The 1,015,771-nt window shown below is 44.0% G+C and overlaps 5 protein-coding genes, 2 long non-coding RNA genes and 1 pseudogene across 11 annotated transcripts; 4 read left to right on the top strand and 4 right to left on the bottom strand.

Annotated features, from left to right (window-relative positions):
* The first annotated feature begins 33,651 nt into the window (after window positions 1-33,651).
* CLDN10 (claudin 10) lies at window positions 33,652-125,394 on the top strand. Of its 2 annotated transcripts, none has more exons than XM_028526703.2 (5): window positions 33,652-34,116; window positions 105,660-105,821; window positions 105,920-106,001; window positions 124,352-124,459; window positions 125,049-125,394. In XM_028526703.2, exons 1-5 carry the CDS (start codon window positions 33,879-33,881, stop codon window positions 125,167-125,169), a joined length of 711 nt encoding a protein of 236 aa, XP_028382504.2. In that variant the 5' UTR covers window positions 33,652-33,878; the 3' UTR covers window positions 125,170-125,394. The 2 variants fall into 2 exon arrangements, with proteins under 2 accessions (XP_028382504.2, XP_028382503.1); XM_028526702.2 differs by lacking the exon at window positions 33,652-34,116 and adding an exon at window positions 99,062-99,336.
* On the bottom strand, window positions 88,394-97,708 carry LOC118497312. Its single transcript, XR_004899836.1, has 3 exons — window positions 97,579-97,708; window positions 90,051-90,251; window positions 88,394-89,908 (listed from the first exon to the last, which is right to left on the bottom strand). It is a non-coding gene; the product is annotated as an uncharacterized LOC118497312 (long non-coding RNA).
* A 1,748-nt stretch (window positions 125,395-127,142) lies between the features above and the next one.
* On the bottom strand, window positions 127,143-172,907 carry DZIP1 (DAZ interacting zinc finger protein 1). Of its 4 annotated transcripts, none has more exons than XM_036011224.1 (23): window positions 172,588-172,907; window positions 171,864-171,961; window positions 171,270-171,508; window positions 170,189-170,480; window positions 169,508-170,068; window positions 166,297-166,381; window positions 163,325-163,449; window positions 160,944-161,105; window positions 157,241-157,378; window positions 156,072-156,134; window positions 150,914-151,054; window positions 150,205-150,253; window positions 148,816-148,872; window positions 147,384-147,440; window positions 143,439-143,501; window positions 139,172-139,314; window positions 135,878-136,040; window positions 135,450-135,579; window positions 134,781-134,834; window positions 133,258-133,451; window positions 131,899-132,029; window positions 130,063-130,237; window positions 127,143-127,968 (listed from the first exon to the last, which is right to left on the bottom strand). In XM_036011224.1, the coding sequence occupies exons 4-23, from the start codon at window positions 170,222-170,224 to the stop codon at window positions 127,892-127,894; spliced, it is 2,604 nt and encodes an 867-aa protein (XP_035867117.1). In that variant the 5' UTR covers window positions 170,225-170,480; window positions 171,270-171,508; window positions 171,864-171,961; window positions 172,588-172,907; the 3' UTR covers window positions 127,143-127,891. The 4 variants fall into 4 exon arrangements, with proteins under 4 accessions (XP_035867117.1, XP_028382260.1, XP_035867119.1 ...); XM_028526459.2 differs by having other exon boundaries at window positions 143,439-143,498; XM_036011226.1 differs by lacking the exon at window positions 143,439-143,501.
* Window positions 172,908-176,662: 3,755 nt separating this feature from the next.
* Window positions 176,663-182,150, bottom strand: LOC114508453 (annotated as a pseudogene).
* On the top strand, window positions 181,990-229,070 carry DNAJC3 (DnaJ heat shock protein family (Hsp40) member C3). Its single transcript, XM_028526551.2, has 12 exons — window positions 181,990-182,230; window positions 195,557-195,667; window positions 200,928-201,052; window positions 204,106-204,180; window positions 207,711-207,863; window positions 209,401-209,582; window positions 210,054-210,173; window positions 213,060-213,165; window positions 213,272-213,392; window positions 223,101-223,233; window positions 223,729-223,877; window positions 225,462-229,070. Exons 1-12 carry the CDS (start codon window positions 182,149-182,151, stop codon window positions 225,617-225,619), a joined length of 1,515 nt encoding a protein of 504 aa, XP_028382352.1. The 5' UTR covers window positions 181,990-182,148; the 3' UTR covers window positions 225,620-229,070.
* On the top strand, window positions 219,528-221,576 carry LOC118497311. Its single transcript, XR_004899835.1, has 2 exons — window positions 219,528-219,688; window positions 219,995-221,576. It is a non-coding gene; the product is annotated as an uncharacterized LOC118497311 (long non-coding RNA).
* UGGT2 (UDP-glucose glycoprotein glucosyltransferase 2) lies at window positions 224,333-344,621 on the bottom strand. The gene is made up of 40 exons (XM_028526663.2): window positions 344,195-344,621; window positions 338,674-338,756; window positions 332,170-332,300; window positions 331,593-331,705; window positions 326,815-326,989; window positions 322,419-322,515; window positions 316,759-316,831; window positions 314,479-314,579; window positions 313,543-313,642; window positions 311,165-311,225; window positions 306,765-306,856; window positions 303,131-303,281; window positions 298,891-299,010; window positions 297,896-297,981; window positions 297,220-297,355; window positions 289,449-289,580; window positions 287,996-288,160; window positions 287,304-287,427; window positions 287,113-287,211; window positions 285,130-285,224; window positions 280,392-280,598; window positions 278,557-278,688; window positions 273,284-273,408; window positions 266,152-266,247; window positions 263,602-263,704; window positions 261,185-261,264; window positions 258,521-258,704; window positions 253,985-254,143; window positions 253,538-253,623; window positions 249,763-249,847; window positions 247,976-248,058; window positions 245,565-245,663; window positions 244,121-244,205; window positions 241,853-242,035; window positions 240,261-240,421; window positions 239,545-239,659; window positions 235,651-235,767; window positions 233,917-234,040; window positions 231,222-231,537; window positions 224,333-224,343 (listed from the first exon to the last, which is right to left on the bottom strand). The coding sequence occupies exons 1-39, from the start codon at window positions 344,344-344,346 to the stop codon at window positions 231,515-231,517; spliced, it is 4,533 nt and encodes a 1,510-aa protein (XP_028382464.1). The 5' UTR covers window positions 344,347-344,621; the 3' UTR covers window positions 224,333-224,343; window positions 231,222-231,514.
* A 37,764-nt stretch (window positions 344,622-382,385) lies between these two features.
* HS6ST3 (heparan sulfate 6-O-sulfotransferase 3) lies at window positions 382,386-990,033 on the top strand. The gene is made up of 2 exons (XM_028526754.2): window positions 382,386-383,762; window positions 986,896-990,033. The coding sequence occupies exons 1-2, from the start codon at window positions 383,059-383,061 to the stop codon at window positions 987,602-987,604; spliced, it is 1,413 nt and encodes a 470-aa protein (XP_028382555.1). The 5' UTR covers window positions 382,386-383,058; the 3' UTR covers window positions 987,605-990,033.
* Window positions 990,034-1,015,771: the final 25,738 nt, after the last annotated feature.

Raw genomic sequence — 1,015,771 nt, 5'->3', positions numbered from 1 at the left:
CAAGAAGCAAGTGGGAAATTGCAGTGAACCTTTGGCCCAAGGAAAGCGTGATGTGTCACCTTTTCAAACGAGCTAGTCAGTAAGGACACACTTAATCCCATGCCGTGGATCTATGCAAAGTTCGTGGTACAGCCTGCTAGTATCCCGTGAGAGATGCCCCTCTGTCTAATTTCAGACCTTTCACCAACTGGGGTGTGTGTACACTTTCTCATTTTTCAGCAGCCAGGCAGCCTGCTTAAGTCTTTTTTTCTCCTTTTATCTCATTTTTTATTTATTTATTTATTTATTTATTTATTTATTTATGTTCACAGGATCCAGCAGAAGTTAATGCCTGCTTGAGTGTGGTTGGTAGGGTAATAATATGAGTGTAATAATTTATACTTTTAATTTAAACATTCCACCTCAAATGTCATATGGTGTGCTTGAGTGTGATATTGTTGTGTTACAGAATTACATGCTTATAATTTTGTAATAAAACACTTTGTAATAAAAAAGAGAGATTATCTGTACCAGACCCCGTGTGTGTGTGTGTGTGTGTGTGTGTGTGTGTGTGTGTATTTTTTTTTAATTGAAAGAGGGGAAGGGAGGGAGAAAGAGAGGGAGAGAGACATTGATAGGCTGCCTGTTGTACATACTCTGTCCTGACCAGGGACCAAACCTGCAGCCTAGGCATGTGCCCTGACCGGGAACCGAACCAGTGACCTTTCGTTTGGCAGCACAGCTCCCAACCAGCTGAGCCACACAGTCAGGGCTCAAGTCTCCACTCATTAATCAGAAGAGCCAGGCAGGCTGTGTCTAGAATAGACAGGGTGGAGCAAAAGTAGGTTTATAGTGGCGAGTTAGTATAAAACAGAATTTACTCTTGTGTTATTATAATTGATTGATTATTGTATTATTTTGCACACAAACAACTGTAAACCCACTTTTGCCCACCCTGTGTCTGTGGGCTCCATGAGACCTTGACCTTGAGCCTGATATCGTCAAGCTGCTTTATCACTGCAGGGGCAGACTTACATCTGGCAACTGGAAACCAAGCATCGCCACCCATTCTGCCTACCAGTCCACGTGTCCAGTTTGTATGAATCAACCATTTCCGTACTATATCAACACTTGCTTGTAGATCCACACGAGTGTTTTCTTACATTTTCCCGCATTGTGTAAAATGAACACAGGAAAGGTGGAGAACATCAATATGCTAATATTAGCAAGAATGCAATGAAGGCCAAGACGGTGGGAACATGAAGTAGACCAAAAGAGGTTGCCCTTCCGTCTGGTTTGCATGCATGTTGGAAGTGAACTAGTTGATTATATGTTTAATTCTGAAGGAAAACAATTTTTTTCAAATCTATGAAACACTTATAGCAGCTTTATTCTTAATTGCCCAAACTTCAAAGCAGCGAAGGAGTCCCCAGGAGGAGTGTGGACAAATACACTGTGGCACACTCAGGCAATGGAATATCATTCAGCACTAAAATTCATGAGCTCCCAAGCCATGCAATGACCTGGAGGAAACTTAAAGGCATATCGTGAAGTGCAAGAGATCAATCTGAAAAGGCCACACACTGCACGGTTCTAACTATAGGGCATCCCAAAAGGCAAAGCTATGGGGATGGTAGAAAGACCAGTGGTTGCCAGAGGGGGGAGGGGTGGTGGGGGATGAACAGGTGGAGTACCAAGGAGTTTTCGGACAACGAGAATACTCTGTATGACATCATATGATGGAAACATCATTATATCGTTGTCCAAACCCATGGAATGCACAACGTCAGGAGTGGACCCCAGTGTAAACTATGGGCTCTGGGTGACTACTGTGTGTCCATGCAGGTTTTCAGTTGTAAAACGTGTGCCACGCTGGTGCAGGATGTTGACAATGGGGGAAGCTATGAAAGTGTTCAGGGCAGAGGGTATATGGGAAATCTCTGTTCCTTGCCCTCAGAAAAAGGGAAGAAGAAAAGAAAAAAAATCGATGAAATACTAGTAAGATATTGGAGAAGATGGGATAGCCAAAAGGTGAAGTATTATAATAGAGGAAATGGAGAGATTTTTAAAAGCTATAGATTGAGATTCCATATTAATAAAGTACCCCATTGATCCCTTAGAGAATTTTACAAGCTAACACAACATCTGATAGAGATAAAACTTTTTTCTATTCAATCAAGAAAATAGAAGGCCAGACTTAGCCTTTCTACTGTCAATTTTTAAAAAATAATTTATAAAACACTATCCTCATAGATTTTACAACCTTGTTCTGTATCTTCAATTGCTATCCTTAGAGTCACACCTTTGGGTTAAGGCCTTTGGTATAATGCAGGCAAGAAAAATTAAGTCATTATGTTTCAATATTTTGTAAAAATGTTAACTTTTTGATGCGCAATTTTTCTAAAATGTATTGCCAATGTCCCTCCGTTTTTAAGCATATGCAGACCTTAATGAAAATGTTACTATTTGGCATCATTGCCAGCACATTATTGTGCCATTTGGTATAATACTTTTAGAACCTTAGGAAAAAATAGGTGTAGGCTTTTATGGATCTACTTATATATATTTCATAGCAACTATTTAACTTTTTAAATGTCATGTCTGCCATTCATGTATTTTTATTTCTTACCTTCTTTTGTCTCATCTTACATTTTACTACTTTTGAAGAGGCTTATAATGTGAGATTTCGTAGGCTTTATGTACGGAGGTGAGAACCTGTGCTAGGAATAATAACGGTGAGTTTGTATTTGTACTTCTGTCATCTTAAATGCCTCTTGGCCCCAGCTGACTTCTATGAGACTGAAATTGTCCAGAGAATGACAGCTGGAGAAGTGAACAGTGCCATCATGTGCTTTGGTTCGCTAATGGCTTTATATTAAGTATTCTTGAGTGGTAAGTAAATTGTCCCTCTTTTTTTAATATGAAATATTTCAAGAATGTGAGAAGGACCCCCAACTTTTATTTCTAAAATGTACTTAAATCCCCAAAAGACTATATAAAATGTTGTCATGTTCCTCTATTTACTTACGAATTTTCATTGCAGAAATGGTGGATGGAAACGAACGAGAGAAGAGGAAGGAGAGAGAGGTGTGTGCAGAAGAAAACATGAAGTCCGTCTGGCATAGCTCAGTGGATTGAGCACGGACTGCGAACCAAAGTGTCACAGGTTCAATTCCCAGTCAGGGTACATGCCTGGGTTGCAGGCCATGACCCCCAGCAACCACACATTAATGTTTCTCTCTCTCTCTCTCTCCCTTCCCTCTCTAAAAATAAATAAATAAAATCTTAAAAAAAACAACACGGAGTCGCAGGAGTAAAGAGAATGTTTCTAAGAGAAAACACTGGAGCCTGTGTTTCTGAGAGGCTAGTAAGTCGAAGACTGAAGAGCAATGAGTGGATTTAAAACAGTGAGATTTGGGGTGAATTAAAGCAATATTTTAAAGAGGGGGAACTAGAAACCCTACAAAAATGTGTTGAGGGCAGAATGGCATGTGAAGGCGTGCAGACAGTGATGATGCACGGCTCTCAAGACATCTTGCTGTGGAGAAGGGCGGAAAAGGAAATGACTGCAGGAGTCTAACTAACCCTTGAGACGGTGTCCACCACACAGGAGACCATGCCGCAGCCGATGTTTAATGCCAGGGGCGCCGTGGACGTGGTCAGTGTCCGCCCACAGCCCTGGGGCCTGTTTCGCACCAGCCTGACTTCCCATGGGGCTGCCTGAGGACTTGCCCCACCGCCAGAGCCAGCTGGGCCCAAGTGCAAGTCAGCTCTGGCCAGCAGGGGGCCGGGGCGTTCACCTTCCCCTCTGCCTCCGCCCCCCCCCCCGCCCCCCCGGCAGGAACTGGTAGGTAGACACCCCCAACTCACTCACTCCACAGGTAAGCTGACTGTGAGGTCTGTGTTCCATGCTGCCACCTCAGTTTCCCCTGGGTTATGCTGCAAGTTCATACGAGGGGCATGCTTAACAACATGTCCACAACAGGCTGCAGTCCCCCTCCTGTGTCATCCCCCCCACCCCTCACTGCAGCACTGGCGTTTCCCGGGATCCCCTCCCCAGTGGCCTACCTGCATTCCAGCTCCTGCCCCGGGGTCTAGTTGCAGGGAACAGACTCCAGCAATGGAGAACACTTGAGTAATGACGTGAAACCATTATACCAGCGACGTGTGGGAAGGCACAGAACCGGAAAACACCGGGAGACTGTATTCTGAAATGGTAGCAAGCGATTGTTTAGTGCTGTGCTGTGGGATCAGGGTGATGAAAAACCCAAAGGAACCTTCCCCTCCCCCGCCCAAGAAACCGTACACAAAGAACATCGCAGCACAGCTGCCTCTGGAGAGGGGGACCGGGGGTCTAGGATGGGAGGGAAATGCACCTTTCCTTCCATAGTCTCCTTTGATGAGCTCAGAAGGTCTAAAGTTAATAAATAATCTTTTAAATTGAGAAACGATGGGGAGCATGCTTTTTTGGTAGTAATTATGCAAATGAGATTATGTGGATCAGGCCTTTCTCAAAAATGTGTGTGTTTTTGAGGGCTGGCGCAGATGAGGTGGGGTGGGGTGGAAACACGGGCCAAGAACACACAAAAATTAGAGTAATTACTTTGTTGCAAAATAGGTACAGATAACCGGATACCAGATAACTCCTGGTAAGTACAGTTTATGACACAGATAACCAGATACCAGATAACTTCCGGTAAGTACGGTTTATCTGCATCCCACGAGATTTGACATGTGATGTTTTGTTTTTATTCAGATCTTATTTGGGGCATAAAATATATTTTGTAGCTATGACTGTGGCCACGGCTTTCTTTTAGGCAGTATTACCTGGCGTGTAACTACTGCTTTTTTCTTTCAACTTCATGGGCCCTTGTGGTTTAGTTCTGTCTCCTTTAAACAATCCAGGGCTCATTCTTGCAGTTCACTCAACATGACAATTTCTTTTTCTTATTTGGTAAAATTAATCAATTTTAATGTATTATAATAATGGATGTATTTGGACTTATTCCAGCTGTCTTATTTTTCACTTTTTAAAATCCTGATTATGCTGTGACACTCAAGAGGAAAAAGGAAACAAAATTATATGTGTACGATCCATGTAAAAATGAACAACATCGTGAAAAAGAGACCAGAAGGAACTATTTCCAAGTCGTAACAATATAAGGGCTTTTCTTTTTTTTTTTAAGATTTCATTTATTTATTTTTAGGGAGGGAAGGGAGGGAGAAAGAGAGAGAGAGAGAAACATCAATGTGCGGTTGCTGGGGGCCATGGCCTGCAACCCAGGTATGTGGCCTGACTGGGAATCGAACCTGGGACACTTTGGGTCACAGCCCGCGCTCAGTCCACTGAGCTACACCAGCCAGGGCAATATAAGGGTTTTTCTTAAAGAAGTGGAGTTATGAGTGATTTCTTCTATTTTATTTCTATATGTTCTAAATTTTCCATGACGAGCAAAAATTATTTTTAGAGGAAAAATGTGGTCCACCAATGAAAGTAACTTTTCCCACAACAAGAAAGCTGAGCACGCGGTTGGGTGGCACCAGTCCCAATGGCCACCCTGCCCTTCGCCCTGCCCAGAGAGCGCTGCAGGCTTCCAGGGTGCCTGAGCCCACTTGCCAACCCCTGGACTGAGCTTCCTGTTATGTCCACCTTGGGCAGTGTCCTCACCTGGCCCTGGCTCCTCGGGGCATGGGAGGAAAGGGCAGGGTCAAGCACTGGAGTGCACCCACCCCAAAACACTCAGGACCTTATCCTGCCTTTGAGTCTCCTAGGATATCAGCAGGATGCGGCCTCTGGGCTTTTCCTCCCCCGGTTTCCCCCCTCGAGAACGGCAGCCCTTTGTCAGGACAGGGCGGTGACGGACTGTGGACGCAACCACTTCAAAACTTCATCGGAGCGGGATGAAAATGTCCCGCAGCCACTTAAAATGCCATTTGTGGAGGTGATGTGTGTGCACTCTTGTTCCTATCCTGAGTGCCATTTGGCATCCAATACATTGAAGATGCTTGGTCTGGATTTGATTTTGAAGTGCTCTTTGTTTTTCGTGAAACCTTGGCATCGTTTGGGATGCCTTCTGACGTTGGTTAACGGGAGCCGTTAACCTAAAGCTAGAACGCCAAAATGAGAGGCAACGAGGGCTTCTTTGGAATCAAAAAGGATGGCTGTTTGGGCCTTAGAGTCAGGCGGAAATCCAGATAGTGTCCTGATTAAAGGGTGCAGGCTGGGGTCTCTATGGGCAAAGGAGGGGAAATCGTCCCGTGAACAGAAGAAAGAAACTTCTATCGGTGCTAATGAGCTGCAATTCCTTTCAGCTGTACAGGGCCGGTTTCCAAGGCTACCCGCCAAAGAGAGTCTTCGTGCTCCTTGTCGGTCAGAGTATCTGCTTTTTTATTAGCTTTGCAAACAATTGTTTGTAAGGCAATATTCGTTTGGCCCGGTCCAAAAGCACATTTGCCAGTTCAAATCTTTGCAAAGGCCAAGGATCAAGACATGCACATTGGTGCTGGAACGGCTTGGTTTCAAAATGGCTTTGCTGACGTCAACTTGTCAGAGTTCTGTCTGTTCATGGGACATAACGCTACCTCGGCTTTTTAGATCTAGGTGACTCTGTATGAAACACAAAAATCACTCGCATTTTTCAAATAAATGAAACACGGGACCTAAAAACGAGCCAAAGCAAAGGGAAGCAACGGCTTTCTTGTTTTAGAATTATACCTAGCTCTTAGGTCTGTTTTAAGATCTTTTTACAATTAAATTGTCTTCTCCTCACCTGGAGACATGTGTTTTAATTGATTTTTTTGAGAGACAGAGGGGGAGAGAGAGAAAGAAAGACATTGGCTGACTGCCTCCTGCACGCACCCCAACTGGGGATCAAACCCACAACCTAGGCACATGCCCTGGCTGGGAATCAAACCCACAACCTTTTGGTGTATGTGACAATGTCCCAACCTGGCAACTGAGCAACCTGGCCATGGCTATATTAGGATCTTACTAAGCTGCAGACAGGACCGGCCACCTAATTGGTAGAGTCCACTACAAAAGAAAAATCTGGAGCTCATCGTTCAAAACTGATTGAGACTTCAAAATGATGACGGCAGAGTGTTAAAGCAATCTCCAGGCTTTTCTGAACCTGGAGCCCTGTCTCTACACCCAGGGGGGCATGCTAAGGCTGACCGACTTCCTGTGCGCCCCATCACCGTAGACCAGGTGTCCGAACGCACTTACAGCTTACATGAAATATGGTTCTTTCTGTTGGAACCATTTGTGGAGGGGATCATGATTGTGAAATGATGTGGCTGCAAGCAACCTATTTATTTTACAATCTCTAAATAGCTGTACAAACACTGTGTGTTTGGGAATTCCTGTGCAGTGAAAAAACCAGACCTACTGCGTTCAACGACAAAACTTTTGTAAACATTAATATTGGCAATGAACGGAATCACCACCAGTTATAGTGCATCGATTCTACTTAAACCATTGTTACTGTTTTCTTTTGATATTTTGAGGCCAAAAAAGACTTTTTGGCCACAAATATTGGTGTAGGCCATTGAAACACCCAAGGCTGCCTGTGACTAAACTAGTTGTCCCTGTGGGAGAGCCAGCTAGGCCAGCCCTCCCCTGATATATCCCCCCACACACACGCACACACATAGGGTCACTGACAAAGCACACAGGGCTGCAAAGCTCTGTCTGGTGCAGAGGGCGGTCGTGGCCTTGCTGCTTCTGTTTTGTTTTGTGAAGCTGGAACTGAGTGTCTTGGTGTCAAAAAAAGGCTCCAGGTGAAGAGAAGTTTGCTTTATTCTGTGGCACAAGGTTATAAAGGATTGACGTCTTTTTTTTTTTTATCATTTAACCTGCTTCAGTGAAATGTTACGAAGCCACAGGTAGACACGTGGGCACCCACCTTCCCTCTCGTGATGGTCTGCTCGCCGGTGGGTCCGCGAGAGCCTCACCCAGGGCTGGTTTGGGGACGCATGCGCTGTCACCGTCACTGCTCTCCCTCCTAGGCAGCCCGCGTGGAAACAGCTTGATAGACTAGAAAGAAAAGGTGTGGCTGTGGAGCCAAAGGAATACATTTTCAAATGTGAACTTGGCCATTCAATTTGCTTTTTGTGACTAGGTTGCTTGCTCAGAGAAAGTTTTCTTACCTATAAAGTGGAGATGTTAATACACACCTCATAAGACTATTACGAGAATTAAAAATTATATATACAGCCATGGCTGGCATAGCTCAGTGGATTGAGCGTGGGCTGCGAACCAAAGCATCGCAGGTTCGATTCCCAGTCAGGGTACATGCCTGGGTTGCAGGCCACAGCCCCCAGCAACTGCACATTGATGTTTCTCTCTCTCTCTTTCTCCCTTTCTTCCCTCTCTAAAAATAAATAAAATCTTTAAAAAAATTATATATATGTAATTAGAGATGTATCTGTGTATATAAACATATGCGTGTGTATCTACCCATATGTGTGTCTGCACACACATGCAAGTTTTGGCCCCACAGGCACAAAATAAATAGCAGTTTCTATTATTGCTGTTATTATTATAATTTTATTATTATTAACCACATAGATCATGAATTTATGGCAGCCTCCCTAAAAAGGAAAAAAGAACTCTGAAGAGATCTTTAAATTACTTCTGTCATCCCCAGAAAAGTCAGCCATTAGCGTTAGAAATACCCAAACTTGGTCATGTGTCAATCAAGTTTTGTCTGTAGAAAGCATTTGTTGAGTGCCCCAAAGCCTTGCTTGACGGGAGAAGTGGTGAACCTGCCTTCACAGTTTATTTTCCAGCTGGGCACAAGGGCAAACACTAGAAAGACAATCGGAGAGTAGAGTGACCCGGAGTGTAACCCGAGACCAGGCGCTGCGGTGCAGGCGCCACCCACCCGCGGGTTTTCCCAGAGGAGGTGACGGCCGGCCAGGGGCTCGGACTCCCGGAGAAGCCTTCATAAGCAAGGCCTGCGCCCACGTCACTCTGAGAGGAGTGAGCTTCCTTGGTACAACAACCACATTTTATGTAATTTTAGCAAGTTATTTAACCCAGTTCAGCCACAGTTTTCTGTCTGCAAGATGGAGGTGATGAGTCTTCCTGCATCGGATATAACGCCTTTAGCTGAAAATTACTTGAACCCAATTCATTGGCTTAAACAAAATGGCATGTGGAGCCCTAAAAGGTGCAGTCGCTATAGGGGTGCTTCCATAATATTTCTGGGGACACAGATGGTTTCTGCTTTGAAATCCTTGGGATGTCAGTTACCTTGACAACTGGTCACAAGAAGGCCACAAAAGCTCCAGGCTTTTCACTTGTGTCTTTCTTTAAAAAACAAGAAGAAAATTTCTCAGAAGTGCCCCCTGTAGAGAGACTCAGCCTCACACCTCATTGATTAAAACTGGATCACATGTCCCTTCCTGGGAATCCATCACTGGCCGGGGATGAGAATTCCAGAAAAGCCTGGATTCGTCTCCTCTGGTGGTTGTTTCCACCTTTCCTGAGTCATGAGACTGCATGGAGCAGGAACGCCGGAACAAAACCGGGGCTGGGCCAGCAAGCAACGAAAGGTCACACTCAGCAATGTTACCTTACCTGTCTACCTGGCCCCGACACCTGCCCAGGCTCCGCCAGTTGGATTTACCCACATGAGGTTTTGACTCTTGTGATGATGTAATGATGAGAAGAGGCCGTCCTGGCTGTAACCTCGTCTGGCACAGGCCGCTACTACAGCCGGCGTCCAGAGGTGTGACAGTGACGGTCCTAGCGACAGGGTGCAGGGGCCCGGAGTGAGCCAGAGGGCCCTGTCCCTTCCCAGCAGTGGCAGCAGCAGCAGCAGGAAGCTGTCATACAGTAGGTGGGGCGGCACAATCCGGACATATCTTCCAGTGGACATAGCCTCCAGTCCTGGTTACGCCTCCTTCTGGACATTCTGTGAACTATTCAGAGGCTCTTGATAATTTTTCCCTGTTCTCGTTAGCGGGTTTGATTCTGTTGCCCATACCTCTGAACTTGGATGTCAGTCCCTTTCTGAAGGGCTCAGTTGCATCGCTGTGTGTGAGAAGGCTGCGCAGAGTCAGATGCGCGAGTGGGGGCTCCGTTTCTGTGACACTATTTTACAGCGTAATTGGGAGGAAATCCTCGGGTGGACCTTTGACTTTCTCGCTTGGAGAACCGAACTCAGAAGCTTCGATTCTGCTTTCAAGGGAGTTTTGCTCTAACTCTTGCAAATGAAGGCATCATCTTGTTCACTGAGCAAAACAACTGCTTCCCCAAGGTTTGTAATGCTTCCCTCTCTCTCTCTCTCTCTCTCTCTCTCTCTCTCTCTCTCTCTCTCTCTCTCTCTCTTTGTCCCCTGCCCCCCACCCCGTCTCTCTCCCTCATCTCCCCTCTCCCATTGTGGTGGCCTCAGAAGGATCTCTTGTGGAAGGAAAAAGGGGGAAAGGTACATAGTAGAAACAAAAGTTCCAAAACGGCCAAAGACTTCCTATTTCCTAATAAAGCCAAGTTCCTGTTGGTTGCATGATCTTCAAACGTGGGTTACTCGGGGCATCTTGGGCCCGGGCGCATCAGGGTGTTTGTCAGCATTTGGATGCTGCTGAGGACACGTCACAGTATGCGCAGGGTGCGGATAAGGTGCTGATCGAAGAGAAGGGTGAAGGTCTCCGCTAACCATGGGCGCTCCCATGTGGGTATTATGGGCTGCAGTCCTGACTCGGCATTCTCAGGTGATCTCGACTGAACTTCGTAAGAGTACAGGCCGCCGCACGTCCACAAAGGGATGCCCACGTGGAATGGTCACTCGGGCCTTTAGAAGGTTCGGGGCATCCGAACGCCTCAGGCGCCCAGAGATGATGACGAGATGAACTAGGATTAAAGGACATGTGTGACGGGAACCATGTCAGGAGCCCGCAGGTCTCTCCTGCAGCTGCTCCGCGGCTCGGGCCCCCTTCCCTGCTGCAGGGACCGGGCTTTCCATGGGGGTTACTTACAGTGGAGCCTCACTCCCTTAAACCTACCACCTCTTTTCATGTTGATCGTAACAGTGCTTCTCCTTCTTGTCACCGTTTTTCTGCTCTGGAAGACCCACCTGGGAAAACACATTTCCTAGAACGATAGACAAGACCAGCCATTGAATAACCATTGAATAAACTGCTCAGAATTGTTGTCAGGTATGGGCACTCGGCAAAGATTCACTCGGGGCTTTGAGTGGTGGACAGATGCTCTGCAACTGACACTGGGGTTACATCCCAATGAGCTGAAAATATCATAAATTGCAAATGTATTGAACACACCTAACCTGCCAGCATCATAGCTCAGCCTGGCTACCTTCAAAGTACTCAGAACATTAGCCTGCAGCTGGGCGATTATCTTGGGTTTTGTCTTAAGAGTACATGCCTTCCTCTTCTCACCAGAAGCAGGAGACACAGGTGGGCATTTTATGGGCATGAGGGGATGCAAAAACCCAAAACACAGCATCCAAGAAACACTGGCAACAGAGTGCCCTGTGGAGTAGCGAACGTTCATCCCCCTGATGGCGCACCTGACTGGGAGCTGCGGCTCGCTGCTACCACCCAGCCTCATACGAGAGAATATCGTGTCACATGTCACTAGCCCAACAAAAGCTCAAAATTCAAAGTATGTCTTCTACCACATGCATACTGCTCCCACACCCTCATGAAGCTGAAAACTTGTAAGTCGAACCATCGGAAGGTGGGGATGGTCTGTACTCCGTCTTACTCTTGGTGACAGCTGTATCTTCCTGTGGGCAGTGACATAAAGCGAGAGGGGCAGCAGCCCCTGACCACGAGGCGTTTGTCCTGTGGGAGCATGCCCTGCTCCCATACACACACAGTAAGCCTACCATCTTTCTACCCAGAGTCCTTTTCTCTGCCACCCGAGCTCCATGTCTGGTCCCAACCTTCCTCACACCCTTGTGTCCTTGAGCCACCCTTGGGGTTAGTCTTCAAGGCCTTTGCAGAGTTTGGTTTCACCCCCGAGTAAAGGGGAAGGGAAGCGGCTCTTTGCTTTCCTTCCAGTTGGAGATTTGAAAATCAGAGGCATCTTGCCTTGGCTAATTTTACCAACATTTAAATGATTCTAAACTAAAAGTCTTGAAAGTCTAAATCATGCAAGATCTTCAGGAGAACAATTTTTTCAGGGTTCAAGCAACCCATATCACACAGGAAGTAGATCTTATCTTAACCTGCCGATGGCATTGTTCCAAAGAACTCAGTCTGCTGTTGTGCACAAATACATACCTGTGTTACTCATCATACTTTCAGAGTGCCGTAGATCCACGCCTTGCAAGCGTGCGAAGTTCGCACCGATCACCCGGGGACCTTGTTGAAACGCCGGTCCTCATCCCCGAGTCCTGGGTTGGGGTCTGGGATGGGTGCTCCTTACCCTCTCCCGGCTGAAGCAACTGCTGCCGGTTCGTGGGCCACACCGGGAAGGGAGCGCCTCAGCTTTAATCATTATTTCAACTGAACTTTTCAAAGACATCCCCCCAAAATTAAAAATAGTGGCTATTCACCCTGCCCTGGGATGTCTTGTCGTGTTTAGACTGTGTTAAATATATATTTCTGTCTCTGCAGTTACCAGTCTCTCGCTTGAGATGCACAGGGCTTATTGGCACAGGAATCTGGGACCTTCATCTGGTAAAGAAAGCCTTTGTTTACTCGATCTCCAGGAGTCAGGCCGGGGGCCAGCTCGGGCGGAGCTGACTCAGGTCTCCGTGGCAGTTCCAGTGCTTTGCCGCTTCTGTGCAGAGGTGGGAAGGAAAACCCAGGAAGAAACAGACTCACCAGGCAGCGCCTGGCTTCTCGGCTTTGCTCGGCTCCCCGCCTGGTTGGACGCAGCAGCTGAGGTCTGTGCTGCCCGGACAAGCGCGCTCACGGCCGGACCAGACAGATAGCACAGACCCTTTATGGGCTGAACCCCGTTGGGCAGCTCGTTGGCTCCCTATTATGTGGGTGTTGCTGTATCAGAGGATTCCTCTTCCCCTTCTACAGTTTCTGGTGGGATCTGCTGCCCCCTTGACCAGCTTCTGAAGTTCTAGGGGCCTGTTGTCTGACCCCAGGGGTCACGTGCTCATCTATATGACCTCTCCGGTCTTCTTGAGCATCAGGGGGAGTGGCCTAATGCCGGGACCTTTCCTGTTACAGAAAGGACAGACGCCCCTGTGTCACAGCGCAATGTGGCTTCTGCACCCCTGTCATGCCATAGGCATGTGTCCCTGTGTCACCCTTCCCCCTACACCACGTGGCATGGAAGAGGTAGGAGGCCACACAAAGCGCAGAAGAGGAATGAGCGGGTGGAACTCTTGCGGTTTTGGTGTGAAGGTCACCGGTGCTGGCTTAAGGAGTGCAATTAGCAGGCGTAAGTCAGCCAAGTTTTCCTCCCGTGAGAGGGATTAACTCCCCAGCTGGAGGAAAGCAAAAGGTCTGAGAATGAGAGGCAGAGAGTGGAAGATTCCTGTCACCAGGTGTCACCACCCCCAAGCCTCCAGGACCAGGGCAGGGGTGGGGTGGATGTGCTAGAACCTCCTTCAGGTACGGGAGGTTCAGGCCGCGCCTTGCCTGCTCATAGAAGCGGGTGAGCTGCGGCTCTGTGGAGAAGACTCCTGAGCCACCAGCGCGTGGTATGAGGACAGTAGAACAGCCCCAGTTTCCCACTCGGGGTCTGGAAAGTCCGGGGAGGGGTGGGGGGGCAGCAGGCAGCAGGGATCGGTGAGGCCGGATGTGAGAACGCCGTGGAGAACGGGAAGCCTTAGCCGGCCAGCCGGGGGTGGGTGAGGGGCCAGTCACACCCTCCCTTCAACATTCCAGGACAGTGTGTTGATTTTAAAAACACAGTAAGTTCGAAAACACCTGCCTGGGAGAGCTGAAACACCACGTGGCTGACCTTTAAGGAACAATACTAGGTGGATAAACAAGAGCTCTTCTCAAACCTAGATCATCTGGTCTATAATCAGGTTAGCTCTACAATCCCTATTCTTCATTCTGCACTTTTTTAAAGAATGAATTTATTTTTAGAGAGAGGGTAAGGGAGGGAGAAAGAGAGGGAAAGAAATATGGATGTGTGAGAGAAACATCCACCGGTTGCCTCTCGCACCCGCTGCAACCAGGAACCGAGCCTGCAACCAGGCATGTGCCCTGACCAGGAATCAAACCGGCGACTTCGTACTTCGAGGGACAAAGCCCAACCCACTGAGCCACACTGGGCAGGACGCCCCAGCCTCCACTTTCCAACCTTATAGATGCTGTTTCCATGCGGATGATGTCACCACTGCCCATTAGCCAGGCGCCCAGACCCGGGTTCTCTGTGTTCCCTGATGTCCAGGCCCTTTCCTCTCCCATGTAACTAACATCCAGTCCTCTTCCTCTCAAGAAGGACACTGGGCCTTACTGCTCATTTCGGAAGAAACATCTAACTCCTACCAAAAGGGTAAAAAAACCCCAACAAAACAAAACAAGCAAAAAAAATTAAATCAATAACTTCCCCATATGGAACCTTTAGACGTAAGGAAGGAAACTGGTCTCTTTCTCTTCATCAGGACTGTCTCCGGGGTAACACAGGGAACTGTTATTAAAGGTCAGGGAGTCGCCATAATAATGTAGCAGGACATGCTGGGGGGGGAACAGGAAGAAATCAGACCCTTTTCTGCCCAACAACCAGGTGTGGCAGCTCCTAGAGCCCTAGGTGAGTGAGGTGCACTGGGTTAGTTAAGGAAATTACCTGTTTCTTAAATATGAATGTAGTCTATAGGGTTCCCTTGGAAACTTGTGGCTCACCTCCCAGTAGAAGTGCGGGGAGCTTTATCGACCTGCTTGTTCCATGAGGGCAAAGACGTAGAGAAACAGGCCCCACAGACCTCTCCGAGGAGGGCTTGCTCAGAGAAACGCACGGCCCTGGAGACCCACACTCACAGCAGCCCCAGCAGCCAACTGCATCAGGGCTTTTCGTTCAGACGCCCCTCCCCTGCTCACCTGTGTCCCACGGGACACGCCACCCTCTGGACTGACTGGGCCTGGAGACCTGCGGGACTGGCGAGGGGACCGGAGTGTGATTCAGGTGACACAGCCTTCACGGGAGCTTTGCTGTCAGGACGGGCTTCCTGAGAAAGGTGGGCAGAGATTCATGTGGAAGGGGGGCATGGGGGCCCTCCATGCAATACCCAGGGCAAGGGGAACATTGTCGGCACCAGGGAGTCCCCGCAAAGAAGCCTTTTTGCAAAGGGCCTAATTCTTCGAGGATCTGGAATGGACAAGCTGTCAAAAATTTGAGCCCTTCACCTGCTACACTTCTGGGTTTAAAATATTCTGAAATACCCTTTGGAATGCATTCCAACCCTTGAGCTAACTAGACCGAGGATCTCTGCCCAGTATCATGTTGCAGTTTTAGGGAGGCTTCAGGGCCAGGGTGGTCTCATGGGAGCAGGGAATGGTCTCCCCCTTCGCTCACTGACCTGCCTTGTGGTAAACAATGTGAGTGGTCCATACATATCGTCCCCTACCCACCTGGAAGGGCTGGCCTGGGAAAGGTTCCTTGAGATAACAGTCAATTTTTGAAAACAGCTTCCAGCAATCCCTGTTTCTCTGACATGAAGTAATTTCTTAGGCTTGCTCAGGATCTGGATAGAAATAAGTGAGACGAAATTCTGCTGGATGACAGTTACTGGAATGATTTATTTCTTCCCCTTACAACATTGGATAAATAGCTCAGTCTTATCTTGATACCACTCCTTTTTTTCTTTTGGGCCATTATTATGCAAGAGCTTAATCAGATAGGCATCTGCCACCACTGGAAGTTAACAATCGGGTTGGAGAGGTGAGAACCTCTCCAAAGGCCGGGAGTGGTGGGAGGGGCTCCTGAAGGGAGGTGTGGCCACCAAAGGCAAGTTTTCCTACCTGTCACAACTGGAGGGAATCAGTTCTGGTGCAGATGCTACGAAGTGTGCCTTGGCTGCATGCCCTATGCCCCATGCTCCAGTTTAAAAGCTGAGTCATTAAAATGTTGTAAAAGCTGAGAGAAGTACATCAGTACAAAAGCTGAAATCGATACATCGGACCCTCACACCTGTCCATCCACCCTCACCCCCTCCCTTTACCCTGTGAGTAAAGCCACTCGATTATCAAATACCCTTTTCAACAACATATAACTTGGCTTAAGAGAGATTTCGGCTCTGAGGTAGAACTTTGGAGAGACCTACCGTACTTTTTGGACTAGAAGACGCACACCCCGAATTTGGGAGGAATAACCGTAGTTAATGCTGCTGTGGAGTTCTGTTTACATTTACATTGGTGAAATATTATGTTATTTATTTTATTAAACATTTTACCACATTTTTTGCTGCAAAATTTTTTTCCCTATTTTTCTCCTCTAAAACATAGGTGTGTCTTATGGTACAAAAAATACGGCAAATGGATTTAAGGGGAAGGTTTCAGGGCAGTTACAAGGGCACCCCAGACTAGACGGGTCCAGACGATGGGGGTCCGGGCAGGGGGAGGACCAGCGGTGGGGCTGGAGGATGCTCATTCATCCTCGTCCTTATCTCTGAGTCGTGAGCTCACTCAGAAATCAGGGGGCTGGTTATGGAGACGGGGCGGGCCCTCTCCTGGCTTCAGCCCAGCCGTGCGGGGGGAGGAGAGGGAGGAACTCACCACGTCTGTTGGAAAAGCGTGGCCGTGATGCGCATGCATTGATGCGCCTCCAGGTGGAGCACAGCCCTCCACCGGGTCTGTGGGGAGCCTCTCTCCTGCACTCTCGGTCTGGGAGGCGCTTTGTTGCACTGCCCAGCGAGGACCTTGACAGGTTTCCCAGTCACCTGTAGGGAAAGATCATTCATTCGCTCAGCTTCCCCAGGGGGCCGCCCGCAGTGTCCTTCAGTCTAGCCTGAGTTCTCCAAGAGATGTCTCCCCACCTTCACAGACTCTCCCAGAGCCAACTCGGGCAAAGGCCCAAGAGGACGTCCATGAATTCCGTCCTTTCCCCGTGTTCTGGGTTGATTATTGAAATCGAGACCTCTTTTCCATGGGAAAATGGAAGCCCTCGTATTATGAATGGAAACAGAAGAGGCTTGTTAACAACACCGGTTCTTAATTACCTGCTCTTTGTTTTGTGGTTTGGCAAGTTTTCCTGACCTGAAAGAGAAGGGGGAGAAAAAGACGTCATTGAAAAGACTGGGAAAAAAAAAGAAAAAAGAAACCCACAGTGCCCTTACTAGTTTCTTTGATATAGTTTTGCGGTGAATGCTGGTGTCTTCTTAGCCATGGCATCCGGCCCCGTGGGCCTCCTCGAGCTGAACTGAATAAACTCGGCCCCAGAAAAGGATCAAGTGAACAGAATGGGGACTTACAGCTGGTTTTCTCCCTGCGGTTTGGTGTTGTCTCCACCATCGAGAAGCACGTTTTGCACAACTGGGCCAGAAGCGTCAGGACTCTCACCCGGGAGTCCCTCCGGCACGGCTGGACACACAGACGTCACGCCCAGACCGCCCAGCACGTCCTCCAACGCGGTCCCCTTCCCCACCCCCAGGGCTCTGAGCCCACCTGCTGAGTGCCCTGGGACACCTGCTCTGTGTCCGGGGAACCTCTGTCCGGTCCCACCTCCCCTCCCTCAGAGGCCCACCCCCTCTCCCCAGCAGGGGCTCCCCCCACGACGCTCTGCGGAGGTTCTCTCTCTCCCACACACCCCATCCATCGTAGCCTGTGCTGGCCCCTGTGCCTCCTCCCAGTCGTCCAGACCTCCCTCCTTCCCACGGTGGCCAAATGATCGCAGCTGTTCTCATGGTCAAACCACCCCCCTCCGCTACTTTCTGCTCCCAAGGACCTTCTGCTCGTGTTCCCCTAGTCACTGAACAGGAAACTCCTGGCTCTGTCTTTCCACTCGAGTTACTGCCAGCGTTCACCTGCTGCCCTCTGCTCTCCTCTCCTTAACTGTCTCATCTACTGGGCCGGCCAAGAGTCCACTTAGTTTTTCCACAAAATAGAAAATATTTTTCATTTTCACCGGTAACGGTATTGATTTGGGCATATTGAGTATGTCGGCTATCTCCCGCTATTGGCTTCCGGTGGGTAGAGGCCAGGGGCACTGCTAAACATCTCCCATGGGACAGCCCCACAGCAAAGGATTATTTGCCCAAAATGTCCATGGTGTCAAGAAACCTCGCAAACCACTTTTGACATGTTCATTCAGTCACAGCGCCTTCTCCATACACCGCACAAATCTTTTTATGCATTTCCGTTCTGTTTTCACCTTCCTTGAAATAAGAAAGCAGAACATGCTGAAAGTGTTGAGTATTGTCCTCCATCACCAATGTTAAAATAGCTACATAAAAATTCACCCATTTTAGTAAGTCTTTTGTAAATGCATGCTGATTTGACAGCTGTCACAATACAACCTAACAAAATTGTTTGGAATGAAGCTAAAGACAACTAAGCTCTACTAGAGCCATCTTAGAGAAAAAAAACTAAACGAACTTTTTGGCCAACCCAATAAATAACCCTTTTCCTCCACTGCATTTATCCCAGCCACCAGATCCCAGTGCCAAGTCCTCGACCTTGCCCTCCCCAGGCAGTGTGCCACCCCCAGAATCTCAAGTTCAGGATTTTCTTCTCCTAACCTGTCTCGAATCTTCTCTGCTTACTAGCATAGAAGATTATTGTCCCCATTCCGTGGGAACAACTCTCCAGCCCATTTGAGCTCCCTGCCTGTGGGTCCCATCATGTCTGGTCCCCGGCATCCACCCAGGATTGCACAGCTCAGAACTATAATCACTCCCTGGCACACACCCGCCACAGTCCCTTTTGCCCTCAGCGGGATCATCTGGGAAAAACCCAGCCCCACACAGAGGCCGCCCTGCCTCCTCCATGCCCGCAGCCGGGCGTCCCTGAGGAATTCACCCACCCAGGCAGACTGAGCGTATTCTGAGACGCCATCACAAACTTTAAATGGATTGTAAGGAGCCAGAAATTGCACTGTGCTTCACAGAGAAGGTCATCCTTCCACTCCCTAAAATAACCCTCTCAGGCCTTTTCTTCCCAAGCTAGCAGGTAAACACACACACACACACACACAGGCCTCCCCAGGCATGAGGCTTCCACTTCACCTTCTACAACTTCAGGATAGTTGGTGTTCTCTCACTTGTGTGCCTGCCAGTGAAAGCACTCGTGCCGAGGATGGCCAGGAACATGCCATCTCACGGTCAAGGGGCCCAGCCCTGGGTATGGGAGGTGTGGGGATCTCGCCGGGGGTGTGGTGGAGAGAGGGGCCCATGCAGGTGCCAACATACCCAACCGCATGGCCTGCTGGAAGCAGGTACAGCCCCAGGGCCTTGAAGTCCTGCCAGAGTCATTACCACATCCCTTGTGCGGCCTGTGCTTACACAGCAGGCTGGTGGCAGGCGCGGATGGCTCTGTCGCCTGGAGCGTTTTTATCCATGAGACTCCTCCTTTTCCCTCTGTGTGTGTGTGTGTGTGTCTCTCTCTCCCTCGCTCCTGCTGATCAAAAGGTTTAGGAGAACCACCCAAGACAGAGAACCAATTCTCTGCTGATAAATAAGGGATGCCTTCATTTCCCAGGGCCTGCCTTAAAACCTGAAAGGCTTACAACAATGGGCATTTATTTTCCCACAGTCCTCGAGGCTAGAGGCTGGGAACGCAGGGGTCAGCCACGCCTCTGAAGCCTGGAGGGGGAGGGGTGGGGGGTGGCTCCTGCCTCACCTCCTTTGGTTTCTGGTAACCCTGGTATTCCTTAACTTAAGGAGGCATCACTCCAGTCCCTGTCTTCAGCTTCACGTGGCCAATGTCTTCCTGTGTGTTTTCACCCCGTCCTCCCTCTGTGCTTGCGTGTGTCCGAATTTCCCTCTTCCCAGAAGGACACTGGTCACACGGGATCAGGTTCCCCCGCTCCCTGCTCCAGCGCCACATCGTGGACACCTGGGATTTCTACATCCACCTCATCTTCAAGTAAGGTCGCACTCTGCGGCAACGGGAGTCTGGATTTCAACACCTCTTTGGGGGGACACAAACTTAACCCGTTACCAAGGCAAATACACGGTCGAAGTGCATCTTCCCCACCAGATGCAGTCACGGGGGAGACACAGGGCGGATTCACCATTACTCCTGTACTGAGCACAGCTCCACGCGAAGCAAAAGAACGGGCCTTGGCAGAACTCTTCAGGAACTCTCAGGAGATCCCGATCCCCTCTTTGAGGTCCCTTCTGGTGTCTTCCACCATGGCCACATGTTCCTCGCAGTCACGAGGATCAGACCCGGGAGAGAATAGAAGAGCCCCTGAGCATCCAGATAAAATGGGCGATGACATTATGGAACAATTGGGTTCTGGGTCGTTGGACAGTGACTTAAAAACGCGCCCAGTGTCACCTTCCGCAGGGAAGGTGTCCCATAGAGGATGACACTGCAGTGTTATCACGGAGCTCCAGAAGTGTGCAAAATGAGGGTAAGCTTCTGCTCCTTGGTTTACGCCAGGCAAGTCTGTGGTGCAGACACCGGTGAGACTGTCCAGACATCATCGTGCGGCTGCAGCCGGCTCCACGGAGCGCCGGTCCCTGCAGGACGCCGCCTGCTGGTCCTCACACGGAGACCGGGGTCCCGCCCAGCCCTCACAGGCCACTGACCCTGTTTCCAGAGGATGCCAAATCCCCCCGACCACACTGTGGTTCTCCTTCTCCAGGCATCACCCTTCATTGAAGTCGACTCGTTAGAAAACACGACATAACTTACGGCCGTGGGAGAAAGACTGGCATCTAAATGTTTTGGTTTCAAAAACAATGTTCATGTACAGCCTCCGCTGTGACAGACAGTCTTGTGAATGGAACTTGCAAAGACCTGCTCACATCCTGAACTGTACTGTTGGAGGCATGTGAGCAACCTATTTGTATGGAGAAATTGCATTTTAAAATGATCTGGATCCACACATGATAAAGCTGCAGTGTTGCCAGTTACCGCCGATGCTATACAACGGAAGCCCTCTGTGTGTCACTGATGCAGGGCCAGGGAACTCAACATGCAAACACGTGCAGTCCAGGGTGGCCAGGCTCTGTCAGAGAGGGCCGCACTCCAGGGGTAGCTACAACAGATACTTGTATTGTCCTTCTTTTAGTCCAGAACGGACCCTTCACTTATCCATACATCCCATGCCAAGAAATGGGTTTTTACTGGCAAAACCATTGTCCTCTCCATTAGAGTGATGGATGTAAGAAAGAGCTACTACTTCTTGGGGACAGTGAAGGTATTTGAGGTATGGGGGCTGGTTAAAATCGCTGGAAAATACCCCCTTCACACAATCACACACACACACACACACACACACACACTCACACACACCTGTCTGCCTTGTACGCATGCAGGAAAGGTGCCCACTGAGGCCCCCAGCCCGCACCCCTTACAGGTGGGGCTCACAGCTGCCTGCGTCCAGCCCCTGGTTCAGGAAGATTTCTGAGAGCAAAAAGAGGTCATAGAGTGTTGCCTTGGGAAACTGAACGCTCTAGGAAGTGGGAACATGCAGGCTGGAATTTCTGTGTCTCCATCAGCCTCCGCTGGCTTGTGCCTGGGTCACGAACAGCCCCCGACTCTCAGTGGCTTACAGCCACCAGAGCTCATGGCATGGCGGCTGCAGCCCGGTGAGGCCCTGCTCTGCACCCCCTTCTTTCCACAGAGCAGGCAGCTTGCTGGGATAGGCTGGTCTCAGGGCAGAGGGCAAGGAATGACGGGGGAGGGGGGACCAAGGCAAAGATCTTAGAGCCTCTCCTTGGAGGGGACACACGTCCTTCCCAGTCACCTTTCATTGGCCAAAGCAAATCACATGGCCAAGCCTGAGGCTTCTGGAACCGTCGCAAGAGACATGGGCAAAAATAAAGCTACCAAGCCTACAGGGTCAGGGAGCTGGGTGTGGGTGGGGCTTGCAGAACTGGTTTGCATGGACTGGGGTGTGCCTTCCTTGCTGATAACCGTTTGCCTGGTGCATATCTTTCCCCAAAGTTCGGTTCATTCTAACTTCGTCGTGAGGCTGCGTGTGCATGTGTGTGTCTGTGTGTGTTTGGGGTGGGGGCGGGAGGCATCGGGCGGACCCTGACCTTGTGTGATTTCTTTGACAGCTACCTTTTTCTGGCACAAAACGCCTCGACTGTGTATACCCCTTCCCCAGATTCTCTGACAAGGGTGCACGGCCCCACACACACACCCAGGATGGATCTGCCCCTTCAAGACTCGTGCAAGTCCGGTTTCTATGGTTGTCCCCAGTCTCTCTTCTGCGTCATCACATTCTTCCCTTTTGCTGAATCACTGCCACCTGCACAGCAGCACGCAGGAGTTTTCTCGTCTTAAAAACAAAAGAACCTTGAGGGCATTATGCTAAGAGAAATAGATCAGGCACAGAAGGGCAAACACCACATGGTCTCACTTATAGGTAGAATCTTAAAGAAAGAAAAGGCTTTTCCCAGGAAAGCACTTCCAAAAATTGTCCACGCATACTCTTTGTACTTGTTCAACTTAAAAAATATATATTTACTTATTTTTAGAGAGAGGGGAAGGGCGGGAGAAAGAGAGGGAGAGAGGCACCCTGAGTGGGAACCGAACCCGCAATCCAGGCACGTGCCCTGACCGGAAATCAACGGACACCCGTTTGCTTTGCGAGATGACACCCACCCAGCCGAGGGACACCAGTTGGGGTCTGCTCCTTCGACTTCGGTCATCCAGTGCCAGCTCACCTCAGTCTGCCTGCTACCTCCACGACGCCACAACCCACACCTGAAGAGACCACCGGGAGCCGCCTCATTCTAACTCCAGGAGGAGGCGTGTCCCAGTCCTACGGTGCTGGGCTGTGCTCGGCCTTCCAGGCCTCACGCTGCCTGCAGGCTCCACCCAGCCGCTCTCCCGTCCTAGCGTCTCTAACCCCCCCTCTCCCGGTTCTCCCTCTCATCTCCGATCAGTCTCTTCGAATGCAGCCCTGGCGTCTTCTCTGAGCGCTGCACGCTTCTGTCCAGCTGACCCTTTGACCTGTCCGTCGGGACACAGCCCAGGCCTCTTAGACTTCTTAGGTCCAGGTTCGCGTCCTCGATCTCCCCTCCAAAACGTGGCCTCTGCCTTCCTTCCCCTTATCCATCAGTGCACGGCCACGTGCCCAGCTGCACGTTCCCAAAGCATCGTAATGATGACCGTCTTCTCCGGTCCGCGTCCGAATCCGACGGTGCCCACCACCACGCAATTTCCTGCCTTTGTCTCTCTTTCTGTGGCCACCGCCCAGTCCAGGCTACAGAACTATACCAGCTTTGTCATAAAAGGCTTAACTGCCAGTGAAAGAGGGTCTTAAGAATCCCAAGAGATTTGTTTCTGCCAGAACTTGAAGAGCTCACAATAATACCGCTGTTTGGAATTTGTCATTGGAAGGAAGGAAGAATTAAATATAGTTGTGCTTTATTCGACATTTCCTGGTTAAGCTCCTGTAAACCATATTTTGAACACACCTACACCCACAGAGGCACAGCTGTGGATCAGGGGCACAGTGTTCATCCAACAGACTCTTTATGAGGGAGAGGTCTGCGTGTGGGGGGCCGGAAGGGGCAGGAAGCGGCTCTGGGCTTCCCCAGGTGACCTGGAGGGCCCACCCCCACCCCAGCAAGGGTCTTGGGGCAAACTAGAGAATAGAGTTCTTTTTTAAAAAGTATATTTAATCAATTATGCTATTACCGTTTTCCCAATTTCCCCCCTTTGTCCCCCCTCCGCCCCGCACCCCGCAACCCTCCAGCATTCCCCCGCCTTAGTTCATGTCCATGGGTCGTGCATACAAGTTCTTTGAATCCTCTGTTTCCTAGACCACTCTTAACCTCTCCCCGTCTCTTTTATGCCTACCAATTATGCTTCTTCTTCTCTGTACCTTTTCCCCCTCTATCCCTCCCTTCCCCCTCCCCACTGAAATCCCTGCATGTGATCTCCATTCTTCTGATTCTGAGAACAGACTTCTTGCCACCCACCTGGGCCCTGACCTCCACGTAGTTCTCGAACAAAACCCGGAGTACCCCTGGAGATGACGGTGAAGTGTGGGAGGGGAAGACTCATTTTTCTTCCCACACAAATCTCTGTAACTCGATACCACTTTCCTATGGTCTCCACCAGACAAAGGAAGTGTCCCGCGCTCCAGGTAGCGCTGCGGTGCCTGTGGACCGAGTCCACACGTGCTGTGAAGTATAAAAATTGGTGCCTCTTTATTTTCAAAGGAAGGCAACACCTTTCCTAAGCCAGGGCTGTCATTCACAATGAGTGACATCTCAGAATGTCAACCAAGTTATAACTACGGTTAGTTTTGCGTGTGAGTCTCTACTTCTGATTATCACGAGAGCCCACAACACTGTTCAATTGTTAAGGGTAAACGAGAATATTTTAAGATGAACTTTAACATGGGAAAGGAATCCACAAATGACCCACGCTGTGAAGCCAATTTTTTCTTTGCTTTTCCGTACACATACAAAGCCAGAGAAAGTAGGAAGAAAAGTGGGGTCATGCCAGGTATGACTCATGCACTTTCTTTTCATTCTTCCTTTCCTCCCTCCTCTCCATAATAAATAAGCCATTAAGTTGATAACCTGCAACAACAACCCTTGAGCAACTAACTCCCCATTCTCTGTAGTAAGAGATTAACCAGGGTGGCAGTTTCATGGCGGAGAGGGCAGGAAAAGCCGGTCCTCAGCAATCTGGGGGTCTTCCTGGGGAAGGGACACCTCATCTTGGCAATATTCTTCCCAGTGGTGTAGCTGACTGAGGGGTGGGGGGAGAGAGAGAGAGGGAGAGAGGGAACAGGGGTGGGGATACATTTCAGAGGCTTTAAGAACTGGCTGTGGAGTAATCAATTTGATCAATTGGGCTTTCATTCCCCTTTTATACAAAATGAAAAATAATAGAGATAACTGACTTGAAAAGTCTTTGGCGTATACCAAGTCTCTCACTCGTGTTTCCCCATTAAAAAAAAACAAAAACGTAACATGGTCTGGAGTCTCTACCATGCTCGCGGCCCCCAGAGGAGCGGTGTGCTTGGTGACTGCAGGGGGCTGCGCCTGGGGCCGGCCGGCCTCATCCTCTGATTTCCCACCCGAGGACCTACCCCAAGCAAGTCCTTGTGCTTTCTCCGCAAGAAAGCTAAAGCTTGCGGTGCCCGAGACCCTGGGGCTGAAAGGGGGTAGAACTGGAACTGGAAAGCAAGCTATTCGACCCCAAAACTCTACATTCTCAACCGCTACTCCACATTTCGTCCCTGTTCTCAGCCTCCAGGCACTTCCTTGGGTTCATCATCCCGTTCCTGGCGTTTCTCAGTCACCTCCCCCTCTGCGGCCCGCCCAAGCCTGAAAGCAGAACAGCCCTCCTCTGCGGCAGCCGTAGTGTTTTACTGGTGCATGGCGCCATCTCGTGGCCAAACTAGGCAATGCTAGGGGTCCACATTATATCTATTTAGGCTCTATTAGTGCTTTATTGGGGGTGGCAAGAAAGCTCTGTTTTGTCTTGTTTGCCTCTGTTTAAACGGAATAACGTTAAAGAAATGCATGTCTCTATTTTGTTTTTAAAAATTGTTTTCCATGTTTCTATTTTAACCGGCCCGTGGCGGGAACGACAAGCACACATGCCCGTAGAAATAGAAGTGAGGGGATGGCCGGAATGAGAGTGGGGTGCAAGGAGCATTTGGTTACTAGTGAGGACTAGTGAGGACCTCAGAGGCAGGAAGGGTCCTGCCTGCCTTGATGGCAAACACGAGTGCTTGGAACAACCTCTCCGAACTGGGTTGGTTTGTAAGGCATGAGTCCTTCATCCTGGGTGCCAGCCAGATCAAGCGATTCGACTTATGACTCGTGGTGGCAACGGACCAACTTCAGTAAGAGAAAGAACTGGGTGAACCCAGTGTCTTTCTGGAAAATCCAGTTCAAATCCATAAATGCGAACATTCTAGTTTTTGCTGCGTGGGTAGTATCATGCATCGTGTTATTTATTGAGTAAGTGACAAATAATTCGACACTTTTTTTTTTATACCCCTGTGGTCCTGGATTGGGTTGCTCTGTTCATTTATCCCAGCGCTGACTGCGTTAGGAGAACTCCATTCCATTTACTGCTTAGAATGGGTCCATTACATTTGCTTTGAAAGCCACTTTAAAACGGGCGTGCCGAAGCGAAAACACACTTGGCAGGGCCATACGCTTCATTATTTCCTGCAATAAAACTGTAACCATGGCTGCGGCTACATTAGTGTAATACTGGAGATACAGATGCAGGCTAGCGATACCTCCTGATCTTAGACACCTCTTGGTGGCCGTGAACAGGGCACACGGGTATTGCCCGCGACAAAAATCTTCTCTAAGGGAGATGGAGGACCGTGGGAAATGCCTCTCCACCCCCTCAGGTGTCCGTGTCAACACCTCACTGTTCCTCGGTCCGACTTCTTTACTCAAGAGGCCCTGACGTCTGTGATACCTCACCCACAGGTCTTAAGAGATTAACCTTTACCCAAGTCCAAGTATAATCAAGAGAATACTTTTCGAAGGCAATTCAAGGCCTACCAATGTAAGCGTATGTCCAGAGATGTACCTCCTCTCCATCTGCATCGTGTCCTTCCCTTACATTGTGGAGGCCTAAAAACGCAAATATTGCATTGTGCTATGACGTAAAGAATGGAGACATTTACTCTAAAATGTATGTGGGAGAATAAAAAGGTCCGCTCAGGGTCGAATCAAGGTTTACACAGTTTGGAGGGCTCTCTTGCAGAAATCCAAAATTCGATGTGAAAATGAATATTTGCTTAAAAATGAGAAAGGAAATCACAGCACAGCAGAGATTCAGGTCCCTTTCATGTGAGGCCTCTCCCTGCAGTTTACCGGATGTGCTCACTTAGAAATGCGGGCCGGCGGCCACCTGCCTGCCTCCCTTTCCCCGCCTGCAACTCCCAGATGTTCTCAGGACGCCATGAGCGTGCGCACATGCAGGGCTCTGAAGCTTAAGCTGCTCGCTCTTCATGACAAACGCACCTCTGATCCATGAATCGCAAAGTCAGCTCTTAAAAAGGAGGGTGGGGACCTGGGGGCCACCAAGGAGCCCCGTGGAGATGTTGCACTTGAGTTTCTTGACCACAAGGATTACTGGTTTTCAGGCCTGTGACCAAGGGGTTATGGGCTGTAAAGGGAAGTACAGGAAGACATCTTGGCGTCCTGTAGCAATGAAGGATTTCGTGAGCAGAACCTGAGAAGCACAGAAGGCTGAGGGATTGGATTGCATTAAAATTAAATATGTCTGTTTCCCAAAGACACCCTAGACACATCAACAGACACCAGGTTGGGGGAAGACATTTGAAATGCCTGCAACAGACAGAGCACTAATGTCTACAATATACAAAGAATGCCTGGATATCAATAAGGAATCCCAAATGAGAAAGGGGCAAAGTCAGAAGTGGAAACACTAAAAGGTTAACAGGCATGTAGAGAGATGCTCAAATTCAAGTTTTCATCTAAGGGCAAATTAAAGCAATGATATTGCCCTGCACTTACTGGTCCGACCAGACGGAGATGTGGGAGTTGGCAATGCTCGGTGCTGGCGGGGAGGTGAGGACGCGCTGGACCCCCGGGCCCTGTGCGGGGAGCACAGGTCAGCGCCACCTGTGGGGAGCAGGGTGGCTGCACTTGGACGAACTGAGCGCTGGGAATGCAGACTCCGCAACCCCATCACTCCTTTCCTGGGTCTGCACCCCCAGGCATGTGCACAAGTCCGTGAGACAGCAAACACCGGGTGTGCGTTGGGCTGTTGCTGAGGCAGGGGACACGAGAGGCAAACCCGTGTCCCTCGCGGGACTGCGCGGTGGATGCTCTTCACGGGTGCTCTGGGACTGCTGGAAGCAATGGGTTAGAATCACTGGATGCGCCCTGAGCGACTCGGAGTCGTCTTAAAAGGGTAGTGTCAAGAAAAAGCAATAAGGAGATGCATCATTTTTATAAATTAATAAAACCTGCACAGCAAACAAACACATACATTTAAACAAAAACAAACAAACAAAACAGAAGGCACCATGAATAGCAGAGAACAGTTGTTGGTTTATGGAAGGGAGGGAAATAGAAATGGAGGCTGGTGGTAAAAAAAAAAAAAAAAAAAACAGAGAGAATAAATTAAACGAGAGAGCTTCACACAATGCAAAGAGGATGTTGCACCATGAACTGAAGTGTATGATGAACTCAGCATCTAAAATCAGAAATGAAAGCAAGCAAAGAACAGGGGGAAAGACGGAAGGAAGGAGACAGAGAGAGGGAGGGAGAAGAAAGTACACAGACGTGCTAGCCGGAAGGAGCGATGTGCTAACACTCCGGGGATGCAGGGGTTCAGGGGAGGGAAATTCTGCCTGCAGACTGTAGGCAGAGTAACTTGGAGTGCGCCCCCTGCTGGTAACTGCCGAATGGTTCAGAGGACACCAGGTCCAAATCATGCCCTGCTGCGCCCTCTTCAGGGCAATCGGCAGACTCGTCTCCAACAATTCTTTTTGCAGACAGGTGGTAGTATGAGGGGAAGTGAGGGTAGAAGCAGGAAACTTGCTGGGCCTGTGACAGGAGATTATCGTTTGATTGTGAAAAATAGGAACTCAACCATTTTCCCCGACCCTCCTCCCTCACTACCACAAAGGCTGAAAACTGGGAACTCTCCCCCGGCCGCCACCCCCATCGCGGTGAGGAAAGGCGTGGGGGCCGTGCACCCAGTGCCCAAACCCGTCTGGTCTGGGCAAACCGAAAGGACTTAGGCTCCGTGTCCTCATTTTTCTAGGAATAACAATAACAATAACAATATTCGAAAAGTAATTTTAAATGTGTATCCGAGCTGGTAAGAAAGCAAAGGAAATCTTTTGAGGCTAAAAATATACGGAGAAGCCCTGGCTGGCCTAGCTCAGTGGATTGAGGGCAGGCTGCAAACCAAAGCATGGCAGGTTCAATTCCCAGTCAAGGCACATGCCTGGGTTGCAGGCCATGGCCCCGAGCAACCGCACATTGATGTTTCTCTCTCTCTCTCTCCCTCTCTCTCTCTCTCTCTCTCTCTCTCTCTCTCTCTCCCCCCTCCCTTCCCTCTCTAAAAATAAACAAATAAAATTTTTTTAAAAGTTTAAAAATATATAAGGAGAAAACACAAAGACAGAAAGGTGAGCCAGCTCTGATGCCAGTGACTGCCCAGAAGGGTCTCTGGTCCTCCGGAACTCCACTCCCGGTGGGCCATGGCAGGGTGCACTAGCCCTAGGGTCAGGCAAGACTGCAGACAGGGTCAGAGAACCTGCACAAAGGTGTCCCCCCTCAAATCAATGATTGCCCTGGACACAATGAAAAAGTACAGCTTCACCACCTCCATCATCATCACTGTCCATCGCTGTCATCACCGTCACTCTCCCCCTGGGTCATGGGAAGGGAAGGTCCTGTCTAACGCTTGGATTTGAGTAGAAGGACAACAGGAAGTCACCTGAGAATTCCTAACCACGAGCTGACATCCACTCAGGTGCGGGGCCAGAATTCACACTCACTGGATGTCAGGAAAAAGCTGAGAGTTTGTTCAAACATTTCCTAGGTTGATAGCTCCCTTATACAAGAAGCAAAAGCAAATACAAATTCTGTCTGTGAGAACAAATATTCACCTCAGGCCACAAAACATTTCCACAGAGAAAGTTGCGAGGAACGTGACTATATAGTCACATGTGAACAAACCCCCAGGAGTGAGACAGTCAGTAGGAAAAAATAATAATAAACCCAACCTGCAAATGCTACAGATCTGAGAATAATGAGAGCCAGAATACAAAAATAAGTATCTTTGATGCTTACAAAATAAAACAAGGCATTTGAAGGATGACTAAAGAACAAGACATTAGAAAAAAAAGGATTTGAAAAGAATAAAATGACACCTCTAGAAATTTTTTTAAAAGGATAGTAATGGGAGTTAGAAACCCTGCATGGGTTAACAGCAAATTACACATAATTGGAGGGAAAATTAATCAATTAGACTATCAGCTCGAAAAACTCCCAGAATGCAGTAGAGACGGAGAAACAATACATTAAAGAGAGGCTGACCCAGAGGACACACTGAAAAGCTGATCTCATCCGAGCTACAGGAGATCAAGAGAGGATGTGCACCCAGAGGTGGTATCTGGGAGGGAAGGGACTCATAGTGACCCAAAAGTGATGAAAGCTATGAATCATCGGTTTTAAGAACTTCAGTAAATCCCAAAGAAGAGTTAAAAAAAAAAGACCCACAGTGAGAAAATCACAGCGAGACTGACAAATCAAAGACAAAAAGAATCAACGCTAGCCAGAGAGAAACCACAGACTTAACCTGCAAAGAAAAGACAGCTCGGACTCTTGACTTCTCCGCGGCAACAAAGGAAGCCAGGTGAAACGAAGTTACATCTTCCGAGCGTTGAATCACAACCATGGTCTCCTCGCAGCTGCATGCTTACCAAAATTATCCACCGGAAGCAGACACAGACTAAACACAGTGTCTGCACGAAAACAAACATGACTACTGTCAGCTCCTCACTAGAGAAACGTCTCTAACATAGACTTTAAGAAGAAAATAACCTCACAAGGAAGGGTTGAGAAGCAAAATGGAGAAGCAAGGGGACAAAAGTACCATATTTTTCTGTGCATAATGCACACCCACGTTTTTGGCCCAAACTTTCAGGGGAAAAAAAAATCTTTGTTTTAATTCATTTATTTATTTATTTATTTATTTTTATTTAGATAAAGGAATTTTAGCATGTGTTTTTTTAAAGATTTTATTTATTCATTTCTAGAGAGGGAAGGGAGGGAGAAAGAGAGAGAGAGAAACATCAATGTGCGGTTGCTGGGGGTCATGGCCTGCAACCCAGGTATGTACCCTGACTGGGAATCGAACCTGCGACACTTTGGTTCGCAGCTCGCGCTCAATCCACTGAGCTATGCCAGCCAGGGCTAGCATGTATTTTTTGAACATACAATGGTATAAGAAACTTTATGTAACAAATGATTACAAAACACAAGAACAGAGACAAGGTACAAGAAATTTTATATACCAGGAACAAATTAGTACCACCTATGTACACTGCACAGCTTTATAACTGTCCCCAAAAATTCAGATAAAAAGTGCACATTTACACAGCAAAATATATAAACAGTAATTGGGGTACAGTAATAATAATGTGTGGAGCTATTTGTGGAGCTAAAATCCAATCTACAGGGCTAAAAAAAACAAACAACATAGAAATAAAGTAATAACACAGACCAGAAGAAGAGTTATTAATGTTAAAACTCCTTAAGTTTCTTGCATTATTTAGGAGAATAAAGATAATGATTAACTTCATATATAATTAATATTTCTGCAGTAACCATTAAACAATACAAATAATTTATAACTTCCAATTTAATAGAGTTGAAAATTGGAATGTGAAAAAATTTAACTCAAAAATTTAACCAAAAAACAAATATATATATACATAGATATGAGAAAAATGGGAAAAATGATATGTTAGATAAAATCGATGTTAGAACGAGCCTTATCTTTAAGAGTAAATCTGCCCCAACTGGTGTGGCTCGGTGGGTTGAGCCTTGTCCCACAAACGGAAAGGTGGCCAGTTCGACTGCAGGTCAAGGCACCTGCCTGAGTTGTGGGCCAGGTCTCTGGTGACCAGGGGCACGCAAGAGGCAACCGATCAATGTTTCTCTTGCACATTGGTGTTTCTCTCCCTCTCTTTCTCTCTCCCTTTCCCCCATAAAAAAGAAAGAATAAATAATTTTTTGAGAAAGTATCTAGTAAAAAAATGTAACAAGACCTTCCTGGATTAAAGTATATGACTTAGGTGGAAAACATTAAAAATGGTTAAATAAATGAGGAGATATACAATGTTCATGAGCAAGAAGACTTAACTTTATAAAGTTGTTCACTTTCCTCAAATCAATCAATAGATACAATTCCAACAAACATTGATATGTTTGTTAGAAATATGTTTGTGTGTAACTTGATCAGCTTATTCTAAATATATAAGGAATAGCAAATAGCTTTAAAAAATTTCCCAGACATCCTTGAAAAAAGAAGAGCGTGGTAAGAGGCATCAACAAGATCTCAAGATATATTTATAGGATTAGAGTAATTAAGAAATCTGTACTGCCTTGGGAACAGACACGCAGGTAGGTGGAACAGAGCAGAGAATCCAAAACCAGACCCATGAAGATACTGATACCTGGTACGACAGAAACATCACTGCTGGTTAGTAGGGAGTCCAGGGGCTGTTTGGTAAGGATTTTTTTAAAAAGGTATCCACATTAAAAAAATAAAATGATACCAAATCATAAAACACACAGTGTAATTCTGGATAATTTAGAGCTTAAGCTAAAACTTTGAAATAGAGTAAAGGGCAATGTGTTTATTTTGCCTGAGAGAAGATTTCTTCATCTAGATCACAAAAGCACAAATTGTTTAGTAAACGCTTGATAAATTGGACTTCGTTAACATTAGTTGAGACACTTTATCAAATGGCCACATAAAGACAGACCACAAACTAGGGGGAAATACTTGTAACATATATCATTAAACAAAAGATTACTATCCAGAATATGTGTGGATGACTAATGTAAATGATAAAAAGTCAAAAAACTCCATGGGTAAAATGAGCAAAAGCTACAAAAGTCTTTGCAGGAGAAAACACAACAAACCAATAAACACGTGAAAAGATGCTCAACCCCACTAACAATCAGGAAAATACAAATTAATGGTCACAGTGGGCTGCCTTTACATCCGTCAGAGTGGCCGAAAGACACGGAGATTCTGCCGACACCACGGTACCACGGACTATGAAGCAGGGAGAGGAGGACCCCCCACACACACACACACTGAGAGTGGGAGGTGGCTGCCACATGGCTCAGTAAAGCCGTTCAGAAGGGCCCATGACATTGGAGGTGTTTCCTCCACCCCAGCAATTCTGTTTCCAGGACACACCTTGGAGAAACGCTCGCACAGGTGCACAAGGAGACATTTATGGGAATGTTTGTAGCTGTTCCCGTTGCTACGGGCAGGGCGGGGCAGGGGGCAACATAAATGTCCCTCTCCAGGAAAAGGGGTAAGTTGGAGGATAGTCACTTAATAAAATGTTACATGCAGCTGTGGCACACAATGAACAGCAGCTGTGTTCCTGAACAGAGGTAGACCTTACAAACGAAATACTGTGTGGAAAACAGAGGCAACAGAATGCTATTGCTATTCTAATAGCAATGCTATTGCTATCCCTGGCTATTCCATTTATATAGAATCAGCAGCATGCATGAGTACAGCAATCGGTTAAAAAAGCCTTCTCGAGCCCTGGCTGGCGTAGCTCAGTGGATTGAGCGCGGGCTGGGAACCAAAGTGTCCCAGGTTCGATTCCCAGTCAGAGCACATGCCTGGGTTGCAGGCCATAACCCCTAGCAACTGCACATTGATGTCTCCCTCTCTCTCTCTCTCTCTCTCTCCCCCCCCTTCCTTCCCTCCCTAAAAATAAATAAATAAAATCTTCAAAAAAAAAGCCTTCTCATTACTGTATAATTTGTACTTTGTAATATCTGGTAGTCGCCTGGTTAGCAAAGCTTCAGGTTAACAGAAAATTAAGCATTAACTATGGTTCCAGGGGGGAAAAAATCTGTGGAAATGAAAATCTTTAAAATCCAACCACAAAATTTTAGTAAAATATCCCTGTAGGACACTAGAAAGGTCTTCCTGAGCCTGTCTTCGAAATGTCATCGGTAAATCAGACTTTCTCCTAAATGCTGGGGCTCCCTCTGGCCACCCGAGCATGACCCACGCTGACCTGCCTGCACTGACCGGCTGCAACACCGGCCCAAGGGTTACTTGGCCGCCGCGCGCCCAGACCACCAACCTGTGCTGCCCGGACTATGTCCCTGCGAAGGCGGAGCGCCATGGACCGGGCTCAGATCTCCGCTCTGGTGTTCGGTGTCGGCGGGTTCGGAGCTCTGGTCGCTGCCACCGCGTCCAACGAGTGGAAGGTAACCACTCGAGCATCGTCCGTGATAACCGCCACTTGGGTTTACCAGGGTCTGTGGATGAACTGCGCGGGCAACGCGCTGGGCTCCTTCCACTGCCGGCCGCACTTCACCATCTTCAAAGTAGAAGGTAAATGCGCGCATCGTAGCTTTGCTTGGGGTCGAAGTTAGCGCTCTGATGACTGAGTGGTTCATTCAAGTGCCGTGATTTGCCCAGGATGAATGGGGGGTACGAATGTTGGCTGAAAGAACTAAATCCGGTATTTTAATAACGTTACAGATCTTTTAGAAATACCTCATGCAAATGATAGACTCACTGGAAAGGGCGGAAGTGAACTGGCTCGTTTTAAAGGATAGTTTCAATTTGCCTTGTGCCTTGCGTCATGGAGCAATAAATCATGTTATCCTATGCTCTCCCGGGCCACCTGAACATGAAACACACACACACACATACATGTACATATTGCTGTATATTCAGAGCGCTAGAAGAATACAGTGATAAGGACAGTATGGGGTGAAGAAGGACTTCTGTTTTCAGAAAGGTTTCCATCTTGTCGTATTTAGTGATAAAATAGCAGAACAAGAAGAATTTTAAAAGTAGCTCAGTGAAGGACAAGGCCCATGAACTTTTCCTTTTGGTTACTTGGCTTTGTTTTTAAAATACGTAGGCAAGCATGCATGGTTATGCACATCAGAAATTCTATTACGAGTGTCTGAGTCTTGAAGAGGAAACTTAAAAAAAAAAAGCCACTCTCATAGTTCGGTCTGCCTCCAGGTTATCAATGATTTGCTTTTATGTCTTTGTAAGAGTCATGAGCTGCCTCTGCTTCCTGTGTATTTGATACGTTTACAAATCGGCCACAAGTTCTGGGTGTATGATGTTAAAAATCACCCCTGGTACTTTACAAAATCTAGGCTTATCACAAGCAAATGGCAAAACTGTACCTTGGCCCCTGCAAAGAAAATGGAATCACATTTTAACTAGGAAGTTACTAAAGCATAATATTTTATGGGACTTTTGTGTCAAGGCTCCAGGTCACTGGTCTATAATGTGTGCCAAAGGATTCAGAGAAGTTAATTAATTAAGCACTTAGTTAAAGCCAGGAGATTGCTGATGGCAGTCGATGGGAACGTTCAAGCCTGGATACGTACCAGGTCGGCTGTCAAATCCCGCGGACTTTCCTAAGCACCTATTTTAGGAATCAGTGTTGTGTCTCCCCTCGGCCTTAAATGCTCGGCTGACTTCGGGACGTTTCAAAATTGGTCCAAGGGACAATTTTAAAAGGAGAGTAAGGGTGTTCTGGAGATCCTGTTTTCACTCACGAAATGACGGCATTCACGAAGTGCCGAGAAGAACAACACCATCTCTCGCTCCTTCTCTGTGGCCCCCCCTCGGCCCCTTCCCACCCTGGGCAGTGGAGAAAGAGCTGTCGCGTGGGTAAGTGTTTTTCTTTGCTCTCTGCTGGGTTCATCTTTAAAAAGAAAATGTCTTGGCCTTATTACCCTTCATTTTATATTCCTTAACAAAACCCAGGCATTGTGAAAATGCCTGGCATTCAACCTCAGCTCCAAGGTGGGCTAGAGAACATGGTAGACTTCTGTGTGATTTCAGCAGCTACTTCTCCAAATATCTTAGAAGCCACAGAATTGGAAATTTTGTTGCTGTATAGCGTGCGTGGTGGTCCAAATAATCTTCCACTCTTAAAATGTTAATTCCCCCAGTGTTGCTTCTTGACAGTAAAACTAATGCATTGGATACCTGCTGGGTAGCCTGCTCACAGAGTTACACTGAAAAATCTAGTCCAAAGCTTCGATTAGAATATGCAAAACAAAATTTACATTGACATAATCTCTCCACTCTCTCCGTCCTGAATTGGAATCTTTATGAAAGCTCCAGTTTGTGCAGAAACCCGTGTTTCCCATCAGGAACACGGTGTCAGGTTTCCACGGGAAACGGGGGCTCACACACTTGGACTTCCCATTCACGTGGAGCGCGGCTGACGAGGCTGGCTGCGTCTCCCTCCTGCCTACCGGACCACACACCGACGGGGCCGCTGGGGCAGCTTTTTTGTGCCAACGGGCTCCCAAACATCACAGCGATTCAAAGTTCAGAAAAGAACTCCGAGGCCAACAAGGAGTGCAAGTGGTTACATCACATTTTAAAGTCACCTAATCCTGCATTGTCAACTCGAGACAATTGTTCTTAGCCTTGGGCCACATGGAGCCTCCTCTAAGAAAGAAAAACAAAAAATCTTTGTAAGCTGCTAGGGTTGTTTTTTTTTTTTCCTTTGCTGGTTACATAACTTCATTGCCAGAGTCACACTTCCCCCCTGCCCCAACCTCCCTACATGTCCTATTATAACCGTGTTTTTTTAGGGAGTCATTTAGGTAAATAGGGACTGCGCTCTTTGACGACGCGATGTAAGCCAGCACCCCTTTGGACACGGAGCACTCACAGGTACTGCGGAGAACACAGGCCCCTCCAATGACAGTTCCATGAAACCAGTTTCGGGAAAACGCCACAGGACCCCTGTAATTACATCCTCCCTGCAGCCCAGAAACTTCTCGACTCAACTTCAAAAGCCCTTCACTGTCTATAAATGCAATATCCACTGCAGGCTGTACTAAAGAACAGCAATTCTGCCCTGACTGGTATGGCTCCGTGGGTTGGGCATTGTCCTGCAAAGCAAAAGGACACCCCTTGGATTCCCGGCCAGGGCACACGCCTGGGTTGCGGGCCAGGTCCCAGGCTGGGGGCGTGCGAGAAGCAACAAATCAGTGTTTGTGTATGGATGTTCCTCTCCCTCTCTTTCTCCCTCCCCCTCTCTCTAAAAATAAGTAAATAAAATCTTTTCAGAAAGGCTTAATCAAAGAACAAAACTTTAGTTGAGGAAATTTGAAATATACTTGCCTTTATAGGTTCATGAATCGGGCAGCAGCGCACCTAGCAAGTAATGGGAAGCCCCGAAAAGCTGTACCATACAGAAGGTTTTTATGGGCAGAAACTGGGTGGGGCAATAAAATTACCAGCAGAATAAAAGAAAGGGTTATCTCAGGCGATGTTACCTTTTGGGGGCACTTGGGGTGGCAGCGGGGGGTGGTCTCCTCAGGCCGACTGCCTTACTTTCTCTTGAGAAGGACGGAGGGGCCCACCTGACAGGTCACCTCATTGGTACCGACCAGTGAATTTAGACGGAGCAGGTAATGCCACATTCCTGGAGCAGGCTGAAAGTGCAGGTAGGTCAGGTAGAAAGTCCAAGTTCGGTGCCATGGGCTTCAGCAGAAGTGACTCCCTTTGGGGCCTGTGGTTTTCTCTTTAAGAGCCGCATCTCTTGTTTTGTTGTTGTTGTTGTTTGTTTGTTTGTTTGTTTCTTCCCCTCTCGTGTCAACGTTAACAGGCACGTTTTCATAGGCATGAAAGTAAAGCGTTCCTCGTGGGGACAGAAGCAGTGATTTCTGGTGGGGAAAGCTGGGTCCAGAAGGCATCGCTCCCAGTAGCATTTAAACCTAACCTGGGGTCCCTCCGAGGAACGTAACGGCCTGAGCTGTTACATTCTCCTCGTGCTCTTGACTCAGAGTGAGCTCTGGATATCTATTTGGAAAAAAATGGCCGAATGAACAAAATAATGAGTGAGACAAGTAGCGCATCATGAGGGCAAAATCGTATTCCTGGGGGAAGGCTGGAGTGTCAGGAGCTGGGGAGTGATTTAGGATGTGGGCCAACAACAGGGAAGATCGCTGGATTGCAGTTCAGCCGGTGGAGCTTCGGGGTCTGACTCTTTTCTTTACCTAGCCCCAAGACCTTGACTTTGGCAAGGAAACTCTCTGTGCCTCATCCATAAATTTCCCTCTTCCATGAACTGAGGGAGCTGGACTCCAAGAGTTCCTTAAAGTACCTTTCAACCTGGAGTTCAACCCAAGAGCATCACGATGCTTCGCCGCCTTAAGAATTGTGGCTGCAAAAGGCTGCTCTGAGATACTGCAGTTGCTCACGAGATGAGTCCTCTGGCTGGCTTCCCATGTCCCTGACTGTTTAGAGTCTTATTGCGTCTGGGTAGAGAAAGTTTAAATGACCTTGCATGACCATACAGCCCAAGGGAAGGTGGCAGGATTTCAGTGGGATGAAGCCAAATGCTATCCTGGAAGCTGGCAGGCAAACGGTGCTGGCTGACTTATAGGATGAACCTTCTCTCCTCCCCTCCCAACTTCACCCCTCCCCCCATTCCTTTATCAGTCACTCTGCGCCATGCAGGTGGGGGGTGAAAAGGAATGGCATTTGCTAGAGAAAAACGGGTTTTCTATGGATGCACGGTATACAGGGAATAGCTAGGAGCCACCTGATGTCATAATTTTAAATTTCTTGCTAGTCGAAACGTGTGCCTTAGTTCGTGATTAAATAACAGTCGTAAATAAATCTCAAACAACAGTAATGAATACATGAAAACTGTGGAGTCGATGAGGGAAAGTTACCTTTAATAATTTAGTGGCTTCAAAAATAATACACTCACAACATCTCTACCTCTTCGGAAGGCATTGGCCTTTAACCGCAGGAGAGGCTGCTGTTTGCTAAGATTCTGACTCTGCTTTCTGAGACTTAATTAATTTTTTTAATTAATTTTAAAATTTGTATTGTATTTTCCCTTGTCATTTAACCCCCTCATGCCCCCCGCCATTGCCACATCTTAATTTCAACCAATAAGCCTGAAGTTCATTTTAATCTTAGATTTATCTCTTGCTGTGGTCCAAATGTACACACAGTTACTTAAAAGCATAGAGAAAAACTCAAGGTTTCTCTTTAGCATTTATCACCCCCAACATCAGCCTAAGGAACACCCGTATGTTCTTGTCCCCACAAAAAAAACCATGCCATAATTGCATGTGTTTACCGAAACGCTCAATGACGCGTAGACTCTGGGCAGGGGGAGCCCACCGAGTTGTCTGTGTGCAGACAGTACAGGTTCTGGGGACCCAGCGAGGAGGGGCGGTGCGCCTGCACCGCCCGTGCCCCATGGGTGTGCTCCCAGAGGAGGACAGCCGGCCGGCCAGCAGTCAGCCCGGAAGGGTAAGCACTGTCTGCTGGCTGGGCTCCATGGGCCCGCCGGCTTCCCAGAGGAACGGGTGCGGGCTCCGCCTTGAAAGGGGGTAGACTGTTTGCCAAGGAAAAGGAGAGGGCGGGCACTTCCAGCCAGGAGTGCCCTCCAGCTGCACAGCTTGCTAACGGGTAGACTCTGGGCAACACGCTTAATCAAAGACCTCCCCCCACCCCGCCATTGAGTGGCAATGATATTATCCACTTCAGAGGGCGGTGGTGAGGATGGAGTCACCTAGCACAGAGCATGCAGGGCGATGCCTGGCCCCCGAGCAAGGGTCTCGAGGCGGGAGGGAGCCCAGCGCATCTGGGAAGCACAAGCACGCTGAGAAGACGGAAGCTGGAAACGTGTGCGGGGATGTTCAAAGCCGCGCTCCGGCTGCAGAGCGAGGGGAGTTGCATGGGGGCCTTAAGCGCTCTGGACGATACACGTGGACTTTCGCTTGGAGCTGGGAAGCTACGGCAACACTGGGAACAGACAATGCCCGACGGGACTCGTCCTGCGGCAAGACCTGTGGTGTTTCACGGGAGAACCCGAATCAAGACGGGGGCGGTGGGGACAGACAGGAAGACACTTCGACAGGAAACGGATAAGACTTAGGAACACAGCGACACATGAGGGGTGAGAGGCTTCAAGGACGCCTCCGAGGACGCCCGCCCGGAGACGCGGGGGCCAGCGAAAGAGGAAACTGGGTGAAGAGCAGGTCCCAAATAAGTTCCAGTCCCCCCCTCCACCCCATACAGTATTCCTGGCATGTACCAAAATTTTAAGCAGATTCTAAACTTAACAGGTGCCTTTTTTAAAAAAAAAATCAATTACATAGAGCGAGAGGGTATCGTTTGATTGAGTTATTTTTTTAATTGTGCTTTTTGGATGTTTGATAAAAAAAACAACAGGAAAATGTAGCAGCTCTAAAGATTATGAGTGCAACCCTAAGCGCCATGAATAGCATGAGAATAGCAGAACTAGGAGGTTTAGAGCCTCCCCTCGCCCCTGCCACACTCCGTAGTCAAACTGCAGAGTGCTGGTCTTGGGGGCCACGTTTTAAGGGACGTGGGCCTCAGCCACATTCATCGATTCTAGAAGGGGACCGATAACCAGGCGGATGAGAGATCTGGAAATAACTCCATATGGGAAACTGTTTCAGCTGGGAAACAGGAAAGGAAGATGGAGGCAGGGACAGGGGACAAGGAAAGGAGACAAGTAGGAACAGTGACACGTGTTGCTAGGGACTCTGGTTTAGGGGCGCTGTGCATAAGAAGGTTCTACCCGAGTTGCCCAGCGATGGACCAGGCGGTCTCAGGAGAACGGGCTCCTCCCCGGGGAGGCAGGCTGACGAGCCTCCGCTGACGAGGTGGGACAAGTGACCCCTGCGTTGGCCGGCAAGACAGACTAGGTAATCGCTCAAGTCACTTCCAGTTAGAGAGATCTGAGGTTCTGTGAACGTGTAAGAACAAAGAGAAATATTCAAAGATCGAAACTCCAGATTTGCATGTTGACTTAAACACCTGTAGCAATGGTGGGCCCTGTGCTGGGCACTTCGGGACACTCTGTGGCCCCGACCTGGAGCTGGGCACAGCTGAGAAGGGACCAGGAGTTACAGTAGTGTTGTACTTTATACGCTGTATTAATGTTATCTTATCTTTAAAATATATTAATATATGTTAAATTCGTATAATAAATATGCACTTCTCCATCTCTGATTTTATTTTATTTTTTTAAGATTTTATTTATTTATTTTTAGAGAAGGAAGGGAGGGAGAAAGAGAGAGAGAGAAACATCAATGTGCGGTTGCTGGGGGTCATGGCCTGCAACCCAGGCATGTGACCTGACTGGGAATCGAACCTGTGATGCTTTGGTTTGCAGCCCGCGCTCAGTCCACTGAGCTATGCCAGCCATGGCTTCCATCTCTGATATTTTAAAGGCTCCTAAGCAAACCCAAGGGTGTGACCCCCAGCCCTTGCTGGGGGAAAGAATGACTCTTTCTAAACCCAGGCACCGAGCTGAGGGATGGGGCTTGGGGGATACAAGAAGAAAAGTCCTGCCTTTAACTGAATTTCTTTGGGTCAGTGTTTTTGATTTTTGTGCACAAAATATAGTTCATGCTTAACACCCAGACCGGCCCCCCTGCGGGGACACTGGTTTTGTCTAGAACACAAAATGTGGACTTTCAGCAAGGTGCGCCGGGGGGTGGGGAGATGGAAAGCTATTTTCTCCCTGTCTCATGCCAGCCAGGCGATGTCACTTACTTCCGCCAGCAAACCTTGAACCCGTTCTCTCTGGGGATTTCGGCCTGATCTGTGAGATTCCTGAAAATGTCCCCCCTAAACTGAGCCCCTCTGCTTTAGTGGTTGAGAATCCCCCTTGGCTTGATGTACCCCGTGGTGTCTGTGAAATTCTCCCTAGAGCGGTGGAGACATCCCCTCCCCCACCCACCTGTGCTCCCAGACTCCCAAACCCAGGAGTAGGCCAGCACGCACATGTCTCCTCCTTGCTTTTCCCACGTTCTGGTCCCCGCCCCTGGTCCATCGCCAAACCCCATGGCACCCGCCCACCCCGCCCTCCCACTCCCCCTGCCAGGGGGTCTGCATGGTCTGCGTGGTCTGCGACTCAGCCTCCAGTCTCCCCCCCGCTGACCTAGATCAGGATCAAATATCAGAAGGACGTTTTTCTGCCCTTTGGCTTGCTCTCATCAAGGGCACCCAGCACTGCCAGGTAACACTTGCAAAGGCAAAGCTTCCTCCACTTTAACTCTGGGCTTTAGCCAGTGGCACCTAGAGAGCAGTTACTCTGTGGCAGTCCCCAGCTGCCACAGGCCCATTGGGTCTGCAGAGTGACCCTCTGAGTCAGGCATTATAACTGTGCCCATTCCATCGTTCCGAGGCCTCTGGAGCTTGCAGAAGTTCCGTAACTTGCTCAGCTGCATGGCTACGGGGGTGGCCCTGGCAAGATTCAAATGCCACACTGGGTGACTGCGGAAACCATAACTTGACACCCTGCCCATCAAGGACGCCCCGTGGCTCATTTCCAGCCAGAGGAATGCACCCCAACAACAGTCCCGACGTTGATTCCCAGGCCCGCTGCTTCTGTCACCCTGGATCAGGGGCTTAACCTCTTCTCCAGTCTGTGCTTCTGCTCGCACCGTTTGGGGCAGGTGCCTGTCTTCACCATTCCTGCCTCTGCTCTTCCTCCAAACGCCACCTCGGATGCCACGTGGGGCCTGTTTACCCTTCTCCCTGAAAGGAACCTTTGTCTTCCTCCATCCTCCATGGCACTCGGTGCTCTTCTTATTGTGATTCTGTCACTCTGGCTGGTGTGGTGCTTAGTCATGCTCTTGTCCGCTCCCTCCACTGGACTGCAAGCTCCTTGCAGACAGGGTTTGGGAGATTTCGTTCTACCCCCTGCCCGAAAGAGTGCCCTGCATGAAAGCCATACCCTACGGGTGTATGTGGACCTAGTGGATTATTTGTTGGGTTGGACAAACAGGAGCGAGAACAGGACCACAGGACAGGGACGCCTTTTGCAGGGTCGCCATCCTGGGCACCATCACTGAGTCTGTCCAGGTTGTCAGGCCCCTGTCGCCCTCTCCTGGCCGACAGCAGAGCAGGAGAGACGTGGCGAAGCACCCCAGGAAACTCATGGAAAAGAAGGGGTCCGAGGCGGCCTTTCTGGCTCACAGGGAGTAGGGCTGGCTCGCCTCGGGAGCTTCTTTCTTTACTAAGAGCTCGAAAGCCATCTCTTGAGTGACCTGCTCTAGAAGTTAGTTGTCTGGCGTGTGCTCCCAAGCTTGCCGATGGCAATTTCCGAGACGTAGCCTTTGAAATGGGACACATTTTCTTGGCCTCCTTCCTGATTTTGTTTGCCTTCATTCTAAGATGACATCTGGTCTCATCACTTAGATGTTAACCTCATACATTCCTTTGGGCCATGGAGAAGAGCCTGCATTTAAACAGTGCAGCTGAGAAATCAGAACATGATTTTAAAAAATGGCTCTGATTATTCTGATTATTCAAACAAACTCATATTCTGAGGACTTTTTCCCCCCAGTGGTTCTGGGCTGAGTCCTTCGCTTGCTCATGAAGGACTCTGAGACATGGATGTGGCCATGGTCCTGTCCAGAACTCACCCAGCCACGCGAGACCAGAGTCAGCAGGATAAAAAACGACCTCTCCAGCCCCTCGTCCCCGGGGTTCTGAAGGGTGGCTGGACTTGGGGCCGTTTCTGGGAGGGTGCGAGTGTCCGCAAAAAGTTCGAGGCAGACACAAAGTGCCACCCACTGAAACCAGACTCAGTGACAAACCACAGCCCTTGTAAGGTAGCCCGGGGCCACGTGGGCCATCTAAATTACCACACAGGTCTGAGGATGATTGCTTTGGAAACGGTGGTTCTTTCGTGTGTCTCACTTTATTTTAACTCAAAGGGTTGCGATGGGGAGTGGAAATCATTTTCTAACGATAAGGGATTTCCTTCCTGAGTTTTATCCTGCCAGGATCTGCTCCTTGTCCCCCTGTTCCCTGACCGCACATGCCCGCACCTTGACCATACTTCCTTGTCTTTCTCAAGGATTTGTAATTGCCTTTTATGAGGAACTTAATTGAGAGGTCTTTTTTTCCTGTTTGTAAGTCTCGATTCTGCCCTTCATCAAACTCTTTAACCCCTTGTGTGCCTCATACCTCTTATCTCCTTTTTCCCCATGTGTAACTATCAATTACGCTGTGCACTGCACAGTTCAAGCGGAATGCAGGCAGAAACGGCAGGCTTTTCTGCGAGCCCTTGCCCTCCGTCTCTGAGCTCCCGAGCAGTGGTCTCTCCCCCATTACCTTCAGGGGGAAATGCAGGCTCTTCCCCACAGGACCGAGGCTTGGCTCAAGCCCCCCGCCGGCTCCGCTCCACCCTCAAGTTCCATCAGCCTTTGCTCTGAATAAATACATGAGGAGAGCGACAGTATGTTCTCCATGCAAACACAGCTTCTAGAAAAGGCCCCCAGGCATAGCTACTCCAACCCCATGGCTGGGTATAAGCTCTTCCCACTGAGAGTCTTGCACCAGCGTTTCTCGTTCAAGGTCAGACACCCCTGGCCTCTGACATCCCTGCTTCCACCCTACCTACCCTCCCTTTCCCTCTCCCTCCCTCCCTCCCTCCCTACAGAGGGACTTGTCCCAAGGGTCCCAAGCCTGGTGACAACTTTAATTTGCCTATGGGTAAGATGTTTCCCTCAAAATACTCTGGGACATCCAAGTCAGGACACATATAATGTTGGGGTCACACTGGTCCAGGATTGCACACCCCTCTCCAGCAGCTTACAGAGGGCCAGTGCTGAGACAGAGTCACACAGCAGTACCTGTGTGACTCCCCACTCCCCCAACTTTTCATGGGGCTGATGGCAGGGCGAGAAGGGGAATGCTGGCCTTTCTCCACATTGGCCTCATCTTGGAGGCTCCTCAGAGACTGTAATAGATGAGTGGTGTGTGTGTGTGTGTGTGTGTGTGTTCAAGGGTGAGAAGGAAGTGTGTGTGCCGGAATGTTTTCAGGGTCTTACTTCCTTTCAGAACATTGACTTCCATGAAAATTTGTACACTGAAATGGATACAAGGACAAAAATGTTGTCCCACTCCATACACAGTATGTGACTTTTTAAACACAAGCAAATATTTTGGGACCCAATTCTATTTCCTGGTTCATAATAAAGTTTGGATCCCGAGCCTGCAAGTCCAGTGAGAGAAAAATGTTCCTTTGCAGAGATCCCTGCTCACTGATCTTCTTCTGCAGGTGGGACTTGGCCATTCTCACTACAGTGTGCTCTACACTGCCCAGAGCCTGGAGCCACCGAAGTTGATCACTCCTATTTCCAGAGGCTTCCATGGTTCCTGAGCTCATCCCGGCTTCTTATGCATCTTCTCTGTGGTTCCCAGAGCCTGTGTCCATTTCGGTTCCCAGGGAAGAGGCCGCAGGGACAGCCCTGGGCAGGCAGTGGCCTCGTTGTTATTAGAAACACATCCCCTTCTCCCCCCGGGGACCAGTGGGACAAGCAAAGCCACAGGCCTCCGAGGAAATGGGTATCTCGATTTCTCCTGCCTCCACTGGTTCTTGCCCCCTCCCTGAAGCCTGGGACAGCTGGCCCGTGTCCTAGGGAATCGCCTTCATCACTCCAGGCAGCCCCCTCCGTTCCAGCATTCATCACTACCCACCCCATGCTTCAAACAACCAGTGCTCAAAAAAGCGTGTGTCTAAATATAAAGATACAGACAGGAGTGCATACATGTACAGGTGTATGCATACACATGTAAATACACTTATAATACATTTTACTGATTAAAGAATTCACAGCACATAAGTTACCAACAGTAATAAAATGTACCGTAACCTCTATAAACGCTATCTGCTGGAGGTGGGGCCGTTGGAAGCTGATTCATGCCTTTATCAGACACACCCCGGAGAGCTCTCTTGCTCTCTCTCCACCGTGTGGGGGCACAGTGGGAACTCTGAAGCCCAAAGAAGCTCCTCCCCGGAACCCGGTCATGCCAGCCCCCTGATCTCAGACTCCGAGTGTGTCCAGAACAGTAAGAAACAAATGTCTGTTGTGTACAAGCCACTCAGCGTGGGGGGCTCCATAACACAACAGACTAAGACCCCGGGGCAGTAGGACCAGCCCTCAGATGCCATGCGTGTGATGACCATCCCTTCTGCAAGCATGCGCACCCGCCTCACCTCCTTGCCCTTCCTGGCCACGCCCCAGCACGGCGCTTCTGCGGCCCCCACACTCCGTATCATCGGAGAATGAAGAACGGCAGGTTGTCCAGCAAGGGGCCAAGACTGGGGCACAGAGGGATCCATGGAAGTTTCCTCAATATGTGTCAGAGCTGCAGCAACATTTGCCCTACTTGACAATGTGATTTTTTGCTGAAGGTAATTCCTTCTAAAGCTCCTGGAAATGCTCAGAGAAGAAAGTGGAGCTGGTGTATTGTATCAGGGCTTATTGCCTACAGCCCCTGATGGGAAAATATATTTAAAATTCTCTTCCTGTAGCCTACTGGCCAGGGGCCATGGGATTCAATCCAGCCAAAACACACGTATACCATCCAGTGGGGCAACTCGATGTTTGTTAGGCTTTCCTCCCCTACCCCGCCCCACAGAATGTTCAATAGCTTTTTAAGGATGCAAGAAAATGGTTCATGGTTAGTTCTTTGTGAAGTTTTTGATTGGATTACAACATCAATATAAATTAAATTTAAATTGTCCAGTGGCAACTTTTTAATTGAAAAAAAGTAAACTTCTCAACTTCTGGAGAACAGAAGCAGTGGCTTACTTATAATTTTCTCTCTGTGGCATAGCACTTACCTAGCTAAGTGCGTGCTACAAATAGGGTCTCTGTAAATTCATTTGTTGGATGAATGAATTTATTTATTCATGAATAAATTCTTTATTCATGAATGAACTTGTTTATTTGCTCATTACTTTTCTTCCTTCCCTTGCATTTTATCTGCCGTTTTCTTTATTCTTTGGACCCAGTAATACTTTTCATATTATTTTCAATAAGAGAGCCGACTAAATCCATATTGACCTGATTTGAAAAGAGAAATGGAAGCAGACAGAAAATCTTTAGAAAGTTGGACCCAATATCTCCCCGTAAGTTGCAGATTAACCCGGCGAAAAGGTTCCGGATGTTTTGGATGAGGGAATCCTATTCCAGGCGGGTTGCAGTCTCTTTCTAACCTCGGATCTGGCTGAGGGAAGATTCCCCTAATCCAAAACATCCTGAGATTTTAATTTAATTACAAAACGGCATGTTGTGCAATCAAGTTCAACTTCAGGATGACTTAGCAGAAAGTCTCCGGTTTGATAAGGAAAACAAATGCTATCTAACGCAATAAAAATAACTGCTCGAGGCCGAACAGCCAGAGACAAGTACAAACAGGCCGGAAGGGGCTTTGACTTAATGTGGCATTAAGAGCAATAACCCTGCGCGGCATTGGGAGTTAAACTTTAATTGCATATCCTTGAAATGTAAAACCGCATTTGCTCTCTGCACACCAAGCAGACTATGTAACCGTCTCTACTCTCTTCCCTGGCTTTCCAAAAAGCAACTTATGTTTAGGTTCTGTCCCTTCTTTCATGTCAGTTATATCTGCTTGTCTCCCCCACAGATCTTGCAACCCCTTTCCAATCTCTGCTCTCCTTTATGTCTTTGTTCTAAGGAACTCCGAGAAGCAGAGGTAAAACCACTGCTCAAATACATTTGATCATGCATCCGTCCACCCACCCATCCATCCCATCCGTCCATCCATCTAACAAATATTTATTAAATGTCTTCTATATGCAGAGCATTTTGCTTGGTTTGCAGGGCAGATCAAAGAAGACCAAGTTATTGTTTCTATTCTTCAAAAGGTATTCAAATTAGAAGACAATTTGCAGCAGAAGAGGGCCTGGGAGAAAGATGGAGCTTCTACACGTACATGTAGGACCTGTGGAGGTCCTACCACACTGTAAATAGAATGCACACCAAACCAGTGTTCCGTCACCTTCCCCCACAAAACCACTCCCTCCTTCAGCCGTGTGTGTGTGTGTGTGTGTGTGTGTGTGTGTGGTCATGGCCCCACAACCACTCCTCTGTCTTCCAGTATCATTCTGTTCTACCTGCCGTGTATCCACCTCTATTGCTGTCGTGCATGCATTTGCCTGTTTATTGAGGGGGACTGTGCCTTAAATCTGGAGTGTGAGGGCAGATCTGATTCCCAGTCCCCCTTCACACCTCAGAGATCACTTTGTTTCCAGCAGAAATAGGTACTCAAGCGATGTCTGTCGAGTCAGAGTGAATCCTACAGGCCCACAGACCTGTAATATCTGCCTCCAATGAAACAACCATCTTCTGGACGGCAGGGTTAGGTTTGGGAGGAGATGGATCCCCTTTGTTTATGAAGCCAGGTGTGGAGCTCATGAAAAACCACAGTGAAGGCTCCTGGCGCTCTGTGCTTTGCACGTTCTTGATACCTGGCAGGGACAGTCTTGGTAGCCTGTTTGACCTTGCACTTGGTGAATCGCATGCTGAAACAGGGGATCTCCTACAGTGGGACTGCTTGTTCCATGCCCTAGTCTCCTATGCCAGCTTCAGACACTCTGCAGCTGGAAATGACCTGGGCTCCCCCCAGTTACTTAAATATCACATTTCAGTCCTTGGTTTCCCCGGGGAAGCCCCTAACCTAGCATGTGAATGGCTTACCAATCAGGATTCCTTCCAGAGAGAAAAGGCAGCTCAGATTTGTGGTTATGGTCTCTCACCCTTTTCCCTGTGAACGACCCTATGGGAGGCTCAAACTCCCAAACTGAACCAGCTGGTCAGTGGGGCTATCCACAGAGATCTCCCATCTCGCAAGCGTCTGATGGAAATGGGTTGGCATGTGAGTCGGCCACTGTCAGAAAAACCGCCGTGTCACAGGCACAGTCCTCACGGGCAGCAGCAACCGCCCATGGTCACTTCTCGCACCCAGGAGGTTGGCCAACCTGGGTTGGGCTGAGGAGGGTGGCTCTGCTGATCTCAGGTAGGGATCCCACTCTTCGTCTGGGGATGTGATGGGGGCTGGCCGCTCTCAGGTGGGACTGGCTAGTATGACTGGACTGTGCTGTGCCTGCCCACCCCTTCAAACCAGCAGGCCAAGTACCGGCGTATTCTTTTCACGGCAACCATGGAGCCAAACAAGCCTCATCATACAGCGGCTTTGCAAGCCTCTGCTTGGAGCCTCTGTTCTGACATCCCATTGGCCAGAGCAAGTCATTCATAGAGCCTCACTCAGAGTCACGGGATAGGGAAATAGACTCATTTTGATGGGAAGAACTACAAAGTCAGGTGGCAAAGGCTTCACCTGGCTTCATCGTAAGAAGTGAAGAATTGGAGCATCAGGGCGATAATGACTGAGTTGATTGAACCAGGCGACCTGCAAGGTTTGGCCACTCTCTAACCACCTCTCTGCCAGGCATTTCCAACCTTTTCTCTCACGGCGCAGGGAAATGAATTACTAACACTCTGCAACACCCCAGGAAAAATGTATATGTATTATATTTGTTGTTGGTATGATTAATTTACATTTATAAATGATTTTACTAACTTTGATTAATTTCCAAAAATAATAGTAGTTACCCACCCTTTTAGGGTAAAAAAATCAGGTGCCTTTATTTGTATTTTTAGGTAAAAAAAAAATCAGGTGCCTTTAGTTGTATATAAGGATTATAAACAGGAATTAACTGATGATATGCAATCTATTATGCAACATGAGCAATAAGATGCAGGTTAATTTTTTAACCCAATTGGTTAAAAAGTTGAAAACTGGACTTTTCAACATTTTAAATATGTGTGTATGTATGTATTTTTATTGTACTGTTTTCCATGACCATTTAGTCCCCTTATAACCCCCCCGCCCCTCACAACCACCACCCTGTTGTCCATATATAAGATTACCTGTATATTTATGGTGCGAGACAGGGCATTCACACTGGGTGGCTGTTGTGTCATTTTCTTTTATTGGACAATCTCGGGGAAAAGAGGTCAGTGCCCCTGACTAAACAGCCAGGCACTGCAGGTTTTAAAAAGTCTTGCGGCTCACAGGTTAAAGGTCATGGCTCTAAGGTTCTAGGACTCCGCACTTTCCTCCTGCAGCCGGAAGCCGCACGAGTGAGATTTGCCCTCAGCCAGTGGGGTAATCGATCATTAGCAAGGGTCTGACCCCTACTAAACATGGATGATGACATTAAAGTGATGATCATGGATCCAGCTACGTATACATCCTTCCTTGGGTTAGTAGGAACCTGAGTTCACCACCAGGCAGCTGCAGCATTCCCATCGTAACCCCTCCAGGGGGCATCATTTCTGTCTTCAAAACTGGCTAACCCTCCCTGGGGCGCAGCTGAACTGGGCTTTTTCATTATTTATTTATTTATTTATTTGTCTATCTATCTATCTTTTTTATTTTTATTTATTTATTTTTAGAGGGGGAAGGGAGGGAGAAAGAGAAAGAGAGAGAGAAACATCAATGTGCGGTTGCTGGGGGTCATGGCCTGCAACCCAGGCATGTACACTGACTGGGAATCGAACCTGCGACACTTTGGCTCGCAGCCCGTGCTCAATCCACTGAGCTACGCCAGCCAGGTATCTATCTATCTATTTATTTTTAATGTACTGTTTTCCATGACCACTTAGTCCCCTTATACCCCACCTCGCACCTCATAGTCACCACCCTGTTGTCCTTGACCATGAGTTCTCTTCCTTTCTGTCCGCTCCCTTTACCCCCAACCCTGCCCCCCACCCCACACAGCTGTCATCCTGCTCTCTATCTGTGGACTTTTTAAATGCTTCTATTTATAAACCACAGTAGTTGGACTGTATGGTTCTGGTGGGGTATATGCCAAGAAAACAAAGAAAAACACTAAATGATCCCAAAACTACAATGAAATCTCAAATGGTTTTCAGTAAATTACTGAAATTACCAGCATGTTTTTTCATTACCATTATGACATTTTCTGATGGTAAAATACAGTTATTATGATATAATAATATATTTCATAGCAAAGGAAATTAAGTATATTTTTGTTAGGAACCAAGATTTCAGTGCAAGAAAAAAAAGAGATATAAATAGCGAGTCAAAGAGGTTAAATAGAAACTTGTGTCTTAAGTTTGAATTAGGAATATTAGTAAGAATACATATGTATTTTCTGTTTAAAAAATTCTTTCTAGCTATGTCTGTTGAAAAAGGCCTAGATATCTGAACTAACCATAGCAGTGAGCTTCCTTCGCGCCCAGATTGTGTTTTCTGAGTGACGTTTCCCACTAACAGGAGCAGAGCTCCTTGGAGAAAGGGCTGATTCAAGGTCAGAGATGAGCCTGGAATGTCTTGTTATACCAGCAAATAGAGAACCTATCAAAGACCACAAGGTCCCACCCAAAAGCTGTAAGAACCAAGCAGAAGAATCCATAGGCCAGAGATTATGCAATTTCAGCAACAGAAGTATAACCCCAAAGTACTGAAACACACTAAAAATGCTAAAAGTCTATGACTTCGTGTAATGATAACATACACACACATCTCTTTGAAGGGGGCTAGGAATCCAGCTCATTCTGACAACTGGGAAGTAAAGAGAAAGGCAAACAATCATTCAATTCTTTCTTCTGCAGAACTGCACTGAAGTTGCTATTGAAGAGTAACCATATACTTTATGGAGTAAATTTCTTCTTTCAGAAAAAATTTGAGCTAATACATGCAGAAGAAATAATGCGATGGGAATATCACTATTTCGTAACCTCTAATGAAATCGTGAATCAAGGCCAGTGGTTTTCGGGGGCCGCTGAAGGACTGGGTGAAACAGAGATGGGGATTTTACAGCGCATGAATCAGGCTGCAGCGAGTCCTCCAATGACTCCAACGCAGCAAAAAAGACAGCCAGACTCGGGCACCCCCTGATGCGGTGCGGTGCCAGCGTGCAGCACTTCCGTGCGGCATTCGTGCAGCAACAACGAAACTGAACCTGTGTGCGACCAAGTTCGCCTGCCGATCTAACCTCCAGCCTGGAGGAACTGCCTCCCCCCGAGGGGATGTGATCAGGGAAACCAGACGATGGGACCGCCTGCAGGTCTGCAGGAATCATTGTTCTTCAACAAGCTGCATAAAAAAGGGACAGTGGGAACCTATAGATGAAAAAAGATTTAAGGGGCTTATCAGCCAAATGCAATGTAGAGGACTTACGTGGTTCCAGATCTGAGCCAAACAACTGTAGAAAACCTGTGAGACGATCACAGAGAGCTGCCTGGATACTGATAGGGTATATAAACACGGTTAAGTTCTTGGGTGCAATGATTATGGGGGTATGCTTTTAAAAGTCCTTATTTTTGAGATATGCATATATATATATGTACACTGAAATATTTGTGGCTAAAATAATCTTGATATTTGGGATTTGCTTCCAAATAATTCAGCATGGATGGGAGTAGGGGTGAGGAGTGGAGGTGAGACGGGATAGTGAGAAGCTAGGAAACTGGGACAGCTGAACAAATTGGCCAAGGAATGCACAGCCAGATACAGGAGGTCACCCGGGTGCACAGAGCCCTGGCTGCTTAGCAACTGGAGAAGCTGGCCTGGACCTTGCCCCCAGGGTGGCCTTTCCACCCTGGGTCGTGCAGTATAGACCCTCCTGATCTCCCTAGAGGTGACTTCTAGGCCTCAGGTGTATTTCAGCTGCAGGTCCAGACAAGCAGCAAAACCGGGTTGTGGATGCCAGGACCAGCTGCATTGACTAGTGACCCCTGGTGCTGGCCAATCAGCAGAGACCACACCCCTGAGAGGGCATACCTGGAGAAGTGATGCAAATTCTAGTGAGATCCTCCCCAGAAACTCCCAGCCTATAAAAACCCTCTCTCCCCCTCCCTCCCTCCCTCTCCCAAAACAGTTTAAAAAGACATATACATTTGAAATAATTATAATGGCACATTTTATGTGATATATATTTTACCACAATAAAAACATGAGTAACATCAATTTTAAAAAAAAAGATTTACACACCGTGACCAAATAGGATTCATCTCAGGGATGCCAGGTTGGTTTAACCTTGGAAAATCAATTAATTTAATAAATCAGGTCAATAGAATGAAAACAAAAGCCCAGGATCACCCCAGTAGCTGCAGGGAAATGCACTGGGCAAACCCAAGTCCATGGACCCCAGACTGAGAAGCCCTGCTCCAAAAGTTCTCTCAACACAAGGAGATGACAGACAACGACGAAGAAAGACGCCACAGCTAGAGGATGGATGGCCCTCGGGGGTTGCTGCTGGAAAAAATGTTTTCTTGCACCTACTGGGAAAAGAAGGTCTCCTAGAATCTGCCTTAACCATGCACAAGGGCAGCATGAAGAACGTATCCAAGATCTGTCTAAGTGGAGTACGCGGCGTAAGCCCTTAAAGGGGAGAAAGTACATAGGTCCCTCCTCTGCTGCTGGCAAAGTGAGCAGCTAAGTGGCTGATGAGGTGTGGTGTTTTGTTTTTGTTTTTGTTTTTGTTTTGGTACCTGTAACCGAGGAGGCTTTGACTGACTGGAGGGTTAGGGCACACGCTCTAGACTTTGACCTACACTAGCTGTGTGATCGTAGGAAGGTTATTTAACCTGTAGTCTCAAGATGGCTCCGTTGCATTTAATCTCTAAAATTAGGGTTTAACACCCTGAGATTTTAGGAGGATGACACCTGTGAAGTGGTTCACTCAGCGCCAGGGCCGGGGAAATACTCACCATCTTGAACAACATGCAAGACTGTGTAAACCGTGGGTCCGTCTGGGGGCTGCTGTGCTTGCACTTAGTTAGACAGGTGCTCGACGATAGAACGTCACAATACCAAGGTAGAGGGCCTACTATTTTTGTTTAGGGGCTAGATTTGTTGCTCGAATAACCTTGAACACGGAAGAAAACTCTGGTCAGAGAATGAAAATTCAATTCAGACAACTTCCGCAGCTGTGCATTCAAAGTAAACGCATAAATGGCACAAGGAAGAGACAGCACTGGCCGGATGTGGCCCAAGCAGGGACTTCTTGCACAGAAAGGTGTTGTCAGGTACTCTGGGTCACTGGCAAAGGGTGATATGTCCACACGGGGGCAAAGTTCGAACTTGCTTCAGTTCTGGCTAACTGCTGGGATTAATGTCGTATCATTAAATCTGTATCGGTGACTTCAAAAACTACCTAAAGATATGATGATTAATTAGTCCAGGGTGCAAACACGAAAGCTTCCTTAGGCAGATTTACTGAAGGAGAAAGCCGCAGGGGCTATGATAGAGAGCAGGGGACGTGTCTTTGGGGGCAGTTACACTCAAACGGTGTCAGAAGCACCCCCAGCCAAACAAACAGATCACAAGAGCCTCTGGACTCAAAAGCAGCTTACTATCGAGGATTAACGGAACAGGGATAAATTAGGTAGTTCTCTTTTCTATCCCCAAACCACAGATTGGGATTATCTTTCTCTTTCCAGTCATATAAATATATTGCAGGAACCTAACTGCTAAAAGCTTTGAATTGCAACCTTCCAGAATATTTACAAGTTACTTATCTTTCCCCTGTTGCTGGTTGCTTCCAGATCCTTTTCAATTTCTGTCTTTTTTTTTCTAGCTAACATGCAACTGCTCTTTAGAAAAAAGTGGTTCTTGACCATCATTTTTTTTCCGTCTTTATTTCTGAGCACTTAATATTTCAAACAGTGTGTTCTGTCCTACAAGGCGATTTCTCTGTCCAGCAACCACCAGGCCCTGATGCACCCCCCCCCCCTTTTCCATCTTCTGAGTGGCTCCCAACCACCTCTGCAAAGGGGCATGTATAACAGAACCGTACCCAGTCTTTGGTGCTACCGATATACTCGTTCTGGTATATCCTGGTTTCCTTTGATACCAAAGCCTTTGGCTTTATGAAAGTTATTGCTTCTGAAGGCTATTTAGAGAATGACTGAAACAATCAATTGTGGTGTTAATAAATTTACACGCATTTACAGGATGAATGAACAAAATAAATGGAAGTGACTCTCAGGATTATAATCAGAAAATAACTCAGCCAGTTAGTGTTAAACGGTCATTTGAAGAAAGGTAAAAGCATGGACTCTCATGCAAATATAAAATTGCCATCATTAATCCACGGGTTTATTTTTATTATGATAAATTCATGATGGAATCAGGCGGACATTATAACTGGTTTTTATGTTCTTTCCCCGACACTGTAACATGCTGATCCGCTGCCACGAGCAGGGGTTGTCTGCACCGCTGTGAACGGGAACCACCCCCGCCTGCTCTTGGTTCTCTACCAGCTCACTTCCGCCTTAGCAGACTGGTAACATACGCCGTGAAAGACAACAGGAGTTTGCCTCTGTAGGGTAAAAGGCACCAGCAAAGGCGCACAACCTGGCATGCCACCTCGAAGACAGCCTGGAAACTCCCTTGCTCTTTCAACAGCTTTTACAACTTTTCCCTTCAGTTGCGATCATTTAATTAACGTCTCTCCTCCCATCTCCGGCCCTACCCCTAGTTTCTTCCCTCAACTCAGGAGAAAACCCGAGGTTTGGGTAAACGGTTTCCATGCATATTATGGGTTATGTGGAAAGGCTGGAAAGCGTGTAACCAGGTAACGAAGACGTGGAGGAAAAAGGGCCCAGTTTATTAACAGATTTTAAATGCTGCGTATAAAGTGTTTCTGAAAGAACAGGTTTTGCGGCTCTGAATCTCTCAGAAGCAAAGTGGAGGCGTTTAGGCTTTTGTGGTGGGAACGGTTAGCTTTGATTTAAAAAGCAGGTTCTTCTTCAGGAATCTGGGTTGGGAACCTGAAGCTGTTTTACTTTAAAGTTCCTTTTTCCCCCCTGGAATAATTCAGACCTCCTAGGGAACTCTGGGCTTCATGAGCCATTAATATTCCAGGAAAATAACCTGCTAAAGATAATGGGTCACAGTGTGGGAGAGTGGGAAGAACATTGGGGTTGAAATCCGGAGATCCAACCATAAAACAACAAAAGCCAAATAATTTTGGGATGAGAGTGAATGGTAATCGATAGGGAAGTGAAACAATCAAGTGATTTTTGGCCTAAATGAAGGCTTTGAGGAGTGCCTGTCCTTCCTTCCACTCAACAACTCCATTCTGAGGGGCAGAAATCAAAGACCTGTGGAATGGGGAGGAATGCAGGTACTGGGGTATTTTAGCTACATTTCCTCACTTGAGGTCACGTCATTTCCTGAAAGAGCAAGGAATGCAAACTGAGAAAGGAGAGTAGAGTGGACCGTAGGTCACTGCACGAGTCAGTCGCCATCCGGTGACATCACACGGGTAGCTCGTAACTGGGGCAGAGCTGGAGAAGGATCTGCCCTTGCCCTCGGCTCCCACGGTGCCCCACTCCCTGGCAGAGTGGGCCGCCGGGGCTGGTCACGTCCCCAGTGGGCACAGGAATCCCGCCCGAGAGTTCCCTCTCAAGACCTGAGATGCTCGCTAAACGTTTATGAGGATTGGCTCAGTCACTTGGTTAATATTTGGTAATCAGCCCTGATTATATCCCAAGAAAGAATTCATTGTCTCCTTTTTTTATTTGTCCAGTAAAAAAAAAATAAATAAAGCTGGAACAGAATGTGTATCTGGTACACTGTGAAAACTACAGACTCCATTTCTAACATTTAAGACAATGTTCCACAATCTTTTACCAAAAGCACGACGTTACTTTCAAATAATGTCTGCTGTCCTGATTGTAAATGTTTTCTGGGCTCGTTTATCTAATTCAATAAAGCACTACCACCTACAAGGCACCGAGCGGCAGGGAATTTCCCAACCACTAGAATTCTCCAAACACAAACCAGCTGCCTTGTATGTCGGGGAATCGGGGAGCCGAGGACTGGTGAGTTCCCGTCGGAAACCTGCCTCGGGGATTCCGGCAGAAGTCACAGGATGGGACTCCATCCAGGGTCCCTTCTAATCCCGAGAGTGGATGAAAGATCTTTATTCTAGGGTTGATGTGCTGTCCCAATGAAAGTGGCTTGTTTGCGTTAGAGAGTAGCAACCATTTACAGAGATACAACATGTGCTTCCCCGCTGGTTTCCTTCCAAGTTCCGTCTCTATTTGCGAGCTCGCCCACGGAGATTCAGCGTATCAGAGATGACAGCCCTTCACAGGGCAAAGGGACAGGCTTAGGCGGAGTCGCGGCAACCGCCTGTTGGCCACGTGCCCCCGGCTGTGAAGTTCTTTTCCTCCTTCTCTCTCCACCTGTGTTCTGTTTAAATCACCCATACACACGTGCCTCTTCTTCTAATGCCCCCTCCCACCCAAGGTTTATTAGCAGCTAAATGCTTAGTCAAAGGATACAAAAAAATAAGTAGACAAATTCGGAAGTTATCCACCTAATGCCTGTGCACTGTCAGAGCCACCCAGCACACACGCCAGCCCCAGTCTGTGTGTCGGGCTCAGAGACAGGGGCTGCTCCTCCAGGCTAAAGGGGGTGAGAAAGGGCCAGGTTCAGCCAACTGGACGAGTGTGGAGACAGACAAGGGTAGGGCTGGAATCTCGAGGAGGAGGAGGAGGAGAAGCCTTGCTGGTCAAAGTCATATTTCACTTTCAAGCTGAAGAAGGAATAAATGAGCGTCAGTTCATAGAAGAAGGGAGGGGAGTTTCTAGGCAACAGAAAGACCGGTCCAAAGGTCCGGAACAGAGGAGAGTTTGGTGACTTCACAGAATGAAGGAGGCTAAGACGTGCTGGGGCAGAGTTTGGAGAGTAACATCGTCGAGACAGAGCAAGAGAGAGAAAGGCAGGAATCGGCCCGAGTTTCTGACTCGGGCCTGTCTGGGGAGGGGACAGAAACGTGCGTCTGCGCATGTCCGCAGGCGATGCTGCAGCTGTTGCCATGGCTCCGAGGACGTCGCTTTGAGAGTCGGTGATGAACGCACCCCCCAAGGGCTGCTGAAGGGCCTGCTCTGTGCCAGGCTGTTGTGCTGGGCAGGACGCAGGTCCCTGTCGTCCAGGGGCCCGCCCTCTAGTGGGGGCAACAGAAATAAAACGAGAGCATGATAACGCGATGCACTACCACGGGGTTCTCATGCAGGGTGGAAGAGCTTTTGGTGGGTACAGAGGGAAGGAATGGCCACCCGAGTCTGGGGCAGGCGAGAAGGGGCTAGCTTCTGCCTCCTGCAGGGAGCGGAGCAGGTGCGAGACCCGGGGAAGGAGCCCCGTGTTCAGGGAGGCGGGAGGCCCACAGGCAACGGTTCCGTGGCGGTACCAGCCTCTCCTTCCCAGGGCTTTCTTCCGAGAACTCGGAGGACAATCTGCTCCGTGCCTGTGCCCCAGTTTCTGGTGGTTTGGTGACAATCTCTGGCATCCCTTGGCTCGTAGACCCAGCCCCGAGTTCGCTGCCTTCATCCTCACAGGACTTCCTCCCCAAGTCCACCTTTTTCCCCTTTCCGTGAGGACCACAGTCGCCCTGGTGACCTCATCTTAACTAACCACATCTGCAGTGACTCGAGGTCCCTTTCTGCTGTGCTGGGGATTGGAAAGTCACAGGCGGATGTGGGGGTGGGAGACGTGGTGTAGCCCGTCACAGGAACAACCAGACCTGCCGGCCCGGCTCCCTTCTGAGTGACTAAAGGCCGGGAGGAGAGGAGTCTCCACGGGCCCTGCAGATCCTCCAGCCATCCACCCAGGAAGAGAGTACCAGAACCCGGGCCACCATCTCTGCTGCCCCTGGTGACTGAATACTGTCACCCATGGGTGTCTCCACCCCTCTCCTACCCCAGGAAAGTGGCCAGCGGGGTTTGAAGGAGTTGGGTGCTCTCCTGCCAGAGCATCGCACGGCCTCTGGTGAGACTGTGCCCATTGCCTGCGGGGCTGGGTGCCCAGGCTGAGGCTCCGGAGGTGGCTCTTTTCCTACCTCGTGCTCTCCGGCTCTGTGTCTGTGGGTGGGATCCCGGCTAAACACCCCTGGGTTGGCTAGCTAGCTTCTGGTGCTCCCACAGTCCCAAGGCCACGTGCACAGATCAAAGCCCTGTGGATTTTATGTATGTATGTATGTATGTATTTTTGTGCACTGGGAACTGGAATGTCACAACCCTGCTGTGGTTTGACTTATGATTGATGGCCACCGCCCTGAGGGTGCTGGGTGGTCTTCTGGGCTCAACCCAAATTTCTTTCCACTTATGCCACACCGCCACCTGCTCACCTGAGATCTCTGCCCACTCCTTGCGCTGCTACTCTCCTTCTAGAGGTTGATGGCGATGGGATATATGAGAGAAAGAGGTGTTTGGGGAGGTGAAGAGAAATATAGACTTGATTTGTGATGTGTTACATATAACCCATGGGTGGGCAGACAAGATGGAGAGGTACTGTAGGCACTTGGTTAGGTACATGGAACTCGAGGGGGACATCTGAGTTGGGGGCGGAGACGGGGAGCCTCGGGAACAGGCAGGACACCCCAGGAAGTGTGTGAAGGGCAAGGCTGGAGCCCTGAGCAGCGGTGACAGCTAAGAGAGCGAGAAAGGAAGGCGCTACTATGTCGATGAGCAGGAGCTCTAACACGATTACTTCCTTTGGTCTTCACAATGAGATCATGAAATAAATTAATCCAGTGAGGCAACTGAGTCTCAGAGAGCTCGTCACTCGGTTACATTCTGACAGCTTACAGGAGGCAGAGCCAGATCTCAAACTCCAAGTTCAGAGCTTCGCTCACCACACGTGTTCATTTCTCCATTCAGCGGTCATGAAGACCTCTTCTGTGGGTTCGCAGAACGGTCAGTGTCGTGGGGACCCACGTGGGAGTGGGATGAGAGGCAGGGTACAGAGCATTGGAAACCCGCCCCTCTTCCCCACCCCACTGTAGCAGGGAAGGCAGAAAAGTCACACGAAATGGCTAGAACCGTCACAAAGGCGCATGTGCAGAAACAGAGGCGGCTCTCCTGACGGTCCCGTTGGGTGTGGTCCGTGCACCAGCAGAGAGGCCGCACCTGGGAGGTTCGCAGAAATGCAGAATCTCAGGCCCCCTGGGCCTACTAAGTCTGAATCAGCACAGTAACGATATTCCCAGGGGATCCTTATGCCCATTCAAATACAAAAGCACTGGCACCAACTACCGACAGGCCCACCGGACAGATGGAAAGGAAGAAAGTGTGATTGGTTAGGGAGGCTTCTTGGAGGAGGCAACTAGCAACGAAGGCCAGTGGCCATTTGGGAAGAAATGCGATCTTTTATCTACACGTGGTCCTCCAATTTGGCTGCAAGGTGGGATCACCTGTGTGGTGTTTTAGACAGTGTTGCTGCCTCCCCACCCCAGCGATGGTAACTGAGACCAGGTTTGGGCACTGGGAGTAGACAGAGCTCCGCAGGTGATGCCAATGTGCAGCTATGTTTGCAAACCACTGGCGTTTGCCATATTTAAGACACAATGGAGTGGACCTCCGTGAGGAAACAGGGTAAACAGCGATCCTGTGATGCGAGTGCAGGGCCTGGGTGTGCATTTATGTGTACAGAGGGTGGGGTGGGCCTTGGGGGCGAGGCTAGAGCTTGCCACCCCTGTTGCCCCCAGCGTGGCTTGCCTGGCCTGGTGTTTTTTCAGCCTTTCTCCTCCCCTCCTACGGACTCTTGGAGTCTGCTTCCCCCTAGTGGTGGTTTTCAGTACAGCACAGGGGTCACCGGAGGTTTCACAGAGGCCAACAAAAAAAAACTGGGAGGAGAGGGAGTCCCGAGGTCAGATCTTGATGGGTGGGGCATCCTGGGAATCACACACCTGAGCAGCTAGGCGGCGACTTGGGAAGTTGCTCCTTCACAGAGAGTTCAAGGTCACTGGCTGAGCCGTGATCTGGCGCAAGGCGCTATGTAACTGGAGCCTAAGTAGCTTCCTGTACTTGGGGCTTGAGGAAACGTGTCTTACCAACCAAGCGGTGGCAAGAACCTGTGGTATCAGGCATCAGGAAGAGCAGAGGAATAGGTAATGCGCTTTGTAACGAACAGCAGCCATGCAGTATTCAGCTCTGTGTGCCAAGCATGTGCTTTTTGACCTATCACGTCTAATCCTAATACAAGCCTAGAAGGTGTTGGGGTCCCCATGGTACAGACAAGGAGACAAACCTACAAAGCTTAAGTAACTTGCCCAAGGCCATACAACTCTTAAGAGACAGATGCAGAATCTGAGACCAGGCCCGGTGGGACAGCACAGCCTGTCCCAGCTCCTCCCACGTCCGCTGGGGGACCCGGGAGGTCTCACCTGCCCAGGGATTTGCAGAGGGCTTCAGCATGAATCCCCAATCGCGTCCCTCCAGTGGCCCCCAGCTCCTTGGCTCCCTATCATACACTGAGTCCCATACTTCCTTCTCCAGGCCCCCCCCCCAGAGCCACGTGTGGCAGGGGACACCCTTGCCACGTTCTGTAGGAAGCTTCTCCCTGCCGTCAACTCCCAGAGGTGGGTCCAGGCCATATCGTGAGGACTACCAATGAGAGAGGCAGGGAGCATCTTAAAATTGAGGTCAGCACCTCCCTCTGTTCTGGCTTCCTCCCTCTCTCCCAGGAAACTGTTTAGCATGCAGATTCCTAGGCTCTATCCTCAAAGATTTTGATTTATAGAATTACAAGCGGGGCCTGGGAATTTGCATTTTGAAGATTATATGTACTTATTTTTAGAGAGAGGGGAGGGGAGGGAGAAGGAGAGGGAGAGAAACATGGATGTGAGAGGGAAACATTGATCGGTTGCCTCTCGCACACGCCGCCCTATTGGGGACCTGAATCCACACCTCAAGCATGTGCCCTGATCAGGGGTCAAACCAGTGACCTATGCAGAACAATGCCCAACCGACTGAGCCACACTGGCCAGGGCAGAATTTGCATTTTCAACAAACAACTCATAAGAATTCTGATGCAGGTGGTCCTTGGAACACACTTTGAGAAGCATTCAACAGGCCCACCATTAACATTTGTGGGCCCTCTGTCAAAAGTATAAATTAAGGCTCACGCTATATGTTTAAATGTTTAAAAGTTATAAGTCAAGCTAAGAAACTATCAAATATACCTTTGTAACTCTCTGGCAGGCTGGGATTCCTGGACTCTGGAGTTCCGAAAGGTGACTCTCACAGGAAGCTGCCGGGGGGGCCCCCCCACCCCACCCCACCCCGCCCCGCCCCGCCCCACCCCATCTTCCTGCCTTTGCCTCTGACCCTCCCTGTGCTGTGAGGAATCAGGGAGGGTCAAAGGGTCTGACACCTAAGCAAGAGGCCCCGGGCTTCAAGTCTAAGCTCAGACCACTCTCTTCCCACCCAGCAAACAGCTGCATCTTGACCTTAGGTAGGGCTAGCAGGTGGACCCCACAAAGGGGGCTGGCCTTGGTGCTGCAGGCATGGAATTATAGGGTTCTAGGCACTCGAGCAGGGCCTAGAGGGGGGCTCTAGGTAGACCCCTCCCTTCTTGCTGGCTGCTCGCTCTGTGGGGAGGGCCCAACCACAGGCTGACCCAAGTGGAGGCCTCTACCCCAGTGCTTCTCCAACCGCGATGTCAGTAGGAGCCGCCAGGGTAGAAGCGTCCCAAGCCAGAAGGTCTGGAGCAGAGAATGCAACACTGCATGCCTAACGGCCAGCGCTGCAGGACTCCCAGCCACACTTAGAACAGCGAAGCTCAAAAGCAGCACCAGCCAAGTTATTCTGCAAAAGGCCAGGGAATAAATTTGTAGGCATTGCCGGCCATATGGTCTCCCCACAACTCCTTAGCCCAGTTGCTGTCATAGGAGAGCAGCCCTGGATGACACATCAGTGACTGAGTGTGGCTGCATCCCATAAACCTTTAGTTACGGCACGGAAATTGCAATTTCATATAATTTCTCTGTGACACCAAATATTCTTATTTGGAATGTTTCAACCATTGTCCAAACTATTCTGAGCTTCACAGACCACACGGAATGAAATAAGGGGACAGGATTTGGCCTGAAGACCGAATCTTGACAAGATAAGGATGTCCAACATCACCCCCCCCTCAAATAATAAACAATAAGTAGCAATAATTCTTTAATAGCATCCAATACCCTTTCAGCATTTGAATTTCCGATTGGCTCATAAAGTCAGAGGCACTATCATTCTTAAATACAGAATTCCTGTCCAATCTGTTCTTGTATTCGCTTCTCCTGACCTCACTATTGTTGCACTGCGTGCCCAATACGTGTGCTCATGCTACATTTGACCAGTAGATGGCGCTGATAATCATGACCTCTGCTACCTCCACTTGGCATTTACACAAGACAAAACATCCTTTGTAGGCAGCTCGCAATTACAGGTGAACCCATGAACACACAGGTTGAAAAATAGCCTGTTTTCTCTGTGCAAGATGCATAAAACCTCAGTACATTCCAGTTCCGAGGAAAACTGTTAATTTCAAACAAATGGCGCCTTGTTTTCAATAAGGAGCGTGAACAGCCCATCGCTCTGTATTGAGGTTTACCTCTTCCGTGTCAACATCTCCAGCCTTAATGGTCGAAGCCACTTATGTCTTTATATGCTTTGGCTTAAGCAGTAAAGCAAATGGACTCTGTTTGCACAGTGGATCTGTGTGTGACGCCGCCATCACGCAGGTGCTCTCTGACTGCAGTACCTGCGCCCTCACCTGAAGCAAAGCTTCCTTCCCAACCCCCCTCGGGCACGTTCTGCAGAGCGTGGAATCGGGGCGTGGGGTTTGGACGGAACCTTTAAGGCCGGGCCCCTCGGAGGACGCAGACATGGAATCTCGTTAGGAACTCACGCGGCAGCCGCACGGGTTTCCGGCCACAGGTGCCACCCGCTGGCCGGCGATCTCCCCTTCTCCCCCCTCCCCCTCCCCTGCAACAAGAATAAACGATTAAAAATGTCCAATGACTGAAGAACAATGAATCTTTCGTTTCAAAGGCGCAAAACCCAAATTGTGTAACTAATCCCCCTTTCTGTCTTTTCAGTAAACAGTCACTGGGTGCTGTGGTGACCGATTTTCTTGCTCTCTTGCTCAGCTGGGTCTGTTAATTCGGCCTGCATTTTGTCTTTCTCTACAAAGAAATTAAGATGCTTTAGGACATCGGCCGGTATTAAAGTTCCGTTGAGCAGCGTATAGGGCTCTGTCCAGCTGATGACAATAATTCCGAGAGTCGTTCGCTATTCTCTCTTCCTGTGTTCAAAGGAACACCATCCTGGAACATGCCTTCTGGTTTTAAAATCAAACCCTCCATCCAAGGCAGGCCCTAAACTTTGCTCTTGGAAGCTGGTTCCCACCAGCTTGACCCCACGAACGACTTCCTCACAGGAAGTAGATCTTCCCCCTGGTCTCCCCAGACATCCTGGAACCCCTGGGCGCTCCATTCTCCTGCAGGGCCGCTCACCGTCCTGTTGGGTGCAGCCCCCGCTCTGCCGTTTTTGGGGCCTGCCTGCCCGCCTTGCTCCCTTCTCTCAGCCTCCCCTGCCACACCTCCCAGCGCAGAAGCTGCTGACCACGAGGGGCAGTCACATCCCCCCTGGAACAGGAGTGAGCAGTCACACTTGAGGCCTTATATTCATTCACTCCCGGCAGCACCTCCCATGTGAGTTCTGTGAAGTATTCATAAGTAACAGATGCTTCATAGTGAAATTAAGAAGCAACGGCTTAACTGATCGAAACAGCTGTCTTTACTGCAGGACTTTTCAGAGACTTTGATTTCCTGATAGACACTGCAAGTCCTTTAGGATAGGGTGCCAGTGTAATGCATTTTCCCAATGGATTTGACTAGAGAACACCCTCCCCTGTCTTAGTTTGCCTGGGCTATTGTCACAAAATCCCACAGACCAGCGGCATAGACAGCAGACACTTACTTACCACATTTCTGGACGCCAAGGAGTCCACAGTCTGGCTGCCGGCCGTTGTGGTTCTTGGGCAGGGCCCACCGCATGGCTGGTGGACACCACTTCCGTGCTGTGTCTTCACCTGGCAGAGAGAGGGAGCGAGTCTCACCTCACCCTAACTCCCTCCCGAAGGTCCCATCTCCGAGTACATCACACTGGGGGCTAGGGCTCCAACGTACTGGGCTTTGAGGGGACAAAAGCGTTCCGTGCATAGCAGCCTTGTCTCGTGGCCTGGTTGGTAGTGAGTTGTGGGGACACGACCTTGGGACACACGCTGTACTTCAGGCTCTGCAGTCCAACGGCCTGACCTGGCGCGCAGACCCGCCCAGCCCGGCCCTGGTCCACTTCTCCACTATGGGAGTCTGCACCAGTGTCTGTATCCCTTCTCGCCCCAGTCTCCGAATCCGATAAAACAGGGAGATGGTGAGATGGTTGTTATCAACCCTTCAGAGGGTTGTCGTAGAGATGAAATGAGTCGGTACACAGCAAGAGCATGCAACAGAGTAAGCCCTCGAGAAAAAGTTGGCTATATTCGTGAAATGACAATGAATCGTATAATGGAACAATTTATTGTATCAATGAACACACTGATAATTAGTAACACTTGTTAATTTCTGGTTAGGGTGAATACTGAATCTTACCATTGAGTCAGGGTTACGCCCCTATCTTAGGCTGCAGGCTCCTTGAGGGCAGTGGGGCCCCGAGGGAGACAGATGTCACAAACATGTGCCGAGAGTCTGACATCGTGCGGCTGGGTTTGAGGGAAAGGGGGCCACTGACCTCGGTGCCCAGGGTCTGTGCCAACCATCACAGACCGCACGGGAATCAGAGCGTGATTCTGTAAAGGACAGCCAGTCCCACAATGAGGGCGGCGGGCCTGCCTGTCACCCTGCGCTGCAAGCAGACACATTAGTGCACGAGGTAAATCATATCACCATTCACGTCCTCTTTAAACATGCATAGTCACTACACGTCCACACCTACCTTGCCCAATAATCTTAGAATGCAAACCCCCTTAGGACTTCCCGGGTGCACAGGGTCCCTTTGTGTAACCAGGCGAGGGATTAGTGCCAGCCGAGAAATCCAAGTGTTTAAAACCTGGTCAGCATTTTTGCAGCCAAGGCGTAAGTAGCCAAACATTTTTCTCTCAAAAGAGAGCAGGATGCCGAATGAATACTAGATGGGGAAATTCTGGGAGAAAATCAGGGAAGAGGAGGGAAGTCTTAAGAAAACGAACATGATGTTGAACTTTTCATTGAAATGATATTGAACTTGAGAACATTAAAAAACCACACGAAGAGAGAAAGGGAATATAAGTTGAGTTTAAAAAGCCGATCAAGAGAAAAAAAATTACAAGCCATTAACTTCTGGATACAATCAAATCAAAACACAGCATCTTTGTTAGAGACCCTTAGAGCTCTCGGAGTTACGGAGTGAGGCTCTTCCTGAGACACGATCTCAAAGGTCAAAGCCAGTGTCTGGGGCAAATACTTCTGTGGAATTCACCACCCAGCCCTCACCTCCCGGCATCACGAGCATACCTCCCTCCACCCCAGTCCGCAGTGCCGAACTCCAGATCCTTACTTTAGATACTCCTCAAGCAGAAAATGTTCTAAACAGAGTTTAAGCTGCCAGTACAAGTACATATACAATATGTGTAGAAGTGAATCCATTTTTCCCTAAAAAGTTAATTGTACTAAAATACCATGAAATTTACCACCTTTACCAGTTTTTGTGTTTCTTTTCTAACTGCGGTAAAAAAGCACGTAAGATTTACCACTTTCCCCATTTTTAAGTGCATCGTTCCGCGGTGATTAGTGCACTGGCACGGCTGCCCCTCCGATCTGCAGGGTTCTTTTCCGCTCACAACACTGAAACTCTGGACTCAGCCCTACAGCTGCCCATTCGCCTTCCCCCAGCCCTCGGCAATGCCACTAACTTTCCATCTCAACGCACCTGACTAACTCTCGGCGCCTCATATAAGTGGAATTGTACAGAATTTGTGTTTTTGAGGCTGGCTTGTTTTACTTTGGCATAATGCGCTCCAGGTTCATCCGTGCTGTAGCAGGCATCCCAATGTCCTTCCTGTTTAAGGCTGAGTAATATTCCATTGCACGTACTGCATTTCGTTTATCCATCCATCTGTCGGTGGCCCAGGAGACACATTTTAAAGGGTCTGTGAGAATATGTGCTGTCATGCCTAGAAGGGCTTCCCAAGTCATGACCAGCAGCGATTACTAAGCACCTTTCTGTGCCTCCGTGGGGATCTGAGTGATTGGGGCTTCGGCCTTGTGGTTGGACCAGCACAAGGTGATGCTGATGTAGACCTGGCCAGCCCTGCCTTCTACTGGTGGAGGCGGCCCCGTGTACAGGAGGCGTGAAAGTCAGGGCAGGGAAACTGGCCAAGGGGCAGCAAATGGCATCCACAGCTGGAGCCATCTCATTGCATATGCATATTGGAAGGCACTGACAAGGCAGGTGTAAAGCCTAGGAAAGGAATTTCACATTAGTAAAAAGATCCCCTGCACCAAATGTCCCCTTATCTATCTAGCAGTCATTCGCTGTTTTTGACTACCTGCTATGTGCCAGGCACTGTGCTAGGATCTATACATACATCGGGGAGGGAGGGAGTGGGTGCTGTTTAAGAATGAGGGGTTAGGGGAGGACCCTGGAGGGAGCAGCCCCTACATCTGAGGCCCGGCATGGCTCAAAGGAGTCGCCATGCAGTGATCAAGGAGGAGAGCATGCCCTGAGAAGGAACAGTAAATGCCAAGACCCTAGCACGGGGCCTGATGTGGTATCCTCCAGGCCAGTGTGGCTGCTGTACAGTCAGGGAGGGAGGAGTGGCAGGAATGTAGGGAGGGGCCAGTTCATTTCCAGCTTGTAGCCACGTAGGAAAGGATGCTTGGTTACTGCGTGGAGGAAGGAAGAGGAGGGTACCTCTGGCAAGCGGAGGAAGTTTGCACAGAGAGAAGCGTTGTCCGTTCTGCGGCGGGAGTTATTGCTGTGGGTGTGGGGAAGGATGGGTGCTGATGGATGGGCGGCCCAGCTGGAGGGTGGGCTGGGGCGAGCCTGGGAAAGAAATGCATGTAACACGCTAAGGACGGCATCTGAACTCATCCAGCTCACAACTGGGAACCATCACGGGTTTGCCATGAGAGGAGTGGTCCTATTTAATGTCTTAAAAATGAACCTGTAGCTAGGATGGGTTGGAGTGGGAGGGAAACACCGTTCTGCCAAGAAATCAGGGGTCCTGAACCGAGCGAAGGGCTAAGACAAAACAGAGAGGAGGTGGCCTATGAGAGAGATACTATCAAGGGCAGATTTACCCCATCTTCTGGATGGATTCATCTTTTATCCTCATGAAATGACTCTGATAGCCTCTAGTAATCCCCATGGTCTTAAAGTCTTGTCTGAAATCGACAGAGCTGCCCTAGATGTCTTATGTTGGTGCTGCATGAATGTCTTCTCCCTATTTATACTCTCAAACTGTCTGCATATTTATAAAGTGCATTTCTTATAAGTAGCATATAATTGGATCTTGATTTTTAAAACATCCATTCAAATACTCTCTGCCCTTCATGGAAATGTTTGGTTCACTTACATTAAAATAAGCACTGATATCATTGGGTTTAAGTCTACACATTCCTGGGATTTTTTTCTATTCTATCAGGGCTTTTTTTGTTGTTGCCCCTTTCTTTTTCTTTTTTACTTTTAGGTGAATAAATTTTTGTATTCCATTCTATGACCTCTATTGACTTGTCAGCTATTCCTCTCCATTAAAAAAAAACAAGTTGTTCTAGGGATTACACATGCACTCCTATCACCGTCTACTTCAAACTTTTATCACCTAATGTAAGAACTTTATCATAGTGCTCCATCTACCGCCCCCCCCCCAATCCTTTGTGCTACAGTATTTTACTTCTACACATGTTATAAAGGACAAATTTACAGGCTAATCATTGGATTTCACAGTCAAGGAAAAAGGGAGAGTCGAGCTCAACTCTTGGGTTCCTAACTTGGGAATATTGTCTGCAGTTCAACTAGAAAAAAAAGCCTTAAAAATCATTAATCTAGGAGTACACATGAGGTCATCATCACAGCCATACTCCAAATCTCAATGTTCTTTCTGTTCGCCCACCTGCCTGACACCAGGAAGTCTGGCCCCTGGGAATGTCCCTCCTCTCACACGCCTGAGAAACCCCAGGGGGCAGTTACGGGAACCTGTGGATCGGCCGGTCGCTCTTTCCCTAGAAGTTTGCCCCTGACGCTCCCAGCCTGGAGCAGCCGAGGGGCACGTTTCCAGCGAAGGGGACACAGACTCTTCCAGTGCATTCTGCTCAGCGAAAGGGGTCTCTTGCCAAAGAGGCCCTGTTTCTGGAGTCTGGACACCATCATGGGCGACTCAAAGGGTGGGAGGTAAAACTCAGAGTCACAACGGGTTCCCTGGGCTCACCCAAGCATACTGGTTTCTCGTGGGCCGTGCCCTGCGGTGGGAGTGAACGTGCTGAAATATTTCTGTCCAGGTCAGAAGAAATGGACTCACAGATAGAGTTTGTTTGGGGCCTGTGTTTTGCATATTTCTCCACTGGAGATAGGCAAAATGCAGCTAAAGATGTCAGTCTCGGGACAGAAGTCAGAACTGAATGTGTAGATTTGCCTAGAGGCTGCGGGGTGTTCCCCAAAGAAGAGAATATAAAAAGGAAGAAAAACAGAGGGCCCAAGCTAAACCCTAGGAAGTAGCCTGTATCAGGGGTTAAGAGGTAGTCATACAAATACAGATGTGAGATTCTGAAAGATTTATATAAGGCTAAAGGAAAGGCTGCTGTAAAAAAAAAAAAAAAGGAACGGCTATGGTTGCTACATGGGATTACAAAAAAATGCCTATCTTCAAATATAGCCTGGATTTGGAAATTAGGGAACAGCATGAACTGGAGAAAGTGTCGAGAAAACCGATCAAGTATGCAAAGATAGCTACTGGAGTCTGGCAAGTAAAGGAGAGAGAAATTGCTAGAGATGGGGGTTCTGGTTTCTGGTTTGCACGCAAGGAGCTTAGAAGTCGCCGCTCTGTCCTACTAGCAGGTAAAAACCCGACCAGACTGAAACATCAACAACTCGTCTTGGATCCATAGGCGACGGGACGCCACCAGGCAAAATCTGTGCCCTCCCAGTCTGGAGAGCAGACAGAGAGTCCTGGGCTGTGGGAGTGGGAGCCGACCCCTGAGTGGAGACCGCCTCGGGACCCAGTATCCAGGTGGGAAAACTGCAGCTGTCACTAGCGGTGTGGCCAAGCTGAGAGGCGGACGTCAGGGGACCCAGTCATAACACGGGCCCCAGCACACCACGAGATTTACTTCCAGGAACCCGACTAAGTTCCCATAGTAGTGATATTGGGGAAAATCAAACCCTCGTGTTCCCAGCAAGGAGAGGGGGAAGGAACCATTTTTAAAATATGCCAGAGCAGTCTGTTCTTAGCAAGGCCCACGCTCAGGGCCTCACCTGCTGGGTGTTGTCAGAAAGGGGAACAGAATCGAGGAGTAAAGCCATGAGTCTTTTGGTTAAGACAGGGAAGACTGTATTCGGGCATATTTATAGACAGAAGAGAAGGAACATTCTCTTCTCTCTGCCTCCATATTGAATCCTCCCACAAGTCCTCTGCAAGCGACACTAATCACGTTCACCAAAATACCATGTGACCTTTACACACTCTTTAAAAGCATTCACTCATTGATTCATGGACATCACCACTGAATAGTATTAGAGGGAAATTTTCTACTAATTGCAAGGCGCGAAAAATCTAAAATCAGCAGGTCTTCTGGTTCTATTTTTCTGGACATGTAGCAGAACACACACGCGTGTGAAAATGTAGGCACTGTTACAGCCACACGGTCCACTCACTGTGCTCCTGTGGGGAGTCGTAGGCAGGGAACTTCCCACCCTGCAAGGTCTTGGTTGTTGATGGCCTCACCTCCTTCCGTGCACAGTCCTCAGCTCTCGTGAGTGTAAATGCTGTGCTCTTTGAAAAATAGATTCTGTTTCTAAACCCAGGCGAAAAATGTATTTGTGGCTTACCTGAAGGATGTTTTCGGCTTCCCCAGAGAAGCCGAGAGGGCTGCTGGCAGCAGGAGAACAAGTACAATGGAAAAGCTCTCCTCCATTTGTTAGATGACAGCCACAGCAGGTTCAATGCACGACTGAGGTGGGCAAAGCAGGTGTCTGCACAGTGAGGCGGACCCTGCCAGATGATAAAACGATAAAAGGGTGGCCCCTGTCCTTCTCCCAAGTCCCTCCTGCTGCACCTACCACCCCTTTTCAGACTCAACAGGAACCATGATGTCTTCTCCGGAAGAGTCAGGCAGCTCTCCAAAGAGCGGGGGAAACGCAGCGTGGCACGTCCTCCTTGAAGACTCAGGCTTCCAGAAGGGAAGGTGCCCCCCATGGGTGCCTCTCTCTCCCTTCCCATCCTTCTGGTGCCCTCTCTCATGCTCATCCTTTTTCTGAAGCTTCAGCTCTTACGTCCCATCCACTGCCTCTGTCTCCAGGGGAAGTTCTGCCTCCTCCTTCCGCCCTGTGCCTGCGAACGCCCGCGTCTCGAGCTTCAGCCCCCTGCTGGTGATGGCCCTTCTCTGCTCAGTAAGGGGAGAGGTGCACCTGGTCCTGCCAGTGAGGAGAAGGATCGGTGGGCCAGGTCCAGTGCATTGCCCCCAGCAACACAAGCTGGCTTCTCTATGATTCTATCCAGAAACGAGAACACTTTACCAAAGCAAACATTTTCTTTTTTGAGGCCAAGAAGCATGGTTGTCTGATCAGTTGGTCCACCAACATACATTTCTTTGCCGCCCCGGCTGACAGGCATCGAGGCAGCCACGGGGTCATGCTCTCTCCCAGGGCCACCGTGTTTCTCTACGCGCCAGCAGCACTGAACGCCCAGCCACTCAGTGGTTGGGGTCCACATGGAGCTGTTCAAATCCAGTGGGTGTGAAAGCTTCAGCCAGTTTCTGTCACTTTGTCCAATGTAGGAAGTTCCATTCCTGTGAGAGCTACATCTTCAAAGATGTCCTTTAATTTCCATGGTAATCTTCAGACTTTTACACTTCCCAAGCTATAGGAGCATTTAGCTCAAACATGAGAAGACTAATTCCCCCAGAACTATCAGCCACAGACTTCCTCTACTTTTGTAAGACTCCTTCCTCTATGAAGAAAGGAGCTGGGGGCCACAGGTCAGCCTCAGGTTCCTGGATAGTTGGAAAAGCTACAGATGAGGCCTTTTGGGATTATTTTGACCTAGTGTCGGCTTACAATTCAATACAAGTACACAGAATTGTGCTACTGTTTTAGTTTAGTATTTTTTAAGTTAGTTTATTATAATAGCATAAAGATGCAATTTTCGCACATAACAGCATCTACTCAAGTCCACCACGTGTACTTGGTTGATAATTCTCTTACATGTTTTTGAACTTGTAATCGTTTCCCTTGCATTTTTTAATGGCATTTATTTGTTGAAGAGATGAAGGCATTTGTCAAGTAGAATATTCCCACATTCTGGATTGTTCTGCCATTCACATAAAGTGTACCATCTACTTGGAACTGGTTTTTGTATACCTTATGCTGGAGAGAGCTATTTCACTTTTTTCCATATGGATGTCCAGTCACCCCAAAAGCATTAAGCATGTATTGAAAGATTTGCTGTTTAAAAATCTCACTCTCTCTCTCTCTCTCTCTCTCTCTCTCTGTCTATCAGGACTCTTTCTGGGCCATGCATTCTTTTCCATTGGACTATTTGTCTAGTACCACCCTGTGTTAAATCTTATAGATTTGTAATAAGTCTTTAAATGTAGTAGACAATTTGTTCTTCTTTAAGGGTATCTTGGCTATTTTGAACTGTTGCATTACCATGTAAGTTTTACAATTGACTTGTCAGGTTCCATACACAACCTGTTAGGATTTATTGGGGATCGCATTGAATTATATGCCAGTTGGAAAGAATTGCCATCTTTATGATATCGAGTCTTTCAGTTAATGAGTATGACATATAAATAAATACAATCTTCAGACTCAAGTCAGTGAGGCCTCTACCCTGGACCACAACTTCAGGTCCCGTGTGGATGGCACCCCCTTCCCATGGAGTGGAGCGTTCAACGGGCCGATGGGATGTGTCACTCCCAGCCGCCACTCCCTCCTTCTCGCCGAAATCTGGGCATCAGGGTTCAGTAATGTCTTGCCCAGATGGCCTCACACCCACTTCCAGGGCCTGCATAGGTCCCTTCCCTGGGCCTGTCTCCCCAAGGCAGAGAACCAGTGTACCAGTGTACACCCTTAGGCTTGAGGACTGGTTAAAGGACGGTAAAGCGGTAGTCAAGGAACACAGGTGTTGTGGGCGGAGCTTGGATGGGCAGGTTAGTGTGTCCACAGACACACATGAAAGTCCCCTCTGGGTACAGTGTAAGGTGGAGCTGGGACGGGGGTCAGGGGAGAAGAGTGAGCACTAGGGAAAGCACACAGGATGTGAGCCTGGGGTTACGCTCCGGCACAGAATCCTGAAGAGCCCAAATTTCAAAATTCAAATCCAACTTCCAGGTTGTTATGAAGATACATTGGTCAATGTAGGAAAGTAGATTATATTTTGTTGGTTATATTTACAACTTTTAAACATTTAGACATATGAAATTCAGACTTCCATTTGTGTTCTTGCCACAGGTTCTACATAAAGTCAGACCAGGATGGGTGATATACTGTTTTATTGTAATCTTCTTGAATTTCACTTAATAATATTTTAAGACTCCCTGTATAAAGATCTTGGACATCTCTCTTAAATTTTATTTCTAGTTATTTGATTCTCTAATTCTATTTTTTTTTAATGGAAAGATTCATTTTTAAACTATTGGCCATATTTACATAGAAATTCCATTAATTTTTTATGTTGACTTTGGAATCAACAACCTTGTTAAATTCTCCTTATTAATAACTTCTCTGTAGAGTCTTTTGGATTTTCTATATGAAATCTGTAAATAAGAATAACTCCATTTCTTCCTAATTTGAAAATGAATTTGATCCATTCATCAGTCGGTAGAAATTTAGGTTGTGTCTACCACTTGGCTATTATGAATAATGCTGCTAAGGAGCATCTGTAACCCTTCCCCCACCTGCTCATTTACTCCACAACTGGCATCAGGGCCTTTTGTATTAGTCAGGGAAGGCTAGGTTATGCTGCAGTAACAAGTACAACAAATTCTCAGTAACTTAATGAAATTAAGGTTTACTTTTTTAATAGCCTTTTTTAAAAGATTTCATTTATTTTTAGAGCGGGAAGGGAAGGAGAGAGAGAGAGGGAGGGAGAGAAACATCAATGTGCAGTTGCTGGGGGTCATGGCCTGCAACCCAGGCATGTACCGGGACTGGGAATCGAACCTGCAATGCTTTTGTTCGCAGCCCGCGCTCAATCCACTGAGCTACGCCAGCCAGTAAGGTTTACTTTTAATCATGCAAAGTCCAGTGCAGGTGCCATGCTTATGAGTAGCTTCTGCCAAACAATCACGCAGACATCTGGGCTTCTTTCATCTTGGGGCTCTCCTGTCGCATCGCCCTTCGCTTCTAGATGGCAGAGAAAATAGAGAGTGTGGGAGGTCAGGAAGCAGGTTCGAAGCCCAGACTGAAAGTCAAATGCATCACTCCCCCCTGCACCTCATGAGCCACCCTCCGAGCACCTTCACTCACTCAGATGCTACGGGACTAGGACATGTCGTTTAACTGTGTACCCTTGAAGGAAAGCCAGAAACCGGGGACGTGCTACAAGCTGTAAACATATTCTCCTTCTCGGTTTTCTCACAGGCCCATGGTTAATGGAAGCCACTGTCCATTCACTTGATGTAATAAAGTTTGTCTACCAGCTACCAGTAAGCCACTTTCAACTGGCTATTGTTGGAGGGGCTGTCTCCCAGAGCCTTCCACCTCCAGTGGTACGGCAGTTGACTAACTCTTGTGAAGTCCATAATGAGCAGAGTACAGGGGGAAGAGTTCGTATCTGCGTGACTGGAATCTATAGTCAAGTGCTTCCTTGAAGGCATCTTCATCTGTCTGGCAACGCTTCTTGTTCAATGAATGCGTTTGTGTACAGGTTTTGTTGTGAATACATGTTCAGTTCTCTTGGTTATGTTCCTAAGAGAGGAACTACTGGGTCACAATGTAATTCCATGTTTAACTTTTTGAGGAACTGCCAGACTGTTTTTTACAGTGGTTGCATCATTTTACATTCTAACCAGCAATGGATAGGTTTCTAATTTCTCCACGTCCTTGTCAACACTTGTTATTTTCCATTATTTATTAAAGCTTTCTTCAGTGAATATAAAACAGTGTCTCATTGTGGGTTTGATTTGCATTTTCCTCATGATTAATGATGTTGAGCATCATTGCATGCATTTATTGATCATTTATATCTCTTCTTTGGAGAAATGTCTATTGAAATCCTTGCACATTTCTAAATTGGGTTATTTGTCTTTTTATGGTCGAGTTGTAAGAGCTTCTTATATTCTGGGTACTAGACCTTTATCAGATTTGAAAATGTTTTCTCAGCCCTGTCTGGCGTAGCTCAGTGGATTGAGCGCAGGCTGTGAACCAAAGCACCACAGGTTCGATTCCCAGTCAGGGCACATACCTGGGTTGTAGGCCATGGCCCCCAGCAACCGCACATTGATGTTTCTCTCTCTCTCTTTCTCCCTCCCTTCCCTCTCTAAAAATAAATAAATAAAATCTTAAAAGAAAGAACCTTTAAAAAAATGTTTTCTCTGATTCTGTGGGTTGTCTGCTGATCCAAAGTGACATACGTGAACAAGAAGTAAACCTTTACTGTGGAAAGCCACCGAGATTCTAGGGGTGTTGCTGACTGCAGAGTAACTTAGTGACAATTGGCCAGACAACTCGCACCTGGTTTTGTGCACCTACACTACCCCGTACTCCCTTTACATCTGCCTCACTGAACAGAATCGAGGGCGAGATCTGAGGCGCAGACTTCTTCTAAATCAACTTACAACTGCTCCCCTGGTTTTAGCTCCTCTTTTGTCTCCTTCTTCCAAAGATGCCCGGGGCCTTCCCACTGCGTTAGCTCTACAGTGTCCTCTGGGTTGCTTCTTGGCTGTCCTCACTGCCAGCCTAGGACTCAGTCTTCTCAGTCCTGTCAGGCAGCTCACCGTTGTGAGCCTTATCTCCAGAGTCCAACATTTTATGTGCCTGTTTTATTTGCCCCCTCTTTACTCTTGCTGGCTTTATGTAATAATTTTTTTTTAAATCTGATTACTCTCTTTTTTAGTGGATTATTGGGAGGAAACCAATGTCTGTCCTTTCACCCAGAAGTCTACCTTCTCTCTTTGAAGTTCTGATCTTAAAACAATGTCTGTGGAGTCTGTGGTCAGGGTGTACCCCTCTGTGACCAGGTACTTTAAATTCTGTATACCCAAAGGCGACGCACATTTTCACCCTCTGCCAGCTACAGCCACTCACTCTGAGGGACGTGGCATTTGCAGGAGGAAGTTTTTGATCATTAACTGCTCCAGTTGCACCGGATGCGTGCTGTCAGTGGCAACCTGAAGAATTCGATTCCGTGACTGGGTGTTATGATCTGAATGTGTGTTTGGGGACTACATGAAGTCCTTACTTCCATACTTTGCTTGACACCTTTTTATTTCCACTGTGTGACTTTTTCTGTGTAATGCCACCATGTGTAAATATGAATCATCTATTTGATGTCAAATGTTTCTTAGTTTTCACACACAGTACAACAAAAAAGGATACCAACTAAAGGACACCCAGAGATCAATGAGGGATCCAACCATCTGCCAAAACTGAAATTCAAATCAGGCATCCGTGACAAGTAAGATCAAATAAAAATAAACACAATAACTTTTTTTCTCCCAAAGGACTGACAGCCAAGCTAAGAGAAGCTAACCAATTGAGAGAGCACGTCCCCTGCCAGCACTCACCACCCAGGTGTGGGGCTTGTGGCCGCGGAAACAAGTACCACACCAAAGCAAAGCCAGCCAATGATATGTGGCTGCATTAAAAGGCCATTTTATTAAATGGGTAATTGGCAAGAACAAATAAAGTGGATTCGACATGTCGATAAAACGAAGTTAAAGAGAGGAATTAGTTAGGTCAGTGAGACACCACACCAACGGATCTCTGGAGTTTGAACACAGCGTGAATTATCTACAGAGAATTAGAACAGGTGTCCACATGCATGGCTGATTGATGGCTTAAGTGGGGACATTTTGTTTCTTTTGAAAACAAAGCTGGAAACAAAGTTTTTTTTTGTTTTTGGCTTTTGTTTTTTTTTAATGTAGAACTGGTTAGATCAGTGCGGTATTACCGCCCACACTGAGCTTTTTCCCAATATTGTTGTGTAGATACGATCAGAAGGACATATGCTATTACCTATAAATTTCTAAATTGAAAAACAAAGTCCTCAAAATAGTCAGGAGAAGGAAATTCAACAAATACTATTAAAGCCTCTCCTGGCTTTGCTCGTGGATTTATTTCATCAATGAGTGAGTTAGGGGCTCTTTCTTTTCCCATGACTGGGAATGTTTTCATCCGATCTCATGAACTATTTCTTTGGCAAGTGAGATTTCCAACTCATTGAAGTGAGTAAACACGCTTCTTTCAAAAGAATGTGCCCCTGTAAGTAGAAAACAGGGCTCCAAAGGAATTGTTAAGAACCATTAGGCTTATTAATATGTTAATAAGAAGAAGGGCACTGGGAACTCCAGCCCTCCACACTAGCATTCTTAGCTTCCCAGCTGAGCCTGCCTCCGGGCTGGAATAACTCAGTCACCTGACTTTCCTGTAACTCATTATTTTTGGCTTCACGAGGCAGCATTCATGCGCAAGTAGTCCTTTTCCATTCCCCAAAAGTCTTTTGTAGGACACTGATCATCTTTGTTTTTTTCTCCTTAGTTCTTCGCATGAAGTGAGCAAAAAATCCCTCGTCCTACCCAGGGCTCATATATAAATAATAGATACAAGTAGGACTTTGACTTTGCTATTCTTTTGTTTCAACCAGTTTTGGGTTTAACACTGCTATTCCTTGGTTTAGCGAGACACAGCTCTCCCTTGCAACTAGCTTATTAGATCTGATCATTTGGTGATTTGTAAAGTGATGACGGTGAGGAAAACATTGTAAATTTTCCTAGAGTCACACCCAATGTAATTGTTACAGAAAGTCACTTTCATTATTAAAAAACACTGAGTTTGTCATACTTAAAATTTAAAAGGTGTTAGGAATGTATGTATTTTGTTCAATAAACCATCAGGCCACACTCATATAATATTTAATGCCCACCACCACCAACTAGAAAGTGTATTATGAGGTTCACATTTCCTAGCACTGATGTTTGTTTGTTCTTGACACCTGGAGGGAGGGGAGAGAGAGCATTGGCAGGTGTGCGCTGCGGTGAGTTATTTCAATCCATTTCCTGTTAAATGAAAGCCCTATGACATTTGCAGAGCAGCTGTTTATCTTGGGATGTGAAGGATGTTAAAATTCTTTGTGTTGAAACCACATTTATGAATGGCACGAGACAAAGATTCATGGCAGGCTGCAAGTGGTGAGGCCGTCTCTACCGGAAGGAAAGAGGAGATTGAATTACCGGAGGGAAGAAAGAGCAGGTACACCCACCTGGGCTGGCGAACTTAGCGGAGGCTGCCGAGAAAGGCTGACGGCCGTGGGGCTCTCTCCCCTGAAGGAGCCGTGTGTTTCTGTCTCCACTCGTGGGGAGAGCACAAACTCCAGAGACCATAAAGGAGAAAGTCCATGCACTGTTACACGCTTTTCCATGAAGAGAATTACCCAATACACAGATGTCCAATGAAAACACCTCGATTTGACCAACGTCTCACGTCTTATTTTTTACTGTTTTATTCATGTGTATTCACTAAGGTATTTCCCTGACACTCTCTGGTCTTTACAAAACACTATTGTAATTGGAACGGTCTAAGAATTATTATTTTTTAAATTTTTGACCTTTTTAAAAATTTTTTAAAGATTTTATTTATTTATCGTTTAGAAAGGGAAGAGAGAGAGAGAGAGAGAGAGAGAGAGATCAATGTGAGGTTGCTGGGGGCCGTAGCCTGCAACCCAGGCATGTGCCCTGACTGGGAATCGAACCTGCGATGCTTTGGTTCACAGCCCGCGCTCAATCCACTGAGCTATGCCAGCCAGGGCAGAATTATTATTTTTTTCTTTTTTTATTGAGGAATAATTGACATATAACATTATGTTAGTTTTAGATACACGACATTATGATTTAATATTTGTATATATATTGCAATTATTGTCAAAATAAGTCTATTTAAAGTCTGTCCCCATATGTAGTTTATTTTCTTTCATACTTTTCTTTCTTTACAAATAAAAATAAAGGAAGGAAGTCAAAGTCAGTTATATAAATTTCTAAACTAAATCCATAAAAACACCCCTTGCTATTCAAACACATGAAGTTCTAATAATGTGATCATCTTATTAAATAATAAAATATGGTGAGCTTTAAGGTAAGATATACTAGCAGTAACATAGTTCTTTATTTTGCATTTTTGCCTTTTTAAGGCCTCTTTTCTTCAAATAAGGATTCCAATATATTGGATTATGGACGTGAATGTGAAATCCCTGAAAGAAAAGCTCATACTTTAAAGTGACAGGGTTTCAATTTTTCTAACAGGCCAGTAGAAGTCATTATATCCTCTGAATGAAACTCTTACCCAGACCCTGGTGTGCAAAGGCGAAATAAAGAGAGGAGCTTTAAGAGAAAAATGTCTAGATGTCAATGGCTCAGTATTTATATTTTGCAAAAGATAGATAATTTCGCCTACACTTACACACGCATCTGATTTTCAACTAAGGCCCCAAAGGGAATTTTCCAAAATGGTGCCGATGTAACTACAGAGTCAGACGGAAAAATGAATCTTGGCACCGACTCCCATCAAACACAGCAACATTAATTAGAGGCAATCCCAGGCCTAAACAGAGAAGTTTAGAAAACCATGAAGTTTTAGAGGAAAATACAGGAGCACATCTCCATGCCCTGAGGGTAGGCAAAGGTGTTCCCAGCAGGTCAGAGAAAGTAACAACCATCAGAGAGACAGAGAGAAGTATATATATGTTAGATCTAGTATATACATAGACGTCATCAAAAGTAAAAATTTCTGCTCACCAAAAGACAACTTTAAAAACTACACAAGCCATACAATGACAGTGAACATTCAGTAAACACACCTCTGACAAAGGACTGCTATCTAGACGATACTAAAAATTCCTACACTAACAGAGGAAAAACCAACAAAAAATGAGCGAAAGATCTTCACTGACACTTCACAAAAGAAGTATTTGAATGAGAAATATGCTCACAAAGACATGCTCGGCATCAGCATAAAGCAATACAGAAAGCATTTAGTACAATGCTTGATTCACAATAATAGTTACAATAATTAGTAGTAGTAGCAGCAATATTACCAGGAAATGTCGAAGTGCTAGTGTATCATTTTTGAAAAGAGCACAGGTTTTGCACCATGCAAGCCCCAGGATTCAATCACAACTCTGCCACTAACTGAGCTTTGACCAGTCCACTCAGTATGTCCAAACCTCAGTGTTCTGTCTCCTGGCATTCCATAAATGTACCCGATATGATTATAACAACTACCTCGAGAATCAGTAAGAATCTGTGCTTACTCTCAAATAGCTCACACTCCAGCAGAAAGATAGATATAAACTCCAATTCCATGTAGTAGATGCAACAAGAAGGATGCCACCAGGAGGAATGGGAGAGGAACTCCTGGCCTGCTGGAGGAGGAAAAAGTCCTGTGTAAAAGTGGAAGGAGCCCTGGCCAGTGCAGCTCGGATGGCTGGCACGTCGTCCTGTAGGCCGAAAGGTTGAAGGTTCGATTCCTGGTCAGGGCACATACTCTGGCTGTGGGTTTGTACCCCGCTGGGGAGCATGCAAGTGGGCAAACGATCTCCATCTCTCTCTCTCTCTCTCTCCCCCACACATACTCCTTCCTTGGGAGAGGATAAGAAAAAGGTGAGTGAAAAAGAATTCTCCAGGCTGATTAAGCACAGCATTCTGGGCCCTGGCTGGTATGGCTCAGTGGATTGAATGCGGGTCTGTGAACCAAAGGGTCACGGGTTCGATTCCCAGTCAAGGCATATGCCTGGGTTGTGGGCCAGGTACCCAGTAGCAGGCACGGGAGAGGCAATCATTCATTGTCTCTTTCTCCCTCCCTTCCCCTCTCCCTAAAAATAAATAAAATCTTTAAAAAATTATAAGCTTACAAAAAAGAAAGAAAGAAAAGCATTCTAGGCAGAGGCACACTGGGAAATGTTTTGGCTATAATCCCAGCAGTATCCAAAGTTAGGTGTGGCGGGAGAGGGCAGCAAATCCTGGGGTGTTTCCTATGCTGTGATTAAATACATGGATGTCACACTGTAGGGATGGAGAACCAGTAAAGGTCTTTAAAAAAAAGAAGAAGAGAGACAATGAGATTTATCTTTTAGGAAAATCACACCTGGGAAGTCATAGGGTGCCTGGCCCAGCAGGGGTTGGACTAGAGGCAGGGAGGCCAGGCAGGAGGCCACTGGGACAGGTGGTGGAGTGGGGGGGGGGGGTGTCGAAGGCCTGAATACGGGAGAGTGCTGTAGAAGTAGTGGCGGAGTGACTCAGGGGACAGTTGGGGAGCAGCACCAGCCAGGTGGGGCGATGTGGAACACAGAGGGGAGTGAGAGGTCCCACGAGAGTCACCGGTGCCCTCATGACCCCCTTGGGGGACTAAGGAGGCGGACAGATCGGTGCCGAGATTACAGAAGGAAAAAGGTCGGGAGTGGAAATCAGGGGGAAACTGAGGCGAAGATGAGAGGTTGGATTTTAGAAATAATTGAGTTTGCAGAATCACTGAGCCATCAAGAATAGGAGAAGTCCAGTAAGGGTAAGAAAGCAAAGGACTGGGCCGGGGAACCCTATTCTGGGGCCAGGGAAGGAGTATCGCGTGAACAGCAGCAAGCGCCGAACACAGAAAGCAGGGGATTCCAGCCTGAAACGAGGAGCTAGACAAGAAGAAGGCAGCGGGCAGAGAAATAGGTCAGAACTGGGGGCAGGGAAGTCAAGAGCAGAGAGTATTTCACAAAGGAGGCACTGGGCAACCGTGCCCGCAGGTACAGAGAGGTCAAACAAGATGCGCAACGGGAAACGCCCCGTGAGTCCGAGGACAGGAAGCCACGTGCCGCCTCTGTCGGGCGTGGGTCCGCGGAGGGAGAAAGGTGGATCACCGGCCTGCCGTGCGCAGAGAAATGAATGGGATGGTGGAAAGGGAGATGGTGACAACAGACAACTCTTTCAAGATGTCTGGTTGCAAAATAAGTTTAAAAAACGTTCAAAATATCCCCCAAGATATCCTTAAGTATATTTGTGTATTTTCCTAACTCTGCAAGAAACCATTCCTTGGGATCTGCCTCACCCAGGCAGGAAGACCACCCAGGGCATCACTGGCCTCGACACGTACAAAACGTCCAGGCTGAGGAGGAAGGAAAGTGCTTACCACTGTTTGCCAGAGGAGACTGGCCCTGAGGAACAGTACTTCGTCCTTTAACATTGTCTTCCAGAGAAAACTGTGGATTCCTCATGCTGGGCCCTTCTCGTAGACATTTTTTTAAAAGATTTTATTTATTTATTTTTAGAGAAGGAAGGGAGGGAGAAAGAGAGAGAGAGAAACATCAATGTGCCATTGCTGGGGGCCATGGCCTGCAACCCAGACATGTGCCCTGACTGGGAATCAAACCTGCGATGCTTTGGTTTGCAGCCGGAGCTCAATCCTCAGTGGAGTGAGCGCCAGCCAGGGCTCGTGGCTGTTTTTATCTCGTAGTGTCCGCGTCATTGCCTCGCAGCCCTGTGGACCCGTCTCGTATGGCCTCTTCCATCTGAACTTCCTCCCCCTCCCCCACGGTCTTTAAAACAAACCTGTGCGTATTTGGAGGCCGTGGACTGTGTTTTCCAGTTCATATATAAATGTTCTAGCAATGTTTATCCAAAAGAGGGCGCAGATTTCTCATGAAATATGGATCGATTCTGCATTTCACAAACTCCGCTCGCCCCTAGTAATATTTCAAGTTCACAGCTGCTGCAACTTGATGCAGAAATATTACTCCAGTGGTACGTGCATAGGAATAAAGTCCTATTGTATGCGTGCTGATTAAGGGCCCTTTGCTTCTTTGGTTCTTTGGGGCAGTTTCAGGAAAGACACAGACTATTGCTAAAGCAAAAAAAAAAAAAAATGGGTCAAAGCTAACATTTTTCTATTCTGTGGAGCCAAACCCAATTAAGGTAGCCATTTAAAAATTAAACATTAAATAGAATTAAAAAAAAAAAACAGTTTATTTACAGTCTTCTCATTTTAGAGTATAGTTCCCTTTTACCATGGTGTACAGAATGACTAGGGAAGTCATGTAGTTTAGACCTTCTGTGGGCGTGGTTAATAGTTAACCATTTGTTTATTTTGTTTTGCCATAGATGAAACCGTTCATATTTCAAATGCTCAGGATGTATGGCTCTTCTCACATACAAGAAGCAGGATGAGTGGTAAATAGGGGGGAATGACGTGAACTCCAGTCTCAGCTATGTCTTTAGGTTAAGTCTTCCCATGATTTGCACACGTTTTCTTTGGCGACCGACGTGCCAAAGATGTGCTGAAGTACTGGTGGGCTTCCTAAGTGCAAGGGATGGAAGCGGATGGAAAGTGCAAAGGAGTCACTTTTTCAATGATAGCAATGTAATATAGGGATCCCTTACTGGGCAAAGTACTCTGTTTAAGTGAATTCTGTGCCTCAAATGCACAGATTCAGGCACAACCTCAACCTTACTCCACAAATGGCTCTTCCAAACTTGCAGGTGCAATGCATTTATTGGCTTGTTCTTGCTTCTGCGACTGGCTTGCATGCCAAATGCCAGCTTCTGTCTCGTGCCTAATCACCGGGTAATTGGCAGGGGGGTGGTAGCAACAAACACGGATCCAGGAGAAACAACACCATTTTGTTTGGCTTCCAGCCCCCCAAAACAAAACCAACCGCAGATCACTGAAACTGTGCTTGCTGATTGATTAGTCACACCCTCCAGCTGCAACACAAAAATAACACGAAATGACGGCAAGAGCTAAATGCACAGTCCCTCTGAATGCCCGGCCTGAAACGATGTGGCCAAAATCTGCATTCATGTTTGATGGGGACCTACCATGACCACAATAACTAAGTGTTATTTTCCATTTTCTTTTAATGACCCATCTATCATCATTGCCGGATTCTTTCTAAGAATTTCAGAGAAGTACTCGTGCCTACCCTGTTTAGGGTCATACACTGTGCGATTGATTTTCATCACACTGACATCTGCTTGTGCCTGGCTAAAGCTTCCTTCACCATGCACCCCATCCAGCTGCAAGGTCAGTGTCCATGTTCACCTTGACCTTCTCATGCTGCTTCTTGTCCAGCTTCCTCCTTTCCTGCCTGTAAGATTTTATCTCATCTTCTCTAGGGCACAGTCTGGACCACATTTTCTTTCCTGGATTTTGGGGGGCCCATGACTCCTTTTCTTCCTCTGCCCCTGCCATAGCCCACGACCTTGTTCTTCTGTACCCCCCACAGTGACACTCCTGAACCCCTCCGATTCTGTTTCTGCAGACTCCACCAAGAAGGCGGTTTTTAAGTGCTCAACTTAGTAAATGACGTCAGACTTTGTTACATTTGTGAAACTTCCTATTGCTCCCCGACAATAGAGACCTGGTCAGTCAGCCACCAAACACATTTGAGGACAGTTGTGTGACGGCAGAGGGTACACAGGAGTCAAAGACACAAGTTTGTCTTACAACACAGGAGAAAGACCGGGGAGGCTGGGGACAGGATTGAATTTTCCATCTGTTTTCACAGACTTGGTATCTATATTGAGACACTAGGAAATAGAACATTTTTTCAATATATTTCCTCTGAAATGACCATTCACCATTTGATGTATGACTTTAAAAAGTTTGCCACATTCAGGGGTGTAAAACTCAGATTCTGAAATCAATTTGTTTAGAAAATAAACTTGGTTTTATAATAAAAGTAAAAGAAATGATCTAGTTAGAAATGGACAGCTAGAAGAAAGTTGTTGCATTATTTAAGAGCATTAATAGTATGTAAAGGAAAATGGGTAATAAAAGCTAATTACAAAATGACTTATTGAAACTATATTTACCACCTTTCCAGAATATTGTTGTGAGAACAATAGCACATTCCGTGTGTGTGTGTGTGTGTGTGTGTGTGTGTTTGGTTTGGTTTGTTTTGAGGAAAGCTATGGAACTAAGAATATAGTCATGATTTTGAGCTCACTCAGTTATAATTCTTTTGGTTCTCATCCAGCTTTCAAAGAATAATGTTGATCCTGTAACAAACGTTGAATTCTAAGAACTTCTTTTTACCACTGAAATCCAGCAGGACATATATTAAATTACAAAACACTACCTTTTAGTTGTTAGTCTGAATTAGATTAAAAACAAAACAAATGGCATAAATGTATCCTTTGAAAATAATCAGGAAAAAATAAAAAATTAGATGCTGGCTAATGGCTCTGACTGAGAAAGGATATTAATTCTTAAAGCTGGCTCCCTTTGTTACCTATAAAAATAGGATCAAACCCCTAACTTAAGAGCTTGCGTAATGGAGTGAAAGCCTCATGTTTGTGGGAATATCGCTTCTTTTCACTGGCACCGACAAGAGCAGCAGTTTACTGCCCACGACAATTTTTTGTTTAGAACTGAAAGAGCTATGTAGTATTTTTAACATTTCAAGGTCCGGGCATATAGGCTTTTTTGGACGTGCTCTGTTTAATAAAACGTGTTCACAACAGTGGGCACAGAGAGCTCCTTGCAGTTGACAAGTGTGTGATTTGGAGCAGCGTGGGGAACAGCCACGTGGCGCTGTGGCCCGAGGCCCACTGAGAATCCAGCAGCTGTGCACGCTAAATCTGGCTCCACCGTGAACCTGCTGGGGGACCTTCTCCAAATTGCTTAATTCCAGCCATGAAAATAAACACAGGCACCCATGCCCTCGCATAGATCTCAGGGAATCAGGCTGGATGCCCCTGGAACCGAAATCCTCTCTGTCTCGCCTTTCTAACAAACGCTGGGGCCGGGGAGGGATTTGGAACGACCAGGCTGAGCTGGCTATTCTTTGCTTCCAGTGGAAAGAGGCAAAGTAGAACAAGTGAACGAAACCAGGAGGGAGTGGACAGTGGAGGTAAGGACGAACGGAACTGAGGGCTGGAGGGGTAAGAGAGATTTCTTGATGATTCCGGCCCTCCCGTGGGTCCCCTCCGAGCACACGGACTCCATCACACTCTTAACACTTTGCTCTGTGTGTCGACCTGCCCTTGACCGCTGCTTCGCTTTTCCTTTGCCTTCCCACTCCTCCTCGTTTTCCCTTTGTCGGCACTGTTTGAAGGGGAGAAGGCTACAGTATTCTCCTGCTGCATTGTTATCTTCTGTCTCTATTGTGAGAGCCAGACAGAATGGTATGGACTCTCCTCAGCTTTCACTGTTTAGATGGGAAAATGGGTCCAAGTAATTTTAAGTTAACAAAATAGTGACAGCGCTGGAACTAGATGCCAGGAAACAGGATATGAGCAACCGTGACCCTCATCTGTGATCAAATTTACCGCGTAGCTGATCCTGGCAGGTGATAGGTACAGGCATGCACGCCTCAGAAATATAGCAGGGTTGGTTCCCGACCATGGCCATAAAGTGAATCATACTGTCTTTGCTGGTAGAGGGTCTGGCCTTCAAGTGCTTAAAAACGCAACCCCCGTGAAGCACAATAAAATGAGGTATGCTAGTAGTCAGCTCTGTTTACAAACGAAGCAAAATAAACAAATGATCAAACATATTGCATTTTCCTAAATTCATATTGTGTGATTGCAAACCATCTGGAGAAAACTTCTCTAGTGATAAATATTTATGTCTGTGTATACAGTGAGTTTTCAAAGACAAAAAAAGAACAATTACCTGAGGATAATTTGATCATTTGAAGTATGAAATAAGGTCCCATATTTGTTTCAAAATTATAATGTGAAAGGATATGACTTTTCTTCGTTTAAGATTACTTACTTGGAAGAGTAACTACAAATTAAACATTTACAGATGGATTTTTGAGAGTTTATGGCCAACATTCCATTCAATATTTTGTCATTTATCCTTTTTGATCAGTAAAATTAAATCCAACAAGTATTTATCAAATGTCCATAATATACTCAGTTTTGTAACATCCCTGCTTTAATTTATGTCATCCTTTCACATTTGGAAATTAACATTGAATAACGAAATTTCATTGTTCGATTTCTCCTCTGCCGTATATGAACTCTAGAAACGAACAGAAAATCATTCAGGTTGCTTAACCCAATTTTATTGGCTACCTCATACACCATGTCAAAAAGTTACACTATAATCTTCATATCATGTTTGGATTGGAAAACAAAACATTGCTTAACTCCATAGGATTACATGTGCGAGTGAGTTGTATGGTGGGGGAGTAGTTGACCCAGGGCAAAGTTACTTGTCAGAATGATTTATGTCCAAATCCTAGAGGTGTGGCGGTTACAATCATCACAGGCAGAACCTGACATCAACGTGTGTTTTTTTAGATCTTTTTATTAATTATTCCCGGAAACCCTAAATCAAACATAGAAACAGCAATTGCTTTGACCCACAGAAAGAGGTGTGCCTGAGCTCCCTCTACCCTATTGTCAGCAAACAGTTGTTAGTTCCTCCTTATCCATGTTACTGTTCCAAAGCCATTTACACAGATGACGCTGCACGAACCTGAAACAAAAAGCCTCCTAAAAATATACTTCTGAATATTGCATTGGCACAAGTACATCGTTGAGGGGAACCTGCATGAAATATGATTGTTTTCAACTTTTAAATGTGCAAACCTTGCTTTTAAAAAGCCAGATTTTTCTTCAGCACTCAACTCCAATAATTTTTCAAATTCACACACTTTGGAAGAATAATATGCACAAAATGTTATTCCAATTGATACAATACTCCAGTACATAAGCTATAACTTAGTATACATTAAGAAGTCACTTGTGGATTCCAATTTCCTCCTCTGTAAAATGATGAGTTAAATAATTTTTAGAGTGCTGCCTGACCGCAGTGTTCTAGAACTCTAGAACGTGTGCCGTATCATTGTTAAGCACATCAAACTAAGATGTACATTTCAGCATAAAGTCAATAGACATAAATGTAGATGGAGAAGTTGCACCTGAACTGTTTCCTGATAGAATTTAACCACATCCTGGCTGGTCTGGCTCAGTGCATTGAGCACTGGCCTGTAAACCAAAAGGTCACAGGTTCGATTCCCAGTCAGAGTACATGGGTGGATTATGGGTCAGGTCCCCAGTTGAGGGCCTACAAGAGGCGGCAGATTGATGTTTCTCTCCCTCTCTTTCTCCCTCCCTTCCCCTCTCTCTAAAAGTAAATAAATAAAATCTTTTTCTAAAAAAGAATTTAACCACCTGATGACACAGTGGGGAAGAGAGCAATGAGGAAGAATTCTGGGTGTGGCTGCATATGGCATGGGCACCTGCACCCCCACGCTGCTGTCCATGCCGTGTGTCCTGGTGCAAGATCTTAGCCACACAGGGAAAAGGGCTCCTTTCCTGAGCTGACACACAAGCACCTAACAGGCCAGCGGGAGGCCCTAAAGTGTGGTTCTGTCTCTCATCTTAAGAGATAAACATTTTAAAAAGAAAAGCCCTTCAGGATCCTGCTTTCTTTCCAGCCCCCACACCCTGCCTCTCTGGTCTTGAAAGCACTGTTTACCCTTCCAGTCTCCGTTCCTCCCTCCCCTCCCCCACAGGACGGCCTCCCACCTGGCATTTGCCCCACCCTCTCCCCAGCACAGCTCCCATCAAAGAGCTCTAGAACCCCCGTGGCCATCTTTCTCCAGTCTTTATTCAGCTTGTCTCTTCAGCAGCACGTGACACCATCACTCCCCGCACGTCTCACTCCTTAGACTAAGTCTCTTCGCACGGCTTCCAGAATTCTCTCCCTGGTTTGTCTTTGACCTACACGACTGGACCTTCTCAGTGTATTTTGTCGGTCCCTCTTTGTCTTCTAGACAGTCTCTTTTTTTATCTACGGTAAGCCCACGACGACCTGGCTGTTTTCGTGGTTTAAACGGCATCCACTCACAGGTGACTCCGAAGTGTACATCTTAAGCCTGAAATCTGCCCTGAACTCCTGCAGACTTGTAGACTCAACTCCCCATTTGGTTTCTTCTCCTGAGTGTCCACTGGTCACCCCAAACTCGACGAGTCTAAAACCAAACTTGAGAGTCACCCCTAGACCTTTCATCATCTCGGAAAACCAGCAACTCCAGTCTTCCAGTGGCTGCGACCAAAACCTCCTCTCTTCCTGACTTCTCTCATTCACTCCTACATCGCAACCAGGCATCAGCAGATCTTGTCAGCTCTGTCCTCGCAATGGATCCCAAATGCAGACGTGACCGTTTCTTGCCACCCCACTTCCACCAGCCCGACCAAAAACACCATTATTGCTCAGATGGATTATTGTACTAGCCTGTCAATGGTGTCCTTGTGTCCGCACTGACTCCCTTCAAGCTATTCTCAGAGTGTTCCTAAAACCTCGGTCGGATGTCGCTTCTCTTCCCCAAAACCGCCAATGTCTTCCCACTGCACTCAGAATAAAAGCCAAGGTCATTATTGGGATGTACAGAGCCCTCCATGAGCTACCCACACTTATATATACCAGCCCCCCCATACTCATTCATAAACACACGTGACTTTTCATGTGTATGGGCATGCATACTTTAGTATGGGCACACGCCAGACAGACACACAAATACGCATAGACAGACAGATACACACACCAACACATATAGACACACAGGCAGAGACACATGAATGGATACACTCAGATACACACTCAGATATATACACAGACACATAAATACACGGACATACACAAAGACACACAGGCACACACATTCATGGAAACATACCAGACACACACAGTTAGGGACCCGATGGCTGCTCTGTCCTCACCTCCCACCGCTCTGCCCCTCATCCCCTTTGCGACCACCACACGGGCTTCTCCACTGCGGCGCAGACAAGCCGGAAATATTCCCCCATTTGGGACTGCTGTGCCAAAAACTGTCCACATGGCCACCTCGCACATTTGCTCCGGTCTTTACCCAGAGGGAAGGCTCCTCTGGTGTGATCCAGCTGAAGTTCGTTCCCCCACGCTTCCTATAACATCCCCTTCCTCGTGGGCTTACACTCTTCTCCTCCTCAGTGTATGCCAGCTGACACACTAAATGTTTTCCTTACCTTATTCTTGTCCCCTCCAGTAGAACGTAAGCAGTGTTAGGGCAGAGATTTTGTCTGCTTTGTTTCCCACGTCTACAACGTGCAGAAGCAGGCCTGCAGCATAATAGGCCCCCACTAAATGCATTTTGAATCATTTCAGTGAATGAATAATGCTGTTCTGGAAACGAGAGGAAAACGTGGGTGAACTAAACAGGCTTTTTGAGCATCTCGTGGCAATAAATTCCATCCTCTTAACCTTGGCTTCCCCAATCTCTTTGAATCCCCAGAAATCAAACCAGCTGCCTGGCTGTAGTTGTTTCAGGCCACAGTTCCCATAATAATCCGGCATTCTCCCCAGGTTTCAGTGATGGTCATGGCCTCTGATCATCTCTGTTTCCTCAGTCATTTCCTTGAAGGCACCCCCAGCAAGTTCCACGACAGCTGGTTGCCTTTAGGGCTGTGGTAGAAGAAAAGGAGGCAAATATCAGGGGGCAGGAAAACCGGCACTTCTGGCACACCCAGCAATTAATACATAATATTTGGTGATGAGGACATTCTGGTTACGAGTTTCTTTTCCAACACTCGAACAATTTAGCTTTAAAGGAAAAAAGCAAAGAAGAAATTGGTCGTGCTGAGATGACCTTAATGCTTTATTCGTATGCTGCCTTTTCTTCATCCCTCAAACACACAAGAACGGCAGCACTAATTATTCCTAGTTACATGCATTCAATCTCCAGTGCTCAGATATGTATAGATAAAGACAGATCTCTCATCAGATACCTATCTATCCATCTATCTATCAGGATGGCTAAAGCAACCCAGTGAAGCAGAAGCTGGTCAGTGGTCCTGCCTCCCCCATCATTCCATACATACACACAAACTTGCATTAAAAATCCCCTTCAGCATCTCCCACCCTCACCACCTTCACTCCCGATCAATGTTTTATCAGTGAGACAAAACATCCTCTATTACGTGTCCCTCTTGTTTCCCTTTTTATTTGCATCTCGAAGCCGGTATTCCTTTGCCCGCTGTGTGTGTGTTCTGCAATCAGGTAAGAGGAGGTGGGCAGAGAGCAACACACTGTAACAGACCCCAAAATGGTCAGAGCATGACCTGTCTTCTAACTTTGGCTACAGTAACGCCTGGAACTTTCTAGTATTTGTATTTTTTAATCTTTAAAAACATGTTTCTGAGTGCCTTTGACCCATGGGTGACTGGGATATCATTTGAATATAATCATGTGAACTTTGGAGATGGACAAACTTGAACTTTAGAGTCGTAAGACAACACTTATTTAGTTGGATAAAACACGTAACTGTGAGAACACGCGGGTAGAAGAGCTGCCGTGCACCGCCACGGACGTGCCACGAACATGCCACGGATGTGCCACGGAGCGCAGCCGTTCCAGGCACAACCAGGCAGGACCAGGGGCACCTCACCCTCGCACATCTGGACGGGGCGCTTTTTCTTTGTTTCCTTGTAGCATATATTTCGTCAGCTAATATGGGTCAAACTTCACCAGAAAAAGAAAACAAATATAAGAAAGACAGATCTAGCACAGGAAATGACACACACTACAGAACACCCGCCCCTAGTTCAGGATAAGAAGGTAGAATGAATGGTGGGTGCTCACTATTTTTGAACTGGCTCAGAGTATATGATGAGGTCGGTCCAGAAAATATCCAGTCATAAACTGTGCAAAGTAGAGGCGTTTACTGAAGAAGGTGCAAGATGCAAGAAAGTAGGCACCTTGGGACCTCACACAGTTCTCCCAGCATCTCTTCCACTGTTCAAAACACTGTGCAAAATCCTTCGCTGGACTCGCCATCAGCTGCCCCACCGTATATCCCTGAATCTCATTGATGGTCTGAAACCTCTTCCCTTTCCAAGGTGATTTTAGTTTGGGGAAAAGCCAGAAGTCACAGGGCACCAAATCTGGACTGTAGTGGGGCTGAGTCACCTGGGTGATGTGATGTTTCTCCAAAAAACTCTGTGGGAGACATGATGCATGAGCAGGCATGTTGTCATCATGAAGCTACCAATCACCAGGTGCCCATAGCTGTGGCCTTCTGAATCATCCGAATAGTTTCTGCAGAGGAATGTTCAAGCTTGATGCAAAATCTGATGCAGATTCATTGCTCCACTCACTCAGTCATTTTGAATGTGATGACCACACAGTACATATACTCACTCACTCTACCACCCCCATTGACTAGTATAATGAAGTTGTCATTGTTCACGCATGTACATTGCAATCAACTATCCTTGGCTGCCGGGTTACATAGATTCCTACAAACCATTCTCATTATATTAACAATCGCTGGACTTTTCCTGGACAGACCTTATAGTATAGGACTCAAGGTATGAAAAAGACAGGGCTAACTAAGTACTCTAATGAACTGTGTATAATGTGTGTATATGTGTGTACATATCTATACATACATACATCTATACACACATATATTAAGATGAACGACCTAGATGCAAACTGTGACATAATAAATCAGTCTTGCCCAGGACATTGTTAAACAGCATAGTAGTGAACTTCAATCCACCTATTAGAAGATCTAGTGGAAGAATGAAATTACATAAGGAAATTAGGTACCGTGTTCAAATCTGATTATAAAAGCCACTCTTCTGCATTATAAAGATAAACACAAAATTTCTAGAATTGCTTTAACTTGTTTTTTGTATGTGTTTGTTCATATACTTAGTAGATATTAGCTGAACACTCTACACAACTACAGAGCTGTCTTGGTGGGAAGCAATTTACCACAAAGCAGTGGACACTCTAGAACGAAACTGTCTCAGCTGAAACCCCACCCCCACCACCTCCCAGAGCAGGTTCTTTTCCCTCTCCGTGGTCTGGCTGTACAGGTGAGGATCTGTGCAATGGGAATGAATACATTATCTACTTTGTAAGGTTATTATTAAATGAGATACATACTTAGAATAGCAACTGTTAACTAAAAGTTCCCCATATACATTGTGATTAGATAAAAATGGAAGAAAGTCTACATTTTGGAAAAAAATGCAGAATCACTTGCTTATAGATATGTTTTTGGGAGAACTTGCATTTTTGACCCCTAAAGAGTTCATTTGAAACTCCCGATAGTTTTTCCCATGAAGCGAGCCAAATGGTAAGCATGGGACTCCTGAGTACCTATAAATAAGTGAGCCTCTCACTAGTTCTATTCTGAGGACCTGGGGCGGGGAGTGTCTCTTCATCTCTAATGGGCGCTGGGGAGTGCTCTTTCCCACCCTTTGCCCACAGCAGTGTAGAAAGGGGAGGCCTGGGAAAACGATCTTGCTTTTCCTCTGGGCCCACGCAGCTCCTTCCCTCAGCACCACCTCACCCCTGCCTCCCTCCCCTGCTTACTTGGTCCCTGCACCCTCCCATTTCTCTTCTTATAAAAATCCCTCTCTTTCTCCTTGCATTTCTGTTACCCTTATTCTGTTTTGTACTTGTCCACCCCCTTTTACTTAACTGCAGTCTAGCTATATTTTTCACTTTTGCCACGCTCCCCTTTGGACACCCTCCTTCACACACACATGCACGCGTGCACACGTGCACGCACGCACGCACACTTTCTTTCCCCTGGACTGATCTCTCACTCCTACTTCCTTGTTTCTCGCCCTCTGCCCTGAGCACCTGCCCCTTCATTGTTGGCGCTCTCCAAACACTTTCCCCCTTTTCACTTTAAGATTTGCAATAGAGTCCATTCTCTTTTGCCTGTTGCCTGTCAGTCCAACTCTGATGAATACCATTTTTATGGAAAATGTGATTTTATCGTTTTAAAGAGAGGCAGGGAAATGAAAGAGCAGGAGTGAACTGAAGAATGCCAGTTTTTAAAACTGAGTATATACCATTTTCCGGGTCCTTTGGATACATCGTCTCTCATCTTCCACAATAACCTCGAAAGACGCTATTATTTCTTCCTGTTTTATAGCTGAAAAACATATGGTGACCAACTAGGTGACCTGCCGGACGCCATACAGAGCTACAATTTTAACTGTCTTATGGGTTCCCTCACCTTCCTCTGTCATCCATGTTGCCCTAAGCGAATTGAACTGCTGAGCTGTATAACATTTCTGATCAAAATAAGAATTGATAATAACACTGCTAATAGAAATTTTGAAAACATTATCCTTACGTACTTCCCTCCCCCATCACCGCGCCCCCTTTAACCATGGCTAGGCAAGTAATGTGAGGAAGTGGGCAGAAAAGAAGGCGGCCCGAACACCGAAAGGAAACTGCCTCCCCTCTCCTTGTTGACTTTGGCCCGTGATTGGCCGAGCTCGTTAGGAATCATAGGCTTGGAGACTTGTAGAGTTCAAAGTGTTCTTGAAGAACATCCAAAATAACTCCTTCATTTTACAAAAGAGGAAGCTGCAACTCAGATCAATAAAACAAGTTGCCCAAAACGTACATTTATACCTTGTCCGACCTGGGTGAGTAGGTTGAATTAACATTCATAAGATGCTTTTTGTTCAGGAAAATATAAAGACCCACCTGCAAGTCTCCGCAGGTTCCAGCACCCCAGGGGGGGAGTGATTCCAGGCTGGAAGGGCATTCACCAAGACAGCTCTGAGCTGTTGGGGCCCAAACCTTGCTTGCTCAGGGGTCAAGAGGAAACAGGCGATCCTAAGATACTCCAAAACTGAGAATGAGTGTGTTTTAAATGAATGCATAAAAACAAATCCACAAGATGTATGGCACTGTTTGTTTTCTTATAGTTTGCAAAAAATACACATATATGTGTGTATATATATATATATATATCTGCAGACATAAATATGATCAGTGATGCAGTAAGTATGGGTGTTCATTCTCAGACCTACTCCTATCACTCTGTGGCTTTCATGCTAAGTAGATTACGAATATCATAGGATTAGTGTAGAGTATTTAGATAAACTAAGAGTGTTAGGGAAAAATGGAGGGGGAAAGAACATAGATACGCTTTTTACAGTCTTAGTCTCGGCATGAAAGCCTTCTTTAACGCGGTGTGACGACATTTGGCTCCTGGGCGGTTGTTTTTTTTAGTTAATGCTGCATTCATGAGGACTCAGTGTCTTCCCGCCTGATTAGACGGACGTGCACGCCACCTCGCTGGCATCTAGGAAGGAACTAATGTATACTGAAACCAGACTTGGTGCTTAGACAATCCTTGAGCTGCGGAAAGGCACACCTGTGTTGTTCTGCAGGTGCGTTGAATCTCAAGTAAAGAATATACACAAATCTCCGGCTCAGTTGGCAAAACTGGTTTCCCTCCTATGGAACAACCGGTGGGGGGATTCCTCTATTTTTCTTTAATAAACATAATAATGCCAAAGAGATAACTCCCAGCGTTAATCTCAAGGGCTTGGGTCTCAAGGAAAGGCTCATCATTTACTTCAGGACTTTAAATGTATTCACGTCAAAATGATCCATTTATAGGTAAATTAGTAGTTTTCATATACAAAATAATCTACAGTTATTTTTATAAAGAACAAATTATTGTGAATTCAGCTGTTAGTTTGACTAATTTGGAGAAGTAACTGTCTAGCTGCATTCAGTTTTATATTTAAATTAAGAATAGTTTGCTATGAAAAGTTAAATAAAAATTTCAGTGACTGACTCCTAAAGAAAATAAGGAAGCATTTATTGGCTGAAAGGTACTCTGTGAATGGGTTTGCAGATTAACTGCAAAGGTTATTTGGGACTCTATACTCTTAAAGTGAAATGGGCCATTTATCCATTACTTAAAAAAAAATCTTATTTGGTCTATTTCATTTTCCGGACATTCTTACGTTAAATTGTGTGGTAGTCTGTACTAATTTTAGGTTTCTTCTGACTAAACTGGTTTTGAAGAGCTTAAGGTAGAAGACATTCTAAAATAAATGGTTGATTCATTACATAATGTTCTTTAGGTATTAAAGAGAGTTAATAATTTTCCATCCTTTGGTCAGGTACTTGTCAAGTCTAAAATAACAACCCTTTATAGTAAATATGCAGTACACGCCAGGGAAGAAAAGGGGTTTAGGGTTGGCCAGCCTCATGGAAGGAACAAAGGGTGAGAGTAGAAAATTAATCAAGTCCATAGGCATAACGACCCTGGTCTGTTTGAGCTGGCAAAGGAACTGATGGTACTGCCAACCATGTCTTAATTTATGGGTTGCTTGTGATATTTTTAACTCCTTTTAAGTTGAAACTGTGCATTACCATCTCTACAGCAAAAGAATATCTCATTTTTTAAAGTTTTCAACTAAGAGACCAATATTCTTTCTCTCTATAATACACACGATCTGCTTTACTAAATTAACAGGTTATACACTTAAATGTGTTATCTCAAACAATTAGGGCCATGATTCCCAACCTGGCTGTAAATTAGAAGCTTTGGAAAGGTCACTACTAGAGCCACCCCCAGAGATTCTGGCTTAAAGTGTTTGATCCGGTGACGGTGACAGAGCAAGGAGTGGGGAGGTGGGGGTGCAGGTGTTGTTCTTTCTTGGAGATCCTAGTTAGAATTCAGAATTTGTTTCCTCTGGAAGCTATGTTGCAATGGTGATCTGAGTTTATAGACTTTTTTTCAAGATTTAATTTATTTATTTTTAGAAAGAGAAGGGAGGGAGATAGAGAGAGAGAGAGAGAAACATCAATGTGCGGTTGCTGGGGGTTATGGCCTGCAACCCAGGCATGTACCCTGGCTGGGAATCGAACCTGGGACACTTTGGTTCCCAGCCTGCACTCAATCCACTGATCTACACCAGCCAGGGCTATAGACTTTTTTTAAAACACAGTAGATAGGGCTACATTTTCTGTTCAATAACTTTTGAGAACTGGTCTGAGATACTAAACTGTTCTTCATATTCGTTCTTTTAACAAGCAACGTGACTTTGGTTCTAAACAATGGAATTTATAGCCAACCTGTCAATAAATTAGAAACTGATGTGTCTTCAAGGTCAAAACACTACACTTTTTGCTTGTGTCAAAAGTAAGTGTTTATCTTTTCATTTCTATAAATTTGTTGGTTTTTTAAATGATTTTATTTATTTATTTTTAGAGAGACAGGAAGGGAGGGAGAAAGAGAGGGAGAGAAACAACAATGTGTGGTTGCCTCTCGAGCTCCCCCTACTGGGGACCTGACCCGCAACCCAGGCTTGTGCCCTGACTGGGAATCGAAATGGCGACCCTTTGGTTTGCAGTCCCGCACGCAATCCACTGAGCCACACCAGTCAGGGTTGTGTTTTATCTGTTAAAGAAACAAAATCAACACAGGGAGTACCTGAAGGAAAGCACAAGCAAACAAAAAGACGGTCAAACAAGGCCAGGAAATAAAGAACAAAACTATAATTTGTGAAGTTTTTAATTTTGGAAACTCCACAGGGAATGTTGTGGTTCGTGACATTTTGTGCTTTCTGATTAAGAAAATGCATCAGAAAAACAGGTAGATCGTTCAGAAAGAAATATGGCATGGAGATGATTGTGGAGAAGAAACCAGACGATAAAAGCACTTTAAAAAGGCAGGTCCTACAAACGAGCGGAGGACACTCTGTAGTCCACACTCAAAGTGACTGTTTTGAACCGCAGGGAAGATAAGGATGAGGTTAGGTAGGTGCTTCACAAACTGTTTGCGAGTGTGACCCGCTGGTGAACCCAACATGGGACCAGAGCGGCACAGTAGTGTCACCATGTTTGTCTCCCTCCCGGCAAACCGCCTCCGCCCTTATTCCCACTTACACAAGGCAAGCACACGCACACGCTTCTCCCAAGGGCTGCTGGCCTGCCGAAGAGTAGGACTTACCCTGTGTTGTCTCAGTGCGAGATTACGGCACTTGGGTGGAAGTTAAGGAGAGAGAGGTTTGGGTTCCATATAAAGAAAAAAACTCTCTAAAAGGCTGTCAACAGCAAACCAAACCCTCACACATACTTTGCCATGTGCTGCACCCGTGGCTCCGACGGTTAGAGCGCGCACTGGACATCACCCCTATAAACACAAAAAGCAATTGTGTTTCGTATGAGCCTGTCCCAACCGTTTTCCATGCAACTTTCAAGTCTAAGTTTCCGTGCTTCTGTAGTCCAACCTCCTCTCTCCTCCGTAAGCATCTAATCACTTCACATTTCATTTGTATCCGTTTGGTAAAAAAAAAAAAAAAAAGTGACAAAGGGGAATTGAGAAAGCCATCACAAAGAACCAAAGTGTTCCCGCACAAAGATTGTGAAACAGAGAGTTAGCAACTAGCTTTACTGTAGCAGACTCATTTACGGGCTGTGGACCTTTGGTTACTGTTGGCAAGAAGAGAATCCTGAAAGTTCATACCGAGAACCGCCGGAACTTTAAACAGATAAAACAATAACCTCGCCGTCAAGCCAGTGTCTCTGTGCTCTCATTTGTGCCCAGATGTGTGACCTCAGGAGCGGAAAGTCCCCTCAATCTTTGTGTGTACCCTGAGACAGTGATGGAATGAGTTAAACTCTTCAATTGGGCGTGAAAGGTGGAAAAAACGAGACACAGAGCACTTTCATTGTGATAGATCCATCAATTCCTTGAATAGACTCAGGCCTGGGAGCCGGAAAGGCCCAGTAGGGACAAGGATTCAAACGCATATCCCGTGCGCCGTGCAGTGCATCGGCCTCAGCAGGCCAGCACTGTGGCTGGAGCATTCGGGCTCCAGATGCAGTGACGTCTCCGATGGAGCCCGTGGTCTCCATATGGAACGATCTTGACTTTAGATCTGTGCCAAGCAGGGTCTTACCGTACACCACTGGGCCAAAAAGAACGGAAGAATTCTAAAGCAAGGCCTATTTCTTGACACGAAAACCTTTCGAGCTCAACAAGCCCAAGGCTGCGTGCGAGACCAGGTCGTGCGCTTTCAGGGCACACAAGAGGCTTTTCCGGCTCTGCTTTTACGAGGTACTCTCTGGAAGCCAAGCTATTTGCCACGGGTAGGTCTTGGGCAGGGGAGTGGGCAGGCGGGACGCCACAGGTTGTCCTTATCCGGCTGCCAGTCTGTCCAAGAGCCGAGCCCTCCTCCGCGGCCCCTGAGCCCCGGAGATGTGGGGGCGAGGCACGGAGAGGGGGCGCAGACCTGCGTTTGTCCCGACCTCGCGCGACAGGACACCTGGCTGGAGAAAACCTAGGCAGTGACCCGAAAAGCGCCGGCGAAACCTTCTGTGCCTCCAGAGGCGCGTCTGCATTGGGGTGCGCTCCCCCTAGCGCAAGGTCTCAGGCGGGGCGGGGCGGGGCGGGGCGGGGCGGCGGGGGACGGAGGCGGAGCCGCGGTCCCGGCGCTTGGGGTCCGGCACCGAGTGGGATAGTGAGCGCCGGCTGCAGCGGGCGGCATGGCGAGCACGGCCTTGGAGATCATCGCCTTCGTGGTCTCTATCTCGGGCTGGTTGCTGGTGTCTTCCACCGTGCCCACCGACTACTGGAAGGTGTCCACCAACGACGGCACGGTCATCACCACCGCCACCTTTTGGGCCAACCTGTGGAAGACGTGTGTTACCGACTCCACGGGCGTCTCCAACTGCAAGGACTTCCCCTCCATGCTGGCGCTGGACGGTCTGCATCCCCTCGGCCCCCGCCCCCGGCCCTCACTCCTGTCAGGCCAGCCGGCGGGGGCGCCCGCTGAGCTTCATGACCCCGGGTGGGCCCCCCGGTCCACCCTCCTGTGAGGCCGGGTCCCCCTTTTCCTCTAGATCCAAGGGAGCTAGCGAGAGGCCCCGATCCGTCGCCCGCCGTCCCCCCCGGACGTCTGTCCTGCGTGGGCGCCTGTTGGAGCCCAGGATCCCAGGGTGGTTGGGGGCGGGGAGGGAGTGGTGGGCTGCGCACAGACAGGCCTGGATGGGGTGGGAGGCTTTCGGGTGTCGGGGGTGGAGGCAAGCAGCTTTGCTGTCCTGAGAGTCCGAGGCCACGGTCGTGGGTCCCCCATCTCTGGAGGATGGGTAAGACACCGAGTCATGCGGTGACTCGGGGCCTTGTCTTCTCCATCTACTTCCCAGAAGGGCTGGATTCTGATTAAAATGGTGTCATCGACTTGCCACAGCGAAATGGGCTTGCCGAAATTCCCCTTAGACTTCGCATCGATTCTTTTAAAAGTGGGCCGGAGAAAAGGAATCACATTACAGGGGGTAATGCCCCCCCCCCCCCCCCCCCCCGGCTAAAATTCTACAGATGTGTCAGCCCAGGTTTCCTCCAAAATTTTAGGAGAATAAACAGCCCTTGTGTGTGCCGCAGCGGGTAGAAGTTCTTGTGCGTTCTTCTTGAGACTGAGAAGTTCTCTCTGTACCTGCCTCTCCGGGTCTCCCTTGTGGTGTGGTTTTGTCAACTGTTTTTCGACGCTGCTTTTTGTTAACTAGGCTTTGTATTGCATAGGGTTATAACAGCGGGTAGATAGACGTGCACAGAGGAAACAGACTCTGAGGTTCGAGGGGACAGTGGATGTCAGCGTGGGCCCCACGGCTCCTCAGGTGCCGGGCCCTTCTTCCGTGATCTTGCGGCTCTGGGCTTGGATAGAGCGAGGCAGAAACTTCAGGAGAGTCCTTTACATTATTCCCAGATTTGAGGTGTTTTCTTTTTCTTTCATTGCCTAAAGTTTTTATTTGCATAGCTGAGCAAATAAAAAGACAAGATTTAATTCCCTTAAGATGGTGCTTGCCACGAAAAGCAAACTGTTGCTCAACGTGGTATTTGATGGGACCTGCGTGTGAGGATCTACGTGTCTAGTTTTAGATGGGTGACACCCGGATCCGAGGCCTGGGTGTCGAGCGAGTAGCTGGGACACCACCGTGGGTCCCCTGGAATGACTGTTGAATGTCCTGTGCTCCGCAGAGCCCGCATCCAGGTAGATGCTTTCAACTTACCTGGCTCTTGTTTCTGTGTGTCTGTGGTTTACATTCAGGAACAGGGCATCCGCAGTTACTGTTCTAAGCATACTCCTCTGTTGTAACTGTATTGTTACCTGAGATAGTGTGCCAGATAGGTGTGCTCCCAGCGAGAGAGAAGAGAGATGAGGACATGCTCCCTGGGCATGATTACGGGCAGAATGGTGAGGTTTTCTACCTTACACATCTGAGGCGAGAGAAGACACGGTATGAAGGCTTGCGGGTGGGAAGGCATTGCCCTGAACTGTTAAGCTCCAGAGGGAGTTGCGAATGGAGCAAACAGAAGGGGAGTATCATTCATATACCACCCAGCTTGCAAAATAACCTTCCAAGTGTGCTTGGGTGCCTAGACAATAACTTGTAAAAACGCCAGTGACATCACCCTACCTACTTTTTTTGCAGCATTCTAAAATCAATAGCATATCTTTCCCAGTTTGTACTTAACAGAAGTAATGGCTGCATAGAATTCATTAGTGCGGACAAACTGGTTTATGGAACCACGTACCCATTGTTGGTTCTTGGACCCTTTCCAGCTTTTCATTCTCGTTAGTGTTTTACTGAAAATCTTAGTATTTACCTCTTTGTGTGTATGTGTGTTGTTATAGAGTGGATGCTGGGAAATTGTATTTTCAGGGAAGTAGAATATTTCATTTTAATATTCAGTTTATACTGCCAATTACATTCTACCAGCAGTGTCTGAGAATACCTATTTCTCCACATTTTCACCACTACTACTGTGGGTGACATATTATCATTTTTATTGGCATTTTCCTGTTTACCACTGATTCTGACCATCTTACCATGTAGTGATCTTTTTTTTTCTCTCTTTTGTGTTGCTTATCCGTATCTTATGCCCATGATTCTATTGTTTCCTCTTGGTTTAAAAGCCTTTTTAAAAAAACCTGGATGTCAATCTTTGATTTATTATATATGTTGCAATCTTGGCCCATTGTCTGTCTTTTCAGTTTATGAGGACTTTCCTCATATAAACCTTTGCAGTGTGCACTGGAACCAGATTTATTGAACTCTTCCTGTTCGCTCTGCCTTAGGTGGCTTAGGAAGGCATTACCTACCCCAAAGCGACAGACCGGCTGTTCTGTATCTCCCAGAACAACATTATGGGGATTCAGTGAGAAGTCTACCTTTTCATACAGAGAGGAGCTGATCCCCTCATCTACAAGTGGAACTTCTCAACTTGGGCTCCTCTGCTTGTCCTCTCCCTGCCATATGTCCCCAGGGCAGCTGTGTCTGTCGGATGCTGCTCCTGAGGCAGGTCCTGCCGACCGCATGCACCGCACCCGTGGACTTCCTGACCTTGCCTTGGCAGTGATGGGAGAAGGCTGCACTCCCACAGGCCGTGCTGGCCCCCAGCCTGAGCAGTCAAACCCTCTCCTTAGACCAGGCATAAGGTCTAGACTGAGGAGAAAAGCCAAGAAGGGAGAGAGAAAACTCATGGGTCCCTCATCTTGTAAAGCAGGCCACTTAGAAGCAGATGATGGGGTCGTTATTCTGAATTTCCTGTGTGAGGTCAAAGCTGTGATTCCTCATCATCAAGGGGTACCATGCTCACCCCAGGTTTCCCTGTAAGGAAAGTGAGGCTGAGAAAAGCTAAGTGTCTAGAGTTAATGCTATGCCATATTAGGACCTCAACTGTCATTTCTGTTGACAATCAATCTTAGTGTTATGGAAGGGAAGCTTCCATGAGTTTCTCACCTCTCACCACACGACTTTGTTCATTTGATTCACCCTGTGAAGTAAAAGCTGTTACCCCCGTTTTACAGATGGGAAAACAGAGGCTCGGAGAGGTTAGCTAATGCGATCAAGGGCACACAGTGGGTGAAGAGAAGGACCAGGGCTGAAATTTGAAGTTCATGCCTCCCCCCATACTGATCTTCTCTCAATGTGTTTGCCAAAAGTACACAAAGCTACCAGCATGAGGAGAGCACGCTCCCTTCTCTCCCTTCAATACCAGCACTTGTGCTACTGGGAAATTGTCTCCACCAAGTGGCTATTTTCATTTTTGCTAGTTTGAAACGGAAAATGCGGTACCCATCATTTGGAAAACAACTTCTCAGGGACACCTTGAAGGTTTCCTCCGACGGGATTCATTCAAGTCGCTGCATTTTACTAATTGCAAATTTCACAGTTGAATGAGCTAGTGACTTATTTATTGCTAAGCCATGCCCCTTTCAAAACACCACTTGAACTTCACCTGAGACTAATGTTCACCCAGGTCGTTTTGTTAGCAGGTGCCATCTATTTTTGTTAGTGGGAATGTTTGCCATTTCTCCCAGGAGAATGGTAACTATAAATTATACTTCAGAGAACTTTTAAGTAAATATGTTCATGCCTCAGCACTTTAATGTGTTAATTAGCTATTAACAGTGTCAGTAAATTAGACCTGTCAAAAATAATGGCCTCCTTGACTAGTTTTTACCGCCCCTTCTCTTGGTGGTTTTGCTTATAAGTTTTGCCCCAAGGAGTGTTCACAAGCAAGGCTGTGGAAGTCTGCCTTGCAAAAGATAAACTGGGAGTTTGCTGGAAATCACCTGAGGCCTGAGTCTGTGGGTGTTTTGAGGACTAGGAATCCCTAATTTACAAACCCCAGTCTCACCAACAACTGGATTACAGTGTAGCTGGCAGGGGAGCTTAGCCCGAGGAACCCCGATCCCTGGTCCTCACTCCCTGTTTCAGAAAAATCTAGCCAATGGCTGTACTGAGGAAGAACCTTCTTCTATGCCTGTGACAAATTAGCCTTTTATTTATTGGTGCTCTTTTCACGCCAGAAGGAGAGAGGTACCTGGCCCTCACAGCAGGGTTCTGAGTGGCACTGAGGAAGAGCCCCACCACAGCAGACCCTTGCTCTCTACTCCCGGACTCGGGCCAAGGGACCCCTCCTGCTGTGGCGCCCAGGGCCGAGGTGGGGGGACTGAGTGAGAAACTCAGAGAAAAGGTTGAAGAGGAGTGGCTAAATAAAGTTTAAAGACGGTGGTTATTTTCCCAGTCACATGAAGGATTGAATTCATCAACCTGGGACCCTAATCACTGTTTCCTATCTGGGAAAATGCATTCTGAGGTCTGTATGGTTGGTCTGTAGGACTTTGTCTTTTGCCAGACTCCTGCGTGTTCTGTTCATAAAGCCTATACGGTGATTGAAGTCGATGCAAAGTAAGGTGCATGGTAAAGTTTTCTAGACTAGCCTTTTTCTTACACCTGCAGTACAGCGGCTGCATCACACACACACACACACACACACACACACACACACAGAGTTTCGTCTGTTCAATGACTGTAGTCAGAGTCGGCTGAAACACCTCAAAGCCAGACATTGAAATAAAGCGCAAGACGTAATGAGCCCACACACTGTCCCAGCAGCTCCGGTGCCCAGTGAGGCAGCCGTGGTTCGGTGGACCCTCTCTTATCTGGCAGGGAACAAGCTTCCTCTCCCTGTGCGTGCTCCCGCTTGCTGCCTGGGCTCTCTCTGGCAGGAGGACTCCAGGGTTGAAGTTCAAAGGAGAGCCGAGCCAGCATCGGGCCACAGACAGCCAGGGAGCCCTATAGCATGGTTATTGCTACCAAAATAGGCCTCCTTTTCCCTGTTTTGCTAAAAATAAGTTTCTGTTGCTCTTTTTGATTGCCCCACCATCAGTGAAATTGTTTCCTGTTTGGGAAGTCATCCATGCTATAAAGTAGATTATTGTCATTCCAGCCTGAATTTATGTGGGTGCCTACATTTGTTGCATTAAATACAGCATCTTCTTTAAAACAGATCCTAGGAATTGGATTAAAACTTAAAATGTTGTTCTTTCCCAGAGAAACATGGGCTGCAGGCCACAGGCCAGCATTATTTTCTCAATTTAGAATGATCATGGTCTTAGAATTTTTGTTTGTTGTAGCTTTTGCCTGAGGACTAATAATAAAGGGCTCTCAGTATCTTGGCATTAACAAGTTTTTTTCAGATTATCAAGTTTATTTCCAAATGTAAACCTGGCGTGTATGTGTGTCCGTGTGCTGAACAATTATAGACTTACACCTAATATGGGCCATCGCTGTTTCGGATTGAAACAGGGCCTTGTTTCAGGCTGGAGTGAGAATGTCCACATATGGAAAGTTTATTAGTTTAAGTCTTATTAATGTAAAACTCATTAGTGTCTGGACGACAGCCAGACGGCAGGTTACCATAACCCTCGCTGTGCAAACATGAATGTGTGACTAAGGAGATGACTGGTGTTGGGAAAACGATCAAACAGACCCACAGAACGAGCATTTACGGTTACTTTGAAGGCATCCGTTTACGTGTAATCAGTTAATTCAATCATTACAAACCATTCTTCTAGTGAATGGCCAATGCTTTTTTTAAAACACAGTTTTATTATATGTGCCCTGAAAACAATACATCATTAAAGTACTTCCTCATTGAGACTCCTGATGGTCCATGATGGTATTTTTTTAGTTGGTCTCATTTATAAGCCTTCACTACTATTGGAAGAGATTACCCTTTGGGAGGTCTTGCTGCCCAGTTACAAATTGTATAATGTCAAAACCACGGAAACATCCGTTTAAAAGTTCCAACGTAGAAAGGAGTAAGAGGGCTGAGAGAGTGGCAGATGGTGTTTCTCATAAGGAAAAAGCCGGTGTGACGTGGATTTTATAGTCACATCTGTATGGAACCCATTGCTGCCTCTCACTAACTCATCCCGGCCGCAGCATCTGAACTTGGCGAGCCTCAGTTTCTGAATCACATGTGAACAGTAACACTCAGAGAGCTAATCTGAAGATCGTGTGCAAGCCAAACTTAAAAGCATGTAACGTAGAACAGGCACTCCCTACAGACTAACTTGCTTTCCTTCCTTGCGTGTGTCTTACCGCCTGGTGTAACAATCATTTATCTTTATTTTTTGGAAAACAGAACCGTCACTCAGAAGGACCGTGTGATGAGAGGGTTTCTCCCCGGATGGCTGCCAGTTTTGTGTTCCCGTGAATGACCCCCTCTCATTGCAGGTTACATCCAGGCGTGCCGAGGACTGATGATCGCCGCCGTCAGCCTGGGCTTCTTCGGTTCCATCATTGCGCTGTTTGGGATGAAGTGCACCAAAGTCGGAGGCTCGGAGAAAGCCAAAGCTAAGATCGCATGTTTGGCTGGGATTGTGTTCGTCCTGTCAGGTAAGTAGCAGCTTTCTTCCAAATGCGGTGCCTTCACCATGTGAATGAAATAACACTGACCAACCACGGTGCTTTTTTTCCCTCTGGTATTCTTCTAGGGCTGTGCTCAATGACCGGCTGTTCTCTGTACGCAAACAAAATCACGACGGAATTCTTCGATCCTCTCTATATCGATCAGAAGTAAGTGCTTTCCTCATTCTGTATGTTTCTAGCTCGCAGGAAATGTATATAAAATCACTTTCTCAATGAAGGTACATAAGTGTCCTACAAGGCTTATGAAAAGGAAGTGAGAAACACAGGTAGATGGTATTTGATGACGTGATTCAGGAGTGAAGGTTTTCTGTGCTACGTTGGCAAATGTTGCATTTAATCACTGCACTGGGATTATATGGTGTCTTGTCTCTAAAGAGCTCAAGGTGTAGGATTTAGAAATCTCACTTCATCCAGCGGACACCATAACATTGAAGCTAAGTGGAGGAAAGGTGGGACAGAGGTGTAAGATGAGGAGGAGAGAAGGATGGGGTGTGACCGCAGCACATTAACGGCTGGCCTTGATTGTGTCCGCCCACCGTGGTATTTGCCAGATGCTAACGTCTGGCCCAGTTTCCATCTCAAACATGGAGATGAAAACCGAAAGGAAACGGGGCTCTTGAAGATTAGAAACGCCCTAATGATATTTAAATGAAATATTATCTCTCATTTTTAATTAGCCTTTTACATTTGCTCTGTTAATAACTATGGCCTTAACGAGCGCCACCTAATGAACTTTTATGAAAAAACCTGTGCGTGATGCAAGGTTTTTTTGTTGTTGTTGTTGTCACTGCTGTTTTAAATGCTCTAGGAGTGGCGTGGACCCTCGGATGTGACCGGTCCCAGTTGCAGGTGAATGCTCTGGCATTTACAGATCAGTCTGTTTGTTGTCGTCGTTTTAACTATGGGCTGTTGCTTTTTATAGTTTCCCTAGCCTTGTCTCTTTGCATTGGGAAAACCCCAAGGATACTAAATTAGAAATAATACTATCTTAAACATTTTCTCTTTCTTTTTATTGCATTTTATTGATTATGCTATTACAGTTGTCCCAGTTTTTCCTTCTTTGTTCCCCTCCACTGAGCACCCCCACTCCCTCAGGCAATCCCTCCACCATTGTTCACGTCCATGGGTCATATGAATTAGGTCTTTGGCTACTCCATTTCCTGTGTTGTACTTTACATTCCCATGGCTATTCTGTAACTACCTATTTGTACTTCTTAATCCCTTCACCTCTTCACCCATTCCTCCACACCCTCCTCACATTTGGCAACCATCAAAACGCTCTCTGTATCCATGATTCCGTCTCTGTTCTTCTTGTTTACTTAATTTGTTTTTCAAATTCAATTGTTGGTAGATGTGTGTTTTTTGTCATTTCATTGTTCATAGATTTGGTCTTCTTTTTCTTAAGTAAATGCCTTTAACATTTCATATAATAATGGTTTAGTGATGATGAATGCCTTTAGTTTTTTCTTGTCTCAAAAGTTCTTTGTCTGCCCTTAGATTCTAAATGATAGCTTTTCGGGGTAGGGCAATTTTGCCTATAGGTCTCTGCTTTCATGACTTTGAATATTTCTTGCCAGTCCCTTCTGGCCTGTGAAGTTTCTTTTGAGAAATCATCTGACAGTCTTATGGGAACTCCCCTGTAGGTAACTGACTTCTTTTCTCTTACTGCCTTTAAAATTCTCTCTTTATCTTTAACCTTTGGCATTATGATGTGTCTTGGAGTGGGCCTCTTTGCATCCTTCTTGTTTTGGACTCTCTGTGCTTCCTGGGCTTGTATGTCTATTTCCTTCACCAAATTAGGGAATTTTTCTTTCATTATTTTTTCAACTAGATTTCCAATTTCTTGTTCTTTCTCTTCTCCTTCTAGCACTTCTATGATGTGCATGTTGGGTCTCTTGAAGTTGTCCCAGAGGCTGTTTATACTAACCTCGTTTTGGGGGGATTCTTTTTTCTTCTTGTTCTGCATGGTGTTTTTTGCTTTCTTATGTTCAAAATCATTGATTTGATACTCGGATTCATCCACTCTACTGTTATTTCCCTGTAAATTGTTCCTTATTTTAATTAGCGTATCCTTTGTTTCTGACTGGATCTTTTTTATGCTGGTGAAGACCTCACTAAGTTCCTTGAGCATCCTTATAACCAGTGTTTGGAACTCTGCATCTGATGGATTGCTTATCTCCTTTTTGTTTACCTCTTTTTCTGGAGTTTTGATCTGTGCTTTCATTTGGGCCATGTTTCTTTGTCTTCTCATTTTGGCAGTCTCCCTGTATTTGTTTCTGTTAGGTAGACCTGCTTTGACTTCCTGTCTTGGCAATGTGGTCTAATGTAGTAGGTGTCCTATAGGGTCCAGTGACATAGCCTCCCTTATCACACAAGCTGGGTACTCGAAATGGACTCTTCATGTGGGCTGACTACACCCTCCTCTTGTAGTTGAGCCTTGGTTGCTGGCTCCTACGTAGTCTGTAGCTATTTACTGGGTGTGCTGGCCCTGGGGTTTCCCAGGTGGCTCTGGCCAAGGTCAGCCCCCACCTGTGTTTTGCCCGGGGCCACCCTGTCTGAGCTATAAAACAAACTGAGATGCCTGCTACTTGTGCTGGGCTTGGAGATTCCCAGGATAAGCCAAGCTGTGAATCTAGTCTGGCTACTGCTAGTGCCAGGTCTGGGACTCACTGAGGCCAGCTGTTGCTTGTTTGATGGGATTTAGGAGGTTGTGAAGCACAAGCCAAGACCATTCATATGGAAAAGCAGTTTGGGTGGGCCTGTAAACTGAGTGGGGCAGAGTCTCTGGGGTTAACCCAGGCAGGTCAAATAGTCTCAGACGTGGCACCAGCTTGCTAACTCTGTGAGGGGAGTGTATAGAAAAGGGACAATGGCTTCTACTCACCTTGGTGCCAACACTTCAGTTTCTCCCTGTGTACCACTGGTGCCTTTCAAGCTGCTACCCCGGTGCTGGAGCTCAGAGGGAGTGAGTCTGAGTAGATGAGTCCCTGTGTGGGTTCTTTAAGAGGAACTGCTTGGCACTCCAGCAGTTTCTCCCAGTGCCTCAATCCCTGCTGGTTTTTGCAGCCAGAAGTTATGGGGACTTATCTTCCTGGCACTGGAACCCTGGGCTCTGGGGGGCTTACTGTAGGGCTGGGACTCCTCACTCCCAAGACATCCCTCCTGAATTTTTATCCACCACCCATGGGTCAGGGACCAGACTGTTCCACATTTGCATCCTTCCTACTAGTCTTGATGGATGTGATTTTTTAAATTCTATAGTAGTCGGACTTCCATTCAACTCGATTTCTGACAGTTCTGAGTGATGGTCGTTCTATATTTTAGTTGTAATTTTGATGTGGTTGTGTGAAGAGGCAGGTCATGTCTGCCTATGCTGCCATCTTGACCAGAAATCCATAGTTTGTTTTTCATGAGAATATACCCAGGCACCTTTGTGGAAAGCCACATCTGTATGCATGAATATTGCTGTCAACTAGGCTGGTATGTCTCTTTCCATCTTCAGGTCAAATGCTAAAGAATTTTTAAAAAGTAATCACTAAAATGGCTGGTCAGGTCTACCTTACTTTTTTTCAGTGGATTTTGAAATCTTCAAAAAATTGATTTTCTAGGTCTCTCTTTTGTATAGTTTATGCAGAAAGAGTAAATGCTTTATATAGTGAAATGCTTATATAATGACATATAAAGAAAATAACAGTGAACTCGTTGAGTCCTTGCCATGTATCAGGCAGAGCATTTCAGGTATTCTTTATTTTATTCTTATAGCAGCCTTATGAAGTAGGTTCTCTTAGGTTTCCCTTTTTTTTTAATTGAGAAAGGCATTCAAGCAATGTATCCAAGGGAACTTAGACTAAACTAGAAGGCTAGCTAATAGCACTATGATTCCAACCAGGCAGCCAAACTCTAGAATGCTGGCTATAAAATATGTGATTTATAATATTGTACTGTTGTGTGAGTTTTGTTACAGTGTGGCCGATGTATTTTTCATCAAGAGAGTTTATTTTGTACAGTTAAAGATCATTTTTATTCTGAAATTTTATTAAGTGGGAAACAAAAACAACCATTTTAGACCCCAATATAATTTTTACTCCCCTGTCGATGTTAGGAAAATGCGTTGAGGTATAAATTTTCTCTCAACTAGTTTTTCATCATGAGATTTGCACAGATGTACTTGACACCAGACATGAGACTGTGCTCCTGGAGAATAGAAATATTTTTACTGATATTTAAATGAAGTATTTTTCATTTAAATGATACATTTTTATTTCAGTGTTTGAGATCATAAATGTACAACAAAGCTATATTTCTCTTGGTTTATTTTATTAAAGCCATTGCTAACTCTTCTAGATTATTTTTCCTACATCACTGTTTTTATTTTCCAGACAATTATGAAGAATGTCAGAGTCTTTTTTTTAAAGCTTTATTTGTTTTTAGAGAGGGAAGGGAGGGGGAGAGAGAGAGAAACATCAATGTGCGGTTGCTGGGGGTCATGGCCTGCAACCCAGGCATGTGCCCTGACTGAGAATCAAACCTGCGACACTTTGGTTCACAGCCGCGCTCAATCCACTGAGCTACGCCAGCCAGGACAGAATCTTAAAAAATAGTTTTAACCTCTCCTCATACAGTCAGGGCTAATTCGTGGATGCGCCATAACTTCACCTTGTCCCTTGTGTGGTTTTATTCTGTGCTTGCTGTCCGCTCGGTCCCCTCACTCAGTTAGTACACTGGAATTTCTTCTTCACCTCTCAGACTTCAGTTAAACTCAGTTCAGTAATGATGGGCTCTGAAAAGCTGTCCTCTTTTCCACATTGTTGGCGCTGCATGCAACTCTCCCATTTCCCCCCAGCCTCCCAGCATTCCTGTTTCTGTGCCTACTCGCGCACATCCTGTGTGTCCATATTCTCTTCTGTAAAATCAGGGTAATACCAGTGCCCTCACATAGACTTGCTGTGAGAGTTAGGAGAGGGTGTATATATATACATATATAAATGCTCAGAACCAATTAGAAAAAAGCCAGCACTTCGTATGAGCCATTACTTTATTGTATTGGCTATTATTAAGATTGCTTTTTTAAAGATTTTTATTTATTTATTTTTAGAGAGGGAAGGGAGGGAGATAGAGAGAGAGAGAGAAACATCAATGTGCGGTTGCTGGGGGCCATGGCCTGCAACCCAGGCATGTACCCTGACTGGGAATTGAACCTGCGACACTTTGGTTCGCAGCCCACGCTCAATCCACTGAGCTACGCCAGCCAGGGCAAGATTGCTTTTTTAATTGTATATTGTATTTAAGATGTGGTTTATCTTTATAAATGCCTTTATTAAGCTTTTTATCTGGTGACTTACAATATAACGTGTGCAATTTGCACTTGACCTCAATATAATTAAAAACACAAGAGCTAGGAATTATAAAAAACAACATGATTTAAAGATTGGTGGTATTTACAAGTAACAGGCCCTTCATACCAAAACCTTATAGAGAATATAGACTTCCATTTTCTTTATTTTTAAAGATTTTATTTATTTTTAGAGTGGGGGAAGGGAGGGAAAAAGAGAAGGAGAAAAATACCAATGTGTGAGAAACATCGATCAGTTTCCTCTTCATGTCCCCAACCCAGGCATGTGCCCTGAATGGGAATTGAACCAGCGACCTTTCAGTTTGCAGGATAGTACCCAATCCACTGAGCCACACCAGCCAAAGCTGACTTTTGTTTAGGAAAAAAAATCCAGCTCACTGAAAACATGTTAGCTCTTTGAGACTGGGACTTTTTCCCTCTCTCCCCTCTGGAAGCCCAGCCATGTCTTGTACAAAGAAAGGCCCTCCATGACTCATGTAAAATCCACTTCGATCAAGGAATTGTCAAGGCCTGAGAACTGTAAATATGAAGAGCTTCTAATTACCTGCAGTGATAGATTAGAGACATAACAATGACATGTGACATCGAGAGGAATTCACAGGCTTCTCTACAAACCAGCAGATCAACTAACCTGACTTCATCTCTTTTCTGCAATCAATACCTCTCAGAGAGAAGAAGATGAAAATTAGGACTCCTGGCCAAGATGGAGGCATAGGTAGACACACTGTGCCTCCTCCCACAACCAAAAGGACAACAACAAATTAAAAACCAAAAAACAACCAGAACTGACAGAAAATCAAACTGTATAGATGTCCGACAACCAAGGAGTTAAGGAAGAAACACCCACCCAGACCGGCAGGAGGGGCAGAGATGGGCAGCCCGATGGAGAGGGCTCATTGCAGTGGCTGAAGGACCAGGGCCAGCAAGGTGGCAGCTGGTGGACCGGGTGGTCCCACATCCGTGTGCACATAAACTGGGAGGAACAACTGGGGAGCGAGACAGACCCACAACCCAGGGCTCCAGCAGGGAAATAAAGCCTCAAACCTCTGACTGAAAATACCTGTGGGGGTTGTAACGGTGGCAGGAGAAACTCCAAGCCTCACAGGAGAGTTCATTGGAGAGACCCACAGGGTCCTAGAACGTACACAAACCACCCACCTGGGAATCAGCACCAGAAGGGCCCAATTTGCTTGTGGGTGGCAACAGAAGTGACTGAAAACCGGCAGAGAGCAGAGCAAGCAGTACTGATCCCTCTCGGACCCCTCCCCCACATACAGCATCACAACACAGGACTTGAGTTGCCCAGCCCTGGTGAACACCTAAGGCTCCACCCCTCACTATGTAACAGATGAGCAGAGACAAAAAAAATGGCCCAAATGAAAGAACAGATCAAAGCTCCAGACAAAATACAACTACATGACGAAAAGATAGCCAGCCTATCAGATGCACAGTTCAAAACACTGGTTATCAGGATGCTCCAGGAACTCTCTGGGTACTGCAACAGCATAAAAAAGACCCAGGCAGCAATGAAGGTTGCATTATGCGAAATAAAGAAAAATGTACAGGGAGCCAACAGTGAAGAGCAGGAAACCAGGACTCAAATCAAGGGTTTGGAACAGAAGGAAGGAAGAAAAAACATTCAACCAGAACAGAATGAAGAAACAAGAATTCAAAAAAATGAGGACAGACTCAGGAACTTCCAGGACATCTTTGAACATTCCAACAACCAAATCATAGGGATGCCAGAAGGAGAAGAGGGAGACCAAGAAATTGAAAATTTATTTGAAAAAATAATGGAGAGCTTCTCCAATCTGGCAAAGGAAATAGACTTTCAGGGAGTCCAGGAAGCTCAGAGAGTCCCAAAGAAGTTGGACCCAAAGAGGAACACACCAAGGCACATTGTAATTACATTAGCCAAGATGAAAGAGAAGGAGAGAATCTTAAAAGCAGCAAGAGAAAAGGAGTTACCTAGAAAGGAGTTCCCATAAGACTGTAAGCTGATTTCTCAAAAGAAACCTTATAGGCAAGAAGGGGCTGGAAAGAAGTATTCCAAGTCATGAAAGGCAAGGACCTACATCCAGGATTACTCTATCCAGCAAAGCTATCATTTAGAATGGAAGGGCAGATAAAGTGCTTCCCAGATAAGGTCAAGTTAAAGGAGTTCATCATCACCAAGCCCTTATTATATGAAATGTTAAAGGGACTTATCTAAGAAAAAGAACATCAAAGATAGGAACAGTAAAAAAAAACACACAGCTATTAACAGCCAAACCTAAAACAAAAACAAAAACAAACTGACTGAACAAGTACAACAGGAACAGAACCACAGAAATGGAGATCACGTGGAGGGTTATCAGTGAGGGAATGGGAGGGGCAGAGGGTGGAAAAGGTACAGAGAATAAGTAGCATAAATGGTAGGTAGAAGATGGACAGGGGGAGGTTAAGAATAGTACAGGAAATGTAGAAGCCAAAGAACTTACATGTACGACCCATGGACATATAACTAAAGGCGGGGGATGTAGATGTGAGGGATATGCAGGGCAGAGGGGAATAAGGGGGGGGGGGATGGGACAACTCTAATAGTATAATCAATAAAATATATTTTAAGAAATTGATTAAAATATTTTCCCATTAAAAAAGGATAAGAGAATTAAGATCAATAAGCTGCAAATTGTCTCAACATAAATGGATATTATAGGTCTTAAAATACAATCTTTTAAAGCAAGAGTTGCACTGGGCTTACTCTAAGGGATAGTAGTTCCTTTGCCGGCGTTTGCTAGAATGCAGTGATGTGATTTAGTTGGTGCAGGAGCTCGGTGTGTGCTGGAGAGCCCAGGCTGGAGGCAGAGCCAGCCTGAGGTGCACGGTAATCTGAGGTCACTGCCACAGGAAGGTTTTAACTTTCTTTAGTGTCTTCGCTGACCTGCATGAAAGTTCCTGGAAGTCAGAAAACACCTCTGTCATCGCTGCCTGATGTGCCTAGCACTCTGCCTGCTAAATGCAATTCTTAACTGTTGTGCTAGTCCTTCCAGAATCAGCGGGAAAGGTTTCTGTGGTCTCACAAGACCGAGGAAGCCTCAGAGAGGGTGTATACATAGCACACGCACTTTCCTCTTCCCATCCTCAGCACTCGTTAACCTTCCTAATGTAGCTGCTGCCCAGTAACATCTTCCCCTCCAGCCTTAGAAGGCGTGTGTGTGGTGGTGGAGTGTGGAGCAGTGCCTAGGAAGGGCAGTGAGAGGTAGCTGCTCTCCACATACTCTTGTTTAAATTTCCAGCGAGCATACACTGGCTCTCCCATATGCAAACCCTAAAATGTGCTGGAAAATGGTTCAGGCCACAGAACCTAGTTTGAGCTGCTGCTGTTGTCTTTCTGAAGAATGCTGTACTAAACTAATTGAATCTTCGTTGTAGATTTCCAGGACATACTTCCGGAAGGCCCACGTTGGTTGCCTAAGTTAGAAAAACACAGCTAATGTCATCAAAAAGTTCCCACCACATTCCTACTATGTGCAAGACATTCAGCAGGCACGTGGCTGAGAAAAAAAAATGAGTGGCTTTAGGGTGTGGTCAGACAGAAGGTTGTGGCAGTAGCGTTGCACACAGCATCTCACATAGCGTTCAGCGGCTATTTATTTCTGAAACCCTTTCCTACCACTCATGGGAAGGGTTTTCTTCCAGGCTGCAATCATTGGGCAGAATTGCAGCCTTTCAAGATTCATTGCATCTGGTTCTGGTTGTGTTCTGCTATTGCCCCATCTTTTCCTTTTGCTTTGCGTCCTGGCTTTCATTGAAGTGATCGTTATGTTTTATGACTCCAGGGTGGGCTCCGGCAGAGCCTTACACACTGTTTCTCAACGCTTCCGCTTGGGCCGTTTCAAACCAGCTCCCTTGTTTTTATAACAAACCCACCAAATTTATTGCCTCTCCCCCAAAAAAACTACCTTCCTGCAATCTTATGGTGATAGACACCTCTTAGTGATTCATCCTACTGGGTGCTGAAATTTAATTACATTATTTCCACCTTTGCCTGGTCCCAACCACTAACTTCCTGAACGTCTTGCATTGTTTTCTTAAGTAAACTGTTTCAAGTAAGATTTTTAAAAAGATTTTATTTATTTTTAGAGAGGGAAGTGAGGAAGAGAAAGAGAGAGAGAGAGAGAGAGAGAGAGAGAGAAACATCAATGTGCGGTTACTGGGGGCTGTGGCCTGCAACCCAGGAATATGCCCTGACTGGTAATCAAACCTGCAATGCTTTGGTTTGCAGCTGTGCTCGATCCACTGAGCTACGCCAGCCAGGGCTCAAGTAAGATTTGATTAACATGAAGAAACTTGATTTCAAACTGTGCAAAGGTGGAGCCCTGAATCAGTTGCCCTAATTGAGGACACAGGTGGTCCTGGGGATCTTAGATGGATTCTCTTCTAGTCTGTGAGATTCACCAGTAATGTTTTGGCTCTGATTTTCTCACCTTGGTCTTATCTGCAGGCTCTCCTATTTTCAGAGTTTTTTAAAACAATGGAGGTATTTATCTCTAGTTTCTTCATTCCGAGCATATATTCAGTTTCTACTTTAGGATTTAAACTTTACTTAGGTAAAATCTTTCCACTGTTACGGCTGTTTCCTAGTTAGCAATGAACAGATGTCTACTTCCTAGTACATTCTCTCATTCCTGTTACTGTCAAGTTAAATGAACAATGGACAATTCATGGAGTACATTTATCCATTACACAAAATTTCCTTGGTGATGTGGAAAGGAATATTGATCTCACTAGGTGGCCTTGCCAAGATATTTAACTTCTTCCTTCTATCCGTATTATAATTTGATGAATTGTGGGTGTTTGTTTATTTAAGCTTACTCCATCCCTGTGGTTATTTGGAGAATGAGTTAATATTGGTAAACAGCTCCTAGATTCTTGGATAAGGGAGTCAATAGAAGTGCCATGTGAACAAAACAACTCCATTGTTGAATATTGAGAGGGTGCAATTCTGTGACTGCGTTTGGTGGGAGCAAAGGTCAGATCAGACCAAGGATCTGACGCTTTGACTTAAAAATGCTAGCATGACTGGCTGGGATAGCTCAGTGGATTGAGGGCAGGCTGCAAACCAAAGCATCGCAGGTTCGATTCCCAGTCAGGGCACATGGCTAGGCTGCAGGCTATGACCCCCAGCAACCGCACATTGATGTCTCTCTCCCTCTCTCTCTCTCTCTCTCTCTCTCTCTCTCCCTCCCTTTCCTCTCTAAAAATAAATAAAAATTTAAAAAATTTTTTAAATGCTAGCATGACTTAAAAATTGACTTAGCAATCAAGTGTTTGGCAATTGTGTTTGGTTTTTACTGCCCAGTACACGAAGCCCCCATCCCTGCCAATGTGCCATGTTTTTTAGTCACTGAGCTTTTACCACCCTGCCGCCCAGCCTTTTCCCTCTCCTTTGCACGTGCTGGCTAACCCCTGCTCCTCCTGCGCAGCTTGCATTCTGGGCGAAGGGCTGTCCTGGCTGCTCCCACTGCACCTCGTGCTTCTATAGAATCCTACTGGGAGGTTAGCACTTTCTTGGTGCTGCATCTCTCAAACCAGACCAGGAGCACCTCAAAGCAGAGAACACATCTTGCTGACTATCGGAGTCTCTCGCAGCTAGTCCGTGCTCTGTGACAGTTACAGCAAGGACGGTCAGTCAGCAACGCTGTACAACTGTCTGTCTGCCTCTGTCCTGGAGCTGAAAGCCTTGAGCATGCTTACAGAGATTTCGGTTAAGAGAGTGAGGAGAGGAGGCAGCATAGCATACTGTTTAAGAGTGAGAACCCTGCCCTGGCTGGTGTGGCTCATGTTGGTTGGGCATCATTCTGCAAAGCAAAAGGTCGCTGGTTCAATTCCTGGCCAGGGCACATGCCTGGGTTGTGGGTTCAGTTCCTGGTTGGGACACATATGAGAGGCAGCCAACCGATGTTTCTCTCCCTCTCTTTCTCCCTCCCTTCCCCCCTCTCTAAAGATAAATTTAAAAAAGAAACAGTGAGGAACTTCATGTTCCTACCACTTAGAAGAGAACTTGACACGTGGCTCCCAAGAAATGTTAGCTGAATTGACAACCTTAGTTTTTGGAGCAATAATGCTTAAAAATTACTGTGGTAGTAGAGATGTTGGCGAGGGCATGGAACAAGTAGAACTCTCATGCACCGCCAGTCGGGGGCATAAACTGGCACAGTCACATCGTCAGCCTGCATGGCAGCATCTGCCTGACCTAGACATGTGACCCCAGAACCCCATCCCTAGAGGTACACCCAACAGAAAAGCATCTGTATTTTTTACCAAAATACACATGCGATGTTTACAGCAGCGCTGTTCATAATAGCCTACCCAAATGCCCATCAACAGTAGAGGAAATAAAGGAATTGGGGTACGAACATGCAGTGGGACATTACACAGACATGGGGATGAACCATCTACAGCCATCTGGATAAATTGCAGAATCAGAGTTGAATGAAAGAGCCTGATTCGAAGGAAGGACATGGAGCGTGGTTCCCCTGATGCACAAGAACAGGCACAACTAACCCGAGCCGTTGGAAGCCAGAGGGAGGGGCAGAGGCTGGCGGGCGCACAGCGGGGCTCAGGGGCACTATTTCTGGTTGCACATGTGTTGGATTTGTGAAATTGGACCTGTGCCTGTAAGTGCATTAAAACTTAAAGAAAAAAAATTAAAGGAGTAAGGAGCCCGGATCCAGGCTACCTGGGAGTAAATCTCAGCTCTGCCGCTTGTCAGTTTTGTGCCTTGAGGAAGTTACTTGTCTGCTCTGTGGTCTGGGTTCCTCATCTTTAAAGGGGAGTAATAGGTAGTGTGAGGTTATTGGGAGGATTAAGTGAGATAGTACATTTCAGCTGTTGGGAACTGTGCCTCTAGCACGTAGTCAGCACTCAGTAAATGCTAGCTGTTTTTTTTAAAGGGTGCTGACCCTTCAGCAGGGTCCATTAATGTAGCAGCTTATTAGCTTGTACGGTGTATTAAGGGTAGCCATAGGGAAAAGTACATTGTAATATTGGAGACCTAGTGGAAAGGATCATTGTAAAATGCTTGCCTCTCAAGTCGAAGGCAGCCTTGAACAGGGCCTAGCAGGAAACCATGCTAAAGAAACAAGGCTCATGTAGTTCCTTCTCCTTATTTCTAACCACCTGGGTCATAGCATTGAGTTGGAGACATACAGCAAATTGAAACTGCCAGATGGAATGATGTTCTTGAGACCCTTGGCATAAGAACCCACCCTCTATGCACCTTCCCCAACACCTGGGTGGGCTCTAACATGTGTTCAGGTGGGCTGTGGAGGATTCTGGGTTAAATGCAGATGTGCCTTGCGCCGACCCGGGTTCTGTTTACCGCGAGTCCAGCCGTGCATTTTCCCCTCAGCGGGAGCAGATGCACGCAGCCCTCCTCGCACGCAGAGGCTCTGGGCCTGTGCTCCCCGGCGCTGGCCTTGTCCTCGGGTGTCTGAGGACAGCATTGCTTGTCTTTGGGATTCCCCGTCTCGAAGCACAGCCCCCTTGGCGTTGTCAGCCCACCTAGACTCGAAACTGTGCACATAAGCCAGTTATTGTGCCTACTCTGAGTACTATGACTCAGCACATTATTTCTCTCTTAAAATACGGGCCCAGGAAACCCCCAATTATCCGCATGAATGGAGGAGGTCAATGGCATGGACGTTGCTGAACAACGGTTCGTTTTTTTTAATTGAACGATGCAATTTTGGGGACCTGAGGTGTTCCCTTTGAAATTATAATTCATTACCTTGGCTAATATTATGTTAAGTTATACTGTGGATGGTTTCTTAAGTTCCCATTGAATAATTGGCAAGAATTTGGTCTCCTGTAGAGACACCTACTGAGCACTTCCCACACAGAGGGATGGAGGCAGAGAAGTTAAGAGGCAGGTTGTAGAGCCAGACCTCTGCCCAGAGACCTTGGCCCCAGCCCCGGCTCTGCTGTGGTCTTAGGGAATCGAACCCACACCCTTACGGTGTACAGGATGACGCTCCAACCAGCTGAGCCAGCTGGTCAGGGCTAGAGGGTAATCTTTAAAAGAAGGCAACCCAGTGGACTTCAACTTGAAAATGTTAACCTTGACAATATACAGGTGTACTTTCTAAATTTTAATTTTTGGGACACATGTAGTTGTTTTAAGGTAACTGGCCTATTTACTTGGGCCCCTACCACCCTTGATTAAAACAAGGAGTTGGACAATATGTGTGAGAAAGCACGACCCTAAATGTCACAAGGCTGGCTCCCAGTTCGGTGACTTTCAGCCCTGTCCCATCACTTCTCCGGACACCCCCAGAGAATGAGGCGTTTTTCATTCACTGACTAGATTCTGTTTTGTTTTTAGAGGAGCTGATTTTCTCTTTTTCAAGCCCAGCTGGTCCTGATTTTAATTACTGAGCTCAGGGTTTTTGTTTTGTTTTGTTTGTTTTGTTATTTTGGTGCTGGGTGAAAAGACAGCCTGAGGGAATTTAGAAAAAATTCCATACCCTTGAGCTCTTGAGCCTCTGAGAGTGTTCTGAGCAGGGAGAGAGAAAACACACAGCTTTCTGAAACGACAACTGCAAACACGGTGCACTGATTATATGTTTTCTTAAATATTAACGAAATCTCGTCCTCAGCTGAGTAAAAGGGCTGAGGGCTAAGAACTCAGCGTTGGGATCCTGGTTATGGGTTTTGAATCCTGGTTCTACCCTTGACTTGGCTGAGGTACGGGGCAAGTTATTTAATCTCCCTGAGCTTCAGCTTCCTCATTGGGAAAACCCACCGAATAGCAGTCAAGATCGAATAGAATAATAGGTGCAAAAAAAAAAAACAACCTTGGCACACAAATACATCCTAATACTGGGAGCTGACAGTAACGGCTTTTGTCCCTGTGGGTGTTTGTTTACCTGAACTACGTCTACCTGGGGTTTGGGAGAACAGGTGATGTTTACTTTGCAAAAAAATAAAAATGCTCTTCTGATTCTATTGTTACGTTTCATCACACTTTGCTATCATTATTTGCTCAATGTCTGACTATTCCCGCTAGACTGTAAGGTCCTTGGGAAAGGAGCTATGTGTGCCTCAGCCACCCCGAAACACACGATTAGCGCAAGGCTTAGCTGCTTGTTTCTATGGTAGCAACCAGGGTAGGCTCCCCAGCTCCCCATGGATGGCAGATCAGGTGGTCACAGGGGTTTGGGTGCAAGGAAGAGAAAAACAGGAGGTGAGAATAAGGAACAGGTGTTCCTCAACCCGTTCCCTCGTTCCCTCGGGATGACCGTGGAGGTAACAGGGCTGAACTAGGAGGTGAAGTATGCGAGGCTTTAACACTAAGGCCCCCGAGGGGGGTAGTAGTTCTTGTTCTTTCAATGTGGAATGAGAGACATGGGCGACAGCCCAGAGCCCCAGGCACAGCCAGGCGGCTGAGAATAACTTCATCCAATAGTTCAGAGGACATTTCAATGCCTTTGATCTTTATGGTTCTTTTTGGGGAAAATTTTAAGTGAGTAATCTGTGTTTTAAGGTCTCTGTATGCAAGTCCATTTCCCCCTGTTACTCATTTACTAAATTTGCATTCAGTCACATATGTGAACTAAAGTCATACGGGGCGGCTTTTGATTAGTTCTATCAACTGAGCAGAATATCTGAGAAATGCTCCAAAAACCAAGTTCCCTTCTCAACCTGACACTCCTGGATCTGACTGGGGTTAAGCAGATTTATAGCCTTTCAGACTAATGAAGGCATTTGGGCAATTGTAACAGCTCGTTAAACAGGCCACCGAGTGAGTGGGAAAGCTGGTCTGGGGCCAGGAGGAAATTGTTAACAAAACAAAGACCTGCAGCAGACAGACCAGAAATTTGGACAGTCTTCACAGGTGTGAAGTCAGCGTCTCAAGCATTCCCAGAAATGAGGAGGGACTTCCAGGCAGACACGAAGTTTCCCAATCAGTGGGAAGGAGGCGGTGTGCTCCAAGACAAATCCCAGAGGGTGTAGCAGTGTATTTACACACTCTCTCTCAACCCTGTCTTCCAGTAGTGGAAGTCCACTTTTGCCAGATCAAGCACACTGATAGGTGTGAACTCAAGTAACTGTTGAGCAAGCCTGCTACACTATCTTTCCACAGAGTGAAGAAGAGAAAGTCTCTGAAAGAAAAAAGAACCAAGTCACAAAAGCCCATACACTGGAATTATTAAAAATTATTGGTATGGACGTGGAGTCTCTTAAGGACTTCAACTCTAAACTGGCACTACTATGGAGTAAATATTTGTCTTTGACAAAACTCACAAAGAATTCAAATGAAAATGATCTTTTGCTTTGAATAGAATCTATACTTAGTGACTTATTTAAAACAGGAATAAATAAACCTGTTTTAATGTAAGCCAAACTCGTGGTTCTTAAGTCCCTTCAGAATGTTTCGAGATGCTTCAAGACACAATGGCCAACATTCGAGCTGCCCAGGTGATTTATCCTCTGGTCTGTAATGACGCTGTGCACACGCGTGTGTGTACACGTGTGTGCGCTCTTTTGAATTCCCGGAGCTGCGCCGTGGTGTACGATTTCTGTCGCCTTCGCTTCTAACTGATCACTGGTGCTACTTAGGGACTTGTTTTTCATCAGCCATGGTACCTGGTACTGGCCTCCTATTTTAGAAAGCTAAATAGTTGAAGGGAAATCTCAGACTGGTTTTTTCCAGGGGTATTCAAATAAAGTGTCAAGAAGAGAAATCAGCCTAAACTCCTGGGGAGAGGGGGGTAATAGAGAAACACAAAGTACCGTTACATTGCAGTCGTACGATACTGCGCTGCAAGCAGGAATTTCCAGCACGCTCAGTCCTTTAGTTGCCTTTGCAGTGAAGGGAAGAGGGTGGATGGCGGGGGGGGGGGCGGGATCTGACGCCGGTCCCTGCAGGACTTGTAGCAGCTCTGCGCTCTGCTTGTTTGCACAAGCTTGTTCAAACAGCATAAGAGCAGGGCCGGTGTGGAAATCCAGGACATCCTTTTCAGATGTGGAACGTATTTAATGAAGGCATCTTGGGTAGAACCGCCCCTTCAACACTCTCGATCGGGCCGGCTGGCTTCTTTTTCACCGGCGAGGGTCTGTCTCTCTTCGGTCCTCATTGGGCTGTGTACTTGGTGCCGACTGAAGAAGTTTTGCTCTACTCGCACCCCCTTGTGTGTCTGCCTTTGCCTCTGACGGTTGAAGTGTTCGGTTCCCAGAGCCTCCTCGGGGCTCCAGTGCGGGATGAGGTGCTTCACAGCTGTTCCTTGCTTCAGCTCTCGCCTTCCTTTCCCAGGAAAAGCAACACAAGGGTGAGAAAAGGAGGGACCCCAGGGCAGCGTGTATTGGGGGCATCAGTCCCTCCCAATCGCCAGTGCAGGCCTTGGAATTGCCTGCATAGTCAGATCTGAGAGGAGGCAGGAAGTCCCCAGTCTTGTGTAAGTGATGCCTCCTCCTTTCCCACGTGGGTGGCCAGCGCCATGCTGTTACCCTCCCCACCGCTGCTGGGCACTCAGACCGCACCCGAAGCCCTGCCCAGCCTGCAGTGGTGCGGCGTGGAGAAAGAGATGAGGCAAAGCCCAGGACAGGCACAGGCCAGCTGCTACCAACACCATGGTGCAACCTTGACACCAATCCCTGGCCCTGCATCTGGTCAGGGGGCCGGGCTGGGCAGGGAGCCAACCTTGGCATGTCATTTTTTACCCTATGTCATTTACAAGAAAAACTTGTTTTCCTTCCTCAGCTCTCCTGTGTGATAAGACCCTTCCTACTGTGACTTCCTTTTACAGTGAAAAGCACCCTTCAGTGGGGAATGGCAGGCAATGATTTTTTCCCTGGCAGTGCCAGTCTAAGGGCTACAAGAAGTTCGCCAACCTCTTCTTTATTAAAACAACACTACTCGTCACGAATAGGACAGGCAGACAGGAGGAAACAGCCCCTGAGATTGGCGTCTCCTTTTCTCATTCTTTTTCTTTCTTTCTCTGGCGAATGCCCCTCCCCCAAGAGGGTTTCCCGGAGCACCGCCTCCACCTGTGATCTCCACCGTTGTTCTCAGTGGCATTACGTGCACCTGTGTCTGGTGACCTCCCCAAAGCAGCGGCTGTCTTGTTTACCTCTGCGTCTGTTCCAGTCAGCAGCAGAGATGGGCCATCATCGAGGAGACGCTTAACAGCAATCTATCACTGAATGACAGTTATTTTTTATTCATCTCCCACTGGGGTGTAGTGATAAGCAAGATGACGCTGTATCTCTCACTGACCTTTTACGGGTGCTGTAGAGGAGGGAACCCCCCCCCCAATCTCCTGTGTTCTCCACTGGGTCCCAGTAAGTGAAACTGACAAGACATTAACAAGAGAAAAAGAAACAGAAGCTTAGTAGCGTGTGCATCACACATGCACATGGGCGTCCTCAGTGATCAGTAACTCAAAGGGGTGGTTAGAATTTGGGCTTTTGTAGAATCTCAACAGGACAATACATGTGTAGAGAAGTGCCAAGACAAAGAAAAAGGACTTTGAGTTTCTAGGGTGGCCAATTATGGGAAGGCAGATATGCCGGGGAATTTACGGCAGATGCATGCTCGTTAGTGAAGTTTGTTACGGGGATCTTCTGGTGATTAACTTCTACCCTTCCTGGTAGAGAGGGGAGGGGGAGACACCTTTGTATATTATCTCCTCCTTTTAGGCAAATAGGGGAGGGCAGAGAGCTTTTCTTGTATCTGCTGCTTCTTCTCAATTGCCTTCAGCTAAAAATAATCCTTAGGCCAAGATGACATGTTTGGGTGTGGCCTGACTGCCCTGCTTCAGCACCTTGAGCGTTAGCTGTACACAGCAGGTGTTTAATAAGTGTTTAATGAATTGAACCAGCCCGGGTTCTTTTAGCCTGCTTCACTTCTGCTCTGCCTGCGGGAATCTCTTCATTCTCCTCTTCGGATGTTGGGGAAATGTAATCGAGTGATGGCTAGAAAAATACTGTGAGAGAAGTTTAAAGCGTTATATGGATACAAGGTGTTATTACTTCCAGTCTAAGAGCAAAAAATGATAATGAGCATTCAGTAAATGTTGGCCAGTAGTGTTCCCTTGAGTTTACCCCTCATCCCCCCCTTGTAAGTCAGCTGTAACGCGTGTGTAATACTTCCTCACAGGTATGAATTAGGAGCCGCTCTGTTCATTGGATGGTCGGGAGCCTCACTCTGCATAATTGGTGGTGTCATATTTTGCTTTTCAATATATGAGAGCAACAAAACACCCAGGTATGAAAAAAATGACCCGTTAAAAAGTACGGCACTGTTCTGAATTACTACATGTGAGGCAAATTATACTTCGTAATTCTTAGAAACGTCAAATACCTAGAACTGGGAAAGGTGAGGAATATACAATAAATCTAATATTAAGCACAGTAAATACTATATTGACTAGAATATGGTTCATTTAAAAAAAAAAAAAAAGAAAGCTCATCACTCTTACATCCTAAAGCTATTTCTGGAAGTACAAATATGGACCTGACTAGTGGGCATTCTTCACTTCGGCCTCCTCATAATTTCCACACAGAAATCACTGATGAAGGTCATGGTAGTCCTCTAGGTTCCAGGAAGATGAGCTTTAACTGATAGTGTTGCAGGAGGACCACACCGAACAAGCGAAAACACCGTGAGTTTCTCCTGCAGAGGTTCTTTATCACACCAGTGGTTCAGAAATGACGTTGAGACATTTCTTGGGGAGAGAGCAGACTGAATGTAATCAGGGGGACCCCACCTCAGCTGGGACAGAGAAAGGGGGAGGTGGTTTCTTCCCATCTTTGTCTGCACTGCGTGTGAAGCTGAGCTGTGTTTTGCCTTCCAGGATGGGATACGCGTACAATGGGCCCACGTCGGTCGTGTCTTCACGGACCAAGCATCACGGGGGAGGAGAGGGTAAAACCTCCAACCCTTCCAAACAGTTTGACAAGAACGCATATGTCTGATGACTCGAGCGCCGCGACAGCCTGTCTGGAGTTTGTTACAAAGGTGGACCGGTCCCAGAGCGAGATCCCGTCAGGGCCCTCCTAGAATCAACACTCAAACTATTTTTAAAACACGAATTTGCAGAGTTTGTTGATTGTGTGGATGTAAATGTTCTGACATAGTTATATACTAATCATTTTCTGTTGTGGCTTTCTATAAAAAAAATAAAGAGGTTATTTCCAGGATTTGTATACATTTTATACATGTGTAGTGTGTGTTCTTTAGCACTGCAAGGCGTCAAGAAGCATTTTATAAAGTAGCCTTACTTATTCATATGTTGAAGTCTTTGCCCCCTTATGTCTTTCTTCATAGATTTAACGGAAAGTGTGTAAGAATTGGTCTCTGGGGGACAGCATGGGGTGATCTGAGACTGTTCCTCAAAAGATGTCTGGGTTGCTTGGGTGTGCTCCTGGCCACAGGTGGTGACTTCTAGCTTCTCGCACCTGTCAGCCATCACTGGAACTCACAGCGACTGTTCAAAGAAGGCCACTGGGGCCAAGACGTTATGGCCCATTACCCGGCTCGTCCACCGTGAACAACTACTTAGGCATGTCTGATACAGAAAGCAAGTTCTGGGGTGGAGCAGCAGCCGGAGCTGAGCTAGAAACTCGGGCCACGGCTGACTCTGAAGCCCACGGAGGACGTCCCGGAGCCTGTGTGGCACCTGCCTCTCCCAGGACCGACAGGCCAAGTCCTGATGTCCCTGGGGTCCCATGTGCAGAACGAACTGGTTAATGGAGAGACCCCTTTTCAAGTACGTAGGTCACTCTATTGGTTTTTGAACAAAGACTGTGATTTATTCCTAAAACCAGCCCTTTACCACATGCTTGGCACCATTCTGAACACTTTCTGTGCCCTCACTCACTTCGTCCTCACAGCTGCCTGCTCAGGTCCAGTACTGTTAGAATCCTGCACTGAGCGCGGAGGAAAGTTTTTTTGTTTTGTTTTGTTTTTAAAGATTTTATTTATTTTTAGAGAGGGAATGGAGGAAGAGAGAGGGAAACATCAATGTGCAGTTGCTGGGGGTCATGGCCTGCAACCCAGGCACGTACCCTGACTGGGAATTGAACCTGCGACACTTTGGTTCACAGCCCACGCTCAATGCACTGAGCTACGCCAGCCAGGGCTAGGAAAGCAGAGTTTAAATAACTTGTCACAGCAAGGGACAGAACGTGGATTTTGAACTGGGGCAGTCGGGGGCAAAATAGGTAGTTCCCAGCTTTGGCTAAGAGTGGGCACCTGTGTTACCTGTGAGCGAGACTCTTCCCAACGCTAATCACGGCGTGGGTGGAAATCACATCTCCTGAAGCGTGAAGGACTTAAAAGGGGAAGTCACACTGGCCGGCGGTGCTCAGTGGAAATACAGGGAAAGGAACATGTGTGTTATGCATCTTACTTTCTTTTCTTTTTCAAATACAAGCAAAAGTTTACCCAGGAAGTTACGGATGGAGGAGGATTGAGCTGCGGAAGTGAGTCCGCTGGGTGGTGGGCAGTCGGTCAAAGCCTTATCAAGAGTCTCCCATTTGTGTCCTATTACAAAGAAAACAGATTCCTATCGGATTTCATGAATACAGCCATATTTCCATGAAAATAATAATACTCATTCATAGTCTCCAAACTTCTTGAGGGATCAGATAGATCCCTCAAGAAGAAAAATATAAATGTTTCAATATTGCTTCCAAAGGTATAATTTGTCAAACTGCTCTCTAAGGAAAAAAGCGGGAGAAAGGTTGCTTATATCTCCCAGACAGCTGACTGAAATCCAAAGATGCTTCCTTACTCCAAATGCGATGTGTGGGAGGGGGTGGGGAGAGGGGCTGGCACAATGCAGGGAGAGTGGGGGCCGATCCACCGAGAGCACTAGCTGCTGGCTGGGCCCAAGGTTCCTGTGATCGATGCTTCAAAACAAAGACCAACACTCAGCAGATCAGAGTTTGGAGCAAGGGAAGGTTTATTGATCAACAAAGCCTCGTTTGAGCAGGTGGAAGAACTAATTCTCAAATCCATCTTAAAAATAGCTACATTTTATCATAAAACATCCAAGGTAAAGGTTATGCTGCCGAAATGGTACTTTTCTAAAATAACTGTTTGGTAACAACATGCTTACGATGGCTCAAAGCTGCATATGGTGAAGGTACTTCTGGAAAATGTATTTATCATGGGCCTAGCTATATTTTATAGTTCTAAACTTCTATATGAAAAATAACCAATCTACCCTTAAGATTTCACTGACTCTACCAATTGTTTTAAAGATACTAATAGAATTTTATCATAAACCACTTCCAGTGAGATAACATACATAAGAAAGATGTAAAGCTTTAACTCAAACCCAAAATATGCTGTAATTAAAATTTTTCACTTAAAAATTTGTTGGAAAAAATACACTGAAACACTACAGGACTGTTTTAAAGAAAAAACCTTTTATGACTTTAATGACATGCTATTTTTAAGAAGCAGACATTTTAAACACCTTTATATTCTTCAAAATTCTGTTGAGAATTTGTTTTTTTGAGGGGGACGGTACCAGGTGCCATTAAAGAGGTCCTCGTTCTTTGAATCGGCTTCCTAGCTATCGTGGGAAACGCTGTGAGGCGGGAGCAATTGTTCGGTGTTGGCGAGTTGCGGGCGTTCTGTGACACTGAAATAGTCTTGGCACCTGGATCTTCTGGCGTGTGGGGTTCGTCACACATCGGAGGAGTCACTCCAGTCGGTCACAGTCACTAAGCTGCTCTTCAGTGTGCTTTGTTCGTCCTGAAGTCCTGTGCACCGGGGAAGAGAGGGGAGGAGGAAGAGGAGGAGGCCCCAGTGATTAAATGAGCACATTGTCCAGCCTGTAAACATCCGTGCCTTCCTACTGCCAGTCTACCACTCAGTGTGTCGTGCAGGGGTGCCCACCGGCCCCCGCCCCCAGCTCCCACCGCTGTGCGGGAGCCTACGATGCAGCGTGACTGCGGAATGGCCAAGTCCCTCGGGTGCTCTCCAGGACCCTCACAGGTGCTCAGCATCTCTCCTGCCCTGCGCTCAGCACAGGGCCTGGAGGGCGACACCACTCGACTCGTTTTTGCCGTTGCTGTCATGGACTCGGAGTGAGTAGACGGTAAAGCAAAAAGAACAAAGCTAACAAACCAACTAGGGATTAAATGGTAAAAATAGGTTTTCTAGGGTAAATGAACTTAAAAATTGTCTCGGGCCACTTGAAATGGTATGGTGCCTCAAATTCCACTTGAGTTCAATTTTAGATTGTGTGTGTGTGTGTGTGTGTGTGTGTGTGTACTTTGAGGCCATGGCATTGGGAGGAGAGAAAGGAAATGGATTCAGACAGACCTCTCTGCCCTGTGAACTTAAGAGTCACTCTACTGCAAACACAGCCTTGGTTTTGCAACTATTAGGATCGATATTCAGACACAGCACCTCTGGTCACCTAATGACACTTCCAGAACGGAGGTCGACGTTACGAGCTGACGGTGTGAAACTGAAGGCGAGGCTGACACAGTGGTGGAGGGAAAGGGCGAGGTCAAGGGCAGAGGCAGCGATGGCTCATTTCACAAAGTGGGGTGGGCGAGAGACACGGCTGCATACGGCCAGAGCGATGGTTGACGTGAACACACATTAACTCAAAATTGCAAACATGGCTACAAAAATACTGGCGAGAGGGCGGGAGAGATGTAGTGAGCAGAGAAAATGGGCCAAATCTTCGTCTGTCTTAGCAGGACATGAACAGCTAACGCCTAAAGCTGGGCAGTCCAGGAGTCATGGTCAGTGTAGGACTCCGTCCCTCGGGCAGGGAGGTGCTCAGCAGAGGCCGTGCTGGTGGAGGGGCCCTTCTGTCCGATGGGACTCTCACCACGCACAGCAGTTACTTTGGTGAAGAATATAAATTACATTTTCTTTGTTTTTTTTTTTTAAAGATTTTATTTATTTATTTATTTTTAGAGAGGGAAGGGAGGGAGAAAGAGAAGGAGAGAGAGAAAGAGAGAAACATCAATGTGCGGTTGCTGGGGGTCATGGCCTGCAACCCAGGCATGTGCCTTGACTGGGAATCGAACCTGCAACACTTTGGTTCACAGCACGCGCTCAGTCCACTGAGCTACACCAGCCAGGGCTATATTTTCTAATTTCAAATATCGACTCCATCGAGAGTTAAGTCACTGGACTCATGCAGACTCCGGGACTTATCCAGGGACAATTTCATCACTTGCCACTTATCCCACTGGCTATAATGTCACCAGAGAAATCTTCCTTCAGAGAAAATAAAAATAACTTAATACATAACCAGAATAATTCAGCAAGACTATGCCAAAGGAAAGGTCTCATTCAAGTATATGATCAGAAATTTTAATTTCTATAGGGCACCTACATAAAGAGTATATATGTATTTACATGGGCATTTTGAAAACTAACATAAAATTTAGCCCTGGCTGGCATGGCTCAGCGGATTGGGTGTTGGCCTGTGGACCAAAGGGTTGCTGGTTCAATTCCCATTCAGGGTGCATGCCTGGGTTGCACTTCAGCGCATGAGAGGTTCTCACCCATCATGCTTCTCTCCCTCTCTTTCTTCCTCTTTTCCCCTCTCTCTAAAAATAAATAAAATCTTTAAAAAATAATATAAAATTTAAATACTAAAGATTAGGCCTGAAATGAAATAAAAATAACTAACGTACACAAATCAGTCAAGCTGTACACATTCAGTCCTTATTAAAGTAACACAAAGCACCAAGGCCTTTGTTATGCCGACAGGGTGTTTCGGCCTTGATGATGCATCAGTCAGCATCGTTTAGTTAGGTATTTATAAAGACGAAACACAAGTAACTGGAGAGGGAACCGAGCTCCTGCGCGACACCAAAGCAACGAACCTTCTCCCTTTGGCCCGGGAAGGACAGGAGCACCCCAGGCAGTTGGCACTTGAGTGGAATGGGATTCCTTCTTCACGGGCTGGGGCTCCTTTTGCTCCTTCCCGTCTTTCTTCCCCAGGGACTTGTCCTCCATTAAGGATGATATGTCCCAGTCGTCGTCGTCCACATCTGAGCACTGAGAGAAACGGGCGGAGAGCAAGGCTTGTTAAGGACGGGGCGCCGGCGGAGCCCCTCCATCCCTCCCCCCGTCCGCCAGACCCAGCTCCGCCGACACTGAGTGAGCGGGGGCTGGGCACCTGAGGATCCCTCCGCCGGTCACGTCTGGGGCGCGAGGAAGTGGAGTTAGAACCCCGTCTTTGAAAGCAAAGGGGGGCCCCTCTTTTTGTCTCTTGCCATGTTTCCTGCTCTGCCAATCATGAATTTAGAAAACTCCAGAAACACTACATTCTAGAAGTGAGGTTGGGGTGCTCCTTAACACAGGAGCTAGGCCGTCTCTGGAGCTCTTACCTATGAGACAGGTAAGACCCTCCACACCCTTCCCAAGGTAGACACGTGAGCTCGGCCTTGAAACCCGTGGCTTTTTGTTGTATTTGGCTTGCGTAACACAGATGCAGTAACTTACTAAACTCAGTTGGACAGAACTCGCCAGATCCCACAGATGAGCAGGGAAAGAATCAATCTAAGTGAACAATCAAGAGAAAACGACCCCTGCCCGAGGCCTCCGTCAATCACGGGAGCTGTGCCCAGAAATGCGCAGGGAGACCCGCATCCACAGAAGCACTTGCGGTGTCCTGGGTGCCCACCAGCTCAGGATGCCTGAGGGCCTCTCCTCTGCTCCGGCCGGGGGGCTCAGGCTCTGCCCCCGGCTCGGCTCACACACCTTTCGGAAGGATTTTTCCACTGACTGCCAAGCAGGGGTGAAGAGTCCCTGTTTTATTCCCAGGTCACACCACGGGAGCAGAAACATCCCCGGACTCAGATGTAAGGGCCCCAGGTTCCGGGCAGTCACAGGTTTCCAGGTGGGAATATACCCCAGGAATCCCGAGACACCAGTTCAAAAGAACTCGTAGGCACCGATGTTCACAGCGGTGTTGTTTACAATAGCTGGGTGGTGGAAACAGCCTAAGTGCCCATTTGTAGATGAGTAGGTTAAAAAACTGGTTCATCCACACAATGGAATACTACACAGCAGAAAGAAGAAGGAATTCCTACGCTTTGTGACACCGTGGATGGAAATGGAGAGCATTACGCTAAGTGAAATAAGCCAGTTAGTGAAAGACAAATACCACGTGATCTCACTTATAAGAGGAACCTAAGGGAGAAAACACCCTGATGAATGAAACAGAATGAGAGACAGGGAAACAGGGAACAGCTGCCGGAGGAAAGGGGGTGGGGGGAAACAGAGGGAAGAAGGGGAAGGGGGTAGTCAAGGAACACGCATGAATGACCCACGGACACGGACAACAGGGCGGGGATGGACTATGGGGTGGGGGGCTGGACAGAGGAGGGTAAATGGGGGGACAACCGTAATAGAATAAATAAGAATAAAAAAGAAAACAAGTTTCAGTGTGCAAATCACCTAAGATCTGCAAACATCCGATATAATACATGGGACAGGATTCTGAGAGCTGGGAAACCTGGGAAGCAAGCATGTGACATATTGTCGCCAGTTATCACTCCACTACCTTTGATGGTCTGTGGGAGGAGGGAAAAGGCGATACTGAAAATGAGCAGAGGTAAAAATCTCAACCTCTACGAGGCGAAAAATAACATTAAGATGCATTCATTGAAAGATGAACTTCTCCGTGGGTGTTTAGCAGGTAAAAGTGCTTTCACCTTTAGCTCTTCTCTGAATTCTCTTTTGATGAACGCCTCCGCAACATTAATCCCACCAACTGGCTTGCTCACATTTCTCTGGTTTGAAACTGTCTTTTCAACTTTTTCAGCTAATGTTTTAATGGAGGTTCCTGTAGGAGCAACAGAAAATAGGAAACGTTTTTAAAAACTGGTGTCTATCTTCAGTCCCAAAATAACCCAACGAGCAACTCTGAAAGACTCTCAGCTTTGCAAATAACTATGGACTACTAAAATAAAGTCAATGGATGTGCTTTGAGGGTTAGAAATGTTACATTAAATTACGTATGATTCCTTTAAAGATATAACGATCCTCTAGACTAGAAGAAGTAAAATTTTCATTTTAAATCGAAGGAGGATGGTCTCATACAAGTGCTGATCAGAAACCTTCATTTCAGGGAGGCAACCTGAATGAAAGGAATACTCACCTGGGTATTTTCAAAAACAGTATTAATTACTTTAAATGAATTAGTTAATAGTTTACACAATTATACAAATATACATATATATAAATTACATGCAATACAATAAACTAATTACAGCAGATATGGTTAAAACATACTTTAAAAAATTACTTTAAGAATTTCTTTGTAAACAGTGAGCCTGAAGCACCCCTGCCCTTCAGCAGGTGAACAGCACTCAGACTTGGACCTGATGCCCCTTCCGAACAGCCCCTGCCCCCCTGAAAAGGTGACAGAATGTACTAGAAGAGCCCTTCTCAGTCACCCAGTGTTATGGGCTGATTTGTGTCCCTCCAAACGCGTATGTTGACGCTCTAGCCCCGGCATCTCAGAATGTGGCCTTATGCAGAGGCAGGGCCTTCAGAGAGGTAGTCGGGTTAACCCGAGGTCATTAGGGAGGGGGAGCCCCAGCCCAGTGTGACCGGTGCCCTTACAAAAAACGGGTCAGTGGGACCCTGATGCACTCACTGAGGGAAGTCGATGTAATGACTCATAGGAAGACGGCCATCCGAGAGCCAAGAACAGAGACACAGGACAGGTCCCTGTGGCCTCCAGAAGGAACCAACTCTGCCCCCCTCGGCCTTCCGGCCTCTGGAACTCTGAGACAAGACATTTCTCTCATGGAAGCTGCAGCAGCCCCAGGAAACTAACACACCTGGGCATTCCTGACTCCCTCCTCTCCTATCACCTGAACATCAATGTGCCGCCAAGCCCCGCCCACTTTCCTGGGCAGCGGCAGCTTTGCAGAAGCCCTGTCCTCCCCTCCGTCCTCTCCTGCGCGTCCGTCCAGCCCCGCCTGCCAGTGCGTGGTGCCCCTGGTCGGGAACCACTGCCCCGCGCACCATTTCCCCAAGGACTCTCAGTGGCAGCAAGAGCTCACCCGTGGGCTTGGGAGAAATATCAGAGTCCTCGATTTCACTTCCTTCGGTCCAGTCAGTGTCGCTTTTGACAATTTTCCTTGTGAAGGCACTCTTGCTGTTCTTGGGTAGCTGCACAAGAGGGAAGTCTGGGGACGTGTAGGCCTGGATGAGGTCGCCAGCATCCAGCTCCTCCTCGGAGCTAAAGGGGGGTGTCCTAAACAAAGCGAAACCCAAACAGGGAGCGGTGTATTCTTAAGTCTCAGGATTTATAAGCGATATGCCTCTTCATGAGGTAAGAACTTTCTCAGGTAGTTCCCAAGGCGCATAACTAATGCCAGTGCGGCCACCGGGCGAGGTGGCGGCAAGGCCCAGGATTTGTGCAAAAGGCTGACGGCTCCTGTCAAACCCGGACCTGCCACCATGCGGCGTCTTTACCAACACGGAGGCAAGGACGACAGTTCTCCTCCAAACCCTAACTTGTGTGTTCTTAACGTTCTTGGTTTTCACTTGGCCGAGAAAACTTTCTCAGTGGGGGAAAAAATAGTTTTGGCAATAAACTACTCCACCTTTTAAAATAGTGTCATTATTCATAACTTGTCTTTACACTGCATCTTAAAAAGTGCTGTTACAATCGTATTTGTAATATTGTCACATGCGTTGTCACCCCATTTAAAGGTGAAATACAAGTTCAGAGCAGTGTTCACTCGTTTAAAAAGGACTCACCAAGCACATGGATTTCGGACACTGTTCGGTTATACCAAGTCCCATGAAATAAAGCTCTTCCCGTGACGTTGTATACATGAAAAGTGCGTTTGAAGGGTAAATCATTATTTAGATCGTCTCTACCGTCTTATATTTCTACTGTCTCTACTTTATATATGCACACATGAGGCCTCAATGAAGAGATTTAGAGCACCAATATCTCTGGAATAAGTCAATAATGATGAAATTTAATGATGACATTCGTTTTACTCCTCACCAGTAACACTAATACCTATAATGTACTGAGTGCCAAACACTGAGGCTGAGCCCCTTTCCTATGCTCTTGTTAGATCATCAAACTATCCTGTGCAAAAGGCAGCACCAGCCCATCTTACAGATAAGAAAACTGAGCCCTCAGACTGGTGAGCCATTGAATCGATGGCACAGAGTCGGTGAGTGACTGAGGCAGGAGTCTCCGTGTCCTGAGAGAGCCTCGGATTGCTCAAGTATCCCCTGACCCCACCGGCACGGACCCAGCCGATAAAAGTCATCATCATCCCTGTCATCTATCGAGCTCACTGGAATCTACGGGACACCGAGGGGCATCGTGGAAGCGACCCCGGTGGTCCCACGTCTCCATGGAGGCCGCCATGCGACAAGCGCTATTAAATCATGCAAAAACTAATGAAGAAACGAGGAATCGCCCCAGAGGAATAACACATAAATGATGACAGTGAGCGGCCAGGGCTTCGGCTGACCGTAATGAGCATGCTCGTTTACAATGAACGGAATGGTCAGCGAAAAGAGGTTTTTAAATGACCTCCCCGCCCCAAGTACTCACGTAATACTTGAAGACTTCCTGGGAAAATGATCTTCTGTGACATTTTTCTTAATTCTAAAAAAAAAAACAACAGAGAATTACTTCCAAGCAGCATGAGTCAGTAATGTAATTCAATACAAATTCCATGGAATCGGTGATTTGTGCGTCTGGTGCACATTAGAGGGGACGAGCAGGGGTGAGTCTCCACACACCAGGGAGAGGCGGGCAGACGCGGCGGCTGCGACTCTCCGTGGTGCTAAAACCACTGCTGTGGGCTCCACGTCTGTGTCCCCCTAAAGTCACGTGTCGAGGCCCTACTCCTCCAAAGGGATGGCATCTAGAGATGGGGCCCCTGGGAGGGAATCAGGTTTATTTGAGGTCACGAGGGTGGGGCCCCATGCAGGGATTAGTGTCCTTGCAAGAAGGCAAAGAGAGCCCAGATCTCATCGCCCCCTCCCGCCCCGCCCCTGCCAGGCCAGAGCAGCCAGAGGGCAGCCATCTGCCAGCCTCGGAAGAGACCTCTTAATGACCCGGCTGGCACCCTGACCTTGGGCATCCAGCCTCCAGAAGTACAAGAAAATGAGTTTTGTTGTTCAAACAAACTGCCTGGTCCGTGATGTTTTGTTAGGGCCTCCCGAGCTGACCGAGATACACAGCAGTCAACACATTCTAGCAGTGGGAAATACTCACTTTGGCACAGACGTTCTCTCCGTGAAAACGGGTCTTTGTTTAACCAACTGCCTGCTTTTGGGAGGGAACTGTATTGCTTTGGACGCTTCTCCCGTTGAAAAGGTGTCCAGGTGAGAAGCGGAGTTCCTGTCTGGAAGAGCGTGCCTCTCATGAGTCTCCGTTGCAGGAAAACGCGGGAGAAAGACCGCAACCCTGGCTGTGCCGGCGCGGAGACCAGCCAGCCCGTCTCTAGGGTCTGCAGCCCACACCACGGGGTGGGGGGTTAATGTAAAAACAAAATTAAAAACCTGACAACACTTAGTGGTTCAAACAGTAATAAAGCTTCAAATTCAGTGCCAGAGTTTGGGAACCATTTGAAACCATGAAAAGGTGGGTGGATTTGACGACTCCCACCTGCACACATGAGACGGCGGCTGAGACAGGCTTACCCGAAGACAGTGACGCCCTCTCATCGACTTTGCAGCTGACCTGATGTTCAAGGGTTTCTCGGATTTGCTGGAAGTTAGGTATCTGTCTCTCCAGGTCACGTCTTTTGGATTCCATGGTTCTGAGCACTCTGTGCAACTGGTCGCTTGAAATACCGCGTGTATCCTGAAGGAATAGAATGCGGAGTCAGTCAATGATCCTGGGATGTTTTTCATTTCATGTGCATTTGTCAGCATTCACTGTGCCAACCTTTCACGCTTTCTGCCGTATGTAAGGTGGAAGACGCCCCAACATATGACATAGTGTGTGGAGGCGTGTGTTGTCTGTGGCTGGTTAGCAGGACTCGGCTGTGGATGCACAGAATGCGTGTGTGACTGACTGACCAGCAATGCAAGGTGTGAGGTAAGGACCAATGAGCCCACAAGGGTGACAGGCGTTCCACAAAGAGAGGCTATCGGAGGCGCCAGTGGCCAGAGGCGGCTAGAGGGGAGGACCAGGCTGTGCCTTGAAGGATGGGTGGAGTCACAGTGAAACAGGGGAGTACTGGGGTGGGGGGTGTAGGGCCTGGGGCGGGGGCAGGAAAGGCAGGGATTGAGGGGAGGTAGTCAAGGCACGTCCAGGGACTGATGCTTCGAGGGAATGGGCGAAGAGGAGAAAAGGGGACTGAACGCCAGCGTGCAAAGCCTCAAGATTATGCCATAAGTAAAAGAAGGCCGTCAGAGGTTTCCGATTATGGATATAGCATAGTTAAAAAGGTAATTTGAGAACGTTCACCTGGATTTGATGACAGGAAGACTCGTTAAAAGGCCGCTCATTCAGGAACAGTGTCACACGTGCTCCCGCATCCCATCACCCCAACACTTCCCCCATCACCCCAACACTTCCCCTCCTCCACAGGAAGGGGCCTCGCCGCCCCGCCCCCCCCCCCCCCCCCCCCCCCCCCCCCCCCCCCCCCGCTGTGGATAGCAATCATCATCGGATCCAGCGCAGCCTCCAGGGAGAACAGAGAAACCTTCTCTGACCTCAGTCATTCCATCCCCTCTTCCTTCCCTTCACTGCATGTCCCACACGCGATCCTCATGGACCTACCACCGGTCTGCATGCACAGCTGTTCCTCGCCTATCGTCTTACGCCCTGCTGCTGAATGGAAATACCCAGTACCATCCTGACGCCAGTCCTTCCTAATTAGTGCACAGAATTTAGGGCCTTTCCCATCGGAATCCCAATAGGGCTTACTGGGGAGCTGCAGAAGCTGTTTCTAAAGTTCACTGGAAAACAACATATGGAAGAAGTGCCAAGAACTTTTTGAAATAAGACGACTAATGAACGAGGCATGGCCTATAGCAGATATTAAAATACAGGACAAAGCCACTGCCATTAAATCAGTATGCTGTTGGCAAAGGAATACAAAAAAGCGGGATAAAACAGATGAAAGTCCAGAAGAAAAATCCAAATGCATATAGGAATTCCATATATGATAAAAGGGCCATTTCAAATAAATGGGAGAAGAATGGATTACTCAACAAATGATTTGGGGACAACTGATCCAACTGGAAATAAGATTAGATCTCCAACTCATTGCTTCCAAACTTAATTGTTAAAGCCCTGACAGGAACAGAAGGCAATACATGTTTTCATGTAACCTTGGGATGAAAGGAAATGTCCCAAATAAAACATAAAACCCCCAAACCATATGCAAACAGCCAACACGGAAACTATAAAGCAATTCACGTGGGAATTACTGACATTCATGAACATGTTTGATTTCCACTGCCCTGAGGGTGGTCAAAATCCACCTGAAAAGAGTGGCAACACTAATGTGGAGCAACTGAAACTCTCACACATGGATAGGGATAGTGTAAATTGGTGCAAACTTGAGAAAAACTTGAAGAACTATTTGGTTATACCTATTCGGATGAACCATGCATACTCTTAGACCCTGAAGGTTCATTCCCACATAGGTATCCAGTGAAAGGAATGCCCGTGTCGGCCAAAAGCTACGTATAAGAATGTCATGGTCAAAAAGAGGCTCAAACCAGAAATCTAAATGTCTCTCAACAGGAGAATAAGTAAAATGTACACGTTCAGTCAATAAACTACGACACTACAAATCACTGCTAAATGATATCACTGCTAAATGATATGAATCTTACACACAAAATCGTAAGCAGAAGAACCCATCCACAAAATGCTACATGACGTATGATTTCACTCATAGGAGGTTCAAGGACAAGCAAAATTAAGTCCGAATAGCCATTATTTCTTGTTGAAGAATAAGGGATGATAGTCACTAAGCAAAGGCAAAAGAGTGGCTTCTGGGGTATTGAAAATGATTGATCTCTCAATCTGGGTGGTAGTTACAGATCACCACACACACACTCCGACAAATCCTTATACACACGTATGCGTACATGCATATGCACACAGGAATACATATGTGAACACACACACCTATATAGACATATAGATGTGTGTATACACAGACCTATTTACACAAACACCAATACATTCATACACATAAACACACATGCACAACCAACTATACATGTGCACGTGCCTGCACACACATGCATGTGTGAACAAAAGCAGGTTTACAATTGTGAGTATGCAAACCAGAGTTTATTCTTGTACCATTATTGATTAAGTATTGTATTATTTTCCATTGTAACAACTGTAAACCTACCTTCGTCCACCTCTGTACTTTTGCACACAAACTTGTATGCACACACACATACGCAAATACATACGTGTAGGTATACAAATTCAAGTTGCTTCCTTAAGATTCATGCATTTTATGCATGTCAATAAAAAGGTAGAAAGCAAAGAATATGTATATCTCTATCTATCTATCTATCTATCTATCATCTATCTATCACATGTACTGGAACTATTCAACCTGGCAAAAACACTGAAGTAGAATTCACTCATCCGTTCATTTAACAAGGACGGCTTAAGTGCCGACGCCGTAGAAGGCAGCAGTTTGGAGTTCACAGCTGGACGCCAGCAGCACCGCTGCTGTCCAGGGGCCAGCCCGGCCCCTTCGTTACCAGCTGTGACCCGAAGCAAGTTCCTTCACCCCTCTGTGAAGGGAGGGTGATGTCGTCCCTCACCTCAGAGACGCGTTTCTATGTGTAAATGGTTTAACACCCATGAGGCTGTCAGAACGGTGGTGCACTAACCTCCAGTCTCCCAACGTGGACACAACTCACATACCTCCTTCTCGTCCCTGATTCTCTCTTATTTAGAAAACAAAACAAAACAAAACCAGCGAATATTCCAAAAGTGAATGAACTTACCGCATTAATCCCTAAGGTTTCCAATTTTCGCACCAAACTCTCCTCCAAGATTGTTCTTATTTTCTTAGTGAGAGAAGGGTTATTCTTCAAAGCCTTCCTGAAGTGGTTCTTGTGGTTATTTAACTTGTGTTCATTCTCCCTTCCTGAAATGAGGTTTTGAAAAACGTGTTAAAAGACAAACAAATGCATTCAACCTCTAAGTAGAAAATGATAATACGCAACTTTTAAGCAGCAAGGGAGCATCTGTAATCTTTTCGGTTTGGGGATATTTTAGTCATTCAGCATGTATACAATGCTTAAGTACTGCAGCTTTTAAAATGTTGTTAAGTCAGGTGCAACACTTCAAATGTCTTTAGAGACTCTTTCTTAATCACTTAACCGAATTATAGCTAGATAAATAATGCAAGAAGTGCGTGTCTAAAGAAGCACAATGAAAAAAACCTTATTTAGAAGTTTAATGTTTTATTCTGAAATTATTTTATTGCTCCTGGATAATTCATTTCTCCTACATTCAGTTAGAATCTATGTAACATTTTATGAAGAAAAAGCTCATTTTAAATAATTAAGTATTTATAAAGTAAATTTAGTAGAAGTTAAGTTTATATAAAATTTCAAAATGCGAAAATATCCTTCTTAAAATATTTACCAAAATGAAAAAGAGGTGAACAGAAGTCTTAGGCAAAGCACACTTTGTTTAAAACAACCCTTAATTAAAAAGAAAGAAAAAAATAACAGGCCAGGTTCTTCTAGCATTTCCTTGCCCATTCCTCTTTTACTCCCTCACTCAAACACGCCTAGTTCAAGCGAGTCTCGAGAAGGGGTGTCATCACGTGACCTTGAAGCAGTGTCCGACGTCCCAGGAAACGGAAAGCTTAATGAAAGGGACCCAACTCGGGGCAGTTGCGACCCCTCGGGAAGGCCCAGAGGCTGACCCGGGAGACACAGCAGCGTCTCTCATTTTGGAGTCCAGCCTTCTAATCTCTGAGCAGGGGGGCACTTCACCGCGTCAGGGTGGCACCAGATGCCACGGCCTGGGGCTGGGGCTGTAGACACCCCTTCCCCTCCCCGGTGGCCTCATCCACCTCAGCAGGTGGAATTTGTAGGTATCGGGGCATGTGGATTTGCAGACCCTAAGCCAAATAAATGCCTTTGGTTAAGAAGTTTTCTAAATGCCAGTCCAATTCCAGTGGTGGAGACTATGCTCATCAGCAACCGGTTTGGCTGACAGCGGAATTAGTCAAATTACTGTTTGTACATTAAGAAAGAGGAAATATCCTGCGTGATGGTGCTTCTCTAATCTTCGCTACTGCGGGTTGCTAAACCAAAATGATAAAATTTCCTTTGATTACGTGTGATTAAAGGTCAGAAGTCATCTTTAATGTTGTTCTCTCGGCACTTAGGCTGCCGTCTTTCCAGCCTCTGTTCTCCAGTATCCTGAAACCACCCCGAAAAGGTACTGCTGTCCTAGAAACTGACCGCACATCACAATCTGGAGGGCTTGGTCACAGCCACGGCTGTGTGGCTGACTTTGGCTGCTAGCTGGCCACCGAGTCTACAACTATCCAGGGCTAAAAACAGAAAGAGGAACCAGGAGACAGTCTGGGAGTCATGGTGTTACCGTACAGACATGCCCTGTCCTGGTCCTGCAGAGATCACCTTTCTGGCCAGTTTCGGGGATATACAAGGGGCCGCGCAGAAGCACAGCCCGAAGAAAAGATGTGGGCCCTGTGTGCCGAGAGGGACATAAGGAGACGTGCAAGGTCCAGGGTGGCGCGGAACGGTCACATCTTGGAAGAGTTATAAGGTCTTTGGTAACAGTCACTGAATTCACTGTTGATTGATCCGGGTTCACCTTCAACCAGGACAAACTCCTTTTGGTGACTTAGTTTCCCCAATGACCACGGATTAAACGTTTCCTTCTGTTTTCCAACTCCCTTTCTACGTTGGCTGTGGCTTTGGAAAGCCCTTTATGAATCATTCGAAGGCCCTTGGTTGGAAAGACTCTTACAAAGCTGTAGCTGGCCGATGGAAGGATGCAGAGTGGACAGGAAAAAGAAGAATAATAAGAACACTCAAGTTTTCAGGTAAAGATGGAATTGATCACTTGGAAACCAAAAATCGTGAAAGATTTTAGTTAAAGCACGCACTGCTCACCAACATGAACAGAAGACAACTTTCTAGACATCGGCACTTCCTCTTATGGCAAAGGGGAAAGCTTATGAAAGCCAACTGCCAAGGCACAACAGCCTACACGTGATCAGCTCTATCCGAGGCACAACAACGGCATTTGTGGGAAGCAAATAATTGCAGCACAAAGCAAACAGTAACACCCGAAAGCAGAATTTCTGAGCTGGAACGGACTTTGTCAGGCAGCAACGAACCTCCTCACTTTTCACAGGAGGACACTGAAACCAGAGAGAGACCCCTCAGGCCGCCAGCTGGTCCCACACAGCCTGGACCAGCTCCATCACTCTGTTCTCCGTATGCAACTATGGGAAGCAGAAAACCCAGACTTAACTCCAGCCTCGTCATGAATTAAACTCAGTGACTTGGGGCAAGCTCCTCGTCCCCGTTGCAAGTTTCTGAGTAATCAAATGGCCTCTAACACCCGCTCCTGGCCCTCACACTCTGACGCCATACACACAGCCAGATCAAGGATGCCTCTCCACAACCGTCCACAGGGAAGGACGCAGGAAGGGTCTTCCCGAGCAGCTGCTTCTTGGTGATGGCCGTGCTTTGCAAACCCCTGCCGGAGGGACTGGCTGCACAGGCATTATCTGCAAAACGTGAGCCCAGGCTGCGGGATGTTCTGGTGGCAGTTAACCTGCTGCCGGCGGGCAGGGTCTGCAAAGGCCCTGCCAGGATGTGGTCACCGTTTCTGTCACGCTGCCTTTGGCCTCTGGGGTGTGTTTCATGGCCCTCGGTACTTCCTCCCACGAGAGCTGCGTCTGAACCCAAGGAGGGTGGCAAAGATTTTCTTTCCCTCTCTGAGTCTCCAAATGTGGCAACAATCTACGATGGTGTTTGCGGTCAGTGACCCCAACCTCACGCCCCATGTGTTGCGGGTAGAAGAACTCTTAAAAGAAACACGGGCAGGATGATGCAGCAGGTGGAACCTGGCGCCCAGGTGGTGACGATGGACCAATCACGATTCCTCTTGGAACCTAGTTGACTTGTTTTTTTTAAATGGATGTGAACTATATGACCCAAGGCTCCAGTCTGGACCTCTTTAATGAACCTGACACATCTCATGAATTCTCCAGAGAATAAGACATTTTGTGTTCCAGGCCTCAATAAATGACATGTAAGCACGAAAAGCACGTTACTTGAAACTAAAATGAAAATACACAACATATAGTTACGGATGTCCCTGATCTAGTCACTTCTCAATTTGTAGCCTCCTGAAAAAATTTTAAAAAGTGTCTTCTAGAACACGGAAGTTATAGTAAATATTAAGACTTCATGTATTAGAATATATCATTTTACTTCTCGTCCTAACAAAGGTGAAAAAATCAGTGCCCTTATAAATATTAAGAGTTTGCTTCTTCTAAAGAAGTGATAGATGATAAAGCATTAGTATTACTAAGTGGAAAATTATGATAAACTGATTCAAATATAATTTTCGAAACTCTAAGTCTAGCATTAGAAAGTATCTTAATAATGTACAATGACTTTCATAAGCTTCAAACATTAATTTCTAGAAAATAATTTTGAGAACAGCCGAATAAGCTGAGTAAGCAACATTTTAAGCATCTCCCCAAACCCGTAACAGCTCCCAAAGTCCACCAAAAACATTATTCTGCACCTAAATATTCCACATTCAGAACTTAAATATTATGCTTTCCTTTCTATTAAAAACGATGTTTGAAGTGGACACGTCACCCATGAGCTCGTGTCACGGATCCAGGGTATGAGAAATAACCACGGTGACACGAATATTTTTGTAGTATCTGGCGCCCAATATGTGTTAACTTGTCATCCGATCAGAAAATATCTGTACTGATATAAAGGCTTAAATTTTTTTTTCAAGTTCCCTGGCACAAGGAGCTAAGAACACAAAGAAAGCAGGGAGGAATCTAACAGCACGGTAGGGGAGCAGGGTGACCATGCACTGCACACAGATTGAAAATAGGATCCAAACCTCAACATCCTCCCTCATTTTGACACCATGTGATAAGAACCCCTGGGTCGCATTTTCCAGGCTTGGGTTTTAGCATCTGGATAGACCACCTGTGCAGGGACGAGCCCTGAGCAAGCCCTCTGTTACCTTTTTCTTCCTCTGAAAGTTCTTCTATTGGCTCCAGTATGTGCGACGAGAATGCCTGTTCTACTGACGAGGAAACACAAGGACAGCACAGACAGGACAACAGCAAAGTGCAATTAGTTTCCTTTCAAACCACGTTGAAAGCCGTAGTTCCGCAGTGCGCTAAGCATGCCTGAGAGAGCAAGAATTTCCTGGGAAACGATATCCTGAGGCAGTCAGTGAAAGCTACTCTTTTCCATGGCGTCAGCTCTTTCTCCATATTTCCCATCGATTCCACTCTCAGGGTATTATATTTTTAAATAATTAAATGAAGGCTTTGCATTCATCCACCTCGTGCCTGGCAGGATTCTTTTAATGCACGAGGACACTACTGGACTGGGTGGTTAAATAGAAAATTAATGAACACATTCCACCCCCAAAGATAAAAACCATAAAAAACTTCCCGAGCCCCGGATTCCCACTTAACACGAGCACCAGAGTCGTCAGGGGGTAGGGCCAGGCTGGTAAAGGACAAAAACAGGTGTCCCTAGGGCCAGGAGCCCGAGGGACAACACCAGGACTAAGATCCATTCCTCAATACTTCAATACTTCCCTGTCCCAAACCATGTTTCAAGACCTAGTTCTGCTCTGAGAGGCACCAGGGCAAGGCTGCAGACAAATGACAGATGAAGGTGGCCTCGTCCCAATCCCACCCCAGGGCAGTGGCGGGGAAGACAAAGGTCACTGTGCAGACGCAGGAAACCCACAGGTAGCCTGGGTAAAGCCCAGCCCCACTCTGTCAATAAAGAGTAGGTCCCTTCCAAGGAAGGTCAGGCTGTGGCCGAAGGTTTAACACGGCAGTCAGGCATCAGACCCAGAATGAAATGTAACCTGGAGTCTCGTCCAGGGGGGGTGCACGGTTCACTCATCTTCGGCTTGGAGACTGACATGGCGCCACCTCCCTGGGGAGCTCTGCACCTGCACCCACAGGGCAGAGGTCATTTCATTCTGCCAGCAGACCCCAGAGCACGTGTGAGGTGAGAATTATAATGGCCAACGATGAGCGAGGGCTCAGCAGGTTGCCAGGCACGTGGCTTGCATGTTATTAGTACAGATTTAACAGCTCCCACATTAAAAGTCTGGCTTTGAATTTATTCACGGGTATGTCTGGTAGTCTACTTTAGGCACTAACAAACACACACACATATAATAGGTATATATATATATATGTATATAATGTTTAGGTACATATAAATAGGTTCTTGTAGCTTGGCCAGTGCCCTTAGCCAACATATTTAACATTGGCTATATGGGAGAAATGCATTTTAAACTGCTTTCAAGTAAACTTTGGGACACAGACTCTTAGTAAGTAGGAGTCCACTTTAATGTGAGATAGGAACACCGTCCTGCTAAGGATGAAGTCCACCCATGCACCACGGCTGCGGGACATCCAGGTTTAAAGACACACAGACTATTGCACTAGTTTGAACTGCTGAAAGTAGAAATTTTAGGACGATCAAGGTGAGTTTTTTTTTATCTCACACGGTGTATTATTTTATTGTACTTCATGAGCACAACAAAAATAAGGTTACGGGGTGAAAGTTCTATACAATCTCAAAAATCCTCATATGTACATTTACTATCATTATGTGACTGGAATAATTCCATGACTCAGGTCTCTCGGGTTGGGAGAAACTGTCAAAATTCGTACTTTTCCTGGGGTGGGGCCCCACAATGCCACAGGAACAGGCCCGGACAGATGTGGTCAACTCAGTGGTTGCCACGAGCCGTCTCAACCAACTTCATTTCCTTCAAATCTCTTCTGCCGGCCTACTCTGTGCTCAGCCAAATCAGTCATCTGCACCGGAAGTGAACATCTAGTGCTTTCCTGCTGTCTTCTGCTGCTCTTTTTGCTTGGTTTCAGCCAAAGGGGGCAGCACCCCCCCCCCCCACAAACACACACACTGTCTTCCTGGGGCAACCCACACCTGGTACCTGTCATGCAATCCCGGCAGATTTGGAAGTGCACATCCCAGCTCCAAAGCTTCACCGCCCACCTGCCCGCCCCCCGCCCCCCACAAGATCTGCTGAGGGCCCCGCCACAGCCCTGCCTCTAGGTCCTGCTGTTCTCTCACTGGTCTTGTCCGAGAGCACTGCCGGCTGACCCTCTCGCCTGCAGACCTCCGCCTCAGAGTCTGTGTCTCAAGGGACCCAACCTAAGACCATGAGCCACCATAACAACCTTCACGCTCCAGGACCTCATGGAGCTTTGAGCCGGAACAAAAGGAAAGACAGAGGTACCAGGGCTAATTAACGTTATGCAACACGTGACTAGCCCTCCTCCCTGCACCCCTGACACAGGTGGGGCTGTGGGTAGGTTAGTGAGCCCCAGCTGAGCCTCCTCCCTGCTCCTGCCCACGGAGATACTCAGAAATCACTTTTGGTCCCAATCCAAGGATTGCAAACCACGTGCCAGGCCGGGCTGGCATTTAAAACTAGCATTTCCATCGCAGCCGACGCCAGCAGGAAGCCACGGTAGATTTGTGTGGCCCTGGCCCAGTCAGGGCGGGGTCCAGGTGGAACGCATCACCTTGAAAACAACAGGTCTGGCAGGACCCTTGAATGAACCCCAGGTAGCCTGGCATACAGACTGTGTGTGTCCTTTAGCAGGCACCAAAAATATAACACAGAGAACACGTGGTCCAAATACAATGCTCTACAGAGAGCTAACTACACCAAAGTGGAAAAAGGAGCAACGGAAAGCAGATGCTGCTGAAGTACAGAAAAGAAGTGGCCAGTGACTGCTTTCTAAACATCAACTTCACGAAAGGAGGCAACAGAGACATTTTAGGAGCCTGATCTAAAACAACAGGAGTAGACAATAATGCCAGAGAAAACCGTCTTGTATTTCAACAGTAAGGGAAACTTCTGTAAGTCCGACACACATTTGATCTGTTAACTAGTCCAAAGGGAAAAAACCCCGCACGTCCTACACACGCATAAACAACAGCATCCGGTGTGCGGGGAATCTGCCCCACATCCCGTGAGCCTGCGCTCCAGGGAACAGGTCCACCTGACATGAGAACCTTCCCATCAGGGAACAAAACTAAGGGGCAACACACACTTCACAGGTCACGCAGTCAGTGAAAGGAATTCCAAAGGCCATCGTCTACAGAATAATATTTATGAAGCCAGAAAGTTCGACTCGACTGATCGTGGATTTCAGTTTAATTAAAAGGCTGAAAACAAGTGCGGAATGGAGGAGTCGCTGGGTAAAATGGCAAAGAGGTGGGCTGCCCCCCTTCCTGACTCCTTTGGGATCTACAGCGAGACCACAGGAAAACAACACGTTTAAAAACATACTGTACAAACTCTCAGTACCTCACCGCACAAAAGGAAAATGTGGCTACAAACAGTCCCCTATCTGCTGGATCACGTAATTACAGTGACCGCCACAGTGGCCCGGTCCGACAGCTGAATCCTCTGATTTCATCCAGCGGCTCCTCCTTTTTTTTTCTTTGGTTTCTATCACATGTCTTTTTTAGATTTTTTTCCCCAGTCACAGAAACTGTTTTGTTCAAAAAGCTGCCTTGCTGCTGCACTAAAAGTTATAAAAACAGTCACAGATGCCCTGTGGCATGTGCTGGTTGGCTGGTCGAGAAAGTCACCCTGTCACCCAGGATCTGCCGCTCGCCTTTCCACCGAAAACCGTACATAATGAAAGTACTACTCCAAGGTGAAATCTCTGCTTGTGAGTCCAGCAACACATGTATTTTATACTTCACAGCTTCGGTGGGTGTATTCAGTTTATGATATTAAGTAGAGAGATTAAGTTTTATTAACTGTTTTACACTCACTAAAATGTTTGTTTTGCACAATTACCCCCACAGAAAAGCACTTTCAGTTAATAAGTGACCTAACTCAAGGTGGAAACTGCACATAACACGCCGAGACTTTGCTGAAACGTACCGTGTGCCGCTGTGAGACTCGACTTAGCCTCCAGAGCCGGTGGGGCTGGGGCACTCACTGCAACAAAAAAAAAAAAAAAAAAAAAAAAAAAAGTCCATGATTAAAGCCTAAGTCTCCAAACATGATGATAACCACATACGACTCAAATCAGTCAAGGTATAAACAGGCCATACGGCACACATGTTTCAAATGAATCTAAACCATTTTTCAAATAATAGTTTTATCGAAATATAATTCACCCCTTTAAAATAGACAATTCGGCAGGTTTTAGGATATCCACAGAGTTGCATGAAGGGGAGCAGAGTCTGCCACCCCAAACTATGCCTCTTTGGGGTGTTGATGACTTCAGGCTGGTTCATTTTAACCAGCAGAAGTTACTGAGTTTGGAAAACCAGAGTCTGTGGGGCACGCCAACCCACCACCTGTGTTTATAAATAAAGCTTTATGGGAACACGCCACTGTTCCGCTATTATGCCAAGTAGAATGAAAGTATGCACAATAATAACCAAGTGTCTTTGACCCTTTCATCCTCCTCTTCAGAGAAGATGTATTTCAACGTGTTATTTTCCTCATTTCATAAGACGGAGTCCAGCTTCTTTCTGCTCTCCCCTCAGCCCTACTCTCCCCATTGAAACCACTGCCCCCTCTCCGGCCCCTCTCAGGCGAGACACACTCCAAAAGCAACAGCAAGAGTCCTCCAGATGCGTCTCCGATGACTGGGTGGTTTAAAACCATTAGCATTTTCGGGTTGGTGGTGCCAAGTTCGCAGTCACCTTCATCCCTGTTGTTTCCTCCTTGTGCAGCCTGGGCCCTCCCGTCATAATCAGACCCCCGTTCACAGGCAAGTCCTCCCTTGCCCAGGACCGCTGCACCCTGACTTGCTCCCCCCTTACCATGTTCCTGAAGGGAAACAAAAGATATCTCCAATTCAGAAAACCACCCGTCGGGCTCTGAACAGTACAGACGATGTCCTTTGGGACGATGACCAAATCCTGACGGCTCTGGGAGACAGCCGTGCGGAGCTGAACTCCAGGGAGGGACACGGGGAACGTCGGTTCAAAGCCTGCGACCCCGAGAGTCTCGGGGAGGCCACCACGGGGCGGACACTGCCCAGTCACATCCCCCCACGGTGGGCTACCTCGGGGAACCGAAAAGGACAGGCCGGAGGGAGGCCGACGAACACATAGTCACCCCTCTTTTAGACGAACTGCAAAGTAACGGGGACAGCTAACCTAGGTCACTGCAGAGACACACGGGCATTTACAGTCTAGGGTGTCAGAACTAGGCGAAAGCCAGGACCCCAGATAGATCACTATGTCATCTCCACACACATTGGTTTTCACAGCAAAGTCTCTGAAAATAAGGGGTGACATATCGGTTCAGCTCTTAACAAAATGTCTCTTAAAACTCTGAGCTCATCACAGAAACTTACGAGACACTGCTGAGGCAGCTGGCTTAGGTTCAAAAGTCTGCCATGTTGAAGAATTCCCTGAAATAACAAAAAAACGAATTAATAACAAAACTGACAAGCTATGGGTTATATCTTGCCAGCACTTATCCTAAACTCTTCCCCCCACAAAACAACAAATGAACGTTATCAACATATAGTGACTCGCCCAATTGAGTGAAAGTGTTTAACAAATCCTCATAAGGCTAACTTTTCCTAAAAATACTTTGCAGTTAAATATTTGTGCTAGCTAAGCAACTACACAGGTGTTCCCCACCATCTGAATTCTCATCCTCAGAGAGAAGTTATAGGGAACCACAGTCCTCCCCAAACCTTCGTCTCCAAACAAGAAGGAGATGAGTGTGTGACTCCGCGTTCCCTGAGGCTGCTGGACCAGAGAGACACCCCACTTGTATGCCCCCCGCCATTCCCCAGCCAGGGTCTCCCAGGTGGACACAGATGCCTTCACAGCCCGAGACAAGCAGGGAACGAGGCTGGGATCACGTGGGCAGAGACCAGGGCAGAAGGCAAGCTTTCTGTTTTACTGTGAGACCCCGTCCTGGCTGCCAGTGTCCTCTCTCGACTACCTCCCGAATGACAGAGAAATGGATGCCTCCCCTGCTAGTTAGTAGGCGGCGTCTGCCCTCACTATGCTGAGAACTAACTTTTAACCCCAAACAGCTGCGACTGAGAGTAAGCAGCAAGCCCCTACGGCACTTTGAAACAGTTGGGGGATAAAAGGTGATGGACAGAGACTCGACTTGGGGTGGCGAACACACGACAGAGTGTAGGCTGTGTAGAACCATGTGCCTGAAACCTGTACAAACATTTTGTTAAACGGTGTCGCCCCCCAAAGTTCAACAGGAAGATAAAAAGATTTAAAAAATAAAATAATTGAGTTGAATATCAATAACAATAGCCAACACCCATGAATGTTTAACAGGTGTGCTTTTCACACGCTCTCTCCCGAGTAACCCCTGTAAGAAGCCTCAGGTGTAGTTGTTATCAATTCTCCAACTTGAGAGCGGAGGAAACTGAGGCACAGCGCCACCAAGCTACAGAGGGCCAGGGATGGGGGTTGAGCCCAGCCTGCCTCCAGGCTCTTTCAGTCCACCCACTGCCCACGAGCACAGGGGTAAATGACTACTGAGAATAACAGTGTTCTGCAAAACATCGAGAAGACCATTGAGAAATAGTTCAGGTATTGAACATTTGTTCAGCTTTCTGGACTGTGATGACAGATCTCCCAGCCTGAAGCAAGCAGAGGAACGCCAGCTTAGCGCCCGCAGTGCACAAGCCCACGTTCTTCCGACGCCCAGCGAACAGTTCCGGAGGCCCGCCCCGCCTCCAGCACGGGGCTCCCGGTCCGCTTACCTTTGGGTTCAATGACACTGTTTAATGGTTTACTGGTAAACTCTTTAATCTGCAAAGAGAAACAGTCTTCTAGCGATCCGTGTTTGAAATGATACAGGGACGCAATGGGTAATGGTCAGGCGCAGGACTTAGGAAATCAACTGTCTCACAAAACCCTCCAAAGACACAGGGGGGCACATGGACTTCAAAGACAAGGAGAAAAGTCTTATAAAAGCAGCATATGGATTCAGCTGCTTCTCAAACCGATTACGAAAAGAAATCTTATCACCCCAGCTGGTGTAGCTCAGTGGATTGAGTGCTGGCCTTCGAACCAAAGGGTTGCCGGTTCCGTTCCCAGTCAAGGCACATGCCTGGGTGGTGGGCCAGGTCCCCAGTCGGGGGGTGTGCAAGAGGCAACCACACATTGATATTTCTCTCCCTCTCTTTCTCCCTCCCTTTCCCCTCTCTCTAAAGATAAATAAAATCTTTAAAAAAAAATTCTTATCAATATTCAAATTTGTTCTGAATTCTAATTGAGTAACTCTGTTCTACAGTATTTTAAAATACCTTTTAAAAACAATTTGACTGAATTTACTTTATAAACAATAGGGAAAAAAGATTCCATTTTCTCTGTCTTATCCAACTTACAAACATTCTAAACTAAAAACACGTTTCTTCGATAAACCGCACTGCTTAAAGAAAAACAGCACCGATTTACAGCCCAAAATACCTGCTGTCTCTGGCTGATAATCAGTTCATTCCGTTCTTGGAGTGTCTGCTCTTGCTCTTCGATCTTTTTCTTGTAGAAAACGTTATTGGCATTTAGATTGTCTATCACTAAGGTTCGCAGCTTCTCTATGTGCGACAGGAGCTGGAAGAAAGATTCAGAAAGGCACCGGTCTACAAACCGCCCGCAAACTGTCTTCTGCGGTCTCCACACCTGTGCCCCGCCTTCCTCGCGGGCCTTATGTCGCCCGTGCACAGCAGGTCACGGAGTAGACCTCTCATCACCGGGTACCAGGCCCCACGTCATGGAAGACATTAGTAAATAATATTCGTGTGCAATCAAGCAGCCCCCAGGGCTTTAAGAAGTAAACCACCAAGTCAAAAAGGAACAGCAGTGCACCTATTAGAATGGCTGCCGTCCAGGCCGAGGACAAGACCGAACTCTGGGAGGGTGTGGGGCAGCAGGAGCTCATTCATTGCTAGGGGGACGGTGAGGTGGTATGGCCACTTTGCAAGATGGTTTGGCGGTTTCTTACACAATGACACATGTTCTTGCTACACAATCCAGCAATCATGCTCCTTGGTGTTTACCCAAAGATGAAAACTTATGTCCACATAGAAACCTGCACATAGATATACAGGGTCTGGCAGAAGTAAAGCCGGCCTGAGTGTGATCGGGAGGGTAATAATATGGGAGTAATAATTTATAGTGTTAATGTGAACATGTCCCCTAAAATGTCATATGGTGTGCTTGAGTGTGATATTGTTATGTTACAGAATTACATGCTTACAACTTTTTAATTAAAAAGGGGCATGATCTGTGCCAGACCCTGGGTGGGGCAGCTTTATTCATCATTGCCATCATTTGGAAGCAACCAAAATGCCCTTTACTAGATGAATGGATAAACAAACCATGGCCCGCCCACACAGTAGAATGGTATTCCGAATTAAAAAGAGATGAGCTATCCAGCCAGGGAAAGACTTGGAGGAACCTTAAATGCATGTGACTGAGTGAAAGAAGCCCATCCGAAAAGGCTCCATCCCGTAAGGTTCCACCCACGCGGCATTCTGCACAAGGGAAAAGTACAGCAACAGCCAGAAGGTCAGGGGTTGGGGGGCCGGGAGGGATGGACAGGCAGGGCACAGAGGACTTCTAGGGCAGTAAAACCACTCTGTGTGGTGCTCTCACGGTGGGCACATGCCATTTGTCCACGCTCGTCGAGTGCAGAACACCAGAGCGGGCCCTCCAGTGAACTCTGGACTTCGGATGACAATGACGAGTGGATTGGCGCACGCTCACTGACTGTAGCAAGTGCACCGCTCTGGTACAGAACGTTGACAAGTGAGCGGGGGAGGCTGTGCTCTCAGGGCACACGGGTGGTGAGTGTTTAGAAACTCTCTGTACTTTCTGCTCAGGTTTGCTGCAAACCTAAAACTGTTCTAAAAACAACCTCAATCACATTAAAAAACAAGCAATAGCAACGACAAAAAGTTAACGCTCTCAATCAATACACTGCGGTGGGGTTGCCCCCACGGAAGTGCTTGTATGAGCTGGTACAGACATTGGGTTGACCCAAGTCACAAAAGTTTCCTGAGCGAGGACTAAAAATACCCTTTCATGTCCCAGTGGATGCTAAGACTCTCCCCTGAGGAGGACACTGTCAAGAATCTTTGCTAAGTTTTTACACACCACTGGAAGAGTGCCCCCCCCAAAGCATTGTGGGAAACACGGAGCTGGGAAACAGGAGTAGAAGCCAGTCAAGATGTCCAGGATGCTGAGTGCAAGTTTAGGATCGGCAATATGGGGAGTCATTCCAGGCCCCCGGAAAGAAACAGGACACAGGAAAAACTAAGGGATGGCACCTGTCTAATATCAGCATTGAGACCTAACCACAAAGGTGCAGAGAAGTTCACTGAGAGAGAAATGTGGTCATCCAAGCAAGGGGCGGCCAGGTCCCATTCCAGAAAGTGCGTGGGTCTCGAGCCCGTCTGTTACGATCTCCTACCATCTCCAGTCTTCGCTCTTTCTCCCATCCGTCCACATCACCCCACCCCTCCTTCCTTATGCGACCCTTCTACAACTTCCCAAGCTCCGGAGAGTCTTAAGTTGGGTCAAAAGGGTATACCGTAGTTTATCTGTGACTCCCTTTGAACTCCTCCCAATGTTATTTTAAAAAAAAAAAAAACAGGACTGCCAAGAACCTAGGTAAAGCAATAAAAAGTTGGCAAGCGCCACTTCTCTTAAACAGAGAAACACAATATGTGCATTGTAGGAACAGTAGGCACCAATCATGTGGAATAATTAATAGTCAGGGCTCGGGCAGAGATTACTAAAGCTGATTGCGTTCACCCCTCTGTGAGGGTTTAAGAGAAATGGAGGAAGAAGTGAGCAGCTTCAGAGCAAACAAAACCAGCAGGCAAGGGAGCAGCGTAGCCTAGCGGCAGCACGAACACCGACTCTCCCGAGCTGTGAGCTGGAGCACCTCACTCAGACCTGGGAAGGCCTCTCCCTCTCCTCTTTCCTCTGAACCACCAACAGCTGCTCCTTCTCTCTCCCAGGACTCACAGTGGCAGGTGTGAAACTCTGTGACTTACGTTCCGTTCTGCCAGAAGGCCACTAAAATTCCCACAGCTGCCTGGAACCCAAGGAGCTTTGAAAAATCGAGGGTTAAAACTCACCCCCTGTTAATAAGAAAGCCTCAATTCTGTCCCTAACATCAAAGCTTTAAGATGCCTTGAACAATGGGAGTAGGACCTCAAATTATCTAAGCATGGTGAGTGGTTCAAACCTTGGATCCTGAACAGAACTATCTAGGCTTGTTTTTGGGGTGATCCCTTCCCCTCCCCGACCCTGCAAAATATGCATTTTGCCTATTGAACAAGAATCTCAAGGCATTTTGCCTATTACCTATTGAACAAGAATCTCACCCTGTAGAGGCACATGTGTACTTTGGAAAAGAGCATCAGGTCATTCTGAAGCGCAACCCTCTTCAGGAACAATCCTTACCTCAGAGCATCCCAAAGGACAGCTAGAATGCCCTTCCAGACAAGCAACCACTCTAGATTGTCACTGCCCAGCGCCCTCCCCCCGGCTAAGTGCCCAACACCTGACAGGTGAGCATGGCAGCGAGGCAGACAAGCAGGGCCCCCAGGTGAAGAGGGCCTGGGCTCAAACACCGGGCTCACACTGACAGACAACCCCCTCGCCCTGCTCTCCTGGGCCCTGCCACCAGCATCTCTCCACCCACAGACACACGGCTGCATGACCCCCTTTCCCGACACCGAGCAACCTTCCACATTTATTCAGCAGTCGATGGGTTGCAGGTCCATCTTAGTTAGGCACACAATGGAACACGGGGACCACAGTGGCAAACTAGGTAGATGGAGCCCCCCCCCTCCCAGGGCCCAGTGATTCTGCTGGAGAAGTCGAAACTAAACAAGTCAACAAAGAAGCAAAAAGGGATGTAAAACAGCGATCAGAACGACACTCGTGAAGCGGTGAGAATAACGAAGGGAGGGGACGACCTACTTACTGCAGAAGGAGCCGTCGGGGGTGCAGCTAAAGCAAGGCCGCGGGTGTGGGAGGCAGGAATCCAACACGGCTCAAGGGTGCACCCCCGGGGCACAGGTCCTGACTAACCCCTTCCCCTTGGCCTTACGGACTTGATGTCTGCGCCACCCCCCCAAATTCGTGTAGAAACCCTAAACCCCCATGTGGACGGACACATCAGGAGATGGGGCCTTTGGAAGGTCATTAGATTTACAAGAAGCAGGGTCCCTGCGATGGAGTTAGTGCCCATGTATGAAAAGGCGTGAGCTTCTGAGCTTGCTCTCCCTCCCCCTCCCCCATCCCCATTCCCATTCCCCCGCCCCCCCCACCACGTGAGGACACGGTGGCCACTGCAACAGGGCTCTCGCCAGGGACTGAACTGGCCAACACCCAGAATCCCAGCCTTGAGAACAGTGAGAACTAAATACACGTGTTTAAGCCACACAATCTATGGTATGTTGTCACAGCAGCCTGCACGGAGTAAGACACAAGGGATCCAAAGGGCTACAAAATTCATACAATTTAAAGTGAAAAAATAAATAATTTTTCCTAAAGAAAAGGACCTCAAATAAATCTACTTTAGATGTTTTGCACGAGTGTAAAATCACTTTCTGACGCTTAAATTTCTGATGTACTCAGCTGAAAGGGAATCAGTGTTATAATTAAATTTTGTTTTCATAAAAATAATTTTAATGTGAACAATCCTTGCCTTTATTTAAAAAATCAGATTGTCACTGTGGGGAAAAAACTAGAAACATGTTATTCAACAATGAAAGAAATGATTATATAACTTATAAGACATCTATAGATCATCACGTAATCATTAAAAAGCATGATTTTGAAGAATATTTTAAAACATAGAATGTATTAAGTGAAACATATATAAAGTTATAGATACAAAGCACACTTCAAAATTTGTAAGATTGTATGTATGGGTTTCTAACTTATAGCAAACCAACATTTATAGCATAGAAAAAAAAGAATGAAAGAAATTATAACAAAGCAATAGTAGTAGTTATCTTTGGTATTGAAATTGTAAGTAATTTTAATTTTTGCTATCCATTTCTCAACAAATTTTATTAAGTGAAAAATACTAGCTTAATTGTAAAGAAAAGCCAATACTTTTTGCAAAAACGACCCACTTATATAGGCCATTGGTTTCTGGTTTTTTTTCTTCCCAGATATAGCTGACATACAAAATTATATTAGTTTCAGGTATACGATATAGTGATTTGTGCTTCTCAATCCCTTCGCCTCGTTCACCCAGCCCCCCAGCACCCCTCCCACCTGGCAATCATCATTTTGTTCCCTGTATCTGTGATTTTCTCTGTTTGTTTGTTTATTTTGTTTTTTTAGATTTCACAGGTAAGTGAAATAATATGGTACGTGTGTTTCTCTGTCTGACTTATGTCACTTAGCACACTACACTGTAGGTCCCTCCATGCGGTCTCACATGACAAGATTTCCTTTTTTATGGCCGAGGGATACCCCACTGCCGTATGTACTGCGCATCTTTACCCACGTGCCCACCGATGGACACCCAGGCTGCTTCCGTGTCTCGGCTATCGTGAATAGTGCTGCCATGAACACAAGGGCGTTACCTCTGTCTTACCTGACCCTTCTCCTTCTTGTGTTCTTGGTGAAGAGCCTGAACTCGAGCGGACCACTTGCTTTCCTGGGAAACAGTAAAACAAGAGTAGTTTACGTTCAGTGAAAAACGGGGGGCCGTTGAGAAACTGCGGACAGGACAGGGACACACGTGGCCAGCCTGGCTGTAAGGCAGAAGGCAGATTTGGGGGGGGGCGGGGTGTGGGGGGCAACGAGAGCAACAGGGGCAGTCGTCTGTATTTCAATGACACACTTGCTTTTTAAAATGACGTATGACTGCTTTTATTTTTTATTTTTTTTTAAGATTTTTTTAAAGATTTTATTTATTTATTTTTAGGGAGGGAAGGGAGGGGGAGAGAGCGAGAGAGAGAGAGAGAAACATCAATGTGCGGTTGCTGGGGGTTATGGCCTGCAACCCAGGAATGTACCCTGACTGGGAATCGAACCTGTGACACTTTGGTTCCCAGCCCGTGCTCAATCCACTGAGCTACGCCAGCCAGGGCATATGACTGCTTTTTAAAAAAAAATCCCGAATTTACACCTTTAATCTCTATTTGCTTCCTGATATGAAACAATGCTCCCCCCAATGAGCATGACCAAAGAGCCAGTGCAAAGACTGTGCTGATAACAGACATTCACTTCCAAATGCCTGTAATTTTATTTGATAAATGCAAAAGATCATGGACATGAATAAAGGGGGGGGGGAAGGGTGGGAGGGCGTGTGCAGGGCGGAGGTGAGTGAAGGGGGTAAAATGGGAAAACTGTAATAGCATAATCAATAAAATACATTAAAAAAAAAGATCATCACTTCACCGATGCAGTTGTATATTTAAGCTCAAATAAAAATAAAGTTAGTGCTTCGATACACCTTTCCCGGCCTTCCGACACTGAGACGTACATCTGAAGTACGAGAAATAAATACTGAGGTAATGCCAACCAACTCGGGTAGGTATTATCTTAGGGGAAAAATGAAGCAATTCTGCCAACTGTTCTGTGGCCGCATCCATTGGCCGATCAACAAGGAGCTAATGAACACCCGTTGTGAACTACGCATGTGCTGGGGGACAGAAAAAAGGATCAGCCACCCTATGGTCACTGAAAGGAAAGATGCTGTGAGTCACCACAGTAAGAAAAATGAGGCCTCTGGGACAGTCACCGCCCACCTTCGCGTACCTGACTGTCGAGAAACTGCATCACGTTCTGGAAGTCCTGGGGACACTGAGGACGTTCTTCTTTAAACTCCTGTGCGTCTTTCAGCGTGCCCAGGTTGGACTTGATCTGCAGATTGGACTTCTGGATTTCTGACAGTTGCTGTGAAAGGAAACACAAAAGTCACTGGCACAAACGCTTATGCTTTTGTGAGATTTAAACAGGGAATAAAATCGGGGAGCGTGTCTCCGTGTTTTAAATCTGACTATCCTACTGGATGCTCAGTGTGCTTCTCTTCTTTCTTTTTTCCAGGGGTTTTCTTTTTGGTTGTTTCCAACAAAGGAACATGCACAAGGAAAGGTGACTTTCTCATCTTGAACAATGGGTCTTAACATTTTTTAAAAAGATTTTATTTATTTATTTTTAGAGAGCGAAGGGAGAGAGAAAGAGAGAGAGAGATAAACATCACTGTGCAGTTGCTGGGGGCCATGGCCTGCAACCCAGGCATGTGCCCTGACTGGGAATCGAACCTGCAATGCTTTGGTGGTTTTAACATTTTTGATGGGCACGGAACAGCTGCCAGGAGCAGAGGAACCGGGTGCCACTGTTTCTCGGGACGATTCAGTGACGAGGCTAGCCTCATCCAGGACCACACCCGTGAATCCAGTGGGGGCACAGCATTTCAGTGTCACCCTTGGCTTGTGTGTCAGTCCCAAAGGCACTGGGGCAGCAAGCCCAGAAGGTGCTACTGCATGTTAGCTTCAAAAACAAAGGGGTGGCTGAGCATGGTTCCCTGCCCTTTACGTCGGGGCTGCACGGGGCGACTTCTCTTCAGGAGGGCAGTAGAGACTGGGGGGAAGCTACTTCTCAGTGGAGACACCCGGCAAACGGAATCCCAGCCAGGCGGTGAAGGACAGCACCCACGACCGTAAATCAGGTAAGTGGCGTGCACCCTTGGTGTCCTGTGATGAAAATTGCACTTGAACTCTGAGGTCTTCTTCCCCAAAACCCGCAGGCCCGGGCTGACCGTGAGAAGAACACCGAATCGGTTCCAACTGAGGGGCAGCCTACAATCAGCCTTGCCCAGGTCACCAAAAGCAAATCTGTCAGAGAGGAGGAACCTGAGGAGACGGGGCAACTGAATGTGACGTGACGTCCTAGATATGACCTTGGAGCAAAAAGGGGCATTGGGCAAAGACTAAAGAAATCGGGAGGAAGTTCGGACTTTAATGAACACAAATGTATCAATACCCCTTCATTAATTGTAACAAATCCACCGATTTAAGATGTTGGGATATGGGGAACTGTGTATAGGGCAGGAGAGGGGGCTTATACAGAACTTTCTATGCTATCTGCTCAGTGTTTCTATAAATCTGAACTACTCTAAAAAAAGTCTATTTTTAATGATAATTTTACCATCTGCCTATAGCCCAAAAGGGCAAACAACACAGATTCCATCCACTGAGGAATGCACAAATAAATACGGTACACCCATACAATGGAACGTCATTCGGCAACACAAATAAGAATAAAATACGGATAAATACTGCAACACAAATTAATCTTGAAAACATGACACTAAGTGAAAGATGTCACCCATAAAGGATCACATGTTGTGTGACTCAGTGCCCAGCACAGGTGGGTCCACAAAGACAGGAAGCACCTCCGTGGTTGCCAGTGGCCGGAGGCAAAGTGGGGTGTGTGGCTGAGTGCTGAGGGGTACAGGGGTTCTCCAGGGGTAAGGAAATGTCCTAAAATGACCGTGAGGATGGTTGCCGAAGTCTGTGAACATACTAAAAACCGCAGAATTGCATACTTTAAGTGGATGAACTGTATGGTATGTGAACTATTTCTCAATAAAGGTTTTTTCTTTTTTTTTTTAAGTTAAGAATGGCAAAGCTGTGGAAAGAAGTCCTATTCCACGATTATCCTAGGGGCAGGGGGCAGGACCATGGAAGGAATCTCAGGAGAAAGAACAGTACCTGGCAGATCATCACAAGAAAAAAAAAATAAATGTGACCTTCGTGGGGAAGACGTAGGAAGTCAGTCTTAAACTGGTCAGCACCCAGATCCTGGGGGCCGCATGGCACCCACTTTGTGAAGGAGCCACAGGCGGGTGCAGCAGAGGACCCCGGGTGGTGGGGGGGACACCGTGGGCAGGGAAACCGCTGCCGCCTAGGGGTTCTGGTGCTCAGGAGGAACAGCGGCCAGAAAAAGGTAAGATGGGGAACTGAGCCCGCAGGAAGGTGCCAGAAGGGATCCCTACAGAAAAGACACAATGAGCCACCCAATGGTGTTGCCCCCGCTTTTTTTTCCGGCAAATGACAACTTACAGCGAAGATGAAACACCCATTTCGCCTTCCCCAGTTGTTAGCCCTGTGCCCACATGGATGCGACAAGGGCTGTCAGACTTCCCCTCTGAAGAGCCAGAGAGCAAACATTCTTGGTCTGGGGACACGGGTAGGGTCTTGGTCACAACCCCTCAACTCTGTGGGTCCAGCACAAAAGCACCGTGGACAAGGTGTAAAGAAAAGAGTGTGGCTGTGTTCCGAAAAACCTGACTTGTGCACACTGAAATGTGAACTTCGTATCATTTTCCTGTGGCATGACACAGTCTTCTCTGGACTTTTTTCAACCACTGAACAATGGAAAGACTTTTTTGCTAGTTCATGCATGCACCATACAAAAAACAGGGGCGTGCTGGATTTGGTTCCCAGGTCATAGTTTGCTCGCTCTTATGTGAGAGTTCAAGGCATTTTAGCTAAGGATCGTAGCAGTACCCCCCAAACACCCCTCTGTTTTAGTTTATAAAACCTGTTGGCCCCTAGAGGGAGCTCCAGGATCATCCCTTACCTCCTGCATTCCTTTTGCCTAGGGGTGAAGTGGCACCGAGCTGCCCAGCAGGCTCAGGTAGTTCTTAGCTAAGTGACAGTGGCCACTGACTGAAGAAGGCGCTCGCAGAAGACGAAGGTCCCAGCCGAGCGAGGCATGTGTCCTTGTCATCCATGCACGCAACCAGGGCCGAGCGCGGCAAGGCTGCTCCCACGGGAAACGGGGCCCCTTTGGCCAAATCCCGCCTGCTCCAGACCTGCTTTCCTCAGCTGTCGGGCCCAGCCTCTGTCTTTCTGGGTCAGCTGCCTCTCCCTCCCACACTGGTGATCTGTGTCAGCCTTTCCTGGAAAGTCCCCAAACTCAGGGAAGAAGAGTTTATGGTTGAAGATTTTCTAACCCTAACCAGCTAGTGAGAGAAGGACCCTCTTCTATAAACCAACCAAATGTACCAAGTGTTCTGCACTAGGGTTTGGGGACAAAGCTCCTGCTCTCAAAGAAAATAACTTTTCTGATTTGCTGTATGTCTTCTGCATGCTTCAAGAGACCTCCAGACGCACAGGGAGGGGTGGTGTCTGGGCCAGGGCACAATAAAGGGACTTGTGCATCAAGGGGCCGTGCTGCCGTTCTAATGCCACCTTTCCAGGCAATGGCTCTGCCAGTGCGATGAGTAACCCTCAGTTTAATATTTACATATTCTAGCCCCGGCTGGCGTAGCTCAGTGGACTGAGCACGGGATGGGAATCAAAGTGTCCCAGGTTCGATTCCCAGCCAGGGTACATGCCTGGGTTGCAGGCCATAACCCCCAGCAACCGCACATTGAGGTTTCTCTGTCTCTCTCTCTCTCTCCCTCCCTCTCTAAAAATAAATAAATAAAATCTTTAAAAAAAATACTTACATATTCTAGTGCCATATTCTTGGAGGTCAATTCCTTAAACTCCTTCTTAAACATTTCCTTGAACTTTTCCATTTCGTCTACCAACTTCTCCTTTTCTTCTTCTTTCCACCTATGAAACAACTTCAGAAGTTCTTCTTCTTTTGTTTTCTGCAATTCATACTCCTGAAATCATTTTAAAACATGGCTTCAAAAGTTCTGATATGAGGCAAACAAGTAAAATGTTACATCAGTGGGCGTAGCTTCGCCTCCAACGGGTCAGCTAGCACTGCCTGTCTCCGTAAGGCTCGCCACAGCACTTGGTATGATGGCAGGTCCGGGCACAACGATTTTTATGAACCAAAGGCAACGAGCATCCTAAATCCTTAAAACACAAACGTAGAGGCCCAATGTGTCCAGAGATCTCTGTGACCTGTGAACTTGTTGAGTAGACATGCAGAATACGGAAACAGTAAACTTTAAAAGAAAGAGTATTCAGTCTTTCCTGACAACATATCAATTTGGGCATCAGCTGACTATACAACCTTGTTATATGCACACCGGAGGTTCAACAGGAGAGACTGTGTGTTAGGCCAGACAGTGATTCTCAATGAATTTTAAAAGACTGAAATCACGCAAAGCCTGTTCTTCAAGCCACAGTGGAGTAAAGCCAGAAATCACTCACAGAAGGATAAGTGGAAAATAAAAATACACAATGATCGAAGAACACATTCTTCAACTAACAGGTCAAAGGAAAACTCACTACAGTAATTAGAAAATACCTGGAGATGAATGAAAATTAAAATACAACACACCAAAAAAGAGAAGCAGCCAATCAGGGCCCAGAGGGGAATTTAGAGCCATAAATGCCTAGGTTAAAAAAGAAAGATTTCAAGAGACAAACAGGGTCACTCTAGAACAGTAAAAGGTTCAATTCATGACAAGGCTATAAGAATTATAAATATTTATACAGCCAACATTGGAGAACCTAAATATATAAAGCAACTTATTAACAGGACAGAAAGGAGAAATAAAGAGCAATACAATAATAGGGGACTTGAATACCCTACTCTCAATACTGGACAGATAGATCATCCAGACAGAAAATCCATGAAGAAAAACAGGATTTGAACGACACCATCGATCGGCAATTTTCAACCTTTTTCATCTCTGGCACACATAAACTAAGTCTGAAAATTCTGTGGCATGCCCAAAAATATATTTTTTGCCGATCTGACCAAGTAATAGGTATAATTATCATTCATTCACACTGGATGGCTACTGCAGTGCTGGCAGTTGTCACTTTTTCTGTTTGACAATCCAAGGGACAACAGGTCAGCGCTCCGATTACACAGCCGGTCAGGTGCTGCATGTTTCCAAAACTCCCGCGGCATACCTGTTGAAAATCCCTGCTGTAGCTCAAATGAACCTACAGACACGCACAGGACATCCTGTCAACGGCAGGGGACACACGGGACATTCTCCAGGACAGACCATGTGTTAGGTCACCGGGCATGACTGTATCTTACACCCAGCATCTTTTCAGACCACAATACTACGCAACTAGAAATAATAAGTTCACAGGAGGACAACCGGAAAATTCACAAATACGTGGAAAGTAAACAACACACTCCTGAATGACCAATGGGTCAAAGAAGAAATCAAAACAGGATGAAAAAATATCTGGAGACAAGCAGAAATGGAAACACAACAGGCTAGCGTGCAGGATGTGGCGAAAGCAGTTCTAAGAAAGCATAACAGCTTTCCTGAACGCCTTCGTGAAGAAAGAAATTGCAGAGACCAGCTAACATGACACCTCAAATAGCTGCAAGAAGAACCGAAGCCCAAAGTTAGCAGAGGGATAGAAATAAGAAAGACTAGAGCAGAAATCAGTAAAATACAAAACAGGAAAATAACAGAGAAGATCAACAAAACTGAGAGTTGATTTTTTTGAAAAGATAAGCAAAATTGAGAAACCTTTAAAGTAGACTGACCGAGAAAGAGAGAAAATTCAAATAAAACGGTGAATGAAAGAGGAAACATTACAACTGATACCGCAGAGTTACAAAGGATCGTTAACAGACTATCAGGAACAGTTATGCCAACATATTGGACAATATAAAAGAAATGAATAAAAAATAAATGAATGCATGAATGCATGAATAAATAAATAAATGAATAAATTTCCCGGAAACATACCTAGCAAGACTGAATCACAAAGAAATAGGAAATCTGAAGAGACCAGTCAGGGAGTAAGGAAGTCGAATCGGTAATCAACAACCTCCCAGCAATGAAAAGCCCAGGACCAGACGGCCTCCCTGGGGAATCCTCTGGAACATTTGAAAGGCAGGAACGCCCGTCCTTCCCAACCACGGAGGCTGCTCCGCGATGATCGCACGTCCTACCTCAGCCACTCGGAGAGCGTGGGCGTGCTGCGAGGACTCCAACTGAGACTTGGTGAGCTGCAGCTGCTCCTTCAGCATGTCCACCTCTTTCTGCAGCGTATCTGTCTGCTCCTTTTTCTTGTACTCTGGGGCAACGGAAACGCCGTGTCACGCCGTGAAACCTGTGCTTCCGAAACCTACCTGAAACCTCACGGGGCGGAGCTCTACCGGTCCGACAGAGGAGACGGCTCGTACTTGGGGTAGCACATGTCTTTATGCCACGTGAGCCAAGTTTTGCCCCTTAAGTGTTTACGCCGAAGCCCTGGTTGGTATGGCTGGGCCCTGAATTATTTTCGGCAGATTCTTTCAGCTACGGTTTTGAGGTCAGATTACTCCACAGAGGCGGTGTGAGAGCCCATTTGGGGAGTGACAATGGTGGCAAGGAGTAATCCTGGGCCCTTCTTCAAGGTGGGGACGCGATGGCTCCTACTTCAGACACCACCGTGTTGAAATCTCTGCCATCGCCATCCCTGCGCTCTCACCGAGCCCCCCCGGGGACCCCATCTGTGCTAAGGCCAGCAGAGGCTGGCCCTGGAAATGCAAACTCGGGGTGGGAGGGTAGGCTGCTGACAGGGCAGAAACTCGGGAGTGCAAAGCTGTAAGAGGAAGCAACCGGCGAAGGGAGGAGTAGTTATGTACATGTACTTACATGCAGATGTACACATGACTGAATGGATATACATGTGTCTGTGAGTGTAGACATGAAAGGTATGGAAACCAAAGCGGAAAGTCAGAATCTCAGAGATGGTCTGAAGAAATAATACTCATTTCAGAGGGTGAAGGGCTCTCTGAAACGAGTATGAGAGAGGATAGGATACTGAAACAGAAGAGAGAGAAAGTCAGTTTCACACTGAAGAATGGTAGGTTCATTACAATACTTCATCTTTCCAATTTCTCCACTATATTGCTAAGTTGTATCTGTAGTCCATGGCCTATAAATGGAATATCATGCTGGTCACGTGGTTCACACAAAGCTTAGCTGTTTCCTAAATAAATCTATTTACCCGAAATGGGCAGAAACGGCAACAGATTGCCCCAAAAGGGAGGGGACAGCAGGCGCTCAGGCACAAGCTAGAAGTACACGTGTCCAGATACTGAGACTATGCAAGACCATAACGAGCATTTCTGCGGTGTGCTGCAGTGGTCCGCACAATGCTTTGAAGTCCTCATGGAGAAACAGACCTTGCATTCTTTCCTTCCGAGAACATTTAAGCACTAGGAGACCCGGTTCCTTGATAAGCTACCAGAACCCTTCCCCTCTCTTGCTTCTCTAGTTCCTCCCTCTACACGCTGGCTAACCCACGTCAGTACCCAAACCCATCTGAGGATCTCCCACAGCAAACAAGACAGACATTGCTCTTGACTGACCCCCCCCTGGTTCCATTCTCCTCCGGCTCATGCCTCCTGTCTCTTCTCTCCTTCCCAGAAAACTCTTGAAATAAGTCTGTCATCGACACGGCCACCTTCTTGCCTGCTTCCCCGCTCAGCTCACTCCAGTCAGGCTTCTGTCCCCACCCGTCCGCCGAAGCTGCCATGTCAAGGTCACCAACAGCCAACCCTCAGCCTTCGTCTCACTCTGTGTCTCAGGAACATTCGACAGGACTGACCACTGCCTCCTTTCTGAAACCCCGATTTCCCTCGGTGTCCATGACAACACATGCCACAGGTTTCCCTCCTGCCTCCAGGCTGTTTCTAATCCAGCCGTTCCTCCCGAGCTCCGAGTGTTGGGAGCGCCCTGGAGCGGGGCCCTTAGCTCTCTTCTCCCTCTGGCTGACCTCCTCCAGCCGCTCTGCTAACGACTCCCAGGTGTGTTATCTCTGGCCTGGGCCTCCACCTCAGCCTCCAGACCTCCAGCCGGTCCACGTGCATGGCAGTTGTACGTGTGACTTAAGTTTGCCCATGGCCAAAGCAACCCCTCCATCCTCCTTCCTCCCTGAACCTGCTCCGTGCCCCTGGGTTTCCTGTCTTGGTAAACGCCACTGCCGTTCACCCAACCGTACACTCGAAAACCCAGGACCGTCCCGGCCTCATCCTCTCCTCTGAGGATGCTGAGTCCCATCCCCGTGGACTCTGTGTCTGGAACGCACTCTCTCCGTCTTCACTTCTCGCGTCTTCACTTCTCCCGTCTTCCCTGGTACCCTCCTGCTCCCACTGCCATCTCGCACCTGGGCTGCTCTTGCAGGCTCTTCACTCTTCTACCTGCTCCTGCTATGGCCCCTCTAGTCTATTCTCCACCAGCAGGTACGGGGCTCATTCTCAGGTACAAATTAGATTGTGTCCCGCCCCCCAAGAGGCTGCCTCCACAGGCTTCCCATCACGCCTACAAGAACACCCACGTTCCTGCCCAGGGTGCTCAAGGCCCCACGGGACCTGGCTCTCTCCTCTCCAGCATCACCACGCATCACTGCCGTGCTCGCTCCATTCCACCGACCTACCCTCTGGTCCTCAAACACACAGTCCTGCCCCGCCATGCCCTCGCGCCCTGCACAGCCCTTGCCTGGGATACTCATGTCTCTGATTTTCCCCAGACAGGGCCTCCTCATCATTTCTGGTTCCTGCTCAAATATCCCCTCCTCAGGGAAGCCTTGGCTGGTGACCCGCAGCCACTCTCCACCCCGTTCTGATGTATTTGCCCCACTTGAAAAAAATCATTCATTAAACTGTATTTCCTCTGCCCCTCCTATGCGAATGGAAGATCCATCAGAATGCAGGACTGAATCCGTTTCTCTTGGGGCTGTCCCCCTGGCCCCTAAGTGCAGCGCCCAGCACATAGGAGGGGCTCAGTATTTACTTCATAAATGGACAAGGACAGCAAGACTTTCTTTTAAAAGGATTGAGAAATGCATGGGACCATGTCTCCCTTGGAAAAAAAAAAAAGAACAAGTTACTGGAAGGAAAGCAGCTCAGCAACGCTGGGCTCGCGGCCGACTTACCGAGGTGCGAGTCTTCGGGGTGGCGGCGCTGCACGTGGCTCTGCAGGAAGGCCTGGTTCATGAAGGCCTTGTCGCAGAAGTGGCACTGGGAGGGAGAGAGCAGCGGGTCAGAGTGCCCGTGAGGAGCATCTCTGCTGAGTAGCACAGCAGAGACTCACCAGCAGACTCCCCACAGGCACAGGCACCAGTGCGGGGTAACCAAACCTAATTCCTCACTGACAAATTGATGGAGCTCAGACTGGACGGTTTGAGAGTTAAAAACTCCAGGGGAGAGGGGAACTTGCAACTTAATAGAGGCTACCCACAAAAACCAACATGCCCCACGCACCTACTGGGAGCCAGGCGCTCTCCCATCATTCTCTCTTTAAATTTCCATGGCCACCGCTTTACAAAGAAATCGAAGCTCAGGAAAATTAAGTTACAGTACTATCAGTTGCATATTTTAGCCTACGTTTCCTTGACTGCAAAATGCATGCATGCCTTCTCTATTGCTCAATGCTCATCTCCAACTCCAAGGGGCTGACTCATTGGAAACAGTAACAGAAAGTAGCTGACAGATTCCAAAACCCGCCTGTGTTGCTGGAGCATGGAGAGGAATCTGAGTCCTCCAGCTACGAAAACGAAAGGCCTTCTTAGAATGAGTCTCAGTCCCGTGCACCAACTATTCTTAGCAACAGCCTTTGACTATCCCTCTCCCAGAATCACTGATTCCCACAGCGTTAGCAATGTGACTCTGGGCCTTCTTTTCTGTACCCCTACTGTACGAGCAGCTCCTGAAAAAGGTCTGAGGGTTTGCGGAGAGATGAGAGGTGGTGCCAGCTCACTACTGGGAAGCCGGTGCAGAAATCAACATCCGCGTGTCAGATGCTATTTACTGAACCTTCCTCATGCTTGACATGTAATATCTGACGGGATTCTCAGAACGACTTGGAAAGGTAGCTACTAGTAATATTCTCATTCTCCTGAGGAGGAGACTGAGGTTTAGAAGTTAAATGACTTGCAGAGTGGAACAGCCAGGATTCAAAAACAGGCAGTTTACTCTGAAGTTGTCACCCTAAGTGCCCACGCTGCTCAAAGACCCCATGAAGAGACCATGTCATACCACTTAAGAGAGGGCAGACTGCCCTATGGTGTTGGGGAAGGTGGTCTGGTCCCTCCCACCTCTTCTCTGTCGCACCTGCACACCCCACTGTTTATTCAGAGTCTGCTGAGTGGCCTAGAGTAGGCAGGTGTCACTCATTTCATACAATTGAATCATTACCTCTTTATCCTTATACAATTCAGGGGTGTCAAACTGATATTCACCAGGGGCCACATCGACCTCATGGTTGCCTTCAAAGGGCCGAATGTAACTTTAGGACTGGATAAATGTAACTACTCCTTAACTAGGGGCAAGGAGCTTGGTGTTGCCATTGGGCAGAGACAAGGTGCCGGGGCAGATGAAACAAGGGGGAGGGCCTTGTGTTTGCCACCTGTGCTCGCCACCTGTGTTCTACATCACTCACATGTGAAAATCTTGATTCACCAACCTCCCTTTCTATGGTAGCCAAAGAATGAAAGAGTGTTTATAAATTAAATTTTAAATTTGTACACATTGTAGGTTTTAACTGTTCACTAGATTACTTTTTAAAAATGTTTAAACACACTCACTGTATTCATTTATAAAGAGCCATTTCAGCATTATTTAAATATATTTAGACTTTAAATAGCACTTCTGAAACAAATGCGCAATGAACACCATCAAGTACCATTTGACAATTATACCTCAGGGGTGTGTACCCAAAGCTAAAACACGAAGCCTTTCTCACAGTATTCTTTCCCAACTGCCCACTTCTTTGAATGCGTTTCTCTCGGCACTCCTGCTAGGTCGGTCCTGAGCGCTGTTAACCCCACTGTTTTCTGCGCCATCTACCCAGTCCTCTGTACTCACTGTTACCTACATCCACTGAGACCTGTTAAGCCAGGGGTGTCCAACCTTTTGGCATCTCTGGGCCACAATGAAAGAAGAAGAGTTGCCTTGGCCACACATTAAATACACAAACACTAACAAAAACTGATGAACAACAACAACAAAAAAGGTCTGTACGTAATTTTCATGAAATCTGCCACCACAGATAAGCAAAAAAGTCCTCCCATAATACCCCTAATTATGTAGCGGCCCTTTCGACAATCTTTTAAAATCATTGAGTAGATGCCAAGTTTGTGATCACTAATGTGGAAAATATACACGTGTAAGTAGTAAAACTTAGTATAATCATGTTTTAAGTCATGTTTTAAGTAAATTCACAATTTTGTGTTGGGTGGCATGCATAGCCATCCTGGGCCACATACGGCCCTGCGGGTTGGACACCCCCGTTTTAAGCCATATTTTAGTCAAATGACTAGAATGTAAGGGTGTGAAGTCAACCCTGCCAGTCTGTGCTCATTTCAACATCTTTATAAGACATTGTTGAAATCTTCTGTGCTTCCTCTGCTTAACTGGTTAGAAAAGGTATATACGATAATTTCTGTTACATTGAAAAGTGACATTATTTATCTTGGGTTCAATTCCAACTCATAATGGCTGGCGATTAACAGAAAAGCAACATTTTTTTTCCAGTTTTTAAAATACTGTTGTTATATGAGTGATTGTTTTTCTTAGGAAATATACACATTGCAATGTTTAGGAATCTTCAAATGACTGCCAACTGGCTCCATAATATGTCTCAAAAGAAATAAAACAAATATCGCAAATGTTAATAACTGGTGACTCTGGCTGGAGAGTATATGGAATTTTTTTGCACTGTCCTTGCCACTTTTCTGTAAATTTGTAAAGATTCTGAAATTTAAGAAACAAAAAAAAAATCCACAAATGTAATCATTCCCCATTGTGTGGGGGCCCATCTGCATAGGAATTTGTCCATGGTTTCTTTTTCATTACACGATGAGAAGGAAACAGCTTCTCTAACAACCAGTACTTACAGGATTTAAATAAAGCACTGCAGACAACATTACTTGTTTAATCATTAATCCTAGGGTAGTCTACAGAAGGTAACGAACCATGTCATCTGTTGGTTCAAGTTACTGTTTTGGTTAATTTAAGAATGCTGTTTCTTCTTACTGACAGTACAAATCTTAAAAACAAAACAGTGACATAAAGCGCTCTCAGTATCCCAGTGGGAACTGAGGTCAGTTGGGGGTTAGGAACTGCCATCACAACACAGCCGCCCACCTGGTAATAGCTGGCTTTGGCCTCCATCATCATCTGCTGGGTGGAGATCATCTTCTTCCTGCGCTTACACTCCTCCTTGAGGAACTTGATCTCCCCAGCCTGCTTGGTGAGCAGCTCTTTGCTCTGCTCGCAGTTGGCCAGGCTCAGGCGCAGCCGCTCCTCCACGTTGTGCAGCTGCGTGGTGAGGAACTCCTGCGAGTGCATCAGGTACTCTATGGAGAGCTGTGCCAGGCGGATGAGCTTCAGCAGCACCGGGTCCACCCCCGACTGGCAGTGCGGGCACTTCTCGTCCTCCAGCTTGCAGAAGGTGATGTTCATGATGTTCTCCTGCAGCGTGAGCACGTCCACAGCGCCCGCTACCTTGTCCACGTCGATGGCGCTCAGCCGCCGCCAATCCACGCTCTCCAGCCGCGGCCGGAACTGGAAGAACGGCAGGGGGCCCGCAGCCGCCGCGCCGGGCGGGAAGCAGGCCATGGCAGCCGCCCCGGCCGTGGCCCCTGCGGGGGCGTCGGGACCCTCCAGACCGTTGGCGAGGGGGTAGTAGACCTGCTTATGGAAGGGCTGTGGGGAGGAGACAAGGCAGGGGTGGCGCGGGAGCTGTGAGCCCCGCGCCCCTCGCCCCTCTCGCCGCCCCTAACCCGGCATCGGCAGGCGGGTATCCCAAGCTTCGGAGCCTCTTACCATGCTTGGAAGCAAATCGGCCACCTCTGCCGGCATCGGAGGGAGCACGGTCTCCTCTGCGGGGCGGGGGCCGCCTCCCGAACCGCTGCCGCCCCACCCCTCGGCAGCAGGCAAAGGCAAGGTCCCAGGAGGCGGCGGCAGCCAGCGGCAGCCGCAGCGGCCTCCACTCTGGGCGTTCAAGCCGTTGCTATGGCAGCGTCCCCAGACGCCCGGACTGCGAGCAACGGGCCCGTGGTGACGGGGAGCAACAGGCTCGCCGGCCCCCCCGCGTGGTCAGCGCGCACCCAGGGCCCTGTGGAACCAGAGAAGACCTCGTGGACGAGTCTGAGTAGACACAGCCGTCACCCACCCCCCTCCCCCGCCCCCAAGAGGTTACCTCCTGAGTGCCTGCCTCCCGGGACACCACCCTCCCTGGCCTTCGGGAGGGAAGAGCCAGGTCCCGAAAGCTGGGGAATCCACACCCCTGAGACCTTTCGGTCCTAGTTGCCATCTTCTAGGTATTCACTACTACTCTTGCCTTAGGTTTTGAGATCAGAAATAACTATTCATTCTCATTTTTTTTTTTACACACAACTCAGAAAACATTAAGCGACGAAACTATGTAAAATTACAGGGGACGGAAGCTGACCGGCTGCAAAAGGCACAAAGACACTCTGGGGGTATAATAAAGTATTCTACATTTTGATCGTTTTGTTGATTCCCTGAGCATATACATTTGACAAAACTTTTCGAATAGCACACTGAAAATTAAGGGTGTGTTTTGTATATGATATCTCAATAAAGTTTTCAAAATTAAATTCATAATGTAGTTAATTCTATTTGATGGCAGGCTTTCTAAATTTCTTAGATGAAAAGTACTTTTTTAAATGGACTCTTTCTTCCTCTGTGGGTTGGCTGGTTGCCTGAGTTAACTGTGTACTTCTGATAGAAGTACAAACCAAAACACTCCCACAAATATTTAATACTTTGTCTTTCCAAAAAGATGTATTTTCAAAATGTGAAAGTAAAAAAACAAAAATTACACGGAGGGGATTTTAACTATCAGCGTTACCATCAAGTTTTATAGGGCCCTGGTATCTACCTTACAAACTTGTGTGGCAGCTGCATTCTGGCTTTTTTGTTTTGGGGCTTTTTTTTTTTTTTTGGAGGCTAACAAATTTCTAGCAGCAACTTATAGACCTCCGGCCTCTCATTCTTGGGGTCTTCTGAAGGTGGCCCGTGGCTACCACCGAGGTCAATGAGGTGAGGAAAAGCCAGACATTCCTCAATCCACCGGGGAGCCCCAGCTTGGACCAACCATCAGGAAAACTTTTGTCTTTCCTAACAGCCAAAGAACAGAAGAAAGAAAAATGCAGTTCAGAATAATAACCAGCGGCAAAGCTGTAACATCAAATATTTTTTACCACCTTCCAGGCAATGTAACTAGAAATAAGCCTACGTAAAAGCATCCAGGAAACCAGCATGCACTGCATATGACTTCCTAGGAACCATGCACCCAAATAACGTTTAATGGAACTTTGGGAGGCAAAGGGCTGTTATGGATTCACTGCAGCAGGCATACAAGCCTTAAAGATCTAGGTTTAAAATTTGAGTCTTCCATGCACTTGCTGCCTGACCTCTTAGAACAAGTTATGTCAGCCTTAGGCCTCCGTGGAAAAGGCGTCAGTATACCGACCTGGCAGTTCTGTGAACTGTGGGCTCCATCCACTGGGCTGCAGGATCAGCGGGAACGAGGGCCCGGCTCTCTCTTGCTCACCGTGATATCCGCAGCACCTAGCATGGGACAGACAGGCAGAGGCCTTAATAATTTGCTGAACGGACGCGTGGATAAATGAATTAGGCGTTTAAAGTAAATGTCAGCTCCCAGTCCGTATCCCTCCTTATATTCTGTGCCTCTGGCCTGTCATAGGGAGATTCACCCTCGCTCTGGGACCAACGCCTTGGAGCTGAACGTAGGAGGACTGTCCGCTCGCCCCCACTGCAGTCCCGGGAAGAGGCACGCAGGGCCCAGACACCCATCTCTGTTCACCGCCATCACTCTGGCCCCGGGCGCCACGGGGCTGGCCACTGTCGCCCCCTGATCGAATCTCATTCGCAAGATGGCCGGAACAGTAAAGAAGGGGGCACGCCTTCCCGTTCCCTCCGTCCCTCATCCCCAGGCAAGGACGCCAGCCCAGCGCACCGCGGGCGGGCTCCCGAACCCTCTAAGACAAAGGCCGGAGGACGCGGGCGCCAAAGGCGCCGCCTCTTTGAAGGCAAATAGGAGTAGGGGCTGCGGCAGCCACGCCAGCGGGGTCTGCAGAGCCTCCACTCACAGCCAGGGGAAGCGGGAGGAGGGCCCAGCCTCGCGGGCACCAAGATGCCCACGGGCGCCTGGCGCATCCCAGGCCTTGGCTCACCCCAGCTGCGCGCTCCTGGGCGGACGCCGGGCGCTGCAGGCGGATGGGGGCGTCGCTGGGGACCCCAGACCCCAGGCGCTCTGCTAGTGCAGGCAGGCCGGAGGAGGCCCAGAGCAGCCAAGCGGGAAGACGCGAGGCAGCTCCTTCCAAGATGCAGGATGAAGCCTGTCAGGGTTGGGCAAGTTGTGGCGAGGCGGGCCGCTTGGCGCTCCTCCGGGCCCTCCCAGACTCTAGGCCGCTGGCGCCTCTGGATCCCCCACCCCCCTCCCGCCCCCCTCCCCTCCGCGATCCCTTTCTGGCTTCTTCTCTCGGCGTCCCAGCTCCTCTGGCAGCTGGGCGGGACCTTGCACATCTACACTGCAGCGCTAAAATGCGCTCCTCCAATCCGGCGGTTGGTGCAGACACGTGGTGCTGGGGCCTCTCTTACTGGTGTAGGATCCTCTCCCCAAGAAGAGAAACCAGATTCACTCTATCCCTGCGGGTGGCCTGGCCTTCAGCTAGCTAATTTCATGTAGGGGCTTTAGGTAAATTCACTACCGAGACTCTTTTTTACTCGCAGAAATCTGAAAATGCAAGGGACCTTGAAGAAGCTGTCTAATGCAGCCCTGCATTTGAGTGATGTGGCAAACGGATTAGGCACTTTGCAAGAGAAGCCCACAAGGGTAAATAAAGCCCACTTAGGTTTCGGCCTCTCTTCGGTTGTGCCTACTATAGGGGGAGTCATGGATCTGTGTTGGTAGAAAGTTCCACGGTGCGGGGAGAAGGAGGTCGTGGGTCAAAAGTAGTGTGACCATTTTTTTTTTTTTTTTTTACCTAGAATTGGAACCCGTGGACAATGGGGCAAAATTCGGTATTTTAAAATAATGAGCAATCCAGAAAGTTTGCATTTTAACGACCATGAGGTTGAATCAGATTGAGACACTTAAATGCATCTCTTGCAAAATCGCAGTGTTTGCTGTAGCAAAAACTATCAATCAATTTAAAAAAGAGTAACCACATGACTTGGCTGGTGTGGCACAGTGGATTGCAAACCGGAGGGTCTCAGGTCTGATTCCCAGTCAGGGCACGTGCCTGGGTTGGGGGTGTGGGAGAGGCAACCTATTGATGTATCTCTCGCACGTGTATGTTTCGCTCCCATGTCTTCTCCCTCCCTTCTTCTCTAAGAAAATAAAATAAAATCTCTTTTTAAGCCCTGGCTGGCATAGCTCAGTGGGTTGAGCGCAGGCTGCAAACCAAAGTGTCACAGGTTCGATTCCCAGTCAAGGGCACATGCCTGGGTTGCAGGCCACAGCCCCCAGCAACCGCACAGTGATGTTTCTCTCTCTCTCTCTTTCTCCCTCCCTTCTCTCTCTAAAAGTAATAAATAAATAAAATCTTTTTTAAAAAGAATAAATTTAAAAAGTGACCGCCAAATTTTTGCTGGATGACAACAGGCTGCTTGTGCTTGGCCCCGACTGTGTCAGCTTCATGCCACACTTCATCTAGCGCGATTTGTCCAATGTAGCAGCACCTCACTAAGGATTTATGTTGAATTCCATGCTTTTGTTCTCACTTGAACTCATTCGGCCTAGGGCAGCCTTAGTGGGATTTTCAAATCTGATTTTAAAATGCTTACATTTGAAAGAGACTCCAAGATCATTCCAAAAATCCTCTAAAGTGGGATGGCAAAGATTTCTCGATAGACGGTTCAGGCACTATGAAGTAGGTAAAGCTAATGCCCTTTGAGGTGTGTGTGTGAGTGTGCATGTGAGTGTGCATGTGAGTGAGTGTGTGTGTGTGTGATAATTGCTTATTTAACTCACCCAGATAACATTAAGGCAGTGATTTTCAACAGGTGTGCTGCAAGAACCTTTTAAAACACGCAATGCCAGACTATTTAGTCAAGGGCACTGACCTCTTTTCCCTTAGATCATTAGATAAAAATTAAAATGACAGCAGCCAACACAACAATAACCACTGGTGTGAATGAACCAAAATGATACCTATGTTATTGTGGGGTCGCCAGAAATATATATTTTTTGGTGTGCTGAAGAATTTTAGGAATTAGTTTATGTCTGCCATGAGCTGGAAAAGGTTGAGGATCGCCGCACTAAGGCAAAGAGGGCAGGCTGCAGTTGTTCATGAGTACCTTCCGGTATCCAAAGCGACCTACGGCTAGACTTCGGTTACACAAGGATAAGGAGACAGCTCCAAATAGTTCAGCCTGGGCATTTTCTTTCTTCTGGGTGTAAATATTTTGCTTTGCCCTCAGTTTCCAAGGAAAGAACCTCCATAATGAATTCAGTGTGGTTTTTTTAACCAACTTAATTGGGTGAAAGATTTGTCCGCAGCTGAGTCAAGATGGACGGGCGTATCAGGCTGCCCTTGGAGATCAGCCCTAGAGGTGACAGTAACAAGCCAACGGAAGAGCTAAGGCGATCTGATCAACACAAAACAAACCACCTGGGGAAAGGCCCGGGATAGCTTGGGCCAAGACAAATCTCCTGAGCTGCTAGGTAGGGCATGGAACGAGTCCCCGAGGAAGGCATTCTCTGCTTGTCGAATGGCAAGGATCTGGGAAGTCAATGTGTTCCAGTGTGTTCAAATATCCTTTTAAGTTCATTAAGAAAATGAAAATGTTCACTTTTTTATGGAAGATCAAATACCCCCAAAATTGCAATGTGATTTAAACAGCCCAATGAAGAGACACTCTCCCAATGAGCTGGCCAGTACTCATCAAAATTGCCACAGTAAGCAAAGACCAGGAAAGACCGAGGTATTCTTTCAAATTAGGGGAATTTAAGAAATGTGACAACTCATGATCTAGGATTTTCCCTTTCTATGAAGGACACTATTAAGGTAAATGGCAAAATTTTAATAAAATTTGAGAGCAAGAGTATTGAGTATTGTATCAATATTTTTTTCCAAATTTGGTAGTTGTACTATGGTATTGTAAGAGAATATTTTGTTTTTCGGAAATACACACTGAAGTATTTAGGGGTACAGGGCATCATGCCTGCAACTTCCAAATAAATGAGAAAGAGAGAATGATAAAGCAAATATAGCAATGCAGCAAATTGGGGACTAGATGAAGGGTCTAAGAAGATATCTTGTCCTAGCTTTGTAACTTTTTCATAGCATATATCAATAAATGTGCCTCATTTAAAGGAAGGCCAGAAGGAGGCAGTGTGGATGTGTACGGCAGCTCCATGAAGTTACCAGGCAACCCGGCTGCCTCCCGCTCTCTGCAACAACCTTGGACAAGTCCGCCTCCTCGTGGTAGAGACGGGGTGCTGCAGTTTCCGCAACATCCCCAAACCAGCAGACTGCGCGGAGAATATCCTTGTAATTAAAAGTCAGGAAAAACAAGTGACATGTGTAAAAACATTTCTTTTTAAATGACATTTCAATAATTAGATTAGCAATCTGTCATAACTGGAGCTCTAGCGGAGGGGTGGTTAACCTCCGTGTGTGTGTGTATATGCATTCACGCTTTCTCACACACATACCACACACACAAGCTTGTGTACACACACAGACACACACACACACACATATGTATAACCTGCTTTCAGAGAGGGCTCAGGGGGTAGGGGAAGGGCAGAAAATAGGGAGGGACAGGAGAAGTCGCGTGTGTGGCTAGTGACTCGGTCCTTCTGGGATAGCCCCTCCACCGCCAGCTGAAGGAAAGCAGCCCCTTTCCCGAGGCTGCGCCTTCAGATGGGCGTGCGTATGAAGTGTCTGTAAAACGTGGTTTTGGTCGGAGCAACACCTGCGTGGACAAGGAGGCGGAGCAATGCCAATTGTCAGGTCTGGGCAGTTACCAAGGCAATCCAACCTGAGTAAATTACAAATTAAGAATAAATAAAATAAAAAGTGGCCCCTGCTCAGGACAGGGAGGCGACATTGGCACGACTTGCCTGGGAACGTGGGACAACCTCGGGGTGGCTTCGGTTCCTCCCCACTGTCTAGATGGCCCGGGAATTCCAGAGGAGGGGGCAGGCCCGCGGAGAGCCCAGAGTAGGGCAGACTGTGCGGAGGCTCAGAAGCTTTAATTACCCCAACAATCAGTTTGGGCTTGAGTCTGGTGAGGGCCTTAGTTCAAGCCTGAAGGGTCTCTAGCCGCCTCTCCACGTGTTTGCTCTGACCGGGATGGAGCGGAATGGGCTGGTGCTTGCTCCATGTGGCACTGGCAACCAGGACAAAGGTCCTGGCATGACATGGATTTGTGAGGGGCCTGTCGTTTGTAGGGGAGCCGAGTCCAGTCCAGGCTCCGGTGGGAAGCGGGCAGATGTCTCCACTCAGCCTCAAGGAGCCCGAGCAGGACCTCCGGGACCCGAGGTGCAGCAAATGGCAAAAGAGGTGGTGGGTGGGGCTAGCATTTCCCTCCTCACCCACAGGCACCGAAAAGAGGTGATGACGCAAAAGGGTAATGCGGGCAGCAGGCATGCCTGAGAAGTCAAAGAACACAGGGAACACCTTTGTCACAGTATGGTCGGGGATAAATAAGGTCGCTTGTATGATGTCCACCTTGGGCACACGGTAACCCTTCCCCCTCAGGGGGGTTAGGTCCGTGATGCCCAGGAAGGGGGCCAGGGCATTTTGCTCAGAAACATCAAAGAAGGTGACGGTGACAGGTAGTGTAGCGTACGGAGGGCAGAAGGACCCACTAGCTCCAGTTTCTCCGGCAAAGCCCTCAGTGGGGCCAGATAGTGCAAAACATCCTCAGAGCAATGATTCTTCCAAGTTGCCCAGCAGGGTACAGCTGAGGGCGAGGGTAGGAACAGGCAGGCACTGGTAGGGCTCAGCAGGTCTGGGCGCTTGCAGAGGCTTTGAAGGAAGCTCAGCTTCAGGCCACGGGCACCTTTCAGTCGCTGCCCCCTAGGGCTGCTGTCTGTTGGGTCCAGCACGGGCTCCTTGGGCCAGGGAGCAGGTGGCCCCAGAGGGTGTGGCTTTGACATCAGAACTGTGGGCAGCAGAAGGGTGACCCAGGGTTCCCTGGCACCTCTGAGGGGCTGGCCCCTCCTCAGAGCTGACATCCAGGGCTTCTCTGGCAGGGAGCAGCCTTGGTGGGGCAGGGGCCTGGAGGTCCAGGGCCAGAGGGTGTGTGCTCAGGACTGAGTGCATTGGCAAGACCAGGGGCTGTCCCCATGGCTCACCCCAGCCACTGGGCTCTTACCCGCTATTCGTGTAAGACTATGCAAATCAATGTCAAGTGTGTGCAGCTGGCTTGGAGGAACTCACCCTAGGGACTTTCCCAGGGGCCTCTGTCCCCCTGGATCTGGAGAATCCTAGTCTCTGGTGTGCAAAGTATTACAGGAAGCATTTGATGGGGCCCAGGGGGCACGCTGGACCCTTGAAGTCCAAGGTGAGGTGTGTTCTCTAACACACAGGCTGTGATGGCAGCAATGCTGGCTGGGCACACCCAGCCCCAGCCCCAGCCCCTCTGGGCCTAATACCCCACAGTACATGGTTCTTCAGGAGGTTGTCCCTCTCTGGCCCCCAGCCCAGAGACCTTCTTCGGTTCCCAGGAACCCTCAGTAAGCGACCATTTCAGGGCCCTGTGAGGGTTGGAGGCACCAGCTGGAGGGGAAAAGATGTAGTTACCCAGTAGACCCCAAGGGATGTGGGCCCTCCTCCTGGGCCGTAGCCCACAAGCAGGCCACCCTGGAGAGCGAGCTCCCTGCCTGACTGTAGGCTGCCAAGGGCCAGCCTGTGGCACGGCTGTGCCTGCATGTGGCACGTGACCTCCCTTCTTGGTGGGGGTGGGGCTCCCCTCACGACCTTTATCCTGGGTCTGGGGATATCCCAGTGAAGGGGCTGTAAGCCTAGCTGAGCGTGCCCTCTTCCTGACTGATTCCGTGCTCTCCTAGCTCAGAGTCTGGTCCGTGCACACTGCACTGGCAAGGTGACAGCCACCATTCCGTGCAGCCTCTGGCCTCCGTCGGACCCCCACTCCCAACTGGCTCTGCCACGGTGGTTGCTGCTCTGGGCCCCTCCATCCTCTCAAATCCCCAGTCCTCCACAACATGGACCCCCAACCCAGACAAAGGTGAACCTTTTACATTTTATGTCCTCTTGCTAGTTGTTTTTTTTCCAGAGCCTAAACAGCTATCAAAAAGATTTTAGGCCAGCCCTGGCTGGTGTGGCTCCGCGGATTGAGCACCAGCCTCTGAACTGAGAGATCGCCGGCTGGATTCCCAGTCAGGGCGCATGCCTGGGTTTCGGGCCAGGTCCCCAGTTGGGGGAGAACAAGAGGCGATCAACTGATGTATCTCTCACACATCCATGTTTCTCTCCCTTCCTCCCTTCCCCTCGCTCTAAGAATAAATAAATCAAATCTAGAAAATATCCTTTGGGCTCTACCTTTGCATAGTGATTAAAGAGTAATTAACGGAATGAAGGTAACCTGATTGCTCACGTGGTCCTACTCCCCTCCACCCCATTTATTAGCACTGAAACACGTGCCATTTGTTTGCTTCTCTCCATGCACCTGCCTCCTACCTGAGCACGCTGCTGACCCCTCCCTCTGCAATGTATTCCTCACACAGCAGCCAGAGTGACCTCTTTTAAATCTGAATCCAATCATGCCAGTCTTCTGCTTAAAGCCCTCTGACGACTTCCTGTTCTTACAGGAATCAGTTTAGAACTCCCTTTGAATATCCTGATTTCCATCCTTAGGAGTTCTTTAGCTCTGCTCCTATTGTTGAGACCAGAACCACAGGCAGGATTCTGGGGATGATTCGTGGTCTCGTTGTATTTATTTACAAAACTCTATCCTCCCTAGATTCAGCATTTTGTTGGCTATCTTTACCACAGTACATCGTTTTGGATGATGTTGTCACTGCCTTCTCGTGAACATTAAAGTCATCTGTTTTTGTTATTAACCTCACCTGCGGTGCGTGTCATTAACATTACCTGTGGACATTAAACTCATCTGCTGTTTTGTCATTTAACATCACCCGTGATGTCAAAGGGGAAAGGGCAAACCAAATAAATAAAACCCCAAGGAATTCCCGAAGAGAAACTTCTTCCATTGTTCTGTTACAAGGAAGAGTACCATTTGTATAACACTTTATAATTTACAAGAACCTTCACACTTCATGATACGTCAAAACAAATCTCTGAGGCAATCAGGATCAGACTCACTTTACAGATAAAGGTAATGTTAGAAATGCGTGAGAAACCAGACGATCGGATCCAGGTGCCTTTATTAGACGCTGCGCTTACAGGCAGGCTGAGTCTGGACCAACTGCAGCCCTGGGGGAAGGCAAGAGTGGGGTTTTTAAAAGAAAAAGTGGGGAGGCTTGTTGGGGGGATGGGGAGGGATTAGTGTCTTGTTCTTCTGGGAGAGCACCTCAGGGTTTCAGGATGTGAGCTGGGACAGTGGGTCAGGTAAAGGGCCAAGCTGTTCCCCGGTACAGAAGGGTCCATCTGACTACCAGCCATTGTGGCTGGCGCCAGGTGTCTACTGTGGGAGGTGGGCGTTTTGATGAAGCCTCAGGCTATCGACTGAGTACAGATAACTGAGTCACGAGCCATCCAGCGGGTTGGAGAACTCGCGGGACTGGGTCACGAGGAATCTGGTGGGTGGGGAAACTGGCCTGACTCTTTCAGGTAATTTAGATAAGAGCCGTGGTATGGGATTACATTTCTTGGATGTGAATCCTCTGCATTTCACATTATATTATACTGCTTTCCACCACAACTAATCAGGGACTTGGGTTATTGTGCTTTTCCTCCCTCAAAACCATTTCCTTTGCACCAGTTCCCTTTAGAATAGAAGGCTTTCTGCTTTTACTTTCCTTCCTGTAGCGTCAGGAAATCACAAATGGCTGGCCAAAAAGTTCATTTGTTTTTTTTTTCCTGTTAAGATGTCTTCAGTAACGTTTAGTTGTCTTTAACGTCATTTGAAACAATTTTGTTAGATTGTATTGTGACAGCTGTTATACCAGCAAGCATTTTAAAAAGAACTTATCACACTTGGTGAATTTTTGTATAGCCATTTTAATATTGAAAATGGAAGAAAATATGCAACATTTTCAGCATATTATGCTTTCTTATTTCAAGAAAGGTAAAAATGCAACTGGAACACAAGAAAAGATTTGTGCAGTGTATGGACAAGGTGCTGAGATGTACTGAATGTGTCAAAAGTGGTTTGCGAAGTTTTGTGCTGGAGATGTCTCGGTGGGTAGACCAGCTGAAGTTGATAGAGATCAAACTGAGACACTGAGGACAATCAATGTTATGCCACATCACACTCAAAATATCCAAATCAATGAAGTTATTGGTGAAAATGAAAATGTGCCTTTTATGGGAAAAACTAAATTTGACTTTTTGGCCCGCCTGGCATTTCTAGTTTGGGAGTTCATCTCAAGTGTGAAGTAGCACCAAGGCTGTAAATACAACCTACTCACTGGTCAAGTCTGCACTTGTGACACAGAAAAGCTTCACTGCTTTACCCTGTGTAAAAAACCACTGGTGTCTACTGGGTGTGTTGGAGACGCCAGATGAAGTGGCTGTGAACAAACAATGCCAAATGAAGTAACTTGAACTTTAGCTTGTTCCAGTTCTTATCTCTTTTGTTGACGCTCTTCTGATGAGCTCAAGACACAAAAATCCCTTGTAACAGGTGACTTTTGTTTTATGGCTTACATGGGACACACTCCCAAGAGCCCCTTGCTCTTTCAGCTGCTGCGCCTCCCTAGTTTCCTCTTCACGGACTCTTCCAGGATTCTGCCATCTTTTGTGGACACGTTGGTCCACTGGAAGGTCGGCATGGGGGTCGGGGAGGGCTCCCAAACTTCCAAGCCATTCTCATTTAGTGCCTTGGGTCAGTGGTGTACTTCTCTCTGGTTGTCTCCGAACTACTTCGGCCTCTCTCTGCTCACTCATGTTCTCCTGACCTTATCGCAAGCTTTTCAGTTCAGTCTACATTTGCTCCCTCTGCGGCAAGCAGCAGGCCCCGTGCTTCCTCGTGTTTAACCGTCCATTCTGAGACCTCAATTTCAGAGGCTTTCAAGCTCCCCTCCACCCTCTCATCGCGGGCACTGCGGCTTTCCCTTCCTCTCCAAACCGCACACCGGAAAACCTGGCCCGCTGCCGTCCCGCTCCTGCTAACCTAGCACGCGGAGACCAACCCCAAAGGCCTCGAAGCCCGCGCATGCGCACTCCGAGTTCGCCGCCCAGCCTCTCGGCCGCCTCCCTCCCGCTGCCTGCTCCAGGCGGTTTGAAGGTGCCTGACAGCTCCGCTGCGGGCCGGACGCAGTCTCGTCCCGTGCTTCCACGTTATCCTATCAGAGGCGGGGCGGGGCGATGGGCCCCGCAGCCTATCAGCGCCAACCACGACCCTGACGAGCCCAGTGGATGGGCGCCCGGGCAGAAGGCGACTGGACGGCGGCGGCGCCTGGGCGTAGCCTCGCCCGGGCCCCGCCCACCGCTGCCTTCCTCCGGTGGGCGCCAGCTGCCGCGGAGGCCTGAGCGAGCGCTGACTCCGGCGGGCGCAGCTGCAGTCCGAGCGCCGGCGGGGGCTGGTGGGCCCGCTCTCTTGTTTTTCTCGCCGCCGCCGCCGCGCCCTCGGACATGGTGGCCCCTAGCTCTGTGACCAGCCGCCTGGGCTCGGTGTTCCCCTTCTTGCTCGTCCTGGTGGACTTGCAGTACGAAGGTAAGTCCTGCTCTGCCCCGGAGAGAGGAGTGGGCTCCGGGGTCAGGTCCCTGTCACTTCCCCGCCAGCGCCCGGGCGCGAGTCTCCGGGGGGCCCGGGCAGCGGGCGAGAGCCGGGACTGCGCGGCTCCGCATGGGCCTGAGCCCGCCCCGGGGTGGGCCGGTCCCCGGTTCCGGGTTTGTTTGGGGAAGAAGTGGCGGACCGCCGGGCACGGCGCCAGAGAAGGGGACTTGGCGTGTGGAGCCGCTCCGGAGGGGAGAGCAGGGAACGGGCCGGCGACTTCTGGGGCGTCCCGGGACACGGCGACTTGAGCAGCAGTCGTGTTCGGCCTCGCTTGGGACCCTGGCTTGGCGACCGGGGACACCGTCGGGCAGTGGTGCCGGGAGGAGGCGGCAGAGGCAGCCAAAGTGGAGGCTTCTTTCGCTCGGGAGTTCCGCGGGTGGTGGGAGGAGGTACGTCCCGCCGAGTGAAAGGGACAGTGTTGACTGTTAAAAGTGAGTTTTCCGTCCCATTATCACACTGTGTCTTGTAGAGATGTTGTCAGGTTTAGGAGCGGGTGCTGGAAGGAAGCTCCCGAGGGCAAGGCACAAAGTTTGTGGTTTTACAACTCCTAGCGGGATGTCGTTCGGTTTAGGCTGGCTTTCCTTTTTCGAGTTTTCTGGAGTGGGGGTGGAGGTGGGGGAAAAGTCCCCTTAAGAAGATAAGAACATTTGCATTTCGCTTAAGGCACACAGGTTGTTTGCTACTGTAACAGAATAGCAAAAACAGAGGGCTGTCCCCTCCCTACAAGATATCAGCCGCGGAAGAATTAAAGCTGAAAGCGCCAATTGAACTAATGCTCCTAGCTTGGTTACCGTGAGAAATAGTGGAGTATAATGACATACCAGATGAAGACACTGATCTACTTTCATTCTCATGCAAAGGGCTAGTAGTTAAGGAGGTAAAACGAAACATTTTAATATGAGACAATGTTAGACAAGAGGGAGTGAGGAGCTGAAGCTGGGAGTTGTTTCTGGTAAAATACCCTTCTAAACTTAAAAAAAAAAAAAAAAAAAAGGAATACTTCCCAGTGTTTAGGTTTCGTGCATAGCAGTGGTTTATTTATTTTTATTATTTTGGCTCCCCCAGTGACTATATATTTCTTTGAACCAAAAGTCAGACCATGTATCAGGACAACATTGGGACAGAGAACTTGACATTGAGGCTGCCCCAGAAAATCCACGGAATTTGAATTTGAATGCCAGGACCGCATTAATATGGGTCATGTGGTCCAGTTCTCTTGCATTCTCCAATGCTAACCCCCATCCTCCTCAAATGTAGCATTTATGTCCAGTTACCATTTATGATTTATTTTGACCCCTTAAGAGAAAGTTGTCTACATTCTGTTTAATGCCAGTCATTTTAAGTTGCAAAAGGTGCACACTTTTGTATGATTCGCTTTTCCCACTGGCGTTTGGATTGCCTTTTTAGAATTACTGTTCTGTATATGATTCTGTAGGACGCGCCAACACTTCGCTTCCATCCTGTGATATTTTCCATAAGAAAAAACCTCAGTGGAGTGTTTTTCTGTATAGGAGGCATTGGTGACATTTGTCAAACAAGTGCCAGAGTACTGCCTTTGTAAAGTAGCAGGACTTTGTACAGATGGTAAGGAAGAAAGGAAAAAGATCTTAAATTTATTGAAGGTCTGCTGTGTGCCAGCCACCTTTCTGTAAGCGATCTCTTTGATTTATGGAGCTGTGTGACATCATTCCCACTTTACAGATGAAGAAACTGAGGATCCGAGTTTAATGAACATGCGTATGTCACATAGCTGTTAACTCCAGAATCCTTAAGTTGAATTCAAGTTATTTGACTGTAAAGTTTTTTCTGTGTACAGGCTGGAGATAAAAGTTAATGGTGGACAGCATCATGTGGGCCCCATTATTTGTAAGTAGTGACAGCTGAGAAAAATCAGATTTTTTTTGCTTGTTTACTGCCAGCAGTAATGAACAAGAAGGTGATTTCCTAGGATATTGAATACAGCGGATCTCAACCTTGAGTGTGCCTGAGGTTCTCACCCTGGGTGGCTTTTAAAAACAGAGTTCAGGTCCCCACTCCCAGAGTTTCTGATTCAGTAGGTCTAGGTGTGCCAAAATTCTGCATTTTTTTTTTAAAAAAAAAATCACTGATGAGAATAACTGGTATAATAAGTTATATAGAGGTGTTAAGTTAGGTGTCTGCTGTGTACTAGACACTAAGTTTGGCGATGCGACCCTAAAGTTTAAGAACCTCAGACTTAGATTAGCAAACTTTTAGCTCCTGTTTTTCCCAAATATGACATTCTGTGTCAGGGGTCAGTAACCTCCGAGTCCTTTGGAGGCATTCAGATCTGCATGATTCCACTCCTCTGACTGAGGCTTGGAGGGGGGAAATAAGGGAGGATGGTTTTAAGAAGAGTGAATGTGAAACACAGAGTTGCATAGGATGCAGAGTGTCATCACTAATTAGCTTAGTTGACTGAGTTTATTCTGATTTAAAAATATTCATCTTGGTTTCCTCCCCCTATGCTTTTTTGGTTAGTTGTAACCTGGAGAAAAAATACGTAATTTTTTACAAATTGAAAGTTTTAGCACCCTCTTTCAAAAGACCTTTGAAAAGGGGAAGTCCAAAGCACTAGGTTAGGGATGGAATTTTTAGAGCAGAAAGAAAACTTGAGCAGAATCTACTGTGGTATTCTCATGTTACAGATAAGGAAGCTATTTTAATTCTTTGCTAATGGTTTGCTAATGGGTTGTTCTATTTGGTGACTTGAGTAGGAACAGTGCCTAGGGACCAAACCTCCTTTTCTCCCTTTTTCTTCCTTAACATGCTACCTGAACCCAGTTTTTCTTTATTTCACTGAACCGACCTGACTCAGCCATGTATTGGCCATGATGAAAAGAACCATTTACAGTGTGTAAGTATAGATTTCAGGGTGGCAGCTCAGTAGGTAGAAGCTGCGTTCACCTCCTCCCAGGATCAAACTTGGAATTACAACTAAGTTAAAGAACACTCATCCCGAATAACCAGCTGAAGACTAGCTGGAGAGAAGGTTTATAACCAAGGATTTACAGAAGAAGCCAAATCGAGACTGGTAGGAAGAGTGGAGACACGAAAAGAGCCGGCTGTGCTACCACGGGTGGAGGCTGAGATTCCGGAGGAGGAATCTCAGGAAACTGCAGGGCGGTCCCCCCTGGGAAGTGCGGGGCCTAAACCCCAAGTCCGGCTCCCCAGCCCAGAGCAGCAGAGCTGGAAAGAAGTGCCCACAGGACACCTGGCTGTGAAAATCAGCAGGGGTTTCTGTCTGTCAAGGACAGATGCAGCCTGCTGGAGACACAGGCACCCTCTTAAAGCGCCAAATTTCTAGAACGTAGTCTCCCAAAACTGAATCACAAAGAATCAGAAAATCTGAATTGGACCAGTTACAACTAATGAAATTGAAGCAGTAATCAAAAAAACCCCCAACAATCAAAAGTTCAGGACCAGGTGGCTTCACAGGCGAATGTTACCAATCATTCAAAGAAGAACTAACACCTATCCTTCTCAAACTAGTCCAAAAAATTCAAGAGTAGGGAAGAATCCCAAACTCTTTTTATGAGTCCAGCATTATCTTAATTGTGAAGCCAGATAAAGATGCTACAAAGAAAGAAAATTATAGGCCAATATCCCTGATGAGCATCCTTAAATGTTCATCAGGGATGAACTTTGCTAAAGTCCTTAACAAAATATTAGCAAACAGGATTCAGCAATACGTTAAAAAGGCCATACACCATGATCAAGTGGGATTTATTCTGGAATTCAAGTTGGTATGACATCCTCAAATCAATAAACGTGATACAACACAAAAATCACGTGATCATATCAATAGATTCAGAAAAATCGTTTGATAAAATCCAGCACCCATTTATGATAAAAACTCCCTCAAAGTGGGAATAGAGGGAACACACCTCAACATAGTAAAGGCCATACATGACAAGCTCACAGCCAGTGTCGTACTCTCAATGTACAAACACTCCAAGTGTTTCCCTTGAGATCAGGAACGAGACAGGGATGTCAGCTTTCACCGCTCTCATTCACCGTAGTACTGGAAGTCCCAGCCACAGCAGTCAGACATGAAGAGTAAATTAGAGGTATCCAAGTTGGAAAGGGAGAAGCAAAGCTGTCTTTGTTTGCAGATGACGTGATAACTGTACAGAGAGAAGCCTAAGGATTCCACCAAAAGACTGCTAGAACTGAGGTGCTTTCTGGTGAGGTATGCACAGCACAGAACTCACGGTTTTTGTTGTTGAGGTTACAGACTACTGGGTGGGTAGAACACACGCTTTGTGAAGCATCCATGTCCTCTCCCCTCCTTTCTCAGTCTATATGTGTAGTGTAGCTTTTCCTTGATAAGCACCTTTTAATTTCCTTGCCTCTGTATCTTTTTTTTTTACTCACGTGGCAAAATGTAACACTGATTACATCCAACTTGGCCACCAACTTGTTTGTTGTACTTCAGAGCTGAACATGTGTGGACAAAAACGGAGATAAGTTTGCTGACTGGTCTCGTTTTAAGCATATAATCTCAATTTCAAATGTACACTAAATGCTGCCAACATTCCTATAGTTTCTTTGTATGTTCATCTGGAATATCAATATTTCTAACCTTTTCCTCTTCGCTTGAATCTCCACTTTAAACTCCCCTATTCCTCACTTCTTTCACCTCATTCTTTTAGACCTTGTCTTGATTGAGAAAGTTCACTAGCCTGCTTGTATCTGTAGCTACTTATATTAAAATGGATAAAGCATCTCTCTTCTTGGCAAAATCCATTTTCTATACTGATTTCATTGCTTCTCGTCTTCTGAAACTGTCGCTCCTACAGTTATTGTTTCTCTCCTGTTTTCCTCACTTGCATCCTCTGGGCGGGATCATTTACGTTAGCACTCCCATGTGCTGTACTGTGTCCATCCTGAACTGTTCTTTGATGTCACGTGTCCCTACAGCTGCCGAACTGTATCTTTGCTTCTCTGGACAACAGAAGTTTAAAGAGTTGTTGGTGACCTCTATTCCCTGATCTTCTGCTCTTGCCTCAATACATTTCTCCCCTAACACAACAAAGCCTTACATATCTGAGTCCTGTTTATTTCTGCCTCGTTTATCTTAATCTCTGTCACTAGGCTCCTACCACATCAATTTCTTTTACTTTCAAATATCAAGCTCATTTCTGACTAAGGCTCTTTATTCTTGCTATTCCTACAGCCTGGAAAGCTTTTCCGAGATCTTCAAATGAGCATTTATGTTTCAAAGAAGCCCACCTTGACACACTGCAAGAATCATTCTCTTCTTTAGTTAATATTCTCCACCTTTTTGCGTTTTTTTCATAAAACTTAAAGCTATCTGAATTATCTAATTTATTTTTCTTGTTTGTACCTTCTAGAACATGGGTGGCAAACACAAGGCCTGTGGGCCAAATCCAGCCCTCCACGTTGTTTTATCTGGCCCAGCACCTGGTTTCTGCCAGGGGGCAGGGCTGACCTCCTTACCCCTAGTTAAGGAATAGTTCCATTTACACAGTCCTAAAATTACATTCGGCCCTTTGAAGGCAACCTTGAGGCTGATGTGGCCCCCGGCGAGAAGGAGTTTGACACCCTTGATCTAGAATACAGTTTTTATGGAAAGAGGTCTTGTGTTTGTAACTGAAACTTGTAGGCATGACGTAGATGGGCAATAAATAATTTTTAAATGGATGAGTAAAATCAGCTATTTGAGCTATATTTGCATGGACTCTTCCAAATGCATTGCCCAAGCTGAAATTCCTTCAGCAAGGAACCCCGTTACAACACTGATGCCTCCACAGTTCATTGAAGCAGAGGGAGATAATGCCCATTGAAACTGAGCAACCGTGGTTACAATAGATTTTACTTTCCTAGTTTACCTGGGAAGATTTTAGTGCATTGTTCAGACACCATTATTCCGATGTACCTAACTACGCAGCCTTTTCTTCCCTTCGGTTTGGCTTTGTAGACTAAACCTCTTTTTAGGTCAGGGCGACTGGAAAGGATTCTTGAATTTCCTCCCAGCTTAGTGTGTTTTTATTGCAACTGTTTTGGTCCACACTTAGCTGTGGAATTGCTAAGATAATGACCTTTCTGCTCTGTTTTTCCGTGGCCAGGTGCCAGATTCCGCTGTTTTTGTCTGTTTCTGCCATCTTATCCCCTTGCTTGATCGTCTACATTCCTCACATTTTAAACACTCCAACCTGAACACGCATCCCCGGGCGTGCTGCCACCTCTGTCACCTGGCCTTGGCTTGAAGCGTACCATCTTCAACCACAGGTTCTTGCCCTTTTCACTCTGATTCTTCCAGTGCTGTGACTCTCACCACATCGTACTTTTAACCCATCAACTTCAAATTCTTCATTTTTTGCTCTTTGAAAATGACAGGCTCTAGTACTGACTTCAGTGAAAGACTTAACTCCTCCGTCTTTTTTCTCTGACCTATGACTGTGTGTGTCTAGGCAGAAACCTATTATTTAATGCTGATCAGAAAATGGCATGGTGTTTGGTTGCGTTGTCTCTCGGAAAATAGGAGACAGCTCTCATTGTCACTGTCTCCCAGGACGTGGCAAAGGAATAAACATTATCCACGGTTCAAAATAGAGTTGAGACATTGCAAAAATAGCCACAATTTACAAATAATTTTTTGCATATTAGTGTCTTCGTGTATCAGTTTGATTTGATAATTAGTACATATCTTAGAATCTATAATTCTGATGAATTATAATATGTTTAAATAAGAAGGAAAGTGGTTTCATTCAATAAATACTGAGTACACTTTGTTCAAGATACCGAACTGGGTGATGGAAAGAAGAGGAGAGGTTCTTTGGTTTGCTTTGGTCTGAGAGTTGAGGGGTCGAGGGGCTGGGCATTCTGAGAGGCACGCAAACCATGAAGGTCAGTGTATTGAGGCAATGGCACTGCAAAGTGAAGTCACGTACTTGTGAGCATGGGGACGCAAAATGTAGTGGGAACACAGCACCGCCTTTTCCCTGCCATCTCACTGAAGCAGTTCGGGAAGGCTTCCAAGGGAGCCAGCGTGTGAGGACAGAATCCTGATGAAGTAGAAATTTTCCGGCTGGGCAAGTGGGGAAGGCCTCCTCCCGAAACAGCAAGTGCCGAGAGATGTGGCAGAGAGCACCTAGACTAGTATAGTGCTGGCCAAGAAGTTCATTTGATTTTTCCTATAAGATGGCTCTAATAGTGCTTAGCTGTCTTTAACTTCACTGGAAACAGTTTTGTTAGACTGTATTGTGACAGCTCTCATATCAGCATGCTTTAAAAAGAATCAAAATTGGTGGATTTTTGTGTAGCCATTTTGTATTGAAGATGGAAGAAAATAAACCACATTTTCAGAGCATATCCATCTGGTTATGTCTTTATCCATCCATTATTCTTTCCAAAAAATACATTTTAAAATAACATTGGTACAGATGCCCCTAAATACTTCAACATGCATATCATAAACAACTGTTTTGGGCACAAATGTCCATATTTCAAGTGTGCGCTTGGTGAGCTAGATAACTGCCCATACCTCTACAAAGACTGGAACATCATCGGCAATCACAGAAAGTTCTCTCCCGCCCTTTCCCGGCCTGTCCTTTCTCCCCCTTTCCCAAGTGACTGCTGTTCTGATTTCTTTTCCCTACAATGCCCCTTTAGCCTCCTCAATAGTTTAACATCATGTTCATTGTAAAAAAGAAGTGCTTTGGCTACTGGCTTTCCACATGTACCCCTCTGCACACACTGGAACTCCAGGACAACAAGACGACTCTGAGTATTTTCTACCTAGCAAGACACAGCTATTCTCATAAGTGAGGAAGTTCTCACCTGTACCACAGTAGAGGAGACCCAGTTCTAAGTCACCACGTCCATTACTGGCTGTTTCAATGACTGCTCTCACTGTCCCACTCAGTATTCAGTATGTACAGACTGAAGTATAAAATTAATTTCAACAATTGTATGTAAAATAGGAATGCAAGTTAGAGACAGTATGGTCAGTGCAGTGGACTCTCTACAGTTATTCGTGGTAGTTGTGTTTCATGAGTCATTGCTACCCTGAATTAGCAGATACTGAACCGTTGCTTCTAGAGGGAATCACAGGGTTAGCATCCTGCAAGCCTCTGGTCACTGCATTTTTGTCAACAGATCAAAACATAACCTTGTTTTATGTGTGTTTCTGTTTGACAGCATCTTATTTAATATATATTGTTGATTTATTAACATTGGAGTCATGGCCAGCAGCTTTCTCGTTCATGTTCGAATGACGCTTTTCTGACTCACATACTTTCTGTGAAAGGGTACATCACCGCCTTTTCCCCGTAGGAACACTGGACAGCACTGTACTTGAGCGCCGTCTCAAACAGTGAGCTCCCCGACAGAAAGCACAAAACTCCGGAAAACACGGCTCTCCTGCACCGTGGAAAGGGCACGTGTTTGTAATGCGAGAGCTGAGAGAGGAAGGCGACGCACTGCCTTGCTTGACCGCATCTGGGCGTTGTACCTCAAGAGGCTGAAGCTTCCCCCCATTCCGCACGGGCCCGTGCCCCTGAATGACTGCCAGGGTACCCTAAGTATTATCATCTTGGGGGTCATACATGAGTTTTAGGGGTTACAAATACATTTTATTGTTGGGAGAGTGCATAAAGACAGAGCCTGTGGGTTTTGAGGACCGACTGTGTTTACAGGTGAACGTTAAGTGTACAGTAAGCAGCGGAGGTACACCAAGCTACTGCAGTCTTTGTGTCTGGCAATGAGGTCGTCGTTGGTACTTACGGCTTCCTTCTTCAGGCACCTGTCCCCTGCTTCTGCCCTCAGCCACTCTGGCTTCTTTACCTGGTGGTGTGACCCGAACCTTTATTCCTAAGTGGTCAACTGTTCTGTTTTTTGTTTTTTGTTTTTTTTTAGGTTGCTGTAGTTTTTCTTTACCCTTTGATGTTGGAAGTACTTAAGACCATGGGGAATCTCCTGGGTTCCAAATGTAGCTACCACTACTATATAGCAGCAATAAAGGTCCTTCGTAATTGACTTTTTTTAAAAAATTATTTTTGGCCTGTTGGTTTAGCGCCAACACGAGTACAGCATGGTGAGGTGGCATTCTCATTTTCCAGTTCATTGGCACTCTGGTGTACTTCCTTGTGGAAGCATTTACCCTCTCGGGAATGAGAACTCCATAGCACCAGAGCTCAGCTTGCCAGGACCGGAAGCAAACATTTTGCAAGTGGATTATGAGGTGTGATAACAAGAGAAGCCACTCCCACTGGTGTTTCCTGATTCCCGGACCCACGTGTTCCGGCTGTGGGAGATGCGAGCCCACCGTCTGATGCCTTGCCCCTGAAAGCATACCCTGTAGCTTGCAGAGGAGTCATGTAGGTTTTTGTCTCCCAACTAGCGTTGCCATTCCACTTTTCAAGTGGGCATGCTGCTTCTGGGTCACGCAGTGTGTTGTAAGACCCGTTAATTCTATGGGCGCGAGCAAATTGCGGCACTTTCTCTGCTGTGAAATGCACAGATGTGTTTCTTGATTAGCTACAAAGCTGTGCGGAATGCCACCACGGTGAATGATGCTCCTGAGAGTCTGTCGGTCAGTGGTGGTGCTGGCTGAAGCGGCACAGGCAAGTCCATGTGCTGAATACATGAAAGTGATCCATTATGGAAGAGAACCAGGATATCAATCCGCTGCCAGGTGGATGGCTTGTCCCCTGCCCCCTTTTCTCCTTACGGTGCTGTACTGAGAACTCGGGTTTGTTTTTTGGTAGCGTTGTCAGATTAGGTACTGAACCACATCAGTGAGGAGTGGTCTGTTTTTGAGCCCATTCCTATTCCCTGTCCCTGCCGCCATGGCCACTTGGTTCATGGGTCTGTTGCATAGGCACTGGTATTGGAGGGAAGAGATTTGATTGACATCCTCAAAGACGGTCGTTTTATACCTGATTATTAAGATTCTCTGCGGTAGTTGATGCTGTTTACGGCTGCTGTGCTCACCTAGACTGTGGTGGTGAAGTGCTGCTACTTCAGCCTCAGCTGCTCCAGGATCCCATCATCCCCACTGAAATCGGAAGGCCCATCTCGGTGGAGGCATCGGCCATATTCATACCTGTCCCACAAAGAAGAGTGACCACAGAGCTCCGAGAAGGTTGCGGGTGGTCCCCTAATATATGAGGTCTGTCCAGAAGGTATCGAGCCCTGTCATATGACATACAGAGACATTTATTGAAGAAGATACAAGACGCAGGAAATATTGTACATAGGATGCCTTTTCTGTGACGCGTCAGATAGGAAATATTTTAGGTTTTGCAGATCATATGATTTTTCTCACAATCACTCCACTTTGCCATTGCAGCTTAAGAGCCATAGACAATGTGGGATGAAAGGGCATGGCTGTGTGCCAGCAAACTTTGATTTGAAAGGACAGTGTGCTGACTTCTGCTGTAGTAAGTGGGCACCTATCAATGAATCAGAACATATGGGCTATTAACTTCACCCTCCTTGGTCTAACACTTTTGGAATCCATTTCCACACATGTTCCATGGGTTTCTGTTCACCATCAACATCTTGCAGTTCTTTTGGTGTGGAATCTCTTTCCTTTTGTCATAGTGTATGCCTGTCTGGTGACATCAGGAGTGGTTAGGGTACGTTTTAATGAAGAGAAATGTCCCTTTTCATGGCATTTGCCCTTTGTAAGGTTGTCCTGGGAATTTTAAGCTGTGGAAGGCTAGTCTCCACTGATACGGGAGGGCACGCTACTTTCTACTGGTAAGGCAGGCTCGGAGAACTCGAGGGGTTAAGTTGGTTAGCTTCATCTGGGTCTAACTAAATGTCTGCTTTGTAGGTTTGAGGATCCCATTGTTTGCTTAACGCATGTCCTAAATTTCAGAGGAGAAGCCTGGTGATACTGTGAATTCAACTATTGTTTTAACTACCCTCAAAAGTGAACTTTGTGTTTTATTTTCAGCTAAATTAGCTCTGTGGCCACAAAATATAGGAGATTGTTTTAGAGCTGCCATGGAAACCCCAAGAGAACTGATCTGAGAGTTGGGCCTGAGCGTGTTATTTTTTTCTGTGTAAGTGTTCTAGTGGACTGAGAAGAGTCTACCCCGCATCACGGTTCTCTATGGTCTGGTAGAGCTTAAGGCCTCTTGGGTGTCCAGCGCACGTCCCTGTTAGCACTCGCTTACTGCGGACCACGAATGGTATCTTGATTAATTTTGACTCCAGTACCTGCCGTGGATTACTAACGTCTTGTTCCTCATTGTCAAGGAGCTCAGCACTGCACTCAAGCTCAAGGGCGTGAGCAGTTGTCATAGCCCATCTTTGTGGGTCTGTCCCCTGGAACCACTGTCAGTATCAGTTGTGTATAAGTCTCGGTCTTCTCAGGAGACAGAGGCCACGTGGTAATTTGAAAAGAGGGGAGTTTAATATAAAGAATTGTTAAGTGGTGCCAGGAGAGCAACTGTAAAGATGTAAAGGGAACTCTAAAGGATGTTCTGTGCTGGAAAGAGTTCCCAAGGAAGGGCCAGCTTGGAAGGGGGACCTCCTGTAACCAAAACTCGGGTTTGGCTGTCTGATGCAATGAAAGCCCAACTTGTGAGACAGGGGCTGGTGCAGAAGGAAAGGGTCTTATTCAGGTGCTGGGACCTGGGAGAATGGTGGACTCCCATCTCAAAGACCACCTCCCCTTCCTGCCCAACCCCCCAGTTCTTACAGGGATAGGGCTTTTATTTTCCTATCCAATTATCATTCTAGCTTTGGTGCACTCAGTGTAAGAACCTCCCCCTGCACCCTCTTGGCCAGTGGGGGAGGCTCCCCGGTGCTCCCGGACTGTCTGCGGTGTCGGGGCATTGAGAGGGCTGGCTGTGGGACCCATCGGCAGGAGGCCTGGAGATGCCGCAGCCCTCAGTCCCCCTCCTGACCCTGGACATAGCGCCTGCACATCCAGGGGCGCTGGTTGGAGTCCACCAGGTGCCCCTAAATCTCTAAGCAGCCTCCACACGGCCCACCCCTCTGAAGTGACAAGCTGGGCCCAGGCTCACCCTGCGGCCGGCTGCTCACGCTCAGGCTGGCTGGCTGTGTTAGCATCCCTGCACTCGGCTGGGGCTCAGACCTCACTGGAGAAGGTACGGCTGCAGCCTAAGTCTGCTGGTAGGAAAGTCTGCGGAGCTGCTAAGGCAAGAGCTGGTCCACGGTAGCTGGGGAAGCAGGAAAGAACCCTCTCAGGTACGGGTGTGGTGGGTACGGAGCCTGGAGGGCACAGCGCCTCGCTGGGAGGTGTGTCTGGCCACGGCTGCTGGGTTGCTGAGGGAGGCACCCCCGGGGCAGGTGGCTAGGGCGGTGTGCCTTGGTGGTTGGCTCAGTTAGTCCGATCTATCGTGTTCTCCACTGAGAGTTCCTCAGTAGCTCCCGATTCATCCTGTGAAACTGACTCTGTCCACAGTCAGGCCCTCTGCTTTGGCTTCCTGTGATACAACCCCCGCCCCCACTGCCCTGCGCCCGTTAGCTCTGTGGTAGCCACTCTAGCCTCCGTGCTGTTCCTGGAACATGACCCTGTGTGCTCCTGACACAGGGCCCGCACACCAGCTGGTTCCTCTCGGAAGGCTTCTGCCCCGGATATCGGCATGTTCAGTTCCTCACTTCCTCCAATTAAATCTTTGCTCAAATGCCAGCTTCTCAGTGAAGCCCACCCTTCCCCACCTTATTTAATCCTGAAAGCCGCAGCACTCCTGAGCCCGTCACAGGGTTCTGCCCTTTCCATAGTCCTTTCCCCCAACCTGGTAGGTGATTTCCTTATTTCCCGTGTCTGTCCCCTCCCATAACGTCAGGCACCGTGAGGGGCACAGGTGTTGTCTGTCTCATGCACGTATCCCAACCACTTAGAACAGTGCGTGGTGCTTTGTGCATGCGCAGCAAGGACTTGCACATTCGTTACAGTGGTCTCGGTGATACTCATTAGAGTGAGAGTCTGGTTTCACAAAGCAGTTCTAATTTTGTTGTTCGACATACTTTTACTGATGCTGTGTTTGTTACACAATTTCCCTTATATTTCGTAGACTGGCTACATTCTTTTCATTGACTGGGTTGGTACGGTGTATTTTGGGGTTGCTTATACTCGATAAAATGTGCCGTTGCTGCGTTCTTTCGTTTGCTTTCCAGCTCCCGTTACTTTTCCCATCTGATAAATGTGTGAGACGGATAATTATAGCTTTAATATTTTATTCTTGAGAATTAAATCCTGGTCCATGGAAAATTAATTTTTCCAAAATTTGTTTTCAGGTGCTGAATGTGGAGTCAATGCAGATGTTGAGAAACATCTTGAACTGGGCAAGAAATTACTCGCGGCTGGACAGCTGGCTGATGCACTCTCACAGTTTCACGCTGCAGTAGGTTTGTGTCTCGGAAGCAGAACGCTGAGTGGCCCCACCTTAGTGACTTCTATTTATAGCGATTTTTTGAGCAACTTTAAACATTTAAAAATATCTACAGGATTCTGAATGAAATAGATTAGTAAAATAAATGCAGAACACTGGAGTGCATATTTATTTAGCATGAGAGAATTTTCCAGGTAACTGAGATGTACTATTAAAAATACCAGGAATAATTCAAGATCGTTTAGCCAGAAAGCTTTTTTCAATGTATTACGTAATTTTCCTCCCTCTGAAAAGATTTCACTAAATACAATTTACTTTTCCTGATGAGTGAGGTCCTCGGTGGGATAGTTACTTTCCTGGTGATGGGAACTGCCTTCAGCGCGGCGGCTTGGGACGAAACAGATTCAGTTTTTGTCTCGGATAAAGTGAGTCTTACAAAAAGTACTGGTTCTGCCCCACTACCATACGAATATTTGCAGAAACTTACATGTTTTCTACCTGCTTTACACTTGATCATTTTCTTTCTCTAATCCCACGTTTAGCAGAAACATTATGGGCTATGGCGTGTATTGTTAAAGTAGTTTAAAATGACGGCCTGTTTTTTCTTTAGCTTTACTGCCATACAGAAATTCTTGAGCTGGCTCTCCCCCAAAATGCCCACTAAGTTATTACCGTCTTCATGGAAAGGTGTAAACTGACACAGCTGAAGCCAAGTCACTCCTCTGTGAGGTCGAGTGGAGGGCAGACGTGAACAGTGTGCGTTCACGACTAGGGCAGCAGCGATTCTCAGACGGCACACACCTCGTAGTTTCTGGAGGAGGCGCGGGTGGTCCGAGCCGGCCACCACTTCGGTGTGCGTGAGCCCTGCTTGTTCATCACTGGCTGTAGAAAGTCCAGCTCAGATTGTAGATGATGGCAGTCTGTGGTGAGCAGATAGTGATCGGGTGGTGTGGTGTCACGGCCCGTTGATCTCTCAGGAGATGTGTACTCACCAGAAAAGAAGTGTAGATCCTCCATTTCAGGCGTCTTGTTTACCGAACATCCAGTTTCCTGCGGCCGCACTGGGCGCTCAGGTAACCCAGCGCGCCGGTGAGAGCCCCTGGCCGGCAGGTGCGCACTGACTGCGGCAGGCCACAGAGCCGGCTGCTGCCCAGCGCACGCCCCTGGTCCGGGTGGCGAAGCATCGTCCGTGTCCTAGTGCACTGCTTTACACCGGCTGCCTGGGAAGTTCATTAACTTCTTTATTAAATGTTTACTCATCCATGAAAGTATTGATACCTCCCAACATCTAAATTTTGTGATGTACTTTATTTCTATAACTTCATCTGTGGTTAGAAATTGCTATTAAAGTTTCTGATAGAATTTGTTGGCTGGCAGCACAGTATCAACGAGTCATTTTTTATTATAATGTTGCAGACATTATTTATGGTTGTGACACCCTTTCTTCCATTTTTATTTTTGAAAAATGACTTGGAATGTTTTGAATGTTACTTGGGCACAGTGTTTTAAGATCACATTTTTACACAATAAAAGGCTTATGTATTAAAACTGCATAGCGACACACGTAATTGTTTCTACCCTGTAGTACAGATCTGTCAGTGGTTGGGTTTGAAAATTTTTTCTATCCGGCAAATACATGTTTTTTGGCAGGGGTTTTAAGATTTAGAACCGATTGGGAAATATTCTTGATGTGCTGGAAACATTTTGACTTCAGGAAGAGTGTTGACTATTATTGCTTTTCAAATCGTGTTGTGAAACAGCTGCATTCATTTCAAAGTGCTGCGGCCGGACGGCAGTTTTGTTGAGAGACAGTGCAGTGCAGGTGTGACCGTGGCCCCGCCCCCCATCCCCACAGCCCGGCCTTGTGCTCCGTGGCTCTGACCGGAAGTGCAGGGTGTTCCTGCAGTTAGAATGGCTTAGGTGTATCTGCGTGAAGGACTGCCTAAAGCAGGCATGCCCGAAATGGTAGGTTTCTCCGTGTGCTCGGTAAGAAAACCAGTATCATCATTCTTATGTAGTTGTGCTAAGTCAAAAAACAAAATTCATGTTTACATTTATGTCACGTAACATGTGCTATTTTCTCATGACATTTGAGCGACCCTTGTGAAAGGAGGTAGACATTACCACTCCCATTTAGGCAGAAGGAAGGAAACAGAATGTTCTAGTGACTTTCCAAAGGTCACGTTCCAGTTCAAAAAGATTGTGAACTTCTTAAGGATAGGTACTATTCTACTATTACTACCATTATTTTTTAATACCTGGTAGAGCCCAGTTAAAGTCTGAATGAATGAAGGGGTAGAGTTGGGTGAGCTGGGAGCCGGACTGAAAACAAACTGTACCTGGGCAAGGCTGGTGTCCCATCTGCTCACACTTGTAATCAAGGCAGTCGTTTGAGCTAAGCCTCGAGGACTGAGTAGGATTTGGGCGTGTGAAGATGATGGTGGCATGTGAGGTAAACAAACACCAGGCCTTAAGTCATGTTACTCCTAGTATCTTTTATTCTTTGCTTCAGATAAATTAAGGCATGGAGAACTTTTCTTTCTTCTTCTTTTTTAAATTAATGAATGTAAAAGTACTCCATGTTCATTGTGAAACATTTTGAAATATGTGTTCCCCTGGCACCCACCACTCTTAATTTCTGTTTCTATAAAACTGACTACTCTAGGTACCTCCTAGAAGCGGAATTCATGCAACATTTGTCCTTAGGATAATAATGCCTTCAAGGTTCATCTGTGTCGGAAGGCTAAATAATAATATTTCATTGTAGGTATATACCACATTAGTTCCCCATCTTTGGGCCACTGTGAATAATGCTTCCGTGAACGTGACCATATAGATGTCCACTTGAACTTCACTTTCACTTCTGTTTGGTACACACCACGAAGTGGAATTGGCGGTTCATATGGTAATTCTGTGTGTAAGTTTTGAGGAACTCCCCACAGCAGCTGCACCGTATTACAGTCCTTCCAGTAGCGCACACCAGCTGCAGTTTGTCCACATCCTCACCAGCATGATTTCCTCCTTCCCTCCCTCCTTCCCTGCCTTCTCATTCCTTCCTTAATTCCTTCTTTCCTCCTGATGGATGTGAGCTGGTATCTCAGTGTGTCTTTGATTTGCATAATCTAGTGATTAGTAATGTTAAACATCTTTTCCTGTGCTTATTGGTCATTTGTGTATCATCTTGCATGTACGGTTTCCTCTCCTGACCCGCCTTCCCCCAGCAGTACTTCAGGTGATTTTCAGTGCCATTAACAACTGAAAACCATAATTCTGAATAACTGTATACTGTTGTAATGAGGTGCAGAGTGGAGACCTCCTGAAAATAGGAGAAAACCCCCACCCTCCCTTGGTTGGGGGAAGGGGGAAGTGGATGATTATCAGCACTTAAGACACTCTTGCATAACAATGGCAAGTTGATAGGTGTACCTTTCTTGCCTGGAGAGGTCTGTGCCAGGGTGAAAGGCGTGACTTGTGACAGAGCCAGAGGAGGCGGATGCCCCTGTGTCACTGGGAACTCTTGCCCTCACTAAAGATGGCAGCCAAAAGAAGGCAAAAGAAATGGGGCAAGTGGCAAAAACGGCACATCATAGGACGGGCTGGATGTGAGGTAACAGAGGAAGTTGCAGGACAAGCATTTAAAATGAGGGCGGGCTGGGAGAGGAGGAGGAAGAAGAAGGCCACATGGCCAGAAAGGGTGTAGGGTGGGGTCTGGCTACCTAGTGTGGTGTGTAATGGAAATCCATGTGGTTTGGAGTGAGATTCCACCAGGAGATCTGGAATAAGAAAGAGAAGACCGGGGCAGAGCTGATGGAGCTGTGCGGGGACCTACCTAACCCAGCACGGACTTGTGAGGGATGTTTGGATCTGAACTGTGACCAGGAACGCTGAATTACAGGGCGTACGGAGAAGCCACTCTCTTGGGACGTGTGCCTTCCTGGACTCCCCCCTGACCCAGTGTAACACGGCACGCGTTTCCCTGAGCCACTGCACGGAGGCTGAGAACACTGCACCCCACCTCCTGAAGGAGAGAGCTGCTGTGGGAGGTGGCAGCTCTGAAACCTATAAGTGCACCTTCAATAGGGGACGGAGACCGGTTTGCACAGCCGGCTTAAGAACAGATAAGGACATGGGGAACTTCTGGGCGTGGTTCTGGTTTATAGCCATTTGGAGAGCCAGGGAAGTGCTGGGCTTTGTTGGAGAACAAGGCTCTGAGCAGGAGTGCTCTCGCCCACCGTGGGTTGGAACGCTGTGAATAAAAACCTGTTTCCTTCAACACTAATTGTTGGGTCACGTGTCCAGGTGCCAGGTGGCCGAGCGTACCGGTTTGCTCAGTATACTGTGCTGCTGTGTACGTTTCCATATGGCCATGTACGTTTCCATACGGCCGTGTTTTTCAGATGATAGGACTTTCAGGGGTAGAACTTTTAGTGGTAACTTTTATAATGATGGACATCTGTGTGCAGAGATTTTTTTTAAAGATACATGGCTACATTTGGTCAAGATAATTTTTAACATTCTTGATATCTATATATTTCAAAGTTGCTTTTTGGAAGGATTGTTTAGCGGCATGAGGTTTGATTCTAGTTGAATTTACTCCTTCCCCCCTTCGCAGGTGCTGAGCAGAGCAGAATTAGCTCCAACATCTTTCTCATCCATCTGCTCTCCTTTGTCGGATATTTTTGACCTCTCTGGTCTTGCTCTTTAGACTTGCTCTCACTTCCAGTCTTCCCCTTGGTCTAAGGCTTATACCTGCGTTTCCTCAGGTATAACTTGTTGGAGTTTGTAAGGGAGCAGAGACTGCACATTCAATATGTCAGTTTACTGGATGTCTGTAATTTTCTAAAATCCTGTGAAAAAGTGTATAATGCACATTTTCAGTCAGTATTTCACTTAAGAACATTTCCATAAAGACAAAGTTATGACATAACTATAGTTAATATTTCAGACCAGAGGCGGTGAACTTTCTTTCTTAAGGGCCAGATAATAAACATTTTAGGCTCTGTTTTATATTTTTGCATTTTTGACAGCTCTTTAAAAATGCAAAAAACATTCTTTACTTGAAGTCTGTGGATTGGATTTGGCTCGAGGCCGCTGTTGGCTGATGCCTGGTCTGGCTTCATTCACGGTGATCTTGCTGGGCAACACGACTGACAGTTGAGGAAGAAATTCTTTTCTTAATTAGCCTCCCTTAATAGAGTAGCAAACTCTGATTATTCAGGTGATCAGGTTTTTAAAATAAACTACGGAGAGCTAATGTTTATTATTTTAATTTCCAGACGGTGACCCCGATAACTATGTCGCCTACTACCGGAGGGCCACGGTCTTTCTGGCCATGGGCAAGTCGAAGGCCGCGCTCCCTGACCTGACTAAAGTGATCGAACTGAAGGTGGACTTCACCGCGGTAAGGGTACTAAGCTTTCTTTAAAGGGGGGTTTGAGGGGACTCTGAAGAGGTCATTTGTTTCTCACGGTGCTGACTGGCACGCTGGGCATGGCTGGAGGCTGTGAACGCCAGCCACTGTGGAGTGGTGGACGGGGCAACTAGAGACTTCCGAAGTCCTTGGCCTGAAAGGTCCGTGTGAAAGAGGAACAGTGGGTGCACTAGATAATTCTTAGAATCTTCATGGTGATACTCATCTGTCATTTAGAAAGACCTCCGTGTGGAGGTTGGAGTGTAGGGCAAGAAGTGAGGCAGATAAATAAGTTGACTAAGTGGCTGTTAGACGAAAAGGCTGTCCAGTAACTAACAACAGCTTGTAACGGACAACAATTAGTCTCTAGCCGGAACAAGAAAGAAGAGGGGTAACGGGGCTAGGCAGTGGTTGGTGGTGAGGATGCAGTGCTGGCTTAGACAGGGGCCTCCCCTGGAACCAACATGCAGGCCTCAGAAGTGGAGGGCTGGTGGGTCAGTGTAATCGCTTAGGATAACAGGGCCAGTTAGATGATTTCAGAATTAATTGGTAACTCATTTATTGATTATATCCTGCCATATTCCAAAAGAATTTGAGATAACTAATTAGATATGGGTGAATGTTTGGTTTGAAATATTATATTATTTCAAGATGGAATTCCCAAGTATCTAATTTTCTTTAATCTATTACTTTATACAGCTAAGCACAGCCTTTGACAAAGGTTAAGTAACTCATTATCCTAGTATTATAGTAGCTTTTAACTGGTTGAAGTAGCTTTAATATTGCTTTTTATGTGTATTGATGCACTTAACAGAGGACTAGGGAAATTTTCTGTATCATAAAAGGAATATATAAGTTGTAGTGGAATATCTACGTGGTTTCTCTTAATATTTTTCAAATGTTTCAGTTACAGTTGACGTACGATATTATGCTAGTCTCAAGTGCACAACACAGTGATGGGACGTTTGTGCACCTTCCAGAGGATGCACCGGATGAGTCTAGTGCCCGTCTCACACCCTCCTTGGTGGTTACAGTGTCATTCACTCCGTTCCCTACGATTTACTCTGGTTCCCTGTGCTGTCCTTCACGTCCCCCTGATTTGGCAATTGGCCATTTCTACTTCTCAGTCCCTTTCACCTTTTCCACCCTTCCCCCTGAACACCCTCCCATCGTGCAGCCATGAACTGTTCTCTGTATCTATGAGGTTATTTTGTTTATTGTTTTTAGATTCCCCTGTCAGTGAAATCAAATGGCAGTTTTCTTTTTCTGACTTTTTCCACTTAACATGGTACCCTCTAGGCCCACTCGTGTTGTCACAGATGGCAGTCTTTCATTCTTTTTCATGGCGGAGGGATGCTCCAGTGCAGCTGTAAATAAGCACCAAGTCTTCTTCGTCTGTTCACCCATCAGTGGACGCTTACGCCGCTTCCATATCTTGGCCATTGTGAATAACCGTGCAATGAATGTAGGGGTGCATATATGTTTTCAAAATAGTGTTTTGGATTTCTTTAGATAAACACTAGAAGTGGGATTGCTGGGTCATATGGTAGTTGTATTTATGTTGTTTTCCCTAATGGCTGCGCCATTTCACCATCCCACCAACAGTGCACGAGGGTTTCCTTTTTTTCCCATCCTCACTAACACTTGTTCATGGATTCATGGATGATGGCCATTCTGACAGGTGTCAGGTGACACCTCATCGGGGCTTTAATTTGTGTTTCCTGATGATTGATGATGGTGAGCATCTCCTCATATGGTTGACCATCTGTATGTCCTTTTTGGAAAATTGTTTGAGTTCCTTACATATTTTGGATATAAATCTCTTAGAATATCTCCCACTCGGTAGGTTGTTTTATATTTTGATGATGGTTTCCTTTGCTGTGCAGAACCTTTTAAGTTCAATGTAGTTCCGTTTGTTTGTTTTCTTTTGTTTCCCTTGCTTGAGGAGCCAGATCCAAAAAATTCTTGCTATGAGCAATGTCAAACAGATTACTGCCTGTGTTTTCTTTTAGGAGTTTTATGGGTTCAGGTCTTGATCCCTCTCATGCATTTTATTGAATAAGGAACATGAAAAACAGAATGGTTATATGGTTACTCACCATTGATGCACACAGGTCACGGATGGGCATTTTGGGGTCACGGTGGGATGCAGAACACTAAACACAGTGTCTGAAAAACACGGGCAGGTCCACATACTGCAGAGTGTCGGTGGTTCCCCTCTCGGGTGTTGGCTGACCGGGCGCTCTGGCTCCCTGCTGCTCCAGCTCAGCATCTCGGGGGAGTACTGCACCACGTATCGCTGTCCTGGGAAAAGATCAAAATTCAGAAGTCAGAGCGTGGTTTCTAATAATGCATATCACTTTTGCACCATTGCAGAGTTGAAAAATTGTAAGTTAAGCCGTCTCAAGTTGGTCACCATCCATATATTCTCGGGGCCTGCAAGCATCACCACTGTCTAGTTCCAGCACTAGAACTAGAACTAGGTTTTACCCAAAAAGAAACCCTGCACTCGTTAATAGTCCTCTCGTATCTTCTCTAGCCCCTGGCAGCCACTTATTTTTCTGTCTCTGAGGGTTTTGTATATTTCATGTAAGTGAGATCATAAAACATGTGGCCTCCTGTGTCTTTTTTCACTTGGCGTAATGTTTTCCAGGTTCGTGCTGCAGCACCTGTCAGCACTTCATTCCGTTTTACAGCTGGACAGTGATCCCACTGCATGGACATGTCACGTGTGCTCACTGGTTTCTGAGTTGATGGAATCTGGGTTATTTCCGCTCTTTGTCTCTTGTCTGAACATTCATGCACAAGATTTTGTGTGGACATGTTTTCAAGTTTTTTGGGTGTACTAAAAAGTACTCTTAAGGAAATATACTTTATCAAAAACTATACATATTCATTGATTCCAGGAAGTTTTCTTAGAGTGCCACGTCAAATAGGCATTGGAAAATAAAGATTTCATTAATACTGTATTAGCTTAGTTTTATTCTGTATGTTTAAAGAAAATTTAGAAATGCATTGTTCTCAGAACATCCTTTTTTTTCTAGGCAAGATTACAGAGAGGTCACTTATTATTGAAACAAGGAAAACTTGATGAAGCAGAAGATGATTTTAAAAAAGTGGTAAGTTCAATTTATATTTGGTTCTGTGAACATGTTACTTTGAATGAACATACTAGATTTGTATTGTATAGGAAGACATTTACTTTTTAAAAATATTTTCTATTTAGTTTTAGAGAGGGGGGAAGGGAGGGAGAAAGGGAGGGAGAAAGGGAGGGAGAGAAACACTGATGTGTGAGAGAGACATCGTTTGGTTGCCTCTTTCACGCCCCCAACTGGGGACCTGGCCCACAACCCAGGCATGTGCCCTGACTGGGAATTGAACCAGTGACCTTTTGGTTCACAGGCTGGCACTCAATCCACTCAGCCACATCATCGAAGGTGGAAGATACTTAATAATAATTTTATAGCAAAAGGGAAAAATCACTTGATTTGTGTATGTAAGAATCACAGTTCCTGAATTAATATTTAGTGGCTGACATAAGAACCATTTTAATAGATGGTAGGTGCAGTCTGTGGAATAAATATATAATCCTAACTCAGTTTGTGTAGTGCACATTCTCTGTTTTGTCTTTTGTGAGAAGCTAGAGATGCCAGCTGAGCTCGTCTCCACTCCTCAGGGTGTAGGTGGTATTATCCCCCTTTTGATTGGTGAAGAAAATGCCCATGATATATAGATAATAAGTGTTAAAGTCAGGATTTGGGCTTAGTCTTTTTCCATTTAGACTTTATTTTAAAGTATTAATAATATGAACTCTCTCTGGAAATATTCACAACCCGGCCATTGAGAGACGGTAAAACTGTTTTACTAGTTATCTATTGCTGAGTAACAAATTGCCCAAAGTTAGCAGCTTACAGCAACACGCATGTATGATCTTACAGTTCGTGGGGTCAGGAACTGGGCAGGTGTGGCTGGACCCTTCGCTCCAGACCTCCCACAGGCCACAGTCAAGGTGTCAGACAGGGCTGCGGTGCAGTCTGGAGACTGGCAGGGGAGGAACTGCTTGCAAACTCACCTGGGTGCTGGCGGGATTTAGCTCCTCTCCAGCTGTTAGACTGAGGCCTCAGGTTTTTTCCTTGAGCTGTTGGCCAGAGGCTCCCTTTGGTTCCCTCCTACGTGGGCCTCTCCATGAAGCATCTCACTGCCTGGCAGGTTGAGTCCATAGAGCGGACAAGTGAGAAGGCAAGGCTGACACACAAAGAGAGGAAGGGAAGGAGGGGAGATACCGATCTCTCAAGACGGAAGTTACAGTGTTGTGTACCTACTTGAAGTGACGTCCTTTCACCTCTGTCACATTCTGTTTGTTAAAGGGAGTTACAGTTTCTTCCCAGACCCAAGGGGAGGGGATCACACAAAGGCATGAATTCCAGGAGGTGGGGATCATTTGGGCGATCTTAGAAGTCTTCCCTCTACAACTACCAATCCACTGTTTTCATTTGAGGTCTCAGAAACGGGTTCATTTAGAGCAGATGAGTGAATCTCCCCGAGCCCTCATCCCATAGCTATTTGATCTGAAAGCCCAGTGACCACAGTAAATGGTAAGAAACAAGAAGTAAACTATTGTCATGGTTAGGGGTTTGGCTGGAAGGGTCAGAAGTGTAAAACAGTAGAGAAGAGAAGGGACGTCAAGGAACACGGAACAAGGATGGAGGGAAACACCAGCAGGTGCAGCCTCCACGTGTGAACGCCCCGGAATGTAAGAGGGCAGCTGGGAGGAGTCTGCAGCCTTGTAGTGAGGGCGAAAACCTTCATCTCACATAACCCTCTTTGAAGCTCCCCAGGGTCGTAAGTCAGTCCTCAGCTTGTTTCACAGATTCCTTTCTTACCTCCTTAGAGAGAACCCTTCCCTCCCTTCCTGGCTGCCGCCCAGTCCCAAAGAGGCCCAGGTGACCTGCGCTCACTCCCCTTTCCTGTTCCCATTGTCTGAGCGTGGAGTGAGGCCAAGCTGCTATCCTCCACCTCAAGACTGAGGGCGGTCCCCTCCCTCGCCCTCCAACAAGAAAAACCACCACGTGGCAGAGCCCAGCGGCTCACCTTTCAGAGGAAGATGTGCATTCCATCCCAAGAGGCAGTCCCTAACTCATTACAGCACTCTCTGTCCAAAAGGGGGCGCTCGTGTTCATACAGAAAACAAGTTGACTTCCCCTTGTACCGGAAGCAGAGTGCAGCCCACACCCGTCTGCACTCCTTCCACTGCGGGCTGCCAGAAGTACTCCAGACCAGCCCAAGGATGATGAAACAGTCACAGACAGGCATTCCATGGCCCTGACGCAACTCCCTTCCGCGGGGCAACTCGGTCATGCAGGGACAGCCACCCCGTGAGCAAGCTGAGGTGACCAGGTCCTTCCCACCTACCTGGGACTGCTTGGACTCGCCTGTTCCTTCGAAAGCCAGGGGTCATACAGACAAACGGGATACCCAGAGTGTCCTGAAAACAAAGGGGGAACTGTAGAGCCCCTGCCAAGTGGTGGTAGTCTGAAGGTGTTTCATCTGGAGTGCTGTCTCCTACCAGCTGGACGTGGGGTGTTTTAAAAACATGAATCCACTTAAAGGGGAAGCAGTATGACTGGTCCATTGAAAGAGAGATATTTCTAGAAAAAAATCTATTGTCTGTACCATACCCAAAGCTGAAACCCATCAACTACAATTCCCATGTTAATAAGAATACTAGATTTCAGGAATCGTTATATAAACTGTAATCTTAAAGAAAAAAGTTAAAGAAAAGTTAGTAGTTTTTTAATATAACAGGCACACAATTTTCTGAGCCATTACGCTTAAGATTTTCCACCTGGACGGGGGCACTGTTGAGAGTCACGGTGCAGGAGGCCAGGGTGGGGTGGACTGTGAGTAGGCGCAGGGTCTCGCTGCAGTGACAGAAATTGTCAAACTGTGGTGACGGCTGCGTAAGTTTGTTAAAAATCACAGAATCGCACACTCAAAATGAGTGCATTTTTGGTGTATAAATTATACCTAGATAATGTTATTAAAAAAAACAAAGTATACATCTGTTAAAACTGTATCATAAGTCTTTAAAATAATGGTATTACTCTTATTTTTCCCTGTAAATTCTTCCTTTCTTATCACATTGTAGCCCCTCCGACATCAAATCTTTTTCTTATAACCTTGAAGAAAACCTTCTTTTTCAGTTTTCCTGTGTTTTTCATTATTTTGGTAAAATTATTTTATACTTAAAATACTTAGAAATTTAACTAGAAGGCAAAATACATAAAGTTCAAGTTATTTTCTCTAGTTACACGTGAGAAAGTGAGAAAGGTGTGTCCTCCTTACTTCTTCTTCTCTACCCTTTCACATCCCTAAGCACGTTCCCTTTCCCGTAAGCGTGGGGCCGGGGCTTCGGGCTGCAGCTGTGCTGCTCGCTCCCGCGCACCGCGATGGCGGCAGGTGCCTCTGCTGCTGCTGCTGCCCACGGCGGTGGCGGCACGGGAGCGCGGCAGCGGACAAGCCGGTGTTGCCTGTGTCTCCACCTTTTCTCCCAGGGAACCTGAGTATTGGGAATGGTCAGATCACTGTGTATATTGTGTGTGTTAGACCTAAGAGATCGAAAACCCTGTTTAATTTATTATTCTTATAGCTCAAATCTAATCCAAGTGAAAATGAAGAAAAGGAAGCCCAGTCCCAACTCATAAAGTCTGATGAGATGCAGCGTTTGCGCACGCATGCCCTCGATGCTTTTGAAAACTCGGACTATACTGCAGCTATATCCTTCCTTGATAAGATTTTAGAGGTGAGTGTATTAGATGTTGCAGCTGACGAGCTTAGCGTGCACTGCTTTTTCCTGTAAGGCATGACTGTACACTTCGGTATGTTATGTGCCACAGGAATCCTAGGTAGCTGAACATCAGACTGGTCGTGGTGTGTTTAGCTCTTAAGTGAAAGATGGTGTTTATATGGGACAAAATTTGGAACTGAGGTTTTCAGTAAATGGAATAAGTGTGCCGTGGGATGGGAGTTACGTAGTTTTACACATTGTTTGCTTTAGTTGTTCTGTTTGACTTTACATTATTTTGGGGGGGGGGCGGGTGTAGAAAACCCTAGAGGTTCAATAATGGGGCAGAAGGTGAAAGCTGGTTGAGGAGGAGGAAACGAACGTCCGGGCGGACAGAGGCGTGCTGAGAGTGGGACGTGTCGAGGGGAGAAGGCAGGTGAAGAGTGCCGGGGTCCAGCCGGTCTGGGCTGGGACAGCGGGCTGTGGTCTCCTCGCCTCCCAGGACTTAGGACGGGTGGCTTCAGAAGGGAGTCGACTGCCCTTCCAGTGAAAGCAGTCGTGATTCAGTTTATTCATCATTCTCATAGCGCTCTGACATACAGTTTCATTTGATCTTGGCAGCAAACTCGTGGTGTATGTAGAATGGGCACTTCGATAATTTTCAGAGGAAATTGTTACGAGACCCAGTGGAATTCATGTTTTACTAAATTATTTTGTAAATGTTTTAAGGAAAAATAGTTATAATTTTTACCTTCCAGCATTTAGACTATTCATTTTGACCTAGCTTATTGTCCATCATATTTAACTTATGTCCAATGTTGATTTTGATCTCTTAATATACGTGAGAAGTTGATACGACTCCAGAACAACTCTAAGAAATGCATATTCATACTTCCACAGGCCTCACTGGTGCGCTTCCTGGCTTACGTTTTGAGGAGTGCCTGTGTACTTACTAAACACTGTAAACTTTTCAATGAAACTGAGATGAGGAAGCCTCAACCTTGTCACACTTTTCCTCTTTCTTTTTGTGATAGGAGGGTTTAATTTCACGGAGATGACACTTACAAAAGAGAATTTTATTTAGTTATTAGTAGAGTAAAAATACTTTGCAAATTTAGAGCCTAGATTTTATTTTTCGATACTAGAAATTAGAATTGTTGACTAAGTACAAAAACCTGATCACAGAGTATTCTCTTCAAACTCAAAGATGCTTCACCGAGAACAGCCTTCTGACAGTAAATGCCACGTGCCCTTATCTTTACAGTTTTACCATTATATAATTGAAGGGGGTAGGAAAGGGCTTTGTTGGAATATATATCCCTTCCCCCTTTAGAATTTATTTATAGTATTCTTGGAGAAATTATCTTATTACATCTATTTATTTTTGCACATCTATCATACCATCTTTTTAAATGCTGTTGACCATATAGAAGTTACCACACTAATCGAGGATATTTTATGTTGATAAATAAGCAGGTAAAATATGAGAGATGCAAGTATAAATGTGCATAGTTTACTGTTTCTTTCTTAAAGTCTCGTTCTGTTGTTTCCCAAGGTGTGTGTCTGGGACGCCGAGCTGCGGGAGCTTCGAGCCGAGTGTTTCATAAAGGAAGGGGAGCCCAGGAAAGCGATTAGTGACTTAAAAGCTGCGTCAAAACTGAAGAATGACAATACCGAGGCTTTTTATAAGATCAGCACCCTGTACTATCAGCTGGGAGACCACGAACTGTCCCTCAGGTCAGTTCTAGGGGACACCCGTCTGCTCACCTTTTTGCTGTGGCACCGAGATAATCATCCCATTTTCTTTTTAATTTTAAAGTAATAAAATCGTGGCTAAGACTGTTTTTGTTTTTTATTATCTATTTTATGTTTATATCCTATCGTCTATTTATACGTTTTAAGTTATTCTACTTCCATGGTTTATTTTCATCAATTATGTGTATTAAAATAAAGGTGGGTATCATATTTGTAGAAGCAACATGAAGCATTTAACGTATAACTCTATTTAAATCATTTTAATTTGAACTAGTAAGCGTGGGCATGGTATAATACCAAATATAAAAATATATGGTAAATTATTAAGCCCGTATGTTTTAATCATTACAGACAAAAATATACTTTTTATTGTGTTTTCTGTATTTATTATGGAAGAGTACTCATTGATTTTTTTTTGACTTGGTATATTTTCCTTTTTAAATGCATGAGCAGTGAAGTTCGTGAGTGTCTGAAACTTGACCAGGATCATAAGAGGTGTTTTGCGCACTACAAACAAGTGAAGAAACTCAATAAGCTGATCGAGTCAGCCGAAGAGCTCATCAGAGAGGGCAGGTAAGAGTACGCTTGTCTAGACTATTGAGCCTTCCCTCACCGGCTGCCTGCTCTTTTACTCCTTAGCAATGGAGGGTGGCGTATCGTAGACAGCACTTAACAGAACTACCACAACTGTACTTTGTAAAAGTCAGCCAGAGTATAGGTGATAGTAACTTCAGAGTCTTCTTACCAGATTTATTCCTGGTTCACCAAATGCGTATTGAGCATCTCCTTTATCAGGTACCGGCTGTGTGCTGGGGTTGCAGAAATGCATGCATGTGACTGTAGTTTTGGGTCTTCAGAAGCTTCCAGTGTCGTGAGGGAGACACATACACACTGATTAGTAAAAGGGGGTGTGGTCTGTAGAGCGAGAGAGATGCTAAGAGTGTACAGAGATCCCGCCACTGTGTGGGGTTCTGAGCTGACAGTTCTTTTGTTGTTGTACCTGGAAAATAGGTACCTCTTTCTGGCCTCTGATTCCTACAGAGAAATCCATTGTCATTTTAACTGTGTTTTTCTCCTAAAAATAGGTATCATTTTCCTCTGGCTGCTTACAGGAATTGTTTTCCTTGTCTTTAGTATTCGTAAGTTTAATTATGATGTGTCAGTGAGCATTTCCTTATGTTTATCCTTTTGGGAGTTACTTAGTTTCTAGAATATGTGGGTTTATATCTTGTCAAACGTGGGAAGTTCCCAGCTAGTAGATTCCGGAGTCCTTTTCCAGCCCTTCGCTCTGTACTTTGCTGCTTAGACCCTGACTGATACGAATGTTAATTCTTTCTTTCAGCCCCACAGGTTCCTGGGCTGCACATTTTTGTCAGTTTATTTTCTGTGTGTACGGTTTGGCCCTTGTTGTTGCAGTGCACGGATTGTTTCCTGTGTCCTTCAGCCGGGGACTGAGCACAAGCAGGGAGCTTGTTAATTTTGGTTTTCCTGTTTTTCAGTTCTAAAAATTCTGTTTGGTTGTTCTTCTGTGTCTTCTGTTTCCTTTTTGAGAGTTTCTGTGTCTTTGTTGAGTGAGGCATTTTTGTTTGTTTGCTTTTAGTGTGTTTGTCATTGTCACTTGTTTGTCATTGCTGCTTTTCTCTCGGCAGCTGTAAAGTTGTCATCAGGTGTTGTAACGTGTCCGCCCTCCCGGGGCTGGAATTCGTCCCACTCAGTTTGAGATCTGCTCCTGATATGATGAGTGGGTTTTAGTGGAACCCTGGCCATTTTCATTTTATAGGAATGTTTTTATATGAAAATCTAAAAAGGGGTTTTTGGACACTGCTCCAGCAAAATGGCGTGGGGCAGGTGGAGGTACTAGTGCCCCCCGGGCCTTCAGCAGTGTTGCGGGTGCGAGGGGCTCCCTGGTGCTGTTGGGTGCAGGCGAGAGCTCGGGGCTCGTTTCCAGTCGGTGGGGTGGGGGTAGGCCCTGGCTCCCCATGGCCACGCAGTCACTGCAGCCTAACCAGGGGCGGAGTCCGGGCTCTGGGGGTGGGCCTGTGCACGGTGGTCGGCACGGGGCCATAGTTTCCTCCTGAGTCTGGCTGGCATCGAGCCATCATTGTCCAAGGCTTTCTGTCCTGCTGTGGCCGGTCAGGCCTGGTTGGAGCGTGTCGCCCCGCAGACTGAAAGGTGTTGTGGGTTCTGTCCCGGGTCGGCTGGGAGGCACCCGATCGGTGTTTTCCACTTCAGTGTGTCCTTCCCTCTCTCTCTCCCTCCCTGCCCCTCTCTGAAATCAGTAAGCTTGTCCTCGGTCAAGGATTCAAAATAAAACATTTCTGTCTTGCTAATAAGCTGCGCTTTCCATGTCTTTTGGCTTGGGACAGCAGGCTTCTGCTTTCCGTTTGTTTGTTTGGGGTTGTGTGCACGTGTGTGTGTGCGCACCCACTGGCGGTTCTGGGTCGCTGGCTCCCTCCGCTCTAAGTCTGGGGCGCAGGAGGCAGAAGCCAACCCAGGGAGCTGACCGCACCGTTTTCCCTCCGGTCCGGGTCTCTGGCTGGTCTGCCCTCTTTCCCTTTCCGAGTCTTCCCGCGTTTTTAAAAATATTTAACATCTAGGATATTTGTTTGTACCTAGCTAGACAAATGGGGGAGAGTACACTTATTCCATCTTCCCAGAAGTGAGCCTTTTTTTAATCCAGTATTTTTCTAGTTGAACTTTAATTTGAGCTAATTGTCGTATCACGTGTGGCTGCAAGAAGTAAAGCAAGGTCTCACATACTCTGTGCAGCTTCCTACAGTTGTCCCACCACCGTGGAAGATACGTTAGATACCGTAGCATACTGTTCCCAGGGTACTACAGTCTCCAATTTTAGATGCTGTCTTTTAGTTTGGTATTACTGAGGGAAGTAACTTAGTGTATAACACGACTATTACTTTCCAGTCGTTTTTAAAATGCTGAAATAGCTTTTTTGTTGTTGTTCCTAAAAGCTTCTGTAGATAGGAATTTAAACAGGTTCCTTCTGCAAGGTAGTACATTGTACTTAGTGGTGAACACTACCATTCGTTATATAAAACAGCATGTATGTGAGGGGCTCCGTGATTTCCTGGAAGTTAGAGTGCCCAGAACATACAACTTTATTTCTGCTCTGCTGAACGTGCTCTGTGGAAGTCAGACTTGAGTGAGTTTTGCTCAGTGCCAAAATCATTAGCATTTTTCCGTAAAGGAATTCATCAGGTGGTTTGATTGATACGCACAGGTATGCTCTGATGTATCATTTTCAGTGGTCATGTGTTTTGTCTCCTAACTCTTAATGGCAGACAGTATGTTTCTTGCTGCTGTAGTAAGGTAAAAGCAGCATTTGGAAGCACATGCTCATTCAGGTAAACTGATGAAGCAACATAAAGCAACGAACAGAGGGATTTTCCTCCAGCTCTGGAAGTAGAATTTGTTACTCACCCTGGTTTACTCCTTTAACAGATACACAGATGCAACCAGCAAATATGAATCCGTCATGAAGCTAGAGCCTGGTGTTTCAGAATACACAGTTCGCTCAAAAGAAAGGATTTGCCACTGCTTCTCTAAGGTAACGGCTGACCCATTCCCAGAAATCATTTACATTCTTGCTGGAAATGTAAAAACTTAACGCGTGGAATGGAGACCAGAAACCGCTTTCTCACGTCTGCTTCCAGGACGCAAAGCCCGTGGAGGCCATTCGGGTGTGTTCGGAGGTTCTGCAGGCGGAGCCCGACAACGTGAACGCCCTGAAGGACCGCGCGGAGGCCTACCTAATCGAGGAGATGTATGACGAAGGTCAGTCTGCACGCGGTCGGCTTCTCGGCGTCTGAGAGCTGATGTGCGTGAAAATTAGCGCGTGGTTAAGATCCTGTTGTTCGGAACAAGTTTACCAGATACCAGGAACTGCTGATAGTTTTAGAAAAATGGCAGGAACTTCAAAGTTATTCTTCCTTCATAGAACTTGAAAGGTATATACCATCTAGGGAAAAAGTTTTGTTGAAACCAGTTCAGTGACACTTAAAAATTTCAGTGTTTCTTTTAGACAAGTGTGAAAAGTAACAGTAGAAAATTTAAATTATAGATTTTATATCATCCAGTTGTAATCAGTTAATTTTGAATTTATCTTTCAGACTTTTTCTATACAGTCTTTATTCTATATATTAGAATACACATATGCATACATAGTATATATTACACATACTGCATATATATTTATGTCATATGTTTCTAAATAGAAAATGTTCTGTGACTCCTAACCTATTTAATAACATCACGGTAGTTGCTTATCCTATGCTATTCAAGTTGAAGTCACAGAAAGAGTTTTATGTTAGATGTTGTTATGAGGACCTTGAATGGCAGTGCCCTATTTTTGCAAGATAACTAAGGCATATAGTAATATACATGTTCTGAGAGCTAGACTTTTTTCATGTGACAACATGCTATAAGCATGTAAGTGTGATAGTTTTTAAAAGAAGCAAGCCTTACTGCCCTTATTGCAAAGTTTTCATTTCAAATTAGGTACATCATTTTAAATTGAAAACAGTATTTTTCTGGTGAAACTTAACCTGTGGTACTCTTTTTTGTTTTTTCAATGAGGTACTGAATATTTATTTAATAAAAGAGTATGGCCATTAAAATAATATGTATTATATTTGAATGCCATGCAAAAATAGGCATTTAAAAGTAGTCATGGATAAAATTTTAAATGCAGTAAGAATGCATCTATAACATAATAAAACATTTTAAAAAGGAGATAACTACGCTTTTAATTAAAGGTTCATGGTGCTTTTTTTCCTAAGGCGAACTGACCATTTCCTGCTTTTCACAATTTGACAAGAATCTTGCTCCTAATTGGTTTCTGGGGAGTGGCAGTAACCCTGGTCATGGCTATTCGTGGGGCACTTTCACGGTGTCGTCTCTGAAGTCTGACTGAGGCTTGAAGCGCATGCAGTCAGCATGAGAGGCTTCGCTGCTCATGAGAACGCCTCAGTAGAGCAGGCCCACCGCACGGAGCAGCCGCTGGCACAACCGTCCTTTCCACCCTCGAGCTGCTGTGCGTGCTTGGCCAGAGGATGTGCTCCCGACGCGCCCTCCCTGAGCTGCGGGAGCGCTCCGTCGGGGGCTCCGTCGTCGCCTGTGTGCGGGGGGGCCCTCGGCTCTGGCTGGGGACTCAGAGATGCCGCGAAACACGAAGTGTGGCTGTTAAAAAAGGTTAAATCTCGGGGCTGCCGAATGTAATTGGAACAATGCCTTTGTGAATGTCAAACTGACTTTTTTAAGGAAAACTTCAGAGCTTAATTATTGAAGAAAAGATGCTTAAACTAATTTAATAGCATAGATGTCTTCGAAGTCTTTTTTCCTTTAAAGGTTTCTTTAAATAGGAGTTTCTTTGTGTTTGAGAGGAGGGCTTAGATTATACACTAGGACTATTTCTGAATGAATAGTTTTACAAGAGTAAAATGGTTGTTTGAGTCACAAGTATGGAAATTAAGCATCGTCCTGGAGTGAGAATGGGTTGGTAGGTCTTTAAATTTGGGGGCTACAGAGGGAGCCTGCATAGTTGAAACCGAAAGGTATTCTTTGACTTGTCTGGATTTGAATCAGAGGTTTAGTAAATGATGTAATAATCATACTCAATTCAGCTAAATAATAATGTGGAGATCCTTAGTTAAACTCTAAAGGCTTTCCATATTGTTAATTCCTTTTACCTTTTTAAAAATCAACAATGTGAAATGATAGTAGGTGTATAATGAATAAAGAAAAATATGCTTAGATTAGTGCGTCATGGAACACGGTGATTTATCAGTTGTGGGCATACAGTAGGATCGTTGGGGAAGCCAGGAGGGGATTCCACTCCTCCGGAGGCAAGCAGAGAGTGAGATGGTTGTGCGAGGGTGCTGCTGAGGCGGCTCTCCGGCCCTGTGAGTCCTTTCAGTAGTTTCTGGGAGGAGCAAACTGGCCCTGAAGCAATGCCGAACGGTTGGCAGAGCTCCCTTGAACACAGGGTGATTCAAGTGTCCTTCTGACATAAGCAGTTATGTTGGCTAGAGCTCAAGCTACACGGGACCTGTGTCTGTGTTACTAACTGCTGCATCTCTGGCAGCTGTGCCTGGCTCGTAGGCTGGCACTCATACAGTTGCTGACTGAATGAATGTCGCCAAGGAATACGGTCACCGTGAAGAGTATGGAATTTAGAATTAGCCCTGATTTGAGGCTAGCTTTGCCATTTATTTTTAATTGCGGTAAAATACACATAAAATTCATCGTATTGATGTTTAAGGGTACAGGTCAGTAGTGTTAAGTATATTCACATCGCTGTGCAGCCAGGCTCCAGGGCTTTTGTCTGGAAACCCGAACTCCATGCCTACCAAGCTCCATTTCCAGTGAACATTTGCCTCTTCCCCTCCCCCACCTCCCAGGCCCTGGCAGCCTCCACTTCATCGTCTGTGTCTGTGAAGTGACTACTCTACATAGGTCTTAGAAGGGGAGTGACACAGAATTTTCGTGGCTGGCTTATTTCACTTAGTGTGATGTCCTCAAGGTTCATCCGTGCTGTAGGACGTGTTGGGATTCCTTTTAAGGCTGAACAGTGTTCCACTGTATGTGTATGATTTGTCTATATGCATACAATTCTCTGTTGATGGACATACTTCCATCTTTTGTCCGTCATGAATAACGCTACCCTGAACACGAGCGTACAAATACCTGCCTGTGCAAGGCTGTCCTTTAAATTCTCCCGGGTACGTATGTGGGAGTGGGACTGCCGCACCACACCGTACTTCTGGCTTTGTAGTTTCCCAGGAGCCACTACACTGACTTTTTATAGTGATTCCCACCAGCAGTCCTGAAAGGGTTCCAGTATTTCCCATCCTTGCCAACATGTGGAGTTCTCCAGTTTTTTTTTCTTTTGGTTTTTTTTTTGATAGAAGCCATTCTTAAGAGTGTGAAGTGATACCTTATTGTGGTTTTGATTTGCATTTCCCTAAAGTTGATGCTGAGCATCTTTTCACATACTTGTTGGCCATTTGCATGTCGTCTTTGGAGTATGCCACTCATTTCTGCTGTGTGGTCTCAGTCACCTCGCCCGTTATGCTTCGCTTTCCCTGTCTGTGCGATCGGAGTGAGAACAGATGCTGACGGTGCCCGCGTGCAGCTGATGAATGTGTGTTCTGAGCATGTCCAGGGGAGGCCAGGCCAGGCCGCGGTGCTCAGTAGGTTAGGGTAGGAGATGCTTATCTGGCTTCTGACACTTTCAGTCCACAATGGTTTACTGGGGTGTGACCCCATTGTAAGAGAAGGAGCATCTGTATGTGGAGTTTTCTTCAGTTTGGTGACACTGCTGCTATTATTCTAGAAAATGTAGTCATGTGTAATATTTGTGTTTATGCATAAATATGTACCCCACATAGTATATATTATTTTATAAACAGTGAAATGCAAAATGTATTTTGAACAAAGTTTATATTAAAACCCAGAGATCTTAAACTATTTCATAAAAGGCACCCACACAAACATACCCTGAGTGAAATGACTCAGTTTGATAGGAACGATTCACATCCAGTGTTATACATGAATCAAATTACGAGTCTTAGTGCAATGTCAAGTACATTAAAATATTCTTGTAGTTTAAAAACAAACGTAATGAGTTCTAATTAAAAAAAAGCACGTATCTCATAGAATTGTGATAAATAAGATGATGCTTAGAAGATGCTTGGTTCAGGGCTGCTAGTACACTTTCAGGTAAACGGCTTCCTTTTTATGCTCATTTTCAGGGTAGTGGTTTGGAACTTGCATTGACTTTTCTGTACAAACAGGACCGTATGGGATAGCTGGCTGCTCCGTGGAACCTGTGACTGCTGTGTTACCTCTGTGTGACGCAGCTGTCACTCCAGTGTTACGAGTAAAGTCCAGAATTCTGAGGGCAGGAGCCAGGCAGCGCCTTTTCTGGGTGAAGGGCCAGCCTGCGAAATAAAGGTTTTATTTGTATTTTCTTCTGTAAGAGTTGCTGGTGAATTAGAACATTTTTAGGTTGAAACTCCTTTTATTTTTGACATTAATTTCTAGTGTTCTAACATTGTGATCAAAAAATACTTTTACCACTTTCATTCTTTTGTAATTTATTACTGGTTTCTTTTCTCCTCCTCTTCCTCCTCCTTCCTCTACCTAACATGGCTGACTGCATGCGTTTTAAGGATTTTGAATAGGTGAGTCAAATACACTTACATTTATCGACATGACAGAGATGTTTGGTCTGAATTCTGGCATTGTTCTGCTGAGAAATTTTGCTGTTGGGCCTGCCCTGCTTTGTGTACTACTTTGATATATAAAAAAGCTCCTATTTTCCTTCTTGGTTGTTTTTATAGTTCTGCTAAGTTAGGCCTCTTCCTTGGGGCAGCACCTACCGGTTCCCTACTGGGAAGGATGCTGGCGTGTCCCTCCCCCCTTTCCTTCTTCCCTGCCACTCAGAGCTTGCTCACGCAGTTCTGCCCGTGTTTGCCTTGGACTCCTCGGTGGGCGAGGCTTCCTGCTGTAACTGGGGGAGAACCGGTGAACTGCCTCATGTCCCAGTGTCTGTTAGCACAGCCCTTCTTCCTCGTTGGCATCCGTTCTCCACTGGCAGTGAACTGCGGCGTTTTGCTTTGCCTTCCGCATCAAACACACTCAGCGTGCGCCGTCTCCCCTTGGCCGTGGTGTCCCTAGGCTGCTCTTGGCAGGTTCGTCCGTAGGAGTTCGCTTGCGGGGCTCCTGGGAAAATTTTCCCGATTTCTTCTCTGTTCAAAGCTCTCGCACCTTTGTTCTTGGAGGACGGCTTGGCCAGATAAAACAGCCCTCGGTTCACAGACTTTCTGTATCTTACCTCGCACTCCGGCCTCTCTGGGCCCTGAACATTGCTGTGGGAGCTGGGGCCAGCAGTTCGGTTTCGGGCCGCCCGCCTGAGGGGCCCTTTCCTCCGCGTGTGTCACGCAGCCTGGGCATGTCTCCCTGCTGGCCGTTCCCACCCCGTTCGCCCAGGCACCTGGTGGACCTTCTGAATACATTTATCTTTTTAGTGAAGTTTCTTCAGTTTAATCTGGATTGCTCTCTTCTCTCGGTTTTCTGCTTCCATGACACGGTTATGTGCAGGCTGCGCTCCCTCTGCCTGCCGTCTGTAGCCGCAGCTCTTTCCCTCTGGTCTTTTTAAACGCGCTCTTTCCATTTCACCTTGTTGGGTCCTCGCTTTTTCCCATATTCTTCTCACTGTGTGTCTTCTCATTTCATCTTCACTCCTATGAGTTTGTTTCATTTTTAACCCTTTCCCAAGGATACTTTTTCATCGCTTTTAGACAGAGAGGAAGTGGGAGAGAGAAGCATCGACTGGTTGCCTCCCAAGTACGTCCAGACCAACGACTGTGCGCACCAGGACCGGGGACTGAACACACCCAGACGGGACTGTGTGCTAGACCAGGGCTCGAACCCACAGCCTAGGCATGTGCCCTGACTGGGAATTGAACCTGTAACCTTTTGGTTATGGGACGATGCTCCAACCAACCGAGCCATAATGGCCAGGGCAATGAGAGTTTTTACAGCGTTGTGCTTCTTTTTCTGGAGTTGGGACCACTCACTGTTTCAACTCCTCCATGTCTCATCTCACTCTGTCTTTGCTGAGTGCTTGTTCTGCTTAGTGATTACCCTCAATGGGGGCGACTGAGTTAAACTGTGAATATTCGTACCATGATGTTTGCTCGGAATGTTCACGTAGTCTCTGGCTGTTCTGATGCATGTTCATCAGGTAGGTTTTGGTGCTTGTGTTGTTTAACAATTACATATCTCTGAATCAATGCTGCACCGTGTAAAAGTCCTCCTCCTCACAGAAAGACGTGCAGGAGCCTTTCCTAGTCCTCTGGGGGGCGGGCTGGGCACACGGTGGCCTCTGCTTCACTGTTCCCACAGACACTCTGCTTCCTGCCAGAATGGCCTTTCTTCCGTACAGCCCTGCCCTCTCTGCTCCTCCGAACCAAACCGTGCCCGGGGGGTTGTCTGCTGCCAGTCCTGCTGCCCCTCTGCCCACTTCCTTTGCTACAATGAAAGGGGTGTCTCTTTGGCACGGCAGGGTGAGCCCGTCACCTTCCGAGAGCCCGTGGTTGCCGAGTTCCCCGAGATGGGCCGCCCGGGGCTGTCTGCTGTTCTCGCTCGTCGTGGCCCCTCCTTTACCCGTCGTCCCCCTGGGGGGCCTCTGCTGTCTGCCCACCGCAGCTGCTCTCGATTCCGTGGTCCTCCTGATAGGCGGAGGGTGCCGGCTGTCCCTTCAGGTGCGCCCACGCGCACAGAAAGCGCACTTCGTTGGCATGTTCTGTGATCTCTTGCTGTTGGGCCTTTCTCACTGTTTGCTTCCCCCTCAGAGCCTTTTGGATTCGCAGCGGTCTTAGCAGCCCTCCCGCAGTTCCTTGGGATTGTTTTGCTGAGAGTGCAGCTCTCCCCCGCACCCGTTTATCGCATTTTGCATGCTATCCAGGATGAGAAAGTGGGCGTTCCACGGGCCTGTTTACACTGGAGGTATGACTCGACCTTGAACAGGCTCTCCGGAGCCCCTGCTCAGAGAACAGACTTTCAGGGGTGTGGGGGGCTGGGAGCTGACGAGCGCACCTGTGAAGCTATGACAGCCTTCAGGTGCGTTAATGATGCGCTTCATTATGCCGGTAACTGGAAATGGCAAGAAGTCGTTACATTCTGTTGGAAGAGCAGCTGACTTGGGACTTGCTAATGGATTGGTGAAATGAGCGAGGGGCCATTTGTAACTGTGCTTCTCTGTACTGGGGGACTCCCTGCAGACTTGACTGGGTGGGAGTGGGGGGAGCCTAGCCACAGGAAGCCTTCCTCTGCCCGGCTTGGCCATCTTGTCCAGCTGTCAAGTGAGCAGGGCTTAACTCGTTCTGCTTTACTCACCAGCCGCAGTCCTTCGGGCACCTCGGCGTGGGCGGACTGCTTTCCCCAGTGTGTTCCAGGTCTGTCGCGGAGGTCTGCCTGGAGCGCCTGTGGGCTGGTTCTGCCTCTCTTCCCGTCCCAGCCGCCGCAAGGGACCCTCCAGATGCACGTCCTCCGCTCTGCCCAGGCCGGTCCTTGGGCCCCAGGAGGGGTTAGTGCTGTAGCTGCTGCACATGACAGGGAAGAGCCCGCCCAGCCACCCTTGACTCATCTAAGGGACCGTCCTGACGGGTGCCGTAAAGCCACTCTTGTTCACAAGACAGAGTCCTTGGCCAAACAGAGCGGCCTCCAAATCTGCTAGGGCCTCTTCCAGTGTGCATTTGGACTGGGGTTCTTTCCACGTAGGTTTATTCATTAGTACTATGATCCCATTTGTTTTCTGTCCTCCAGAAACCTACCAGAACTTCCGGTCTGCTGGTTTCAGTGCTGTCATGGTTATATTGTTATTTTTTGTTCTTGCCATTTTGGTGGGACAGGGGTTTGGAGGGCAGGCAGGCGCCTGTGCTCACGGTCTGTGCTCCTGGTCTGTGGTTTGCTTTGCTCCTTAAGAACTGAGCGGGGGAGGGTTTTTAGGTTTGGAGATTAGAAAGGGAATTGGCTAGTATGTACTGTAATATGCTCGTCACTTGGGACTTGAGTGTTTCTGGCTCGTTCTGCTTTTCACAGCTGCTCATTGTGTTATGGGGTAAACGTAGCTGGGTGGCATTTAGTGTTTTTTTTTTAAAAGATTCTCTTGGCAAGTAGAATCTGAAATATAAAATGATCTATCTTTAAGCGTATACCCATGGGAAGTCTTACATCATCCATATAAAGTTTCTGATTAATTGCCTGCCTATAATCATGTGAATTTAGGAAACAACCTATAATAATTTTTCCTGTCTTGGCAGAAATGTATCTACCTTAAGTTTTAATACCAGACAGGCCATGGCTTTGGGGGAGGTACTGCAGACACTGAGGAAGGCAGGCGTGTTTGAATGCCGAGTTTGCAGAAGCAGCAAACAGCACAGACTGAAACATTCCCCTCGTGTTCAATTCCTTGAAAAGACATTTGCTTACTAGGCTGTGGTATCAAACGCCGTGGGTATTGCTTGCAGTGAAACCTCACTATTGTTTATCATGGATTTGTGTGCTGAGTTGGAAGGACAGTCTAGGGTGTTACTGTGGACTGGTGACAGTAATAGTTAATGTCTCATATTAACATTCAGTATCAACGCACTGAGGCAAGAATTAGGATAAAAGCTTAAAGCAGCTGCCCTGAGGGCAAGAGGTAGTGTTGCTTTTTTCTGCGTGGTGCAGGCTTATAAGTTTGTTGACCATATGCTTGTATCTTATTTTAACCTGGCCTGGGGTTAAGCCCTTCCAGGACTAGCTGTTGCCAAGACAAGCGCCCAGCCGGGCTGTCCAGCCGGAGCGCACGCCCACACCGACGGCACTCCGTAACAACGGAGGTCGAGACCAGCGGTCTGCTGTCGGGGGAGTCTGCCCAGGGAGCACACCCAGGGGAGCGTGTGTCGGGGCCTCCCAGGCCCAGCGCCAGATTTGGGGGCTCAGGGCCGAGATTTACTCCCGTGACTGGGCACCAAGTAAGGTCGGCAGAGGGACCAGGCTCGTGGGGCAGAGATTCCCAGTGTGTGTCTCTGAAATCACACGGAACTGTCTGACTCCACAGCGAGCTGAAGTGCTCTCCACCAGGGACGCCTGCCCGAGACCCAGGGCCCAGCTGTTGCTGGGGGCTGGGGAGCAGGTGCCTTCTGCCTCACGCCCCAACTCCGGATTCCCGAGGAGAGACAGCATTTAGCAGACACCACATGGTTTACACAAAGTTTCAGTGCGGTGAGCCCGTCTGATCAGGGGATGTCGGGCGCCCAGCTTCCCTGGGGGCCTGCCAGGGGCCGCCCTGGCCAGCGTACCTCTGTGAGGGTGACGGCGTCAGTCAGGCCCGCTGCGCACCCTCTCCCCTGCACCACACGGAGTGCCCAGACGCTGCCTGCATCTGAAACAGAGGACACGGTGTGCACTGTCACCAGACTCCCCAGACCCGTCAGGGTACGCAGTTTTCTGGTCTGACTGACACAGGAAACCAGCAGACATGTGTGCTGACACCCGTGGGTGAATCAGTTCTTCCGAGGGCTGACGGCCCCCCTCGCCCGCCCCCCCACCCCCGGTTCTCCTGTGCTCGGGACCTGCAGCTGCCCGCGCCGATTTCCTTTGCCGTTGTTCTGTCTCCTGTGTAACAGTCACTTTAGTCTGAATGACGGTAAGAGTGCTTTGTATAAAGTGCTGCTGTTAAACACCTGAAAGGCCAGAAGGTGTGGGGAAGGTAATGTGGAGGGTGAGTAAGTAAACAGACAGCAGTGAATGCTACTGACTGGGAGCAATAAGCTGCTAAATTCAGCCTCAGTTGCGGTGTTCCTCCTTAGGCTCCTGGCAGTAACAGCAGAAGAGCGAAGGGGTTGGGGATGGTGATGTCAGTGTTGCTTTGCAGGGTAAGTGAAGGTTATAATTCCTTTTTACAGCATTGTCTTAAACATATTTTGACAGCTATCCAGGACTACGAAACGGCTCAGGAGCACAATGAGAATGACCAGCAGATTCGGGAAGGCCTGGAGAAAGCACAGAGACTATTGAAACAGTCCCAGAAAAGAGATTATTATAAAATCTTGGGAGTAAAAAGGTGAGTAATTAAAATTTGCATTATTTTTAATCAACTGTTTTGAAGCTAGTCATTGTTCCTCATCTCTCTCTCGGATTCATTTCCTTTCCTTAGATACTTTCAGTCTTAGAGTAACCCTGACAGTCTAACGTCTTCACGTGATTTGGAGTGTGTTTCCGTTTTCTGTGGCAGAGCCAGGGATGTGACAGTGGAGACCCAGTGGTCGGTGGCTGAGCTCTGACACTGCAGCGTGGCTAGGGGCTAGGCCTGGGTTTCCTAAGGGGAGGGGGTGGGGAGGATGGGGAAAAGAAAAACTTCTCCAGGCCTATGAATACAGTGGCATCTCACGAGTCAGGTGCTAAGAGACACTCAGTACACTCCCCACGTGCTGTTACAAAGACCGCCTTCCCTGAACAAACACCCGTCTTCTAAGGACTTGTTTTTATTAATAAGCTAATCCAGAAGTGTTGGGTGGCTGATTCTTAACTAATGGTTATTCATTTTAATACCCCTTAGAAATGCCAAAAAACAAGAAATCATTAAAGCATACAGAAAACTAGCAATGCAGTGGCACCCAGATAATTTCCAGAATGAAGAAGAAAAGAAAAAAGCTGAGAAGAAATTCATTGACATTGCGGCTGCTAAAGAGGTCCTCTCTGATCCAGGTACTGCCCCCCTTTAGCGCCGTCTCTTCCCTCCAAGTGGCTGAATTGGCGGCTGGGGACTGAGCCCCCCCCCCCCCCCCCCCCATGGTGCAGGCAGCGTCCCAGTGGGCGGCAGGCGGGGGCTGCGGGCTGCTCTGGGCCCTGCAGTCTCGCAGCCCCGTTTCCGTCTGCCCTGGTCCGCCTCGGGGGCCCGTGGGTGTGCAGTGCGGCGGGCGGGTGCATGTGGCACCGAAAGGCCTGTGTTTGACATTCCCCTGGTTTTTTTCCTACCTGCGATGTGAAAGCGCCACAGTGAGGGGGTCCCTCGGGTTCCTTGCAGCTTCACAGATCTGAACCTCCAGGGTCTTGGTGAGGGAGCCGCCTGCCCGGGGCTCCCGGGCATCTCGCCTCTGTCGGGCGCTCCCTGGGCGCTGCAGCTGCTCCCTCACCGCACAGGGACGGGGCCTGGAAGGTGAGAGTGAGGCAGCTAAGAGTTTAGGGAATATTTAACAGCACTTCGACATTTCCAGGAAGAAGTTAATACTAAGCTAATACCTACTGCTTTTTGTGTCTTTCCACGTTAGTGGGAGCGGCACAAATTCAATGAAATAGAAGGAAGTTCGTGCCCATTGGACAGATGTTTTCTGCACACCTGCTGTGCTGTGCAGGTGAAATGACCCTCTGCTCTCAAGTAACTCAGAATCCAGTACGGGAGGCAGAGGCGCACTTACTGAGCACAGTAGGGTGCGTGCTGTCTGTCCTTCCACGCAGCAGAGGAGGGTCTGTGGCACCCCGAGGACGGTCCTGCCCTCTCGGCACGCACAGCGGGCGGCTGGGTGACCGTGGAGCCGAGGGCAGGGGCCGCAGGGAGCCACCAGGGACGGGGGCTGGCTGTCACAAACGCCTGCGTCAAGAAAAGCAGCGCGTTTTTAATTGCCGAGAGTTGCTTTGTTCCTGGTTCCTTTTCCTTAGCCCATTCTTATTTGAAGGACAAAAACAGCCTTTTCCCATCTCTGAGGAGGTTGTTAGCTGGCTCTTCTGCTGCTTGCGGTCTCCTTCATCACATTGGCCAGCGCTGGGCTCCGGCTTTTCGGGGCCTTTCCTCGACGGACAGACCCAGCCACGGAGGCAGCCTCACTGCCCACCCCCCCTACCCCGACCCCCCGGTCTGAGGAGCCTCGGTCTACCCAGACCCAACAGCGGGGCAGTGGAAAGCCGAGGCCTGATGGGGCTGAGCCCGGCTGACTTCCCTCTGGGTTGCTGGAAGGTGCCAGGGCTGCTGGGCCAGCACGCGAGACTGTGGGAGGCCTCTTCCCCCAGTTACTCGTTGTATTTGGAGAGAAGATGTAGGTGGCCTCAGTTTCCGTGGTACCATTGTCCACCCCTGCCCCCTTATGCCCTCCTCCGTGACCGTGACCGGTGTTTCCCTGGTCCACTGTCCTGAGACCAGACTGCTGACGCCGGGGGGGCTAGGAGAGCCGAGCGCTCAGCTCCTGCTCACCTGTTCTCATCACTGAGCGGCGAGCGGCACCCCCAGCCCCCCCCCCCCCCCCCCCCCCCCCCGCCAGGTCACCCCTGGGGCTGACCTGGCCGTTCCTCTTACAGAGATGAGGAAGAAGTTTGATGACGGAGAAGACCCCCTGGACGCAGAGAGCCAGCAGGGCGGCGGCGGCAACCCCTTCCACAGAAGCTGGAACTCGTGGCAAGGCTTCAACCCCTTCAGCTCAGGCGGACCTTTTCGATTTAAATTCCATTTCAATTAAGCCAGCTGTGTTTTTGCTCTTCTTCCTTTTTTTAAAGATTAAAAAAAGAAATATTGTTCTAGGATCCTAATGAAAAAAAAATTCAAATCTTTGTTTGTCCATGACCAAAGAATTGTTTTAATAAGAAAAAATCAGTTCTTACCCACTTCAGGCTCGAGGCTGACGGGTGTCCCGCAGGGCCACCTGCCCGTGTGTGTGCGGGGGCTGGGCTTGCGCAGCCTGGGCGTCCTGCCGGAGGGCGCAGGAGCTGCCGTCTCCCAGCCTCCTGTAGCAAGTCCTGCCGATGCGAAGGAGGCGGAGCTGTGTCTTCGTGAGGATGGGTTATATTTCAGTGTTCTTAAAGATAATGTTCACATTTTGAGCTATATGTTTCTTGGGTTGATTTTGCTTTGATTTTGGTCAGTCCGGTCACTTGCAAACGTGTTAAATTACAGTCTGCTTTCACCCCGTGCACTGGCATCTCCCTCCCGGCACGAAGGCCGGCGGGGTGCAGCGTGCACTCGGCGGTCGAGGTGGCCAGGGTGCGACTGTGGGTGGGTGTCGGCGGGCTCTCAAGAGAACCCTCACCACCACTGAAACAGCATGAATTGTAAGACCTGTCTCTGTTTGATATGAAACAAATTAAGTTACGTGCAAAAACGGTTCAGCTAATGTAGCAATGGTTTTATTTCAAGTAATTGTGCAGAGGAGCCGAGGGAAATACTGCAACAGCTGACACTGTGAGTTCAGTGGGACTCCCCACAACAGGACCGTCTCCGACGGGTGCGGCTGCTTGGTGCACGGGGCAGGTGCCCTCTGTCTCCCTGTTCCTCCCTGCAGCGGGGCAGCTCCCCCGTCCCGGCCGAGCCCCGTGGACCGGGGAGATGCCCCTCGCTGCCCAGAGGCTGCTGCCTGAAACAGCACAGGTGTACAGCCCTGGCGGCCCGGCCGCCTCCCCCGGCAAGATGGCGTCTCTCCTTGGGATACCTTTGTACCTTTTAAGAAATTATTCAATCTTTGTATATTCAATAATTCTTTTCCTTAAAAATGAGTATTTTAATCAAGAACATTAAATATTTATGGAACTACTGATACTGCATTTAAATTCTAAGAGAATTACTTTAGACAAGGATTAGTACCTTTATTCTAGAAAGGTTTTCTGTTTGCCTCAGAGCATGTCGAAGCATTTCAAGCAGTATGAGTCCAGTACGTTGTTTTTACAAAACCCAGCATTCACACTTCACTGTTGGGAGGCATCCTGACCAGAACTGTCCACAATGGCCAAGCACAAATTCCTTTCTTCCACAGTCGTCCTGAAACACGTGGAAAACCTTTTCAAACGGAGGCAGAACCGCCTGGTTGAGCTGGGTGAGACGCAGCAGTGCTTCTGCATCTACTCAGATGTCTGTACCTTACCAATAAACTTCAGAGTGCATTTCCAAAACCAGTGAACAGCTTGCAGCTCTCATTTCATTTTAATGTTTCAGAAGTCAAGTTAATGGGAAGACTTAGGAAATCCATGTTTAGTGATTTCATGACTTCATTAGTTATATCAGATTTTTTTTTTCAATCTGCTGCTTTTCTGTGTCGTCAGCTGTGACCTCTTTGAGATGTAGCACGGCCACTGTCTATTTCAAAACAGATGCTCCGCACACGACCGGGACAGAGGGAGCACCGGACCCCTTGCCCATCCACTCGGAGGACAGGGCACACAGGTGCCGCCGGGGGCCGTGCAGGGGAGTGTCCGGGCACCGCTGCCCTGCTGCCCGCGGCTCCGGGGGCTCTTCACCCGGCTGCTTCTCTGCGGGTGACGGCCGTGCCTCCTACTCAGAGGCTCACCGCGCGTTCAGTTCAGGCATCTGGCCTGAAGTGCGCAGTGACTTGCCTGCTTTTAGTGAAAAGACAGTACAAGCTTTGATGCCAAGTGCCAGTGGCACCCAGAGAAACTCCTTGGAGTCCTGTTTTGCTGATTATTGAAGAACACCACCACCTTCCACTTCCAGCTGTGATGGGCACCAGCAGTCTGACGGGGTCACCTGAGTGGCAAGGCGGCCACCTCACGTGTCCATCACGGCAATGGAGGAAAACGGGCGGGAGTGTGTGAAGGGCGAGGAGGTAGAGTGAGAGGGGAGCAGGTGGCAGAGTGAGCCTGGAGCGACCCCTCCCCCCCAAGCTCCAGGCCCTCTTTGGAGATCAGTACCCACACCCTTTCCAGCTCTTTCTGGAAAAGTGAGTACCAAGGGGCACGGCCCTGCCCTGCGGCCCTTCCTTACCTGCACCTTGGTCCCTTCTCAAACCGTGCCCTGTGGCGAGCTCCGGAAGGGAAGCACCTCGGGGTGGCACGCAGTGGGCATTTCCACGGCAGCAAGATCAGACTCCTCAGCCTGGAGGTGTGAGGCAGTTCCAATAAGGGAGAAGAAATTAATTCATTGCCCACTTCTGAAAATTTGTGCTTTCTTACCACAGATAGATGAAAACTTGAAAACTACTTTTAACAGTTTACTGATATGAATTGGACATAACAATACTAATTTTAAAATGTCATTCTCTTGAGTCAGTATTAAAAGTTTTTCAATACCAGCATGGAAACTTTTCTGGGACTCTGATAATGGAATGTAAACTACCCACAGATTTTTAAAGAGAAAAATAACTGATAACCGTGCAGGAAGAAAGGCCAGTAGGCTCCCAATTTGAAATGGGCACTGTTTTCTATCCATGGTAGAAAAGGGGAGATCTCACTCTGAAAGGCGTGGAAGTGGCCAGGAGTGGCACGTGGGAGCTGCTGTGAAAACATGCACCAGACGCTCCAGGTGCAGGCGGCCCCTCCGTCAGTGCCGCCGCCGCCGCCGGGACGCACGGGCCTCGTGGCAGGTCTCCGACCGCATGCAGCCGTGCAGCCTGGAGACCCGTGCGGCTTCTCCGGATGAGGTTTCCTCTCCCGGGTTTTCCAAGGAAGGAAGGAAGGAAGGAAGGAAGGAAGAAGGCAGTGCTCACTTGTCAACCCGTAATACCCCTAGTCTAAGTCCGATCATTCCTTTTCAGGTAGCAGTTTACTTTTTAATTGCAAATAGTGTTAATAGAGGTGGGAACAAGGTTTTTTATGGGTGACCTCATTTGCTGAATGATTAAGAGTGAAGTTGGCCACTGCGTGGCTGTGTGTAGGGACGGGTTCCGTTGCGGTCACGGTCATGCGCGGCGCCGCCCCCCGCCTGCGTGGGAAGCAGCGCGCGGAGAGCGTCAGAGCGTCCCACCGGAGACCTTCCGGAAGGTCAGGCACGCCGCCTCCGGGAAGGCTGCGTGGCTGGTTTTGAATGAGGCGGGACCGAGTACCGTGATCCTTCTCCATTTATAGTGTTTTAATAATAAAAGACACTGAAAATTAAAGTGGGTCTCAGACATGTCTATACATACGGGCACTATTTTTATGCCCTTGTATTTTCACATTTAATAAAAATATTTATGGTCAAAATCAGTACCTTTCTGCTTTCGACTCCTTTGTAGACTTCCAGGGTAGTACGTTTTTCTGGTGCCGTCTGACGTGGACGTAGGCACTAGGTACGTAGGTACTAGATACGTAGGTACTAGGTACGTAGGTACGTAGGTACGTAGGCACTAGGTACGCTGCGACTGAGCTGGCGGGGCTGCTCTCGCCAGCCGGGGGGCGGTCCCAACGCTGCAACCAGAGACGGCACCTTCGCTCGCCTCCCGTAAGTCCTCGGGCTGCGGGCGCCACCGTGGGCGGGTCTTCGGTTTCGGCACAAAGTCCAATCCTTACATTGGCCCTGTCTGAAGACTTGGTCCCTTTTACACTGTAGTTTGCACGCTTCGGTTAGAGTCTTCAGAGGGGGGTGGGGACACAGTGCTGCCCGTCTCAATCAGATTTTGACCTGCCACCAACAGTCACTTCCCCGCGAGTGTACTCTGCACATCCTAAACTGGGGGATGGCTAGAATGCGCATGCAGGCCTTTCCCACAAGGCTCGAAGTCGGCAAGTTCCTGAGCACATCTGTGCAATACGTGAGCAACTGGCCGTGGTCTGGAGACACGAAAACACCTGCCACAGGCACACTGGCTGCTGGACGAGCGAGGGAGGAGGCTCCCCATAAAACATTCATAAATCTAGATTTTCAGAGACGAGCTCACAGCCAAGTGTAAGTGAGACATGCAAATGCAGCCACTCCAACCACAGGGCGGCAGCCGGGAAGGGGCCGTCAAGACTCCATGCCCCTGTGCAGTTTTGGCGTCACTGTGAAATACAGAGTCTGGGGGCCTCGCGGTGGTGCTGAGCACGGGTGTCAGGTGCCCATGCTGGCCGATGCCCCGCCCCCACCCCTGCCCCCACCGGAGTCACACAGAGTGGAGCGGAGGCTGGTGCCATAAAGGAAAGCAAAGCACTGTCCTGTAGTTGCAGGGTGGGGGGCTTCTGCCCAAACCACCACCAGACCCCTTGGATAGGGAGCCCCCAGCCTCTGACCTCTCATCCTGCCCAGGTGCTGCACCTGGCTCCAAAGGGGAGTGAGCCGGACAGCACGGAGGAGACAGTCCCCTCAGGCCCAGCTGCCGCTGCCGCCTTTGACAGCACCACTCAGGGTCCCTGGGAACCACAGTGGCAACCTCCCTCCATCGGGGCAGGCCACACCTGAGCACCCCGTTTTATCACAGACACATGAACAAGTAACGCAGGTGTGGGCAGGACAGGGGGAGGGCTTGGGTCTTCACGGCCGTGAACTGAGCTGCTGGGGGCAGAGTCCTTACGGCAAGGACTCTGGTCTGTGCTGTCCCTCGGAGGAGCGGACACGCCCGGACGAGCTCCAGGGGGCACAGCCACTGGCTCACAGGGACCTGACTGCGGGGCTGCCCAAAGACGGGCCAGCCTGCCACTGTACAGCCTGCCACTCCGGGCGGGCAGACAGTGCTCCGTCGCCCTGAGGGCCCACGATGGCCCGAGGCCCCACGCAACAGGGCCTTGTGAGGGGGCAGGCACACGGGCTGGGGCCACTCTCTGCCACGTGCTCCCCAAACCTCACGCCCCAGCAGCACCACCTGGGAGCCCTCACGCTCACCTCAGCCCCATTACAGCATCATCCTCCAGGACAGGACCCACTGACAGCGAAGCCTCTTCCAGTCCCCGGATGCTGTGGCTCTGGAACAGTCACGTGCGTTTTAAACACTGACTGGCCCTACTCGTCAGTTATTAACACACAGCAGGAGGACACAGTTCACCTTCTACACTCAGTTTCTATAAAAGTAGCCAGTTCATTTTTTTTAAAAAAGGAATATATGCCCCATAAGCCCACAGATACCATTTTATAAAAGAAAACTTAGAAATATTAAAAATACCAATTCAGCATGAGATTAAAACATCAGAAGAGTTAAGGTGAAATAACATAATGCCATGATGCCTTCCGTTTACAGCCGCAATTAAGGTGTAAATGAGCTTAATTTATTTTTACCATTCAGAGACAACCATGAGTCCTTTTCCCTTTTCAAAAGAAAAGCCGGCACGTTCTCCAACTTGAAGTGCATTTGGTGAGCAGGAGCACACAAGCGCACGCAGCGCCGGGACACACAAGGACGTGGGCGGGCTGGCGGGCCACCCCACGGGCCACCCCACGGGCCAGACGGGGTTCACCGGGCTCCCTGGCCAAGCAGCCCTGGAACTTGTGACAACATGGTGTTTTAGGCAATCAGGAAAAAGGAATAATCTACTTGTAAATACTCAGTGGCCATTTCTTGTATAACTTAAACTTACCCAATACATTAAGTACGTGTATTTTTAAATAATTAACTTTTTAAAATTGAAGAATATGTCACTGATCCTTAATGAAACTTCCAAAAGTCTTAGCAGTTCCACACTTCCCCAGCAGGTGGCAGCTTCCTCATCGTACTTCATCTTCTCCGGCATAAGGGCCAACGCTAGAGTTCATCATGTGTCAAAACTGTAGGGGAGGAAAGTTCCTTTAGTCCTTGAGAAACCTTTCAAATCCAGTGCACTCACATCTTACCAATGGATGGGATACAGAAAAAGCACGGCTGCTGACTGAGGGTCCTTTCTGTTGTTAGTTTAGCGCCTACCTGCTTCTTTGTGTGGCACGAGAACAGCCTTGGTGCGTCACGGCATCTACCGGGCTGTACTGCACCGTAACTCCTTGCTCTTGTCCCCTCCTGGAGGTGAGCTCCCAGAGTCCGTGAGGACAAGGACCACACCTCATTCGTCTGTGTTATCTCCAGGCCCAGCCCCTGCCTGGCAACGAGGGCCTAGACAATGCGAACAGGCCACTCGCCAAGCACAAAGCACCCTCTCACTGGTGCGACGGACAGCGAAGAGCAGAGGGGACGCGGTTGACGCGGTGTTCCACGGTGGGGAGGGGCCGGTCGGACACGGACACGGGCGCTGAACGAGTGTGAGGGTCAATGACAGTGAAGACTCTCAAGGGACAAGAGTGGGTTCTCCTCCTCCCGCATCACTGACCTGTCACATGCTACTGATTTGAGAGCACTGAGAATCTGAAGTGGTATTTTCGGGTAGAAATTAAAATGAAACAAGGCATCCTGTGCCACAGTTTGAGATGGCAAACAATGCGTCTCTCTTCACTAAATTCCACTTTGAAGATGATACAGAAACACAGAAGGAAATAGCAACGAGAGTGGGGGATCGTTAGGAGATGTCATTGGAGCAGAGCCATCAACGGATTTCTAAGAACGGGAGAGAGAACCTACAGCCGAGCACGTGAACGCGGAGCGGAGCTGCGCGGAGGAGCCGGGTGGAGAGGCCGCGACCCAAGGGCCTGGGCTGGGAAACCCGTGCCCGCCAGCCCCTCCTCCCGCTCGCTCTACTGCGCACCAGCGAAGATCTGCAGCCTGTTTGTCCCGAGAGAAAAAGTAGGACTGTTCTTGAAAATAAATGGAATAATCTACTACGGGGTGGGGGAGAAGGGAAGACAGAGGCAGACAGACTGACGTGCAGATATTTCTGAATGGGCAGCGGTGCTCTGGAGGACAGCGCCCTCCTGTGGAGCTCTGGGAGGGTGCGGTGTGGGGTGGGCTTGGGTCTAGGCCACGCCCACACTTCTGGAGGGGACCCTTCCAGCCCTTCAACCCGCCGATGTGCCTGGAGCTCCCCACGAACCCTCCGCTCAGAGAAGAGGCCTCCTGGGGACACAGACACGGTCCCACCACAGCCGGGAGACGCGTGCCAGCTGTCTCTTCTAACCGGTCCAGGCTTTCAGTCTTAGATATATAAAAACTTGAGGGAGACTGTACGCAAAAGGAACGAGGACCGAGATGACCACACAAAACAGCTCACCCAACGAAAAGCAAGATAACCACGAAAACTGAAGAGATGCTTAAAATAATTCTAATTCATATTTTCCCGAGATTTCTGAGAAGTCAGCGCAGCCATAACACGAGAACAAACTGAACCTTGAAGGGCGCAAGCAGGGAAAAGGTCTGCTGGGAGTTAAGATGGGAGACTGCCCCTCTCAAAAATAAAGATGAAAAGAAGGGCAGAAGATGAAGTAAAATTTCCCAGGGCACAGGGTGAAGATGAAGGGATACAAAAAGACGATATAGCCACAGAGATGCAAAGGACCACGAGCGACTGCTGTGAACAACTATGTGCCAACAAACTGGACAACCCGAAAGAAATGGACACGTTCCTAGAAGCACACGACCTACCGATAATGAATCCGGAAGAAACAGAAAATCAGAACAGACCAATCAGTAACCAGTAAGGAGACTGAATCAGTAATAAAAACCTCCCAACAAAGAAACGTCCGGGAACAGATGGCTTCACTGGTCCACTCCACCACACATTTTAAGTAAGAATGAACACCAATCCCTTTCAAACACTTCCAGAAAACAGCAGAGAAGGGAACACTTCCAAATAGACTGTACGAGGCCAGCATGACCCTGACACCAAAACCGACCATAATGCCATAGAAGGAAATCACAGGCCAACATGCCTGATGAACACAGATGCAGAAATCCTCAACAAAACATCAGCAAACCGGGCCCAGCAATACACTGAAAGGACCACAAGCCGTGATCACATGGGACGTGCTCCAGGGAGGGGAGGCGGGCCCAACGGCTGCAAAACACTGCACAGCACGTTAAGAAAATAAGGGTGAAAATCCAATGAGCATCTCAACAGACGTAGAAAATATTCTTAATGTCTCAGACGTTCGCAGTGAAACTCTGACCTCCTCGCTGGACGGCTTCACTGAGGAGTGAGGTTGTCATCTGCCCTGATGTCATCTGATGCAGTGCGTGGCACCCCTCCCCCCCCCGCCCCGCCCCCACGCAGAGCGCAGACTCACGTGCGTGCTTCCCGGTGTCCAGGCGGTCCAGCAGTCGGCGGATCTCGGCGTCGTACTCCACCCACTCCGGGGCGATCCTGGCTGCCGCTTTCAGTTTGGGCTCTTTTGTTTTGGGGTTGTTGCACTGGAAGTTTAAATAAAGTTTTGTTATATAATGAGCCGCCATGCTCCAGAAACAGAGGAGAGTCTCGAGGACGCCGCTGGGTCACTGGAGCAAACAGACACGTTTTAGAAAGAGCCGAGTCCTGAGTCCCAGGTGCCTGAAATACTGGCACCGGCTCTGCAGGGACCAGGTCAAGTGCAGCGACAAATCCCAGCTTACGGGAGCGAGAAGTATGCAGTGCAAAGACCTCAATCGGAAGTTTAAACAAAAACTCTTCAAAGACCATCTTGTGGTGCATAGGAAGTTTGTCAAGCACTCCGGTAAAATGTTTTACGAGAGATCTAAAGACGCGGCTGTTTGGACAAAGAACATAGCAGACTGTATTAACAAATACGTCCTTGCCTTTTCCTTGGATGAATCCATCTGGTTAAAAACACTTTACGTTTTCCACAGACAAAAACCCCACTTGTCTGCCTTCGGAAATGTCTTCAGCTTCTTTAGCAAAGGCACGCACTCCCCTTTCACGTGTCTCTGCTCTAATTAGCAACTGTGATTATATGAAGAAAATCAGCTAACTGGACCTCGTCACCACTCACAGCTGGGACATCCGTGGAGTCACACACCTCCGTCCTCGCGGTCCCACTGACGGGCAGAGGAAGCCCTGAACACGCCGTGTAACCGTGTAACCATGTGTGCGTGGGCTCTTAGCTTCTACACCTACAAGGGTGGGCAGCAAAGCAAGATCCTCTCCAAGGCTCCACTAGCATGTGATCAATTTAAACTGCTTCGCAACTGGCCCTGCCATAGAGTTTCGTGGGAAATTAAATGAAGTCTCAAAGGCAAAAAAGTACAGAAGACGGTTGAGGAGGGTCTGATGCTGGGTGAATGTGACAGTTCAGCTGACGACACGCATGATGGGCTGAATCTCGGCCGGCCGGCCACCCGAGGGAAGTGAGGGACGGAGGGAGAGCACGAACCTCCTGAGGCCACCCAGCACGAGCAGAAAGTGCACCCTGAAGCTCGCTTCTACGCGACATTTTCTGGTGGTTGCTGCTGAAGTATGATGCTTCTGGGAAAGCTATTAGTCCTGAGCCACCGGCCTGCTGCCTTCACACTTGCCTCACCAGGTCTTTTCGGTTCATTCCGCTGTGAACGTCCTTCCTACAGTGACATGCTCCCGAAGTAGTGGAACATGGGATTTGCTTTGCGCAAATTAACTTTGTAGGCAATGTGAAGATAATGGAACTATTTTCCCTCTTTTTGTGTCAGAAATGATTAAAACGAAACTGCTGTGTGTTCCTTATATTGTGTGTGTGTGCTACAATTCTGTCCTACAATCATCCCTACCCGGGTTGCTTGAACCGGGCTACCATGCCCCTGGGGGAGCTCCTGCCAGGTCTGGAGCCAGGCCTGTCTCATCTGGGGTGGTGGGCTGCTACTGCCATCTAGTGGTCAGCGGGTTTTCTGCATTCCCTTAAGCTTCCCTCCAGGAGCTCGCTCACTACTAGCAGGCTCGCTCACTGTGTGTCTCTGCGGAGGAGATGCCTGGGCTGTCCAGCGCGGTTCCGGCGGCCTGCCCACGCCCACGCCCACGCGGACCTGTCGCTGGGAAGACCACCACAGACACTCACCAGGTCGATGGTCTTGGCTCTCTGTTTGGACTCGTCGTCACACCAGGTCTCGCACCACAGCCAGTCCTGAGGCAGAGACTTAATGGCGACTTGGTAAATCATGTTATTGGGAAGGTCCTGCAGAAAGGAAGTGATTTACACAAAGAGGTACAGGCATCAGAGTCAGGGCAGAGGAAGTTGATGATGACATTTAGATTATAAACCCCCAAAACATGTGAACCTGAGACCTCTAATTGAAGCTTTGAATACTTTTTAAAATTCATTGTATTTTTTTCCCCATTACCATTTAGTCCCCTCACACTCCCCTCCCCACAATGACCACACTGCTGTCCGCGTCCACGAGTCCTCTTTCCCTTTTTGCTCCATCTCTCCCCCCTTCACCTCCCTCCTCCCCCTCCGCTGTCATCCCGTTCTGAGTCTCTACTTTCCTTGTCAGTTCGGTTGGTTCACCAGGTTCCACATAGGAGTGAGATCATATGGTGTTTGTCTTTCTCTGACTGGCTTATTTCACTTAGCATAATGTTCTCCAGCAGCCATTCATACTGGCCCAAAGGGTAATTTTTTCCTTTTTTATGGCTGAGTAGTATTCTATTGTATAAATATCCCATAGTTGTTTTATCCACTCATCTACTGACGGACACTGGGGCTGCTTCCGTACCTTGGTGATTGTAAATAACCCTGCAGTGAACATAGGGGTGCTTATGCTCCTTCCAATTAGTGTTTTGAGTTCCTTCATATATATTCCCAGAAGAGGGGTTGCTGGGTCAAAAGTCAGATCCATTTTTAATCCGTTTGAGGACTCTCCATACTGCTCTCCACAGTGGCTGCACCAGCCTGCACTGCCACCAACAGTGCCAAGAGTTCCCCTCTCCACGTCCTCACCAGCACTTGTTTGCTGATTTGTTTATGATGGCCATTCTGACCGGTGTGAGGTGGTATCTCATTGTGGTTTTAATTTGCATCTCTCTGATGATTAGTGATATTGAACATCTTTTCACATGTCTATTGGCCATCTGTATGTCCTCTTCGGAGGAGTGTCTATTTAGGTCCTTTGCCTATTTTTTAACTGGGTTGTTTGGTTTTTTTGGTGTTGAGTTTTGTAAAATACTTACCTTGCCCCAATCATCTTGTGTCATGAATGAACCCATGCACTGGAACTAAGTCCACACCCGCCCTGGACTTGACCCTGGCATCAGGGCTGACGGAGGGGGCCTAGAAAACCACGACTTTCCACTCCCCAGACGACCTCCACCTGCCGGAAAACCAGGCTTCCCCGCTCACACTGCCTGCAGTGACTGCGCGTGTCCGTGACCACCACACTCTCCAGACTCGGAGGCGACCTTTCATTTCCCTGCCGGGAAACGCTGTGCCGTGAACATGTGCGCATCTCTGCAGGCCCAGGGCTTTCTAAGCAGAGGCTGCTGGCATCCGAGATACAAGATGTTTACATGGCAAATGAGCCCAGTAAGTTAAAGACAGTGACCTCTGGAGAGGCTCAGAGATGCCCTTTCTGGAGACTGTTGCTCACAGGCCAGGGGGTGTGCGGCCCTCCCCTTGCTCTCCCCAGAGGATGCTGGTTTACGTTCCAGAGCAAAGGGCGGGCTTCCTCCTATGCCCACAGGGCGCAAGGGGTGTCTGTGTTAGCTGTCCCACCTAAGCTCCAAGATTCGTAATTTTAAGGTTCTTCTCTCAAGTATTCCTATTAAAACATCAATACTGGAAGTACTAGCTAATGCCATAAGAAAAGGAAGGAAAAGGTATACAAGATGGAAAAGGAGCAATACAACTGTTCAAAGATGACAGGATTATCTATGCAGAAAGTCCCAAGAATCAATAAAAAATACTCCTGGAACTAAATAATTACAGCAAGGTTTTAGGGTACAAGGTTAATATTTAGTAGTCAATTACTACCAGCAACAAACCACTGAGTTTGAAATTAAAAACAATACCTTTACATTAGTAACAAACAAACAAGCAAACAAATCTAGGTAAAAATCTAATAAAATATGCTCCTCGACATGAAGAAAGAAAACTACATAACTGTTCCCCTGGCTGGTGTGGCTTAGTGGACTGAGCGCCGGCCTGCAAACTAAAGGGCCGATAGTTTGATTCTCAGGCAGGGCACATGCCTGGGCTGGGGCCAGGTCCCCAGTGGGGGCGTGTGAGAGGCAACCACACATCGATGTTTCTCTCCATCTCTTTTTCCCTCACTTCTGCTATCTCTAAGAATAAATAAAATATCTTTAAAAAATAAAAAAAGAAAACTACAAAATTATAATGAATGAAATTTGGGAAGATGTAAATAAATGGAGAGATAGTCCATGTTCATGAATGGGAAGACTCAATATCGATAACATGTCAATTCTTCCCAACTTCATCTATAGATTCAATGCAATCACAATAATAAAAGTCCCAGGCAAATTATTTTGTGGATATTGACCAACTCGTTTTTAAGTTTATATAGAAAAGCAAAAAAAAAAAAATCCAGAATAGCCAACACAATCCTGAGAACAAAGACAAATGACAGATGACTTACACTACTGAATTTCCAATCTTATTGTAAAAATCTATAGTAATTAAGAAAATGTGGTATTGGCAAAAGAACAAAGAGACCAATGAAATAGAATGACAGCCCATAAATATGGGTATTCTTTGTACTTACCGCTCATTTTTTCTCCTTAAACCTAAGTCTGCTGTAAAAACTGAAAGTCTATTAAATAATAAAAGAAGCTTCCCTGTTCCTTCCAAAGCCTTTTTCCTTGGAATCCATTCCTTAAATACCCGGCTGTCATCTTAGCTCAGCCACCTTCTCCCAAGGTCGTGTCCCAGTCGAGTCCTCTGTGATTCCAATTCGCGATCCCACTCTGACCACCTCTTGATTCCGGCTCCTCCATCCAGTGCCCAGACAGCAGTCCCTCCGGCCACCACACAGACCTCCAGCCAGCGGATCCCACCGCTGCTTCGCTGTCCCTCACCCCTTCACGTCTGGGCTCCCCCCCTCACACAGCCAGTGTCCATGCTTAGTCGTTGCAGTTGGCCTCCCCAACGGCCTCTCGACTGCCTTACCCCTCGTCTCACTCAGCTGCGCCCACCTGGCAAAACTGCAGTCCTGGTTCAATGCAAACCTCTGCACTCACCGTGCAACTAAACATGTCTTGCAGAACTTGGACACACCCACACACCTCGCTAACTGCTGTCATTTTAGCCTCCCGGACACGAATCCCAAGGGGGACCTTACACATGTGTGTGTCCATGCACAAGTCTCTGTGTGGACACGTGTTTTTACTTCTCCTGGGTAAATGCCTCGAAGTGGAAAGCATGGGCACACCGTAGGTGTAAATATGAATTTATGAGAAACCACCAAACTCTGCCGAAACGGCTGTCCCATTTTACCTTCTCGTCAGCAATGCGTGTGACTTCCAGCCACGGCACATCCTCGTTAGCACGTGGTGCAATCTTTTTCATGTTAACCACTCTAGTGGGGGCGTAGAGTTACTCACTGGTTTTAGTTAGTGGGGCACGAAGGAGAAGGGACCCGCTGGGTAAGACAGATGCCGGGCAGTAGCCAGATGGGGCGCAGGAGGGGTCGGCCGGGGTGCAGCTCGGAGAGACGCATGTAAGCGACAACGGGGATGAGTAAGAAAAGGACGGGGCACGAGAGGTAGGGCAGGCAGTGGGCGGGAGAGGTTTTGGGATGGAGAAGTGAAGACAGAACACTGTTACTTTTTAAAAGGTTGAGCCTGAAGTTAAAAAGCCATATCTGAGCCTAGATATCCGATAGGGGGTTCCATGGAGCCAAGAGGCTGAAACCGTGACAACGTGACGTTCGCCCGCAGAGCCCAGGCGCAGCACCTCCCCGGGGACCGGCGCCCAGCCCTCGGCCGTCCCACTCACCTGGTCCAGGTTGGAAAGGCTGTCCGGGTCCTGGCTGAGGGCCTGGTACTGGCTGCGCAGCCTGTCCCCCGCCGCGAGCCTCCGGAACCGCTGCAGGTCCACCACGTAGAGGGCGCTGCAAGAGCGAGCGTTCCTGGGGGCTGCGCCGGGCACAGACCTTCCCTTCCCCGAGTCTGCCTGGTGTGACCGCAAGGACTTCAGGGACCCTGCGGCTGGTCATGAAGCCTTTCATTAACTCACTCCCAGCCCCCATCCTGTTTCCAAGGGCTCCAAGTCTGTTAATCCGGGCGGGACCCACGTCCTTTCAGAGTGCCCTCGGATCTTTCCAAGGTCTCAGGGAACTCACGGCCCTAGGAAGCAGCCACATGCTCGGACAGCATCTCCAGGCCGTCCCCTCACAGGCCGACCTGAATCTCCTGCGGTGGCTGGGAGCGTGTTGCGTGAGCCCCGTCCCTTGGGTTTACCGAGACTTAGTTACGTGAGCCCAGGTAAGGGCTGCGTGCCTGCCTCCACATCCACAAACGGGGTAACCGCAGCGTCTCGAAAGCTTATCACAGAGGCGTTGAGTCAATGTGCGTTAAGTCTCATCGGAGCAGCCAGCACGGACCGGCACAATGTAACTGGTCGCCAGGACTTTATAGTTTCCAAGAGAACGGAGTACTGGTGATTCGGTACGTTGTTTATTTACTGAAAGGCAGGAGTGCGCAGTTTCTTACCTGATATGGTATTTCCTTCTTAAAAGATGGGAGGCCCAATAGCCCTTCTTCCAGAAGCGATACCCGTCCATGTCGGTGCGGCTGTCACAGAACGGGGTGTACCCGTAAGGAGCTCCACCCAGATCCAAGTCGCGGAGTTCCTTCAGGTCGTGCCTCACAATCTGCGTAATTAAGACAGTGCGTTTCTGGTGAAGGCTGTAGAACAACACGAGCCCCTCCCGTGTGTGTGACGCTCAAGCCCCAGCCACGCTGCAGAGCACGGGGCCCTGCGCTTCCTCCTGGTCTGCCAGGTCACGCACGTCTCCGTGTCTTCCTCTCGTTCTCACGGGTGAGAAGGAGCCCGACATCTATATGCCCAGTCTACATGACGGCGGTCTCACTCATTAATAAGAACAATTTATTACATTGTTTTCATCAGTATACTGAATATTTTAAACAAAATTATTTTGGGAATGACCTAAATATTAGACAAGTGCACAGCTCTAAGTTTCTTAGGGTACGGATTAGTAACTCAAAATCATTTTTATGATAAATCTCTGTTATTGTATGTTGGCAAATATTAGTCTGAATCATAAAGAAAAATCTCCTGATTATCTTCAATGGCTTTAATGCATAATGTTTTTAACCTTCATTTTTTAACAGACACCAGCCTGCTGGAATAGTATCACTGTATATATTGTGGGCAGGTAGGAGAAATAAATTTTGTTACACAGTGTAACAAAATTTGGAAATTTTGGAAATGCTTAGCTCACCACCCACATTTACCTGCTTTCTTAGTTTTTCATGATAATGATTCACATTTATCATTTTGAACAATAATATAAAAACAGAGTTTACAAATATAAATAAAACCTAATACTGAATTTGAAAATATACTTTTGTCCTAAATATAAATACTGATCATATATATAAGCTTATATAACATTGATATTTCCATAACACTTGTTTTGTTTTAAGACATTTAAACCAGAGTAGTTAATGAAAACACTTTTTGCCATTAATGATTACAAAGGGATGCAAGGAGTAATGGGGAAAAGTCATCGCAATTTCTAAACATACAAATTTTGAAAGCTGAGAACCATATGATTTTCGGGCCAAATCTGGGATGCCTTTTCCCCACAAGTGACAGAATCACGAGGGTTTGGTCTCTGACTCACCGCCAGAGAATGCTGCTGAAGGGAAGGGCGAGAAGCAGGCTGCGTGGTAACTGCCAACTCTTCCAGGAATGGCTCCTTTTATGCAAATATCAGCTCATATTCACAGGGTATCATATAACTTTTATTATGATTAATGTAAGTATTTTTACTTTTAATACCAAAATTTAAAAAAAAAAAACCTACTTCAGAGAGAAAACCTCCATGTCCTAAATAACAAATGGTTACTTTTTGTAAAACCTTTGATTTTCCTGGAATTCTGACAGTTCTCTAAAAATGATGCTTTGCTTTTGTATCGCAACCATGTATCACATGTTCATGTAGCACGGCAAAAAGATGATGATAAATACCAGCAACATAAATTGAGTGAGTCCCTATACTCAGACAGAAGAGTAAAAAAGTGTAAGGACTAATAAAAACAAAAGCTAATCTTATTACCTGGTCGGCATCAACAAAAATGATTTTGTCCACTGCTAGAGGGAAAAGGACATCGAGGAAAAGGATTTTGTAACCCCAAATAATCCTCTGCTTCTCTGTCTGCCGATGGAGCCAGCGGGGCCACCTGTACTGGACCAGCTCGTACTGGAACCCGTACTCCCGGGCCATGTGAGGGATGACCTCCTGAAAACACACATGTGCAAACCGAAGAGAATGTTCAAGGGAGGAAAAGCAGGTTTTGTTTTAGAGAAACACATTATCATATTGGAAGACAGAGTTTACTATAAAGTTGTTACAAACAAATTGGTAAATGTCTAAATACTGCTTCTACAAGCTGTACGTATTAATGAGAAATATGAAAATGCTGGCAAATATAAAGAGATAAGCACACATTAAACTGTATAATTAAATGACATTAAAAATAGGCATATTATATTAATTAGCAAGCTCATTAACTAAGCTAAACGTCCCTGTATCTTCCCAGCTAACGACAGACTTGAGAACACCGACTATATATAACAGGAAGACGCCCCCGGATCTTGCAAGAGCTGTGCATCTCAGTTTCCATACACGGAGGGGCAAGAGCAGGTTTGCAGTTGCTCGTGTGGAGAACAGAGGGATAATTAACAACTACAGTGGGGACCTCAGGCCCCCAGGTATCAGCTCAACCTCTAGGGCAGCTGGAGGCTGAGGTGGGACTCCGTGGCCAACCCCAATAACAACTCTGGAAACCAAAGTCTGAATGAGCGTCTAGTGGCAATTCTCCATAGGAATTCTCGTGAATTTTTTTGCTGGGACCAATGAGCTCTGTCCGCCTGACTCCATGGGGCAACGACAGCCGGAAGCCCTGGGCCCGGCCTCCCGCAGACCTTGTCCTACTCGTCTCTTTGCTTCGCTGACTTTGCTCTGGCTCCCTTTGCCGCAGTGATCAGAACCTGTGACTGTGATTGCTTTTCCGAGTTCTGTGAGTCCCGCTGGGGACTCATTGGACAGAGGGGTGCTCCTGGATGCTGCCCGAATGCATGGGCCAGCTGTGTCGCTGCTGGGCCAGGGTTTCCCGGCAACAGGACGTTACGAACACACCTGGAGGCTGAAGGCAGTTAGCATGGTGCCTGGCAGTATTAAGGAATAAAAACATGGTTGGCTATTTTTATTTGTTTTTACCATTGGTTTGGGTCTAGAAAAAGAGGACTTCTTTGAATTGTTAAATGAGACCCTAACTTTCATGGAATCTGATCACTTTGCAGTAAGAATAGGAAGGACTTTGCAGCAGAATTGTGGGGGTGAGTAAAGTGTAACAGATGCTGGCCACCGGAAAACTCCTACTATAAGGTGCCTCACACTTCTCAGCACAGCGCCCAAACTGTCACGGCAGAGAGCTGCTTTATCCTCACACTGTCGCATTGTTCTCTACAGCACAGTGTTCATAGTTTCTTGATACGGTTCCTACCCTATCTTTGTAAAAAGAATCTGACTGTTTTTTTTTAAGATTTTATTTATTTTTAGATAGAGGGGAAGGGAGGGGGAAAGAGAGGGACAGAAACATCAATGTGTGGTTGCCTCTCAAGCGCCCCCCTACTGGGGACCTGGTCTGCAATCCAGGCATGTGTCCTGACTGGGAATCGAACTGGTGACCCTTTGGTTTGCAGGCCAGCACTCAATCCATTGAGCCACACCAGCCAGTGCAGAATCTAGTTCTTTTTACTAACAAGCTGTACATATTTTGCATTGCCAAATTTTATTTAATTATTCACTATCATGAAAAACCACCCATCTTTCTAATTTTGAGTTTACTTAAAAATAAGCTATCTCCTATTCTTTTAAATACTTCCTTAAATAAAAACTGCATAGAAACTTTGTTAAGCTAGATTTAAAAATTGATTAAAAACAGTAATTTGCCCTGGGGGTGTGACCCAGTTGCTTGGAGGGTCGCCCTGTAAACGGAAAGGCTGCAGGTTTGATTTCCGGTCAAGGCATATACCCAGGTTGGGGGGTCAGCCCCCTGGTCCACATGTGTATGAGAGGCGACCGACAACTGTTTCTCTCTCCCATCGACGTTTCTCTCCCTCTCTCTTTCCCTCCTTCCTCTCTCTCTCGAATCAATAAGCATGTACTTGGGGGTGAGGGTTAAAAAAAGAAAATTAAAAACAGTAGTAATGTGAGCAAACATTCTTTTTGACCCAGTCTGAAAAGTTGTAAGAACTTACAATGACAGAGTTTACTACTCCAACGCCAACCATTCTCTAATACAAAGGTGGATGCACTTACTTTAAAAGTCGGTGAGAGGTAGTTTTTTAGGAACCAGAACTTCACGGGTGTCCGGGTGTTACGTAAGACGGAAAGCATCATGATTCTGCGAGAGAGAACATTAAAGCTGCCGGGTTAACAGTGGTGGCTCATCCTGCTTTCCGTAGGCTTTTAAACATGGAGAGGTACCATGAGAAGCTGGGCACGATGTGCAATGAAGAAACAGACCTTCGAACATTATGGCTGCTCATCAAATATATGATACATAAAAATTTACATTTGTGGAGGGTTCCTGACCTGCGATGGTTGGACTTAGGAATGTCAACATTACGATGTGCCAAAGCGTTTAGCAGAAATTGCTCCAGATTTTGAATTCTGATCTTCCCTTGGGCTAGTGACACGTGGTTTGAGTGTCTGCAGGAAGCTGGGCAATGGCAGGAGGTGACTCTGTCTGACTGTGTACGTGTGGGATGACGTGGGTGTTCGGAGCACGTGTGAGGCTGGCGAGGCTAAGCTAGGACGTTCCGTAGGTTATTACATGCAGTTCTGAACTACGACATACTCCACTCACGGTGGGGTCACTGGGGCGTCAGCCCATCGTAAGACAGAAGCATCCGCGCACACTTGCTACTGAACTTGATGAAAACAGAACCGGCTGCTTTTGCCTGCTCCGGCTGACAAAGGAAGACGCTCGTCTGAAGTGGCCTTGACGAGCGGAACCACAGTCGAATGCGGGCTCTTCTGCCATGTCCCCAGCGCCATGTGGAAGGAAACACTGGAGGCCTGAATGGTCTGCCTCCACCAACCCAGTCCCTGCGCGGGCACTAGCTTCGCTATTCTAGACTTGGGGCTGCAGAAGGTGCACACACACCTGAAGTTCCACCTTCAATTTAAACACATGGGCAAACATTTCTGAGGCATTCTCTGTGCTCCTTCTGTATAAAGGGCTGTTAGAAAGAACAGCCCTTTGTAAATATGCTTTCCACCTCTCACTGCTGCACCTTTCTTTGCTTAAAATACAACAAGGCATTTCTTCATTGGAAAAGGGAAATTTATAATATATACTTTTTATTAATGTTGTTATAAAATGTCTATTTTGTAGTCTGAAATAACATCAGTATTCCAAATCAATCAAACTCATGAAATCTCACTATATTTAAAAAATTATACCTCCCTCAAAATTTTAGGTTTAAAAAAAGCCAGGTGTGGAACAATATATACACTGTTACTATTTGGGTAAAAAGAAAATAAAACGTATTTGCTTGCCCACACACACTGCGGGCAGGGCATGAATGTCTGTATTACACAGCACTGGTCCCCAAGGAAAAGAGAAGAGAGAGCTCTGTTTCACTGCACATTTTATTCTTTGACTTTGAAAAGTTTAAACTTTTGAGACTTTGAAAGTTCTTTTTCAATCACGTAAATGTATTTACTTTTCAAAAAGTTAGATAAAAAGTATACCTACCTTAAAAAGCGTTCATATAAATGGCCAGAAGCAACTGAGAAAATATTCAGAACATCTGTTTCTGTTTCGTCTTTTTCTTTATGCAGACTTCTTGTGAAACTTGGAATAAAAAAGTAGTGATTGACAGTTTCTAAATATACATGTGCAAACTTTATATACTTACACACTAATTTGATAAGCAATAAAAATAGGAATATCTTCAAAGTTTTTACACTGAAACACGTTCTAAAAATGATGACTTGTTAATATACTAAGTCATGTGACACTGTAACAAAGCTTTTATGATCTTTAAACATTTAAAACACAGAGTGCAATTATATTGTCTCTAGGTTAATGATGCAACACACCTTTGAATCGTTTCGTGTTACCAATGTTGTTCGAGAACAAAGAGTGAGTGACAGCATGCCCCGGCCACAGGCAATGTGTGGCGAGTTTGTGCAGGCCGACAGTGCGGGGGAAGGAACAGAATGGACAAGTGTGAGACCACCCCCTGGAGGGCGTCTTCCCATGTGGTCACCGGGAGGCCCTCGAGTGCCAGCCACATGTCTGCCCCAGGATAACATGTCATACAAGGGGCCTACTAGGTGGAGCTCCTCTGGCCAGCGACAGTGGCCCCTCGGCCCAGGCTACAGGGCCGCTGTGCTGTGGGCGCCTCCCGGAGGACCACACGGGCACCCGGGGGCCACGCCCAGTCACTGGCCGCTTCTGCGCCCAGCTGTCCTCTTCACCACTGTTCGGACCCAGACCCGCCTTTCATATGCCCTGTCTCACACATAGAAGTGACTGAATGTCTTATTTAAGGTATTCACTATGTATAATTTTTCCCCACCCATTTAAAATGTTTAATTAAGTCTCATTTTTATAAGCACAGATCTTTAAGATGACTACAGTTTGTAAAATTCGGAAAACTAAACAATTCATAATTTTCATGGAATATATTTTGTCAGGTAGAAACTGTTGTAACAGAAGCATTTTTCAGATCCTTTTTATAGTTATCTCTTAAATAGATAAAACACAAGTTGATTCAGTGTGGGAAAAATCACTAAGTTAAGATAAAACCAAGACTAAAGAGAGTGACAGCGTTACAATGCACACAACCCTTACAAACGAGGAGGAGCGGCCGTGTCCACAAGGAAGCCCTGCGCAGCTTTGGCCTCCTCCCTGCGCAGCGGGTGGCTGTGCTGCAGCGGATGGTGTTCTCAGCCCCCTCCTGGCCGGAACGGGAGCTCGTGGGCTGACACTCGAGAGACGCCCAGATCCTGTCTCACGGTCCCGCCAAACGTACCTGCTCTTCAAATCACCTCCAAGCGGGTGGCCTTGGGCCTTCTCCCGCAGTGACTACTCCAGTGCACGCCACTGTCACAACGCCAGGACTCCTGTCCCCAGCCAAGGGGTCTAATGGGGAAAGAGGCCTGAACTGGGCAGAACCCGAATGACGGGAGCGCTCTGGACCGTGTCACAAAGTCTGCTCAGGCTGTGGACTCTATTCGGCCTAAAGTTTCTACTTCTTAGCCTTGACTGTGTAATCAATGATTCTCCACCACAATCAAATTAAGTTCAAATCTCTAACACGGACTTTCCAAATTCTCTGCAACGTAGATCTACAGCAGCTTTTGTTTTTGCTGGCTCAGCGTCCCTCACACTCCAGGAACCACAATAAGCTGGCGTGGCGAGGGGAAGGCTTCCCTCCTGCACCCTCACTCCGGGGGTTCAGGCGGGACAGGCCTGCTCACTGACTCTAGAGCCAGGCATGCGACCCCGGTGCAGTTGGTCGGTCTCAGTGGTCAGTTCAGTTCGGGACACGTGACTGCAGCTGGACCAACACGTCAGCCTTGGGGCCCTCACTGGTACTGTTGGGAAAGGGGCGGTCTCTCGCCCCCGGAGAAGGCCCACCTTTCCTGCAAAAGCCCACCCGAGAGTGAAGGCAGTCACAGATGACAGAACCCAGGGATGAAGCGAGTTCCCACACCGCCTCGCCTGAGTGCACCCCGAAGCCAGCTCTACTCCTGGGCTACAGATAACTGGGTCCCCAGACTACGTTTTTGATTGGCTAGTAACATAGGTCCCCACGTAATGCACAGATTCCCTCTATACTCACTGCGCCAGCTCACCACGCTGCTTTCTCTTCCTTGAGTAACTTACACCGTCTTCATGTAACCAGGTGCCTGTACTCCATCCCCAGCTTGTTTTGAAAACCTGTCTATTGTTTAGAAGACATCTTCTCTGGGTTTCCTCCAAACTGGATAGAGCCCTTTCTCCCCTGATTTCCTATCAGAACTCATGTATCTACACTATCCTTCCCAGAGGAGGGGATGTGTGCGTTCCTTAAATGTTTCCCACCTGCAAGGTTTCCGCACACTGGACTCCCGATGGACCTACAGTCATGCGTTAGAACAGTCATTAGTAATTACCTTTTAATGGAGTCCCACATTCCTTTTTTTTCACCTTGATCGGTAAGGATGTCTTCCTTAATTTTGTCTGGCTTTTTTTTCACCTAGGTAGCATGGAAAAGAAAAATTTTAGGATGCTGAAGCTTTAGACACAATGCTGCACGGTCAGAAGGTGAGTTACTACGGGCAGGGTGGCCCCTGTGAACCTAAGACGGCTGCAGTCACTGAAGCCAGAGAACCTCCTGGTACATTACTGCCACTCCGGGTTCAACTGTCAGTCCACACCCTCGATTTCGGTTCCTGTGGCGGTTAGTTCCATAGAGTGCTCAATAATGCACTTATATTTGTATTTGCTGATTTACCAATATTTAACAGTTTAGACACTATTCATTCTTCATAATGACAGATGAGCAGCTCCCTTATATCAATCACCCTTCCTCTTCTCCTTTTTGTCTGGAAGTGTTGGTAGCAATACCTTTATCATTAGCTCTACCAAGTACTTTTTTTTTAAGTAATATTTAAATCTATTTTCTATCCCAACAACTTCAACAGTTCCTCTTCCATACCCTCTTTATAAGTATACCAATATCTCTACCGCTCCCCTCCCCCTCCCGACTTCCAGTAGCTCAACACCTTTATCATTGTACGTATGGATAATATTTTCGTTTAGCGCAGAAAACACATCTTTTCCACTTTTCTATGTTTCATCTGCATCTTGAAAATCAGCAGATAGCGCTTATTGAGACGACGTAACTCGTGCTTCTGTAGAGTGACAGCAAGGTGGCCACTGTGTCCCTTGGGAGACAACGGCCAGTTCCAATGGGTTCTGCTTCTTTATCTTCCACCGGCAGGGAAATACTTTTTCGGGAATTTTACTGTATTTTCTTCAGTGATGAGGTAGCAGTATTTCTGCTTACCACATGCCCACTATTTTCCAGCGTATTACTCATGTTAGGTGTCTAGAAGTAGTCTTTTTGAAGACATTTTTCTCGGAGCTCAACAACTAACCGCCTGTTTATTTCGGGGCCTTCTATAATTTTCACATGAATGTCACCGTCTCCTGAAACACTTGTCCTCCTCTTTCTCGGTCTTCATCTTCACTGCGCTGGCAGGCAAGTGACTTCAAGAAGAAAGGCAGAAAATAATGTCCCTAAATCTTCGCACTTCAGAAAAAAACTTTACTTGGTTTTCAAATTTTGGCAAATCAAACCAAAATGAGAGTTCACGTGCACCAGGGGGGACAAATGTTCTCAGGACGGCCGTGGCTTTCTGGGGACCAGAGAAGCTCTGTGCTCGCTTACTTCACCGAGGCTCTCATTTCCCCTTTTAGTTTTGTATCTCCTTATTTTCCTTATTACTTTATTACTGTCAGCTCCTCACTGCTCTCAAGATGTTTAAAATCTATTTTACTCAACATTTTTACTTGTGCTAAGTAGGTGGGCTGGTCCCAAAGAACCAAACCTGAAATCACGAAAAACTAATTTCTCTCTCTCTTGAAAGAAACAATTTTTCTTTTTAGGGTTAGTTTTTCAACCTGTATTCCTAATTTGTAACATTATCTGGCTACAGATACAGTAGACAGACATATCGTAACTTAAAAAAAATTTTCTTTTTCTTCTATCTTCAAGCTCTTTGCTTTTCCTTCATGAACTTAATCCTCTGCTTTCTTTCACTGCCAGAGTTCCAACATGACATTTCAGGTACAAAAATTATAAAATCAGTTGTGAAATAAATAGTAATCAATCAACTGAAAATGAGACAAACTTTACTATTAACAACAGAGCCTCAGACAGCTCTGCCTCACATACTTGGATTTCCAGGGTTTTGCTTCGGAAGCTGCTCAGCACAACGATGACATCGCCCAGGTCCGACTGCGAGTCAGTTCCTTCGTGCCTGAGAGGAAAAAAGGTGTGATTATCCATAATCAGTTCATGAAGACACACAACATAAAAGAATAAGTGTATTTTGCAATAAATGTAAGTATATCACTTGTGTATATATCATCCAATATTTTATATTTCTATCGTCAATTAATATGTGCTATGATAGACTATAATTTTCAAAACTATCCAATCAATTTTAACTTAGAACCAGTTAAAATTATATAAAAGTAACTCTGTATTCGATATTGTCTGATCACTCAGAAACCTCAAATTATTGCTTATCTTTTGTTTATACCCAATTATAAAATTTAAGTATTCATATCTCTGTGATATTTGCAATAATGAAAATATAAAACATTTTTAGACTTCAAGTTGTTTTAACTATCATAATCACAGGAATTCTACACTGCACAACTTTTCAATATCTACTAGCCATTCCCAAATGCTCAAATCTGAAGTGTGCTGTTAGACTCACCAGACAGGAAATGTCTACAATACCCACCTACATCACCTGATGTTTCTATTTTATATTACACATGATGTATTTCATTGTCTAATTTTCAAAACAGAGTAAGTCAAATATGACAGTTTTGCTCAAAAATAATATTTTTTGAATACTATATTCACTATGTATTGAAAAGTGCTACTGTAAGAAACATTTACAATAACGTCGAGTTTTATCAAAGAGGGAAAGCAATCAGATGTCAAATTGGTAGATACTTCAGGTTCAGCCAGATTTACGTACCTGAACATTTCTTCCAAACCAACCCCGGACGTTCCAGCACCATGCTGACTAGCACAGGCCTCTGGCCTCCCCTCGCTCCCAGTGCCCCCGCCGAGGAGGCTAAGCCAAAGGGGAAGGCACAGCCCTGCCCAGCAGTTACCACTACAAAATAGAAGCATTCCAACTCATGTAGCCGAAACGCCAAATTCCTTAAAAACTTTCACGGGCTTCCAGTCCTGAACTTTACTCAAGGGCACCCGCCACTTCGGCCACGGAGCCCACAGGCGCTGGGACCAGGGCGGGGCCAGGAGGCACAACACTGCGGCTCAGGCTCAGCCTGCACGGCCCGAGCGCCTCCGCCCTCGCCACCAAGCGGCAGAGGCGGCGGTGATGGAGACTCAGTCTGCCAAGGAGGGCGGAGGTTACGTTTTGTTCTTTACTACCGTGGGGCAGTCATGCCTCCTGCCAACACGGCAGCCCGGAGACATGCGGAGACGGCAGCAAACACAGGCTGTGGGTGTGACGTAGGTGCCCCAGATGAGGAGGTTGACGGGGGAGCCAGGGGGAACAGAGATGCACCCACGGGGATCGGCATCAGGGGCAAGTGAGGTGCGGTGATAGAGACCTCCAAAGAGCCCGCAGAAGCACCCCACAAACTGAGCTACGAGCACGGCCAGGGCCAGAGAGCGTGCAAAGCCACCCCACCAAGGGGCCAGCTCAAGGAGCTGAAAGAACGGGAAGAGTCTGAAAGCTCTCCCGTACCCTGCAGAAAACGCAGAGGAAGAGTTCAGTTTCAAAGGCACCAAAGTAAAACTATGTACAAATAGTAACTGGACCATCTGTTTTTCTGAAGGTTTCAAGTGAAAAGTCAAGCATAATAATTTAGCGCACGGAAAGCCATACCTATGTGTGAAGTATCTGACATTTTCTATAATTTAATTAGGAAAATCTGAGAAGCATCTGTCTAATTTTAATAGAACTCTGAAGATTTTTTCTAGGGGAGAATAATTCTGAGTCTGTTTGTGTCCAAGGTTCCTGGCCGCCAGCACAGAGAAAGGGCAGACGGTCCGAGGCTGTCAGCGCTGCGCCCTCTCTGTGGCCGGGTAGTGTTCCCTTGTGTGGGCGTACCGCCGTCTGGTTGTCCCTTCCCTTGTCAACTTCTGGGTTACTCCCAGTGCCCGGCAACCACAAATAAAGCTGCTATGGACATGCATGTGCAAGTCTTTGTATAAACACCTCTTTCTTCTTACTTGGGGTGAATATCTATGAGCGAACGCCTGACTCCTATGGGTGGAGAGCGCACCTAAACTTTCAAGGTCCTGCCCGACTGCTGTACTGCAGCCGCCCTGCGCTCCGCGTCCCCGCCAGCAGCGACGGCAGCTCTGCGGCCGCACGCCCTCGCCCACACTGGGCGGTGCCCGTCTTCTTCGTGTCAGCCGTTCCGACAGGGGAGTGGTGGCGTCTCTCACTGTGGGCTTAGCGTGCCTTCTCCCCAGGACCAGTGATGCTGCGCACCTTTTTCCTCTGCTCGCCTGTCACCCATACGTGTCCTTTGGTGAAGTGTCCGTTCAACTCTTCTGTACATTTTCTTATCAGGATGTTTTCTTACTGTTCAATTTTGATAGTTCTTTATATGTTCTCTATCCAAATTCTTTGTTGGACATATGCTTTGCAAAGATTTTTCTCCCAGTCTGTGGCTTGTTTTTGTTTTCTTTTATAGTCATTACATATCCCTTTAATGTAAATATTCACAGCTCTTGCAACAGAAACGTTTAATGAAGTACTGTCTCGGATCCTGCCCAACGTGTCATATACACGTGTACTGTATCAACCTTTCTAAAATCTGAAAAGTTCTCATTCTAAACTACGTATGTCCCTCAGAGACTGCGGTGAGCGTCCCGCACCCTTCCTGTCCCGGGAATGTTCTGTCTGTGGTCTGAGTCGCAGAGAGTTACCGTCATCCTCCCAGACTCTCTGGAGGTGCCCTCTCACCCCTCCTGCCAACACTCACTCCGCCCACCCCCACTCCTATCGCAGAATTAAGCACTCCAGGCCTTGTGTGCATGCGATAGTAAGCATAGTTGTTGAATGACACTACGTGCTAGGCCCAGAATAAGGAAAAAAGGAAGAAAAGTGTAAAAAGGTACAATAAGCTCTACCTCCATATTACCTTTGTTGTTACGGTAGTAGTGCTCCATAAATACAGGGTGGGCAAAAGCAGGTTTCCAGTGGTTCGTGTGGAAAAAGACATGCAGGTCATGATGATTACAACAGCTTATTAGCCCCTGCATGCTCACATCTACAAATCTACTTTTGCCCAACCCTGTATTTGTTTAAATAAATGAAAAGCACAGACATTTACTGAGGGATGCAAAAAGTCTGTGTGAGAGGTCGGCGAGCTATAGCTGGCCAGTGAGGTCAGACCGGTGACGTGGCTTTGTATGGTCCTGAACTAAAAATGGTTTTTGCGTTTTGAAGTGCTTGCTAAGAAAAAAAGAATATTGATAAAAATCAGATGACGTGCCCTAAAACATGAAGTACTGTATTTTGCCTCCTACAGAACAAGTTTGATGAATCCCTGCTACGTGCTAAGCTCATTGATGAACAGGTGAGTTACTATGAAAGGAAGCAATTCTTATCTATAAAAATGAAGAACTGAATATAATCCATGGATAATGGCTTTGTCATATAACATGCATTACATTGTCATTAAATTATAAATATATTAATTATGCCAATGCATCAAAAGGTATGTAGAGACAGTAAAGAACAAGATATACACATTAGGCATATCTTTTATATTTTTGTAATAAAACAAAACAAAAAATTTTGGAACAGATACCACAATTTTGTATGTAGTTTTTGTTTTATATGATTATACTTGTGAACAGTTTAGTTATTCTGATGATCTTGGTTATTTATCACACCTAATATTTGTTTACACATAAAAATTTAAAAGTGGTTCATATAACTCACCCAACTATTTGATAAATATCTTCAGATTTTCCATGGCGTAATTTCAGTATCCAAACACCTGGGTTTGCTTTTAATTGAAAATAGCCCTTTTAAGACAAGAAAAATATGATCATAGTCGTGTGACTAAACACATATCCAACTGTTTAAGCAAGACTATGCACGAATCATCCAAGGAGCTGTTCACTGACTGTGGCAAGAATGAATTCTGCAAATGAATCCCAAGGAAGAGGATTTTTCAACAACCTATAAAAGCACATTCTGAAAATAAGATTCCCTTCATTTTTGTTTTATTTAACGACCTTATTCAAGATTTCAGTTTTGTATTTCAGGACCTGTTCAGCAAGAGCAGGATAAAATTTCCTTTATCTTCCCATTAGAAAAACTTAAGAGAATTTCAGGTTAAACATCCAGTTGTAATGCCATCAGTTAAGTATTTATTACACTTACAAGGTTGGCCATCACTATTGTGTCCACGGCGACGGGCTGACTTCTGGTGCCGAGCGTGAACTGCAGGCCCCGAGGAGGCTGTTCCGTCACGACGTCAAAGCAGTGTCCCTCAAGGAGCAGGTGTTCTAGCTCGTATTCTGCTACAACCGTTGTCTCCATCTGCGGAGGACGTGTGTCCTTAGTAACGCCCACAATACAGATATTGTAATAACTAAGTGAGATGACTTTAATGTCAGCCCACGGATTTCGGGTGGGCTACTTCACGTCTTCCTTTTACCAGAGGGAACTGAACAGCTGGATCAGTTTCTTGAAGACGAAAGCTCTCGACCCACTTTTTCCCTTTCCCGTGCCATCAACTCTACTAACAACCTCATGATACACGCACCAGTCTCCCAGGCAGAAAAGATGTGATGAAGCTGTAGCCGTCAAAGATCACTGCAAGACAGACTTAGAAGGAAAACTCCTCGAAGACTGGCCTGCACCGCTGTGGTCTGAGAGCTCCCTCTCGACACACAGCAAGACAGCCAAGCTTACCACCAGTAGATGGTAGACAGCAAGACCACCATGTGGACAGCAAGACCACCATCTACTGCCTTTCTTGTGATTTAAAAATATTAATGTGTAATTGCTTTGCACTCAAAATAACATATGCTCATTAAAGAAAATCTAGCACATACTAGAAAGTAGGAAAGAAGACAAATAGAAATCACCTGCAGACTAAATAGGCCTCAATACAACAATGCACTGATTTGTATTTTTTTCATCAACTTTTTCCTAAGAAAGTGTAACCTGTTTTTTCACTAAATCTAGTTTTCTAGGAAAATGTCAGTCTCTAAAAACATCCTTTAAGTGATGATCGTTCCAAATACTTCCAGATTTTCCTCTGTCGTAAATGCTACAATAAGTATTTTAGGGCTAAAGCTATTTCTACACTTCTAATGAAAAACATAACCAAACATGACAATGAATCAAATGTTAACTGATTTTTGCATAGTTTAGCAATTTTGTTCAGCCGATAAGACAGTGATAAATCTATCTAATTTTATTTCACTACATGAGGTTTTCAATAGAACTGTTTAGCGCATATAGGACACAGAGTATTTGAAAATATTCTCTATCATACTGGTTTTCCTTTCATTATAATTACCTTAGGAAAAAATGCTAGTTCTTGTGTATAACATTTCTTTCTTGAGACCAGCTCTTATAATTTTACTATTTTTAAGAAAAGAAATAAATGACTTCTTTGTTTCAAAAACTTTAGTTGGGTTCTAATTAGTGGTTGACTTATTACTATTCTATTACTATTACTATTACAATTACTATCTTATTACTATTACTATTCTAAGTGATGACCTTCATATAGGAGGTCTGTCAGGAAAAAAATCTAACCATTGTTAATATAATGAGAATAGTTTTTGTGACACTGATGTAACCTAGCAGCAAGGAGAGTGGACTGGAATGCACAATGATGACTTCACTGTACTAGTCAGTGGGGGCAGTAGATGCCATTGAGTGAGCATGTGCACTGTGTGGCCATTGCATTCAAAATGACTGAGCGAGTAGAGCAGTGAATCTGCATCAAAGTTTGCATTAAGCTTGAACATTCCTCCACAGAAATTATTCAGATGATTCAGAAGGCTGCAGCCATGGGCAAACCCAGTGATTGGCAGCTTCATCAGAACAACACGCCCACTCATGCAGCATGTCTCATGCAGAGTTTTTCTGAGAAACATCAAATCACCCAAGTGACTCAGCACCCCTTCATCCCAGATTTAGAGCTCATGACTTCTGGCTTTTCCCCAAACTGAAATCACCTTTGAAAGGGAAGAGGTTTTAGACCATTGATGAGATTCAGGAAAATATGATGGGGCAGCTGATGATGATTGGGAGAACTGTGTGAGGTCCCAAGGTGCCTACTTTAAGGGGACTGAGGTGTCACTGTCTTATGTACACTGTTTCTTGTATCTTGTATCTTCTTCAGTAAATGTCTCTATTTTTCATGGTGTAGCTGGATACTTTCTGGACAGGCCTTGTACTTCATTAATCTATGTCCACAGTCATCACAGAACGTAGCCTGGATGGACAGATGTTCATGAGATAGTCTCAGAGCATGAGAATACTGGGGAGATTGCCTACTTTAACTCTTTCATTTTACAGACAAGGAACCTGTACCCCAAAGTGATTAGGAAGTAAAGCTTAGCTATTTTTCATGAATTGGGTGTCTAATCTGTGCCCCATGGGCCACATGTGGCCCAGGATGGCTATGAATGTGGCCCAACATAAAATTGTAAATTTACTTAAAACCTTTTTTTTTTTGCTCATCTATTTTCTTTGGTGTTTGTGTATTTAATGTGTGGCCCAAGACAACTCCTCTTCTTCCACTGTGTCTAATAATTTCATAAAGGTGATGCAAGCTAAATTACTTTAAGTTAAATTAGTTCCTATTATGACAAATTTCATAGCTAGGTATCCTTTTTGATGTTTATAACTCCTTTATATTTTTATTTAACTATTTTAAAAAGTATTTTATTTATTTTTAGAAAGAGGGGAAGGGAGGGGGGAGGGAGAAAGAGTGGGATAGAAACATCAGTGTGTGGTTGCCTCTCCTGCTCCCCCTACTGGGGACCTGGCCCGAAACCTAGGCTCGTGCCCTGACTGGGAATCGAACCAGCGACCTGTTGGTTCGCAGCCCACACTCAATCCACTAAGCTACACCAGCCAGGGCCTATTTTTATTTAACTACTGACCAAAGTCCTGGTAAGAAAGAATTTTTCTAGATCAAGCTCTTTTTAGGCATTTATGTTGGGGTTTAGATGTAGCAAGGAGCACCTGTGTGGCTGAGTGTGCAGTGACAAAAGTCATCGGTTCCTCTTTGCGATGGTGCACTTTCGTCCCTTACCTCCACCTCCTTTTCCTACTCTAGCAAATGTCTTTCCTTGACTCATAGCTAACGCTCTCCCAGGAGAGCTGCAGGTAGCAGGCCACGTGCTCGCAGCACAGCAGGTGGGACAGCCTCAGAGGCAGGCACCTTCTACAGCTGCTCGAACATATAGTTCCTTCTGTTCATTCATATAACCTATGGAGGTAGAGGAAATGACTTCTCTACTTTAGTCTTCTAAAATAAATAAAGCTACTGTTCACTTAGAGCTTCTATAAAGACACTGTTATATTTGCTACTCACAATAAAAATGTTTAATCTTCAGTAATTGTTTAATAGCTGCTGAATTTTTTTTACCAGCCAACTCAATTAAAAATCTTTTCTAAGCTTCATTAATTCTCCCACACGAACTCTTTACCCTTTTGGTTAGAATATTTAAAGTTACCTTATTGATGTGTATTACTGAACTCCCTTAATGAAGAATCCAAGAGGCTCCTTTAAGAGATAAACTCATGAAATTTTTTTTTTAACTTCTTGCCAAGTTCATTCCTCAATTTTCCCTTGTGGATTTTATTACTTTTTGGTCCTTCTATTCTTTCCCTAGGTTGAAAGGGCTGCTTTCGGATGACTGCTGTGACTGAGTTTTAGGTTATTCCCTGGGTGGGTCAAGGTGGGGGCACCTCTACAACATTCTCCTGTTCTGAAACTATCAGGGAAGTCACTTAGGATCCTACAGAATCTACGCACAAGCGGGTCAGAAGAAACTTGCCTAAAAGTAAAAGCCTGAGGCCAAGGGTAACAACTTAGGAGAACCCTGGGAAGGAAACCTGATGAGCCGCGGCCAGCAAGTCATTACAGGTGAAACGCCTGTGCCCAGGTCGGGCAGAGGCTGCTTCGGCAGGCACTGCTGGACGCGGCCGAGGCCGGGCAGAGCCAGGTGAGATGAGGCCAGTGAGAAGGAGGGATTTTCTCCCCCATTTCTGGATGCCTGTAGTGTAGGTGCACGCTCCTGAGATGGTTCTGAGTGGTGTGGTACCTAAATCCCTTTCCCATTTTGAGTGGAATGTTTGAAAGACTAGGTGTGTTTTCAAAGTCCCCTCACTTTTTCGTGCTGTGCACTAATTGACACCAGGAAGGGAAGAGGAGGCCTTTGGTCCCTTCCTGGACAAGGGTCACGCTGGAGACAATGCGAACCACCGCACCCAGCCTGCGGGGCATGCAGGAACTCTCTTCCTCCTTTTCACCCTGGTCTCCTTAGGACTGCCCTCTCCGCTAGGAGCTGGGGGGCAAAGAAGGGGTTCAGATGAAACGGCTCCTTTCTGAGTTGAAAACAAAACCTGGAGGCACAACAGGTGCACAGTGGGGCTGTCCTAGGCGGCCATGCTTCCATCTCCATGTTGTTCACCTCACAACAGCATCTGTGACCCAGGGTCTGAAGCACCAAAAAAGGTGCGGACATCTGGAAACCCAGGACACTGGAGCAGCTGAATCTGGAGGTCGGGGCAACTCAGGAACCACAGGGGAGAGCGGGTCAGGACGCAGAGTCGTGCAGGAAAGCCGCCTGGTGAGCAGCCACTCTGTGGGCACTCACACTTGCTGAGGTTATAGCGGCTGGTGTCACGTGACACCACTCTGTACAGCGTTACAGGACAACTTACGTCCTTCAGGTGAATGTTGTCAAGGTCACAGTTGCTGCGCACTGTTTCGACCAGCCAGCCCTCGGGAGTGATCATGTTGAGGGTGAGAAGGGGTGACTCAGGGATGTCCGAGAATTTTGCTCCCGGTTCAATGATGCCATTGGCCACTGAAGTCAGTTCTGGTTCCAGAACAAATCGGTAAAAACTGTTGATAAAACAAACAAACAAAAAAAGTACTTTCACCCAAACTGAGAATTCTAACCAAAGTATTTTGAAAACTAAAAATGGTTTATAAATGACAAAAAAGTCTTCAATTAAAAATACTAAAAACACTACATTGCATTGCAGAAGAGACAGTGCTTGTGAATGGCAGACAATTACTGTTTTGTTACATTGTCATCTAAGATGGTATGTGTACATACACACAACCCCCAGTCAATTATTCCTTAACTAACCAACTTTAAGACACTGACTTGTGCAGGTTCTAGAAGTTTATGATCGGTATTCACTCCCTGGTACTTCTTCAAGTTTGACCACAGTCTACTGTTCAGCCATTTTATCAGCTTCTAGTACCATAAATAACGTGAAGAGAAATGACCAGAAAGCAAGGAAAAGTCAAGCTGAAATTCTCATACCGATTCTAACCGTTCAACTAAAAGCAGCTCAGGATTAAGGGGAAAGCGGCTGCTTACTGACAGACCTGTGGTCCAATGTGTTTTAGCCTTACCTCCCACATCGCCCACAACAACCGTTACTCGTATCACTAAGAACAGCGACGCCTCCCGTTTGGAGACTGCGGTGGCCTCCAGGCCCGAAGGGGGAAGGGCCACTCCGCCCGGGCTCCCGCAGGTCCTCACTTGCGGCTGGCTGGGGACCACTGTCGGTTCCTCGCCACAGGGTCGCCCCCACACGCTTCCTCAGAGGAGCACACAAGAACGAGGGAGAGAACGCCAGCAGGACAAAAGCCACAGCCTTGGATAACCTGACTGCAGAAGACATGTCCCCTCAATGGGGCCGTGCCCTGCTTATCGGAAGCCAATCATCCGTTGCGGTCCACACTCAAGGGAGTGAGTGTACAGAGCGGGAACCCCAGGAGGTGGTGACCGCGGGCAGCCAAGTCCGACCTGTTCACCGCAGGAAGGTGGAGTCACAAAGAAGAAGGCTACAAGGCGGCACAGGGCAGAGCGGCCATGAAACAGGCACAAAAGACGTCCTTGGCCCTGTCGGATGCAGTGAAGTGTCGTCAAGGAAAAAGTATCCCATGGATGATGCAAACAGCAATTTCTCTGTGGTCACTAGGTCAACCTGGCAGCAGAGCAGAAGCCGAAGCCAAGCTGCAGTGGGAGGCCCGGTGAATGGGAGGTAAGGAGGGCCACGGCCACCCCGCAAAGACGCGACAAGGAGAAAGGGTCCAGGAGAGAAGCGCAAGTCAGGGCTCTGCATGGGGGAAAGTTAAGGGAGCCGTTTCTTTCCTTTTTAAAACCCGAGTAACTCTTTGGACTGAGAAAGGCTGGCAGGGAGATTAAAGGTACAGAACAAAGGGACTACGCGATAAAGCAAGCGTCCAGAACGAACAGGAAAGCATGGGGTCAAAACAGAGGGGGGGGCTGTTACGCAAGGGAGACAGCGCACTCTTCCCCAACCACACAGGGAGGCCGGGGAGGCCGGGGAGGCCTGGGAGGCTGGGGAGGCGCGGGCCGTGGAGGAGGCAGCCGAGGGAATCCCTGCCCGTAAGCTCCGTCACCTCCGAGGAGGAGGAGACACTGCTGTCAAAGTAAAGGGCTGGGAACGCCACACCAGCTTGCGCGATATATGCTACTGAGTGCTTAGGACTCTGTTTAATTCACACTTGAAAACAGTTTACAGTTTTTATCCTGCGTAGCACAATAACCACTCAAAGCATCCATCGAGTGCCTTAGGTGTTATTTCACCTTAGAGTCACGTTCTTCCCCTCCAAACGTACTGCGCTGACTTTAATTCGACATTCCTACTCTTCACTGCGTAGCCAAGGCTTTTACAGTGCTCCTATGCGGATGATCTATAGTCATGTAAACAAGCTCATCCAATTTTCATACTTCTCATTTATCTTGTGTATTTCAAATTTCATCATGTCTTTCCAAATATCAACAAATGCTTCATCTTATTTTAGCCACTAATTCAGAGGCCTATTAGCTCCATCAGTACAGAATTTTTACTCAACAGTATTAATAAGAAACATTTGTGATAACAAACCTTTTTGTATCATTAAAAATTATTCTAAACTAATCTCCAATATCCCCAATTATATGATATGATATAATAAAATGATCATTTTGATCATTTAGTTCTGAAGTATTCAAAGTATAGAAAAACCAAAAATGGTGTAATTCAACCTGTTTCCCACTTGTCGTTTCCTACTTATTTCTAAATAGGCATTCCTAAATCGTACTTTCAAAAATGCCCACGGATAAACATAACTCTGCAATTAGACGGTGCATTCTGCTTAAATTGGGTGATACATTTTGCTGGGTAGGTTGCTTTACTTTTACACCATTTAAAGTTAGTAAATTACGCCTGGCTTCTGACCTGCTGCAGCGAACCCCCTTGCAAAGAAGAAGAACACAGGCCCGCCGACGACGGCCCTCTTCCGGCTGCAGTGTCTGCGAGCCCTCCACAAGGAACCCGCGTGCACTGAGTGAGACTCACCTCTTCAAAGGGGCCTCCGAGAGCTGGCCCCTGCAGTTCAGGAACAGCTTCAGCTTCATGTTGACGATCTTTCCGAGTACCTGTTAGAAAAAAATCCCCATGTTTGGCATTAAGTAGCTTTAATAAAGTAACAGTACTGAGCATTTGCTAGGTGCCAGGCGCCGCGCAATGCTGCCTACTTGTCATCTCATCCAATCCGCAGAACCCCTCCGGAGGCCGCCGCAGTCGCGGCTGAGCACAGAGACTCGCAGACCTCGGCCTAGGACCACCCAGTGAGTCGGGGCAGAGGTCAGGTCTGAATGCAAACTGTCCTTGCAGTTTGCAAACCCCTTGCAAACCCCTCCTTGCCCAGGGGTTACACTGCCTACCATTCTCCTACAGCGACTTTCTTTCACAGCATCTAAATTTCCTTAGCATTAAAAAATAAGTAAAATAATTATCAATATCTTGACCTGCAAATACAAAGTGGTGACCTCACGACAATGGAGAGGGTGTTCTTGGACCTCTGTTGTTCCAACTACACTGCAAGGGATGCAGGAATTTCTTGGCTACACGCAGATTATGAAGTACTCTATTTTCTTTTCATTTCCCTGGAGCATAAGAATCATTAACCAATGCCACTCAGTAAGTTTAATAAAAAAGAAAAGGGACGTTTAAAAGAAGTAGGGCAGTTATTGATTTTGATGTATCAGTCCCCGCCTCCATGGAGGAAGCGAGTCAGTGACAACCTGAAAGGTAACAGAAAACACAGGATGAAGGCAGAGGGAGAAGCAGCAGCAGACACAGGGCGCAGAACGAGCGCCGGCCGGGCGGGGTGACCTCACTGCGGGGGCAGCTGCATCGGGACTCACTCCGGCAGACGGCGCACGGGGAGACCCGGCCTGACCACTCACGTCTCCCGCCAGACTCAGGGTCTGGCCGCGTCTACCTGCTTCCAAAAGTGAAGCCACTGCCAAAGGACAAGAGTGTCTACTTCTGAGAACTTTTCAATGTCTCTTTAATAAAAAAAGCACTGAGTAATTTCACACAGGAGTCCCCCACACTTTTGAACTTCCCTAGAAAAAACACATAGCCTGCTAATGTAACTAGCTTATTCAAACTTAACTTCTGAAAGCTGGTTCACAATTTGAGCCTTGAAGCTGTTCAAACAATAAGCCATATGATGTCCCTCCAGAGTCCACTAGCGGTCTCCCAGTATTCCTTGTCCCCTACTTCCCCGGTGAGAGGATTTTTGGGTGCACGGAGTCCCCGCCCTGCCTGCTGAGCGGGGTGTCCGGATGCCTGCCTACACCCTGGCCAGTGAGAAGGGACCGGGGGGACCGTGGCCAGCTTTGGGGCAGTGACCTGCTTGTCCCTCCTGCTGGCAGGAACACAGAGGCGATGTCAGGAACTGGACCTCAGACTATCAGAGAGAAGCTATGCAGGGAGATGGCAGACCTGCAGGCAGAGGCTGCCCTGGCATCTCCCGCTGGCCTACACTCGCACTGCGAGGGGAGAGAGACAGAGTTCAGTCTGGAAGGTGCTGTCACACAGGCCTTTGTCAGGGTGGCCGAACCCACTGAACACGACCTTCGAGGTTCCTCTTCCCTGAGCTGCACCTGTTTGGCTAATGGCACTCATTATACTTAAGCTCCGACTAATTAAGCTCAGGCATCGGCTTCTCTGGAGGCCAGTGTCCACACCTGAAGACGGGAAGCAGCCCGGGCAGCCATAACCAGATAATGCAGACTGGGCAGCCGGCTTCAGCACCAGACACTTATTTTAGAGCAAGGCGCTGGCCGATCCCGTTTGTGGCGAGAGCTCTCTTCCTGGCTCCAGGCCGCTGCCCTGTCGCATGACGCTCGCAGGGCCTCTTCTTCGTGCAGCGAGGAGAGAGAGAGAGATCTCCTCACGGGGCTATCCGTCCTTTTAATCCGGGCCTGGCCTGTGAGATCTCATTCAACCTCAGTGCCTCCTTAGGCCCTACTTCAAAACAGTCACACTGGGGGCTAGGGCTTCAACACAGGAACTTTGTGGGGGGGGGGGGCGGGGTTCAACAATGAAGTCCACGGCACCAACACCTACCCTTGGTGCTGCCATAACACCCCACACACAGCTCTACCATCTCATTTTATACATTTAAATATGACGCTCTACTTAAAATGTTGTGTGGAATTGAGAATCAAGAGCACAAACATTTAATGACAGTTGAAAACAGACTTGAAAAGATCGGTTATAAGTTTCAAAATGTACTGTATGCTGAAGAACAAGTATCAGTGACCCGTGGACATGGACAACAGGGTGGGGATGGACTGTCTCGGGGGAGGGCGGGGCGGGGCGCACCATGGGGGGAGCCCAGGACAGCCGTAACAGAACCACAGTCCAGGGTGCGGCGTGGTGGTGCACGTCTGTGAAACAGACCGGGAACATGGCCTTACGATCAGTAATTGGGCCATCATCTGCGCTTCTCTCGTCAGCGGGTCGGCGACAGCCACGACATCGAAGAACACGTCAGCTTCCTGAGGGTCCGTCTTCAGAACGCTGGGAAGACAAATAATAAATAAGGTCAAAGAGGGTCCATTAAATTTATTCCATTACCAATTAATCTTAGCGGTATACGTGATTATAAATTGCTTTCTGTGTCATGAGATTAAAAAATCCCTGGTTGTTTCACTGAAGAAAATACAAATGTAAAATTCTCACGTCTGTGTTCAATAAATTGGAAAACTGCAAAGAATCAGAGAAAATAAAAGCAAGCGTTTATGAATGAGCGAGTTCAAAAAACTCCTCCAAGAACAATACTATTATCGTGAAAACTGGTCAGTTTAAGTCCCCAAATTCTCCCGATCACATGACATATAAAAAGAAACCAAGATGCTTCAGTCTTGTTGAACATGCTCTCTCAGATTTGAGAATGATGGCATTGACTGTTCGGGGCTTTTATTAAATTTAGTACTTAAAAACCCCAGCATGTCACAGCAGAAAAACCCGGGGCACCCCCACGCTCGATTTGCCACCCTTCACTTTCACCCCAGGCACCGCTCCTCGTCTCCTCCTCGCTGTCCGTTCTGCTCAGACTTCCACTGATCCAAGTTAAAATACGAACCAATCGTTACAGGTAAGTGTGAGAAGAAAGTAATTAAAAGCATGGGAAAAGCCAATGGGAGGTAGGTGAAATGTTCAATTTCTTAGCAATTAAATAACAGGTAATGTAAAAATCACTTCAAATATGGGTCCTTCCAACACAGGGAAATGAAAAACGTTTTATTTTATATGCACTTGATAAGATTTAATTATGTTAAAATAGGAACAGCAGAGCTAGACAACAGCTCTTGCTGGGTAACTGCTGCCAGAAATTAAGGGCTACAAACCACATGTTTTCAAGTAAAGAGATCATCTGTGATGGTTAATCCCCATAGTTACCTTGGTGAAAGTTTTACAAATTTACTGGTCACTTTCTGCATGTTTTATAAAACATTATGGATAAGGTAAGCCTCTGTTTACTGCTACTTTAAGTTTTTTCCCCTCAAATTACTGCCAATTCTGTGTAAGTCAGAACTGTAGACCACCGTCACGAAGTCGCCCCATAGCCACCCCTCCACATGAAGTAAGGCGGTGGGCTTAAAAGCAGCAGGACACTGAGGGAACGAGAAAGCCAGAGAGAGAAAGTGAGTCTCCACCACCACCACCTGGGAACGAGCAAACGTTTCCAACACTTAACGTAAGAGCAGGTATTTCCAAACACACAAACATTCCTGAGCATAAGACAACGTAATGGGAACGGCACAAGGACTAACATTTACAATGATAGTTTTAATGATCTGTATTGAATTACTTCAGAACACAGTATTCAACAAATCAAAAATTCTGTAAAAAGAATTCCACTGGATGTATTAAAAATACCTGGAAGTACTGAATCTCAGCTATCTGAAAAATAAAACTTCACTCCCCACAGTGCCAGATAATTTCTCTTTAGAAAGTAATTTCCCCGAGAACACTCCTGTGCATGGGTGGAGACACCTGAAAATACAGGCTTTCTAGAGCTGAAGCGTGTTTTACCTTCTGCTGGTGAATAAACACAAGCAACCCGGATGATGTCTACCCCGAGGTCAGAAAACGGACAAGTGTCACTGTTTTCTGTGTATGATCAAGTCATGTATCTCGACTTAGTTTTACAGGAGTAGTGATGGTTAACAAATCATAAAGTGAAACATGTCTACAGCTTAGTTATATAATGTCTGACTTTTTTTCCAAATTCTAAGTGGTCTTTAATTAAAAACCACAGAATAAGGTCTCCTTCTGGGGACACAGATTACTTTATATGTGTTAGTGGTGCTGATAAACTTAATTTATAATTTCAAAGTGAAATTATAAACTAGTTTAATATTCTAAAACAGTATTTCTCTGATGGCTGTCTTCAGACACCTGATTTTTATAAAACAGTAAATGTTTAACAAGAGTGTTCCACAGTTAAATAAGTCACCCAACCGCTGAATGAACCAAAAATGAACTTTTGTTCATTAGCTATACATCTCATAACCATAAATGTGTGGGTGAACACGGAAAATATCCCCTCCATCCCCATGTTCTCTAAGATTACTTGACTGCAGAACAGATTCGTCCTGAGAACATCTCCGTCAGCATCTCGGAGCCATGTCCCACAGAGCACACCCTGGGATGTGCTGCTGTACGCACCCACATTTTATTAATCAGACTTCTTTACCGACTGAGAATACAAAGATGCTGCTGCAAATGACCTTGAGCATCAAAGGTAAAACAAATCATACTTGGTGTAACTCATCTGAAATCCCATATATACCTTATATATAATTAACAGGAATTTCTTTCCCTCATCTTGTCAGATATATTTATTCTCTAACATGGAACGTCTCATTTCTCCAGTTCTGCTCACGACGACCACGAATGGGAAGCACAGGGGAGTATACAGGCCTCAGTGACAGGAGAGCACAGTCCTGTTACATCCTTACCTGTGATGCTCTTGTAAGAACGTGATATCATGACGAGATGCGCGCAGAGGCAGAGAGGAAACAAGGGCATCAACTCTCATAACAAGGTCGCTCTTGCTGGAGGAACAAGAAAACAATGGGTGAGCGTTCCGGGAGGAGAAACGTACCTCCTTTGTGTCACAATTAAGGCCCCAAGAAAGAGGAATTTAAGTTAAAACACGTCCAAAGGGCAAACTCCATATAAATCATTTTTCTTCCAAACTTCCATGTAGAACTGTCAGTTTAAAGTAAGAGACTTGCTTTTCAAGTCACCCTGTGCCTCCTCATCACTGACGTGACCTTTGAGCACTTAAGCAGTGTTTTCAAGAGTCTGCAGCAACGTGGGTGCGTCACTGAACTCAAGTCAGGGTGTGGGGGGTGCTGGTAGGCGTCCGAGCGCCGGAGCCCATGCAGCGAAGAAAGAAGGGCAGAAAGAACAAAACCCACAGGTATCCATTGTCAAGGAATTTTTGATATAGTTAAAAAGCCCAGATTTTTATGTTTTTCAATTAGTTTGAAAACTAAGAATGCACAAAATAAATACCTATTATGTTGGGATAGAATGTACTTACTGAAGTTTACAGAAGACTTCAGTAAAAAAAGAAAAAAAATAGACTGGTCAAGAATCGTGTCCATCTCTCGCTACTGCATCATCTTTTACTAGCATGCAAGTTCCTGAAATGCGGGATTTTTGGTTAAAAGTAGGTTTCTATCCATAATACCTACCATCTATTTCACAGAGCATTGCATTTAATGGCCACGTAATAAACATGTATTAAGTAAATTAATTAACCCAAATCATTATCGATATTCCTAAACTGTCTCAAAGGTACTTGCTGGCCACATAAGCCCTACTGCGTGAAGCCGCGGGCACAATGGAGGGAACGCTAACGGTCAAACATGCTCCCGGGCTCTTACACTGGGCTGAGCGCCTAAGTGCTGAGAGCAGTGGAAGATGAGAAAAGAAAACCTCTGAGGCCCCAAACCACCTTTCCTTAAATTCTCCGCCAAATTTTCAGCTACGCAGGTCAAGTTTTCTTTTTGGAAAGGACTACAGACTGAAAAGGAGAAAGGGCACTAGGAACTCGGCCCCTCCTGCTGCAGAGCTGGGGACGCCTCTCAGAACAGGACAAGGTGCGCCCGCTCCACTAGAGAAACGGACCCGATGTGCTCCTCAGGGTAACGGCTCCGAGGATCCAGAGCTCTACCTGGCTCATTAAATAACTCCTAAAAAGCATGATGATAATAAAAATGCACACCTTTAATGTATGTTCAGATTTAAGTGAATGTGAATTTATTCTAATTAAAACACACCTTGTTTAGCATTATTTCAGGGCATGTAACAATTTAACACAATTAGAGAGGGTGCTGTTATAGGTTAGTGTTATTGATTTTTTTGTGGTGGTTCTGGTTTGAAATGAAGCTTGATAGTGGCTAAAATAGCTTCCTTAAACTATTTTTTAACCACACAAGAGTTAAAAAATTAGGTCTAAAATGTTAACATTTTTATAACATTCAACATAAAATTACTGAATTATAAATTTTTCAACATATACTAGTCCTACATTATTTAATTGTAAAATAATAACTTTTTTTGCTTTTTAAAGTTTTCTTTTGTTTTATTGCACTTGAAAATAACTATGGATATTAACTCTTCACTGCAGAAAAGGCCTTACTAGTATTTACAGACATTTTAAATTTCCTTTTATCATTATTTCCTAAATGAATATATTTTTTAAATCATATCCTAAAGGGTAAAGTAAGGACATCAGTTTCATCTGGATCAGAATACTATAATCAAGAGTAAAAATTAGATCTTTAGTTCTGGAAAGATAACAGCCTCCAATACATATATATTTGCTTTAAGATACATGGATCAATGAAAATAAAAAAAATATAACAGAAAAATATTATCCCAAAAGAATGCTGACATAGCTTAAATATCAGACTCTAAGGACTTTAAGACAAAATCATTATTAGAAAAGGAGTAATTCATATAAGGGTAAAAGGAATAATTCACTAGAAAGAATTCTGAATCAGGGTATATGTAACAACAATACGTAGCACCTCAAAATTTGTAAAACAAAATTTGACAAGAATACAAAATTAAGTGATAAATTCACAATCCTAGTGGTAGTGTTTAACACACTTTAGTAAATGACAGATAAAACAAAGAAAAAGCCACAAGAGAAAGCAGACAGTTATCTATGAGGGAGCTCTCATAAGACTGTCATCTGATTTCTCAGCAGAAACACTTCAGGCCAGAAAGGACTGGCAAAATTCATTCAATGTAATAAAAAGCAAGAACCGACAACCAAGGCTACTTTACCCAGCAAGGCTATCATTTAAAATTAAAGCAGAAATAAAGAGCTTCCCAGACAAGAAACGGCTAAAGGAGTTTGTTACCGCCAAACCTGCATTACAACAAATGTTAAAGGAAGGAGGAGGGGGAGGAGGGGGAGGAGGGAGAGAGAGGAACATAGCTAAAAAAATAAAATGGTAACAAACACGTATCTATAATAATCCCCTTAAGTGCAAATGGTTCATTATTCTAATCAAAAGACAGAGGGTAGCTGAATGGGTAAGAAAGCAAGGCCCATGTGTATGCTGTCTTCAAGAGGCCCACCTCAGAACGAAAGAGGCACACACACTAAAAGTAAAGGGATGGAAAATGATATTTCATGCAAAAGGGAAAAAAGCTAGATAGAACACTTGTATATAAGAAAGAAGACTTTAAAACCAAGGCTATAGTAAGAGACAATGGAGGATACTACATAACAATAAAAGGTACAAACAAGAGGATGCAACCCTAGTAAACATTCATGCACCCAACAGAGGAGCAACTGAATATGTAAAGCAAATACTGATAGACATAAAGGGAGGGAATGCCAGAAATACAGTCATAGCAGATTTTAACATCCCACTGACTTCAATGGCTAGATCTTCCAGACAGAAAATCAACAAGGAGGTGGCAGTCTTAAAGGACACATAGATCAAATGGAGTTAATTGATATCTTCACAGCATTTACCCCAAAGCCTCAGAACAGAAATTCCTTTCAAGCACACATGGAACATTTTCTAGGACAGACCACATGTTAGGATACAAAATACATCTCAATAAATTTAAGAGGACTGAAATCATATCAAGCATCTTCTCTGATCATAATGCTATAAAACTAGAAATCAATCACAGGGAGAAAATTCAAAAAATACACAGACACAGAAGCTAAATAACATGTTATTAAACAGTGAATGGGTTACCAATTAGATCAAGGAAAAAAACGAAAACAAAAGATACCTTGAAACAAATGAAAATGAGAACACAACAGCCCAAAATCTGTGGGACACCAGGAAAGCAGACCTAAGAGGGAAATTCACAGCATTACAGGCCTATATCAAGAAACAAAAAATTCTCAAAGAAACAACTTAACACTTAAAGGTACTAGAAACAGAACAAGTAAAACCCAAATTGAGTAAAAGATTAAAGGTCTGAGCAGGAATATATGAAATAAAGTCTAAAAAACTGATATAAATGATCAATGAATCCAAGAGCTGGCTCTCTGAAAAGATAAAGAAGATTGACGAACCTTTAACCAGATTCATCAAGGAAAAAAGATGACCCAAATAAATACAATCACAAATGAAAGGAGAAGTAACTACTAACACCAAAGCAATACAAAGAATAATAAGAAAATATTACCGACAACCATATGCCAAATAATTAGAAAATCTGGACTAAATGGATAAGCTCCTAGAAATATATAATCTTCCAAATAAAATCAGGAAGAATCAGAGAATCCATTATAGACAGATTACACCTAGTGAAACAGAAGCAGTAAAACAAACAAACAAACGAACAAAAAACTCCCAGCAAACAAAAGCCCTGGACCAGATGGTTTCACAGGTGCATTTTACCAAACATTCCAAGAAAAAACTAACTTCTCAAACTATTCCAAAAAATTCAAGAGGAGGGAGGACCCCCAAGCTCACTTTATGAGGACAGCATTTTCCTAATTCCAAAGCCAGATAAAGACATTGCACGGAAAGAAAATTATACACCAATATCCCTGATGAATGGAGATGCTAAGATCCTCAACAAAATATCAGCAAACTGAATATAGCAATGCATCAGGAAGATCATACACCATGACCAGGCAGAATTTATTTGGGGGTTCAGGTTTGGTACAATATCTGTAAGTCAACAATCACGATAGATTACATAAACAAAATAAAGGATAAAAACCACATGGTCATATCAATAAGATGCAGAAAAAGCATTTGACAGAATCCAACATCCATTTATGATAAAAACTTTCAGCTACGTGGGAATAGAGGGAACATACCTCAACATAACGAAGGTCATAAATGACAAACCCACTACCAGCCATCACATTAAACGTGCAAAAGCTACAAGTGTTCCCCTGAAGATCAGGAACCAGACCGGGATGTCCACTTCCACCACTCTCGTACAACATGGTACTGGAAGTCCCAGCCACAGCCATCAGGCAAGAAGAAGAAATAAAAGGCATCCAAATGGGAAAGGAAGGAGTAAAACTGTCATTATATGCACATCACATGATACTGTACATAGAGAACCCTAAAGATTTCACCAAGAACTGATAAATGAATTCAGTAAAGTAGCAGGATATAAAATTAATATCCAGAAATCAGCTGCATTTTTATGTGCCAATAACAAACTATCATAAAGGGAAATTAAGAAAATCCCATTCATAATTGCTTCAAAAGGAATAAAATACCTGGGAATTTAACCAAGGATGTAAAAGATCTCTGTGTGGAAAATTACACAACACTGAAGAAAGAAACTGAAAAAGATACAAATAAGTGGATACCATGTTCATGGATAAGAAGAATTCACATCATTAAAATATCCATATTACCCAAAGCAATCTACAGATTCAATTCAATTCCTGAACTAGAAAAAATATTCCAAAAATTTATATGGAACCACAAAAGATCCTGAATACCAACAGTGATCTTGATAAAGAAGAACAAAGTTGGATGAGTCATGTTACCTAATACCAGACTATACTACAAGTCCGTAGTAATCAAAACAGCTTGGTACTGGCATAAAAACAGGTACAGAGAGCAATGGGACAGAACAGAGAGCCCAGATATAAACCCACACCTTTACATTCGATTAATATTTGACAGAGGAGGCAAAAAAAAATACAGTGGGGTAAAGACAGTCTATATAAAAAATGGTTTTGTGAAAATTGGACAGGTACATGAAGAAAAATGAAATGAGACTACCTTTTTATGCCACACACAAGAACAAATTCAAAATACATTAAAGACTTAAATATTGGACTCCAAACCATAAAAACCCAAGAAGGAAACATATGCAGTAAAATCTCAGTCCTTGCTTGCAGCAATACTTTTTCTGATGTATCTCTCCAGGCAAGGGAAATAAAAGAAAAACTAAACAAATTGTATACATTAAACTAAAAGGATATTGCACAGCAAAGGAAACCATCAACAAAATGAAAAACAACCAGTGAATGGGAGAACATACTTGCCAGTACATTTGATAGGGGGTTAATATCTAACATTTATAAAGAACTCAAATTCAACACCAGAAAAAAAAACCAGACCCCACAAACAATCCAAATAAAAAATGGACAAAGGATCTGAATAGACACTTCTCCAAAGAGGACATACAGATGGCCCAACAGACATATGACAAGATGTTCAATGTCACTAATCATCAGAAATGCAGATTAAAACCACAATGAGATATCACCCAACACTTGTCAGAAGGGCCATCACCAATAAATCAACAAACAACAAGTGCTGGCGAGGATGTGGAGAAAGGGAACCCTGGTGCACTGTTGGTGGGAATGCAGACTGGGGCAGCCCCTGTGGAAAGCAGAATGGAGACACCTCAAAAAATTAAGAATGGGACTGCCTTATGACACAGCAATTCCACTTCTAGGAATTTATGCAAAGAAACCCAAAACAATGATTTAAAAGAATATATGCACCCCTATGTTCACTGCAGCATTAATAACAGCAGCCAAGATTTGGAAGCTGCCCAACTGACCATCAGTGGATGAGTGGGTGAAACAGCTATGGTGCATTTACGCAATGGAACACTACTGGGCCTTAAAAAAGAAGAAAATTTTACCCTTTGTGACAGTCTGAATGGACCTGGCAAGCATTACACTAAGTGAGGTAGGCCAGTCAGAGGAAGGCAAATACCGCATGATTTCACTCATATTTGTAATCTAATGAACGAACTGAACCGACAAGCGAAAAAGAGGCACACTCATAGGTAGAGAGCAGGCTGACAGCTCTGGGGGGGTGTTAGGGGTAAAGAGATCGAGCAAAAAAGAACCACGGACACCCACAACAGTGTGGCGACTGCGGGGGGAGGGGACTGGGTGGAGGGGGATTAGGATATGGGGACAAGGGGAAAAGTACAATAAAAAGTGAACAAAAATAAGTTTAAAAATTTTAAAAAGGTGCAAGATTTCATGAAAAAAAATTAAAGCTTCACTGAAGAACCCTTAAAAAACATCAAATAAGTGTGTCTATCTACATATTCACATATGTACTTATACATAAATTGTACACTGTACATATCAGTTACATATCTATGCCTTACTTACATTAGAAATATATATGTATGTTTGTATAGCTACATATAAATAACATGTATTTAATAAATGGAATAAAGCTACAGAAGTAGACAGCAAAGAAGTCTTCAGTATAGTAGCATTTCTCTCAAGTAAAAGCATCCGACACAATAAAAGCCAAAAAATGCATATTTACCGACAAAGCAAAAGTGAAAATGCAAATATGGGCATCACGGACACAACCTTTAGGGAGATGGTTACCTCTCGGGAAGTGAGGAGACTGGGATGGGTGGGGGAAACGAACAGTAAGATCCACGGCACATGAAACAAAATATTAATGTCTACGCTCTGCTGACAATGAGTAAATGCATGTCTTTTATTATTTCTTTAAAACTTCTCTTTGTCTTTTGTTATATCTTAACTTGTGCACGTATCTGATATATTTTCTAATCTTAAAAAAATGATATGGAAAATACCAAACCCAGAAATGAATTGCTCTTATAATTTTAAACACTTACTTCTTTGAGTTGATTGCCATATTTTCAACAATGTCTTTAATATTCTCTGCTAAATTAGTAAATGTTATCTTTTCCAACAAGGAGAAATCTTCTGCACAGAAATTTTCATCTAAAGGTCCTAAGAACTTAAAATAAAAGCAATTATTACTGTGTATCTTCTAGAAGATACCTTTTATTTCACAAAATATTTTCTCAAAAATCAATTACAGAATAAACAGATGGTGGCTATTAATCCCACCATCTACTAAATCCACTGGGATAAAAAGGAGAAAAAAATATTTTCTCACTTTCATATCACAAATAACATTTGCATAAATACCAAAATCGAAGCAACAACAAGTACAAAATTATCTCCATTTGAAAGATTTACTTTGAGACATAATGCTTCCAAAAACCTAAGGCTTTTCATTCTCAAGTAAATGAAGAAAGCAATTGCCTGCATGTTTTAAATCTTTTAGTTTCAATTTTATTTTCCATTCATCTATAAACTGCAGTGACATGAATATATAAGCGAGGAATAAGACAGCAAAACGACGAGACAAGTCACATGATCACTTAATGACATCCACCAGCCTTCATCTGACGGGTGTCCTATGTGTTGCATGAAAGGTTTGGAGCTCAGCAAGGTCGCGCTGGTTAGCTTTACTCCAGCGGTGCAGCGGGGAAGCTGGCAAATTGCCACGTACCTAACGTCTCAGGATGGCTACTCCATCACAGCGCCTACCAGTGCGACTGCCAGTCGCATTTTCTGAAGAGGCCAATGCAGGCAGTCACTACGCTGTTACAAACACAGACCTGATGTACACGGAGGCAGGCTGCGCTAGTCTTAGGCATTACACAACTGTACCTAATGACAACCAGAAAACAGGTCAAGCGGAATCTATTCTTTCTTAGTAAAAAGGCCAGGATGACACAGCCGCAGCAGATTTTCTCACTCCCCCTTCATGTGCTTTTGCAGCTAATGATTTTTCAAAATTAATGAATACAGTTCTCGAATTCTTATTTGCTCATGCCATAGGAGCATCACGTTTCACCACAAACATAAAACATGACTCTTAAAAATAAACAAATGGGCACTATAAAACTAAAAGTCCACATATAAACATTTCATCACCTTAAGATTTGATATCATTTTTAAGGTAACGTTGAAAGCACTTTCAATGTCATATTTTCTGGACGATGACCAGCAGAGGCCTGGAAAAGAGCTGAAAGTTTGTGTAAACTACCCCCAGTGACTCGAGCTGTTATGTTAGTAGCTCAGAATGAGGAAATAAAACCTCAAATTGTTTTCTTAAGGAATGAACAAGATGGCTATTTTGACTGATTAAATTCACTACAGAACTGACCGTATTTCACCTACATAAGTCCAGCATCAAATGGCTGGGAGAAACTTGATTCTTCTGTGTCTTAGTTTTATTTAAAGTTGAAGGTGTTATCTGTGAAACAAAGTAGTTTGAATGGCATAAAGTCATATCATGTCCATGTTGGGAAAAGGGACATTAAACTTGAAAATCATATACTGGCACAGTAAAACCTAACTGGTGCTTAAATCATCTTTACAACATTTTAGAAATGTGATTTTTCAGTTATACAGAATAACTGCTGTACCAGAAATGCATTACCTCCTTTGACAGCTTATTAAAATTTTTAGAAAACTCTGTTAGGGTGTTCATCCACACACTGAGCTAAAAATCTCTCTCCACTCGTGGAAGTTTGGCCAGCTGGCCTTGACCTTGCACTGACGCCCACCAAGTGTAACACGAGTCGACCTACAAACGTGCGCACTGTGCCCGTGACAGTCTTCAGGTATTTGAAGAGAACACAGGAGTTAAATGTTCCTGAAAATTCATGGAGTGTCTAGGGCTGTTCCATGCACTTTATGTACAAAAGTGCATTTAATCGGACGACTCTGGAAGTCATGCTATTGTGATTCCCACTGTACAAATGAAGGAACCAAGTCTCAGAGGGGCAATATGGTTAATGGTGCGGCTGGATTTTGAATCCAGACTTCCCCAGCTTAGGGAAAAAAGGCCTTGCCTGTTTCCATACTCTCTACTACCCCTGTCTTTCAGCAACTTGCAAATATGTAGTGTGATAAAAATTCATTTGTTATAATTACAGCAACAGCACTATTTAGTGCTTTAGTTGATACTAAAACACAAGTTTCCGGTTCTTGAGCATGCAGTAGGAAAGCATCATCGTTGGTTGCCAGGTAAGGGGGGTTTGGGAGGCCGGGTGACGAAGGCGAAGAGATTAATCGGTACAAACCGGCAGTGACGCACAGTCACTGGCCTGTGAAGCAGAGCACGGGGACTCCGTTAATGATTTCATGACACGTGCGGTGTCGGGGGAGTGCGCGCCTAAGCGTGGAGATGGCTTCCTAAGTCACATAAACGTCTAACCACTATGCTGTACACCTGGAACTAACAGAAAATGACTAACAGTCAATTGTAATTGAAAAATTAAAATATTAAAATTTTTAAAAAGTCCCATTGGTCCCCATTTTGATCGTTCCTAATTGTAACTCTGAGCATGTTCCAATCCCAACGTAAACACCCGGCCAGGTTCAGAAGGAAGACCGACTCTAAAATGTCGGGACTGTCTCACGCAGGAGCTGTCGGACCCCCAGCGACCACCACCACCTCCCAGACCCGCGGTGATGATTGGGCTCTGGAGCTTGGCTGGGGCGGAGCCACAGGCCCGGTGTTACGTTTGAGTTCACGCACCACTGAACTTACTTTCGGATATACTGGACTTTTCCATTCAAATCAAAGTTGTACAAATGACAGAATAATCAAAATTGACAACTGCCTATTAATCAACATGAAAGGTCAGTTAATGCAGTACTATCTCTACCCCCAACCTGTCCCCTGAATTCAGGTCGTATGTTCGACTGCGAACTCAACAAGCCTACGTGGAGGTCCAGAAAGGAGCAAGGACCTGCTGACGTGTCAGAACTGAATTCTCCACCTTCCCTTTCCACTCTGCCCGAACCCCTGCTCCTGCTGCAGTCTTTCCCGCCGGAATGCACGGCAACTCCGTTCTCCTCGTGATTTCTCACCTGCTGTGAACCAAACTGTCAGCCATCCCTGTTCATCCTTCCTCCAAAATACATCCCACCTCCCCTTTTGACCACTTCCACTCCAGCCATTCTGGGGCAAGCCACTATCACCTCTCGCTTGGACCACTGCGGCATCTCCCATCAGACCTCCTGACCCCTGTGGTTCACGCACAATGGAACAACCACGAGAGACCCACGGTACACACAGGTCAGGTTGTGCCAAGCCCGGTGCAGACCTATGAACTTCACACGCCATTCAGAGGAAAGGAGGCATCCTTAAACCCTATAAAACCGCTCTGACCTGGTCCCCAGCAGCTTCTCCGAGCTCCTGTCCTGACTGCTGCTCCCAATGTGCCTGCCGTTCCTAAAACACACGGGCACGACCACCTCCCCAGACCCTGTGCTCGCTGCTGCCTCTACCGAGAGCATTCCGCGTCCCGACGTGGCCCCCTCCCTCGCCTCCTTTGGTCCTCTGTCCAAACGATACCTCATCGGTAAGGATGCTATTTGTCCTCTGTCTCTGTCCACCACAGTGTAAACACCACAAAAACGTGTTTGTTCACTACTATACTCCCAGAACCTAGAAAAATGTTTGGTCCAGGGCAGGGGAGAGATTACTATTTTCATATTTTGTCACCTTCAGAAAAAGAGAGGAAATCATAGTTCTATGGGAAATAAGTTGAATATAACGATAATATTTATCATTAATATTGATAATGATATCTGAAATATGTTAAACAGTGGAAAGAAAACACGGGTAACTGTTCCATAAGGCGCAGTCAAAGGGCAGGGCACTAGACACAGCAGGTGTAACTCTTCCCTCTCTACTTCTTAAGATGACTGACAAAACCAAAGGTAGCCATGCACTTGAAGACTTCCAAAAAGCTCCATTTCCTCCCCAAGTAACTGCTAGAGAGAAAAAGCAATGTCGTTCCTGGGCTTCCACATAACTCACTATCAAAAGTCACTAGTACAGGGTAGGGCAAAAGTAGGTTTACACTTGTTTGTATGAAAAATAATACAATAATAAATAAAAGAGTAAACTGTTTCACGTACTCACAACTGTAAACCTACTTTTGCTCCACCCTGTACTTTTATTATTGTAATAGTAAATGGCAACCATTGTCACCAATTTGTAAAACAGCTGTGTACACAGACGGACCCCAGTCTAGCTGCCTTTAGGAGCTGATGCGATTAGCTCAGAAACCATTACAACGCAGCAGGTGCATTTAACATGTGGAAGCGTGGGGACACGGGTCTCCTACTCCTCCTAACCATACTCTTCATAAATTCAGGTAAGACCGAATAAATAAGCATAATTTTAAGGGAACAGTATAACAGGAATAAAACAGGTGAATAGAGCTCATAAAAATGTAGAAAACAAAAAAACAAGAGTATATTAGAGCTCTGAAGGGGACCCAGGAATATATAATTTGATAGCTCAAGCAGACCAGTGTCAAAGCATTCCATTAGTTTACTTCTTAATAAATCTAAGCACCAGATTCAATTATTTAAAATTTAATTCCTCAGAAATAAAACCAGACTATCATATTCAAAATATATTAATAAATAGCTATTATCCACTAATTTTGTGCATAAAGACTCTCTAATCAGAAAAATGTTTTTTGTGATATACTGAGAAAAGAGTGTGATATAAAGTTCTATATGTAAAATTACAGCTACGTATTTTAGAAAACGAGAAATAACCCAGTAGGGTAAAAAACGGGTCAGAAGTTAAAACAATAAACTTTTAATAAAATTTATTAGGGCGGTGGGGGTAAGTGACTCTTCCTATAGATTTTTAAAGGTTATTTTAATAAACAGAGCTCTCCACTGCATACGAAAGCATCGTGCTGTTATTCAACAACTGCAGGGCAAGCTACGAGAGGAACAAGATGTCCCGATGCACTTCCTGCACCTGCTGCACAGCGGCTCTCAATCACAAGGCCGCCGCGTGCACCAGGTTGCTGGGTCTAATACATTGGGGCAGAGTGAACGGTGCCCCACGAGAACGTCCTTCCTCACCCGCATCAGTGTTCTCATCCACGGGGGAGGGGTGAAGCAGCAGGTGCTGCGCCGCAACCGAAACCTCCCCGTGCATTTCACGCGTGCTGAGACCAGTCTGATGGCGGGTGTGCTGTGAGAGAAAAACGTGTGCGACCCTGTATCACAGTGTCACTGAGAAAAGGCAGCACCTGTTTCTCCTACTTACTTTCCCGTTGCTGACAATCCCCATTTCTCCGGGATGCAAGTGAAGGACATCTTGACAGAACAGCCGGTGAGTCCGAAAAAGACTCACTCCCATGGTATTGTATTTTTTCTCAAAAGAATTCTTATCCATCCCCTAAAGCACGAAAATAATGAAATAAATAAGAGAGCAGTGAATCTATTAAATTATTCTATTAATAAAGCCCACTTTGGTACATTAGTATAAAATTTAAATATCGCATTATGACAAAAAAGTAGTATTTTCTTCTGAAACCACATTTTTAAAACAGGCATCTTTCTTCAGTCAGTTACAATATTTTGACATCTCTTTACAAGCAGATGTACAACCGTTTGCTGCTTCTGCCACGGGAATTTCAGGCGTTCACTCCCTCCCTGAAATACACCCTCCACCTGGCTGCCAGGACGCTGCGCCCTCCTAACCTAACGCACTGGCTCTTCCTCTGCAGGACCCTCCTCCTCCTCCTCCTGAGCTCCTCTACACTGGGGAACATTCCAGGGCTTAGCCGGCCACCTCTCTGCCACACCCTCACTTAACTGAGACTTCTCCTCCAGTTTCTTAGCTTGAAATTATACATGATGTTGATGACCCTCAAATTATACTCATTCATTCGTGAGCTCGAAATCTCCACTTGAATGTTCCAACAGGCATCTCCAACTCAACATGCACAAAACTTAGCGCTTGGTCCCTCTGTGTCCAAATCTCTTCATCTAGACTTTCCCACCCTCCCTCCCCCCGAAAAAGAAACCACCATGAAATTTCACTGTTTCAGCCCAAATCCTAGCCTGTTACCTTCACGTCACATACGATTGATCGACTAATCCTACTGACCATAACATAATATTAATTACACACCATCTCTCCATCTCCACCACTACTATCCAGTCCAAGATACCATCATGTCTTGCCTAGATTACTGCAGTAGCATTCTAATTGTTTATCCTGTCTCCATTCTCGTCTACCTACTAGGGAATCTTCACATGGTGTCCAGAGCCATCTTTTTAAAGATTATTCACCTCCTCCGCTACACTCAAACAGTCTGAATTCCCTGCCGCGGCCTACAAGTGCCTGAAGCGCAGGGCCGTGTTCATGCCCGCACGCCCCAGTGCTCCCGCCTCTCTCTGTTTTGGTCGTAAGGACCTTCTGCCTGAACCTCAAGTCCGGCCACTGTCTCTGCGTCGGGTCTTCAGAGCTGCTGCGTCCCTGAACCCGCTGCGTTCTTCTGCAGACTTCCTTCCCACGGCTCGGTTTCTCGCTGCACTCAGAGCTCCCACCAGACGGGAGCTCTCTGGAATCCCCTTTCCCGCTCGCACCCCTCCCCAACTCTCCACCCTCTGATGCTCCCCGTTTTTCCAGTACAGCCTACTGGGTCTGTCCCCCCACGGCCACGTCAGTGCTGCCTGTTCAGAGCGCATCCCCACCGTCTGGCAGACAGCAAACACCTCCTGAAAGGACCAGAAAACTTTTCTTGCGGGAGGCCATTTCTATGTCTGAAATTTCCCGCATACTGGACTCCTTGGGTGAGACACCTGAGGACTACTTACGAAACCCTTAACTCCCAGCCCTGAAGGGCACAGCCTAACTAGAATGACATCAGCCTGAAGGATCATGAAGTGGTTGAAATAGAAGAACTCTGATTTGTTAAATGCCTCTATGCAAAGTCATATCATTTAACATCTATCTTTCCCCATTTAGAGGACTATTATCCCCAAATGATTATACTCACTGTTTTCCAGTAACATGATGTCTCCAAGCACGTGGACTTAACACTTCTGAAATATTCAACACACACTGATTATTGCAAACAAACAGCTACTGACCTCAATAAGGAATGCCTTAATTTTATCTCCAGAGTAAATGGCTGTAGCGGTTTCTTCTCTTGCCAGTTTCCTGAGAAAGTTTCTCAAAAAGCTGTTTTTCTGTGTGAGAAAAGCTGCCAAAATTCCTCTAGAAATAGCTGTGCTTTCTTCATTTATTTTTGATGTAGGATTATAAATAACGCCCAGCCGGCTATGGAAACTTGTTTTCTGCAAAACACATTTATAGGTGGTGAAGAGGAGCTGTATTTTGCATGCCTCTTTATAGCTGGGCTGTTTCCTTCCCACTCAAGCCTACGCCCTGCCACACAGCGCCCCTTACTGTCAGGTTCTCTGTGACTGCTGCACGTGGCCTCTCACTGACGCGGCCTAAAAACCGGCATTTCACTAACTCCCACCACCGCTTCACCTCTTTGCATAAGGATTCCTTTATAACGCAATCCTTCGTTGAACTGCTTCTTGTATGTGTGTGTGAAATAACAAAATACATACCAAAAATGCAGAGCTTAGCAAATCACCCCCGGTGAGGAAACAGAGTGCAGTGAAAGGCGGCTCTGGCCCCCTGCCAATGCCCACACCCCCGCATCTCATGACAGCCACTGTCTGGTCGCTTATGCTAATAACATCCTTGCTTTTCTTTATCCTTTACCACTGAAGCTTGCCTCGGTAAACGTTTCCTCCGTTTTGCACCTCAAATAAATGTAATCGTGCAGCACATATTCTTTTGTGCTCTTCTTCCGCCCCGCATGGTGGCTGAGATTCATCAACGCTGTTCTGTGTAGGCGCAGTTGTTTATTTTTTGGTGCTGCACAGAGCTCCGCGGTGTGAACCTGCCCTCGTTTATCCACTGCACTCACTGGGGCTAGACGTCGGAGTTGTTTCGGGTGGGTGCTCCACCTTCGGAAGACACTGACGTTTTTCACAAGAGTCGGACTGGTTTTCACCCCCATCAGTAATACAGGAAGGTGCCATCACCCCAGTGACTTTGTTTTAAATCGTTCGGGTAAACGTGTAAGGTTAATTCATTTTTCCTCGTCACCGATGATATTCAACATCCTTATGTAACATGTTCACTGCCCCCTTTACGGGTTTGCCGATTCAATCTCTGCCATTATTTTCTTGGGGATGATTATCTTTTTCGTACTGACTTACGTGAGTTTGAGTTCCAAGACGTGAGCGTTTTGTTTTTATATGTACACAGATAGCTCCTGCTATTCTGTGGTCTGCCTTTCTATCCCCTTGATGGTGCCTTCTAACAAAAAAGAGTCCTTAACTTTAATGTAGCTCAGCGTACTGGTGTTTTGACTGACCACTGGGTTCCGTGTTCTGTTCTAGAAATCGTCCTTACTTCGAGGCCACCAACCATGACACATGCCCGGGTTTGTGTCTGGGCCCGCTGTGTGTTTTCCATTGCTCTGTTTTTCTATCCTGTGAAACTGCCTTCAGTTTTGTAGTTTTATAAGAGATCTTCGTATCCGACAGAGCAATTCTCCTGCTTTCCTCTTCTCTAAGAGTAATCTAGCTATTCTTGGTGCTCTGCATCATAAATTTGAGAATAAACTTGATGATTTCCATAAAAAGTGCTGAGATTCATACTGGAATTGCTCTGGAGTTATAACATCAATCCTGGGAGAACTGATATCTTCATAATATTGAGTCTTTCCATTCATAATTATGGTTTCTCTCTCCACTCATGTAGAACTTCTGAGTTTTCTCTCAATATTTTATAAGTCTTAAAATTTATTCTGTTACATTTATTCCTAGCACTTGAAAATTTTGCTATATTAAGTGATATTCAATTCATTTAAAATGCATTTCTTGTTTGTTGCAACTCTTAAAATTAGTTCTTATATACTGATGTATTTATTCAGCAACCTAGTTAAAGAATTCTAATAATTTATGTGTCGATTTACTTGTATTTTCCATATAAACAATTTAGAAACATGACAATTTAAATTCTTCCTTCTTGGTTTTTGTTCATCCTGTTCTTCATGAGTCTAGGAATTTTGCATCTATGTTCATAAATAAGATCAGCCTACAGCTTTCCAATCTTTAGAATGCTTTTTAGACATCTGGTTTAGAAGTAATGCTGATCTTGCAAAGTAAGGTGGGATGTATTGCTTGTTTGACTATTCTCTGGAAAAAATTTTGTGTGAGACTGGTGTGTATAGCTCGGTACTAGTAAGATCACATGGGTCTGGACTTTCTTGTTTTGAACTTTTTTTTCAGTTACAGGTTTCATTCTGTCAGTAACTAAAAACATCACCTTCTACCACTGCTGTGCCCACAGGATCTGGGGTGACCCACCCTCTTTTAGTCAGGGTGCTGGCTGTGTGGGTCTGCTTCTCCACTTTTCCTGGAGAGTTTTACCAGGTGTTTTATCCATTCTATTAATCTTTTCAAAGAACCAACTTTTGGCTTTGTGGACCTTTACTATATGTCTTCTATTTCATTACCCTTTGTTTTTAATTTTTAACTTTTCCTTTACTTTCTTTGATAGACATTTAAAAGTAGCTGTTTTTAAATTTTAAGATTTCTGTTTAGATAACTGATTTTATGATGACTCTTCTTTCAAACACACACAAATACAGTTTTGGTTCTAACTGTCAAGTTTAAATATCATTCAAATTTTCATTCATTTCAGAAGTACCAACAAATATACAGTTTTGTACCAACAGGTTACATAAAAATATTTCTTAATTTTCAAATATACATAGATGTTCTAGTTTTTTCTTATTGACTTCTAATTATACTGTAGTCAGAGAATACACTTTATATAATTTTGACCCTGAAAATTTTATGAGAGTTGCTTTATAGCCTAGCATCTACACACGTTTTTTAAATGTCACATTTTCCAAGAGCACACACTATGCGCTCCACACTTTTCTGTCGTGGTCCACCAGGTCAAGTTTGACGATCCTGTCACTCAAATCTTTCTACACATGCCCACTGACTTTCTGTGTGCTTGTCCTACGTGTTATGAGAGAGGTGTGTTAAAATCTCAAACTATGATCTGTGGTTTCTTCTGTTTCTCACTGGAGATTCGTCGTGTTCTGCTTTATGTACTTGGAGCACGTGCTCTGAGGCGAGCTGTTGTGCGGAAAGAGCTCTTCCACACGGGAAACAGTGCAGACCACTCGGGCTGCGCTCTGGCTACGAGAGGGCCTGGGAGCCACGCCAGCCCCAGGACAGCACCATTCCCAGGGCCCAGGCCTGCCTCTCTCCCCACCACTTCCCACGGAGAGGGCAGAGGGCAGAGGGCGGATCTGAGACAGGGAGAATGTGAGGTGAGCAGGAGACATCTTGCTTGTCAGGAGGCAGGGAAGCTTGCAGAAAAGGACACAGAAGCCAGCCTGAAGGGTCCACTGGCCAACGTGGGGCACTGTGAGCATTTAAAGAATAAATCATGTAACTGATGGAAGACTCTAAAAAAAGCCATGAGCCAAATGATAACTGAAAATAAAAGACAAAAAATATGTATTTTCCATCAACAGAGGTGACTGCTAGACTGTATCTCTTCTCTAAAAAATTAGTGAACTAAATATAAAAATAAAGAATTTCATCTGGAATTTTAGGAATAATTATCTATCATCCTCAGTTGATAAGGGGAAATCCTCTTATTTCAGAAGACCAGCTAATAAATAAAGGATAATCTCTCTTTTGCAAGCAAATGTAACTGAGATAGGCAGGCCTCATCGACAGACCCTAAAAGCATCAGGTAAAACCACCAGGCAAGAGGATATGCACAAAGCATAATATTCCCGGGGAGTCTGATTCCCATTTGAAAGAGGAAACAAAGCCACACACATGTACGAAGCGGAGATTTGGCTATCACCACTCTGTGCTTTAAATGTACAGTGACTGTCAGTAGAGTTCCCAAAAAGAAGGGACTGGCAAGAAGCACTCAAAGTGAGGAGAAGCAAGGGCCGACAGCCTCGGTCACTCTATCCAGCAAAGCTGCCATTTGGAAAGGAACGGCAGGTAAAGTGCTTCCGAGACGAGATGAAGCTAAAGGAGTTCACCACCGCCAGGTCGTTGCATAGACTGTCTAATACAACACGAAAATTCTCCTAGAGGATGTCACTATGTTTCATTTTAAATGTACTCATTGTTCTTAGTGTGGTAGCAGGGCTCCCAGACGGCCGCCGATGACCGCCACCTCCTAGTACTCACACCTTCGAGTGTCTTCTCACACTGAACAGAAGTGACTTGCGTAGCAAACAGGATACTGTGGAAGTACAGTGCGTGACTTCTGAGGCCGGACCGTAAAAGACATTGTGGTTTGTGGCTTCTGTCTATAACTCTTTACCATGCATTCTGGGGACGGCCCACTGTCATTTCGTGAGGACACTTAAGCAACACTAAGAAGAGGCCTGGGTGGCATCAGGATGAAGCACTGTGTTCACAGCCAGCGAGAAACTGAGCCCCCCCCCCCCCACCAACAGCCGCACAAGTGGGCCATCTCAGAGGCTGGCCCCCTGGCTCCAGTCCAGCCCCCAGGGCCAGCAGCACAGATGTGACTGCGCCTCAGGGGGACCCCAAGCCACTCCCACCCAGCTCAGTCAGCCCGAATTCTCAAGCCCCGGAAACCGAGAAAATAACTGTTCGCTGTCTTAGGCCACTAAGTTATAGGGTAATTTGCTATTAGGCAATACATTTACACTTAGCTAACACAAAACAACTTCGTAAAATATTTTGGTTCATGTTTCTTAGGTGCCTTTACCTGGGCTGACCCACTCACCATGTGCTTTAATGCATTCAAGAGCAGTTTTCGCCCAGATGGTTTGTCGAAATCAGCCACAATCCAGAGAGTAACTGAGGAAATTGCATTTTCATCTGAAAGTTTCAAAGAGTTTAATCAAACTAAAAGCAGAGGACATATCCAGTTCACAAAATATAGACAAATAACAAATGTTAAAATTAATCTTTCTGAAAGTAAGCGAACATCACTAAAATACACACACAGTGACATACTAATAAGAACGCTAGGAACGTGACTCCTGATACGAGCTCCACGTCAAGCCAGGCACCAGGGACAGAGGGCGGCCCCCAGGGGGCGCGTCTGCGGGCGACCTCCGTGTGCAGAGGGACCCACGCTGTGCTCGTCACCACTCCAGCCAGTGCTGGCGGGCAGAGCTGCCTTCTAGCCTCACTTGTGAAAAATTAAAAATTGACATTTATACCCTCATCTATCTAAAACCAAGTACAATAAAGCATATTTATTAGTAGCTACTGAAAATAGCAATATTGGCTTATGTTTCCTTTAACTGAAAAGGTCTGTTCCTGAGTGGGTCTCACTTGGTCATCTCGTGCCGCCCGCATCAGCACAGCCTGTGTCCGAAGGCGTGGAAAGCCACAGAAACAGTTTTTAATTCTGACGCCACAGTTAAATGCATTTATTTCCCCCAGCCTCAGCATATAACATCTGAAATAATGCTTGTCTGGTCATCGTTAAAGCCTCTAGGAAAATCATTGCATTAGATCACAAGACCCACTTAAAACAATCATAGAAAATCTGCTCAACCAGACAGCGCAGTCCTTCCGAAGAACAAGGGTAAGGCCATAACAGCCTGTAAACCGAGAAGCACTTCAAAAGTGCTAAGTGATTTCTCAGTTTCTTCTTTCTTTTCACATTTACATAAATGCAAATAAGAGAAACTTAGGACTCTGTCAGTTAATAAAGTCTTCCTTTAACCTGCAAGAGCCTTACCGGAGGACATTATTACAGGCTAACTTATTCTGACACCCAGAAGTAACTTCTGAAATACAGCCCAGAACCTCATAAATGCTTATTGCATCTTTTATTCCCTATTTCTGTCTCCTCTTCCCTTCCTTTTATATATTCGAGACATTGACCTACCAAAAAATGGACCTTTTATTTCACATTTTATTATTTGTTGGATTGTGCGTAAAAAGACCATTTTCTGAACATAAAATCAAGGATCAGTTAGAAAGTGATTCTGGGGTCACTCGCCCCACAGCCTCCTCCAGGCTGGCCATGTGGCCTCTGCGCACGCCCCCCTCCGAAGTGAAAGCCCACCCCCCGCTGCACCGAGCCTCCCACCCGCATCGCGCCCCCAGGGCTGGAAGGTCACAGGCCGGCCTTCTCCTGTGGAGCGCCTCTTGTTTCCCCCACAGTGAAGCAGGTTAAACAAAACAAAGCAAAACCAAAAACCCAAACTCGAATTACCTTCATCTACCTGAATAAATTGCTGTACCCTAAAAGACTGAGGCCCCACTGCAGGCTTCCCAGTCTAGGCTGAATTCTTATTCCAGTCACGTTCCTATCCTGTACACCCTGCCTTTGGTTTGCCCCCCAACCCAAGCACAACATCCATCCACAGGTTGTTTGGTGCCAGCTCAGGGCTGCTCTGCTCAGACCTGGGCGTCATACTTTTATTCATGCATCGCAAGGCATCAGTTTACACAGTCTGGAAAGGGTTCTGTCACTTTCAGAAAAGGTGAAAATGGTATAGCTTGCTTTAAAAAAAGGGAAAAAAAAACCCCCTAAGATGAACCCTCTGCATTTACAATTATTCAGGATAGAAGGCATCATCTTCCCAGCACAATCCTTATATCCTAACAAGTTACAAGCCCCTGTATTGAAGACCAGGTCTCTAGTCAAGTATCAACATATAGAAATATATTATGCAAACACCTTACTAAAATTACAAGTTTTTACTATTTTAGGAATAAATTCAGGAAAATAAAATATGCTTACTACCTTCTTGGGTTAAATAATACATGTTCTCGGCAATGACGGCACTCTTGTCTTGGGAGTCCAAGAAAGAGAAAGTGGAGAAATCTTCAACATCTGCAGTTACTGGAAATTTACATATTAAATGGTAATGAATGAATAAAGAACTCATAATTCAATAAGCCTTTGTAGAAAAGTATATGGGAGAATTATTTTACCTGATGTGGATATTAAATTAAGGTGCTGCCATTCAGTGTACAAAATCAAATGATTTATACGGGGTACAACATTACTTTTATCCATAAGAAAATCAACTGCATTTGTTTGATCATTTAATGTGCCCTGAAATAACACAAATTACTATTTAGTTAACATAGGTAATTTATACACATGTTTTAAAATTATACAGAGATGATATTTTATTACTACTTAATCTAAAATAAATCAATAAATAATATGTAGTTTAGAATTCTCATAGTAAATTTTCATGTAAAACTTTGAATTTTCTTTCCAATTAAGCAATTTTAGGTGTAATTATGCACAGATAAAACTGATTATTTTTTTCAAAGATTTTATTTATTTATTTATAGAGAAGGAAGGGAGAGAGAGAGAGAGAGAGAAAGAGAGAAACATCAATGTGTGGCTGCTGAGGGTCATGGCCTGCAACTCAGGCATGTACCCTGACTGGGAATCGAACCTGCGACACTTTGGTTCGCAGCCTGCGCTCAATCCACTGAGCTACGCCAGCCAGGCCTAGATAAAACTGATTATTACTTTAAAAATTCACTACTGAAAATGATTAGGATGTAAACTTTTACAAAATTAACTTTTGCTATTAGAAGTTCTCTTAATTTAAAAAGTCATCGATAAATATCATTCATCATACATTTTCTCATAAACGCTTACCTACCATAAAGACTTCCTTTTGTAAATACACGGTCACATCCGTCATTTTCTGAAAGAGGGCGGACTCGAGCTCCTGGATACCCAACGCCTTATATTTGAAGGGTTCACCATTGTAAAGAGCTTGAGGCAAAGGACCCAGGCCAGTCGTCTTATAAAAGCTTGCTCCGGCCTATTCAGTTAAAAAATGTCAGAGTTAAACAGAATGTGGATGGTCTGAGAAAGAACTACATAAGAAAGAGGAGGAACACTGCGCTGACATTTTTATATGCCAGAGGAGAAAACGGTAATTTTGCTAATTTTATCCACCCTTCCCAAACGTTACTTAAGGGAAAGAAAGCAGAGCCAGAGTCGGGGACCTCTCTGTGTACGGCCAGACGACCTGAGTTTCTGGCTTCGCGAACCATGGGGGCAGGGCCGCAGCGACTCCGCTCTGGTGCTCCGGTGCATGGGTGGAGGAACAGAACGCGTGGGCAGTGAATAAGGCCGTGTCCCCCCGAAACCGTGAAGACAGGCCGTGGGAGGGCGAGAGTCGGCCTACGGGCTGTAGCTGGCTGAGCCTTGACATAAAGAGCGATGTGTACTTAAAAACTATCATTCACCAGGATCGGAGATTCATTTCTGCCTGTGCTCGTTTGTTTAATAAGCATTTACTGCACTCGTGCCACCGGTATTAGGATAAACCACTCAACAGGAAGGAGTAAAAAAACCATGTCCAGTAAAAAAAAAAAAAAAAAAAAAAGAAAGAAAGAAAAATGGAGACATTGTGTGCATGTAGGGAAAACCGGCAGGACCCTACGACTAACCCACCGGACGCGCCGACACTGAGGCCGGGCTGGTGCAGCCCTCTGCGTCCACCCTGGGCACACGGTCCCCGAGACGTAACCTCGCCGTGCTTCAGCTCCACGGGCCGACACGGTCAGCACAGGAAGTGTCTGTGCCTGCCCTCCACAACTCAGAATCATCAGAGTCCTTGCAAAACAGTAACTTTCCTCCTCAGTGGTCCCCAGTGCCACAAACGACTTCACCAAAAGAGGTGCCTCTGTGTAACTCGGCCCTTAAAGAAAGCTCAGGCCAAGCTGCCTTTCAGGTTTGTTTTCTAATTGTACGAAAATATAGTAATGGGGCAAAATATCAGTGACACCTTCCTCATTTCAAAAGTAACTATTTGGAAAACTATTCTTATGTAACTAAAACCAAAAACGAGTAACTGCAGCCACACTGGCTTTCCAATCACACTGCGACCACTGCCCCTTGGGTTCCGGCTGTGTGGGCTTCTCAAAGAGTCGCCTGTGGAAATGTAAACACTGTATGAAACATGTGTCATTCACAGGCCTAAAAGTTCCCTTCTTTTTGAGGGACTAACATCCAAATCATGAGTTAATTATATCAGGATAATTCATAAGATTATAATAAAAGGGTCTTAGATCATATTTTTGAAAATTCACATTCCAAATTACCTTTCTTTTATCATCGTATCTAGAATAAATTCCCAAAATATCCAAAATATTAGCATGAGGAAATTTATTTTGGAGAACACTCTTCACATTGTCCACAGTGAGTATATTTGGATTCTTTACTTTTTGGTACATCTGAAGAAATAAAGATTATAATTAATTTTCACCTTACGTTAGTTATTTTCTTTCCCTTAGCATGCAGATAAATTTATAAATTAGTAGATGAGATAAAAAACAAAAAGTCCTAAGCACAATACATACACCCCCACACATACAAATTAATTATTTCAGGTATAGATCATCTAATAAAAATGGTTTTGTGAAATTCTACAGCTTTCAAAGATACCATAACAAATTTATATTATATTCTAATTTAATCACTGCTTATTAATAAAATAACGGCTACCTTATTTAAAAAGATATGTATAAAGCATTTAAACGACCACTTCAGAAATACTTCGCTTTCATTTCTGCTTGCTCTCCAGTAAACACCTTGCCTAGACTTACTCTGAACCTCCCTTCCCCCTCCCCCGGCCTCGAACGTTCTGGACACGCTTGTGTAATGCAGCTGTTGCTCCTTCATCATCACTCTTCTGTTTCAGGCGTCCCTCCATTACAGATCCTCTGCTAGGACCCGGGCACTGTTCCGGGCACAGGGGAAAGCACGGCTTTGCATCGAGAGAGAAGGCAGACCCGAGCGAACATTGAGACGTTCTGGGGAACACACAACACGGCACACGGATGATGCACGAGGACTGGAAAACCGTCCTTGAAACCTGTATAATTTTATTAGCCACTGTCACCTCAATAAAGTCAATGAAATTTTTTTTTTAATAAAAAGACATTCTGGGGGAAGAAACTTCCAAGCAGGAGAAACAAGTAAGTTTCTCCTTACAAACACCATTAGGTAGCATTTTGATAGAATTAATTAAGAATATTCTTTTTAGTCCCAATTCCCTTAAATCAATATTGCCAGAGACAATCCTCACACTGTGGCTGACAGAATCCCCACGTTACTCCTCGCAATGAAAACTGGCATTCCTCTCTGTTTTCCTTTTACGGCTGTTAACTTTGTAACCTATCCCTCAGGCAGCACAAGTCTGTAATCAGGTCGCAATTCAGTTTTATGAGCTTCTCGCTATATGGGCGTTTTCTCCTTGTATCAAAGCGGAACATACGATTCTAATAACTAAAAAATAGTGAAAAGTTCAGGCTTTACAGTAAAACATAATTAGGGATTAAAAAGTAGATTTCTGAATGGAGCAAAAATTATACATGGAAAATCTTTAAGATTAGTCATTTTACTAATCAGTTATTTTAAAATATTAGATATTCATGAGGTAGCCAGAATGTCTTCCATAGCTACTTAGATACATAAAAAACTCAATCTTTTCTATTCTTAAAATTTTAACAACTGCTAGGTAACTTGGTGAGCAAAAATGAATGCCTAGAACATGAGGCGTAAAGAACAAAATGGAGAACCCCCACAAACAGGCCGTGGGACCCGGGGCACAGGGCTTGGGACCCGGAACACCGCCAGTGCTGGCCCAGCACCCTTCCCTCCTGGTCCCCTCTCCCTCTGCTCCCGAAATCGGGGGTGTGTCTGCTGTGCCCTCACCTTTTAGGTACTCGAGTTTCACCCGAATGCACTCCCATGCACTATGACACCTAGCTTTGTTTGTTTTTGAACTCTGAAGTTCACGGTACTATGTTAGCCCTCTGTGTCACTAGGCTGATCCAGATGTGCTATTGCATATCATTTTCCATTTATGTGAACAGACCAAACTTGACCCATCTGTTTTACTACTGATGTGTATCTGTGCGTGCACGCGCACACACATACACACACACACCCCTGTGTGTTGTATTCTGGATTCTGCTAAGGATGGCCTCAGCTGGCACAGGTACAAGAGTTTCTCTTGGGGGCGTGCATGTGTGTGTGTAAAGAGCATGCGAATTTAACTTCCGATTTTGAAGCACCACCAGGTGGTGTTCAGTGTGGGCGTGCCAATTCAAACTTCCCCCGCAGTGTAACAGGGTGAAGGGATTCCCACTGGTCTACATGCTCAACATAAATGCCAACTTTCCTAAGTACAGCCAAACTGTAGGGTATAAAACAATATTTCAGGGAAGTCTTCTATTTTTCTTATTTCTGAAAAAATTATCTTGCTTACATACCAGTAGTTGTAGTATTTACTTTAATAAAAAATAAATATTAACAAATTTTTAATTTATCATTGATGTATCCTCTTGTATTTTAAAAAAATCTATGTATTTTTTTCTGAGATTGTTTATAATTTTCTTTTTGATTTGTAGAAAATCTTTATATAGTGAGATATAAATCTTTTATTGATTATACATATAGCAAATACTTCTTTTGCTTGGAACTTATTTCCCCTTCTTTATGATACCCCCCCTTTTTAAAATTTTAATTGTTCAAGTAGTTTTCTTTGGTTTTCACTTGTATGTAGCTAAATTTACTAATATTTTCTTTCAGGCTCACAACTTTCTAAGTCTATCCAGGAAACTCTTACTTCCTCCTTTTGGGTCCTAATTTCTTCTAAAAGTTTCACACCAAACCTTTGAGATACCTGAAATGATGTCCAGGTAAGGTCTGAGCTCTCAGGCCCGTGCTGTGATGACCCGCTGTCCCACCCCCAGCCGCTGGAAGTCCATCCTCACTCACTGCGACCTCACGTCTGCATGTCGGTTCTGGAAACCCCACCCGTTCCTGACGTCGGCCTGTGAATCCTTCCCCTGACCCACACTACACACTCTTCACAGAACTACTGATCGATATTGTCCAGAATGGCCAGGCACGCCACTCCATTCTTCCTCCAGGGTTCACAGCAATTACAGGTCTTCCTTCGCTCTTCCATATATATTCTATTTTTTTTAATTTTACTGAGGTTATAACTGACATATTAAATCACAGTATATTTAATACAACACGATGATGTGATAAAATCCCGTGAAAGGATTTTCCCAACATCAAGTTAATTGACACAGCCATCAGCTTATTCAGTTTGCTTTTTTGGTGGGAACACTCAGACTCTTCTCTCAGTAAATGTCAACTAGACGACACAGAGTTGCCAGCCAGGGCCCACGCTGCCGGTCAGACCCCCGGAAGGCACGCCTCTCCACCCGAGAAGTCTGCGCCCTCTGCCAACGCCGCATGTCCCTTGTTCTTGGGCAGCCACTTTCCTACTCCGTTTGCAGGAGTTCGGCTTCTTCTGATTCTACGTGTGATATCAAACAGTATTAATCTTTCTCTGCAATATATTTTACTCAGCATAATGTCAAGTTCATCCATGTTGTTGCAAATGGCAGGATTTCCTTCTTTAAGGCTGAATAATATCCTGGCAGGGGAGGGGGAGTGTGTGTGTGTGTGTGTGTGTGTGTGTGTGTGTTTTCTATATCCATTCATCTGTTGATGTGTGTGTGTGTGTTTTCTATATCCATTCGTCTGTTGATGGCCACTAAGGTTACTTCCACACCTCGGCTATTGTAAATAACGCTGCGATGAACATGGGAGCACAGTAATCCCTTCAAGATGCTGATCTCTCCCTCTCTTTGCACACACCCAGAGGTGGCATGACTGGGTCATACTGTCATCCTATTTTAACTTCTTGAGGAACCACCAGGCTGTTTTCCACAGTGGCTCCACCAGTTTACACTCCAAAGACTTAGCGACCACCCACGCGTGGGTTTATTTCTGGGTTCTTGACTTCCGGTTCCAGTCATCTGTGTGTCTGTTTTTATGGCAGTGCCACACTGTTCTGGTTACTATAATTTTGTAATATTAATTAAAATCAGGCAGTGCAATGCTTCCAATTTTGTTTTTCTTTCACAAGACTGCTTTGGCTATTCACAGTCTTTTGTGGTTCCATATGAATTTCAGGTTTATCTATTTCTGTGAAAAATGCTACTGAAATTTTAATAGAGATTGCATTGAATCTGTAGATTGCTTTGGGTAGTATGGACAATTTAACAATCAACTCTCCAATCCATGAACAGGGAATACCTTTCCGACTTTTTTTTTCCACCTTTCCAACTATTTGTCTCCAATTTCTTTCATCGATGCTTTATCATTTTTAGTAAAAAGATCTTTCACCTCCTGGGTTAAATTTATTCCTAAGTATTGTATTCTTTTTTGATGCTACTGTAAGTGGGATTGTATACTTAATTTCTCTTTCCAGTGGTTGTTAGTGTATCGAAGTGCAACTTATTTTTGCACCCTGATACTTGACTGAACTTGTTTATTAGTTCTAATAAACAGACTGTTTGGGTTTTCCATATGTGAGATCACATGCAGACAGACAACTTTACTTCTTTCTTTCTGACATAGATGTCTTGTATTTATTGTTATCGCCAAGTTCTCTGGCTGGGACTTCAAGCACTACGTTGAATCGGAGTAGTGAGAGTGGGCGTCACTGTCCTATTCCTGGTCTCAGAGGGAGAGCTTTCATCTTGTTACCACTGAGTATGACGTTAGCTGTGGGCGTGTCACATACGGCTTTTATTACGTTGAGGTACATTCCTTCCCTACCCAGTTTGTTGAGAGCTATCATAAAAAGATGCTGAATTTTGTCAACTGCTTTTTCTCTGTCTACTGAAATGATTATATGATTTTACCCTTCATTTTGCTAGTATGATTTATCACATTTATTGATTTGTATATGTTGAGCCACCCTCGCATCCCAGAGATAAATCCTACTTGACCGTGGTGTATGATCCTTTTAAAGTACTTTGAATTCAGTTCGCTATTACTATGTTGAGAATTTTTCATCTGTGTTCATCAGGGATACTGGCCCGTAACTTTCCATCTTGCAGTGCCTTTGTCTGGCTTTGATAGCAGGGCAGTGCTGGCCTTGCAAAATGAGTTTGGAAGTGTTCCCTCCTATTCATTGGAAAAGTCTGATGTTTGGTACTAATTCTTATTTAAATGTTTGGTAGAATTCATCAGTGAGGCCATCGGGTCCTTATAACTTTTCTTTGCTGCAACTTTTGATTACCATTTTAATCTCTGTCCTAGTAACTGATCTTCAGATTTTCTATTTCTCCCTGACTCCATCTTGGTAGGGTGTATGTTTCTAAGAATTTTCTTCTAGATTACTGAATATTTAGCTTGTGTATAACTTTCCATGTTTTTATATCCATTCTTCTGATATGCTTGCTTACGTTTCATTCACTCGTACTTACTGTAAATATTGATGTAGAGGGTTAACATGTAACAGTTTGCTATTCGTTTCCTATGTGTCACACGTGCCTTTTGCTCACTGCTCTTCCTTTACTGCCTGCTCTCTTTTGTGCTTAACTGATATTTCTTAGTGCATCATTCAATTCTTCTTTCCACTTTTCAACTATATTTTAACGTATTTTCTTTGTGGTTGCTCTAGGAATTGCAACATACATAGGAACTTATCACAATCTACTTTTATCAGTCCTAACTTAATATTGTAAATACACAGAATTACAGTTGCAAAACAGATGCATTTCATCCTCTGCTCCTTTGTACGTATGTATTATCATCACATGTGTTACCTCTGTATACGTTAGAATCCATGCTTCGTTCAGTCTCTTCTGTGACTCAAGGAGGAGAGACAGATCCAGCCTTCCGAGCTTACCCCAGCGTCTGCATTTCATCAGGTCGTCTCCTCCTGTGCACCTGAGCTACCATCTGGCGTCACTTCCTTTCGCCCTGAAGGGTTTCCTTCAGCACTTCTCTGGAGCAGCGAGGAGTTTTCTCAGTCTTCATCTGTAAGTATCTTTACTCCACCTTTTTGCAAGTACCATAGTCCTTGCTGAGTGCTTGAAAACAGACTTATTTCATACGTGTATTTCGTCCAGTGTTATAACTGCTTACCATCGGCTGGCTAAGGCCTTGACAGTTTCTCCATCACAGCCAAGTCTTGGAGAAACTTCGTACGTTTTCGAATATACATTTTCATCAAATATTCATTAAGTATTTAACTTTTTTTAATGTTAAACTTGCAAGGCAGGGACAAAAAATTAAATTGTTTCTAAGTTTGCACAGCCACTGGAGAGCTGAGCTGTTAAGTCCTATTGTTTTACCACAAATACTACACTTAGTCTATCAAACTTCTCGCCGTATTTCACTAATCTTCACATACTTTCATTATGATTTTGACCTATTACATTTCCCCTCTCCTGATATTGTATTTTTCAAATTACTTAATTTAGATAAAATAATTTTCTCATTAAAAGTAATGAAACAGTATTAAAATTTTTATTAATCCATGCATTTTACTAAAAGTCCAGAATTCTGAAGTAGTCAATCTAAAGGACACGGCACATTCCCAGGGGAGTGCAAGTGCCCGCTGCCACACTTCGGACCTCAGGGGGCTCTGACTGACGCCTTCTCTGAGCAGTCCCTCCTCGTTTATCCCCCCCCCCCCCCCCCCCCCCCCCCCGCCCCACTGCTCCCTCTGGCTGTTCGGCACAACGTACAGGCTGCAACATACTTAGTGCTGAATTTTATGCTGCTTTCTCCTGAACCCAGTGGTTTCATGGGAAATTCGGTTTTCGAAGAGATTATAGTATTGTGCTAACATCACAGCAGATGATTCAAAAGGCGAGTGATTTAAAAATATGCCATCATGCAAATTAACACCTGATACAAAACGCTTGCAGATCAGTGATTCCACAGAAATAATTAAGATAACTTAGGTAAAGGTAATTTTGAAAGGGCTTCAAGTTTCTTAGCTTTGAACAGCACATTGATCCTTTTATAATAATGTAGTTGGACTTTATTATAAATAAAAGATATGTCAATCTGACTAAGCCCCTTTTAAACTCTTACGATCAAACAGTAAAATGAATTGACTGGGGCACAATATTGACAAGTACTCCAGGGTGCTATACTGCAGGACAAATTATCTCCGGTCACCGCAGGGCAGGCAGTTTCGATGCCCCAGGATCATGAGTTAATGAGGAAGTGAGTGGTTCTCCAGGGAGCTGCAGAAAAGGGTAGAAAATCGACGGTGCTTTGGTAATTTCCTCCTCAGCCCGCAGAGAAACCAATCCTGTGTACAATGGCTGACACACTCAAGACCAATGACCTTAAAGATGAATACAAGTTATTTTTTTAAGCAAAAACCTGACTTTCTTAATAATAATTTTTAAACACATTTATATTTTTTCATGATGGGTTGTAACAGTTTCAAAACCTCAACTAAGAAATAATCTTCCTGCCTCTTACTCTTCCTTCATCAGGCTCTGAACCGATTTCTGGACCCCCCCCGCCCCCCACGGCTCCGCGGGTTTCTCAGTCAGACTCAGGTTCAGTCTTATGGCCGTTTCCACCCCAGTTTACTGTCATGAAGGGATCTCCTTCTCCTGGGGCATTCTCCAGAAAGCATCTATACACTGTAACATTTAGAATATTCTACTCTGTCATTTAGACTATTTTACTTTTTCCTATTCATGGTTTTACTCAAATTTGCTCAAGAATTCTTCCCTGACTCATCATTTTCTCTGAACTCATACATACAACTTCAGTGCCTGTATTGGCGGGGTAAGCCTAAGTAAGTTCATGTATTTTCGTAGAGCCCCAGATGCCTAGTTTTTAAATTAGGGACAGTATCACGCACATGATAGTTGAGAGTTGCAAGGATCAAATCCATCATCTGCATTTAACCCCCATGATAGTTTTTACAAACTTTGAAGAATAATATAATGGTAATGATAAGTATAATAATGCAAGAAACCCACTATGCGTTCTAAACAAGTTACGCCCGGTGCGTAAACTCACGCGTGCGACGGACTTGAATGCCTGTAATGCGCCCTGCTCCTCCACGATGCAGGAGAAAGCCCGCCAGAGAGCGACCCCGGCATCGCTCGTCCCATCAACTTGATCGTCGGTATTGACCACGAACACGAAACCAATTCTGGAAGGAGGAGATCAGTAAGGAGTGTCACAACTACTCCTCGAACCACAAGAAACCACGATTTAAAAGCATCATTAGACTGTAACATCTAAATGGAGAGAATGTGTCAGTAAATGGGGAATGGGAAATCCCATTATTTAAAAAGGTTTGTTTTATAATTCCTGTTCACCAAAATCTTCATATCTGGTAGATTCCTGCAAGATGTCTACTCTCTGGTGGTAACATTATCAAATGACCGTGTTTTTCTGGAGGGAGGAGAGAAGGGTACTCTTCACACACCCACAGGGAAATAAATGGATTCATCTTGAAGTGCCCAAAGTGATCCGATTACTCTCTCGGGAAGATAAACAAGATTACTGAGCAGCCCCCATGGACCGAGTCTATGACGTTACACGGCACTCCACAGCACACGGCTGCGCCGTGTCGGGCACCAGAGAGAAAGCGCTGCTTTGCAGTCCACACTGGTACTCTGTAGCACACCACGGACATCGCTGGGTCGCCTCCAGCGGACAGTGTGTTACAAACTGATGGTTACCGTACCTAAGAGGAACGCGACGATAATATAAATTTTCGGCAAGTTTTATAAAATCCAAGGTATATTCTTGAGCAGGATCAATAAACAGAACCTGAAAAAAAGTAGACAGTCTATCATCATTATTTTAACACTTTAGAATTTTCGTAAAATTCAAGTTTAGTCTAATTTCTACAGCTGAAAGTATAAAACTCAAGGTTTTTAAAAAGAAATTTCTAGCAATTCTAAGAATTTTAAAGATACGACACGCATGCCAACGACACGGTGCCTCCGTCTGCTGGCCTCACTGATCGACGGTAGGGAAGGATCTCTAGAGGCTACACATCCAGTACGGTCACACACAGAACTTACCGACACATGACTCATTTTCCTTTTGAGGCACACCATAAAATTATTTTTTACAAAAGTGAAATATGTTGTTCTAAATGTTCATTGGATTTTCTAAGTTTTTTAACACAGGAAATAGTAATACAATTTTGAACCCCCTCTAAAAGCATTAAGGTAACTGATCACTCTAGGTTGATGTAGGAAATAAAATATTCACTTTCTATACAAAAAAAAAAAAACCCTAGGTGTTTCTCCATAACTTAAAGTTCTGTAAGGTTGTTTATGTTATAATAATGACTTTATATTCTAAGGTGATAAAATGGTATTCACGTATTTCCCCATGAAATGTACGAAATCTTGATCGCACAGAAGGAAGGAAATGTAAGAGCAGCCCGTCGACTCCGCACTGGCGTCACGGAAGTGCAGGCAGGCCCCGCGACCGGAGGCGCGTCAGTGACCCCTCAGGCTCTGGACCCCGGCTCAGCCACGCTGTTCCAGCGTGCGCATCGGGCAAACTCCTGGACCCTGCCTCAGCCAAGCTGTTCCAGCGTGCGCATCGGGCAAATGCTCCTTCCCTTAGTCCTCAGATGCCTGTTTACCAGGAACAGGGGAATCTGAAAAGATCGCCGATACCTTTATTAAAAATGTATGCAAAGTGTCAAAACATGAAACTCACCAAATTATGAAAATTACGCCTTACGGAAGGTATTTTTCCAGGGAACACTGGTTTCAGAAGTTCCTGGCAGCTTGCGGGCCAGGCGGCATAGAAGCCATCATTTTCTAAGTCGTTGATCCACTAGAAAAGAACACAGAAGCCTGTCAAAGCTGTACCAACACTCAAATCCCCTTCAAAGGCAGACCTCACCCCGCCCAAGGACACGTGGAAATACACACAGGATGCTCTGCGTTAGACTGATGAAATGCAGGAAGTCAGCTGAACATTCTTCAATTAAGGAACACATCACAGGCAACGACTTTGTATTAACACTGCCCTTTACACGAAGCCTTCTTCCCAAATTGCTGGCTCCATTTTACTCATGTTTTTTTATATTAAAAAACAAAATTGTATTAAAATTACTCTCCACAAACCACTGGAGAGAGACACATGCTTATCAGCAGTGCAGGAGGCAACAAAGCCCTCCGCCTTCCCTCTCAAAGTTTACAGGCTTGGACACAAGAGAATTAAATGCCTTTTAAAAGTTATAGAACATATACTAACTAAAGTACACGGAAAAAAATAAGGCGACTCAAAATAAAGTGTAAGAGCTCTGGAAATGGGTCGTGGTGACTGCCGTACAGCTCTGTGGGCGTACCCAATGCCACGGAGTTTCATCCTTGAAGTGACTAAAAGAGCCTATCTTGTGTTTTTCTTTTACTTCTGTCAACAACCACTCTGTGACACTCTGAGGCAGACACTCCCTGGAGAAGACTGCCCCTGCAGGTGTCCAAGGGCCCGAGAGCGGGGGCCTGGCAGTGGTGGCATGGGGCACCGGGGCCCAGGGAAACGGGGCTCGGCAGAAGCAGGGCCGCTCCGCCCCCCGTGGGGTGGCTGTGCTCCACTGCCCGCCGGAGGGGCCAGCGTGTTATCTTGCACGTGCGGCTCGGAAGTCTCTTTACTGACCGACTTCTTATGTCTGGAACAGCCCTGGAAAGTATGCCCCTCCTTTTCTCAGTGTGACCCACACTCTCAGCACTTTCCTACGAAGCTTAAAGAGCACAAATGCTTAAAATAAAAGGCATAACACAGTTAAGATTACTAACATGGTCATTCCTTTTTCTGATAAAGTATTTTTAGAAAAGACTATTATCAAGCTTCAAGATACCCGAGTAAAAGTAGAATCCAGCCAATGAAAGAATATGGTCTAGCAGGGGTTTCCAAACTTTTGGCATCTCTGGGCCACATGTTAAATACACTGTGACACGTACTCACAGAAACATCACATAATGTTTTAAGTACGTTTACGATTTTGTGTTGGGCCGCATTCACAGCCATCCTGGGATGCATTCAGCCCGTGGGCCACAGGTTGGACAGCCCCGGAAGAATAGGAAAAACAGCCACAATAAACATCTCTGATAACAAGTCGCTTAGTGCTCTAGGAAACACGAAGGGTGACTGGTTAATTACTCATGTGATTCTCCCCGAGTCCGAGGACCTCGAGGCTCATGGCGCAGGCGTCATTCCACGGCGCTTAGACCGTGGGCTGCATCTGTCGGGGGGGGGGGGGGGGCAGTTGGGGCAGGACAGAAAGAACTGCAGTAACTGAGGTCCCGCAGAGCCAAACCCTCCCGTCTTTACATCAAATAGTCAGCAAGACATTCAGAGGTTATAGTTTTTCTCTGTAAACCTTTTTTTCCTGATCATAAAGGTGTGGGCGAAGGTAGGTTTACAGTTTTAAGTACATAAAGCAAAGTTTATTATCTGTACTATTTATCAATTATTGTATTATTTGTCTTATAACTGTAAACCTACTCCTGCCCACTCCTGTGGAATACATATGCACAGCTAAAAATGTGCCATTTACAGAGAATTATGAAAAAAATCCAAAACTGCCCATTAAATCACATCACCCATTAACAACTTAACATTTTGATATATCTGTTTTCTGATCCTGTGTCTGCCTTTTCACACGGTGACCTCACATGTCCGAATTTTTTACTTAACAGGAGGACACAACCACAGTCTCCGATTATTAAAACACATTTGTAAACATAATTTTAACATCTGAATGATACTCAACCATATAGATACATGATTTCCCGCATCTGTTTGACACACAACTTGTTTCTGTTTGCAGCAATGACCACACCTCCGGGGAGGAACTGTCCCCCATTTCCCGCCATTTCCCACACGGGAGTGTCCGGGGCGAGGCGTGTGGGCGCTGTGAGCCCCGCGGCCACGATGGCTGAGAGCGCTGCGTCTGCGAGTGCTCCTTCCCTGTGCCCTGTCACCCTGCCCTCCTGGCTCCTGACGCAGGGTGCCATCTTTATTGCTACTAAGGTTATTTTATTACACGGTAGCTATTAAGATATTATTTGGAGTTTAAAATTTTATATTATAAATCATTTTGTCTTCCAAATGGCTTTTGGAAAACAAAGCTTTTGATCTGCTTACTGTCGCTTCAAACCCATTTTTATTAAAGTCTCATTAATTCTATTAGGCTTTCCTTGGGGAGTTTTAATTATGTAATCTTATGTTATGCAATATTTTTATTTTCTAATTTCTAATAGTTATTTTTATAACACTGAATCATAATGGTGATTTGAACATTCTCATCTTGATTGTGTTGTAATTAGAATTATCCCCGAGTTTCATTAAAAACTTATGTTTTTATATTTGTTTGAGACAAATATTTATGTAGGCATTCGAAGAATATCAGTATTTACATTTACTGAGTACCCACTAAAGTCAGGGATTTATTGGTGAGAAAAAAAAGGATAAAATTCCTACCTTGGAGAAGTTTATGAGGTCTAGGAAAAACAGACATCAAAGAACCACAGGAGAAATGAAAAATTGTAACTGTGCTAAGGATACAGATTGTAGTTCTATAGTATAATAAATACGTATATATATATATATATATATATATACACACACATATATATACATATATGCAAGTCTGAGCGTGCACGTGTGGGTGTGAGTGTCAGAGAGACAGAGATGATTCCGCAGGCCCGGGTTGCTCACACCTCGCACAGTTCCAAGAAGGGCCTGTTTCTGTGATAGAGGTTCTCCAGGCTGGCTCCTGGGAACTGAGCTCTGGAATGCCCTGACTAGGAGGTTTCTGCCTGCTTAGGGCCCTGCTGCACGCTGCGGCAGGCCGTATGAAGTGCTCACACAAGCAATGCAATTTATGATCAGCGCCTGCATTTCCTGTGAGCAGCTGGAGTGTCAGGACCGAGAGCAGTCGTGTGGCCTGCACAACCCACTCCTTTCCCAAACCCTGGGCTCCAGGCTCCAGCAGACTTCCCTGGCAGGTAGCACTTTGCATGTATCGTCACACACTGAATTAAGAATGTTCTGTACAAGTTCACTAGGAGCAGATTCTTGGAAGCTGGTACCCAGCTCCCTCTGGACTCTACCCCATGCCCTCTCTCCCTCTGCTGATACTACTTTGTAGTCTTCTGCTCTAAAAAGTCACAACCAAGGGTATAACGATTCCTAGGCTTTCTGAATCCTTTTAGCAAACCACCAGACTTGGTGGTGCTCTTGGGGACTCCCTGACACAACGTGTGTGTTAAAACATCATCTGGGGTACTTGTGGAAAGCTTCTCCCAGGAAGCACTGCTTGGAGATGGAGTCTGAAAAAGAAAGTTCACTGGACAGAGGGAGGGACATCTGCATTCCAGACACGGGATAAGGGACAGTGGTGGAAAGAATGGTTCATAGCCTAAGGAGCGAAAGGAAGGAGCAAACCATTCACAGCCTCACAGGCCACACGCAGGCGTCTGAGCTGTAGCCAAGGGAGAGGGTGTGACCAGGTCTCCGATGCCTCCTCAGACCGTGTCCCACAGACCAGAATCCAGGCGGGCACTGCCATCGGGCCAGGCGAGATCTCCACTGTATTCCGGTGGCAACCCTGCAGCCCTCTGACTCTAACTGCCCGGGGTTTTGTCACCGCTGCTGCTCCCGGGGTAGCTCTGCTGCTCTCGCTGGCGGTGTTTTTACCTTTACATCAGGGGCGGAGGCTGAACCCGTGGGTGGGCGTCCTTGTGAGGAAGCGCAGAGAACACTGGGAGGGTGAATGCAGGTGCAGGGGCCAGAGGGGCAGCTCAGTATTCTCACTCTTTCTTCTGAGTTCTGCTACACGGCCTTTCCCATCGCTTATGTTTATTCTAAAGCCTGACGAGATCTGTTTTTATATGAAGTCTTACATCCACTAAAGGTTTTGAAAACAAGGAATTGCATGCACACTTACCATTATCGAAGAGTGCCGAATGTCCAATACATAGTTACTGTCCCGAACGCGTGAATTTAGCTTTAGAAACTTGCTCATGTCTTCTCTGCCGAGCCCGAGCTTCTGAAGCCCGTACATCCTCTTCCCTTCTAGCCTCAGCGTGTCCAACACACTTCACGTTCGAAGGAAAGAGACGAGTTTTATTTTGATTTGCCAACACTTAAAAACATCCTTTAAGGTTTGTAACTTTTTCAAAGCATCAGAAACAAGTTTCACTGGTATTTTTATTAATAGCAGGAAAACATCTAATTATTGAACTCATTAACAAATTAGGCAAGGAGTTCTAGTTAGTTATCCAGGTTAAAGTTACACTGAGGGTTCTTTGTTTTTTTGTTTAGTGATTAACAAAATCTCATCTAAAAGACAAGACAACGAGGAACACGGCATACTGGCTGTACTCCTCACCAAAGCAGCAAGAATATGCCCACCCCTGAGCAAGCCAAAAATGAAGGGGAAAAACATAAGTCACTCTTCTGATAAATCTACTGCAAAAACAAGATAAACATGACCTAAACTGTGAAATTAGCACAGAGAAAGCCCTGTTAAAGCATGCAAGTTCACATCTGTTTAGAATACATGTTAATATGTGTAATTATATATACAATTTGTTAGCCCAAACATGATAGAAAGTATTTCTGATAAAAATAACATCAATAAATAACCCTATTGTCTTCCCCTTTCAGAAATGAATGGAATCAGATGGATTCCAAGCAATAGATGGATTTTAGAATATAGTTTCCAGGGAGAGCTATAGAGATACACATCTAAAAATTAGAGATTTCTTAACCCCTTTAGTCTAAATTTTCTCACTTATAAAATAAAAATTTTGGATTAAAACTTTATGATGCTCATTGATCACTTTTTATGCAATTGAATTTAAATATTCTCCATGGCTCTGGAGCTACCATCTTGGTTATTTCGAGCTAGTTTCAAAAGGAAACAAACCCCTAACAGAGAAACTAGACAGCTACAGGGTACACTGGAAAACACATGAGATCTCGAACGCAGCTGCCACTTGCTGTGTGTCCCCGTCTCTGCACGAGGTCTCTCCAAGTCCTCGCTCCCGTCTGGGCACAGAGAGCAGTCACAGTCACTTCGCAGGGTGCTCGTGCCAGTGAGTGACTGCTGGGCACACAGCTGCCCTCAGCCAGCATTAGCTTCTTCCTGGCTCTTCCGAAATCACAAATTTTGCAAACTGATTTAAAAAAATGGTTCTTTAAATGTGCTAGGTTTATTTATCAATAAAATTCCTTCTATTTCTGGACTCCTACATAATTCTCATGCTTTTCTTTCAAATATGCAGTTACTTTCTTAGTTTGCTGGGAACGCTTCGCTGGCTTCTGCTGCCCTTGAGCTACGCGGCCCAGACTCCAGCCTGGCAGACGCCGACCCTCGCCCACCCCGGTGGTCTCAGTTTCCGCCACCTCCTCTTCACGCCCCAACGTGGCTGCACCCGATTCTCCTCTCTCCAGGGCGCCGCGCGTGCCGTGCCTCCGCTCTGCCACCTGCCTGATTCATCCTTCACCTCTTACCTTACCTGTCACTTCCTTGGAGAAATCCGAACTCCACTGTCCCCACGTTCCACGAGAACTAATGCATAAGCTCCCAGAGCGCCGCACACTACCTTCTATAAAACTTCTCACGCGGTAACTATTTAGCGTCAGTTACTCCACTAGGCTGCCATTTCACTCCCCGAGACTTCCATCTAGTTCACCACTACACCCCGAGTGGCAAGTGGTTTCTGCAGAGAAGTAGGCACTCCAAGACTCACTAAAGTGAACTTTAATATTGGGTTGATTTTATAATACTGAATTTTAATGTCGCCTGCATTAAACACACACATTTACCAGGAGGTCAGAAGAACTCTCTGGCAGACGACTTCCTTCAGATGCAGGCGGATGTTCGCAACAGGGGCTGTCAAGCCCCCTTTGCGGCCGGCCCTTTCTCTGCGATTGTCTGCGGCAACACGACTGGAGCACGGACAGGCTGGCTATCAGAGCGGGTGCCACCACATGGTACCAGTTTCCGGTACCAGCTTCCGTCGGCCCGCTAACTGCTGAGGGGACCACTCAGAGATAAAGATGTGCTCCTGGCCCTACAGCAGCCAGATGAGGCCCCACTAGTGGGCATCCTCAGCTGACTCGTCCGAGCTGCCCTCCTCCCTGTTCACTGCCCACAACCCAAAAACAAAACCGGAGGCAGGAAAGACGTGCCAAGTACTCCGCCTCCCAACTTCGCTCATTGCCCCCACGTGCACCTCTGCCCAGATCCAGGCAGAACCTCAGTGACATGACACTTTCTTCCTCTCCACGCTCCCCATCATTTCCTTCCAGTCGGCAGGCTCTTCACCTTTTACCTACACGTTCTGATCTTTTTCTGAGAACCTCTTTGTTTGTTTGGCACTAAAAATGTCAGAAGTGTAACTACCCTCACACATCTTGTTTCCCTCTAAGGGGATTACAGCAGCTACGAGTGACCACTTTGGTGAGGAGCGAACAGGAACCACGTACCCTGCGGCACACTAATTACCGGGTGGAGGAGCCACGGGGCTTGTATTTCTCAAACAACCTACAGCCTCTCTACATTACACGGCACCATGTCTCTGCTATGGAAATCTCCCCCTATATCAACACAGAAACTCCCCACAACCTGCCTTCCATTCCACTGCTTTTCCAAACCCGTCCTCACTGCTCCTGAGCACAAATGAAACTTCGTCCCTGTGAAGTCTGCAGGCCAGGGGCTAACAGCTGCCATTCTCCCAATCGGAGGTCCGCGGATCAACGAAATAGAGAGAGAAGCCCCATTCGAACTCCCTCCTCTGCTTCTCAGTCTTCCCTGTTTTCCTACATACTTCCAAACTGGCATGAAAATATAATAAACAAGTTAACGTCAATAAAATATATTTAACTGAATTCACAATGAATGTCTGAAATAAAGTACTATGTCACAAAATTCACTTTATCCTACCAATATCAATTTTTAAAGTACTTTTATGCTTGTCTTTAAAAATAAAATAAATTCAACTGATTTCTCTTTTTCCGGCCCGTGACTGATTTATGAGCCAGTGGCGGGAATGAAAGACTATTTAATTCTGCTCCAGAGCATTTTTGAAAAAAATTTTTTTACACAAGGAAAAAGACAGCACCCTGAATTCTGTAATTCAGATTTCCTTCTGAACACACACAAGTACTTTAATTTCTCATGGAAATGTCTTTCTTCTGGAGAATGCTCTCACATCTTCCCCCCCCCCCCCCCCCCACCCCGGAGGGCAGGGCGCCCTGGCTGCCGGGACACGTTCCCGCTGAAGGGTCGGCCGCCTGCTCTTCAGCGAAGGGCAGCTGCAAACAGCGGGCTCAGCACAGGCCCGAGGCTCCGAGACCTCAGCGTCCCCACCTGGAGAACGCCCCGAGGTCTCTCCCAGTGCCGGTGTTCTGAGACATTTTCTACAAACACGACAGAAACCTTTTATCCGATCCAAAATGTGTTTGCTTTACCTTTCAAGTGGTTATTTGAAATTCTGACGAACACTAAGTTCAGGGCAGTATTTCCTTTCGTACAGGCCACGGTCTGCGTGCACCGATAACGCAACGCGTACCTGAAAGGGCCGTGGGCGTCCGCGTCCACACGAAGGCCGTTGATGTACACACGGGCGTCCCCCGGGTGGATGTCACGTCTGTCGAGAAGGTCCTTGAAATGGAGCAGAACAACAGGTGACCGAGTCGCATCCCCACAGCGGCCTGTGTCAGGAGGCTGCAGGGTTTCACAGAGTCAGACGGCCCACATCTCGGGCTTCGACAGCCACGTCCTCTCTGCCCTCTCGGGCAACCGCTCGACTGCGCCCTCGCAGCACGAGAGCGACCAAAAACATAAGCACACGGGCACGACGACATTCCAGTGAGACTCTCGCCTGTAAACGCCGGTGGCAGGCCAGATGTGACTTACAGGTGGGCAGCAGTGCGCCCACCCCAATCTAGAGATGGGCATCTGGGGACAGGTTAGAGACACAAATACCTACATATTTTGATTTTGCAATATGTGAAATTAAAGTGTGTGTGTCCACACTCGCACACTGAGAATTCGACAGCTGGCACGTTGCTATTCGTCCATCCCGGGACTCAGAACTTTGGTGGATGTGTAACTGTTTGGAGATCACTCTAAATTCATAAAGGTTCCCGTCAGAGCAGTGTTTTGATGTTCCGTGTCTTTTCATTCAGTAACTATCGCTCGAGTGTGTGCTGGAAGTAACTCCAGGCATCCGGGCAGCAAGTAACAGTAGGAAAGGCGCTGTCCTCCCAGCACAGCACGGTCGTTAAGACCGTAACGAGGGAGTCAGTCTACTGTGAACCTTAGTCCTGCTACTTGCTAGTGGTGAAGTCTGGGTAAATTCACTGAGCTTCTCTAAGTCTCAGTTTTCTCATCTGTACAATGGAGTACTGATATCTGTCTCATTGGTTTGTTATAAAGTTTAAATATATCATATACCTGTGTCTACTCAGATTTATAGTACTCACAAATAAAGCCTTTATTTTTACTATTATCGGTGTAGGCAAATTAGTTTAGGAAAAAAACAAATTTTAAAATAGTTCATTTTAAAGCGATCACATGATAAGTGACCTAATAGAGGTCTGTATAAATTACGTACTCCGGAAAGGCAGATGAAGAAACCAACTTGAGGAAACTCAGAGAAAACTTGGCAGAGTTAAGTGTTTCTGTGTGTTTACCATTCACCATGCCAGGTGGGGCACATACACGGGAGGAAAAGAGGAACTCAATTTGTAACATGACACAGTATTTCCACTGGATTACACAGAACACTGGCAAGAGATTCAAGCCCAGCATCCCCAGGTTCAAAGGTAAGACCCGGGTTTGCCTTCAGCTCCGTCTCAAGCTCTGCCAGCGCCTCACCTGGTCTGGGGCACTCAGTCGGAAGCGGGAAGCCCCTCAGGCACACAGTGTCCCTGAGGTGCTAGCTCCCTCAGGGACTTGTAAGCCAAGCACAGCGCTTTGAACCAAGATGCTCAAAAGGGTAATAACTGAACTTAACCGCTGAAACACGGCCAGTCTATTGGAGACTGACACTGACCAATTCTTCCTCCTTCCCCCAGAGAGGGGCCTTAACCCCGGTAAACCACCCTGAGGGTAACATTCAGGAGGCAGCCTTTCTCAAATCAAGGGTAAGAAGTCAGTCTGCAGCCCTGTGGTGAACCCGACATCCCCGAAATCCTCCTTCTCAAAGGAAACACGAGAACTGCTGCATTCCAGTATGAAGAATGTTCTCTACATGAATGCTTAGCTTTTAAAAGGAAAGGTTTCTCCTAAGGGCAGAGAAGTGGTAGAGGTCCAAGTCCAAGGACATGAACAATTTCAGGTCCCGAAAGCCTGGGTTTTCAAGGGCTAGTCTCCGAAGGCCAGGAAGAAACTTGGGCTCAGCCGGCATGGGAGAGGGTGACAGAGAGCCTCGTGCGCAGGCTCCGGGACGGCTCCCCTGCCGGGGAAAGGTGACCCAGAGAACAAAGTGCCTGCAGAATCCGAGCAGGAGCCTGCCGCTCTCGCCCTGGCTGGAAGGAACAGCTGTCTTCCACAACAATCCATCGCCTCTGCTTTACCTTCATAGGCATTGGAGGCTAGACTTCTCACTACTTTTACAGTCCAAAAAACACGCACAGACCTTTTATTTACTGTGGAATTAAGTTAGGAGTGATCTTAGCCTTTGAGCAGAAACAAATATAAATCCCTACAGAGACATATGACTTCATTCAAAGAAAAAAAAAGGGGGAACAATGTATTGTGACACCCCTGTACAACCAGCGGGACGGGGCACTACCTGAGCTGAACAGCTCCTCAGCTGACTGGCTGAGGTTAGAACAGTAACTGGGGTTTACAAACAGGTCTGGAGGTCCCTAAACTGAAACTAGATGCCTTCTGAATTTAAAAATCTGAAGTCAAATCAGATATAAATCTAAATATAGGGGAAATTTTTCTTCCAGGATGTGGACAAAAAAGATTCTAAAGGAGCGTGTTACAGGGGAACTTTTAGAGAGGTTATTCTGATGACGGGAATTTTTCTAGAACTGTGAAATTCTCATGTATTCTAAGTAATCAGTTGACATAATTAGGAAAGGTGTGAACTTCTTTTTGGATCAGTCTAATCCTTTATTTAGCATTTACATTTAAGTATCTCACCTATTTCTTATGTAACTATGCAATTAAAACAGTGTTTCACACCCTGCTGAAGCAAAATTAAGAAGTTACCAGACTACTGACCACATTCCCATTTTTTCCCTTCCGAACAAGAAAATGGCAATGGACCGATTAATGTAACAGTCAACAGCAAGACAACCCACTGGTTAAGAACACCAAAAGCGGTTTCCGGCTGATCTCTGAGCAAAATAAGAACTGTTAACTTCCAAGGAAATCTGCTGTACTTTGGAGTTACAGCTATTGTCTCCCGAGTAAACCGAACCCCAAAGTTCAATTGTCCAACTTCGGCATAGTCTGAGTTTCTGAATAACCTTTGCTGAGTCCCTGGTTTACAACTACATAAAACCCTGCGCAAAGGATCCTCATGCTCCTTCCAGGCCTTCTCCTGCCCGGGCCCCCAGCCCCTCTCAACGGCCCATAGAGGTGACTGTTCCACCCTCCACCCCCCGTTGTTTGTTCACAACCTCTGGTGTCCCTCTATGCAAATACTTGATACCTACACATACGCATCGTGTGTTGCCCTTCAACACACACACACACACGCATGATAAACTTACTAACAAGAATTTCAACCATTAAACTATTATAAATCTGGTGCCTCTGTATAACTTTTACTGTGAGTGAAGACAGATCATCTTTCTACATGTTCAAAGTCCATTATTATTTCCTTTCTCTGTGGTTACCTTTCATTTACATGCTTTGCATAAACTGTACTCCTGCTGTACGTAGGTGAGATGTACTGGCCGGGACACACCTCCGGGGTGTGCACATGCTCAGTGGACTCTGCAAGGGACTTCCCAAGACTCTGACCCCCAGTCACGGCCCTCTTTCCCAGGGCGGGCAGTCCAGTTCGTTCAGTTACTGCCCACACCCCCATGCGGTAGGAGGTAACATGAACTTCTGGTCCAAACACACTTTCCCAAGATTAGGGACATGAAAGCCGTTATTATCATCCTTATCTTTAGTCATCAGAGTGCCCTGAAAGAGCAGGCCCAACGAGATGATAAAATAGGGTCGTGATTATGTAGCTTACTGATTAAAGTCAAGATTTCCTCACCAGGGTAAACGCCCTGATCGAAGGCGATAGGACGCCCGTGGTTGATACCATCTTCCTGCCTCCTTCTATTTTGGCACTCCTATCAGAAGCCTGGAGCTGTGGCAGCAATTTGGCAGCCATAAAAGGAGAAAACCATGCCTGGGGACACCCTTTAGGACTTTTATACGTGAGAAAAGCAAACCACTTTTGGTGGCCCTGGGCATCTGGTATTGTATTACTTAAAACCAAACTGAGTCCTATGCCATAGAGCGAGGCCATGTTCTAGCACCTCACGAGTATTACCGCAGGTAGGGTCATTGGGGTCTTCAGGTCATCTAAGAACCATTAGGCAGAATCTCACCAAACTCCCAGTCGCTTCTGTCCTGCGTGCCATAGGATTCTAGTAATGTTCCAATGGTCCTAACCCTGACTTGGTCCTCAAGTTTTAAAGCAAAACTAATTGTGAGAAAGAAGAATGAATAATTCACAGCCTTTATTCTTTATCCTGTGAAGAAAGCCGTACCACACGAGCACAGGGCTTGGAGCCCAGGCTGAGTGAGGAGGGGAGAGAGACACACGGCAGGAAAGGCTGGACTAGAAATCGCGCACTGTGCATAGACAGCACAGAAATGGAAAAACTGGAACTGTTTATTAGTCAAAAAATACAACATTTCCTTTTTTGTATGAAACTGAAGACCCAAAGTCTGAAACAGTGAGAGGAATACAGTAAATTCTTTTAAGAAGGAATTCAAACAAACCTGTTGGTTTTTCTGTATTTCCTTCTTCATTTGTTGATTTACAGCAACTTTGGTCAGAGTCCTGGGAAAATAAATATTGGTGTAATTCACTCCTCCTTTATGTTCAGGACCAATCTGTAGTTCAAGGTAACTGAATAGTCTGTGAGGGAAACTCACAACCCTGAAGGCTCGTGACACAGCCCCACGGCCCCCCGTGAGAAGGGCCCCGCGGCCCAGGGAGAAGGGGTGCCGCGGCTGTCGCCTGACGAGGCCGCCGGGCCAAGGGGTGCAGGCAGAGACTGCGGGGAGCTCCTGGGCACTGACCGTGTGCACTGAGCACTGTCAACCCTGTTTACTACTAGGCACTTATCTCTCAAAACTACTTGATGAAAAATGCTCTTTTGTGTTGTTTTTTCCCCAGAGAAATTCTGCACAAAATCATCAATGCCATCACGTGTGTCCATGCAAACAGGCAATTTTAACCTGCAATCTTCCTCAGAGAGCATAAGTTATAAGATACTGACAATCCTGACTTCACATATTCAATCTTGAAGAGTTTATAACTGCCTTATAAAGAAACTTTTTTTAATTCAGTCTGTTATTTGACTTAACTCCTAAGAATGCTTAGCTATATATCTGTCAACTTAATGCACAGAATAAAATGATATAAAAATTAAAAGATTGTAAATGCAAAGTTGTGCTTTAAGTAAAACTCATGTAAGAAAGGTATATGTGGAAACGACCACAGTGCCTTGGCTGATGTGGCTCAGTTGGTTGGAGCATTGTCCCGTGGACCAAAAGGTCATGGGTTCGATTCCTGGTCAGGGCGCATGTCTGGGTTGCAGGTTTGGTCCCCAATCAGGGCGTGTATGGAAGGCAACCGATTGATGTTTCTCTCTCATATTGATGTTTTTCACCTCCTCTCTCCCTCCTTTCCTCAGGTGAGGATAGAAAAAAAACAAACACACACACGCAGTAAGTGCACATTATCTCCCAACATTTGGCAGAATTTCATATAAATTAGATAATGCAAACTTCATTCATTTAGCAAATATTTCATTTAAACCAACATTGACTGACTGTTCACCATGGGCTTCAAGGATATGCTCAGGCTCCCAGTGTAGCCGTGAAGCAGTGCCCGCACAGTCCGCCCGGTGCTCTCTGGTGGCCAGCCCTGAAGGGAGCCTTCTGCACCTGAGCCCGTCAGAGGTGGGCTGACCCACCGTCAAAGAGCCAATCAACTATCTTCTTAAAACCAAAATGGTTTTACTCGTTTGTATTTGATCAAGTAATTTCAAAAGCTGCTGTTAATTAAGAGCAACACAGCTGAACACAGTATTTATTAACATACACATTTCATGTTTCATAATGTACTGACGTCTCAAATTCTTGACTGTTTAAATTTTAAAGTCATATCAATATATTCATAATAAAGTGACAAACCTACTTTCAGGGTGCCATGAAAGGTTCTCGGTATCTTGAGGCCAACTATGCACTATTTATCCATCTTACCAAGGTAAAAAGTATCCAGATAAAACCCAGTACACTGCACTGTGGATAAATGCACAAGACAGTGCCTGAGACAAGCAGAGGCCCACCGGCCCCACCCAGGGCCCAGGAAGAGAAGCTGTGAGCAGGAGGGGGCTCGCCAGCCCCTCTCAACAAGATGCTGCCGCCGCCCTTGCCACTGGTTGCCTGCCTTCAGTGGACGCCAGCTTATTTTACGTTTCACTGGTTGCCTATAATTTTATCTTTTGTCATTCCTAATCCAAACACAAGTGCATCAAAGTCATGTGATTCTGTCAACCCTTACAATACATTGTATGTATTGGGTACTTCTAGATATGCCAATGTATCATCTATTGAACTGAGAGATGTGCTAAACGTAACATCAGTATTTCTGGAGGCAGTTCAATTAGATATTCTGCTGGCAAACAGCATTCCACGCGGCACCCATACAATTAAGAAATCACTAATTATTGGGAATTTAAAAGGGCAAGAAGACTGGGCTATACCTTTGGAATAGATCTATTTAAAATAATGCTTTTCATCATTCTTTGTGTTAAACAGAAAATAAATTACATTTTTAGTTATTGCTTAAAAAGGTTTTTCCTTGGATTATCACGTCTCCCTGTTTATATTTTAATGAACTATTTTTTCCTTTCCATCTGCCTCTAATTCAAGAGTTCTGATCTGAAGCATGGAAACTTATGCGTAGAAGCCAGTTTTCTGCTCCAGTGAGAAACCAACATGCATAATGAAGAAAGGCCCCATGTCGTACGCACTGTGTGTACCACAATTAACTGATATCGTTATGTTAAGTGAAATCACCTATTTTCATAAAATGTATTTAATGGAAAGAATCCTGGCTATAATCAAACTAATAAACTTTATTATACCTGGCTTTTATGGGGAAGTTCTGGGAAATGTCTTTCATTAACTTTAAGGCATCATAAACTGGAGCGGCCATTATTTGAGAAGCTGCTTGAAAACTGAGATCTGGAAAGAAAAAAATATCATTAAAAAACCTAGCATAATGTCATACCTTTATAAACATTTTCATGTAATTTATTTAACCCTTCTGGCTATATAATCTTGTATAGACATATTAATACTCTCATATTTAGCATTTTTCAAAATTTTTAAATGGAAACATAGCACTTATTTCCAATTAGGATAAAGTTTACACTTTTATCAATCAGTAATTATCATTTAATACGTAATACTTGTTTTCCCCAAATTACAGTATAACAACTTCAGAATGAGATGCATGAAAAGAAATGCTAATGCGAAGCCATTTTTGTCTATATTTAGGCTAAACAAACAGGCAAGAAAAGGCTCTGATACAAAGAATAACCAAAGGAAGGAAAAAAAAAGTCTGAAGAGCCGATTGTGAAAAGAACGTTGAGGAGGACCTAATGTGTTTACCCCGGTAAATGTGGAACATTCACTTTCCCTTTCGGTATTGTTCTACTTTTATACTACGATAAGAACAAAATCCTAAACTCAGCATTATTTCACCTGCAACAACAGTTCTAGGGGAAGAAAAGCGTGTGTGGCTTCCTGCAGTCCGTCTCCGGGCGCTAGAAGCAGAGCAGAGCCTTCGCCTTCTCACCAAAAGAAAGTGTCTCACACACAAGTAGGGGCTCAACAAACACTGACGAGTGAGTGAATGAACAGTAGAATAACAAGTGAGACCCTTTGTGTTACATTTCTGATCATTCCATTGCTGCTGACGGCATTTATAAACCTAGGAAGGAAGGAAGGGAGGGAGGCAGGCAGAGACAGGGGGAGGGGAGGGGAACATGAGGTGTTAACCCAGACCAAATACTCACCCTGTAGCTCCCAGACTTTCAGAGGCGTCATTTCCTTGCTGCTCTCAATCAGGTACCTCTGGAATGCTGTCAGGTTCGCTCTAAGATCTGAGTACCTTTCTCTGTGTTGGAATATTGAGTAACGTTAATTATCATCACCTCCTACGAATCATATAAGCGGTGTGTTTTTGAAACAAACTCTTCTTGATAATTAGATACAAACTAATTGTTCGTCATTAACAGGATAAATCATGATGCAACTACAGACGCAGAACTTAAATAAGGAGGAAGATACAGGTCTACTTTTTTCAATAAATAAAAGAAACCACACCAAACCAAACCCGGAGGGATGTAGACTCCCTTAGTTGCTTATAGGGCAACATTACTATAAGGGTAGTAAGAGATCAAGGGGGAGGGCAGATTATTATGCTGTGTAGTTTTTATTTTAACCTTTTATAAATTGTAAGTATTGCTTTATAATTCAAAATAAATACTATTTTACAAGGAAAGACACTAATGCTTTCTATACAATCTTAGAGTCTACTCTATTTCTGAAAAGTTTCATGTTTGAAATGAATCAATAGCATAAGAATTTTGCCTAACATTACACATATCTAGGTATCCTGTAGAGAGTGCCAAATAATAATGTAGAAAGACATTTTACTATATGTATAAAGTATAATCTTCTATCTCTCATGAAATCAAGACATAGTGCCATTTCAGATTTAAATAGAATTCTTAAAACGCCAGCTACCATTACAAGTTATAAAATATGTATTTTCAGCAGTAAAGAGAAATGATGATGATAAAAAGTGAAAAAACATATTTACAGAAATGCATGAATGTCACAGATAACAATAAATAAATACACTACAGGGTCAATATCTGCAATCCGATGATAACAGGGACCGCACTTCACAGCAGCAGCGAGGCTGACGACGACGGAGCTCGTGATGAAAAAGCAACAAAACTTCAGAAAAGCTCACTGCAAATTACATTAACCCGTCTCTCAAAATTTTAAGTTATGGAATAATATTAAGTTTATGAGAGCTATTGTTTTTCATATTTAATCATAATCTTACATTTCAATGCTAAAATTATTTATGTAATTCAGGCAAAGGTATATTATTCATAGGTGATAACTTAAAGCAATGGTTTTTTAAGGGGTTGGGGGGCTTGTCTAATGAGGAGTGGTGTAAGAATTGACTTTAAGTATTTCCTCTTTTAAAAAAACTAATGTCAAGCCCTGGCTGGTGTAGCTCAGTGGATTGAGCATGGGCTGTGAACCAAAGCATCGCAGGTTCGATTCCCAGTCAGGGCACATGCCTGGGTTGCAGGCCACGGCCCCCAGCAACCGCACATTGATGTTTCTCTCTCTTTCTCCCCCCCTTCCCTCTCTAAAAATAAATAAAATCTTAAAAAATAATAATATAAAAAAAACTTTGGAAAAAAAAAACAACTAATGTCCAAAGGCTTTTGGAAGATGCACAATTTATTCCCACAGAGTTCTGTTTAAAAAACACCACTTGGCCAATACGGTTTAGAACTGTAACGCGGTCTTCTGCATAAACTACCAGAGTCTCCAAAAATGTTCCCTGGCTCTACACAGTGACCTACTCACCACACGTATGGGAAGCATCCTTTATAAACACTTGCGATACTAAACAAGAACTAAAAACACTAGTGAAAAACAGTATTTTAAATTAACTTTGGCCTTATAATGGAATCATGACTTTCCCCTCTTACAAGTAAGAGAAAGCGCACACAAAACTACGGCGATCCCCATGCACGAGCACTCAGAGACCACTCACCATCCTTTCCTGGTCTTCTTCGGTTAGTGAGGCGGGGAAAAAGGGAGCACAGCTTTAATTTCTCAGAGGTTAGTCACACGCAGGTATGAAACTAAGACCAGATGTTAAAGGTGTTAAATGCAAAAATCTGTGCCACAGAAATTTAGGGAAATTATTTTCTCTTCTTTCGAGAAATAAAAATTTTTATATTTTCATGCTAAACATTAACCATGATTTTTGTAAACTATTATATCTATAAAAGATTCCACAAAGTTTTAACTTAGTTTTTTGTCAGAAATAACTTTGATCATTTTCAATTCCTATTCTCATCATACTCACACAGCTGAGTTAGAGATTACCCTTCAATTCTGTGCTTTTTCTGCATTAACTGTGCATTATTTTTGTAATCCATAAAATTACATGTATATATTTAAAATATGCCAACACAGTATGTTCCTTTAAAAACAAACTTAACAGTATAATATATAACTTTATTTCATTTCATATTTACTTTAGTTTCCCAAAGAGAAATCCTTGAACTTCATTTGTTTCAATTTCATCTTCAACAGTAGCATTAGCCACAGCTATATTTTGGGGAAAAAAGAAAAAGAAAAAAAAATTTCAGACTGGGAAAGGAATATGTGATGAAATATTAGAAGAACCAAAAATGAATTAAATTCCATTTGTTTCATCTTGTCTTTCCTTCATGATCAGCTTAATGATATATGTATAAGCACATGCCTGCATTCCTGAGTGTGCACTCTTTTTAATTTTGATTTATTTTCTATTGAATTTATTGGGGTGACATTGGTTCATACAATTAAAAAATTCAAGCGTACAAGTGTATAACACGTCATCTGTATACTGTGCTGTGTGCTCACCACCCAAAGTCAAGTCTCCTTCCAGCTGCATTTATTCCTCCTTCATCCTCTCCTACCTCCCCTACCTGCTTCCCCTCTATTAATCACCACAGTGTGTCTATGAGGTTTTTTAAAAAACTGAATTTATTGAGGTGACGTTGGTTCATAAAACCACACAAGTTTCAAGTGTAGAACCCAACACAACCTCATCTGCACACGGCACTGAGCACTTCCTGCCCCAAGCAAGTCTCTTGGCATCCCCACTTACCCTCCCTGCACACCTCCACTCCACCCTCCTCCCTTTCCCTCTGGCTGTCACCGCACTGTTGTCTGTGTCTGTGTGTTTGTCTCCTACAAACACATACACCTGTGTGCACGTGTGTGCGTGCTTAATCCTCTCACCCAGGCCCCCGACACCCCTCCCCCCGACAGCTGTCAGTCTGTTCGCTGTATCCATGAGTCTGTTCCTATTTTGTTCGTCAGCTTATTTTGTTCATTAGATTCCACATATAAGTGAGATCACGTGGTATTTGTCTTTCCTGACTCGCTTATCTCACTTAGCATACTTTACGGGTCCATCCATGCTGTTGCAGAGTTAAGATTTCCTTCTTTTTTTACAACTGAGTAGTATTCCCTTGTGTAAATGTCCCATAGCTTTTTCATCCACCCATGTACTGATGGACACTTGGGCTGCTTCCACATCTTGGCCGTTGTGACACTGCAGTGAAGGGGGGGGGGGGGTGCATATCTTCTTTCACATCACTGCTTTGGGGTTCTTCAGATCTGTTCCCAGAAGCAGAATTGCTGGGTCATAAGGCAGTTCCATTTCTAACTGCTTTTAAGCCTCACCTGAGGACATATTTTTAAAATTGATTTTGGAGAGGAAAGGAGAGAACCATCTATGTGAGAGAAACACTGGTTGGTTTACTTGCCACATGTGACCCCGACCAGGGATTGAACCTGCAACCTAGGTATGTTGACCCTGACTAGGAATCAAATTTGCAACCTTCTGGCGCACAGGATGACGCTCCCACCGAGGCACCCAGGGAGGGCCCACTTTTAACTTTTTGAGGTAACTCCCTACTGCTCTCCACAGGGGCTGCACCAGTCTGCATTCCCACCAACAGTGCACAACGGTTCCCCTTTCTCCACGTCCTCGCCAGCACTTGTTGTTTGTTGACTTACTGATGCCGGCCACTCTGACAGGCGTGAGGTGCTATCTCACTGTGGTTTTATTTGCATCTCCCCGATGAGTAGTGACACTGAGCATCCGTTCATATGTCTTCTGACCCTCTGCATGTCCTCTTTTAAGAAGTATCTAGTCAAGTCTTTTGCCCATTTTTTATTTATTTAAAAAATTTTTTATTTATTTAGAGAGAGGGGATTTGGGGGAGTGGAGGGAGTGGAGAGAGAAACATCGATTGGTTGCTTCTCACAGGGACCAAACCCACAACCCAGGAATGTGCCTCGACTGGGAATCAAATTGGCGAACTCTCAGTTTGCAAGATGATGCCCAATTCACTGAGCCACACTGGTCAGGGCGCTTTGCCCATTTTTTAATTGTGTTTGCTTTTTTGTGTGTTGAATTATGTAAGTTCTTCATAAATTTTGGATATTAACTCCTTATCAGATATATCATTGACTAATATGTTCTCCCATTCAGTGGGTTATCTTTTCATTTTCTTGATTTCCTTTGCTGTGCAAAATTTCTTCAGTTTAATGTAGTCCCATTTGTTTATTTTTCCTTTTCTTCCCCCTGCCTGAGGAGATATATTAGAAAAAATACTGCTACAAGAAATAAGTGACTTTATGATGTTTTCATCTATAATTTTTACAGTTTTGAGTCTATAATCCATGTTGACTTTATTCCTGTGTATGGTGAAATATCATCTAGTTTCATTTTTTCCATATATTTGTCCAATTTTCCCAAAACCAATGATTGAGTATGCTATCTTTACCCCATTTTATGTTCTTGCCTCTTTTGTCAAATACTAATAGACCATAAAAGTGTGGGTTTATCTCTGGCCTCTCTGTTCTGTTCCACTGATCCACACGTCTGTTTTCATGCCAGTACCATGCTGTTGTGATTTCTATGACCTTATAGAACAGTCGGGTATCAGATATGGTGATATCTCCAACTTTGTCCTTCTTTCTCAAGATTGCTGTTTATTCCAGGTCTTTTCTGGTTCCATATAAATTCTTGGAATATTTGTTCTAATTCTGTGAAACATGCCATTGGTATCATGGTAGAAATTGCACTGAATCTACAGATTGCTTTGGGTAGTAAGGATTTTTCAATGATGTTAATTCTTCCTATCCATAGACATGCTTCCACTTATTTGTATCACCTTCAATTTCTTTCTTCAGTGTCTTATAATTTTCCAAGTACAGGGCTTTTATATTCTTGGTTAAATTTATTCCCAGATATCTCATTATTTCTGATGTAATTATAAACAGGATTGTTTTCTTAAGTTTCCCTTTCTGATAGTTCATTACTGATGTATAAAAATTCAACTGGTTTCTGGATATTGATTTTGTATCCTGCTACTTTACTGAATTCATTTATCAGTTCTAGTAGTTTTTCTGGTGAAATCTTCAGGGTTCCCTATACATAGTACCATGTGAACTGCAAATAGTGATAACTTTATTTCCCCTTTTCCAATCTGGATGCCTGTTATTTCTTCTTGTCTAATCGCCGGGACTAGGATTTGCAGTACTAGGTTGAATAAGAGCTGTGGAAGCAGACGTCCCTGTCTCGTTCCCGGTCTTAAGAGCCATGCTATTAGTTTTGAGCGTGATGTTGGCTGTGGGTGTGTCACGTACAGACTCTATTACGTTGAGGTACACTCCTTCCACTCCCACTTAGCTGAGAGGTTTATTTTTTAAATCATAAATGAGGGATAGATTTTATCAAATCCTTTTTCTGCATTTACTCATGTAACTAAGTGATTTTTATCCTTCATCTTGTTTATGTGACGCATCATATTTATTTGTCGATTTTCTATCAACCCTGCTTCCCCAGAATAAATCCTACTTGATCATGATATACGGTCTTTTTGATGTACTGCTGTATTTGGTGAGCTAATATATCTTGTTGAGATATATTTAGCATCTATGTTCATTGAGGGTATTGGCTCAAATTGTTTTTCTTTGTAATGTCTTTACTTGGTTTTGGAATTAGGATAATGGAGGGCTTGTAAAGTGAGCTTGAAAGTATTCCCACCTCTTGAATTTTTTGGAATATTTTGAGAAAGTGTTAGTTCTTTGAGAGTTTGGTAAAATTCACCTATGAAGCCATCCGGTCCAGGACTTTTGTTTGTCGCAGGTTTTTTGATTACTGCTTCAATTTCATTAGTTGTAATCGATCTACTCAGATTCTGATTCTTCCTAATTCGGTTTCTAGAAAATTGTTTCTAGAAATTTATCCATTTCATTCAGATTGTCCAACTTGTTGGTATGTAGTTGGTTGTAATATTTCTGACAACTCTTTATTTTCTTTGGTGTCAGTTGTTACTTCTCTTTCATTTCTGATTTTATTTACTTGGGTCCTCTTTTTTTCTTGATGAGTCAATCTCGTCTATCTTTTCAAGGAACCAGCTCTTGGTCTGATTGGTATTTTGTATTGATTTATTAGACCCTTTCATTCATTTCTACTCATATCCCTAGTTTTTGACTCAATTTGGGTTTTGTTTTTGTTTTTTTTTTCCTAGTAGCTTTACGTGTAAAGCTAGATTGTTTGTTTATTTGCAAATTCTCTTGTTGCCTGCGGTGGGCCTGCAGTGCCGTGGCCTCCCTCTCAGGGCCGCCTTTCCTGCGTCCCACAGGCCCTGGGGCTGTGGTGTCCTCATTTTCATTTGTCTCGAGGGATCTTTTGATTTCTTCCTTAATCGCATAGTTAACCCATTCAGTGTTTAGTAACATGCTATCTAGCCCCCATGCCTGTGTGTGTTTTCCAGTTGTTTCCCCTTTTGATTAATTTCTAGTTTCACACGATTATGGTCAGAGAAGATGCTTGAGATGATTTCAATCTCCTTAAATTTACTGAGACTTGTTTTGTGCCCTAACATGCGGTCTATCCTAGAAAATACATAAAGTCTGAGTATCGCTTCTACTCTGCTTCTCCAGTACCTCTTCGGGATCTACATCACAGCGATACGGTCCTTATCTGACCCACACTCAGCGGGAGCACCAGAGCCGAGTCTGTAATCAGGGAGGGCCTTCAGGCCCAGGTCCTGAGTGGGAAAGTGAGGTTGAAGCAGAAGCCACATCTGAGAGCATATAAATGAGTGAATTTAAAACTCTCAACAAAGAATCAGATACAAACAAATTGCTGAGAAACCAGGTAATGAAAGGTTTTCACAAGTTTATCAAACTTTAGTTCTGGTCTCCAGGGTTCTTCATCTAGAGAATGCATTTAGTACCCAGATGACAGGCAGGTTGGTTTGTAGGTGACAAATGTAACCGATATACTTCCTCAAAACGAACAATTCACAGACCTCTCTCATCCCACTCCAAAAAAATGAGAAAAAGAAACCCGCCATCATCCTGACTCCATTATAAATAAATACTTCAGAGAAGCCTTCCTAGGGTGGTGAGTTAGCAAGGAAGTTCAGGCTTACTGAGATACCCATGCCTGAGACCCCCCACCCCTCACCCTGAGGGGGGCTGCACTGGGCTCATCGGGCCAGCCCGAGTGCCAGGGCCAGACGCCTGGAGCCATAAACAGCTCCATCTATTGCCTCAGTGTAACTTATAGTATCATTTTTAAATATGTTGCTAAAAAATGGCTGGTATATTGTGTAAGCCATTAGGTATACACAACAGAAGATGCTATTTCCAATTTTTAAATAAGTTTATGAGGGCACAATACAGTGAGTGGAACCTTGGTTCTTGAACTTTATTGTGGAAGGCTGTTCGAGAAGCGGTTTGTTCAGAAACCGAATCACACTCACACTCGTGCATTTTCTCCTTTGTCGCCTGAGAGACGTGTGACGGACCACACAGGTGGCAGCACGAACAGGCTGTCAGGTCTGGAACCAAATTTCTGTTGGACAACCTGGACTTTGTCCCCTGAACAACTTGGTCGAGAACCCAATTGTTCCAGATGGGACACATTTAAGACTGAAGTTGACTACAATAGTAAATATATTTCTTTCAGTTTACAGTTAAATTCCAAAGTCAGGAAAAACTTGTTTACCCCATCTGCAGACTCGTATTAACTCAGGTAGAATTTTAGGCATGACATTTTTAAAGAAAAACATATATAAGCCTCTAAATTTTCATTCTACTCAAACATGGAAAGAAAACTTACCTTTCACTTGGGTATCATCCAGTGTTTTGTATTCTGTACTCTTAATTGCCAGCTCCACACCGTAGCCAGATAAGTACATTTTCCGGGATGCTGGTTTCTGTTCAAACACATTGATTTTTTTTAAAAAAGAGAAAATATTTTCTCAAATATCTTCTTTTCAATTCACCGTAACTGTGTGTTAGGACATCAGGGTGAATTACTAGTAATGTAACTTTAACATCACTGACAGTTACCAGGGGGTACTTATATTCTCTCTAGGCAGTCCATCAAGGAACCAGAATTTGGCTGATGTCCACCTGCTCATAACCTTGTCATGACTGTTTTAATTACTCCTTTCTATTGAAAACATCTGATCTTTTCCTGCCATACCCTGGTAACTTTCCCATCTCTCCCATGGGTTCATTAACACAGGACCCAATACAATGACGTTTCAACAAAACTGTACGGCTTTTGGGGACCACACACGACTAGCTGAACCAGCGAAGGGCGCTCATTGGCTAGCTGTCTGGACGTAGGGCAACTGGAGTGTTGCCAAAAGCAAATACTGGAAAGTAGAGGCAAAGGAGACGCCGCCACCCAGTGCCTGACCAACCTGACTTCGCTTTTCTCCATGTTTCTCAATGAATGAAATACATGAAATGCCACAGATCAGTGTCTGTGCTAAAACTGAACTGTCTGAAGTGTTTATGACCAAACTTTTGACCTCATTTCCTCCTTTCTACAAAGAACAAATATATAAAATGTACTTCTAGAGATAACCCTATCAAGGAAGAGAAGTCACCACATTTTTTTCCAAAAGGTAAGCGGTCTTACCCGTTGCCACAGCATGGCGGACCCGGAGAGGATCAGGCACTACGCCAGGTGAGAAGGTCAGCAAGCGAGTGAGTATGTCTGCGCTCCTGTCTAGCCTCCATGCTGAAATTCCTACCGGTTGTGCTACAATCACCATAACCTGGCCTATTCTTTCACAGGTGAGGAAGTCAGTCTGACCTAGTGCTCAGCAAATTCCCTTGAAAATGCTGTGTGTCTTTGCTTAATTCAAGTTTGCACAGGTGAAATCTGTGACCCTGATCATGACAGAGGAAAAAGCAGAAACTGGAGGGAAGAAAACCCTTAAAAACATATTACTTTTTATTCTCCTTTTCTCCCTAAACTTTTTCCCCAGTCTTAAAAATAAATGTGTTACCAAAGTGACTATTCCTGGACTATTCTATTTCCAAATAAGATGATATAATAATTAGTTCTAGATATGCAGACAAGTATTTAACATTGCTGCCCACACTAAAGTTTAATTTGCTAATTTTGGGGGCATATGCTATAATGAAAGATAGCATGAGAAAATGAGGTTTATGATGACAGTAGGCTGATGAAGTTGAAAATCATTTAAAGCTTTTTCAATTTCATACAGCTCAATTTAAAAATGCATTTTGACTACTCACACACAAGACAATCAGTTGGTGGCTAAGCAAATCAAAGCTCTAAGTCCACACAGTTTGTTATAGTTCATAAAAGAAATGCAATTTCACGTAACCAGTTTCCATGATCAGTTCTGAAATATTATTAGCTCCTCAGTAATCAAGATAAATGTTTATTAAATTCATATTTACTCACTCCATTTGAAAATGTGTTACTGTAAAATTTGAATTGTAGTTTTCTTCTTTTCCCCCCAAAAAAGGCAGGTGTTCAAAAAGCAGCATAAATAAGTCTATTTTTATTAGAACTACATGTTGATTGGATTTACAATATAAATATTTTGAGTGTACAAATGTAAGGCTAGAATTTGACCTTACAAAGAGCTCAGAGAGTTGGCTGGTACGATTTCACAGCAGCGTATTTAACAGTCGCATCACCCAAAGAATGACCAGGGACTGGCTTTCAACAGATGGGTATACTCTCTGGGGCCATATTAAAATCACTTGGGGGCATGTTTTAAAAACATCAACATACACTTCAACCTCCAACTTCCATTCCTATTCTGATATACTTGACATATAACACTCTATGAATAAGGTATACAACATAATCCTTTGGTATATGTGTATACTATGAAATAATCACAATAAAGTTTAGTTAATGTCCATACCTCACGTAGCTTTTCTTCTTGTGATGAGAACTTACAAGATCTACTCTCTAGCAACCTTCCACTACATAATACAGCGTGGTTAACCAGAGTCCCCTTGCTGTACATCACGTCCCCAGAACTTGCTTATCTTAGAGCTGAAGTCTGCACCTGCGACCACCTTCACCCAGAACTGCTACCCCACTGCCCCCACGCCATCAATATTTCATCCATTTCTTGTGTTGTTATTTTTTAGGTTCTACATATAAGCGAGGACAGGACTTGTCTTTCTGATTTATGTGCCAGTTACACTGGCACGATGCCCTTGGGGTCCATTCGTGTTGCAAATCGCAAGATTTCCTTCTTTTCCAAGGAAGAACTTCACACACACACACACACACACACACACACACACACACACAGTGTTGTTATCCATTCATCCATTGATAAACGAATAGGTTGTTCCCATATCTTGGCTATTTTAAGGAGCACTGCGGTGAACTCAAGGGTGCAGACGTCTTTCCAGACAGTGAAATAAACGCACAAGCAGAACTGCTGGATCACATGACAGTTCTGCTTTTAATTTTTTTGGAGAACCGTCATATTGTTCCATACTGGCAGCACCAATCTCCATTCCCAACAGGGCACGAGGGTTCCCTTTTCTCCACATCCTCACCAACACTTATCTCTATTTTTACTTTTTTGATAGCAGCCATTCTAACAGTTGTCTTACGGTGCCTCACTGTGGTTTTGGTTTACATTTTCCCCGTGATTAGTGACGTTGAGCACCTTTTCACATACCTGTTGCCATCTGAATGTTTACTTTAGAAAAATGTCTACTCAGGTCCTTTGCCCATTTTCTAATTGGATTGGGGTTCCTGTGTGTTTCGTTATTGAGTTGTATGAGTTCTTTAGATATTTTGGGTATTAATCCCCTACCAGAGATATGATTTGCAAATATCTTTTTCCATTCCAAAAAGTTGCCTTTCCATTTTGTCGGTTTTCTTTGCTCAGAAGAGAATCTTTAGTTTGATAGAGTCCCCTTGTTTATTTTTGCTTTTATTGCCTTTGCTTTTGGTGTCAAATCCAGAAAGTCATTGCTGATAGCAATGTCAGGAGCCCTCTCCCTATTTTTCTAAGGAGTCCTATGGGTTCAGATTTTAAGTCTTCAATTCATCTCAAGTTGATTTTTGTGACTGGTTTGTAAGACAGCGTCCAGTATCATTTTTGGCATGCGGCATTCCAGTTTTGCCCGCACTGTTTACGGACGAGACTATTTCTTCACTGAGTGTTCCTGGCTCCTTTCTCAAATATTAGCTTCTCATCTATGAATGGGTTATTTCTAAGCTCACTATTCTGTTCCACTGATCAACGTGTCCATTGTTATGCCGACACCATACTATTCTGATTACTATAGCTTTATAATATAGTTTGAAGCCAAAAAGTATCATGTCTTCAGCTTTGTCCTTCTTTCTCATTGCTTTAGGATTAAAAGCTATTGCAATTAGCTTTTAATATTTGCTCGTTATATTTGAGTAGAACAAATATATATTACTAAAACATAGTCTAAAACCAAATATGTCTATATAGAAACTTGGCGGCTGATGGCTTAAAATATTTAACTGTTTAATTGATTATGGGAGGACTTATTTTCATATGGAAAACCTAGAATTTTCTATCTCACAAGATACCATATTTTACTGTGTATAACGTGCACCCACATTTCAGTACTAATTCTCATGTATAGTGTGCACCCTTATTTTCCCCTCAAAAATTTGGGCAAAAAGTGTGCATTATACACAGAAAAATATGGTATTCAAGTACACTGCTGATAGATCAAGGATCAAAACAAAGAATAGCATTTTAATTCTCTCAAAAAAAATCTTTAAGAGAATGTCTTTCTGACAACATGAGGGTAAGCCATTAAAGAAAAGCTGGATAAACTTTACACCATCAAATTAGTATTTGTTCTGTAAATAACTTTTTAATATAAGATGACCAGAAATACACTAGAAGATATTTGCAAAGTACGGAAGAAAAGGTGAGTATTCAGAATATATGTTTTAAAATCTGTAACTGAGAAATAAAACCCACCCATCTGCCATCTTCCTGAGCATTTCCTCCATCTGCCGAGGTTTTGCTTCCTGGCAATTGTCCTCAGTCTGGCTCAAGTAAACTCACGAAAATTGTCTACAGGTTTTAATATTTCTTATGTTGACGGTTTTTAAAAAATCTTTAAATAACATTCCTGATGAAAATCACTATGTAAAATCTAATAAGAAAATTACCATAAAATGCATTTTTATACCCAAAATAACAGATAAAACAAACATGTACCTGAATATAATGACGAAGAACATACAGAATTTCCCCATTTTGAGCTTTTTCAGACAATACTGTGTGGAATTTACCAAATGACCTGGTGCCCATTTCTGCATAGAGAATAACCACCGGTAAGTTCTCTTTGTCTGTAGGAAACTTATGATCCCTTTCAAAAAGATAAGGTCTAGGCCTAAAAGGAAAAACAAACAAACAAACAAACATAAAGACCACAAGCTTTTAAAATAACTGAAAGTAAACAGCATACAAGAAATATATCATGACACTTTATAATTTATCATCAAAGAATTTACAGGAATATACATACACACACACACTTCCACAGAAAATGAATTTAAATGTCCTGTGATGACTTAGTGCACCTAACTTCTAAATGACGGGGGAAAAATATGATTAACCTAAAACTGAATATTAGAAATACTCTTTTCAACAAGGTTCACTCTCTTTAAACACTAAACATAATGGAAACATTTTTCAATGAAATAAAATTTATATTTTCTTCAATTATGATACAATTTTTTATTACTATAACTCACATTTCCTGAAAATGAGTCCCAACTAAGTTAAAAAACAAAACAAAGGCACTCCTGTATCATACAAGGATTGTCAGCACTTAATACAGGGTGGGGCAAAAGCAGGTTTAAAATTGTGAGTACACAACCTTTTATTCTTGTATTGTTATTTGTTACTGCATTATTTTGCATGTGAACAATTGTAAGCCTACTTTTGCCCCACCTCGTACAAATAACAATTCATGAAATCCTCAAGCACGATTTAGAAAAACAAAGAATTTCTATGGCCTGGCTCTACCATCATAAATAGGCTTTGGCATCTTATTTTGTTAGGCGCTGTGCTCGAGTCCTCACACAGAACAAGGCCTTTAGACAGCTGCTGTCATTCACTGACACTTCTAAGGCTTCTAAGTATCAGGGAGAAGTTCAAACAGGATGCCAGAATTTCTACTCATGTCTGCGGAATTCCTAAGCCCGCTCCCTTTCACAATCTATACAGGCAGAAAGAACAACAACAAAAAACAATGAATTTAATAACAAAGGTGTTAAGAAATAACCTTTTATTTAATGAATTCAGATCTCTACAATCTTTCAGTTATTTACTACCTTTAAAAGCCACAGGGAGTCAAGGCGGGAGGGAAAGAGGGCTTGAGTAACAACGCGACAGTGCGCTAGTGAAAAGATTGTGGGTTTTCAATTCAAGCATAATTGGTTTCAAGTCCTAGCTTAATGAAGTACTTAACTCTGTGACCTGGGGCACCTAGGTGATCTCCTCGCTTTTGGGCCCATTTCGTTACCAGTCCCAGAGGAGGAATCTCAGCACCCTCCTAGGAATTCACCAAAACGCCTGCACATCATCTGGCAGAGCATAAAGCACATGCTTGGTGCTCAAGAAATAATCGTGTTTTCCTCTCACTCGTGCAAACTTCCACTTAATCTAAAGTATCAATCAAGAATACTGTCAAGGGAGAAAAGGAAGGAACTAAACATTGGGTGGCATACCACCACTAATGATAAACATAGGCATATGTATTTATGTAGTTATGATTTGTATAAACTGTTAAAAAGAAACAACGCTCAAAATGGAGTCACTTTTGCTAAGCTAAGACTTAATAACTATAATCTAATGGCAGTTTCAGCCTAAGAGTGGAATTTTAAATCAATCAGTCCCAACTTTCCTGGCCCATACTAGCGGGATAATCTGCCTGATGAGACCCCAGGCATTCCTGATGAGAAGGTAACCTTGCCGGAAATAACTGCCATCCCAGCCTCTCTGCCTATGAAAACCCATGTCGTACAGCTCCTTGGAGCACCTTTCTGTTTACTGGAGAGGATGCTGCCAGACCCACAAATCACTGAATAAGCCAATCAGACCCTTGAACTGCTCTGCAACAACACTTTGCCTATCTCCGGAGGACAGGCAAGAGCTCGAGAGCACTGGGTGTTCTGGGGAGAAGCCCTAGAAGTCTGCAGCGAAGAGAATTTTGATTGTTTCACGTACATGTTGCATGATTCTATTTTTTAAATCCTCATCCAAGGATATGTTTTTATTGATTTTTAAAAGATTTTACTTTTATTTATTTATTTTCAGAGAGAGGGGAAGGGAGGGAGAACGAGGGAGAGAAACATCGTGTGAGAAAAACATCAGTTGGTTGCCTCCTGCACACCTCCAACCAGGGACCTGGCCAGCAACGCCAGCATGTGCCCTGACAGGGAATCGAACTGGCAACCCTTCAGTGCATTGAGCCACACCAGCCAGGGTGTTTTTGTTGATTTTTAAGAGAGAGAGAGGAGGGGGATGAGAGAGAGAGAAAGATCAATATAAGTGAGAAACATCAATTGGTTGCCTCTCTAATACTTCCGGACCAGGAGTTAAACCTGCAATGTAGGTTTGTGCCCTGACAGGGGATTGAACCCACAATCTTTCTGGTGTGTGGGATGATGCTCCATTCAACTGAGCCACCTGGCCAGAGCGCATTATTCTCATTTTTATGTTTAAACAGTACATCGGGAATATATCCTTTCGATGTAAGTTAACGTAAGATGCGTCTAAAAACTAAAGGAACAAATTCTGCACTCCTAATAGATGAATACGATACATTAAAAAAGTAGTGATGGGCATGGACAGCAGTGTGGTGACTGCTGGGGGGAAGGGAGTATAAGGGAACTAAATGGTAATGGAAAAAATGCAATAAAGAAAGAATTACAAGTGGAAAAAATAGAAATTTTCATTTACTGAACTGACTAAAATGATAAAGGGAAAGAATACAAATTAAAAGGTGGTAAGAATGTTAGAAATGAAGTGTAAAACATAACCACAGAGCACCAACATTTACACTCATTTATGTGTAAGGCGTGTAAGGATGTACAATTGAGTGAGAGAAGGTTCTAGGATTGTACTTTAAAGTACAATCTCATGTTGGTTAAAAAATATATATACTAAATTGCTAACAGAATTATAGGTCACTTTCCCTTTCTACTTTGCATTTTTCTCAAGTATTTGAATTATTGTATGATAACCACATGTAATTTATTTCTTTAAAAATATAGCTTTCCATTTTGTACAAAAAATTGACAGTCACACACAAAAAGGGCATCCTGATTGGGAGTGGCATTTGGAGAGGGGTGCCTCACAGTCCATTACATTTCCGATAATATTTTCAAAGGCACAGAAAAAGACAAAAACTCTTCAATGAAGCTGAAAACTAACATAAACCTTATAGCATACGTTGCAAGCAAAAAACCTCCACTCATCTAAAATCTATGTAGTTTAACTTAGAATCATAACTGACGGTCAGACTTATCACTCAAACATAATACCTTACTACTTGAAACAACGTATTAGCCAAAAAGAAAGGTAGAGCGATTGCTCCTCTCTTCCCTACTTCCTGCTCCAGGGCTCAAAGGTGCAGGGCATGAATCCGCCCCCAAACTTGGCAGACTTACTAACATGTGATTTACGGGTGGGGGGGGGGGGCAGGGAGGTGGCCAGGGGAGAGTGACAGCCACCAGCTCCACCCTTGGTTGGAATGACTTTCTCCCCCTGCCTCCAACAAGGAGATCCAATTACTGCAAAGGGCCTCTTTCAGGAAATGGAACATTAAGAATACCACTTTGATGTCCACCATGTGTTATGATTAGGAAAAAAAAAAAGGAAAACAAGCCAAGTGTTTAGGCCAACTAAAGGCAAAAGCAGCAAATATTACCAATGCAAAAGGTAACAGATTAGAAAAACAGCAACAAAAGAATAAATAAATTCTATCAGTCATTTCTTTAAAACACAAAAATCTAATCTGTAAAAACTGGAAAAAAAAGAAAACAAAAAATTGTAGCAACGAGAAACCTATCTACAGAGAGGGAAAAATAAAATATTTATATTACTATAAATACATATGTAGAGTCATAAATATTTGCTCAAATAAGAAAAAACTACCACCAACCAAGACTGATAGATTATGTGTCTAAGGTTCACAGAAAAAAATCTAATACTTTATATATATGGCTTCTGTCAGGCTGGGGAAGCGATTACATCCTAACTTGCAAGCTAACGAGTTTGCATGTACTGTTTCGTGGAGGCCGGCAGGAGACTTCTGGGTCAGAAACAAAGGGCTCCGCTACCACAGCACACACAGCCGACGGGCACCAGCAAGTCTGCACCAGTTCCCGTGGCCCTCCCCTCCCGTGGGGGTGAGAACAGGCCCACGAGAATGCGACACATGCGACTCCCCACGCTCATTTGTATGCAATACTTGGAAATAAAAAAAAAACAACAAAAAACCCTGTTATTGCTTTTATTAATTTTTTGTTCCCAAGGTACAGATTCAGTTTACAGCTAAAGACATACAGTCCAGATAAATCCACAGTTTTATATGGTTATGGTTTATATAAAGCATATCTCATATTTTATGGTATTTTGGTATAATTTATACTCTGAAATTCAAAGCTAATCAAGACAAAATACTGAAGGAACTTACATATTTTAGAAAGGGACTTAGACTCCCAGCTCAGACATTTAGTTTTTGAATATAGAGCATATACTTTAATATATGTCTTGGAATATTAAACTTCTGTAGTATAAAAAAAATGCTGTTATTTTGATCCACACTTTTTTTTTGCAAAGCAGTATTTTTTTTCTGATTTTTATTTTATTTTTTTAAATTACTTTATTGCTGATCTCCAAAATATATAAAGAACTCACATGACTCCACTCCAGGAACACGTGTTATTAACCACTTCTTTCACCACGGGCTATCATTAATTTACCTTGAAGCAGCCTTCTTCAGCAGCTTTTTCACCTCATTAATTTTACAGGTGTGTTTCTTATGGATAACCACAAAGGCATCACACCCGTCTGGTGGTGGCTCATCAGCGGCAATCTAAGATTTCAAAGATTATATTTAGCTACAGTAGTTGATAATTACAATATGATGAAAAAATTCACACATTACTTTGATTATGATAACTCATCAACTACTATTAAGTTATTGCTGTAATTAAATATCGTTACGCAGGCAGAATAAAACATTTTAACAAAATCAAACTTCATAGTAGAAATACGTGCTTTGAAGTTGTTGAAAAGTTTCATCAAATTAAAGTTGTCATTCTAGGAAATTTTACTGGCGACTTCTCATAATGTCCTTATCCCAAATAAATGTAAAATTACATAACATCAATTATATTTTAATAACTGACACCAATGACAATATACAAGGATGAGCAGTGGACGCAGACACTGAGAGCCTGCAGGGCCTTCTGAACGGAAGACGCTCACTGACTGAGGACAGGCTCATGCCAAGGCCAGCGCCTTCTCTGCCACACACAGCCTGGGAGTTTCACCTACCTGCTGAAACATCCGAACAGCTGGTGAGTACGCTCTTATAGAGAAAGCAAACTTTAAGAGATTGATATGTAAATTGTCTAAGAACTGCCCAGCTTTCTTCAGGATTAAGTTGTAATAAGAATAATCTGACTCTATGAAAAAAAAACAGTTCAAAAGAAAAGAATGTTAGTATTTTGCATTCAACACATTAGCACATTCTCGAACTGTAATGCTAACTTAGTATCACATATTCGTATCTTAAGTCTGGTTTTGGGTGGTGTCAGAGAAAAACGGAAACTAAGATTTCCGTTCACTTCATACACATCCTCCAGTGAAGCCCAAGAACACAACGGAAGTCCAGGGGGAAACAATCTTGCCATTCGAATCTATCTGGGAGAAGCTCACACACAGCCCCACGCACTCCGAGGCTGTGGGGTTACGACACAAGGACGAGACACAGGCCCCACTTTCCATGTAAGAGATTAAGAGTAGCACAAAAAATTTAATAATATGACTGTTAATGAATTTTAAATTACATGTATAAACACATTCTACTGGTATTTAGTACACATAGCTGCGAGTAACTGGAGTGTCCAGAACACTTTAGTTCTCTGGACCAGTCCTTAAGGAACTAGAGAAACTTCTCCTTGTCTGGGACAGACTAGCCCGAAATGCAGATTCCCTCCTTTAAGCCCATGCCAAAGATCACAGAGACACAAAAGGGTGAGCCCTACAACTTCATTCACAACTCTTGGAGACCCCTGGGGGAAAGAACAAGAAAAAAACACTAGAAAACATAGGCTAAAGTAGAATTAACAAAAGTGTAAAAGGTATCACAGAAAACAGAGTAAGAGAAACAGAATAAGCAGGTGACATGGGAAGATAAACAGAAATTTTTAAAAAAGGAGAAAATCAAAAAAAATTAAGAGTAAATGATAGATATAGAACTCAGGCAAAGGATATCTAAAATACATATAATTATAACCCTAAAGCAGAAAATCAAGGGACTAAGTCCTAATGAATAAAACAAAAAACAAAAAAAACTATAATCCGAGAAAACTCTGCAGAATTAAAAGTAGTGACTATAAGAATAAAGACTCAATCAGCACTGCAACATTTTTTGGTAAAACTCGGAGACTCTAAAGTGAAAAAGAGAAGTATAAAATTCACACAAATACTTATGTACGTGAAGAACTCGAGGCCGTTATTCCCAAGAGATATTTATGAGGCATTGACTAGAGAGCAGCCTGTCCATGACCGAGAAGTGCCTGGAGACACGACAGCAGAAAGCTTGACGGTGGGCTCTGAACACACCTACCTGCGGAGATGAGCCGATGAAGGAGCTACGGCTTCCGAAAGCCTATTAGGTGCGGCGTGCCCTGGCAGTGCAGAACGGTACCCCGCCCGCCAACAGTGCGGCAAAGGGAAAACTAAGTGGGAAGTAAAGCAAGCTCAGTGATTCCTCATACATGTTAGCTGGGAGCAAAAGGATATCACTGGAGCCAGCACATCAAGTAGTAGAAACTCATGTCTACTGAAGAATACAAAGACGAAGGCAGAGATTGCTTGTGAACAAAATCAGGTGGTGGCCAGGGGATCACTCGCCGTTTGGTTACCGCCTGTGCAGAGCCCACAGACACCATCTAGAAGAGGCGGCGGCGGCTAGCAACTCCAGGGCTTCGCACAGCACCCCTCTGGCATGCCACGCAGGAGGGCAGCGGGTGCAGGTCTGGATAACTCCTGTTCGGCAAACCTCAGCTTAAATGTCACTTGTTTTGGACAGGGTTTTCCCTGACTTCCCAGGTCTAGACCCTGCTGTGCGCTCTGAAAGGACTTGACACCATCTCTGGTTCGATTTTCAGAAGTGTAACCGAAAATTAATTGTATAGTTATTTGTTTAACGATGTCCTTCCCATGAAGCTATAATCTATGAAAAGAGAAATCTTTTCTAGACTTTTGATTGTAACTTTTTATTCTTGGCATACAAAATAAGCATTCAATACATTTCTAGAATTAATATTCAAGAATTGAACAGGTCTCCTCATTCCAGGCAATAATACTTTGCTAATCCAGTAATCTTATTTTTTTACAAGCAAAAACTCACTCATATGTGGACTCTAATGAACAAAATAGATAAAACGGAAGGAGACTCAGAACAGACAGACAGCTGTCAGAGGGCAGGGTGGGGGAGGGGAGGAAGAGGAGAATGAAGTCGGGATAAATGGTGCTAGAAATGGAAACTACATAACACAAAATACAGATGATGTATTACAGAATTATACACCTGAAACCTATATAACTTTTTTAACCAATGTCACCCCAATAAATTCAATTAAAGAAAGACTGCATTTAGAAGGTGACAGAGGTAGGAGAAGTGGGCCACAGAAGAAATGCCCAGGAAACAAGCTGCAGCAGGAAGAAAGGCCCTCAGAGCCTGGAGAGAGAGGCAAGCAGGACACGCCTGGGTAGAGGGGGTGGGGGAGGCGTGGGGGTGCCCCACAGAGAGAGCCGTGGCGAACCCAGTGATGTTACAGAGTCATCACAGGGGAACAGGTATGCTCCTTCACCCCTACCTTTGTAATAAACTAGTCATAAATGATTCCTCTGGCACTTATGGTGCATGCCCACCCAGAAATGAAAATAAATAATGGGTGTTTAGACTCACCTTCAACAGTAGAAGCAACACAAAATAAATCAGAGAAGAGATGGTATGTTAACAACTGATCCTGCAATAACTATGTATGGTGCCAGGTGGGTACTGAAAATATCAGGGGACACTTTATAAAGTGCATGACTGTCTGACCACTGTGCCGTACACCCGAATACAAAGCACTGAATACAAACTGTAATTAAGGAATAGCATAACTGAAATAAGACAACGTCAGTCAACAGGGGGTCGGTCACCAATGGAAACAGAGAGGAGAGTCCACAAGAAGAAATGTGAGTAGAGCCTGACAACAGGCATCACATTTGGTCAAGGTCACTGTTAAGGGGGCCTCGGACACAGGGACAGATGTAGGATTCGGAGAGAAAGGAAACGTCTGTAATGTAGGCGTCACCTGCAAGTTCATCTCAGTTACAGGATGGATGCATCCGACTTTTTCAGAAGATGTTCTAAAATAACTAAATCCGTGCTCACCAACCACCCTGTTGATAATGATGCCGCCCTTTCAATAAATACTCTTCCTTTATCTGCCACTTCACCTTTTACTTGAGTTTTGCCAACTGGCAACATACATACATCACTCTCATCTTAAAAAAATAAAAATAAAAAGGCAGAAGCTACCTCCACAGTCAGCTACTGATTTATCTGACTTCACAGTCAATCTTGAAAGACTTAATATTTATTCCTACATACTCAACCTCTACTCACACCTCAACCTACTGCAGTTTTGACTGCTATCCCAGGAAAATGGCTCTGTCAATGTCACCGATAATTTCTCTGTTGCTAAAAGCTTCATATTTGTATTACTTGTTCTCTCTGCAGCATTGGATAACATCTATCATTTACCACTTAAGAGTCTCCTGGCTTTCGGGACATCGCACCTGCGAGGTTTTCACCTGCCTCCACAGGTGCTCTTTAGAATACTGTCTCTTCTTCCGCTGGTTATCCCTTCAGCACTGGTGTTTTTCAGGGTTCTGCCCTGGGGACCCGCAGTTTTCTCACGCTACGCCTTCTCCCTAGAACCTTCAACTACCCTCTTAACTCCCAAATCCCCCTCTTTAGCCCTCGCCTGTTTTAGCTGTGCAGCCTGTCTCCCACTCATACATCAGCTTACCGGACAGTTTCCCTTGGATATTCCGCAAGCATTTCAAACGTGATACACCCACACTGCAGTCATCTTCCTACTCCAAACCTGGTTCTCGGTTACAAGTAACTGAGTTAGGAATACCACAACATTTTCTGAAAATCTTTTCCATAAATAGAAAAGCAACTTTAGTGTAAGAAACCATTAAAATCTTCAAGGACTTTGACAATGGGATTCTTATATGCCGAACACACGAAGAAGTAAAAATAAAGAGGGACTTCAGAGTTAGGTAAACCTTCACTGACATTTCCCACTCACCACACAAAACGACACAGGTGAGGTCAACCATGCTGCCTGAATCTTGAGGCATAAACAAATACAAAACTCGGTGGCAGAACTACATAAAATGTTCAAAAAACCAGGCAATTCAATGACTAAAAGATCTTAATTTGCTGGCACATAATGTAGTGTTCTCACTAAATGACATGAAACTAGCACCTAAGCTCAAAGCATTAAAATGTTCAACTTTTACAATTTCTTTAAGTATATCACCAGAATTATTCCTCAGAATATTTAGAGGGTTTCCTGAACATTCAACAACCTAGAAATTTACAAGTAACCAAGAATTTAAAATGTTTCCTTCAGGATAACGTCTTGAAAACAAATTCTGTAGAATCTAATCGTTGTCAACATATGTAATTCCCGATATTACCATCCTTTCCCACACCTGATGAGGTCAGCAATGATGTGACACGTGCCCTGGACTCTGAGCATCGTAAACGAGCTCAACAGAATTGGGTGGCCAGTGTCAGCAATTCTTGTTTCACACGACCTGCTTAGGGCTCAGCCCTGACACACACCTCCCACAGTACGAGCGGGAAGCAGAACTTGGGTGTTCATTCCCGAGCTGATATTCCAACGTTTTAATGATCTGCCACCAGACTGCCCAGGTGCATCGTTTCGTTTAGGGATAAAAACACACTAATATATCACAGCCACTTGAAATGACAGTTCAAAATTTACAAGAGTAATTTTCCCGGTTGTTTAATGAGTAAATGGCCCTCAATAAGGCATAAAGCATGTAGAGAGAACAATAGATTTGGGACAGATATACTGAGGATTTCAGGTGAGGGCCAGGAAAAGAGGTGTTGGATTTCTTACTGTCCTGAAAACCTGACATATTATTTTAGCCTGTTTTTAACCTCGGTTAGCAAAACTAAAATCACCAGGACAAGTACAAAGCCAACAATCTCCCGACGATCTGAAAACAGACTTGGAGCGGTCGGTCACAGTTCCTCTGTACATTCCACGGCTGCTCCTTCTCCCCTCCCCGCTGCACCGCCTGGCACAGCCCTGTCACCCACACGCACCCCCTGCATTCGCCGTGGCAGAGGCTGTCCTGTCTCTGACACGCCGACTGGGCACCTTCCATCACGTGCTGCCACGCACCCCTGTTAAAGCCCATCACCGAACAGCACACTTCGCTGTCTCCTGCACCAGAACACTATGGAGGTCCCAATGACACACCGCATGTATTCGTCTTTATATTCCCAGTAGCTAAAGCAGTGCGTAGCTTCTCTTACAACTCAAATGACTATTAAACAATGAACTGAAGTAAAAATTTTTTTTTGAAAAAGCAAATTACTTGCTTTTGGAAATGTTTTAGTTTAAAATACCATTAAAGGCTTGACTGTTTTTCTAAAACCCACCTCATGAAATCACGAAACTGTTGGACTTCATCACAGCAGCCAAACAAGCCTCCAGTAAATGGACACTCAACATTCAAAACTGCTGTTTATCTCCAGTTTACTCAGGAACAAAATCATAAACTAATTACCGTAGTAAGACACTTTCTCTACGTCTAACAGGCTAAAAAATATCCCCTGTTGAGGGAATTCCTGTTAATATCATTCGTTCTATTTTTTGTAGAGACAGGAAAATAACCATCCTTTGTAACAGTAAGTACCCTTTAGCCTCTGCTAAAACCTAAATTCAGTTCCTTAAATCTACTGACCTTCCCTAAGAAACAAGTCAACACTTGTTCATGCTACAGATACATGTATGTGTGTATGTAGATATGTACTTTCATATTCATGTATAAAGTAGGAATGACTAGCTCCATTTTCTAAATAGTGAAATGAAAGTACACAGGTTCCCTGATAATTTTTTAAAAATATGTATTTATTGGTTTTTAGAGAGGGAGGAAGGGGGAGAAGAGAGAGAAACACTGATGTGAGAGAGAATGATCCACTGGTTGCCTCCTACACGCTCCCCGGCTAAGGACTGAACCCACAGCCTAGATACGTGCCCCGACCAGAAATTGAAACCACGACCTTTCGGTGTATGGGATGATGCTTCAACCAACTGGCCAGGGCAGGTTCCCTGGTTTTTGACACATACTATTAAATGTCTCTTGGAGAGCTTAAGAATATTTTGGCAAAAAAAAAAAAAAATCAGTATTACTAAATGAAAAACTAATACTATTTCAAAGAAATGTAGGTAAAAAGAAAGTCATAATTAAACAATTTCTATTTCTTTTTTATTATAATGCAATATGCAAACACTGCTAATTATATGAGTTTTCCTATAATACAGTTTTAAAGCCTTACATTTTTGGAAATGAAAGCTCAAAATAATTTTCACTAAAACACCTTTTCAAATTTAATATTCAGATATATTAATCCCATTAAGCATTTACACATAACCTTTGCGATTAATCAGATCCAGTGTACAAATAAATACAAATCTTACCAGTTAAAATATGCACATCACGTACCTGTTTGCTTATAAATTGTTAATTCTTTTACAGTGTCCAAAAACTGCCAAAATTTTTCATTACTTTCTTCTGCCAAAAATTCACTATTAAAAAATAAAAGTACTCAGTTAATAGATGAAAATAAAAAATGGTTTAGATACTACAAACCATACTTTAGAAAATAATTATAGCTTATGGTAAAAAAACATAAACCTTCAAAAATTAATGTCAAGTTAGTAGTTTCCATTTACCACAATGCAGAGAGAGAACAAACTGATGATTCTTCCCTGACGTGTCATTTTCAACTACAAGTTCATCATCATGACCAGAACGGACAGCATAAGGAATTACTTTTGGCTTTCCTCATTATTAGCTACAACTAAAATAAGGATAATTTATTTTCTCCATGTGAAATAGCACTAAGAGGCATAATTTAAAAGTAATGAAAAACGTGTTTAGGGAAAAAGGTAAAAAAAGGAATGAAAATAAGACCTTTTCACAAAAATTGGCTTTATGAACACTTTTAAAGTTACACATAATATTTAATTAGCTATTTATGTCGACAATCTTTTCATTATTTAAAACAGACAATAGCTTAATAAAAAATCAATAGGAAGTTGGTGTACTGCATTAGGTATTTGGCCTGGAAGCCCTACGAAACTTTCACTTTTGTACAGAGAACAGGTAAGACAACATGGCCAAAGCCGTATCACCTTTTTGGAAATGATGAAATAAGTGAAAGGTTATTCAGCCCCACACGGAACAAAGCACCGGACACCTGAAACAACTCGATTTAACCATTTAAACTAGAAAAGGAGACAGCCGCCACACAGATGGTACGGATTCTTCATTATTGCCCACCTCATGTCTTTCTCTCACCTTGGTAAACTTCAACTAACACTTAATATAAATGGAAAGTATTTAACACATCAAAGTCACATGCAGAATAACTAATTCTTGGGAGTCTGAGTGGTTACTAAGTGACGAAAAGGATGCAAAAAAAAATGGATTAGTCCATCAACATAAACATGGCAAGCACAGGAACTTAAAGCAGTAAATTCAAAATAATGCTTATTAATGGTGCCCAAGCTACGATGGCAAAAACAAAACAGCCCTAAAAGCAGATGAAACAACTGAACCACTCAACAGGACGCGACTTGAAAAGGGCAGGGTCGGCGAAAACCTTAAGTACAGGAGGGCGCGCGCCCGACACCGCACCTACCGGAGACACGGAGACACCGCACCGACCGACCGGACCGAACAGCTGCGGGCAGCTCACACGCGGTGCCCCCGCGGGGACACGCCCCCTTCCATACACCGCAGCTCACCGGCTAAGTCCGACCCTTCCAGGCGGTCACTCGCCTTAAGAAAACACTCACGGACACTTACTCCATCGGTACCCGCCACTGCTCTCCGCACTTCTGGAATTACTGGGGTGGCCAAAAAGTCTGTATGGTTTTTTTGCCCCCCCCCCCCATAAAACAAAAGACACATGTTTCATGTTCAGCAATAACTTCATTGGACATCTTGTGTATGTTGTCCGTCTCCCACGTGGTAGAAGGTAGACAGCTCTCAGTGAACGTCTCACTATCGACTCCGACTGGTCTGCGCGACCGTGGAGCACCGTCCAGTGAGAACTCTCAGCACGGAGCTCAGGAACCACCTCGGACATGTTCGTTCTATCAGGCACAGCACCTTCTCCCTGCACGGCCCACATCTTTCAGTGTGTTTTTCCGTTGTATTTTTACATTTCTTGAAACAAAAAGCATAATGTGCTGAAAATGTTGCTTATTTTCTTCCATCTTCAATATTAAAATGGCTACACAAATACTCACCGATTTTGATAAGTTTTTTAAATGCACGCTGATGTGACAGCTGTCACAATACAATTATCAAAATTGTTTCAAATGACGGTAAGCACAACAAAGTGCTACTAGAGCCGTCTTACGGGAAAAGCCAAATGACTTTCACAGAGAACCCAATATTTTCAGGGGTGATTCGCCAGTAACTCAGCATGAATCTCAGAACTAGATATCTCTGGGGGTCATCTACATCAGCTCCTCACTGCCCAAAAGATATTGTCTTTGGTCAAAATTTTAAAAAGGAAAAAAACAAACCAAAACAAAAACACCTGGCATTTCCAATTTGTTTACTTGTCTTGTGGAATATTTACTTCCAAATAGAAATGTTTCCACAAATAATTCTACCACAGCGAGTTTTACACATACTAAAGCTGGAAGGTCCAACCCCTGACCTGCCGGCTGGATGCAGCCCAGGGTGGCTAAGAATGATGCGGCCCTACACAAAATCGTGAATTTACTTAAAACATTGAGATTTTTTTGTGCATGATTACATGTCACAATGTATCTAATGTGCGGCCCAAGACAACTCTTCTTCTTCCAGTGTGGCCCAGAGACACCAAAAGGTTGGACACCCCTGTACTAAGAATATATATATATACAGTGATTATAAGTAGAATTCCCCCAAAATTTTCACCAAGACTAACACCAGTGCAATGAATGCAGTTTAGCATATAAGTTATGGTACACGCATTATAAAAATTTAGCTAATCGGCCTGTAATCATCCCTAGCAAATTATAAATTTCTTTAGGCAGGTGACATACCTCATTCATCCTTGTTTCTGACACAGTACCCATCATAGGACCATGTTCAAAACAGGCAAATATTTCTGAATTAAAAATATGAGAAAAACATATACAACAGGACGAGTGGGTGCATGTGGTTAACACTGAGCATCCTGTCCGAATTATCTAAGCAGAGGCCGGTTTCCACAGGCCAGGTGTATCACAGAGGTCATTCTGACGGTGGTGTGAAGTATACACTACCTTATATACGGTCTCTCCCACGCCACGGAATCAACTTTACTGAGCACCTACTTCTGCTCACTGAACACTGAGGAAAACAAGTGTGTGTAAGAAGCACTCTTGGCACATCTAATGAACTAATACAAGGAGCCCTTACTTAATGTTGTCCATAAGCTCTTGGAAACTGCAACGTTAAGTGAAATGACACATAACTAAACCAATTTAATCGCCATAAATGAGAGTCAAGTTCCAATGACATATTTCTGGTCACAAACACATCACCAAACTTCTAAACAAAGACCCCAAACACTTTTAACATTTAACATTGAAATAAATGTGAGCTACACATAGATTTAAGAAAGATGGATTAAAAAATAAGATATTTTCCAATCTGTTTCTTCCAGTTCAGGGTCCCCGGTGGCCAGAGCCTCACCTGGCAGCTGAGGCAGCCAGGCGGGAGCCAAGGGTCTCCTGGAAGCTGGCAGGAGGCCCTTCGGTCACGGGGCACATTCACACCCACCCACACTCCCTCGGATGGGGACAATGGAGAAACACCAATGCAACTAACACGCACACCTTCGGGATGTAGAGGGAAACCAGAGTCCCCAGAGAATGTGCAAACTCCACACAGACAGTGGCCCCAGCCAGGAATGAAGTTATTTTTCTCATCAACTTTATAACAAAACAGTGTTGAACAAAACGATGGTATTCGGGGTCCTGCTGTATTTACTGGGCACCTTCTTTCATGCACAGTGCTTTGGCAAAATACACATGAATAAGAAGAAATACCCGTGTCCCCTTAAGTTCACATTTTAGTAGCAGAGATTAGTGGTAAGCTCCTTACCACTGGTCTTGGCAAGGATTTTTTTTTGGCTTTGATAGTAAAAGCAAAGGCAACAAAAGCAAAAATAAACCAGTGGGATCACATCAAATTGAAAAACTGCTACACAGCAAAGGAAATCATCAACAAAATGAAATGGCAACCCACTGAATGGGAGAAGCTATTTGCAAATCATGTATCTGATTAGGGGTTAATAGCTAAAAATATAAAGATTTCACACAACTCAACATCAAAACAAAACAAACCAAGCAATTCAATTAGAAAATAGAGCCTCTGATACACATTTTTCCCAAGGGGACATACAGATGGCCAACAGGGATGTGAAAAGGTGCTCAGCTTCACTAATCATCAGGAAAATTCATATCAAAAGCACAACTCGATGCCACCTCGCACCTGTTATACAATGGCGATCATCGAGAAGACAAGACACAAATGCTGGTGAGGATGTGGAGGGAAGGGAACCCTTGCACAAGGCTGGCGGGAATGTAAATTAGTGCAGCCACTATGGAAAAAGAATGTGGAGCTTCCTTAAAAAATGTGAACTGGAATTCGGTTGGCCAACAAATTCATTTAGTTTTTTCTGTACAATGGCTCTAGCAGCGCTTAGACGTCTTTAACTTCATTTGAAACAATTTTGTTAGATTGTATTGCATCAGCTGTCACATCAGTGTGCATTTAAAAAAACTTATCAAAATTGGTGAATTTTTGTGTAACCATTGTAATATTGAAGATGGAAGAATACACACATTTTTGACGTTATTATGCTTTATTATTTCAAAAAAGGTTAAAAGCACAACTGAAACGCAAAAAAAAGATTTGTGCAATCAATGTATGGAGAAGGTGCTGTGACTGATTAAACGTGTCGAAAGTGGTTTGTGAAGTTTCTTGGTATTACTGACATTTTTGGCCAAATAATCCTTTGCTGTGGGGCTGTCTTATGCATTGGAAGATGTTTAGCAGCACCCCTGGCCTCTACCCACTAGAGGCCAAGAGTAGGAGATAGCTGACATACTCAAAATATCCAAATCAATAGTTATTGGTGAGAATGAAAAATGTCCTTTATTTTACGGAAAAACACATAAGGACTTATTGGCAAACCCACTAACTACGGATGGTACCAGGTGTTCGTTAACTAGACTTATTGTGGTGCTCATAAGACTTACAAATAACAAATCATTATGTTGTACACCTGAAAGTGATATGAGGTTGTACGTCAATTACACCTGAGTTAAAAAAGAACTATTTTAGTATCTCACATATGCAATGTAATGTGGGGTGACGGTTTCTGTCAGGACCATAAGCTGTTGCTTGGGTGAAATGACAAAAGCAACTGGCATGAAAACTTCTTGCTGGCTGGAGAACTTTCAAATTCTGTTTACCAGACTACTAGGAGCAAAATTTAATAGCTACGAGTTTTGTTTCTGCTCAGTAAAGGATACCTTATGAACGCATTCCAATGGAGGGGATTCGTAAAGAATTCAAACATGGGAAGCGGTCTTGGCCAAAGAAAGCCTACCTAGGTGCTTGGAGAACGGTTTCCTAAAAACAACTGCCCACGTTAACTGAAGTGCTTGCATTAAATGCCACCCTCCACCCATTCTTCCTTTTTTTTTTTCTTTCGTAAACGCTAATAAAATTCAAACGCATTCAACCAAGGTCCCAAAGTTTTAAAAACCGCAGACAGGGCAACGTACTAACCGCGGCGGAAAAAGGAATTACAAGTCCATTGCACCGGGCAGCAGGGCGGGAGTGATGCTCCGCGGGTCCGGCACCGGGGCACCGGGAGCGGCGTGCTAGGACGGCCCCGAGGGGCCGCCAAGGGTCTCAGCGCCCTCTCCCCGCCCCAGGCTCGGCAGAGGGTCCAGCCCGCACCCACCTGGCTTCCAGCAGCAGCGGGGTCTCGGGCCACTTCGCGGCCAAGTGAGCCGTCACCGCCTTGGACGCGGAGGCCGTCCCGGAGCGCAGCAGCGAGAGCCACAGCACCGTGTTGCCCAGGAGCAGCCGCACCACGTTGGCGGCCTTGGCCATGACGCCGAGAGGGCAGCGCGAGCCGCACGGAGCCGCACGGAGCCGGAGCCCAGAGCCCGCAGCCGCCACGCTACCGCCGGCTCCTCCCGACGCGCCGTCGCCCACTTCCGGTGGGGGGAGCTCGAGTCCGTTACTCCGGCCGGGGCCTGGCGGGCGCGGGGCGCATGCGCGTCCAGCTCCGGCGGCCGAGTGTCCCCCGAGAGCCGAGTCCGCCGAGACCCGAGCCACGTAGATGCGGGCGGTGCCGGGATGGAGAGCCGCGGGGCTGATGCAGCGGCGACGGAAGAGAGGCCGTGGGCCACGGGGCGGATGGGGCTCCCCGAGATCGAATGGGATCGTGCCCGACTAAGGCTGGCTGGAGGGACCAAAATCTGGAAGCGAAGGCAGGCATCCGAATGGATAGTAGCCACACTTGCACCTGCGGAAAATAAGGCCTGTTGACGTTCAAGCACGGGCCTCACGGGTTTCTCAAATTTTAGTGTATATTAGAGTCATCTGGTAGAGCTTTAAGAAAGCCGGACCCCGGGACCACACCTGTTACAGGGGAATCTCTGGGGTTGAGATTTGGGCATCAATAGCATTTAGCACACCCAGTTCCCCTTCTCCCGTGATTGGAGGGTTGCAATAGGGTTGGAAAACAAGTGACATCACTTGGGAGGCTTGTTGAAACACAGGGTGCTGGGTGCCTCACCCCACGTTCCTGATTCAATGAGTGTGGAGTTGGGCCCAGTAATTTGCATGTCACGTCTAATAAACTCCCAGGTGATGCTGATTATTGATGACGGGGGCCATGCTTCTAGCTTTTGTACTCAAAAGCGGTCCACGTTAACATCACGTGTAAACCTCATTAGAAATACAGAATCTCGGGTCCCAGTCCAGACCTACTGAACCTGAATCCCCAGATTAACAGGATGCCCAGGTGATATTTGTGCACATTCAAGTTTGAGAAGAACGAGAAGGGCGGGTTCAGAGGATTACAGGTGAAATGCATAGAAAACTGATAACCTGCTCCTGTGATTGAGTCTTGATTTCAACCAAGGACTGGCTGGCCTCAAAGCACATGCATTTTACATCAGGCTGAATGATAAAGCGACAGAGATAGCTGGTTTTCCAGTACGTATGATTCAACAAGCAAAGAATTTAGGTTTTTTTGTGTTTTTTTTTTAAACCAGGTAGAGGTGAAGCCTCAAGATTCCGGCTCCTAGTCAGGAATGATTTTTTTCCTGTTCAAAGAAGAGTAAATGTATAATAAATATTAAAATACATCGTAAAAAGAAGCAGCAGCTAGGAAAAATAGGGGATGTAGTGAGCTATTTTTCCCCCTCCCGTCGCTCTATAGCGGACCTTTGCCCTATAGGGAATCTGAATCTTGAAGTTGCCCAAACGTTTGCACTTCACTTACATGTCCTCTCTCGTGTCCTCAGTGTATACCTGTCCTTAGAAGACCCTGCTCTGGACCTTCATAAGTTTAGGTTTCATTTTCTGGCTTCTCCACCTCCTCGGTATGATCTATCCCTCCTTTCAATTCCCATAAGCTCTTTATTTTCACTGTCATATACCAGAATTCTCACTTTAGAAGTTGAAGACAGTACTTACTTATTTCTCCTACTAGAGACAGTATATTCCCCAGGGCTCATGCCTTATTCATTTTTAGCATCCCTTGCAGAACCTAGCACTGTATATGCTATTGGGGCTCACTAAATATTGAAGATTCCTTGTTTTATGGGTAGGTGGGCAGAAAGCTCAGGCAGACGAGTAAGGAGCTTCATTTCTATCCACAGAGTGTGACACAAAAATGTATTATGAATTCTTCACAAGTATTTGCCTTAATTAATTCCTCATTTCCACTTATTTTTGGACAGAATTTTTTACTGAAATTGAGGGATAAAGGAAATACAATATTGACAGTGAGTATCTTTTTTTTAAAAGATTTTTATTTATTCAATTTTAGAGAGGGAAGGGAGGGAGACAGAGAGAGAGAGAAACATCAATGTGTGGTTGCTGGGGGTTATGGCCTGCAACCCAAGCATGTACCCTGGCTGGGAATTGAACCTGCGATACTTTGTTTCGCAGCCCGCGCTCAACCCACTGAGCTATGCCAGCCAGGGCTGACAGTGAGTATCTTAAATGTCAGCATTTACCTGATGGGTTGCAAATCTTTAAGAAATGATTACCCTATCAAAAGTCACACGGATACACTATTAAACGGCACTAGTAAAACACACGGTAATATATATTCTGGGATACTGGAGTTCAGAATAGTGAGGAGTGTTCCATTTCTCTTTTAAAGAGAATTAAATTAATTCTGGGTCATTTATATACATAATTGTCATACATTTCAACTTACATAGCATTATCCTAGAAATCTATGTGAGTTTGAAATATTTCGAAGAAAGGTCATCTCTGGGCTTGACTCCTTATCTGCAGAACAAAAGAAAGAGTAGCACTGGACAATATTTAAGGTTTAAGAGAGGTCATTGAGATAGGATGTGACAGCAGGTCGACCTGAGAGCTGGACCTGGGCAATCAGAGGCTCCTTCCCCCATTCCTGTCCTTGGAGTATACTGTACATTCCACTCATGTTCTCCACACTCGGAGAGAGTGATGTTATCGAGACCATCTGGGCTGTACATGTGACGGAACCCCATTAAAGCCTCTGTGTACAAACTGGTAAGATTCTGGTGGCGGGTGCAAAGACTGACTTGTCTTACAGCCAGCTACCCAAGGCAAGCCTCCTAATGCATTCTCTTGCTTATTAAACCCGCCATCTACCAGTCCGGAGTGGCCTGCCTCTTTTTTGGGTCTCTCTCTGCCCTCTGTGTATGGGTCCAAGTTTCAGATTTCACCAGAGGAACGTCAGAGGTTGTGAACCAACATGAAGGTCTCTTTTGTATGTCCTTTCTATGTACTGACAGAAAAATTAAAATGCAGAAAATCGAGTAGCTCGGCAAAGGTCATCCAAGTTAGTGGAGCAGCAAAGCATTCTAACGTTCATTATCAACAACCCCTGAGCACAGATTGGCTATGCAGTGAATGTCATTCAAGGACACAATGGCATTGTAGTATATTTTTTAGCAAAATGTTATTCAAAGTTATTCATATTGGGGTAATATGAATCAAAGTTGATGATGATAGCAGCTTTCATTGTAGGTGGAAGAAGGGATTAATAAGTGCTTTATAATGAGAATATTGTGTTTAATAGAATAAATCATCTTGAAATTTTTTTAGATTCAGCATGCATTCTATTTAATGAAAATAGTGGTGCTATGTGAGGATAAAGTTACTGCCAAATTATCGTGTAATAATGATAAAAGTTTCATTTTCTCCACCTAAATAAAGCCTCACAGCTGAAATGGCTTTTTAAAACTATCCCTCTGTAGGGCTTCAAGGTTTTCCTTACTACAAGAAAGATCCTATTCTAACTTGACTTTGGATATCTTAAATATACTTCCTCATTTCAGTTGAGTAGAATTTACGGATTTATATAAAAAACCCCTAGGCAAAATTATACTAAAATGATGACCAAATGAACAATGGATTAGTTTCATTTACTTTAGTGTCAGTAAGTCTGATTTTAATAAGTTTGTGTATTTTATTTAAAATAGATTACTAATGCCTCACAAATGTCTCACCCCAGGTACATTTGATAAAACTTTTGAGTGTATTTATTAAATCGTGGCCTGCCTCTTCCTTGGGTCTCTCTTTGGCCTTTGCCTTTTGGCCTTTGCCTCTCTTTATTAAATAAATTGTGTGTCATAAATATAATTTTAAATCATCATTTAGAATGCTATAAGGACTTGAAATCTGCTATTTAGCAACAATCTTCTATACTTACATATGTGGTCAGTATTGTGTAATCATGCATTTGTTTTGTTTCTTTAACAAAACACTTAAGCTTGCAACATGTGGCTGGGAGACAAGTAAACATGGCCTGCTTCTGCATCATCTAATAGAGGTTTAGGGTAGTTATGTGAAAACCCATTGATTCATTAGAAATACATTGTATGGCACCTATGCGAGGGTGACTGTAGCATATCCTGAGGAAGTACTGAGATGAATAAAATGGTTAATGTCTTCAAAGGGTTTAGAGTGCAGTAAGGAAATAAGAACGCATACCAATAAAGTATAACAGACACAAGTTAGTAAAATTCCATGGAAGTCCAGAAGAAGATGACACAAGCTTATGAAATCTTACTGAACAAATAAACAAATGAACAAGCAGCTTTCTTGAATTCTCTCATTAAAATTATTTCCCGAGTTTAAATCTAGCACTTTGTGAAGCTGCACGATTTCTTTTCGTCCCCAGGGAAACATCTGAAAGGTAATGTCATGATTACCGGCAATAAAAATAAGCATTTGTAGAGCGTTTCCATTTGTGTCATGAGACGTGGTCCCAAACCAAGTGACTGTCCCCTGCGGTTGGGAAGGTAGCAGAATACACACAGAGTAAGTTAGCATGAGTTTTACTGACGAGACATAAAGGACAGGCACTTTAGGATACACAGACAGGAACTAAAGGAGCAGGCCATCTCAAGAAAAGCCTCACAGAACAGGTGGTGTGACCACACTTTGAAGGAAGCACCGATGACATCGATGGCAGCCGTGCCCTCATACCATCAACTCGGCCACAGGCAACACACAAGCACATGGACGAGGGTTTATCCGCCAAAACTTTATTCAGACAGACATTGAATTTCCTATTTTCACACATCATAAAATAGCATTCTCCTTTTGCTCTTTTTAAAATTAAAAGGATAGGAAAACAGTTTTAAACTCATGAACACTACCTATTTGGGTCATGGGCCAAAGTACGCCAATCTCTGGTTCTAGAGACATTTTACCGGAAGCCTCTACTACAAGAAAGCTTATAGAATTGTTGTTGGCAATAACAGAAAACTGGGCACAGCTCCAATGTCCATTGAAATAGAATGACAAAGTAAATGGTGGTTTATTTGTAAAATGGAATACTAATCAGGGGTGATGATAAATGAGTCATAGAGACTAGATAAACATGGATGAATCTCAAAACCACAACATCAGTAAAAAAGCAAGTCACCGAAGGACGCGTATACAGAGACACTACTGCCCGGGGTGCAGATTGAGTCGGCTATACTTAATAAGCTTTCCTGGAAGTCCTAGCAAATGACTTCCTCTGCCTCTCATCAATTAGTTCTCTGCCACCTGGCCAGCCCTTGCATGATGAGCGTCTGGGCAATGTAATTTTATAGCTGGGCACACTTTCCCTGTTTTCCCCAACAAAACGGAGGTCTGTTAGTAAGGAACTCGGGAGCGATGCAATTTGTGGAGACAGCTGGCTGTGTTCCTTGTACCCTCATATCCTTTCTACTTTCAGTGTTTCATTTTGAGGCAACGAGTTGGCTTGGAAATTAGAGGGAGTGAGATTCTAGCAGCTAGAGGAAAATTTGTAAGGGGATATCAGGAAATGGACTGTCTGTCATAAGTAGACTTCTAGCCTAATGAAAGTGCCATAATGTGCATTTAATTAGTTAAAGATGCTTTTGAAGATCAAAGGGCAGTAAGTTTTTTAAAGGCCTTTATTTAAAAGTATGATAATTGAAAAGTAACAAAATATTAAAATTTAGTGTTGATTATTATCTTGAATCTGTTATGTTTGCAGCTGCAAGTGCTAAAAAATCACTGTCTAAAATTAGTTGTATCGAGTCTCACGAGCCAGGAAAATTTACATCATTTGTGTCATTTTGGTTTAAAAAATTCTCCTGACCCAGCAGCTGATCTTCATATAATCAAATAACAATTTGTTTCATTTCAAAACCTCAAATTTAATCAGTCTTGCCTCGCTAAAGGGAGACCAGAGTAACTCCTTCTTCCCATCCACCCTCTCATCTGCTTCCCAGTGTATATTTCAGCTCTAAAATTAGGAAGGAGGAGCGCTGGAGAAGAAGAGAAAAACACGGAGGGGGCATTTAAGTAGCACATCAAATAGAAAATGAGCTTTTCGTGTGTATTGTTTCAGATGGAGAGAGAGATTGAAGGGGGCGGAGACAAGGAGAGAAAGTAAAGGGTTTCGCCACGTTAGTGGACTTGGTAGACCTTTTTATTTATTTTCTTTTTTGTCTCCATTCCACTTGGGGCCCAGGGTCTGTTTGTTTTTCCTCTTCCCTCTTGTTATCTCCCGTTCCATTGCTAATCTGATACTATTCATTTTTAATAGTGTGAGCACATTTCTGAACCCACGCTAGAGTTGCCGGAGTACTTTTTTGAAAGAGCTGTTTGGTCTGTTTAAAAGTCATTCGCTTGCTCCGGCCGGGTAGCTCAGTTGGTTATAGAAGTTCCTGATCCGCTGAGGTTGTGGGTGTGCTCCCCGGTCAGGACACATACTACAAATCAATCAATGAATGCATCAGTAAGTACAAAAACAAATAGATGTTTCTCTCTAAAACCAATAAATAAAAAATGTTAAAGGCGAAGGTCACTCCTTTGTCCCAGGTGCACTCGCACTGGAAGACCAAGGGACCCGGAGCACACCCGAGAAGGCGCAGGGCATTCTGCTCGACCAGGTCCCTGCTTCACCCATCCTTGGCTTCTGCCCTTCTTACCCTGTATTTCGGGCATTTTTCTTCACGGTAACACCTTTAGTCCAGACACCCCACTGGCTCTTCCTGAACTGTGTAGCCACCCACTGGACTAGCGCTTCGGTCTCAGGCTCCAGACACGTTGTATTTTGAATCGTTTGGCCTCCGGGACACCTGGGGCCGAACCTGCTGCCGACAGGTGGGTGCCTGTGAGCACGCTCCTTGGAAACAGCTGAGAGGTGGGCTGGGCACTAGGGTGCCTTAGGCTTGACGGGAGAAAGTCAATCATTTCTGGCAAAATTTCCCGACCGTTGGCTCTTGAGGGGCTGGATTTGGGATTTAGGTGTTGGAGTGCATTATGTTAATATTTGAACATGTGATTATAATAATGACCATTAAACTGCCAACGTGAGTACTTTATGGATACTCAAAAAGCAGTAGAGAAGATAAAAACTCAAAGAACAGTGGCATGGACTTAGGTGAACTTCTCACTACTTTTTATTTCATTGTAATGCATCATAAAAACTGTATGTAAGACTACATTAAATAAAACAATGTATATAAAATGACTTGTGCTTCCCTAGTACCCAATAGACACTAAAAATGCAAATATATAATTAATCACAGTATTGTATTCTATATTTATGACATAAATATTTCATATTATAATGCACTACATATTTTACCATTAGTAGGTGCTGTATGGGATTATCTTTAACCTCCTCATTGCTATAACTTCAGTGTTCATGTAGCAGAGTTTTCTATTCATACATTTCTCAAACTGGTGGGAACCCTAGCGTGGATTTTTAGTAAATCCTACTGAGAACTGTAAGTCATATCTTTACCTAAAATTTGTGTTCTGAGATTCTATCATTCACAATGTCAGAATAATTTCTGCCATGGACCTGGAAAATGTCTCTTTGCCTACTGGCCTCTCTGCTGTTTTGTCTGGAGTTATATTTAAGCATTTGGCTCTCATTTTTATCTCTAACTCATCCCGGCTGGGAGAGTTGAATAGTAATACCAGCTGGCGTCGAGTTGAGGCTGTATCAGCATATTGGTGTTCCTGCATCAGCATATTGATGCTCGTGACACCAAAATGTCTCTCTGTCTCGCTAAACTGCCTCGCACAGGCACTAAACAAGGGCGGTGACAAAAGAGAGCTGACAGAAATCGTCCCCTAGGGTGGATGAACCGTTGCCCATCGGAAGAGAGACTGTTTCACGGTGGGCCGGTGCGTTATCACCGTGACAGGAAACAAATCTGTGGATCCCGACTGTCCGTAATAAATAAGAAGGGGATGTGACTTTCTTCCTGCTGGTCACGGGTGATTAACGATGGAGACCAGACCACTTTGGGTTCTGAGTATGACTACGAACAAAACTCAACATGATAAAGAGGTTTATGAAAAAAGCGAAAGCTGCTGCTCAATCCTGGCACGCAGATAACTGGCTAATCAATTATGTTTTTGTGTGATTAGTAACTTTTTAACTGAAGAGAGACAGATCTGTGTAGGAAAGTGCCTGCATTGCACCTGCGGCAGCTCGGCGAACGTTCGAGCATGGATCACACTCACGTCTCCTGCACCAGCATCAAAAAACAGGGCACATCGGCAGAGCCGCTCCTGTCCCCTAACAGCCATTACCCGCCGCTCTCTCCCCAAAGCGACCCTAACCTGAATTCTCACGCCATAAATTAGTTTTATTTGGTTTCGGACAATAATTCTACGCTGCTTTGGAGAGTGATTTAAAGTGGCAGGTGTATTAGCAGACACATGTGATAGATTATTCTGCAACAATATGAAGAACAAACCTGAGCCAGAGGCCAGGAAAAAGATGACTGAAGTAGTTCGTGTAATAGAGGAGGAGGACCCAACAAGGCAGTGAAGTGGGGCTAGAAGAGGAGAAACACCCTTGTGAGTCTGGTGTGTATGGGATGTGAGGGATGCAGGTGGACGGACAGGGGTTTAGATGGGACAGCTTCCGAGACGCGGTTCTATTCACTGGGCAGATGCAGAATGTTTGAGGAGAAAAGAGATTGATTCAGTGTTGGACATATTTAGTTCGAGGTGCAATGTGTCAAGAACAGGGGGAAGATTTCAGATATTAGGAAGTAGGCATATGCACAGCCTCTGTCGATTGAATGTGTTGGGGAAGGGCGCACTGAGGAAGCACTGATTTGAGTTATGGTCCTCAGGACTCTGGCTTGGGCACGTCGGCAAGGAGTGTTGACATCCATTGAGCCAGGAGAATTTAGGAGTTTTGGACATACTGAGTTTGACGAATTGTGAGGAATCCAAACAGACATCAGTTAGGGTTACTTGGATATATGGATCTGGGTTCAAAACCAGATTTCTTTTTAAGAAGAAGATTAAAATAAAATAAGGTATTTAAACGCATTCTGGAAAATTCAGAGTGCTCCATAGACTACTATTAACTATTATTTTTTGTTGGCTAAGTTTAAAGAGGCACCAAGAGTAATAATGGTCCGTGATTGATTGCTGGAGGAGAAACATCGTTGGTGGTTTTCTAGGGTAAAGAAGACATCGCATTTTGTCAGTGATAACAATGGTGTTGAGCCACCTTTGAAAGCCATTTCAGCCAGTGTTCACTAGAAATTATTTATCTAAATTCTACCTGTGAGGCAATTCAATTCTGCAGGACAAGAATGTTCATGTATTCTTCAAAATTGGTTAGTATCGATTATAGCACTAAAAAAAAAAAGGCCTTTAGTTGGCTCAGTAATTGGTTGGAACTGAGTATTCTTCCAAAATCCATTGTACAAAGTCTTGTTATGAAGACAAGGTCTCTGCTATGTCACAGAAAACTAGGAATGGGACATTGTCATTACCTCCATGTTCTGATCCTGCTCATTCGCCCCGGAGCCACGCGAGCACCAGTAAGAAAGTGGTGCAGTGTTTGAGTCTGAAGTCCCTGGACTACATAGAAAAGCTCTGTAAGGACATCACTGGCTGTTTTAGAAAGGTTTCATATCTTTAAAACTCCTGAAGAGATTATTCTTCCTCCTGAAAGAGAGTTCTGCCCCTTGAAGCTCTAATCAGTACGGTACCAAGATAAGGTAGAAGGACAAACTAAGTGTCCAGCAGCAGATGAATGGATAAAGAAGATGGATGATACCACACACACAGAGAAATATTATTCAGTTATGAGGAGGAGGGAATCCTTCCATTTGCAAAAACATGGGAAGAACCTGAGGGCAAAGACAAATACTGCATGGAATCGTGTATACGTGGAATCTGAGAGAAAGGAAGGAAGAAAGGAAGCAAGCAAGCAAGCCAAGGTCAAACTCATAGAAATAGAAAATTGGTTGCCAGGAGCTGGGGGTTAAGGAAAGAGGGAAAAGTTGGTAGAAGAGCACAAAATTCGGCTATAAGATTGAGTTAAGTCTAGGGATCTAATCTATGACATGGTGACCATACTTAATACTTCTGTATTCCATAATTGTGCTGAGTGAGTAAACTTAAAGGTTCTCACCAAAAACAAACAAACAAAAGATATAAGTATGTGAGGTAATAGATGTAATAATTAAATTAAGGAGATGGAGGGATCTTTTTATAATGTATATGTAAATTACCATGACCTACAACTTTAAATAAATATAATTTTATAGGCCAATTCAACCTTGATAAAACTGGAGTGAGAGAAAATAGAAGAAAAGAGTCAAACTTGAAGGGGAACAATAAACTGGACAAGAGAAATAACTGATTCATTTCACCTGTCATGATATGTATTCATCAGGCACTATGCCGAACACTGGGGATGCGAGGTATAAACAGGATTCCTCTCTCAGGTCCATGTAGATAAACAGAGAAACAAACCTATAAATAATCATCATACAAAACAAGTTAATTATGATAATGGAGATATAAGCAACACAGAACAGAATAGGGGGAAGGGGCACTTACTACTTGCAGTAACAAATGCTTCCTGGATGAGATGGAGTGAAATAGGAGTTGAGGGATGAGGTGGAATTCAAATAGGCAGAAAAGCTTGAAGAGGCTCCTACCGGGCAAATGTAAGATAATTGAAATAAAAGATGTCAATAATTAATTATGGTATGCTGAATAAAAATTCATCAGATCTATAGTGATACTCAAGAAAGAAAGAGGTGAGAAAGGATGGGAGTGGAGGTGGTAGGAGAAGGTAAGCCAATAAATGTGGCAGGAATGATGAAACATCAGAAAACCGTCATTTGAAATCCCCAACATAATGTTTGACTGAGACACGACTCATGAACAGGTGCTAAAACCAAAGGGTAAAATGATTTGGGGAAAATCCTGTATTTGAATAGTGTGGAAACATCACCCCCAAGTCCAGCTGTTACTTACAAAGGGCAACGTGCATATTTACAACAGAGTGACCTGGGAATGCCGCCTCATCTGAGTGATGTCACGTGCCTTCTTACGAGGTGTGGTCAGAGGTACCCAGCATCACTGTTGAAGGATTTTTGGCCCAAAGGCTAAATCTGAATCTATTCAAACCTTTAAACTTAACTTCCAGCTTATAAGAAATACAGGAAAGCAGTTGAACAAATATTATAAGAAGCAAACAAATTCAGGGTGTGAGGGGATTCTACAATAAAACTAGCCCAAATTTTTGTAGGTAAATAGAGAGAAATGATGGGGGCTGTCTTGGATTAAAAGAGATTCAAGAAACACGACAAAATGAAATGTGCAAACCTTGATTAAATTCTTCTTTGAGAAAACAAGTAGCTGTTGACATTTTTGGGGGAAATTGGGAAGCAATTTGAATATAAACTGGATATTAAGTTACATTGTAGAATTGCTCATTTTCTTCTACGTGATGAAGGAGCTATGGTTCTACAGGAGAACAGACATCCTTAGGAGATACCTGAAGTTTAAAATGTCTATGACATCTTCTCAAAGGATTCAACAAAAACAGCATATGTATATTGGGCAACATGGTAAAATTGTTTTAACTACGTGTAAGATTTATAGGATTTCATTGTACTAATATTGCAAGTGCTTTTGCACAATTAAAAATATTCAGACTAAAAAGTTATAAACATGATGTAAGCTAAGAGGAGTCTTAAAATGATATTTGATCCAAATAAAATTATTTTGGTGTCATTTCCATCTCATGGTATTTATTTATTTATTTATTAAGATTTTATTTATTTATTTTTAGAGAGGGAAGGGAGGGAGAAAGAGAGAGAGAGAGAAACATCAATGTCCAGTTGCTGGGGGTCATGGCCTGCAACCCAGGCATGTACCCTGACTGGGAATTGAACCTGGGACACTTTGGTTTGCAGCCCATGCTCAATCCATCTCATGGTATTTATAAAGGAGCCCCTATTCATACCAGCTGTTTCCCAATTCTGTTTGCACACTGATTTTCCTGTACTGGCATGCTCGATGCTCTCTCTCTATGGTATTATGAGCGCACGATCGCGTAATGACTATGCATTTGGACTCTGGAGTAAGTCCTCTTGGCCTTATTTCTGAATTCCATGAACACATACTCTGTCCTTTTCACTTCCGTGTATTCAGGGCCTTGAACACTGTCTGACCCACGTACAGTGTTCAGATAATACTTTTAATACAATTTCTGATTTTGAACAATTTTCAGGGCTACAAAAAGGTTGCAGAACAATAGAGTTGTATTCAGTCTCTGCCCGTTGTTCCCAAATGTTAACAGCTTACATAACCATTGCGCAAGGATCAGAGCCAGGGAAAGAGCATTGAAAAACGCACTATCTACCTCGAGCAGAATTTCTTGAACAAAAACTGTGTAGAACAGGCAAAAGGTTTCAACTATCTACCTCAAGCACTCAACCCTTCGTAAGTGTTCACTCTCCTTTATATTAAATAGCATCGTTCTGATTATTTCTGCCCTTCTAAAGGTCATAAGAGGCACAGGGACAACAATCTGGTTGGAAGAGGGACTGTGGCACTTGAAGTTGTATTTCTATAGCGAGGATTGTTTGTTTGTAGCTTTCCATTTATTTGGCATTGCCATCATGCCTACCCTGACAAACTGTCCAGGTCACTCTAGATTTAGCCATCATAGGGAGCCATCTCTACTGGGTGCTGCAAGGGTCCATTCATTCAACATTTATTGAACCTGGGCTACATGCCCTGAGCTAACCCATGGGGATTCAGTGATAAATTAACCAACCAATCAACCAACCAACTACACAAATGAACAAATAGCCAAACCAAAACAAACAAATGAACAAATGCAAAATCCCCTCCCTTTAAGGAATTCAGGTGGCTCAGGGCTTCCCGTGTTGCCTACACGGCTTGCTTCCCGATTTCACTCTCCCAGGCACTTGGTAACAACCTGCTCTCTGTGAGTGACATCAGATAACTTGGCCCTTAGATGAGTGTGGATGTTGGCCTGTGTTACTATGACAATGTGGCTTTCAGTCCCTCCAAGAGCTTCCTGATGCTGTCCGAGCCCATTCCAGATTCCAATTCAGTGTGACAATGTGTGAGAACAGAATGCTCAATGTGTTACCACAGAACAGTGTCCCTTAACAGGCATCCTTAGACTTTCTGTTCTTATTGTTGGAGACAGTTCTTTTCTTAACTTTCTGTAGATGGCTCTCTCATGCCGTGTATAAATGGAGTCTCAAGCAAAAACAAGACTCAAGCAAAACCCAGCAGTAACATTATTTTTCATTTGTTGCTGTTCAATACACCACAGCAATTTCTGGGTGCAAACTTTCCAGAGAACTTGGGAATGACATTTTGCCCAAGTTCTAGTATATATTCAGCTTTTAACCAAATGAGGATCGAGGCTTATACCCCTATTAAAATCATCTGCAATACTTTTCAAATGTATAAGACAAAACCTAAAAATATACAAATAACAAAACCCAAAACATTATCAGGCAATCAAGATATGTGAGTCATGCTTTGAGAAAAACAATCAATCACACTCTGATTATAGCATTTCAGATTGGTACACTAAGAAGTTCCTTGCGAATTAAGTACTTCTCAAAAACATCGAGTCTGTATAAGGACTTACCATCTTCATGATTTTAAACAGAACATTTAAGTTACAGTCACTTAATTACTGAGTCCATGCAATTGCTTATAGGGAGCATAACTAGGGTGAACGTATAAAACCTACTTTTAAGTCATTTAAATGAACATCTTATAGCTTTCCCCATTAATCTGAATCTGTGAAATTGTCAACTGAGTTGATTTACATGAGGTCATAATTATAAAACATCGAAGAAACAGCTTTTAAATCAATGCAAAATAGAAAAGGCACACATGAATGAATATGTATTAAAAACTCTGCAGCCACAAGCTATTACACATATAATTTAAATGATTTATTGCCTGTGGCTTTGATTTTTTTTCTCTCTGTTATTGAATCATTATGGGGGTCCCTTGAGTTCAATTGTAATTGCGCACACACACATCACCATGTTTCACGTATACATAGTATATATATATATAGTCCTTAAAGCTGAACTGATATAATAATATATATGCAAATTTAAATGTGTAAAATTCAAGTAATTAAAAATTATGATTCCCTAAGCAACATTTACATACAGATAGTTATAAATCACTTCATTCTATGTTAAATTTATATCACAATACCTCTCTCTGGCATGGTGGATTTATGGAATATGTGTGGATTCTTTACATTTCATATTTTACATTTGTAAACTATTGGGCATACATTTCTAAGTTTAATAATTTTACTGTATAATTAAAGGCTTTCTTTGTACCCTGGATAGGTAATATATAGGCTTGTCAGAGACTTGAGTGGTGACTAGCATTGAGGGCTTTGCACAACCAGAAAGAAAAGGTAACTTATTAGAATAATCATATTTTTTCATTTATTTTCAATATGAGAATCAGAGAAGCTGAGTAATTGGTAGATACAACTGACTCTTTAAAAAGATGAAAATAAAGAAGCTCCAGCCTGTGAATAAAGAATAGGGCCACCAGGATTCATTAAATCTTGCTCCCTGGGGTGGCAGCAAGGTGTGTGAGTGACCGGAGTGGGTCCTAAACAACCTTCAGGCTCAGCATTTGTTAGGAGCTGAATTGTGTCCCTCAAAAAGATGGGCTGATCTACAACCAAGATTATTCTACCCAGCAAAGCTATCACTTGGAATTGAAGGACAAAGACCTTTCCAGACAAGAAGAAGCTAAAGGAGGTCATCATCACCAAACCAGTATTATACGAAATGTTAAAGGGTCTTCTTTAAGAGGAAGAAGAGGATAAAAATGTGAACAATAACATGGCAACAAATACATATTTATCAACAATTGAATCTAACAGACAAACAAACAGAACAAAAACAGAGTCATAGACACAGAAAACATTTTGATGGTCGCCAGATGGGACGGGGCCGGGGACCATGGGTGAAAGGGGCGAAGGGACTGAGAAATGCAAATTGGTAGCCACAGAATGGCCATGGGGATGTACAGTACAGCACAGGACACGGAGGAGCCAAAGAACATGTATGCGTGACCCATGGACATGGACAGTAGTGGGGGGATTGCCTAAGGAGGTGGCAGGGGGGCTGGCTGGAGGGAGGAAAGGGGGAAGAGCTGGGACAACTGTAATAGCACAACCATAACATAGAATTAAAAAAAAAAGAAAAAAAGATGTGTTGAAGTCCCAAGCCCTGGTACCAGTGACTGTGACCTTATTTGGAACTAGGATCCTTGAAGACATAATCAAGATATGTTGATGTTGTTAGGACGAGCCCTGATTTAATATCACCGGAGTCTTTCTAAGCAGAGGAGAAGAGCACCATGCGAGGACACAGATATACCAGGGGAGAGCGCCATGTGATGATGGCAGCAGGGACAACCGTGCAGCAGCTGAGAGCTAAGAAATGCCAGGAATTCCCGGCAAATGACTGGAAGCTGGGAGAGGCAAGGAAGCATCCTCCCTTACTGGTTCCAGACACCTCGATTTCTGACTTCTAGCCTGCAGAACCTTGAGGCATACATTCTGATGTTTCAAACCACTCCTTTTGTAGTACTTTGTTGTGGCAGTTCTAGGAAACAAGTCAGTCTTGATGAGTCACCTTGGCTGCATTTTCTGTTATGAGGACTGGTTGTCTGACTTCTGGATTCTAATATGGCTGAGCTTTACGTTCTCCTTATTTCCATCTAATATGAAGTGAGCCGACTCTTTGCTCCTTGCAACCAGAATGTTAGTATTAACTGGTACAGTGTGGGCTGTATGCAACAGGCTCTCTGGAAATAAAGGACCCGTGACACTGGTTATAGTGGTGAGAGAAGTGCCAGCAGAATTAATTAAGCCATAACCCGTTGTCACTAGATACTTAGATAATACAGGTCTGGCAGAAGTAACACCCGGGTGAGTGTGGCTGGTAGAGTAATAATATGGGTGCAATAATTTACAGGTTTTTAAAAAGATTTTATTTATTTATTTTTAGAGAGGGATGAGAGGGAGATAGAGAGAGAGAAACATCAATGTGTGGTTGCTAGGGGTCATGGCCTGCATCCCAGGCATGTGCCCTGACTGGGAATCGAACCTGTGACACTTTGGTTCACAGCCCATGCTCAATCCACTGAGCTACACCAACCAGGGCTAATTTACAGTTTTAAATTGATCATTTCACCTAAAATGTCAGATGCTGTGCTTGAGTGTGATATTGTTATGTTACAGAATTACCTGCTTATGACTTTGTAATAAAGAGGGGCGTTATTTGTGCCTTACCATGTGTATCTACCCAAGGCAAGTATTTGAGGGCCTTTCTAACTTTAGAGACCAGCTCTACAAAGCTTGTAGAATTGTAAGAGCAGCTGAATTTCTGATTCATCTGTACCTCCATGTAGAGATTTCGGGCATAACTGGTAGAATGTGGAATACAAATAATGAGAAAATCTGAGATGAGTGAGAGGTTAAGTGACATGTGTAAGGTTGCCTTAATTTTATGTTATGACCATTTTACTGGAATTAAATGTAATAAAAAATAAATAAAAGACTTCGTATATGATGAGTCAGACCAAGAAAAGTAAAGGAAAAGTTATCATTTGAAATGCACAAAGATGGATTGAGGATTATATGTATAAACATTTACGCCTGAAGTCAGAACAGGATTTGTGGCAAAGGTTTCCTATTATTCTCCGCTAAGTGATCTGTTGGACCAATGAAGGACTTGTCCCTTCCGAAGCTTCATTAGTTTAATATGAGCGTTTTCCTGAAACGGCCCCCTAGGGAATGGGACAAGAATTTAGGATAATCTCATCTTTATGATATTTAAAGAATGGCTCAAAAATGGAAAGTGTCTTACTGAACCTAATGCTTGGGAAATATTCATGCTATCTATGGGGGGAAATGGAATGATAACAAATGTAAGGGGGCAATGATCAAACATTATTTGCTTTTGAACACTACGCCCAAAAGAACTCACAGGACGCAGTCCTACAGGGTTTACCTCAAAGGCACCATTGTCTTCCCCCCAAGAATCCACCCTCTCCAGGACTGTGACTCCCCGGAACCCATCCCTGCCTTCGACGGAGGATTCAAAACAAACGTAGGAACCCAGGGTCACCACCCACTTTTTGTCCTTCTCTGAGCAATTAAATACAATTGCATGTTCCAGCTAAGTTGGACGAGAAGGGGAGGTAAAAGATTCTCTGGTTTTCTTCTGGGGGAATAAAAATCTGATGTACAAACCTTCTCCTTTGCCCCGACTCCAAACAACCCAACAAACCAGCGAGTGAGCAAACGCAAGTTCTCACGTGAAAAGCTCTTGTGCTTCTGGGAGCACCTTCCGACATTATGCAGAGATTAGTCCCACTCCAGGGACGAGTTGTTTTATTCTTCACTAAGAAAATGCAAATGTTTGAGACAGTCTAGCCGGTCAAGGGGAGGCAAGGGAGGGAAAAGGGGAGCAGACATTGCTGGAAGGTGAGCTCTTACAACCCTTTCACCCCCGCTGTGATAGCAGGAGGGTGCTACCTCCACACTACGTTTAAGAACTCGGTCAGCGTCCCTCAGCCGGGGAAGGAGCCTGGCTCTGCCTGCCTCCGGCTCGGCCAGGTGCTTTCCTACTGTACCACCCAGGCTCTCGTATTGAGAGAATATGTATTCACAAGCAAAGTGATTTTTGCTCAATAATTTTCATAAACATCCCATTTTCTTCAGATCCCGAAATAGCTAAGGCCCTTTTTTTCTTAGGATTATACATACGCACAGAGTCACAGAAACTACAGAAGCCTGCTAATGAGTGATTTCCAGGTTTCCTAGGTGTCGTTGATATTCTTCATAGGCCGGCTTCTGCCAATAAGCGCGTTTTTCGGCCTAGCAACAGGATGATACATATTTCAAAACAATGATGATAGCCAATAATAAGGCTCCCACTGAAGCTGTCTTAAAATTTGATATTATGTAAAAGACCATGTCGGAATTGGGGAAAATCCATATTTTCAAATGGGTATGTAAATTCTTAGTAAGCTAATCTTAGAAAAAGGAAGAGACCACTACTTAGTCAACAAATGTAATGCAGACTTGACTGTCTTAATGTCACCATGTCTGCTTCCTCTTCTGCTTAAGGATCAAACACTGTTCTGCCTTTTGGCTGAGAAGGTGGTGCTAACAAAACGTACTGTAATTGTTTAGAAGTGATGTCCTCCAGAGATCCGGGAAGCTTAAGCAGTTGTGTTTCCTATTACTTTCTGCCCCCCTGGGTTTTACATTAGTTCTGCACTGACTTTTGTCTCGTGCGTTTGTAGGAGTAAGCGATTAGGCAGGAGAGGCTCCCGGGGACTGTTTCTGGCAGTAGCAGGTTGTGCTTAACCACCTTGTACTTGCATGCACCTGATGCTCTTGGTTATTAACACGGTTTATGGGAATCGATGACGACAATATCTCTTTGCTTAATAGGTGTACGCAAAGGAAAAAAGGATGTAATAACATTTACCTGCAGGTGCATCCTATGGTCTCAATCCAGGAAACAGAATTTTGCAGCATTGTTGACAGCTGTTTTGCATGTTCTATGTTCTCATTGCACAAGTTAGCCATGAATATTCAAAGCACGGTCTGCCTGGCTATGTCGCCCATGGGGAAAATCAGCAAGAAGCGATGTTTGTGGTAGAAAATAATGGACAGCAAAATGAAGGGATAGGAATCAAGCTTAAACAAACCAGGATGATGGTAGAGATAATTAGTGGAAGATTTCAAAAAATGAAGGTAGGAGACCAGTGTTGAAGTCAAAATGTCAATCTGCTGTTTGATAGGGGGATCGTGATGATATCCATTTCCTCTACATTGTCTGAATTCCAGAGATTAAATCGTTTCATGACTGTTGAGACAATATCTGAAGTGTAAGTTTTTAGATCCTTGCTCTACCACCTTTCTAGGGAAGAAATTGTTTACTTTTCTTCCTCTCTCTTCCTTTCCTTTCATTCCTTCCTTCCTTTTCTCTTCCTCCTCCTTCTCCACATCCCCTCTCTTCTTCTCCTTGTCTTCCTTTTTTTTTCCTGAAGCTACCAGGATTTTTGCTGCTGGGTGGGAAGAAAAACTGGAGAAACTGAACCCCAGATGGCCCTTCATGAGAAAATGGAAGGGAGACATTCAGAAGCAACACGTAGGTATGGGAAGAAGGTGGGCTGGGGTGGGGAGGTCTGCAGGAGCGTGGAGCTCAGGGGGACTTCTGGAGAGACGGCAACATGTGAGAAGGATTTGTTGCTACGAGACGCAGGATGTAATCCCCATATTTACTCACAACCAAATGATTGAAAAGCTCAGATTGCCTGTCTGTGTGTTGTGTGTGTGCGCACGTGTGTGAATACACGTACAGATCTGTTACTTCAACACAAGTAGCCGGGCATTAGGGAAGACCCTCTAAGACCCAGAGAACAAATAATGTGAAAAAATATTTTAAAAAATAGGAATCACTTCCTTTACCGCCCTCTAAATGATCTTCTACAGCCACATGGGACTACCCAATGCTTCCTCCACTTCCTGCCTTCTCACCTCCACACTTTGGGGCTTGTGCTCTGTCTGCCTTAACCTCCTCAGTCACTTCTGTTTCACTCCACCATCGAAGTCTAACTGGTCTTTCAACAATTAAATGCCATCTTTCCCCAGCCGGAAATGGTTCCCCAGCCGACTCTGGTTACCCAGCCGGAAATGGTTCTCCTCTTCGTTCTATTCCTGGATTTTGTGTGCTGTGCCCCGAAGTTCCCCGTTGCCCACTGGCTTGTGTGGAGGCCATCGGTGTGGTCTCACTGCTGAGTGTGAGGCCTTCCTGTGAACGGGCCCTACCCTGTCCATCCCCATGGCCCACCTGGAGCCTGAGTCAGGGCCCTTAGCAGATGCTCAACAAACCTCTCAAGAACGATGCATATCTGGCTCACCAAATAGAGTTTTGTTGTTTTTTTTTTTTTTTTACCTGCATCTTCTGTTATAACTCATGGGTTATATATTTTTTTTAAAGCTCCTTTGCGGGTACAATTTCCTTCCCATAGCCCAGCGTTGAAAGGTAACGTTGATACTAAATCACAGCAGGCAACAGAGTTCTAAAACAAGCAAGGTGAAAACATAATCAAGAAATCATTTAGAGGATGCTATTGTATTTCAGTATCTAAATGGTAATAGCAGCTCATCCATTTGGGAAATGCATCGACACAATAAAACTGTGTCGAAGTGAAAGAGAAAAACTGTCATTCTAAGGATTTTCATGTGAATGGAAGGGGGAGGAACTACACTGCTATCTATCTTTGTCTTAAATTAAGGGAACTGTAACATGCAGATTACTACAGAATCCGAAGATGTGAGTGACCCGAGGTCACAACCAGGGGTGGTTTCCATAGTTCCCTTGTGGAAACACAGGACACTTACGGCTGTACACATCTCCCAGCTCGCACACCGTCCCTGCGCCCTCTGGCAAGAAGTAAGAAGAGATTCTGATTGGAGGCACTGTTTGGAAGAAATAATAGGATCCCAGAGAAAATGAGTAAGTAATAGCTGTACGCATCAACATAGATTAGTCTCAAAAACACATTGATCAGTGAAAAAGCAAGCCACAGAAGAAAATGTACAGGACGTGTCCCCTTACATAAAGTCGAAAAAACAAAAGACAAAGCAAAACAAAAATCCCATGTAAAACAGCAATCTGTTGTCGAGAGATAGATGTGTGTCTAAACAAAGAAAATAGGGAATGTTAATGGAACATTTAAGTGAACTTTAGCCCTGGCTGCTGTGGCTCAGTGGATTGAGTGCCGGCCTCCAAACCAGAAGGTCACTTGCTCAATTCCCAGCCAGGGCGCATGCCTGGGTTGTGGGCCCGGTCCCCACTAGGGGGTGCACTAGAGACAACCACACATTCATGTTTTTGTCCCTCTCTTTCTTCCTCTCTTCCCCTCTGTCTAAAAACAAATAAATAAAATCTTTTTAAAAAAATAAGTGAACTTTATACCTGTTTAAAGAGATGAAAGAAGGGATTTTTTAGGAGCAAATAACAGGGGTTCTTCAAGAATACAAGCAATAAATTAGTTCTTAATTTGGGTGGGGAATTTTTAAAAGTGTACCTATATATCATATACACATTTGCATATATGGTACACTTAACATTTAAAAATGAATATATGCAGCACCTTCACAGCCCCGTTGTAAAACTGGTGTATATGTAGCAGCATGGTAGGGTTGTGTTGAAGGTTATACAAAACTGCAGGATAGACATAGCATTTGGGAATAACCTTTCTTCAGTCAAAGCGCTGTGGGCAAAACATTTCAAAATGAAAGCGTACCGGAAATTTTCAAGGAATAAAACAACGTGTTTGCATGAAGTTTCAGAGCTAAACTCCAAGCCTGACCAAGAAAGTTGCTGTTTGCAGTCAGTCATTTTAAGTGTGATCCCAAAGCCTGTGGGGAGCTCACTCACTGTCATCTGCAGCAGCCATTGCCAACCTTTTTCATCTCATGGCACACATAAGCTAATTACAAAAATTCTGTGACACACCAAAAATATGTTTCTGACCCCCCCCCCCCCAGTAGGTATAATTTTGATTTATTCACATAGGATGGCTGTTGTGCTGGCTGTTGTCATTTTTTCATTTGACAGTCTAAGGGGCAAAGCAGTCAGTGCCCCTGACTAAATAGACAGGTATTGCCTGTTTTTAAAATTCTGGCGGCAAACAGGTTGAACATTGCTGCTCTCTGGTAATGCAATGGATGGTGCAGGGAGAGAATTTGGGAAGCCTCAGGGAGTGGAGGAGCGGCCTTTAGCCTGCACCAACAGCCAGAGTAGACTCACGCCTTGTCTCAGAACACAGCGAAGAGGTATCTATAAATGTAATTCTGTAGCATATGGTGTTACACGAGCTTGCTTCCTTGTTGCTATTTTTGTGAATACTGAGCAAATTTCTTTAGAGGTCTTTGCTGAAGTAGCTATTATTTTTGGTGCCCCCTAGAGGTTATTGAAGATACAGTACTAAATTAATGTTTGGTTCTCCAGTGACGTTTGTACTAGGCCAATGCTGGAAGAATGGGTGAGGGATTTGGGAGAGTTTATAAGAGAAACTAACACATCTCAGACACCAGGAGCTATCGAAAAGAAAAGGAGATTTTTAGGACATGACACAGAGGCATCCTTAAAATGCAGAGAGACTTTATTAACTTTTTTGTCCAAATACAGATGGAGCTGTCTTTTTTCAAAAATGGGAATGTCAGTCTCCCTAATACAAGTGCATCAAGACAGAGTGAAAGTTGTCTCTGTCGATGGGCAGGGCAAGGGTATTCAGAAAGTCTAGCTTTATTCATGAAGCAAATATGTCCTGAGTGTCCACCATGGGCCAGGCACTTTGCTAGCCTATGGAATTCGAATGATGAGTAACAGCATCATTACTACCCCTTGCAAAGTATGCCTAGCAAAGAAAAGGGAAATTAATCAAGCGACCCACAAATAAATGTACATTGAAAACAGCTCAAATGCTACAGAGTGAAGGTATGTGGACCTAGAAGGGAGGAGCTCTGTCAGAGAAAGGTTAGACATTTTGGCGTCATGGATCAGAACTTCTCCGAAGAAGTGACATTTGAACTGAGACCTGAAGGATGCAAAGAAATTAACTTCCTGATTCTTGGAGGGAAACGGTGTGTGCAAAGGTCCTGAGGCAGGATGCACTGTGCATGGCACATTCTAGGAAACAGGAGAAGCCTGTGTGACTACAGCCCAGAGAATGAGGAGAGTGAGAAGGGCCCTGAGGGCGGTGTTCAGGATTGAGGTCATTATCTTAAAAACACAGAAGCCAGTGAACTCTTATACATGGGAAATGATATGATTATATATATATATATGAAAAGAATACCATGACTTCAAAGTGTAGGATAAATTGAAAGATGCAGAAACAGGGAGGCCAGTGAGGGTGAATTGTGAACCAAAGCAGTGAATAATGGTACCTTAGTTTATCATGCTTTGGGGGAGAAAGGTGTTTTGAGAAGTATTTAGGAGGCAAAAGCTATATGACCTGAAAATGGACTGAATGGTAGGGGTGAGAAAGAAAACGGTGCCAGGGATGACTGGCAGGTGTCTGACTCCCAGCAACCTGCCATGGATGTGGGGCACACACAGAGGAAAGATCATGAACTTGGTGATGGACACGCTGAGTTGGAGAGAGCAGCAAAACCAGCAAATGGAGATATTGGAAAGGCAGTTGGTTACTTGCAGGCACAGCTGAGGAGAGAGTTGGGGGGTCACTGGTGAATTGGGGGCATCGTGGTTCTTGGGGGGGCCCAGGTGACACTGTTGGGGGCGGGGTTTGGGGTGAGGAGAGAGAAGAGCCCAGGATGGAGCTTTGGGGGGCTCTAGCAGCAGAGTGAAAGGGAGTAGCCACAGACCTCAGATCAGCTGTGGCCACGGTGCAGCATCTGGAGTCTCTAGCCCCAACGATGCATGCGGCACAGAAAACTGAGCCACTTAAAAATCAGTTATTTATTCAGCTACTCGAGAAGCACCTTCTGAGTGGCAGCCACTGAATGAGGTGGGAGAGCTAATCCAAGAAGGGGAAGGCAGAGACTCTGCCTTACAGTAGCCCCCAATCCAGGGTGGGGGGTGGGGGCGTCGGGGCGCTGAGCTCTCAGGCTCTAGTTCCTCAACTTGATGGGAAAAAAAAAGTAGGGTATCCCAAAAGCCACACCCCACTCTGAAACGCAGCAGCTCCAAACTGTGGAGCTGCATAAGTGTCTGTGATGTTCCGAGAAACCCACCTGGAGGGCTGGCCAATGAGGACATGCCATTTACTACTCGCATCACAGGGGAGTGCACCCAAGGGGCAGGGTCAGGAGAGAGACTGCACTTCCTCCAGCCTGAGGCTCGTTGTAAGGGGTCCCAGGCAAAGGAGACACATGTCCCGTGTGTGACTCTCAACCACACCACCTCAACGTGTCCGTGCAGGAAGAAACAGTTAAGAAGCGGTCACAGGACAAGAAGCCGCTCCCAAAAGGACATGAGGACAGAGCTACCATCCATTCCCCAAACGATACGCATTCCTTCTAGCCAGGGGCCCTGTGACCAGCCCTCAGTCATGGGGAAGGGGGGAAGGCACGTGTCCATGGACCCCACAGCCTCAGGGACAGAACCATCCCTTCCTGCTGAGCCTTTAGATTTCCTGAACACAGCACCATTTTCCGCCACGTACAAGATCGACACCGTGATGCCAACTGAAGGATTGAACAGCCAGCGGGCCGTGAGTGCCCACCTGGAGAAGCTGGGGCCCTTTATATGCGAGCCGGGCCAGCCTGGAGGAGGGCCACGTGGGAAGCATGTTTAAGTCTTTTGTTTAAAGTGTGGTCCTCAACCTTGGTTTGACTTTGGAATCACACGGGGAGTTTTAAAAATTTCTGCATGCCCAGATTCTGACTTAATTGGTTTGGGATGCAGCCTGGATATCAGGGTTTTTTTTTTTTTTTTTTAATTTTAAGAGCTCCCAACATGATTCTATTGTTTATACAAGGTTGAAAATCTCTGGTTTAGAGCAACCAAAAATCAGAAATGCACCCACCCCCACCCTACCGGTATTTTTCTTGTTTGCTTACCTGGAACAGACCTTTGGTTGTCCATCAGATCTGAGCCCAAATCACCCACCTTTCTTGAGTCCCGTTTATCACATTTTTATCCGTCTGATTCTATTGTGTTTTTATTCTTAGTGGAGCCCATAGTTACGATGTAGGTTTCTCCCCCAAATAAAAATAGGGCAATTACGCTACTGCCCTTGGCCTCAATCCAAACCTATATACTTTATGTACTCAGAGTTTGTTCAGAGAATTTCTGACCCTCCTACCATTCGAGAGTGGGGACCACAGCAGGGTCATGCATGGTTTGTGTACTGGGGCTTTGGAGGGTTGGGAGTTTTGAGAGCTCAGGGAGGGAGAATGACAAGAGACCTGGATTTGGACAGTGATTCGTGCTCAGGTCAGTGGCAGTCCTAATTTGGTGCCCAGCTGCCACTGTGCTGGGTACTTGCCTTCTGCCTCTGGTCGCTGTTGGATAGGGGAGAGCAGCCTCTGAGAGCTTCCATCTACAGTAAGTCTCAACTGCCCTTGGCTTTGAAGAAGCCAGTACATGACTGAGGCAAACTTTTAGGTCCAGCTATTTTGATTTTGGCATGCCCTAATAAGGAGTCATTAAGCATCCAAGGCATAGCATCCAAGAAGTTCTTAGAGACATATCCTCACCCCCGTAGAGGCCCACGGGCTAGAGACCACCAGAAACACACCTGCTGGTGAAACAGAGGTGAGTTTGCTGCTCACAGCAGCTGAGAAGACAAAACGCCATGGGAACCATGGACGGTCATGGGAACAGTGAGTCAGGAGAGGCCTGTTGTGGGACTCGGGTGTGTGTTGTTGAATGATTTGGAGAAGGATTCGGAGGAGCCAAGGTCTGCACTGGGGTCTTTCAGAAAGCAGAATAGTTAGGCGAATGGGTACCTTAATACTTTTCATTTATGGGGGGAGGGGAGAAATGGAGCAGAGCTAGAGCTGTCCTTGGAAAAGTAGCGGTTGTTATTCGTATTTTCTAGCACAAGGGGAGGTTCGGTCATTTGGTGGTTGCTCAGTGACTTAGTTTGGCGCCTCGGTCAGACACTTTTACTGTGGAGGCTTGTTTGTGTCTTGCTGATGGTCGTGGAGAGGCCTCACCTGATGCTGAAACTGTGGGAGGCTGTTCGGATTCACAGGGAAACACCACGGCCTAGGTGTGCGCCTCTGGGCTGGCCTCCAGCTGACCGTTGTGGGGCTGTGTTTTTCCTCCATCAGACTAGTTGGGGCCAGAACAGGGATGGCAAAATGGCAGGAATAGCCTGGGAATGGGGAATGGGATGGAAGTGAGGAAACATGAACAGAAAAAACTAATCTAAATTGACATAATACGGCTGCCACCTGTGTTCACCTCAGGACGGTCCATCCATCACTCTATCTATTCATTCTCTCAAAATTCATTTGTGCTTGAATGGACCACAGTACGAATTCTTTTTCTAAACAGTGTTATTTATTTTTCCCTCCTCTCTTTCTTTTATTTCCCTTCCTTTCCCTCTTCCTCCCTTCCTTCCTTCCTTCCTTCCTTCCTTCTTCCCTCCCACCCTCCCTTCTTCCCTCCCCTCCCCTTCCTTCCTTCCTTCCTTCTTTCCTTCCTTCCTTCCTTCCTTCCTTCCTTCCTTCCTTCCTTCCTTCCTTCTATAACCTCATTCATTAATTCCAAGTATCTACCCAAACAATTAACCAGCTAATACTTTATTATGTACCAGACACTGGGCCACTGTATTATTTTTCTATTATAACACAAACACAGCAGTCTGAAACAGCCCAGCTTGTAGGTCATAGCTCTGTAAGGCCATCGGTCAAGGCATCTCACAGCTGGGTTGCCTGCGCAGGGGTTTACCATGCTGAAATCGGGGTATCAGCTCAGCTGACTGCTTGTCTGGGGATGGCGAGGAACCAGACTGGTTCAGGTTTGGGCAGAATTTGGTTCCTCGAGGCTGTGTGGTTGAGGTCTTGTTGGTTACAGACCAGGGACAGCTCTCAGCTCCTTGAGGCCGCCTGTCGTTTGCGTCCATGCGGTCCCCACGAGCCGTCCACAGCATGATTATTGCCACTTCTTTCAAATCCGCAGGAATGAACCTTTCTGACCTCTTTCCTTACAGTCAGCTGGAAAAAGCTTTCTGCTTTTAAAGGGCTCGGGTCTAATCAGGATTACCGCCCTTTGCCCCATAACACAGCACAGTCACAGCTTCTGCCCACACCCAGCAGGATGGGGTCGCAGAGGGGCGAGGGTCACCAGGAGCCCCCCGGGATTCTGCCTACCTCAGGCTACATGAATACAGATACCAGCAGCCGATAGTGCCTGCCTACAAGGAGTTCACAATCTAGCTGATGAGTCAGTCATATAAACATAATTTAAATCCACCATGTAGCAATAGAGTTCCATACTTGTAATGAGGTGGAACAGAAGAAGGCATATTTAACTGTACCTGCCACGGAAAGATGCCAGAGAATTAAAATCACTCTGTGGAAGAGATGTTTCAGCCGGGTGTGGAAGGGCAAGCTGGATCATCAGGTGGAGGGGGCGTGGAAGGATATTCCTGACGGAAACGGTTACCGGGAAAGGAATGGTGTCCGTGGCGGGGCGGGGCGGGTCTCGGCCACACGTGTAATGGAGAGAGAAAAAGGCGCTGACAGTTGAGTCCGGACAGACAGCATGTAGAGATAAGCTGTCGAACGGGAGCTGGTAAAAAATCCCCGGGAAGGGCTCCTGTCAAGGGCCTAATGTTGGCTTGGACTCTTTGTAAGCAGACAAACCCCCCCAGCCCACCCCCCTCAGGGGGGTCCCTGATGTGGATGAGAAGCTGTCGAGGGCAGGACGTCATCATTTCGTTGCGCTCCACCATGCTGTGCTTTCAATAAAGAGAGCTCACCGATTCCCAGTCAGGGCATATGCCTGGGTTGCAGGTCATGACCCCCAGCAACCGCACATTGATGTTTCTCTCTCTCTCTCTCCCTCCCTCCCTCCCTTCCCTCTCTAAAAATAAATAAATAAAATCTTTAAAAAAATTTTAAAAAAGAGAGAACTCACAAGGAGGTGCAGAAAGATGTTGCAGTTTCCTGGTTTTCAGGGGAAGGAGGTATTTTTGCATTTGCTGCATTCGGACAGCACCTTAGAGTTAGACACTTAAATGGTGTATCAGTACCTTATACAATCATGAGAACAACATTTAACCGACAATAGTTGGGAAGAATGGCATTAAATCGGTGAGTGCCATTTACGGGAAAGAGGGATCAGCAGACAGCCACGCTCAAAATGAAAGAGCAACAGTTTCAGTATATTTTTTTGTGCAAAAATGCATATTGAATTCGGGTGTCTGGAGCACGGTTAAGAATTAATAGGGTGAAAAAAAATCTGTGTTACAGCACGATTTTAAAAACAAATGCTTTAATTAATTGAATAAAAATGAGTTTGCATGTCTGAGGTTATAAGCAGGCTTTGACTTGGGTTTGGGTAAGCACGTTTATAGCTACATTAAATTTTTTTTTTACATTTAGAATATACATTCTCAATAAAATAGAAAAATAGGACAATAATGAGCAGAACCCAAAGTCTTAAGAAAATGCTTGGAAGACAGTAAGTATTTACTACCTGATTTCAGGGAAGAATAGAAGTACATTATAAAAGCTTTGAAATAATAAGATTCTATATAATAACCATTAGAAGGTAACAAGCATAATTTTGCCCAATAGCTAATATACTTCCATGACAAGGTGACCAGTCTTTTTTGATAAATGTGTGTGTGTGTGCGTGTGTGTATACACACACATGTATATATACAGCCACTGTTAATATAACAAGAATGGTTTGGGTGACATCAATGTAACCTGGCAGCCAAGGAGAGTGGACTGGAATGCACATGTGTGAACAATGAGGACTTCACTGTACTAGTCAGTGGGAGTGGTAGATGCTGTTGAGTGAGCCTGTGTACTGTGTGGCCATCGAATTCAAAATGCCTGACCTAGTAGAGCAATGAATCTGCCTCACATTTTGCATTAAGCTTGAACATTCCTCTGGGGAAACTCTTCGGATGACTCAGAAGGCTGCAGCTATGGGCAACTGGTGATCGGCAGCTTCCTCACAAAAATGCACCTGCTCATGCATCACGTCTCATGCGCAGTTCTTTTGAAGAACCTCAGATCACTCAGGTGACTCAGCACCTGCTACAGCCCAGATTTGTTGCCCTGTGACTTCTGGCTTTTCCCAACACTAAAATCACCTCTGAAAGGGAAGAGATTTCAGACCATTAATGAGGTTCAGGAAAATACAATGGGGCAGCCGATGGCAATTGGGAGAACTATGTGAGGTCCCAAGGTGCCACCTTGGAAGGGGACTGTGGTGTCACTGTCCTATGTACAATGTTTCTTGTATCTGATATCTTCTACACTAAATGTCTCTGTTTTTCATAGTACATGGCTGGATACTTTCTGGAGAACTTTGCTTGTGTATAGTACAATTCATCAGATCCTGGGAACTGCATTTGAAATGGTAGCAACAGGTCAGACTGAAACGAATGTTACCAGTCGTAGGAACAGAATTGAATGACTCGTCAAAGGAGTCATCGCTCACTTCACCTTAGATGAGACGTGAGCAAGAAGTGTCGAGGGTGGAAGGACAGTACCTGATGCAAGTGAGTTTGTGGGCACCCATCTGGCAGTCCACACGGAGAGCGTGGTGACTTTTTAACTTGCTCCAAGAACACTTATTCAGATGTCTATTGAGTGTGGAGCCCTGTGCTAATCGTATTGAAAAGAGTCCTACTTAAAGTCCGCTCTCAGAGAACATTCAGATCGTCTGTGTTTCTACTCTGTTGGAAAGTGCCATCCTAACAGAGCAGAGGACCGCCGCCTGCACGGTCCCTCAGAGCCTGCGGTAGATGTTTGATCTCTCAGGACACACAGAGATAGAGACTGTCCAAGTAAGAAATATCCAGACCTGTCCAGACGTTTTATCAGAGTTTACTTGAGCCAAACTGATAACGTAGGCCAGGGAACAAATTCTCAAATGCTCCAAAGAATAACAGTTTTGCAGCTTCTTTCATGCATTTGAAACTAAGGAGGGAACACGAGGGAGATTACGTGAAGGTGGGAGAGAGCAACCCAGGCGTGGGATCACAGGATTGTTAAGATGATGTGCTCTCTCGGGGTTCTGAAAGGAGGCATTTCAAAGGCGTGCTAACCTGGATGCATAGGAGCGTTGGACGGGGCTTGCTTAAGGCCAAGATAAACCTTTTAGTAAAGAAGTTACAGGCCTGGGGCAGGACTGCCATACCTGCCCAATTAGGAATTTATAATCAGATCATGCTATGAGGTTACTTTCCAGAGACCCCCCTTTTTTGCTACCCATAAGATATCTATCTATCTATCTATCTATCTATCATCTAGAGAGAGAGTAGTTTATATATATAAATATATGTGTATATATACATATGTGTATAAATATATATTTATATGTGTATGTGTATATACACACACACATACACACATATAGAGAGAGAGGCGGAGAGAGAGAAGAGGAGCATTGCAACACAATTAATCATACAAAACATTAAAAAAGAGAAAATAGTCTTTATAAAATATAGACTATTACAGACTTCTACTGAGCCTTTTCTTTTCAAAGCTAATAATTAAACTAAGGTTATCTGTCTTGCTGCAGAAAAATGGAAGTACCTTTTTAAAGCCTGCTTCCTTCAAATGGAATCTAAATGTTCTGAAGCTCAAACCCATTTGAGAAACGCAAACATTTTAATTTGCCCAGAGAACTAATAATGATCTGCACTGACTTCTGCTTCAGTCCTTTTTCTGTTCACCCTCCCTCATCAACGGAATCCCCACACAGGGTGCTTCCGCCCAGGACACTCTGGGTCGTCTTCAACGTCCTCCCCTCCTACCCCTTCCTGGTCAGTCCCTCGAAGCTAGTGATTCTACCTCCGGAATACATCTCAAATGTCCGCTCTTTGGTTCTACTGCTGTTCCTTTTGTTTGTCTCATTTCTCTCTTGCACTGTAGTAAGGGTTTACTTAGTCTCTCACAGATTTTTTTTTCATCAAATATTTCTACAGCACTCACTGCTATGTGTTACCGATTTATTTTTTTAATTTTTTAAAAGATTTTATTTATTTTTATTTTTAGAGAGGGAAGAGAGGGAGAAAGAGAGAGAGAGAAACATCAATGTGCGGTTGCTGGGGGCTGTGGCCTGCAACCCAGACATTTGCCCCGACTGGGAATCGAACCTGCGATGGTTTGGTTCGCAGCCCGCGCTCAATCCACTGAGCTACGCCAGCCAGGTCCGATTTATTAAAGCCAGCACAATTTCGTCTCCTGTCCCGTCATAGCTGAGCTCCGGATCCTGTATTCAGCTATATATTCCGTATCTCCATGGAGCTGTCTCATTAGTTGTCGGCATCTCCCGTCTCCAAAGCAGAACTCAGAATTCACTCCTCCCGCCTCCCCAGCCTCCCAGTTGGTTTATCTCCCAAGTCGCCCTTGTTCAGTAAATAGAACTGCCAGCCCTCCAGGGGCTCACGTGATAAACCTCACAATCATCTCTGATTTGTCCCTCGCTTACTCCTCCCCACCCAATCTTTCGGTCAGCCCCATTGATTTGGCTTCTAACATCTATCTTGAATCAGCCCCTTCTCTCCATCTGTGAATCAGACCGCCTGGTTCAACTCCAAACACTGCCACCTACTGGCTGCTCTGTGACCTTGGCCAACTACTGTCTCCTAAGTCTTGGTTTCAAATACAAAACCAGACTTTTTTTTTTAAACCTTTCTCTTTTTTTTTCTTAAAGATTTTATTTATTTTTAGAGAGAGAAGGGAGGGAGAAAGAGAGAGAGAGAGAGAAACATCAATGTGTGGTTGCTGGGGGCCGTGGCCTGCAACCCAGGCATGTACCCTGACTGGGAGTCGAACCTGTGACACTTTGGTTCACAGCCCGCGCTCAGTCCACTGAGCTATGCCAGCCGGGGCCCAAAACCAGACTTTTTAAAGACAAAAATGGGTATCATTTAAAAAAATAATTCTAAAACATGGCTTTACCTAGCAAGAACCCAAATCTAAGAGAAAAATGTGTACTGATTTGGCCTTTTTTTCTACCCCAAACTGATTTACTTTGACGGGGAAGGGGGGAAGTTACTAGATTCTCAACTGGGGTGATATCAATGCCTAGGGGGTATTTGGGCTTCTCACAAAGATGAGGAGTTTTCACTGACATTTATTTGTTGACTGCATGATCGAATTGCCTTGCCTCCATGTGACTTTCAAATATTCTACTACTTTCATCAAAGGGATTAGCCTTGATGTTTAGTAGGGTTTCCAGACAGAAATTTTTTGAGATATATTATAGAGAAGTATCTTGACCTGACATTTAGAAAGAAAACCTGGCTCATTTATGAAAATCATGTTTCCTGTTTTCCTCCCTCCAAAAATCTGTAATTTTTCATCTCGGCTTCATTTCAGGATATTGCCCCCCCCCTTTTTTTTCTTATCCTATGTATATTTGTGAGTCAGGCCTATTTTTACTGATCCTACCATTGTTACTATTTTCAGTCCTCACCTGAGGATATGTTTATTGGTTTTAGAGAGAGAGGAAGGGAGAGAGAGAGATAGACAGAGAGGTGACAGAGAAACATCGATGGGTCACCTCCCTCATGTGCCCTGACCATGGGTCAAACTCACAACACCTTTTTTTTGGTGTAAGGGATGGTGCTCCAACCAACTCAGCCACCTGGCCAACGCTCCTACCATTATTTTTAATTCTAGTATCCACTAACACCTCTGCCCTCCCAATCTCCTCTTGAAAGGGGTGGATTCTATTATATTCAAAGGATACTTCAGAGACAAAGATTCCACTACCCTATGTTGCCTACTGTGGTCCGGTCTGAGCACGCACGCGTTGAAATCCAGTGTTCTATTACTAGTTGCTTTCTTTTTATATATTCTTTACATCACAATTAGGGTGTTATATGAATTCTTTCGAAATAATGTGTATAGGTAGGTTCTATTTTCTATCCCATTTACCTTGGGATTATTAAAGGATTATTTCAAAAATATTTCAAAATACATTCAACAAAAACCAGTGCGGGGTCTGAAGGGGTTGAGCCAGTGACTGAGTGGCAAACACGCCCCTCAGAAAAGGCCTCCGAGGAGCCGAAGGGGCTGGCAGCCGTAAAGGGCAGAGACCCGTCGACTAAGAGGCAGATCACGTGGACATGACGGATGAGGCGCCAGCAGGGCAGGGGAAGACCCGGCAGAAACCAAAGCCCACACCCGGGTCCAGCGGAGCCTCACTGTGCATCCGGGCTGGGGGTGGGGGTGGGGGGGGGCGAGGGGCGGGTGGAAGCTCTGTGCAGAGAAGAGGAAACTCCCACAGACCACATCTCCTTCAGCCGGTGCGAAATGCGACATAACCCCCCTTAGCTGAAGGTCACCCCAGAGAAAGACAAAGAGGAAAGGGAGAGGGGAGGCACAGACTTGAACATTGACCCCAAAGAGACGGAGGCCAACTGAGACGTGACTGAGTTAAGGTGGATACTTTCCACTCTTATCCATCCTCGGGAAATGGAATCTCGGAGGCAAAGTTTCGTTCTGTTAGTAGAAAATGAAGGACTTCATATCGGTCCATATCACATTTGTGGACTCATGAGTAGAAAGGACTTTCTTGCAAGCATCTGTTATATGTCTTGCCTGGAAAACAGCACTAGCCTCCCAGTTGGTTTCTCTGCTTTCTCTCTTCCTAATCCTAACCTATTCCTCGTGGAGCCGAGTGAGCTTTCCATACCCATTGGTTATACCTTTCCCTTGCTCAAAACTCCCAGTGGCTACAGTGCCTCCATTCTCGTGGCTCTGGAAGATCCGGCCCAAACACCTTCTCCTACATCCTCTCTCCACCTTGAGCCCGCCAAGGCCTTTCCCGCTCCGGAGACCTGGACCCTTGCTCTGCTGCTTGGAGAGCTCTTCTCGGGATGTTTGGTGTGGCCGGTTCCTCCCACTCCCTCAGGGCTCCGCCCCTTTGCCTCTGCACGACTGTCCTTTCTGACCGCCTCCTTCTCACCATCCTTGTCCTGGACTCTTTGGCACATGACCCTGCTTATTTACTCCGATGGCACTTGGAGCGGTTTCCGTTGGCATCCCGGTTGACGGTAACTCCACATTTCCAATTGTATAGGCCTCGGACCTCGACATCCTCTTCGGCTCCCCCTTCTCCCATTCCCCACATTCAACCCACCGGGAGACACGCGGATGGCTCTGTCTCGAGAGGCGGGTGCCTGACCACTTTCCACCGCCTCCTGTGCCACCACCCCATCTTGCTTGCGCCACTGGCATCTCTCACTTGGTTACAGAATGACCCCTCACCTGGCTTCCCTGCTTCTATGGTTGCCTCCTTACGGTGCATTCTCAGCGAAGCAGTCACAACGATCCTTTTAAAACTGTTCAATCCCTCTAGTGACGACCCATTTCTCCCAGAGTAGAATTCTTACCATGGGCCCGCCAGGCCCACCGGCTTTACCCTGCTGGCATTGAAACTCTTGAGGGGAAAAACATTGTGTTTATGGTTCACTGAAGTATTCCAAGTACCTGAAAATACCTCATGACGTAATAGGGGCTCAGTACGTGTGTCTTTGGATTAAATGAGTGAATACGGTTTACTGACTCATCGTGTGTTTTCCCACTGTTGGAATGTAAGACACACGAGGGCAGGGGCCTGACTGGTCTTGTTTAGCTTTGTAAACAAGGCACTCGGAAATGCACCTGGCATACAATAAGCGCTTGACAAGCTCTTGTTGAAGAGGTAAGTATTTACTCTGAAAAGATTCTGGTATCTTCTTACACTATATTAAGTTAATGAATCTGTTATGCATACAGGTAGCATAGTTCCTGTTCATCATGCATAGGCAGCTATTTATGGTGAATAAAGAGTGTTACACAATAAAGCAAAGAATACACTCTTCATATAATGGAACATCAAGGAAAGCAGTGTGTGGGGTTATGGCTCCCCCAAAGTTACAATCACGTAGTGAGCTGGAACACGTCTGGCGCACACCACTATTCTTTCTTCAGCTGCCCCTGCCTGTCCAAACTCTTGTGCTTAACTTCCTCGGGAAGAAGAAAGCCACTGCTTTGCTGGTTGTGTGCAAAACTGCTTACCGTGGGGGCTTTTTTTTTTTTTTTAGTTTGTTTACAAAGATGAAAAAAGTCATTTCCCTGTATAAGAGCAATCTGTATTCTTGAAGGGGAGATTCTCGCTGCCAATCACTTGCATAATCTATTTTGTTTCTCATCTGTGTTGGAGGGCATTCATATCTATATATTCTTGTGTGCAAATGTAGGGAATTCAAAACTATTCTCCGCGATCGTTTGGATTGTTAATCTCTCCAGGGTTTGCTCAACATGCTCAGAGGCAGTTTCTGGCACCGAAGGGAAAAGGGAGAAGTTGAGATGCAATTTTATCTCCCAATTGAACTTGATTAAATGGGGACCGTTCTAATCAAAAGTTTGAATCCTCGGGGAGTGCAGTGTTGTTAATGGGCTCGAGCATACTCGAGACGAGCAGGGAAGAGGAGTCCTGAAGTTGAGTCAGAGGAAGAAGCAGGCGAGAAAATAATTGTAGTAAAGCTTATTAAGGCATAAAATTAGGTGAACAAATTGCTTCGCAGATAGTGTTAGGCTCGTTGCGAGACTGGCAAGGGAAGGGGAAGAAAGCTCTTGGAAAACATTATTTTTTATTATTTTAATAATTTGTGTAGGAAATCGTAGTAGCTGCAATCTGTTAGCCAGTCACAACCGCCAGCTGGTGTCATCGTGGAGTAACGAGAGTAGGCTGAAGGCAAACATGTTTCCCTTTTCACCTGGAGAGCATTCAATTTCAGAAAATTCCTGTTTATTTTCACCTGAATGGGAGGTCTGCCCTGGTAGATAAGGAGGCCGGTTTATTGCATAATTTAAGAGCTTTGATTAGTTTCACGCCGAGTTCCACGACCCTGATAGGGAGACTACTCCTGGGACAGGGTTGGCATCACCGAAGTGACCTATCGTTAAAAATGAATAGCCGGGTCTATGCCTTAATCGATTGTGTCGTTTCCTGTTTCCCTGCCTTGTTTTCCCTGTGGTTCCCTCAGGGAAATGGTGGCCCTTCATGAGGTGTTTTTCTGAAAGGAAAAAAGAGATCTCCCGGGATAATGTTCTTGGAAGAGAGTAATAGGTGCACTTATTTATGGAAACACATTTTGTTAGCACCCTCACTGTTACATTGTTTGTGATAATGTTCTGTTCTGAAATTCCCCTGAATAATTTCTTTTGACAATGACATCATCATGTTACATGGCAGTCCCCTTTCCCTTTAACCCGGAAACTCACTGACTAAGTCCACAGTGTCACAGGCTGTAGAGATGGCTCAGCTTTGCCTTGAAGCCGGAGGGAAAAGGAAAGCAATTTTGTTGTTCTATTGCAATTGCATTGTCTCTCCCTGCCTCTTGACACGCAGGGTCTCTAGAGGGGAGGGAGGAAATTCTGGGCTCTGTTGTGGATGTTCAATGGATTTTTTTCAATGGCTGTTTGAATGAATTTCGGGGATATTAGAGGTTTCTAATCCTGGCTCTGCTCTCATCTCTCCCTTTCCTTGGTTGAGTTTCCTCATCTCTGAAATGGGACGCTATGCTCCTCCTGTCTCCTGAGTGTTGTTCTGAGGAGCAGAGGAGAAATGACCAGGGAAGTGCTTTCACCGTACAAATTGCCACCGGCACTCAGGCTACACATTTGTGCCGCCAGCAAAGGTTATGTTTATCCATGTGATTTCAAGGCACTTTAAAGAAAATGAGAAACTTCTCCAATCAAGTAATATAAAAATATGATCAATTTTTTTTCTTTGCTCAAGCAAACGTGTATATTTTAAAATAAGAGCACCATGAACTGGACGCATTCAGAAAATAATTCTTGGGTGTTTGGTTCTATTTCAAATTCTTGCTTGGGGGGAGTCATGGAATGCCATCAATAGGATTTTAAACTTTGACAGAAAAAGAATCAAGTGCAGATGAAAAAAAAAAAAAAAGCTGATTCATCTTACCCAGCACCTTCCTTACTAACGTGGGCCTTGCCGTGTCAGCAAGGGCAGGTTTGGGGTTGTTTATAGGGTTGAGAAGAGGAGAGGCAGCAGAGGAGGCAAGCTTTGCTGACACGACTCCCACCCGTGTGGAAGAAAAGGAACTTTCTATGGGCAAGCCTGAGTACCCCGGAAAGAGGTCTCGATCTCCACCGTGGTTGCGGAGGGGACAGTCTGACAAACGGGAGAGATGGGCACAGTGGCCCAGGAAGAGACAGGGACCTCCTAGACCTGCAGGGAGCCCAGGTGGGCACGTGGCTGACAGGGAGGTGTGGAAGGCCAGGTGTGGTTGACTGGCTTTGGCAGCGTGGCCAGCAGGGACGTCGTGGTGTGGGCCAGGGGGTCACACTGCATTGTCTTGACCTTTACTACACTGCCCCTCTCCGCTGGGGGCCAAGAAGGCCAGAGTTGACCCCAGTTGGATGGGACGCCCACCCATTATCTGAAAAACAGAAATCGTTATTCCATAAGGATTTGGTCCTCGGGTAAATGCACAATTTAGATGTTGAAAAACAAAGTTTTGGAAAACAGCTGCACGCAAAACAAGAGCTTCTTCAGCTCAAGAAGTAGGGGTGTATAAAAGCCTTCTCATCCACGTTGCGGGGGTGGGGGGAAGGGGTGAGCCTTGCACCTTTCGGAGCTCAGTGTGTGGACTAGAGCGATGAATTCAGGAGGTGACCCCTGAACTCCCCCGCCTGCCTGAGAGCCTGGCGGCTGTGGTGGGGAGGACCGTCTACCGCCGGGAGGCACGAGGTGCGCATGGAACACGCAGCCTGATTGGCACGCCGTGGGCGCCCACTGAGTAACGGCGCCCCTCCGTGAGTGGATGCAGCTGGAATAAAGTTGTGGAGTTGGACACAGCACGTTTGTGGTTCGGGAAGGACCGGAGGGAAACTCGAGCACCCGGGAGAGCGTCTCGGGGAGAAATGCAAAGCGGCCTGGGGCCAATTTCCCCGGCGGCTCACCGGGGACCAGCCTCCCCTCGCGGAGCCCTGTTTCGGTGAATCCGCCCGGTGGCGTGCAGGTGTAATCTCCGAGCACAGGCTGGCAGGTTCCTCTCCACTTTCAGCCCGAGACGGCTGCCGCCGCCGCGCGGTCTCAGCTCCGCGCCCGCGCCACGCTCTCCCGGCCTCCCCTCGCTCCGCCCGCGCCTTCCTCCCCAGTCTCGCCCGCCCGCCCGCTCGCGGCAGAAGGGATTCCCAGCGCCAGCTGCCTCCCGGAGCCCGGCGGAGCGGCGGGCTCCTCCCCTGGAAACTCCCCCGGGGCTGGGGCAGGCTGCGGCGCATGCTCCGTACCTAGGGCAGGTTTTCGCTGCGGGTAGCACGGCTCCTGTCACAGCGGCTGGCGGGTTGTGGCGGTGCCAGCCAGTGTGTGCGAGTGTGTCTGCGTGCCCGCGCCTGGGCGGACCGACCCGGAGCGGCGGTGCGACTCGCGAGGAGAGGCCGCTCCGCACGGGCGCCTGGCCCGCGGCCGCTGCGGGGGATCCGCTGCAAACTTGCGGCGGGCGCCGTCCGCCCTCGCTGCCTGGGCAGCCGGCACGCGTGCGGGGCGCGGTGCCCGCGGCCGGCCGGGGCGGCGGGGCCGGGCCGCGCCTTCGCCCTTGGCCAGCGCCCTGGCCAGCCTCATGCAGCCCCCGCGCTCGGGGCCGCAGCTGCCCGGCTGCCCGGGGCAGGTCCAGGACCGGAGCCGCTCCACCCAGCGCCTGAGCGCGGGCGGCGGGATGCCCCGCGTGGCCTGAGAGCGCGCCCGGCGCCCCGGCGGGAGCAGGAGGCGGCCCGAGCCGGGAGCTCCCGGGAGCGCAGGGCGCCCCGCGCCGCAGCCTCGACCGCACGCGCCGGCGCCCGCCTGCCCGTCTCCAGCGCCGGAGTGCTGCGGGGCCGCCAGCCAGCCGCACGTCTGGGCGTCAGGGGCATGGAGGATCGGCGGGCTCGGAGCCGCGCCCCTGAGTCCCCGAAACTTCCGAGCGGGCGCCCGTCTGCGCCGCTGCCGCCGCCGCCGCCGCTTTGCCTGCCGGCCTGAGAGCGGGACCATGGATGAAAGGTTCAACAAGTGGCTGCTGACGCCGGTGCTCACTCTCCTCTTCGTGGTCATCATGTACCAGTACGTGTCCCCCTCCTGCACCAGCTCCTGCGCCAACTTCGGGGAGCCGCCCCGCGCGGGGGAGGCCGGCCAGCCCGCCGCCGCCGCCGCCCGCCGGGCACAGGCGCCGCTCGAAGACCGGGAGCGGCGGCCCCAGCTGCCCCCGCCACCCCGGGGACCGCCCGAGGGGGTTCGGGGGGCCGTGGCGCCGGAAGACGAGGACGAGGAGCCCGGGGACCCGGAGGAGGAGGGGGAGACAGAGGAGGAAGAGGAGCCGGACCCCGAGGCCCCGGACAACGGCTCTCTGCCCCGGTTCGTGCCGCGTTTCAACTTCACCCTGAAGGACCTGACCCGCTTCGTGGATTTCAACATCAAAGGGCGCGACGTGATCGTGTTCCTGCACATCCAGAAGACCGGGGGCACCACGTTCGGCCGGCACCTGGTGAAGAACATCCGCCTGGAGCAGCCGTGTAGCTGCAAGGCGGGCCAGAAGAAGTGCACCTGCCACCGGCCCGGCAAGAAGGAGACGTGGCTCTTCTCGCGCTTCTCCACCGGCTGGAGCTGCGGGCTGCACGCCGACTGGACGGAGCTCACCAACTGCGTGCCGGCCATCATGGAGAAAAAAGACTTTCCCCGCAACCACAGCCACACCAGGTACCGTCCCCTGCCCCCCTCCGGCTTCCCGCCCCCTCCCCGACCTTCTCCCCGCAGCAGCAGCCGGGACCTCTGGCGGTGCAGCTCTGCCTGGGCGGGCTCGGTACTTCTCCCTGCGTCTTCCCGCGGTTGGGGCAGAGGCTTTGGGAGCGGGGACCGGAAGCCTCTGGACAAGTGCCCTGGTCTTGAACTCTGTCCTGCCCCGCCCTCATCCTTCCCGCCACCCCCCTCTCACCTTCAGAGGTGTCCCGGGCCGCCCTGTGTGCCCTTCCTTGTGCCTAGCACGGTGTGGCGCCCCTCAGAGTGGAGGCTTGGAAAAGCCTGGAGGGGCAGGGAGGCCTGCGTCCTATGAACCAGGCCAATAGAATCTTGTGCTTAAGTTCTGTGAGTGGAAGCCCAAACCGAGGGAAAGGCTGGGGAGTTTTCCAGGCCAGGTGAGGCTGGAGAGAGGAGCCTAATTCTTCTGTACGTGGCCTTTGGGTGCGGGCTCACCAGCTCAGGAAACAGCCCTCTTGATGGCACTTTGAAGGTACAAGTTCAAATTTCTGCGCTACCTTGATAACCCTAATGCTGGAGATGGTTTTTTTTTTTTTTTTGCTGCTGAGCAATGCCAGGGTTCTGCCTCCTGCTGTTCTCAGCAGATGCCTGCTTCCCCCCCAGGGCCAATCCATCCATCAACTCGTCCGTCACACAAGTGTTTGTTGAATGCCTCTGGTGTGCCTGGCAATGTGCTGGATGCTAAGTGCATACAAAGATATAACAAGTAACATCCCTTCCTTTCAAGATAGCATGGCCTTCCTCCCCCTCCCCCCCGTTAAATAGTAATACTGCTGAGAATTAGGAAAGTTTGACATCTTAATAGCCAGTAAAACTGCTTACATTATTAACATCCTTTGAGAGAGGCACAGGCTTAAGAATTTGGTTGAATGTTCTTTCTGCCCATTGCAATTTGAAGATTAATCTGACATGCTTGCTCAAGGGACTGAAATATTAAAAGCTTGGAACACTAGTTTATTGAAGTTTTTATCTCAAAGGTTTCAAACAATTTGGTGTATGGAGATAGGAATTTAAAAACCCAAGCTCAGTCTGTGGATACCAGAGAGCTTTTTGCATTTGACATTATGGAAAAGCTTCGTTTACTGGCAGCTACCCAGATTCTGGAATTCACCGCCACTGAAGCATCTAATTCTACTTCATTTCTCCAAGAATGAGCAAAATTTCATTATGGGATTTTTTACTCTGGCAGTTTTTCAAATGCTTTCTCTCCTCCCTGCTCCTTTCCCTGTTTAATGGAAATTGGTTAGAATAAAAAAAATGGCTAGACTTGGAATGAAGGCATTAAAACTTCCTTAGTATATTTTAAGGCCCCTTTACTTTTACATTTTTCTTACTGTGTAGTGTTTTAGATTCTGCCTCTCTGTTTTAGCTTAAGACAGGTTTTCAGTTAATTATTACTTCCATACTTCTTAACAAACAAGAGTATCACTTCAGTGAGAGGGAATGTCTGTTACATTTTACCCAAAATTGTCCTTTCTGGAGTTAGACCTTTAGATATTAATTCCCGAATAGCCCCAAAGAGTTTGTTAGTCTGATTCCCAGCCTCCATTTCCCCAAAACTAGAGACTTCGATTGTCACATGGGAACATCTAATGACTCCTCAGTAGGTGTCAGCATCATTTGCTACTGATGTGTGTGAAAGTCTTGTTGAATGGTGAGGATTTGGGAGGAATCAGAGATTATGGAATCTGAAAATAATGGGATTTTTTGCTTCATGAGGAAATGCTGCTGCTGCTACAGACCCAGCTTATAAATTAGAGAAGTAATGTTTCATTTCTGAAGGAAATACTCAAGATGTCTCTACTCTGTGGTGGAGGAAGATTCCACCATGGCTATTGGAACATATGGTTTCTGAGGCATAGTCAGATGCTTCTCTTTGTTGAGCCATGGACCATAAACGTTCATTTCTTCCTGACTCACAAGTGATCAGATACCCCCCTGCACTCGTTTACTTCTTTTTTTTAATTTTTAATTTTTGCAGAAGTATTTTTTGGGGGAGGGGGCCGGGGAGCACTTTTTATAATCTCTCTTTCTCACCGGTTTCTCCCCTTCCTGGTATTTTCAATGACTTTTATTCTCTTGATGTTTTGTGGTTTGTGTGAGGTGCCCTGCCTCAAAAGCTGTGCAGAAAAAAATTGAAGAGGTGTTCGGTAGCATCTTCCTCCCCCAGAAGACCGAATTGGTTGTCTGTCACTGGCGTGTCTGCGCACGGCATTCTACAGCCAACTAGATTAGCCTGGATAGTGCAGGGTACATTTCCACAATGCAAAATGGCAGATAATCTATTGCTACATAATGGGAACAAGGTTCTTCTTCAAATAGGGCTGCCTCAAAGCGAGATAAAGAAGCACATCATGTTGATGCGGGTTCTCTGGTCTCTTTGCTTTTGGTGTTCCCACCTCCCCCCAACCCCAGGCCCCCCCTTCCCTGTTTCTCACAGGGGTCAGTGCCCTGGTGAGTCATGGACTGGGTCAGAGCAAGGATTCTGGGGGCAGATGGATGTGGTTCTTGTGCTTACTGGCTGTACAACCAGGAGCAAGTTACTCTTTCTGAGCCCTGGATTCTTTATCTTTAAAGCATAGGCAATTAGGAGTACTTTTCTTGCAGAGGTGTTATGGAACTAAGTGAGAAAATGCATGTAAAATGCATAGCGTAGTACCTATTCATGGTATAATATGCTGCTGTGAAGGACTTTACACTTAACATGCAGGTATAGAGTAGTGCATTGGTTGTTAACTGTAATAAGGGTATTTTCCCTCATCAAGGCCTTCTTTCACAGAAGGATCTGAGGCCAGTTCCTTAGAGCCACTTAGTGCACATCTTCACAGTAATTTATAGAGATGACATTTTATGATTGTTTATGTGGAGGCAGAACCCCAAGTTTAAAACAAATAAATGTTATCGTCCAGAATTATGGACATTCGGGCATCAGGCATTGCAGGGGCCAGGACGAGAAACGAGGGTGGGAGGGGCACCATGTACTTGGTGCGTCTTCGGCTGGTGAGCAGGAGCGCCGCTGGCATGGTGAGAGCAGGGGAGGAGTGGGAAGCCAGCTCTAAAAGGAGCTGCGTGGGGGAGCTGAAGCAGCCATCCTCCGGACTGGAAGACCCAGGAGGGAGGAAGGCTTGGTGGCTGGCCGTTTGGATCCAGCACAGAGGGCATTTTTGGCTACAGAAATTGGTTAGAATAAGACGGAAAGCTGATAGGAAGATGGCACACCCGAAGACTGCTTTTAATCATATCACTGATGATTGCCTCCCATTATTCATCTTTCGCTTTGTTCTCCAATTATATATTTCTTCGTTGTGGTATGTTGTCCCCCTAAGCATACCTAGGTGGTTAGAAGACTCTTCTTCGCCATTGCTGAGTGTGGACAGAATCATAACTTCTCATGACCAAAAAAAGTCTAAGGAGATGATAGTCCAGTCCCATCATTGATACAGCGAGTGGGGAATCTAATCTTAGGGGGGCTTAAATAATAAGTTTGTTCCAGAGCAGTTATGTCTTCATTTGAGTAAGTTATAGTCACTGTTTTGCCTCCTATGTACTATGAAAAGTATAGTGGAGAGTGCCTTGCGTGCCTACTATGTGCCAGGCACTATGATAGTTCCAGAAATACAGTTTTGGACAAACGGTGTCAGCCCTATGAGTTCAGGTTCCTAAGGAGAACAGACCTTAATCTTCTTTGGTACATGAGTATCACTCTCATTCTTAAGTGATGCTGGAAAGAGATTCCATCCAAACCTTTTGCAGGTGGGGTGGCCCCTTTCCCCTTCCATGACCTGCATTCTGTTGGTCCTGTTGGAGCAGTGGGGACCTTATAAATATCGTGTTAGATGGAACCCTCTGTGCCACAAATGGTGCAAACCTAACTCACACTCAATCTAATCGGAGGGGAGTTAATGGCTTAATAACCAGACCACAGGAAAGGCAGGGGTAGAGTTGATTAATGACTGGAATGGGAGATTCAGGGTCTTTTTCCCCCACACTCTTGCATGTTGAACTCATTCTGTCCAATCGGCTTATTCTGTGAAACTGGTAAATGGCTGCTACTGTCTAGGGCCTCCACAAGCTGAGAGGGAAGCAGGTCTTCGCTGAGGTCCTGCTCGGAATCTTGGGGCAGGACGCCAGGTTGGAACTTGTGACTATTCCTTCAGCCAGTCAGTGTGGCCGGGGGGTGAGGTCCTCTGGTCCGCCGTGTATCACAGACTCACCCCAGGACTGGTGTGTGCTGGGGGATCCCAAGAAGGGCAGCTAGCACAGACATGGCTCCGGGGTAGCCGTGGGTCCTAGACTTCTAGACAGTTCTTCCAATTGCATCCATTCTAGGTGGGTATAAATGAGAAATGAATGAGCCTTTAGGAAAAATCTTAAGTCCAACTACAGCTCCAATTTCTTTGCAGTGTCTGGGAACCATGTCATAGGAGGACTAATTGAAGGCACGGATGATATTTAATAGGGAGATGGGAAAAGTAAAGATATAAAAGTTGTCTTCAAATGCTCAAAGGAGGAAGACATGGTGGATGCAGGAGACTTGTTTTGTGTTTCTCCCAAGGACAGAACTAGGGTAGGTGAGAAGTGATGGGGTAAGGACTTTGACCCTAAGTAAGAAAGAACTTCACACAATGTGCAACTATCTAAGTAAGAATATATTAAGAATATTCTCTTCTGTGAAGGGGCATGCTCCACAGCAGCAGAAGCTCTAGGTGTGACCTACTAATTTGATGTAAAAGAGAATCCTTCCAGGGGATGAGCCCAAGGCTGTATGGGTTTTTATGTGAAGGTCTGCATTCTCATCTAAGCCAAGTGCGAAGTATCTTTCTCCTCTCCTGCCCCATGCTGGGAAAAAAAAAACAAACAAAAAAAAACAACCCACAAAACAAAACAACCCTCTTCCCCAAAGAAAAAGGATTATAAATGAGCCACCCAGTTCTCAATCATTTATAAATATTTCTACCAAGGAAACTTTTGGTCAAGCACAGCCTTGATGGTATAAACTGTTTTACACAGTCAGGGCCAAGAGCAATAAATCGGCCCTGTGTACTTGAACGCCTGCTTCCGAATAATAAGTATAAAAAGGCGAAATGAGAAAATAGAAGACAACTTGCCACAAAAGCCCATAACCCTTTTGAAACATCACCTAGTTACTGCTTTTTCTTTAGACAGGAGGCTGGGGTGTGTAAGGAGGCTGCGGAGCTCTGTTTCAGAGATGATCTAGAACACAACAGCCCGTCCGGCTTTCTCGAGCAGAACCTCCTTGGTGTCTCTTCTCATTCGAAACGCTGAGCTGGAGAGGAGGTGGATTTCCACCACCAGGTCGGGGTGCGGTGGGATCTAAGGAGGCAGGAGACTGTCCTGTCTCCATGCCACCCGCACTTACATGCTCATCACAGGCATTGCCTCCGGTTCAAACCGCCGATATTTGCTACACATCGGAAGGAGGCTGAGTGAAACCCTCTCAGTTGTTTTCAGTTGTGCAGATAAGGCTAGAGGAGATAAATGGTAACAGATGATTTATTTTTCTGCCTTTTCCTCGCTGATTATCTTGAGATTTTTTGAAACGGTTGTTTTTAGGGAAATACAAACGTGCACGTGATAATTGGAAGCTAGGTAAATCTAGTCCCCCACAGTGTGGATTTGCTTAATCTTAGACTCTTAAATTATTATTCCCCAAAGCTAAATATTATCATATCATTTTGACTAAGGACAATCAGAGGCTTATGTCATTTGAAAGTTATTTATGCTTGATAATGAATTAAACAGGTTTAATTGAGACTGGCAAATCCTAATGTGATTTTAAGAGTCATGAAATAAATTAATTATTGGGCTAAGAAATAGGTTTAGTATGACAACAATTAAATGGGGAGCCCAAATTAATGTTCTGTAGTAGTCATTCATCTTGTTTTTTGAGTTTGTTCAATTATCGATATCATGCATATATTTTCTGTTGATTTTAATCGACTGACATCACTCTATTTTAATTATAGCCAATAATTTAACTACGTTGGGAAGTCTACTAAACATTTTGCTTAGACAATGTCATTTATTTACGTCTTCCTCTAGCAAATGTAGTTGCTCAATAAAACCCAGGTGCCCAGCACAGGGATGGGCCTGTAGGAGGTGCTCAGTATTCGTATGTTCTAGAGATGAAATTGTCAGATGTTTTGTATCATGACTCCATAATTTCAGGTGCAAATGATTAATTCCAATATAAATGGTTCATCGCTGCCTCCCATAAATAACAAGGTATCGACTCCCCTTGTTCTCTAGAAGAAGAGTAGAAGTGAGTACAGAGGCCAGGGCTCATTGGATCATTTGAGGAGGTTTCCCCTGTTAGACATTGTGTCACAAATCAGAAACTCACGGACCCGCCTCTTGGGAAGGCTAACGTCACCATTCATTTTCACTTTGGGAAAGATAGCCTGAATGAATGGCCAGCATGGGAACTTTGGTGTAGGATATGGGGGGAATGAAAAAGGATAAATACGGTAAACTCTGGATTACGATGACTAGCCAAACTCAGATGGCCGGGATGGTTGTGGCTCGAGACTGTGATACTGGAGAGCAGTGGGGCGAGACCCTGAGTTAGGAAAAACGTTCTTGAGAGAAACTGGAAGAAATCAATGACACAATGTTATTACTCACTGAAAATGACTGAAAATTGCGCTGATGCCCACTTTGTGAATTTGGTTAGGGTGAAGTCCGAGAGCGTATGGGCTGTGAAGCCAAACGAGGTAGAGGTTAACCTGGCTCCACCACGTGCTGTCATTTAACCCGGAATAAGTAAGTCAGGGACCTGCTTCGCACGTCTGCCTCCTTCTCTGGAAGGTGGGAGGAGCGGTACTGCCTCATGGTCAATGCCACAGAGCCTGACGCATAGACGAGGTAGCTAGTGTTTTCTCACTGGACTTGTCGTGGATGTTCGTGCTGTTTTGTGTAAAAACAAAACAATAGATAAACCTACACTCTCCTTTTTTTTGAATCTGGCACTTTTCATTCTGGATAATGCAAAAATGAGTTTGCAGGCTGTTAGAGCCATGCATGATAAAGGTACATTCTGAAAATACCACGGACACTTAATGGACACTTAATAAACATTGTTGAATGGCAGCTTGTGGTTCTTCTTTTCTTCAGCATATCGTTTTATTTTTTTTTTATGGGAAATGAATGAAACAGCAACAAAAATGTTTAAATACATATAATTAAATTCATAAACGAAGCAATCCTGCAGTGAAATTGAATTAGTTGCCTGTAGGGACATAAATATTTGTAGTTCATTGCTATTATTAATATCTTAGCTTGTTTTTATTGCTAAGCATTGTATCATTTGTTGTCAGAACCTTGCATTTAGCACCATCTGTTCATCGTTGCTCCTGGCCTCTAGTTTCTTTATAAACATCCGAGGGGATAAATGCTAAGCACCTTGATGTCCTCCGTATGTACTCATTAGATTTTACTGAGTATTTCTTCCAGCGGACTCAAGGTTATGGCTGGATCACTGTAAACCCGGATGATCGTTTCTGTATTCTTGGGGCTTTAATGAGGAATTTGTAGAATTCTATAGGCTTACTTCAGAAGTGAGAACGTAGACCTAGAAGGAAGAATAAACATGACTTTAAAGATGGATATGCGGTGACGTAACTGGTTCCTGGAAACGTGGAGGTGAGATCAGCATAACCCAGTAGAGAACAAGGTGACATGCCCAGGAAGAGAGCACAGGCAGTGAATGCTGAGTGTAAATGAGAGGGATGCTCCCGCGGAGGGAGAGGAGAAGGACAAAAGTAGTCAAGGTGAAGAATGAAATTCTGAAAGAACTGAATCAGAAAGGAGGTAATAATGAAAGCGGAGGTCAGAAATTTATCCTGTATGCACGGTGCGTCTCATTAGTACATTTATGGGAAGTAGTCACCTATCTAGGGGGCTTTGTGACTTGCAGTGCTGGCGTATTTAAATGCTGCTGATGTTCTTTTAGTTACTTACACATTCTTTTTTCTGTATCAGAAAAAGGTTTTGCAGAGGGGCTGGTCACAGAGGTATGGATGGGGTAAAATTGCCTTGGGCCCGAGGTGCCTTGCAACTAGGAACTAGGCAGGCGAAACTGTGAACAGCCCTGGGCGTCAGTGGCAGAGGGAGAGAACCGTGATGTCAATGTCAGCATCCATTGTCTGCTGGAGCTCGACAGGAGCTACTGTCTGGATGGTAGGAAGGGCTTCCCCGTAGGAGCTGTTTGTGGAAGGCAGCTACTGCCAGGGGTACAGAGCTGAGGCACAGAGGAAGGGGTGGGGGAGGGACTAGCTTGACCACTTTCTCCTCCTCTCTGTCCATCTCCCCCCATGGTCTTCCATTGGCTGAATCCACCCGGAAGCTAAAGGGCAAGATAGCTAGCTGCTACAGTCCAGAAGGATGGAGCACGGATTTGGGGTTGCGAGGGTAGACGGGGTGGACATGGAGAATGATGAGTCCAGGGCCTTATAATCATTTGAAATCTCTTCTCATTCACTTAATGAATGTCCTGTTTCATTCTAGAAATGACACCAAGGTCAAACACCCTTTCTCTGAGCACCTGTGCCACCTGTGTTTTGTATGGACTGTTAGTGTCCACCTAAGGCATGGTGAACACAGCAAAGGACACTCAGCTCAGGAGCAGTCACCACAGGCAGGTGACGTTTTGCTGAGTAATAAAAGTAATAGTAAATTTGGGCGTTTTGTCACATTAGTACCCCAGAGTCAGCGGGTAATAGTGACAGATGTGGGTAGTTAGAGCTGTAATATGACGCATAGCACACAGCACACCTTTTATATTACATCTGTGTGTAGTATTTTATGAGTTTGAAGTTATATAGTTAAGGGATGACAAAATAGTTTGCAAAACTGGCTGTAGTTTTCAAAAAAGCTTATTTATGAGCCGAGGTGGTTTCTGTTGCTTTATTTTCTTCCAAGAGCATTAAGAACATTTATGTGGCTTTAAGTCTCTGAAGGTAAAAAGGTGAGGAGGAACAGGAATTGTATTACATTCAGAACGATTCTAATGTCTTTAGTTTTAAATGACTTTTGAAACACCATTTCCATACTTATTTTGGGAAAGCTATGAGATGCCTGACAGGATGCACGCATGCAGCTCTGGGCTAAGCATCATGAACTTGGAGCCTGCTCACGTTAGGTACCGAAGAGTAGTTAAGTAAAGTTGGTATATGATAAACTTGACACAAGGCATTTGATACAAGGACTCTCAATTCAGTGGTTTAATTCCGAGAGTCAAAATGCCATGAGCAAAGCACAACTCAACATGGGTATTTGTCGATGACAAAATGATATTCAGGGCATCATGTGTACCCAGTACGTCTACTGGGACTGGAGAGTATGTGTCAAGTTCATTTCTCCCAGCCAGTGGAGGGGGCTCAAGTTGCTGGGAACAACATTCCCCATAAAGAACATCCCACTCTGGCTGGCGTAGCTCAGTGGATTGAGCACGGGCTGGGAACCAAAGTGTCCCAGGTTCGATTCCCAGCCAGGGTACATTCCTGGGTTGCAGGCCATAACCCCCAGCAACTGCACATTGATGTTTCTCTCTCTCTCTCTCCCTCCCTTCCTTCTCTCTCTAAAAATAAATAATAAAATAAAAAATCTTAAAAAAAAAAAAAAGAACATCCCAACTTCCTTCCTCATTTTCACAGTGCACCACCCCCCATCCCCGCCACCCTTTGCACACAGTCCTCTCTTTTGTTTCCTAGGACACTGTGTTGTGACCTGGCTAGGGTCGGCAATGGTCTGTAAACCCGGGGACGCCTTCAGGCCCTTGCCTCTGTGAAAGTTACTTGCGTGACAGCATTGCCCCGGAATCGTTTTCAGCTGGCTGTGAACATCGTTCGCTCTCGGGAACCTGTATTCCATTCAGCTGGGTTTAGGTCCAGTTCTCTCCAGGGGCCTGGGACGGGTGTCAGAGAAGGTTTTCTTTCCCACCTCGCTTCTCGAGTTTGTCATCGTGCCTTCTGTGTGTGTGGGGAGGCAAGTGCTTTAGCAGATAGTTTTATTTCTAATGTTCCTATGAATAAACATTTCTATCCATGGTTCTAGTGATAAATACCAAATGTATATATAAAACATTGGACAACACGAAGGAATTTGGGTATACTGGATATGTCGAATTTCTGATGCATTTTTTAAAAGATTTTATTTATTTATTTTTAGAGAGGAAAGGGCGGGAGAAAGAGAGAGAGAAACATCAGTGTGCGGTTGCTGGGGTCCATGGCCTGCCACCCAGGCATGTGCCCTGACTGGGAATCGAACCTGCTATGCTTTGGTTCTCAGCCTGTGCTCAATCCATTGAGCTACGCTAGCCAGGGCAGGCATTTTTAAAAATTTTATTGTTTATGCAATGACAGTTGTCCCCACTTTTTCCCCCTTTGCCCACCTCTGCTCAGCCTCCCTCCCCCAGGCAGTCCCCACACTGTCCATGCCCATGGGTCCTGCGTGTATGTTCTTTCGCTAATCCCTTACCCTTCTTTCATCAACCCTGTCGCCCCACCCCCTCCAACAGCGGTCAGTCTGCTCCGTGTATCCTTGCTTCTGCTTCTGATGCATTTTTAATCTAAAAATATTTGTCCAGTGCTTTGGCCCCATTCTCCGCCTTTTAAATTCAGACTTAAGCCTACACCACCGCCAAAGATAAATTTCTTTGCTCTGAAAGTTTTACTCTCCAAGTTCCTTATGTGTGCTATAAAGAATAATTAATGTAATGAAAAAATCGATATTGTGTATAAATTATTTAGGCTTTACTATCACTGTAATTTTCTTTTCAACACCTATTGATTGGCAACAATTCATTTGTTAATTTCTTCCTAATAAGATATTCATTGTATTAGGTCTGCTGTAGTGCTGTCCCTGCACTTTCCCAAATAAGTCATGAATTACTAATGACGCGTGGAACCGGTGGGCCTACCAGTGAGTGCTGTGGGACGGGAAGCAGGCCGAGGGGAGTCGTTGGAAACGCTGTCTTCCTGAGACATTGTGCCACCAGACAGCCGCTGACAGCTACAGGAGTAGGTTCTTGGAGACATCAATTTATATTTTATTTTTTAAAAAATTTTATTTATTTTTTAAAGATTTTATTTATTTATTTTTAGAGAGGGAAGGGAGGGAGATAGAGACAGAGAGAGAAACATCAATATGCGGTTGCTGGGGGTCATGGCCTGCAACCCAGGCATGTACCCTGACTGGGAATCGAACCTGCGACACTTTGGTTCGCAGGCTACGCTCAATCCACTGAGCTACACCAGCCAGGGCTTCAATTTATATTTTAAAATTTTATATGGATGTTATTTTTCCAGATAGCTATGTGTACGTTTCCTGTTTCAGGTTGATGTTGAAATCCCAAATTCTTTTTTATCGGAGGAATCGAGGATGGTCACCCCTACCTCTCTGTAACAGCGCTCAGAATGTGTTGGTCATTAAATGCTGTTTTGGCAGTAGTCCACTGAACTACTTCAGAGGAGTGGGAAAACTCGGAGACCTTTTGGAAACCCAAAGAGATCTGAGCCCACGACGTCACACCTGCCAGGATTCATGGCCATTAAAACGTTTGCATCAGCTACTTTGGACCAGAGAGTCAAAATGGTGCCCTGAAAAGAGCTCTAGACTTGTGGTCAAACAAGGGTTTGAATCCGGGCTTCCTCATTGACTTGCTCACTTATTTATGGTGTGGACTTCTTGCCAAAGTGTAAGTTTCCTGAAGAGGGTGACTGGTTTGCTTCCTTCTGCATTTTTAGTGTCTGGACTAGTGCCCGTGGAAGAAAGTAACCGCAGATGAATTTACTAATTTATTGGGCTATTTGGATAAGAATATTTGTCCTTTCTGCTCTTTTCACATTGGCGTGGTTTAAGGAGGTGGCTGTGAGGGCACCTGGAGAGCATCAGGTGCTGTACAATTTAAATTCACATGGACTGTGAGCAGCCTTTTGGTATTAAAGTGGAAATGGAAGGAGAGTTGGATTTTGCAAATACAATGCATATATAAGTTCTATAGAGGGTTTCAAAACTTGGGAATGACAAAGATGCAGTTGACAATATGCAAAATACACATTCCACTCAACAACTTGTTAGAGCAATGAGCAGTTTCTTTTAAAACCAGGATGTAATATATCATAAAAGCCTTATCAAAATGCATGTCTTTTCCTTAGACCGTCAAAACACCTTTTTCTCTCCAAAGATCTGGCATAGATCAAGGTACAAAAGTTTGTTTTCCCATCACTTTACCTTTTTGAGAAAGTTATCCTAAAGTTGCTATTTTCAGTTTTGTATTTAGAACTTCATCATTATTTTTATGTGACAGCTCGATACGATAGCTATCAGTTAATGTGTCCTGAAAGTAAGCTGAGAACATAACTCTTCTTTATGTGAGCTAATTTAGGGTGTGATCCTCCACTGAGCTATTCACTACATACTTGATTTTGCAGTTAATTACAAAAAAAAAAATCAAGAAGTTAGTTTAGAAAGAAATATCTTCCAGCATCTACCAGAGAATAATTTTGCTTACCAATGAGCTGGTTTTCTTATGGGAGGCATGCCCGGTCACCCCCAGGAGGGTGTACACATTCCCATGCGCAGAGACCTGCATGTCCTGGGCTAGGGTGGATGAAGTTCATCCCATAAGCTGATGGAAAACCGTGACAAGCATGATGACTGTCAGGAGGAGGTGATCCAGAAGGGGGTGGGGGCATTATCATTTATTGAACTCTTTTTTTAAAAGATTTTATTTCTTTATTTTTAGAGAGGAAAGGGAGGGAGAGAGAGAGAGAGAGAAACATCAATGTGCAGTTGTTGGGGGTCATGGCCTGCAACCCAGGCATGTATACCCTGACTGGGAATCGAACCTGTGACACTTTGGTTCGCAGCCCGCGCTCAATCCACTGAGCTATGCCAGCCAGGGCTATTGAACTCTTTAACTTAACAGCAACCCTGTGAGGCAATGTCGAGGTATCCCCATTTTACCCATGAAGAATCCAAGTAGGATGCCATGAGCTCCATTTAACAAAAATTCAAATTTAAATCGACTTAATAATAAGACACGTTAAATCTCGTAACTCGCCCAGCGAGAATTGGCTGATTCTGTCTCCGTGGCACTGGCCGGGTCCAGCGAAGCAGAGAGGCGAAGAGTGTCAGTTGTGCGGCACAGCTGCGGACTCAGACCCTGACCATGCCACTCATGCCTGTGTGACCTCACACAAGCGGCATGGACTCTTCAGGGTTCAGTCTCTCAATGTGTGAACAGTGAACAGTCTGGTATTAGCGATGGAGATCTTACGAGTTAATGTACCCATTGAGAGGAATACACTCACTGGCAATGGGAATGGGGCTTCCAGGATTTGCTCTTGAAGGTGGGGATAGGATTACCCTTTCTTGAGTTCCAAGTAGACAGCAGAACAAACCAGAAGTTCTCCCAGCAAGGGGAAGCAGGGGTGTATGTTGGAAAGGCTACCAACAGTATCGCTGTTTTAGAGAGACACATGGCGTGAAATTTGTAAAGTTGGATTTTAAATCCAGGCCTCAACTTCCAAGTTCTAGCCTGCCAATGATTCTAATTTACATCTGCTAAAAGCCTGGCATTTCTGTGATTGGTCAAAGAACTGGGATTCTTCTTTTTTTTAATTCATTCATTTGTTGGTTCAGTCAGCTTCAACATACATTTCTTGAATGTCTATTATCTGCCAATCACAGTTTCAATGAAATCCGAGGGGGAAGAAATAGTCATTATTGATGATATAGTTTGACTGTTTACTCTGCTCTTGGCAAAGTATCTTATGTACCTAAGCACCCGCATTGAGTAGGTGCTGTTGTCATCTCCGTTACACAAAGGAGAGAATGAAGTTCAGGGACGTTAAGGGACTTGCCCATGGTTGCAGAACTATTCACTGGTGGAGCATGCAGGTATTTTCACTCAGGTGTATCTTATTTCAGAACCACATCTCTTAATTCCTAGGCTCTGCTGATGCTGTGAGTATTTGAAAGCTACGTGAGCTGGTAGTAAGGGCACAGGCAGGAAGGAGCAAGACAGAACCAAGGTCAGACCTATGTGGGCTACTATAATAACCTTGTTTTCTGGTGTTTGTATTTTGTGCTTTGACATCTGGGGCCTTGCTGACCCTGGCGGGACTGGCCCTCCCGGGCTCAGCTAATGCTTAGAGAGAATGAATGAATGAACAGGCCTTTCCTATGAGAACCAACCAATCCAGGGCCCATACCACAGCCACTTGCTTTCTCACGCTCTTACTCCAGGTCTCTCTCGCCCGTACCCTAGTCATCCCAGGGCCAGGTCCCAGGCAATTTAGGGTGGCCCAGAGCCCACTGTGATTATTCACGCTGGCCAATCCTAACACCTCTCACCCTGAGTCACTTGTTCCTTCCCTTGGAAACCCCAGTAAAGGTTCCCATCCGCATTTCCCCCTGGTGTCCTCTGCCTCCTGAATGAGCCCGGTGCTTCCCCGGGCAGCATAGACCCTATGTCTAGGTGTCTGTGAGTATAAACAGTCTCCCTTAATGACAGTCATTCACATGTCTCCTGGACTTAACACACGTGCGTGATCAAGCCAAATCCTGGGTATCTTTAGAGCTGTTACCGAGAATGGAACTCAGACATAGGACATAGAATCTGGTCAGAGCATAAAAGTGGTAGAAAGTGGGTTCTGAAACAGCACAGAAACGAGTGTTTAGAGTACAGGTGCAAGGTCAGGTTCAGTTCAGACTCGGTCCAGGGTCGGTGCTCTCACATCCACTGTCAGGACTGTGGGTTGGTTCCAGAGACTGGAGTGGGGCTAAGTCTCCAAGTCGGACGGTTCCAAGCGAGAGAAGGACATGGGTGCAGGGGGAGGAGGGAGAGGTGGGAAGGGTTAGAATTGCAACACCAAGCAAAACACGAGACAGCCAATTTGTTATAATTTAAATAATGTCGTGAGAACATTGACTGGCTGACAATAAAAATACCTGATTTTATTTGGAAGTCATTTCTTTGCGTTGCTAGCTAGCTGGCTGGATTGACTGATTCATTCGTGATCGGACGCAGCCCGACACGAGGCCTGGGGAGGATACGGACCGAGGAGAAGACTTGTGTTGGCTCTCAGGAGTGAGATCATGGTTGTGCAAACCTCAGGCACAATGCCTTGGAAGTATTTGCATCACAACGGTTAAGTCGGTTCATGGTATTGTAATCGGAACTGTGTATAAAGTTCTGCAGAAGGTATGCCAAAAGAAAGGCAGAGTGTGAATATTTGCAGGAACGAAGAAGGCACATAATAAAGGCAATGGGTTGGCCAAAGACATAGGTGATATTGGGATGGGCATACGTAAGGGCCCTGAACATATATGCCTACATATATATGTATGTATGTTCATATGTATGTATGTGTGTGTATATATATATATATATATATATATATACATATGCTGGACTGAGGAAATTATTTTTGATTCAGTATCAAATGTAGAATAACTTAAACAGCGATGGCTTCATAAATATGTCCATAAACTCTTTGATGCTCTTCTTTTCGAGAGGTGGAGCTTCGCTCCTCTCCCCACCCCTGGTATTGACCTCAGCGACTTGATTCTAATGAATAGAATTCGATCAAAAGGATGAACTGCCACTTCTGAGGTTAGGTTGTAAAAGGTTTGTGGCTTCTGTGTTGGTGTTGTCTTTTCTCTCTCCTGGATCCCTTCCTCTGGGTGGAGCTATGTTCCGAGCAGCCTTATGGAGAGGCCCACATGCCAAGGAACTTGAAACTCCCTCCACATATCAAGGAACTTGAAACTTCCTGCTGATGGCAATGTGAATGAGCTCGGCAGGGGACCATTCAGCGCCACCCCCTCCCCTCCCCGGCCCCCCCAGTCCTTGGAGACTGGAGCCTCGCGAGAGACCGAGCTACCTCTGCATGCTAACAGGAATGACAGAGCAAACAGGAGTGATTGTAGGAGTGATGTGTTTATGACGATGAGAGATGATCTGATCACAGAACACAGGATTGCATCTATCTCCTTCCCTCTTTGGCAGAAATGAAGGCAGAATATTTGAACACAGAAGCAGGGAGGTTGGAGAGTTGATTGTTGAAAGATGAGGTCGCTCTAATTTGATTGCTGCTTCTTTATGAAGTACGAAGCAAGGTCATTAGCTGAGAGTGGGGAGGAGAGGGAGGAATGTTGGAAATTTGAAGCGAGCGGAGAAGGTGTGAATAATCATCTCAGAGGTTGGGAAAACAAATTTCCTAGGGAAGTAAGCTGTCTGGCAGGACTGAGTTTTGTTCTGAGACCTGCACTCATAAGTTTGATACCAGTGCAGTTAGCATGGCTCTGTCATTTTCCTCAGCAACACTAAGCTGCCTGATGCAGGCATGGAGTAAGTGCACAGCTGGATTAACCCAGGATTGGAGTTTTGGTAAGGAAGGAGCGAGGGAGTTGGTTATGGCTGTTTGCAAGGGAACATTTATAGGGCCAGGACATGTGGTTTAGACTGGTTAGGAGCTAAGCAAGATACAAGGGTGGTGACAGATAAGAAAGGCGGTAGGGTCAAGAGTATGCGTTATGGTTGAATGCGGCGGTCTTGCTGAGGCTGGGGAATTGTGGGAGATGCCGTTGTAAGTGTGCTGGACCACAGGACATGACATGGTCAGAGAACAGGGTGTTGGAAATCAGGATGCTGGAGTGGGTGCCGAAACTTACATGGTCTTTGTGCATGGGTGCCTGGAGTGGGGGAAGAAGGGGTCATTGGAGCTAAGAACATCAAAGAATGGTGGGGACCAGATGTTGGATGGATTACCCATGTAAGTGTTGAAGTCAAGAATGATGGTAAACGTGGACTTGGAAAGGAGAGTAAGGAGCCTGGTGCCGGAGGTCGGGAGGTACATGGTGACAGCACCCTGGGTTATGAAGAATAACATGTATTCCCGAAGACAGTGGGAATGTAATTCCTCAATTCAGGCTTCTAAGCTGTTGAGTTTTTCAGAACTGTGATGAACCAAAAGGGACAAAGGGGAGGGAAGAGAGCCAAAAAGGAAAATAGGAAAAGAGGTAGCAGTCGGAAGTAAACGAGAGATGGAAGAACCCAAATATCCCTCCGTGGAAAAGGGTAAAAATTCCTTATCTTTCAGTGTCCTGTTTGGGCGTAGGAACTCCCGTGTGAGGAGGTCGGAGTGCAGCATTCCACGGAAGGTTGCTTATGGCGTCCGCTAGCCATATAGGTATCATTTCATGACAGTTATCAAGAAACAGTTTTGTTCAGCACTCTGTGTTTTTGAAAGCAGAAATGAGAATAATACGTAGAAAGTTCCCATCTGAAAGCATTCCCTGGGGTGTCCAATCTTCTGGCAACTCTGGCCCACGCTGGAAGAAGAAGAGTTGTCTTGGACACACATTAAATACACAAACAGTGATGAAAACTGATGAGCAAAAAAAAAAGGTTTTAAGCAAATTTACCATTTTGTGTTGGGCTGCGTTCACAGCTGCCCTGGGCCGCATGTGGTCCATGGGCCTCGGGTTGGACACCCCTTAAGACTTGGTAACAAAGGGTCCAAGATTCTGTCCTCTGAAAGCTTCTCTTGTGGGGGACAGCTGTGTCCCTGTGTTGACAGATAACACAAGGTTTTTCAGTAGAGAGAGAGAGAGATCCTCCCAGGAAGTAAAATCTGACCGTTGGCTGTGAGCTGGGCCCTAGACTCTGGAAGCAAACTCAGCAGATAGTATGTCAAGATGTGAGTAGTTAGGTTTCTGGGAAATAAAGGTTTCTGGAGGAGGTAACTCACATTCATAGGGAGGATTAGACTGTTTCAGACCACTCACGGTTTTGATGAGCTGGGCTTGGGGAAGGATGCATTAGGGGATAATTAGTGTGGTTTCCAAAAGATTATGTGTTGCTTATATGCTCCACAGGCCGCGTTCATTGGCCGAGTGGCCTGTGTTTTGTCTAAAGCTTGGTTCGTTGCACATTGAGAGAGCTACTTGCATTTATCCACACTCTGATATCCTCTTGTTCTGTTCTGAAGTGCACGGAAGGCAGTACAGTAATGTACGCTGGTGGTAGTGACTTTGGGGGATCAGCAAGGTCAAGAGGGGCCGTGGAAGGGCCTAGGGATGAAGGTCCAAAAAATGGCCTGAAAAGCTGGAATAGGAAAGTGCCAATAGTGGATGTGCACAGCAACCGGTGTTTATTAAGTCCTTATACTTAGTGTGTGATAATACGACAAGTTTGGGCACGTGGAGGTGGCTTAGGTCCTGATAATTTAAAAAAAAAAAGGTCACTTTCTAGCCCTGGCTGGTGTAGCTCAGTGAATTGAGCTCGGGCTGCAAACCAAAGCATCGCAGGTTCGATTCCCAGTCAGTACACATGCCTGGGTTGCAGGCCACGGCCCCCCAGCAACCGCACATTGATGTTTCTCTCTCTTTCTCTTTCTCCCTCCCTTCCCTCTCTAAAAATAAAAATAAATGAAATATTTAAGAAAAAAGGTCACTTTCTTGATGGGAGACGACAATTTTTGCAACTAAGATACCTTGTGAGTAGATGGGAAGTGCTTGGTACTGTGGTAGGCACTGGCGGTACAAAGAGGAGTCAGAACTTGCAGGGAAGAGACTGAAAAATGGACAGTTGGAATGGAAGGAGGGACGCACCCTTCCGGCCACTGCAAGGAGGTGCAGTGAGAGCAAAGGGTTAAGGCACAGCCTGCAGGGACGGCAGAGGCCTCCTTGGAGGAGAGGAGCGAGGATAAAGGGTCATCAGAACTCAGGATAAAGAGTGGTTAATTTTGCCTGCAGGGCATTATGATAAAGACTTCAGAAGCTGTGATTCAAGAACTGCTCAGGACTTAACCTTGTCAAGGAACTTCTTCCAAGTCCTTGCTTGCCGGCGTACGTCTTGGATGTGTCCTGAGGACACGCTGTTTGCTCTACCTTGACCGGTGATTCAGTTAAACCGTCAATGATTGATTACTAAAAATACTGGCAGTCCCGAAGTTTGTGAAAAATGATTACCTCTTTCTTTAATTTGAAAGAGGACTCGAGGTGACCTGGGGGATCATTCCTCACATTCTGTAAATGCTGTCGTCAGTGGGACACCAAGGGGGGAGGTTTACAGTGTGTCCTGGAGGAAAAAGGTTGATTGCACTGTTTTTAGCATATATAATTAGGAACAGATGAACAATGCTATTCAATTATCATGCAGCTTAATTACTTGTGAATGTGCATATTAAGGTACATAACCTTCCTAGGCTAACTGCCTACCTCCAAAGACAATTTAAGGAGGATTACCGAGTTAAAATAGGACAATTACAAATACGAGTAAAACCAAAACAGATTAAAAGGAACAGAAAAATGAGTGTGCTGAGCAGCTAAGTTCAGTTCATTCGTGCAGTTAAACATGAATTTGAGCTTTCGGTATCTTGACTGCTAAGAAGGAAAATAAAATACCAGTACTTAGAGAGCTTTTGTCACTGGGTTACATTTGTCTCAGGAACAAAACAAAACACCTTTCTCTGACCTCTGGAAGGAATTTATTGCTTTCAGGGACAGGGGTTGGCATTGTGAACAATGTCTCACACCAGTTTTGCAGGAGATACAGAAAAATTTTTCAAAAGGCTGTTATTTCTATCCACTCTATAAAAGAGATATTGGCATATCAGCATGAAGTGTCTAAAGAATGTAATGAAAAGCATTTCATTCACTGTAGTGACAAAACGTAACATACCCAGGAATTAGTTTCTTTAAGGTTCTCACCATGACCTGGGTAGAGGAAACGAGAGCCTTTCATTGGAGATACGTGTGTGTGTGTGTGTGTGTGTGTGTGTGTGTATCATGAATAAATAGGGAAATGTTTCCTGAATGGGAGAATGAATATTGTAAAGGTGGTAAATTTTTTTTATCAAGTTACTTTTTAAATTCGAGAATAAAAAAATCTACTAGTCTTTTACTTGACTAAATCATTCTAAAACATTCTGGAAACAAAAATCACGGGATACCAGAAATATTATGAAAGCAGACACACGATGAGGTAGAGTTAGTCCCAGATAGGAACCGTGTTAGAAATGATCATTAAATCTGCATCTGTGAATGCGTAGCTAGAAGTATACATAAATAGGATAGAAAGCCCCAGGAATGGGCACAGTTATGTTTATGAATTGAATGTATGATGTAGTAGCCATCCCAGAATAGAGAAAGGAATATTAATTTAATAACCAGTTCCCCAACAACATTTAGAAACACAGCAAACTCGTTTAGAGCCGTGTCTCATATAACAAACTGTGTTCCACCTAAATTCAATAGTTCGGCGTGAAAAGTCACTTATAAGCTTGGGGATGACATCAAACTGGGCATGTTTGAGTTCCTTGGAAAGAGTGATCCTTTCCCAAATATGAAGGGATGAGAAGCCTGTTAGTTTTGTCTGTATTAAAAACGTGAACCGTGTGCAGTGCAGGCAACGTATCTGATGTATGACCATGGGAAGGAAGGAGGAGGGCAGAGTTTCGGTGGGTCTGGGTGGGCAGGGATACTGCAGCCACACGCTAGCTTAATTCCTGATTTATTTAGCTGAGGACCCGGGCTTTGTTGGGAGGAGGAGGTCACACACAGCAGGAGCAGATGCAGGGGATTCCAACAGTTCTCTTCTGTGTGTGGAGCTTCTAGGAAGGTGGGTGCGTTGGGGCTGCGGCTGGTGGCACTGTCCCCACAGGGTGGGGTCCCTCCAGGCCTGAGGAGCTCGAGTCTTGCTGCTCCTCATCTCTTTTGTTCTCAGAGCTTCAATCCATTTCCAGGGGTAAATTGCACAAAATGTGTGCCCTTAAAATTTAAAGAGGCACGTACAGAGATCAAGCCCTCCTGTTCCTTGAGCCACGCTCACCTGTCTCAAGGCCTGAGCTTCCCCTGTGGGGAGAAAGCCAGCTCCGAGCCCAGGTGTTGCCGAGCCAGGTCCTGGAACCCTGCTTTCCGGACCCCAGTGGGCAGATGGAGGCAGAACACACCGAGTAGGACAGGGAAGGATTAATGACTTTCTTAAATGCAAAATGGTAGGAAAAACTATTACATTCTCAGTGGATAATTGGGCAAAACTTAGCACAGACCATTTTTTTTCATTAGGAGCCTCAGTTAATAAGTAAACAACTAGGAAAATATTAACCTCATCTGTAAGCAATGCAACTAAAATATAAATTAGAAAGTAACAGGCCACGTACACCTACTAAGCTAGTCAACGTTACAAAATATAGGCATGATATCCAGTCCTCATGAAATCGTGGTGAAATGGCTTCATTGCGAGTTCGCAACCTCCCACTGCTGGTTTTTGGGGAGCAGGCAGACTGTATATCAGGAATTAAACAACTGCCCATGGGCGCTTGTCCCAGGGCACTCACTCTTGGGAATTTATCTTAAGGAAATCATTCAAGAGAAGAAAGAAAGAAACGAACAAACCACATGTTCTGAGATGTTCCACCATTATTTTAATGGCAAAGAAATAAAAAACTGGGGAACACCCAGGAGTTTGCATGGTCGGGGAATGAATGGTTAAGCTAAGGTGTCATAAATTGATGGGATGCTGTTTCCCCATTGAAATGGTCGTCCTGGAGAGCAGCATGTCGGGAGTTTGTGAGGCCCTGTTCAATTAGACACAATATGGTACCTACCCAGTGATCGGCTCTGTGTCCATATTGCCAAGTTCTATAAGAATGCATAATAAAATGAAAAAAGTGAAAGCATGGGTAATTTTAATTTTTTGTTTCCTTTATTATTGTTAAGAGCAGCATGGAGTGGTAGTTAACAGTGTGGGTTCTCACATCGCTGGGGACATATGCCAGTTCTTCTACGTAGTAACTGTGGGGAGTTACTCACCATATTTGTGCTTCATTTGTAAAATGGGCATAATAATAGGGCCGGCATTATAGAGCTGTGAGGGTTACATGCGTTACTATTGGTAAAATGCTTGGAAAAGTGCCTGGCATACATAAAGCATCACGTCAGTATTAGTTGTCAGTGGAATCTAATAAGATATAAAAGGAAGTAAAAAAAAAAACCCCGAAGAAACAAAACGTTGTTCTTCTCACAAAACAACATGACCCAAGGCAGAGTAAATAGACACTGATGTCTCAGAAGTCTTTGTGGAGAGACCAAAGCCATTGGCACTGGACCTTGCGCATGAGGAGCCTGATTTTACTCGTTTCTATAACATCCTAATTCATGGCAGGCAATCAATAGATGTTTTTTTTTTTTTTTTTGACTGAATTGCCCAGATATGTGGCTTTTTGCCGATCTGGCTTAATCCTTGGCCAGAATTTAGGTAACTGTAGGGCTTGCCCCTCCTTGACCTTGAGACTCCTCTCCCTCTCCACTTCAGTGCCTTTGTTCCGCGTACCAGTTTTTCAGGACTCAGCACAGGTGTCGTCTGTTCGTGCTGGCTTAGGAGCTGTTTCTTGGCGAAGACATGGAACCCTGTGGGTACGTGTTACGGCATTTATCATATTACAGTCCCATTTTTGCTTAGTTGGAACTCACCTGCTTCTTAGTGGCAGGGATCAATCCAACTAGCTCTCATTAAAAGTGGTGTTTACTTAAGATGCAGGCCGGACACGGTGACATCTAGAAGTCAGACACTAGAACAGCAGGTGTCAGGAAGAGTCCTGAGCATCCGGTCAACTGCAGGAACTGGGCGGCGGGAAGACATGAACCCTGGTTGTCTGTCATAGACAGACCACATGCTCTCTTCCTTCATTGGCCTCTCCTATGTGGCCGCTACCTGACTTGTTCTTGATGGGCCTAATTATCAATTTTTGGTGGAGGAACCTGCCCAGCTGGAGGGTGAGGGCGGTAGAAACCTGATGATGAGCAAATGGCTGTCTCCTATCAGTATCGGCGTAGTCTGGGGCAGGCGCTTTGAGAAGGGGATAGCGACAGCGTGGAAAGCTCCCCAGAACATATTTAACATGTAGCTGTTTCCCGTCCCCACTCGATTCCCAAACCCTACGTTTTTCAGTGGATGACATGTGTGTCTTATTTATCCATGCACTCCAAGCAGTTGGGATGCTGTCTGGCATGTTCAATCTGCGTTTATTGAACTGAACTTTCCAATATCTGCTGGTTTGCTCATCATAGCAAATGCTAAATTGTAACAATTTTCCAGTGGGTGTCCATACACCGCTATTTTAAACCGTTGATTAAAGAGGAAGGCTAGAGAGGTGCAGGTGGCAGAACCGCTGGGATCTGGTTGATGTCATCTGACTCGTGTTCTCATCGTTGGCTTGTGCAGGGGAGCTCAGGGGAGCTTGAAGTTAGGCAAACATGCATTTAAGGATCAATGGGAGTTTATATGAAGTCATGGGAAAGGCATAGATTTTGGAGTCTCCAAATTAATTTCGACCTTGAGCCTTATCGTTGACTCCATATATGAACTTGAGAAAGTCGCTAAGTTTTCTGAGCCTCAATTTACTCATCTGTACAATGAGATAAATAATTCAGTCCAACTTTCAGGATGGAGTATTAATATGAGATTGTGAAATGGAGTTTCTAGGATGTAGTAGGTATTAGTAATTTAATTCCCTTCCCTTGTCTCTCCTTGCCTCTTGCCTCCTTAAGTGCTTTGAGAGTTATTCTGAATGGAGCCTTAAGAGTCCTGATTTCTGTAGCATGAAAGAGACTGTTTTTGGCCTGAATATTTCATAAGACAAGGACTTCCTGGAAACTGCTAAAAGAATTAACACTGTAAGATGCCCCCTGTGGTTTAAGCATATCAAAATAATAGCAGAAGAATTACAAAAATTATAGTAAGTATCACAAAGGGAAAATAACCTTTGAAAACAATAAATGAAAACTTAAAAAAAAAAACCCCAGATCTCCCTGTGAAAGTGTTTTAACACCAAAGAGGAAGGATGTGTTTGCAGGGCCAGGCATTTGCACTGGTGGAGACAGAAAACAGATATCAGGAATCACAAAGAGATAAGGTTGAATGATGATACCCACTTGAGAAGATAGAAAAGACATAATATCTATAAAAATATGCAGTGATGATGAATGACTGCAGCACAGGGAAACGCTGCAGAAATACCAACAAACAAGACAGGCGACAGAGGGTAGGCTTGGAGCCCTGGAGTAAAGATGTGCATTCTCTGTACACTGCGCCACTAGGTGACTGAATTAAAAAAAAAATGCAGTGGACTGCATGGATCTCGAAAATAGATAGAGGTACGTCTGTGAAGAACGGGGACAGAGTTGTGTCCCCCCCAATTCCTCTGTTGGAGTCTTAACCTCGGCACCTCAGAATGTGACTGTATCTGGAGACAGGGCCTTTAAAAAGGAAATTAAGTTTAAATGATGTCATTGGGGTGGACCGTAATTGAACGTGATGGTTGTCCTTAATAAGGAGAGGAGTTTGGGACACAGACACAGGCGGAGGGAGTGCCATATGAAGGCACAGGGAGAAGATGAGCGATCCCAAGCTAAAGAGAGAGGCCTAGGAATGATGCCAACCTTGTCAATGCCTTGAGCTCAGACTTCTGGCCTCCCGAAGTATGACGGAATGCACTTCTGTCGTTTAATTCACCTAGTCTGTGGGACTTTGTTATGGAAGTCCTAGCAAATGAATACAGATGCCAGAAGCAAAAGTGGCGATGAAAGCCACAGGAAGGAAGCAGAGACTACTTCTAACCCGGAAAAGAAGAAATAAGGAGAGTTTAGGGAGAACCTTGAAATGCCTTCTATCATTACTTCCTAATTAATGATATTAGAGGTGCTTGCTGCAGGACTACGTGTGGGAAAATGTGGAGGACTTGATGACCAACTTACGATATTAAATGTGTGTGTGATTCTGTATATAGGAAACCCCCAGAAATCAGCTCAAATTATTATAGTAATAAGAGTTCAGCACAATTATAAAATAAATCCATAGTCTCTAGGGCTTTGTATACCTGTTAAATATAATAATTAATTTTTTATACCCCTTGGAGGACATGCTTATTGATTTTAGAGGGAGAGGAAGTGGGGGCGGGGGAGAGAAACATCTATGTGAGAGACAAACATCAATCGGTTGCGTCTTGTACGCAACCCCGGCCGACCGGGGAGTGAACCCACTACCCAGGCATGTGCCCTGACTGGGGATCGAACCTGCAGCCTTTCAGTTTATGAGATGATACTCCAACCAACTGAGCCACGCTGGCCAGGACAAAAATTAATCTGTTTGTAAAGAGTAAAATAGCATTAAGTAACTGCTATTTTAGATTTCAGATTCCTAGCCTCCAGAACCGTGAGAATAGATTTCAGTTGTTTTTAGCTACTCCAGTTTTTGGTGCTTTGTTATGGTAGCCCTGGGAAATGAACCCAGGGACGATGCAGTGTTTGTAGTCATTTAAAGCGTATTCTTGAATATCTTAAGGATACGAAAACCTACTCGCAATGTATTAATTACTAAAAAGCAGTTTTAAGAATATCCTGTATGCTCTGACTCCTACTATCTAAAAAATACATAAATGTACATATGTCTATTTCTCCAGATTGTTTCCTATACATCTTAGAGTTAAAACTATTTTTTTTCTGGCTGGGAGCATTTGGAATAATTCTTATTTTCTTAATTATATTTTCTTGAATTTTCATAAGGAGACAAAAATCTATAAATGTTACATTTTTTTTGAAGAAAATTATATTTGAATCCTGACCTGTGTGGCTCAGTTGGTTGGGCATCATCCCACCAAGCGAAAGGTTACCAGTTCGATTCCCAGTCAGGGCACATGAGCTGAGTTGTGGGTATGGTCCCCAGCTGGGGAGGGGAGGTGTGCAGGAGGCAACTGATTGATGTTTCTCTCACACTGATATTTCTCTTTCTCTCTTTCCCTCTTCCCTTCCCCTCTCTCTAAAATAAATAAATAGATAAAAAATAAACAAAATCTTTCTTTAAACAAGCATATTTTACTTGGTATTGTCTTCCTGTGATTTAGGCAACTCTGCTCCCTCATGAAAATTATAAGCATTTCCTTTTTCAATGTACACTTCTAAGCCTGGCAGAACCATTACCAGCTCTGGCACACAGGAGGCCTAACAGGAGCAAATTAGTTAGAATGTATAAAATATGGGAGGCTGACACAGCCGAATGACATGTATTACAAAAGCATTAGAGAGTTGTGCATTAAGATGAGGCAGGTCAGTCTCCTCCGGAAACCTGGTAAGGTTTGGGATGAGTATAAGAGGTTCTGAAGCTAATGGAGATTCATTGGCCTATAATGAAATTACCTGGCCTGGGCTGGATAGCAAAACTGACTAATAAAAGTTGGGCACCAAGAATTTCATTTGCCAATTCTCACACCTCCTAAAATAGACACTGCTAAAACTGCTCACAGAGGATTTAAATTCATTGGCACACCTATCCAAAGAATATTTTAAGTTATTTGTAAGTGCATTCCCAGTCACCCCAAGGTTTTAAAAATGCCTTCATTTCACTTGGGGATTTTTAAAGTATGCCACGGAGAGTTACTGATTGACTAACCCTTGCAACGCAGACATAGTTAATTTGGCTGAATTGAGATAGATCGGAGCAGGTAGGGTCTACAGGCTTTTCAGGATAGTTTATTAGAGGCTCGTTAAGGAGCACAGCAAACGTAGAGCGAGGCCAGGAGTATTTGTGGTGAGGGCCACCCTGGGAGTATGAAATGGAGATGTCTGTAGAAAAGGCACATTCTTATGCTTTGATGAAATTGTAATGAGTGTTGACACGTCCTGACCATCTTTCTTCTTGGAGAAAGAACACGAGGCAGTGATGGCCACGATTCCTAGTGGCCCAGACTGGTTCATGGTGGCCATTTAAAGAGCGGGCTCACTTCTCCTCGGGTTCAAGGTCTCTTCCTGCTGACAGTGGCCATGGGTAGGACATTGCAGATTTGCGGACACTTGTTTTTGCTTTTATTTTTTTAAAGATTATTTATTTATTTATTTTTAGAGAGGGAAGGGAGGGAGAAAGAGAGAGAGAGAAACATCAGTGTGCGGTTGCTGGGGGCCATGGCCTGCAACCTAGTCATGTGCCCTGACTGGGAATTGAACCTGCGATGCCTGGTTCGCAGCCTGAGCTCAATCCACTGAGCTACGCCAGCCAGGGCTGTTTTTGCTTTTTTTTATTGGCTGCAGTCACACTTCTTGGAGGAGCAGCTGGCCTGCCCCCCCCCCCCCACCAGTGTCCCAGCTGCTGGACTCCCTGAACCCCTGTTCGTTTGCCCCCCAAGCCCTTCCCCAAATGAAGTCACTCTATGTCCGGGTGTGCAGGCCCTCCTAAAATCCATCCCAGCCTTGAAGAGGAATTCACAAGATTACTTGTGACTTCATATTGATTACTATTGCTTTCTATGCTGTGATTTTTACCCATTACAATTGCATTCGCATGAGATGAGAGTCTCATTATCACGACAATGAGGAGTAATGTTTGTGCGGAAACGTGACCCCAAGGCTTTGTTCCCTTTGGTCTTATTCTAACTGTCACTCTTTCTCTTTCAATCATGAAAAAATGTAAACCATCTTCTATGATCTGGATATTGTAAGCAATTTACGTGCTGGTAATGCCTTTAAATATCAAAATAATCCTTTTAGATAGAGTTACTATTATTTATTTTATTACTACTATTATCCCTATTTTGCAGATAGGGAAATTGAGGCACAAAGAGGAAATTTGCCCAAGGTCAAAACGATAGGAAATGGTGAAGCCAGGATTTGATCCCAGGAACCTGTACAGTGTCCTGTATGCTTTTGTGTTTGACCTCAAAAGCCCAGTTACTTAGCTATATGCTTTTGTTTCTTTCCAATTCAGCCTCTGACTGTTATCTTCAGTTACCACGCGACAACATTAAAGGATATGGTCTTCTAAGTCTACTGTTATAGTGTATAATTTTTTCTTAACATAAGCTCATACTTTTGCAAAGCCTCTAAGTATGTGATATACAAATGCAGTCTGTCCAGAAACAGCCCAGCCATTGTTAGTGCAACAAGAATGTTTGCATGACATGGATATAACCTGGCAGCCAAGGAGGGTGGACTGCAATGCACATGCATGAACATGGACAACTTCACTGTACTGGTCAGTGGGGCGGTAGACACCATTGAGTGAGCACGTGTACTGTCACATTCAAAATGACTGAGCGAGTAGAGCAATGAATCTGCATCACATTTTGTGTGAAGCTTGAACGTTTCTCTATAGAAACTACTTGAGTGATTCAGAAGGCCGAAGCTATGGGCAGCTGGTGGCTGGCGGATCCATCTCAACAACGTGTCCACTCATGTCTCGTGTTTCCTACAGAGTTTTTTGGCAAAACATCGAATCACCCAGGTGACTCAGCCCCCTACAGCCCAGATTTGGTGCTCTGCTCCTTCTGGCTTTTCCCAAAACTAAAATCACCTCTGAAAGGGAAGAGATGTCAGGCTGTTGAGATTCAGGAAAATGTGATGGGGCAGCTGATGACGATTGGGAGAACTGTGTGAGGTCCCAAGGTGCCTACTTTGAAGGGGACTGAGGTGTCATTGCCCTGTGTACAATGTTTCTTGTCTCTTCTATCTTCAATAAATGTCTCTGTTTTTTCATAGTAGATAGCTGGATACTTTCTGGACAGACCTTGTATATTTTACACTTAACCTAGCATTCTCCCCCCCTCCCATTGTTGAATGGGAAATGACACCGATGCAATAGCATCCTCCCAATCCACTGCCAGAGTCCACTAAACAGAAGGGCTCATGGATAAAATTAAGACACTTCAATCACATGGTTTATTAAGTCGATGAAAAATATATAATCAGAATCTGGGGGAAAAGATGGGGTAAGTTTCTGCACTTAGGACAGTAGGCAAAAGGAAACCCACAACCTGGATTCTGGATTATACAATGTTCAGATGTCTTGCATCTTTTTTTTTTTTTTTTTTTGCTGCATTAGCCTCCCAGTGGGTGGTGTGGTTACAAGGATGAAAATTGGGCTTTGAGGAAGGGTCCTCAACAGACAGATGGAAGGTGTGTGGGCACAAACGTGCTCTATCAGAGAGACACAAGGGCAAGTGCATAGCTTTCAGCTCACAGTGGTGTGATTTTACTTTAAGACTTGGTTTTTCTGAACTGTCCAGTCAAAAAGTAATGCTCTTGCCTGTTCCATCATGCATTCTAGTCATTCGATCTTTTTTTATTGCGTTTTTTCCATTACCATTTATCCCCTCCCCCATACCTTCTTCTGCCTCCACCCACCCCCTCCCTCTGCAACATGCTTACAGGTTTCTTACTGACTTCCTACCTGTATTTAACATATCATGCCTATGTCTCACAAGTTATTTATTATCTTTACTTGATGCATGGATTTTGCCTCTTAAGCTATTAGCTTATTATCTATGCATAACATTTTCTTGAGTTCCATGCATTCTATTTGCTTTGCTTGTCTCTTTTAGAAAAATTGAGTATTCTTAAATAATAGAGCAAGCACATATTATTCAAGCGCAATAGATTTCCTTGCCTACTACCCACTGGTGAGGAAAAAGTGTGCAGCTCGAATAGAATGTGCAGTGGGCTTGTGAACGGGCGACTCTTTTGGTGGAAGGATCAGAACATGTTTTCGGAGAGGAGATTTGGAGCCAATGCTCCAGCTCTTCATTGGTCAGTTTATTTCAAACCGCTTCCTGTCAACTCAAGAAAACCCTCTGTCCGCTTTACCAAGAGCTAGAAAACTGCTAAAGAAATTTCTCAGCTCGTTTCCCTTATTGAGGAAGATCACTGAGGAAATCTGGTGTCGAGTATGATGAAAGTGTGTGTAGATTCTCTTCTCCTGAAGGCGTCTGGCATAATTAACTAGGGTTTACGGTCAGAGGAGTTCTGGTGTGATATGTCATGTGAAAAGGGCCGAACTGTTATGGCTAGGATGCCTTTATACCCAACTATCTCTTAATTTTCATGAGTGAAGGATGCAGATAAGAGGTTTATATGATGAAAAGGTTCTTTTGAAGGTTATTCCAGAAAAGCTAGGTTGCTGAGAATTCAAAGTAGTGTAGATAAGAATCCTCTATTGTGCCTCCCTCTTGGAAACACTATAGAAAAGGACCACCTGTTTGTTTTAGGAAATTAAAGATGCAGAGCTTTCTGAGAGATTAGTAGATGCAAGCGTGGGCTGATTAGGAGGCTTGGCGGGTAGTGTGAGGTTAAGCGTGAAGATCGTGGATTTAAGCTCTCTTATTTGTCACATAGGGACTGAATCATCCCAGATATTTAAAAAAAAAATGGTGAAATGTCTAAGAGCTTTCCTTAATAGTTTTTAGAAGTGGCGTTTATTATTCTCTTGATGGCAGTTTCTAGCCCATTATGCTACCGAATTGCCAGCAACAGTGATGTTAGGTGTGCCGTTATTAACCATCTCAAGAGGACCGTCCTTTCGGACAAAGGGACCACGGGGGACTTGAAAGGGAGAAACAATTCCAAGAGCTCAAGGTCCCGGTGGACACAATTATTCAGCCGAGCTTCTTTGGCAGACGGGCCCCACCTGCTTCCTTGCTCTGCCACTGCTCATTCCTTGCATCACTGAATAGATTGGAACTGAAATAAGGACGCCTATCATCGATACATCAACAAACAGCAAGCGCTGGCGAGGACGCAGAGAAAGGAGACCCTTGTGCACTGTTGGCGGGGATCCAGACTGGTGCAGCCGCTGCAGGGGGTAGTGTGGAGATGCCTCAAAATACCGAAACTGCAACTGCCTTATGACCCAGCCGGTCTGTTCCTGGGAATTTATCGGAAGAAATATGAAACACTAATTTGGAAGCATATATGGACGCCTCTGTTCACTGTTGCTTTATTTAAGATGTGGAAGCGTCCCAAGTGCCCATCAGTAGACGAGTGGATAAAAAAGCTGTGGTACATTTACACAAGGGAATACTACTCAGCCATAAAAAGAAGGAAATCTTACCCCTTGTGACAGCATAGGTGGGCCTGGAGAGTATCATGCTACATGAAACAAGCCAGTCAGAGAAAGACCAATACCATATGATCTCACTCCTATGTGGAATCTAATGAACAAACTGAAGTAACCAGCACAATGGAGACAGACTCACAGATAGAGAGTAGGCTGACAGCTCTGGGGGGCGGGGAATTGGGGGGTGAAGGGATGAGCAAGAAAGAAAGAAAAGAGAAAATTTTCATGGGCATGGGACAACAGTGTGGTGATTTTGCAGGGGTGGATGGAGGCAGAAGGTATAGGGGATAAATGGTAATGGAAACAAAGAAAATAAAAAAATAAAAATAAATACCCCTCCCCCAGATAAAGTAGATATTGTTTTATCCCTTTCAGTAATGGAATGTATAAGTGAGCGACTTTGACCTAAAAAGCCTCTAAGCATCTAGTGTCAATGAGGACGGCTAATTCTTTGGGGTGGTGCTTCGGATTACCTTGGGTTTCTGCTCTTGAGCCAGAGGGTCATGGACGACGTGCCAGGGCATGGTTAATTAATTCCTAGTTGAAGCTCTCCATTATCATGCTTTCCTGATTCGCCTTTTTTAAAAAAATTTTTAAAAAGATTTTATTTATTTTTAGAGAGGGAAGGGAGGGAGAAAGAGAGAGAGAGAGAAACATCAATGTGTGGTTGCTGGGGGGCATGGCCTGCAGCCCAGGCATGTGCTCTGACTGGGAGCCGAACCTGCGACGCTTTGGTTCGCAGCCCGCGTTCAATCCGCTGAGCTATGCCAGCCAGAGCTCCTGATTCTCCTTTTATCTCTCTGACTGGTCCCCTTTTTTCTTTTCCTTAAGCTCTCTTCCTCCTGCAGACGCCTTTCAAACGGTGTTGTTACACATGTCCTTAGCTCTGCTCCTGTTCTGGACACTCTCCTTGGAAGAGCCCACACAGCTTTGCGGTTTCACCCACCCCCTGTGTGCTCGTTGATTGATGGGGAAGCCAAGGCAGGCCACCTGGACATGTCCTATGCTGGTGACTTGCAGGGCTTTCGAGTAAGAGCACGGGGAAGCAGGAGGAAGTGAGAGGTTACATAGTCTCGGAGGTTCTCAGTACAATCCCACACCGACTGCAGCAGAAACACGTAAATATATTTATCTAAGCCTACCCCTGAGTTTGTGAGTGGGTATGTTTGTGGCGGGGTCTGGCAACTTGTCTTAGTAGCATGTCCCTGAATTGCTTCTGATGCGCCTTTATTGAGTGCTTCCTGTATGTCAGGCACTGTGCCCTGTTAGGAAAGCCAACATTTTATTGTGTAAATTTAAAAGCCTATCTGTATTCTCTAGTTAACATGGAAGCTTTCTGGCTGCAGGGAGACCCACAGGCAGGATCAGAACTCTCTTCTAAAAACAGCTTCGCATGTGCTTATAATTAGTAGAGTTGATTAAGTATTAGGTTCTCTCTCATGAGGCAGTGGCAGCGTGGTGGCCCAGAATATAGCAGCGCAGGGATTTCTGGATTGTCTCAGAGATGTTCTCTCTCAGACCTCCGCCGACCTTGCGCTGCGCTGTCCCGCCGTGCACCCAGGGCATTAGCCTTGAAGTGCACCCAGGGCATTAGCCTTGAAGTGCGACCTGAGATGACTAAATGGGAGAAGTTAATCCCTGTAACCCTGAGTCAGTGAGGAGCTCCCTTCTTCCCCCACCCCTCCGGGAGAGTGGTGACTGGTTCTGCCCTCATGGGTGCAAAGCTCAGCTCCTTTCAAGGTCCTGCATCCCTCTTTTCCACTTGTTAGTTTCCAGGCAATTTGGGGGTTCGTGTGGGGGTTCGATCTGACACTATGCAGACCCTCTATGTCCCCAAGTTCTCCTCTCTCTCTGCTTCCCTCCTCAGCCCTCCCTTCATTCCCATTGCCTCTCTCTGTTAAGAGCTACACACATTTCTCTCCTTGTTTGATGCTGAGAACTTAATAACAGTCATGTTTTTTAATCCTCACCGAAGGATATGTTTTTATTGATTTTAGAGAGAGAGGGAGGAAGAGTAGGAGAGAGAAAGAAAGAGATAGATTGGTTGGTTGCCTCCTGTAAACCCTCATCCGAGGTATGTGCCCTGACCAGGGAATGAACTCGCAACCTTTTTTTTTTGGTGTGTTGGGGACAACGCTCCAATCAGCTGAGCCAGCTGGCCAGGCAATAACAGTCATTTTTTCATTTGAGTGTGCTTGAGATTGATGTTTCCCTTCATCCTAAGAGATTTATCAAAGTATTTTTTTTTCCTGGTGCTGTTTCTCAGAATAATTCTGGAAATAGAAATTTCTCCATCTCACTTTCTGAAATGTTTCCTTCAAAGCTGTTTCTTAAAAATGACAATTTTGGTGGTGTTACAGGCAATATTGTGAGCGCTTTATTCAGGCCGCGACGGTTCAGTTTCTGCAGGAAAAGTATCTCTATATTCTCAAGGAGGATGCCATGGCAGGAGAGGAGGCACCCCGATAATCTAATAACTCAGCTACAGAGGGCGGGCACAGCAGCGTGGTTTGCCGGACATAATTTGGAGTTTGATTTGTTGAAACGTTGTCTATTTGGATTCTTGTGGTGATGTGTCCATAAAGTCATTTCAGGTCCCTGGGATCCATATCTCTGTTAGTTTGCCTGGAACCCGGGATGACTGAGGACTGATTTCGTCTGATCTTTAAGAAATTCGTCTGAATGATCCTCTCAAGTAGTAGTAATGGTCATGCGTACAATGCCACGTGTTACGGGCGGAATTGTGCCCGTGTGTCGTGATCCTAACCTAACCCCTAGTTAGGACTCAGTGCGACCTCATTGGGAGAGAGGGTCCTTTCCAAGTTCAAGGGAGCTCCTCTCATGGTGGCCCCGAATTCATCAGGACTGGTGTCCTTACGCAAAGGGGAACTTTGGGGAGAGACTCAAATACAGAAAGCCGCACCCGGTGAGCGGGAAGTCGGCCCTTTAGAAACCAAGGAGAGAGGCCTCAGGAGCAACCAGCACAGCCACTTCCCGGGCCTCAGACTCCTGGTGTCCAGACAAAGAGACAATGGGCTGCTGTTGTGTGAGCCCCCCAGTCTGTGGTGCTTTGTTATGACGGCTGACACAAACACGGTCTTGTAGCAGCAGTGCCTGCTCCGCATGTTGGACTGACTAGTCTAGCTCTGTCGTTTGAGGAGGGAAAATCGAGTTTTAAACATTTCCACCAAGATGAAGAGTGTGTGGTTTGGGGGAGAAGAACGGTAACTTTTTGGTAAAAAGAATAACTTGTCTTAGGAGTTTGTAAGCTTTATTTGGCAAGGAATCTTTTTTTTTTTTTAAGTTTTAGAGGGAAAGAATGGCTGCACAACTGCTTTGCTGTGGTCGAAAGGCCATGCGTGCTGCGTGCGTGCAGAGGGAGCTGGCTGCTGCCCCTTTCTCCCTCCCGCCCTCCTGTTCAGGTGGCCTGGAGCCCTGGGCCTTCTAAAAGGTAGTAGTAGGGAGACCCTTGGCTACTGCTTTGAGTTAACCCAGAAGGAACCTTGGCTGAGGGTTAGTTAGACCCTTATCCTAGGTTAGGGTTTGCCACCGTTGAAACTATTATATTGTCCTATAGGCAAACTGTCATTTCTGGGAAAATGATTAATTATATATGCTGTAATGGGGGAGGGGTGATCCCCTACCTGGGGAAGGTTTTCGGGTCTACGAAACATGGGGTGAGTACTATGGGGAAAAATAACTAACCAGTCACTGTGAACTTGTCCCTCCCCGATTCCTTTGTCCTGAAGTCCTGCCGGAAGCAACTCTATCCCCAGATCTGCATTCCTGGTTGGCCCTATTGGTTAAGCCCGGGGCTTTTCAGCGAGCTCTGGAGTATTGCATTAGAAAACTGCTTATAAAAGGATTTACATTTAATGAATTTCTCTGCAGCCTTCTCTGAGCTCTTTATCCTATGCTATCTAGTCTGGAACTTCCTCTTCCAATTATCGCTGCTCTCAGAGTTTCAACTTCCTCCTCTGTGGTGCCTCACTCTGTGTAGTTACAGACGCGTCCGAGTCTTATCCAGTTACACCCCCCAACCCCCAAAGGTCTACTATGCCCTTTGATCCTTGTCAGCTACTGCATTTTTAAGGTCCTTTCCTCATTCCCCTCTTCCTAGCCCTAAGCAAGGTATTTGAGGGCCAGTTGCTATCAGGCTTGGGTGAGCTGCTGCCATGAGAATGTGCTGTTGTTGCTGATTCTTCTAGGCTTCAGCAGCTCAGTGCCCTCCGCTTGCCGTCAGAACCGTCTCGGTATCCTTTGTCGGGAACTGTAAGTCTTGGAAGGTCAAATCTATGGGAATCTGCCCCCTTTGTATTGAACTCAAAAGCGTATAAGAGAAATGTATATGTTTCTCTTCTTGATAGAGTATCTTTACTCTATCAAGAACGTATTCTATTCATTTAAACTGTTCCCATTTATTCTCTTTTATATTGTTTGTCTTAGTTTTAGTTCACTTAATGCTTAGGGCATTTTTGCTCTTTCAAATTATCTTTTTGCCATTTACTTTTCTTTTTTAGTAATGTTTTATTATTATTATTTTTAGAGAGAGAAGAAGGGTGGGAGAGAAACAGGGATGTGAGAAACATTGATTGGTTGCCTCTTGTACGTGCCCTGACTGGAAACTGAACCCACAACACAGGCATGTGCCCCGACTGGGAATCAAACTGGCGACCTTTTCTTTGCAGGGACGATGCCCAACCGACTGAGCCACACCTGTCAGGACTATATTTTATTTCTTTATCATATCAATCTTTTATTATTTTATTGTAGCAAGAACACTTATGAGATTTACCCTCTTAAAAATTTTGTGTCCAATATCACACTAGAGCTTATTTACTTTGTTTGGCTGAAACTGTGCCTGTTGATTAGCGATTCCCCGTTTTTCCCTCCTCCAGTCCCTGAAAACACTATTCCACTCCTGATTTTATGAATTTGACTATTTTAGATACCTCGTAGAAGTGGAACCACGTAATGTTTGTCTCTCTGTGAGTGTCTTATTTCAGCTAGCATAATGTCCTTAAGGTTTATCCGTATTGTTGCACATTGCGGAATCGCCTCCTTTCTTTTTTAAGGTGAACGGTATTATATTTTCGAATGGTGCGCACTCAGACACGCACAGTGCTGCCTTACCCGCTCACCTGTCTGCAGATGGACGTTTCGGTTGTTCCCCCACGTTGTGCTGTGGTGAGCATAGGAGCTGTAATCTCTCCGATTTCAGTTCTTTTGGACAAATGCCCAGAAGTTGGATGGCTGGACCATATGTTCTATTTTTAGTTTTTTGAGAAACCTTCACACTCTTTTCCATACTGGCTGCACAACGTTGCGTTCCCACCGTGTGCAAGCCACCATCCTGACAGTTATAAAGTGACACCTCATCGTGGTTTTGATTTGCTATTTCTTGGGTGACTAGTGACTTTGAGCATTTTTTTCATGTACCTGTCTGCCATCTGTACCTGTATATCATCTTTGGAGAAATATCTGTCCTGAGCTGAGGCCCTTTTAAAATCAGGTTATTGGTGTTTTGTTTTTTTTGTTTTGTTTTATTACTGAGTTGTAGGAGTTCCTTAATATATATTTTGGATATTAACCCCTTATCAGATATATAGTTTGCAAATATTTTCTCATTTCTATAGGTTGCTTTTCACCCTGCTGGCTTATTTCCTTTTCCGGGCAGAAGGTTTTTAGTTTGATGTCGTCCTGCTCGCTTTTTGCTGTTGTTGCCTGTGGTTTTGGCATCAGATCCACGAAATCGTTGTCAGCTTCCCCCTCTGTGTTCTTCCAGGGGTTGTGCCGTTTTCTGTATTTTTAGTGTTCGAATTGCCTTTTCTCATTCTTTTAATACTCTACCTGGTAATTATTCCTTTTCGCTTCTCTTATTTTTCACCCTCTCTTTTTTTGGTGCACAGTTTTACCTTCATTTATCTTCCTCTAATTTTCTATCTTGGATCATTTTTTTTCTTTTGTCTGATTACTGTTTTTTTATGCAATTATATTTTAGTGATGTGATAATTTTTTTATTTTTGAGGTTTTGATTGAACCATTTTAATAGGTTTTCCTTTTAGTAGTTCATTGCATTGTGACCTTCAAAACCCTTTAATATTATTTGTCTATTTCTTGTTTCCCTTTTATATTTTATTTCTTTATTACTATTACTATTATTATTATTATTATTAAAGTTACTGACACATAAACCTTTAGCCGGGGATGAAAATTGCAAGGAAATTCCTAGGAATTATAGTTTGGATGTTTTTCTCCCGAGTGCCCCTAGCCGTTGCTCCTCTGGGTTTGTAGAATAGAATATTTCTTTATTTCCCTTCCGTGTTGATTCTCCAGGAAAAATAGTATCATTGATACCTGCAGAGTTGCATCTGATACATTTCTTATCCACGGGCTGTAATGATGCTCTTTCTGGAAGAGACCTGCTTTATATCAGAACTAGTAAGTTTTTCTCTCCTTGCATCTCATATGAGCCCATTGTTCATTAGGAGCTGGAGAGTCCCACGTCCTTTCTGCCTGACACCGACACTGGGGCCAGCACATTGCTCATCTGTGCACCGTGTTACTCACACAAGAGATCAGCAGGGGGGGCCTGGCATTGCCACGGAAACTGCCAAAAGACCATTCTGGAAGGAGGCTTGATGGCAGCCATGCTTCCGAAATCGCTTCTGTCGCAGGCTGCTTTGGATGTTAGGTTTGCCCTACCAGGATTCTATGGGAGAATCCTGCGTGTGTACCCCAGAATGTGAGAATCCTCCTTTCATTCCCACTTTACGGGGTACGCATGGGCTGTGGTTCTCACCCATAGGCCTCATTTGCTTTTCTTTTCTTTCTTTAAACGTCAAATAGAAGTATGGATGAATGGAAAGTATGGACCAATGCAAGTAGACTGTGACACTAGAAAGGCAAGTCAACTTAAAAATCACGTTGGAAGAGGAACAGTGGAGGGAATTGTTTCGTCTAATTATCATAGGGCTTTGAAGGAGATTTGCTTGCTGTCGGCAGATGTCCCCGGGGCTGCCACGGAAGAGGGGGCTGCTAACTAGGGCAGAACCAGATACAATGGGCGGGATTTACAGGGAGCCCGCTCTGGCTGTGTTCAGGGAAGAAAAACAATTCGCATGTGGAAACTGCTCAGACATACAACATGTTGCTTCAACATGGCCCATAATGGGCTAATTTTATGTATTTATTTATGTATTTATTTATTCATTTATTTATGTATTTATTTTAAAGATTTTGTTTATTTGTTTTTTAGAGACCAGGGAAGGGAAGGAGAAAGAGAGGGAGAGGAACATTATTGCGTGGTTGCCTTTCATGTGCCCCCCCTACTGGGGACCTGGTCTGCAACCCAGGCATGTGCCCTGACTGGGACTTGAACTGCGATCCCTTGATTTGAAGGCCCTTACTCAATCCACTGAGCCACACCATCCGGAAAGATAGGTTAATTTTAGAGAGAGGTTAGAAGGGTCTATGTTTCTCGATCTTATGTTTATTTTTATCTCTGGCCTCCTAGTGGATTTTTAATGATCCGATGAGCTTATTTCAAAATATGGTATTTGAATTTGAAGCGACTTTCCTTGTATCACTTTAATTGTTTTCATAGTGAAAAGGACATCTTTGCTCCTCAGCATTCTCACTAGTTCTGTGCCGTCTTGGTGGTGGTGGTGGTTTTGGGATCCAATGGGACTCACTGAATGTAGGTTAGGGTCGTGCCAGGCAAAAAAACAGGCATTGGATTGGCATCATTTTAGAGCTAATCCTTAGCTTTCCAGGGAATTACTTTATCCCAATTTTATTTAAAGATAAGTAAATGTGTAATAAAATGCACAGCCTTAAATGTTTGGTTGATGAAGTTTGACATATATACCCGTGTAGCCATTTCCTGAAAGTTCTTTCATACCCTTTTTTAATTGATTTCTTCCCCATCCCCACTGAACACCCCCATAGATTAACCACTCCCTGACTTCTGTAGCTATAGATTCATTTTGCCTATTCTTGGGCTTCATATAAATGGAATCATACATTTTTCCGTTTGTGTCTGGCTTTCTTCATTAACCTTAACGCTTTGGAGGTTTATCATGCATGTCATTGTATTCCATTGTATGAATACATAGTTATCCATTTGCCCTTCTGGAGATTTTGTTTCTTGAAACTTAAAGGAACAATGCTGAACATATCTGGAGACTTTGAACTCTGTACGTAAGCTTCCTCCGGGCCTCATTACTTAGTATTGTTGTACTTTTACTTCATTTTGCCTATTTTTTACTGGAAGAAACAAGAAGATAATTTCTGTATAATATAAAATGCTAATGTAGCATCAAGCTCATGGAAAATCTTCAATGAATATGAGCTCTAAGGATAACAAATGAACAGGTTACCTAATTTTGTCCCAAATACTTTTTAGTTCTAAACTTGTATAGTAGTAAATATTGTAGTAAGACAAGTTTTAGGAAATTTTAATAAAATATATTGGGAATTGTAAAAGAATTAAAATGCCTCTTCATCAAATCTACAAATAAGCTTTAAATGAACAAAGTTATATTTTCTTTGAAATGAGGCAGTGCATTATATTTGGTACCGCTTTATTTATAATACCTAAACATGTAAACTAAACCTCTGTGCAACAATAGAATTTCTATTTATTTACTTATTTATTTAAAAATATTTTATTTATTTATTTTTAGAGGAAGGGAAAGAGAAAGAGAGGGAAACATCAGTATGTGGTTGCTCTTATGTGCCCCCTACTGGACACCTGGCTTGCAACCCAGGCATGTGCCCTGACTGGGAATCGAACTGGAGACCCTTTGGTTCTTAGACCAGCACTCAATCCACTGAGCCACACCAGCCAGGACAGAATTTTTAATGGTATTTTATCAGCTTTATTGAGGCACAGTTGACATAATAATTGCAAATATTTAAAGTGTATAAAATATGATAAATTTTGACATCTTTGCTTACCATGAAACCATCACCACAACCAAGATAATGAACATATCTATTCTCTTCGAGTGTTTCTGGTGCCCCTTTAAAATTTTTCTCTCCTGAACTATTTTCCTCCACCTTCTGCAACCACTGATAAGGTTTCTGTCACCATAGTTCATACGTTGTAGAGTTTTAGTAAAGGGATGTTAAAGCAAGTTATGGTACATTTATATTCTGTTAAAATTAAAATAATGCTTTTGAAGAATATTTAATTCCAGAGGAGGTGCCCATGGTATAATGTTAGGTGAAAAAATGACATGAAATTATAAATGCAGAATAATCTTAAATTGACACTCGCAAAATACCTTTAACATGAATAGAACAAAAAAGGAAGGAAACATTAAAATGATATGGTTATTCCTGGATATGTGGCATTATGGGTGCTTTTATTTCATTTACAATTTTTTTATTTTTGAAATTTAGTATAATCAGAAAACATTATGTAACAGTCCTAAAAAAGAAATGTAAGAAATCTGTGAACTATATGACCTACACCGACAACAAACTCTTTATAATGCGCTCCTACTTCGCTGAGGACACTCTCCCTTGGGAATTCTTAACTGCACGTTGTTAAGGATGCGCTCTTTTTTTTTTTTTTTTAACATTTTATTTATTTATTTTTAGGGAGGGAAGGAGGGGGAGAGAGAGAGAGAAACATCAATGTGCGGTTGCTGGGGGTTATGGCCTGCAACCCAGGCATGTACCCTAGCTGGGAATCGAACCTGGGACACTTTGGTTCCCAGCCCATGCTCAATCCACTGAGCTATGCCAGCCAGGGCTTAGGATGCACTCTTTATGCTAAAGGGAAAACTCTGAATGAGAAGCATTTTCCTTTTCCTGGAAGCGGAGTGCCTTGGATATTAATCTAATTTCTCTGAGTGATCATGTTAATAACTATGGTATGTAAAATAATTCCTACAGTGTCTGACTGCTTCTCCTCCCGGAACCGAGCGGAGAGCATTAAGTGCTCCTCATGGTAATGAAGGCCACAAATCAAAAGGAAGAACACATGAAGAAAGGATTAGAACAAGAAGCGCTAAGCCAGTAACCCTACATCCCTGTTATAATGAATCCTATAGCCTGACAAATGTGAGAGAGAAAAAAATGGCACTTAATGAATTAAAGATGAGCTGGTGTTCACTCTTGTCAGTTGGGAGCAAGAACTTTTTCTCCCCGAAATACCGAAAGATTCAGCCAAAAAAACATATATAAATTCAAATAATTTGTTAGATATCAGCAAATTATCATTTTAAAATAAATAATGTTCATAGTAAAGAGTAAGGTTTCTTCTTGAGTTTTGCATAGGACTTACAGCATGTATAAGGGAAACGAGAAATAACATTTATGTTTATCTTTACTTCTCATCTTAACAAAATAGTAATTGCCTATTATGTGTTAGCAGGACTCTGCTCAGTGCTGTAAAAACTGCAGAAATGAGCCCTGGCTGGCATAGCTCAGTGGATTGAGCATGGGCTGTGAACCAAAGTGTCGCAGGTTCGATTCCCAGCCAGGGTACATGCCTGGGTTGCAGGCCATAACCCCCAGCAACCGCACATTGATGATTCTCTCTCTCTCCCCCCCCCCCCCTTCCATCCCTCCCTCCCTTCCCTCTCTAAAAATAAATAAATAAAATCTTTAAAAAAAACCTGCAGAAATGACCAAGTGGTGTTCAACAGGCACATACACTTTAGAGCATTTTTTTGGGGTGTGGTACTTGGGCCCTAAACCAAATGTCTATTTTGAACCTGGAGAAATGAGTATTTTCACCCACTGGTAGGCTGGAAGGGCAAGAACGTCACATCATAGATCAATATAGTTATCAATCTGCATTGAGATTAGTGTTTAGGTCATTTTAAAAAGATTGTCTTCTACCAAAAATATGTGAAAATAATCACCAGTTTTGCCTCTTGTTTTTAGTAGTGTTATTTCCCACTTTTGGATGGGTCATTCTGGAAAACACTTTTTCCAAAGAAGTAATGATATATCATTTTGCACCCAAATTCCAGAATGAGGGCAGGTAAAATGAGACTGACGGCAAAGAACCTGGGGTCCCGCCAGTAACTCCTACGGCAGTTATTTCGGGACTCAGCCAAAATGTAAACTGGTGACATTACATGCAATACACTATTCCCAAACACACGGATGGCTTTTTGCACAATCAGAAGAGTATATATTGCACTTTGTAAATATACTTATATATAAAAATATTTTAAAATATACAACTATGGATATTTATGTATATTTATATTAATGTATCTCTATATATTTATTTATATTTATCTATATTTTTATATATATATTTACCTGTGGCAAAGGTGTGCCAATTTCAGCTATGGGCAATTCTGATACCCATAGCCATGTGCTGCCATGCTGTTGTTCTGGAAGTTTATAAATGTAGCAAACATACCCTTTTTTGGGGACCATAAGACTCTCCTTGGTTTTAGAGGAGGAAAATAGGAAAAAAAATTTTGAAGCAAAAGTTGTGGTAAAATATTTAATAACATAAATAACATAATATTTCACCAATGTAAATGTAAACAGAACTCAACAGTAGCATGAACAACCATTATTCCTCCCAAATTTGATGGGGTGGGGGGGAGTGCATCTTATAGTCTGAAAAATACGGTATGTCAGCAACAATGGCATATTATGAAAGTACAATTGGTGCAATTAAATATTTTATCTTTCCTTTGTGCTTATAGTCTGTTTTTCTTCATAAATCCTCCCACTTAATTAAAGTGAACTCGTTCTCAGGGATGCATTACAAAATCAAGACACAGTAGCAGGATATTTCAGAAATGTCTTTACAAAAAAGATATTTCAAAGTTAGAGTGCTGATGCTTTCTGAGAGCTTAATTGTATTTAGAAATAAATGAAATTCTGATGACTTACATCTTTTACCTCCCCCAAATCTTTCTGTAATGTAAATGCTGTTTCACATAAAACTCCTTAAGCAGAACTTGACATCTTTTATAATCATCCACTATCATAACATAATGTAGTCTGCAAATGGTTTTCACGTCCTTTGAAATGTCTCTATGGATGAGCACAGATTCTATTGATAGCGATTGAATGCCTCACTCTTGCCGCGTAACGAAACTAATATCACTGTGCAGTAAGATCATCAGCTCCCCAAAACTTTGCACAGATCAGAACAAAATCTTGCAGTAGAAATAGTGATACATAAGTGTACCTCAACCACTTCGTCTTTAGGCGAATGATTCCATATGTATGTACTAACAGGGTAGTCTCAAAAATAACCTTAAGTAGTTGTAAGTGGTTTACTGCCAGTGGTTGGAATTGAATCTCTAAATTATTTAAGTTTAAGAGATGCCGAAAAATACTTAGTATGATGTAAGTATTTGAGATTATTTTTTATTTTTCAAGTGGATGTAATTTTCTGAAAGAAGCCAGAGATTGCTGTTTGTAGTGGAAAATGAACTGTTTTCCCTTTCTAGACTCACTCTAAACAAACCATTTAATTTAGTCAGCCCCTGATTGTTTGGGAGATGGGAACTGGCTTTGTGGATTATTCGGGCGCTGTGTTTCTCATCCGTCTCTTCTGTCTACCTCCCGCTCACGTTAGCACTTACCAGCATCCTGGCGGGGCTGGTTGGTGGAGGCGTTGCCTGAAAAAATGGAAGTTGGATGAGTCGGTATTTTTCTTACTAATGTTGGGACAATGTTTTGACCAAATCTGTTAGCTAAAATCAGGTTTTCAGTGTACTGTTGGTTTTAATTGATGGGACGTGTGTCTTTCATTAACTTGGGGGACCCTAAACTTAACTGAAAATGAAGAGTTTGGTTTAGTGAAGAGCTTTGAAATCAGGCGCAGTGGGGGTCAAATCCAAGCCTGGCCAGTACTAACATTATGACTTGGGCAAGCTGGTTGAATGTATTAGATTTTACTTCTTTATCAGTTCATGGAGGATAAAATATTTGTCAGACAGAGTTGTTATGAGAGTTAATAATAATTTATGTTAAAATCTAGTATGTAGCATATTCACAACTTTTACCTGTCTTTCAGTATATTCTAATATTCAATATTAGAGATCTATTATTTGGTTATATTAGGATTACTAAGTATACTATGAAAAGTAGTTATCAGGAATACCAGTGGCCAGAGTTTTAATACATAAATGGATGACCGATTATGCATATAATCCTATGAAATTGATGATCCTAACCATAGATAATCACTCTTAGCTTTTATTTAATGCATAGAAGTTCTTCGCTAGAATTAGGAGACAAAAACAGGAGAGAAATTTCAAGGTGAGAACTCTAGAGACCCCAGTTTTTCTTCAGGTTATGTGTAAAAGGATCACAATTTATGTACTTTTTGGATTAGATGTGATCCTGAAATTGCCTGTAAAGAAAATGCTTTCTAAAAAGTAGAAATTTAAATCGATTAGAAAACTTTAACGTTCAAGGAAATCAGACAGAAACTTCTGAGAGATGCTCCATAGTATATTTTTGGATTTCTGTAAGGTACGGTTATAAATCATGTCGTGGCGTTTATGCATCATTCTTCTCGCCCTTGCCTGGCTGTGCTTGCCAGGGGTCTTATGCCAGCCTGGGAGAAAAGCAATTGTATAGACTGATTCATACCCAGCCGTAGTCACCTTGTGCAGCGATATCCTAGAAACACGGCTTTTCAAGTATGTTATGGTTTATTTCAAGTGATTTCAAAAAATTCAGAGGACACGGAGCTTAGTGTCTTTCATAAGGAAACGCTTGCCTCGGCTGGGGTGGATGTGTGGAGTGGAGGTGAGCCAGGAGACGGGAGGGAAGCGGCGTTGGCTGGAAGAGGAAGCTGCCGAAAAGGTTGTGGAGCAGCTGTCAACGGCAAAAAAAGAAAAAAAAAGAAAAAAGAAAAAAATGTTCATTGTATTTTCCAGATAAAATGTTGAGCAGCCAAGAGGAGATGACAAATCAACTAAGTATGGTTGAGGGACCTTTTAATAAATAAATAAAAATAAATCACAGTAGATGTACATCATTGTATTAGTTTCAGGTGTACAATATAGTAGTTAGACATTTAAATACCTTGCCAAGTGCTCACCCCAAGAAATCTAGTACCGATCTGACACCACACATAGTTATTAAAATATTATGGACTCGGTTCCCTATGCTGTCCTTTAAATCTCTGTGACTGTTTTTTAAAAATGTATTTTTCCCATTCACACCCTTATATCTACCCACCCCCACACCCCACTCTGTGACTATTTTTATAACTTTGTACTTCTTTGTCCCTTCACCTTTTCCACTCATCTCCTCCACCTCCAACCCCCAACCCAGCTGGAGACCATCAATTTGCTCTTTGCATCTGTGAGGGACCACTTAAAAGTCAAACTCTTGTTTTCTCAAATTTCTGTGCTTTCCCATATTTTACTTGGAAAAAAAGGGTAAATATGTTTTGCCATTCTTGATAATGTTCGACAGGGCACATAATAAAGGACTGACTTCATTATCAATTACTGTAGGGAGTGTCATTCATAAGAGATCCATTTTCATTAATAAATTAAGGCTGTGTGTTTTCCCCATTTTGCCGTGTTTGGCAGATGACGCAGCATCTCTTATTGGTAGCCGACCTGACCTTTGACCAGTTCATTAACAGTCTCTGGTTTCAGCTGTCTGCAAGCTCCATTAGTGAGACCTCCAGCCCCTAACCATCACCCTAAGTGCATATTGGACAAAACTATTTATTTAATGAGCAAATTATAGGACAGTTAACAGATTAGAGACAGCAGAGTGTATCTGGAATGCCGTCAGGTAGCAACCCCTCTGATTAGGGCCTGCAGAGAGAGCCAGAGCAGAGAGAAAGGTGAGGTTGTGCTGGTATTTAGCTCCTCTTGACCTTTGACCTGCTCTTTCTTTACTGAACACTTAAATTAATTGAGAAAAATGCACTTAGAGATTGGTAGTCTTTGTGTCAGCTTCAAGAAAGTGAAAACAGCAATGTAAAGAAAATAAATTTCGGGCAAGTCAGCTTTCGTAAGCTTAAATAAATTGTAAGAAAGGACACATAATGTGGAAGGATCCATGCAAACGAGATTATTTCTTTTATTAAAAAAATTATTTTTTTTATTGTCGTTCAAGTGCAATTGTCTCCATTTTCCCTCACCCCAGCCATCCCCTATTGAGATTATTGCTTAAAGCAGCCCTTGTAAGGGTGGCAGGAGGAAGAAGGGAATGCGTGAAACCCAGGTAGGTACCCTGAACGGCAGGTTTGAAATGCCCCAAAGAGTAAGGACTGCAGAGGGGTGTTAGACCAGAACTAAGGCATGTCACTGGTGGCCTGTGAGGATAAAGCCAGGAAACACATGATGACTAGTAGGTGAGAGGCACCAAAAATGACAAAAGACCCTTCAGACACGCATGAAATGAAAGGAAGACTGACAAGACACAGCCTCTTGACTCGAGGCAGAGAATCGGCACCAAGACCAAAAGCAGAATTCAGCTGTTTTTACAGACCCGTTGGCGTTCATCATAAATACAGTGTGTACTCTGGGAAATGGAGTAGGAAACTGGGTGCCTGGAGGCAGGGAAGCAAACTGGTCTTGGCAGGGAATTGATCAAAGGTCACTTAAATAATCAGGTCCTGATGATGTTCAAATTAGAATGCCAATTATTGATGGTTCTGTCTCTGATGTGCTAAAAATAACACCCTTTTGTTACAGTAGAAAACCGTTCTCAGTGACATTGAGATCACCTTGAACTGCTAGTGCTTGCTTCATCACGCTTTGTGTCCAAGGACACAAAATGAAAAGTTCATTTTTATTATGAAACTAGTTCATGATCATTTTAAAAAGTGCCTTTATTTTTCATAGCTTTTTTTTGCCTTTACAACCACAACAGTGTGACTCCGGTGTGACTCCCCATTTTCTTGCATCAGAAGACTATGGGAAAACAGCTCACCTCCTCATAATCACAGTAAGAATGATTGGTCTCTCTCAAGGGACAAAAGCCATCTGTGTGTCCCTAAGCTTCCAGCGCATCAGAGGGGAGGGGACCAAGAGAGGAACCTATGCCAGTACCCTCGTCTTATTTGTGAAAAATAAACATCTTTTTGGAATCAATTAAAGAAAACAGAATGCACAGTACTAAAAAAATTATCTAAACTTCCCCCGAGGAGACAGCTTTTTATTATGTTCACAGCAGAATACAATGTACAACTTTATATTTGACAATTACAGGGATTGGAAGAACCTGGCACACCTCCATGAAGAGCTACAAAGATTATTCATCAGGAGCTGGATAATGCCTGTGCATGTCATTGAATATATATTTTCGCTTGAGATGTCTGAGGCTGACTCAGTCAGTCCTGCGGAGGATCAAACGCGGTATCTGAAGACAACGGTTATCTGAAGACAACTCGTTCGACTAGCGGTGAAATTGTTAGTGGTGGAATTTTGTTTGAATGTATTGTTTTGTTTTTCAGTAAGTTGGCAAAACAAATAGATTTGTGGTGAAGCTCTAGACTTTATCTAGAAGCCTAAAAGGAAGGTTCTTAACCAGTTTTCAAAATGGTCCCTATGTCATGAATGCAGCACATTGGCTATGAGCCTGGATTTCTGTCCGGGTGGCCCTCCCTGTGACTTGGGAGGACTCTCTAACTTCCTGACTTCCTGTGGCCCTGGGCGAGATGCCCGTGAAGCACTCTCTCAGGCACTCTCTGCCTCTCTTTTGAATTCTCTTTTTGAAATTTATGATACAGCATCTAAATAAAAGACCTAAATGCACCAAACAGAATGTGGATGGATGGATATATGTGTGTATGTGTGTTATATACACATGCACACACACAATTTTTTTTTAAAGGGACACTTGCATAAGGACATGTGGAAACACGTATAGCAAATCTATCACCATTGCCTTGGCGTGAAGTTTAATGGCTTAAACCTATTTCTTTTCTTAAGATTGCATTTATTTTATTTTTATTTTTATTTTTAAAATTTTTTAAAATATACAACCTGAAATGATCTTTTTTTAAAGATTTTATTTACTTGTTTTTAGAGAGGGAAGGGAGGGAGAAAGAGAGAGAGAGAAACATCAATGTGCGGTTGCTGGGGGCCGTGGTCTGCAACCCAGGCATGTACCCTGGCTGGGAATCGAACCTGCGATACCTGGTTCGCAGCCTGCACTTAATCCACTGAGCTACGCCAGCCAGGCCTAAACCTATATCTAAGAAGATGCCTTGTAGACACTAAGGCTGTCCATTAATAAGAAAAGTAATTCAGTAAATATAATGGAAAAAACTGTGCTAATTTCCTGGGGCTGCTGTAACAAAGTACCACGAAGCAGTTGGTTTAAAACACATGCACATGATGTGTAGTTCCTTTCAGGTCGGGAGGCCAGCAGCCCCAAACCGACCCGTCCATAGAGATGTGCTTCCTCTGAAAGCATCTGGAAACCCCCTGTCTGCCTCTCCCTGCCAGCTGCGCTGGGGTCCCTGCACCCACCCTTTCCCCTGTTACACAGTGGGTGGGGTGTCCTTCCTCTGCAGACAGTTACAAGATGAAGCAGTTGGTTCCGTTTCCAGGCCATAGAGCTTGTCTGGCTCAACCCAGTGTTTTGCATGCAAAATGTATCAAGAGCAAGCAAGTATCTCGTTTGAGAAATTTATATTTATATACATGTTATTTCTGCTATTAAAACTACTAGGATATAAGTTCCATTTTAATTTTAGTATGTGACACAGGCTAAATGCCAAAGAATGTAATCGGGATGCTACCTTTCTTAAATGGAGGTGTCATTTGAGGAGTTTCTAAGCAGAATAAATATACTAAATGCCCTTGATAAAACATCCTTTTCTAAGTTTCTTTTAATCGGTATTAGTTGGTGCATAATATTGCTATGGCCCGGGCTGCGTGAATGTAAGACCAGGTGCTTACTTGTGAGGGACCGGCCTTGGGCTGCCGTTCCCATCCATCACCTGCTAGCTGGCTGCCCTTGGCCAGGTGGTCAGTCATAATGAGCCCGTGATTTCTCAATTGTACCTTGCAGTGGCTGATACCACTTGGAAGGTTTGTTTTGCGAATAAAATGAGATAATGCATCTGAAACACTTAGCACGCTATCTGGCACTTAGTGATTTCTTAGTGAATGCAGGTGACTAATAATAATGCTAATATTAAATAATGTCAGATAGTTTGAGAGTTGGTGTAAGCCTCAGTTTCAGGGTGTCAGAGTCATTAGTTTTATTTGCATTCATTGACTTGTTACAATAATGCATTAAAAGGTTAGCGGAAAAATGGGGAATAAAACAATTTGGCTTTAATTGGTTGATGTGCCATGTTTGGGGGAGAAAATCCTTTTATTTTAATTTCAAAAGATAAGTGTAATTATGACAAGTAAGTTTCAATGAAACGAAAGACTTTTCAAGTCTCCAAATTGTCCCTCAAATACTGTCAGAAATTGAAGCGTTCCCAAGACATTTTAATTTTCATTTATTAGTGACTAATATAACTTATTCACCACAGTGTAACATCAGTAAAATGTCAAGGATCCTTCTAATATGCTTACTTTTGGTGCTAAATAATTTTATGAGTCAGAAGATGGCCTCACACAGATCAGCGAACAGAGATGAAGGGTCTGATAGACGCACAGGTGAAGATAATGAGTAGATGGCTCACCGAGGACAGGTAACACCGGAAAATAACCGTGAGAAGAAAAATGTCCTCTGTAATAAGGGAAGTGGAAATTAGTACAGCCGAATATCTCTTTTATTTCTTGCCCAGGAAAACTTTTTGCTGAGAGACTCAGGGTCTGCTGCCACTGGTTACTCGCCAACATTATCCATGGCGGTAATATTGGTGCAACCCTTTTAAAAAGGCAGCTTGAGAATATGTATCCAGGGTCATAGACATCATGATACCTGTGTTGTGAATATTGAATGTGGAAATGAAATCTAAGAAAAGAATTCAAAGATAGAAAAAGGTATGAGCAGAAAAATGTTCATCATAATGTTATTTAAAGTTAGGAAGATGAGAAGCAATAGCAATGTCTACCACCATGGAAGAAATAGTTAAATTAATCTTTCAGTTGTATGTTGTGCAGTCAATACATATATGTACATATGTACATATGTAAAGTTTTAAGACGCTTATAGGTTGTTAATTGAGAAAAACAGCAGAAATGATTTGTACACCATAATTAAAGTTTTTTATAAAAATATGCATGGAAAGACTACTTGAAGGAAAACCCAAATAATAGTCGTGCTTACCTAACATACACGGTATCCTGAACGTTTTCCCCTGTCTACATTCTCCACATTTTCTTTGCTACAGTTATATTTTATGCAAAATGTTTTACAAAATTTAAAAAAGGACATTCTCACCTCAGTGAGATTTACTCTTGGGCAAATATATTCTTGCCTTGTGGACAAGTCTATCCTGGCCTCCAGGGCGAAAGCTGAATGCTTAAATAGGTATTAATTAGCCCTAGCTTCAGCAGTAGGGGAAGAAGAAGATGTCAGAGGTTAATACAGATTTTGATTGTGATAGTTTATACAATGAAAATTCATGTCCATGCTATTCTGGCAAGTTTTCCTTTAAAAAAAGCTTGAAAAAAATTTTAAAGGCTAGGAATGGCAGTCACTTTCAATAATGAAAAACTGATAATAGAAAAAGATTACTTGTATATACCAAGTCCTTGCATCCTCTATGGCCAGCAATGTTAAGTGCTGTACATTTATCTTGGTCTGTAACTTACTATACTATTTTTCTGTCAAACTATATGAAAATTAGGATTGCATTTAATCTTCCAAACAGGCTTCCCTGATAAATAGAGAGGAATCATAAACAGGCTGCCTTGTTTGGTGACTAAGTCATAGGGCCACAAAAACATCTCCTTTAGGCCGAACCGACAGGTGGCTTTTTCAGAGGCTGTTATGGAGTGAATATTCGTGTTCCCCCCAAATTCACAACTTGAAGCTCAATTCCCATCATCTGTTACGGAGATGGGGCCTCTGTTATGGAGAACTGATGAAGGTTGAGTGAGGTCATGAGGATGGGGCCCTGCTCTGATGGGAGTAGGGTCCTTATAAGGGCAGACAGGAGAGCCCCGGTCTCTCTCCCTGGGCGCACACACAGTGAAGGCGGCTTTGGCTTTCTGTAACTCAGAAGGAAAGCTCTGCCCAGACACCAACTGCTACCTTTGTCTTGGATGTCCAGCCTAGAAAGGTGGGAAAATACTTTCTGTTGTTTAAGCAACCTAGACTGCGGTATTTTGCTACAGCAGCCCCGAGCAGACTGATGTCGTGACCTTTGAAGGGATCAGGCATGTGATTTCTCCCTCCTTTAAACACGCCTCCTCTTCAGCGTCCATGCAACCACGTTCAAATGTTTCCCTCCTTCTCAGCACTTGGAGTCCTCTAACAATCTGTAAACTATCGGGTTAATATTTATACAACTTTTGTGCATTGTAGGCACTGTTCTAAGTGCCCTAAAGGCATTAACTCACTAAATAATTGCAGTAGCCCGTTGAGGTAGGCAGGGCTGTCATCCCCATTTCACAGGTGAGTAAACTGAGACGCAGGGAGGCTCAGTGACTGGTGTAGGTCAGAGCAAATGGCAGACCTGGGATTGGAGCCCAATGGCCTGGATTCATAGCATCGCGGGTGCTTCACCACTGGACCCTACTGTTTCTTCCAGCGCCCCTCCGTGCAGACGAAGGCTGAGAACCCAAAAGTGGATCAGCAAGGGCAGGTGTGGCTAGGAGAAATCCGGAGCGTGAAAGCACACTGCTCTCTGGTTAGGTGGTGTGATAGGAGGAAATGTGTCAGAAGACCTACAAGAACCACAGAATTGAAAATGACTTGTCAAAACCAAATTTCAAAATGGTAGTGCCACATTCCTGGCGATATTCTGAGGCAAGACCCTGCTGATCTCGGGCAGCGTTGCCCTGTTGATACCGGAGGGGACAGCAGACTCCGTATTCAGAACGCTGTTAATCAGCTCCACTCGCTGGGAGACTTTGGGTTTGTTCCTGAACTTCAGGTCCTGAGCCTCATTTCCTTACCTGTAAGGCAATAAATAATACCACCCCATTCATAACTCATTCAGTACTTAAATGAGAAAACGTGTGAAGGCTCTTAGCACAGCGCACAGGGTAAATGCAGGTGGAGTGTCGGACTGAGGTTCTGTTGGGGAATGTCGGTACCTGACGAGAAACCACGTGTCAGGGAGCAGAGGCGGCGTGACCTTTAGGTAGGTCATTTTTTTCCTGAGCAAATGACTTCAGGTCACTCCAGCATATGGCAAGGAGCTACCATTTATTATCTGGGTAACCTTGAGCAGTGACTGAACCTCTCTGAATCTAGGGTTATTGATCTGTTAAGCAGTAATAATGACATTTACCTTGTAAGGTTTTGATGAGGATTAAAATTGGGTAATAATGTCTTTAATAGCGAACCCACTCTCTTGCTTCTTAACGATTTGATAACATTTACAAAATGTTACTGTTGGAAAAGTCTCTGGGTATGAGTTTCCCAGGATTCGTTTTTACTGCTGTCTTACTTGGAACCTACCATTCAGTGGGGGAATGAAATTATTGAGATTTTCATTACCCTGGGTTCAGAAATTAGAGGAAGTTTATCAAAGAAGTTTTCTCCTGAAAAATAAGAAAGGAGACACAGAATTTTATAAAATGAAATGTAGGCTGCTGGGAAGAGCTATTTCTATTGGTTTAAAATGGGGCAAAACTGAGTAGGAACAGGCATTACCCCTGACATTCCAGAAAGCAGTGATGTATCTGAGCAGGAACCTGTGAGATAATTTGTCATTTTGGACTTTTAAAGCAGGACTTAAGAAAGCGGTGGAGAGCAGTGGTCTGATGTTGGAATCTGGTGTTCTCAAGAGAAGCTGTTCTGTTTGTTCAGTGGAGGTAATTTTCTGTAGACACAAACCGGAAAGGGTCATTTCGTGTTAACATTTATTTCACGAAGAAAAAATGTTGTATGCATTACCTCTTGAAGTTCTGGGTGTCTTACTTTGTGAATTATTTGTGTTCAAAGGGACTCAAAAAAATCCCTTAATATAGGCCCTTTCTTAATTAGGCATTTATATCAACCACGCCAGACAGATGGCTTAGCTCAACGAAACAGACGTCTCTGAAGGTGTCTGAGGAGCTAGGCACTTGCCCAGTGTCACGGGGCAAAGAGAAGGGGATATAACACAGCCCCTTCTGTGAGGGAACGAGGAAGAAGTACGAGAATACTCAAAGTTATCGTGGTACCGACATTGTGGGTGATGTGAATTACTGCCATATACAACATGCTTTGGGAACCCCGAGAAAGAAATGAATATTCTTGGGAAGAGCAGAGAAAGCTTCACGACGTATGTGCCACTTGAGCGGAAATCTGCCTGTTAAGGGCTGTACCAGGTGAAGGAGACAATGTGTCTAAAGGGGTAGATTCTGTGGGCCATGCAGGGCGAGGACTGCGGTGTGCCCCATGATGCCCTGGCTGAGTGTGGTAAGAGATGAGGCTGTAGAGGAGGGAGTTTGGGGAAGGACTGCAGAATGATGGGGCGGTTTCCGCTTGGGAGGTGGAATGGATCTAAGGGTGAAAAGGAGTGGGTGTGAGGAGAGAAAAGCTAATGTGGCTTTGAGTATTTTAGAGTGGAGTACCTTGTGGTATGTTGGGGAGAGAGGGGTGGAGTAGGGCAAGAGACACATGAAGAAAAGTTTGAGGTCTTGGAAGGGAGGACCCAAGGGGGGAGGAAATCCTGTGGGTCAGATGGAGAAAGAAGGAAGGCTGGGGGAGGAGCAGTCACAGCGGTAGGGGGACACCCAGGAAGCTGGCTATTGCAAGTTGAATATTAATGAATCTTAGATCACTGGAGGAGGGAGCATATGACACAAATAGGAACTAGGGAGACATTAAGTCGGATGAGACCAGTAATTAGGGGCCACTGGTGACATTCCCGAGGAAGATTTCAGAGATGTGAGCGCAAAAGCCAGGTTGCTTTGGGCTGATGAGTGAGTGGGGAGTGAGGACCTATAGGCGGAACATACCCCTTGGTGAGGCCTTGTGGCAGGGAGGAGAAAGGAGAGAAGGGAAGGGAAGGGCTGAGGGAAGGGCTCACGTGTGTGTGGATCCAGGAAACCCGGGCCTGTTGGAGTTTGGTCCCAGAGCTAAAGCCATGAGCAGGGTGGATGCAGTTGGGGGTACAGAGAGGAGAAAACTTATGGAGGGATTGCCCAGAGGCCGTGACAGAGGCTGGGATGAAGAGTAGGGGTGGGAGGGGTAGTTACGGAAGGGGGAGGACACTTCTTCCTCTGAGAATGGGAGAGACACGGGGATCAATAAAGGAGGAGATCAGAGATCAGAAAAGGAGGAGAGTGGACTGCACGGATGCCCCGGTTTTTAAACCCTCTTACCAAAGGGAGCATTTGCCAGAATTTATTTGATTTTATTCTCTCCTCTTATAATTATTCAGTCTTTTTTGTCTGCATTTTAAAGGGAATGGAGATACCATGTTAATAAGCTGCTGCAGGTCGGCAGAAGCCGGATTTTGCCCGTAGCGCTAGCATGCACTGCTTTGGAATTGGCTTTCTTAGGGGGACAATTCCTGGCCACCTCTTTCCAAGTGTGTTTCTCCTATTATCAATCTGTGATCAGCATTGGGGAATTACTTACGGGACTGACTGGAGTTTATGTTTATCGGTTATACTGTAATTTGTAATAACAGTAATTCCAGGAGTCATTACATACATTCGCTGCACAAAATAAAAAAGAAAATAATACATGGGCAGGGAGCCAAAAGCCACAGATATTAGCACCTTAAGTTCATTTTATTAGGTTGAACCATTTGACCATTTTTGGTCTACAAAAGCAATTTCATACACTTTAACATGATGATAATGTCAAACTCATGAGGATATTTGACCAGATATCTCCTTTTCGTTGGCACTAAGGCGGGGCAGTGCGCACAGAGGGCTGGAGCCACGACTGTGGGACTTGAAAGCGTTAGGGACCATTCCCACCACTATCTCTTACTAGCTTCCTGACCTTGGGCATATTGTTTTATATCTTGGGGCTCAATTCTTACCTTTAAAATGCAGTAATGGTACCTAACCCATAATAGTTATATGAGTAATAAGTGAAATAATTCACGTAGCTCTTAGCAACATGCTTGGCACATAATAAACCCTAATAATGACGACTTCTAAATAGCTACATGAGGTTTTAGTAGAAGCATCTTGTTTGCAGTGAGGGATGTTGTGTGCAGTGAAAATGCTGAATGTGGTAGAAATGAGCATACATGGACTCTGGTAATGTTTACAGCTTTTTAAGGTCCTTCTGAACAGGTTACATTCACATGGTTGCCCTGGGCACGTAGGAATGATTATGCTGTGCTAATCAGTATAGGGATGACAATTTCGTTTATAATATTAGTTGTGTTCTGGAAGCTCTTAGAATTGAGTGACTAGATGACACGGAACCCTGTGTCATCAACCCTGTGTCACTCAAGGGTTGGTTTTATCCGCTATGTTATTGGGAGGACTGCCGTATTTTTCAGACCATAAGACACATCTAGGTTTTAGAGGAGGAAAATAGGAACAAATTTTGAAGCAAAAAATGTGGTAACATATTTAATAATGTAAATACCATAATATTTCAATATTTCAATATACCAATGCAAATGTAAACAGAATTCAGCAGCAGCATTAACAAGCATTATTCCTCCCAAATTTGTTGGGGGGGGGGGTAGTGCGTGTTATAGTCCAAAAAATACGGTACTTCCTCTAGGTAAAGAGTCCGGAGTTGTGAGTTGTCCCCTTCTTCTGTTGCTGACCCTGATGCTCCCTGTTATGGAGCACTGTCTGGAAAGGAGGAGACTCATTTCAGGAAGTGCTCATGCTGCTACCAAGTCTCTCCTCCTCTCTGTGACCATGAGTTTATTTACCTTCCATTTACTCCAGTTTACCTGTTGGAACGTGAGCATCATATCAGGCTTCCTTATAGCTTGGGGCTATTCTGAGGACAACTAAGGGGAAAAAAAGTGATATCGAAGCATCTGTTTAGTCAACACACTTTTACTTTTTTCTCTATTCTTTTCTTTTTCTATTCTTGTTTATTTTATTACTGTTGTCCCAACCCTTCTTTCCCCTCCTCTGTCCCTTTTCAGTAGCCTCTGTATCTGGCTTCTGCTCTCGGGGGGCTGTAATCTATGGGAGCCCGGACAGGTGCACAGGTGGCTGCATTGTCGGGTGGCCAGTGCCCCGGAAGGCATTCAGACATGGAGTACGACCCACAGGCCTGGGCTACTGTCACTTGGGGCTTTTTAGGAAGGAAGGTGGTGTCTGAGGCTGGTATAGGTTCAGAATTTCAAGAAGAGCAAATTTCTTTTTCCTGCAACCTAAACTGCATCCTAGTTTGAAAGTCTATATACTTAAGTTTAATTCCTCACTCCCTGAGTCTAATTTTATGAATGTATGTTTGCCAAATAGCATTTCTAGTCATTGGGACAAGGGTCACCTTTCATTTTAAAAATGTTGTTGAGTGTCTGTTACATGATGAGCATTGTGCTAGGTGCTCCTTGAAATATGGAAAGAAATAACAAATAACCTTTGCCCTCAAGGTGTTATGGCCTAGTTGGGGATTCTAATACTTTAAGGAAGAATTAGATAAGTACACTAATAGGGATATGGATAATATCTTAGGGGAGCCCAGGTCATGAAATGTCCATAACATATGGAAGGTTTCATAGAAGCGATGTTAGGGTTTTATCTGGATCTCAACAAGATGATGGGGCGTGAAAGTGACGTGAACTTCAGCCAAGTCGGGGAAGCGTGAGATTGCAGAGATTCTCCGAATAGTTGGGATGGCTAGCAGGGCGTGTTTGTGAAGAGATGCAGTGGGGAAGGAGGTTGGAAAAGGAGATAGGGCTAAAGTTGAAGGGTTTTACCCTTTGTAGTGTCTGCTAAGATCCCTGCTGTGCGTTTTCTTTTCCTCTTGGGAGTGGAGGAAAAAGAAGAACACTAGATTCAACAGTCAGGTCCTTGGCTGGGCCTTTAAGGACAGTGCTCATCGTAGTGTGACTTGAGAGGCTGGGGGGTGAGAAGAAGAGGCTATTGCCAACCCCCCCTGGATAGGTGATGGGAGACATCTAGTTCAAGAATGATGAAGAGAGCATATGCTGAAGTCTTCCCTTCCTACACAAAACTCAGAGAAACTTGTAAAAGGAAAGATGACAAAGCCAACAAATATACAGGCATGAATAGTGCTCCTTTTTTATTACAAAGTCTTTTATTGAAAACTCATAGGCATGTAATTCTGTAACATAACCATATCACATACAAGCACACCATATGGCATATTAGGTGAGAATTTCAAATTAAACTATGAGTCATCACACCCACATTATTACCCTACCAACCACACTCAAGCAGGTCTGTCCCCTGCCAGACGCCGTACACCCCTGCTAAAAGAAGGAAGCAAACAGGATTCAGCAGAAACACAGGAGAGCACAAAGGAAAATCCTCACACGTAAAAGAAGTCAGCGAGGAATTACAAAGACTTCGAGAAAGTCGCCATCATGAAAGAGATCACATTAAGAGACTACTTATTACACACAAAGATTAAGAGATAATAAGATAGTCTGAAAAAGACTTGAACATGAAAACACTTAATGTCTTCAGGTTGATAAGTGCCTTTCCCTTTATAAAACAAAACACTAATTCAGAAAGACATATGCACCCCCATGTGAACTGCAGCATTGTTTACAACATTCAAGATATGGAAGTAACCTAAGTGTTCCTTAATAGATGACTGGATAAAGAAAACGTGGTGCATATAAGCAATGGAATATTACTCAGCCATAAAAAAGAATGGAATCTTACCATTTGTGACAACATGGATTGATGTAGAAGATATTATGCTAAGAGACACATGCTAGAGAAAGATAAATATGATATGTTTTCACTTATATGTAGAACGTGAAAAACAAAATAAATTTAAAAAAATGAAAGAAACTCAAATACAGGGAACAAATTGATGATGGCGACATGGGAGAGGGGTGGGGTCATGGGTGGAAAAGGCGAAGGGATTAAAGAGTACACACTGCCAGTTATAAAAACAGTCACATGCGTGCAGATTACAGCATAAGGAATATAGTCAATATTGTAATAACTACGTATGGGTCGGGGGTCACTAGACTTATTAGGGTGATCACATTATAAAGTATATAAGTATCTAATCACAGCGTTGTACACCTGAAACTAATATAATATTGTATGTCAACAATAATTGAAAAATAAATTTTAGAAACTAAAAAAGTAAAACTAAAACAAGTATTTACAGAATAAGAATAAACGTTTTTGGGAAAGTCATTTAGAGACATTGGAAATAAATATTAAAATGATTACAGTGAAAACATGGCCGATAGGTCACGACGTAGCCTGGAAACAACGCAACAGTAAGTCACAAACTTCTAGCGAGCTTGGAACCATTGTAGTCACCAGCTCTTGAGAACGGGGAGAGTTGCTGATTTTATAGGCTTGTTTTTTTGTGCTTGGAGTAACATGCTGCTTTGGCAGTGGGCATATAAACACAATATTTTTTTCAGAACCATTTTAGCCAATGTTGGTCTGTAAGTCTTTCTGACATAGGGTTTTTTTTTTTTTAAAACCAGGTCAATATACAGTATTTTTCTTGGTGTCAGCCCAAGTGGTATGTTGAACTATAGTGTTCTTTTCAGAAAATGCCATTGAAATTGTAAGATGAATTTATGATGATATTTATAATGATATTTAATGTATCTATAACTTAATAAAAACCCTTTTTTCCCTTCTAGCTTGCGAATATATCATTATTAAACTACTACTGCATGACATGACGTACGTAGATCATTCTATTGTGGTAAATTCTTCTCAGCAGAAGTTCTGAATCTGCCCTTGTCGGCAGTTCTTTATTCAAAAGGGTAGTTACTGGCAGAACTTTTTTATTTTTTTTGTAGAAGAGTTTACCTATATTACTCATGAGTTCTGAAATGCGTGTAAAGCTGGGAAAACATTTTATGGCCATGTGGGCGCCCTCAGATTCCGGACTTGACTCTGGGGACAGTCCTCATTCTTTGGTGGGACCTCGGGTGGGGCGCTGGGCTTTCGCTGCAGCTGCTGTGGGGAGCCCTGCAGTGGGGCCCCGCCCCGCCCCACCCCACCCCACCCCGCCCTCGGGGAAGAGTCCCTGCAGGTGGGATTAGGTGTCTGCTTGAACATGTCCTGTGCATCTGGAGAGCACCAATGAGAATCAGCCTGCTTGTCTGCTTCTTTGTCACAAACACACCAACTGTGTTTTAAGTGCATATGAAACGTATCCCTCAAACAGGCGCATGCCGGGTGGTCCGAGGGTACTCATGCATGGATGGATGGTTTTAAGAATTTGCAGTAACAAACAGCCCTGGCTGGTGTAGCTCAGTGGATTGAGTGTGGACTGTGAACCAAAGTGTCGTGGGTTTGATTCCCAGCCAGGGTACATGCCTGGGTTGCAGGTTATAACCCCCAGCAACCTCACATTGATGTTTCTCTCTCTTTCTCCCTCCCTTCCCTCTCTAAAAATAAATAAATCTTAAAAAAAAAAGAATTTGCAGTAACATGCCCCTTTCAAAATTCTCAGCTTCCTCGTTTACTCTTTTTGAAAGTTGCCTGGGAAAGTGCCTGCTTTCTTATCATTCTCTCCCCACTTTACAGTATAAAGGCCAACTTCTCATCCATGTGAAATATTAACAGAATCCTTTGCCCCAGGATTAGAGACCTCCGGGGCACCAAAGGAGGGGATGATGAGAAATGGTAGTTCGGAGGAGGGCTTCTTTAGTGATTAATCAAAGAAACTCAAGCCTGCTGGGTTTCTTGCCTTTCTGTAGCTTAGGCATATTTCTGCTAAGGGTGAAGCTGGGCCTTGCAATGTAGGTTAGTGGTGCTGATTCTTTTTAAAAAAGCATCCATGTTTTCCAGGACCAATAAAGTTTGAAAGATACAATGGATAAAACTACAAACACATACTTCCCGTGGTGGCTTTCAGATTCAGTGTAGTCCTCAATATGATAGTTAGAACCTATTTTATCAAAGCATGTCATAAAACATTGATTTCCGTTAAAGACATTCCTCATCTTATTTTGTCTCACAAAATATTTAATATTTACTATCTTTTATTAACAAAAACTTATGAAAAATGTTGCGTCGCCATTTAAAAATAGGAAAAGGGAGTGCATACATTTTTTCAAAATTATTTCAGGGTCGAGTTTTGAATGGCAGAGAATTTTGAGTAACACTCAGGAAAGGCCTCCTTGAAACACCATCTGGAATTGTTTGGGGACCTTGGCTGGCACCTGGTTCATACAAGCATAACGCGTTTGGTGCAGGACACAGGTTGCTTTTAAAAGCCCATAGTTTACCTTGTATCCCCTCTGGGGTATTTTGTGCAGCAGGACGTCTAAAGCTCACGGATAGTTCATGGAGGCAATATGAGAGGGCCAGCTTCCAGGAGACAATTGGTTTGTTCTAGAAATTCCCCTTTTGCAATGACACACGCCAGAAAGGGCGTGCGACTAGCTAAGATGGCTAGTTGTGCTATAGTAACAAAAAAATACCAGCATCTTCATGGCTCACAACTGTTTAGATGTTATCTCTTGCTCGTGCGCTATGTGCACACACAGGTCAGCTGTGATTGTGCTTCCGTTGCCTTGAGAACTTGGGTGGATCAGCCTCTGTCTGGGAAAGAGGAGATGGGCCAACCTCCAGGTGAGGTGCCAGGGCTACTGCCTGGAAGTGGCAAATCCCTTCAGCTCATTTTTCATTGACTAGAGCAAGGTCATTGGCCAAGTGTGGCATCAGTAGGGATGAGAAATATGGTCTCTCTAGAAGGGGCAGTGGGTATTGTCCAAACAAAGTTTACACTGGACACAGTTAAACAGGCGAGGGAGGTTTTATTCTAGGCTATCACAACGGGAGAAGGAGACCTGACCCCAGTCTGCACTCAACTCCAAATAAAGGGTGGGAGGGCTTTAAGAGCTGGGATGTGGGTGTGGGGATCATTGGCCATCTGTGTTTGCTAATTGGCTTTACCAAAAGGAGAAGTAAACTTTCATATCTTTATGACAGGAGGTAATTTTACAAATTGGAGCAAGGGATCCCACCTACCCTAGGTGTCTACCTCTACCCTTGTACCGAGTCTGGGAGGTAGGGGCCCTTCCTCCTTGAGGGTCGCATGTCAAAGTGCTGATTCCCGGGCCCTTGAGAAAACGCTCCAGGGTTAAAGCACCGTTAAGAGGCTTTTAAAAAGGTCTGCGTCTCAAAGGCGCAGAGAAGGAATGTACAAGTTTTCTAAAGTAAATACTTCTAAGAAATGGGGGGCCAGGGGCCTAGTTTCAGGAAGAAGGCTCTCGAAAGTTTAGTCAAGTTGAGAGGAATGTTAAGACCATCTTTGTCGATATTTAAGAACGAGGATGCAGTCTACCACCATGCAGAGGGTGTGCGTGTGTGTGTGTGTGTGTGTGTGCGTGTGCGTGTGTGTGCGTGTGCGTGCGTGTACTTGCCTGATTGCAAGCAACAGAAATCAATGCTGGCTGCTTTAATTGGGAAGATGCACAGAACTGATGGGAGCTGAAGAATCAGGTTTTTAAAAACATGCCCAGCAGGCCTTGAGAAAGCAGCCCCCCGTGTTCTGGCAGGGACAGCACGATCAGAACTTGGCTACTGTTGGGCAGAAACGTGGTCACCACCAGGCACTGCTGTGGCTGCCGGGAACAAAGTCTGACCGCACCTTCAGTTTGGCGAGAGTCAAAGTCTGGGCAGGACTATCTGATGGGCAGGGTCAAGGCCACACACCCTGGGTAATGGAGAGGAGTGAGCTCACATACATGCCAGGACCTTGTAGAGTGAGGGAGGAGGGTGAGCTCTAACTTTGGCCTTGGTAATGGCAAGTAGGGTAATGAGTTCCACCGAGACTGAACATAACAGGAATTAACCTTTTGACCCACCCACCCAGAGGGAAAGTTGAATAGACAAAGCAGCACAAAGCAAAGTAAAACACAGCCCAGGAGAAATGTGCAACCGCTGATGACCGGCGCCTGGCGGATGGAGTAGTAGTTGTGAAGGAAGCTGTAGCAGCTGTCTGCCTGGGTCGTTTCTGTCTCTTATGGGGCCCGATGATGGCCAGCACCCCGCCAGACTGCTCTGCCCGCCCGATTTTTACTCTAACCCCCAGACACCCTGGGGCAGCCTCACGTGGAGGAATCTCTCTCTTCAAAGGTCCTTGTGTGGCGATGTGGTGAGCGGATGGGTGAGGTTCTCAAAACCTCTTGTGTCTATCAAGGAGGAATATAAAAATCTCTATTAACATATGATAGATGTCCCAACGCAGTGCCATTGAAAGAGGAGTGAGGGCGGCCTTTGAAGCTGCATGACTTTGTAGCTGCAAAAACTCCCTGCCCCTTACGTCTGAGCTTCAGGTTTCCCACCAGATAAATGGCGTTTTCATGCCTGTTTTGCAGGGGCGTTTGGAGAAGGAATCAGATAAAGTTTGTGGCGTGCACAGTGCTGGCACACAGTAGGCACGAACAAATGGTAGCGATGAGTGGGAAAGGGCCATCTTTAACTTCTTCTTTCCCCTCTGCTAGAGTTACTTCTCCGTAACAATCATAATTCTAGTATTTGTTCAGGAGGAGGGACCCAGGTCTATTTTCGAATCAGCTTCTGGGGGCTGCAGAGTGCCATGTGCTCTTGCTTTCTTCCCTCCTAGCCGGAGGGTCTCCCGCGAGACGTCCCTAAATCACGCAGGGCAGGACGAGGCCAGACCATGTGCAGAACAGATCGGAGCATTGCTATCAGGCTGCTGAACAGCAGTGCTCTGAAAAGAGGAAACATGTTGAGGAAAGGTTTATTAGACAATTCTTACTGTGTCCTCACACTATCCCTGTGTTAATCACGCTGGATTGTGCAAGCACCCAAGTGTTTCCTGAATAGGTAATTAATTAAAATGTTAAATGTTACGTGCAGTACGTGAGGAATTTTATGGAAATTATTAACATTTCTATGAAAAACTCTCTTTGGGCCTACTTATAAATGCATGCTCAAGATGTGGCATTTCTGATATATGCATATAAATATACTATGTGTGTGTGCGTGCCTGTGTGTGTGTTAAATACTGGATGATGATTAAAATTTTATTGGTATGGGCTTCGATTATAAAGCTGGAAGTTACTCCTGAAAATTTTTCTAAGTGTCATTAAAACTTAACACTATTTTTTTTGAGTTTCAAAGAATAACTGTCCTAAAAAAAATCAAACAAATTAGAAAGTTTTATTGGCAGTAATACTGTGTTTCTTAAACTCTGGTTGCCTTGGTTACTCTTGGAATATTAAAATAATCTGGGCCTTTACACAGTGAGGACTAGTCTCCTATTTATTTTGGGCCCGTGAGGATGCTAATTAAGCACTCTCTAGGGTGTGTGAGAAGGAGATGCGGAGAAATGACTATGGCAGCCAGCAGTCAGGAGACTTTCGGAGCACCCGCCCCGCACACGGCATCATTCATGTGGAGAATCACTCTGTCTTCCAGACACTCACAAGTCCTTTCCTGAATGTTTCTGGTGCACAAAGGCCCATATTTGACCAGTTGCTCAAAGTCACTCTTACAGAATAGAGAGAGAGAGCAGGGAGCACCTTTTGATCTCAATCCACCCCTGTTATTTTTTTCCTTTAATTATTGTTCTGCACCCCCAGCCCTTTCTCAGGGATAGGCAGGGCTGGAAGTGGCAAAGCTGCTGCTGAAGAGGCAGCGGTTCTCGCGTGTTCATTCACGGCCTGCTGTCCTAGGTGGCCCTGTGATGGGAATTTCAGAGCTGAAATGAGACAGAAGAGTGTGCGGAGCTTAGCCCACATTTTTCAGGTCAGGCGACGGCTGATCTTCTGATGTGGGGTTTCCATTCTGAGAATCTGATTTCCAGGGCAGTGTTTTTCTCTCATCCTGCTTTATAATGACGATGGTCTCGGCTTTCTCAGGTAAATCAAACCCCTTATTCAAGTAACGCTGCTGTGGGAAAATTGTTTGGTACCGTGGGGATTTTGGAAGTTCTCTTGGTAGAGCTGTGTGCAATCGTGAAGTGAAAAGGAACCTTGAACAAGTGTATCATCCACGCCAGCTCCAGACTCCACCGGGAGTGCTTTTAATACCTCACGTGATCGCTGATCTTCTAACGATGAGCTCTCAAAATGTGTGGGAGCAAAGCGTGGGAAGGGCCGGGCTCAGAAGCTGGGGTACGTGTCCAGACAAGCCCGCTTTCCTTTAGCTTGTTTTCATTAGCCTACCTCGTTAGATTCACGGACTGTGCGATCGTTAAAGGGTGCGAGCGTGGCTCGGAGGAAGACTTAGAGCTTGCTTATGACAAAAATAAAACCACTGTGATCTGTATCTTCCCACTTTTATTGTCTCAGGACCATCAGATAATCCATACTGATAGCAAGGGTTTAATTGATGGGCAGATAGTGATCAGTATCAAGAATAAACAGATACAAGAAGAGGAATGACTCCATGTGCCGTGTTCCTTCTGTCACTCACTTACGTCAGGTGAAAAAGGTATTATTGTCACCATCGTGCAGATGAGGACACTGGGAATCAGCAAGTGTCAGGGTCCTTCTGGAGCTGATACAGTGAATAAATGGCGCTGCTAGGATTCGAACCTGGCTGCTGCCCCCCCGGGGAAGAGACAACTTTAAATGGAGAATAGCAACTTGACGTCAGTGCAGTTCAGCCTCCGTGCATTTTCTTCCTGTTGCCTAAAAAGAATTCATTCCATGGGACCCCGATGGGGAGCTGTTCCTGCCGCAGCAAAGGTGAAGCCAAGGAATTGTCTTCCGTTTGCAGATCTCTTGAAGGTTAGCAATGGTGGGAGAGGGGGCCTTTTTTTTTTTTTTTTAAAAACGAGTGACTGGAGAAAAGCCGATGAGTAAGAAAAAACTCTAGACACAGACTGATAAGTGCCTCACTGGCGCTGGCTGGGGAATGCAGTGCTTTGGGGGAGGGGAGGGGGGATGGAAAAATCTCAACCCCATTCGACGGCATAACTGATAGGCGTGGGAAGCAGTAGCATTGCTTTTGTATTCCAGAAGCCTGAAAAAAGGAAAAACCCAAAATGACTAATTGGGCAATTGATAGCAAGTAAGGCCTTGGGGTCGAACAGGAAGGGGTAACACTTGGTGGGAGGAACTGCATTCAATTACACACACTCACACAAGCACTCACACAAGCACACACGCACACAGGTCAATGAAACTATTTTTTTTTTTAAAGAAGAGACTGGGAAAGATTTATTGTCAAGCCAGACTGTAAGAAGAAGCCCTTTAAATATATCTACATATAGTTTAGATGAATATCTTTTAATGAAGAAATGCAGATCTTAGACTTGTGGTTAAGACCACTGAATCACACACATAGTGTAGGATTGGGTGTCGTGGGAAATGCTCAGATGTTGAATTCAAAAGCCACTATTATTTTACTAGTGTGAAACCTTACAGAAGGTGATTGAGGGCAAAGTACCAATGAGCATGAAATCCCGAACTGTCACAAGTGTATCATCAGCCTTCTCCTCCTCCTTCCGCCACGGATCCCTGCTCACCGCCCCCCCCCCCCGCCCCTTCTTGCTTCTGTCCCGCGTGATGAGTAGTCGCACAGGTTAGAGTTGGCATGATGTGCTCACATAGTCTTTTCTTTCTTTCTTTCTTTCTTTCTTTCTTTCTTCACCTGGGGGCATGGCCTGCAATCCAGGGTGGTGGTTATGGGGCGGAATACCCTCCAAGAGTTCCGTTTGCCCTCTCTTTGATTCAGCATCCCAGAAGCTTGCTCGGGCCTCTCTGGTTACTTGAATATCTTTTCGTTGACAATAGTCTTCTCTCCGTGGGCCACCAGCCAGTCTCATGACAGGTTAGGACTTCTTGGCAAATGACGCATTTTGTTTTCCGGTCTCCATGTGGTAATGTGGTTTGTTTGTAATCACACTGTGGGTGCATCCAAACTTTATTCATTCATGGAGCCCTTAGTTTCTCAGTAATTTTTTTCTTGTTGCCCCCTAGGCAAAAAACCCAACAAATTTATTGGTTCTGCTTATTAAGACAACCTAGGGAATGCTGATGTTCTAATAGTGCTAAGCATTTTACATGCATTATCTCATTTTAATCATTCAACAACACTCTTCATTCAGACAGTCCTTTAAGAAACCTTTACTGATGGGCACTGAGCGTTGTTTTAGGGGCTGCTGATGTAGGTGTGAACAAAGCAGGGGGAGCCCGGTCCTCAAGAAATTTATAGTCTGGTATAGGAGGCAGGTAATAAACAACGAAGAACAGATAGGAAGAGTAACAGCAGATAGAGATAACTGCTATATTAAGAAAAATAACTCAGATAAAGGGGAAAGAGAATGACAGAGTTGTTGTTTTAGTAGGATATTCAGGGATGTGCTCTGTAGAATTGGTGGTATATCCCCATTTTACAGAGGGAGAAACTGAGTTTTAAAGACAGCTGGGATTCAGACCCCTCTTATCAAGGTGCAATGTGACCAAGAGTCCTAATTAATTCAAGGATACCATTATTAACACATTTGTCAAAGTGTGTGAGTTAATACATCTGAGTGGCTGAAATCTTCTAACATGAACTTCCTCCCATAAAGAACTGGAGGACTCCAGAAAGATCTTATTTGCATACTTATCAAGGAGATAAAACCATTAACATAAGGCGGAATCACTGAATACTGAAACATTGCCTGCAGTGATAGAGCAAAATGATTTCTCTGAGGACGGAAAAAAGTCTCGGCTTCTTTGAAAAGGTAAATTCTCCAGTTGGAAAAAAAAATGGGGTCTGGAGGACACTAATGTTTATTTAGTTCAAGCAAAAAGATCATTTTCATTTTGATTGGCAGCCACTGGGTAGGAGAAAAATCAATGGGGAACCAGATTCCAAATTAAACAACTTAATTTCACTCTCTGTAAAAGAAAAGTAAAACAGTCCACTCCAACTTGAAGGACAGAAAAAGGATCCCTTAATAAAGACACCATAGAAGGAATAGTAATGCAGTTTTAATTTTTATTATTATGGGCAGGTGCTTGGGAAAGAGGGCAGGAGAGGGATGCTGAGCCCGCGCCAAGGGGAAAGGAGCAGCTCTGGGTAACTGTGCCTGTCACGGTGTGCTGATGCCATCGGAGCAGATTCCTGCCTGTTAACTCCGCTCCTGGACGCCTGTCATCGGATCATCCGGTCACAGTAGTCTTCAGTTCCTCCCTGCTCTCTGGGAAACGTGTTGTCAACGAAAACCTATAGTTCACATATACTTATTCATTCCCCTATTTGACTGTTAATTAAATATGAAAAATTCTAATCATGCAGATGGGTATTAAATGAAAAGTATATGGCCTCCCAGCTTCAGTACTCCCCAAAGGGAATCGTTTCCAAATTTCTCTATTTATATATTTGTAACTTTATATACAGGGTCCGGCAGAAGGAAGGCCTGCTTGAGTGTGGCTGGTGGGGTAGTAATCTGGGTGTCATAATGTATAGGGTTAATTTGAACATTTCACCTGAAATGGCCTATGTTGTGCTTGAGTGTGATATTGTCATGTTACAGAATCACATGCTTACGATTTTGTAATAGAAGATTTTATAATAAAAAAGGGGTGTTATTTGTGCTGGACCCCGTATATTTCCTAATTTATCAACTTCAGACAGGATCAAGTGCATTCCCATCCTGAAAGAGGAATTGATCTCACACATTCTCGCCTCTCTCCTCCAAAATAATATATGTATGCTTTTGTTTTAAAATTGAGATATAGCTGACATATGATGTTATATTAGTTTCAGGTGTGCACCATTATGAACTGATCTATGTATATAGTGCAACATGATCACCGCAGTAAGTGTGGTCAGCATCCATCACCCCAAATTGTTACACATTGTATTTTCTTATGCTGAGAACTTTTAAGATGTACTCTCTTAGCAACTTTCTAACATACAACGCAGTATCATTAACTGCAGTTGCCCTGATGTAATTACATCCCAGGACTTATTTCTCTTACAATTTGATGTTTGCACCCTTTGAACATCTTTCTCCATATATATATGACTTTTAGATTTTCAGTTGAAGTTTCTCACTTCAGTATAAAATTTATACCTCTAGATTCCTTTCTCTCTTTATACTTTTAGTTCAGTTACTTTTACATTTTCAGGATTTATATGCGTAAATTGTTGAGAACTGAGAATAAATATCACTTGCAATATTATGACCAAGCAAGTATTACGTTCTGACCTTTGGAGAAGAATGCAGTTTCTTCTGTGGAGCTGAACTCTTGCTTCTCCAAGGGGAATGTCCAGGAATTACAGTCAAAGAGTATTTCCTCTTAAGGAAAATCTCAATTAGTTTCTCAGAATCAGGTTGAAGTGTCAGTTTGCTTCAAATTTAGAACATGGCTTTAGGGCACAACTTTCTATTTTTTTTTCTTGGAATTTCTAATTGCTTTATGTGTGTCGATACAATGAATATGTCTTCTCCACCATGACATTAGATCTAACAGTGGAAAATAGTGGGTATTATTAAATGGAATCTATTCTCATCTGAAAGATATTATTTTGGGGTTTGCATACCTGCTGTCTTAGAATGTTTTCATGACACTGCTAGGCTAGCTTGCTTCTATTTTTCCTAGTTTGCCGCTCTTTTTCCTGAAGTCCTTTTTGTAATTTTCTCATAAAGCATGTATGGGAGATACATGTCTGTGTCCCTCATTACTGTAAATGTATTTTGTGCTCTTATTAATATTTACTTTCAAACGCTATTTATATTTAGGTGGGTGGAGATACGGAGACTTAAACTCATTTTCCTGTGGAACTTAGTAGGTAATAGTGCATTGTTTTCAATTGTCCAATGTTGCTTATGAGTACCCTCATACCAGTCTCATTCTTTTCCTTTTGTAATAGGTGTTCCCCCACCTCTTTCGCAGATTTTAAAATATTCCCCACTTGTTTGGTGTGTGTAAGTTCACGAGGCTGGGGAAGGAAGGCTGTGGTCCCGTTCGACACCTGGTGGCGTTTCAGTCCAAAGTGATCAGCTCCGGGAAGCTTTGCCTATTAAAAAAAAAATTCCTCCTCTTCTTTACTTTGCTTTTCCCCCCCCTGAAAATCTTATTAGATAGTTATCATAGCTGAATTGATTTTCCAAGCCTATTAACTCTTCTCTCTTATTTTTAACCTTTTTGGCTATTTTATACTTTGTGAGAGTTTTAAAAACTTTATCTTCCCATCCTTCTATTGAATTTGACTAGGAAAAAAAACACTAATGTCACTCCTTTTTATTTTTAATATATTTTTAAAATATATTTATTGATTCTAGAGGAAGGAAGAGAGAGACAGAGAGAGAAATACTGAAGTGCCCCAAATGGGGACCGAACACGCAACCCAGGTATGCGTCCTGGTGGGGAATGAACCTGCGACCTTTTGGTGCACGGGAGGATGCTCCAACCAACTGAGCCACGTGGGCCAGGCCTAACGTCACTCCTGTTCTCTCATTTGTTACAAGTTTTAAAACAGTTTATTCTTATTTTGTGGTTGTCATGTACTCTTGGAACTCTCTCAGGATACTAATGAAGTTTAAAATAATTTCAGTTTTCACTTTCTTTGGAGCCAGATTTCAGTTATCCCACTCTATAGTAGCCTTGTGTTTTTTTTTTTTTTTATTTTAAAAATTTTGGGTGGTATTTATTTTTCTGCTTACATTTTAAAATGAAGGGGCTACCCACTTGTAAGGAATGCAAAAGTATGAAAATGTAAAGGATTAACAATGTTGTTTATAGTCATACTCGTGCAGGAAAAGAGTGGAAATAACGCACGTGCCCCTCAATAGGGACCTGGTTGAATAAGCTGAACATCTTCGGAATGAAGTGTGACCTCTAAGGTATATTGTTAGATTAATAAGAAAAGGCGAGGTAGAGAGAATGTGTATAGTATGATACTAATAGCTGAGAAAGGGGAGATATAAAATAAATACATATCCATGTGCTTATATTTTAAGAAATGGGAGGGTAAACCATGCAGTTAAAAAAACAGCTAGCATTTGGGAAGAAAGAATGAGGTCATTCTCTTTTGTAAATTTGACTTTGAAACCATGTATATGTTTTACATAATTACAATGCAAAATCAAAATGTAAAAGAAACCTTCTCGTAAACCAGTAGTAAAGTACGATCAATGAATCTGACTGTGTCCTCGGTTGACACAGGCATGAACTATTCCACATGCTTTAAAACACGGTGATCTGTGAGTCCTGAGAGAGACGTGCCCCAACGGCAGAAATAATTCACAAAGTCTTAAACTGTTTTCAGCAAATGTATTGCTGATGGCAGTCTCTAGATCAGTAGTGTTCCGAGACTGTTGTTTGTGAATATAAAGAAAACTAGCAATTATGTTGGTGTTTTTGAGGAACTGGGATTTTTGGCATGGAGAATGGATGTTAAGAGATACGAGATTAATATAGTTAAGTTTAAAGCTCTGTCATCCCAATTTTGAATAGAAAGTATCATTATGAAATTGTGAGGTATTCTGTATGTATGCATGTATGTGTATTTGTATGTATGAATACATATATGCATGAATACATATATGTATGTATTACTAGTTCTCTCCACTGAAAAACTGCAGAAAGAGTGACCAACTCGTAGCAATTCCTAGCATCTAAGTTGTGGTCTCTGAGTACCACCTTTCACTGAAATGAAAGAACTTGAAGAAATGGCTGATTCCTGGCAGGGGTAAGAAATATAAAAGAAAACCTACAATATAAGGGGGGGGGGGGCCAAAAACCAGAATTTTCTTCTGGCTGGTGGGCTCCATGTAGTCTAGACTTCCTCTGCTCTGTGAGTGTTCTAGGAACACATCTGTATCAGTGTGCCAGCTGGCGCTGTTGTGAGAGGCTGCATTTGGCTTCAGTGAATCATTTTTGAAGACTCTTCCAACGTGTTTGCCCATTTCATTGATGGGCGGTTCCCGAGCGCACCTGCCCACACTGCGTTGAGTGTTCAGTTTTTGACCACAAAATGACATGATCCCTGGGCCCCTCATTCCCTATTCCTGAGATCTCTCCCCTGGGTGACTTTTTCTTTGTTCCCCTGGATGAAAAAAAGCCCTCAAAGGGAAAAGTTTTGCTGTTGTGGAAGAGGTACAAGCAAAAAATGGCAGAAGCACTAAAAGGCATCAGAATCAACAAGTTCAAAAACTGTTCTGAGCCATAGAAAGCACATCCTGGAGAGGAGTGTGTTGCCTCAAATGGAGAGTACTTGGAAGGTGACTGAAGTTTGAATGTGTAAGAATAAATAACAATTTTTAATAAATAAAGTCCATTTTTGGGGGGTCCTCCTTGTATCTTGTCTTTTAGAAAGCAAGGAAGCTATTAAGGACAGTTAGGGTCAGGGCAGAAGGATTTGGGAGCCAACTTGCATAGGCTCCTGCCGGACAAAACCGGGACCGCCCCCCCCCCCCCCCAATAGGAAAGAATGACTGTAGTGAGTGTGAGTGTATCCGGTCCGTCTGAGTCACGGGCTGCTCATCCCACAGCCCTTTCCACCAATGCCCCCTCCCTCAAACTCGGGGGTCATTTTTGTATGACACAGAGCTCAGTTTTTGTGGAAACTGGTAAGTAAAGGAAAAGAATTTAGCATTCATCTTGCATTTCTTATGTAAGCAGTACCCCAGGACATCAAATATTTGATGACAGGAAGCTTATACTTCTAGAAGGATTCCAGATTAATGAAGAAGGAATGATAGACCGAGAATATCATCCTTATGCATCCCTAATGCACAGTTTGATTTAGGCAGTGACCATTTATGGCTGCTAACTTTGCAGAGAGGGAAAATCGGACCATTGTGTACCACCTGATAGAAGTGCACATGCCAGGTCTGAAGCCATCTCACACACAAAAAATTTTGTGCTAGTATTAGATCAAGCTTCCAATAAACCTGTCAATGAAGAAGAAATGTGGACAATGGAGGAGCACGTTAAGTGATGTCATGGACAGGCAGTCAGCAAGATCCAGGCTTTGAGAGACTCTCCAGATCAAATAACATGATTTCTGCAACAAATTTAACCTGCAGGAAAGAAAAAAGAGGACAGGAGAGAAATCTCTGAAGCTATGAGAAACCAAGAGACTTATCAACCAATCATAATGTACGTTCTTTGTTTGGATATCGATTCAAATAGGCAAATTGTAATTTTGAAAAGATCTTTTATAGGACAGTCAAGTGTGTGAACCGTGGGCGATGATATCATGGAATTGTTGATTTTGGGAGGCTGTGCTTATCGCAAGGGGAATCCTTGTCCTTTAGAGATATATACCTAAGTGTTTACTGAAGAGTATTGTAATGCCGGGGAATTCTAAACAACACGAGAACAGGGAAGTAGGTGGGGTTCACAGAGAGCAAGATTTGTCACAAATTACCTTTGAAGCTGGGTGCTGGGTACATGGGGGTGCATTATACTATATTTCCACCTTTGTATGTTTGGATTTTTCATAACTAAAAGGATAAAAAAATAAGAGCTGGGGACAGCCCAAGTGCCCACCAGTAAGTGAGTGGATAAAAAAGCTGTGGTCCATTTGCATGATAGAATCCTACCCAGCCATAAAAAAGGAAGGAAATCTTACCTTTTGCGACAGTGTGGATGGACCTGGAAATTATTATGCTAAGTGAAATACGTCAGTCAGAGAAAGGCAAATAACGTATGATCTTCCTTATATGTGGAATCTCATGAGCAAAATAATTTAACAAACAAAACAAAAAACAGAAGCATAGATACATAGAACAGAGTGACAGCTGTCAGAGGGGAAGGAGTTGTGGGGGTGGGGTGGAGAAAGGTGGAGGGATTAATAAAAAACCTATCTATCTGTGTATCTATCTATCTCTATCTATATATCTCTATATAGATAGAGATAGAGATATATATATATCCCCAGCTCTTATATAGAGATAGATATATTTTGTATATATACATATATACACATACACATGTACATATGTATACATATATACACGTATGTATATATGTTTGTGTATGTATATATGTGGCAAACAGACACAGACAACAGTATGGTGATAGCCAGAGGGAAGGGGGTGGGGGCAGTGGAAGAGGGCAAACGGGGGATAAATGCGGAAGGAAGAGACTTGACTTTGGGTGGTGAGCCCACAACACAGTGTGCGGATGATATGTTATAGAATTGTGCACTCGAAACCTGTATGGCTTTATGAACCAATGTCACCCCGATAAACTCCATAAAGCAAAAAAAGTAATCATGCCTGGAGACAAATTCCCTGTGGAATGCTCGAACAAATGAAATACAAAGTTAAAATTTGTTTGGAAAAATACAAATTGAGAAATGAAAAGAAATAAAGATCAAACTCTGCTCAAGCATAAAAAGAAAGCATAAAAGAATAAAGAAGGACAAAGCAGTTTGGGTTAAAAAATAGGTAGCCAGCATGTTTATTTATTTTTTTTAAGCCTCTTTCTTGGAAGGAGGGCTGGCAGGCGCTCCACGTCGATGGGCAGGACTTCCTGTCCGCTGGCCCCTCCTGCGGATGCACCCCGAACACACTACTTGTTCACGTGCCAAAGGAGGGAGGGCCTCCCTTTGGGGATACTCCCGCCCGCTCTGGAACCGGAACCTGCCTTGGTGAATTGCACTCTTTGCAGGGCAGATCTTAGGCTCATTTTGGGGCAAGTGTCCTGGCTGTCAGTGTCTCTGAGGGTGCCGAGTGTTCCGGGAATAAGTCTTTCAGTAGTTTAGCCTGTGTATCATCACACAGTCACCTGGGTAAGGCGTTCGACTGGAGATGCCCAGGTTGGGAGTGACTCTCCGTGTGTCCAAGCGTCGTTCCGCTCAGGTGCCCAGGGAATGCTCAGGTATCTGTGCTCCAAGAATCCTCCTACGGGTAGGAGTAGAGCGTTGGACGGTTAGAATTCTCCTCGGACAAAGGACGCTATTGCCACCTCATGAAGGACATGTGTGATGAAGTTAAGATGAAAGCTGGACCTTTCATTTATGTTTCTAAAAGTTGGTGACCAGGTCTTATATAAAGGAGTATTTTAAAAGCTGAATTATATTGGCTTTAAACCAAATACCAAGGACTAGAGAGGCTGGCTAACACAAAGGAAGTACTGTGGATCTTTCAGCAGATGAAGTTAGTGGATTCATAAAATAAAATTAATAAGTTAAAAAAAAACAAACAGGTTTGAACAGTGAAATTTCCAGACCAGAAAGTGACAGAATGATGGTAAAACGATAAGATGGTTCGTTAGGCTAAATGGGTAAAATCTCCAATAGAAAAGCGAGGGTTTGCTACTGAGTGTGTGTGTGCCCTGGCAAAGTAACTTCTAAAAGAGAAATCCGGACTACACTAGTGATGGTCTGAATGCCGTTTAGACTTTTGCCACTCTAAGAAGACTGTACTGTTGAGAGTCACCGTTAATTCTGTGGTCTGCAAAAACGTCACGGCATCAGTAACCGAGCTTTGTATCCTCCCCGCTCTGCCTGTTGCAAACGAGCACCATCTTCGTATTTGCCATTGGAGTTCCTGGTAATGCCCTCTCCACTCGCCGGGCTCAGTATCTTGACATTGCCATTTGTCCCGTCATTCATCCATCACACACTTATCAGCACCTGCGTCTCCCCGGCTCTGTGTTAGGTGCTGGGGACACTGTGGTGAATGAGAGGACAGAGGGCTCTGTCTTCATGGAGTGAAGCGTCTTGCAGAGACGACTCAGGGTCCCTCCTTGGGCCAATGTGCTGGGGACTTACACTAAGCCAGTCTTTCTCAGTATTGTCATCTCTCACTGGACATCACTGAACAGCACTCGGCACAGGCTGTCTTAGATTATAGTTATGTATCTGTCCCTTCCATTAGGTTAGGAACAGAATTCATTTATTAGGTATTATTTTCTCCTGCCTTCCAAACCCTTATTTATACATTCTATGTTTCCTGTTTCTAGGATGCAACTACACACATGTGCGTGCACACACTCAAACCAGCCAGCGGGCAGAACCCTGCTCATGTGCTAGTGCGGAGCTCCAGAACAGGGGACTGGGGGCCTCGTGCCACAAGGCAGCTCCTCAGCAGGTGGCTGACGGCCCCCTTCACAGTTGTCAGCTTCCTCCAAGAGCAGAGTGAGGGTTAACTTAGCCTCGCTTCTCTGCGGTTGAGCATTACTGTCAGAACCCTTCTGCCTGTTACAATGGCTTCTGTTGCCTTTGACAATGAACGTGTAGCTTGTACTTATAAAACGTGAGGGGTTTCTTCTAGAAAGACAGAAATACATAAGCATGGTGTCAGATGTGTGATGTAATGGGACACCGCTCTAAAAAAAAAGAATGTTAATAAGTATTGATAAAAAGTTTCAGCTCTTCTTAATGATAGCAAGAGAAGCTTGAAGGTTAATTGCCTTGTGACAAGCATTTGATGTGTAAACAACCAGAATGATTGAGTAGGTGCCCGTACCTGGTGCTGAGCCAAAGCGTTTACATGTAGTCACTGATTTAGTTCTCGCAGCAGTTCCACGAGGGAGGTGATTTTTCTGTCCCTATTTTACTGCGGAGTGAGACCCCGAGGCTCCAAGATATTAAATAGTTTGTTGGTATCTATCAGGGGATGAGTCTGATGTTTGAACTTACCACCACAACTTGTTTCATTGTATCAAATATATTATTTCCTCCCTCCCTTCCTTCCTCCTTCCTCCCTCCTCCCTCCCTCCCTCCCTCCCTCCCTTCCTTCCTTCCTTCCTTCCTTCCTTCCTTCTTCCCTCCCTCCCTCCCTCCCTTCCTTTCTTCTCTCTCCACCCCCTTCTTTTTTTTTGTATGGCGCTATGAAGAGTTCATTTACCATGATGTTGATGTATTTAATTAAAAATGTCCTCTGCTTAAGGTAATAATATTAACATTCTGTTATTACCTGCCTATTAGTGAATGGTAGTGACTAATTGGATTTCAGTGTTAAATTTTATCCCGCACGCAGTAGAGAAATATGTTGTTATTTTATTACATGTGTTACTCATCATAATTGAATTTAGATATTTTATTTTCTATAAAATTTGGAAAAAGCTTCCTCTTCAAAATCCATGATATGTTATTATAGACCTTTTTTTTTTTAACTCACCATCGTGAGAACCTTTGGGGGCACACTTCCTCAGAAGAGGGGCAGTTGGTCTTTGAATGGGTGCCCGTTTATATTTCTTACTGCAAGTCATTTACATTTATACGTTTTAGCTCTTGCGTCGTGCTCCTAAAATGTCAAATGTAATTATCATAGTGAGCAATGACTGGGAAAACTTCCCTGCAAATACTTCCCCCTGGAAAGAAGGGACTTTTTTTCTGCCTTGTTTGAGCTCAGTGGCCAGAAGCCCCCAGGTCGCCTAGCCCTCCCCCAGCCCCTCCCAGGCCTTTGCGAGCAGGGCTGCGGACTATCCGCTTTGCAGAATCTCTTGCTGGCCCCCTCTGCCTTAAAACCACACAGGAGCTGTGATGTGATTCCTCCAACTAATGTGAGTTTCTGGGGCCGTGCTGGAGTGCCAGCCCTTCGCTTGTGCCAAAACGAGGTCAAACCCTGCATTCAGGCTGACTTCTGGGGCGCGCCGGTTTCAGCTGTGGCTAAACACTCGACTGGGCCACACGGCCGATGTCGCCGTGATATAAGACAAGAATCCTTCCTTCCTAAAATGAGTCTACTCGCTGATGAGATCAGGGAGCTCAGTGTCAGTGTGACGGAGGCTTCAAAATAGACTTTCGAGAGGGAAAATGGCAGTTAGATAGTCAGGGGCAATATTCTGACGTTTGTGAGGTAGAATGTTAATGAAGGGGCGCATTGATTTTATTTTGGTTTAATGGTGCCACACCGGCTGTTCCAGCCGCTGCAAAGTGTGAAGAACTTGGTATCTTGGCCTTTCCTGTGCCTCCGGCACCTGTTGTGAACAGAGGCAGAGAATGCTTTGCTGCCTGCCGCAGACGTCCCGTCATCTAGCTGTTGAGAGCAAGCAAATAAAGTCTTCCCCAGCATTCCCCCTGCTAGAGCTTTAGTGGCCAAATAATGACCTAGTCTTACCTTCCTGTCTTGGAAGACTCTCATCTGAACTCCCATCCTTTGTGAGATTAGGAATCCAAGAAAATAAAATAGCAGAAAAATAGCCAGCCAGTCACTCAAACCTAAATTATTAGCTTCCTTTCAAAGTCTCCTACAATTTTTCCTTTATCCAGCATTTGGAAGATTAAAGACTTCCATTTTGTGGGGGTGGGCGGGGGGCTCCTCCCGGGTGCATCCGGCCGTGATAGAATTTGTTTGTGAGCGGATTCTAGACGGCAGTGGGGACGCAGGCGGGACCAGCCCTGTTGTTTTTCCGTTACCAAATCTTGGGGATAATAACAATCATTTTGGTAACCTCCGTTTTCTGGGACACGGACAGAATTGGAAATGTAAGCCTGGAAATTACCGAGTGCCATGTTAAAGCCCTTGGCAGGGGGTTGGGGCGGGGGCTTGTAAAGAAGTTGGTATTGCTTTAGTGTTGCTGTTGTCCGGGTGTAGCTTTGTGTTCGGGGAGACTCAAGTGAAATATTTTGATTTCCACAGGGTCTCACCTCCATGCCAGTGACCTAGGGAAACTTAGATGCTTCAGGAGGGGGGTGGAAATCTTTGGGGAATCGTCACTGTACTCAGTGTGTCTTGGAATAAATGGCTGTGGGTACCTGGAGGTGCTTTTCAATCCTCCCCCTCAGCCCCAATGGTTATACACGTCAGCCCTTCAGTTACAAAGCCCCACGGGCCAGCCGCGCTGAGCCCAGCTGTTCCCCGCTCCTTGCAGTCTGAGGCCCAGAGAGACTGCGCTGCAGATGCCGTCACTCTCTCCATGGCCACACCACTCGGTTTTCTTCTTCTCGAGGAAATTCTGACACAGGCTACGGCATCGATGAACCCCGAGGGCATGACGCTGAGTGAAATAAGCCAGTCGCAAAGGCACACATACTGCATGGTTCTACTTATACGAGGTGCCTAGCGTATTGGTCAGATTCATGGAGACAGGAAGGGGAGTGGTATTTGCTGGGGTCTGCAAAGAGGAGGGGCGGGAAGTTACGGTTTAATGAATGCAGAGTTTCAGTTTTGCAAGACGTGAAGAGTTATGGAGATGGAGGATGGAGACAGTTACACAACAGTGTGAGTGTATTTAATGCCACTGAACCGTGCGCTTAAAAATGGTGAAGATGGAAACATTTGTTATGTGCATTTTATCACAATAAGAAATTCATCTCAAGAACCTCCTATCATACCATCTGTTATATCGAGATAGTCTCCTCACTAGATCATCTCACTTTTTCTAATTATTGCTTACAAAACATTCACACAGGTGCTCAAGTGCAAAATGTGTAAGCTGCCTTCCTCAAGTCTAGTTTGTTTTACTCCTGAAATGTATCTCTACTCCACTCACCGCTGTCGGTGCCGGCCACAATGGCTGTGGACGAGGCTGCCAGCCTCTCTGCCCTGGACTTACGTGACAGCTCCTACCTGGTCTCCAACGAAGTCTTTTCCCAACTTTTTTGGGTGCTTCCTCTGCACGAGATGTTCTTCCTTCATCCCTTTCCCCAGGCTGCTGTCCCGCAGAGGTCCAAACTCAGACGGCCACCCTCCCCTGTCCTCACAGGTCATCCCCGGCTTGCCTTCCACCCTAGCTTCCGCACTTGAATGCTTTAAAAATAATTTCTTTAACTGTGTTAGACATGTTACATAGCTCATCCTGTCATAAAAACATGAATTTGAAAAAAGCATATTTGTCCTTTGCTTCAAAGGTATTTTAAAATATACGATCTTAATAACTAATAAGAAGCCCGGGGAGCTGTACTGTCCGAGGGGCGGGCTGGGATCAGCCAGCGAGGGACCGGCGTGGAGGCTGCTGCACGCTGTTCGCCCCATGACCTCCCCGGGTGTCTTTACTGCGAAGCTGGGGTAATGACACCAGCACCATCCACTGTGAAGTAGTGGTAAAGATTGTGTTTTTCTAGTTCTTCTTTGTAGAGGGCTTTAACATTTGCAAAGTGTTCTTCCTATGCCTCATAGCAACCTGGTGGAGAAGTAGATGGGATTCTCCGTCTTTCACAGCAAGAGGAACTTCCCTTCCGATACTCCAGAGCCAGTGAGCGGTAAAGCTGGGACTCAACAACGACAATGAAAAACAACCACCAAAACGGGGCCCTTTGGTTACATGCCTGTTGTTCTGTCTTGGGCACAGCTGCTGCCTACTCACTGTACCACAGCCGAGGGACAGAGGCCCGTCGGAGCATTCTGAAATGCTACGACAATATACATGCTCATTGTTGCAATTTTAAATCATGGTGAGTTTTACCTGTGTACGTTTGCTACAGGTGCTTACAAATTGATTAAGCATCTGGGCAATACACAAAAACACACAAATCTGTGTTCCACCTAATTTTTTAGTAGCGGGTGTTCACTTCCAGTTTTGGATTTAGAGATGGAGAAAATAAAGACATTTGTAATCACTCCATGTATCTTTCTGCTTGCTCTTCCTAAACATGCATTTGGTCATGTGAGGTATTTACATGTGATGTTTGCAATTGGAAATGTATAGAGTGAGAGTCCATTCACTCCCCCCAACTTAGGCAGACATGCCAACAAGAGTGGAATAGGTCTAAATGAAGTCATATACCATATGTATGTATATGTGTGTATGCACATATATGTATGTGTACATTGTGCGTGTGCAAATTCATTCATATACAGTATGTATATACACATATAATAACATATAAGCACAGACACACACACATATATGTGGACATGCATGTATACATGTGCTCTCACACACATATGCCTATGTATGTGTGTATTTGTAATATTTTCCTCCAGACAACGAGCAAAGTAGTAGCCTGGGTATTTTTCTAGACGTCTCGCCTTCAGTGGGTGCAGGGAACAGAGTGGAAAAGAAGGGAGACAAGTAAGATGGTGCAGAGGACGAAGACTACGTGTTTCTCAGGCCACAGCTGAGGAAGGTGGAGCCGTCGGCATTTCCTCTGACTTGGCCCGGTCAGCTCCCCCCCTTCGAGAGGCAGGGGGTCGGAAAGAGATTGCACTTGTGACAGAAGATGATGGCTGAAGGTCGCTTCAACCATCTGTCTCTGGTGACCGTTCTTCTGCTGAGCCTCATGGCACACACACACCCGCATTGGAACTTGGACTTTACACTGTTACACGCCCGGCGGCTATGTGGCCGGGTCTTGGGAGTTCGGTGTGATTCCAGGTGATGTCGGGACACCTCCCCACCAAGACCTCTGTGTGTGGGTAGAAAAGTCCCAGGTCTTAAAGTCTTCTCTGAAGATATTTGAAAATCCAAGTGAACCATGTCCATCAGGGTCACTATTTTGTATTGTTTTGACTCTGGAAAAATGTGTAGAACATTTGTGTGAGGAAAGCCACATTCCCCCCACCCCCGAATGTTCCTTCAAATATATGTCTTTAATCAGGCCCTGGTATTCGCCTCTTCCTTTTTCTCAGGTCGATGTGTGACTACTCGTAACTCTCAGTGTGTGTTGCCCACCCTTATTCACAATGCACCGCTCGAACATGTTTTATTTCATCGTCCTTCAGGTTTGCAGGTGAGGCCGCCTGTGACGATGCTGGCCCCGAAAGGCGGACGTGACGGAAGAGACCACTGTGATGGACAGTTTCTTCCGTGTTATTTGCTCTGAAAACAGTTTCTTGATTTGTGGCATAGGGCTGTCCTAGCTGCAATCAGATCTGATTCACTGGGGTCCAGCCTTTCTTCTCGGGTGCGTCTGAGACCGTTGCTACGAGGGAGACAATCCTAACACGTGCTCTAGCTCGGTGGCAGCGGTAGTGGCTGCCTATCAGCGTTTTGCAGGGAAAAGCACCCTGTCAGAGGTCGTGCTTCAGTACGCCTTTAGGGCGCTGTCCTGCTCTCTTTTGTACGTGCCTGAATTTGGTGCCGGCCACGGTGGCTCTAGACTACACCGCCATCCTCTCTCATCAACTTTTGTGGCGTCCCACTTTTATCCTGAGTCTGCTGAAGATCCAACATACAATACTGTCGAGAGCCGCGCTTCCAAGCCGATCAAATGGTTAGTAACCCAAATAACTGTCTTTACCGAGCATCTGCCATGGGCTAGACACCTTACTGTCGCCATCTCATTTCCTCTTTGTCAGAAAAGTGAAGCGTTTCCCTCGTTTATCCTCAGAGTGTCACCCTCTCAGGGAATTGCCCAGTTAGTAAGTGGCATAGCCAGCTCACGACCCAGGTCTGTCTGACTTTTAAGCCCGAGTTTTATGTGATGTGACCGTAGTGCCCCGGCTTCCCATTGGGGCCACATAATAGGCCCTGACACTTGGTTGTTGGCTACAGGACCCTCCTTGTTGAAGTGTGACTCCGTGATTCCTATGACCAGTTTGTAAGCTGCGACATGGGTGCAGCAGCAGGAGCTACCCTTTGTGATTGGTAGATCAGTGCCGTGTTGCTGTTCTGTTCCGTCTGCCGGCCCGCTGAAGGCCATGCTGACGTTTCTGATTTGGCCGGCTACTTCTTTATCTGTCAAACTGCTGTCACGAGCTTGCTCCCCGGGGTAGCTGACTTCCGTGATGATTTCTTTCCCTCCATTGATAAGGGACACCTGTATATGGATTGACATTCTTCTAGACACAGGTTGGTATTCTCTTCTCGCCGCTGCCAACTTTAGCCATTTAAATTCTAATCATTGCACTTACGGAGAGCTGCTGGTTACACACAGAGTTACTTACAGTGTGTGTGGGAGAAGCAGCAGGTGTGTGCCTGCTCTCCGATGTGTCTGTCCCCTTCCCTCCGCAGCACTGGGTCACAGATGTAGTGCTGGGCCATGGATGCAGCGCTGGCCCTCCTCCCTGGGTGGCCGCTTAAAGATTTATCACCAGTGCTGCTCACCACACACTCTGTCTCAGTGAATACACCGTAGAGAATTCGACACGGTATCATATGCTGGGCTGTAGTTTAGCGAGGGCAACGTTCATAGTGATTGTTGGATAAAGTTGAGTATCAGTGTTCATTATTATTTATATATATGCTGTTCTTGTTTAAAAATTCAGAGTGAAATTTCTAAAACATTAAGTAACACCTTGGTCAAGCATTTAAATCTTTTTCATTTCCTCATCAGGAATCAGAGATAATACAGATCTTTCCTACTTAGATATTGTTAATGAAGGGGAGTATATGTAAAGTGCCTTGTATGGTCTCTGGCATATTGCTCCTCAAAATGGTATATTTCTTCCACTGTAAACGATGAATCACTGTAAAGTAATTGTTAACCCGTTTTCTTTGTATACTTGCTTTATCATTACAGTTATGTGTAAGTAATTGTTATTGTTATCGGATGCCTGCATTTGGGATATTTATTGTCCATAATTGGAAGGATTCATTAAAAGACATGGATATAGGAGTCTAGATTACTTATACGCTAATTTAAAAAACTTTCCCCAATATACTATTTCATATTTTATTTAACTTTTGATACAAATAGTAAGATCCATATTGTCACATCATTAAAATTATGTAGCTATAGCCAGCAACAATAAGCTTCTTAATATGGGTATTTATATCGTTTTATTCAAGGGAGCCATTTTAATTAAGCAAGAATGAAAAATGTATTTCAGTTCATTTTTCTTCATCTAGAATTTCCTATAAATAAAATTTCATGGCTTGATTAAATCTGTAGGAATTATAGGGCTGTAAAGGAAATGAGAATTGATCATTTAATTATCATTATTTTAATTTTAATACTCCTTTATGTTTATACTTTTATTGCATTTCCTTTCAGAGGAGCTTAAGAACCGTAGGCTTGAAGATGAAAATATTCAAAACACAGGTGGTGAGTGGGGGCTGAATACAAGACGGAGAAATAGACCAAGGCGGTCATAATAGAGTCTATAATGGCAATTTCAAATAAAACCCCATTTAATAATGAACATGAATTCATGGAATATTTATCCATTAATTTTTGGTGTGACTCATTTTACTAGGTAAGGTGACAATCCCATCATCTTGTAGGAAGGGTTGTTGGGCGATTTCCTGCAAGTGTTTGATGAGGACTTTATCTATGAGACCCTTGGTCCTGAGGCCCCCGCTCCCTTCCCGGCATCCCACAGGCTTTCATCATCTTGTGTGGGTTGGAGAATCTGTCAGAACTTGCTGCAGGGGTAATTCTTGTGTCTCAGTGGCTGGCACCAGCCAGAATTGGCTTCTTACTCACGTTCCGTGTGGCTGTGGATGGGCCGTGGCCTTCGTCCAGGCTGCAGTGGCTGTGGGTCTGTTCCCCAAGTGCTATCATTTTAGAACACAGGCTGAAAGGGGCGGGTCCTGTCCGGGACCTCTCCTGGTAGTGAGTGTGAATCCCGGAGGCTGAGTCAGCTCCACAGTTGGGTTGAAAGCCACGTCATGGTGTGACACAGGTCCTGTCTGCTCATAGGCCATTGGCAGAAGCAAATCACAGGGACAATCCCACAGGACAGAGGAGGGTCAGCGGCAGGACGAGAGAGTGGATATTAGTGAGCAATGATGCAGTTCGCCCCATGTTGACTCAGACCTTCTGGACCCACCTGCAGGTTAGGGAATAAATGAGGTGCTATACATTCATAGCATGTTGTGAATTCCTTCACCTGGCATCCATGGAACCATGCAGTAGACTGTAGTTGTTCAAAAGATGAATGGTCCAAGCTCGATGTTCAAGTGAAACTTACACAGTGTTCTATAGGGTCATATGTGTGTGCAAGTAACTATAATACATCCCCTTATTGATTTGTCCATTTGTTCAATACATACTTACTAGGAATTGACTGTGTGCCAGATGCTGTTCTAGGTGCTGACTTCCCTGCCCGCCTTCTTATTCTTTGCCTGAGCCGCCTCCTTCAGTCCCACAGCTTTGGTTACCCCACGTATGGTGATGACTAGAGTTATTCTCAGGCACAGGGTCTGTCTGAGCTGCCTACTAAGAACTCTCCAGTTGAATACCTATATTTCACTGGTCGATATTCCTCCAGTGCCTCACATCCAAATTGAAGTCTTCGTGTCTCTCAAGCCTACTCTCCCTGTGAGCTCCCCACTTATACACGGACTTATTTACTTATTCATTAATTTATTCAACAAATGCTTACTGAGTACTTCCCATGTGCCAGGTGCTGCTTGAGGTGTTAGAGATACGGCAATGAACAAAACAAGCTTCTTGCTTTTATACCGTGTACACTTAGACGTGGGGAAACAGCAGTAGGCAGGTAATACGTAAGAAACTAAGTACAGATAGTGAGAAGTGAAATAAAATAAAATAACAGACAGGGTGGTCAAGGAAGGTCTGTGGAGGAGGTGGCGTTTCATTAGGGACCTGAAGGACAAGGAGAGACCGGTGATTACTGGAAAAGCCAGCTTCAGGTACAGAGAACAGCCCGTGGGGAGACCTGTAGGAGGGGAAAAGCTTGAGGTGTGCAGGAGCTTATAGGAGCCCAGTCTGGCAAGTGACTCCAAGCTAGATGGGGTTGCAGAGGTGGCCAGGACCTAGACATGATGGGATTGGAAGGCTGTGGTAAATGTCCAGTTGTGGTGAGAAGCGATTCATGAGGTCCCACCATTAAGCTAGGAGCCTGGGCATTATCCTTGATTCCTCCTCCTCCTTCATGCCTCCATCCAGTCATTCTCTATGGCTTTCTCTTTCTGCTTTGCAAGAGCCTCTTTGTTCACCCACCCCCCCGCCACCTCCCCAAGCCCATGCTATCACCATTCAGGTGGCTTCCGGCTGGTCTTTCTGCTCCTAGACTTGTCCACTTCCAGCCTGGTTTCCACCTCACTGCCAGAGTAATCCTTCTAAAAGGCAACTTTGGTCAAGCCAATGTCATGGTCAAAGATACTCAGTGCTTCCGATTGCCTTGTGCTCCACCCCAACCCCACCCTGCATGTGCATTCAGTCCTAGTGTGCCACATACTTGTCCTTCCCTGTGGCATCCCAGTCCACTCACCTCAATGACTAGGTACATGCAGTCCCTCTGCATCCTCTTCCCTCCCTATTCCTACACCCGGACGACTTGAGTTCCCCCTCCAGTCCCAGTAGAATCTTCCCTGACAACCCTGTCGGGGTTACTTCCCTCACACACACTTACTGCCTTTTGGCTTGTTCCTTCCCATTTTCGCATCACTCCGTATTTTACTCATCCGTCTTCCGCATCAGAGGGTGAGCTCTGTCTGTCTTGTTCACTTCTGTATCCCCAGGGCTCAGCACAGTGCCTAACACTAGCAGGTGTTGATTGAGTGAGTTAATATATGTGTATCATTCGAGTGGCCAAAGATGAGAAGAAAGAGTGTCTTTGCCTCTGCGAGTCCGCCAGTGGTTTGTAAATCAAAGGTGCTCCACAGAAGCTAGCCGAGCTAAATCAAGCCGGGGGTGTGAGTTGTTTGTTGAAACAGAAGTGAGGTTAGGCACATAGAAAGAGAAAGGGAGCTCACAGGTAGGAAACAAGGAGCGTCTCTTCCAGACAGGGAATGAAGGTGGTTAGTGCCGCAGAGAGGATATTGAGCCCGGGGTTGGAACAGCAGAGTTCGAATCTTACCACTCACTGTGTGGCCTTGGTCCAGTTGCTCACCCAGCGCCTGCTCAGGAGTCAGGGACCTGTGTTCAGATCTCGCTGTGACATTTTCTAGTTGCTGGGTAGGGCTTTTCAATTTTCATCTTATAACTGAAAATGTATACCCTTTTGCCCCCCCGCTCCTGATTTCTCCCACCCTAGCCCCTGGAAACCACATTTTACTCTCTGTTTCTATGCATTTGGCTTTTTAGAAAGATTCCACATACAAATGGTACCACACAGTGTTTATCTTTTTCTGTTCGGCTTTTTTTACTTAGCATTGCTGTGAGGATTAAACGCGATAATGAAATTGCTTAGAAAAGTGCCTGACACGTACTCCTATTGTTATCATTAGTACTAAAATAGAGATCTGAATATTTTCATCAAGGGTTATAGTGTTGACCAAATAGTATAGTTAGCAGATCAAATTACTGTAGGAATGTGCTCAGTTGGAATGAATACACAGAAGGTTGGGAAGAAGTGAGAAATGGGGCAATATGTATGTGGTGAGGGTGAGGAAAAGAGTTTCCTGAGGTCTTCTGGAAGTATTACGGCATTCAAGGTTCTTCAGAAAGGCCTTGGGCACCCCTCAGCACCTTCTGCGCTGCTTCCTTATCTCTCCAGCAGCCTGCAGAAGCACCGAGTCCATGGCTCCTCCCACCCCAGCCCTGTCTCTTGTGTTTCCTTTGGTCCTTCTGATGCCTTTGGACCCAGGTTTCTGTTTAGAGACAAATGAGAGAAATCAAGGATGTCATGCCCCAGAGGAGATCTCGTGTTAGCTTTTAGGTGGGGTCAGGTAAGCCCAGTGGATTTCCCACCTCCGCCCTGTCACTAGGAAAGATGCCCGTGTTCTTAGTGCTAGAGTAGAATCATCAGCTCGAAGCTTAGAGACCTCAGAAGGAACACGGCTTCGCTGTTCAACTCCCTTCCAGCATTTTCAAGCTCCCAAAGGATGCTCGATTCTGTGTTTCTTGCAGGTGTTCTTAAGGCGGTGTAAAGGCAGGGGGAACGAAAAGTGAAGGGAGCTTTGGTGTAAGTTTTCTGGGAGTGCTCTGAAGCAGGTGATGGGGAGACTGGGGAACTGAGGATGAACGGAAATGCTGAGCTCCCAGGATTGCATTTGGTTATGGGCACATTCTTCAAAACCAAAAAAGATGTTACAGGTTTGAAGAGAGAGAGAGAGAGAGAGAGAGAGAGAGAGAGAGAGAGAGAGAGAGGGAGGGAGAGAGACTAAAAACAATAATGGCCTAGCTTGTATCTTAGAGCTGGTAGTTGCTACGGTAATATTGGAGTGTGCATTGTGAAAGCGTTCAGGGAATTTAGAAAAAGAGGTAGTGAAGTTTCTTATGGGATTCCATTAAGCCCCTTTGTAGCCATCTTATTATTTTGGAAATTGAATAAACTCTTCCAGGACACAGAGCTAATTAATACACTTGGTAATGTGCTACTTCATTAAGTGGATCTCCTTGAGGAGCCCATGAAGCTTCCAAATGTGCATTTTAGGAATAATTCTGTTGTTTTTCAGTAATAATAACCATGTGGCAGGCACCGTGCTCGGGGTCTTACATAATTCTCCATTAATCTGCGCAATAATCCTATGAGGGGCGTTTTCCCCAGCCGTTCCCAAAGGGTCCTCCTTATTTCCTGCATTTCACATCTTGCCACTGTTTCCCTGGCACGTTCCTCTCATTTTCTGTAATATTGTAAAGTAAAGGGGATACAAGAATCTGCTTCCGGGAAGGATACTGTGTCTGCCCGCCCAGGCCTGATTGCCGTGGGGCTAAACCGAAAAGTGAGATGTAACTGAGACAGAACACATTTGCAGATATGTAGTCCTGGTCTCTGAACTTCTAACATCCCTCCTTTGATGCATTGTGTTGATTATAAACTCGGGAAAATGTGGAGGGCCCTGTATTCTAGACTTAAACTTTTTACCCAGAAAATTCATCTTATTATATTCCTCATTTCTTTTGTATTCCCTTTGGCCTCTCTTGCAAGTTTTCTATCATTCCTATTAGATAAATTGATCCCATTTCCAAACTTTAATTAACATTTTGTTATTGATTCAATCTAGAGGTCATGTGCTATTCATGGAATTCATGTGAATATTACTTGTAGTGGTTATTTTAAAATGTAATTTTATTGATTTCAGATCTAATACCATTACTTTCTTCAAGAGAGCAATATGTGTGGGGAAAAATGATGCCTTCACTTTGCTAGTTCAAGATTCATCTGCTAGTTTCAAGGAGTTGCTTTTGGAAATGTCAACATTAAAAAGGGAAACCAAAATAACATTAACAGACCCACGTAGGAAATTATATTATTTGAGGATGTCAAATTGAAAGATGGAACACATTTTTTTTTGCAGACTTCTCCGCTTCCTGAAAATAGCAATGAATAACAGAGAAAATCTTTAATGCCATCTCTGAGCTTTTGCTTGATAAAAGGAACTACTGTACAGCTTCAAAGGTTTAAAAAAAAAAAAAAAAAGCAAACTCTTTGCAGAAACAGTTTTCCTCTCCCGAGCGTCCCGGTGTCCCTGCACATACGGGCCGTCCCAGTGGCCTGCTAATCCATCTTCACCGCCCCGTGTCCCTTCAAGTGAGCACGTAAATTCAGTCAGGGAGGGACTACGACCTCACCGTGAGTAACGGCAGCAGCTCGTGTGTGTGGCTCTATTGCTCGCTGTACAACGTGGCCCTGGACCATCACTCTGTACTTGCGTTTCAGGGTTAGAAGGTCGGAGGCCAGTTCCTGGCGATGGTGGTCAACATCACTGGGCATTCGTTGTAAAGCCAGGGTCTGAATTGTCCGTGGCCATGAACTGTCACTCACCCCAACCCCCGACCCCTCCGAGTGCGCGGACGCCTTAAATTGAACCCCCCTGCACCTCCGTTTCCATGTTTGCCCATCAGGGATATTATTTACTCTTGTATCTCTCACGTAGAGTTGTCATGAGATTAAACGAAATGAAACACTCAAAACCTCTTGAGCAGCGCATGCCACGTAGTAAAATATGTTCCTGATACATGTTAGTGTACAGCAAAAAAAAATTTATTTTTGCTCTGAAGAATAGGCTTGAGTTCATCAATCTGAGGAACCAAATGATTTTTTTTTTCCTTTGGACCTGCTTTTTACCTGTGTGCCTTTTCCTGAAATGTAAGGCGTACTTCTGTACTCTTCCCGTACATCCCCGCGAGCACGGGTGTACTGCATTCCCGTGCAGAGCGATGCAGTTCAAAGTGTCACGCTGGGTCAGCACGTTAACGCCCCCTCCGCGCACTCCCTATCAAAGGGCCGAGGCGGCCACCACGGTGGTCCACAGAACTGCCGGGGCCACCCTCCCAGAAGGGTCTGCCTCCCACCCTCCTATTCAAATCTCTTTCCCCTCGTCAGGTCTCCGTGTCCTCATCATATTGGTTTCTTAGCTGGTCTGTCCCTTTGGCCTTATTGATTCCGCTTGTGACCCACGTATCTTGTCTGTTGGATACTTGATGGGCATCTCCTTAAATGTCTCCCCATGGACTGTCCCCTTGGCTGTCTGCTGTCTGGGAGGTAAATCAAATGGGAAGGGGGAGTGCGCTGTGTTGACCGGGAGCCCCACGACGGCCTCATGCGGTAGGCAGTTGTGGTCCCCTGGTACAGCTGATGCAAGCAGCATGGAGAGAACAGGCAACGTCCCATGGCTACGGGGCTGATGAGTCATGTGCTGCATCTTGAGGACCACACTGATGTTGGTTGGTGACTTGGTAGTCGTGCAGTTTGGAGCAGTGGGAAGATGTGAGCACCCTACAGCATGGAGGTGCTGACGAGCCGAGAGCTGTCCTGGGCGGGCATCCGAAATGTCCGGGGACCTTTCTCAAGAGGGTGACCAGGAAAACCCCGCTCCACAGATGTGGCTGACACAGCTGGCTTCTGCCAAGGCATCATTTCTCCTTCTTTCTTTGTTGTAGGACCTCAGGATTTAGCTACCCACGTTGCCATCTGAGACAGATGGCTTTTCTCAGCCTCGCTTGCCGCTAGGTGTGGCCACGTAACTGTTCCCACTGGGGAGGGAGTCGTGAGTGAGTGAAGCGTTGCATGAAGCTTCTGAGAACGTTGTTTAAAGGGCTTGGACTCAGGAGGGCTCCCTCCTCCGTCTGACTTCCCTCCTCCTGGACGGCAGCTTGGAACTGCTGGTCTTGAGGGTAGACACTGTGTGATGGGGAACTGGGTCCCCAGTGACATCATGAATCTGTCATACCAGATCTGAACTGCCTCCTGGGACCACTTTTATGTAGGAAAGAAACCTCTGTCCTTTTTTTTTTGTCACCATATATATACAGGAAACACAGTTAGGTCTGCATTAACTCTACATTAATCAAAACAGCATCTAGGAGAAAGCTATAAAAAAAAAAAATAGAGAAAAGACAAAGGACAGTGCAAACAGGCATGAAGGGCCAACAGAGGAACTCTGGGCCCTCCAAAATCCAAGGTATAAAGGCGATAGGCCAGCAGGCTTCCTGTATCAGCCATCACTCGGTCCAGGATATGGGAATCACCCCTAGGTTAGCGGCTCATTCATCTGTTGTCTGACCCTTGTCCATCACGAGGCCGTGGAAAGTGAGAGCCGTGGGCCCCGCTTCAGAAAGCACCAGGTCTGCAGGCAAAACAACCTGCTGTCTGGGTGAAGGGCCCTGTGGCCTCTGTGCGCTCATCGCTACCAACCACCACTGCGGTGGACACTGGGAAAGCCCAGCTCTGCACCGGAGCTGCCGGGCATCCAGTGTGGGCCACCTGGAGCCCTCTCAGGCCTGGCTGCGCTTTACTCCCAAACACTGCAGGGCTGAAATTCCTCGTGCTGCGCATGCTCGTTTTCCTTTGATCGTGGCTGCAAACCCAAACCTTTCCGATCGGTCCTCACACCCAAACTGTTGTCTTCATGAACCCACCCTCCACTCTTCTCTCTCCCTGTTCTGTCTATATCTCTAAATATTTCCCCATCTCCTTGACTCAGATGGAAACCTGGCTTATTCCCAAGGATGCGGCTTCTGCTGTAGCCCCCTCAGTGGTTAGCTGCCATACCTCTCACAGCCCTTGCTTCTCAGGGTTGGGAGGTGCCTCGCTTGCTCTGAAATGCAACGTTCTGAGTGGTGCTTCTGCACCATCCTGGGTGTCATGTTGCTGGCCCTCTTCCTCTTAATACCATCTCCACGTGGACCTGTAGGATGTGTGGAGGGCTGGCTTACATGACAGGACAGGTGATCTAAATGTATTTTATAAGTGGATGATTAAAAACTTTCTTTGCCTGTTAGGGATAAAGTACATGTAGACACCAACAATACGTAAATTATTTGTTTTATTGAGTTAAAATAGGACTTTGACAACATGAGATTGTCTTCTCTGTGTACATGGCTGAAGTATTTTTGAACAATTAAAGTGAAGGTGAGGTTTTTTATGTAGGTCGTACATTGCTTTACTTAAAAAGGAACAACCACACAGGATTGCTTGATAGTTACATATTTTCTTTGGGATCTCAATGACTATCTTTAAAATTAAATATGCGCTCACTGGGTGGGCATTAGTATGCTGTTGTGTCGCCAAGTACCTAGTCAACATTAATTTATTTTAATAACTCAGTATTAGCTACAAAGAAATGAGAGCCATTAAACATATATTGATTTTTTTTGCTTCTAATTTTCTGTATCACTTCTGTGTATATCATTTCATTTTTAATTTAAAATTTTGTAAAGCTAGACTATACATTGTTCTAAGACCAGGCTGAGGCTCTTGCAAATTACACCATGCTTTATGTTAAGAGTAGACCTGAGATGTAGGGGGTAGGCCTGCCAGGAAACGGCCCATTGGTGATCTCGGCCATGTTTGGTAAGACAAGTCTAGGGATGCCTTTCAGCTGGTGTCAGAGTCCAAGGTCGTGCAGATGCTGGTTTCGTGTGATTATCCGAATAGCTTGCTAGCAGGCCGAGAATAAGATTAAAATGACATTGTCTCAGAATACGGACTTCTATGCCCTTCTAGGAGTGGAAAAACAACACAGACCATGGATTACCTCCCTGTGTTTCAAGTCTCCAACTAGAACATCTTCAGGAACTATAGAGCATGCTCAGTTCTACACTCGCACTTAAGACATTCACTTCCCTTAAGATAACGAATTAGTACTGGACTATGCAGAGGTACTTCAGCTGTATTCCTCACTGTCTCAAAAATGCCTTTCGTATTTTGGGGTGGAGCCACCATGTGGACGTAACCATCGGAACTCTGTGCGGAGTCAACTCTGCGATGGCTGCCCATTCCTTCATGAAATCCAGCAGCCGTACCCTGCTCCTCAAGGCTCACACGGTTGGACTCCAGTTACCTTTGGGACCGCCTTGCCTACTAAGCCTCCCACTACCTGCTCGATCTCAGCCCCTCAGGCCTCTTTCAACGGGCCTGGCGTGCTCCTGCCTTAGGAGTTTGCGCTGGCAGCTCCCTCCACCTGGGTGTTTACGTGACTAATTCTCTCAAGTCCTCTCTAAGTTGATGCTCAGATGCAGGCTCCCAGTGAGGCCCACCTGGACTGTCCTACCTAAATTTACAGCTTGCTGTCTTCCCATCCTTTTCCCAAACTGTAGCATGCCCAATCCTCCTTATCCTATGTATTCTGCTATTTCATTTTTCCCTATTACTTACTGTTTTATAACTGAATTACTTTTTATTTATTATGTCTCTTGCTTTTGTATGTCTTCTCCAAGCTGCATGAGGGTGAAGGTCTTTATTTTGCTCACTGATGCATCTCAAGTCCCTAGAACAGTGCCTGGCCATGTTCACTGAATGGATGATGGCAGAGTATATCGTATGTCCCGTCTTTGGAATTCTTCACAAGTTACCTTTTGTTCAAAACATGACCCAACTTTGCCTCGGATGATGACTTTCATTCATCTGTAGCCCGATCGCATCATTCCCTTCTGGTGTATGTTCTGGTGTTACACATGAGCCTGTCAGGACAAAGCCCAGGCCAAAAAACTTATGGCTGTGAATTCATGGCAGATGGCCATAGCATTCTGCCTGGTTATCTCGGAGATTAGAGACTTGGTTGATAAATGACAGCCTGCCAAGCCTCTATTAGCACATCCCAGCTGTGCAGGGGACTGGATGCGCATTCCTCAGACGGCTGTATACGGATGCACCTGTTTCATTGTGAGCTCTGGCATGCCTCGGAATTTCTGAGGATAGTAGCTGAATAGATGAAGCTACTTGGGATCTGGTGTAAGGGCACAATTCCCTGTCTACAATGAAGCTTGGCCCGCTACATGGCATCATCAGAAATCCAGAGGAGAGCAGGTTTGCCTTCCAATTAGTTTCCATTTCAAATTTCTAAATCCCTTGGATGAATGAAGCCATCCTAGATGAGGCTGGTTGGAGTCATGACATCTTCCACCCTGGGTTTCTGGGACGAATATTGCTCTTTACTTGTGAAATCCATAAGAAATTTAACAGAACAGAAAAAGTTGGAAATTGATACAGAAAGTGAAAAATCCATCATTTTTATGGAGGTTGTGTTTTGGTGCCATTGCACGAATGATGCTACATTAACTTTTAATTCCTGTTACAAAGGATCCCTTCCAGTGCTCAAGGTACATGGCTCTGTGAACCATATAATATGTTGGCATTAGCACTATTCTTAGAGTGTAAGCTTCAGATATGAATGGGAAGACAGTAAATAATGAGCCGAGGACTCTCTGATTCACTTGCTTTTATGGCATTTAGCAAGCACCATGTGGAAACTAAATGGATGCTTTTTCATGAAATTGATGAGGGTGGGTATGTAATATGTATTAGGTACTAAGAATAGCAGTTTCATTTCAGGTTTCAATATAAAATAGATTTTCATCTATATGTTCATTGAAGTTTTTCAGTGTTGTAAATGCACAAAAATTATTTATACATATGTGTGTGTATACACGTACACACACACCAAATACTGGATGCTGCTATACCTAAGGAATTGTGACCTTCAAGTTGAGAATTGTATACTGTGAAATAAAATGAAACATCTAGTAAAAATTAAACTTATGATGATTTTGAATAGCCAAACATCTCAATTTAGATCTGTTTTAAAACAAACACTCTGAGGCAAACACTTGTGCATTGCTGAGCACCCTGATACATTGCAGTGACAGTAAAAGACTGTTTCCTCCCTAAATTCTCCTTTTAATGTGTGTTTTTTTTAATGGATTGATCTGGCACTAATGAAGCATATTATAATGAATCATACCAGAGAACTGTTGTTTATGTTTTTTCTTTTTTGTCTTTAATGCCATGAGGCCCCATGAAACGATCAGAGGAGGTGAAGGGGATGTGTGTTTTCCTCACTCAGGTCTCCTCACATTCGTTTGAACCTCTTGATCAGAGGTTTTGATACTTTCTCCCTCCTGTTCCCTCCGCAGTTCACTTCCTCTGGATGCAGCTTCACGGATGTCATCAAATGCCTCAGTCCTTGCTCCCTACTCCCCCAGCTGTCCGCCGCCAACACCACTGCCATCTCATCTCTCAGCGATGTTGCATGGCATCCCCTCCATCCCACGGTGCTATGGCAATCTGTTCACCAGCATCCCTGCTACAACCCTACAATGCTGAAGGGAGTGGCCACTTCCATCCAACTGCAACTGCTCCTTTCAGGGTTCCCCTAAGACAACTCTGACCTGTGTCGCTTTCTTTCCATCATCGCCCCCATCCCAAGAGCTCTCAGGGAATTTTCATCTCTCAGAATTTTAGGGACCACTCTCAAAGGTGAGAGAGTCCCATCCTGACTTGATTTGCTGGGGATTTAGAATTGACTTGCCTGTTGTGGAAACTACTTGGGTCTCCAGGACAGAGAGCCTGCAACAGTTTCTGGTCAATCTCTGTTCTGTTCTTTTTTTAATGTGTCTCTGACTTTCCAGAGATCTTTCGCAGCAAGTGATAAGCTTTTCCAGATGAATTTAGGAAGCAAACTCACAGTAGATCATGGAGAAGATTCAAGAGGCCGGTCAGTGATAAGGCCCTCCTCGTGTTCATCCATTGCATTCACACCATTCATTCATTTATCCTTCATTCATGTCACTGTCTCTTACTCATGGTGGCTGCCACATTTCTTTTTATACAGGCATTTTGGGCTTGAGCCTCTCTTTTAATATAAACCCCATTCTGTTAACCTATCTTAGACTCGATTTAGTCTGTTTTAAAATGAACTTATTTCTACCATCTGCCTACTATATTTCCACATTAGAGCATCTCACCCCCTTTTAACTGGGACTGCTTTCCTGTGAGCGAACTGGTTGACACGGAGGGGTGCCGGAAACCATACACTGTACACTGGGTACGGGATGCTAGAAGCCATATACTGTATGACAGGTATCTTGGATGAAGCTTAGAGAGAAACACGGGCAACGTATTTAGTCTTTCATCCTTTCCTGCATTCAAGCAGGGCTCATAATTGAAGGACCTGAAAATATATGTATAAAATACGAAATACATTTCTTTTATTGGTACTCTGTAAAGACATGAAATAAGCCGGAGCCTCTGTGCATCCCTGCAATCTCACACTTCAAAGATTACTATCTGTGTAGTGTTCATATTCATACCCACGTTTTAAAACATTACCTATGGTTTTAAAGAAAAAAATAAGATATCCGTATCCATCCAAAGGAGACCAGTTGAATACCAGTTGAAGAAATTTGGGTATGTTCTTACTATAATCTGTTAAGTGATTCTTTTAAAAGCGTGGTATTAAGGCTTAGAAGCAAGTTTCAGATTAATATGTGTTATAAGATTTCATTCTGGTTAAAAATGTGCCTAGATTGGCAAATCATTAAAAATGAAGAATGGATGACACACGCACCAAACCACTGCTGTGGTTTCATCTGTGGCTTTATTTTTTGAATATTTCAGAAATATATATTACTTTAATAATTCTAAAGTGATAAAATATTAAAACACTCCCTCCACATATTCTTTATCATTTCCTTCCAACACTCAGTCATGCTAAATATATTGGTCTTCCACTTGCATTTTTCATTTACTACATCACAGGCATTTTCCCATGTAAAAAGTCATTCTTTTCAGAGGTTCTGTTATATGTACGTGTCACACTTTATTGAATCATTTTGCTCTTGGTGGACTTCTGGGCTATGTCCAGGTTTTTGCTATTGCTGGCAAGGCCACGCTGAACACCGTTGTCTCTAGGTATGCATGTATAAAGCATTTACATCTGTAAGATGAATGATTAGAAATGGGGTTGCCAGAAATGTACATTTAACATTTTAATACCCTGCCTCATTTCCTAAAGTATTCAACGGATTCTTCAGAGACTGAGTAGTCTCAAGTATCTTAGAATAAAATATTTTCTCTCCTTTTGATGAGTAGGCTGATTATTGTTGCGGCCTGTGGATTAGTATTTTCTTTTATTTAATGTGGTCGAATTTGGGAGGAACCAGAGTAGACGGATGGTGTGCAATTTCCATCGGATGTTTTGCACACAAGGATAGTGTTACATGGAGTCCGTTCTTCTCTTTGCTCTTATGTAAATAGCGTACTTTGATACCGTCAGCTGAACTGAGAATTATTATTGTTCTTTGTTTACTTCTTTAGCCTGGGAATAATTGTTCATGCCACAGATAATAAGGCAGGCAAGCGTTTTCTTGGAACTGTGGACTATTTAGGAAAATTACCAGGAACCCTCTTTGGGCAGGGAAACTACTGTTTTTTAAATTGTTGCTTCACCCAGCCCCTTAGTAGCCTCACGAGTTTATGCACTCTCCGGAACTACATAGCACGTCGTTTCTGATAGGTTAATCTGCCACGGACTGTAATACAGCTGACCCCTGAACGGCACGGGCTTGGACTCTGTGAGTCCGCTTATACGTGGATTTTTTTCAGTAAGTATGTACAGTGCTCTAAATGTATTTACTCTTCCATATGGTTTTCTTAAAGCACTCTTTTTTTCTAGCTTACTATTGCAAGACGACAGCAAATAATACAGGTAACATATAACACATGTGTTAATCGACTGCTTACATTATCGGTACGGCTTCCTGTCAAGAGCAGGCTATCAGTAGTTAAGTTTTGGGGGAGTCCAAAGTTTTATGTGGATTTTCGACTCCCCAGGTGGTCCATGCCCCTAAGCCCTCCATTGCTCAAGGGTCGACTGCACTACTATAGGCTTTTCGTCTGTGGAGAGATAAGTTTGGGGCATGGATTTGATTATCGCAACAGAGATGTAATGTTGAAGTCAACAGAGTAATGTAGATAGAAAGACATTATCTATATGCAATCCCTTGATTTTACAAGTGGGGGGGTTGGGAAATGGAGACGTTAAGCAGCTTACAGAAATCACGGATGAGCGATGGCCCGGCTCATCCTGGCACCGGGACTCTGGCTCGTGGGCCAGGGTTCTTGCCTCCCTTCCTTGCTGGATTGTGTAGGCAAGGCCTGGGGCCCTTGAGTGAATGCTGTGTGAGGCCGCCATTGTGTCATGTGTGGTTGGGGCTTTGCAACTATTTGCTGGTTGGTTGCCTGGGAGAAAAAAATTATTTGGTTATTGTTTCTCCCTAGACTATTCCCCAAGCCTGTCATCCGTTATGCATAAGCAGCCATGAGAATGAATAGATGCAGTTAGGAATAGCGGGTCTGATGTAGCAAAAGTAGTTGATAGCTTTTTGGGAGAATTTGCTGCAAATAAGTAACATTTGTCTATAGTGCTATTGTGTGGCCTCAGCTGCCTCCCTGACCCTCTCCACGCCACCCACCCACCCACTCATATCCCAAGTTCTCCCAAGTTCTTATATCCCAAGTGCTCCCGTCCTGAGCCAGCTTTGGGACACTGTCCTTGCCATTTACTGCTCCTGGGTGCACTCTGCCCCCAGGGGCTGCTGTCCTCAGTATTCAGGTCTTGGCTCTAACTGAGAGAGGCATTTGTAACCGCCCTATATACAGTGACAGTGGCGTCACCTCCTGCCAGACTTGATCCCATTGTTCCTCTTAATTTCCTTTGCTGAATTATCACTGAACACGTCAGGTCTATTATTTGTGAATTGTCTGTCTCCCCTTAGTAGATTGTACCCTGGTAAGAACAGCTCTTGTTTGTTCTGTTCAGTGCTGTGGAATACACTAGGTGCTCAGTAAATTTTGTTGAGTGAATGAATGAATGAATGAATGAATGAATAAAAAAGGCCTCAGGGAATTCTGCTTTGGCTGGGATACATCCTTTACCCAACTTGTGATTCCTAGGGAGAGAAATTTCCATATAGGCTTCCTGGGGAGTGCACCTCACTGCTGGCCGCAGCGGAGTCAACTTGGCCGTCTCTAGCCGGTCCGGAAGTATGAGCTTGGGTTCCTGGGTCATTCCGCAGGCCCCTGCTGACACCCCCACAGCCTTAGTAAACGTCAGGGAGCACAACTATTGTCTCCCTGTATTTTTTCTATGACACCATCTCAATGGCCCGTTTATGCCATCATCATCATTGTTGTTGTTTTTATCTTTATAATTTTTGTGGTTATTGTTTGGCCAGTAAGATAAACTTCTGACCCCAGGGCATCTGGAAACCTGACCCCTATCAGTCCTCAGCCAGTCCTGCCTCATGTTCACAGTCCCTCTGGAATTGGGGTCGCCAGTGTGCCCCCCCTGCCCCCCCACCACCCTAGCCATGATTTCATCGTGGCTGTGATTCTGAGCTTGCTCTTTCATGTTTACATAAATACATGTACAACAGGATTGTGGAATCCCAGTTTCTGGCTTTGCAGGACTGGATTAGCTGCTTGAATTTTCAGAGAACAGAGTTATGAATTATCTAGATATTTTTATACTGTGAGAATATCCAGTCCCTTTCAATGTATTGTTTTCTATTATTTTATTAGAAAGTGTCTCACTCTAAAACTCTAGTTTCTTCTTCTCTAGGAGAGAAAGAAAGGTAATAAACAGAGTGCTATTTTCTTGTGGAAGTATGGTACCATAGTCGGCTCTCTTTATATTGTGGTTCTGGGATACTTAAAATTTTACATTCAGGTTGCGTGGCGCTCACCTAAATGTCTACACGTTGAGAAGATATACTGCTGCTTTTCCGTCACTTACCCTCTTTTTGTCAAGAAAACACGAAACCTTTTATAGATATTAACTCTCAACAACCCCAGAGGACAAGATAAAAGGCAAGTAGGAGGGAAGCTACAGAGTGGATAGTTTTCTTGACATGTACGAAGAGCGAGAAAGTTCTGCTAGTTTCTCAAATCCGACTATTTCCTGATTAGGATGATTCTACGAAGTTGGAAACACCCCATTGACTTAAACAGGTACATCAAAAGGAGCTTTTATCTGACCGGTCAATTGCTGCCAGGCATGTTCGCAGGAAAATATATCTCGAGTGAAAATGAAAAGAAAGCTTTTTGTTGACTTTCTGAAATGCTGGAAAAGAGGAATATAATTGAAATACTGGCATCAGGTCTAATGCAGCGCATAGAAGAAAACATAAAGTCAGTCTGTGTGCTAGACCTATAGTAGGCATCCAGTACATATTTCACTGTTTTGAAAATTCCTATGAAAGCTTGTTTCTGTTGTATATTATTTGTGTATTATTTTGTTTTTTACTGAATGTATTGGGGTGACATTGGTTAATAAAATTATATAGGTTTCAGGTGCACAGGTCTACAATACAATACATCACCTGTACAGTGTATTGTGTTCACCGTCCCGAGTCCTGTCTCCTTCCGTCACTGTTTATCCCCGCCCCCTTTTCTACCACTCCCCCTTTCCCCTCGGTAATCACCATGCTGGTGTCTGTATCTGTGAGTTTTTTCTTAATCCCTTCACCTTTCTTACCCAGCCCTGCAACGCCTACACCCCTGACAGCTGTCAGTCTGTTCTCTGAATCTGTGAGTCTGTTTTTATTTTATTTATTTATTTTTTTGCTCACTAGGTTCCACACATGAGTGAAACCATAGGGTACTTGTCTTTCTCTGACTTAGTATAATGCTCCCCAGGTCCATTCATGCTGTTTGTCTATGTTTTAAAAGTTGAAGTCATGTTTAACTTATTTTCTCCAAAAGATATGTAATATCAGGCTATGATGAATCTCAGTGTGTGTCTGTCTCTTTCAATAGCAATGCTCTCCTACAAAATCGAAAAAAATTAGACAGACAGATTCTCTGTATCTGTTTGTAGATCTAGTTCATTTATTTTCGAGTTATAGAAATGGAGTTGATTTTATATTTTCAGAGAAAAACAAAATACATTTAGGTTTGAAAATGGGTCTAGAGTTTCAGTTATTTTATTTTCTTGATTGACTGATACCCTTTTGGGGTGCAAAAAGGGCAGATTGTTAAAAAGCAGGAGAATGGGGCAGGGGGAAGGTGCCCCGAATCATAGCTGTAACACGGGTTTGCTACTCAGTGGTGGAGAATTCTGTTACCAGACCTGCCAACTCACATGTTCCAGTAATAACAGTATTCTATTTTCCATTGCTCTATATAATAACTGACTAGGTTAACTATTGAAAATATATTTTCTGTCTCCAGAATCCAAAGAGAGAAGAAAATTTCACCAGCTAAATTTATTAACTTGCACCGCTAAAGCAGATGGTGTGATAGGAAAATATTGATTTTCCTATACTGATCGAGCAGCTGATAACTTATTTTTGGTTTGACTTAATGTATAAACTGTGAGTTAGGTCAAGGGATTTCTCATGCTATTTTGTACTGCCTTATTCTGGGCTTTACAAATCCACATATTGACTTTTCAAAGGAAAAAATCTAATTTAGCCCATTGGGGTTTTTATAAGGCAGCCACAAATTTTCCTTAAAATTTAGCTCCCTTGCACACATCCTTCTCATCTGTTCCCCGTCTGAGAGTTGTAAAAATGGCGGGATTCGGCGTTGGGATGCACTGCTGTGGGTGCACACACGTTACTCTTTTTGTCATCCCCGTGCTTCTTTGCTCTTTCCTTTGAATTTTCTGTGGACAGATTCTTGACTGTTTGTTCTGCTCAAACCCAAAGATTCTGCATGATCTTGCTTTGGGGGAGGGGGTCCCCTTTTCCTACCTGTGACAGCCAGGTGAGGTGATGACCGTGGGAAGTGGGTGAATGTTGTCTACTGTGGCCTGGAAGCGGCTCCTGCCTCACTGCGGGCGTTCTGAGGTCAGCGAATCGTGAGGCGCAGCGTGCATCTGTCTCCCTCAAAGAGCCGTTTCTCTCTGCAGAAGAAGAGAAACTTAGGAAAATTCCTGGAATCACTTCTGTAGGTAGATGGAGTACATATGCGCTTAAGCTATGTGCATTTAGTCATTTTCAGAGCTAAGCAAAATGCATTCACTTTTGCAAATGGATTCCAAGCGTTCAGTTCGGATATCCTGGCACTGGGAGAATGTTACGGAATAGATGCGCCACAGACCTCCATGTCCTTATTTCACTCCTTGCACCTGCCTTGGGGAGTGGAGTGCTTCTACCTTCTGTTTTTATTGTGGAATGTGTCATGCCTGTGAGTTTAAGGAATGAAACCTGACACATACCACTGCGGGTCCCTGTGGGCCCTCCCAGGTCCGATGACTGTCCCTCTGGATGCCATTACTGTTGTGCCTGTGATCATTTCCCGCATATTTTTATGCTTTTTACTATGTCTGCGTGGGTGTGTATCTGAACAAAAATGAGACGATGGTTTGTCTGTTTACAAAACTTGATGAAAAAGCCATCACGACACCCGCTACGCTCTCACACTTGCCCTGTAGCTTCACATTGTGTTTTAGAGATGGACCTTGGTAATGCATAAAGGTAGAGTTTGTTGTTACTGCACTGTATTTTTGAATTGTATTAATTCACCGGGTTTTATTTATCCGTCATCTTGTTGATGGGCCTTTTAATTTTCCCAATATAGGCAGTCGATATGGTATGCATTCCCATGTACACATGACCAAGATTTTCCCTGGGGCATCTACCTGGGAGTGGAATTGCTGGGTCATAGGGTACATGTACCTTTAACTTACGCTTGCATCAGCAGTGTGTAAGAGTTCTAGTTGTTCCGTATTCTCATCAGCTGTAGTATCGTCTGACTTTTTCCTTTCAATTTTTGTTGTCAATGCAGTGCACATAAAAGTAGCATCTCATTGTCTTTTTTAATTTGCTCTTCCCTAATAATAAGGTTAATCATCTTCTCATATGTCCATTGGTCATTAAGTTTTTTCTTCAATGAATTTGTTTTAAATAGCCTTTGCCTTGTTGGGTGGTTGTCTTCTCTGGGATGCTGTAACAGACGTACCATAGACTCGAGTGGCTTAGGAACAATGGCAATTTATTTCTCCCAGTTCTGGAGGTCGGAAGTCTGAGTGAGGTCAGGGTGCCAGCAGAGTTGAGTTCTAACGAGGGTCCCCTTCCAGGTTGCAGGTGCCAGCTCGTTGTGCCCTTACATCGTGGAGGGACAATGAGAGGACTTTCTGGGCTCCCTTTTAAAGGACACCGATTCCACTCACGAGGGTCTCACTCTCTTGTCCTAAAGGTCCCACCCCCGGTTATTATCATGCTGAGAGGAAGGTGTCAACATGCGAATTGGGGCGGGGGCAGACATTCAGTGTATAATAATGGTGATCTTTCTCATTGATTTGTAAACGTTCTCTATATATTTGGGTTTTCATTCTTTGTTACATGTATGGTAAAGGTCATTTCCCTCATCTGTTGCTTCTCTATTCCCTTTAAAATAAAAAAAAAAAACAACAGTGCCTTTGGTTGAACTGTAATTTTCACATTTGGTGAATCTATTTTATCAATTTTTTTTTTTTAGTTTCTTGTTGAAGATATTATTCCCTCACTCCAGGTCATTAAGAATCTCTCCTGGAGTTTTACACTCTGCTCCTTCATTTCCGTCGTTTGTCTTCTGGGGATGATGTTCTTCATTTGTGATCTTATAAACCATGTATTATCAGTTTGTAAGTCTCCACCAGTCAGGTCAGCATCCAGATTCTACCCACGGACCACTTCTATAAGAAGTCTGTGCACACTCAGCATGCTTGTGAGCTAGTAACCTTTGCTCAGTTTCATTTGGGGATGGGGTTGGCGGGCCCCTGGTAAGGAGGAGTTACATGGAGGTACAGTTGCTCACGTACTCCACCCCACCCCAGGAAGCACAATCCCTCCTCATCTGTGACTTCTTCTTTCTTACGGAGTCGTTCTGCCAAAGTGGCCTGTTTCCCACAGACCTTCAGAGTTCTGGTGAGTAAAATTTACAGTCTCCTTACAATGAAAAAAAAACCCTTTTTATTGCTTATAAAGTCTGTGTTAACTGGATTAGCCTCCAAGGTTGGGCCGCCTCGCCCCTCAAACCACTGTTTCATAGTTTATTAAACACGATGGATGCACATTATTGAGGGCCCAGGCTGGCAGCCGTGTAACTGAGCCCAGAGCTATAGGCAGGCAGTCTTGTGACTTGAATCTCTCTCCAGGTAACACAGTTAGGAGACGTATGAATGGAACAGATACCTACCTCTAACTCTAAAATATTAAAAAGGAAATCTAACACAGAGGTTTATCATTTGAAAGTAAATGAAGATGACTATTATAACTTAAGAAGCAAAAGTCAGAATGGGAGGTTCAGACCATTGCAACACAACTGAATTGCGAGGAGAAGAGAGACATGCCGCTTAGAATGGGAGCTGAGCGCGGGCGGCTATCTGGCTGCAGCCTGCACGTAGTTTGTTGGATGAGTGGTTTCTGATCCCCGCCCCTTTCCTCTCCCTGTTCCACCTCGAGCCCCGTTTTCCTGGCCTGGGCAGGAGCGGGCGTTCTGACATGAAACCAGGTTTCAGGATGGGCTCAGGATGGTGGGAAAGGCAGCTTGCTTTCAGGCCCTTTCCCTCTCTTTCTACGTGTCTGTGTTACAGCAGCATCTTGCAAACATCACGGACCCGTTTTGTCCAATTCGCAATGCTGCATGCAAGCCATCTTCTGCGAGGAAGCAGGCCTCTGTTTGTGTCATGTGCCCTGTGCCCGTGCACGGCTTTTGGCTCGCCCAGCGATCAGTAACTCTGGGTTGTTAATGGCGAGGGAGACACAGGTTGGATAGCTTGGAGAGAAAAATCATTGGTCATTCCATGAAACTGAATCCCAGATGTGAGCTGCCGATGGCAATGAGTTTATCCAACGGGTCACCAATCACATGAAAAAATGCCTTTTCCAAGTGTTACCAGCTTCATTTACCTCTTGGTGATACAACATTGCCTGTACTCTTTTATAATAACTTGAGAAATGAATATGGAAAAAGACTTAAAGGGAAGCTACAGAATGAGAGCTTGAATGTTTTTTATCTAAGGTGTGTTATATTAATTTGTAGTTAAAATTTATATTTTGCTGTCCTAAGTGGCTTTTCTTCTGTGCTTTTTTCTTTGTTCTTTTTAAAAGTCTAAGCACTATCCCCTCATTGCAGAAGAAGAAAATAGTGCAAGGGAGAATTAACGGAGAGTGCCGTGATTAGGCCGTGCCCTATATGGAGTGGGATTAGATCGCCGCGTTTCTAGCTTTGTGTTTTGGGGTGAATTATTTTGCCCTCTCTCTGCTGAGGTTTCCATCTTTTTAATGGGATTAATAATAGCTACTCACAGGGTTGTTGTGAGTATTAACCTAGGTGGTCATTGCCCTTAACCATTGGTAGCTGTTGTTATTATCAGCCTTTTCATGGGAAGGAGTGGAGCATAGTAGTTAAGTGCACGCGTCTGGAGCGAACTGCCTGGCCCGGATCTCATTGCTGCCACTTGCTGGCTGTCACCTTTGACAAGCGTTTTAACGTCTCAGTTTCCTCATTTACCAAACGGGGGAATAATAGTTTTTAATCCTACCTGTGTCCTGAGAATTGTGTGAGTTAACATACATAAACAATATAAAATAAACCTTACTACTATTACATATATACTATTTTATGATTGTGCAATTATTGGTTAATTAATATTGATATTCTAGCATAATTTTGTTTGTATTGCATATACATCTTTGGCTTTACTTTTTCTCATAACCTGCACTATAGTCAGGTTACTTTGAAAGACTCCATAATATTCCACTGAAGGGGGCACGCCATAATTCACTGAGCCTCAATGTTGGTCATTAAGGTTTCTTCCCTTTTCCTTTTTCTCACTGATAAGCAATAATCAGAGAAATATTATTGTGCTTTCCATTTGTTGAAAATTCTCATTCTTTCCCATGAGCAGAGTTTTATATTCGTTTTTACAGTACTTCCTGTGTACAAAGAAGGATAGAAACTGTTCACACAAGCGGACGTGTTACCGTATTTACCTTTCCTTTGTAAAAAAGTGCTCTGTCACCCTGGGGCGGGAAGGGGTGAGGGAGGTGATGATCGAGGACACGGTCTGTCAAATGACTCCTGCCAGGAAGACTTGAAGCCGCCTCCGGCATCCCAGTCCCTTCCTTCCCCCCACAGAGGTGACCTCTGATACCTGCATTGTCCCAGCCCAAGTGTGAGCGGTCTGCCAATTCCTATTTTCTCCTCACACATGAAGAGAGGTTGCAATGTCCGAAAGGAATTTTACTAAGAATAAAAGGTAAATCATGGGGAAGGAAAGGAAACACAGGAAGCACGAACAGTCCAACTTCCGGTCACCGCTTGCCTTGTCTCTCCTGCCCTCCCCACTCCCACCCTGGGCCCTCACTGGACCCCCCGGGCCCCTGGGCCTACAGAGTCCCCTGTATCTCCACCCCGTCTTCTCTCTCATTCTCCCCCCTCTCCAGAATGTGCTTCTGGAACCATCCTCACCTTTGTCTCTGGTGCCTCCCCCCACCCCTGCCCAGCCTCGGGGCACCTCTGCAGTCTCAGGCAGCGAGGCTGAGGCCAGCAGCTTTCCGGGGGGCCCGGCCGGAGGAGCCGGTTTGGACAGCTGCCCTAAGAAGCGAGGGACCCAAATGGAGGGGTGAAGGGACAGAAGACAATGAGCAGTCATGTTTGAGTGTCATGTCGTACTAGCCGTTTGCCATGCACAACCTGACTTCATTCTTCCCTCAACTGCAAAGGTAGGGTTTCTTTTCGTCTTTTGATGGATGAGAAAACGGAAATACTGCACTGAAGACCACGATTGCCTTTTGGTGGTTCAGCCAGGCCCACTTTTACCCATCTGCCCTCCCCCATTGGGACGGAAGCTCCCGGAGACAACAAAAATGGTTTGCGTTTATTCAGGTCTTACTCGGTGCTTAGTACCAAGGGTGTCATTTGTATTATGTCGCTGGACCTGCACAATAAGCTAAGGAAGTAGATGGTATTCCCTATCAAATTTTTATTTTATAAAGGGATAAGCTGGACATAGGGAAGTTAGCCACATTCTCACAGAATCTTATAGCTAATTAAGAGTAGGGCAAGAATTTGAACCACGTAGTTTAGAGTCTACTGTTAACAAATATAGTATACTGAAGAAAAGCGATATGTATGCGTGCTTGTGTGTGACTATGTGTATATGTGTGTGTGTGTGTATATTTATTGCATATATACATCTTATTTACTGCTGTATTTCCAGAGCATAGAATGCCTGGTACATAGTAGTTTAATAAATACTTGCTGAAAGGATGAATAAATCGATAATGGTTAAGATCCCAATATGGGAGATATAAAGACAACGCTGCTCTCACATTAAAATAATTCAAGGTGACTTTATTTATGACTCATTTAGTTATGGCTCATTATAAAGGTACAGGCGAGAAAGTGCAGGATAATTTAAGGACTCAGGATGGGCAGCAGCCACGCTCCCCCTGCCTCTGTCTGCACAGGGATAAGGGGCCAGGACAGGCGACGGGGGGGAGGCTACCAAAGCCAGAACTGAGAGGCCAGTGTAGAGCAGGCCACCTTGAGGGGACTGTTGACTGTCGGGGGAAGGACACAGCAGCTACAGGGGACCGTGCAGGGAGGAAGCTGGGAGAATGAGTACCCAGACCCCACTCTCCTCCCTCCCTCTAGTGTCCAGTGAGGACCCCACCTGCCAGACCAACGTGGAAGGCAGGGGGAGGGGCCCTTGCAGGTGCGCCTGCGGGGCAGAGAGCAGAGAGCAGAGAGGTGGGGAGATGGGGAGGGGCCAAGGCTTGCAATGTGGCAGAAGATGACTGTGCTGTCCAAAGCTTTTCTCTCTCTACTAATCGGGCTAGTGCTGAGACCCCACGTTTCCTCTGGGCACAGGCCAGGTGCCAAATATCAGTCACCCAAGTCACCTGTTGTCCTGTGGGGAGAAGACGAGCACCAAGGATATGTTTAAGAGATGGCGAGGAAGAAATTCGGCCTGCCATTGAATTCGGAAGGGCGTCAGAGGGCTGTGGTTTACGGAGCTCCTGAGGCATTCTGTCCGTGCAACCTGGTCTTCTTTGCGGCTGCCCAGCGGTCCGCAGATGGGCTTCCCTGGTGCTGACCCAACCTGCACGAGCACAGTTCTCCCTTCGTCCCGGCTTTGCCTGCTCCTGGCGGAGGTGGGCTTCACCACCACTCGTGTTCTCCCTGTAGTCCCCAGCGCTCGGTACTTCTCAGTGGATGTTTCTAGTCGAGAACCTAGAGCTGTTGGTTGTGGCTAAGTCTGGGGTGCTGTTTTCTTTTCCCCACGAAAGCACCGATGGCTCTTTCTGCTGTCCCCTTTCACGGCTGCATCTTTTCACATGAATGTGCCCTGGGGACCAGCCGGGACCTCTGAAGGTTCCTGAACACCTTCCCTTTGAATGGTTGGCCTCAATGAGGAACTTTCCATGCCCGTATGTGTTTCTAGAATGACACAAACTCCAACAGCTTGCTTGGCTTCACCAATGGTCTCGTTTTCTTTCGCTTTCTGCCTAAAGCTTCACCTTAGATAATTACCCCGTTACATTCTTGGCATTTCCCCCCCTTCTTGTCCATTTTTTTCTCTCCCAATATAGTTTTATCCACTCTGTAAAGGTGTTGTAACCATGGAACACCTTGTAAATCACATGAACACATTGTCGTAGCTGAGATAGGTTGTGTTTTCCAAGAACAGTATTTTGTGGGGATTATTTCCGTGACTATTTGGAACTCTATTTTTCCAACGTGGTGTGTCGATGAAAGCATGGATGGTGGAGACAGACTGAAGCTTTCATCGCTGTAGGAGGCATCGTTAAGTTCTAGTAGCATCGTTCATTTCTTCGTTCATGGTCAGAAAACTTACGGAGTGCCTGTTAAGTGCCATGCACTCTTTTTGGCTCTGGGAAATCGGCAATGGACGAAGGAGGCTGCAGATGTCTCTCCGAGAGGGCGGAAGTAATGCCTGTCTCCCAGAGTCTTTGTTGAGAGGAGATGAGAAGATACACGTGAAGCGGCCAACGTGGAACTTGGCGTATAGTAGCTGCTTCATAAATTGTGTTTGTCATCCTTTCCCTGCAGAGCATCACCATGATGTTAGATACACTTTAAAGATTTTTGCTAAAGATCATCCGGAGGGAAAATAACTTTGGAAAGGCCTTTTTAACTAGACAATTTTAAGGCATCATTAAAGCTTTACATTTTCTGATTTGTTTTCTCGGCTTTGAAGTTGTAAGGACAGACGCTTTTTTTTTAAGAGCGTAAGGCAGGGCAGTGTCTCAGAGACATCTAAAGTCACCTTTCTCTTCCCTGCCACCGAGAGCGCCTTAATTAGAAATGGTGATGATTTTCCTTTTGTCGGAACTATCAGCTTCTTAGAGCTAGCGGGGTGGTGTGTGATGATCTGCTCCATATGGACACTCAAAAAAAAAACTGTAAAGAAACTTTATTGTAACTTATTTTCCCGATAATAGTTTTATGTGCCCTAATAAATCCGTGACATTTGGTTTGCCCCAGGGTTTCTATGAATTTACATACTGGGCAGCCAAGCCATCTGATGTGAAATTGTTAAGCTGTTTCACCGGCTTTATGAACTTAATCCCATAATCATTGAAATTAATGTGGGCAGACGATGTCACGAGTCTTCCATTTCGGCGCCTCCGGGTTGAAGCGTCCTGTGTGGGATCCATGTGCGGACCCCAACATCAGGGCCGTCCACTAGGAAGCATTAATCTCATTAAGAAATTAAATGTCAAGAAGTAGTCTTCAAACCATAATAATACTGGAGCACAAATGAGTATTTGTTTTGCCAGCTCCTTACAATGTTTTTACTTGCCTGTCAATGGTTTTTGCAAGCTGGCCAAAAAAAAAAAAAAAAAGAGAGGACTTCTGTCCTTAGGTGGCTAAGAGAAAGTCATTATAGAATGTATTTAGTAATAACACCTTTCCTGGCTGAATTAGTACTTGAAATATCAACCAATTGATACTTCAAACCATGCCGTTAATAATAACTTTTAATTTATAAGACATACCTGAACATACTGGGTGTTGTCTGCTGGCCTCTTCTAGGTCCCTTTCCTGCCCTTCTGTCTTGGTCTGCTCGGCCTTCCGTTACAGGAGAAAGTGCACGGGGTGGCATCAAAAGCAGAGATTTGTTTTCTCGCAGTTAAGGAGGTGGGAAAGTTCAAGGTCAGGGGCCAGCAGGGTTTGGTGTCTGGTGAGGGCTCTTCTGGCTCGCAGAGGGCAGCCTTCTCGCTGTGGGCTCACCTTTCCCTGGTGCGTGGGTGTGCAGGGAGAACAGCTGTGTAGTGTTTCCTCTTATAAGTGGGGGGACCCCCTTCATGACCTCATGTGACCCTCTCAAAGGCCCCATGTCCAAATTACCACCCCATGGGCAGTTAGGCATTTCATGTTCCATTCACAACCCCTAGCAAAGTGATTTGTGCAGACCACATCAAAGCACTCCTTGCCTCGGGCCCAATGTTGAGTTTGGCCGTGGGGAGCGCCAGTAGGAGACAGAGGAAGGAGAAAAGTGAAGTCAAGGTTGTCTCGGGCTGGCTGTGCCCCTTGACCCAAGTTCACAGTGCCTGTCAGGCAGCCCTCTCCACACGCCCTCGCTTGTTCCAGGTCCCTGTTTCCCTTCAGGTCCGATGGTGATGACAGCCCCGCTGTTACTGGTCTCAGGATCCCACACAGTCCCTGCACGTTCTCTATTCGCCCTGCGCCTGGGTTCATCTTTGTAAGAAGTCCCTTTCCTCATCTCCACCATGACTTGGTCTCAGCGATCTGAGTGTTCCTTCTATGCCTTGCTGCAATCCTGACTGATATACGGAATTTAAAATATTTTAACATTTGACCATCATAAACATTATCATGCATTAGGTTGAAATGAGTGGACAGAGATAGATGGTGAAGAAGAGAATGTGCCTTCCTCGTGCCTCAGATAATCCTCCTGCCCTCTCTTCGCCAGAAAACACAACACAAAACTTATTGACTGACTGATTGATTGATTGATTGATTGCGGGGGAAAACAGGTGCTTCTTTGCTGATGGGAACTGTTTATGACACCCTTCCCCTTTGATAGACTGGAAAGCAGTTAGAGTTGGGGAAAGTCTTTGGGGGAAATAACAATCAAATTATCATCTATCTTGTGGGGTAACTATGACAATTCCTTCTCAGTGATCAGTACTCCCTGAAGTTGTCACTTATTCATTTGCCTCATTGCTTATGGCTGGTTCTCATCTGTGGAACTCACACTGGGGTTGTAGCTGTTGAAAATACTGTAGTGTTGCAGGCACCAAGAACAATGCTCACGGTACCTTCCAAAAATATCCAGAGAATTTGTGTCACAAATTCACGTGAATGATGGGGGGATTCGAGTGAATGGTGGGGGGATTTGGGAGAATGGACTGAGGTGAAAGCCTTACATAAAGTTCCTGCAGCAGGCAGAAAACAGAAGAGGAAAAAATGGTGCAGGTGGAAGGGCATGGCCTGGGTACACTGGTGGCCTCTGGGGTCTAGCAAGGTCAGAGGTGGTTCCAAAAAGCTCACGGATCAGAGGGAAAGGGATCATTGACACTACATCCTCCGCAACTCGAGGTAGTTGGGCTGTCTATCGGCGGGTTGTCAGATGTGAACAACCTGGAAGATTACAGGTACTGGGGGACTGAAGTCCAAAGATAAACGAGACAGCCTCTTACATTAGACTTTTGTCTCTTTAGCATGGATTTCTGGGAAAATGGTTATATTCTCCCCGGGAAATAGAAAGAAAATCAACCTACTTTAGTTGTAGTATTACATTTTCTATTAGGATGATAAATTATGTTAAATTTTACACTTGATTCAAGGTGGCCGAACAGCAAACTGTCACGTGTTGACTTTAAAATCACACAAATTCTGAAACACAGATGGCAAAATTGACGGTGCGCCTGGATAAAATCAAGGCTGTTTTTTTCTGTGGGCAACCCTAAGACATCCATCTCAGTTGTTGATTTAAAACTTCATAAGGCAATCCTGAGATCCTGGAGTAAATATGATTTACCCGCAAGCCACTTTATGATGTAACAGGGAATAAATTGATTTCTTTCCTAACAAGGCACACAGCCTATGAGGCGAGGGAGAAAAGGCCTTCTAGTGGACTTAATAATTCCCAGGCTTTAGAAGATGCTGCGGATGTCTGCATGGAAAGGTGATGAGCGGCGTTTCTTTGGAAACGACATCCGCTTCATTTTCCCTGGGCTGGAGATTGTGAACACAGGAAATTAAAGGACGTGGGTCGGCTCGGAGAAAACCAGAGGCAAAATAGCTCGAGCGAAGTTAATAATATGCAAACAAGGAGTTAACAAGATCGGGGAAGGCTAGCACCCGTCTCTAACCGACATGAGTGAAAGTTGCCCGCTGAGCTCAGAGCCGGTACACGGGTGGGCAAGCTCGTTGACCTGCTTCCTGGAGGGTTTCACGTTTAGAGCTGCACCGTTTGAACGGCGGCATACCGTTCAGGTCTAACAACGAGTAATTGCCCCGACGGCTGAATCAGTGACGGAGTAATTAAAGTGCGTTTATTTACAGAGAATTGTTGTGCGTGTGAGCAAATTTTAGATGAATGATTAGGTGGTTTAAAACTTGGGACCTTTATGCCATTAATTTCTTGGTTTCCCCCCCATCCTTTTTAGAAATTAGTTTCTCATGTGTGTGGACGCGTGCTTGAGCTCACGCCACGTAATGACAGGACTCTTCTTGTGTGTGCGTGTGTGTGTGGGGGGGGGATGACCTTTTTGTGGCTCGTGTATGTGGATTTCAGTGGGGCTTAGGGATGTGAATTTTGTGAAACGTGTCTGTTACACCTTGAAACCGCAGAATGGAAAGTGCCATGTGTTTTAGTTTAGAAAACCAAGTAACCACGTCATATGGGTGATTTGTAGGGTGCATTTGTATGTTAAGAAACCTCTTATTGTTGTGAGCCATGCTTGTTCTAGGCTATTTTATTTTGTCAAATCAAAACAGTAATTTTTTTGTTTGGTTGGAGTTTTTCGTGTTAGTGTGTTGGTTGTGCAATCCCATCAGGCTGAGAGTGGGAAGAATTGTGAGTGAGATTGGAGGGGGGAGGCAGAGAGGGATGGGGTGATGAGTCGCCCTTATTTTGCCGAAGGAAATGGAATAGCGGCTGTTTAGCCAATGACCTGTCACCGAGGTGACAGTGCACAGGCCTTCTTGTTGCAATCTGTTCCAAAGCCCTTCACCATGCATTTGGCCCATGGTGGCTCAAACCGCCACGGGCCCCATGCTGCGAATTTCCTCACTGGCGTTGGCAGGGTAAGGTATGTGTGGTGTCTTCCCGATGCACGGGTCTGGGTCCCATCCCAGGGCCCAGCTTGAGTATTGATGTTCATGGATGGGACCAGAGCAATTGCTTTCAGAACAGAAAACCTATATTTCACAGTTACGTAAAAATAATCCCTGGACTATTCTTTGTGGAATGAATGCAGGAAAAAAATCTTTGTGGTTTTCATTTTTTTAGGTTATTTCTTTATTTGTATCTAAGTTGGGGAAGAAGGGTGGTAGGAGAAGGAAGAAAATTACTTAAATGTTGCAATAACACATACACTCTAATTTTGGGCAATAACCGTGTAACAGACCCTAAAAGTCACCGCCATGTAAAGATAAAAAGAGGAGAGAAAAGCTATCCTTGCACATCTAGCTAAGGAACTCTGGTAACTCTATCTCTAAACCTCGGCAGTTACTTTCAGATGGAAGCTAGCTCTTTATTCTCAAGCACAATATTCTCAATCACTTTCGTTTTTCTTTGTCCTCTTCTTTTTCTGCAGAGTATAAATGAACTGAATGTATAAGAACAAGACTCAGCCCAGGCGCAGCAAGCTGCCCATCCCTATGGTACACATGTAACTCCTTTCACATGTTACCTGCAGGTTTTCAAGATGTTCCAGTTTCTATGTCAGGATATCAGCCTCCACGCACTTTCCGCTCCCCTGTGCTTCTTACTGCTAATGATTGCAAGTGGGAGTCTAGAGCCCCCTGAACGCTGCTGGTTTGGACAGGCGGGAGGGAGATCTCGAAGCTTGCAACAAAGGCTCACGTGAGAACTTTGAAATCAGCTGTTTGGTACCTAGTGGAAATGAACAAAACACCTTGCGTTTTTGTGTATGTCCACAGTTCTACGTTCTGGGTAGAACATACATTGTCTCTATTTTAGGGCACGGGAACACAGGGTTAGAGACAGCTGGTGCTTGGCCCCGGGTTGCAAGGTCAGCTCCTTCTTTCCAGTCATCTTGCTGCGGCATTCCTCTGATAAGAATCTTATACTCTCTAAAAAAAAAACAAAACAACGAAATGAAGTTGTCTCTGTCTTGCATTAGTTAGATTTCTTTTAGGCAATTCTTAAATAAGTTGGGCAGACTTTTATGTGTGTTTAAGTGGAGCATGTTTGCATTGTTACTGGGAGCGCGTTTAATTTTTCCAAAGGGTAATTGAATTATTCCGAAGCTGAATGTGCACGGGTTTCTGCACAGCAATGTATCAGCTTGTAAGCTGGCAATTGAGGGAGTCACTAAGAATAAAATATTTCCTTCAAGCGTCATAAGTATTTTGGGAGCTGAAAATGTGGATTTTGATCGCAGGCATCCTTTGTAGACAGTAGACTTAATTGGTCATACCTGACAGGTACACCCATATGCAAGGCCGTTTGAGACGTAAATGTGCATCAAATAGAGTTTGGCCTAATTAAATGATCTGGGGGATGTGAGTATGTAGAAATACTGATGCTGTTGCTACACGTTACCTGGTGGGAGGTGAAAACAACAAGTTATCTGGGAATTCTCCTCTTGGAAACCTATTCATGCTTTATCGAATAATTTCTAAAGCTCACAAATTAAGAACTAGGCCTCAAAGTTCTGAAAGTCATATCCGCCCCCCCACCCCACCCCTAAGGGGGGCATGTTTCCTGGAAATAAGCATCATGCTTTTTATTCTTTTTCTCACTGCATATACAGGCTTACTTTAGGCAGTTACATTCTTGAGTGCATCCTTTCTTTTTCTCTGGAAGGGACAAACTCATAGACACAGGTGATATTATGGTGCTTGCCAGAGGAGAAGGGGGTGGGGGGAGGAAGAAGAGGGTAAAGCGGGGACAAATGGTGGTGGAAGGAGACTTGACTTGGGGTGGTGAACACACAATACAATATACAGGTGACTTATTATAGAATTGTACACCTGAAACCTATATAATTTTAGGTTTAACCCATGTTACCTTAATAAATGCAATAAAATAAAAACTCACAAACACATAGAAACAAACTGGTAGTTGTCAGAAGGGAGGGAGGTGGGGGTGGGTGGCTGGAAAAAATGAAAGGAATTAAGAAGTATGAACTCCTATTTATAAGACAAGTAATGGGGATGTAAAGTACAGCATGGGGAATATAGTCAATAAGATCATAATTACTATGTATGGCGATGGATGGGCACTGCACCTATTGGCTCATCATTTCATAAGGTTCACAAATGTCTCATCACTATGTTGTGCAGCTGAAACCGATATAATGTGTGTCAGCTGCAATTCAAAAATAAATAAATAGGTAAGTGAATTTGGTGGACTAACTTAAAGAATTCAGAGCATTTAAACAGAACTAACGACTGGATTTATATCTGTTTCAGAGGAGAAACAGCTTCAGGGTTTAGATGAAAAAATGAGGACATGATGTTGTCTTTTGTTGTTGTTTATATTTTTGTCAAATAATGTGAACTCCTTTCTGAAACATATCATTTGAACGGGACAACACCCTGTAGTCCCGACTTCTGTCATGTACAGCGTCATGTTTTTCTGTTTAAAGAAGTGTAAGGACACAGTTATGTCCTTGGAGACCTTGATCTAGCTTATACGCCTTGGTGCAAATGCACCTTTATGGTATATACATAGAATAACAATATTAAACCAGGGCATGAAAGAATATTTTGTCAGGTACATTACAGGCAAAGCATTTTATTTTTTAAAGATTTTATTTATTTTTTAGAGAAAAGGGAAGAGAGGGAGAAAGAGAGGGAGAGAAACATCAATGTGTGGTTGCCTCTCTTGCATCCCCTACTTGGGACCTGGCCTGCAACCTAGACATGTGCCCTGACTGGGAATCGAACTTGCGACCCTTTGGTTTGCAGGCCTGCACTCAATCCACTGAGCTACACTAGCAAAGGCCAGGCAAAGAATTTTAAAGATAGATATTATTGTCCTGGCCAGGCATCTCCATTGTCCCAGTGCTCCATGGTTGTGCATTTGATCCCCAGGTGGGGCTCGTACAAGAATCAACCAATGAGTGCATAAATGAGTGGAACAACAAATTGATGTTTCTTTTCTCTCTCCCTTCCTTTTCTCCCTAAAACCAATTAAAAATAGATATTATTGATAGGAGCCAGCTCATCTTGAGATCATTCACATTAAATTAACCTTTAGAGAGTCACTAACTTTTTGGTGCTGCATGGTGACTTTATCTAGTTAGTGTTCTGTGTAAGTATTTTTATTATATTTAGAGATCTGGCCCGTTAAATCTTGTTGTCAGGATCAGTCACTATGTTGACCTAAGTTAGAAATGTTTTTAGCCAATGTCTTGGAAAGAATAAGCCCTAAAACATTGATTTTGCAGGTTCCATGCAAAAGTAAAAATGTTAATTTTACCTTTTAAGTGTGGATACTCTTCACATGTCAGATACCTTTTTCCTGTCGACGTACTATATTTACTGAGATCTTTGGGAAAAATATTTGCCCATCTTTTGCTCTAAAAATAGGCCCTCGCTGCATTGGTAGAGATCCCGCCGAACGGCGGTGATCAATTTGATCTGGCCTCTAAAGCACGTGTCACTTTGATGAATGGTCCTAATTAAGCTGAGATTTCAGGTAGGAAGCTGATTGAGTTAATGTGTTAGCACCTACCTGGCCATGGCCAGACAAGTACAGATGTTACAGCCGGGGAGAGGCAGTACTTTATTAACTTCCGTGAAGTCTCGAGTTTTGCATTTCTCATCGTTGGGCCCGAGCGTCTCTGTGCCGTGACAGCGCTGGCCTGCACTGTTGTTTACTCCCGGTTTTGAAGGAGGCGAGGGCTGCTGTGGATGTTCCAGCGCTTCTGGGTCATCTTTCGTACTGATCCCTATCCTGCAGTGAGAGACAAGTGCAGAAAAATGATTAATTAGACGAGAAGCCTCATTGTCTCCAATCCATGATTCATATTCCTCCCGCACAACACGGCTCTGAACGGCCGGAAACAAAGCTCTTTGTACGTCGTCTTAGATTAATTTCTGTCTGGATGTGCGGAGTGCCTTCACTGCCCGCTGCCTCGCACTGAGACGGACTTTTAGCGCACGATGGTGCAGGGACGTGACCTTCTCTCCCGAAGTCACGCTGCTTCATGGCTCGCAGTGTCAGCTGTGCCGTGGGCCGTCCTGCACTTGGGTACGCCGAGAGAAGACTTAGGATTTTTTCCCTTCTATCTCTCGTGTTAAAGTTTTTTTTTTTTGGGGGGGGGAGGTATTTTGGGGGAATATGCCAATAATCTCAGTGACTTTAATTCAATAGCTTCAACTTTCCAGTGCGGAGATCGGCCAACTTTCCCCGTAAAGATCAAATATTACAGGTTTCAGGTTTCAAGGTGGGCCATGGGGTCTCTCTCGTCACTACCGACCTGCTGTGGTGACATGGAAGCAGTCACAGCGGATGCATACATGCAGAAATACGGCTGTGTTCTAATATCACTTGATGGATGTTGAAATATGAATTACATATAATTTTAACATGCCATGAATATTATTCTTCTTTACATGTTTTTTGTTTCCAACTGATTAGAAATGTAAAAAATATTCTCAGCTCCTGGGCCATACGAAACCAGGCAGCAGGCTGCTTTTGGCCTGTGGGCCAGCTTGCTGACCCATTCTAATGTATTTCACGAATCTCTGTGGCACATGTCAGCGCTGTACTAGTGCTGGGGCGGACACGCAGGAAATGCTGTGTGGACCCCATCTTCAAGGGACTTGTCGTTCAGATGGAGACAAAGGCAACTGCACACAGTGGTGTCAATATCATAAAACTGAATGTAATCAAAGGCTAAAACCCAAATGATACTAGTTCTCTAGCCAGCCCCAGCGAAGGCAGGGGGGCCCCGGGGGCGGGAGGGATGAGGTAACCAGAAGCCATTGTCGCAGAGGAGCGTGGGTGTCTGTAGGAGGGAGTCGTGAGCAGGCAGAGGTCCCGAGAGACGTGGAACTCGGACAAGAACTGCGAGAACATGTGTTCTGAATTTAGCCCGAGTTTCTCGAGGTGAGAGTGAGCCAAGATCTGAGCCACTTCAGGGTTTGCTTGTGCTCTTTCCTGTGTCCACAGATGTACACAGAGTGAAGATGAATTATAGGTCCACTTGGTGTGTGTGTCATGCTGTGTGCTAGAAACCCCAGGAGAAGCACTGATTTTTCCCCTCTGTCTTTGAGGCTTGTCACTTGGCTGTGGAGTGGCATGTGCCAGTCTTCATGGCCGTGCATACATTTGGCCATTCAATATTCACTTATACTACCTTCCATGAGATTCAAACCGTGCTCGTGTGTCAGTCGGCTTCCGTGGCTACCATGAGATGCCAGAGACTGAGAGGATTAAGCAACACATACTTATTTCTCGCGGGCCTGGCCTGCAGGCTGGAAAGCCCCAGATCAAGGGACTGGCAGATTTGGTTCCTGGTGAGGACCCTTCATGGCTTGTAAATAGCTGCCTTCTTAGTGTCCTGACATGGTCAGGGAGTGGGGTGGCAGTGGCGTGGGGAGAGAGATCTCCAGGGTCTCTTCTTCGAAGTTCACTAATTCCATCATAAAGGCTCCGCCCTCAGGACATCATCTAAATCTAATACCCACCTCCCTCCGTAACCAAAGACCCATTTGAGGGTTAGGGCTTCAACATATGAATTTTGGTGAGGGGGGTGGGGGGTGCGGGCCGCACAGTTCAGTCCAGAACAGTTGCATGCTGAGAACAGAGAGAATAGAACAGAACATAATGACAGCCTTCTAGGGCTCGCTGTCTCAAGGGGAGAGCCCACGTAGGCTCTTAGTACTAGAGTGATATGTGCTACAGTAAAGGGGCATATTATTTGCAAGGAGAATGCACCGGAAGTGATGCTTTACTCTACTTGGGGGGCGAGAGCGAGGAGATGATTCACCAAAGGGGCAACATCTGGGCTGTGTCACAAATGCCAAAGTCCTCATCGTTTGTGGGAGTGATCATGGGGTCCTGATGATGAGGTGAAGAAGATATTGGCAATGGGATAAGGCAGGTAGGTGAAAAAGTTACGATTTGGAAAGGGCAGAGAAAATGCTACAACAGAGTGCTTGTGTATGTATGGGGGGGTGAGAGGATGATCCCTCTCCGCTAGCGAGCGCTCAAAGGGGAACACGGGTCCTTAGAAAAGCAGGACCTGCAAAGGGCGGGGAAGGATCTGAGCACTCTGAGATGAGTTTGACAATCCACAGGGGGAGGGTGCAGATGAGCGTGGAGGTGGTTTCAGAAAACCCCGAGGAGAGGATCGGAGGGGAACTGACTGGCAGAGGGGCCGAGGGGAACCCGGAGGAGCCCGGAGGAAGGGCGGAGAAGCAGGATGGGAGTGGGAGAAATGACTGGTACCTGCGGAGGATGAGTCTCGGGGCCATCCTGAGAGATGATAACAAGGAGAAAGGGCAGAGCTGCCCTTGACTGGTCTCGGGATTCTGACTGAGAGTTGGGTAAAAAGTGTTTGAAAGGGAATGGGCAAACCCAGTCCCAGCGTGGACGTTTCGGGGTGCTGAGGCCTGGTACCTTTCGCACTGTGTGTGGTCTTGGTTGGCCAAAGAGGAGTTCTGCTTATTCAATGAATATCAAACAAGAAAACTTTAAAGAAGGATTGATCTAAAAATATGATGGGTATGTTAAGCATTCTTTTTGAGAAACATTGCAGAAGAATCTAATGCTTGTTTGAGATACATTTTCCCTTACGAAAGCATTGGATTTTATTTAGATAATGTTTTCCCCTCTAATTGTGGTTGTGGAAATACTTCTTTTAGAAATAGGGAAACAGACAATTATGATAGAATGAAGTTCTAACTTTCCATCCCAGCTGGAACCACCATGAGGCTATCAAGAATAGAATTCCCACCCAGAAAAAGGCCCCTTACTTTTGAAGCTGTATTATACACCACACGCAAAAGTCCTGTCATGTTTACCAGAATGGGTGTGATGTTAACAGTATTGCAATATTGGCTCTTTGTTCTTTTTATTCCTTGAGCTTTGTGTCGTAACTATTACTGTTCTATGGAAAGCAATATCTAGTGGAAAATGTAATTTTGAACTTGACAAATCCAGGGCATTCATTTTATTATGAAGGGTTTGAAATGCCTAAGAAAGAAACCGTGGTGTAAAGAGCTCCCGCAGAATAAATCTGAAATGGAAAGAGAGACAGCGGTGAGGACTGGAAAAGACACCCAACACATCAAAATAGAACCAGTCACGAGGAAAAGGGGAAGCAGAAGGAAACTGGACAAACAACAAGAGAGATAACGAGGCACCGTAGAAACGATGCAATGATAGCGGTTTGTGTTTACCTGGCAGCTTTAATTCTGAAATGTAATTTGACAGGAGGGAAGGATTTGGAGAGTGTGGGGAGCAAGCTGGTAATGACTTTGTTCTGGGAGGGTAGGGATGGGGTGTGAGCAAATCTGTGAACAGGAAATAAGAATTATGAGGGAATTTAAATTTGATCCAGGGAGCTTTTGGGGATTTCGTGTAAAGGATCCGCATGGCTATGATGACAGCAGGGAAGATAATTAGTACCGAGGATGCAGGTGCAGAAGGAGGTTAGAAAAGGCACCTTAAGGAAGTGTGTGCAGGGCATGTGGTTGCCTGCTGCTTGTTGGAACAGGTAGGTCTTGGCATGCCAGCATGCCCAGCTCTTGGAATAGACGATGACTTAAGAATAACACCCTTTTGTTGGGTCCTTGCGTTTCACCTACTAAAAAGAAAGAAAAAAAGGAAACAGTGTTTTTTCCAAGCTTGGCAAGAGACAAAGGAAGTCTGAGACACTGCTTCTGCAAACTTTCTTTGGAGAGAATTGGATGATATGTCTCAAAAACCTTAAAAACATCCATTTCTAGGACCATATCATACTATTCAATACTTCACGGGATTTATTATCAGCGGTAATAATTATAGATGTCTTCAAAGATTTATGCCGATGGGTATTCATTGTAGCATTATTTATAATATCCCGCACTTGGAAACAACCTAGACATATAACAATTATATATTGCTTCAATATATCTCAGCTAATTTACCCGATGTAATACATTGCATTTATTAAGGTCATGTTATAGAAGAACATTTGCTGTTGTTAGAACATCTTTATGACGCATTGTCAAGTGGGGAAAAAAGTAGTTCTACAATAGTTTGCACACTATGGGGAAAATGTGAATGTCTGAACGTTTGTGTTCCAGGTGGGATGCCCAGCTAACTGTACCCCAACTGACCATCCAGAAAGAGCCACTAACACCCTGGCGTTCTCACACAGCAGGGAGGGGGGATGGAAGACCATCTCTCACGCAGGCTGGCTCCTGCCCCCAAGTCGGGGGTCAGGCGTAGCTCTCACACCTCAGAGGACCAGGCTCCACCCTGAGCCCAGACATGTGGCTGCCCCCTCAGTGGGTTCCTGACGTCAAAGAAGCTGTCCGTGCCCCCGTCACCAGGAAATATGCTAATCAAGACAGCACTGTAAATCGGAATGAAATATCCAGACCCGGACCTGGGTCAGCGGCTGCTCGGTTCTTGCCGGAATCTGCTTTTTGTAAGCCAACTGTCTATCTAGGCAATCACCATCTGAGTCTGGGTCCCTGCCATCTATAATCTACACCGACTCTTTTGTGTTTCATTCAATACTTAGAAACTATATGTTACAGGCATTAAAAATCCTCATTTTCTGAACGTTTGTTCATAGTTTTTAAATAATTTTGCACCTGAAATATACTCATGGTCTTATATCTTAAGGCGAAAGGGCAGGAAAGGTACATATACTCAAGCAGATCAGTGTCTTCTGTCAGAATCTAGTGTTTTCTGATTAAAATAAATATCACAGGGCCAATTTATCTTCTGTTTATTATATTAACATGGGTGTTCATATCCATTTTCCAGCCTCTGTGAAAGTTAAGTCAACTGTAGGGTGCAGCCCAGGAAAACCTTCTGGGTGACGGGTCTTAACCTGGTTGGGGTCCTTGGACTCTCAAAGGGCCGAGGGGCAGAACCCAGCAAGTTCCCTAATTGGATAGAAAACAAATTCATCTTTATTTCCTCTGCCTCCAGTGGAAATTTACTATTTCCTTCAACCTTGAATGTTGGCAACATAGCATCACAGTATTAGTCAATTCTGTTACTGGGTTCCCAATAGAATCAACATGTATTTTCATATCACATCAGGTTATAACAGCTGTCTTGCAACAATTATATTCATTTTTACTTTACTATCATGGTACTTGAAACATCTGCCCCCATACCATATTTTTGTTCAATTTTGAAAACAGTATTTTAACACAAATGATTTCTTTCATCATCCTATGTCTTATGTTTTATGCACTTAAAAACACTATCCTAGCCCTGGTTGGCGTAGCTCAGTGGATTGAGCTTGGGCTGTGAACCAAAGTATCGCAGGTTCGATTCCCAGCCAGGGCACATGCCTGGGTTGCAGGCCACAGCCCCTAGCAACCACACATTGATGTTTCTCTCTCTCTCTTTCTCCCTCCCTTCCCTCTCTAATAAATAAATAAATAAAATCTTAAGGAAAAAACAACAAAAAACAAAAAAACCCCACTATCCTGAGAAGTCATCCACAGGTTTCTACAGGCCACCTAAGAGGTTCAAGGTACAAAACAAGTTAAAAATCACTGTTAGGCACTCGTATTTAATAATTGCAGGGAGATCACACACACACACAAAAAAGCTTGCTATACTCAAGTGCTTTAATAAACAATATCTTATGTCCTGTGCCCTATTTGGAATTAACTGTGGACTTCAATTCTCATTAGCTCTAGTTCTTGAAGCAGCTGACAAGAAGGAAGCCCCCCGTCCCCTGGGAGATGCCACGGCACAGCTGGAAGGTGGTGAGCCCGGATTAACCACCACTGTAGTGAGCCCGGGGTGGGGGGATGGGTGTACCACCGACCACACTGCTTACGAGGACAGTTCATGGAGAGTCTTTCTCTTGTTATTTTGTGATGCCGATTTTTCATTTCATTAAGAACCAAATCATGGATTGTACAAAGGAACAATTATATTCTAGGTTTGATCGTAAGTTCCTTGACTTTTCCCCAAGAAAGCCCAGGCTAGCCTCTGCCACACAAGACAGAGGGCAGAAACATCATGGTTTCAGACTCACCCAGACACGCAAACACCTTTGTCTGACTGGTTAGCCAAAAAGTCCAGACCAGAAGAAAAGATAGACAGACAGATGATAAAACTCTGTCCTAACAGGGTTTTAAAAAACAGATTGTGTTGGCTTTCTACTGATCTTATTCTTTTCAATATTTTTTCACCTGCTTGTTTTTTTGTCTGACCTACATTTCAGCAGAGCAAATAGTTCAACGGCCCTTCTCTGTGTCTGAGGGTGCAGGTATCTAGTGGTGACATTGCTGACATTGTACATTTAAAACATTTCTTTTTTTTTTAAATATATTTTTTTAGTTTTTCCATGGTCTTCTTTTTTTTTAGGATTTTATTTATTTATTTTTAGAGGGGGAAGGGAGGGAGATAGAGAGAAACATCAATGTGCGGTTGCTGGGGGTCATGGCCTGCAACCCAGGCATGTACCCTGACTGGGAATCGAACCTGCAACACTTTGGTTCGCAGCCCGAGCTCAATCCACTGAGCTACGCCAGCCAGGGCCATTTAAAACATTTCTGAAGGACGGTTGTGATCCATTGTTCTGCTGACCTTCATTCTATCCAGATAAACACAAGGGATAACTCTTCTCACGGTCATGGTCATGCACGTTTACTTTCGAAAGTGATTCTGGACTCCCGTCTACCCTTCTCAACTTTGTTGATCCTTCTCGGTTCCAGTGACCTGGGTGCTTGCTGTGAATCCCTAATGCATTCACCAGACCTGGCAGAAGTGGAATGGTCTGGGATAAAAAAAACAAAACCTTTATTTTTATATTTCAATGTTAAAAAAAACCCCAGCAGGGGCCATTTTCCCTATAGATCCACAGTCTCTATATATTTCTATCCTCAGACCTTCCCATCCTCAAACCTCCAAGCTTTGAAGAGTAACATTTTTAAAGGCCCTGAAGTTCACCTGTTTCAACCTCCGGACTTTGTAGATAAGAAAGTTAGACCTAAACAGACTGAGTGATTCATGCAAAATCATTCAGCTGCCGGAGCTGAGGGAAACACATTTCCTGGTTTGTTTTTTTTTTATTTCACTACGGCACCCTCTCACCCCCAGCTCAGAACCACTGTGTTTCTCGTGTTCGTGAACATTTAATACTGGAAAAAAGGAAACTATGATCAGGGATATTTGCTAACATTTTAAAGACAGCTGTGTACAATCTATTTTTTATTTTTTATTCACAGCTCCCTATCCCCTTTGCACTTGGCACTTTTATCCATCTTATTTTGGCTCCACAATCTGAAGCCGAACATGACTTACAAATGTACACCTTCAAAAGTCCTACTTTCAAATGTTTATAATTAGCTTTCCAATGACTATACCAAGAATCAGTCCCTGTTAACAGTTCATTAAAACTTATTTGTATTTACGAATGAATTTTTATGAAACTACATATAAAATTTTTAGGCTGCAACTCAAAGACATTGGAAAGTAACGGATTTGTTAAATGGAACAATCTTTTTAAAAGGCACTCAAACATAGGAATTCCTGTTCCTATAAAATAAATCCCATTTGTTTTTTAGTATAAAGCCCAGGGAGTCCCCCATTGTAAAGTGGATTAAAATAAAAGGCAAATAGACTAAACTATGAGAGAATTCACCCAATGGGGAGAAAAACACACGTTAAAAGCCATTCAAGGTAGGATCCCAGCAAAATAGCAACCAAATGTTTTAAGCAAGGACATTGGAGACTATTCCCATATCATAGCAGGACGGAAGGCTTTCCTTTGCTTTCAGTGGTGGCACAGAAGACGCAGTAAATGAAAGGCTCAGATTTTTGACTCGTTTTGTTTATCTGTAGAACTCAGATGGAAACAACAGAGTCACCGCCCAAGTGAGTACGCCACCGAGGAAACAATACTGTATGGAAAACACTGCTACCTATCTGAATCATGGTTTAATATGGTCATCAGTTTAAACCTCAGGTCACAATAAAAATTTTGGGGAACTGAGAAAAATGTTCTCTCTCTTTGCCTATGGCGACTCATCTGACAGGGAAACGAATGGACGGTTACTTTTCCCTCCCAATTAAACAACCGCAGGTAGAAAAGGGAGAAGATAGATGGAAAACCCAAAATTAAATGATAACCTTAGATGTTTGTAAAGACATGAGCTAGAAAAAAATGAAAAGGTGGATAGTGCTAGCGCAGTGGCTTTCAGTGTTAAAACACTATCTTTATAATAAGTTAGGAAATGTTAAGGAAATACAAACTACCTTCCGTGACTCTTAAAATACAGAAGAATCACTACTTGTACAAGGCGAACCATGACTAGACTTCTCTAGACTTTACATCCAATCTGTCCCTAAGTCTAATTGTTCTCATAGCCTCAGACCTTTTGAATCTAGCCCACTGCTCTTCCCAGAGCCTCTGTGTGTCCCCACATCCTCCTCATTCTCACCTGGAAACCCACGGCAGTCACCTGGCTGACCCTCCCTGTGGCAGCCAGGGGGCCCTCTCTAAAGCTGGCACTGTCTGCCGATGGGTAGGATTCTCTGCAGGCTCTCCATCACCTTCAGGGTAAAGTTCGGGTGCCTGCCTTGGCTTCCCACCCCCTACCCCCCATCTAGCTTTTCAGCTCAGATTCCACCAGGCCTCCCCTTTCCCCAGACCCTGAAACACACGTACTCGTCCTCTCTGCTTTCCAGAGAAGCAAAAAACGTGCAGGTCACAACACAAGCACTGCTCCCTCTGAGTTCTTGTAAATGCAGCTCTCCGTACATAGAGTACCCTCCCCTTTACTGTATCTGCTTGGTGGACTAAGCTCAAAAAGCTCTTTTTTTGTGTTCTGGGGAAGTGTTCCCAGACTTCCCCAGGTAGAGTGAGGCACTCCCTAATCTGTGAGCCTTATCCGTCCTCTACATTGTATTCATTATAACGTGCATTCTCTCCACCAATCCTGTAAGTCCATCTGGGGAGGGGACCATGCCATATCCATCTCTGTTTCTCAAAATAGTAACTGACAAAAGGACGGGTATTGAGTTAATGTATGATGAATGAATGAATTCAGTTAAACCACTTCTCATTCGATACAGAATAAATATCCGGTATCTACTGTACGTCAGACATTGTGTTGGGCGCCAAGGATATACTAATTGAAAGGCATGGTCTCTATGACCAAGAATTACTCGAGTGACTGTAGGCAAAAGGAAATTGCCTGTACCAAGTGCCACTAAGCACAGCCACTTTGGCATCTATGACTTCATTTCATCCTTCCTCTGGCTGTGTGATGGGCTGTCCATCCAATTTCACAGACGGGCTCTGAGAGCTTAACAAATTATTGAGGTGCATGAAGTTAGTCCCAGAGGCAGAATTTGAATACAATTGCACATAATTCCAAAGCTTATAGTCCTTCGGTAGCTTTGTATTTTTCTAATGTTTAAACTTGGAGTTTCTGTTGTTGATTTTTTCACATCCCACATGAGCTCTGGGAACCAGACGATGAGATGGCCTCGCCTCGTGCAGGCCCCTCCGCAGCAGTGGCGCTCGGACCATCCCGCCCCAGCGTTAGGACCCACCGGCCATCGTCAGGCGTGGTGCTGCCAGTTCCACGAATGTTCTCACCCTCCTGTTCGGTTCCGAGAACTCAACAACAGACGTACTAAATCCGCTATGGCCTCACCCAGACTTCAAGAAAGACCTCTCATTCCAAAACCTTTAAGTTCCGAGGCTGAACCACTGTGTTTAGCCTACACAGTGCATTGTCGAAATCAAAGGAAACTTAATAATCGTATGACAATGATTGTGGTATCGGTGACGGTGATGACAATACTAACAATAGCCACAGTGACTGTGGCAGCGTCCCTGCAAAATTGAATGGCACTCAAAAAATAAAAGGGAAAAGTGCATTTGCCTCTTGAGTGCATTATCCCCATAAAATACCGGCTCTTTTAGCACGGAGATTTCCATCTTTCAGTCTCCTGAGAAATGTGTGCCTACTGTTCTTCTCTCGAAAGCCCGGTGCTCTTGATAGTCATTACTTTCAGTTGTTCTTTCCTTTACTCCCGTGTTCACGCCCGTGAGCATGGTAAGCTTAGTCGTCACTGGCACCTGATTATGTGTACAAACTTATTTACGTTTTTTACTTACAAGCATTTATATAATGCCTGCTAAGTATCATACAGTGTCATAGGTACTTTACAAGTATTAATTCATTTAATCCCCACAGCCTTGCGATGAGGTAAGGTACTATTATTACCCTCATATTATTCATGAAGAAATCGAGGAGAAAAAAAAATGTAAGTGCATTGCCAAGGTCACAGCAAGGACCCAAATGCAGACCATCTGGCAGCCAAAGGCCTTGCTCTCACCTGCAGGCCAGGCTGTCTCTCCGATAAACTCGGTAATCCATACGGAAACCCTGGAAAGGATGTTCGGCATGGGACATGGGATAGTCTTTGACTTTGAACCACAGAACTTTATATTCCAGGTGCAAATGCAAGACTAATTAAACCCGTCCTATGAAGAGACAGCAGACAGTCGGTCAAAGCTTTTCCGGGGCCAGGAATGATTAAGAGAAGGAATCCTCTGATCTCCTGATAAAGCCATTAATCTCAAGGTACTGGTGCCACTGTCCAATTAAGAGCAGTCTAGGGGCCCTAAACACCTGCCCCCAGAAAGCTCTCTAATGCTTCTGAGAAAGGCCATCCTCAGGAATAAGTCCACTGATTCCGAATGTGGTTGTAGCACTCAGTCACCTGAAACACAAAGCCCTTTTGAGAAATGCTTCACCTTCAATCAAACCAGATTCCAGATGAAGAATGTCAGCCACAAATAGCGTGACCGTCCGTGCCCGTTTGCCTGGGACAATTCCTGATTTCACCATCTGCTCCGGGAGTAACTACTCGTAGCATGCTTTTGCTCTCAGGAGCCTAGTGGTTTGGGTGACAACCCTTACCATGGACAAACGGGGGTTAGTTGTAACTCTTAACACATCCAGGAAAGAATTCTCTCTGCAAATGAGCACGCACAGCTCACCTCAGCATCTGTAAACTAACCACTTCTGCCTCACAAGGCTTCCTCTAAAATTCAATTCAATTATTAAAGCACCTTAAATGTCCTAGCCAGGGAAAAACTGACAAAGAAAAAACACTTTTTTCACTACATAGCAACCAGTACAAAGCACCGGCAAGGCATGAGAGACGCGGTCCCTGCCACCCAGGTGTGCACCCTCCACTGATCCAGAAAAACCACAGGCAGCCAGCTCTGCGCTAAGCCCTGGACACATCGGACTTAATCCTCTCGACAACACTGTGAGATGGGAATCAGTGCCTTCTTTTTAGAGAAAGAAAAACAGGCTCGGAGGTCACCACGGAGAGGGCACATTTATCCTTTGGACACTGCTGAGGTAACCTGGAATTTTTAGCTCCCATCCCCACTGCATGTTTGAGATGACGGAATGTTTCAATATGCACATGACAAGAGTCTTCAAGATGCATGCGGCCTTGACGTTCATTTCTCACCCAGTAAAACGTCAGTCCCTCTCTCACACCAGTGCTGCGTGTCTGTCTCCAGATGCCACACCAGGCGCAGGTGCGGCCAATGGCACCGGCGCTGTCTGTGCAGCAGCCTGTGCACAAGGATCTGAGTGCTCAGCTGTTTTTCCTCTTTGTTTGTATGGGACGGAGTGAAAGACGGAACAATGGAAATGCTCATACTGGTGCTAATACAATTTTGGAAAGGCATGTTAGCATGAAGCAGGCCGCAAGCAAAACATGAAAAGCTCATGGGGCATAAGTTGGTCCATGGTGAGTGGATTTGTGAAGGAATAGCAATTATCCAATGATATGCATAAAATGAAGCCCTGGCTGGGGTGGCTTGCTGGATGGAGCACTGGCCTGCAAACCAAAAGGTCACTGGTTCAATTCCCAGGCAGGGCACATGCCTCGGTTTTGAGTCAGATGCCCAGTTGGAGGTGTGTGAAAAGCAACCAATTGATGTATCTCTTGCACATTAATGTCTCTTCCTCTCTTTCTCTCCCTCTTCTTCTCTCTCTGAAAGCAAATAAATACATAAAAATATGAACAAATGATAAACACAGAATGATAGAACTAAGGTCAAACATTGTCTACAATTTGAGGTTCAGGGGTAGAGAAAATGGAGAGATTTGTAGATTTGTGTATTAAGAATGAACATCAGGAAAGTAAGTGATTCAGATGCAAAGAGAAATTCAGAAATCACTAAAGCTGTTGAACTGGATGAAGGTTTCTACACATTTCTTATCCAGAGAAGACAAAGATTAGTTTCAACCATCTCAGAGCAAATTTCGTATGTAAGTCCCCACTAAGGTCAGCATCAAAACTGCCTGCTGAATTTCCTGAAAATTGCAACCAGAAAGCCCACCACACAGCCAAAATACATTTCATCCATCTCCTAAAGTCATGCCAAGTAAGCTGAGATACCAAAACCTTAGGTAAAAAATTATTTTAAAAATAAATTTGCCCTTGCTGGTGTAGCTCAGTGGATTGAGCTCAGGCTGCGAAACAAAGCATTGCAGGTTCGATTCCCAGCCAGGGCACATGCCTGGGTTGCAGGCCATGGCCCCCAGCAACCACACATTGATGTTTCTCTCTCTCTCTTCCCCCCTTCCTTCCCTCTCTAAAAATGAGTAAATAAATCTTAAAAAAATTTTTAAAAAAATTTTAGCAAATAATCATTAAAAAAATAAATTCATGTTACATGTGTTTATTGCTTAATATTGTTTTTAGTATATTAGACAAACATACCTACACTGTCAAATTTAAAAAGAAAAACCTAGGGTCCATATTCCACACTTGATGTCATAATTAGGGATTTTATAACATTTTCACTCCTGGGGGGTGGTCTCTCCCGGACCCCTTGATATTAACCTGCCAGTCTGACTTATTTGTAAACAACTTCCACCCTGGTGGTTTTCGGAAAGGTATTCTGTAATAAAATAGGATCACATGAAAACTGTTGGCTCTCATAGTATGTCTGTGGCAAAGGAGGCCCCACAGCCCTAATTCTGACCTTGGTCCCCCTGGGGGTAGATATCGCTTTATCCCTGAGTCTTCAGCGCTTCCCCTGGCTCCAGCTAGGCACGAGATATTACATGCTTGTTGAGTACATTTTGAAGAATCTAAAAGCTTAAGAATATTTGCAAAAGGAAGAAAAATAGAATGTCTTTTCTAACCGAACTTTCACCATTGACTTTGACTCACTCTTTTCGCAAGTGATGTTTAAACAGCTGAAACCCACTTACCATTCTCACGGAACGCTGGCATTCTATTCACTACTATGGAGGAAGCTGCAAGGTCAGGAAGCAAGCTAGTCAGCTTTTTTCCTTCAGGTGTTCAGCACATACAACCTTCCTTTTCCTGCAACAGCTTGAAGTTCCTTCTTCTAAAGCACATTTTTTTTTCTGCTTTGAGGCAAAAAGTCTCCTCTCTTTGGTCTCTGTGAGCTAGACAGTTTCTGGGCTTCTCTCTGGAGTTGGTAGATCCCTTACCGATTCTCCACATCTTCAGACCTCAGAAACTTGAAATGACATCACTTTCTCTGGCTGATTCCAGCTGAGCGCTTCTGGCAGGAACTGTGAAGATTACCTAAAATTGACTTTATAAAAGGGGCAGGCATTTTGGAACTAAGATAGATCAGGAGGCACAAATCAAGAGCGCTGTCCTCTGTGCACTTGTTAAAAGGAAAAAGTATATTACACAGCCCTGTTGTGGAAAAGTTATATTTATAATCTATATACATCCAGGAAAATGCAAAAATGCATTCCAGATATTGCAATTATGGGCAAAAATTGTCCTTTTCATTTTCTATACTTAGGCAGTCTTTGAAATTTTAATAATAAGCACAAGTTTCTTTTGTAATTAAAACAATAAAGAAGAAATGGTTAGGCCCTTTCAGTTTGCGATGCCGTTTTTACGGGAAGCCCCGCCTTAGACGCCAGCGATGTAAACATAAATTAAACGTGGCCTCCCCATGACAGAGCTCCCAATCTCCGGGAAATGGACACGTCTAAAATCAATAATACTAGCATCATTTTGATCTAGAACCAACGAGTCCATAAATATTAACTATTTAATACCTAGAAAGAAAATAATTTATTCACTGGTACTCCTGAGTCCTGCAAAGGAATTTGGAGTGGAAAGGAAGATGGAGAGTGGGCTGGGTTTTGGTGGAGAGCACATTCGCTTTCTAGACAACAAGAGCTGGTGTCACACCCTCACTGCATCTTTTGTCCACCCTCAGACATCGAGTGCATCACCTGACCTCTAGAGCCGTGGTTCTTAAACTCTAACATGCCCACGGATCACAGAAAGGTGATTGTAGAAATACAGATTCCTGGAGAATAGCCCTGCAGCACCTGGTTCCTGGAGTCTTGGACAGGACTCAGGAAACTATTTCAGGAAACGCCGCAGGCTCGTCTCTGACGAGCATTGGTATGGAGCCCAAGTTTTACCACCTGAACTTCCTTTAGGTTCTGGTGCACACGACTTAGACCAAATGAAGATGGCTCTATTTTTCTGGAGGTTCTAGAAATCAGTGGAGACATCCTCACACACTGATGAAATCAGCTGGAAGCCATCTCTCTGAGCGGGGACTCTTGTTGCTGTCCAGTGACCACTCAGAGTTTCCAAGGCATGGAGAAATTGGAGAGAGGCCCTGGCTGGCATAGCTCAGTGGATTGAGCTTGGACTGCAAACCAAAGCATCGCAGGTTCGATTCCCAGTCAGGGTACATGCCTGGGTTGCAGGCCATGACCCCCAGCAACTGCACATTGATGTTTCTCTCTCTCTCTCTCTTTCTCCCTCCCTTCCCTCTCTAAAAATAAATAAATAAAATCTTAAAAAAATTGGAGAGAGGATTATTAGTCTCCTGGAACAAATTACCATAAACTTGGTGGCTTAAAACAAAAGGAATTTATTCTCCTACAGTTCTGGAGGCTAGAAGTTCGAAATCAAGGTGTTTGCTGGGCCCCACTCTTCTGAACGCTCTAGAGCAGCAGTCCCCAACTATTTTGGCACCAGGGACTGATTTCGTGGTAGACGATTTTTCCACGGACGCCAGGTGGCAGGGGCAGTGGATGGTTTCGGGATGATTCAAGTGCATCACATTCACATTTACTCCTGCTGTGTGGCCCAGTTCCTAACAGGCCTGGACAGGTTCCAGCCATGGTGTGGACACTGGGGACCCCCTGCTCTAGAGGAGAATTCTTGCTTGCCTCCTCCACCTTCCAGTGGCCTAGGCAGCTTTTGGCACCAGTCCAATCTCAGCCTACATCTTTACATTGTCCTTTCCTCTGGGTCATCTCTTCTCTCTATTACAACTACCCATGTCATTGGATTTAGGGTCTGCTTGTGTAATCCAGGGCTATCTCATCTCAAGATCCTTAATTTAATTGTATCTTCAAGGACTCTTTTTCCAAATAAGGTCACATTCACAGGTTCCAGGTGTTAGAACACAGAAATATCTTTTGGGATGCCTTCATTCAACCCCCCAATTGGGGGTTAGTTTTTCTCGCTCTCTAGTTCTGTACCCCAATGTCTGCTGCAGCTTTTCTGTGTCTAGACCACCTTTTATCCTGTGTGAACTGTCGGACCCCAGAAAGGGCACACGGCCTCTGTCTCCATGTTATAAAGCTATATACTGTAATAATAAAATGTTTATAACATAAAACTGTTTTAACCATTTCAGTGTCCATTTCAAAGGCATGAAGTGTATTGACATCGTTCTGCAGTCATCACCTCCATCAATCTCCGGAACTTTCCCATCACCCCAGACCGAACCCCTTATCCCTCTGTACCCACTAAACAGTAACTCCACATGCCGCCCTTCCCCTACCTCCTGGTGGCCTCTGCTACAGTCTGTCTTTGTGAACTGGACCACTTCAGGTACTTTTACAAGTGGAGCCATGCAATACCTGTGCTTTTGTGTCTGGCTTCTTTCACTTAGTATGATGTCATCAAGACTCATCGTGTTACAGCACACATAAGAATTTCATTCATTTTTATGGTTGAATACTTGTATAGATATGCCACATTTGTTTATTATCCATTTATCTGTTGATGGACAATTGGGTTGTTTCCACCTTTTGGCTATTGTGAATACATGGAAGGCTATTGTGTATGTAGCAGATGGTTCTAGAGAGTTGAAAACATTTGTATTGCAAAGAATATAACTTAAATTTGACTATCAAACTAACCCGTCCCAACTCTGTTTCTACCACTCTGTAAGTTTTCCAGCCATTTTCTCCCTTCTTCTCTTTCCTGTCTCCTCCTACTCCTTTTCCCACCTTCACTTCAAACCTCAAATCTCTGTTCATCATGTGTTCAGGGTGGTTCAGCTCCCATTTTTCACCTTATTTTCCATCAAGCTTTTTTCTCAGGGCCTCAGTTTGCAGCATCAATTAGCTTTCAGGGCATCTTCCTAGGCAAAGTCCATTGCTTCCCAAGAGGGACTTATGGGTCCCACTGTTCAGATAGCATCTTTCTTCCCTGCTATGTTACATTTGAATTGGCAATGACCATTAGAAAAGCAGCTACTGACCTGGCTGGCGTAGTTCAGTGGATTGAGTGTGGGCTGCGAACCAAAGCATCACAGGTTCGATTCCCAGTCAGGGCATATGCCTGGGTTGCAGGCCACGGCCCCCAGCAACCGCACATTGATGTCTCTCTCTCTCTCTCTTTTTCTCTCTCTCTCTCCCCCTCCCTGTATAAAAATAAATAAATAAATCTTTAAAAAAAGAAAAGCAGCTACTGGAAAATGGGAGATGGAAGGATGAAAAAGAGAACAGGGTTTGAGATGAAGAGTTCAGCAGAGACATGAGAACAGAGTTGTCCTCAAGGGAGAGAGGAAAGAGAAGACCGAAGAACGATGACCCTTTAGAAGACGGAGGGAGAAATGCAGCCAGCATTTGAGAACATTGTCAAGAAATCCACAAAAGGTTATAAGCATAGTGATTGATAAAGAAGGTAGCAACACTAATTATACTAGGCGGCAATTGTGAAGATGAGTCATATAAAAGATTTCAAGATAATTTTGCTAGTATAGGCTACTACAGAATTTACATGTGTTTGTGCTCAGAACAGAAATATGGGCATGCCTCATCTAAATTCAATTCTTTTATAAAAATATGTTGCATAGCAGTTTTCAGGTGATAGGAAATTCTCTTTCTATTGTTTTAATTGGGAAAATTTATATGTCCCCAACCTATCCAAATACCCCTCCATTTTCTCCAAATATCAGTAAAATACTCATAAGCATGCCTGTAGCAAATCCAAATTCACCCAGGACTTCTGAATAATAGAAATTAAATCATTTGAAACACCAATTACCTAATTATTTAAGACATCATAAAGCATTTGGAGGGTATGTTTATATGTAGTACACCAGGAATCCTTCCTTACAATATCAAATAAAACTATATTTTCCTTTTACATGAGCAAGGGATGTATACCATAATGTGAATAAACAATGACATGACGTGCTAGAGACAGTAAAGACACTGTCTGAATTAGCCCCTGGTTGGAAGCGCTCCCAGCTCCTGGTAGAAGGAGACTGGGACTGGGGAAAGGCCCGGTGCTCAGGAACAAAGGGAAGGAAGATGGTGACAGACAATGTAGCACTTTAAACAACCCGCACAAAGGACGGGAGACCGCAGCCCACCCTCTCTATGTCCTCTTGCCTGACCTCAACAATGACAAAAGGTGTTTATTAGACACACATGCATATTGATTACGGTGAGATGTCGATTCAGAGAGTGAGTGTAGGGTCAGTGTCCACAAATTTGTACTGCAAATATTTAGGTAATGAAAGTGTACATACATCTGTATACTTCAAAAGGAAACGAAACTACAGAGAAGTAGGTGACGATCTTACATATTCTCACATTATATTAATTCGGAATTAAATCCAAATTTTCAGTTCTATCTCTGAGGGGTTAATTTTATAGAGATACCATAGAGTGAGAATCTAGCTGGAAGGTAAGCTGGAATCACAACTAACTCAATTATTACAACCTTAAGAGATTACATAAGAAGTTCCCTCAATCTAGCTGGGTTTACTGAAATGCAAAGCTGCAATATGCGGCATGTACTTTAGATTCCCAGATTCAACAAAAGGGACCAGATTAGAAATAGCCTCTGTTACAGATGAATGGATGAAGAAAACGGTGAAATATTATTTAGCCACGAAAAAGGAAGGACATCCTGCCAAATCCTGCCATTGTCGTCAACATGAATGACCCCTGAGGGCATTATACTAAGTAAAATAAGCCCAATGGAGAAAGATAAATACTATATGATTTCACTACAAAAAAAAAAAAGCTGAATTCCTAGAAACAGAGAGTGGACTGGTGATTACCAGGGTCAAGCATATGGGTGAAATGAGGAGACGCTGAAAAGGTATACAAACTTTCAGTTTTATGAGGAATAAGGGCAAGGGATCTAATGGGTGGCACGGTGACTGGGGTTAACGGTGCTGTATTACATGCTTGGCAATTTCTAAGAGAGTAATTCCTAAATGTTCTCACCACACACACACACACACCAACAATCATAAGAGGCGATGGATGTGTTAACTAACCTTATTGTTGGTAATCATTTTGCAGTACCTCCACATATCACATCATCACACTGGACACCTTGTCCTTACACAGTGTTCTAGGTCAGTTATACCTCAGCAAAGCTGGTGGTAAAAAAAGGCTCGGCTGTGCTGTCATGTGATTTGATTTTGGTTCAAAGTGGTTCACTATGAAATAGGGAGGGAGGGGGAGAGGCAGGGAGGGGCTTCTTTCATACAAGTGCACCCCCTCCCCCAAATCCTGTTAAGTGGATGCTTTGCCACCAGAAGAAGAACCTGGGGACTGGAGAGATTCTCCAGGCGCAGCACAAGAAAGAAAAGATCTTCTGGAAAAATACTCTTAAAAGCCAAGATTTGAAATATTACCCTAGGAAGAGAAAATGCCTGATTAGCTCCCCAAAGGTGTCTTGGCTAGCCAGAGACTAATGAAATACAAAACACTATCTCCGAAAATCTATCTAAATCTCTACCCATGTCCACACACACACATACACACACACACACACACACACACAAAGAATGTGAATACATGAATACTTTGCTCTAGTCTTTCCTTTTTTTAACGCTCCACAGTCCTCCCGGTTTGGTTTTAGTAGACACTAAGCAAAATCAATTACCAGTCCCAAGAAATAGTCCCACTGCAAAATTAGTTTTGAAGCCTGTCACATCTTTTACACTATCTGGCCCATGAAGTTATAAATCCTCACCCAACAGAAATCCATTCCGTCGCGAGGAAGAAGCTGAAGTTCTGTGCCGTCCAATCTTCTCTGGGGATCTGAAGACAATTTCACACTTCTGTTTTTAAGCATCTTGAAAAATCTTTACATTTGCTTGAAAGGGCAGATTGATGTTCCACACACACACACACACACACACACACACACACTTGAAGGAAATAAACACAGTAAATTCAGAGAAGCTACCAGGCCAGCTTTTCTGGTAAATATATCAATCAAGTCTATATTTGTAAAGCTTTTTTTTGAAATATCTGCCTTCAAATCATGTCATCTGAAAACCAGGGTAAAGAAATCGGCTTCAATAAACTGAATTGTCCCTGATTCCACAGGACTGCCTGCAGTCCAGAGGAAAAAAGTGGCTGCCTGACCATTTTTTAAAAAAATAACCACTGCGAATGTCCTTGATAATATATTTCAATGTTCGGGCCAATTAACATCAAAAAGTTCATCCTGATAGCTAACCTAATTTTCTTCAATTGCAAGATAACATCATCTCTCAGGCAAGGAGGGAAGAAAATGAGCACAGATGTCTGAATCCAAGGACCCAGTTCCGATCCTATATTTGCTATGTGACTTCATGCACATTATGCACAGGTCTCTGTCTCCTAACTGCTGAAAGAATTTACTGAACTAGATGGTCTCTACAGATACGGTTCTGTCCTGAGAGAAAGAAACTAGATGAGCACAAGCCAAAAAAAAAAAAGAAAAAAAAAAGAAAACCCACTCATCCACACGTGGATGTGTGGTACACATAATTAGTATTTTAAGTAGCCTTCTCACTCAGACTGAGCAATGCTAATCTGTTTGCACTTTTCTGAAACTATATTCAGTTTGTTCTTGTGGAGATTCATATTTTTCACCCAGTAACTGATGTGATGTTTCCCTCTACATTTCCTGTTAGTCCCGGACACTCCTCCATCCCCACATTATTGCAGTCTGGGAGACGGGTGTACATTTCGGCATTTCTATTTTGGAGAAGAACCAAAGAGGCAAAATCTGGACTTGTGCAACCTAAGAAGCCAAAGACTTCCCATGAACAAGAGACTTAACACACTCTGTTCTCCAGCTCAACGACGAGGCGACTCCCGTTTGCACAGGGCGTGCAGGCCCCCCCAGTGAGAACGGGGAGCGCTGGGTGGGTGAGGGAGAGCTAGACCCCGAAGCCCTTACAATCAGAACAAGGAAGGTGTGCACCAAGCTGCAGGGGCCGAGACAAGGGTCCGGAGAGAGGACCGGAGTGGACCTTCATGTCTTCGTATCTGCAAGATCCCTCAAAATTAGTTGGAACCTATGAGAAAGCAGAAACCATGAACAGACTGAGGACACTCTGGATTGAAGGCTATTACCTTGAATTGTCACAAGGCTCGAAATGGGAAAAAATTAAGTTACATCTTTCAGAGTCCCTAAGGCAGTGGTCTTAATGCCACGTACCTCCTGCATTCTCTGAGTAATTCAGTCCTCTGGATCATATAAAAGGAGCAAGGTCTAGACTAGACATGATGACTGAGGGGCCGGCGCTGAGAGGAGCCTGAGAATCGCCTCGTTGTTTTCCGTGTCACGTGGCCACTCCGAGTCAGCCCTGGAAGCTGGTCTCATTCATCTCGGTGGGCTGTGAAGTGACATTCCACTGCTGCTCAGAGAGAGCAGAGTTAATGCTCCGCACATGCTGTGACTCTTTAGCATGGACAAGTGAACAGCATTGGAAGTTAATAGTTACTAGCAGTAGCAAAAATTTTATTTTCGAACACGGGTGCACCTGCCTCAGAGAGGAAAATGCAATAGGCCCAGACTTCCCTTGAGGGAAACTGACAACAGTTCATTAGCTGTGTGCGGAATGTATCATATTTGGCAGACTTCCGTTGCGGGCCACTCGTAGGCTTCCCTCCCTAGCAGGATGCACGTGAATAATTAGCACCAGAGGCTTCGAATTTCAATTCTGTTTCTTCTGGTAAGGGTTTAAATCAGGTTTGGATAAACCTCCCCCCACCTGTGAATTACCTGGAACTAGATGAAGAACACAGTTGGGTTTTTTTCCCTCTTGATTAATACTGAAATGGATGGACTACATAACAACTCATACTGCTTTACATTGTGATAGGATTCAGCATTTCTGACTCACCACGATGACATCTTCTATTCCCCATGAAGCTGTTAGGAAAGCAATTGCATTGGTTAGAAATAAATTAGCACACCTTCTTGATGCTTTTACATGGTGGTCGTAAATTATAGAAAAAAATAATGCCCCCCTTTCACACAAAAGATCTCCACTCTGCAATCGCTATAAGGATTTCTAACACAAAGCCGATTTGGATGTAACTTTATTTTAGCCTAAAGCCACGAGAACAAAGGGATCCCTCTGCCACAGCCTTCCTGCGCGCCCAAGGGGTTTTCTGACGTCATTGAGCCGAAGCCCCACAATTTACGTGACTAAACTCATACCCTTGCATTCACAGCAGTGGAGGCTAAACAAAAAATTCCTACCCCTTACAGGGTTTTTTCACTGGCCCTGCATGTAAGGGTGATGTAATTTCCCCAAAGGAACGGTTAAAATACTGTGCTAACGTTCAGACTAATTTTTTTTTAATTTTTTATTTTTTAAATTTTATTTTAATTGTTGTTGCAGTACAATTTTCTATCTTTTACTCCCATGGATCTGCCTTTTGACCCAGCAATTCCACTGCTGGGACTATATCCTAAGAACCCTGAAACGCCAATCCAAAAGAACCTATGCACTCCAATGTTCATAGCAGCACAATTTACAATAGCTAGATGCTGGAAGCAACCTAGATGCCCATCAGTAAATGAATGGATCAAAAAACTATGGTACATTTACACAATGGAATACTACACAGCAGAAAGAAAGAAAGGAGCTCCTACCCTTTGCAACAGCATGGATGCAGCTGGAGAGCATTATGCTAAGTGAAACAAGCCAGGTGGTGAAAGACAAGTACCACATGATATCACCTTTAACAGGAACCTAAACAACAGACTAACTTTTTACAACAGCTTTATTATCTCCCTACATTCATTTTAATTTGAACAAATTAAGATTCTCAAGGGGCCTTTTTTCACTTTGTTTATCCTAAAGGCCACCACTCTCACATAAAGCCTTCGTAGAAGGAGATCATGGCATGTCCAGAACCTAGGCAAACCCCTCTTCTCCAAGCCTCTAAAAACACCCGAGAAGTTTCTAAAGGGCCTGTCATTACAGCTCAGCCTATTTATTTTCAACCTAGATCCTCAGATAAGTCAAATGTAAGTGTGATGGTATTAACCAACTTGACAAGCACCCCAGGAAAACTTAAACTCATAATTTTTAAAAGAGGGTATCTAACACCTTTCTTCTTTGATTGTTATGTAAAGATGCTCACACTGAAAATAAAAGCTGTGTTGTAATGGAAAAGACAGCGCAGTCCCACCCCAGGAAGCTCACAGGTTTAAATGAGTGTCTAATTAACTACATAAGCGGCAGCTCTTAGCGGCCTTATCAATTGTTTAAAACCGACAGCTTCGTTGTTCCAAAAAGTGCTATCCCGTTTCCAAAGAGCCAGTCAGCAGACTAGTATCTTTAAGGCGGTTTAACAAAGAGTTTCATTATTCAAAATAATTCAACAAATGTGGTAGGTTAAGGTGTGTTAATGATGGCTGACCGTTCTGCTGAGCACTCTGAAGGTATCAAAGAAGTGAAAAACGTGATTCTTGCCCTTAAGGATTTCATAGTCCGCTAAGCAAACTAAGAACACTCGAGAAACAATCGGCAAATAAGAATGGAATTCTTAGTGCTAGTTTTTGTCATCAGGATTTTTCACCATCCAATACCGTAGCGACCAGCTACATATGCCTGTGAGCACTGATACATGCCCTGTCCAAAGTGAGATGCACGAGAAGTGTAAAACACACACTGAATTTTGAAGACTTAGTATGAAAAAAAAGGATATAAAATATCTCACTAATAACTTTTATATTGATCACACATTCAAGTACCAATATTCGGGATATATTAGGTTAAATAAAACATTTGAAGTTAATTTCAACTGTTTCTTTTTACTTTTGTAATGTGGTTAGTTGATAAATAGAAATGATTGATTTGATTCCACACCTGTGGTTTGTATTTTTTTTTCTCATACACGGGGCTGGTCTAAACTACAAGTACAAATGGAATTTCGCCCAGGGGCTGGTCTTTAATGATCTAAAGGTCTTTGACAGGTGGAGGCAGGAGGAAGACCAGTCCCAGGCAAGAGCTGAAATATTAGTATTCAAATTTCAGTGCGGAGGGGAGATTGGCCTGGAAGTACAATTGCAGGTTCGGATATTTGGGTTGACACCAAGCTTTGGGTCAGGCAGAGGGGCGCACACACACCGTTTTCCTAACTCCTCATCTTACTTCTGGTGCACTTGATAAGCAAACTCAATATAGGACACGGCATAGAGATGTACATGGTAAGTGTATAAAGTCTTCAGTGGGGAAGCAGGAAGTTGAGATTCTATCCTCCATTCCCAAAGGTTCTCTTGGGTCAATGGTTTATCATCTCGGCCTCCAATTGTCCCCACAGTCCCTTAATATTATGTAATTTCTAGTACTTTTCTTAATGTTCATGTCATCTACTGACTTTAAAAATTTTCTGCCATTGTGGGTTTAATTTGCACCTCTCTGATGAATAATGATGTTGAGCATCTTTTCATATGTCTATGGGCCATCTGTAAGTCCTCCTTGGAGAAGCGTCTGTTCGGGTCCTTTGTCCATTTTTTTAGTTGGGTTGATTGTTTTCCTTGTCTTGAGTCATATGAGTTCTTTACGTGTTTCAGAGATTAAACCCTTGTCCAAAGTATCATTGGTAAATATGTGTGTCCACGTGGTTGGTTCCCTTTTCATTTTCATGATGGTTTCTTTAGCCATGCAGAAACTTTTCAATGTAATGTAGTCCCATTTGTTTATTTCTTCCTTTTTCCCTTGCCCTAGGAGATCTATCAGCAAAAATATTACTACGTGGGATAGCTGAAATGTTGTTGCCTACGCATTCCTCCAGGACTTTTATGGCATCACAACTTATATTTAAGTCTTTTGTTCATTTTGAGAGTTATTCTGGTGTATGGTGTAACTTGGTGGTCTAGTTTCATTTTTCTTTCACGTGTACAAGTGCAATTCTCCCAACACCATTTATTGAAGAGGCTATTTTACTCCAGTGTATGCTTCTGCCCCTTTGTCAAATATCCATTGAGACCTGGGTTTATTCCTGGGCTCTCTATTCTCTTCCGCTGGTCTGTGTGTCTGTTTTTAAGCCAGTATTAGGCTGTTTTGATGACAGTGGCCTTGTAGTATAGCTTGCTATCTGGTATTGTGATCCCTCCAACTTCGTTCTTCTTTCTCAAGATTGCTGAGGCTATCTAGGTCTTTTTTTGATTCCATATACGTTTTTGAAACATTTTTTTTTAGATCTGTGAAATATGCCATTGGTATTTTAGTAGGGGTTGCATTGACTCTATAGATTGCTTTGGGTAGTATGGACATTTTAGCGATGTTAATTCTTCCAATCCATGAACAGGGTATATGCTTCCATTTATTTGTATCCTCTTCAATTTCTTTCTTCAGTGTTCTGTAGTTTTCAAACTACAGGTCTTTTACCTCCTTGGTTGAATTTATTCCTAGGTATTTTATTTTTTTGTTGTTGTTGATGTTGCCATAGTAAGTAGGATTTTCTCCTTAGTTTCTCTTTCTGATAGTTCATAAAACCACAGTGAGCTATCACTTCACACCTGTCAGAATGGCCATCATTAATAAATTAACAAACAACAAGTGCTGGCAAGGACGTGGAGAAAGGGAACCCTAGTGCACTGTTGGTGGGAATGCAGACTGGGGCAGCCCCTGTGGAAAACAGTGTGGAATATAGAGTTTCCTCAAAAACCTAAAAATGGAACTGCCTTTGGACCCAATGATTCCATTGCTGGGAATATACCATAAAGATCCCAAAATACCAATTCAAAAGAACTTATGCACCCCAAAGTTCAAAGCAGTGCTATTTACAATAGCCAAGTGTTGGAAACAGCCTAAGTGCCCATCAGGAGATGACTGGATTAAAAAACTGTTATACATTTACACAATGGAATACAGTGCAGCAGAAAGAAAGAACGAACTTCTACCTTTTGTGACAACATGGACAGAACTGGAGAATATTATGCTCCTCGAGTATAAGAGGAATCTACTGAACAAAATAAATTAACAAGCAAAACAGAACCAGACACATGGAAACATGGGACAGACTGACAGCTGCCCGAGGGGAGGGGGAGGGAGGGGATGGTGGGAAGAAGGGGAAAGGAGTAGTCAAAGAATATGCAAAATGACCCATGGATATCGACAATGGGGTGAGGATTGATTGTGGAATCGGGGTAGGCTGGCAGAGGAGGGCAAAGGGGGGAAATTGGGACAACTATAATAGAATAAACAAGAATAAAAATTTAAAAAACATTAAAAAAAGAGAATTTTCTGCCAATACAAATTTGAAGAATATCGCATACACAACAACTTGATATCAGTCTAGGATCGTGGTCAGCCAACCTGGATACTGGCTTCTCGCCCATCAGTAGGTACTCTTGTTCTCCATAACAGCTAACTTAAATATTATACTCTCACTCTGGTGGGTGTGGCTAAGTGGGTTGAGTACCAGCCTGCAAACCAAAGGGTCACTGGTTCGATTCCCAGTCAGGGCACATGCCTGGGTTGTGGGCCAGGTTCCCAATTGTGGGCGTGTAAGAGGCAACTACACATTGATGTTTCTTTCCCTCTCTATATCCCTCCCTTCCCCTTTGTCTAAAAAATAGGTAAATAAAATCTTTAAAAAAACCCAAATATTATACTCTCTTTGGGTAGGTTCCCCCACCCTCCCCACACTTTCATAAAAGGCTTGACCTCCAGTTCCACGGAGAAAGCCTCCACACTTACATCTAGCCAGCCTTTTCTCGCTTCCTTTCCTTATTACACAGGTGCAGGTGGAAGGATCCTTAAATAAACGTGCATCAGGGAGTCTAACCTTCACCCTCTTCTCTGCCCACCCTACTTCCCCTCCCTAGACCAGTGGTCCTCCAACTTTTGTTCTCATACACGCACTAAAATGATTTTGAAAAACCTCTCTCACATTTTTAAGTTGACACCCTAACATTACCACATAATTTCATATAGATATCACTGGCAGAGGATGGAATTGCATCCATCCTGTAAGTGTTGTAAGGACATTTAAAAGCATAACTGTGACTTCATTCTTTTAAACATATCCAGCATTTACCGTGTAAAACCACCACAGTGATTTCATTCCCACCTTCATCCAGTTAAAAAATATATAGATAAGCTCTTCTGTACCATTAACAAATGTTGCAGTGTTCCTTTTTCTCTTAGAACTCGCAATTCTGTTCTACTTTAACAAAATTTCAACCCAATGTATTATGTTTTATGCTTGAAAGTCTTTATTGATCACCTTATCATATGTATTACAAAAAATATGCTGGTAAACATAATTATTTTTAATCTCCTAGGACCATACATTTCTAAGTGATAACATTTTTCTTCTGGATTGAGCTCTCATTAAAGTACCATTACATTAAATTGATCAATATAATGTAACATTTTATATTTTGACAGATATTTATTAATTATATAAAACAGAATGTAGATGGAACTATTAATTAGTTAAAATGATTTTTTCAATTATTTCATGGGCTCCTGGATAATATCATCCATTGCTAGAATGAGACAATGTTCTGCATCAAGTTCATTCCTGTTTTTCATTTTTTATGTGAGTGCCTGGGACATTTTTTACATAAGTAGATACAAATGGAAGGAGTTTTATTATAGCAATGTCACTCAACTCTTTAAACTCCTTCTGACTTATGCCAAAAATCAAATAGTGATCTAGCATCAAAAATTATTTTAATGATCTATCAGCTGACAGTTCCTCTATGCATTCCTTCCATTTTGTGAAAAAAAGAGAGAGAGAGAGAGAGAAGCAAAGAAAAACATACCTGAGTTACCAAGGAATTTATCACGCATGTGGGGTCACTCACTTTCTCCAGATAAGTGCTCCTGATTTTGTGTGGGGCCCACAGAGGCCCTGGGCAAGAAAGGACGAATGGCAGATCTGCCCTCCTTGTGTCAATGGTCAAAGAACCCTGTGAGAAGAGATATGGGGAAGAAAAACCAACTCAGCCACAGAAGGATTCTCAAGAATATTGATCTTAGGAAGACAAAGCATAGAAGTGGAGGACGTGGCAACGGGATTCCCTTCAAATTGTCGTGTGCCCGCGTAAACCTCAGAGTTTTTATGGATGCCCGTGAGTACGCGGACCTCAATCCGGAGACCACTGCTGTAGGCCTTCACTAGCGCCCGTGACTTCAGTCGCAGTCTGTGTAAGTGCTGACAACTCTGAAATACGCATCAGGGCTGTCCCCGTGCCTGAGATGCAGAACCACCAAGCTGCCAGCATGCCGGCCAGTCTAACTCATAAACATGTCCTCACTCTGCCCACTCGTCTCTCTCCCTGGCTGCCCTGGCCCAAGAAAGTCGCCCTGCTTTCTAGCCATGAACACCACGTGAGCACCCTCACTCACTCGTCTCCTGGCCTCCAGTCTTGTTCCCTTCCCTCCCCTTCCCCTCACAGAAGCCAGAATGGTTAAGGGATAAAATAAGAAGGGATCATGCTCTGACCCTCCTTCAAAGCCCTTTCATGGCATCCCACAGTTAGGATAAAGCACAGCCTCCTCCATTATGACTCACAAGGCGCTCCAAATCTGTTCTCTGGAACTCGGTTTCATTCCTTTTCTGAACTCTCTGTGCTCCAGCCAGTCTGGACTTCCTTCTATTTTTCAAAGGCTCCAGGACCTAAATACATGCTGATCCCCCGTTTTTTTTTTAACTCCTACTTAAATGAAAGGCTCAGTGTAACGGTTGGTTCCTCCAGGAACCACTTCCCTCACTTCTATTTTAGGCAAGAACCTCACAGATGATGCACCTGTGGTTCTATTAATTCCTCTATCACAGCATGGATTGCATGTTGCTGGAGCAACCTATTCAAGGCTTCATCTTACCTTGAGATCATCGACTTTTTTTTTTTAAATTAGAACTTCTAGAAACATCTTTTTTTTAAAGATTTTATTTATTTATTTTTAGAGAGGGAAGGGAGGGAGGGAGGGAGAGAGAGAGAAACATCAGTGTGCGGTTGCTGGGAGAGAGAGAGAGAGAGAGAGAGAGAGAGAGAGAGAAACATCAATGTGTGGTTGCTGGGGGTTATGGCCTGCAACCCAGGACCCTGGGATGTACCCTGGCTGGGAATCGAACCTGGGACACTTTGGTTCCCAGCCCACACTCAATCCACTGAGCTATGCCAGCCAGGGCTGAGATCATTGACTTTATACAGCAAGGACCATATCTATCTTCCATACCTAATACTGAACCTGAAGTAGTTTCTATATCTAGTACTGATAGTGCTGCACGAATGAATAGCTGGTAAATTTAAAAAGTGTTTTCTAATTAACTCATTACCATAATTTTATTATTAGTATATTCATCATCCTCTGATCCGAAATTTGTTCAAGAGATGTCGTTCTCCGTTAGCACTTAAAGGCGAGTTCAGAGTTCCTTTCTGTCGACTCAGTAAAGCATCAAATATCCCCAAAGTGACTAAATATAGAGATCTAAGAACCAACAATCTGCTTGTCTATTGTGTTAATGGTGCTGTTAAGGAAAAAGCCAACTCTCTTGAGAGGACATTGATTATTGCTTTTACTCGTCCTCCATTTAGATGGAATCAGGTCAGCCATCCACATGGACCAGGTAGGCATTTCATTGATTTACAGGCTTTCCTTCCCCAAGTGCCCTAAAACAGCTTAACATAGAAGTGATTAATTTCTGACAAATTTCCCTATACTATATTAGTGTCTGCCTTGCCTCATATATACACCCTTCATGTGATAACATTCATTATTGTTATCTGTGTGCTTGCAGGAGTTGGTTGTTAAGATTTCATATTTCTTTTGTACAGTGAAAATTAGCAAAAACCAATGTATAATTGGCTTTAATAAAACAAACGAATGCATTGCAAAAACTGAAGTATTGAACTGTGTTGTTAAGAATACAGTTCAATTGTACTCTCTAACAGTGTGTGCCTTATTAAGCCGCCCCTCACAATTGCCCTTACGAATAGCATCTTGCACAGAAAGTAGTGCAATATGATAAGCCAACTGCTGTTAAATGATCAATTTCATTTATGCGGCCAGACGGAGGATGCCTTTCATATCAACACTCTAAGGCATAAGACAAGCAAGAAGGGGATTCTTTGATAATCAATATGCATCCATCATAAAAATAATTAGCCATTTCCATGGTATCCCTTCCTGCACTTACTAATATATGTGCAGATACTGAGGACCCGGTATCCGCACAAACTTTCTCATTTTTAATGTCTGCGTGGTTCCTGTTCTTTATTCTATCCTGAGTAGTTTCATGAGCTCTATTTTTGAACCACTTTGCCTGAAGAGATTTTTTTAAATATAAGATCTCCCACAAAAGATATAGAACACTGAGCTCCCAGTTTTCTTTCCTCAGATCTCATTGCCCTATTTCCTCATCCCTACAAAGATAAAATCATTTGGTCATTTTTCAAGTTCTAAACCTTGCTGTTATATTTTCCATCCCCAACCTCCCCACCCCCCAAACTGCCTCCAATCCTGATCATTTAGTCTGGATTACCCAGGTATCACAGTGATCACTTTATAATTGGGATCATTTTTGTCTTTTCTCTTCCCATCGGTGCCAGATAAAGTGAGCACCTGGCAGATGTTGATCTGTTCATTCATTTCACCCATGTGCACTGAAAGCACACACCTACTATGCACAAGCACAGTTCTCACAATGGTGTAAAACAGTGATCACAGGAGTTTCAACTCCAACCTTGGGGGCTTCCAGCCTAGCAGAGGAGACACACAATAAGCACAGAAGTATGCCCAGTTTGCGATCATAAGTGTTGTACAGGAAATAATGGTTCTGTGCAAGAGAATATTGATGGAGAGATCCACTTTATACAGATGTTGAGGAAAGCCTCTTGGAATGAGTTGCACTTAATCTGAGACCTGAGTAAGGAGGTCTCAGTAGCAAAGGGGGTTAAGATACAATACGAGGTTAGAATGGTGGACTGAAGAGCCTTGTGGGTCCCAGTGAAGAGCCACTAGTTTATCTAGAAAAAAAATAAGATTTAACTTAAAAGAAGGCAGTTTTGGCTGAAGAATGGGTGAAAGGCAGCAAGATTGGGAGCAGAGAGAATTAGGGGGTTATGGCAGTGGTCCAAGTGAGGGACTATGCCGTTCAACTGAGGGTGTTTCTAGAAATATAAATAGAAGGTTTTGAGATATGTAGAAAGTGAAAGCGATAGATTTTAGTGACAAATTGGATGTGAGATGTGAAAAGGGTGAATTAAGGATGACTCCCAATGTTTTTCTCAAACAATGGGGTAGATGGTGGTGGTCCTTATAGAGATGAAGAAGACGAAAAGAGGAACAGATTTGATTAGGGATTCAAGGTTCCATTTTGGACATGTTAAGCTTGACAAGCCTATAAGACAATCAACTGGCGATGTCAAGATAGCAGTTGGAGACAATATCAAGTTTTGAGACCATGTTTCAGGAAGGGAGTGGCCAACTGCATCCAGTGCTGAGTGAAGTTGGAGCACAAAAAGAGCAAAGATGTGGCCACTGAATTAGGTCATGTGAAGGTCATGGGTGACCTTGACAAGAGCATTGCCAGCTGAGTGTTCGGTTAAAAACAAGATTGGGGTGAAGCATTAGAGACAGCATATGCAGACAATTTTTTAAAGGGGGTGACTATGAAGAAGACCAAAATGGATCAGATGTTTGAGAGGGGTATAGGGCCAAAGATTTTGTTATTGTTTTTATTCACTGATTTGGTAGTGAGGAGAGGATCAATGGTATAGAGAGAAGGGATACGTTAGAGAAGGAAGTCCTGCAGAAGGAAGAAAATTAGGAATAGAACCTGGTGAAAAGCAAAAGAATTGGCTTTGATCAGAGGAGGAGGGCTATTTCCCCTCTCATACGAAGAATGAAGAATAGTGAAAGTGGGCTTATGGACTTGGTAATGAGAAGACAAATAAATGTCCTACTGATGGCTTCTGTCTTCCCAATGACATAAAAAACAAGGTCACCAGCAAGAGGAGAAGAGGTGTGAGAGATCTGAAGAGAGCAAATGATATGAAATAGCCATTTCAGGACATGGGAAAGTGAGTTTACTAGGGAAATACAGTAGGATAGCTAACTAGCTACTTGCTGTGTGTGAGCATACATTTAAGATTAAACCAGAGATTCATCTTGTGTGTTTTTCTCCAGGATTATTCAGCTGCTTGGGTGCTGGCATGGAGATGGTGAATGGCAGGTTCATAGTGTTAGAGTTTTTCTAGAAATAAATCACACAGGAAGAAAGGTAAACAAAGTTGGGGGATTTTTCAAGAGAGTTGTTATGATGGACAACTATGGAATCCAAGCTGGGTAAGGATAAGAGAGAAGAGAGATGGTGGGGATGCGTGGACCGTGAGTGGTACTGGAGAGTGCAGGAGAAGAGCTGATTGTATGAAATGGTAGTGGGCCAAGTTGGATGAGTGGATGGGCGTTACAGTCACTGAGAACAGAATGATCCCAGGGTTCAGGGAGGGGAATAGGACTATGAATCAGGAGCCAAAATCTCCACTGAATGAAGGAGGATGACCAGGAGATCAGGAGACGACAACACAGATTTGGGGGAGCAAGGTGGTATACCTACTTGGTGTAAAACTCAAAAGATCAGGAGTTTTTAATGTAGGGAAGATGAAAGATCAGTCTGAAAACAGTAAGAGAGAAGAAAAAATATTGACCAATGCCTTTCCATGAATTTTTTGAACATTTCATTGAAAACTTGCCCGTTGGCCTTTTGAATAGAAACAAATTGATTTGCCACGAAGGGTGACCCCCTCGCCCGTCTACTGGAATAGCACATGACCTCCTCTTTGCCTCTTTTGTGTTCAGCCCCCAAACAGCCTGTCTGCATGTGAGGGTCTCGGGCTATGAGTAAAAATACAGTTTCTGCTTAATGGGGCTGGAGAGAATCCTGCCGTCAAACATCAATTGACTGCCTACTCCACAGAGCACAAATCCTTGGTACCTGTTGGTTCAACCATAGGACTGACTTACTGAAAGCCATATTTCCAGAGAGCCCTCCAATACCCATCTTAGTCACATTAATAATGACAAAATGTCCAGGATCAGTAAAACAAAAATAATTTTTTTGTTTTAATCACAGATAATGCAGTTTCTCCTAATAAAGAATCTATCTTCCATATTCAGACAGATATTACCACGGCTCCCTGGACAGACCATGTGGATGTGGGAAGAGGTGTGGAAGTGAGGTAGTGAGGTCCCTGGAATAAAGATTATGGAAGGAAACGAGCTCCTTGTTTGCACACCCATTTGTAACTAACCTCCTCTGAAGGGCTCTGTGAAGGCTTTATGACAAGGCTGCCAGCTTCTCCCTAGCTACAGAAAACCCTCCGCTTTCTATGGAAGTGCCTTGACTGGTCCTGGCTTGTCCACGCTGGAGGGGCAGTTCACAGAGTGCATGGATCACCGCCAATTAGACCACTTCTGTTTCCAGTGCAGAACGATGATGACCAATCCAGTCTCTCCTTAAAGATGCCTGTGAATAAAGTGGAGCCTGACGGTGGGTGGCTGAAAACAGAAAGTAGACCGTTTGACTGAGCCCAAATCTGTGTCCCTCCAATTCAAGCCCCTTTTCCAGCTTGATTGGAGAGTACAGGCAAGTGAGCTCCAGCGAGATGAGAGGGTCTGAGGTTCCCTAAAGCAACCCAGCGTCGCCACGGGTTATTTCTGAAAGGCAAAGGTATAAGGCTTTGTTTCATAGCTTAAAAAAAATTTGCGAGTGTTACAAGTTGACATTTGAAAATGCTGAAATTTGAAAATATCTTGTAAAAAGTTCTAATTAAGCAATAATAAGTCGGAATTGACATTTTCTACCATTTACTGAGGAGTTACCCAGCTAATAACCCCTTCTTTTCACATTCCCAGCCTAAAGCCATTACGTGAATATAGAATGACATTGTGGTACTGTGTAGGAAATTGGGGTCTCAATATCTAGCCACCTCCACCCTTCTTGTAGTTTCCCTGCCAAGCACCATGGATAGCACCCTAAACAGAAAAAGGGTTTGGTGCTCCTGGAAAATTTTGAATAGAAATGGACTTTTCTGTAAGCAATCCCAATTTAATTAACATTCTGCAGTACTATTGACTCTGATTCACTTAGAATCTCTTGAAACACTCCAGCTATTTTTTTTTTATAGTAAGCCAAAGTGAAAATTCCTACTTAGGAATTTATAGATGGAACTAAACAAAGGCTGATCCAAGAAGTGGTCAAGCTTTATGATGGCATCATTTAGGGTTACGGTGAACTTGTAGGTGGAGGTGGGGCGGACAAGGGACAGGACCGGAGTGGGGGGAATCCTTCCTTCAATTTTGCCTGGAACAGAGCCAGATCATGCTTGTTGTCACAGTCTTTCATTCTCAGAAAGTGTCCTCATTTGGATGATGAGATGGATGTTTACCTCATTTAATTGTTCAATGAATTCCATGGTTTCTCAAGGTACAGTAGGAGGAGAACTGAAGTAGAATCCAAATACCTAGCTGCAGGTGTCTGCTAACTGAGGAATGTTAGGCAGTTTGCTTACCTCCTCTGAAGCTTTGTCTTCATCTGTAAGATGGAGATAAGAACTCTGACCTCACAGAGCCATCTAGATGTTTAAATAATAAGCATGCATGTAAGACCAGCACTGTAATTTTCAGCTAGCAGAGGACACAAGGTGTTTTAGTTTGGTTGTTCTGAATCTACTGCCAATTATTGGGTCTCGTGGGGGCTCGTATGCTGATTCATGTGATGTTCTGGGGAAAATGCAAGTTGTTAATCTTTCTTCTTTGGGCAGAGTTCCATGATTCCATTGTAACTGAGAGCACTAAGGACTGGGAGAGCCAGATCTGTTACTATCTCCCTGTTTAACTGTGGGCACATTGTGTGAGATTGCTACAATCTCTCCCACTTTCTTTCTCTCTCTCTCTTTCTCTTTCTATAGTTACAATAATTGGTTAAAAGGAGTGCCCTATAAATAATATATTTGCCTTTAGATTTTGATTAGGTATTCATTCATGTGCTCATTCGACAAATACCGAATGAGCATTCAGTAAATGCCTATATGCCACATACACCGCAGGCTCTCATAAATCAGAAGTGAACAAAATAAATATGTGCCCAGGAATTATTATGCTGGCTGTCGCGACTTACATTTTCTAAGCATTCCTGAGACAGAGGATTCTCTCTTCTTACCCACCAACAGGAGAGACGATTTTAGATTTCTTCACCTAATCCTATCTAACAATGTCCAAATCTTTAAATCTAAGTAAATGTCCTCTGGTTTAACTCGAGTGTTTCCCTTTCTGCTTCTTCTCAGTGGGGAAGGAGAAAAATCTGTTCTTCTGACTACATGAATACCTTTTATGTTATTAAAAATCTACCAGGCGCTGTCAAGGCACTGCCCAGGGTAATGCCACGTGGTAGCCTTCAGGATTATAATGAACTCAACTATTAGGTTTCACCTTTTAATTTTCTTTGTGCTAATGTAAACCGTTTTATGAAATTGAGAATAGGAGACTGATTTTTTTGGTGTGTTATAATATTTGCACGGTGGTTCCTGTGAGGGTGAGAAATTGGGTGAGGCCGAAACACCAGTAACTGTGTGTGTGTGTGTGGAGTGGTGTGCACTGTCCCCGCTGGGGGAATGGGTTACTTTTGCAATTAACACGTGGAAACCTTCTTGATAGGAGGAAATGGCTGTGAGATGGATTCTTGGTATGTAGGCTGTGAAAGAGCCCCAAGGAATGGGATGAGGTGTGAGTGGAGAAAAAAAATCAGGCTTTGAGATAGATAACCAGGTACAGCTGGGCTCCCACCCTTGACCCCAGGACACAGTCTGGTTGCTCTTGGCTGCGTTTTGATAAATCTTGTGGGGAGGAAGGGATTGTGTACAGGGAGCCAGAGCCCAACAAGGCTTGTCAGATAATTCTCGGAGTGCCTGGGGTAGCTGGTTAGAGCAGAGGAGCTAGGCTCCGGGAAAAGATAAAAATCTAACATAGCCGAGTTCTGAGCTGCCAACAATTACCTACATTTATCAGACTGCAAAGGACATCAGATCATCTCGCTTACCCTCTTGCTTCCCAGCAAAATGGCACATTAATGATTCCGGATGGAGGTGTGTCTCCCATATCAAATGACTTCAGGAGGAGAGCTCGGCTGGAGCTAGCTGGACAGCTTCCCTTTGGGGCTAGGATTCCCCGTGCTAATTGTTCTGTCCCTGCGATCCTGGGGCTACCTCCAGGAAATGGGCACAATTGTTCTGTAATAGATTGTTCAAACAGATCATCACAGGGAGGGACTCCCTACCCTGTCTTTGCTGTAACAAGACGTCCGTGTTTCTCAGTTGTACGTGTAAGGCAGTCACAGTTTGTGGGAGAAGTAGGTTCATAAAGACCTTGCATTTTTCAAAACTCCCATAATTCAACACAATTTTCTTATCGTAATACATTGAAATACAGGGAATGTGTTCCTGGACTTCATAAATCTCCTACCATGGTGGTGTAATAATACTTTTAAATATACTTTGTATGTATATCAAATCACATAAAAATACCACGTGAATAAGTAAACTGTAAAGCCTTGACCCTTTTCAGAGCTTTTTATCACATCTAATGTCACTCCATGGATCTTGATTTGGGGGCACATTGAACAGCGTCACCATTTGGTGCATTTTGGGACATCGTTATGAGAGATAACAATTATAAATTACAGTAGCACTCAACATTGAGCTAGTAGTGCAATAGTCACAAAGTCACTCGGGGATGTTCCCAGGCTCTAAAGCCAGCGTGGTCGTGGCGCACTTTCGTATCTGATATGTTTGTGCCGACAGGAGTTGCTGCTGCCTTGCGGAGTGGCAGAGACGCTCGCTGCGGTCAGCCTCCCCAAATGCCAGCTTTTGGGGCTCATGGGTGGTTTCTGAAGTGTGTGTGCATGCACGTGCATGTGTGCAAGCCCATGCTTGCACATGTGTATGTGTGTAGGGTGCATTACTTTAAATTTTCATGTCAAGTCTTATATAATGGACAAGACGTGGTACCTATAGTATAAGCAGTGTAACTAAATTCCATTGTTTCAACTTTGCATATTTCAGTTTTGTATAACTGAGAGTGTCTTATATTCGTGTCCAGTAATGGCTATCATAATTATCGATGTAATTTTGGAAAGGGTTTCTTTGTATTCTTGAACCAAACATCTGTTTCATGTTTTTACATTAAACCATATTGCTCTGGGCTGAATTGTGTGCATCCCCCCGCCTGCTCCAGGACTCCCACGTTGGAGCCCTGACCCCTGACCTTCCCTGTGACTGGATTGGAAATAGGAAGGAACATGAAGAAAGTGAGTAAGGTAAATATGGTCCTGAGGATGAGGTCCTGATTCAGCAGACAGGCCTGGTGTCCTTATAAAAGAGGAAAGTATGCCAGAGATTTCTCTCTCTCTCCATGCACACGCAGAGCGGAGGTCGCGTGGACACACAGTGAAAAGGCAGCTGCCTGTGAGCCAGGAGAAGGGCCTGGAATGGAAACCTAGCTTGCGGGGACCTTTGGACCTTAGCCTTTCCAGCCTCCAGACCTGTGAGAAATAATTCCTATTGCTTAGCCCCTGCCACCACCCCATCTAAGGTATTTTGTTACAGCACCTCTAGCAGATGAATACACACATATTTTAATATCGAGTATGTTCAAGTTATTACTTCAGATTTGGTTCTTCTAACTCATGGTTAGTGCTTAGGCACATTAACTCATTTCTTTTTACTTGAAATCTATTATTTTTGTTTCGTTTCATTGAAGAGTTGAATTATGAATGCTATCCACATTTCTGGAGATTTGACCGTTGATGTTAACTGATCTTCTTGTTGTAAGGATTCATTCAATTGTTCACTGAGAAGTACGTTCAAACTGTGCGAAGGGGGTGGGGGGGAGCACCTGGCGCGGGGGAGACAAAGACGACACGGGCTCTGCCTCCGACAGATTTGTCTGGTGAGAGAAAAGAGTGAGAGAAAAGGGAAATGTGCAAATAAGAACACTGTAAGGTGACAGAAAAGCGAGAGACGTGCAAAAACCAACCCTGTGACTGTCCAGGAAGGAGATGCAAACAGACGGGAGCTAAATGCCACGCCCCCGCTCTTCGCAGTCTGGCTCTTCGGATTTCCAGCCCTTTGCCGGGGCCAAGGTCTTCCTCCCCTTTCCAGAGTCACGTGCTTTTCCTTCCCCTGGGGTGCTGCTCCCCACTGCTCCCCCTGACGGACTACCGTTCCACTCAGGTGTCCCTTCCTTTGGGACGTTTCCTTGAAACCCGTGGTTAGGGTAGGGTCTCCCTGTTCTACGCTAGTATTTCCTTATGTTTCTGGTAATTATTACAATTACTAGACGACCAGCCGTGTTGGGCGGGGGGTGCACTGATTGGTAGTGTTTGCTGGTTTTGAAGTGGTGAACGTACTTCCAGCACCGTGATGACAGCTGCCAAGGGGACGCCGCTGAACAGAGAGGTGGGTGGGGAAGCGCAGCAAACCACTGTGTAGAATGTCCACCAGAAAGATGCAAATAGGGATTTAAGTAACTTCGAGAGCATAGAAAATAGTAAATTAATTAGGAAATAATGAATTTAAAGTGCTTATTACTCTAGTTTTAGTATAGTTAATTGACAGTTTACATAAATTAATTTTTAAAAGATTTTCTTTATTTGTTTTTAGAGAGAGGGGTAAGGAGGGAGAAAGAAGGGTAGAGAAACATCAGTGTGTGGTTGCCTCTCGCGCACCCCACACTGGGGACCCGGCCCACAACCCAGGCCTGTGCCCTGGCTGGGAACTGACCCCGTGACCCTTTGGTTTGCAGGCTGGTGCTCAATCCACTGAGCCACACCAGCCAGGGCTAATTGTTAATGTTGACTATATGTAATGATTAACTAGCAAAATTCTGAAAATTTAGCAAACAGCTCTGACAGCGGCTCAGCGCAGGCTCCCGCACGCCGCTGGCAATCACACCATCACCTGTGTAAACAGGTATTTAGCGTCTGTCTTCTCCACGCTCATGTCTGCATGTTGAGGCAGAACCCGTGCCGGCTTTCATCTGTCAGTTGCTTTGGGTTGGGACACCAGACGCCACTGAGGAATTCCAAACAGGGAGACTTTCCTCCAAGGAACTAGAGGCTTACACTTCCTTGGAAGGTCATGGAGGTAGGTGGTTGAGTGTAGCTGCCTCCTAGGAACCCACCCCGAAGTTGTCACAGCTAATGTCCCAGTATCCATGGGAACTGCCATTGCTGATGGTAGGGATTCACAAGAACTGGGCTTTTGTCCCTGAGCTGGTCTGCAACTGTCAATGGAGATGTCCAAATCCCTGTGGGCACTTCTCATTGGATGACCCTGACCTAGTGCCATGCTGGGGAGGGCATTCCGAAGAACGGGGTCCTCCTCTGCTATGCAGGGCATCTGCATAAGGGACCAGAGGTGACACCAAGCTGATGATAAACAAACGTATCTCTCATGTTCACTAACATATCACTAGCACCTAGACTGTTTTCTTGTACAGAGGAGGTGCTCAGGGCATGCTGGCCGAATGATGGATGGCCAGGTGTTGAAAGTATATAACACAGCCATGATAAAGGGTAACTGCATTGAAAACACTATTTAGTAGGGCATTGCACTCAGTTATCCTGACCTAGTACTTACAGCATTCAGGTAAACCAACTTACGAAATAGTATTCGGAAAGTTAATGTGTAGCTTAAGTGCTTGGAATTCAAAACATATTTCTGCTTATAAATAGTAGTGAGCTCTGTGGGCGGGTCCATAAAAGCCCATTTCACCCATGATGCTGCTGATACCCATCACGGATAGTGTCACACTCACCTCCTTATAGAATATTCTGCAAGAAATGCACTGCGTGCTCCCGTTCTGGTGCTAAGTCCACACTTTCTGTTTTTGCATCTCTGGCAAAAATATACGAATTCCTCCTCCCCAACTCCCGTTTGGATTCGGAGGGACAGGAATAGGTACCTCGTGACGTCGTTTCGGCTTAGTCACATCAGGGAGAGTTAAGTTTGGAGTGCTCCAGTATTAATAGATGAAAAATTTGGGGTGGCGGGGGACAGTTTTAGGAGCTGTAATGAAAAAGGAAATTCTATGTAAGGGATACTGAGGGCGTTGTGCACAGTATTAGAATTTTCCGTATTATGCTTATTTAAGTAAAATCGGAGTTTTCATTGCAAAAGAATATGTGTTAGACAGTTGAAATCAAATTAGAAGAATAACATATTAAATTTGCATGGAAATTTTTGTTAGTGGGTCTTACCAGGTGAGTGAACCATACCGTGGGGATATTAACTCTGGCAGTTCTTAAAGGAATCATTTTGTAAATTACTGGTACACTGAACTAAAAGACACTCTAAAGAATACTAAAAAGTGCCTTAAGTTTGGGGGGGGGCAGGGATCATGTTTTATTCATTGTGGATCTTTCACGAGTTAGCGCTATGTATAATAATCAGGCAGCCAACGAGTATCAGGTGAAATCATGCAGGTTGTCAGAAAGACAAACTTAGAAGAAAGAATCATCACCTAATCTAACCCGTATAATATCCCATTAGAAAAAATGAGTAAGAATTGTAGATTTACAAATAGGAAAGCTGATACACAGCAAGAGAGAGTTGAAGTTTGGAAATCATGAGTACTGTTCGCGAGTAATTTTGGGTTCTTGGTTTCCTGGATCGGATGGCCCTGCTGGCCCCCTTGCAACACACAGGGTGGGGCTGTGCCAGGCTCTGGGCCGGAATCTGTTAGGTACCAGACAGGATGCTTCTAGGTGATGCTTCTGGCCTGAACCCTGGAATCGCTGGTTTAAGACACTGGAACCCTCTTTTTCCTGCACTGTTTTGGCTGGCAATGTTCCAAACAGTGACCGTTCTATCAGCCTCGGCCTCACGTGATGGATAGGTAGCGTCGGTGAGAAATAGAGTGTGACCATGTAATTTTTCATTCAAACCAGATCACTTTTGAGGCTTAGAGGAGGCTCTGTGAACAACTGAGTGGAGGCAGTGAGCCTAAATCAGAACCATCCTGACCACAGGAGAACCCACACAGTCGCTCAGCGCTGACCCTTTGTTATTTAAACCACTGAGGCTGGGGTAGCTTTCTCCTGCGAGGCAGGACCTCCTCTCCAGACCCAGGGGTGGATTCCGAGCCAGGGCTGAGACAGACATTCTCCTGTTTCAACGAGTGTGTATGTATTACTTGAATTGCAAGTGACAGAATCTCAACTCCTAGTCGTTGAGGTAAATGCAAAGGAATGCAGCAGCAATCGGGATTCAAGGAAGGTTAAAAATAGCACCACGGGCGGGTGAAGCTGCAGCTGAGCCGCAGGGACTCCTGGAGCCCAGGGATCAGGCCTCTGGCTCCCGTCCTCTGCGTGCAGAGCCCCTGCCGCCTCCCTCTAAAGCCCAGTTTCCTGCACCAAGGGCCAAAGCAGGGCCGCCGACAGCTTCTCAGTTCTAAGTCTGAGTGCTGCCATCATCAAGGACAGGCCGAGTCCCAGGCAAGGGTCTGTTTGGAAAGGGGTCGGCCTCTTAATCAACCAGCTGAGACCTGGAGGTTGTGCGGTGTAGGGCTACAGCGGGGTCCCTGCCAGCTGCGTTGGGATAAGGAGAAGAACAGGAGAACAAGGTGTTCGCAGGGCAAAAAAATGTTACATTCACCTCATGTGTGTTCATGGATCTGGGCAGACGTGATTAATTATTCCCCTGCCTAGCGCTTTTTCTGGAGTTATTACTGGAATTTGGAAAGATGTGTACCGTTGTTTCCAACATTCTTTTTTGTGTGTGATTTCCTTTTGGGTAAAAGCATCCTGTTGGAAAGTACCTGGGTTAAAAAAACGAGTCGTGGAGCCAAGGGGCCTAGTGCAGCCAAATGACCCAGCTGGGCGCTGGACCAGAAACTCTGCTCTTCCTGGAGTTACGTTCTAATCACCGGGACTGAGCTGTGGGCGCATACATGACATAATGACATTCAAAGTGACTTTTTAAAGCTGACCATAAACGGCCACTGTCTGCAATTAGCTAGCTTAACCCTTTTTAAAATAACCCCCCCCCCCCCCCCCCAAACCTGCAGAGCTGGCTTCCGTGGTGTGGAACCTCCCTTGAAAGGGCAGACCGTGCCGTCTGTGGTTTGGTGACACACCTCAGCACTAAGTTCATGTCCTAACATCTTCCTCTCCTGTCTCGTGTTCTCGGTGCAGATTTGGGGGTACAGGAGGGCACCTAGTCCCAACAAGGTTACCCACCAAACTCTCCTCCAACTCTGGAGGTACCTATGATTAAGGGCCGTGTCGTGATGAAAATAATTGCTTTAATTAGCCATTAAACAGACTTCAGGGTCAACACGACGACGGGTTCCTTTCGGAATTTGATTTAGTGGAAGCAGTTAATGATTTTGTTTTTATTATCTTTACCCCCTGCTTCCGAATTATTTACTTAGCACATCGAAGGCAACAGATATTTGTTATTATAAAATCAATTTCATGCCTGAGTAGACCATCTCTTCCACCTTTGTCATTACTCTTTGAGCTTTGGGTGTTATCTGGGGCTCATTTATGTTTATACAACTAGATGGCAATGGGCCCTACCAATAATTACTTGGGGAATTTGAGTTGTACAGCAACAGACAGTGAATTTTCACTCTCATTTTCAGAGATTTTTCCATGGACTCATTCCCCACCCCCCCTTGCAATTCTATTGAAATTTCTAATCAATAGAACAATGTTTCTAAAGTAAACATATCCACATTGTACTTTCTCCAGTTATTTACATGCTGTTAAGAATGGATTATATATTCAGAGACAAAACTCAGTGTTTAAAAGGAACAGACCACACACCCATCAGCTATTATGTGGGCTAAAAGCATGCTTCTTTGAAATTTGTGTTCACTGGAGTTGCGTTCCTTTGTTTTCCCCTCGCTTTTATGTGAGGCTCAAGGTGACAATCATGGGTTTTCTGAAATGTCAGTAGCTGTGAAGTTAAGTCGTATAAATGCCACTAACATTCTTCTTTTTCTTCGGTGGTGGTAGCAGTTCTGGATTAATTACCAAACATACATAAGATTAGGTGTGCAGGTCTTTTCATGTCTGTTAAGCACATCCTCAACGTAGCCTGGTGAGTGTGGGGAGGAGTGGGTTTGCCTAGCTCTTTTTGGATCCACCCACTGTTGCCATCGTGCCTCCGTAGCATCTACCAGCCCTTGGGTGCTGGCAAAGGGAGCTTTGCCCATTTCTGCAGTTTCGCTAGGAGTGGGCAGTGAATCGCTGCCCCAGGTGTCCAGGCAGCCCACGCTGTCCCCACCGAGGCAGGACTCCTGCCGCACTCCTTCCTCCGGCCCCATTTCTGCTCCACGGCGCTGGGGCCAGAGCACACCCTGCCTGGTGCCCTGCTCCGAACAGGCCAGGCATGTGGCACCACAGTGCCACTTTCCGATCCCATCGCCTAATCTTTCCCACTGACTAGCTTCGACCTCAACACCCAGCAAACATGTATTGAGAGACCCCCAAACCTCGCTGGGAGTTTTAGCTCAGTACCCACTGGCCGTATGATGCCCAGCAAGCTGGCATGGGTTCTGAACCTGAGTTTCTGTATTTCGAAAGTGGGGCTAATATAAATATTCATCTAACTTCCGTCACCGTTGTTGTGAGGACTCAATACAGCGAAGCACGTGACAGTACCTTGTGTGAGAAGCTGGAGAGAAGTTAGTTACTACATTTCCTTGGAGGTACAGACTCAAATTTCTGTTGAAAATTAATCTCTTGGTCAGCTGATTTCTCCTAGAAAATTCTGTGCTGGTGTTAGAGTTTCACATCCGACGTCAGGTTTTAGGTTTGCTCTGGGGCTCAGGAACCTGCTCTTTAACAAGCATTGCGGATTAGTTTACCAGGCTGCCCGGACAGGGTCCCACAGCCTGGGAGGGTGGAAACAACAGAAATTTGATGTCTCACAGGGCGGTGGCTGGGCATCTGAGATCAAGGCCGATCACAGGGCTGGCTCCTGTGAGACCCGGGAAGGGGAACCTGCACCAAGCCCCTCCCCAGCTTCTGGGGCTCTGCTGGCAACCTCTGGTGTCCCCTGGCTTGTAGGTGTGACCCCAGTCTCTGTCCTCACATTCACATTGCTTTCTCCCGAACTGCCCAGGTCTCCAAATTTCTTCTTTCTGTAAGGACACAGTTGTATTGGATGAGAGTCCACCCTAATGACCTCATCTTACCTGGATTATCTGCACAGACACTATTTTCAAATGATGTCACACCCCAAGGTTACCTCAACATAGGAAACTTGTACTTCAATGTCTGACCTGGGGGGAGGCACAGTTCAACCTATGACATATGTTAAGTGACTCTGACCCGGGGGTGTGTTGCGTTACATTTTGAGAAACACTGGACTGGAGGCTGCAGGGTGAGTGAGGCCAGTGGCCGCATGGAGCCCGGTTGTCTTTACATCGGAGAGAAGCAGCTGGGAATGCAGTAGGGGGCGCTGTGGGGTGGCTGGAGAAGAAGGCCCCGGTAGGATCGGTAGGTGAGCCGAGACTTTCGGGATGACTTCCAGGTACCTCGGGGGGGGGGGGGGGGGGGGGGGGGAGGCGTGGCCAACACGCCCATTCACAGTGGGGGAGAGCTGCTGCCCGCATTGTCAACCCCGCCACGGGGGGCCGTGACTGTAGATGCTGAGCCCGGAGTCCACGCTGGGAACCTCCGCCTGCTCAGAGAGTTCTGGATTGTCTGGTAATGTCTCCTGTGGCCCCACGTGCATTCCAGAACCAGCAGCTCCAGCATCTATGTGTGAGCCTGCCCCCAAATACCATCTCGTTACCAGACCCACGAAGATGGACGGCCCGCGTGAAAATGTGAGTCCGTGGCGGCCAGCGAGGGCTGTCCTCGTTACACAAACAAGTCATCTCCGTCCCCGAGCTGACCTGGGGCCAGAGTTCTGGAGGATGCCTGAAGAAACTGAGGACTGCCTTCCTCCCAGGCGGCATCTGTTTGGAGAGCATTGCTTTATAATTTGGAATCGATAATGAGATTATATGTTAGCTCTCGTACTGCAAAGCATATTTTTAGGCGCATTTCCAACAGAATGAAAAAGGGGTATTTGTGAGTTCTGAGGTGTAATATTTTAATGGGTAGAGGATTGCGTTCTTCCCCAGAGGTGATTTCATCACACCCCACAGGCCTGCCTGGTTCAGATAACTAGAGCCTGCAGCCATCAGGGCCTCCGGGGAAGGCTGCTCCCACTGAGGGCAGGTGACAGGTAACCACGAAACAAGCATGGAGGATGCAGTCATTGGAGGGACTTGGCGGTAGATGCATGACAGAAACGCTGGATTGGGATAAATGCATCATGGCATGAAACCATGTTTCTCCCACCCCAGGTGAGATGCAGGTCCTCCAGAACAGGAAGCGGAAAGGGAAACTGGGGAAGAGTCCAGGTGGACGGGGGCAACTCTCCAGGACGGGGGGCGGCCCTCTCCTTCCCTCACCCCCAGTCCTGGGTGAAGTCAAAGTCCAACACCTAAACACTTTTATTTTTATATATTTTACTTCTAGGTTGGTATTTTATAGTGCAGTGGTTTATATACAGGTTTATATTTTGTGTTCTACTTAACAATGTATTACGCGTATTTTCTATGTTGAGATATTCTTTGTATTTTCATGTCTAAAAAACAAACCTCTTTAGTTCTGTTGTGAGCTGCACCCACGTGTCACAGGGACTTAGGGAAGCCACACAGTGAAGGGAGAGGCCCGTGGAGGTGTTGGTGGGGGGGGGGTTCCCTGTGAATCTCTACTTCCCTCCCCCCCACACCTGTTGGATGAGAGAGTGGGTTTGCTCACCCGCCCAGTCCCCTGGCCCTGAGTCCCGTTAACCGTCACCACTGGGAAGGGAGGAATGTCCACTTCTGGCCCGGTCTCGCCTGGGCACTTTCCACCACCGTGGCCAAAGCCCCTGCTTTAACACATTTACGTAACCCTTTCCCCTTTCTGGAATGTCTTTCCTACACGTCTCCACCCAACCAAATGCTCTCTCTTTGTGTTTCCAGCCCCACACAAGTTTGACCCAGCCTGTGAAGCTGTCTTTGACTGGCTAACAGGGTCTAGCTTTCCTCTGGGGTCTTGGCTGGATTTTCTCCTCTGCTGTTGTCTTATCTCATCTTCTGTGGTCCAAAGTGGCTGGGATCATGGATCATGTGTTGTTTTTAGGGGGTTATGTTATCTTTCTGGGTATTTCTGATCACTTCTGTTATAATATGGAGTCTCTAAAAGGTGCTCAGCACATACTGTCTTCTTGTTTCATAACTATTTTAATGCCCATGCAAAGATTGGAGCTCTTACACTACTCAGTAAGAATTTTAAAAAATCAAAGTCTTCAAAATGGTGACAGATTTCCCAAATGTCCTTGGAATAGAAAGATAATTAAGTATATTGTATTAATTAAATGGAACATACACATTCATTAAAATTATAATGGTAATATTTGACAAATTCTACTTTAATTTTAAGTGAAGAAAAAAACATAAAATAACATTTTTACTACATTGCAGCTATGGAAAAGCATGAATAAAGGCTGAGAGAGAAGGCAAATGTGAAAACAGATTAATGGGTGAATTAATCTTTTAATACTAGAATACTATTTTCACAATAATTGAAAAACATACAGTGAAAGTTTGGACTATGGTCAGCTGTGGAGAAAAGTACTCGGTTTCTGAAAATGGAAAATTAAATGAGTTACATAGAGAATTCAAGAGCCTTCAATCCGTGAACTAATTCTGATAGTTCTGAACTAATTCTGTGCTTTTAATTTCTACCCTAATATTGAATACTCAATGTAGGAGATAGTTCAAAGACATGACCACCATGTCTTAGGAGAGCCGTCTTGGAATCCTGCTACTGATATACTAAACTCCGTATTTCAGTTTTCCCCCCAAAGTGAAACTGCCAGTAGGATGTGTGGAATTCAAGGCCTATGACACTCTTAATATCCTCAGCTTCTTTTATTAAAGATTCACATCTTTTGGGGGGGGGCACTTGTATTTGTGTGACAAAAAACCAGTGTCTGGTGTTGGAATCCTCATGTCCCGTCCTCACGTGACAAGGTGCTTTGGGGTTGTTGCTGGGGGGGGGGGGGAGAAAAGGCGGTGCAGGGAGGAAGCGTTTCCTGGGATCACCTCATCATCTCCCTTCACTTGCAGCGCCCCTGGCAAAACTCTTTTTAAAAGAAAGTTCAGCAAAATGATTGGCACTCAGAAAGTGGTTGATATTGAATTGGAAAAGCCAAGGCTAATTTGAAGTCTTTTTATAATGTTCTTTGTTTAAAAAAAATGGAGAGGAAAGAAGTCTAAAATTAGAATAGCAAGAAGGAGAGCCGTCTTGCACCATACTGTTTTAATTGGCTGTTGCTTAAGAGAAGAATCAATAATTTCTTTTAAAGTTTCACATCAACTGCTTAATTTTGATCAAGTCTTATAATTAACCAGCTGTGAATAAAATGAATCAGCTATAACTCTAACCTTTGTTTTTTTTATATAAAATAGCTGCCATGATATAAGTAATAGGTTATCTAACCTTATTCAAAGCCTTCTAAATTATTTTAGCGGGATTGGAGAGGAACTACGACTTCCCAATTTCTCACCAGTCACATTTTCAATGCTTTTCCGAAGGTATTTATTGAAATGTTAATGTAATTTGGGGTTATTCAGGTGATTTGCCTGTTTTATTGTAACCATCAAGCAGTAACATCATCGCACCCAGTGAGTTTCCTGCACTGCGCCAGGCACCACGGAAGACGAGGCACAGGGTGCAGATTCTGTTACACGCACACGTGTCTGCACAGCTCTGCACACCAGCACGGCCTTCTAGTTCCCCAGGAACAGTACACGGGAGCTTTTCAAAGCCCCTGTGGACATCTTGTTCCCTACATTTTCCTTTTAGGCTTTTTAGCCTATTATTTGCCCCAAACGTTGTTCACCACCGCAGACAGTTACAAAGGTGGACAATTTTCTGTAATTCCTGTTGACAAACACCTTTAAGAGAAAAGGGTTTGGAGGCATTTATTTCGTTTCCTTGCTGGGGAAGCTTTGAGTCAGGTCAAATGCAGAAAATAGACCTTTAAGTGGGAGTTTCCAAGGAGGCGCTGGCTGGGTCACTCGGGATGGTGGTCTGGGATGTGGCTTTGGGGGGGCTCAGCTGCCTGCTGCTGGCTGCCAGGCTGTGATTGTCGCCCCAAGTGGGAGGTGAAGGGCAGGGGATGGCAAGTGAAAATGCCACACAGCTCTTGAAGAAACACTCACGGGGTTCTTATAAGCATTTGGTTAATTTTCAAAGTTAGAGGAAGTTGTTTTTGATAGTTTGTGCCATTTTTTTTAGAGGACTTTGCCATTTTTGCTGACTTCCCTCTCTCTCTGTTTTTTTCTACATGTTAGTTGTTGTTTGGGAATGTTGAGATACATGTTAACAAATTATCTGAAATCTCTGGAGGAATTTTGCTTTTGTTCTTTAGAAATTATATGGGCTGGAACATACTATGTTTTGGGGAGTAGTGGTCTACTTGGGAAATCCAAATTTGGATTCACAGTTAACATATTTAAAAATTTAACTTAAAAAATTAATCTTTATTATACTTTTTCCATTACCATTTAGTCTCCCACAAATTTAATTCTTATTGTGTACAAGCCAATATAAGTTTTATTAATATTCACATAAAATCACTAATCACTATATAATAGTTATATAGTGATGGATATGACTGTTTACTGTTCTTACCACTGTACAAATATTGGTGTCTTTAATCCCCACAGTGCTGTGAGGAAAGTCCCGCTACTAACCTCATCTTGGACGGAGAAGACAAAGTCACAGAGCTGCTAAGAAACTTGCCAGAGCTCCTGTAGCAAATGGCAGAACAGAATTCAAGTTCAGGCAGTCAGGGTTCAGAGCTTTGGCCTTTAACAATTATGCTATGCTGCCTGTCCAAATAATTACATTAAGGATTACATTAGTAATTATAATCAATTTATTTATCCTAATATTTACTGAGCACATAGCACACTGTAGGTGCTATGGATATTGCAGTGAATAAGGCAGATACGGCCACTACCACTACGGAGCTCATAATTATGGAGGGGCAGGAGACTATAACATGAAAACAAGTAACTACACAAATTATAAGTGATGCCAAGGGTAAGTTTCAGGGTGTCACGAGAATGCCCTGAAAGCGTTAGGAGGAGAATTTAACCTCAGCTGGAAGGGCCGGAAAGGGCGTGTGCTTCATGAAGTAATTGCCCCATTGAGAACTAGATGCTGGGGAGGACACAGGCAGACCCCGGCCTCAGCCATTGCGCCCCTGAATTCGGCTGCTTCCCTTAGCAGCTGATCTGCTTTCGCCCTGCTCTGTCCCCCTTTCTCCTGCCTTGCCTTCTTTATCTCAGACCTGCTCTTCTGTCTTCTGAATATCACACCAAAAGGTGTTCCGTCCGTCCGCACATTTCTTTCCTTCTGTGCCAGGTGCCGTTTGGCCGTGGTGGGCGATTCCCGACCGCCTCTGCGTTGCGTTGCGTGGCGTTTCTCAGTGTCAGCTCCTAGAACTGTTTGTTTGTGCTACTTTCATTTCACTTTGAAAAGATTATTCATATTTTAACCTTACAGGAGATACAATACATTTTGGAAGTTGGACAGTCTGTATAAAAAATGGCAGGAACTCATAACTCCTTAAGATGTTGCGAGTTTTTGCTCTCCTGGCTTCAGCTGTACGTGGACAGAGCTTCTAGGTTGGTGGGCTCTTGCCCCAGCGCCCACAGTCCTCAGCTCAGCAGCCCGCCACGCTGGCAGGTTCTCACCGTCTGTCAGCACAGAGCTTGTTGCGTGCACAGTATCAGCTCCTGGACAGTTCAGCAAAAGTGATGTGTCACTGAAATTTTCTTTTTTGACACATCTCTTACCTGGTGGTTAATGGCTATGATGAATTCTTTTTTTTTTTTTTGTGCAAGAAATGAACCCTTTCTTCTTGGCCCTGTATTCCAGTCTTGGATGATCTATTTGCCAAAAAATTGCCAATGAAAGCCTTCTTTTCTTCTGTCCATTTAAAAAATGCCTACCATTTCTCCATTCTAGGTTTATTATTTCTATCAGGGAAGCGACGTGTAACTGCCATCTATCAGCCGTTCTATTGCAAACCGATTGATTGATTACTTTCAACACGGGAGACTCCGAGTGGAGAAAGAAGAGATGACAAACGCAGGATGTCTCCCATTCAACAACAGACGAAATAGAAAAGTAAATTCTCACTAAGTTGTTTGAGCAATCAGAGTCGTGGGAGAGTATATATTTTGTAATCGATATAAAGTGAGTTATGTTTTTGTCTGTCTCGCAGCACACAACACAAAAAAACCTGCTGGGTGCATTTCTGGTTGGAGAGTAATCTAGAGGATAGGTCTGGTAGAGTCTGTCTTCCTAGAGGCTTTGCTGCCTAGGCAAAGTTTATGCTCCGGGACTTCAATGTGACAGTCATTTTCTAAAGCAGCAGCTAATACAGGGGTGGGGGGGGAGTGAAAGTTGGTTTACAGTTGTGAGTTTGCTATACACAGAGTATATTCTCATTTTATCATTTATTAATTATTGTATTATTTATGATCACAAACCTACTTTTGCGCACCCCTGTATCGAGACAGAATAAGAAGTCTATGTGACTGAACTTCCAGAGAGACCGTATCTTTAGAGAACAAATGATGTTTGCAAGAGAACCCTCAGACCAAAGTCATCAGCAGAGGTGCGCTGAGTGGCAGGAAATGGTTTCTGATAGCGCTGCTTCTCTTAAGGACAGTTCTGTTTACATACTCCAGGGTAGCGACAGGAATTTGTATCTTTAAGAGTAGTGTTTGCTTTGAGCTCTGCGAAGGAAACCAACCAAGTTGCCATAAATTGGAGAGGTTTGCAGTGATGAGGGATAAAGGCAAATGTGCATTCTTTTTTTTTTAAGATTTTATTTATTTATTTTTAGAGAGGGGAGGGAGATAGAGAGAGAGAGGGAGAGAGAGAGAGAGAGAGAGAGAGAGAGAGAGACATCAATGTGCGGTTGCTGAGGGTTATGTCCTGCAACCTAGGCATGTACCCTGGCTGGGAATCGAACCTGGGACACTTTGGTTCCCAGCCCGCGCTCAATCCGCTGAGCTACGCCAGCCAGGGCTTCGGAGATGTAAGTTCTTGATTAACCAAATGTGCATTCTTTTTGCCAGTGCCAACAGAAGAAAGTGAGGACAACTGGAGTAAGAGTGACTTAGAAAACCAATGGTGAGGAGAAAGACTAGTAGTGATGTCCCCGGAGCCCTACAGCCGAATTCGGAGGGTCACTGTGATATGTTTGTGCTGTTGGCTTTAAAAAGAGCATCGCATCACCACTCTGAAGTGCTTAAACTCCTGCACTGGGAAAGATTTAAGAGACATCATAAGATTACTGAAACTATTTTTGGGCCAAGACCCGGATTCTAGTTCTGGTTCTGGTAGTAGTTACATAGTCACTGTAGTTATCGGCACATTCCCAGAGATAGAAAATCAGGAAGTTATGTTGGATTTTCTTCCAGGTCGTTTTGAGCTGTGAGTTCTTTTGGACTTTTCCCATAAAGCATCAGGTCATCGTATTTCGTATAATGGTTCATTATTCTCGTGATCTAATCAAACTATAGGAAAGCTTAAGAAGATTTGTAATAAGAATCTCCCAGTGGGCCCACTTGGTGACAGAGCTGAACTTAGGACTTCTAATTGTGCTAATAGTTATATAAAGTTCTAAAATTCTGTGATGGTTGGGAAAATCATTCATTTTAATACATTTTATGAATTTTTTGATAGGTTAACCTCCTCAGTAGTTGAATCTGCTAATTCTTCTCAGTATTTTAAACTTCTCAAAGTGCGTAGTAAGTGTCTGCCTTGGTCTTCACAATGAGCCTGGGAATAAGGCGCATCCTAAGTCCTCTCCCTTGGCCAGTCACGCGTAGGCGTGGGAGGGTCTGAACAGGCTTAGAAGGAGGAGATGACACTTCTAGAGTCAGTATCCCACCAGAGACAGGGAAGGTCAATGGGCAGGAAGTCCAGTCAAGGTCAGGTGGCCCGAAGAAGTTCATTTGGATGTGCTTTGGCAGAAGCACAAACCAACAACTAATGGCAGGTGAAGGGCATTACCTGGCATTACCATATTGATCCAGGAGGTCAAGGAATAGTGAAGTAAGTGAGGATTCAACAGGAGCCACGTTCGTGCCTGCCGAACCACAGGGCAGGGAAAGAGCTTGATATCCTCAGTTAACCAATGAGAAACGTGGGAGGGTTAGCGGAATGAACCCATGTACCCAAGGCTGTTCTTCCCATGCAGTGTGATGCCAGGAATTAAACCTACACCGAGGAGTGTAATATCTGTTTAGTTCCTTCTCTCCCTTTCATTGCTAAGATCAGGTAGGGTGCTCTATGTATGCTAAAGAATATATGAATTTTCACGTAAGGTTTTTATGAAAAGCACGAGACCCCATGACTTGCAGATGTGCTGTTCTCGCAAGGCCTCCACCCTGAAAGCGCGTGCATGAAACTGTATTCCAGGTAGGATTGCGAAAACCTGAGGCTGCATATTTATTTGCTCGCTCGGGTTGCTTTCTTTGCAAGTGGAGAGTTAGGATTCGGGATTTGCACAGAGGGCTCTCGTGAGCATGAATTTGTAAAATGTGTTACTGTTTAACCGCAAAATTGCAAATAAGCAACATATGCCTGGCTACCTGAGGGCAGAACTGTTGGCTGGCAAAAGCCCGTCCGCTCCGCAGCTGTCCCCAGTTCCAAACGCCCGTGATGGATAGCCTGGCTCAGCATCTCTCCAGCCTCTCTTCCTCGCTGTGCTCCAAGAACCTGGGGTCCCAGACTCACCGTTTGCTTCTCGCGTTACAGAAAGATGTTAATGATGCCGAGTGCATTGTTGCTGTTGTTTCCTTGAAGAAAAATGTAAACCGTAACTAATAAAGCTTTCTTTATTACTCATCTGGATGAAGTCATTGGTCTTCTTGCTCAGTAATGCCCTACAAGGGCATGTTAGGTCCTTCTCACTCCTTCATACACCCGGCCTGTACACACGCTGTTATTTTATGATGGCAAAACCTTATTTTTATTCTTGTTGACACTTTGTTCCCTCCCTTTTGAAAATGTTTATGTTAACATTCGTGTGTACAAAATACGTGTAGCCTAATAGTCACTGGGGCACCTGCAAATCCGCTCTTTTGCTTGTGAGGAAAATGACTCTGTCGCATCTTGTCCTTTTCTTCTTCATTGTCGTGCCTCTTCTGCCCCAACGTCTACGTTGCTGACCAACTTACACCGTCATCACGGAAGTCTGAATCTCTCTAGACACCGCACGGTCAAGTTTCACCTATTTTGTGATCTCAAGATGTGCATTGATGTATGTGATGTTCTGTGATTTGCTTCCTTTTTTTCCAGACAACGTTTTGTTTCTAAGAGATCTCTGTGATTTGCGGCTGACGAGAGCAGTGCTTTCTCGACTTTGCCAGGCACACACGTCACCCTGGGGACTTGTTCAAGTCTGGGTTCCGACGCAGGGCAGCCACAGTGGTGTCTGTGGCTGTGCATTTCTGCCGGCCTCCCAGGCCTTGCTCATCTCGCCGGCCTGTGTCACCGTTTCTCCTGTGACGTTGCAGGGTGCAGGTGATTCACCAAGACTAAATGGTGCCTTCCTTTAAAATAAATACTGGGCTGGCCAAACGGTTCATTTGTTTTTTTCCGTAGGATGGCTCTAGTAGCGCTTAGTTGTCTTTAACTTTATTCAAAACAATTTTGTTAGATCCCGTTGTGACAGCTGTCATGTCAGCATGCATTTTAAAAAACTGATGAAAATTGGTGAATTTTTGTGTAGCCATTTTAACATTGAAGATGGGAGAAAATGAACAACCTCTTCGGCATATTATGCTCTATTATTTCGAGAAAGGTAAAAACACAACTGAAACACAAAAGAAGATTTGTGCAGCGTATGGAGAAGGCTCTGCAACTGACTGGATGTGCCAAAACTGGTCTGTGAAGGTTCGTGCTGGAGATTTCTCTCTGGATGGTGCCCTGTTGCAGTTGATAGCGATCAAATCGAGACATTAGTTGAGAATAATCAATATTCTACCATGCAGGAGATAGCTGGCATACTCAAAACATACAGATCAATTAAGTTATTGGTAAAAATGAAGACTGTGTCTTTTATGGAAAAAAACATACGGACTTTTTGGCCAACCCAATGCTTTGTTTACTAAGTTCAGCCATGCCTTCCTGAACACATACATTTTACATTTATTTCTTCTGCCAAAGCTTAATGGGGAGATGGTGTTTGTGGAAAGAAAAACGGGGCTGGCTCCCTTTGACCTAAGAGCAATGTCCTTGTCCAAAAACCACTTGGGTGATATTAAATCAAGTTTCCCCTGGTAGGGGCTTCGTTGGGTGCTTTTCTATTACAATTCTTTTCTTTTTTTTTAAAGATTTTATTTTTTTAATTTATTTTTAGAGAGGGAAGGGAGAGAGAAAGAGAGAGAGAGAGAAACATCAATGTGCGGTTGCTGGGGGTCATGGCCTGCAACCTAGGTATGTACCCTGACTGGGAATCGAACCTATGATGCCTGGTTCGCAGCCTGAGCTCAATCCACTGAGCTATGCCAGCCAGGGCTTCTATTACAATTCTTATAGAGAGAATACTGGTCATCGTTCTTCAGAAAACTGGGATTTTCAGGCAATGTTGATGTATGTTGGCTATGGATATCTTGATATCTTGGGCTATGGAACTTAATGCATGTTTTTATTTGTTAGTCTTGCACTTTATTGCTTTATGAACCTTTGGCTTCGGTAAGGGTCTAATAACATAAGACAGTCCACCTGTGAGGAAGGAGCGGGAAGCTGCATGGCTGAACGTGGGGCATGTCTTCCACGTGAGGCGGCTGAAAGCTCTACAGCCCTGATGTGTAGGTAATTTGTCGTCCTTGTGTTCTCCAGCACATACATTTCAAGGGCAGCTGACGCTTCTGATCCTTGTAAAGATATACTATTCAGCAGTCATTTTACTTTCAGAGAGAATAATAGGTATTGGATTGGTCAAAAAGTTCATTCAGATTTTTTTTGTTCATTTAGTTTTATTGGCTCTAGTGATGCTTAGTTATCTTTAACTTCATGTGAGACAATTCTGTTAGATTGTATTGTGACAATGATCATATCAGCGTGTGTTAAAAACCTCATCAAAATTGGTGGATATTTGTGCAACTATTTTAATATTGAAGATGGAAGAAAATATGCAACATTTGTGGTGTATTATGCTTTATTATTTCAAGAAAGGTAAAAACACAACTGAAGGGAGAAAACTATACTTGAACAATGATTAAAATAAAATTACCCCCCCCCCCCCAAAAAAAATCCACAACTGAAACACAATAAAAAGATTTGTGCAGTGTATGGAGAAGATGCTGTGACTGATCGAATGTGTCAAAAGTGGTTTGTGAAGTTTCTTGGTACCATTGACATTTTGGCCAAATAATCCTTGGCTATGAGTCTGCCTTATGCATTGGAAGATGTTTAGCAGCATCGCTGGCCTCTCTACCCACTAGAGGCCAAGAGCGAGAGACAGCTGACATACTCAGAATACCCAAATCAATAAAGTTATTGGTGAATATGAAGAAATGTGTCTTTTATTTTAAGGAAAAACTAAGCAGACTCTTTGGCTAACCCAATAGTTGTTACTTAGTACTATTTTCCCTACCTCTGAATTTGCAGTGTTCAACTCTGAAACTATGATCAGCTTCCACTGTAAGGAGAGCTATTTAGCCTTTGGGAGACTGGAAAATATCACACATATTACGTGTCTTTTAGTGACGTGTTAGAGAACAGAGAGAATTGGGCCCTGGAGTTCTAACGGTTGTCTATCTTAGAGATGCCATGAATTACTGAATATGATATTTACCACTGCTCTAAATAATGATAGGTGTGTTGTGGATTTGTGAGTCTTTCTAGATTGGAGAAGAGTTGAAATTTAATGAAAGGACAAGGCATCTTTTCACTGCCAGTAACAGAAACTCAAATCAATTAAGCCAGAAGGGGGAATTTCTATGCTCATGTGCCCGGCAAATTCTTCTGTTACTCTAGCTTCAGGCATGGATAGATCCAGGGCTTAATCAAGTTATTAACTCCCCCTCTCTCTCTGCAGCTCACTCCTGTTTTCTTTGCAGCTGGCTTCACTGTTCCCAGGGAGCGGCCAAGTTGGCCCCCTGCAGCGTGAAGCGGCCGTGGTCTGGTACGTGGCAGTCTCCGCGAGCAGAGTGGGCCGCCTTCTGGGTGGCTTTGGCAGTCCGTTCTCTCCTTATCTGGCCTGAATTTTAACCTCTCTCTCTTCTTCTGTAACTGTCTAGCTGCTAGTCCTTTAACGCTTAAATCGCTGTCATTTAGAAATGACATATTTCTTTCCTTCATTATCATCTTTCTTTAGGGTGATTGAAATCTCTACCTATGTGTGTGGGGAGGACAGGTGGGGCTTGCTGATGCAGTCATTTAAGCTAATATTACTCACCACTGAATGGCAGGTGAAAATGTTCACAACGCGTGAAGTAAAAAGGCAGATCCCCAAATCGCTGCAGACTATGATATCTTTTAAAACACATAGGAGTAGAATACCTCTATAGGCATAATGATATACAGATAACAGCACAGATGTCCAGTAGAATGTGCGCCAGCGTTAACACTGATGATAGCTTAGTAAATGCTAGTAACAACACTTGAACTTAGTATCCTTCACTCTTTTCTGTTGGGCGGTTTATAACCCCCGGGGAAGGCCCCCTCACTCTCCTGATGGGAGATATGCTTGTATCCGCTTTCCATTATTACCCTGGATGCTGAGTGGAGCGCAAGATGGGGCGTTTCAGCACTGGGTGTATCAGCTTCCACTTACTAATTCTTCATTTCAGGATGATACAGACATCTGCCCTTAACTAGACCTGAGGGGGGTGGGGATAGAGATAGAGGGAGAGGGAGAGGGAGAGGGAGAGGGATGAGAAGAAGTCACCACACCGAGCCAAGTAAAGCAGGGAAAGAGGTGACCTGGGGGAGAAATTGAACCCCTAGCTCCATGGTCGCAGCGGCAGGGCAGAGCCTCTCCCTGGAGGACTTGGGGACACACAGAGAGAGATCTTGCTGCTAAGGCACAACCCAGCAGAAATGAACTCCAACAGCCGCACTCGTATTTCCCACTTCCCCATGTTTCCTCATAAAATCAGATGAGCTTCTATATAACACCCTACAAGTCCCTGTCCAAGTCCTAATTAAAAATCTAAATGAATCTTTTTTATTAAGGTGTGCTTCCCAATGTTTAATATCCATGAGATAAATCTGCCACCTCATTTCAAGTAGTCTCACCCATAAAAGCATACAGGAAAATCTTATATAATACCTTTAAATATTTTAATATTTGGCTCTTTTAAGACCCTTAAGGATTATTATCTCTTTAGAGATATTTTAAGATCTTTAAAGAGTGTTTCCCATGTAGAGCTCGATATGTCATTATTAACAGGAAACTGTGCTGATATAGGAAGCAATTCAGCAAGGGTTTCAGAATGGATTAATATCTAACATGGAATTTAGAGAAACATTGGGGATTTACTTTATTTTTTTTTCAGAGAATTTAAGACTTGGGACTGAAAGTCATAATATTTTTTTATACCCACTTCATATAAGCATGAGTGCTCCCATTCTTTTCCTTTTTTTTTATTAAAGATTTTACTTATTTGTTTTTAGAGAGAGGGGAAGGGAGGGAGAAAGAGAGGGAGAGAAGCATCAATGTGTGGTTGCCTCTCGCACAGCCCCTACTGGGGACTGGGCCCACAATCCAGGCATGTGCCCCGATTGGGAATCAAATCAGTGACCCTTTGGTTCGTAGGCCAGTGCTCAGTCCACTGAGCCACACCAGCCAGGCTACTCTTCTTAATTTAATCCTTCTTGCCAGGAATTTCATATGTTAGATATTGCCAACATAAAATGGCAATAGTCAAAAGTATTAGGAATTGTGTTAGTCTTCTTCTTAGCTCTTAGTTCTTCCCTCTCCCTCTTATTCTTTAATTCTGTACTTTCTCAGTGACGATAACAACATCTCTTTAATGTTTACTAGGTGCTAGGCTCCATTCAGATCCTTTGTATGCACTCTGTTTAGTTCTCACAGTAAGCCTAGGAGGAATGATGGGTATCTCTGTTTTTCACACGTTGAGGTTGAACCTTCAAAGTGTAAGCAGTTAGGAAGCTTAAAGCTTCCAATACTATATATACAGCAGAAGTTTCAAAATGTTTTCCCTGGCCCTGGCCAGTGTGGCTCAGTTTGTTCAAGTGTCATCCCATACACTGATAGGTTGGGAGTTCAAGTCCCAGTCAGGACACATAACTAGATTGTGGGTTTAATCCCCAGGCAGGGCATGTATGGGAGGCAACCAATTGATGTTTCTCTTTACATTACTTTCACATGACAGTTAATTTTGACTTTTTTTGATACTCATTTAGCATCTCTACCTAAAAAAAGATAGTCTGGTTATGTCATTTAACAAGGTAAGTTTTGGTAAAGGAAGGTAATTTAGAATCTTTAATCCTTTCCAAGCAATTGAATGAATCGTCATGAATTTGGGGGTGCTCTCTCTGTTCAAATGATTGTTATTAAACATAGCCATTTGAATTCAAAGTGCTTTATTCGAGTCAGGCTGGTTTTGATTATTCAGGACATGAAAAAATCTATAGAAATGGAATTTTAAAATCTTAATTTTATTTAAATTTCTGTGAAAAGGACAAAACTCTATGTGCAGAACTTCAGTTAAATGGTCAGTAGATTGGCATGTATTCACTGAGCTTGCCGATACGCCAGCACAATATAGGGCTGGGACCAGGGGAGATGAAGTATCTGTCCCCGAGGCAAATTCATTCTAATGCAGAATTCGACTTGGTGAATAAAAGCAAGATTATTAGAATAACTTTAATCTGCTTCCTAATTATTCACTATAAAAGGAAAGCACTTTTCTGTTTGCTTTCATTTCAAATGATTTCAAAATGTAGAATGAAAATTCTAACTAACTCAATGTTTCTTCGATGAAACAATTTATGCTAAAATGAATTGCTGCTTTTATGTTCTGTGTTATCATGTCCTAATTTTCAAGCCACAGATTTATTGTATGACTAATGGATGATGACCTTTAGTGATATGGAGTGCTATTGTTTCTCTGTGAGAAAGACCTAATGTAGAGATAGTAAGAAAGTATGACACCCCTCCCCCTAAGCAAGATTTGTATTAGTAATACAAAGTAAAATATATATTTATGAAACAATAATGTCTTGCAATAGAGCAAGAATGACTTGTAAAATTGTTAACAATTAGATTTGATGAGGAGCTTAACCATTTAATATATTTGAGGATTTTATCTAAAGTTGTTTAAATTGGTGTTTCAGGATTCTTAGGGTATAATCCCAGCAGTGGAATTGCTGGGTCAAAAGGCGGTGCCATTTTTAGTTTTTTGAGGAAATTCCATACTGTTTTCCACAGTGGATGCCCCAGTCTGTGTTCCTACCGACAGTGCACTTTTCTCCACATCCTCCCCAGCACTTGTTGTTTGTTGATTTGTTACAATGGCTATTCTGACTGGTGTGAAGTGGTATCTCATTTTGGTTTTAATTTGCATCTCCCAGATGCCTAGTGATGCTGAGCATCCTTTCGTGTCTCTGGGCCCTCTGCATGTCCTCCTTGGAGAAGTGTCTGTTGAGGTCCTTTGCCCAATTTTTAATTGGATTGTTTGTCTTTCTGGAGTGGAGTCATGTAAGTTTTTTATATATTTTGGAGATCAAATCCTTATCTGAGGTATCATTGGCAAATATATTTTCCTACATGTTTGGTTTCCTTTTCATTTTGCTGACGTTTTCTTTAGCTGTGCAGAAGCTTTTTTATTTGATGAAGTCCCATTAGTTTGTTCTTTCTTCGATGTCCCTTGCTCTAGAGGACATATCAGTGAAAATATTGCTGTGTGGAATATCTGAGATTTTCCTGCCTATATTCTACTCTAGGACTTTTACAGTGTTGCAACTTATATTTAAGTCTTTTATCCACCTTGAGTTTATTTTTGTGTATGGTGTGAGTTGGTGGTTGAGTTTCCTTTTTTTTACATGTGGCTGTCCAGATCTCCCAACACTATTTGTTGAAGAGGCTATTTTTACTCCATTTTATGCTTCTGCCCCCTTTTTTGAATATTAATTAACCATAGAGACATGGGTTTATTTCTGGGTTCTCTATTCTGTTCCACTGGTCTATGTGTCTGTTCTTATGCCAGTACTGGACTGTTTTGATTACAGTGGCCTTGTAATAGAGTTTGATATCAGGTGTTGTGATCCCTCCTACTTTGTTCTTCTTTCTCAAAATTGTTGCAGCTGTTCGGGGTTGTTTATGGCTCCATATAAATTTTTGAAGTATTTGTTCTATATCTGTGAAATATGTCATTGGTATTTTAATATACCCTAAGAATCCTAAAACACCAATTCAAAAGAACCCATGCACCCCAATGTTCAGAGCAGCACAATTTACAATAGGTAAATGCTGGAAGCAGCCTAAGTGGGTATGGGTAAATGAGTGGATCAGAAAACTGTGGTACATTTACACAATGGAATTCTATGCAGCAGAAAGAAGGAAGGAGCTCCTACCCTTTGCGGCATCATGGATGGAGCTGGAGAGCATTATGCTAAGTGAACTAAGCCAGGTGGTGAGAGACAAATACCATATGATCTCACCTATAAGTGGAACCTAATCAACAAAACAAACAAGCGAGTAAAATATAACCAGAGACATTGAACTAAACAACAGACAGTAAGGGGAGTGGGGGGGAGGGATAATGGGGGAAAGAAGTGGAAGGGGTGTCAAGGAACTTGTGTAAAGGACACCTGGACAAAGATAACAGGGGTGGGTAGGACTGAGTGTGGGAGGTGGGGGTGGGTGGGGCAGGGGAGAGGGTGTGGGGAGAAAATGGGGATAACTGTAGTTGAACGGTAAAAATGTAATTAATGAATTAAAATAAATTTTGAAATAAAAATTTTTTGATACTTCTTCAGGAAAAAAAACCCAGCAGATCGAATAACAGTTTCTGAAGGTCAGGGCTACTGATGGTCCTCTGCTCCTATATTGGTGCCCTTAGAGGTTTTCTATGATTTTATGCCTTATTTTTAAAGTTTAGAGCAAAGGCAAGAAAGAGTGCTGGTAGATTTTAACACTGAAGATGTAGGTATGTGCAACTTAACTTTGCAGGGACTCCTTTAGGCAGAGAGAACATCACATTTTCATATTGTGATCTTAGGTGAACTGATGCCTAGGTGACTATCATAAGACAGTTTTATATGTATGTACAAATATAACGTAACTAAGCTCACACCAAATAATATGCAAACGTACCTATGTACACATACACCTCTCACATGTTTACCTATATGGAGATATTTATTGAGAGTTATACTATGTGGTTATCAATGCAATATTTAATGAATATTGAATGTTTTCTCCTTAACAGTACTACGGAGACCTGATTCTCAGATATTCAGGTCACAACCAGCTCTCAACACTTTAGGGTTAATTTTAGTATCGCCTCTGGAGAATATTGGGAAGAAAATAAACTGGAGGTTGTTCAGAAGCCACTGGGTCCCTGATGCAGAGTGGGGGATGGTGAGACGTAAGGCTTGCACGGGGAACTGACACCACGTCCTCTCCCACAGAAAGTCCCCAGATCAAGGAAAAGGGGTGACAGAGGATATTAGTTGTTCATGCGCTTTTCTTAACTTGGCATTTTTAGGAGTCTTGAGGTTGCATGATGGTGGCAGTATCTTTAAATTATAGCTCAAGATACGAGAACTATTGTGGCTTAGGGAGCCAGTAATGGGACCGTTAATGCCTACAGGAATGACATTACCTTTCTTGGGTTTTCGAGCTTAGATTGATTTGGCAATGCTGTTTTGGCATTTATTCCTTCTTGTCTGTAGGCAGGGGTCTACAGAGGGGGAATTCTACATAGAGCATTATCTATATATATTCTTCTAATGTGAATGGCTATTTAGGGAACGGATATTATGATCATTATTTGTTACTAATACAACATTTAGTTTAGTTTTCAGAACAGTGTCTACATGGGCCTCTTGAACCCCTTCTGTTGATGTTTCAGCAATATGTCCTAATTATAGTCCTAATTTCTGATAGAAAGTAATAATTTAGTGTGGCTGCAGTATTATTTCTTGGTTCACGAGCAATATCTTAAATTAAAAGACAAAAAAAAAACCCCAAAACAAAAAACACCCCAGGCATTTTCTCATCCCAGTGGAGTTAACCTAAAGAATACAATAAACACAGGTGAAGGAATTGGTGGATATACAATAGCATTCAAAAGAGAGTTTGTGAAAAAAAATGTAATTATAAGATTATATACATATATAAAATAGCCTAATGAAGGTTATTTTATTCTGTGACCAGTTGTAGGATAACTTCTTCAGATTTTTAAAAAAATACTCTGATATTGTGGACTGTATGTTTTAGGTAATAAAAATGCAGATACTGGTAATGAAAGTGGGCTTTTTGTCTGAATGAGAAACATGTATTTATATAAATATCATATAGAATAAAGTCATGTGATAGAAATTCTGCCTGGCCCTTAATAGGGTTGCTGTGCTCTGTAATTTAAATTATCCTTTGTTAGTTGTGTGAATAGGATGAGAGTTATTTTAAAGGAGTCATAGCAAGAGACAAAACAATTGGATTTTGTATTGTGTGTGTTCGCCCTAAGTCAAGCCTCCTTCCATCATCATTTATTCCCTCTTTACCCTCTTGTACCTCCCCCCGCCCTCCTTTACCTCCACTGACCACCGTGCTGTGGTTTGTGTCTGTGAGTTTTTCTTTTCGTTTTTGCTTAATCGCTTCGCATTTCTCACCCAGCCTGACAATACTCCTCTCTTCTGATAGCTGTCAGTGTGTTTGTTCTCTGTCTCCACGAGTCTGTTTCTATGTTGTTTGCTAGTTTATTTTGTTCATTAGATTCCATGTATAAGTGGGATCTTATGATATTTCTCTTTCTCTGACTGGCTTATTTCACTTAGCATAATGCTCTCCAGGTCCATCCACGCTGTGGCAAAGGGTAAGATTTCCTTTTTGCAGTTAAGTGGTATTCGATTGTGTAAATGTGCCACAGCTTTTTTATCCACTCGTCTACTGATGGACACTAAGGCTTCTTCCAAATCTTCACTAGTGTAAGTAATGTTGCAATAAGCATAACGGTGCATGTATTCCTTAGAATTAGTGTTTGTTTCTTTGGACATATTCCTGTAAGTGGAATCACTGGGTCATCACTTAGTTCCATTTAATTTTTCGAGGTAACTCCACACCACTTTCCACAGTGGCTGCACCAAACTGCATTCCCAGCAACAGTGCATGAGGGTTCCTCTTTCTCTACGTCCTCGCCAACACTTGTTGTTTGCTGATTTATTGGTGGTAGCTCTTCTGATGGGTGTGAGGTAGTATCTCCTTGTGGCTTTAATTTGCATCTCTCTGGTGATGTGTAACATTGAGCATCTTTTCACACGTCTATTGGCTATATGGGGAAGTGTCTATTCAGGCAGATGATGTACTGGAGAATTGTACACCTGAAACCTATCTAATTTTATTAACCAATGTCACCCCAATACTTTTTTTAAAATGTTGGGTATTTCTAATCCGTTGTTTTGTAAACAAATGATATGTGCTTAAAAGCAGGGTCGTGGTGGCCATCGCAGAGGGTGACCGATGGCCAGGCTTTGCTCTCCAGCTGTCTCGCCAGATGGCTGGAGTCCGCTGTTTTGTACCTTTTAAGCAGGTGACATAATAAATAGGATGAAAATGCTTACATTTAAACCTTATTCATTTGATCTCTCCAAGATGTATCTTTTTTTAGCTTTTTAACAGAGACCTATCTTTATGTATTTTTAGAATTTCATAGTTTATGCTCACTTAAGTTTTTTTTTCATTTTCACAAAGAAAAATATTCAGCATCAAAACATAGACGTGTTTTCTTCCCTGCCGCCCCGCCCCCACCCCAGGTGTCAGTGTGATTTAGGAGTGGTTGCCGGAGAGAGGGCATGCTAATGCAACAACAGTTGATGCTGTTGCAAATCCTTCCATTTTAAGGCGCAGGCGTGTCCCGAAGGACCAATCCCAGGCCTCCGTGCAGATGTTGAGCTCTCTTCAAAAAAATAGTGCTGAGCCGGATACAGATGTTCCCACGTTGGCCAGCGCTTTGATTAACCTTTTATGAAGAAACTGGCTACAGAAATCTGGATTAGGACTTTCCCATGTGTCTTATTAAAAGCCTGCCAGGCTTTATTGAATGTTGCGTTCATACTTTTTGTTCTGTGGACGGCTTTGGTGTCTAGTGAGTATAGAATGGGAGCATTAGTGTCCACTAACAAGGCTGTCTCCTTACGCTCTACATTTTTAAAGCTGCGGACTTGAGTTTGCAGTGGGGACCATCATGGCGTGATTACCCATTGTCATTGAAAGATGACCGTGGTTGCATAAATAGAACAGGCTCTGATTTCCCGTAAACGAGTTGCTGGTAAAAGCCCTACTTGGCTCTCTCTGGAAACATGTTAGTCGAATTTTCTGCTGTTATCAGATCCTTGGCAGTGGGTTTCCAAGGGTATGCTCATACTCTGGTCCAGACCTGAACCACACAGGACTAGGAGCCATACAGGAGCCCTAGTCCAATGTAGTCATTAAATTTCAATAAAAATTACATGGAATTCAAAATTCAGTTTCTTCATCACAGTAGCCACATTTCAAGTGCTCAGTCCCTGCAGGTGGTTAGCAGCTACTGTACTGAATAGTGCAAGCAGAGAACATTTCATTTCCATCGTGGTAGACAATCCCATGCGATGGAATTGCTCTGAACTTTTAATACCTGACTAACCCGTAGGCTACAGAGTTCTCCTTATACGCTACGTTTTTAAAAGGCTTTCTCCAGTGGGCTTGGGACACCTTTTGAAATTGATAGTATTAATATTAAAAGTATCAGCTTTTCCCTAGAGGAATGATCAGCTCATTTGCCAGAGGAATGACCATGTCTCCTTGCTTACTGTTTGAATCCTTTGGTGAGAGTTTAGACTTAGAGATTTAAGAATGGGTTTTTAGAATAGCTAATTTTTATTTTGCACCCCCGGATAGCCCTTAAGGCAGGGACTCCTGAGAAGTTGATGGCTGTCTACACGTCTTTGTGAGCTGAAGAACTATAGAGAGAAAAGCTAGCACAAAATTTGCAGTGATTAGAAAATACCAACATTTTTCAGGCTGCAGAATTAATAAGATAGTTTACTATTTAGATAGCCATTAAAATGACTTCAAATGGATGAGTTCCTGTTTGCTGTACCCTGAAATCCCTTCTTTTTGCCTACTTTGAGTGAATGGGTTCAGGTACTTTCTTATTTTCCACCTTGTATCTCTTTCATAATATGCAATATCTTTTCAGATTATGTAGTTTCAAATGTTTTAAAATGAATGCTTTAACTAAGTTTGCTGGATCTACCCTTGTCCATATTCTAAATTGATTATGCTTTGGTTTATTAACACAATTAATTGAGTATTCTCATCTCTCACCTGGTTTATACGTTAATCTATGTACTGATTGTGTTCTCCCTGGTTTATCCCTTCTTCTGTCTGTCCTCAATGCTGCTGCTAGGGTTACGTTCCTACAGGGCACGTTTCATCGTGTTCTGCTAGATTTCCGAGGCTTGCTGTATTCAAGGCTTAGGTTTTCAATGGCTGGTTGTAGACTGTCTCCTGGCTTTTCCCAACTGTGTTTACAATAGTTTCTTTGTAAGCCTTTCCTCTTACTCTAACATATTCCCAATAAATTCACACGTCTTTATAATTCACACTTCCCTTTCTGCATAGGTTCCTAACCTCATCCCTATCTACTTGCTCTCTACAATAGCCATGTTATGTTACTGTAAAAATCGAGGTTATGCCCTGGCTGGCGTAGCTCAGTGGATTGAGCGCTGGCCGTGAACCAAAGCATCCCAGGTTCTATTCCCAGCCAGGCTACATGCCTGGGTTGCAGGCTATGGCCCCCAGCAACCGCACATGGATGTTTCTCTCTCTCTCTCTCTCTCTCTCTCTCTTTCTCCCTCCCTTCCCTCTCTAAAAATAAATAAATAAAATCTTAAAAAAAATAGAGGTTATTTTCTGACTTTCCTCTTTTCTGCCTCTAAATTTCTCTACATTTTATCTATTTCCTGTTTCTTCTACTCTGCTCAGAGGAGGAAATAGCTCTGCTGCGGTCAAATGAGCTGATCAGATGCTGAACTCCGAATCCTCACTCAAAAAACTTCCATCCTTCCCCCTTGGGTGTGTAGGTTAAAGTAAACGGAGCTCTCTGCCTGGTGTTCATGGGGCACCTTGATTTGGCCCAAATCTGCTTTGCCAGTGAGTCCTCACAGCTTTCCACCCTTCAGTGGTCCGTGCAAATGGAATTAATTATCTAAGTCTTGCTTTGCTTACTCCCTGCCTCGCCTGATGCTCTCTCTTCTAACTGTCATGTTCCTCTTGCTCATCCGGTATGATTTTTGAGCATCCAGACAAAGGCCGTGTTCCAGATGAAGGCATTTCTGATTGCGCCCGTGTGCGATGCCCATGCCTCATCTGCACTCCTGGAACATTTTGTCTTCACTTCCGCCGGCATTCATAATCTCCCCCGGGCAAAGGGAAGGCACTCATGGTAACAATTTATTGCTGATTCAGCTTTTCGTATTTCCCACGATGCCCACCGCATAATCTTGTATTCAGTGCACACTCAAGAAAATGTGTTTTGAATGAGCGCGTGAATGGAATTCGCTTATTTCCAAGCTTAAACACTTCATTAAACATTATTTACAAAGCTACCCCAATTTTAAGTGAAAATTTCTTGAAGACACCTGCTAATTTGGCTCTTTCCTTCATAGGGCAGTGATTCATTTCATAATTTTCACTGGTTAGATTATGATATGTTTGGACGGTTACTGACATGCTCAAGTTTGCCAGATTTAAACATAGAGAGATACCTTTAAAAATAGTCATTATATTATGGATTCTTCTTTGGTATGCTTAAATGCCAAAGTGCCAGGATTTTCAGCAGAGAGGAAGTGGAAAATCTCCAATGAGGTAAACAGAAGTGTATTTGCACTCATGTGACCATGGTCTTGTATGTGCACACAGAAAACACATAGGATACGGTGTGGGGAAGGACATGGAAAAATAGAAAGTAGGAAGGGCAGGAAGCCCTACCGTCCTAGGTTATTGGAAGGCTGACGCTAAGATCAGCGTTACAAAGTGCTCTCTCCTTAGGCTCACTGACAAAGCACAGTGGCTCTGGGTCCAACACACGGGCTGGTGTTTGTGCATTTCACGGAGGGTCCTTTAAGGCTGAGTGCTTCGCCCTCGTCTTGTGCATATTCTGTGGAACCAGAGACGTCTCTAACCGTCTGCTGCCTAAATCAAGATAAAGCGGCACCCAAATTGTTCTACAGAAATTGCAATTTTTTTGTTACTGAACTCCATTTCAACTTTATAGATATTAGTTGTCCTGTCATAGGGAATGAGGTTATCCTGGTAGACCTCTGTGTCCTCTGCGTATTTAGGGCAGGAACTGCCAGCTCAGCAGAAGTAAGGCTGAGTACGTGTGTGTGCAAGTGTGCGTGTGCGTGTGTGTGTGGTGGTGGCAGCTTCCACTTCTACCAAACACCTGGAATTAAGTGGAAGAAATTTCATATTGCAGGGGGAAAAAATGAAGATTAGTAATACCTATTGGAGACAAGGGAGAATCAAAATATTCTTCAACCTCTAAGCTCTGTAGTGGTAGAGAAAACAATATTTTGAAATACTTAATGTTTTTTAAGGCAAGCTAGAAGTTTAAACATATTTAATTCATCCTCCTGTTTGAGAAATGGTTTGATTCTTTCACCCTGGGGAAACCAGAAGGTCCGCTGTTGTGTTTCTTGGGCTGTTTCTCGAGGCTAGGTTAAACTCTTCGCTAAATTCCAAGCCTTAATCCAGGCCCTGGGAAATACAAAGACAAATGAGGCTGCCTTTGTTTACTCGGGATTTGCAATATATTGGCTAAGGTAACCAAGTTAAGTAAACACTGAAAATACGGTGACACAATGTAAGTTGAGAATGCAGGACTCCACGCAGGCAGGACTGTGCCTGTCTTACTCACTGCTGGGTTCCTTGGCATCGAGCATGATGCCTGGTGCATGGCAGAAGCTGAGGAAGTGCGTGTTAGGTATTGTTCAGGGTTTTGTAGAGAAGGGACTTGAAGGAGCGGTACCTGATCCAGGTCACGGAGGGCTTCCCACAGATGGCGCCGCCCGAGCACAGCCTAGGAGGATACGTGAGAGTCACCATGCTTAGAGAAAATGGCCACCAGATGCGGCTGATTGGGAAGGGCATTCCAAGATGATGGAACAGAGTAGGGAAAAGCGCAGTAGCATAAAAAACTGTGCAATGCTTGTGTTATACAGAATGTCAAAGGGTTAGGCTGTAGAGGTGGCAAGTTCATATTGTGGGAGGACCGGGGGCATCAGCTAGGAACTGCATTTTAATATGAAGGCCACCAAGAGCCCATGACGTGTTTAGCAGAGCGGCACTGCTTCAGAGCAGGTTTGCACTGAAGAACAAAGTCACCGTGACATTGATATTTTGAAGGAAGTGCTGGTGACATATAACCCAGACAACTAAAATACTCCCAATTGTGATATGATGTCTCACCTACAGAGATGAAATTTCCAGAACTTTTAAGTCAGTAGAAGAGATTAGCCTTCCTTTTATGAAAAAATTTTTTAGAGAAAATGAATATTTATTGATTATTTATTTGGGGCCTTTTTATTAAGTCACTTTATAGCTTTAGATAAAAATACATCTATACTTCAAAACTTTCACAAAATAATCATGTTTGCTCTATTAGACTGCAAAAACTAAAATTAATTACTGATAAAAATGTATCATTTAAATTACTTTGAAAGACTTTTATTAGTAGTCAAACCCTAATGACTTCATGAGACATTTTTTAGAATGTTTGTTAGACCACACTTTACATAGATGTTGAAAAATACCAGAAGCACCGTCAGAAAGAAGTCATTAACGTCTAATGTTCTAGAAGAAAAAGACACTTGTTTTTTCTGTGCAGTGTTTTTTGTTTTTTGTTTTTTGCAGAGGTTTTCAAGTGCACCTGTAATTAATGGGAAAACTTTTGAGAGTGAAAGAGGATGCTGTTAAATCTTACAGTGAGTAACAGGTGTTAACTTAGGCAGGGTATGGCCAAACCAAGGTGGGTTCCTAAGAGCAATCCATACAACTCTGGAAATATTCGCAGTGTTTGCTTTTAATTCTTCCCTAATACACAAACAAAACAAGACAAAAACAACTCACTATAAAATTTACCTTGACACTAGATCTTAGTCTGAAACACTCAGGCTAAAGAAAAGAACACAGGGAAAATAAAGTGTATGGGTACCTTGCCCTTAAACCCTAACTATTAAGGTGAGCTAGAAACGAGGCTGGAGTCTGATCAGACCGATCCAAGTGTATGGGTTATATTAGGTGATATGGGGATAGCATTGTACAATGTGAAGAGCTTTAGCCTTCGCATCAGCCAAAACTGGAGTTCTAGTCATCGGTCTGTCTCTTTAACTGTGTGACCATGAGTCAGGACTTACCTTTTCTGAACCTCAGCATCCTCCTGGTTTCACGTGAAACACGTGAAATCTCACGTCTCACGTGAGAGCTGAAATTCACAAAACGAGAAATAATCTTCCAAAGTTAGGGAAAATGTTGTCTTTTCATTAATGGAAGAAATACATGTTAAATTATAATAGGACAGCATTTCAAGCTAATCAGATGGGCCAGTATATAAAAAAAGAAAGAGCATCATAGGACTGGATGGCAGTGGGTACTACAGTTTACTGATGATGGAGGCAGGCTCTGATATATCCTTTCAGGAGGGCAATCTGGCAATGTGTACCCAAAGCCATAAAGTTAAAAAAAATGTTTGTCATACTTGTTGAGTTCACAATCCACTTTCTAGGAATTTACCATAGGGAAGCAATCAGATTGTCACACAGAGATTTATGCACAAGGAGATTCCATTGTCTAGTTATTTATAATAGCATAGTGACTGGAAAGAAATATCTTCTACTTAGGGACTGATTAAATCACTTATGGCCTATGCAGCTCATGATAAAATTATGTAGCCTTTTAAAATTATACTCGTGTAGATTATTTAAGGATGTGAGCAAATGCTTATAAAAGGTTGTTAAATAGATAAATGGTCCACAGAATTGCATATGCAGTATGATATTTGCTTTGCAAGAAATTGCATGTGTAAATGAAAAAAAACCATGAAATTTATACATACGAGATTTATATGTAATGACTAGAAAGATAAACACCAATATGTTGACAGAGGCTGTCTCGGTGTGTAGATTAGAGGCGACTTTGGCTTTCTTCTCTATTTATTTAGAAATTTTCTTTCATTAAATGTTGCTTATGTATTTTACAGAGGACAGTCATTGCTATAGAATAAATTTGATTATAAAAAAGTGGCTGAGCTACATCATTTATAGTGATAGCTCTTGTTCCAAGTTTCTATAATTTTGTTTTGAAACAGTGGTTTGCACACCATGCCCCCAGAGATAATCTGGCCTGCTACACAATTCTGTAAATAAAGTTTTGTTGAGGTGCGGCCATGCCCATTTATTTACATATCACTTATGGCTACTTTCATGCTGCCCTGGTAGAGTTGGATAGTTGTGATAGTGGCCACATGAGCCACAAAGTCTAAAATATTCATGATCTGGCCCTTTACAGACACAACACAGAGAAGAGACTCACAGAGACAGAGAACAAACTACGGTTGCCAGGGGGAAGGGAGGTAGAGGGATGCATAAAACAGGTGAAGGGAAGCAAGAGGTACAGACTCGCAGTTACAGGATAAATCGCAGGGCTGTGATGTATAGCATGGGGAACAGAGTCATGGATATCCTAATAGCCGTGTAGGGTAGCAGACAGATTACTAGACTCATTGTGGTCATGACTTGTATATAAATGTTGAATCACTATGTTGTGCGCCTGAAGTTGATATGTTATATGTCAATGATAATTAAAACTTTTTTTCCTGACCTCTACTCTAGAATGTTGAGTTGGAAATTTCCATTATGTAGAATACCTACTAATTCTGTTAAAATATAGTTGAGTATTATTTCAGGTAAATTTTGATGCCTAAAAGTCTACGAAGGTCTCCAATTTACTGTAATAATTTTGTGACTAGTAAATTCACAGGGCCAGAAAACAGTAAGATCCACCCGACTTGTCACTCTTACTGCAGAACCAGAGCGGCGTGGGGGTCCAGAACAAGAGGGTGCCTCAAGAGATGTGGGCGGGCTCTCCTTCCCCTGTGTCCTGACCTTACAGCCTGCACGCTGTTATTTCCAATACAGTTTTATGGGGAGGAAAAGGGGCCACTGTGGCTTTTTTTGCAAAATGGTTAGCCCACTTTCCAACAGAAGAGGAAATGCGTCCTTCATTTTGATGGCAAATATTTAGTGCATAAGGCATTCTGTGGCCACAGCGAAGGAAGGATACGTGCAGAGTCCCTGACACGAGGAGCAGGAATGAACAAAAGCGAGAGAAATGGATTCTGGGTAAGGGGAGATTCACAGGTTGTATACGGCGCTGGGAAGCTGTGTGAGAACTGAGGAAATATGATGGGTCTGTAGAAATTTGGAAAAAAAATGAAGGTGAAGTATATAAGTCTGCGAAAGAATTGAAGTAGAGCTTTGCATAGATTTTGGCCGTGATTTTTTTTCTGACCTGGTTTTGAAAGCTTTTTATCAGATGCGCTTGAGATTTTAATGAATAGGGCTAGGAAGACTTTTCTGAAAACTTTAATTTGCAACTTTTTAATATATTCAACTTTGGCCCATGTTTTCTGCCTAATGCAGATTCCATTTTGATTGATGCTCATATTACTATTTAGTCATTGCGGAACGACATCTCTCAGTGGACCATTTTGAAGGTGGAGTTGCTGCTGATCCAGAATAAAAAGCAGAGGGCTCTAGAGTTTCCCCTGCTTCTAGATATTTTCTCTCTCATTCTCCATTTAGATATTTATTTGGTTTAACATGCCTTTCCTCGCACCAGAGACATGATGAAACCTAAGTAGCATTTAATTGTTATGCATTAGGAGCATGGTCTAATCAAGTGACCGTATAATGGAGACTGGCCGTAGTTAGTGGGGATGGCGAGGGGGCATGCGTGTAAGGTGGAGCATTCTGGGGCTGGGGACATCTTTGGAGTGCACTGGAAACTCCCTGATTGCCTGGGGGAGAGGACCGAGCGGATTCCACGGGCTGGAGAGGTTCAAAGCTCAGCCACATGAGTATCACTACTGGCTGTTTTTCGAACCATTTTCTTGCTCTGAGTTTTTCATATTTTCTTCCTTCTATGTTTGTTGATGTCTCAAGAGATTAGAGGTATATAATAATTCCTCTGAAATTAATTCCTATCTGTAGATTATGAATGTTGTGAATCTGGATCTAACTATGGCTGAAAAACCCAGTGACGTTTTTATTTGGGAAAAAAAATGATGGGAACAGTATTGACAATGGTAAATTTAGTTGTCAAATATTATCATTCATACTTGCCTGATAGATTTATGAATATTTCTGAAAAGTCCATATTTATCTCCTTAGAAAACATTTTGCTTTAAGGATACTTCATGAATATTTTAACTTTTATATTTTATAGACCCTATACTTTCAAGTACAAATAACATAAAATACATCATTTATAGAGTTTTCTAACTTGCATTATTCTTGTCAAATTTTAGACAACTCCATATTTCAGGAATTATATAATTTATGCTTTAGGATCTGTACAGCTTTTATCATGTAAATATACATATTGCATATGGAATTTCTAATGTACCTGAAAATGAAAATAGTGTATGTTCTTTTATATCATTCTATTTATATAAAGTAATGTATAAGGAATTGTAGAATCTAACACCGATGCCATGTAAATCATTAATATAGTAGCCTAGTATCCTTAGTAATTGTTAACCACGAAAATAAACATTCATGATTTGTACTGTAACCTACATACATTCCATAAGAATATTCATACTATACCTTGGACATACCTAATCGATTCAGGATTGATTTGTTATTCATTCTGTTATGAATTGTTATCTAGCTCATGCTTTACTATTACCTCGTGGTGAAATTGAGCCCAAATTGCTTTTGCTTCTAATGATCTGCGTGAAATGACTTAAATACTGTCCCTCTAAGAGCAGAAGTGCTAGGCAGTGGTTTATCCTCTGCAGGGGCACCACCGGACTCCCGCTGACGGCTGGCGAGGGACGCCTCTCTTGGGGTCAGTCTCTCCGTTTGGAAAGGCGGCGAGCTCGCTCTGCACACTGGCCCCGTCTGCTTCATTGTGCAAGTCGGTAGCTACTTTTGTGCTCCGGGATTTCTGTCCGGAACTGGTTAACCCACATAAATAAGCTCTTCACATTTAAGAGAAATATATATTTACCTCCCGATAAAACTGGATTCTAGATGATAAGAAATCTTGACTTTAGCACATCATTTTCATCATCATCATTTATACCAAGCAGCTTTTGAAAGGGCCTTATCTTGAGCTGGGCCTGAGTTGGGTGCAAAGTAGACAGGACACATTGATTCCAATAAATACAAGGAAGATGCAGGCAATTCAATCAATGTTAAAATAAAAAATGCATCTATCAAATAGATGATTTAATAGCATTTTTAGCCCCCAGGGGAATGATTATGTAGGAAAGGGTGGTAGTAAGCCATGAAATTTGTTAGTCTTCTACATTCAATTAGTCCACGGAGGCTTTAAGAAAGAGGAGGGATTTTAAGATATGCTTCAGTGAAAGAGAGCGCTCTCTCTAATATCGTATCTTGGGTAGCAAATTGCTATTTCAGTATTTTCCCTGCATTCATAATATTAGGCAATTATTTAGATGCATAGACATAGTGAATCTTTAAAACCGAGAGAGCAAAACCCACACATTTCTGCAAACAATGGGTGTAATTATTAAATCTTGTTTCCTGGATAAATTGAATAAAGCCATATCTCACTGGAAGTTGGTGATATCCTAATTTGGAACACTATAGACAGTTATTTTGAATGCTACTTTTTGTTTTTACATGTGTTGAGTCTGTTAAAAATACTGCCAAGGCATACTATTGATATAATACTTTAGATAGATTTGAGATTACTCCTGAGCATGAGGTATCCATTAATTTTGTTCTTTTGATTTATTGATTGACATACGAAATATTTTAATTTATTGTATTTTGAATTATTCAAAATTGCTAGTAAGATCGCTTCTTCAATGGGCAGTACATATAATATGAATATTGATTTATGATACAGAGTGGGATTTAATAAAATAAAATTTGTCAGCCAGCACAGACTCCTGCTTTATGTACATATTTTCTTAATTTACTTTATATGTACGATGGCAAGAATGCTGTAATTTTCTGTTTGAAATTATAGCTCTTCACGGTGAGAGGGAAGCTTGATTTGATTAATTATGCTCACAAGCTGTTAGAGAGGGGAGGAGAAACTGTTTTGACTTTAGTTTTTGCATAATTGCTGCTTTTTGGATTTCCAGCACTTCCATCAGTTGTTGAGAAATGAAGAACTAATTTATCTTAAAGAGATAAGATGAAGGGATTGAGGGTATTAATACTAAGAAGTAATGACATTGAACTACTACTTTAATATGGTGATCAGTAAGATGAGAAAAAGCATTTATTAAAATGTTAGTCTCGTACTTTATACTTTTCAATCTTTAAGAAAACAGTTATTCTTATATTTAGAGGATTGATTCCTTAGATAATTTTCATTTTCCTTAACCAACAGCATTAGATGTTACATTAGAAGGAGCACAATCGATTATTTATGTACTGCTATGTTGAAAGCATTTGCAATGATCTTTGAATTTGGTATTCATTATACTACTAGATGAGCAATTGAGATTCATTTCAGTTTTTCTTAGTCAAATAGTTATAATTAGAAAGAAAATATTTGTTGCTGGTACCAAGACAATGATGTAGAGGTGAAAAATTAGGAAAACAGAATATACGGGCCTCCCAATATCCAGAATAAGGCACCTGAATTGTAAATAGTTTTAAAATTAGTGTCAAGTTCATTAAAATAACCAACATTGTTTCCTCTTCTAGTCAGTAATTAATTAGTAGCCATCGCATCAGGGGTCAAACTTATGGAAAAGACAGTGTAAGACATATCAACTCGGGGAAGGTAATTTCTGAAGTGCCATTTTCTTTGTTTGTTTCCCTTTCCATTCCAGTCTTACTCTTTTCTCTCTGGAAACTCTTACGTCTGGGATCTAGCAAGAACCCCTCTCGACAGCCATGTTTGGTTAAGATAAGCTTGTTCTTTTCAAGTTCACAGCTTTATAAATATGCATGCTATTCTGAGAAGGAAGATTCTGTCCACGACAATTTGCTGTCTTGCAGCTTGCATGATATAGTCTGTTACAACGGAGAAATTGCATACACATGTTGACTGAACAGAGTGTGCTGGTAGGAAATCAAGGAATTTCCTGGGAAGATTAGAAAAATTAACCTTTGTCTAGAGGGAAAGAAAGAGAAATTATATTTGGCATGTTTCTCCTATATGTGAACAAAATATTTACACAGTCATCAAACTGTGGAAAAACCAATTTAAAATATTTTCTAAGTGAATTCTCTACTCAAATATATGCTTGCCCCCACCAGATAGCTCAAGTGGTTAGAGTGTGGTCCTGATACACGAAGGTTGTGGGTTCGATCCCCGGTCAGAGCACTTACAAGAATTAACCAATAAATGTATAAATAAGTGGAACAACACCTTGGTGCGAATGCACCTTTATGGTATAGAATAAAAAATATTAAACCAAGATATGAAAGTATATTTTGGTCAGGTACATTATAGGCGAAGCATTTTAAAATAGATATTATTGCCCCAGCTGGGTAGATCAGTTGTCCCAATATGCCAAGGTTGCAGGTTTGATCCCTGTTCAGGGCACTTTACAAGAATCAACCGATGAATGCACAGATAAGAGGAATAACAAGTTAATGTCTCTCTCTCTTTCTCCTTGCCCTCCCCTCTTTCCCTGCCTTCTTCCCTCTCTCTCTAAAATCAATATTTTTTAAAATTTTAAAAATATATACTTGGCAGTTTGCAAACATTTATTTTCCTCAAATTTCATTCTAATATTGTTCTAGGCTATAGGACTTGGGTCTACTTGTAACTTAGCAGTTTTCACATTCTGGCTTTTAGGGTTTGTTTTTCTTACTGACTTACACCTTTTTGAGGGAGGGGGTGCATTTATTTCAGCAACTGCTTGCTTCCACGCAGAGCCTGGCATGTAGACAGGGCCCAACAGATACTGTCTGGTTGGGGGATGCCACCCAATGAGTGCATTCTGTAGTCCACAGCCAGGATGATCAGAATGACTGGGGCTTCCTTTTAGAATGCGACAGAGATGTAAATGTAACATTTTCAGAGATTGGTGTTAACTTGTTTATTAATATTGAATTCCTGTTTCTGAATGTTAAAAAAGCAGAAATGTTTTAACCAGGGTACTTAAATCACATTTGTAGTCCACTGTGGGGTTCCAGAGGTGGGTTTAATAGAAATACAGAGTTTTTGAAATAGTTTGCAAAATGTCACATGCATGTGCATTTTCCTGGAAAGAGGATCAAAGCTTTTATTGGATTCTCAAAGAGGTCTGTGACTCAAACAAGATTAAAAAAACTGAATTAGGGATCAATTGTTTTGGGGCAAAGTCCAGATTTTGTCAGTTATCACATATTCTGTCTGTGATTTATCATTTGAATTAAACTTGGATAAAATGAAATAAGAACATATGTTCCTATTTAACACTGCATTCACTGTTTTAAAAACATATGAATGCCCTTATTTTAAAGTATAACACAAGACTTTACCCAACAGAAATATTAGAGAAAATCAATAGCTAAATATATTAAGTGGGAAAGTAGGTTACTAAACTTATGTATAGCAGGTATATTGTATATAATTATACTTCATATAAATAAAATATTTCTAAGTGTATAGAATAAAGACAGGAAGGATATCCTTGAATTACCTGCAGTGTTTATTCCTGGGTGGTGGGTCTTATAAGACTTTACTTTTTTCTTTTGATTATTAAAGTCTGTATGTTCAAGCCTGCTCTTTAAATTGGTATTAAAAAACACACCCCTCCTACCATTCAAGGACATAGAGGGTACACGATCTGCAACCTGAAGGGGTGCCTTCATCAGACCCCAACCCTGTGGGTGCTCTGACCTTGGACTTCCAGCCTCCAGAATCGTGAGGCATAAATGTCCATTGTTTGTAGCCTCTTCTCATATACACACAGGGTGGGGCAAAGGTAGGTTTATGGTGGTTCATATGGAAAAATAATACAGTAATAAATAAATAACCATAAACTCTTTCCTGTACCCACAAGGGTACAGGACACTTTTGCTCCCCCCTGGTAAGGGCACTTTTGCTCCCCCCTGTGTTTAGCACATGCGCACACACACACACACACACACACACATGCACAGGGTGACCAGTACTCAGAAGGTCTTTCTCTTGGAAGATCTTTGCCTGTTGTCAGGCTGGTCATCTTGCTTCAGACATTTATAAACACAAACATACACACGTACACATAAATATATGTGCCTCCATCAGGCAGAGCAGTCTTCTTCAGAGACATTAGAATTATTTAAATACCATTGAGACCAAATTCTGTTTATCATTATGTCGTGAGGATGTTATGCTTCCGTTGTCCATGAATCCATCCTTTGCTTAGCAGGCCTCGGTCTGCAGCAGGCTGAAGTGATGTCTCCACACGCTGGGTGCAGAGAAGAATTTGGAAGGATTCGGAGTCTAGATGAGCAGGAGAAAACAAGTTAACTCTACCAGCCAGTGATGAAAGCAGTCAGACGTGCCCATAGGGTCTCTACCATTAGCAAAGACAATGAAAGGAGTTTTGTGGCTGGCTCTCTCTCCTCCTACACACACACACACACACACACACACACACACGTGCGTACACATGCCCATATTCTGCGCACTCTCTATATCCTTCAGTGTTGTGGGGGACACTTTTTTGAGTTCTTCCTTTTTCCCTTAGAGGCTTATCCTTGCTGTTATACAGCTACAGCTCACGTATAAATATGTTTTTGTTCTGCTGAAAGCTAAAGGGTTCCCAGAAAATATTATGCTCTTTGTGCTGCACATCCCCTTCCCAGTATGAACTGCGGGGATCCCTGTAACCACCCTCCACCAAAAACCAAAAAGCCCTCTCTAGCTCGTGTAGTCACATTTCTAAGTGGAAATACAGAAATGTTTTACGTCAGGTCCCAATAACTCGGATGAAGCCAAGAGGATAAATAAACAAAAAAAATCCCAATGAGTGAATCTGATAACTAATTTTTATTATTTACCATTAAGTTGTAAAATACCACCATCTTATGTACCGTATTTATGAAAGCAATCCAAGTAATCAATGACAAATCATTGTTAGGGGATTGCCAGGGAAGGTAGATTGGTGAGGTTTAATAAAGGACCTTGAGCCCTGACCCTCATGGCTCCATTGGCCGGCTGTTGTCCTGCAAAGCGTAAGCTGGCCTGAGTTTCGGGTTTGGTCCGTGGTCAGGGCACATACGAGAGGCAACTGATGCATACCTCCCTTCCTTCCTCCCTCTCTTTCTCTCTAAAAATAAATTTAAAAAATCTTTATAAAAAAGAACCTTAGTAATATTGATATCCTATGTGGTCTTTAATTTCTGGCCTCAACTGCCACAGCCTCGGTCACTGTGGAATGGCGACACACACCCATCTCTCAAGTCATGAAAACACCTGAAATTTGAACCTTGGCTTTTGGGACTTGGCACTTTCCAGAAGTCTTTAGAGGGGAAGATTGGAGGCTGGCACTTCCCCTGCCCTTTGACAGCCCCGCTCCACGTGTCAGGAAAACGAGCGTTCAAAGCAGGCCGATGTGGCTGTTGGTTTGTGGCTGGAAGGCACCCGCCCCTCATTTTGTTAAAAGTAAGGGGACTTCCTGTGAGAAACGACACTCTCTCTTCAGTGCCTCTCATCTATTTAAGGTCCATGACCTGGAGGTGCACACGATGCATTTGGTCTGTCCAAATGGGACACGGTGCCATGTCCTGCCCAGAGTAACTGACTCCGAGATGACACACGAGATACAAGGGGGCGTTTCTGGGACCGTGCACGTCCAGGCAGGAGGTGGGTCTCTGGCTCCTGGCCACCCTCTGGCCACACAGAACTTGACAAGGAAACGACCGTGGAAGGGGGTGGGCTTTCAGACAGAGAGACAGAGTGGCTTCTGGGAACACGGTGGGAGCCCTTAAACAAGTCTCTGTGAGCTTTCTCATTTCCATCCGCCAGTGGGTTCCTTTTGTTTGTTTGTTTGTTTAATCCACTTTGAGGGTGGTTTTTTTTCTGTCATCTACAAAGATCCCTAGCTGATATAACACCTGTCGCCTCCTGAAAGGCACACACACTGTCTTGCCGGAGAATGAAACAGAGCTCCTCAGTGCACCGTCTGACCCCGGCTCACCTTTCAGCTTCTCTGGAGTTTTTCCTGTTAAGCTTCTACCTTACACTGAATGCTCAGCCCAGTAATATTTGGCCTTTTTTTTTCTAATACAGCCATTCTAGGTTGTGAATTTCTTTTTCTAAGTACTAATGTAGTTGGAGTTCTCAGGTTCTGACATGCGGTATTTTCCAATTTCCATTGTGGTGCATTACAGAGTTAGGGTAGGGTGGGGCTGTGGCTGGATTGAGAGCCTGCTTAACACCTCGGATTCTTGTTCTTGCTTTCTATTATCTTCTTAGGATTTCCGTTACTTACCGCCTTGCAAGCTCAGCCATGCAGGAGAATGGCTTTCTCTTTAAAAAGAATTTTATCCAACATTAGAAAGTTTATTTTATCTGCTATCTTACGAGAAACAGAAATTCTCCTCCATTGTCTGCCCATTTCAATTCTTATCATTCTTAAAGGCACTAAAGCTACCTCTTTAGAGAGCTCTTCTGTCAGACAAAATTAATCCCCTATTCCTCTGGATTCCCATATTACTTATACCGCCATTGAGCACTGATTTCATGCGGTCATGGCCAATTTTCATTTATATACCTTATCTCGTGCAATTCTCATCCACTTTCCCCCAACAATATCTTTCCTCTTTTTGCCCATCTTCCTAAATGTCATAGATTCTTCCCAAGCCTGATAAAAATTTTACATCCCGTGTGATGCTTTCAAAAATTCTCCTCCTCATGGATGTATTCCAATTCTGCACTTCTATTACTTTCCTACCTTATGTCACAGCAGTGGTACTTTGTGTTTCGTAATCTTGCCTTGTTCTAATTTTATGATGTCTCAGATAGAAACAAAAAAGAAGTTAAAATAGGGTTGTTCTCTTCCACCCAGATGTCAGTTGGAGTCTCCTTTGTCGTTTATTTTGTTGTATTTTATTTTGTTTTAATTGTTGTTCAAATACAATTTTCTATCTTTTACTCCCATCCCAGTCCACCCACCCAGCCCTCCCCCCACCCTAGTTTTTGTCCATGTGTCCTTTATACTTGTTCCTGTAAACCCTTCCCCTTTTCCCCTGAAATTCCCTCCTCTCTCCCCTCTGGACACTGTCAGCCTGTTCTCTATTTCATTGCCTTTGGTTACATTTTGCTTGTGTGTTTGTTTTGTTGTTTAGGTTCCTGTTAAGCCAGGCGGTGAAAGACAAATACCATATGATCCTTTGTCGCTTTAATTGCAGACAACATTGACTTGAACCAGCATGGCACATTGGGTGTAGGGGCAAAACCCTCCCCGAGCTTTTTGGCCTTTCCAGGACTGAGTAGAGGTGTGATTGTCAAGTTCATCTCTATCTCCAACCTCCTGTTTTTCACCAGTTCAGCTAGGGATGGGTCATATTTACACAGCACGCTGGCTGTTTCGTCCTCTCCACATTAACCCCCATCTGGAATTCATTCTCTTAATGTCCACAAGGAAACTCACTCACCTAAGGTGATAACTATGTATATTACACTTGACTATGATATTGGAACAATCTGTATCCAGAAAATGCAAGGAAATTTAACTTTATTTTTTATATACTTTCTTTAAAAATCACTCACCTATTCCATCATCAGGAATAATTTACCTTTATTTTTAATTTGCCTTTACCCCAAATGTTGCTCCAGCATTATATCAAATTCCTGGCTTCTGTCTTTATCCCAACTTTTCTCCTAATAGCCTCGAATTTTCATGATCTCTAATGCTAAGTATTAGAAAAATTCCTCATTCATTTCTTCAGATCCACACTTTTGGATATTTTCCTAAACCCAGATCTCTGGGGCAGCTCTGTAGAGGACAGTACTTGCATTCACTCGTGCCCTAACTCGAACATGCCTTCTTCCTGCAGCTCAAGGCTAGCTTCATACTTTCTTGCAGGCCCCCGTTAAGCGCTCTGGTCACTAGGAGGTAAGAACCCCGGGGGGACAAGATGCAGCTGTCGCTGGCTATTTCTGGTGGCACGATTCAGCAGGAGAAAGGCCTATACGGCAAACATTTAGCATTTTCTCAGCTGGCTCCACCTCTGTTTTGAATCCTAGGCTGCACCCTTTTTGTTCTTAGCATTCCCAGATAAGAAAAACTGGAAGAGCTGCATAAGAAATGGCTTTTTTTCGGGAGGGGGGATGTGAAGCTAGGGTGCAGGGAAAGAGGAAGGAAGAAGTGGAGAACTGTGTACGTCGTGTCTTTGAAGTCATGTAACTCAACACTGTGGTGCCCCTTCATCCAACGCTTATTCTATTCCAAAGAGGCAGATCAGTATGTTTGTCTTTGGAGGAGGGATTTTGTGTGAAAAATAAACCAACATTCGCCATACTCCTCTGTATGGATGAAGTCCAAAAACATATTGTGGAATGAAAGAAACAGTTCTCAGAACACAGTATAATTAAGTGTTGGTCCATTTAAGTAAAGTATAAAACCAGATACTAACTTTCCAGTTACATGTGAGAGTAGTAAGAATAATTTTGGGATGTATGGGGATGGTGTACTTACTGGCCTGAGGGTCAGATGCAAGTATTTCATTTTATTTTCTTTAAACTGTATAATTACAGTTACACATTTTGCATATGCTCTTTTCTGTGTATGCTATATTTCAAAGTATAAGAAATACATAAATTAGACAGCAAAATCAAAATAAAACAAATTAAATGCACCAATAATGAACAAATATCAACAAAGCAGAACGTATCAGAAACTCTTAAATTTCCAAAATCTGGCATTAGATCTAACTTGGGGTGAATGAATCTTTTCTAAATGTATTTGACCTTGGGAAAAAATAAAGTACAATTGCTACTAAACAAAAAGTCTCTCTTCTTGCTGAGTGTATCAACTGTAGAGGAGAAAGTCAGTGACTCATATCATACTACACCCAGTGTCTGCACAAAGGATTTAGATTAATTATTCTTGGGAGGCTCAGGCATATTTCTTTAAGATCTTGACAACTGATATTGGTTGGTTATGATCGAAGCCATTGCAAAGAAATGGAAAGAAACAGACCAGTCTCATTTCTGTGGAAATAGAAAAGTTTAAATATAGTCAATTATAATTAATAGTTGCAGAAGAAACAAGAATAAATGTAACACATTATTTAACCTGATAGCCAGGGATCTATTGCTCAGAGTGCAAAAATATACTTTTTAAACACTTTATTTACATTCAGAACAATAACCAGCACCATTTGTATTTGGGTTTTTAGATAGGCTCCTCTTTCAGAGATTAAAAATGAAAAGTAAAATCCAACAAATCTTTCTACATGCAATATGTCAACGCGCGTGATGAAATTAAAGCTTTATGTAACACAGAATGTAATTTCCCTATTTGTATGCATTCCTTTTTTTTCTTTTTACTTGATTCTTCTGTCACCCACTGTAACAAATGGAAATGCCACTTTGTTTATAAAGGGCTGTTTGTGTTAATCATACCATTACGTGTATTTTCACAGGTGCGGTACCCTTCAGCTGAGGGCATTTGTATTCCCCTGCATTTTCAGCAGCTAGCTGGCTGGTCCTTTGAATAGGTAGCACACACACCCGGGAGAAATGTGACTGTTTTCAAGTCGTGTGTGAAGTCAGTGGGTTTTCTCTCTAACAAGACCGCGTTCCCTTTTTCCTTTTGTAAGTAAAACAAGAGTTGACACTATTGTGCAGGCCGCCAGACATACTTCAGCAGTTGGCTTTTTTCCAGAACCCTGGAGTGCTCACTTCTGGTTGTATATTTAAAATTGTCATTATTGTGTTAATATTTACAGTCTGTATTGAACACATATTCGGAGCTCATATTGGTGATAAGGGCTGTTTTGTTTTCTTAAATCAGTGCTTGTGGGCCACTATAGATATGAGATCATATACACACATATATATACGTACATACACACACAACCCCGGTGGGTGTGTGTAGTGTGTGTGGGTTTTTGAGTGTAATTGCTAGCATGTGATTGTCTCTCTTTAAGAAAGAACTTAAAAAGCACAGACAAATAAAGAAAGAAAGACCCCATAATTTCTCTAAGTCCCAAGCTTTTCCAAGGTATTCAGCTCCATTGCCTCCTTGGATTTTCTCCAAATACAGCTTATTTATCTATCAGGGATCTGTAGCCTCCGGGAAGGAGTGTAGTTCTGTCCAAGGAGAAGGATGCTTTGTGCACCCAAGACCATAGGGAACACCTCCCCTCAGGGGAGAAGCCCGCCACTCTGAAGTTGCCACTCATCCTCTTCTCTCCTCAATGATGAGAAAATTGCAAGTCATATCCAGTTTGTTACTTGTATTCCAATTATGATAATTTTAGCCGGAAGCTAAATGAGAGATTCATTTTAGACACAGCCAACGGGAACAGATGCTACTTTTCTGGCTTCTGGACATGTCTCCTCCTTATAGGAACAAACAGGCTGACCCCCCTTCTCTTTACCCACCTTTCTGTGTTATATATAAAGTGGCATGAAAAAAAAATGGACAGGCATTCTTAAATCAAAAAGAATCATTCCTTCGATGTGGGTTACCTGTTAAGTCCAAATTCTAATGACGCCATTCAAAGAAAACAACAACTTTTGGCATAAAGATATTCATAAAGAGAAATGTTAATTATGGCTTATTATCTGCCCTTAGCTTTTTAAAGGAATGGCTTAATGGAGATTGAATTCATAGACCATACATTCTATCCATTTAAAGTATACAACTCAGTGGGTTTTTGTCTATTCACAGAGTGGTGCAGCCATCGCCACAATTAGTTTTAGAACCTTCTCATCAGTCCAGAAAGAAATCTTGTGCCCCCTGGAGGTCAGTTCCCATGTCCCTCCACCCTTCCCCAGCACCAACCGGGCAACCACCAATTTGTGTCTCTACGGATTTGCCAATTCTGGACATTTTATATGAACACAATAAAAAATAGGTAACTTTGTGTAACTGGTTTTTAAAATTTGTCAGTGTTTCAAGTTTCAGCCATGTTGTATATGCATTAATTTTTTTATGAAAGATTTTTAGTTATTTTTAGAGAGGGGCAGGGAGAGAGAAGGAGAGGGAGAGAAACATCAGTGTAAGAGAAACATTGATTGATTGTATATACACCTGGAGTGGGGACCGAACCTGCAACCCAGGTACGTGCCCAGATCTGGAGTTAGCCTGGTGACCTTTTGTTTTGTCAGATGACGCTCAACCAACTGAGCCACAGTGGTCAGGGTGTTACTTTTAATGCCATGCAGAGGACAGAGGAATAATATTCCCCTGCGTGGATATACCACAGTTTATTTATCCATTCATCAGTGGTTGGGCATTTGGGTTGTTTCCATGTTTTGGCAATTATGAGTAGCGTTGCCATGTACCTTATTAACGCCCAGTGTTTGCATGGGTCTTTGTTTTACCACTCTTGGGAGCGTACGCAGGAATGGGGTTGCCGAGTCCCGTGGTGACTCTGTTTTACCTTCCGAGAAACTGCCAGACTGTTCCCCAAAGCTGTTGCACCCCTTTCCATTCCCAGCAGCTGCATATAACAACTCCCGTTGCTCCTTGTCCTTAGCTTTTAATTGGGTTTTTGTGGTTGAGCCACGCCAGACTAAAAGTCAATACTTAGGCCCCACAGTACAATGTCACCACCGGAACCAGTAATTATAAACCCGTTATGCCTTTTGCAGGTGTGTTTTAGGATTTGGCTGTGTAAAACACTTGAGAACAGTCTCTCCCTTGCTCTTAGCCAGCAGTCAGCCCTTCACGGACGCTGGAGCTCTCTGAACACTGGGAAAGCAAGATTGCTGCCCTGGAGATTGCTTTTCCTTGTTCTCCCAGGACATCAGCTGGGGCGCCTGCGGTGTTGGCCTCCGATGAAGTTTGCTGTGAGTGCTTCGATGGCAGTGGCATTTTAGGACACTCCTCCCGTGGCTCCTTAAAAAGAAAGTCTATCGGAGAATTCTGTCATGTAGCGTGTCGGTGTTGTACGGTGGAGAATTAATATGCAGCTTCGTGTGGAACTCTCCTTTTGTCCTTAAAAGCCATTCTCGTGCCTAAGTGAACACTTTGATCTTTTACTTGCTGTTTGCTCTGCATCGTGCTTGTCTCACATTTTTCTCCCTTAAGATCTGAAATTGTTTACTTCTCATTTACAGCTCCAAGGACATTTCAGTGTGTTTCTTGACCCCAAATGGAGCTGTTGGAGGAAGGGATGGCAGACCTTCACAGCACCTCGTGTTCCATTGCCTCCTACCCCGGCGTTTTCACTAAGATGTGAGAACGTTCGGTTCTGCTAAGGTTCGCTCTTCACGATTGTGCATAGCGCTGTGGTTGGGGCAAGAGTCTGCTCTGAGGTGTGAATGTTTGTGGCCAGGTGACAAAGAGATACAGCAGGTTTAAAGTGGGTTTTGTTGTCTTTGAGGTCGGGTGGAGATTCATCACAATGTAGATTTCCACTTTAATTTTTCATGACGTTAAAATGTGTCTTGTTCCTTTTTGTGCGGCGTGGCATTCCAGCTGCTTTGCATGCGGTCAGTAGCCACCAGCCCAGCCCAGCAGCTGGCTGGAGTGTTTCGGGGAAACATCCAAGAGTCGGGGAGGAGCGATGGTGCTGGGCCCCCGATTTCCTGTAGAGAGCGGCGTGTTGGGCCCATCTGTTGTCTAAAGCCTTCGGCGCCTCGGTGAGCCTGGTGAGCCTGGTGAGCCCGCTTCCTCTGTTCTGAGGCCCATGGTGGCGGGCCAGCCGGGCACTGATGCTGGCCCGGAGGAGACCATCCTTTGCCTCAGACCTTCTGCTGTTGTAATGCGGGTTTCTGATGCTTCCTGAGGACCGAGGGATGCAGCCAGAGTTATTTCCTTGGTCCAAGCCGAGTTCTCTGCAGGCTTACTCCTTTTCATCCCTTCCTGGTTGTGATGCATAATCAGTGGGCCTTTTTTTTTTTGACTCTGTGTAGTAAATTCAACTTAAAAAAGAAATAGAGGGTTGTCTTCTTTTCATTTTTTCTTATTTATTGCCATAGAATACCAAGGGGAAAAATGTTCTTTAATGCCTACTTTGAATCTGCCCGTGGCCCCTTTGCCCTGGCCTCCTGGTGGTTCCTGACACACAGACCTTCTCGGGGCCTTTGCTGTGCGTGGGCCTTCCTCCAGTGGGGTGGCTGCTGTGCCACCAGAAGGAAGGTGGCCGCCGTGCCTCCTTCGCGTCCTGACTCGGAGTCATCTTCTCTGAAGACCCATGCAAAGTTGCTGTCTGCTGCCTTCTGGCACTTTCTGTTTTCCTTCTTTCTTTTGAATAGCATTTATCACCAGCTAGCATGCTATCTCCTTTACATCCTATTTTGCTTATTTTTCATTCCCTCCCCTGCAGTAGAATATAAGCTTCATCAGGGCAGGGATTTTTTTTGTGTGTTTCTTTCGGAGCCCAGAGCAATGCCCAGCATAGAAAGGACTCAATAAATATTTGCCGTGTGAATACGATTTAAATGAGGCCGCTTTTTCTTTTATAACTCACCTCTTTGCACAAACGATACGGAGGTGACAAGTCTCCTTTAAGCGAGCCACACTGAGAAACTGAAGGATGCTTTATCAATCCGCCGTGCCTCCAGGCTAGCCAACAAAGGTTTGCAGCGGAGAGGGCAGAAAAGCTAGACTCCAAGAGAAAACCGACAGAGGCAGCTGTCTCGCATGAATAGGCTGATAGAAGTTGCAGGAGCTCCTACTTTAGACGCCTTCAAAAGCTTTATTGTGTGGCTAACGGCTTCACCAGTAGGACTGAAGGCCTCATAAATATATTGAAGATAGGGGCATAAAATAGCCTTTCCCTTAATTTTCTTAAATTAAAGAATTCCAAGGGCAGTGATTGCTGATGCTGCGGGGTTTCCTGATGCATAGTTAGTACATGTTATGGGTTGAAATGGTGTCTCCCCTCCCCCCACCCACCCACAAAAGAGGTATTGAAGCCCTCATCGGCAGCACCTATAAATGTCACCTTATTTGGAAATCAGGATTTTGCAGACAGTCAGGTTAAAATGATGTTATTAAGATGAGCCCCAATCTAGTGGGGATTCTGTGCTTACAGAAAGGGGACATTTAGACCCAGGGACGCATACAGACGGAAGATAACGTGAAGACATAGGGGGATAACATCTACCAGCCAAGGAATGGCTGAGGCCATTTCCACTCTTTTTCTCGAATCTGGAGCTGCGAGACAATACATTTCTGTTTTTAAGCCACCCCATTTGCAGTGCTTTGTTATGGCAGCCCTAGGAAACTAATACATTTTAAAAATTTTATTACTGTGTATAGCTTGGGCATATTACTTTGGGACTGATAATTTATTTAAATCCCAGAGCTTTAGATTTTAATTATATAAAGAACAGTTCCATCTACCACTTATTCACTAGTAAAATAATAGTGACTATGGTCATATTCTTAGACATTGAATAGAAAGAACTGTGCTTTTAGTGCTTCTTAAACTATATCATTTAGAAGGCTGACTTTACAAATAAAAGGACAGGTTGTGTTTAACTATTTAATGCTAGACTTTAAGAAATATTTTTTTGATAAATACTGCTTTACAAATGCAATTCATATAAATGATACTCCAGAATTTTCTGAAGGAAATCTCTTTACATAGTCTTAAACATTTAATATTAACTATTGAGACTGTGGATGGAGTCTGGAAGTGAGGGTTATTTTTCTTAGGGGCTAAATTTGATCATTTAAATTGGATGAAAAAGTTTCAAAGCCATTGTGAAATTTATTTAAATTGAAAAACTGTAATGTTAGTAAGAAGTGGGTTTGTATGTTAAAATCTTTTCCTTCCTCTATTCATTATACATCTTAAGATATGGTAATATATACACAAAGCTGTATTTTTAAAGTACTCGATTTAGTTTGAAGATATTGTAAGAAAGAAGAGATCTAAGAAGAGATCAGGGACTTCAAATTCCATAGTGATCATGAACTTGGAGGGAACCTTGTATACTAAGTGATTCATAGACAAGAGAAAACTATATTCAAGTAATAATATTGAATACACCCATTTTTTTCTATTTATGAAGTTCCATAATTTTAAACACATTTGATATGTCTGTTACTTACTTTCCTGTTTCAGGTTCCTTTTCCCCAACTTTTATATCGCAGTTTTGAATTTTGTTGCAATTTAAGATACATGCCTGTTTTGGATCCTTCGTAAAGACACTGATGGTCTCAGTAAATATGGCTCTTGTTGGCCGTGTAAATTTTGGATCTTAGTTCTAGCCCTAGTTTTACTACCAACTAACCGGTGACCCTGGGGAAGTCTTTTCACCTTTTTTTTATTTCATGTTGTGATCTACAAAACTCCAACCATCTGTTTAATTTGCCTCTGGACAGCCTTTGCAGAGCCTGGCCAAGTTTAGGAATGTGCTGCGTTCTCCCAGGAAGCCCACCTCTGGGTGGCGCTGTCTGCAGTGTTCTCTGCTGAAGTTTCCATGGGTGTTCTCTCCTGCTTTCTACCGCGTTAGTTTCTTGGGAGTGCTGGAGGCCATCTTTGCACATCTCCTTCGAGAAAGAACTGCTTGATTTGTGAGAATTTGGAGAATACCAATGTGACTTACGGGCTTGCTACGAAACAAAAGGTACTTCACAGTTTGTACGGAGGGTTGCGTACTATGCAAAATACGCACTGACTTATGTGGTCTACCAGGAACATGAAGGCAAACATTAATTTGACAACATCTATGTGAGGAAAGGCGCTAAAAATGCAGGCACATGGCTGGTACTTATTTGGGGTCGTAGGCTAATATTCGGGACTACAACTGCATGTAGGACGGCTGAGCTCAGGTTCAAAGCACAGGAGGCTCTCAGCTCAGATTCCGTGTCTATAATTCAGGGCAAAGGGTTCAGCGTGGCTTCCACAGGGCACTTGTGTCCTTTCCTGGCAGATCATTAACCTGAAGTGGTAACTCCACAGAGCTGTCTATGGTGTAAGGAGGACTTGCGGTAAAGATCAGGTGCAAGCAAAGGAAAGGTGATGCGGGAAAGGGACAGGCTGGGCTCCAGGTCTGTCCTCTGTTTTCGGAGATCTGCAGGGCTGGAGGGTACTGAGGGCTTTGTGGGAGCCCTTAGCTCTGCCCCACCCCCAGCTGCTGACAAACTTTTGGACTAACGGTTGTTCTGGGGTTTGCAGGAGAAATTGGCCAGGGTGGAAGGACGCAGTGAATCATGATAAGCTACTTCTGCAAGAAGTGGATTTTGGGGTAAGTACCCCAACCTTTAGAAGGTTTCAAGGTTCTTTTGGTGGCAGGGGACAGCACACTGACCCCCAGCTAGATGAAGGCAGAACTCTGTTACTTACAGCTCCCAACAAGAGCAAACTTCCAGGCAGGGCTGCCCAGGGGGCTGTTCCCAGGGACAGGGTACCAGCCCCCCGCTGGAGCTGCAGGGGCAGCTTATGTATGGCTGATGGGGTGGAGTTAGCTGGGTTTTATGGGTTCTCTATGGACTTGATCATTTGAATAATTCTACAGGGTCCAGGGCACTGGGCCCGTCACTAGTTGCCTGTTCCCTGGTGCATTGGCACCCAGGATATGAGAGCATGAAAAGGCAGGGGTTGGGGTGTGGGCTTAATTTCCTGGGCAAGAAGTAAAGCTGGCAGGGTCTCAAAACTGGACCAAACAGCATTTAACATTAAAAACCTATATTGCAGTAGGTATGTGTTCTTTATAGTTGTTCAAATACCTCACTGATGCTTCTCAGTTCTGTTGATGAGCGGCAGGGGAGGACAGGTATTCAAGGAACTCCAAGGCATCAGAAAGCACCACCCAACGTCACCTAGAACTCACGTGTAAATTGGTCAATGTATGGCTGTTGGGCATCTTGTTGTCCTGTGGAAGCGGAGGGTCCTGTTGACACAGGAGGGTGTAGGTTGTTGCTATTTGGGGGTGTTTTGTGCAGGAGGTATCATGCACTAATTGAGCGCTATCCCCACAAGTAGAATAGCCTTGGGACCAAACTGTCAGGTTCAGTAAAACTCCATTCAGAGTAAGTAAGGTATTACAGAGACACTGGTAAGGGGTTTGGAAAGTTTCTGAAGTCACCCAGGCCTGTCCTTGAACAAGGAGCTATCCCAAGTGACAGCGCATTTACCACAAACGCCGTGCCTGTCATTCAGTGGCCTGAACCGATGCCAGTTCTCAGCCTGGGGCGTATTTGACACGAATGACTGCTGGCTCTGCCAGCTGAGCAGGACGGTAGCTTGTCCCAGTGGCACCGGCTTCCCTTGGCGTCCCTTCTGTCTTTGGTCCTCCAGTTCCACTGTAAATAGGACTGTGCGCCGCCCACCGCGGCCCTCTTTTAGCTATTGCTGGGGTGAAGGTTTCCATGGTGATTCTAACTTCTGGAATAAGGCAATTACGAAAGGGGAGTCTCGGCTGGTACACACGCCCCAGTTGACAAAATTGCTGCCTGTGGAGCATACTTTCCTAAGTCGGATGGGGATTCGTGTAATGTCCCTCTCTGGATGTATTTCCCCCAGCCTCTCTGATAGGGTCCTCTGTGATAGGATGTTAACGGCTTACATTATTCACTCTTGTTTCCCCCCAAAAGTATAGAAAACAAAGAACAATAGTCGCTGTGTGTTTGTGTCTGAGTGGTAGAATAACCACTTCAGGCTCATGATGTCTCGTGGACTTGGCCTTTCTTTAGATTACTGGTACTTGGAAAGTAATAAAGCAAAGTGTTTGACATTTTAAAACACCGCGACTTCGGGTGAGTTTAGCAGCATTTTCTTAGTTGTTTATGTTTTAAAGATCATAAATTACTGCATCCCCAAGCATCTGGTAATAAGCTGAAAGTTTTGACTAATTGGTAGTGATATATGTTTGGTTATTGTTTTCATTTCCATAATTATTTTCATATTGAAACACTTAACTTTATTTATTCTCGCTGTATTTGAATTATGTTCTCTCAAAATCCATATATTGCAGCCCTAAACCCCAAGGACCTCAGAATGCGACTATATCAGGAGACAGGGCCTTTAAAGAGGTCATTAAGTTAAAACGAAGCCATTAGGGTGGGCACTCATTCAATCTGACCGGTGTCTTTCTAAGGAGACGAGGTTGGGACATGACCTTGTATGAGGGGAGGTCATATGAAGACACCTGGAGAAGGCAGCCATTTTACTAGCTAAGGAGAGAGGCCCTATGATGAAACCAACCCCGCAGACACCTTGATCTTGGACTTCTAGCCTCCAAAACTGGGAGGAAGCCAATCTGTGTTGTGTGAGGCCCCCAGTGTGTGGCATTTGTCACCGCAGCCCATGTAGGCAAACGCACTCCGCCTGCGTGTCTCCTGGAATCTCCCACTCCTGCCATACTCATGAGACTCCTGACCCCATGTCCTCTGTGACACTGTGTATGTCCTCCTCTGGCTGTTTGTCTGTATTCTTTATCATATCCTTTATTGTACAGTAAGCCGGTAAGGGTAAGTTTCCCAGCAAACAGTGAAATCCGAGGCAGGGGCGTGTGGCCTCCATCAAAATCACAAAAGCACGCAGCTCAGGGAGCTTCTGGATTAGTGAACAGATCCACATACTTCGAGGGCAGGAAGACACCCTGACTCCCCGGGGACAGAAGCCAGCAGGGTCCCTAGCCCAGGAGCTCACACATAAGCATGACCTGTTAGTGACTGAAGCTCCAGACCCTCCCTCCTAGCTGGAACAGGAAGGGTGGCGTGGGAAGTTCCAAGCTTCTCATCATGGCTTGGTCTTTTTGGTGGCCATTCTGCATCCTGAAGCTCATTAGAACAAGACGGTCCTATCACCCAGAAAACTCGGAGGGATTTAGTAGCCCTGTGTCAGGAACTGAGGTCAGAGGCCAAAGGTTAGAACAAAAGGTGCTCTTAGCATTCTTATCACTTAGAATTTTACAAGGTTTTTAGGAGCTCTGCCAGGAACCAAAGTATTTCTTATTTTATATATATGTATATTCTTATTTTGCACACTCCTACCAAATTAATATACTAGTATTGAAGAAGGATAAGATTTTAGCCTTATATTTCCATCCTGAATTTACATATACAGATACCTGAAGTTATTTTATTATTGTAATATTGAGTCAATCTTTGAGAGGGTAATATTATAAAAACTGTTACAAGTCAACCTAGAAGCATAAAAGCACAGTGTAATTATATAACCTTTTGTTCTTCTCGATATTAATAATTGTGTCATTTCTCTCTTAATCAGTTTTCTATGATCAGTCACTACTTCATTCTCAACTCGGACAGAAGTATGAATCTCTTCTCAATATATCCAAACACATGAAATAATTGATCAGTTTTATTTTTCCCTTAAAAAATTTCTTCTGGATTTTGCTTTCCCCTTGTGCCAGCAATCCACACGACCTACCACTTACCTGGAATCCTTTGTTTTCTAGGTTTTTCTAGGTTTACGTCTTCATTTTGGTAGGACACTTCCTCTAATACCATCATGAGAAAGAGTTCCTGGGATATGCAATTTTCTTCTACTCTTACCATGGATTATGGCTTGAAAAACACGTGTTTATTGTTTCTAGTTTCCAATGTTGATAGGGAGACATCTGAGGATGTTCTTATTTCTGATCCTGTATGAACGCACCTGTATCTCCCTCCTCACTTGGTGTGTTACGGTGCCCAGCGTTCTGACATTTCCTGAACGTGCACTAGATGATGCATCGGATGATGTGCATTCCTGATGCTTTCATCCTTTCATAAAAGCTGGCCGTTTATGAGTTCTCACATTTTGGGAATTCATCTTCTAGAATTTGGAACCATAATAATAAACATCTTTGTTGTCGATTTCATCCTCTTCATTTTCTTCTTTCTCTCCGGAGTAACTGTTTTTGGAAGTAGGAATTCCTGTGCTGATTACCTAATTTCCTTATCCTTTCTCCCCTGCTTTCCAATTTTTGCATTTATTTCCTGGAAGATTTCTTCAACTTTATCCTCTAACCCTTCAAGCAATTTTTAAAAATTGTGCTATCCAGTTTTAATTTTTAAGAATTCCTTTTGGCTGTGGATGTCACACCACTGGATCACTTGTTTCCAGATATTTTTATAACCTTCCTTTTCTGTTTTATAGATGTGATACTCCCTTCAATCCCTCTAAGGATATTTATATAGATTTTTCAAAGGTTTATTCTCCATTATCTTTGCAACCTTTAGGTTCCTTTTTTATTCTGATTACTTTGGACCTCAGTTTTCCTTGAGGCAATCTCCGATGTTTGGTGCTCTTTGGCTGGAATTGCTATCTAACGGGGAGACCTGAAAGGCTAATTGAAAACTTTTAATATGACTGATGAGCCGTGTTATGTGGGGAGTTTTAACTTGCAGGATATGTGGGTCCTTTTCTCTTCAGTTGTCCCCTCACAGGGTAGGTAGACATAGATCTGCAGTGTGCTGGGGGTTAGTGAGGGAAGAGGGCGGTGGGGCTGCTCCGTGTTTTCTGCAGGTGTTTGCATGCCCCTGGTTGTCAGGGGGCAGTGCTCACCTGGGCTCAGAGTCCTTCTCTCTCACTACCCACAGTGTAATCCACCAGTTTTCTGCCGAAGCATGGGAGGGGCAGTCACCTGTTCTGTGGACTCTCTGTATGGTTCCCTAAATTCAGAGATGCCTGGTGCCTATAATTCCTGGGATTCAGAAGCATAATAAATACTTTGTGCTTCTCAGGTATTACTTATACCAGTGGGATTCAGAAGGGAGTGGTGGTTCCCACATGGGTTCCATCTGTCATATTTCCTAAAGGAACGTCATCACATCGAACTTCTCTTTCCAAATAAGCCTTCTTGCTTTTGGGGTCTAGCTACTCCGGGGTGGTGAGTGGCCCTCTGTTTCTGGGTTCAAACATTGGTGACTTTGGTTCTGTGTTTGCAAAACAGTTGATGCGCCATGTGCTGTACCTTGGATTATTGATGTTGTGCCTGCCGAGAGTAGGGCATTAGACAAATAGTAGGGAGAATTCAGCATGTGGAGTGCGCTGGCTCTCATGTGAAGCCTTTGGTGATAATTGTAGGAGAAAGAGAAAAGATTGAGCTGAAGATGATGTCTTAAAAAAAAGAGGCACAAGAATAATTAGTTTTGTTAAAAGATACCATCTTTGTCTAGGGCCTGAAATATGTGCTGGTTGATTAAAGAGAAAAATTCTCTTCCTAAAGCAAGCAAAGGTGGATGTTTAACAGGAGTGGAAATGAAGGGGAGAGAGAGAGAGAAAGAGAGAGAGAGAGAGAGAGAGGGAGAGAGAGAAAGAAAGAAGGAAGGAAGGAAGGAAGGAAGGAAGGAAGGAAGGAAGGAAGGAAAGGAGAAGAAAAGGGAAAAGAAAAGAAAAGAAAAGAGAAAAGAAAAGAACCTGGGCTTTCAGGATCTCCAAAATTCCTGTCCTTAGGCATTTAGACCCTCAAGGTGGGAAGGTCTGAGGGGCAAGAGTGCACTCTGGGTGGTGCTGTCTTGCCCAAAGCTGTGGTCTCTAGGGGCCTCAAAGCAGAAGCCTTTCAACAGAAAGCCTGTGGCAGGGTGAACGGCAGTTGCTAGAAGCAAAGAATTGCTGGAATGAGATTGGCCAGGAGTTTATTGAGTTATTGATGGAGTGGATTGTCAAAGAAAACTCAAACCAGTGGATTGTAGTCTATGATTGCTCATTTCCTAAAACAACCCTCAGTCCTTCCCTGGCTCCTCCTCCTCCGTGCGAACAATGAATTACTAATGTTACTCAGATCTCGAGGAGGGGTCCCTGGATAGTCCGGTGAGGATCTGGAGGACCGTTGAAAGGGAGGGTGCTCCTTGTGGACGTAAAGACAAACTCCGGAAGACAGAGGGTCCAGGGAGTCTTTCTGAAGAGTAGGACTGGTGTGGACAAGGGTGCTGATTGAGGACCGACTCGCGTGTCCAGGACAGGAGTCCTGGCCCTTTCTGTCCAGTGAAGTGTGATGTGTCCTATGTGTTACAGAGCTCTGGGCAGTGTTTTTCAGTCTTTTCTCTTCTGAATTAGTTTTTTTTTTAATTGTAAAAATTGCCATTATTGAGTCCTTACTGACTAATGTATATCATGTATGATGGAAATAGATCATTTATCTTTTAGCCACATGTCGCTGAATCATAGAGAACTCTTCTGCAGACCTAAGAAGTAGACAGCATGCCACCCAGAGGTCCCAGATGTGGAGCTGGTTGCCGAGACCAATCCCACCTATGCAAAGAAAAACACCACAGTCCCAAAGACACTTGCTGGGGTCCGTTGGTGGTTGACTCCGGGCAGAGGATTTGGAGATAGATGGAGCTGGGGGCAAATGTGAGCTCTGTAATTTTCATTGTGTATTTATGTTATGTATTCATGTGCCTTGGGATGGTAGTGCCAAACAGTGTCACGTTAGTGCATTTCTTTTCAAGTAGAAAGCGATAAGGATGATGACAATAAAGATGATAATAATCCTCACCTGACTGCGTTGATGTGGTGATTACCCGAGGTAGGGGATGTGAAGCGGGTGGCAGAGCGCCGGGCAAGGAGGGAGCGTGCAGTGTTGACTGCGTCCGTCCAGATTCCGGTGAAAGTCACACTAACGTAGTAGGTGCTGAGACGTGCAGGACCAGGTGGGCACACTTCGGGTCCCGGGAACCTGCCTGAGGTTTCCTGAGCTTGCCAACCCTTCTCCCCTTTCCGTCTGTTTCTCTAATGTCTACTATGACAAAATAACCGCTCGAGCTAAAGCTGACCCAACCGTGGGTTTCTCATACCAAGCCCTGTACTGTGTCTGTGCATCCTGATGCATCTAGTAACTAGTCGCATGGCCTAACACAGTGCGTATGGAAAAGACGTTCGGTAAATATTTTTGAATGACTATGTACTTATCACTATTTTCATTCTTAAGATTTCTAAGTTTCCGGTTTATTTTTAGAGCTATCGGATGTTTTGTTCTCATATATAGTAACTAAATTAGCAAATAAATAAAGTCTTTGAAACTCAGCCTTTTCTGGTTATATGTAGAAAAATCAGCCATTTATTGCCAAGTAGATTTCTATAGTATTGGGGGGAAGTGGCGTTCATTTTCTGTGTAATAATCTATAAAATGTTCTTTTTAATGGAGAAGAGAAAATCTGACGCATTGCTTTAAAAATGTTTAGTATGCTTAAAATGTGGCTTAAAATATTAATGGTGTTATTTTTTAAATGACTCCATTTTCAGTGTATACATTAAGATTACAAAATAAATGTCAAATTTAGTCCAATTAAAGGGACTGTATTTTAAACCCGAGGCATACTTTCGGCTGCTCTCGGGAAGGCCCCATTTCATTAGGTGCGATGATTTTCTTCAGTGCAGGCAGCTCCGGCCCACGTGTCTTAACGTGAAGCAGTTTGTAAGCATATGTTCAGTCACGTGTGTGCGTAGTTTTCAATAATCCTGAGGCAGTCCATATATGAATTTATTATACTTCATAAATTACATTATGTACAAACTCCTCTCCACGAAGAAGTCATTCTAACAAGTTCTTTGTGATGCTTTGCAAACTGAGGCACTCTGACCCTGGAGCTCTATATCATGTTCCAGGAGGTGTAAAGCCCTTGACTAAATATATATATATGAATGGAGATATATATATCCACACACACATACATACATTTATATATGTACGTACATATATATATATCCATTTGGGTATCAGCTTTACTGGAATATTTTTTTTTAACTGAGGGTCTATGTTAAATACTCCTTACATGGTATTAAAACAATTTTATTTAAAAATAGATATATTATAGAATTAGAAAATCTTATAGACTTTTTAAAACAAAAAAATTAAACTTCAAGAATATGTCTTGCTTGCTAAGAGTAAAGTTCCCATACTTTATGGGGTGCATGTTTATTCCTTGTACTGTTCATGTAAAATTTCTATGTAAACTTTGCTAAAAGTAATTATTTAGGATATATATTTTAATTGCCATATGTAGAAGTGACTTATAATTTACATATTTAGTTGATATAGGTTACTCTAAAACAGGAGGTTAGACAAACACTCTGAAATTAAATGCATCCATGTGTGTGTATTTACTACGCCCTCTACCCTACTGCACTTCCTTTTATCAAAGGGAATTACCAACCTATCGAAGGGTTTGTTTGTTTGTTTTTTACTCTTCCGCATCAGTGACAACCAGACTCATTAGTGTTCCACCCAGAAAAGGTTCATGATTTTCATCAGAGTCAATAATATTAAGAACTTATTGATTTAAAATTAAAAACATTTTAAACGTAATTATCATTGGAATGCAATATTATGTTGTATTGGTTTCACATGTACAAAACAGTGATTCAACATTTATGTACCTTACAATGTGATCGCCACTCTGAGTATAGTAACCATCTGTCGCTGTGCAAACTTATCACAATGTTATTGGCTATATCCTGCTCCACCCCCCTCCTTTTTTTTTTAATTTCATGATCCACAGATTGGGGCATCTATGGACAAATGGTTACTTTCCATATTTGGACTTATTGAGACTCAAAGGCAATGTGCATTTCTTTGCATATTATTTGTTATATTATAGTTATTTGTGTACCAACCACATCTCCTTTCCCTGGACTATGAGTTCCATGAAGGTTAAGGGCTGTGTCTTATTAGTTTTAAAGTCTGAGCATCTAATAATAGGCCTGGATCAACAGTATGTATTGAGTGGAACTGAATAACAAACACATTCATGTGGTCCCCCCCAAAACATTGCCCTTGCAACCAACAGAACATTCTGTCACCCATTAGTTTGAACTTAAACGATTCAGCTATCATGTATACTTGCTAATGTCTTCCTATCAATTGTGTTTTGAAAAATAGCTTCTCCTTAACAAGACAGACGAAGCAATAATCTGTCTTTACTCAGTGCAGACCTAATATGTTAATTCGGACTTAATTTAATTTTCTTCTGCTCATGGCACTGAAATTTTCGAATGGCTAATATGGTGCCTAATTATCAGCTCAGGATCTCACCCCGTCTGCAGAGAAGCCGGGCTGTGTCAAGTGCAGACCGTTTATCTGGGCGCGTTTCTGTCCTCCTTACTCTTGTCGGGCTTCGCGTAATTCAGGAAGATATGCCTCCATCTGTAGCTCTCATTTAGAGATAACTGATACATCTCAGAAAGGATCCCTGAGCCATTCAGGGCTGTGTGTCGTGTCTTCAGACGCCACCTCTGCGTTCCGTGTCCTCTGTGTTGTGCTGCTCCTCTCTTCTCTTCGAGGGCCTTGTCACACCTGTCGACTGAGCCAAAGGGTCACAGGAACTTCTTCCCCCCCACAAGGGAATTATATAATGATAGAAGGGGTGTCTGGCTCTTCATCATCAGTGACAAACAGACTCATCAGTCTGTTCCGTTTCTGCCCGAAAGGCGTGCTAACTTGCTGCTCCTCACCCCTCCTGCGGGAGTTAGCTTCCTGCGGCTGCTCTAACAGATTATTATTACAGCAGTAAGTCGGGTCAGACGCCAACACTTGTCTCGCTGGGCTACAACCAAGGTGTTGACAAGGCTGCACTTTTTAAAAAAAAATTAGGGGTCAAGGGGAGAATCCATTTGATTGCTTTTCCCAGCTTCTAGGAACTGGCCTCCCTTCTAGGTATATGGGTCCCTCTATCTTCCAGGCCTCTCCGGATCTCCTCTTCAGCCTCTCTCGTGATTACGTTGGGCCCACCCGGATACTCGTGTTGCGTTTTGGTCTATGTTTGTTGAATTTGTATTCTCTCCTGCGGTGGTTAGTGGCTAGTGGCACACGCCGACCCTGATCCATCTTCTAGCACAACAAAGTGCTGGTTTGGTGTTTCAGTTCCTCCTTTTGCTGTTACTTTCACATCAGATGTTTCCATTTCAGGAAGGTCATTGCTTGTGAACAATCTGGAACACCGTCCTGAGAGTCAGTGAGATGAGCCTGCTGATTGAGATATTATGGGAATGCCCATTTTGCCCGTGAATAGGTGAGGATACTGATGACCCAGTTTTTCAGCTTTCTCTTTTCATTATTTGCTTGTCCACATGTAAATAATAAGGACAAAACAGGAAGTCCTCTTTCAACTGGGCGAGGATCAGATTTGAACAAAAGCAATTGAACACGGTCACATTTTCTAGTATAATTATCTTCAGATTTCATCTTGAAGAGACATCCGGGTTAGTAATACCCTTGCCCCGCCGTACAGATTAAGGCAGCCGTTGAGAAACACACCCGAGTAAGGGGTGCTAAAGGACATTTTGCTGCATCTTTTGTTTTGGAGGGATATTCTTACTGCATCAAGCACCCTTCAGAGAAATCTTCCTTCAAGTGAGCTCATCCTGCCTTGTTTTTTTCCATAAGGCTATCATCAATCCTTGAAAAATGCAATTACTTAGAAAACAAAATATAGCCTCTGGCAATTTACCTGAAATATTCCTATTCGTGTTGTTCTTTCGGAGCTTTGTTGTTATCAGGCTAGACAGCTTTTTTTTCCTAAAGCATATTCATCTGAGGGACTAGATTAATTTTCAAGTGCGTGTGGATGTGTGTGTGTGTGTGTATTTAGTGCTCAGTATTATTTATTGGAACGGTATGAGGATGTGATGTTGCTAACTGATTTTAAAAACCACTAGGTGTGCAAGAATTTTATTTGGCCAGTAGAATACGTGTCCACCTTGCCCTCCTTTGCCATGTACATTTCCTTCTGTTTCCTTCATGTGTACTAGAGGACAGTGTTTATCATGTTGTATTGTTCATTTGTATCTTATATGGAGACACTGAGTTAGACGGTATTTGATTTCTTATCTGTGATAAAATGCTCTGTTGCCACCATACCTCTGTTGCTTGTGACCATACTAAATATGACTTAAAAAAATAAAGCCAAGAAACACAGGTACTGTAATTCCATGTTTGTGTAGTCTTGCCAGAGAGTCAGAAATATGATGAAACTTGAGCACATTTTACGCTGACCCGTGACACGCCAAGGGGGAATCATCAGTTAGTCTTCAAGGCAGATGGCCTCTTAGATGGCCCCCTGTAAGCCCCTGGCATTCATGGCATGGATGCCTCTCTCCCCGGACTAACTTTCTCCCAACACATAGGATACGGTAACATGGAAGGAATGTCATGTCCACAATTAGGTTGCAAGTGATTGCGACTTTCATCTTGACAGTGGCCTGCATTGGCTTCTCTGCTTCTCTGCTTTGATGAAGCCAAGTTGTCAGGTTGACAGCTCTCCATGTCAAGAAGCTGAGGGTGGCTTTCAGCCAATAAGCAGCAAGGAACGCGATACTGCAAACAACTACGTCAGCTTGAAGTGGATCCTTCTTAAGCCAAAGCTACAAATGAGACCCCAGGTTTGACACTTTCATTGTCGCCTCTGAGAGATCTGGAAGCAGGGGACCCCTGTAAGTTGGGTCTGGATTCCTGATCCACAGAGGCTGTGCAATAATAACTATGCATTGATTTAAGCTGCTAAGTGTTGTGGTAATTTGTTACATGGTAACAGAGAACTGCCATAGCCTGGATTTATAACTGTTCCCAAGGACATATGTGCACAAGCTTCCATTCTGTCATGAAACACAGGATGACTTTGTCCAACCAAAGCATGTGATGGTTGACCATTCATCCCAACCATTTTCATCCCTCATTATGCTTTTTGCTCCTCTCTTCCACCTAAGAATTAGGTGTGATGCAATGACCATTGTATCATGAGTCATTGTTCAGGAAACTGAATTTCATAAGTGAAACAAGTGGCCTGATGAAAGCATGCCTGTGTACACATTCCAACTTTGCAAATTGGGGGAATTTTAGAATTTTAATACTGCAGGATCAACTACCATTTGGAATCTATAATCAATTCCTTTCTTCTTACTGGACCAGAGTTAACATTCATAGAGGCTAATGACACAATAGGAAAAGGTGCTGGGCTGTGGTGCCACATTGCTTCCGGCCTTAGAATTCCAAGGAAGAGAACATATGTGTGTTCCGTGATTAGGGAACATTCTGCTCCTATTCTCTGCGTGTCTTTGCTACATATCTTTCCCCAATCATCTTTTAGATCCCAAGTAAATGTCACTCTCCAGACATGTCACTTTCCTGACTCCTGTCTCGACTTTTCCCCTTCTGCCATGATGAGTCTGGGCGCCCCACTTTGTGCTTTCCATTCCAGAGTGCTTGTACTGAAGAGCTAGTGTTTAGTTATTGGTATTCCAGTAGACTTTATGCCAACTAAGGCAAGGAGCATAAATCTCTTATTTCTTCTGTATCTCTAGCACCCAGAACATTCTTTGGTACAGAGTAAGCACTCAGTAAGTGTTTGTTGGAGAAACAAATAAATTTAAATGTCCATAATATATGCAATCAGAGAATTTTAACCAATGAAGTCAGCAAAGATGTAGGAGGAGATTCTTGTCCCAGAAAATCTACAGGTCGTGGAAATCCTCTGACACTTGCTTTTCTGCAGTATTATAAGACCACTCTATTGGAAAATTCAAGAGCTTGGGATGTGGATTCTGGAAAAGAGAAATCCGTCTAGGGAGGTGTAACATTCAAAATCCATGAGTTAGGTTGAAGACCTGTTATTGAAGTTCCAATGAATCCAAATCAGGACACGCTGGTTGGTCACACAGACTAGGAAACATAGACTTTGGAGAGCCACGGGTTGTCCTGTTTAGAGGATCTGAAAGGACATGCCCCGGAATACTTTGGCATTTGAAACAGTATTGTACTAATCAGTGACTAGCCATGCCAGATGAAACTTAACTCTGTGATATAATTGGCCAATATGCCTTTCATAACATCCCCCCCCCCCCCCCAAAGAACTATTTGTCAAGGTTATGGAAACCAACCTGCGTACTTGTGGGTTCAGCGAAAAATCTCGGAATGTTGTGTTGTACAAGACTGTCTCCCAGAGGGCCTTGGCGTATCTTCTTGTGGGCTGTAGGCACCTGTTTTGGCACCCAGAGAGCTGGCATCCGGGACAGACAGAGCAGCCCAGCTTGGACAGGTCTGCACTGATTGTGCAAGGCACTCTTCAGAGTGGCGGGCGCTCACCGGAAGAACCAGCCTCCTCCTGTCTAGACACTTCAGGCCACCCACACTCTGGAAGGTTGCTCTTTGCTCAAAGTGGAATAAAAGTGAAGAAAATCTTGATATAACTCATCATCGTGTCTTTAGTCACACTTGGCCGCTAGATTTTTCGTGATTATGTCATAACTAAAAGTCAGGGATGTTTGACTACAGACCATCAACAGGCAAAGAGCGTCAACAAGTCTAGGGTTTACAAAATGAAAAGTTCATGATAGTTTATGTCTGGGAACACTTTGTCTTCAGCCAGCTACTGATACCCTAAATGTCATGCTTCCCATAAACAGAAATTTGTAAACTTTAATGAAAGCTTTGCAAAAGGACACATGGTCATAAACTAAGGGGAGGGTGGTAATGGGAGGGAAGTGGGGAGGGGTGGGAGGGGGGACTGGATTGGGAGTAAAAAGGAGAAAACTATATTTGAACAATGATTAAAGTAAAAAAAAAATGAAAGCTTTGGTTTCATGTCCAATCCAATGTTTGATTTTAATTTTCTCCTGACTTTGTGTTCATCTTAAAGTATTAGCTCAATTTTCAGTTAACATTTTCTGAGTTTTTAATGGGGATTGGTCTACTAAGTTAAAGTTAAAAAGTGAAACACACCATTCTCAGGTTTTCAGCTTTTTCCGTAATTTGAAATAAGCTAGGCGAGGGTCAAGTGTGTTTGTGTGTTCTATATTATACTTCCAAGGAAGTTATTGTGGTGGTTTTTTCTTTGTTTGCTTTAGAAACATAATGTTCTTTGCTTAAGTTTACTCGTCTCCCTTCGCAAACAACTCTCTCAAGACAGCTGCGTAACATTTTCAGAAATGGAAATAGAATGCTACACCCCCTCCTGAGAGAGGAAGCAACCATGGGTGTTATCTTTCAGCCCCGTGATGACCAAGATGGACCCCGCTCTGGAAGTGCGCTGATGATGTAGCTTGGTGCAAGTTTAGCGCACCAGCCATGTTTTTTTCAAGCAAGTTTATTTTTAAAATACGTGTTGTTGGACCTTATGGCAACATAAGGCAAAAATACTAAACCACTGTGCTCATTTCTGTTCAGCAGAAGTTAAAGGATGAAGAGAAAAATTGACAAAGAAATTAGGGTTGAAGTGTTAATGCCAAGACCTTGATGTGTCCCTCAAGCAGAGACTAAGGAGAATCTATTCTTATGGAAGCCAAATAATGTTGTTGGTATGGAAAATAAATAATGTCGACTGGTGGAGTTGCTATAGGGTATATAGAAAATTAGCACCGTATGTGGTTTAATGGATACCACATAATCCCAGTTCAGATGGTACAAAAGTGAAGATTAACCCGCTTTCCTTAGACATTGACTAGGCTGCTGCGATAAATCTTACACTGTACTTCTGAAGGGAATAGGTGGATATTTGACGAGAATAGTCTGCTGTGTCCTAAGTGTCAGCTTCAAATCTGCAGCCCCTAATAGTCAAAATCTCCCAGCCTGGGTTAAAGAGGCCTCTTATTCTTGCATTATTCATATCCATCCTGTAGCTTCATTGAGTCAGGCCACTGAAATTAGTATTGAAATAAGTCCAATTTCCCAAGTCAATTGTTTTTCATCATGCTCACAACAGATGTTAAGTCTTGAAAAGGTATGAGCAGATCACATCTGTGGTTCCGAGTTAAGCACAGAAAAAGCCAGCTTACATGTTACCGCCACGGTCTGTAATCTTGTAAATCCTGTGGTGTTTGGTATGAGATGAATCTGCTAGTGTTGATTAAACCTGTTTATAAATCTGGCATTGTGATAAGTCACTTTGGAAAGTCTTGGCATAACATTTGTCTGCAAAGTGCAGAAGAGGGTCTTCTCAGGCAGAATTATCATTTGAGTGCAAGATGTTCCTAGAATTAGAATCTGCAAAATGTGGGATCTCCAACTCTAAATTTACATGTTCATTCTGCCTTCTATATAAAGTGCTAGATGCTCATCTGTTAGACATAGATAAGGAAGAAATTGACACTTCAACTCTAGGTAATAATGAATCTCTTACTTACCTCAATGTTATTTTGGCTTGCCTTTTATGCACATAGATATAATAATAAAATTGAAAATCTTTGGAGGGTGTTTTAACACCTGCTAGTGTATTCTCTTAGTGCAGCATGATGGAGAAAGAAGCTATACCAGCTTCTAACACAATTAAAAATCAATTTATCAGTTACCCTGCAGCGTTATTTTCCTGGACCTCAAAAAGACCCCCCATTGCTTTCTCCTTATCCTGTGTCATCCTGAAACTGTTTTTCAACTTAAGTGTTTCTGAAGTTGCATTATTTTTGAAATTTATTGAAAGAAAACTTTATTTGGGGAGATTTAATTTTCCTGAGCAAGGTCAAGATGCTGCTTCCTTTCACTTTCAGTAGAAGCACATTTCTATTTATTTCTGTAGTTCTGCTTCCTACTTTCCTTGGGTTAGAAGGATAATTTTGTCTTTTGGTTAAAGGTCAAGTAGGATTAAGGGGAGTCAATGAAAGAGGCTGAGCTGTGGCAATGACTGTGATCTCTTCAATTTCTTATTCATATTACTAAGAACTTAAAAGCGATGTTTGATTTGGTATAATTAAAAAATTAATTTCTAATGTTTCTATTGCAATTAGATATTATAAAAGTGTTAACCATTTCAACCCCATTGGTTAAGGTGGCTGTCTTTAATAAGAATATTCAGAATAATGGAAGAAATTAAACTGATAAGTACTAATGGTTTATCATGTCTTCTGCCATAAAATATTTGGAGCACTATTACTTATTACTTCAGCCAATGCAATTACAAAATCATGGCTATAAAATCATAACTATAAGTAAATAATAGCTATCAAAAGGAAATATGAGACAAAATGATCATTATTTGTAGCTGATATGATTTCACTCCTGAAAAATCCAGAACAGTTGTGTACATACTAGAAAAATGATGAAATAAAGTCATATAGCAAAATAGTGATCAATCTAACTATATATAGAGACATAGCTTAAGCAATCAGCAGATAACAAACTGAGGAAAATGATATTGCTTCCCTGACACAACTCACACAGCTCCAATTTCCTCATTTATAGAGAGTTCTTACAAATCATAAGGGAAAAACATGTAATTCAATGAAAAATCACAGATGATATTGACAAAATATAGAGCGTATATAAACATAAAAAATGCTCAGTTTCAAATTGAAGAAGTTAAACGTAATTTTCACCTTTTACATCGGCATATGGTACACATGAAAATTTTGCTACTTTATAGTATCACTAAGAGTATAGAGAAAGGGAATGCTTATGCACTACTGACAATATCTCTTACAATAAAGTATATCCTGACCTTTTGACCTAGTGATTCCAGTACTTGATGTTGAGTCTGAATGCCTACTCTCACATGTGCCCAGAGATACGTGCACAGTTATGTTTGCCGCATCATTGTTTGAAACAGAAAAAAAAAGCAAATAAAGAAATGAAAACTGTCAACCAACATGGAAGTTGTTATATATCCATTAAAGAGCGTTAGCTGATGTGAAAATTTTCTCCAGTTCAGTTTGGGCAACCAGCCGAGTGCAGAACACTGCTTGTTATAAATTCCATTTGTTTAGCAACAACAGTGATGAAGGATTCACCTGCATCTATCTGTGTGAATTTGAAACTTCTGGAATTTCTTCCTCAAGAACCTGTGAGTAGAGGATTTTGAAGAAGGGGAGACAGGGTCTTAAGTAGAAGGGAAATGTAATTCTATTATATTCCATCTTGTACTTAACGACTTCCTAGGTTTAGTTTGTGTTTATATTACTTTTAAAAGAAAAAGTAATTAATAATGAAAATTTTAGTCTGTGAAAAAGTTTGACTTTATGGTATATGATGTGAAAGTCCATATATCTTCAAGTGTATGTCTGTTATTAGGTGAAAACAAATATATTACAATGATACATATATTATTGTAATAATATATGTATTATTACAATGATATAAAATACATAGAAGTGACTTAAAATGGAAAAGAAAATGTAGGGGTTGTGAGGCTCTGGTTAATTTTTAATTTTTTTTAACAGTTACTAATAGTATTATTAGTTTTTTAAAAAATAAAGTACCCTGAAATAAACCCCATTAAAACATAATTAAAGAACTTTCTATCAGATATACAACCATATTGTAAGTCAATAATTTCAAGTGTACTACCAGACTATTTTGATTCAAGCTATCTTCAGGTCAGTAATTTACAAACTTCCCTACTTCCTCTTAGAAAATACCAAAATCCATTTAAAATGAGAGTCCATTGAAAAATTTAAGGAACTCAACAACAACAATAAAAATGAATCAAAATGAGAATGTGTCCACCTCTAGGAACTGGCATAAAGTAGATATCACTGGCCAAATCTGCACAGTTTGAATATCAAAAAAAGAATAATTATGATAGTGGGTTATAAAAATTAAATAAAAAATAAAAGCATGAGCCTATAGTGATATATATGTCTATATGTAGACATGTATATGTATGTGTGGGGAGATTCCCCCTTTTTCTTACAGAAGGATGCTCGCTAGTGATTCTGGAAGGAAAGACAGAAAATCACAGTGTTGCAGCCCTCCCTTCAATAGCTGATCGATCATTCAAGGATCAGGTCAGTGGATACTCAGCCTTTTGGAGAAAGGTGGTTGGAAACAAGATACACACATGGTCTCAAAGTATCTCCTCGCAGATTATCCGTAAGGAAGTGAAACATGTACCTGTAGTGGAAGTCGCCTTATCCATGTGATCAGAGTTGGTATCACCAGTAGTGGAGCGATCTGATAGTATATGTCTCCTGATGATGTACTGTCGCCTAGTTACGTCTCTTGGTCTCTTGCCACATCTAATCATGAGGACACACTCAGACAAATCCAGGAAGTCCAGCTGGCCTGGGCTTAAACAAAGAAATTAATACCATGAAACGCACAAGAAAGCAGAGGGAATATTTAAATTAAAAAGATTTAGAGGGACCTAATAGTCAAATGCTGTGTGTGAAATTTGGATGCTGGCTTTCAAAAATGAGAGAGAGAGAGAGAGAGAAAGAGAGAACTGCAGAAGACACTGTGGAGTGTTGGGGGCAGCTGGAGCAGTTTGAATATAGACCGTACAATGGGTCATCAAGTGAATTTGTGTTAGTTTTCTTAGGTGTAATGATGGCTTCATATTTGTGTAGGGAAATATTGTCTTAGAAGATACAACCGGAGGGAAAAATATACAGAGGGAGAAAGCAAATGTGGCAAAATAATAATTGATGAATTCAGAGGAAGGGTATACAGGCATCTAATATAATATTCTCTAGGTTTGAAATTTTGCAAAATGAAAAGAGACATATGAAGTATGGATTAGTGGCCTGCACTCTCTCTGGTTGGTTCCTTAGTGGGTCCTCGGCACCAGCTTCACCTTTGCCTTCGGGGCGGAATTATCACGTTTGTGGGGAGGGCGTTTGGGTCCATCCTCACTGGGAAGGTGAATGGGCCTCTTATTTTGACTAATGGGAAGGAAGGCACGTTTGAGGCAGCTTTACTCACGGCGACTCTTCCCTCCTCAGACTGCTTGCACACGTGATGGGACTGTTTGTGCTCTAGAAGTAACTGTCAGAGTGTGGGTTGGCTTATCATAAACTCATTTGTCTTTAAAATTTTTGGATCGATTTCTGTGTAAGAGTGTGGAAAGCTATTTACTTATATAGGCCAATTAATCAATCAATATGTTTTTTAGGAAACCGTGGTTCCTCATGGAAGTTTTCCTTTTAACCGTTAACTGGTTCCCAAAAGGAGGTTCTCAGCCCCGTAGCTTCAGTATCCCCTGGGAAGCCTGTTAGAAATGCACATGAATCAGACTCTCGCAGGGACTGGAGCCCAGCAATCTGTCTTTTTTTAAAAATTTGAATATTTAATTTATATCTAGAGAGAGGGGAAGGAAAGGAGAAAGAGAGAGAAACATCAATGTGTGGTTGCCTCTCACCCCCCACCCCCCCAGCTGGGGACCTGGCCCACAACCCAGGCACGTGCCCTGACTGGGAATCAAACCTGCGACCCTTTGCTTTGCAGTCTGGTGCTAAATCCACTGAGCCACACCAGCCAGGCCAGCAATCTGCCTTTAACAAGCCTTCAGCGAATAAAATGGACAGGTCTTCCCATTGACATACAGATTCTGGAATTCTTCATGCCATTGGTCTGAATGTATTAAAAGCACTGAAAAAATTTTAAATATTTTATTTATTTATTTTCAGAGAGGGAAGGGAGAGAGAAAGAGAGAGAGAGAGAAACATCAATGTGCATTTGCTGGGGGTCATGGCCTGCAACCCAGGCATGTGCCCTGACTGGGAATTGAACCTGTGATGCTTTGGTTCACAGCCCGAGCTCAATCCACTGAGCTATGCCAGCCAGGGCTAAAAGCACTGAAAATTTTCAAGAGATTTGACCTAATAACATGGGGCATCAGAAAGTGGGTTTATATTTCCAAAGATAAGTTGCAAAACATTCCTGTACATTGGCAGTCCCCAGCAGGGGTTGGTAAAGCTCCTCCAGTCTGGGCCGAGGGAAGACTGGGCAGAGGAGGAGCTAGCCACACAGTGGGCGTGGGCATGAGCTGGAGGAGCGGGGACACACTAGAGCCACCCCCATCCCACCCCTGGGCCAGGCTTCAGGTCCAAGGGAAAGTCTAGGAAGTGACCTAGTCAAAGTCACCCACATCAAAAGTGAGGACACCCTTCAAAAAGATGGGCTACAGATAAAATCGACAGCATGCTCGGCCAGCTCAGGGTTGCTCCTAAGCAGATGCTGGGAGAGGAAGAGCCAGATCTTCTGTTGAAAGACTGGCCGCTGGCACAAGCCAAGAAGGGAAGCCATTAGGGACCTTCCTGGGGAGGATAAAGGAGACGCCACTTGGAGATTCCGAGAGGTCTGATGTTTCAGGTTAAAATAGACTGCGTTTTGGAGGAGGGAGCCAAAGGACCCTGGATACCAATAGCATCCGGGCCTAAAGGGTGGGGACCCTTTGGGTGCTCTGCAGACCTACTAACAAAAATGGGAGGAGGGAGGAAACGTCTTACTCAGTGTTGCTTTGCTGGGGTGCAGGACGAATGGGATTGATGCTGAATCCCTCCAGGGCAGGGGTGTCAAACTCATTTTCCCCAGGGGCCACATCAACCTAACGGTTGCCTTCAAGGGGCCGGATGTAACTTTAGGACTGTATAAGTGTAACTGCTCCTTAACTAGGGGCAAGGAGCTCGGCGCTGCCGCCGGGTAGAAACAAGGTGCCGGGCTGGATAAAACAAGGTGGAGCTCTATGTTTGCCACCTGTGCTCTAGGGCACTGGGGAAGGTTAGACCTTCAAGCTAGCTTTGGGCAAGGAGCAGAGAAGCAAGGCAAACCTCTGATATCCATACAGGCCAGAGGAGCTGGGGAGGGGACTGGAAAACTGTCAATCACTCACTACCAGAAAGAGAGGTGCTAGTATCCCTTCAGGCTAGGATTCTACTGAGACCAAGGTAGGCTGACGTTGCGGGGAGCCATCGTTGTGAATAGCCGTAGAGAGGTTTTAAGCGAGGCAGGGAACATCATGGTCATTTAGAAAGTCTCAGGAGACAGACTTCCCTGATTAATGATGTTTTTATATAATTTTAAAAAATGCGAAAGGAGGCAAAAGGGCATGGCTTTAACCAAGAGATTATTATTGGAAACACCGGGTAAGAATGCTATATTCGTTAAATAATAGTGATAATGTGAGTAAGTAGGCTATTAATAGCGGAGGAGTTGATTATCCCAGTTTGGAGAGTGCTTTACTGTAATTACTTGATGTGGAGCACTTGTGCGTAGCGAGGGGCACACTTTTGTTTATATTGCACACGCAGAGGTCCCAGGCAACAGTAATTAAATGATGTGGCTTGTCAGTGGACGACTGGGTCCAGCCAGCCTCCCGACGGCTGGCTTTATCATGAGGCCGTGCTGATTCTACTGTAAGAAACCTGTTTGGGGCTCTTTTTAAATGACTTCTTAAATTTCCTCTTATTCTGAATAATGTGTAATAAAAATGTAAGAAGTTGTTAAAGATCCCTTTTAAAGAGCTGTTAGGGACAACTAAGGTGGTTTCATCTCCCCATGTCTGCGTTCGGATGCCAATGCACATCATTTTCAAGCAACATCTAACTGGCCTTTCCCCATCCGACAGCCCCCAGGGTCTGAAAACAACCCAAGGAGGAGTTGCCCATTTCTGCAGGTGCTAAAAACGGATCACGGGCTGCTGGCTTATTTGGGATGTTGAGAAGTTCATGGCTTTGGGGAGAAACTAGACTGATAACCTTGAAGGCCTGACTGCCAAGATTTCATGGAAAGTTGCAAGCTGTGGTGGGCATATGTATATGATGGGATACTGCTCAACAATAGAAAGCAACAGACTACCGCTCTATGGAACAAATTTGAGAAACCTCAAAGGCATTATGCTGAGTGAAAAAAGCTGGTCCTAAAAGAGTACATATTGTACGATTCTATTTCTAAGACATTCCTGGAGGAGCACAATTGTAGATGTGAAAACAGATTAGTGGTTGGCAGGGGCTGGGGATGAGAGAGGGGGGTTAAAACTATAAAGGCATAGCATGGGTGACAAAACAGTTCTGTGACTCGATTAGGGTGGTTCCACTAGCATTACATGAAGCTCTACATGTGATAAAATTGCATAGAAACACACACACATACACACTTGTCACTAAGAGTACATTCTATGGATTATACGGATGTCTAAGTTTTAACATGGCATTGGACTAATATAATGCAATACATAAGAAAGGCTGGGTGAAGGGGGCATGGAGTCACCTGTACCATTTTGGGAACTTTCTGTAAATCTATAGTTATTTCAAAATTAAAAGTTTAAAGAAGGGGAACTTGATCTTGAAGTGGCATACCTGACTCCCTTAGACGTAACTGATTGTGTGGCCTCTGGTAGCTGCAAGGGCCCAGGACAACACGGGAGGGAAGGAAGGGTTTTGGTAGACAGCTAGCTGTCTTTGCTACAACAAAAAATGCTGGGGGTTATTCTTAATGGAGACAGCTTCTGTTGGAGATGATGAATACGTTCTGGAAATGGATAGGGTGCTGGTCACACAACTTTGTGAATATACTTAATGCCACTGAACTTAAAAATGCTTAAAATAGCAAATTTTATGTTTTATACATAATTAAAATAAGGAAGAGTAGGAGGAAAAATATTGGAAGAAAAATATCTTAAGTCGATGGCTGTGCTCACCCTCGCCATAACACAGGATTATGTTCAACTCAAGAGGAAGGAATAGATGATCTCAATTTACTTAAAAATTCACTCATAATGTCTCTTCTAGGTGGTCAACATTGTCTGATACAGAATTTCCAAGGACTGATACACTTCTGGATTTCATAAGTACTTAAGTAAAGGGACACGCTGCAAATTCTTTGAGACAGAGTCTTCCTTCCCCTCCAAGGTGACCCAGCTGGCTTGCACCGGGCACTCTTTCGCTAGAGCCCACCAGGGTGTCCAACCTTGTGGCGTCTCTGGGCCACACTGGAAGAAGAAGAGTCATCTTGGGCTACCCATTAAATACCTTGTGGCATGCAATTACAAAAAAATCTCATTATGTTTTAAATAAATTTACAATTTTGCATTGGGCCGCATTCACAGCCACCCTGGGCTGCATGTGTCCCTCGGGTTGCAGGTTGGACACCCAGGGAGGCCATCTTTTGGATCAGGGTGTCATTGTATCAAATGACAGGAGTGTGGGTTGAGATATTTTAGATAAGGTTGGGGGGGGGACTAGGAGGTGGACTCCCCCTTACTTGATGCTCAGATGTTTCCCCTTAACACACTCATTTTCAGAATGTAGCATCCTTGTCCCACATGAGAAACTGAACACACAGACCCTGGGTGGTTTAATCTAGAAGGACGTGTTTTGTGGCAATGAGGGTTCTCATCGTGTTCTTTCCACATAGTCCGTGCCAGCCTGGCACATTGGCATCGAGTGGTGTTGGGGAGGACTCCGGGATTAGGTCCAGCCTCACTGAATGAGTATTGATTGGATCGTCCCCCTTTTTCTTATCTGGGCTGGGTACTGGGGAGTAATGGGTATAAACAAGAGGTCTAGTAAGAAGGAGTTCAAAGTCATACTTGTTAGACTATTCTTCTTATATTGTGTGAGTCTTATTTGTAAAAACACTTTGTCGACTGTGACAGGTAGCACGCAGCATGTAATGCTATTGTTCCTCACACGATGCCTTCTAACCGTCTAAAATAGAAAGATTAAGGAGAGGTCATGAGTATGAAGTGTATTTTCAAGTTTAGCATTTTTATCAGGCCAAGAATGGAGATTTTCTTATTAAAAATTTGGTCATCATGTGTATGGGGGAAAGAGCAGATATTTCAGGAGGAAATTGGGATTTTGGTGCTCCAGTTTCGTAAGTTACTAGCTAATTCACTCCGGGAGAGTAAAGCCCTGAACCTAAATTTGCTAAAATTAATACTTACAAGTGATGATCATAAGACTATCTCACAAAGCTGTTATCATATTAAAAAAGGTAAATTAGAAAGAAATTCTCTGGAAACATAAGGCCCTTTAAAGAGATATTTAAAATAATGCTGGCTACTACTGAATTAGTTTTGCTCCTTTGCTAGGGAGGAAATTAAAGGAATGGAGGACACTGAATTTTGTTATGCACTTGAATATCTTCAAATTCTTTTCAGATATATGTCAATCCATAACTTTTTTTCATATTCAGATAATTTTTAAAAATATTCCATTTATCCATTTATAGAGAGGGAAGGGAGGTAGATAAAGAGAGAGAGAAACATCAAGTGCGGTTGCAGGGGGTCATGGCCCGTAACCCAGGCATATACCCTGACTGGGAATCAAACCTGTGACCCTTTGGTTCACAGCCTGTGCTCAATCCACTGAGCTATGCCAGCCAGGGCTAATTTGTTGTTTTTAAGAATCATCTGGGAGCACAGAATCCAGGGCCCATGTCCAGAAATTCTTTTAATGTCAAGAGTAATAGTTTTCAATCTTGAGTGCATGTCAAAATCACCTAGGGAGATTTCAAATTCCCCATGCCCAGGATGTACCCCAGCACCATTACATCAGAATTCTGGGGGTGCAACCCAGGCATCAGAACCCCAGGTGATTGTGGTACGGTTGTCCAAAAACCATTACTTATAAAAACATGGCTTTATAAAGTAAGTTGTAGCTCTGTGAATCATTACAATTTGCATTTTCCTGTTTCGTAAAGAAAGATAGTACTTGTAACTCAGACTAAGAGCAGTATTTAAAAATATTTTTGCAAAAGATAGGCTGAAGTAAAACAAATATCTTACTTCTGTATGGTAAAACTTTGTATAACCTGAGATAATATTCTCAGACAACAGTGATATTATAAAAACAATATTTATTGAAAAATGAGTGATGAAAGGGTTTGCTTTTTAAATTATTTAATTACAGGATGATAGGGTTCAAATTTATTTTTGCAGATATGATGTTTGCATATTTTGTTCATCGTCCTCAATATGTTTAATTAAATATTGATCCATACTTTATACAAATCAGAGTTGTTGACTGTGAGGCTGGTACAACCTTATCATGCTTATTTTCTGAGATAAACTCCTAATTTCCGGCTTCTTGGTTCTTACTGGCTCTTTTTCCTGTTCTTTAAGACTGGTCAGGCCTCTTAGATGTTAACAATGATGAAAATGAAGGGGATAAATGAGCTACATTAAAGCTCTTTGCAAAATCTAAGAACACAAACATGTTACCCATTATTATTGTTATGCAAACAACTCAGAATGGTCTAGATCTCAGTTACCTTGAAGGTACAGAGGAGTAGCTGGTAACAGGAGGAGTAGCTGGTAACAGGGGGAGTAGCTGGTAACAGGAGGAGTAGCTGGTAACAGGGGGAGTAGCTGGTTACAGGGGGAGTGGCTGGTAACATCTAGTTCTCCTGGCTGGGCTGGCCTTGAGATCCAGTGTGTGTTGTAACTTAATCCCTTTACCAGCTGCACATTGCTCTCTCTTCCCACTAACCCCCCAGTGAATGTTCTGACTCTATACATCCACACTGAGCAGCACTCAGTTTTTTAAATTTGTATCGATAAATCAATAAAAACTCATTTCATGAGGTTTCGTCTCCCCCAGCCCCCATAAATGTATGCATTCAAGGAGAGTATTTCATGTCAAAAACTCCCCAAATTTCTCATGTTTTTACTCAGCATTTCCTATGGTTCCCTCGCCCCCAGCCCACTTCACCCCACCCCCACCCATCCCCCAGAGCCCAGCATTGCCCGTAACTTCTTTTTCACTTTACTCATCCACTCTGAGTTTTTCCTCTCCTTTATTATGTGACATTCACCTTCTATATTTGGAGGCCGAAACCTATTACCTACCCCAAAATAAAGGGATCTCCGGTCATAAGGCCAACCTGTTTGGATTGAAGACCGCCACCTATAAATAACAATATTTTTAGAACTCAGTAATAAAAAGAAGCCTTCCTTGTATCAAAGGATATTGTCTATAAATACCTATTATATTAGGCCTTACTATACTCGAAGAAATGTTTCCAACCCAGCCAGTAGACAAGTTCCATGAAAAAAGGACTTCTCATATCATAAGCATTAATTCCGACTGGAGCCAGCAAGCCTGATGTTCAGGGCTTTTAAAAAGCCATAATTTTCTCCTTTATTTTAAATTATGCAGTATAATTCACGATCTACAGTATGATTCTTCATTCTAACAGGAACATAATAAAGCTGAGTAAAAATTCTATTTTTGTCATATTTATGGATTTTCTCTTCTTAGTTAATGATCAGTTATTTAGAATTTGTGTTGGGGGTTAGTCCATCTATTTTCCTCTTTCTCTTCCATTTTCAAGCTCAGAAGAAACAGTCCAGATTCACAAGGGAAGGGAAAGGAGACTGAACTTGAGTAAGTTATCATGTTGGAAGGGTTGCCTCAAGGTTCAAGGGCAGGACATACCAAACCGATAGACACCTGCTGATGTTTATTATTACCAACAATGGAAGTCCTTACAAATTCCCTAATTCTTGTTTCTTGGCATAAAAATGGAAAGGACCCGTTTTGCCCCCCAAGGAAACATTTATCTTAATATCCCTGGGATCTAGGAGACACATAAAACTCCATCACAATGTACTGTGTTTGGACTTAGGAGGATTAAGTTTGTAAGAGGAAAATGGTGCTTCCTTGAGCTGGCGCGTGGGGGAAGGGGTGTGGGAATGGGGTGCCTGTGCATTCCATCCGTAAGCGTGGAAGATGACGTGCACGCAGTGCATTTCAGCACGATTATCCATTTCCCACAAGCAAAAACCAAATCCTCCAGTAGTGTGTGTGGGCGGGGGGATGGCTAGCTCTCTTGCAGCACATTAAAACAGCAGGAAAGTACTCCAGGCAAAATCATGGAGGGACTGGGGGTTGGTCCCCTGCCCAAATCAACTGCAGGAGAGTGGGCGGAAGGGTCTTTGGTTATGGCATCAAAAGATGCCGCTCTCCTTCCCCAGTTTTCTGCACAGCGAAGCAGAGCTCAGACGCCTCGACATACCCAGGCGTCTTAGGGATTGTGAACGGCATTCTGATGGGGCCGTGTGAGTGTAACGTGACATCCCACCTTGGAGCCGTCGTTCGAGCCATCGCTGAAGCCTTTCTCGGCAAAGCCTAGAGAAAGAAGGTGCTGAAATGTTGTATTTTTATCTGTGCTCCTCGTAGCCGGCTGGGCGCATTTGTCAGCACCTCGCTTGGCTGTGTCGGCTGGGCGGCAGTCTCTCAAGACGGCTGATGATGAGTGCGGGAGTGAGGCTGTTAAGACACCTCTCCCGGGTGATTTCTAGGGCCTCGCTGCGCTTGAGTAAGTACAATGTAGAGCAAAGGACATAAAGCAGGCTGGGTCCCCCCCACCCAGGAAAGAGAGGGGGGGCAAAGGATGAAGCTTTATGTGATTCTTGCCTACAGAAAATGTGGAGGGAGAGCTAGAATGCCAGAGCAGTGGTAACTATTTGCAGAACGAGATCTTTTAAAAAACGTTGTACTTTTTCTAGCTCCTTAAAAAAAAAATCTTTGTTTTTAGTAGAAGTTTGGTGAAATTTTTTGGCAGTATAATTATATTGATGAGTTAGTGGGGTGGTTTGAAGCCTCGGGTTTCCATGAATATTGCGAGGCTTCTCTCTGGCCTTAGTCGATCGAGAGGAAATAGGGGGATTGGTCTGGATCAGTGGTTTGTCACCTTGGTTGCGCACTCGAATCATCCGGTAAATGCAGAAGGCAAACCCGAAAGAAAAACAAAGGAGTGGACTGGTTTCCAGCCCCATAAATTTTGATTACTGGGTCTCAGGTGGGGTCTAAGTATGGCTCTTTTGAAAACTCTCCACCATCCCAAGTGATCCTAATGTACAGCTAGGGGTTAACAACCCCAGTTCTTATGGCAGCAATGTCTTGCAATTGTTTATTTGCAACTTTTTCCCCCTTAGAACAATTAAATTTTGTCAGTTCTTTTGTTTACTCTTAGTTTTTTTTTAAATTTGTGTAGTATTTGCAACACATGAGAAATTTATATAGCATATATATGTTATAAAGCATAGCAATAATATGAAAACCTACGACCAAATTTTTCAACTTAAGACCAAGAGTATTACCATGAGCACTGACTTTGCTTATGTGTTTCTTTAAAATTTCATGTCTCCTGATTCCCTCAAGGGTGATCCCTGCTACAAATTTTGTTTTCATCATTTCTGTTTTTAAATATTTGTTATTACACCCTTACATGCACCACTGGGCAAAAGAGCGCTTATGATTGTGGGTATGTGATACACAGAATTCACTTTTAAATTATTACTGATTGTATTATTCATTGGAATTACAACTGTAAACCTACTTTTGCCCACCCCTGTATGTTACTAAAGAATATGTTGTTTACTTTTGCTGCATTTGGGGCATTATCCTCTCTGTCATCTTATGCAATTTCCTTTTTTTCCCACTAGACGTTGTTTCTGAGTCATTCCTGCTGTGCATAGCTATGTTTCATTCATTTTTCATTGCCATGTAGTATTCCACTTGTGTGACCATAACACAGTTTGATTTTTGTCATCCTCCTGGCAATGGACATTGGGTTACATGTTACTCCAATTCATACCATGAACACATACTATGGTAAGCCTTTATAAGTTGCGTCAATCTAATGTTTAAATTGGTATTTCATGATGGTTTTAATTGGCATTTCCCTGATTAAGAAATACCTTTTCATGTGTTTGTTTGCTCTTTGAAGTGTTACTTGCATGAGAGGCCAGTTCAAGGCTTCTACTCAGTTTTCTAATGATTTTTCTTTAAATTTCCTTATCAATGCAATACAATACTTCATGCATTTTAAGTATTAATTCCTGTATGCCATAAATGTGGAAATATCAACTTTCTGTGTTGCAAGTATCATTCTATGGTGTTTTGAGAAATGACTGAGTGCAACATAATCAAAATCATCAATATTTCTTTTATTACTATGCTTTCTGTTCCTTCTTTAAGAAATTGTTTGGTTGCTGGCTAGTGTGGCTCAATGGATTGCATGCTGGACTGCAAAGCAAAGGGTCACCAGTTCGATTCCCAGTCAGGGCACATGCCTGGATTGTAGGAGGCACGTGAGAAGCAACTGCACATGATATTTCTTTCCCTCTTTTCCTCCCTCCCTTCCCCTCTCTCTAAAAATAAATAAATAAAATCTTTTGGTCTCCTAGCATTTTATATCCAGCCACCTTCCTAAACTTATTAATTCTAAAACTTTGTAGGTATTTGGGAGGGGTGTTCAGTAGAGGTAGTCATAAATATTTTTTGCAGATTATTCTAGCTTTATCTCTTTTTTAAAAAATCCCATGTTTTCTTACCTTGTGTTTTAGTGCTTTTAGGACCTCTGGCATAATGTTAAGCAAAAGCCGTGACACCATCATCATTTTCTTATTGTTGGTTTTAAAGGGAATGCTTCTTGCTTAAATAACATTTCAACCATGACGCATGATGTTTGCTGCAAGGCTTTGAGAGCTGGCTTCTGCTAAATTAGGGACGGCCCTTTCCATTTCTAGCTTGCCAAGGGTTCTGTTTCTTCTGTGTTGATCAGTTTCATCAGTGTATCACCTTTCTGAAACATCTTATCAGTTTACCTTTTGGCTGTTATATGAACTAAAAGCCCATACACTTTCTTCATTTTTGCCACAGTGTTCTGAAGACCTGGAACAGTGCCTGATACTTAGTCATTGCTCAGGAAATTCTTTTTGGTTGATTGACTGCTGATCTCTCTGCATATATGGCAGCAAACATGTGTAAGGCTTGTGTTTGACCAGAGTTGATAGTCATTTATTAATAATATAAGAGTCAAGCCCTGGCTGGTGTAGCTCGGTGGATTGAGCGCGGGCTGCGAACCAAAGTATCGCAGGTTCAATTCCCAGTCAGGGTACATGCCTGGGTTGTAGGCCATGAGCCCCAGCAACTGCACATTGATGTTTCTCTCTCTCTCTTTCTCCCTCCCTTCCCTCTCTAAAAATAAATAAGTAAGATCTTAAAAAATATATAAGAGTCAGTCTGGAGCTATAAAAATTTGAGTAATTTAAGCAAAATATTTAAGTGGTCTGTGGCATATCGATTCAGTGGAATTCATGCAGAAATTTAAATCTATTGGGAGGCCATATAGACATAATGAAAATGCTTATGGTGCAAAGTCCAGTGATAAAAGGACAATGAAACACCATGTGAACAGCGCCAGTACAATAACGTAATTACATAGACAAGCAGCCACCAGGACTCTGCTAAAAGGGAAATACCTATTATGTTAGATTGTGGAGCACTGGAGGGTTTGTCTTGATCTTCTGGTCAAATCTTTCTGTAATGTTCCCTTAGTGCTTTTCTGGTCAAGAACAAAAAGAGCAGAAAGTCATTTCTAAGGCTACGTTAATAGGATTACTGTCATAAAGTAACTCAAACTGGGTGGTCTAAAATGGGCTAAGGTATTCATTCTCTCACAGCCCTGGAGCTCAGGCCAGAACCAAGGTGATGGCAGAGCTGTGCCCAGCTTGGCGTTGCTTGGGGAGATGTGTCCTCGCCTCTGCCCGCTCCGGTGGCTCCAGGTGTCCTTCTGCCTTCAGCTGCATCGCTCCAGTCCCTGACTCCGGTCCCAGCCTGGCTGTCTCTTCTTCCTTCAGTAGTGCTCCTCCGCTTCTCTCTGATGAGAACACTGGACATCAGATTTGGGAACTACTTGGATAATCCAAGAAGATCTGACCTCCAGATCCTTAATGATGCTATCTACAAAGACTTTTCTCCTGACAGCATCACAGTTTACAGACACCTGATGTTTAGGATGTGGCCACATGGTTTGAGGTCCATTCAACCTCCCTGAGACACACCTGCCTTTCTGAAACTGGAGCACGCGGTCTTCAAATATTCCATCACTTGGGGCCCATGCATAGAGTACATATAAATTGAATAGCGCTGTATGTACATTTTTTTTTAAAAAAACATATTTTTAAGAGGAGTTTGGCTCCGTGTTCCTTTTATTAAAAGAACGAGTATAAATAACAACTGTTGCTTGAATTATATGTAAATCTCTAACATTGTTATGACGCTTTCTGAAGAGTAAGCCTCCTGTTTCCTGTGTTTCATTACCGCGAGGTCCCGGCCGATTTGAAAACAGGGCCGTGTGGATTTGGGTTCCTGTTTTTAATGAATGTGTGATTTAAGGAGATGTAAGAGGCCTCTTTTATGTAAAGCTGTGAGTGTTAAGCAAAACCTTCCTCCAGCATCCTGTGCTTATTTCAATCATGTCTGTTCTCATGAATTTGATTGAAATATGTGGCTGGGTTTTTCCCCGTGGAATCTCTGGGGCGTATCCATCACAGATCACCCGGCACATGGATATTGACACTAAAAACACTGCTGTGTCTGACTATCACAACCTCGAAGTTGCAGTGGTTTTATTCTGCCATGATGTTGGTTTAAATCTCCTGTAAAATTTTGACCCTGTTAATCACGCTGTGCATTCATGGAAAACGAAATGAATTCGTTTTGTGAGAAGGAGCATTGATCGAAAACTTATTGGGTCCGGTTTCCTGCCCCCAAGCGAGTAAACATTTTGACCAGCCCTGCCCAAGCTCTTCCCAGAAGGAGATGTCCTGTCTTAACCCTTATGAGTCTTTTCCTCAGCAAGATTCCTATCATGTGTCCTTGAATTGCGACATTATTGTTTTACTCTTGATGGTATTTTTGTTTATACTATAAAAAATACTGAGAAGGGCTTTAGAACACATTAGGAAGAAACTCTGCTCTAATCGACAATCAATAATGGGAGTTTTTAATACTGAATTTTTAAGGTTATGTTTAATGTGCTTTTTCTATATTTATTTTGTATCTGTGGCAAACTTCAGGTCTTTCCCAACTTTAGCTATTGGCATCTGTTGCTTAACGCTATTTTACTTGGTGGGATTTCACGTTCTCTGTAATTTCATCAAGTCTTCCCTTCATGTGGCGCTTGCTGAATCTTCGTCTCTCTCTCTTTCTGTTCAAGGCTGTAGTTTTGTTCTCAGAGAGTCACAAGGCCCTTCCAAACATTCCTCCTGTAGGCATGCAGTACCATTCTCTCGTTCTTTTTAAACCCCACATTCCGAGATGAGCTTGTGCAGCTTTCTCCGGCCCCTTGGCGTTTGCTCTGGAACAAAGACTAGGCTGTAGCCATTAGAGTCTGCAGTGCTAAAAGCCCCAAGTCTGTGGGTGTCATGGAATGGTCACTAGAGGTCAGAGAACCTGGGGTTCTGACGGTCCTCCTCACTGATACCACTGTCCCTTCGCCACTGCCTTGTGGTCAGTATCTCTGAAACAAAGGGGTGGAAGGGAGAATCTGTCAATTTTCTTCCAGTTCTAAAATTGTATTCTTTTTTTCTTCCAACTCACCAGCTGGCCCAGAGGGAGCGCATTAATATTATCGATCATCCACGTTTCAAGGCGCTTGCGTGCATCTTTGCTGTTTCTTAGTATTTCCGGTCACACAAGGCAGAGGTGCCCCTGCCCACCTCCTTCACTGCGCCACAAGCCACCCTCCTCCTCCGGGCTCGCGACGCTCTAGCCACACCGGCACCCTTTCCTTTCCTTCAACATGGGAAGCTCTTTCCTGCCTCAGGGTCTCCGCATCGGCTCCTTCCTCTGTGTGGCACACCATTCTTCTGGCTCTCCCCTTGCTTTGTTTGTTCTCATTCTTTAAGACTTTGCAAAAACGCCACCTGTTCAGTCCCCACTAAACACCTTCTTCCGCTTCCTCCATTCACCTTCGACTTGGCGTTGCTTCCCATTGCGTTGCTGGAAATTTTCTTTATAGTCTTTTTCATGAGCTGCCATCATCTTGCTTCCTTGTGATGACCTTGACCTTTCTTTCCTTTTTACTGTCCACTTCCCCTCTACATCCTAGCCTATAAGTTCTCTGAGGGTTGAAATCTTCTTTGGCTTGTTCCTGCTGTATCCCAGTGCTTAGAAGAGTATGTAGATAGATTTCCAAAAAAAAGGAAGTAATCTATTCAAGTAGATCAAATTGTTCTTTAATAAAGCAGATTGAATAAATTATCATGAACTGTCTAAGATTCTCTTCCAAGCCTGTGACCTGAGTCAGTTGGTATAGCAGGGTGCTTATTTTTGTCCTCAATTATATGTTTTTATTACTTATTAATACCTCTCACCATGAGATAAAAGCCAATTAACATTTGCCACCTAAACTCTAGAAAATTGTCATATGCTGACTACACTTGACCTTGAATAAAAATTGAATGCTGGTGTTTACTTGATGTGGAAAATATATGTTGTGGAATTAAACAGCTTGGATGTTACTGGTGAAGAGTTTCTTTGTGGATATTACCGCTCATGACACTAGCATCCAATTAGCGGTGTTGGAGGCCCTGGGAAGATAAAAGCTTCTCTGTGTGTATATGTTTTCAAGGCTGTATTTCAATGATCATTTCAGCCAATATTTATCTCTGGATTTATTTATGTATTTTGTCCTCAATATTTTGAGTCCCTGGCATTTTATTTCCTTAATAATCTGTTCCCTGAGCTTTGCAAGTCAGGCAATGTGGTAACCATGCCCCCGGAAGCATATGGAACCCTGAATGATTAATATAATTAGGCTTCTACCAAGTAGGTGGTGTGAATCGAGTCATAAGAGCAGATGGAGTTAAAAAGGGTGGATAATAATATTCAAGGTGCTAAACTAGAAAAAAAATAGACTAGCCTCTGTGGCTTAACTTAGTTACATGTGTATTTATCTTTTATAGAACACAAGTACAATTACACAACAAGTACCCTTTGTGCTTTCTATGGGTTGATATCTAACATTGCTTTTGGGTAATGGATGGCAGATGCTACTTTTTACTGTAAACCCCTCCCAGAGGCTCTGGGTGAGTAGACATATGCTTGGGAGCCATTGCGTTCTCCTTCATGGCAAGGAGCCGGGCTGCAGAGGGATGCACTCTGAAGATAAATTCCTTTCTCAGTGTCACATTCCCATGACGCAGGTATGTCATGTTCTCAGTGTTTTGTTAGGGAAAAAATGACATTCCTTCAACAGTGTTCAAGCCTGGTACCATGGCAAGAGCCTGAGATCCTCACATTGAATCCTTGATCTGTCGGCATCTATGACATTTCTTGAGTATGTTATTATCTGTGATCTTAAGCAGGTTCCTTAACCTTTATGAAGATCCTTATCTATAAAATAGGGAGAACAATACCAATGCCACAGAATTATTGTGAGGATGTCATAAAAATGGTCAATTCATCAAAAATAGTATGTATTCAATATATGCTTATTTATTCCCTCTTCTAGAACATTTAACTTTTGAAAGTTAAGGGGTCATTCTTTTCAAGCAAATATAGCTTAATTTTAAAATACAAAACTAAACACCTCTGTAATTATTGGTGGTAGTTCACAAGTGTTTTTTGCTGTATTTAGTGACATTTCCTAGGCACAGAATTAGGAGCACTAACAAATGATAGGAATTCTTACATAAATAAGGGAAGGAAAGAAGGAAGGGAAGGAGGGAGGGAGGAGGGAAGGAAAGAAGAAACATAGTAAAGAGATATTTTCTCTAAATAAAGATGCAACAATACCTACTATGGATATAAAATCTTTAAAATCATGAACCAAATGATACTTGAAGACACAGACTTAGCATTTAAGCTGACATCTGCGCAGTGCCCATCTGGGACATGCCTTCAGTCAAAACAGCTTAAGCATTGTTATAAAAAGAACAAGGAAATTAAGTGACAAAAAAAGTGACACCATTGCAAAGGAAGAGAAAATCCAGAACAGGCATGTTACAGGGCCAGAGGAAGTCAAAATCAGATGAATGTTCTATTACAGAGTAACTTGAATCTTGGGGTACCAGAAAAAGCAATACAATAAAATGTTGGGTAGAGTTTTTCTTCCTCTACAATGGAGAAATCTTGAAAGGGAGCCTATTTTCCTTTATGTGCTGAGTTTTCATGGGATTAATAGCCTGAATCAGCACTACAAAGTTAGTCTTCTTCATGCCATTTTACAGTATTGGAAACAAAGTTAGAACAGAAACTCAGAACCCCAAATCATGTTTGCACAAATGATGTGAAGAGTATTCTGAAGCATGCACTTTAGGCATCCTGGGCACAATGCACCGGGTGCTGTCCAAGGTGCTGAACATGCTGCAATGAGACATCATTCCTGTTGTCTGTCCTCCATCCTGCAGCCCAAGTTATCTGCGGCTGCTACTATGAATCCCACAGCAAAGGCCCCCCAAAATGGATTCTCATTTCAGTAATCTCTGCCCTAGTCTCAGGAGAGGTGCTGAGGGCTTCCATAAGGTTTTAGGGGCCCTTGAGGGAAAAGTCCTAGAAAAATTTGCCATGCATGTGGTAGGCAAGCCACCCAACAGTTAATCTCATGATTTCTGGGTATTGCTCTTTTCTGTTCCTTTACTTCCCTCCTGCTTTAGCTTCCACTTCCAAGGCCATGTCCCAAATCTTGTTAGTATCTCTCTGGACCAACTGCATATTATGCTTTGTATGAGCGCCTTTAAGCTGTGGTGTGGGTGGGTGGCTTCCATCCAGCCTTTGTATGGGCCCCCAGCTGTGGGCCCTGACACAAGGCTATGTCTGATCACAGAGAGGAGCACCTTTGAGCTTGCCTGAAGGAATGTTCCACTTGCCAAGCTGTTACCAAGGGTGTACATCTACTTAAAAAGTGGTGACTTTTTTCTTATTTTTACACCAATACTACATGCCTCAGTAGTATCCCTGCTGGCTCACACAGGCCCCAGACTTGACTGATAATCAAAAACTGTCTCATTTGGTGACATCCAGCCAGTCTTGCTCCAAAGCTTGGATCCTCGAAGGTAAGTTGTGTTTCACGAATCCTGGTCTCTCACTCCCACACTGTCCGCCTCACTTTGCTGACTATTGAATCCCCACACCTTGTTGATTTAGTCTGAGTGATTGGACCTCTCAAATATTTTTCTTACCATCCTCTTTCCATCCCGGGCTTTTCTTCGACTCTGCCTAAACTTCATCTGAATCACTTTCTTGACTGTAGCCACTTCCCCCTGACATCATTCCCCACATCGCCACTAACGGCCTTGCAAAAATTGTATTTTCAAGTTTGCCATTCAAACTGACTTCACATTTTCTGAAGCAATATTTTCCCAAGTGTAGTCGATACATTTCCTCCAATCAGGCAGGGCCTGATAATGATAGAGGTTTCTTAGCTGCATTCCAGACCTACTGAATTACAGTCTCTGGTGTGTGGTGCAGTGGGATTTAGGGTCCACACTTTAATAACCTCCTCAGGTGATTCTTACCAACCGAGTGTTCAAGAGCTGGGTTAAATATTGCCTAGAATGAGACTGTGCTGTATCAAACAGTTTCTTGCGAGAAAAATTTCTAGGATTTTGCACACAGCCTTGTACAAAAAAAAAAAAAAAAAAGAACAGTTTTTGTTTTTTTGGAGAACAGAACCAAGGGCAAAGAAGGAAAAAATTTCTAAATCAAGTTTATACAAGAATAATAATGTTTGTGGTTTCTGTAAAACCATAGCCTTGCAATTAAAACTGCCTCAAGGGAGATTGGGTTTAACCTTTACTTAGGCAGAAATTTTCTTTTCCATGTCCTTGAATGAGTGGCCATGGAACACTCGATTTTCAATGAGGAGCTTGCTGCTTCATAGAAGATGCTATAGTGTTGGGCATCAACTGTTTCATTGGTTGAATTTGCATGTGTGTGCGTGTGTGTGTTCATACAAGACATATGAATTGTCTAAAAAATATTAGTTCCAAATTATCACAGTTTTTTCAAGATGACACGTTTGTAAGAGAATTATTTTTAGAGGACTACTTCATCAGTATGAAAACTGTAAATTCTGTTTAAAGCATTCGTCAAAATGTTCAGGAAAAGAAATCTAGCCTCTAATTGAAGAACTAGTTTTAGGCAAAATAAAGTCACTACTAACACCTTGACATTTTAATAAAGAAGTGGCTCCTTGCTTGGCTTTATTCGTTTTAAATTTATGTATTTGTTCATTTTCCAAAACATGGAGAAACTAAGCTAGAGTTTGGAAAAAGAGGTAAGACCTGGTCACTGCTCACAAGAAGATCATCGTCTAATTTGGGGAGAAAGAAGTGGATGCAGTGAAGTGTGCTCAGTGTGAATCTGAGATGTTTGTTCAGCAGGCAGGTGGGAGCACAGAACCTCCATTCAAGAAGTCTGAGCACAGGTGTCTGGAGCTGGGCATATGCACAGTGACACCTGCTCGAAAATGAGTGGTGTTCAGAAAAGGAGAGGACCTAAATACACTAAGCTATTTTAAAGTCTGAATATAAACGATGACTGTAGAAGATACCAGTATCTGAATCGGGTGCTGCTCTTTCTTACACATGTGTGAGGCAAGCCTGTCCTTCAATTTGCACACTCAATAGATACTGCTGTTTACTTAGTGGTGGTTGGCAGAACTGAAATCAGAGTAACCTTCGAAACCCCAACTTGGCATTCATAAACTTACATTTCCAATTCTTTTCATTTGGTGTGACTGTTGATGAGAAGTCCATTTACCAGAGGACTCATTCATTCTGAGGCCCATAGTTCTTTGGACCATAGGGTTCAAGGTGCAGGCTATGAATCCCAGTTCTAGTGCCCACTAGCTGGTTACTCAACTGTTTGTGCTTCAATTTTGTCCTTTGTAATATGGGGAAAATAAAAATAGCTACCTCACAGGATAGTTGTGAGGCTTAAAAGGAAAGTGTGCATGAAATGAGCTCCCCTGGAGTGTGGCACATAGAAATTTCTCCTTGAGTGCTGTCCTTGTATGGTGCGGATGGCTCAGGGGGAAAGGGACAGCCGTGGTCCTGGAGTCGGAAAGCTTGTCTGGGGGTGACCTCTCTGCCATGTGTTCGCTCCATGTTTTGATCATCTCCTAGTCACCCTATTGGTGAGTTAAGGGACGCCTTGCTCCAGGGTTATGGGGATGTCTGACCACAGGACACCTGATCCCGAAAAGATGAAAGGAAGTGTGATTTCTTAGTTACATATACTTACAACACGGGGAGGACAGTGCACCATGCAGGCTCATACAGGGCTTGAACTCAGGGACAGAATGAACAGCCAGGGGCTGTGGGAGGCAGGAGGGTTGGGGTATCTCCTGACTCTGTGGGGGGATGTGATTGACTTGTTTGAATAATCACAGGGGTGGGGGCGGGCGCTAGTAGGGAACTGAAACTCTCTCTTTGGGGAGAAGCAAGAACTGGGCTTGGTCTTTTTGGTAAAGAGGGTTGTTTGATTAGAAGACCTTTTCTGCAGATGCAGAAAGGAGAGGGAAACCTGCAGGGGGGCCAGCAAGGCCCTCCCGATCTTACCGACGACACAGCACATACTACTGAATCTTCGCATTAGGTCTCACACCCACTGTGCATGAGAAATTCACTTCCATCTCATTGCAGCTCTGTTTCTCCCACTGCCAAAGAGGCATGACTTCAAATGAATGTGGCTTATTAACTAGATACTCCACAAATATGCAGTGTTGCTAAATAAACTTACTGAATATGATCTAGGAAGTGTTGCTTGTTTTCTGACTATACCATTCTGAAAAAAATACCTTGGTAAACTCCCTTGCATAAGTCAAGGTCTCTCTTAAATGCTTACTGAAATTCTCCTTCTTTTAAAGTGAAGGACTATGTGTTAATATAGAACAGTAATGAGTTTTAGTAAGATTTGTGGTAATATAACCAACGGAACTGTCAGATTTAGTCATATCACTTTAGTAATTAAAGCCCAAGGACCACACACTGCTAGTAAAGGTTGAATATAATCAAATTTACCTTATAAATAGCAGACATCAGTTAGTGTTTCTGATGGATCATGTCAGTTTACTTCTCCGATCAATATTTGCATCTGACAAATAAGGTCGAAGTTGTGAAGAACTATATAATTAAGGACATTTCTTCTCTCTACTTATCCACTTTCCTTAACCAAGGATTAATTTAGAAGGTTTTTTTTTTCTTTTTGGTACCTTTTATTAATAGGAATAAACAGCCAGACCAAAGTGAAAAAATATATTCATATATTATTTTTTTGCTGTGTGTGTGTTTGTATCTATGGCTGTGTGTAAAATAGCATGTGCTTTCAGAATCTATAGACTAAGTGTGAGGAATCTATACCCCCTACAGAGTGGTGTATATTTTACATATTTGTACCAACTAATTTATAAGGAGCTAAGGGGCCTAATCTAGAAAAAAAATACTCAGTGTTTAAGATTGAGATTCAAGAGAACCCAGCTAGAAGGAAGAGGATAAGAATCATCCTGGGAGAACGAGTTTTTGAAACAATGAGCCGCACTTGTCAACAGAGGCAGAAGCTCAGAGGGGAGCCCTGGGTGAGACAGGTGCATGTCCGTTGATTGACCCTACTCTTTGCCAGGCCCTTGATAGTTGGTACCTAAAGGGTGAGCACCTATTGGTGTAAAACCCAAAAGGGTCAGATCTTGGCAACCACACAGCTCTGTGGTGTGACCTCTGAGGGAACGTGGAGGGAGAAGGGCAGCTCCCAAGGGATCCTTCTTGAGCGGTGAACAAAAAGTGGTTGAGAACAGCCAGTTGCCCTCGGGATGGAGGTTAGTGGACGGTGGTGCTGCGGCGAGATCACTGGTTGCAAGTGAGGAAGACAGTGCAGGGAAGACGGTAACTCATTCCCGTGCAGGGGTGGCCCCGAGACAGCTCCCCGAGGCTCTCGGAGCCTGTGGGAGACAGCTCTTGAGAATTCTTTGAGGCACCAGAGGGACGAAAGAACCAGGAAAGGGGGAGGCTACTTCAGACCTGAAGCTGTGTTTTCAATCTGGCTGAGCCACAGTGGGATCTATTAACACAGATCCCTGTGTTTGGTTGTTGCAGTGAGGTGTCTTTAGTCTTTCAGCTTGTGACCACAAATAATTTGCTGTGCATTTCAATATTTGAATGATAATACCTCTGAGCTCACACCTTACTAGCAGTAAGTTTAATTTTGTTCCTTCTCAGGAACTCCTCCTATCTTATATCAGAGACTGAAGGGTGTGGTTACTAAAACCCGAAGGCCACTTCTTCCTCTTCTAAGTCCAAGCTGTGGGGAACGTGGCTCCCTTTGCCAATGAGAGCTTTTGGTTTTGCTCAGCCATCCTGTCTGCTGTCATGGCCATGGCCACTGGTGGGGATGTCCTTCCCCTAACCTGGGGTTAAGCCTAGCTGGGGTTGCTCCTCTTTGCCTTAGGGTAAATTTGATCTCGGGCTTCTAAACCTTTATAAACCAATGGCTGGGGGTGGGGAGGGACAAAGCGATTCCATCTACTTACTCTCAAGCTCAGATTCTAGTTAAGTTAAAGTCCTGTTGTGTAATCAAAAGATAAAGCATTGGGAACTTGCTTTAGATTCATTGAATCTAAGATGGCTATTTAAAGTGGTTTTAAATACACCAAAAGGTCTTACATGATTTGGCTGTAAAGGAACTGAAATTTAAACAAAAATGAATTAGGTAATAAGAAAAGAAATGACCAGGAATAAATTATGTAGAAAAGATAAGAAAAGCCCATAGGAGAAAAAGCCTGAATAGTTGCTTTATAGTGACACAAATTGACCAAAGGCCTCGGGGACAAGGCAACATGATTGATTTGTGGGAAAAAACACATTGATTTGACAGGAAATCATGCAAACTAATTATGTGAGTAGGTACAGCTACTGTATTTTAAACAAAGACACACCAAAAACAAGCTGGGAAGCAAACTTTGGTTGCAGACAGCTCCTGGTGCAACCTGGGGCTTCTCCATGCCGCAGACACACTCTCGCCCTTGAAATGACACAGAGGACCATGGCTTGGCTCCGAGTGAGCTGCCCTCCCAGGTGTGTCCGCTCCTCCAAACCCCCATGCTGGCAATCCCACAGGCATGTCCTACCTCCTGCCATCCTTTGACTCCTGTTTGTTCCTTTCCTTTTGATTCTTGTGTGAATGCTGGGCATTGATGTTGAGTCAGGCAGACCTGGGCCTTGTTCTCCGGAAACTTGCTGTTTATTGGATGTAACTTGTGGCTGAGGCTTTGATTCCTGATCCCCGCCAGAGTGGGGTCGTGCTGTGGTCGAATTGTAGTGCAATCAGGAGCACCGGTGACGTTTGCCTTTGATTTGGGGGAGCCTGGTGAGGGAAACGATCCAGAACAAATTCATCATCTATGCGAGCGGTCCATCCACACCTGTATTTCCTACCGATTCTTGGGTGTCTGCTCGCCTTCGCATTTCTCTGCTTCTGTGAAGCCCAAGTTTTCACTGCGTTTCTCTGGTTATTGTGAGATGCTCTTCTAATTGGCCTTCAAATCATTCCTTTTTCTAGTGCTCTCTGTCAAATGCTGTCATGTTTATTTGTCTGATGTGTAAAGTCGTGGTTTTGCTTAAAGCCAAAGACTATTGTGTATTCTATGCCCCTATCATTTCTCCACGTCAAGGCTGAGTTCCTCGTTTTATAATTCAAAGATCTCCATCAGTTGTTCACGCTTTTTCTATTCACGGATCTTAGCCCTGGTCTTATCACTTCTCTGTTCCATCCATCCACCTAATCTGGTCCCATCTGACTCATTATTTAACTTCCCACATCTGTTTATTTCACTGAGACTCACCAAAGCCACATTTGCTTTATCTCAACCTTCGTGGGTGCATGTTTATTTATAGATTTATTTTCCCCCGAATCATTGGAGACTAAGTTGCAGACATGATGCATCACCACTAAATATTTCAGCGGCATGTCTTCAAAATGAGGATATTCTCCTACCCAAATATTATCATGTCCATGAATTCAGCACTGATTTAATATTATTAGCTAAGATTCAGTGTATATTCACGTGTCTCCAATTCTTCGGGGTGGGGTAGGGGAGGCTACCTGCACAGCTGTTTTCCCCTCTCCAGGATCTAATCGAGGAATCACATTGCATTAGGTAGTTGTGTCTCTTCTGTATCCTCTGACCTAGAACACTTCTGCATGGTGTTTTGTCTTTTGTGACACCGATGCTTTTGAAAAGTACACATCAAACATTTTGTAAAATGCCCCTCTATTTGGATTTATCTGATGGTTTCCTCATAGTTATGTTCTGGTTAAACATTTTAGCAAAATTACTATATAGGTGATACTGATTTATTACTTTTTTTCTTTTTTCAAGTGGTTCTCTTGGCTCGAATGTTCTCTCACTTTCCATTTTGTTACTGCAAACCTTATATTCCCTTCAGTTATACTCAGAAAATTGTTCTGTGACCCCTGCTCTGTGCCAGGTGATCTGGGTACGTGAAAGAAGTAGAAGATTCTTCTTCCAGGGCAGCCCCACCATCCACAGCCCCCAAGGAACCTTGTCTGATTAACTCTGCTTACAGCGATCCGTCTTTCCTGAATTTCTATAGCACTATGGTCTATAAACTGTAAGCCTGTTTTGATTACTAATGTTCAGCCTTGTAAGATTCTATAGTTTTTTTTAAGGGTATGTGAGTCTTCTTATCTAATAAGACTGTAAGTTCCCTTAAGGCAGATATATGATGTTCACCATATTTCTCTTGTGTTACAGTCCTCAGCACTGTGGTAGACTAAAGGCAAGTGCTTAGGAAACAGTGAGTAGTTGAGTAAGTTTTTGTAATGCCTTTTTTATTTCAGAGCCTTTTGACTTTATTTTCAAGCTTTTGGAATTTTTTAAAAAAGATTTTATTTCTTTATTTTTACAGAGTAGGAAAGGGAAGGAGAAAGAGAGGGAGGGGAACGTTAGTGTGTGGTTGCCTCTTGCACGCCCCATGCTGGGGGCCTGGCCCGCAACCCAGGCATGTGTCCTGATGGGGAATCAAACCCGTGACCTTGTGGTTCACAGACTGGCGCTCAATCCAATGAGCCACACCAGCCAGAGAAAGCCTTTTGAATTTTTGACAAAGATAATTGTTGGCAGTCTTCTGCATTGAACAAAGCTGTGACATAGTACACTAATGTATGGCTTTGGAGTAAATTACGTGACTTTTGAAAAATCATCTTTTTAGATCATCCTTATTATGTTTGTCTAAGCCCATGGTCAGTTTGTGTTTCCTGAGTATAAACCTGAACACTGTGCATAGATAATAGGAGTGCATTGTGATTCCGAGTTTGAAATTAACCATGGATGAAATTCAAAGCAAATAATCCACATTTGCAAAATTAATCATTTAAACCCTTTTTCTACACATAAGATTAGATGGTCGAACCATCATGCTTTTCTCTACAGAAATCATTCATCTCCTGGTGCTATTTATCATCCGTCTGTGCATGTTGGTTAAAACATTTTCTCTTGGAAATCACAAAGATGACTTGGAAGGCAGATAATTATAATAGAGCCAAAATCCATGCTAAACAGAATTCAGTGGGGAAGCTGGTATTTTATCAAGGTTTCTTAAATTTTGCATTTTACATTATTGTTCTATATGGGCAGGAGGGACATGTGTATAGCCACGGGCCAACCGGAGCACTCCTGTGACTCTGAGGCTGCAAATATTGTCTGCCCCATGCAGAATCAATCAATGACTAAAAGTAGAGCTTTTGTGTGCCACTGTTTACTTGTTTGTTTAGTCATTTATTTAGTGATTTATTTTGGGTCCATAAGTGCCCAGAAGCTGCCCGTGAGGCTTTGAGCAGGGAGGTGCACCAAACCTGCCTGTTCTCTAACTCCGTGCATTAGGGGTTATTTGCAGGTGATTGTGCCAGGTCTATCGAATGCTGGCCATCTGGTATACCCTTGGCCTCTAAGTCGTAGAGCCCCAGAGCCCCCAGCAGTGCATTTACCAATAATTCAGTTATAAAGCAACCATTTGGCCAACTCTGATGGCCTTGAAACTGTCAACTACCCTCTGGTCTGTCTTGACTGCCATCATTTCCTCTGTGTATTTTTTTACGAAAAAATAAAGCTCTAGCCATATAATTATGTACTTTTGGTCGCATCCAAATTAGTGTGTGTTACATTTGCATTTAGGGTGCTTAATCACAGAGCAAGTGTGAAATAATTCTATATATATCCAGAATGAATCAAAATAGCCATGTTGAGTTAGTTGAGTAATAAGTTGGACATAGGCCTAGAAGCTGTGAATCTGTAGATTGTAATGAGTTCAATATTCATGGGGAGGGCATGTTGTGTAGTTTTTGAAGGATTGCCATCATATTTATGCCTAATAAATATATTCTTCATGCATATGATAAGACAATATGTATTTATTAAATGAGTTGGTGGTTATGAGGAATAATGAACTAAAAATGATTTCAAAAGCCTCTGCTAACACAACAGGTTGTGTAAACAAACCTTTAAATTAAAACGGGCCCATCGGCTTAGAGCTCATGAAAAATGTAATCATAGCCAAAATTTCTGACAGTGGGAAAGGAGAAAATGTCATTCATCCTAGACCTTTTGGAAAGTTCCTGTAACTTTTCATCATTGCCCTCATCCTTAACCCAACATAGCTGGGAAAGCTTATGCGAATCTTGGGCTTTGTTAAATATTCAATAAATGTATAGGTTAGACATAAACATGAATACCGAATTGATATAAATGTTAATTATTTTAAAATCCTGCCCCAGGGGAAATATATAGGTTTTTTCTCTTTATGGAACACATTATATAGAAGCCTAACATTGCAAAAAAAATTATTCAGGCATTTACCTAGTGAGGTAATTAATGAATTCAGGTCCCTTAAACTCACCATTTCTCTCCAGAAAACACAATGTATGAGACCATGAGTATATATTATCAATATGTAATGTTTATGTTTTTAATTATTACAGTGCATCAAAAACTATTAAAAATGGAAGGGATCTTAAAAACCATCTAGCTGAAACCCTTTATTTTATAGATGATGAAACCCAGAACTAGGTAGCTATAGGGAGTTGGCCAAGATTTTAAAATTGACAGAATGAACTCTGTCAGTGTTAACTCTGATTTTATAAAATCATAGAATATGAACTCTCATTTTCTGTCTTCTACGCCACCACTTTTTCCACATAACAGGAGAGAAAATGACATTTTAAATAATTTTATGCTTGCTGAGAACTGACTTAGGAAGGAGGCAAATGTGAGGCTACCAATACCAAACTGTCCCTTCTGGACTTGGCTTGAGATTTCTCGCTTTCTACTCGTCTTTGTAGCATTGATGACACGACCTCCTCAGGGCTGAAACAATTTATTTTTCATTGCCATTTTAATTTTGGTGGAACTTCAAAATGTCTTTAGTAGTGATACAGAATAAGGATTTTTATTTAAGTTATCCTACTTTTAGTATCACCTGAAATATCACATAGGATATTTAAGTCCATCCAGTAAGTGTGAATCAAGTCATCTCCATGTGCTCAAAATCTGCATGTAAGTGCTCATATATGCTAAAACTATTACAGCATGGATGGACCTGGAGGAAATTACGCTAAGTGAAATAAGCCAGTCAGAGAAAGACAAGTACCATATGATTTCATTCATATGTCAAACCTAATGAACAAACTGAGCTAAAAAGCAAAATAGAGACAGATTCATAGATATAGAACAGGCTGACAGCTCTGAGGAGGATTGAAGGGGTAGAAGGATCAAGCAAAAAATAAAAAGGACTCATGGACATGGACAACAGTATGGTTATAGTAGGGGGTGTGAGGGGTAAGTGGAGGTGGAAGAGATCATGAGAAGGATAAGTGGTAATGGAAAAATATAATAAAAATCACTATCTAAATAAATAAGTAAGTAAGTAAGTAAGTAAATAAATAAATAAAATATCTGTAGATCATTAAAAGTACCAGGCAATATGCTTAGATCATCCTCCCAGTCTTCAACAGACTCTTTGCTTTCTCTCACCTACCCACTCAATCCGTCACCTAACACTGTTGACTCTCTCCTCTTAAGTATTTATTGTATGCCAACATGGCCCCCTCTCTACCCTTTCCCTGCAGCTGCCCTCATTCCGGTTGTATCCCCTCTAGGCTGACCTTTGCAACAGCCTCTTCCTCCGCCCTTAACCTCGTGCTGGTCAGCTTCCTTAATATCACCAAGTTGTTTTCCTAAAGTTTCAATTACTGCATGGCTTAAACCTGTTTGTTTCCCTCCTAAGAGGGTCAAGTTCTAGCTCCACTGCATCTACTTACAATGTTCTTTGCTTCTTTGACCCCATGTTCTACCTTTTCCCCTAACCTGATCCCCATACTCAAGTCCCAGACATACCACATCTCTGTTCATGGAATCTTTATGACTTCCTCTCTAATTCCCCACTTTCCTCATTCCCACCAAGGAGTCTAGCGAATGCGCTCATCTTCAAGGTGTACCTCTTCCTCTGTGCTCTCGTTGAAAAATGGCATTATTTGTTACTCTTTATTCTCAATATATGTAAGTTCAGACACCTATTTTTTTCCCTATGTATCCCCATTACCTTGTACTTTGAGGAGCTCAAATGCAGTTGGTCTTCCCTATTTGTGGATTCTGTATTCTCCTACTTGCTAGAATTTATTTTAAACCTCTAAATAAATACTCACAGTGCTTTCATGATCATTCACGACATGCACAGTGGCAAAAAATTTGGGTTGCCCATAATAGTGCACATTTCCCTCTTGTTAAACAAGGCGACGCTCTGTCTTCTTGTTTCAGCTCCCAAGCTACAAACAAATGTCCTTTTAGGAGTCTACTTAGTGCCATATTTTCACATTTTTGTGCATTTTGTTGATGATTTGCTTGTTTAAAATGGCTCCCTATTGCAAAATGGTACAGCTGCTATGGAAAACAGTATGGGGGTTCCTCAAAAAAAAACTAAAAATAGAACTACCTTATGATCCAGCAATTCTACCTCTGGATTTATATCTGAAGAAATCCAAAACACTAATGCAAAGAGATATTTGTACCCCTATGTTCATTGTAGTTTTATTTACAATGGCAAAAATATGAAAGCAACCCAAGTACCCATCAATAAACAAATGGAAAAAGAAGATGTAGTACATATGTATGATGGAATAGTACTTAACCTTAAAGAGAATAAAATCTTACCATTTGCAATAATAACATGGATGGACCTAGAGGGCATTATGCCAAGTGAAATAAGTCAGTCAGAGAAAGATACCATATAATTTCACTTATATGTGGGATCTAATGAACAAAATAAATGAACCAACGGACAGAAACAGACTCAGGCACAGAGAAGAAACCGAGGGTTGCCTGATGAGAGAGGAATGGGTGGGCTGGGTGAAAAAGGTGAAGGGATTAAGAAGTACAAATTGGTAGTTAAAAATAGGCATAGGGATGTAAAGTACAGCATAGGGAATATAGTCGATAACATTGAAATAACTATGTATGATATTAGGTGGCTACTGATTTATTGGGGGGAACAGCTTGTAAAGTATATGATTGTCTAACCACTATGCTGTACACCTAATATAAAATAATATTAAATGTCAACTGTAATTGACAAATTTGACAAATGGCCGCCAAACATCATGCTGAATGACTATCTACTGTCTCTCAGTCCAAGAAGGTTGTGGTGTGATTTATGAAGAAAATGCACATTAAATAAACTTTGTTCAGCCATCAGTTATAGAGTGCTATTGGTTGTGAAGTCAATGTTAATGAATCAAGATCTTGTGTGTGTGTGTGTGTGTGTGTATGAAGTGTCTTTAAACGGAAACACAAATGAAACAAAGTTATGTATTGATTAGTCAATGAAAATGTTGTGCCCAGAGGCTCATAGGAACTTAACCCTGTGTGTCTCCTAGGAGCAGTGATTCAATACTTGCAGTGTAAGAGTTTGCACTGACTTTACAGAACACAACTACTATGAATAATGAGAATTCATTCTAAAAATTAGGCAGAAGGCCAGATGAGTAAATGATTTGCATCGATAGCTTCTCTTCCCCCTTCAGTGTAATGGTTCATGAGGGGACAGAATTTCATTCCCACAGTCTTAGGAAATAGAGTAAAATTCCTTTTTGAAAATAAGTTGTTTTACATTTTTTGAGATTCAGTAACGAGGCACCCCTGTGAGTTAGTGTAGCATATGGGAAGAGAAGGGAATCGGGCAGCGAAGACCTGATTCAAGCCCTAGCCTTTTCTCTCTTGGAGACACCATTTCTTAAGATCATTTAATTATTCAGAAAATACATGTTAATAATATCTACCCTGCCCATCTCACCTGACTGTTGAAAGAGTAAAGAAAGGGTGAAAGGATCAATAGTTTGAACTGTATTGCACAAATGTGAAGAGTGAGAGGATCTATAATTTGAACTATGTTGCACAGATGCAAAGATATATTGCAATGTATTTATAGTTTGACTTGATCAGACCACTCACTGTCTGTTGCAGCAATTGCTTTTCCAACTTTGTCCATTTCTCTCCCTTCGTCACTCACTTTCTGACATTTTATTCAGTCTCTACTTAGGAAGAGGTACTACCCACACAGAAAAAGTACTTCATTAAGCAGTTGTATGTGGTACAAACACTTTACTTTAATCCATACTTAATAGGCTGCTTGCCTTACAAATTTCCATTGGGGCTCTACTATTATCTTATAGTTTGACCTGGGTCTAACCACACAAAAAAGGACTGATGGGTTAGTCCATTCAATAAATTATTATTGAACGTGACCAGACATGATGGTCAGTGATGGAGATGCAGTGATGAGCCAGGAGAACGTGAAGATGCTGTGCTAATCCACAGCAGGGGTAGACTCTTAACAATTAGCCATGATAATGAAACAAATAGGACATGAAGGAGAAGAATCCAATTCTATGAAAGCCTGTAACAAACACCCCCTGACTAGAGGATGGTTTTGAAGGAAGCAATGGAATGAAGTGACATGTGATTTGAAAACTGAAGAATTTGTGGAAACCAAGTTGGTGCATGAAGTTGGAATGGGGGTAGGAGAGAATTTTGAATCTACCAAATGGGTGTGTAGCCTGCACAAAGGTCCTGTGGCAGAATGGAACATGGCACATTTAAGGAAATTAAAGTAACTGCTATGGCCAAAGAGTAATAAGTACAGGGGAGATTGATAGAGAAAGAGGCTGGAAATATAGGAGGAAGCAAACCCTGAGAGATTCAAAGACAATGTTGATGGTGGTGTTCATCATCCTACAAGCAGTAGAAGGACATTCAGGGGGTTTATATATTTTTTATTTTTTATTACATTTATGAGGGTAACATTGGTTATTAACATAATGCAAGTTTTTGTGTGCAAGATTATAATTTGACAGCTATAAATATACTGTATTGTGTGCTCACCACCTGAAGTCTAGTTTCCTTATCTTACTATATATTTGATCCCCTTCCCCACTTTACCTTCCCCCAACCTGAATGGGAGAAGACACCTGCAAATAAATGGTCCTTCCAATTAAGGGCTAATATCTAAAATATATGAGGAACTCATTCAGAGGTTTTAAACATGGAAGTTACTTAAGCTTATTTGGGTTGTAAAGGGTCACTCAGCTTCCAGTGTGGAGAATTGCTTGTAAAGGGGTGAGAGTAGCCAAGGGGTTTGACCTAGGAAAATCCCAGACAGGAGGCTATTGCAATCATCCAAGAAACTACTAAGCCTGTGAAGATTTAGTATAAAATTTATAAACATGTAAGAAGTGAATGGTTTAAATAAAGTTAAATCTCTTCCCTTTAATTTTAGAGTCTGAGTTTTTCCTTAATAATTATTACCTTCATACTGATGCTATAACTTTTGAAATAATGCTCATAGACAAGTAAATTTTTGGCTAAAAAAGGTTGATTGCTTGCCAGTAAAATTCTTGATAATTCCACTTTTTAAAGAAGGAAGAGCTAAGCACTTAAGAATTTAAAATGTGTGGCTACTTTTAGTATGATAGTGAATATGCAAAGTTACTTTTTTGGTAAAAAGAGTTCAGCCTGCAGAACCTGTGACAAGAAGATGAGGTTATATAGAGACAGTAAGAATAAAATCTCCTGTCATCCCTTATAAAATATTAGTCATGAACCTCTGAGTTAAAAATAAAATTTTAGGGGTGGAGTGAGGAAAATGAGCAAGTCGGAACTTAAAGAGACCAAGTTGTCCTCTTAGTGGATAAGGGCAGTAGATTGGCATCCCAGATGGTGGTAATCGCTTCCAGCTTTTGATACAAGAAAACCATTCAATGAGGGAAGCAATTGTGGGGAAAGAATGGTCTTAGTCATATGTCCTGTGAATTTTTTTATAAGGTATCAATTTTAAATGATTAGGCAAGTGTAGAAAAACTGAAATATGTTTTTCCCTCCAAATTCTCAACCTGTCTTTGCAGGTTGTAACCTCCGTGCTATCTTAGCTTCCTCTTTTCTACTGTCTGCACTGGGGAGGCAGGGTAAACCAGATGTCCGATGGCAGCTGTGGCTCCTTTACTGCTTGGACTCCTTCATAGCTCTTCTAGGAGTCCTAATGCCGACTGAGAGAGTACTGTAGGGCCGCAGCTGGTAATCAGGAGTTCAGTAGTATTTAGGGCTCTAACTCATGGTGGGTTAAATGGGTAGAGCCACCTTTTCATGCTCTAGCAAGAGATTAAGACATTTATACAATGGAATAATATACAGCAGAAAGAAAGAAGGCGCTCCTACCCTTCATGACGGCATGAATGGACCTGGAAAGCATTGTGCTAAGTGAAATAAGCCAGATGGTGAAAGACAAGTACCAAGTGATCTCATTTATGAGTGGAACCTAGTCAACAAAACAAACAAATGAGCAAAACAGAACGAGAGACATGGAAATAAAGAACAAACGGGCAGTGACCAGAGGGGAAGGAGGAGGGAGATAACCGAGGAAAGAAGGGGAAAGGGCAAGCAAAGGACACGAATAGAGGACTCATGGGCACGGACAATGGGGAGGATTGACTGTGTGGCTGGGGGTGGGGATGAACAATGGACAACTATAACTGAACAACGATAAATAAAAAAAGTATTAAAAAAGACTCACTTGCTATTTTAACTCCTGTCTGCTTTCATTTTGACTCCTGACAAGGTAGGGGCTATTCTGCTTTCTGTAGTCACAGTTTAAAATCAGTGTGATGTCATTTTTGTACAGTTACACCTAAAGTTGGATAAATTAACTATAGAGGTGACATGTTGCATATCTGGTAGAAAAATGGTTTGTATAAAATGGTATAATTCTCATTGTGAAGAACATAAAGAAAGGCATGAATGTAGCTTTTGCCAATAATCTTTGTAATAAAGGGCTTGGGGTATTATCCTATTACTTGAATTTTTCCTGCCTTATGGTACATTTTCCAGTACTATGACACTGGATAGTATTAGAATACTGCAAATGCAAACTCATTTTTGTACAAAGTGAAGCTTAGATCTTTTAAATACAAAATATACACAAAGGTGAGAAAATGGTGATACAAATATAAGAAACATTTTTATATGCTGTGTGAAAACTAATGGATATATTTTATTATTTTACTAACTGTAGGAAATATGAAATGGTGAATGTGGCCAAAACATTAAAATATCACTGCCTTTCCCTATTCACACCAGGATCTTTTTATTAAGTCCTCATGTGTTGACTTATTGTTTGTGGGCTTCTCAAAAGAAAGCTTTTGGCTAACACACTATGTTACTTAGAAGATCTTTGTTTGCTCCAGAGCATGTTGAAGAGATTTTATTCCTTTTTTTAGCATCTGAGTTAAAAGATAAATTATATTTTTATAATAACACTAGTATAAAATTTTTTTATAGTACATAGTTCTGGAGAACAACCAAGAGGTTGTTGATTAGCGTTACAGCTTCCCTGTGAACTCGAGCAAATGTTTTTATTTAAAAAACAAACTAGTTAAGTCAGATTTATGCTTAATAGCAAGCTACATGCTAGTCTTAAACCTAAATAGGTGCTCTAGTGCCAAGTCTGATGTTATAATAGGAATATGTTTTCTGTCTCTTTTGTGTCCCGTGTGATTCTCTCCTCCCAGTAGGTCAAACCACCATTAGCGATGCATTAACAAAAAGCATCCAGGGACCAGACTTTGAACACAAACTTGACCTCATGAACACCTGCACCTCATGTGTTCTACCCCAGTATTTCTGTTCACATCATTGTTATTGTATTTATCTCATTAAAACTATATATTTTTTTGTCTTGACCCCTGCCTTCTCCCTATCTCACTAGTGTTGACTCCTTGAAGACAACGTTTTAAAAATATTTACTTATTCACTTTAAGACTTGACTTCAGGCACACTGCATTGGGCATAATAAACACTAGATAAATATTTAGAAGGTGAGGACCATCAGGGTTAGGAACAGAGGGAGGGGGGAAGAAGGGAAGGAGAAAGAAAGGAGGAAAAGTAGGAAAGAGATGTGGAAGGGACGACAGGATGGAAGGACTTGCCACTTGCTAGCTGTAAGGACATTTGCCTGAATCTCTGATTTCTTCTGGGTAACATGGGGGTGGGGGTGGAATGACACATACCTCTGTGGTTAATTAGGAAAGAACATTTATAGAAAAAAATCTATATAGTGCATAATTACAGTACTTTCTTTCCAGTCCTTCCTTTTGAAAAATCCTATACTTCCTTTTGAAGTCTTCCCAAATGAATTCTGCTCAGCCCAGTTTGGAAATTCCAAGCCCTCGGCATATAGATGAATAGGGTATACTCCATGAAACTGAATTTTATTGTTTTCTTGAAGACTGCCTTTTGATTTTTCTGTTGGGGACATATCATGTGCCAGAGCCACCCTTTTCCTGTCATCTGATCAGTGATATCCTACCGGTAGCTTGAAACCGACCGTGGAAATTGATACACGTAATCTCCACCGAAGATCCACGGTTAAACGTTTACCAGCACAGCACTGCCTTTGCCCCTCCTGCCTCTGTCCCTTGGGCAAGGGCAGTGGGTGCCCTATTTGTGAGTATCCCCTATGGTAGGTCAACATGGACCTGACTAGGAACAATTAAAAATGGAAAAACAAATGTAGGGTAAAGGAAAAGTCGGAGAATTCCAGGAGAAATATGCAGTCATCACTGGTCTCCGAAATATCTGCCCTTTCAGACTAGCTGATTTCTAATATAGGTATCTAATTTTAAATCATGTTGTAGACTTATTAAGGATGACTTACCTTTTATAATGTCCTGTACTGTTAATACCGTATTATTAAATATTTCTGAATATCTTGTCTTTTTTTCCTTTGATCCACTCATTCTTCTGACTAACCCATTTTTGTCTATCTTAATACTTTACATTTTCACAAAGGCTACATTGAACATTTTTTATCAAGCGTATAAGCAGCCCAGTTCTTTGCCCCCGCAATACAAATTGTTAAACAGTCTTTTACTTTCAAGTTATTTGCAGAGAAGAGAGTTTTATTGCTTCTCTTACAGAAAGATAGATAGAGTATTTATTCCTTTTTATTCCTCGAGGGCCTTTTAATCATAGAAAAGTAGTGGGCTGATTACTAAGGAATACTGAACGTTTCCTGCTAATAAAAACAAACAAATAAAACATAAAAAAATATTAAACTCAGCATCCTTGTCTGTGCTTTCATATGTATAACACTTTCGAGTTCATAGAGAGCTTACGTAGAGCAGCAAGGATGCTACTTTTTAAACATTTACCAGGTGTCAGCTTTGGGGTAAAGTGCTTTGCACATTTTATTATCATTTTATCTTTACAACAACCTTAGGAAATTTCTAAACCAGATATTGCTCTCTTCCCTGTTTTACAGACGAGACACCCGACGGTCAAGCCCACCATTATCTGCTGTGTGATTTAGTTATTAGAGTTACTAAGCTATGAGGCATCCCGTCTGCATTTGTATAGGAAGCTGAACGCGTGTGTTTTAAGCAGGGTCTCCTTCTTTCTAGCGGTGTGACCTTGTGTGAGCCGCTGGACCTGACTTTGCCTCCCTTTTCTTACCGGGAGATCAGAGCAATAAGCCAACCCCCAGAGCCATTGTGACTGTTAAGGGTGGTAATGGCCACAGTGCTCACGAAGCAGAAGTGCTGAACACGGGCCTTCTACTCTTGCCGTTGCCATAGCTGCTGTCATAAGAAAGGTTTCCAATAGCATCCTTCCATTCTCCTTCCAGTTCCCAACCTTCCATGTGAAACGGAAGACAACCTGGGACTGAAGGAAGTTAGGTTTGTGCAGTAGCGCAGGTGCTTTGCATTTCACATTTGGGGAACACACCCTAAGGCAGGGGTGTCAAACTCATGCTCACCGGGGGCCACATCAGCCTCGAGGTTGCCCTCAAAGGGCCAAATGCAATTTCAACTCCTTAACAATTAGGGAGTCATCACATGTATGCAGTCCTAACATTATTTCAGCCCTTTGAAGGGAACCTCGAGGCTGATGTGGCCCGCAGTGAAAATGAGTTTGACACCCCTGCCCTAAGGTGACACCCCCAGTGAATCCTGACCTTGTATAATCCACCACTTTGAGTAGTGGGTGCAAGTTGTGACTTGCTTCTAGCCAATAAAATGTGGCAAAAGTGGTAAGATGTGCCTCCAGTGGGCTTTGCCTTAGCAGGTGGGAGTGCGGGATTCTCCAGCTAGCCTGAAAAAGCGAGCTGACACGCTCTTGAAAGGCCAGTGGAGAAGGCCATGTGCCGTGGACGCGCAGATGGCCTCTGGGGGCTGAGCGGAGCCCACAAACGGCATCCGGCGAGCAGACTGGGACGTAAGGAACAGGGTGTTGGTAACCACCCCATGAGTTTGGAAGAGGACTCCAAGTTCCAGAAATGGATGCAGCCTGGCTGACATCATTTGTGTGACACTGAGCAGAGGACCCAGCATGCCGTGTCCGGTCCCCTGACCCTCAGGCCCCTAAGCCCCCCAAAACTGATGGATAATAAACGTGTTGTGTTAAGCCACATTTATTACCAGATTTGTGCTAATTTGTTACATGGCGATAGATCACTAATACACACATCCACTCCAATTTCTGAATGCCTGTCTAACTTTGACCCATTTTTGCCACATTAGTATTATAGTATATCTTAAATTCAATTTGTAATTACAAATAAAAGCTATTTTTTAAAGTTTTTAAAAGACCGTTAATAATTTTTAATTATTGACAAATTTAAAACATGAGCGAGATTACAGAGACAAAACCGGCACTTCAGACTCAAAGAGATGTTCGAGTTAATCTCTTCTGACCCTTTGATTTTACGGATGGAAAAATGCAGCCACCTTCACACTACATTCGCCTCTGTGCATTATGAACTTTTCACTGAGATTTACATAAGATCATACCGAAAGAGGTCCTGAATTTACATAAATATTCCTTGCACTGTTTATTTGTAGAAGTGAGGATATGCCCCAAGTTGCATTGTACCGATACAAAGAAAATATTTTTGTGTCTAGCCTGAGTCAGACTTGTACCCATTAGAGAAGATGACTCGTTGATCAGCCTGGAAGTAGCTCAGGAGTCACCCATGCCCCTGGCTGGTGTCGCCAGTATTGCTGTCCCTCTTCTCAGGGGCTATGGATAGATGGCTTCTGACTTCGAAATGGGAGAGCCAAGTTTAATAGGCATGCTGTGTGTGTACTGTTGGGCATGCAAGATGTAGCCGAGCCATGGACTCCTTATGCCCACGGAACAAGGACAAACTCTACGCCTTGCTATTTAAGGCCTTTCCGCAGTGGTCTGGCCCAGCTGACTGCTCCAGCCCGTGCGCCTGCACTCCAGACTCAGGCTTAGTTTTCGAGGGCAGCGGGCTTACCGTGTCCAGCTGCGGGTCTTGCTCGCATAACTCACTACAAGTTCGAACTCTGCTCTTCCTCCAGGCGGGAGACCCGAGTCCTCCCCCGCTTCAGTGGGGGGCACTTCCTCTCCCCTCGGCACACTGAACTGCTCCTTTTGATTCGGCGGTGCTGAGATCTCACAGACACGTACACACACTCCAACACACCCACTCACGCACTCACACACTCATACCCCTGACTCCCTAAATAGACTGCACATTTCTTGAGTTTAGAGAAGAGTGTCTTATCCCGATTTTTATCCCCCTCAGGGTCTAGTAGCGTACCTTGATAGGTATTAATTCGATCTGTGTTAACTGGTTAATTAATTAATTGGTTAGTGTGGAAGGAAGTGGGTAATGGATACAATTAGAGGGCTGATCATGGGGACCTATTACAGCTGATGGGAAAGGGGGGGTTGGTAATGGCTGTAATTAGAGACCCCGTGACAGGAGCGGGTCAGGAAGAGGACGCTGATGGGGAGACAAGGCCAGAGGGAGTGAGTGACAAGAGGAGAGGCACTGAGGCTGGTGGGCTGAAGGAAAATCCCTCCAATGGCGCAGGGCTTTGTGGTTTTGGGATTCGGGGAGAGGCATCATTCTCTGACAAACTTGGGAGCAGGAAACTATGTTGTGGTTTGTGTGTGGGTGCGTGTGTGCGTGTGTGCGTGTGTGTGTGTGTGTGTGTCTGGATAGAATGGCCTTGCAGTATACTCCATCCAGATGTCAGGGCGGTGGGGGTGGGGGTCAGTTGGTTGGGGCCTACACCAAAGGTAGCCATTCTGATTCCTGCTCTGGGGACACACCTGGGTTGTGGTTCCCTCCCCAGTCAGGGCACAAACCGCATGCTAGGTTACAGGTTTGATCTCCAGGATCCCCAGTCAGAGTGAGAGAGGGAGGCACCCTAATGATGTTTCTCACCTTGATGTTCTCTCTCCCTCTCTCTCTCTGCATTTTCTTTTCCTCCCCCTGAGTAACAGAGTCCTTGGTTTTCAGACCCAGAGTGTTAATTTACAAGATAACGAAGGCAGTTTTAAAAAAGTAGAAAGTTAAAAATCTAAAAAACTTTTTGTCAAGCATACCTATCTGTAATGAAATGCTTTGAATATGAAACTGAGTGTCTCTAATTAAACATATGTTCATTGTTAAATGTTTCATTATTTTAAGCAAGTGTAGGGAAGACCTGAAAATAATTACAGTGGTTTGGGAACTGGGAGAGTAAAGAAGAGGCCGCACCCTCTCTTTTTACCAGGAATCTGTTAACAAAAGAATTTCCTTTTCTTTTGTACACTGTGTTTCTTTTTCTTTCGCTAATTGAAAAGACTTATCTTTGTCATTGTTAAACATCATTCTATCTTTAACTCCAACTTGCCAGGGTCATTTGAAACTGTCAGACCCTCTCAGCTTCCAAGTTGGATGTCAGTACAGACTTAATAACCATTCTTTGTTTTCTCATCATCCAAGTCACCATTCAAAATGTATCAGGCCCCCAGCTCCCCTCACTAGAAGCCCCTTAGTGAAGTTATAACTCTCCCAGAGCTACACTCACCTGCCCTACCTCTACAGGCTGAAAGTGCCTGAGTATACCCAATGAATCTTGGTAAAAATGATCTTTCTTCAGTTTCATACGTTTTTTCTTTGTTGTTGTTGTTGTTATAATTATCACAGCATGCCCATTCATGAATCAGAAACACTCTTCAGTGAGTTTTAATTTACCATGTAACCTTGTGTAATAAAGAGCTCCTCTACTCAAACTCTCTGAACTACTTAGGACTCTTTAAAGTTGATATAAATGTGTATTGATTTGCACTTATTAACTGTCTCTGTGACACATGGATGGGTGTGTAAGCCGAAAGGCCTCGGACCAGTTGTTCAGCTGCTCAGATGCTCATCTGTGCAATGGGGGTGAGAGTGTTTGCCTCGTTAGACCGTTAGGTGGATTAAGCGAGATAATGTATGTAAACTGCTTGGAAGGGCTGGCCTATAAGCACACTATATCCATTTTAGTTATCATCGTTGGGGGGTTTGACGGACTCAATGTTAATGTGACTGGCCGTTCTTAGGTCTGCATTTGTTTATTGAGGCATTATTCACACACAATAAAACACACAATTTTAAGTGCACTGCTGGGATGTCTTTGCCAGCCATATACACTCATGTATTTACAATGCAGTTAAGATATAGGACATTTATATCACTGCGGAAAGTTGCTTGTGCCCTGTCTCCTAGAGGGAAAAAATACTCTTATTTTCATGACTGAGGATTAGTTTTGCCTGTTACAGAACTCCAGATGAATGGCATCATAGAATATGTATTTGTTTGTGTCTTGTCACTTTTCCGCATATTTTTGACATTTACCTTGATGCTGTGCGCATCAGCAGTTCGGTCCTTTTCATTGCTGAGAGATGTTTCGGTGTATCCATGCAACTTCTGTATCCATTCTACTAGCGGTGAGCATTTGGGCTGCTTCTCGTTTGGGAGCTCTTATGAGTGAACTTGCAATGCCTGTTTTTATATAGATCTTTTTGTGGATACATGTTTTTTTCTCTTTGGTAACACGTAGGAGTGGAATCACCGGATACAGGTTAGGTGCCTGCTTGCTTTTAAAGAAAGTAAGTTGCCGAGATGGTTTTGCCATTTCTCTTTCCCACCAGCAAGGAATGAGATTTCCAGTTGCTCCACGTCCTCTTCGACCTCAGTCTGCCAATTCGGCCGGGCTCGTGGGAGCGAAGAGAATCTCATTCTAGTTGTCATTTTCATCTACCTGTTGACAGGTGATGAGGGGCTTTTTCTCCTGTGTTTATTGGCCATTCCTAAGTCTTCCCTCGAGAGTGTCAATTCGAATGTTTTGTCAATTTTTAATTGGTTTGTTTTTATTATTGACTCTTCTGTGATGTGAATTAAATTATTTGTATACCTACAGCACACTTACTACATATTTACCTACGACACTTGTCAAAGGGGGGAAGTCACTGCCCAAGTGGCTGCCTTGTCCTCGGACAGGCTCAGTCAAGCATCCCATACCTTTGTTCCGTGGCTGCGCACCCAGAGCGGAGCCACGGCAGGTGCCGCTACCACCTGAGAGCGCTCATCATTTGCAGATGCGGCATGCGGTGCCTCCAGGAGCGCAGACTCCGCATTCTGGAGCTCTCTCCATTTTCACACGTTGTGACTTAATCATCTCCTTGCTACACTTGTTTTAATTTGTCTCTTCAAGGAGAAAAAAAAATTCCTGTGAGAATATAGGAATAATTAGTTTGTATGAATTGCATATTTGCAATAACTGTTTCTTTTGAAGGTGGGGGGAGCGATTCTCTTTGGGAGGGGGCGTTACCTTCTAAGCACAATTACGGAGCTGTGAAATTTGAACGCTTTCATTAGCTTATATCAGGGTCATTCCAGTGGTGACAGCTAAGAATTGTTAATACGTACTTAGAAAATGTGTTTGTTAATGGCTCTCAGGCAAAGACTGTGACAGAGCTGCCCCTAATTCCATAAACATAAGGCATATTAATCCCTTTAGTTGACAGGTGCTTAAATGGGCAGATTGGATGAGTAATTGGGTTGTTCTCCTAATCCTTAGCTTTGAATATAAATGAGAAATATCTCGATGTTTTTATTTGTCTTCCGTAATGTCTTCTAATTGATTTATTTTAAAATGAACTGTTTCTGCAGAATAGTGATTTCTTTCAGCATCTGTTGTTCGTGTGAGAGGGATTGCAATGATAACATTTCTAACCTTTCAACAGTCATCTTTCCTCCCTAGTTCCATATAAAGGGCTGGTGAAGCCTTCCTCCAATTATTTCATTTTAAATAACATTATTTTTTAAGGGGGGAACCATTCCCTAGGAATAAGATGAGTTCCTAGGAAGCCGCTCTGTGCTATATATATGCCCCCAGGATACAATTTAGTGTTATACTGTGTGACCTAAAAAAATGTAAGGTAGCTTCCAAAAGAGCCTTAATGTGCTCCCAGGAGGCAGCGCCTGTCCTGAAAAGACCCAGCTCAATATTCCTCTTTCCTTGACAGTCAGAGAAATTACTTAACATTTTAAAGAGTGGGCTGATAGATTTCTGAACCCTTTGTTGCAGGCGCTCATCTTTCAGTGTGATGGAGGATTGGGGAAAAAAATTGAGAATAAGTGAGAATTGTGGCATGATAGAAGGGAAGACATTTTATAGAGTGAGAGAGGAAGAAAAGTTTGGACAGAAAAGTTGGGGAGTTCTCCAGGGCCGAATCGGGTCAACAAACCAAGAAACTCACGAAAGGCCAGAACCTTCAAAAAATAGCAACAAGGCAGCCAAGAGCCACAGTGAATGAGAGGACAGTGGCGTCCCCAGGGGAATGAAGTTTGGGCAATCGGATGTGGTACCATATTCAGAGAGGGCCAAGGGAAGAATATATCTGAGGAGCTGAATTTTGTTTATGTGTTTTTCTTCTTCCCAAGTTTAGGACTCTTTCTACATTTTACTTCCATGTACATCATCATTTGAACCAACCTTTGAAAATGTAGTTCATACCGACAGCTCCGTAAATTTTTACTCGATTAGTATTTGTAATGTTAATGCGTGCTAATGCTTTCTTGGAGGGGGATGATGGGAAGACATTGCCGTATGTGCAAACGTGTCGTCAGCCTGTTTGGCCACGGTTGATGGGAACTCCTAGAGGGAAGGATCCATCTCTCTTCATTTCTGTGCCTTCTGGATCTGACACCAGGTCCTGCTTCTCCGCTGATGAAATAAAACCAGATTGAGGAGCTTGCTACCAGACTTGAGTACTTCTTAATAATGACATTTTTTTTTTTTTTGGACAGGATGCTTCAAACCCCTTTTCTGTGACACTAGGTACATCCACAGGGATGCTACATTTTCTACATCCTTTGCTGATGAAAATTGCCTTTTTAATGCAAAAAGATTGCCTATAACCTAGCAAGGCAGAATCTTTGGAATGACTGTCCCGCTCTTGTTAGAAGGCTTGACCATCCAGAGAGGGACACGTTTGGAAGAACAGTTTGACTTCAGAGGACTGTTCACATTTTTTTTAGCAAGTAGCTTTAGAGTGGTCTTTAGTTAGTTTTTAAAGAGATGCAAATTCATAAGCGCTTAGGGCGGAGTTTTGAACCAGTTTACTTTTCCAGCAAGCAAGGGGAACCTTTGAACTTTGGAAACTGAGAACAATAGAAAATACAATTCTCACATTTGTTCAGTAAGACTAGAAACATTTCTTTTTCCTGCTCACTTTTCAGCTCTGTGATTAATTTAGTTTCCTCGAAATCTGTAATCCTTTTATGCTAGGTTTCACAACCATTTAAGGAGCTGGAATACTACCGGCATTAAACTATTGTGTTGATTTTGGATTAGTTCAATTTAATTACCATTTCAGCCTTTTCTAATCTGTTTTATATTTTTATTCAGACAGTCTGGTATCACACATGATAATTAAGACCTCTTTAATATGAGAAACAAAAAAAGAAAACATTCAACTAGTACTTTGAAGGATATAAGACCTGGTACCATTAATTCTTAGGCTCAGTGATTCTCATTTCTTTGTTTTCAAATCCTAGTGAATACAGCCATTACCTATTCCTATGCATTTTACTTAGCTTCGTGAAATTATAATAGTTTTGTTGGTGGAGAAAATAGGATTCCCCCATGGTATCGCAGGAAAAGCATTTCAGGGGTACATGCAAAGGAGGGATTGGAAGCACGGTGGAAGGGTTTATAGGAGCAAAAACAAAGGAGCACCCCCAGGTACACCATGCCCAATGTCCCACCCACAACCAGGAGGCTCAGCTCCATCTCCCTGCAGAAGAAGTCCAGCGTCTGGCCACAAGCCCACACTTGTCCTCACCGAGCTCTGGAGGAGAGCCGGGACCCAGAGCTGCGGCGCCGTGAGCCTGGCACCTGAGGCTTCCCTAGTCTAGCTTAGACTGTGTTGCCATCCAGCCGCAGTCAGCGTTGCACTTGAACCTGTGTGGCTGCTCAAGGGAGAGAGCGTGGGGTGCTACTGAGATGGGTCTTTGTTAAACCTCCTTCTGTTTCCTTGAGTTGAGGGAGGGGGTTTTCTTTCAAGCAATCCAATCTGTTTCCTGGATCTTCCCGGGGCTGTGCGGGAGCTTCCCTCTATCCAATCCCTTTCCTGGCTCTTCCAAGGTTTCGTGCCCCTGTTCCACCGTCCCCCAGATTTTCCTGGGCTAGACTCCTCCCCGTTATTGTCATCATTTTGGCTCCCGCTGCCCAGGCACTTACCTCCCCTGTGACATCTTGGCTTCTACTGCACACGTGCCCAGCCCAGCAAAGGACTTTCCCCTTTACTATGTATCCAGCCCCTCCGGTAATCCAGGTGAGTGGGCTGGTTTTTCCCTGGGGATATTGGAAAAGCGGTCTTCTCTGCCTGCCTGGGGATTAACTAACTACCTCTGGCAGAGGATACGCCCGTCCCCTGGGGTGTCTGTGAAGCTGCCCCATCCTAGTTAATGCAGCTTAATGGCTGATTCCATTTGCTCCCTTCCTTTGTTCTAGCTAACTGCCTACTGCAACAGTTTGTTTTTGTGTCTGTGAGAACACCAGCGCTATCCATTAGCGATAACCTGGCACACTAAAGTGCTGCGTGAATCTATTTTGCATTGGAACTTTGAAATTAACAGAATGTTTTAGCTTTGCCTTGCACAAGCAGGGAACTGCTCCATGTAGACACTTCTAACTGTCAGGGAGGAACCGGATCTATATTTATTCTCAGTTTGCTTTGGAATGTTCTTTTCAGGTCAAAGAATGGTAAAATATAAAAGGGCAACATGAACACTTTACTCCGGCATAGCATGTCTCTCTGCCGTTGGGTGGGGAGAATGCAGATCTTTGAGTTAGATAAATGTGCGTATCTGGTCTTTAGAATATTTTGTTGTCAGAACTTACCACTCTCAAATAGGTTTTCGGTTTGGCACAGTCTGTACTCTTTACTCGGATGTTGTCGGAAGTCTGCTGTGTTCTTTTTTCGTATCAACTAATTAGGTCAACATTTATTAAACGTTTTCTGTAGATTAGATAGGTATATAACTGTACCTTTGAAATATAGTTTTCTTATGTTTAATGGCAGCTGAATCCTAATAATTACTCTCCATTTCAGCTTCCAGATATTTGTATTAACAGTCTACAGTGTAGTGAGTTATAAGAAGTTACATTATTCATAGTTTTTCACATTAAAGCCAGGGAACATTGGAATGGATATATTTGTTAATATTGAAACTTAAAATATTCTTTGTGAAATTTTATGCTTAAAAGGAGAGAGCTATTTATAAAGTTTCTTCTTTATGAAGCTTATAAATTAAACTGTTTATCTCTTCAGTGATAAATCTTTACATATACCTATAGGCAGTATAGCTCGGCCTTGGATCCATTGAGATCGTATCTTTGCTCTGGTCTTTAGGCAGGTTTCTTAAGCTTTGTTATTGTTTTTTGTTCTTCAATGGATGAAGTGGGAATCATAATGCTATTTATCTCTCAGAGCTGTGATAAACAAGAAAGAACATGTGAGGTGCCCAGTACTGAGCACAGATGAGGAACTGAACAAATGTTTGTCTTTCACACCCCATGCCTGGCACAGTCGCTTGCATGTGTTCAAAATGACTTATTGAGTGAATAAATCAGTGCTTTGGGCTTCTGTAAACAGAATTGATTTGGAAACACCTGGCTGGCTAGGTTGTATTCACTCCGGTAAACATATCCCTGAGTAAAGTGTTAATTAATTAAGTCAATAAATACGATTTTTGATGACCTAGTGTGATCAAGACACTGTGCCGGTTGCTAAGGGACACGCGGAGCAGAAACAGAAATTGTCGTTGTCCGGGCGGAAGTTTCACAGTCACGGCACATCGCACAAACACACGCATGGCTGAAACATGGGAAGCAAGGTGATGTGTTTATTCAACTATCATATCCTAAACGAGGAAAGAAACTGGACATGCTCGATGTTGAATGGGTAGTGGGTTTCTAGGGGCAGAAAGATGAAGAAGTTACAGCTCTGACCTTCGGGACAGAGTCTACCGAGGGGTGAGTGACACAGAGGCACACAAATACATACAAATAAATGGAGACAAAAATGCCCTAATCAAATATTTTACAGATGCTCTGGAAAGCCAGAAGAATACGCTACTTGAGCTACTATAAAAGAAATAAAGAAGAACAAAAGGTAATTCTGAGTAAACAGTAATGAACTCTAGTGGGGAAATCATGGAAGACTTCATGAAGGAGAAGGTATTTGGGTCGAACATTGAAGAGAGATTAGATGTAGACAGATGGGAGCTCTTTGTTCCTATCTGACATCGGCAGGATCAGATGTGCATGGGGAATCCGGGAGAGAATGCTCCATGCTCACAGTCAGCTCCTAGCACTGTGTCTGATCACAGAAGGTGTTAGGGAATATTTGATTGAATACATAAATTTACGTTGTGCATAACGGAAGTGCGCTGGGGTTAGGAAAAGGCTGAGCAGCACTCCTACTTCTCACGTACCATTGTATTCCCCATAGTGCCCAATTCAGTGTTTTGCACATGGTAGGTGCTCAGGTATTTGTTGAATTTATGCCTTTTGGGTGGAGATGGTTGATAATTAAGCTTATGTGGTAAGTAAATATGTCAGAGTTTTCCCATGGCTGATGTGTCGGAGCTTATGGTAAATTTGAGAATGTGTTTGTCATTGTTGTACTAGCATGAGATGAAATATAGATCAATAAAAAGACAATAAATAGGAACTTCTATTCATTGAGTGCTTCTCATTTCCCATGCACCGTGATAAGCATTTCATACAAATTATCACTGATCTTTAAAATGGTCTGCAAGTCGGTCTAACTCTGTTTGCAGATAATGGAATTCGACATCAAGAAGTGAGTGGACTTATTCAAGGGCACGAAATCAGTAAGACCTGAAAATGAGTCTGGAAATAGAAAACACCTAAAAGGATCTGCTGCACAAAAGAAAACAGTCTGTGATAATATGGTCTCAAAAACAAGTGCAGCAATAACAGTTTAATTATTGAGTAGAAATGAGGTTAATTTTAGTGGTGAATAAGTTCAACTCCTACCTCAGACAGTATTTCGATGTAAATTCCTAAAGAGTTCAGAGTTAGATGTAAAAAAAAGAAAAATGAAAAAGGAGAAATGAGAAAAGCGCCATACGTCCTCATACCCACATGTAGACAGGCATTCTGTGTAAAAATAAGCAGTGACAGAAGTAATGAAAATAATGATGGACTTATCTACATAAATATTTTAGATTCCAGAAATCAGAAGCATCAACAGATACCATGCATAAAGTCATAAAGCAAAGGGCAAACTGTGAAAAACACTTACAAAATATCTATCAGTAGGTTCAAGTCCATGCTATTATAACCTAGTAAAATATGGTATAATATAATATGAAACATCCAAGTTTCCCAATTAAAAGTGGGCAGAAGAAATTAGCAAGTAATTTTCCAAAGAAAGGCAAATTAGTATGTAAAAACATGTACAACCTTACTAATATTTAATGAAATGAAAATTAAAAATTGAAGTATAACATAAGTAAAAAAGCCATAATGAGGTACCTCCTACTACATATTATCTATCAAATTGATAATGATTTAAAGGAGAAGAACTTTTGGCCTGGAGAGAAATTGTGGAAAAAGCACTCTAATATATTTCTGCGGTATTTGTTGCATACCTCCAAGTGTGTTAAATTATAGTTTGTAATTATAATTATGGTTAGCCAGATTATTCCAACTTTATCCAATGGAATATAGTTAGTCATATTTAATATACTACTTAATGATATAAAGAGTGGTTTGTAACATTCTGTTCGGTATATAACACCTGCATAGAGAATAATGTCACCTTGTTAAAATAAATAAAGACAAATAGAAAGTCTAGGAACAAATATACTGAAATGCCCATCATGGCAGTCAAATTTTAGTTATATTATAAAGGTCATATTCTCCCAATTTACTATAATTAAGAAGTGATAGGAGAATAAAACAACAATTCTTTTCTATAAAGTAATGAGAAATCCTTTGTGACACCTTTTGCAATTTTATGTGAACGTTGGCGCTCATAGCCAGGAATGAGGATATCGAATATCCAGGTTAAAGTTCTCCAACCTCACTATCAGAGAATACACAAACCACCATTGGTGGGATTTTGGCAAAAAAGGCAACCAAGTGAGGGACAACTAGAGTTCAGGGGTAAAGCTGAGATGCATAGTGAGTTGTTCTAGAACAAGAAAAAAACAGTTTCTTTTTAGAAAGATCTACATGTTGAAGATATTAACCAGTTCCAAAATTTAATCACTGAACGGCAGCAGGTTTTATTTGGAAAAGAACGGAATATAAATCCCCCTAACACTCAGAGAAGATGATCATGTAGTTATCCTGAGTAGTGAGCAAGCTGCCTCTCCGAGGTTGCACTGCCAGATAGGGAGCAGGTGCTTGCAGGCAGGGATGCTTCTAAGTCAGACCCAGGAGTCCAAGAGTTTTCATGGGGAATATTTTAGGACTTAAATAGGCTGAAATGAGGAGAAGAACAGTCTACGCAAAGGAAGATACCTGCACATCCTCAGATGGGGAGATAACATGGCAAATTCTGGAAGTGTCAGAATTTTGGTGGGGCTGAAGCCAAAAGAGATTGTGGGGCGGTGGGAGGGGGGAGAGGGGGACAGCAGGAGAGGAGTAAACAAAGTGAAAATCCAATTCCTGCATTGCACTGAGATTTCATCTCGCCAGATATGAGAACCAATTAAAGTTGTACAGAACAGGAGTGACACATTAAGATTTATGTTGTAGAAAGGCCTCTCCGATACCAACCTGGAAGATGAATTGGTGGGAAATCTGATTAGAGGCAGTACAGTTAGACATTGCAGAAATCCAGGTGAGAAAAAAAGATGGGAGCAAAGAAAGTGCCGGTCCGAGGGACCGAAGGTGAATTTGAAATGGAAGAAATGACAGGAACGATTAGACTAGATGAAAAACGCAGGCGGGGAGGGTGAGTGACAGGGGAGATTAAGATGACCTGAAGGGTTAGATCACAGCGGGTGGGTGGTGCCCTTTGTATGGAAAGGAAGCGTAGAAGGAGAAACAGATCAGGAAACAGACAGATGGATGCACAGGGGCGGGCATGAGGTATTTCTAAGGGAAGAGGTGCGGCGGGGGACAGAAATGTCTTTGGGGCCCAGGAAGATGCTCTAAATTGGAGATAAATATTCCAAGTCAAAGGTGGGAACGAGAGCAGCATGTCCTGGGGAGTTTTTGTGAAGAAAAGAGGGTGGTTGATGTAGCTGCGAAAAACATTGACATTTAGAGAACAAGATGGATTAAGACGATTCTTGAATAGAAATCAATGATCGGGGGCGATGTCTAGAGAGCTAAGAGGAGAACCAAGAGAATCTATTATAGAAGCCATAAATAAGGGAATTTCCACAACAGGGGAGTGTCAAAAGCCACAGAGAAAGTGAGTGAGAAAAGTATTGGGTGGTTTCAATTGAACCTCTTTCATTCTGTAATCGATAGGCATTCAATAAAATATCTCCAGCTCAGTTTGAAATGATCAGTGTTCATAGAAAATAAGTTCCATTAAAACCCACAAATTTCTGTTTTGGAGTGTGTCTTTACATATGTAATATGTAAATGTAATGTAAGCCTTAGACGTAGTGTTTGATCAATATTTGTTGAGTGAACAATTGAGTAAAGAAAGTAGACAGAATGAAATATAGAGAGAACTCTCATGCAGTCTTTTCTCTTCCCACCTTTTCCCAAATCTCTCTCCTGTCTTTCTCTTTCCCTCTCCCTCCCACCCCTCCCTCTCCCTCCCCTGTCCCCCTCCCCCCGCCCCAGTTACTTCTGTGTTTTTCTGAGAGTGAAAATGTACTGCCTTTGTTTTAGGCGCCACAGAGAACATGTCCATCAGTGTAGACACATGGACACATGAGCAGATTATGAGTCTTCGCTAATTTGAGGGGCCTTTTTGACACGATGCCTTCTGGTTTAACTCTCATTATCAGCTGACGTTGTTTTTAATTGAAAAATGCCATTCCAGCCTTAGACTCAATATTGTTTCATCTCTCTATGAATATTATGCACTGATTAGTCAGTGTTTCTTAAGTTTATGAATCACAGCACCTTGAACACTTCTGAAAATAATCTGGGAATAAAGTGAAAGGGTACACCATGTAAAATTCAACTGATTAAAGCACCTAATTTTATTTTAGAATGAGCAGAAAATAAGCTAGTACCATTGTGGCGTGAAGGGCAGTCTTAGTAAGCGTGGTCAGAGAAGAAATTGGGGGTAAAAGAGATAGAAAACCAATGTGTTATTTTATGCAAAATCACGTAAGAATTTTAAAACCGTCCATTGAGTCTTGCGTTTGAGAATTTATAGAGAATGTTACAGCAAAGTTATTTTCAGAAGAAATCTTTGCTGAAATTAAATCATTTTAACAGCCTCTAGGTACTTGCTACATGTTTGGTTTTGTTGCACTTCTCCAATCCTTCTTGAGTTTGCTTACACAGGTGACAGTTGTGCAAATAATTCAATATTTGGTAGATATGGAAGGTGCGAATACATATATCACATTGCAATTGTTAAAACTTCTCTTTGGGGCCTAAAACCATCTCCTAAGATTTTCAAACATCACCAGTTTAGAATCTTACCACCCAATGATGCTTCATATAGTTGTCCTGTGAATGACTCTGATTACTACTGTTGTCTAGCATTTGACTTACCAAAATCCCTAGTAGTATTTCTCTCTTCCTATGGCTAGTTTTTGAGGAGATGGAAAACAGACCATTAGAGCTTAGGTTTCAATTATGAATGCATATACCGTTTGCAATTGTGTTAAACACAAGCAACGAAGAGTTACGTAAATTAAACTGGGCTATAGCCACATTTCTTTCAGAGGATGGCAAAGTCAAAGCTAAGAAAGAGACTTTCAGTGTCTCTTTAAACCTATACGGTGAGTTTTGCTGATTTTATTAGAGTTCTAAAATTCTTGACCACAGGACTTCTTTAGTCATACCTTTAAGAAATAAGGCTACTTTTTTACATCTTATAAAAAAATAAACTCAAAAAAATTAAGGATATAAATGTAAGACCTGAAACCATAAAACTCATAGAGAAACACACAGGCAGTAAACTCTTCAACACTGGTCATAGTGATATCATTTTGGATATGTCTCTTCATGCAAAAGTAACAAAAAAAATAAACAAACGGCATTATATCAAACTAAATAAGTTTTGCACAGTGAAGGAAATCACCAACGACACAAAAAGGCAATCTACTGAATGAGAGAAAGTATTTGCAAATGACATATTCAAAAGTAGTGAATATCTAAAATATATAATAAACTCATACAGCTCAACATAAAAAAATCAAAATAAAAAATGGGCAAAGGGCCTGAACTGACATTTCTACAAAGAAGACATACAGATGGCAAACAGATCCATGAAGAGATGCTCATTATCGCTAATCATTAGGGAAAGACAAATCAAAACCACAGTGAGATACCCCCGTACACTGGTCAGGACGTCTATTACCTGAAAGACAACAAAGAAAAAGTGCTGGTGAGAACGTAGAGGAAGGGGCACATCTGTGCACTGTTGGTGGGGTTGTCAGTTGGGGCAGCCACTGTGAAAAACAATATGGAGGGTCCTCAAAAAATTAAAAATAGAACTACTGTATGATTTAGCAGTTCCTCTTCTGGGTTTTTAATCCTAAGAAAACAAAGGCAATAATTTGAAAAGGTATATATACCCCATGTTCAGTGAAGCATTAATTGTTATAGCCAAGACATGGAAGCCATTTAGATGTCCATTGATAAATGAATGGAAAAAGAAGATGTGATATATATATCACATATACATAGAAAATGGAATATATATATATATATATATATATATATATATATATAATGAAATACTACTCTGCCATGAAAAAGAATGGACTCTTGCTATTTGTGACAACACAGATGAACCTAGAGCTAAGTGAAATATTCATACAATGAAAGATAAATATTGTATGATTTCACTTATATATGGAATTAAAAAAACAAATGAACAATATAAAACACAAACGGACTCATAGATACAGAGAACAAACTGAGGGATGGTTGCCAGAGGGGAGGGGGTCGAGAGGCTGGGTGAAAAGGATATCAAGAGGTATAAACTTCCAGTTATAAAAATAGTAAGTCACAGGGATGTCAAGCACAGCATAGGAGGATAGTCAATAAGATCGTAGTAACTACGTGTGGTGCCAGATGGGTACTGGACTTGTCATGGTGATCATTGATAAGGAATATATAGTATTTTGCTATGTGTACTGTGCATCCATGTTTTCGGCCCAAACTTTCAGGAAAAAAAATCTTTTGTTTTAATTTTTTAGTTTTAATTATTTATTTAGTTATATTTAGAAGCAAAACTGATTATTATATTCTAGAGTATTTTGCATATGGATATCATTATTGCTTTCTAGAATTACATTTTTAATGCATATGCGTAAGTAAAAGAATTAAAACACTTAGCCCTGGCTGGTGTACTTCAGTGGATTGAGCATGGGCCTGCAAACCAAAGGGTCACTGGTTCAATTCCCAGTCAGGGCACATGCCTGGGTTGTGGGCCAGGTCCCCAGTAGGGGGTGTACCAGAGACAAGCACACATTGATGTTTCCCTTTTCTTCCCCTCTCTCTAAACATATAAATAAAATCTTTTAAAAAAAGAAGAGAAGGGGGGAAATGGGACAACTGTAATAGCATAATCAATAAAATATATTAAAAAAAAGATTTGAAAAAAAAAAGAATTAAAACATTTATATAGATATGGAATTAGCACTACCCATGTCTAATGTGCACCCTTATTTTTCCCTCAAAAATTTGGGCAAAAACATGAGCATTATACATGGCAAAATACAGGTAGATGTCAAATTACTATGTTGTACATATAAAACTAATGTAGCATTGTATGTCAACTATACTTTAATCAAACAAAATGAAATAAAATGAAAATTTTACATAGATCACTCCTGCAGAAAGAAAAATATGAGTATAGTTCATTGTGGCTTACTAGGTATTAAAAAAGTAAGAAATTGTTTTTATTCATATTAATTCTTAGCTGATTAGAATAATGGAATTTTAGACTTTGAAGAGATATTATCATCATTTACTCTGACCTTTTGTCTTGTACATGCAAAATATGGGATCCAAGGAGTTATATTTACTCAAACCATATTAGTTTTAGCTGGTTTTGTGATTTCAACTTCAACTCAAATTCCTCTATGCATGTTCTGGTACTCTTTCTCAACACAGTGCTACTTCTTGCTAAATAAATACGGGTCAGCTTTCATTTTACACAAAAATGACTCTTCGGTGTTCACAAAATGGTGTATTTTACGAGAAGTGATGGAGCCTTTCTCAGAATGCTGTGATGTTTGAGTGAGACATGAAACTCTCCACCCTTAAAACAAACAATTTTTGAGTCAACACGTTTTATTTTTTTAACTTAGCCCCCATAGTCGTAATAATTAATTACTCAAAAAAAAAAACCCCACAGCTTTAAAAATAGGACATTTTACACATAAGTGAAAAAATTCAGGCTAGGATATTAGCTTACAGTGATAGTTCTTTGGGGAATAGGACAACCCGCTCAACCATTCTGAATCTTCTCGCAGTGTATCATGAATCAGAGTATTACAGGTCCTGAGGGAAGTTGTCTGGGAACATGATGTGTGGCACAGATGGGGTGGGAGCTGGTGAGGGAGGGGGGGAGGCATCTTACTCCTTTCCTGGGAAATCTCGGGAATCGTGATGAGGACCCAAGTCGAGCTGATGAAAAGGACACAGGATAATACAACTCTTAAGCCTCTCATAGCCCAGGGATGCACTTCCACTATCTTCTTGCTAAGCAACAGCAATTTTCATGGCCTTTTCAAGGAAAGGGAAAAAAATTAAACGCTCTGCTTTCGTTTGGAATGAAGGGCACATCATTTAGGAACTCTGTCTTGGCTGACGCTACCTCATGAAGCAGCTTAGGCGCCACGTGACTGGAATAGCCGGAGTTGGGGGGGACATAAGACCAGCTTGCAGCGCTGTCGAGATAGGCCTGTTGGCACAGAAGACCTCTGATTGGCTTTAGAAAATAATGGTTGCTGTCCTCTGTGGATCTTGCTAGAGAATCTTACTTAAAAAAAAAGCCGTTTCATTTATGCCACTTCCTTCTGTCACTGGCAGCCCTGCAAATGATCTGGAACAGGTGGGCATACCAATAAGCAAAGCGTGAGCTTTATAGCTTGTCACACTCCACTTATCTTATTTTGATGAAGACATAAAAGGGAAGATCGCATCCGTACTTGAACTTGTGTTAGGAAATCTGTAAAGCACTAACAAAATAAAAGGTACAATTTCTCTTTGGGAAGTTCGTTGACTATTAAAATGGGGAACAATTTTCTTGCCGTTTCACAGCTCAGTTTTTCATCAATGGCAGTCATCCTTTGGGGCAGGAAAGGGAGAAGCAGCCTATCAAAAACAGATAAAGGAAAGCCTCGCCACAGCCGGCTGTTTCTGCTAGTTTGGATGATCGAGCTTGCGCGCAAATGAAATCATGACAGATTCATTTATATGAAATGGCCATTGCTGATCTCCTTGCCAGAAACTAGATTGCTTTTTTATTTAGGAGATTTGCAGAGCGGTCCTTAGCTTTTTTTAGTTAGTGGCAAGATGGCACGTGGCCAAACTGCCGCGTCTCATCCAGTTGGCGTCGTTGATACCTTGGGATGCGTGCGTTAATGGGTATTTGCAGTCAGTTGAAAAAAAAAGTATTTTTCCACTTAGATATTTTAATCGTTTGTGTAGCTGGGTTGGAGGAATACCCCATTTAGCCCAATATTAAGATTAATAGCTGGAATGATATGAATTTTGTAGTCAGAAATTGTAGGGTTATGAATTTAAAAAACAACAAAAATATCTTCTGGATGATTTTTTTTTTTCCACTGATGGTGTTGATTGTCCCTGAAGTGCTTGACGTGTTTTTATGGCTGGTTACGCAGGCCAGGCTGGTTGATTGGAGAGCATAAAGGTATATTTGGTAGGCACAAAGAAAAGTCAAGTAGGTAAGTGTTTTTCTTTTTCATGGTAGCTGTTTTGCTAATTCCCACTCTTAGAGGGTCTTCCTGCCTGCTCCTCACCAGAGGCGGGGGGAACTGTTCTGCCGCCAGCACACATGCAGAAGTTCTTAGCAAGGGGACAGGAATTAGGAGAGTTATTATCAGAGGAGTTTATCTTTTTTTTTTTTTAAAGATTTTATTTATTTATTTTTAGAGAGGGAAGGGAGGGAGAGAGAGAGAGAGACATCATTGTGCGGTAGCTGGGGGTTCTGGCCTGCAACCCAGGCATGTACCCTGGCTGGGAATCGAACCTGGGACACTTTGGTTCCCAGCCCGCGCTCAATCCACTGAGCTACGCCAGCCAGAGCAGGAGTGCATCTGTTTTGTAGTTTCACTTTGCACTTCGTTTCTGCTCCCTTTCCTTACAGGTACCAACTGCTGGTGTGTTTGTTTAGTGCGTCAATAAGTTTATTCATTTATTGAGTGCTCAGTACGTGTAAGATACTTGTGTTAGCAGCTGGAGGTTCAGAATTAAAAAAAAAATGGATCCCTGCTCCATCGAGCTCACATTCTCCTGTAACGCTTCCGCCCTTGCCCTGTTTCACAGCCCGTTGAGGCAGGGAGGGGGGGAATCAAACAGCGAGGATCAGCACATTAAGTTTTACCACGGATGAAACTGATGAGAGACTGCAGCTTTCAATTTAGCAGCCCAAAGGGGACTGCTGATGAACAGTTGACTGCCCTCCTAGACTTTAAGGTGCGTGAGAGGAGGAGTCATATCTGTTTTGTTGACCACTATCTGTCTATTCAGGGCCCGGCACAGTAAAAAAAAAAAAAGACATCATATAGCATACTGTGTGTATAGCAATATAAATATATACACATGTATATGCACATGTAGTCATTTCCACATACATACATATTTGTGTGTATGTGTGTGCCTACCTGTATACACACACCCACAGGTACAGGTAGAGAGAGCAAGAGGGCAGGGGAGAGTCTGTTCTTGTTATTTGTGGCAGTTGCGTTTTATACAGTTGCTGGGAGCACTGAATTAGTGAATAATAATTGGTCCTAGGGGACACGCGGGTTTAGATTCCTGCAGGCCTCTCTGGTCACAGCGTTTTCGTCAGCCGATCGATCCAGAAGCTGGTTGCTTTGGGGTTAGAGACACCTTAGTTAATATCTATTGTGGATCCGTTAACCCTGAGCTCCCACGAAACGCTGCAGCTCAGGCCGGAGAGGAAGTCTGTCCCACACACACCTTTTCTCTGTGAGGCGCACCTCGGCCTTCTCGCGCTGCGGGACGCCTCGCAGCCCTCGAGCTCCACTCTCGCGGGCCATTTGCAGGAGCAGAACTACCAGAGAAGAGCACAACAGTGTTTTTAAAAAACACGGCACTAAATAAAGCACTAAAAGCAGGCCCGTTTGCAGGATGACAGTTGAAAGAAGAACGCAGAGTGTTACCTTGCTCAACCTCACCTGGGGAAATGCCGGTTGGGGGACTCAAAATTTTTGCCACTCCAAGCATGTGATGCTGATGATCACAAAAGCGTCGTGAGTATTGATTTTGACATTGCAAGTAAATTTTAGTGAGTGGTTGATTTTGCACGCGCAGAATTTGTATTTATATGTAGATGGATGTTAAAAGGCGTCTTCTGGTTTTCTCAGCGAGTTCTGAGCCGTGGCATTAGCTCTGGGTGAGTTGTAATCCCAAACCGGGAGGGCCGCGTCAGGGTTAGAGCAGGGAGGGAAGCTACACCCCTCTCCCCCAGGGCTGGCTCAGCGACCTGGAGGTGCTCGCTCTGCCCATACCCCGGTAGGCACTATGAAAGGGGCGAAGGGCTGAGAGAGCCCATCAGCCCACCTGCCTGCGCGGACCACATCCTCAGGGCTCTGAAGAATGAGCTGGAAGAGATGCAAGTAGCCAAGTGTGTGCAAACAGGAGCAAACGAACTGTCTGCACTCCGTCAGGCGGCAGCGGCCGCACTCTGTTTTGGGGTCCGGTCCGTTTCTCTGCTGTGACGTCACTCAGGGCGCACTTCAAACTGACTGCCGCGGGCCCCACCCTCCTGTAGGCCACGCCCTACCTAGTTGATTGGCAGTCCTTTCACGGGGGGTGCGGACCTGACCCAGGTCTGCATCTTTTGGAGGCCCACAGCCCAGCACCAGGGCAGGCAGGGCCCGATCAATGCCTTCTTGATTGATTAATTATCTGGAGGCTTTTTAACGGATTTTAAGTCAGGCTTCTTCAAGTGTCAATTGAATAAGTGGATGACTGAAATTCCTTTATTGAGGAGGAAAGCCTTTCATCCCATAATTATAGAGGGAAGAAACAGATCATAAAAATATTCATTTGCAACAATTTAGTGGGAATGCTTTTTAGTTAAAATGTAATTAGTCAACAAGTGTAAATTACTAATTATGAGTTCCTTTTTTATTTTGATGTGAAGCCATCCTTCAAGTGTCCGTCGCAAGAAGAAACCTTCATACTGGAGCTGCATAAATGCACGGGGAGAAAATGGAACAGCCAATTTAAAAAGAACAAAACAACAAAGCAGTTAATTTGGCCACTTTGCACTGGATTGGGCCTAGACGGAAAATAGTTGTGTTCTGTGGTATAGAACTTCCAAAAGCTCCAGTTCTGCTTGGTACAATGTTTTCGGGATGATAGATAGATAAAGAGAGAGAGGGAGGCAGATGAATCTGCATAAGAGAGTGTTTTCGTTTTCTGGGCCTGTCCTGACGCAGCACCACGAAGGAGGTGGCTTAAAACAACAGGAGTTGCCCTGGCTGGCATAGCTCAGTGGGTTGAGTGTGGGCTGCGAACCCAAGTGTCGCAGGTTCGATTCCCAGTCAGGGCACATACCTGGGTTGCAGGCCGTGACCCCCAGCAACCGCACATTGATGTTTGTCTCTCTCTCTCTTTTTCTCCTTCCCTTTCCTCTCTAAAATAAATAAATGAAATCTTAAAAAAACAAAACAAAACAGGAGTTTATTGCGTCTCAGATCTGGAGTCTCGGTGTCCAAAGTCAAGGTTTCAGCAGGGGGCCATGCTTCCTCGGAAACCTGAAGGGGAGAACCTTCCTTGCCTCGTGTAGCTTCCGGCGATGGCCAGCCACCGTTGGCATTCCCTTGTCCTTGCCGCACGTGTTTCTGTCCACAGGGCACTTACTCTTCTCATGGCCCCCGCCATGCCGAATGAGGGCCCGCTCCCACGGTCTCATCTGGCCTTCATGACACCCGCAAAGACTCTATTTCCCATAAGGTCACATTCACGGGCACCAGGGGTTATCACACATCCTCAACACATCTTTGGGGGGACACGATTCAACCACTTAACAGAGGGGTCACTGGCTCACTCATGAACATCTTGTGTTGCACTTTGGGCACAACCTCACAGTCCCAGGTTGTGTGGGGACGACTTCTCCGTGGCCCTTTCTCCTGGGGCTTTGCTTCAAGCCGCCCAGCCGACAGCGGCAGACAGCACACAGCAGGCATCCCCCCCGCCCGGTCCCGCAGTCTTGCCCTCGTCCCAGCTGCATTTGGGCTGGGCTGGGGGAGAGGCCAGGGGATTGCTGAGGAGGACCTGCATTTCTGATACATCTCGAAAGGAGGGGGAAATTCAATTTCTGCGTTTGGAACGGTTCCCGTGTTACGTCTTTTTTCCCAGGGATCTTTGTACGTCCATTTTCCTTTTTCCTTACTCCCTAGCCTTTATGCCATCCTGGGTTTGTTTGTTTGTTTGTTTGTTTTCCTTCTTATCAGATTCATGACAGATTTACGGAAAGCGCTTTAATAGTACACCTGGTTGGCCTCCAGTGGACACGGAATTTTATTTGAAAATTTTATTTATTTTGCCAGTTGGTAAATATTTGGAGAAGAGCTATCACTGAACCAGGAAATGCACATTTTAAATATTTAAACGCAGCTTGTAATCGATAATCAGATATGCACTGGTGTTGGATTTACAACCGTCTCGTGACAATAGTGCTGGGTTGGCTCTGCCTGCTCCGCCTCATGTTCCGTGCACTCTGAGGCCGAGCAGGTCTCAGCACCAAGACTAGGGAGGCTGTGCAGGTGGGTGTTTTGTGCCTTTTGCCGAGAAGCATGCTTTTCCTGTGGGCTGGGAACAGTTCTTCCTGCTCTGCCCCAAGGGAGTGAAATGGAAAGTGTGAGCGCTGAGGTTTGCCCAGTTCGTGCCAAACCTCTGTTGTCACCGCCCTTCAGGCATTTGCAATTTTGTTTTTCTTCCACTTGAAGATGATGGACCCACATGTAATTTATTCTCTGATATTTTATTGAAAGTTCCCGACCCATACTGGACTCCGCTGGAGGTTATTAATGGGTGGAAGTCAGAGTTGTATAAGAAAGCTGGTAACAAGTGTTAATATTAATCACCATTGAATTATATGGATTGTTACACAAAAACACCCTTTGCATAGGCCGGTTGTAAAATTAGGGTCGTTTTATTACCACAGATAAAAGGGAAGAGAGATTTGTAAAATATCAAGTTACCCGTTCACTGACCACTTCCTCGCTCCTCGGTGGAGAACGTGAAGGTGTCTGTCTGTCCCAGGTCCTCAGGGAGGGGACACAGGCGGTGCTGCCGTGTGCTCTGCCGCCGTTGGACTGAACATAGGATCGTAGCCTTCCCTTATTTAAGATATTTCAATGACCCTCCATTTTACTCGGGAGGAAGACGGAGCTCCTCCTTCGCATGGTGGGTAAAGCCTTGTATAATGTGATCGCCGCTATGCTCGGTGACACGCAGTCACCTGAAAGTGCCACTTCCCTTCTTGCCTTCGCAGGCGCTGTTCCTTCAGCCCGAAAAGCCCTCTCGGCCCGATTCACCCCATCGCCCACACTCGTCTTTTCAGGTTGCGTCCCGTAATGTTCCGTTCGGTCTCCCTGACTCACCGCGGAGAATTTCATGTCTTCAACCTGAGTATTCCCGTGGTAGTTTGCAAACAGCTCTAGGAAAACAGTCAACATATCGTTTGTTTGCCTGTTTTCCTTGCTGGATTACAAGCTCTTGGAGGTCAAAACAGCGTCTTCTCACCTTTATCTGCCTGGTTCATGAATGACGGTATTGGTCAAGCGCCCCCAGCTGGCACCCATGTACGTGAATGTTTATTGATAGAGGACTGTTTTTGTGCCTTCGCTCGTTTTCTAATTCGGTTGTTCATATCTTTACATAATTTGTTTCCTCATTTGTGAAATAATTATCACCTCCTTCTGAATATATTGCACGTTTCATGCTTCCCTGCATAACACTGATTCACTTTAGCGCTATTTATCTTTGATGTGTTTTTGTAATTAAAACAAAATCACAGCACACTGTTAATATATGTTCTTCCATTGCCCGTTCAGCCAGGGAAGCTGTGGCAGGCGACCCTGCGCGCTCCCGGCCAGGCGGCCTCAGCCCACCGTCCTGCGGACTCTCTGGGCCAACGAGCCCGCCCACGCGCTCTCCTGGGTTGAGTGGGTTCTGTAACAGGTAGCATGGTCTGCAGTGTCCTGTTCTTTGTCACGTGTTTTCTACTTCAGTGGACTTTTTTTTTTTTTTGCAAAGCCAGAGTATCCTTTTGGATGTTAAGATGTGGGTTTTACGGTGATTTGAGAGTCCTTAAGTGATGTTCTTGAACATAGATGTTAACATTTATCAGGAAATTAAGGATGGGTGTAAGTCTCTTGCACTTGGAAGGGCACGTATGCATTACTGCAGAGTGGGCAGCGTGTCCGACAGGTAAAGGTGGTGTCAGGCCCTGACCAGTTGGGCTCAGTGGCTTGGGTCCCCACTCAGGGACCACACAAGAGGCAACTGATCTATGTTTCTCTCTCACATTGATGTTTCTCTCCTTTTCTTTCTCCCTCCCTTCTCCTCTCTCTTAAAAATAAGTCAATACACTCTTTAAAAACAAAGTGGTATCTGGAAGAAACCATGGAGGAAAGTGATTGCAGGAGGTTTGGAGGAGGACGAAGGAGCCACTGCCACTGTTGGGTGACTCTCTGGGCGCACTTCCTGTCGTGGGGCTCGCATTAGCACTCACTTTCTTAGCGCCCGTCCAGGCAAGTGCATGCCTTCCCCTGCTTCTACTCCCTAAGTGAGGTGTGCGGGTACTCTGGGAATGACATGCAGGCCAGGGAAGCATGTGAGGGGAGGGACTCAAAAGAAACCAAGACAAGGTACTAATACAAAACAAGTACTTCCATTCATCTTTTACTTTTAAAGCATGTTTTCTGTTTTTTTTTTACCTGCTTTCTTAAGCCTCTAACCCTACCACCTAGATTATTGTAATACTATAATGACATCGTAAGTAATACACTTCTATTGTGGACATTAAAGGGGGCACACATATTTAACAGTAAGTAAGAGCACTAGAGTGAAGCAAGTATGGAAGTGAAACAAAAGCCCTCCATGGGTAATAGACAAAATACAAAGATTTTCCCCAGGGTTTTATGGGTTTATGGAAAGTGGTTATTCAGCTAGAACCCATGAACCTGCAAACGTTCTTCTTTAAGGATGAGGATCTCTTCTTTATTCTAATCCTGATGTTTCACTGTAAGTGAAAAAGGACTGTTCATTCATGAACTCTCACTCAGTTTTCAGGTTCATTCATTCGCTGACTCCAAATTTTTTAGAGAATGCCTATTATATCCCTAGCACTGTTCTAGATCCTAACCCTCCCTTCTCCAAGTGTCCCTCCCCTCAGCGAATTTATTTTCTTTTGGGAAGATAGGAAACAAACAAACAAACAAATGGCACCTGCTCTCAGGCAATGAGAAATAAGTGAGAAATAAAATGGGTCAATTTGGGGGGTGTGTGCTGGGGTAGGTGACAGTGACTTTGAGACAGGGTGGACAGGCAAGGTCTCTGAGGAGGTGATATTTGAAATTCTCCCGGAAGAGCATTTCTGTCATGGGGAACAGCAGGTGCGAAGGCCGTGGGATAGGAGCCCATGGGGCGGGTGTGAGGACTGGCAACGGGACCAGTGTGGCTGGAGCAGGAAGGGGCCTGGACCTGGTCGGCGCTGGGAAGGATTTCATATTTCATTCTTCCTGTGATGTCCACTGCGGGAGAGTAACTAATCTACCTTATGTTTTGCTGGCTGCTGTGTTCAGAATAGACTCCAGGTGGGGAGTAGCATGGACTTAGGGAGTCCAATCAGGAGCTTGCCTCAGCGCTCCAGGTGACCACATGATAATATAGCCTGTGGGGGTCCAAGCTCCCTTCCCCAAACAGGCAGCTGGGTCTCAGCTGCAGTAATCCAAATTATTTATGTGCATTGAATATGCTAAGCCTGTTACCCAATTTTACACTTCATGAAGACGGGATTCGAAACTCCTGTGGGACCATTTCTATTCGTGTTACTAGGGCGTGTTTCCTATAAAGCATCATTCTTCTCCAGCTGGTTCTGTGTCGGGAAGTCCAATGACAATGACCACACTTATTAGAGATAATTTTTTCCCTCCGTGGACATTACCCAATAAAAGAATTCCATAACTATGGAATAGCTCCAGTGACAAGAAGGACTTCTCCATTCATTGTCACTCTTATTTTCATAGAACTTGGGTTTAACCAATTCTTGTTTAATGATTATATGAGTAAATGATTTAAATTAATCAGCTTCCAAACACAATCATATAAGTTAAAAGAATTATAAACTCAGTGTCCTTTGCTAGTATTTCATTTACAAACACAGTACACGTATAACAAACACCTTCTTGTGTGGTTTTTTGGATAAGCAATTTTTTGCACAGTGCATTTGCAGTAAACCTGGAAGTGAACATTATAAAAGAAATTTATAATGTGTGCCTGTTTGGAAAATTAATGCCTCTTAATTTTTTTTATCAAGAGAGCAACCTCTAAGGAAGAGCTAGTAACCTATTTACACATATCAAAATAATGCACAGTTGTGTTATGTAATTCTAGAGCATTACTGTGGACGCATTACAGCAGGTTGGCTGGCATGAGCTACCATGCGAGGCAGGCGAGCTGTGAGTCTAAGCACCTGCTCTGGGGCAAGGCCACCAGGGCCAGCGCCCAGGCCCTGCCTTTTACGAAGTGTGTGACTTTGGGCAAATAACCTATTGACGCCTCTCACTCCTCCGCTAACGGAGTAAACACTGTGCCAAGCTCTTAGGATCGGTCTGAGGATTAAACAGCTAATAGGTTTAAAGCACTAGAATGGCAAACATGGCAAGCACTAAATAAGCGGGAGCTTTTATTATGTCCTGCAGTTTGCTGCCCGAAGCCTTAAAGAACTTGGGAGTTCTTCTTTTGAGTGCAGCATCCGAGAGAAATCTGTCTTCGGCGTACATGAGAAAAATCCACCAAGTGCATTCTTGGCCTGTCGAAGGTAAAATGCATGACGTCAGAGCTGATGCACAGGTTTTCATTGTTAATAAAATACAAGGTAACTGAGAATTAGTCCATGCCTTTCTTGTTCATTGCTCTTGTTTTTCTAGATTTCCTTTTATATCTGAAAAACTGAAAAACCAATTACTCTTATTTGTAAGTCATGAATATGTAAAATAATACTTACAAGCTGCCTTTCCCTCCCTCCTCCCTCCCCCCTTTCCTTCCTTCCTCCCTCCCTCCTTCCTTCCTTCCTTCCTTCCTTCCTTCCTTCCTTCCTTCCATAAATTCAGTCAGAGATCTCTAACCTCCCTGGCTTTCCAAAGCTCTGAACAAACAAATCAGGAGGAAGAGTAAAAAATCATTGTTTTTCCACTCTAGACATTCAGTTGACGTGAGGGAAAATTTGGTGCCTGGGCCAATTACCAGACCACAATTTTATTTGAAATATATATCACAAACAGTAGTTTCCAAAACTTTTCAATCAGTTAGATATTAGCAAATGCAGCTTGTAGGTGTAGGTAGGTGGATTTCATTTATTGCATATGCCTCTACTAAGCATCTTCTATGAGTCACAGCTCTGTGGCTGATGCTATGGATGCTTTCAAGGCTCTGTAAAAGAAGTGCGTGTCCCCGAGACACCCAAGGGAGATGAGGGAGATCTTCCTCTTGTAACTCCAAATATGGAACTGCCATTTCTGTAGGTCAAATATTGTCAGTTCCATATGATTCAACCTAAACTGTGCTTTAAAAAAAAAAAGGTAAAAAAGAAGTGGCCCACTTGCTCATCACCCAACAGTGCAAAGGAGAGGCACCGCGCTCCAGGCAGGGGTCTCTTCAACCTGTCACAGCTGTGTAATTATGTAAAGCTAATAAGCTTCATAACCTCATTTCAGGGTTACTATTGCTCACGTTGCCTCTATTTGTGTTTTTAGCATCCAGCTCGTAAACCCTATAATTAGGAAGAAGTATCAAAGTGCCTACTTATACACTTTTTATTTGTTTTCTAGGATTGTAATTGTCTGTAAGTGCTTGCATGGCTGACAATTCAGCAAACAGAATGGCTTTCAAACACCCTCATTGCAACCTTCTTGATAGTGCTTTCAGTTTCATTCCTCACCTTGCAGCTATTCGGGTTTTGCCAGCTTCAATTCCACTCAAAAGTAGGAAAATGTTTATTTTCAATTAGAGTTTTACATAGCTTGATCGTTTCCCTTTGCCATTTTCAAAGGACCAGAGGAAATTAAAACCAAAGACAGTAAGTCATTTGACTTCTGGTGGTCCAAAGATTGCTACTTTCTTCTCTGTATTGGAAGAGTTCTGAGATTTATTTCCCAAGTCAACTGCCTGTAAATTCTTGGCACTGTAAGCGGTTGGCTGATGACAGCCTTTCTAAAGCTGGTCTCCGTTCTCCATGTGTCTTTGGAAGAATCTCTTCTTTTGTTGTTCCCATGAGAAAGACGTTGCACGGATCGAATTTAATTGATTTTGATTAGATGAGCTTACTCCTGGACAAATGATGGATGTGACGGCCCTGTCGTTGGAAGGTTTTAGTTCTGTAGGACCGTAATATTGGAAAACTGGTAGAGTTGTTGTTCTCCACATGTTGAATCCACTGCGGAGATTTCTTCAATCCTGAGACTGAGTTGATCCCCAGAATAATTATAGTAGGATTTCCTGGGGGAGGGTCTGAGCCTCAGGAGGTTTTGAAACTCACCAGGTGATTGATTCCATTGCGCAGTCAGGGATGGGGGCCATGGCATTAGAGCATATGTGATGGGATGAACGTTCAGTTGGTGGGGACACGTACATTATGTACCAGTAGAAAAAGCACGGTGCTTTGGACTTACATGGACTTGGGTCTGAAGTTCAGGTATGTCACTGACCTGGATTAGTTACTTAAATATTTTTGAACTTGTCTTTCATGAGTTGGAACATTTTACAGTTGGATAGCGTGTTGTGAGGATTAACTGCATGAGTCTATCATCCAGGAGCTCTTAATAAATAGTAGGTATTTCTATCTCTCCTTCTTTCTTTAATACAGAGTTTATGTCAGAGGATACATCAGTGATTAAATATGTGGTTATTTACTGGTCCATTTATTCTATTTATATCATGTATTCTTTTATAATATAAAATTTAAAATATATTTATATTGTGATATATTGTTATTATTATTTTACTTTTTATTTTGAAACAGTTTTAGGATTGCATAGAATGTTGGACAGATAGAATTGAGGGAATCCCTTTGCCCAAGTTTCCCCAGTGCTACCATTTTGCATAAGAATAATATGTTTCACACCCAGGGCTATTGGCATGCAGTGCTGAAGAAGAGACTTTATGGTGATTGAGCCAGTTTTCCAGTAACATCCTTTCTCCGTTCCAACATCCAACCCAGCGTTCCACATTGCATTTACTTGTCATGTTGCCACTCCTTTCTGGGGCATCTGTCAGTCTTTCCTTCCTTTCAGGGCTCCGCCACTGTGAAGAATCCCAGTTCCTTATTTTGTAGAATGCTTCACAGTGAAGGATCGTCTTCAGTAGGAGCTTCACAGTGTAGGATCAATGGATCAGCAGGCGCTGATGCATCGAGTTGATGCAATTACAGGGTGATAGGCCCTTTTCATTATCAAGGGCACACGATACTGGTATGTGTGGGGTTCTTTACATAATTAATACTGTCATCAGTGAAATGAGATGCAATGTAGGGAGCTGTATGAGTTTCCCACAGCTGCCATAACAAGCACCACACACTGGGTGGCTTGAACAACAGACACTTATTTTCTCACAGTTCCAGAGGCTAAAAGTCTGAGACCCAGCTGTTGGTGGCGTTGGTACCCTTCGAGGCCCCTCTCCCTGACTGGCAGGTGGCAGTCTACTCCCCGTGTCTTCGCATTTGTGCGTGTGTGTCTGTGACCTGCCCCCCAGTCTTGTAAGGACACATCCCTGGATTAGAGCCTGCCCCAAAGGCGCCATTTAACCTTGTTTGTCCTTAAACACTGTAATTTCAGAGATAGGCACCTTCTTTGAAATGGGGAGTTAGGACATCAATATATAAATACTTTTTTGGGGGGGAGCACAGAATTTAGCTCATAATAGGTGCGTCTCCAGTCCAGATATCCACTAAAATAGAAGAGGCAAAGGATTACCAGGATGGGAAATGATCTGCAGTCCTCTTAGAAATAGAAGTGGCTTCTTGGAAAATGGGAGGAAATAGTCACAGCAAACATAAGGAAACTCAATGATACCAAAATGTTCAGTGGGAGAACCAAGTGCTTAAGCATTAGATGGAAGACAGTTGGTTAAAGAGCATGGTGCGGATGGGGGAAGGGCTGGTCCTCGGAGTTATAAATAACTAAAAGGAAATCATGTGCCAGGATTCCAGCTGTAAAAGCAACACGATACGGGGATGCTGCAAGGTATTTAAAGGTCCAGAGATCTTTTTAAGGAATCAATGAAAAGGCTTACTCAGCCATAAGGAGAAATTGCTGATGGGGGATTTAATTATCTCCAAGCACTCCACGTGAGGGAATTCTGCAACCAAGGACAGTGACCAGCTGTTCCAAAACTTCACAAGAACAGATTTTAAGTAAATGTGCTCAAATGGCAATGAATAAGATTTAGATTAGAAGAGGATAACAAATTTTTGGATATAAACAATGGTTCAATACCAGAAAGGTTACAGATGAAAGAAGCATAATAATGATAAAAAGAACATTGGTCTTTGAGCTAGATACCTCTGTATTAAATACCACCCGAACCTGACCCCTATTGTAACACTACTGGCCTCATTATATTTGAGGACTAAATGAGCTACTATAATTTTAACAGACTACTAATGTAAATTCAGCAGATTGAGAAGAGGTCTTGTCTCTTAATAGTTGTTAGTGTGATTGTTACTCTATTACCTGTGTAATTTTATTTCTTAGCTACGTATAAAGAGTATGTTCAGTGTTCTCTGCTAAACCTGAGGGGCTATGTGTGTGGTGTTATTTGAAGTCCAGGGAAATGCTATTACCCATCCTTTCAGCTCTAAAACTTTACATTTTTATCACAAAGTAGTTTGGGGGCTTAAGTTCCTAACCTTCTAAGAATCCAGGTAAAGCAAATATAGATTCGACGGAAAATCATAGGGACTAGCCAAACTCTTCTTGCTGTCAGAATAAGGCAGGGGCTTGCATTTGGGAAAAAGCATGAATTATTGGACAAATCATAGATTATAAAATTCAGCTATGGTTAATTACTATGTGTTACTGGATTTCACAGAAATATTTTCCTGTTGTAGATTTAGGCCTCTTAACAGCTAACCCTTGACAGAATGGCATGGAAATTCGCAGTCTCAGAGCGCCGCTGACCGGGATCACTGCGCGTCCGTGGTTTCGAAGTCACGTGCCTGCTGGGTGTTGGCTCCCCGAGACAACATCGCAGCTGGTGTCTTCGCAGGGCTGCGAACGGGAGACGACTGGGCTCTCATTTTGGGCATGACTTTTTTTAGGTTGAGGAAAGCACAGCCTTTACATTTGCTGTCTATGAAATTAGAATCCCCCTAATTCCTGGCTTCCTAGGAGTTACTTATTTGAAACGTAAGGCAGACGGCTCTCCAGTCGTTCTCGCCAGCGTGGGGAAGACAGATGCGGTCACACTGAATGGGGACATTCGGACTGCTCCCTTTGCCTGCAGAGCCGTAGCAGGTGAACGCTGTCCCTTCTGGGTTCTGCAGATTACCCGACGGTTTTCCAGGATGGCGTCTCCAAGAGCCTCCAGTGACAGACTAGACGCTGTCTGCCCCTCTGCTCACGGCAGCGGGCTGACATCAGCTCTCTGGGTGCCGCAGTCCTTGCCGTCGCCTTGGCTCGAGTTTCCATCCAGGCATCTGTCTGCTCAGGTGGGCACCCGGACTCCCACTGCTGCACCAGGGCCTCTCTGCCAGTCTCCCAGGGCCCTGCCCTCTCTTTCCTACCTCGGGTTCCTGCTCCCTCTGTGTAGCACAAGCTCAGTGACGGCTCTGGAGAAGGGCACCACCCTGACGGGCTGCTCATGGCCTGCTGGCTGCGGCTCCTCTCAAAGGATACAGGCCCATTCGGCCCTTCCAGCTGAAGATGCCTCCCTGCTCAGCTACGGAATGCCACCTGCTTGACCCCAGGGCGCTCCTGTGCCTGCCTCTGCCTGTGTCCGTGTCACACAGGCCTATGTCCTCCACTACAGAGGGGACAGCCTTGCGGTCCAGGTCTAATGAACCAACGCCAACAGAGAGGACAGAGGTCCCCTCTCCCCAGTTTTGTCCCACTTTCCAAATCTCACTGTGACGGTCGAGGGAGACAGACAGACAATGGGAATGCCCAGCTCCTTCAAAGCCCACCTTCTACTCACGGAGGTGGGGCTGGAAGCTTCCCCTCCCGGAAGGTGGTCATGCTCCAGAAAACTGTAGTCCTTCGTTACTGCACCTCTCCTTATGTCGCCTTTCTCTAAATTGCAAAAGCAAAGGACAGGTTTGTGAGTGTAGACATTTCTTAGCATCTTTGAGTTTCGTTTTTACATAATGCAGAGTGTTAGACTCCTAGTTTGAGCTTTGTCAAGACTAGTGCAGCTTATGTTCAAAGATCTTCTAATATCTGAACAATTCTTCGGCTCTGCTGATGTGTGAGCAAACAGCGTGAACAAGCGTGCACTGGAACGAACCATGGCGGCAGTTTCTCCAATTAGAAGGCTGTGTTCGGAGGTGCAACTCTTGCCTATGACATATCATCTCTTTCAGGCCAACTTAGTTCTTCCAAGCCCCAGCTTCTGGAACTTTCCACTGCACAGCGTGTTCTTTGGTCTTCATGTGCACAGCTCAATGGTCTACACTTGTATCTTTCCCAGAACAAAAGCATGGTCAGTGCTACAGGTACATCGCATGCATACCGCTTCATTTCTCCACTTTGAAATGAACATTGCCCTGGCTGGCATAGCTCAGTGGATTGAGCACGGACTGCGAACCAAAGCATCGCAGGTTCGATTCCCAGTCAGGGCACATGCCTGGGTTGCAGGCCACGGCCCCTAGCAACCGCACATTGATGTTTCGCTCGCTCTCTTTCTTTCCCCCTCCCTTCCCTCTCTAAATAAATAAATAAATAAATAAAAAGAAATGCACTTTGTTCCCTGCCCCCTCCTCTTAAGATTGCAGGGTTTTGTTTAATCCGTCTTCCTGTAGAAGGGAGTGTAGAAAAAGAAATGAAAGGTCCTATTTCCAGAGCATATGCCAGCCAACAAGGGGCAGCACGTGTGCTGGAATATGGGACCTTTTGTTTTTCCCTTTTCTCCTGTACATTTGGGACTCAAATATTTGCCAAAAATGATACCTTATCTGCACCTTGGCCCAGCTAGTCTGCTCTCATGTAAGAATTAATAGATTCACAAAGTCCTTCAAAATTATGGCTAATGAGGCTTATAGGAATATGCAAATTGCCTCAGTGGGGATAGAGTACATTTATTTCATATTTTAAATTACTGACCTAATACTGAGATGCTTTGTTGTATTATATTTAATGATGTATGTCATCCATCTTTAACAAATAATGAGAAATTTTATTTTTCTAATCCCTTTGTTCTTTTCATTTAAATACCTTCTCTAGTATGTTGTTAATAAAGGGGAAAAATTCATTGTATTGAATTATGGTTCATTGGCTAAAAGGGGCTTCACAGTATTTGAATTATTTACTTTTGTTACCATTCGCATTCTCTGAATTCAGAAGTTTATTTGTAATGCAGTGATATTACAATCAGACTTGCTCTGGAAAAGCTAATGGAGCTAGAAAATAAAAGTTTCACTGGCTTCCATCAGAAGGAACTCATCAGGTTCTTCAGACTAAATGTGCTTTAGCAAAAGGTCAGCAAACTCATCTTAATGCTTATAAAATGAGAATGGGCCGACACGAGAAGAAAGTGAGGACAAAAATGAGAGAACCAAAATTACTTATAATTATATCTCTATGCGGTAATAATAACTTTATTACTGTGTTGCATATGTGGCTTGACATTCTAAATGGGCTGGATGAAATTAATACCAATGAAACTATAAAGACAATTACTGGCAATTGGTATAAAATAAAAGGGCTTTAAGCTCTTTTTAAAATATTGAAAATCACAAGTGAATAGCGCATGGCAATTTTTCCTCCCGTTTGACTTTCAATCCTAAGCAGGCCTATTTGGCTGAATAAATAGCAAGAAAAATGAAGCTGCGAACTAGTGAAATCCACAGACTATTTGTTTGTTCCTTAAGAAAACACGCGCATATTTTTACCGATTCTGTGTTCTCCATTTTTCTGTCAGGTAAAGTAATCGGATGACAATAAAATTCTCAGTTCTGATTTTTTTAAAAAAGCCTATAACGAGGTTGTGCATAGGGTTCTTGTTCCTTGATTGAGCAAGGGTGGCCCTTTAGGTAGTGTAGAGTATTATCTAAATATTGCTGTATTTTTCCAAAGCTAGGCAAGTATGCCTGTGACTAAATTTTTCAGTAGACAATTGATTACCTGGTGCCTTCTTACAAGAATCCTATAATTTATTCAATCTGACTGCTGTCCTTACAAAAAGAGGAAGTTCAGACACACACAAATACACCCCGGGATTGCGTGTACACGAGGAAATACCATGTGAGAGTGCAGCGAGGTGGTGGCCGTGTGCAAGCCCAGGAGAGAGGCCTCGGGAGAAGCAAAACTGCTGATAGCTTGACCTTGGACTTCCGACCTCCAGAATGGCGAGAAAGGAGACACCTGTTATATAAGCCACACAGTTGGTGGTACTTTGTTTTGGCAAAGTGAACACATTAATACCTCCCAGTGGCCAAAGTAAAGACTCAAACATCTTTATTGATAAATAAATATAGACTATGAAAAGGGAGGGAAAAGGGTCTCCTTTTGTTTTCTATTTTTCCCTTTCAACTCTCTTTGTTGTCCTCACGCATTCATTGTGGGGACAGACCTCAGGTCTCCAAGGCCACAGTAGACACCAGACGCGTTGAGAATATTCCTCACACAACCTAAGCCATCCCGTGGGGCATTCCCTCTTTGTCTCTGTAGTTACCTACTTCTTAGTCCTGCTCTTTGAGCGCTGAGTTTACTGGCTCAAGATGCTCCTGCTGCTTCTTCACATGTATTCAAGCCAGACCCAGTGCCTGCGTGACACGGATTCTCCCTCCTCCCTGGAGACCGCCCTCATTACCCAGTCCCTACTGACCACCCCTTCTCCATCCCCAGGCCCTTGTTGTTCGTGTTATTCACTGAAGCTGCTTACTAGGTGCCGAATATCCCCTGTTCCAATTCATGATTGAGCCTCTCCCGTGTTTTATTTTCTTTGTCTAGGAGAGTGCTATCCCTTCTCCCTCATTTCCACCCTTTCCCATCATCTCTGCCATGTCCTCCTGCCGGAGGGGCCAGGTTACCTCTGAACACAGAGGGAATGAATTCACTTCGGAGCATTTGACGACTCTGATTCTTCATCGCTGTCGGGGGGTGGAAACAGCCGTCCCAAAACGGGGCTGATTGGAACCATCAACATCCGTTTGCAGACATGAAGAAAACGGTTGAATGCAAAGGTAGATCCACTCTGCCAGATGCCAGGTTAAACCTTCGCCTTTCCTCGTTCGGTGTCTTTCTGGCTGCAGCCGGTTCATGAGGTGCCAGGGAAAAGACCTGCTGTTGATGCTTTAATACCTCTGATAAAAAGGTGCTTAAATTGTTTAAGGAGCTTTTTTGTTTTCCCAGTGACTCTACTGGGGACATGTCTCACGTTCAAAAGCATGAGGGTCGGTCTCTTTTCTAATTTTTCTTTCGTGCTCGTGTAAATGCGCCATAAATCCCTTTGACAGTAAGCGGCGCAGACAAGTGTTATTGGACAGCTCTGACCCGTCTGAGGGAGGAGAGCACTTTCACCGGGGAGCTCACTGGGGGGCCCTCTGTTATGATGTCATGACTTTTTACTCTTTACAAATGTCAGCAACGTTCATCTTTGGAGAGTTTCACTGCTCTGAACCTATATTTCTTGCCACTTGTTCACTCATTTAATATAGACTCCGGCTGTGTCCAGGGACTGATGTCTGTTTTCAGTTCAAGCTGGTTCTTGTGTCTTAATACACTTTATTCATTCTATAATAACTTGATTTCCTTTCCCCTTCACCTTAACACCTCTGTGGCTATGGGCCAATGACGCACCCTGTCTGTGCCTCAGTTTCCTGAAAACTGTAAACTGGGAATTTTAAGAGTCCTTACTATATCCAAAACCTATAAAATTTCATTAACCAATGTTACCCCAATAAATTAAATAAAAAAATAAATAAATATAAAATACCGCCCTGGCTGGTGTGGCTCAGTGAATTGAGTGTTGGCCTATGAACCAAAGGGTCGTTGGTTCAATTCCCAGTCAGGGCACATGCCTGGGTTGTGGGCCGGGTCCCCAGTAGGGGGCGTGTGAGAGGCAACCACACATTGATGTTTCTCTCCCTCTTTCTCTCTCCCGTCCCCTCTCTCTAAAAATAAATAAATAAAATATTTAAAAAATACCTTCCAATAATAATAATAATAATAGTTCTAAACTGGTCGGGTTGTGTGAGGATTGATTAAGAGGTCAAATGCTTGGGATGCTGTCTGGCTGAGAGTAGGCGCCGTGTGGCTGTTAGCCCTGAATTAGATTCCTGGTTGCAGAGTTAGGTGGTTGTCCAGAGTTAGATCTGCTATTATAACAACCCAATTAGATGATTCTGCAAGTAAGAGGATCCCAGTCAGTCGGGGTCATTTTGGGTAGTTAACGGTCAGTCTCCCCTTTTGCTTTAGATGGGTGGACAAAACCGGACAAACAGAATGGACAGAGCTCTCCTCTAGATATGGGGAAGTGGGATAGTTTTAAAAAGCCCTGGGGCCGATTTGCCGATATGCTGCCGTATCGGCATGCGCACGTATGCACGTGCACCACTTAACACCGGTAAGCATCCTTCAGGCTGCTGTCGACTCTCTGTGTCTTCTTTTTGTCTTTGAGGCTAACTGTGAAGTTCATTTTCCCTTATGTAGAAACAAAGAGGGCTCTTGATTTACGATGGCAGGCTGAGCACATGCTTTTATCTTCTCCTGTGTCTGAGGACTTATTAATACAACACCGAAGGAGGAAGAATGGCATCATCACATACACCTGCAGAGAAGGATCAGGAGGCCACGCATGGACACTGGAGCGCCACGCATTTCTAGATGATACCAAATGGAAGATGGTTAGCTCATCAGCAGCAGAGGCTGTAAAAGTCTGACCTAAAGAACTCCAGCAAAACTGTAGCCTGAGGAACTACAAGAAGAAGAGGTCAAGAATGAGGAAGGCAGCTAAAAACAGGAACCATTAAGTAGATCATTTAACCCTCTTGTGCACACACACATACACGACCTTCTCTCCAGCACTTATTACCAGGCAGAGAAAGAATAGAGCCAAACACACATTTTCAGGGGAGGGGTGGGGAGAGCCAAGAAAACTCCTGGAGCTGTTGTGCCACAGAGTGAAGCTCACACGTGGTGGGTCTTGGGGAGCCATTCGTGCAATGGCTGCCTCTCACTTGCTCGTTCTAGGGTAGAATTTCCCAGTTGACAGGGCTCACCCATGAACGCAGAGGCCCAATTATTATTGTGAATGAACAGCAAAGAAGCACAAGATAACTAGAGAAAATCTTCAAAATGAGAGAGAAACCCACACAAACAACCTGACCCTAGAGGAGCAGGTGATCCCGTGTTCAGAACACACGGAAAATAGGATGTGATAATTGGTATACTCAGAGAGATTTGAGGTGTTACATCTATAAAACAGGAACAAAATACTGTAAAAGTGGGTAATCATAGAATAAGAAAGAACCCATGAAAATAAAAAATATATATATATTACTGATACACGAAATATAATAGAAGATTTGAAAATTGTAATGTAGGAAATCTGCAAGGATATAGGACAAGCAGACAAGACTGGAAACCTGAGAGAAAGAGAAGGTCACAGAGGCAATCTGAACGGTCTCTCCGGTGTGCCACTAATAGGAATTCCAGGAATTAATGGGTGCGGAATTTCATGGGAACACACCTCACCTAATAGAAGAAAATTTCCCAGAGTTAAACACTGTCACACATTTTCACCTTGAAAAGAGAAGGCTTGAGCAGAGTAAAAATGCCATTTAAAAATTTTATGATATCAAGGTTAATAGAATTAAACTTGGACCTTAAAAGAAAAAAAAATCCTATTTTTCTCGGAGTGTTCATCAGCACATGGGATCCTAGAAGTCAAGGGAACATTGACTTTCAAATCTGAAAGGAAAGACTTTCAGCAAAGAATTCTACATCCTGATAAATTATCAATCAGGAGGCCAGGACGAAGTCATTTTCAGACGTGCACGCTTAGGAAGTTACTTTACAATGCACAGCAGCAGAAGACGGTGAAAATTCAAGAAAAGTTATGGGTTTCAGAAAAAGAATGCATCCAAGGGAACAGTAAAGGAAAATGGCAAGATGACATTTCTGTCACGCACCCGAGGAGGCCAGATGGGAGAAGGGAAAAGAGGGTATAAGGAGGGAGGATTCTGGGGAAATGATGGATTCATTATAATAAAGAGTGCAATTAACAGCAAGAAAAATATTTGAGAATAGGATAAAAATAGAGCATACAATTACATTTGAATTTCTCAAAAAAGGAAGCATTCCAAGAAAGTCATGGTTTAAATCTGAAATAACTAGCTCACGCCAGATTAGGAGATTATTGGGCTTCAAGACAAATGGAAAGGTTTCAGTCAACAGAAATAATGAACTAACTGAATGGCATCAAGGACAAGGTGAGAAAAGCGTATTTCTGACAAGAACAAAGTAAGAAAAAACATACAAGAAAGCGTCATATAAATAATGAAGTAAACTGAAAAAACGCAGGCTAATTCTGAGCAGTCTTGGGCTGACAAAAGAAAAAAAAAGAAGTAATTCTTTGACTATTTTCCTTCAAAAGTCATAGGATCTGACAGGGGAACCGTAACACAGGTTTCTATTTAAAATTGTGTTCCCCAAGCCCTGGCTGGCGTAGCTCAGTGGATTGAGTGTGGGCTGCGAACCAAAATGTTGTAGGTTCGATTCCCAGTCAGGGCACATGCCTGGGTTGCAGGCCATGACCCCCAGCAACCGCACATTGATGTTTCTGTCTCTCTCTCTCCCCCCTCCCTTCCCTCTCTAAAAAATAAATGAATAAAATCTTTTAAAAAAGTTGTGTTCCCCATCTGTTCACTTGTTCGTTGTTCTTCCTTACTAAAATTCTGGGAAGCGCATTGTTGGCCTAGTTCACCCCTCTGTTCCCGGCACGCAGAAGAGATCGGGCCCGTAGTGGATACTCAGTAAATGCGTGCTGCTTGCGTGGAGGAGTAGGCAGTTCACCCACAGTGGTAGAAACATGCTCTTTACCAGCGTTCGGCCCCCTGGAGTGAGCCTCTGGGCACCAACTTAATTCTAGCTACAGGGCAGAGTGTAACTGTTGCAGATCTTGATATGGTTCGTCCTGCCACCATGACTGCGGTCGTCATCACAGATCACACTTCCGTGGTGCGTACTGGGGTCCTGACACTGCTCTCAGGGTTCCCACATATACATTTTGTTCACCGCACTGCCAGCCACCTCCATTATTATTGTTCCCATATCACAGATTTCTGCCCACTGCTGGAGGGAGCTGCTGAGGGGAGAGAGGTACAGAAAATGTCAAGTGTAGAGCAGGGACGTCTTCTTTTCATTAGAGATCCTTTGCGAGGCTTGCTTTTTAAATCATGGGTATGCGTCCTTTAGTTAAAATTTAAAAATAAATGACCTAAGGCAGTGGGGTGACTTGGGGCTGGGGTGTGTGAAGAGAAGTGCTGTATAATTCAACACAGACTTTATGGCTTCTTGGGAGTGACCAGAGCGATAGCCGGTGTCACATGGCATGTAGATTTCAGAACACCCACCCATGGTTCTGGAAAGGGCCCTGTATGGGAAAAAGCCAAAGGAAGTTTTATTACAGTGAAGATTTCTCACTGATGAATATTACATGCTTAATTAAAATCGACTGAAACAGTGAAGTCTCACTCTTGTTTCTAGGAGCTGAAAAAGAAAAAGGAGTATCCAGAACAGCCTAATAACGAATTAATTAATCTTAATTTCTGAAGATAAAATCGTGGCGTTTTAATTTTTATATAAACAACACAAGTGGGTATTTACATAGTGTTACTTTATACTGCACTTTGTGGGTTCAGTATGATACCTAAACGATAGGGTTTCTTGTATAGGAATAGTTAGTCGAGTTCACCATTTTATGGGCGATAAAAGGATTTGAACGTGATCAAGTGTATAATTATATGATACATAAAACATACTGTTACTGTGCTATTTATGTGTGTGTCATCTCCTGCGACAGTGATGTGAGACCAAAGGTCTCATCTGATAGTTTCTTATAAATAAGCTGAATGGATGACATTTACTGAAACAGCATTTTTTAAGATTTTTTTTTCTGTTTCAAACTGCATTTGAAGCTCAAAAACATATTCCTTCAAGATCAGACGATTTAAAGCATGCTCTGTCTAAATAAAGACATCATCTAAATAAGGAGAACTTGTTTAAAGAAAGGGGGGACGTCAGATCCACTGGCTGGCCCCCCACGTGGTCGGGGGTCCGCTGCAGAGTCAGAAAGGAACTACCCTGCATTAGAGTTGCTTGGCACTGCAATAGGCTGTGAGAATTGAAAAGAAATGGGTAAAAATAATAGGTCAGCCCCATTACACTGGCCTTCCTTTGGCATAATTTTAGGCTGTAAAGCATTGAACCAGATACCACCCAGTGTTTACTGAGGAAGAAAACACTAAAGCTATTATGGTTTTTTTATGAAATGAAACAATCAGCTGGACAAAAAGTGTGTCAGAGGGATGCTTGCCATGGGTGTTGGAGCCAACACCTATGACAACCTAACAGTTCTGGGAATTTATATTTAATGTTTGTATCTTTAAAAAATAGTTTGAAACCTTGTAGATTATATTTTGCTAAACCTCAAATGCCTTCTATAAGAGCAACTAAATCTATTATCATCGAAACATCACTTAGTAGGGACTTAAAATAAGCCTTGTGAAAGCACACTACATTGTATATTTTCCTTCACATCATTTTAGTAGAAATAAAAATTTAAAAATTATAACATGAATTTTTTAAATAAAAATATCTTATTTATGGATTCATATAAGTCAGCTATCAATCATAATATCTACACTTCTTATAAAGTAATGAGTTCCAAAATGATCTAGTTATTTCTTTATGTTTAGGATTTCTTTCCAGAGCATGGAATGGGGATTGAATTTAATCAGCAGTGTCTTAACTCTGTGCATTGACCTACCCAACGGTAATACCTTCAAATATGTATGCTTTTCTACGATCGCTGCTATTTAATAATAAAAGAATTCTCTGTGTGTGAGAATAGTAACGCACGGTTACAATTGGAAGTATTTTTTCTCCTCTCAAAATGAGAAGCGAACATGATTGACAAGATCTGTGGTGTGGCCTCCATCTTAAGACACAGTACTCGGTACTCCTAACACTCTTGAACTAGGCTTCATCATGTGTCTTCCAGGGGTTTTTTCTGGTTTCTCTTTTCCTGCAATTCCCACACAGCCCTGGGAGTGGAAAAGAGCACCCATGTGGGTGGGTCCCGGAGAGCTGTATGGGTAACACTCATTAGTGGAAAGTGGAATGTTCTTGATGAATTTGTATTTGCAGGATGGCCAATGCTGGCATGGACATGAGCGCCCATGGGGACATGCTACAGACATGGAAAGGACACAGAGGTCCAGAAAGGCAAGCAGTTAAACGTGGTCCTTCTCCTGCAGGCTTCAGTTGGGTTAGAGAGACTGGCGTCCATCTTATTATCCAGCCAGACACCTGGAAGTCCTCTCATTTTGTATGCCTCTTTTTCTGGGTGTTCCCCGAGTTCTCTTTTCTTCTACCGCTGACTCCCCAGCTTGTCCATGCCCTATCTCTAGACCTCAGTGCCTGGACGGTTGTAGTGGTAGACCCTCACTGAGTCTCCTCGCAGTAATCTGGTAGCCTTGCATTCCCCTCTTCGTAGTTCACACCCCATTCTGCACTCTGGGCCTCCCCTGGTTCCCAGATAAGGACACTCAGGAAAGCATCCTACTCAACAAATTTACCAACTGATGGGTTTCTGAAGGCCAAGTTCGCTGACATATAACAGGGCTGTCAGCTTTCCTGCCTTCTTCCCATTCGTTACTGTCTGAAGCCAGCGCTTCCCTCCACCCCATTCCTTCTGCCCAGTTCTTCCCTTTTGTGGCTCAATTCTTAGCTACCAGAAGGCCTGCCTTGGAGAACTATTATTTCTGCAGTGTTTTCTTCATTTCTTATTTTTTAAAGATCTTATTTATTTATTTTTAGAGAGGGAAGGGAGGGAGAGAGAGAGAGAGAGAAACGTCAATGTGCGGTTGCTGGGGGTCATGGCCTGCAACCTAGGCATGTACCCTGACTTGGAATCGAACCTGCAACACTTTGGTTTGAAGCCCGAGCTCAATCCACTGAGCTATGCCAGCCAGGCCAGCTATGCAGCCTGTTTTCTTCATTTCCATTGTATTATAGCCTGAGGGGTTGGTGTTCTTCTTTCCTAAGGCCCAGCTGAGTTGTGTCATTGTGCAGACTGCTCGCCCATCTCTCCCTGGTCCAGGAAAGGCCTTTGGTGGAAGCAGGAGCCACCCCTCTTCCCACATCCTTTTACCTTTAGTTCTGGCCTAAAATTTTGAGGACTAAACAACCTATTTTCTTTCTTGACACAATGCTTCTGGGCTACTTTTAAAAATCAGCCCATTAAACATACACTCTACAGTCTTAAATTCTATTTTTTTAAATGTAGACCCACTTAATTTTATCTATTCTTTAAGTAGTCAGCCATTGTCACCATCCCCATATATGCCGCCAAATGACTCTTTTCAATGGCAGTACGATTGTGTTCTCTTCTTGCTGGAAATTCTTCGGTGGTTTTTTCAGTTACTTGCACTAAAGACCAAATGCTCAGAATGGCACTCTGTGCTTGGATCAGTTTGCCTCTGGCTTCACTTTCAGTCCTTGTTTCTCACCGTGCTCCTCAGCACAGCCTCCTTCTGGATATTTCCAATGTTTGCTGCAGCACACAGTACCTAAGAAATACTAAAAAAATCCCTTCCTCCCCCTAAACCACTTGTGTTTCGAATGGATCATGCCCCTGTAGCTTTTCCCTCGATCTTTTTTTGCCCTGTCTCTTCTTCCTCTATCTAATGCTCCTTCGGTTTCCTACCTTCCCCATGCACTTGACTTTCTAGACTCAACTCAATGCCGGAAGGCTCCCTAGAGAGTCTTCCAGCCCGCCCCCAAGCCTTCCCCATCAGACTGCCTTTCTTCTGTATTCCCTTAGCTCTACTGTAGTGTAGGTTGCATTACAATTAAATTTAATTGCCTGGCTCCATTAGCCTCTGAGAATATTAGTTTTGTTTATCTTTATGTCATGTAACCCATCTTAGCTGACATGGAATGAGCACAATTGCTGAACATAAATAACTTCATGTCTTTTTTTTATCCCCCCTTACCTTTGAGATGGTCATGCTGAGTATGAACCATTGTCAGTGAAAGATCCTCTCTCCTTTCCCACCCCAGTTAATGCTCCTTACCACGTTTATCGTACCAGGCTGGGAGAGAGGAAAATTAGGCCTTTGCGACCAGCTGGTGTGATTCTAGTTCCTTGAGCATTCCTTTGAGAAAGGGTGCTTTCTGTGACTCAGCTTTCCCTCTCCCTTCCTCAACTCCACCTTGTGGACAGTGGCTTCACGGTTACCAAATACTACTGCTGAACAAACCTCTTTATAGGATGGGCCCATGTTCCATCATAAATAAGTAAATAAATAAGTCTCCAGAAGTCCATATTCCCATGTGTGTATAATATCTATGTATATCCATCTATAGACATATCTGTATATCTATCTCCCTGCCTATGTTTAAATCTTCAGAAGACTCTACAATCTAAAGCAAGAGGATGCCGGCTATTTATTTATGACAATAAACTCACCACTTAGGAACATGTCCAGAGACACCGAACAACATTGGGTGCTTCTCCTGTTCTTCTCTTAGATAAACAGAGGTCGTAGAATTTGAAAGTTAGAATTTCTATACCTACAAGAGATGTTACCTATGACATTATATTGCTTGTTAAAACTCGAACCGACCTTATGAGAACTAGAGCTCAAGTGCAGATCTGGGCTTTGCAAAGCACCTCACAGAGCAGCCCCAGGTGAGCGAGTAATTTTTATCCCTGTCCTTTCCCTGTGTCTGCGCTTTCTGCTCCCGCAGACCCTGCTAGCGTGTCCATGTGGTGCCTGCCTCGCTCTGGCCTCAAACGAACGCTTTGCTCAGTGGTAGTTCAAGTGCATCTGGAAACTCGCTCTCCGAGAGGTAGTTCTAATAAATTGGAGCTGGCTTAAACAAAATCATTATTGGGGGGTGTTCGACGGGCTTTTTATCAGTTTTATGAGCCTTTTGATGGATTGTTATTTTCTTGTTTTTCCACTGGTATTTGCCATAGGAACTTTTATGATTTGTGCTGAGACTTATTTAAGAACTTGTCTGTTCATCTCAACAGAACAGTGAAGTTTGTGAAATAGCTCACTCTAGTTGACTTTTATAGAATTATTAGAAGATCTGCTTATTTTTAGGTAAACATTTTGTGTTGAAGAGAGTCCCCTGCTTGCCTACCTCGATGCTTTCTTACTCCCGGCCGGATTGGAATGCCATTGCGTCTTTTCTCCACTCCCCGGAGACTGGCTATCTCTCTTTCATTCTTCGGTGCAAATATTTACCAGCCCCGTAAGAGGCTGAGCCGATTGTGTGGAGCATACAAATTGCCCAGGAGGTTTCTGGCTCACTTGGCTCTAGAAACGGGGCCTGTGATTAATAAGAAATTACGCTGCAGCGATATTTCCTCTGCCGAGGGACAGGCAGGGACTTTCCTTGCTCGTTGTGAAGTAGCTGTGGCCGAAAGTAGCGCGGCAGCCTGTCGTAGAGCATTTGGCATTTCCACTAAAGAGGCAAAATCGTGTTATTGGCAGGAGAGTCTGTGCGGGTGTCAAGCTCATGGGCAGCAGTGAAACCCTCGGCTGAAGCTGGGGAGGCTCGTGAAGGCGGCATAAAGAGGGGGCCTTCCAGCCCCACGGGCAGGCCCTGCCTGGACCCATCAGCCGGCGTTTGCCACGACAGAAGCCCAGCCAATATTATGGAAGCAGGTTTAGCGTCCCGTGGCTGCAGCTAAACCTCTGATATGTTATTTCTGCCTGTTTTGTTGGGTTTCATAGAATATTATTTCCTTTAACATTAAAAACCAGCTGATGTGAAAAGGGAGATGAGAAGGGATAGAGGTCGTCACCTTACCCACTTTCCCCCACAACCTAAAGAAATACATTTGATGATGTTGACATAGATAACATAATGGATCCTTTTTAAAAAAGAGCCCAAATTAGCTTTTATTTTGAATTTCCAACACAAGCAAGGATGGTTTGGCATCTCTTTGTGTTTTAGTTTTGCTCTAGTCTAAAGGGCAGCACACACAGTCATGGTACCCAGCCGGGCTGTTTGTATCAGATTTAGAAAATGTAAAAATTCCTTATCTTTGCCTTTCAGGCAACGGTCTTAGTCTAGTTTAGATGCTGCCCTTTCCATTTTTCGCTAAACATTGAAGTTGGAATTCTCTGCTCAGCTTTATTAGAAGTGATTATCTAACACAAACGCATCTGTGATTTATGCGTGTCTCGAAAGGGTTTGGAGAAACGGTCTTGGGCAGGGTTGATTGTTCTTGTACACTTTTGTCCTAGGCCGTCCTCTTCAGACATTCTGACCAAGCAGGCCACCCTTGGGACAGGACAGTGCGAGATTGCTCTGTAGTCTGCAAATCCACATAGATGCAGTTCTAGAAATTGAGAAGACTGCAACTTTTGCAATAATGAGAGGTCGGAACTAAATTGACAGAAAAGCACATTTATGCCAGGATGACTTTGCTTTTTTAAGATACATAAATTTCTAAATGAATTTCTGACATTTTGAAATGTTTTGACAGCATTTCATTTGTACAAAGCTTTATGTGCAGCAGCCTCGTGGACCTGTTCTTGTTTACTGTGGTTTTCCTGTGATTGTTTCTACCTCTGTTGAGTCGGTAAAAAATAATTTCACTTTTTTTTCCTCAAGACTGTAGCTGGCACAGAAGAACTCTGAATCCAGCCAGGGATTTTTCTACGGCCTAATTTGTGCGTCGCAATGAGCATAAAATTTGCATCTAGTTTTATTTTTCACTCTTTACTGGTATTTATGTAATGCAAAAATTAAATGTTTCATAGTGTTAATTAACCAAGGAGAACCATCAGCAGCAGCGGCAGCAGCAGAATTGCAATAATAAACCTATGAAATTCCGACAGGCTCAGAACTTGAGGGTAAATAACTACCTTTTGGAACAAAAGCAACTGAGTTTGTGCTCCAACCAAATGACACACCTAAGCAGTAGAAACCCAAGTGTTGAAGGACATACTTTTCTATACTCCAGGGAATTATAGAAGTTCCCCTTTCACACTTCAAAAGATTTGCAAAAAAACCAATGACAGGAAAATCATTGAGCCTAATGTTAATATTTTGTGGGCAGACTGAAAATTAATATGGGATGACAACACATGTAACTTTGAACATTATTAGTTTTCTTTTTAAAAAATTATTTGTAAGCCCTGACCTATGTGGCTCAGTTGCTTTACCATTGTCTCTCAAAACAAAAGGATGCCGGTTCGATTCCTGGTCAGGGCACATGCCTGGGTTTCGGGTTCCATCCCAGGCTGAGGCACCTGCAAGAGGCAACTCATCAATGTTTCCCCTCTCACATCGATGCTTCTCTCCCTCTTCTTTTCCCTACCTCCCCCTCTCTCTAAAAATAAATAAAATCTTTTAAAAATTATTTTCAAGAAGATTGTCTCTGTTTTCTGAATGTCTTAATTGTATTTGAATTACCAACTATTGTAATTCTATTAGGAATCAAAAAAGGGGTCTTCTGTTTTAAAATAATATACATTTTGCTAATGCACAATTAAGAGAATTGTTCAATTATTTGGGGTGATATGGATGTCCTAACATCTTGGAGAAATGTCTTTTTACCTGGCTATTTATTCTCCTTTTAGCACCAGATTTACCTATAATGGGATAAAACATATTCCTATTCCTTCCCCCAGAGTGGTTGGAGAATTCATAACAACTCTCAACCCTGCTATCTAGGCGGATAGTCTTATCATCCAGGGATAAGACTTTACTCTTATAGGGATGAGATTTTCTATACTTACAAGCTGACAAGTAGGCTGGTCACAGTTTTGCGGATGCTGGCAAAACACATGAGACCCTTGGGTCAGAGACAAAAGACTTTATTACTCAGCACAACAAATGGCATGAACTTTCTAGTCATATTGGTTCTCCTTTCTTCCCTACTCTTCCCCCATCCCCATCCAGCACCCACCTCCCCTGTCCCAAGGTTCATGGGGGTGATGAGAGGTGGCACAGGTGGATGATGTGACAGTGAGTTTGTAGCATAGCTGAGGACCACTGAGTATACGAAACTCCATATTTTTTAATGGACCGTGGGTAAACCAGACCAACCTTTGCCCTGGAGCTGTTTGCTATACAAGGGTCCTTGAAAAGCTGATAGAAGACGTGTGGAAACACCTTGGAGAATCGTCTCTCCACGTTGCCCAGTGAGGATGACGGGCCTGCCTCAGTCCATTTCCCCACAAGTAGTGTTCCTGTAGTGTTCTTCTAGTAGCACGTGGGGGTAGGAGAAAAGTGGCTCTAGCACCCTTTTCGTGCAGACCTAAGTCTTCTCACTGACCACTGGTTACTTTGCTCTTTCGAATGACCAAAAACCACTCTCACATACCTGGAAATCAATGGCCAGAAGTTAGGATTGCATCGAAGGACCTCTAGCGCACAAAGCTTCTTCTTCCCCCCACCTCTGAGTAGTCTGGAAAATTTCAACATTCCTGGACAATTTTTGTGGCTATTGTTGAGTCATGCTTGATCAAAACATTGATACAGAAAAGAGTGCCCTAAGGGTAACCATGTTTTCCTTCTTGGGTTTCTCCCCCTTAATTTTCTTCCCTCTATCTTTCCTGGGCTCTTATGGGAAGGAATTGTGTAAGATCTTGAGAGATGTTCATAGAAAAAGAGAAGGACTCTCTTCCTTCCTGTTACCTCTACTCTTCCCCCGCAAGCTAGCTCACCCTCGGCTTTCTGAGCATAGTGTTTCTGCCACCTCTTTGGCCAGTAGATGCTGTCAGGGGTTGAATGTGTTATGTCAGGTGCTTTCATGGGGCCTGTAGATCGATGGTCTTGAGGTCAGGGCTTGTGTTAGGGATTGACGGTGCCTCAGCTCTGTGCCACTAAGGAAATCATAGTGGGGTGTTTGGTGGAGCAGCGTGGGAGTGCCCACCAGCCATGAGGAGCTAGGGTTTGAGACCTTTGCCTTTTCAACGAGGTATGAGAACTGCTGGCTATGATAGCAGGCACTGATTTGGGGGAATAACGTAATGGAAAGTGTAGTGCTATGAAAATGTGATTCTGCTGTGTAGGCCTAACATTCATTTTAGTCATTTATGAGAATGACTTAGCATTTATCCCTAATTACTGCAGCACCATGATTATTCATAATCCTAATAAGTGTCAGATCAATGTTTTTAAGTTGCATTGATCATAACACTCCAATCTGCCTATGGATGATGCTCTTCATGCGAATGGGCATCTCTACGAAAGCAGCAGAGCTTGCTGATGATAACTTAAAACATTTAGGGCTTTTGAAAAAAAATAGATGGAGAGGCTCATTTGCATTAGAAAAGAGAACTGCAGCCGGTTGGACGGTTGGTCACCAAGGACAGCAGAATCCTCGGGTCCTGAGTACAATGGTTGGGGAGAGCAGGCAAACCAGCACTTTCAGACTTCACATCGAGTAGCTAATTACCTAGTTTGCCTCTAATTTGTTCCATTTCTGCCACTTCTGTTATTACCAAGGAGTGATATTATTGAGCCCTAAAAAAACATGGTGTCTGCCTTCCTGCCAGCTGAGCAGAGGAGGACACCTTGCCTTCGATAGGCTGGAATAAATTGAAGTTTAAGGACTTAATCGTGTGTGGGAGGATGCGTGGTGTAGTTGCCTCCTTTTCCCTGTTGTTTGAGCCAGGACAGAGCCACCTTCTCTCCATTTTTGTCCGTCGGTTTGACCGCTGATTTCACCAAGATCACTTTGCTTAGAAATTTATTTATTTGGCACGAAGTTAGAAGGAAGTAAAAGGAACTAAGCAAGGCATCTGAACAGGATAAGAGGATCTCCAAAAAAAAAAATAGCTCCAGAAAGCCGTGCTTTCAGCATGCAAGGGAATGATTGATGATCAATCAGCCTATCGAAGATGTATTGAGTATCTACTCTGTAGGCAACACATTTGTTTCCCCAGCACTTGATAGATGAAACAGCTTAAAAAAATTAGGTACATAGAGCTTAAATGCAAATAGCTGGCTATTTTTAGTACTTTCAATGTAGTTTGGAAATAAAATTTTTTTTAAAGATTTTATTTATTTATTTTTAGAGAGGGAAGGGAGAGAGAGAGAGAGAGAAACATCAATGTGCGGTTGCTGGGGGTTATGGCCCACAACCCAGGCATGTACCCTGGCTGGGAATCGAACCTGCGACACTTTGGTTCGCAGCCCGTGCTCAATCCACTGAGCTACGCCAGCCAGGGCTTTGGAAATAAAATTTTAGTGGCTAGATCACGTACAACTTTGTCTTTATTGTAAACCAACATGAACATTTACCCATGGTTAAGGCATCTCCTGGATTTTGTTAGTTTACAACTCCTTAATGCTGGTTTTTATAGTGGAAACAGGCAGGCTGTGCTTCTGTGAAAGCAGAAGTAACCAGGCCGGTGGAATTACTGTAGAAAAATATCTTTTAAAAGCTGATGGCCAGACCTAGGCCTCTTGAGTTAAATATAGTCTCTGAATTGTTCCTGGCGAGTGATGAAGCTGTGTTACCTTTTGTGAAAGAGTCTATTTCTCTGAGTGTTTTTTATTACATGTGTGTTTAGTTGGACTCGAGACTTAAATGAAATCATAACAACTCAGCTCTTCTGAGTAAACTTTTGGAAAGAACAAATTTATTTTCTGTCTAATTATCTGGGTGTAGGGGAATACATACAGTAAGTATACCATGAATAAAGTGACTGTGTAGGCAGAGTTTTGATCCTTTTGTTATAATTACTGTTGTATGAAAGGGGAGAAGGCTAGATTGAGCTAGCTGTATAATCAGCATTTTGACCCTTTGCTATGAATCATGTCTGCAGTGTAAAAATGACAACGAGTAGATTTTTTTTAAGATTTTATTTATTTATTTTTAGAGAGGGAAGGGAGAGAGATAGAGAGAGAGAGAGAAACATCAATGTGCGGTTGCTGGGGCTTATGGCCTGCAACCCAGGCATGTACCCCGGTTGGGAATCGAACCTGGGACACTTTGGTTCCCAGCCCGCACTCCATCCACTGAGCTACACCAGCCAGGGCTGCGTAGATTAATTAGAATATGCATTATCCATTTGTAACCAGTTTTCAGACGAAGCCAAGTCACCTGCTATACCCAGACTTGAATGTCCAGGAGCCTTCCACCCCAATTACATAAATCATTGATGTGTAAATGCATTTTCCTAAGTGATAAGCAAGTGCATGTTCAGTGACGTTATGTAATATTTAATCTTGTTTATACATTCTGTAAATACCTGTTATTAAATATCTGTTATATAGGTCTTTTGTTAGCTCTAATAGTCTTAGCTTTTAAGTTTCTAGAGGACTGTTTTACTTCTGTCTAATGTATTCTAAAGAATTTTTGGACTATATGATGCACTTTTTACCACATTTTTTGTTTCAAAATGTTTCCCTATTTTCCTCCTCTAAAACCTAGTTGCACCTGGGGTCCGCATCATAGGATGCACCTAGGTTTTAGAGGGGGAAAATAGGGGGAACATTTTGAAGCAAAAAATGTGGTAAAAAAGTGTGTCTTGTAGTCTGAAAAATATGATATTTAGGAACTTTCCCAAGGTTGCCTCCCCTGTCCTGCTGCCCAGTGATGGCGGTATTTAAACTGAGGTTTTCTTGGTCTTACCTGCTTTTTCCAATAATTTTAGTTATATGAAATTATAAACTTTACTTCTATTCACATCTAATTTTTGGCATAAATCATGGATACTATGCACAATCCTGATTTTAATATTTTTTCAATCTCAGATTAAGCACTTGTTGTCTAGAGTTTCTTTTTGGAACTTATAGCCAGTGTATACATATTTATAGTGATTGCATGTCTATGAAATAAATTAATCTTTATGAATTATTACCATAAAAGTCCTTAGTATATGAAACTAATTTTTAATCTCTAGAACTTGTATTTTCAATATTTTAATAAAGCAGAAAACAATAGGCAAGTATGCTAATATATATAACTTCAAATTTCATTTGCTACATGGAGGTTGATTACAATTAGCCTAATTACTCTGGTTAGAGTCCCTCCCCTTATTTTGTCCTTGCTCTAAAGTATGTTCCAGTGGTGAAGCACTTATTTATCCTTTTATTGGAAAATTTCTGTCATTTGACTATGGCCAGGTTGACATTTATCTTTAAAACAGTTAGGAGAAACACTTACCTTAAATTGCAGGAATGCTTAACACCACAAGTTTCATAGTCCCAGGTTGAACCTCTTGAAAAAAATCTGGAACCTCAAGCAATATAAAGTGGATTTCCCTCAGCTTACAGCTTCTGGCAGCTCAGGTGCGAGAGAAAATGGTCATTTGCTCGGTGACATTGTGGCAGGTACATAAATGCGATGTACAAAGTGAACTCATAAATAGTATTTCATACCCAGAGAGTCATTTGGGTCTCTGTTGATTATCGCGTAGGTGCTAGACATTTTAATGGAATTGCTTCTTAATTACCAAACTCTCTTTGATACCCATGGAAAAAGAATTGGATTGGACAGCACTGATTCCAAGCACTTCTGTTCCTCTTTGAGGGATACTCTGAGCTGGCAAAGCACGTACAAGGGGCAGACAAGGCTGCTTCGTTTGCCCTCTGCTGAATGTGATCAATAGGAGCCTGTTTCTGTGTCAAGGAGAAGTGACTCGGCTAATCTAGGCCTGGAAATCTCATCATTGGATGCTCTGGACTAAGAAGGCTTCAAGTATTTTAGTAACAACATAAATTGCATGTATTCATCTTCACGGTAAAATTTGTTTTTCTTCATGTTCTTCCTTTTTAATATGTCCAATGTTTCTTTGATTTTTAAATTTTTTCCTCAATAAAACTGCCAAGAGGGCCTTAGCTGGTGGACAATACCCCATATTCCATACTCTTCTGTATTCTAGTAGGTACCTTTTTTCCCTTGCAGTACTGTATATGGTTTTAGGAACTGAGGAAATAGAATGATAAAACGGGAATCATTTTGGCTAATAGCGTTTTCTTCTTTTCTCATTATCCAGGTGAACACAACCCCTGTTTTGTATTATGTATTCTCATACTATGCTCTTACCTTTATTCATTCAAAAACATTTACTGAGCCTTGCTCTGCTCGAGGGTTGCTGGCCAAGAACTTGGAATCAAAATGACACTGCATATTAGAAATCCAAAATTTCACCTTTCTATCTTATGCATTTATTCATATAATCACCCTTGTAGTAAAAAATCATACTTGTAGCAACAAAATCATACTTATGGTATAGATTGGCTGTGTGACATCTGAGTTATGATACTTCTATCTTCCAACAAAATACCCGAAGAAATTTTTTAAAGACATTTTCTGCTTGTTGTTGTTTTTTTTTTTAATTTCTCTGAGTGCTAAGATGAATGTCTGGCTCACTCAAAGGAGCAGGATGTAGTCGGGAAGGGACAGAGGCCTGGCAAGCAGCTGGTTTCAGACCCACGGTGCCGTGGCTCCGATCTGACTTTCTTTCCTAACATTTGGAGTAGGTTCTAAGAGACTGGCCTGCTCAATCTGTTACACGTGTCAGGTTCTCAAGACAAAAAAAAAATGTTTGAATTGCAGTTTGAGATTTGAAATTCCCAGATCATATTTCCATTTCCTCCTCGACATATTCCGAGGGAGCTGGGACATTATTACCACCACCCGGGAAGGGAGCCGGCAGTAGACACCGAGGGGAGGCGGAGGGGTTTGTGGGAAAGTGGCCATGTGGACAGGGGACGCCTTCACAGTTTGGAACTGCACTTGACAGGAGAGGCTGCAATGTGGTGATAGGTGTTCCTCTGAGATCGCAGTTCATACTCATGTGCTTTTTATTAATTTTATCATCAAAAAGGAAGAGAGACACACATTCCTGGAGGCGTCATCAAGCGAAGGAAGGAAACGGTGTTCATTCTATCTCGTTCAGAACCCAGAAGACATGAGCGACCTCAGGATAGGGAGGTCAAGGTCACCCTTGAGTTGCTGATGAGGAAGATCGTCTCGGTCATTGCGTTGGAAAAGCCCAGCAAACTGTGAAAGGCACACTGGGTTCAGGGTAGAGTACAAAGCAAGAAGGAGAAATGCTTAGTGTATCTGAATACACAGGTACAATTCTAAGTTGGTCGCTTTATATCTCTGAAATCAGGGTGATGCATGCAGTTCTGGAATAAAGGTGGACTCTCAGATTTCTACGGCTGACGTGTGGCAATATATTCATCCCTACCTGTTCTGGGGGGTACAAGGGTGATTTTACTGTTCCTCGTGTTTGCAACAATTCTTGGGAAGATTGCCTAGTAAGTTCCCTTTCTTAGCTGTAGACACAAAATGGCCGGAACGTCCGCCTTCTCGAGAATGATGCTTCCACACTGCAAGGATTGATCAGCACTCACATTCGCTTCTGTAACTTAAAAAATGATAAATTGAATAAGGGTGTAATTAAGGTCTGCTTTAATTAACTGGTTGCAGCGTGCACATCTATTTGTAAACCACCCTTTTAAATTCAGTGTTTGAAAGTTGCAGGAGTGGTTTGAAGTTTGACCTGAGAAACATTTTGAAAGGTTGTTTGCTGGAGTCTCTTTGTAACTGTGAGGATGATTAATGAGCAAATTGGTTTGCTTTAAATACTTTTGAGTAGCGACATGCACTATATTGTAATTAATAAAGGCAAGACTTTTATTAGATTCTTTTACTTGGAGCTCAAGGTAGAGTCAATATATTATACATGACACAATAGCCAAAATATCACTCCTGTAAAAGGCTGATGTTTTCTCCCGGATTGACCCATTCTCCTGTGGTTTTAACCCAGCCGCTGTGACATTTTCAGCCTGTGGGAGCAGAAAGAAAACCCAGCCGAGGACAGGGTAGCTGGCTTGAACTTCTCAGACAATTACCAGGAAGTTGAACAGATAAAAGGAGTTTAACTGTGAAAGGAATGTATTTGTTTGGAATTCTTCTACATGTTACTTACATTGTTGCTGGTTGTACAGATAGAAAAGTTATTTTAATTTGGTGATTAAGCTTTATCCTGGAGCATTTTCCTTCTCAGGGCTTGTATGTTTTTTTGTGAGACTCCATGATGGCGTGTGAATATGTATCTTGTTGGTTTACCTTCACTGAGCTCTAAGATTTGGGAAACACCTTGCTGTTTTCAGATGGTGAAGATGGCAGGGTCAGCCAGCCATTGACCTGGTCTGCCCATACATGCTCTGAGAGTAGGTGCTGGCAGGTATCACAGGTGCTTTTGTTTTTCTTCAGAGAAATACGTGTGCATGGGTGTTGATTGTCTATGTCTCTCTACTTCATAGTATACAGTGGGTGGCTACATTTCACGTAACAGTGGCTTTACGAATTAAAACAGCTCATATGACTCTAAGTTCTATTTGCAGGTAGGTTTCGGTTCAGGAAGTGGGTCTGGCAGGGTGCCTGTTTAGTACAGGCCTACAGAAATCCCTTTCTCAATGGTGAGGTTCAGAGCATCTTGTCAAGACGTCTAACTTATGTCCCAATAACGCGAGTGAGCTGGACGTCTGCTGCCAAAAACCAGCTGCCTGGGGCAGATACGAAAAAGGCATCATAAGTACTATTGAACAACTCACTGTAGGCTTTTAATTATCTGAGATTTACATAAGCAACTCTACAAAATGGGAGATGCACCCAATTAAGTGACAGTAAATTTACTTTGCTGCAGAATTCAATAATTTACATCTCGGTTCCTTGCATTGCATTAATTACCTATTTGGTAGCAGATTAAAAAGCATCTGGGTAAAATTTAACCTACATATATTCAAATGAACTACTGTGATTGATTTATCTGTATATTTATCCAGTATATTTATGTGCTAGACATTGGGGATAAGGAGACATTAAAACAGATATAAACAGCTTCGTATTCTTCAAAAGCTGACAGCTCGGCAGCGGTGACAAACACGTCAGTAAAAATGATCATGAGGTGTGATCGGAACCACAACAAAAGGTGCTGGACACATTTGTCCACTTCATAGATAGTGCCCGAGCCCCTGCTACAGGCGGGAGCAGACCTGGCAGACCGTAGGTGGCCTTGAGTAGACCTGGTCTCAGAAGGAAAGACAGGTCAAAGGTTAGAAGATCGCCACCAGTATATCATTTTGGACGGTATGAAAGACAACCTGAATGAAATAGCTGTGGGCTGGTGAAACCTATTTTTTTAAAATCTTTTAAAATGCATTGCTGAGCCGACATGAAAGGAACAAGCCTGGAGAGGCCAAAACTACAGCTCCAGCTTGAATTCGGCAAGGTGGATGAGCTCAAAAGTTGGTTTTCACTAGGAGGGCTCTGGCCAAATCTGTGAGCCCTTGAACTTCCACACCGCAGCCCAGTGGCTCGCTCAGGTGGATGGGGAGCAACAGGTGATGCCAATGTTACATAAATGATGTCTGAGAAGAAAGGAGAGGGAACAATCTCAAACTCACATGAAGCAAGGATAACCTTGATGCAGAAACTGGGCAAAGAAGCAAGGGCATTACAAGAAAGAAAAATTATAGGCTAATCTTCTCATGAACAAAGATGCAAATATCTCATTAAAGATTTAGCACATTTAATCCAGACACATCTAGCAAAGATAGTGTCTAGTGTCATCTCAGGAATGTAATGTTTATTTAATATTAGCAAATTGATTAATGTAATATACCCCATAAAGCACATTAAAGAATTTTTTAAACACTAGGATTTTTAAAATAATAGAGTCAGGAATATTTTTGATAAACTTCAGTATCTATTTGTGACTTAAAAAGAATAATTTTGAGCAAAGCAGTAAAATAATGAAACTTTATTAACCTGGCAAAAGGAACCTATACAGAAAACCTACACTGAACATTCAACTAATGGTGAAATATTGAAATGACTTTTTTAAAAGGTCAAGTGCAAGGTAGGAATGTCACTGTCTTCACTTCCATTGAATATTGTACTGGAGGTTTTAGCCAATGTAATACGACAAAAAAAAAAAAAAGAACAAACCAAAAACAAAACAGAATTGAAAGGGAAAAACAAAACACTCATTATTCAAAGCTCATCTATGTAGAAACCTCAAAAATATACACAAAAAGTTACTATAGTGAATAAGACAGTTTGGCAAGTTGCTGGATATAAACTCATTATATAAGGGTGAATTGCACCTCTGTATGAGGATGCCAAGTAGTTAATATAGCAGCTCAGAAATAATAAGAAGTAAACCTACAAAAGTTTTATAAACCTGTGTTCCCACTTAAACCATATATGGGGTTAGAAAAATAAAGCTAGGGAACAAAAGTAGAAGAGTATAGCTTTTGTTCCTAAAAATTAAAGACAATCTAAATAAATGGAGAGCTTTATGACGGTCCTAGGTAGGAAGGTGTTAATTTCCCCCAAATTGATTTATAGATTCAATGCCAACTTAATAAAACCCTCAATGGGCTCGTGTGTCTTTGTATAACTAGGTGAACTTTTAAAGAACTTACCTGTGAAAGGAAATTGTAAGAAATACCCAGGACACCCATAAGGAAGAACAAGGTGATGCAAATTCTTTCAAATAATCAGGTTTATTTAATGTTACATTCCAGTGTAGACAGTGCTCAGAGTTGTTCTGCGGACCATAGAGTAAAATGGAGAGCACCCCAGCGGACTCGGGCTCGTGTGAAAACTCTTCACGGAACTATCGTTGCAGAGTGGCAGTAAAGGTAAAGGATAACGGGGAAAAGGATTAGTTAATCATGTGATGAGATTAAACCTATCTCCTTACAAAAAGTAAATGAGTGAAAGTGATTAAAATTTTAGACATGAAAGAGAAAACTGTAAGTTTAGAAGAAAATGGAGAAATATGGTTTTTTAAAATTTGTTTTTGGTCTTAGAAAACCTTCATTTATTTTATTTTTTAAAATTGTGTTATTGTTGTTCAAGTACAGTTGTCTGCATTTACCCCCCACCATATTCCACCCCCCTTGGCGTTGTTCCTGTGTCCTTTATCCTTGTTCCTGGAACCTTTCCCCACATTGTCCCCTCCCCCCTCCCCTCTGGTTACTGTCAGATTGTTCTTAATTTCAGTGTCTTTGGTTATATTTTGCTTTCTGGTTTGTTTTGTTGATTAGTTTCCTCTTAAAGATGAGATCATATGGTATTTGTCTTTCACTGCCTGGCTTATTTCACTTAGCATCATGCTCTCCAGTTCCATCCATGTTGTTGCAAAGGGCAGGAGCTCCTTCTTTCTTTCTGCTGCATAGTAATGGACACACTTATTGATTTTGGAAAGAGAGGAAGGGGGAGAGAGAGAGAGAGGAACATCGATTAGTTGCATCCCAGATGTATCCTGACTGGGGATCAAACCCTCAACCTTTCGGCATATGAGATGACATTCCAATCAACTGAGCCAGCCTGCCAGGGCTTAGTATTATGTTTTTACGAGCACAAACTAGAAAAAGGGTTTTTTTTTTCAGCAAAGATAGCATAATGCAAGACACAAAAATTCAAACTATTAAGGATTTGAATTGACTGTATTAAAATTACAATATTATTTAGCAAAAGACATAGTAAACAGGGTAAAAAGATAAGCCCCAAACTGGCGATGGATACAACTGGCAAATAAGTAGTATCCAGAAAACATTAAAGAACTTCCTCAATTCAGTTAAAAAAAGAAAAGACAATTTAATAGAAAATAGAAAAAAAGGAACAGAAAATTTAAAGACTGATGTACATGTGATAGGCTGTGAAATGAAAATTTAAAACACAATGAAATGAAAATTAAAAGCCTTTAACTTCTATCCACCCACTAAAGCTGCCGAAGTACAGAGTACAGTGCTAGCTGCAGAGAATCCTCATTTGCTTTGGGGTTTCTTTGGAACTTTAAACTCACCCACTCCCACAATTCTAAACACCATTGTCAATATACATCGTAGAGAAATCCTTGCATTGTTGTACAGAAACGGCCGTAACATCACCGTTGGTAAAGCTGAAAAAGGGGAAATGATCTAGATGTCTGTGAAGGGTAGAAGATATAAATATGTAGTTACATACATTTATCATGGAAGGAAAGGAACCAGTTTCCTAGACCTGACAATGTAGCTAAGAAGCCGTCTGAACAGAGACACCTCCTGGGAGGTTGAGTAATGGGAAGTGAACAGAGCAGAATGATTTCTCATTCTCACTCGGGCACTTATGTCAGCAGCGGTGCCATTAACCATGATATTACTTCTAATTATTGCACATTTATTTTAAATGGTAAAGGCATTGATGACCAGAGAAACTTCCTATCTCCCTTGGTTAATTTGAAACAACACGTAGTTATCCACAGCACACAGGATATCTTTACTGTGATATTGGCAAGACAGCGCACTGGTGTGTGTGAGCACATGCACACCCAGAGAGGGTGAGGGAGAGGAAGAGCAAGAGCAAGAGGGAGATGAGAGAGAGAGAGAGAGAGAGAGAGAGAGAGAGAGAGAGAGAGAGGGAGGGAGAGAGGAGAAGGGAAGGGGAGGGGAGGGGAGGGGAGGGAAGGGAAGGGAAGGGAAGGGAAGGGAAGGGAAGGGAAGGGAAGGGAAGGGAAGGGAAGGGAAGGGAAGGGAAGGGAAGGGAAGGGAAGGGAAGGGAAGGGAAGGGAAACTTGAATGGCAAAACTGATAGAAAAAGAGGCTCCAATTCAATAGTTATCACTAGTAAAATACACACAACCGCCAGATTGGAAAGAGTTGATACGCTGAGTGACATTAAATATTAGGTTGTCGATAAGGACTGTCACCCACCTCTGCTGGGAGCAGAATTAGTATGACTACTCGAGCACGTTTGAATGTGCACATAACTCGTGAACCCACTGGCTTCATTGCTGTGTGGAAACCCGAGAGAACATTTGCCACCTTTTAGCAGGACATACGCATAAAAATACTCCCAGCAGCAAAATATGGAAACAACCCAAAGGGCCATCAGCAATCGCATCGAGAAATACGCAGCGGCTTACGCATCCCGTGGGAATCTGCACAGCAGTGGGAACCACTGAAACACCGCTTATGCCTTAAACACGGACGGACCTTAAATAGACATAATGGTGAATGAAAAGAAGCAAGCCTCCAGTGATACACGGTGCATGATTTCATATACTCGAAGTTAAAAAACCAAACAGACAAAAAACCTTTTGATATATGATTGAAGGCAGCAACCCTCGGCTGGGAGAACAGATGCAGGGCTCAGGGAGCGGGCGGAGGCGTGCCGAGGCAGGTGCCGTGTTGTGATGGGGGCCGGGGCACAGCCAGCTTCCGAGGTCTGGGCCACGTTTGCTACTTCTGCACGTGGGTGGTGCTCGCATAGGTGTTTGCTGTGTTACGCTCCTGTCAAACGGTCCTGTGGCCTCACTACATTATGGTCAATTTGACAATAATACAAATTTTAAAGTGAAAGCAGACACCAAAATATTAACAACACTCTCTCTGAGCCCTAGCAGGACAGATCATTTTAATTTTTTTTTTTTGGAATTTTGCATTTTTTAAGTCTCTCAAATGAAATGACACACAATCTGGTACCACTTTTTAAGCTGAAAAAAAATCCTGTGATGGGAGGGGCACCTGTGTGACACAGGAAAGCTTCCTGACTGTAGAAGGGTGGTCCTCCCGCCCCCTCCCCATCAAGTAGAATTTGAATTTTCTATACTTCCGAGCAAGAAATATTAAGGAAGACGATTTAGAAAAACGTTGCAGTGTTGCTTGACGCTGGTTCACTTTGTTCCAGCTGTTCGACCCATACCAGCTTGTTTTCGGGTGTTCTTTCCGACTCCCGCGGGCAGGTCGAATGGGGAACAGGCTTATCAGGGCTCAGCGTGAGACTGGGGTTCTCTGGGGGTTTTGCCCCTTCTCTTTTAATGTGACATCATTTCCTGCTTCTCGCTTTGGGTGGAGAAGGGGGCGCAGTCTGGGTAGACATTCGGTGGTCTTCGGGGAGTTGGTTTCTTGTGTGTTAGCGGCTGTATCTATCGACGTCTCCTCTATTTCTGCATCACTCTGCAGGCTGGAATTTGACATATCCCCCCCCCCCGCCCCCCCGCACACATCTCATCTTTGTTGTTTATGATACGTTTCAAAGTCTGATTGCACTTCACAGCTCTCTTTGTGTCCCATTTGCCTTTGAATGGAAAGGTATCGCTCAAGCATCGCCATTTCATACAACTCCAAGGGGAAAAGCTGCAGGAGCTAATAGTGGGCACTGCCCCCTGCCTCCGCCTGCCTTCAGTCCTGTTTCGCCACAACTCACCTCACAGAAAAAGAGAAGCGAGATCACGCTGCACAACGGGGTCCTTTTGGAATTCCCTTACTTCTGTTGTAATCGTGCGCCTGGTCCTGGTCATCTTTTATCTGACCCTCAGTCGAGTTTCTGATGCAAACCGGAGGCCAGGCAGGTTTACTTTATTGAACAACTACTATGTACAAGGTATTGTTCACACAACACAGATATACAGGGCCTGCTCCTTTTCCTCAAGGAGACTACAGTCTAAAGGGACAGAGGGCCGTTTCATAAGAATTAATATTGTGGAGAATGCTGCAATGAACTGGGGAATGCAGATATTTCTCCGAGGTACTGATTTCATTCCCTTGGGCTGTATACCCTGAAGTGGGACAGCTGGATCACGTGGTATTCTATGTTTAGTTTTTTGAAGAACACTCTTACTGCTTTCCACAGTGGCTGGACTAACAGACAGTCCCACGGACAGTGCACAAGGGTTCCCTGTTCTCCACGTCCTCCCCAGAGCTGGGGTTCTTTCTCTGTTAACTTTTTAATAATAGCCATCCTGATAAGCATGTGGTGAGAGAGATCACATCATGCTTTTGATTTGCATTTCCCTCATAATTAGTGATGTTGAATACCTTTGCACATGCATGTTGGCCATTTGTAGGTCTTCTTTGGAAAAAAAATGTCTATTCAGATCCTTCGCCCATTTTTAAATTGTGTGGTTGATCTTTTACTATCAAGCTATAGGAGTTCCTTACATATTCTGGATTAACCTTTTATCAGATATATGGTTTGCAAATATTGTATCCCAATCCATAAGTTACCTTTTTATTTTCTTGATTGGTTCTTTTGTTGTGCAGAAGCTTTTTAGTTTGATGGAGCCCAATAGGCTTATTTCTGCTTTTGTTGCCTGAGCTACTGTTGCCATGGTGGCTTTATTCACAATAACCAAGATGGGGAAACAGCTCAGTGTCTATCAGCAAATGAATGGCTGAAGACACTGTGGTATGCTTATGCGGTGGAATGTTATTCAGCTTCAAAAAGGAAGATCCAGATTTTGGGGACACCATGGATGCATCTGGAGGACATTATGCTGAGAAACAAGCCAGACGCAGAAAGAAAAGCACGGCACGATCTCACAGATAAGTGGAATCTAAAACAGTGAAATGCGTAGAAGCAGGACGAGCAATGGTGGGTGCTGGGGCTGGGAGGTATGAGAGATGGGGCAATGTCTGTCCGAGGATACAAAGTTGCTGTGATAAAGAGTGACTCAGTCTACAGATCTGACGAACAGCAGGATGACTGTGGTTAATAATGTGCATGTCATGTTGTACTGGAAATTAGCTACGGGAGAAGATTTCAGGTTTCCTTACCACATAATCACCAAAAGTTTTGTTGTGCACCTTGAATATACACAACATTTATTTAAAATAATTATTATAATAAATGATAATTACAACCACAGAATTAATTTGGCATTTCCTAGATGAGAATATATAAATTCACCCAGTCTACATGATAATGATATCACACGTGTATGATTTGGCACTCTTTTGCAAATGAGGAAGTTGAGATCACATGTCCAAAGGCACACACTACTGAAGGATGTAGTCAATTTCAACACCAGGTGACCCAATTCTGACCCCACTGTTTGTACCCACCTGAGTTCAAGTTCACTGGGAAATAAAGCACAGAACAAGGTTGGTGGTGCCAGGGCTAGGTATGGACGGAGAATGACACTAGTCAGTGTCTTGATTCCAGCTGAAATTCTGGAGTTCAGAACAGACTTCATGGGAAAACCCCATTCCCGTGGTGGTGGTGTATACGGTGTTTTCCATGTCTGTCTTTCATCATGTCGACATCTGTGATGTGGACTTACCAGCAACTGTTTGCGTGTTAAATGTCTACACGCAATCCTGACTGAGAACTTCTAGCCTTACATTTAAGAAAACTACAAAGTGAGCCCTGGCTGGTGTAGCTTAGTGGATTGAGCATGGGCTGCGAACCAAAGCATCGCAGGTTCAATTACCAGTCAGGGCACATGCCTGGGTTGCAGGCCACGGCCCCCAGCAACCGCACATTGATGTTTCTCTCTCTCTCTCTCTTTCTCTTCCCTTCCCTCTCTAAAAATAAATAAATAAAATCTTAAAAAAAAAGAAAACGACAAATCGAATACGTGAATGATCGATGGCATCGTGTGCTAGGCATCTTGGGAGGGCATTTTTTCTCATAAATGGGAAAGGCTTGGAAACTAAGAAACTGGATGTCTTTAAGATAAAGTAAATGTAAATAACGCAGAAATTGAACTGATGGAACATTTATTTGGTTATGTGGCCATTTAATGGAATACTTTTGTGTGGCCATTTGAATTTTCATTTAACAGGCCACACACACACACACACACACACACACACAACTGTGTGATCTATCACATCATTTTCTGCAAGGAAAATGAGGAAACCGAAAGTAAAAGAGATACTTAATATCAGGCTGAGTTTGAATGATAGTTTCCTGTAAGTTTCAGTCCACCCAACACACACATGCCAGGGAAGGAGTTATCAGCAAAAACAGCAAGAAAAATCTGTGCATCCGCCATGGAGCCCTGTTCACAGAGGCCTGGGAAGCCATAATTTAGCATTTCAGGCGGTTTTAAGAAATAAAATATTTATCTTGGATCTTTTGGCATTAAACTTAAAATGCCACAGTTCACAGGAAGATAAACCTTCACGGAGCTCTTTTCTTTGGCAAGGCCTAAGAAAGCCGTTTTCGATTACTTTTCCATATTGATCTCCTTCAAGGAAGCTAGTACATAATTTCAGCACCACTGTTTTCCTCTTGTTTATTCATGTCTTTTACTAGGAAAGAGAGATTTGCTAATGGAAGAAACAAAACAAAATATTTACACCATGCTGTGCCTTTCTTTTGACAAGGGCAGATGTGGCTAGGAAGCTTTTTTTTCTCTCTCTCATAAAATTGTTTACACGAAACAGTGGGAAAGAGCTAAAGAATAACAGTTTTTCTTTACCAGCTGGAGGTGATCTGAATGGGGTCTTCAATTCCCATGCATGTTTTGTAATGCAGATTTCTTTGAAAATGGCCTTGCCAGTGCACCTTAAATACATTTTAGAATTATTTTACCATGAAATTAGTTTTCTCCATCGTTGGCTTAGTTGAATTCCCCCCCCCCTTTTTTTTTTTGATCAATGCTGGGACATTAAAAATAAAGCCCTGGCTGCACATGCTATTTTTGTAAGTTTCTATCAAAACCCCATCCTGCACCAGGCCATCATTTCAGTGTGATGACTCGGTAGCCTGCTCCTCCACCTCTCGCCCTCAGTACTAACTCTCTGTGTCTGCCCCGCCACTGGCCCACATTTGTGTATTTATTATATTTATTGTACAGAGAGAGAAAGAAAGAAAGGAGTTTTGGGAGGAAAAAGTGGCACAGAACTTTGTTTTGTGTGTTTATTATATTTGTTTTACAGAGAGAGACAGACAGAGACAGAGAGAGACAGAGGGAGAAAGGAGTTTCGGGAGAAAAAGTGGCACAGAACGTCTTTGCAGTTGAATGAGCCATATCTGAAATTGCTGATTCATAAAACAACTCATGGTTCAGAAGTCATACCAGGAGGCTAGCTGGTGGTGATGGGATTGGTGAGGTGGTGGTGATGGAGATGGTGGTAGGAATGGGGGGGTGGTTAGTGGTAGTGGTGATGCTAGTGGTGGTGATGGTATTGGTGAGGTGGTGGTGATGGAGGTGGTGGTAGGAATGGGAGTGGGGAGAGGTGGTTAGTGGTGGTGGTGGCGGTGGTGATGGCGATGGGTTGTGGCAGGTTCATGGCAGCGGCTTAAAAGCATTCCACTTGAGATCCTAGGGAATGTGGCTGGTTCAGCACACTTCTATGCTCTGTCATGCTAACACTTTCCCGTGTCTAAAACCACAACGTTAATGAGGGAAGTCCATCAGATATTCTACATACATACTGAAGAGTTTTCAGAGTCAGCGAAGTAAATGTTCTTTTATTTGGTACGCACTCTGTGTTCTTGGGAAACGAGAGATGCAGAAACGAAACCCCCTCGGTAAATTCAGCAGTGTCAAAAATCTCCCGGTACTTACTTTTCCCGTTGCTGCTACACCCGGGAGGACTGTCGCTGTGTCATTGCTACCTGGCCCGTGTATTTTCATTCTGCACTTGGAAACATGAGTCTGTTACAGCAGCATCATGTCGGTGAGGCACTGAGGATGAGTCAGTGAGGGACGGTAATTAGTTTTCAGCCATTCCCTTTGAGGATGGCAATGCATTCCCCTCCCCAGCAGTTGCTTTTTAATAAGAACACTCTAGTTTGACTAAGCTTGCCCACTCTGAGTACAGTGTCTGTATCTACGTGACACGCTATTTCCCACTGACATTGCACTCTTCCTTCTTCTCATCGTTTCCCACGGGAGATATCCTCTTCTCAGGATGTCAGGCGGGGACACCTCCTCCTCGGGTCCGGCACCTGGAGCCTTAGCCACTCAGACACCCACGGCCACAAACAGCTTCTCTCTGTGTTCCTCGTGCCCCTCCACCCGAAGCCCCGCCCCTCCACCCGAAGCCCCGCCCTTCCACCTGAAGCCCCGCCCCTCCCTGAGTCACAGTTCTTAATGTCTTTCAAATGTTGTCTTCCCTTGTTTCTACCTTGTCATCTCTTAAACTCCCTGCCGTCTCGTGCTGCCTTGATCATCCCACAGAATTTTTCTCCATATTAGCCACTGATCTTTATTTTTTGCACCCCGAGAGGCCATTCCTTAGATTCTTACTGGACACTTAGATGGAACTTGACCTGGGTACACACACTCTCTCTGGCAAACGATTCAACTGATTTTCAGCTTAAATGCCAGGTCATCCCGGGAGACCTTCTTGACTCCTCCGAGTCTGGTAAAGGACTTGCAAACCTGTGCGTTTACATCATGGACCATAGCAGATACCTATTTTCCTCCAGTTTCTTTCGGTTCCAAGTAACAATTCTCTTCTAGAGCCCAAGCAAGTGGCGGATTTATTATTGTAAGTCAGAGTTACACGCTGGGTCAAAAAGCAGGAAATGTCACTAGGTCTTGCGGGGACTTAAAACTCGAAGAGACAATTGTAGGAACCAAGACAATTTATCCTGGATGCACTTTGCCCTCCGCAGCCAAATCACTACGAGTGCCTGCTTCTTTCTCTGGCCCCATCTTCCCCCACCCCCACCTACAGACCAGCTTCCTCGCTTCCCTCTCTCTCCTCTGAGTTGATGCCTCCTCTCCTTTGTGCCGGGGGACTGGAGACAAGCGGGAGCGCGGCTTCTGAGGGTGCTGGGGGCTGCTCACGGAGGAGGGGAGATCATGGAAGCGGCAGCCCCGCTAACGCACATCCATTTCAGTGCTCACTTGCACATCCGGTGATGGATCGAACGTCTCTCTCCCGGTCCTCCCTCATTTTCTTAGGCAATCTGCATTCTCAAAGCACTTATATGTCTCACTGACAAGAAGTGATTTTTATCCAGGATAGCTTCCACCTTCCTACACTTTTCTTATTTCCACAATGGGGTATGCAGGCACACCTGGTTCTATTGTGCTTCACGTTATTGCTTTTTGTAGATACTGTATTTTTTATTTTTTTCAGATCGAATGTTTGTGGCAACCCTGGTTTGAGAAAGTCTATGGGCAATATTTTTCCAACAGCATTTCCCTTTTTCATGTCTGTGTCACATGTTGGTTGACAAGGCTGTCACTATTTCACTTCTTCATTATTATTGTATTTGTCATGGTGATCTGTGAGTAGTGATCTTTGATGTGACTATTTCTAAAACATTTTTTAATATTTCAATGACAATTGACATTCAATATTATATTAATTTCAGGCATACGCCCAGTGATTAGACGTTATATAACTGACTAAGTGATCACCCTGATGAATCTAGTACCCGTCTGACACCATACATAGTTATTACAGTGATAGAGACTATGTTCTCTGTGCTAACTTTTACATCCCCATGACTGTACCGTGAGCACCAATTTGTACTTCTTGATCTCACCACTTTCATCCATCCCTTCAACTCCCTTCCCATCTGTCAACCATCAAAAATGTTCTCTGTATCTATGAGTCTCTTTCTACTTTGCTTGGCATTTATCTGTTTTTTAGATTCCACATATAAGTGAAATCATATGGCACTTGTCTTTCTCTGTCTGACTTACTTCACTCAGCACAATAGCCTCTAGGTCCATCCGTGTTATTGCAGATGGCAAGATGTCACTCTTTTTTATGGCTGGGTCATATTCCACTGAAGATACACCGGTTCTTTATCTACTCATCTATTGATGGGCACTTTGGTTGCTTTTGTATCTAGGCTATTATAAATAATGCTGTAATGAACATATGGATGCATGTGGTTTTGGAGGTTTTTTCTTTAATTTAGTGTTTTTTTTTTATAAATACTCAGAATTGGAAGTGCTGGGTTCTTCTTTGTTTCTTTATCTCTTCATTTTGGCTACTTCCCTGGGTTTGTTTCTGTGTGTTAGGTAGACCTGCTATGTCATCCGAGCTTCAGCAGAATGGCCTTATGGAGTATGTGTCCTGCAGGGCTGAGTGGCGCAGTCCACCTCTTCACCTGGGCGGGGCACTCCAGGTGTGCCCACCAGTGTGGGTTGTGTGCACCCCCTCTGTTGCAGTTGAGCCTTGAGCGCTGTTGGCACCTCAGTGGGAGGAATGTACCCCCAGGCTGACTGGATGCAAGGACTGAGTATGACCACCGTGAAGTATTGGCTGCGTAGGACCTGACTCCATGGAGCAGGGCATATCGGCCCGGCTGTGGTGCCTGCTGAGTCTGCCTGTTGGGTGTGCCATTTGTGGAGGCGGTGGGGTGGTGCTTCAGTGTGGTCCGCAGCTGTCCACTGGGTGCACTGGCTCTGAGGCCTCCCAGAAAGTGCAGGACAAGGTCAGCTGCCACCTGCGCCCTGCCCTCGGCCACCTGGCATGTATGTGACTTTCTCCTCCCAGGCAGAATCCTGAGCAGAAATATAGGATGCTTCTGTCCTATGCCTTTGTTTGAGTTTGGCGACAGGGCAAGTTCAACTATCATAACCTTAAACTGCTAAAACAATTTCAATGCATTTTTAATTTTTAAGGTGAAGTTCACATTCCTAGAGTCAGTGTATAAGATTGGTAAGGTCTGTAATTGCCCCTGGTTGATGATCTCTTAGGACTCATTTCTCTCTCATTTGTCCTGACAGACGTACAGTTTGGCTCAAGCCAAATCCCATCACTGTTGAACCCGTCACATTACTTCACACTTTCTTTCATGCTGTTATTTCCGACTATCCTTGCTTTCCCTATCCAGCTAACTACTATTCAACATTTAAAACTGAGTTCAAGGAAATACCTCCTCCTGGAAGCCCTCTATGATTTCATCTCATAATGCCCCTTCTCTATGCTTTTTAGCATCTTGTTTTTTCTCTCTGTCACTGTGCTACACCCCTCTTTGATGTATATCGTTGCTTTATCAGCGCCTCTAGACAGAATTAAATGTGTCTCAAGAGCTTTGGTGACACTCTAGTCAACTTGTGTCTCAAGGAACTGGCATAGTGCCACTTACAGGCATTCAGTCAATGTTTGCAAAAGGAAAGAAGAGGAACAGAAAGGCAGAGAAGTGGAAGGAAGGAAGGGAGAAAGAGAGGAAAGAAAAGTGGTGGTTGGTGACTCGTGGAACAACTCCTTCCCTGGGTTCATCCAGGAAGCTGCCGTTAGGTCTGTTTTATTGTTAGAATGAAGAGATGGTATACCGTAACCTATCTACCCTCGTTGGCTCGATTTCATAGGTATTATTCTTTCATTGAGAGCATCAGGATATTTAGTCCTGGACGCACATGTGCAATCCCAAAGTCCCTCCCCAAAGTCAGGTCCATGCTGTTCCCACTTCCCTGTAAATACTTTGTGGCCGCCACCTTGCCACGTGATGTCTGTCTGCACCAGGGCGGGCTTAATCACACAGGAGTTCTCTCGCTCTGTTACTGACTGATGTAGTTAAATGCAGCGCCTTGGGCACCCCCGATGGAATGCTAATCAGGACACGGGGACTTAGTTGTCACTGGGTCATTTTCTTATTGGAGAGACAAAGGGCAATGAATGCACAGCACTGATTCCTCCATAGTCCGGGCATGTATCAAAGGGAGTTTATCTTTACTGGGGCTTCTCTGGAGCCTAAATGACTGCATGACCCACAGTGGTAAACAACGTCTTTTAAAAGGATGTGCTGACTTGTTTTAGAACGCACGTGCTGGGTAAAAATAGGTAGGGCGTTTGACACACACCTGATTTCCGCAGAGACGGGATCCAGAGTGCCTGGCATCCTCTTCCGGGAAGGGTTCTTGTCACCTCGCCTCTTGTCTCCAGCCGCTCAGCCGGCAGTTAGGTTACCAGGCAGCATCCAATTACTCAGAGTATCTGCCCCTGCTCTTGGCAGGGGCTTCAACTTCCTGGCTTCTGCAGATGATGGATGGCGCTTTCTGTGAAATGCGATTTCTCTAGAATACTGAGAAGTGGAGTCCGGACGAGGGTAGTGCTTGCTTTCCCCCAGGACAGCACCGCTGAGAACCTGGCCAGGCAAAGTCAGGAGGCCACCGAGCGAGGGCTGCGGAGTGATTTCAGCAGCATCCAGCGAGGACAGCCTCGCTCAAGAAGGCTGCATTGGCTGCATTTAACTCTTAAGCGAGAAACGGGAGTTGTCTCCTCCGTGTGAATTTCTTTCCAGGAGGCTGCTATAACCCCGCGGAAGGCGGGCCGCCTGGCCGAGTGCCGCGAGCATTCCCGTGTGGCCACACGGTCTCCGTGGGAGCTACGAAAGAGTGGAAAGCTGCAGCGACGGCTCTCAACATACAATGAGCAGTGAAAATCAATGAGAGGAAAATGGCCCATTTTTGCTTCATTGATTTTTGCCGGTCAATGAATCCTCTTCATCTTATGTACCCCCTTCCTTCCCTTTTTTTCCCCTGTTGGACACATCTTAATGTTCCTGCTCTGCATTGAGCACGGTATGGAGAGTGCCAGTTCCTTTTTAAAATTTTTTTTATTTTATTTATTTATTTTTAGAGAGAGAAAGGAGGGAGATAGAGGGAGAGAGAGAAACATCCATGTGCGGTTGCTGGGGGTCATGGCCTGCAACCCAGGCATGTGCCCTGACTGGGAATCGAACCTGCGACACTTTGGTTCGCAGCCCACGCTCAATCCACTGAGCTATGCCAGCCAGGGCTAGAGTGCCAGTTCCTTTAGTCACGGGAGGTGGTTAGTGATGGCTGTGTTGGGTGTGGAGATGTGCACCGGAACAGGGAGACTGAACCTTGCTCCTGATACAGAGAGTGTCCGATGCAAGGGATAGGAGGGAAGGGCAGCGGGAATAGCACTAGGAATGAACAGGTGAGCTTAGAGACTGGCGTGGTTGTGTTCAAGTGGATAAGAAACGTTTAAAAGATAAAAGGATTCGAGGCAGGTCCCGTGGATGAAGAGTGAGTGTGAGGCCCTGGGAAATCACTAGAGCCAAATCTGTGCGGGCCTAATGATAGGATTTAGGAGCTATCTTTGGCTTAACACAAAGTGACTGCCTTGATGTTTTGGTGAAGATGCAAAGAAAAAGAAAATAGCATCCAGTCTACCATAACATAAATTTAATGTAATAGGCTAATGATTTGGAGTTCTTTGCATGTTTCCGGTCACCGCACTAAGTGGAAGAATAACTGGGTTATAAAGAAGAGAAATCCGAAACCCAGAATCGTGACCTCTCGGCAGCGTTTGCTCCACGGAGGCCTTTGTTCCAGTTCATGGGAAAGGGATGAAAAGAAAATTCTGGTAACCTACGACAATGATTGTCTTAAGCTACAACTGTTTTAGTTACTTCTTTCAAATAACCATTGGATTGCTCTTCATATTTTCAATTTCAGATAAGAGACTAAGGGGCACGGGGTATCTTTTTGAAATTGTAGAAGATCAAATGGGAGCTCAGTGCAGTTCTTGGATAAGAACTCAACCCCCCCCCAAATTTTGTTAATTGATTGGCTATTGATACATATCACTTTATAGGGACACAAGTCAATAGTTAGAATTTCCCCCAACCAGAAAAAGCAAGGTTCAGGTCTACAAGTGGACTCTATCTTCTCACCTTGGAGACTGTTGTTTGGTTCCTAAATACGCCTTTTAATGTACATTGTTCATTTGAATACTCTGCCTCTGATACCCAATGTCAGAGTTACCAGAGCATTTTGGGGTGTAGGATGTGTTCAGTTCTCTGAGCGATTGTTACCCTTCAGTCTTCCCCATTTTTACTCTCGGACCAAGAAGGTGGGGAGTGGCTCCCGAGCCTGCTCCCTGGTCTAAGCAGAACCTTTTCGCAGCACAGCTCGGGCCTCTGTAGCTCTGGGCGCGGGAAACAGGGAGGGCGGGAGGTTGATAGCAGTTGTTAAAATAGGTTCCGCGAATGCACGTTTTCCTTGAGGCCTTGGGCGCAAATACAGACATAATAATTTAGTTTCTTGATAACAACGGTAATGTGTCCTTCAAGCTAGTTTTTACAAGTTTTCTTTTATTTCCCTGGGAACGTCTGTCTGCTCCCTACCCACCCCACGTCAGCCGGAGCTGTTTGGCTAGCATGTCGCCTGGGAAAATGGCAGCGTCGCCCATCAGCCAGCATTATACAGATGGGAAAAAGCACCCTCCCGCATGGTTCTGGATGTGTTTGGGTACTGCTGTGTGCTAGTTGCTTAGGGCCTTGACTCATCCACAGCAGTCCCAGGAAAAAAAAATCAGGTGACATCAGTGTAACTTTGTCTCGTGGTAAACCTGGGAAGGTGCAAAGACGTCAGCAGTTATGTTCCAAAAGGAGGAATTTAGAAGTTGAAATGGAGCTTACAGTAATTGGCTTAAATTCATCCAAAAACTCTCCTGGAGATCTGCCTTTTGAGCCAGCAATCCCACCTCGGTGAATACATCCGAAGGGACCCAAGACACTAGCACAAAAGGCCATGTGCACCCCCGTGTTCACTGCAGGGTTATTTACATCACCTAGATACGGAAGCAGCCCCAGTGTCCGTCAGTACATGACTGGATAAAACAACTGTGGGACAGTTACACAACAGAATTCTATTTGGCTGTAAAAAAAAAAAAAGAAGAAAATTTTACCTTTTGCAATGGTATGGCTGGACCTGGAGAACATTATGCTGAGTGAAATGAGCCAGCCAGAGAAAGACAAATACCATATGATTTCACTCACATGTCGAACTGAACTAATACACTGAACTCACTGAACTAACAGGCAAAACAGAGCCAGACTCATAGATGGAGAGCAGGTGACAGCTACTGGGCAGGGGGAGGTTAGTGGGTGGAGGGTTCAAGCAAAAAGGAAAAAGGACTTATGGACATGGACAGCAGTGGGGTGATTACTGGGGAGAGGATGGTATAGGGGGACTAAATGGTAACAGAAAAAAATATAATAAAGATTATCCAGTAAAAAAAAATCCTCCTAGAAAAATGGGCAAAAGGAGAAAAGGCAGGAAGAACCATGATGTGAAAAACAGACAGACAGACAGACAAGCATCCATGTGGCCTCTCAGCTCTCATAGACAAACTGCTTTGGAAGAACATCACGCCGCCCACTGAGACGGGAGAGACCGCGGCAGCGGGTAGACTTGTGCTTGAAGAAACCACTGCCATCTGAAAAGAAGAGGCAACTGTCCTGTTGCTGAAAGGGATGACAGGTGCTTCTTCATCGATGCTGCAAGCTCTTAAATGGAAGGAATAAATCTGTCACGGACGTGTAAGAAGAGCCTACCTTCATCTGTGTAGGATGAAGAAGGTTTGAGCTCCGAGAACACAGATCATTAGGTCACTTTTCTTCCCCAGCTACTCAGGACCCCCTAGACAAATCTGATGGATGGGTTGTCCAAGGAGACAGAGAACTGAGACCGGATACGACTGTGGTGACAGGAGGTCTTGTGAATGGTGCTAAGTGGGGCTCACCACGATGGAGTCCATTTGCGGTGTAGCATCTTGAATCGTAGAAAGAGAAATACGTTCATGCTGTTGCCTATGGGAAACCAGTCTCTGGGGAAGAGTTCATGTCCAAGGATGGTGGACTGGACCCTACAATGACAACAGCTTGATCTGACTCGGTCCTCGCCTTCCCGGAAATAATCCAGAGCATTTCACACATACACGGGTTGGAGATGGCTGCAAGGAGGGGTTCTGTGAGAGTGAGGGCTGCTTATATTGGACGTCAGTTACTGAGAAAGGTTGGTAATGTGTCACCTTTCTATGTACGTTGTTGTTGTTGTGTTTTGATGAACTCCTTTCAGTAAAACACTGGTCCTGCCGCATCTCTTCCCCTTTTCTTCATGGGGACCTGGAGGGGAACCGCGGCCAGTGTCCCTTACACATCACACTCCCGTGAGCACGGCCAGAAGGGCGGCCTTTGAACCTCCCAACTGGCTCACTCTCCATGAGACGATTGCCTCGTTCAGTTCATGCAGGAGGCAGTGTGAGGGGTGGGACAGGGGAACAAGAAAGCAGCAGAAACTGAGTTTTTCGTTTGGTCATCAGACCTCTTTAGCAATAACAACCTCAAGTTAAACCAAAAAAAAATTAAGAAATTGCCATTCCTTTGTTATGTGACAGGGCTCGGTGGTCCATTGATACCTGTGAGATTTTGAGGTTAAAGAGACACCTGCGGTTATGTGGATAGTTTCTGCTTCTTGGAGCAGCGGAACGGACACCTGTGCATTCACGCCCTTACGGCTCAGTTAAAGGAGTGGCTCACTTTCATCCCTAAAAAGCGAGTCTCCTAGGTGCCACACATTATAAATACCGTACTACCAATTTGCTCCATGGCTTATTAACAATAACAACAAACTAAAAAAAACCCTCTCTCTGCCTGGGCACCAGGAAGGCCTGAACATGAAAGAGGACTAGCTTTTCCTCCCAGAAGTTTTATTCTAATTAGGTTTGGGCAGAGCTGATGACTCATTAAGGTTTGTTTAGATAGAAAATAGCACCCAGCGCTGTGCCGCGGGCGGAGAGCAGTGGGTACTCAATCAACGTGTGATGAATGAGTGACAGATGTGCACTTCTGCAGACCTGGAATGAAGACTTACTGTTTTAGGGAAAGATAGATTGCTTGGTCGTACTCGTGTTCATTAGCAGCCTTCTCCCCGGGCAGGGATATGAAGAGGAGCATGCGCAGAGAGGAGTTTTAAGGATGACGAGAGAAGGGAGCGTGGAGAATGCGGGGCGTAAGGGCAGGAGTTCTGAGAACCAAAAAAAGGAAAAAAGGAACATGGGGAGTAGCTTAAAAATTAATGTATTTAGGAAAATATAAAAGATGAGGCGGACAGAGGAAGCTGGCAGGGGAGCCGACCAGAAGTCCATTATCCCCCGTGTAGTTCTCTAGACTCATTTCCAGTCTAATTGTTTACGCTTTGTTCCCGCTTGAGGTGCAGGCTGATCTCACTTCCAAGTAAGTGCACTTCCATTGCTGCCGTCAGGCTAGTTTCTACATGATCAATAATAATAACAACAAGAATAATATCATACCCACCGTTTATACTTAGCATTAGCTTTGCGCCTCCCTCACTCTGTGGCTGGGTCATGTGCACAGCTCCCACTTTTTGCTGCTCCGTAATGGAGCTGCGATTACTCCCATTTCACAAGTCGGGGCTTGGGGGCAAAGAAAGATGAGGCTGTGTGCCTGGGGTCACATGGTTGCCAGGTGGTGGTGGGAGAACTTAAAGCCGGGTTGAGCAGACTTTAATTTTTTTTTTGTCTTTTTCTTGTGCTCTCTGCCTGGTAACATAAACTGAGAAGGGACGCTCGGAGAGAGATGTCTTGGGTTGAAATGTTGATTTATTCCTCCATTTCTCATTTGACAAATCTTTGTCACAGGTCTGTGGCGTGCTAGGTCCTCGGGGTGGAGTGATGTCTAGGAAGCAGTCCCTGTGTCGAGGAGCTGTCACTCCAGCAGAGGAGTGCCAAGGAGACAGGCGATCCTGCTTCTCAGGGATGTGCCCATTACCGGGGGGCGAGCTGGGGCTGGCTAGGGCACACTCGGTTCAGCCTCACAGAGAGAGCAAGTGTTTCTTGGGAATCAGCTCAGAGAAAGTAGCACAGGGTGGGTCACAGGGTGGGTCGCTGCACTCTGGGGAGACCTAGCGGGGAATCCACACCTCGGCAGGGCCGGGGAGGTCAGATATCCACAGGACCCAAGTGTAGAGAACACCATGTCCAGAGGTGAGAACAGGGAGGTAACCACAGGTCCTATTATGAAGAGCCTTGAAGGTCGCGGGAAGGAGTTTGCCTGTTTTCCTTGGAGCGATGGGGAACCATTGCACAATTTTAGATTGAGGAACAAAAGTCTCTGGTTTGCACTTTAGAAAGATGACTCTGGCCGTACGGGCAATGGATTAGCATGGATCCAGGCCAGCGATGGGGAGACCTGTGTCATTAACAGGAAGGAGGGAATGATACCCTGATTGAGTGGTTACAAGGAGACGGACCTGAGAAGCGTTGATGAAATGGAAGTAAGAGAACTTGGTGATTAATGACAATATGGGCAAGTGGACCGAGTAAGTCGGCTAAACTACCTGACACTGTTAAAGAACTCGGCACCCAAGTCTCCGTAGTGTCACGGAAGCTTATCTCTCTCTCACACAGAGTCCACTGTGGGTTTAGGCAACTCTTCCCGGTGTGTTCATCATGCTCGGTGATCCAGTTGCTCCGACCCTGTGTTCGCTCCATCTCCACGAGAGAACTCCTCGGCAACCCCTGTGGCGGTGGGAGAGGCTTTGGAGTTGTGCTAGAACTGTCACTGCCTTCGCCCAGAAGTGACCCACTGTACTCTGCTGCTCTCTCGTTGGTTGAACTGGTCAGAGGGGCCTGTCCGAGGACAAGAATGCGCTGGCATTGTCTACCACGAGGGCTAGGAGCTCTGCACTGTAAGAATGCGTGTGTGTGCGGGTAGAGAGAAGGGAGTCTGTGTGGTGGCAGCGGATTAGCTGTTCAAGTCTGGTGCTGATTCCCGAGATGGGGGAAGGCACGCAGGCCTCGGTGGCTTTGACACACTGGGCTGCTGATGCTGACGACAACACCAACGTTCACTTCTGCAGCTCGCCCTTTCTGCCTCTCCGCGTCCTACCCCGCCTCCTGCCCACCTCCTGCCAACCCGACAGGGGCCTCCCTTTAACAATTGTTTATGGGGAAGTTCCCCGCAACTCGGGGACGTGAGTCCCCGGCAACCCTCAGTCCTTGTGTGGCCTGACACAGATTAGGGGTTCACCTGAGCACAGCCGGAGTGCACTCTGGGGCCCACAGTGCCCAGGAGCTTGTGAAGTGTTTACACGTGCTCGAAGGTGACAGCGTGCTGAAGAGGCACAAAGTGATTCAGTCACCTTCTGTTTAGATTTATTCCGCACCATGAACACAATTGATTACTTGCAAGAACTCCTTCGCCATCTAAAACCCCTGTTTTTTTTTCCTATTTTTAACGTGGGGCTCGGGGTTTTAATAGAGAATGAGAATTTATTTCCTCTGCACAGTAAGTTTCAGGATCTGAATCCACTGCCAAATACATCATGGACGTGTCTGTCTTACGCCTTCTACACCAGTCAAGTCAAAGTCAGATGGACTTTCTGACACCCTGGAGCCCACGATCTCGCGTTGTTGTCAGGGCCGTGGAGAATTACCTGTCAATTCCAAAAATAATCACAGCGAGAGCTGTGCCCCTTGCCTTTCCTTGCAGCAGAGAAGGAGGCGGTGGGGGTGTGTTTATTCAGAGAGGATTCAAAGCTTGCTTTTCTCTAGGGTGGGCTCCAACTAGGCTGGCAGTGACTGCTGATAGAGTAAGTTAGGAGTGGGGAAACGAAACTCAAAGGGTGTCTCCTTGGCCAATAGCGGCCCTGCTCTCCCCACAGGCAGGGTAGAGTACCACTAGTTACACAGGCTCACGTCTACCCACCTTCAAACGTGGAATTGCTTGGTCTGCCCTCCCAAGATGCATTCTGCTGTCAGAAGCACCATACAGGCCAGCGCTGGGTCTGGGACTTCGGGCAACTGGCGCCCTCTCTGAGTCTCAGGCGATCCAGGGGAAAGGAGGAGCAGGGGCTATCCCGAGGTCTGGTGTGTGTCAAGGGGGCCGGATGCAGGAGCATGCGCCCAGTGCTGGGGAGACCGGACCTCACTAGGTGACGAGCTCTGAAGGGAAACGAATTATTTAAAAAAGTTCTCCCTCTCTGGCTGTGCTCTCTCCTCGCTCACCGTTGAGTCTTTCTTCCTGTCTTTGTTCTCTCTGTGTCCCACTCTCTTCCTCGCTCTCAGACCTCCCTGCTCTGTGCTCATCAAGCCCGAAAATAAAACACAAATGGGGGAAAACCCTTTACGACTGCTGCAAGTTTCAGCAAAACGCTCTTTTCTCTCTTTCTCCCTTCCAGTCCTCGAGTATGCTGTTCACAGGCCCTCTCCCGCAGTGTGGATGCTGTATAAACGGATGAATAACAACCCCGAGAGTTATCTGTGCCCACCCCAGTGATGATATTTGCTAGTTACCTCCACCACTGATCTCAGGGCCCTTTCTCCAGGGGCAAAGGCAGGCTCATTAGTTTGGTCTGTCAATCTGCTTCCTGTGCAGTCCCTCCCGGTGGAGTCGGATGGAGAGGCTGGTTAGGATGCTGAGATCATTAGCTTTCAAATCCGGCTCCTTCAAACCAAACAGAGTGTCTGTGATGCTCCTAGGACAATATTTCCCACTAACTTAGGATTCACATTATTCCTCTTTTTATTTTCCACGAAACTCAGCTTGGGTAGGGCGTCGTCTGTCCCAGGGGGACGAACTTTTCATTTGGTCTCCTCGGCCGGCTGTGCAGCTGGAAGCCCATAACAATCAAATGACTTGATTAAGGTCATTTCCTGGGCTGAGGCAGCTTAATCTGTCTAGATCCTGAGCAGCTTTCAAAATGACTTTCCTTCAGTCCCACAAGTAATGGTCTTTCCTCACATCCAGCTCAATCAATCATGAAATGTAAGGAAGTAGGCAAAACTGAAATCTATGGGAAAGCATAAAATTTAACAGTGAGATTACTCCGCACAGGTTTGCTCCTTTCGGTTGTTGATATAATTATATTCAAAGGAGACTGTAGGAAAAAATTGTTCAATAGAAAAAAATTGTTATGCCCGTGCCTTAAATACGGATTACATTTTTTTCTGGCTTCTTTGATGTTCCCCGACAAGTGTTTATTTTTTTCCATAGTATTACTTTTAGCATGCCATACACTAGAAGAGGCTGTTACTCTATCAATAGATTTGATAATAAACAGTGTTTATTGAGCACTTACTATGTGCTGGCCACTAGGCACTGAAGATAACATTGGTAAGCAGAAGCCAATGGAGTCTCCATTTCATGGAACTTAGTCATTAATGAGATAATCATGCTAATGAAAGTATAAAAGCAAACTGAGACCTAAATTCTGGACAGGCATATGGTTCTATGAATGCATTTCACCACAGAATTGGCCATATTTTGAGGGTATAGCAGTCATAGAAATGATCCCAGAAATCCGAAAGGGCGGGTAGGAGTTACCTAGATGGGAGCTGGAGCTGTAAAGGTGAGTATCCACTAAAAGTAAGCGACAGGTGCAAAGGCCCAGTGGCGGAAAGCACATGGCATCTCTGAGGAGCTGGAAGGAGGGCAGTGCCTTTGCAGCTCAGAGGACAAGGCCGCGGTGGGTCGGGGTGAGAAGGGAGAGGTGGGTACGTGTGGATCGTCCAAGGTGGTCTGTGTAGACCATCCATGCCCATGGGTCATGTTCACGTGGCTAAAGCATTTTCAGTAATGATTGGGTCACAACCAGATTTTTATTTTTAAAAGAGGTGTTCAACTTGGTAGCTAAGGAGGGATGAAGTATATTCTCAGAATCAGGAAATATGTTTCATTTGAGAAATGTGGAGTGTGTAGTTCTTTGGCTTGCTGTTACATCACTCACCACATTATACTACTATCTGTCTTTGTGGACCATTGTCTCACAAATATATCCCACTCAAGATATGAGCATCCGTGAGAGCGGATTTTTCTTCTCGTATCTTTTTTACACATCAGTGCTTGACAGAGTGCCTGGGACACAGTGGATGATTACTACCACCATGCTGTACACCTAACACTAATACGATATTGAATATCAAGTGTACTTGAAAAATAAAAAATGATTTTTAGTAAAATGAGGGAGAGAGATGAAAGAATTAACACTGGTGTTACGAACACATACAGAGTTGTTCGGACCCGGTTCGTATTGTCTGAGATACCTTCCAGCTCTCACACTCCTTTGAGAAAGGTGCGCACTTCCTTGTTAATCCTCTGTGCGGGAGCAACCTTGGGACAGCTAGATCAGAGGCACGGAATGATGAACGTCCGTGGCTGGGAGCCCGGAATGACAATAGCCTGCATCTGATCTATGACGTCCTCAGCTGTAAAGCCAGGACCTTGGGGTGGCTGGTGTTCAGCAGCAAAAATGCCACTGGGTCAGACTTTACAAATAGGCAGAATTTCCCGGTTAGGGAATGCAACATCTGGCAACAGTGGGACAGAGAACCGGGATCACTGGGAAAGACCTGAGGCGTTATCTGGAAAGGGTCCGTGTAAGCCGCCTAAGGGATACGGTGGGTAAGTCAGGTTGGACCCTCTTTAGTTATGGTTGATTTTTTTTGTGAAGCGACTCGAACCCATCAGAATTGAATTTTGGTCCTTAAAGGGAAGTGTGCGTTCTTTTGTGTGGATTTATTTTTGTTCTTCCCCCCCAAAATAAAATGAAATGGTTAAGAGAATGAAAATATCTGAAAACTGTAAGAGAGCTCTATGACGTAGGAAGGCCAGGTTGCATGGGGGTGTTTGGAGTTTCCTGGAGCACATGCTGAGCTGACATTGGCTTTGGGTTGTGAGCCATTGCCTTAGAGGTTTGACCAGTGACTGCTAACTAATCTTAGAAAATATTCCGTGCTCAAATGTCATTCTGTTCTAAATGTGAGAGTAAAAAAGTTGAATTTTAACAGGAACTAATCCTTGCTAGTGGGGTGGCTGTCCGGGGACCCTTTTGGTGGTCACAGATTGAGAACTCCTGGGTGGTCTCCGTTTCCACCCATTTATATGCCAGGGTTGTCATATTCATGCAGGAATTAGGTATGAAAGGGCCGTGAGCATGCACCGTGTTTGGGGTCTACGCACTGTGGCTCTTAGCATTGGCTGTCAGCATCTTTTAGAGGTAACATCAATATTTTTACAAAGTGGAGCAAATACTTAGATCGGGGGTCACATTTAGACCATTCACATTTCGCTCCTAATCACATTTCAGTGTGATTCTGAACATAGCTAGAGATTTTCTGCAGCTGAATATGTGTTCATCGGTCTCATAAGGCCCGTCCCATGTGGCTGCTAGGGTTTTCTGTATTGCTGAGTCCTGTTCCAAACGGGAGACTGGTTTTGTCCACGTATCATTGGACAGTGAATAGGAACAGCTGTGAGCCCCCGAGAGTGTCTAGTGTGGGAGATCAACTACACTCGAGTCCACTTAACTCAAGTTTAGTTAGCAGGAAAAACTGACTTAACTGACCAAGTCCACACACTTCAGATGCTTTCTGCAAGGTAATGCATGGTTTTCTTTGTAAAAGTTTCATTTTATTGTTGCCCGTGCTAGAGTTTTTCCCAAAATGATCCTTTGTATCTTTTTTTTTTCTCCTCCTGCGGCTTCCTCTCTTTGGATACGGATGGACCCTGTAAACCTGGCTGCTTCTGTCCCGTCCAACCAGGTAAGAAAGGGCAACTTTGCTGCTTATATTCTGTGCTTTAGTTATATGTGGCAGGAAAAGTTATTTATCTGTTCCACCGCTGTACTTTAATATGCTGAGAATATGTTCCTGAACTTGGAAACAAATGCCTCTTAGCTTGCTTCAATGATGAAATCTTTAAATTATTGATGGCATACAGTATATGCCGATATTGAGATCATGTGTAGGTATTTGTACATCGAGATGCTTTAGGGAGAGGGATGGACTCCTGAACATTAGACTGTGTATTGGCTCATGATTCCCCATTGACTTCCATTGTGACTTCTGATTGAATGTCCATTGGCAGTGCTGCCTTATGTTTTCCAAGCTGAGCTTCTTGTTTTCTCTAGCTTCATCTGCACCAAGTAGTTCGCTATTTATAAAGGTAAGGAAAATGCACTTGGTAAATAAGAATACGGACCATGAAAGCTTTGTTGATCAAATCATCCTTTATAGTGTAGTGATTATAGTGAATAATCACTATCATCGATCTGCATGGTAAGTTTTTTTAAAAAAATAGAATACACATATAATTTTGGGAGGGAAATGGGACAACTATAATAGCATCAATAAAATATATTTAAAAAATAATATTATTGGTTACTTCTAATGTTTCCACATCACTGTGACTTTTAGTACATGTGGATAGGTTTAATCTTTCGTGACAAAATTTTGGAATCCTTATAAAGCATTTTATTTTTACTTCTTGGAGAAAACAGATATGAAGATTTTCAAGGACATATGCATGGTGGTACTCCATGTCTGAGACAGTATGTATGGTCTTGGGAGTGTGTGTGCCTTATGGATTGAGAAGGCATAATCGCAAAGTATGTAACACACAGAAATATTCATGAAAAATAATAAATGATCTAACAATGGTCTTAACCAAACCATTGCTTTAGGTTCTCTAAGGTGCATCTTTATATCATTGAAGTAAAAGGAAATAGCATTTCTAGCCTCTATTTAACTTTCGTCCCCAAAGAACTGCCTTTGAAGTTATGATTTAATGTTACATCTCAGCTTTTATCCGGGCTTTTTATAGCAAAATGACTACTTACAGAACAAACTACCGTTCGTAAATAGCTCTTCATGTTACTAGGTGGCTCTTAATTCACCAAGATACACAATAAACTTGTGAGATTTTTGTGCCAGGAATTTTTTTTCCTGTGTATGCAAACATATATTTTCTCAAATTAGTAAAAACTCAAAATAATGTGTTTCTAGTTTTGATTACGAACTGTGAGACTTAGAATTAAATTTTGCTTTTAGTTATAGTAGCTAGCTGATTGTATTTCCCGGTGAAAAATTTTTTTCAGTATTTTTTCTTTGTTTCCTGAAAGAAACCCGTCATTTTATCAGACCAGCTCGGGCTTGTTCGGGGTGGTTTGAGTGCAGACGAAACCCATCATTGTAATGGCGCTGCTTCTGTGCGCTGTACTATTGTGGCTCTATTGTTAAGCAGCAGTGTGAATGGTAAATAATATTAATGTGAACCATGATGAGAGCTAATATTCTTTAAGAGTTTTCCAAGTGCCAGGTGCTGGTGGTAGCTTGTCTAAATCATACAGGTGCACACACACACACACACACACACACACTCACTCACATTCCTATTCTTCCTACGTGTTTGTAGTGTTGTTGATTTGGGGGAAAGTGTACATTTATACCATCACATTGTAGGTGGTAGGATTATTAACATGTCCTCCTCCGTGTAACTCAGCCAATCTTCTTTCTCTCTTCTCACTTCTGTTCCTTCCTTCTTATGGGCAAGAATGAATTGCACTCTATTGTCTTATGTAGAGCAAATTAGCTCCATGTAGCCCTTCCACTCACATTCAACTCTGCGCCTTCCTTTGTGTGTTCAAAAAGACACCCAGAGATGCGTTAAATAGCCTCATATAGGGGCACATATGGGGGTGGGAAAAAGTAGATGAACAGTTGTCTGTATGCAAAAACAGTTTATTCTTATATTACTATCTATTAATTATTGTATTATTTATTTGTATTACCACTGTAAACCTACTTTTGCTCACCCCTGTCTATTAAATTTCTGAGGATTAGGTCTCTCAGTTATATCAGGCAATGATTAAAATGAATGGTACCACCTCATGGAGTTAGATCCTTAAAACATTTGAATGCAGCAGCCGCTGAGCTTAATTCAATAGGAAAACAACCATAATTAGTTCAGACTCAGAATCTTAACTGTAGAACTGTTACGTGTTGGCCGTGTACGGCGGAATGAGGGTGCCTGGCCTGTGTTTGCTCGGTAGACGCCTGCGGAAGAGACTAGAGCGTGGCCACGTGGATCCGAACCCTAGAGAGTGGACCGGACTCTGAACTGTGGCCGGGAGTTCCACCATAAACAGATATTTGCAATGTATTTTAAGGGTTGTAAATAAAAATAAGCGTGCGGGGCAGAATTTAAAGAGTATTAAAATGGCTCAAATCTAAACAGTATTACGATGCTGAAAGATTTATGAGCTAACTGTTTTGCATTGACCGGACTAAGAATGCATTTAAAATATTAATACATGTATTACAGTGCCGAAAATGCTGAGGATATTTAAATGACATGGTGACAGACTGTCTTTTCAAGGACCAAACAATTGCATTTCATGGTTATGATGTCACTTCAGAGACATATTTTATTGGCTCATCTGTATCCTCTGGTCTATAAATAGATCTCCCCAGAATATCTACAGAGTGGTAATCCATTAAATGTAGGTCTTCTCACAACATTTGCAGGGTCATGGGCAAACTTGTAGATAACCTCATGCTGTTTCTATTATTGTATTAACACAGTCATGCTCTGCTGCTGGAAGTCTTGGAGCATATTGCGCTGTTTGTTGTCCTAGCGATCAATATTGAAAGACATCTGGACAGCCTGCAGGAGCCATCTATGCCAAACCACATAAGGACCCTCAGTGCTCCTGTGTATTTAGGACATGAGTGTGTGGCTGGTGACAGCTTGTGAGCCGTTCTGAGTCCTTACCATAATGACTTTCCTGATAATTAGGCTGAAGGAATATAAATGATATAATATAATGTGATATGTGATATAATATAATATAATATAATATTTAAGTTCTTAACATAATTTACCTTCTTGGACCAGTTCTGAAGAAGACCTATGTCATTGCAAATATTATTCTTGAGAGTTAGTTAAGTTCAAAAGAGATTCCATTTATTTGAGGGAATTATGCTATTATTATTAACATTTTTTTGCAAACTAAACTCATTTTGAAAAGCTAGAAGAATAGTTGTGACTATTGCTGAAAGTTGCTCCCCAAGCCGTGCATGCCTACTATCTGGCATTTCTTCCCATGGTTAACGCTTCGGTGTTCAATGGCAGGTTGGAAGGACTTGAGGACACATTTCAGACTACCGCTGATAAAAGAGCAGGTGGAGTGGAGAGATACTTGACTTTCAAAGGGAGATAGGGAGATAACCCTGCAATTGTCCCATTGCAGGGTTATTAGCACCTTTATAATTACAGTATTAGTGTGCATGGAATACTCAGCACAGTCCCGGTATATGGTTGTAAGACTCAGAGCGAAGCATGACAGTGAAGGGGGGGGGGGTGTTCCCAGTTGCCTGCCCCTCAATGAGACCCTTTTCATGAACGGGTCGTCTGCCAGCACCTGCCTGCATGTCTAGCTTGCGCACTGAAAGGCATGTGCACCCCACTGGGGCAGTTCTGGGGGTAAGTTATGCCCTTGCTGCGAGCAGTATTTCCTGCTAGCCGACCCATGAACACGTGACCTCTTCCAGGCTCGGTCATTTGCCAAAGAAACCCTTAGTGAGATTGGTCATTGTGCCCGAGCTCATTTTGCTGTCCTTTCCACATCCCTCAGCTCCTGCCACTCTTCTCTGGTAGGCGTATCTCAGGGATCTCCTGGGCAACTTTTTTTTTTTAAATCACTTGCTTATTATCTCCTACCCAGAGAATTAATTCATGGTACAACATGAATCATAGTTAATGTTTATTAATAAAGCATCCACGGCACTACCCCAACTGTTCTCCTTACCCAGGTAATCGATATAAACAAATAATGCATCTTACATTTCCTTTGAGCCATCCCTCATTCTAACTTCTAGCCAGTAATTGGATAAAACACTCAATATTCACCCAAGTTACATTCTCACTTTTTCCTTCCGTGCCTCTGCCTTCGTTGGAAGTACTCAGAACCTAGTTAGCCTTACATGGGACATAAAAATTAATTGAGTTTAACTGAATCAAAAAGCTCTTACACATGTTTTGTCCAGAGCTGAAAATCTCACCCCTCTCTGACAACCACAAATGGACCTGCTTGCTTAGCTCTTCTGCTTCCCGTGTTGTTAGCGTGTGATCCTTAGAGGCTGGATAGCTGGTTGTCAGTAGATTAGTCGTATTTAGCAAATCTGTACCTGTGTCAGCCTGGCTGCCTAATATTGTGAAGGTGTGGCCTTGGGAATGAAGGCTACTGTTTGCTGGGTCATTTACGCTAATCTTCACAGCAGCCCAGGAGGCACCATCCCTCCCAGGCATGACAGAGTTATCATTAAATTCTTCCTTTCTCCATCTATAGCCAACAGAAAAATGTAAAGCTCGTGTAAGAATGAGGTGGGCTGACCTAGTTTCAACCTAAAGTTTCCTACTGGGGCTCCAATTCTAGCTGCCCGAGTGAGGGAAGTTACCTTAATGACTCCGAAGGTCCCCCCATTTATCCTTCTCAAAGACTCCTTTATGTTGTAGAGGATGAAACTCCTGGTTTCTCTTTTCCTCTCTTTATCTGTGGATCGTGCTAGGCCAGCTCGTTTTTGTTATTGTCGCTCTACCGAGCACTGCCACTGCATCATAACCCCTCTTTCACGGATGTGGCCTTGGCGTTGGCTGGTCCACACTCTCCAGGGACTTGGTTTGTTCTGGCTGCTTTTGCTGCTACATCTTCACGCTCCCCGGGCAGCAGCACTCTTTCTACAGCAACTGGACAGCATCGCAGTTCTTCCTGCCAACTTTGGAGAGCTTAGCATCCTACTTTATTTTAAAACGTGTTCTGTTAAGGGACAGTTGTTGAGAGCCTGGGCTTAGGGCTATTATGGGGTTCTACTCTGTCCTCGATGCATCTTCCTCCGTCCCTGACCGAGTCCTGTGTGAGGGTGCATAGCCTTCCATGTCTCTTTAGTAGGCTGAGCACTGAGCCTTTCGGGACATTCTGCATCTCTCTTCTTCCCTCAGAATTCTAGTCCCAGTGTCTACAGATGGATATCAGTCCCAAGACATCCTCACCATTCCTAACAGGGAAATTTAATTTTTCTTTGAATAATGGCCTTTCCTGAGACCCTAATACATACGTGTGGGTATATAATGAGTTTGAACTCCTCCATGACTTTAAGACACAAATTAAAATTGATTTGAGTCTTCTTATATATTGAAAGGAAGTATAATAGTTTCCCTTTTGGGGATCCTTTTTTTCTCTTAAATTTTCCATGAAACCTAAGGGCTTAGCCAGTCCAAATGGGGGCTGAAAGGTGAGTTCAATTTCCATTATACGGGAGGAGAGATTGAATCCTCTTCAGTTTGCTGGTGCAATTGCTTGTAGCTGCCAAGTTGGGTGGCTGTTGACAAAACCGTGCTCCCTGCTGTGACAGATGCTGTTAATTCCCATCTCCTCACTGGCCAATGGCACTCCACCAATGTTGACTTTTGAGTGAGGACAACTTTAATTTCTCAGAGCTGTGCTCAGAGGAAGATGCCTTTCACTGGGTTTCCCAAGGTCAGGGCTTCCCAAGATCTACTGTTTTCTCAGTGCCCTGGAAATCTGTACCTAGAGATTGGGCAGCTTTTCGCTCTCTGTTCTCGAAACACTAAAGGTCTATTTCTACCGATTTCCCAGGCAGTTCACCATTCTGAGGGAGATTATTTTGATGACTCTGGGTATTCCTGTACTCACATTTCTCAATGTTTCTGTCAAGGATTCCAAACTAATTCTCTGGCACCTCTTTCTTTATACAAAAAAATACCCCAAAACAAACAAAAAACTTCGTAGAGCATTTTGTTTCATATAAGGGTAAGACAAAAGTAGATTTACAGTCATGAATACATGAAGCATAGATTATTATTATTCATCCATTTTGGTATTACTTTCCACATGAACAACTGCAAAACTACTTTTCCCCCACCCTGTATACCAAGTAATGGTAATCATTTAATTTTTAAGAATGTTTTCCTGTGTTTAAAGCTATTCATGATTGCATTTATTATTCACAGTCAAGATTGGTGTTGTCACCTGCCTCTCTGGCAGTATGTGGCACAGGCAGTGTGGGGTGACTTTTCTTCAGAGTCGTACTGGCACTCATCGGTTTAAATAAAAATGAATGTCACCCTCTTAATCTTTATAATGATGGGAAAAGTTAATATTCCAACTTATGAACTGAATTAAGTTTCTTCAATACCAAAATATTAAATAAATGTGTTGTGGTTTTGCTTTGCCAGACAGCTCTGAAAAAAGGGATAAATTTTCTCTCTGTCTTTTTTTAAATCACTGTGCATTTTTAACTTCAAATGGTGTGCTGGAAATCGGACTGGTAGAATGATAAAAAGAGAGAGGTAACAGTAGAAAGTTGTAAGAAATATGATTTATTAATGTATGAATAGCAACATGTCACATTTTTAGACAAATATAAGGAGTAAGTACTATTATAATTTTTTTAAATGTCTGTGTGACTTAAGATCTCATGGCCATTGCATAAAAACCATTAGTTCAGACCCAGGATTCAAACATACTGTCCTTAATCTCTGTTCAAACCTTTCCACTATGCCAATGATTCTCATTATTTGTGACGTATCAGAATAACCTGGAGCCTATTGCAACTAGAAATGCCTGGAACCGCTATGTATTTACTACATCACAATCTCTAAAGATAGGCAGGGTGTAGGAATTAGCATTTTTATCAAGCGCCACTGGAGATTTCATAGCATCAAGCTTCAGAACCACCAAAAACGCACACACACATTCACGGGAGGGATAGGAGAAGCAGACAGTATGCGTTGAGCACATACCCTAGCACATACACCGGTGGAACCCCATTTTTGTGGGGTATTCACATAGAGGTAATGGGATGACCTCTGCATTGCTTCTGGTCCCAATAATAATCTCTGCTTTGGCATGACTAGTATTGCTGGGAGTCCTTTCTTCGAGACCTCTGTTAACACTTAAGGTATATAACATTGTAAGGAATAATTGGGAATATTTTTGCCCTAAAGAAAAATCGTGTTTGCTGCATGCTGTGGTGTGTCTAGTGACTTTACTCCAATTTTCCCATTTCTCATGTCCTTATTCCCGCTTCTTCCCTGTCTCCCCCTAAGGCTGCCCAGCTGCTTTTCTTCTGATTCTGTGTTGACACCTTTTCCCTCCTCTTGGCTGATATTATGCTGTGTCTTTCCACAATCACTTGAAGGGAGATTGTAGTGTTTTTTTCCACATCATTTATAATACCCAATTCTTGTTAAATAAATTCAAGAATTTACTGGTGCAGAATTTGTTGAGGAAATGAGAAAACCCCTCTTTTTCAAGCTGATACAGATGTTTATCATAAGAATTTTTGTTTTGTGGGCTATTGCCACTTGTAAGAAAATTTCCTCCTATTTAATTTAATTTATTTTTTATTTTATTTATAGTATTTATTTTGGTTAGTTAGCAGTTCCTCTACTGCCAACATTTTCTAATAACCTTCCTTAAGAGAAAACACTATTATTTTACTATTTCCTCCTTAGAATTTTAACAGTACCTTAAACACAGAGAGCTTGTGGTTTTCTACTTGAGGTGGAAAGAGTTGATGAGGAAAATCGCCACAGAAAAAGTGGGGAGATTGTTTTTGTTTTGTTGATGGCTTTCCTTAGTGACTTCTTCAGTCCTGTTCAATCTGAGATTATTAAGAGTTTAATGAAAGGAACATATCGCCACTTTACTTAAAGAGCCATTTTTAGTGAAGACTCTAATATCATTCCGGCCAGAGGAAGGGGGAGGGTAGCTGATATGACTTCGTAGGACCACAAATTGGTAGCTGTGCAAATGTGTGGCTAAGACTTGAATTTTCGTATTCTTGAATACATCCTCTTGTATACCTCTAATAATGGATTTGTGAAAATATACATAACAAAGCATGTGTCCTTTCTTTTTAACTCACTGAAGTTTAGGCTTATTCTCAAATGCTTGCTATCCTCATGACCAGGGCAACGGTTTTTCTCACTCCTTCAGCAGTAGGACTGGACCCACGGCAGGAGTGAGCACCCTGCTCCAAGATGAGATGCCCTTGGCTGAGCCTCCTTGGTGAACTGGGACACCCAGGGGCAATGGGCAGAGGCAGAGGGACTACCAAGTGGGAGGTGACCCCAGGACTGCTTTGCTGTTGGGATCGCATTAGAGGAAGAGGTTGAGGAGAAAGGCCAATGAGCCAATGAAAGCACTCATCACAGTAAAGGACAGGGCTACGCTCCAATCAGATTACACCTAAAAAGTCTTTCTACCCCATTTCTAAATGCTCTACCCCTGATTTTAATGGCAACATTTTATCCCTGTTGTTCATTTCATATTTGACTTTGGGTAGATCACTTTTTTCTGGGGAATGGAGTGAAGACTGTGGAGAGAGAATGTCTGATGTTCCTAGAAATTACTCTGTAAAGCTCTGGGACCCTGTTTCCAAAGACGGGAACCCCCAACGCCTTCCCCTTTGCTTTACTCATCCGGAGGGGGAGTCTGTATTTCCTCTCCTTCAATGGGCGGGCCTTCTCGCTGGCTTTGGCCAATAAAATGCGGCCACCATGACATTCGGGTCTTCTCCCTCTCGGAAGCTAGCTGCCACATCAGAGATCTGACCGCTGGAGACTTCTCCTGACAAAGCAGTCTCATGAAGAGGCCATGAAGAAAAGAGCTATGCCTGCTCCCACGCCCCTCTCCAAGTTTACCAGCCATCCAGATGAGATGCCAGACAAAATGAGAATCCAGCCGGGGCTCAACTGGGTTGTGCATTTTCTGCTCCACAGCACATCATTTGGTGTTGAATGTCTCTATAAATTTGCCTATTTTGGCTGTTCCATATACCATATTTTGCCATGTATAATGCACACTTTTTGCCCAGATTTTTGAGGGAAAAATAAAGATGTGCATTATACATGGGTAGTGCTAATTCGGCACCTATATAAATGCTTTAAATTCTTTTATTTATGTTTCTGTGTTAAAAGTGAACTCTAGAAAGCACTATCTATATGTAAAATAAATACCCTGGAATATGATAAATGGTTTCATTTCTAAATATAAATAAAACATTAAATTAAAAAATTGTAACAGAAGAATTTTTTCCTGAAAGTTTGGGCCAAAAGCATGGGTGCGCATCATACATGCCAAAACACAGCAAATGAAGTCATACAACATGTGGTCCTTAGTTACTGACTTCTTTCATTTAGCATCCACGTTGTAGGTTTTCAAGGTTCATGTGTGTGTGGTGATATGTAGTAGGACTTCATTCCTTTTTATTGCTAAATAATATTTCTTTGTATGGAGATGCCATGGTTTGTTTATCCATTTCTCAGTTGGTGGACATTTGGATTGTGTCCACCTTTTGGCTGTTACAAAGAATGCTGCTATGAACCTTAATGCGCAGGGTTTTGTATGGATGTATGTTTTCAGTCTTCTTGGGTATGTTCCTGTGAGCAGAACGACGTCTGTTCTAGAAGCATCCCTGTGTCTGCTGTGTGGAGAGTGGACCGAGGGGGTCAAAGGTAGAGGCTGTTGCAGTCATCCAGATGAGAGGGGGCAGTGACCACAGGCTACCTTGTTTTGGCCAGCCACAAGTTGTAGGGCATGGACCCTTGGGGACAGCCACTGCTCAGGATGAGTGTCTTCACGACACATCAACCAGTTGCCTGCCATCCTGGAATGGCATGAAAAGCCCCCACATTTAATAGGTTAGCACTCAGTGGCGTGTGCTGTCTAGCAGGGGTATTCTAATCCTCACCCTGTGAGCTGCATGTAGCCAAGAATGGCTATAAAGGCGGCCCCACTCAAAATCATAAATGTACTTAAGACCTTTTTTTTTTTTTTTTTGCTCATCAGTTTTCATTAGTGTTTGTGTATTTAATGGGTGGCCCAAGACAACTCTTCTTCTTCCAGGGTGGCCCAGAGATGTCAAAAGGTTGGATACCCCTGGTAGGGAGTTTCTATTCATAGATCTAATGACATTATACCAAATCAATATGGAATCTATTAAAATACAACAGTCCAATAGTATTAGAGCCATAAGACATAACTGTGGTTGGCGTGCAAAGGAGAAATTGGTGGCCACATTTAAATGCTCTCACCAATTGTAGGCTCTGCCAGCTGTGCAATGCATCATAGCTTAGGACATGTCAAGGCGATGTCTATTTTTCTTCAGCAGAGTGCATGTTTGAGTGGGAGGATTGTCAGAGGAGATAGGGACAGAAAAAGCAGAGCCCGCTTATCCTCTGACTACAGAATGTCTTCCAGGGGATGATGAGAACGGGAAGGAGGGAGAGAGAGGTCAAGTTCGGATGCTGTGGTCGAGTAGGTCATTAGTGCCTTGTGCCTGTGTTGCTGCTGTTTGGAACCTAGTGGTCTGTTTGTGAAACAGAGGGGTGTCTGTACTTGGAGTGCACATAGGCATAACATTGGTTTCTGAATAAGGAAAAATGGTGTAAAATGTATCAAGTGCTTACGACTGTATAACGCCTTTTTATGTCAACCTTCATTACCTCTTCTAAGTGGGTGTTGTGGTGGAGAGAGTGGATTCTGGAGCCAAATTCTCTCTGGATTCAAATTCCACAGACTATCCCTTATCAACTGCTGTCCTGGTCACATTATGTAACTGTGCTATGCTGTTGTTGTTTTTTTTTTTTTTTTTACCTGTGGAAGGCCAACACTCATGACCTTCTGCATTGGGCAGTTGTGAGGGTTAACATACTCCAAGCATTTCGAGCGAAGCCTGGCCCATAGTGGGTGCTCCAGGAACCCATATGAGCTCAGCTCTGTGGGAGAGTTTGGGCTCTTCCCATCCACCCGACATGCTTCCTTTGCCCAACGCATACAGGAATAACACATCATACAGCACATGGCTCATTGTTTTTCTAGTTTCTCTATTGTACTTCCAATATGCTAAGAAGTCCTGATGAATGTCAGAAACTAAAGTTCTATAAAACATCAAATGATTTCGGCCACATGTATTCAAAGGATTAGGACTTCATCCAGTTTGGGAACTTGGCCTTTGACACGTCCGTACCATACAACTTTTGTAATCTAGCATGATATTGTGATGTGGGTGAAGCAGACTTTCAAGGAAAAAGACATAAGTCATGTTGTTCCTTATACTCTTACTTAAATGTGTTCTACATTTTTCTTCTCTCTTTAGACCTGCAAACAAATATTTGGACCATAAATCCTGACTGTTTGTTAAGGCTCTGTATGACAGATATCTAACTTTTCCCTCTCAAGAAAAGCTGGAATAATAAATAACAATGTTCTGTCAACCCTCAGGTATGCTAAGCTCACTGTGTAGACTGCAGGATTGAGTTAGCTTGTGACTCCCGACCAGATTGGAGATTTATTTCAGGTGATATCCGAAATGCTGATTTCTGGTATGTTGTAGCTTAACAATTCCGGGCACCTAGCAGGCACTCAGTAAATACTAGGTGATTGATTGATTGATTTTGTTTCCACAGCTTTCTGGTGAGTAAAGGGCCGGGATATCCTGCCTTGTCCACGTGTGTGCACATTCTCATCACGTTCTTTTCCTTTGCTTAGCAGTTTTGCTCACTCTACCTGGGACCAGATACAAAATTTCAACCAGGGGAGAGAAGTGGTTCAAAATACTGGGTCCCTCCTGACATATTCTCACCAATGAACATTCTCACAATTATTTACTTATTTATTTATTATACAGGTAACTTCCTTTTTTTAATTGAAGATTTTATTTATTTATTTTAGACAGAGGGGAAGGGAGGGAGAGAGAGAGGGAGAGAAACATCAGTGTGCAGTTGCCTCTTGTATGCCCCCTCTACTGGGAACCTGGCCTGCTGCCCAGGCATGTGCCCTGACTGGGAATCGAACTGATGGCCCTTTGGTTTGCAGGCTGGCATTTGATCCACTGAGCCACCCCTGCAAGGGCTACAATTATTATTTAAAGAAACTATTTAGTAGCAAGCAGGGACAAAGCAGGTATACAGCTGGCCCTGTCAATGTGAAGTCCCAGCTTGGTATTCTTTTAGGGTCCGCAACCGTGACCTTGCTAGAAAGTCACTGGCAGAAGACGTACAACATTCCCCAGTGAGGATTCCACAGCAGATTCTCCAGGTAGCCTTTTCCACCTGAGGTCTTCCGGTACCACGCCTGGAAACAGGACCAGGCGCTGGCCCTCATGGTGCAAGTGATAGGCCTCGTGGTCCCCTACACCATGCTTATGGGAGGGTGGGAATCCTGCTCGAGTCTTTTCGCCAACCCATCTGTGTTGAACATCGGTGAGAACCCAGTGCTCGCATCCTTCGTGTGGATGCACAAAGCATGAATTCCCCCAAGGAAAAGCCATTCTGACATTCGTTATGCTAACTATCAAAGCCTCTGGTGTTGACCCAGGTGTGGATGGCAGAGCCTCCTCTGCAGGAGTGTGGGGCTAGTGAGAGCCGCCCTCCCCTGGAGGAGCGGGGGTTCCTAGTTCGGTCAGCGGACTATATCTGGGGCGGAACTGAACTAAATCACTACAGCACGTGGGTAACTCGACCTACTGTCTGTGTCGTTCACGAAAGAGCTTTTTATCGTAAATGAGCTCTTAGTGAGCTTCATTTTGGGTATAGTTAGTGTGATGATTGGAAACCCTCCCTGGAGGCCTCGCTTGGTTTCTCAGCGCTGAGATCGAATGAAATGAAAAGAAAGAGAACGTTTGGAAAGCTTTGTTTTTGTCCTGTTACACGCGAAGCAACTTCTCCGCGCCTTTAGGAAATTCACGAAGGAGTGAATGAACCCCTGTTTGAAACTTCCCATTGGTCAGCCTCGGCTCCTCGGCACCTACCAGAGGGCGGGGCCTGTGTGGGGTTGAGCCAGGAAGATAACATCTATAAATACGTGGAAAACCGCGAGAGGACTGCACCGCAGAGGATCTAATTAACAAAGAAAGGCTACGAGAGTGTGCGTGGTACAGAAGAGGGAAGGGGGATCACTGTGACCTGACATATCCCCCCCAAAAACTCTGGTGGATGTGAGCCTACCAGGAAGTGCAGGATTTGTAACTGCGGGCCGGAGGTGTGGGGGCGGGGGGAGATATCCTGGCTGGTAGGATAGGGGTCGGTGCTGGGGGGCATCTGCATGAGCACGGTGTACTCTAGAACAGCAAAGAAACCAGCTCGAGTGGGGTAGGAGAGCCAGGGCAGTTGGGATAATAATACATTCATCGAGCGCTTATTATTGCACCATGCCACGCGCTAAATACTTTACATGTATGAATACGTTTAATGATTCCAAAACCTTATGAAGGCGCTGCTACTACTATTCCCGCTCCTCAGAAGATGAACAAAGACATGGCACACTTAAGTCACTTGCCCCACGGTCACATAGCTCAGGGGTCCCCAACCCAGGGGCCACGACTGGCATCGATCTGTGGCCTGTTAGGAACAGGGCCACGCGACAGGAGGCGAGCAGCGGGCTGGTGAAAGAAGTTCCATCTGTATTTGCAGCCGCTCCCCAGCCCTCTCATTACTGGCTGAGCTCTGCCTTCTGCTGATCCGCAGCGGCGTTAGACTCTCACAGGGCCGAGAACCCTACTGTGAACTGCGCATGCGAAGGCATGAGAAGGATCTAGGTTGCATGCTCCTTTTGAGAATGCAAGGCCTGACGGTCTGCGGTGGAGCTGAGGCAGTGACGTTGGCACTGGGGAGAGGCTGAAAATACAGGTTATCATCAGCAGAGAGCTTTGACTTCGCAGAGGCCATAATAAATCAACTGCTTGCAGACTCACATCAAAATCCTACCAGTGAGTGGCAAGTGGCAATTAAACTGCATTTGGTGGCAGGCTACAAAGACACCCCCCACCCCAAACCCCTGAGTCTATGGAAAAATTGTTTTCCATGAAAGCAATCCCTGATGCCAAAAAGGTTGGGGACTGCTGACATAGCTGATAAGTGCCAGGGGTGGGATTTGAACCCAGGCAGCATGACTTCAAACACTGCTACCCTCCCACTGGTAACTGCTACAGTATTCCGCCTCTCCGTTGGCTGCTGACAGTGGCTGCTGATGAACTGTGGGGAGTCTTGGAAACTGCAGGTATTTGAAGCAGATTCTGAATAGGTGTTAGCAATTGCTTAGCAATGAAGGTTGCCCCAGAGTTCAGCACGTCTCAGACGTAGACAGGAAAAGGAGACATCAAGTGACAGAGAGAGACAGTTAGAAATAGGGAGGCCCAGAAAGAAAATGTTAAGAGAGAGAGAGAATGAGGAGGAATGTGGCTATGGTACAGCATGACGGGACGGCAGACACCTCATGCTGGCTACGTTACCTCAGCTCTCCACTTCGTCGGCCCAGTCCCCGAGCACCCGACCTAATTAAACATGACCTTTCCCTCAGTAAATGAGACTTGTTTTATTTTGTTTGCTTTTAATGTCTTTCCTGTGAGCATGCTGTGATGTCGGACCACAACATCAAAGAAGGTCCGTAGTCATGGAACAGCTTACAAAAAATGTATGAAATGCATAAAAATCTCTTTTATAATTATTATGCCGCAGTACTGAAATAGCACTAGAATTTCGAAGTGAAACTGCAAAATGTAAAATTCAGAATAATAAGTGACAAAGTCCAGTTTCTCTGCTGGCTAATTTTGGAAAATATTGGCCCAAATGAGCAAACTCAGACTAAAGTACTGTACGATACAACACACTCACGCACTAACGTTTGAGGCCAGCCTCCTTACAAGGTGTACGAAATGCCGACCCCACCTGATGGCAGAGTTTTCCAAATTTTCTAAATGATCTTCCAGAGCAACTGAAACTATCTTTAATGTGAAACAAATTTATCCCTATGCAATTGCCTCTTTACATTCTGCATGATCACATTAGAGAATTCCCCAAAGATCGGCAGGCTGCAGTTGAAATTCGTCAGAAACATGTGAGAAAACATGAAGAGACGGGCTTCCATGGAAATGAAAAAGCACTAATAAGAACAGCAAGCAGGACCCCAAAGGGGGCCCCTTTGTAGGGCTGCCGTCCCCACACTCCTCCCAGGAGTGAGCCCTTTTAGGTGGAGCTCCATGTTTGGCAGATAGTTCTAAGAATTCTCTAAAGTGTAACTCACTTAGGAGTGTTTCGCAGGATAGAGCTGTGTGTTGTCGAGTTGGCTGTGAGGCTGGCCTGCTGATACATGCCTTTGGCCATGCCATCCCCTCCAGCCCTCTCTGTCATGCAGAGGGCATCAACATCAGCAAAGCACTCTGCCGACATTTGGATTTAAATGGACTGAGGGTAATTCGTTTGCAGGAAGATAGTTACTTGCTGTCATCTCTTCTGAAAATATGCTGTGTATCAAGACAACTTCCCGTGGTTGGATCTCTAGTTATTTAATGAAGAAGTTTGGGGGTCTGTTTGAAAACATCCTTTATTAAAACAGCATGGATGCAACTGGAAAACATTATGCTAAGTGAAATAAGCCAGGCAGTGACAAATACTATATGATCTCACCTTTAACAGGAAACTAAACAACAAAACAAAGAAACAAGCAAAATATAACCAAAGACTGACATAGAGAACAGGCTGACAGTGTTCAGAGGGGAGAGGAGAGGGAATTTCAGGGGGAAAGAGGAAGGGTTTACAGGAACAAGTATAAAGGACACATGAATAAAAACCTAGGGGCAGGTGGAAATGGGAGGGAGGAGGGCAGGACTGGGTGGGTGGGCTGGGATGGGAGTAAAAGATAGAGAATTGCACTGCAACAACAATTAAAATAAAATTTAAAAAAGAAAAAAGAAAAAATCCTTTTTTAGCACAGGAAAAAATAGAGAGAAGAACATTTCACTTGTTTACACTAAAAAATATGTCATATCAAGAAATATAAGGAAATGGCAAGAAAAAATGGTTTATGAACATTCTTTCTGCAGAGGGCTTCTCTAAGATATTTTACTGGACAAGTGCTTTTAATTGGCTGTTTCTTTTTTTTTTAAGATTTTATTTATTTATTTTTAGAGAGGGAAGGGAGGGAGAAAGAGAGAGAGAAACATCAATGTGCGGTTGCTGGAGGTCATGGCCTGCAACCCAGGCATGTGCCCTGACTGGGAATTGAACCTGCGACACTTTGGTTCGAAGCCCACACTCAATCCACTGAGCTACGCCAGCCAGGGCCTAATTGGCTGTTTCTTTAAACTTGGGAGCTGCAGGTTCAGACTCTCTCTGATTTGAATGGCTTGGAGTTTCCTGTTGCTGCTGGGCCTATAGGGTGTGGCACACAGAATCGCTGTTTCTTTCTTTACCTGCTCTGCCCTTGGGTGACCTTGAGGAAGTCTCTAATTCTTTTTAGGTCTCAGTTTACCCACCTCTAGGAAGGAGCTAACTAATACTGGGTTTTTAAAAATAAGATTTGAATAACAGATGTCCGAAAAAGCTGTTAGATTTAGGATTTGAAACCACTGCATAGTTGGCAGTGATAATAATAGTAATAGTTTGATTTAACAGGGAACTTTTCTCCCAAAAGCTCTAAGCACTTTCACATTATTCTTCTACGTGTCCTCAAAATACCCTTAAAGGGTAAGAACGTGAAATTAGCAGCTTCCTCATTTTGCAGATGAAAAAAAGAAGCAGGGAGATGTTGGAATGAATATTAATTTTACAAAAAAAAAACCCCAACAAAAACAGTGCTTCTGATTCCAAGAGCTGTTCCTGATTTAAAAATGGCAAATGTGTTTCCGCTGCGCGCTCTACATGAATGAAGAAGCTTCCCATCAAGGCGGCCTCCCCAAGCTGGCGGCCATTAGTTCATCTCTTCAATACGATAAGAAACCTGTCTTTGCAGTTATCACTTATTTTCCTAGTGAATGCTGCCCGTCCATGTAGACAGAGATCATTATTTCGGTGCTCAATACAATCAGCGGATGGAGAGAGGCCTGTTATGGCTGTCCCCCGTGAAACTGATTACATTGTCCTAGTCCTGGGTAAGCACTTGTAAGATACGTGCAAATATTATTACGCTGCCACTCAGGTTATCCATATGCTGGCATGATGGTTTTCAGATGACTTCCAGCTGCAACTGTGTGTAACTGAAAACCAATCACTCCTCTCCCGAGAACATCACAATTTCTGCTGCCGACATGGAAATTGACAGGAGGAGTTGGATACAGCTGTACCTGATCGTCCAGGGATAAATTATTTCATATAATTGTTAGAGCCTTGCTAAGACCTAATGAATGAACATGCTGTTCTCCACACCTGCGGGTAGGGCTCGTCCTAGCAAATGCTGCGTGCTTGGATTCCAGGATGTGGGAGTCTGTCAGCCTGTTGACAATGGGAAAATTAATTTAAACTGCTGATAAGGAAGGAAAACACACACAATGAATTAAATTTAATAGACTGAAAAAATATGTTTCTCCTCACTATTTCCATGTGGGCCTGTGTCAGACTTCATTTAACTCAAATAACTATGGACATTAGGAACCGCCACGCTGCAGCCTCTGTTGAAGAATTCTGTGTGGCAATTTGGTGCATCAGTCATGGACACTATTTTGGGTAGCCTTACCTTTTAATGTAAAACGTAATGAGGTGTGCCCTGAGCAGAACCGAGAGTGGCTGGCTGTCAGTGACAAATCTGACATCGTTTCTGCCCACCCTGCCTTGCGGTTTCGCCTTCCGGGCAAAGAACAGGGGAGTGAGGCCAGACCCTGGCTGGGCTCTGCCTTTCTGAGATGTTAGCAAGAGAGATCTGTTCTCTGGAAGAGGAGGTAGCATTTTACAACCAGGATCTCACTCCGAATAGCGGGTTTTCTTTCCATTTCCGGTAATTAATATGTGGTCCTGGGGAATCTCCACATACAGAATTTGATTCTCTTCCCTTCTCTCTCTACTTACTTTCTAGCCCAACAGCTAATAAGAAGGGCCTGGCCATTGTCACCACTTCCTATTTTTCTCTCATCTTATTAGTAATAGCTTTATTATTTCTGTAAGGTGTTATGAGCACTTAAAACTTTTAAACAATTAAACAAGACTAAGAAAATGAACATAACCATTCCGATATAATCATCACTGTTATTCTCGATGTTGCCCCAAGCAGACAGGGAGAGAGATTGATAAAAATAAAATCAAAATAATGTTAGAATGTACTATATCATATATACTATTTTAATATTAACTTTTCAGTTGAATTTGATGTAAAGTTAAAAGAAGCTGAATAATGTAAAAGAACTGAAATTCAGACAAGTCCTTTACAAGGAATATAGGAACTTGAGAGAATCCAGTTAAGGATGAGTTAATGAAAAAGTTTATTTTTTAAATCTATTTTTGTTAAAGTTGGAATTACACTGCTTATTATACCTACTTCTTTGAAATTTAGACTTTATTCATTTCCTGCTATGAAAGGAGAGGAAATTATCACCCTTTTTACCCTTTTATGCCCCACCACCCACTATTTTTTATTAGTTTCATAATTAAATTTTACATTATAGGGTTTATAACATTTACCTTTTGCTGGGTGATATTTATCCCCATGGTTTCCTAATTGTAATGGATATTTAAATTAATAGAATGCTCAATTCAAGTTTCTTTGCTGCCAGTTTTCCATTTTTTTGTTTTATTTTGGTTCATGCCACCTCGGTCATTTTGGACCTCGATTTTATAGAATGGGTTAATTCTGTTTCTTAGTTAATGTGATACAATCTCTCTTTTTAAAAAATTATTATTGTTTTATTATTATTTTTATTTATTCTTTGTACTCCCTAATCTCACTCTCCTCACACTGCCCCGTGAATTACAATCATTCCAGTGTGTTCAATGAACAGCTCATGTGTTGGTGCATATGAGTTTGCTTCCTTGTAAAACATGGAGTCTTGTATTTTGCATAGGTGACATTGACCTAAATGATTTTGTTGCTTCTTTGCCCCACGTGATAGTTTTAGGTTTTATCCATGTTTCTGTGTGAATAATCTAGCTAAATGCAATTCTTAGTCCTCACCCAAGGATATGTTTATTGATCTTAAAGACAGAGGAAGGGAGACAGAGAGAGAGAAACCTAGGGATTGGTGTGAGAGAGAGGTAGGGAACAGTTGCCTTCATGCCTCCCATACATGCCCCCAGCAGCGATCGAACCCACGACCTAGGTATATGCTCTGACCAGGGATCAAACCCACAACCTTTTGGTGTACAGGGCAGCACTCCAACCAAGTCACGGGGGCAGGGCTCTTGTTAGGTGCTTTTATCTTTGCACAGCATTACACGTAATTTATTGTCCAAAGTGAGACATTTTTGAGGCTAAAAAGGGCCCTATGAATAATTAATACCAGGAGAGCCAACATACGTTGGGATTAATAAGACCACCCTGTGCACGGTTGCCTTATCTTTTCTGTATCTTTGCCACATTTTATATTATCAGGGCTACGTCCATGGAAATTTAGGTTGTGTTCTACTAACCACACAGAGATGGATATGCTTGTATATGGTCCCTCATGCATCTGTGTGAGAGTGTCTGAGGAATTTATGCCCAGTGCTGCTGAGTCAGAGATGGACATGGGGTTGATTTGTCCAGCTAGCCAGCTGGTGCTGCAGAATGGCTTCAGCTGTGTGAGCTCGACCGGCCGTGCATGGGGACTCAGATTCCCGTAGCCCTCCGACCGCTGACACTCCCGTTTTGGTCAGCCTGAGGGCTTGAAGTAATGCTCAACATTATTGGAATATGAATTTCTCTAAGTAATAATGAACTTGAACTTGCTAGCGTTTGAGGTCCTTCTTCCACTGAGTTGCCTATACAGGGATTTATTGCTTTTCGTTGTTGGAGTTTGATGTGGGGGGATTGTAGATGTAATTTCCTTATTAGTGTTAGACTGTGGGCATCTTTCAAAATATGTTGTTGTTGTTAACTCTGCATGTGGTGTCCTTGGTTGAACAGAAATTCTTATTTTTATTTCATAAGATACATGAATGTTATTTTATGTCAGGGCCTGTTCATCCTTCTGGATTCCTAGCTATGACAGTCCTCTGCATCGTTTATTTTAACTTCATTGTTTTAATTTTTACATTTTGCTTTGAAACCACTTTTTTATATACACTGAATAGATAGGAACGCAGTTTTGTTTTTCAACATATAATGAGTTTATTTTCCTAATGTTATTCACTCTGCAGACTACTATTTATCAATTGATTTAAGGTACCAACTTGATCATATAAAAAAAGTATATGATTCTTTGTTTCTTTTTCTTGTCCCAGTAAAATATTGTATTTCCTACTGACTTTGTTTTTAACAATAGCCTTAGTGCAAGTCCTCTGTCTTTGGTTTTTATTCTGCAATTTTCAACTGGCTATTATTGAAGCTTTTATTGAAATTTTAAAATAAGTTTTAGATTGAGTTTGTTAAAATCTACCAAAAATTCAGCTGGAATTCTGATTTTAGTTGCATTGAATTTTAGATTGCTTAGGGGAAGAGTATTTTTTCTTGATATTATGTGTTCTCCACCAAGAGTCTACAGTGCATCTGTGTCCTCTTTTAGCTTTAATAGATTTAATTTTTTTCTATTTATGGGACGTATGGATTCTTTTCAAACTTCCACATACTTTATAATTTCATTATTATTGTTAATGGTATCTTAAGTTTTAGTTATGTTTTCTAGTAGTTTATGTTGTAAAAATATGCTACTGTTTTTATGTGTTGGTCCTGTATCTGTTAACCTCACAGAACCCTCTTTTTAATTTTAGTAGTTTGTTGATTCTGTTGGTTATTCTGTGTGGCAATTCCATCATCCATAAATAATAAGGATCATTTTTTTCTTTCTCTCGTCTATCTGATCTTTAACCTCTTGTTTTTCTTTGTTTGTTTCCTATAGTATGGGTAGACCTCCCCCTTCAAAGGCAGTGATGGTACTGCTCAGAGGTTTTAAGCAAAGCTGCATGGTAATTGTCTTTTCTTTGTTCCTATAAGCTTGAGAATATCTTTCACGCCGATTGGATGATTCCAAAATTATTGTAAAGCCTTTAGTTTCCCTTGAAATTCTGTGGGCTACTGCACTATCACATAGTAGTGTGCTTTGCTCTGGATAAATCGGAGATCAAACTGTATTTTCCCTCTTTTAAATGCCTCTCCCCCCCTGCTTTTATTGGATATCTATATAACTTTTCTTAACCTTGAAGTTCAGTGACTTCCCACAGTACATTTCGGCCCTGATCTCTCTGTGCACTTTTTTCTGGGGCAAGATCTAAAGATTCACATCTATTTTTTTCTATTATATCATTGAACTCTTCCCTCTATTTTTCCTTCTGTTCTCTTCTTTCTGAATACCAACACTACTTATTTGGAGTTTTCTTTGTTTTCATGTCTATGCTCATTGCCATAATCGTAGAAATATATTTGCTAATTTCTATTTTCTTCATACGATTTCCACCATAATCCTCATTTTTAAAATGTGTATTCATTCCAATTTTTGTAATTTTTAAGGTTTCTCTCCCTTTCACTTCTTTTCTGAGCTCTTCCAGCTTCTTTTTTATTTCCTTATCTTGTTTTAAATATCCTTTGAACTCTTGTATCTTTCTTAATCTCTTTTCTTTAGAACCAACATACTGTCAGTAGTATCTCAGAGGCCACAGAGAACTATCTGAACTTCGCCACTGTGCTCTCCTTGGATGCTGTCTGTGTTAAGGTATATCCTCCAGGTGTCTTTGCTATGCTTCTTTACTGCTCCTCCCCAGTTGTATGCATTGTAATGCTACTGGATCCTTTCATCTGGTGTCTTATGCAGTAATGGGGACAGTTATTTGCTGAAGGAAAACACATGTAGACAATGAAACAATCTAAAGTCTCCTCTCACTTGGTCTCACTAGGGATAACATTCTCTGATGGGGAAGAGGTTGCTCTGGCCCCGAGCAAACTCTTTTGGTAATGGTATCTTAGAGTCGCCATGTGGCTCTTGCATGTCCATCTGCTTCATTTCCTTCGGTTCATATGGCCTGGTCTCCCTGAAGAAAAGACGGATGATAGACAACAGGAATACGCTTCTGGCCGGAGTTCTCCTTCAGCACACTCTCCGTGATTTTCCATGGCACCTAGCTGAGATTTGCAGAGTCACCACCCACTTTTCATGTGTATGGTCACGGCTTTAAATCTCATTGCTCCAATCCAAGGAGCCGTGAATATCCCTTCCAAGACTATGTATGTAAATTGGAGAACACCTGTGTCCTGTCTGAGGTCTGTAGAGGTGTTTGTCTTCTCTCAGCTGATCCTTCTTCTTGGTCTGGGCTTCAAACTATATAGATGTGTCCTTAAAGTAATTGTACACTTCACACAAACTACATTTTAATACAAGGATACATTTATGTGCAACTAACAAGGATTATTCATTATTATTTTTGCTGAAATTTTGCTCACTGCAAGTTAACACAATGGTTCTCAAACGTTTTATCTGTGGCCCATGCTCTCTGGTCCTACTTCCCAGTGGAAAAATAACAGGACAGTGATGAAGTATGAACAAGTATGGAGTGTTAGGTTTGCATCTTTAGGAGTGAGGGATTGGATGGTTTACATCACATCACATAACTATCTCAAAATCTAGTTATTAAAATTTATAGGTTAAAATAATGTTGCCGCAATATGCTTCACTACATATTACAAGGCTATCCAAGAAATGCTAATAACCTAAATTATTCATTTTTTTTCAATAAATAAATTAATAGCATGACCTAGGTACTATTCTAGGCAGCGGATATATAGAGGGAAGAAGAAAAAGGAGGAAGAAGAGGAACAGGAGGAAGTGGAGGAGGGAGAGAGGAGGGGAACTTCCCCGCCTTGTCAAACTTTCACTCTAATGGGGGCAGACAGATAATAAACAAACACATAAATATATTCTGTCAAGTACTATGTTATCAAAGCAAAGTAAGCAGGTATTTTAAATAGTGTTGAGAGGGAAATGTCTCTCAAGAGGACATCTTCGAGTAGAGAATGGAAATGAGTAAGGAGGAATGAGAGACTGAGCCATGTGACTCTCTGGGGGAATGACTCCCAAGTGGAGGGGCGAGTGAGTGCAGAGGTCCCGAGGGGAATATTCTTGAAGTGTGCGGGGGAGTCAGGAATGGTGGCTCTTGTGAGTCCACTGAGGGGATGATGGGAGGCGATACGGTTGGAAGGGGGGTCAGGGGTCCTGAGCCTTGTGGGATGTGGTGAGGATTTGGGTTTCATTCTCAGTGGGTGGAAAGCCAGTGGGAGATCTGAGTAGGATAGCAATATGATATAATTTGGTTTTTGCCAAGGATCTCTTTGGTCACTTTGTAGAGGATAGATTTGGGGAGGGCGGGGGTGGAATGGAGGTGGTGGGTGGGCAAACAGGAAGCAATCATTGTAATCTTGAGATCAGAGGACACTGCCTGAGCTAGGCTGATGGGTGTGGGTTAGCAGAGAATTGGCTGAATGCGGGCTTTATGCTGAAGGTACAACCAGCAGGATCTAGTGATAAAGTCAATGTGAGAAATAAAAAAATTGAAAGGATTTTCAGGGTTTTTCTTGGCCTGGTCCTTGGAGTATCCGGTGATGTAATTTACCACAGGTAACTGCTTTGGACCGAATTGTGTGCCCACCCTGACCTCCAGTTCATGTGTTGCTACTTTAACCCTCAATGTGACTATATTTGGAGATGGGGCCTTTGGACGGTAATCAAGATTAAATGAGGCTGTAAGGGTGGGGTCCTAATCTGGGAGGACTGGAGACCTTCTAAGAAGGGGGAGGGAGAGACCTCTCTTCACGTGTGCAGAAAGAAGAAGTCATGTGGATGCACAACATTTACTGGTCATTGCCTCAAGCCTTAGAATGAAATCAACCCTGCTGGCACCTTGACTTTGGACTTCCAGCCTCCAGAGTCATGAGAGACAAATGTCTGTCGTTTAAGCCCCTCCATCTGTTACGGCAGCCGGAGCAGAGCAGTACAGTAACCCTGAGCGAAGTACCTTTTTTATTTACTTAGTTGTTTTCAGGAGGCGTTATTAATCAAAAAGTTTCATTTTTGACAAGTTAAATTTAAGATTCTATTGGCCATGCAAGTGATGCTGTCCGGTAGCAAGCAATTCCGGGGGAAAGTGCTAACGATGACAAAGGTAAACTAACAGTAATTTATAATAAAAAACCGAGCATAGCAATTGAAATTCAGCTACCTCAAGGCAACACGCATTATACACTATAAGCAACACATTTTTTTCCTGAAATTGGTGTGAATTCAATCTATCTTCCTGTGCACCTTTGCCTCAGAGGAGGAAGCTTTGCAGTTGCTGTGGCAGCTGGCCTCCTCCTCGCTGTAACTCCTTTCCAGGAGTTTACATTAGCCTGAGAAATAATAACATGCTGGTTTGTGAATACCAAATGTTACTAAACTTGAATAAATCACTAACATGCAGCTCTAATAGAAATAGGATCGGTGAAGTTTCTTGCAGGTCGTTTATAAGAATTGAAGAAAGCAGTTAGTCTATTGAATCAGTATGCTGTCCTTGGTCCAAATTGTAGGGAGTGGACCAGCATTTGGGTCACTGAGCTGGTGAGGTCCTTGCTAACGGTAGGTCTGAGCGGATGGTCTTGCTTAGCGTTTAGTAGAGTTGCTTCTGCTTTGTTCATTCTACATGTGATGTTTTGTGCCATTACATGTGCTAGAATGCCTTTTCCCTGTACCTGTATTTGCAAAGTCTTAAGCGTCTTCCTGCTTTCACCTTAAGTGCTACCTCTTTTAAGAGACTGCCCAGATGCCCTAAAGCAGATAGACACTGTTTATGCTATAAACTCCTGTTTCAACTGTGTACAGAGGTCCACTGGGCAGTAATTGCATTGTTATTATAACGTACTGTATTGTTGGACAAGATGATGAGGAGAAAGATAGCAACAGCTTTAACATTTATTTCATGCTTATGTGGCTGCCACCACCCTCCTTTCTTAACCTCTATTTTTTGTCTCTGTACTCTTCCATCTGTTGAGCACTTAATAGATGCTCAATAAATATCTATTAAATAGCAAAATCTTTTTCATCCCTGCTATATTTTTATGAAATGTAAGTGTTCTTAAATTTGCATTACTTTTTGAATAAAGATTTAACTTATATTTTCAGGGTTTTTTCCCTATGCATAGGGAAAAATATGAAAGACCCTTTATTGCTTCAGAGTATCGTGTGCATTAGAATCTCAGCGCACACACTGAAAAGTATTTATATTTCTTTAGTCTTGGTGGATTAACAGCCTAAACAGTTTTCAGAATTATTAAGTGTGAACTTTAGCTGTTGCTACCTTAATGCAGTGTAACAAATGGCTCCCAAATCTAGTGGCATGCAACAATAAGCATTTTTTCCCTCATAGGTAGATCTGTGAGAGGTCTGGGTTTCTGTGACCAGGTCTGGGTGTAGTGGCTCTGGCTTTAAAGTTATGGTGAGAGGCAGATCAGCACCATGTAGTTGTCAGCCTTCTGGGACACACGGGTCACCACGGATTTGCTCTCTTTATGGCAGCGATTGGCAGCTACCAGAAGGGTAAGGCCTTGCTCAGAATAGCATACCATCACTTACCCCTTTATTCCATTTCCCAACCAGATCTTATGGCGAACTCAAGAGTGGGGCAGAGAAATATGAATATATGACTCCTTTGGAGGTCAGGGTAGCAGATGGAGACCAAAAAGGAGGAATAATAATCAAATATACCACATCAAGATTTAAAATTTTCTTTGACACAGATGATTGGATAATTGTAGTGGCCCATGCACCTTTACTGCAGCCTGTCTTTTCTCTGGTCATTTTGGGTTTTCTTGAAATACTTGCCTTCCCATGATGAAGATACCATCTTCTAAACAGGTTTTCGTTAAAAGAAAAGCAATGAGAACTGGAACATTCTGAATTTCTTTCTGACTAACTGAGATCATTCAGATATTAATTAAATATGTTTTACATGAGGCGGTGGGCAAGTCTGCAAATGAACTCTTATTCTCCTCTTTTGAGAAGCAGTTGGAATAGTCCTACTTAATTTAGTTGCTTAGAGCATGATATTAAGAGCAGCAATGCTATTTATTTAATATATGTGGTATATTAGTGCCTTATATGGCAACTGTGAATCTATAAAAATATCACACAAGAATATTACCATACATACATCAGTACCACCTCTTCTTCCTCCCCCTCAGGGGGTAAAAATAAATTCTGCAGATAGTATTTTGTATTACTTGCTTAGTATAAGTAGAATGAGTAGTTAGATACTTAACATGGTAGAAATTAGAATATCTGAATAAAGGGAGCAATAATTAAATAATTCATCTGTATTGTGTTTCCGTTAAGAACAACTGTCATGTGAAGAAGAAATGTCTGACAGTGTTTTGAACTTGTTTACTGGGCTACGTTTTATAGTGCCTGTCCTTCCGTCAAAGTCATCTTACAGTTTCCAGGTTGCTTTATGAAGCAGCATTCATGCTAAAATCATTTCATTTATTTCTCAAAAGGACAGGTATCTATGTTCTGGAACATTTTCCCTACCCTTTCTATGTATGAGCCTGTAGAAAACATTTATTTTCACATCTTGACTGAAAATGACTTTAGAATAGATAGTTTATGATCCAAATATGTGCTTCTGTTTTATTTCAGTTTTTTTGTTGGTAAGTTCTCTAAAGTGATAAAAAATAAACAGTAACAACAAAAACTTGTTTAAAGGCAATTTACTTAGCACAAGGCAATGGAGTTCACACTCCCTGACTGGCAGAAGATGTATTCCTACTGGGCAGAGAAAAACCTGGAGAATCTTCTGGGTCTAAAATGTGGTCAATGTTGCATTTGAATCTCTTGGTTAATGACTGGCGGTCTCCATCTCATAAACTGCAACATTTTCCTAGTTGGTTGGCAGGAAATCAGTAGTGTCTGCTAGTCTGTCTTCTGGATACGGGCTGTGGTTTTACTCAGGGCCTTACACACTCTCCCTTACGTATGGGACACAGGTTGGCTAATCTGAGATAGGTCTTGTCTCTATGCTTTCAATGACTGTGTCTAAACTGAACTCTTACCTGGATAGCCCTCCCTCTGGGGGACAGAAGAGCAAATTAATAAATATTTCTGGGTACGGTCTGACCAGTTATTGGATTCTGATGATGTAGTTGGTAGCGTGCTGGCCATCAAGGATTATATAAAGATGAGTAACAAATAGTTCTTTTTTTTTCTTTTTGCTTTTTTGGAGTAACAAATTGTTCTGCCCTTGAGAAGTTTAAACTTACTTGGGGTGATGTTTATTTGTCCATTTACAGCTTAAGAGACAGTAGGGTATAGTGGATAGAAACACAAGTTTGGAGTCAGGCCATATGAGTTTATGTCCCACCCAGCTAAGATATTAGCATGAAACCTTAAGCAAAGTACTTAACCTTGCTGTGCCACAGCCTCCTTACATATGAAGTAGGCAAAATAATAGCACTTCCTCCATAAAGCTGTTCTGAAACTAAAGTTCCTGGTTCTGCTGGTAGTTATCTATGTAATGCTAAGTTATAATATATACACTTAGATCTTTTTTTTTAAGATTTTATTTATTTATTTTTAGAGAGGGAAGGGAGGGAGGGGGGCAGAGAGAGAGAGAGAGAGAGAGAGAGAGACATCAATGTGCGGTTGCTGGGGGTTATGGCCTGCAACCCAGGAATGTACCCTGGCTGGGAATCGAACCTGGGACACTTTGGTTCCCAGCCCGCACTCAATCTATACACTTAGATCTTGATTAGGAAAATTCAGATGTTATATTTTGATTCCTCAATATGAAAATGAAGGATTCTTTGATTTCCCCCAGCTTTTCTTCTCTCTACTTTTCTTAACTGATTGTTTTATTGTTATATTTAGTAATTCTGTTGGCTCACTTTAATAATATGTTTGAACCTCCATTCCTCGTTGCACCAACTTCAGGCACTACTGCGTGATTCCTCACTAAGAAAGCTGAAGGCAATGACACCTTTAGACTTTTCTCCACCTCTTCCTCTTCCTCCATATTCTGTTAGCTTTACCATCGTGTTCTTACAATCAAGGTTTATAAAATTTAACCCCTCTCCTGAAACTGTAATTTAAACATTTTATTTATCTGTAAGTTAATTCTAAAATTATAAAAGGGTACGAACATCTAGATTGCTATGATTATGCATATATGGTGCATTGATGAATCAAACAATGAATGGTTCTTAGAAATACGGAAGCTGATACCTCTAGTCTATACCACCTAGGAGAAAATATTTTAGGCTTTGAGATCGAATGCATTCTCGATTTGAAAATAATGCTAAGTATTCAAACAGCATGCGACATTTTATTTTCTTACGACATTTTTTTTTTACTAACTTTAAATTATTATCTTGCCGGCATGCTTTTTCCTATGTGACCTTTTTCTTATTGTTAACATGAAGAGTAGCACTAGTTGGTCCATCTATCTGTCTGCTTTTTTGTATTTACTTTATAGGTCAGGACATTCTCTCAAAGCCTGACCACCTGCTGCACCAAAGCGGATGTTTTTATTTTTATTTTTGGTCTGTTTTTACCGTATTCTCATCTTTATTCAACAGTACTTTTTGAACATCTGCTATGTGCCAAGTACTGTTTCAGGTACTTTTGATACACTTCCGTATAAAACAGACAAAAATTCCTGGTTTTGTGAAGCTTTCCTTGAAGCTATGAAAACAGAAAATAAACAGTAAAAATAGGTAAATTATACAGACATGTCAGAAGGTGATGAATCATGTAGACATGTTAGAAGGTGGTGAGTGCTGTAGGGAAACACCTCAATGACATAGATGAGGAGGGTAAAGGGGGGTAACAGTGGGGCCAGTGGGGGCACGGTTGCAATTCAGTTGTTAATTAATAGGCTTTATACGTTAGAGCAGTAGTAGGTTTATTACAAAGTGCCTGAAGTTCCCATGTACCACCTTTCCCACCACCAGTCCCCTTATTATTATTTTGCATCAGTGTGGCACATTTGTTACAAATGGTAATTGAATATTTATATGAATTCTGTCCAGGTATCCAGCCATGTGATATGAAAAATATAGACATTTATTGAATGTCTCTAATCAATGTACAAGATATTGGATATTGGATATTGGCCATTGTCCAGTGGCCACTGTCCTCTTTCAATATCTTATATTTTGATATCTATATAATATCTTGTATTATTGTCATATTTTCCTGAATCTTATCAATGGCCTGAAATCTCTTCCCTTTTGAAGGTGATTTAAGTTTTGGGAAAAGCCAGAAGTTGCAGGGCACCAAATCTGGGCTGTAGTGGGGCTGAGTCACCTGGGTGATGTGATGTTTCCCCAAAAAACTCTGCACAACATGTGATGTGTGAGTGGGCATGTTGTCATGATGAAGCTGCCAATCACCAGTTGCCCATAGCTGTGGCCTTCTGAATCATCCGAATAGTTTCTGCAGAGGAGTATTCAAGCTTCACAAAAAAATTGATGCAGATTCATTGCTGTACTCACTCAGTCATTTGGAATGCGATGACCCCGTAGTACATGTGCTCACTCAATGACATCTACCACCACCGACTAGCACAGTGAAGTTGTCATTGTTCACACATGCACACTCCAGTCCACTCTCCTTGGCTGCCAGGTTACACTGATGTCGTGCAAACTGTCCTCACTATATTAACAATGGCTGGACTTTTTCCAGATAGACCTCGTACATTATCAACTAAAGCCCTTGGTTTATGGTAAGGTTCATGCTTCCTGTTGAACATTTTGTGGATTTTCATAAACATGTAATGACCTGTACCTATCATTACAGCATCCCGCAGAGCAGTTTCACTGCTAAAAAAATCCCCCGTGCTCCACCTGTTTCTCCCTCCCTCCCTTGTCCCCAGCCCCTGGTGACTATTCATCTTTTTCCCTGTCTCTGCAGTTCTGCCTTATTTAGAATGTGATATTGTTGGTCTCATAAAGCATGTCATTTTTTTTAGACTAGCTTCTTTCAGTTAGAGATTTAAGGTTCATCCACATTTTATCATGGCTTGATAGGTCATTTCTTTTTTTTTAATATTTTTTTAATTTATTTTTAGAGAGGGAAGGGAGAGAGATAGAGAGAGAGAGAGAGAAACATCAATGTGTGGTTGCTGGGGGTTATGGCCTGCAACCCATGCATGTACCCTGGCTGGGAATCGAACCTGGGACACTTTGGTTCCCAGCCCGCACTCCATCCACTGAGCTACACCAGCCAGGGCTCGATAGGTCATTTCTTTTTATTGAGAATTGCAATTTTTAATAAGGTGAACAAAACAGGTCTCCTTGTTGGAGCACCTGTTCTCATAACGTCCTACAAAAGGGTGCCTGGAAGGAAGCTTTCTTAAGTCTTTGAAGGCCTGAGTGTGTTTGTATTTTATCCTCACGTTATTCTTAAGCTGTGATTGAGGCAGGCACGGCACTCCAGGGTAAGGGAATGGCACCTCAGTGCTTTGCACCGTCCCATTGCCTTTTAGCATCTAGCGTTGAAGGTGAAAAGTCGTTACTGTGTAGATCATCTTCATGTTTTATTTTCCTCTGGACACACCTAGACTTTTTTGCTCACCTTGATTGTTCTGAAGGAGGTACTGAGGTGCCGAATTTTTTTTTATTTTCATTCTGGTCTTAATATTTTTCTTCTGCTATTTATGTGACTATATTCTCTCCTCCATTTTGTTTGTTCTCTCTTTTTGGAACTCCTGTTGGTTCAGTGTTGACTTTTCTTGGTTGAATATCTCCTTCTCTTAAATATTTTTCACTTTTTATTATATTTTTTTTCATTGCCATTTAGCCTCCGTATGCCCTGCCCCCAATCACCATGTTGCTGTCCATGACCATGAGTTCTTTTACTTTTTCACTTCTACCTCCTAAACCTCAATCTCCTTTGCTTCTGTCTCCATTCTAGAAAACTTCCTACAAATAATTTCTAATTCTTTATTTGAATTTTTATTTTGACAATTGCATACTTATAATTTTAAAAGATATTCTTTTTTTTACTTTTGTCATATGATTCTCATAGTATTCTATTCTTATTCTGTGGTGACAATATCTTCTTAAATATCTACAAGGATAATAATTCAATTTTTTTGAAAGTTGCCTTTCACTGCCTGAATTACGTTTCTTTCAGCCAATTAAATTTAGAGTGTTTTGGTGTGAAATAGGCTAGCAAGCTGACCCTCCTCCCCTCCCTCCATCCACACTAATTTTCTGTAGGCAAATTATTTAATTTCTGTAAAAAAAAAGTCTGTATTTTGGTTTGTCTCAAGGTGAATTCTGAGCTGCTCATTGTTGGAGCCTGCTAGAATGGGGACTGGAGTATTTTTAAAATTATGCAGCTTATTCTTTATCTCACTCTCCATTCCTCCTGTTTACTAGCAAACTCTGTACTTTGTGGTTGCTCTGGGGCTTCACCAAGACAGGTGGCTCTTACCTCTAGAGCCAACACCAGCCACTGAAGATGTTCTGACAAGAAGCTTTGAAGATATTCCTGGTGTTTCAGTAGCACACGCATACACGCTGAACTCAAGTCAGGGCCCATAACCATCTGTTTTGCTATCAATTATTTTAAATGCAATCCATGACTTTGAAAGAACTTTAATTGGAATTATTACTCTGCCTAGTTAGAATGTTTTTGTCTCCTTATTAATTTTGTAACGCACCTATTAGTAATAAGTGTGATGAGAACCAGTAAATGACAGCAAGTCTAAACATAGTAATTCACTTGTTCTACAACCATGTATTATGTAAACTATAAACCAGGAATTTTGTTAGGCTCAGGTGACAAAATAATGGAAGATGTTGTTTCTGAGCTCAACGATTTTGTACTTCAGTTAGCGAGATGTACAAGTACAGCCACAATTATCTTAACGTGTGTTCACTGAGCTGGAGGTTTCCCAGGACACCATACAAACACAGGAGCACATGACTGCATAAACTGGGGGAATAGGAAAGGTTTTGGGTAAGCTGCTGAGTTGAGTTGTCTGGATTTTCAGAGTTAGCCAGGAAATGGGAGGACGGCATGCATTCTGTGCACAGGGAGTGGCTCAGCGAAAGGTACAGAGGCCCCTGATTTTTAGAGAACTGCAGCTTGCTGATCGTGGTGCACGTGTGGGACGCAGAGGGGAAGAAGATGAAGAAGGTGGATGAAAAGCAGGAGGGACGCAGGAGCTCAGCCATCGTGAGCCCGTGCGGTGTGCCGACAGGCTCGGAATTTCTCCTGAGGATGAGGTGCCCGAGTGAAGGATTAAACACAGGCGAGTGCCATGATCAGAATCGCATTTTAGAAAGGTCACCCGCGTGCTGTGAGGAGACTGAGAATTATTCCCCATTAGCGTGATGCTGTGGAGCATTACCTGGACGTCTGCTGGGACCCGGCAGCCACACGTAAGGGCGGGCCTGCCTGCTCACCTCCTCCTTCTAGTCCTCTGCAAATGGGGGAGGCTCTCAGCCAGTTGGTGACTCAGCCTTTCTCTCTAGTAACATTTCTAGGGGCTGTGATGGGGATGGTTAGAAATGTGGAACTATGGCAACAATGTCTTCTTCTTTGCTGCTATTTTGCAGAACTCACGGTACTCAGTTGAGGTCTTCCTTTATTTAGTAGCAGGTGGTAATGTTGAATTTGACTACTGTGTATAAATTTTTCTTTATTCCATTATAATTGAAAGAAGGCAATTCCTCCATCTTTCCTTAGACTGTACTCTCCATTACAGTGGCCACTAGTCCCAAGTGACTGCTGAGCACTTGAAGTAGGACTAATATGAATGGAAATATTCCATAAATGTAAAATGCACACCAATGGCAAAGATTTCATAAAACACAAGAAAATATAATAGTATAACTTTTATACTGATTGCATCTGAGATCATAATACTTTAGATATATTGGGTTAACTAAAATTGATTATTACGTTATTTTCACACTTTTCTTTTTACTCTTTTTAATGTAGTGACTAGGAAACCTAAAATTACATCTGTGGCTCACATTATATATATATATATTTTTTTTTTAATTTTTTAAATTTATTTTTAGGGAGGGAAGGGGGAGAGAGAGAGAGAGAGAGAGAGGGAGAGGGAGAGAGGGAGAGAAACATCAATGTGCGGTTGCTGGGGGTTATGGCCTGCAACCCAGCAATGTACCCTGGCTAGGAATCGAACCTGGAACACTTTGGTTCCCAACCCGCACTCAATCCACTGAGCTACGCCAGCCAGGGCTTCACATTATATTTTTATTGAATGGCACTGACTCAGAAGACTCTCCCTTATTCACTGAAAAATAACATAGTAACAGCATTTAAGGGATTCTATTTAAAAAGTAAATTAATTTATTCATAAAGCCAAGTTTTTATTGAGTATACAAAATGTCAAACACTTTTCCAGGCATTGGAGCTTTAGCAGTGAATAAACAAAATCCTAGCTCCAGCAGACCTTACCCGTTCTTGGGGGAGGCAGCCGATGAGCAAGCAAGTGGAGTTCCGCGGGATGGAATTCTGGTTAGTGATGCGGAAGACAACCGACTAGAACAGGGCCAGGGTGCAGCAAATGTCCTGAGTCTCTGTTGGGAGACACAGAGACAAGAGATCCAGAAAAGCACCTTGGAGGAGATATCGCTTCAACAGAAGCTAAGTGACAAGGAGCAGCCATCCTGAGTAAACATCGAAGGTCAGGGCATCGCCAGCAGGAGAACCTGCCAATGTGGATGCCGCCCTGAGATGGGAACAAGCTCTATGTGCTAAGAAGTGGCGTGGAAGTCTTGGCGGCGGGGGCAGCAAGTGACAGGAGAGACCTTGAAAAAGTAGGTAGGGTTGTTCACAAAGTGTGCTTTGCAGACCCCTGGGGGTCCCAAGGCCTTTCAGGGACATCTGCAAGGTCAAGTCTATTTTACTGTGTTAATATTTGCTCTCCTGATGGAAAAGCAGCGCCGTAGTCCAAGCACCTATCAAGGCAGGAGCCCTGAGCTGTGTTCTTCATTGCCATTCAGGACCTGTGTCCCCACCGTGCCAGTTCACTTCAGAACGGCCTTGCTCGAGCAGGGTAATTGCTAATTGCATTCAATCTTGAGCTGTGACTACACATCTTTTCTAACATTCTTTGTAATGAAATGAGAGGCACTGTATATGTTCAGTAATTCTGAGCAGACTCCGATACGACGGTTGTCCCAAAGAAAAGCGCTGGTACAAATGATAGTGAGCTGAACTGGCAGTGTTTTAATGGAACATTTTTTTTTACTTGAAATAATGTCTTCCAAATTATAGTTCTTCAGACCTAGGTATTTGGCAGACATTTTTTTTTTCCAAAAATGGACCTACCACTTCGAAGGTGCATCCATCATTTCAAGGGAAACAAATGACATTTTGTTGCTGATGATAAAATTTGAGCTTTCAAGAGAATATCAGAATTGCTGGAAAACCTGAATGGACCTCCATGACAGGTGCCCAACACTTAGAAGACTTTATAGATGAGACTGGGGGTGACATTAACAAGTGTGATTGTTTTTGTATATTATGTAATGAAACATGTCAACATTTGGAGGTTCTGGATAACTCCATGAATTGGCGGCTTCTAATGACCAATGGATAAAACAGAAATCATGCCTGATTAGCAGATTCATTTAAAACACAGGACAGACCAGTGTATTTTACCATAATACCTTACAAAGCATTCAGTGATAAAGCTTCAGATTCCTCATTGTAGCTGACTACGGGGACGCTACTGCTCATCAGGTTTGCACGCAAACTAAAGAAAAATGTGCACAGTTATCGGAAAGTGACCTCAAAACATTTCTCTCTTTCCAGCCACATGTTTGTGGGGAGCCAGATAGCCTCGTAGCCTTCAACCAAAAGAGCGTATCAACACAGATCAGATGCTATCCATCTGTGCTTCTCTGGCCCTTCACCTTTCTTACCGAGTCTGCCAGCCTCCTCCCCTCTGGCAGCCATGAGCCTGTTCTCTATGTCTGTGAGTCTGTAAGCTGCAACTGAAAAAACAATTAATTAAAAAATTTTAAAAAAACAGATTAAATAAAGAAGTGATATGATAATCTAGCTGTCTTTTATTTAGCCAGATATTAAAGGTGATTTGCAAAATAGAAAACATTGTCATTCTTCTCACTGATTTTTTTGGAAGGTAATTTAGATTTTTAAAAAATATATGTTATTTAGGTTAACTTGCAAATAGATTTATTATTGCAACTTATATAAATTAGTAAATTAACATTTTTAAAATTTCCTAGTTTTAATTTAAACTACAGTAGGCACCAGTATATTTAACCCAATACAGAAAGCTCTTTGTGGTCCTCAATAATTTTCAGGGATTTATTTGTTGCTAATGATGGGCTCCTGAGGCCAATTCGAGCACTGTGGATCCAGAGTTAGGATTTGGTTTGGATTCTAAGTATAAGTGGCTGGTAGAAGTCAGACATAGGATGTGACAAGGTCTCATTTATATACAAGATACACACGGACCTAGCGGGAGCATGGCGTCACTTAATGCGGGTGAAATGTGCTCCTTCTCTGAGCCAGGTGTGTGAATACAAGGCGAACGAACCCTTCTTTGGCAGATACCCCAAAAGGCAAGTCTCAGACCTTCATCTTAACTTTTTCTCTATGCAGATGTTCTTTGTCTAATCCGTCTCCAAAGCCACTCTTTCATTTCTGATGAGGTCTCTCACATCTATTCCCTCCATTCTATTTCCAGCAACAGTTGGGTCTTTATCATCATCTGCACTATTACAACAGGATCACAATGGTCCGTCCTGGCTGTGGTCTTTCCTTACTGATAACTGACCTCCATACATTCTGGGTTCCCGATCCCCACCCCCCATCTCCCACTGGACAGGCTTGACACACAGCTGTGATACTACCAATCCCTAGCTTTAAAACCATCACCCACCAGGGCTCCTCAAATCTTAACGTGTAATGCAGAATTACCCGGAGTCTTGTTGAAATGCAGGGTCTGATTTAGTAGATGTGATGGTTCTGCATTTCTAGCAAGTTTCCCATGAATCCTATGCTTCTGGTTCATCGGTCATTCCTCACGGCTTATCAATGTCTCCTCTTCAGAGCAGCATTCAATCCCGGTCAGAAACTACATCCAATCTGTTTCTAGCCCCATCTCTCTGCCCTCATCATTGTTCTAGTCCTTCTTCTGATAAAAACTGAGTTTTTATTCGTAACAAAGTAAAAGTCTGCAAACCCCTTTCCCCCACCTCCCTCATACAGCCAGGCTCTGAGAGACTGGCATTCTCCTGGCTTGGCGGCAAATCAGTATTTGGGTAAACGGGATTTCCCTCGGATTAAACCATGTCCTATCGGTGTCCCTCCTTGCCTTTCAGAAATATTGGGGAAGATGTGATGATTTCTCAAGTAGCCACTTGGAGGATCATTACAAGCTCACACTTGAGAAGAGCAGTGTTCTGGGAGCACCCCAGCATTGTTGTCTGGGTGTCAGTTACATGCATGTCAGCTCCCACGGATTACATTAAGCCCTGGACTGTGTCTTAAGGGTGTTGCTCCCCCAGAGCAGGTCAGCGGCCCACTGGGCGGATGGTGGACTGGGATCCGTTAGTGCCATTGCAGCTGAGGACCTTCCTTCCAGCTCCGACAGGGTCACTGGCCAAGCCAGGACCGTCTTTACAGCAAACAGGATGGAAATGCCAGCTTCCCTGAGAGGTCAGCGATCTTGGCAACAAAATGCTTTTGAGTAAGGAAAGTATTGGGTTGGCCAAAAAGTCCATTTAGTTTTTTTTTTTTTTCTGTAAAACAAAAGATACATTTTTCATTCTCACCAATAACTTTATTGATCTGGATACTTGGAGTATGTCAGCTACCCTCCCACTATTGACTTCCAGTGGGCAGAGGCCAGCGGTGCTGCTCAGTATCTTCCAGTGCATCAGCCAGCCCCACAGCAAAGAACTATTTGGCCAAAATGTCAATAGGACCAAGAAACTTTGCAAACCACTTTTGACATGTTTGATCAGCCACCTCGCCTTCTCCATACACTGCACACATCTTTTTTTGTGTTTCAGCTGCGTTTTTACCTTTCTTGAAATAATAAAGCATACTAGGCTGAAAGTGTTGCATATTTTCTTCTATTTTCAATATTAAAATGGATGCACAAAATTCATCAATTTTAATGAGTTTTTTTTAAATGCATGCTGTTATGACAGCTGTCACAATACGATCTAACAAAATAGTTTCGATGTTAAAGACAATGAAACACTACTAGGGACCGTGTGTGGGAAAAAACAACTTTTTGGCCAACCCAGTGGCACAACGGCCTGATGTCTCTGAAGCTGAAAAGAAAACTTACACTGAGGAATCCAATGGACGTCCAGCACCCAGGGGACTGCTGTAGGGATCCTGCCAGCCCCCTCCCCATCCCCACCCCCAACACACTTAAGAAACTCCCCCTCCTCCTGTGTGAAATGAAGGTTTTATTTGCCCTGCCTGCCTACCTGGGCTAAATGAGATAACAACCATCGTGGCCATTCCGTATCTCCTAAAACTACTTGTTTACCATTAAAGCCATGGGGAATGATGTTGATGTAAAAATGTTCAAACCCACAGAGAATTTTTATAAAAACTTATTTGAACCAAAGAGAGGATACCCCTGGAAGCAAGATATCAACAGACGGAGATAAACACTTCCAAGGATAACAGTTTGCAGTTACTTTTATGCATTTGAGATTAAGGAGGGAACATGAGAAAGATCACAGGAGGGTGGGAGGAAGCAAGGCGGGGATCCGATTAAAAGGTAGTTAAGATTATGCGCTCCCTTGCAGGCTTTAAGAAGAGGGGTCTGAAAAGATGGTCAGGTACTAGAAGGAGGGGCTTGAAGGGGGACATTTCCAAGGTGTGTTAACCTACATGCCCAGAAACAATGAGCAGGGCTTGCTTAAGGCAAAGCTAAGGGTTTTAGTAAATAAAGGTGTACGCCTGGGCTTTGACTACCCACCATTTCCTGCCCAGTTCGGGGATTCACTATCAGATCACCCCGTGAGGTTCCATTCCGTAGAACCCTTTCTTTCTCAGCCACGGTGGAAGGACAGCTGCTATGTGCCCGTTCTCATGGTTTGGGTAATGTATGTAGCAAACAATTCATGCTGTCTCTCTCCTGAGTCCTTCCCCTTGGAGGAATACGCACAACTGTCAGATATCAGTTTTATTACCGGTAACGCTGGGTGGAAGAGCACCCCTGTATTGTCCCAGATGCGATCCCTTCTTCTTCCCTGAAAAAAACATCCCTGCCTCTAAAAGCTCATGAGCCAGAGAGGTAACCACGGGTCATTCCAGGTATCCCAGCCCCACACTGTCCTCAGTGCAGTGATTCCCTCACCTGTCGTTGGAGTTACGTTCCAGAGAGCCCCCCTGAGACAGGTGAAAGTCTGCTAAGTAGCAGCGTTGTATTTATTTTATTATTTATATATTTTTTAAGGCTTTAGAAACCCTTCCCCCTCTTTTATTAACCTTTCCCACACTCTTATAAACACTTCATATGCTCTTAAACACTTTCTACACTCTGAAACCTACGTAATTTTAACAACATATAAAATTCTATATGGGTATAGAGTATACCACAAAATCCCGTGATATAGCGAACACTCCGTGATACAGAAGTAGATTTTTTTTAAATCCCATGATACAGTGAAGTGGCAATAAGTGAACCGCGATACAGTGAGGGAGCCCTGTAGTGGTCAGGCCCACTCCAGCTGGATCCAAAGAACAGCCAGGTGACCCGCTTTTAGTCATCCTTTTTCTGTGGACAGGCCAGAAAGACTCACAAAAAGACTGATAGCTGCTACTCTAGTACTCCTGAGAGGGGCGTCCCTATTTGATGGGTCACCAGGGATAACTAATGGCTTCTTTTACACATACATTAGTCCACTTAATTCTTGCAGCTGCACGTTGACACAGCTCTAACTGCCCTTTGTCCGATGAGAAGTATAGGCTCAGAGAGCTTAAAAAATGTGCCCCACTTCTTTCAGCTAGTGTGAATATGCAAGTGTGTTGCACACTCTGAACTCCTTAGTAATAATGATGGTAGGGGGGTTGGGGAGTTCCCGATAGCAAAGATATTTCAAGACTATGGGGGCGGTTGGCAAGGAGTCAAAAGGAGAGAGTAGGTAGAGGCCCCGAGGTGCTAAGAAGGGCTCATGGAAGGGTGAGAAAATGCTTACATTCCGAACTTCAGAATGTAAGTAAGTACTGGAAGCGCGGAGGTCTGAGTCTGTGAGCAGGGCTGCCAGGGAAAAGTTGCATTGCAATAACAAAGAGGACCTTTCCTAGTATTTTTTTAAAGGAAATTTTTTTAAGATTGTATTTATTTATTCTTTTAGAGAGGGAAGGGAGGGAGAAAGAGAGAGAGAAACATCAGTGTGCGATTGCTGGGGGCCATGGCCTGCAACCCAGGCATGTGCCCTGACTGGGAATTGAACCAGCGACACTTTGGTTCGCAGCCCGAGCTCAATCCACTGAGCTACGCCAGCCAGGGCTGACCTTTCCTAGTATCAAAGGACCCACTGCTGATGCAACAAAGAATCAGCATCCACAGTCACACCCTCTGTCGCTCTTGCCCGCAGACTAGACTCGACGGGCCTCTTCGGTGACTCCCCAGAGTGGAGGCCTTTTTCAGAAGGTGGGCTGCACACGGCGCTTGCAGGCGGGAGGCTACAAGCTCTAATGTGGGATGCAGACGCAACGTGATTTTCTGCTTCATTCTCCCTTAAAGATAAACTGGGGAGCTAACGTGTCAATGTCTGTAGCTCCATTCTCTGTTGTAATTGGATGATGTTGTTTGCATGGGAAATGGGAGCCAAGTGAAGTGAAACTAAAAACTTCTCAAATGGTGCTTTGATTCTTCAGGGGACTCGGAGACTGATGCGTTGTTTGGGCCAACCTAGGAAACTCCCCAGACGTTGTCGATGCTTCCACGTGTGTTTACTTAAAAACAAGCTCCCCATTCCTCCGAGCTTCAAAAATGATCCTGCGTGTTATTGACAAATAATAATTTAATGGACAGCCTGATTGGATGGGCGCAATGAATTAGCCGTCGGCCTGACAGCCATATGAGCATTATGCCCTGTATCTGTTTACTCAGCACTAGGTGAAATGCAGAAGTCTATAGAAAATCAGATTTCCATGCTGCTTTGTCAAAGCAAATTTAATCACAGCCAGAACATGTGGCATCCATCATTTCCACTTCAGAAGGCATCAGCGGGGACAGTGCGGCAACAAGGAGCCCGGCTGCCATGGCTGTCCTCCACTCGCAGGAAAATTAGATTTAACTATACATCCCTGATGAATGAGGCCACCGGAGCCATCCAACATGATGACTGAGTGCTCCGTGTCCAAGTAACCCCCCACGGCCCCCAAACCGGAGGGACGCAGAGCCTCATTTGGTCTGGCCTTGAGGTCTTTGCGCACATTCACACCTCTGCCGTGGACAGGTGCATGTGGGCTTTCGCACGCCGCCCCGGGAGTCCCGAGGTTGTGTTTCTAGGAATCTTGACTGGGTCTTCGCTTTTCCAGAAGGTGCTGTTGGAGCTCCCCCCGTCACATACCTAATCCATCTTTTCCTTGTGTACCTTTGCCCTTCCTCCCTGTTCTTTACCCCCGGGAGGCCTTGGTCATCCAGGCCCTCAAATGACTCCTGGTTTGCTTTTAAAATACTCCTTGTCGCCCTGGCTGGTGTAGCTCAGTGGATTGAGTGCGGGCTGTGAACCAAAGTGTCTTAGGTTCGATTCCCAGTCAGGGCACACGCCTGGGTTGCAGGCCATGACCCCCAGCAACCGCACATTGATGTTTCTCTCTCTCTCTCTCTCTTTCTCCCTCCCTTCCCTCTCTAAAAATAAACAAATAAAACCTTTAAAAGAAAGCCTTTATTTAGAAAAAAAATACTCCTTGTCTAGCATCTTAGCTCTTCTCTCCCAGGCTCCCACTGATGGGAACTAAGACTATGGATGTGATTGTGTGAAATGCCAAGACTGTGAACTGTTTGACGTCAGGGGCCATGTTGTATTATTATTTTTTGTCCCCAGAACTTAGGATAGGACATATCAAGTCAACTTGATTAATGAGTAAATGAATGTTCATGAAACTAAGTGGAATGCTTTGATCACAGGATGAAGAGCCATATATTTTTTAATGTAAGATGGATGTATACACTGGCTGTATTATTCAATATCTCAAGAGCAGTTGTATATACCTGCCTCTTTGAAGTTCAGTTTTGTTTAACTGACTAGCTAAGTAAACTGACCTTTATATGCCTCCATTTTCTTGTGTTTTAAAGGGTGCATTGAATCACAGCCATCCCATGTGGTGGTTATGAGATTTAAATGCAATAATTTATTCACAGCAGATAGCATAAAGCTTGCCACATAAACAGTGAATCAATATACGGTACTTACCATTATAGTTACAGTCATCATCACATCATGGTTATCATTATTTACATGCGTTTTCGCTCAGCACCAGTCTTGGCATTGTGGCGGAGGCCAGAGAAATATAAAGTGTAAGAAAGTGGGAATTTCTGAGGGCCTGGGATGACAAGACACAAGACACACACACTGGAACAACATACCAGGGAAATGCAGAGCCGAAGATAAATGCATGGGATTTCACGTGTGGGCCTGCTTAAGGTTGTACGGAGAAGTCTGACTTAGTGGGAAAGTAGCTAGGTCTTAGCAGGCAATCCATGTGGCAGAGTCGGGAATGATATGGGCCTTGGAGGTGCACCCAGGAGTGGGCCTCGGGGAATATTAAGGAGACTAGCCTAGCTTGAGTAGAAGGTTTGAATGTGGTGGAAGGTGGGGTAGTACAAGATTAAGTTATCTAGGTATGGGTGGAACTACATTTTGGAGAATCTTGAAAGCCATATAGGGGTTGAACTTGTGGCTTGCCATGCACGCACAGAGACCCATTGTAGGTTCTTTACCAGGAAGTTACATATAAAAGTGAGTTTCCTGAGTCATTAAAGTGGATGGGGTGTGAGAGGCTGGGGTGTGAGACGTGAGCAAAGTAGGGTTTGCAGCAATCAGGTGAGAGAAGAGGGAAGGCGAGTGAGAGACAAGTGAGCATCTCCCTGCATCGCTTGGAGGAAGAATCAGTGGGTTCAGGGGACTCCTCAGTTTCTGTTGCTGGACAGTGAGCAGCACGTTATGGGGAAGGAGCCAACTCCCTTTCATAACACCAACGAGGGAGAAGGGCAAGGTGAGGTCACCTGGCTCCAAACTGATTGACTTGCTGGAGTAATTGTAAGTGTTGGTAATTGAGAAGAACTCTACAGCCTGCGAGCACTGTGCATGTGGAGGTGTATTTATAACTCTTCTTCACCTCATCACATGCCAATTTAAAAACTTATAGTCAATAATCAAGCATGTTTTAATTTTCCTGAAAAAAAGTATGGTGTAACTTAAGCGTAGCCCTGCACGGAAAATTTCAACATGAAGCATTCGAAAGGAGTTTGTGCCAACTAAATATGCTACCTTCTTAGCAGATTTATATAGAAATTATTCAAAGTTGTTATGAAATTGTTGAAGCATTTTCCTGGTATCTCTTGAAAACACTTAGAAGCATTGGCAGAAATCATTGTCTTTGGTCTAATCACATGTATCCAAAGGCAGTTTACAAACATGTTATTTTGCTATTTACTAATTATATTTCTGTGATACACCAATCACTTAATAGCCTCTGGCTGCATTTACAAATAGTATTGGGGAAGCTCCCACTGTTACACTTGCAAGTTATTATGCACAACATAAAAACAAGATGCTCTCTTCCCATGTGCATAACGCATACAGGGATGCTCAGAGGAAAACTCTGTGCAGACCCTGAATGATCAAATATGAAGGGTATTCATAACTGAAGATGTCCCTCTCCTTCTAGACAGCTGGAGATTGTGCCTCTTCTCCATTTGTGCTTGGGGAGGGGAGAGGCAACGTGATCCCTGGAGTGCGACTTCTGTTGGCCGAGCAAGGTGAGGGGCAGGGTGGTGCTTGCCATCTTCTCTCCAGGACAGTCTGACACGCCAGGCAGAATGTGGTCCTAGGGGATCCCAGAGAGTCTGGGATGACTAATACTTTCTCCAGCGATGGTTATGCTAGAAACAGGCCATCTCATTGGAGGTTACCTAAGTTGTGTGGTTTCAGAAGGATCCCCATCAGAAGGAGCCTTCTTTTGGGCGAGAGAATCTTCTATTTACCTGTACTTGGTGCTCCTCCTTTTTAGCCTCTTCTTGTTTAACGCAATTATTCCTTAAACATTTAATGACTCTGAATGAATTTAAACATTAAAAGACCCCATTTAATGAATTTAATAAATTCATGAATTTATCGGAAGAAATCCAAAACACTCATTCGAAAGAATCTATGGACCCGTATGTTCACTGCTGCATTATTTACAATCGCCAAGATGTGCAAGCAGCTCAAGTGCCCATCAGTAGATGAGTGGATAAAAAAAGCTGTGGGACATTTACACAATGGCATGCTACTCAGCCGTAAAAAAGAAGGAAATCTTATCTTTTGTGACAGCGTAAATGGACCTGGAAAGCATTATGCTAAGTGAAAGAAGCCAGTCAGAGAAAGGCAAGTACCATGTGGTTTCATTCCGTATGTGGAATCTCATGAACAAAATGAGCAAGCAAGCAAAACAATGACAGACTCACAGAGAGGGAGCAGGCTGACAGCTGTCTCAGGGGTAGGGACTGGGGGGCAGCAATGGGATATTGAACAAAAAATAAAAAAAGAGAAAAAAGCTCACGGACATGGACAACAGCGTGGTGATTGCCGGGAGGAAAGTACAGGGCAAGTGCAGAGGGTCCTGGGGGGAATGGTGTGGATGGGGACTGGACTCGGGTGGTGACCACACGAAACATTACACAGAGGACGTGTTGTAGAACGATGTGTCTGAAAGCTGTGTAATTTTGTTAACCAGTGTCACCTCTATAAACTCAATAAAAAGAAAAATATATATATGAATGAATAAATTAATCATAAAAAGGCATTGAGCAGGCCCTTGGCTCTGTGTATAGTGGGAGAAGCCATTGAGAAAAGCTCATACTCTGGCAGTTAGCCTAAAGTACTTCTCTCTTGCCTGGAAGACCTGAGGAAGCCTTTCTAGAATGCACCACAGTTGAAAACAAGTCCCCATACTCACTTATACCTATTAATACTTCCACATTCAGCCCATTTGGGGCATTTATTTTTCTGGGCTACTCCCTTATTCAAACCATTCATTCTAGTACATGGATTTATGTTATTTCCCTACAGATCACACCATTACAAGCTCTTCTCAGAACCAGGGACGTGTTTCATACACCCTTGAATCCTTGACTTCCCTTGTGGCCGGTAGGGTGCTAATCACATAGTTGAATGTTAATGATAATGCAACAGAAAAAAAAACCTCCTTAACCTGGGTCAGTCATATGTATCCAAAAGCCAGGACAGTAATAAATAAACCCGTGCGAGGACTGATACATTTTTGATGGTAGGTTGGATGTTAGAAATCTGTTTTGTACATGAGAGTGGGGGAGAGTCCGCTTGTGATCACAAAGGCTTGTGGTGAGCTCCAAGTTCAGCTTGGTGGAGTGTGTGAGTGGGTAGTGGTGCTTCCAGAGGGGGGAAAGAGGGGCACCAGAAAAAGTGGGGGGAGTGAGAGTATCCTTCAACCTCACAGTCCTACCAAAGGCCCGACATACCTGGAGGTTATGCCCCACATGTAACAGGTGCAGATGAAGCAGATGCTGATGCCAGTGTGATGCTCACGCTGCATGGAGTTCAAAGTAGGATGAGCCAAACGCTAATCATAGCTCGAGGTGCCTTGTCTTTTGTGTTATTGAAACATTTTAAAGGAACTTTACTACAGGCTCCAAATAAGTAACGCGATTTATAAAGAAGGAGATACTGTTTTATTATTCTAGCAGAACATGTGAATAATTTATGAAGTAATTCTAATCACGCTTTGAAGGAAAAAAAAAAGGCCATGGTCATACTCTCTCCTGCCTTATGTATTAATTATAGAGAGATCTTTTGCATTATAGATGTATTAACAATTTGAGAGGAAAATAGTTTTTGTTTTAAAGTATGATGAGATATTGTAATGAGCTGTTTGAGTATGTGGAAATTGATATGACTAATATTTAATTTAAAGTATATAGAAAATTTAAGATTTAAATTTAAGACTCAGATCAAAGGAGCTCCTGCATCTCCAGCTGGTCTGCAAGTTCTGCTTGGGTAGGTCCCTTCTGTGTGTGTCTTTTGTACGATCTCAACCTTTTACCTGCTCCAATGCCCTGTGAGCTGGGTGTCACCACAGGCATAAGAGTGGCCCCAAGATGTCTCAGCGGAGTGGTTTGCAAGACAGAATGCTGCCCAAGCCATCTGAAAAAAAAATAGCGAGTGATTGGTATAAAGTTATAAAGTAGATGATTTATAGTTTTGGTGGATTGGTTTGGGAAAAGGGGAAATTATCAACAAAAAAGGTTTGTACCAGTATATGTTCCATCCTTGCATTAACTGTTTTTCTAGTTTTCTCTATACATTTTAATCTGAGATCAAATTTGTGCCTATCACAACTGTAGTGACTACAAAATCCAACTCAGTGGAGACATTTGCATAACTCAATTTGAATGCGCATGTTAAAGTCTATTTATCTTCATGTGGTTCTTCATTGCTTTCCTTCTCTTTTAATGTATTCCCAGAATCGATGGATAATTGGCTGATTCATAACAGGTATTGAGTTCCCTCGGGTAACCGCTCCCGGGTTCAGAGAGCCACACTGGCTCCCCTTTGTATTTTGCCACATCCACTCATTCTCTTGGTTTCCCGGATGATAATGTTCACTACTGGTCTGATTCCGCGTTTCCCACTTTCCATTCACTCAAGCCCTCTCCCTGTGGCCTCCACCCGGAAAGTGCTCGGTATTTCCCTGCAGCCCAGGGCCTAGCCCTTCTCCAGATGAGAACTGACTGGGTTCCTTTATGCTCAGGGTCTTTCTGGAGGGTGACAAGAACAGAGGGGTGGGTATAGGTCAGTGGCAAACTCGACAAGTAGGCAGTGGCTGCCAGCTCAAACCCAGTTTCCGTGAAGAATTCCTTATGGGGACGTGACATTTGAAACTAATTTTTGAGATGGCCAATGCAGAGTTCTGAAGTTTCCAGCAGGTTTGTTCTTGCTGGGTGGTGGGCGCTGCCCTTAACACAGAGTGGACTCTGACCAGTTCGTCCTGATTGCATTTCCTCCCCGGTACTGTCCATTGCGTGTCTTGTGTTTATTTCTTCGGAGCCACCTTTTACAACTAATTCCACCCTTCCTCAATGCCCACCCTAAGTTCTTTATAGCCCTTGGGTATGAAACTTGCTCAAGATTTTCCAAACATTTATCACGTGCTATGATCACTCACACATGCCTTTTCCAACTTCTCCCTTCACTTCCATGTTTGATTCATTTCTTCCCACTAAATGATAAGTACTTGAAGGGCAAGAAACATTTAGGGATGACTTCTGCGCCCCTCTAGCGAACCCAGTGTGTCCACTTCCTCCTCAGCCAAAGGCACCTTGTCAGCGTTGTTTAAATTTGGTTAATGGATTCCTTGCTGAGGATAATCTCTTAAATTGACATTTTAAGCTATGCCATTAATTGCTAACTAACACGCTCTTGTAAGTTAATGCCATTCCCTTCCCTTCGCTCTGCAAACCATTTTTTGTTCTAAAATAAATCTTATGAAGGAACCATTTCTCTTTGCTTAGCTTGGGACATCTAAATTAGCCCTAGGCATTCCTATTTATTTCTGCTTCTGAGGACCCTATGGGATTGGATTTGACACGGAGTTCTCCACAGGGAGCTGTCAGCTGGCAAGGACCAGGATGGATGATACACTGAGAGAGTGGAGAGTAAGTGACCTCAGGAACAGATTAATCCATATCTGTGCTCAGACTGTGTGTCAGGCACATTTTCCTGAGAACGGTGATACGTAAAACCAGAGAAATCTCAGAGCTGAAGAGGATCTTCGAGGCCATGTAGTCCAAATCTGACATACTGAGCACCGGAAATGAGAAAGGACTTCCTCCAGTCAAAGAGCCAATTAGTAGAAAAATCGGTTTGAGAACCCCGGTCTCCTCGTTCCTGAGAATGTAGCCTGGCTTGGGTGTTGACGAGTTTTCATTCTTCTGGCTGATTTTAGGGCTCAGCACATCAGGGAGACCTGAGAGTTAACCAGCAAAATTGAAATGACTGTAATAAATTAACAATGTGTAGTGCCTGGGAGCTATGATTACAGGTGCTGTAAAAAAATGCAAAATGTAATGAGAATGTTAACTTTACAGAGAAGCCTATGAAAATGGGATGGTGTGATGATATCTGCCCAGGGCCAGGTGGGAGGTACCTCCCCCCGTTGACCGACACTGTGGGAACGTAGGACATCTATGGGAATGTTTGTCCATTATTCTGTGGCTTGTGTTTGTGATACCCAAAACAGTCACCCAGGGACCCACCATGTAACGTGTCTTCATCTGCTAAATTATTTATGAAATGATTTTCTGGGTGAGATGACAACGCATGGTATCCTTTGATTTAGAGGCAGTTTCACAATGTAGCAATTGCTTTTTGAAGGTCAGTTGAAAGTTAAGACTGTGGAGGTAAAATTTGACATAGTGTACATTTCCTTATAGTTTTTGGTTTTTACTTTTTTCTCCGAGTATTATTAGATCAAAATATGTATTACCTCCTGTGGATTATAGATGCATATCTGAAAACTTTCTGATTCGAGGATGCCAGGCACAAAAATCCTCGGGAACAAATACTTAAGAAACTGAACAATTACACAAGAACAAGATGGTTCCTGGCTCATTAAGAATAAGACCTGCCTAAGTTACTTACCCATATTTGTGGATGGGGTTGTTGGACCGTCAGAGGAAGGGAAAAACCATACACCATAGACACAGGATATCTTCATCTCATTAAGATAACCAGCAGCTTTTCTACCATATGAATATACTTGTGGTGATCAGGGAGAAGTTGTACGCCCTGGTAATAGCATCACTGATTGAACGCCTATAGGTAACATGTTAGGTTCAGGTTACCTTGACGGTAATCTATAATCCCATTTGGTCTTTTTATTTGTGATTTTGGTAATACATAATGAAATGAAGTAACAGCCCCCCTGTCTTTTAAGGGTGAACCTCTTCTGGCACACCTGGGAAAACAAAGGTTGTTCTCACATTCTCAATGCACTCAGGGGCACTCACGTCATTCCTGTCACTTTTCTGACAACTCCTGACCTCCGTCCGCATGTACGCTGTATCTTCCTTCTCATGGCCTCCAGCAGGTGGCAGATGTGGAAGTGACTACATTCACCTCTACTCCTCTTTCCCTTTCCTGCTCACGTGACCCGAAAAGGACTAATGAGTTTCGGTCTTTGATAGGGACTCTTCTCTCAGGGATGCAGCGTGGGTCCTTGCTCTCCACTTCCAGTTCTGCCCTGTGCCAGTCTGCCTTTTGCCACGTCCTTATAGCCACACAAGGTCATGGGGGCCTTTCTGTGCGCTGCGCCAGGTGTTAGAACCCTTGAGGAAAACAGATCGTGGTGGCCCCTTTGTGACGGGGAATTCTGACCCGCCCCACCATTCTTTCGACCTTGGTTCTGTAACTGCAGGCTCCGACTTGTAGATAAACAGCATGTTTCTATAAGAATCCTAAGAACTAACTTCAAAAGGTACAGACTCCGGCCCTCAGGCATCCCAGCCTCACGAGACTGGCGGGTCTACAAGCATGGGGCCAGGATGACGTGAATCCAAGACGACTAAACCAGGATGACGCACACGGGGCTGTCACTTGCCTCATCGGAATGGACTGTGCTCGTCGGCACGTAGAGAACTTTGCAACCCCCTCCCCTGATCTCTGTGTTCTGTTCCTCTCTCCCTCCTTGTACAAACCTCTGCCTCCACTGACAGGGGGAGATGGGTTTTGAGACGTGAGTCCCTCATCTTCCCAGGAGATGGGCCTTGAGACGAGAGTCCCAACTCTTTCAGGTTCCTGGCACCTGAACCAAATCACTTTCCCTTGCATCAGCACCTGCCTCATGAGTATTGGCTTTTGAAGCGGCAGGCAGCCAGACCTGTGTTGGTTTACACCTGCCCAAATGGGGATTTGCATTTTGATGGCAGGAGAGGGCAATTAAGGAAAATCAAATAAACTGTCAGAGAGTGACTAATGCTCTGAAAAAAAAAACAAAACAAAACCCTACACTCTAACTTTCAAGGTCCTCACATAGTCATGTCCCTCTCTTCATGTAGCCATCACTGGGCCCCCTTTAGGGAGCGCCACTCGCACTCCCAGACAGGATACCTCTCTCTCCCCCATTCTTTCCCCAGACAACCAGCTCTTGCAGCAATGCACCTCAAAGCCTGATTTATTTCATCTAATATAAGATCCCGGGAGACTTTAGCCACCCTGCTCTCCCAGATGTTGTTGGTTCAAGAACGTCTCAGCAGCGTGTGGCGCAACAGCTCTCCACATCTTGGTAATCACCCACTGAGTCGCCTCTGGATCCAAAGGGGCCCTCCGCCCTCAGGACAGTTCTCACACGGGCAGCACACCTGTGGGAGAGAGAAGTGTTATGTCCTTGACTGGGACATTCTGTCTCCTGTAGTCTCTGTGGGATGGGAATCGGTTTCAGGATCTGTTCTTCTTCTGTCCAAGTGCCATTTCCGGCCAGTGCGGGCGAATTGCGCTTCAGTTGCACGTAGAAAATATACTTCTGAGTTTTGTGTAAGATGCAAACTATGAAGGACGGCGCATGCATTCTAAAACATGTCTACACATGAGTTAGTTAAAAAAGTGTTGAACAGGGCAAGTCTGAGAATAGAAGACAGAACCAACATTTTTCTTAATAGGACGGAATGATGCATTTCAACCACAGATGGGAAATAGGACAGGAATACATATGAAGTACTGAAAACTAAACCTCATCCACACGGGTTCAGAGTTGGAAAGATCCAACGTGACTTGACAACAGTTGATGCGAGCAAGGACCGCAGAGGGCCTCAGCAGACCATGAACTTACCCCGTGTCCACAGTGTGGCATGGCAGCAGAAGGTCAAGGGCTTGGGAGACGGGAAGATGTATCCTCACAGACACCTGCACGGGTGGGCTCCGATCTGGAATGTTGTGTCTGATTTGGAGATGAACTCCCTGACAGGGGTAATTATAAATCAGAGAGCCTTCAACATAGTTTGGGTCCAGCTGAAAGGCATCTGAAACTAAACAACATGATGAACTGTTCCTGCCACTGAGGGTTTTAACACGGGAAGAGAATGCCTGTAATCGATACGATAAGCTTCTTTGAATATTTACATGGCCAGCGTATGGAAAAATGAATAGACAGAAACTGTGTTCTACAAGAGAACGTATAGCGGACAGGAATTTTTTACTAGAACCTTCTAACAGGAGGGCAAGCTACCTAATAAAGTAGTGAGCGCTTTGTCACTGGAAACGATTAAGTAAGGATTTGAACACATCCATAAAATCTCAATTACTGTTAGTTATCTTTATATCATTTTAGTTATTATGAGCTTCAAAACAATTCTTTGTTAGTCTTTCTCCTTGACCCACAACATAGACAATTCCAAAATGTGACTATTTTCCAGCTTTGAGTTCTGCACCTGTTTACCGTGTTGTACATGCATACTGTGCTTCTTCCTCGGTGCCACCTTCACTGGCGGATGTCTGACGGAACATGACAAGTGGTCCCCTGCCGGCCTGGAAGGTTCAGCGATCTACCCAGAGTGCCGTGGGCTCTCGAGGAAGTCTTACGCACTGTGCTGTTTAAAAATGATCCTTGTTAGAAACCCGCACATGGATTGTTTTGAAATGAAGCTTGTACTAGGAGACATATTTGGAAATGATAGCAATAAAGAAACTTCTTTCAAAATTGGTATTCTAGAGAAAATCAAACAGATCTTCGTTAACTAAAAAAAATGGAAAATGCACCGCTTGCCTGTGAATTTATAAAGAGATTTGTCTGAGATCATCTCCGTACGCTGCTAGGTCTCGCTGGCATTGTTTATGCCGCCCGTGCGAGCCGTGACAAAGTTGGGGTGGGCTCCGCGAAGGACTAAAATGTGTTTTTCTTGGGAATCTATCATTACACTGATTTCCCCTACTTACTCGCTCTGTGAGTTTGATAACACAGCTCGTGTTCTCCCAGATGAGAATGGAGCAGTTATTTCAATTTACCTCATCAGACCATTGTGAGCAGACTTCTCAGCTGATCATGGTGAAGAGAAATTAAATGGCATCCTACAAATGATGCTGGCCTATTTAATACTGTCCAGGACTCCCTTTGCAGCCAAGACTACTGTTTTGAAAAGTGTAGGGAATATTTTAGGGCTTATCTCGCATTCTATTCAAACCCACGTCGGTAATCATGGGAAGGAGAAAAATGGTGTAAGTGAATACTTCTGATGGAGATCGGCTTACAGTTAGTTGGTGCTGATCTTTTATTTCTCTCATAAACCTCTCAACAGCATATCAAACCATTATCAGCACATGTGTGCTATGCCTATTTCAGGTGATTTTATGAAATGCTAATTCACTTCAAAATCAATTTATTACCTGTGTTCTTATTGCTGTTATAGACATCTACGAGTTCACTACTTTTCAGCTGTATTTGGAAGAAATTTTAAAAACAGAAGTTCCGGGTAGAAAATTCCCAATAGCTACTTCAAGAACCGCCTGACACAGTCAGTAAATATCAAGAGCAGGTAGAGCAGAAGCTGGAACACAGGGAGTAGAAGGAGCTACCTACACAGATCTGCTGAACTCTACACTCTGCGAATGCAGGGCATGTCTGTCTTATTTATTCTAGTGTCTCCAGGGAGCACCACAGTGCCCGGCACATAGTAGGTGCTCAGGAAATATTGGGTGAACGTGCTATCAACCATGAGTTGCAGGGTGAATTGGAAATGGAGCAACCTTTCAGCATGGCCTCTGAGCTTCCTCTTCGATTTATTTAACAGGGGGGATTAAATTCCATGTTTGGCCTAACAAAAATCTTAAAATATTTTTGGTGTAGTAGGTCACAATCTGGAAAGTATATACTGTACTTTGCTGTGTATAAAGCACACCCTCGTGTTTAGCCCAAACTTTCAGGGAAAACTATCTTTCATTTTAACTTTTTAATCCAATTATTTATTTATTTGCATTTAGAAACAAAACCAATGATCACATTTCAGGCTATTATTTTGCATATGGATATCATTATTGCTTTCTAGAGTTACACTTTTAATGCATAAGCATAAATAAAACTATTAAGAACAGTTATATAGATATGGAATTAGTACTACCCACGTATGATGTGCATCCTTATTTTTCCCTCAAAAATTTGGGCAAGAAAGTGAGTGTCATACACAGCATAATAAGGCATACCTGAGATCTTTAAAAGAACCTCAGGGCTCCAGGCTGCCACCCAAAACCAATGAAAACAGACCTTCTGAAGGGGGAAACCCAGATATCACACTTTTTTAGACCTCTCCAGAAATTCGAGTGTGCAACCCATTTGAGAAGCATTTGTGTGTGTGTGTGTGTGTGTGTGTTAGAGAATTTAAACTCTATAGTGTGAATTTCCCAGATACCATTTTCCCTCCAGTGGCACGGGCAAGGATTGGGGCCTGGTGGGGGAGAATTTGTACCCAATGACTAAAAATACGTAAGTATTTATGGGGAAGGAGTTGGTTGCTATAAATTATTTTACCATTAATTATACCATGTCCTGTTTTTATGTTCACTCTTTATAAATGAGATGAAATTGCTTTAGAATGTGCCCAACATCATTTTAAAATGCCGCATAAATTCACTTCTGTTTTTACGGGGTTGAGAAATTCGACCGCAAAAATAATTTGCCTAGCTTGAAGAATTTGCATAAAACCATTGTAGGGGTGTATTGAAAATTACTCTTCTTCCCTTTAATGTAAAAGCACATGACAGGATGGAGGAGAGATTTCATTCTTATGATGCCCCAGGTGAATCTCCCATTTGCATATTGAAGATTCAATTTAAAATCAGCTCCCCAGTCATGGTGGGCATTTACCTTAGCACACATATTTTAGCCCTGGCCTGGGACCATGGAAGGAAGATTCCCAGAGGGCCAGCGATGCCCACAGTTGTTCTAGCTCTGTGGCCCTTGCATCTTTCTTCACAAATAATAGGGGGACAGTATGACCTGGGTCCCACCCTGCTTGCCAGAGAGAAAACAGGACATGACAGTGAAAAGGTCCAGCTGTGATCTGAGTTTTCCTTGGGAAAGTCTCGTGGTCCCTCTGTCCTGGCTAGTCTGGCTCTTTTTATGGGAGCAAGTTGGGTGAAGGCTTGTGGCTGCTACAAGGGCCCTGGGAGCAGAGGGGAAGCAAGGGGATATCGAGGAGAGCTCCTCTTGGTGACTGCGCCGTAAGTATTTTCTAGAAGACATTAATCCCGGAGAGGACGTTCACTTGGTATGACAATCTGCTCCCAGCAAATCTGTCAGCAATTGTGGCATCTCTTTCCTCCTTTTGGGGTGTATCCAGCTCTTCCCAAAGTCTAGCATATCTTTACTGCTTAAAAGGCAATGGAAACACAGCTTTACCCTCAGTAAATGTCTTTATTAGAGTCTAATTAGAAGTATTATACTAATATGATATTTATTACTATCTCTGTATTGCTTTTGAAAGTCAGACACGATCGAATAGTTTTCCTTAACATGAACCTTGGTGTTTCCCTCGTTGGCAAAAAGGGAAAGGCCTCTCCTGTTGGGGACTGCCCTGCCTGGTCTCAGGAAGCTGTAACCTCCCATGATTTAGGCTGAGTGAAAGACCTCTGGACCAGGAGCCACTGAGGAGACAAGTCTTATTTCCCTGACATGAATGCTGCCTGTTCTAATGCCTGGCTTCCCTTTTGCATGATCAGCAGTCAATGACAGGTAACAATTCTCTAAGAAAGAGAATGAATCTAAGACAGACGCGATCACGTGGGATGGCCTAAGGGAAAAAATTCACGGGACTGTGGAAATGAAGGGGTGATGGACATCAACCCCTGCCCCCTTTGGCTTTGTCAAAGCCTGAGTCTTTGTTGTTGGATGTGAGAAATCCAAGTCTCCTGGCTGCCTTTGTCTTCTCTGTTAACTCAGGCCTGCAAGCGCAGCCCAGACCAGAAACGGCAGACCCCCCGGGGTGATCAGGCCTGGGACATAGAATACGCAAGATCCTGTGACATCTGTTTGCTGGAGGATGTTATTAGATGAGAATTTGAAGGCACAGACAGGAAACCAAAACTAGCCCTTTGAGCCATATGTCAAGACCACAAACCTCCCCCAGAATCACAGCAGGAGTTCTGTCCGTGCCTTTGTAAGTTGCCTACATCTTTTGATCTTTTCTGCCAGACTGTGAATCCACAAACTAAGTCTGTATTCTCAATAAAAATCTGCTTGGGTAGGGGGACGGGGCACTCCCCACTAGAGAGAGGGTGGCCATTCTGTCCCTATTCCCCCACAGGACCTGGTTGTCTCTGTGTATGTTTTTCTCATGTTTCGACGAACATCCGCAGCCAAGATGGGTACTGCTGGACGGTATCATCCACACTCCCCTACAGAGGAAGAGAGAGAGGGAGAGAGAATTCAACTTAGGCTTTTAAATGAATTCTGCTCTTTATACAGTCTTCGTGTTTTGTCTGCCACCCTGGTTGTTTTTGCCTCATCTTCATTGGTCGCCTGAGTTGTTTGGGGTTTGGCCAGCGTATCTGGGGGATTGTGTGTACCTGCTACAATGGGGGAAGTTCCAGATTTAGGTCTTAGTGCTGCATGGCCTGTAGTTTGCTTTTGGCTTTAAAAGACTTAGAGTGCTGTGGGTACTTTAAGGCCCGAGAATCTTTTTTTTTTATCCTAGAGATTTGCTAGAAAGATGAAGCTGTCACAGAGGCACCCAAGGACGTCCTGACAATTCCACTCTAGGGCTTTATTTAGGAGAAATGCAGAGAAGTGAAAAAGTGGCAGAATTGTCATGTTTAGAGAAGAACAAATCCAGTCTTTTTTACATATTCTTCAATGATTTTGTTTTACGTGGAGTGAGGCTCCCCTCCCTGCCCCGACCCGGGCCAGTCTAACTTTGAACTCAGACTATTTCCCAGTGCTTTCGATTCAGAACTGGGTTCACACTGCGTCAGTGTGACTGGCCCTGGGGCCTCCAGACGCGTCCTCCTCCAAGAGGTCATACAGCTGCATCCAGACACGTCTTCCTAGAACGTGACGCTAATTACGCCCCCTTCTTTCTCCAAGACCTCCAGGGATGTAGACACCTCTGTGTTCAATTCCTCGGGTCCAATTCACTGTTCCCTCACCTTCTCCACAGCGCCCCCATGGGAACTCTCCTCATGGAAGCTGGCCCGCCTACTGTCACCCCCAAATGTCTGGTACTTTCTCAACTTCTTATATTTTCTCGTGATGTGCCCCCTTTCTTAGTACTTTCTCTATTAGGGTTTTTCAGAGGAACAGAACCGATAGGAAATGATTTCTCTATCCATTAACCATCGAAAGAGACTTATTACCAGGAATTGGCTCATGTAATTGTGGAGTCTGACCACCCAAAATGTGCAGAGCTGACAACCCAGCTCCGGTCTGAAGGCTGGGCGCTGCGGAGCCAGGCGGAGCTGAAGTTCTGTGTGCAGGCCGGCAAGCGACGCGCTGCTCCTACTCAGGAGAGTCTGTCTTCTGTTCTGTTCAGACCTTCGGCTGCTTGGAGCGGCGCAATCTGCTTTACTCAGTCTACTGCTTCAAATAATAGCCTCATCCCCAAACACCCTCAGAGAACAGTGTTTGACCACCTGTGTGGGCACCCCATAGCCCGGTCAAGTTGACACAAAAAAATTAACCATCACACTTCCCCTCCCACATTTGAAGACAGCTACCGTGATTGCTCTAGCATCACAGTTCTTCAACCTGAACATGCCAGAGCGTTCGTCATTCCTTCTACTGAGTGTAAGAAACACTAGCATCCTGGTTGCCCTCGAATGAATTGCTCCGTGCCTTGTCTCCGTCATTGCTCAGCCCCACTATCCTATCCACAGGGAGAGGGCTATTTTCTCTCCTTCATCTCTCCAGGATGAGCAGATGTCCCTTGCCTTTTTGCTTGGACTTGACTGAGGTACTCAGTGGGACTCATTTCTGGGTGTATACCCAAAATAAGGAACCTCTACAGCCTCTAAGAACCACTGTTTATCTCTTGGTTGGATGCATATATGAATTTATTTGTGTTTATTGTCCACCGTTGAGCTAGTTTACCAGTGGGGAAAATGGCGGCATGGCGTGTGAAGTCTTTGAGGCTGGCCTTTGCAGAGTATAGAAGCTCAGAATATGAAACCCTCATTATATCAAGCAACAGCCATGGTTCTGGTTTGGTTCCAGATTTATAGACAAATTGTTTAACTGTTTTTTTTTTCTGGAAGCAATAAAAAATACTAATATTTGAAAAGAAAACTTGTAATTAAACTTTGTAAATTATATAGTGAAAGGTCCTCTGTCCTTTGAGTAAATAATTATAAAAAACCAACTTCAGCCCTGGTTGGTGTGGCTCGATGGATTGAGTGCTGGCCTGCTAACTGCAAGGTCACTGGTTTGATTCCCAGTCAGGGCACATGCCTGAGTTGTGGGCCAGGTGCCCAGCTGGGGGCATGCGAGAAGCAAGCTATCTCTCACACATTGATGTTTCTCTCCCTCCCTTCCCCTGTCTCTAAAAGTAAACAAATAAAATCTTTAAAAAATCAACTCTAGCCCAGTAATTTTTCACTTAGATAACTTGCAGAAGCCTTGCTGGTGCCTAGGTAACAGTTTATGAGAAGATCTAAGACAAATACTGATGATCTCACAGCACTCTTCACATTTCCTTGCCAGCCGTACCCAAAGGTGTGTGGGTTCCGAGCATGCTCTCTCGCCTGCCCGGGACACCCTCTCATGGCCAGCGTGATAAAGCTCTGGCCCAGCAGGGCCTCCTCGGAGAGGCCTTCTCTGGCCCCTGCAGGCAGACTTAGACATTCCTTCTAGGCAATAAAGCACAGGGTGCATTTCTTTATTATCTCATTCATCACCATGGGCATCGCTCTCTGTTCTCACGTTTATCTTTCTACATCACAAGCACCAGCATCACCCATTACTACCTGCTTATTAATGCTCCTGGTGAAAAAGATCCAGTTGCTAGATTACTAGCAACACAGCCTAGCCCCTACCCTCATGGGGCTTCTCCCGCCCAGGTGAACCCTACACTGGGCATATGCCAATATGTGTAACTACCAATGCTGATTAAATCAATCAATAAAACTCGACTCCCCTGTTAGACTCCTGAAGAACAGAGACAGCATCTTATGATTTTTTTTTGCATCCCCAGAACTTATAGTAAACAACACACACCAGACACACGGTAATTGTGTTTGAGTGAATGAAGGAATGATTAATTTAAGTAATTTCATTGTTGACTTTGTGTTTTATATGAGCAACTAGCTGCTCAGAAAGAAAACCTCATTTAAAAGTTTATGCTAATTTCTTTTTAGAAGTGCTGTTTTGAAGCTGATAATTTTAGGGGTAATGAAAATTCAAAAGTCAGGTCACCTCCCAGAAGAATGAGTTGGAATCATATGACACTTTTACTAGCATAAGATGTTTAGACAATTCTAATCATAGTTTCACTAATTATAAAATTATTAATATCAACTGTCACTTATATTTAGACTTTCAAGTTACAGTTTAACCTTTAACTCTGTGCAAATGTGTCATGTAAACAAGCTAAATTAACTATCCTTTGAGATAAAAAAAAAAACCTAATATCTTACAAGGATTTACTCAGTGTACTAATTCTTTGAAGCTTTCTGGAAACTAAATGCAAATTCAAGACAATTAAATGTTAATAAGTTGCTAGTGATCACAGAGACAAATACAAGGAAGATTAATATTTTTCTCGTGCTTCGGAGACAGGCTTTCAAAGTGATAAAATAAAATGTTGCCTTTGAAAGCGACACCTTAAATTTCAGGGCGTGGATACCTTCATATATTTAGTGAACAAGCAAAAAAATTATTTTTGAGCACAGAATAGGAGCTAAGGTTGGTGAGCATCCTTGAAGGGGTCTGTAGTAGGAATAAAAAATGCATTTGCTCATTCAACAAATTTGCGTGGGAAAATTGCCCCGCGCACTCGTCTGGACCCTGGGATTCTGGCCATCAGCAGTTTTGACATATCTTTGGGATGGGACTTACCAGAATGTTGGGTTGAGGATCGGCCTGGAAACGGTTACTCACAGCGAGCCCTTTGCCCGGAGCCCAGGGACACAGCCCGGCGCTCCCGCCACGCAGCTCACACCTCCACCCCCTCCATCACGCTTTTTCACTTCGCCAAATAAAACTCACGTCAGAAATATCTAACTTCAGCTCTCTGCCAGCGCTGTATTGACCTTGTATGCTCAGCTCTGTAATTTTAAGACTTCATAAAAATAAAAAATACTTATATTTTATCTTCAGTTTGGCTTTAATTTCTCTTCTCTGGGAGAACTGTAAACCTGCCAACTTTAAAGTTAGTTGATCTATTTATTCTGAGCTATAGGAATACAGAACAAGTCAGTTGTTAGTTGTTTTTTTTTTTTAAGTTAGAGCAATTTGAACTGATATCCTAGGGGAAAAGTTTATTGCATGCATTAAAAATGAAATTTGGTTTATTTCAATGGCTCCAGAGCAATTCAAAGTGCATGTATTTATTGCTTAGATGCACGTTTTGTACCTATTACAGAAATATAGCAGCGGATGATGATATTTTTAAACTCTTTCCTCTTTAAAATGCCCCACTTTCCTGATGGATGTTCCTTTGTATTTCTCTGGCCACAGCCTCCCAAGGTCTCCTGAGGGCAGATCCGGCCAGAGAGAGAGGCCGCAGCTGATCCCAGCTGCCTGGAAGGGGCATGGTGTTTTGCTGTGTGTTTCTAGGTTCTCTGCAGCTGGCCTCCTGCCAACTCGTCACCTCTGTGGTCACAGTCAGGTCAACTGGAGGTCACAGGGAGGGTCCGAGTCACCTGGGTCCTAGCTACACTGTGGATGTGCAGCCAGCTGCCCGCTTTGGGAGCTCAGCCAGAGGGGTGGTCCAAATGGATATCCAGGCCAGCAAGAGCCAGCACAGGGGAGACGTCACAGTAAGGACCACTCGGGCATCGGGACAAGGCACGGTGGGAGCTCGACAGGGGCTTTCCGGGAGGCAGGCACTTGGTGTCAAGAGGTACTTCAACAGGTAGAGGGCCCTGGGCTCAGGTTCAGGTGCAGAAGTTTATGCTGGCGGAGGTGTGAGGACAGTGTGGGGAAACACAAACTGGAATCCCAAACTCGGGGGACAGGGAAGACATAGCGATACCATCAAACAAAGGAATCCGGCTACCAGAACTGGAGTATTAGGTGGAAGAAGAAATAGCCCAGGTATCAAGGCCGGCATAAAGATTTAGGACAGACGTTGTAGCAAAGGCATTTGGAGTGTAGCAGGGGGTTGAGCTGACCAACTGTAGGTTCAGGAGTGAGCTGGGAGCTGGCAGAGGAGGACCCTGTCAGTGGGTCCTCCCTTGAGTGTGGACACCGGGTCCCCGAAAACACTGCACTTCACTGAAGTCAAAGTGAACTTGAAGGGGTTCCTGTGACAACTATGTGTGCAGCTTATTTCCTTGTCTGCCATCATTTCTCCACTGGGGTCTCTCTCGTCCTTGGTTTATGGCACCTCTTCCCTCTTTCTGGGGATGCAGACGCCTGTTGTTTGGAATTTAACATGTCCTTACGGAGCCCTTGCTGTGTACCAGGCCATGTTTGGGTGCCCTGAGAGTCACCATGGTCAGGCAGACACGGTCTCCCTCTCAAGATGTGGACACGCTGGTGCTGAGGTGCGACGAGAGTGCAGACGGGACCGGTCCCGGCTGTGTGTCAGGGATGTGGTATGAGCTGTTGTCCAGACCGCCTCAGCAGATTAGCAGGAAAAGGGCTTTGCAGGAAGCACTGAAGACTTCTCTGAGGCTTCCTTGTTTGCACTGCCCCTTGGAGGAGGGGAAAATTGCAGCAGGCGTGGAGGAAGCGGGGGAGGCTGAGGAAGGAGCAGGTGAGCAGATAGGAAAGCACGCTCTCGGCTTGTGGGTGTTTGGGAGAGCAAGGAGAGGAAGCGTTAGGAAGGAAGGCAGCAGCCTCGCACAGGTAAGGCTACACCTGGTGTCTTAGGTGTCTGATTAATTTCACTAAATTCTGTTGAAGCTTTATGTGGTCATTCCAGGGTCTTATCAGATTCTTTTGTGTACGAGACTGGTACGATGAAGAAGTGCTTAGTTTCACGCAGAGTGAATTAAATGGAGACTTAGGCCGTGTGAGAAATCACGTGCAGGCATGACACTGCATGGGTGCCTGTGATGGTCATGCTTTGGTCAAGGGATGAAAAGAATCCAAAAGGGCTACAGGTTGGAATGTGATTGACTCCAGGGCTGTCGGCCCAGTAAAGAGCACTGGGGAAGTGAGAAGGCAGAGTTGGTGCGGGTGTGTGTGTGTGCACAGGCGTGTGTCCGTGCACTTGGCTGGGCTAGGTAATGAACGGCAGAGGCTGAACTACAAAGAGGTTGATTAGGCAGTGAGCTGGGAATAGATGTGAACATGTGCGGGTAATTGCAAGGTGCTGCCGCCGCAGCTCAGGGGATATATCAGGGATTAACCCAGGACAGAGGTCAGGACCTGGGAGTTCATACTCATTTAAGGGACGAAAGAGAAATGGGGAACAATAGAAAGCAACAGAGAAGGGACCATTCTAAGGAGATAAAGACCAGGAAAGTGTGTTACCAAGCCAAGAGACCAGAGTTTCATGGAGAAGGTATTATACCTCACTCTCCATTAAAAAAATACATACGTATTTTTTGGGGTAAATTAACTATAATGAAATATATAAATATATATATAAAACAATAAAGTCAATAAGCAAGATGAATAAGAATATAATAGCCAAACAAGCACATACATCCATTAATAGTCATTTTCAGAATGTAAATAGCTAAAAAAAAAGTCACTGACAAGTTCCCTGTCTGCTATAATAAAACCAGTGCTCACTGCACAAATATATTTTTCTTTGGCTTCTCTGGGGAAGAGTCTGGGCCCAGTCTTCTTATATGTGGGCTTGAGGTCCAGGAGGAGTTCCCAACAAAGCCCATTCTCATCAGCTTCTAGGCATAGGAGCCCCCCCCACCGCCCCCCGTTTCTTTAGCTGCCCATGCCCTCCCCCCAGCACATAATGCAGCATCATAGCCCCTCCCCCCGCTTAGCTACTTGCTGCCACAAGCTAGGAGAAGGTGCTGTGGGATTTCAGGGAGCACGGTTGCTGAAAAGTGAAACATATTCTGTAGAGTGAAGTGAGATGTTGTGCGGATATTTGTAAATAAATAGCATCACACTCATTCTCCTGTTCTTCTGAACATCAGTGCAAACAGAGCCAGGGGTCAAATCATTCCTGGTAAAGGAATAATAATGGACTGAGAACTTTTCAGAAACTATGCTTTAAGGTTCAAATCAGATATGATTTTCCTTAAGAAAACTGAGATACGATGGAGATGTATAATGAGAGGAAAATCGCAGCCTTACCGCGGAGTTCACTAGACCTCGCGGAAACTCTACAGCTGCATTGCATTCTGTGTAATCAGAGCTCGTCTGCCGGTGACCTTGGCCTTAGCAAACGTGGCTTCCACTGTGCGCAAGTGACTGGGAGACACGTGTGAACACCACTTCTATATTGAGAGTCTCGTGTTAGGGCCTGTCTGAAGCTCTATGAGTGATTTGTTATTAGAAAATTTATGATCTGTAATTTGTATGCAAGTCCAAAATACACCAAGAGCAATTAAGTCATTTTTAACAGATGGTTCTTAAAACTTTTTTTAAAAAAAAAGTCCCGAGTGGACTACCGTGCAGTGAACCAGAGCAAAGACGCGGTACATCCTTGTCTGAAAATCTGCACAGACGGACGTCAGTGACAATACATGCCAGGCTGAGACAACGACGTCTAGGTACTTTAGCGAGAAAACGGCGTTAAATAATTCACTGGCTCAGAATTCCAGCCACCTTAAGGTCGCACCACAGGTCACTGCAGCTTGGTCTCCTGTGCACAGGAACTGAGGGAGAAGGGGGCGTTTCGGCGAAGTCTGAAGGCCGAGGGGCCTCAGTGCCTCGGCCTCTTGAACTTGGCCCCTTCTTAGTCCAATGGCAATGAGTGTTTGATCACCCAGCTACTGACCACGTGCCCTTCCTGGGCCACTGCTAAATGTAGAGAGAGGTACAGTGAGGCTCCATCCGGTCTTAGGGTAGGAGGGGCCTGGTTGTTCATAAAGCACTAAGACTGCAGAGGTTTCCCTGCCTCCATGTTTATAATGCTCTGAAAACAACAATGATGGACTGGGAGGAAAGAGAGTTTGGTTTCAATGCCAGTTTTTAGACTAACTAGGTGTGTAACTAGGTCATTGGAGCTATGGTCCCCGTTTCTTTTGTAGCTTTCACCTGACGCTTTTATCCTTTCTAGCATATGGAATATTTCATTTAGATTTTGCCTTTGTCCTTGGTATCCATCCCTATGAATGGATATCGAAATTCCCCCACTCATGGTCAGATTTGCCCCGAACTCATTATCTCTATATTTGTCAGTTGGAATTACCCTTGGCTGTTAAAAATAATACCTACTTGGGTACACATTTGGGGTAAATTGAGAAAATTCTTTGTTTTGAAGATACGGACTTATTTGAATCCTGGTTATTGAGGCTTGGCTGGGCAGTACAGGTAAGGTGGCTTTATTCTGATTCTGATACCAATGCTTTTGTGTATTCCGAACCATTCACTTCTACGAGAAAAACGAGCCATAGTAACTGTGTCCCAGGTGCGGGTGAGTCATTAGTCATAAAAATGACAGAAAAGCAGTTTTCCAATGCTAAAAGTGACATTAATGATATATAATAATGGTCAGGATGTTTGGGCTGCATTCGTTTCTGTCGGCAGCGGCGGCCACAGCGAAGTGCCGTTGTTGCGGAGGCTGGAAAGAGATGGTCCTCTATCTGATGTCACATCCAATTTTTTGAACTACTTAATTCGGGTGATTTATAGGTCATCTTTAAAGCTGAGATAGATTCGCCAGCAGCGAGTGTCTAGAAGCAGGCAGTCCAGCTGTTCATGAGTAACGCGAGCTCCTGACGTCCCGCTCCGACAAATGTTTATAGACTGCCGGATATTTTCGTAAGCGTGCTCCCACGGCACCTTTGCATCTTCCCTGGGAGGCGGGTACCATTATGCCGATTTTTACACATGGAGATAGACTCCAGGAAGTTAAATGCCAGGAAGGTTAAAGGGCATGCAGCTAGCAATGGTTCAACCCAGTCTGAACCAGCTCCGCCCGCAGAGCCAGGACTGAGGGGCTTTCTATGCAGCTGCTGAAGGATGTACGCTGACGTCGAAACGGCAGTGCTTCTGAGGACGGAGGGCGAGGAATAGCCTGAGAAAAACCCTGAATGATGCCACCCTGGGATGGAACCCTGGCAGTGCCTGCGTGCAGACAGCTCTCCCGGGCAGACCTCCCTGAGCTCCCAGCAACAGGACTAGCCCCACAAGGCCAACGGTTGCGCTGGTGTTCTGGGGACAGTCGGTGTCTGTCAGCCACAAGCACACATGCTGGGTGATCGATCGCTCCACAGTCCTGGCGAGGGCACAAAGAGCAGCGTCTACATGAGAGGCTCTTGGTCCAAGCTTTCAGGGACCTGCTGCACCGGGCCGGGTACGTGTAAACCTGAGCCCAGTCGGGTGGTCTTTGTCTTTAAGGCAAATGTCCCCTCGTTGAGTATTTCAGTGCCCACTCTCCCTCTCTGCGGCCTTTGAGCGCCAGCTCGGACCAGGAGCAGGATGGTGCAGGAGCAAGACCAGAGACTCTTGAGTCTGATGGCCAGGGTCTGATTCTCAGTTCTGTCACCTACTGGCTGTGTGATCTTGTGTTACATAGTTACCCCGTCTGTCTCTCAATTTACTCTTCTGTAAAATGGAACACCAATAGAACTAGCTCCACCATAGGGGTATCAGGAGGATTTAGTAAGTATATAAATGCTCTGTCTGCTTTGGGCCATTCCACCGTCATCCCTAAGTTGATAAGCACATATGTTGTTGGTACCATTTTTCTTTCAATTCTTCTCTTTTGACTTCCCTCAGCCTTGACCTCTCTGCTCTCGCCCTGCCTCTGTCGCCTCCCAGTGCTCTTTTGTTTCTTATTTTATAAATGAGCATGCCGTCAAGTCCATGTTCCACTTCTTTCACCTCCAACAATCCCACCTTTGAAAAGAAAAAAAAAAACCCACACTCGCAGCTGTAATCATCATGTCCACTCCGACAGTGTGCAAACCGAGGTGCGTATTACACAGGGCAGTTTGGAGAACTCGCCACTTGCCAAGTTCTCCGAGAGTTTCTCGGACGTGCTGTTTCATTGATTTCTCTCAAAGGCCAGTCGATTACTATTTTGATATTAAGACGAGAAAGTTAAGTTTCAAAGAGATTTACTAACTTGCCTTAAGTCTCACAGCAGGTAGATAATGGTTATCATTGCCTGCTGAGCGCAAGGGGTTCATTTTTCACAAACCACTTCCAGGCTCATTTACAAAGCACAGAATGATGTGCCGGTGGATCTGGGCACTGTGGCCAGGGCCAGGTAAGGGGGAACTTTCTGCTTAAAACAGAGAGCAGAGTGAGGGGATCCCGGGGCCAGTTTGCAGCTCTGGCTGGGAATCCCCGTGTAACTGTTTTCGCTCGGTCGCCTCAGGCAAGTCCCATCATCGTTCTGAGCCTCAGTTTCCCCATCTTAAAAATGGGAATCAGAATAGTGTTGGTGTGAGCATTTTTAAAATGGAAACAGACATAAGAGTTATTTATAAATTTTAAGTCACTAGAGAAATGTGTGTCTTATTGATGTTATTATTCATATCTCAGACTTTTAGGTTTTTCCGATGTTTTTCCAATTTTGAGAGTCCTACCTGTAATGGTAGGTGTGCACTGGGGCACATTAATTGACTACCGGTCCAGGTTCGTTCCGCATGTGTGATGTCATTTTGGCCAGGCAAAGACTTAGCATGGCGGGCTTGCGCTTCGGACGAGTCATGCTCTAACTTTAGAAAGCAGCTCTATTAGTGCCAAACTGAATTAGGGGGCCATTTTGACCAATTTGTAAGTGAGGATATATATGGTCAATTCAAGTATATTAGTCAATAAAGCTGTGTATCACTTCATTCCTCTGTTTCCTAGCCTAGTTTATGGCGCCGGTACCTAACTGGCTTTTGAAAATTTCCATCCTAATGAAAACTAGGCCACAGGAAGACTTGTGTAGATTGTATCTTTGGTTCCTTTAATGGGCCAGGAAAAGAGGGTGTAGCTGTTTCTTTAATCAGCAGACCTCAGTCTGTTTCACTGAGAATAACCCAGGTGCTGATCACTTTAATGACAACACTATTTTAAAAAAGCATTTTAAACACATTATGCTCTGGCTTATTCTATTTTTTTTCCTAATGGAGCTGTCCTTGAAGGACCATTATGCCATTTCTTTCAGATGTTTAATAAAGCACGAGATTATAATGATCATGCTGGAGAATAGGTTTTATGCAGCTGGGAATTGCAATATAGCAATCCTCTATTAAATCATCAAGATGCTAAAATGTATCTTCAGTGGAGTGGTGATGGAAGTTTTATTAAATTGGTCTAATCAGTATGCCCTATGATCATTCATACAATTTTATTTTTAATTATTATCATCCTAATCAGAAAGCGGTGTATTCAAGATTCCTTTGTGCACATTGCTGAGTTGAGATCTCTCGGAGTTTCAGCCCAGGCCCTCCACAGGCTTACAGTTAGTTAGAAACAAGCCGAAAACAGCTGTAACCGAGCAGTGAAGGACAGATACATTATTCTCGCGGAAGTGTCGGTGTGGGGGTTGGAGCGCGGGCTCCTGGGGCTCTCGCTTGGCTTTGAAGACGTGCACTGCGCTTCTTAGTGGCCGTATGTTGGACATGTTCCTTGATCACCTCTGAGAATCTCACCTTTGTGAGAGTTAAATGAGATTCTTTGTATTAAGTTAACCCTTAGCAGCAAGCCCTTAGCTCAATAAATGGCAGCTCTTTAAAAATAAGATGCTGCCCTGGCTGGTGTGGCTCAGTGGATTGAGTGCCAGCCTGAAAACCAAAGGGTCGCTGGTTCGATTCCCAGTCAGGGTTACATGCCTGAGTTGCGGGCCAGGTCCCCAATGGGAGGCATGTGAGAGGCAATCACACATTGATGTTTCTCTTCCTCTCTTTCTCCTTCCTTTCCCCTCTCTCTGGTAAAAATTATTAAAATCTTTAAAGAAAATACAAATAAGATGCTGAACATCAGATATCTTTGTTAAATCACTAATTTTAGTCTTATTTCCCACACCATCTCTTTTTTAAAAAAAATTATTCAAGTACGGTTCTCTCCATTTTCTGGCAACCGCTTCCCCTCCGCCCCACCCACCCCCCACCTCCTACCCTCAACCTTTAGGCTTTGTCCATGCGTCCTTTATACATGTTCCTTGACGACCCTTTCCTAAATGATCTTTATTATTTCATTCTGGACCATTCAAGTTTTTAAAGTGTAGAGCAAGACTTTTAAATGACCAAGAAAGTTGAACCCCTCTTTCAGGATCATAACAGAAACGAAAATCTACCTAGCTGTTTATCTTCAGTAGGTTAATCAGCTGTGCTCATCATGTGCCTGCAGTAGACAGGAGGAAGGTGTGCCTGGGGTCAGCGTCTTTCTCCCGGAGGTGAGGAGCCAGAAGCCTTCCGGGTAGCAGGTGGCGGTTGGGGTGGAGACCTTCAGGGATCTCTGAGCTCTGGAAGCTGCAAGAGGCACCTTGTCCATGGTTCCAGGGAAGCAGACAGAGAGCAGCAAACGCGGAGGTCAGGGACACGGACAGGAAGTTGCAGGCCAGGTGTCTGAGGCCTGGCTATGGAAGAGGAAGCAGCATCTGCCCTGGAAACGGGGCTGGGCTGAGCAATGGAACCAACTAGAAGAAACAGAAAAAAGAGCCTCAGCAAGGGAAGCTAGCTAGCAATTCAAACAATAAAATATTTTCTCTCGATCCCAATTTAACATTTTTTAATAAATTGAACTCCTAGTCATCTTACATAGAGATTCTGATGGAAAGGATCCCACGACACAGGTGTGGTGTTGGCCTGGGCAAGGCCCGAGCCGTTTCTGCCACCTTGTCTGAGACCCCATTCCTGATGACACGGCGAGCTTGTCGCACTTATGTGTGTCATAAGGAGTGAAAAAAAAACAACCTTGAAAAAGTTTTTTTCAAGAAAAGATTGAAAAGAAATCAACCCCCAGAGCAACAGCATTTTGATTCATTTATATTTAGACGTGTTTTGTATGATAAAGGAATTTTAGCATTTGTTTTGGAACATATGATGGTACAAGAAATTTTATGTGATGAATCATTACAAAACACAAGAACAAATACAAGGTCTTTCAGGTACTACCCAGGTATAATGTGCATCCTTATTTTTCCCTCAAAAACTTGGGTAAAAACTATGCACTATACATGGCAAAATATGGTAATATAATTGGCTGGAGCTTCTTCAGATATCAATGATGGTACCTATCTAGTTCCTGACCTTGCTTGTTTTTCACTGCCCAACAATTGGAAAAAGAGACTACTCGGTTGTTCCTTGCAGTTGAAAACGAACTAACAAGTTCAGCAAGGGGTGTAAACTGCATTTTGAAAGTTTCTATAGAGCGTGAGTAATTGGGCAATTTAGTACAGTACTTCTGGCGGATGCATTTTGTAGAACTTTTCTTCTACCTATTCAGGGACTCTGGGAATAATTCAGGCTGCATGCAGTTTATGTTTTTAAGTGAAGAGACTGCAGACTTGCTTCTCTTTTGTCTTATAAAATTACTAGAGACTACTTTTTCCCTTTGTGGTGAACTGCTGTCATCTGTCTTGGCAAGTACTTTTAAATACCAAAGATGAAGTTCTATTTCCTTCACAGATCATTGGGTCCTTTGCCTTAGCACCTTGTGTAATGAATTTCTCATTGGTATACTGCTTAAGCATCATTTAGTCACAAAAGCAGAAGAAATTCCCTCTTTGACCTGGAGTGACTTTTGGAAACCGTAGCAATCCACATGCACATGAAAACAAAAGAAGAAAGCACAAGGTCATGCAAATTAACGTGGGGGTGCTTTGCCCATGAAATGATCTGGGCAAATCTAAAAGAAAGAGCTCTTCATTAAAGTTACAGAAATGACAGACTCGTTATACTGAATCTTCCCCCACCTCCATCTCTAATTTTAACACAAGCAAGCTATTTCTCAGGAACCTAAGTAAGTAGCCAATTGACCTCTGGGATAATGCTCAGACTTATCAAGAATAGAACAAACAAAAAACAAAAACCCCACATTATTTAAGGGACTCAAGTCACTAAATATCCTACTAAACCCATGGGGAAATATTCATTTCCATGTGCATTTCCAGAATAAAAGCTTTCTCTCTACTTGACTCTTGGTGAGAGAAGAAATTAGAAGTGTTCTAGTGGGTGACGTGTTAAGAGGGACAGGTCAGAGGCCGTGGCGACATTCCAGCTGCATGTACGGTACCTGAACCAGCACGTGCAATGGGTGAAGAGGGCCGTAAGTATGGAGAGCTCAGGAGGTAGTTGGTTGGCCACAGGCATTTATATGCTCTCCCTTTCTGAACCCTTGTCAAGGGAGAATAAAGGAAATCAGGAAGTGTGACGCCTCCAGCCTTGTTCTTTGTTTTCAAGATGCTCTCTGTTTATGCAGGGTTAGTTATGTAGGATCAGTTTTCCTATTTCTTTGAAAAACGCTATTGTAATTTTGATAGTGATTGGATTGAATCTGTAGATGGCCTTGGGTAGTATGGACGTTTTAATAACACTAAGTTTTACAGTGCACGATCATGAGATATCTTTTTATTTAGTTTTGTCTTCTTCAATTTCTTTCACCAAAGTCTCCTAGTTGTCACTGTATAGCTCTTTCACCTTCTTGGATAAATTTATTCCTAAATATTTAATTCTTTTTGTTGCTATCATACTTACAACCGTTTTCTTAATTTCTTTTTCAGATACTTCATTGATAATGTATAGAAATATAGTTGGTTTTTACATATTGATTTTGTATCCTCAACTGTATTAAGTTTGTTTATTAGGTCTAACCAGTTTTTTAGTGGATTCTTTAGGGTTTTGTATGTGTAAGATTGATGGTGTCAATTTAACTTCTTCATTTCTGATTTGTATGCCTTTTATTTCTTGGTTACAATGCTATAGTAATTAAAATGGTAAGTCCCTGATATAAAAAACAGACATATAGACCAATGAAAGAGAATAGAGGGCCCAGAGATAAACTCAACCACACATAGTCAGCTGGGTTTTGTTAATGGTGCACAATGGAGAGAGGATAGATACTCAATAGAAAGAAAGAAGGACACACAACGGAGAAAGAATCATCTCTTCACAATGGAGTTGGGAAAACTAGAAAGCCACATGCAAAAGAATGTGAAATTGAACCCTTATCTTAAACTGCATACAAAAATGAACTCAAAATGGATTATAGATTTAGATTAAGACCTGAAATGATAAAACTCCTAGAATAAAACAGAGGGGAAAGGCTTTTTGACATTGGCAATGTTTGTTTGTTTGTTTGTTCTTTTGTTTGTTTTGGATCTGACAACAAAAGCACAGGCAACAAAAACAAAAATAAATAGGTGGGACTTCATCAAACTGAAAAGCTTCTGCAAAGCACGGGAGACAATCAGCAGAGTGCAAGGGCAACCTAGAGAATGAGAGAATATTTACAAACCATGTATCTGATAAGGGGTTAGTTTCCAAAATATCTAAGGAGATATATTACAGCTCCATAGCCAGAAAACACAGAACCTGACTGAACAATAGACAAAGGACCTGAACATTTTTCCAGAAAAGACATACAGAAGCTCAACATGACTAATCATCAGTAGAACACAAACCAAAGCCACAATATCACAAAAGATATCACTGCATACTTGTTAGGGTGGTTATTATCAAAAAGACAAGTGGTAGCAAGTGATGTGGACAAAAAGGAACCTTTGTACACTGTTGGTAGGAATAGAAATTGCACAGCCACTATGGAAAACAGTATGGAGGTTCCTTCAAGTATTAACAATCAAGCTATCAGATGATTCAGGAATCCTACTTTCAGGCATAAGTCAAAGGAAACGAAATCAGTATCTCGAAGATATGTCTGCACTCCCATGTAAAGCAAAAATGTGAGGTGATGAATATGTGGATGAACTTAATTATGACTATCATTTCATAATGTATAAATATACCAAATCATCATGTTGTACCCCTTTAAAAATCATGTCGCACAGCTCAAATATATACACAAATTTTATTTGTTAATTGTACCTCAATAAAACTGGAAAAAAGAAAATGAGTGTAAAAGAATAAAAGAGGTATTAACCCATAAAAACCAATATGCATGGGAAAAACTTATAAAGTCAATTGAAAATTAAAAATATCCTGATAGAAAAATGAGCAAACAGAACAAATAGGCATTTTTCAGGAAGGCTTATCATGGTTAATGAACATACAGGAAAATGTTTAAGTTTAATGTCATTGAGAATCTGGGAAGTACAAATAAAGACAAAAATGAAATGCCATTTCTCGCCCACCAGATTGGTAAAACTGAAAATGTCTTATCATATGGTGTGTTTGCACGAATGTAATGAAACAGAAACTCTCATATACAGCTGGCGGGATGTAGTACAACCGTTCTGGGAGGTAATTTGGCAGCATCTAAGAAAATTAACAATGTGCATACCCTGTGATCCAGGAGGAGCTCCAATACCCGGTCAGCAGCCCAGTGACACTGTCACTCAAATGTCCCCAAAGGCGTGCACGTGAGTGCTACTACCACACCACTGCAAATGCAGGATCAGACCTTGTTCGATATGTTGTGATGTATTCATACCACCTTGTTTTTTTTTTAAACAAATACTACAATTTGATGTTGTGAATGTTTATATTCAAGTGCCTGGCTGTTACAATTGGTTCACTGCATACTTCATTTTCAGAGTATAATACAATATTTACCGTCTCAAAAACAGGCCATATCTGAAACCCAGTGGATTTGGCAATGGCTTATAGAAACCATATGCCATATATTTTAATCTATAGCAGCTATAATTATGTTTTGGTGTTACTAGGTTTATCTTGTTGAAAATTTTCTATATATCTCAAGTGATTATTGGTTGCAATTCACTGCAATTTGAAATGTATCAGTCTTCATTGCTGAGCTTTAGTCACCTCAGGGACAAGGTCCATGTAGCCTAGGATGACAAATTTATTTAGAAAATCATCTTTAAGTGTGAAATTTAGAAGTAGGGAATTTGATCTATTCCAGAAGTAAGGATGAGGTAACGCTGTCCAACCACACCTGCAGATGCAGCTAGGGCTGGGCTAGCCTCCTAGAAAGCCTATGTCTGCCCCGCTGCAAGGTTCTAAAGCCAGGATACTGTGTTGTCTGCGTTAGTCATGACCCTGCTGTGAAAGACGGAATGGATTCTCCTTTGTACTACTTCTCAGTGTATCACCAACCGTTCCTAGCTTCCTACTGGACTTCTACCAGGCACTCATTCAATAGCTGCTTGCCAAACTACCGTGATGATATGACAGAAAGGAGAAGGTGTTCTGCTGAGCTATTGGCCGTTAACTTGGAAGAAAATGATGATGTCTTTCCAGGAGATTTGATTGAATGAGTCTGGTCTTCTTTCATATTCTCCGATGTACCCATGAGCTAGAATAGCCATTGTGCTGGGAGTCAGACAGCCGGAATGGCACAGCAGAGAGATGGGAAGAACCTGGGTCCTTAATACCTTTGACCCAGTCCTCAGCCCATCCACACTGTGGATAGTCTATTCTGTGAAATAATGCTTTTGCATAGTTACTGGAGACTAGACGCATCACAATAAATATGATTTTTAAATAAACTGACTTTGCAGCTATCAAATAGGCTACAAATCACAAGTGTTTTCATCAGACCACCAACAGTGGCCTCTGAGCGAGGCGTAAGAGCAGGGCAAACTAATCAAATAAACTCTAGAAATAGAAATGGTTGAATATTCAAATCAAAAGGAAATAAAGGTAAATGATTCTAGCCTTTTTACTGAAACAGGGTATTTTAGCAAGTGTGTGGCATCACAAGATTACATCTTCGGGCTGGACTAACCACTTAATACCATCTCCGTGTTATGTTAGTGTCGGGATAACGGAGTGTTTAAAGAGAGAGGAGACTGGCGTATTAACACAAACAATACCGTTTCTGGGTGGTCCTTAATGTCTGCCCATCCAAAACTTCTCAGGATCCTTTTTGGACAAGATCATTAACTTGAAGGGATTGTCTGAGACCGAAGCATTATTATTTTGTCCTTCATTTTATAAAGCTATACAATGTCAATACTTTTAGTGTTTTTATTATAAATAATTAATTATTATACATGCTTTAGGGAGTTGAAATAATTTTTATTGATTTTAGAGAGAGAAAGAGGCAGGGAGAGGGCTTATTCATTCATTCACTGATTGATACTTATATGTGCCCTGACCAGGGATTGAACCTGCAACCTTGGCATATCAGGACAACACTCTAACCAACTGAGCTACCCAGCCAAGGTCTGAAGATAATATTTTTAAGCAATAAGTGTGTTTCTGGTTTGGTTTTCATCCTTTCTAATTAGTGCATGACCTCTGCCACTTGTTTGTTTTGTTATATTTTAATTATAAAATGTTTTAGCCTTAATTTTGACCATAAATTTTTACACAGTACAGTTTCTTTACCCATACCTTTTTGCCTAGTTAATGTTTAATGCCATTTGTATTCTTACCCTTTTGAATAATAGCCACAGAAAGGTTTTCCAGTGATATAAATTATAGCTTCCATCAAAAGTGCTGGTGGAATTAGTATCCCAAATTAATGCAAGGCTGCAATCTAAGCATATAACACATTAAAAGGATGAACAAAGATTTATGCACTCAAGTTTGTGGCCTAAATGAAAGGTCAGGGATTTGGGTCAATACACTGTTTAGAAGTTTTCAACATACATGAATCTAATTACCCATTAGTTCCTGCCTACCCATTAGCTACTCCCACTTTGGTTCCGTCAATAAGCGTTTTTACACCTACTCTATGTTCAACGGTGTGCAAGACACTGGAAGCACATTTTATCTTACGGGTACAAGTCTAAGGGGCAGGCGACCAAAGAATAGCTGCAATCTAATAAGGACTAGCACAGTGCCCCCGGCCATGAGGAATGTACAGTCCAATAGGTGAGGCAGTCAATCAAAAAATTACGGCAGATGATGGTCAGTGCTATAGTAATGGTTTGACCGATGCCCTGTAAACTAACCCTAGTGTTTAGGAAAAAGAATTGTAGGAAGCAGAGACCAAAGACAGTTTGAATATGTATGCCAGCCACATATCAACAAGGATTCAGGGTACGGAACACGGGTACTGGTCCGTGAAACACGGAAAACAATCCACCAAAGGGAAGTCCAGAATCCCTGAAATCCGTGAGTACACGTCCGTATTGCACACATGTGTAGGGTGGACCTTTCTCTTAGGGGCATGGTATACACAAAGCCACAGAATTATATATCCCGGGAGCAGAAAATGACATCAGTGCCGATCCGGCCCCTACCCCAGAGCATTGTGCTCCATCACAGAGAGCATGTGGGACGTCATGCTGCCAGGTCTTGGGCAAGTCCCTTCACCTCTCAGTGCCCTCAGTGCATGGAGCTCTGCTAAGGAGCCCATTTGAAAATAGGAAGGGACTCCCATGAGGGGGGGAAATGAAATGAAGTAGTATTCCTACCATTATGACTTCTTACAGTAGTAAGAGCACTATGACTATGAGGCTTTTTTTCAAAGATTTTATTTATTTATTTTTAGAGAGGGAAGGGAGGGAGAAAGAGAGGGAGAGAGAAACATCAGTGTGCAGTTGCTGGGGGTCATGGTCTGCAACCCAGGCATGTGCCCTGACTGGGAATCGAACCTGAGATGCTTTGGTTTGCAGCCCGCGCTCAATCCACTGAGCTACGCCAGCCAGGGCTCGACTATGAGGCTTTTTGATAATTTAACTAGAACTATACTAAATTTTACCTCTCTACTCTCTGCAGTTTTCCATATGAAGTTTGGAATAAGTAACATTCAACTGCAGATTTTTAATGTGCTCAAGTATTTTTGAAAGATTTCGGATGCCATTTGCATATAAATAATTTGTCTTCTAATTGCAGATGAGCTATTCAGTTATTAAAATAAGCTCTACAGAAAAAAGTAAGTCCTGCAGTACTTACATTGGTTAGTATTTAAGTAGTTACTTCTACTCACTTTAAAATAATTAATTTGTATTTTTATTAAAGTATTTAATTGCCAACATTGTTGTTTACCCATCACTTGCCCCCACCTTATATCCCATTAGTCCCAAATGGTCTGCATCAATAACCTTTTAGTGTGTAAGTTCAGCCGGTGCTGGACACGACTTTTGATTTTGAAGTCTGTTGGTTACTGGTGGTTCCTGGGTCTCTGTTTGCCCGTGATGAACCAGTGCATTAAAGACGTGTGAGTGAGATGCTAAGGTAATGAATGGCTGTCTATCATTCCACTTCCAAAAAGCAACAATAAACTCATTGTACAATTGCACTGCATAATTAAAAATACACCTATATCAAACTGTGTAGTATGGCATTTGCATTCGTATTTAGATTCTCTTATTTAGTGAAAAATTCCTTTTCCATGTTTCAATCAAACCTCACACTAAAGACGCAACTCAAGGACAAGGTTCCGAGGAAAGAACCCAAGACCAGATGCATACACTAGGTTCTAGTTTCATTTCTGCCTCTGATTAGCTATGTAACTCAAGCAAGTTCTCTTACCTCTTGGGACCTCACTGTGAGCACAGATAATGATAAGGGTGAAAGTGCGCATCTCCTAGCACCACTTTCTTAATCCTGTCTGCTGCTCAATATCTCCCAGTCTACTCTTGGTGGGAATAGTGTTTTCATATTTCTGACCAGAGAGCCTTTTAAGTCTCTCTCAAACGTTCTTAGAACAGAGAGAATATTTGCCTTAGCCTTTTATCTCAGCAAGAAACCCACAAATCAACAAACAAGATTTTACTGGGGCAAGTAATTAGCTCAGCTAATTCAAGAAATGTTTTTTCTAAACCAGCAAGCCCATGCTTTAGTCCTTTCTCTGTCCCTGGCGGATGGAGTGAACTTAGGCGTCACTGCACGGGGTTCTCTAGTGGGGGCTGTTTCTGGAGTGACGGGTCTCAGACTCATTCCAGCCCCTTCAAGTGCTATGTGATACGATATGATTCTGTGCAAATGTTCTGGTATCAGTTTGGTTTTGTGCTGGGTAATGAACAATGTAGTCTTCCTTGGAAAGTTAACAGCTGCGATCTTATATTTGTTGATCATTAATTTTCCCTGTCTAGTGATGTTTCCCATTTTCTTTGACTTTTATTCACTGAATGGCATCTTATGATTTAATCTAACAGGAAACTAGTGTCCTTATATAAATAATACTCCCCCAAATTCTTTACTGCCTCCATCCATTCAATCCGACTGTTTTTCTTATTTGATTATGAATAAGTATCTTCCAAGCCATATTATGTGTAAGTTTATAAAGAATGCAATCCAATATTTCATACAGCCTATTAACATGGGAATCTTTCCTAAAAGATTTATCTATAATGTTACTTATTTTCATCTTTACTCACTGACTTGATAATGGAAGCAGCCAAGCCAAGCGTGTTGGCTGCTTTACTCACTACTCTGAAGTGTGTGTGTGTGTGTGTGTGAGAGAGAGAGAGAGTGTGAGAGAGAGAGAGAGAGAGAAATGGCTGTGCCTTACGGATGAGCTCTCGGCAGTAAGCCCATTTAAAATTTGTCATGCCTCATGGTCCTGACAACACAGCAAGAGGAGCTGATTTAGGAAAACACAAATTGTTTGCTAATCCCTACTGTGAGTGGATATCTTACTAATTGTTTTTTGACTTTGAATGTTTGAAAAAATGTCCCTAGGTAATTATTGTCTGAAAAGAGATTTTTGAATGAGAAAATACTGGGTTTTGGACCTTTCTCTTGAAATATTATTCTTTTTCTTAAGATTTATGACTAAATGAGTGATTTAAAACTTGCTGCTGTTTACAAAACAGTTTACATGGGTTTCTATATGTTAGAATTTTTTCTTAGAATTCAGGCTTCTTATCTATTCCCTTATGTTTATAATAGATACATACAGAGCCAGAGAATGCTTTATTTCCTCAGTTCAAGCCTTTACTACTTAAATAAATAATCAGCCTTCTTAAAGCAATGGAAAAATTGGATCTCTGAGTTTTAATAATCTCATAAGAAGTAAGAGCAAAATGAGTGAAATTTTTGGGTTTTATTGGTCATAAAATCAAATATATTTGTGGAATAAAATGAAATAGTATAGTTTAATAGGGAGGCTTTATGATATGACTTGAAACAGAAACTTTAAAAGAGCAGGCTTAGTTTCAATTTCTTACATTCTGTTTTCTAATATCATTGATTCCGGAAGAATTATCAGTTTCAAAAGCTACTCGCATCCCATTCCAAAAAGGAATAAATTCAGGCCCACTTTTCCCTTTACACACTGATTAGGTCATAGCGTAGTCGTTTCATGCAGCAACGGCTTTCTGAGTCCCGTCGGAGGCCCCGAACTGCTGGGGGAAGCAGCAGGGCAGGCTGCCCCCGGGGGAGGGAGCTGCCACAGCCGTCTGGTGAGTGCGACAAGCACCGGAGAAGCACCTAGAGGATATGTGCATGGTAACTTCCAGAAAGAAAACCAGAGTAATGAACGATGTTGTTGAGATTGATCAGAAACCATTCTTTGTGGCCTAATAGCCTTTTTTCTTCCTTCCTTTCCATTGTTGATATGATGACAGCTGTCCCCATTCTTCCCCTTTGCCCGGCTCCACCCAGCGCGCACCACATGCCAGCCCCCCCCCCCCCAACCAGCTTCTCTCTGGCCATCACCACGCTCTTGTCTGGGTCTGTGGGACCAGCATGTGTGTTGTTGGCTAATCCCTTCGCCTTCTTCCATCCTGTCCCCCCACCCCCTCCCATCTGACAGCTGTCAGTCTGTCCCATGTATCCACGCCTCCATTTCCTCTTTGTTTATCGGTTTATTTTGTTCATTAGATTCCACATGTAAGGGGGATTATATAGTATTTGCCTTTCTTTTTGAAATTAAATTAAATTTATTTTTAGAGAGGGAAGGGAGGGAGAAAGAGAGAGAGAGAGAGAGAGAGAGAGAGAGAGAGAGAGAGAGAAACATCAATGTGCACTTGCTGGAGGTCATGGCCTGCAACCCAGGCATGTACCCTGACTGGGAATCGAACCTGCAGCACTTTGGTTCGCAGCCTGCGCTCAATCCACTGAGCTACGCCAGCCAGGGCTAGTATTTGCCTTTCAATCAGAAACCATTTTAAATAGCAAATCAAAATGTCAAAAGTCTGGATTGAAGAACAGAAAGTGTGAATTCTGGCTGTCCTGGCTGTCGGAGCTGAGGGAGCAGGGGACAAACCAGGTTGTTGGGGCTGTTGGCCCAGCCTGAGAGGTTGGACCAAAGTGGGGCACAGGAAAAGAGCCTCTAGAGGCGGCAGTACTTGCAGAGAGGCGTCTGAGGTGACCGACTGCCAGTCACGGTGTCAGATGCCAGCTGATGCGCCTACGCAGGTGAGCTCAAAGTTTTTGTTCAACGTGTGCTGTTGCAGCCGTGACTCAATGTAGATCTGGTGTGGCCATATCTTCACATCTTTCCAAGGCGGCCAGACACACAGAGTTTAAAGAAAATGCTTTTAGTTTTAAGTAGTGAATCAAACACACACTAAAACTCTACTGTGGAAGCCAAATTAGAGCTATCTGCTGGCCTGCTGCAGCCCAAGAATGACCACTCTGCAACCTTTACAATGCAGGGGGACATTGGAAGTTGAAACCTGAGAGGGACGTGATGACAGCAGTGAGCAAGAGGGTCCTGGTAATCTTGCAAAAAATAATCAGGAATCAGATCTAGACAAAAATGGATACATGGAAACTGGAACCAGGGGTCTAATTTAAGAGTTTGCAAAAGATTGACAGAACTCGGAAATTGTACGAGTTCACCTGTAAAAGTAAAAGTCAAGCAAGAAGCCTATTCTAAGATTTTGAATTTGGGGTCCTGGTTGATGGGTTAGAAGACAGCTTAGGGGGCAATGAGAACCCATTTATTTCATATTTTCTCACTTTCTGTGAGATACTGTAGAGGGATCACCTGGAGCGAGCGGAGGTTTTAAACTAATGAGCAGGAGATATAAATGTCAAAATTGATTAGGTATTTAATTGATCTCCCATACAAACAATATCTGTTGGAACACATACCTCTTCCACATACAGAAACAGTCACGCAGAACCTTTTATTTTTGAGTTTGAGAAATATAGCAAGTTGGCCCATTTTGCAAATATATATTATTCTGTGTTTACCTAAGCAGCTAGACATTCATCCATTCATGCATGCATAGGGTTGCCAGCTTTTGCAAATAAAAATACAGGGATGCCTAGTGAAATTTGAATTTCAGATAAACAACAAATAATTCTTTGTATAAGTATGCCTCAGATATCGCATGGGACATAGTTATATAAACATTCTTCATGGTTTATCTAAAACCCAAATCTGGTGTGACATCCTACACTTTATTTGGCTGCTGTAGGCCCAGACGCACCCAGGCCATCGGCATATTTCTCTCCAGCCACTGCCAGTGTCTTCTTACCCACTTCCTCCTTTCCACTTTTCTCCTTTTACAAGCCATTGTCCATGGAGCGGTGACGGGGATTTCTTAAAATCTGATTATCATCTTCTTGCTTAGAATTTTTAGGGAACTCCCTTTGTCTCAGGGTAACATTCGGACTCCTTACCATGACTTCCTAAGACCCTAAGCGATCTAGTCCATGCCTCCTGCCCAACCTTATCTTGATTGTACTACTACCTGCCCAAATTGTCTTGAGTGTATTATTGCTCTCCCCAGCTATGGCCTACGTTCAGCTTCTCCATCTCTTTGTTTTCATCAAACCATCCCAACTAATTTGCATCTCCAGGCTTTTGCACTTGCTCTTCCATAAGCTCAGGATGCCCTGGCTCTAAAACTTTGCTCACCTGGCCCTCTCTCTCATCATCTGGGATTAGATCACTCTTTGTGGGGTTGTCCTGTGCATTGTAAGATGTTCAGCAGCACGGTTGGCCTCTACCTACTAGATGCCCTCAGTTGTAAGAACTAAAAATCTCTCATCAAATGTCCCCAGGGACAGATCACCCAAAACCACTGAAGCAGCCAGCCCCCTTTCACTCTATTTCTGTCACTTACTCCATTTTCCTAACTTCATAGCCCTTGTCACTCTCTGCAGTGTCTCTGTGTGCATCTATTTGCTGCTTGTTCATCATCTCTCTTCTCACTAGAAGAGCAACAGTGTGTGCAAGATTTGGTCTGCTTTGTTGACTGCTCTATCCTTGCTGTCCAGAACTACGCCTGGCGCATAGAGGTGCTCAATGATCATTTATTGAATACATGCCAAATCTATTCAAATGACCTTTATCAGAAAGCTAACATTCCCCGGGTGATATAGGCTTACGTGGAATAACGATGAACAAGACGTTATGCCTGGCCTCTTCTCTCCGATCTCTTATAGGGCAGCCTAGTTATGAGCTCCCGCCCATATATGATGAGAATTCCAGGCCCTCCAGGCTGCAGGCATCTCCATGTAAGGTCCCGGGAAGCTAACCATGTTCTAGTACGTAGGTCAGTCTATACAACAAAGACTAGTCCTGCCCCCATGAGAACACCGTCCCACAGAGAAATCTGGCTTGAGCCATCCAGGACTCACCCGCAGAGCTAAGGAGAGCATCCTCAGGCACAGTCTACACAGGGGAAAATTAGGAGGAGGCATTTCACAAGGAAAGGGAGGTAGGGTACTCAGCAGAAGGAAGAAAGTCCAACGTTTGGGTGAAACCCCGATGTCTTCTATAACATGGTGACGGTATCAGCAGGAAGTTATTGAAGCCCTTCTTTCAATGTGATTGCTGGAGAATTTCATTTAAAAATATATAAAACATTCCTTGTATTAAATCGCTTGTGTTAACTGTGGTGAAATATAGTTCTAGCTGATAATCATGGCATGATTTCTCTGCTGTTCTTCGTATTCAGATGAGGACTTTTCCTTTCTTTCATAGTGTTTATCTTCTCAACTAAACTTTTTGAAAACTTTAAAGTCTATGGTACCTACTAAGAAGTTCGCAGATCATGAGCATGTAACTCAGTACACTTTTACAATAGGCATCTACCCGTGTAAATACCACCCGGATTAGGAAATAGCACATGGCCCACTTCCTGTCCGGTCGCTGTCCCCACTTCCCTCCCAAAAGAAAGACTACACTGACTTTTGTCATCACAGAGTGATTGTTGTCAACCTTTGATGTTTACATAAATGGAATTATATAGCACATGCTCTTGTGTGTGCTTTATTTTGCTTGACTTTATGTTTGTGCCATTCACTCATATTTTTTAAAAGAGGGAGAGAAACATCAATGTGTGGTTGCCTCTCACATGCCCCCTATGGAGACCTGGCCCACAACCCAGGCATGTGGCCTGACTAGGAATCGAACCTGTGACTTGTTGGTTCACAGGTCGGTGCTCAGTCCACCGAGCCACACCAGCCAGGGCCACTCACGTTATTTTTGTAGCAGTAAGTAGTTCATGGATTTTCATGGCCTACATCAGTGATTTTTGACCAGGGTGACACAAGAATTTCTAAAACATGCACTACCCGAGTATTCAGTCAGGGGCACTAACCTCTTCCCCTTAGATTATCAAATAAAAAAAATGACAACAGCCAACTCAACAATAGCTGTCTGCTGTTGAATCAAAATTATACTTACTTTTTTTTCATCACATTGGCAAAAAATATAATGTGTGATTTTTTTGGTGTGCCACAGAATTTTACTGATTAGTTTGTGTGTGCCAGGACATGAAAAAGGTTGAGAATTGCTGACCTATATTATCCTATTGTATTTATTGATTCTATCTGGGTTGTTTCCTGCTTTGATCTTTACAAATGGTGCTTCTATAAATATTCATTTGCATGTGGTCTGTGGATAAGTGTATGTATTTCCATTGGGCATGTACCTAGGAGTGGAATTGCTGGGCCATGGAATATGTGTATATTCAGCTGTAGGAGATACTGCCAGTGTTTCAGCATTTTCAATGCATTTTACTTCTGTGAGGGTTCCATGTGCTTTACACAATGATAGAATTTTTTTTTAAAGAGGCAGTAATTTATAGAATTAGGATATGATGGGAAAAACGAGTGTTGCCCTAAAAGAAACACCGCCTACTCTGTAATAATTTCCTCTATCCTTGGCATACTTCAGTGTTTATAACAAAGCAGATCATTTTCTTTTTGGAAATTTTACCTCTGTGCCTACTTGAATCTACTTCAGACCAGATAATGACGACAGGATCTACTGAGTCTAGAGAATTCAAATTGTCTCCAGAATATTAGGGATAGAGGAATAATTTATTCTGTAAGTGTATAGCATTCCTTTAACCAAAACATAAAAATCATTGCTGCATCCCATGAAAAGTTTATGAGGTCACATGGCTGCGTACTTACTGTGCATATGGTAAGAGCTGTGCATTTCAAGGAAAATATAGGAGCAGTTCTGGCTGTGAAGAAGTAGTTTAAGAAATCGAGAGAACTGTAAATGGCCATCTGCTCTCTCCTCCATTTCTATTTGCTGAATTAACCCAGTGCAATATTTTAATGACGAATGGGCTGGTATTCCATCTGCTCATTAATTTTTTTATACTCTACGATAATCCATCATTTTTACTGAGTGGAAACAATTTTCTACTTTGTAAAAATATTTTTAAAAAATAGAGGCGGTGGGTGTAATGCAACTTGCCAATCATTTCAACTGTAGTTTAGAGATGGAAAGAGTGAGGTCAGGGCAGTGGGAGAGAGTTTCGGTTCTTTGGGATGACACTGAGGGGTGGGTGATGCGGATAAAAGATGGGCATGTCTGCTCCTATTGGAGAAGAACAAGAACAGAGGCTTTCTCTGTGTGACCAAAGGTTGCCGAGATAGACATTGTATCGATAATATTATAACACTTAGGCAAACAGAGTATAAGGATTCGTTCCTTAAAAATAACACAGCACATATGTCACTCGCAGAATGGGGCGGATGGCACTCCTGTGCTCGACGCCGCGGATCTACGAGTCGAGCATATCAGCGTGTGCATGCATGCGCGCACATTCACATTAACGTTCCATTCCGGCACATTTTAAAATTTGTTCCTGTTTTCTTGCTTCTCTCTTTTTATTTCTCTTAAGTGGGCCCGGCGCATTACATGCTGCCAGGCCATTAAGGTTCATGTGTCCAGGAGCAGATGCCTGTTTAATGGCATCTTTAGTGCCTGCTGTGCCACTTGCTCAAGTCGAGTCCCTGGAAGAGGATTTGGCCGGAGGGTTCAAGCTGACATTTGGAGGATTGATGGATGAGGTGAGAGGTGGGGAAGAAAAGGGTAGGGGCTTTCAAAGACATTCCAGTATTGATGAGTTTTAACATTAAAAAAAAAAAAAGGATTTCTACATCATTTACCAAATATTTTCTCTCCTGGTGGTTTGCTAGCTCAGTCAGTTTTAAATAATTTACCCATAGATTTTTAAAAGCCTCCACTCCATTACTCATAGGTCCTGGAACCTGAGGGTATTCTCACCTATCAGTAGAGATACATTAGTCCCTTCAAAGATAAGGGGAGGAGGGGAAGGGGGAATAACTGGTAACAATGTTCCTATGGATTCCAGGAGCCTACCCTACATTAATATTATTTTGAAATAATGAGTAAATCCTGAAAAATATGACAATGCACTAATCATCAGGTCTAAAGTAAATTAACCATTTTAGAGGTACCCATTTTAATCCCATCAGAGCTCACTGCTACCTTCTTTCTTTTTGACTGCATAAATTAAAGCCACAGCTTTTTATTTACTCCTTAGAGCTTGTCCATGGACTATTACGTACTATGTTTTTCTGAGGCTCTGGGGCCCCACACACACTGTTCCCATCTTCTCCCACACCCAGTTTTTCCCTGCATCACTAACTGGGTAGCATAATGGGCACTATTCCATCCGAACGCATAAAGTAAATTATATATTATGAATTTTTTTCCCAGAGAAATGTCCATTAACATTTAAAAACCAAGCCAAAAGGAAACTCACGAACATTAAACAAGTCAATATTTTAAATGGCCCGCTCTTCGAAGTCAAGGACTTCTGTTTGGTCCAATGCGACTGTAAAAATGGCTGTTTGGATAGCACCCAATTCTAAAGCGAGGCCTTTTTGTTCTGCCGGTTATCCCTAAGAGCATTTTTATTACTGACATCCTCGTACAATTTAGTTTCAAAACAGGCTCCATGGACATCTTTGAGAACCCGTGTTCAGAGGGATGACGCTGCAAAACGTTTCCCGTGAGCCACAGAGCGTAGATAATAGATGGATGTTTGCAGACAGCAATGCGTTACAAACTGAGGCACGCGCGTAATACACATGTCACAGCAGAGAACCTCGTCTACCCGCGACGCCGGGGCCAGACCTCAGCTGCCGCTGCCGCGCAGTGCGCGCCCGCAGATTCGTCCGTAGGTCCTCGCGGATCGAGTTCTGTGTTTTCTAGATCATAAGAACAGAAAAGTTTTCTGCAATGACAAAGCAGGGATGTAACATGGGAACAAATCATGGTGTTTTATGAAAAATTTCCCGTGAACTTAATGGAGATAATTCCATTGAAGCATACTTTAATTTGAAATGTACGATGCTTGCATGTGTCTGATAAAATGGGAAGGCTGGAAACGACCTAGGAACGGCCATCGAGCCTTCCCCTTGAATGTCCCAGCGAGCACACTGGGTAGGAGCCGTTGGCCTTTCTCTCTCGTGGCTCTTGGGTGAGCTCCATGCGAACAGTGGCCGGTGGCGGTGCTGATCTTTGCCAGAGTTTCCCTAGTGGCAGCACCGTGCAGGGCACGCAGGCAGACGCACCTCAGGAAATAGGTCGGAACGTGGAGGAATGTGCACGGGCGTGGGTTCTGGCATCAGATGGCCTGGGTTCAAACCCCAGCTCCTACAGTTAATAACTTCTGCAGCCTTACGGGGAAATCACTTAATCTCTTCCAGCTTTAATTTGTTTATTTGGGGGTGGGTGTGTGTGGGGGAGAAACTACTACCCTGTGGGTTATTGTGAAAATTAAGGTTTTATATATAACATGTTCAGCTCCATGCCTGGAAGCGTTTGTGCTCAATAACTGGTAACTATTTCATATAATGAAGTTGGTGATCTTCCTGCCCCAGGTGGAATTATTTATTTATTTTTAAGAAAAAAATCGGGACAAAGAGTGAGGCTTATGTACAAGTAACAAAAATGCTAGAGGATTTCTCAGGCCATTATTGATTTACAATGTCCCCAATATGATTTATGCCACTGGCACCCAGACAAGGCAGGGGCTGGTATTATTCCCTTATTTAATCAATCAATTGATAGCTACTTTATAAGTTAATGTTAGGTTCTTTCTTTGATTCTTTTGCCTTAATTGTATACCTTAGTGTTCAGGAAAGAGAAATAGCACCAGAAGCTTGAAATCCCTGAGAGAGAAAAGTATATTTAACAAAATCCATAAAGAATGTTCAATTATGCAATCTGTTCCCATGAAAAGGCCTTTGTTGATTATCATGTTAATTAGAGTATCTTCCACTCCACTGAAATGTTCTATACAATCAATGTTTTACTTCCTCATGTCTCCAAGCACATAATTTGTAGTTTTCTGAAAAGGAAGAGACAGATAGGAACCAAATCTTTGCATTATAGCTGATTCCCCGGAGAATTGTGTAGCTGTGCTGAATAAAAGAAAATTTTTAAAAAGAAAGAAAAACTGAACACATATTGCTTGACCTATATACTGTAATATCATTAATTTTTTTAACCTACAGGAATTGCCTACGTCATCAGCCAAAGATATGTCAGATTTACAAACAAAAGCAAAAAACCAGACACACACCAATGTTCTCTTTCATTAATTCTTTCCTTTCCTTTCTTCTCCAATTTATCTGTCAACATTTTATAAATGAAGATGACTTTGAAAACAGGCATTTATTTAATGAAATAAGAAAATTATAAAAGTAACATAATTTAAAGAGAGCACTTGGTTTCATATCAAAAGATCTTTTAAGAGATACAAGTATTTGTTTTACTTCAACAAAACTCCAAATGCTTAGTTGATGCAAGCAATGGGTTATGAACCGTGGACCTACTGGTGTAAGTAAGGTGTGATCTCTACCCTCAAAGAGCTTTCGGTCTGTGCGTGGACACAGGACAGCAAACAGCTATGGAAAATACTTGTAAGTGAAGTGAAGCGACCCGTGGTAAGAGTACAAAGCCCAAAGCCTTCTGCCAAGAAATATCAGAGAAGGCTTCCTTGGAGAGTTGGAATTCTGAGTCAGTCCCTGAAGGATGTAACCTTTTTATCAGGCATACAAGAGGAGGAAGTGCTCCCAGGAAAGAAAACATCATGAAAAGTCATCAAACTGTTCTGGGTTGGGGCCTATCCATGGGTCAAGCTTGGCTGGAGCAGAAAGAGGCTGGAAAAAGTAGACAGAGACAAGACTGTGGTGTCGGCAGGCAGGACCTTGGACAGAACACCCGGGCACCTGGACTTACCCCAACAAAGTACACAGGGGCCACTGAGGACTTCTGAGGAGGACCATCGGACCTGTGTCCAATGACACTTTCCCTTAGTTTGCACGTCTCCATTGACAGCAGCTCCGTCTTTGCCAAGGCTTGGAATGGCCCTGTCTCCCAAAACATCCCTCATTCAGGAAATCCTAGGGACCCACCTACAAACTAACCCAAGTCCAGCCACTGCCTGTGTTCTCCTCTGTGACCATCTTCACCGAAGATGCATCATGTCCCACTGCTGTTTCTCCACTGATCTTCCTGTCTTTCCTCTGCACCCCACCCCTCCAAGTCTCTTCCCTCCAGGGCAGCCACAGGCAGCCTCTTCCCACAAAAACCCAACGACACACCCATCCACTTGAAATTCTTCCATGGTTTTTCATCCCACCCTGGGGAGAAGGTGCCGTCCTTCCTACGACCTGCAAAGCCCTGCTCCCTTCGTCCCATTGTGACCTGGCCTGTGGCCACCTCCCTCCTCACTCTCCTGGCTTCATTGGCTCTTGTTAGTCTCCCGTGGTCTCTGCAGTGCTCCAAGCTGCCTTGCTCGACAGAGCCCTTTCCCTCGGTGGTCCTTCATCTTGTAAGTCTCATCCCCAAAACACAGCTCCTGCCTCAAGCATTCAGGTCGGTGCTCAAAAGTGGCACAATCAGGAAATCGTTCTGGGAGAGGCCACTTTACATACAACAACCATGACTCCACCCTCTAGCTTCTTGCTCTTCTTGCTTTCTTCATAGCAGTTTTTACCATGCGACTTATCACATAGCTGTTTTGTGTCTGTCCCTTTTTGGTAGAGTTTAAGCTCCTTGAAATTTTGGCCAACATTTGTATCAGAAATGCCAAGCAGCCCTGGCCAGGTGGCTCAGTTGGTTGGAGTGACATTCTGTACACCAAAAGGTTGCGGGTTTGATCACGTTGGGGTGTGTAAGGGAGGCAACGGATCAATGTTTCTCTTTCACATCCATGTTCCTCTCTCTCTCCCCCTCCCTCTCTCTCCCTCTTCTTTCTCTAAAATTAACAAACAAATCCTTGGGTGAGGATTTTAAAAAAGAGCCAGGCACTCTTTCAAGAACTTCAGAAACATTAACTCACAACTACCTCATGACGTAGGTAATGTTATTCCCGTTTTGTAGACCCGGAACATGCAGCAGAGAAGTCGATTATGTAAGATCGCACAGTGCACGTGGGAGGGATCGGACTCCACCCCAGGCAGTGAGCACTGGTCGCCGTCCCCGAGTTTTGCTGTCCCCCTGAGAGTCTGTGTTCTGTCCACTGTCAGGCTGCTTCTCCGGCACCTAGGGTGTGTGTGGTCTGGCTCCACAGTGAGCAAATAAATACTCTGCAGCTACAGCGATTAGAGGGAGCAGCTCAGTATCTCTCTCCTGTGTTCAGACACCAGGGGAAATACAGAAAGAAAAGAAAAACCCCAGAAAGTTTGTTTTCATTCAAACATCATATATTATTTCTTTTGAGAATATCACTCAAGATTTCTTAAAATCTCTTTTTTTTATTAGCCTGCATGACTCCATTTTCTATTAAAACACTGTTATTGTAAACTCAGCAGTAAATACTAAATATTAAATACTTGACTGCATTTTTATGGTCATGTGCTGAGTTAAGCACATTAATCAAAGAAAGCTTGTCTCTAAAATTGCCTCCTTTTAATTGCACTGTGGGAAATAGTCAGTGAAAAGATATTTGATGAGGAATACTCACTTTGTTAAACTGGGCCGATACGGGTCAGGGTGACTGCCAAGCATGGCACTGTGGGTCCAAAGACCTGGGAGGTATTCCTGCTTCTACAGAGTTCCCAGCCCAGGAGATAGACTAGTGAAGGAGTAACTTCAAAACTTATCACTAGGGTCCAGCAGGACCTGAGGCAGGTGTTTTGAGAGTTGGGTAAAGAGGAGAGAGGTGACAAGGAAGGTTTGGTGGAAGAAAGGGTGTTAGGTGTCTTGAAAGGCTAGTGAATATTTGGCAAGGCTGACTCAGGGCATCAGGGACCCGGATGTGGGGCTCTGTGAGTGGTGATGGTGGCCTTTCCAGACAAGGAAAAAAGCGTGAATGATGGAAACTTACCGTGTTGTGGATGCTTGTTCAAGTTGGTCTTTCACAGGAATAAAGTCTATCAGTTTTTGAGAATCCAATTTCTTATTAATTCTATAAATTGCTATATCTAAGACCATTGAAGGCTCAGAATTGCACATGTATAAAATTTGTTGACAGTAAATAAAATGATGTGTTGTCTTATGAGAGGTTTAAAATGTTACTTCCTTTTAATTAAGTGAAAATGTGGCATTATGGTTTTATTTCATTTTTTTCCTTGTAGAATTGACATTTTGGACTAGTTTTAGAAAGCAGCCAAATTTCTACAAATGCTGGTTAAATTTTTTATTAATTTCAGTTTTATTTCTATCTCAGATATATTTTTGTAATAAAGTTACTCTTAACAATATATATTCAATATATCTTTAAAGTACATCCAATCAGCTTGTTTGTGGATAAAATTTGGCATAGATATGTTGTAGTATTCCCTACATCTTTGACAAGACATCTAGTTTTTTCTTTAAGAAACTTTCCTATAGTGAAATTTTAGGTTTTATGACCTTGAAACTTTCTTACATTTGCATCATGCTTTACAATTTACAAAACCTGCCGTTTTCAGTTTACCTACTTTAAATCGGTATATCCTTTAAAGAGTTTATGGCTTGGACAAAGGATAGCTAGTTCAGAGTTCCATGTAAACATTCTTCCTTCTTTTTGTATTTCCTTTTCAAATGTCCAAATGCAATACACTCAGACAGCTGTTAAGAGCATGAAATTCCAAGGCAGTTGTCAGGACACCATGCAAGGTCATTGATCAAGTGGCATAGTGAGAGCTACACCGATGGACAGTGAGTCATGCGACGAGGGTTCTGATCAATCTTGGCTCTTTTATCACCCAGATGGAGACACCGAACATATCACTAGCCTTTTCTGGATCTCAGTAATTCATATCTGAAAATGAGTCGGAAGGGAAGTGACAAAATCATCTATCTCCAAGGTCCCTTCTAGTTCAATCTCTGAGACTTCATGTGAACTTGAAAGTCAATGAAGAGCGTAAACAGAACCATTAGAGAAATCTTGTAGTAGAAGATTTTGGTGAAGCATCAAGGTTTTAAGACCTTGTGACACTTGGGAAGTGCATGTGGACACGTCACACCAGGCATCCTGCAGATGGACACCGTCTCTTCATACAAAGTGTATTAAAAACTAGTTTCCTACACCTTGACTTTGGCACTTTTTTAAAAAAAAGATTTTATTTATTTATTCTTAGAAGGGAAGGGAGGGAGAAAGAGAGGGAGAGAAACATCAATGTGCAGTTGCTTTTTGTGCACCCCCTATTGGGGACGTGGCCCACAACCAGGCTTGTTCCCTGACTGGGAATTGAACCAGGGACCCTTTAGTTCACAGGCCTGTGCTTAATCCACTGAACTACAATAGTCAGGGCTCTTTTTTTTTCTTAAATAGTATTTTTTAAGCCACCTGCCTCTGAAATACGTAGTAAAAAATAAACTTATAGAAGCTATTTTAGAAATAAAGAATGGTATTGAATGTTGATACTATAGAGCATATGGTTGTTTTCTTATGGAATCTTTTGTATGTAAAGGTACCTCTCCTCCATGATAATTGTTGGGAATTCAGTTTTCTTGTGTACTGATCTATAACCTAGATAATTGGCTCGAGGTCAGAGCTAAGATTTATTGCCACTAATGGTACATTTTCTAGAAAAATGCAGAGCTTTCTTTTTATCTCAAATCAAAGGTTATATTTTATTTCTAGTTCCTCAGAAAAATCAGTGGTGCATTTTCTGAAAATCTGTATTTCTATCTGTAAAAACTTCTGATTTCATCTCATGATCAGCCACCAACCCCTACTTTTTAAACCAGGGGTGTCGAACTCATTTTCACCGGGAGCCACATCAGCCTCGAGTTTGCCTTCGAGGGGCTGAATGTAATTTTAGGACTGTATAAATGTAACCACTGCTGAACAGTTAAGTGAGAGCTCGGTGCTGGTGCAGGTAGAAACAAGGTGGCGAGAAACAAGGTGGCGGGTCAGATGAAACAAGGCAGAGGGTGGGTTTGGCCTGCAGGCCTTGTGTTCGCCACCTGTGCTCTAATCAGTTCTTATATATATGCCAGCACACACACGTGCTTATGAACCTCTGCTCCTGAAAGCAGAAAGCATTCTACCCGAGGCCCGTATCTGGGATATTTATTAGAAATTAGTCCTCTAAGACAAAGGTCACTGCGTGAGAAAACGATGAACCCCTGACCATCCATTTCTATACAGAACTATCAGCCGAAAATCTTCATGAACCGAAAGCTCAAGTTATTGTTTTCTGTTTCTAAGATGACGTATTGGATAGTTGGGCTAATTCTATTTCCTTTTCTCAAATACAGTAGGCAGAGAGAATAATGTCGTTGACTAATTCTTTGAAGGCTAGTTCGGTCTCATAATGCGTATATCCCTGGGACCTAGTGGATATCAGGAACTCTTTGTTGGATAAACAAAGACCTTCGTAGGCTTCCAACCAAAGGACAAATACATAGGACGCTGGCTGCAGAATAATGCATGAGATGCTAGTGGCCAAAGGTCATCTCTTCTCTCTGTAAACACGTTCAAGAAACATAAGAGTTCAAAGTGAACTGAGGTCTTCTGAACTGTAATATACTTAGTGCTGGCATCTTAAACTAATTTATGGATGTGACTTTTGTAGTATGTCATGGTGATCATTTGTCTACAATCATTTCACGGGCATCACCGAATAGCCATTCTGTAATAAAAGCCCATCATTGTTATATTGAATCAGACTTAAATACAGAACGTAAGTTGTGCTCTGTTGTAGAATGCATTTAAATACCTTGATTAGTCCCTACTAAGTGAATTTCCAGTGACATTTCATGCCCTCAGCCTCTTGGTTCCCTCCCACACCCCTGACTTGGTGATTCTCTTTCCTTGGCTTCTCATTGCAACCATCAATGCTATTTTTCTACGAGTTTACAGACACATTGGAGTATTTATATAAGTTTACATTAACCACAGTTATTTAACAATTTTAAATTGTGCTATCATGAGGCTAATTTGAATACACTGAATTCATCATGGTTGAAGTGCATTTTAAGAGTCAGTTTGGGCTTCCAACAGAAGCCTCCACTGGTGGTTTTCCTTGGGGCACCTTTTGGGTTCTGGTCACCGGGAAGCCAGCCCAAGGCTTTCATGAGGGGGAGGGTTTAGCTCCACTTGCATTGAGCTATTGAAGGTAAACCCACACTACAGTGGGTGTTGTTTCACTTGAGGAAGACCATGGGTGGACAGAATGCTAGACTTAACTCAGTTTCTCTAGGTCAAAACCAGTGGCTAAAAGTATGGCCCCGAACCAGGAGCAGCATCCACACCACCTGGGAAATCCTCAGACTTCACCCAGACCTACCCAATGAGAAATCCTGGAGGTGGGGGCCCAGCAGTCTGTGGGTGCACAAACCCTCCAAGTGACACTAATTCATGCTCAAGTCTCAGAGCAACCAAGTTAGGCCTCCCCTCAATGTGGAGAATTCTCTGGTATCTAAAACCACTAAGAATTCCATTCCTTATCAGGGAAGTCCTGGTAATACAACCAAACCTCTACTAAGTTAAACAGAAACTCAGTGGAATTCCTCGGTTTCAATACAGACAAACTTGAGCTGGCATCGCGATGAACAGACTCCTGACTCAGGCATCCCGGATAGCCCATCCAGGTCTCAGGGCCTTCCTCTGAAGAGCAGTGCTGACCTCGCTGGGCTGTTGTGAGGATGCGGAATGACATGAAAAACTACATCCTGAGATGCTTGCCCCACATCGCTGCTCAGGCTTAAGTGACAGGCCTTCACTTAAGTCCCTCCCTTCAAAATACTAAGGTTTCAACCCAATTGTATACTTGAGGTTTATATTCTTTTTTCTTTGGAAGATCCTCAGATTGTACTGGCTTCAGGCCCCCACAGAACCCGGACACTCCTGACGTATAGGACAACGCCTGGTACATGCCGGAGGCTTCCTACGTGTTAGTTCTCTTGGTGTTTAGTCTGTTCACTATTCCTGTCCCTTTTTCCCATGTACATTCCAATCCTGAATCGTATTCTGGAATGACTGACCGGGATGGCACACAAACCAGATAATGAGCACACGGCACACCTTTCTGGATGACAACGAGTTGGAAATGTATTTAGGAAACAAAACCCAGGTGCTGAGGGGTGCAGAGTTTCCCACAAAGCCAGAGTCTACCTGCTTGTCAGGTCAGGCAAAGATCCCAGCCTCTCCATTTCCATCCATCCGATACGTGGCAAGCAAAGCGTATGGAGAGCCGCCTTTTTTTTGTAAAGACAAAAACCTTTTAAACCGGTGTGAAGTTGCTTAAGATTCAAATGACAGTTCTCTGAAAGTCAGATTGTATTCTTTGCCCTGTCTTCGGCAGTGATTATAGTAATCGAACAGAATGCAGTCTTCTCCACTGAAGTGTGTGAAGGTAGACGTTTAAGGTTATATTTCCAAAGTATTTGGAAATAAGCCTGTGTAGGCTTAGCCCTGTGCCTCCTCTTCATCCTGAGGGCGCCAGGCAAGGAAGGTGCAAGGAGGCGCTTTTGCTCTCGGCTTCCAAGCGTACCCCACAACATGAACGCAAGTGTCCTTCATTCAGCCCCGCCAGCTCTCCCAGTCCTCTGTGACTTCTTTTCAGTTAATTTCATTCCAGAATGAAGAGTTATCTGAGCACTGGTGTTTTCTTCTTTTGTGCAGGGTTAGAGGTAGGAAGTGGTGAATGAGAGCGGTGCTAGCATTTTCAGCATTTATCGAGTGCCTGGATCTTTTTGGTTGAAGCGTTGGTTAGGAAAATGACTGTCAAGCTCAGCCTCCACCACAGTAACCAAATTTTAATCTCTTCTTGGGATACAGATATTTATATAATCTAACTCCATGGCACCGAGGTACACTGTATGTAGTGTATTTATGATTGAACAGAAAGTTTCAAACAGCAGCCTGTGAAATTGGATTTTAGATGTAATGTACCATAAGTGCTGTAAAGATTGCCTTTAATGCTATAAATCAGATTTTATTGGTTTCAGCTATCTCATTCTGGTTATTGTATTGCCCACAAAATCAGAGGAAATCAAAGAGCTGGAATATTTTTTATTTTAATATCCCATATTCCACGGTAATGGCACATGTACCCCTACAGCTTCCTTTTTGGGTGGGTTGGCCACAGTTGGCAGGTGGCAGCCCTCGCAACACATCAGTGGCAGGATCCGTGTAAACAACCAAACTTTCGGGCTTGAAACCTTTCAGAATTTCCTGTCTGGGAAATATACGAGGTAGGCGAATTGGCAGGTCCCTTCCCTTTCTGAGAAGCTGGTTGTCATGTTCTTCGTGCAGAGCTGACACCTGTAGAGATTGGCGGGGGAGGTTGCACTTTGTGTCTTCTGCGAGGCTGAGGGAGTTTTCTGATGAGGCTATCCATTGCAGAGGGGGGCATCCATGCACGACCCCTCTGAGTTATTTAAAGCACCCCAAACTGTTGCTGTAAAAGGAAGTTGCTGTATCTTCAGACGATCTCCCCATGTTTGATATAGAATCATCCCCCCCCTACACACGCATTCTCTTTGATATTTGTATTCAGCGTGGGTTCCTCAGGAAAAATCCACATACTTGGCATTGGAAAGAAGGCTTAGAAAAGCCTACAGATGGACTAGTCCAGCCCAGGAAAGTATAGGAATCTAAAGATGAACTAGTTAGGCCTAGGACAATTTTCAAGCTATTAAAAAGGCAGTTATGCTTGGTTTATGCAATTTTCCTTGGTGTTTACTTCCACTAGACACTCTGAATAGCTTCCCCAGGCCTTGTGTTACTTTCATTGTTCAAGGTCAAAGCCCTGGGAACTGAGGAAGGCAAGAGGGGAAGCAGGGGTTTCTTCAAACCGAGGCTATCGGAGAGCTACATCTTCATTATGCATTGCTTTTTAATTTATTTTTTACTGCAACATTACACCAGACATGTTCTCATTAGCTCCCCCACCTGAAAAATAACCATTCTTAGCCATCAGGGAAGGCACTGAAATACTATGTTTTGTCTTGATTACAAAGCAATCTAATTCCCGCAAATGCTTAAGTAATCTTGAACCTGGTGGAGATAAAAGCCATATAGAACGTTAATCCTGCTACTATTATGCTAATCCGAGTTCAGCGATTTATTTTTTGCCAAAATAGGAAACCTCCTTGATGCTACCTTCGCTGGCTGTGAACTAAGCTGGGGAAGGAAGGGCATTATGCTGATCAGGGCTTGACATTTATGACTGCCGTTGGCTGCGGAAAATGTAGCCCAGGCGCTCAGCCCTGGACCCGGGAAGCAGCTGGGTCCCAGAGTGTGCTCTGGCACTTGTTTTAGGCCGCACTCAATTTTCTGGGAGCCCCGCGGGCTGCCTACGTTGAACAAAGAACTGTGTCTTTGTCTGGAAGTGTACGTGCAGCTGCGTGCGAAGCGGGGAGGTTTGCGCCACTGGTTCCTTGTTCTGATTGGAGCGGGAGGGAGCCTCCTCCTCTCTCTCTCCAAGACCAACCTCCTCCAAAAAGGTATCATCTCTGAAAACCCTCCCTATTGAGTTTCCAACCAACCAAATACTTCTGTTGTATCATGGATCTCTTTTTGGGGGTCTCTCTACGCGACTCTCTTTATGCAAATGCTAAAAATAGAATTCTGTATTTTGGTTTAACTGGTTTTTCTGGCCTTGTCTCCTGTCCCAGCCCAGTCAGCCGGAGATCACCAGAAACTAGCTTGTATTCAGCAAAGTCAGGTTCACTGCATTGTTCCCATGGGAAAGACCACTCGCCAGAGGAACTGTGGGGCCTCTCATCAAACAAACTAAAAGATAGAGGCTATTGTAGGATTTGGGGGCATAATGGAGTGCAGGTTACCTTTAAATAAAGTAGTGTTCAGATAGGCTGAAAGCTACGCGGAGCTGTGTGCGGCGTGTTCAGCATTGAGCTTGGACGATGAAGTGCATCCCAGGTCCTGTCTCTTTAAAGCTACAGTTAGGAGAGATGAGAATGTTGCTTCCAGAGACCCCATGTTTAAAGCTCTATGCCTGAATTGCAAATTGAGGGTGGCTCTGGGTCAAAGTGACTTAGATCATCTAGGCAAGAGTGGGATGGTCTATTTTTTTCTGATATGATTTCTAAAAATAAGGATTTTTGATAGTTAATGATTTCATAGAACAAAGCATCTCAGTGTGAGAAAAAAAGAATCAGTAGTTACCTAAAGAAAGTGCTGCTATGACACTTTGCAGCTCTAGTGTGTACTTTGGAGAAATACTGTTTTCTGTTAACTTTCAGCAGCCTTTGTCTGTGTCTGTTATTGTAGATGTTGAATGTCTAGGTACTTCTTTTTATTTCCTCAGTCTAACTTGTTTTTACTTTCCTTCTCTCCATATCACGTGTTTATTAATATCTTTGCTCAGAATCCCGTCTTGCATTTGAGACTTCTGTCTGGACTAATTAATTTCCTTTCTTCCTGAAGCATCTCCGTTAGAGTTTTAGTCGAGGATAGTCTGTGTACGAGGAACACTCATAGGTTTTAATTCTCTGAAAATGGCCTTCTTTTGCCCTTGTTCCGGAAAGTTAGTTGTATTGGGCATGAAATTCTAGGGCGGTGGTTGCTTTGTCTCCATATGACACTCTGTTTTCTGATGTTTGTTGCTGTGTTTGGAAGGATAAGGGTTTCAGGATAAGGGTTTCTTTGTAAGTGATTTTCCATTTTTCCTCTGCTTCCTTTAGGTGCCTCTTCTTTATTTTTGGTGTTACAGGTATGTGCCACAAAGTATTTTGGCCAACGACAGACTGCGTGTGTGACAGTGGTCCCGAACAAGTATAACGGAGCTGAATTGCCTGTAAGACACGGGAGGGTGTGTGGCTCAGGAGGGATTTCTCTTCTGTGATGGGGCAGTATCTGCGGGCCTTGGCCATAGCTTCCCTCTCGCTCGCAGCACCTCCGCTTCGAGGGCGCATAACCCATCCCGGCCCGTCAGCCGCTGTCCTGTCTCTGCACAGAGGAGCTCGTCCCCAGTGTCACACGTGCAGAGGGCACTACAGCCCTCCCAGATCTTGCTCGGTGGTCTTCCCAGTGCCCGGCTGCAAATTCAGTGCTGAGCACCAAAGATTCTGTATGCAGGACACAGGTCCCCAGCAGCTACCTGAGCAAGCATGCAGTGCCACCCGGCACTTTAGTCAAAGTATCTGTGTTCATGTGGAGCCACCTTATTTCTGTACTTTGGAAATATTCTCAGGTTCTAAAGATGTCAGATATAGATAAATTTATTTCTTCCATCAGTTCAATGCCAGAGAAAGCCGCCAGATAGGTTCAATGGACCAAAACCAAATGTTCAAAGTCAACATATTGAGTCCTCAGTTTCGCACCGTCTCCACATTAAATGTCCTCCGTTTGTACGGATGCCACAGTGTCCCTGCAACTGACCCCTGCTCCAGCACGGCCAGAATCACACGGCCGTGCCGGTCCTCTGTGTTCCTTCCTGGTTTGTTATTCCCAGTGATCCTCAGACCACCCTCTGCTCCGGCTGACAGTTGCCGTCACGGTGATCTGTGTCTTTTTCTCTAGCTTTTCCTCAATACTTCCAGTCGACCCAGCCCACATCTCTTTATGCAGAAGCGCTGACAGCTTCAACGTCCTATTTCTGACCCTGCTGGAAGGAACCAGGGGCAGTCGGGCGTGGGGGCCGTGTTTGCAGAGTCCGCAGCGCTGTGCAGTGACGTCCTGGGCCCCCACGTTCACTCTCCACCCACTCACCCACTCGCCCAGGGCGGCTTCCAGTCCTGCAAGCTGCCTTCGTGGTCTGTGGCCTGCACAGGGGCACCATTTTCATCTTTTATACTGTACTTTACTGTACCTGTTCTACGTTTAGCCATGTTTAGATATATAAATGCTTACCGTAATGTTAGAATTTCCTCTAGTATTAAGTACAGAAGCATGTTATTCCAGCTGTAGCCTAGGAGCAATAGGCTGTACCATACAGCTTACTTGTGTAGTCGGCTACACCATGTCGGTAGAGTATACTACATGGTATGTAAGTGCTCTCTCTGGTATTTGCACAACAGTGAAATCACCTAATAACACCTTTCTCAGAATGTATCCCCATTGTTATGTGCTGTATGCCTGTACGTGCTTTGACTTTCAATATGTCTAGGTGTGGATTTTTTAAATGTAGTCTGCTTTGAAATCACTGAGCTTCTTGGATGTGAGTTTAGTATCTTTCAGAAATTGTTGGAAATATTAGTTATCTTTTTCAATATTTTCTTCCAATTTTATCCATTAATTCCCTCTGAAGCCCCATTTAGATGTATTTCAAACTTTCTCAGCCTATTCCCTCCATTTCTTTTCAACTTAAAAAACAATATTTTTCTGTTCTGGGTTGATTATTTCAGATTTATCTTCAAGTTCAGTAATTCTCTCTTTAGCTGTGTTGAATTTGCTAATTCATCCTACTAAGTTTTAAATGTTATTTTAAAAATTAATGTTTCAAAATATTTTATTTTTTATGTTTTTGAGTTTTTATTACTTAGAATTATAATATAATTCTTCTATATCATAAATATTATTGTATATTCAATATCTGGGTCCTTTGTCGTTGATTCTGCCATCTCTCACTGTTGGTATGCTATTTCTCGCATGGGCTGTGCTCTTTTTTTATTGTGATTTCCTTATTTTTCTTGGAATTATCTGCGAGAACTGTGAGAGTGTCAGTGTGATGCTGAGTTCCTCTGGAGAGGACATACCAGTCTGACTGTACCTTTAATTACGTCTTACTCTTGCAGTTTTTGAACACATACAGAAAGCATAAAAGTGGGTCACCCTTTCCCTATGGGGATTGCCTTGTGACTACCGCTTCTCAGGGAGGTTTAGTTTCCTCTGACCTAGTGTCAAGTCATCACAGGCAAAGTCCCTAAACTGCTTTGCTGAGGCTGAGGATGGTTCCTCCTTTACTCTTCTACTTCGGAATCTCGGGTACGTGGGGCCCCATGAAGTTCCTCCCTCAGAGCAAACCCTGGCTTACCTCTCTTACCTCTTCTGCCCTGACAAAAGGTCAAAATAGAGTCAAGGACAAAAGAGTCAGCCAGTACCTTCAGGACTAGGCTTTGTGATGCAGACTTGGGTCTGGCTTGTTCTTCATTTGGGGAATTCAATTTGTCAGAGACTTTCTTTTCTTTTCTTCCCCTTCCTTCCTTCCTTCCTTCCTTCCTTCCTTCCTTCCTTCCTTCCTTTTGCCTCACAAGTTCTGAGATAGTTTTAAAAGTATTAAAAATGATCTTATTTGATGGTTTAGAGAGCTTTCAAAGAGAAGCAGAAAATTTAGCTTGCTATACTTTCAGAAACAGGAAGTCTTTAAATAATGGGCTTTTTTAAAAGAAAAAATATGTAGTGCCCATTGAAATAAGGATAGGAATAAAATTTATTTTATTGAGTTTTACATTTTTTAGACATGCACTTCACCATGATAATTAGAAATCAATGGTTTCCAGTGCTCTTGAATGTAAAATCAAGGCTGAAACACTCTAATGGTGAGAGTTCAAATGCATACGAGGCAGAGATTGGTGCTAATTTCCTATGAGGAAACAAGGGTTTATGAAACTGGCTGGTAATTAAATGACCTGGGGAGACAGTGGTAATATTTCAGTTGAGCTCCTTTAATTTCAAGTGCAGGGTCCGGAGAGCACAAAAGCGTTCATCTTTTCCCGATCACTTCTCAGTATTTCAGAGTGTTTCATTCCAACATGGATTATGGATCTTTCTTCTCCTTTGTGCCTGGCTGTCATCCACCAAGTCCTCACTCTTACTTAAAATAGAAGTTTATTACTTACTTACTAAAAATAGAAGGTTTAGCAGCCCATGGTTCTGCTTAGATCAAAGGGCATACCAATAATAAATGTTTTGTTAAAAGTTAATGAGGTAAACAACAAAGTTCTTAGGGTAAATGACGTCATTTGTTTGGAAAAGGAAATAGCTACTTATTCCATTTTTTCTTTTTCTTGGCACCGACCTTCCCACCAGCCATTCCGTGGGAAGATCCTGTTATTATTAGGAACTGGTTCCCAGCCCCAGTCTGTAACATCCCACAGGTATTACTGACATCCCAGACATGCTGCAAACTTTCTAACATGCGATTCATTTCAGCGTACTTTGGTTATATGTTTCTTAAACGCCAACCGAAGGTTTATTCCAGATAGCTCCAGATAATATCACAGATTTGTTGGAAAGACAATTTCAGTTCAATATCATGGAGATGGCCTATGTCTCCTCACCATTTCCCGCAAGGATAGGTTTCAGAACCAATGCTACGGGACTCACGAAAGTCTCCCTGAACTAAAACCAAGGGGCTGCGAATGCCAAAGCGGAGCGGGGAGGCTGCTGTTCAGCCCCGTGGACATGATCTGGAAACACACCTAAGAGCTCAGGTTCGTTGAGGTATGAGTGAGTGGTTCTACAGACAGGACCTCATGGAGAACTCCTTCAAGTCGAGAACATCAACAAGTAGACAGTTGTTCTTTGGGGACCCCAGAATATCAGCTAATATAACTTTATGTCTGAGCACCAAAACATTGTTTGCTTTCCACAGTGCAAATCTTTTAGACTGCCTTTGCAAAGCAATTCCGAAACATCAACCCTTAGAAACCCTGGGAATTTAGGCCACTGTTAAGGGCTTTAATGTTTGGTATCAGTGGAGGGAAACATGGGCTGTCTTGTTTTGCCATTGAGGCACTGCCTGGTGAGCCCTGAGAACAGTTTGTAACATAAACAGGATCCCTGCCCTTCGCAGCTTCCATTCGGAAAGCAAATCCGCTTTCCAGCAGCAATACCATTTCTTTTTATTGTCAGTGTTGGTGATGGAACTTTGATAGTGCAGGCTGTACACTACACTAAGGATTAAGGAAAACACTGCCTCTGTCCATATGGCGCCTCATCCGAGTACACCAGGCAAGGCATTAGCAGACGCAGAAATTTGGGAACGTGTGAACGAGACGCGCATGTTTCCAGCGAAGTCAGCCAGGTCATTTGTTTGGTGTTTCTCCTCTCACTGTGCCGCGAACCACACTTGTAATCAGAGCCTCTCCTCCTCCTTTTCTGAGTCTTTCATCTTGCTTTCCTGTCACTCTGCTAACGCTGCAAGCTGCAAGACTGGCGCTGCGCCTCTTCCCTGCCGTGAGTCAAAATACGGAGGAGTGGATTTAGGTACCATTCCGTGGATCAGCCAGCATGGGTGTGCGCATTGGCAAGGACTGGTGGTGCTCAGGCTGCCAGAGAGGAAGGCAGGGATATAAAGTGCAGGCGTGTGTACACGCACAACAGGGAGAGCAGAAATGACGAGCAACTGCAGAAAGCAGAGTAATCTCAGCTTGGCGGAGGAACGAATAGTGCGCATACCTGTTCGCTTAAGGATAAAACCTGTGGTCTCGAAGGACTGAGTTAGCGACGGAAGCCTTTGTGGAGCGCGTTTTGAGGGAATGTAGTACGCTCCCAAGGCATTAGATGCCAAAGACTCTAGAAAAACTTTCAAGTCGTAGAAAATGTAGAAGTTCGGTAGTCTATTTCTGCGGTTCAAGAAGGAGGACATAGAGGCCCAGCGATATTTTAGTGGACTCAGCTGGAGGCCCTGATCTGGGCAATCGAAGAGCTGAAACTCGAGTTCTGACCTCACAGCACCTCGTTCCCGGTGTCTCCAATCACGGTCTGCTGACTTGGGCCCCCAAATGCACAAGTGAAGGTGCAATTGGGTCCTACTGGTGCCGAGTGATGGAGGGAGCCTGTCCCTGGCATCTGTCTTTTCTCCTTAGTACTTGTCTCATCTATCATTGCTGATATGCATGGCCAGGGGTATGGCGGGGAAAGGCCAATGAGAAAAGGCTTGAGACAGAATGATCTGTTTTGTGTCACCGACACTGAACAAGGGCTTATAAGGCTAGAGGTCTGGGCACCTGGGCACCTTCACCCAACAGACGATATGATACCTCCCTTTTCACCTCCTAAGGCAGTAAGCCTCTGAAGATGTGGTCTCATTCATTCATTCACACATCTGTTAAACGATATTAAACAGAAGAGGTCTTTAAAGACTTCCTTTCTGCCAAAGCTGTAGGGTTACTCGATAATAACTCTATCCCAACGTGGCATGGACATTTTTTGTTTACCGTTTCTATGGAAACCTTCACTGTGGAGCCTTCAGGATGCCTCCTACCCTTTTCGTCTCTGAAATGCCATCTCAGCACCCTCAGCAGTGCCCGCCCTCAGCCCAAACCCTACCTGGTGGTTTTTGCCCCCCCAAAGACTCTCAGCTGCTGCGTCTGTGCTTAACAAGCTCCTCATGGGAGGAGTCTCATCTCTCAAGGATTATTGCCACTCCTAGCAATTTAGGAGTCACGTGATTCATCTTGACCTCCGACTTCAAAGCTCATCTATCCCAAGGCCTGATGAGTAACTCAAGATACTCCCTTCCTGCCTCTAACCCAGCACGATGTCCCTTTTGTTCTTCCTTATCGGTGCTTCTCCCATAGCTCTACTCTCCGTCCTAATAACACTGCCCTAATATGTGCGCCTGCGGCGTTTTGCCAAGATGATTATAACTGCTTCCCAGTTGGGCTCCCCATTTTCAGTCTTGCCCAAACAAAACCCATGCCCTTCATTAAGATCCCAGTTGAAGTTTTCTAAAACACCAATAGAAGCCTGTTCCCCTCGGGGTTGAACTGATTCAATGTCTATCTTTCTCAAAAATGTTAAAGAAGTCCTCGGTTCTCTGGACCGTGCCCACCTCTCAGGCCTCAATGGCCTGCTGTTCCCAGCTGGGCTCTTGACATTTGGAGGAGAAACCACTGTAGGTGTCTGCCCACCCATGCCGTTCCAATGCCCTCTTGCCCATGCCCCTGCGCAGCCTGGGACCTCTCCCCTCTTTGCTAATTCTTGACTTTATTTCTATTTATTGTCAGGACCTAGTCCTGGCATCATCTTTTTGCAGCAGTCTTCTTGGCTCTGCCCCCGGGATTCCACACCCGTCTGCTGGGCGTCCTTTGGCGCCCTGTCATACTCTGCATAATCTGTATCCACATCGTGCTTAAGTGTTATGCTGGTGCATCTGTGTCTTGAGTAGTCTCACGGTTCCTCAAGGGAGAAGTGTCCCGCCCCGCCTATTCCTGGGAGGGGGTGAGGTGCCTAACACAGAGTAGGTAGATAACAGATGTTTCTTGACCTTATCACTCAATCCTTTGCTGCTTGTCAGAAATACAGAGACAACCACTATAGTGGCCTTGCTGCAGGGCCCCCCTAGTGGACAGTGGGAGACCCCACTCCCACCCCACAGTATATGAGGTGCCCGTGGGTTGTGGAAACCACCAACTTGGCCTCAGGGAGGAGAGCAGAGGGAAGGACCGGAACATACTCCTCGAATGAGGTGAACCTTCAGCTCTTTTTTCCACTCACCCTTTTCTACACTTTTACTTCTTACATTAGGGAAACACAATTCCTTCAAAACCTGACTGGGGAGGCAGAGGGCTACCTCACCGACCAGCTGACGAATTCCAGAGCTTTCCCTGGGAGCCGCTTCTTTCATCTGGCTTCTGTGCATGTTTAAGCCAAGATGAAAGTACACTTGTGTTTGCCAGGGACTTGCAACATGTGCTCCTGACTGGCAACACACAAAAAGCCTTAAAAAGGGAGAAAATTGTGCAGCTAGCACTGCCATCTGATAGTAGCAAACAGGCTCATGTTTGTGCAGACGTCGGTGGAAAGGCATTTACTGCATGGTAAGCGTGTGGCCAACAAGAGGACTAAATGGCTCTATCGCCAAATGTCACTCTCAGATACATACTCCACACCTACCAGTTTTGGATGAAGTTGCCTACCCTGAGCTGAGGGGAGAATTTGGATCCGAGTGTGCAATTTGGCCATGGCTGCAGCCTTGGCTACCGAGAAAACAGTAGCATGCCACCGGAGGTAGGGTTTGGGCACATCACACAGAATTCTAGTCCTGTCCCTCTCTCCCCCTCCTGCCTAGAATGCAATGAGGGCCGTTTTACTTGCGATCTATGCTTTGGGATGCCAGAATGGTAGCAGCCCGGCCCTGAATGGGAGCTCAGCATATTTTTTTTCTAAGAGTTCCTATGGCTAAAAACTCAGAATGGAGTTGACACAAATCTAATGAAACAAAAGAGCTCTCTTACCTTCCCATGAATCCCAGAAAACAATGGAATTTGGAAAATTGTGTTCTAACCTAGAAGCTAGGTATGAATTCATATACATTTGAAGATTTCTGCTCTCCTTTCTCCTCGACTGTTTGAAGATAAATTATATTCAGCTTTAGGGGGTTAGTTTAAATATGCATGTACGTTTGAGGAGTCTGTCAAGAAGAAGAAGAAGAGGAGGAGGTTTTAGAAGCATGTTGTTTGTGGATAATACAGTACAATAATATATATAAATAAAGGAATGAAAGGGGTTTCCTGGGTTGCCTCCTAGAAATCAGAAGATAAAAAAAAATTGACAAGGTAAATGATTGTGGGCTCAAAATTTGCTTCTGCTTGATGAATCGAGAGCTTATTATTACAACTACTGTAGCATTACAGAACTGTGTGTTAATTTGAATTTTATTAATTACAGAGGGATCCAGCTGAGACTGCCTTCATGCCAGATAAAAAATATTTAGCTTACAAGATTGGTATGATAAAGTATTCTGGAGGCATTGGAGGAACAATATGTTAAGTACCTGATATTTTGTGCTTTACACTGTGGATACACAAGTATTTCTTGCCACAAGTATGCTATTTGGTTTTTATATCTTGTCTTTAATGTCTTCCTTACTACAGTCTTCTTTTGGGTTACATGGATATTTTCTAGGGTACTATTATAATTTCCTTGTTATTTCTTCTATTATATTTTCTTTGAGTTGTTATCTTAGGCATTTCCCTGAGGATGACAATTAACATCTTAATTTATTACAATCTAGTTTGGATGTATACCAACATAATTTCAACAATATGCAGGTCTTTGCCCCTACATAGCTCCATCTCTTGCCCTCTGTTATGTTGTTATTATCATAGCAATTGTATCTTTATCCACATTGTGCCCAACAACACATATTTATAAGTACTACTTTATGCAGGCTTTTTTAATCAAATGGGAAATAGATGAGTTATGAGCAATTTATACTGTCTTTTATATTTGCCTATGTAGTTACCTTTACCAGTGTTCTTTATGTTGATACACGGATTCAAATGACCATCGAGCATCCTGTTATTTCTTTTAGGGCAGAGAAGCAAGCATACCATTTCTCTCAGTTTTGACCTGTAAATATTTAAATTTCTACTTCACTTTTTAAGATAGTTTTACTAGAAGTAGAATTCTTGGTTGACAGTCTTTTTCTTTCAGCACTTTGGTTATGCCATTCCAATGCTTTCTGGCTTCCAGGGCTTCTGATGAGAAATCAGCTGTCCCTCTTGTTTAGCATCTCGAGTATGATAAGTGGCTTCTCTTTAGAATACATTCAGGATTCTCTGTCTTTGTCTTTCAGCCATTTGATTATACTCTAGCTGTGGAAATTTTTGAGTTTATCTAATTTGGAGTTTATTGAGTTTATTGGATATGTAGCTTGACGGTTTTCTTTAAATTTGGAAAGTTTCATCCATTATTTCTTCAAATATTTTGTCTGCCCCCTTTCCCTTCCCTCTACTCTTCTTTCCCGTTATGCACATATTGGTCTGCTTGACACCCTTGGGCTTTGTTGATTTTATTTATTTTTTCTTTCTGTTCCCTAGACTAGATAATCTCAGTTGACCTACTTTGGAATTCACTAGTTTTTAATTGTGACTTCTCACATTTGCAGTTGAGCTCTTGTAGTGAAATTTTCTTTTATTTATTGTTCTTTTAATCTCCAGAATTTTTATTTGATTCCTTTTTATAATTTCTGTCTTTTTATTAACATTCTCGATTTGTTAAAACATTATTCCCACATTTTTATTCAGTTCTTTAGACATGGTTTTAGTTATTTCTTTGACCATATTTAAAATATCTAACTTAAGATCTTTGTTGTAAATCCCAACATTTGGCCTTCCTTGGGGACAGTTTCTACTGATTGCCTTTTTTTCTCCCCTGTATGTGTATGGGCCATACCTTCTTGTTTCTTTGCATGTCTCATACTTTTGTTGAAAACTGAATATTTTAGCTGATATAATGTGTCAACTCTGGAAATCAGATTCTCCCTCCTCACCTGGGTTTGTTTCTATTATGTATGTTTTTTAGTGATTTTTCTGAACAAATTCTGTGTTCTTCTTTGCATGCAGCCCCTGAAGTATCTGCTTAGTTATCTTAATGGTCAGCTAATGATTCAACAAAGATTTCCTTAAATGCTGGGAACTAATAAGTTCTCCAGTTTTGACCAGGGGCTCTGCGTGTGTACTAGGGAACTGCTTCAACATTCAGCTAGGCTGCTTTTTATGAGCCTTTATTTTCTGCTTGCACAGAACCTCAAGTTTAGCAAGAGGTTAGACCTTCCTAGGTCTTCCTGATCATGCACAGACTCCTGGCCATGTGCACAGCTCTCCAAAATCACATGGGCTTCTAGATTTCCAAGAATATGTAGGGGATTTTCAAAGACTCCTAAGGATACTTCATTACTCATGTTTTTCTTTTAAGATTTTGTTTAGCCTATTGTGCAATGTTAAACACTTAACCTCTGATTTTTTTTTGGTAAATACCCTGGAGAAAAAAGCATTTTCACACTGGGGAAGCTTCCAGTCTTGCCATATAGAGACAACCTTGCAAATGGGGTCTTCCAGGGGACTACTAGAAAGGTCAAATAATGACCAGTTCTCCCAGAATAAAGGGTTGAACAATCCAGTCCCATTCTCCCTCTTCCCAGGACTAACAGACTGCTAAAGTGATGTGGCGGTCAGTTGTGACTACTGCGAATCTGGGGGTGTTCACAGTTAGAACACTGTGAAGCTTGTTCTTAACGAGATTTATCTTTCAAAAAATAGTCTAAGAATTGCTGCCAGCCATTAATTAGCTAATATCTAATATTCAGAGTTCTAAAAAAGTCAATTTTGGTCATGTTGAGAGTGTTTTCATTGTTTTTTTAGAGAAGAGGTTTTTTGATTGTTTCTATCAGCATCTTTGTAGGTGCTATACCTCTCACTACTGAACAGCTCAATAAATGCTGTTTGTTTATCATTATCAGTTAGTTCAACAACCTCATGAGATGAACATTATTATCATATTAAAAATGATAATGAAGCAAAAAGGAAGCAACATATTTGGTGTGTTTTACCTCCTTTATCGCATTTTTCCCATTTCACCGGCCACTGGATTCCTCATCAAAGCCCATTATCAGGAAGAGATTTGATATGAATCAATTATTTCATATTAATCAATTTTATAGATTTCAGGTCATATGTTTCCTCTCACAGGAAACATATTGAGTCAAAACATGTTACTATTCTCTTAAAGGAATCTGAAGGATCCCAAGAAAACTGGAATTTTATTTTTAAAGTGGAAAAGCCTTCAAGATCCCTGAAATAACATCCTATGGGCAGGAGATCTTAGTCTTGTTAGGGGGTCTAGTTTGGGGTCTACCACTGCCTGTGGGCATGGAGATTTGCCAGGGCTCATGTGGGATGATTAGGTGCTGCTACAGGGTGCGGGGTGCAGGGAGTAGAAGCAGCTCGGAAAAACTGATTGACATTCTTGGTCTGTAGTGAGGACTGGCTTCCTAACGTGTGACCAGCAAACTCAAAATTAGCTGAGAAAATCAATAGCAGAAACCTATGACTGTACCTTAAAGTCAGAAATGTCGTAGGAGCATCTTCTTAAGAAAACAAAACTGTTCTTTTGAACCCTTTTGCACATTTGTTGGCATAGCAAATAGACACACCATGCTTCAGAAAAGAAATCTCTACAGACAGTTGCCTCTATGGATCTTTCTGCAGAACAACGTACTTCCACAAATGGCAATTATTTCCACGAACACTGTTTTAGTTGGAGGAAATAATCTGAATCAGTACTGTACCAGAAATACTCCCTATTCAAATTCTATTGTATGTTTTGTGGACACTAGATATAAGCCACAAAGATATTCAGAAAAGTAAGATTTCTCTTTTTTAATAAATGTACTGTTTAATAGGGTTGCAGGGATGTCCAACCTTTTGGTGTCTCTGGGCCACACTGGAAAAAGAGGAGGTGTCTTGGGCCACACATTAAATACGTTGGGACACATCATCACGCAAAAAAATCTCAAAATGTTTTAAGTGCATTGGTGGTTTGGGGTTGGGCCACACTCGTGGCCATCTGGGCCACACGTGGCAGGGGATGTCGCAGGTTGGACACCCGTGCAAATTCAGAGTCTCGTCAGAGGATTCAGCTTAGGTCAACACTGGCGTGGTTCTCGCTGGGGCTAAATGCTCTCACAGTGCTTGAGTGAGCAGGACTACAAAAATGTACAACTCAGCACCATCTCAGGTATAAACTAAAGCAAGCTGTGGCATTGTTGCCATTTTTAGTTTTTGTGTTTTCCTTGGTTTTGTTTCAGGAGGAGGGGTGCAGAAGCCGGTGTTAACTTCTAGCAACATAACCTAGACAATTCTGGGATTTCAGAAATAGTTCCCTACAACTATGGAGTTGAGGCCCAGGGAGTCGGAGTGACTGCCTAATGAAACTCCTGAGGTAGAGAGCTGTGCCTTGACCCCACCACCATGGCGTCTTCCCCAGTGTTTATTTCACGTTGCTCCTCTACCTCACTTACTCCACTTCGGTGAAATGTAGTATTGAGATGGGAGCACCTGGACATGGGGTGAAAGCCCTATAAACGTGTTTGACTTTATTATATGCACTTAGGACTCAAACTGATACAAATCCAGCACACTGAATCGAGAAATCACTTAGTTGTGGACACCCTATTGACACGATGCAATCTGAATGGAACTGTGTTCTTTTAGTTCATAAATAAATATATTCAGGAATGATGGGTTATGTTGATTGTTGGTTTCAACTCCAATTCAGGCAAGAGAATCTGGACCTCATTCACCAGCCCAGAGGTGATGGAATGCCATGCACACTGCTAAGAGAAGTTCGGAGTTTGTTGTACCTGCAAATAGTTTATAAACTATTTGGTAGGGTTTTTTTTTCACCTCTAGTTCAGTTTGCACAATGGTCTACCTGGAACTAAGTGACCTTTCCAATTTCTTCAGAATCTCTAGCTCTTTTTTTTTTTTAAGATTTTATTTATTTATTTTTAGAGAGGGAAGGGAGGGAGATAAAGAAAGAAACATCAATGTGTGGTTGCTGGGGGTCATGGCCTGCAACCCAGGCACGTGCCCTGACTGGGAATCGAACCTGTGACACTTTGGTTTGCAGCCTGCGCTCAATCCACTGAGCTACGCCAGCCGGGGCTTGAATCTGTAACTCTTGACTGGATGCTGTTATAAAAAGGATTTGTGACGAATAGCCAAGAAGAAATTCAACGGACTCAGAAAGATGATCTCACAGAACTTAGGGTTTCTAGAGTTAAAAAGGAAGACACAGAAGGGCCAATAATAAAAGCCCTAGTTTAGAGGGTTAAAAAGTAGGTGATGTAGCCATGTTATGCACTGTGATTATAATCTGCTGAGTTGGTATTTATTTTGACAAGAGCCTCCAGTTTATTGGATGCATGTCATTGGAACCTGCCCTTTCTTTCTATGTATCTTTCCATGATGAATGCCAGCGCTGGGACATGAAGAGCTCTTACCCTTTTCATACTTTGCTCCATGCTAGTGAACTTGCCAATAGATGCTTCTATAATTTTGGCCTCAAGGTCACCCGAGGGGACAGAGTCATTCACACAAGGTCACTGACTATGTTGGAATTTAATAGTTGTTTCCCGAAAATCAAAGTCACAGAAAAATTAGGATGCCATGGATATAATTGCTATATGATGGAAAAGAATTAAGAGAATATTTTCATGTAATGACGCAATTCATTTAAGCTAAAATGTGATAAATAGTGCTTGGACAACTAAGGTCACTGGGTCTGCTCTCAGTAATTCAATTAGGAGGAATCCAAGAGTGATGAGTGCGTGGTGGGTGGGAGCAGTGGAAGCCCTGAACTGTTAATAATTTGAGACTTTCTCATCCCTTTATGCGATGAAGGGGATCAATTATGTGAACGCTCCAGTCTCCGTATTGTCCTCATTTCACGTATGGGCCCTGAGGGAGATGACAGAAGGACCCCAAACCGCGAGGCAGCCAGCTGTCTCTTGGAAGTGGTTCTCCGTCTTCAACTTGAATTTCAATCCGGGAACAATGCTATCGCTGGCTTTTTTTCCCCCTTTTCAAGTCATAATTCCAATGTCCTGAGGACACAGAACTCTTTGGATTCAGAGCTGCTACGGAGAACTAGGGCGATTTGAGAAAACACGTAGTACCAAAGCCAGGTGGAACGGCTGAGCGCCCCACACCTGTGGAGCAGGGGGGTAGGTTTGCATGCATTTTCCACGAGGAATTCTTACCCTCACGGAGACTTCTCTCCACTGCCCAGCGGACGCTGGGGGTGTGATCTAAATTTAATTCAGCCCTAAGCGAATCTGCCAGCAGTGTTCCTGTTTTTCATAGGAAAAAATTAGAATATGGGGTTTGACAATTACAAAGACATTTATGAGGATACTGAAACTGTCCTGAAAATGTCTAGAAACGTGCTTGGCACACACGCTATATACCTCAAAGCTAAATACTGCTTTAAAAAGTTATATCGTGCGGCCGACTGTTGTAGCATATGTCTAGTTATCCATACCATGATTTGTATTTAAGTAATTAGGAATGAAACATGCACATTTGGTTCTATTCTTCATCAGTAAAGTCAGGTAGCAGATATGCACAAAAAAGCAAGGTGTCTAGTAGCACCTTCTCCTAATGGTTTTTCTTAGTCCTAATAGTGTAACATGTCTTTCTGCTAAGTGCAGTGCCTTGTACAGAATGTCAACTGACTTTAGAAATTGTTCTGAGCATGTCTAGGAAACGACATTGACCATTTGGAAAATCCAAATGGTGTATATGCCGGAGTATGTAGATAGCCTGATGACATTGTATTTTAGGAAAGCCGAAAGTGGGTAAAATTAGCCTTGAACAAGTTCAAACTGTGGTGACAAAGATATGCTCATTCTCTGAGAGCCTAAAAGGAAAAATTCTCATCTGAATCTGATATGCTTTCTCCTATCTGGGAAAGAGTAGGAAAAAAGGAAGGAATGGGTACTTTGTAACATGACCCTAGTAGCAAAATGATCCTAGCTTGGAAAATCGTTCCAGGATTTAGCATCTTACTTGTTTTCTTTACTTGGAAATCCGAGCCCCACCCACATCTGAATGGGCACCCACATCTTGCCTCTAGTTTGCTCCTGTTGATCACAATATATCTGAAGGCTTCATCCTTCCCTATGACTTAATCGTAACCCCTGTAGAGATGACTTCTCAAAATATATTTAGTACATCTTTGTTTTGGTCTTCAGTTCTTTATTTCCAGCTGCCGCTAAAAGCAATGACTTCAGAATTGGCTACAAAAGGAGCATTTACACCAGAACAATTGGTAAACACCACAAATCACACTCCCCTTCCCTGGAGGAGGTTGTTAAATGTTTCCCAGCGCACCGTTAGCTGTCACCTGAATTTCCTAGTTATGCCTCCAACACTCCGTGTACAAAGTAGAACTAATCTACGCAGCCACCTGTCTTTTGCCACATTCAGGTTTCCTTACTCCCTCAGGTGCTGCACTGTTCCCCCCACTCAGTCCCTTCATAGGGCGTCCTTGGTGCTCCTTCTTCCCCACCACATCCACACTTGCTCTTTTGATCATCTCCTCCTGTCTTGTGACTTTGCCTACAGTTTATATGCTGAGCACTTTCTAATTTATAGTTCTATCTCAGACCTCTCTGCAGACCCTTATATCTAATTGCCTACTTAGCATCCCCGCTTGGATATCTAATAGCCATCTCGAACTTGACACATGCTGAACTGCATTCCTGATTGTCTGTGCAGATGTGCTCCAGCCCCGGTCCTCTCTGTCTCAGTTCATAGCAAGTCCATCCTTCCAACTGTTCGGGGTGGGAGGGGAACCACTGACTCCTTTTCCTCTTTCACACTTCCTATCCAATTGTTTTAGGAGGAAATCCTATTGGTTCTACCATTGAATTACATCCTGATTCCGCTCCCTTCTTACCGCCTCCATTGCTGTACCCTGGTGTGGCTCTTGTCATGTCTCACCTGGGTGAATGCAGATGCCTCCTCATGCATCACCTTGTTTCTATCCTTGCTCCTTTATAACTTTTCCTCAATGCACAATTAGAGTAATCCCTAGACATGTAAGTGAGGTCATATTGTTCCTTGACCCCGCAATGCCTCAGTGGCTCCTAGTTCACTCAGCACGAGAGAGAGTGTTCTCCTGATGGCCTGGACCATCCTGTAAGAGTTGTCCCAGACTTACTGTGATCTCATTTCTTGTGATACCTCCTCTTGCTTACTCAGAAGTACCTATCTTGGCCTTCTTTCCGTGTATTGGACTTGCTAGACATGTTCCCGTTATTCCTTCTACCTGGTATGTGCCCCCTCCCCACCCCAGATAATCAAGGGCTAAGTCCCTCTGTTTTCTTTCCATCTTTGCTCATTTCTCCTCTCTTCACGAGGCCTCCCCCGACAGCCCTGTTCAGTGAAGCACCTGCTGGCTTCTCCCCTCAATGCCGATTCCCCCATAACCTGTGAACTTTCCCCGTAGCCCTGAACATCTGCAAACATGCTACATCGTTTATACATTCATCATGTCTGTTGTTTATTGTTTGTCTTTCCCACCTGAAATCAAGCTGCGGAGAGCAGGAATGCTGGCTGTTTTATTCCCTGATTTATATCAAGCATGGAGAACTATGACTGGCACATAGTGAAAACTCTATAAATACCTATGAATGAGTGACCTGCCTTGAAAGGTAATTCATCCTTGACTTTTATTTTCTTCCCACATCCAAACTGTATATACAGAAGTTCTTCCTCTCCCAAGTCCTTCTTTGGTGGACGCACCTCCGAGGGGCTCAGGGAACAGGGTACCTTCTGAGCAGGGGGCTCACCCTTGGGGTTTTCATCCAGAGTCTGGGGCTTGGATGAGGGATATGTCCATTGGAAACAACCAGAAGCAGAAAGACTGTAAGAGTGAGCATTTACTATCACATCAGGATGGTAGAACTTACTTTAAGTCCAAGAGGCATGTGGAAACTTGCTTGGAAATAGGCAATAGCACTGAAGGGCCAGAAGAAGGAAATATAAGGATGATGCAGGAGGGGAAGCAAAGTGTGAAGACCCAAGCAAGAGCCAAAACAGGCCAGGACGTCTGTGGCACACATGTATATAGATCTGTATCTGTATCTATAGATCTGTCTCTCTGTCTCTCTGTCTCTATTTCTATCTCTTAATATGTGCATTATATATGCATACTATATATGTAACGTGGTATGCAGTCCCTGGCACATACTAGAAGCTTAATAACATTACACATTACCTTCCCTTGGGCTAAATATATCGAGAGAGCTCTATAGTTAATTAACAGGGAGTATAAGCCAAGGCGACATGGAGTCAGGGCTGTCTAGTGCAGGACATGGGCCGCGCATCTGAAAGCAGTCACGTGTGAGTCATGTTGGCACGGGCCCCTTGGCACAGGAAACATGCTGTGGACTGTGAGAGCGTCCCACTGACCTCCCAATGGGGACCTGTGGCACTTTTCCAGTCGTTGCCCTCGTCCCTCGGTCACAGATGTTCTGACACTCTGCCCAGCAGGCCAACCCTCGGACTAGTTTCCAACTCTCTTTTCATCTCGGGGATCAACCGTCTCTCCAGGCGGAGGTTAGGCCTTCTGGGACATGGGAAAAGGCGCATGCTGGGACCCGATTCTTCCCTGTGGCAGACAGAGTTCCCTGCGTGCGTATGTCTCACCCTCATTCAGACACGGGTCATCCCCTCCCTCCGGTCATCAGCTCGGTTGGTCTCCATCCGGGGTCTAGATCTAAGAAGAGGTGCAGCAACATACTTTTCATTGTTTCCTTTCCTTTCCATCTCTTCTCTCCCTTTCCTGGCCTTCTTTTCTCTTTTTCCCTGCTGTCCTTTTCTCCCTTCCTTCTCCCTTTTGTCCATCTGCCCACCTCCTGCTTTCTCCTCCTTGATTTATTAGGTTATGACTCTGCTTTTATGTACTTGGCACGCACACACAAAAGGCACAGGTGGTTAAAATAACCCTCATCACCTCATATGGAATTGTTGATGTACAAACTTTTGATTTGAAAGCGTCTCAGCTCTTTGTTCTTGATTGTACAGTGCATTAGAAAAAAAATATTTCTTTGAGAAGAAGTTTGAATTCAGCCAAACAGAGGCTTGGTATTCTGTGATGTGAATTATGTCTCCAATCGTTGAGGACCTTTGTAGGGGTATGGGCTCCAAAAATATTGCTGCTGTCACTAATGGGGCTCATGATTACTCTAAAATTGTACATTTTCAAAGGCCTTCCTGGGCCATCTTTGACCTCCTGTTTCATTGTTTTCTGGAAGTGCCACTGACAGGAGCATCTGTGACAGTGGGTGTGAGGCTGTCACAAAATCCCAATCACATCAACATAGTCATCAGTGGATGACCCCACTGGGAGAGTTGGCTGCTCTGCACCAGAACAGAAGCTCTTTTAAACAAATTCATGTCAGTGCCATTTGGGCTCTTGTGTTTCTAAAATCTTGTCTGAGGTAGAGGAAATTTATTTTTCATCCTAGTCTTCAACTGAGAGGATTGGAAAACCTGACTGTCAATCCACAGTGCGTGTTTGATTTTTAACTTCTACTCCCTCCCAGAGAAACAGAGGCTGAATAGTAGGCAATGTATCAAATCTTTTGCAAATTTTGTTTTTTAAAATCACCCCTTGCAAAAACAAATATTCTGACACACACACACACACACACACACTCAAAAGTTAAAGAGAAAACTAGACTCTCATGGCTTATTTTTAATCATCAGTGTAAGAATATCTATCCCATCTTTATCATTTTTACACATCCTAGATGTGCCCGATCCCAATACCACCGTTATTAAAGAAATGCCTGGAGTTAAAATGTCTGAAGTGATTAGTTAATTTGACAAGGGCAGTACCGATTTTTCCCCTTAAGAGTTTACATTATGAAATGTTGGAGAAAGAACTTCTTGGCTGTCTTGGCTGGCTCACCAGCAATTTCTGTGATTTTTAAGGTGTTTATAAGTGGGAGGGAAAGATCACCTGAGCCCTTAGGACACTGTTAAGTTTCTATTTTCTCTCTGCCAATATCTGTTAGGGGAGAGCAAAGTGAGCGTCTTCATTTCTTACTTTATGCTTCGGTTCCACTGAATTTCTCGGTCTCACACTCACAGTGACAGGGGGTGGAGAAACTGTGAACCCTTGATGGTGGGTGAGTCATCCACTTTCCTTAAGGAGACTCAATCGGGGGACACTGTAGAGGTGTCAGAGCATGCGCTTCAAGGTCTAGTGCAGTGGGGAACAAGATTACTGAAGTGTTGGGAATGCACACCATAATTGCTTATCTCCAGGAGGGGGAATACAATAGGGAACATCATTATTTTACATTGTTAGTGAAACCCTGTGGATGGGGTGTCAAAGGGAGGACGGCTAATTTTTGTTTCAGGTTGTTTTCATGTGTATCAACCCCAAAATAAATTAGTCTTCTAGGAATACACATATAAGAGCTACTCCTCTCATTACACATTGTTTGAAGCCCCCCCGATATACGTGTGAATGAGCTTCTTCAAGAACATGCTGATTGTGTGCTGCGAAATACAGCATTGTTGCTAGTTGTGGGGAAAACCAGGCATAGAGGACAAAAACTAAAATGAAACTCGACCAGACACTTGCAGATCCGGTCCCTTCCATACTGACCAGATACACACTCCATTCCTGGACATTGTGTGGGAAGGGCTGTGCAAGAAGGAGGGGCAGCTGACAGAGAGTATGGACGTGTCTCCTAGCCTTGTTTACCTGTCTACCTTCCATCAGGCTGCCCATGTCTCTCCCTCTCCTGCAAGGAGACCTCGCATCTCAAGAACAAAGGATTGGGCTGAGCATAGTTAATAGTAGTAAAAGATGTCACTCATTTTCATTGTTATTATGATTACCACAATTATAATTCAAAATCTGTGGTTGCCAAGAAGAAATTAGATAATGTATAAAATATAGCAATAGATAAAATCCCCCCGAGAGCTTCCAATTGCGACTAATCTTTCTGTGTCTTTGTTCATAACCTAAGAGAATTATGGAGATTGGCTTTGATCTACCTTTAAAGAAAGCATTATTAAAAATAACTCATTTGATATTTTAAAATGCAAGAAAATAAATTACAATAATGGGCCTAGATGCCAGGAATGGTTTAAAGTTATAGGCTGAGTTGAGCAGAGCAGACCATTAATGCAATTAGTAATTTATTCTCCAATAATGCTTTCCAGCCATGGTTTCTTGGGATGCTTTACAGTACCCCAATTATGTCACAGACCCTTTCATTTATTAAGGGAAACCTCATTTTATTCTTATCACAAATCAAAAGTTCAAGTTCAGAAGTTATTAGATAGTGAGCTCATCTTCAAAAAGATAGACTAGAAATACATTGTTGGAACTAATTCTGATCATATCTCAAACTTACGCTCATTTTACAACTACAAATAAAGGCCAGGAAACTAGAGAGGCAGCAAAAGCAGGATGGTTGGCAGAGGAGGCGTGTTTGGGGCCACGGCCTCAGGCTCAAGGACGATGCTATAGTAGAGCTTTCTCTTTTGGCCAGCGCTTCACTCTGGGCCCTCTGCAGTGGAACACAGGTAGGAGAAGGAGCGACAAGATGGCCTAGGGGTCCTGCCCTGAATCTAAAACAAGCTGGCTGTACCAAGAACCTAGGGCTGCTTTTCTTGAGCTCCAAACTTTAGGCAGGCTCTCAACCTTAAACTTCCAACTGACTGATTTTATGTATATTATGCATAAAACAGTCTTACCATTGCTTTAATGCCATATTTGGGATACATCTCCACTGGATGCGGCTTTTCAAAACCTAGATGTGTCATGGCCAGATGGAGTATTCTGACTTCTTTTCATCGCATGTGCATACAAGTTTGTACACGTGTCTGAGGGAGGGATGGAGAGAGTAAGTGTGCACATGTGCATGTGTGTGTGTGTGTGTGTTTCGGGGATATACCTCCAATGGCGAAGCAAGAAGAGAAGAAAGGTAACCCTCAGCCAGCTCTCGTGTTTATTCAGCACAAATGAAAAGGCACATTCATTTCTTATTTTTATTTACTGAAAAGCAAAATTACCAAAGCAACAAGGATAATTTTTAAAAGCAAAAGCATAAAGACATTATGTAGAGCTCATTTACTTTTAAGATGCTGAACCTGGAACAAGTGTGTCCAAGAGCATATTCCCTTGTCATTGTTTCAGACAAAATGCTTTTGGGAAGTTTGAAGCATGCTTTGCTGTGAGTTCTGGTGGTTTAAAGATGATCTGGTGACTTTTGCAAAAAGAGCTTTGTGCAAAGAGCTGGCCGGCGATGGTCATGCTAACTAACGCCAGAAGGATTCAGTGGCGTCTGTCAGAGGCTCACCTGACAGTAGAGGGAGAAAAAGGGGTGAAAGGAGAGTGAATGAGTGTCTGTTCAAGAACTTGGTTTTCACCAGTACAGATGCAATATTCAAAACTACCGTCCGGTAAATGGGGAAGGAAAAGCAGCACACCGTAGCTGGTAGCTCGCGTCAGACTTTAACCCAACAAAACAGGGAAAAGGCACTGCCCATAAGGGAGCATGTTAAAGCTTACGCAACATGTGAATTTGCGGTTACATATAACTGTCACCCACATCAGATCAAGACCATGCCTGACATTCTAGAATGTTCCATGGGATCCCTTCACCCCAGAGGTAACTTTTTTTCAACCTCTATTACCATTGATTTATTATGCTTATTCTAGATATTCTTGATGCAATCATATCATATGACTCTTTGGTTTTCTGTCTGGCTCCTCAACAATATGTCTGTGAAATTTATTCCCTTTTTTATCTATTATTAATTCGTTAAGTTTTAATGCTGTCTACTAGTCTATTGTTTGTTACAGTTTATCTTTTGGTAAATATTTGGGTGGTTTTCAATCTCTTGCTATTATGAATAAGGCTTCTGTGAACATCCTTGAATATGTCGTCAGGGTTATGTGCAGTTGTTTCTCTCGGGTGTACGCCTAGGATGTGATAGCTGGATCATAGTGTTCATGTGTGTGCTGCTTTAGTAGATAATGCAAACAGTTCGCCAAAGTTAATGCAGCAGTTTCGTCTTCCTCCAACAATATAGTAATGTTCCAGTCACTCCACATCCTTGACAGGAAGGGTCTTTTGGGTTTAGCTCTTTTACAGGGGAGGTAGTGGTATTGCATGGTTATTTTAATTTGCATGTCTCTAATGATTCATTATAATGATTTTTACTAATTTCTCATTTGGATATTCTCTTTTGTACAATGCTTGTTTAAATCTTTGGTCCAATTAAACACCAGATTTGCTTCTTTCTTCCTTATTACTTTGTAGAAATTTTTGAGACATACTATATGTAAGATTTTTGTTGGATGTATGTATTATATATATTTTCTCTCCTCAAATTCTTTTTTCATTCTCTTCCTGGTTTCTTTTGATTTTGATCCTTAAATTTAATGAGCTATAATTTATCATTTTTCTTTGATGTATAGTGCTTTGTGTACTAATTAAGAAATTGTTTTCTGTCTTATGGTATGAGAATATTCCATTTATTCTAGAAACGTGTGTTACTTTTTAACATTTAGTTTTGGGACCATTTCATTTAATTCTAAAATATGGTTTGAAATAATAGGACAAGGTTTATTTTTTCTTATATACATATTTAATTTCTCCAGAACCACTTAAATTCTTTTCCTACTGAATTTTAATGACATTTTTGTTATAAATCAATTGACTGTATATTTGTGCATCTATTTCTGGACTCTATGCTGTTTACACATAATCTTTTGTAAATTTCTTTTCCACTTGGTATATTATGGTTATATTTTTATGACAATAAATATTTAACATAATTTCATTTTAATGGATAGACAGGATTTAATTTATAGTTGCACTAAAATTTATTTACTCTCTTATGGCTTGCAAACTCAATTATTAAATTTATTTTCCTCTTACATATGCTGAATCATTATGCAGCCTTGTTCCACAGAAATGCTGTAAGAATAGCAAGACAATTAAATTTTTAATGACGAGAACCTCAATTATATAATGTGAGGTGCATTAACACAACATCAGAAGAACCAAATATCAAAAAAATTCTGCCACTTATTAACCATACAGAATAGGTGTCAGCTGTAATTTGGACATAATAACACCTATCTTCCAGAATTATAATGAGAATAAAATATATTATGGAGTGCTTTGAAAGCTGCAAGTTGTTATAAAACAGTTTTTATTTATAAAAAACAAAAGTTTGACAAGTATAACATCATTTCACTTATTTGACAAGCATAAAATTATTTTTTGTCTGTTTATTAGTAAACAGACATTATCTGGGACAAGCCTCTAATTCAGTAAATAGACCGCCAGTTTTTAGTAACTTTAAATTGTTGTAGTCTTTTAAATATCAAGTAGTAGCCCCGTCTCCAGAATTGGAGCCATCCTAAATCTATAATTATTGGGCTAATCAAATAAATGATGGCAAAATGTCAAGAGAAACTTCCCCTGTGCTCCTTGTCATCACCTGGGAAAATAATGAGAATAAAACACTCCATAAATTTACCATGGTTGGAGTCAGATAATTATTCATTGCTTAGACACTAGCGATTTCAGCAATGACATTGCAGAAGGATGATCCTCTTACATATTAAAGAATGGTCTGCAGGAGACACAGTGACCTTGACCTCTTTAGCCTGCCCAGGTTTAGATCAATGAAGATGTGTATGTCTTTGCTCATCCCAAGGCGTCACACTCAGCTCCTTGGATAGTTCTCAGTCCTATGTTCCTGAGATGCAGAGATCTGGGGATTTATTCAGAGCATTAGTCCCAGCTCTGGGACATTTTAGTCAACAGTGTCTTGCTTGATGCATGTCAGCCAGTGGGAACAACCTAAGTGACATGGAAACCATGCATCTTATGAAAGGTGATTGATTGGAATTAGATGCATTGGGATTCATAGAGATTACAATATTTTTTACAAGTGTTTTGAAAGCAGACTCTGGGAGAAGAGTAAGTGTTATTGGTGTGCCAGGAGAAGATGAAATGTCCACATGAGGTGGCTGAAAGGAAGATGTGAGTCATGGAATTGTTCAGAGTAAAAAGTCTACTACCTGCTCTGTTGGTGTATCAGCCATTGACCTGGTTGGCAGTATTGTAAGCAATAAGAAAAAGGTGCCTTCTCCTTCAATTTCAGTGGAGGAATAATATAATATAAATAGTAAAATATTTTTAAATTGTGTTTGTATCCTTAGAACTAATAGGGTATATGAAGTTATCAAAACTACAGTGAAAGATAAAGTGGACTAAGAAACTCAAAATCATTTATGTACATTCTTCCAGAACAGTTAAACATTTAATTCTGAATTAAAGTTACCTAAAAGTAAAGATATCCAAAATTTCCAAAGAATATAGTGTTAAAAGTTCTGTGTCTCATTATCTATTCTTATAACTGCTTGCTTAGGGTACCTAGTATCTTCATTAGCTTTGTAATTTAAATCTTTTTTTTTCTTATTGAATTTTGGGGGTGACAGCAGTTCACAAAATTCTACAGGTTTCAGGTACACCACTCTACAATGCATCATCTGTGCACTGTATGGTGTGTTCACCACCCCAAGTCAAGTCTCTGTCCATCACCACTTCCCCCATACCCTCTTCTGCTTCCCCCCACAATCATCACACCGTTATCCTTGTTCATGAGTTCTTGCTCTCTCTCTCTTTGTTCAGTCCCCCAACCCCTCCCCAACCCCCTGTAATTTAAATCTTGAGAAAAAAAATCAATTTTTCCTTGGTGTTTTTTGATGTGTGTATGCTGTCTAAAAGAGATGTGACTTAGGTGCAAAAACGCAAATAACTTAAGAGTAAAAGATTGGAGAAACATATACCATGAAACAGTCACTCTAATGGATCTGGAATAGTTTTGTTAATAGAAAACAAAATAAACCCTCACATAACAAGCATCATTAGAAACAAAGAAAGACACTTCATAAATTCAAAAAGGTCAGTACATATAAGATATATGGAAGCAACTATAAATGTATATAGAAAGATATAACGACAATAAATGTATATGCACCTAAGAACAGATACCCCAAATACTTATAGCAAAAACGAACAGAATTGCAAGGAGAAATGGACAATTTAAAAAATAATTGGAGATTTCAATACTCCACTGCAATAATTGATATAACAAGCCACGCAACAGAAAATCATCAAAGGCATGATGGATAACAACATTATCAACCACTATTACTTAACTGACTTCACATATTTCACTCAATGACTGGGAATGGAATATTCTCCAGGAAAAAGTGTATTATCAAAAATATATATATTTTAATTGAAATCATGCAACGTATGTTTTCTGACCACTACCAAATTAGAGATCCACAACAGAATGAAATCTGTGCCAAAAGCTTGAGTGCTCATGTACTTCCAAATAAGCCATGGGTTAAAGAAGGAACCGAAACAGAAATTAAACATTATTTTGAGTTAAAAACAAAAACGATGAAAATTATGCAAGGCAACTGCAGCAATGCTGACGACTCTAAATGCTTATATCACAAAAGAAGAAAGCTTCTCATCTCAGCACCCTAAGCTTCCCCCTCAAAACACTACACGAAGAAAGTAAACTAAATCCAGAGTAAGCAGAAGGAAGGAAAACATAAAGATTAGAGCAGAAAAATTGTGCCTACAAATGACCAATATGCATTCAAGAAAAAACAGAGAATCAGAAAAGACCAGAACAAGTAAAAAAAAACTTAATTAATAATTTCAAATCTTCTCAACAACAAAAGCCTGGCCTTATATCAAATATGTAAAGAAGCAGTGCCAATTTTTATAAACTCATAAAATAGATAATAAGGGAACACTTTTCACCTCATTTTTTTTTCCGGCCAGGATTACCCTGCTACCAAAGCCAACAAAAAGATCACAGAAAAACACAAAACTATAGAGATCAACATCCCTCATACCAAAAGACACAAACTCCTTAACAAAGTATTAGCAAAGAAATTCAGTAGTGTATAGAAAGGACTATACACCGTGAGCATGTGGGATTTATCTTAAAAATTGGAACTTGCTTTTATATAAAAGAATCAACCAATGTAAATACCATCTTAATAGAATACAGGACAGAAAACCCATGACCATCGCGATAGACACAGAGAATGTGTTTGATGTACACATTTCTGGTCAGCGCATGCAATGGTACATCTATTTTGGAAAACATTTTGGCATTTTTCAAATGTCAAACATAATCTTAACCCACAGCCTTTTAATTCCAAATTCCACTTTTAGGAATTTATACTAGAAAAATAAAAATGTATGTTCACAAAGACTTACACATTAATGTTCACAACAACATTATTCAAAATAGCCCCAAACTGGAAACAATCCAAATGCCTATGAATTTCAAAATGTGGTGCAGCCATATAATTAAATGCTATTCAGCAATAAAAAAGGAACAAAATATTGATACACACTACAGCGTGAACCACAAAAACATTACCCTAAGTGAAGGAAAGAAGCCACACTCACACAAAAATCTCTGTGTTATTTGATTCCATTTATCTGAGATGTCCAGAAAGGGCAAATTTATTGAGACAGCGGATTGCGGTTGCCTGGGTTTGGGGATGAAACAGGACTGAGTGCAAACAGACTCAAGAGAATTTTTTGGAGTGATGGGGTGGTCTGAAACTGACTTGTGGGGGTGGTTGCCAACTCTATAAATTCATAAAAATCATTTAATTGTGTGTGGGCAATGGGCAAATGCTATGGTATGTAAATTATACCTCAAGAAAGTTGTATAAAAAAAGGAGTCTCAGTTTCTCATCTGTAAAAAATGAATACACAACCCCATTGTGTGTGTGTGTGTGTGTGTGCACACACAATGAGAAATTTGTAGACACAGCCCTGCTGTGCTTGACAGAGTAATGACGAGGCAGTATTTGTAGCAGTCCTCATTGTCATCGTCATCATCATCATCATCATCGTCGTCGTCGTCATCATCATCTTTATACTGAATGTAACCATCTGTTTTCAAGACCTTAGTTGCTGAACTGTGCTGCAGAAAATACTACCTGAGCCTAGGTAACTTGGCAACATTAAAAATTCATAATCTGAATGACTGAAGCTTCCTAGCAGTTCTGTGTCTCTCGCTCAGTCCATGCTCCCTTTCTCCTTACTAAACTCTGGGAGACCCGGTCTCCCCCCCATCACTGGCTCTCGTGTGTGGACGTCCCGCCTACCCTCCACGTTTCTGCATCTACCATCATCTTCTGATCTTCTTTCCTACCACCGCGTCAGGATGGTTCCTCCTTTTCTTCTTTTCTGGGCAATTCTTGTTCCTGTGGCTTGGATCAAGTCTTTTTTTTTTTTAAGATTATTTATTTATTTATTTTTAGAGAGGGAAGGGAGGGAGAAAGAGAGAGAAACATCAATTTGGTTTGCAGCCCGTGCTCAATCCACTGAGCTATGCCAACCAGGGCTCTGGATCGAGTCTTTTGACATCCTCAGGGACCCTCCTCCATCTCCCTTAATCTCTCTGCTCTATCTTAAATTTCTCCAAATGCTCCTGTAATTTTGGCATATAAGAGGTGCTTCTACTTTTTTGTTCAACATTTTTGTCATTAATCAACAAAACCAGCCAAAACATTGGCCACTCTAAAGCTCCTCTTCGTTCTTGATGCATTCGTGCATTCATCGATGTGCCAACGAATGCTTACGGGAGGCCTACAGTGTTCCAGACAGCTTACCAGGGGCTGGAGACGTCGTGGTCAGCAGGAAAGAAATGGCCCTTGCTCTCATGGAGCATACACTGTGCTAGAAAGACAGTAGTTTAACCTATTTAGAAGATTAATTCATTTTAATCTTTCCTTCCATATTTGAAGGAAAAATAAAAATAACAGGGTACTAAGAGAATATATATTGGAAGCTTCAGGGACAGTTCCCTGAAGAAAGTTGTATTTAAAATGAATGGCGTTTCACAGGCACTTGGAGATGTAAAGCAGGAGGGGGCGGAAAGAGGGCCCAGAAGGAAATCAACTACTGTGTGGGCAAAAGTTTCCAGTTGTTCCTATGGAAAATGATACAATAATAAATAAATAATAATGCAAGAATAAGCTGTGTTTTGCATACTCACAACTGGAAACCTACTTTTGCCCACCATTGTGTATTGATGTCTTGAGGCTGAAAATATGAGAAGTGTTTGGGTTTTGCCATCTGCAGGTATAATTTGAAGACCAGCCCTGGCACTGACTTTGGGCCTTGGCGTGGTCGTGAGTGTTAAGTAACAGAACTCACTGCAGAGCCAAGAGGACGGCAGAGTCTTACCAGACTGCTGAGTAATTTAATACTTCACATAAATGCTCTTGTCTAGTCTTCACAATAGCTCTGGGTATTGCTAGCTCCGCTTTGAATTGTGGGATCAGAGATTCATTCCAAAAGCTCGACTCACCCAGTGATACTGACCAGTAAATGTTGAGACCGATTTTGAACTAAGTCTTTTTGAATAAAGTGTGTTCCTGTTGATTTGGCCCTATGGCAGGTGCTCAATGTTATTTTTCCTTTCCTTTCCTTTCTCTGGCCTTTCTCTGGTCTGACCGAACCATCGTCCATCCATTGCATTACATCCCTCGCATGCACGCTGAGTTTTCGCTGAGTTTTTCTGACATATCTTTCTTTCCAACATTTCTGTTCAATTAGATTTTATTAAAATAAGGTTATGGTCCATTTTTAAATGGCCAAAGATGTTTTCATTTTCTCTTTACCATTGCTGTGATTTGATACCACAGCCAGAATCCAAAAGCCACATTTTCTAACTTTGCTTTCCTTATTTCTAACATAAGTGATTTGATCTAAATAGTAACTATGGTCTCTTTCACCTGTAATAGTCTATGGATGCATACTTCTGGACTTTCTGTGTAACTTAATTTTCAAAATTTTACTTCTTTGACAAGTGGTGGTCATATTTATGCCTTCATGAAAATAAGTTAATGAAAGTCACTCATATAAATATTTCCTCTTGTATCAAGTTATGTAACTTTTAGATAGGACAGGGCATCTAGTTTGGTTATTTTTTTATGTAGAATAAATGTATGAGTCAAAACATTAGAAATTCCTACTATCAGGCGCTTAAATTGTCTTAAAGGTTTATATTAATAAAATGTAATTACATAATGTCCTCTGTGATGAATTATACCTATATATTTGCCAATTTTTATTACATAGGATATCATTTAATCAGAATCAAAAATGTCTTTCTTGTGATAAGACAGTCTTTTGAGCCATGATAAATTCTGAATTCCCACATCTATTTGCTTTATTTATGATTCTCATAAGGCAGTGTGATTATGGATTGTGCAAAGAGTAATTTACACTTTGCTAATGCCAAAATCTATAAATGGCATTGAATATAAAGTAAAAGTGCATTGGAAGGCAATATTTAAACAGAAATAGATAACAGAAGGTAGCAGACAACTTCAGGTAGATTTTTCTCTTCTCTTACTATCTAACTTTAACTTGAAACACAATCTTCTGAAAGGGTCAGTATCCAATTAAACCCTTGTACTAAATGTTGACTACAGAAGCAGTTGTTTCTTTACAGAAAATCTGCCTTCTGGAAACTTTTATAACGCATGTCATCTTTTGAGGATAAAAAGCACATTTGTTATCCTAGTTCAGAGATAATTGCTTGCCATGAAGTGGGTTGGAACGTAAATTTTACTCACGGCTGTCAGTTAGTGTGTCGACTTCCTCAGCTCCATCCCCACCTGCCCCTCCAGTGGCCGTCCGAATACATTTTTGCCTTCACCAAAATGAGAATGACTCATAAATGTAAATTTCATTGAAACCACACACGTGGAAACATTTAATAGGTTTTTTTTTATGAGGCTGGGGAAATCAGATGAGTTGATCTTGGGTCAGCAACACAGTAAAAATATCCCATGCAAACTCGTTTGCTGTTCTTGTTACAATGGTGTAAGCATATCATGGACTATTTTCCCTTTTTTCTTCTCTTTCTCTCATTCTCTCTCTCTCTACCTCTATCTATCTCTCTGTCTCTATCTCTGTCTCTATCTTTCCTTTTTGCAAAGACTACCTGTGCATCTGGCTGTCGGGGCTTTAGTCATTACCGTGTCCCCACAGGTGTAGTTGCCATGCCTCCCACTAGGACAGGGGAGGACAGTGAGGCTAGCCGCCTGCCTGCGCCCTTGTGCCAGGGGTCTTACTCATCTCCAAGCCCAGAAGCCACATTTCAGCAGCAGCGTCTGTGGCTTCTATTAAAGGCAAAAGCCTTTCTCTCCAAAGTACCTATTGTTTATATTTTTGCTAACAGTCACCAAATCCATACCATGTGCCGAGCTCTGTTTTAGGCTCTTGAACATATTCACTCATTTTAATCCTCACGAGAACCCTCTGAGATAGATAACACTTATGATACCCATTTCGCACATGGAAAAACCCGGGCACAGCGAGGCCACGGACCTGCTCACACACGGCGGGAGAGAGAGGCGAAGCCAGGACTGGAACCCAGGTGGTCTGGGTGGAACCTACCCTCTTATTCATGACACGCGTCCGTCTTCTATCACGTTACCTGGCTCGGTCCGAAGACAGACCTAATCAGGCAGGATGAGAAACTGACGCTGGACTAGTGAGACAATGTCCTCGAGCGCGCACAACTAATGCAAATAATAAGCGGCAAAGCAGGGCCTGGCGGATGCTCAAGCGCAGGCTTGAAATGCTTCCTGACAGCGAATTCCCTGCAAGGCGTTGCCCTACTGCAGGGGCCGAGGTAGGAGAGCCTGCTGGTGCGGCTGCCGCTGCCTTCCGGCCGCTCCCTCCCATCGTGGGTAGAAACCTGTGGGAGGGCTGCAGAGCCCGCGGGCACGCCCCCTCGGCTGTGCCACACCCATTCTGGGGGGTGGGGAGGATCCTCTTTTTCTGCGTGAGGTACATTTGGTATTATGCACATCCACCTTGTTCAACGAGCTCTTACAAAAAAAAAAAAAAAAAGGCAACATAGTTTTCTCATACAGCTCTGAGATCCGGGCACATCAGTCGTACGTTTACCCTTGAGGATAAGAATTCTTGCTGATAAGAATGTGCTGTAAAATACGGATGCCCTGTCTCGAGTATTTAAGGATACAGCGATAAACATGCAGATGGGGCCATTAATGAACATTAATTGCTTTAAATTAGGTTTTATTGTGCAGTGGGTAAATTGGAAAGTACACATTTGCATTGGTAATAGAAAATTAATTTAAATGCTCCAGGAAGCAAAATATCACCTGATGTACTAAAACCTGTTCTTGGGGTAGACTGAAAAGGAAACTTGAAGGGCACTGTGAAGTAGATAAGATAATGAAATAACATGACATAAATTCACTGGAGGCACATGCATAACTGGGAACACCTCCCTAGGTGTAGGCCCTGTACAGGTACCGAGCTGGCTTAAGCCAAGAGCGGTCCCAGACGGTGACTGGTTTAACACGGTCGGGGCACGCATGCGCTAACAGTGTGGGGGTGATGCAAGGGCGCACTGTAAATCTGAGAGTTACACGGGCCCTCGGGAGGTGACGGCATCCTTCCTCCTCCCTCCAGGGAGGACACGTTGTCTCAAAATCTTCCAGAAAAGATTGTTGCCTACTCAAGTCTTGTAAACGGTTGGAGGGACAGGGTGGCCTACCTTCCTCGGTGGCCCGTGTCTGGCCGGGACCCATCTGGACTCACTCGGAGAAGGCCCTCCCCTGGGCCTCCCTGTCGGTCTCCCCCGGAGCGGGGTAAGCCTGCATCTTCTCCTTCGGTTTCCGAAGAGTCGGGAACCAGAGGATATGCGTGATTTCTTCGCCCAACTTTCTGATATTTGGATAGAACTCACCCTTTTTCTTCTTTTTAGCACTTACATTTTTTTTTACATTTATATCATTATTTTGCTCTGAAAGGGACAGTATTAAAGTAACGTATTAAAAGTTCTCTAATAAGAGAGGTGCATAATAAAGACTTTATGCCCTAAGGTAAAAGGAGTAGCATGTTGCCAACACAGCTGTTAGCATTCCTAAGCCAATGGGGCTGCTGTTCCGGAAGACAGGGAAGAATGGGAGAGAAATACAGTTAGGAGGGAGGAGGAGTGGAAAACTGAGGCACAAGTAGCACAGAACACACGGGTGTGGAGTTGGAAATACAAACTGAGGCTGGAGATTTAAATCTGAGAGCCATCACTTTACAGATTACGTTCAAAGCCGGGGGATAGCATGAGATCACCTGAGGAGCAAATGCAGAAAGTGAAGTTAATATCGCATGCACCAAGCCTCGGGCACTGGAGCATTTTGAGATCTGAAGAGAGGATGATGAACCAGCAAAGAACACTCAGAAGAGGCAAGGCCGCAGAGATGAAAAAGGAAAATTAGGGGAGTGTGGTGTCCTGGAAACCAAATAAAGAAACTGCTGTAAGGAGATGGGCGCGACCGGCTGTGTTTAATGCTGCTTGGAGGTCGAGGAAGAGGAGGGCTGGTTGACCTCGGAAGAGTCATTTTCGGTGGTGTGATAGGGATGAAGTTCTTTTAAGTAGATTCAAGAGACAATGGAGGATGAAAAGCAGAGCCAGTGAATGAGACATTCTTTTCAGGGAGTTTCATATAAAGAGAAACAGAGAACAGGGCGATAGCAGAGGGGAATGTGAGAGATCAAGAGCGAAGTGTTTTAAGGTAGAGGTTTTAAAGCAAGAATGTGTGCTAGTGGGAGCAGTTCAGTAGAAGAAGGGAAGGGTGATGCTACAGAGAAAGGGGGTGCTAAGGAAGGGATGGGATCTGGCTCATAAGTGGTGTGGATCACAAGTGGGGTGGCTCACAAGTGGGATTGCTCCCGTCCAGGGAGCAATCATCTATGGTGATGGGATGCAAGTTAGGGGGGGAAGGAAGCAGATGGAAAAGGTTTAGAAATGTAGTTATTAAATAAAATAGCAAACACTTTACATATTTGAATCAAATTTTGTTTCAGGGAATCAAATATTGTCTTAGGCCTTTGAGCAATCTGTTGGTCCTTGGAAGAGGGGGCCCACTGGGCCAAACAGACGTTGAACAGGTGGCAGAAATGGAAAACCTGGTGTTTTTGTGCAGCCAAAGGTTTTATCAGTACTTCCCGTCTCCTGGGGCATCCACCGCCGAGGCTCCACTCTGGCTGTTCCTTGGGCACGCCTTCTAAGATCTGGGATCAGAGCCCCGGGGCCACAGGCATGGGCTGGGGACGCTAGGAGGAGTTTACTGAACACTTAGAGGTAACGGAAGTACTGGTAGAAAGTAGCTCACAGCTGTGAGTACAGGGGGCCTCCTCTGCCCCAGTCTGATCCAGATCAGCTGCCTCCTTGCTTTCACGTGGGCTGAGGGGAAGCCAGCTCGACTCATGACTAGGAGTGCTGCTAGCGTGTCCAGAGCTCAGAGTCTAGGCCCAAATGCCCTCGTCTCTCATGCTCTCTCCCCAGATCCTTCAGAACTCAAATCAGAAGGAAGGCTCTTCTCCCTTGATAATATTTCAAGCACTACTCATTTCCCGCACCGGGTTTTACCTTATCCGATGATGATTGACAGTAGCAATTTCCTGCAGCTGAATCTGTGCCCGACGGCAGGTACGCCCTGGTTCCACGCTCTCCAGGGGATCGTCACCAGGATGCAGTTCTCACGTGTGTGGGTTTCGTAGCGCTCTGTAACAGAGTGCCGTGGATGGCGTGGCTTAAACAACAGCATTTTATCCCTTGTGTTTTGGTGTTAGTTTTGTTGGTCTTTTGCTTTATAGACACTTTGTGCTCAATTTCATCTACAAACTTATGTTCTTTTTTCAGGGATATCTTCTGTTGATTCTTTGAACTTTTTTTCCTCCTCTATTCTACCTGTCTTTTTCAAAAATTCCTGCTTGTCAGTTTTGGACTCGTCTCAGTTCTTCTAGGTAAATCCTCTGGTTTACTTATATTTTCTCTCGTATTCTTTTGTTTGTTCAATTTTTTCCTTCTAGCTTCCTGCAAGACTTCTTCAGTGGATTGTGTGTCTTCTAACCCTTTTATGAATATGTTGCATTTATCATACTAAAATTTTAATATCTAACATAGTATTATTCTGTTCAATAGCACCCAGTTCTTGTTTCATGACCACAATATTTTCTCATCTCTGAGAATTTTGTAATTAGTTGTTTTAAAACTTTCTGCATCATCTTGTTTTTTTTTTCCCACGTGTTTTTTTTAGAAGTAAAATTCAGTTTTTACCTCACCCTTTTATGTGGAAGATTTCTTCACATGTCTGAATATTTGCTCACTCCTACTTAACAATGAGGTAATAAAAACCTAAAAGGTGATCAATAATAAGTCGGCTTTCTTTTTTTTGGCTGGGTGACCTATACGTGTCACTTTCTCTGTGTTCTTTTCAAATATGGGTGGCCATTTTTCTCAGAGCAAAACCCTCTGACTTGCTCCTGGAGGGTGCAAACCAGGCTGCTGGCGGTGCGGGAGGTGAGTGGGCAAGCACTGACGTTCCCTTATTCCCTCCACCTGGCCTCTCCTGTGTGGCCCTCAAACGGACTCACTGTGACTGAGTCCACACACCCTGGTTTGGTCTCAGCAGAAATGAACACGCCTTCCCCCGGACGGGGAGCAGCTTTAGACGCACGCGGCACCTCCAACTTGGGAGCCTTGTTGCGGCTCAGCAGTGCTCACCCGCTCACTTCTTCTTGGCCCCGCCCCATCCGCCTTCCTCCCTCCCCCACCCTACAGACTCGTCCTTTGGCGCTGCTTTCAAGAATGTTGGTGATGCCTCTTTGACTTTTGTCTCCTCTCCAATTCTCAAGAGAATTTTTCTTCCCGTGTCTGCACATCGTCTTCCCTCTGAGTGTGTCTGTGTCCAAATTTCCTAGGACGCCAGTCATATTGGATCAGAGCCCACCTCGCTGTAATGGAATGACCTCTTTAAAGACTCTCTCTGCAAATACAGTGGTCGTCTAGGCTCCTGGGGGTAGCAATTACATTCATAAACTCGGGTGGGAGAACACTGTTCAAGCAGGCCCGATGGAGGAAGAGCTGAGTGAACCAAAAGCCACCTCTCCAAGTACAGACTCCATCACTGGTACCATCACTGGTACGTTCAACTCCACTGCAGCTCCGTTAAACAAATGTCTACTTACTGACGAAATGAAGTTGAATTATCCAAGATACGAATCCTTCACATCAATCATAGGCGGTCCAAGGCTCAATACATCTCTCCCTGATAAATTGCTTTCCGGGTCCCCTTCTGCCCCCGAGAGACAGAGACAACTAATTTTTTAAAGTCCTCACCCCCAGGGTGTAGCTGTTAACCTTAATGTTATTGAGGCCTAAGTCATAATTTCCTAGATTATTTATGACTGTGTTCTTCAGAAAAGGCCAAGAAAAGTCGACATCTTGTGAAGTCAAGATACGTCAATGACACCTTCTGCTCCCTTTCATCTGCGAGAGTCAGTCCTCTGTCAGAGGGTAATTTAGATGCCTGCGAATTGTTCCTCAAAAAGTTATTTTTGGTTCTTTCAACACCTCTTCTTGGGTTGGGTGTAGTAATCTGCAGTTTTTCTTAAAAAAAATCTTCTGAGTGAAGTATACACAGGAGGGGGTTCAAGGTCACAGTGAGCAGGGAAAACTTGGCTTTGTGTTAGCCTTTTGGCACATGCTGCATTGCGGTGCCTGTAGCGGCTCTCCTCCGAGGTCGTTTCTGTGGGTGGCTGGGGAAATTCTCAGCTCAAAAGTTGCTTGCCACATCAGTTAGGTCTTAATTACATTACATGGAGTAAAGCACAAGCACATTTATGTTGTCTTTGGAGAGTCGGAGTTTTCCGTATTAAAGCAGGTTGTTAGGGGTTGATTTGCATGTGGAAAGGCTATATGTTCTCCATCGATCAAGATGAAATAAAATGCAAGGCAAGAAATACCATTAAAAGGGAAAGGAAATGAATCAGAGTTTTGTTGATTGCACTTTGGCTCACTTCGTGGCCCCCACCTTTTGCCAGCGGATGTGGCACCAGGTGAATTGAAAACCTTTCTACTAAACAGGTGTGATGGGCTTGTCTTTCTCTAGTGGCCGTGAGCACTTCTCAACATTTTAAACTTCACGTGGGTGTGTGTGTGTGTGTGTGTGTGGGAGGACCCAAAAAATGGAATTTATTTATAAAAATTGTGTATTTATTCTTACATGTTTAAACTTCAGCCACCTTCAAAGTACTTGCCATTGGATGTAATACACCTATCAAGATGTTTTTTTCACCGCTCAAAACACTTCTTGAACTCATCGATTTTGATGTCTTTTAGTGCTTCTGCCATTTTTCCCACCTCTTTCATGTTGGCAAACCTTTTTCCCTTTGAGGACTCTTTGTATCTGGAGAAATTTTTTTTAAGATTTTATTTATTTTTTTAGAGAGGGAAGGGAGGGAGGGAGAGAGAGAGAGAGAGAGAGAGAGAGAGAGAGAGAGAGAGAGAGAGAAACATCAATGTGTGGTTGCTGGGGGTCATGGCCTGCAACCCAGGAATGTACCCTGGCTGGGAATCGAACCTGGGACACTTTGGTTCCCAGCCTGTGCTCAATCCACTGAGCTACGCCAGCCAGGGCCTGAGAAATTTTTTTTAAAAAAGCTACTCAGGGTGAGATCAGCTACCTAGGGAGAGTGGGGAATGGGGGTCATGTCATTTTTGGTCCAAAGCTGCTGAACACTCTGCAGGATGTGGTGTGGGCAGGCGTGTTCTTGAGTCACCCATCATGAATGGGCCATTTCTTTGAAATAACCTCCAAAAAAAATTTACTGAAGCCGAATGCAGCCTCTCATAACAACACCAGCTGGTACACTAATACAGATGGGTTCCTAGAACACTCATCTAGCGGGGGAAGCCTGCACTATAAGGGCCCACTCTCTAGAAGGTAGTTCCGGGTTTTTGGGGTCTTCCCTACTACATATATTGTACATGTATATATCATACTTTATTGTTCAAGGAAAATTAAAGTGAAAGAGAAGGCTACCTATGACTTTCATTCCCTGTGCTGTATTTCCTGTTAAAACAGATTTATTTTCAGGATATTATTCGCAACTCTGTGCCCATAACCCTTTGCACTCAATTCTCTTACATCTCATGACACTGAGTTGTAAACACTTGGCTACATCTCCTTTGCTCATGGAGAACGTGAGTCACACTACACTCATAAATCTCATTTCCAATGTAAGTGAATATACTTGATCAAAACATTTATTTAGTGTTTTATACCGAGTTCTTTAATGTAGAGAACTATTTTTTATGACTTGGGCCTATGGCGTTGGATAATACTTCTATTTAGAATACATTGTTATAGCTTTCAGACTAATAATACTTGAAATCAAATACACGCAAGATCGGCCACTCCAACACTAATACAGAGTGGCTTGGATTCAGATCTGATTTACCTTATTCACTGCACCTACTAATTACTACATTATCCATTTTATCATTTATTTATTTTTCTCATCAACTTAGCTATGTGTGCAACCCTCACGTTTTTTTTTTTAATGTGTATGACTCCACGTCATTTATTTTCTTCTTATGCGCTCAGTAAAGCGTTGCTTCCCGGAGCTGAGTGCTTTATTCCTCTCCTATATTTAGTCTCTCTTTTGTTCCTGTGTAATTATGTGTAAAGATTTCCAGGAACACAGTGATTCTCTGATACATGCTGTATCACCAGGGGAACTCCAGCTGTAAACTGGGCAGATGGAGGAGAACGCCTGGGCTCCTGAGGCCACCAGTGACAGACTCTTAGAGAGCTGAATGCAGTGGGCGGGGCACAGACCCTGGAGCCGCAATACCTGGGTTTCAGACCAGATACAAAAGGGACTTCAGAATAGCAGGATTTTGTTCATTAGGCTGAAGTGCTGCAGGTGAATTCATGGTGGAAACCTCATTAAAGGCCAATAATGAAAGAGGCTCTTGTATTGATATTTGAAAATAAGCGATGGGCTTATTTCTTTTGTCTTGATCATGATGCAACCTTGCATTCGTTGTTGGATTTTTCCCATGTCTTTTGTTAGTACTAAATGAAAATAATTCCAGAAAAGCACCTTATTAGCATTGTTTAAAAAAAAGATCCTTGACAAGCTTTCAGAAGCCACTTTATATCCTCCCATTTCTTTTTATAAAGAAGAAATTAAATTACCTTTAGGGATTCTATGTGGGGCCTTTTTCTGTTTTGTAAAAGGCTCTGCCCACATTGAGTGGAAGTGATTTCACGAAGGCTTGTTTGATGCGGCCTTGCGGTCTGGAGGTTTATTTGCTCCCCTGGCGCTATTATCTGAGCCTTGTTCGTTCAAAGTGTCTGCTTATCGCGTTGAACACTGGCGGTGCCTTAGTGAGGGGGGCACGTTGTATATCGTTTATGATATTTAAATGTCAAACACTCGTTCGTCCAGCCAGAGCCCAGCTGTGTATAACTGCTCCCTTTAAATCAGCCTAATCTGTGCCCCACTCGGAAATGCCAATTAAAGAAGGACTCCAATCTCATTTGAAAGGCTCAGTGGCAATGTCGTGATACTCACATTTATTTGTCAGGTTGTGTTTCTCCGCCATGTTTTGATGTTTTAATTAAACTTTGGTGTGCCTGGGCAGAATGTTTATTCGTGGAGACAGTCTTCTAAAGCACTCTCTCTGCTAGTGCTTGTTCATTAAGACATGGTAGGACCACGCATGCTCGCAGGAGTTATTTCATCATTGGTTGAATACATTTGTGATTCACTTATTGTTGTCACTTTGTCCCGAGCATGTGCTAGCCAAAGCACCATGGAAGCAAGATCGGTAGCCATTCATACCAACAGATTTTTTTTTATCCTCACCTGGACATTTTTTTTCATTGCTTTTTTAGAGAGACAGAGGAAGGGAGAGAGTGAAGCATCAATGGTTGCCTTGGGGGAGCGCATGTGCCCCCCCAGACCTGGAATCATAAGCGCCCTGACTGGGGGGTCAAAAGGACAACCTTTTGGTTATGGGATGATTCTCCAACCAACTGGGCCATGTGGGCCAGGGTTCGTACCAACAGATTTTTGTTTATTTGGCTAAGTCATTGTATCATTGTGAATCAATCAACCTAGTAGTCCTAGGGAAATACTCTTACTTTATCTTTAACTTCTACTAGTGTTACTAGACTAACGCTGGCAGTAAGAAAGAATCATATATATATATATATATATATATATACACATATATATATTTTTGTAGGGGAGAAAACCTTCAGTCACAGTAACAACAACAAAACAATTCCTAAGTTGTTTAGCATAATGAGCACCATCACTATTACCTTCAGTGTGTAAACATTTCGCAGTGTAAGAATCACCAACCACAGAGAACCTGAAAACCACCGATACGCGGGCGGGCAGGTCGGAAGCCGGGCATTCGTTTCTAATAGAAGGAGGCGGTTCTGTGCCCCGTTCTTCTGCCCGCGTCTCTAATTGAAATGACCTTTGTGTGCTGAGAAATCTGAGAGGTTGCATCGAGAGCGGAGTCATTATCTACAGATACATTCATGTTTACTCACCTAGAAATAATTAAGCAGTTGTAACTTTGGAGAAAGTAGTTTTGGGTAGAACAGGCTAAATGCTGATGTCACACACACATTCATTGTCCCAATAACTAAACTATTTCACCTAGAGTAAGGAGTTCTCTGTTTCTATTACATAGAATTTCTCGGAACCAGGGTAAAATAATTATTGTTTCCCTTCAGCTCACTTTCGTGTTTTGATTTTTTTCCCTAATGCTCCTTTTCACTGGTTTCTACCTGGATGCTTCAAAAGGTGGTGTGTTTTCAACTACAAATTGGATATTCAGAGACACCGTGTGTAGGGCACTAGGAGATGTCAAGGTTTTGAACTGTTTTAAGGAGCCGAGTGAAATGTTGTCATTAATATTTGATCCTCCAAAACATTTGAAATGGAGACTTCACTCGCAGTCAGAAAGGTAAGCGGAACCCGGCCTGGGTGACTGGTGTGCATGATTTTGGAGGCTTCCCTAAAGCCCAAGGCTAAGAACAAAGTTCCCACGTCAGCGTGGGGGGCCTGCCAGTGGGTGCTGGAAATAGATTCTCTCACAGGGGTGGCCTGTGGCTTGATAGAAGATGAAACTCCGAATGACTGACTCCTGGATTTGAAGCATTTCCATCGGGTTGTCATCCCTGCACTTAATACCCTTTCATGCTCTTGACACCTCAACTGACAGCCCTAACCTGCCATCACTTGGCAGTGCAGCTCCGTGACGTGAGATGTGCAGCTAATGACAATGTACTTCACGGCGGCGTGGGACAGGCAGCTGGGTGCTGGCAGAAGACCCATCCGAGCAAGAAGGTACTGGATGCATTTATGAGCTGCTTGCCGTGGCAGTCACAGTAGGAGAATGCTCGTGTGTGTGTGTGTGTGTGTGTGTGACTACGTGACACAGAGAGTTTAGTCTTATATTATTTATTAATCATTATTACTTTCCTCATGAATAACTGTAAACCTACCTTTGCCCACCCTGTACATATTATACATACATATATCCATGTAAACACATAACACAGACCTATTCGTACAGCATTTTTTATTTGCTTCCCTAGCTCGTAGCAAAAACCTGGGTGAAAAATATGATTAGTACCTAAATGAGTACTCAGTACAGAGCCCAAAGAAGTGACGGATTTGGCAGGGGCTGGCACTGTGAATCTGACAGCCTTCTATTAACTATTTAACTACGATTCTCTCTGCCATGATTCTAAAACAAGCCAGTGACAACTGATACTGCAGGTCAAACCAATCATTTTGACACTAAGTAGACCAGAAGTGGATTATTTTATTGAAGTCAAAAGGATTTATATATGGATATTTATTTCTCTTATTGCCTCATTCTTCCTTTCTTGTCATAAAAAAAAAAGATGGAAATAAGATGACTAATTGTGTTTCTGGAAGGAGTGTTAATTCTTAAAGATCTGACATAGGGATATTAAAGGGCAGTGTCCATATTGCATTTTGTGGCTTTACTCAAGTTTGCGTCATTAGCGTGAATTTATGTTTCTAAAAACATAATTATTCATTTATGTAGCATGTTTCATACCACCAGCATGAAACATCTGAGTCGTGTAATACACACACAATAAACATGAAAGTAATGCGCTAATGTCATTAATGTGAGCTGAGTGTCAATAGTACTTGGGGCATCCAGTGTGCAGCTGGGATCTTCCATGCTTTGGATCTGACGGGCGGGAGTTACGTCCACCCATCTCACCGTGTATCTGTTCCCTGATTTGGTGAAAAGGGGAAAGAAGTAGAAGTCTACCCCAAGTAGATAAAACATCATCTCTTAAACACAGATACACCACGGGAAAGAATGACAACCAGTGCACCTTATTCCTGTCTTCCCTCATTTACCCAGAATAATTCCCCAGAACTTCCGAGGCGCTGAGAAACGTGACCTACCTCCGTGTCATGCTGTCGAACTCCCTGCCAAACTGTAAGGGCCAGAGAGTAACTCAGAGAATGAGATGTTCATTTACGGTGCTCGGTTAATGGGAGTGGCAGGCAAAATTGCAGGTATATGATATTGGGGTTATATTTTAGAACTGAAAATAATTTCATTTCTGGAGCGTACAACTTGACTCTCCTAAGTTATTCCTTTCCCATCGGAAAAGTAACCCGCCATTAAATTCTCATACGAGGAGGAAGGCATTTGCCGGCAGTTACTCACCATCACACTTTCTCATCACCGTGCACATCCCCTCCAATCTGGGGCCTCGTTTTCTTTACAAACGCAGCTCGTAAAGCTTCCTCTTTGCCACTTTGTGCAAGTAAATGATGATCTTTGGAGCCAGGAAAATAACTGTCATGAGTGAAAAGGTATTTGTATTGATGTGAAGCTCAGATGGTGGTTTAGCCCAAAGCAGTACATGTATTTCCCTTTGATAATTACAGCTTATTACACGTGTACATCGTGCTGACACGGTGCTTCGTCCATACTGCTTAGAGACCAAAGCCATCTAAACACATGTCTTGAGTTACTGTAGTTTTGTAGTGAAGGCAAGGTAACGGAGCCTACTCGGGTTTAATGTTCCATTTTGTGTTTGGGTGAGGCACGTCTGAGAAGGATTGATAGTCATTTTTTTTTATTGCTGCTGCTGTTGTTTTAATTTAGCACATCTAATAACTTCCATCCCTAAGACACGGAAGGCACAAGACAGCCCCTTCCATCAAGAAGCTCACGATCTGTGCGACGAAATAATAAAATAGGAAAGAAATAGCAAAGGCTCTTTGATGAAGCAAGCATGCTTACGGTCAAGAAAAGTGAAAACGCCGTATGTTTGTGCCAGTTCTCTAAGCGTTGTCCATATGTAAAATGATAGCTCTGGCACTTAATTTTTGTTTTATTGTGTAAACAGACTTAGAAGATAATTCTGTGTAACACCGGTGGGGGGAAATGGGATTTACGGCCATATGCTATAGACACATTTTATTTGACTTCTATTGTGTGTAGTTACTTTCTACGCTGTTTCCCCTGGTGGAGTCCAATGCCCATGATGATCGGATATATTAAAATGTGGGTTTTGGTATTTAATATTGATGAGAGATAAAAGTGCAATTTAATTTATGCATGCTTACTGCTTCCTTTACTTGAGGCTCCCTTTTTTCCTTCTTGTTCAACACTGAGCAAATACCAAGTATATTCGGAAGCAGCCGGAAGAACCTTTATTTATTTTTTTACAAATATGATGGTAAAATGTTCATTTGGTGAGTACTTTCAATATAACAAATAGACAAAATCATTCTGGTCAAAATAATCTGTGCAGGGAGACGAATTTACGCCTTTCACCTCCACGGAATACAGTTTTATCCAGGGTAGGATATGTGTGCGGTTTCAGAAGAGGCTATTAAAAGTTTCTGAGTTTGGGGCGGATTTTCGTGCTGTAACACATGGCATGTTCTTTTTTTGTGATTTGGTCACAGTTGGCTGCAAGTCAATTACTTTGAATTTGGGCAACTTATGTTTGTAACACATCTAGACAGGGTGGATTTGAAGAGTGATTACAATATGCAGAATGTCTCTAAACACGCTCACAGTCGAGCTCACTCTGGTATTTCAGATTTGTGGGAAATGAAGGGCAGAAATGATTACATATTTCCAACTCACATCCAGCCAATCTCTGAGAGATCTGAAGCTCCTTCCATCTCTGAAATGACCTGGAGGTGCACATGTCAGTCCACGAGGCAGTTCACACAGTGGGCTGGATATATGTAAATATTATCCCAGAGGAGGGCAGGGGTGCTGGTTGCTGGTGTTGCAACTAGAGTAGTAAAAGGTCAGGGGAGATGTTAAAGATGAAGACCCCTCTGTCTTTGCAGAGTCATGGACAATCAGTGAAGAAGCAGGAGCCAGTGAGGCATGATGGCTGACACAGTGCGATTTATCACTAAGAATGACTGAGACATGAATGAGATAGTCAAACCCTGCTTTTATCCTCACTCCTATCATTTGTCTAACAGATGCATGAAAGGCATTGGCTGTCGGGCTCCAATTTTGCCCACCAAAACCTTTCATACCTCTGGCTGGTGGTACTAAGCTAGGCTGTGGGAATTTGGCTGGATGCTGTGTTTTTCCATGTAAATAAACTTTCTTTTTATTTTGCAATGGGTATTGGTATTTGTGATGTAGGTGGCTTCCTCAATGCTGACATAAAGAGGCAGGGCGCGTCTAGTCCAGACGCAAAGGACGGTAGATCGAAGGAACTTCCTTCTGTTTTTAATTGCTGCTCCACCTTTTCAGGTCTGGAAAGATACTGCTGCAGGAATCATAGAGAAGAGATTGCTCGCCTGATAGAGAGATTTATTCTCTAATGCTATCAGCTGTCAAATTCACAGTCTCTGAACTTAAGTGTGTTTTTGTTCATGGGTTTTTCTTAAACTTATAAATCTGTCAGTTGTGTATGAACTCTGTTTCTCCCCTAAGGCAACCTATTTAGTGGATGAAATATACTTATAATATTCACTAAATAGGCTTCCCACCACCATGCAAAGTGCCCCACTAGTCCCTGGCATGTACCCTTTGTCTAGCCACTGTGGCCGGTTTAGGAATAAGCATGCTTTGCCCAAGACCCCTAATTGGTACATCCCTCTACTACTTCCTCCTTATTGAATCCTACTTATACTTCAAAGTCCAGCTGAAATCCTGCCCCCCTTGAAGCCTTGCCTAACACGCCAGTCCGAAAAGCCACCATGTAGAGACCACCCGCTATTTTCATGCCTGTGCTAGGGCCTTGCATTTCCTGTGACAAAGCTGGAGACGAGGACTTGCAGAGCTGTGGGTATTGATTCATGCTTTGGAGATTCATGAGTGTGTCCTGCCACTTACCAGCTGTGGGACCTGGACAGGCTATTTACCTTCTCTGAGTCCTCGTTTCATCTTCTGCGAAATGGGGATAATCAAAGTACAGCCTTCACAGGGTTGTTTGGGGGGCTAAGTAAAAGTGACGTCTATAAGGGTTAGCCCGGTATGAGTAGTCAGCACTAAGCGAGTGAGTATCACCCCCGTCCTCATAGGGTGTCCTGGCAGGTAGACATTACTCTTTCCCGTCTCAAAGTGCATCTCTCTCTTTCTCTCTCCTAAGCTCCAAGGGCCCTTCCTTTGCCTCTGTCACTCACTTCCTGAGCCACTTCTTCTTCCTCTGTGACTTTCTCACTCAACTTTCTCTTAGAGTTTGAGTCTTGGCTCTGAATTCTTTCTTAGCCAGAACTCAAGTATTGAGGTTACTGAACCGAGGTCCAGCCTACCTCGTCTTTAATGCCTGGTGCTGGTTTTCTGCCACTAACAATTTTTAAGTTCCATCAATAAATCACTTTACTTAAAAGAGTATGTTACAGTGAATTACACTAAGTAATATTACCAAACAGCTTCAGAGTGGTGAGCTCGAGAACAAGGAATGAAGGAAACACGGTGAGCCATTATGTTTGTGTATTTGCTCTTCACATTTTTTAAACCATAAATAAAAAATACAAGATACTGCAGTGAAAGTACAATTAGAGTTTCTTTCAAGTAAATTAAAAGTGTGCGTGGCCCAGAGAAAACCGAAGCCCTGCCCACTTGGCTTAAAATGGGGGCGTGTTATAAACATGTGCCCTTACCCTGTGTCGCTCCCCTCTGCGATGGCCCCCTCCCTCCGAGCCCTAAGCTTCCCACACACCTGAGGACATTGTGGAGGAGAGAGCTGCTGAGGCTTGGCATGACGTGCTCAGGTTTAGGAGAAGAGGAAGATGGGAGGTGAGACTGGAAGGTGGCCTGCTAAAGCACACCCACTGCCTCTTCTCTCTCTCTCCCTTTCTCTCTCTCTCTCTCTCTCTCTCTCTCTCTCTCTCTCCAACCACATCATCCTCTCCTAAAGGAAGCTAGTGTGACACAGTGACTCTAGTGAAGGGACCTAGCAGTATGCTGTGGGTCCAACAGACCAAATGTTGCATCAGTCCAGCTGGAGCACCATGGAGAGAAGGGAGGGCATGATAGTTTTTCCAGATCTGGACACCTCAACTCAATGAGGATGCAGAATTTTTTTAACAAAACTGCCTCTGAGGAGTCAGACCTGTAAGTTGGCAAATTCTGAGTTGAGAGAGCGGTGTTACTCCCTGTCAATGCCCCAAGCATTGGGCTAGGAGCCACAAGAGGGGATAACCCAAAGCTACTGGCCTGGGTAACTAAAGCATGATACCAGATGGGCCGGGCATGGGGATGTTGAACATTTAGCTGATTCCTCCCTGAGAGCTCTGTCCAGACCCAGCAGTTTCCCTGGATACTCTCCTGGGTTGACATTAGGCCTAAGGCAAGGGGAGGGCAGAAAAACAGAGAGCAGAATAAAAAAAATAAAGAACAGAGAGCCCTACGCATGGCCCAAGGGAACCTTTGTGCGGGGACAGATTTCTCAGGGGCTTCATGCTCCCCTGAGTCTGAGCCTGAGGGTCCATCAAGGCTGACATCCTGTGAGAGCACCCTACAGTAGATGCCATCCGGCTCAAGTACCTGCTGAAGCAGGCCCTGGATGTTGGCATGCAACTCGGCCTCCTCGTTGGGCCTATCAATGCCAAGGCCAATGGGGAGCTTTGCATTAGTTTCCAAGCGCGCGCGCGCGCACACACACACACACACACACACACATTCAACTCAGGAAGATGCCTATCATGTCAGCCCCCTGGAGATCTGGTGAGACCAAGGACGAGTCCCCTAAGAAAGGTGGCCAGACCAAGGACAGAGAGGCAAGAGTGGACAAGGCCAGGAAGGCCCCCTGACAGCCCAACAAGACCTCAAAGGCCCCTTCTCGTGCCAGTGGGCTCTGTGGGAAGTTAAAGGTGGAAAGAACAGCCCAGCAGATGCCAAGGCCCACAGGGACACCGAAGGTGGGACTCAGAGTTCAAAACCCACGGTCACCAAGGGCAAGAAGCAGCTTTCCCCAAAAAGAAGACTGCAAACAAAGTCCCTAAAGAAGCTGCTGCCCACGGACCTGGGGAAGGATCGAAAACCAAGGTTGCTGCTGCTCCTCCAAGACAGTACCTGAACCACTGGTCAGGAAGACAGAGGCTCCCACGGGCCCGAGAAGGCCTGGCATGCCCGCCAAGGCCTCATCATCCAAAGGGACCAGCAAGAAGGCAGAAGCCAAGAGCTAGCGATGAAGTGGAGAGAGACTAAGATTCTGTTGGAGTGTTTATTCCCCAGCAAACCATCACTCTAGTTATGTCACTGTGACCTGTTTTTCAGTAAAGAATTTGCTCCCCTCAAAAAAAAATACAGGCACAATGTTGTAGCTTGTACTTAGTGAAAGGATCTCCAAAAAAAAGTGGGTTACTTGGTTGCTTTGTCATCAGAATTATCTATTGTGTTTTATTTTATTTTTTTATCTTTTTGGTGATTGTGTGGTTGGTTGACATATCAAAACAAGTACCCGTACTTTATACATATGAAGAAAACAAAGTACAAATTTGGACCCACCCTCCTAGGAGGAGGAGGGCCACTTCCCTGATCATTCTTTCTTTATTCGGCACCCCGAAGTTTGTTTGTTAGTAGATACTTGTTGAGAAATATATTAACTTCAGATGATGCTGGCCACAGGCCCCTCCTTTTTACTATAATAGGCAACATCTGATTTTGATTTTCTATCGATGTCAATAAGTTAGCTCTTTCAGAGGCCAGCTATTAGGCTGAAGATTCCCAGCGAGTACATACAGGGAAAACTGGCCCTTTTGGAGAAAAGCTCTAGGTCTGGTCTGTGTGTTTTGCGTTGCAGTGAGGAGACCCTGTGATGGATGCTAAGGGCAGAAACCCCCCCCCCCCTTCTGCATGGAACATGTCGTTGTCATGAACTTGAGAGAGTTGACTCAGCCCTTACAAGGGGGGGCTTCATCGCAGCCCATCTTACAATATTAGGTTTAAAAGCATGAAGGAATCTTTGAATTCAATCAAGTACAACTTCAAAATAAAAATCATCCTTAAATGAAAACTGGAAACTAAGAACCTATGCACTCTAAACATTAGGCAAAAGTACAAGAACACTAGAGCCTTCAGTTTCATTACTCAGGCTATAATTTATATGCAGACAGAGTACTGTGTAGGATTTATTATTCAAAATGCAATCAAGTCATCTTTGATAGATTGGTATTTTGAGTTTTCATAACAAAAGCTTTCCGAGACACTATTGCCTGACTCCCTTCCGACTTGGTATTTGAAACCAGATAATGGAGTATCTTATAAATACAACGCACACATCTGCACTGTGCTCCTGGGCACCTTCGTGGCTCGTTGTATGAAATGAAAGTCATCTCCGGGGCCAGAACGGAATGCCAAGGTAGCCCTACTGGCTCAGGCACCATGCAATGTTTACCTCCGTTTACCTGAACAGAGATCACCCTTCAAGCCCCATCAAGGACGTCGGAAATGGTTGAAATGCATTTCTGGATCACTTTTCAAAGTGCCTCTGTGCAGAGATCCTTACCCCACATGGAAACTACCAGGGGTGGCAAAATCAGAAAACCTGTTCCAAACACGTGGGGAGGGCTTGTCCCTCATGGAATGAATTGCGCAAGAAGAGATGCAAGAAAATGATCCGAGTATGGCTCTTAGTTTTATTTTCACTGCTCAGCTCGGATAGGTTTCACCTTTTTCAATTCCTAAACTGGGAATAAATGACTACCTGATAGGTTATTATAGGGCACTATAAAAAGTAAAGTGCCCAACACAGTCCTTGGTACACAGCAGGCCCTCTATGATTTTCAGCTCCCTCCCTGTCCCAGGGAGGAATCCATCACCTCGGCCAACCACTCCTGTGATAGCACAATAACAAATCCTACGGCAGAGAAGCAATAAATCAAAACACATGATTAGTAGCCTTTAATGGGTCTGCTTCATTTCGCATCTCAGCAAAATGTTTATTTCAAATTAATGTGTCCTGACATAAGGAGGGGGTGTTTTCAGCCAAAATATTTAATTTGCAGCTGTCTTGTGATTGATAAGCTGTCAGAGGGCCATGTGTAAATGATCGCTCTGGTGACAGGCTACTGAAGACGAGGGATTCAAAGCAGGTTGTTAAATGGTAGACCGGTAGGGGTGGCCCTACCCCGGCTCTTTGGCATTCCATGGTCTCTCAAGCCTCTGGTCAGTGAAGGAGACCCATTGTATCTTGCTGCTGGTAGGTCTGTTAAAAGGCAGAAGGAAGAGATCATTGGTTGGAATTGAAATAAACATATTATCATTTAAGTTTTGACTTTGTAAGATGGCAAAATTGGCTTTGCGTCTTTTGAGTTTGCTAGCCAGCTCAGGCAACTCGGTTTAGTTTTATTTTTCTTTCTTTTCCTCCCTTTCCTTCTTTTTTCTTCATTTATTCTATTTTCCTTTCTCTCCTTTCCTTTCCTTTCCTTTCCTTTCTTTCCTTTTTTTATTCCCATCTTACACCATTGGAGCAACTTGAACATTAACTCAGCAGAGAGAAGATTTTAAAGAAAAATAGCAAATTTGGTGGGTGGTGTGTGCTCTGAATAAATTACCTCTTACATGGGGATCTGCTCTTGATGCCATCTCATTTAAATCTTATTCTAATCAATCACCATTAAGTAGACATTAATATTTTGACTCTATAGAAGAAACGATGATGGCAGGAGCGAAACAGTGTATAGTCAAGGTCACACAACTTGCAAGTGAGACAAATAGCATTTGAACTTGAGTCTAAGACTAAAAAGAGTATACATCTATTCCAACTGCCCTAACTGAACTAAAGCATGTTTAGTATGACTTACAGAAAGACTAATATCAAAAATGCTCAATACCGATCATCCGCTAATCAGCTATGATTGAAATTTTTAGATTCATTCACACAATGAATATTTCGAGGAAAGAAATGATGTCTTTATTTAAGGATACTGGCCACTAGGAGGATGGCTACAGATCCCCGAATATGTTGGGAACTTTAATTCCAGATTGCTTTCAGAGAGCTTGTGCACATTCTGAAGATGAAAATAATTACACTGCATTACGATTCCGTACTGCAGGATTCAGCAACAACTATTTCTACATGAATATTAATCATGGTTCCTGGAACAACAGATGTTAATTTTTCATATCTTCCTTTTCTGGCATGGCTATTATTGGTAAATTAGTAAACAAAAAAATGTATATTTTTTTCATTCACTTATTTACTCATTTTGGTCGTCTATTAGTTCTTTTGTGTTTTATTTCTCTGATGCCTTGTGTGCAGCATTATGTAAATCTAATTACCACTCTCAAAAATCACCGTGTAGGAGGAAACATGTCGTTAGGCTGGTGCTTTGTCAAATGTGCTATTTGAGGGCTGATCTATATTTACGAAGCTCGTGTTGGAAGTTGAGCTGGAGAGGGCCATTCGTGGCCAAATGAAAATCCACATTTAAAAAATTAAGTTTTGTGCTCAGGTACAGTGACTTCCAAGGGTTGACATCCATCTCTAATCCCTGTTCATAATTTCACTTTAATTCCCTAAAAGGAAACTCACCCTTCATCCATTACCTCCCTTTTATGTAGGAAAAGGAAGCTTATTGTTCTCTTTCACCCGTTTTTAGTAGAGCTATGAAGACGGATCCCAGTCTTCATCATTGAATACAGAACAACCTTCTCTAATGTCAGCTCATGTGACTTTGCCATGACCTAGATTCTTTAGAGCTGCTTTGGAGTTCCTGAGTACTCCACATGGTTTCGGCTGTTCATTTTCAAGGTGAAGTGATGATTGGTTGTAAGCCGGACTTAAGGAAAATTAGGCAGAGCTCGTGTGACCTCACGGAGGGCAACGCCAGAACCAGCTGCTTCCCTATTCACATCCTCAATCTCGGAACACCTTTCAGTTGGAAATTGGCTCCAGCCCTGTCACAGAGACTCGTCCTTAAATTAAAGTCACACAGGATGCAGTTTGACCCTTAATATGCATTCACTGCTGCCCTCAGCAACCACTGATAACCTGAAAGCAACTCCCAAAGCAACCGAGCTTAAGGACCCCCACATCATCTGCAGGCAGTCCTACGTTTTTTTCCCTGTCCATAGTTTTGGGTCTTAGGGGGGAAAACAACTTCATCAGAATAAGAGATACATACACACACACACACATTGACACACACACAAACCCTGGTCTGAACAGAAATACAGATACCTAGAAGCTCTGGGTTTCATCCTTAAAAACCTTTTGGTTCAAAATCTCAGCTATTTGATGCTCGATCCTATATCAGCTATGTGCTTAACCAGGCCTGCTGATGAGAAAACCCATTTCATCTACGGACACTGTTGTCATATTTTTTGAGTTGTTTTTAATTATTGTCTTTAATTCGTTTCCATTTCAGCACTCTTCCTTATGTTGACCAGGAAAACAATCTCTCTTCCTTTAGGTCACAGTGGCAAACACAAGGCCCGTGGGCTGAACCCAGCCCTCCACCTTGTTTCATCCGGCCCGGCACCTTGTTTCTACCTGGTGGCAGCGCTGAGCTCTCGCTTAACTGTTAAAGAGTAGTTATATTCGTACAGCCCTATAATTACATTCGGCCCTTTGAAGGCAACTGCGAGGCTGATGTGGTCCCCGGTGAAAGTGAGTTTCACACCCCCATTAGATGATGTTCATTGGTCCTAGTTTACTCCAATGAAGCAAAATACTGAAGACTGTTCTCATGCACCCTGATCTTCCTAGTTCTTCTCTAAATAGGCCACCTTCTGATGCTATCTTTTGTAACAGATAGTCTCATCTGAAGGTGTTTAAGCTCAGTGGCCCTTCAGGAAGTTCAATAGCAACTTTTACACATTGCAGGCAGGAACGAGAGATAGGCCTGAAACTCCAGGAGGACAGCTTGGCAATCTAGGACAATGTGCTTACTCGTTGACCCAGCAACTTCTCTTATAGAAACTTAGCATAAAGTAATATTGAGATGTTTGAGGTTCCTACACAGTGATGTGTAATGCAACATTAATGATTTTTTAAAATAATCAGTCCTGGCTGGCGTAGCTCAGTGGATTGAGCGCGGGCTGCGAACCAAAGCATCGCAGGTTCGATTCCTAGTCAGGGCACATGTCTGGGTTGCAGGCCACGGCCCCCAGCAACCACACATTGATGTTTCTCTCTCTCTCTCTCTCTCTATCCCTTCCCTCTCTAAAAATAAATAAATAAAATCTTTAAAAAAAGACAAAAAAGATACAGGCAACAGTATGGTGACTGGCAGAGGGAAAGAGGGGAGGTGGGGGTAGAAGAAGGCAAAGGGGTTTACATGATGGTGGTAGGAGAGCTGGCTTTGGGTGGTGAGCACATGATGTGCTGTGCAGGTGATGTGTTATAAAGTTGTACCCTTGAAACCTATGTGGTTTTATGAAACAATGCCACCCCAATAAATGTAGCAAATTAAAAAATAATCAATGTATGACAATTAAAAGTTCCACCAAAAACAGAGGAGAAAATACGGCAGGAGAAACCAGACAAGAGATAGTGCAAGGAAATATTCAGAGCTGCAGGGAGACAAGATCTTTCCAATTAAATTCCACTCGGGGTTGAACGCGATAACATCCACAGTCAGACACATCAGTGTGAGATTTTAGAACACCAAAAATAAAGAAAATACCCCCAGAAGTTTCCAGATAGAGAGGAAGTTTAAACAAAATACAGTTAATCTCTGAAAGAGGTCTCATCAGCAACAATGCATGTTTGAGGACAAGGATGCAATGCCTTTAACCTACTAAAACTGTGAGGGAAAGTCATTTCGACAGGAGAATTCTGCTAGCTGACGGTTACCTTTGGATGATGGAATGATGGGTTTGTGTATTTATTTTTGGAGTGCTTTTATATTAGACTCTGATATTCTCTAGAGACTGTTATGATCTGTTTTGATGCTTTTTAAGTGTAATACACAGAAGCAACACAAAATGGAGCCTAATCAATGCTGAATCATGCAGGTTTACTACATGACTCCTTTTAAATGCTCTATTTCTACTGAGCAATAGACGAAGATGGTGCTTTCTCTTGAGTCTGTTGAGTCTTGAACTTATTGGTCGTCTAGGCCCCAAAATGATTTTTCATTTGTGTGACCCAGAGACATAGTTCCCTGGCTCAGGCCCTCAGCATTTATTTCTTATTTGTTTGTAGTTGTGTCCAAAACTTTTTATTTGAACAGCCCATCGTGTACGTTATCAACATTTCTGTGAATGCTGATTTTTATCTTAACACACGAAACCTAAACAAATACATCGGTTGGTCCTAAACGCAAAAAGAAACAGCTTGAGTCCCTTGCCTGTCATCTTGCCATCTCTGGGTCTGTGTGGGAGAGGAAGAGAAATTATTTACTGTAAGGAAGAAGATGTCTTAATTTCTTCTGGCTCCAAAGGGACTGCTTGTTGATCTGGAAAAGGTCATTTGCAAAATCGTTTCCTTTTGGCCAAAATTAGATGAAGCATTCCCCCTAGAGCGAATGATTCACTTTTATTCTGTGGGGTTTAAGCATTGGAGCAGATGATGACTTAATGACTGTACATTTCTTAGTCTTGTAAGACAAGGGCATTAGAACATCAGGGTCCTATTGGGTCCGCCAGAAGAAACCATGGCACCCAGTGGAGACTCACTTCCTGGAATGACGTGATCACCGTTTAAGGGTGATGGTTTACTTACAGAGATGTTTGATCATCATCATACGCAGAACAATTTCACTTTAGCTGAATTTGGGAGAAGAAACACGTAGGATGATAATCAGCTATTTTAAACAGTTGGGTTGATCTATCAATCAAAATTACCATCTAACAAAAGAAGTACTATACTTAACAAAGTCACAACATTTCTATCACGACAACTGGCATGGTGTATTATTAAAACCAGCCTTTCACTTTGTTTTCATTTCACCGAAGACACCAAGCGCAATTTGAGACAGGTGAAATGTTAATTACCGGTCTGAAGATGTAGAGAATGACTAATCGAATAATGTGGTAGCTCATTGAGATTCTACATTCTACATTATGTATAGACAAATCCTAATTACGGTATTTAAGAATAAAGCTAAAAGAGGCTGGATTTTAAATAACCATTGGAAGTGGTTAAATACATATATTTAACTTGCTTTATATGTATTTTTGTGGGCATAAAAATTAAACCTGATACTACGGAACTCACAGAGCTAGGAAGGAAAGGCAATCAAAAGTTAATACTCAGAACACTTTACTGAACACTGGGCCCTTGGAAATATAAAGGAGTCCCCATGACCAAATTAGGTCTAATTTAGTGAGAAATGTATGAAAGGTGCAAGAATTACCTAGGAGCAAAGGAAGACGAAGAAAACAATATGTAGTGTGGGCGACGGATGCAAGGGCAGAGGCTGGATCAAGGTGGCCGGTGGACTTCACAGGCAGGTGCACGGAGACAGATGTGGAGAGGAAGATGAGGAGAGGAGCAGTACATGTGGCTGTTACAGCTGCGGAATCAAATGTCCAGGTGAAGTCCATGAGAGACAACACCAGTTGTGTCATTGTAGCTGTAGTAAAGAATCGTAAACGTAGACGAGACCATTCAACGCATGTATCCCAATCCCAATGTGAAAAGCTGTCTTCAGTCATCCCAGCAAGAGAATGCAGAAGGAAATCTGGTTTATTTATAAGGATTTTCCTGTCTGTATTCATAGGTTTGGGACCTTTCAGACAAACTATTCTGGTGGTTTCGTGTTCAGAGTAGCCCTTTGGGGACATTTGCAGGGAGTTCAGTTGGTACTTTTTAAAGAAAATACTGTCAATGGATATGCAGATAAACCACATCAATCATATTAACCAATAAGACATATTCCTACCTCACCTTTAAAGTCCAATATCGAAACGACAAGGGTAACATGAGGATAGCCCACTTCTTCCTTGCTGATGCCAACTTGGGCATCAGCAGAGTTGTTTCAAACCTGCTGTCCATTTCTCTCCTGAAATTCTACAAAACAAATCATTTGCTTGTATATACAGAAAAAAAAAGAATTTGGGGGGACCAGATTCAATCTTTCAATTTCAGAAAGTGTCCAAGAGAAGTAAAACAGAGATCATTGGATTTCAATCTCTTAAGTAGGCTTTTAAATATCCTCCTACAATGAGTGTTCAAGGTCACAGGACATAGGAACTAGACACAGAGCAAATGGAGCGAGGGGCGAAGGGTGTAAATGATGTGGGCGAGCCCCTTAAAGTCCGTGAGCCTCCGTTCCTGCAGCAGGAATGATACACTGGAAAGTATTTTTAAACTATAGAAGTTAATAAAGCATAAGGTACTATTGTTATTTTCTGCCCACACAATGAGTTTAAGACATCTTTCTTTGTCTACTAAAATGATTCAACTACAGAATCTTCAAGGTCCAGTGTCTTCCTGTTTTAGAATATTTGCTGTCTGTATTGCTTACACGAACATTAAAATCAAATCCTAACACTGTGCATACGCTCTGTTACCAGGAAGGGTTTCTGCTTCCAAATAACAGGCCATGTCTATCTATGAGCTAGTTTTCACTAAAGACTAACTTTTCTAAATGATCTGTTGACATTGCCATTGCCCGTCATCGCTGCTTTTACTTGGCTTGCTTAAGAACTGCATTTAACAAACGGCACCGAGAACTTCTAGTGTTAATCCGCCAAGCAGCCCTGCTCATCTGCACCTGTTAAGGTTGCGCGAAGAGTAACCAACCTGCAATTTTCTGGTGCATCCTAATTACAAATGGAGAATGAAAATAATGTGGTGCTCTCATCAGAGGCACTTAGCTTGATTGAGCGCTTGCTTTATGCTCAGCATAAAATTGCTGCAAATATTTTCGCGTGTCTGAAGTAGGGGATAACAAAGAAAACGCAGCAAATTCGCAGGCATCAGTGTCACCACTGCTCGTTGACAGTGGTTCTGTGATGTTCTGTTTGTTGAATTTGTGGGGATTGTTGACTTCCCTCCTGGGCACTTAAGGGATGCTAGGTACCTTCTGTACTAAAAAGAACTTGGCTTAAACATGTTGGTTTTAGTCCCTGCCCTCAAAGTAGTTCTAAGTAGGCTCTTGCAATTAGCCCAAAATATCTCAGGCAACTCACCCCAAAGCAAACAGAGGTCCGTGGGTTATAATATCGGCGTGCAGTAAGCCCCGTCTCTTATACAGATCAGACGGCATTCCGCACCTGCATTCCGGCAGTGCCTGGCCTTTGTCTGCAGAATAAATCCCAGCCTTTCAATCCTTTGGTTCTTCATACAAGATCTGGATTGAATCTGGATAATTTTAAAGACCGATTTCCAAACCAGCCTGCCCTTAACATTGTGCCGAGGACAAACATCAGTGGTTACATCAGTCAGTTTGCTGTAGAGGCTTCCAGTGGCCAGATAAGTATAGATTAATAAGTTATAATTTGATTGGGAGCAAAGATCAGAAATTGAGACCACTGAATCTATGTGGAAGCAGTATGTCTAAAGTTCTGTATGGAAATTAAGATGTTGCTCTTGAGTTGGGCACTCTGAGGCCCGGGCTGAAAGCAGGCTGAGAACCAGGTCCAAACCATCCGAAGGGTCAGTCCCATGGGTGTTGGGAGCCACGTGTGAGGAAGCAAGATGAAAACTCTGAAAACTGGGCCACAAGGCGGGCCACAGGGAGATTTGAGGCAGGAGGCTGGAGGAGTGAGAAATTCTCCCAAGTTCCTAATTGTCTGAACACACAGCTGATTTTCACAGGCATCTCTGTCAGGGATGGGAAGGGTGCTATTCAGGGTCTGAGTTGCCTGGGACCCCATGGGGTGCTGTCTGGCTTCTTTTCAGAAGTGGTTTAAGCAAATAATTTTGCTTTTTAAAAATCTATTACAGCATTTAAAAAATGACTTTATTTTTTAGAGCCATTTTAGGTATATAGCAAAACTGAGCAAAAGCACAGAGATTTCCCCTATACTTCCTGCCTTCACGTACACAGCCTCCCCCACTATCAACACCCCCCCTAGAGCGGTACCCCCTTTACTATTGATGAACCCACGTTGGCACATCATCACCCGGAGTCCACAGTTTACGGTAGGATTCACCCTTGATGTGTCCTATTCCATGAGTTTGGACGAGTGGCATGTGGCCATCACTATTATAGCATACAGAAATGTCGCACTGCTCTCAGAAACTTCTGTGCTTTGCCAGCTCATCCCTCCTTTCCCCCCCTAACTTCTTAGGACTTTTAAACCGACAGAAGAACTTTCAGAAGGGTAAAAATAGTCAACATAATGATTCAGATGAACTCTTCTGTCAATGTGACTTTTACTCAGATTGTTCCAGGTGATGTCTTTTATGGGAAACCTCGCGCTTTAGCATATTCCCCCTCCTGAGAGCGTCTCAAACGAGAAGTTACATAAGCGTTCTGCAAAAAGGTACTGGGACTCACGCGGCCATCTGAGCCTCGTAACATTTCCTCCTCGCACCCAGATGCCGATGGCCCTTCCGTGGGCCCACGTGTGACACTGGCGTGTGGGTGGCTTTCAGCTTACACCTCGTCATCCTCTCCATGACTTAGATCCTCAGGGGGCTGCTTTGTGCATCGTTATTTCCCCCAAAGCAGGCTCTTACCTGCAGTGCACGGGAAAACTCACAGGCAGGTGGAGAGGCAGGCTTCTGGGGCTCCAGCGCTTTCTCAAACTTTGATTTAACCTCTGGATTTATCGAACACCCGGACAGGTAACGGTGGTCTCGCCCAGCTGTAGGTCTCATCAATAAACTCTTGTGTATCCCACCCAAAGGAAGGTGACAGGGACAGACATTCCTCACTGGCCCTCTTTTCCTCTTTTCCTCTTTCCCTCCCAGAGAGCCGGCCACTTCTCTCCTTTTAGCCTGAGAGTTTGCCAAGTCCAGGCTAACCTAGGAATCTTTGCTTTTGGAGTAATCTATTGGTGACTTTCCCCCTGCCACAAAGTATCATCTTAAGTTGTCTTTTTTACTCTTTACAAATGAGGAGCCTTACTTTTTAAAATGCATTTGTCCCTAAGGAGCACAGAGGAAATCCCACCCCCAGAACATGAGTGGGTAGGCTTTGGAAGCTGTGTTTGGGGTCACATGTTCCATCTGGAAATGGATGGAAGGGCAGGCAGAGCTGTTGGCAGCCTGGGTCTCCAAACAAAAGGGGATGGGAGAGAAAATCTCTAGGAGCTAAAACATTGCTGGAAATGTACCTGCAAGGAAAACATTCATACTGACCAGGGAAAGTACGTGGTAGAATAAGTGTGGCTGGTGGTATTGGGGTGCCCAAGAGGCAGACTTTGGTAGTAACTAATGGTCAAGTGAATTTCTTCTCAGGAAAGTGAGCTCATTGCAGGGCTTTTGTTTTGCTGGGGAGTACGGGGATGGGGGGAGGTTGTAATTTTGGGACCGGGGCTGGCTATTTCAGGACAAAGAAGTTGTAAGGCTGACTACTGTTGCCAATAACCCACCTGCAGCCATCCGCTGTGTAATATTGCACCTCTCCTACATGTAAATGTTGTGTTGAAGAACACTGTGTAATGACTATTAGTTTACAGGAGTGACAAATTGTTAGCCTGCTCTGCATGCTCACGTGGCTGAGCAGTTCTGGCTGTACTGAGATGGGATAGGAAGGAGCTAGGGAAATTCCTTAGCAAGGGGACAGGGACACGGAGACAGAGCTGAACACAGTGGCCCAGAAATTTATAGCCAGGTACAGAAGGTCACCTCCCTAGAGATGACATCTAGGCCTCCGTGGTGTTTCGGCTCCGGGCCCAGAGAAGCAGCAACACCAGGTGGGTGACGCCAGGACCAGCTGCAATGACTGGAGACCCCCGCCCCGTCACTGACCGATCAGTGGAGACCAGGACCCCGAAAGGGCGCTCCTGGGGAACCGATGCGTGTTCTGCCGGATCCCTCCCCGGAGACCTCCCCTGAGGCTCCCTCTGGGGAGCAGCCTGCCGCTTCCCGCTCCCTTCTCCTCCCCAACTTCTTCCCCCGCAGGCACGCATCTCCTGCACTGTAAGGCCGCGGGCAGCTGGCAGCTCGCCCTACCCGGGCTTACCCCCTGAACCCGTCCCAAAGGCCCCCGTCTCTGACTCCCCAGTGAGCTGGGGCAGCCCAGCCCGGGCTCTCCTGTTGCTCCTTCTGTGCGAAGAAGCCGTTCCCCGCCTCCCTGTCCCCAGCTTCAATAAACGTGTCCTCACAGTCACCTGGACTCGTCTTGTGAAATCTTTCCTGCACGACGTCAAGAGCCCACGCACTACAGCTGGCCCTGGCGGACCCGCTCTGGGCCAGGCCCCCCAACCTCCGATCAGTGACAATGCCAACAAATAAGTTTCCCTTCTCACTCCAAATCTTGCCACTTCGGAGCAGCGGAAAGATGTGGAAAGCTTTCCACAACAGCCGTTTCCAAACGTGGGTTTGCATGAGAATCACCTGAGCAGCTTTAAAAACAGGAATTCCTGAATTCTACTTCAGATCTACACTCTCAGTTCCTCTGGAGGTGGGTGGGGCCCATGAGTCTGCATTTTTGAGCCTTCCCAGGACACGGTGACGCACCCAGGGCAGGCCTGCGCCCAAGCGCGGACCCTGGAGAACGGAGCCCCGCGTAGCTTCAGAAGGAGGCAGTGGTTCCTGCTGGCCACGCCTCCTGGCTTTTTACGCGTGTGCACTGGGAACTGGGCAGACGGAATATTTTCCCCTTTGCTTTCTGTGTGCAGCTCCTACAGAGATGCGCTGACAATCCCAGAGCTCACCTACCTGTAGGAAAAATGTAGGAAGGATCCAGGGTTTGTTTATTGCACACTCCTTTTTCCCCCCCAGAGACCCAAGCTAAGCACACAGTGAAAACCAAAGGAAACATGTTCGAAGCAAGTCCTCTGAATGAAAAGAAGCTAATAGTGAACCCTCTCAGAGCCTCTGTTGACCATTAATGATCTAAACGAAGAACTGGAATTAGCAAGGTTTGCCGATGGCAGTGCCAGTCAATAAGAATTGCAAAGGAATAAGAGCCTTCCAGATGGCCTTTAAAGTCAGAAAATGTAATGAAACAGCCCCTCGGAGGATTGGACCGGTGAACCTTGCAGCCATCCTGCAGAAACCACTAAGTGCTGGTGTCACGAGTTCAAGACAACAGCAGCCAGAGGTCCCTCCGGAACTCGAGTTCGCCGCTTCCCAGCGTGCTGGTGGGAAATGCGTAAACATTGCACACGGAAGCCACCGTTGCCAAGTAGCTGCTGTTGCGCTGTGGATAGGAGGGAAGAAAGGATGGGAGAGAAAAATCGCTCTCCCAGCCCCTTCTCTGTCTCGGTTTCCCTTTTACGCTTTCTCCTTCTCGTGCCCATACGCACACTGCACGTGACTGCAGTCTCTGTGTGGGAGTTTTGTCTTACTCCTCACTCCTCTTTGTGTCTGTGGGTGCTCTTAAGTGTTGTGGACTAAATGTTTCTGTTCCCCCCAAACCCATGATGTCGAAGCCCTGGTTTCCAGTGGGATGGGGTTAGGAGGTGGGCCCTTTGGGAGGGGATTGTGTCATGAGGGTGGAGCTGCCGTGACCGGGATCCGTGCCCTTCTAAGAAGAGGTGGGAGGGGGGTGATCTCACGAAAGGGTTCAGCAAGTACCGTATATTGTCGTGTATAATGCACACTGTTTTGCCCAAATGTTTCAGGGAAAAATAAGGATGTGCATTATACATGGGCAGTGCCTGGAATACCTTGTGTCTGTTTTTGTGGTTTGTAATTACTTGTTATATAAAATTTCTTGTACCATAATATGTACAAAAATAAATGTTAAAATTCCTTTATAACACAAAATACAAGTGTCTAAATATAAATAAGTAAATAATTGAATTAAAAAATTAAAATGAAAGATTTTTTTCCTGAAAGTTTGGGCCAAAAACGTGGGTGCACATTATACACGAGAGCGCATTATACACAGTAAAATATGGTAGGTGGCTGTCTGTATTATAGGAACAGGGTCCTCATTAAGAGCCTGACATGCTGCCCTGGCTGGTGTGGCTCAGTGGATTGAGTGCCGACCTGTGAAACAAAGGGTCATGGGTTGGATTCCCAGTCAGGGCACATGCCTGGGTTGTAGGCCAGGTCCTTAGTAGGGGGCACATGAAAGGCAACCACACATTGATGTTTCTCTCCCTCTCTTTCTCCCTCCCTTCCCCTCTATAAAACTAAATAAATAAAATCTTAAAAAATACAATAAAATACCTGGCTGGCATAGCTCAGTGGATTGAGCTCGGGCTGTGAACCAAAGTGTCGCAGGTTTGATTCCCAGCCAGGGTACATGCCTGGGTTGCAGGCCGTAACTCCCAGCAACCGCAACATTGATGTTTCTCTCTCCCTCTCTATCTCCCTCCCTCCCCTCTGTAAAAGTAAATAAATAAAATCTTTAAAAAATACAATAAAATAAATTTTCAAAAAAGAACCTGACATGCTGGCACCCGCATCTCAGACTTCAGACTCCAGAAATGTCAGAAATAAATGTTTGTCATCTAAGCCACCCAGCCTATGGTGCGCTGCTGTAGCAGCCTGAGTCGAGATGGTGGGCAATCAATAAGTGCCCAATAGGTTACTGAAGGTGAAGCATTTTGAGATACTCTTCTTAATACCTGTGTGAGGTGGTCAGCTGAAATAGAAAGCTTCATTTTGCCTATTCTGATGACCACTTTGTAACTTGGAGAACGTGTAAAGAAAATAATTTATCATTCAAAGGGCGGTGGGCGACAAAGCTGTCTTTGTGTCTGAGTCCACGGTCCTCGTCCGGAGCTGCGACTCTATGCTGCTCCTCAATCACATGGAGAAGCCAGGTAGCCGAGACAATTCTAGTGCACAGTCATTAATCACTTGGTGGTATTAATGTCTACTGTATGACTCTTATTCTAATTTTCCCGCTAGATTAAATTGGCCTACAAAATGTACAGTTCAGGATTTTGAAAGTGGCTGAAAGGACAGCCAAAGGAAGACAGAGTATTGAGCAGCACTGCCCAGCAATAAACATAGATATTAAAGCATAGCACAGGTCCCAGCCCAAACTGGTCACACTCGCTCCGGGACCTGACCCGGCAGAGTTCAGCCTGAAGGGTCGCCCCTGAAAGCCGTACTCGCCAGCCACGCTTTCTGAGCACAGCCCACCCAGAGCTGGCTGCCTCAGGTCCCAGGGACAAGAAGGATAAAACTGGGGCTCTATCCGGCCTTGACCTTTCTCGGGTGAATGCAAATAACAATCGGGATTTCCTCTGCAAGTAACTACACAGTGTAGGCAGACAGCTTACTTTTTCTTACGTTATTCAATGCATGGCTCTTCAATGGCTACTAAGCACCAGGCACACTGCCTTCACCCCAGCCTCCCTCCTTTTGTCGTGAAGAGAGGTGGGCTGGCCCCACTGCAGGGGGACCCATGTTCCGTCTCACCTCCTGGCAGCTGCTGCCTCCCGAGCCACAGCTGCTCACAAATCCAAGCTGAGAGATGCCTGGGGAGGCCCAGGAAATTCTGTGTGCGCAGAGAGACGGATTTCTAGCGGTGGCGAGGGCCTCAGGGAGGATTCTGGTCGGAAGCTAAATAATCCTACCTCGGCCCCGAGGAACCATGCCTCGATGAACCATCCCTGTTCTAGAAGGTGAAACAGGAGTGGACTCAGCCAGCTGGACCCAGGATGAACCACACTGGTATCAGAATAACAGATTGCTCTCAGGTTCTCGATGATTCCATCTTTTGACTGGTCTTTTGCTGGGCTCACTGACAAACATTTACCTTTTGTCGGAAGCCAGCCCCACATCTGAACTGGCCTTGTATGTAAGCTGTCCGGTTCAGAGGGAGGTGAGTGACCTGGGTTTCATACTCTTCTTCTTAGACCTTTACCTGCACTGGCCAGTGGGCTCAGCCTGACCGTCTCTAGCCACGGTGACCACATTTCAACCTAAACCTCCTAACCGCCAAGCCCGAATGACCCACTCTCCCAACTTCTCAGAGCGCGGCCAGCCAGAACCCCAGCAGTCAGATACTTCACATGGTGAGAGTCAAGTAACTCGGCACGCTAATGATGCGTGATGCATAAATTCCTAACTATATCTATAATTTATTAATGAAGTAATATGTGGTAATAAAATAATAATGAGAAAGAAACATTTTAGCATTGAGATGAATCATTTTCTATGTGAGAAATATATAAATGTATTAAGTAAGCCTCTGTATGAAAAGAGAATATGAAAAATTATGACAATACGGTCCTCATCATTGCCTGTCTTTATTCTCGCTGGCTTTTGTCAGTTCGTGTCCTCCCATGAACCTCCTGGTTTCTGCTTTCCATACATGCTTTTTTCTCCTAACTTCGAGAGATGTCTCCTTATTAAGCCACCATCCAAAGCACCAGTTAAGCACCCACATCAGACTTTTTCAGAGGCTGTTTTCCCACATATTTTCAATTTATGTTTTGTTGAGTGGTTCATTCCAGGCTTTTCTTATTTTTCCAAATATATGTTGAGACACGTTCTCTCCATGGGTTATTCTTTATGGCTCCAAGTTCATTTATGTTCCTATCTTATGATTTTATAATGCAGATTGTGGTCGATCTGAATTGTTTCATAAATTCTGGTATGTTCTACATAAACAATGACATCAAGTATAATTGCAATGGAGTGAGTATATCATTTAGCATCCTATGTGTGACGTTAGGATCTCTAATGATTCTCCGCCCCAGTAGAATGTGAAATAGATGATTGTGTAGAACTCCAGCTTTCTGAAATAACAGATGCTTTACCCTAATGTGGCATATTTGTGCAGAGAAACATAAGCCACAAGTGGTCTGACTTCCTTTCTTATCCATTGAATGAATCGGTCCTGATTCATCTCACTCACTGACCCGCAGATTGGGGATTGTGTAAGGGCTGCCTAGATTCATGAGAAATGGCTAAAGTGAACTGATTTGAGATGAGGTAAATGGGTAGTAAGAATTAAACCCAGTTTTAGGGCAGGAACACTAATGAACACTTAGAGACACAGATTCATCTTTCTTGACACCAGTGTCTCTGTACACACTTCTTGATGTGATAGCCTTGTAAGAATGTAGGACATCAATAAAGCAGGAACAGATGGACTGGGCAGCCCTGGATGAGTTGGAGTGATGGAATTTTGAGTTTCATGGTGATAGACTCTGTTGGATTGGAATTCAATATGCTGAACTCAAGGAGTTATCAGGCTCACCTGAGCAAAAGCCTTGAGATCCCTATTGTTCCAGGGTGAGGGTTGAGAGGCAGCATTGTGTGACCAGAGAGGGAGAGAAAAAACTGTCTACTGAGACTGCATCTGAATACAGTGGGATTGTCAGATAGTCATATTTCCAGAGTAAGAAGTTCTTACCATCGAAATCAATCAAGGTGACTATTGCATATGTTGATAGGCAATTGTTGGATAGCTTCCAAATAGCCCCCACAGTTTCCTGACACCCTTTAGCCAGTAAAGGCTTTCTAAGAACCTGATGCAAATTCTAGGTCTATGACATCCCCTCCCTCCCTGCACACTCAGTGCCTTTAAAGGATTCAGTAGGTACGATTCGATTCTCTCATTCAAACAACACAACAAAAATGTAAGTGACTCTAAAGGGAGAGAACAGAAATAGAAACCACGGTCTGTACAAATGAAATCAAATGAGATTTTTAAACACAGTAAAGCTTCAAATCTTATTTTCAGGAGAAACTGTCTTCGAAATCACTCCTCAAAATCCATTTGAGGATATAAAAAGGATGCACCACCAGCTTTCTCCGTTTGGTACCACGACTCTACTGTTGTGAAATGTCATCTTTTTCTGTGCTACATTTTCTTGGTCTCTTTTTGATGTGATGTTGATGGGATATTTTCAAAATTCCACATCTGTCCCAAGCTACAAAGAAGCATTTATAAATATCAGCTTATAGGCCTTCTTGCTATAGGAGTTTTAAATATAGATTCTAAGTATTCTACATCTTTCAAAACCATTGATCGCCATTGATCAAATAGAACTAAACTACTTTTGAGTCTCTTTGGATCCCTTGCATAAATACATATTGAGGTGCTGTTTTAAATGTCCATTAGATCTTAACGTTTCTCTTTGGAGCCATTACCATTTATCATATGACTGTAAATATAGATTCAGGGATGTTTGAAACACACATTTTTTACCCGGCAAAGCTCAATGGCTCCAAACGATGCATTAGGACTCATTTATAACTCCTCTCCAAAAATAGATCTTGAACACCTCCCATGTATGAATTTTATTTTATGCCCAGGGAGGACATTATGCAACTGAGTACTTTACCCAATGCTTTAAATGCAATATATTTTTTCCAAGCATGGGCATTCAACAATTTGGTGACTATTCGTAAAAGTAATTTGTCTCAAGTGGTGCTTTCATAGAAACAGCCAACCATGGTTTTACAGAAAGCACTGTTAAAACAAAAAGAAAAGGGAAATCCTTTATCTTTAAAGTGAAAAAAAGGATTAGGTTTTCTGTGTTTATTAGTCTTTATTGTTTTTAAGTTCATACACATATTGGTTAAAATAAATACTCCAGAAGACCGAATGATGAGACACAATGGCTCCTGGAACAGAACAAATAGCCTGGGCACGTCCTTCTCGTGTCTGGAGAACTTGACGTAACAGAGGTAACATCTAAACCAGTGAAGGGAAGAATGGGCTAGTCAGTAAGTGGTGCCAGGAGAGTTGGTTACCCAAAAGGACAACATTAGACTCTTATTTTACATTGGGCCCCAGATAGCTGCCTCATAGATTCAAGAATTAAATGTGAAAATGCAAAGCTTAAAAAAATTAGTAGAAAATGTCAGAGGCTATTTTATGACTTCTGGATAGGGATGGATTTCTTATTTTTTTTAAAGATTTTATTTATTTATTTTTAGAGAGAGGGGAAGAGAGGGAGAAAGAGAGGGAGAGAAACATCAGTGTGTGGTTGCCTCTTGAACACCCATTAGTGGGGACCTGGCCCAAGACCCAGGCATGTGCCCTGACTGGGAATCGAACCACTGACCCTTTGGTTGGTTCTCAGGCCAGCGCTCAATCCATCTGCTGAGCCATGCCAGCCAGGGCGGGAGAAATTTCTTAAGCTACAAAACCTCACCAACATAAAAGGCAAAGAGAGATAAAGTGGGCTATATTAGAAATGTATAATCTCCTTATACAATATGTCACAAACTAAACGGAAGGGTAACCTAAAAAAAGATATTTGTAGTGCATATCACAAGAAAGGTTTAGTATCCTGAGTGTACAGAGAATTTCTGCCTATGACCAAGAAAAAACAAACGACAGAGTTGAAAAGCGAGTACAGGGTACAAGTGGAATAAACACCAAGGAGGAAGCCCAAATGTCAGACAAATGTGAAAAGATGTTTTTCCTTCCTGACGACGAGGCCAAGGTGGAAGGAAGCCAAGCAACGCCACTTCACCCATGCTAGTATGCAAAATTGCACCATTTGAGAACGCCCACGGTGGGAAAGATTGGGAAGCAACAGGAACACCTGTGTGCGGCTGGTAGGAGTTTTACCTGGCATCACTGCTTTGCTGTAAAATTTTGGCACGACGTGATAATGTTGAAGGTGTGCATTCCACACTGCCATCAACACACATAGCCTAGAGCAGCCCTTACCTCTGTGTATCAATACACAAGTCAGTTTGTAAAGATATCCATAATTGTGGATAATGGTGAAGATTTGGAAACGGCTAACTGTTCATTAGTGGGAGGATTAATGAATACATTGCAGAAGAGTCACATGATGCAAATAGTGTTCTGCTAAATAGACTAGAGAGCAAAACAAACAAACATCCTGAATGGAGCAGAGCTACATGCATCAAATAAATAATATTGAAGTGAAACATGGAAAATCTGTGGTTTAAAGTTTGGAAACATGCAAAATAATACCCCATATGCTATGAATTTATATATATGAAGGGGAAAAAATGTTCAAGGAAATGAAACACTAACCCAAGCTAGTCTTTAACTTGTGGAGAGAGGGTGGATAATAGATGGGAGAGGCGCATTGGATTCTTCAATTGTATTTCACTTTTTTAAATCAAAAAATGTTAACATTTTTTAATTTTTATTTTTGTATGGATTTTATTTATTTATTTTTAGAGAGGGAAAGGAGGGAGATAGAGAGAGAGAAACATCAATGTGCGGTTGCTGGGGGCCGTGGCCTGCAACCCAGGCATGTACCCTGACTGGGAATCGAACCTGCGACACTTTGGTTCGCAGCCCGCGCTCAATCCACTGAGCTATGCCAGCCAGGGCAAAATGTTAACATTTTTTAATTTTAAAAAATCTGGAGCAAATATGGAATACTTGTGAATTTGACAAAGCTGAGAGTACTTGGATGTTTATTATGTTATTGTCTATGTTTTTAATGCTTGAAATATTCCTATGTTAAAACTTAAAAAAGCATAGAATAGTTTCCTTCCTGACTCATTTCCATTTCCATGTCTCGCTTCCCAGAGGCAACATCGTTAGCCACCTTCAGCTGTTCCTTCCAGCAGTTACTGTTCTCTGTCTAGTTCAGGTGAACGTCCGGCTAATTGAGACATTATCTATCTCCCAGGATGAAAGTAAATGATTGTACTCGCTTACGCTACTTCCCACCTTTCCTGCACAGTTTGAAACAGAGTTGTATCAAAATGTTCAATTCCTCTATTGGCTTGTACTGAGTTTTAAGAACCATGTTATACTTAAATCTTAATTTCTTCTCCCATCTACTGTAGATAGCTTCTTTCTCCTCTTTTTTCTAAGATGGGGTTCTCTTACTATTTCCCTCTTCCATCCCTAAGATGCATTCTTTTGTGCCTTTACATTAATCAGATTGATAACATCTACATTCTGTTCCATAATCCTAATTCAATCTGCTGTGCTCTGCGCTAATTCTAAAAGATCAAAATCGGTAAAGAATACTTATATTATTGTGATTATTTAATGTAGTTTAAAATAGATCCAAGCAGTGAATCATGGGTTTATTTCTTCTCTCCTATTGTTTTTTGCTTTCCCTGGAAATACGAATTGCCTTTATTTCTTGAATTAGCCCCCATGACTATTTCCTTGAGTTGTTCAAATGCCCCGAGATTTCAGGCATTCCACTGGAGGGGCTGATGTGATTAGGAAAGATTTCATGATGAACCCGGGCAGATAACGAAATCCCCTCGCCGACGTCAAAAGCCCAGGGCAAAGAAACCACCGGAAAGCATGACCTAGCATTATTCAGTGGCATGTTACAGTGATTCTCTTAGAATCTTGGACATTATGTTAAACTGGGGTTGAGATATTTTGGGAAGACACAACAACCCAGTGAGCAACATAAGTTTTGTCTCAAGCAGTAACCAAGAGGGTACACTTGATCTAGACCCACCATCCAATAGTCTTCCTACGACATGCCACTGAGCGATTTCAACTAATACTTAATCCGGACTGATTGCAGAGGTATCTTCCTGTCTGCCTATCTCCATGTATTAGCTGTTTGTTGCTGCATTACAAATTATCGCAAGTCTAGCTCACAGCTCTGTAGACCAGAAGTCTGGATGGACTTAGGTTCTCTGCTGAGGGTCTCACAAGACCCAAATCAAGGTGTCAGGTGGGCTGGACTGTTGTCTAGAGGCTCTGAGAAAGAATCTGCTTCCAGGTTCACTGACATGATCAACAGAATTCTGTTCCTGGTGGTTTCAGGAATGCAGCCCTTGCTGGCTGTCAGCTAGGGGTTGCTGTCCGCTCCTCGTGGCCACCTGCATTTCTGCTCATGTGACCCACTTCCTCTTCAACCGTCAGATGTGTGACTTTTCTGCTATCCGCTGAAGGAAGCTCTCTGCTTTGGAGAGCTTCTGTGATTAGATCAAGCCCACCCGGGGCTTTCATTATATCTGTAAAATCCCTCATATTGACACCTAGTTTAGAGCTTGATTGAATAACCAGGGTAGGAGAATCTTGGGGGTGGGGGCATCTTTAGAATTTTGTTCACAACTCTAGGAAGAACCACCTTCCTTCTTTCCTTCCACCTTTCCTTCCTTCCTTCCTTCCATCCATCTACCTACTACCTAGTCTATCTACCCCTCCAGCATCCATCTAGACATCCATCTAAATATGTGCAATCTCTATGCCATTTTATTTCTGCTCTTGCTCCAGAAACGACACAGGTGGTTCAGGCTTTCCAAAGATAGCATACAGTAAAATGAAGTGAAAAGGAAAAGAAAAATATGAGCAAAGAAAGCAAGTGCTCCTGACCCCTCCAGTGTGGGTAAGCAAGCCATGTAGAAGAGTAAATAAGCGATAACCACAAAGATACGGAACACCAGACTGTAATGGAAGAATGCCTGGTGTTACGTCTTCCAACACAGCCTGACTCTTGGGTCCAGCAGCAAATCCCAAGTCCAAAGTGTGGAGCTCAGGGTGGAAAACACACAGAAGGTGGGCAGCATGACAATATCTGGTTCTTTGTGTTTGGGATGTCATTCAACATCCAGGAGTAATTTGTCAGCAATCTACAACACTCACTTTTTAGAATCCATAAATCTGAAAAACAATGTAGTCAAGAAAGAGAGAGTCGAGTTTAATGGAGTGGGGACACACTGGGCTAGCAGACATTTGGTCCCGGCCAAAAATATCCACAAAGACATTTGATCTGTGCCAAGCGGTCCTTGGTATTTGGCCCTGTCCAAAATGCCCGTGAGCATATCCGGTTCGTGCCAAATGGTCCTGTCAGAAAAGTCCATGAGCACATTTAGTCCACGCCAAATGGTCCTTGATATTTGGCTCTGCCCAAACCGCCTACGCTTAGAAAATGTCCCAGGCTTCAAATTGCCCGTAAGGTTCATTTGTACTTTTGATTTGTAGGACTAAGACATCAAAAGTACTATCATGTTTTATTAATTCAATAATTGTGTCATGGTTCTGTTGCCAATAATCACTCTACTGCCTTGGTAGCCTACTGGTAATGGCCCACGATCAAGGACATCTTGGCGCAGACCAAATGTCTCCATGGATGTTTCGGGCAGGCCCAAACACCAAGGACCTATTGTCACGGACCAGGTATTTCTGTGGGTGTTTTGGACAGGACCAAAGGTCCTGCAAAGGGGACCCACGTGTGGCAGATCATAGGATTCTACTGTTCACTTGCATGAAGGAAATGTCCAGCAGCGCATACCAAGACCGAGTGTCCAGGCAGGCCAGGGGAAGCACAGTGGCCCTTCTGTGAATGACAGATTAGCTCCCAGACAGAGTCTGGTCCTGAGTAAGAACGAACTACCATATTTCTCAGGCTTTCTTTCAGGGTGTTTTTCCTTCCTAATACTTTTTGAGAGTACACCACTTTCGACATGCTTTCCCACAGAGAATGCTACTTAATTCTCATGCCAACCCTGGAAAGTGTGTATGCTCATTTCTATTTCACAGAATGATAAAAGAGGAACGAGAAAGGAAATGGGTGTGTAATGCATTATATGATGTGGCTACCAGTTACTAAGTACTGAGCCAGGCACTTTTCACATTTCATTTTATTTGTTCCTTAGTACTCCATGAGGTAGGCCTTATTGCCTTCATTTCACAGGTATGGAAATCAACACTCAAATGAGATGGAACTTGCTGGCATCGCGCTCTAGTGGTCAACTTGAACTTAACCCTGGCATGTGTCCCCAAGAACGTCTGTGACGAACGGGCAGCAGGAGGAGGATGCCAGAGAAGTACTTCAGAGATTCCACATATGTGGGGCAAATCTCATGATTTAATACATCATTTAACTGTGCATTAAAAATATGATCAAATACACTCAGAGGTGTGATATCCAAATTTTAACACATAGAAGGTCATAACATATGACTCCCCCACTCTGCAAAATAAAGTGAGACTAACAAAGTTACTTCACCTGGGGTTCCCTGGCTCAAGCTCCACGTAAGAGTCTTTGGCACCTCCCTTTCCCCGGCCTTCCACACCCAACCGGTCATCCGATGTTGGGGTGTCCTATATCCCTAATCTTGGTCAGCATCCTAGCTGCATAGCCACATAGCACTCTGGAGCATGTACTACAATGACTATTACATAATAATTTGTGTAATTAATTTTGTCTGATGTCTATCTTCCTTGCCAGATTTAAATTCCACAAGAGCAACAAAGATACTTTCTCCCCATTAGGTCTCTAGCAGTGACTCTTTGAATCTACAAATAAATGCCAGGTGATACCCTTTTTGTGGAGACCTCAGATCAAAGCTTTTGTCCTGCTGCTGCTTAATTGAGGAGTACCTTGAGAGTGTGAGACACTGTCATGCTGGTGAGGAACTGTTACCTACTCGGACTCTTCTTTGGCAGGAGTCAAGTTTTTAAAAATATGTATTATGTTACCAACAACAACAAAAAGGGAAGAAACAAAAATAAATTGGATGCTGACTTCTATAACTACCCACTTTAAATTTGGGGGTTCAAAATTGCTCTATAGCTTGATGATTTAATATACAAAATGGAAATTGTAAACTTGAATTGAGGACATATACCCAGCTTCATAAAATACCTCTTTAATCTTTTTTCACATAGGGAGATATAATAAGAGACTGAATTTCAAAGAAGAATAGAATAACTGCTGATACAACTTCCAAAAACCAATGCTGGGCACAGAGAGGACCTAATTAAAATTTCTTCAATGAGAGAATGAACGAATGCTATATTTGGGGTTATGGACAGACCGTGCCCCCTCCAAAATTTAAATGATGGAACCCTACCCCTACAACGGGATGGTCACAGGAAGTGGAGCCTTTGGAAGGTCATTAGGGCCCCGTGAGTCATGGGAGTGGAGCCTTCACGAGTGGGTCTGGAGTCCTTACACGGGTCACTAGAGAGCTGGCTTCCTCTCCTTCTCTGTATGACAACACAACGAGAACTCAGTAGTCAGTCTGTGACCCAGGAGAGGGGCATCCCCAGAGCTGGCCACGCTGGCACCCTGATCTCACACTGTCGACATCCAGATCCATGAGAAATCCATTTCCGTTGCTTGTAAACCACCCAGTCTATGGTGCTTGGGTACAGCAGCCCAGAGGGACTGAGACCTTTGGGACGTGCCCGAGTGAGTTGTGGCTGCTGCAATCCCCACTTTACTCAGCCACCACCTCTGTTCTCTTTCATCTTTATTCCCTTCTCTCCTTCCAGCTACAATATCTTTCTTGAAATAACAAAGCTTTTTAGGAAAAGGCTCTAGCCAACATGCATCTTCATAAAGAACCCTGTTCCTTTAGAAATAGCCCTGACATATACCATCCCAATTTGTCTACAAAAATCTTTTCTTGGAAACGGCCAATAAGAAGCTCCTGTTTGAAGAGGCCAGAAAATGTGAGGGCAATGTTTATTCCTGTTTTAAAGAAAATGGGAAAAGCAACAGAGAGATTGTTTTATTTTTATGGTTTTTTTTTTAATGTTTGTGTTTTGACTTTTAAAATTATTAGGATTTTCATAAATATTTGAACCCTGTGGAAACAATCTCATCAACATTCTATTTCTAGGTCTATAAAGCAATTACAAGCTGGAAAGTGCTATTTTATTGTAATAAAAAGGAGAGTATTGGTGATATGTGGTTTGTGGTTTATTAAAGGCAGCTTGCTTAGACTTTAAAATGAGTAATTGCCAGCATAATTACTGTTTTACATTATGGAATCTGCACTTGGCTTTTTCCGTGAATCAGTCTCCACAGGTTTATGGTCCGCTTGCTTGCAAGACTAAAGAAAATGTAATTGAATAATTTAGCGTCCATGGTGTTATGGGTAAGTGCGAATCTGCCTTCCACAGAGTGTCCGAGAGGGTCTTTGTGTTAAGCCCTGGGCAGGAACACTCACACACTCTTGAGAACCTTGAGCCCCCACTTTCTGTGATGCCTTCTCCGTCTCCTCCCTCTCTCCTACCTGCTGAAGATCCCACACCTTCCCAAACAGGCCCATGTCCCCCTGGGTGCCAAGAAGCCCTCTCTCGCCCTTGCTGACACGGTGCTGACAAATTGGAGGTGTGTGTCTCTGGGGGCCCAGGTGCCAAAGGATTGGTTCTGATCCCCTGTTTCTTCCCCATTCCTCCCATTTCCTGCCTTCCTCCTTAGGTCACCTGGACACTCGAGACAGTGATAAAAGAAGGTGCTGGACTTCTGGAGGAAGTCCTAAATCATCTCCTATAGTGTGTCTTGGTCCTAAGACACAGTGGTCCCTCCTGTGTACTGCCTCCTGTGGAAGCTGGTTTGTTCCCCTTTTATCTCAGACCAGGAGATGGTACACTCCACAAGACCAGAGTTCTCTTCCTCCCGTCTGTGTTGCTCATAGCAACTGGCCTGTGATGGGTGGGAATGAGGAGAGACTAACCCTATAGGACGCTTCTGCTTGGCTTGAAGCTGCCCCATGGACATCGAGCCTAGAGCGGCATGAGCCCATCCTCTCGGCATCCTTAGATTTGTCACTAGACTTCTTTTGCCTCTTGGAGTTTGTGGGCCTCAGAGGGAAAAGTGAACTAAGAGGGACCCTTACAGTGACATGTCCGTGGTCTTCTGTGTTCTACTTTATTTCGAGTTGAGCTAACCTAGCTCGCTAGCTCTGGCAAACATCAGGGAAGAAGTCCCGGGTACCCTCCTTTGTTGCTATTCACCATCCATGGCTGTTGTGCTTATCCTGAAGTGGTCGAAAGGCAACATGTACTAGGAAAGGAAATTTCTTCTACTGAAGAAAAGCCGTATAGAAATGAGGATGCTCTTCTTTTGTTTGTAACCCTCTTATCTGGATAGGCCTTTGGCTTCTAAGATGATGACACAGATGTGCCTTGTAGTGCTTCGAAGTTGGCTGCTCACTTAGGAAACTGTGTATGGAGCCATTCGGAGCGTGTGGCCAAGGGTGTCGTGAAAAGAACAAGTCACATTAGCACACCCTCCTGCGCTCTCTTCGCTGCATGGCTGCATACGAGCTCGGTGAAAGACTATGTGATGGTAACCCCTGCAGCAACCGAAGGGAAACCATGCAATTTATAGGATGGCACAGGGTGAGCGGGGAGTGGAGACCTAGACACTGTGGATAAACAACCAGACTCCACAGCAAAATTTACATTCTTCGAAGTCCTCTCTTGCTGACTGCCTATGGACTGAGGCTGATGATAATTCTTCTTGCTGAAGAATGAGGCGTCTATGTGTCTTTATGGTGCATATCATCGGAGTGCCAGGTGCTTAGGCATATTATTTTCGAACAAGACACAGCATTTTCATATCTTTATCTATTTCATGGCCTCACATTGGCCTCTGCTGGTGGTCGATTCGTGTTCCAGTCACGCATCTACAGGGATTAGCCACACATAAAGTGTTGTGTCTGCAGAAGATTTTTCTACAACCAAATTGAACCAAGCTAATTAGAATATTAGCATAAATCACAATATTTATCTAATAATAATGTCTAAGGAATTTACATTCAGGGTAAATTTACAGACACATTCTTTAGATGGGAGAAAACACATCTCAGGCATTGATTTCCTGAGCTAAAGGCAAATGAGCCAAAATGGCCGTGGACTAATAATCATATATTCCACATTTATGAATTTTCAAGTCATCCCCATGTACTCTCTCAGAGATTACCTTATTTGAGTTTTCAATAGTAGAAAGATTGTTTTATAGTCTATATTACCTTATCTGAACTCTTAGGGCCAGATTGATTTCTTAAATAAAAAGTTTCAGACTTTTAAAGGTAGCATTGTGTATATATCATAGACAGCATCCAGGGTTTGTACAGTTACCCCTGAAGTCAAATCATTAATATCGCTGCAGTGAAACTTGTGAACAGTCGCACAGAATACGTTAGACAATAAAAATAAAAAAATTCACATCAGTTTAAATTAGATTTTTGCCAATAAATGATTTAGGAGAGAAATTGGTTTTCAGAAATTGGGGATTTGGCATCTACGTAAGGGATTGTGAACCTATACAAAATATACGTTAAAAACCTAGGTTTTTGCTAACACAAGCCAAAAATGCTCCATGGACGTTGCTCATCCATTTCTTATTTAAAAAAAAAACAACAATGCAAAATCATTAATACCCTGTCCTGTTTTTTTTATACAATTTCAATTATTCTGCTTGGGCCTCGGTCTTCTTTTTACGTTCACATTTATGCTCTTTTCAAGATTCTTTCCCCGGGGTCACAGCTCAAATGTCCCATTCATAACAGCGAGACAGTATGTGCTTTGCAGCCAGACACATCTGGATTTTAACCTTACTGTGACTCTCCGTAATTCACTTGACCCTTTGATACCTCCTTTTATTCACCACTAAAGTGGAAATGATATTTATATAATAGGGTTTATTTGAGAGCATATATACATATATTCTCATATATATGTATATGAACATACATGTATACACACAGACACACACACATAAAATCTTATCTTGGCTTAATGAGGTTAGGAGCAAAGACTATTAATTGTTCACCTATTTTCCGGTGCCCCTCTTGTTGCTCAATGGCAGAGCCTGCATTTTTGGCTGCTGCATGGCCACTGTGAACAATAGCTACGTTTCCCAGCCTTCTGTAAAGCTGGGTATGGCCAGGGCACAAAGTCAAAGCCAAGGATATGAAAGCAGACGTGGGGGTGGCACCTTCTTGCCACCTGTGGAGCTCACCTTCCAGGTCCGCGCTGATCCTTTCTGACTTTCCCTCATGCGAGAGAGAAGCCAGAATCCATCTTGCAAAGTCCTTGCAAAGTTATTTTAGATTTTCTGACCCAGCGGCACCTGTCTCTAATAAAGCTTTTAATAAATGTTGGTTTTCCCGAGCTGTCCGCAGAACCCACATTTTCCTGTCACCCATATGCTCTCTTTGCAGTTCTGAACTGCAGTTCTCCAGTTTGGGTGTCTGGCTAGTTCCGCGGTGCATTCATTACCTGGCCATGGGTGGTTCCTCCCACCCCCTTGCTTGGCCGAGCCTTCTCTCGACCCTTCCACAGGCTCTTGCTTTGAGCCGCTGTTTTGTTTTCCCTGATGTTTCTGTTTCATCCTCCTTTCATTTCCCGTAGCCTCTTAAAAATCTTTTTAATAGTCTCATCTTAAATTCCTTTTGTTCCTGTTTTGTAATTCTAGAACCCTTTTGATGTTCCTTGTGCAACACTTTCTTAGGCTGGCTCTCCACCCCTCACTTCCAAGCGCTTCATCACATCTTTTCTTTCTTCTTTTAGTCTTATTGTTCTCCCCATTTCAGAAAAAGTTTCTCTTCTTGCTTTGTCCCCCTCTTGGGATTACACTGGCATCTTTTTAGAAGGCAGTAAGCGCCACTTCCGAAGGGAAGCTCGTATATCCTTCACGACACTCTGGAGAGATTAAAGCCAATAAAAGGTAATGTGCCCATTACGCTAACATTTATGTACACTTAACACACACAAACAGTAGTATATATCACATGGGCACACAAAAACGTAGAGAAGGTGAGGAGAGAGGCAGTGAGCAGATACTTATCAACTTCAATGGTGATTACATATGTGGAGGCAGCAAGGGGGGCATGGGTAAGGGGGGCATCTTTGGTTGTGTCTCTACTATTAATATTCAGAGCGTACAATCTGATCAACTTTGGTGTGTGTGTGCACCATGTGTGTGTCACCACAATCAAGATGGTGAACACATCTATCATCCCTCAAAGCCACCCGTGCCCTTTGGGGATCACCCCCCCGGGCTCTCCTCCCAGCCTCACCCCGGCACACGCTGATTGTCACTCTGCGACTATAGATGAGTTCTCATATTGGAAATGGTTAGACAAATGAAATTATATAAAATATATACTCTTTTTTGTCTCGCTGCTTTTGCTGTGTGCTATTATTTTGAGATTCACTCATATTTTGTGCGCATCCATAGCTCATTCATTTTTTATCGCCGAGTAGTAGATCATCAGAGAGATAAACCGTAATTGTGTATCTGTTCACCTACTGGTGGACAGTTTGGTTGTTTCTGGTTTAGGGAAATGATGAGTAAAGCTGCTGGAAACATTTTAATGCCAGCCCTGAATGAACATTTGTCTTGATTTCTCTTGAATCAGTTCCTGGGGATGGCCATCTTGCATCATATCGCGGGCACAGGTTGAACTTTAAGACACTGCCAAAGCGTCTCCTAAAGCAGCGGTGCCGCTGGGTGTCCCAATGAGCAGTGCAGGGGAGCTCCACCTACCCCACCCTGACCCCGGCTTTGGGTACCAGGTTGCGTGGTAGCTGGGGGCTGTGGAATGGTGCCTGTGCTCTTAGTTCGAGTTTCCCTAATGACCAATGATGTTGAGTGTCTTTTCATGGGCTTATTTGTTATTCATATATCTTCCTCGGTAAAGCATCTTTTCAAATCGTTTGCCTATTTTTTATTGTGTCCTTATGACTGCGTTTTATGAGTTCTTTATATATTTTGGATACAAGTCCTGTCGGATGTGGGGTTTGTGAAGACTCGCTCCCATTATTTGGCTTGTCTTTTAATTCTCTCAGCAGTATCTGGATGAGCATGATTTTAAAACTTGGAGTAAAACTTATCATTTTTTTTTCTTTTCTGGATTGTGATGTTGGTGTTAGAATTGTGAAATCATGACTAACTACGGCCACAGAGATTTTTCTCCTATGTGTTTCTCTACTAGTTTTTGAATTTAAGGGTTTACATTTAGGATTATGAGCCATTTCAAGTTAATTTTTGTGCAGGTACAAGGTATGAATACAATTTATTTTTATTTTGTTTGGCAGAGGTGATAGCCAATGGTTCTAACACTGTTGGTTGATAAGACAATTCTTTCTCCACTGAATTTCCTGCTTATGTGTGTGTGGGGGGGGTATATGTGTGAAATGAGAGAGGTAAAGAGATTTCTGGACTTTTTGTTTTGTCCTATTAATATATTTTTCTATCTTTATGCCAATATCTCACTGTCTTAATTATTATCGTAAGAGTTCACTGCAGTAAAGTTCATCTTTCAAACTCTTTTAAAATCCAAAGTTGTCCTGGTTATTCTAGGTCCATTGAACTTCCATGTGAATTTTAGAATAGTTCTAACATTTCTATGAAATGCCTGTGCCTGCTGGGATCTTTATTGGAATTATTTTACATGTATAGATCTATTGGGAGGGAACTGAGATCTTAACAATATTGATTCTTCTATCCATGAACATGGTATAACTCTCCACTTAATTTCTTTGATAAATGTTTGGCGGTTTTCAGTGTGCTGGTCTTATACCTCTTTGGTCAGATTTATGCCTAAGTATTTCATATTTTTCATTTTATTGTAAATGGTACTGTTTTAAAATTTCAAATCCTTAGTGTTTGTTGCTAATATATGGATAGTAATGAATTTTTGGATATTATCTTTTATCATGAAACCGTGCCAAACTCAATGATTTTTGTAGCTTTTTGTGTAGATTCCATTAGATCCGTTGGGAAACTCACTGGATGTTCTGCAGAGACAATAATGCCAGCTAGGAATAAGATAACTCCCCTTCTTGATTTCTGTGTGTCAATCAGTGTTGCTCTCTAGTGTCATTTTCCTTACGCCTGGAAGACTTCCTCTAGCATTTCTTAGAGTGAGGGCCTGCTTGCAGAGAATTATTTCACCTTTAGTGTGACTGAAAGAATATTTTACTTTTATTTATTTTTTTAAAGATTTTATTTATTTATTTTTAGAGAGGGAAGGGAGGGAGGGAGAGAGAGAGAAACATCAATGTGCAGTTGCTGGGGGCCATGGCCTGCAACCTATGCATGTGCCCTGACTGGGAATCGAACCTGCGATGCCTGGTTCACAGCCCACACTCAATCCACTGAGCTACACCAGCCAGGGCTTACTTTTATTTTTGAAAGGTATTTTCATTGCAGCCAATTTTTCTTTCTTTTAGTACTTTAAGGTTGTTGTTCTGTTGTGTTCTTACTTACATTGTTTCCGAGGAGAAATTTATAGTCATTGTCTTTTTCCCTCCTCTGCATGTTTTTTTTTCATTTTTTTTTATCTGACTGCTTTTAAGATTTCTTCTTTATCACTTGTTTTGAGAAATTTATGATATGCTTTGGAGTAGGATCTTCATTTTGTTTTTTGTTTTGTTTGGCATTTTTTTGAGCTTCTTGGGTCTGTGTTTAAATTTTCAGACAATAGTTTTCAAATATGTTTTCTGTTTCCTCTTCTCCGTCTCTCCCTCAGGCACTACGATCACATATAGGTTAGGACTCCTGAAGTTGCTCCATGGATCACTATACCCTTTTCATAAAAAATAATAATAACAAAGGCTATCTATGTTAGCCTTTTGGCTAGTGGATAGTTTCTATTGCTACATCTTCTAAATTACTAACCTTTTCTTCTTTAATCTCTAATCTGTTATTAATGCCATACAGTATATTTTTTCACCTATGGGTAATTGCACCCAGTAAATTATTGTTTGCAAGTCTAAAGGTTCATTTTGAATCATTTATATATACTTCAGTGTCTCAGCTTAAGTTTTTGAACATGCTGAATACAGTTACAGTAACCATTTAGCATCCTCATCTGCCAATTCTAATATCTTGGTCAATATTGGATCTGTTTTGATTGGTTTTCCTCCTTATTATGAGTGCTATTTTCTCACTTCTTTGCATGCCTGATAATGTTTGGGTAGCTTCCAGGCATTGTAATTTTTAACATTTTTGAGTGCTAGATGTTTTTGTATTCCTGTAATTATTCTTAAACTTTATATTTTGGATGCAATTAAATTACTTGAAAATAGATCATTTAGGTCCTGCCTCTAAAATTTTTTAGGAGGGACCAGAAAATAGTATTTTACCAATAGTCTATGGTTTGGGGATTATCTGGTTTGGTTGGTAGGAGTAGGCACACTTCCCAGCCCCAGTGAGAAGAAAGCTGATGTTCCCTCTCACCTTGTAGGGTGGTTCCCTCCTTGGTCTTCAACAGTTCCCTTACATGGGTCACCCTCTTCACATGACTCCAGTTTCACCGATTTTAATTGTCTATTTTCTTATCTGTCTCCTCCACTGATTATCAAATTGTAAAACTTCTTAAAAGCAAGGACAGTGCCCAGCTAGGACACAGCCCAGCAAAATGTTCCCACTCAATAAATATTCGCTGAATAAAATAGTAAAATAAAGTAAGGAGGACAAAATAAATAAGCAAGGTACACTTTCAGTGTTATATACTTTCAGAAGAGAGATTACTTCCAGTTGGTGCTCAATACATATTATTGACAGAGTTAAAGAAGCCCAATACTATATTCATTCACCTCATTTGTATCACACCCATACACAATTCAGGATTCATATCTTCTAGTTTGGGGTATTTTCCATGGCATCGTTCTGCATCCCTAAAATATAGAGGAAACAGAGAGATACCCTAGAACTGAGATTAGACAGGAAATGCCTTAAATATTTATAAATAAAATGTCTTTTTAAATATTTAATGTTGCCTTCGCCTGGAATGCCTGAGTAGTTTTCTAGATGTTGCACTGTGTTACATATGAATATAATAGTGAGTCATTCTCAGTATTCTCGGGTCAGTGACCCCACCTTCTTCTTTACCACCATTCTCACAGGTGGATGGGCCCAAATATCAAAGAGCTTTACCCGGGAACCCAGTGTTCCTGGCACCTTCTCACAGTCACGGTTTTAATTAACCATTTCTGGGCCAATGCATGAAAAGTAATCATGTTCAAGGGAGAACCACAGTGTTGCTACTGAATCTGGTTGAAAGAAGTACTTTCTGAAAGTGGGGGTGCTGACCTTTGTGTCAGAGGATTGTCACGTGGAATGCAAGAGGTAACATGGGCAAAAGGCCTGGCTTATCATTGTTGCCAAATAAAAGCGAGCTCTGCTTAAAGAAAAATAAGTACTTCATACCATTCATAGAGTAGTCATGGAAATTACCTCCTCTGTTTGGTATTAGGTGGAAGAGAGAGAGAGAGAGAGCAAAAGAGCCAGCATTTGCTGAGTATCCAATGGCGAGTTTCCATGTTTAAGTGAGTAACCCACACTTTACCAAGCACTGTGAGTCATCTGATGCGAGCATGCCCAGAAAGTGCTTGAGGAGCAAGGTCTGAAGCCTCCTTTCGTGGTCTAAACCAAGGACAAACTTAGGTGATATAATTAGCATACGGCAGAGTGAGTGAGGGCACGTGCACACACACTAGAGAGAGAGTGGGAGAGAGAGAGAGGTTTCTAGGTTCGGTGGTTAACGACAGTGCCCATGGTGGCGCTGGGGGTGTGGAGGGCATCTCTCCTCTAGGACGGGAAATGGAATGCCACACTGGGCTGGGATCCCAACTGCCAGAGGTGCTATGAGCACAGAACCCTTACTGACTTCAAAGAGTAGTGCACTTCTGGCATCATTTCAGGTGGTTAGGGACGCTGTCACAGGAGCCGAGAGAAGGCATGGACCATTCTGTGCCCCGAACTGCAAACAAAAAGATGGAGTAGAATTTGCATGGCATAAAATTCTTAATTCAGTAAGCTCTTTCATTCTTGACTTCTGGTTCACTCTTTGTCTGAAGCTTTAAAAATGGTTTAGACTTTCTATACTCACAGCAACACAAAATATTTTTAGTCCATTTGGTTAGCAATTACTTTTACAACCTTCTTTTTATTTTTCTATCTATATATAACATTTGCTCTTTGGATTGTATTATTTTACTGGGTTTTCTCACCTATGGTACATGCTTCATCCAATTAGCTTTATTTTCTTGTTTTGAATCTTGATTCTTTATGTGGAATATGGTAGTATTTAATGTGGAATTTCATGCAATTAAATCTTTTCTGTATGCCTGACTTTTACTTTTTTGCTGTTATTAGCCTTTGCCACAATATTCTCTCTGTTTTCACTGGTGCACTCGACAATTCCCTATTTAGTATCATGTGGATGCTCTCATTAATGTACATCTTCTTCCAGATTGCTAATAAATTGTAGCACAAACTGAACCTGACATTCATTTCCATTGCTCTCCTGCAGTCATCTTCTTGCAGCAAACACGTTACTCCTTATCCTAGTTTTAGTTCTTGTTGAAGTACTTGCCAGCTGTTTTCCAGTCCTGCAGATCTTGCTCATACCTGGTCCCTTTAATTTTGGGATCCGAGTTTCAGAATCCAGTAGACTGCCTTGCACATAATAAGCCCCAGGTAGATACCCATAGAACTAAATTAAGCCAGATCAGCCACATGCTTTATTATGTTTGGCTCTGTCCAACCATACCAAAAAAAAAAAAAAAGAACATAAATCTTTTGTGTAACAGACTTTTTAAAATAGCTTTTAACTACTTTTCTTAGTCCTTTTAAATTCTTAAGGATGCTACCTCTGTTTTGATAGTTTAGACACTATCTTCATCCAGGTGCTGATATAGACGATGAGCAAGAAAGGAGTTTGAATACTACATATATATATTTTACAGCAACCTCAATATTAAGTACTTTTAAAGATGTATTTATAACCCTACTAAATTGCTAATAGGATTTGCAATATCTTGTAATAAATTCATTTTTATATTAAGACCAATGCCAATTATTATAGGACATAGGAGAGGCACAGAATTAAAAATGAAAAAAATTGAAAATCCTGAACTGTATCAAGAGTAGCAGAAGAGGAAAAAGAGACTGAATTCGGACGCCAGAATAAGGTTGAATTCTGACTTTATTACTCATTAGATAAATGGCCTCGAGCTTTCCGTCTCAGTTGCTTCGTCAGTGATATGAGGATAATATTTAACATCCGAGGTTTTGTGGATCTATATTACAGGTCATTGAAGTAAAGCCCTGGGAATACTCTTGGCGTATAACGGGCCCTGGACACAGTCCCCGCCCCCTTTCCCTAATCGCAGGAAACGGTCCCCTCTGCCCCACTGCTCCAGCCAGACCCTCAGCAGAGACCTGTGATTGGTTTCTGCTTTCACCGTCACATCTCAACAATAGCAAGTCCCGTCGCCCTTTCCAGGAATGCCTCCCATCCACCCACCACCACGTCCGTGCCTTGCGCCGGAGTCACTGCCATAGACTTTTTTTTTTAATTTTATTTTAATCATTGTTCAAGTACTTGATGCTTCCGGAGCTGTTTCAACTCAGCCCTCCGCCAGCTCACTGCCTGCAGAACGGCCAGACTTTACCTTTCCGATGTGCAAATCAGATCCTGCCACTCCACTGCTTACACCTTGCAAGGACTTCTCACGGATGTGAGATAAAATCCAACCCCTCTATTTGCTTATGAGCTGGGTGCTTCCCTTAGACCACGAATCCACTAAGACAGGGACCCATCTGTCATTTCCATGATTCCCGGCAGTCTCCGGCATACCGCCCAGCACACAGTAGGCACTCACAAATGTTCGCCCTCTGCACTATTGCTGCAAGGGGGAAAGAAAGACTGCTTTTCTCTCAGCTCCGTCATAGACGCTGTTCCTAGGTCTGTTTCTAAAACAGACTGCTCAAGCATGTCTGGCAGTGAGAAATGGCAAAACTCTAATTGCTCCTGCATTGGCCTCACCTCCATTATCCAGATGCTGACACTTAATCATCATTGAGTACTTGAGAATGCAGTTTCTATAGATTAAAGTAACTATCTGTGAAAGAGGAGGGGACTGAAATGAAAATGGAGAATCTTTTGATGAACATTACATTCAAATCTATAGAATTTCACGTAGATGCCATTGCTCCCTCAGAGTAGATTAAATGCGTACAGCATTTTAAATGACATTTTTATATGGTTAAAGCCCAGTTGATTATAAATCATGAGTGTTTTAAACCAGGCCTGTTTTCTCTCCATCCATCAACACTCACACGGCCATCTTTGTAATAACATTATTTGCTAAGGCAAAACTTAAAATGAGCAATGCCTGAAGCAACATTAACGCAGAGAACGATCAAGTGACAAGCACACCCACCCTTCGATTCTCTCGCCAGGACAGGGTGTCTGGAGAAATTTGTTTTCCTTCCTTCACACACACCAGTGTAGCTTCTGCTAATGGGCATCTTTTTCAGATGAGGAGTCCCAAGGGCCTCGGAGCTTTGAGGTGCTAATCATTAGCAGTCGAGAAGCATCTTAGAGAATAACCTCTGGCATTCTCCCCAAAAGCTGAAGGTTGAGATGCCGCAGGGCTATTCCGGATGCTGCATGTTGACATTTATGCTCATTCAAGCTAAGAACATAAGATATTAAGTCGACACAAAAAGTAAAGTTGTCAGGCTTTTGGTTGGAGCAGCAGACGGCACAGCTGGGAACAGTAGCCAAAAAATTCTAACATGCTATTTACCTGCACATTTTTTTTTGAGCCTAAGTTGTATGATGAAAAATCCCCTGTGGCAAAAAAAAAAAAAAAAAACAGAGGAACACAGACAATCTTTAGAAGCAAATTATCTTTATTTTAAATATCTGAAAAGGCTGCTGGGTTCTGTGTGTTGGGAGTGGGATGGGGCATGGGATGGAACCACACAAGTTCCGAAACGCTGAGAACCCTACAGGAAAGTTATCAGGAAGGAAACACGTCTCTAACCCGCCCCATGAGTCATCTATAACTGTTGTCCATTCCATCATTCTTACAGTATAAGCGTTCATTGTAAAAGAGGCACCAGCATGTATGAGCATGGATATTAAACACAAAATGTGAAACTTGTTCGAAACATAGAAAGCGTATTGGATCAGAACTCAGCGTGCTGTATTCTGAGAAATAAACAGTATAGAGAGCCAAGATCTTCTTCATTCTTGGCATTGATACCTCTTCTTTTTTTTTCAGGTACTCTAGAAATATTTGCAACATTCAGTCTACTGGGCAAAAATAAAACTTCGGCAAATTTACCAAAGCTGAGATAGGACAAAAACCACTTTTGATTAAATGAGTCTTTGGTATACAGCACCAAACCTACCTACATTCCGTGTCTATAAAATCCAGGGACCGGCAAAGGGAGGGGTCACAGGACAGGCAGAGACGACCCAGACAGATGCAAACAGAAGTGAGACTCTGACCAGCATCGCTCCGGGATGAATTTGAATCCAGAGCAAATGTAGACAAAGAGTCACACTTCATAAGGATATGAAGTACAGTTCACAATGAAGCACTAACAATGTGAATATCTAATCATTAAATAGAACAGAATTAAGATTCATTTAAAAGCTACCAGATATATAGGCAAAATTGGAGACCTTAAGTTATTATACTCATCAATAAACCAAATGGACAAAAATAATTAAACTTATAGAAATCCTAAATAACAATTAAAAAATGGAATCTATATATTTGAAAATTAGTATATCTGCAAAAATCGATGTATTGATCATAAACAAAACTTCAGCAATTTCACCAAAGCCAAAATAAGAACAAAAGCATCCTTTGATCAAATGCAATAAAAGGAGAAATTTTACAATATCATTGTATTCGAATCAACAAAAACATAGTTACATGGACATCTCAAAAATTTCCCTTAACTAATCCTTAAGAAAATAAGGAAATCAAAACCCCAGTTGACATGCACCCGGGAAAGATGGACGGAAGTGTAATATGGGGGAACCTATTGCTCTCACCTGAAAGTGTGTGCCGAGGTCATCAGAGTGTGGACTAATGTACTAATAAACAAAAACTAATTTCAAGTGCTAAGAAAAGCAAAAATAGTTAAGAAAGATAAAAACAGGTTTTAATAAATGGGAAAATAGAAAAACTGTAGAATTAATAAGTAAATTGAAAAGCTGGTACAGAAAAAAAGAGATAAATTATTAGCTTCCATACAGAGAAAGAGGAGAAAGCAAAATACAAAACAAACAAAAAAAAAGGCAAGGGCTGCGAGTGCAGTAGAAATTAAAAGAATCAAAAGAGACTATTTTGTTGAGCTCTATACAAACATAATAAAGAATATGGATGAGGGGGATCATTTGTAAGGAATCCTATAATATGTGGAAAATCTATACAGGTCCGCTTTTAGAAGAGATTATTTCAAAACATAATTCTCCTGAAATGTTAAATAATAAATAGCTCTGATGCTGTTCAAACTGTTGCAGGTTCTATAAACTGGAGGAAAGTTTCCCTGTTATTTAATAAAGCTGTTATCTCTAGAGGGGTATCTATTCCTCTGCCTTTCTGGTTTCGAGAGGGGTTTAGTTTTGCCTGCTGATCCCCTTCCCGCCTTCAGAGCTGGCGGCGGTTGCATCTCTCCGACTGCTGCCTGTTCTGACTTCTCTTCCCCATCCCCTCCTCTGCTTCTTCTGCCTCCGTCCTTCACTTACAAGGACTCCTGAGATTACATGGGTGGTGCCACCTGAACAATCCAGGATAATGCATTCAAGATCCTTGAATTAACATCAAAGTCTCTTTGCCATGTAAAGCGGTATCGTCACAGGTTTTGTGGATTAGGACGTGGGCATGTGTGGGAGACACGGGTGAAGGTTGGCAGAAACCTTTGTGCACAAGCCATTTGGATGATCCATAAGATCACAATTGCACTTCTAGGAATACCACTCCCAGATTCACCTGGACAGGGTCGAGATGATTGTGTACACAAGGATACTCACTGCAGCATTTTTGTAACATCGAAGAACTTAAAATAAGTAAATCACAATAAAAAAAGAACTGGCTAAGTCGGCTATGGTACACTGACAAAATGGAACATGCTGCCGCCTTCACACAATATTCTTTTCTCTATTGCGATGGTCAATATCCCAAGATGCAGATCGTATGTCATTGTTTATGAGGAAATTTTTTTTTGCATTTGAACATCTCTGAAGTCGGGGAGTGTCTTTCAAATAACGGCCTGTCATAGTTTAAGTGGCAGAATATTTTTTTTCCTTCATAGCAGTAAAATAATAACGGTGTGTCTCCTGGTCAGTGAGAACTTAAACTTGATGGAATACTGTCATTAAACAGGGAAAAAAAGTTCAGATTAGTGTGTAACTGGATCATGTGCAACAAAATGAATATGTGTAAACACACACATTTTCCCTCTTGATTACATCCTGACCACAGCATTCAAATAAGATTTTTATTTGTCCCATTAAAAAAACAAGCCTCCTTTGGATCACATTTTCTCCCTGTAGTTATTATCCCTTTTCTTGGCTCTGTTTTACAGCAGAACTCTTCAAGAGACTTAAACTATACTCATTTTCTCCAGTTCCTCTTTGCTTCTTACTCCTAAATCCATTTTAATTTGGTTCTGTCCCACTAAAACTCTCCTCGTCAATATCACCATTGACCTTGGTCTTGATAAATTGTTTAGCAGCATTAGACACAACTGTCATGCCTCCTTCCTGAAATGTGTTTCTTCCCTTGGCTTCCAGCACACCTCACGCTGGTTTTCCTCCTCCCATTGCTGCTCCTTCCCAGTCTCCTTGCCTTGTCTCCCTTGACCCTTTCGTGCCTGACTGTTGGGGAGACTCGGGGCTCCATCTCGTCCTCTTCTTCTCCGTGTACACTTACCTATGTGGGGCTTCCTCCAAACTCACGGCTTTGAATAACATCTATTTACTTTTGACTCTCAAATTCTCATCTCCAACTTAGATATGTTCCTTGATATTATACTTGTATATCTTACAGCCTGCTTAAGATCTCCAATTTGATGTTTATTGGATATTTCAAGCCTCAGATATTTAAGAACTTCTCATCCCCCCCTTCCCCCCCAAAAAAACCCTATTCCTCCTTCAGGCTTCCTATTTCACTTTTATTCTTTTAGTTATTGTGCTAAAACCCTTAAGAGTCACTCTTGATACCCAGCTTCTCCCACAGCCCATATGCACGCCTTAGTATATTCTTGTTGACCTCGCCTTTAAAGTAATAACACAGACCCAGAATCAGGCCCTTCTCACTGCCTGCATGGTGACCATCATCCAAGTCCAAGCCCACAGTCATCACCTACTCACCGTGTTATTGCAACACGCTTCCTTGTTGCTCTCCCAACCCTTGCTCCTCTTCAGACTCTTCTCAAGAAAACCTCTGGGATGTCCTGCCAAAATGCATGTCAGATCACGTCACTCCTTGCTCAGAATCCTCTGATGGCTCTCCATTTCCTGCAGAATAGACGCTCAGTTTATGATAGTGACACATGTCAGCCTGATTTGATCCACTGTGGATCTTAACCTGATTTCTTACTCGGCTCCCAAACTTACCCTTCCTGGATGTGTGTCTCTGACAGACACAGGACTCACTGCTATCCCTCCTCCTTCCGGTCTGCTCCAGTGTCACTTTGTTCATGAGGCTTTTTCTGACCACCTTAAATGTCGTCAGCCATGTCTATTCCTTCCCCAGACTCTCTGCCCACATTCCCTGTTTGAATTTTCTCCAAAGTAATTGTCGTCTTCTAATAGACTATAACATTAGCATACCTATCTTACATATTGCCTGTCTCCCCACACTAGACTGCGGGCTCCTTGAAGGCAAGGAATACTGACTCTTTTGCTCATTGGTATAGACAGTGTATTCAATGGCTAATACATATCGAGTATTAAATAAATGTTTGTGAAAAGGGTTATAAATTTTGCATATGGGCATGGCACAATTCTGGAAGGGTTCATAAGAGAATGGTGACACAAGCTTCTCTGGAGAGCAACTGGATTTCTGGGGGAATAGATGGGGAAGGGAAAAATGTTTTTTATTCTACACATTTTTTATCCTTGAATTTTCTGCTGTTACACATTTAAAACACTCACATTAAATCATTTACAAATAGTTTGAAAATATTAGGTAAAGGTGTTGATCTTAACTTTGCATGGGGGTGGAGTCACAGACTTCGGACCAAGAGGGTGAAATTCCACCAGGCTTGTCAAGAAAAGTCCAGCCATGGTTAATATAATGAGCATGGTTTGCACGTCATCAATGCCAACTGGTAGCCGATGAGAGTGGACTAAAATGTGCATGAGTGAACAATGGTGACTTCACTGTACTAGTAGTCAGTGGGGAGCGGTAGACATCATTTGAGTGAACATGTGTGTTATGTGGCCATCACATTCAAAATGACTGAGCAACTAGAGCAATAAATCTGCATCCAATTTTGCATTCAGCTTGAACATTCTGGGGAAACTATTTGGATGATTCAGAAGGCCACAGCTGTGGGCAACTGGTGATGGGCAGCTACACCATGACAACATATTCGTGCATGCATATGTCTTGTGCAGAGTTTTGGGGGTAAAACATCAAATCACCCAGGTGAGTCAGCCCCCCTATAGCCCATATTTGCTGCCCCATGACTTCCGGCTTTTCCCAAAACTAAAATCACCTTTGAAAGGGAAGAGATTCCACACCATTGATGAGATTCAGGAAAATACAATGGGGTAGCTGATGGCAATTAGGAGAACTGTGTGAGGTCCCAAGGTGCCTACTTTGAAGGGGACTGAGGCATCATTGTCCTATGTACAATGTTTCTTGTATCTTGTATCTTCTTCAGTAAATTCTCTATTTCTCATAGTACATGGCTGGATACCTTTTGGGAAGACTTTGTATTCCATACCTTTTCAAGGTCACCCAACACATTTTGCCCCTGAGGGTGTACCCACTAATCATCTGGTAATTGAATGTGTCAGGGGGACACTGGTGATACTGTCCATCACTAGGTCATCCGTTCTCACTCCCCCGGCCCACTGTTTAAGAGAACGTCCAGGAAAGCAGTGTCCAGACAGGACTTTTGAGATCAAAGTCAAATTAGCTCTGGAGCAACAGCCACAAGGTCTCCTTTTCTCCGCTTCTCCTTAGCGGCCAGCCTCAGGTCAGGAGATGGACAGCTGCTCACTAAATGGACCAACTCATCATGTCTGGCAACAAGATGGGGTAGAAATAACGCTAGATTAAACAAGTGCCAGATAGCAGCTAGTGCATCATTGTGGAAAGTTAGAAGCAGCAGTTATGATGTTGTTAAGCAAAGGTACTTGATTAGCATGAAGCATTGTCCCCTTCAACTGAACCATACATCCACAAAAGAGAACCATCTATTCTTTATTACTTTTAAAAGGAACTTTCTGTCTGGAAAACAATTTGCCACCAGAAACACGTCTTCTTTTAGAAGAGTGTATAACTGGCTGCCATTCGACATTAGGTAGCCTTTTTAAAATCTTGAAATTCTCTTAATGCGCATTATTTTCCTTGCCACTGAGCAACATTTTCCCAATCTTAGAGACTCTCCTGCTGCCTTACCTGCCCTAATCTATTCTGAGAGCTTCTCAGGAAAAGATGCTTTTGAAAGAATCAGGTGCTTGGTACAACTTTATGAGATTAAATGTGTCGGACCAATATACAGATCAAAGGTAACCATGGTTATTATTACTCTTGAGTAACTTTTATCCTGCACACCTCAGTAGCAAGGCCTTGTCAACTAGTACTTGAACTACAGGTTTATAGAAATGTAGACTTCTACCCCTCACCCACCCCTAAATTCTCAGGAACCTATTGTATTTTTCAGACCATAAGACACACCTAGGTTTCAGAGGAGGAAAATAGGAAAAAAAATTTGAAGAAAAAAATGTGGTAAAATTAATGACATAAATAACATAATATTTCACCAATGTAAATGTAAACAGAACTCCACAGCAGCATGAACAACCATTATTCCTCCCAAATTTGGGGGTGTGTGTCTTATAGTCCAAAAAATACGGTATCGAACTCACTGAGGTGAGTATTTACGGTTCACTGCAGTGAGGCAGGACTCACGGCACAGCCCGAGCCCGTCTTTGTGATTGTGCTTTGTCTCCATCTGATAAAACGCTTGCTGGAAACGCGAATCCCCAGGACCCCGCGTGACTGTCACACTTGCCCTGAGACTCTGACCCTCGCTAAGGTTCCAGAACAACTGAGTGAAAGGATGGAAAAGAAATAGATGATGACGTCTTTGTTCCTTTTGAATATACAGTATAACCCATGACGACGAACTCCTTGCACACACAGCAATTTGGCTTTGTTATCAAGAACTATATTAACGCATGAGAGGGACCCTGCAGAGACCTGCGCAGTGGCCGTGGGGCTGGCGGCTGAGTCCAGCACAGACTCAGTACGGGAGCCTGACGCATGCGCCTGTGGCTCCTGAGCTGCTTTGCCTTCTGTGTGGTTCTTTGGTGCCACAAGATTCGCAGCGTCCCGTGTCTCTGTGAGCAAGACTGGGTCGTGTCACCGTGGAAGATCGGCCAGCAGCCCATAGGAAGAGGATGTGTGAAGCCAGTACAGACGGTTCCTGACATAAGATAGTTTGGCTTATGATTTTTTCAGCTTTATGATGGAGGAAAGCGACAGTCATTTAGTAGAAAGTGTTACTTCAAATGTTGATCTTTTCCCAGGCTAGCAATGGACAGGGCAACGCTCTCCTGATGCTGAGCAGTGAGGTCATTTTGCCCGATTGCAGGCTAATGTATGTCTTCTGAGCGCGTTTAAGGCAGGGCAGCTCTGATATTTGGTAGATTAGTGTGTTAAATGCATTTTTGACTTAGGATATTTTCAGCGTAATGTGGGTTACTGAGATGTGACCCTTCATAAGTTGAGGGGAATCTGTAGTTAAAATGCTGTTAAAAAGTACAAAGGCTTCATTTTCTCTGGACAAATCTTAGTTAATATACCTGGCTGCGGAAGAACAGAAATAGACTGTGTCACATCCTAAATAGTGGTAGTGGGTGGGGAAGTGGAATTTAAAAATTTAAATCCAAATCGTGGCAGAAAAAAAGGAAAAATAAATATAGTGAAAATCAGAACAGATAGGAACAATAAAAAAAAAAGGCAATTAGAAATAATTCCAGCCCTGGCTGGTGTGGCTCAGTGGATTGAGTGCCGGCCTGCAAACCAAAGGGTTGCCAGTTCAATTCCCAGTCAGGGCACATGCCTGAGTTGCAGGCCAGGTCCCCAGTAGGGGGCGCACGTGGGAGGCAACCACACATCGATGTTTCTTTCCCTCTCTCTCTCCCTCCCTTCCCCTCTGTCTAAAAATCAATGAAAAAATATTTTTTTTTAAAAAAGAAAGACTTCCAAATGTATTGATGATCTTGACAGGTCTAACAGGAATGAGCTCTCTTGTTTAAAATACAGAGACATGAGTTTGGACAAAAAGAAAACTAAATTTCAGCATATTCTCTCTACAAGAGACACACATAAAATGACATAGGGAAAACATTAGGACAGGGGAAGATGGAGAGTAAAGGAGGAAAAATGATTTACCAGGAGGCTGTTAACAATAAATGCATTTGAGACTGTCACTGTCACATTATTCTGTTACTCACAGCTGGAAGATTTCCAGCTGCTGTACATTTTAACGGAACCCATAATTAGATACTACCATTCTAGCTTCGTGATATTTCAGCTGAATATTCAGGCTTGTGTTAAATTCTGAGGTCTTTTCCCCCGCCCTAGAAAATGCCAATTTCTAAGTTAATTTTTATGAAATAGAGTTACATTACTAAGATGGAGATATTAATTTCATTTTCTTATTAAAAATGCTATAGAGGAAGACACATTCTATATGAATCATGTTTCAGGAGGAAATTGCATCCTGTGTTCGCTACAGCTCCCGACGTTGAGTGCCATGGAGCTGTGGTCCCAAACCCAATAAAATGTTAATTGGAGAAATGCTGAGGACTAGCAACTTGCTTGATGAAAACCAGTTCTGGTGGCCAGGGTTGGGTGGAGAGAGTCTTGTCGGGAAATACGTGGCATGCCCTCTAACTTTTCCCTTATCTCGTGTGCTTTCTAGAGAAGTGTGACTGTTTCAAGTGGTAGTGACGTTTCCTCACATGGCTGCAGGAATGAGTGTGAGGTCCCCAAAGAAACTTCCAATCCTTCCCACGTTTCATTGCCAGTCAGGTCTGATTTTATTAATCCTGGGGGTGGTGGTATGTTTCCTTAAAAACCAGTGGGTAAGTTGTGCTGTCTCAGTCCGTGCTTTGTTCTGAGTTATTATCCATCAGGAGTGTCTCCAAAGAAAGTCATTAAAAGTGAAAAGGTGGGCCTGGCTGGTGTAGCTCAGTGGATTGAGCTTGGGCTGGGAACCAAAGTGTCACAGGTTCGATTCCCAGCCAGGGCACATGCCTGGGTTGCAGGCCACGGCCCCCAGCAACTGCACATTGATGTTTCTCTCTCTCTATCTCCCTCCCTTCCCTCTCTAAAAATAAATAAATAAACCTTTAAAAAAAGTGAAAAGGGGAAAAAAAGACTACTTTTGCTTAAATTATTTTAAGTAAAACCCATGCAATTTCTGTAGAAAACATCATTTCTTTTTTTAAGGGTCCTAAACCAAGTTTTTTAAAAATAAGCCGATATAAATATAATCAACAAAGTGAATGTTCCTATTATTTCTACGCTTCTCTCCCCAGCCACATACCTCTTGGAAATGAGGCATTCATTGGTCAGTTGACCCATTTGCAGTTAGATATCAGGAAAAAGAGCTCTGGAGTTTGAAAAACTATGATTTGAACCTAGCTCTGACATTTATTAACTATTCAAGGAGCCCAGCTTCCCTAGCCGTCGGCTTGTGCATCCATAGAAACACGTCAGATAAGTCTTCATTTGCCAGTTCGTAATGAAAATTAAATAAAATGATATGTGCGGCCACACAAAGATGTGAGTTTGAAGAAAAGTTGGGAGAATCGAAACGTGTGATTTCAAAATACTAAGGATATTGAACGGCCCCCAATCCTGCTATTGACCGGCTCCGGGCTCTTGGGCCGCCTTTGCGTGTCTGCAGGGACCCAGCTTTCTCCGGAGAACTCGGCCGTTAAACACCCCCCTAGTCCTGGCATGTTGGAGAGCACCCCACACTGTGAGTCAGACCCCGGAACGACAGTGGAGATGCTGCTTAGTGCATAACTGATCTTTCTGTTCTTTCTGGAGTGGGACAAGGAGGCGTATGCTTCTCTATGGTTTCTTGGGAGCCCTTCGTCCTTGTGCTGTGCGAGCTAAAACCCAAACACAGCTTGTAGCCTCGTCTCTGTTCATTGGACGACGAGGCTGTGGCGCATCGGGAGATTTCAGGACAGCTCTCTGCTGCCATACCCATGGAGGGGTAGGAACTCATTTTTGAAGATGTATCAATCTGGTGCTTGAAGAGGCATATCACAGGAAATGCTTTTTACCTTACAGCTCCTTTCTCTGGACACGAGAGTTATTGGACCGTGGTACCATAAATCATGCTTTCTGATTCTCTCTTCTCTTTCTGGATTCAGCGACTCATTCTGTAGGGCCACGGTTACTCCTTTTCTGTGTTCTTTTTTTTTAAAATTTTCACCGAAAACCTTGATTTGATCTGTCCCTACTGTGTATGCAGCGCTCTTCTCGTTAATTCTCTCATGACCTGGGAATACTCATTTAAAGAATACTTCTGTGCATGACATGTACCAACTAGAAAATGCCAAAAGTAAAACACTGAAAATAAGCGAGTCCTTAAGAAAATGCACAGATTTCAATATACAAGCCACATTATTGCTTGGAAATATAATACAAATAAAATTTTATATTATTTTGACTTTTTTTACAAGACCAGGACTCTAACCCCTGAGTTATGGAGCCAATTTATTTTGAATTTTTAAAAATCTTTTGGTAAAGAGTATACTTTTCACCGGACTTGGAAAATATGAATTCAACTTACAAATCAGGGTGCAAGCAACGTTTATGCTTTTAAAGCCACACTTCTAGACAACTGTAAAGAAAATAATCATATTTTTGATTATGGGGACAACAGAGACATTTGGAAACCAGAAGATTTTAAAGCGGAAAATGGAGTCAATTCAAGAACTCCCACGTGGAGAGAAGAAATGATTTTCTATTTAGGATATCACACAAGACTAACTGATATTAATGGCTGCACGAGCAGGCTTCCCATTTGCACTTGCATGAGGGCGAGGTTAAGGATTGGCAGTTGCACCTATAAATCAAATCTGGTAAAAACCCCATGAATAAGTGTTTGACACATTCCGCCGGAAGGGAGCAGCTGGCCTTTGGTTCTGAGAAGACTTCTTTCCATGAACCCGATTTTTCGTATCAACTTCGCATAAGCAAAGGCACTGGAATCCAGAGGGCGGCTCTTTCTCAAGTGTCAAAGTCGGCGAGATGAAAGGGGAAAATGTGACCACGTTCTCCCATTAAAACCAAATCTGTTGCCTGTTTAGTTGCCTGCATATTTCACTTAACCGCTTTCCGCTAGCTCGTGCTGTGGTGCACAATTCTCAAATCTAAAGAAACAGGGAGAAAACAGTGACACGTGAATCAGATTGTTTTCTGCATTGCCTCGCCTTCACAGGAGAATCTAATTTCTTACTGATCAAGTGTCTTACATGGCAATTACTTGTGCAACAACTACTAACCCAACATTTATTATTGGAAACAGAGTGAGTACCCAGAAAATTATGTGATTCACATCTAAGAAGATAGGTTGTTTTGTCTGGGTTTTTTAAAATTGTATTTTATTGTGTGTGCTATTAAAACTGTCGCCAAGAATAGGTTATTTTTTAAGTGCAAAGGATCACTCATGATATCTGAGCTCTACTTCTCTCTCCACCACCAATCATATGACCTTTGCAAGATACCTGACCTCCTCCTGGCCTTTATCAAAATGCACCTACTTACTGACCTCCAGAGGAGGAAGTCGGAGGAGATCAAAAGGCAAAAAAAAAAAAAAGGAACAAATCACACAACAGCAGTTGGGACAAAATGTCCTAAGATTTAAGGCAGTGCCCAACCAAGTTGTTACAACAATGACCTCCCTCTCGTCTGGCTAGACAGCCGGGACTCCGCATCCATTTGAAAGCGATGAATCAAATCTCTCCGGGAGCTACCTGTCGGGGCTGAGCTGGAGACACTTGGGTTTTGAAAAGGCACCAAAGGCATGCAAGTAACCTTGAAAAGTGGACTGGCTTCAGCTTGGTGGAAGAGGGCAAGCCCAGACTTCTTCGTGGAGGACAGAGAGTGTCGGGTATGAGCCAGTTCCCGTTCACGCATATTCAGTTTCTCAGAACCCATTTCAGTGCGTTCAGTTAGACCTGTGGCCTGCCCCGCACTGGAGGTGGTGTTGGTACGCAACCCTGCAACTTTCCATTTTGACTCCAGCATCACTCTTGTTGCCATCTGGCTGCTGCCCGTGACGCAGATGCAAACTTCTTCTGGGACCTTGCTCATTGCTTGGCCTTGTTCCTGCTGCCTCACTTTCGTCTCCAGGCTTTTCCACGGCTGCAGAAAGACAGAGCACAAGCAATGTGTTGGAGCAGCAGTTTCCGGCTGAATTGTCCTTCCTCACAGGCGTAAAATGTCAGCTCCGGTGGAAAAAAAAAAAAACACAATAGGCAGTCAATCCCCCAGTATAGACCCAAGACATGCATATTAGACTTATACAAGATGCAAACATCTCCACTTGAATGTTATTCAGCCCCACTTCTTCTTTAAAGAGAGTGTATTTTCTTTCCAAGACTAAGGGAGGGGAAGAGGACTAATCCAGGCACTTTTATATAATTATGTATCTAATCTCCGTAATAATTTTTAACATTATTGGATACAGCTCCCATTTGCACTGAGAAACTGCAGGCTTACAAAGGTTAAGTAACCTGTCTAAGTTCAAAGACTTAATACATGATAAAACTGGATTAAAACCCTTGACCTCAAAATTCTATTTTTTGATTTGAGCTCCTCTCAAAATCAAAAGATCAAAAGAGAATAGGGAGTAAAAGATATACCCAGGGAAGGAAGAGTGCAGTAACTATCTAGAATTAACTAATTTAAACTGGTTATTTCCAGCGCTGTGGGTAGAATAATTTAAATACTTGCTCCGCAATCAAATGTTATTTTGCAAATTCCATTTTCAGGTCAAGAAACTCTAATTTAATTAATGGCATTATATCACTTCATTTATAAAGCGGTATTAGGAACCCACGTGTAAGGGAGTCATACCCACAGTCCTGCAAAATCTAGCTTCATCCGTGAAAAGGGAACAGGTTCTTCCGCCATGATTCTCACCATGGTATTAATAGACGCTTTTGGTTTGATGTCAGTTGTTTGTCAAGGAATTATAATAATATTTTTCAAAAAGCTTTGCTGTGACTTCCATTTATACTGCGAGACTATTTTTTCCTCCCAACCTCCCTACCATCTGTCTTGATTCTACGTTGGAAAATCGCCCTGATATTCCATCCAGAAGGGCTAAGTGAAATCAATATGGCAACAGCAGACTGCTGATGCATTCCAGCTTTTAAGGGGGATGTCGTTATGATTAACAGTGGTCCAGCTCTTTACCTCTCTGTTATTCCAGCGCTATCTGAGGGCATTTCTGTTGCTCATCACATTTCATTAATTCTATATGCTTCCTCAAGATGCAGCATAAGGCTAAAATAAATGCGAAGAAAAAAAAAGATCAATTATATTTAGCTTTCAGCAGGATTGGAGTGATAGGGTTTTCCTTTTTGGTCTGTTTTAGATAAAGACTGATCCATATATAAGAATATCGTCTGTTTTTAAAATAGGCGCAATGAACATCATTAACAAGATCTCTTCTTTTGTGTGCCATACGCTTAGCTGGATTTCAGCTTGTTTTTTTTTTCAGTATTACTACCCCAAATAAGAAAGAATCTTTTGGAAACTTTAGAACACCTAATTATATTATGCAATCTGTCACTGCTGATTTTTCATAATCCAGCTAGTAATGAGTGTGTGTATCTCCATCATGATGAGAGGATAACATTTCATAGTGTGGCAGTTCTGAGTAATGACAAGGGTCCAACTGAAGTAGAGGGAGATTCAGGGCCACTGGGGACAGTGTGATGAAAAAAAAATGGAGACGCTGGAGTGTTGCATGAATCCTTCCATTAAGGAAGTCTCTCAAGAGCAAGGCAGGCAGTAGAAAGACACAGAATATTCAGGAGGCATTTAATGGCAAGCATCAGCCATTTTAACTAAGCCACAAGCCAACTGGTTGCTCATTTAAGTTGGAAGACGGAAGGGGAATCCCCCTTCGCACATGACATAGGGCATTCTCCTTGCTCCATCTCTCATTTTAGCCTATCTCTTTCACTCCCGGTTTCCTCCGTCCTCTGCCGTTGCAAACAAACACCCTCCACACCTCCATATGGCACGAAAGATGGCCGTGGGCATTTAAATACTGTTAGCTCGCCGTATTTTTAGAATTACCTCTCACTGCCCAGCCGAGCTCTCTGCTGTGTTTGTCTCGCACTAAAGTCGAAAATTAACAGTTGATTCCACAGTTACTTGGGGAGTTATTAAAATGAGTGTAAAATGAACACTTGTCAGGTGTTTGGGGTTTTTTTTTCCCCTTCGTATCTCTGCAAATATGCTCTGTGCTCAGTACAGATAAATTATTTCTTTATTGTGACTTAAACTTGTGATTTCAATGGCATACTCTAAAATTAATAAAATACTATCATTGAGGATAAGTGTCAAATTTTTTTTCACATTTTAAATGAAAAAAGCGCAAAATATAGTTGCATAATCTTGTTTCTTCATATACATGTATAATTATAAATATAATTACACATACATGCATATAGAACTATAAAAGCACATGCATATTAATTTGCCAGTACACCGATAGCTTTACGTGGTGGAATTTCCCCAGGATTCTTGCACTGAATTCATGAGCGAGATTAATGTTTGGATTGTGCGTGTGCAGAGTGCTCTCCTTGTCCAGCTGTGGAGTCTGCGTTATCTGGGCCTTGGAGAATGAAACAAAACGTTTCATCTTCTTCTGAGGTCTGGAATAGTTTAAACAGGACAGGTGCTTTTCATTGCCTTTTTAAATCTCAGTTGGTAGTATGAATTCACAGTAGAGATCTGGCTACGTTTTAATTCCACTTGGTCATTTGTCCGCTGAAGAATTTTAAATCTTTGTGAGCCAATTTCAGTAAATTACAGTTTCATTCAAAACTGTACCTTTCATGTATGTATTAAAATGTATTTGCATAAGGTTGTACATAGTAGTGTCTTATAATTTTTTTAAATCATCAGTGTATCTGTAGTAATGCTACTTTTCTAATATTTGTATTTTCCTCTTTCTCTCAGACTGGCCAAAACTCTGTAAGGTTCACAACTTTACTTACTTAGTTCTACTGCCTTTTAGTTTTCTAGTTAATTTCTACTTTTATCTGTTATAATTTTACTTCCCTATTCCCTTTAGCTTTCTTTTGCTACATTTAATTCATCATTTTATTCATAATATTGTTACATATCACAATGCAGATTTCATAAAGTGCTTTATCAGTTACCCTAATCTGGCATGAGAATAAATCAATTGGCTCTCAGTTACTATTTTATAATTAAATCAAAGGAGATGGTATTTTGTGGAAAGACTTTTTAGTAACTACAGAAGTCTCTCGCAAATGTTTTGCCGATAATGTCATCACTTTTAACAGACAGTGGAAATTACCAGAAGTGTCAAATTTCTTATTTACATATTTAAGTCACCCTGATACCACTAAAGAGAACTTGTAATAGTTATCCTTCATTACAAGGCTGGCGGTGGGTGAAAAGCAGTCACAAACTGATGGTTACATGGCCCAACTACAACTACTATCTTTTGGAAAGTGCTTCTGTATATGCTGCCTAGTTCTGCACAAGCCCCAGGACAAAGAGAGATTACTAAACATGCACTATCGCACTGCCACGGCCTCCAGTGACACAGACCTGGTGGCCATGACCTTATATCCAGTCCCAGACCTCCCCTTCCTCTCTGGGTGGACTTAACAAGTCCCCGCCCACCTTCAACACCCCTGTTTTGGGCAGTGAGATGAAGACAGAGGCACCCACCATGTCCCTCCTCTCACTTTTGTAGCAACAGGACTGTCATGGCTAATGAGATGATGCATTCAAAATGCTTGGTATGTCTTTAGCCAAACAAAAAGGGATTTTTAAAAGAAGAATTGCTCCATTGCCATCGGATCCAGCTCTGACTCTGACTCCCGTGCCTTCTGCTGCGAGGAAGCGATTAACCACGAAGACGAAAGACGGGAAACGTTCCCAACGGGCAGGAGGCCAGCCATGACATAGCACACTGTGAAATAGCATTAGCTCCCTTCAGAATTCTGTCAACCTAAGTTGAAATATAGGTGAAGATGTTAACATATACTAAAAAAAAATGTTAGTAGCATTTTAGTTTCAAAGTGAAAAGCTTAAATATTTTGTTGATAAAAATATGGTAAGTTCATTGAAATGCCATGGAACAATAAAGAGAAGTCTAAAGTTGAAATCGCTTATTTCACCCCACATAGAGAGAATCATAATCTGGCCCGTATCTTTTTTTAGACATCTATGTATATATTTTACCTGCGTTTGCATTAAGTGAATCACACAACTGTTTTTCCCCTCATCGTATGTTATCGATTTTATTTCTGACTCTTAAATAATACTTAAAATAAAATGTATGTGGATTATCTCCTATTGTGGTGTCTCTTCTCCTAACATGTGTCCACTTGGAACCTAGGACTACAGCTTTCTTCGGAAATAAGGTCTTTGCAGATGTAATTAAGTTAAAGACTTTGCGTTGAGGTTATCCTGGACTATCCCAGTATCCCGTAAACTCCGTTTTGTTTTTATACAAGGAAGCCGGAGGGCAAGCAGAGAGCCGCAAAGGAGAGGGCGCAGGGAGATGGAGGCAGGGACTGGAGCCATGCAGCCACGAGCCCGGGTGGGCTGACGGCCGCCAGAAGCTGGAGGAGGAGAGGGGCAGGTCCTGCCCTGAAGCCCCCAGAAGGGGTGCAGACCCATCACCCCCAGGGTTGCAGGCGTCTGGCCTCCCGAGCCGAGAGATGATACATGTCTGTTGTTTGAAGCCACCAAATTTGCAGTAATGTGTTTTGCCAGCCCTAGGGAACTAAAACACCTAGGTACACCTGGTAACTGATATAAGTGGCTACGTTTCTAACAGGAGTCTGAAATCCTAATATGTTCAAGAGAGTAGTCATATAACTAGTGACTAATACAATAATTGTACTGGGTATTCTTTAAAAGCATAAAAGCTGACCTATAGGATAGAGAGATATACATTGTATATACTATATAGAGTATCCATCCTATTTTAAAAATTATTTTACATATATGCCATTTTGCTTTTCTATATATTTTAAAATCACAGTTAAACAAAATGCTTATCAAGGGGAGTTTGGATCTTTAGATAAGTTTGGGGAGAATTGTACTGTTTACAATAGAAAGCCTTCCTATACCTGAACGTGTCTTATCTCTTCATTTAATTATGACTTCTTTAGTGTCTTTTAATAAAGTTATACAGTTGTATCCATAATGTTCTACAGTTTTTATTAGATTTCTAGGTGTGATCTATTTACATTGCTATTTTAAATGTTATCTTTTTAAAAATATACACTTTCTCAATTGTTGTTGATGGTGTATAGACTAAGTATATTGATCTTATTTCTAGCGAGTTGCTCTACTCCCTTATGAATTTAATATCTCCGTGAATTATTTTGAATTTTCTGTGTAGTTAATTATAACATCTGTGAAAAATGGCATTTTTCGTTTTTCCCACTTCATCTTTCATGTTTTAAATTTCGTTTCCGAGTGAGATCTGGTGCAACTTACAGAGAAGCGATTCATGGGCACATTTCTCCGGCTCTTAATTTAAAGTAATTACTTCCAACATTTTACTGCTTAGAATGTTTTTGATTTAGCTTTTTGGAACTACTCTTTATTGGGTTAAGGAGGTTCCTTTTTATTCCTAGCTTACTAATGATATTTTTTCTTTGTAAATCAATTTTTTAATTCATTGATTTTAGAGAGAGAAGAAGGAAGAAAGAGAACTAAATCAGTTTTATCATTGATTTTTTTTCTTTGCCTATTAAGGTGATGCATAACTCTTTTCTTCTTCTATCTCTTAATGTGGTAAATTGTATTTAAAGCCTTCTGTTGTCAGACCACTTTTGTAATTCCGGGAGTTTTAAAAATGATGAATGGTATTAAATATACCATTCAATATATTAAATATAGTTAATTTTCTTCCTTTTTCTGTTGAGATTATTATATAATTTTTCTCCGTTTCTCAATAAATATCATGAATTATATCAGTCTGTTTTCAAATAGTAAACAGATTTTCAATTCCCTGACAAACCACACGTTCTTTTATATATACTGTGGATTCACTGTCACTGATATATTGAATCTTGTAAAAAAAGGAGCCAACAAACAAGCAAACATTTCACGGGAAAAGGATCAGGCTTTGGTTACGAGAGGCAGAGGTCAGGGAGGGAAGGCGGAGGAAGGTGGCAAAGGTGCACACTTCCCCTTACAGGGTACGTCAGTGCGAGGGATGTAACGTACATGGTGACTAGAGTTACCACTGCTTTATGGCAGATTTAAAAGTTGTTCAGAGAGTAAATCCCAATTTTCCACAAGGAAACAAATGCTTTTAGTTTCTCTTTTTACTTTTTCTTTTGTATTGTATTTATATGAAATCATGGATGCTAACTAAATGTATTGCATAATTACTGTATTTTCAAACCATAAGACCACCTAGGTTTTAGAGGAGAAAAGTAGGAAAAAAAATTTTGAAGCAAAAAATGTGGTAAAATATTTAATAATATAAATAACATAGTATCTCACTAATGTAAATGTAAACAGAACTCAACAGCACCGTGATTGCTCCCAAATTTTGGGGGGGGGGGAGGTGCATCTTATAGTTTGAAAACTATGGTATTTCACAATACATGTAAGTCAAACATTATGCTATACAACCAGCTTATATGGTGATGTGTGTCAATTGTATCTTCATAAAACTGGAAAAATTAAGTGTTTGTATAAAGACAGTACGCATATAGGTAAACCAATGAGATTACAGTCATATTGCTTGCAATTAAAATATGTAGATGTTTAGCTATGCACCATCAAATCAGAGTGAGGCAGTTCTTTAAAAACGTTCTAAGTATTGAGAGTTGTTTGGACACAGATTCTAAACCTTTCATGTCGCGCTCACTCAGCCGTGGGAGGTTGTGGCTGCAGCTGGGCTGACCTCGGTTGCGGGCTGGTCTGTATAGACTCCAGCGGGAGCCCTGTTCTCTCTTCTTCAGGGTTGCCCTTGCCCTTGTGGATAAAATTAACAAAACATTATTCATTGTCTCAGTGGGCTTATTCAAGACGACTTCTTTTTTGGCAGAATAAGGTATATTTATTTGAAGCCTGTTCTTTAAACACTCAAGGCACTGACTCCAAGTAATTAGCACTTACTAAATTTATCTTGTGAGAACTGAACATTTTACAGGGCTTTGCAAAGCTGACAGGTATTGCATTTTTCCTACATTTTCTTATTCCTTCCCCTGAGCTTTTTCTTCTCTCCTCTGTCCCCTCTACTTCTTCTTTTTCTTTTAATGGCCTTCTCTCCATTTCTGTCCTTGAAATTTCAGAACCAATGTGCTCTCCAAATATGGCCATTATTAAGTGCTGGCTTAGCTCTTTTGAGATAAATGGTGCGTATATATGAGATGATAGCATGCCGCTCATGTAGCTTTTTTGGACATGACATGTGAATGGGGATAGAGGGTGTGGGGAAGCCGCACTGGGGAAAAGGGAGGCCTATTCAAAAGTTTTTCAAGCCAGTTAATTTTACAAAGATTAATTTTTAATTTGATGGAGGTATAGCTCTATAATGAGGCCGCACAGCCTAATGGTTATTAAGAAGCCCAGACTGGCTGTGATCAAACCCCAGCCCTACCATGAGGAGCTCCATGGTTTGGACAAGATTCTAAACCTCCTTTTGTATCACTTTGCTCCTCTGGAAATTGGAGGTAATAATGATACTCACCTCCTAATGCTGTTGATTAAACGAGTTAATATTTGCCAAGTGCTTAGAATAGTGTTGGGTTAGAATATAGCTTAGAATATAGCAAGCACTACATAGTTTCCTAAATAGATAAATGGGGAAAAAATTGGGCAAGAAAATAAGGTACAAGCCATATTGCAACAATATGCTTCTCAAAGATCATTTTTCTTGGGTAACCTTGAAGTTCAAAGATGAGCAGGTTTTCAAAGGAAAACGTGGTATGCAAAAAAGTGGTATAAATGAAAGAAATAACAATGACTTGCAATTATACCTACAGAATCACAATCATTTGTACTTTAATTAAGAATAGTTCGTGGTGTCCTTAATTCAACATTTACTCACAATCACTTCGTTAGAGTCTACAGACTTTCTCTCCTAGTCACGTTCCTTTTTTAAATATTCCAAAGCCTTTTTTATTGAGGACTCGAACAGCACTAATTTTAGCTCCAATTGTTGTATTTTCAAAGAAACTTAAAAAAAGCATCAAGCCTGACTGTTGTCAAAGAATGGTCCTGTAACAAGAAACTAGACTGCGGCCTGAAAGTGATTGGTCTTATTAACTGGAGGGAGAAGTATGGCCCGATGGAGAGGGTAAAAGGAACCAGTGGTGATTACATCTTACAATTTCATTTCCGACTTCCCCAAGCCCCCGACACCGAGTTTCATTATCATTTCTTAAAACGGAGGAAGCAAGTGAGATAGCCGTTAGGTGTACCTTCCAAGGTCATACTCCAAGTTGTGAACAGAGCAATAAAAATCCAATATCCTTGATTAGCGTCTGCTGGACCCTTATCCTCTCCTGTCGATTTTGTGCGTGGCAAGGGAAGGAGCTAGGCAGGGTGACGCTGGTCTCTCCAGCCCTGCCATCTCGCTCAGTGGCTCCCGTTCCACTGACTGCATCTGGCCCAGCTTTCCCTCACTCACACCCTCTCTGCTCCGGCAGCGCTCTTGCTAGGGGCGAGGCCAGAAGGACAAGTCCGTTCCCTGGCTGATCTCTCACGCCACTCCTACTTTCCCACGCTTTCAGGCCCCTGGGCGAGAATTTACGTCCTCACCAGTGTTCTTGGTTTTTGCGGGTCTTCCTTTTATCGATCCCTTTCCCCTGAACCGTCTGTCATCTTCGTGGCTGGACTCAGAAAGCTTTGGGGACTTCATTCATTGTGAATGGCTTCTGTGTTTTTCATTCTTTGGAGCTTTGACCCATCATCTGCGTCTTTAAACCCCGCGGAAGAGAAGGCTACAGGAAGGACCTCGGAGCTGTCCAGCCGGGCAGCCTCTAGCTAGTCCCGTGAGCCGATAGAAATGGAAATTGGGACCTAAAGCACCCAACATTTAAGATTCAGCCCCTCGTGTATGCTAGCCATATTTTAAGCTCTCAGTAACCACATAGGATCTCTCTCAGCCTCAGCGTCTGCCTCCTCATCCCCAGAGTGGAGGGATTGCAGTCCGTGACCGGTGATGGAAAGATTCCTCCAGGCCTGGCATTCTGTGGTTTTTTTTCCAGGGGCTTTTTTCCCGGGTTTGTCAGTCCCGTCTTGGATTTTGCGAGCAGTGGCTCTGGCTTTCTCTCTCTCTCTCAATGTCTCTCTCTCTCTCTCTCTCCATCTCGCAAAATGCAGCTCTCTTATATTGGTTCACCTTGTGTGTTGGAACCGAGTGCTAGCAAAGAATATGGTAATGCATTCAACAAAAGCTTTGTGTACTAAATATAGCCTCAGAGCTTTAAAGAGCTTTTTTTTTTTCCTTTTATGAGTGTTGGCAGCTGTTTTACTATGAAACAAGACTCAGAAGGAGACGAGGACACATCTCTTCTGAGATAAAAGTTTCATCTGAGGTGTTGAAATGACACCTTAATAAATGCTATTACCATTAATGAAATCAGAGTAGCAGCTTATTTTTATTTGTGTGAGGCAGATCCTTCCAAATTTCCGGGTACACACTTTGAACGTAAACTAGAACCTATTGTCAATCAATCAGAATGACAAGCTGGCCTCTGCTCCTTTTTTTTTTTTTTTTTTTTCTGTAGCCCTGAGGTTGTTTAAAAAAGAGTAAGAAAAATGGAGGTTAAAAATCATGGAAATTAAGATTTCCCTTTCTTTCCCTACCTCTTCCCTGAAAGGTGCAATTAGAGACATCTATGAACCTCAGTTTATAAACTAAAACAAATGCTTTTAAAAACCATAGAATGCACAATTTCTGTTCATAGCCCTTTGAAAAGTAAATGTGACAGTATGGTGTTAATCATCTTAAAAAGGGGGATTTTAAAACTTTCAACACGGCAAGTTTTCAAGGTGATGATTCTATGTGCTAATTGTCTTGTGCTCCTCTGCTGGTTACTTTAACCTCTTAACGAGGAAGATTCTTAGCGTGTGTCTCTCCGCCCCCTGCCCAGCTGACATTCTTCAGGCAGAAGTTCCCTCGAGGCGGGTTGCCTGACTAAATCATTAAGCAGAAGTTGTATGAGCCTAGGTGGGGTAGAGTTTGGAGATGGCTGATCACATGATTACCGCTAATTGTTGGTGGGACTTGGAAAGTCTCTGACATCTTTAAGGAGAATCCTTCCCTTTGTAATCCATCAAAAGGATTGCCATTTTCTCTAAGGATGTGCTTCCTTTGGGGTGTCACAGAGAAATATTTCTGAGGCAACCTTGCACCGGCTTCTGTCTTTTTATTTTCTGATGAAAATAATCCCTCCTTTGTCACCACGAGACAATTTACAGCTTCGAGGCCCTCCCCAGCTAGGAATGTTTGCCCTTCAGCAAGATTATCTGAGACCTCTTCTGCTGGCATGCGAGAAATTACATACTAACTCTGTCCCATTAGAACCCTGCTGATCTGAAAGGAATTAATACACTTACCGAAAAGGTGTGACGAGCTCCAGTTCCAAAGGCGACTAGCTTTTTTGTTGTTAGGAATAACATACACTTCTTAGTGTGTTTATTTGCTCTTATTTATTATTGTAAGAACACTTAACGTGAGATCTACCTTCTTCAGTTTTTAAGTGTAAAATACAATATTGCTAATTATAAGCCCAGGGTTGTATAGCAGATCTCTTGCATTTGCACTGAGCTAATTTATGAGCAAATTACCTGAAGCATTTGCAACTTTAGTGTGTTTCGATGCAGAGTGTAATTATGACCTCGTGTTTTTTGACATCTTTTTGGCAAAGGCTTTGAGCTATGTTACTAAATTATAGTTAATAAACAGCCATGAACTGTGGGACTACAGAGATGCTGTCGTGCCTGAAACCCTGAACCCCATGTCAAAACCCCACAAAACCCCACCCCAGTCTTCTTTCATATCTACTATAGGACAAAACTAGTTAGATGGCAAGTATTCAACAAATATTTTCAATACTTCACTCAACAAATATATACCAAGTACCTCCTGTAGGCAATGCACACTGTGACTGACACACATACACATACATGCATATGTACATACACACATGTATACATGCACCCCAACCTTACAGTTTAAGATAAGGAAGTTTGTCTCAGTCTATTTGACAAAAGCTCCACCTGCTTTGTTCTCATTACCACTGGGTTGGAAAGCTGTGTGATATTGAGAAATTATGAAACTGTGGCTTTGTTGGGGAGTGGGGGTAGGAATTGCAAAAGCATAAAAAACCATCGCCCTTTGTAACCTGTTATCTGTCTTGTACATTGCTTCCATGCTGGCCCGATAAACTCGTGAACTGCAACCCCAAAATGAAGTTGAATGTGTGTCTGTTGCTGTGAATAAGGACTTGGACAAACATTCTGCCCATTGGGGGTCTGGGCGGTGTTTGGTGAGAAACGGTGCCTGTCACCGTGTGGAACAGGTCAAGGTGAAGAAATCAGGTATTGATCAGATCTCAACCAGCCCAGAAATGGACTATTAAACAGGAAAGAAACTTTACGATTTTTTGTACCTTGAGCTAAAAAGTGGAAAAAGGCATCTATACAACTTTATTGAATAGATACCCATCCCCTGGGCCTGGCTGAGAATAGAAATGTCCTGAGTTCTAGTTACCGAACGAAAGCATCAAAGCCCAATAAGACACAGGCAGAACTGCTGGCCGTGAGGGCCGAGCCGCGGCTGCGCGGCGGTGGGCCTGGGCGGCAGGTGGAGATGTGGGCATCCTCCCCACCACTGCCCGCTCGAGACTCAGTTCTTGTACGTGATGCCATCCCAGCACTGGGTTCAGGGAGGCTGAACACTTATTCAGGGAGGAGGCATTAAAGATTCCTGCTATAAGTTTACTTGCAAACAGCTAGCATACTGAGTCCAACAGTTTGATCCATTTCGTAATGAGTACCTCCGCTTACAATGCTCCTCTTCACATCTGTTGCGTGGATTCACTAAAACGTCCTTAGGTATTAAGCAATTGGTATCTTACTATGAAGAAAGGTGCGGCAGGCCAACGTGGAGACGTACGCACACACAGCTCGCCTGTCCGCACAGCCACAGCACAACTAAACTACAAAACAACCATCACCCAGAATTGTCAGAAAATTGAGCTGTAGGAAGTCCAACGACCAAGGAATTAAAGAGGTCACAATCATCCAGACGGATAAGAGGGGCAGAGACCCAGAGACACGGAGATGTGGCGTGGGTGGTCCCACACTCATAAGTGGTGGATCAAAATAGGGAGGGATACCTCAGGAGCAAGGGATCCCAGTCACACACCAGACCACCCAGCCCAGGGATCTAGTCCCAGGAAGATAAGTCCATATAACTTCTGGCTATAAAAAGCTGTGAGGGTTGGGGTGGAAAAAGAAACTGGGATTCTCAGGTGTTTCCTCTTAAAGAACCCACAACAGATTTAGGACTTAATGCAAACTTACTCCCTCCGAGTTCCAGCACCATGGCAGCAGCTGGAAGGGCACCAGGGGCATACAGGAAGAAACTGAAGTATCTGGCATCAGGGCAAGTGCTGGGACAGCTTCCTCCTGGACAAACCTCCAGAGGCCAGGCAGCGGCCATTGTCCCTTTTCTGAGCCCTCCCCCACACAGTCACAGAGCAGTAAAACCATATTTGAGACTCCGGCAATCTGATTCACATGGGCAGTCCCACCCTAGCAATTACCTAAGGCTTCATCCCATCCAACTTACAGGTGTGCTTTTCTACTATAGGCCATGCTACTAAGACAGGGGGTCAAGGCAGCTCTACCTAATACATAGACACAAACACAGGGAGGCTGCCAAAATGAGGTGACAAAGAAATATGGCCTAAATGAAAGAATGGAACAAAATTCCAGAAAAAGAACTAAACAAAATGGAGATAAGCAATCTATTAGATTCAGAGTTCAAAACACTGGTTGTAAGGATGTTCAAGGAACTCATTGGGTACTTGAACAGCATAAAAAAGACCCAGGCAGAAATGAAGGTTACACTAACTGAAATAAAGAAAAGTATATAGGGAATCAACAGTGGAGTGGATGAAGCCAAGAATCAGATGAATGATTTGGAACATAAGAAAAAACATTCAATCAGAATAGCGAGAAGAAACAAGGATCTTAAAAAATGAGGACAGAGTAAGGAGCCTCTGGGACAACTTCAAAGACACAAACATTGAAATCATCGGGGTGCTGGAAGAGGAGAAAGAGCAAGAAATTGAAAACATATTTGAACAAAATAGTGAAAGTAAACTTCCCTAATTTGGTAAAGGAAATAGACACACAAGTCCAGGAAGCACAGAGAGTCCCAAACAAGATGGACCCAAACAGAATCACACCAAGACACATCATAATTAAAATGCCAAAGGTTAAAGATGAAGAGAGAACTTAAAAGCAGCAAGAGAAAACCAGAGAGTTACCTACAAAGTAGTTCCTGTAAGCCTATCAGCTTATTTCTTAAAAGAAACTTTGCAGGCAAGAAGGGACTGGCAAGAAGTATTCAAAGTGATTAAAAGCAAGGACCTACAACCAAGATGACTCTATCCAGCAAAGCTATCATTTAGAATACAAGGCAAATGAAGTGTTTGCCAGATAAGGTTAAGTTGAAGGAGTTCATCGTCACCAAGCCATTATTATATGAAATATTAAAGTGATTTATTTAAGAAAAAGAAGATTAAAACTATGAACATTAAAATGGCAATAAATTCACAACTGTCAACAACTGAATCTAAAAAACAAACTAAGCAAACAAACAGAACCAGGAACAGAATCATACAGACAGAGATCATTTGGAAGGCTATCAGTTGGGAAGGGGATGGGGGAGAATGGAGGAAAAGGTGCAGGGATTAAGAAATACAAACTGGTAGGTACACAATAGACAGGGGGAGGTTAAGAACAGTATAGAAAATGGAGCAGCCAAAGAACTTATATACATGACACATGGACATGAACCTAGTTGGGGGAGGTGATTGCCAGAAAGAATGGGGAGTACCAGGTGGAGGGCGGCAAAGGGGGGAATATTGGGACAACTGTAATAGCATAATCAATAAAGTATATTTTTCAAAAAGACACAAACAGGAGTTTTCAGCACAGAGAGTGGGGATTTGTTTTGAGGAAGTGGCCCATGCCTGGAGACACAGGTGAACTAAGGCCCAAATACCTGGCCCCGAGGTGGCTCCCGGGGGATGGCTCGTGTGGGCCAAAAATCATCAGTCAAGGCAACTAAGGAATAAGGGTCTAGGTCCGGGTCGTGATCTCTGACTGGTCTGCCCGGGGTAGTGGGGGCTGATCAGAGCCGCTGGTCCTGACCTCAGCCACGGCCTCGCTCTGTCTGGTTTTGCTGCTTTTCTGGGCCTGGACTGAAACGTAACTGAGGCCTAGATGTTGTCTCTAGTTTGACCTAAACTCTGCGTCTGGGGCCGACACACACGAGGCTTTGCTCCTAAGCTTATTTGATGGGGGACAGAACCTCATTGTCCCAAGGGTTTAATGACTAAGGGAGTGGTCGTGCCAGGGAGGAGGAGGCAGATGAGTCAGGGTGCTGGGTGAGGCCGGTTTGAATCAAAAGGAAAGAAAGAAGGAAAGGTCTTTGTAGACAAATAGTTTCTAGGAGGCTACGTCCTTGGAAGGAGGTAGTATTTAAATCAGGTAATCTTGCCCTGGCTGGCGTAGCTCAGCGGATTGAGCACGGGCTGCAAACCAAAGTGTCGCAGGTTCGATTCCCAGCCGGGGTACATTCCTGGGTTGCAGGCCACGGCCCCCAGCAACTGCACATTGATGTTTCTCTCTCTCTCTCTCTCTCTCTCTCTCCCTCCCTTCCCTCTCTAAAAATAAATAAATAAAATCTTTAAAAAAAAATCAGGTAATCTCTTTGTTCTTCCGTCCCCAGGGGAAGACGCAATGTCTACCCTCCCACTGTTGCTAAGAAGGATGAGGTGCGGCCAGAACGGGAGCAGCGCTGAGGTCGCCCTGCACCACCCTGGCTTTGTTTCTTCTCATCCAGGCAGACACAGCGAGAGTCTTGCAGACTCTTCCTCTCTTCAAAGGGCCTGGAAGAAGGATGCTGTCACTATAATTGCTAGCTCCGACTTCCTCCTTTCTTCGCTTACCCCGCTAATGCTCGGAAGGTAGACTCCTCGCTCAGCAGGCAGCCACTGCTCTCGGCTGCCTGTGAGGCACCAGATTGAGGGAAAGGGGTGCAAACGCTGTTTATGCAGAGCGGAGAAGGCGTCCCTCCCTCGGCTCGTTGACTGTGCAGAAGAGTAATTGCCAGCCAGGATTCGGGGCCTGCGTTGTGCAGGCAGTTCGTTCGAGGACATACGTAAGCCTTTCTTAGCCAACGATCACACACTCCGGCTGTGCCCCTTTTGTATTACCTTTTTCTTCGTTTCTCCTCCGACGCGGTCGTGCGAGGGTATAGAATTTAGCATGAATGCTCCAACTCGTCTCTTGGACTGTGGAGTGTGATTAAACTCAGAATAAAATGAATCCTTTCCTGCCACATAAGCCACAGTGCAGGAGGGGGGAAAAGCCACTTTACGTTTTTGGACCCCATGAGCAACGCCCTTCATTAAAAGCAATGTGACCCCCCTCAGTTAGTCACAACAATGCCACTGATATTACGAGCCATTGATACAGAATCTAAAATGCAAGCAAGCAAGCACATTATTTAGTCTCTGACATCTGCTTGCTTATACTCACTTCATCCACAGCACAATATTCAGTCAAAGAAAGAAAAAAAAACCCTCTAGATTGACGCTTCAGAAACCTTAGCGAGCAAAAGCATCACCTGTGGAGTTTGTAAATAGACTCCTGAGCTCCATTGCAGATCAGTGGCTGGGCCACGGAGGGACCGGAGGATTTTCAGCTCCGACAAGCTGCGGTTGTTACCAGAAAGGGCACCTGGCCCTGAGCAGGTTTGCTTGGGGCTGGCCAGTGGCGTGTGGGTTCTTGACTTTGTGCAGGAAAGATTTCACATGAGTGAAAATATCACATGAGTCCAGGTGATATTTAGAGGACGCTTATTAAAACTGGGGACAGTGAAATAAGGAAGGACCTAGGACAGAAGAAATAGCAGGAGAGCCGAGGCTGGGCCACTCGGGGCACGAAAAAGTCAGAAGAAAGGGGGCCTAGGGGACAGGTGTAGAGGGTAGCCCTGGATGGGCTGTTGCTGCCCATTGCTCCCCTGGTTGCAAGCCTCTCAGGGGCCCTCAGAGTTTAGGTTATTGTGCTTGTGGGGGAAGAGCGGGAAGGGAAAGGCACGGGCGTGACCCTGGGAGGGAGAGAGAGTGCACTCCCAGGGGCTGGGATTTAAAGGCTGGGCACTCACCTGAGGTCTTAGGAGAGGATCTCAAGAGAACGTTCCTCAGCATTCTGCTGAGGCGCCAAAACGAGATCCATCCCCTTAACTCCGTCTGTCCTTGGGTGTGGTTGGCACCAAAGGCGCTAATTGGATTTCTGTTATCTCCCTGAGTAGGGTGATTTAAGCTATTTACCTTCTGGCTGGGGAGAAGAAGTGCACACCATTTACTCTTAAGTGCCCTGGGTCTGGGGAAGATAGGATTTAAAAGATGGCTGCAAACAGCTTGTTTTACTGTCTGTCTCTCTGTGTCCCTGTTCCACTCGTCCTGGCTGGCGGGCCTGTCTCCCGGCATTGCTGAGGCTGCTGGTTCACAAACCCCTTGCAGGGGCACGGCACCTTGCTGAAGGGCCCGCATCCAGAACCCCGTACAGTCAGGCACCGGAAAACAACACACACACACACACAGGCACACACACAATCGGGTTTTATTTAAGGCAGGAGATTTGGTAGGCTCATTTCGGCGTGGAGTGGTAACACATCTTCTTTACAAGACATTTCAGCTGCCTTCAAGGAAATAGCAGAGAGAGTTAGAGGGCCATTAGGGTAGACCATCGAGAACATCCCCGGCCTTAAAACCCCAAGCAGAGGAGAGGCCGCTAATGCAGACATCCATTCCGTGCTCACCAGGAGCACAGGGTTGCCGACGTGTTGTTTTACAAAGACCGTTGGCAACCTCTGTTGAATTGGTAATTATTGATATTTACTCCTGCTCTGATGGAACCCCCGGCATATACTTACTTTCTAAAGTTTGGCAATACGAGCAGATAAATTGATAAACAATTAGGCATTTGGGGCACGTTCCCCTTGTTTAATTTGCTTCTCACTCTTATCACCCTGCTGTGTGTGTGTGTGTGTGTATACATTTTATAAAAACATACGATTTTGAACAAAGTACATATATTAGATTAGAATATATAGTATTCTCGTTCTCCTGGCTAAGTTGTGAGGAAGAAATGAGTTACTATCCCTACTCTTCCCCTTTCTTACCTGGAGCCGCACAATTTTATCATTAAGTTAGTTACACCGGCAGTTAAAAAGGATCTAGTTATTTGGGAACAGCGATTCAGAGAGCAGTGCCCCTGAACGCCCGTGCTGGCGGACGGTGTGGCGGGAGAGCGGGAAGTCTGGAGGTCAGTGCAGTATTTCTTGCTGCGTTTCGCTGTCAGAGGCTTTCACCCCGGATCGAGGAAGGCTCAGAAGTGCTGGGTAAACCACATTATACCAGTCCTTATCTTTCTTATGGGTATTAGGGACAGAGATCCTCATTAAGTCTCAGCTTGTGAATTATGGGTCAGCCACGTACTGTACAGAATAATAAATTGTCCAGAGCTGTGTGCGCACACAGCCATTGGCTGTAAATATTGGCTTCTCTGCCCGACGCGGCCCACTTATTTGTCGGAGCCAGACCGGAGCTCCGGCGGAAGAACTCACTAATTGAAAATGGGTCCTGATTGTGCTTTTTGCCACTTAGCAATTCTCAAATAATTTCTCTGGGGTAAAATGTTAGTGTTGGCATGCTCTCATTTTTTTAATTATCAGGTATATATACATATATATTTGAGAACTAACACTTTTGTGTTTTACTTACATGCCTGCCTTATAGAACCAAACGATTCTTATTTGTATATTACATTTATTTCAGATGAAGAATGGCTTTACAAGGCAAAAATTTGCTTGCCACCATATATAGAAAACTACAGTAAAAATAAAAGAGCCTTTGATTTTCCTCGGTTGGGATAAAATAGGAGATACCATGAAAAAAAAAAACTAGTAAATTCTATGGCAAAGCGAGTAGCACTCAAAAGACGGGAATTAAATTAGGGTTGATTAATTATGCATAGCAGCTGTCAGAAGTCGGTAGAAGAGTTTGAAACAGCACCCCGCTTTTCTCATGCTTGAGTTGGGATGCATGATGGGGGTCATCCTTAAGGGCCTTCTCTGGGGGTGCTCTGGTCACCCTGTCAAGAGCAGTCTTGATGAGGCGACACACGTTTCATCAGTCATTGTCTCCGAAAGAAGGCTGGCACTGGACTAGGTGGTTCGTCCAATGACCCTTGCTGAATCGATGACATTGACGATACACCGAATGCAAGAGTCGTCCTTCCAAGAGTTCAGAACACCTAGAGAAGCGTTGTAACCACGTGATCGCTCAACTCTGCATAGCAGGATAGCGTGAACAGACCAAACGTGCACGGGAGGCCAAGGGAGGAGGGACCTCATGATGCCAGCCCCAAATCATTAGAGCAGATGAACGTTTTAGGAATATTGCAGTAAACAAATATGTACTGTGTCCGCTCCCCATGCGCCAAAGCCTCCATGACTCTGGCAGCTTTGTTCCACTGCCTTTGTGCTGCGTCTGAGGACACAGCAGCCATTTTCTTCTCTCCAGGCAGTGAGGGGGGATCCTGACATGACTGCTTTTGATTCTCATAATTGCAGCCTGACTGAAAAATGCCCTCAATAAATTAGGCGTTGACCTGAAGCAAGGCTACTGGAAGTATTGTGTGTGTGTGTGTGTGTGTGTGTGTGCACGCGCGCTTTTGCAAAGAAGCATCTTCCCCTTAACGTCTAGTTCTACCAAGGATGAGCAATGAACAGTGACTGTGAAATGCTAGCTATGAAATATTGCAAAAATGTATAAGGTATATCATGACTGAGCTTATGCTTCTTATACTTTTTTGTGGTTGTGTTTTTCTTCTTTTATATTCGAGGAAGTCTTTTTTGGGAGGGGGGCTATGTTGTTTTAGCTTTGCTAGAGGATAGCAAGGAAAGATATTGGGGTTCATGCACAGAGTGGGGTTTCATATGGACAGTGGCGCACACCTGGCCGCCAAGTTGGTGCGGACCCTAGTGACCAAAGGGACAGAGCCCTGAGGGGTAGGAAACTTGGCGGGTGTATTGAATTGATCAGTTAAACTAGCTGCCTGTGGCTTCCTGTCCATCCCCAGTCTGGAGACTCACCTGCCAGAGGGGAAGGGTTTCTCCCTCATTTTAACAGGGTTTGTGATATGCCTGTTTCCAGTGTATATCAGACACACAGATGGTAGATTCCGGTGCTATTCTGTACTCGAAGCAAACCCGGAGAACAAAGAGAGTCGTGTTAGGTAGGACAGAGGCAAAAAAAAAATGGAGCCCAGAACAAAAAAGCCATGTGCTTGTTGGGCCATGGTCACCAGATACTCAGGTTATTGTACTATAAATACATCTATAATAAATATGAATAGAGAGATATGAAAGAGTCTGTGTCAGAATGAAATACTGAAAGATTATGCTAATGGCACAGGTATGAGGAAATAAAATATTTACTAAGCATCTTGTAGAGCCAGGCATGTTGCCAGAAGCATTATATGAACAATAGCTAAGGGATCTGAAGAAATTCATTCAAATTACACAGATACTCCCGTGTTTGTGAATTGGCATGTAATGAGCATTCAGTAAAAAGCATCCCTCCAAGTTACTATCATGTTGGCGAAAGTACAGTCCTTCCCCGTCAGGAAGACGATGGCCTTGAACGCCATCTCAAGAAGTTTAGAATCTGTTCCATAGGAATGGAAGAAGCCTGGAACTTGTTCTATGAGAATGCCTTCTGTGGGAGCGGAAACAGAGTCCGCTCGGTGGGAACTCGTCCCATGAGAACGGGTGGCGCTGGGAGTGTTGGAGGAGAGCCCGTGACCACTCCAGAGCTGCATATTGGAAAGACCACTCGGACTGTAGTGTGGACAGTGCACCCGCGTGGGGAGGTCTTCGGGGGAAGACAGCGAATTGAGGGTTTGGCCGTTGTGAGTATGAGGAGCCAGCAGGACATCCATGAGTGGGTGGATGCGACAGGTGTTGGAAATGCAGGATGTAAAAGAGATTAGGGACCAAAGTCTGGGCGGATGGAGAGCTCCGTGCACCGTGAGGGGGTGAACCTGAGGGCAGGCCAGTGAACGCAGGTGAGGTAACTCACGGCTCTGACTTTCGGGCTTGCCTGGGATCAAGCAGGCCTATCTGCTTTACCCAAACTTCCGATCTTACTTACTTACTTTTACTTACTGATAATCGATCATACAAATGCAAGGGCGTCGGAATCCTTCCGGTCAAGCTCGCCAAGATTGAGATTCAGGTTGAAGAACTAGAAAGGAGCCACAAGGAATCATAAACCACCGGTCTCAGTGACCTATTACTATCCACTCCCAGAATGGAAGGGCAATTACTGGACTGTGATTGCCACACAGCGTGTTCATTTTATAAGCCCGTGAGCAATCCTGTCCATATGAGTGGAGCCGGGGACGAGGGCAGAGAGCTAGGGGCTGGCGGTCAGAAAGCAGAGTTGGCAGAACACGGGGTGACGTCCCTAGGGCAGGGCTCCAGTCTGGACCTGCACAGTGAGAGCAAGGGGGAAATGCACCCACCAAAAGGGCGAAGCAAGCAAGTGCCGAGGACTAAGAACCTGGGGAGGGAGGGTAGACAGCAGGGATTACAGGCTCGTGCAGAGAGGCCGGCAGCACATGGAGAAAGCGATTGTAAATACTCTTGATAGTGTGCCAAGTGTTTGCCTCGGCTCAGGTGAGGAGTGATGGCTCCGCATTAGCAACACCCAGCAGCCTCAGCTGGACAGCCCAAGTCTTATAGCAAAAGATAAAAGGAGGCAAACGCTGGACAAGGCAGTTCTTGACACATTCATTCCAGATAAGAACTCCATTTCCTGGAGTAAGGGAGAACTAATCATTCTTAGTCCGGGTCCTCTTTCTTTCCTTAGTCCAGAGTTGCAGTTCTTAACCTTTGGGTGGGAGGCATTTTCAGCCCTGAGTGAAGGCCAGGGGCTCACTCATCAGAGAATTTCAAGGATTCGTGAACCCTCAAATATTTCCTATAATTATAGGGGTTCACAGACTTCTCTCAGCCCTGCCGGCTGAGAACACTGGTCCAGGATCAGAACAAGTCAGCTCTTCCACAAGCTTCCCTTGGGGGAAGTTAAGGCTCCGCCTCCTTATTTATATGCACATAATGGGCAGAAGATAGAGTGAGCTGACCTGGTGTCCTCGCCTCTTGAATATTCCAGCCGCACATGTACGTATGGATGAGCTCACTTTGGCAGAGAGACAGACTTACCAGGGAGTAAGGCGAAGGAAGAGATATTAATCAGAGGGCAATGCAAACGGTAGAGGCAGCCACAGTAACAACTACCACCAAGCTCCTCGAGCTTATTAAGTACTAGCTACTCTCTGATACACTTTGCCTTGCCACATAAGTATCATGATACCTAATTTCCTGACGAGGAAACTGAGTCTAGAAGGAGTTCGTTTGATCTCTAGGCAGACAGTTAGGTTTGTCTAACTCTAAGGAATTCTCCTTCCGTGTTTCCAGTTCCTGCATCTGGCTTATAGAGACACTCTCCTCTTTCTGCCCTTTACAGAGCAAAAATTAATCTTACCCTTTTAGAGGTTTCCTATTCGTTAGTCGTCAAGTTAAATAAGGGCCACCCCGAGTGCATAAATGCCTCTGTGAAAATTAGCCCAAGGCACTCCTTCCAGGCAGTTGCAGCCCCATGCCAGGGCCACAACTGGGCAAGCCAAGCAGGGGCCCGACCGCAGCCCATGACCCCTTTGCCAGATGCCACCCTCGTGCAGCGAACCACCTGCCCAACGCTACGCCGTAGCCTTGCTCCCTCCTCTCCGAAACTCCGCCAGAGGCGAGGAGCCAGGGACAAGACCCGACTCTGGGAGAACCTGGATCGTGTATTCATGATGTTTTCTCAGTGCTCTTGATATTCAGGGACTGTATCTTCTTAAACAAATTGCTCTGGAAGTTGGCTCTTTTGAAAAAGCATGTACTATAAAAATGGAAAGATAAAACTCTCAACAGGAAGCCAGGGCAGATCATAACTCTGCGGCAGTTCAACAAATGAATGTATCAATAATGAGATGAAGCCCGATTCCGAACAACTCATGTTGTCTTTGGGCCTCAGAAATAATCTCTTTCCCATTATTAGGGGAAACATGCATCTTTTTCTTTATTTCTCACAAATCCAAATGGTATTTTCGAGAGGTGACCGTGGTTAGCTCAGATTGCTTCCCCTTACCTGTTACAGTAGAATGACAAATACGGTATCGCTGGTGTGCATCGGCATGATTATGAGTCAGTTGTCAAATCCCGAAGGAGAAATCAAGGACTAAAACCCTGGAAAGGTCATCTTATTTTCATAAGCATGTGCCCCCATAATTACCTCCTACCCAATATCCACTTCGCCTCAATGCAAACTTATAAGAAAAAGAAATGGCTGTAGGTGACTCAGATAACTGCTAGGAAGATAAGTAAAAATGATAAGGCATGTTTTGGTGATATATTAGCACCCATATTGATTGTGAACTTCCGAGCTGTTGTCTCAGCGACACAGTTTCATTTCCAGAGTATGATGCTTTTCTTCGGAGAACGTCATCGATTTGCCCGTCTAGCCTGGACGCTGCCCCTGGTTCCCTCGGGTTCCATATATTAATGTTGAAGCACAGAGAGGGCCACAGGATGACAGAGGGACCGAAGGCAGTAAAATGACCCCGGAGAGCAGGGTTGCCAGTTTCATCCATGTTCTCCCAAATGGCTGCTGTGACCGCGTCACCTCGTTGCCAGGGAAAACGGGTTTCCTTTGTTCCTACTCAGCTTCGGCGTCTTTTCTTGCTCTTGGACTTGTGGCGGTGAGGGCTTCCGTGCCGACTGGCCAGCTCTGAAGTGGCGAAAATACCCACGAAGGGGGGCTGGGCATCTGGGAGGCTTTACAGAGCAGGGCTGGTCCAATTTCACTTCCAAATCACTCACTTTGAGTAGAGAGGAGAAGCCCTCCAAATACCTCAAACTGGATTTTTCTGGGTCCTTCTTATGAAGGGAGAGAAAGAAAATAAGCAGCCACTATTTGTGGCTGGGAAAATAAACTCTGAGAAGCTAGAAATTCTCATCGGCGAGAACAGGGAGAGAGGCACCAGGCCCCAGATGATTCACATGTAAATAGAGGAAATTATTTCAAACCATGTGATCACATGGAGGCAACGTGGAGAACATTATTTGTTGAAGGAATGAAGAGTCTAGGAGCTAATAACCTTAGGTGGATTCGTGAATATGGCACAAAAATATAAGAAGCAGGACGTGCAGCCGGGATGGGCCGTACTCAGAGCGCACAAGGGCTGTGTTCAGGCTGTTTCTTTCTTAGGAATCAGCAGCTGTGGTGAGCCCTTGGGCTCCTCAACTGGCCGACCTGTCCCCATATCGGGTCATGACTCTGCTTTTCTTAGCTTCCTTGCCCCACGGGAGCATGGACACCCCACCGGCTAACCGGCCAGAAAGCCAGCTGAATTCTTCATTTTTCTAATCTGGTGTGTTTGTGTTATACCAGCTGTAGTAGTAGCAAGCTGACGTTTTCCACCTTGTCTTCATTCTGTCTCTGGGTTTAAAAATCAAAATGGTTTATGTTGTTCTGTTAAGAAATGGTAAATCCCACAACTGATTCCCATCACCCCCGCCCCCCGACAGTAACTATGGGGTGCTGGAAAAAATGAAGGTATTTCTTCTCTCCTGTGAAAGGAAGAGTCTTTCAGGGGCTTAGGCATTGAAGCCTTGTTTATGAACGGGTTGGAGCCCATGAATCTTCATCAGGCAATCTGAGACAATATAAAGCAATTGTGTGTGCGTGTGTGCCGGTGGGGGGGATGAACAGTACAGTTCTTAGCAAGGAGAACTCTTGACTAGGAAGACAAGATGTGATTAAACAGAGCCCGGAAGCGATGTGGGTAAGAACTTTGGATCGTAAGATCACTTTAAGCTGTTATTGATTGGGCTGAGAAAAAGGTGCCTTAAAACCATCACACTCAGTCTGTCCTTGATCTTCAGGAACCTTCCCCATGCTGCACCCCAGCACTAACCAGCGAGCTTCCTGGCAGCACCCTGAGGACTCACTAGAAAGAGGAGAGGACAGCCAGACCCTGCAGACCCCTGTGTCTTTACGGTTTCCAGATGTTCCAGCTGTAGTTGTTTAATTCCTCGCTACTGGGAGATGAGAGACCGAGGCTGAAATGCACTTCCTGCTGACAAGAAAGGAACTTGGATAGAAATGAGTAAATTGCATATTTATTTGTATCGATATCTGCTTTATCCCATCCTGTGGATCCAGGGAAAGATGAATGCTGGTTATGAACACCCCTGCGGAATGCATATGACCACCTTCACCGGCCCGTCTGGTGCAAGCCGGTGCTTCGGGAAGTGGAGTTAGCAAAGGGAAGGAGAAAGGAAGAAATCGCAGCCTGCTCTTCAGGAAAGAAGCTTTTGAGATTTGTAACTTTTAAAGTTTAACCTATTTATTTCTACCACGGGAGCGGAAAAGAGCCAGATCACAGAGCAAAGCTAAAATACAGTCTTACGTGCACACGCAACCTGGCAGGACTGGGTGCAACTGAAGCATGATAATGTGGCATGATAATGTCATTCTTGCTTGTGGATCGATCAGACAGCTTGGCTTGGCTTAGGATGTCAGTGGAGAATGGATTCCTATTGCAGACAACTCACGAGTAGGCCCAAAAGCATTGTGCAAAATGCATTTTATAGACGTTACATATTATCCTAAAGAAGCTCTAAATTAGGAGCCTCAGGTTACACATGGAAAGTAGAACTTGACCACCTGATTCTCTGACTTCATCGTACCTTCTGTCCATCCTAAACTCAAGGAAGTGATAGAAACAGTGCTTCATGCAATGAAACCGTAAAACTGACCTAATAGAGAGACAGCGAGGATGAATGCTTCTGAGAGACCGTGCAGTACCTGGAAAAGCTCCTTCGCACATTAGTGCTGTGGGTCCGGAAAGAGCCTCCCAGAAAGTGGTCCGTGACTGAGGCAGTTCTCCAGAGAGACGGGTGCTCACTTACCCCAGCGAGAAAGGGTGCACCTTCGATGAACACGAGCTTGAGTAGAAGTACAGAATTTCTTTTTTAAAGATTTTATTTATTTATTTTTAGAGCAAGAAGGGAGGGGGAGAGAGAGAGAGAGAGAGAAACATCAATGTGTGGTTGCTGGGGGTCATGGCCTGCAACCCAGGAATGTACCCCGGCTGGGAATTGAACCTGCGACACTTTGGTTCACAGCCCGCGCTCAATCCACTGAGCTGCGCCAGCTAGGGCATAAAAGTACAGAATTTTTGGAACCAAAACAGTTCTCCAACATAAGCTGCTCTCTAGCTGACAAAGAGACAACGGGGCTCAGTGGCGGTCACGCTATACTGTGCTACAAAGCTGAAACCCGTGAAACTGGTCCTACCTCCTTCCAGCCGGTGTGAGCTACCAACACAGCCCTTTCCCACGGCTCAGCCAGACAGGATCTGAGCTGCCTGCCTCGCAATCCAGGATCACAAGTGAACAAAGAAGCCAGAGGCTTTGACTGCGCTTGTGCTCAAGGACTTGCTTAGATTCTCTCTCCAAGGTCAGACGCAGTCAGCAAAAGATGGAATGGCGGGAGACAGAGGCTGACCTTAAGGGCTCACACAGATGGAGAAGTGAAAACGAGACACGTGTGCACAGAGAGTACAAGGCACATGGCAGAAAAGAAGCCATATTTCACTGAGCATCTGCTATAACCTGTACAATCCTAGACACCAATATATACATAATTCTCACAAAATATTGTCAGCAGGTATCACCCTCCACTTAACATTATGCAGAAACAGATTCAGAGTCAAAAGTACTTCCCAGCCCTGGCTGGTGTGGCTCAGTGGATTGAGCACCTGCCTGCAAACTAAAGGGCCGCTGGTTCGATTCCCAGTCAGGGCACATGCCTTCGTGGCAGGCCAGGTCCCCAGCAGGGGAGACATGAGAGGCAACCACACACCGAGGTTTCTCCCCCTCTCTTTCTCCCTCCCTTCTCTCTCTAAAAATAAATAATATATAATCTTTAAGAACAAAGTACTTTCCAAAGGTCACATTGACAATGTAAGCAGATTGTGGCCACTCCCTTACTTCAAAAAACAAACAAACAACAGCAAGAGCAGCAAACAATGGTTTCTCATTGCTCTTAAAAGCAGTTAGCCCTTATGCCCTGGCCTAGGAGGCTCTGCCATGTGGCTACTCCATCTCTCTCATTTCTGCACTTCAAGCAACTTCAGCCACATGGGCATCTTTTTGGTTCTCAGAACACACTAGGCACTTTCTTAGCTTTGCTCCCTTCCACTCACTGATCCTGCAACAGGAATGCCTCTTTTCCTGGCGCTTAGTGTGGACGGTTCATTGTCATCCCTCAGCTCCCACATGGACCCTCAGCCCCGCCCCCATTCTGCTGTAGCACATCCCCTGTTTGTTTCTGGGATAACACTTCCTGTGGTCAATCTGTGTCTCTCTGATGCTGTGGGTGTGTTTACTGCTTGTTTCCCTCACGTGGTTGTAAGTTCCTTCAGGTCAACACATTCGTTTTATTTATCCATCTAATCTTCGATAAATATTGGCAAATAATTAGATAACTCTTTGCAGAATATAAATTCAGGTTTGCCCCACTAGGGCGTGTTCCCACTGGGGTTACACAGAGGAGTAGAGTCACACTAAGGCAACACACACACACACACACAAATACCACATGCACACTGCATGGCAAAACACTACACACTTAGGAAAATTTGACATGATCAAAGAAGACAATTTTTTTTTAATTTCCATACAATAAAGTTGACTTTTTAGGATGCACAGTTCTATGCCTTTTAGCACGTGTGTCATTCTCCTAACAGTCTCTACAACGACAAGGCCAGAACCGCGTCACAGCCACGGAAAAGGTCCTTCACGCTGCCGGTTTTAGGTCCAAGCTTCCCGCTCACCCAGCCTCTGATACCCGAAGCTCTGTTGTTCCCCATCCCTGGAGCCGTGCTTTGTCAGAGTGTGATGAATGGACTCATACAATACATAACCTTTGAAATGGGCTTTTATTCACTTAGCGTGACTCTCTGGAGATCCATCCAATTTGTTGTGTATACAGATTGTTCGTTCCGTGTTATTAATGGGCGATATTCCGTTGTAAGAGTGTACCACAGTTATTTGCTTGTTGATGGACATTTGGCTCCTTTCCAATGTTTGATAATTATGGATTGAGCCGCTGAACACATTGATGTACAGGTTTCTGTGTGAACATAAGTTTTCCTTTCTCTGGGGTAAGTACCCAGGAGTGGGATGGTGAGGTCAGGCCATTCTTCCTGCAGGAGTGGAAAATGCATATTTATTTAGCTTATTAAGAAACTGCAGAATACTTCCCGGAGTTGCTGTGCCAGTTTGCATTCTCACCAGCAGCGTATGAAAATTATAGTGGATCCCCATCCTTACCAGGGCTTGGCATTATCATGTATGTTTTATGTATGTGTGTTTGTATGTATGTATAACTGCAGGCATGTACGCATGTACATACTTACTTTAGCCACTCAAGTAGGTGTGTAATGGTATCTCCTTTGGTTTTAATTTGCATTTCTTTTTTCTTTTTTTAAGATTTTATTTATTTATTTTTAGAGAGGGAAGGGAGGGAGAAAGAGAGAGAGAGAGAAACATCAATGTGTGGTTGCTGGGGGTCATGGCCTGTGACCCAGGCATGTGCCCTGACTGGGAATCGAACCTGAGATGCTTTGGTTTGCAGCCTGTGCTCAATCCACTGAGCTATGCCAGCCAGGGCTAATTTGCATTTCTTTAATGGATCATAATATAGAGAAGCTTTTCACATGCTTTTTATCTGTATATTTTTGTTACTGAAATGTCTGTTCAAGGATTTTGTCCATTTTAAAGACTGAGTTCTTTGTCTTATTGTTATTGCATCGTGTCAACCAACGGTCATGGCATCAATTCCATGTCAACAAGAATCCCCAGTTTGGGGTGTGGCGGTGAAAAAGGAAACTTTATTCAGTGCAAAACAACTCAATTGTGATGCAGCACGGCTGTGATGCAGCCCTGGGGTGTGGTGGCCCTGGGGCCATGCAGTTCTCAGGCTTGGCAGCTCTGCCCTGCTCCTCGCTAGTCTGCTCTGCTCTGTACAGGTCTGCTCAGTTCTGTGCTGGTCCGCTCTGCTCCCCTGAGACATCTTACCGTGTCTCAGCTCAGCAGGAGAAACCCAGGCTTCAGTAGAAAGGGAAAGTACACTCTCAGGGCCAGAGGGGAGCTGGCTTATATAGACAGAAGTTCCTGCCCCCACTTCCTGATTGGTCCATCCTCATGCAAATGAAGGCTCCAAATCTCTGCAGTTTGATTGGTCCAAAAGTCATTGTCCAAAAGGCATTGAGCTGCTCTGGTTCATCAGAGCTGCGCAGCTCCAACATGGGGAACGCCTTGTTTTCTGCTTCCGCTTGGTGGCGAGCCCAGGAGTTTATTACACAAGTTTATGGGATCACTTTCTTTGTCCCTTCCTTTCTGGGATCTTCCTTATCCTCCCTTCATGGTACTCTGGGGAGAAACATGGGACTGAATTTGTTTCCTCAGTCATTCACTTCCTGCAACTGCATCTGCCCCTGGGACGGAGTGGCAAAATAAGTGCAGTGGGGGTGCCCTCCCCCCTGCTGGCAGGACCCCAGCTGTCCCGGTGAGAAGGAAAGGCTCCCCAGCTCAGACTTCTCTGCTGTCGCCTGAGCCGTGGGTTCACCTGGAAGATTGGACAGGAGAGAGCAGCAGCAGCAGCAAACAAAGCAGAAAAGAAATTTCCGCTCACTCTCTCTGGCCCACTGGGGCACTCCTTCCCACTCCTCAGAGGCTGAAAAGAGGGCTCCTGTTGGATATTTTTCTGTGTGTACCCAGTGTGCTGTGCTGGGCACTACGGACTGTTTTGAGTATAAACTGGTAGAAGGCAGAGGCGAAAAGCATGGGGAAAATCCCCTCTGATTTGGTGATGTATCGAGATTTGTTACTTCCTCAATCTGCCTACTATCATTTATCTTTCAGAATCCTGAAATAGTTGCTCTGTGGATTCTATCAAATGCTTCACTGTATTCAGTAGGAAGGACAGGGCAGGGTTCATTTAATCCGTCTTCATCAGTGCTGGGACCTCAGGAAAGGCTTTTATGGTTGTGTTATGTTTTTGCAGCTGTGACTAAAACGATGACCAACACATCACATTAAGTTAAAATGAGCTCTGAAAACCAGTAAGGATAGATATTGATTCGAGGCCTAAGCAAAAGGATGCAAGCAAACAATCAGCTTCGTTAGGAATTTTCAGTGGCAGGTTTTCCTGTTCGGAGCAGCTCATCTTTTTTTAGAAAGCTGCGGGTCTGAGCGGCGGGGACAGGATATATCCCGCTTGGCTGATGAACGCTGCTGCAGGCTGATCGCTCGTGGAAGAGTACGTCTGTCTTTTCAAATGGGCGGCTTAGTGTAGCCCCGTTACCTGGAAACGAGCTCATCACAGGATGATGGAGCACACGCTGACACACAGGCACGTCTTCTGTGGCATATGCAACACTTACACTCGCCGTGAGACACGGCATAGACACTGGAAGTCCCAAGAACAAACTCAATGAGGCTGACAGTTAAAATGAGAAAGTCTTGAAAACTAACTCAATGTTCAACTTCAACCGGTATTTCCTGAGTCCTGACTACAGGCTAAGTCACATGCTCTGTGCTGTACTTATAACAATTGTTGGAATGGGGAAATGTAAAACAAGGAAACCTAAGGCACTCTGGCTTAAGATGCAGATTTAACCTGTATTTGTTTAGCTTCTACGGCGTGCTAAGTATACTGTTTCAAGTATTCATGCAGACATGATTTTCATTTATTTACTGCAAAGTATTTCCTGTCGAAATTGAATTTCGGAAGACATTCTATAACACATTGTTTGTTTGTAACACTGTGTCCCAGAATCCCTTGAGAACATAATCAAATGCACAGTCCTGGGTTCCATGCATTGCAGACTTCATAATATGGCTTGATGGCTATTTTCACCAGTAATTTTGGTGTCCCACCTTGATTCGGAGTGACTTTGGCTATCTCGTGAATTAGTCCTCTCACGAAATTCAGATAAATCATCGTCTAACTTTGCCTTCAATCTACCACTCCTTTACCTTAAAAAATTTTTTTCTTTGGTATTACAAGAGGACATACACACATTGACTCCTTAAATTGTTATTTTATTCATGAAACAGTGTGTTTAGAGGTCTCTTCCTCCCTGATACTGCCAGTGATAGTGGATGCAGCTCTGAGGAAGCTCCTTTCTTTCGCTCTTAACGGCCACTTCCAATACCAGGCCCTCAGGTTCTGTGACGTGACTTGTGATTGTCTTAGGTTGAGAAATGACTTACTTGGGCAGTTACCCATGTCTTCAAGGTATTGAGCCTTGTTGAGTCGCTATTTTTCTACATTTAAATATTTTTATTTGTCCATCACAGCTTGCATTACATATGATTGTGTACCAGCTTCAGGGGTACGGCACCGTGGCCAGAACGTCATGCACCACACAGAGCAGTGCCCACTGCCCCGGGAACCCCCTGGCCCCACACATGGTCATCACAACATTAGGAAGCTTCTCTTGGCTGTGCCGACTTTTTTATCCTCTAAGTTCTGACCTTTGGTCTCTTTGGCACCTTGCGTGCTAATATTCCATTCTTTACTATCCACAGTAAATAAATACTTCCTGAGTGCCTATTAGGCACGAAGTGGCAACAATACGTTGGGTAATCAGCCCCTCCCTGTCTTATGGCCACAGCAAATACTATTTGTTGAGGATCCCGGATCGCTCCAAGCCTGCATGCAACTTCAGAATCCTTCTCAACACAGGCACACATACCAGGCCATCAGCCTTGTCACACGGAATGAGGTTTAGTGGCCGGGCTGTAAGAGGGGATGATAATGTGTGTGATCGGGGAAGACAACATCCATTCTCATTCTCAGGTGAAGAACCTTTGTGGGTACGGCGAGGTGGGTCCAGAGGAGTGTCTTTACCTCGACAACACAACACCGCTCACCCCTCCCTTGCTCTTTCCTTCCCTCTCACCTGCTTTCATTGCACACTTTGTGCTGTTTTCTCGTAACAGCATGGGTTTTAGATCTCTGACATTGTGCTCCTGATGACTGTTTTGAGTTAATGGTGCCTTCCCGTAAGTCCTTGCTAAGGGCCATAGTGGTTTTATGAGGCAAAATAATATGGTTCCTATTCCCTGTGGCTTTACATATTTTTATACATAAATAACATATACAACTATACCATACATATATTAACATATATCGCATTACACATGCACATAAATAGGCCTATGTCTGTCTACGTGTGTATAATGTGTATGTGCACGGAGACACACATTACCCTTCGTCCTGAGTGAGAAATGAACTGTCGCTGTACGACGAGTACCAGCAAGTGATGCACCGTTTCCTAAGCAGCTAGCCTTTGTGAAAAGAGCTTGCCCACAGTTTCACGGTGAGACTTAAACCGATGCTCAGTGATAGCTTAGTGATAGGTTCACACGCACGAGCTGTAGAACGGAAACACACTTGCATCCCAAGTGTGGAAGGCGAACTGTGGCTCAGGCGGCCCCCTGGAAGCCCCCAGCCCTGGCGCACGTGTGCATGCCGGGAGAGACCACGTTTTGCATGCGCTGTGTGCGCTGCCCCGGGGTGTTCCACGGAACACTCCCTGCATTTGTCACCGTGGTCTTCACTTCCGTGTAGTCGCCCGATGAAACTGTTGATCTTTCCAGCTCCCTGGCCACCAATTTCCGACGAAAGCCTCTGAAATGCTCCGCTTCAGGAATTAACTTAGAGGAGGGGGTGTTGCTTTGGTCCGTGCGAGCATGGGCTTCCCACCGAGAAGAAACTTTACGGCCTGTGTTTTGGCCTGGACAGAGAGACCTCTTGCCTATGCTCACTTTTCCGGGAAAGAGGACGACGGTCTGCCGTGGGCACACACATGTCAGGTGTAGCCAGAGCGACTCTTCCTCCCTGGGCTGGCGCAGCGCGGCTTGTCTGGGGAGATTTTGCCCCGTGGCAGCCTGGCAGTGTAACTTGAAAATTTTGACTTTCTGTTACCATGCCTTTTATAATGAGACTCTGGCGGCAACATATGTTTATTAATCTCAGTTAAAAGACACCTGTCCAGATGGTTTGTACCTGGAAAAACGTGTGTAGTCATCAATCCTTCTCTAATCAGCAGGTTCTCCTTCCCTCCTGGCACCACACCAATTTGTTGGGATGACCAAGGCTCCCTTCTCTTTGTCATCGCGTGCAGCCCAGGCCTTGTGCATTAGAAGGATGCGGGGCAATGAGGCCAGGTGCCTGCCTTGCTCTGAGAGGCCAGTGAGTTTGCGTCTCACCGACATACCCTAGGAGCTCCAACCTGTAGCTGAAAGTATTCATCTCACATTATTTCTTGCTTCACAGTCCTTCACAGTCCGCCCATCATGGTAATGAGGTGGACTCTCTGACCCTCCCACCTCAACTGGGGAAGTACAGCTGCACACAGCAGGGTTCTAATCACCACTTCCTCCTTCCCCCGCCCCCCCCCCCACCGATGCAGATGGAGCGCGGGCTAGGACAAGAGGGGAGTCAGGGTAATTTGTGATTGGAGAGGTTCACCTCTTCATTCCAGCACCCCTACTGTTGCATCCCTGGATACTGGGGGGGGGGGGGGTGTTCGAGCGCTTCCCACAGAAACTAGACTTTCGTAAACAGAAATGTTATTCTGGGGTGAATGAGCCAAGTTGTTAAATTGATCAAGGAGATGATGAACGGACCTGGTAGATGGGAGACACAGGCGAAGCAACAATCATCTGTGAAACGTGAAACAGCCCAGACGTCAGGGAAGAAGAGCTGGTGAGTGGTGAGCCTGCCGGTGATAACAGGATACTTGCCTGCATCCCATTACGTATGAGGGATTTTTACCTCTTGCTTCCTTCCGGTGTGTGGGCCAGAGAACCGCAGTGCGTGCCTTGGTAATTTAAACAACCATCATTAGGCGTTGTGCATTCGATGTCTAATTAAATCTCTCGTACCGCGGGATCACAGCCACACTTCATCATCCGGGGATCTTTCCAGGCGGCTCCATTCCGTAGCAAGACACATGTATAAAGCTGCAATCAATTTCTCAAAAGGCCCGAGAGCTAGGGATTTATTTCCACTACAATACTCTGGAACTCCTATGCTAGTTTTAAGTTATCCCTTGAGAAGGACGAAGGACATGATTATGGTTCTGAGAATTGCCTTCCTCGTAAAATACTGTTTAAAGATAATAAGGCATTCCATTTCAGTGTTGTCGTCACCCAGATATCTTCTCACTGATTGACTACAGCGACACACGGAGAAGGGACGTGGTCCTCGAGGAAAACATAGGCGTATCATTTCTCCCGATGCAATTCTCCAGCACGCTCTCCTCTCTGACAAGTGGCTGGGGGCCACTGGACTTCTTTTTCCGAAGAGACTGGACACTTCCGTGTCTTCCTTCCTATGTCAGTTCTCTTATTTTCAGCCCCGATGACAGGTTAAACAGTAAAATTTTAGACACTCGCCTACATGAAAATGTGTAGCTGGGCACTCATAATTAGGCAAGTGGGTTCTGTGTGTGTGTGAAACTGATAAAGACTCCTTCGTGCAGATTACAGTTCTAGGAAACTGTACAAGGCAAGATTGGATGTGACTCTAAAAATTTACAGTCTATAAAAAAATGGCCATATTTTAATAATATTCTTTCTAACATTTAGATATCCTGAATATTTACAGCCAAGTGTCCAAAAGATGTATTTGAAGATATTGCCATGTAACTTCAATGTTCTGCAAACAAGAATAAATCTTTCATTTGACAAATTGCTTTGCCTGCAAATGAGATATCAATATTTGACTTCAGCATGTATTTTTTTTTCCTACCTTCTTTTTGGGGGCGGATCAGTGGACTTCTATTCTTGAATTCTGGTGTCGACTTCTGATAAGAACTTGAAAGGTGAGGAAGGGAGACAGGACACGCAGTGGCAGCCTGCGGTCACTGGACTGGCCTCGGAGAAAACAAACTCGGATGAAGAGTGTTGTTTCAGCCCACAGTTCTCGCTTTGATGTGTAATTGTCATCAGATGAAACATGAAGTAGAGATAGGCTTTCTAACCAGCTGTGTATTTTGGTTCCAGCTGACTGACAGTAGAAAGAAAATGTGTCCGTTGTGAATATTAAGTTTCTTTCTAGCATTTTTCTCCCAGATGGAGGCAACATGCCCATGGTCGAGATGCTTCTTCCAGCTGATGAATTTTCTTATTTATATTTTTGGCAAAGCATATTGATTGGCATCTGCGACTTTCACCTGAACACCCCTGCTGCGTGGTTTTAAAAAACATTCAGCCTAGTCTCTTTTAAAGCACCCTGTCCTCCAAAAAAAAATCTATTTCTATCAAAGTCATTCTAGCACCAGCCCTTTTATTATCTCTCAAACCCTTCATTGTTTTCTATCCTATTTACTGCCTCTGGAAGTACATAGTCTTACAAACCTACTTCTTTAACCGATGGACGACATCATTTCCCAGTCCTGGCATCACAATATTATGATATTAGTAATCAACTTCAATATTAAGATCTTCCCATTTTAATGTTGTCCTTGTGCCAAGTACTTGAAAAAGGCTTGATATTCATTTTGGCTCTTAATTCTTCCAGAAACCCTGTACGTTAAATGCTATTATTTCCATCATAAAGTTGAGGGGACTAAAGACGAAAGAGGTTAAGTGGCAGAAGCAGGATGTGCAACTGGTCTCTTGGAATCCCAATCACATTCTCCTCACTGTTAAACTCACAAAAATATATAAACTTGCCCTGGCTGGCGTAGCTCAGTGGATTGAGCGCGGGCTGTGAACCAAAGTGTCGCAGGTTTGATTCCCAGTCAGGGCACATGCCTGGGTTGCAGGCCACGGCCCTCAGCAACCGCACATTGATGTTTCTCTCTCTCTCTCGTTCTCCCTTCCTTTCCTCTCTAAAATAAATAAATAAATAAATAATCTTAAAAAATAAAAAAAAGAAAAAATATATATAAACTTGATGATTCTGTCACTCATTCATTAACATCTGCTTTATATATATTTCCATGCAAAAACTATAATAGGGATGTCGCTATAAAAGAGTGTTGAAAGGTTATACTCTTCCTCATTGGAGTTTCTGACTTTTTTGCAAAGTATTTTCAGCCTGGCCCCCAGAGAGCCCCAAGGGAATCACAACTAAAGGGAAAGGTTCTGTGTTGTTGGGGGACCAGTTTTTGTTGAGCGGCTCTCTTCCTGACTCTTATCCCCATGGCAACCATCCTGTGACCGAGCTCTCCTCTGTGATCTCCACCAAGAGGCAAGGAGCCACAGTCTCCAGAGGAACGGCTGCTGGGTGGGGAAGAGGCACAGTGGTCCAGGCAACGGGACTCGCGGTCCATGGCGGACCCTAGTCTTTGTTTCCCGGGAAATCCACTGACGGCTTGGAGCAGGTGGGAAGGAAAAAAGGCAACACTCACCCAAATCACCATCATCTTAATCCTGGATGTTACCATTAGCATGGAGAGAAGAACTGTTTCTAATGTGTCTGCTTCCTTTCCGAAACATTGGGATTCACATATTTTAAGCGTCAGTCACGACAGCTAATGTATCCGGCATTTATTCAGCTTTCGGTTTGTCTCAGTCAATCACTGAAAATGTCATCTTGCCTTCTGGTTTGTTGCTGGCCCTCATTTGAATAGGAGAAGGGGGAGCTTCACATCTGAACGTTTCAAGCCTCATCATATTTTCCTTTCCCACCAGACAGCGATAAACAGATCTCGGCCAAACCTCAGACACAAAAGAAATTTTTAAAATGAACCATACTGTCATTTCTTTTGAATGATATGGCAATAAACCAACCACCCCAAGGATTACTGAACATTCAGAGTTCTAAAGCAGGAGAGCAACTCAGACGGTTGGTGTAAGAAAGTGCCATTCAACTTAATGAAGTTTCAAAGGTAACTTTTTAAAGAAAACTTACGTTTTCGGAATGTCAGTGATGACTGGCTGAGAGAAAATTTAATAGAGTGAGAAGACACGAGACTTGGAGATGCAGAGACACTCTGAGAGCATGGATACATTACTGCAATTCACCAACCTTTGGTTTTCTCGATAATGAGAGAGAAGTAATCATGGGCCGTTGACCAGTTTATTGCAAGAAATGGGGCTAAGGCCTGTAAGAATACACAAAGAAATGCCAGTCATCTAATAGTTGCTCAAGAAATGAGCTACCACTGTTTTTCTCTCACTTTGATTTTCTAATGGGTCATGCTGTCATTACCTGCCTAGGAGGAGAGCTGAGCAGATGGCCATTTCTTCGGTAGGGGGCCATTGGACAGGTGAGCAGTGCAGCACACACCATCCATTAACTTTCTGCACGTGAGGGTGTGTTCTGAAGAGGCTAAGAACACTGAGTGCAACTTGCCACGCATTAAACTATGCCAATCGATAGGCTGAAGACATCCACAACCTTTCAAAGCCCTCCTGTTTAAAAAAATCTATTTATGAGATAAAGAAGGTTGGCCCTCCCAGGGAAGACGCTCAGAGAATGAGATCCAGTTGGATGAGCCATTTAATTATATTTATTGACCCTTCAACTGGGAGTCACCCAGTGCTCAGGCATGGATGCTCCAGGGAGATCTGAGGCTCCGCTGTTAATGGAAGTGAAACGCTTCGGGGGAAAGCTGAGAGCGCAGGTGTTTGCAAAGCCTCGAGGTCCCGGGCTGCACGGACACAGGTGCCACCTGACTGCAATGCCATCCTGGTTTCGGGGTCTGCCCAGAGCCCTGGTTTGAGCGCCTCCTCGCAGAGCCAGCACACTGCAATCCCCCACCCCCGCCCCCAGTGATCCCAGCTGACGTGGGAACAAAGGCCGGCAGAATAAACAATCTGGTTAATTGAGTTTGAATGATGGAATTGCCACCAGGGACCAATAAAAGGTGCAATAATAAAGATGTTTAAAATTCTACGAAACCTTGAAGAGAGAATGGTGTTGGGACTCTGGAAATTAATAACAGCAAAAAGCTACGGAATCATAACGTGGGAGCTAGGAATCTAAGAGTATGATGATGGGCAAATCGAAGGCATTTTTCAAAATGTGTGTTTCTGTGACTTCAGTGTTTCACAATGACCTTGAAGAGCCATCCTATAACGAACATGAGGTTTGTAAGAATTTACCTGTTATGTATGACCTTGAGGAAGTTGCTTATCCTAAGTGTCAGTGTCCTCACTGTAACATGAGGATGATGATGCCCATCTTGCAGAGTTAAAGACAAGAGACTGTATGTATATGTAAAGATGTGTTCGTTTTCTAGTGGCTTAAGCAACAGAAACTTATTACTCCTATCTCTGGAGGTTAGAACTTTAAGGTCAAGGTGTCAGCAGGTGTAGTTTCTTCTGAGGCCTCTCTCCTCGGCTTGCAGATGGTCGCCTTTTCTCTGTCTTCATACGGTCTATTCACTGTGTGTGTGCACCCCTTGTGTCTCTCCTTATAAGGACTAGTCATATTGGAGAAGGGCCCACACTAATGACCTCATTTTAATGTAATCACCTCCATCAAGGCCCTGTCTGCAAATATAGACACATTCTGAGATACTGAGCATTAGGTCTTCAACGTATGAATGGGGGGAAGGGGCACAATTCAGCCCATAACAGCATACATAGTAAATTCAGAATTACTGCTCCATAGTAGGCACCTAATAAATAATAGCCTTTTTATTACTATCAGGGATATTATTATTAATTATTATAATGTAATTTGAATTCCGTATCAAATACGTTAGATGCAAGTTATTATCATAATAACTTTAGATGTGGGTAGGAAAACTGAAGTACAGAGAGAATAAAGTACTGGCCCAATATTAGGTGGTGTGTGTGAGTTTTAAAGCTGGGAGCGTACCTCACTTCTTGGGACCCCGAATTATTTCCTTTCTGCCCCATTGTACTGCCTCCAAGTAGTTAGACAATGGTTAGAGAGCTGATTTTTCTGTTAAATTCTTGACTCCCCTGACCCAAAGTATTCACACTGCATCTATTACAAAGAAGCTATTCATCCAAGTAATTCAATGTCTGAGGAATTAAAGTATTTTCTAATTAGAGGTAAAATCTATTCTTTCTCCGAATCCTGTGCTTTTATCCCAAACTCAAAACTTTGAAGCCACAACAAGGTTAGCTATATATGACTTCCATTTCTGGGAGACTCTTTGCCTTTGAACTTTCATGTCGTGTTGTCTGTTGTTCATGACGGAAGCCAGGGGATAGAAACCCACTGGTCTTCCCATCACCAGATTCACCAAAGGCCCCGCATCTGTCTGCACACTTCACATGGCCTATCTTATTATAATACAGTGAATAACGTTTCCCAGCTCCTGCTGAGGCAAAATGTCTCATCCATCTCTCTCCTTCCCAAGATCTTCCTCTTGTGATTGCCCGTCTTCCTTCTCTTTGCTCCATCAATTTCTCCCTCTTCAGTGCATCGGCCTATCAGCACATGGACATGCTGTAGCAGCTGATATGTTAAAAGAAAGCCAAAAAAACCCACCTTTGGTGGCTCTCTAGTTACTGCTGTATTCCTGTCTATCTTGCTCTAGTAGTATATAAAAGGTATATAGAGTCACTGTTTCAAATTTCTCTACTGACATCCATAGGTTTACATCTTTGTTCTTATATACTTGGTCTCTTAGAAGCATTCAGCACTGTTATTCACTGTACTCCTCAGGCACACTTTCTTCTCTTGGCTTCTTGTTTAGCATACTCAACTTATTCCTGCCCTACTTGCATGTATCACTCACTAGCTACTTCATCACAGCCTTGTTGTTTGATCCTCGCTTGACAATATCAAGGACCCTACAACTGAGTGCCTCTCAGATCCCAGGCTCTTAAGGGACCCTCCCCTCAGATTCTAGGTCTTTAAGAGATCTGAGAAAAATACCAATATTTTTGCACTTCGCCCTAGATCAGATGTAAAAAAGTAAACTTTAAGTTTCTTACTCTGATGGTGTCCAATATACCGTATGTCTTTCTAGTTTTATTTATCCTGCTGTTTGAATAGTGTTTATTTCCTCATGGATTTGTTTCCTATTTGAAAATATCTGTTAGGATTGCTTTCCGAGGGTATGTGTGTTTGTATTTCAGATAGTGTTTACTGAGTAGAATTTGCATGCCTTCTCTTACATGATCCTTATAAGGGGCCTCTAGGTCAGTGGATATTGTCACTTTATAGACAGAAACTTGAAGCTTAGAGAGTCTCAGCAACTCGCCCAAGCTCACACAGTCGATGGTGGAGTCGGGATCCCACCCCACGTCTCACTCTGTTGCAGGTGTGCTTAATAAATGGACAACGTTCTATTCAGCCTCTCTAGAGCAAACTGGAATTTGGGGTCAGGAAATGGCCACTTGGGGAGGTGGGGGGATGTGCAAAGTGCCTTTTGCTGCAAGCAACAGAGAACCCCATCCGACTGGGAGAAAATGAGATGCATCATCTCCGTTTAAAGGAACTCCAGAGTTCTGTCCCAGGAAGATCAGCAGCCCAGGAAAGTCATAAGGATCCAGGCTCCTTCCAGTTCTCTGCTTCGCTGTCCTCTGTGTTGGGCGCATCTCAAGCGGTTTCTCCTTATCATTGCAAGACGGCTGACGTCAGCAGAGAGGCACGCTGAAACGCAACACCACCCGGCATTGCTGAAGGAGACGCTTCGGACTTAGGACACTTATCCGGAAGGAAAACTTGCAGAAGCCCTCCAGGAAGCATCCTCTCACACCTCATGAACAAAACTAGCCACTCACCTGTAAACTACCCGCCTGGGCAGTGAAGGGACCCTCTCGAACGGCTTAGATGCACCAGGATCTACCTGACTCATGGGGAAAGGGAGAGGGTTGGAAACCAGAAGAAAATCAGGGCTTGGACCCCATATGAAAAAGATAACTGTTGCACAGACAACCGAGAAGGTCTACTTTATCTTTCAAGGGGTATAGTAGGCACAATATCTGTGACTACACATTTACGTTGGCGTATGTTCCATTCTGAAGTCATTTCCCCTTTTATCCAAACCTCACTTGGTTAAGAAGGACTTTTCAGCTGTTTTTCATACATCCTTTTTTCCAAAATTCTAATGCTCTACTTTGTTGGCAAGAGTCTCAAACAAAACATACTTTCTGGGGTACCAGGAATGCTTAATTATCTATCATTTGGTCTGCGGCTGCTCTGTGTGGGATTTCCAGGTTTTCAAAATGTACTGGTAGGCTGAGGGATTGAACACAATCCCAAATCTTCCAGAGGCTTGTGCAGTTTTAAAGTTCTCTCCTTAGAAACATGTTGTCTGAGCTGTATGACCTCTGATCACAACGAACCATTTGAACATCTTCAAATGACCTCCCCCTTGTTAATAGTATCCGAGACTCAGATGCCCTGTGTTGGCCTCACCTCATTCTTACTTATAGAACATTCATATTTTCAAATACTCTCCCCATGCTCTTTTCACTGGCTCTAACATAAACCATATTTGCAAGTGGCATTATAAAACCTCACTATAGCCCTGGCTGGCATAGCTCAGTGGGTTGAGCGTGAGCTGAGAACCAAAGTGTCGCAGGTTCGATTCCCAGTCAGGGCACATGCCTGGGTTGCAGGCCATGACCCCCAGCAACCGCACATTGATGTTTCTCTCTCTCTCTACCTCTCTTTTTCCCTCCCTTCTCTCTAAAAATAAATAAATAAAATCTTTTTAAAAAACCCTCACTATAAAGTATTTCATCACTCTGTGCATCCAGCTAATCGAACATCACAATATAGTCTCTCTTTTCCTCAATGACACAGAGACTGACAGTCCTTCTACCACCCTGACTCTGTATTTTACTTTGGGACAGGCATTCTCACATGGGAGGGACTTTTACGTGATGGGCTACCATCTCTTTCCACCAGTTTTGGTTGCCGGAAGTACCCTTGGGATGTAATGAATGGCGTCACCCCCTCACTCCCCTAGTAGGGGTTGGACAAGAGTTCGTTGACAAGAGCCAAGACTGTGTGTCAGAATCATCCAACCTCTTTCAAACCTTCTTGGCATCTACTCCCTCTACTTGTTAATCCTCCAGTATTTAACAAAGTACAAAATAACAAGACTTCTCATAGCTGACAATTAGCTAATTAGCTCAGTAACTCATTCAGCCAGATTTGTCCCAGTCAGTTATGGGGTTTGGGAGGTATATTAATCCTTTAAGGCCACTGGAGCCACATTTGCAGCTAATGGGTCCATATCCCTAAGTCACTACCAGGGAGAGACCGGGTATCGCTAGGAAATAGAAGCCATTAATCCTCACTGTCCCATGAGGAGCAGGTGAGAATGATTTTGCACAAATTGATGAGAAAATGTGTTGGGTTTTCTTTTTCTCTTTTAGGAGCCAAAGGAGACCAAATTAAAGCCAAAATTGGAGCTCAATATTTTTCCATCAAACAGCCTACATTCAAATTTGAAATCTTGCCAGCACTTGTTTATTTGTTTATAGCTTTAAGTTAAATACCAAGCGTGTGTAGGCAGGAAGTTTTATGCAGGGGCCAGGGTAATTCTAGCAACTGGAGCCTTTGAGGGCAAGAAAGGAACATTGTGATTCTGTCTGTTCTCCAGTCTGCTTTACGAAGCCGTGTGGGACATGCCTCTAGATGGGGAGAGTGGGGGTGGGGTGGACGAGAATGTACATAAAGGACGTCCCTAGCATGCCTGCTGTCCTGCAGAACTGGACAGACTGCACCAGTGAAATGGGCCCTCCCCTTAGCGGGTAGCAGCTCCTCTGAAGGAAGAGTATTTAGGACCCACCTGTGCCTCGGAGGTCAATAGGAGGCCGGACATCCCTACTGGGCTATCCTGGCACCTGGGCAGGACTCCAGGGGGGCACATGCACCTTAAGGCTGAGCCATGGAGCGGTGGCTTGCATAAGCCACGTGGGCATTCCACGTGGGCTTTCCACTTCTCTTGCGCCAGGGCATAGGTTTTGGAGTCAAATGCAAATGGGGGACCATGTGAGTATCAAGCCAGAGGTGGGGATGGTAATGGTGGGGGTGCAAAGCTATGCAGCCACAGTGGTTGGCTCAGAAAAAAGCCAGTCTCTATGGAGACATGGGGGGGCAGGTGGCGGCCCCAAAATTCATTTATGTGGCTTCTGAGGCCACGGGGCATAAAAAGGGAGGCAGGGGGTGCCTTGAGCATTCAAGGGTACAGCCTGAGGCTCACGCGTGTATTTATGACCTTGTGTCGGTTGTACACGCAGAGCCACACATCTCAAGGCCTCTGCGTCTGGCTGCTCCCTCTTCGTAACCCCACAGATTCATCACAGCCCCTTCGGGGAATAAAGAGAAATCGTCTTTTTCTTCCTTGGAAAGTAGTACTAAAACCCCCCGCTTCTATCAGTTCCCTGTGTGCTCCTTAGGCTACCGGGTAGTCCACAGCCTCCCCGGGCAGCGCTTCCTCCTCTCCGGCTGCTGGGATCTGCCCGCCCAGGGCCCTGCCTTCCCTCCACGCAGTTATTTGTGCCAAATAAGAAGGTAAGCTTTCATTCCAACAATAAGTAGCACGAAATGTGGTAAAACCCACCCCAACCTCTTTAAAGGGAGGGTGTAGAAATTTGCAGGAAGGCAAGCTTCAGTGGCCTTCTAGAGAAAACAAGGCCTCAGGCTAAGATTCAGAACACAGGGGTCTTTCCTGCTTTGTCCCTTTGGGTCTCTCATCCCCCCTCCCTGTGATTCGTTGTCGCCCTTTGGAAACGAACGCCAGGGCGGGTGCAGGCATTCATAACTCACCGTGTTCTGCAGAGGTTGGAAGCGAGCATCTCAAGGCAGAAATGCAAATGCACTCAGAACCATGTAAACGGGAAGACTGGCTCAAGGGAAGAGTAAGAGTGTGACACGTTAAGAAGCAGGTGAGGCCATTTTGTCCGAAAGATAACTTTAGTTGGTAGAAGAGGTCAGGCACGTGCGTTGGGGTTTTCCAATGATAAATGCAGAAGAAGGCACTGTGAGGTGATGGTGGTGATGATGATGGGAGTGACGATGGCGACAAATTGTCAATACTTACCAACTGCCTACGATGTGCCAAGCACTGTGCTAAGTATGCATCTTGTAGGTGTTGCTCCATTTTATCTCGCCTCAGACTCTGTGGTGGAGATACAATTACTGTTCTCATTTTTTAGGTTAAGAAATGAAGATGTAATGTGATGAAAATAAACATGTTCCATAAGAACTAGAATATGAAATTTGATCTTGTTCCACGGGTCACCAATAAGGGGTCACAAGGCAATGTAGGGACGAACATCCTCAAAAAAATTGTCATGGTGAATCTAATTGAGTCAGATAGCATTAGAAATGCTACAGCGTTGGTACAATGTTATTTACATCCAATCGAAGTTTGGTAAAGATCTCCTATAGGAAGCTCTTCAGCCTTATTCCAGGTATGCAGGATTCCAGTGCGTTGGCTTAACCTGATGATATACTTTAGTTTATCTAGAGGCATGTGTGGTCTTAGCCTCAAAGGAATGCTCCACAGATTCTCCTTCGGAGATTTCATTAAGCGTTTAAGCTCCCCGACAAATACCCCGGCACTGCAGATGTCTGTATCACATGTTAAATCCAGCCTGATTACCCTTCTTTCATGCGGAGGCTAATCAGGACACACAAGCACACAGGTCACCGTAAACGCTTCCACAGAATGTCCATGGGCAGAACCGAACTGTTCCTCATAAAACAATTCTGCAATGTTTCCAAGCCCCGGAATAACGAATAATCAAAGTTCAAGTAACTGGTATATTCATGTGGCCCTAGAAGTTGGATTGAGAAGGGCCAAGTATTAGAGGTGTAATGGAGACAAAATAGAGCCAGCCCCTCTCATCACGGAGCATATGATCTACTAATATCAATAGATATTGACAGTTAGGTAAGCAGTTAGAAATAAAGCCCGGTAGATCACACCAAGACACACACACACACAGGGGAAATGCCTTGCGAACTGGATGCAGAAATCCGAGTGGTGTGTCTACAAGTCAATGGCCAGCAAACCAGCAGCAGCTGGGGCACAGGCCTGGGACAGATCATTCCTGAGCCCCTCCAGGGGGAGCATGGTGCTGCTGACATCTTGATCTCAGACTTCTGACCTGTAGAATTGTGACACGATGCGTTTCCGTTGTTTAAGACGCTCTGTGGCACCTCGTTATGGCCACCATAGGAAACTAATGTGTACCTCCCACCCCACCCTCGCCCTTGAGCCAGAAACCCGGGAGTCATCCCATTCCACCTCTCTCTGTGCTCTCAGCCAGCACGTGCAGTCACGGCAGCCCGCGTCCCCAGCGCTCTCCTGTCCTGCCTGTGCTCACGGCCTTCCTCCCCTTCCAGGTGCATTTGGCTGAGGCCCAGCTGGCTGAGGCCTAGATCAGCTTCCGTATGTGCATCAGTCAAGACCCAACCAGGAAAGTGAAACTACTATGCCTATTAAGAAATTTACTGTACAAATAAGAACTTTCACCATTGTGGAGTGTAAAGATCTGAAGAGAAGATTTGCAAGATCAGAAGAAAATCACTGCCCTGACTGGTATGGCTCTGTTCACTGGGCATCGTCCCACAAACGGAAAGGTTGTGGTTCCATTCCCGGTTGGGGCACCTGCCTGGGTTGCGGGGTTTGGTCCCTAGTTACGGCAGGTACGAGAGGCGACCCGTCGATGTTTCTCTCACATTGATGTTTCTCTCTCTCTCTCTTGCTCCCTCCCTCCCCCTTTCTCTAAAAATAAATAAGTAAAACCTTAAAAAAAAGAAGCCAAGAAAAAAATCACTGAGCAGATCTGGTACGGATGCAGGACTTGAAACACCCTCGGAGATCTCGAGGCAGGGGTGTGCCGCTGCCACAGGGTGGAGCCATGAGGTCACTGGTGCAGAAGCCTATGAATGGTTCCCGACTGCTCATGATTCATTGGCTCCGTGAGTTCGGGCGCAGGGTCTAGTGTGGGTCTGGAGGCAGGATAAGGCAGCAAGGCCAGCCGTCAGAACTGAGATGTGGACTCAGAGAGCACAAGAGGGAGCCCAGAGGAGAACCACTTACGCCTCCGCACGTACCTTAGCTTCTACTGGATGATGGCCTTGACCGTGTACCAGCTGCCGCCACACTTTCACCTCCCGACCTCACACAAAGTCACCGTAGGGAATCCTAACCTGGGGCCGTACAGAGACAGGGATTCTGAGCAACGGTACTCCCCAACTGACAATATATAAAGCACTGTAGCTCAAGCTGCAACAAGTGGCCGCATACCTGGCAGCTGAAAACAACAGAAATGTATTCTCTCGCAGCTCTGGAGACCGGAAGTGTGAAATCAGTATCGCTGGACCTCAATCAAGGCGTCCGCGGGGAGGAGCGCCCTCCAGAGGCCTTAGGGGGAGTCTGGTCTTTCTCCCTCCAGCTCCTGGTGGCTGCCAGCATCCTTTGACTTGCGGGCAAATCACACCGCACAGTAATTTCCTGTTAACGTTTTTGTCCCTCCTGTAGAATCTGAACTCTTCAAATGTGTAAACCTGCCTCTCTCTGCCTGTACGACCCAGTTTGGTCCGTAACAGGCATGAAATTAGTATTGGGGAAGTTTTCCCTGGTCATGGGCTCTATCTATTGATGATATTCTCCCCAAAACAATGGTTAGAAAGTGCTTTTTAAAATTGTTTCCATATAGCTATTTTTTAAAAATCAGAGCTTCCCACATAGGATGATCTAAACTAGTGATGCCCTCAGCTTGCTGTGGAGCCTGACAGAGTGTGGGTTTATATGGAGTGGGAGTCACCTGAGCAGCCTCGTTCATTGACCCCAGAAATATGTGCGATGATGATCATTTCTTTGCATGTGCAATTAGATGAAAGAAGTCGTGAAGCAGTGTTCTCACTAAAGAAAACTTGGTTCTGTCTTTCATAAATCAATGTTTTATCTTCCCTGAACTTCAATAGACATTGAAATGTATTATGTGGTAAAAGGACCATAAGGGTCAGCTCCGCCTTCACTGACTTCCTCTGTGTTGTTGTTCGGGTCAGCGACCCACCTAAGCCTTGGTTTTCTCAGTAGGAAATGAAAAGAGCCGTTGTACCTACCCTAAAGGATCATTTATGTAGAAGCACTGTCCACATTCTCGTGTCTGCTACAAGTGCTAATTCAATGTCGTTTGAGGTCAGCAATGCCGGTCTGGCTTATGGGGTCTGAGGAGCCCCATGTAACTGTATTGGAAATGTGCTGTTTGGTCCATTTACTATTCTTCTTAGTTGGGGGTTACCAAGATGGGATCGAGGCAGAACCCTATCTTGCACAAATGGGCATCTATGATACAGACACGTGAGACGGCTCTACCAGGCGGGTACCAGCCTGTGGATGCTTGCGGAAGTGGCTCGTAGTTGCAAGACGAGCTGAAGACAGAGAGTTACAGCAGGCTGTAGAGTCCCACCGCCGTGGGGCCGGGGGCCAGTGGGAAGGACACCAGGGGCGGCTCCTCAGCACACGCCCTGCCCCAGGACGGCAGTGGGGTCTTGCCTCCCTTAGACCCTGCTCTTCCTTTCCGAACCTATTCTTTACTCAGTTCGCCATTTCTGCACACTCTCCTTTACCTCCTTCCCCGCACCGTTCCTTGTCTGCCTGAGTTGCCTGGGCCTGGCTTCTCTCGGCTGCCATCAAAACCCCAGCTAGCATAATAACTTGAAAGCTTTAAAAATATCAATTCCTCCCTAAATTAAAACAATATCTTTTTAATAGTTTTAATAAAAGATGTTTTATTTTTGTGTAGGAATATTATATTGCATTGTTTGCTAGATGCCCCTAAGCTTCCATCAATTTCTTCATCCCTAAAATGTGGATACTTTCTTTTATGGTCATTTTGGACATAGAGTGAATTATCTAACAGATATTTATGGGGTCATTATTACTTCTCAGGCACTGTCCTATGTGTTTGGGATATAGGCAAAACATTAAAAGTCTACCCAATAAATGTTTGATAAAATACAAGAGCTGGATAGAACCGACACCAAAGGAAATAATACACGAAATGACTGTTGTAAGAATTAGACTGGACAAACAAGGAATTCAAGGCCTCGATGCACAGTGGTACAAAACGAGAGTGTAGTGTGATCGAAGCCATATTTTAAGTGTAATTGAGAAATGTAATCAATGCTTAGATATGCTATTAAACACCTACACTATTATGTGTTCTTAATTGTGGTAGATCAAGTGAATGATTTCCAAATGACACAGCCTCTGGTCTCAGGGGAGATAAGCCACAGGCACATGAAATAACAACTCGAAATATGCTGAGATATAACGGTGCCATGTAACTGGAGCAAAAACCAAGGGAAGGAGAAGACACCGCTGTTCTCGAGCTAGGCTCTGTGGGAAAAGCCACGAAGGAGATATTTGAGCTCTGCCTTTAGTCATGCTGGGATTTGAAGCAATTCTTTTGCTCATCATGGACACCGTTATCCGTATTTTTTTCCCATTGGAGCCACTAGTGAGTTTGTGCATCCCAGCTCCATCGTGGTTGGGTGGCACCATGGGACTAGTTGTGATGAGTGAGCAGAGAGCCAAAGTGACACATGTCACGTCCAGGCCAAAGCATTTCATTGCCCATCTGAGTCTTGCCCAGCTCTCTGCACCTCCGGCATGGTGACCGGCAACATTCACAATGGCTCCTCCCTCCACGGACGCTGCCGCAGGTGAGAAGAGGCCAGCGCCTGTGTTGTTCTCCGCCACTGAGAGTTCGGGGTTGCTTAGTGACTGCAGACAACCCAGCCTATCCCTATGGGTTCGGCGGCTGTAGGAGGAAAGGCAAGGGAGGAAGCACAGATACAAGAATGCAGACTCTTAAGTAGGTCAACGCCTTGAAAAAATTGGCTTTTGAAAAGAAGTCTAACAAGACAAGAAAGTGAGGACTGCAGAGAATTTTGCATGTCGGAATAAGAAGCGGGAGCTTCTTTCAGGAGCCTGTTAGTGGTCTTGAGTAGAGGCTGGATGTGAAGACTTAATTTGATGATCCGTCTGAAAGCGGCGGTCCATGGGCATTGGCAAAGGGAGCCCCGTTAGGCTGTGTCAGGATGCAGACAGGATGTGGAAAGATAAGTTTTCTTAACTTACCTTAAAACTCTCCTTCCTTTAAAGAAAGGAAGAGTTTTACTCTCCTTTAAAAAAAAAAAAAAAAAGAACAACCACCACCACAAAAATCCCCAAACAAATTACATGCTAATCAGGGGAGAATTTATAGGTTCACCTCTAACTATTTGAGCTATTGGTTTAATATTCGAGACTCCAGGAAAAAAAGACTTGGACCTCTGATTTCACATTCATCATGTTTGAGTAATGGTTCTTGTTAGCTCTGTAATAATGTCCTCTTTTTTTAAAAGTGAAGCCTAGTAATAAAAGTTTTATTGCAATCCAATGCTAACATGATTCTTCCTAACTAAGAATTATGTTTGGTGGATTTAAGCAACCCCAGAAAATATCCTGGCTAAGAATTGAGAAAGGTATGTTTGGCAAAAGGAACACCTTTATGGATTACAATTTTAGGGAGATTTCTTAAGAAAATGCTATTCTTCTTGTCTTGCCTTTTACTTTTAAATTTAAAACTTCGTAGTTTTCAACTTTTAATTACTTTAAGGGTCACCTGGCAACATATTTTCAAATGCAGAAACCTCAGGTTCATCTCACAGGAATTCGGATCCGGCATGCATGGGGTGAGGGGGTGTCATGGACTGAATGCTTCTCTCCCTCCCCAAAATTCATGGGTTGGAATTCTGTCCCTCGCTGTGAGGGTCTGAGGACATGGGCCTTTGGAAGGTGCCTGGGCCATGAGGGTGGGGTCCTCATGAATGGAATTAGTGCCCTTAAAAGGAGAGAGAGAGCTCTTACTCACTCTCCTTCTATCCTGTGAGGACATAGCACGGAGACAGCTGTCTATGAACCAGAAAATGGGCTTCACCAGACGCCAAATCTGCCTTTGCCTTGATCTCGGACCTTGCAGCCTCCAGAGCTGCAAGAAATAAGTTCTTATTGTTTATGGAATGCTTGTTATAGCAGCCGAGATGAACAAGGTGCTAGGGACGTGCACCGTGAGAAGGAGTGCAGGGTGCGTTTGAAGACTGCACCTGCAGGGACTTTGCTCTCACTCTGAGGTCTCAGGCCCAAAGGCAAGCTCTGTGAGGGAGGGGCTGTGCTTTAATTATCTGGGTATTTGTGGTACGTACTAGAATCCATAGCACGTAGGAGGCAGAGCTGTGTAAGACTTACAGGCACCGGCTTTGTGGTCGGACAGACCTGGATTTACCTGCTGGCTCTCAGACTTATTAGCTTTGAGACAGGGGATGCCACCTCTCCAGAGCCGGCGTGGTCCTCCGAGAGTTGCAGATAATGACACCTTCCTCCCTGCGGACCGTGGAGCTTACCTGGTGTTACGTTTCCATAGCGCTCGGCAGAGCTCCTGAGGCTGGTGGCTCAGAGTGCGGTCTCGGGCCTGTAGTGATGGTGTGTGAACAGCACACAGGAACGCCACACCCGGGTTCCTGACAAAGAACAGTGGACAAATACAAGTCAGAGCTCCTCTTTTTTTTTCCTACCCTCACCCGAGGACATTGTTTCATTGCTTTTTAGAAAGAGGGGAAGGGAGAGAGAGGAACATCAGTGCGAGAGGGCATGATTGGCTGCCTTCCGGCCACTCCGGGACTGGGGATGACACACGCCCAGACCAAGGATTGTAGGCGCCCAGACTAGGGACCAAACCTGTAACCCGGGCGTGTGCTTCTCCTGCCAATCAAACTCACAGCCTTTCCGTACGGGGATGATACTCCAACCAACTCAGCCACACGCCTGTGAGGCCAGGGCCAAAGTCACTCTTAACTAAGGGCTGAGAATGCATCCGATGCCCTGCAAGGTTGAATTTGGGTGAAAGTCAACTTGGTGGAAGTGGTGTAGACCTGGCCGAGGTGAGGTGTCCTGGTTCCCCAACACGACAGAAGCAAGTCCGGGGTGCTCTACCATGTGGCTGTCTTTGAAAGTGTGTCAGGAAGTTGTGGCTCCATCGTGTTCTAGAGTCTAACCCATATTATTAGAAACCCCTTCCTCTACCCTCAGTGAGGGCAGGGAGACAAAGGTGGAAGAGAGGAGGCAGACCTATTTCCTCCCTTGCTGTGCCCGTCAGAAGTGCTTCATAAAAGGTATTTGTAGCCCTGGCTGGCGTAGCTCAGTGGGTTGAGCTCGGGCTGTGAACCAAAGTGTCGCAGGTTCGATTCCCAGTCAGAGCACATGCCTGGGTTGCAGGCCACGGCCCCCAGCAACCACACATTGATGTTTCTCTCTCTCTCTCTTTCTCCCTCCCTTCCCTCTCTAAAAAATAAATAAATAAAATCTCTTTACTAAAAAAAGGTATTTGTTTAGGTTGCTATTTATCATTATTATTATCCTCCAACTTTGTGAATGATGAGAATTGCTGACCTTTATTTAACGCTTTCTGTGTGATAAGCTCTGTGCTAAGATTTTTCCATACGTGTCTCATTGAATCCTTACAAGGAAATCCTTTGAGGTTGCTACTATTTTTATCACCATTTAGACACCAGGAAGGTAAAGCTTAGAAAGGTTAAATAATTTGTTCAGGCAAGTGGTGTCAAAGCCTGGATTCTGTCTAACGAGCACATCTTAAGACAATGTTAAAAATGGATTAGGTGTTAAGTTGAAACAGAGAGAAAATATGACTTGCCCTGAGTTTGGGGAGTTTGCTTTTCCAGCTTCGAGCTTGGGGGTGCGTTTTGGGGTGAGGGAGTCTGTTTTGCCTTTGCCTGTCCATGAACCCCAAAACAAAACGACAGAAAATGTAGCTGAAGAGCTTAGGTAATTTTTGCATTACTGGTGTTAGTCAAAAATAAGAAATTACCATGCAAGTGTTTCTACAGCTTAATTATAGGCCTCTGTGCGGCAAACAAAACGCTAAGTACTAATAATAGGGGCCATCCAAAAACAAGCTCTCTGGGGACCCCCCAAGGCGCTGGGTGTGTTTAGGACAAGTGATAAGGAAACAGTGTTCTGTATGAAGGAGCAGCAGGCCCTAGAGAGTGCGAATCTTTTTCTCGTTAATGAAGTAAAATGAACCTTGTGGCTGGTGCAAAAACCAACAGCAGAAATGAAAAGCCAAAAAGCCGTTCTTGTCAGCTACCTCAGGGCAGGGAAGGAAATTTCCGTTCAGCATGTGAGCTGGGGGGGCGGGATGAGCCCCTTCCCGCCAGGAGCTCCCGGCCTGTGCTGCTCTGGCACCGAGGACCGGGAAGCAGCGGTCCTATTCTTAAAGGACTTTCTACGTCTCACTTGAACTGGGCCCAGCTCCTAAATCATGTTTGAGTCAGAATAGCAATTCTTTGTTACCCACTTGGCTGGAGCATCTAAGAGTCTTTGGAAAATGTTCAATAAATGTCTTAGCTCTGTGCAAATAGAAACAGCATGGTTATTTGTGAAAAGATGTCAAAGAAAAGCTTAGTATTATCTAACCTCCTCTATATTGGGAAGCAAATACGCTTATTTTGATGTGCAAAAAGATGGAATGACTTCATGGAATAGAATATCCAGTGGCTGCGACTTGGTAGGTGGGTAAGTATGCATTGGGGGGATCGATGAGGAAGCAGCATATGAATAGAGGACCTCATTAAAAACAAATTAGAAAGCTGAATGTATATGATAAATAAGCATGTGTACTTACCAGTTTAATTTAGTCCTTTGCCACCAAAAGAAAGCCTCATTTAAAATATGGCGGATGTTAAGGCTTGGAATTGAAGAGGGAAGCATGAAAGAACCATTCACACCTGGGTCCCAAGCCCAAGTCACAGGCAAACTAGCAAATTCCATTTCTAGCAGATCAGAAAGAATATGCACAGAACACGTAGGGGATGAATGGGGGCATCTTAGCCGGAGGGTGCGTGATTTGGGTGGGCGGCTGGGGTCCAAGGGGTGGGCTGAGGTGATAGAGTTGGAATCAGGGCCCGGTGGATAGGAGCACATACGGTCCCCAGACTTTCTGTGAATTGTGAAGGACGTCATATCATTCCAAGGTCGCCTTTGGCTCAGACAGCCTGAGGTCAGTTCCGTTCCTGCGCTGGCCCAGCTAACGAATCCAGCCTCTTTCCCTTGATATCCCCCAACCTACCTCCCACACATGACGGGTTTGCAAAGCAGACTTTACTGATGGTTTGGGGTTGCAAAGAGGGCTTCCATGACAGCATCTCACAGAGAGTTATTTAAAAGTTAATGTTAGTCATCTCTGTCCTTCAAATCTTTCAACCACTTTGTCACTAGCAACTTCTTGCCAGCCAGCATGTCCCCACATGCCTCCACCACAATGCATGATCCATCAGTCCCTTTCTCTTTCTCAAAACCTCTTTTTCCCTCCCATTTCTGCTCCACCCCCACCCAGAATCAAGTTAGCTTCTTCCAGAAAGCATCTGAGGTCTTGCTTTATCTGGCCCCTGCCCCTTTGTGCTGAGCATAAAGCTTCTGTGTAAGACACACACCGATGGAGAGAGGCCACCAGGCAAAAGCAGTTCTTCTGAGAAGGATTCTAACGCTGACTCTTAAAATACCTTTCAGCCTCTTGCTCCTCCCGCTGGCACAGGAAGACGCGTGGCTGGTGAACACGCGGTGACATGGGGACAGCGGCCCGCTCAGAGAGAGCGAGGAAGCTCCACGCCCTTTTCCGTGCCACCTCCTCTCCAAACCCCTTCGTTCTGGATTTTTCTGGACACTGCATTACACGGGCATGACTGGTTAAATAACTCGTTGGCTATTGAACTCAGTCTCAGTTTCTCCCGAGGCCTGGGGTTACGGGGGCAGAGGAACTGACCATTTCAGCCCCCTCCTGCCTCGTTGGGTCTCTGGGCAACCAGCCCCCATCCTGAAATTACTAGAGGCTTTCTGAAACTCGCTTCATTAACATAACAAAAGACACCTTTTGGCTCACATCACTTAGGAAATTCCAAGTTTTTAGGAGCTCTGGGCCAGAAATTGGATGACAACCAAATATACATTTCTTTTCATAAATCGCCGTGTCATACTTGGTGTCTTTTCTCCTGACTATGAGGAATTCTCTTTGCATTTAAAAGTGAAACACACACACACACACACACACCCCTCTACGTGCTGTCGGAAAGTGCTGACATACATCTTTGATCCCTGATTTAGGATTTGCTGGAAGGTTTCATATTTTCCACGACTCCTGTGGATTTGAACTTGAAGCAGTCTAGTATGGGGCTATCAGCTTCCTGCCATTAGTTTCTTAGGAATCAAGCAATCAAGGGGCCTGTTTGCTGCTGTTCCTCTGGTCTGATTACAGCACCTGAGAGATCAGGCCTGCCTGCCCTGTAATCAGATTTCTGGCCTGGCGGAGGAACGAGATATTAAGCCCTTGCTTCTGAGGCTCGTTGGGTAGCAAGATAAATTTTGCAATCAACTTCCAGAAAGTAGCACAAGTGCAGGTGTGTGTACCCTACAGCTATCCTAGGATCTGACAATAAGGAATAAAGGCAAAAATAGGAAGAGAATGATAAAGACACAGAAAAGGGTATGGTGTGACCTCCATGTCCAACTTCAGGGAAATCCGACCCATGTGACGTAGTTTGGACTGAATGGAAGGATGCTAACAGGCACCAGCATGCCCCTGTCCTTCTTGAGAAGGATCTCCCCATCCACGCGCTCTGTTGCTGATGCTGCCCCTGTCCGTGGAGGAATACAACCCTGGACCACAGCCTCTTTCCTGGTGTGCCGCTTTTGCATCTGCCTCTGCTAGGTAGGAGCTCAACGTAGATTTCGGCTTCATGAGTAACAGCTTTGTCTCTTTCTCTGACACTCGGAGATACCTTGACTCTCCACTGGAGACAAGGAGGAAATTAATGCATAATGTAGTTCTTTCTGTGTCCCCCTCAATTCACCCCTCCCCCGACGCCTGTTGGCCTTCCCTTCCTTCTGTAAACAGGCTTTCGTGAATGTCTGCGTTCTGGCCTCCCATGTAACCCAGGCTTCAGAACTCGTGCTCCGTGCTCCAGTTTGATTCCGAACACGGAGAAGTAAAAAGCCCGTAAATAACATGCAACATGTGACCAGGTAAATATTCACGAATGGTGTGATTGGGCTCAGCAAAACAAACAAACAGAAAAAGGGTATGCACACTGGTTCTTCCAAGTCACACCAAAGTCAGAGGGAGTCTCCTTTCAGACATCCCATTATGTAGCCCATGAAACAGTGCCAGGACTTAGTTGGTTTCACATCCGCTTGTGGCTTTCTCTTTCAGCTTTTTGTTTTTCCTGGAATTGCTACTTGTCTTCTATCTTACGAAGGAAAGAATTCTATGGCTCTTTCATCTAAAATAGCCAACCTATGAATTCTGGTGTTTGCTGAAGATGAACCACTTTCTCCCACATGTTCTCGGAGATGTGTGAGTTTTCACCCTCATAAATCTTCCCCTTGCAGATGGTGAACACCGGTGTCTCGGTTCCTACCTCTTTTCTCATGGATTTCTGGTTACGGATGCTGGGGTGTCTTCTCAAATGCAATTGTCTTTTTCCACAGAGTGTCGAGGAGGTAAATTTTCTGAGCACACCAATATTTTTTATTTTATCCTTATATTTGATCAATAACTTGACTAGGTTGAGAATTCGATTGTTTAAAATCCTTTTCCCTTGAAAGTTTTGAAGTTTGATCCAATGTTTCTTTTTTTCCCAAAGATTTTATTTATTTATTTTTAGAGAGGGAAGGGAGGGAGATAGAGAGATAGAGAAACATCAATGTGCGGTTGCTGGGGGTCATGGCCTGCAACCCAGGTATGTGCCCTGACTAGGAATCGAACCTGTGATGCTTTGGTTCGCAGCCCATGCTCAATCCACTGAGCTACGCCAGCTAGTGGGGTACTCGATCCCCAGAGTACCCAGGGCTTGATCCAATGTTTCTAGTGTTCAGAGTTCTGATAAGAAAACAGTTGGCAGTGTGACTCTTATTTCATATGCTCAGACTCTTGGAGGTCCTGCCCCTCCAGAAGATTTTTAGATCTTCTTTTTATCTTCGGGTTCTAAAATGTCATTCACACTTCTTGAATCCCATAGGCCTTTTCAGTTTGAACAATCATGTTTTTCAGCCTCTGAGAATATTCTATTTTAACTTGTTTCATTTATTTTTGGTATTTTTTTGTATTTTTTAAACTCTCTATCATGATCCTTTTTTTCTAGGTAGTATTAGACCTATAGATGACATCCCCTTGCCTCTTAATTCAATTTCTCATTTTTAAAAACATCTTCTGTCCTGGCTGGCATAGCTCAGTGGATTGAGCGCAGGCTGTGAACCAAAGTATCGAAGGTTCGATTCCCAGTCAGGGCACATGCCTGGGTTGCAGGCCATGACCCCCAGCAACCGCACATTGATGTTTCTCTCTCTCTTTCTCCCTCTCTTCCCTCTCTAAAAATAAGTAAATCTTTAAAAAAAAATCTTCCCCCTCCCTATCATACCTTCAAGCCTTTCTGGACTCTATCATTTCTGCTATCTATTGTTTTTTTTTCAGGCCCAACATGCATATGGGTGTCAATTACTTTCTAAGGACTTCTTTTTCTTTCTCCTACTATCCCGTGCTTGCTTAATAGATGCAACAACATCTCAGCATAGTCATAATAACATTCCAAAAGCTGTCTTGGTTTCTTAAATAGCCTATTTCTTCCAAATAGTTATTCTGTTTATTCAGTCATTCCCAAATGTTTTGTCATCCTCAATCGTCCATTCATAGTTGCAGGTAGGAGCTAGGCTTATTGATGTGCGTAGCTAGTGTGGGTTTTCCCTGCCATTATGTTCATCTATGTCTTCAGAAAAGCATCTCCCTTTTGTTAGTTCCCCATGGCTGCTGTAGCAAAAGTTCCACCGACTGGGTGGCCTGAACAACAGAAATGTATTCTCGCAGCTCTCAAGTCTGGAAGTCCAGAACAAGGCGTTGAGCGGTTCGGTTCCTCCCTAGGGTTGTGCGGGGCACCTGCTCCAGGCAGCTGTGCTGGCTCTGGTGGTTCCAGGCTCCCTTGGCTTGCGGATAGCCGTCACCTCCGTGTCTTCACATTGTCCCCCCGTTCCCACTGTCTGTCTCTGTCCACGTTTCTCCCTTTACAAGGACACCAGTGCTATCGGATTAGGGAATGACCTCAACTGAAACTGATTCTCTACAAAGACCCCATTAGATGTGAGATTACCTTCTCAGGTACGGGGGTGGGGCGGGGGGGGGGGTTGGACTTCATCTTTTGAGGGGGAGGGACATAAATTCAATCCATAATACGTGTCGGTGTGAGACGAAAATGCGCTTCTTTAATCGGTTAATAAAGACTAGAAGTTGGGCCGGTGAATTCTACATTGAGAAAGGCTGGTCCCCCAGAGGCCCACCCTCCATGCCGCCCCCTGGCGGCAGATCAGCTGTTCGTGTCCTTTCTCCGGAGGGCGGGCGTGGGCGTGGGCGCCTGAGTCAGGGGTAGGACCCTGGGCTTCCAGAGCCGGGGTTTACTCGACGACAATTCTTAGTTTCAAGAAAGCAGTGACAGTGAAGCCTGATATGGGGAACTCGGATCAGGGGGAAAACTGTGCGGCTCAAATCAGCACCTCTTCCCCGCCCTTGCCACCCACCGCTCCTGGTTTGCAGTTCCAGGGGCACAAGCTGACCCGAGGGAGGAAGGCCGCACCCCCAGGTGCCCTGTGGCGGAGCCGTTACTGGTCCGCACCTTCCTTAGGGAGCACTGCCCGCTGGAGAAACGGTGGGCACCCGGCAGCCACCCCACGTCCAAGCCCAGAGGCGCTCTCTGCGTGTGCACACAGGCGGTTTCGGTCTTGTCACCGATCGGACCGAGTGTGTTTGGGGCACTTCCGTTCCCTTACTTCCCGCGTGCAGGGGCGCTGGAGGGCGCTCTGTCTTCAGTCAACACTTCGGAGGATACCGCATTTCCAGTCCATTTGTTGCTGAAACCTTCCATTCCACGCAAGGCTTGCACTGGATTCTGTGCCTATCTTCCGGCTTGGACAGAGAGTGAAAACCCCCCTCTTTCCTTCCCAGTGTCTTTTGTGATGAAGGCTGTACACGCCCCCAAACTGTCAGCGTGAGTTGAAACCCCCCAGGACGAATGACTCTAGCACCTTCCCAGGCCCCAGGGGAGAGGCACTGCGTTTCAACTTTTGTGGGTCAGCCTCCGAGGTGCTTTGGGGGTGCCTGACGTGGCAGAAGGAGGCGGGCAGCCTTTAAAATCCATCGGAGGTCAATGTATTCCATTATATGCACAGTGCTTCAAATTCAGCTTTAACCTTTGACGAAATTTGCAGTGTTGGGATTTTTTATGCTAGAGCAGACGCGGGAAATCACAGGTGCAACTCATTTTCGTTTTGACTTACAATCACCGAGGGCTCCTAGACTTTTTATAGGAAATCTCTCTTTAACTTGAGTGCAAAGTGTCTGAAGCCTGTAGCTCGTCTCTGGAACGTACATTAATAGGCAATATAGGTAATACTGATTTGCAGAAATTAATTACTAGAAAAACAGCTCTCAGCACTTACCTAGTGTTTGGAAAGATTTGAGAGCCCCCTTGTGGCTATAAGAAACCCGAACTGAAAAGTGATACAAAGCTTTTAATTGCTTTTTTTTTTCTTCCCCTCTCTTTCAGGTTGCTTGTTTTATGATGTTTGAATTGTTTTTCATTTTATATTATCATCAGCATATTTTACGTAATTTCAATGGAGGACTGAGAGAAGGTGGCTGGCTGGTGTCATTTTTTAAAGGACAGGCTACTTGGGTTTGTTTTTTTTTCTGATTACTGAACTCAGATTCTTATCATCGAGAGAAATAGCAAATCTGGAGGGAGGGGCACGTTTCGGGAAGCTCACAAAGCAAGGGAATTAAGGTTGCATTGTTCTGCTTTTTAAGAGAGGCCCTCCTCCTTTGTCATCTATGTTTTGACCCCATGAAGGTAAAAGCCACCCCAAGCAGCTGTGAGCTCCATTTATTTTGAACATGTTAAAGATGATTTTCTCAGATTTCCATAAAGCAGAGGACGGGGCGAAACAATCATCCTCATCGGAGTGTTTTTAAATCTCCAAGAAATGAATGTTGGAAGTTATTACCTCTCAGATGCTTCAATTATGCCAGAAGAAAAATATTTGTGACTGAAAGTGACTGCGCTCCACACTTGAATTGATGAAGGGAGCGCCCAAGGCCAAGTTCAGACAGAGCGAATTGATTTACGTTTTTTTTTTTTTCAGAGAGATTTAGATTACCGCACATATATTTTTCTCAATTTCTGTCATTGCTTTATTAATTAGGCAGAACTGTGACAAGGCTTCAGAGCCCACAGCAGCGTGCTTTGGGTTCCACCGAGGGCCCGTGTGGGGGCGGGGCTTCTGGGAGGAACACGGGCTATTATCACGAATAAGTGGGATTTGGGGAGAACCCAATTAGGGTTCTGTGTGACTTTCGGCGTCGTTTGCATTCTCCTGAACTAGTTTGTGGTGTGACATTGGAACCCAGTCACCAGTGAATCCCTAGCCCTCCGATTGGTCTTAGCATGGAGAAAAATATCGTGTGCGGGAACTTAAGAGTAGCAACAAAAAAGAATAGGAGATTCGGTTGTTGATAGTTGTGAGTGTGTTGTCATCTTACCGTTCATAGTTTTTAATCTTCTACTCCTTAGATAAGTCCCTGTAATATTTCATATAACAAGAAGGGGAAGAATGGGGAGGGGAAAGGTACAGGGAAGAAGAAGCGTAATTGGTAGGCATAAAATAGACGGGGAGAGGATAAAAATGGCGTAGGAAACACAGAAGTCAAAGAACGGACAGGTATAACCCATGGACATTAATCAAGGGCGGAGGGGATGCTGGAGGATTGAGGGCTCAGGGCAGGGGGGATAAAAGGGGGAAATTTGGGAAAACTGTAATAACATAATCAGTAAAATATACTTTAAAAAGAATAGAAGAAAACTGATGTTGAGGCCTGGCTAGAACAGATGAAAGTGGAAGGTGGTACCTTGTGTATGTCCCCGTGTGTGCCCAGGTGTAATCAGCACACACACCAGCTCCACGGCCTGGGAGGGAGGGAGAGAGGGGGCTGGTACCCAGCCAACCTGGCCAGGATCACCACTTTGTTCTTTAGGGACCGTAGAAAATTTCAAGCCCTGACCCCATCTTTCTTGGTCTTTTTAAATGTGGAACTTTTGCAACGTGCAAGATCCTTTAAGAATATGCATGAACAGCCACAGGGGTCGTATCAAAAGGATTTGCTGTCCACCTGAACAAGCTCCTACTGGCCCCAAATTAGATCATTTGAGCATCAGTAAGGATCCTGTCTGCGATGTACTGAAATGTGTTAAATATGTTTCAAGTCATGAGCTGACAATGATATGAAGACGAGCAATGTCCGCAAATAGCCTCTTTGGTGGATTCTAGGAGAGCAATCTCTTTTTGGAAACCCAGGAAACAGAAAGGGTCAGGCACTCAGTCTGCCTTGCCTGTGGGAACCGCACCCCCGTGTACCAAAGAGCTGATGCGGGGAAGTTTCTCAGGAGAGAAGCATGGCAGTTCAAATGAACAAGAAATGATCGAACTGGAACGTCACCGTTTCGCAGCCCCCTAATGAATCATCGTCAGTGGCATTCACCAAAACAGAGACCACGAGGCATTGCGTGCCTCCGGGTGGAAGTCTGCAACGCTGCCTGTGAGGAAACAAATGTTCATTGTTTCTGAATGATTTTTCTGCCAGCTGTAAATATCACCTGAAGGTGTATTTCATGTCCCGGCATTTCCAGCTAGTTCTTGGAGGTGCCCCTTTACAGGTGGGTTTCAAAGAGAAAGGGAGGGAATAATATGCAAATCAGTGAAATCTCCAAACTTAGGATAATGTGCTAATGTCACGCCTTCTTTCTAACCCTTAACTACGTTAGAACAAAATAAGACGGTCGTCCAAACATCACTGCATGGTCAGCTTCATGAGATCAGCCTGTCTTGTCTGCCACCATCTCCAAGGAATCTGTCATCGTATTTGGCATCAAATACATAATCAACAAATATTTTCCAATAAATAAACTAGTTAGTAGCAGAGCAGGGGGAAAAAGAAATCCCAGCTCTGCTAGTCTTTAGTTGTTTGACCTTGGGAAAATCCTTTTAGATCTCCCAGCGCCGATTCTCTCATCTGTAAAATCCCTCCTCTGATACAGCCTTGTAGGGAGGATAAAGTGCGGTAATGGATGAGGAAAGGGTTCTGAGCCCTGTGAGCCTGGTACACAAATAGAAAAGCACTATCAGCTGTTTTCTATTATTAACAAAGCTGTTTTAATATTTAAAATCGCACTGTAGTTGGGGAGTTCCTGAGGCTCTGGTATTCTGGGAGGAGGGAAAGCTGCGGAAATGGGGGGCGTGCACTTACGCTGAGGGTCCGCTGTGCATCGGTCACCGAGGACCCTTCACTGTCACTGCTGCATCGCTAATTCCCACAACCCTCTGCGGCAAGCATCTCTACCCTGCTGTGCAGATGAGGAAACTGAGGCTTCCGGGGGTCGTAGAGGCTAACCAGGTCACACCAAAGGGGAGACGGACCCGAAATTGAAACCCAGATCTTCCTAACTCCCAAACCTGTGTTCTTTCCACTGCACCTTCAAATGCAGTGTCTGACACGTTTGAAATGACGTGCTTGTGCTCTGTCCAAATGAGTAGCTCGACTTTTATTTTCCTGAACTCTTCTCTTCCTGAATAAAGGCCAACTTCAGGGAACAGCCAACTTCAGGATCCAGGCACCTGCTTTGAACACACTTCTAAGGCTTTGTAGCTCTACGTTCACAAAAAGCCCTATTTTAAAGCCACAAAGAGAATTATGGCATCGCGTGAGCTTTGGCTTTATCTGAATTCTCCGACCACCTTTACTGTCCTGAGGTTCCTGCAGCTTCTGGTTCTGGATCCCTCGGGAGGGTTGAAAAGAAGCAGAGCTGCACTAATTCCCCGTGGCCTCTCCCACCCTCTCGTCAAGTGTGTCCATTCCTTAGGCAGGGTTGCGGGTGTGCTGTGCTCAGGAAAATTGCTTTTAGGACTCTCCCTACACTGTGAGTCTCTAGAGGACCATCTGCACCTGTACTCCCCTGAGGTTGGCAGGGGCCAGGTGCCCTGCGTCCCCTGACCCCCCAGAGCACTGCTCACTCTCATCCCCTGCTGCCTGCCCTCAGGGAAACACCAACCACTTTCCCAGACGCACTCGCTTCTGCTTCTGAGCTTTGAGTTCAAGAACGCCTGGGCCAGGCCAGCATCGTCCCAGACCGCACCTCCGCAGTGGACACTTCCAAGGGGGCGGAAGGCGCTGTCCAAACTGGCATCCTCCGTGGAGCTACAGACGTCATCTAACAAACAGCCTGCCCACTCAGAGGGATGTGCAGATGATTGGAGTGGTCAGAGCCAGCCAGCACTCAGAGCTGCAGGTGGACACGGCGTTCCAGCAACAAATGCACTGGCCGTTGCTGTTATTCCTCTTGCTGTCCATGTGTGTTTCCCTGCGGATGCTCCATATTTTAAGTGAGCTTGTGCCTTCCTCATCACGGGCAGGGGGCGGGATGACCTCTGAGGCGCTCTTTCTTCAGGAACCGCCAAGAGACGGAGTCCACTGGGGACTTAGGTATTTTGTTAAATACGCAAACATGATCGCTCAGTCCTGAGAGCAGAATCGTAGGGAGATCCTAACACAGAATAATCCTTTATGGAAGACAATGGAAAACTCTGGACAGAGGTGGGGTTGGTTTCTTTTTTCAGTGTTTATAATGTTTTAGGAAAATCTGTATCAAAGCTGGCACAGAGAAACCTAAATATCAAAGCACGTGCCTTGCTCTTCAATATCCTGATTTTCTTCTATTCCTTTCCCAATTGGCCAGCGCAGAAACAATTCAATGGAGACGCCTCTCGCCTCTTCCCTGGGACGTTCTCACCCTCCCCCCCCCTCCCCGCAGCGGCGCCTGGGAAACTAGCTCAAGAGAGAGCCCAGCTGCGCGGGAACGGCCTGATACAACACAATCTGAGTGTGCTATCTCGTGTTCCGCTTTGCCGGGCTGGGATTAGAGCTGCCAGCGAGGCCGAATTGGGCCTTATCTCCCTCTGGGGCGGCTCCAGGCTTCAGCTGGATGCGCACATGCATAAACCACAGTGCCGCGGAGCCGAGCGCCTGGCGTCGTCCTTGCGCCCAAATCCCAGCGAGGCCGCGCCAAGCAGGGCGCCTCTGAACCAGATAATCACGGGAGCCGCTGAATAATGCATGAGAGCAGGACCCTCGCTGGCACGTTTGAAACTGCTCTGGGAGGAGCTGTACTCAGCAAGATAGCAAAAACAAGCCCCTGGAACATGCATTCCCTGAAATGTATGCTTGCCGCAGCCACTGGGGGAAAAGAGAAAGCAAATGTGACAACCGCCCGAAACTCATGGGTTTTGGTGCGTCTGAGACTTTGTGGGTTTCACAGCCCTGTGAAGGGGCGAACTGTCGGGATTTAATTTTTTATCTCACTGATAAATACTAAGTCTTCCTCTGGGGAATGGAGGGTGGACCGAGCATCACTGAGAAATGACCCGTGTTCTCCAGAAGTCTCTTTGTTCATGCTTTTGTTTGGTGGGTTGAGTGGCACGTGCGACTTCCCTTAATTCGAGTTAGCGGACACCTGGACGCTGCAGGGACCCCGCCGCCGCCCAAGAGGCTGTCGGTGTGAGGACCCTCGCTGGGTGTAATCGGGCAAGGGGCCTGCGTCTTCCTGCTGCGGATGTCAACTTTGATAGACCTGCAGAGCTGCTGAGCGGGATTTCATTCCACAGATGTTTAGTCACTAATTTGCTATTCCAGCTGATCATTCCGTGTCAGAGAAACAGATCTTTTTTTTAAAAAAATATTTTATTTATTTATTTTATTTTTTTTAGGGAGGGAAGGGAGAGAGAGAAAGAGAGAGAAACATCAATGTGCAGTTGCTGGGGGTTATGGCCTGCAACCCAGGAATGTACCCTGGCTGGGAATCGAACCTGGGACACTGTGGTTCCCAGCCCGCGCTCAATCCACTGTGCTATCTGACCATCAGGTCACAAACCCCATGCTCGCTGCCCAGGAACGCCCATCACAGGCTCGAGTCCTGGGCGGGGCGCCGTCCCTGCCCGGCCGAGAGGGGGCGGAGCCAGGAGCCTGTGGACAGCTCTCCCTTGGCTCCCCAGTGGCCCGTCCCCTGGTGCTTGATGCTGTCAGGCATCCTGCAACGGCCCTGTCCTCTCTCCTATGTGGACTCTGGTCGCTTATATTTTGGCATTTCGGAAATGAAATGGGGGCCATTCTCTTGACTTGGAAACTCTACTGCTCGCTGTTTATTCTCCACACAAATAGCCTGGCTCAGGCTCTGCATCCGATTATTGTTTCTCGTGTAGCCCTACAAACAGAATCAGCCCCGCCATCCAAACCTGGGAGGTCGGCCATACAAGTTATGGTACATCCATAATTAGAATAGTATGCTTTTACCAAAGATTCTTAAATAAAATGGAAAAAATGTTCACCCTGTTTTTTTTTTTAGTTTAATATGCAGGTTAAAATATCATGCACCTTATGATCTCCAATGGGTAAAAGAAAGAAATATGTGTGTGTGTGTGTGTGTGTGTGTGTGTGTGCGCGCGCGTGTGTGTGTATTTAACAGTGGCTATACCTGAGTGAAGTGATGTAGGTGATTTTATTTCCTTCTTTTTCTCCTGTTCTGCTTTGCTCGTATTTTCCATAATGACAACGTATTGCATTTCTTTTTTTTAAAGGCTTTTTTTAAACACATCTTTTAAAGATTTTATTTATTTATTTTTTTAGAGAGAGGGAAGGAAGGGAGAAAGAGAGAGAGAGAGAGAGAGACATCAATGTGTGGTTGATGGGGGTCATGGCCTGCAACCCAGGCATGTGCCCTGACTGGGAATTGAACCTGCGACACTTTGGTTCACAGCCCGCGCTCAATCCACTGAGCTATGCCAGCCAGGGCTGCATTGCATTTCTAAATGGGGGAAGGGAGGGGAAATTGATGATTAAGAAAAATCCAAAAGCCAGACCAGCTACATCCAAAGAGGTCTCCCTTTCAAGTTACCAGCACACAGGTAAGGAAAGGGATGCAGAGCCTCTGCCCAGTGCAGGGAAGCGCTGTGGGCGCTCCTCTCTTCTCTTGTTACCCATTGAAAAGAGTCCGGATTTCTGGGTCCTAAGAAAAAGACAAATGCCTTAGCCTGAAGGGTACGGCTGCTTTGTCAGTCACTGTGAGGGAGGAGGTAAGGGCAGCTTGGTGGGGGGTGGGGGCGGTGCCTGGCTGCGGTGGGAGGTAGGAGGTCTCCAGTTTCTAACCACAGTGCGGGACAGCTTTGGGACCGATTGCTCCGTTGCTCTGACACATCACTGTCACCTCCCCAAAGTCCTTTATTACGATACTTAACAATCATAGTTCCTGATTTTCCATTTGCTTCAAACACCATTTTTAAATTCCTTCATTTGTTTTCAAGGCTTGAACAAAAGGCTGTCTGTCACTGTGTCAAAGGGCTGGGGGATCGCTAAGCTCTAACTGGCACAGCCCCCTTGCCGGGTGCAGTACAGTGCGGATAATACTTCGCTGAGCGGACAAAGAATGGGCAGGCCTTAGTGGGTAGTACTGGCTCCACAGGGAGGCAAGACATTAATTCCATTGTGAGCATTTGGAAGGTGACTGCAGCACCCAGTCCAGCAGGGGCAGGGGGGGCTAAGTTTCACTTTTTAGAAACGACCCCTCCTTTCCAAACCGGTTGAAGAGGCACGGCTATCTGTGCATGCTCCGTGGTGGGACCAGGGGTCTCCCTTCGGTGCCCCCAGGTCCAATTTACAACCTCTCACAACAGTCTTTGTGCGACTCTGAGCTCTGGCGAAACATGATTACACAGGGAAAACTCCTTTCAAAGTCTGGTGGCCGGGGAGCAAGTGAAGGAGGAGACATGGATTATTTCCCATACGTTGTATAAGGTCTGGGCTAAGAGAAATGCTCAGCCTGGGCCACTGCCATGGAGTAAGGCACCCACAAGTTCAATTTCCTGGGCACATCATCATCCGAATTCCTGAAGCAGTGGCGAATAAAGTGCTTGTATTGATTCATTCCACAAACACCGAATGTCTTGTACCCCATGGTGTACAAGGTCATGTAGCGTAGGCTCTGGGCGATGAAAGGGGAGTAAGGCCCAAAGCCTGTTCAAGGGCTAAGACACTCCCTGGTCACTGGTTTGAAGGTAAATCATGAGCGTAGGTACATGCAATGGAATATCACTCGGCCATAAAAAGGAATGACACGAACACATAACTACAGGGAACAAGTGGATGGTTGCCAGACGGGGGCGGGGGGTTGGGGAGACAGGGGCAAACGGTATTAAGAAGTACAAATTGGCAGTTATAAACACTGTCAAGGGGGTATAAAGTAGAGCTTAGGGAATGCAGTTAACAATAGTGTGGTAACTATGACTAATGACAGACGGCCACCAGAGTGACTGTGGTGAACACGTCATAACATATAACATTTCTCGGCTATAATTCAAAACATTTTAATCCTTTTTTAAAGAAGTTAAAACATGAGAGGCAGGGGTTTTGGGGGCAGAAATCCTTCCTGCTGAGGACATAACAGAGGACCGGCTTCCGGAGTTTCTACATGAGCTGCTTTTTGTGGACACACCGAGGTGTGGACTGTGGAGACAGCCACTCTGTTGCTTGATTTTACGAGGGTGAAGCTAGTGGTGGTGGGAACCCAGGGGTGGGTAGCAGTAGGTGTACAGTTGTGAGCACACGAACCATCGATCTTTCTTGTATTATTTATTTATTAATTATTGTGTCACTTATTATTGCTATTAACCTGCTCTTGCCCACCCCTGTATATTTATTAAACCTCCCCTGTGAACCTAGCATTCTGTGGCTTCTTTCAGATGTGTTCTCATTACCTAGGCAAGTCATAGCCTCATAAACATGAATATTTTTTATGAAAGTATAGTTGGCATATACTATTCTATTAGTTTTAGCCATGCAGCATAGTAATTCCGCATTTATACACCTTATGATGTGATCACGCAACACGGCTGGTAACCATCTGTCACTGCACAAAGTTACGATATTATCGACCGTATTTCCTGTGCTGCACATCACTTCCCCATGACTTACTTATGTTATAACTGGAAGTTTGAACCTCCGCTTCCCCTTCATCTCTCCTACCACCCCCTCCCCCTGCCCCACTCTGGCAACCATCAGCTTTTCCTCTCTATATATGAGTTTTTGTTTTGTTTTGCTTGTTTTGTTTTTTAGATTCCACATATAAGTAAAATCATAAGCACTTGTCTTTCTCTGCCTGAGTTATCTCACTGAGCAGAATACACTCTAGGCCCGTTCATGTTGTCGAAAATGATAAGATTTCAAATAACAAGTATCGGCGAGGACGTGGGGGAAAGGGGATGTTCATACACTGTTACTGGTGGGATTGCAAAGTAACGCAGCCACTGTGGAAAACAGGACTCGGGTTCCTCAAAAAATCCAAAATAGAATGCCATGTGACTCGGCAATTTCGCTTCTGGGTGTTTATCTAAAGAAAGTGAAAACACCCATTTGAAAAAGATATATACACCCCTATGCCCATTGCAGCATTATTTGCAATAGACAAGATATGGAAGCAGCTGGGTGTCCATCAATAGATGAATGAATAAGGAAGATGTGATGGCTATACAATGGAATATTATTCAGCGATGAAAAAAAGAAAAGTGATTTTTTTTTTTTTAAATCACCACAGGCTGAATGATTGCAACATCTTATACCTCTTATTCCACCATTTCGATGAGCACATTAGACCCGCCCCTTGTCCACTGCAGAACTGAAAGGGAAGGATTCGATGGCAGGAAAGAAGAAAATACTGAGGAGGGAAAGGAAGCTTGGAGGAGACTGAAAAAGAGGAAGGGCTAGGGAACAATGACAGATGAGTGTCTGTCTTTCTAATCTCCAGGGAGACTTTCTTATCCACACCCACATCCCCGGGTTCCTCCCTGTTGGGCTCTCACCGTGGCCGCCGCACCTCTCTCTTGGCCTACTTTGGTCCACCCTAAATACTGTTGCTAAATGAGTCTTTCTAAATCAACACACTTTCTCTTTTAGCAGTTCCCAGTTGTTCTCAGAACCCATGACAATGTGGCCTCAGCATCCTGTTCTAGTTTATGCCCTCCTTCCACGCATCCATGTATTGCACAAACGTTGGGTGGGAAATGCAAACACGAACTTCCTGCTCTAAGGAGGCCGCTCTGCTTCCTGCAGGTGCTGCGGCGTCCTGTGGCCCTCCCGTGGCCCTCCCGTCTTCCGTAACCTGCTAACCCGTGCCGTTTTCTCATCTACCACCCTGCTACCCACAAGACTCGAGGGCATTTTATTGTACTTTTTATGTTCTTCACATATGCTAGAGAGGCTCCTCACACGAAACAAACCTTCCATGAGCATGTCTTAATTAAATGACCTGAGGATTCAAGAACTGAGCACTTATACGATAAACTGCTCAGAGAAACACCAGTTCTTGAAGCAGTGGGGAAGAAAACTAGTAAATTTAACACTTTTAAAGAATCCACCTCTTTGTTACTAGTTACCTATTGTTTTAAATATTCAATTTTTTACCCAAAGTCCATATTGACTATCTTTGTGTATCAACCATCATCAGCAAATGATGGATGTATTAGAAGATTAGATATCTTTTTATTCTGTCCACACATTTTAGGCATTCAGAAATAATATCAGGTTAGTTTTGGGGAGAGGAAAAAAGTGATATTTATCCAAGGCAATATTAACCTTTGTCACTAAAATATATTACTTTCATATGATTATCATTTCTTTGATAAAGCATCATGTATTGAGCATTTGCTGCGAGCAGGACTTAGTGTGAGATACTGGGGGACACAGGCCCATGGTCCAGTTACCGAAAAGGACCTTGAAGGGCAGATGTGGCCAAGGCTTTGCCACGCAGGTCAAAAGTGCGGTGAGTGGCGCAGTGCCTCGTAGGGGCTGGAAACGTCAGGGAAGACGGAGGAGATGCTGGCACTGGGCTCGGGAAGATAATTAGGATGCAGATGAGCAGAGGGAGAGGCAAAGCCTGGGGGAAGGCGGTGAGGGCCTTGTGCGGCATTTAGAGTCTTTAAACATGATGACCTTGCAGCACTGCAAGATGCTACAGCGATTTCTAAAGCAGCCACGGAGAAGAGCGCCTTCTGTGTCCTCGGAATTTAGGAAGCCGTGCTGGTTCCTATGGTGATTATTGGTTAAAATGGTTATTGAAGTAACCAAGGCACCGGTGCCCTACCCTTCCCCAGTACGTGAGTGTTTGCCATCAGTATCCTGAGGCCACAAGAGTGACAATGCCGAAGAGCTGCAATTGTGTCACAGACATTCGCACAGAAATTCACCCGAGCTCTCAACGGAGTAGGTGGCAAATGGGAAACCAGCTGTCAGGCTGCTGTCACGGACACAGACTTGCCTGTCTTAGGGATAGTTCCGGTCCAGGGAGATTGGCAGAACATCATCGCCTTACGCTGGTGGTTAGAATTTCTTTTACTTTACCAAAACCATTGGGTCCCTGAGATCTCTCTGAGGACAATGTCTTCATCATCTCTGGGTCCCTGATGCCTAGCCCCAATGCCTGGCAAATATGGAGCTGGGGGAATGCAGGTGGAGAGTGGGGGGAGGCGCTCAATTAACGTTTGGAAAGCTAGCACATGAGTGAATGGATAGAGGAAGGGGGAACATAAGAGTTTATTTATTTGTACTTCCAAAACTTGGGGGGAGTTTGGGTTAACTGCAAGGATGTATCTATGAACAGACGGTGCTCAGTCCAAGCTCAGGAGGTTGGAACGCGAGTCCACGGAGTCCTCTGTGCTGTAGCCATACCAGGCTTTGCTCGGGAGCCGCGCATGCGTCCTCCCCTTCCCATCGTGCTGTTGAACGAGTGAGGCCTGAGCAAGGAGACTCGCGGGTGTCCGTAGTCCTGAACCCGTTCAGTGTTTTCCTGAGAAACTGAGGTGGAGGCTGTGGGAGCAGAAGAAAAGGAGTTTGTGTTGCTTTTGGGTGGGAAGGAGATTTCCTGGTGCTGGAGCCAAGTTTGTGCACAATAAAGGCTGGGTGTGTGGACGAATGGTAGATGTTACTTCATCAACGATTTTTGCAGTTTTCTGTCTGAAAGTAGAAAAGCAACTGAAAGGAGAAGGAAATAGAAATGACAAATATGATTTAATGAATCGAATTTTGTGGGAATTTTTCTTCAACGGTTGATTGTTCTTCCACCCTATTATCTTATTTTTATTATTATTCTGTTTTTCCATTTTGATTGCTTTGTAGGATTGAAACACACAAAACAGATATGAGAACATATCTGATAAGGCAAAGCCTAAATGCTATTAGTCATTCCGTTCCAGACCTATGAGATGGGACAACTTTGAACTTCATGCATACAAATGTTCCACATGTACATTTTTATGTCTTGATGTCAGAGTCAATTTTAGTTACAAATGGGCCTCTTACCTATTAGGCTAGTAGAACTTACAGACATTTGGGACTTATTACTCATGTAAATGTGGCCCTACTCTCTAGTCAGTCACTGTTAAATATAATGTTGAACTGAATAAAGTTAAATTTGAAACCAAGACCATTTTAAGCTTGTATCAGCTTTAATCAGCCTTGAGAGTACGTCGGTTTGCAGTGAAATGAGGGCATCAGGAACTCTATGGCCAGTTTTCTCAAGGGAGACAAAGCTTCTCAGATCCCAGGAGCAGGTTCCAGTTAAACCTGGTCACAAACCATCGTGAGCCCCAGTCCTGAAACCCTGCAGACAACTCCACTCTTTCAAACCTCTGGAATGTGCCCAAATATAAGACATATCAACTAGGAGGGTGAGACATCAATAGATTACCATCATCTTCAGTATTTAAATCCTTTTTTGGTGTGTTTTCTGTTTTGCCCAATTACCAGAGAAATAATAAGTCTTCTGTGTGTGGTTTTATTTGACCCAATGCAAAGGTCTCTCTGACTTAAGTGCTTCTGTTTGCTGCCTCTCACCCCCTCCTGAGTTACATCGTAGTCATTACTTTGTCTCTACATTTGCAATGAAATTGTTTTATGAATTAAAAGCCAGCCTCTGCTTGTAGAATTAGAGAGGGAGCAAGTCCCAACATAGGACAAAAGCAGGATTAATAGTGACATGTCATAATATTCAACCATAATAACGTCTCTGAGCAAAACTTTATCGCCAATATTTCTTTGTGGAGCCCAGAAGCTATGTTGGTCATTTTCTGATTTCCCTACTGACCTTTCGGGACATTTCCTTCCACTGATGGAACTGTCATTCTGTCACGGGGAAAGACAACAGAGTAATGTAACATGGTAACTGGCCAAAGCGAGGGCTCAGGCTGGCCTGTCCGGGCAGCCTCAGTAAATTGCTCCTCTGGATTTAAAGGGAAATCAGTGTTACTCGAGATTTTGAAGTTTCCTTAGCACATTTCAAAACTATTTGGCAAGACATTCAAAATAACCGAATACAGTAAGTGCATAGTTTTAAATATTGTAGTTCATCAATTCTTTAAAAAATAGCATTTAAAACATTGTACCCTTAATATCTGTATATTTGTTATTGCTTTTAATAGGTATCTCTTTTCTTAAAAAGCAGTTTAGATTGGTCAAGGGAAGCTTGGTGGGGTTTTTTGTGTATGTGGTGTGTGTGTGTTTTTTTTTTTTTCAGAATATTTCAGGGCATTTGTCTGCCTAGGAGACTCTGGGTGTTGTTCCTGATGATGCGTGGTGGGGTGTGTGGCGCTTTCCATTGGCAGCTGCTCAAATGATGGGAGGGATTTTCCTCATTTTGAATCACATTTGCTTTCCTTTCATGCCTACTGCTATGCCTGTGCTCGCTGACTTCTCTAACTCTCTTCTTGCCCATTTGAGCCAGAGGTACCTTGATCTTCACCTGATCATTTTGGAGCTAATCATTTATAAAAGCTGTTTCTTTGCAAAATTCCATGAGATGCCATGAGGTGAGATAAGACCTGTAATTATGATAACCACAGCACCTGACAACTAATAGCATCCACTGCATACCTATTGCATTTTTATTTTTAAAATATCAGTCTTGTACACAGAAATGCTCAGGGGCTTTGAAATCAAAGAAAGCCTAGATTCTATTGCAGGTCAAGTACGAGCTTTCTCTAGGATCTTGGGCTATATTTTTCACCGTTCTCAATCTCTGTATTCTCAGTCGTTTTTAAAATAAATCTCTTCTTTACAAAGTTCTGTTGAGGAGCACCTGTGCCAGTATCCATAAAGTACCTGGCAGAGTTCCTAGCATATAATAGTTGCTCAGTAAACATTGGTCCCCACCCACAACACATCCTCCCCCTACCCCGCCTCCCTTGTAATGCAGCACAGGAGTGTAAACAGAAGAATGAGAGCTGTGGCTTCCAGCTTTGCCCTTTCCAATCCCACAACCTCCTTGCACGTTTCCCTGTCAAATAGTCTCGCGTCTACTACAGAAGTTTGTTGTAAGAATCCAATAAAATATTAGATTGGTGATGACTTTCAAATATCGTGATGTGCTTGTTTTCTCAATGTAAGGTATTGTAATTGCTGGTAGCAATTTGTCAGAGGATAACTGCTGAATGCATGCATGATCTAGTCCCGCCTCCTCCCTCCCCACACCGGAGCAGGGAGGAAAAGCCCAGCAAGCTCAACGTTGAAAACTGGTTCACACAGGTGTTTATGGAAATAGGCACATATGGGAACATTCACCTGATCAGTGCACATCCAGCCGAACACTCTCGTGTGAACATTGGGCAGAAGAGGCCACGGCTCAGTGCTGACATAAACACGACAAAGGTTTAGCGCCCCTGAGTCACAGTGGTCCATGAATGACTCACACTCTTCCTTTCCTTTCTTCCAGGAATTTCTATTACATCACCATGTTGCGCGATCCCGTGTCCCGATACCTGAGCGAGTGGAAGCACGTCCAGAGAGGGGCTACGTGGAAAACCTCCCTCCACATGTGTGACGGGAGAAGCCCCACCCCTGATGAGCTCCCTACCTGCTACCCCGGGGACGACTGGTCTGGGGTGAGCTTGCGGGAGTTCATGGACTGCACCTACAACCTGGCCAACAACCGCCAGGTGCGCATGCTGGCCGACCTCAGCCTGGTGGGCTGCTACAACTTGACTTTCATGAACGAGAGCGAGAGGAACGCCATCCTGCTGCAGAGCGCCAAGAACAACCTGAAGAACATGGCCTTCTTCGGGCTCACGGAATTCCAGCGGAAGACACAGTTTCTCTTCGAGAGGACATTCAACCTCAAGTTCATCTCCCCCTTCACGCAGTTCAACATCACGCGGGCCTCCAACGTGGAGATCAACGAGGGGGCGCGCCAGCGCATCGAGGAGCTGAACTTCCTGGACGTGCAGCTTTACGAGTTCGCGAAAGATCTCTTCCAGCAGCGCTACCACCGCACCAAGCAGCTGGCGCACCAGCGCGAGCGGCAGAAGAGGAGGGAGGAGCGCCGGCTGCAGCGCGAGTCCAGGGGCCGCCGGTGGCCCAAAGAGGACGGCAACACGGAGGGCGCCGTCACCGAGGACTACAACAGCCAGGTGGTGAGATGGTGACCCCCTGCGCTCTCCTCCCTCCGCGGCGGGAGGCTGATCAGGTGCACTGACCTTCCTAGGTGGCATTGCCTTGGAGACTGCTGCTGGGCCATTCTGAAGGCAGCTGGCCGTGGGCAGCTTGAGCTGGACACATCCCATGCTTCCTCTTTGTCTTCATATTACCCAGAAGGAGATGACGAGGCTTATTCTTTTCCTCCTGACATTTTCCAGTCTGGGGTATTAAGTGGGGCAAGAATGCATCCAGTGTGGATTGCGCTGGAAGGTCGAGGAGGGAGGTGCCAACGAGGCAACGGTCCTTGCCATCTCCCCCGCAGTGGCACAGGTTGTGTAGTCCGGGCGACTGGCAGCCGCAGAGGCAGACATGAAAAGCCGAATGGTGGCTTGGATGTTCTGCCGAAACTGGTGTGTTTCATACTGTCTCTGTAATGGAAATACTGGCCTGTTTCAAGAGCGAGGGAACAAGACGCCCCTCTCAACCCTTTGATGAGGTTTTCGGCCAGCCCTCACTTTGCTGTTGGCTGTCATCTCTGAACTCTGTTCGAATGTGGTTTCAATCATAAGAAGAGGAGTGTGTTTTGTTGCAGTCTTTCAAAGCGAGATTTTTCCACTCTTGACCATCACTAGAGACTCACATCGCACAAAGCCCTGCGTCCTAGCCCTGAACCATGTTTCCTTCCCCCTTTCTTTTTAGGGAATGGCGAGACAGGGGTGCCTGTGGCCCCGTTGGTAGGGGCGTTTGGGGGAAAACGTGCTTATTAACTACTAATGCCTAAGGAGACCACAAGTTACCAGGTTTTATTTGCGATGTAAGGGATGAATGCTGAGGGGGAAGCGAGCGGGAAGATGAACACATGTCTACCATTTCCAAACTGGCTACAGAACTTCGTTTTATTCTTTTTTTAAAGAGCATTTCAGAGTTTTTCGTTTTTGGAGCTGTCATCTTCTTTGATAGGGTACTGCCGGGCTTGAATTCTGCTGTCACAGAGGGAGAGACATTTCAAAGGAATTGGGTCTGAAGATGGGAGCTTCGCGAGGAGGCACACGAAAAGTCCCTAAATAAATAGTAATTTTGATTTAGGCCAGGAGATATGGAACACAAGGGGATGGTTATCCCAGGAGTTTAAAAAGACTCTGTCTCCAAAAGTCTTGAATATGCCTAGCCTGATAACCTTTTCCTCCCTCCCTCCATGGACTCCACCTGTTGCTAGACTGTGGCTACGGCTGGCGAATCTGGCTACACTCACAAGGGTGTCCAACCTGTGGCCCGTGGGCTGCACGCAGCCCAGGATAGCTATGAATGGGGACCAACACAAAATCGTAAATTTACTTAAAATGATATGAGATTTCTTTTTCATTAGTGTTTGTATCTTTAACGTGTGGCCCAAGGCAACTCTTCATCTTCCGGTGTGGCCCAGAGACACCAAAAGTTTGGACACCCCTGGTAAGAGTGTATGAAACCGATCCAAAAAAAAAAAATGCCCCGCATCGCCGAGTGTTTCTTATTTTCACCTTTTTTCCAGTCACCACTACAATAATACAGAGTGGTTTTTTTTTTAATGATAAGGGGAGACAAATGGGAGAGGAAATAGACGGCCCTTGCCTCCCCTGCAGGAGGAGGATCAGAGTGAGTAAGAGAAGTTTCACAGCAGATTGATCTGATCAACCCCCTCAAGGAGCCGAAGGCAAAATGAGTGCAACTCCTAAATCAGATTGAAAAGCCTATTTCATTGATATCCCACGTGTTTGATGTTAAAGCCAGCTTTGTCTGAGCCTCATCTCAGCCTCCAGAACACTCTCTCCGGGGTTGAGAGTCCATCAACCCACCGGCATCCATGGAGAGCCTGCCTGTGTGGAGCGGGGCCTGGTGCCTCCATCAGGGAGAGATCTGGGAAGGTTGCTTAGGGACGTCTCTCCCTACCCTTGGTGTCATCTGTCATGCGAGGGAAGTCCCTTTTGCCAGGAACTGCGGGAGGCCCGTGTCCTACCTTAAATCTCTTCACCACCAGTTATATTTTATTAGTCCCAATTTCATAGATGAGTAAAGGGAAGCCCACGGACAATAAGTAGTTTCTCGTGAATCGTGCGCTAGGTCTGGCGGACTGCAAAGTGCAAGCTCTCTGTGCTCCTTCGTGGTTTCCACGCGGGATAAAAGCTTCCCGCCAAGCACGCAAGAATCCAGCCGCTCTTGCCCAGGAACGTATGTCTCTGTCCCAATGGATGGCACAACTGTGACAGCACCAAGTTGGCAGTGACCCAGAGCCATCCGGCAGTGGGTGAGTCTGGCCCTTTCCACATCACCGACCTATCAGTGAGCTCAGAGACTGGTGATTTTTTAGGCAATTGTGCTTTTGAGCTATACATAAAGGTGAGTTAAAGGGGCCAAGGACATACAGGGTCTGGCACAAATAATGCCCCCTTTTTATTATAAAATCATAAGCATGTAATTCTGGAACACAACAATATCACACTCAAGCACACGGTAGGGCATGCTAGGTGAAATGTTCAAATGAAAACTATAAATTATTACACCCACATTTTGACCCTGCCAACCACACTCAAACAGGCCTCACTTCTGCCGGACCCTGAGTCACTTGTTAGTTGGTAGAGATTAGGCTGACAAAATATTAATGTTTCCTTTTCCACTGATTTGCTCCTAAGGTAGGGATGGAAGGCAGATTGCCCCTGGGATTAATGGGAAGCTCTCTCTCTCCGTCTTCACATTAGATGTCAGGACCTAATATCTGCCTTGCATGGCAGGCCTGCAAATTATCCTCCCGGCTGCCATCGTGACACACACAGGCACCTACGTGTGCCCACCTCCACACACGTGTACGCACATCCACACACGCATGCACCAGAATGATAGTCCAGTACTTGGTCATGCGGGAAATCAAAACAAGTTAGAAAGCATTGAGATAGTTTCTTTTAAACTCACTTTAAATTTTTGGCAGGGAATGTGTGCATAGCTGAGACTTGGAGGCAGCCTCTGATAACTTCGCACCGTTCCTGAGGCACCTCGGGATTCATACCAAAAGCCTATCTGTGGTCTTGCTGCCACAGGCGTGATGCATGGTGCTCCACTGGAGACCAGCTATCAGGATGTTCAGAGGAGAAACCATCTCTTCCGGTCGGCCCGAGGCCGGTGCTGAGCAAATTAAAAAGACCGACAAGGGCTTTCTCCTCATATCATTTCACTCTAAAGCAGCACACTTGTCACATCCCTGGGGTCCTGTGTTGATGGAAACGACGAGGCAGGGATGCAGTTTGTTCTCTGAAAGTTGACTGCGCACCTATGTGCTGAGCGAAGCTCAGGGAAGCGATGCCAACAGGAGGCATCTGGGCCTAAGGATCCATGGGAAGTCGTCAGCCCGAATCCCAAACCAAAACGCACTTCCAGACACGTTAGCGTTCAAAGCCCAAGAAGAGAGAAACAATATTCCCCGGGGACTTCCACTCCACTGACTCCTGTAGCTCCCAAGCAGGTATTCCTTTCCGTCCCTGGACAAGGGCAGCCCAGGAACCAGATTGGGATGAGGTACCTCTGCACCTGTGTGTGTGTGTTCAAGTAATTATTATTATTATTATCATTATTATTATTATTATTGACTGAGATACGTAATGTCTATTCTGCCTCGTTTACTGGCAGCCTCCTCTTGGTAACTGAAGAAAACACTGAGAATTATTTGGATTCCCTTTCTGATAATTAATAACATTAGCAATGAGTTTGAGACAACAGTGAAGGGTATCATGTGTGCTGTTCAAGTTTATTAAATGTATTTTTATCATCTAAATGAGGTAACTGTCATATATAATTCAGCCAAAGGTTTGAAATACATGGATTTGTTCAAAAGTCATTAAAAGGTAGTGTAAATATGGTAGAGACGGTCTACCAGATAGACCTAAGGATGTAAGCATAGGTCATAAAAATATAAGTATAAGTGCATTAGATAGCATTCCCATTTGACTGATTTAACAAAGAAACTCAAAATGATAGTGATTTCAGTAAGATGGAAGAATTGTTCTCTCAAGAGACAAACAGGTTGGATAACTCTGGTGTGTGACATTACTGGAAGCCAGCACCCTCTCTTGCTTTTTCATCCTAATGTGCAACTTCCACCTCATGGCCCAAGACGACTGCTTCGGCTCCTGCCATCTCATCTACATTTAAGACAGCAGAGAGGCAATGGACGAAAGTTGCACATATCACTTTGAGTCACATGTTATGGGCTAGCACCTAGCCATTAGCTACATTTAGCAGCAAAGAAAACCAGGAAATGTCTTTATTATTGGTTGCCATGTGCCTTGATCAATATGAAGGTCCTATCATTAAAGACACAATGTAAAAATTAATACTGATAAAACTATTACTTTCTGACACAAAAGGGAATTTAAAAATATTTCAAGTACTTTTCAATGTCAGCTATGTTGTCATATGTTTTACAATGAATAAGATTAAAATTCGTAACTTTATATAGTATTTGATGCTTTTTAAAAACATTTTTACACTTAGCATCCCATTGCTTTTCACTACATCCTTAGATGTCAAATAGAACCTCTATTCATCACCCATTAGACAGTGCGATGTGGACATTCAGAGATGTAGAAAGATTCCCCAAAGATTCTCGTTTCCGAACAAGAAAGCTGCTCAGAGTCCAGTCTCTTGACTTCATAGCCTTTCCTACTACTTTCCGCTGCTCAGCCTCCCTTGGGTTTGGGAATGGACAAAATATCGTCCTAAATCCTTATTGATTTATATCTCTCCTTCCCTTTTCACGGAACTGCCGTGACTTAGGTGATGCCAAGGAGACTGGCCGAGTCGGCCCTTCAGGCCCTGCTTCTGGTGAGGGAGCCTGCGATCAGGAGTGAGATTGGAAACAATTGGCAATGTTGCAGGGGCCACCGCAAAGCACAGGCACTCTCACACTTCCTGCTGGACGTCCACCCCGTCCAATCCAAAAACTACTCGAGGGGGTGCCGAGGGGATGTGCTATACCTCTTTAGGGGAGCTCAGTGTTAGAAATATGAAGAGTCGGTAGCAGCCTGAACAGTGAAGCTTCAGGGGTGATCAGTAGAACCCCTTCTCTAACCATTTCCCTTCCTCGCTACCTCTTCCCCGGGTCCCTAGAATTTTATCAGCCACTTGTTTCTTTGGTTCTTAAAGTGGGGTTTTTTTTGGGGGGGGGAGAGGGTTGTTAAATGAGTTTCTTTGCACATTTGCTAGAGAGAGGAAATGCCGTCGGCTGTCAGGAGTGAACACCGTCACACAGAGTGTGTCTGGCTCCGTTCCGACCATGACCTCTGGCTGAGAGGAAGGTCCTGTGAAATGCGATCATGCAGCGGCACCAGTTAGGGGGAGTGGGGATAACTGCAGAAAAAAAAGCAGAGCTCCTAAAAAGGGAGAAGATGTTGTACAGGTGGGAAGATGAGGAATGAAATATGTGCCAGGAAATACTGAAACATAGAGGATGACTCGGGTACAGCTCCTGTCCTCAACAACAGGGGCAGGCTGGGGACTGTAGTTCTTTTGGCTCATGAGACAGGACAAGTGCATGGGGACAGTTCTGGGGACTGAAATAAAGGCTGAATGAGTAGGGCAAGTTGGCTCCAAGAGAAAGCTAGGTGGGACTTAAGAATCCCCTGATCCGATCACAGCCATGTCTCCAAGGCTTTTCCTTTCCCATAGTCGCTGCGCCCCCACAGGCCACGGGAGTCCGACCCGAAGCCTCCAGGCTGTCTATCAGGGCGGGCTGAGTCTGAGGACTCCGGGCAGCTGTGTCATCTCCAGGCCACCTGCAAAGGTTCTTTCTCCAAGACACTTCCCGCTTTCTTCTTTTTGAACCCCCTTCCTCCATCTCCACTGGACATAACCCTGTTGTCCTCTGACCACATTTCCCTGGACTCATTTGAACTGATTCCCTAAAACTTTGAATCAGCCCTTTTGGGCAAGAGAGTGGGTCCAGAAACCTCTGTGTTTTGTAGCCGAATGGATGGAATGCACATGGACTCGTCTTCACAACACTGGACTGAACCAACCGACCTTGCGGGGGTGCTGAGGTTTCCGGAGGACTGGCCTTGCTACGAACACCAGCAACGCCTGCAAGGCGGACACCGCCGGACTTCCAGGCGAGGACTCGTGGTAACCCAACGGAGCTCCAGACCCGAGGAGGCGGGGGGCACAGATGTTTCTTGAGCTTGCCTTGCACGTGGTCTATGGAAAAGGCTACAGCTGTCATCCTTGGACACATGAAGCGGCATCTCCGTGCGTCCATTCTGCTGCACTGTGCTAACTCCTCAAAGGGCCAGATAGCCGTGCTGAACCACCTCAGTTCTCGACAGGGAAAACCATGTTCATTCCGAGGAAGCAGACTTTGTGCGATTTGGTCACTATCACCTTTGTCTCCTACCAACTTGTCGCTGTTTCTTTAAATCATATGATCAACTTTTCTCTTCTTTCCTTGTTTTTTTTTTTATTCCCCCCAGAAGTCCTTGCTGGGTTTTGCTTGCATTGTTTTTCACTTACTGTATCAAATTTATTGTATTAAATTTTCATTTCATGTATCAAAGATGAAAACGGTTGGAAAGGAAAATCAGAACTTTTATCTGGTGCCCCATTTTAGATGTAAAGATAGTTATATTCAATAGATAGTAAATTATTTCTCCTAAGAGATATTTCCTTTTGTTTCTGTGCAACAATATGTATGAACTCGGGTACTAGGAGAGTGTATTGTGACATTATCAATCCTTATTGCTATTTAAAAAAAACCGATAGTTTGTAGAACTGAGGATTTCCATTGATGTGAAGCACAATTTAATGAATAAGTTAACATATTAAACTGTGGTGATGTCAAGAACAATTTTCCCCCTGTGGTTCTGTCAGACATTTTTGCAAAAGGAGAAAGGTTTGTTAAACACTTTAAGGGATTTATGGGACCTGAATCCACAGGATCAGCTTTGTCAAACTCAAAAAATCCATGCTTTGGATACTGATGTGGTTATTGGATATGAAACTTTAAAAGCATAAAAGACAAAGCAAATATAGATTGAAGCAATTTAAAAGCTCCGAGGCCAGGGAGGATTTTACAGGCTCTCAAACACATAAGCTTCTGAAATCACGGTTCTGAGGAACCTTTTCCCCATTCACTGCACACTCCAGCACGTTGGCACGCACTGGGAAATGTGGAGAAGCAATCTGGAGAAGAAGGGAGGAGGAAAAGACGTGAGAAAGGGTGCTGGGAGAGAAAACCATGGATTGGAGCAAAGGCATTTGGAGCTCAGTCTAAAAGGAAGGGAAAGAGGGAGGGGGAAGGAGTGGGGGAGAGGGAACGGAAGAAGAAAACCAACAGTAATGAAAAATAACACGGGCCCGTTCACAGTTTCAAAGTGTATGGCTTGTCAGATGTTTAAAAATATCTGACCAGTTCCTATGCCATAAGCGAGGAAAGCAAAAATTAGGAAGTCAACATACTCAACGGTTGCGATGTCGAGAACAGTTGTTCCCCCCCCCCCACGATCTTGTCAGACACGTTTGCGAAATGAGAACAGTTGTTTAAACACTTGAAGGGATTTGTGGAAATTGAATCCACAGGCGCAGTTTTGTCGAACTAAATCATCCAGTATGGAAAATGTCTTGAAGGATGGGAGGTATTGTTTTCTTTTTATTCTGCAGAAGTGAGGTTTGTGACGCCTCCCTTGTTTATGAGTCAGTGAGACTGGGAGCCTTAGGAAAATGGCATTGGACCGTGTCCTTCTCACTGGTGGGAATCATTCGCAAAGAGAGCTTGGCTTGAGAACAATCGAGGTAGACGTAGGAAAGGCTCCAAGGACAGCAGAAACCCAATGCAAACACAGGTGCGTGCTTGCGTGCACACGCACAGGTTCTGAGAGCTTTCCTCTTCCAAGGTAAACCTCTGAGAAGCTAAGAGAAGGACTAAGAAACAGCCAAGATTGACCTTTTCACTCGATTCACCTTGAAAGCAGCGTTGCAAATATGATTGAAAAATATATCAAGAATATTAAAAATCTGCCCTCAATGTGGTAATGTTTCACTATCACTATATCTTTTCACATCAAATATAAATCTGAACATTAATTAAGCCTAACTCAGCATAATTATTTTTGTATTTTATAAACAGTGTCAGTTGGTTTTATAATTATAAAGTAATACATGATATTAGATAATTTGGAAAATATAAGGCACTGAAAAATCCATACATTTTAGAGTCAAATCCTGACATTATTTTTACCTATTTCCTGTCATCTTTTTATGCACTATCAATTAGAATAAAATTTTAAATAACAAATGTTTTAGTAAATTAGAATAATAAATCTATTGACTTAAATATACATATTAACATCTTAATGCCCATTCTTTGAAAACATAATCTTAATAGTGCTTATAACTTATCATTCTTATATTGTTGGGCATTCTGGTCATTGTCAACTTTCTCACTAATATAGCTATCACTGAAGTGAATATATTTGTACATAAATAGCATCTATGTAAGTGTGTTTGTACGCCTGCTGGAGAGAGGGCAATAGACCGCTAGATTGTATCTTCCTAACAACTCCAAAGAAAAAATATCCCAGAGAGTCAAAATTACATAGATGCAGCTACATGAATTGTGAAAAAAAGTTACAGTGAAAGTTATCCATATAATCAAAATGGAGAAGCCAAAGAACTTACATGTACACCACATGGACATGAACTAAGGGGGAGGGGGGCTGGAGGGAGGGATGGTGTAGAGCAGAGGGGGATAAAGGGGAGAAAAAAACGGGACAACTGTAATAGCATAATCAATAAAATATGTTAAAAAATAAAAGAAGCAATGTAGGAGAAAGAAAGAAAAGAAAGAAAGAAAGAGAGAGAGAGAGAGAGAGAGAGAAAGAGAGAAAGAGAGAGAGAGAGAGAGGGAAAGAAAGAAAATTATCTATATAAGGCAAGTGTATGTAAATGTCCAGGACCATTTTTCTGACCCTGGACTGAAGGTCTCATTCCCCCAAATTGCTGTGGGCACTGGCTGCTGGCTAGCACCTCTCAGCTGTCTCTCTCAAGGACTTTCTGTCCCCGCAGGGCCACGCCACTCTTTGTGGCCGGGCCCATACAGATGACTGCTGTGGAGGTAAAGGCCAGATCTTTAGACCGGCGATATCTGCACTCCGGGGTGCCCTGACAGGTCAGCTGAGGACTTCACTGCAAAGCACCCCAGTTCCCTTGCCGCATCTGCCCTCACTCATCCACAGGTTGTTCCTAATCAACTTCCGGCCCACCCGCCCCCACCCACACTCCGCCTCCAGGGACCTGGGCTAGGCGTGGCCACGGTCTAGCACGCAGGGCCTTCTGCAAAGTTTCTCCTTTGTCGCAGCGCCCGCAGATTTCCCTTCCTGTCTTTGAGTTCAGCTCTGAACAGTTATTTTGGCATATTTTGTCCGAGATTTCCACTTGTTTGTGGCTGAGAGGAGAATCTGTGTTAGCTCAGTCTGTCAAGTTCCCAGAAACAAGTCTGCTCTCAAATTTTTAAACCTCCTTCGACTCTGTGTTTCTGTTGCTTTTTCATTATTTGGCAGATCATCACATTCTTTTCATTTTGAGGCTCCAGATTTTCACAGTGAACTTTCACTCCTTTTCTACTTTGGGGGGAATTTTCCTCCGTTTGCTTGTCTCTGTCATGAACCTCTCTCTCTTGTGTTCCTGCCCTTTAATAATAGTTTTATTTTCCTACCTGTTGTTATATTTTATATATTTTACTTTATCTTTTCACATCTAAATTTTTAAGTTTTAATCTTACATTTATGCTCGGATTTTTCCTCTTAATTTTCTTTTTCTAATTGATTGTTTTCAAACTTTGATTTTATTGGTCTTAATTTTGTATCTTTTATTTAAAAACACCAATTTTATCTATCTTTTAATGCTTAACCTTTCCTTTTTATTGACAGTTTATCTTACTATTCAATTTTCCATCACAGATTATTTCAGTTTCTCACCGTTGGTTATAATTACCTCTTTTTATTTTTGAAACACATTTTTTTCCTGTTATTTTTAATACACATGTTGTGCTCAGGTAATTCTGCCTGCAAAATTTCCATTTCCTAAACTGCACTTGGATTTCTTTGGGGCTCTGTGTGTGCTCAGTTTTGTAAGAATTTCATAGATGCCTGAAAAGAATATATGTACTATATTATTAAATTGTATACAGTAGTAGGCAAAAATAGGTCTACCATTGTGAGTGCACGAAACAGTGTTTATTCTTGTATTATTATTTATTAATTATTGTATTATTTAATTGTGTTAAAACTGTGAGCCTACTTTTGCCTACTCCTGCATATGAGGAATCTCTCTGATATAAATGTATGTGAAATGCATATACAAAGATATGCATCATGTGAATTATAATATACATGTGTACAGGCATATATATGCATTAATATAAAATATTTAATTTATCAAAGGCAGGACATGCTAAAACCTGCCATTATAACTGTGCTGGTATCATCTCATCCCAGTCTTCAGTTTACGTGTTTTAGTGATTGTTCTGTACTGTTTACGGTTTCCATGTTCTTTATCGATGAAGCTACTGCCATTTTCAACATCCGACGGCTCCTTTTCTATCATTTCATACTTTCTCCTTTAAATTCATCTTTCATTTTGACATTGTTATTAACTTCTTGTAATTTGCAATTAACGTGCAGCTTAATTTTCCTCATGTAGTCTGTCTTTGTCTTTTAGTTTGAGAATTGCTATGATTTACAGATTACTCTCTTCTGTTGTTTTGCTTTATGATTTTTATTACTTATGCCTCTTCTCTGTTCTAGTTTCTGTTTTGATAGGCTATAATTTCTGAGGAACCAATGCTGAGGAGGCAGCCATATTCATTTGATTTTTCTTTGTGCGATTTGAAGATATTTATATTTATATGATTTCCTTTTATTTTTTAAAGATTTTATTCATTTATTTTTAGAGAGGGAAGGAAGGGAGATAGAGATAGAGATAGAGATAGAGATAGAGATAGAGATAGAGATAGAGATAGAGATACAGACATCAATGTGCAGTTGCTGGGGGCCGTGGCCTGCAACCCAGGCATGTACCCTGGCTGGGAATCGAACCTGCGACACTTTGGTTTGCAGCCTGCGTTCAATCCACTGAGCTATGCCAGCCAGGTATTTATATGATTTCCTTATCCCATACTTCTTGCTGTTGTTCCAGTTACCTGAAGTGACAACCCTGGTTTAGGAAGAATCTGGGACTTTGGATTCCTATTGTTATTGCCCTTATTAATACTGTTATTATAGTTGGCATTGTAACTGCATCAGAAGAAGACAGGAGAATAAAAAACAGGAAATATCTTATCCTCCTCCTAAACTGGAAATACTGAATTACTTTTAAAGTCAAAGTCCTCACACTTCTGGATGATGCTCACATATCTGATCATTTAAATTATTCAAACAGTGGGTGCACGTGAAATAAGAAGACAGGAAGATAAAGAGAAAATTGGGACCTCTCCAACTGGTGTTTGAAAACCATGGAGACACCTAGTTTTCAGGATGTTATTAGTTCCTGCAAATAATATGTACGTTCAGTGAGGGAAAAAAAAACAATGAAAGGAGTGAACATTTTATCAGGACTCTAGAAATCCAATGGTTTTTAAGCTTAATTTATGACTAACTAAACCCATCATCATACATTTAAAACAGGGGAAGGGGATTGAATTGGTCTTTTGTACAGCCACCAAGAGTGTTTTAAAATTTGAGAATATAACTTAAAAATATTCCTGAGTAAGAACACTGACAATCTTAATATCAAGGTGACAATTCTTAAAAATAAATATAAAGAATTCTTTTCTGAAATCAGAAGGTGGTGCCTTCACGAAATCAGGGTGCTCGCTTCACCTGGGGCACGGCCAGGTGCCAACGCTCTCCTGGCCACTCTGTGCCCACAGGTGTTAGTCATTAGGCCCTTGCAGAGCAGCGCGTCACTCCCCAAGAGCTTTGCCGGAAAGCCCACCAGGTAAGTGTGAAGCAGAAACATACATATAACTGTTCTAAGAAGCCACTGCTGATGGTTGGTAGTCATGCATGCAGGGGCAAGTCAGGGCCTATTAATAACCCCCTAACACTACACCCCATGTGAAGATAGAAGCAGAACCTCTGTGTTAGCTCAGTCATCCCTGAAGAGCCAGATCCTCCGCTCCTGTTGTTATTTCCTTTGCTCTCTAGAAGAGAAAGCCATCCCTCAGTGAGATTCTGAAATTTAAAAAAAAATGTGCATAATACATTTAGCATCACACTGTGATGTTGGACACAGTATGTGTTGTTAATAGCCAATTTTACTCGAAATCATTGGGGCAGGATTTCATTCATTTTCAATAGTCCCAAAACTCAGATTACCAAATGTTTTGATGCCCATATTAATTTCTGTGATTCCATAGAGGATCAGGAGAGATGCCATGGAATCTATATTGCTTTCTAAACCTATAACCCAGGATGACCATCATTTAACTCTTCTTAATATTTTCTTCCCGATTTTTTAAAAAGATTTTATTTATTTATTTTTAGAGAGGGAAGGGAGGGAGAAAGAGAGAGAGAAAAACACCAATGTGTGGTTGCTGGGGGCCGTGGCCTGCAACCCAGGCATGTGCCCTGACTGGGAATAGAACCTGCGATGCTTTAGTTCGCAGCCCGTGCTCAATCCACTGAGCTACACCAGCCAGGGCCTTCCCAATTATTTTTACTATTTCTTTAACTGAGAAACATTGACTAGGCATTTTCCACGCACCAGCACAATGCTAGATGCTGGAGTTAGAAGGAGAGGGTCCTTCTGCAATGTTTTCGGCAATCTCTTTGGCACCGATGGGCCGAATGACAGGTACCCAAGAGAAGGCTCTGGTCTCGCCCCCAGCTCTCTCTGAGGGACTCTCTCCAAACTCAGTCATCTAGACCTGCATGCTCTGCCTTTCTCCTTGTGGGTGGTACACAATGTATTCCAATCAGCATTTTGCGCTGTTCTCAGGACCCCTCAGCCTGGACAGCCATCCTTCCTCTGTCTACCAGGACCTACAACCACAGGCCAGCTCTGCCCACCTCCATCCATGCTCGGCTCAGGATCCAGCACGCAGCCCACACACAGGCCTGAGCTCCCGGCTGCCTAGGGCTGAAGGGCAGGGGTTCCCATGGCCCTCTGTGACCCTATTCCTTAGACATGAGATTCTGAACATCAGGGACACCTTCTGCCTGTTCACCATTGTTTAATGACGCTGGGCCTGGCACACAGTGGGTAGTATATTTTGGATGAGTAAAACAGCAAGTGAAAGAACGAATGAGAGAACGATTCCGCCTTGTCCTCTTGGGCAAGCTTGCAAATCCCACTGTGTCCACGACGACCTACATTCCGATGAATCCCAAACAATCAGTGCGCTCCGGATCCCCTATTTTTAGTAAGCCAACAAGCCTGTCCGTGTCTTTCACTCACTCCCTCAATTCAGCTTGTCCAGAATGAAACTCATTATCTGCACCTTTTCTTCTGAAAAATAGCTGTGCTTTTGTGTGCTGCCGTGACCTCCATTCAGTCATGAGCTATATAACATATTGGGTCGCTCAAGGTAGGACACCTGATCACCCTCAATCCCTCTAGCCCACCCTGGAGATGCCGTCACCGACATCGGTCTTGGGCTCGCCCTTCCTGTCATCACCACCCTGGCTTACACCTTCCTCCAGTCTCATCCCATGTGCCAGCAGGAGCTGTTTATGCCTATTTTAGTCTTCAAAGCAACACCATGAGCTATTATGATTTTTTTTCTTCTAACTAGAAAATTGAGTACCAGAGAAAGTAAATGGATACATAATGGGGAAACATTGGAACTAGGATTTGAAGGCCGTTTTGCTTTGTCCCAAAGCCCAAGGCCTGTTACACAATCATTGATCTTTCAAAAATCTTTTGTCTTGGCCTGACTCTGCATCTTCAAAGATCTGGTCACGTCCCTTCTCTGCTCTGCTGTTTTAATGGTAGTTCATTGGATGCATAGGATTCAGTAATTGTAGGATGGCCCTTGGGGAGACTATTCAATCTCACCCACCTCACCAGCCTCACACACACACACACACACACACTCACACTCAGATGCCACCTTGCTGTTCAGTAATCTGTCCTCCATTCTAGTCACACAGTATTCCTACAGAACTCTCCCAAATGGTTTGGGGGAAACAAAAAGTGCCTAAGTGAATCATCAGGTAGGCAGGGATGGTGTCGAGTAAGAGAATAAAGGGAGAAGCGAAAGGACAGCAGGGGCTGGACATCGTTTAGGTGGAGGGCCACAGATGGAAAGATAACCATTTTGACTGAGTAGCTGTCTGTTTATTGTTCTACCCCACCTGCCCTCCCCAAACAGAAAGGAGAGCAGAGAAGACGGAAATTCTCTACTAAAAGAATTCTTTGGCGAATGCCACCCTCTAGCATGACAATAGTGGAGAAGACTCCAATCTGATATCAAAGCGCTCTCACAACCGTGAAGTCAGGAGTTAAACGTACGAGGCCATGACAATCGGCGATGTCTGATTTTCCCTAATAACAGCTCCTGTGTGCCTGTCTTCTCTCGTAACGAGGAGCAGGCCACTGGGGACCCCTCCTTCTGCTTTTACTTAGCCCGTCTTTGGAGGAGAGAACCGAAGTAGGTATTGGCAACTTAAAACAGTAACACAGGCCATCTCACAAAATCACTGAGGTCGGTGGCAAAGAAAAGGAGATATAATTACAATTAGTATAATGTTAATATTTCTCTATTTCAATTCTGTAAGGGTGAGTAACCCCAGCACTCGGTTAACCAGAACATGTTTCACACGGCACTGCCATCCTCGGATTCTTTCGCCCGGATAAAGGGGAGTTTATCGTGAAGCAGTATCTTTTAGTTTAAATTTGGCTTTTTAGTTTGTTTTCTTACTTCAGGACTCGCTATCTTGTTAGCATGTCGTTCCTGGACTGTCTGCGAATTTCTCCGACGAAAGCTTGCAGGTGAATTGGTTTGCTTTGCCTCCCGAGATGGTAATTTAGATAGACAAGAAAAATCAGGCTCTTGAACACTTGCATTGGCCTTTCATGATCAGATCTTCTCGTAAATAATCAGAAATAAGTACAGTGGTGTATTAACCCCTTGCTGGCCCAAAAAACCCCACAAAAAAACATAAAAAAAAACCACACCTTTTCTAGCCCTGGGACCTGCCCATCACTAACCTCAGCTCCACCTCTGCCTTTTGGAGTGCCCAGATTACAGGCCCATGCCCACATTTTCAGGGCCGGGAGCAGTCATTCCAACAGAGGCCCTGGCTGGCTGATCCCCCTGCTCCAACTCCCACCCCTTGTTCCATCCCACACTTGGAGGGTTTTTTTTTTTTAAATCGGTGAACACCTCAGGCCAAAAGTCTGACCTGTAGCCAGCTCTGCCCTCCACACTCACCCCGTGGATGGACCCCCAGCAGGCCAGCTTAGACCTTGGGGAGAGGCTTGTGCAGCCCCAGAAGCTGTTGTGGTTCCGCAGGCAGGGTATTCTGGGGGTGCTGAGTACCTGAAACATGGAGTGAAAGGAGGAAGAGCCACAGGCTTCGGCTGGACACACCCCTCCTGGACCTGCAGAATTCACCCCCAGAGGAAAGGGCTGGACTGGGGAGGACCTGAGCGGGCCCACTAAGCATGGGTGCCTGGGTGCCTGGGTCTGCCTGTCAGCATTGGGTGGCTCTGCCTGTCAGCATTGCACCTGGGACTCTCTTGACCTCTCCATTTCCAGATGCGAAATATGTGGTTCATGAATAAATGTTAGGTAAGTGTACCTGAACAAAGATGACCTGGATCAGATGCTGTCTTAAGGTCTTCTCAGCTGCCATCTGAACATGGGGATGGGTCAGACTCATTCTCTCCCTGAAAGAGTTAGCCAGGAAGGAGGGTGGGGCCAGAGTGGGGAGAGGGCAGTGTCTAGTGTTGGTGGGTGGTCTGAAGCAATGATGTTCTTGCACACCTACCCTAGTCATAAACCAGCCTCTCCCGAGCCATCAGATATGGGGCAGGTAGCCCCGGCAAGGCAGGGGAGGACAGCCCTCAAAGTGGCGCTTCCCCTGCAGAACCACCTCGCCTGTCAGATGCGCGACACTCCCAAGGAGGCCGACGCAGGGCACTGCGCCCAAGCCCCCAGAAGCTACGGAGGCAAGTCCGTGCTGAACAGTTTGTGAGCTATTTTCAGGGACATGGAGACGTCCCCTTGCTGCGCTCCTGCACAGAGTCACCGGTCTGGCTGCAATCCTCGCTGTCTTGTTTCTCATTTAGTGGAAAGCAGGCCTCGCTTCAAAGCCCCCTGGAAGTAGGTGAAGCATGAAGCTGGAGCTGGTAAGTCAATGCATGTGAGGTTTGTCTGTATGGACAGGCTGCGCGGACTGGAAGGAGAAGCTGTGGGTTCTCACGTGTTTGTGTTGTGTAAACAAGACAGGCTTATAGGATGAAGCAGCCGCGGGTGCTGCAGGCGCAAAGGGAGAGGTCACGTGGTCTGCCGGCGCTCCTGGGAGAACTCAGTTACCGGGTTCCTCCCTGGAGGCCCCGCCCACCTACTGTCGTGTCCGTCCTGAACACCCCGAGACTGGCGCTTCTGCTGTTCTTACAGGGGACATGTGCGAGTACCTAGCCAGTCATTCAGTTCTCTCCTTTTTTCAGTGAAATAAAAAAAAAAGTGGGGCATTTTAGTGCCTTCCTGCTGAAGACCAAAGGCATTTTCACGTGGCTTTGAAACACTCTCAGACCTGGATCAGGGGTTTACTGTCTGCAATGAGAGTCCAGCCCATAGAGCTGCTTTTGCAGTTGCTAATATGTTAACACTGGGTCCAGGATTTGAACGTGTTACCGATGGCCAATTTCAAACATCATCTTCTAAGCTGTCTCTTCTAAAGTAGCACTGTTGTGGGTATATTTCCCTGGATTCTGCTTCCAGCAAGGGGCGAGCAATTCTTTACCTGTGTCTACAGTTACGATCTGGGGTGGACAGATGGGCCACTATGAGACTCCACTTATTGCTACAGCACTGAGGATTGGGACAAAGAACTATGGGTGGATGGGAAACCACGCACCTGTTCAGCGATGTCCTTGCCCTCCTTCTGCGAGGGTATTACTCCCCTGCCCTGTTGAACTCGAGCATGGTCAATAAAATGTAAGTGGAATGTAATGTGTCACTTCCAGGCTAATGCTGTAGGAGCAAGCGTGGGCTTAAGCACGCTTGATGTTCCCTCTGCCCCCGCACTTAGCAATGCTCCAAGGAGCGGCTGCTCCATCAGCCTGGGTCTCAGAGTGCACATGACTGCAGGGGTGACCGAGTGATGAGAGCCCCAACAGGCCTGTGATGGACACGTAGCCTGGGGGGAAATAAACCTTTGTTATTTGAAGCCGCTGAGATTTTCACAACTCGTCCTGAGTGATACAGAGTCCCGTGTTAGTTATTTCCAGAAGAATGAAAAGTATACTCTAGCTTTTCCTTGGCATACTTGGATTTTTATTTTGCCTCTTTCTAAAAGTGCTATTTTAGCCAAGTTAATTAAACTTTGGGAGTCTCTGCCCAGCCTATCAATGTCACAGGGTCACTGGAAGGAACAAAATCGAGACAGTGAGATGCTTCTGCTGCACGAAGATAGGTGGGAGCTCCAAGACGGGTCCCCCCAACCTGCAAGGGCAAGAACCAGGGTTCTGTATTCAGCTCCCGGGTCCCTCCCAGGATGCTCCCTTGTTAAGGGCACTGGGGGCAGGGTGACGTACAACTCATAAGAGGCAACTGTGGGTCTGTTGAGAACTGATGATAAGATGACAAAGAAAGAGAAGCGATGGGTCCTCCTCTTAGGGGACCGGCCCCTAGGAGAAACAACACAAAACACCCAGGAAAGGTCTTCAGGACGCCTTTGGTGTGACAGCGGGTGGGGCAAAGTGTGGACAACTGTAAACAGGTCCTACGAGCCCTGAGGGGCAGGTTCCGGAGAAGATGGCAGACAGGGATGAAGTCCACCAGGGCCAGTGTGTTGGGACACGAAGGGGTGGAAGGGGAAGGGGCCAAGCTTCACTTCTGTGCTCTGTGAGCCCTCTCTCTCCTCTCTCCTACAGGGGCACACATGCTCTCAAGCAGGCTCAGCGAGGCCAGACTCAGACTCCACGAGGTCATTGTCCTTATCTCGATGTTTTTCAATGAGGAAACAGGCTCTGAATGATGGAGTTATGCCACTAGAATTGGCAACCCAACACGGGCATCCATGACTTCAAAGCCGGTGTCTCCCCTCCTCACCCCACACTCCGGCCTTTTCCAGAACTGTTTCAAGTAGCGAGTGCCATCCGCTGTGGACCTGGAAGTGCGCGGGGCGTATTCCATTAAAGCCTGCGCCCTCTCGCCTTCCCTCCCAAATTAGGTGGTTACATTTTCTCTTCGCAGGGCATTTGGCAGCTTCCATTGCCCGCAGGGGCTCACTGAGCGGGAGTCTCCCAGGGGCTCCACTCTGCTATTTCGTGATGAGCAAGGGGACGTGGGAGCAGAAAATGTGACCATTCTCATTAATGAGGGACCCCCGTTTGCCATCCCTCTTGTCGGCATCATTGCTATTTTAATTAACCATCTTTGCCATTGGGCCTGCAAGTAATTTTTCTCTGCGCTGTGCAAACCACCAGGACGGATACCTTTAAAGGTGCAAGCTTCTCCCTCCATCAGCCCGTGTTAATTAGAGCAGGAGAAGCTTTAACTCTCTCCGCAGAAGGCCCACAAGTCAGGTGAGATGTGACCCTCATTAGCACGGGGAAGATTACAAGCCCTGCTGTCATTAGCCGGGTCGAGGTCCCCCTTCTGAAAGTCACCGCTGGTTAAGAGGGGGTGTGGGTCTGATGTAGATTTTTTTTGCCCGACAGAGCCAAGTGACAAGATAATTTTTTATTCCAGCAACAGGGTGAGATAGCGTTTACCTTCCTACAGGGAAGGTAATTTTCTAGTTAAGCAGCAGGTAAAAAGGCAGAGAAAAAAGAAAGGGAAACCTCTCCACAGTCTGGCTGTGAAAAAAAAAAATCCTGTATTAAAGGAAGCCCAGTAAAAAAAATAGCTACGCCCCAGCTCAGAATCAGGGAGATGGTGATGACTCCCGGGACTGCTTCTAGAAAGAATGCTGCGGTGTGGACGGTCCACTTACGTGCTGGCTCTGTGGAGAGGAATGTGACAGAGAGCAAAGCAGATGACATGAAAGGTTTTACATAAAGTACGTTGTAAAGAAGGCTTTGTCAGACTGCCTTTCGATTCCAGCAATGCAAGGAGAAGTAGGTGTGGCGGGAGCACCACCTCAAGTGGTTTGAATTGGACCAGTGACTCATTATGGATCCAGATTTCTGAAGCCCGGTACAGCCAAAGCTTCCTTTGGGGTGTTCACCGTGAATTTTGAGTTCACCTTTGAGTCTGTGGAAAAAACCAGCAGGTTCTCCTAATCCTTTCTCCTTCTCTAACTAGGAGGGGTGTTGTAGGTCCATTGCAAGAAATGTCCTTGATTTGGTTCGGGTACCCCATTTCTTCATAGCTGCTCCTCCTTCTGAGAGACCAAATATACAAATGGACAAGGGCCAGACCATACATAAAAACAGAGCTCTGATCCACAGTCTGCAGCAGGCAGCCCGGGAAGCCACCTTATTATTGACAGTAAGCAGCGCGGGAGGCCAGCTTGCTATGCAGCAGACTTGTCGGAAGTCAGACTGCTGTCTCTAGCAACAACCCAGGAAGCCAAACGAAAACCCCTACAACAACAGGCCACAAGGGCCAGGACTCCTTAAATAACTGACAGCTTCCAACTTAGGACCAATCAGAGAAAGCCAATGTGCACCACTAGCCAACAGAGTAGGACACCTGACTGCTAGTTAGCCGCCTCCTCCTTCCCCAGGCCAGCAGCCTCCAATCAGGGCACACCGGGAGCCTTCCCTTTCCCCCTAGGAACCTCATCCACTCCTCGGTCTGCCCTGAGTCTCTGCCAAGTGCAAGGGATGACGGCCGCCTGTTTGCTACAGCAGGCTCTGAACAAGCAGCCTCCGCCATTCTCATTTGTTTAATCTTCACTTATTTTCCCACTTCCTTCTCTGTTCTCTCCCCAGTGTTTCTTAGAATTCATTTCTTCTTTTCTCCATGTCGGTGCCCCACATCTAATAATGCCTGGTGTTTATTATGCAAACCCCTTCACTTCTTTTCCTCCCAAACCATTCCACGTTGTGCTAGGTTAATCAGTGCTATCTCATGTGTACGAAATTATCGCAGATCTCAGCAGTTTAAGACAATGGCTATTTACTATCTTACCAAATCTGGGTCAGGAATCTGGCATGGCTGGTCTGGGTGCCTGTATTTCTGGGGCTGTATTTCTCTTGAGTCTCAACCGGGGTACCGTCTGCTTCCAACTCACGTAGTAGTAGGAGGTGGACTTCAGTTTTTTGCAGCATTGGGACTCAGGCCTCAGCTTCTCCTGGGCTATGGGGCAGAGGACACCACCCCTGGTTCCTCAGACTATGAGCCTCTTTATAAAGCAGCTCACAAAATGCCAGGCGGCTCCATCAAAGTGAGCAGGTTGGGTGAGAAAATGCCAGCCAGATGGAGGTCATAGTCCTTTCGAACATAATCTCAGAAATGACCTCCTGTCATGTGGGCCATGTTCTGTGTATTAGAAGCAAGTCACCATCCAGCCAACAATGCAGGGGAGGAGCTCACTACACCAGGGCATGAAGGCCAGGAGGCAGGAGCCATCGGAAGCCCTTTTCAAGGATGCCTACCGCAGTCAGCCAGGCCTGCTCGCTCTTTGACTCCATCCGTGCACAAAACAGCCCCTTATTCTTGAGCTGGTTCCTCCCTGCCTCGCCTCCCAAATACTATCAGCAAAATCTTCTGTCTCCCTTTTGAGAAAACATCAAAGGAGTCTGTTCCTTTTCAAATGATTTTATATTTCCTTTCTCACATCCCCCTTACCATAATCCTGTGAGCGAGAGAGTGGCTCTTATTGCTTATAGACTCTGGGGACATTCTTTTGCTTGAGGACAGTGGTGACAAAGTCAGAACCGAAACCAAGGTTCCTATTTTCGTCTTCAGAGTCCTCAGATCAGCAGAGCACACTGCAGCCCTGCCCATGTGTCCTGCTTTGGGCTATTTGAGGAGAATCACGTGGTTCAATTGATGTGCAAGCTCCCCCACAGGGGGTACTGATTGTTTTAGGGCTGCCAAAATTGGGGTGCCTCCTTGTCCTTGGCTAGATTGGATTTGCTTTTTCTAATTACACTGCAATGGACATTGCAATATTTAGATGTAACGTCCAGGTTTCAGTTCTCTAACAAAGGTAAAATTCTTGGATATTCTGAACTGATCCGTACTCCAGAGCTGGTGCAGCTAAATGAACGGGTGGACACGAAGGGATTTTTGCCTCCTACCAACAACGATGCCTGTGGTGAGTGACAATGGGGGATTCTTCCCACAAGCCTGGGGCATGTCCCGATCTTTTAACATAATTTTCCCTGGGACAAAATTGTAGTCTATTAATAACCTCTTTCCTGCTTAATTTTATAAGGCTCATGGCAAATTCCCATTATATGTTCCTTCTAATTCATTTGGGAAACAAAGGATGAGTCATGTACACAAATTACGAAGACAAACATCCCAAACAAAGGAACTTCTAAAAAAAGTATTTGACTATATTATTTATGTGCCTCCAGTATAAACCCACAGACATCTTAGAGGGAAAGGGACATTGATTTTGGCCTACCTTGATCACGAAAACATTTATAATATTAGTCACTTTGGATCCTGTAAGCACAATGGGAAAAAATAATGCCCTGTGGCTCCTATTAGGACTTGAAGGCCTGCTTGGGGATTTTTCTGAGGAGCCACATGACATGCTTTAAAAATGTGAAGACACTTTGTAGATGTGTTTGTAACACTTATGCAAAGGCAAAACTCATAAGTAATGAAGTCAGCTTGCAGTGCACGGCCATTCGAAGAGGCCGGGGAATGGCTCAGAGCCCACACGCTTCCACTCCACGCATCCCCAACGTTTCATGCTCGTTCCTACTGGACTATTTTACCTCCATGCATTTACCAAGCTCCCCTGGTGCTTAAATGTAGAACTATGAGCACTATATATTGCAGAGATCATTATTCTTGTCAAGACCTACAAGTCTCATTTTAAAATTAGCATGTAATATCCAACATCGCTAGCTGTCTTTGAAACTTTCTAGCCGCCTCCTCCTTTCTAAGTGGCAGAGCTAAATTGCTCATAGCCTCTTAATGACTGCTCGCTCACCTGGAGACACAGACATGTCAAGATCAACAAACTGATGCCTAATTCACCCTCCACCTACCATGAACCTGACTCCTGCTCTGTCAGTCCTTTGTGCACCATCACGCCAACCCCATTTAATGTGTCTCCAAATGTGCAGCTTGCTCCTCCAACACTTCTCTCACCACGAGTCTTTCTTTGGAGCACCCAGACCCAGTCTCGGTCAACCTTCCTTATTTCTTGCCTGGCTTGTTAGAATATCCTTCTACCTGCCCTTCGAGTCAAAACCAGGAGGATTTTACAAATGCTGGATCAAAAATGCCATTTCAAGGGTTTCTAGAATGAGGCCCAAGATCCTCAACTTCCTTCTTTCCCTCATGCCCCAGATCCACCCTTTTAACAAATCGCAAAAGGCATCAAGAATCCTGCCGTGTGTACCTCCTGGACAGCTTCCACCCACGCCCACGCCCCTGTCGTCTTGCACATGAGTCACTGCAGCAGGCTCCTCGCTCGTTTCGCACCATCTGCTTTGACCCCTCCTTGCTGTCCTCAGCTCAGCCATCAGATGGTACATCTTTTTTTTTTATTTTAATCATTGTCCAAGTACAGTTTTCCCCCTTTTACTCCCAACCCAGCCCACCCACCCAACCCTCCCCACTTCCCTCCCATTACCACCCTCCCCCTAGTTTTTGTCCATGTGTCCTTTAAATTTGTTCCTGTAAACCCTTCCCATTCTCCCCTGAAATCCCTTCTTCTCTTCCCTCTGGTCACTGTCAGCCTATCCTCTATTTCAGTGTCTTTGGTTATATTTTGCTTGTTTCTTTGTTTTGTTGTTTAGGTTCCGAATAGCTGCTGCAATTTTGAGAAAGAAGAGTAACGTAGGAGGGATCGCAATACCTGACACTAAACTATACTACAAGGCCACTGTCATCAAAACAGCCTGGTACTGGCATAAAAACAGGCACATGGACCAATGGAACAGAACAGAGAGCCCAGAAATAAACCCAAGTCTCTACGGTCAATTAATATTTGAAAAAGGAAGCAGCAACATAAAATGGAATAAAAATAGCCTCTTCAACAAATGGTGTTGGGAGAACTGGACAGCTACATGCAAAAAGATGGTACATCTTTAAACAACCATCCCGTCATGCCCTCAGTGGTGCTCCTTCTCACTCAGAATTCCATCAGACGGCCCAGAGAGCCCTTCCCCATCGATGCATCGATGGTTCCCTCCTCTCTGTCCCATCACTCGCTCCCGTCCCCTCCACTCCAGCCACGTCACCCACTCTGTATGTAAGAGGCACCAGGCAAATGCCTTGCTCAAGACCTTTCCATTTGACTTGCACTCCGGACCCTTCCTCCCCCACTTGACTCCCTCTCTCACCTCCTTCAGACCCAGGGTGAAACATCACTTCTCAGCCAGGCCCCATCCAGGAACAGCTCCTGCCATGGGCACCTTCTGTTCCTCGCCCCTATCTTTTGTTTCTCCTTGGCATTTACTGTCACCTAATGTTCCATGTATTTTATTTGTCTGTTGATTTTCTCCTCCCACTCGAGTGTAAAAGCACAACGAAAGGCATTTTGGTGAAAAATTAGTTTGTAACTGATAAATCACCAGAACCTAAAACACTGCCTGGCACCCAACGGGCACAAAAACCTATTTGTTGAATGAATGAACAGGGCACGCCTTTTTACAGACGTTGTGCTGTCATCATGCTCTTTCCCCGGCCCTTCCTCCAAAGGGTCATGAATAAAATATATGCGTGCAAAGAACTGTATGTGAGTGTGTGGGTGTGCACTCACACACACATGCTTGTATTCCGTTGCTCGGGGTACTCTGTTTTCTCTGGAAGGTACGACCAATGTGCAAACTCCTATTCCTCCTGCAAAACCCAGTGCATGTGTCTGCCCCTAGCTGTGCGTTTTCTCGTCTCTTGGTTTCGGCCAGATTCACTTGCTTCCTTGTGTCCCTCGTCACAATACCTTCTGCAGCCCTCTACTGCATTATCATCTCACGCTATTCCCATACCTTGTTTCACCGTCTGTCTCCCCTTGCTTCTTCATCTCTGGGACCGCTGTGGGGCCCAGCCCAGGCAGGAGTTCAGGCTTTCAGCAGAGAATTTGTTGTATTCTCCCTGGTATTGAGTACAGGGGAGAAGGGGACTTTTGAGGTTTCTTATACTCGGAGAGCGTATCTGACAGAACCTAACACCGTGCTGGACATATTAATAATAGGCTTCAGATGTACTTACAGAATGATTAATCCAGTGTTTCCCACACTTGCCTGGTTATAAAAAGCTACCAAAAAACCTGTCAAAATACAGATTCCTAGGATCCACCCCAGACCCACCAAGTCAGAATCTCCAGGGTAGAATCCAGGAAATACACCTCATTAACACATACCAGTGGCAAATGTTCTGGCAACGCAAGTTAGCAGAATCCCTGGGTAAATCCACGGCAGCTAACATAATGGCCTAAAGCATCTGTAGGCTGACTCTCCCTACTGTCTCACAAGTATGTTTTCGATATTTTTGATGGTTAGGTAGGGGTGGAATTTTCCTAACAATATTCAATCTTTTTTTTAAAGATTTTTATTTATTTGTTTTTATAGAGAGAGGAAGGGAGGGAGGGAGAGAGGAGAGAAACATCAGTGTGAGAGAGAAATATCTATTGGTCGCCTCTTGCACACACCCCAGCCAGGGACCATACCTGCAACCCAAGCATGTGCCCTCACCTGGAATCGAACCAGAGACCTTTCAGTTTGCAGGATGATACCCAACCAAGTGAGCCATCCTGGTTGGGATACCACATTCCATCTCGATTCTGCCCTTAAGAATTCTAGTCCACTGTGCTGAGCTGGTTGGAGCTAAAGCACAGAGGAGCTGAGGAGGGTTTTTTTAATGTTTCCTCTCACAGATTCATGAGTTAACTTTCAGAGACTTGCCTTTTGTTGGCCTCAGTTCATCCATCTGTAAAATGAATATGGTGCCACCTCCTCACAAGGGTATTGGAAGGTTTAATTATATTTTGAAATTCTTTGCATCTGTCAAAGAGTAAAGAAGTGTAAGGTCTAATTATGAGCAATGAGTTAGTATTCCTGCGTTATCACGCTGTTAATGTCATGTCTGCATTTAAATTCATAGAATAAAAGGCCTTGCTTTTCATTTTAAATAACTCCCTTCCTCTCTTGCTTCTTATTGTACACGGAGTCCCTCTCAGGCCGATGTGTCTGGGCGGTGGCATTTCCCGGTCTATCCTTTCTGGAATGTCTTGTGGGTCAGCACGAGCGGCAGCCCTCAGCCAAGCTGGGCTGCCATCTGCCTGCCGACCTTTGGGCCAGCTGTTTCAGACTCAGTTGCCTCCTTTGCAAAATGGAACAATATGCAGCCCAGAGAGCTGTGAGTAAGGACAAGAAAAGAGGAACTAAATCAATGGTAATTCTTTTTTTAAAAGAAAATGAACGTTAAGAGGCCAAAGATGGAGTGCTGAGAGGAGACGGTGAACTGCCAAGCAGAGAACCTACTGCAGCACAGGGCTGAGGTTCGCCAGGGGGGAGGTCTGGGGGAGAGGAAGCCGGGTGGGTTGAGAGAGCCTGAGGTGTCTCATCTCATATCAGGAAACAAGTACCTGCAAGTTGCCGGTGGCGCGGGGTTATCTGGCCCTTTGCTGAGCTAGGCAGCCGCTGAAAGCGCTAAGGACCCTGGGGCTTCACCTCAGCACTGTAGGGGCTCGCTGGCCACTGATGCTTATGTGAGGCACTTGAGCTGGGATTTGTCTCCTAATGATCAGACAGCCAGTGTGGGGGTTATCAATGTCATAATGCTGATTACTCACAATAACACAAAACATAGTAAATGATCATCCTTGGATCTTGTCACCTTCCTTCTAAGCATCCTTTTCAGCTCCTGTTTCATTCCTTTAAACCGCCCTTACTTGTCCATGACCCTCAGGGCATGTATCAAAATATCATTCCATTTTCAGGAGTCAATATCATGCCTGCCTTTTCAGGGACCAGGGCCTAGCTAACTAATCTGAGCAATTTGCCAAGCTAATGTAACTAAACAACAACAACAACAAAAGGAGGCTCAGCTGCCTGCCTCCACAAAAGCCAGGCCTGTGAGGCAGATGCTGGTGCAAAAGGAAAGAAGTTTGAGTTTGTGTAGCGCAGCCTGGGAGAACGGCAGACTCCCGTCTCAAAGTGGCCTCCACTTCCTGCCACGGAAGAAGTCCAACTGTGTCCTCAGCAGGGTCGAGACAAAAAAGTCAGTGTCCAAAGTTCCTGCTCCAATTTATGGTGCAGTCCTTTGGAGCCCACAGGCATCTGCTAAGCTGTCAAAGTTCCCATCCAAGTAGCGTATGTCGTTCCTGGCTGCTGTCCACTTCAGGCGCATTCCTGAAGCCTGCGTGTGGCGTCCACACAGCCCTGGGCCATGCAGCTGCCAGGGCCACAGGGTTGCATACTCCCAGGAGAGCCCACAAGCACATGGGCCAGTTCATCAGCACATGGGCAGGAGAGTGAGAGACTCCCTCCTTTAGCTCTAGTCCATGGGCCATACATATAAGTTCTTTGGCTTCTACATTTCCTATACTATTCTTAACCTCCATCTGTCTATTTTCTGCCTACCACTTATGCTTCTTATTCTCTGTACCTTGTCCTCCCCCCATTCCTGCCCCCTGCTGATAACCCTCCATGTGATCTCCATTTCTGAGATTCTGTTCCTGTTCTGGTTGTTTGCTTAGTTTGTTTTTGTTTTTAGGTTTGGTTGTTGATAGTTGTGAATTTGTTGTCATTTTATTGTTTGTATTTTTTATCTTCTTTTTCTTAGATAAGTACCTTTACCATTTCATATAATAAGGGCTTGGTGATGATGAACTCCTTTAACTTGACCTTACCTGGGAAGCAGTTCATCTGCCCTTCCATTCTAAATGATAGCTTTGCTGGAGAGAGTATTCTTGGTGTGGGTCTTTGCCTTTCATGACTTGGAATACTTCTTTCCATTCCCTTCTTGCCTGCAAGGTTTCTGAGCAATCAGCTGACAGTCTAATGGGAACTCTTTTGTAGGTAACTGTCTCCTTTTCACTTGCTGCTTTTAAGATTTTCTCCTTTAATCTTGACTAATGTAATTATGATGTGCCTTGGAATATGCTTCCTTGGGTCCAACTTCTTTGGGACTCTCTGAGCTTCTTGGACTTCCTGGAAGTCTATTTCCTTTGCCAGATTGGGGAAGTTCTCCTTCATTATGTTTTCAAATAAGTTTTCCATTTCTCACTCTCTTGCTCTTGTCCTTCTGGCACCCCTATGATTCAGATGTCAGAATGTTTAAAGTTGTCCTAAAGATTCCTAAGCCTCTCCTCATTTTTTTGAATTCTTGTTTCTTCATTCTGTTCTGGCTGACTGTTCATTTCTTCCTTCTGGTCCATACTGTCATTTTGAGTCCTGGTTTCCTTCCCATCACTTTTGGTTCCCTGTACATTTTCCTTTATTTCACTTTTCATAGCCTTTACTTTTTCATCTATTTTGCAGCATACTCAACCAATTCTGTGAGCATCCTGATTACCAGTGTTTTGAACTGTGCATCTGATAGGTTGGCTATATCTTTGTCGCTTAGTTGTATTTTTTCTGGAGCTTTGATCTGTTCTTTCATTGGGCCTTTTTTATTTTATTTTTGTCTCGGCATGCCTGTTACGTAGTAAGGGGTGGAACCTTAGGTATTCACCGGGGCAGGGCAACCCAGGTCATTGCACTGTGCCGCTGTTTATGGGGGAGAGGTCTGAGAGGAAACAATGCCGCCTGCTTGACACTCAGCCACCTTTCGATAACTTCCTCCATTACCCACAAGCAATTTGGGCCCTTCTGGTGCTGATTCCCAGGTGGGTAGGTTTGTGTAGTTC

Source organism: Phyllostomus discolor, chromosome 11 (genome assembly GCF_004126475.2).
Source record: "Phyllostomus discolor isolate MPI-MPIP mPhyDis1 chromosome 11, mPhyDis1.pri.v3, whole genome shotgun sequence".
Classification (NCBI taxonomy): Eukaryota; Metazoa; Chordata; class Mammalia; order Chiroptera; family Phyllostomidae; genus Phyllostomus; species Phyllostomus discolor.
This window is presented reverse-complemented; position numbering and strand designations above follow the sequence as displayed.

What these genes read in the sequence shown, in the direction of transcription:
- CLDN10 (XM_028526703.2), top strand. Translation starts at nt 33,879, where the DNA reads ATGTCCCTGCGAAGGCGGAGCGCCATGGACCGGGCTCAGATCTCCGCT. An exon ending in GATTGTGTTCGTCCTGTCAG is followed by an intron (nt 105,822 to 105,919) that starts GTAAGTAGCAGC and finishes GTATTCTTCTAG; the next exon opens with GGCTGTGCTCAATGACCGGC. An exon ending in CCTCTCTATATCGATCAGAA is followed by an intron (nt 106,002 to 124,351) that starts GTAAGTGCTTTC and finishes ACTTCCTCACAG; the next exon opens with GTATGAATTAGGAGCCGCTC.
- DZIP1 (XM_036011224.1), bottom strand. Translation starts at nt 170,224, where the DNA reads ATGCCGGCAGAGGTGGCCGATTTGCTTCCAAGCATG. An exon ending in GAGTCTCACAGCGGCACACG is followed by an intron (nt 143,502 to 147,383) that starts GTACGTTTCAGC and finishes TTTCCTCGTCAG; the next exon opens with TAGAACAGGCATTCTCGTCG. An exon ending in ACTTTCAGAGGAAGAAAAAG is followed by an intron (nt 139,315 to 143,438) that starts GTAACAGAGGGC and finishes ACCTCATTTCAG; the next exon opens with GAAGGGAGAATGAACACAAG.
- DNAJC3 (XM_028526551.2), top strand. Translation starts at nt 182,149, where the DNA reads ATGGTGGCCCCTAGCTCTGTGACCAGCCGCCTGGGCTCGGTGTTCCCC. An exon ending in ACAGTTTCACGCTGCAGTAG is followed by an intron (nt 195,668 to 200,927) that starts GTTTGTGTCTCG and finishes TTTAATTTCCAG; the next exon opens with ACGGTGACCCCGATAACTAT. An exon ending in AAAATCTTGGGAGTAAAAAG is followed by an intron (nt 223,234 to 223,728) that starts GTGAGTAATTAA and finishes AATACCCCTTAG; the next exon opens with AAATGCCAAAAAACAAGAAA.
- UGGT2 (XM_028526663.2), bottom strand. Translation starts at nt 344,346, where the DNA reads ATGGCCAAGGCCGCCAACGTGGTGCGGCTGCTCCTGGGCAACACGGTG. An exon ending in AAATACAGAAAAACCAACAG is followed by an intron (nt 306,857 to 311,164) that starts GTTTGTTTGAAT and finishes CTCCATTTCAAG; the next exon opens with GACCTTCTCGACAGACGTGA. An exon ending in TGATGGCCCAATTACTGATC is followed by an intron (nt 261,265 to 263,601) that starts GTAAGGCCATGT and finishes TTTTTCTAACAG; the next exon opens with GTACTCGGAAAGATCGTCAA.
- HS6ST3 (XM_028526754.2), top strand. Translation starts at nt 383,059, where the DNA reads ATGGATGAAAGGTTCAACAAGTGGCTGCTGACGCCGGTGCTCACTCTC. An exon ending in CGCAACCACAGCCACACCAG is followed by an intron (nt 383,763 to 986,895) that starts GTACCGTCCCCT and finishes CCTTTCTTCCAG; the next exon opens with GAATTTCTATTACATCACCA.